This window comes from Crocodylus siamensis, chromosome 3 (genome assembly GCF_052110815.1).
Source record: "Crocodylus siamensis isolate JL-2025a chromosome 3, ASM5211081v1, whole genome shotgun sequence".
In the NCBI taxonomy this organism is placed as follows: domain Eukaryota; kingdom Metazoa; phylum Chordata; order Crocodylia; family Crocodylidae; genus Crocodylus; species Crocodylus siamensis.
Genome location: NC_143397.1, coordinates 157,721,940 through 158,844,222, shown reverse-complemented (window position 1 = coordinate 158,844,222; position 1,122,283 = coordinate 157,721,940). Strand labels below are relative to the sequence as shown.

General features: G+C 42.1%; 4 protein-coding genes and 1 pseudogene across 11 annotated transcripts; 3 read left to right on the top strand and 2 right to left on the bottom strand.

Moving 5' to 3' along the window:
• Window positions 1-42,251: 42,251 nt before the first annotated feature.
• Window positions 42,252-43,028, top strand: LOC149869040 (small kinetochore-associated protein-like; annotated as a pseudogene).
• Window positions 43,029-179,213: 136,185 nt separating this feature from the next.
• On the top strand, window positions 179,214-669,499 carry DOK6 (docking protein 6). Its single transcript, XM_090039593.1, has 8 exons — window positions 179,214-179,547; window positions 352,924-353,031; window positions 407,623-407,737; window positions 470,116-470,235; window positions 486,475-486,664; window positions 530,217-530,355; window positions 569,140-569,257; window positions 655,898-669,499. The coding sequence occupies exons 1-8, from the start codon at window positions 179,482-179,484 to the stop codon at window positions 656,035-656,037; spliced, it is 996 nt and encodes a 331-aa protein (XP_089895719.1). The 5' UTR covers window positions 179,214-179,481; the 3' UTR covers window positions 656,038-669,499.
• A 250-nt stretch (window positions 669,500-669,749) lies between these two features.
• On the bottom strand, window positions 669,750-727,171 carry CD226 (CD226 molecule). The gene is made up of 6 exons (XM_090037299.1): window positions 727,118-727,171; window positions 726,486-726,818; window positions 696,516-696,851; window positions 677,791-677,905; window positions 676,414-676,471; window positions 669,750-670,586 (listed from the first exon to the last, which is right to left on the bottom strand). The coding sequence occupies exons 1-6, from the start codon at window positions 727,158-727,160 to the stop codon at window positions 670,467-670,469; spliced, it is 1,005 nt and encodes a 334-aa protein (XP_089893425.1). The 5' UTR covers window positions 727,161-727,171; the 3' UTR covers window positions 669,750-670,466.
• A 54,241-nt stretch (window positions 727,172-781,412) lies between these two features.
• Window positions 781,413-936,299, bottom strand: RTTN (rotatin). Of its 4 annotated transcripts, none has more exons than XM_090039589.1 (49): window positions 936,154-936,299; window positions 935,048-935,235; window positions 933,732-933,930; window positions 930,348-930,437; window positions 927,785-927,875; window positions 923,782-923,896; window positions 923,064-923,214; window positions 918,989-919,154; window positions 916,869-917,050; window positions 903,757-903,872; window positions 899,524-899,694; window positions 895,946-896,158; window positions 895,210-895,322; window positions 893,888-894,014; window positions 891,208-891,333; window positions 886,015-886,131; window positions 882,604-882,743; window positions 882,194-882,365; window positions 880,311-880,410; window positions 875,145-875,233; window positions 872,004-872,121; window positions 871,330-871,426; window positions 868,847-868,915; window positions 865,941-866,129; window positions 862,306-862,545; window positions 860,792-860,936; window positions 859,989-860,143; window positions 857,333-857,552; window positions 854,298-854,426; window positions 849,308-849,415; window positions 847,751-847,909; window positions 844,340-844,411; window positions 840,436-840,628; window positions 838,412-838,494; window positions 824,536-824,647; window positions 823,088-823,286; window positions 822,338-822,428; window positions 818,001-818,154; window positions 817,535-817,672; window positions 815,693-815,904; window positions 809,285-809,390; window positions 806,235-806,332; window positions 802,853-802,930; window positions 800,715-800,841; window positions 790,702-790,904; window positions 787,780-788,044; window positions 785,713-785,816; window positions 783,903-783,972; window positions 781,413-781,822 (listed from the first exon to the last, which is right to left on the bottom strand). In XM_090039589.1, exons 1-49 carry the CDS (start codon window positions 936,182-936,184, stop codon window positions 781,740-781,742), a joined length of 6,714 nt encoding a protein of 2,237 aa, XP_089895715.1. In that variant the 5' UTR covers window positions 936,185-936,299; the 3' UTR covers window positions 781,413-781,739. The 4 variants fall into 4 exon arrangements, 3 of the variants coding, with proteins under 3 accessions (XP_089895715.1, XP_089895716.1, XP_089895718.1); XM_090039590.1 differs by having other exon boundaries at window positions 918,989-919,148; XM_090039592.1 differs by having other exon boundaries at window positions 933,732-933,843.
• An 88,348-nt stretch (window positions 936,300-1,024,647) lies between these two features.
• SOCS6 (suppressor of cytokine signaling 6) lies at window positions 1,024,648-1,069,444 on the top strand. 5 transcript variants are annotated; one of them, XR_016441378.1, is made up of 3 exons: window positions 1,024,648-1,025,068; window positions 1,047,161-1,047,211; window positions 1,048,316-1,049,890. XR_016441378.1 is itself a non-coding variant. In XM_090039585.1 (3 exons), exon 3 carries the CDS (start codon window positions 1,063,657-1,063,659, stop codon window positions 1,065,256-1,065,258), a length of 1,602 nt encoding a protein of 533 aa, XP_089895711.1. In that variant the 5' UTR covers window positions 1,024,813-1,025,068; window positions 1,047,161-1,047,211; window positions 1,063,531-1,063,656; the 3' UTR covers window positions 1,065,259-1,069,444. The 5 variants fall into 5 exon arrangements, 4 of the variants coding, with proteins under 4 accessions (XP_089895711.1, XP_089895713.1, XP_089895714.1 ...); XM_090039585.1 differs by lacking the exon at window positions 1,048,316-1,049,890 and adding an exon at window positions 1,063,531-1,069,444 and having other exon boundaries at window positions 1,024,813-1,025,068; XM_090039586.1 differs by lacking the exons at window positions 1,024,648-1,025,068; window positions 1,048,316-1,049,890 and adding exons at window positions 1,025,238-1,025,367; window positions 1,063,531-1,069,444.
• The last annotated feature ends 52,839 nt before the right edge of the window (window positions 1,069,445-1,122,283 follow it).

Sequence of the window (1,122,283 nt, the reverse complement as noted above, 5' to 3'; positions counted from 1 at the left end):
GTGATAACGTGGTATTCCTTACACTTTTAAAAGTATATTTTCCCTGAACAGGCATAAAATAAAGAGTTCTTTTTACAGCTAGAGTCCTTGAGACCTGAGAGCTGGGCAAAATTCTTAGTTTTAGAATCAAAGTTAATTAAGTTACTGTAGCATCCCTTATTAAAATATGGAACCAAAGCAACTGACAGTGTTCCTGAAGAGCCAATGCTCTGTTTTCTCCAATAGGTAAGAGGTACAGCACAAAGAAACAACAGTTAATTAGTCTTCTCAGTCTTGAAAAGCACTTGATTTTGTGATAATAACTAGCATAGTATTAATGGGCACGTATAACAAAGTCAACATTCCTTCTAAAACTCAGTCTACCAATTTACTTAGTTTTAATCTATGCTTCTGATGTTTGCCACCTACCACATATGTTACAGGTAGTATTCAAAGTGATGTGTCACAGTGGGATAATCTAGTTGTAAAAAGTACAATTCTTAAATAATCCCCAATTAGAATAGGTAAATACCTCACAGTGCAAACGCACATAAGTAGCATCTTTCCCTGCACATGGGATATTCATGAGAAAATTATAATTACTTCAGATGTAGCCACTGTTTGTATTTTTTCAATGCTTTTTAAAGTGATATAGTGGAAGTTGTATTCAACTTCCAAATGCCAAATAATATTGGCTTGAAAATTATGTGGCTTGATTGGAATGGGCTGGGTAGATCACATGTTGGGGTTTTTTTTATTCTGCCTCAGTAATTACTACTTAGTTACTTCCATGAGGTACAATCATACACACAAATATAAAATCGTATTTCAGCAATTTTGTATATACGTAAAATAAGTTTGAAATCTTTGGTTGTAAAAGATCATTCCAATAAGTCAGTTGCCCAAGTGTGGGCCACAAGAGAACAGAATCATGTTAACTGATTTTGAATTTTCAGAAAATAGCTTTATATATATGGCCTTCGTAATCATGTGAAGGTGTGACATTCTTTACTTATGCAGCCACAATAATACTTCCACTGATGATCCACAAGTACATGTGTAGCAGCAAGGAATGTTTGAAGCCATCACTGCCATACATGATAACTCTGTGGTCTATACATGCCCTGAGTCTAAGTTTAGTGCCTTAATAACTTAACTTAAATTCCTCTATCTCATTAAAGTATTGACAGTACATGCTTTGCTTTACTAAATACAACATTTTGGAATGTGAGTCTTCCATGAAACCATTGTAGCAAAAGACCTATAAATGATTGTTTCTGCAGCAGCTTTTCTACATTGAACAGGTGAAAAGCAGCGCTTTTTGTAATTGAATCAGTCATATAAATTGATTTTTATACACAATAACTGGAAATCTTACAAGTCATTTCCACAACTGATTCTGTTCTTATAGACTCAATCTTAAGGATCTACTCTGGTGTTATGGATATTATTACATGAATGTACAGAGCTCTAAAATGTCAGAAAAGTAAATAACATGACATTTTGGATTAGTTATTAAAAGAGTTTGAATGAAACTTTGCTGTCCCTCCAGTCCCAAATAAAAAGCAAGAATAGAGGTAAATATCTTCTGATTAAATTTGCCCTGGTTTATATATGTTTTACTTTCTTTGAAATATCCTTCTAGCTTTACCTGCATTGATTAAAAAAACAATGCTCTGAAATAAATACCAAAATGATTGAACAAAATAAGATTATCCCATTTTGCACCCGATGGAAAAATGGAGTTTATGGATGGAATTGGTTATCCAAGAGCAGCACAAAATTTGCAGCCCCAAAATAAGCAATGAATATTGTGTCTTTAAACAAACTTTGTGCCCTTCCCATCTTAAAACCACATTCTCTTTGAGAGGTCTTTTAACCTAGGGACAGACTTTCAAAAAGCCTGAGCCTAAATTGATTTGTCCTTTTCAGGTTAGTCTGACCTGGCCAGGTTGAAGTGGTTTGTAACCAGACATTCTCTCTAGACTGAGGAAATTCAAGCACATGCCTTCAATGGCTCAGGCTAGAAGCCGGGGTACACCAGAGCAACCCGCTCTTTCCATACATAGTGCTGAGGTGAGGAGTGGCGTGGCCAGGCCCCAGCAGGATGTTCTGATTAGGGAGGTCTGCCTGCACCATCCAAGGCTTTTCCCCGCTCGCTGCTCAAGTGGCAAGAGCGTTGCCAGACCCCGGCTCCCAGCTAACACTCTGAGATGGGTACGGGGGGTGTGCAGTGCATGCATTTGCTGATGATAGGAAGCTTTTCAATCTCCCTTCCTGCTTCTTTATACTGTCTACAGTACACTGACAGCCAAGCGAGCCAGCATGAGGGCTGAAAATAGTGTTTACCACCCCATCAACAAAACAATGGCCTCTCTCCATTAGTTCAAACTCTTCTTAACCAGCTTACAAGCTGACCTGTTGATTAGATCCAAAAAGCCTTAAGCTATCCCAGTGAAATTGGAGATGCACATATATAGACACCTGTCAGCATTACCTAGCATACCACATGCCTAGCATCTGTAGGGCTGGGGTCTCTGCTATGGGAGATGGGAGGGAGAAGAAGATTCCTGCATAAGCAATGAGCAGCAGAGGGATGGATGGGGTAAGGCGGGGGAAACCAGGTAGACCCTGCTGTGCCTGCAGTTTCTGCCAGAGCTCCAGCCAGGGAGCGGGGGGGGGGGGTGGCAGCTCAGCTCTGTTGTGGAGCAGAGAGCCCTGCCCAGCCCAGAAAGCATGTTGGGATGCTGGGGAAGCCTGGTTTATCTTAAACAAGCAAGGAGAATGGGAAAGACATTGCATAAACCTGTTTGACCTAAATCAGTTAAGTCTCATGCTACATTAAACGAGGTTTATCTTAAACCAGCTTCAGACATTTTTAAACTGGTTTATGTGCACTGAACATCTATTCTATTACAGGTTTAAACCAGTTTCTGATCACTTCAACTATTTTATGTGTAATGTCTTTCCCTAGCCCTAAAAACTGTCTTGTAGCTATTCTTCCCACTTCCTGGAAAAAGGAAAATGCCTGTCTATACTGGATCAGAAAATGCATCAATGGGTGCTGCTACACCTATGTTTTAAGGCCCCTTTACAATGTTCCAATCCTTTTACCTAGTATAAAGCTACTGGGGTACAAGATCAGAATTTTTAATCAATGCCTGAAGCAGGAAAGGAACCATTGGCACAATCAAAAGTAAAAATCTAAGATTCAAATGCTGTTTCTTTTCATTAACATTCTTAGTTATGTTGAGCAAACACAAGCATGTTAGAACACAAATGTAATTATGCTGGCTGTTTTAATCACAAACAGAATATTTTCAAAGTGATGCCATTTCAGGGCTAATTAGTCATAATCATAATCATTCAAGGACTCTGAGAATATTAGTTTTGACACCATTGCATATCATGGTTCTTAGGTTATTTTCATGGGCAGATCTGGAATTTTGAAAAGGGGGAGGTGCATATGGTGTGGCATATCATCTCATATAGCACAACACATACTCTTAAAGAGAAACTATATGCTTATTATTATGCTAGGGGGACTATCATTATGTTATTTAGTTTATAGCAAAGCAAAAATAAATATAATCATTGGAATGTGTACTAATTTGCTAGAATATATATAAAGTTTTAAAAACACAATGAATTAGGCAAAAAAATAGTCAAAGGATATGGTATTATTAGTCCTATAGTCATTATGGTTAAATGCAAATTCAGATTCATAAAACAAAATCTAGCCTTCTGGGTATCTTGATAGTGGCTCCAATACTTCACTGTCAGCTATTTTTATACCTGAGTTAATATTACCACACCTGAGTTAAGATTTTTAGCTGAAGTTAATGTAGTCTACAGGGCTGTAAAATAAAAAATAAACATTACCAGGAATGGCTAAGAGACAGGAAAATTACAGAAGAAAGGACAGCTTGAACAGTGGAATATAAAAACCATTAAAAGAGAATGGGGGTCATGAACACCTGTGGAGTGGAAAGAGATTAGTAAGAATCTGGGGGGTGGTAATGAGTCATGAAGTCAATGGACTTGGTGCTTTCTGAATAGAAATGCCACTGCTCCTCCCAGGAAGTTGGTTTTAAAGTTTGGGTAGAACAGGTATTAAACTGGGGGGAAGGCGGGTCAACTACACCACTACATCCCTGTAGATCCATCTCTTCAAGGCAGGAAATACCTATAGGAAAAGGACAAAATAACCTGTGCCATTTTAAATAGATTTTGGTTTCTATGTAAGACTACAGAAGAGGGAAGTATTGTATATACTGAATCTGTGATTATATCAGAAGACATCATTGGTTTTGCTGAACTCATTAGGCTAGCACATTGCCTACGGTACACGTATAGTGCAGTCTATTTCTGTTAATGAAAGTGCAACACTTTTCCAGTCAGAGAATCAATATGAAAATAAATGGTTTCAACATCCAGCTTTCTATATAGTGTCACATTATACATGCCTATACTTCATTGGTAACTAATTGGTAGAACTTTTAGTTAAAGGTATGATTTTAGAGCAGTTTGGAACCACATATTTTATGCCTTCAGACTATAGCAGCTGAGGTCATTTACTGTGGGCACAGGCTAGAGCCCACAGAAGCCAATCAAAAGACTCTAAAACAAACAGTATGAAGTACTACAAGCCATTTATGCTTTATAAGAATGTATATAAAAAAGTTGGAATTACAGACTATCTAGAATAAGTGCTTTGCCAAGTCTTCACTTTAAAAGAGAAAATCCCAAATGTATTTTATAGGCAGACAGGAGAGTGATAGGAATAATCACATTACATCATATCTAGTCTACTGCATTGATGTAAACCAGGCTTTTCTGTCCGCTAATCCTCTGCTGCATTTTGTTCTCTACTATGTTGTCTACTACGTTATTCAAAATTGTATTGAATGAAGCATGAGGTTCATATAGGGAGTAGCTTTTGCTTCATCAGTGTAACTAATTTGTTTTTCAGTTGCAGCTCCTTATGAATATTTTCATGTAATATGAAAATATTGACAAACTTTCTTCTTTGCAGTGTATTCTTGCCAGCAGTAAATCATTCATTAATGGGCTTTATAAGCTGGGAAAAACAAAAGCAATACATTACCGCCTTATATTCATATTTTAATAAATACTATTTGTGAACTCGTTAAATATTACACCTTGTTCTTTCCTGGGGTGTGGCATTAAGCCCTCAGGGTCTCAAGGAATCCATTTCTAAGCACATCAAGGAGAACAATGTGATTAGGAACAGTCAGCATGGATTCACCAAGGGCAAGTCATGTCTGACCAACCTGATTCCCTTCTATGATTAGATGACCAGCTCTGTGGATGTGGTATACCTCAATTTTAGCAAGACTTCATGCAGTCTCCCACAACATTCTTGCAGGCAAACTAAGCAAGTATGGGCTGGATGACTGGACTGTAAGTTGGATAAAAAACTGAACCATCGGGCTCAAAGGGTAGTAATGACTCAGTATCTAGTTGTGAGCTGGTATCAAGTGGAGTACCCCAGGCATCGGTCATGAGGTCAGTTTTGTTCGATATTTTCATCAACTACCTGGAAGATGGCATAGAGTGCACCCTCAGAAAGTTTGCAGATAATACCAAGCAAGGGAAGTTTAGGTTAGATATTAGAAAGAATTTTCTTACTAGGAAGGTAGTAAAACACTGGAACAGGTTAATCAGAGAGGTTGTGGACAAGGGGTGGGCAAAATGCGGCCCAGGGGGCAGATGCGGTCCTCCAGGCCATTCTATATGGCCCACAGATTTAGAAGATTAATATTAATCTGCCCTGGGCTGCCTGTCATGCGGCCCTCAATGGCTTACCAAAACTCAGTAAGTGGCCCTCTGCCCAAAATAATTGCCCACCCCTGTTGTGGACTCTTCATCCTTAGAGATTTTTATGACACAGCTAGACAAGGCCTTAGCTGTGATGATCTAGTTGGGAACGGTTCTGCTTTGAGCAGAGGGATGAACTAGATGACCTCCTGAAGTCCCTTCCACCCTAATAATCTATGATTCTAAGTCTCTCCAAACTGAATGATTCTCTATGGCTGAATGTGACTCTGGCTGTATTGTATAAGAAATTGCTCCAAAACAGTCAAAACTACTAGAGTATCAATTCACTTTTCCATCAGTGATTCTAGCTGCAGCCATTACCAAGACCCAGTATTCCAAATAGCACTGGAAAGTCAGCATATAATGATGTAATCTAACCATAAGTGACTAAACAAAAATATATTAGCATTAGTCCCTTACAATTAAATTACTATCATTTTCAAAGAAGGTACCTTACAGTTACTTCTTTGTGAACAGAGCTATGGAAAATGTATATAATTAGTTGCCTATTGTCCACAGGTTGAAGCATAGCCTATAGCTTGTGACAAATTTACTTTTCAAGAGTTTGTTTGTAAGAGCTTTTCATTTCTTAGATCTTCTTTCGAACTCTACCGCATTCATATTAACTGAATAAAATGTGATATTTTTCTTTAGAGCTCAGAGGAAGTTCTTTGGCCAAAAAAAATGTTTGTTTTATCAAGGGATAGGGAAAATGATTTTTTAATCAAACTCTTTTCATCAAGCTTTTATGAAAACATATGAAAAAGAAGCCCTTCTTTTCATTTTTTCATCCACATCTACAGGAAAGTATGTCCAGTTCTCAGAAAGCAAGAGTTGGTCATCAGCAACCTAATAATTAGAACTTCCTTTTTAGAGATGCAAAATATCACTTGAAGACTTCCAGTAGTGACAGATACAGTGGCAACTTCTGTGCACCCCTGCACTGCACCAGCCAAGGCAGAGGTTGGTGATTATTGTAAATATTAATTTAGTTGTGCCTCATTATTTAGAAACCTGTATTTCATAGGCATATTACCAGAAACTTGGACAATTTAATTACCAATGCTATTTAAGCTAGTCTGTAAGCACACATTCAAATCATCCAGGGCACTCCTACCAGATTTGTTTTCCTGAGAGAAAAATTAACCTGTACAGAAGTTCAAACAGAGAAGCAAAGTATCTGCAGTGCAGCTGGTAGGCTGACAAGAGTCCCTAGAGCACACAGCCCAGGGAGGTTTCTCAGCTTTTTTTAATCTTATTTGTTTTTAATGCATGTAGGCAGGGATCATCAGTGTCAGGGAAAGTGGGGGAGAGGTCTGTGCTGTATGGAGTCCACCAGCCCATGCTGGGTTGGAGTCTAACTAATGCTGGGCAGGGTATGCTTGAATACCTCCTGGCACCCAAGTGCTGAGGTGTGATTCAGGCAAGGAACTCGCTGGGAGCAGAACAGGCCCCCAAAGTGCGTCAGTACTGGGCGTTTCCAGCCCCAAGCACTCAGGGCTATGTTCTGCTCCCTGCTTGGCTGAACACACCTGCCCCTGTAGGAGGGGAGGAAGCAGCAGTAAAGCACAGTGGGTGCCTGTATAGAAGTTATTTCACCTGAGAGAGATTCTCCAGGGACCCACCTCACTTAGGTTGTTCCCAAGTTATTTTTCTCCCAGAGTAGCCACTTTTACTCCAAGAAAAAAAAATCTGACTTCTTTACACTCATGGCTTCTCCTGAGAGATCAGGGACTCTCCCTGGAGAAAATGCATGTCTGAATGACTGGACTTCATCTCAACTAGTTTGTAGGTATATTACCTATCTGACTTCCAGTTTCTCATACATTTACTTTAAAAAAAAAAAAACCCAGAAAGCTCCCTGGGCTGCATGCTCTTGTCAGCCCAGCATCTGCACTGCAGGCTCTTTGCTTCTCTGTTTGAACTTCTGTACAGGGCAATATTTCTCCCAGGAAAACGAACCTAGGAGAGTTTTCCTAAATGATTTGAATGTGTGTTGGCAGACTAGCTTAAGTAGTACTGGTAATTAAAGTATCTGAGTTACTATGGAGATACTCTAAGCCTGCAGAAAGCTATAAATCATTTCAAACTTAATTGAAAATTTCTAGGGACAAATTCAAAAAGCTTGGTCATTATGGCCAGAATGTGTTTTTGTTCTTCCTGCAAGTGCCCAAGGAAAAGAGAAAAAAAGTTTTAAAATTGAACTGAAAGTGCAACTTAGTGAATTGATGTGTGTTACTGCTTGTTAGTATTGTAATAGATGTTAGGACTGCTTTTTGCTTTGCTTATGCTTTTGAGAGACACTTCCATGCATGTTACTTGGATGTATAAAACAATGGTAAAAGAGGAGAAAAAGAGGAGAAAAAAGCAAGCAGTTTTTTTTTAATATATGCAGTGCTATTCCTCATGAGGATGGGTTCTAGACCTTTAACATAACACGGTCAAGGAAATTGGAAGGCAGTGATTGCAAAGTCCTGAAAATTAAATAAAGATAATGGGCACGAACTGCTAGTGTAAAAGTAAACAAATTGATTGCTCTTATTTTATAGTGGCTGAGGAGTTAGCCCTGTATTACACTAAATGAAAAGATTTTGTCTTGACTTTGATTTGAGTGGATTAATATCTCTGAATGGATTGGAGACAAATGAATATAAAGATCCAGTCTATTAAGCTTAGTTTTTATCCAGCTATGCAATTTAGAAGCTTTTTGGTATAAAATACTAATGGCGGTCAAACACGCCAGGCAGGCAGCCATGAAGACCAAATGCCAGTATTTATTCACTTGTATCAGTAGGGCAAACTTCCTTAGGCCACCTTGTCTATTTTGTCTATTTACCTTTACATTGTTGTATTCCTTAGTATAATTTCACAGAATACATGTAGGTTTGGCTCTATAAACATAAAGAAGTTAACTCAGAAATTAAAGTAAAATGAAATGTGTGGGATTGTCCCTTTGTTTACTTTCTTACTTATAATAACATTAACTTTTGTTTTCTTTTATCCTTTAATCTCTTCTTGCCCATAGATTTCTGTTCTTTATATTGCTGGAATGAACTGCTTTTTGAGGGATTAAAAATCTAAGGAGTGTGAAGTACAGGTTTGTCACTCATGGGCTACTACTTGTAACAGTCCCCAAATATGCTACGTTTAAAAATAAGCTAATTCTTGAGAGTTAAAAAAACCAATTAAAGTGTCATTCCTGCCTATTGGATCTGGGTTTTGCAAGCCCTAACCTAGTGGTAGATGTTGCTGAACCTGAATTATGCAATAGGAAAAGTGTAATTTATTTTTCCATTCTAATCTAGCCTGCTACTCCATGTTGAAATACTGTGCTTTGTGCACTGGGTCTTTCACTGTGAATATTTTCTGGTTCCCTAGGACTTGCCAACCTTGTTAGATAACACTGTGAATGTCATGAAGGATGAGGAACTGCTACACTGAGGGAAATGAAGGAAAATTAGGGCCAGCTGGGATTCAGAACTGGTTTGGGGAGATTCTAGGATCCAGGTACTGCCTTTCCAATGTAGCTATGGAGAAATTCATGCTGACAGGAAGCAAGCAGCCAAAGAAGAAACCTTTGTACACTGAGTTTTTTACAGTTCTGATTGGACTTCCTCTGTCCTATGCTGATTTGTTGTTTGCTACAAACACTTTCCCAAATCTTTGCTAAAATCTCTTTACCTCTGCTTGAGTCTGCATCTTCCCATCCATTGTCCTCTTCTCCCCTCATTCCTTCAAATGCCCTTTTCCTTTGTTTTTCTTTCCATTTAGCTTATTTCCTAGAGACCCATATACCTTTTCCTATACACAGAAAAGCTAACAAGACATTTTCTGCTGATCCCGTTGTTCAGTCTGCTTGTGCATTATGCCCCTTTACTCCCTAGCTTCTAAGTGTGGTACCCATTTGCATTGCAAACTGTTTCGGGCAGTGGCTTTCTGCTACTCTGTATGTGCAGTGCCTTGCTCACAGGATCCGCATTCGTGGTTGTCCTTACACAGCAGCAATAAATCCAGATACTAATAATGATAAAAACTCAAATGAGAAGACCAAGTTGTGGATAGGATTTTGAATATGTTTTCTATTCCTGTAAAGTTTAACTTCCTTTAGAGGCATCTGCCATTTAAAATTATAGTCCAATAGACTGACTTTTCTATGGTTCTTCACCTTACACTGACAAAGCTACGTGAGTCTTGCCTGAAAACACAATCATATCTCAGCTTCACTTTCCCACAGGGCTGCAGTTGATGCTGTATGTATGACTTGTTTACCTTTCCATATGAATCTGCCTTCCTCGAGGTACAGTAGCTACTCCTCTCCCTCATCTCTCTGTCTTTTCTTTCTCTCCACTTTGCCCTTTGGGTCTCTACTTCTGTTAACATGCTCATTACCAAGAGCACGCTTATCCTGGAAAAACTGTCTTTTGCATGTGCATACATAATTTGGAGTGTGCCAAGGGCTAATATTTGACCATGATATAATACAACTGGGTTATTAATGTTAAAGTTGATGAAGAATATTGTACATATGGCAGTTAGCATATATATTTTTAAAGAATAGCTTGGTATATAGACCACAAGTTTTGTTTTGGTTTGGTTTGGGGTTCGATTTTTTTGGGGTAGGGAGGTTTGCATCTCTCAGCTCTAGAAAACTGGAAATAAGAATTTGTTTGAATGTCTGCCACTCTGAGCTGAAAATTATAGCACTGGAGAAGAACCATGCATAAATAGGCAGCTAATCACATTTTCCCACAGGAACCTTATTTCTGTCCCATATATAGAAGAGCGAAGGTCAAGGAAAGTAGTTTGCCTTAGAAATTCATAAGTAAATTCTTGCATGAAACCAGTGCAACTCACATGTGAGTTATCGTCACTTTGAGACTACATTTGTAAATGCTTTCAGATATTTGCCCTGTCTGTGCTTGAGGTGCTTCTTTTTTTAGTTCATTGCTATGAAGTATTCATCCCATTAAAGAATGTAAAGAAACACTGGTAAGGAAGATATAAATGTTGCAATGAATTCCAAGACTGTGCATCCCATATAAAATAATATATATTTGTTCTACCTAAAGATGTTGTTAACAAAACCATAATGATATTTACGCACTAAAATAATTGCTCTGTTTCTGTATACAAAAAGTCATACGTTTAACAAATTATAACATGACTACAGCTATAAAATCCTATGACTCTAAGCATATTCCTAATATGGAGATGTATTAGTTTGTGTAATAAATTTCTAGGCCAGCAGAAAAAGCTGTTACCTCAGACCTTTACAGTTACAGTTACAGTGGACAAAATACTAGAAATTAGGGCTGTGCGTACCTTCAGGTGCTGATTCAATTCAGAGGAGATTTGGCCTGCTTCAGTGACCAAATCTCCAAATCTGAATCGAATCAGGGGACCAATTAAAAGGTCTGAATTGATTCAAAGCTCTCTAAATCAATTTGGAAAAGATTTGGAGAGCTTTGGCAATTTGGACAGTCCCCACTGGTTGCATCAGGGAGCTGGACCCAGACTCCATGTCAGTAAGTAAGGGTCAGGGGAGGGCGGCTGAAGGAGGGGAGGGGACCATGGGGGGACCCCTGTCAGGCCCTAGCCCCTGCCTGCTCCCCCAGGCATCCCCTGACCCCCAACCACTCTCCCAGCTCCCCATAGCTGCCCTGACCCCCAGCTTCCAGTTTTTAAAATAAACCCCTACTCACCAGGTGCTGCTGGGTCAGGGGGGTGATCCTTACTGTCCTCCCATTGCCCCATGCTGCACTGAGGGCTCTTTCAAGAGCCATCTGACCCCTTCCCACTGTCCTGGCCCCCCTCCCAATGGGTGCCTTATCCATGCCAGCTCCCAGCCCTTAAAAAATAAAAAAAAAACCCTCTGGACTCACCAGCTGCTTCATTGGTCTTGGGGCTTCTGGGGGGCTCCTAGAAGAGCCCCCCATGCAGTGCATGGCAGTTGGAGGCAGCAGGGATCACTTCACCTGCCCTCTCCCCCACCATACAGTAGCTGGTCAGTCCCGGTTTTGTTTTTTTTTAAAGGGCTGTGAGCTGGGATGGGTGGGGCAGCCATGGCAGGGGGCTGGGAGAGTGGGCAGGGGTTGCGGGATTTGTGGCAGAGCCCTACATTTGGCATGGGGCAGTGGGGATCACCTCCCGCTGGGCAGGAGCCAGTAAGTGGGGTCTTTTTTTTTTTCAGAGCCAGCAGCCATTGAAAGTGGGCAAGGGATGAGGCCTGCATGATTTGGAGATTTGGCTGATTTGGCAGCAGCTAAATCTCTGAATCTGATTCAGCCAAATCCAAATCCAAAGCAAATACTAGCCACTTTGCACACGCCTGCTACAAATGATATGGGTGGAAAATTCTGCCCTGGCAAGGAGATGAATACACTGATATATTCTAGTCTTATCTATGCACAAGTTTTACTGCTTGACTCTATGACATTGTTAAATATCACAATCCCCTATCATGAACCTAGTTATATTGTTATAAACTACAAGGTTTATAATGATATAGTTATTCTCATATGAAAAGGGTAACAAGCCATATCAGAATAAAAATGTATATACTGATGTAAGTGCATCCACACTCACAAATCATGCCTCTAACCATCATAGTTGTTTTGCCAGTGTAACTGTGTGTTTCTGACTTCATGATTTTAACTAGAAATGAGAGTGCTGCTCTGATCCATAAAATCTAAAAATGTCTTACTGTAGGATTTAAGGAAGCAAAAACATGCTACGCTCAGCCTTTTTTCAATTATAGTGATTTTATATACACACACATATATATTATATTTATTATTTATATATTTATATATATATTAAATATACATATTAAAAAGCAAATAGTGGTTGCACATAAAAACATGCCATTTTCCTTTGATAGTTGTGTAATATTACCTCAGTATTATCAGTATTACCTTATCATTCCCATCTCTAAATATCAGAAATACTGAAAATCCCGTGATAATGATATCAAGTTACCTAAGGCATTATTAGAATATTTCTCCAGTTCAAATACTGCATAAGGAAGAAAAAAAAAGTGCACTCTGGAACTCATATGAGTCATTTTTGATTTTCTGGTTTTAGACTTTCTTTGATGCCTGAACAGTCTCAGCGATGCTTCTTGGAGGTTGTTAGGTTTATAAATAGTCATGAGAAGCCTATAAAAGGATGATTCTTTCTCTAAGGGTGCTGACAGACATGCAACTCCCCCAGTCTATCTCATGGTGCTTCACAGAAAGCACCATGAGTTAGACTGACCCTCCCAACCCAACAGACATTTGCTGGAGGGTAGGGAATCAAGCTCTATTTTAGAACCAATCCAACCGAGGAGCTGACTTTTCATGGTAACATGCTGATAAGCTTGTAGGAGAAAAGATGGTTGATTGATGAATATTTGATACTTCTCCATATACTATAGACAGTGGGGTGACAGACCAAAGTCTGTATTGCTTTGCTTGTATCCTATTGTCAAGCATTATAAGAATAGTAATTGCTACAACTAATACTTATTTTATGTTAAGTACTTCTATTTTTACAGCAGACCAGTGGAAAATAGTGAATGGAGGGTAGTAACAAGGGAGTGTGTTTGGGATTTGTAAGGATAATTTGTTGTGTTTTCCTGTTCCTGCTTTAAAAGAGAGAGAGGCAGCTGCAGAGGAACTCCAAAGAATGACAGCAAAATGAAGATGACCAAAATGCAGAAGTTGCAGGCATATATTTTTGTTGTGTGGGCACTTAAAAGAAACTATATGTGCATGAAATGTAACTTTTTACCAACCAGAGAAAATACAATGTGAGGGCCTTCAATGGGGAGTATACTGAAGTTTAGAAGAGAAGTTGAGATTGTGATAGAAGGCTGGAGAGAATTGGATGCACATACAATTGAACAATTGGAGATACTTACAAAACAAAAAGAAATGAAGGGCAGCCACTAGAAAAGGATGGTGATTGTTTTCATGGGGGAGGACTTTAGTTAAGCATTTGATAATGTGCCATGTGAGAAATTATTACTGAAGCTGCAGAAGATGAAGATTGGTGGAGAAACTGGTAAAGAAAGGAACTAGCTAAAGGTGAAAATGTTAAGTGAAAGCATTGAAAGTGTTAGATTGGAGGGAGGTTTCTAATGTGAAGTTTTTCAAGGATCAGCTTTGGGACTGATCTAGCTTTATATTTTCAGTAATAACCTTAGGTGCAGAGACAGGAGGGTGCTAATAAAATTTGCTGAAGGCAAAAAGTTGAGAGCATGGCCAATCCAGAGGATGATCAGGATATCTTACAGAAAAAACTTGATCTTGAGTATAGAGTAATACAAGTATATTAAAATCAATAATGCAAAGTTTTGTATTTGGCGACTAATAACAAAAAACTTTACATCATAATTTGTACAAAACTGAACGCAAGGATGACTTTGGTGTAATGACTGATGCCAGGATAACTGCGAGTCACAAATGTGATGAAACCATGAAGGGAAAACAGGATTTATCAGAAGAGGTATTTCTCTTAGAGATAGGGAAGACATTGTGAGATACCATCTAGAATCCTGTGTACAGGTTTAATCACTTGCATTTGGCTAAGGAACTTAGTAAGAGAGACACTGGGGACCTTGGAGTCCAGGATGGGTGGTTGTTCCTTAAGGAGAGGATCCTCCGAGATCAGAGGGAGTCAGTCCCAATGTGAACCAAAGGGGGCAAGAGTGCTAAAAAGCCTCCTTGGCTCAGTAAAGGCATCCAGGAGGGCCTGAGGGCAAAAAAGGGGGCATACAATCAGTGGAAGCAAAGGACAATCACCAAAGAGAATTACACCTCCGTTGCTCATGATTGCAGGGAGGCAGTTAGGAAGGCCAAGGCAGAGACTGAACTAGGGCTGGTGACCAGAATTCAGGATAACAAAAAATCCTTTTTAAAATACATAGGAAGTAAGAAGAAGGTACCAGGTAATGTGGGGCCCCTTCAGGATGGGCATGGCAATCTTGTGATTGCAGCAAAGGACAAAGCTGATCTCTTCAACAAGTTCTTTGCCTCCATATTTCTGAGCAGGGACCAAGACAACTCTCTAACTAGGATTATGAACAGGCTCAGGGGACACAATGCCAGGCCTAGGGTCATGGATGATCTAGCTAGGGAACTCATGGAGAGGCTAGACATGTATAAATCAGCAGGTCCGGATGCTCTTCATCCAAGGGTACTGAAGGAATTGGCAGAGGTTATAGCAGCTGTATGAGCACTCATGGTCCTCTGGCCACGTCCCAGAGGACTGGAAAAGAGCCAGTGTGGTCCCCATTTACAAGAAGGGGAGAAAGGTGGACCCAGGTAACTATAGGTCAGTTAGTCTCACCTCAGTCCTTGGGCAGACCTTTGAGAAAATTATCAGTGAACACATTTGCAGGGGCCCAGCATGAGAAGTAAAGCTCAGGGGCAACCAACACAGGTTCACTGCAGACAGATCCTACCTGACTAACCTTGTTGCCTTTTATGACCAGGTTACAAAGTCCTTGGATGTGGGCGTTGAGGTGGATGTCATCTACCTGGACTTCAAGAAGGCCTTTGACACTGTTTCTCACCCCAATCTCATAAAAAGCTAGGCAACTGTGGCATTGATGCCTACACAGTCAGATGGGTGACAAATTGGCTCTATGGTCGCACCCAGAGAGTGGTGGTGAACAGGTCATTTTCAACCTGGAGGGATGTGGGCAGTGGAGTTCTCCAGGGCTCAGTCCTTGGGCTTGTGCTATTCAACATCTTTATCAGTGACTTGGAGGTGGGCATGGAAAGCACGCCATTTAAATTCATGGATGACACAAAGATGTGGAGAGAAAAGGACACACCAGAGGGGAGGGACAGAATCCAACTAGATCTAGGTAAGTTACAGAGGTGGGCAGATGAGAATAGAATGGAATTCAATGCAGATAAGTGCAAGATGCTGCATCTAGAGAGAAGGAACCTGCAACATATCCATAGGGTGGGGAACTCCCTTCTCAACAACACAGTGGCTGAAAGGGATCTTGGAGTCATTGTTGACTCCAGGATGGATGTGAGCCACCAATGTGAGGAAGCAGTCAGTACAGCTAACTGCATCTTGTCGTTGCTCTACAGATGCATCACCAGCAGGTCCAGGGAGGTGATCCTCCCTCTCTATGTGGCGCTGGTCAGGCCATAGTTGGAGTACTGCATCCAGTTCTGGGCGTCGCACTTCAAGAGGGATGTGGCTAACCTTGAAAGGGTCCAGAGGAGGGCCACTTGAATGATCGGGGGCAGCAGGACAGGCCCAATGAAGGTAGACTAAAGGGCCTGAATCTATTCAGTCTCAACAAGAGAAGACTGAGAGGGGATCTGGTGGCTGTCTATAAACTCACTGAGGGGACCAGAGGAAAATAGGTGAGGCTCTGTTGCCCCGGGCACCACCTGGGATAACAAGGAATAATGGTGGTAAATTGATTGAGAGTAGGTTCAGGCTTGATATCAGGAGACATCACTTTATGGTTAGGGCTGCCAGGTTCTGGAATCATCTCCCAAGGGAGGTGGTGCTCTCCCCTACCTTGGGGGTCTTCAAGAGGAGGTTGGATAGATATCTAGCTGGGGTATTATGATACCAGCACTCATTCCTGCCCCGGGCAGGGGGTTGGATTTGATGATCTATTCAGGTCCCTTCCAACCCTAGAAACTATGAAACTAAGAAAGAGGAGTGCAAAATGGAGCAGTGGAGAGAAGAACTAGGAGAGTGACTGGGGAAAGAAACAACCATAAAGAGGAGATTTAAAAAAAGTTTGTTTAGTCTGGCAAAATGGAAGCATGTATATGCTAGAAATGGGAAGATTGCTAAATCTTCGAGCAATGAAACTTTGAACAGTAATGGAGCAAAATAACTGACTACTTTTAAGAGAGCTTGTAAAGAAGCTTGTGTGTAGTGGCTAGTATTCTCTTTGGACTTGGCCGATTCAGGGGACAGTGATTCAATTCGGTGATTCACATCACTGTCCCAGATTGATTCAGCTGAATCTCCAAATCAACCAGGCCCATCCACCTCAGCCCACTCTCCCAGCCCGGCAATGGCTGCCCTGCCCACTCCAGCTCCTGGCACTTTGAAAAAAAAAGCTTCAGCTCACCAGGTGTTGCTGGGAGAGGGGACGATCCCCACTGCCCCACACTGTGTGAGGGTTCTGCATGAGCCTCCAGCCTCCCCACAGGTGCTCTGCCTGGACCAGCTCTGGCCCTTTAAGAAAAAAATGAGAAAAGCCCCAGACTCACCATTTCTGCTGGCGGGGGTGATCCCTGCTGCCCCCCACTGCCCCCCACTGCATGGAGGGGCTCTTCCACAGCCCCCTGAGGCCCCAAGGCTGCTGCAGGAGTGGTGAGTCCTGGGACTTTTCTTGGGTTTTTTTTCTTAAATGGCCAGAGCTGGCCCAGGCAGGGCACCCATGGGGGGGCTGGGGGAGCAAGGGGGGGTCAATGGGGGTGGGGGGTTGTGGGGGCTGGCAGGGGTTCCCCCATGGTCTCCTCCCCCCTTCTCCCACCCCTAGTACTTATCAGCTTGGAGTCTGGCTGCAGCTCCCTGCTGCAGGCATTGGGGACTGTCTGAATCATCAAAGCTCTCCAAATCTTTTCCGAAGATTCAGAGAGCTTTGAATTAATTCAAACCTTTTAATTGGCCCCCGATTCAATTCGGCTTTGGAGATTTGACCACCGAATTGGGCCGAATCTCCTCCAGATCAAATCACCACCCAAAGCTTCGCACAGCCCTACTTGTAAATTTATAAAAGGGGTTATAGTACATGGTGTCTGCAATAGCAAGGGGCTGGACTCAGTGACCCTTCATGTCCAGTTGTATGTTCTTATACATGCTGTGCACTGAAATATGGAATGATTTGTTTGAGTATAAACAAATCTTTCTGTATAAATTAAACCTGTAGTAATATAAAATAAAAAACAAACAAGCAAGCCAGCATTTAGCTTTGTTTCCAGTTAACCTTTAATCCAATCAACCCTTTTACAACTCCTAAATTGTCAATTTAAACTTATATTCCACTGACATCTATTGATTCTTAGGCTATAGGAAGCATGTTCAGCATCCAGTCTTCTGGCTCTTCCCATGAATTTAGCAGCATTTAGTCAGAAAAAATCTTGTTCTCTTAATGGGAAAATATTGTTATTGTGATCCAAAGCAACTCAGCATATATTTTCTGCATACAACTAAAAACAAAATGCCATGCTTGTTATGCCCAGGAGAGTCCACATTTATTGTTGTAAAGATAAGTATATTGGATGGCAGCTATTTTGCTGAGTGGGGGTATCAAGGTGACAGATACATTGCTTACCTTGCTTAAGTTGGGCAGTGTCCCCTATTGTGTTTCTATTGCCATAGTTGTTAAGCACGTCTATGGAACTTAGGTCTCCACAGTCCTGAGACAATGGGCAAGAATATTATACATATGTGTGCACACTTCAGCCACTGTCCAAAGGCTGAAGTGTGCTTATTTGAACTTTTTTTATTTTGGTTTAGTGATTTCACCCAGACTCTCTCTTTATTTTTTTTAAAAATAAATGTTAGTAAATGCAGAGGAAAAAATTGTTGGTCTGATTTTAAGAATAAGTAGTCGATACTCAGTTGTGGGTAGAGTGCAACATCTCTAAAATGACCAATCACAACATAGCCCATTGATAACTTGGAGACCTTTATTGATGCACAGTGAGTGTGTCTACACATCAATTTGATCTGGGAGCAGTTTACTCTTGAGTAAATGCTCCTGAGCAGGCATCTACACATGCAGGGAAGTAGGAGCACATTTGCTGCTCCTAGTAGCTAAATGCTCCCCACTTCTGGGGCCCTGTAATGGACCCCTGCCACCACCAGGAGGAACTGGAGGCTCCGGCTGCAGCTGCCTCCAGGCAGAGGGCATCTTTAAAAGGCAGCCCCATGCCCTGCTCCCTAACCAGCCGCTTCCCTGTCTGGAAGCAGTGTGCACTGCTCCATTCAGGTTCTGCCCTTGGCAATGATGCCCAGTGACCTGGGTTCCTGCTGGCTACTTTGCTGGACCTGCTGACCCACCAAAGTTCTTGAAGTTGCATTTCAGAGAGACTTCGTGTGCAATGTTATTAATAAAACTCAGTCCCTCAGACACAGGAAAACAAAATATTTTTTAAAAGTGCAGCATATATGTGAAAATTAAAAGCACTGATGAAGAAAACACAAACCAGTATGTTGATATTATTCTTGCTGTGATAATATACTGATAACATTTTATCTGTGTAAAGAAGAATTTCAAATAGGGTTATTTGTATTACTTACATTTGAGAAAGGAGATTAGTATGATTTGTTTTATTTTGTGTTCCCTGTAAGTCATGGATTTGAATGACAGAGCAAAATGTAAATAAAAGGTCTGGGGGGTGGGTGTTGGAGAATGAGCATTAATGATCAAGGGACAAGAAGTAATAAGGAATAGAAAATGAGGCTGAAACAGGAAATAAAATATGCAAGAATGAACAGACAACAACAAATTATAGCCCCTGAGCACATTCTTTTTGTCTGATCAAGGTTTCTAACAAGTAATACAAAGAATAAATTATAAGAGAAATATAGAGCAAACTATGGCAACATAACCAATTATACCGTGAAAATGGATCATAAAAATGATCAAAGTGAAAATACAGTGACTTTTTAAAATTCATTTTTACATAGTATCATTTGGTAAGCCTTCTCTCAAGATTTATCAGAATAAGTTTCTGATTCAGTCAACATAAGTGTACATATTCAGGCAACTTACAGTGAATCTAGAAAGTTGGTAAATCCTTTTTTCAAGTACCTTATGTAGCTTCCGTGTTATATAACTGTTTCTTAAAGTACAATTGAGCTTTCAAATCTGACTGTGCAAAATAGTATCCATTTACTGTGTGCTTGTAGTCAGCTATGGTTACCCCAATTGATTTTGTTATTTTTGTTATCCTCCAGAGCTAGTTCAGCTAAAGAAGAAAGAATCAATACTGCTTAGAATCCCCTCTTCGTAATGCCATTAGTTCATCTGGTTGGATGGTGTGTTTTAAAGAATTTCCAACATCAGATGCCCAGTAAGTGGATCTGTCACTTTTTAAATTAAATTTCACAAAATTTTCATAGGAAATAACAATTAGGGGAACTTGTATTTGTTATTCTTTTAAGTCTTAGTTTTATGTTGCACTCATAATAATGGGGTAGGTAAGGTGAGGTGATGCTGCTTGTAAGTTGCATGCCTGGACACCATCGCTAGAGTCAGCCTCCATTAAACACATAGATTTCTGTAGTTTGTAGTTGCAAAGAAAAGCATTAAAAAAGAAACAAAACAAATGTGATCTGTCTGAGTTTACAAGCAACCTAAATGAGTATCTCTGAAAGGTTTCATTCTCCCGCATATATATTAATGGGATTTAACTGCACAATACACTGTAGTGATTGGATCTGCTAACACTACCTCATTTAAGAATTTTGTAAATAGCATAACAAGCATACAACATGCCTAGACTGCCTATAAACACATATACAGTCCAGGTCCTAAAGTAAGTATTGAGGGGGTCTCTTAAGAAAGGGGACCTCTGGTACCTCTCTTGGTGAGTGAAGGAAGGCAGTTTGAACTTGCACTCATCTGTCTTGGGGGGGGGGAAGAAAGATGCTTTCCATCACCCCTACTTCTCAAGGCAATAATATGGAACCAGAGAAGGCTTGTTTCATGGTACGTTTTCAGTTGGCCTTAATTCAATCCTGGCCCAAATCTGAGATGCCAGAAACCTCAGGTGCTGGAGCTGGCTGCCTTCCCCTCAGGGGCTGTGCTGCAGGGGAGGGAAGCCCCAGGCATGGAAGGCAGCTAGCTCCGGGCCTGAAGTTTCTTTCTGGTGCTGTGCAGCCCTGGCAGGGAAGACAGCTGGCTGCAGCATGTGGGGCTTCCCTCCCTGTTGTGTGAGTGACAGGGACCACTAGCAATACAGGCAGCCATGTGGAGGCTGCGCCCACACTGTGATGTGCAGTGCTGGACACAGCCACATCCTGCTGGGGACCTGTGCCCTGAGCACCCCACCAGTTGCTCCTGCCACTGTCTGTCGGGGCTGCACACCATGGAGGGCATGTGAGGGGTCTCCACAATCCCCACTCTCCCTCACACCCACATTCTGCCTACCCCAGCTCCACGGTGCCACCATCCCCAACCCCATGCTCCATGCTCCCTCCCAACTGCAGTCTCACCCCTGCTACTTCCCTACCTGCTGCCCAGAGCTAGTAGGAGACCAGGGAGGTGAGCAAGTCCTGGGGGCTGCAGCAGCAGCAGCTCCACACAGAAGCTGCGGGCTGCCTAGCTGGGCTCTTTCACCCACGAGGGTGGAATCTAGGCAATAGGGTATGTTTTGGGGGCAGCCAAACTTTCAGAGACTTTCTTTCCTCTCCTTAAGGAGTTTTGTCTCCAGCAGCTGCCACAGTACTCTCCCTGCCAGCCCCAGCCCTGGGGCTTAGATGTGCCCAGGGCCCTGCATCCTTCCAGTCAGCTGACTGAGGACAGGTGCTAGGGGTGTTAGTCTAAGCAGATGGCACTGGCAGACAAGGTTCTTTGTGTCAATCTAATTTGGTATCTTTTAGCAGACAAACTGAATAGTTATAGAAATATATCTTAGCAAGGTTTCAGTCCCTGGTGCTCATATAGACATTGAAATTCTGATACACTGCAACCTGTCAGACATCTGACTCCCCTGGTACCTCTCCACTTTTACTAGCTACATCTCCCTCTCCCCCCCACACCGCAGCCTGTTCCTCACCCCTGACGCCTCCATTTCTGTTTTCATTGACTAGCTTTCTTGCCTGCATTGTATGCCAGCCTGTGGCTTCTTTACTATTCCTTCCATCCAAGAAAAGCACACACACCAACTGCAGGTGCTTCCTCAGCCTGACAAAGGGTTTTTCAACCTGAAAGCTGGCATTCCAGGCAGCTAAGCTGAGCTCAACTGGAGCTTCACAACTCCACTGCAACCAACAATCCTCAGGCCTGTCAAAGACATGACTGGTCTGGGCTTTCCCCAGTCAGGACTGTGTGCATGCATGTTGTATCTAGAGGTTATGGCCTCTCCTACCTGGCTTTCACCAGAGGGATCCTTGGTCTTGGCATTTCCTGGGGCTGCCACACAACCAGCAGTTCCACCAGGCCTCCTGACCCTGCCAGAGTGCAGTTTTAGTGGTCATGCCCGGGACGTGGGGCCTTCTCCTTCCCCATAGCCCCAACCCATACCTCCAAGTTCATCCTGGCATGGAAGATCAGCAGGGACCTGTTCTTTCCCTGCTGGCTGGTGATGCAGTGAGTGCCCCCTCCAGCTCCGAGAGCAGGGCATTAAATGGTTTTTAAAAAAAGGAAATAGGTACGGATGGAGTGAGGAGAGGGGCACTCACTCCGTCAGCACCTGAAGCTTGGGGAACCCCAACATCAGGAGGTTCACTTTCAAGAACACCAGCTGCTCCACCAAACCAAGACACAAGCAAGTGCCGTGGGGTGTCATTACATCCCCAGCAATGCTAAACACCCTCTCACTCTGGGTATGGAGGGCTGCACCCAGAGAGTGGTGGTGGATGGGTCATTTTTGACTTGGAGGGATGTGGGCAGTGGGGTTCCACAGGGCTTGGTCCTCGGTCCCGCACTGTTCAACGTCTTCATCAGTGACTTGGACAAGGGGGTAAATAGCACCGTGTTCAAATTTGTTGATGACACTAAGATGTGGGGGGATGTGGGCACGCTAGAAGGGAGGAATATGCTGCAAACAGACCTAGACAGGTTACAGGGGTGGGTGGATGAGAATAGGATGGGATTCAACACGGACAAGTGCAAAGTGATGCACCTGGGGAGGAACAACCAGCACCATACCTACAGGTTGGGGAACTCCTTTCTTGTCAGTGCAGAGGCAGAAAAGGATCTTGGAGTCATCATTGATTCCAAGATGAACATGGGCCGGCAGTGTGGGGAGGCAGTCAGGAAGGCCAACCGCACCTTCTCATGCATCCACAGATGCATTTCAAGCAGGTCCAAAGAGGTGATACTCCCCCTCTATGCAGCACTGGTCAGGTTGCAGCTGGAGTTCTGGGCGCCATACTTCAAGAGGGATTTGGACAACATGGAGAGGGTCCAGAGGAGGGCCACTCGCATGATCAGGGGGCAGCAGGGCAGACCCTAAGAGGGCAGGTTACAGGACCTGAACCTGTTCAGCCTCCAAAAGAGAAGGCTGAAGGGGGATCTAGTGGCCTGTTACAAACTAGTCAGCGGGGACCAGCAGGCATTGGGGAAGTCCCTGTTCCCCCGTGCACTACCAGGAGTGACCAGGAATAATGGTCACAAGCTGGCAGAGGGTAGATTTAGGCTAAATATAAGGAGGCGCTACTTCACGGTCAGGGCGGCTAGGATCTGGAACCAACTTTCAAGAGAAGTGGTGCTGGCTCCTACCCTGGGGGTCTTTAAGAGGAGGCTAGATGTACACCTTGCCGGGGTCATTTGACCCCAGTACTCTTTCCTGCCATGGCAGGGGGTCAGACTCGATGATCTGCTCAGGTCCCTTCTGACCCTAGAAACTATGAAACTATGAAACTTGCAGCACTGGCTGGTGGACAGGACGTGTTCCCAGGCAGCCATTGCCAAATCCAGCCACATCTGTCTGCAGCTTGCCCAGTAGGCCAAGGGGTCACACAGCAGCTGCTCCACATCCTCAGTGAGATAGGCAGCCTCCAAGGCCTAAGTGCTACTTGCCTGATGGTGGGGTCTAGTACCTCTAGGCCCCACCATGGAAGCTATGCCCATTGCCCAGATTGGCAGCGCCTGTGGTGGAGGAGAAGACTGGCTGGTGGATGGCATGCTAGCATGGGACAGTGGATCCCCCTCTCTTTGACACCCCGCCGCTTCTGCCGTTCTGCCACCAGCAGCTCCAACCACTGATTCAGGCTTTGGCTGTTGCATATGCTGCCCATTCACCCTCAGATAACACATGGTGGTCAGTACATGGACCATACTGGACCGCAAAGGATCAAGCCATTTCCTGATGCCCTCCTTCAGCTGCCTTACCAGTGCCTGCGCATCTGTTGACAGTGGCTTGCCCCAGCCAGGAACATTGATCCCCTGGAAGCTCTCCATTTGGCTCTGAAGTTCCCTGGCTACAGGGATCACTTGGCTAAGGAGGGCAGTGCCAGCAGTGAGGGTCTCAGTAGCCTCAAAGAAGGGCTTGAGGGCCACCAATATCTGGGAGATGTTATCCCACTCATTTCTGTTAAGGGGGCCACTGATCCCAATCTCCCCAGCCAAGGCCATTTCACTTCTGTTGCTCCACCAACCTCTTGAATGTCACATATGTGGAGTTCCACCAAGTCCCCACATCCTGCATTATTTCGTGTTGCGGGATGTTCAGCTCTGCTTCTTTGTCCTGAAGCATCTTGTCCCCCTTGATGCTCTGGTGGAAGTAGTCTGCCACCTTCCTGCATTTGGAAATGAGCTTGCTGGTGGTGCTGGTGCCATCACTGGCAGCCCTGTCCCCCTCCAAGTCATCCCTGACAATGAGGTGGAACTTGTGTGCCACACAGCAGATGCCAACAAAGTTGGCATCATGGACCGCCTTGACCATATTGGCCCCATTGTCCGTGGCCATGAACCTGTGGGTGAGCTCGCCCTGCCCAATGAGCCACTGCTGCACTAAAAGGTTCCTGGCCCCTATGATCTCTGTTGCTGTGTGGGACTCATCCATCAGCTCAGCTTGAAGTAGAGCCCACCAACAGCCTGACTAATCACACCACTGCCCTGTGAGGGAGAGGTAGGCATGATCTCCACCCTGGCTGCTTCAGATGTCCGAGGTGAAGTATAAGGCTACCTTCAGTCCTGCCTCACACAATTCCTCCCTCAAGTACTCCCTGCATGCCTCATACAGGGAGGGCACCATTGTTCTGCTGAAGGTGGTGCATGCAGGCACTTGATATGAATGAGCCTCCAGAACCCTGGCCGCTCAACTAAGGAGAAGGGCTGACTATCCAAAGGAAGTATCTTCCCAATGTTCTGCACACCCCACCATACACACATACGCCCCCGCACTGCCATACATACAGACCCTCATGTCCACACCCCATCACATACCCCAGCCACCCTCCCCTGACACAGACCCCCACAAAGCCCAACCCATCTACACCCCACATAGCCACACCTGCATGCTCCCTCACCCCCCACACCTATCCAGCTCCCACAGGCAGACCCACACCTCCCCCATACCCCACACACCCACACATGCACAGCCCCCCACAAACCTATACCCACCCCTACAATATATAAGAATGAACTTCCCCCCCAAACACACACACACTGGGGCATTGGCTCAGGGCCCTGTGCCCCCGCAAGCTGGTGATGCAGCTGGGAGCCATGTGGTGGTGGAGTGGTGTGGAGGCAGGAAGGCAGGGAAATGGCTGGGTGTGGGGCAGGGCTCCTGTGTCCTGTTGCTGGCTCCCTCTGGATGCTACTGCTCTTGGCTCCTGTCATCTTTGACAGGCAGCTAGGAGCAGATAAATATTAATTTTTGAAATTTTGCGGGGGACCCGGTGGGCCAGACTGAATGACCTGGCATGCCAGATTCAGCCCACGGGTCATATTTTGCCCACCCCTGGTTTAGTTGCTGTTGATTGTCAAAGCGTGCATTCCAGTAAGGCATAGAGACACAACATTAAGTGTCCCAGGGTCATTAAATCAAAAATAAGAAAGGTACATACAGAATTTAAGTACATCCATGGATGGGCAGCAGCTGAGCACAGGCTTTCAGAATCCTGGTGAGGAGCCTAATTCCTTCTTGAGTTTCACTTTCAGCCACCAAATCATTTTTCAGGTCTTGCCCAAAGTGCCTTGCTCAACTACAGATTCCATTTATTTCCTGTTGTAGCTTGATTTTATCATATGTATTTGTTGTCAGAAATCATTTGTTAATTAATCATTTTTGGAAATGAGTACCTCCCCATTTTCAGCAGGAAGTTCGGTCAGACCAGCAGAGTGATGTCCAGCTCCTGGCAAATGAAAAAATGTGTATGTCATACACTTGGATTTTAGGAAGGCCTTCAATATGGTATCTCATCCCATTCCCATAAATAAATTAAGAGGCTGTGACTTAGGTGATCACACAGCCCAGTGGGTGGCAAATTGACTTAGGGGTTACACTCAGAGAATGGTAGTGGACAGGTTGGTATTGACCTGGAAGTCCTTGGACCTGTACTTTTGAATGATTTCATCAGTGACTTGGATGTTGGCATGAAGTGTACTCTGTCCAAGTTTGTGGATGATACTGAATTGTGGGATGAAATGAACACACTGGAGGGTAGGGAACAATTGCAGGCAGACCTGGACAGGTTGAAAAAGTGGTGAGAACACAATAGGATGCAGTTCAACAAGGACAAATGTAGAGTGCTGCACGTAGGGCGTAAAAATATCCAGCACACCTATGGGTTGGGAAATGACTCTCTCAGCAGCACAGAAGCAGAAAGGGATCTCAGAGTCATAGTGGACTCTAAGATCAACATGAGTCATAAGTGTGACAAAATCATCAGCAAAGCCAACCACACTTTATCATGCATCAGCAAATGCATGACTAATAGAACCAAGGAAGTGATATTTCCCCTCTATGCACTCTATGCAGTCTATGCGGGCATTGGTCAGACTGCAGTTGGAGTACCGTGTCCAATTTTGGGCACTGTACTTTAAGAAGGATGTGGATAACCTCGAGTGGGTCCAGAGGAGGGCCACTCATGTGGTTAAGGGTTTCCAGGCCAAGCTCTATGAGGAGAGACTAAGTAACCTGGATCTCTTCAGCCTCTGCAAGAGAAGGCTAAGAGGGGATCTTGTGGCTGCCTACAAATTCATTAGGGGGGCCCAGCAAGGAACCAGAGGTGATTTGTTCACCAGGATGCCTCTTGGGGTAACAAGGAACAATGTTCACAAACTGACAGAGAGCAGATTTAGGTTAGATATCAGGAAGAACTTCTTCATGGTGAAGGTGGCCAACATTTGCAATGGGCTTCCAGAGGAGGTGGTGCTCTCCCCTACCTTGGGTCTTTAAGAGAAGGCAGGATAGGCATCAAATGACCCCAGCACTCTTTCCTGCCCAGGCAGGGGGTTGGTCTCGATGATCTGTCGAGGTCCCTTCCGACCCTAGCATCTATGAATCTATGTGGCTAGGCATAGAAGGCCCTTGCCCCTTCTCATGTCTCATAGTTGTGTAAAGGAGTGTGCTTGAAAAAAAGAAAAGAAGGGTGTCTGTCTCTTATCAATCTTCAACCAGGGGGAGTTTAGGGAGCCAGTTGGCTTTAGCTTTCCTATTCCTCTAAATTAAAGAGTTGCTGGGTGTCCATCTGGTTGCCTTGGCTTAATTTCCTGAGCTTGACAGATTTGTCTGGTTTGGGAATTAGGAATGGATATTTCCCTTTGAACCAAACTAACAGGGGGCTGGAGACTTTCTCATCTTCTGCCTAGAGTGATTCATTGAGATACACTTAAGGTTAAAATGCATAAGATTAGCAATTTTAATGTTGGTAGATAATATAGGAAAGTTTAGTTTCTTACAATTTGACTAGGACAGAGAAAAACCAAAAGGGTCCAAACATTTAATCTGAAAAGAAAAGGTGAAATCTTAAGTCTTTCTAGACTTGGGCCCCCAAACCCTTCAAACTTCCTACAGAATAATCAAAATCTTTGTTTTTCTATAGTATTGATCCTTATTGAGACTTTCTATTGAGACAATATAAATAATAGTAACAAGCGGCACCAATTTAGGAAAATGCTTTATTTAACACATCTGCAATGAGAAGAAAACTGAGGAAATACAGGTCTCTACATAATAAAAAATAAGGTAAGAAAGTCCATAATTTAGTCCACCAGCAAAATCTGAACACAAGTCATGGATTCTCACTATGGGGGCAGTGGAAGAACGTTACAGAAAATTTACTGACAGAAATCTGAGGATTGCGCTGTATATGTATTTGTGTTTTCTGCATGCAGCTATTACTGTATGCTTCTACTATTTTGTAGATGAAATGTGTTTTAAAGTATAGCAAATCATAGCCCTTACTATTTCTCTCCATGATTAGAAAACTAACAGTGCGAAGCCAGGCTCTGAAGACTCCACTAGAGCTTTTAGCCGCAGCTTTTAAATATAGTTTAAGCTCTCGGCTACTTGTTGAGTCTGTGGGAGTTCAGAAGCAATGCTTGCTATATTCCAATTGTAAAGTTAACCTTTGTATCCCTGTACCACTGGTCCACCATTATACAGTATTTTTGGTTTGGATATTTTAAGTATCCAAGCAATGATTATCCACTGGTCGATCACTTGTACACTTATTTATCCTCTCATAGACTCAGTTTATATTGGATGTAAAATAGTATATAATCTATGTACTCATGTTGCACCATTGTAAATGTCTACATGACACAAAAATCATTGGAGAATCACACCATCATTACGCATCTAGAAAGAAGTCTTCACATTGTGTTAGAACTCTGTAAACCATCATCTTCTCTCTCAGATGTCCTAAAGTAGGATGTATTGTTGCTATTTCTGTGACCTCAGTGCAAGAAATGATCAATAGCAACTACGATCATTGGTACTAAGAAAAGACAAAATGGCCCAAACAGCTGAGGATGCAAATTACATTTCGGCTTTTGGGGCAAATTTTCTTTAGCAAAAGTTCTTATAAAAAAATCTCTTCTATTCAATCAGCACTTGTTTGAAGATCCCTGCTCTCAGGGAATAAATTACAGAGACTCCAGTCACCTCATGGTTGCAAACATATCTTAAGCTTCACAGCTGGCTGCAGAAGTTGCTATTGTGATGAGTGACCCCCAGCTCCCAAAGTCACATCCCTTTCTCTAACTATTTTCTAGTTTTACTTCTCTTGCTCCTTTTCCTACCAGCCAGTGTCTCCACATCTTTCTCCCCCTTTGCTTTTCTTATCTCTTCCACCCCTTCTTTTTATTTTTCCCCTCCTCATATATAAATCTAAGACTTCACTCTAACCGTCTTCTCCAACCTGCTTTTATTAAGCAATGCTGGATGCTTCTCAGCAAGACTTTAGTACAGTTCAGAGAGATAACACACATTGCTCTGGTGGATAACATTTCTGTACACGGAAAAAAGACACAACTGTAGTTATTTTGCTGAGTCTCTCTGGCATTCCAGAGCACTAGCCACCAAAGACTCTTTACCCATCTCCAAGGGTGCCTATACACATGTTCCAACACATTCTAATTAGAATGCATTGGAGCAGACTCAATTAATCAACTCAAATAATTGAGTCTGCTATGTGGTCTAATTAGAAGATTGTAGCATTGCCACAGCATCATGTGTATAAGTCTCTGCAGATTTAAAAATGGCCACTGGAGCCATTTTTACTCATTGAATGAGCTTTACTTAAAGCATCCCCTGGCCATTTTTAAATGCACAGTGACTTAATACGTGTGAAGCTGCAGCATTCTAATTAGAGCAGCTCTCTGGGAACTGCTCTAATTCAAATACTCTCCCCCAACTCCCAAGTACATGTAATGGCACTCCAAATGTCTGCAGATAGAAACACTGTAAAATTGCATATCGCCTTTCTTTCAGAATGAAACAAGTGCACTGAAATCAACAGTTTCTCTCTATCCAGAAGGCATTATCTGCAGAATCTTTTAAGATTCAATTTGAAGCCTGTGGGAAATGGCTGAAGTGCCAAAAATACATAGAAAGCACATTTTTTTCCTTAGGTCAGGTACAGACATTACACTTTTACAGGTATAAGTGATAAGAAACCAGTCTATACCCATAACAGAACCAAAGTTTGGCACACAAAGACTGGTTTAAAAGTGGTGGAACCCAGTCTATGATTTTCTCCCTCCCCCAATCCCCAAGGGTGAATGTGTCTTCTGTTTGCTACTGATATAACAATGCTACGTACAGAACACCACAAAACTTAGATCCATTCTGTCTTGGGCTTTTTGAAAGTTTGTACTTAGCCTCAATGTCAGATTCAGTGAGGGTCTTTCCCAAGCTTTCTCAATGCCTCATCTGAAGCAGCAGAAGCTGAAGATCAAATCAGGCAAGATTTAAGTGGTTCTGGTGAGAAGATAGAGGGAAACATTACAAAAATCTTGCCATTTTAGTTACATCCTTCACCTTCCAAAACTTCTGTTCTCAGACTGTTTTAATTATGCAGCTATTTTTTGTCAGATTTCTGTTATTTGATCAATGACAAGATCTTGCAAGATCTTTAGTCCTGTGGAATCTAACACTGAGCCTTAACTCTTATCATACCTCTCACCCAAATCCAGACCTGGACACAGCCTCCTTGGCCTACTGTCACATTTCTACATAAAAGCAAAATGAAAAGCTGGACCTAACATTTCTAAGAAATCTAGATCCTGAATTACTGAATCATAGTGTCCTCCCAGAATTTCAATTCCTAAAACTGCTTTGCTCTTTCTCTTCTGTCCTTGTGCTCCCATAGTCCACTGAGGCTGCAATGTTCCACTGAACATTACAGTATCATTAACTGCATGAAGTAAGACCTACACCTGATGTGTCTTGCACAAAAGGTAGCACCGAAGTACTTACTTAACAAATGACATCATTAGTTTGCTTTATTCCAAAACAGTAGTTCTCAACCTTTTTAGACATGAGGCACCCTTCCATAATTTTTGTGAATTGTGCCACACCCATTTAAAAAACAAACTTATTACAGTTCTTAACACCCTGGCAATGAGAAAATGGGATGGGCCAGGCAGAGAAGAGCTTGATCTTCCACTTATCTGCTTATTTCCTTACATTTTACATCACCTTTCAAAGACTTATAGCACTGCAGGGTGCTGCAGCATGCTGGTTGGGAATCACTGTTCTAGAACCAGTTCTGACATCCAAAATTCAGATTAAGATTTGGATTTTTTCAAATTGTAAAGTTTATACACAGAGCTCAGGTTTGGGCAAATACGTATCCTTACTCATTACGCCTTCTCTTTGCCCCTCACTTTGGCCAATTTGGGTGACCCCTCTATCTCCTGGTTTTCTTCTTGCTACAGGCCGTTCAGTCAGGTGACCTCACCAGATAAATTCCTGGGGGGTGGGGGAAGCGCCTTCTTTTTCCAGTGGGCATTTTGAAACCATCAAGCAAAGACCTCAGGCTGCTGCCTGAAGATTTTCTCTAAGTAAAAACCTGGAAATTAGTCTGGAGTTAGGACTGTTGTGTAGACCAGTCGTGTCTTAAAAGGATTTTTGCATCCAATTTCTGTAAAGACTTATGTGCTTATGTTTACTCAAAGTATATTCTGACTTCCTCATACTACCCCTACCCCTTCCTCTGATCAGTAAGGTGCTGGGTTACAGCATGCCTTCCTGTGGTGGAAGAGGGAGAAGAGTCTTTCTGCCCCTTTGATTGGCCAGAGAAGTTTGGCTTTTCTTATTTTCCCTCAGTTATCTGATACTATCTTTGGATGCCTTGGGATGAAAGAAGCACCCAGAAATATTACTGTGTGCAAAGCACCCTCAAGGTTTGCAGGGTCTGTGCACCCCAGGCTGCACAGAGTCCTACCAGAGACCAGTGCCTGGGTGGTGGCTGTGATACCTCAGGCTTGCAGGTGTTCTCCAGGAAGCGGGACAGCCAGCTGTAGGCTCCCTTAGGGAGACTCTCAAACAGTGGTTTTGGGCCTGGCACAGTGAGGTGGGTGGCTCTGCATAGTAGTGCCCCCCTCCTGTGCCACCACAATATGTATAAAAAGTATACGGTTATATGGAAATCAGCTCATTATTTCACCGTTATTTAGGGAAATGTGTTTGAAAATATATTGTTTGATGCAGACCTGTGTAATTTAAACTTTAAAATGAGTCATATGTGAAAGTCCATTCTGTAGCTAATACTTCCTCAGGCAGCTGCAGTTATTTCTTCATATTATAATTGCATTCAGAAAGATGTCTTCAGCTTGGAATTATTGTATTCTCACTCTGTATGGTGCAGATTGTTCTTGAAATTGATTATATTATTTGTACTATGTAGGTAAATCCTATATGCAAATACATGTTGGTAACCTTTGCTGAAATGTCTGTCTTCCATTGTTTCTGCTTAGAGAAAGAAATATTCTGTTAGTTACTAGATGAACCTGCGCTTTACTGTGGAAGATTAATTTTATTATTTTATTTTTTTATAACTTTTTGTCACAATCATCATCACCTTCACCTTATGGTTTATGCATCATTGCTTGCTCCAACTTCAAATCTTTCAGACTATTGTTTCCATCTGGTTTCTTCCCTTGTAGACTGTAATTGAAATTTTTGATATGGGTGAGCTACCAACCCCTTGCACTACCCCCAAACTGGAGGACCAGTACAGAGCCCCTTTGGCCAGCATTTTCACAGTTCTCTGGAGACTTTTATAGCACTTTAATAGCATAGCAAGCATCATTAGATGCACTGTAACTGGTATCTAGGCAACACTGAATCTTGAGCAAAGCTGTTACTGAATGGCCCATCATCATTCTATCACTATGAATTGCACATAGGCCAGGGGTGGGCAAAATATGGCCCGTGGGATGGATCTGGCCTGCCAAGCATTTTATGAGCTGGTGAGGGCTGTACAAGGCCCCCCAACAAATTGTGTCCTGCTCAGCCCTTCTGCCCATGAGCATGGGAGCAAGACACCCATCTATACACACAGCATGCTGCTTGTGTGTAGGGCTGCTGCAGCCCCTAGGATCTGCTCAATTCCCTGGTCTCCTGCTGGCTCAAGGCAACAGGTAGGGAAGCACAGGGGTGAGGCTGCAGTTGGGAGGGAGCCTGGAGCATGGGGCTGGGGCTGGTGGCAGCGTGGACATGGAGCTGGGGTGGGTAGTGTGTGGGTGTGAGAGAGATGGAAGGTTTGGAGACCCCCCACATGCCCCCATGGTGTGCAGCCCTGGCAGGCAGTGGCAGCAACAGCAGGCAGGGGGCTCAAGATGTAGGCACCTGGCAGAGTGTGGCTCTGGCCAGCACTGCACATCGCAGTGAGGGCGCAGCCTCCACATGCCTGCCTGTATTGCCACTGGTCCCTGCCACTCGCACAACAGGGAGGGAAGCCCCAAGTGCTGGAGCCAGGTGTCTTCCCTGCCAGGGCTGCACAGCACCAGAGAGAAACTTCAGTCTCCGGAGCTAGCTGCCTTCCCTGCTTGGGGCTTCCCTCCCCTGCAGCACGGCCCCTGAGGCTTCTCTCTGGTGCTGTGCAGCCCTGGCATGGAAGACCTATGGCTTTAGCATGTGAGGGTTTGCTCCCTGCTGTGCTAGTGCAGGGGCTGCACATGAGTGGCAGGGAGTGCCAGTGAAACAGGCAGCCACGCAGAGGCTGCACCCCTTGCTGTGATGTTCAGTGCTGGCCTGACCCATGCCATGCTGGATGCCTGCACTCTGAGTGCCTGCCTGCTGCCGTACCATGAGGGGAATGTTTGGGACCCAACCTCCCTCACACCCACACCCTGCTCCCACAACCCTCCACATCTACACAACCCCCCAGCATATCCTATGCCCCCACACACAGCCATAACCCCTCATAAATCCCCCACACACCCCCAAATCCTACCACACATCCACACACCCCACCATACATATCCACCATACACACATACCAGACACATACTCATACCACATATACCACACAGACACATACCCCCCACACACCACACATACCATGCACACATACTATGCATACCACACATACCATGAACACACCACGCACCCTGCCACGCACCATGCACACTCCATGTGCACACACCCTCCCGCCACAATATACAAAACTAAAAATTTTTAAATTATTATGGAATCCCCTCTATATACACTATGGAAGCACAAATCATGAGAAAAAAATTTTTGTAATGAAATTAAAATATGTTCTAGTAGGTGTTTGACTTTTACTGTATGATTTGTTTTTTTCCTGATTCCAAGATGGCAACCCCCACTTCCAAAAAGGAGTATTGCCAGAGGGCAAGGGGAAGGACTTGCATTGGCAAAGGCCAGGTGTTAGGGGGTGGGACTTCTGGCCTCAAGATGGTGATAAGGGGGTGGGGCAACTGTCAAGGGATGGGACTACCCATGCAGCCCTCAACAGTTCATTAAAACACATTACACAGCCCTCCACCCAAAATAATTGCCTGCCCCTGACATAGGCCGACAGATCTGGCCTCTGGAATAGGAGATATTAGTTATCAAGGACAACAAAGAGTCCTTTTTCAGATATGTGGGGAGCCGGAGGAAAAGCAAGGGCAACGTTGGACCCCTGCTAAACCAGATGGGGCAACTGGCAACTGACGCCCAGGAAAAAGCCAACCTATTAAATAGGTACTTTGCATCAGTCTTTCATCAGTCACATGGGATGCCCATGCCTGCTATGGGACAGGGAAATCTGGGTGAGGGGGATCCCCTACCCTCCATCAATGCTGACCTCGTGAACGAACACCTTGAGAAGCTGGATACCTTCAAGCTAGCTGGCCCTGACAATCTGCACCCCAGAGTACTCAAGGAGCTGGCGAGCATCATAGCCCAGCCCCTAGCACAGATCTTTGAAAACTCCTGGCGCTCTGGTGTAGTGCCCGAAGACTGGAAGGAGGCCAATGTGGTGCCGATCTTCAAGAAAGGGAGGAGAGTGGATCCGGCTAACTACAGGCCCATTAGCCTAACTTCTATCCTGGGGAAGATCTTAGAAAAGTTTATTAAGGAGGTCATCCTTGAGGGACTGGCCCAGGCTAACATTCTAAGGGATAGCCAGCACGGGTTTGTTGCGGGTAGGTCTTGTTTGACCAATCTCATTTCCTTCTATGACCAGGTGACCTATCATCTGGGCAAGGGAGAAGAGATTGATGTCATATATCTTGACTTCAAAAAAGCTTTTGATCTGGTATCCCATGATCACCTCTTGGTGAAACTGGCCAGTTGTGGCCTTGGCTCCACCACAATCCGCTGGCTGGGAAATTGGCTCCGTGGTCAGACCCAGAGGGTTGTGATTGATGGCAGTCACTCATCGTGGTGCCCTGTGACCAGTGGGGTCCCTCAAGGCTCTGTCCTTGGACCCATACTGTTCAACATCTTCATTAACGATGTGGACATTGAAGTCAGGAGTGGACTGGCCAAGTTCGCCGATGACACCAAACTTTGGGGCAAAGCATCCATGCCAGAAGATAGGCGGATGATCCAGGCTGACCTGGACAAGCTCAGCAAATGGGCAGACGAGAACCTCATGGTGTTTAACACTGAAAAATGCAAGGTTCTCCACCTTGGGAGGAAAAACCTGCAGCACCCTTATAGGCTTGGCAGTGCTACGTTGGTTAGCACTACAGAAAAAAGAGACTTGGGGGTCATCATTGACCACAAAATGAACATGAGCCTGTAATGCCATGCTGCGGCTAATAAAGTGACCAAAACGCTGGCTTGCATCCATAGATGCTTCTCGAGCAAATCCCAGGACGTCATTCTCCCCTTGTACTCGGCCTTGGTGAGGCCGCAGCTGGAGTACTGCATCCAGTTTTGGGCTCCACAATTCAAAAAGGATGTGGAGAAGCTTGAGAGAGTCCAGAGGAGAGCCACGTGCATCATCAGAGGTCAGGAAAACAGATCTTACGATGACAGGCTGAGAGACATGGGACTCTTTAGCCTGGAAAAGCGTAGGCTCAGGGGTGATCTGATGGCCACCTGTAAGTTTATCAAGGGTGACCACCAAGATCTGGGGGAACATTTGTTCAGGGATGACGAGGTCGAATGGTCACAAACTCCTGCAAGACCGTTTTAGGCTGGACATAAGAAAGAATTTCTTTACTGTCCGAGTCCCCAAGGTCTGGAACAGTCTGCCAGCAGAGGTGGTTCAAGCACCTACATTGAACACCTTCAAGAGTAAATTGGATGCTTATCTTGCTGGGATCCTATGACCCCAGCTGACTTCCTGCCCTTTGGGCAGGGGACTGGACTCGATGATCTCCCGAGGTCCCTTCGACCCTAATGTCTATGTAATCTATGAAATATAGATTTTGGAAGTCCAGGGAAACAGGAGGATATTTATTTGTCCCCAGAATTGGCCCAGTACACATGGTCACTGTTTCAGAACCCTCTGTTAAGCTTCAATAAAGACATGGTCTACCACTGGAGCATGACCAATGGTAGGCCCTCAGATGTCTCAGACCTTTGATGACTAGGAGGTGAGGGCCACTGCTGTTCAGCTCTCAATAATATGCTGCTGCTCTTCTGGTATCCTGGATTCAGTCTAAGTGTTTATGTATGTGTTGACACTCATGGTAGTTTTCCAATGATTGCATATCTGTTCCTTCTTTCTCTTCTTCTTATCAATGAATAAGAAAGCAAAATAACGTGTTGATAGAAAAATGCTCACTTGACAGCTTGTTAATGGTGAAGTATTCTGGTCATTGTTATTAACATTAGTACTGATCTGAATCAATGACTTTTTTATTAGCTTGTAATAACATTCAGTGCCATGCCATAGGTGTGTTTTACTTCTTCTGACCCAGCTTCGTTAAGCTAATAGATACTTTGTCATTCTGAGTCTCAAAAATGGGATTCCATTTACAACCAAGTATATCAGCAAAACTATGCATATATAAAAGTCAGAATGTTCCAGTAGAGTGCATCGTGGGATAACAATTGCAGCAAAAGAAGATTGATTGTGACATTTAATAGGTGCTAGAAGTGAAGTTCTGATTTACAATTTTGAATTGGGGGTTTGGGAGAAAGAAACAAAAAAAGGCTTGAATAAACTCTAACATTTAAGAAGATATAAAACTGTTCAGCAAATTCTGTTTTATTCCTTGAAATATAAATAGAATAGTCTTCTAGTGTCAAAAATGTAAGAATAATCTGTTAGCTTGTGGAAACAAAGAAAAATTGTTATTATATAGCTTTCTACTATAACAGAATCTATTTTCTGATAATGCCCCTTTTGGTGTTGGAGGACATGTTATGAACTAGTTATGTTTTATTGTTTGTTCTACTGTAGAAACATACATGATAGCTCAAGGAGAACACTTTCAAAGACAAGACTTCAGTTTCAATCCCCAGCACTTGATGACAGGCAATTTAGTGTTGAGTAACATAGACAAATGAATAATATTTTCAGTGTATTCACATGAAGCATGCCAAGTCTGCTATTATTCTGCGTAAGTATCATGAAAGTCTAGTGTAGATGGAGTTTAAATATTTATTAATGTCTGAAGTCCCTTCATCATTCTCTCTCTCTCTTTCTCATACTCTAACAGGGAGCCTAAGGCTCCTGTTACTTTAAGGGAGAAACAGCAGGAAGGAGATCTCCAGGTGGGGAAGGCTTCCTATTATGGGCTGCAGGAGAACATGTCCCCAGGGATTTATCAAGGAGTCTTTATAGCAGAGCGAGACATACTGCAGCAGTACATTAAAGCCAAACCTGCATGGGCAGCAGAGTGCCTATTGCAGTGCTAGTGGTTCAGTAATGGTACTGTGAGGTAGAACCCAACTTAGGAGACACAGCAATGCCACAGCAGCTAGGCTAGCAGCAGCAGGCTACCATTGAGATCAGTAAGCAAGCCTAATAAGGAACACCTGCAACCTATCTAGGATAGTCATTTAAATGGAAAGGGGCATGCCTGGGAGTTACATAAACCCAGGGCTTGAGTCAGGTCAGGCAGCCTAGCCCCAGAGGCCAAAGGAGAAGGAGCTTTCTTGTGAATTGGCTGGCTGGATAACTGAGACCCCACTAAGTCTGAGAATAGCAAGTAAGTAGCTAAGGGCTGGTAGAGGAGACTGAGACCTAGAAGCAAGAAAGAGTTCAAGACCAGGGACTGACATTCCACATAATCCAATTTAAGTGATCAGAAACTGGTTTAAGTGTGTAACAAAACAGATGTTCAGTGTATATTAACCAGTTTGAGATAAACCTGGTTGAATGTAGTATCAGACTTAACATCTGACTCCCTAGGTATCTCTCCACTATTCATCCTCCTTCTCTCTCTTCCCCGCCTGTCTCTCACCCATTGACTCCTCAATCTACATTTTCACTGACTACCTGTCTTATATGCATACCAGACCAGCCTCTGGCTTCTTTACTTTTCATTCTATCCAGGAAGAGCACGTACCAACTGCTGAAACTTCCTTAGCCTGATGAAGGGTTTTTGAACCCAAAAGCTTGTTTTCCAACTATTTAAGTTGGTCTAATAAAAGATATCAGTTTCACGCAAAGAACCTTGTCTGTATCAGACTTAACTGGATTTGTCTCAAACCAATTTATGCAATGTCTGTCCCAGACCCCTTGCTGGTTTAAGATAAACCAAACACCATCAGAATCCCAGCATGCTCTCTGGGCTGGGCAGGGCTCTCTGCTCCACAGCATGTCTAGTCCCACCCCTCTGTTCCCTGGCTGCAGTTCCAGAGTCTGTGGGCTGCTTCCCCCATCCCCACACCACTCCTTGCTAAGCAGGAATTCTGCCCTCCCCTCTGCCTTGCTGTGGAGGTATCTCCTTATTAGCCAGTAGACCATATGCTGGCTACTGTCCATGCTGAATCAACAGGTAGAATCAACAGGCAGAATCAACAAGTAGCTGGTAATGTCCCTCTGTTGTTTTCTTAACTGAGTGATAAACACTGTTATCAATTCCCTGTTGGGCTAATCATGGCATCCTGGTGGAGCCTGGCCAGGACCCCCTCAGCTCCATGCTGTGGAAGGAAGGGAAGGCTGCTCTAATGCCCCCCCACCCCCAGCTTCTAGCCTGAGCCACTGCAGGAATGTGCCTGCATTTCTGGGATGTCTGTCCGGTTACCAAATTGATTTGGCATAGCCAGGTTAGACTAATCTGCAAAGATTGAATCGATCCAGACTCAGGCTCTTTGAATGTCTGTCCCTAGCCCAAGAGTCAAACAGAAGGCTGAGACTTTGTGTTACAGCCAGAGTACCTGTGTTATTCTGTTTGAGTTTTAGCCAGTGGTTTGAGTTTGGGGCTGTGAAGGGGTCAAGGCCCCGGAGGGCCAGGGTCGGGCGAAGAATGAAGGAAGTGTGGTTGGAAGCTTGTCCTTTCCCGGAACTCAGACACGGCTGGGCTGGGATCGACCCAGAAGAATAAAAGGAGCCCACCTACCCCAAACAGGAGGAGGGAGAGGCTCCAGCCGGAGCCTACATGGGCGTCTGCGGAACCAGGAGCCACGGAGCTGGGAGCTGCGCAGCTGGCACAGGGAGCCACATGGCAGGGGGCAGCGGAGCCAGGAGCTGTGGAGCCGGAGGCGGCGGAGTCCAGAGACGCGGAGCTGGTAACAGCGGAACCGGTGGCAGCCGCTCCGGAGGGGCGCGGGGAGAGGGGCCTTGAAGGAAGGACCCTTCTCCGGTGGCTGCAGGCCATTTGGCCGCTTAAGAGGACCTGCGGGAGGGGAGGGAAGCCCCCACACACCCCCGGGTCTCGAGAGACAGGCAATGGGGGTATGGAGACCCCAGACCAACCGGAGCTAGCGGCACCTGGCCAAGGCCAGGTACCGTGAGGATTCCTCTTGGGTCCTGCAGGGTGAGGGCAGAACCCCACTGCAGGACTGGTGAACGGACAAAGGGGCCAGGAGTCCCTGCCCGACAGGGCCAGAGGTTATTGGGAGTGGGAAGAATCCCCTCCGCCCCCAGAGAAGTGGGCGCCGCCGTTGTACGGCCATTATACTACTTCGTTTGCTGTATATTTGTTACCTAGCAGGGGTTAACCCCCACTGCATGGGAGCCACCCTGACGAAGGCTACCCCGGAGGACCGGGTGAGGGTGTAGGGGAGGAGGAACCCTCAGGACCCCTGGACTTTGGAGACGAGGGACCGCATCCGGACTGCCAGCTTCCCCGCACGGGTGAACCCCCTAAATTACATCTAGTCATGGCAGGAGAGACCACCAGAAGCAGGAACAGATAGCTGAGTACCCCCTCTTCTCCAGGGGCCATCGAGGGGATACGTGGGCTCACATCAGGTGACACACCCCATCCCCTCACAGGGGCTATTGGGGATGCAGAGGTCCCAGCTGTGCCTGAGGGGCACATGACTTCCTTAAGCCTAGCCAGGGGTTGGGATCAAACAACAAAAGTAGTAGAGACAGGGCCAGGGGCCCAGTGCCTGAGCAGAGCAAAAACCAGGGTCAGGGACCCCTAGCCCAAGAAGGATGAAACAAGTGCCCAGAGTGATGAGAACCAAGGTCAGGGATTTGTAGCCTAGGAGGGGCAAGATCAGCCCAGAAGGGCAGAGACCAGCTGCCCAGTTGCTCAGCTGCCCAGCTCCCCAGGTGGGCAAATTCTGGGACCGGGGGCCCAGAGTGAGGGAGACAAGCACCAAGGGCCCAGAGATGTTGTTACCTGGCAGGGGTGAAGCCAAGAGAGCCAGACCCAAATTCATGGGCCACAGGGCAGAGACTTGCAACCAGAAGAAAGGGAAGCTGAAGCCAGGAAAACTGAAGTGTCCACTGCAGCTGAAATGGTATAGTAACACCTATGAGGCATGGGCATGGCTACAGGGGAGGTCAGAGGCTGTGAATAGCCCACAAGACAACAGGTTCCCTGGGGAGGCATGTATGTGCCAGGACCAACTTAGAGTGAAGACGGGATTGGGGACCAGTAAGTTCTGAGAGGGATTTGCTGGTAGAAGGATAGAGTGGAGCTCACTCTAGGACCCTTGGGCTACTTCCCTTTCAAAAATCAATTAGGAACATCAAGGTATGGCAGGATAAAAAGGAGGATGCACTAGAGCTTGAGCTGAACCGGAGCCATGTAGCCACCAGGCAGCATCACAGCCACCCCTGAAGCAGCAGAACTGTTACATTCACACAAACAGTGTCACCTTATAGTGAATCCTGTATGATTTTTAGCAATAGTTACACAATACAATCTAAGATGATAAATTTATCTTTAAAATTAGAGTAAGGAATATTTGGGATAAATGTGTACTAAACATTGGTGAATATTGACTTTATGACATCTTTTAAAATTCTCTAAATTGGAGATATATAAAGAATAACAAAAATCTATATGCACCCTGAACCATTTCATAATATTTATATGCATAATACTACATTAAAGTTAATCAGATATCTAGAACTGAACATCATTTAATTCTTATTACAGATATTTACCTTTAGACTGTCATGAAATCCTCATTCTTCTTAGATGAACATATAGGTAAAAGTCTAAAATAGAAATTTTCTTACCTTTCTGCAAAATGTATACACTTGAGAAAAATTCTGAGAAAAGTTGGTCTTTTTGAAACGTGTCCTATATATGGCATCTTGGACACCCCAAAGTAATGTTGTTGGTCTTTTTAATTAATATGCAAGGAATATCATTTAACTTTTACAGCTAATCAATTCTTTAATAACTAGAACAGTATATTTTATAGAATTTTTTTACCAAAAAATATATGACTCCAAGTTTATTCTCATCTTAATAGCAACTAAGTATGCTTTTCTAGTATGCATCAGCATTTTTTCTTTGATATAGGGGCCAAATCTGTGCAGTGAATCCTAATATTTTAGATCTGGGCAAAGTTTAGATTTGGATTAAGACACAAAGTCCAAACTTAGAATTTTAGGCTGAAGCCAAAGCCTTAGATCAGGGTCTGTCAATATTTTTACACATGCAGAACCTGAGGTGGCTGGCCTGATGTCCAGGTGAGATTTGGAAACAGCAGGACAATTCCCCTCATTAGAGATCTCAAAGCATATTACCACACTAAAAATCCAAAGCACTTTTTGAGATGAATTAACATTAGACTCATTTTTCTAGGGGAAGTTGATGGAGATGAAGTAGCCACACTGCTGCCCTTTGCCAAATCTTGCCAGAGCCAAGAATAGAACTCAACCCAATAGAACAGCTGTGTTAATTTTTTTTAATGGAAATGCTTTAGCCAGTCTGAATTTGAGATTGCTGTTACACCTTTATGAAGATTTTCCTTTCAGTTCCATAGCTACACTTATTTCTTAGTCAGAGTTTCTTGAACGCTCATTTCCATAATAACAATACAGTTATATCTCAGTAACCTTAAAGCATGCAAATCTCCACACTCTGAATGGCAAAAAGCCATTATTAGCTAAACAGAGTACAGGGATTTACATTAATCAATGTATGGCTATTTCTCAGTAATGGTACTGCAATTATCTAACTCCCTCAACTTTGATTAGTTAGGATGAGAAAGGAAGGTATTAAAAAAACAGAGCTGAAGTGAATTGAGGTTTCAAAGTTGCTATGCTTATTTTGGACATGTGGATGGTGTGTTTCCTAGGTGGTGTCATTTTGAGAGTGCATTGAGGGAGTATAATACACAGTTTCAGCATAATTTGGAGGCTACTCTGTTAACTTTTTCAGAACCCTTCATAAAGCCAAATCACATTACTCATTTTCAGGCATCAAGGCAGATGTTGCCAGGCCCGGCTACCTCCCTGATGAGGCCTGATGCATCTCACACGGCCTGGCCCACATGATCCATTCACACCGCAGCATGAAGGGCAAGCCGTCCCACATCTCCATCTACTGCTCCTCACACACTAGCATGCTGCCCAGGGCAGCAACACCAGCAGAAACACAGACACCCATTATCTATAAGATACGATGAATTAAGAAAACTGTTGAAACCTAATTCAGTGAAGTTCTCAATTTCAATTTTAGTTCAAATGTTCCAGAAGATGGTGTTTTCAAAGCTGCAAATCCAAGGTCTACTAAGAAGAAGGACCCTCTTTCTAGGAAGATGGCAACAAATATGGGAGCACCTCTGAGCCGATACAGAGTGGAAGCAGAACTGAAGTCAAAGAACCAAATGTTGGAAATGACCAAAGACCAGCTACATTCACAGCTAGAAGGAGCCCAGGATACTATAAAGGATCTGAAGGAAAAAAAATGAGGTCCTGGAAGAGGAAATTGAGAAGCTGAAAGAATTTAAAGAGAACTGCATGTTGATCTTAGAAAGCAGAAATATTGATCCAGTTACAGGTAAAAAAATCTTGAAAGAGGACGAAAACATGAAGGTGTGTCAGAAGCAGACAATGTTGTTGACAGAGAACCTTAAGGAAGAATTGCAACAATTCAGTCAAACGGCTGCAAAACAGACGGAAGAATTTCAGATGTCAAAAGAGAACTGGAAACTGGATGGAGGGGAGAGGAGAGGAACCGGTTCCTGGAGAAGCAGCTCTCCTTTCAAACAGAAATGGAAGAGTTTGCTACTGTCCTTAGTCAGGTGGAAAACCTCATGAATATGTAAGAAGGAAAGTGTCGCCTCTGCCCTGGCTTCTCAGCTCTGGGACTTGGAGCTGGACTCTCTGGGGCTGCAGGACACGGGGCTTCCCCCTTGTTCACCAGACTGCACCTGCATTGTTGCCTTATGCAGCCCCTGCCTCCCCTACCAGTCCAGTCCAATAAACAGGTGGGCCAGGCTGCTGTCTGATACCCGCCCCCTACATTTAAAAAAATTTTTTTTTTTTTTTTTACTCATTTGCAAAATATAGAACTAAGATGACTATGAGTAGCCCTAATCCATATGGTCTGTGCATTTTCCTTGATAACCAGACCCAGGGAGTATTACATATTTCTGTAGCTTGGTAAGGAGGCTGCTCCTCTAGGAGAGAGGGAACCCTGGGTTCTGGTGCCTGCACCCAGTGCTCTTTGTGCTTTGTTTTGGGGTTTGGGTTTTGTTTGTTTTTTTACATTAAGTAGTCATTGAATAAAATGCATGAAGAGCTGAATAGAGTTCCCTCTCTCCTTGGGAGTGCTCTGTTCACTAAGCTACAGAATCAAGCACTCCTTCTGGCCCCTTGACTCTTACTTTCTTTTCCTCTTGGTGGGCCAGCTTCAGCAGGAGAGGTGGAATGTGCCCCTCTTGCCTGCCAGCGTGCAGCCTTGCTTTCCAAGGAAGCAAGATATGTGGGTATGGACCTTAATGTGTAAGTTCACTGTTTTTTGAATAAGTGTTGTAACCACATGGCTATTGGATAGAAGGGACATAGGTTGCCCTCTTATGCTTCTTCACTTGCTATGCTTTGCACTGAAATCCACTGAGGCCATCTCTCAGTTAGATGCATCCATTTAAGTAGATATCTTCCTTCTCCATGCACTGCATCCTAGCATGGCAGAAGTACATGTATTGCAAAAACAGAAGTCTTATGTGCATAAGATCACCCTCTGGAGTCTCATGTGGGAAGGCAAAGCATCTCCACAGGGCGAAATGGGATTGTCTTTCAGAGGGCTTTTTTGGCTGCCCATTGAGAAAATGGGGGAACTAGACTTCTCAAGTCAAATAGGATCACCATTCTGAGACAAGCTTCACTTTGGGGCTGTGTCTTAGAGGTGAAATAGGATATGAGTCCAAGTACTTAAGAATACAAGCTTCTCAGTCACTTAGGCCTAGCCTTTCATTTGCTCCAGAAGAGATTTAAGGATGTCAGAATTTATACATGTTCTTAGATTTCACCTCTCCCATTTCAGAGGCTCTTAAGCTGGTATAATTGAGGGAGAAAATATGCTGCATGTAACAAGCACAATTTTTCATTTTTAGGAGACAAATTCTGCACTGGCAGCACAGCTTTTTCTGCTGTTACTGACGAGTAGGAAGAAAGAAGTATGGCCAAGTTCTCCAATTTGTTTTCCACAATCCCCATGGTTAATTTAGTGAATTCAGTGGAGTGACAGAAATGTTTATTACATAGGTGCTGAACAAGCTGAACATGAATCAAATAACTGACAAACCCGAGTATTCCCTAGTTTGTAGAGGACACTTACCCATCAGCTGCAGTTCCATCTGTCAGCTTTATTTCAGGTCACACACTGAGTGGTAGTAGGTATCTAGGAGAAAATATGAGTTTTCTCCTTTGCTTTTCATCACCTTCTCTGGGAAAGAAAAAAGTGACTGGAACCCAATTAAAGTCTGCCTGGACTTTGGCCCAAATCTCTAACCAGAAGTAGAATTCTTATGGAGTAAATGAAGGGGTCTTTCTGAAAACAGCTATGTTCACTGAACACCACCAGTTCTTTCTCACATCACCTTTGGTCTTGTGAACTGAATGAGGCAGCAGCACTGGAAAACACATTCTGTAATCAGACAGTTAAAGAGTACATTGCAATACATTTGGGGCAATGTGAGGGAGGAAAAATGAAGTTGCACAGGCCATATTTTGGTGTTATATGGAATGACTTATCAATGTTCCCTTAGGCACATGCAAGAGGCAAAAAAAAAAAAGCTTTCTAAATATTGGGCTCAGCTCTGATCTGCACAAAGTTAACAATAAGAGCAAGCTTATCTGAATTATGGCTCAGAGGCTCCCGTAGCTGAGGCTCTGATATTGTGTGTTCTGCTCCACATTCCCTCCCATCCTGTCATACCCTCTCCTTCTCTCAGGAGATGCAAGTGTGGGAAGGATGGTGATGTCCAGCTGTGATAAGACAAAGCGTGTGTCTGCATGAGAGCCTTTACTGAAACAGTAGCATAGTTTACTGTGCAGTAAGCACGTGTCTACATGTGCATATACTTACTGTGCAGTAAATGCCACTATTCAAGAGTAAATTTGCTACCTGAAAATGCAAGTAGCAAATTTACTCATGAGTAGTAACTGCACAGTAACACATGTGTAGATGCCAACCTCTGGGGCTGAGGCTATGGCAGCCTCAGCCTCAGGCCTTTAAAAGACTGGAGATACTACGAGCCCTGGGGCATATACAGGCAGCCTGAAGCCACTCCAGGCCCCTATGTCCCCCTGGGCAAGCTGCAGGCCAGTTGTACTAGCCTGCCTGAACCCTGGTGCAGCTGCTTGGCCTGCACCTGACTCCTGCCAGGGCTGTTAGAAGCCAGGCCCAGCTGCAGGGAGCTCCTGGCTACTGGAGCTAGCTCGAGCTGCCCTCAGCCCATCCCCTGCAACCTGCCCAGAGCCTGCAGGTGGTGCAGGGCATTGCTTCACTGTGCAGCTGCCAGTCCCATGCCATGCCCATGTGCTAGGCAGAGTAGGCGGCTGCCCAGGCTTCGCCCCAATGGCCTTATCATCACCTACACCAGTGCCCACCACCTGTGGCCCCAACTGGTCACAGGAGGAGACTGGTGATGTTGTGGCGCTGTGGGGCGAGGTGGAGGTGCAGCTTCTGTTTGCACAGGGTGGGCATTTCAATGCCCATTTGTATGAGAGGCTGTCAGGCTGGATGCAGGAGTGTGGGCACAACCAGTCAGAACAACAGTGCCACAGAAAGGTCAAAGCCTTTTTGGCACAGTGGGTCATCATCACCAACCACCATCATTGGTCAGGATGTGACCTCAAATCCATGCCCTTTACAGCAACTAACAGAGATCCTCATGCCCCGGGACCCAGGCTGCAGCTATGCTGTGTACAGCAGCATGGGGGCCTGCCTGATCCCCTACCCTGGCCTAGCACCCACAGTAATGTGTCACTAGGGGAGGACCCTTTGGGGTACCAGCAACCCATACTGCCAAGCTCCCCATCTGCACCCTCTACCAGCAGCTCAGGGAACCCAAGCCAGCACCTGCCCTGACAGCTCCTCAGCTCCAACCATGAGGCATGGCCAGCTGTGTCACTACCAGACACCAGCAATGCCAGCTTCTCCCTGGGGGCCCCTGCCCAGGTGCCCACATGCTGTGCCCTGCCTTCTGAAGAGTCCACCCAGAGCCACATGCCATCGCTGCCAGCCGGCACCAAGTGGAACCATTGGCTCCTGCCCCACTTGAACCAGCTGCACTCCCCTGGCCCCCAGGTTCCCCCTCCATAGCATGCAGGGAGGTGGAAAGCTGAGAGACAATGCCAAACTTTATTGTGCAGCCCATGCCCCGCAGCTAGGTGGGCACAGGCATCTCCCACACCAAGGCACGCATCTGTGCTGGCACCAATATCCTGCAAGTAAACTGATCTCAGTTCAAAGGACCCTATGTTTTTAGTTTCATATAAAAGTCTCAGAATTAGGTGTCATTAATACTTATAATTGCTTGAAAGATTGCAACAATGAAAATAAAATCGTCACCAAGCCTGGTCTTCTAATCCAGTTACCATTATTAATCTTTTCTCCAAGGAATCTTCATTTTCTATTGATGAATGTCAAACAGCATTGATTTGTGTTCAAGAAAATGTGTATATAAAACTAAATATAAACTTGCCATGTATTTTTCTGTTTTCACTGTTGGCCAGTAGAAATAATATGAAAATTACTGGTTCTATATAAATAGTTGTAAAATAAGTAGTTATTTTATACCACAGCATTTAGGCCTTATGTTGGCAATGACTTATACAACTTCATATTTTTATTTTTAATGTGTTCAACCCCATTAAAGTAGCAAGAAAAGAAAAGGCACATATGTACCAATGAAAGACTGAGGTATAGATCTAGCTGGCCAAAAAGTCTGGCATGACTAGTAGGTTAATAATAATAATAATAATAATAACAATAATAACACCTAACTCTTACATAAGGATTTTCATTAATATATCTCAAAACACTGTGCAAAGTACTATCCCTATTTCATTCATGGGAAATTGAAGTATGCAGTGGTTATTAGACTTTTTAGCATCACCCAGAAAGATATACAGGACAACAAAACATACTCTAGCACAGGGGTTTCAGTGAAGCTGGTGGCACACAGTGGCATGGGGAAGCAGTGCAGAATGGTGAATGGGGGAGGGGGGGTAAGAGGCACACAGAGCAGGACAGGAGTAGCCCTGTATTGAATTTCTCCCATCTGGAGCAAATTTGCTCCTGACAGGCACTAATGTAGATGTTGGAAAGCTTACTGCATCTTATTTTACTGTGCAGTGAACTTAAAGTACATAAATAACATATGTAGACACACCCAATACCTACTTTTTAGGCTTTCCATCTCTGGAGTGACTACAAAACTCCTTTAAGATGCTTAGCTTCTCTGTATAACATGGATAGTTAGGTTCCCCAAAATACAGTTCAAAGCAACCAGTCTGTTCATCCAGCGGGGGCCTACAGGTAGAAAATAAGAAACTTGGAGATCAGGAGTATGTCCTAAACCTCACTACACTCTGGAGCTTATGTACCTGAATCAGGATAGCAGTGCCACTTTCCAAAGCCAGGAACCCTCTCTTTACAACAGACTCCTACAACCTCTCTTTCAAAAGCCAAGCAGTGTCACACTTTTTGATGGTAGTTGTGTTATGCCCTCCTCCTATCCTATATGTCAGTGAGCTCATTCAAAGTTCAATTCTGTCCTCATGTATGAAGATTCATACCCAAATCCCAGAACCTCCAACTACCAGGCAGGGAGTGAGGGCTACAACGGGTATGAGTTTCATAGGGTCACAAAGAGGGAGAGATTAGGCTCAGAAAGGACCTTTCAGATGATGATTGTTGCTGCAGCCTGATACTGTAGGTGTATGTTAGACTTGGTCTAAGAAGGCATACCAGAAAAAATACCTGGTTTCTGGATCCTGCTCATTTCTATGAAGACTGAGGTGTGTCTGACCATGCACGGAAAAAACATTTTAGGCACCTTATGATATATAACATAAAAATGTGGTACCTGTGGAGAATAAGCACCTCCTGGATTAAGCAGCATAAAATCATATGGTTAGGAAGGCCTCCGGAGGCTCATCTAGTTCAACTGCCTGCTAAGGGCAGGAGCATCCCTGCCTAAACCATTCCAGACAAATGCTTCCCTTACCTGCACTTAAAAACTTACAACAACAGAGATTCCACAATCACTCCTGGTAACATTACAGTATTTAAAAACCTCATATTCAGAAAGTTCTTCCTACAATCCCATCTAAATGTTGTTGAGATTTAAGCCCATTACTACTTGTCCTGCACCCTGTGCGCACAGAAAACAATTGAGCACTGTCCTTATTATAACAACCCCTTTTGTATGTTTGAATAGTGACTTTAAGGATAGAAATTTTGGACTTAGTAACTTCCTAACTTCCAACAAAGTCATGATTTTAAACACCTAGGACCTTTCTTTTGGATCTGTCCCTATCTTTTTTCAAGAGGCCATTACACCTCTCCTTTCTTTAATTGTTATATAAATCATCCTTGCCAATATTTAAATTAAGTTGTTCTGAGAAGAAAACAGTAACTCTATTTCCCTTGAAAATGGGAGGAGTTTGATTGAGTTTAGAGTCAAGGACCACTAGCTGTAATAGGGGAATCTAATAAATAATTCACTGAAAGAACTGTGAAATTCCTTACAGTTTGTCATGTGGCAATTGTAAAAAAAATCACAGATTTGCTTTCTTCTAAGACTGAACAAGGGACTTTATTAAAATAAAAATATTCTCTTCAGCCCCTGAACTACTGACAGATTTAGCAGTATGTCTCTCCTCTCATACACATTTTATATGTCAATAGAGAATGCAAAATGTTCACAACAAAATTAAATGAAGCAAACTTTTTTAGTTTTTATTTCCTTTCAAAATTAATGAATTACAGATTAAACAAAAGCTTAATTCACAAAATTATAGAATGAATCTGTTTTCAGTTATAAGAAAGCCAGATCTGTATTTATGAAGTCATGTAGAAATGCTATGAAATAAATATTTGCATGTGGTTTACACTAAAAAGAAAATGTTCTATGGCAAGCGTTGTCAACCAGGGGTACGCGTACCCCTGGGGTACTTGGGATGGCCCCATGGGGTAGGCGCAGCAGTGCAGGGAAGCAGCACGTGGCAGAGGCACAGTGGTGAATGGTCGAGGCGGCTGCCATGTGTGAGCTCCCCACCCTCCACTACTGCCATTCACCAAGCCGCACCACCGCTGCTTTGTGTCTGGCTGGCCATCAGCACCCCCTTCCCCTGCTAGCCGGCCATTAGTTCCCCCCCTCCCTCTGGAAGAGGGTATACTCCAGAAAGGGTACACACCAGAAGGGGTACACTGCTTAAAAAAGGTTGAAATCTCCTGTTCTGTGGAATTTTGACAGGCATTTAATTTGAGATTCAGAGTATATTTTAACCCCACTGTGGAAACTGAGGGCTACAAGTCCAAAACATCAAATATTAAAAAGCAAACTAATGAACAAGAGCAACAACAACAAGCATTTTCCAAGGGTGGAAAATATCCTGTTCCACAGAGTTTAAAATATGAGGGGAGCAAAGTATTAGGGCAAACAGGGTAGCAGCTACTGAGGACAGAGTGAATGCCCTACAGTGATGGTGAAATACTCTGTTTGCTAAGATAAATATGACATATGAAGTGACAAATTACTAAGGGGGCAAAAAATATAATTTTTGAGGACACTAAATGTGCTTCTCAAGGATTAAACTCACACCAATATTTTTCCTTAATTGGACTTTTACAGTCACAGTAGGAGCGTTAAATGGTTACTATATAACTCTTATACGCGTGGTGGGGTGAACATTCATTGAAAGGTCAAACTTGCATTTAATGAGTTCCTTTGAACTTTGATTCATCAAAGGATTAATATAGAGTAAATCTGAGGCTATAGACAGATAAATAATTATATTGGTTCGAGGGAGTAAAGTGGCACTCATGAATGTTCCTCAGCTGATCTATTGCTTCTGCTTCTATCCCACAATAACTGGAGGTGAGCCCTGGCAACACAACCTGGCTTCAGCCAGGAGTAAATACTCTGCTTTAGCTTTCACTTGCTAGGTGCATCTACATGTTCATTAATGTGCTGTAGTTACTGTGCATTAAGTTTAGTACTTGGATAACCAAGTACTAAATCTGTGCACAGTAACTCATGCAGTAGCACTGGCTTATGGGTTTTTAGTGACATTTACTGTGCAGTAGCCTAACACTACTCTGCAGTAGTGTATTAGCATGGTTTTTGCCTGGCACGCTACTGCATAGTGTTATTAAGCTACTGTGCAGTTAGCATCTCATGTAATCACACCCACTGTGTGATAGGTAAAGGGAAGCAAAACAGCTGCAATGGATTTAGCTGAATCACAGTAGGTTGTCCCTTTGTTCTCCCTTAAAATATATACTTTTGTAATTTTGTGAGCTTTTCTGAAATTTAGAACAGGCTTCTTGGTTGTACATAGCTCTCATCATTAACCACTTGGAGATATTTACAGAATCACAAATTGATATAAAAATAATTTGGATGTGAGCAAAATGTCTCTCATAAATGATCTAACTTTAGCCTGATATCAACCAGGAGTTTATATATAGTTTCATATCTTGAATTTGAATAGCTTGGTTTAATCCTCCTTTAATTATCTCTCCCTGCTATTGAAAAATTTGCTTCAAAGGTCACAAGAACTGTGGAATCAAAATCCCTTCTGTTATTTATTTTTAATCAATAGATTTTTTTTTAAGTGGTCCAAGCTGCAGGAAGTACCTATTTTTTAGTGTGTAGATTTGTCTAAATCTTCTCAAAGAGACAAAGGATATGTTAAAAGGCCTGCATCTTACCATCCATCACTTGAACCCATTTCCTTTTTAACTAAGAATCAGTATTCATCAGGGCAAAACATTAGACAGGTCATCAATTTGCCAATGCAAAAATGTGCATTCCCCCACAACTCTATTTAAATATTAAATAGATTAGATGGTTATATTTATGATGAGCCAAATATTTATAAATAACTTGACATGGAGCAAATCCATCTTATGCATAGAACAGTAATAGCATTCTTACAAAAATTAAGCCCTAGCCCTAAGGGGATAATGGAAGCCTGTTGAGTCCAGGACCTGCTTGAAGCTGCTCTAAATTATATTAGGAGACAGAACCAAAAGACCTGGAAATAATGGTCAGTGGAGAGCAGTGGTAGCTTAAATTATCTTTTCCTTTCTCTTCAGCTGAAGTAGAGTTCTAATTTTTATCTTCAGATAGCCAGGACTACCATCTGTCCCAATGGCCCTCAACCTTTTTAGACTCAAGGCTTCCCTCTATAACTTCTGTGAATTGAGCAGCACCCCATTTCAAAAATTATCATGTTTATTGTGGCGGCTACCTCATTGTTGAGAGGCTGAATAGTGGAGGCAGGGGAATGGCCAGGCAGGGATTGAGCCTGACCCTGGGCTTATGTACTTATCTCCTCACACCAGGTTCATATCCTTACACAGCTCCTGGCACCCTTAAAAGTATTTCACAGCAGCCCTACATACCCTGGCACCCTGGCTGAGATCTATCCATCTGCTGACATTCAAAGTAAAATAAATAAATTAAGGGATTGATGTCAAAGTACTATGCAAGGTTTCTTTGTTGGCTTCAATTTTGTTTCTTGTTCTTTATTATATGCCACCCTAGTTCTTATAAGTTTGAGTGTCTTTTTTGGGTGTGTGTTTCTATCTGCAGCTATAGTCATTCACGAGTTTTAGGCAAATGAGTTTTATAGCTGTCTCTTTTGAAATTTGTAAGATTTCTCTACAGTTTGGGAGTCTTGAACAAGTGCTCTTGTTTTGACTTATCTCCCTGATTGCTAACTGTGACATTTGGCAAAACCTGATCCTGGGGATCTGGGACAGAAGTTCAATAAACCAATTTAACCTAAATCAGTTAAGTCCGTTACTACATCCATCCAGGTTATCTTAAACTAGTTTCAGCCATTTTGAAAGAAGTTTATGTGCACTGAATTTCTGTTGTATTACAGATTTGAAACAGTGTCCAGTCACTTTTATTGGTTTATGTCTAAGTTCTGTCCCTAGCTTTGGATTTTTTCATGACCTGATCCAGATCCCATTAAATGTTTTTTCAGATGTGACTCAGGATCCATTAATGTCAAGGTTAAAATTCTCCTTCACTTCAGTGGAGCACGGTTTAGCTAACATGCTTCTCTACACAGTAAATCAGTTTATTGTGCAGTAAACAACCGCGTCTACATGTGCCAATGCTTACTGCATAGAAAACTGCTTTAATCATGAGTAAATGTGCTACCTGCAAAGGCAAGTAGCATATTTACTCACAAGTAGTTACTATGTAGTAGCATACATGTCAACACTGTCCAGGAGCTAATTTACTCCTGGTCAGCCCCAACACTCAGGGGCTAGCCCCAGGGCCATGGGGCTGGGAGTCTTTCCTGCCCCTCGGCTAAGCCAGCTCTATGCCTGCCCCAGCCCCAGGCCCTTAAAAGCCTGTGGGGATGCTGGGGCCCAGGTGCATGTGCTGGCAACCTGTGGCCACAGCTTGCCACTGTATCCACCAGCACAGGCTGGAGAGCAGCTGCAGCAACCTGCCCACACCCTGGCACTATTCCCTGGCACCACAGTGCTACACAGCTGCCAGGGCCATGCTATTCAGGGGGCTCCAGGCACCTGCCAGGCCTGGCAGTACCCAGGCCCAGCTGCAGACTGCAACAATTACCCATGGGATGTTGGCCTCAGTGAACTCAAGGCAGGTGGTGAGGGTGTGCCAGCATTCCTTCAGCTGACTGAAGGCACACTCCACGAGGGTGTGGGTCTGGCCCAGGCACCAGTTGAAGTGTGCCTGGTGGGGGTCCAGCTGGCTGGTGTAGGGCTGGAGGAGGAGTGGATAGGCAGGTTCCCCAACGAGGAGGCATGGGACCAGCACCATACCCAGCCAGAGGTCTGGCACCTCCGGCACAAAACACCTGCTCTTCAGCAGAGCTGGCAGGGCAGAGTTCTGAAACACAAGGGCATCTTGGACACTGCGCACCCAGCTCGCACTCAAGTTTCTAAAGGCACTGTGGTGGTCAATAAGGGCCTGGATCATGACAGAGTGGAAGCCCCTCTGGCTGAAGTAGGGGCAGTCACCTTGGAGCAGGCAGACAATGAAGATGTGTGTCCTGACCAGGTCCCTGATACACTGGGGGAAGCCCAGGGTTTGGAAACCACCCCTACTGCCAGGTGGTCATACACATAGAGCACCACGTGCCCCAGCACATCCTGGAAGCACCACCCACCTCCAGGATGACCCCCCCCCAGCAATGGCCTTGCTTATGCCAAAGAGGCAGCCAATGTTGCAGAGGTTCACAGGCATGGCCAGCTTCAGCAAGGCAATGGCCAGTCAGGTGTCTGTGGGGAGGCGCTGCCATATGGTGCTCTCCTGCTACTGCTGTTGTGGGTGGAGCTGCTCCAGGAGGTCTTGGAAGGTGGCCTGGATCATCTGGAACACCTCCAGTCACTACTTGTCTTCCCAGGTGATCTGGATGACATGAAGCCACCAGTTCTGGCTGGCTGTGTAGGCCTGGAGGTGATGGGGCTGGAGGCCCAGGATGGCATAGATGGGCCTGTTATTGGCATCCAGAGGTGCATCACTGGCATGCCTGCCAGGGTCAGGCCAGCAGGACAGGGTCCAGGTGGAAGCTGTGGGGTGAGACTGCTGTGCAGTGTGGCTGTTGAGGCAGCTGCTGCATGCAGAGGCCAGACTGCCCTGGGCCAGATGATGGTCACTGTGGTGGGCCAGCAGGGCCAGCAGTATGACCAGCGGGATCACAGAGTGCTGGATGTCATTGCCAGGGGCAGGGGTTGAAGCAGCCATGGCACAGGGAGGCAGAGGCTGCAGCAAGAACCATCATTGTGCATGCTGCTCCTGGCCAGAAAAGTGGCTAGGCAGGGAGTGGGGCTACTTTTAAAGATGACCTTTGCCCACAGGCACCTGTGGCTCAAGTGTCCGGTTCCCCCGGTGGTGGCAGGTGCCTATTGCAGGGCTGTAGGAAGAAGGAACAGTTCACTGCTAGGAGCAGCGGAATCTGCTTCCGCTTCCCTGTACATGTAGATGCGTGGCCAGAAGCATTTACTTTCAAGTAGTTTACCCAAGAGTAAACTGCTCCCAACCATTTGCACATGTAGACACCTCCACTGAACACTTTTAGAAACTTCAACCTATTATAACAGCAGTCTGATATAACTGTTACTGTATTCATGGAAAAAAATCCTATTGATCTCAATGGGAGACTGGCCATGCAGCAAATCATGAGGATTACTGGGAAATATCCCAGCATAATATACAGCAGCCTCAGGTACACTAAAGGCTCAGTAGGCTTGTTACCAGCTACCAAGATCTGACCCTTGGGATCATTTCTGATTAAAAACATTGTCTTTTTCTAGAAAATACAACCTGGGATGAACTGGAAATGCTTCATTGACCACTGATAACTGTTGAATACCAAGGCTCAACAATGGTTTATACAAAGTTTTTTAAAACTTCCCCAATGCATGTAAAAAAAAAAGTGGAAAGTAGCTGATATTTTGTTTTTAGTACTGTTATATGCACAGATAAGTTTTAACTGATTTTTCTTAAATGTTTCGTAAGTTCTTAAGTAGTCATGATATTAAATTAGAAGTGAAAGATAGAAATAAGGGTGAACATTATCTTGTTTTCTAGTTTTTTTCAGGACTACCAACAGTTTACCTGTAGAAATGAATAGAAAATGTGCATCATCTAAAAAGTATTTTCTGCATGAAAAGAGTTTTGGAATCTAAGATTCCAAAAAGCCTTTAGAAGAAATAAATGGGAAAAAATGAATGTTGTTTTCCTGTAATTGCGGTGCTGTGCCTCTTAATTATTTGATTTTTTTGTATAGATATCTGAATTCCTTATTCTTTTTATACACTGTTATTTTTTATGTTAAGCTTCTTGCTTCATCTGATCCAACTGTGCAATGCCCAAACTATTTTTTATGATTGATCATGTTATTTATGACTTCTATAAATCTTACCTCCTTTTCTGTAGCTCTTTTCTTGCAATGGAAGAGCGGTGTTTTCTCCAAAGAAAATTTAAATGTTCATACTATGTAATTGAAGTGTTTACACACATCTTTTATTTACCTATTAACTTTATCTAATACTTAAGACACACTAGTAGAATACTCTGGTGTTGTTTATCCTCCTTTTATATTTCCCTCATCAATTCTAATCCTAAATACTTTATCTGACATAGTAATTGAAATACAGAGAGGATTTTTAAGGTCAGTAATGGAATACTAGAGCAGAGGTTCCCAAACTTTTCTTATTGAGTACCCCTTTCCAGATTTACCAGCTGCCCACCACCCCTACCAGAATACATTTTGTAATTTAACCCCTTAAATGCCAATTATTATCATACTGAAAATTATATTACACAATTTCTCCTGCGTACCTTCCAGAGATGTCTTGTATATTCTCAGAGGTATGCATACCAGAGTTTGGGAACCCTTGTACTAGAGCATTTTCTTTCTCCTTGTGTATCAAGTTGACAGTTTTGATTCCACATAGAACTGCTGTCTCTTTCAATTTCTTTCTCAAAATAAATTTTGTTTTAATAAACAATTCTCTTTCAATATTATTTAGCTTAATTATGCAAATTTATAGAATCTGACAGGAAAACAGATGTGGCCTAAAGATATTATTACTCTTGATCAAATAAACAATCAGTGAGAAGAATCCATTATATTAGACAAAAATGATTTAGGTAGCTAGGATTTGATAAATGAATGTGAGCTGACTAAATGCCCCTGAAACTTCCTGGGTTTTTTTGTTTGTTTGTTTGGGGGAGTTGTTTTGTTTTGTTTTTACTTCTGTAAAAGATGCAGTAAAAATATGAAACAGAAAAAGAGTTTGGTGTTGGTCCTTTGTTAAATTTCACTCAGTTTCATCCGTCTATAACTTCTCCAAATTAAGAATTCAAGAATTCTAGGTGTGCTCTAAGGCCCTAAAGTGTTTAAACTGCAATAGCTTTATTATAAAGAACTTACAAGACAGTACAATGAGACAATAATACAAAAGGGAAGAATAGAGGCTCATGTTCACTAATAAAGGGGCTTACCACACAGACACAATTTTTCACATCCTACTGTGAGATCTGTGCCTAAAAAAACAATTTGTCACTAAAGACTTGTTGGGTAAGACTGCTGTATGGAAAAGGATGGAAAAGAGTTATCATTTGATAATAGGATGACTACAGCTACATACAGATGCTATACTTCTAACTCATCTAAGTGCTAAACTATACATCGGAGAGTTTAAATCAGACAAAAAATTGCCAACCCAATTTAACTTAGTTCCTGAGGAAGTGCACTATGTAGATCAGGCTAACCCATGCCCAGTCTAACCAAATGTGTATGCATGTTCAGAGTGAAGCCCCAGAACTAGGGAAGTCCAGCAGCTCACCCCAACCCTGGGGCTGTACCTTTCTGAATTCCACCCCACAACCAGGCTACTTTTATCCCTCCAATCCTCCCACTCCTGGATGGAAAACCCTTCCCTTGCAGAGCTACCAACCCTCCTCAGCTCTGTAGACCCACCAGCTCTGGCTTAAAGTAAGCCACATGATTGTAGGTCAGATCCTGGGAATATGCTTCCTACTCTTTTAATGTTGTAGGAAATACAGGGTAGTGCAGAATGCTCAGCTACAGTGTGTAAATTTAGCCTGAGATTGAGTTTCAGTGGCCTCAGGGGAATCAAAGATGGCCAGGCATGTGATATGACTATCTTTGTGGGGGAAGAGTTCCAAAAGATCAGAGTATTCCATTAAAAATTACCAGTTTTTAGAGGCACCATGTCAACTTTTTGGGCAAGCTGATCTAAAAAAAATTGCAAATTAACACATATTACAATTGTAAATTGTAATATGGACAATCCAGGATATAAAATACATCTGGGGAATAAATGTCATGATTTTCAGTCCTGTTTTGCAAAGTCATTACAGAGCATGCCTACTCATAAATTCTATTTCCTGCCTTATTTTTTTATTTTTTTTTTTTGCATTTAGTTAATGAGAATCTATAGCTTTTACTGTTTGATCCCTCTGGAATTCATACCAGCACCTTTACAGTTTTTGCAGCCATAGGCAGTCTGAAAAATGTGCTCCCCCTCATATTCCCACACATCTACTTACACAACAGAGTCTCTAAACATTTTGCTGCCCATAATAATTTGCTGCCCTAGGCAGCTTTTTATTTTGCCTATGTGGTGGAACCTGCTCTGGGAATTAGTGATGTCTGATATCCAGGTTTCTTCTTGGCTTGCTTTTTCATTTGGCCGTCCATACACAACTTACTGGCTCGGCTGGTTGAATCGCTCCTAAGGTGGCTCCCTTCCCAAATGTGTTGGCTACCATCAAATGGCTTTCTTCCTAGCCGCTGAGCTACTCATCTGACTTTCTTGACAACTTGCAGCTGGGCAGCCTGACTTTCCATTTCTTCTAGCAGGCTTATAAATCCTGAGAATCTATATATGTCAAAAGCTGAACTTTTATAAGCACTCTCACTTTCTTCCATCCTCTCACTCCCTAAGTCACTCACTTACTCTCTCCATCTTCCCCTTTCAGTTTCTGGCAGGCTACAGCTTTGTTGTCATTTTGACTGCCCTGCAATTGATGGTAGGCACTTTGATAGCCTTCTGAAGTGCTGGTAACTACTGCACTACTTCTTGAGGTATGGCAGGAAGCCACAGACTTAAACATAAAATAAATAAACAGCATGAAGTGTTACTAAACTGCAAGCTCTAAAGTTCCTCCTTCTTCCCTTTCATCTCAGTTCTAGTCCCTAAAATGAATATGCTGTATGATTCCTTGTAGGAAATAATGGTTGTAGGTATTCACTTCTGAGTTCACAAACTGACAGATTTTCCCTTGAAAAGCAAGTGTTATTTCACTGTGGTTAGCTACAGACATTCAAGAAATTCGTGGCAGAATTGATCAAACCTACACTGTTTTCTGTAAGCAGAGTAGGTTATTTTGGGAGCAAACAGAACACATGTTCTCCCTTTGCTGGGGGAAGCATGCAGGATGCCTGCACTGGCCCAGGCCAGCAGGGTGGGTGTGCTCCCGCATGTCTCCCAGCAGGCTCCATGTGCTCCCCGAGTTGGAGTTGCCGGAGGTTGCCAAGTGCAGCTGAGTGGCTGGGCCACTCCTGATTGGCTGGCGGGTCCATGTGACAGAAGTCTCCTTCCCTCCTTCCTCCCCTCCCCAGGTGCCTGGCTGCAGCTGACAGTTGGCAACAGGCAGGAGATACGCTGGGGAGAGAATCTGTGCTGGCTCAGGTCTGGGACAGCCAGCCAAGGTCAGATCCATGTGGCAGTAGCCTCCGTTTCCTCCCCCACCCCACCACCTTTCCCACTGCCTGTCTGTGGCTGACAGCTGGCCGCAGGTAAGAGGCAGAGCTCAGGAGAGAGTCTGTGGTGGCTTGGCCTTGTGACAGCCTGGGGGTAAGATGTGCTAGGCTGTGTGTAGACAAAACGAGCATATGTGCACGACACTTTAAAGTGGACTAAAAGCTTTTGCACCACTTTAATGGCGTCGGTGTTTGCATGCCTCGGCGGTGTATTGAGCATTAATTCCAGTCACTGTAGGAAATTCGGCAGTGTAATATGCCTTAAATTGCTTGGGGTGCAGCAAACGGTGCACCAGGCCCTCCGTACAGCCCCACAGCTCTGTAAGAAGCCCTGCAGGCAGCCTGGCAGCAACCCAGGAAAGCAGTCTCTGCCCAAGAAAAGTGGTGCGCCTGATTTTTTTTTTTCTTCCCCTGGAGCCTACTTGCCTGCCTGAGCTGCATGGGGGCCTGATGCTTCCCTCCATGGCTGCAGTGCCCCCCCGGATCACCCAGGCTGGGTGTCTGTGGGCAGGTGCAACCTGGGGAGGGGTTGCAGCTGCCATGGAGGGAAGCACCAGCCTCCCTCCCCCCTGCAGCCCAGGGCCTGCTCCTCCTGCCAGCAGCTCACCTTCCTCTCCCTGCCAAAGAGGCAGATAAGTCAGCAGGGTGTGTGCATGAAACGGGGGTTTAAGCAACTCTAAATTGAAGTGGTGTTTTTTAAAACCCACCACTTCAATTTAGGGCACCTGTTTCATCTACACATGGCCCTAGGCACTTAGCTGAAGTAGCCAAGCACACTAGCATGCTTCCTAGGTAGGGGGAGCTAGTAGGGGGCTGCAAAGGTGCCTAGGATACTGGCAGATAGTGATCAAACTAGAATTAGTAGAGAAACTGGTACAGAAGTTCAATTTAGGTCTAACCTAAATCAATTAAGTTTGAATGCATATCGATTCAGGTCTATCTTAAACCGGGTTCTGCCATTTTTAATTGGTGTGTGTGTGCCAAACTTCTGTTCTGTTACAGATATAGTCTGGTTACTGATAATTTATACCAGTATAAGTATAATGTCTGTTACCTAGCCTATTCTATTCAGTCACCTAGACCTCAATTCTGAAAAGGCCTTTTCATGTTTTATCTGATATTCCTTCTTTCCTCCTTACATTGCTAACATTTTACATTCATTTCCAATGCACCTGGGGACAATACTGAGTGATTTTTTAATATGGGAGTAAAAAAAAATAAAAAGGAAAATCTCATTTAAAAACTGCATCACTGTTTAAGTTCCCCAAAGAGATGAAAGATATTTGACTGCTCAACCAATTCTCCTTCCTCCTATCCAAATATACCTTCTTCCTGTTCAAAAAAAATATATGCCAGATTTCTTGAGATGTAACCTCTCAGCAATACCTTTTCTAGAAATAAAACTTCTTATTTTTGTTATATAATCTTCTAAAAATCTTGCTGGGAAACAATACAATACCCTTCCATGAACTATCAACAATTCAATAAACTGGCCAGGTCACAGGTCAGGATGGTTTACTCTAAGCATATATTGAATATAACACCTCCCTTGTGCAGGCATTTGCCTTCTGCTCACTCTGTCCAGTACACCAACTTAACTGAGCATTCTTGAAGTTGCTGAATAGTACTTGGCTACTGTTTGGCAGGGGAATGGAATTGCAAACAGAGCTAATATTGGTGCAGCTAAATGAATAGAGATTTGCTGTGCTGCATGAATAACACCATTTTGAGACGGTCCCAAGTCTCAAGACACTATTAAAAATGTTGTAGTCCTGAAATGATCCATACCATTTATTTTTGACGAAATCCTGTTACAATATTTCCAAAATAAAAAGATGGGGGCGGGGATTGCCTCAGAATCAATGTAGAGAAAACATGTAAAATATTCAAAGACTGAAATTTATAGAAAGCATTTTGAACTTATTCAATGAAACATTTCAGTTGATACCATCCTATACTTGCACTTTCATGTTATGATTTTTTTAAAAGAGTGTTTTTTTTCTTTATATTTGATTCAGGCCAGGAATTGTTGGTCCAGATGCTTTACAATCCCCAAAATCTTAGGAGACAGGAAAATCAGTGTCTTGCTCCACTTTGACCCTGATAAAAAATGAGTTTAGTTTTTAAAAATGTTTTTATAAATTCCATTCATCTGCCTTGATATTCCCCTGCCATATCAGTGGTCTTTATTGAATCTCTGACCCCATGATGTCTGAACTTCCCACAAATCTGGACAAAGTTGGTGTTGCAATGTTAGCAGCTTGACTGCAAATCAATCAAAATTATTTTGAAAGTACATGTTGGAAATAAAAGAAAAGGCTAAAGGTGACATTTTGGCCTGGGGGCTTTCTTCATGCTGTGGGAATATAAAGTATATTTTTCCCTCTTACTGCCTGAAGAAAAATTTCTGGAGGGCAAGGACAAAAGTGGTATTTCTATATGTACTGATCTATATACAGGATCAGTCTGTCTTCATTCACTGCTGGCACTAGTATTGCCTATGGCCATGGGTATGTTTTAAGTTCATTTCAGTTAGGCAGATACTGGGTTCATAGTGTGAATCATTAGACAGTTCTCTACTTAGGCACCTTCCTGATATTTTGCATCTGAGAGATGAGTAACACAAAAAAAACCTGAACTACATTTTTCCCTGAAATGGAGGCTGGGTACTGTTTCGCTGAACCTGTATTTCATACTTTTCTTTTTCTCCACTATAATACTTTTTGTGTGCTTATACACAAACGAGTCTCTATTCCCAAATGGAAAGGCTGTAAGGAGGAAAAGTAGTCTCCTCTGAAAGCAAGTAAAAGGTTTATGGGCATCTTCAACATTTATTACCCTGACAAAAGATCCCTGGGGCCCCAGATTGCTCAGCATAACTGGGTAGGATTCACTATTTTACAGCTTCTAACATTAATAAAAGTGAGGAATTCTGAAGGAAGGGGTGATGTAAATGCAAATAGGCAAATTCCCTCTATTTGTCTCCTGACATGCACATTCTTGAGACAACTGCTGAGCTTTTACTTACAAGCAAAGTTCAAGGTCAGTCTTTCTACCCAAGGTTTCATAGTATAGATTTAATCCCTTGAAGAAAATAAGCTTTTTTACTCAAAGAAAACACTTCATTTTATTTAGCTTCTTGTGTTTCGTTTCTTTTCTACTGCAAATGAAACTAGCCTTCTTGTGGTGTGATGAATAGTTGGTCCAGGAAGACTTGATTATAAGAAATACATTGAAAGAACTATTCAGAAGAATCGTGCTGTAGCTCAGAAGAAGCACTTGACATCAGGTTTCATGGAACAGTATCCCAAACGATCTGGAGACCTATCTGTAATGTCTAAGAAGATGTTCTAGTAATCTCATGAATGACTAGAAAAGCAAGTTTACCTATTATAAGGTTGCACTGTATTAATTAAATCTCCTCCAACTTTTGTTTATTATCAAAGATCATTTTCAAGATTTGGAATCATGTGGTCCTACCACTCTTAAACTAGATCCTTGCAAGCATTTGCCACCCTGGACCTATTAAATTCAGCTCCTGTAATTTTTTCTCCAGGAGTCTGAGAATAATTTAGGACACTTAAAACAAGTTCTTCAGAATAAGCCATTATTTGTGCTTTCAGCCAAAGGTGAAAAGCACAAAATTCACAAGAACAAAGATGGAAAAAGGTCTATATACATAATTTCCTTCAGTTATATCTCAACTTTTATTAGCAGTCTCTTATAAGATCCATTCAGAACAGTTACTTCCACCTCTAACCTGAAAGAAGAAGACTATTGGCACATTTATACATGCGCCCAACTCCACAGTTGTTACTGGTAGTCATTTAGTACTTGCTGAAGCTGTGCAGTAACTGCCATTACTATGCTGTCCTGGAGGTGCATGGGTTGTTTCTGACCCCACTGCACAGTAGCTTATTGCTACTACACAATAGTGTCAGCACCATGGCTTGTGCCTGCCAATGCTACATTGCCGCAATGACAAGCTACATTGCTGTAGCTTGTCGCTATGGCGATGTAGGATCTTGTGTAGATATTCCCTGCTTGTGGCATCTTCTATCTGTGACCCACTTGGTCCATGAGTTAGCTTATGCTTGTTGACAATCCAGTCTTCCTCACTTCCGATTGGGCATAATGTCAAGCCAACTAGTGAAAAGAATTCAGTGCACCAAAAGCAGGGATCGTAACAGTGGGCGATACAAAAAGCAGCAAATCACTACTTGGACCTCAGGTTCCAAATGACCCTCTTTTTAGAACCTCCTTCTCGTTCATAAAACGTTCAGCCTATTCTCTAACTGTATATATTCGTTTTTGAAGTATTCCTTACTTCTAAATTTCCCAATAGTTATTACTCCTCTGACTACATCTGCTTTGGAGAGTTTAAATACTTGATCGCGGGGATCATATTAGATAACTGATAAATTAAGTATCCAGCATGCATACTCTTCCAGCAAATACTCTCCCAAGACAGTTGAAAAAACTGTGAAGAAAAAGCATGGGACACATAAGGACATGCACATCACACACTAGATTAAGTCCAAACGTGAAATATCTCCAGAAATGGACAAAAAATCCTTTCCAAGTTCCAAGGCAGGTTAGGTAATTTCCAACTTTATTGCATTTTAGTAATATAGCCTTAAGGTTATAGTCATATAAGCAATGGTTCAAAATATTTTCTATCAAAATTTTCTTGTTCTAGGTAGCTGAAAAGACAGCTGAATGAAGAATGGGTCTAGACAGATATTTTGAAGTCAGTTTTGCCATCACCATTTAACTAGGATCATAGTATTGAAATTTTCTAAGTGTTTTATAGTGTTTAAATGCCTAGTTCAGCTTAGTTTCAGTGTTTTTTTTTTAAACTTGATGCTATTAGATTTAAAGCTTAAGTGAGACTTCCTAAAGATAATCTTGTCTCTCTTTCACTAATCCATGGTTGAAAAAGTTGTAAGGTTAAAAAAAACAAGTCATAAATCCAAATAAATGATTAAGCATGTGTTGTCCTTCCCCTTCTTCCGCCCCCCCCCACCTTATTTTGCACAGTCAGGAATTAGAAATGACTGAGATGACAAACACTGTCCCATTTCCATTCCTTCCTGGTAGCAGTAGTGAAAAGTTGTGCTTTCTTTTTAAGAAGATACTTGAGGCAAAGACATCACTTCATTTTTTTTTCATGAAAGAAAGGTAACATGGCAGTGTTTACCTGTCTTTGGTTCAAAATGTTATGACATTGCGACAAAGCTATCTGAGCTCTGTATTCATTATTGGTAATAATTGAGACAATGAACCATAGCTGAAAGATAGGTTTTAACATTTTCAGTGCAGGCAAGGCCAGAGAATGAGAATTAAGCAGACTTTCCATAATATGCCTGAAAGTAAATACATCTTCTTTTCAGTTTTAGAAACCATTATGCTGCCTTGAATAGTTATTTCCTAAACAGTGATTCATTCTTTATTCAGACACATTTTTTAAATAGAAACAAAAAGGATGAACAAATATATGCTGCCTCCATAGCAGAGCATAATATCTCACTGAAATCCAATTTAAATAAGTGTAATTAAAAAATGCTTTGCTTTATTGATTAAAACATCCTATCTGCCAGTTCCAAAAATAAGGAGGCAGCTCTTTATACATACTCCAACTGCAAACTCATTTGCTCTTTACTTCACATAACACTAACAATGAGCTAAACACTGTGAACACTAATATGTAGACACAGTATATGCTCGAAGGAGCTAAAGTGGTAGGTGGGCATTGCACTGCCTTTCTTCCTAGCTGAAAATTTCACCCAATATAAAAGAGTTCACTGTTTATACTGGCTCTCATGAGAAACAAAAATTTAATTTCTGTGTTTTAAAGTTAAAAGGATCCAGGTTTCATTTTAACCACTTCTGTAACACGCCGAGCAACATAAACATATCAATTTAGGTTGATATTTCTCATAATGTGCATTTTGAAGCTCCAAATGGACTGGAGATTGAAGCTAGGTGTAGATGTTACACTTATTGTGTGATAAGCATGCAAAAAGTGCTCTATAGCTGTAACTGAACTTGACAGTCATGACACATAGAGCACTTTAAAAATGGTGGATCCCACTCTAAGTTAACTGTGAATGGATATGATATCAAACTAAAGCACTTTAGGTTAAAGCACTTTATTGAAAATTTGTACCAGATTCCACTGCCCATCAAAGTAGGTCACGTTTTGCCAGCATCCCAGGCAGCTTTGCATAGGGTGGTAGCTCTAAGCTTGGGCAGAGCTCATTTGCTCTGCCCAAGCCCCAGGTGGATCCAACCGCAGGCTCTCACTGATCACAGATAGTGACATCCTCTGATCCCAGCAGCGTAAGTTTCCTCCAACCAGCTGTGAGCCACAGTTTGGTGGGGCAGAAGGAGGAGGAGAGGGGAAGGGGTCTGTGTCTTTGGACCTGACCCAGCAGCAGGGTGCCCACAGGCTGTGCCCCCCCCACCATCAAGACTCACCCCACAGACATAATACAGAGCCTGGAGAACACCCCACATATGGGCACAGCCCCATCAGAGCCCAGCCCTGGCAGTAGCACTCCTCCCAGGAAGCCCTAGGCCAGGTACCCTGCCACCCAGACCCCAGCATGCTCCACCCAAGCAGAAAGCCAGTGCAGGTGGCAGTGGGCAGAATATTGGCACTAGGCCTGGATGGAGGCAACCTGTGACCTCCATGGCTCAGGCACTGCCTGCAGGTATTCAAAAAATGGGCATCCAGCTTGCTGCAAGGCCTTTTTGCCCTGCAGCTGCAGGGTCCCAAAGTAATGTGTGTGTTGGTGGGGAGGGGAACACTGAACATCCAAGCCGGGGCAGGCAGTAAGATGCCCTTGGAAACCTCAGGAGCAGGTCTGGTGTGGCCAGCTCCCTCAGCTAGAGGACAATAGAAATTTCCAGCCCAAGGTGAAGGGTGTTGTCAGAACCACGTTGTGTCTGCTCTAAGCCCTGGAAAAGTTTGAGGTTGTGGAGGTGCCAGCTCTGGTGTGGCTGGCAAGTGGTACAACACCACTTTTCCCTCTCCCCTCTGATTCCATCCCTCTGATCATGAAGTTCATTGGGCGCTGGCTGATTCCTATTCTTATGGTGCAGGCAGTCAACTTACCAACCAGTCAGCGCAATACCCAGCACCAACCTCCTGCAGTTGTGACTGCATCCCAGCCCTGGACCACCCCCACTGTACCCAAACTCTTGAAGGCAAAGCCAGCCCTCTCCCCTCCACCTCCCAGAGTGTTCTTAGTAAAAGAACAGTGCTAGAAAGCCAAGGGTGGTGCATGGCAGGAGTTTTGTGGGGGGCAACTGGGGTCTGGGAAAATTCTCTCTGTGTCAGGTCATGGGCTGAGCAGCATGAAAATAGTGGGGGTGATCGCACACTCTTTTGAGGGGGTCAGTTCATTGTAACGGAGGCACAGGTAAAACCTGAGGTGGATTCTCATGTTGAATGGTGATGCAGGGTTTCCTGGTGTACCATTAAACATGTGTCCTTTCCCCAGCTGTCAAGATGTTCCCAGAGTACCCAGGCTCACTGCAGGAGCATTCTATATTGACTGGCTCTCCTCCAGGAGAACTGGAAAAAGCTCATCCCTCCCAGATGGAAGAGCACACACCAACTCCAGATGCTTCCTCAGCCTGACATAGGGATTTAAACCCAAAAGCTTGCTAAGGAGAATTTGTCCAACTATTTGAGGTGGTCTAATAACAGATATCAGATTAACCCAAAGAAATTTGTCTGCCTATATCCTTAAACCAATACAGCTACAACCTACACCCCTCCACAGTTTATTGTGTCATATCTATTGGGCTAATTGCAATTTGATTTGACACTTCCTATTAACACATTTTTAGAGCATACTACTGTCTTATCATTTCAATCAACTTCTAAGTTTATGGCTTCCTCTTGATGAGCAAGATTAATTTATGTATTTCCTTGTAAAGCCATTGGAAGATCTTTATATAAATCCTCACAGGATTTTGCATTAGTGAAGGACAAAAAATACAGAAGATATTGGACACAATGGAAGTCTTTGGTTTAATGGAGATGGTAAAGGATCAGAAAGCAGACTTTGGAACTGTTTGTAAATTATTTAACTTCCTTGTACCTCAGTTTATAGACTTTTAAAAGAGAGATGTTTGTACTTGCATGGCTTAGTTTTCCCAAGTCTAGTTCCTTCAAATCCTTTAGAATTTCTTTACAATATAATTAAATTACTTTATATTATTACAAAAAACAGCAAACCAGGACTCTGTGACATTTAGGCATTTGCTATTTGTTGGTTAGTCAGTTTAGACTTTCTAATAATTAAAAAAAAATCTCTAAAATATCTAATACTTCTCTTTACATATTTAGGAAGAAAGTTATATTTTAATTATGAGAAATGCCATAACAAGGTGTGATTTGAATAAGGAGGAGGTAAAAGTTTATGGGTTCTGTCCTGGAAGTGTCTCTAGAAAAAAAATAGATAAAATGATAAATTAGGATTTTCAAGAGCTCTCAGTATTGGCCTAACCCTCATCCCATTGAACTGACCTGCCTATCATCCCCTTGGAGTTACTGGCAGATACACTTATGTGCCTCACCTACAATAAGAATGACCTTCAATAATTTTTATTAGGTATTTGTATTTTTAAATGTGTTATGATAATAAGTGGCACTAAATAAGTAAGATTTTATCCTTCATAAAACTTAATTCATATTTTCAAATAAAATACCCAACCACACTAATTAATGCTATTTCTTTTCAGAGGCCACATTTTATCTGTTGCCTCAATGGTTATTTAATGAAGACTTAACTGTAGTTAGTGATAAGTACATCAGCATATGTAGCTTTAATTCAATACCTGGCTTACATCCTTCTTGAGCCCACAGTATAGTGAGCACAAGTAATTATAGTATATAATTTTGCTCAAAATTATTTGTGGGTGCAATTTAGATTATTGAGATTTCGAAAATCTAGTTATACCTGTAAATGACTTGCCTAGATATCTAAATTATCACAATCAACCTGTAACTGAGGACATAAAACTGCACTTAAAATTATTTGTGACCACAAAAATGTGCAAAATTAAACCAGTTGTAAAAACTCTGGCCTAGAATATTAGCATAGTGCCATTTAAAACCTCATTTGTACTCTATGTCTTGTGCTTAGAAACAATCCTATTCCTACAAATTAAGAGGTCATTCATGTTGAGGGAATTAAGCAAAAGTTTTAGCTGGGTGTCCTTCTGCCTTAGACTAGTGTCTATAATAGCCCTGAGAAAGTTTACCACAGCCTACATGTTGCCATGCAGTATGATTGCTGGTTGTTGACTCCTAAAGTTATTCCTGCAGTCTAAAATAGCCAGATTGCAGGGGTCTGGGTATACCTGGGGTTTTCCAGGTACAAGAGTAGGAAAACATACACTGACACAAGACCAGCTAAGGAATTTCTTAGCTGGAGAGATCTACCAGCTTCCAGCATCTTTCCACCATGGAAGGAGGATACAGCAATCTACCTCACTTGCATTTTGTAACCCAAAACAGGGGAGAGACCTGTGCCCAAAATATATACAATGAAATGAAAAGTAAATCAATTCTGTAAATTAAAGTATAAGTTGTTCGTGTTGCAAAGTGTAGAAAATCTAATAGGAAATTCCAAACTATTGAGAAAAAACAGACTGCCTCAAAAAGGTACAAGTAGCACAGAGAACAACAGAGAAAAAGACAATCAACAGCTAGGAAGTAATATTAGGCACACATGACACTAGTTATTTTAATTCCTTTTGCCAGCTCTCTCCTTTTCCTGTCTATCTTCCTCCTGTGTTCTCACTGTTTCCCACTAATGCTGCCTCTATGCATTTTATCTGAATCCCCATAGTATTGCTTCAGGCTAACAAACAGCAGTCAACCAGGTGTAATACTTTTGGCATGTTTAAAAATAACAGTTGTCAATGTGTCTGAATACTTCATGAGCACATTCTCATTCAGTTTGTAATGTGTTAGTTCAAAGTGTCAGGAACAGAGAGGGAAGACGAGAGAGAACATAAAAAGTCAGCCGTGTCACTGACCTGAGAGCTGACCTGTTCCATTCTTATTTTGTAATGGTGGCTGCAGCAGCATTGAGGATGAATTGGAGAAAAGGTAGGAACTAAACGTTTTCATGATTAATGATCTCAAAAAAACAATAACGGGCTTTTCACAGTGCCTGATGGTTAGCCTTTTCTACAGAAATCACTGGGACATGGGCAAAGATTGAATGCCATTCAGCTGTGTCTAGCATTGCTGGGGAAGAGATAAAATCTATTAAATGATGCCAATCACTAATGAAATAAGTATTCAGCTGACATTAAAATATGTTCTGGAGGGATGAAGGGGATCTGGGAATGTTCCTCTAGATGTCCAGACTGGCATATTTAATTTCCCCCCATTAGTTTTCTGCTGCAAAGATTATCTTCAGTCAATCTGGGTCACCACAGAAGGGTATCTCTTACATTTAATTGTTGCTAAATACTAACTGGTCTATGAGGAGATTCATAATCACATTTCATTTGTCAATTGAAGCAGTGCAAATCATATATTAACACAATCCTAGCCAAAAGGGTTAGGGGTTTTTAATCTTTTATCTTAATTGAAACACAATATGAGTGCTGTGGAATTTAGTTTTCTATATTGTACATCAGTGATGCTATGAAAAATATATTCACTGCATGTCTTCTGTACAAGATACTGGATTTACTAAAAAGGATGAGGTGTACTAAATATTGTAGACTTCATTTAATTATAGATCTAATAGATACCAAAATAGTTAATGACCTTGGATTGTTGATAATTAACATTATTAAAAGGAAGTTTAGAAACTTCTCATTGTTGTCCTCATGGTGTTTCATACAGTTATAAAGAAGGCACTTGGGCTTCTGTTCAACTACCTTATTGTCATAGTTATAAAGTAAGTGTGGAGAAAGAAAAAGAGTTCAAAAGGAAGATTCATTGCTAGGGAATAGAAGGTTCCTCGGAGTGTATGTCTTCACCAGCTGAAGAGGGAAGGGCATGGTCAAGATCAGAGTGAAGAGAGTACATTGAAATAGAAACAGTCTATATTTTAGTGATTCTAGTTCAACTAAAATAATTCAATTTGGTAGAAATCACTAACTGTCTTGCTTTCAGGATACTTTTACCTCCAACAAATATGCAAATCAAATAAGATAATGGTTATGTATCCCCAGAGCTCCTTGTCTGAATACCAATCCCTTCCCATCTTTTTGTGGATGTCAGAACTACCCTTAAATGTTTTCTGTTTAAAGCTGCATAATGCCTAATCACTACAACAAGAGACTGCCTCCCAGAGCTAACTGAAGTTTTGGTGGGTGTTCACTTTTAAAAACCCAAACAGATTTCTGACTTGGTGGGGCCTTTTTTTAGTGACACCCTTTGGACAAGGTAAGGCAGAGCTTTAAGGTCCCTGCAAGGGAACAGAGATCCCATCAGAAAATGTGAGCATTACTCGGGCATGCAGGGATGAACTCAGGAATGCCAAAGTGCAATTGGAGTTGCAGGCATCAAGGGATGTGAAGGGTAACAAAGACGGTTTCTACAAGTATGTCAGCTACAAGAGGAAAATCAAAGAAATTGCGGGTCCCTTACTGAATGGGGGAGGCAGCCTAGTGATAGATGATGCAGAAAAGGCTGAAGTACTCAATGCCTTTTTCACCTCAGTCTCAACTGAGGCAAATTTAGCTCCCAAACTACTGCACCTCGCAGCACAGCTTGGGGAAACTGTGAGCAGCCAACAATGATGCAAGAACAGGTTAGAGACTATTTAGAAAAGCTGGATGTGTACAAGTCCATGGGACTGGCAAATGTCTATAAGTCCATGGAAAAAGCAAATATAGTGCCCACCTTTAAGAAAGGGAAGCATAGGGATCTGTGGAAATACAGAATAATCAGCCCTGGAAAAAAATCATAGAATATGTCCTCAAGAAATCCATGTCCAAGCACATGGAGAAGAAAGTGATTAGGAAAAGTCAACATGGTTTCACCAAGGAAAGTCATATCTGACTGACCTGATTGCCTTCTATGACGAGATGACTTGCTATGGATGCAGGAAACACAGTGGACATGCTATACCTTAAACTTTGATACAGTCTCTCACTACATTCTTGCAAGCAAGCTAAAGAAGTATAGGTTGGATGAAGGGACTGAAAGGTGGATAAAAAACTGGCTGGGTCATAGGGCTCAGAGGGTAGAAGTCAATGTCTCGATGACTAGTTGGCAGCCCGTATCAACTGGAGTCCTCAGGGGTGAGTCTTGGGGCCAGTTTTGAATGTTACTTTGAATTACCAATTTATCAAATCAAAAGCAAGACCTTATAAAGGGGGATAAGGCAAAATGCCACGTTTATTGATTACATGAATTAGACATAGAGGTTTGGGCATGCCACTCATACAGACACACATAAATCATTCTACACATCATTACACTCAGACATACACAAACACAAAGCAACCATTCCATTTAGATATTATAGTTACCAGCAGCAGTTGTTTAATAGGAGTACTGGGTGGCTGGTCCAGGCTTATTGAGTTTGCATATAGCAGGCTGGAGTGGGGTAAACAGACGTGTCTGTGCTCCGAAGAAAGCAGCAGTTGAAAGAGACTCATCCAACCTGGTATATTCCAGAGTCCATTTTTTATGGGTATTGGCATCGGTTGTTTTGCACTTTGGGTTTTTTCCATACCCAATTTCTGTTTTTGCAGTTGCTTTTCATCCATTTTCTGCTTATCTTAGCCCAAGGTCAGGTTGGTTGTAAAAGCTCGTATCTCAGCCTTGGACTGTCCTTGCTGCCCATCTGGCAGGATGTGTGCATTCCTCCTCCTCATTATCTTCTTTGTGCCCTAGACCTAAAAGCGATTTTTCAGTCATCTATTAATTAGTTTACTGACCGGTAACTTACCCATTTGGCACCTTGCTGCTTACAAACACAGTTAAATCTTCTTTTCCTGTCTCTATGCCATTCTCTCACCATTCACCCTTTCACATACACTCAGGCATAAAGAGCATGCAGAGTTCATTCACTTATGTCAAGCAAAAGAATACAAAAATGGAGTTTTAAAGTTACTTACAGGACAAAACTAACAGGGTTACAGTTCACTACTATTACATCCTGTGTTAACATCAGCTACATTAGTTCAGTTCATGCTACATAGTTGGCAGCCCGTATCAAGTGGAGTCCTCTGGGGTGAGTTCTGAGGCCAGTTTTGTTCAATATCTTAATCAACAACCTGGAAGATAGAAAGGAGTTCATTCTCAGCAAGTTTGCAGATGACACCAAGCAGGGAGGGAGTAGTAGATATGGTGGAGGGTAGGGCTAGGATCCATAAAGACCTCAACACATTGGAGGATTGGACTAAAAGAAAGCTCACAAGGTTCAATAAGGACAGGTGCAAGTTCCTGCACTGAGGTTAGAAGACTCCCATACACCAGTGTAAGGCTGGCTAAGTAGCAGCTCTGCAGAAAGGGACTTGGGGGTTACAGTGGAGAATAGGTTGAATATAAGTCAACAGTGTGCCCTTGTTGGGAAGAAAGCTACCAGGATAATGGACTGCATTTGCAGGAATTGCCAGCAGATTGAGGAAAATAATACTTCCCCTATATTCAGCCTGGTGAGGCCACATCTGGAGTACTGTGTCCAGTTCTCGGTTCCCCACTACAAGAAAGATGAAGACAAATTAGAGAGAGTCCAATGGAGGGCAATGAAAATGGTTAGGTGGCTGGGGCACATGAATTATGAGGAGAGGCTTCAGGGAACTGCGCTGATTTAGTCTAGAGAAGAGAAAACCAAGATGGGATTTATTAGCAGCCTTCAACTACCTGAAGGGTCATTACAAACAAGACAGAGCTAGACTGTTCTCATTAGTGGCAAATGACAGAACAAGAAGCAGTGGTCTTAAGGTGTAGCAAGGAAAGTTTAGGTTAACTGTTAGGTAAAAACTTTTTCGCTAGGAGGGTAGTGGAACAGCACTGGAACAGTAGTGGAATAGGCTACCAACAGAGGTTGTGGAATCTCTATCCTTAGAGGTTTTTAAGACTTGGGTAGATAAAGCCTTGGATGGGATGATCCAGTTGGCGATGGCCCTGCTTTGAACACAGGCTTGGACTACCTGACCTCCTGAGGTCCCTTGCAAGACTTCAGTAACTCTATAGGTCATATATAATGGAAGATATAATGAAATGATCAGTGGAGCAGTTGTGTGGATTAGCATTTGTAAGGTACTTCTACTTCTACCTCTGCTCTTTCTGCAGTGATGTTGTTAGCTTTTGGAGAGGGTCTAGAAGGAGGAATCATAATTTGACTGGAGAAAGACTTTTTTTTCCAGAAACTGTAAATAACTGATGTTCAGATAACTGCAATTCAGATTAGCACATTTTGCAGAGCATGAAAATGCCACATACATCATAACAAATTATGTTGTTGGTCCTCTACAGAGGACTGGAACATGAGAGTGAATTTCTGGTTAATAAATTACATTTAGATGAGTCCAGGGGAATTACCTTTTTTTTTAATAATCACCTTTAAGTAAATCAGATAATAATATAGGGAAAACAAAACATACTCAATTAATGAAAATTAATAATTCACACACAAAAAAAAGGTAAGTCACTGGAAGCGCAATGTTTAATAAGAAAGCTATTTTGGGGGTGCAATTTCTTTATACAGACAATGCCCAAGTGAACCACATTTTGTTTGTCATTTGGTTCCTTTTTAGCTGGCTTTAGATTTTTTAATCCTAAATGCATTTAGTACTGCTGTAGATTTCCTATTGCTTCTTGGTCTCAAATTTTTGTTGTTGTTTGTTGGTTTGCTTGCTTGAGTTCTGGCTCTCAGTTGGAGAAGTTCTTTTGAGAGCAAATACTAGCAACAGTGCCTCATGGGTATATAACCGACTGACATGCAGTGTTATAGGATATTGCAGGCAGCATCCATCAAATAGGAGAATGATCTCATGCTTCGAAACCCCCAATGTGCAGTAACAGCATCAGAAAAACTGGAGCATTTTTTTCAGTGCGCTTATTTCAGCCAGTCCTCTAGCCACATAAAGTCACATAGCAGAGCAAAATTGTTTTGTTTTTAAGCTTTACTTATATCATAACCCCTTTCTTTGAAAATGCTTTCCTTTATCACTATCCACAGTTGCTATACTGTTGGGACAGAATGCTGAATATGGTTTGGATGCTGCAAAATGATAAACTTTATTTGAATGAATGACTGAACAAACTAACTGAAAAGGATATATTTTTTTAATAAGCATGAAGATTTTGAGGAATACTGACATTATTTTTACATAGAAAAAAATTCCATGAATTTTACAAAATTAATTAAATAGCTTCAATCAAGTCCAGCAACTTTACATAGTCACATGAGCATGCTTGGCTATTACCTCTGAAAGTTTAATATGGTGACTATAGTAGGTTTTTCCATTTTTTGACTTAGATTCATCAGTCATCTCTTTCATTGTCATTCCTTCAGCCACAACATAACAAAAGAGGTCAGCTGTAGTAGAGTTAAGAAAGATTTTGCTAAGTATATTTTCAAAATGCCTACTTATCCATTAAGAATCAAAGGCAAAAAGTTCTCTGAAAAATAAAGAATACAACAACATACAGAGGCTTTTTAGTTAAGGAAACAAATGTTGTTAATATTTAGAGCAAAGAATAATGAGCCACAAAAGTTTTTAATTTCTAATTAGACAGGGAAATCTAATATGATAAAATGCATGCACATTAGACATTTTAAAGTTAAAATAGTAACTAGAGCCCATAACATATCAAAGATTCATCCTGGACCAGCAGAACAATTATTTTCAAAATCTTCTACAAATCCTGTTCCATTGCAAAAGCATTTTTCCTGAGACCCAATTCCCTAAACTTTATTTAAGTAGAGTTACATTACATTTCTATCAGAAATATATACAATGTGTGATGCATCCTTGGAAAAAAATCTAACTTTTGGCTTTATAATAAAGGCCCATCTCATAGCATTTAATCAATTTCTATGAAGAAATACTTTATAGATATTAGTCTCCTTCAGTTAATAAATGTGTTTACAAATCTGCACACCAGATTCTTTCACACATGAATTATCATTATTATGTGAGGCTAGATACCATGCCACCTTTCAAGTTTGGATTCTTCCTAATTACCTGACTTGAATAGCTAGTAACATCTTCCCAGGCTCTGTGAGCCAGATTCTATTATGTTGCTGTACGAGGGGTAGAAAAAGCCACAGAATGCTCCAGGCATCAAGCTGGATGTCCCCTAGAGCTCACACAGCTGTCATACACCAGCCCCCTTTATGAATGCTGTGGCTATCTTAATTGTTCCAGGATCCAAAAATATGCCCTCTAAGACCAGAAGGATCTGTTCCATCAGTCAATACTGTAAATATTCACTCTTGCAACATTGTTGGTCCTTCGAAGCAGACTGCCAGATTTTGGTTTGTAATCATTTTTGCTGTTGGACCTTTAGTGCAAAGAGTTGCGGACCTGTTAGGACTAGAGGTTACTAGCATGTAGTTTAATAAGGGGGCACATACTTTACTGCTGTCCTGTTTCAGTTTTTTAGGCTTCATAGTTCCTCAAATATGCTTGCCCTTGGTTACATAAATTGTCACTGTAGCCACATAGTTCCTACCGGTAAAGTGAACAAGTCTGTTCCAATCTTTGGCCTGGCTCAGTAATGTAGTTGATACACTTGTTGGCATACCTCCAAAGGAGGCATACCTCCTTTTTTAAGCGGGAAGCATATATCCATCTCGGGGCACATGCAGGCCTTCCCAGGAACCCATCTACAATCGTGGAAATTTAAGCCACATGATCGTGGTTTGGGTCCCACTTGTGCAGTCATTCATTAGTGCCAGGAGCTGCACTGGGAACATGATTTCAGTCAGTCAGGGGAAAAGGGGCTAGTGGATCCATGGGGGAGTTTGGCCAGATTGCTGGGAGTTGGCATGTCTATGAGGTTATTTAAAATTGATGGGTCCTCAGGAGGTGCTGTCTGTCCAGGGATGGGATGGTCAGAGGGCTAAAAATAGTCTGGTCAGAGTGGGACAGAGGTAGGAAAAGTGCAGCTCTGGGGCTTTGCTTTGAACATATACACATATCTGGTCGTTCCAGGTAGCCCATACCCAATTTAATTTAATGCACCTCCTCATCTGAACTAAGATTAGTCCAGCCATTTTTTGCCCAATATGCTCTCCCCCAGCGTACGTACAGTTCAGCACTTAGATAGACCTAACCTTGGTTACATCAATCTAAGTGTAAAATCTACATGTAACCTCACACTGTGAGTTCCTATATCTAGGACAATGTGTGGTCAATTCCCTTTAACAAGAATACTGTTTTGCAGGGGTGATTGTTGCCTCCTGAGTCTGGGAGGGTACAATTTGTGGGTGGGCCTGGTGGCAGGCCAAAAACCCCACATCCATTCTGTGGGGGGTTGGGGTAGGTCACTCGAAAGTGAGATCCCCAATTCCCCGAATGTCCCCTGGAGAGGAGGGGGTACACGCCAGACCGCCGCGTCGCCGCCAATCTCGCCTGCCACGACTTGATGGAAAACAAAAGGGGTTCACCCGGGCGGTGAGTTGACGGTCCACATAACAGGGTACCCCGACTCCAAAGTCCAGGGGTCCTGAGGGCTCCTCCTCCCCTACACCCTCGCCCGAGCCTCCGGGATAGGGGGCCCCACTGGGATGCCCCACTGACGGAATAGTCCGGCAGGATACCCTTCCACTGACGAGCCCGCCTCGGAGTCCCCCCCAGTACCTAGTGTCCCTGATACTGGGGCTCCTCGAGTCCGGATTTTTCCGGCCCTAACGGGCCTGAGTCTCTAGACCCAGGGTGGCTACAAAGTCCGCCGCCCTGCCCGCGGGTCCTCCTCCGTGAGCAACCGGCCACCATCCGCCGGAGGAGAGTCCCTCCGGCCGAGGTTCCCTTTTTGAGACCCTCCATCGGAACTGCCACCGGTCCCTGTGCTACCTGTGGCTTGGCGGGACACCTCGCTGCTCCCGGCTCCACCGTGGTCCCCTCTGCTGCCGCCGGGGTTCGCCGCGTGGCTTCAGGTCCCGCTGCTGCACGCCCTGTTGGCGCCGGCTCCTCTGCTCCCGGTTCCGCGCTTACCGGTTCCGCGCCTCTCGGCTTCGCTGCTCCCGGTACCGCCGCCGCCGGCTCCGCCGCAGTCCGCGCCTCCCGCGCTGCTCCCGGCTCCGCTGCTCCTGAAGCTGCCGCCGCCAGCTCCACCACAGTCCGCGCCTCCCGTGCTGCTCCCGGCTTTGCTGCTCCCGGGTCTGGCTCCGTCGGAGCCTCCGTCCCTCTCTTCATGGGGTAGGGGTGCTCCTTTTATCTCCCCGGGCCGGTCCCACGCCGGCCCGGTTTACGTTTCGGGAGACTTCAAAGTCCCGACCAGACTTCCGGGTCGGGTCCCGGAAGCTGGGCAGAAACCCGGGCTTCCTTCCTCGGGCCAGGTCCCCGGCGCCCTCACACATTCCTATACTTCTGTGCCGTGGCTTAGTGTCTCCAACCTCCTGCCTACCCCCACCCAACACGCCACCAGCCCTCATGGCAAAAAACTGCCCCATCCTGAGTGGTACTGAGTTGGGGGCCAATCTCAGGGCGGGGGGGAAGAGAGGCACATGCCTGCCCATGCAACCCCTACCAGTTGCCAGTGCTGTTTTGCACTCACAACTCATCCCTTTCCTAGTAATAGGCAATAACTTCCTGTGGCACTTACCAAACCCTAGAGTATGGCCTATTTTACTGTTTGTAGCATCCGATCCTGTTCAGTGTATAGCAGGCCTATCTTGAGCCTCCCACCAGAAATGCAAAGGTGTTGTAGCATGTTTACAGACTCATTCTTCTGCTCCACAGAGCCATTTGTGATGGACTGGAAAATGTGCCTTGCTTCCAGTAGTGTCCTTCCTGGACAGTATTATAGTCTCAGATTCATTACACTGGACCCTCACTAAGTTTTGTTGTCACTTGAATGTAACAACAATGACTTCCTCAAATGGGTTATACTCAGACATGTGACAAAGATTAAATTTTTGATCCGTTCCAGAGTGTGCAGCCAGAAATTCCTGTGCTATCTGAGCATATTCCCTTTTCTTCTTAGTTTGTCAGGTCCTTGCTCGCAAAGACTGACTTTGCATCAGTGTATGCTTCTAGATGTCACACTGTAGTTCTAGATGCTCCCCAGGGTTTTAGAAATGTAAAACTGGTCAGTTTTTTTCTCATTGTCCTCTATCTCATGGAGGAACATTTGTTGTCAGACAGCAAATGCATGGCTTGCACAGCAATGGATGACATTCCAGTGTACTAGCTATTATAAAACCCAAGTGATAATATTTTTGGTGATAAGAAACTAATGAAAAAGTCTGCATTTGCCTGCTGGCCTCAGAATTATTTTATAGTCTATCACTCTTCTCCAGTAATATTGTGGGCTATCAGTTTTGCTGGAATTACTTTGCAATCAACTGTACAATTTGGGTGGGTTTTTTTAGCATAGAGACAGCAGTCAGTCTTCTTCTGCAGTGTTTGCACATTGATAGTCTTTGGATATGCTAGTCACATTGTAAATATCCTCCTCTTCAATGGAAATCTTTGCATCCTGTGTCATTGTAAATACCCTAAAAAGCAAAAAGCATCCATATGGACAGCACTGGTGCATAACCAGTCTGTTTCCCACACACTCTGCCTTATTACCCATGAGATGGACATTTCCATGTGTACTTCTGCATTAGTGTCCGTCTTTGCTTTTATACTTTTCCTGAACGGTTGAATTGCCCTTTCTTAGTTGGAGATATTTATCTAGGTTTCAAAAGTCTCTGCTGAAATAGGATCACTTGTCCCATATGATCCTGTCTTTAATAAGGGAATCTTCAGTGTCTCTAAGTTATATATAGATACCAGAATTCTCAGTTTTATCATATTAATTTGTATTCTCTCTTCTGCCCATTGGTTTTAGATATTATAGGTAGTATCTCACTACAGGCTCATTTTTTCTTGGGGCAAAATAGTCAACAAACACTTTTATCAACTCCACAACTTCTCAAAAATGAACCCTAACAAGTTTCTGTTGCTTCTTATCCATTTTTACCAATAATTAAAAAGGTTTATTTTTATTTTCTCCTTGATAAGTTCAGTATTCAGTCCTTGCTTTCACTGCTTCACTAGTTGGACAATGTGTGTTGTGTGAAAATTCAGCATTTCCAATTTCCATAGTAGCTCCATGTCGCCTGTCTTTTTCTGTATTCATCACACTTCTCCTTACTCTTCCATTTCTCTACACTGAATGCTGCAAATATATTTCTCAGACCATTTCTGAGTAAAATCTAGGAAGGACTCTATACTTGTAAAACTAAATATTACAAACTTTATTACTGTGTATAATAAATACAAACTAGCACTATGTGGATTTCTACAATTAATGTTAACAGCTGTATAATAATTAACATTAAAATTCCCTTGTTCCTCCCCAGATAATCAAATCCTGAGTGCCTTTAAAAATAAGAACACATGCCTCCTCTGACAATCATTGTTTCCTATTTATACTGTGAACATAGAGCAAAAACAAATTTTGGTAGGAGCTATACAAATGCATAAAAAAGACCATTTCTGTTTAGTTCTTAAGAATAAGCAGCCTGATTCTCTACTGCTTGTCATGCTTTACAGTCATTTAAACCACACCTTCATGGTTCACAGACTTCAGGAGATAGAAGTTATCTATGGACCTTACAATGCTTTAATTCTATTCCTTTCTGCTTGAATCTTTTGCCTAATGACCCTGCTTGAAAGGACTCTTGGAATTTTTATAAAATGGACACCACTGACTCCAGTGGGCTGTCCTCTACCTCTCCACCAGAAAAAGGGTCAGGTCCTGATCAACCTGGTGATCAACAGGGATCCAGGTTTTCCATTTCCCATGGAAAAAATGGAGAAAACCACAGATTTCCTGCTTTTGCAAAGAGCTCATGCAGACTGGCAGAGTTCCAGCCTACAAGAGCTGATTGCAAAAAGGGCAGGAAAGCCCCAACCCTGCCCAGAGGGGCAGGGGAAGGGGGAGGGGGAAGGGTGGGGCCTGAGGCTTTTAATTAGTCATAAGGGTTGGGTCAGGCTCAATTTCCTTCTGGAGCCTGTAAGGTAAGTGGGGTTTGAAGCAGGCTAGGGGAACAGCTGTGGGCTGCACTGGCTGAAGGCTGAGGGATCGGGGAGGTATTGGGGAAAGACACAGAGTGCCCAGCCGGCTGCACATGGAATGCAAATGGCTTGATTGGCCCAACCCGGCTCAGTGCTTCCATGTGTCGCTTCCCTTAAGGGCATAGAGGAGCTGAGCCAGGTCAACCCAATCAAGCCACTCACATTCCACATGCTACCAGATGAGCAGTCTGCATCTCTCCCCAACAACTCCCCACTCCCTGCAGGAGTGCCCAGCTAGCTGCGTGTGGAATGTGAGTGGCTAGATCTGCCTGACTGGGCTCGGCACCTCCATGCACTTAAGAAAAGCCACTAATGGAGGTGCTAAGCCCAGTTAGGCTGATAAAGTGGCTTGCATTCCATGTGCAGCTGGCTGGGCTCTCTGGCGGGGAGCAGGGAGGTGTTGGGGGAATCCCTCGAGTGGCTGCCCAGCTAGCAGTGCACGAAACTGGAGTGGCCCTGGAGTGGCCACCAGTACCACTATCATACCTGCTGCTGTCATGCCCCATGCCGCTTGGCTGTGGAGCCATGCGTCCAGTTGTGGGAAGGCAGCACAGGGCAGGGCAGTGGTGGTGGCAGTGAGGTGCCAGTGGCTCCACAGGCAAGTGGTGCAGCCAGCCAGGGGGGAGGGGGGTTCACATGCAGTGGCTGCCACCACACAGCTACTGCCACATTCCGTTCTGCCTTCCCATGGCTGACTGCAAAGTTCCACGGGCCATACACAAGCTGTCCGGCGAGCCGGACAGGGGAAGGAGGCTTATGCATGGCAGGTGCCACCACACCACTGCCACCACTGTTACGCCCTACACCACTTGCCTGTGGAGCTGTGCAGCCAGCTGCAGAAAGTCAGGGTGGGCCATGGCAGCAGTGGTGGTGGCAGCTGCCATGTGCAAAGCTCCCTCCCACCCAGCCAGCTGTGCCAGTTGCCTGTGGAGCCACTACCACCTCACAGCCACCACTGCTGCTGTGCCCCGTGTTGCCTTCCCATGGCCAGCTGCACAAATCTGCAGCCAAGTGGCATAGGGTGCAGCAGCAGGTGTGGTAGTGAGGGTGATGGCCATCACATGTGAGCTCACCACCCCAGCTGGGCAGCTTTTGTGCAGCACTGCTGCCCTTTCCCCTCCCCGCCAGCCCTGCTCCTGGGAGCAGGCACAGACACAAACTCCCCTCCCCCTCATTCTCAATCTGCCCTCCACAGCCCCTGCCCTTCCCCCCCACATACACACTTACCTTTTTGGGGGGGGTGTTTGTGCCTGCATGTGTGAGTGTGCCTGCAGGGCTGATGTGAGGGGTCTGGGGGGCACCAGCAGGACTGCAGAGGCTGTGAGGGCCAGTAAGGGGCACCAGCAGGTCCAGGGGTCCTGTGGGTGAGGGGCTTTCATTTTAATCATGGATTTTGGGGTTTTTATCACAGAATTCACAGTATTTATCAAGGAAAACCCGGATCTCTGGTGATCAGGGTGATCGCATTCTGCTTGTAACCCCTTCAGTGCTTGCTCTTTGCTAGTGAGCACCTCCCCTGGCCACAGTTGGCCTTTTCTTTCCTGCATCAGGTGAGGGACATCATCCTTGTTGCTAGTGAGAACCTCCCCTGGTCACCTCAGCGGGGATGCCCTCCCATCCTTCTACCACAGCCTCACCCAGACATGGTAGGCCTACCTCTGACTGAGACCCCAGGACAGGCACCTGTGATTTCCAGAACTGCTACAAGAGCCCCTGGTCCATGACTTGACCTTTTAGCAAGGGCCTAATGTCTGGAACCCTCATTGCTTCCTTGGTCTGGTCGCATACCACCAATCTTTCCCAGTGAGCTAGATCTTGCTGGCTCTCAGCCAAGGCCCTGGCTGACTGGCTGATCTTGTACTTCATCCACTTTGTTTCAAACCTCTTCACTGAAGTGAAAGCTGCCCTCCCCATACATGTGCTTTCTGCCCTGGAAGATCACCTGTGCACACAACAAGACCTCAACCTCTCTCCCTCCCCGCCTCATTGCTGCTGATTTATCTGGCTGTCATTAGAGTAGCAGTACCCTGATGTCCGTTCCCATGCCCAATGAGAAAAGTGGTGGCATTTGCTTTGAGATTCTATCTGGGAAGGCACTGTACAAATAGACAGTGAAAGTGCACCATGCCCATGTCTTTGAAGCCTGCTGTGACACTACTTGGAGACAGCACCCAGTGGCAGCAACACTAGAACAAGGCTGCCAGGCCCTGGTTCACCTGGTACAAGCTTCCCATTGCCAAAAGAACTGGCAAGCTTCAGTGGCAGCTACTTCATGGGGTCATAGGCACCTTTGTCTCCCACTTAGACCCCACGGCATTAGGGGCCTGTCCTTTCTATGAGGAAATGGAGGAGACTCTCTTCTATATGCTCCTGGACTGTGTTCAGCTTCAGCTGCTTTTTGCTGTTCTCAACACTGTGTACATCTTCTTTTCTCCATAAGAAGCAAAGGGAGTGTGACATGCCTGGCCAATTTCCTGCCGAGCCAGGCCAGATGACTCTGGAAGGACACAGAAACAGACTCACAGGGGCCAGCTCCAATGACATCATCTAACCCTTCTGCTTCTTGGTCCAGGCATGTGTCACATTTGAATTTGAATTCTTCACTTTGCAACAAAATGTGGACCAGTTTGTGTTGATCTAAGGCCATCAAGGATTTAGACCACCTTGCTCTCTGCAAGGTGAAAAATGGCTGGCTGGTTCTGCATGTGTAACTCCATGAGGGGTGTGGGAGGGAAGTGATTTGAGTCTCTGGCGGCATGGTGTTTTTGTCACTAACAAGTGTTTCAGGCTCAGCACCTGGGAGGGCCACGTACCTTTGCACTTCCACCGTTTGCTTTTAAAAAGTTTATAATAAAGGTTTACAAAATAAAAAAAACCTTTTGACAATGATAAATACTCAAAAAATGCTATGCATAAGAATATTGATTTATATCATTAAAATATTTTGAAAGTTCCATTATGCATTTTTTTCAGGTAATAGATGGTGAGCTAAATGTGTAAAATACAATTTGAAAACTATAATATCTCCACTAGCTTCCCCTGGCTTCTTAATTTGATATTAACCTCTTTTACGAGGGTTATAGTGTGAAGTCTAAAAACATAACTAGCATTGTCTTTTTGCTATATACTTAATCACATGAAATGTGAAAGGTACAGTATGTGGTATAAATTGGAAAATTACACAGTGGCTGGACTCTGTTAATGCTAATGGTTTCACTCAATTATAGATGTATTTTATATTATTGTAACTAGCTCATAAATAGCATTATGTGACCTCACAATTTATTTCTTTATGAGTTAGTGCAGTTCAGTTCAGCCATTGGTATAATAATGCAGCCAGTAGACTCAATAAACAACAGAATCTATTTATTACTGCCAGAAGGCATAAAGGTAGGTAGCCTTCCTATTGCTCGTGGTGATATTTTAGAAGAACTTTGCTTTCTCCCCAGCGAGCAGCACTTCTCACCCTGAATTTGCTCAAAGAACTACTTCCTGAGACAGGGGTGCTTCCTGCCTTCTGGGTGGTTTGTGTGGGAGTGACAAGAAATACTCATATGGTCAAAGGCCCCTTGTGTCACAATAGCAATAATTTCTGATCGAAAAATCTATTAGGAAGACTATAAAACTGAGGATACATCCAGCTTCCCCAAAAAGTTTGATTTTCATGAAAACTATTATTAAAAAGATTTTAAAAATACACAGAATACAGAAAACAGAAAGAAAACCGCAGCAACAAACCAAACATAAAAAAGCTAATAAATTAAGAAGTAACAATATAGGAGTTTGCCATCCCTTACATGAGTACACTACATGGGAAGAGAAAATAAGTTATTTTACTTTCTACACTTTGCATAGACCCTGTTATATTTGGCCAGAAACAAAGTCCCTATATTTTGGTATGAGAATTGCCCCATAGTTATTTCACAAGGAGTGTACAATGCCGCCAAAAAACTGGAAAGATGTATAGAGCATGCAGAAGCAGACTCTAAACCATTTCGGGTGTTAAAAGTTAAAACTAATGTACTCAATTAGATTCAAAATTTCAGAATCAATCTTTGCAGTTCTCCTGTCACTGATATAAAGCACATATGGTATAACTCTGTTTAACAAATGTGCCACTTTATTCTACAATGGGCCTAGTTTCTACCTGTGGTTTCAAGTATCTTAAACTATCAGTGATTTACTTTTCAATAGCAAAACAAATGGCATCCTTCAGCTGACTCTTTTGTGAAAGTAATACATAGCTACAAATATGTTCTTTTCACTTTTTTATTTAAATGCATTATAGAACATAATGAAGGCCAAGTGAACCACTAAAATAGTTGGTGCATAAAAGGGCACAGTCTAGAAATGTCCATTCAGGACAACTGCGGTGATTCACAACTCTTATTCCAAAAGGTAGTTATTTGGTGACTTTATAATATGATCATTCTTATCAGATACTTCTGATAAGAAAGTTGGCAAAAATGTCTTCCTTAGGTATAAAGTATGGGCAACCACAGTACAGTTCTAGCTGGATTCTAATTCAGGGCCCCAGAATTATGATATAAAGTTTATAGAAGGTGGTCATCCAATATACCATATTTTCTCACATATAACACACCTTTTCACAAAAATTAGTCCCTCAACAGTTCATATTAAGCAGGGAACCTGATTTTCTGACTAGGATAGAAGAATCCTGTATAATTCTTTCTCCACCATGAAGCAGCTCTTATATTGATATTCAGGCAGCTGGGAGTCAATCGACTTAATGGCTCATTCTGTTTCACTGTGGAGGTGTTAACAACTGGCTCTTCTTTTTAATGGTATTTATGTTCCACTAATCAAGCTAACCTTTCTTAGGGAAAATTTGCTGTCTATTCCTTGTTCTTGGTTTCTCTCTCTTATTTCACACTCCAGAGACTCTCTAGCTATTTGAAGAATCACAGATCTACCCATGGGGACCAGTCTTCATCAGCAGCTAAAGTTTCATCTGTAGTTAAGCAGGAAATATAAAAGTATTGTAAGACAACATTGGTTTATTTTTCAGCTTTTCAACTTAACACTTAAATACAAATTCTTTGGATAAGATAAAAGATCCTATCTCCTCTGGTTACCTCACTACCTATTAAAGATGACAGAAGAATCCTTTTGACATTGCTAGGATTTTGATCAAACCCAAGGTAAGCATTAAAAATCCTGTGGGATTTTTCATAAAAGCAAAATTTTCACTAGGGCAAAATTTTATTCCCCATTTATATTGTACAACTTGTATTATATCTTTTTTCCACCTGACTGCTTATTTCTCCCTGACCAAATATAGGGGATATATGCATTTATAGCTTACAAAGCATCCTAGGGCATGTGTTCTTCATCAGGTGACTATAACATGGAGTGAAACACAGTATGCCCACTGTGCATGTGACAGGATGTAACACAGCTTAGTGTGGTTCTCAATGCATACTCACTGATGAGTACCCAGCACCATGACTAGTTCACATGTTTTCATGTTATAATGCATGTAGAACAGTAGAGCATAATATACTTCATTGCAGGATTCCCTACTGTTGTCCTATGGCAATGTAAACATTTCCTTAGCATCTGTTGTGATGCAAAGAACAGTATGACTGTAAAATATTTCCAAATAGCTGAAAATCTAAGTTTTCATTCCACTGAGGGAACTGTGTCATAATGACCAAGAGTTTCCAAAAGTGACCAGTGATTTTGGATATCTCAAGTGTGTACTCAGTGTGAGATATCTTAAAAGTGCCTAATCTTCAGGGAGCTACAGCTCTGAAAATCTGCCTCTTTGCAGTCTCTCAGTATCCAATAAAGATAGAATAAATAAGGTATCCAAAACTGTGAGTTACATTTGAAAGGTTTTAACTTTCCAGCAACCCAGGCTTTAATTTATTTTCCTTTTTCTCTTTTTCTATCGCATTTTCTATCTGTCTGCCTGGCACCTTATTTATGTCAAATTATATTTAAAGAAAAACTCTGACAAAAGTTAAGGATAATTTTCCCTGTATTGGCATATTAAGAAAGCTGAGCACACTATATTTTAGACTGCATTATAGTGTGGGGAATTACAGTGGTGTAAATGGACATGTATGTTAAATGAAAAAAAAGAAGCAGTGCTTTCTGGCTTAAATTAGATCTGGTTTGTATGACTAAAAATATTCTGAAAATAAACACACTTCTAAAAGTCAAGCTTGTTTATCTGGAATTTCTGGTTTTATTTATTTTTTTAAATATATATACATAAGCTGAGGTACATAACTTTTGATGTCCATCTGGAACCAACACCCTTAGTGTCTCTGGAGCAAAGCAGATTTGATGCACTATTGGTTTTCTAACTTAGAAGCACAAAAACAATTGCTGTGTACAAAGATCAGTTTTTTCTGGGTCTGTGCCACTCGGCTTTTTAATATTTGTGCAACATAAATGCTTAGTGTGGAAAAAGGGAAATCAGTCTTAATGCACATATGGAGACAAGGAAAGAAATAAAGTATTTTCAGCTTTTGTCAAAAAAGTTTAACGCATTTTTACTACACACATTATTTCTGAAAAGTACTTCATCTTAAGTATTCCTTCTTATTTTCCTTTCAAGTGCTATATTACTGAAATGTACTTCCTCTTTAATGAAGGCTAGGGGCAGGAGGTGGGCAAATCCTTGAAGTCACTCTCCCTTTCCTCTAAAGCATGTACTTGTCAGGACAGCAGGGAGGAGATTAATCAGTGGCTGATAGAGTCAGTCCTTGGGGGCAGATTTTTGGCAGTATTCTCTTCTAAGCCAAAGCCTGGTATAGGTGAGGCATCAGTCAGCCCTTTACAGCTTCCTGATTCTGAGAGCCAGCCCCAGTGGCACTATGAGCTGGTGCCAGCTGCTCTGGGTTGCACTGATGAGATAAGGTCTCTTACATATCCTATTCCCATGAAGGACTGACATAGCTCCTTTCTACTTAGACCTTTTCCTTGGCGCACAATGACAGTGAAGGAGAGCACAAGGTCTGGCTGCTGTAGATTTGCGCTTGCAGAATGTGGTAGTTCTGGTGCAGGGAATTCTCCGCTAGCAAAGTGCCATCAGTTTCTGGCCCTGTTTCACCAGATGAAAAGTAAAGGAGCCAGATCTCGACAGAGTGGCCGTGCAATCCTGTTACATACTACGACTTGTCATACTGCAGCTAAAATATTTTGATGAATTCAAGCAAAGTCATTTGTTTGGGAAAGATCTCATAGAAGTCAAGTGAAAGTGTAACCTTTCTATGATATGTTGTGCTATAAGGACTGTTATACAGTAGCTTTCACGAGTCACTGTAAAGTCCAAGGCATGACAATATTTTATACATTTATAGGTGTAAATAGGAGAATATTTAAGGCTATAATGCTGCCTGTTCATAAATTATTAGGGTGAAAGATCCTCAAGTTCACCTAAGAAAAATCACTTTGAAAATGTTTTATAGTGGTGTATATCACAACATGATATGTGTGCATACTCTAATTCACTCCCTTCTTATATTAAGGAGGAACTCCATAAGAAATTTTCCTTCTCTCCTTCTGTGTGGTCTCATTCTGTAGCTCTTTTCTGATGAGTAATTGTAACACATGCAGATATTAGTAGGGTTGATTAACATTTCAAATGAAACATTTTCCATCATAAAAAGAAGTTTATGAAATTTGATTTTTTTTCACAAGAAAGGAATGATTATGGGGAAATTCTGAATCCAGAAAATCTAAATGAAATACTTTGTTTCAGACTGTGTTCACAGGTATCTCTGGAATCTCTCTTTTCTTTTTTAGGTACCTTCATCCCTGGCTTGAAGATTTCATTTCATTTCTCATGATCCATCAGGTTCTCTTGGAGAATTCAGAATGAAAACAAACAAAGAACTATCAAAAGTAATTCCAGATTTGTGGTCATCTTAGTAATAAGCAATGGGTACAGATACAAATCTCAGATACATATAGATGATTCTACAACTTCTGGAAATGTGAATTACAATAAATAGTGACATCTTCCATTGTCTTTCCCTGGACATTGCTTTTTGTCTATTTGTAATTTCATTCTTCACCCATGCAGTATTCAGTGCTGTCTCTTATTCTCTTCACTTTCATGTCTCTACCCTTGCTGTTTATAGCACTTCCTGTATGTGGCCAAGACAGAGAAATTTACTAACATTTTTAGATCAGGATATCAGCAAGTTTTGTTGGAAAGCTTGCCTGGAAGCAATGTATTAATAGCAACCTGATCAAGAACAAAATAAGCTGCTGGTATACCATAAAATATGTTGCCCCCAAGAAGTGTAAAAAATTGCATGCTCAGTCTGGCGTAACTCTGAATAAGCCAAGGACTGTGTGTTTGCTTCTCTCCATATGTGCCAGCATGCTATTAAATAATTGCATTTTAATGTTTCTGTGCTAAAAGGTATGTGAATAATCTTTATTAACTGTTTTCTGACCATGGATCTAATCCAAAATCCAGTGAAGTCAGTGACAGTCTTCCTATTTATTTCAATGTATTTTGGATCAGGCCCACAAATGCCCCTTTAGCAAAAAATTAAAAGCCCTGTGAATAAATACAAAAAGAAAAAGAAACAGAAAAACAAAAACAAAAAACAACCAACCTTTCCCCAAGACAAAAAAAACGTGAGCAAACCTGTGGGCTATTTTCAAAATGCTGCAAATCAATGCAGCTCTAGGGCTTCAGGGGATCTATGTTGATTTACATGATATAAAACCTGACAGATTAACAAAAAAACACATTATAAAGGCATATCAACAGGACAGAGTCCAGGAGAAAGAATTTACCACCTGTTTCTGCTACCTTAATGGGACATATAGCTTTGAGGTATGGTAATCAGAGAAACGGGTCTAGATTTGGGTCACTACACTGAATCCTATTGGCTGACCAGATAATTGTTTCTCTCCAACCGGTTCTGATTTGATATTTACCATGCAACCTGAATGGTTGTTAGTACAGTAAAAGCTCCATTATCCGGCACCTTACAAGCCAGCATGTTCTATTAACCGGCATGCCAACTTGTAAGGTAAAGTGAAAATGGAAGTGCCCACTGTGGCATTTCCGGTTTCTCTGAGCCCCCACAGCCCAGGGGAAAGCAGCCTGTGGCTCTGGGCATAGCAGGCTGCACGCGGCCCGCCTCCCTGTCCCACGGGTCCGTAGGGCTTGCAGGAGGGTTGGCTATGCCACGGGAGGGTCAGCGATGCTGCAGGAGAGGCGGCAATGCCCTGGACGTGACAGGAGAAGCAACAGCCTGAACAGGCAAGGACGCTTGTTCGGGCCACTCAGTTAACCGGCATATTTTGTTATCTGGCATCCCGCATTCCCGGTCAGAGCCTTCATCCTCCAGTTTGCTTCCAGTCAGAGCCTTCATCCTCCAGCTGCCACTTTCTACATTTGTCCCGGAGGGCAGGGCACAGTGGCAAGCAGTGCAGGGAGCTGAGGGTGAGTACAGAGCTGGGGGCTGGACATCAGAATGAGGCTGTGTGAGAATGATCGCTTCCATATGGTGCAACAGTAGAAGGCATCCTGTTCACCAGTGGGGGAGTTCGCACGAGAGCATGTGTTGCAACTGTTGTGGGGAGGAATCACAATGTATTGGGGAGGGGAGGAGACACTCACACACACTTATTGCAGCTAGGGGGGAAAATGCAGTCATGCACCTGCGTTGGGGTGGTATGCCTGATGATCTGTGGAGGAGGGTGTCAACATGGGTGTGCTGTGCCATAGGAGGTGGGAAAAAGGGGAGTGTCCAAGCAGCCTGCTTGCCTGTAGTGGCCTTTACTACAAAAATAATTTCTGGAAAGTACTTAATAATAATTACTCCTTCTTCTTTTTCCTTCACAGTGTTATGTTACTGAAATGTAATTCCTCTTCGGTGAAGGCAAGAGGAAGAAGATAAGTTATTCTTTGAACTTGTTCTCACTTTGGCTCAACTGGTGCAGCCCACATAGTATGCAGCCCCCTGACTGGTGCAGCTCCCAGGGCATGTGGCCCTTTGGGCCTAGAAGTTGAACAACCTAGCTTTAATCATTTTGTCCATATTGATAATACCATTTCAGGAGCTAGAGACCATCCAGATTCTGCTGAAAACAGTGAAACCTTTTGATACATGTCTCTATTCAACCAAAGACAAGTATTAAAATCTCTGAAAATGTGATACACCTGAGAAAATTAAAAATAGTTAATTTTGTGTCACCTAGATGTAAGGGTTTCTGAATTTTTCTTTTAAACCTGATATCATTATATTCTTTCAGCTGCAGAATGAGCAGACCTTCTCAAAGAATGATTCTTTGGTTCTGGTTGCTTAGATTCGTTCCGATGACTGTGATAGATTCTTTTCACACCGAGAAGAAACAGAACTGTGAAAATCTTGGGAGATGAAACAATAAAATTCTCCAGCTCATTGTGTATTATGTGTATATGAGTGAAAGACAGAGACTTTATTTTCCTGATTCTGACAACATCTAGAGATGGTTTTTACTGGTTTTTAAGCAATCATACTAATGAGAGTAAACATATCTTATTTACCCTATAGCATAGATGAATACATTTGTGGCAAGCAAAACAAAAACTGTGGACAAGCATAAGAAATATCTAAAAGGCAGGTTGGCTGTTATCAAAGTTATGCTGATATAATGTATTTACTCAAATAGAAGATGACCCTGACTATAAGATAACCACCTAATTATTAGATTCTATAAATGGAAAATTTATAAATTTGTAATAATTTTCCAGCTACAGAACTTAATTATTGGGTATTTGCCTTGAATTTGTCCAATTCCCACTGCTACAGCAGAGCAAATAGATCTGGGGGATCAGAGAACTCTTTGATCTCTGCTTTCCCCTAACTTTCCCCCTGGCAGTCCCTTCCCCTCCCCTTACTGTCAGACTCTGGCTGTAGCTATTTGCATACAGTACCCAAAGGCGTAGTTCATCCAGAACTGATGCATGCTACCTTTTTTTTTAAAATGGCTGCAAGTTTTAGCACAGGTGTTTCATAAATGCACCTCTGAGCGGCACTTTGAACTGTATGATTGATTGCTCCAAGCTCCAGTATGAAACTGGAGATAGGCTTATTGAAAGTCTCTAGATTAAGGTCATCAGAGACAGCAACAAGGGTAATGTTGTGATGGGTATCTGTTATAGACCACCAGGCCAGGAAGATGAAGTAGATGAGGTTTTCTTCAGACAACTAAAGGAAGTTTCCAAATCACAGACACTGGTTCTCATAGGGGACTTCAGTCACCATGACATTTGCTGGGAGGGTAATACAGCAGTACACAGAGAATCCAGAAAGTGAGGTAGACAACTTCCTGGTGCAAGTGTTGGAAAGGCCAGTGTTGGAGTGTTCTTCTTGACCTGTTGCTCACAAATATGGAGGGATTGGTGGAGAAGGTAGTAGTGGATAGTACCTTGGGCAGCAGCAACCACAGGATGATTGAATTCAGGATCCTGAGAAAAGAAAGGAAGAATAGCAGCAGAGTAATGGCCCTGGGCTTCATAAAAGAAGACTTCGACTCACTCAGGGAACTGATGGGCAGAATCCCCTGTGAAGCCAGTCTGATGGGCAAAGGGGTCCAGGAGAGCTGGTTGTATTTTAAAGAAACCTTACTGACAGCAGAGGAACAAACCATCCCATTGTGCAGGAAGAATAGGAAATTTGGCAAGTGACCTGCTAGGCTTAGCAGAGAACTTTGCAATAAGCTTAAACACAAACAGGAAGCTTACAAGAAGTGCAAGCTTAGACAAACAACTTAGGAGGGTTTTAAGAATATTGCTTGGGCATGTAGGGATGAAGTCAGGAAGGCCAAAGCACAATTGGAGTTGCAGCTAGCAAGGGACATGACGAGTAATAAGATAATGGCCAGTAGCTCTGCAATCACATCAGCCAACTCCCTCAGCTCCACCAGTTGCATTGCATCCGGCCCTTTGGACTTATACACATCCAGCTCTTGTAAATAGTCCCTAACCTGCTCTTCTGCTTTTGAGGTTTGCTTGCCTTCTCCCCAAACTGTGCTGCCCATTGCAGTTATCTGGGAGCAGACCTTGCCTGTGAAGACTGAGGTAAAAAAGACCTGGAAACTTTGGAGTTCAGATGCCCCCTAGTCTCACTTACTTCTAGCCAGAAGGCTAAGAAGCAAGCTAGGAGGAAAACACAAAAGCAGCACCCCATTGCCACAGAATGCCCCAGAATGCAAGGGAAAGGTGTCACCCTATAACTTTAATTTTACTAATGAATGTTAAAAGGCGTAATTACAAAGTTGAAGGGGTAGGAGGAAATACAAATATCTGTACAAGGGTGGCTACATAGCACAGGGTGGGTGGATGTGCAGGCGTGACCCACGGGGTGGGTTATGTTGGGATTGGGGACAGGGAAGCTAAAAGGTTTAACACCTAGAGTGAAGAGAAAATGCAAAGTGCCCTGTGCAAGAAGGCTGTATCATTACAAAGTAGTGGGATTTAAGGGACACACGCAGGTACAAGAAATAGCTTGTGGGCACAATTGCAGGAATGAGGGAGAGTCTAAGTATAAGTGTCCTAGGTCATGATCCTTTGAGGAGTGGGAAGTGGTCAGACCATCCCCTCTAGGTCACTTCCAGATGGTGGTCTGTTGAAGTCCATGTACTGGTGCTTGCCTGTGATGTGCTAGAAATAGATGTCTCTCAACCATCTGGTGGTGTTAACACCATGAGGTGTCTCATCAGTTTGGCATAGTGGTGGGCTACTCACAGATACATAGGAGAGTCTTGTTGCTGCGGTGCCATGCTCCAAGTGCCCTGATAATCAGTACCTCAACAGACACTTCATAACCCTGTCTCCTCAGGACATCTTACAGTGGCTGGTATTTCACCTGCCTCCATTTGCAGGCTACACTTGATATTAGCTCAGGAAGCCAATACTTATTCCTTTATGGTTGGACAGTGAAATTCAATAACATCCTTGTTTTCGAGGGCAAATCAGTTCCAAATTCAACTGGGCAGAGCCCAACAGTAAAGTTCCAAAATTCAACTGAGCCAGAGCTCAGTTGTTAAGTCTGTGTGGTTCTTCCCCTTGGCAAGAATCCTCTCTCTGAGTCCCATAGGTCTGGGAATTCAGATACTCCCCACATCCAGGCAGGCATCCTATATGCAAGCCCCAGGCCCAGGGCCCTTGGGGTTCATACCAAAGCTATTATACCAATAAGCACTAGGGCTGTGCAAAATTTCACCGGCTGTTTCATGTCAATGCTTTTCAACTCATTTTGAGCTCAAAACAGTGAAATAAAAATGAAATGAAAGGCTTCAAAACAGCCTTGAAACAAAATGAGGGCAGTCGAAACATTTTGAACATTTCAAAATGAGGGCAGTTGAAATGTTTTGAAAGTTTCAAAACGTTTCAAGTTTCAAAGCTGAAGCTGGGTTTGCATGCAGGGAAACAGAAAGTAAGGGCGGGGGGGAAGAGGAGAGAAGGACTGCTCTGATATTGACTGTCTAGCTGGCCAGTGACTGTAATCCTTCCCTGAGTTCTCTGTCAATCCTAGTGCTCTGGGGAAGAATGGAACAACAGGATAAAAAGCAGCATTGTTTGAACTGAGCTGCTTTCTGCCTTGGGGTCAATTACTGAGCTGTGTCTTCCAGCAGGTCAGCAACGCTGGACAACAAAGGTTACCATTCATTTTCTACTTGCTGGCCTAGCAAGTGTGATTCATCAATACCTTTTCTTTCTACACCCTTTTATTTTATTATTATATTAATTCATTCCTTTCAATTTATTCCTCACCCAAAATCCTTTGTTCTTTTTAGTCTATTTTGATTCTTTTTCTCAAAAAAAGAAATCTGTACTTTCTCTCACAGTGTGCATTCCATTCACTGTTCAGGGAAGCACAACGTATCATCAGTGACTTGGATGAGGAGGTGAAAAGCACCTTGTTCAAATTCGCAGATGACACTAGGATGTGGGGAGAAGTGGGCATGCTAGAAGGGAGGGACAGGCTTCAATTGGATCTGGACAGGTTACAGGGGTGGGCAGGTGAGAATAGGATGGGATTCAATACTGACAAGTGGAGGGTACTGCACCTAGGGAGAAAGAACCAGCAGCAGACTTACAGGCTGGGGAACTCCCTTCTCATCAGCACAGAGGCAGAAAAGGCTCTTGGGTCATTATAGACTCCAAGATGAACATGGGCCGCCAATGTGGGGATGCAGTCAGGAAAGCTAACTGCACCTTTTCATGCATCCACAGATGCATCACGAGCAGGTCCAAGGAGGTGATCATCCCCCTCTATATGACATTGGTCAGGCCATAGTTAGAGTACTGTTTCCAGTTCTGGGCACTGCACTTCAGGAGGGATGTGGACAACACTGAGAGGGTACAGAGGAGGGCCACTCGCATGATCGGGGGCAGCAGGGTAGGCCCTACGAGGAAAGGCTAAGGGACCTGAATCTGTTAAACCTCCACAAGGGAAGGCTGAGAGAAGATCTGGTGGCCATCTATAAACTGGCCAAGGGAGACCAGCAGGCAATGGAAGAGTCCCTGTTCCCCCGAGCACTACTGGAAGTAACGAGGATAGTCATAAGTTGACTGACAGTAGATTCAGGCTAGCTATCGGAAGGCACTACTTCACAGTCAGGTTAGCTAGAATCTGGAACAAACTTCCAAGGGAAGTGGTGCTCACTCCTACTCTGGGGGTCTTTAAAAGGAGGCCAGACAGACACCTTGCCAGGTCGGACTTGATGATCTGCTCAGGTCCCTTCCAACCCAAGCAGCTGTGAAACCATGAAACTATATATGGCACATTATAATATAGAATTTATTCAGGAACACATACTACATACATTTATATATTTTATTTATTACATAAATACATGCATACATATATTACATAAATACACATGCATATACAATTGTCTACATAGATTACATACATCAGATTACATTACAGAAGAATGCACACATTTTTCAGCACAGCAAGACAAAGACACTATGAAATACACCATGAAGTGTGCTGGAAAGGCAGCTGGCAAGTCTTCCGGGAGGGGCAGAAGAGTGACTGGAAGGAGAGCTGTATTTTCCCCCCCACCCCAACACTGAGACACAGCCTCTTTGCTACAACAAGCAGGCATGAGGTTTCCATTTCTACAAGCAGCAAGGAGAAGGGAGCTAGATCTGCATCTGAGTGCCATAGCAAGGAAAATTCTGGGGAAGAAGGGCAAATCATCTGAGTTTGTGCTTCACACCCCTCAAGTTTCTCCTAGAGCCATGTCTCCTTCTCCAGAAGGCACTTCGAAGGAGGTTAAGGTGGAGAGTGCAGAGGCAAGTGGCTCAGCTGAGTCCACGCCTCCTGTTGCTGTGTCTCTGTCTGCTGAGGAGGGGGAAAAGGCAGCATCTGCACATGCATCTACACCCCAGAAGTGAGCAGCAAGCTAAAACCAGCTGAGGCAAAGGAACAAAATACATGAGCACCATGGGGATGGTGAAGCATCTCCACAGGCACCACTACCTTGCCCTTGCTCTTCCTCAGCCTGGCACCAGTGGGAGCATGCCCAAAAAGAAGTCCCCTTTTTGCTTCAAAACCCCCATTCCCTGAAGTAGAGACAAAGCACTCTGGAACAGTGGGAGAAAGGCGAACAGAAAAAGGGGCCCATTGCAAAGGCGAGCGAGATCACCCAGACCAGGGGAGATACTTGCTGTGGATAGCCAGCCCTTCTCTTTAGTTGAGCAGCCAGGGTTCATGTGGCTCATGGCACCCTTGGCCCCATCATACCAAGCGCCTGCACACACCACCTTCAGCAGGATGGTGGTGCCCTCCCTGTAGGCACGCACCAGGGGAGTACTTGAGGGAGGAGCTGCACAAGACAGGTTCACAGGTGGCCTTATGCTTCACCTCAGACATCTAGAGCAGCTGGGGTGAAGATCATGCCTACCTCTCCTTCACAGGGCAGTGGTGTGATCATTCAGGCTGTCAGTGGGCTCTCGTTCAAGTTGAGGTGATGGATAAGTCCCACATGTCAACAGAGATCATGGGGGCCATGAACCACTTGGTGCAGGTGTGGCTTATTGGGCAGGGTGAGCTCACCCATGGGTTCATGGTCACTGACTATTCGGCCAATATGGTCAAGGCATGTAGTATTGCAGTAACTACAATTGCTTTGATTGCTTATATTGTTATTTTTCTTTTTATATAATGAAATATTTCACCATTAAGATAAAGTTAATTTTGTTATGATTTACTTTTTATAATATTTTGATCAGTCATTATTAGCATTCTGGAATTAACCATCTGTTTTAAATTACCTATTGCTTAGAGGCTGGAGGGTGGGGAAGGGGAATTTAGCATGTAAGAGTAGAGAAGTACCTGGGGAGTCAGATGTCTGGCAGGTTGTAGTGTGTCATAAATCCAATGTCTATATTGAGTCCATGAGTTTCTGTACCTAGGAGGCTGATAAAGTGCAATTCATAAGCTCATCTGTGAGGCCTCAACAGTTCTGAACAGGGCAGAAGAATCACTCACAATGACTTGAAACAGAGTCAGTGGTGATGGGGATTGAACTTAATGAGCACTAGCATGTAATGGCCTTTTGGGTAGGAGAAAGCAAGAGTAGGGGGCATTCAGACTCCAAGGGTTCCAGACCTGGGGCTTACATGTAGGATACCTGCCAAAAGACAAAAAGGTTCTCATCAGCATATTGGCCCAATATAGGTCATGTGTTTTATACTTGTGCTTAGTGTTGGCTGCATTGAATCAATTTTTCGTAGGCGGTTTCCACTGCTGAGCACATGCTGCTTTTGGCAGCACTTTAATGATATATTTAGTGAGTTTTCCTTGTATATGATTATAAGTCAAAGGGCTTTTTCCCCCCAGGCCAACCATGGGGAAAGCCTCATTTTGGAATTGCGTAAATATGGTATTTATTTTGGAAGAAGCTGAGGTCTACTTTCTGTCTGTTTTCCTAACATAAAGTTCTCAGAGATTTCAGTAATAGTTGCACAGAAACATGGTAGCTTTTTTTAAAAATATATATGGAGCAAAATTAAGTGAAACCATTACTAAAGCAGTAAACTGTGGGAAAAAAAATCAGCTGAGATGAGTTCAGAACCACATATTGTTAAATAACTGTCCACAGAGGCACAAAATTATGTGATAATGCATCTTACCTTGGAGAAAATTGATTATTAATAGAGTGTAAAAGAGAATATGTGATAAACAAGTATAAGCCCCATTCAAGCCACTGCATAGAGGTATTAGTACAATAATTTGACCCTTAACATTTAAATTGTATTGTCCTTCTCTTCTTTCTGGCTTTCTACATGTTGTTGTTTAACAGCTTTATACTGGGAATAGCACTGGGAAAAGTCCAAAAGATCTGTGTTATAAATGAACAAATTTTAAAAAGTTAAGTTTGCTTGTGTGTGTGTTTATATATATTTAGAAAGAGAGAAAGAATATCACTCAGGTAGAATGGAAGGATAGGAGAAGGGACTGGAATAAAGAGTCAAGGGGGCTCCTGCCTCTTTAAGAGGATACAGTAGGCTCAGCCAGCTGTGTAGGGCTGTAGCTTCAGGTGTGCAGGTTGGCCCTGGATTAACAGAGAAAGCTTCTGTGCGGAGCTGGGAAGGCATGTGACAGAAAGCAGGGTATGGCTTCCAGGCCTATAAGCCCAGGATCTGAGCCAGAGAAGGCAGTCTGTCCCTGCATGCTGAAGAGAGAGGAGATCCTGAAGGAGATGTCTGCAGCAGATGGACTATTGGGTACCTGAGCTATAACCTGGAGCTGCCCAAAGGAAACTAAGGAGAGCTGATGGCCTGAGTGAGGCAAAAACCCAGAGCTGGGTAGGCTGTCAGTAGGGAAATAGTGTCTTGTATTTATGTTGTAATTTAAGCTTTAGACCAGAAGATTAAGTGTGGCTATAAGAAGCAGTCTGGAGGCCACAGGGGCATCCAGCATTGGGACCTGTGTGGATCAAGGAGCCACTGGGCTGCGAGGGGCAGAAACCCAAACACTCTAAGAGGAGGAAGAGCCAAGAGCAGCCTTGCCCTGAGACAGAGATGCCAAGGGGCTAAGCAGGGCCAAGAACAGCTTTTCCCTGGGTCTGTGATGCCAACAGGACTTGACTGAAGCAAGAGCAACTTTGCCCTGGGTCATGTATACCAGGTGGGCTGTGATGGCTAGAAATTGCTACTTAGAGGTTTGCTTTTAGGAATTAACTTGTAGGTAAAGTTGATATGCATTAGAATAATAATCCAGGGAAATGGCAAGGGTTAATTGATTTACAAGTCTCCTTTGAGACCCACTGTGTCTGACACAGGTAAGGGGAAAGCAGACGCTCAGGCTGGGCAATTGAAGACAAGTAACACATTATTCCATAACAGAGATAAAGGGCTCTGCAGCATTGATGCCAGGTCACAGTGCCCAAGTGCAAAGGCCTTGGGATTTCTGGTTTTGATAGATGGTCCAAATTAGGAGGACACTGGAAAGAACCAAATTAGGATGTGTTCACGCGATGGGTTTGTAAAATAAGGGGATTTGCCGATAGGACAGAATGTGGACAGTATGATTATCACAGGGAGACCAATCAATGATGCCCGAAGATGAAGAGTCAGCAGGTTGGGAGAAAAAAATACAAAATAAGGTATTTCAGAGCAGCAATAAGTCCCAATAAGTCCCTGAGAGAGGCATCTGAGGCCACCATGAACAGAGGGCACACCACCAGCCCATCTCACCCACCCTATGGCAGGAGGTGGGCCTCAGCCTCCAAACTCCAAGCTGCTGACATCTGACATTGAAAAGAGTACCTCAGTAAAGCTTGCGTACTGGCCAGACATACCTTGACCCTGTGAACTCTGGGACTGGTAGATATAGAAATATTTGCATTATTCTTATCTGCTATCACTGTTTATTAATAAAATTTGCCTATTATAGAATGGAGAGGTTGTGGGTAGTCTGAGGGCTTGGGTCTGCCTGGAACAAGGTATTTGGGTTGTAAATCCAGTGCCAACAGGCTAAGAAGAGCTGATAGAAACTTAATCCTGACCTGGGGATTCCAGAAGAGCTGGGCAGAGCTGAGAGTAGCCTCACCCTGAGCCAAGGATGGCAGGTGGCTGAGCAGAGCCAAGAACATCCTGGATCATGCACACCAGTGGGGACAAACCAAGGGCAACCTCAGGTGAGGCCAAACCCAGAACAGCCTTATCCTGGTCTAAGGACACCAGGGGGGCTGAGACAGGGCACAAGATAGGGCTGAGGGGCCCAGAGATACGGAGAACAGACAGAGCAGCCTTACCCTTGGTCAGGGACACTAGGGGGACTGAACTTAACTTAGAATAGCCTTGCCCTGGATCAGGGACACTGAGCAATCTGGGGCAAGGTACAAGATAGGGCTGAGGGGCACAGAGATGTCGACAGGGCTAAGGCCAAGACAGCGGAGCCCAAATCAGTGGGCCATGACTGGGGGCCTGAAGCCAGAAGAAAGGGAAATTAAAGCCAAGAGGGATGAGGTCTCTGAAAGGGATGGAATGATGCACAGAGTAACACCTGTGAGGCATGGGCATGCCTGTATGGGTGGAAGGAGGTCACAAATTTATCCTGTAAGGCTAGGAGAACCTAGAGAAAATGAACATGCAGAGAGAGGAAAAGAGGACCCTAGTCTCCACAGCCTTTGAAGGCAGCCTCCCTTTACTACTTGTAACAACAAGACCTGGCAGACAAGAAAGCAGGGTAAGGCCCTGGGAGGTAAGGGTTTGAGCCAGGTAGGATTGAGGCAGCCACTAAGGGGCATCACAGCAACCCCCAGGCACCATAGTGGTCACATAATCATTTATGCTTTGATCCTCTCCCAGATTCAAATAGCTTTTGTCCCTTCCAGTACTTGCTTTCACCAAAAAATACAAGCTGAGATGGGAATCAATAGTTGGAAGGACCAACAAATGATGACATCAGAACTTCTCATAAAAGAAATAAAAATGAAAAGTGAATATTTGGGCAAAGCAACTAGTTCTTTCTTTGTGATTTATGGTGGTACAATGTAGTTCATGTATAGAAGATATTCAGTATTTTCATATTTCTAGATTTTCACCAGGACTCTCCTTTTTTCAATAAATGTTCCTTGTATATTTACCCAGATGCAGTGGGGACATCCAAGTCACCCCTCAGTGGTCACCTTGATCACCATCGCTGGCATCTCAGGGTCCTACCCTGTTGTCTCACTTGCCCTGCCTTGATGTTATGAAGGGGGGCTGCAGTTACTTAAGGTTTTAGGCCGCTGTCTGGACTAAGGCCCCATGATCTTGGCCCACTTGACTCTGGATGGGCCCCTCTCCCCAAGGTCCATTGTCTGAGGATCATAGATTCCCGGGTCCCAGCTCCAGCCTAACCATCATGGTCTCTGGGCACCTTGCCGCCTTGGTCTTGCCCTTTGTAGGTTTTTGGCCCTACATCTCACCCTTTGCAGTCTAGGACCTGGGGTACCCTTGGCATTCTTCTTGGTGGTCTCCTCTACCCCTACAGCCACAGTCTGATCTTCCAGTATTTAAGCACAAATGCAAAAATCTGAGCATCTGCTGTCAAACAGAATGTTCCCTGACCCTGAGTCAATGCCACCCTGAGTCAATGAGGTACAGCACCAGGCTCAAAATATTTATCCTCTAGCTTGTGATACAGGGACTTCCTTCCAGCTTCCCTGCAGTCTGGAGTCCTTCCATCCTGGCCAGTCAGGCCCCTCTCTTCCTCAGAACTCTGTTCTGTGCAGCCTCCCTTGCCTCAGGCTCTGAACTTATATGATTCTCTCTGGGTCATTTGACCCACTACTTCTGCCCCAGGTCTGTCAATCACTGACTGCACTGTGCTGGCTGCATTCTATTCAAGGGCCCTTTGCTGCAGCCCTGCTCAGCAGCCTGTTGTACTCTGTGCTCAAGGGCTAAGGACAGACATTACACATAAACTGATTTAAGTGCTCAATAACTTGTTTAAACCTGCAACAGAACAGATGTTCAGTGCACATAAACCAGTTTGAGAATGTCTGAAACTGGCTTCAGATCAACCTGGTTGAATGTAGTATCAGACTTAACTGATTTGGCTCAAACCAGTTTATGCAATGTCTGTCCCAGACCCCTTACTGGTTTAAGATAAACCAGACACCCACAGCATCTTGGCATGCTCTCTGGGCTGGGCAGGGCTCTCTGTTTCACAACAGGGCTGGCCCCTTCGCTCTGATTTCTGGCTGGAGCTCCAGAGACTGTGGACTGCTTTCCCTCTCCCCTCACCACTCTCTGCTAAGCAGGAATTCCCCCCTCCCCTCTGCCTTGCTGAGGAGGTGTCTGTGTATTAGCTAGCAGACCACATACTGGCTACGGTTTGTGCTGAATCAACAAGTATAATCGACAGGCAGAATCAACAAGTAGCTGGTAATGTCCCTCCATTGCTTTCTTAATTGGGTGGTAAACACAGTTATCAATTCCTTGCTGGGCTAATCAGGGCTCATCTCAGCCCTGTGTAAGGGAAGGGAGGACTACTCTAGTGCCCCCCAGCTTCTAGCCTAAGCCACTGCAGGCATATGCCTGCATTTCTGGGATGTCTGTCCAGTTACACAACTGATTTAGCCTGGCTAGGTTAGACTAACCTGAAAAGATGGAGTCAGTTCAGGCTCAGGTTTTTTTAATGTCTGTCTGTAGCCAAAGTGACAGGGAATTTTGGCTCCCTGTCACACCGGACAACAGCAAATATTGAATTGGGATGCAGATCACGATGGGCCCCACACTTCAAAAAGGATATGGATGGGTCGGAAAGAATCCAGTGCAGAGCACCAAAAATGACTAGGGGCCTGAGAGAAAAGACTTAGAAGGAAAGGTTGAATGAACTAAGGTTATTTAACCTGGAGAAGAGAAGGCTGAGGGAGGATTTGACAATGGTCTTCAAATACCTGAAAGATGATTAAAGAAAGGATGGAGATGGGGTGGGGGGACGTTCTGTGGCTGCAGGGGACAGGACTAGGAGCAATGGTTTCAAGACACAGCAGGGAAAACTTAGGCTGGAGATTAGGAGGAACTTTCTGACTATGAGCATTGGCACAGGCTATCTAGAGAACTTACGGAATCTCCATCCTTGGAAGTTTTTAAGAACCAGTTAGGCAAACACTTGCCTAGGATGGTTAAGTCATGGTGATCCTGCCTTGAGCAAGGGTCTGAACTAGATGACCTTGTGAAATCCCTTCCAGCCCTACTTTCCTATGATCTCACAGGGACCATTAAAGGCAGATTTGTGTACATGGTGCAATAACGCCTTAATGGCACTGTAGGACGATTTTAGATATCATGCACCTACACTTTAGATTAATATACCTTTTGAAAACAAAGGTTTTGGGTCTGTCTTTAGGGAACAGTAACATGCTTGTGAGTAATGTTATGTGTAACTTTGTCTCTCTGATGATTTGGTTTAATCAAATTAGCAAAATAATTAAAAAAATAAGTCCAAAGGGTTATATTTTCTATATTTTAGAATAGTTTGCACTGCCAGCTGTTTCAATTTAAACTAACCTGTCTTTGCTCCATATTCTGTTATTTGACCATATGGATTTAACTAAGACTGAAATCTATTGTATTTAAACTAAAGAACAAGGAACTTAGGGCAAATGATAATAGAATAGTTTAGTCTCTACAATTCCCCACAGGGAAGTTTTGCATAATGAAAACAACCTTCCAAATTCATATTGCTGGTATGCTGATATAAAGGGTTCTCTTCCTTTTCTGAGGGACTTTTTTTACTATGCTAAATACCATATTATTTTGCATATAGCAGACACTTCAATTTTGAAGCCTGAACTAAAAAAAATCTTCATTCAAGGAAAGTAAATGGCACTATATAGGGAGCTGAATCTGCTCCTGAGCTTGCTTCCAGCCCTGCACACCTGTTAGGCCCTGGTGCATTGGGTCCAGGGCTGTACACTGAGTCCAGCTCTATATGTGGGCTCCAGAGCCAGATGCCAGGTTGGACCCAGTTCATGGAATCCAGGACTGTACTGCAGGTCTGGAGTCACAGACTGGCTCCAAATCTATGCACCGTATCTGACCCCATATTCTGCCTTTAGGGCTGTCTGCTGAGCCTGGGACTGTGTTCCATATCTAGAATGATGGACTGTCCCAGATCCAGGAGCTGGGTCTGACCCATGTGCTGCCCTGGGGCTGTGTACTGAGCCCAGGATCACATGCTGAATCCAGCACACAAAACTAAAACACCGTCCCAAACTTGGCAGGCAACCCAGAGGCAGCATATGGGGTCAGACTCAGCATGTGGTTCTGATGCCAGCATGTGGAGTCAGACCTAGAATGGCAGGACCACATGCTGGGTTAGCTCTAAGAGCCTCACCCACTGCCACCTCCTCCCACCAAATTTCTAGACCCAGGGAGATCCCTTTTCTTCATATACTGCGACATATATTGTATACCCCAATTTTCCCCAGTTAGTTTTAGGGGAAAGAGTGTAGATTATATATGAGAAAATACAGTATTTTATATTTAATGTTCTAAATATTTTATTTGTAATACAAATTGAATGTTTATGGTCAGAAAAATAAAGATGCTAAATGCCTGATCTCACTGGTCAAGTTTCTGATTAAATATTCCATGCAGCATGTATAAAGGATTGAATTTTTAGCACTTAATTACTTTAGCCAGTTGCCATCTGTTCCTTGATTTCTGACCTTTCTTTCTAACTTCAATCTATATGGAGTGTCTGCAGGCAAGCCAATTATATCATGGACGCTTCATGCTGACATTACAACAGACTTAATGTCCACCTGCAGAACTTGGGTTGGGAAATTTAATAGTGGTGACACAATGGCTTTAAGTAACTTTCAGCTAGCATGAAAAACACAAATTTATTATAGCTGTCATTATTCCTTTAAAATGTGACACAATTTAATGCTGGTAAAGCTACCATTGTTGCCCCCTAAGGGAATGGTCACAGCTTGATGTAGCATGAGACAAAGCCCCCCCACTCTCTCCTAAATGAGAACCCACTATGCCACAGTTGAGTCACATCAGTAGAGCGGTGCAGAAAAGACTGTTCAGACCCCTTGGTCTGTGGTTAAATAAAGGACTTCATTTCTCCAATGATTTCAGTTTAGTAAATTTAATGAACACCAAAAATTAAGCAGATGTTTGATGATAATATTTCCTAATTAACTGTTGAAATTTCTCCCTGAAATGATGCAAAATATTTTAATATGTTTAATTAACATATGGTCCCAAGATATAATCCATAATTATAACAATAAATATATGCAGTCTATAATATGGCCCAGTTTTTAAATGTAAGGATTTGAAACAATAGCATTCATCTACTCTATCATACTTTTGTTATCACCAAAATATGGCCATTTGTGTGTTTATATAGCCCTAATTGCCTACAGATACTACTTCGCTGTAAGAGGGCTTCTAGGAAATTTTTAGGCAAAAATTCCTTTTCTTCCATTAAGTAACTGCAAAACAGATAAAATATTTTTTGAGAGGAAGTAACACTGTAGGATAAAAGAGGACAATAAGTGCTGAGACAAACTTGATGGGCATGGTCCAAAGCACATCAAAGTCAAGAAGTCCTTCTATTGATTTTAATGATCCTTGGATTAAGGTCTGAAGCACAGGAAACAGCTATCCTATAAAAGCTTCCACATTTCAAAACTAGACTCCTTATTATCTCAGTAAATAAATCAATATAAATGCTATGAAAACAACCTGACCCTGCAAAGTGGTTGAAGCTCAGGTCCTTATATACATAAGCAATCTCATTTTATTCAGTGTATCTATAGTTTCCAATACGCATAGTAGGAGCAGGCTATAATATAACAAAAGAATTATATATGTGGCATGTCATGTTGCAGGGCATCATAAACCATAAGACTGGTAATTGAGTGGGTTCATCTTTTGCTAAGACTCTGAATTGTCTGCTTTTTCTAGGTATGAATCTTTAGGCAATGTACCACCTTCCCTGTTGTCCCTCTTTCCTTATTGAAGCAAACTGTTTTTAACATTGCGTGAAATCTGCTTAATAAAATTGATTCCATTTCAATACTAAGTAAGTTCTAATGAGCCACTTTGTATGTTTTGTTTATCTGGCAGCATCAAAACATAGAAAATGAATTTATCAGGGAAGGAAGGCTGGAGGTGATGTCATCTTGCTGAGTTTATCCCCAGATTCACACTAATGGGAAGATTTCCAGTTCTCTCTGTACAAATTAACTTTGCAGTTCAAGCCAGCAATAACCAGAAGTGTAAGTAGTGATTTTTGTGCCTTGGGATGCTGAAAGCCAGAGAGGTAGAGAGGGAAGGCTTGGGGGATGGTGCTGGAGGGTCTTCCTTGACCCAGCAGTTGCTGCTCTTGCTGTTCCTCATACCACCTCCTTGCACCCTGCCTGGCTGCTGATGCTGGAGGCATTGTGGTATTCCCTCTAAATCCAGGACTAGTGCCCTGTTTGGCCAACCCCATTTATGCTACTGGCAGTCACAAATAGATCTGAATACTACATTTTCTCTATACAGTGATTGAAATAGATCTCTAAGAGTTTAGTGTGCAAAACAATAATGTTTTCCATTAGGGAAAGTAAAGCAGAACAACCTAAAATATTGTCATCCACCCCCACTTCTCAACATTGCTTTTAACTTTCATAAATAAATTTGACGTATTATTTACTGTTAAAACACCATATTACTAGTAACACCTTCAACAAGGGTATTTAACAGTTCAGAGCTTCAAAGGGAGATGAGCTCTATATCATTTACTTGGACTTTAGGAAGGCCTTTGACTTTGCGTCCCATGAGGCCTCAAGTTAAAACTAGGGGACTATGGGCTCAACAATTCAACAGTCAGATGAGTGGAAAACTGGCTGTGGAGTCAGACCCAGAGAGTACTAATAGATGCATCTGTGTCAACCTGGCAGAAGGTAGGCAGTGGGGTCCCCCAGGGTTTGGTACTTGGACTGGTTCTTTTCAACATCTACATCAATGATCTGGATGTGGGGGTGAAAAGCTCACTGGCAAAGTCTGCAGATGACACTAAGCTTTGAGGAAGCGCAGCTATGCCTCAGGGTAGGCTGACGATCCAGGTGGACCTAGACAGATTAGATGGACGGAGCAGAACCAGATGCTGTTCAACACTGAGAAGTGTAAAGTGCTCCATCTAGGAAGGAAAAATTCACAACAAACTTACAGAGAGGATCTGTGTTTGTGGAGGGCTCAGTGGTGCTATGCTGACTAGCAACACATCTGAAAGGGACCTGGGGGTCATAACTGACCATAAAATGAATATGAGCCCCCAGTGTGGTGCTACAGTCACCAAAGCAAACAATATGCTGTTATTTATCAACTGATGCATCTCAAGCAAAACTAAAGAAGTTCTTTTCTCAGTGTATTTGACACTAGTGAGGCCACACCTCGAGTGCTGCATCCAGTTCTGGGTGCCACACTTCAAGAAGGATGTGGAAAAGCTTGAGAGAGTCCAGAAAAGAGCCACTCATATGATCTGAGGCTTGAAGAGTAAGCCTTACAAGGAAAGACTGACAGATTGGGGACTGTTCAGCCTAGAAAACAGGAGCAGCTGGTGGACTCATGGGCTTGGCACATAGAAGACTTTGCAAATTAGTGGGAGAAGGACTGAAAGAGGACCCGGGGGGGGGAGGGGCTAGGCATTCAGGGACATTGCTCTCCTCAAGAGGCCCAGGAGCAGCAGGCTGCTGTGGTGGCCTCCTTCATGCCACCCACTGCCCAACGTCCATCCCTGGCTCTGCCTGCCCCCTAGCTGCCATGCACTGCCCAGCACCAAGTCCTCAAGTGGCTGAGGTGCAACAGTGCCTTCAGCATCCAGGTCTATGCCCCAGGCCCCTACTAGCCACCTCCCCCACCTGTCCCCTCCCCCTACCGCCACTCATCAAGGCTCCCTGCTGGCCCTGGCCTTAGGCTGCAGGAGGGGGAGCCAGGTACCTTGGCTAAGCAGCAGCCACCCTCATCCCTAGGCAAGCCCCCCACCCACCAGCCTCACTGCAGTGTGTGTACCTGCAGTGGTACAGTCAGAGGCTGGGACACTGCATGCCTGTCCCCAGGATCCACCCCATAGATGCCTCCACCTCACTGTCCCCCACCCCAGGAGGGCACAGGAGCACAATGTATATAGTTTGCATTGGGAAGAGAATGCTTTATTGGTGATGGATGGGGTGGTTGGTGGTGGGAGTCTGGTGTTCAGGAGGGAGGGTGGGATGGGGACCTGTTGTTTGGGAGGGAGGGTAGGAGAGGATCTGTGTTTGTGGAGGGAAATTAAGTGTTTTGCAGAAAACGGTCAACAGTGAGCATACTGTTGAGGGTGTACAGTGGGCCTGGTGTCCGTGGCCATCGGGGGGGGTGGTGCAGGAGCAGCAGCAGGTGGCCTGCCAGCACCTCTTGCACTTGATGACCTGGCCCTCATTGCTAGGTGTGCAGCTCACCCAGGGCTTTGGTAAGGGGGTCTCATTACTGTCACTGCTTCCACAATTGGTGCTTCTGCTTCCAGATATCTTCCACTTGCTGCACCTCTTCTGCCCTTGCCTCATGCAAGAGCTCCCTCCAGCTATAAAAACAGCCAACCAGCTATAAAATTAGTGCTCAAAAATGTGTAACAGCTCTATAGCTTTCTACCCAATTTTTATCTGAACATGTAGCAGGGCTCCTACAGTAATATTCTTTCTCTCTTTCTAAACATACAAACACACACAATTTAATTACTATTGGTGCAACTATTGGAGCAAACTTTAATTTTGATAGTATGCAGCATACAGGCTATGGGTACCCAGGGTATGTTGGCCTCCATGAGTTTGAGGTGAGTGGTGAGGGTGTCCCAGCATCCCTTCAGGTGGCTGAAGGCACGTTCCACCAGCACATGGGCCCAGTTCAGGCACCTGTTGAAATGTTCCTGGTGAGGGTCCAGCCGGCTGGTATAGGGCTGCATGAGCCAGAGGAGGCCTGGGTAGGCGGGGTTCCCAAAAAGAAGGGCTGGACTGTCATCTTGGCCACCTGGAGGTCCATCACATCTGGTGTGAGGTACTCACTCTCCACCAGGTCTGGCAGGGCAGAATTGCAGAAGATGTGGGAACCATGGGTGCTGCCAGCCCAGCCAGCACTTACATTGGTGAAGGCAACCTGGTGGTCCACAACAGCCTGGTGGTCCACGACATGACTGAATGAAAGCCCGGCTGGCTGTAGTCTGGGTAGCTGCAGGGCAGGCAGCTGATGAGGATGTGGGTTCCATCCACAGCCCTGATGCACTGGGGGAATCCCAGGCCATGTAACCCTGCCACTACCTTCAGGGGTTTGTGGACCCAGAGCATGGTGTACCCCAGCACATCTTGGAGGGTGCTACAGACCTCCAGGACAGCCTTCCTGACAGTTACCTTACCTACCCTGAAGAGGTGGCCAACATAACACAAGCTGATGGGTGGGGTCAGCTTGAGCGGGGTGATGGCCAGCTGGGTCTCCATGGGAGAGGTAGCTGCATGGTGGTGCTCCAGATATAGGTAGAGCTAGTTGAGGAGCTACTGAAATGCAGTCCAGGTCATCCAGAATGACTCCAGCCACTGCTTGGTATCCTAGGTGCACTGGATGATATGGAACCACCAGTCCTGACTGGCAGGGCAGGTACACAGGTGATGGGGCTGGAGCCCCAGGAGCTTGTGGACAGCACCTGTGACAGCATCCATGTGTCTATCATTGGTGTCCCTGCTGGTGTCTGGGTGGTGACCCAGTGGCTGATCAGCATCAGTGCAGGAACAGGGGGCCTCGGGCACAGCAGTGAGCCTGTCCACATGGCTGCCTGGCATGGCGGGGGAAGAAAGGGAGAGGGCTGACCAGAGCCAGGCAGTGGTCACTGCAGCAGTGAAACATGGTGAGAAGGATAGCAAAGAGGGCATGTGTTGCCACTGCTGGGTCTGGGAGTGGAGCAGCCATAGTACAGGGGGCACAGGCTTTGCAGACAGTCATAGCCAGCACACTGCAGACTGCTTTAGTCCACAAAAACAGGTGTCCAGAGAGCACTGCATGGGGCTGCCTTTAAAGAGTGCCCTTGGCACCCAGGCAGCTGTGGCCAGAGCCTCCAGCTCTGCCTAGCTGGTGCAGGGGGGTGTAGCAGGGCTAGAGGCAACCTGGAACAGACTACTCCCATAAGCAGCAAAGGTGGTCCCAAATGACTGCATGTGTAGAGGCCTGCCCAGGGCTAGTTTACTGCACATTAAATTACTGCTCACTACACCAAAGCAAATGCCTGCACTGGATTTGAATTTTACCCATTAAATCCTGTAATGATCAAAATTAGGATAACAACAGCAATAAATCTTAGTACAAGCAAAAAGTTGAAATAATCCCAAAATATTGACCCTTTAATTAAGTTAAATACTTGTTGAAAAATAGTAAGTTATTCTGAAAAAAAATGAAAGGAAAATGTATTGCCTTTTGAGGTTATATAATTTGACCAAAATATTTAAAAAATAGAAAAAGTAGAATATATTTGACTTAGAATTTTATATTCAGCAAGAGCTAGTTGAAGTATTGATTATATATACAACAACTTCATGGTCAGTAAAATTCTAGAAATCTCTTTCCGTCTGGGTATTAAAACTAGAAGACAACATCAGTCCATCAGTTCTTGCAAATCATCCATTACTGTTATAGCCACCAAGCACAAGACCTTATAAAAAATCTTACAAAAATATTTTAGCAGAGCCACAGTATTGATGTTTGTTTGCATGCTTTTATACCATGCTTAATGTTACCAGTGTGTGCTGGGATTTAGAGAGAAAGCTAAGCATTCCACATGAACAAAGCACTAAATAATCATTTGTATTCTAGTTCAGAATAGCAACACAAAATAGAATTCATTCACGTTTGCTCATTGATTTGTTTATAATGCTCAAAAAGAAGCTAGTGTACAGTGTTGGCAATCTGTTGGGGTTTTTTTACAGCTTTGTAGTTTAACTAGAAAATAGAAGAACCCTAAACTTAAACCCTTTTCACTACTACTTTTTTTGTAAAATGTCTGATTCTTTCAAGTTTGAAAGAAGTTGATTGTACCTTCACTAACTGTATTTAAGACCAATGTTTCCCCGTGATGGAAACAGTAAATGTTTCCAATTATTTCTTTTCAGGCACGCCTGAAGTATTTTAATAGGGTTGGATTCATCCTTGTGACATTTTTAAGTAGTAGATTAATGTGTTTGCAGGATAAAGCTATTCTTTATGTAAAATGAAAGAAGAAGTCTATACTATGCAAATAAGTTGTTGATATGTTGCCAGACTTTAAATACATTTATTTTAAACAGAAGGTTAGCAATTTAAGAGGAAAAATTAAATCAGTGGTGGTATTTTCTACCTCTGAACATTTACAGATGAACTGTAGCCATGACTTTTGTAGAAAGGTAAAGCTTTTATTGGACCAAGTTGGGAGAGCTGTTGGACAAGCATTCAGGCATCAGGTACCCTTCCTCAGCTGTGAAGGGGAAGCAGATGAAGGCTGAGCTAAATATCAGAGAAAAGACTGTGCAAATGCAAATAGTCTGCATGAAAGGATGGAGGAGGGGTGTGAAGTTGGAGTGAAAAAGTGTGAACTGAAACTTTATAAGGAAGAAAGAAAGGCAACAGAATAGGCAATCTAGTCAGCGACAGCATGAGCCCATTCGAGATGGTGGTAGCTATTACCTGAGAAGTACAAGGAAAATTTTGGTAGTATTTCTAAGGCTGTAATGAACCCTAAAGCCACTATCAATATAAGACCAGATTTTTTTACTGTCCAGCATAGTTATAATTATCTATTCCTGAACCTGCCCTCTGGAGGTGTTCTGTAAATTCCCTTTGAGCATCAGGATTGCGAGATCAGAAATGGAGTGGCTGTTCTGTGAAAAAAATGTGCTCCTGCTTGTGTTCATGTAGCTGTCCCTTATATTTTTTTTCTGTAAGAGTTCATTCTGGTATGTAGTTCCTGTCTAGTTTCACCACATCATTTCCATGGAGGCACCTGGTATGCTGTATAAAACATACCATATTCTGTCAAGTGCATGCGTAGGATCCATGTATTCCGATGGTTTTGTTGGAGAGTTATGCATTGTTGTGGCACTGAAGATTTGTTGACAGTTTTTACATTTATCCATGTGGCAAAATTGTATCTCATTTAGGGTCTGTTGATCAGAGGGGAGTTTGCTTCTGATGATGAGTTGAGCCATATTTGGGAGATGCTTGAAAACCAGGAGTGGGGGAATTGGAAATACTTTCCTCTACAGCTGATCTTTTTCAATTATAGGCTGTAATTGCTTGATGATCCTTCTTATTGTGGGGTATTTATGTGGCTCATACAAAAATATGATCTATTTCTCTACTGGAGTGTCCTTGCCAAGTAAAGACTTTATTCAGTTTGGTGAGGTGGGTGATTTGAGTATTCTCCTCAAAGTAGATGTTGAGGTATCTGAGGGTCTGATTGTAGACTACAGCTTTCTCAGTGAGTCTGGAGTAGTTGCTGCTTTTGTGAATGTATGCATAGTGGACTTTGGGGTTTTTGTATACAGTGGTTTGTAGAGTGATTTTCTGGGTGTGGACTGTGATTTAGTATGATATAGAGAAAAATGGTTTCTGGTAAAGGATCCTGGACCAATAGCACTACCTCTCCTAACAACAGTGGATCTGTCTCAGATTTGGGACATTATAGGCCAAAACCATTTTTTTCTTATCACTTGCCATTTAGAATTTAAGCTAGAGACTGAATTTATAGTAAAATAATATTGTTGGCTCAATTTTCTGGCTACCATAGTGAAATACTGAGAGTTAGCTTAGCTATTATATTTTATTAATAGACTTTTTCTGACCTTTTCCTCTATTCAGAAACTTTTGCTAGAGGGTCCTTTCACCAGAATCATGGTTTATGCATTGGAGTTATGCAGTGGATCTTATTCCTTCTCCCATCATGCAGATGTTCATGTAAGCAAATTGTGGTTATAGCCTACTGAAAAGTATTCCTTTCCCACCTGATTAGACTGTGAATTTGATATCGTTTTCATTACAAAGCATGATTCTGCCTGAAGCTCTAAATGGTTTTTGATGCTGGTAAGCCATGGTTCACTTCGTAATGCTGGCTATGATGGTGATTGTCTTGTAGTAGAAAAACGGGGGGGGGGGGGTAAAACGGGTAAAATATGAAGGATAAAGAGTAAAATTTTATTTCAACCTATAGAAAGTTACTGGCAAATTATTGTCTCTACATTAATACATAGTAATATAGATTGAAATTACCTTCTTCTCATATACTCAGCAGGATTGCAAAAGTTATGAGGATACCTTCTTTCATTTGGCCTTTACTGGGGCCTTGCATCATTTAATGCAACTCTTCCTCACTGATGAGGAGCAGGACAACAGAGCCAGTCTTCATCATTCATCAAGAGTAAGGAAGAGATGCACTGGACAGTTTTTGTTCCCTCCTCACCCTAGGAACATTATTAAGACCACTGAGAATTTTTTAAAAGTGAAGCTTCAATGGAAACTTATAACATCTTCTGCTTAAACCACTTTAGGGATTTAAAATAGTTTAAAGGTTTTTAAGATGTCTGAGGGCCTTAGGACAGTTTAATAAGCTTAAGCTGTTCACACTACTTTGAAGTCAAAAAGGTGCTTAAGGAGTTTTATCTTCTGAGACTTTTAAAATGCTTTAAACTGCTTAGGACAATCTAATCTTTGGTGTACACTAGGGTTTGACACATGAATATACTTACAGAGCCCAGTGGGTACATATTCCTTCACTTATATAAAAAAGAAGTTCTAGCTTTGAGCCTCACATGCCCAAAGGATCTCACCAGCAAGGTTCTGCTCCCTCTCTTCCTTGCTAGTCCTTCTAGTCCTGCCATATAATGTAGGAATGAGTATCTTTTTCTTTGGCAACCTCTTGCAGTTGTGGATGACTGTCTTCTGTGATTATCTAAATGCATGTCCAAAGATGATGGAATGAATATATGAGTGATATTATTAATACTCTCCTTTATGTGTGAGGCATGTCATAATAACATTATTTGAGAAGAAATTATTTAGGAAAAGCTCTTCCAAATTGTCTTTTTAACACAGCTTCCTTGCAGCATAACATATCCAAATTTTCATCAAGGCTATGATTACATCATTTTATTACTGTTCACTACCAGTGAGGAATTTATCTGTGCTTGTCTGATCCCTCCCCTCTAAGAAAGGGAGCATAAGCCATGACAGGCTTGTTTAGACCATTCAGTCATTGATCCCTGTGGAAGAGGTATCCTTGTAAAGGACCTGTGTTTTCTGTACCATAGTCCCCATTCTGCTCCAGGTCCTCATTTCCTGGAAGTGCAATATAGCTCCACTGTCTGGGACTCCTGTATTTTTGGCTTCTCCAGAGACACCAAAGGGAAACCTTGTCAAATGTTGTGTTGCTGCACCCTCAATAGCTACCGCAAGATGTCTTAACATTCTGTCTGTTGCTCCCCTCCTCCCTGAGAGATTTCTAGTGACATGGTTCACTTGCTGGAGCTCAGGAAGGTTAGGGAGCATTCTTTATGGCATCTTCATGGGTGAAGGAAAGATCCAGGCCTGGAGGATTCCTCCTATCGAACGATCTAGAAAGAATCTATTGCACAATTTGTAGAAATCTACAGGAAAGTGAGAGACAGGATCTCTGTGGAAAAGAGAGATCTGAAAAGCTGCTAACTGTGTTACAGCAGGGGGGTATGAACAGCATGTTTGATGAGTATTCGGAATAAGCAAATGCTGAGTCCCTTATCAGTAATAGCACAGACAAAGGTTATCAGCATGTGCCACCCATCAAACATTGATTCCACTGCAATTAGTTTAAGTGAAAAATTGTCTCTATCAGCAAGTGCTTTAGTGCAACATCAAAACTATTTTTTTTCTTTTTCAAATGAAGGGTATAAACTTCCCAGGCAAGTTAGGAATATATATTTATTTTCATTTAATACAGCTTTCTTTGCTTTGTGACTGACAGCCAAGGCTTATGGAACACAGGCTAAATGCCATATAAGGTTCCCTCTCCTCCCCACAAATGTCCAGATACATAATTATTTTTTTAATTGTCATTATTATTTTTGTATGCTCTAGGAACCTGATTCAACCCTACTTAAATTTAGTGGGGGTCCTTCCATTGACTGTAGTGAGCTTTGGATAAGGTCTTATATTAATTACTTTAAATAACAGATTTGAATTTACAAGACCCTCCATGATTGTTATTTTTTTAGAAGTCAGCTTTGACCAACATGAGATTCTGAGAAGTACAGTAGCTAGTTCTTACGTTCAAAACAGACATATTTCAGATGTAATCGTTTGGTATAAGTCAATAATGACTCCTAAATTTTGGTCACAAAAGGAGCACTATTTTGTCAAAATAGAACAGAGAAAAAGTTCTGTGAAGACTTTCTACTCCTTTTGACAGATGGGCCAAATGGACTGTTGATCTAAAAAGAGCAAGAAGTTTAATATATATTAAAATAAAGAGAATAAGGAAAATTTTGGTTTTACTGTGATGGGAGATGCAAAAAAGCCTAAGACAGAAGAAACAGAAAAAATTTCATACACTCTGTCACATTCTTCTGTATCATGTTTTTCTGATATTCTTCAGAATTGAACATAAGAGTTATTTGAAATATCTTAATATTTGTGTATCATCTCAGGCCTCCTTTCCCAGGGCTCTCTAAATTTTGAGATTCTATCAGAGATTTATTATACAAGTATAATTGTAAAAATTGTTTGGCACAGTGATTTGGTTTTCTGACTGGCTACCCTTAGGCCAATAAGCCATATTAGAAATGATTATATCAGAATGCTTTGTGAGATAGTCAGAGCCCTTAGCATCTAGTGCCTCATCTTTGTTCATGTGATCATTGAGATTAGGTTCCCCAATGAAACAATAACAAAAAACCCCTTACAAAATACTCCTCAAAACTACTGACTCAGTGGGTACATCTACATGCACTGCCCACTGCACAGTTGTTATTGTGCAGTCATTTAGTACTTGCATAACCAAGTACTAAATCATAGAATCATAGAATCATAGAAGTAGGGTCAGAAGGGACCTTATAGATCTTCAAGTCCGACCCCCTGCCTGGGCAGGAGAAAAAAAACTGGGCTCAAATGATCCCAGCTAGGTAGGCATCAAGCCTCTTCTTAAAGACCCCCAGGGTAGGAGCCAGCACCACTTCCCTAGGAAGTTGGTTCCAGCTCCTAGCCACCCTGACTGTGAAGTAGTTCTTACGGATGTCTAATCTAAACCTACTCTCCAACAACTTGTGGCTGTTATTCCTTGTCATGCCAGGGGGCGCTAGGGGAAACAAGGTCTCTCCCAAACCCTTCTGGTCCCCTCTAGTGAGTTTATAAACTGTCACCAGGTCCCCCCTCAGCCTTCTCTTGTGAAAGCTGAACAGGTTCAGGTCCTGCAGCCTCTCATTGTAGGATCTGCCCTGTAGTCCCTGGATCATGCGTGTGGCCCTCCTCTGGACCCTCTCAATGTTGTCTACATCTCTCCTGAAGTGGGACGCACAGAACTGGACGCAGTACTCCAGCTGTGGCCTGACCAGTGCTGCATAGAAAGGGAGGATCACCTCCTTGGCCCTGCTAGAGATGCGCCTGTGGATGCACGACAAGGTCCTGTTAGCCCTGCCAACCGTGACCTCACATTGTCGGCCATGTTCATCTTGGAATCAATAATGACTCCAAGATCCCTTTCTGAATGATTGTGCAGTAACTGGAATTATTGCACAGTAGCATTCTGGCACAGTTGCCTAGTGATTTTTACTATGCACTAACTCATTACTGCTGCACAGTAGCTTGTTACTATTGTGCAGTAGTGTCGCATCATGGTTCGTGCCTGGTGATGCTGCTGCACAGTAGTAATAAGCTACTGTGCAGTAACAGCTCATATAGATGTAGCCAGTTTTATATAGTTGATGAGCTGAGTTAAGGACTCAGTTCTGAAATTATCTCTTGATTGTTACTTAGTATTTATTGTGGTAAAACTCCCATTAAAGGTATACATCTGTTTTTTAAAAGTTTGATATGTTTCATATATTAGTAGTAGTACATTGTCTATCACAATAATCAGAATCTTATCAGTCATCATCCCCTCAATCTGAATGTTCCTGTGAACTTTCTTATTACATATCCCCCCTACAGTCATCACTGGAAGCGTCTACATGAGACACTTATGCACAGTATACTAATTAGCTGTATAGTAAAATGTCTTGGAATCTAAACATGTCCCTCTATTAAGCTGGAGTAAACTAATTTACTCTGCAGCAGGATAGTATTTGTAAAAATAAGTACTATCCTGCTGTGGATTAAAAAACTCCATAGCAGCTCATATGTAGATGCTGCCCTGGGTGGCTGGGGCACAAGCATACTAACCCTTGTCCCCCTCTGCCCGCCAGGACTGCTCTGACACAGTTCAACATGCTGCAGTCCCAAGCACATATTCTGACTGCTGCCAGGCATTCCATTTAACTGTGTACCAGGAGCAATAAACTCTATAGCAAAAAACTCTACAGCAATACACTTGCATTAATTGGACAAGTAGACATGCCCACTGATTATGACATGTCACTGCTTAAACCATGATCCAATTATATGTGTAAACAATGATTCAATATACTGTTTGCTGAGGGTGAAAGATCATGCAGGCAATTCTTATGAAAGCCATTTCATAATACAGTTTTAAGATATAACACTATATGTTTTAATGACAAACAAAACTCTTGGGTTAGAGGTGATATCTTTTATTAGACGAACTAATTTTTTTTTTTTGTTTCTTTGCAAGTTTTGAGGTCCAAACACAGGTCCTTCTTCAGGCTGAGGAGAATTTGAAGTGTGTAAAAGGTCTCCCAGGTAAAAAAGAAACTTCATTCTACACAGAGGATGGAAAGTTTGGAAGTTTACTCCCCTGGGTAAGGCAGAGACTTTTTGTGGGAGAGTTGCTCTCTGATATGCTGATTAGGCATGCTTCATCCTTGGTGGTATCTGGTGTCAGTTAGGGAGGTGAGAACAATCCTTTTTCTTGGCTGGCAATGAAATTTACACTTCCAACCAGCTAAAATATGGTATCTTCCGTGTTTCAGGGATATATGTGATAGCCGTGTTGGTCTAAGAGTTATAGACAAACAAAACTCTTGGGTCAGAGGCAATACCTTTTATTAGACCAGCTAAATAGTAGCAAAAAATAATCTTTCTTTGCAAGCTTTTTGGTCCAAATACCCTTCTTCAGGCTGAGAAGAATTCAAAGATTGTAAAAGGTCTCCCAGGTAGAAAATGTTTTAATAGTTGTCAGTTCACTTTATATAATCCCTTTATATAATCCATGTGTATCATGTGGCATGACAATGCCGAGAAAGTGCTTAAACTATATGGGCACATCTAGATGTGCATGGATGTTTGGTTATCCAGAGGTCAAAAGAACCTATGGGAAAAAAACTGGTGCAGTGCACACTGGGGCAACACACCCTTGCAGAGCAGAGAACACCAGACTCTGCAGTACGTGGTGCTGCAAACTTGCATAGAACCAGCCCAGCCCAACAGCATGCAGGGCCTGTGCACACAGGACCTGGCCTGGCATGACAGACGTGGCGTGAGGCCCTGGGTGACAGCTTGAGCAGCCTGGAGCCTCCCAAAGGTGCAAGGCCCCACACCGAGCCCCGCCAGGCCTGTACAATTTGGCACAGGCAGCACTGGGTGCCTGGCAGCCGGGGCTGAGCCACGCTGCCCCGTGCCATGGCGGGGCTGTGCCAGGACGGCCCCAAGCACCTTGATGGGCTGCTACTGTGGGGTGAGGGGGAGCTGTGGGCCATGCGGGGGGCAGGCAAGGAACCCCCCCTCCCTAGCAGCCCCCCTTGCACCCACAGTACCCTGAACTCCAGTGCCCCTCTACTCCAGTCCCCCTACCCCCAGTCCCTTACTTACCTCAGATGGAGCTGGGGTCTATGCAGCCTACACTGCTCCAGGCTGCCCCACACATGGAGGCAGCATGCTTCAGCACTGGGGCAAGAGGCAGCCATAGAGATGCTCTGGCAGCCATAGAGATGCTCATAGCATCTCTTTGGAGGACCGCAGCCTCTGGTTGTCTCAGAGCATAGTCCAGGACCGTGCCCTGCTCCACTTTTTTTCTGGAGGGGGAGGCTGATACCTGGATATCCAGATATCCAATTTTGAGTCCGCACTGCAACTATATAGTTCAGGGAACATGTTTTTGTTCCCAGTATGCCTCTTGCTGCATCTCAAACTGCTTTGAGATGAGGCAAGAGACACATTTGGGTTCATGTGGACATGCCCTATGAGGCTGTCTCTTACTGAACTCGTAAAATGTAAGCTGAGTTTCTCTGTTAGACAACTATACAGAGAACAAGTGTCAACACTATTTCCACATTTTTAAATATGAAGAAAATATGTTTCTTGTTTTTTCAAGAAACATCCGGACATTTATCTTGCTGAGATACTTTGACCCTAGCTGACTTCCTGCCCCTTGGGCAGGGGGCTGGATCCAAGGATCTTATGAGGTCCCTTCCAGCCCTAATGTCTACGAAATCTATTAAATCAATATTGTAGCATTTAATATGTATCTTATTCCTTCCATTTAGGTAAATATGCCTATCATGTTGTGCAGCACCTGCCTCTTTGTCGCCTGAAAGTAAGTGTTTCCAACTCAGGGCACTGATTTGGTCCCATTTTAATTAATTAATTTAGAGGGAGATAGATAGCAGTCTCTCAGTGTTCCTGGAAACTAATAATGGGATAAAGGGGAGAAGGACTGATAGAAAGGGCTAAGAATAATTACTGGTCATGATGAGATGGGAAAAGAACCTGAAACAATACATACATGTACATATGTTATCTCAGCTAAACATATTTAATTTTCATCATCAGTAACTGTATTACTCAAAATATAATAAGTCCATAGCCATTCCTTCAATGGTACTAAGGTTAATTTGGGAACAAAGGAAAGCAGCTTGTATGCATTCCTAATTCTAAGGCAACTACCCTATATCATGCTGCCCTAAATTGTGTCCTTAATGTAATGATCCCTGTGAACCAGTGCAAGGGTAAAAGCTTGCTATAGCATAAGATGACCCCATGTTATTGCATTCCCACATATGAATCCCTGGAATAGCATTGGAGGTAGAATGTACAGCTGGTACACTCATACCTGCACACAACCTCTTTTGCCACTTGTAGTCCATGATGGGGGTTTATGTCAGCCCTGTGGCCTTTTTTACATCAAGGCAGACAGCATAAACAATCTGTAGTACAAAGATAAATCTTCCCAATAATGCCTTCACAGCATAGAATATATTATTGCTAGCAAGAAAAAATTTAAGACCTAGACAATAGCTATAGTTCAAAGCTAGAAAAACTCTGGCAACCTAAAATGATCCACGTGGTATAGGAATAGCTGCCTGCTCCTTTTTTCCTTCTAAATATTATTGGACATTTTAACCTGCTCAAAGGCAGGTCATGGAACTGAATAAAAATTGATTTATTGACTACTCTAGGATTACAGTGAAAATTAAATGGAATTCTTTTTACTACGATTCAAGTAAAACCAGAATGTCAATTTCATATATACCAATAATATTTTTAAGCATAGATATGACACTAGGGGTATGTTCTTGTGTGTTCACCGGATGTGTGGGAATGGAAGAGGTCAGAAACACTTGTGGCAGGCTCCCCACTTTGCCCAGCATGCTGGGCTCAGAGAAGGGCACTTCTGATTGGTGCAACATTTCCACCAATAAGGTAACAGTTGGGAGGGGCTTCCCCTGCCCCTGCCCCCGCCCCTGCCCCTGCCCCTACCTCTGCCTGGAGTGGGAGTGGAGCAAAGAGCCCCAGACCTGAGTGAAGCCTGAGCTTTGCAGGTCCGACAGACTCCAGGGGACGTGCCCTTCTGAGAGAATAGAAAGACTGTATTTTGTCAGTCTGCGCCTTATATTTGTTATATTTGGGTTGTTTTGAGCTTGCTATTTTACGAGCACAAATATATGTATATATATCTCTTATCTAAAGTTTCTTGGTTAATGGTTTGTCACAATTTGTAAATAGTTACTTACCTGTTGTTTATTCCGTGATAGTGTTGTACTTACCTGCACTTACCTGTTCCAGGATCTACCTGCTCACCTGTGATGGGTGAGGACTGTTGACATTTGCTTTCACTCATTGTTTTAGGGCTGAGTCGGGTTCTAGGCCACCGGTGGTGGTACTGTTCTTGGGTTGTTGATTATTAAAGATAGCACTGTATGTAAAGTTGAATTGTAAATATTTATTCTCATATGAAGGTTTCACCTGGATTTATGTGTGTGTGTGTGTGTGTGTGTGTATGTGTGTGCGTGTTAATAAATTTGTAAACAGTTAAGCCATCTTGTCCTGGCCTGGCTTTTTACAGAATAGAGGAACTGTTACAGAGATGACCGGCACTACCACCAGCACTACCACTACTCACAGCACCAGCATCTGACCACTCATCACTTCCATTTGCGGGTGGGGCATGCCCTCGGGTGTACCCGGGCTACATACAAATCCTTATGCTATTGACTGCAGATATATAGGGGTATCTTTGAATGCCAGGGGAATAGTGAGATACCTGAGAGGAGAGAAGGGAAAAATATAGAGTATTAAGAGGATAGAAACTGAGGGTCATGTAAGTATGATCTGTACACATGCTATGTAAACAACATGGTGATAATCTGGTGCCAACAGCAGTAAGCAGAACCTCCCAGACAACCCTGTTCACAACTTGTATCCAGGTTACTAAATGGTATAATTTGAGGTTTTTTCACATATGAGACCTTGATAAAGAAAAGCTTGATAAACTTTTCAGTAATAGGAAAATGCAAACTGAGGCCTGGCAGAGTGACTCTCAAGCAAAGAGTAAAATGAATACAAGACCTACACAAATTACATTGATCTGATATAAATACACAATACCTTTGCAGGTTCTATAATAAGTCTTCTCTTTTATTCATGGAGGGGAGAGTTGTTTATGAAAATGTATCATCTAGAAAAAAATATCCATTTGAAAAATGAGCCAGCAGTTAACTAAGCATCCAATATTTGTGTTCATGTTAAATACATTAAGATTCCCTGTGAATGAAGAAGGCTTTCTATAGTCAGTAGGATTATAAACTAGTATTTTGTCCTCATAACATTCAGTGGAATAAGGAACACTTCATTTAACTTTATTTGCCTGTGCCCTAATTGGTAAGAAAGCAAATACACCCAACTGTAATGCTTAATTTTAAATACAATTTATGAAACTGACATAGCATATAACAAAATCTATAAAATTGCAATCTGGCATCCAAATTGGTTCTACAGAAATTCTAGTCATGGGGGTTTAATAATTTGGAGTTTTGAATGCTGGGTGACAAAGGCATGTTTAAGAGACTGAAATGAGAATCCTGCTGAAAAGAATTCACTGCTGTAATAATACATATGTAGAAGGTATTGGCTAGTAATAGAATACAACAATCAGAGAAGCACATTTCTTACAAGAACTGCTGCTTGTGAATTTTCAGAAAGATTACCATGATCACAAGGATATTTCTTTTAGTGTTTTTCAGGGTTCCATTTCTCATGAAGTTACTGTAGGAAGAAGATGTGTATAAAAAGGATATAATGGCAAGGTGCAAGGAGTGACATGGACAGAAGAGGATGTTCGTGTACCTATTGAGAAGCTTTGGTGAAGATGACAAAAAGGAGATAGAGCAAATGGGAAGCAGGTTCTCTAAATAAAAACAAACCTAACTTCTTGTTAAGGATTCTGGACAAGCTGAAATTTTTTTTTAAATTTTCTACCTGATAATACTGCAGAAATTACAATTATCCTCCTATTATATTCCCCTAAATTGGAAATTATCATATTTTCTTCTTTTTGATCCAGTACTTTAATCTTTTCCTAAACCAGATTTACACCTGCATAAGTGAGAGACAGAAATTTGTTGTATGCTACAGCACAAAGACTATTTGATTCTATACAAAAGAGACCTTTGCATGCTTTCTTATTCAATACTTCTCTTCAGTGCCCTCCCTTCTCCTGAAAGGTCATTGATAAACCATTTGCTGGGTACCCAACATACACGATAAAAGCAATATTGTTATAATCATTAGGGACTTGGTAAACATTGTTCTGTTTTATGGTGCCACCAGGTATCTCTAGATTTCCAGTCCATAAATAATAGTGAGCTTTAAAAGATTTGCAGTAAGAGTCACAAGGTCCAGCAAACAGGCAGAGCAGAGCTACAGTTATCCAGATTTATTTGAGAGCCTACAAATTTTAGAGCCACTCAAACCCTGCCATTTCATGACTCTCAAGTTATATGCATTTGCATAAAATTAAAGCATCCTACTCACTTTTATAAAGATCTGTAGATTTTGCAAACTGAAATATGTGCATCTTTAAAAGCAAAAATACTTGTTCTGCTTGAAGAGGGGAAGGAGGGTGGAACAACAATCTGTTTTCAGTTGTGAAAGTGAGAGCTCCTGTCCTGCAAAATGATGGGAGGCATTTATTTTAAAAAGAGAATTACAGTCTTAATGTAACACAAATCCTGAGTAAATAGATCACCTTCAGCTGGTGAAACAAATGCATCAAGTGGCACAAATAAGAAAATAATTTGTTAGGATTTTTTCAGATATACCACCTAAAATTGTTACCTGGAAGGATATTTTGAACTTATCACCAAAATAAAGCAGTCTAAGTAGGATTTTTAATTCATCTCTTGTAATAAAGAATTCACTGTTAGCAGCTACGTATAAATCCTCAACAAAGATGCTGAAAGTTCCTTTTAAGACTGGTATGTCGCTCAGTATTGTAACAATGAGGTGTTCAAACATCTACAAAGCCAGAGATTTTAAATAGTGTTCACACTATTCTATTTTCTTTCCCACAGAACAAGAATGCTCAGTCACTGGTCTCATATACATGTATCCCAGGCCACTATCAGAGGAGAAACTATGAGTGTACAGGTGTTCTGGGTTTTCCTCCCTGAAGAAAAATATCCTGCGAACAAACAGGATTAAATCACTCCCAGGAGAGTTTCTTCTAAGACAGCAAATGTCTGTATATGCTGTGGCTTCTCTCAGAAGACAACAAAGTCCTCCAGCATACTTCCTTCCTGTGCCAGGAATCACTCACTGGATTCTGCTGCTCCATCAGGGAGGTGAACACATCCCCTTCACAATCCCCACATTGTGCTACAGGGAAATGCAGGCTGACTATGGGCATTCTGAGTCAGCAAATCAGGGCTAACCTATGCACTGCTGCCATTTGTCACCAGGCAAACTAAGGGATCCTGGAGAACATACTGAGATGTGTGCATGCGACCTTTATACTCCACCCCACTGGCTGTACAATGTCAGCACTGCAAGCTCTCCACTATTCAGGGGATCTGCATTTGACACTGAGTACACATGGCTCTGGGCAACATTTTCTACCAGGGGAAAAATCTAGGAAAATTTTCCCATAAAGTAGCAAACCTTCCTACTCTACATAGAATAGGAACACCACTTAAGCAAATGGTCACTCATTATGACCTGTGCAAATCACTACTTCTAGCCTGTAAAATAACCACTTAGCATTTACAAACTTGAAAGAATTTTGCCAGCAAATATCACTTTGTAAAGTTGTGATTATCATGCCCTTTTTATAGTTAAGGAGCCTTGGCCCTATGGCTTCACAAATAAAGTCTCCCTAAGATATGTAATATTCAGGCAAAAGCCTGGAGTTAACAGCTTTAAGATAAGTGTGTGCAACTGAAAAGTCATCATGTGAAGAAACTGCCCTGCCCAGGAAAGAAATTACCCTGGATTGGAATGAAGGCAAAAATGAAGTAGGAGATGATTTCACTTGGTTCAAGGGGGTACATCACATACTTCCATTTTTTCTTTTCTGAAACCAAATGAAATGTTCCTAGGATATCTTGTTCATGTGCTCATGCCTTTACATCAAGGGATAAAGGAAAAGGATTTCCAAAAACCACTAATAATTTTACATGATCAATTCAAAACTAATTAAGGTGCTGGATATTCAGAAAATTCTCAAAATCAGGCCCCTTTATGGCAGCTTGTGTTGACATCCAAATTTATTAGCTAATTTTGAAAATGCAGGCTAGTTCTAGAAAGGTTCTTACACTCCCCTTGTTTCTAACTAGGACTTGGGCATCTGATTATATTTGTGTATGTAACTCTTAGTCATTTGCCCAGACCCAGGCCAAAGAGAGCTGGGTTTAATACTTGAGGAACTCCACTGTACCTGATTTTCATTTCTGTGCTCAAACAGTATCTTTTTCTTCTTCCTTCCTTACTTCTTAATTAGATCGTTAAGGGGGCGGGGAAAGGGTAGAACAAAGGGGAGGAGGGAGGAAAACAACAGGAATTGACTAAAAGATATGTAATGCGAAGTTTTAATATAGAGGTGCAATAAGAGCAGCTTAGTGATGCTTCTTATTATGCATATTGTCTGAATAAGCACTCCAAAAATGGACTCATTTACTGTATTGTTTATCTCTGCTTTTCACAGTAATAAGCCAATTGGCTGGACAATCCTTGGTAATCAATGCTTCAGCTCTTTTCAAACATTTTCCAAAGGACTTCTAGATATGTGGATTTAATAGGAATTGGTAAGTTGGTGCATATAAGGTTTTTCTTTGTGTGGGGAAAGGGAAGACAGGACATGAGAGCACTTGTTACTATAAAATGAAACCCAAGGATATCCAGAATTTCAGAGAAAGAGCAGGTTTCTCCTTCAGCCCCCAGTCATATCTGTAAGCTTAGAAGGAAGTCAGTAGACACAATTCTTTCACAATATCAGGTGTTGGGTTTTTGGTTGTGGCCATGTTGGTCTAAGGACATAAGCAGGCAAGATTCTTTGAGTAGATGTGATATCTTTTATTAGACCAACTGAATAAATATCAGGTGTGTTAATATCTGGTATGAATTTCAAGCACAGGAATGAGTAAGAGGATAACAAATATGCACTGTACTATTTGGAAATGTAGTATAATAATGATGATAAGACTAGGCTATTTTTTTAAATCTCTGTTTAAACAACTTTGAACTTTGAACTAAAATGAAGCAAATGCATTCACACTTTATGATCAATACTTCTTCCTTAAAAAATGTTTTTTTAACTGATTGGGAAAAAGATATTTCTACTTTTTTATGACAGAGTACTGCCATCCAGAGGCCAGATAAGTTCATACCTGAGTTTGTTTGCTAGGGTTGTTACAGATCCCAGTCTTTGTGTTCTGTTCAAAGTAATTCTGTTCAATTTAATTGAATTTTCTTAAGACTAGAATTGTTTCTCAGAAATTACTAATGCTTTAGTCCCTCATAATTCTTTGTTTCTTCAAACTTCTTCACAAGCCCTATCACAAGGTGAGTTTTAACTGTATGGTTTTAAATGGAGAAGCTGAGATGTATTGGCTAGGCTAATGTCAAATAGCAGGTCATCAGCACAAGTGAAATTAAAAATCAAGTGTTCCTGGGTTCTAGCCACACATTCAGGCCACTCAACTCCTGAGCTGCTCAAAAAGATTCTTTGTTCTGTGTTGCTGTATATTACAGTACAGAGTGTTTTCTACTCTGTTTACTCTGCTGGACTTTCTTGTACTCATACTCGTTTATAATGTGACTGACACCACTGAGGAGAATTCCTGCAGCAAATACTCACCAGCCTGTATCTCTAGCATCTCATTTTCTTTTCTTTTCATCTTTTTCTTCACTTGAGAGAGCAAATCCTGTTCAGACAGGACATTGGGACAGCAAAATTTTTTTGATATTTTGAGGTTCAATTTTCAAATATGAACACATAAACATGCTGTATTTGGATAATTTGGACAAACTGACAACTTGGACAGTTAAAATGGGGAATTTTGCATGTAATCCTAAATCCATGTGCTAAGGAACATTATTTGCACATCATAATTTGGGGCCTCTATTTGAAACCAAAGCTTCATTCTCAAACATGTTCCTCTCTGTTTCAGTATTCATTAAATGAGGTATATTTATGAGGCATATATTTTATATTTTCTTCTTACTGACTTCCTGTCAATGGACATTATTCTTGCTTTCCATTTCCCCTCAAGTAAGTCCCAAATGGCACAGAAACACCACTTTCCACTTTGTGGAAGCATCAGGGTGATTCCACAGTCTTCTGGATAATACAGAGCAATGCTTATTTTTTACATGGAAGGAGGTGAATGATTTTATATGTGCAATTTGTTGAAAGCCAGTTGAAATCAATGGAAAGACTTCCTTTCATTTCAATGGGCTTTGTATCAGGACAGAAAAGGATTTAGGTGCTGTATTATATAGTAGCTACAAGTTAGTTGTTCAGGTTCCTTATACAGTGTGTGGGCAGAATTAAAAGCCTGAGAATGTGTTTCACAACCAGCATCATGCTGAGCAGGGATATAACTAAAGCAATACATAGCAAACATTGCCAAATGAGATGTAACATAGGCCCTTTATAGACATTATGTTTTTCTAGGTTTAATCTAGACTACAACCATTACGATACATACGTGGATGTCTGTAGTCTGAATTAAAATTACCCCCAGTCCAAATGAACTAATCCTCATTGAATGAGGATTAAAGTTAATGCAGAATGGGCAGTCCAAACTAGGCAATTTACCCTGTATTAATTAACATGTATATACAGCGTTGCTTTTAGTAAAAACAGTCCTTAGGAACTCAGCGGATAAGCATTGCAAATATCAACCCCTGCAAGGGAAACTCAGTTGGATTTTTGCAACATAACAGAGGCTATCATGCACAAAATAACACCTTTACAAAGTCAAATGGGTCAACAACACCTCACCATGACTAAATATCAGTATCCCAGAGACAGGCAAACTCCAGTCCACAGGCCTGATCTGGTCAGCTGTGGACTCCATTTCCCAGCTGTCCCTGCCCTCAGGGCTTGGGCCATTCTCCATGGAGGCCTCAGCCTCATGTGCTGGAAAAACTCAGGCTGGGGTTGCCATGGAGACCAGCCTGAGCTGTGCTGGTAGTGCACATGGCAGAGCAGCACAGGGGCTGTTCTGGAGCCACTGGGAATCTGCAGTGGTGACAGCCTGGTCTGGAGCCAGGGCAGATCTGTGATCACCTGCCTGTGTGCCCCTGCCCAGAGCATGCAGCCCCATGCCCCCTCAAACCTCACCCACACAAACCCTACACCCACCCACAAACTCCCCCAACCCCTCCACAAACCCCACACCCACCCAGTTACCTTGTTAATTTAAAGAACACTGGCCTGTGTTGGTGAGATCTTTGCAGAAAATGGAGGCAATCCATTTGTAATTATCTATGGAGTGGAAATGTGTGTTTTCTTTATAATGCTTAGATTTGCCTCCTCTACCATCAGCAGGGTTCAAGGGACCAGTGTTTGTTTGTCTGGACAGTGTACACTTATGAAAAACAATGCTGGAAGAATAGCCTACAATTTCTTAGTTAACATGAAGAGTCTATTAGAGTGATATCATTGACTTACAATTCTGGTTACACTTTTGCAGATAGAAAACTGAATCAAAACATGACGGATTCAGGGAGAATAAATGTTTGGATTTGTTACTAGCAAGTAGCTCATCTATTAATCAAGTATTAATCATAGATTCTATGTTACATGGTCTGTTACACTATAATAAATTGATCAACATACACAGGAAGAGAAAATTATTATTGAACAGCTTACTGCTATTGCAAAATGTGTTCAATCATCATCTTTTCTCCTTATATTTTTATATGAACTGAAAGATTGAAGCATGAAACCACTAAAGTGTAAAGAGTAATTTATAACCTACTTACACAAGACCATTTTAATTAATTGAATCAAAATTAAAATTCAGTATGTGCTATGTTAGGTTTATAACAGCATTAGTGATAATTAATCTCAATAAAGTTCTGTATGCATTTTTTCAAAGGTTGTACTTTAAATGCTAGGTTAATATTATAGTTGTTTGAGTAACAGCATGGAAAAAAATTATTCCAGTTGCAAAGTAACAAAACTAAAATTGTAAGTAAATCAGATTGTCCTTTTTTTAAAATAATGTGTTTTGCTAAAATTTATTAGGCTTCATGCTGGCCCATCTTGTTATTGCAAGATATCTTGTTATTTTATCATGTTATGGTTGTAATTGACTCAAACTTTACACTTGAGAAACATCAGATTAGTGCTTTAAATAGGTTTCTCTCTCTAGGTGAGATCTACCCCTCTGCAGAGGGCCCACATAAACTGTATATACTACTTAAATCTTACTTAAAATCATTTTGAAAGACAATATTAATGGGATTTGTGTGCATTTGCCTTGTGCAGACCTCTGCAAATGAATGCATTTCACACACTGTAGTTTATCTTTCTCTGTGCTTTATTCACTAGAATTCAAACCCCATTTATTCCATTGTTTTCTCCAATGAACTGCTGCTCTTGCTTAACTGGATGAAGTGAGAGGTGTCCCACTGATGTAAACTTCAATGGAATGTTTCATAGTAAGTGAAATAAAGAACACACGTATATCTTTGCTAGACAGAGCTGAAATTCAGGAATGTGAAGCCAGAAATGGAACAAGATCGTAATGCTTATTTAAAGGACTCTGTAATGGGTCTCATATCCTGTTACTATAATGAGAAGGGGACCCAGGGGTACCCAGCCCTTTCCCCCTACTTCACCCTGCTTCCTCCACCTTTTCCTCTCTTACCTGCTGGTACATTCTTTCTGCAGTTGAGGTCCCTTTCCCACTGGTTTCCTTGTTCCATGGTTCTGATTTCCCTCCTGTAACAGGAGAGGCCTGCTCAGGGTCCATCTACTGGTGCCCCCACCACCTGTTATGGGTCAACCACCTGCCTTCTCTCCTACCATGCCTTGTTGTTAATTGTTGTTAATTAAGCGGGAGCTGCCCATTGAATGCCCTGATGCCAGGGGGCACTATCTGCAGCTCTGTTCCTCCCCTACACCACAGCCCAAGCCTCGCACATGGTACTGGTGTTGTCTTGCCTAGGCCTCATTATGATTTGGCCCCTTGTCCTCACTGGGCTCTCTGCAGCCCTTGTCTCTGCACCAGGGTCTGTGCACCCCAAAATGCCATGCCCTCTCTGGCACTGGGGTCCCCACGCTGCAGTGGGCCCCCAATGAGGCCTCCTCCTTCCCCAAATAGCTTTGCCCAAACCACTGGTGTTAACATTCAACACAAAACATATGCTTTTAATGCCATATAATGAAAAAATGATAATACACAAAACAAGAGAGGCAACATGCCTGCTTACTTTAGATGATCATGAGGATGGCTCACAGAATGGCATAGTCTTCTGACAGAGCCTGCAGCCATGGTACCATGGTCATTGGAAGTCCCCCTCCCTGCTGCCCCTCTGCCCTTCTCCACTTGACATTTGTAGGATCCTGGCCTTCCTCTTCCTGTCAGCTGACTGGCTGGCAGGGCTTGAGCCTTAACCCGTACTTGGCCAGCCAGCCATGACTGGAAGGTTCTGGATTTAAAGGGACCACCCTGTCTCTTAGTAGCAGGGCTAGGGTTCCCTGTTACACCTCCCCACCCCTTTCTTCCTTTCACTTCATCCCTGTGTGTCTTCTGCCTGTGCCCTGGTGGTGACACCAGAGGCAAATTCACATGTGGGGGAGCCTGAACCAAGATGACTGCCAGGTACAGGTACAGGCAGAGCCTGATGACCCAGGGGGCAGAAACAGAGGGATCTTGTGACCCAGATTGACCTGCATAAGCCCAAGCCTCAGACCAGAAAAGGGTAGTCTGGCTGTGGAAGCCACCAGGGACAGAACTGTTTCTGGAAGCCATGAAGACTGGAGCACAGACTGCAGTGAAAGGACTCAGGAGACAGCCCCAAATGAAGAGAAGCTGGGGACCTGCTTGAAAAGCAAGCTAGGTACCCCAGGCACTTCCTGTTTTGTTTTCCTTTTTATTTGGTGCCTGCCACCAAGGGGTATGGCAAACCTCATGTAGGACATTCCTTTGAGTGGGACTGGTGCTTATTTTTTGTGGTTTTTGTTTTCTCCTGAGGGCTGAGTTGTGGTTGTAGGGGAGGTGGAGACCACTGAAAGGGGATGACCAGGGACAACCCAAACTTGAAGTTCTACTGAGTGGACAAAGAATAAGGACTAGGTTATGTTCTGTGCCTGAGTGAGGGCTGAGCTTGCCTGGACTGTAAGGCAGACAGTTGGCAGGGGAAAAACAGGACTCTAGGCGCCTAGCTTCCTATGTAGCAGATATTGCAGGGTCTGGAGCCTGAAGTCATAGGTTGACTAGAGTTCAGCCATGAGTTTGTGCTTCTGAACAGAGGGCCCTGAGCTAGAGGACTCAGTGATAGTAAAATTGGGACAAGGCTGGGGTAGAGACCTCATGACAGGACCCAGCTCTTCAAAAACATGCCTTGCCCTCTGTGTACCCTCTCTTACTAATGTTGATATCAAGACATGGCAGGAGAGACTATTGAACAGGAGAAAGACTGGAGGGTCTAGGTACCAGTAGTCTTTAAGAGGTGGATACCCTGTAGCAACACTGGTAAGCAGCCTCCTACAGACTAGCTCTACACATTTTGATATCCCAGGAAAACTGATACTTAACAGAAATATTCTAAATCAAATAGCAGTGACTTGTCTAATTTTTAAACATATTGGTAGGTATTTTTTACTTTAACTTGTATTATTATTATTATAAGTGATACTAAAACAATGGACATTGCTTAGTCTCTGAGACATAACTTCACAAAAGCATTGAAAAGTAGGGCTGGAAGGGACCTCTAGAGATCATCTAGTCCGGCCCTGTGCCTGACTGGATCATCTCTACCCAAACCATTCTAACCTATTACTAAAACAATACAGGCAACCCCATCACATAATTACAAAGCACTGCACCATAAACTGCCACTTGTAAAGCAGGAGGACAACAATGGCCCATATCCTGCTGCTGCAAGTGTGGTTAAAATACACTTGAGACAACCAAGATTATCTCTACTACAGAGGAAGACAAAACCTCCAAACAGTTCGTACCAGTCTAACCATGAGGTAAAATTCCTTCCTGATCCCAAATGTGACAATTGGTCTAACCCAGAGTGGAATCCTCTGGGATTTAGTCCAAACAGTAGCATCGGTACACCCCAGGCAAAAGCCCCAGCCTTAGCCGAAACCAACACTTAATGCTTCTAAGAAAGGTGAAAAGAAAAAAAACAAACCTCAGCCATGTGTAGCAACAGAAGAGGAAAACAATCTCTTCCAGCAAAGTCCAGAAACATGGGAAATACCCATAGCAGAACATAGATATAGGTACTCTTAGACCATCCCTGACTAACAAACACCCATCCAACTCCTTTGACACCTCCAAAGATGGAGATCCCACAGCTCCCCTAGGCAGTCTATTCCACTGCCTCACTGTTCTAACAGTGAAGAAGTTTTTTTCCTCCGCACTATCCAATCTAAACCTACTTTGCTGCAACTTTAAGCCACTGTTCTGTGCCCTGTTCCATACAGCTAGACAGAAAAGGTTTTCTCCCTCAGCTTTATGACAGCCCTTCAAATATTTGAAACCTGCTATCACGTCCCCTCTTGAGTACATTTACTTCAAGCTAAACATGCCTAGCTCCTTCAACTTCTCCTTGTATGACTTCCTTTCCAAGTGCTCTATCATTTTTGTCACCCGCCTCTGGACCCTAGCTTCTCCACATCCTTTTCAAAATGTTGAGCTCAGAACTGTGCACAATACTCTAGATGAGGCCTAACCAGTGCTGAGTAATATAATAATATTTCCTGGAGCAGTCAGTGACTAGAAATTATAAGGTTATCCTTCCAATAAAAATATCACCGTCAATTTAAGAGTGTCAAACAAAATGACAAGCATAAGGAAATATCAGTTAAAAGGAAAACATATCATATGTCCTTCAATTTGTTAAGCCAACATAGTATGACGTTAATTCATTAACCCATACTTTCACTACCTAGGCTAAAAAGAAGCTATAGTCTATTGTGAATTCATTTAATTGTTTTTGACATCATTTCAAACCTAATTCAGTAAAGTTTTTTGCATTAATAAAAGTAAAACGTGGAAAAGATGTAGCTTTCATCTCCATAAAACAGCTTATTAAATATTCAAAGACCCTTATGCATGGTTATAAATTTTAGCTGAAGACCTATATTACAACAAAATGTGATTTAAATGTTCACTGAAGGTGTCTGTTGAAGCTAAAAAGTATTAACAATCTAGTCTTTACAGCCAACCCCACATGCCTTATCTGTTAATCTATGCAGGGTGATCAATTAATTAATATTTTACTTTGTTAGGCATTATTTTCAATTGAATGTTTTAAATGTGTTGCTAGTAAAAATACTGTTATTGTAAAGAGGAAGGGAAACTGAAAGTTAACAAAATATTAACAGTAACGTAAATGTAAGGATGAAATATTGCCACTGTTTAAAGTGAACTTGTGTTTTAAATGTAATGTTATAAACCAGGGGTGCCCAAACTTTCAGCCCCATGATTATTTGTATCTCTAAACAATCTCCAGACAGACCCTCAAAAGGATATTTTCCATAGCATATGGTGATGTTGTGACCTAGCACTAGGTAAATGAGTAGAGAGAACTCCTTTATTTCTTAGTCTCATTTTACTCTTCTGCAATATTTTCTGCCACAGAGGCCATATTGAATAGGCTCTTAGAAGTATTTTATAGGAGGCAAGATTTAGGAAATTGTATTCTATAATTTAAAAGATAACACTCTTTTTTTTCTCACCTGATTTCCCCCTTTATAATATCTCAGTCATTCTTAATAGTAGCTCCTCAGATCTGGAACTTCCTCCTGCTTGTCATCCTTAAGAGCCCAAACCTGGACATCTTCTGGAAGCACTATAAGACCTTTACTTTTTGGGCAAGTCCTCAGAAGGCAGGATTAATTGTGGGAACATTGTCTGGTGATTTTGTTCTATTACACATCATTTTATTTTAATATTTTATCTCTCCTTATAATTTATCTGGTGTTATTGGAGAGGGTGGCTTATAAATCTAATAAATACATAAATTTCAGTGTAATTCCTTTCCTTTCTTTATTTTTATATTATTACCATTATTTTTTCGTTTTACTAAAATAATGTAACATTTTTTTTCAAACCATTTTGAATGAATCAAACCAGATGTCCCTTTCTCTACTGCAGATTAGGCACAAATGTTGGCTTTTAGGGCTTATCTTGTTTCTCACTTTGAGTGTATCTACACAAGGGTGACAGCATGATCCACCTACCTACTCCCACTTGTACATGGCAAACCCAAAACATCATTGTTGAGTTCATTTCAGGGAATTTTTCTGTGGTTGTTTTCAAGGATGTCAGAAACTGAGGTCTCAAGAGCAGCTGGAGAGAGACACATGAGATAGGTACAGATACTCAAAATACCTGAGACAGAATTGATTTAAGTTGCATGGTTTTCTATAAGCAGTGTAGTTAGATTAGTAGCAAACAAAACACACATTCACCTTTTGGTAGAGGGGAGCAAATCTTAGACCAGGTTCTTCCATTTTTAAATGAGTCCATGTGTGCTGAACTTCTGTTCTGTTACCAGTTTTGTGTGTCAGACTTGTGTTCAGTTATGGGTATAAACTAATTTCTGATCACTTATACTGGTAAAAATATAATGTAGGCTGAGAAAGGACTCATTGGTACATTTTTAGGTTAAAGGTGTATAAGTAGGAATGGGTGGGTTAGTCTTGGTGGTATCATAGTGGAGGACATGCTGTACCCTAGTGGAGAGACACCGTCCTTGAAAAAGTGGAAGCTGTCCACCATGACCAAAAAGAATATTTTGGCAATACAGTTTCTAAAAAAATTAAACAACAATAGTCTATGATTGGCATTATGAGCTGTTTGTTAAAAAATGTCTATTGGATGTGAGCCTAATGTTATTGCATTATTGAACAGAGCACAAATCCACACATAGCAGCTTTTAATATATGATAAATAGTGCCAAAATTAATCACATTGTAATCATAAAATTAAAGAAGTGGAAAATACCTGAACAACACTGTTTTAAACTACTTAGTAACCATAGCTATTATACATTAATGTGAAGAAACTATTCCATTGCACAGAGCTGAATTTACAAAATAATTGTATAGTTGCCTGTGTTGCCATAAAATAAAATAACTTTTTCCAAGACAATAGATCTTTTAAAAGCTTTGTTACTTAATAAATCTATGATATTTTGAAAGTAATGAGCAATATATCTTTATATTTATTGACATCAGCTGAAACCTAGATCTGTATGTCAATTTTAGCACATTAGGGAACATACACAGATGGAGTAGGGTCATATAAGTTTGTCCATACTTGAATACTTCAGTATAATTTCTAGCTCTAGAAAATGTCATGGATTTTTGCTGTATTTGCTTCATTTCTGTCAGTTACATAAAAATTTTAACCCAAGGGTCTTAATATCAGCTAAAAGTCAATCCAGATCATGGCCATGTTATATTTTAGTAAAGACCACTGTAGATGATGTAAGAATGTGTTTTTCAATCTTATTATTTTCATGAATCTTTTGAAGTTACTGGAGCAGAACTTATAAAAATGTATGGCAGCAGCAAATCTCACTTGTATTAAGGAGGATGTATTTTCTCATAGCTCCAGTTTGGCATGTTCATTGATTTCATAATGAGAAAAGGCACAGATGGATACAACACAGGTATCACATAGCTCAACGGCTGTATGGCCGAAAACCTAGATTGTACTGATGTCCAAGCCCTTCGAAGTGCATCCAACATGCAAGTAAAGAGAGACTCTCCTTGGGTTGATCACTCATAACTGCTTACTAGCTCCATCTATTTTGCAGTGTTGGATAGTCTCAGAAACTCCTATCTCAGGTGTTGTCTTAGAGAACAGTGGGCACATCTACACAAAATGTTTAGCTCCTCGGTAAACATCTTAGTGTCTATATGTGCAGGGCAAATAGGCTGGAGTAAATTAATAAACTCCCCAGCATGGAAGTACTTGTAAATACAAATACTATCCTGCTGCAGAGTAAAAAGCTCCACAGCAGCACATATATAGATGCTACCCCTGCTGGCTGAGGAAAAAGGATACTTCAGTACAGTGGCCACCTCCTGGCTAGTCCCATACTGGAATCCCTCACACCCCAGCCAGCACCTCTGCAGCCCACTGAGACAGGTTGGAGCAGCCCTGGGCTGGCAGGCTGAACCCCAGGTCCCCCTGCTAGCCAGGGCTGCTCTGACCTGGCTCAACATGCTGTAGTCCCAGGCACATGTGCAAACAGCATGCCCTGGAGCAATGAACTCCAGAGTTTACTGCTTTGCATTAATTGCATGTGTAGGCACACCTAGAATAATACAGGATAAGGACCAATTTAAACACCTTCTCATGAACTAAAAGCAGGCAAAAGTAATGTCACAAACTGACAAAATAACTGGTTTATTTATCAGCTCGAACAATATTTAGTCCCTGAAAATGTACAACTTAAATGTCAAACTATAATTCTTCCATTTATATGATATATCTATCTTAAAAATGATTGTGAAACCTAGAAATGGACCGAAAGTATAGACACATATCTAAATACTTTAGAAAACATGTGACTAGAAGAATACTGAAAGCTTGAATTATAAAGCACAAGATTTGTCTATTAGTGTGTACTTATCTCTATTGTGTAGAGGAAAAAAATGAACTATTTGAGATATATTAAGAATGAAAATAGAGTACCTGCTATGTCAGGTGTGTTATTGGGCAGCTGGAAGAACACATAAAAGGGACCAACTGAAATAATCCCTCTATTTAACACTGGTAAGGGTATCTTTATACAGTATGGAATGTGGTATAATATAATAAAGCTAGTTTTAAACAAGCTCAGGTACTGGTACAGTCTAGTCACAGCAGCACTGAACTCAATGCAGGGTGATTTATCCTGCCCAGAAGCCTGACATCATTGACAGGTATGTGGATATACCCTTGGAGATGGAAAATTTATGGGATACACAGTCATGCTGGAGACTTTTTTTTTTATGACATTTAACAGTATTCAGATTCAGAACTTTGAAGCTCTATTATCAGTTGTGGTTGAACAAAACCTATAGTGAAATAGTTATGCTATCCTGGATAATGCCAGTGAAGAACGTAGAATAAGATATCAAAGAGATAGGTCATCTGGTTCATTGTAGAACCTCTAGCAATATTTTAATAAAAACAATGGAGTTTCCTTTAGTAGGATGCATGTTTCAGGGGTTGCAGCCCAGCTGCAGGTGGTAGGAAAGTGATATCAGGCCTGCCTAGGAGGACTGAGCCAACTGGTGAGGATAATTGGCTGGCCCAGAGGAAGTTAAAAACTCCTAGGGAAGGGATCTGGGAGGAAAAGGGAAAGGCTATGAGGCTAGAGGCTGCAGTGATATGCTTGTGGAAGGTAAGATTCTGAAAGACAGCTAGCATGGCTTTGTTGCCGGTAGGTCTTGTCTTACCAATCTCATCTTGTACAACCAGGTCTCTCACCACCTGGACATGGAAGACAAGGTAGATGTTATATACCTAGACTTCCAAAAGGCTTCTGAGCTAGTATCCTATGATATCCTTGTGGGAAAACTGGAAGATTGTGGGCTCAGCTGCTTAATGATTCAGTGGGTGGGAAACTGGCTACAGGGTAGGACCAAGACAGTTCATATGAATGAGTCCATGTAGTCTTGGCGTAAAGTGGCCAGTGGTATCTCTCAGGGGTCTGTGCTTGGACCAGTGCTTTTCAACATCTTTAACAATGATTTGGATGCGGGATTGAAAAGCTGGCTGGCCAACTTTGCAATGACAGCAAGTTATGGGGCAGTGTGGCCACTCCAAAAGATCAGTTGCTGATACAGGCAGACCTGGACAGGCTAGAGAGTTGGGCAAGCTGGAAGCAGATGAAGTTTAACACTTCCAACTGTAAGGTGCTCCACCTGGGGGCAAATAACCCTCAACACACATACAGGCTCGGAGGTGACAGCCTGACCTGCACCACAGCTGAAAGGGACCTATGGGTAATGACTAATCACTACATGAACATGAGCCATCAGTGTGATGCGGTGGCCAGCAGGGCAAACAACACACTGGCATACAACAACCAATGCATGTTGTGTAAAACTAAGGAAGTGATACTCCCACTGTACTCAGCAATGGTGAGACTGGAATTGGAATACTGTATCCAGTTCTGGGCACTGCACTTCATTAAGGATGTGGAAAAACTTGAGAGGGTCCAGAGAAAAGCCACCCAGAGAAGATCAGGGACTTGCAAGGCAAGCTGTATGAGAAAAGGCTGAGGTGCCTGGGTCTCTTTAGCCTAAAGAAGAGAAGGTTGTGAGGGGACTTGACAACAGCTTACCACTATATCAGAGGAATACATCAGGAGCTTGGGGAACAACTATTCACTAGGACACTCCTGGGGAAGACCAGGACCAATGGATATAAACTCCTGAAAGGCCACTTTAGGCTTAATACCAGGAAAAACGCTTTCACAGTCAGGGTGTCCAACCTGTGGAACAAACTCCCTCCAGAGGTGGTGCAGTCACCTACCCTGGAGGTTTTCAAGAGGAGACTGGACACTCACCTGGAGCTTACCCTGGAAAATAAAGACTGTGGTGTGCTATCTGACAACCTGCTACAATGCCATTTTTGATATGTGAAGGAAAATGTGATTTTTTTTAATGACCTTGCTTTCAATAAATGTGTAATAAAGCTAGTATTAAACAAGCTGTGGTACTGGTACAGTCTAGTCACAGCAGCACTGAGCTCAGTGCACGGTGATTATGAAAACATAAGTTTTACTAGTTTCTTACATTTTTATATTATCAGTATGGAATAGTCCATCAAAAATTGTAAGTGCTTCTTCTGCTGAGAAGCATATTGCTTAATATGGCTGTGTGAAATTTCAATGGCCATTTCATTTTGACACTGTTTTGACTCATTTTGAGGTCAAAGCAGCAAAATTGAAATAAAACAAAGGCCACCGAATTAGCCTTGAAACAAAATGAAGCCAGTTGAGATGTTTCAAATGTTGAAATGTTTCGACCATAGCACCGGGGATGGGAAGTCAGTTCAGCTGGGCTTACTTCCCATCCCCCGTGCAAGAACACTTGGGGGTGGGGAAGCAGCCCAACTGGGCTGCCTTGCCTTCCCCCCTCGCTAGATCATGCAGGGGGCGGGAAGTCAGCCCAGCTGGACTGCCTCTCCATCCCCTATGCTAGATCTCTATCCCCCACATAGGGAAGAGTCCCAGTGCAATCTAGGGCAGGGGATGGTGGGGCAGCTCAGCTGGGCTGCTTCCCTGCCCCCCCGCCGCGTGATCTGGCATGTGGGATGGCAAGGAAGCTGCTTCCCCACCCCGTATGCAATCTAGCACAGGGGTCAAAACAGCCTCACTGTTTTTTAATGAAGCAAAACAGTGAGGCCGTTTCGACTCAATATTGTATTCGATATGAAAACCTGTTCTATCCAGACCTTGAAACTGAAGTTGGAATGGAACAGTGCCATTTCGCACAGCCCTATTGCTTAATTACATAGAAAAAATAGGCAGAAAAAACCTTAATGTGTTTTGGATAAAATAAATAATAAAATTATATTTCTTAAATTACACCTCACTGAAAGTTACCTTAAAGAGTTCCAAATCTCAGATAATATGACTGCCTTACTCATATCAAAGTGTATGTTTTATAACTTATTGTTTCTCCAGTTTCTCCTTTTGTGGCCCATTTTATAAAAGGAAGAGCCCCATACATCCAACTTCTAGTTTTTCATTACTTTGTTCTAAGAAAAATTCACTCTCTAGATCGCCAAAAATGTCTCACCAAACTACTGTTGGTCATTCACAATTTTCAAATCCATTTCTCTACTAGACTATCAAACCAGATTGCTAAGTATAAAAATAGGATATCAGATAAATCATAGTTTTTTTCATGGCAATAGTTTCCTTTGGGGAAAATTAATGAAACAAAATGTGCTAGCTAAAATCAAGGATTAATATCCCCTCCAAACACAAAAAAGGAGTTATAGTATACTGAAAAAATAGTACAACAAAAACCCACTTCATTTTAAAGTATATGTTATTGAATTGCTTACCATTAGAAACAAAGACATTTTTGGAAAAAATATTCTATTAATTGAACTGGACTGTAGGACTATATGAGCTAGTGAGATCCCTGGAAAAGGGCAGTATGTCCTTTTAAGAGGGAACAGTCAGCCCTATTAAGGAAGTCCAGCTATCAGGCATTTAAGAAATTTTGCAAGTCCTGAGGTCAGAGCCAAAGTACTCCTCTTCTAGTGCTCAGAACAGGAGAAAAGGGTTTGGTTTGTTCATGTGTTCATTTGTTTGCTGCTCAAAGACTGCTTTATTTGGGAAGACCAGCTGAGTTGCACCTCAAGGAGCAAAATCTGCCTGCTAAAACTCATAGGCTAAGCAACCACCCTTACAGATGCTTTATTGAGCTCTGTGTGACATTTTTCACAAATATCAAAGTTCTTACAGTGTGGCAGTTCCCGGAAACATTTTACTTCACACTTGCTGAAGCACATCCATTATCTGCAGTGGAAAAGGGGAACCAATCTATACATGTAATAGTATAAAGAAGTTTAAGATAGTGGGACCAGAAAGCCTCATTTAACAACTCATAATTGACAAAAACTTGGTTTTTTATTCCTACTTAAACACAACTTTTCAGTTGAACAATATCTCCTAATATCACCCTAGAGAATTGAATCATTACAGTCTGAACTAGAAGATAGGTTCTTTGTTTCTTGATTTGGAAGCTTTCAAAGCACCTTGACAAATCTAAGCAACTCAGGATGCTTGTACACATTTTGAAAATTGTCCTTTTGTGTTGCTTAATGACATAACACTATACATATATGCATGTTTTGGGCAATTTAAATGAGTTTGCATTGTCATAAACTAATCCCCATGCTGATGTAGTTTAGTTTGCACTGATGCAACTTGGAACAGCTCAGCCATGAGTCTGCCACATGTACATGGCAATTCACTGAATGACATGTGGTGAGTCCCTTTGTCCATCAGGTGTCACTACAACTTTTGTGTATTGAGCTCCCTTGTCCACCAAGTGTTGCTACAATTTGCAGGTATTTGTGTGTAATGAATATTTTAGGACACCCTTGGCAGGCCAGGGAGGAGCCCTAGTGAACACCGCTGACTAGTGCCAAAACCTGCAACAGTCGCAGAGCATAGCTCTAGCATGCCCAGCAAAAATCCCTAGACTTTGCCCAGCAGCAGCCATGAGGAACTCCTGCTCCCCTCCACCCTGCAGCTCTAAAGCATCCCTTTTCAGCTGGCTGAGGCATAATTGTCCCCTAATACCATCAATTCTCTCACTGGTTTTACATAAATCTGACAAGCAGAGTTCTGTGAGCCCGCATGAGCATTAAGCACGCCTGCTTTATGAATAGTGGGTGAGTTCTGTCACCATTCATTCCCTCATCAACTATCTCTGATCTGATCAGCAGTTCAGGAATCCTAGCATGTCCTGCTAGGAATGATGTCTTGAAACATGGGTCACTGGGTAGCCTGTTGTTTTGCCATGTAGCATAGCCTGCTACTGTGCCATGACATACACACAACTAAAAGACCTAGCAGGGCTAAACAATGTCCAGAACAAGTACGCCCATAAGGTACAAAGTTGCCACTGGTGCAGACCAGTCCCTTCCCTCCAACCCCCGCCTTGACCCTTCCTGGCACCAGCATGTCCAGTACCCAAACTTTGCCCAGCAACAACAGGGTGAGAAGGGGGTGAACTTCCCTTGGTCCTGTCACCTCAAGACTTATAAATTGAGTGCACAGATCTCTGAGGTACCCCTTCTTGATCTGAGATGTCTGACTGTCTGATAGCTGGTTAAGTAGCCCCTCCCTCACAAGTCTTTTGCTCCTCCTGCCACTCTGTTTCAGGGTAGAAGCTCTTACCTCCTTTTCATTTTTTCTCTCTGACCAGCCTCTTGTTTTCTCTTCATATTGAGACCTCTGACTGGCCAATTATTTTCTCCTTCTATAGAGAAGTATCTCTCTCTCTCTCTCTATATATATATATATATATGTTTTCTGTTTATATTCCTGTAGGGCCTCAGCCTGCCGGCTGATGTCAGGGATGAGTCCCAACCAGAGGTCCACGTACCCACTTCCTCACCTGCCATGACTTGGTGTTTATGGGAGTAGAATTCAGTACCTGGGCATGTAGTTCCAGTTAGTCATCGTCCACTGTCCTATGTTCTGGAGGGCTCCACCATCCCCTACACCCTCGCCTGTTCCACTGGGTATCGAATGATCTTCTCGTCACTGTTCAGTTGTTGGGTTCTCCCCCAGGGCCTCTATCCAAAAAAAAGAAAAAAGAATAAAACCAAGCACTCCAGTCCTGGATTATTGCTCACCCATCTTTTGGCAACAAAAAAAAATTCTCGGTGACATCACTTTCTCCTTCACCTTGTTTCCATCATTATGGCAGCTCTTCATGAGCCTCCTATTGAGGTCATTGTGGTCCCCTCACCCTACCGGGTCTACCACTGATAATTTGTTCTTGCACCCCTTTGAGGGCCTTTACGGTAGTGGCACTCAGACTGCTAGAGTAGGGACACCCCTCACTCGCAAACTGTGAAAAAGAGAACAGGGACCTTGCACCCACATTTCTTCCCTGGCTTCATCTGGGTTGGGAGTTTTTGCTGGGGTGATACTTCATGACCAATCTATTCATTGGTCTGATCACTGCTATTATCTGCAGCTCTGGGTAGATCATGGGTTTCTGGGGTCATAAGACACCCCAGGTTTTTAGAGGAGGGGTGGTTACAGAAAACTGGGGTGTGTAGGAATTGAAATGTAAAGGGCAGGAGTGTTATAATGCTAATGACCCTATTCAACAGCCCTACCTCTTCAGCTGCCTTAGTGGAAGCAGGTGGTGCTCTGAGCAAAAGAGTAACTGTTGTGTCCCTCATAACAACATGGCTTCAATGAACTGTGATGGAATCTGCAAGGAGAACGAGGTGCTGTTGGATGCCCTGGAGATGTTCAACCAGAAAATGGAGGTACTCAATAATTCAGAGATACTGCTACTGAATTCAATGGATGATATGATGGACCTTCTACAAAGGCACCTATGTAGGGTAGCAGCCTACGTAGGGTAGTACAGCCCTTGATATACCACTCAGTGGGCCATAAGCTGCAGTCGGAGAATCAAAAGGAAGCCATGGATCTCAAGGCTGGCAGAGTTCAGTGGATCAACCTACTGTGCAGTGATTGCAAGCTCTGGGCCCACGTGAGCACACTGACTGGTGACAGTGCATTGCACTGTCAACTTGGGATAATCAACAGTGGCTCGAAAGCTTCACATTTGTGCACATAGTCTGACTCCTGTCACTGCATGTTGAGAACCATGATACTGTTATGAGTCACCCCATCGCACCAGAAAAGAGGGTGGCCATGGCCATCATGAAACTGGCCACCTCTATCAGCTTCTGCTTCATTGGGAACCAGTTCAGCATGGCTCCCTGCGTATCTGGGGTGTACACAGCTGGGGTAACAATGCATGAAGTGTGCCAGCTATTGCAGGACATCACAGTGAGCATCTTCATCTGCCTCCATAACCACAGCCAAGTTGTTGAAGGCATCACAGCTGTGGGGTTCCCTATGTGCGTGGGTGCATTGAACAGCACACACATCCTGGTCTTATCCCCATCCCAGGGGAGCTGGTCATTCACCAACAGGAAAGGATTTTCCTCAGTGATTCTCCAACCTATAGTTGATCACTGAGGATTGTTAACTAGTATTTATACAGGCTAGGCAGGCAGTGCACATGATGCAAACTTGATGCTGCCTAGCATGATGTAGAAAGGAAAACATGTACCTAGGATCTTCAATGTACTGACACAGGGTGTTGCTGTGTGTTTGCTTATCATAGCACACATGGATTACTTTTAAGTTGGGATTGCTATATGGCTGTGGCCTTGATCGCCTGCAAGCTTATTGGGATGAGCCTTGAGGAGATTGAGAAGGTTCTGCAAATACTCAGCTTGTTATGACCATCTCTTTCCTGCCACACCTGGATGTTGCTCAATTATTTATTGGGAAGTAGATGCAGGCTGAGTAATAACCCTCTTTGCTCACCCAGACAGGTATTCTTCATGGGGCTCCTCCTCCCCTTTCATCTCACCCCAACCACATCCAATCAGATGGAAATTGTCTGCATCTTGAGATTTACTGAGGTCAGTAAGCCGTTAGCAGTCAGTTAGGGTTATAGCTTAACTCAGTCACCCTTTGGTTTGTAAACCAGGCAAACCTGAGCCATAGACAGCTTGTCTCTGACATTCTATAATACCAGTAACATAACTTTCAATCAGCCCAGTCAAAGTCAGAACAAAAAGATGAACATAAATTAATTTCCCACACAGTTATGGGCCAAACAATCCATTCTGGAGTACAGTGAACACAAAGTCAATTCACCCTTTCACATGGGCCCGTGAGTTTCTATGAATGGCAAGTCAGTCCAGTGCTGAGCTAAACAAATCACTTTTTTTCTCCCAGCATTAATCATTCAATTCATAAACATTCCTTTTCTTGATAATGCAAATAAACAGAACCCCATATCCTATTACCCTGTTAACACAGTCCAGAAGAGAAAAAGAGATAAAAGAAAATCAGTTAGAAAAGGAAAAACTGAGCTTAGAAATAAAGAGTGTGGCTCCTTTAAAACTCACAGTCTTGAGACAGAAGCTGCTCTCTCACTGTCATTTTCTCCCTCCATCTCATTGAATCTACTGAGCCAGTCTGCTTCCTGGTCAGTTATCCTAGCCCTGTTAGGGCTTTTCTGACCCCTTTTGCTCTGGAGTCCATAGCCCCTTTCTACTGTACTTCACAGGTGACTGCCAGCTCCAGCTACTTCAAGTTCCAATCACTGTCCTCTGCAGTTTCTTTCCACCACTTGACCCTTCTTCTGGGCTTGAAATACCTGAAGGAGTGGGTACTACAAAACCTCGGCAGCTGGTTCTTCTTCCCAGGCCTGTTTCTCCCTGCACCAAAGGTAACTGCAGCCTTGTCCTGCCCACCTTTTGCTTCCCCTCACACTTATCTCGTCCTGCCCTGGCTCATGAAGCTATATGGAGGACAAGTTACTGACTTGCAAAAGACCATATTCAACTACTACCTCAGCAAATGCTGAATGACTGTTGAATGCACCCTTGGCACCTGAAAGCATGGTGGAGGTCACTGAACTACAAACTTGAGGTGGACCCAGAAAACATTATGGCATTCATTGTGGCAGCCTGCATGCACCACAATATTTGCAAGACCGGGGGGAGGTATTCAGCAAGCCCTGGTCTAAGGTACTGCTGGAGGCAGTGACTAGACAGGCGTGGGCAGGCAGGGCACCAATCAACATATAAATGCTGGTCAGGGACCCATTGTGCGGAATTGCCTGGCCGCACATTTTCTGACAACTGCAAATGGAGAGGGTGCTCTGTAGGCCATCAACTGATCAGCGCTGCATGCTAAACCATTCAGCAGTTGCCACTGAGCGTTTCTATAAATAAAATTTAAAATGTCATTGCAGAACTTCTGTCTTATAAGTACATGGTATAGGGGCGTGGGGGGGGGGGGCAGGCTGCAGTGATGGTGGGGGAGAAGGGGAGAGCCAGAGAAGGCTGGTGTCTTTAGGTTTTCCTTTGGTTTGTGTGTATGGGGGGTAGAGTGAGGCAAGGACATTAAAATGCATTACTTACCATTGGTCACTTTTACTTGAAAACCACTATGTATTCAAAGAAATAATGGTGTAAGTTCTAGCTGTGTTGCTCTAAGGACATAGGCAGACAAGGTTCTTTGGGTGAATCTGATATCTTTTATTAGACCAACTTAAATACTTGGAAAAAAACTTTGAGCAAGCTTTCGGGTTCAAAAACCCTTTGTTAGGCTGAGGAAGTTCCAGCAATTGGTGTGTGCTCTTCCTGGATGGAATGAAAAGTAAAGAAGCCAGAGGCCGGGCTGGTCTGCATACAAGATAGGCAGTCAGTGAAGATATAGACTGAGGAGTCAATGGGTGAGAGACAGGCTTGGTGCAGGGGGGAGAGAAGGGGATGAATAATGGAGAGGTACCTGGGAAGTCAGCTGTCAGGCAGGTTATAATGTGTCATAAATCCAATATCTATATTTAATCCATGATTTTTAGTATCCAAGAGGTTGATGAAGTGCAGTTCATAGGCTCATCTCTGGGAAGTGTTTTGTAAGTTTCCTCTGAAGAGTAGAACTGAAAGATTGGAGAGAGAGTGGGGTTTTTTGTGAGAAATGTGCCCCTACAAGTAATTGGGTATTCCTGTCTTTGATAGATTTCCAGTGCGTTCATTCTGATGCACAGTTGTTTGGTCTCTCCTACGTATTTTCCATCAGGGCATTTGGTGCATCAGATGAGTTATATTACATTTCTGGAGGTGCAGCTATAAGATCTGGGACTGCTGATGGCTCTGTTGTGGGGTGTAGTAATTGTGGGGTTGGTGGAGATGTGTTGGCAGGTTTTGCATTTCTTGTCATGGCATGGTATGGGTTGCAATTGTTTGAGGATTGTTTGAGGGAGGGGTGATATGTCATAATCATATCACCCCTCCTTTGAACCCATATGGAAAATCCTCAAACAATTGCAACCCATACTAGAAAAAGACCCTATTCTTAAAGAGATCTTCCCAGAGCCACCCATCCTAGCCTTCAAACAAGCACCAAACCTCGCTAACTTCATCACCAGAAGCAAACTTCCTCAGGCCCAGAAAACACCAAATGGATCCAGACCATGCCATGACAAAAATGCAAAACCTCCACCCCCCCCCAAAATTAAAAAAAAAAAAAGTTTTAAAATGTGTGTAAAATATCTGTAGAATAATTAAATTAAAGAAATTATACTTAATTAAATAAATGAAACCACTTTTGGTCATCTGTACATATCAGTAAACTGTGAGCTATAGACATGACGGGGCTGTAGTGAGGGTTACCAGTATGCGGCACATCCTGCTGTAATTTAGTATGCAGAGATCAACAGGGTAGATTGTTATGCAACACCCCCTGCAGTAATCTACTGTGAATAGTGCAATGAGCATTTTGTGAGATTTAAGACTGATGACATGTAAATAGTGATGGACAAATAAAACCCACCGCTTCAATTTAGGGGGCATAGAATGCAACCCTGAAGGACTAAACCCCCATCACATACATGTACAAGGGCCCTCAGAGCTTAACTCATGCTTAAGTCTAATCAAGATCCAGAAACAGGTCATCAGGAATTAAGATTAAAAAAAGTAAGGCTCTACTGAATGTCCAGTTCTGCTTCCTGCATCTTGTGGGTGTCCTTTGGTCTTGCACCCAATTACTGACTCACTTGTGAAATCTGACACAATAAAAGTCCAAGGTAGTTTGGCTGAAAATAAAGTTAGACAGAATAAATCCTTGTTTCTAAAATGTCAAGTGCTTTATCATCATTGGGAGGATAATAATATTTCAGAGATATTTGGGGGTAGGGACAGAGTGATTCATTACCCATTTTATGAGAAGGAATTGTATGTGATCAAATAGAACCTATAGCATACACAAATAATTCATCTCAATCTTGTCATTTTCCAAACGAACACACACTTTTTTATCTTAAGCAGTTATAACTAAATGTAGTAGTGGGATGATTTAATATTTACATATTAATAAAGGACCAGATTGAACTCCTTTAATTTTTTAACTTATTACCATCCTTCAAAATAACTCAAGATTCTTTGAAAACATTAATAATTAGTCCAAAAAATACCTCTGTGATCTAGACAAGCAGTAGTACCTCCATTTTACATGTAGGGAAGTTGCAGCATAGCTGAGCACTGCATTTTATCATACCCACAGGCATTACTAACTGTGATTTTTTTTATCATGAGTATGTAATCTACTATATAGTGTGTAACTGACATTCTTACCAATTAATTACCCAGTATATTCTTAAAGCCAGCGTTTTGTTCCTTATACCACTCCTGCTGAAAATTTATAATATTGCTGAAATACTTTTTTTCAGAAGACATCAGATGAAGTCTTAATTACTAATAGTCCTTTTAGTCAAGAATGAACTTCTTGCAAGTCTGGGAGGTTAGTCACATGAGCAGTTTCCTTCAAGCCGGTGAGTTTACTTAAATGCAGAAACCATCACTATAGAACTTTGAATTCCCTTAGGAAGAGGATAGAATTCAACAGAATTTGCACACTTCCTGTGAAATGTTTTAACCACTTGGCTACTACATATAAGAGAAGGCAGAAGTTCGTTCTGTCATCTCAAAGTAAGTGGTGACTGCCATTTCATTTTGTACAAAGCTTAAGTCATGTAGACATATGTTAGATACATTATAGAACAGTTTGGTTCCCAAACTCTGACAGATTGCACACGACCAGTTTAAAAAGATACAACTTTAAGTACCACTGGCAAATTTTTCCATTCAACTTTAAGTACTACCAGCAAATTTTTGTCTTAAAGTAATTATAATAAAACTGTTAATGCGTACCACTGATAGGTTGTCTGCGTACCACTGGTGGTACCCATACTAAAGACTGGGAACTGCTGTTCTAGAATACTGCATGAGCTTCTCAGGATACAAAGGTAGAGACACACCTTATTTCTGTATCCTCACAAGGTTTCAGTGTGAACTAGGAAATGAGCTAATTATTACTGTCAAGACTGGGACAATAGTTGGCCTGTGCACATGTACCCTGAAAAGTATGATACTACCAATACTGAGCAGCCACTAAATGAGTATCTTATCCATCCTAGTTATGAACATACTTAAGTCCTATACACTTTGTACTCTTAAGCACAGTACTCTGTATGCTTTATTTTGGATTGTTCTGTGTAGTGTGGCTACAAGACTTCCCCAGAGTCTTGGGAAGATCTCGCTCATGATTGTTCCACTTGGCAAATACTCATCCATACTGGAACTACCATCTATGAATAGAGGAGAACTACTGATGCAGAACAGAAGTGCAAACAGCAGCATATCTACTGTTGATCAAGCAACCCAAAGTGACATCTCTTGTTCAGTGTGCCACAGACAGTTCAAAGCACAAATTGGCCTGATCAACCACTCATGTGCTTACAGAAACCAAACGAACCAGTGATGTCAGGATCATCTTCAAATTCAAGGACAAACAACAACAGCTTCAGTGAAAGTAGGCTTTTATCCTGTACAGGTTTCCCTTGCTATATGCCAGTTGTGTACATGAAAATTTGCTGTTATGTGCCAACCCTTTTTATATCAAAAATTTGTTATCTGCAAGGTAAATTCACTCTTATGCAATCAGTACAGTGGAAACACACAGTCAGCTGCTTTGTGCGGTGCATTGTGGGAGTAACACGCACCAAAATATAGTCTCCTACGTGGATCTGTGCTCCTCGCTCGTCTTTGACATGACGTGTTTCTGTAGTTGCCTTCCCCATTATAATAGCGCCCTGTGCATGTTTGCTGTTGGTGAGTACCAAAATTGTCTTGTAAAAGTAATAGAAATGGGTCTGGGGGTCAGTACAGTTGAGGTCTTGGAACGTATCCCTATTTTTTGCACTGTAAAGTGGGTTCCCTTTATGTGTATTTGAATTATGTTTCTTTTTACAGGAATGCATGTACAGCATAAAGCGAGGGAAACCTATATCTGATACATTTTTACCTCTGGACAAAATAAATTGAATTAAATAATATTTAGATCACAAAATCTGGATTATATAAATTATATTGGAGACATTCCATAGCACAACAATAGATCTTTTGTCACTATTTATTCTTTAAAAAAAGGGTAATGATGAAGGTAAAGTGAAGAAGCTTTTATTATCTCACCTCCATATCAGAGTTCAAGTGCCTAGTATTAAAGTTAATACCATAACTAGACAACCCCTTCTTTATTTAGTTCAGGTGACAACCTTATGTGATCTATTTTTAGTTTAATAATTTGCCCTTTTCTGGCCATTAGCTGAAATTATGAGAGAGAACCTGTTTTAATAGAGAAAGCAAGGTTATCAGACATGCAATAAATATTGTTTACCTTTCCACCAAAATTCCCATTCTGAATCTGATCCTGAAAAGTTACTGAGTTCCCTTGGCTGTAAAACAGACATGTCAAAGGGAGCCGGAGGTTGCTAATCAGGTCCCAGGTGTCACACGTCCCTTCACAGGCTGACAAGTAATATGCACAGAAGTTACCAGCACTGAGAACTTTCTTCAAATGATCAGCAAAGATATTTTCTGATTAAGGGTTTCAAACCTCACTGTTCACCTCACCCTTTCTGAGAATCTGAAACTTCAGTAAGCTAGTAGAGAAATTTCATTTCTTTCCAGCTGGCTTATAAATAGTGCTTCCATCCACAAGTTTTTTGTTTTGTTCTGTAGGGTTTTAGAATGAAAAAGGAGCTCTTTCACATCTGAGGCAGCCACAGAAAAAAATGGACATGTATTTTCTTTTGTGACCCCTTAAAAAAATCCACCTGAAGTAGATTTTATCTAGTTAGCATTACCTGTAAAAGAGGAGGGAAAAATTGTATTGTAAATTTCAAAATGTTTATGAATAAGAGTTTTATTCAAGCATATGTGATCCTAACCTAAATGAGTTATGTTATTGTCAACACCTAGTTCAGGGGTCAGAAACATACAGCCTGGGGCTTAGATCTGGCCTGTAGACCCAGTAGATCTAAGCTACAGAGCCCCAGGGGTTTGCCTATGCACCCATGCCTGTGCTGGAGTTTAGCAGTGAGAAGCTGTGCAATTTCTGACTATGTGTTTTGCCACCACTGCTTTTTAACCCAGCTTCCTAATTTCCCCTCACTGTGGCATGGGCACAGCTTCAAACCAGTAGAGAGCTGCACTGGGGTCAGGCAACAAGAAGCCCCTTCCTCCACATACTTTCCAGCTGTGGCACAGAAGCAGCAGCAACTTGGATGCAGCTTCTGGCTGCCCAGCCCCAGCACAGCTTCTTAGTGGTTGGAAGCTGTGCCCAAATTTCAGATGAGGAATGGGGTGCTTGGAGAAGAAGTGGCAGCATGGGCACAGTTCCCAGCTGCCTGTATTTTGTGTGGGTACAAGGAAAGCACCCCTAATATTGATGCACTACAGGAGCCACCTGGGCCATGTCAGATAGGAGCCAAGTTGTCTCAGCTTGTGGTGTGAAAAGGTTATCAGTCACTGCCTTCGTGCGTTCTGAATCTCAGACAGATTGTGATTATACTAATTGTTCTGAAACAGAAGAAATGTTGCTACTAAGAACATTTGGAAGAATATGTGCCAGCACAACTGGAAAAGCAAGGAGAAATAAAAATTTAAATAGTGGCATTATTTTTTAAATCACTACTTTAAATAAATCCATGCTGCTACTTGTGATGCAATTTCTTTTGATGTTCCACACTTGTCAAAAGACAAGTGAAATCCCAGATTGTTTTTAGGAGTAGTGCTAGGTAATCTAGCAACAACTTGAAAGGATAACTACTGTGGTTTCAACTGTGTTATAATTTCTGTTCCCACCATCGTTTCTTGGAAGATCAGAAGATCCCAATGTATCCTCAAGGTCTGAGACAAAGTGTTCGCTGTGAATTTCAAAATCTGCTTTTATAAAAAAAGAAAAATAAGATATAATAGTTTTGCTGCTAAATTTAAAACAAACATGAGTCCTACACAGTGAAAAAAGGAAAGTCCCCTGCAGCACCTAAAAAATAATAGGACCAATAAATAGGGATAAAATGATACATTAAAATACACTATTTATTTTAAAATATTTTGGTCCTGTGTGCTTAGTTGTCTTTTACTCTACCATTACTGGCTTATATTAAAAGTACATGTAAGAAAACAGGAAAGACATCTACCTAAAAAAAAAAATAGACAGTATGTCAAAATAATAGATGCATTTTTTTTAAATTAAGAGGCCCCAGTGGGTGATTTATTTAGAAACTAATGCAATTCTTGGAACTGGAGGCTTGAATCTAACAATGCACTTGAGGAACATGTTAATGACCTAATAAAACATATCCTGTTGTGTCTTTTTGCCTTAGCTTGGAAGATAATGGAGCGCACATATTCTTCTCAATAATTCACAGGATTATTAAGACTGGGCTGTCTTTGATTAGGGACAGTTTTCAAGGCTAATCTATTACATTTCTTCTTTTTTTTTTAAATGAAAAGTTATAGGAGCCTGCTAATCCTGAATTATCTTCTGTTCTACTCTTTCTTTCCTTCTTGATGGTTTTGCCATGAAGAATGAACTCATAAACCAACTCAACAGGTTCCCTATCAAAATTAATGAGTGCCTCATGACTTTCCATCTTAAACTGGAAGGGAACCAATATGCCACTATCATCAACACATGCCCCAGTTCTTGATGCTGCTGACAAAACAAGAAGGAATTCTATACCAATCTTGACCTAGTTCTTTCTGGCATTCCAGAGGCAGACAAACTTATTTTTTGCTGCAATTTCAATGCCAGAGTTGGAAAGGACTCAAACCTCTGGAACAGAATCATAAGCATGGAAGTGGGAAAGGTCAACAGCAGAGGGAGCAGGGTGCACATGTGCCACACATGTACCCACCTTACCTCAGCGATGAAGGCAGCAGCTGCAGAGGAGACAGCGGCAGGGGCAGCAACAGCTGATTTCCCCCTAAGGTAAGTGGGGCAGAGGGTATAGCACAGCTGAGGTGGATCCAGAGGGGAAGCTCTCCAGAGCCCTCTTAGCTCACCCAACAGAGAGCCATTCGCATAAGGCAGGCACAAGGTAGCTGCCCAGAGCAGCACCTCCAGTGAGCAAAAGCAGCAGGGGCAGCTCTGCAGACATGGTGCAAACGTGGCGCGCAGCTGCCAGGGGCCCTACCCAGGCGCTGCCACCTGCCAAGGGCTCTTCTGAGACCACCCAGACAGAGCTCATGGTGGGGTTGCTGGCCCCTTGCCCCCCATCTGTGGGAGGGGCTCAGTGGGGTTCTGTGGGGGGGGCCTGGTGGTCCCCTTGCCTGTCCCCCCTGTGCATGGCACTGGAGGAACAAGTGATGGAGCTCCAGGCTGAGGTAAGCAGGCTGAGGGGGATCAGGGATGCAAAGGATGAAATTAATGCAAATCTCTGTTCTCTGCAGGCCCGGTTGCCCACTGTACAGCCTCCACAGGAGATGCATCCAATGCAGGATTGGCAGAAGGTGTTCAAGTCCAGAGCTCCTAGGCCTAGAGTGGTGGCAGCTCCTCAGGTTCACCTGGAGAACAGGTTCAACGCCCTGGCAGCTGTGACGGAGGAAGACAGAGAAATTGGCTCCAGTGGGGACGATGCCGCTCCCCACATGACAAAGAATGGGCAGAGAGCGAACACCAGCAGGAAGAAACACTAGGTCCTCATCATCGGAGACTCCATCCTACAAGGACTGGAAGTTCCCATCTGCTGGCCTGACCCCATGACGTGAGAGGTCTGCTTCATGCCTGGGGCTCACGTTAAGGACATCATGGAGAGGATCCCGGCCTACATCCGATCTGCAGACAAGTACCCCTTGGTTGTCATCCACATGGGGAAGAATGACGTGGCCAGAGGCAACCCTGACTGCATTATGAAGGATTTCAAGGCTCTCGGGGACAAGGAGACAGGGGCGCAGGTGGTATTATCCTCTCTTCTTCTGGAGAATAGGCAGGGATGGCGACACGGGGCCTGCATTAGCGAGATCAACCGGCACCTACACAGTTGATGCCACCAAGCAGGCCTTGGGTTCCTAGATAATGACCCATGCTTTAGGGCGGTGGACTCACTGGGTTGGGATGGGCTTCACCTCTCTCCTAAAGGCAAGCATGTCTCTGTCTTCCAGGTTGGCTGATTTTGTACAGTGAGCTTTAAACTAGCCTCGCCAGGGGAGGGGGCCGCAGGAAGACAAGGAGACACCACCTGAGCAAGACAGGTGACAAATGCAAGGAGTGCCCAGGTAAGAAACAGGGGTCTGGACAGTGTCCCAAATCTGGGGGTGGCACACATAGCTAGGCAAGGCCTTAAATGCCTACATACCAATGCTCGTAGCATGGGAAACAAACAGGAGGAACTCACACTCAGAATAGCCAGCTCAGACCCAGACATAACAGGGCTTACAGAATTGTGGTGGGATTCATTCCATGACTGGGCAGTTAGCATTAGGGGCTATAGGCTTTACAGGCAGGATAGAGAAGGAAGGAAAGGTGGGGGTGTGGTGCTCTATGTCAAAGAGCAATACACATCCAGCAGAATGAGGACAGAGGGGCAAGCTGAAGTGCTCTGGGTCAAGATACAAGGGGGCCATGGGGAGAGAGATCTAACGGTGGGGGTCTACTACAGACCCCCCAACCAAGAGGAGGAGCTGGAACAGGAATTTTCAGGCCAGCTTGCAGAGGCACTTAAGGCAAGGGATGTAGTTGTCATGGGGGATTTAAATTATCCAGACATCTGCTGGAAGGAACAGTCAGGCAGGTTGGACCATTCCAGATACAGGACCTCCATTTAATTCAGGAGGTCCACAGTCCCACCAGAAGAAATGCCCTGTTGCACCTGGTCCTGGCCACAGGCAACAGCCTAGTAAGGGGCTTCCAGGTCCTTGACCACCTGGGTGATAGCGATCATCACTTGCTGGAATTCACCATCCAGCGCAGGGTGTCAAGGGCCTGCAGCAAGGCGGTAGCCATAGACTTCAAGAGGGCCAATTTCAATGAGTTGAGGAGATTAGTGGGAGAGGCGCTAGGGTTCTCAAGCACAAGGGAACTCAGTGCGCAAGATGCGTGGTCGTTCCTTAAGGAGACGATACTCAGGGCCCAAGGGGTGACCATCCCAACAAGAAGCAAGGCAGGCAGGACTACCCGAAAGCCCCCCTGGCTCACCAAGGGTGTCTGGGAATGCTTGATTGCCAAAAAGGTGGCATACAACCAGTAGAAGGGGGGTGCTATCTCCAAAGAGGAGTATACTTCCTCTGCTCGGGCCTGTAGGGGGGCTGTCAGGAAAGCTAAGGTGGACATTGAGCTAGGGCATCCAAGATCAAAGACAATAAAAAGTCCTTTTTCAAATATATAGGGAGGATGAAGAAGGCACCAGGAAATGTGGGGCCCCTTCAAAATTCTTTGGGCAATCTGGTGGTTGCGCCAGAGGAGAAAGCGGAACTCTTTAACCAATTCTTCACCTCCATTTTCTTGTTCAGGGACCGGGACTTCCCCACCGTGATGCAAGACGGACTTTGAGAGGAACAACTCCAGAACTCAGGTTGGGGAGGACCGAGTTAGAGAGCTTCTGGAGGGGCTGGACGTTTTTAAATCAGCGGGTCCAGATGCTCCCCACCCCAGGGTGTTGAGGGAGCTAGCAGGGGTTATTGTAGGGCCCTTGGCATGGCTTTACAAGCACTAGTAGTGCTCAGACCAGGTGCCAGATGATTGGAAGATAGCCAATGTGGTCCCCATCTTTAAAAAAGGGAGGAGGGAGGATCCAGGCAACTATAGGCCCATCAGTCTTACCTCAATCCTAGAGAAACTCTTCGAGGAGATCATCAAGGAGCACATCTGTGATGGGCCGACTTCAGTGATGATGCTCTAGGGCAACCAGCACAGTTTCATTAGGAGCAGGTCATGTCAGGCCAACCTGATTGCCTTTTATGATCAGGTCACAATAGCATTGGATGCAGGTGTCGCCGTGAATGTAGTCTTTCTTGACTTCAGCAAGGCCTTTGACACCGCCTCCCACCCCATCCTCATTAAAAAACTAGGTGACTGGCATTGATGCCTACATCGTGAGATGGATTGCAGATTGACTGAAGGGTCATACTCAGAGGGTGGTGCTGGATGGGTCATATTTGACCTGGGAGGAAGTGGGCAGTGGAGTCCCCCAGGGCTCGGTCCTTGGGCCCATGCTGTTCAATCTCTTTATCAGCGATTTGGACAACGGGGTGAAAAGCAACCTGTTTAAATTCGTTGATGATACCAAAATTTGGGGTGAGGTGAGCATGCTAATAGAGAGGGAAAGATTGCAGCAAGACCTGGATAGGTTACAGGGGTGGGTTAACAGAAACAAGATGCGTTTCAATACTGACAAGTGCAGGGGGCTGCACTTGGGCAGTAGTGACCAGCAGCACACTTATAAGATGGGAAACTCCTTTCTTGAGAGCATGGACGCAGAAAGGGACCTTGGAGTCACAGTGCTCGGGCCAGGTGCCAGATGACTGGAAGATAGCCAACATGGTCCCCATCTTTAAAAAAGGGAGGAGGGAGGATCCAGGCAACTATAGGCCCGTCAGTCTTACCTCAAGACTTACTTTGACTCCAAGATGAACATGGGCCGACAATGCGAGGTCACGGTCGAGAGGGCTAACCGGACCTTGTTGTGCCATCTCAAGTATGGCCAAGGAGGTGATCCTCCCCCTCTATGCGACACTGGTCAGGCTACAGCTGGAGTACTGTGTCCAGTTCTGTGCACCCCACTTCAGGAGGGATGTGGACAACGTTGAGAGGGTCCAGAGGAGGACCACCCGCATGATCCAGGGACAACAGGGCAGACTCTATAATGAGAGACTGTGGGACCTGAACCTGTTCAGCCTTCACAAGAGAAGGCTAAGGGGGAGCCTGGTGACCATCTATAAACTCACTAGGGGGGACCAGAAGGGTTTGGGAGAGACCTTGTTTCCCCTAGCACCCCCTGGCATGACAAGGAATAACAGCCACAAGTTGTTGGAGAGTAGGTTTAGATTAGACATCTGTAAGAACTACTTCACAGTTAGGGCTGCCAGGATCTGGAACCAACTTCCAAGGGAAGTGGTGCTGGCTCCTACCCTGGGGGTCTTTAAGAAGAGGCTTGATGCCTACCTGGCTTGAGTCATTTGAGCCCAGTTTTTCTCCTGCCCAGGCAGGGGGTCGGACTTGAAGATCTACAGGATCCCTTCTGACCCTACTTCTATGATTCTATGAACTCCAGTGGCATCCTCCTTGTGATTAAATGCATGGAAAATGGACTCACCATCACCAACACCCTGCTCTGCTAGAAACACAACAGAACACATCATGGTAACCTGCGATGCAAGCAGTGGCACTTGATTGACTACATCATTATTCGTGTCTGGGACTGCAAGATGTCCACATCACCTGAGATATGGTAGGAGCTGACAGTTGCTGGAGCAGTCACCGACTCTTCCACTCTGTTATGTCATTCAAGCTGGTTCCCAAATGATGGGTGAAGCAGAAACAAAGCCAACAGAAGATCAATGTTGAAGGACTCAAGGACATAATCAAGCAAGAATTCTTCCGTCAGTGCCTCAATGAAAACATGGAACATTCCAATTAACCACAATGGGAAAATGTTGGCAGCACTTGGGGTGCCTTCATGTCCACCTTTATCTGTGCCTGAGAAGAGACCCTTGGATTCTCTACCAGAAAACATTCATACTGGTTTGATGAGAATGACTGGGAGATCCAAGAGGTGATCATTTGCAAGTGCAAGGCCTTTTTTTGCTTGGCAGAATGAAATCAACTCCAAGCAAAATAAATTGCAGCACCAACAAACCAAGGCAGATGTCCAAAGGAAGACTCATAATCTGAAGAACAGATGGTGGGCAGACAAAACAAAGGAAATTGAGCATCTTGCTGACATCCATGATATGCACAGTTTTTTCAGTAGTACCAAAGCCTTCTACAGTCTTAGCACTCAAAGACCAACCTCCCTGAGACCTAAGGATGGAGGAGACCAGATCAAGGAAAACAGAGCCACCAATGCCTATTGGAAAGAGCATTGTGAAGTCCTTTTCAATCAAGACTCTGTTGTTGATGAAAATGTTATCAATTCCATCCTACAGCACCCAGTCAAAGGCAATCTCAGAATCCCTCCAAGCCTTGACAAGTTGAGGAAAACCATCAAGCACATGAAGATTGACAAGGCATCTGAATCTGATAGAATTCACACCAAAATCTTCAAGCAGTGGGAGAGAAGCTTATATCACACCTCCATGCCCTCATCTTAAGCCTTTGACTCTGTCAACCGAGAAATGCTGCTGAGGATCCTTCTGAAGTACAGATGCCCACTGAAATTCATCACCATACCCATGTTGGTAGAAATATAGAAAAATTAATATATGAAAAAATGCGGTAAAAACTTGGATTATTTAATCTAGGAAAGAGAAGACTGAAGAGATGCTTCATAAGCCTTTAAATACAAAAAAAGTTGTTTTTAAATAAGTTAGTGATCAACTATTCTGTGTTCAAAGAGGAGAGGACAAGAGGTAATGGACTGAACTGGTGACAAAGAAAATCTAGGTTTGCTATTAAAAATATATTCCAAGTATAAGTGTGGTTAATCCTGGAGACAGTTGCTGAGAGGTTATGGTATCTCTAGCATTGGAAGTCTTTTAAGTGCAGGTTAGACAAACATTTGTCTGGGATAGTTTTAGGCAAAGATGATCCTGGCTTGAGCAAGGAGTTGTACTAAATGAGGTCCTGGGCTAGGACAGAAGCTGGTTTAAACCTGTAACAGACAGAAGTTCAGTGTACATAAACCAATTTCAAAATGGCTGAAACTGGTTTAAGATAAATCTGGTTGAATGCAGTATCAGACTTAACTGATTGGGGTCAAACCAGTTTATGGAACTTCTGTCCCAGATCCCTTCCTGGTTTAAGTTAAATCAGAGTCTCCCAGAATGCTTTGCAGCCCTGGACTGGGCTGGCCTCTACTCCAGAGAGCAGGGCTGGCCCTCCTACTCTGCTCCCTAGCTGGAGCAGTGAAGGCTGGCTGATGCAGGGTGGGCAACCTGGACGGGGACCACAGCTGGGTCTACCTGAGAAGGGGGAGCAGTCCCTGCTAGACATTTCACCACTAGAGCAGGATGGAGCAACAGCCTGAGCGGGAATGCCCTCCCAGACAAACAGCTGCTAGGGTCTACAGTCTGGGGTCTCAGAGGGTCTTTAATCCTGCCTTCCTCAGATCAGTGTGCTGCCCACAACCCCTGCTCTCTGCTTGAGCAGGGCACTGGGTGCAGGTGGACAATAGCCTGAGAGGGGCTTCCTTGCTAGGCAAACCTCAGCTGGGGCCTGGGAGGGGCTTGAATCCCTCCTTTCCCAGCTGAGTGTACTGGCACAAAGACTGACAGGTAGGAGATGTTGGCTAAGACCTAACACAATCATCACATATATATGTGCTGGAGATGGAGTTAAGGGAGCGACCAGCTGGGCTGGTGTGACCAAAGAAAGCAGAGAACCACATTTACAAATGGCAGGAGACCAGCAGTCTCTGGGCACCTTTCTGGCCAGAGTCCTCTTCCTGGTAGCAGGGCTCAGAAGAGGTTAGCCAGGAGGTCCTGGGACTTGGTGGGGCCATGAATGGGGTGGCCAAAAAAAAGGTTGGGGGTGAAATTCAACCAGAACTTCAGAAGGTGGCTCCAGAGGTGGAGGTGGAGGGGCTGCAGCCTAGCGCACTCAAGGGTCATGTGCGCCAGGGTCTCCCTCTACCTGCAGAATGGGCAGGAGACCGGGTTGTCTGTGAAGCTCACCGCATACACACCAGTGGTGACAGCTCCATGGAGGATCTGCCAGCTGAGTTCCCCAGTGGCTTGTGGGATGAGGATGGAGTGCAGATTCAGCCACTGGGATGCCCCGGCCACACCTTTGCTGAGCAGGTCCCACCATTGGTGTCTGGGCAGAATGTGAGGGCAGCATGATGGATTATGCAGCACATGACTGTGTAGAGGTGGCAGCAATGGACAGTGGAAAAGCAGATTGGTTTGGTGTCTTCCAGCTGGGTGGGTGGAGTGGGGAGCACCGTAAGGCCAGATGAGGCATTCATGACAAACTCTGATGGGCTGGAGGACACAAGGGGGCAGGGACTGCCACTGCACAGGACATGGTTGGCAAGGGCAAGGACATCAGGACGTAGGGCAGGTTTCACCTCCTGGACCACATGGCAGGTCGCACATGTCGTGGATAGACTGATGAGCCAGGCCAGCGCAGCCAGGGTCCACCCACTCCTGCCTAACATAGTCCAGGAGATCTCCGATATGGCTGACAGCAGCCAGGATCAACCTCTGTCACAACTGGGGTGCCTCTGCTGTCGGCACCTCCAGCTGGAGGTTGCAGAGAAGTGGCTCAATGAGCAGATTGGCACCCTGGGTGAGTGTTGCAGGGGATGTGGAGGGTCAAGGTGTACAGCAGACCAGACAGCAAGCAGCCTTGATGCACCCCTCTCCTAAATGGGATGGGCTCTGTCAGGGTCCAATTGAGCTTGACCCAACACTCTGCAGAGGTGTACAGCACCTGGAGAGCCCACATCCGGAGTGTGCCTGTGAGGTACAGGTTTTTGAAGGTGGAATGTCCGGGCACCATGTACATCTGGTTGGGATGAATAATGTCCATCAGCACGGACTGCGGGAACAGTGAGATGGCTTTCACCACCACCTTGTAGTCTGTGCAGAGGTGGGACATAGGATGCCAGTTCCTCAGGTCATGGGGATCGCCCTTCTTCAGTAGGAGGGTCAGCATGGCCCTCTAGCATGACAGGGGGAGTTCCCCACTTCCCTCAAATTCAGCCCAGACTGTGGCAAAGTCTGGGCCAAGGACATCCCAAAAGGCCTGGTAGAACCATATGGTCAGCCCATCGATGCCCAGCACAGAGTTGCCAGGCATCAAGTGGAAGGCGGCCGAAAACTAAGTCAGAGGGAAAAGAGCCTCCAGCCAGTCCTGGTCAACTGCGCTGACCTGTGAGAGTCCCTCCGACAGGGTCTTCAGGCTTCAGCATCAATCAGATCCAGGCAGAACAACTCTTTGTAGAAGGCCCGTGCACACCAGCGCATCTCATCTGAATATGTGAGGGGGTGCCATCATCAGCCAGAAGTCAGGTGATGTGCTTCTTGGCCTCACACTTCCTCTCCAGGGCATAGAAGAAGCAGGAGCCAGGGTCCATCTCCCAAAGGAGCTGGACGCATGAATGGACAAACACTATGCGGGCGCAGTGGTCGTCCAGGGCACAAAGCTCTTCTCACCTCTCCTGACACTCTCTGCAGAGGGATGGGTTGGTTGAGTTGGTGGCCAGGTGCCTCTCCAGCTCCAGCACTTCCTAATCAAGCTGCTCCTGGATCACCTCCCTCTTTCGGGTGTGCCCCCGAGTGTAGTTGCGGCAAAAGAGACAGATGAGCATCTTCCCCACATCCCACACCATCTCAGAGCTGAGGGGAAAGCTGCCTGTTGCTCCTGCCAGGCCAGCCAGAACTCCTGGAAGACCTTCCTGAAGACCACATCCTCCATCAGACTTGAAATGCCAGTAGCCTAACCCCAGACAAGATGGTGATTGCTGAAAGGGGTTGGCCAGGTGCCAGAGGAGTGGACCTGGGAAAAGTGCGGCAAAGAGATATAAATCCAGTTCAACCAGCAGTGGTATGCCTGTTCCTCCCCCACCCTCACATAGGTGAAGGCAGGGGGGTTGGTAGGGTGACAGGCACACCAGACATCCACCAGGGAGTAGTCTGTCAGTATCTCCCCGAGGACGCCCATGGTGGCCTGGTTCCACTCCCTGCCCGACCAATCTCATGCATCTAGGGTGACGTTAAAGTCCCTGCCAAGGACCAGGCATGCATGAGGGTTGAGGGCACCAATGTAAGTGGCCACCTGGTGGAAAAAAATCCATCAATTCTTTGTCCTTTACAGGGGCATACACGTTCAGAAGGTTCAGAACCAGCCCCCACACTTGGATCTGGAGGTGCAGCAGGTGCCCCAGTACCACCTCAACACCCTAGAGAACCTCCGGCTGCAGGCCTGGGGAGAATAGGGTGACCACCCCACAAGAGGTGGCTCAGAGGTGACCAGAAGACCCTGCCATCCCACTGCAACTGCCAATTAAGCTCATCAACTGGAGTCATCAGGGTCTCCCCTCTTGCCAGTGGGACCAGCAGATGCCCTCTCTTCCTGGCCTATGGGACACTTGTGATGCAAGTGTCCCAGGGCATAGCGCCTGAAGCATCACAGATCCCCCAGTGTATAGAAAACCCTCACCAGGGCCCCCTGAAAAGGAATTGGAAGGCACCCTTCAGCCGGATCATAATTTGGTGACAGAAGGAGCGCACGTAGCAGAGGCTGAGGTCTCGGCACCCCAGTGAGAGGGCCACCACCTGGGAAATAACTCTCCCCAGGGATATAGGGAGGAACAGAACTGAGGACCAGCCTGGTTCCAAGCTCTTCTAGGGACTTAAGGGGGATGGACTCGCCTTCCACCATGAGATGCCTCTCCACCACCTTTTGTGCAGTGGCCTTTGAGGCAAAGAAAAAGATTGCCTTGCCATGAAAGCAAGAGGCCGTCATAATCTTGGAGGCCCCCACCACCTGAGCCAAGGCCTGCACCCAGGTCTCAAAGTACAGGTTCTCCCACTTGGGTAGTTGGCACTTCACCCCATGCCTGCAGGCAAGTGCCAGAAAGGGGACCCTGCTGCCCAAGCTGGAAGGACTGGCAGTGGAGACTCCAGGCCCCATGGCTTTGGGTCACCCCACATCCACTTGTGCATAGCTGCGGTTCCCCCACTGGGGGGCTGCATTGGTGGGGCTGGGGCTAGGGCCAGGGCCAGGGCCAGGCCAAGTGGGTGTGCTGGCCGGTGTAGTGTACCTGGTCCTCTCAGATGCCAGTAGTCTAGGCTTGGGAGCAGGGCCCTTGCCCTTCCCACTCCCAGCTGTGTAGGAGGTGGAAGAGGAGCCCTTCCCACTGCCTTTCCCCTTGGTCCCTGATGGTGTGGGAGGGGGCTTGGGAACCCCTCCAGTGGGGACCTGGCCAGGGGAGACACCCTGGCCCTGTTGGTTCCCTGTGGGAGTCCCACCTGCCCCTGCAGCAGAGGTTGCAGGCTTCTCTACCCCCAGAGAAGATTGGTTTGACTCTGCCTCCTGGGTGGGGGCTGCAGGGGCATGCATCCCTTCAGGAGCTAGGCTGAGATCTGCCTCCATGGTGGGGGCTGCGGGAAGCTCTGTGGGGGCATTTGCCCCCCCCAAGAAGGTTTCTGCCCTGCCATTGCTTCATATGACGGAGAGTAAAACAATAAAAGAAACCAAAATATACAGTGGGGCTGGTGTACCTAATGGGGTCAGACTGGGGTTATGAGGGAAATGGGGAGGAGTGCAAAGGGGGCTGAAGCTCACTGAGATACAGCCCCCCAGGAAAAAAAAAAACAGGAGGGCTATGCTTGGGTAATGTGGGGGAGCAGGGAAAACCACATACACAAGGGCTGGGAAGACTCGCACTGGCTTACTCAGCCACACAACAAACACCAAGGCAGGGGGACTGGACCACAGAACTTGGCACACAAGGGCAAAAACAAACAAACAAAACAAAACAAAACAAAAAACACACACAGGGAAGGCTGCTGAGGCAGATGTAAAAGATTGCTGGAATGATGGAGGGGCTTTGCTTGTTGCAGATCAGTCCAGGAGCACCTCAGGCCTCCAGCCAGGCACTCAACAGCAGAGCAATAGGCAGGAAAACAAAGCAGGATCAGATGCGGTGAGGCAGCTGTGGGGGAGTGCAGGAGCAATCCGTCAGTTAGGGAGTAATCTCATGCAGGTGTAGTGTTGAGTAGTTCAAGGTGGTGCAGCAGGGAATCTCTTTCTCTCCTGAGAGAGGTCAGCAGCAACAAAACAGTAGCAGCAAGAGCAGCGGCGGTGGTAGCAGCCATCCAGTTCAGCCACTCAGGTTGTGGTTCAGGTGAAAGTGCAGGTGAAGGCAGGGGGTGGCCTGCCAAGGCATCTGGGGAAGGCAAGGCCTCTTTAGGCTTTGGCAGTGATGGTGGGAGAGGGACCCACAGACAGTGTAGGCTCCTTCCCCAGGCTGTCCCCTGACCACAGCTTGGCAGTGGGCTGGGCAGCAGGCCGAAATATGGGTGCAGTGCAGCAGGCCCCTCCTGGGGGGGAAGGGGGGCAGAGGCACATAGCAGAGCACCTATGGTGGGGGCAGAACCAGCAGCAACCCAAGATAGGAAGGGGTGCAGCCATCTTCTCCTTAGAAGCTCCTGAGAGCAAGCTTGCAGGAACCAGCAGTAGCCTGGGACAGGAAGGGGCATGGCCAACTTCCTCCCAGAGGCTCCCCGCCTCCCAGAAGCTGCTGAAGACAAGTAGCCCTGAGCTGCTAGCCAGGGCAGGTTTTTATACTGTTGAAGCCAGCACAAGTACTGGCCTCAGGCTCTAGGTCCCCCTGGCTGCAGATCTGGGAGAAGCCAGGCAGGGTTATTTTGCCCGAAGTGGCACAATTTGCTTCACAACGAAGTGCATGTCTGGGCACATGCGCTGAGGCAAAAAGCCCTGATTCAAATTTGCACTGCTTCTATTTGAGCTGCTGCAAGTTCACATGCTTGCATGTGTGGACACATCCACTGTGTTTTACTGGGCTGTATCTTAGCTTAGGCAAAGGTTTTTGCTTGCTCTGTCATGTGCTTGAGGTTGCAAAGTGCTGTGTGCAATACATGCTTGCTTCAGAGAAGGACTATTCTTTTTCAAGCTCTTATGAATTCAGTGCCACTATCTTCCCCCCCTCCACTCAGTCTGGCAGTGGTACTTCCCTCCCCCCTCAAGCAGGAAGAGGTACAGAAGCCTTTCAGGCACTGCCACCACCCCCAGGCAAACTCAGTCCCCACCCTCCAGCAGGCTAGCCTGGACTGGTAGCCCGCTGGAGGGTGAGGACCGAGGGTGGGGACCGGGGACCAGGGCCATGCCCCTCCTCTGGAGCAGAGGGGGAGGGAAAGCCTTGAAGGACTTCTCTCTTCCCTTCCCTTTGGCAGTGGCTGGCAGGCATGCTCTAGCACCCCCCAGCTTCTGGTTTGAGCCACTGCACACATGTGGCTGCATTTCCTGAATCAAAAGTGAATGTCCATTTATTTGCTTTACTGGTTCAACCTGCAGAGCTTAGACTAACCTGAAAAGACTGAATTAATTCAGCCTCTGGCTTTTTGACTTCCTGTGCTTAGCCCTGAGGTCCATTCCAGCCCTATTTTTCCATAATCCAAAATACAAGTTTGAAAGAGGTTAGGATACTCACAGAGAGATCCAGGTCATTCAGAGGAAATTTAAACTTAACTGTTGCATCCTGGTGGGTACTGTAACCCATTTTCTCTTTCTCTCTCTCTCTTAAAGTCTTATCAACATAACACAGATTCCTGCCTGGTTTGTAATAGCTATTTTCAGTCAGTCCTACGTATTTTTGTCAGATGGAGGCCAGATCTTTATTCCACTCCCTAGCACCCAAGTGCTACAAGGTGTAAGCAGTTAGCTTTGTGTTGTTATCTATGAATGAGGTAGGTAATGGCTCCAGTATGGAATTTTACAAGCCACTTTTGGTTGGGGGTGGTGGGATGGTTACGTTTATCTAAAACACTGCAAAGAGTAGGTTATATGAGCATGTATGTTAGTTTGATCGTAATAGAGATTTCTAATATAAAGGGTGTCAACTGAGGTAAGCAGAAACTGTGGCAAAAGGACAACCACAGATAACCTAGTTGATTTTTGTCAGATTTAAAAAACCAACAAACAAAACCTATGCTTCCTTCACTGATATCATATATATAATTCCTCCCTTTCCTCATTTCCACCTGCCAGGAAAACTATCCAGTGCACAGTCCAAATGTTTAGGCTGTGTGCTTCCTCAGAAGATTTGCTTCTATATAATGTGTTTATTGTAATCCAAAAAAACATAGCTCCATATGAGGAAGACTCTATTACAAATATGTAGTACAGAGATTCAGTACTACCATCGTTACCATAGCACTGCCTATTTTAGGCTTTGTTACAGCAGAAACTGTCCCAGTATAATGAGAAATTCCCCTAATGTGGATAAAGTTTTATCAATATAAATGTACTTATGGAGACATAACTTACTTCTGTATGGAAAAGGGAATTAGCTACATCTATTATGTCTCTAGGGAAAAGGAGGATAGCTGGACTGGAATAAGACAACACAGTAATTGTATCAGGCCAATCCAATATTAATACGACAATGTTAAAAAAACCTCACAACCTCAAAATGCTATTACAACTTTTAAGTGTACAACAGTCTGTAATATTTCTATTGTGAATACTAGCTTTTGTGCTATTCCTAAGTTGAATTTGAATTTAACTAAGCAAATTAAAACTATTTAATCCACTTCCAAATGATTAGATTAATCAAATGTATCATTCCTATTCACTGTTGTTTTTGGCATTTTTTACATGTAGTTCTAAAAAAGAAAAGAAACTTCTGAAATACTGCAAAATATGAACAAACAATGAATAACTGTCACTCACTGAGGAAACATGCTGAGAAGAGAGCCCACAGCATGAAATTCAGCTTACTGGTTCCTCTTATGCATGCTTTTTTTTCCATTAATGTTGTCTGAAGGTGGAATATTGGAGATTCTCTAAGTCCATCCTATAGTCACTAATAAATGCTGACATCACAGTGAAGAAAATGTTCAAATATATAAAATGTTAAGGGTTTAAGGGAAGGTTGAACTTAGAAAGCATACCATATAGTTAGTTTTTTCTTTAAAAAAACTTAGAAAAAGAATAATTAAGATCTTACTTCTTGGACAGGAGGATATTATATGTTAGTGGTGTTTTAAACCAAATATTTGAAACCAACTTCCTCTCTACTTACCCACTACTAGCTAATTCACAATTTTGATTTCTTCCACAAAAGTTGACATCACAAACTGAGTATAAACCACACAGAAAACAGTTCTTTGTCATTTAGATTGTAAAGTCAGATGCCTGAAAACTTAAGGTGTATGTATGTGTTTACCTACGCAGCCTTACTTCGCTTTTCCGGTTTATCCATTCTGAATAAGGCATAGATTCTGTGTCAAATATATCATTCTATGTCATTAAAGACTGGATTCTAATGCATATACAAGAGGAGACTGCATTAAAACTGAGCAGGGAACGCTACTCCTGCTATTTCTAACCTAGCTGTCTTTCTCCTCCCCACCTCTCCACCCGTGTCATATGGCTCTGGCAGCTTCTTATTATTTCCACTGCTGTGGACAGGAGCTACTGTTCTGGGAATGGCATGGGCCTGGTCTACAAATGTTCAGTGATTTTTGGCATAATACAAAAACTTACCTGAGAGCCACAAAAATAGAAAAACTGAGGAGTATTTTATATTCTCTATAGCAAACAGGGAATGCAGTTCCCTTTGATTGAAGGTATCTGTGCTCTTCAAAACTCAGGCCTAGGTTGATCCAAAGATTTTCTGTTAATTTTTAATTAAATTAAAAAACCATAAATATGTTTGTAAATCAATATACATATATACCCAATTATTAGTTTGCATGAGGTCTTTTTCAACTGTTCTGAAATCACTTTCACTTATGAAATTGTTATTTATGATCATGGATAAGGAAAAATTCCTATAACCTAAAAAGGTAACTAAGCCTTTGCTGGCCTCTACTTATCAGACATAGATCAGTGACTGCACATTTTATTGGAACTAAACAGGATAATCATTTCACAACTTGTGCATTAGACCCACTCAAAAACAAAATGCATGTGCACACCCTGATGAGAGCAGAATAGGCCTCCAGCTGCACAGACATAATAGATGGAAATATAATGGTGCACTGCCGGGCTTTGTAACCTTCATGGGACTGAGACACATTTTCACCTGCTGTTGTACGGCTGAACACTAATGAGCCATGATTATAAGGAAGATAGGATGACACGTTACATTTGAACACATAAATTGCTTTAAATCCATCAGTTTGAATACCTAAGCAAATTGTTCAAGAAACATTTAATGCAATGAAAGATAAAAGATAATATAAAAGCAAAAGAAAAAAATTACTCAAACTCAAAATACTTAAAGCAAACAATATATGGGGCCATTTTGAAAACGTTGTTGTTTACATATTGCACTGATTGTCTCCTTCCTTGCAATGAGTATAGTAATGTACATGCATATATAAACAAGATGAGGTGCATGTAAAATGCAACTATAAACATAAAGACAATATGGACTTGGTAATATCTTATACACAATGGGAGGTGATAATGCAACATTCAGGGCAAGACAGAACCAGACCAGTAGTGTTTAGTAGTAATTTCTTTTGATCTTAATTATGCGGTTGGTGTATGACTAATTTGCAAATCTATTTTTTCCATAGAAAATAAAGAAAAGACCTAGTGTTTCCAAGCTTCCCTGATAGTCTTTACTGGCTCTTGAAGCCCTCTTCACAGAAGGGCCTCTGTGTACTGAAGACCTCCTTGCTTATTTCATGTCACCTGCTTTTGGAGACTAGTGCTCTTTAGAGGGCTGATCTAAGGTCCATTTAGTTAGAAAGTATGTGCATAGGTGTTGGATTCAGCACTAGATGAACACAGAAAAGGAAAAAAGTTGCTAGATAATAACTGCTTGAAGGTCAAAAATATATTTATTATGAAGCCAATTACTAATAATTAAAATGCATCAGTTTTTGTGACTTCCCAATTGGAAGAGAACAAAATATTTCAGGAGTATCCAGAGGACCAGACAAATGTAAACATGTTTTTTGAAACATTTATATATTTTTTGGTAATACTTCAGTAGGCTCCTTTATTTTCCCATGGCACTCAGCTTTTATTCCTGTATGTCATGTGCTTTGTATGTGTCTTCCTTACACAATTTGTCTCATTATTTTTGTTTTCATACCAGTAAGAGCATGCTGAAGACTGTCATGTATACTTTTCACTTCATCAAATAACTAACTAGCTGTAAAAGGAAATCTTGAATGTGCCTTCCCCAGGGTTTTCACAGCTTCCTTTCATCTGGCTGCTTCTACCGGGTTCTTCCCCACATAGTTTCTTTAACCCATCCTGATTTTTTCTTTTTTTATTTGTCTTGAGAAAAATACTTCCATTTCTTGGTAGATAAAGGCAGAAATCTGAGTGACCATTACCCTCACACCATTTAATATCATTTCTTGAGTTCCATGAAGAGATCATACAGGATGTAATTGGAACCCCTCATTCAAAGTTATTGTTTTATTTTGTTTTAGTTTTTTTTTAAATTTTCCTTTTTGTCAGGGACAGTCCCTCACCACACATTAGATTTCACTTGGACTGATATGGCTTCAGGAGGGATGAAAAAAAATTTTTTGGATAATAGTATTACATAAAATGATTATAAAGAAACAAGCTGAGAAGCTTGAAAGCTAGGACTTCCCAAATATTTTCCTTCCATATACACCTTCCCAGGAAGGTAAGACAGTTTCCTCACCAAGCTCAGCCTCTGATAAAAACAAATGTATTGCAGATCACAGTATTAAATACCAGTGTCTAATTTCTGAATAAACTAACCACATTCCCTGATTAAAATAGTCATATGAAAATGGAAACGTAGGCAGCTGGTGATGAACAAGATTCAAGCAAATGCTAACATCTCTGTGATGAGGATGATAGGCAAGTAATAATGTATTTAACTGTCACAAATGATCTGTTCAGAAATGTCTACCAAATCACTATTGTTTTCTGGAAATATATTTAGTTCTCACAAGTGATAATTTCCTGGAAAGTGCTATTTTCAAATTACTGTCTATGAAACAAAAGGGTGAATTAGGTGCCCAGGTCTGTACTGTACAACTAAATTGATTTCATAGAAAGAAATTCAGTCAAATATGTTATCACATATTGATGGATTCCAGGCTCATTTTTTTAAGGCAATCCAAAAAAACCCCATCTATTCTCACTGACTACAGTGTATGTGTATAGACATACACACGCAAAAGAGTTATACCACTGATTCTGCATTTCATTACATTAAACTAGTTGGCCGTTTCAGTTTAATCTAGTCTTGCCCCCTTGTGAACATGTGTATACATAAACACCCCAATTGAAATAAAGTCTTCATTTAGACCGGAAATTCTTCATGTTTCATTTCATTTCAGAAAATGATGTTTTTGGAGACTTTGAATTTTGTACTTTCAGATTTTGTAACTTCTGAAGTGCTCATGAAATGTATAACCTTTGTAAACAGAAAAAATAAAATTCATAAAAGATATAAACAATATGTGATTCATACTTTTTGGCACTCTTACACGTGTACTTAGGTGCAAGCAATGGTATAAGCATCAGTGTAGGTTGGATTCAGTGTTTTTTAGCATGATGTCACAAAAGCAAGATTTTATGAAGCAGTGTTGAAAACACCTGAGTTTCATCTAGATTACGTCTTAACCCCTTCTTGAAAAATTTCTATGAAATTTTGTTATGTAGGCAAAGCTATGATACTAGTGAGAAATACAATGATGAAATTCTAAATTCATGAAAATTAAAAGGTCATCCAGCATTAGTAATCCAATATTCTGTAATTTCTGGGAGGTCCTTGAGGCACAATTGAGTGATTGTGTATACAAACTGTGCAATTATGCATAAAAAATTAGTTATGTGTCTAGATGTATTGTTCACCAGGGCTGCAAGCTCTGTCAGGACAGCTATCTCTGCAGAACTCCTAGTCACATACAACATTTACTAGCTGATAGTTCTTCTTTGTTTCCCTTATTGCTCCCATTATTGCTAGAGGTTGGTCTTAACTGTATTAATGATTTCTAGACTGGAAAGGAATAAACAATTTAAGTTACCATAACAACAATATAATAGAATGGAAAAGGATGGTAGGCATATGAACTAATCACTTCTATCTTATTAAAAACTAAACAAGGACATTTCCTTGAATTTTTTTTAAATAGAATTAAGGATGAGATCATATTTGCATTATAATTTATAATAAGTAATTTTTATTTTCCTAATGTAGTTACCTTGAACAGTTTGAAACCTGGAAAACTTGCATTGAAGAATGTTATCTGCACACAGTATTTCTAAAGACTCTTTTCAAACCTGCTTTCTCCCCCTACTTTTTCTGTAGGATACAGTTCTTTACTATTCCCACCAACTTCTTTGTACAGTGGTATATGTCACGGAGTCACAGAGGTGCTCCGTGATTGAGAGGGTGATTGGCAGAGCTGTCAATCACCCAGGCAGTTCAGGTGCCGGGTTGCCAGGGCAACCAGGTGGTCACATGGCCGGAAGAGGGCAGGGCCAGGCCTTTATAACCAGCTGAGGCCGGAGCTGGAAACACAGTTCCCTTCTGGCTGTTGCAGGAGCAGGAGCTCTGCGGCTCGAGCTGAGTGGCCTGAGTGAGTGCTTGCTGCTTTGCCCCACTAACAGGCCGCGATGATGCAGGGAACAAGACCGCCCTGACTGGAGGTAGGATGGAAAGCCCTGGTGGGGCTTGGAGTTGTTAGGCGTGTGGAGCCTCTGTATTTATGTTATAGCCAGATGGCTGGAGTATTACGTTACAGTTTACACCGGAGGACCGGGTGAGGCTGTAGGGGAGTGAGGAGGCCTCAGGGGAGCTCCCCAACCGCTTGGGGGTTCCCAGTGCCCAGTTGAGGCACAGTGCCAGGGGCACTAGTGTCGGTGCTGCTGGGCATTATTGTGCGCCAGGGAGGCGCGGTGTGCGGGGTTACAGACCCCAGCCCATAAGGGCGGTGTTTAGCCCCGGAGCGGGGCAGGGACAGAGCGCAAGAGGCGCGGAGTCAGCCCCGAGAGGGCAAGGCCCCGGAGCGGGGCAAAGACAGGGCGCGTGGCGTGTTGGCCCCAGAGTGGGAAGCCCACAGGGGCGAAGCGCAGGGAGCGCGGTAGAGGCCCCTGAGGGGCGAGGCCCCAGAGAGGGGCCGAATAGCCAGGCCTGGCTAGCCACCCAAGGGCGCCGAGACTAGGGCGGTGATAGCGCCGGCCCGAGGGCGCCGAGACTAGGGCGGCGATAGACCTAAGGCTAGCGCAGTGAGAGCAGCCGAGCTAGCCACCCGAGGGCGCCGAGACTACGATGGCGATAGAGCCGGCCCGAGGGCGCCGAGACTAAGGCGGTGATAGAGCTCAGGCTAGAACCCGGCCCGAGGGCGCCGAGACGAGGGCGGTGGGAGTGAGCCGGCCCGAGGGCGCCGAGACGAGGGCGGTGGGAGTGAGCCGGCCCGAGGGCGCCGAGACGAGGGCGGTGATAGAGCCGAGATCCGGGCAGAGGGAGCGTGCCGGCCCAAGGGCGCCGAGGCTAGGGCGGCGAGAGCGTGCCGGCCCAAGGGCGCCGAGGCTAGGGCGGCGAGAGCGCTCCAGACTTAAGACAGAGCCGGCGATTAGCCAGGCGCCGGCTAGGACCCGGCCCAGGGGGCGCCGGTAGTGAGCGGCACTGGCGAGCCGACCCAGGAGGCGCCAGCAAGTAGCTGGGTGCCAGCGTGACAGGCCCAGGGCGCGGGGAATGGGCGAGAGATTGGGGCCCGACCCAAGGAGGCGCCAGGTGGGCGAAGAGCCCCGGTGCCCGGGAGTGAGAACAAGGGCACCCAAGGGGCGAGGGACCATACAAGCGTCCCCCGGAACAGCTGCGAGGCTTGGGGCGTGCTGAGGGGGAGGCTTGGAGGCACGCATTGCCCTTAAGGCAGGACGCTTATCAAATCCCCAGTCTGGAATAGGGACGTACAACAAGACCGTCTATTAGGGAAACTGGCAGCCTCCACATTATATCTTTTACCATCAAAGTCATGGCGGGCGAGGCTCTGAGGGTGCTACGTCACCCTAACGTGACGGTAGGGGGCGCTAGGGGGTTCACGGCCGCCCCTAGTCACCGCTCCCTCACAGTATAGTTCAACGTTTCTCAACCCATGGGTCACAACCTAAAAGTGGGTTGGAAGAATATATGAAAGGGTCATGAACAAACTTTAAGAATCGATCAACAAACTTTAAAAATGGATTCTCCATTACAGGAGAAAAATGTGGGAAACTGCAGCTCTTCCCTTGCAGGCTGTCAGAGTTTCAGCCTGGCAGGGGCTGCTTGAGGCCCTGCATGCCCCATATACCTCCCCCTGCCCCACACACCCACGCCCTGCCCCATACCCTTGCTGTCTGGGGCTGGGGACAGCAGGTCAGAAGTGAAGGGCACGGGGTCGGGTCTGGTTGTTGATGTTTACAAATGGGTCCTGATACAAAAAAGATTGAGAACCACTGGTGTAGTATACAGGAATAGGATTTTATCCCTTTAAGAAGTTTACAAGCCCTCTAGTGGTGTGCATCATGTTCTGGTTTAGAAGTTGACAGAAAACTGAGTAGCAAAATGTTTATGACTAGGTTTTGCATGTTTCTCATGGTTAGCCCGTATAGTTCCCAAGGATCTCGCTGTGCCACACTATGTATGATACAATAAATGGTCCTGATCCATTAAAACTACAGCTATAAAGGAAGGGAAGATCTGAACTTTCAGTAGTCCATTCTCCAGATAAAATCCCATCTTGCATTTTACTGTTCACAAATAGACAGGTGCCAACCTTCTTTCTACTGTTCATTATCCTAGGATAACTAAAATAACTCACTGTACTCCACCTGCCTTTCCCAACTAGATCAGAAAAACCATCTTGTGTTAAAGTCAGAGGGTTATCCTGTCTAGCTTGAACTACTGAAAAAAATCCCACAGGCTTTGCAGTATAGCATACTGCGCCACTAGTACACATGAATGTAAGTAACTGTGTGGGAGGGCAAAACAGTTCTGCTTTTTCTGTGGTGCCCACAGAAGATAATGTTGCTATCTTAGCAGCCTCAACTCAGCATTAGCATGCCATGTCAATTGGTAAAGGACTCTGTCCTGTGAACAATGACGCAGGAACTAGGGATCAGTTAAAACCTAAGTGAAAGACACAATCAGGGGTGTTATGACCCCTGCACTCGTTCCTGCCCGGGGCAGGGGGTCAGACCTGATGATCTGATTAGGTCCTTTCCAATCCTAAGCACTATGAAATTATGAAATTATTGTTTTCATAGTCACTGCTCAGCATTAACTGCATGTACATTACTCAACTATCCATAGGATCTGCTCTGCACACCGTGAGTACTTAAAACAAGCGGATATGGGGGAAAAAGCAAGAGGGAAAAAAAAGCTCCCCCTTCTTACTGGCATGTTTTAAAAGTTATTCTTTTAAACGTTATTTTGGCTACTGAATTTCATCAACATCATCATTCTCAATCATTCATGAGTTCATGCACCTTTAAAATATACAGTGCTAGGAAAATCATTCTTTGTATGAAACAGATACAAGTGCATGAAAACTTAAATGAACTAGTTATTTCAAAACAGCTTTCTTATAGGGGTAAAAGACCTATTTTAAATGTCCTTTGTAAGCTCATGGGAATATTATTTTTTCATATTTCTGAAAAGAATGCTGCTCTGCTAACAGACCACTAAGTTGTCAGCCCGATTGGAGTTTCTAGTTTCTATTGTCCCCAGTTATTGATATGGTGTCTTACTTTCCTCAAATATCTGTCTTGACCCTTCCAAATCATTGTGGTATACAAATATGTTACAGTAGACTCAGGGCTTAAGGTAGCCATTAACTGAGCATGAGCCAACAACCTATAAAATATGAACTTTCATTTCTACCTATGAAAACATTTACAGTCTTTTCTCCTATGCCTGAAGAAGTGTGTTCGTGCCTGAAAGCTTCCAATTAAAGATATTTTTTTTGCAAAAAATCTAATTGGTCTAATGAAAGATTTCACTTTTACCACAAGTTCTGATCCCTTTTGCCTCTAGACCAGTACAGCTACAACCTGGATACCTGAGCCAACAGTGTACTCTTATCGAAAAAAAGGCCAACAGGATACCAGATTGAATTAACAGAAGTGGCACATGAAAATCAAAGGAGTGAAACTTCCATTTTGTTCAGCACTGGTGAGGTCTGACCTGGAGTATTGTGTCCAGTTTTGGGCCTCACACTTCAAGGAGGATGTGGACAAATTGAAAACAGCTCAGTGTGGAGCAACAAAAATGATTAGAAGTCTGGGAGGCAAGATTTATGAGGAAAACCAGAAAGAACTATGGATATTTAGTCTGGAGAAAAGATGACTGAAGGGGGGGGGCGTTGATAAATCAAATACCTCAAAAGTCTTCAAATACCTGAAAAGCAATTATAGAGAGGATGGAAATGGGGTTTTCTCAGTGTTTCCAGGGGACGGGACTAGGAGCAATGGCTTCAAGCTGCAGCAGGGGAAATTTTGGTTGAAGATTAAAAGGAATTTTCTGATTCTGAGAGTGGTCAAATGTTGGAACAGACGGCCTAGAGAAATTGTGGATTCTCCACCCCTTGGAAGTTTTCAAGAGCAGGTTAAGCAGCCACTTTCCTGGGATGGTTTAGCCAGGGATGATGCTGCCTTGAGCCGGGGACGGTACTATATGATCTTGTGAGAACTCTGATGGCCACCTATAAGTTTATTAGGGGTGAACACCAGTGTCTGGGGGAATGTTTGTTCACCAGAGCACCCCAAGGGATGATGAGGTCAAACGGTTATAAACTCCTCCATGACCATTTCAGGCTGGACATAAGGAAGAATTTCTTTCCTGTCCGAGCCCCCAAGGTCTGGAACAGTCGGCCAGCGGAGGTGGTTCAAGCACCTACATTGAACACCTTCAAGAGTAAATTGGATGCTTACCTTGCTGGGACCCTATGATCCCAGCTGACTTCCTGCCCTTTGGGCAGGGGGCTGGACTGGATGATCTTCTGAGGTCCCTTCCAGCCCTAATGTCTATGAAATCTATGAACTCTTTTAGCCTTACTTTCCTATGATCCTAAATAAAACTTCTCACCAACTTGATGAAGCTCTCCTTCTACAATGTGTTGCACCTCTGGTAAGTTTTGTGGATATGTGTTCAATGGGAATTATGAATATGCATGACATCCTTGACAATCAGGCACACGCTTTAAAGAGATGTAAGTTGCCTCTTATCAGTACTAACTGAAACAGATTGAAAAGTTAATAAATGCTCAGTGATCACGTATCTTCTGAGCCTGCGACTTTCAAATAGCATGTTGTTCATATCTATTATTGAAGAGGTGAATCTTTCACATATTCTGCATATTGCCATGTCCAAGGGAAGTGATGGGCAGAGGCACAACTTTATATTTTGGTTTGTGGGTTGACACAGGGGGACGGAGGATCATTTCCGTCTGTGGGCAGTCTGTGGAGATGGTGACCTAAGATGCTATTTCTTGGGTATAAGCTCCCCCAACATGGGCTGTGGTTGCCAAGTAGGCTTCCTGGTGACTGGCATTTTGGTGTCGCCTCTGAATCAGTACCTGGGCTGGTACTTCAGTCTGCACCCCCTTCCCTCCTTTCTCCCCTGCTTCTCTCAGTTACGCTACTGGTGGTGCGGAAAGAAGTCAGGGACAATATATTAAAAAAGGGTTTCCAAAACTCTGCAAACAATCAAGATTACTCCATTAGTAATATATTTTTGTCACTTAATTTAACAAGATTATATTGTTTCCTAACTGTTAGTTGAAAGAGAAATTATATTTTCTTTATGATTCTTCACGTTTTTTCTGCACTTTAAACAATTGCTAGTACCATTTCAGAAGGCCTATTTAAAATGTTTTATATGGTAACAACAAAATTTATTGTACAGATGAAGCCTATTTTATTTTTGAGGTGCAAAGTATTCTGTTTGGAAATAACACCACATTCAAAATTAGGAAAAATTGTCTTGTATTTAGCATTGGAGTTCCACATTATACTATCTCTTGGTCATCTCATTATAAATAGCCAGGAAGCTACAGCTGTCTGTATGATAAATATTTCTCCCCATCGCTTTCTCTCATCTTATCTTCTATGAACAACTTCATGATTAGATAAATGTTTGTGCTTAGACTGAAGTCATGCCAATGCTTTTGTGATTGGAAGACATTCTAAAATATAGGGCACAAGAAAAGAGCTGGCTGGGAAAGTTTATGGATGGTTAAACTCTTACCTGTCCCATCTGTTGACAACTGAAGTTTAAATCAAATAAAAGAAAAAGATTAAATCAGTTATTCTGATGAATGGGAGCTATGGTGGCTTAGCATCTAGAAAACTGCAAACTCCCTTAGCTTTCCTCCAGAAACCACAGGAGTTATCGAGAAGACATCTGTTGACTGCAGAGGGGTTGTAGTAACATCAGAGATCATTTTTTTTCTTTTTTCTTTTATAAAATAGGCTCCTAACCAGTATTGTTGGGTACTTAGAAAAATACACAAGGCAGGACATTATTATTATTACTGCTACTGCTACTACTAGTAGTCGTAGTACTGTTGTAGTTAATGGTGATAATAATAATATTAGTTATTATTACATTTTTTCTCTGGAATATAGCCACCAACACTTCTATTTTATTCTATTTATTTTCCCATTGTCTTATTGTAAAATATATTGAAGTAGCAAAATCTTTACTCATAATTTCATCTCCAAAACTTTATAATCTGTTTTTCAAATTCTGATCTCTCTATCTTTCTTTATTTCCTTCAAGGTATATTTTGAAATATAGCTCAAGAGAATTTTACTGAAAAATTACAACTTGTCAAAAGGTGGGCCAAGTTTTAATATCTTTTCAAAGAATGAACTCATTTAATGTAAGAAACAATAGATAACATATTTTTCATATCATATGCATTAAAATGTTTATTAAAAATTGTTTAAATCTATAAATCCCTTTAGAAATAAAAAGGAAAGTATAGAGGTGTATGTCTTGTGATCTCTCTTTGAAAGCACACTTAGAGATTGTAATAGAGATATACAGTATGCTACAACTTCCTAAATCCATAAAACTAAATAGGTCAAGAGTGCAGTTTGAATAAGAGTAGACATTTAGCAAGTCATGTAAATTTTGATAAGCCTGTTATAAATGTAGAACATTTTTCCACTGAAGAGTTTCTAACCAAGTCTCATTTTTATAGGTTATTAATGATGGGTGTTCTCTCTGACTAACCCCTGACATTCATATTCCAGCTCAGTTTGAATCGCCTGTCTTTCCTGGGTATGTGTGCAACTCAAACACACACAGGTAAATCAAGCAGCCAAAATTGTTCCCCCACCTCCCTGGATTCTTCAAAACGGCATCTAGCATTCTTTCAGGAATCATTCATCTGGCTAGATCTGCCTCAAGGAGCATTATAATAAAAAACATGTGTATCCCTGCTGAGGGTACAGTATGTATGTGTATGGTAGGGTGTCAAGCTCAGAGTGACTTGGACTTTTTTTTTTGTTTTACTGTTGAGGCTTAAACAGCTTGTTTTATTAATACAGCGCTTCAGGGTGTTTGGCGGTGGGAACCAGTATCCATTCTGGAGTGGATAGGACAAAGGAAAAAATATCTGTGGGACACATGGTGAGTGCCCACACTCTGGGGAGACCTCTGTAGCCAGGAGAGCTAAAGGGTAGGGCTGGTAGGAGAATAAGCTACCTATAAGTGTTTAATTGCAATGGGACTGAGGAGCTGAATCCCCTAGTGTGGATTTCATAGATTTCATAGACATTAGGGCTGGAAGGGACCTCGGAAGATCATCGAGTCCAGCCCCCTGCCCAAGGGGCAGGAAGTCAGCTGGGGTCAGAGGATCCCAGCAAGATAAACATTCAAATTTCTCTTGAAGGTGATCAGTGTAGGTGCTTGAACCACCTCTGATGGCAGGCTATTCCAGACCTTGGGGGATTGAGACCCTCCAGCAGAGACACTCAGCTTGAAGAAAGTCTCTTGTGGGCATGTGTACATGAGGCACTTACTGCACATTAGCATAATAACTGGGGATCCTGGTTTTCTCTGATAAAAGAAATCCCTGCTTTTTGGATTTAAAGAAGTAACTGAAAATCCACATCTTTCCGTGATTAAAATGAAACACCACTGATACAGAGATATTAACTCACCCCCAAGAGATGTTCCTCAAGCTGGGTATCTCTGCTGGAGGGTTTCAACCCCTACTTGGGGATTTAGCCTCCTTAGTCTCATTGCAATTAAACACTTATAAGTGGCTAATTCTATTGAAAAGTGGATTTTGGGTTACTTTTTAAAATCCAAAAATCAGGGACTTTTTAACCAGAGAAAAGCAGGATCCCTGCTAATAATACTGCATAGTAGTGCCTGACAGCACAAACTGTGCCAACAGCCTACTGCACAGTGTGACTGGGCTAATGCGCAGTAAGCGTCACTATGCACTGGCGCTACTGCTCAGTAACTCTAGGTACCGTGCATTCAGTTAGTACTTTAGTACCTCTGTAGCCAGGAGAGTACCAAACTACATGCACAGTATCTAAGGCACATCAGTGAGCTTGTAGATGTGCCCCCTGTGTGGCAGGGTCTGGACCCAGCCTGCTGACTTGCACTTTTTGGGGGCTTCTGAACTGCCCAGTTTGCGCTGTACTAGCAGGCGTGTCCTGTGCCCCCTGAGGGTAGACGCCCCACAGGCAGCCTTCAAAGAAATTGCTGTTACTGTGTTTGTGGGGCAGGCCTAGGGTGGCCATCAAAGAGGACAGTTTGGCTTTCGGCTACTCTGTCCTCTTTTGAGGCAAAACCCGATGCCTTTACATTCTCTAAAAGAGAAAAGTAGAGGACGTAAAGGTGTCAGGTTTTGTACCGATAGAGGACAGAGGACAAACAGACTGTCCTCTCTGGTGGCCACCCCATGAACGACGCTTCACCCGTGAGCCTGGGGGGACACGGTGACCACCTGCAGGCGGAGGTGTTGGCAGCAGGGGGGGTGACGGTGGCGACTGGGGAGCTCCCGCAGGCAGCCCTGGTGGTGTTGGTGCCAGGCTGAGCGGGGAGCTCCCGCAAGCGGCCACGGTGGCGTTGGGGATCAGGGTGGTGAGCGCCAGCTGGGGGTTGGTGACCACCCACAGACACTGCCTGTAGCATTGGCGGAGGCCAGCGGCGATCGGGGACTGCCTGCAGATGCCACCAGCGGTGTCAGTGGTGGTGGGGGGCGGTGGCAAGTGCTCAGCGGCAGTGTTGGTGGTGCTTTCCGCAGGGGGTGCACATGCACCCGCGATGCCCAGGGGCCACCTAGGGGCAGCTGCAGCACTCCCTGCCTGGAGGAGGCTGGAGTCAGTGCCTTATTCCCTCCTTCCTTCTTCAAAGCTAATCGTTGACCCCAAGAGAGGTGGCTGGCCACGAAGCAGGCGGGCTGACGAGTTAGGATTTCACAAAAACGCCGGGGGTGGGGAGGGAGGGAAATCATGTCTTCAGCACCTGAAGAAGGGGCTACTCGGGACGACGGGGCACGAGTCGCGGCATCTTGTCAGGTCACCCCATGTCCCCAAGTGGAGGCGCAACCCGGGCGGGCGCGCAGCGCTGCGGGGCCAGGTCGGCGGCCGCCTGGAGGCGGCGGCGGCGCTGGCGCGGGGGCGGTGCCGGCGTCCTGCCTCCTCCCCCTCCCCCCGGCCGAGGGGCGAGGGGGCGGCGCCCGCAGCGCGCCCCGCCCCGCGCCGCCGCCGGATGGTGCGGGCCGGGCGCGGCGGGGGGAGCTGCCGCCCAGCCCAGCCTAGCCCAGCCCCGCGCCGCCGAGCCGGCTCCCGCGCCGGGGGCAGCGAGCATCGGGCAGCAGCGGCCGCCACGCGCCCCTTCCCCGCGTGCCCCCGGGCGGCGCGGCGCGGCGCCGCCTGCATGCGCGGGGCTCCCCCGGGAGCGGCGCCCGCCCGCAGGACAAGGCGGGCGGCGCGGGGAGCCGGCGGCCGTGGCCATGGCCTCCAACTTCAACGACATCGTCAAGCAGGGCTACGTGAAGATCCGCAGCAGGAAGCTGGGGGTGAGTGCGCTGCTTGCGCCCCCCATCCCCGGGCCCGCCCGGCTGCGCCGTGTGCTGGTGGCGGGGGGGCACTGGCAGTGTAATATATCCCCTCCCCTCCGGGGTGTGCAAGGGCAAGGGGGGACTTGGTTTCTGCAGGAAGGAGACGGGCAGGACCCCCCGCTCCCTCCCCCTGCTTGTGCCGGGGGCTGGTGTGCAGCCGCCTGCGGGCGAGGGGAGGGGGCGGCGGAGCTGCCTGGTGCGGGGAAGCGGGGGGCAACCGGGTCCTGGGGCGCCAAAGTTTGCAAAGTGCGAGCAGGTGCAGCCCTAGCCGGCACTTGGCAGGGCCCCTGGGGTGCGATGCCTTCCCGCCAGCACCTCTCTGGCACCGGGACCTGGCGGCCCCCCCTCTCGGGCCGCAGCCTGGTCCTGGGGGCCGCCCTCCTCTTCCGACTTGCCAGGCAGGCAAACCTGGCAGTGTTTACTCCTGGCGAGATGGACCTGGAGAGCGCATCCCGGTCCCTGCCGGGTGGGGACAGCCTCTTCCTGACATGAGAGCATCTGGGCAGGGGGGTGAGGTGAGGAGAGGAGAGGGGAGCTCTCAGATGCCCACCATGGCCCCGGGAGGAAGGGACGTCTCCAGGGCTGCTGTGCCGCTCCAGGAAGAAAGGCTAGACAATCCCTGCCACGGGTGTTGTGACAGGGGGAGGAGGAGTGCGGTGGTTCAGCCTGCACAGCCTCAGGCAGGTGGTAGTATAGGCTTAGCTATGGGAAGCAGCTGCAAGGAAACAAACACCAAATACAGAGGAAAAAAAAGAGTCTCTAGGAAAAATAAATAAATGAATAAATTAAAAAAAAAAATCCATCACCAAACTTCATACTGTGTGGGCGTGCGCCTGCTTGTTCCGAGAGCATTGGTGTCTTGCAGTGCCCTAATTCTGTAAAGGACCCTATTTTGTTAGTTTGTGAATTTTGTTTTTGATGAAGCAAAACATGAACCCTTCTGGGTTTGTTTTTTGTTAAGTATAAATGCCATAGGTTGTTATATGTAATGTGCTTCTGATTATAATCCACTCTGTTTTTAAAAGTCAGAGTGAAGAAAACATTCCCTCCCCTCTCTCTCCTTGTGTTATGGCTATGTACAGCAGGGACAGATCTTTCAATTGTCAGCTGCCTCATCCTCTCTTTCCTGCTTAACTAGAGCTGAAACTCTAGCTGCTGCTGAAGCTGTTTTTCACTGGGAGGGTAGTAAAGCACTGGAACAGGTTACTCAGAGGGATTGTGAGGTTATCCTTAGAGGTTTTTAAGACCTGGCTGGACAAAGCCTTGGCTGTGATGATGTAGTTGGGGATGGTCCTGCTTTGAGCAGGGGGTTAAGCTGAATGACCTCCTGAGGTCCCTTCCAAGCCTAACTTTCTTTGATTCTAAGGTATCCATGGATGGATCTATGATTTTTGGAAACAAAAAAACAAGCATCTCCAAGGTTGTGAAATAGGAGGAGAGAGACCAGGAGCAGTCACAGGAAGCAAAATTGCCTTCAGAAAGGTTAGCTTAACTAGTAGAACATCAAGCCCCTCAGGAGTGAAGACCAATGAGCCATTCAGGCAATTGCTTCCCTCTGCTTCGTGAATAGTAATGCAACACTTGCTGAATTATGGAGCAGAAATCAAAGCAGGGTGTTTCTGTCCTAGTTAGAAAATCGCCAACTCTGCATAATACAAACACCCCAATTTTGGGGGAGAAGGTGCATGTTGCATGTGGGGAAAACATGGTATATTTTCAAGTTAACAAGATGAAGTCTGATTATCCTATCTTGTATTTAAACTTTTTTTATGGAATACAAGAGCTCCATCCTCTTGTAAACGTGTAAATCGGTCTTAAAGGATGAAATAAATGTTTGCTAATTTTAATTTTTCTCCTCACTCAAAAAACAGTGTAAGGGGATACACCCTTCCTATTGCTGTTACCTCATCATGTAAGCTCTTACATACACATACCTAGATTCATCTTAAAGGGTTTTTTTGTTTCAATAATTCCATTTGTAAACCTGTTCCATAACTTGATTCCACCGGTTAGATGCTGGAAACTCTTGCTTAGGTGCTTCTAAATCAAGCAAATAATATTATATGCCATGTTCCATGTTTCTTATAATAGTTTCTTCCCCTTACAAAAGATATGCATTTAAATTTGTATAAAAATATCCACAGAATGTTGTCTCCTATAACTCAGATCTGGCAGAGCCCAGGTCACTAATGCTTGTTTTAATACCAAACCTGCTTAGAGCCCACTACCTTCTAGACGGGTAGCCAACCCATTAGAGAGATTAAACCAGTGCTTTTGCTCTATTTAGTCTTGCTTTATGGCTGAGTGAGGCATGGATGGGAATCAAACTAAGGGTACTATAATATAATGCAACTTATGGAGGGACAGTTAGATGTTTAGGTGGGTGAAGTAGGGTGTAATGCAAAAGAGAAATGCCACTCTTTTGATTTGAGAAACAAGATACTTATTTAATTTTAGGTTAGGAGCAAACTTTCTGGTGGAGTATTTAGTCTCTAGTAACCCTAGCCTTCTCTTACGTTCCTCATTAATTGCACACTTCACAGAAAAGTTTGTCTTGATGAGTGCTTTGTTACAAAACATGTCATTACTTTATTAAAAGTATATTTTGCTTTATTATTTAATGACCTTTATTGTATTAGTCCATTAAGCTAATTCTTACATTTGAAATATATTTTAATACAGGAAGCCTCGCTCTCTCCTATGAATGTTCTCATACCAACATCCTTTTAAATGTGATAATTTCACTGGGCAATTCAACTCTTTTTGCAAGGAATTAGGAGGCATATCATTCCTTGGCAGTCAGTACTATGAGCTCTTTAGCCATCAGTAAACTATTTCATAATAAAATGATTACAAGAGTTCATAAAGAAGGCATATATTGCTATCAAAATAAATGACCACATCTAATACCAGAATTTATAGTGACTTTTTGTTTCACAAATATAGCTATGTATTACAGTGATCATCATAGCTTTTTATTTTGCCTTATTTCTTTGCAACTACTGAGCCCTGTAGTAAAGTGAGCTTATGTCTCAAATGGGCTTTTGTGTACTTTCTTACTATCAAACAATTTTCAAATTGACTCCATTGTACATACTGTTTCTTTATGCTGCTGGTAAAAGTAGCTCCTTTTGAGGCGGAATGAGAGACAACAATACTACCTCAGAGGGAGACCTTACTAGCAATTCTGTTTTTTGTCAAAATCTGTCAACCACGACCATTGGGAAAATAATTGCAGCTGCTGCAAAAGCAGTGGGATATAGGAGAGAGTCACCTAACTAGTTTAACCACCCAGACTATCTCCTTATGTTGATTAAAAATGCTTTTTTTTAAATGTATGCATATAATATTTCCAGGATGCCCAGCAGCCTCAAGAAATATGGTTTATTAATATCTATGCAGGAAAATGTCTTAAGTGCATAGCATTCACAAGTATCTGAGGTCCTTAAAACTTGGAAGCTGTAGCTAGTGAGGATAATACTAGTAATTAAAATATCTTAAAAAAAAAAAATCAAGGTTCTCAATGACCTAAATATGTCTGTTTCTTCAACTTGCTCACATTACCACACTGATTGCTATTTTGTATTTCCCTAATACTACATAAAGGAAATATCTCATCTTTGCAGCTGTTACATTTGACCTGGGTGACCCTTTGTTGAAATAAATTTGATTGCAGTGTGGTATGCTGTTAGGATTATAATAGGTTACTTGTGTAGTATGGAATAGGACTATGCTGCTTTTGTTCTTTGTGAATCTTTAATATTCGTGTTATATTAAAATTCATATGACACAATTTTACACCATACTGGCTGTGCTCATGTGCTGAAACTTCCTTGTAAGGGAGTGGAATCCCTTTGTTGTCTTCTAAGCTGCAAAGATTTCATGCCTTGCTGAAGTGCTTTTTCCTAGAACGAAAACAGTTTGATGTCTCATTAAATAGTCTAATTAAAAATGGGTATCATGTCACTGCTGTGTCTCGTTTTGACCCATTTCAACCCTTATTTTATAGTCTCTTTTTCTCTTCTTTTGGCACACTTTGACTGCAGAACAAAAGAATTCTGAATAATGGAAATTTTCATTGAGTTTGTGAATCAATCCTGTTGTTTATGCATTTCCACATACTGAGCAGAATTATTTGCTGAGTGGTTCATTTTATACTCTAATGCTGTTATCCAAAGAGAAAATTGTACCTGCCAGTCAGCCTTGATTGAGTAATAAATAACTGGTTGCTGTTAGCCACTAAATGAAAAGTTTTACCATCCTGAGAACTATTTTTATTTTGTTATGCGCTAGTAAATCATTACAGGTAGCTTTTCTGAAGGTGAATGTAGTGTTTTCAGTGCTGCTGATTTCAGTGCTGATTAATTGAAGACACAGTTAATATTCAAGTGAACATGAACTCCAGGCTGCAGACTGATTCATCTTGAATCATGGCAGTAAATATCTTCCAAAATTGTAATATTTATTTACCTCTATGGCTATATTTTTTTCAACAGAAAGAGAATAAGTCTCCAAAATACACAGTGCTTTAGGTTATACTGATTGAGAACAAAAGCTGTGTTTTAACTAGAGGTCATTTGATGGATACAGTGAACAGGGTATAGGTTCCTTTACCTGCTGGGGTTGCCATAGCTTATTTTGAACAAAAGCAGCGAGCAACCTTGTTTTGTATTGGGTTAAATAAGATGTCTTGGGATATTTTCTTTCTATAGTTTATGCTATAGTCTATTAAGCATACTGTTTGTCATGATCATTGGAAAAATTCAACGTGACAGTTAGGATGTCAATCACATTTACAGACTAAACTTTAATTTAGGTTTCAGTAGATGAAAGCCATTCATAGGGTTCTTTTAATATAATTATTGCTTATAATTTAATTAACAAATCTCCATACTTCTAGGATTGAGGAGTCTAATTAGTTGTGGGTGACAGTACTTCTATTGTTATCACTGTTTCCTAAGACATGATGCTAAAAGGATTTTATGATCACCTATTAAAGCATCTAATCATATTTACTATATATAACTGATTATGTCATTTTAATATCAGTAATTACTGCTCTTTTTTGTCACAAAGATATTAAGTGCAAATGAATTCTTCCCTTAATGAGTTAATTAACATCAGCTTGGACCTTTTTCTTGCTAGAGTTGCATGAGTGGCTTTGCAGAATTAAATGTAAATGTATGGATTTCCAATCTGCTTATTATCTGCAGCACTGGTAATTTTGAGCTAAAAACAGTGATTTATTGACTAGAGAGAGAATTAGAAGCCATTGTAAATAAAAACAGGAGTTCCCATAATTTTTCAGTGTTACTGTTTCTGTTTAAATATGTTCATGATACACATCCATATTAAGTGCTTTTAAAGCAATGTACTTCCTAGTTTTTCTTGATGCTCCTGTTTCATTTATCTTCATGAGTTTTGCTAGTTAATGGCCTGCCAATTTCAGAATAGATGATAAAGATAAGCCAAGATAAACCTTGGCTTAAGTGGACAGTTTTCCTCTTTTAGACTGTATAATACCTCCATGCCACCTACATGTTATGGATGCTCTGGCATTTACTCTTGTGTAATGCTTTTGGATGTAATTCCATTCAATTATACCACAGCTGAGTAAAGATTATCCACCCTCAGCAGGACTGTGGGTTTGGAAGTCTAAACCACAAGATTTTATTTTAATTTAGCAATTCATATAACTCCACAATAAGTCAGTGATCTTATTTGACCTTTATTTAATGAGGTGATGTTTTTGTCTTACTGTTTTCTTCCTGGTAGAAATGGCCTGTATGAAAGCTGATCTAAAGGATCCTATTGACTTCAGTGGCTTTGGATGAGATCCCAAGAAAAAACACAAGCAAGATTACATAGACTCAGAATTTTCTTGCTATAAAGATACCCTTACACATATGGTGCTCCCTTATCATTTGAGTAATTATACAGCATGAGCCTGCCATGTGTTTATGCTTGAAGTATACAATAATAATGATTCATATCATTAAAGTAGTCAGTTTCTTCTTACCTTTCTAGAAAGAATTCTTGTGTCTTGTTTCATTCATCCAGATTTTTGCCAGGAGTGCAAAGTGCTTTCTACTTGTTGCCTGGCAACAACATATTTTTGCTCACATCAGTTGCACTTTAGTTTTATATATTTTTTTGTAACTAGAAAATTCTGAAAAGCACAGCATACGGTACTTCCTTTTTTGAAAAGATGAGTAAAGCTTTTATGAATGTCATCCTTTAGTATGTTTGTATTATTCTGGACTTGACAAAGCAATCTGCTAATTGAAACATTTTTCAGAAATGCTGTGATTCAGATGGTGTAGGTGTAAATAGACATAACAAGCAATGTAAAATATTTTGGTCATTGCAGGTGACTAAACTTCCATTTCTGGAATACTTACTGACATTGCTAAAGTTCTTTGGGTATCACGTGGTCCAAAAAACAAAATTATGGTCTTTTCCTTTACATTGTGTTCTTTTAAAGATTTTTAAGGTCAACCTCTGCAGCAGCATCAAACAAGATTCAGAACTGTGTTTTTTGTCTGGCTTTAATATTTGATCTACTGCAAATCTGCACTTACAAGTAAAATATATAGTTTAGCTTTAATAATAAGCTTGCTTTGCTTCTCTGAAAAAATGAGCAAAAAAAAAAAATGAGTTTTGAAATGTTGTGTAGGGGTCTTGTGTCTGATGGGCCAATACGGCAAACCATTCTTCATCCAAGTAAGTCCTATTTATAAGATTGGCTCTTTGGTGCTTCTTTCCCATTTCTCTGAAAAAATATTACATTAATAAAAGTGTTTTAAGAATGTCATGTTAAGCTATAGATAAACATACGTCTGAACAGTGACATTTCTTTTATGATCTGAACACAGTAAAACAATATGTAGTGTTAAATAGATGCCTCTTTTTTAATACTTTATTGCTAGTTAAAATGAATAAGCATACTAAAATGTTTAGCCAGAATTTTCACGTTTGAAGGAGTCCAGGATTGTATCCTATTGCTGGAAAAAAAACAAGTGAATTTATATGTATTCATATTTATTTAAATAGATACATATTATGTTTATGTTTACTTGATATAAGCCTACTAATGCATTTACCATATACCAACTTAGAGTCAAAGTGTGTTTAAGGTACAGCCAAAAAAGGACATCTTTCAAACTTAGCACATGCATTAAGGAGTGTACATTCTAAGATGGCTATTCTTAAAGATATATTGCCTAAACTCCTATATGAGTAAGCAAGATTATATTATGTCTGAGTACATAATGTAATTGGACTGTCAGAGAAAATGGGGAAAATCATTTGTAGAGTTAAAGGCCCATGCTGCAGTAGAGACTTTTTTTTTTAAATAATAGGGACTCACAAGTTAAGAGTTTTTGGCTGACCATGGCTACCATTGTAGTATTTGGGAAAGAGCCCCTTTCTTGGGGCTATCACTGACCCTGGAGGGTTTTGAAGATTTAAATTAATACCTTGAATTCTTAGAAGTTACTGAAAAATTCCTGTTTGTAAAGTACTGCTGAAATCTGCTCTTTTCTAGTAAGCTCTACTAAAGAAGTAAACTCCCACATTTTGGAGCATCTCTAAGGCTAGTTGTGTATGAAATGTGCCATGGTAATTCTATCTAGAGACTATAAAGGTACAAAGAATTATTTCATTGGAGAGAAATTTCCAAGTAATTCCATAGCACTGCAGATGCCTCTAAACTGGGAAATTTTTTCAGTGTGGACAAACCTTCTGAAAAATGGGACCATGTTCCTTTTCTGCTGCATCATCCAGTTGCTTATAAAACTAGCAACAATTCTTGGTTGAACTTCAGACAGTTCACACTCAGTAAAGTTCCAATAAGATATGGAGAACCGAAGCACTTCACTATCTGGGTCTGAGGGGGGAAAATTACATGTTGTTAGTGTACTACTGGGGTTTCAGCTCATGGTGCTCCAGTGTCTCTTCCAGCTGCAGCATTTGCTTGTTTTAAAAAGGTGGGGATATGTCTAATGATTGCAAGATATAGGTTGATTTAATGTAAATTGCTTCCTATTGTTCTGCTTCTCTATGCTGGAAAATTTCTTTAGAGGGCTCTGGTGTTTTACTTGTACTTTTCTGTGTTTTCTTCATATGGACTTCTCCTTCCCATATCTTCTTAGGCAATAGTTTCTGAATCTGTATTCATAGAATCGTTGGTGGCTTGGCATTGGTCCTAAAGCTCTCAGCATTTCTTTTTCCTATAAAGAATGAGGCTTCAGAGAATACAGAATTGGTCTTTTTTTTTTTTTAAAGAACATAATTATCTATTACTACGTTTGGACAGAGAACAGTGGCTGACCTTTAGGCAGTACTAAAATAAACCTGATGATGATGGTGGGTGATGATGCTTAGCTTTTCATTCATTCTGACTCTCACTTCCAAAATTTGTTCTGGATGATGTAAACTCATCATCTAGTTTGAATCTGGTTGGGGAATATTTTTGAGAGCACAAGGTTGTTGGGACTTCATGATACAACCATTATACAGCCATCATACATTCAAAAGTTCTTTGCGTTCTCAGTTAATTTAAGGTAGGATGTTATCGGTAATGTTTACATACCACCAGGGTTCTTTCAAAGGAAGTGCTTTTACTGAAAAAGTCAACCGTCTTGATTAAAACAATAATTATTCTCTATTTGGAAATGACTTCTTTAAATGTTGTTGTATTTGAAGATGAAAAGCTTTTCCCATACCAGAATAATGTAAACTGTGTTCTTGAAGCACTTAAAAGTAACCACAAAATCATAGGCAGCTATGGCTCAGTCCTACTGCTTGCAGAACAACTTCAGCCCTTAAATGAGTTCAAAGAATAAGTTGAGGGTGCTAAGCACCTTGTATGGTTGATAGGCTATAATGAGTAAAATAGCAGTGTTGTTTTTTTTAAGTTATGCTGTGTATATACCTACCACTTAAAGATTTTGTCTGAAAGGTTCAAAAATTTAGAAATTAGAGGGCAAGTTTATTTTCTTTGGTAACTTCTATACTAGATCCATGGTGTAGTCTCTCTTTTTAATTTATTCTCCAGGTGTCCATGTACCTATACTATTAGAGAGAGATCTAGAGGACTAAAATTTACAGAAACACAAGAAAAATAATTTTCAGGGTATTATTCAAACACAGCTTGTTTTTGAGAAAAACAAAAACCCCCCAATAATGTATTTTGAATGGTCACTTTTAATTATACAGTCCAGATATCATGATCAGGTGCAGTTTAAGGAATTATTCTTAACTGAAGAATTTTGCTTTAAAAGAGAGACTTTTTTTTTTTAGATAGCTAATCCTGGTTAAAATACACCACTTTTTTTTCTTTTGCCTCTGAAGAAATAAATATTCTTTGCCCAGTAAGGAAAGAGGTCCTAGCTCAGAAGAGCTTACCTTAACTGTGAAAAGAAAAAAATAATTTTGAGTTTAATTTTTATTTAAACTTTGCTTTTGTACACTTAAATCTAGGGCCACTTAAAGATACTTGTATACTACCAGAATGGTATAAAATGCGCTTAGAGTAAATGGGGAGGGGGCCCTCTTTATCTCACTTTCCAATCTGTAAACTGAGAGTAACACTTTCTTTCCCATTCCCTCTGTGAAAAGTGTGATCCACAAAAACAAACCAAAACCCCCCTTAAGATTCAGTGGGCTGAGTGCTCTGGTAGCTTTGCTTTTGTTAGACATGACCCAGGATCCTGGTTTTCACTGTTTAAAAAATCCTGAATTCCCTGATTTTAAAAAATAAATAAAAATCTCAAATATGCTGATTAAAAAACCCTAAAATCTACATTTTTTTCACAATTAAAATGAAATGCCACTGCATACCTATACTTATAGGTATTAGTTGAACACAATGTTTTATTGATAAATTTTAAAGCAACTTTGAAGCTTACCAGTACTTCAATTCTTATAATAAAATAAAATGTAAATACACATATATATTTTGGTATTTGATTTTGCTTTTTTTTTGTATCATGGAAAATCAGAGCTTCCCCTGCACCCTTTGCTTACCAGGACACAGGTCCAGTTGCAGCCCTGCTAGTGCAACTCATTACTGACTTGGGGGCCCCTTGCTGCCAGTGTAAGATGAAGGGAATGGGTGTGTGGGGAAAGGCGGGTGTGGGCGCAAGCAACACATGGGGAGGGTGAGGGGGGGGCACAGTGCATGTGCCCCCTCAGATTTGTACGCTCACAGCAGGGTGTAGGGCAGCAGGCTGGCCAGACCAGTTCTGGGCAGGAGCCAACTCCACGACCCAGCGGGCGAGATCTGGTGTTGGAGGGAACTCCCTACCTCCATGGCCACCAAGGTGAAGCATCCCCTCTCTGCCCAGTAACAATGGGAGGCAAAACTCCATGCTGGTGCCATGCCTCACCTTGGTAGCCATGGCAGTGCAGTGCTCCCCCCTGCACTGGGGTCTGCCTGCTGGGCCACGAAGCCAGCTCTTCCCAGGAGCTGGTGCAGCTTGGCTGCAGTTCTGCACCCACTCTGGGGGTGAGGAGGGGTGTGTTCCCCCCTGCCATGTCAACTGTGCTCCTCCGCCACAGCTCCTGCATTTCCCTGCCCCAGCCACACAATGCATGACCTAAGCCCCCTCCTCCACTTGCACAACCATAGATTTACCTGGAGAGATCGGCAGGAGCTGCGCTCCACTGCCAGGTTGCCACGTGCTTGTGTATGTGCACACATGCATGTGGTGCTAACTGCCCCTTGCCTCCCACTTCCTCAGCCCCAAAGCCCCAGCCATCCTCTTGCAGGCTGAAATGCTGAGATTTTATCCTTTAACACAACGCCCCCTCCCGGTTTTTTCTTTTTCCCCGCAGCAAATGGAAAATCTGGATCCCTGGAAATGACACTGTTGTGCAATTACAACATACATTCATTATCAGGCTCCTCTTTTTGGGCCCCTCTACATGTGCAGGTAGAGATGATGGAATATAATGAATCATCCACACATGCGTGGCAGGAGCTATGATTGTGGGATCCCACATTAGATTCAATCATGCTTTATAGCTCGTGCAGGATTGGGCTACCCCTATACCAGCAAGAAGATCACAGATGTTGCAGTCCCCCAACCTCAGGGTTGTATGAAACCCCCGGGATTGGGAGATTGCAGCTGGGCTATGTAGCTCTTGGACTCCAGCTGGGTCCCTGCACTGATGGGCATGGTGCGGGGACTCGGTGTCTGCTGCAGGACTCTGGATCCTGACAGCTGCAAGGTGTTGCCAGGACCCAAAGTTGGCAGGTACTGGGGCTGAGAGTTCTCGCAGTTTCAGGACTCCCAGCCCCAGCTGGGTATGGTGCACCCCTGTGGCATGGAGTCCTGTTGGCGTACAGGGCTCCTGCATGCAGAAGAGACTCTGCTACACATACAAATTAAAGCTTGACACCAACTGACTACAAAGTTAGTACATGTTTTTGAGGTCATATTTTTATAGCTAGTTGGAGCTTTTTATACTATGATAGGTACTTTGCGTGTGTAACTGGTCTCAAGGTAATTGTGCAATTAACCAGTTATTTGTGTGATACCTCTAATGTAGAGGGGGCCATAGACTCTGATGCTCATGCTGGAAAATTTCTGCACGTGTCAAAATTAAGGTGTTTTGGAAACTCTGTAGTCGTTTGAGTAGGTGTTCAATTTTCACATTTGGAGCAGAAATTTTCTAAGTTGGTTTTTTGCACTTCAGCACCTAAATTCTACCTTAGCCTTGTTTAGGTACGTAGACCAGGTATGGATATTCAAAAATCCCAAGACAGACTCGATCTAAATTATCCAGTTTTCTGTAAGTGGCATTGTTTCAGTTGGTATGGTGGAAAATTTTAGACTGGGTTCTGCCATTTTTAAACAAGTCTGTGTGCCGTGCTTCTGTTCAGTTTCCAGTATAGACCAGTTTCTGAGCACTCATACTAGTAAAGGTGTAATGTCTGTATCTGGCTGTAAAGTTCCTGTCTGGATTTTGTAAATATTTTATTCTGTATATGTACATTGCTTAGTACTGATCTTGGGTGGCTTCTCTAAATACTGCTGTAATACAAATTATAACCATTTTCAATCATTCAAAAGCATAAGAATTCAAATAAACTGAATTCCAACATTTTCATGGAGACAAAATTCACCAATACATTGTTGTAATTTTTATTAAATCATTATTTTCATAAAATATTCCAGTTTTGTTCTAATTTTAATAGTTATAATTTTACTTGAACTAATTTTGTTTTCGGTATTAAGCAATTAGTTTTATTTGTTTTTTTGTTTTTTTTTTCAACTTATTAATGCCATTTTAGGTTTCATTAACTTGTCACCTTAGAAGCAGCAAATCAGGAAAATATGAGCTAAATAGCCTTGATCTGTTTTCTTGTCACATTTGAGGGAAATATTGTAAAAGCTTTTAAGTTCTCAACACTTTGACACTGAAAAAAAACAATAGTATGTTGAAAGTAGAATTATTCTTATCTTTGGCTCAGCAAATATGTGCTAACATTATGATGAACACACTGGTGTTCTTATAGAGTACTGTCTTCCTTCCTTCCTTTTTACAGAGAATCCTGTACCTATATTGCTTATATTTTAGGTAGACTTTAGAATGTAACTGTTTGAAACAATGCAAATTATATAATGTTAACTGCTTTGCAGTGAAAAACAAGATCCTGATCCTGAAAAGATGTAAGCACCCATGAACTTAGAGCACATGAATAACAATTAATGCCTAACATTAGTATTTTTCATCTGCAGATCTTGCAGCACTGTACAAAGGAGATAGCTGTATTGATGTCAGTGGGATGCTGTGTGGGTTCAAGGATAAATTTGGTAGATCTCTTTGAAAGGTATAGATGCAGAAATGATTTAATTTCTCTACCTGTAGTACAGAATACAGAAGCTACTGGAGAATGATTTAGATTGGAAAATAAAATGGAAATGGTAAAGTTGAAAATGCAGGGAAAATAAAGCTAGGCAAATTAGACATTTTCCAAGGTAGTAATGCCAGCACAGCTTATTTTTGAGAAAAACAAAACAAAAAGATCCAATAAAGTATTTAGAATGGCCACTTTTACTCCATATGTAATCAAAATATTCTGATCCAGTGCATCTTAAGTAAGGATTCTTACCAACTTCACTAGGTTTTGCATCAGACCAGAAGGTCCAGAATGACATAATTCACTGACATAATGAATTACCAGCTTAGCATTGACTTAAAATAATATAAGAAAATAATATTTATTTCAACTCTCAAACACTTTCTGCACCTTATTTTTACTGTGGATTATGATACAAATGTAGCTCAAGCTGCTGTAGCAGAAGTCAGACATTGAAAGTGGGGCAGAGATCTTACTCTATAGGGTTCTTTAATCCTGCTGAAAATAACTACCGTATATCTACTCATATTTTAGTAAAAAGGCTGTTATGAGTTAGATTTGGTGTTTGTGGGTTGTTCCCTTTATTAAATCTTATTATACTATATAGCAGTATGTAGCCTGAAAGATCACTTTTATTCACCATAAGAAAACTGTGTAATTGGCAAAAAAGTCTTGGTAAATGTTTCAGATTAAATGAAAAATCAGGTACTGTGAATTTGTGGCATCCAGATCTAAATGCTTTGCAAAAAAAAAGTAGTAAAAAACTCTAAGCTTACATGAGATGTGCTAGAATAGAGAAACTCTGAGAATAATTATTCCTAAACATTCATGAGCGTTCATAAACAACTGTGTGAACTATAAAGACATTTAGCAGAGGAAAGAAAGTGCATAAAGAGGAAAAACAATCCTACTAAAAGCTGGCTGATGCATTCTATATGCATTGGAAAAAGAGTATTGAAATTATTTTTGTCATTCCAGCCCTTTTAGTAGAACAGAAGACTACATTTTCTCAAAAGAGTGGAAGCCACGATAGGAAGATGGTATCTATGCTGCGGGGCTGAAGGATTCAACAGACTTAAGACCTCACTGAGATCCCAAAATTATAACAGAAGTGACCATGTTGGGTCTGATGAAAGAGAAAAAAATTTAGATTGGTTATTGTGACAAAGCTGATTGGATACTAGGTAATATCAGTCCCAAATTATTGAAAGAAGTGGCAAACAAAGTAGCAAATCTTGTAGCGGGAATCTTGAACACGTTGATCAATTAGAGATATTATCCTAATATAGGATAATAGCAAATATAGTGCCTTTATGCAAAAACAAAAAAAAAAAGGGGGGGGGGGAGAATGAACCAAACCCAGTTTGAGTTCAATATTAAGCAAAGTCTTAAACAGATATTGAAACTGAGAGAATAATGAAGGACTTTAAAAGAAAATAGGATGGAACACAATATGTTGGTTTAATCCAAGAAAGAAGATGTCAGACCAATCTAATATTCTTCTATGATATAAGAAATGATTTCTTAGACAAGAACAATGCAATTGGTATCTGTCTAGATCTAAGCAATGTAGTTGTCATTGTGCTCCATGGAAAATTATTAGCTAAACTGGAAAAGACGAATGGAGCTGAGAACTCAGGGCGCATCCTACTTCCTAGATGAGTACCCCAACCACCAGACTTTGGGGAGGGGGGCAGGGGAAGGATGTTTGCAGGCACCTCTTTCTTTCCTTAGTCTAAGCCCAGCAGTTGTAGGTTTAGGCTGATTCAGTTCTGGGTCTCTAAGGCCTGCATATCCACTTCGGCACAATTTTGATAGTTGGAAACCCTCTAAATTTCAGTTTAAATTTGTTCATGACCAGCTTGAAATTATTTTAATTTATGTTGATATTTCTCTTATATTTAACATCTCTTCTCCCTTCCTGTTACTCATGCTAAACATTTATTTATAAAGGTAAACAATCCGAGCTCCTTCAGTAGCTTCTCATAAAACATATTCTTCATTCCCTTAACCATCTTAATTGCTCCTCTTTGTACCCCTTCCAGTTTATATTCAACTTTTAATATGTTTATACAATCTTATATGCTATATTATAAAGTTGCCTTCTAGTTCAGTAAAGTGTGTTTCTAGTCCAGTCAGCTTGCAAGAATTTCTACTTTTCAAAAATTTTGTTTTTTATACATGATGTGATCCTGAAGATCTGTACAGCCTGGTAAAGAGAAAAGGAGACACGGATATGATAGATTATTTTTATTTGTAATGTGACACAGTTAGACTTTTACAGGAAAATATCTTGCTACACGTTATTACTTATTAGTATTACAGTCAGCACCTGAGATACAAATGTAAATAATTTTGAAAATTAAAATAGGTCCCCTCCCCTAACACGTGTTCTTGTGCATTTTGAAGGGTTTGTTTTTGTTTAGGGATTTTTCTGTATTTGATAACACTTCCATTCGTTGTCAACTAGTGTTTTTTTTTTTTTATGATACTGGTTTTATGTAATAATATGTCAGAAAAAAATTAAAAGTAAGAATATGAAATTATAAGAAATGGTAATAGGAATCTAAACTCAAGTGTTGTATCCATTTAGACAGCCAAGAAAACATATGCAGCATCTATGTATAGGTCTGATTTATTACTAGGAACTATGGAAATTGATAAGTTTTAAGGTCCCTTTATAATACTAGGTAAATGAATACAGTAAATTTGGGCTAAATCTATATTTCGAAATCTAACTTCTGGCACAGTGGTTAAAAATGTTGTCACTATGTGTATAAATATAATAGCGTGTATTATACATTTTCCAAATTTGGCATTTTGCATTGGACTAATTTGAAAAAACCTAGATCCAGAGGAAATGTAAAGATGGTTCATTATTTTTCAAATGAAGTACAAAATACACTTTTGTTATAGTGAGTTAGATCTAGATATACTTTTAATGTAAATACATAGTATTGGAAAAGCTTCTTGAAAGAATGTAACCTTAGCAACTATAGCTCTCAAAACTCTTAATCCATGCAAAAAAACCAAAAAGGTAAATTCAGCAAACGAGTGTAGGTGTTGCAGAAGTATAATTTATAGGTACCTAGTGGCACCTTACAGCCCCGAGTTAAGTATCAATGCTATCCCATTCTCATAAAGTATATCACAAGGAAGAGGAAGAAGTTTTGTTCTGTTACCCAGTACTTCAGAAGTTAGAATATTCATGAGAATATCAGACATGTTGACCTCCTCTGAGCCCAATCTGTCCCTTCCTCTGCAGCTTCTGGGGAGAAAAGAAGGAGCAGCCATCTTATAGCATTTCTGTACGTATTTGCTAAAGACACGTACACCAATTCTGGAAGGCTAATCTTTGGGAGAAAGCATGTGTGTCAAGTAAATACCTTAGTCTGCAAAGTGATGCATTTCTTTAAATGGGAAGGAAATGGCTCACAATACAAATATAATTTTAGAAAGAGGAGAAGCACAAATACAGTATTGTGTTGCATTTGTTGGGGATATTTTTCTCTCATCAAAAAATTAAAAGTAAAATGTCTATTTTGGCAGATGTATCTTGGAACGTACAAAATATTCAGAGTAGTGGTAGAGAAATATATTTGCTACAGAAACGATGCAAGGTTGGTGTGGTATTTTTGGTTTATTGAAGGCCTGCTTTCTGACCAGATTTAGTAATATGCTTTAAAGTGTATTTGAATTTTTTAAAAAACAATTTGTTGAACCAAAAATGTAATTAAATCCTTCTCAATATCTTAAACAAAGTTATTCTATGAGGTAAATCTAGGGTTGAATGGTTTTTGTATTCTAGCCTAGTGAAAGAACAAGTTACTTGTGGCACCTGCAACTTCAATTGCTGTGAAAGCTAGGATTACATAGCTTGTATGTTGCCTGGTAGGGCTGTGTGCTCAGTTTCATTGTACTAGAAAAACAAAATAGTTTTTTAAGTCATGAGTAAAATGGCTAAATTTGGGAAAGTTGAACAAACCAAAGTTGATTATGCAGAGCTTTTAATATTAAATTGTCATTGGAATTTGTTCAGTGACTTTTGTATTTGTACAGAGCTTTACAAGCGCAATGAAAAGGCATCTACTTGAACTATACAATCTAGGGGTCGGATATGCACTTAACTGTGTAAACAGTTCAATTAAAACATGAGTATCTGCAGGATTTTCATGCCTGGTAGGAGGCATAATTTTGACCAAGCCAAGGTACATCCTTTCTTCTTAATGTATGAAGATTCTTCTGTTGGGAATGGTGTTGGTACAAGAGCTGTTGATCTTGAGAGATCATGACAATTTTGCATGTGGATTTCTAACAGTAATTTATATGAATCAACTGAAAGCTGCTCCCTCCCTTCTTTCCTTATAACTTTTTACTATTTTGTTTGTCAAATCTCATTTTGAAGCTTCTGATTGCCCATTAAAATAATTGAGAAGACACTTGGGGTCAGTTCTTATTCCACATGTTAGTTAGCTATGTGGTACACCTGAATGCTCAAATATGGTAGAATAGGAACATATTTGGGTTTCCAAAAAACTGTTAGTGCAAAAGGCTGCAAGTCCTTTCCTCTTTGCTGCTTTTTGTGACTTAGTCTTAAGGCTAAGATGGACAAAAGTAGATGAGAAGAATTTTTCAGGGACACAAGCAGGATGGAATAGGATCATAATTAGATGCCTAATTACCACTTAGGGCCTTATTGTATGGGAAACTTAGACTCCATGCTCACATATAGGATTCTTCTTTCAATGTGCTGGAAATCCACCATGTTGGAGTGGACTCAATTAACTGTGCGTACTGGAGCATGGAAATTGATGTGCTCTGGCAGCTTTCAACATCATGTGCATCAGTGGTGCAGCATGTCTGTGTGCTGGAAAAATGGTAGCGGAAGCGCTTTAAAATAAAACATGTTAGATGAGCTATAGTTCAGAGTGCCCCAGCACCATTTTTTAGCATGGAGATATGCTGTGCTGCTAATGTACATGAAGTGTGGGCGCTTTTAATTTGTGTGGCTCACTAAAGCCCCCAGCTCCATCTCCTGCAGGACATGTAAAAATGCCCTTAATATGTTAAATCTGTAGCATGTTATGTGGCATTAAAGTTGGGATACATTCTGAGCAGTGGAATGGTAATGTTTGCTATGAACCTTTCATGGACAGCTCGCAGTCCGCTGCTAGAAGGCCAGTGAGCAAGTCTCTTGGCATGCTGTCCTGAGGCAACTGTTTTCTATGCTTCCGACAGCAGCTGAAAACAGCCAAGCACAAATCAAAGTGCCAGTTGGCTGACCATTTTACTGAGGGGAGAACACAAATGCCAGTTCCTCCTTGGCTGACTATTCCAACTGGTATCAGATCTCCAAGGACTGGGATGATGAGTTACAGAACTGAGCACAACTTTGACCTGACTGTGCTCGAATCCATAGGCACTCCATGCTTTGGTGGTGCAAACTCCTGGCCCTGATGACGAGCTACTTTGAGGACCATGTTTCTGCCATGGACGTCATAATAGACCATCAAATACCATTTTATCACTGCTGGGTATTACTGGTGAGCTCAGACTGGTGGGAGTAGTTCATGCTCAGAACCTGGAACAATGAACAGTGATGAAACTTTATTCTTGGACCTTTGTGCTGAGCTGATCTTTCTGTCCAGGGTACTGGGCTTCAGCACGCATGTCCATAGGGATGCATGTGGCCCAGTGGTTTGAAAGCTGACAAGCAGTGACAGCCTTTGTTCTGTCACTGGCTGGTTCAGTGTGGAGTGGACAGTGATGACAATGGCTGTGCACAAAGTATGCAGCACCACATTTGAGGAGCTGGGGCCACAATTCATCCAGCTTGGGGACCCACAGAAGGTCAGTGCTGCATCCTAAACAGAAATACCTATTGTGTTCCCCTCTCACCGCACCATGGATTACATAAATTCTGAGGGGTGCTTTTCAGTTCTACTCCAGGGAGTTGTAGAGCTCTGATAGTGCTTCACTGACATCAACATTGGATGGTTGAGCTTCTTACACAATGCCTATGTATCCAGAGATGATTCAGCAGTGGAAGTTCCCTCTTGGTGTTACCACTATGGATTTGGGTGGGCTGACCATTCTCCCACTGATCATTGGTGACTTGATCTATCTTCTGTTCCCCTGGCTCATGAAGCCATACACTGACCAGCTGGACCCCAGGAGGGAGTTAATCAGTTAATAGTGGAGCAGCTGTCAGATGGTGGTGGAGTGTAACTTTTGCACACCTAAAGGTGTACTGGAGGTCCCTGGGAGGGTCTTCTTTGAATGCAGGATAAGGAATATTTCCATCTTCATGGCCATCACCTGCATCCTCCACAGTATTTCTGAGGTGAGAGGGGAAGCCTCCTGGAAACTGGACTGGCTCTGGGTGGACCTAGGGTGGGTGAAAAACAATGACACTTTGACTGGGGCCCAGGATGAAGTGTTGCTCTTTCCAGATTGTCATGGACAAACCACTGTGAGGCTGTTCTGATCAGGAAAGCCATATCTGACTACTTCCTGTGATAATGTTCTGTCACTGTGCTGTATCTTTAATGTCCTCTTCCAAAACATTTCTGGAAACATCTTTCATGCCAGCTGTTGGGCTTAATGCTCTCTGTTGTGGGGGTTTGGAGTGGGGGACATGAACAGGATGGGGGGATAGAACAGCTGGAACACTGAAATACAGGTAGGGGAACTGGGGTCCTGTGTTTGGGGGTCTGACAGATGGATGGGAGAGGGAGACAGGCATGGGTGGTTTGGGGTTGTGAGTGACTCAAGTTGATGTCTGGACAGGAAGCACATAAGGAACAAATTTCATAACTGTGGAAGCTTTATTTCTTCAGATAAACTATAGAAACTTTGCTAAATGTGCAGGTATGTTAAATGTGCTGTGGGGTGGCTTTGGATGGGAGTGCTGTGGTATGGAAGCATGCCCCCCATCCAAGTCTGAGCCATATGGCTCCAAGTAGCTTGATAGGTGCATCTCCATAAGTGGGTCTGACTCTGAACTGCTGGTTGGGGGCAAATATGGCAAGGGTCCTTCCTCCCATCTAATCACTGAAGTTCATTTACCTTTTTGTGGTGCTGTTCCCATACTGCTGGGAGTGCAGCCTCTGGGGGTCTGGGAGTAGTTGTGTTTCCCATTGCCCCTGCTGTGGTGTTTGGGCTGTTGCTCAGATCTCCACTCCCTGATTGGTATCCAGCCATGCAGGGGGATGCAAGGCTCCAGCTGTCCAAGGCAATTGGAATATGGGGAGGTGTGCACATGGCACACCTAGTCAGCCTCCCCTTGTTCCAATTGACCACGTAGCATCAGTTGCTGGCTAGGGAAGGGTGGGGGAGGATGGGCAGGAGGCAGAAAATATCCATAGTATCCTAAGCTGGTATGATGCTGGTGCCATTCCCTTAGGTCAGGTTAGGGAGGCAGCTTCAGATGCCTGCTATCTCACTGCTATGACACGGCATAATCCTTTGCAGTGGTAACCATGCTGTCCAGGAAGGATGACTTTACCACAGAAAGAGGGAAGCGTGGAGGGCCAGTTCCTGATCCCATCTCTGAGCTCCTCGCCAATCTCTGCACCAGTTCCAGGAACTGGCTGTCCTGAGACACAATTCTGTGGAAGAGGTTTTAGCATCTCCTCCAACTGGTCTTGCTGCTGCTTGTAGGCAGCTGACCAGCTCTTGATAGCAATGGCTTGGCATGCTAAGGACTCCATGAGGTCCTCTAGCACTTAATCTCATGGATCCTGTTGACATTTTGGCTCTGGGACATCATCTGGGTGGAAGTGTCCCTTATTACAAACGTCTAGATATTATGAAGGAAAGTCTAAGTGTCTTGCCTTCCTAGCATATGTGTTTTCATGTGCAATTGGGATGAGGTCAGGACCTCTTCTGTAAGCACTCTATCTAGTGGTAGTTCTAGCTACTCAGTCTTCCCTCCCCAGTGGTTTCTATTAGGAAGACACCTCTCTTCCCACTGCCTCAATAAACTTTCTGCCTGCCCCCTCTCAAGACCCTGCTTCTCTAGCCAATCTCTGTCTTGCAATGTTGTCCCAGCAGCACAGAAGGGAGGTCTTTGAGCTTGCAGGGGGCAACACCCCAAGATGTCTTCCTGCTTCTGCAGGCTCTAATGTAATGCTTAGACTCAAGGAAGGAAAAAAGCAGTGATGGTTCCCTGGGAGAGGTAGCAGTTCCATGGAACAAGCTTTGGAAATCTTCCTATGCCTGCGTTACAGCTTCATAGCACTGCCAGACCTCCTAACAAAGAAAGCAATGATCAGTGATGACATGAACTAGGATGACCTTACTCTCCCTCCCACCAGCTGTCCCTTGAAGAATGATGCCCTGCCCAGTGTTCCAAACCTCCTGCTGCCACGACTCCAATCTGTGGGGATGACCTGGAATCCTGAAGGATGACCAATTTCACTGCCATCAAAAAGGGCTGTGCCTGGTATCCCTGAGCTGATGGAGGCTGCTACCATACTGGGACATGAATAATGACAGCACTCCCTAGCTGTGGATCTGTCCACACCTTGCCCTCAGAGGAATATACAGGACTGCCACTGGCTATGCAACCAGTGCCTTTTGGGGGGGGGGGAGAGGCTGCGGGGTTGGCCCAGCCATTGATGCCTTAACTGGGTCATAGACCTGTGCATAATTTCTGTGGTCCAAGCACAGGTGTACCACCAATTCCCACATCTGCATTGTGTAGAACATAATGCCCCTTCGCTTCTGGTTAATTTCATGGTTGGGTGGCAGTTTGTACATGGGCACTTCACCAAGCCATGAGCCACCCTCAGAGTGAGCCCCCAGTCACAACTGGGCCATGCACCCTCACAGAACAAGTCAGCCCCCAATGCATGAGCCACTCCCAGAGCAAGCTCTGAGCCACGCCAGCACCCAAAGTTATACCACCAGTCATCCTTTCCCCAACTTGCCAGCGGCTGGTGCAGGGTTACCTGTGCCTGTCAATGAGGATCTTGTCTGGGGTGTCCCCATATTGTGCATCCTGGGTTTGGATATGGGTCCATGTCTGGGTTTGGCTAGAGAACAGGTCCACTGAGCAGGCATCCTTGTGCTCCTCCATGGACTTTTTGGCAGGAGATGGTGAATAGTGGACTCTTTTCATTATTGTTGTCCTGAACAAGGCCCCTGAAAGTGTAATGCACGGTATAATGGGAAGTGACAATGGGATATGCCTCAAGACTCCTTGGCAGCTCCTCATGGCGGGGGACCCATTTCTTGTGGCCAAGATCTTATTGGTGTCAAACATGCTTTGAATTCATGCGCTTGATTTTAATGTGGATGTGCTACCAGTTCCACTGTTACTCCCAAGCATCCATCTGATCCATGATGTGTCTGTAGGCCACCTGGTTTTGTTGGCTGCCTTTTTTTCCCTTGGTTTTGGTGGCAGATTGTGATGAGGTCCAGTACTTTGGTGTGAGTCCAGTTCATGGCCTTCCTGAAGGGGTCCAAGGAGGATTTTCTTGGATTCAGCTCAGTTCATGAAGCTAGGTGTTAACACGTCTCATCAGAATGCTCAAGTGGAGCAAGAGTGGGGGGCTAGGAGTTGTGCATCTTGGGATGCTGGAGGACCACAAATTTCTTGAATTACTGTCACCCTGCTCCAGAAAAGTAACTGAACATATGCTACTTAATACAATCTGGAGATACTCCTTGTATGAAAGTTCATAGGTTTGCTACAATACAAGGGTACTTGGCATATGTTTTACTGCTTGAATACATAGATGTTTGGATTTGAAGTTCATTTAACATATGAATCCCACGTGTCTTGACCCTTAGACGTCAAAAAGATGGAATAGGTTCTGGTTCTTATGATCTGACTGGCCCTAATAGAAGTTGAATGGAACCCTGAATGCAATTGCAGCCCTTACATTTGAGTTGTAAATATTTTTTTTTAAAAGATCAGTTAAGTATGTTTAAACTATTTATTTTCTAAAGGTGAAAACTTGACCTGTTTACATCTATTTAAAATTCCCAGTGAGTCTGAGATTTTATCCTCAGTGTCTACAGAAGAACAGAATATGATACTCAGTTCTAGTTTTGTTTCTCTGTGGAAAAAGCAATCTTCATCAGGCTTCAGCTCTGCCTTTGTAAACTCAATGGTTTCAGAACGGGGGGAAAAAAAATCTTGGTCTAATGAGGCACCACCTACCTAAAATTAACCAGTTAATCACGTCTTAAGTTGTGACCCTGCCACACATTGTCAGTTAATGGTGTGATTAAATAAGGAAGAAGCTACAACGTTATTCCACAAAAAATGGACTGAACGTGTAGCCAGGCGCTCTCCTGTGGCTGGGAGCTCCTCAGCTGACAGGAATCTCAGCCATGGTAGTGCACGGGTGCTCTCCCAGCTGGAAGCCCTATTGCTGCAGGCCTCCCAATGATCCTTGGCTCCCCCTGCAACAGCAATAAGGATTTATTAGATCTGAGGCTGAATCCCACAGTCATGCCTCCTGCCATGAATACTATAGTATAATAGGAGGAGTGATTGTGTGGATCAGATCCTATCATGTGTTTACCTGAATATCTTCCAGGGACCTAGGCAACTGATCCAGTTAAAAAAGAAAAAAAAGAAAAAAGAAAAGAAAATGCTACTAAAAATAATTGATTTTGTTGGGGCCCAGAGGAAATACTGATATGTCTATAGGAAAACTATACCCTTGAAAAATTAGTGTGCCAGTTGTTCCAAAATTGAAACCAGTAAAATGATGTTGATATTCTGGTAACCAGTATAGCAGATGTATAATTTGCATTTTGCATATGTAAATATTAAATTTATTGGTTATTTATATGAAAGTTCTGTAGTGAAAAATGTCCAGGTTGAAGTCCACAGTTTTTAAGGCAAAGGCATATATCACTGTAAAACAACTTTGTTTGCTTTAATACGGTCACAGAAGAGGCACTTAATTGTAAAACAAAACAAAACAAAACAACCCCCCCCCCCCCAGAAAAAAAGAATGAGTTAATAAGCCCACACACAATCTGTCTCTGCTGTGGCTCTTGGCACACAAGAGCTATAATTGGTTGAAGCTGTCTAGGACTTAATTGATGATTTTGCAGTGCTGATATGTTTACTGATAAAACTTAAAGCAAGCTAACATTTGTTAACTGGAGAGAAACTATATATTTTTTTTTACAGGGAAAGTATGCAACACCTGGCAGATATTTTTGTAATACACCAGGTGACAACCTGGGTAAAATATTGCAGCATGTGTAGTATTGATTAATTGCTTGTTTTAAGGTAATGACATTCCTTTATTTGAGCAGAAGACCAAGAAAAACATTTCAAGGTATGGAATTATTCAACCAATTCTGAAATAAATCTATAATTGAACCAGTAGTTAGATAGTCATCAATTCCCATGACTCTTAATTATCAAAAAAGCTTTTAGTCTGGAGAGGCATAAATGCAAACATTAGATCTACGTTGTGTCAAGAGGTCTAGGATTGATCTGAGTATGACAGAAAAAAGAATCATCATGTCCGACAGGCTGACTGCCTATATCAATACTTTTGTCTTTTAGATTGTTCATTTTGCCTAGGTTTTTATTTCAGGAGTTCTGAACTTCACAGAAGCTAGTGGCTACCTCCAAATAAAAGGAATCCTATTCAAGTTTGAGAGAGTAAATCTTGAACTGTGCTTTTCCTCATTTTGTTTTCAAGGCATTTTACTTTTGTAAGCTATCCATGTAAGCTACTGCTTAAAAATATTGTACTATCTTGCACATTTATAAGACGGTATAACAAGTATCTAACTGTGCCTTATAACTGTATATATTGTGAAAGCTAAGAGGAAAAATGGATTTCATAATGGATGGCGCTTTACAAGTATACTGCACATGAGGTTATGTAAGATTTATTAATAAGCATTAACCTGTCTTATTTAATGAGTTTTTATAAATTTAAGGCAGAAGACACCTTTAGATACTAGCTGAGCAAAATAGAAGGAAACTAGGAAGAACTCCAGCTAAGTGGTTTTTGAGCACTTCTTGGAAAAATGCTTGACTAGTTAATTTAAGTGTTTGTCCGATTTTTATTTCAGACCTGCTTGCTTTTATTTCTGAAATGTATTTTGGGTACCATTTAAATTCACTTGTTCTCACCTAGTTTTTAGGATTTATGTTAATATTTATAACTGAGTACTGATAAAAGAAAACTACTTGAAGGGACTGGCAGCAGTTCAGTCCTGTAGTTATTAGTGCTTAAAAGATGGGGAGTAGGGTCACAGCAAGGCTAACAGTTATTATATTAAGTCTCCCTGCAGCTTAAAATAAGGGAAGCTACTCTTTTTGCAGTAATTATACTTGTATGTTTAAAATAGGCATATGTAGTGGGCCTCTCACTACAGAAAGGATGTGAACAAATTGAAAAGTTCAACAGCGGGCAATGAAAATTGATAGGGCTGGGGCACATGACTTATGAGGAGAGGCTGAGGGAATTGGGCTTTTTTAGGGCCTTGTTACATGCTAATTTTGGGCAGGTCCCAGAGCTCTTAACCTCTGGATTGTCTGCACCTTACCACCTTAAAGTAGCTTAAAGAACACATGCAACACCCATGCAGTGCAAAGGGCAGGATTCTCTCTGGTCTGCACAATGCAGCGTCTGTTCTGTTAACGTGTGGCCACTCCACAGATGTACCACCCAAGTTGAAGTCAAGTGTCCCAGGATGCAGTGGTACCCTCCCCCACCCTCCTGTTCTGTGTGGACAACGTGCCTCCCACAATCTGCCTGCCATTGCATGGGCACTGTGGGGCAAGGCTGGTCCCTTCCTTTCCCTCCTGCCCTTCCCGCCCCCACATTTTCATCCCTGCAGGTTCCTCTTGGCACCAGCTAAAAGGTGATTGCAGCATCTTGTATTTCCTGCCAGACTTCCTGTGGTCCCTGCAATCCCCAGCTCTCATAAAAGCTCCTATCCAATGGGTGTGCCCTACAGCCCTCCCCTTCTTCTCTACCCTCATTGCTGACCCAGCTTTCTCCTAGCTGGAGACTCCGAGCCACACAGCCCTCAGGCTTTAATGAGAGCTCTTCTGAGCCACACACACGCCTGTACCTGGTGACTACTGATCAAGCGTCTCCCAATCCTTTGCAAGCCTCCGCCATCATCCTCATTTCACTGAGTGCTACTTGCTTTGATCAGGATCAGAGCAGGATGCTATTTTTGTTCAATTTTCCCCTCTCAGCTGGCAGCCTTGGTGAGCATTAGGAATGTGCAGTCTAGCTAGGAGGCTGAGGCACTTGGACGAAGAAGGCAGCACTGTGGATTCATTATGGGGCAAGCTAGGCTCATGCCCTCCCAAACTGCAATTTGCTATGATGAGACAAATGTCCTCCCTTTTTTATCCCTGGAGATGGGAGGTGTCTATGTGTGTATGAGAGAGGCAGGCAGATAAATGGGGGTCCAGATTTATGCTAGATGGTGGAAGTAAGACAGCTTTGAAACTTTCCAACTACAGCTCCTAGTCCTGCCCTGCACCCACAACCTGGATACACCTGCAGCCACCCCTCCCTGCAGCAGTGGCTTCCTTAGCAGCAGGCTGTCCCTCATCCCACAGCAACTGTGCTACATGTGGATGGGATGCATGGAGCAGGGGACTGCTGGAGCTCTTCACCCAGCAGGAGAGGTAAAGATCAAGCCACATAGAGAATCATAGAAAAGTAAGGGTGGAAAGGAGTAGAAAGTCACAGCCGTGCAGGAGTCAGAACATTTCTAGGCTAAAGGTGTGACTTCTCCAAACTCCAAGCTAGCACAAAACTGATCAACATTTCTCCCTGTCAAAATACAACGTGTAACAAGACCTTTAAAGCCTTGTTACATGGTAATGTTAGGTAGCTCCTGGAGCTCTTAACTCCTGGATTGGCCACATGTAAACACCTTTAAGTGGCTTAAAGCACTCATGCTGCCACTCCAGGGCAGGAGTATCTCTGCTCTACATAACCTGGCTCCCGTTCCATTAAGTTGTGGCTACTCCCCACTGCTGCTGCTCAAGTTGGAGTCCTCCAGTATCCCAATGGTCTTTCACCCCACATGGTGTTTCTGCATGCAGCTGAGGGTGGGGACATCTCAAGACAGATTGTGGCCTGTAGGGAGTGAGGGGAGGGTGAGGCATGGACATCCAGAGTTTGTGTGTCAGGATTCTACAGGGTGGTAGAATATGGACCATCACAAGAGAAAGAGGAAAGCCACATGAAGCAGTGCAAAGGATGCAGAGGGTGCTGTACAGCAGGCTCTGTTGCCCAGCCTGGAGAGGTGGTGATGGCTCCATTTTTGCCTGGCCCAGGAGTGTTGTACCACGCCACCTTATTGGTTTCCTTTTGCAGCACCTCCTGAGGTCCCTTCCAAGCCTAGTTTTCTACAGTTCTGTGATTATTTTTTGCTTACTCCATTTGATTTAATACTCTGTTACAAGTGTAGTACAGTGCAGAACAGTCTTAGAGTAAGTGTTTTATATACTTATAAAAAAAATCTTAATTCTAAGAATATTTATAGTTTTTATTTTGTATTGCATGGTATTTCAGAATTACGTTGGAATACTTTGGTGTTCCATATTGGATAGTGGTGGATTTTGAATTCTTCAGACTCTGTGTACTTCGTAATAGTACGTGATCTTGGTCAATCCTGACATCTGGCAACAAAGTTATGGAAACTGTAACATTAGTATCTCCAGACTGTAACGAACCCATGGTTATGCTAGTTGTGGGAATCCTGTGGTGGAAAATATGCACAGATGTTGAAAGGTCATAGAAATGGTAAGTTGAATAGTTTTTCCCCCGAACATTTTTGGGGAAAAGGATCTATTCCAGTCTTATAACTAGCCTGTAACGTTTCATTGTAAAAGAAGTAGTAGTGTGAAAGAAGGTGTAGGAATCTGGGAAAGGAATTTTAAGAATGACAACATTTGTCCAACCTTTACCTCTACCATTTACCGTAACACTGTATGTTATCTGTTTCATATGTAATATACATGTTTTGGGGCCAGAAACTTCTGTTGTAAGATATGGCTAGGGGGGAAGCAGGCCCCAATATTATGAGCAGAGATCTAGGAGAGACCCATTACTTCACCTTAACAACCCTACAGAATATATGTAAAAGACAATACAGCATAAGATGTTATACTATGGAATTTCCCTTGAGATGGTGAAGGTTACAGGAGTAAAAGTAGTGTCTGTTCTCTATTGAATAGTTGATCTGTTTGATATAACTACTGGAAAGACAAGGAAAGCAATTTTGTATTTGTCTCCTTATTCTTAACCTCATCCTTTAGGTGTTTCCTAGGGAGTGACCAATATTTTCCTTATATTTTGAGTGTCTTGAACAGCTGAGGCATTTCAGTGCCTCATAAGGTTCAGCACTGAGTCATCTGGCTGAATAAAATATATCTCCTTTCAGGTGACTTCCCTTGCATGCTTCAGGTTAGAGCAACCATGCTTCTAATGTGATATATTGAGATTAGAAATACAGGGGGTATTAGAAATGCATGTAGAAAAGGGAAAAGTTGAGGAAATAATGAAGGTGAGGGAACAGTAAAATAAGTAGAACTCAGAGGTATTTAGCAAGAAATATTATTTCACACATTGTCAGTTCTGTTCTTTACACTATGCAGCACAAGTTCTGTAAATGTTTCCATTATAACCTCCTGTTTTTGGAGGCTCATTTTCCAAAATATCTATATGTGTATATATAATTTTATTTTTTCAGATTTATCTTGACTTCTTTCCAAAAGTGAATTTTTGTAAAGGTTTAAAGAAAGTCCCTTCAACTATTTTAGAGCCTTATCACAGGGAAGGTACAGGCAGAGGTGATTTTGGAGTCCTTGGCAACAGTATTTATGAAGTTGTGGGGGATGGGTGAGTTATTAGAGGGCTGGAAAAAGGTCAACATTGCCCCTCTAAGAAAGGCAAAAAAGGAGAAACCAGGGAATTACAGACCAATTGGTCTCATTTCAGTACATGAGAAGTTCAAGTGGAGCATATCTTAAGGAAGTCCATGTGCAAGCATTTGGAGGAGAAAAGGCTGATCATAAGCACTCAGCATGATTTTACTAAGAACAAATTGTCAACCAAACCTGAGATCTTATTTGGTGAAGTAACTACTTGGGTTGCTGAAGGAAATGCTGTGGATGTATCTGTGCTTTAGAAAGGCTTTTGACAAAATCCCACATGACCTTCTCACAAACAGATTGGAGAAATGTGGGCTAGACAAAGCCACTATAGGGTGGATAGACAACTGAGTTGATAGCCGCAAACAAAGGGCAGATATAAGTGGATCCATGGTCAGAATGGCAAGAGGTCTGGAGTGGAGACCCACAGGGGTTTATCCTGGGCCCAGTGTTGTTCACTGTTTTAATTAATAATTTGGATCCTAGAAATGAGAGCTTTGTGAGCAAATTTGCAGAGAACAAAACTGCTAAGGATTGTGAACACATTGGAGGACGGAAGTGCAATTCAGAAAGAACTCAACAGATTGGAAAGCTGTTAATAGGATGGAGTTCAATGCTGAGAAATACAAGGTGCTATATCTTGGGAAGCATAATAAAAAATGTGAATACAAAATGGGTGACATGGGGCTGGGTGGCAGCACTACAAAGAAGGATCTGGGATTCTTGGTAGAATATGAGCCTGCAGTTTGATGTAGCTGCACAAAAGGCAAATGCAGTTTTGGGATAAATCAGTAGTGCCTCTTCCCAGTATGTTTATCTCCTGTGTCTTGTACCTAATGCAAGGCCTCACTTAGAGTAGGTTAGGCCTCATCTAGGGTATCAGGTGCAGTTTTGAGCTCCACATTTTCAAAAGGGCATGGAAAAAATTAGAGGGGGGTCCAGAAGTGGGTAACAAAACTGATAAAGTACTTGGAAGGCGAGCCATCCAAGCAGAGTTTGAGGAAAATAGCCATGTTCAGCTTGCAGTAAATGCACTTAAGAGGGGACGTGATATAGTGGTCTTCAAGTATGTGAAGGACTCCAAAAAGATGAGAGAATGCCTTTTTTGGTCTATCTGGAAAGAGCAAGATTCAGGCCAGTGGTTTGAAGTGGCCACAAAGTAGGTTTCGATTGGATACCAGGAAGAACTCCTTCACTGTTAAAACAGTAGGACAGTGAGATTGCTGAGGGAAGCTGTGGACTTTCTATCATTGGGGGTGCTCTAAAAGACATTGGATAGGCATTGGTCAGGTTTGATCTAAGAGTAGCTATGCCTATGTTCTGCTACGGGTATTTCCTATGCTTCTGGGCTTTGCTGGTTGCCACATGGGGCCAAAAAGGATCCCTCCCCCCTTGCCCCTTGTGCTGCTACATGTCAGGGTCGGGATTTTTTTGTTGTTGGTAGGCAAAAAACCCCCCATCTCGGAAGCATTGGGTGTCACCATTTCTGGGGATTTTGACAGCAGTGTGCCAAAGCTCCTGCTGGGACTTAAGCCTGAAGGTTCCTGGCTAGAAGACCTTACCCCTCTGCTCAGGGTCAGACCAGTTACCATGTTTGGGCCAATTTTACCCTATGAATTAAAAGGAATTTTAAAATTGAAAGGAATTTTACCCCACAGTCAGGTTGTTACAGACTGTGGAGCCTTTTTGTCTTCTGTATCAGAGGTGTGTGGTGGCCCTCTTCCTTGGATCTTTCAGATGTATTTTAACAACATTTACAGCAGCAGGGCATTGGCCACCGTGATTCCACTGCTTTACCTCTAGGGGGTTAAGGTATTGTGTCTTCCGGTTGTCAGGTTTGACTGTGTGGTTTTGCTAATAGGTTAGGCAACAGATTTGTACAGGTTGGTTTGGCTAGGGATGATCCTACTTCGTATAGGTTGGATTAGATGATCTCTGAAGGTCCCTCCCAGCCTTGCTATTCTATGATTCTGCTTTCCAGTCAGATAACTCAAATCCAAATTTAAAAAGACTTCAGCATGTGATAAGTGTTTGGTTAAGGTTGAGAAAAAATATTGTGTAATATCTACATTTTTAAATGGTTGGAAAAATAGCCTCCACGCGTATTCGGTAAGCATCTGCTGAATGTTTTAACTTGATACAAGTCAACATCTGTTTGACTTTCCAATGCATGTTCTTCCTGACCAGAGACCTTTGGACAATTTGTATTAAAATATGGAGGAAGAGAGAGGGAGAAGAAATATGTCAATAACATTTTTTTCACGCATCCATCCAAGTTTTTTTAAAGGTATGCATTTTGTACCTAGTTGATCAATGTCATATAAATCTAAAACCTTAACTGTGCATTGTGCTCTGAAGTTCCATACATTTTCTGCATATTTCAACCAACAGAGGAAGTTGGTTCTAAAGCTGAGATGTTTCCACAAAAACAGCATGTGGACTGTAAGCCTCTGACTTGTGATTGAAGATGAATTAGTAATTGACACAAGTTATTAGAAAAGTTGGTATATCAAATTGCTCGAATCCTAACATGCTAAGATTAGCATCAGCACCTTGTACCTCCAGGTACAATTCATTATTTGGAGTCATTAATATAATATTATCCTCATGGATAGACTAGCCGTGTAAACGGTGGTTCGAGATATCCCTAGTGGGAGCATTTTTTAACTTAATAGAAAGACCATAAATGTGGGAACAACTATAGCAAAAACTTTGTGGGATTGGTAGCATTGGGATTTTGTAAATTGAAAGATTTATGTTGGAGAGAGAAACTACCACCTTTATACAATAATTAGTTGGTGCGGGGAGGGGTGGGAAACGCACTTCAATCCTTAGAAATCCAGAAAGAGTTGGGTATTAAGAAGTATGGCAAGACTGTGAACTGGTAAAGCATGGCCAAAACACATTGTCATGGAGGTTGATTTTATGCCTTAGTACTCTTCCTGCTTGATGAGTAAAAGGACTAGATCTATATTGAGTGTATACTGTTGCTGCTATTTTCTACCTCATAGGTAGTCTCAAAAAGGCCTTATTAGAGCTAGTCAGAAATATTTTAAGGAACTTTTTTCCCCCTGACATTATGTCAAAAAACACAATTATGAAACCAGCAAACTATTTTTGTGGAAATGTACTGATGAAATTGTCATGGTTTGGGATAGAATTCTTGTACAAAACAGATAAAAGAGGAACTGTTCTGATAAGCCTATGATTAAAGCAATCATCTGTGAAGTGGGAGGCTCAAGTTCAGGTCTGTTGTATGAGTCAAGAAGAGTAGGGACCTAAACTTGAGTCTCCTACTTTTGAGCTGGATATGTGAATTACCAGGATGGTTTTTAAAAGGTTTTGTTTAGCTTAGCTTTGGAAGAAAAACACATCTTGAAACTTAAATTTTGAAAATGGAAATGTGGTTTTGCAGCCATCCATATTCTTGATGGATATAGAGTACTTATTTGAATGATCAACCTTTCTTAAGTGGTAGAAGGTAGTAATCACTTAATGAAGCCAGTAAAGCTTCCGTATCATACTGGTTTGGCTAAAAACTGAAGTGGTTGAGAAAATCTGATCACTTCTGATGTCAACAAAGCTGCTTCTTTCACCATAATTTTGCAAAGGCTAGACTAGAAATAGAGCTACAGAAAGAGCATCCAGAACAAAAATTCTAATATGATGGACATAGTTCAAACCTCAACTAACAATTAGATATTCTGTATTTCTCCTTGCTTTTCATAACTATGAGGACTTCAAGTACAGCTTGCCTGTCTGAACTCAAGCATAAGTAGAATGTGAGTTCATTTCCCTAGCATAACTAGAATATGAGTGAACAAAGCTGGTTGATCACGCTTGATGCTGTTTTCCGTTATGTTTTCAGTTTTCTCACTCAATATTGTATTACCTTTTTTTGGTTGTCATTGCACATTGAGCCTGCAGAGAGCTATTTACAGTGACTTTAAGGTCTTTTTCCTGAGTAGTAACAGCTAGTTCACACCCCAGCATTGTTTACTAGGGCTATGCAAAACTTTGGTAGCCAATTCGATTCAGAGGAGATGTGGCGGCCAAATCCCTGAATCCAAATTGAATTGGGAGACCCACTAATCTCTCCAAATCAAATTGGAGGCAGGCACTAGGCAGTGCTGGGGGGTGCAGCTGGATGAGCCAGTAGCCCTGGGACAAGCTGCAGCTCATCTAGCTGCCCCCTTGCTGCCCCCCCTGCTGGGGTGAGACGGGCAGTGCTGGCAGCCCTGGGAGAAGCTGTGGGGGCTGGGGGGAATGAACAGGGGCTCCCCCCCCACCTCCCGGTTCAATTCTCCAGGTCCCCCATCATTCCCCCCAGCCCCCATAGCATCTTCTGGGGTTGCCAGCACTGCCTGCCTTCCCCCGGTGGGGAGGGCAGCTGGGGGAGCAGCTGGACAAGCTGCCGTGGTCATCTAATGGTCACCTATTTTCTCACTGGATTCCAGCTTCTGATGTATTAAAGTTATTATTAACTTTAGCATCCTTTGCAAGACGTTTCCTAAAATTCTTTTTTGGACTGCCTTATTTTGCTTTTACATTTGATAGTCTAGCGTTTATGTTCCTTCCTATGTACTTCTTTGGTATACCTTCCATTTTTTTTTTTTTTTTTTTTTTTTTTTTTTTAAATGATTCCTTCTTGCTATGGATAGCCCCCTTAGTTTTGGGGTTTTCTTGGACCATTCAATACCCTTTTAGATTTGCAGTATTCACTTTTATTGAACCTTTAATAATATGTTTAAACATCTTCCATGTTGTCTGTAGGCATTTTACAATTTTGACTGCCATTTTTAATGTCTTTTTAAACTAACTTTCTCATTTTTTTTGGTTTACTCCTTTCCACTAGAATGAATTTTATTATGTTATAGTCACTATTACAGAGTGGCTCACCTATAGACACCAGGTGCAAATCCTGTTTGTAGTTCAGGATTTGCTCTAGAACTGCTTCTCGTCTGGGTTCTGAGGTGAATTGTTCTAGAAAGCAGTCTTTTATCATATCCAGGAATTTCATTTCAGCACCTTGCCATAATGAGATGTTTACTACGTAACAATAGTTGAAGTCTCCCTTTATTATTGCCTGTCCCACTTTTGCAGTTTCTTTAATCTCCCTCAGCATTTCGTGTTCACCTCACCTTCCTGATCAGGCAGTCAGTAGTACAATCCTAGTACTATGTTCCTTGTATTCAAGTACAGAATTTCTATCCACAGAGACTCTATGATAGTTTTTCTTATGCTGTTACTATTTATAGTATCCTTAACATGGAGTGCTGCTCCCCCACTGGCTTCCCTACTCTGTCATATTCGCTCTGATAATTAGACAAAACAACCATTGATACTTCAAATTTTATTTTTGTCATAGCTATAATACACAGGATAAAAGAGATGTAAGGAGTGCAGACCGAGCCTATGATGAATAGACTGACTGCCACTGCTGTGTAGGGTATGCGTTGGTTTTGTATTTTAACAGACCTTTAAAACCTCCATTCTGTATTGAGTATCATTGTGTAATATTTTGTAACGGAGTGTTTTTTATTTTTCACTTGAATGGTTTGCTAAATGAATATTTGTGTAAGATATGTAGAAGCAAGTAGTCTCCTCCATTTCCATGAGTGAAGAAATTGTGAAGATGAAAATGGGTAGTTCTTTATCCACAGTATAGCCAGCAATCCCAACAGAAATCTCTATTAGTTGTCCTGTGGCTTGGGAAATGCCGAATAGGAGTCAGAGGAGCAAGAAGCAAACTGAAGAGAATTTATCTCCATGTTGAATCCTTATAGCATCATGCTAGTGCTAATGCCACTAAGATTAACATGCTATTAACTTACTCCTTCGTTCCCACCATACTTTGAAACTATATCAGAAAGGAATTTGGAGGCAATTGTGAATAGGCAAGAAATAGCCATTCTGCCATGTAAGGAATTGGGACAAGAAGCATTGTAGATGGAATGATCCAATGGAAATTTTGAGCAGAAACTCCATGAATTTTCTTGTATCCTACTTTTCTAATGTCTGTGAGAAGTCTGTAAGTGGGTTTATTAGATTCATAATGCATCTTGGTTCCGTTGGATTATTTAACTTGTTTTACAGAGCACTTGAGTATTGCCAAATCCAAGCATTCAAGACTGAGTTGGGCTCCTAAACTGTCATGTAGCAATCAGGACTCCTTGTAGAGGTGATATTTGTTTATTAGACCAGCTAGATTTTTTGCAAAAAAAAAATATTTAAATGCAGTCTATAATTACAGCTTTCTTCCTCAAAGCCTAATCTGCATATAAAATGAACTGTTCCAAACAGGAGATTTTACCATACCTTCAAATCTCCTAATGAAATATGAATTTTCATTTATACCCAGGAGAACTTTTACAATCTTTTCTCCTATGCCTGAAGAAGGGTGTTTTGCACCTGAAAGCTTGCAATTAAAGATTTTTTTCAAAAATCCAGTTGGTCTAATAAAAGGTATCACCTCTACCATGAGTTCTGATTGTTTTTGCATCTAGACTAGTATGGCTATAACCTAGATATCTAAAATATGATGTCACTTTTGAAAATAGAAAATAAGCAGATCTTTTTATTTCCTCTGTGGTTTTGACCTTCAAGCTTGCTTATGCATTCATGAGAATTAGCAACTGGGTGGCATTTTGCCTTCCCAAAAGCTGAAATACTGGATGACTGATTTCAGAGCCTAGAGATTTAAGAAAAATATCAAATACCATGAGACTTGTAATAGAATTGTGAGAGCAGTCAACACTGGCAGTCTAACAAAATAATATGTACCCACATTTTAACCATTTATTTTTCCCCTCAGTAGTGTTACCCTGTATATAGAACATACATAATTTAAGATTTAGTCGCATAAAAAGATATATATCCCAATATATGAATCACTGAAGAATCTTTAGGCATAGCAGTCTTCTGTATGAAATGTATATTTTATTTTTAAAAAAGCAAGCAAATATAGCTGGCTGCATGGCTTTTATTGCAATTTACACTTTTGGTGACTGCTTGATCCTCTGTCTTTATTTACATGACTGTGGAAATTGTTACCCTATGAGTTTTGATAGTGGTTATGTACTGAGACATGAAGTGAGAGTGATAGGAAGAGCAGAAATTAAACTATGGCCCATCTTGGTCTACCCTGAGTTGTTATACAAATTAACATAATGTCTTGTGGATAAAGCAGTAATAAGCATTTTGGTTACAAACAAAATTAAAAGGATTTACCCATTTATCTCTGGAGAGAGAGTTCTGGTAGAACCCTCATTTTAATTGCTCTTCATTTTTGTGTGTGTTTGCTAGCTTGTCATGTATGCACATACACTGTACTGTAGTACAACATATCTGACAGAGCTGGCATATATCTGTTCTTTCACCCGACAATTGCAGAACCACTTAACGAGTGCTAATTAGTCTTATCCAGTCAATTGTGGCTCATTTTGAACTCCACTTTACCTTCTTTGAATTTGAGCCCTTCTACTGCTGCACAATGCGCCCAGCTATAGGTCTCCTATAGGCAGGAGGGGGAAGTCAAACTCTGCAATTGCAAGATGCAGTATGATAGTCCCATAATTCCCACTAGTAATATTATCTCTGTAGAATAATAGAATTTTACTGGTTAGAAAGGTTATACAATATGACTGGAGGAATGTGAATTGTGATTGATAGTTGTGACGCTCTATGTGGATATGATACCATTGCCAAAGGTGATTTTGGTTGAGAGTTGATAAGCTGCACCAGATACTTTGGGGGAGGGAAGTAAATGAAGCAGCTAACATTTAAACTTTTTGGCTCGACCTAGCTCCCAGTTGCATTTGCTTGCAGCTGTAATGGCTTATCATTTTTACCAAATAAAAAAGAATTATTGTGAACCTTTCAACCGATTGTTTTGTTAAGTTTCTGAAACAGTAAAATGCATAATGGTGTTAATTAGTCATTTAAAAATATTTTTCAAGGAAGATAAATTAGGAGTGTGGAATTCCATTTATTATAGTGGGCCAGAATAAGTAGGGGGTTAAAAAGTGGGATCAGATTCAATTTTCAGTTGTCGGCACTGGCATGTTGCTATATATACACTAAACTAAAAATCAGGGATATCAAACTCATCTGGCTTGTGGGCTGGTCCATGGCCTGGATCAGGCCCACAGACTGGCCCCACATGCTGGATACAATGTGCACACTAGGGCAGCCCTGTGTACTATGTGCAGCATGTGCCCCAAACTGGACCTGTGTAGTGCATACAGTGTGTGCTCTGGACCTGCTGCACGTGCTGAGTGCAGCTCACCCAGCAGTCTCAGCCTGACATTTCATGAAGCATGCAGTGTTGGCGCTGGTATGTGCTGTGTGCAGGGCCAGTGTGACACCCACGGGAAGCACTGAGGACTGGCTGATGGGGCTGTTAAAAATAATAAGAATTACGAAAATGGAATATAGTTGCTTGTCTGGTCTAGTTAATGGTGGCAAATCAACAATTTTTCTCAGTACAAATATTTAAAAATCTGAAATTTATTATTTCCAGCCATTCTTCTCACTTTTTCTCATCCTGGTGCCTTTTATTTTATGTTCCCTACCTCGCCCTCTTTTACCCATGTCTCCAGACTTCAATATTATTGTGATTTAGTGGTTAGTGTGAAGTCACCGGAATTGTGCATGTAGAAAACCTCACTTGCAGCTGGAAAAAATACTTGGTTTTGTAACTATTTTCTTTGGAGTCTAGTTAGAATCATCTCCCAATTCAAGCTAAGCACTTCTCTAAGGCCTTCCCATTTGAAAATTTGGGGACTGAACAGTTGATTGAGGAAATGACTTCTCTTTTTGTCTCCTGGGTCAAGTCCTGTTATCTTTATAGGGAGGAGTCCTACTTGATAGGTTGCACTTACACCACATTTTGACTCTTCATACTCGGCGTTAACTACTCTTTGTTAACATAGCTAAAGCTGGTTGGAAGACTCGAGCCTTTTTTTCAGTTTTGTGACCTTGCAGAATAGTCTTCTTTGTCCAATCCAATTTGCTGCAGAACACCTTTCTGCCTGGAACTTTTGTCTGTTTCTTGGTAATGAGCATTGACAATAGATGGAAATAGGTAATATAGCTGCTACCAATAAAGGGGAAGAATTAAAGGGGTCTTGAAGGGGGAACAGTAACACTGCAAAGGTTAAACAGCTATAACTGGTTAGTAGACAGAGGAAAAAGGTCAGGGTCAGTCCAGGCCAGTCCCATGGGTTGGATCTGGCTGCAGAGTGACTCTTCATGCTGACTGAACTGCATGTGCCAGATCTCATCAGTGGAGCAACCCCACATGACAGCACATGGGACTTTTTATTGGACCAGAAATTTGATGGCAGGGGAGTGATTGGAGATAAAATTTGAAGGGGACTGAATGCACAGAAATACCTTTTAGAAGATTTGTGGGGGTTTCCGAATGATAATTTGGGTACCTAAGGTTAGGCAGCCATTTTAGAATCTTGGCCTTTGCATCTTGGCCATAGGTCATGTTGCAAAATGTGTAATTATATAGCACAGTATATGCATAAGCAAACACACTTTTAAGGTTCTTTATAGTCTTCACAATTGGGTTGATAAAATGACCAGGATCCCAAGTTGTTTTAGGAATTACCATAATTCCCAAATCTAAGTTGACCCCAAGTTTAAGATAATTTACAATCATTAGATTCCATACATAGAAAATTTATAAATTTGTTAACATTTTCCATGTATAGAATCTAATTATTGATGGGTCATTTTTAATTTATCCCTCCACTGCAGGGTGGCAGGCGGGGGTGGGGGACGCAAGTGGTGTGGGGAGGTCAAGAAGCTTGCCTCTTGCTTATGCCTGCCCCTCTGCCACCTACCTGTCTTCTCCCATAGGTTCAGACCTCTCTTCCCCATGCCCCCCAGCCTCTGCTTCCCCATTCTCATCCCTGCTCCATGCTGGCAAACTCCATGCGTGTTTTAGCCCGAGACACAGATCATGGTCCCAGCGCAGCCCCTGCAGCAGCCATGCAGGCTGTGGGCTAATGTCGCAGGGCTGTGCTGGGGCTGTGCTTAGTGCTCCAGGCTTCAGCTTGGAAAGAGCTTGCTGGTATAAAACAAGCATGAGTGGGGAAGTTTGGGGGTAGAGGCTCTGTGCTGGGGGATATTGGGGGGCAAAGAGGCTGCAGGGGGATGTGGCAGAGTGCAGAGGTGGTGGCGGAAGCCATGCAGCAGCTGTGTTTAGGATCATGACAAATGCGGGTGAGGGGATGGAGAAAGAGGAACGTAGAGAGAAACCTTGACTTAGTGGCCTACCATATTTACTTTTTGCTATTCACAGTAATGATGGTTGCATGCCCAAATCATTTTGCTTTTTGCTAAAAATAAATAAATTAATAAATCCCTTAGGCCTTATGCTTTTAAAATTTGAGTGAAATGCAAATAAGCTTGTTATTTATGTATATATGTATGTATATATTTATTTATGTAATTTAAATTCTAATTGAAATTCAGTAATTAATAGAATATTAATACATTATGATACTATTTGTATTTGGGTTAAACAAGAATCACAATTTTTTAATGATGGAAAAGAAGAAAATGTGGATTCGTGGATAACGGTGCCTAGAATAATCCTGTCAGCAGCAGGAATACTTAAGAAACTGTTCAAAAGGGCTTAGTTTAATATTTCAGGTAGATATATTTTCTCTTAATGTAGTTATCTACATTAGTAGTTTGACATCTAGAACCCTTGAATCCTATGCAGGACAAAATAGATGTTACAGAGCAGAAGAATACATGACAGTCCAGGAAAGCTTTTTTTGTTTGTTTGTTTGTTTTTTCGTTAAATTGTCAAATACCATCTAATAAGCATGAACAATTCTTTGAGCCATTTGCTTGGGAGGATTTTAAAGCCCCCCACCTACCCTGGATTCCATGCATCTTAGATTTTTTTAGGCTGCTGATCGCCATAGTAACTTGGAAGTAAACTGATCGAATGTCCAATGTTGTTCTCTCTGACAGTGAAATAGCATTCTAAAATATTTTTGTCATAATATTGAAAGCCCATTTTACTATATTAAAACTATCCCTTTAACTGTACTGATATTACCAGTGCATGTTTAAATACTATGGCATTTAATAGATATGAATTTTGTTAGCTTAATTTTCATCAATTACTCAGAGCTATTATTTAATTTGATAGAGCAGCTTGTTGCAGTAAGAGGGAAGGGGATATGCCTACCTTTGACTGAGGTGAAATTGACAACGTAGAAACTGACATTTTTCTATTTATGTACAGAGCATGCACAGTTCAAATATTTTCACACTGCTTTCTCCAGTTTCTCTTCCGGCTTATTTGAATAGACTGAATGTAGGAGGTTAGAATGTCAAAGGTCAAGATCCTCAAAGAAATGTAGGTGTTTATCTCTTCATTTTAGTGGATTTAGAAACTTATATAAGAGTTTGGTTTCTAAATGCACTTGAGAATTTGAGTGCGTCTCTCTAGCCCATTCAGTCTTTGCTTTCTCTTTCAGGACTGCCAGAAAGTGGATGATGATGATGATGCCTTTTTTATTTTTTTGTCAGACTTTTATGGGGACACCTCTTTGGGAACTGACCTGAAAACACAAAAATTAATGAACATAGACATCACTTTCACAAAGCTAGACTATTTAACTTGCTGGCAGATTGTATCTCGTGTTATCTTTGTGAAGTGCTTAACGCAATGATACCTTGATTTTTTTTTTGTTTTTGTTTTGTATTTTAGGCAGTGCCGTAAAATAATAATGAATAATTTGGGATCCCCAGATTCCCAAATTTGGAATATTTCTTTAGTTTTAACTCAGGCTTTGCTAGCTTTACCATCTGTAGAAGAAAGATCTTTGAGATACTGGATCTCGCTTTCTCATGCTTGTTCTTTCTCTCTTACCCGCTCCCCCACCCCAGAATCCTTCTGTATAGTAAGGACATATATTACCAATTCTTTTAACTGCTAAAGTAATTTTTAGTATTGGAATATAGGTCTAATACAAAACACTTTGGCTGCTACTTTCTTTGAACCTTATGAATTATGCAGGACAGTTTGACATCCAGCTATACTTTTATTTATGATTTCATAGTCCTTTTCATATCAACTCATTGTGATCTAAAATGCATTGAAAACACAAAAATAGAAGACCTAGGCTGACGTTATCATGTATGTGTCTTAACATATAGTAAGGAAAGTAGTAAAACAATTGTATCCTTCATTGAGTGTATCCTTCATTTCTCATACAACATTATATAATGCCAAATCTTCCTGTGGAATAACTCCAGTATTCTTTGTGATCCTACTGGATGCATGGAGTAATAGTGCTGCATTAAAGCTATGAAGAAGTGGTAGTAGCTCCATGTAGTTAGTATATGCTTGGGAAAGCTGTATGTTTTGGTTCAAAAATAATTTGAAATGACATTGTTGAGAGGCTAAGGGCCTTGTTACACAGTAATTTTGGGCGGCTCCTGGAGCTCTTTAAATCTGGAGTGTCCACGCATGTAACAATTTCCAGATTACTTACAATCTTAGTGTAACAGGAGCTGAGTAACAAAGTTGTAGACACACTATGTTATACCTTAGTGTGAACACCTGCTGCCCCCCCCTCCACTGGCCCAGATTAAGGCCACTGCCCCCCATCCTCCTCAGCACCCCAGATCCCTGCTTACTGCTCTCCCCATGTTTCCCCCACCTACTTGTGTCATAAGAGGAACTAGAAAAGATTTCTTGCATGCACTTTTGTACCACCAAACTATTTGCATACCCACAATGGTCTTTTAGCAAGGCACACAAGTGATGCAATGCAAGTGTGCTATTCAAGAAGCATCGAGAACTTTTCATGATACTTAAAGTAATCTCTAAAATAATTACAACACTTCTGCCCTGGTGTTGCACTAAACCCATCAGTGCTGCTGATGGGTCATTCCTAGGGTTATGATTGACAGAACTTGTGCTGGTGTCCCTTTTGTCTAGTGTCATCTATGATTTGGAGAAGGAAAACGACTGGTTCTCTTGAACCTGTTGCCACTAACATCTTTCCCAGTTCTTTTTACTGAACGTGTTTTGTAGCCATATAACTTGGTAATTAGTGGTCTTGTACTATATCTTTTAATGTCCTTCTTTTTCATGGACTTCTGTGATGGATATCTTTTGCTCTAATGGGTCATCTTCCAGCTGTCCTCCACTTATGGGATCAGTGCCTGATTGACCTGCCAGGCAGGGTGCCTGCCTTTCACCTGTAAACCCTGCAGTGATGGTTCATTGTTGGTGAACCCTGGCCCTGATGATCACTTGCCTTTGTTTTTCTGTGCCGGGGTAGAGGCTTGGTCTCAACAAGGTGGTCTTCCTGTTAGATTCTGTTTGCCTCAGCTGTGGCACCTCCTTTCTGTGTCCTTGCCTGGCCTGAAGGGGGGTCCTTCCACCATAGACTTCAGGTCTGGTGGCTAAGATTTCCAGAACTATTGCAGGTACCCCTAGACTACAATCTGGCTTTGCTGTGGAGGTCACTGAATTGAGCTACTAGAAGCTTCATTTCTTCCTTGGTCCAGTAGTATATTATCAAGCTCATTCACCTTCTTGACCAGGCCCCATCTTCCTGTCACCTAGCCAAGGCTGTGGCTGCTTGGCTTGGCTGGCAGGCCATCCCCTTTGCTTCTTGCGTCTTACCTAATGTGAAGGCAGCCTCCCATGTGGATGCTGTTGCTATCTTAGGGGGTTTTCACTGCAAGAGGTGAACCTTTCCCAGTGGAAGCTCTCTGGATGCTCTGTCTCAGGGTGGGCAATTATTTCAGGTGAAGGGCTGCTTACTGAGTTTTGGTAAGCCATCAAGGGCCGCATGACAGACAGCCAGGGGCAGATGCATATTAATTTTCTGACTTTTTTTTTTAGGGGCTTTGCAGGCCAGATGGCCTGGCGGGCTGCATCTGGCCTGCGGACCACATTTTGCCCACCCCTGCTTTATCTCTATCACTGCCTGTTACCCCAGCTGTGGATGAAGTTTAAGGTGGTGGGTCCAGTGTTCTGCCATCCCTCTGTGTCCCCAGTGACAGCAATTACAGTGAGAGCCTGTCTAGGAAAGTGCTTACACAGGGTACACCATGCCCACATTCTCACTGCCCACTCCAGTGTGTCCTGGGGGCTGTACTTAGTGCCATCAGTGCCAGAGTATGCCTACTTGGTTTGGTACAGCCTGTAAAAGCTGCCCATGGCCAAGAGGAACAATGACCTTCAGTGGTGGATGATGTACAAAGTCTTGGGTACCCGTGTCTTTGTTCATCGTGTAGACCCAGGCATGTTGGTGACCTGTACCTTCTGTGAATAGGAGGTGGAAGAGATACTCTTCTCTGCCTTCTCTGATTACCCCATCTTTGCTGCATTCAGTGACCTCTTTGGTGTGCTACACTTGGTTTTCTCTGAGATTAGCATACATATTCTCCATCCTGTACTGGACAGCTGAGAGAAGCATCCTCCTGCTGGGCCAGACCAAGATAGCATCCGTGAACAGATGCAGAAACTGGTTCTCAGTGGCTGACTCTGAGGACATCCTCCAGCTTTTTCATTTTCTCATTTAGACATTCCTCTCTCTTGAGTTTGGGCATTTTACCTTGCAACATAACATAGACCAATTGGTGACACTGAAGGGGTGTATAGGTGAAGATGGCTGGCTAGTCCTAAAATTGTGACCATATAAATGGTGGGTGGGGGACAGCTTTCAGTCTCTGGTTATGTAAGTTTGACTGATTAATGCTTATGCCCAGCTCCTTTTTGGGTTATGTCCTTTTTCCCCTTTTTAGTCGTTCCTTTTTTTTTATAACAAAGGATTAAAAAGTATAAATAAATCAACACACAAATAAAATAAAGAAATAATCTGTGTGGATGGTGGACAGAAACTACCTCTACACCAAAAAAATAAACAAACCTTCAAGTCACTTCTTTGACCTCTTGAACAAGAGAGAAACTATTAAAAAATTAAGTAGGTTTTATTGTTTGACACTCACATGCATATGCAGTAACAAAATACAAAATCATGTGGCAAATCATTTTTTTTGGTTTAGGGTTCATGCAGAATATGCTTCATGAATCTAACCTTCCTGGAAAAGTTCCATTGTATTAAATTTCTGCCTTGCTGCAGATGAATGGCAGCAGAGTAAATGTCAACAAGATGTGTTTGGAACATATGGTTAAAGTGGCAATGCCATAGTAATAACTGGGCACATGATTATAGTCACTAGAACTGTACTATTTTCATCAATTAATTCATTTACATGAGATCAACACTTTTTTCACCTATCTTGGTTGGTGCTTTTCCTTCATCTGGCCTGGCTTTCTCACCTGAGTTCCTTACAACTGAGTTCTTCTCCGCTCTTCTCATATGTTTATGTATCATCTCCTCTGTGCTTTCTTAACTCAACTTTAAGAAATGCTAGGCCATTGTTAAAGTTAGCAAGTGCTGGGAGCGGTGGCACACTTAAGGCTAATATGCTGTGTAACACCCCACTCTGGTGGCATAGACACTGGGGCACCCTCTGTAACACGCACAGTGCCGAGTAGTGACGTGGCTAGCAGCTGACAGTTCTGCTTCATGGCTGCCATGCTTCCCAGGTCTTTAGCACCAACTACTCCCCCCACCCCACAGCGTAGCACAGCATACACGTTTCCCCCCAGCACACACACAGCACAGCAGAGCACATCACGGTGCACAAGACCCTCAGCACCTCCCCTCTCTTTCTTCCCCTCTTTGCCTTCTGCTGTCACCAAACAGCACAGCTGGGACATGGAAGCAGCAGCACGGAAGCGACTTTCCCTGACGACATGGGGCTTACAGAGCTGGGTGCACATGAGGAACACTCCATTGCCAATCTTGTGTGCTGTGCTAGGTGTGCAGACCCCTGCTCTAGCAGCCCAGCATCTTCCTACCACCCTCCCTCCTCTGCTCAGCTTATTCATCTCCCTTTCCCCTGACAGCTTGGCAGCTCCCCTCTGCACTCCCTGGCTACTGTTCTGCTGTCCAGGTTGTCAGAGAGAGGCAGTTTCAGAGGCTAGGAGTAGTACTAGTTTTGGTGCCTCCTGAGATACTGGAGGACTGTGAATTGGTCTTTTGATCACCCCTGCATAATTACAAGTTAAGCAAAGTTGAGCTGGTTGGTACAGCTCAAAGATAATCCTCACTTCAAGTGGCATAACTTTAAGACACCTAGATGGCACTTACTCTTTGTTAGTGAGCATGAATGTGTTATCCTACATGTCTGAAGTACCCTTAACAAGGTATAATTGCAACTTCTAACCGCACTTTTAGTTTCCATTCTGAGGTAAACTAACTTTAGATTGGGCATGCCATTTTTTGTGTGATTTATGCCCTGCAAACGTCTGCATGCTCAGGCATTTAGATCGGGGTGGGCAAAATGCCGCCTGGAGGTTGGACGCGGCTCGCCAGGCCATTCTATCCGGCCCTCGGGCCCCTTAATATTAATTTTCTAAATTTTGTATCTGCCCTGTGCTGCCTGTCATGTGGCCCTTGATGGCTTGCCAAAATTCAGTAAGCCGCCCTCTGCCCAAAATAATTGCCCACTCCTGATTTTTATATCATGTTAACCTTGGTTAGATCAATCTAAATGTAATGCTTGTACCTTTAGTGGAGTAATTGACCTATATTTTCAAATCTGAATGCATATATAAGGCCTAAAATCCACAGATGGGCATTTATGATTATATTGCAACTTTTTTTCTTACTGTTTGGGTGTTAGAACAAATAACCTGCAGTATGTCTAATTTTAAAAAGGAAAAATGAGAAAATGTGACTTGCATAGGCATAGGGGATGTATATGTCTCTTCTGTAAAAATAAAATGTTGGGGGCACTGAGGAAGCACTATTTGGCCATTGTTTCTGAGATTATGTAGTCTGTGCTGCAATTTATGCCCATATCTTGACAGCCAGGTTATAGCATCACCTTTTTGTATTTGTCTCCCAATGCAGCAACAAATCACGGAACATTTAAGATGTACTCCAACTACTGTTCATTCTATTTATTACCCCATACCTCTTTCAAATATAAGAAAGATGTGTCACCTCTTTAAAATATTTTTTTAAAGACACCATAAAAATAATGTTTCTAGAACAAAACTATGAAGATAAAAAAGAAACTGCTTTTACAGAGATACCTAATGTTGTCTTTTCCATTTACACCCCACTGGAGATGGTTGGTGATAATGGAAATTTAAAATTAAGAACTAAACATTCTATTCATCCATGCCAGCTGACTGTATCATTATTAATTTGGCACATCCTTTCGCCTGGTTTGCAGTGGGCTGTATACTAGTGGAAGGGGGTTTCAGTATCACTTTTAAACAAAATGATCCATCTTATTTTAAAATTATTACAAAATTATTAAAATGATTGATTACAGATTTAAAATACTTTTTTCCCCTAAACCTCTCAAAATATGTACTCAGAAATTGATGCTCATATGTGTCCCTAGGGAATACTGCTTTCTCAGATTATGCCCGTATTTGCCTTTGAACAGACTTAAATTGAAATTTGGGAACTGATGAGTGGAAATGGCAATTAACTGCAATCCTTTTATGGGATTATACTGGTTGCCCTGAATTAAAAACAAAATTAGGTCACTTTTTACTTATAAAAGATGACCTGAATTTTTTCCTTCCAGTATTGAAGAGGGAAGCCATGAAAGGAAGATTGAGATGTTTTGTTATTTATTAGTGTTCTTGAAAAGTACATCGGCATTGGAGAATATAAAGGGTAAGGGCCATCTTAATTTTGTTAAAATAAAATTTCAATATGCTATAACACACGGAGCCTTGTTTTTGTACCTCAGTACTAGTAGTTAAAGTATGTAGGCTATTTAGATACTGAGGTATCTCAAGTTCATAAAGCAAATAAGAAAATTAGTGGAATGCTAAATTATTGTAATGAAAGCAAAAAACGCTGTTGCTAGATTCATTTAATATAAGCATAATATATGCTGGCATAAGACCTTTTCCCTGTATTTCTTGAATGCTTCCCAGCTTGAATTTTAGATAATCAAGTTTAAAAGTTGTATGGATTGAAACTGGAGTTTTTCCAAATGAAATTAAATGAACCATAATAGAATTGGAGCTGTAAAAAGAGCGTGGTCCAATTAGATTTTTCTGATGCAGTCAATAACATATTTACATATCTACTGCTATCACAACTTTATTATTATTATTATTATTATTATTATTATTATTATTATTATTTGGAAACTGATGTTCATCAAATGCTTCATACTTTTCAAGAGAAATGATAAACTTGGAGACCCTCTCACTGTAATACTTTTCTAATATTCTTTATAAATATAAAATGACTGCATTTAAGTCTTCCAAGATCAGACCCATAGTATGTTTCTATTTCCTTCGCTTCTGAACTTTTTTCAGAATTTTCTTTCTTGATCAGATTTCTATGGAGTAATAAGTTGGTACAGGTAGTTTTAGAAATGATCAAGTCTGCAAGGAAGCGAGTTTGGTGCATTTTTCATAAAGCTCCAAATAGTTCAGTCACAGGGGGAGCGTCTACATGTGCAAATGCCGCTGGATGTAAACGTAACCTGGGCAGGTGTCTACACATGCACCCATTTGGGAGCAGATTTGCTACTCCTGGCAGCAGTCTGCTCCCACCCCTTCTGGCCCTCCACTGGCCCCCTACATCAGTCAGTAGGAACTGTGGGCTCCCCCTAGGTACTAGCCCAGGGGCTGTCAAGGAGCATGGGGCTGGGAGCAATTTCTCATCCTCTGCTCCATGATTGTGGAGCCAGGGCAGAGGGGCATTGTCTCTACCTGTGCTCCAGTGGTGGAACCTGCCCTGGCAACAGGCAGCTCCTGGGGGCAGGGAGCAATGTCGTGCCCCTGCTGCCTGACTAACCAGGAGCATATTTGCTTCCAGTCAGGTGCCTATACATGCCTTACTCAGTAGTTAAATTGCTACTTGCATTTGCAGGTAGCAAATTAACTGCCAAGTAGAGGAAATTACTATGCAGTAAGGGCCTGCACATGTAGACATAGATGATTACTATGCAGTAATTTGCTCTACTGCACAGTAAAGTGTCTCATGTAGCCATGCTCAGTGTGGAAAATGAGGGAGTATGTATATTATATTATACATCACTGTTTACCAATATGATGTTCCTTTTGGCTGTATAAACTTAAATTAAAGGAGGGTGCCCTGGGGAAGTTAGCAGGAAATGGAACAATGGCAAATAAGAGAATACCAAGAGTACCAAGAGAATACCAAGAGTAAAAACAAAACAGAACAACACAAATTGCCCTTGGGGAAATGATGGGAAGTTTTTCAATGAAGAATCCTCCTCACTGACTACTGCCAGGCTGGAGTACTCCTCCCAAGCCACAATATGTTGTGAAAGGCATTGTAGCAAGCTACTCTCTTACTTCCAAGAAAAAGAAAATAAGTAGGCTGAATGGAACTGCCTTTTGTATTCAAATTGCTCTCTCTGTTATACAGGGGTGTAGGTTGCAGCTCTGCTGGTCTGAGGAAATAGGCAGTTGTTCGGATAAATCTGATATATTTTATTAGACCAACTCAAATAGTTGGAAAAATTCTTGGCAAGCTTTTGGGTATACATACCCATCGTCAGGCTGAGGAAGCGTATGTAGTTGGTGTGTGCTCTTCCTGGATGGATGAATAGTAAAGAAGGCAGAGGCTGGTATGCATGCAAAAAAGCCAGTCAGTGAAGATGTAAATTAATGAGTCAGTGGGTGAGAGACCAGCTGGAGTGGGGGGAGGGAGGGTGAAAGGGAATGAATGTAGCAGGTAAATAGCGGAGAGGTACCTGGGGAGTCAGATGTTAGGCAGGTTATAATGCGTCATAAATCCAGTGTCTATATTTAGTCCATGATTTTGTGTATCCAGTAGGTTTGATGAAGTAAAGGTGCCAAACACAGCTGCACACTCTTGGTTTACATAGTTGGAAAACATTGAGTTGTGGGTCAGTGATTGTATTTCAAGTTGCTGAAACTATGTGGCTCAATCCTTGAGATGTGTAAGAAGCTTGTCCTGCCAGTAGAGGTGTACACACAAGAGGAATAAAGGGTCTAAAGTAGAGGCCACTTTGTAATAGTAATGCATGATCATAATGTACCTCTCCTGACTACTGAAAGATGGCTATTTACTGTTCTCTCAAGGCTGGCTTGTACATGGTATTTGGTTTGCTTTTAAACAATGCTCTATTATTTTTGATAGCAAATGTTAGAATCCTTCCATTTCTATGGACACTTTATTCTTGGACACCTTTTAGGTATATATTACTGAGAAATTTACAGACAGAGCCTTCAGTGTATCAGATTTTCAAGGATATTTTTTATTAAATTAGTGCCATATTAGTTGTTTTAATATTAGCAGTTTCTAATGTCAGGGGTATTTAAAGTTGTATTTATTCATTAAATTATCTTTCATGATGAATAATCCCAGCTCCTAACCAGACTTGTTCAATCTTTATTTTGATTAAAACTCTGTGTATTGCCATGGCTCAGTTTTTATATTTTTGTAGAGCATTTTATGCTAGGTATTAACTGATTAATCCTGCTGCTTAAAGATTATGGAACTCTCAAATCTGTGTGCAATTCAGCAAATCCAGATTAAAAGCTTTTAAGCACTGGGAGTCATGAATCTCTTTGGGACTTGAACAATTATTCCAGGTCTGTGCCAAACAAACCAAACTTTAAAATCATAATTTTTTGGTTTTTTTTTTTAAATTCCTTGAACCAAGGAGAAGCAAATGAGTGTTGCTTGTTTCTCTATACCGTAATCAGTGGTTTCTTTTCAGCTAGCTACTTAAAAATTAGTCTGTAGCGGGAATCCCCTCATAATGCACATGTGCATGTGCACATATAAATTGTTCGTTGGACCTCAACTATTCATTGCCTTCGGTTTTATGATATTTTTAAGCTACTATGTAAGCTTTTATGAACAGAGTGCTTAGACCTTTTATTAACCAAGGGCAATGTCTTGCTCATAGAGGTTCTTGATGGACATCTTTGCTTCTAAAAATGGAAAATAACTTTTACTATAGTACTTCAAAATATTTTGGGACTGAATCTCTATGTACTGTAAAATTGAAAGGAGGAGGGCAGGCTCTTGTACTTTATTGATAAGAATCAGGCATTTTGTGGGCTCTCTTATGAACACTGAACTATAAACAAAAACACCACATGGATTTGGACAGTGAAGGAATTACTTATTTTTCCTTATTCGATTTATATTTTTGGTTCATATGTGTAGATCAGACTCCTGTCACTAATTATTAGGCTGCATCAAGAATGATGTTTTGTGTTCATAATCAAATATAAAATTCTTGATTCTTTTTGTCTCCCAGTTATGTAACACAAATCAAATACCCCCCCATTACTTTGATGTAGTGAATTAAAAAAAATTTCAAAATTTTCGGTGCTTCATCTTTAGTATATGTGTTACTACTAGATATGGACTACAAATTGGTTTCATAGTTTGGGATGGCAAGCTGGCTTGCCTAAAGTTAAAAAAAAATTAGAAGCTTAAGTAGAGTTGATTGAAATTAAAGTGTCTAATGCAAATTCTCACCATGCATGTTCAGCTTCTGTCTGGGTTAGAATTTTAGAGCAGGATCTTGTTTTATTGGAAAAATGAAGAAAAAAAGAGGGTTTGTTTGTTAATGCCTGGGTAGTGCATCATGAAACAGCTAATAATTAGGGACTAACAAAGACACTTATTTTTTGAGGTAACTATTTCTTTTTGGCTTATCCTGTGAAATAATAGGTTTTCCTTAGAAAGATACAGATCTTCATTTTTTTTTATCCCAACAAAAATAGATATTTGCACTCTTTTTCCTCCAATTCTGAAGTAGGCAATTACGAAATAACCAAATTAAATATTTTCAAAATCAGACATCAGTTGGAAATAAAAAACAGATACTGAAGATCATTACGACTCATCTTCCCAATTAGGTTGGTTGACATCTTTTCATGGTTTTGGGGAGCTTGTAAGTTTAATACAAAGGTATCATACGTCGCCCCCTCTCCGAGGGAACCACTTAGTATCAGGCAGAATGTTAACTCAAAAATACTGCTGGTTCATTTTGAATGCATTACATTACAGATGGTAGTTACAAAACAATCAGGTGACCTTTGAGAGAGAGCCTGGAATTGTAGTGATTTATGCCTTATACTTCCTATGAATTTTCTCACTTGGATGAAAATGGAAATTTTCCTTCTGTTTGAGGGATTTAAAACAATAAAAATAAGTGAATCTCTTAAGCAGTATTTAAACAATAAAACATACAATGTTCGCCTTTCACCAGCCAGGTAATGATGCCTGACCTTCTAAACTATATTATCTGGTCATTATCTGCTTAATAAAGGGCCAAAGTGTATTTATTTCACTAGCAAAATGGGATAAACAACATATTGAAATACACATTGTCTGTTTATGAAATAGAAAACATTTTGGAAATGATTCTTTTCAGCTAATCGTACACACATTTTGGCACATATAATACTAAGTGTCAATTTTACACTTCATTTTATAAAGCTCCACATTTTCTAATCATTTTGAAGGTCACATGTTGTGTGGAGGGGCAAAAGATGTCACTTCAATAGATACAATTGGCGATACCATGTCTCCTGGGTCCTTTGAGGAGAGAGCATTCTGGGAAGCATCTTGTTGTATTACATTTGTAGAATAGGGTTACAGAGTTCTGAACACCAATGCTGGCCTCTATGAAGGCCAGGGTACAGGGAAATAATGAGAAAGATGCACAAAGTATTTTAAATCAGAACTTTTATTTAATATTAAATGGTTGATAGACCCATTTTTAATTCCAGCTGTTATTTGGGTCAAGCCTGGAGACAGTGGAATGGCTTCAGGCTGTATAATCAAGGATCAAGCATTAGATTTCTTAGCCAAACTATTGCATTCTCAGTTCAGGACATCCATCTAACTACCACTGGAACAGGGAATTTTAAAGATTTAAGATATCTTTTCCCAGTCCTTCTGGCCCCTGAGTAACTTTTGTCAGTCTTGCCAAGAGAAATAAATTCCTTCCTCAAACCCAAAGGTGAATTAGGTCAGGACTACATTAAGGCTCAAACCCATTTCTAATGCCTACACTATCTATATGGCAGACAAGGTGTGTGGGCAACTTTCAGTAGCAATTATTGATGTCTCACATTCATAAAGTTTTGAGAAGCAAAGGTGATTTATTAGAGCAGTTTGCTCCCTCAGTACCTTCCCTTCTTTGAATTGTTAGGTTAGGAAAGGTCCTCATTTCTTAAATGAACTCCTGATCCATTTTAATTAATAATAAATGGAAGAGAAAAGGGCCTTGATGCTAGGGATCTTTCCTGGTAAAATGTCAGATTGACAGCTCTGAAAACCAGTCCTCTGATATTATACTATGAATACAACACAAACCAGAACAATACAGGGTGAAGTTACACATTACATTTAGAGCAGGGGTGGGCAATTATTTTGGGCAGAGGGCTGCTTACCGAGTTTGGAAAGCTGTCAAGGGCTGCATGGGTAGCCCTGCCCCTTGACGGGTGCCCTGCCCCTGGTTGCCATCTTGTGACCAGAAGTCCCACCCCTAACCTCTGCCACCAGAAGTCCCTCCCCTTGCCCCCGGAAGTACTCTTTCAGCAAGGGGTTTTGCCATCTCAGAACCAGAAAAATACCAAATTATATTCTAAAAAGTAATCATCTACAACATAAATTAATTTGATTTAAAAAATATCTTTGTCCTGATTTACATGCGTTTGTGTAGTGTACGCAGAGGTGACTGTAAAATAGCTCAAAATGAAATCTTATTCTTGTATGTTGTGGGGGGTGGAAATAGGTTTGTGGAGGCTGTGGGAGTGTGGGAGGGTATGGGGGGAGGGTGGCTGGGGTTTGTGTATGGCAGTGCAGGGAAGGGCCTAGGTGCATGTGTATGGAGGGTGCACGTGTGGGACTCACCCTATGAACATGCACACACACACGCACACACTGCCTCTGTACCTGCAGACATGCACATGCACTGCCCCTGCACCTGTATGTGTGCACGTGCACATGCACTGCCCTGTGCCTGCAGACACGTGCACACACACTGCCCCATGCGTGTGCGCACCTCCGTACCAGCATGGAGGCACTACTTCACAGTCAGGGCGGTTAGGATCTAGAACCAACTTTCAAGGGAAGTGGTGCTTGCTTCTACCTGGGGGTCTTCAAAAGGAGGGCAGATGGACACCTTGCTGGAGTTGTTTGAGACCAGCACTCTTTCCTGCTCATGGCAGAGAGTTGGACTTGATCTGCTCAGGTCCCTTCCGACACTACCAGCTATGAAACTACAGTCCTATGACCTGCGGTCCAGGGAGCCACAGCCATGTGGTGCTGGAATAGGGAGGGGGCAGGAAAGCAGGGAATTAGCTGGGGTGGGTGGGGCTGGGCTGCTCAAGCCTGCTGAGGGCTTCCTCTGGGTCCTACTGCCCCTCGTTCCAGGTAGCTTTGACATGGAGCTGGGGCAAATAAATATTAATTTACTAAATTTTTATGTCCTCCATGAGCCAGATAGAATGGCCTGTTGGGCTGGATGCAGCCTGCAGGCCGCATTTTGCCCACCCCTAATTTAGGCCATACTCAGGGCACTTAAAATGTGATCATCCACATGTTAAAGCTCATTAACTTGTGCTCTGAGCTTCTCAAAATTGTACCCCTTCTGGGCCATGCTACTTAGCCTGTGTTAGGGCAACTTCAGTCTGGCCCATGGAGACAAAACAAGCAAATTGCAGTCCTCTAGCAGCGTATGATGCATTGCTCCCCGACCTCCCCTGACCCCCTACCCCAGCAGGGATAGGGCCCAAATGTCTCCTAGCAATGCCCCTGCTCACCAGCGATCTAGTAACATGTTGGAGATGGCTCTATGCATTTCTTTGACCAGAGAATTCCGTCATCCTCAGCCTCTGCTGATATCTTGTTAGTTATTTTTGTATTGGTGATATAGATGCTTGTCTCTAAGAAATATATAGACTATAAAATTTACTTCATTTATTGCCATGGAATGACAATCCAGAACAAATCTGAAAGACTGCATTTGAGGTGATTTTTTTCATTTACCATAAGTCTACAAACATGAGTAACTGGTGCCTCCTGAGACTAGGTGGGCACCTGCAGAAGCCGCTGATGGCGGTGGCCCTGTCAGGGTGCACCAGCTCTGCTGACAGCATTAGTTTCAGCCATTGGGGGGGACACCGGCCCTGTTGGGGGGGGGCATGTGCACCCCCTACCAGTTGCCTATGTCTACAAAGCTCCTGCTCCTTCAGTGAACGTTGTTCACCAAAATGTGACCATGTAGCAAAAGGGTTCACTATGTATTAGTTTAATTCTTATAGACAAAATTTTTGGCTGCTTGAAGATGTTGCAAAAAACAAAACAAAACTGCTTTGGAAGAAGCAGCGTATTATTTTGACCTGGCTCTGCAGCATCTGTATAGATTGGGTGCTTCAGTGGGGCTTTTTGGTGCTTTTATCTAAAGCTGATTCTATCAGCTTTGGGGATCAAAGCACCAACAAAGCCTCTCTCTACAGTAGTTGATCTATACAGACATCGGGGAGCCAGGTCCAACTATGGTGCTTCCTCTTCTGGGCATATGCGGGTCTTGGCTTGGGAACGTGATGAGTTTAAAGTGAAGCGCCTTTTTTTTCTGTTTTGTTTTCTTTAATGTCTGCAAGCAGCTGTACCATCTGTTTTGAAACAGCCTTAAGTAAACATGGCTCTTTCTTTCTAGCAGCTGAATTTGTATGGGGAAGGTATAAACTGGTATAAGTGATTATAGTGAATTGGAAGGGAAAATTGAGTTGGGGTAAAAATACCAAATGCCTGAATTGGGAAATTTTACCTAGTTTGGGGTTGAATAATAAAAATAATCACATTGTACTTTTGCAGTTCTGAAGAGATCTGTGCTGTGTAATAGGCTATAATTTGATTCTGAGGGAGTTTTTTTTTAAAGATTTTTTTCAGGTAAAATGAAATATTTTATTGTTTATTATCATGTGTCTCATTACTGCTGCCCATATTATCCTCTTTATGTGATTATAGTGATTCATGCAACACTCCCTTTGTTTGCTTTTTACACACTTGCCATGATATAATGATAGCAATTTGACGTTTCTCAATATAACAGCAGTTTCTCAGTATAAGAACTTTCCTTTATTACACAGGATGTATCTTTAGCAAAAAACCAAAAAGACAATCCTTATATCCGAGGGACAGAGTCAGTCAGCAGATTCTTAGCTGTGCTACATGTTTACATTTTGGCAAATACTTGATAAAGGTAATAAAACAAAGTCTAAATCATTTTTTTTTGTATTTGACATGGATTTTAAAGAAAAAATCAGTTTTGAAATGTATGTTACAGTGTATGTCAGCATTAGAAATCTTCGCATTAATCGACATATATACAAGATATTTATGGAAAACACAAAAAGAGATGTAGTTATTAATCCTAAATTTTGGCATTTGGATATCACTAGACAGTTTCAGAATAATTATTTTTGCTTGTTTCCCAAAAATATTTGATGATCTCTCCTTTAAATCCTACAAGGGAAAATTAGCAATCAGATATGTCAGTATGGGGATGGAAAACATCCGTTAATAACACAAAATGTTAGTGTACTGAAAAAGTTTGCTTCATTTAGTGACAATATACATCAGTATTAATTTATATTTGATGTAGAAATATTTTCTGTAGTGAGAAAAAATTACCAATAAAACTATGCAATGGAAGACCACTTTAAACTTACTGAATTTAACTTACTTTGTGAATAGTCCAGTTAACTACTCATTTACTAATTTATATTTGTGAAGTCCTTTAAGTGTCTCTGGAGAGCACTACCATAAACTCTGTCTATGGGTCTAATCCAAAATGCACAGAATTTAGCAGGAAGAATTCTACTATTTTTAGTAGGCAGTGTAGTGGGCCCTATATTGAATATTTTAATTCACAAAGCAGACCTAGATTCTCATGGTATAGGATTATACTAGATTATTGACTAACTTTCACATAAAGTTGTTACCTATGTTTTACTATTGGTTGTAGTAGTATCATCACACAACTGGCTAGTGGATAGCGTAGCCAAACTTGTACGTTAGTTTTGAAAGGGGTACTAATAGGGTTCTGTGATATTAAAAATCTGATTTTATTCTAATATGGGTATATACATCTTTGCTCGATGATAAAAAATTATAACTTGTAGAAATATTAACGTTCCTAAGTGAAGAACCTAGCATTTACAGTCTCCTTAACTGGAGCTCAACATGCTTGCTCTTCAGTTCAAAGCTGGGCAGGGGACAGAAATTACATACAAACCAGTTTAAGCGATCATAAACCTTAGGTCAATCCAGTTTATGGAACTTCTGTCCCAGATCCCCTTCCAATTTGTATTAACTCACAGTTCCCCAGCATCCCAGGATGCTTTGCTGGCCTATGCTGTCTGCGCTGGGGAGCAGTGTGTGCTCCACCCCTCTGCTTCCTAGCTGGAGCACTATCACTGCTCTGGCCAGATGAGGACAGGGTGTGGGAGCACCCTTCCTTGCCCTCGCCCGGCATTGGGTCCCCAGCCATGATCTGCCTAGAATGGGGGAGCCACAGCAGGGCTTTCCTGCCTCCCTCTATCCACCCAGAGCCAGGAGCTGAGGAGAGGGCATGGTTGCAGGAATCGCCTGGCTCCCTGCAGGTGGGGCAGGGATGAAAGCTCCACTATGGGCTTCCCCCCTGCCCCCAGGCCAGGAAGATCCCAGCTGGGAGTCCAGTGCCAGGCTGGGTGGGGGGGGTGTTCCCCCTTCCTCCCACCCCCTCTAAAGTCTAATAGTAAATCTGATAATGAGCAGGGCATTCCCCTCTGCACCAGGGGCAGGTCTCAGAGGACTCTGTCAGGAGCAGGGAATCCCCTCTGAGGATGGGGAGTCCAGCCAGCCCCCAACTGGAGGGACTATTCTCCCCTGCAGGGGGAACAATGAGGGTTTGGGAAGCATGTGCAGGGCAGCCAATCAAAGATGAACCCTGCTCAGCTGCATTCAGGTGCCCTCAGCAGTGGCTGGCAGGCTGGGATATGTGCTCTGTTGCCCCCTGGGTACAGGTATGAGCCACCACAGGGCCTTTCAAAAGTGAATATCTGTTCACTTGCTTGTCAGTTCAGTCTATGTAGTTCAGAGAAACCTGGAAAGATTGGATTGATTCAGTCTGGGACTTTTTGATTGTCTGTACTTAGCCTAAGGGGCAAATTGCTACACATGCTGTTCCTGGTCTAGGTCTAAGTAGCTTAAAATAAGCCACCTAGAGCTAGATTGGCTGCAATGAATGCTTGCTCATGCCCTTAGAGATTAACTGGTTCTGAGACGCATAAGCTTTCATAAAGGACAACCTACTTCAGGTAAAGGGTTTGTTGTGGTAGAAAGCTCTTGTCTTGTTTGTTTTCAGTTATACCTGAGAAATGTGATAAGGATGCCATATGTGTGAAAGGCACATAAGATATGTGCCACTGATTTGTCCTGTTGTCAGTAGATAATGTACAATGTGTTAAAGGAAAGAAGAGTATAAAATCTTTATGCAAGCCAGCCTGGCTTTTTTAAAATGCATTCCTTATAATCATCTATTATTCAGAATAGACATACTGCCTTTCATTTGCATAGTAACCTTTTTGTCTTTTTGTTCAGCTCACTGGAGCTACCTGGTATATCTTGTCCAAAATAATTAAATTATGATACTGAGAACTCGAGATAATTTTAGGTTTTGGCATGTTGTGGTAAGATTGTCAAACACCTAAGCAAAATTTTTTTTTTTTTTTAACACAATCCCGTGAGCTCCTTTGATAATGTTGATGATGACAGTAAGAAGAAAAGAAATGGATGAAATTCCCTGTTTAATTACAAAGACACTTCAATTGTGTCTGAAACCTGCCTGCTTCTTTTCAGACATATGTGACCTTTTCCGTTTTGGTTAATTGTTACAAAACTAATCCATAATAAACATATGTGAAATGACCATTAGTTGAGCATAAGGCTGTTTTTGTTTTCTTTGCAAGGAAAAAAATCGCACTGCATGCTCAGTTAATTCAGGTGTGTGCATTTTACATGGGTAACTCTATGTAGAAACATTTTAAGACTATATTAATGAACCTTCATCTTTGTTCCTGGACTGCTGCTCTTTTTTTTCTACAAGTGGACTGTTAGCTTTTTTTAAATGAATTAAACCATGTATTTATTTATTTATATTATGTGAAACACAGAAGTTGCAGTCAGATTATATTCCTATTGTGCTCAGCATTTCATGGGTGAACAGTGAAAGAGAATCCAGTTCTTCAGAGTTTACAGCAAATACTGTGAAAAGAAATAACAAGTAAATAGGGAAAGGGAATCTGCTGATAAGTGGCGGAAAGACATGCCAATCTAGACAAAGCTGTGGATTCCTGTCCTATCCTAACCTGCTGAATTTTGGACTCGACTTCATATTACATAGTTGAGATAGTGGACATTCCAGACAAGCTGAATTAGACTGAATGCCACCAAATTTTGGCAAGGTGCCTGCTGTGCTACATGACATTGGCACAACTAGGCCTTTCTTTTTTGAGATTGTTGTTAATTTTATTACAACTACTATTCTTCTACTTGGTAAGGGATACTTATATATTTCTTAATTATTGATGTGATTTGCGTATTTTAAGTTAAACATTTGAAGGCACTAAACATCTATTAGAAATTAAGTTGAACGGGAAAATTATATACCAAAGCCAAAGGTAGCATTCTTCATTTTTATCAAATGGTTTTATGTAAACATTACTTTTAGTTTGCAGCATATCTTTAATAATAAAAATACAAATGACTATAGTTCATATGAGAAACAAATGTCAAAGGCTTAAATAACACTGAAGTAATTTCTGTCAGTGTTTTAGACATTGCCCTTAAATATTGACATAACATAGGTTGAATGAAAGTGAAAACCATGCATTTAGTAAAATGTGATGGCACTTACCCAAGTGGAAATAATCTTTAAGAGTGTTCAAAAATGGTTACTGATGTTTAAAATAAGCTTTCATTATTTTAGCAGGTTTGATCCATGTTTCTGTTGTTTTTTATTAGCACTTCTACTTCCTAACTGCTGTTTTTATTCAGACCTGACTAAGACCTTATAATTTCACGATGTCTGTGTTTATGATACTATAACATGTTGCTATGGAAATTATTATAATGTCATAAATTTAATACCTACTTGTGAATGAGGTTTTGGTCTTTTTGCTTCTCTTAATTTATAAAATTATCTGAATATACAAAGATTGCAAATTACAAATCACCAAGATTACTGAAAGCTATAATTATGCAAGTGTGAATGCCAAAAGGACATGTCACCCCCCCCAAACTGTTTAGCCAAGACTCTGGACTGGTCACCAAGTATGTTTATATTGCATGAATCCTGATGTTTTAACCAGCTGCGTTAACATATATCTAACCCAAATGTTTTTTGGTTTATAGCAGGAACCCTACCCTTTCCAGTCCCCTTCATTTGGGGATGACTAAGACTTTTTTTTTCACCAATTAAGTTCAGTAGATCAATATCCTTTCCATTTTACAGATGGAGCAACCATACCAAAATGTTAACTGACTTAATCAAGCTCACGCTTAATGATGGTAACAGAGAGCAGTATACAACAATCTTTTCCTTTAAATACTAGAAAAACTTATTTCCTGGATCCATGTATTTGTAACAACTTACGGGTACAGCATCAACAGTTAGAACTCAAGATTTTTACCACCAAAACACTGGCTTCTACTATCCAAAGTTCAGTTCTAATTCTTTAGTACCATCAGTAGAATCTCATTTTTATGAAAAATATACTTTCAATGAATTCATTATATAGGTTTCCATGGCAGGTGGATGAGTAGTAAAAAGTGGAAGGTGTCATAGCCAAAGCTCTTCCTGGTCATACGGGATGGGATGTTCCTGAGCTGAGGAGTCTAAAAGGCCCCAGTAACCATGACTCCATGGTAATCGCTATAGTACCCTGTAGCTGTAGAATCATAGAATAGTAGGACCAGAAGGGAGCTGTAAGATTATCAAGTCCAGTCCCCTGCCATGGGCAGGAGGTGGTTGGGCTCAAATAAGCACAACAAGTTGCTTGTCCAGCCTCCTCTTGAACACCTCCAGGGATGGCACCTGTTCTACCTCTGCTGGGGGTGTGTTCCAGATTCTAGATACCCTTACAGGAAATAAATTTTTCCCTATGTCCAGCCTAAATTTTCTCTCAATTAGCTTGTGCCCATTGGACCTCATCCTCCCAAGAGGTGCCTTTCTGAAGAGTTGCTTCCCTAGATCTTGGTGTTCACCCTGACATACTTGTAGGTGGCTATCAAATGGCCTCTCAGTCTTCTCTTACTCAGACTGAAGAAACCCAGTTCCTGGAATCTCTCCTCATAGGGCCTGTTGCCCAGGCCATTGATCATATGGGTGGCCCTTCTCTGTACCCTTTCAAGCTTATCCACATCCTTCTTGAAGTGTGAAGGCCTGAGCTTTCCAGCAAATTGCCAGGTAACTATGAAGATAGAAGTGTTTTTCTGATGAAAAAAACTCAAACTCCTGACATTTTTAACTAAAATTTTGCACAAGAAAATTCAATTTCAGTTTTTCAAAATGTGAATGTTTTTCTCAGGAAATTATCTTGAGGGCAAACTCCTGGCCAGCTCCAACTAGTTTACTATAGCAAAATCAATGAGTTATTTAAAGGGAGGAAATGAAGAATAACTTTTTTGATTTGAATATAATTGACTATTTTTTATATAGTGAGGATTGTAATTAGTTTGAGACGTAATTAGTAGTTTAGTTACCCAAGCTGGAATTTGATCAAGACACTGGGATTAATGCCATTGCTCTTGGGTGTTCTCATGAGACTGAGTAGCTATGTCTTCAGTACTACATTTCATTATTGACACCATCAGCAATATTTGCTTCCTAGCATCTTGCTTGGATATTGATTAACTCATGACTGCAAGGGAAGAATGCCACCTACTATTTTATTAACATCTCTATTAAGGGATGCACCTGACTTGGAAGGTCTAATCCTGCTTTTAGTTTCTGGATCTAAGAGATGAGAGGAATTGTGGTATGACTGAAGTCTATAGAGTTGCAGGCCTGTAAAGTAGATTGGTGCCTAAATTGATTTAGATAGTTAAAAAATGGCTAGGCCAAAATTTTGATTCATATGCCACCTAACTCTAAAACTGCAAATGCACCTTGTTTTTTGAAAATAGAAGCCAGAGATGCCTAAAGTTCTGCATCTAGGCAAGTGCACCACCATGTGGACTGGTCTGAGCAGTTTGACTCCTGTGTTATGTCTAAGCCTCAGCAGAATTCACAACCTAGGCCGCCTTCTCTCTACCTCTGTTGAAGATCTCAATCTCGTGTGTGTGTTCCAATACAAATAGCTAAGTGATTAGAGCATTCAACTAGAATTAAGGTTCAGATTCAATTAATTCCTTCCTATTCATTAGATGATTCCAATCCACATCTCTCAGAAAAGTTCCCAACCACTGAGCTATTGTATTAAAAGGAAATTCAGGAGTCAGGTTGGAGGAACCGAGGGAGGCAACATCATTACTAGCATAGCTAATTTCTTCCCTGTATTTTGAAAAAGCTTCAATTTTTAAGAGAGACTGTCAGTAGTGGCATTTAAGAGCAGACTCTAGGCTTCTGATATCTCTGAATAAGGCATCTAATCACCAGAGAAGATTGGGATTGAGCATCTTGGTGTTTCCCTATTGAGTAGTATAAGTAGCTTTTTGCTCACTGGGCTAGTTTATGTAAATCCTATTTATTCACTGACGACTCCTTGAGTTCACATTAAAGAGGACTTCAGGTAAGAAGGTGAATCCATGTAAAAGGGAACGTTTTCATGGCAGATTGGTAGGTTCAGTGGAGAAATAAATGTATACCTTAGCTCTAATTCTGTCTGTGTAAGGTTTTGTAATGGTCTCCATATAAGGGGGCATTGCTGTACAGCAAAAGTGTCAAACTCATTGGGATTTGCAGGCCAAATCTGGATTGTGGGGCTACTCAGGGACTGGATTACCCACTAGCAGTGGCAGCAGAGGTGTTAATCCTCACAGGCACCAGGGCTGCTGTTTCTATATGGCTCTGGAAGCATGGAAGTTTGTGCTGCTATTACTTAGCCACCCATTTCCCACTGTTGCCAGTTTTAATCACCAGAGGAGATTAAAAACTGTGATTTCAGGAGTGGATAAAGGGTGGGAGAAGGTAAGCACTTTCCAGAACCACATCAAAACAGTGGGGATTAACGTTGCTGCCACAACTGATGCAGCAGCACTGTTAACCAAGTGCTCTGGCCAAAATCCAGCCCATGAAGGTGGGTGATCTCAGTCTGTGAGAAGCCCTGCAGGCTGAAAGACCCACCTTTGGATCGTCTGGGTCAGTTCTAACCTTTGGGCCATAAGTTTGATACCTATGCATGACAGCATTTTCTTTTTCTTGCACAGAAGCAGGGGCTGATCCCTGTTCGTGGATTGTAAATCGATGATATTAGGCCCATGGTTATTATTATCATGCTTCTAGTTAGAGGAATAAATCACAGTATGTCGTGGATTTTGCTGCAACTTAAGACCATTTCTCCTTGTTCTGTCATCTGTCACCACTGAGAATAGTCTCAGCTCCATCTTCTTTGGAACCACCCTTCAGGTATTTGAAGGCTGCTATTAAATCCCCCTAAATCTTCTCTTCTCCAGACAAAATAAACCCAGTTCCCTCAGCCTCTCCTTATAAGTCATATGCCCCCGCCCCCTAACCATTTATGTTGCCCTCTGCTGGCCCAATTTCTCTACATCCTTTCTGTAGTGGGGGGCCAAAACTGGACACAGTACTCCAGATGTGACTTCACAACTGCTGACTAGAGGAGTAGAATCTTTTTCCTCAATCTAGGTTAGATACTAGGAAGAATTTTCTCACTAGGAGGGTAGTAAAACACTGGAACAGGTTACCCAGAGAGGTGGTGGAAGCTCCTTCCTTGGATGTTTTCAAGACCCAGCTAGATAAAGCTTTGGCTGGGATGATCTAGTAGTAGATGGTCCTGCTTTGAGCTGGGGGTAGACCTCCTGAGGGTCCCTTCCAACCCTAATTTTCTATGATTTCTGTGATCTCCTGGCAACACTCCTACTAATGCAGTCCACTATGCTGTTAGTCTTTTTTGCAACAAGGCCATACTGTTGCAGTTAGGTTGGTTAAGCATGACTTGCCTTTGGTGAAACATGCTGACTTTTCCTAATCACTTTGTCCTCCAAGTTCTTGGAAATGATTGCCTTGAGGACCTGCTTTGATTTTTTGGTTTTTTGTTTTTTTCCCCAGGGACTGAGGTGAGGCTTTTGTTCTGTAGTTTCCCCAGATCATCCTCCTTCTCTTTCTTAAAGGTGGGCACTATATTTGCCCTTTTCCAATCATCTGGGAACTCTCCTGATCACCATGAGTTTTCAAAGATAACAGCCAGCAGCTTTGAGATCATCAGCCAATTCCCTCAGCACCCTCAGCATGACATGTGTACAAATCCATGAGACCAGGTACAGCATTTTTAATAGTATACAAGTCTAGCTTTTTTGAATAGTCTCCAACCTGTTCTTTCACCACTATCAGCTTGTCACAGTCTCCCCAAACTCTGTTGCCAGTAGTCTCCGAGCTGACCGTGCCTGTGAAGATGGTAAAAAAAGACATTGAGTACTTCAGCCGTTTCCGCATCTGTCACTAGGTTGCCTCCCTCATTCAGTAAGGGTCCCACACTTTCCCTGGTCTTGTTGTTGTTGCTGAGATTCTTGTAGAAACCCTTCTCGTTACTCTTCACAGCCCTTGCTAGCTGCAACTCCAGTTGCACTTTGGCCTTCCTGACTTCAGCCCTGCAGGCTCCAACAATATTCTCATCTCTCCCTAGTCATTTATTCAAGTTTCCACTTCTTGTAAGCTTTCTTTTTATGTTTTAACTCGCTAAAGTGTTCTGTGCTAAGCCAAGCTGGTCTTCTGCCAAACTTGCTAGTCTTCCTATGCATTGGGATGGTTCGTTCTTGCATCCTCAGTAATGTTTCTTTAAAAACAACCAGCTCTGCAGGACTTACTTCCCCCTCAGTTCCCTGAGTGAGTTGAAGTCTGCTTTTCTGAAATCCAGAGTCCATATTCTGCTGCTCTTCTTCCTTCCTTCCTTCCCTCAGGTTCCTGAACTCTGTTATCCTGTCATTGCTGCTGCCCAAGTTGCCATCCACTACTACCTTTTCCACCAATCCTTTCCTGTTTGTGAGCAGCAGATCAAGAAGAACACTCCACAACACTGGCTTCTCCAATACTTGCACCAGGAAGTTGTCCCCAAAACTCTCCAAAAACTTCTTGGATTGCCTGTGCACTGCTGTGTTGCCTTTCCAGCAGATGTCAGGGTGATTGAAGTCTGCCATGAGAACCAGGGCCTGTGATCGGGAAATTTCTGCTAGCTTTTTGAAGAAAGCTTCGTGTACCTCATCCTTCTGATCTGGTGGTCTATACCAGACACCCACCATGACGCTGCCCTTCTTGCTCTCCCCTTTGACCCTAATCCAGAGTCTTTCAACAAACCTATCTCCAGTTTCATACTGGGACACTGAGCAATCATATAGTTCTGTTTACATAAAATCTAACATCTTCCACTTTTCCCCTGCCTGTCCTTCCTGAATAGGTTATACCCATCCATGACAGTGCTTCAGTCATGTGACCTTTCCTACCAAGTCTGTTATTTCAGTTGTATCATAACTCCATGACATTGTGAGAACTTGCAGTTCTTCCTGCTTGTATCTGAGGCTTTGTGTATTTGTGTACAGACATCTGAGGTGATTAGCTGATTTCCTTACTTTTTCAGGAAGAATCAGATGGTCTCTCTTGTTGCCCCCTCCTGCTTGTGCTTGCTTCAGGTGTCCCACTTCCCACTTACCTTAGGACTTTGGTCTCCATCCCCTGGAAAATATAATTTAAGTATTCCTTAATGGCTTACTTGAAATCAGTCAGTAGTTTTAGTTCTTCCTGAGTCCTTTTTAGCTGGCCCTTAGTAAGTGACAGCCACAAAAGTGATTTACATAGGGCTAATTGCGATCCTCTTTGTTTGTCTTAGTAGCAGGGGCTGAAAGCTGAATAGACATAGATTCTTGGGATGAACAAATGATCAAATTATAGTAAACTGACAAGAGAAGGTGGGGGTGGCTTACTGTCCGTCTCCACAGTCTGACATTCACTTTTCATGGGTCATTGTGATCTCACGAACAGACAGCATACCAGCTGTTCCATGCTAGTTCCTTGCTCTCTAACTCATTTTAGGGTTTTTTGTCTATATCTTAAATAGTATTTCTCCTAGAAGCTCTCTCTCCAGTCTGCATTAAGGCAGTAAGCTTTGGGAATATTTCATTATAATAAAAGCAGAATTTTGTAACTTTTTTCTGGAGATCAAGCTAAGATGGCTGTTTCAAGGCTGTCATGCCAACTCCTTTTAGAGCAGCAAATTTCATTCTAATATATTCTAATATACGTATGTGTATATGTATATATGTGTATGTATATATGTATGTATGTTATTTCAGTTTTAATTTTTTATTTTAAAAGTATATGTGTATATGTATGTATGTATACATTTACTATTGTGTTTCTTATTCGTATTTCATTGTGGTTGAAATAATATATAGTGAGTAATGTGTCTTGGATAGTTATTAATACAAAAGTTGTTTTATTTTTTCCGTTTAGCAAGTCCAGTTTGTGTGTTGTTTTTTGTTTGTTCTTCTCTCTCTCTCTTGTCACTGATCATTGCCTCCTTAACCCGCCATAGGAAACTGTGCACCCATTACTGTATATGCACCCCCAGAATGGTGTTCCCATGCACCCATCCACAAGGCATTGTCTTCCTCCAACCCCTTGTCTCTTAGTCCTGTCCCCAAATATGGAGTTTAACATTAGGTGTTTTTTGCTGTTGCTTCTGCTGGAGGACGTGCTGCTGCTGTCCTCACTGCTGTCTTGCGATCCAGTTGTCTCGATATCCTCTTTGCTGTCACTGTCTGTTTCCCAACTGGGAGGTCTTGGAAAGATCCTGTGCCAAATGTCCCTCTGCCAGGTGGATTTGGCTGCATCCTCACTGTCCTCTGTTACCGATTTTTCTGGTAGTAGGACTAGAGTTTGCTCAAAGCTGTTTTAACACTGTTTAGCACCTTGAACTTCATGTGTCTGTACATCAGGAGGTTCCTGGACTTCCACAGGGCACTTCTGAGGACATGAACTGATTAAAGTTAGCCGATGAGCTCCCCTGGTGTTTAGTCAGATGCCTATACAATGTCACCTCTATTGATAGCTATCTGACTTCTGTCACTGCTTCGCAGACCTGCTCTACCTTCTATTATACCTCCTTTGCATACAAGCAGAGCCATAGGAGGTGGTCAGTAGTCTCTGTGGTGCCTTGCCAGCTTCGGGCAGCTTGGTCTCACAAAGATAGGTTACTGCAACCCATCTGAATAAGACATATGGTAATGGCCATGCATTAAGTGCAGCCCCCCTCACTGTTTTTCAGGCCATAGTGAGACACTAAATTGCATGCGGTTTGACTTCCTCTTTATTTCTACAGCTGAGCATTACCTTTCTTTCTTATTGCCAATGATTCCTGTTTCTTCACCAGCCTTAAATGTGTGGGAAACATCAGCAAATGGAGCATCAAACAGTTCACTCAGAATCTCTCAGCCTGACAAATATGTCTAGTGTGGCCCTGTCCCCCATGACATGAAGCCAGACCAGGTTGCCTTCTGTCTCTTCCGCATATAGATTTTTGGAGCATCCCAGGACTTATGACAAGAACACCCAGTTCCAGTCATGAGTTGGGGCTAAGTAGCACATGGATCCTTTGTAAGGGATATCTGGAGGACATGCGTACGCATACTGAGCAGTGCTGTGCGATGGGGTCATAGAGGGTCCCCTCTGACTAATTTGTAAATGGCCACTAGATCCCCCCTTAGCCTTCTCTTGTGGAGGCTGAACAGGTTCAGGTCCCGTAGCCTCTCCTCATAGGGCCTGCCCTGCCCCCTGATCATGCGAGTGGCCCTCCTCTGGACCCTCTCCATGCTGTCCACATTCCTCCTGAAGCGTGGCTCCAAGAATTCCAACTGCGGGCTACCCAATGTCACATAGAGGGGGAGGATCACCTCTTTGGACCTGCTTGAGATGCATCTGTGGATGCATGACAAGGTGTAGTTGGTCTTCCTGACTGCCTCCCCACACTGTCGGCCCATGTTCATTTTGGCATCAGTAATGACTCCAATAACCTTTTCTGCCTCTGCACTGAAGAGAAGGGAGTTCCCAAGCCTGTAGTTATCCTGCTGGTTCTTCCTCCCCAGGTGCAGTGTCCTGCACTTGTCAGTGTTGAAACCCATCCTGTTCTCATCTGCTCACCCCTGTAACTGGTCTAGGTCTGATTGCAGCCTATTCCTCCTTTCTAGCGTGCCCACTTCTCCCCACATCTTTAGTGTAATCTGCGAATTTGAGCAAGGTGCTTTTTACCCCCTTGTCCAAGTCGCTGGTGAATATGTTGAACAGTGTGGGGCCGAGGACCGAGCCCTGCAGAACCCCACTGCCCACGTCCTTCCAGGCTGAATAAGACCCGTCCACCACCACTCTTTTGGTGTAGCCCTCCAGCCAATTAGTGACCCGTCTGACTGTGTAGGTATTGATGCCACAGTCCCCTAGTTTTTTTTTAATGAGAATGGGGTGAGAGACAATGCTGAAGGCCTTTCTAAAGTCCAGAAAGACTATGTCCACTGCTACACCTGCATCCAAGGATTTTGTGACCTGGTCGTAGAAGGCCCCAGGTTGGTGTGACAGGACCTGCCTCTAATGAATCCATCTTGGTTGACCCTAAGCATAATCTCCCCTGCTGCTCCCTCTTGGACATGTGCCAGAATAATTCTCTCAAAAAGCTTCCCCAGGACCAAGGTAAGACTGACTGGCCTATAGTTTACTGGGTCCTCCTTCCTCCCTGTTTTGAAAATGGGAACCACATTGGCCCTTTTCCAGTCCTCTAGCACCTCGCCAGAGCACCATGAGTGCTCATAAAGCTGTGCCAGGGGTCTCGCAATGACCTTTGCTAATTCCCTCAGCACTCTGGGGTGGAGATTGTCAGGATCTGCTTTTTTAAATACGTCCAGTCCCTCCAGAGGTTCCCTGACTTGGTGCTCTCTGACCCTAGGCCTGTGTGCACCTCCCCTGGGGCCTTTGTGTTCCTGGTGAGGGGGGTGACCCAGTGTACCACCCTGGGCCCTATGGGGGTCCCAGTGGGGGGGATGACCTGGTCTCTGTTCAGATAAGTGGAGACAAAGAAATTGTTAAATAAGTTAGCTTTGTCATCTGGTGCAATGACCAGATTTCCTAGCGTGTCCTGCAGAGGCCCCAGGTTACCCAGAACCTTCTCTTTACCCACTATGTATTTAAAAGAGGACTTCTTGTTGTCCTTGATCCAGGTAGCTAGTCCTAGTTGCACCTCCACCTTGGCCTCCCTGACCACCCCTCTACAGTCCCAAGCACCAGAGATATAGTGCTCTCTGGTGATGGCCCCTCCCTTCCATTGGGTGTATGCCTCCTTTTTAGTTAGGAGATGTTTTCAGATGCTTTTTGTGCCCTCTTGCCCCCTTTAATCTGTCTTGGGATTACCTCCCTTTCAGCTTGGAGGATCGTCTCCTTAAGGAATGGCCACTCTTCTTGGACACCCAACTCCACTCCCCTCTGGGACCTCGGTGTCTCCCCAGCTATTCTCCTTACCTCATTGAAATCCGCACTCCTGAAGTCCAGGGCTGCTGCCTTGCTGCAGGCCTTTGCCACCTTGCACTGGATGGTGAATTCCAGTAGGTGATGATCGCTGTTGCCTGGGTGGTCAAGCACCTGCAGACCCCTCACCAGGTCATCGCCTGTAGCCAGGACCAGATCCAACAAGACATCTCCCCTGGGTTAGATGGAGGTCCTGTATCTAAGCTAGGAACCTACGTGAGCGGTCAGACCTTTCTCCTTGACCTCCTTGTATTCTAACCCAGAGCACTTGAGTGTGGCCATCCTCTGACCCAGTGCTACTTGTTGAGGATGTGTATTTCTCCTTGATGTAGAGCACCACACTCCCACCTTTCCCATGGCTTGAAATGCTGTTGACTGGTAGAGCCAATCTTAATAAACTGTGGCAAATCATGCGCCTTTGGCTTTGGACTAATATCATTCATGGTTTGTACTACACATAAGTTAGTGTCAAAGTGTTGCTCAGATGTGTGTTTATGAAGTACCTGTGCTAAAACTTGCAGGAATTAAGAAAAGAAAAAAAAAAAGAGGTAACATGCATCAATTCTGGATGAGCTAAGTCTATGAGTACCAAATGCAAATTGCTGCAGCCAGGTTTAATTTCAAGGTTGTTTTTTTGTTTTTGTTTTTGTTTTTTTTTTCTAAATTTGCTCCTTACTTCCATGTGCTATGGGAGATCACAGTCAGACAGTAAGGAGAACAGCAAGGGGCTGCCAAGGGAAAAAGTTGGGGGGAAGCAGAGAATAAAGGGGCTACTTGACTCCTCAGATTTACTTTCTGAGGTGTAGCAGTGGAAATGGGACACATTCAAGGCAAACCTCTAACAAATAGATTCCATACCTGGAAAATTATAACACATTTATAAATTCTCCATATATAGAATCTAATTATTGGGAAGTTGTCTTATAATCAGGGTACTCTTGTCTTATAATAGAAAAGTACCCTAATTATATTAAATAAGGTATTATTAAAGGTTTATGTGTATAGTGCTCCCTTCCATCCTGTTTTTCTATATGAGACTATAAAGTAATTTAGCCTATGTAGTGGAGTGTTATTTTACCTGTGTAATTTCAGGAAATATGCAAGAGGCAAATATTTTTGTGGGCAATATCTTTTATTGCAATAGCTGCATAACTGGAAAAGATTTAGATGAATTTCTGGGAACAAAGTTCCTTTTCTCAGGACATAGGAAGGGTGTCTTGTGCCTCAAAGCTTGCCTAAATCCCTTCCAATTATGCAGTTGGGCTATTAAAATATATCATCAGCAAAAATCCTTGTCTTTAGCCTATGTACCAACTACAGTACATACGAACTGTGATTTCCGAATATTATTCTGGTCACTGAACTTATGGACAACGAAATGCATTTAAACAGTTTTAACTTTTTGACAAATCTGTAGAAAGCATATTGATTGCTTTCATCAATTTAGGTGACTAGGGATTAACTCCAGAGCACAACATAGTATATAGGCACACAAGGTGGCTTTAAGAGAACTAACTTGAGTAACAGACCAGTTGTGGCAGAATGGAGCTCAGCATGGGCTAATTATTTGATTAATATTTTTAATTATGTTAAAGTTTATCAATTTTCATAACATATTGTTATGTGCATAAGGTAAATACTATGTCTAGAGGACTCAATCCAGCTTCATCCAGCCAGTGGAAGATCTCCCTTTGATTTCATTGGGATTTGGATTGAGCTTGAGATGTGTTGAACAGAACAGTAATGTCTTTGGCAGACATTACATTTATCATGCAATTAACATGTTAATTGCTTCATAAATTATAAAATGTCCTATCCACAAAAATGTGGAGTATCTTTGTGGCTGATGTATTTTCAGTGGTATATCTCCTAGACCTAGTCTGACTGTGCCTGATGCTCATGATTAGCTGATGATCCACATTGGGCAGGGAGCAACCTCGCAGTTTGGGACACAGCCCCATGTATTCATATTGAAGATTGGGCGGGGGGGAAGCCATAGGTCCTGGTCCAAAAACCCAAAGTCTGGCCCATCTCTGTCCTGTAGTGTGGGGCTTTAGTGCAGGGGGAGTTCCACGCTGGGATGTGTAAAGCCAATGCTGTAGTGCAGGCAGCTAGGTGTCAGGAAGCTCCCAATCCTCAGACACATGTCCCTGCAGTCATACAATTTAGATATGAGGAATTTTATACCTGCTTATAAAAATTACATGTCCTACCATGAGCATTGGACATGGCAGGCTGCAAGATTTCTGGAATCTGAAATGCAATTAGGATCTGAGGAATTTTATGATCATCTTAATGTTTGCCAGTAGCCTAATGAGTTATACCTAAGTCACCTTCTTTTACAGGTGCATGGAGGCAAGAATTAGTGCCAATGGCATTTTAAACAATTTTCACACTACTCCAAAGGAGTTATTGCATAAACTGTGGGTGACACATACAGAATACCTTGTAGAAAGTTTTCACTGACAGTCACTGAATCACTGGAATAAATAAGATTACCTGAATATGGGTTTTCCAATTATAGGTAATATACAGTTATTCCATTGTCATGGGCCTGGAACTCGTCCTCCTGCTCAGTGCAAAGAAATATGATGTCATTGGGATAACGGAGACCTGGTGGGACTCCACCCATGACTGGACCACGGGTATAGAGGGCTATACCCTATACAGGAGGGATCGTGTTGACAAAAGGGGCGGGGGTGTAGCTCTCTATGTGAAGGAAAGCTACATGTCCCTGCAAGCTGATGTTGGCGACCGGCATGGACAGCTAGAGACCCTCTGGGTAAAAATTCGTGGGGAATTCGGCACAGGGGACACAACGGTGGGAGTCTACTACAGGCCTCCCACTCAAAGTCCCGAGCTTGACCAGGAGTTCACCCGGGAACTGACTGAGGCCGCTTGCTCCAGGACCTTGGTTGTCATGGGTGACTTCAATTACCCGGACATCTCGTGGGAAGATCACTCAGCTAAATCTGAGCGGGCGCAAAGCTTTCTCTCGTGCGTGGATGACCTCTACCTGACCCAAGAAGTCTATGGGCCAACGAGAGGCAAAGCGCTGCTTGACCTGGTACTGGCTACGGGGGACGACCTAATTGATGACCTAGTGATCGATGGGAAGTTGGGTGACAGCGACCACGAGCTGATCACCTTCACCATCCGCCGTAAAGCTGGCAAGTCAGTCAGCAACACAGAAGTCCTTGACTTCAGAAACGCCGACTTTGACAAGCTCAAGGGGCTTGTCGGTCAGGCCCTCAGGGACCATGACCCCAGGGAGATGGGAGTTCAAGAAGAGTGGTTGCTTCTCAAGGAAGCGATCCTCAGTGCACAAGCTAAATCTATTCCAACACGGAGGAAAGGCAGCAAGAAGGCACAGCAGCCCCCCTGGCTCTCCAGAGACCTAGCGGACCTCCTGTGGCTAAAAAGGAAAGCCTACAAAGGATGGAGGATGGGACTCACCTCCAAGGAGGATTACTCTGCGCTGGTCCGGTCCTGCAGGGACCAAACCAGGAAAGCCAAGGCTGCAACTGAACTCCAACTAGCTTCAGGCATCAAGGACAACAAAAAGCCCTTTTTCAGGTATGTGGGGAGCCGGAGGAAAAGCAAGGGCAACGCTGGACCCCTGCTAAACCAGATGGGGCAACTGACAACTGACGCCCAGGAAAAAGCCAACCTATTAAATAGGTACTTTGCGTCAGTCTTTCATCAGTCACATGGGATGCCCATGCCTGCTATGGGACAGGGAAATCTGGGTGAGGGGAATCCCCTACCCTCCATCAATGCTGACCTCGTGAACAAACACCTTGAGAAGCTGGATACCTTCAAGTCAGCTGGCCCTGACAACCTGCACCCCAGGGTACTCAAGGAGCTGGGGAGCGTCATAGCCCAGCCCCTGGCACGGATCTTTGAAAACTCCTGGCGCTCTGGTGTAGTGCCCGAAGACTGGAAGAAGGCCAATGTGGTGCCGATCTTCAAGAAAGGGAGGAGAGTGGATCCGGCTAACTACAGGCCTGTTAGCCTGACTTCTATCCTGGGGAAGATCTTAGAAAAGTTTATTAAGGAGGCCATCCTTGAGGGACTGGCCCAGGCTAACGTTCTAAGGGACAACCAGCATGGGTTTGTTGCGGGTAGGTCTTGTTTGACCAATCTCATTTCCTTCTATGACCAGGTGACCTATCACCTGGACAAGGGAGAAGAGATTGATGTCATATATCTTGACTTCAAAAAAGCTTTTGATCTGGTATCCCATGATCACCTCTTGGCCAAACTGGCCAGTTGTGGCCTTGGCTCCACCACGATCCGCTGGCTGGGAAATTGGCTCCGTGGTCAGACCCAGAGGGTTGTGATTGATGGCAGTCACTCATCATGGTGCCCTGTAACCAGTGGGGTCCCTCAAGGCTCTGTCCTGGGAGCCATACTGTTCAACATCTTCATTAATGATGTGGACATTGGAGTTAGGAGTGGACTGGCCAAGTTCGCCGATGACACCAAAATTTGGGGCAAAGCATCCACGCCAGAAGATAGGCGGGTGATCCAGGCTGACCTGGACAAGCTCAGCAAATGGGCAGACGAAGACCTCATGGTGTTTAACACCGAAAAATGCAAGGTTCTCCACCTTGGGAAGAAAAACCTGCAGCACCCTTATAGGCTTGGCAGTGCTACCTTGGTTAGCACTACAGAAGAAAAAGACTTGGGGGTCATCATTGACCACAAGATGAACATGAGCCTCCAATGCTATGCTGCGGCTAGTAAAGCGACCAAAATGGTGGCGTGCATCCATAGATGCTTCTCGAGCAAATCCCGGGACGTCATTCTCCCCTTGTACTCGGCCTTGGTGAGGCCGCAGCTGGAGTACTGCATCCAGTTTTGGGCTCCACAATTCAAAAAGGATGTGGAGAAGCTTGAGAGAGTCCAGAGGAGAGCCACGCGCATGATCAGAGGTCAGGAAAACAGATCTTACAATGACAGGCTGAGAGCCATGGGACTCTTTAGCCTGGAAAAACGCACGCTCAGGGGTGATCTGATGGCCACCTATAAGTCTATCAGGGGTGACCACCAGGATCTGGGGGAATGTTTGTTCACCAGAGTGCCCCAAGGGATGACGAGGTCGAACGGTCACAAACTCCTGCAAGACCGTTTCAGGCTGAACATAAGGAAGAATTTCTTTACTGTCCAAGCCCCCAAGGTCTGGAACAGTCTGCCAGTGGAGGTGGTTCAAGCACCTACATTGAACACCTTCAAGAGTAAATTGGATGCTTATCTTGCTGGGATCCTATGACCCCAGCTGACTTCCTGCCCTTTGGGCAGGGGGCTGGACTCGATGATCTCCCGAGGTCCCTTCCAGCCCTAATGTCTATGAAAATCTATGAAAAATCTATGAAAACCTGAGTTTCAGATTTCACATGCATACAAACACATTGGTTTTTAATAAATTAGTTGAAGGTGGAGTTCTGCAAATATGTTGCTCCAGCAAAGCTACTAACATACCTATAAAATTAATCAGTAACTTAGTAGGATTATTTATTTATTTATTTATTTAACCAAATATCATTATAGGATGGTTTTAGAACTGAAATAGGAAAAGTTAGATCCATCTTTTAAAATGAATTCAGTAGGACCTCTACACTCCTGGGAGAATGGTAGAATTACAGTCTGAGTAATACAGATAAATTAGGTGTAAATAGAGATGTAGATTACTCAAGACCATTAGTGATGCAGGTATATAAAAAGACTACACCTCTGCTATTTTTCTGAAGTTATCTTTTCTCTTTCCTTTGCCTTTATCTATTATTTCCATTTGACATATTTGCTGTCACTTGGCTATGACAGCTTACAAATGATGGCTTCACTTGTTTCTCAATACTAGTCAGACTTTAGATCTTGTTGACCTTCACCAGTGTAGTGTGCTTGCCAGTGAAATCTCTTTACAAGCTCCCCTTCAAGAAGGATGAATGGAACTTACTTTATTCATTTTTCTGAAAGAAATCCCAGTTTAACTTCTTTCAAAATATTCAGATATTCTTCAGTTTTTATAATGCTAGTCATATTTGGAAAAGATTTTCTTGCTTTAGTTTAACAATTCGGTAAAAATACAAACCATGAAAGAAGGAAAAAAAGCTCAGTGTGATTACAGAACAATTGTAACAGTTGGAGAAGGAATGTAATTAAATTGAATTTTGGTCTCTGTATTGTTTGCTTCCAACTGAATGCTCCTCAATATATTGTGGTATACATGTATAGCTTCCCTGATTGTTACCCCCAAATTTTCAGGGAAACGCAATTAAGTCCTTTTGTATCCAAGTACTTGTGGGGGATGGGTGGAGGGAAGCTGTCAGCTCTGAAAAACTAATTTTCATGCTTCTCCCCTACCCCCTCCCACCTTTCCTTCTCCCCCAGGAAAAAACAAATTTTGTAACACAGGCTCCAAAACTTACACGTTCTGCCCATATCCACAAATAAAGCAGACTTCTAATACATAAATAATAATCCCCAATGGGAATTCTACTAAACTGACTTCTGAGCAACTACGAAGTTTTACAGCCATCAAACACTGTAGACCTTGGTAAGGTTATTGTCTTTAAGTGTATTTCTTGGATATTGTCTTTAAGTGTATTTCTTTTTATGGAAAGTCTTACTGTATAGTATTACACCACCCCAGGGCTCTTCCCACGGGTAGAAGCACAATGGGATTGGATGCATGATCCATACAATCACACTTTCTGCCATGGTGCACATGCATGGTAGGAGGCGTGATTGTGGGATTGCAAACTGGATCCCATCATGCCTTATTGATGGTGCAGGAGGAGTCCCGGGTGCTCCCAAGCAGTGGTTTACAGCTGGGAGCATCCTCAGCTAATAGGTCTCCCAGCTATGGGGATGCATCATGAGTTCCTGTAGCTGGCAGTCCCATCAGCTCATCCAGATTACCAACTACAGGAGCACTGCATGGGTGCCCATGTCAGGGATACTGTAGCTCATACAGTGCCCCAGCTGTGCGCCATGCAGGTCCACATCAGTTGTCTTCCAGCTGCAAGAGTGTATGAGATGTCCCCTTGGCTGGGACTCCTGTCAGCTGATGGGGCTTCTAGCTGTGGGGGTATGTGCTCCAGTGGCTGGGAGCCCTGATATCTGGCAGCTACCAGGGTCCGGGGGTGCACATGGACCCCTTCCCACCCAGTTGAGAGTTTTAATCAGCTGACAGGGTTTTCATCCACGTGGGCCCCTGACCACACAATGAATTAATGATGTGATAGGAAGTAGCCAAAAAATTAGTGCACATATTTTGTGAAATAACTGTACTTTTTCCTCTTTATTTCACCAGTAATTGATTGATTATATGGCTGGGTAACCATTTAAAATGCAATTAATTGGTTAATCATGCCTTAAGTATAATGTGTAGACGGAGCCTACAGTACTAGACCACCACAGGTCCAACCATCATATGGGCCAACTGTTCTTACGTTTGAAAATTTTCCTCATTCTCCAAAATGAATTGGTGTGTTGAATTTTGTACATAGTGTTTGAAAATAGCTGACTCTTGGTGGCCTTTTAATTTTTAGATATGTTTTGATTTAGACATTGATAGACATTCATTTAGAAATAGATATATAGGAGCTGAGCTAATGATATTCACTCAAGACGAGATGGAGAGAATCTGCATTAATTTTAGGCTGAATTCTGCTGAGGTCCAACTGGATGTCCCATTTAAAAGGAATGAAAATCTAGTATTATCTCGCTATAGATTTTTTGCAGACATGTATTTGAAATTACCCTAGTGCATTGTCAGTTATCATCAATTATGTTGCCCTGATACCATGTAAAGTGTCACAAAATGAAAAGTCAGGTATCAAGAAGGTTGAAAAGCATGATTTAGTTAACTACAGTTTTAAACATAGTTTTTCCCCAAACATGTATGCACATTTTTAAACTTAAGCTTTTCATTAAATAGTTGGTAGCCAAATACATGTGTTTGTGTGTATGTGCAGGTGCTTATGGAATGGAGAGAGAAGCAAAATTTAGCTAGGACTAGAAAGGCAGTGGACAACTTAGGAAATCTATTTACAGACGCATCTTATAAAATTAAGTCTTAATCTTTATATGCAATTTGGAAATACAATCACCTTAACAGTTGCATAGAACTAGCTTTAATCTGAAAGGACTACTTATCTTGCAAGGCTATTCAACTTTCTTTGGAAGCATTCAGATTTTTGGAATGAATATCCTAAATGGCGATGCACAAACTGCACTTCAGAGAATTCTATATTGGCCAAGTAACAGATTTCATATCTTCCAGAGAAAAAGGATACTCATCTTGCACCTGCTGCTTTAACTTTTTAAAGTATGGTTCAGTCAGGTATTCACATAATATCTTCATAACGAATGGATTTATACTATAAAATATGGAGTGTAAGAAAGGGACCTTTTTATAATAAAGTTTCAGAAATCGACTTTCCTAAAACACTACCTTAGCAATTAAAATACTATCTAATAAATAAATAACATGCACATACATTCAACCATTAAGAACTAACGAACTTAAAAGGGAATTGGATTCTACTAATTGGTTAACAACTTCTGCTAATAGTCCTGATGACATATTTCTAACTATATTGTGACAAATTAAACTCTGACATCAGTATGTCCTAAGAAACTCAACATATTAAATATATGAATAATCATGCTTGTTTCAATACTTTTCTGTATTTTTATTTTTACTTTTATTGATGTAAATAATTTTTCTTCCCTGTTACTTCCATGTTCTTTGTTTACCACAGGGTGTTCACTGGTTTCCTTACCAAAAAAACAATAGATTAAAGGTTACCAAGAACAGGTCCTTTTGATGTCTCATTGTGAGAGAATATATGATGATCAGTTATATTACTAGCACAGGGTTTCAAAAAGAGAAAATACTGTGAGTTGCTGCCAACTATTCCACATTTTATTTTATGGTATGTTAGCTATACTATTAACAAGAAATGTAATTAAAGTAGACAAGCTCATACTTGCCTATAGGGTAAAAAGAGTATTATTTCAATGTTTTATATGAAACGATGTTTTGGCTTCTCTCTGTTTTACTTTCCACTAATTCAGCTCTTTCTTTGGCAGTCAGCATTAAAAACTTGCCAACTGCTTCACTGCCAGATCAAGGAACAATTGCTTGTGATGTGAACCCTTACATGAGTATTTTGTGACTAGTCCTATTGACTTTGATCACAAGTCAATGGTCAAGAATATTCATAAGGGTTCTATAATCTGAGTTGAGAATAATGTGGTGAAGAAAATAGAGCACACAAACCGAGAGCCTGCACAGATGACACATTTTATACTTGTACAACAAATTGCATTTGGACGCTGATTGAAGTTACTTTGCTATTTGGAGTGGATCAGGGAGTTGCTGTCCAGAGTAGGTGCTTTAAACAGAAGCTATTGCTGTGCCTTGCCAGTAGGTGGCAGAGAAGCAGATAAAAACCCATTTCCCATGAGATGGCTACCTATGTGGAAGGCTGCAAGCAGGTGATTTGATAATGATGTAACTTTTACCAGTGACATTTTACCCCTATTACTCTCATGAATAATTTTATACCAGGCTGAATAAATTACATGGGTACAGGGTTTTTGTTTTTGGGGTGTTTTTTGTTTTTTTCTGTTTTTGCACTGGTGTAAAGCCTAATTATACAACTGAAAAGTTCTGAGCAGAATTTTATTCTGTTTGGGTACTTGCACGCATACAGTGGTGTTTGAACAGCTTTCATAAGTTTGTCAAATGATGCAACTAGTACATTAAAATCCTACATGAAACTCTTTATATAACTTTTATGTATGCTGCAATTAGTATTAACATATTAATAAAAACAAGGGTTCAAGAGATGCACCTTGCATTTGCAATAGCATGTGGTAATATGCCAGTTAGTTCCTGGATCCTTTAGCAGTTAATTCCAATTTTTGTCCACCTTCTGCAGGCTGTATCTCAAGCAGTGTTACTTTTACATTGCTCTGTTCCACTGTGTCGGAGAAATGAAGTTTTGACAGTGTTCCTTGTTCTATAGCTTTCTGTGCTATCTTATTTATCCTAGGCCCAAACTACTGAACACCCTGTAGATAAGGACAAAGTCTGTGAATTTGACTCAGATTCTACAAGGAACCAATAGAGAGAGTAAAGAACAGATCTGATGCACTCACAATAGCACATACTGCAGAGATGTATTGTTGTTTTCTGTACAAGTTGTAGTTTCTTGAGGGCTGATGGCTTCATGCCCAAGTATATCACATTGTTGTAGACAAGCCAGAAGGCAATGAAGGTATATTTTATATTAAACCAATTTATCATCTGCCAGGATGAAATGCAGTCTCCTAGTTGGCTACTGATGATAGAACATGTTACTTGCAGATATCTGAACTTGTATACCAGACTGCAGTGTGGAATTTGGGAGCGCTTCTAAACTGTAGATTGAATTGATCATTCTGGACATCCTGTATTTTCAATTACAGGATACTATTCCATGGCTCAGAACTTTTCAAAGGACCAGATCCATAAGGATTTAGAAATCTAGGAACTTACATGGAGCTTAGGTATTTTCATCCAAAATTGCCATAAAAAACAAAATCCTGCTCATCAGTCACCTAATCCAGGAGACCCAAAAACTCATTTAACTTTTGGATCTAAAAGGGAGATGTTATCTAGACCCTACAGTTGTCTCCCTAGAGCATCCTACACTGGAGGGTCTAGGCCCAAAGGTCCTGCCTAAGATGCATTGGGATTCAGCAACTCTGTCTTCACCCAGGTCCCTGAGAGCACTGATATGTGCCAGTCGCATCAAACATACACTGATAACCTAGAGTTCAACACAAAGCAGTCTAGGAATATGAAAATGAATGCACAGTATAAAACAAAATTGAAATCCTTTCACGAAAAAAAAAAAGTACCCAGCAAAGAATAGCCAATAGCCTATTGGTTTTACTACTTCCTTGAAGCGGGGTCTCTCGCAACTCAAGTCAGAGCAGGAATTTGAACCTGAAACTCTCTTATTTTCCAGGCAAATCTGTAGCCTGCTGGTTAGGGTTTCATCTTCTGTCTTGTCTAAACCTCGTTAACCTCATCACCAGAAGCAGACTTCCTATGGCCCAGAACACATCGAATGGATCCAGACCATGCCATGACAAGAAATGCAAAAGTTCCCAACACATCTCTACCATCTCCACAATTACTATACCCCACAACAGAACCATCAGCATTCCTGGATCTACAGCTGCACCTTCAGAAATGTAATGCATCTCCTCCAATGCACCAAATGCCCTCATGGAAAACACATAGGAGAGACCAAACAACAGTGCAACAGAATGAATGCACACTGGAAATCTATCATAGACAAGAATACCCAATTACCTGTGGGGTACATTTCTTACATAAAAAAACCAACTTCCTCCAGTCTCTCAGTTCTAATCCTCAAAGGGAACTTACAAAACACTTTTTACAGACAAGTCCTGGTTACAAAAAATCATGGGCTAAATATAGACATTGGATTTATGATGTATTGTAACCTGACTGGCATCTGACTCCCCAGGTACCTCTCCACTATTTACCTGCTACATTTATCCCCCTTCTTCCCTCTCACCCTGCAGCCTGTATGTCACCTGCTGACTCATCAATTTGCATCTTTTCTGACTGCCTGTCTTGCATGCATACCAGCCTCTGGCTTCTTTACTATTCATTCCATCCAGGAAGAGCACACACCAACTGCAGAAGCTTCCTCAGCCTGATGAAGGGTTTTTAAACCCAAAAGCTTGCTAAGAATTTCCAACTATTTAAGTTGATCTAATAAAAGATATCAGATCTACCCAAAGAACCTTGTCTGCAAGAAATAATCAACAAATTTTTACATTAGGTTGAAACTGGTTTCATATTTTGATCAAATGAGGGTTGTTGGACCAGCTGGGAAAGAAGCAGATCTGAAGAAAGACATCTTATTTGTACAGCTGGTTTGTAAAAGATACCACCAAAAAAAAAAAATCTTTGCTTTTCACATTTGTCCTGGATCAGCATAATGATGAAAAATACCTTAACCTCATCCATACATATTAAAGTCAGAATGAAAACCAGGGAACTGGATGTTATGTAAGGTTTATAGGTGAAGTCTCCATCTTCCCTGCTATCTTCAGCATTAGAATTAGTAAAGACAACTTTGTATGATGGGCAGGTAATATATACAGCACAGGTAGAAATAACCTAGAACAGGGGTGTCAAACCTATAGTATGGTATGGATCCAGCTCACAGAACTATGTTGTCTATCTTGCAAGGCTTCTAGAGGGAGCCAACCAGTAGAAAATGATGAAGGGAATTGTCTGGAATTCTAATTTTAGTAATTATGTGACTTGGGGAACCAAAGCCTGAAACCTCCCCTAGGACTAAGGTGTCTAAATCCTCCTTAGCAATGGTGCGTTTTTTAATATGTTCACCTAGTGATCAGAACACTTGTCTGGGATGTGGGAAAGCTAGATGCTAGGTTCTTGTTAGCTTGAGGAGATGATAGACCCACATCACTGAAGATGAAGCTGAAATAGGGGCTTTCTTTCTCCTCTTTTTGAAGATGGAATACTTTATAGAAAGGAATGCAAGATTAATGTTGCTAGAGAGGGAATAATATCAGGACCAGATGGAATGTAGCTCTGTTGCCCAGCATTGTGGGCAGATTCCTGAAAGGGCAAGAGTCTGCCTGTTTCCCAGGACTGCTGATGCAACTTGTATTGAAGAGCCACTTGATAAAATAAATCTTCTACCCAGGAGAATGCCCTAACCACCAGGCTATAGAAGAGTCTGGAAATGGACACATGCCACCCCATCTTTTCAAGCTGGGCTACTGTGCAGCCAACAATACAAGAAACCTGGGGTCAGAAGGGGGGCAAGCAAAAGGGAATGTGATCTACTGTACTACCTGGGAAGGGGAATCCTGGATTCCAGTCCCTGCTCCAAGGTTTATTTCTGATTTTTATCCAATTAATATCTAATGTAAAATGCATAACTAGTATCGGCAGCAACAGTATTAACATGATATCAGTTTGGGAAACCTATGGCTTGTATACTACAGGTCTGAGATGATAACAGTGGGCCCTCCTGGTTTTTTGTGCATCTTATACCTCTATAGCCAGTACCTTTCAAACTTAACTTTTTATTTTTTATTATTTTTAATTGCAGTTTTAGCATCCATATTATCTATGGCTTGTCCAACATATAGCCCACGGGCCGCCATGCAGTGCACAGCCCCACCAGGGGAGATGTCTTGTTGGACCCGGTGCTGGCCACCGGCAATGACCTGATGAGGGGGTTGCAGGTGCTCAATCACCTGGGCGACAGTGATCATTGCCTGCTGGAATTCACCATCCAGTGCAAGATGGCAAAGGCCTACAGCAAGGCAACAGCCCTAGATTTCAGGAGGGTGGACTTCAGTGATTCCCTGACTATTCTCCTTAGCTCACTGAAGTCCCAGAGGGGAGGGAGCCAGGTGTCCAAGAAGAGTGGTCGCTCCTTAAGGAGATGATCTTCCAAGCCCAAAGGGAGGTAATCCCAACACAGATCAAAGGGCAGGAGGGCGCAAAAGCCTCCATGGTTCACCAAAAGCATCCGGGAGTGTCTCCTAGCTAAAAGGGAGGCGTACACCCAATGGAAAGGAGGAGCCATCACCAGGGAGGATGATACTGCGGTTGCTCGGGGATGCTGAGGGGCAGTCAGGAAGGCCAAGGTGGAGATGGAACCTGGGACTAGCTTCTCGGATCAAGGACAACAAGAAGTCCTTTTTTAAATACATAGGGGGCAAAAAGATGGTTCTGGGTAACCTGGGGCCTCTGCAGGACACGCTAGGAAATTTGGTTGTCACACCAGATGACAAAGCTAACCTATTTAACTATTTCTTTGCCTCCACTTTCCTGAGCAGGGACTGGAACAGCCATCCCCGCCCCGCCCCGGACCTCCCTCAGACCCCAGAGGAGGCACACCTAGGCCAAGCTTTAGTTAGGGAACTTCTGGAGGGACTAGATGTATTCAAATCAGCTGGTCCAGACGATCTCCACCCTAGAGTACTGAGGAAATTAGCTGAGGTCATTGCGGGACCTGTGGCACAGCTGTAGAAACACACGTGGTGCTCTGGTGTGGTGCCAGAGGACTGGAAGAGAGCCAATGTGGTTCCCATCTACAAAAAGGGGAGGAAGGAGGACCCAGGAAACTATAGGCCAGTTAGTCTTACCTCAATCCTGGGCAAGCTTTTTGAGAGAATTATTCTGGCACATGTCCATGAGGGGCCAGCAGGGGAGATTATGCTTAGGGGCAAGCAACATGGGTTCATTAGAGGCAGGTCCTTTGAGACCAACCTGTGGCCTTCTAGGACCAGGTCACCAAATCCTTAGATGCAGGTATAGCAATGGACATAATCTTCCTGGACTTCTGGAAGGCTTTCAACCCTGTCTCTCACCCCGTTCTCATTAAGAAACTGGGGGACTGTGGTATCAACACCTACACAGTCAAATGGGTCACCAACTGGCTGGAGGGCTGCACCCAGAGAGTGGTAGTTGACAGGTGATTTTTGACCTGGAGGGATGTGGGTAGTGGGGTCCCCCAGGGCTCATTCCTTGGGCCCGCACTGTTCAACAACTTCATCAGTGACTTGGATGAGGGGGTAAAAAGCACCCTGTTCAAATTTGCTAATGACATTAAGATGTGGGCGGATGTGGGTATGCCAGAAAGGAGGAATAGGCTGCAATCAGACCTAGACAGGTTACAGCGGGGGGTGGATGAGAATAGGATGGGATTCAACACTGACAAGAGCATGGTGATGCACCTGGGAAGGAACAACCGGCACCATACCTACAGGCTGGGGAACTCCCTTCTCATCAGTACAGAGGCAGAAAAGGATCTTGGAGTCATCATTGATGCCAAGATGTACATGGGCTGGCAGTGTGGGGATGCAGTTATGAAGGCCAACCACACCTTGTCATGTATCCACAGATGTACCTCAAGCAGGTCCAAGGAGGTGATTTTCCCCCTCTGTGTGGCACTGGTCAGTCTGCAGCTGGAGTAATACATCCATTTCTGGGCACCACACTTCAAGAGGGATGTGGACGACATGGAGAGGGTCCAGAGGAGGGCCACTCACGTCATCAGGGGACAACAGGGCAGGCCCTGTGAGGAGAGGCTAGAGGACCTGAACCTGTTCAGTCTCCACAAGAGAAGGCTGAGGTGGGATCTAGTGGCCTGTTACAAACTATTCAGAGGGGACCAGCAGGCATTGGGGGAGTCCCTGTTCCCCTGTGCACTACCAGGAGTGGCTAGGAATAACAGTCACAAGCTGGCAGGGGGTAGATTCAGGCTAGATATCAGGAGGCGCTACTTCACAGTCAGGGCGGCTAATATCTGGAACCATCTTCCAAGAGAAGTGGTGCTAGTTCTTCACCTGGGGTTCTTTAAGAGGAGGCTTGATGATCACCTTGCTCGAGTTGTTTGACCCCAGTACTCTTTCCTGCCATGGCAGGGTGTTGGACTCGATGATCTGCTCAGGTACCTTCCTACCCTACAGACTATGAAACTATAAGCCATTTTCTATGGCCTGAGGTGCTGCAGCAGTAAACTAAGGTAAACACTGTTTACTTTCGTTCCCACCCCTTGTCTTTCCCCCAGCACCTCAGCAACTTCCTAATGGCTGTTGGAGGTCTGGGGAAGGGACAAGGTTCCCACGTGCACCATGTCAGCTATTTCAGGAAGTCTGTAGTTCTAGTGATAGGGCCCTTTGAATTTCTGTTCGTTTGGTGGAGATTTTCTTAAATTCCTTAAAAATTGAGTTATGTACTTAACTACATTGTGAATGCACTGCAAACAATCACCCACCATTTCATTTTCATATAACTCAGGCAATTTTGCACAGGATGAGAAATCAGGTAATTTTGCACCCTGCCATTATTTCCTTTCTATAATATGTCAAACATCAGGTGGATTTCAAAATGAATAGTTGGATGAGGCATTTCATTTGGACTAGCCAAGATATCCCCTAGAAAATAAGAGCTAGAATATAGGAGAAAGATGGCTGCAGCAAATTTAGAAACTGTTTCACAGTTCATTATTTTCTTACACCTTATGCTTCAGGCTTACACTAGATTTATTTGGTGCTATCAAGAGAGTATAGACTGACACCTGACCATCTACCATCTGCTGTACATACATATGTTTGTTGCAAATAATTGAACCTGTCTTCAGTAGAAGGACAGAAAAACATTGGCCAAGAAATGTAGGAGATTGAGCAGACAAGGGTCCATCTGTTCAACAAAATATAGCAATGTTAATTTCTTTTAGTCTGCAGTGAAGAAAAAAGTTAGCCCTTCATGGGGCCATATATATATATTTATTTCAATTTATTATAATTTCTGGAACACTTACTTTCGCCTTGGGGTATAAATATAAATTGTTTAGTTTAAGCAAAGACTTATCAAGAAATGCACAGGAGAATGCATGTGATAGGAATTAAATCTGTGTCATTAAAGGGCAGCTATAAATATTAATTCGATTTTATTTTATTTTTTAAAGTGAGCTCTGCTTCCAATAAGGGTTTTCTTTAAAGGGAAACAAACCTTTTTCATAATAGTATCTGAGATCCAGTGCTTTTCAAGGGCAGTAATTCTGGAATTAGAGGCTGCATCTATATGTGCATTAATGCACTGTTGCTACTGCACATTAAGTTTAGTACCTCTAATACAAGGCACCACATAAATGCGCTGTAGCCAGCACTAATGCACAGTAGCAACAGCACGTGGTCTTTTCAAGATGCTTAATGCTGAGTAGACTAATCCTACTGTGCATTAGCATAGGTTTTTCTGTAATGTGCTAATAATGTACAATAAAATTAGTCTACTGTGAGTTAGTGCCTCGGGGATGCACCCAAAGTGTTGAAAAAGTACTGTAACATTGGGTCAGATTGACTGAAATGACAGCTGCTTGAGTAAAAGAGAAATCTTGGGGCAAATCCTCCAGTTAATTTTTACTTGGGCAAAGCTTTTGTTGCATTCAATGATGGGTGTTACACTTTAAAAGGAAAAACTTACTATTTCAAGTTGGTCCAAAGCATTTCGCATTTAGGGAGAAGAGATTGGACAGGAAATAAAAAAAAGGTGAGCTCACATCATTATGTTAGAATAACTAGTGTATATAAAGAAATATCAATACTCTTTCTCTACTTTTACATAAATTTCAGGCACATCTGTTCACGCTACCCAACATTAAGGTTGCCAAATATTTTCTATTATAAGCCCTCCTTTTTAATTGTGTATAATTTTATTAGACTTTGTTTTGGTAACATTTGTGTATCATGGATGAGGAAGTAGACTCTGCATGGGAATCAGTGATGGGACAGAGAACCCAGAAAAAGAAATAAGAAATAACTGCAAGTGGACTGAGGACAGGGAATCGGAGTATAGAGAACACAACTGGCACTGCCTAGGCCAAAAGACTTGGGGGCAGAAGGGGGATAGACTGGGAGACGAGATGAGATTAGGACCCCGACTTGGAAGGTGAGACTGGAACTATCTGGGCAAGGGGGTTAGGAATATCAGGAAAAGCCTTAGAAGTGGAAACTATGAGAGGGTAGGCAACAAGGCCCTTACCACACATTACACTTAAAATATAATTAACCAACCACATGTTAAAGCAGGTAATGGCATCATAAAACAAGGAATAAGCCACAAAGATTTTTCACAAAAAATGTATAATAATCCTAGCTGCCTATACATGTGCTCAGGGGTGTGTGTGTGTGTGGGGGGGGGGGTACTTTTAATTAGTGGTTTCCAGACAGTTGCTCTAATTAAAACAGCTCACTTTTATGTGTATTAAGCCCTCATATGTTTCAAATTGGCCACAGGATGCTTTATTTAAAGCTCATTCAATGAAGTTTAGGTAAAGTGCCACACAGCCATTTTGAAACACTCAGGGGCTTAATGCATGTGATGGTGAGGTGATGCTGGAGTGTTTTAACTTGAAGACTAGAACGGGAAAGCAACATTCAATCAGTAGTGTCTGTTCTGATGCGGTCTTATTAGAATATGAAGGAACACATCTGTAGGCACACCCTGTGGCTGGTTCCTGTTCTGCCATTAATTGAATATGTGACCAGGTGTGCCCCCATGGCTGGGTGCCACATTTTCTGAGAGGACTCGCAACCGTGGGCGGTTACTACTTGCTGATGCAGGGGGAACCTAGAATCATGATCCTGGGCTCCCCCTGCACTAGCAGTAAGGAGTGTTGGGATCTAATACTCGATCTCACAATCATGCCTTATATCATGCATGTATGGTATGGCAGTAAGTGTGATTGTGAATCATACATCAGATCCCATCATGTCTTTACCTGCATGTCTGGCAGAGGCCTAAGAATGATACTATGATTAAAGTAAATGACAGTGGCTCGTGTCTACACGAGACTAATTCTGCTGTTTGTTAACATGATATGGCAAAAACCATGCTATTGCACAAACATGCATGTAGCATGGCACTGTTGGTGCCTGCCACTTTAAGGGCTGAGCCAAACAGCCATCAAGTGCTTGACTACTGCGGCCATTTTAGAACTCTGGCCGCCTATATAAACAGAGCAGTTTGCTGTTGGTGGCCAGGCAGAAACACTGCCTGGCTGAAAGGCTGTATGGAACATCTTGGAGGTAAGGGCAGGAGCTTAAGGGGATGGTTTGGAGGCTCCTGGTCCTGGGCATGACCTAAAACTTCACCCTGCTGGGAGTGGGTGGCCTGGTGGGGCTCCCAGTGGTGTGGAAGCCCCCAGGAAATGCCAGGTTACTACCCTGGTGAAAGGTGGGTTGAGGTGCCTTAACCCCTAGCCCCCACAACACTGTTGGTACAAGGGGGCCAGGCACAGCTACATCCATGCCCCAGACAAGGCACTTGAAGCTCCATCCTGCTCGCTGCCTGTGGGCCCTGTGACCATGCATTCTAGCCCCAAGCCCCATGCACCACTCAGGCTGGGTAGCAACCCCAGCCCTGCCCAACTCTTCTCCCCTCAGTTCCCTCTCACCCCTGCCAGACTTACCTGCAGGAAGCTGTTCTCCAGGCTTCCCGGCAGCTGTGTGCATGTGTATGTGTGCACATGCACATGGTACCCCCTGTCTGACTGTCTGCTCCCACTCTCCCAAGCCCCTTACAGGCTGCAGCTCTGCCAGCTTGCAAAGCAAAACCCACTGTTTCCTGCAGTTTTCTCCTTTTAAAGGAGAAAATCAATTTATTCTCTTTTAAAATGAGAAAATCTGGGTTTTACCATATTTTTCCATGGGAAAACCCAGTTCTCTGATTATGATGGATTCCTTTTATTTGGAATGATATTAGACTGCTCATCTTCTAAATAAATACACCTCTATATTTTATACCAAATCCTTGATATAATTGCACGTGAAATAATGTCAATTTGAATTACGCCGTCTAATCCAGAACTTTCTGCAAATAATAAGGAGAAATGAATATGAAAGAGGTAGTGAATAATTATCGAAACAGAAAATGTTCTCCTATGTAGTTTATTTTTCACACAAATGCAGCATAGTTTGATAATAAAACACTAAAGCTACATGAGGAACAGTTTTATTGGTTGAGCTTTTATCTTTTTGAAGTAATAATGCTCTTGCTAATCTGGCTTTATGTTAATTTAGTGGACAGTTCTTTTCATGGGCTGGTCTGTCAAGATTAATAAAATATGAGTAAAATAAAAATGTATTATGAAATTAAATTGGAAATGTCAAAAAAATGGAAACAGAATTGCTGATACACAGGAAAGCCTCAGCTTAATTCATTGCATATATCACTAAAGTAAACTTTCTGACTTAATCTGGCAGAATGTGTTTCTGCAGTTGTATGATGCTACAAATCTCTGATTCATTACCATGTTTTGGAGGGAGAAAACAGTGGTCTCTGACCCTTTTTTTGGGATATTATAAACAACTAATATATATATTTTTATTTTTTGGGTTTATCTTTAGTAAAAGCATGCATAGTAAAAGGTATTTGGGAAATGCTAAGCAGTAAGTTCTATGACCATTTTATGATAGCTTTGAACATATTTGTTATGAAACCCAGTGAGTCAAATTATGAATAAGTGTAAATAAATTTTGCCATAGGTTTTCATACCTTTTGTAAAAGACCCCAGTTTCTGCAAAGTGTTACTGCTCAAACCCCCTACACCCAACATATCTCTGAATGTTCACTTTCTAAGGAGAGTGCTAAAATTGATGTCAAAACACAGCAACAGCAATACTCGCTACACTGACCAATCAGATATTTTTACAGATGTTTGCAGTGAAAGGTAGTTGTAAGCTTCAAGTACAGCCTCAAAGTAAAACATCTAGTGAATGCTGCTTAAAAGATGCACAGTGCACTGGCACATTTCCAGGGAACCCACCTCCTTTAGCTATCCCTGCCCACTAGCTGGTGTGACTTATTTCCAACCTTCTGCCAGTGCAGGTCCATATGCCTTATGCCATTGCCACTGCACCACAATCTTGGCAAACTGCCCTCCCAAGTGCATGCAGTACAGATTCTTCGGGCTTTGCTTCATAAGTGTATGAAGGTTTTACTAAAGAATTCCTTGCTGCATAATCCTGCAATCTTGTAGCTGGAATGATGATGTAGTAACAGTAGATATCCACAATTGGCTAAATACCCTGTGGAGATGTTTCTCTGTTCTTGAAATAGTGGGCAGAGGCAAGATATGAGATTAGATGGAGAATTATCTGTTTCAGTGCTAACGTGGCAATATATGATATGGGTATGCTTAAAGGATATTCCTATGAACAACAACATGCATTTTCTATTCAGTGTTCTGGTTTTCACAGCAGCTGTTACCCATTTCAGTATATCAAAAATCACGGACTCTAAATCCTTTCACTGAGGACACAGAATAATACATCTGGGTTTTATTTACATAAATATTTTATGTAAAAAAAAAATCAACTGCCATTTAATCAGATTTGTGTGTGGTAGTGAGGTTCTGGTATATAGGCTCTGAGAAATGTTAGGAAGAAAGAAAATACTCCAGTTATTTCATGATATTTGATCTACCCATTTACTTGCTGAGGACACATTAATTTTTGGGAAAGAATAAAAATAAACAGCACATGTCATGTTGTATACTACTGTATCCTTAAAAAAGTTTCAGCATCTTTTTAAAGTTCGATATTATGCAGCTTACACTCCAAGTTTGTTAGATGAAGATAATTTATCTGATATGATCTTGTGAAAGAAGGGAGACCCAACAAGTTTCCATGAGAAATTTTAGTGCTTTAGTTTCTTACAGAAAACAGGAGAAAAAAAAATCTCTCGGTGAGGAATGACAGATAAAATGGATTTCTTCCAGAAGTGAATGAAGTTTTGTATTAAAGATGTTAAAATACCACAAATGGAAAACTTACAATTTAAGTTTTGTTCAGTTCCATGGTCTTAGTATTCTCTTCAGTACACCGTCATTATTCAGAGAGAGGCCTTTTGCCTATCATTATTTGGTTTAACTATGAAGGCCAGAACATTTTGTCAGTTTATCATAAGTTCATTTGTGTTCAAAAAGCTTTCTTAACTTTTTCAGTGTTACATGCTTGTAATGGAAGTATGCCAGTATTGTCGGTGACAGTTGGGTATCCATCAGGCCAACGTCTGTCATGCTTAATGCCAGTATTAATACAATGTGAACAGTGAAAAATATGAAAAATAGAATCTTCTAGGGATCATGTGAGATTAAAGGACATAAATATTACAAAATAATGCTGAACAGTAGGCATTTTGGTTAAGATTGGATATACATAATACTGAAGCTGTCCTGATGTAATTTGGTATAGTGTGATGCTGTAATTCCTACTTGATGAAAATTGTAGTTTGAGTTCACGGATGATGAGATTTTCAAATCAGAAGATCCGTTGTTCGAACTTGAGGCTACTTTAATAAACACAGCATGAATAATCGTTGTGACTTGCCATCATCAGTGGAAAGAAGTGAAAATAGGGATCTGGGCTACGGTAAAATGGTCCAGAGTAGTATAGTTTGCACCCATTGGAATAGCACTGAATTTGAGAAGTGATTCACCTCTGGAGAAAAGTGTAGTGTTTTTGCACTGCTGTCCTGTTTTTCAGTAATAATGGAATGATCACTTGAGCATCGTGACTAGAAAAAGACTTTCAGGCAGAAAAGTGATCTCCAGGTGTATAGGGATTCTTTGAAGACATCAGGGCTAGGGAGAGAAGTTGCACATAAACTGGTTTAAGTGATCAGAAACTGGTTGAAACCTGTAACAATAGAAGTTCAGTGCATATAAACCAGTTTCAAAATGGCTGAAACTAGTTTAAGATAAACCTGGTTGAATGTAGTATCACATTTTAATTGATTTAGGTCAAACCAGTTTATGAAACTTCTGTTCCAGACCCCTTCCAGGTTTAAATAAAATCACAGTACCCCAGCATCCCAGCATGCTTTGCAGCCTTGAGCTGGGCTGTGCTGTCTGCTCCAGAGAGCAGGGCTGGTCATGCCCCTCTGCTGCCTAGCTGGAGCAGTTGGGTCTGGGTGACGAGGGGTAGCAGGGGGTAAGCCAGTCTACAGTGGGGGGGGGGTAGGGTTAAACACTCCTCCCCCACCCCAGCTCTGAACTTACTGCTGGCTGCAACTGTGGGCTACAAATCCCAGAGGCACCTGGAAGCAGGAGGAGGACGTGTCAAGGGACCCTGCAGAGTCCTGATGCTGTAATTTTGGACTGCGAATCCCAGAGACCTCATGGGCAGCAGGAAGAGGAAGTGAACACAGCCAGAGAGCCTGGCCTGAGCCCCACTGCAAGCATGTGGCTACATTTCCTGAATCAAATTGTTGTCATTTTAGAGAGCAGAATTTTAGGAGTCTATCAAGGCAATCTTGTTTTCATTTTGCTATTTAATGATAGAAAGGGAGAAACTAGTAAAAATGCCTACTCCTTAAGAGATGCTTGTAATGCAGTCTTACAAAATTACAGATAGACAGATGCAAAAGAAAATCCCATAAAACATAAATTCTGGTATAATTCTGAACTGGAATTTGCTGTTCTGGTTTAGCCACATGCAGCTGCTAACACACTATCAGTCTTGAACATACCAGTAGCTTTTCTTGCCAACTTACCTCCAAGAGTTTTGCATAGAAGAGATTTTGAATACATCAGTAGGTCTGTAAAAAAGAAGCCACAGATTTTTCCAGGAAACAGGCTTTGCTTACATACTTTGTAGATTAAAAAAAAAAAAAATCAAAATGTGTTAGTGTAGATCTTAAAGCAATTCTTTTTTCAGACTTCTAACAACTTAGATTCTATCCCTGGTAGTTGTTGAAAGAGCATTCTTTTATTTATGTTTATAAACATATACAAACAATAGGATGTAGAACATGGTGTGGTATTGGTGAAGGAAAGATATTTCTTAGTTATTTGTATTTTCTCATGTATTTGTATGCCCGGCAGGCAGTATATGTCAGAAAATAATACATTTCATTGTAGTGACTGTAAAATAGCAATTTTTTTCTGATTGTTCTTTGTTTTGGGTTTTTTCTGGCTTTCACCCCCTGTTTTTTCAGAGATTTTTACTTTGTTTAGAATTCTGTGTGTTTCTTGTAATGCATTTTTAATTATTTTGTGCTTCTGGGCTGAAAGGTTATGATCAATAGCTTTGTAGAATTCAATACTAATTGATTTACTGGTCAATGCTGAGACTAGAAGGCAATGTGGAAGTTCAGTATTGTTCTTGTGTGATAATGGTAAATGCTAGAACAGAACTCAGAAGCTTAGGTAGGTCATCTTGAAAATCTCTATCAAAGAGTTGTGCTTCTCTATTTTTCACTCTGGGACAAACTGATCTATATCAAAAAGGCCATGAAAGTAGCAAAATTTTACAGCTGGACTTGGGGATGGTGGTTTATAGAGGGTGTACAACCTGGGTGATAGGGTGGCCATCATAGAGGACAGTTTGGTTGTCCTCTGTTGATACAAAACCATGTGTCTTTGTCTTCTATTTTTCTCTTTAAGAGAAAAATAGGAGGATGTAAAGGTGTCAGGTTCCATATCAATTGAGGACAGAGTAGCAGAAAACTGCAATGTCCTCTATGATGGCTACCCTAGTGATAGTCTGACCTATGCTGAAGCAGCAGTTTTTGTACCATTGGTCTCTTAGGAGTTGAACTGATATGTAGTTGTGCACCACTCCACTGGGATATATGTGCAAGCTAATATGCATCTATCCTGTATAATGGTATGTACATGGGGTAAGGAAGGAGGAATTTTAAAAATTACATGGAGTAGAAAATTAGGCACTATGTGGTTCCTACAGTCTCATCCCCTTACTTGGGTTGTGCTGGGGACACAGACAGTTCCTTCAGTTAGTAGGCTCAGGTGGAGTTACTTTAGTTTCAGAGAAAGGGTTTGTTAATTCTCATAGCCCATGTAGAGATGCCTTCCATGCAGCACAGGAGGCAGTGGGTCTCCAAATGTGGCATCAAAGGTGTTTCATGACCATGGGTTAGGCTTTGTACACAAAGAATGTCATACACCAGTATTTTAATTTTTAGAAAACTGTACACGCAGAAAATCTATAAAGCCTAAATTAGTAATTTGGACAAATTTATTTTTTAATTATTGTTAATATAAGGCCTAAATTACTTGCAGGTTTTCATTTCTGCCTTTTCTAAATAATATAAGGTTTGGTTTCCCCTTATAGCTTATTGAAATGTAAAAAAAGATTTTAAGAAGAAAAGACAGAATATGGTGCATACTGCCAGCACATCTGGAAGAGATCCATTCTGCATTTCTAATTACATGAAAGAGAGAGAGAAGAAAGCTGGCAGCTTTGTTGCTAATATTACAACTCCCATGATTGTTGAAGTAGTTAATGGATGCTTATTGAAGCAATCTTTGTTAGTTTGATTCTGTATGCTAGAGTCAAGACATCGGCTAGAAAGACACACACCAAAGAAACTGGTCATCCTAGTGGAGTAAAATAAATGTTTTGTATTCATAATGCAACAATTGTGTCTTATGTTGTTGAATTTGGCTCTTAAATCTGTAGTGTTTCAGTTTGAAGGAAAAGCTGTTTTGGTAAAATAGGGAAAAATTACTGTTTATAAGTTGTAGTTTTGAGTTGGGTGGCTTTATATATAGTAAGTTTTTAAATGGGCTGTATTTACCTGATGCATTTTGAAAATTTGACTTGATGTTTACACAACTTGTATAATTTCTCCGTAATAGATATGTCTTTTCTCTCATCTCCAGTTCTAACTGGACTCATTACTCTCTTAGTTCATGTTTGAATAGAGCTTGTCTCTAGAATGTTTTGTTTTCTTGCCATTTCTAAGCTTGATTAGACATCAAGTAGGGGTTCCACTTTTCCAAACCCACCCATTTCTGAAAGACAACAAGCACAATTTACCTAGCTCTGTCAGGACTTAAAGAAAAAACGATCAGGTTCTATTAATGATCAGTACTGTGTCAGTACAAGGTTGTGTCAGCTGACTAATACATTCACTGAATAATATAAACAGCAACACTATTAGGCAAGGTGTCTGAATTTCAATAAGAAAATTGAAGCGTCTTCACCTGTTGTGAGATATGGAGTGAGAACTGTATGCTGACCTACAAGATGACAAGAAAAAAACCAGAAGTTGACAAGTATCTACATTGCTTCAATATATATTGACTCTGATGCCTTAATATGGCATTTCCATGCAGACCCAACATATTTACTCAAATATAAGTCGACCTCAAATTTAATAGCACTCCCACAATAATTAGGTTCGATATATGGAAAATATATAAATTTGTTCTAATTTTTCAGGTATATAATCTAATTGTTGGAGGCTTGTCTTGAATTCATATCCCCCTTCCTTCCCCCCCCCCCCGCACACACTGCTTTAGCTACACCAATAGTACCCAAACTGTGGGTTGTCACCCCAAGTGGGGTCATAACATCACTGGATGGGGTTGGGAGTGAGGGGCCATGCTGAGGAAATAGGGCCATATATGGTGTATGCTTAAGGCATATTTAGAGAACTGGTAACCCAGGAGTCCTCAGACTGAGGATGGAGCCCAGTAAAGGGTCCCAGAACCTAGAAAGGCTGAGACCTAGACCAGAAGGTCCAAGAGCCCCAGAAATGGGCTGAGCCCAGGCTAAGGATCTGAGAGCCCAGAGGAGGGGCTGCATGCAGGACCAGGGGGCCAAGAGCCCAAGGGGATTGAGTGTTGTATAAATAATTAAAATCAAAGAGAAAACATCTCTGAGGCTTGGGATGTGGTGTAGAGGATGAAATGGAGCTATACATTGAGCCCTTAAGGTTATGGATGCCCTGGAGGTGCACAGATATGCATGTCCATATGTAGCCCTCAAAGCTGCAGGGGCCCAGGCTGGCAGAGAGGGTCTAAGGATCAAATCAAAGTGGTTGGGGATCCAGGAGAGACTAAATGGTACTTCAGTTGGACTAAGGCTCATTCCAAGGCCTGTGGGCAGCCTCCCTCATTTAACCTCTAGTAATAACAAGGCATGGCAGGAGAGCAATTAAAGGAGGGCTGTAATAGAAATTGAGCCAGGCAGGAGTCAAGTGGCCACCAGGGGTCTTCACAGCCACCCCTGGGGCACAAACCTGCCATGCAGTGGTTATTCCCTACTGTATAAAATGACACCTGAAATTATTCATCATTCTCATTTTAAAACACTCGTGTGGAGATCTCAGATACGCATTTCAGAGATTCTTTTCCTGATTGTCCCAATGATCTTACTCCTCGGTTTTCCATTGGATCAGGCTGCTGGGCTGTCTCGGGAGCTTTGCAGTATATGGAATCCCTTTTTTCTTTCACTAACCTGGTTGTCCTCCTTTTACCTCATGCCAGACAGTACTGAAAATCCCTGGGATTCTATTAAAGGCACAAATCTGAAAAATAGATCTGTAACAGACTTCAGGAGGTTATCTACTCCACCCACATTTTCAAAACAGGATTGTCCCTGTCTAAACATCCCAGAAAAATGTCTGTCTAACCATCCTACTGTTAAAAACTACCAAAGATGAAGATTCCAGAACTTCTCTGGAAGTTCCCAAACTTACCCACTGTCATGCATAGAAGTTTCTTCCTAATGTCTTCCTTGTTACAATTAAAGCCAGTATTTTTGTCCTGTTTCCTCTGGTTACATAATACAATTTATAACCATCCTCTTTATTGCATTTGTTTACTGTAGTCCCTTTTTTCCGTTTGAAGACTTTGTAGTTGAAGATCTTCCTATTTCTCTTTCCTGGGCTAAATAATTGCAGTTCCTGAATGCTCTCCTCATATGTCATGTTGTCTAGACCCTTGTTAATTTTTTTCTTTTTTTTTTTTTTTTTTTTATGTCTCAGTCTCTTTCAAACTTGTAATTCCCTGTACTGCATATTCTATTTAAAAAAAGGATATACTGAAGCCAAGTTGTATATTAAGCCCTACATTTATGGAAGTGCTATAAGCATTTAAAAACTAACTTAAAAACTGGTATATAAGTTTTATGTATAAGTTACGATGAGAACTTAACTTTATATTCCTTTACTTTTGTTTAATATTTACATATTTGATATTGCTATAACTGTTGTGTAATTATTTTTTTACTCCCCACTCTCCCCCCTAGGCAGATGGAGGGAAAGCTGTGGCCCTATAAAGCTGTGAGGAGTACTTCAGGTTTTTCCAGATATAATTATCATTATGCATAGTATCATAACTCAGCGTAACAAAATAGATATCTAAGATCATTTGCTGCTTCTGCTTGTCTAAGAGTTGCAGTTGTTATGTAAGGACATTAGAAGTAGCTAGAAAGCTAAAATAGTCCTAGGTCACACTGTTATGTGGAACTCTGAGACGCTCTTCAAAAGAGAGAATTGTTTGCTTCAACTAAGAGTTGAGTGTGCATTCTGTAGTATTTGGGAATGTAAAATTTTAAATAAAGGAGATTACAAACTCTGTTGGCAGCCTCCCGCTACTTCAACCCATCTTTCATAAATGGGAGAGAAACCACTACAATGTATATTGGGGGTAGGCAACATTTATGGCTGGAGTGCCGAAAACCCCCACAATGCCTACCTTGGAAGGTGCCGGAGTGCCGGCATGCCAGAAAAAGAAAATGAGGGCAGGGGGTACATAGCAGGATGCCCTGCTTGTGCCCTTTGCCCTCCACCCAAAGCCCCTGCCCCCCAGCCCAGGCTCCGCGGCTGTTGGCAGCTACCCAGAACCTGGGCCAGCTGCGAACATCTGTTGCCTCTCTGCCCCGGCCCTGGCCCCAGCTGCCTTCCAGACCTGGCCCTGGGCTCCGGGGTGGCAGCACATACCAGCAGTGCTCCCCGCTAAGCTGCCCTTGCTGCTTCTGCAAAGCAGTGTTCAAACCCATCATGGCAGGGCACAGCGGGGAGCGCAGAAAGCTGCCTACTCTGAGCTCCCCGCTGCCCTGCCACGCTTCCCGTGTGTACACGGGAGCAGTGTGGGCAGCAGTGCAGGGTTGTGCTCCTTGTTGCTGCCCCTACCTGGAGGGAAGTGTGGTGGGGCAATGGAGAGCTGGGACCAGGCAGCTTTCTGCGCCCCTCCCCCCCCCCCCCCGTGTCCTGCCATGCCAGGTTCCAATGCTGGTTTGCAGAAGTGGTGAGGGCATTGCAGCAGGTAGGATTGCTGGTATGTGCTGCCCTCCCTGAATCTGGGGCCAGGTCTGGAGTTGGGAGGCAGGTGGGGCCAGGGCCGGGGCCGAGAGGCAGCAGATGTTTGCAGCTGACTTAGGTTTTGGGTAGTTGCTGATAGCCACGGAGGCCAAGCTGCTTGCAGCAGGGCTTCTGTGGGAGCAGCCTAATCTGCATGGCTATCAGTAGCTACCCAGAGCCGGGGCCGGCTACAGCTGGGAGGCTACAAACAGCTGCTGCTCTCCTGGTCCTGGGCTCTGGGAAGGCAGCAGGTGCGGACACTGCACCCACTGGGGCCGGGGCGGAGAGGCAGCAGCTGTTTGTAGCCTCCCGGCTGCAACCGGCCCCGGCTCTGGGTAGCTGCTGGAGCCTGAGCTGCTCCCAGCAGGGCTTGCAGCATCCCAGTTGCCTTCTGGCTGGCAGCAGCTACCCAGAGCTGGGGCTGACTACAGCCAGGAGGCTGCAAACAGCTGCTGCCTCCCCGGCCCCGACGTGTGCCAAGAAAAATGGCCTTGCATGCCATGCTTAGCATGTGTGCTGGGGGTTACCAACCCCTGATCTATATGGTAAAATGTTGCAGATTGGTGAAAGCTTTGCATAGCCTTAGTGTCTTCCTGAATTTTCCTTATGTACGGATCTGTAAACTCAACAGAGTTTTCTGTTTTGTTGGGTCTCTAGTGCTCTGTTTCTTTTTCTTTTATAAAAGAAACAGTCCCTATTCAGTTGTTCTGCCAGGCATGCAATTATGGATGAGAGATCTAAAGAACAGTATGTAAGCTACCCATCAAACTGTTACATGCAGATACCACAAGAGTGCTACGGACTTGTTAAAGAATACCTTCATCTTATATGTAGGAATGCTGAGAAATCTCATCTCTGTGGTGATTACCAGCCACATGAGTACTGTGGAGTTTGTGGTAGTTAACCAGCTGAAAAGTAAATTTATGTACATAGAGCTAGATTATCAATTTCTCAATATAGTAAATGCTACATGTTATTAATTCCTGCTATGAAATTAAAGTAAGGATTATTACTAGGTATTATAACCTTCTCTTGGCAGTCATGGTATTATCTAATCTGTTAGGTTTCCTTGGAAAAACTCACATTTTTATCCTTTTTGTATAAATAGTTTGCTTATAGGAGATTTACAGCTTGAAATGTGTGTGCTTAAATGAAATTAACTTTTATTTGAGAAACAGCTTTAATCCAGAAATGCTGCTGTGTTGTATTGCTTTGTACCTTTTGCAGCCTATTAGGGAAACAAAGGATGAATCATAATTTTCATTTCAGATGGAGTTGAATTCTTTCATATCCATTTATTTTTATGAAATTCTCATTTCCCTCTCACTTTTCTTGCTAAGTAAGAATAAACCACACAGTAGAGAGGAAAGTAAATGAATTTCAGTTCACTGAGATTTTGTTATTGTTGTTGTCTTGTGTTCATTGGGAAAGACCATGACACTTACTCCTTACAATAGAGGTTAGTTTTGTGCCCATTAAACTAAAATGCTGTGTATAGACATTCTGGGAAATTATAGGGAGGATGAATTGAATCACCTTAGATCTAGTCACCTTTTTTAAGGTGGGATGGGGGAGTTTGTGGGAGGGAGCTCCAATGGGAGTATCAGGGGATCCATGGTGAGATTGGGGTGGGGGGGCAAGTGGGATCCATGGGAGGGATAGGGGGAATCAGGGGTGTGAGCAGGAGCTGCAGGGGGGATGGTATTGGGGGGGCAGGTGGTATCTGGGGAGGTTGGGGGGGCTAGTTGGGTCTGTAGTAAGATTGGGAGGCAGGTGGCATCTGTGGGGGGGGATTGAGGGGGCAAGCAGGATTCACAGGAGGGGTCAGGGGACAGGTGTCACCTCCTGGAGGGATTAGAAGAGATGCTGGTGGAGTCTGCTGAGGGGATTGGGGGAGAGTGGGGGGTTAGGTGGGGTCTGCAAAGGGGTTTCTGGCTTCAGGAGGGTTTGGCAGGATCAGGGGCACTCAGTTTCCAGGAGGGCTTGGGCAGTGTTGGGGGGTAGGGGTGGTCTCCCCTACCCCCAAGGACCAGGGGCTATCTTTAGTTCCCTCTCCAACCCCAAATGAGCAACACTTCTGGCAAACCCACCCCCATCCCTCTTGCCACTTCACCACTGGGACTTGCTTTCTTGGCTTATGGCATTGGCAAACACTGTTAAAACTAGCACTTGGAGCAGCTAGGTGACAAGGTATTTAGCAGAAATTGCAGATTCATTGGAATCTGACAATCATGCTGTGAGAGCTTTTGTTAGGGCTTCAGACTTTAGGCCAGGGTCAGGCAAAATAGGGCCTGTGGGCCAAATCTGGCCCAGCAGGCACTTTCATACAGCCCTGGGCACCCCCCCCCAATGAATTGTGCCCTGGGCTCTCTGCTTGGCACTGCTCTGCTCTGGCCAGTGTTGCAAGGAGTGCTGCCCCCTAATGGGCTGTTTGTTTCTTTGGCACTTCCTGCACTTAGAGAGCACAGGAGGGAAGCCCCAGGTATTGGAGTGAGCTGGGGTGGGGAAAACAGCCAGTTGTAGTACCTGGGGCTTCCCTCCTGTGCCCTGTGAGTGCAGGGAGTACCCAGGAAAAAACAGACTGGTAGGGGCTGCGCTCTTTGCTGTAACGTGCAGTACTGACCAGAGCCAGGCACCAGCAACCCCACCTGCTGCTGCTGCTGCAGCAGCATGTAAGGGGGGACCCCCCTCACTCTCCATCATACCCCACAAAGCACACAAATAGATGCACACAAATACTTTAAACCCCCACCCCAGAGTTGACTGTGGGAGAGGACAGTGTTTCAGAGCCACACAGCCATACTCCACAAACACCGCACACAGCCACACCCCCTCATAAACTGACCCCCCACACCCCACCATGCATGCTCTCATGCACACACATACCCCACAATATAAAGTACTAAAAATTTATTTTTGGGTTAGTATGCAATCACCTTCATATACAGTACACAAACACAAATTATGACAAAAGTATTTTTTGTAATAAAATTAAAGTATATTATAGTAGGTGTTTGACTTTTAGTGCATGATGTGTTTTTTTTTTTCTGGTTCTAAGAGAGCAACCACCCTCCCATAAGCAGTATCTCCAGGGGGCAAGGGGAGGGACTTCTGGTGGCAAAGGTCAGGGGTTAAGGGTGGAACTTCTGGTCCGAAGATGGTGGCCAGGGAGTGGAGCACCTGTCCAGGGGCAGGGCTACCCTGTAGCTCTTGACAGCTCACCAGACCTCGTTAAGTGGCCCTCTGCCTGAAATAATTGCCCGCCCCAGCTTTAGGTTGCCAACTATATGCCTTAGTGCCTGCACCACCCTAGCCCATATGTGCACCTAAAAGCCTTGAAGCTTTTGCTATGTTGTCCAACTCAAGTAGCTTTTGCCAGCTGCTAACATGTTCTTCCTGTAACTATGATTCTCCTACAGCTCTGACTATGGCTATACTAGAAGTCCCTTTGTAAGAAGTGGAAAGAGCACAGACTGTAAAAGCATCTTTTTGGTCAGTTTTGTACTAGGCATCTTTGTGAGTTCAGGAGGTAAGGGGTCTGCTTGATTCTCCAGATCTCTTCCAGCCTATTACTTGTAATTCCATAAACCTAGAAATAGGAAATCTCCACAGGAATGATTTTGTAGGGAGAGAGGAGAGATGTATGGAGTAAACTGCAACTCCACAGGCACAGGGTTCCTTTTACATATGAACATAGTATAGAGTAGAAACAATAACAACAGTAACAGCCATAAAAACAATGCTACATTATTATATAATTTATACTATGAATATGGATGTATAATGTAGTATATATAGTATATATTTTAATAATTATAAGAAGAATATGTATACCCTAGGACAAAATAAGGGGGTGTGTTTTATGTTTATTATGCATTAAAACTGTCATGGTTAGTTTCTTAATTGTTTTACAGAATGCTAAATCCTTTGAAAGCTCTGCTAAGAATGCATTTTCAGTTTTATTCTGTTAATTAGAAAGATCAGTTAGATATACCAAGCCAAATAGTTTTGTTCCTTATTGCTTACATTTCCCTCTTGGATTTCAAAATCTATAATGTTATAACCATATAATGCCACACAATAAGTGGTAGGAAGTACTTATGGATTATAGTTGGAGGCTCTGCTCAAAGCTTTTGTGATTTGAGTGAATGCAGTTGTATACCTTTCTCTGTTGATCTTTCCCATTACTTGGTTTACTTTGACTGAAGTGAAGGTATACTAATCCAAAGCCATCACTGGCTCTATTTAGAAATGTTTAGAAATGTTAGCATTATTGTTAGAAAATATGTCTTATGTCATAAATAACTTATTCGCCTAAAGTCACACAACAAATCAGTGGCTCCCGTATCTGATTTCCAGTCTTTATTTCCAGACTAATGTCTAATCCATTAGATTACTGATGCTAAATTTTAGGACCTCTCTGGACTTTAGTTTCACTATCTGTAAAACTCTCTCTCTCATTCTGCCTGTGACTTCCCCTACCCCTCATGCCTGCATGTCCTTTGGTGCATCGCATGCCTGTGTCTCTGCTTTCCCCCACCCCACTGCATGCCTGTTACCCCTTTTGGTAACACACAACCCCTTCTGACCCTCTCTATCCCCCTCTGTACTGTATGCCACAGACTCATCCTCAACTGCCTGTATTGCCAAACTGCTCCAGCTCTTGGGGTATGGCAGTGAGGAGCAGCTGGAAGGGGAAGGGGGGACCTGGAGGGAGGGGAGTAGTGGCTATAGAGGACCCTGGGGGCCACAGTTTAAACCCTCCTGGGCTGTGTGAAGTACATGGGAAGGATACTGTGAATTATAGCGGGATAACTGTATACTTACATAGTTGTGACTTCAGTGACTATTGGCTACACACCACCATGACAAGATATTAAGACTTTTCCACCTTAAACAAGGAAGCACTTTAGGTGTCTTGCTTGATTACATGATTTCTGAGGCTGCGTGTTCTTTCTAATGTTTTCTTGTCTCTTGTTTTTATTCCAAGTCTTGCAATTTCTGTAGCTTTCCTTGAAATCGCAACCCTTGGGGTTCAGTAATATTATTAGAATCCCAGTTTTAATCTCCTTTGAAAAAAGATTCTAATTGTCACATTTGTGGAGAAAAATGTGGCAATCTGAACTCTACACACAGAAGGTCAACAAAAACTCAGTTTATTATTTCTAAATGGTCATGGGTTTTATGCCTACCTAGTCATTGGGAGGTGGAGTGCCTATGAATTTTGAACCATTCAGTTACACAATGCTGTTCTTCATAATATCACTCCTAAGGATAGATTCTGATCTTGGTTATATTACTAGAAAATAACTAGCAGAACAGTTTCCAACTTAAATGTTACAAAGTTGTCACTAAGATTTTGTAGATTTCATAAACATTAGGGCTGGAAGGGACCTTGTGAGATCATCAGGATGATGATTTCACCTAAAGGGCAGGAAGTCAGCTGGTGTCAGATGACCCCCGCAAGATAATCATCCAAACACATCTTGAATGTGTCTGGAGTAGGTGCTAGCACCACTTCTGGGAGGAGTCTGTTCCAGACTCTGGAGATTGGACGGTAAAAAAGTTCTTCCTGATGTCCAGTCTAAAACTGTCTTCCAGCTGTTTGTGACAGTTGGACCTTGTCTTCCCTTGGGGTGTTCTGGTGAACAGATGTTCTCCCATATCCAGATGTACACCCCTTATATATTTATAGGCTACCAAGTTCTCCCTGAGCCTTTTCTTCGTCATGCTGAAGAGTCCCATGACTCTCAGCCTCTCCTCATAAGGCCTGCTTTCTTGATCTCTGATCATGCATGTGGCTCTCCTCTGGACTCTCTCAAGTTTTTCCACATTCTTTCTGAAGTGTGGAGCCCAGAAACAGGATGCAGTACTCCAGCTGCAACCTCACCAAGGCTGAATAAAGTGGGAGGATGATATCTTGGGTCTTGCTTTAGATGCATTGGTAGATGCAAGCTAGGGTTTTATTTGCTTTGCCGGCTGTGCATTGCATTGGTGGCTCATATTCATCTTGTGGTCAGTCATGGCCCCCCAAGTCTCTTTCAGTTGTAGTGCTAGCGAGTGTAGCACTGCCAGGCCTATAGATATGATGTGGGTTCTTTCTGCTGAGGTGGAGCACCTTGCATTTCTCTATGTTGAAAGTTATCAGGTTTTGACCTGCCCACTTTGCAAGCCTAAGTTGGCCTGAATCCACAACCTATCCTCTAGTATCCTCTAGTGTGACCACACTTCCCCATAATTTGGTGTCATCTGCAAATTTAGCAAGCCTGCTTATGACACCCAAATCCAGGTCGTTTATGAATATGTTAAAGAGTATGTTCTAGTCTTGATCCTGATGGGCACCCCTGGTTACCATGCACCATGTTGACTCAGTTCCATCGACTATCACTCTCTGGGTCCGACCATGGAGCCAATTCTTCAGCCCTCAGACTGTAAGGTTATTGAGGCTGCAGTTCCCAAATTTTGTCATGAGGACATCATGGGAGACTAAACCAAAGTTATTTTTTCAAATCCAGGTAAATTACATCAGCTTTGCTCCCCTGTCCAGGAGACATGTCACCCGGTCATAGAAGGAGATGAGGTTGGTCAGGCACAACCTACCTGTAATGAAGCCATGTTGGCTGCCTCTCAGGATGATGCCCTCTGTTATTGTTAGTGGTTCCCTCCCTTCCCAACAGGGGTAGGTGAGTAACCCACAAGTCACACGTCAGTTAAAACCCGAATGTCTTTCTTTATTGCAAAAACAAATCAATGACACACACGGATAATATTATAACAAGCTTCTGAGCTGCAAGCACATTGGGCTGGAGGAAAGGCACTCCCCACCCTATCCTCTGTTATTACCTGATGGGTCTCGGGAACCCCACCCTGCATCCTCCCTAAAGTAGTTCTACCCGGGACCTGACTCTTTCACCTTATATACCTTTCCTCCTACTGGTTATCTCCCCAGAAGGGGGGTTCACTTTTAGCTTTACTGCCTTTTCTGGGATTAAAGCCAAGCCATTATCTCATGTTGCAAGCTGTTATTTTCTAAAAATTGCTACCTTTGCACTCTGCTAGACCCAGGACTTTCCAGGACTGTTGGTCATCTTAAGGTGGTTCCTTTTTTTTCTTCTTCTCTACTCATCAGCAAACTGCAGCAGATGCATTAGGTCATTACCTCGTGGCCTCTGGGTTCCACGAATCCAACCCCCACTTCAGGGTGTCAGATTGTCCTCCTCCCAGAAGCCTCCCCAGGTTGGGCCTCACAGTTAGCCTATTGTTGATGGATTCTTTAATACTTTTTTCCATCATCTTTCCAGGAATTGAGGTCAAATTGATTGGCCTGTAGTTCCCTGGATCTTTTTTCCTTCCTTTCTTGAAGACAGGCATTGCACTGGTCCTTTTCAAATCTTCTGGAACCTCTCTTGAGTGCCACAAGTTCTCAAATATCCTAGCCACTGGTCGTGCTATGATGTCAGTCAACTCTTTTAGCACTCTTGGGCGCATTCCTTCTGGGCCAGCTGACTTGAGGATGTCCATCCTCTCAAAGTGTTCCCTCACAAGGTCTTCACCAAATGTAGGTGTGTGGTCACCTGTACCTTCGTTATCCTGTGTCCTGTCAGGCAGGGTGATCCCCTTGAGATGGTGAAAAACTGATGCAAAGTAATCATTACGGAAATTACCTTTTTCCTGGGTGTTGGATGTCAGCTGCCCCATTTGGTTCAGCAGGGGTCCAGTGTTGCCGTTATTTCTCTTTTGACTTCAACATGTATCTGAAGAAGGATTTTTTTATTGTTCTTGATTTCCATAGCCAGTTTGAACTCAGTTTCAGCTTTGGCTTTTCTGGTTCTCTCCCTACAGGTGTGGGCCAGTGATGCATAATCCTCCTTAGAGGTATTTCGCGTCTTTCAAGATTGCATGAGAGGTTGATATTTTTCTATTAAAACTTTTTTTTGACTGAAAATTGTGAATTTGACTAATTTTTTGTAGTTAAATGTCTGCTTTTAGCAAAAAAAATCCCTTTGCTTATTGTAATGTTTCAGGTGGCATCCCAAAATATGTTGCGTGAAAACAGCACTATTTTGCTTCACAGTGAAATCTTTTGATTTGCAAATGTTGATGTTTCCATTACAGGATTTGAAGTTCAGTAGCCTCAAATTTCAGTTTATTTCTCTAGACTGGGTTTCTTCTATGAAAAAATCATAGGATCAAGTTCTGGGATTGTTTCTAGTAACTAAAATGATCTGCATCTTGTGGGATTTTAATTATATTAACATTTTGTAAAAATATTGATTTTTTTCTTACTTAGACACAAAAACAATTTGAGACATCTTTAAATTGCAAGTAATGATGTTTATTTCACTGGGGAGGTCTGGCTGAAGAGCTATTCGTTTGCAAACATAACACAATTAGCATAAACAAGACTTGTACACAGAAGCACAGACAGCATTTGCCTTGAAGAACAGCATTCCCCCTAAGTGCATTTGTTTTTAGCATTGCCAGCTGTGAACTTTAAGATGCAACAACTTGGCAGGTGGATTTTATTTTCTCTTTCAAATGTGTTTACAGTAGGTTTTTACCCAAGCAAGCTTACTTGTACTGCAAAAAAACCAAACAAACCCCTCTTTAATTAAAGGTTTTAATTAATAATTAGATCTAGATAATACTAATATTCCAAATTCTGAAGGAGGCAAACATGACCTCCATAGGCCCCTTTGTTTCTGCATCTCAGTCATGCTTAGGCGCTGATCTGTTTAGACTGGGACAGTAGAAAAGGCACGTTTCCAGCCAGTGCCCAAATTCTCCACTCCAAAATTCTTGGACTGCAATTGTGTTGGATTTCACAATAGAGCTTCAGAGAAAAACTAACGTGCTTCAAGAAGAAGTGTTGCAGATTCAGTCAGCATGGAGTCGAAGCTAATTCAGTGATTTCAAGCAATGGTGCTAAACCTTTTTGGCCAGAGGGCTGGATCGGTAGTGCCCAGGCTCTCTGAGGGAAAAATCTGGCTGATAGTTCCAATCTGGCATGGGGTGATTGCAGTAGGGCCCTGTCATATTGTGCCAAAAGGGGCAGGGGACATTCCAGCTCTGATCTGGCCCTTCAGGGGAGGAGAGGTGTAGCCTAGCCCCATGGCAGAAAGCAGGTGTGGTCTAGCCTCATCCCAGCCCTGCAGAGCAAAGGGGGCTTGATCCAGCCCTGCAGAGAGGGAGGTAGCGTGCCCCAGCCTCATCCAGCCTAGGGAAAGGGGTGTAGCCTGGCCCCAACCAGCTGTGCAGAGTTCGAGGTTTGGGAGCTTTGTTCCTGCCAAATGTCTTGAACTGTGGGGAGCCCCACAGGCCAGATACCTATGACTCCATGGGCTACATTTAGCCTATGGCTCGAAGGTTGAGCCCCACTGTCTTAAAGGACTTTCTGCAAGAGAAATTGTTACTTTTTGAGTCTCATGTAAAACATGTTGGTCTGACTGCCTTTTGTCATTAAAGATCCTTTGAAATATTCAGCAAGAGTATGGAGTTTGACTATGGAAGCTAATTCCATTTCATTTTAGTAAGTACAATTATGTCTACCTAAATTTTCCTCTGTGTTTTCAGCAGGGAAATTATTTCCTTCCTGAACTAACGTGGTTTGTGAATAGTTACTGTGTTTCCTCAGGCTATGAATAGAAATTGTGTTTGTCCTGAGCAAAAGCTTTTTGTCCCAGGATCTTACAAATGTACACATCCACTCTCCTGCTTCAGGTCCCTCTGAAGTATGCCAGATAAATTGTACTAACACTTTTTTCCAGGATATTGTGTTGTACATTTGTATGATTATTGCAGTTCATTCTAGGGCCAAGGCTAGAATGGCAAAGGAGCTGCAACACAGCTTGGAAGAGCGCTGTGTGTAAGGCAATGTTACGCATTACACTTAGCACATGCTAACAGCATTTACAACAATAGTGTCTGGACATTAAAGAAGTACAAGCACATGCTAAATTCCATCTTGGCATAGTAAACTTGCACCTTTTCCAGTGAGGAGTATTTTCAGATCATATTATCTAACACCTATTGAGCTAACGGACTGCTCCAGAAAGATAATACAACCGGGAGACAATGTAGTGGTGGGGTGGGAGCCTAAAAAACAGTTTTTGGGCTTCCCTTCTGCTCCAGCCCCCAGCCACTGCACCAGAACTATTTGACCCTGGTGCCATAAGGAGGCTGGGAGTCATAAACAGCTGCTTGTGGCTCCCAGCCTCTGCAGCACACAGGGGCCCATTCAAGGCTTTATTGTTGTGTAAGGGCTGAGAGCGACTCTGGCACTGCATGGGAGCTAGTCTAGTTCCTGCACTGCACTGTACTACACTGCACCAGAGCTAGTTCAAGCCTCTGGTGCAAGAACTGGAGATACCCCTCACAGGAATCAGTCCCAGTCTCTGCAGTGCATGGGAGTCAGTTCAAGGCTCTCTCCTTACCCTGCCTCCAACCAGAGTCAGTTCAAGGCCCTGTGTGGGGGCTGGGAGTGACCACTACACTGGACCTGGTCCTAGGCCCAGACTGTGTGGAAATTGGTTCAAGGCTTAGATGCTGTTGGTGGCAGGGGGGAGCCGAACATATAGTGGTTTGTCCAGCTCCCAGCCTCCTTACTTCACTGGAGTCTTAAACCAGCTCTGATGTGATCCCAGGGCTGAAACTGAAAAATAGCTGATTTTCAGTCCCAGCCGTGGGATGCTGCTTCAGTCTGGAATTAGATTTTTGGTCTTAGCCCTGTGATCAATCTGGAGCCAATTCAAGACTCTGATGGGGTCCCATTAGAGGCTGTTAATATACGACACCTCAGAAAACTTCCTAAATCATATTAATATTTTAGTTGAAATATATCATGTGCTAAGTGCATTGTGTAACAACACCTTAAATCAGTGATACTCAAGCAGGGTGCTAATGCTCAATGTAAAATGCTTCTTGAAAGTGGTATGGTAATGCTAGAGTGTTGTTATATTTGACATTGAATTTGGACTCTAGTGTTTTTGAAATATGAGGGCTGAAAATAATTTGTCAAAATCTGTTTTAAATGGGAAATTATGAATCTCAAATGCTTCCAGAGTTTCATAGGCAAGTGTGGTTCAGGATACCTGTTATCTTTTATTGGTCAGGTTTCCTGGCCAGACTACTTCCCTGACTTGTAGCTTTCTTCTTTTTGTTGAGGCATGAGTGCACACCATGGAAGTCTTTGGAAATGGTTCATTATGGAATATTTATTCTTGCTGGAGAACCCAGCGCAGGAGAAGAAAACAGAACTATGGAGTACTCAAACTACAAGTCTCATGATGCAAAATGGTGACATTTTTAAATCAAAGTTTTTGGCCAAAATTGTGAGTTTGTGTATGGGTTTACATGTGTGTGGTTTCTCAGTAAAAAGATGACATTTTGTAAAAAAAAGTGCATATTTTTCACAAATAATTTAATGTTAGAAAACCCAATCATCATGTAAAATGGTTTTGATGGGGGGAAAAAAGATTGTCCTTAACTAATAAATATCTAATTTTTATCGGAAACATTGTCATTTTTTAGCTGATAGCGAGGGAGAATAGTAGTACAACGTAATTTTTTCTTTATTAGATGTAGAAGATGCAACATGCACTGGAGAGTCAAGACACAATACAGTTGACAGAATTCACGTTTTCAGATGCATAAGTAACTGCTCATGAATGAGATATGGTTCAGACTTAGTTTGTTACATACTTAGTACCCTTTACTTTGTAGTAATAAGTAGCATTTTAAAAGGGAGTTTTATAACTTACCAGATAATGCATACCAGGGTGTCAGAGATGACCTGCCAACTGGATGCAGCCTGTAGAACAGTGGTGGGCAATTATTTTGGGCACAGGGCCATTTACTGAGTTTTGGCAAGCCAATGAGGGCTGCATGACAGGCAGACAGGGCAGATAAATATTAATTTTCTAAATTCTTTAGGGGCCCCATAGGCTGGATAGAATGGCCTGGTGGGCCGCATCCAGCCTTCAGGCCACTTTTTGCCCAACCCTGCTGTAGAGTGCTAGCATACAGCCCATAGTGCTGCCTGTGGGTCTCAGACTAGCTCTGCATGCTTCATGCAGTGCAGAGGACTGGGTTGCCATGTCCTGCATGCAGCACAGAGTTGCAGTGTCTGTTCTGGGCCAGCCCTGTATATACGCTCTGGTGCATAGCCAGTCTGTGGACCCAGTCTGGTCCCTTGATTGACCCTGCTCCCCCATCCAGGGCTGTAGGTCAGTTAAGTTTGAAACCTCTGATATAGTCTGAAGATTCTCTTCTACTTCTAATGCAGAGGTTGATAAAACCCTATATAAGTTAGGGCACAGCTACTTAAGAAACCACATCTCTTGCTATATGTCATAACAACACCTGACACCAGCAGATGGTCTTTACTTTCAGTTCCTTAACTTGAACATCTGGTGACTTTTATCAGTGACTTTTTATTGAGAGACCCTGGAGTCAGATACTATGAAACTTGTAAGTAAAGTAGAGTTGGAGAAATTTTGTTAGAACCATATTCTATGGCTAGGGACAGACATCGCATATAAACCAGTTAAAGTGATCAGAAATTGGTTTAAATCTGTAATGGAACAGACATTCAGTTCACATAAACCAGTTTGAAATGGCTGATACTGAGCATCAGTTAAGTCTGATGCTCATTCAGTGTAGCATCAGACTTAACTGATTTGGGTCAAACCAATTTATGCAATGTCTGTCCCAGACCCCTTCCTGGTTTAAGTTAAATTGGAGTCCCCCAGCATCCTGGCATACTCTCTGGGCTGGGGTGGGTTGGGCAGGGCTCTCTGCTCCAGAGAGCTGGGCTGTCCCCTCCCCTCTGCTTCCTGGCTGCAGCTTTGGCAGAGACTGCAGGTACAGTGGGGTCTGCATGATTTCTTTCTGCTCTCCCCTCCCCCTCACCATTCCCTTTCCCCTCTGCCTTGCATAGACACCTCTCAGTATTAGCTAGTATGTCACATGCTAATCAACAGGTAGCTGGTAATGTCCCTCCATTCCTTCCTTGGAAAAAGTTGTTTAAGAAGAGATTGAACTAATGTGAGAAGCTTTTCTTTTGTTTGATGGGCTGATAAATGCTAACAACTCCCTGCTGTGTAACTCAATGCTGTGTTACCAATTCCCTGCTGGCTCCCTCACTGGTCAGAAAGGCGTGGGGAGAACCACTTTTTAATCAGAGCGTCCTGCTGGGGCCTGGCCATGCCCCCCCTAGCTCTGCATTGTGGAAGGGAAAGGAGGGCTGCTCTAGCTTCCCAGCTTCTAGCCTGAGCCACTGGCATTTCTTCAGTCCAGAGGGGATGTTTGTGTGGTTACAAACTAGTTCAGCCTAGCCAGATTAGACTAACCTGCAAAGATTGAATCAATTCAGGCTCAGGATTTTTGAGTGTCTGTCCCTAGCCTATGTAACTAGGATAAAACAAAAGTCATTTGTAAAATCAGATCAGTTGTCAGAATTTTATTCAGTACAGGAGTTGGTAATGTTTTCTCCCAGGATACCTGAATGACCAAGTTTGGGCCCAAGGCAAGCAGGCACTAGGACCAGGATCCAAGGCAGATAAGCGCTTGACCACTAGCAGGGAGATGCTGCTAAATGCTACCACAGCTATGACTCAGCAGGCCAGATCTAAAGGTTCAGATTCAACCCATAGATTGTAGGTTGCCAACCCCTGATCAGGAATAAAAGGGGTTTTAAAATTATTTACTTATTTTCAAAATTAAACATTTTCACTTTTTGTTATGAAATATATTTTCATTTCAAGTTCTTAAAATGTGCAATATATTATAATACAATATGTAAAAGGTCAAATTATATGTTTTGAAACACCCTGAATATATATATATTTTTTAATTCTTAGGAGGGAAGGGTTTGGTTTCTCTTCTTAATTTGGGACAGATTTGGAACAAAGTCAAAATTAGTAATTTCAAAAGAATTCATTAAATGAAATGATTTACTTCTATATAGCTTTAAAATACTGCATGTTAAGAGACGGTGTGGATTTTGTTTTCTCTTTCATGACTAAGAAACCCTAAATTAGTCTGCCTCAGACATTTATAACAATAATTAGCCAGCTGCCCATCAAGAATGACGAGGTGGGGAGCAGGCAGCGACAGAGGCTTGTGTCCCTTCCCCCTGCCTTGGGCCAGGGCTGGGGCTGGGGCTGTTCCCCCTCTTCCCCACCCCTACCATTTTGGGCCAGGGCCAGGCCCGTTCCCCCCCTCCCCCCTAGCCCCCCCCCACTATGGGCCAGGGTTGGGTCTGGGGACGCTCCTCCCCACCCCCCACTGCTTCAGGTCGGGACTGGGGCCATTCCAGGAGCTCTGGGCCAGAGGCAGCAGCAGGGCAGGGTCCCTGGTTGTGCTCTGTATCACTACCTCCCTGGTAGCCCTCCTCAACATTCACTTACCTCAAGTCTCTGTCAGAAGCTCCGATGTACTCCTACACGGTGTGTACTCCGACCCACGAACTGGCCTGTGAACTGACCCTGTTCGCAGTCCCTGGTCTCTGGCTCCTTGGTCCCTTGGGGAGTCACCTCTTCTGGTCTTGGGCCAGGCAGTAATCCCAGGGCAATCAACACTCACTCGGCAGTTAGCACTCACTCCGATCTTCTCAGGCACACCCCCCACCAAACAAACAGTCAGCTAAACCAAAGGTACAGGCAGCTGGATCACTTACCTTTCCTAGGCAGGATCTGGTGCCTGGCCTGGCTTCTCTCTTCCTCCTTCCTCCCTCCTCTTGCCTCCAGCAACTGCCTGCAAACTGCTGTCCTGTTGGCAGTCCCTGTTTGCTGGTTCCCTGGTCACAGGGAGAAAGTTAATCTTTCTCTACCATGGTTTTTAAGAAGATGTAGCGAGGTTTGACTTTTCAAGGCTTTGCATAATAAAGTGTTTTGAGATGTTTATATGAAGTATGTGATATAACTGTATATAATTATTACTCATTCTTTTTTGTTGGAGCAATACCATTGATTTTAGAATATATCTATGTGACATCTTAACAGTAAGATGTCTTTAATCTATTTGTGAGTATTATTATTATTTCGGGGCCTGATTCTCCAAGTATGAAAATAAATAACTTCAGCCAGAGGGATTATGTACTGAAATAAAGTTATCTCTGTGGGAAGTTTACAGGATTGGGGCCTAAAGGAAAAATGTAGGAGGATCGTGATATAAGTAGAGAAATCAAAAGATTTAAAATGGAAGAAAGCAGAAAAGAAAAATAAGATAGAGAAAAATATAATGAGTATCCTCGGCCTATCTTACTCTCATCCATATTCTCCTATTTTCACTTTCTTGTTTATTCTTTATATTTCTTCCTACTCTTTCTGTGAAAGAAAACATGAGGTTTTTCCAAAACTGAAGTAAAAAATTGGAGAAGCAAAATTCACCCACTCAATTGTACCTATTTTGGTAGGCATGTGACTTTCAAAACTTCCACTGAATTTTACAAAATAATTTTCTTTACAAAAGTGTAATTGAAATTAAAATGATAATGTCTAAATATTAGACATTATGCATAAATAGGGGCAGGGCAATAGACATTTCACAAATGATAGGAGTGCCTCTGGCTTCTCGGCCTCTTGAAGGCTCAGATCAAGTATACATCCTCTGAAATATAAGTGGCAGCAGTATGGTTTTCAAAGAAAATAAAGGACTAGAAAAAGGGTGTACCTATTTAAAATAATTGCCTGGGTGTCTGGTGTGTGTGTAGGCACAGCAGCCAAGGACTTAATCAGAACTTTAAAAACCCGCATTCACACAGCCTCATTGAGAGTAAACAAACAGGTAGAAGACTTTGATAGACTGCCTCATTATAATGGCTCCTACGCTATTTAATCATAAAGCAAACTGCAAGCAAGTGTTGTGTTGAATGTAGAACATAATTTTTCTATTTGAAACCTGTTGTCCTCTAGCTACTTTCCATTGCTTCAAAAGTTGAGAAATATATTCTAGGCAATATACATTGACTTACACAGACACGTCACACTTCTCACACATTTTTTACTAAATTCTAGCTATTAAATTTATTGGGTATTAGAACAGGCTCCCTAGAGAAGTGGATTCTTCATGTTTGGAAACTTTCAGAAGCAAGTTGGATATACTTGATAGGGATGGTTTAGTCGGGGATGACCCTTTTTTGAGCAAGGGGCTAAAGTAGATGACCTTGTGAAGTCCCTTCCAGCCCTATTTTCTGATGATCCCATTTTCCTTACAGCTGAAGTTGAGCATATTGGATTGCTATTCAGATCCATCTAAATATTATGATACAAATGTGAGAAATGTTAGGTTTTAGGGTACATGCTAAAATTACATTTAGATCAACCTAACTAGGGCTAGGTTGATCTAGATGGCTAATCATGCAGATGTTCAGTTAAATCAGGCAAAAAATGGTGGGCCCAATCTAAATTAGTTCACCTGAGGAAATGAACCAACTTAGGTTGAGAATGAGTTAGCCTGATCTAGTGAAAAACTGTATGCATTCAGAGTGCAGCTCTGGGTCTGGGAAAGCTCAGTTGCTCACCCCAGCTTTGGGGCTTTGCTATTTCTGCCTTCTGACCAGGCTATTTATAGCTTCCTACCCCAAGCCCTCCACCTCTGGACAACCAGCCCGCACCCCCCAACAGACCTGTCAAATTCCTTTGTGGACCCACTAGCCCCACTGATCTTGTCTTCCTCTTCCCCCACCTCAAGTTACTTACTCCAGTTTTTGCACACAGGTCCTGAGATGGGCAAACACCCACCACTCCTGATCTCCATTCATATAACTTAAAGGCTAGGTATAGATATTCAAAAAGTCAAAGGTGGAACTGATCTAAATGATGCAGTTTTCTATAAGGAACATAGTTTAGATTGGGAGCAAACAGAAAAGACATTTGCCTTTTGGTGAGGGGGTAAATTTTAGACCAGGTTCTGCCATTTTTAAACCAGACTGTATGCACCAAACTTCTGTACTGGTATGGGTCTAGATTAGTTTTGTGTACCAGACTTCTGTTCTGTTACCGGTATAGACCAGTTTCTGAACACTTATACGGGTAAAAGTTTAATGTCTGTACCTGGCCAAAGTGAGCCACATGAATGTAGACTGAGTACAGCAAACCAGTGTACACACCTTTAGTTATATATAAGAAAAAGCTGTAACCAAAGTAGCTCTGGTGTAAGTTCATTAACTTTAGTGGACTTGCATACAACAGCTGAATTTCTTCCAAAAATGGGTCCAGTTACTTAGAGCCAACAGGCTGGTTTCATTCTGATCCATTTTAGATGAATCTAAAATTATCCTAATTATTTTATATTTTTAGTTTGCAGATTTTAGGGAAGCGATGTGATAAAGCATATTTATTGTTTAGATCTTAAAAAGAAATTTTACATATGGGCTCCTTATCAATTCATAATTTTGACACACAGACTGCAAGTCTCTCTCTCTCTCTCTCTCTCTCTCTCTTTATTTATTTCTGTTTTTCTTCTGATCATGCTTAATTTTAAAGATTTTTTGCTAGCATTTGAAAGTGTGCCAAGTTGTAAATAATTTATTCCTGCTTAAGCATGAATATTAATTATAATGCTGTAACTTGGTCCCAATAGTTATTACTGATTCATCTAAGAAAATATTCATTTAAAACTTCCCTTATGATATCTAGTTTACAATCAAATGTTGTACCCTTGTAACCTTTTTTTTTTTTTTCCAATTACATGCAATTTGTATGATTTGTAACTATGAGATTAGGGACAGATATTCAAAAAGCCTGAGCCTGAATTGATCTGATCTTTGCAAGTTAGTTTAACCTGCAAAATTTGAAAAGGGAGCATCTATCCACCTCCAAATCAGTTCATTTCAGAAATACAGACACATGCCTGCAGTTATTCAAGCTAGAAGCCAGGGTGCGCTTGAGCAGCTCTCCATTCCCTTTCACAGCATTAAGCTGGGGGGGGGGGGTGCATGGCCAGCCTCTGGCAGGATGCTCTAATTAATGGGGAATTGATAACAGTATTTATCTTCCCTAACTCAATGTTTATTACACCATTAAACAACAGAGGGACATTATTTGCTGATTCTGCCTTTGTCACGGCATGACCAGAGCCAGCATATGGTCTGCTAGCTAATACACAGATACTTCTCAGCAAGGTAGAGGGGAGTGGGGAATTCCAGCTTAGCAGGGAGTGGGGAGGGGGAGGGGGAGTAGCAGCCTGCAAGTCTCTGCTGGAGCTGCAGCCAGGGAGCGGAGCCCCGCCCAGCCCAGAGAGCATGTGAGTTGCTGGGGGTGTCTGGTTTATCTTAAATCAGCAAGGGGTCTGGGACAGACATTGCATAAACTCATTTGAGCCAAATCAGTGAAGTCTGATACTACATTCAATCAGGTTTATCTCAAACCGGTTCCAGCCATTTTCAAAATGGTTTATGTGCACTGAACATCTGTTATGTTACAGGTTTAAACCAGTTTCTGGTTACTTCAGTTGGTTTTATGTGTATTGTCTGTCCCTAGCCTGAGTGACTGTCTTTCTTTAAATACTCTCTATTATATTTTACACAAATACTTAACTAGATCCTTTCAGAAGAACACAATCTGTGGGATATAATCAATATCACACATGCATTCACAAACACATACATGCACACAAATGTTTTTCAGCCTCTGGGTAGAATTCTATCCTGTTTATAGGGACAGTGCAAGATCTATGCAACACATAAATCCCTAAATCCCTCAAAGAAGGGTTTAGGTAATGCTGTGAACATCATTGCTAACCCCCTGCATCTGTGGATGCATGATAGGGTACGATTGGCCTTCTTGACTGCCTCCCCACACTGCCGGCCCATGTTCATCGTGGAGTCAATGACGACTCCAAGATCCTTTTCCGTCTCCGTGCTGGCAAGAGGAGAGTTCCCCAACCTGTAAGTGTGGTGCCGGTTCTTCCTCCCCATGTGCAACACCTTGCACTTATCAGTGTTAAACCCCATCCTATTCTCATCCGCCCACCGTTGCAACCTGTCAAGGTCAGCTTGTAGCCTATTGCACCCTTCTAGTGCACCCACATCCCCCCACATCTTAGTGTCATCAGCAAACTTGAACAGGGTGCTTTCTACCCCCTCATCCAAGTCACTGATGAAGATGTTGAACAGTGCAGGCCCGAGGACCGAGCCCTGCGGAACCCCACTGCCCACGTCCTTCCAGGTCGAGAAGAACCCATCCACTACCACCCTCTGGGTGCGGCCCTCCAACCAGTTGGCGACCCATTTGACCGTGTGGGCATCGACACCACAGTCTCCCAGCTTTTTGATGAGGACAGGGTGAGAGACAGTGTCGAAAGCCTTCCGGAAGTCCAAAAAGACTACATCCACAGCAACCCCTGCGTCTAATGATTTGGTGACCTGATCGTAAAAGGCCACCAGGTTGGTCTGACAAGACCTGCCACTGATAAACCCATGTTGGTTGCCCCTGAGCATGCATTCCCCCGCAAGGCCCTCCTGGATGTGTGCCAGGATAATTTTTTCAAAGAGCTTACCCGGGATTGAGGTCAGACTAACTGGCCTGTAATTTCCCGGGTCCTCTTTTTTTCCCTTTTTGAAGATAGGGACCACATTGGCCCTCTTCCAGTCCTCCGGCACCTCGCCAGAGCACCACGAGTGCTCATAGAGCCGTGCCAGGGGTCCCGCAATGACCTCAGCCAGTTCCTGTAGAACCCTAGGGTGAAGATCGTCCGGACCAGCGGACTTGAACACGTCCAGCTTCTCCAGAAGTACCCTAACTAACTCCTCGCTAACCCTTGGCCCAGGCGTGTCTCTCTCGGGGCCCGAGGGGGGCCCAGCAGGGAGGTGGCTGAACTGGTCCCTACTTAGGAAGACAGAGGCAAAGAAATCGTTAAATATGTTAGCTTTGTCATCTGGCGTGATGACTAAGTTGCCCATCGTGTCCTGCAGGGGCCCCCACATTACCCGGGACCCTCTTTTTACCCCCTATGTATTTGAAGAAGGACTTCTTATTGTCCTTAATCCGGGAAGCTAGTCCTATCTCCAACTCTGCCTTGGCCCTCCTGACTGCCCCCCTACATCCTCGGGCGACTATAACATAGTCCTTCTTGGCGATGACCCCATCTCTCCATTGGGTATATGCCTCCCTTTTAGCAAGGAGACATTCCCGGATGCTCTTAGTGAGCCATGGGGGTTTATGTGCCCTCCTGCTCCCTTTGACCCTTGTTGGGATTACCTCCCTTTGGGCATGGAGGATCGTCTCCTTAAGGAGCAACCACTCACCTTCGACATCTGATTCCCTTCCCCTCTGGATCCCAGAGTTGATATACGTGCTAACCTTGCACCTTAAGGTATGTTGAAGCAGGAATTATTTCACTTATTAAGTGCCGCTTACATCTTAACTGAACATAGTCTTGATTCCTTAATATTTATGTGGGTAAGCCTAAGTCTCATAAATACTGCCACTGAAGTAAAGGCCTACTCACATACTCTACTTCAGTAAGTGTCACTGAATATGGCCCCTGCATGTTAATGATTGGGTGTTACTTATCTGAGTGCCTTCAAATGAGAATGGAGAGGCATTTCACTGGACACTGAAAAGATGGCTGCATCTATGGCTGTATATTCATGGTATTGTCTGAAGTAAATGGGGCAAAATACTGATTTTTTTTTTTTTTTAAAGTTGTGTATCAAAATGGGCAATTATTCTCAATGGGCTTGTTAGTATTTATTTTAATAAGCTGGTACTGTTTGGAGGGGGATGATAAAGAAGCACAAAGGAAGCATTTTAGTGTATCTGTAGTTATAGAGTGTGAGAGTATATATTGTTGATGGATGCTTTATGGATGCCTTGTTAATAACACAGCAATTATTTTAGTTTTAAAGCAAATCGGATTGCTAAAGTTAGCTAGGTGTCAAGGGTACTGTTTTATGCAGGTAATTGGATGACCAGCTAATCTGTGCTAGTTTGGTGATTCATTTTTTTCCTTTTCTTCCAGTTCTTTGCTTCTGTGTCTTTTGAAGTTGTTCCTAGAATTATGCTTAGTGAGAAATATGCCTTTTAAATACTTTGTTGCAATTATTGCCTTTTTAAGTATACATTTATTTAGTACTTTTCATCAGGATGTAAAATCCATAGAAGAGAGTTAATTTGTGTTCTGTTTCAACACATCAGCAACTGTATTGTAAATGGATCTACTGTCCAAGCATGCATGGTGTCATCATTATGACATCTTTAATTATCTATACAAGATAAAGAGACAAATGTATATCCTATGTAATCTCATTGGTTGGATATAAATCAGAACAGCATTTAGACCTGTCCAAAATTTTTTGCAGGATGCAGTAGGTAAGATTGCATTATGTGCTTTTAAGAAGTGAAGGTCTAATGTCTGTCATATTTAGAAACGATATGGGTCCAAAAGAAGAGGTCAATTACCACTTCTGGTCACCAGCCAAATAAATATTGTCTGAGGGTTTGGCTAGCATGTAGACAGCCAGGGCTGCAGGTACACCCTGAAGGGCAACCAGGAAGTCAGTTAGCTGGGGGAACAAATTACTGGGGTGTAAGGTCAGGGTCTGCATCAGCAGAGTGGTGATTGTGGGACCAGGTTTCAGGAGACCCACGAAGGAGAGTATATTTGGCTTTGAGGATGGATTTTTGGTCCCTGTAACATGCAAGGGTACTACACAGAAAAAAAGCAAGGAGTTGGGAAATGACTGGAAAGATAGGAAAAATACATTGGTGAAAGGGATGGAAAACAACTTCACGAGTAGCAGATTGACGTATTTTGCCCACTGCTGGGATAAGGAGAACTTGAAGTCTTATTAAAATGAAGGGTCTGAAGAAAATGGAGAGGAGAAAGATATTGAGAGTAAAATGCTACAGCTTGACAGGGATTGGAGTTCAGCCCCAGCAGTTATAGCTCATGAGGTAGTTCAGTTGACTTCCAGAGGACAAGAAACTCTGCAGTATATTTGTCCTGAATTGCATATGTGGTTTGTCAGGAATGAAAATTAACTGTTTCTAAATAAATAAAGGCTTTGTTGTATTTTCCAAACAAAAAAAAAAAATAGAAGGCTTTGAATGTGGATGCTTTTTTAGATTCATGGAAACAAATAGCTACTATAATTACTGATTTAACAATAACATGCTGTTAAAGGGTAAACTACACAGTAGTTACTCATTATTGCCTTTTAATTTCATATTTATTGTAATATTGTTAAAATTCAGATAATAACTAGATTGTAGTTAATAGTGATTTTAGTTGCACTGTAATTCATTTGTTTATCCCCTCCATCATTTAATTAAGAGTGTATGTGAATTACTTAATAGAAGATGTAACTACATTGTAATTGATTAGTCACTTCGGGTATGTGTAAGACATCACACTTTAGATTAACCTAACTAGGGTCAGTATAACTAGGGTTAGGTCACTCTAAGTGCTGACTATACATACATCCAGGAAGTTTAAATCGAGGGAAAAACATGGCCAGCCTAATCTAACATAGTTCACCTGAGGCGGTGTACTGTGTAGATCAGGCCAACCTGTCCCTGATCTGGAGTGCATCCCTGGGGCTGAGAGAGCCCAGATGCTTGCCCAAGCCTGGGGTTCTGCTTTTCCTACTCTTCCTCCCCCAACCTGTCCATGCTAATTTAGCCTTCTGATCTCCCCACTCACCCAATGAACAACCTCCCAACAATGAACCCACCAACCTCCACTCCTAATCCCACTAAACCCCGCCAGACCCAGCAACCCTCACTCCAATCCTGGCCCCCTCCACCCCAATTTAGATCACATTCCCAGCACAGTTCCTTACACTGGTAAATGTCTGCACAAGTGGGAACCAGATCTATAATCGTATTGCTTGAAGTAAGCTGCATATATTTCCAATCTCAGATCAGGTCCTCAGAACATGTTCATATGCCCTTAGGTAAAGCATAATCACCAAGAGGAGAAATCTAAAATCTCAGATTAATAAGGATTGGTCTCCCACCTTCTGAGTCTAGTTATAATTGATGTTAAAGTTATGCACAAAAATATGGGAATCTGAATTACTTGCATTGTCTAATCTAACATAAAGCAAAGGGAAATTAAGTATCCATTAATTCTACTAGCCAATGTGGCGCACACTTAAACCTGAGATCATGGTCATCTCCATATTTTTTACCTCTTCTCCTTCTTTGGGGATGCTGTTAAAAGGTTTGCTAATTAATATTAATTGCTGTGATTCAGGACACCTATGGACTAGGTACTGGGCTGAGACAATGAATTATTTTTATTTTAGACTCTGTACAGTCACCAGGTGGTAATGAGCCTCACTCAATGCAAAGCTAGGCTGGATTCATGGAACAAACTGAATGTTGAAAACTCAGTATCATATTGCTAATCCCCTGAGGTGTTCAGTCTCTAATTGTATTGTTCCATAAAGCGACATCTTTCACATGTTCAAGTTTGAACTGAATGAATAAGCATGATTTAATGCATGGGCTGTAAGATTTTACTAATCTATTTATTAGTTCCCCTTTCAAGGCAAATTATAATGATGTGTTTTCACTTAAAGTAATTAGAATGTATTTTTAACAGGGGAAATTATTTAGATTATAATTACAGAACATTATGCTGTACTTTTAATGATTTTGCTCTTTACAAAAAATGAACAGTGTGAATCATTTTGCATAAAGTTATTATCTTCCTCTTACAATACAGTCTAGGCCTCCTTCTTGGGTTTTTCTGCTGTAGATGTCACCATGGCAGCTAGGTACAGGGATCCTGTGCCTTAGACTATTAAAGACTTTCTTTTTAGAAATGGATTAATAAATATAAAATATTTGCAAATATATTCCATCATTATACATGTTTATAGTCAGAATTCCCTTTTTTTGTCTTGTTTTTAATTACATTGCTTGGAAAATTAATATAATTTTATAGCAAAAATGATTTATTTTATTTTTTTAGAATAATAATGGGTGGGAAAAATTATAATTATTTATTCGGTGTTCAGAGCTATTTACCTAGAACAGGGGAACAGCCTTGAGCAACAACAGAGTTTTGAAAGCTGTTAATGTGGGGCAAATTCCACTTCATACACTCAGGAGATACAGAAATTGCAGGTCAATCTCTTGGAGTTGATCTGAGGTTGGGTGGGGGGGCTAAGCAGGTACATTCTCCACCCCCAGCTCAGCAGGTCAGTCTGTAGGGGAGGGAAGGCATGGCAGCAAGGTCAACGCCCCTGTGGTGAGGGACAGAGTGCTGCAGAGGCAGAAGCAGGGATAAGTTGAGTGGGGCCCCAGCTAGGTGGGTGGTAGGAGCATCAAGCCCAGGCGGTTTGTCCAGGCGCAGGTGTGGGGGAGCTTCCACCACTATGCACATCCCAGCAGAGGCGCAGGGGCACATCCCACCCCCATCTGTGAATGCCAGGGGTGCACTCAGGCTGGGTGGTGGCAGCGCTTGGAGCAGGGCTTTGGGTGGACTGAAGGCACCTGAAAATTTGCCATGGCCCCCACATAACTCCCCTTCTCAGCACCACCACCTGGCCCAAGTGCAGCATGGCCCAGCACTCCACTGTGAAGAGTGCGGCACTGCCTTCCCCTTCCCTTGCCCCATCTTCCCTGGGATCTGCTCAGTGGAGAGGGGGTGGGCCAGGGCTGGAAGGAGGCGCTGCACTCTTCATGGCAGCAGTCTGGGCCATGCTGTGCTCAGGCGGGGCAGCAGTGCTGGGGCGAGGGGGCTATGGTGAATTTTTTCGGGAACCTGCAGCCCCCTCCCTCCCATAGCCCCACTTCCAGAGCTGCCGTCACCAAGCCTGAGCACAGCCCGGCACAACCCTGACCCCAGTCTGCAGTGACAGCTGGGCCGGCGAGCATGCAGATCCTGGGGCACTCCCCTCCATGCCCTCGCAGGCTGTGTGCCCCCCCTCCCTGTGTTCCATGGCACTCATGGCTGCATCCTGTGTCCTGCTGTGGCTGTGCTGGGCCTGCCCCTGCTCCATCCCCACTCCCTCCCTTACCGCTGTTGTGGGGTGGGGGCAGGTTGAAACCTCAGTGGTGAGGGAGGAAGTGGGGCTAGGGCAAGGGCCTCAAGCTGCCCTGCCTCCCCCAGCCCTTTCCCCTCTCCTCCCCCTCTCCCTGCTCCTTCCCCCATACTTGTCTGCTGGGAGTTGTGCCCCCAAATATTTTTTTCTCTCTCTGTCTAGATTTACCCCCCTTTTCCTCCCCACAGTCTTACCTGCTGGGCAGGGCAGGGCAGGAGAGGGGGATGGCACACAGTAGATCTTGGGTTGCTTTTAAATGCCAAATGTGATCCACATAAAAGGGTCGGAGACAACTGTTCTAAAGTGTACCATTTTTTTTATCCTGACAAGGTGGGATGGGTGAGGCAGGGTGATATTCCTGCTCATCCACACATCCCTTTTTATCCCTTATTTAGGATTTCTTTATACTGCTGACCACATTCATTAGCTTTTCATTTTGAAATTTGATCAAACATCAAGGCAGGTGGAAAGAATCACAACCAGTTTGGCAGGCAGCAGATGCTGTTGGTTTGGATAGTGACTGGGGGACAATATTATTATACTGGACTACTTGTAGTTATTATTTGTATAAAACATTACAATTGCTTAATCAGGTGGTAAAATTTTCCACTGAAGGGGTTCCTGGAGGGACATAACTCATGTTATAAACCTTCCCCCCCCCCCCCACAAAGCATAGGGCCTCCTTGTCACCTCTCACTATATTCAGTTTGATTTATGTGTATAATTATTTGCTTGAATGAGTGATTAAAGATATCAGAACCAAGCCTTAAAATATACTGAGAAAATTGTACTGTATAGAATTGTGTTATTTTTAATTAAAGCAGTTTTTGCAGACTATAATACATGTAGTTGCTAATCTCTGATTTATGGCCAAGTATAGCTAAAGTGCCTTTATAATAACCTTCATATACCTTCCTATGGACACACTTGTGCTACTTCTAGAGCAATGGACTCAAGGCACCCCTTGGAAAATGCCAGCTCTTAATTTTCACTCATTTTTTGAATGGAGAAAAATAATAGAACAATTCTTCTGTTGCAGATAATTCAGAAAGACCACAATATTTTTTAACATTATGTATTCCTATTTGAAAATTCTGGATTTATCTTGAGAACCGTGTTTGCATTCTTAATGATGCTGACATTGCAGGGCATCTCATGGCATCCTCATTGACAGTCACTGGTCTAGAGCCATCCAGGGTCTAGTTTAATTCATAACACATCTTAGATCAGCTGCTGTAACTTGTATCTGATGCTGGTAGTCCTCAAGGAACTGGTATCTCAGCCACAGATCATTGGTGGCATAACTTTTTAGCCACATTGGGTACATCTATGTAAGCTATTAATGCAGCTCATGCCAGAGTGAGCTGCTCCCAGGTCCAGTGTCTTCATGTGTGCCTGGGACTGCAGCAGTTTGAGCTAGGGCAGGGCAGCTGTGAGCTGGCAGCAGGCTCAGATAGCCATAAGCTCTGGGTGACAGTGTTAGTTGGTGGAGGGGTTGGCTGGGGAACAAGAGTGCCAAAACTGTGGAGCTATGTGGCTGACCTCCCCCCGCACCCTCTTGCAGCCTGCTACCAGCCCAGGGCTGCTCTGCCCTAGTTCAAAGTGCTATTGTCCTGGTCACCATCCATACGTGCATTTCTGTGCAGTAAATGATTCGTCCATAAGATAGTACTGTCCCCGATAGTACTATTTTATGAGGAAGTTAATTTACATAAGCTAGTGTGTGAATCTAGTGTCATAATTTGCAGCAAGCATCTATCTGTACGTCCACTCTTACCCCGTGGTAGACATGAGTTTACTTGCCCCATTCTAACTGATGAGTGATCTACTTCATTTTTGGCATGGGATAAAAACCTATCTGCACTCGCTTACCTTGGAGGGGCTTACATGCTTGAATTTCTTCATTTAGCCATATCCTAAGTAACAACAGTCAAGGAACTATGGTGTGAATGGAATAAGAGACTGGTGGAATAGCTTGCACAACTAGGGCACTGTCATGTGTGGATACAAACTATTCATGAAGGACAGGCACAGGATAAGAGGAGGAGTTGTTATATTCTATGTAAAAGACCTGTATGATAGAGGTGCACCAATACATCAGTCCAATATCAGATTGGCACTGATCTAAAGAAAATTGACTACAAGCAATCCTTGCCATTCACAGGGGATATGTTCTTGTATCCCCTGTGAATGACAAAATCCGTGAATAAGGCACTGCGCTAATGAATGCAGTCTGTGTTCATGAATGCAGTGCCCCCAGCAGCTGTGGGGGTGGGGTGGTGGGAGCCCAGTGGCGGTGATTGGAGCCTTGCGGAAGCAAGCACAAGACTCCCAAGGAGCTCTTGTAAGTGTAGAAAGTGTATTTAAAATGTGGGTTTGGCATTCGCTAATATTTGAAACTGCAAATGTCGAACCTGCCAATAACGAGGGTTTCCTGTATATCAGAAATTGGCTTTTTTTTGTCTGATATGGTCAGTAAAGTAACCAATAAATGCCCAATGCATGCACTCAGCTGTAGGCACTGAGTAACACAGCCCAGCAGCTTGGAGAGTTGTGACCAGCTGGTAAGTCTGCTGTGGTGGGTGGGGAGGGGACAGAGAAGGGGCAAAGGAGGGGTGCAGATCAAAGCCCTGTGGTGAGAGAAGGAGTGGGGCTTGTGCTGGGGCTGGGACAGGCACTACCCAGCTGGGGTGGGATGCAGGACAGTCATGGCTCGGCCAGGGGAGCATGGGTGTGCCTGTGCCCCATGATCTGTACAGGGTGTGCTACTATTGCAGGCTGGGCTGGGGCAGCACCGGGCTCTTCCCAGTGGGAGCTGGGCTTTAATGGATGCTTGGGGGGGGCGACAGTGAATTTTAGGGTGGCTGCAGCCCCCCTCCCCCTGTAGACCTCTCCCAGCGTACAGCCCGGACCCAGCCTACAGTGGCAGCGCATCCCATCCCATCCAGATCCGGGGGCACAACCCCATGTCTTCCTGGGGTGCGCATAGTGGTGGGAACTGCCCCCCCCCGATGGGCTGTGGCTCTGTCCTGTGCCTGCCCCACCCTGGCTGTGCAGTGCCTGCCCCACCCCCTGCCCTAGCCCCGCTCCCTCCACTGCAGAGACCTCGACTGCCCCCCATGTCCGTTCCCTCCCCACCTGTCCCACCACAGCAGACCTGCCAGCTGGACATTGCTCTTCAATCTGCTAGGTTGTGTATTGGAAATTGGATTGGTATCAGCCAATATGCCTCTATGGTGAACGTAAACACAAAAAGGAATCTTACAAGAAGTGGAAGCTTCGACGAACTTGGGAAAAGTATAAGAATATTGCTCAGGCATGCAGGGATGAAGTCAGGAAGGCCAAAGTACAAATGGAGTTGCAGCTAGCAAGGGACATGAAGGGTAATAAGGGTTTCCACCCTTATTATGTTAGTAACAAGAGGAAGGCCAGGGAAAGTGTGGGTCCCGTACTGAGTGAGGGAGGCAACCAAGTGACAGATGATGAGGAAGAGGCTGAAGTATTCAATCCATTTTTTACCTCGGTCCTCACAGGCAAAGTTAGGTCCCAGACTACTGCATTGGGAAGCAGTTTGGAGAGAAGGGAAGCAGTCCTCAGCAGTGAAAGAACAGGTTAGGGACATTTAGAAAAGCTGGATGTGTACAAGTCCATGGAGCCAGACCCAGTGCTTCTGAGGGAGTTGGCTGATGTGATGGCAGAGCCACTGGCTGTTATCTTTGAGAACTCGTAGCAATTGGGGGAGCTCCCAGATGATTGGAAAATGGCAAATACAGTGTCCATCTTTAAGAAAGGGAAGGAGGATTCGGGGAACTACAGACTAGTCAGCCTCACCTCAGTCCCCAGAAAAATCATGGAGCAGATCTTCAGGGAATCCATTACTAAGTCCATGGAATCTGGGCTGCACTTTGCTCAGGGTGGGCACTGGGAAGAGGGCTATGCCCTGCCCTATGCTGTGTAGATCCAGGAGCATACGCCCCTGCTCCCTGTGCGCTCCTAGGGTGTGCGTGGCAGTGGGATCTGCTCCCTCCTCCCTGCACCCTCCAGACAAGCCACAGCTGCATCCTGTGCCCCTGCCCATCCCGGCTGGGCAGCCCCTGCCCCACTCACTTCCTCACTGCAGGGGGAATTGATCTGCCCCCCCCACTCCTTCTCGTCCTCTTTTTCCACAACAGATTTACCAGCTGGATGCAGCTGTATTGGAAATCAGATCAGTATTTGTCTGTTGGAAAGCAATCTGTTAATAGATAATTGGTAGGGGTAAAATACTGTATCCCCTTCCTGTTGCTTTTCATGCACCACTTCTCATTAGATTCTCAGCTGTTTGGGAAAACAGCTTGTGGGGAGGGGAGGAGCTGGATGGGACACATTTACCTATCTTTCCATTTCCTGTGAAATGGAACACGTTAGTGTTATCACCCAGTAAAGACTAAGCATCTGTACTGAAACCTGAGAGATAGAGGTAGGGAGTGAAAAAGCAGTAATAGAAAATTAATGGCTGGACCTTCCCCTTTACTTTGTTCTAGTTCTAAAACATATCCAAACCAGAGAGGATTTTTTGCACAAAAAACTCTCCTTGAATTATAAGGCTACGTAACCCTGGTGTACTTGGTATGGAATGTGTGTCTGAAGAGACCCCATACTTTGGTAGCTCCCAGCTTGTAGTACACAGTGGGTGTGTCTATATATGCACCAGACTGCACAGTTACTACTGTGCTTAAGCAAGTACTAAATGACTGCACAGTAATTGGTGTTACTGCACAGTTCTGAAGCTGCATGTGTTTTTTTTCCATGCTACTGTGCAGCGCCTACCAGCACTACATCACCATAACAATGAGCTACGGTGACATAGCTTGTCTCTGCAGTGACGTAGCATCTTGTGTAGACATGCCCAATAGGTCACCGTTCATACTAGTCCTCACCACCCAACTGGTGACTGTTGGAATGGTAATCAACTATCCATGAGTGGTACTGAAGATTGTGGAGAGGTAGTGTCCGAAATCTTGGATGTAGCCTAGGATTTTGAACAGAATTCCAATTCTTATGTAGTTCATGTTCATAGACAAGATACTTGGAACCCTGAATTTCAGACCACTTAGCCATTGACTTCAGATTCAACTTCAGGTTTCCACTCGACTCTGTTTCTTACCATACGGGATATTTTTTTGTGGAGAATTCATTTGCTAATTAGGTAATTAGTTCATATACCCCAAATAATTTTGTAATAAGGCCAAAATGGAAATGAAATGCTATTTTCCTACTGGTTTCTCTTGAATCAGAGCAGTTTGCTCAGACTGAATTTGTATTTATAAGACTGCTTGTTAAGAAGCAATACCTATGTGTAAACAAGATAACAGAAGCAATACAGCATAAAAGGAAGAAAGAAAGCAAGCATGAGAGATTAAATCATAATTCATGTGCATAGACACAGATACAGAAGAATGTAACTATGTTACTTTTCAAAATTTGTATGAAGGGGAGGTGCACTTGAATAATCTATTTTTTCATTAGCTTTCCCAGGACCATTAATTGGTATGTGAAAAGGGATGCATTAGACACAGTATGTCCATACAGGAAAATGAAAGTGTGTTTGCCATGGCTAGGTTTATCTGTGTTATCTTTAATTTAGCTAGCACAGGTAATAATAGTAATAAAAATTATGGGGGCCAGAAATCCAAGCATATATGCATGGTTTCCAGAAGACTTGTGCAGCTTGCAGCTGTTTAAAGCTCATTTAAAGCTAAATTAAAGCCATCACAGATAGTTCACAGATGCACCTGTCCATATTAAACAATTGCACCTTCCATTTTTGTTTTGAAGACACAAATTGCTGCTTTACATACGAGTCATGTTCTATGTTTTATGTATAACTAGTGTCATTGGCATTTTGGGACATTTGTATTAAAACATACAAAACTTCACTTGACAGGTAATCCCAAATGGCAAATGTCTCTGTGCTTGACAAAAATATCTGTAGGCATAATCATATTCATCTCATCCTGCTATGACCAGGGCAGAATTATTACTATTATAATATTATCTATTCAGAGCCCAACACACTGATTAGTTAATCCTGATTAGTGACCCAAGACCTCATTGCAATAGAAAATAATATATACTGCATTTAGTGCTGCTGTGGGTCTAGTTTTAGATATTTGATGTGAAAGGCCTTGTATCCCATGAAGTATTTTTAAAATTTGCATGATAAAAGCATTGTTCAGTGATGATCCAAGTGTTCTCCATTACATGCTTTCCCCCTCACCCCACAACTGTTGTACGCTACATGACAAATTTAACTGTAATATGAAATCTATCTTGAATCTGTAGGCAGCTGAAATTTTTGTTTTAAAGTTCACTTTATAGATGCAGAAAGAAGTAACATCACTTCTGTGACTCTGCTGTACATGCAGTATGTAAACTGGCAAGAAGACTAAGGCTAAAATGGTTAATGTAGGGATTTAAAAATAGACTGACATAGCAGAGAACTAAACAGTAAAACAATCAAATCCAATATGAAGCAAAAGTAAATTTAATGGCTTGAGATATTAGCTGACACAATACTGTAGACTGCAAATGGAAGGGGAAAAATGAAAAAGAAAATTAACCCAAAAAAGCCAACTTCTTTCATTATTCTATGAAGTTATGAAAAATCTGGCATTATGAGACAAATACCAAGAAGCAGTTTTATTCTGTGACTGGTGCCTAGAGAGTTGTGGAGGATCTACCTAATAGTGATTACATGCATCCACAAATTAAAGAAGTTCCACAATAATAATACCTACAGGTTTCAACAAGTATGGGGCATCATTGTGCTGGTGGGTGGGAAAATATAGGAAATAACCCTGCTCCAAGGTGTTTATTGTTAAGAGCAGTATAGCAGCAATGTGAGCATATTTTAAAAGTGTGTGTAGAATTTGCACTACAAAGTATCTTGTTTGCTAAATAGTACAAATGAGTAGATTAACAGTAGAAGTCTCAGCTTGCCACTTGCCTGGTTCCCAGGCTCTGAATAACTGATAAGTGGATTATGTGCATGTCCATCTTTGTCCTTTTTTTGTTATAAAGAAACTACTAATTCAACATCAGACAAGCAGCCTGACTCTTTCTGTGCATCTTTCTGTACATGTATCACTTATACTTTAAGTGAGAATATACAGTCTTTTTCTGACTCTTGCCTAAAGTCCATAGCAGCAGTAGAGCAGGGGAGTGCTTATTCAATATTATACTGTCATCCACACTCAGTGGTTCCTGCAAGATGGCAATATCTTGGAGCAATAGGTGATATTTGTTTATCCATTTCAACAGTACGCAGCCCTAAACAGAAAGTATAAGGGATTGAAATTGTCTCTGCATGTACTCTGACATGGACAAAACTAGCAGCTCAATCCATTGGAATTGAAGAAATGGGAGGTGGGTTTTCTGAAATGATGATAAAAGGAAAACGATGTTCAAGCAGACTAACAGTCCTCTTCTACTAAATCATTGCAGTTTAGATTATATTAAAAGCATAAATATTTGTATGAACTGGTAGAAACTAATTTAAAGCATATAGATGAGCGAAAACAGATTTTGTCTTGTTAGCTAACAGTATATGATACTTTATATTCTGAGTAAATATTCAACCTCTTTCCCAGAGGGCATTATTCACATTTTCCATAAAAGTTTTAGCAGAAATCCTCATGATCAAGATTTATTTAATTCAGACTTTCTCCGCAGCCTGAAATTTAAATGCATATTTAGAGTCTTGGTTTTCTTCTTTACCAAAGGGATGGGATGGAGAGTTCTATGCAGCTGATGTTCGTGCGAAGGGGATGTGAAGATAAAAAAAAGCATAAACTGTGAAAAACAGTAGTAAGCAACTTGGTTTTATACATAGCCCACAGATGAGCCATGTTCTAATGTTATGGTTGTATGAGAAACGGCGCTTATTGCTGTGGTTTTAAACTTGGACAACTAGTTGATTAAATTCAAGGGAGTTTGAATCTTTTAATATTTTTAATTGACAACATTCATTTCAATTTAGCTGGGTTCTTTTTCCTAACTCTCCTTCATAGATTCATAGATTGTAAGGCTGGAAGGGACCTCAGCAGATCATTGCGTTCAGCCCTCTGCACCAAGTAGGAAAAAAACCTGGGGTCAGGTGACCCCAGCAATGTGACCGTCCAGTCTCCTCTTAAAGATTTCCAGGGTAGCCGATTGCAGCACCTCTCAAGGTTCAACAGTCTGGACACCCTAGTTGTGAAGTAGTTTTTCCTAATGTTGAACCTGAAATGGTCATCCAGGAGTTTGTGACCATTACTCTGAGTTTTCACCAAAGGTACCGTGATGAACCAGAGGAATAGCAACATTGGACCCCTGCTAAACCAGATGAGACAACTGACAATAGACACACAGGAAAAAGCCAACTTGTTAAATGGGTACTTTGCGTCAGTCTTTCATCAGCCCCACAGGGGGCCTCTGCCCATTATGGGACAGGGAGGCCTGGATGAGGGACATTCCTCACCGTCCATCGAAGCTGACCTTGTGAAGGAATATCTTGAGAGGTTGGATACCTTCAAGTCAGCCAGCCCCGACAGTTTACACCCTAGGGTACTCAAGGATATGGCTAGCACCATAGCTCAGCCCCTGATACAGATCTCTGAGGACTCCTGGCACTCTGGTGAAGTACCCAAAGATTGGAAGAAGGCCAATGTCATGCCTATCTTCAAGAAAGGGAGGAAAGTGGATCCAGCAAACTGTAGGCCCATCAGCCTGACCTCTATCCCAAGGAAGGTCTTAGAAAAGATTATCAGAGGCCATTCTTAACAGACTGGCCGATGGCAACATTCTGAGGGATAGCCAGCACAGGTTTGTTGTGGGTAGGTCTCGCTTGACCAATCTCATTTCCTTCTATGACCAGATGACCTATCACCTGGACAAAGGAGAAGAGATTGATGTTGTACATCTTGACTTTAAAAAAGCCTTTGATCTGGTATCCCATGATCACCTCTTAGTAAAACTGGCTAATTGCAACCTCGGCTATACCACAATCTGCTGGTTGGGGAATTGGTCCGTGGTAGGACCCAGAGGGTGGTGGTTGATGGAAGTCAATTGTCGTAGTGCCCTGTGACCAGTGGGGTCCCCCAGGGCTTTGTCTTTAGGCCTATACTATTCAACATTTTCATTAATGATGTGGACGTTGGTATCAGAAGTGGACTGTCCAGGTTTGCTGATGACACCGAACTCTGGGGTATAGTGTCCACACCTAAAGACAAGAGGGTGATCCAAGCTGAACTGAACAGGATCAGGAAATGGGCGGACGAGAACCTGATGGTGTTTAACACTGAAAAATGCAAGGTTATCCACCTTGGGGGGAAAAAAACCTGCAGCATCCTTATAGGCTCGGCAGTGCTACGCTAGCTAGCACTGCCGGTGAAAGGGGCTTGGGGGTCATGATTGACCACAAGATGAACATGAGCCTGCAATGTGATATGGCTGCTAGTAAAATGCTTTCTTGCATCCACAGATGCTTCTCACGTAAATTCCAAGATGTCATCCTCCCGTTGTTACTTGGCCTCGGTGAGGCCGCAGCTGGAGTACTGTGTCCAGTTTTGGGCTCCACAATTCAAAAAGGATGTGGAGAAGCTTGAGAGGGTGCAGAGGACAGCCACGTACATGATCAGAGGTCAGGAAAGCAGACCCTATGAAGAGAGGCTGAGAGCCATGGGACTTTTCAATGTGGAAAAGAGCAGGCTCAGGGGTGATCTGATGGCCACCTATAAGTTTATCAGGGGTGACCACCAGGATCTGGGGGAACGTTTCTTCACCAGAGCGCCCCAAGGGTTGACAAAGTCAAATGGTCACAAACTCTTCCATGACCGTTTCAGGCTGGACATGAGAGAACTTCTTTACTGTCTGAGCTCCCAAGATTTGGAATAGACTGCAGCTGGAGGTGCTTCAAGCACCCACTCTGAAGGCCTTAAAAAGACATCTGATGTTGATCTTGCTGGGATCCTGTGATCCCTGCTGACTTCCTGCCCCTGGGGCAGGGGGCTGGACTTGATGATCTTCTGAGGTCCCTTCCAGCCGTAGTCTATGAAATCTATGAACAGTTGTTCACCGAGCCCTTGATGTACACCCGTAATGTAGTGGTAAGCTGCTACCAAATCCCTCAGCCTTTCCTTGTATGGTTTGCTGAGTGAGTCTCTGATCATACCCTTCTTTGGAGTGGCCCTTCTTTGGACTCTCTCAAGTTTACCACATCCTTGTTAAAGTGTGGTACCTGGAACTGGATGCAGTGCTCTAGCTGCAGTCTCACCAATGCCGAGTAAATTGGGAGAATCATTTCTTTAGTTTTGCTGAAGATGCATCGATTAATGCCTATTGTTAGCCCTGCTGGCTACAGAGTCTTACTGATGGCTCATGTTAATACTGTGGTCTAGTATTACCCCCCAGGTCCCTTTCATTCATGCCCAGGTGGAGATCTTTGTATTCCACATTCAACTTCATCTAGTTCCAGTCTGTCCAACATGCAAACCTGTCTAGGTTCACCTATATCTGCAGCCTATTTTCAATTATGACCACACTTCTCCATAACTTGGTGTCATCTACAAACTTGGCCAGTGGGCTCTTTACCTCCACATCCAAATCATAGATGAAGATATTGAATACCACTGGGCCAAGCACCAACCCCTGCAGGGCACCACTGTCCACTTCTCTCCAGGATGACACAATCTGTTCATTAGAACTCTCTGGGTCCTACCCCACAGTCAGCTTCCTACTCACCTGACTGTCTCACAGTTAAGCCCACAATCTTCCAATTTTCTTGCAAGAACATTGTGGGATACTAGATCAAAAGCTTTCTGGAAGTTGAGGTATATAATGTCAACCTCCTCTGTCTTATCCAGGTGGCAAGTCACCTGACTGTAAAAGGAGATGATGTTGGTGAGACGAGACCTGCCCACGATGAAGCCATGCTGGCTGTCATTCAGAATCCTACGTTCTGCAGGCCTACTGCACAGACTCCTTAATGAATTTTTCCAGGATTTTCCCTGGGATAGAAGTTAGGCTAATTGAACTATAGTTCCACGGGTCTTCCCTCCTCCCCTTCTTGAAGATCGGCATGACATTGGCCTTTTTCCAGTCCTCGGGGACCTTCATAGAGTGCCACAAGTTTTGGAAAAGATTCACCAGGGGTTCTGTAATTACTTTAGTCAGCTCCTTCAGCATTCTCGGATGAAGCTCATCCGGTCCTGCTGAGTTATACATCCAATTTCTTTAACTGATCACGCACCAGTTCTATGGCAATAGTAGGAAGGCAGTCATTTGGACCCTGCTCATTCTGTACTCTAGCTGGCATGATTTTCCCCTTGGCCTGGTGAAAGACCTTGAGATAAGGAGAGAGATCAGAATAGAAGCTCAGTTCAAAGGCATCCTTCTCTTTTTTTCCCAACCTAAACGTAAGAAAATCAGTTACTGGAAATAAGGCAATAATAAAAGGGGAGGAAATTGGAAGTGTTAAAAACAGCTGGAGTTTTTCAGGAACAGAAGACCTGTGATTTTGCTTCCTAGAGACTCTGCTTCTCAAGGCTGTTTTGACATCTTACAGCCAGGTGCCTTTAATTGTCAGGAATGTTTCTTTCTCTGGGAGGTTCACATGTGTTGAGATCACCTTAGTGTAAGGATTTCAAAAATGTAAAACATATGGTAATAGGAAAAATTGACTTCCATTTGATATTAATCTTTCCCAAAGCAACTGAAATGGAAATCTCGTGTAGCAGTTAGTAGTTTGGGATAAATATATGCACTGCATGTACAGCTTGTTTTTCAGGGTTGAGTGATTTCTTTTAATTTTCAGGGGTTTTTTTACATGATTTTAAGGAAATATCCTACATATATGGAGATGGTATTGCCTTGCATAGCCATGAAAGCAGAATGCCATATTCCAGTAGCTGAGAAACTCACTGCTGAGAACTGTGTCAGTACTCAGTCATATCAGCATACCACTAATTCAAGAAACACTTTCCTGCTTCATTTAGATAGTTCACTGTTATTGAAAGCCTCAGCACTGAGCCACCTGCATGTACTAGCTATCACTTATGAATATCTAAATATAACTGTGTAGGCCACATCTATACTTTTCATTGTGATGCAATTTCAGCAAGGCTGCATATGTGTAACTGAGAAATGGAGATTGGGCTTCTGTATTTTGAGGTAAGAAAGAGGTATCATAAGAGGTCATTTTTAAAATGCTATTCTTCTGATTCTTTTATATGACATTATTATTATTATTATTATTATTATTACTACTACTACTACTACTGTTTAATTCATGCAATGCATTTAGGAGAAAAGTACAATTAAAATGATCTTAGCCCAAAAAGTTAAATTGAATGCAACTGTGGTTGCATTTCGATCATTTATATTCTAGTATCATTGTATAAAACTTAACAATAATAGCAGTCTTAACATCAAAATTGTATCATCCTTTCCTAGCCTTAGGTCATTGTCACACAGGGCACTTAGCACGTGATTTATCTGAGATTGTAGTTAGCATTATCATGCCATATTAGAAATTAAACTGTTCTGAGCAGATGCTTGGTAATACTACAATCTCAGCCTGTTCTGGACAGGACTGGAGCTGTTTGTCCCTATCCCCTGTCCTCTCCAGGCACTGACTCTGGCACTAGATGCTGCAGTGCACCTGGCCACTTGTGAACACATGCGGCCGCTACACTCAGAGTTTACATTCTTCCTACCATGTGCCTAGCACTTCCCAGCCCCAGATCACCTGTCCCTGGCACACTGGGGCTGCTGGTAGCAGGCAGGAGCCATGGCAAACCAAGTCTGAGAGAGAGTGCTGCTCCTGCAGCATGATCCACAGTTGCTGCTGGATCCATGGGGCAAAACAGATCTCTGAACTGGGTCTTGACCTGGCTTCAGTGCTGACTCTCAGTTTCAGCCCTGGCACTGCACTAGAGCCTTGAATTCATGTCATCTCTGTGGAACTGCCTGACGATAGCTGACTGCATGTTTCTTAATACAGTCTGGAGATATTCATCCTATGAAAAGTTGTCACTTTGCTATGATAGGATCACACTTAGCACCTGTCTTACTGCTTGAGTGTGCAGATGTTTGTGTTCTAAGTGCAGGTAACATGTCCTAAGTGTAACATGTGATCTAGTCCTTACAAATGGTAGGGATCCTATTCAGTGGGATTTTTCTGTAGGTGCTACTGAAATGTTTTCAGAAAATCCAAGGGCTGTTTTGTGGAATAAGAAGTTAACTGTACTACTTTTAAATGGCTTTTACAGTCTGTGCCTCAAAATTGCAAAGGGTTTTCATTTACAAATGAGAACTTGATAAGCTTTGTGCTCACATTTACATTAGAGCGTTTTGAGAAGTATGGGTTTTTTTACACTCATGCTAATGAGTTTGAAAGATGGCTGGTTCATAGATGTTGTAACTCCTCAAAATGTTCCATTGTAAATGAGGAAGCTTAGAATTGTAAAATGCACTAGCATCCATTTATATGATTGACCATAACAGCTCTGAAAAAGCAATTACATTATGTAGTATAATGTAAAAATTCAAGTTCCCCAAGGTGCGCAGACATGATAGCCTGCAAAAGCTCTAAATGAGTTAGATTATGATATACTGTGTTATTAAACTGCAGATACTAGGTCAGTGAGAGATTTTTGGATCTTGTTCTTATAAAACATTCTAATACAAATGCATTTTTCTTCCTCCTAAATAAGGAGAAAAATGTTAATTTTTGCCATTGAATTAAAATCACGAGGACACTTTTAAAGTGTCTTATTTAAAGGCAAACCAAATTGACTTACTTGGTTTGCTGACAGTTTTCAGGTGCAGAGGGGATGGAGGGGAGGGAATAAATAATTTTGTTTAATCCAAACCAAAAAAACCCTCATTAATTTGGGGTTCATATTTTTCAACTTTTGAATACATTTTTAGAAAGTTGTTTTGAATTTAAAAATCAAAGTGCATCTTTTCTGAACTTCAAGTTCTGTTCTGAACTTACGACTTTCAAATTTTTTAGATATGCTAATTTTTGCAACCTTTTTGTATTCCCTCCAAAAAAAAAACCAAAAAAAAAAAAAAAAAGCAAACTTCACCTAAAAACTTAGTGAATGTCGGGAGCTATCTGATTATAAGATCTTCTGGTTTCTAGACACTAAAGGACACTGAAAGACAGCTGAAAATACATGAACTGCTTTTTCTTACATTCATTTTTCATCAAAATATTTTGGTGATGGCTACAGGGAAAACATAGGAGGACATAGTCTTATCATCATCATGATCCTTAACATCAGGTAAGAGCAAGATACTGCACATGGGAGATCATCCATAGAAGTTGTTACACAGCTTTGCAACTACCTTCCTTTTGAGGCCCACCAGAGCCTGGGGCATAAGACCTTCCTATTTGGGCAGGCACTTAGCAAGCAAAGCGAGGCTGAGATAGAATCATAGAAGTAGGGTCAGAAGGGACCTTGCAGATCTTCAAGTCCAACCCCCTGCCTGGGCAGGAGAAAAAACTGGGCTCAAAAGAGGCCAGCCAATTAGGCATCAAGCCTCCTCTTAAAGGCCCCCAGGGTAGGAGCCAGCACCACTTCCCTTGGAAGTTGGTTCCAAATCCTAGCCGCCCTGACTGTGAAGTAGTTCTTTTGGATGTCTAATCTAAACCTACTCTCCAACAACTTATGGCCATTATTCCTTGTTATGCCAGGGGGCGCTACGGGAAACAAGGTCTCTCCCAAACCCTTCTGGTCCCCCCTAGTGAGTTTATAGACAATCACCAGGTCCTCCCTCAGCCTTCTCTTGTGAAGGCTGAACAGATTCAGGTCCCGCAGTCTCTCATTGTAGGGTCTGCCCTGTTGTCCCCGGATTATGCGGGTGGCCCTCCTCTGGACCCTCTCAATGTTGTCCACATCTCTCCTGGAGTGGGGCGCACAGAACTGGACACAGTACTCCAGCTGTGCCCTGACCAGTGCAGCACAGAGGGGGAGGATCACCTCTTTGGCCCTACTTGAGATGCACCTGTGGATGCATGACAAGGTTCGGTTAGCCCTGCCAACCGTGACCTTGCATTGTTGGCCCATGTTCATCTTGGAGTCAGTAATGACTCCAAGATCCCTTTCTGCCTCTGTGCTCTCAAGAAGGGAGCTTCCCATCTTATAAGTGTGCTGCTGGTTACTACTGCCCAAGTGCAGCACCCTGCACTTGTCAGTATTGAAACGCATCCTGTTTTTGTTAGCCCACCCCTGTAACCTATCCAGGTCTTGCTGCAATCTTTCCCTCCCTACTAGTGTGCTAACCTCACCCCATATTTTGGTATCATCAGTGAATTTAAACAGGTTGCTTTTCAGCCCATCGTCCAAATTGCTGATAAAGAGATTGAACAGCATGGGCCCAAGGACCGAGCCCTGGGGGACTCCGCTGCCCGCTTCCTCCCAGGTTGAATATGACCCGTCCACCACCACCCTCTGAGTATGACCCTTCAGTCAATCTGCAATCCATCTCACGATGTAGGCATCAATGCCACAGTCACCTATTTTTTTAATGAGGGTGGGGTGGGAGATGGTGTCAAAGGCCTTGCTGAAGTCCAGAAAGACTACATCCATGGCGACACCTGCATCCAATGCTATTGTGATCTGATCATAAAAGGCAATGAGGTTGGCCTGACATGACCTGCCCCTAATGAAACTATGCTGATTGCCCTTGAGCATCATCCCTGAAGTCGGCCCATCACAAATGTGCTTCTTGATGATTTTCTCAAAGAATTTCCCTGGGATTGAGGTAAGACTGATGGGCCTATAGTTGCCTGGGTCCTCCCTCTTCCCTTTTTTAAAGATGGGGACCACATTGGCTATCTTCCAATCATCTGGCACTTGGCCCAAGCACCACAAGCACTCGTAAAGTCGTGGCAGAGGCCCTGCAATAACCCCTGCTAGCTCCCTCAACACCCTGAGGTGGACCCGCTGATTTGAACACATCCAGCCCCTCCAGAAGCTCTCTAACCCGGTCCTCCCCAACCTGAGGTCTAGAGGCTTTCCCCTTGAGTCCATCTTGCATCACGGTGGGGAAGTCCCGGTCCCTGCACAAGAAAATGGAGGTGAAGAATTGGTTAAAGAGATCCGCTTTCTCCTCTGGCGCAACCACCAGATTGCCCAGAGGATCTTGCAGGGGCCCCACGTTTCCCGGTGCCGCCTTCATCCTCCCTATATATTTGAAAAAGGACTTTTTATTATCCTTGATCTTGGGCACTAGTCCTAGCTCTATGTCCGCCTTAGCTTTCGTGACAGCCCCCCTACAGGCCCGAGCAGAGGAGGTATACTGCTCTTTGGAGATATCACCCCCCTTCCACTGGTTGTACACCTCCTTTTTGGCAATCAGGCGTTCCTGGATGCCCTTGGTGAGCCAGGGGGGCTTTCAGGTACTCCTGCCTCCCTTGCTTCTTGTTGGGATGGTCACCCCTTGGGCCCTGAGTATCATCTCCTTAAGGATGACCAGTCATCTTGCGCATGGAGTTCCCTTGCTCTCGAGAACCCTAGCGCCTCTCCCACTAATCTCAATTTGTTGAAGTTGGACTTCTTGAAGTCTATGGCTACCGCCTTGCTGCAGGCCCTTGACACCCTGCGCTAGGTGGTGAATTCCAGCAAGCGATGATTGCTATCACCCAGGAGGTCAATAACCTGGAGGCCCCTTATCAGGTTGTCGCCCGTGGCCAGGACCAGGTCCAACAGTGCATTTCCTCTGGTGGGACTGTGCACCTCCTGAATTAAGTGCAGGTCCTGTATCTCAGCCAGGAACCTCCTAGAACGGTCCGACCTGGCTGATGTCCGGGTAATTTAAATCCCCCATGACAACTACATCCCTTGCCTTAAGTGCCTCTGCAAGCTGGGCTGAAAATTCCTGGTCCAGCTCCTCCTCTTGGTTAGGGGGTCTGTAGTAGACCCCCACTGTTAGTTCCCTCTCCGCATGGCCCCCTTGTATCTTGACCCAGAGCACTTCAGCTTGCCCCTCTGACCCCATTCTACTGGTAGAGGATGTGTATTGCTCCTTGACATAGAGCGCCACACCTCCACCTTTCCTTCCTTCTCTATCCCACCTGTAAAGCCTATAGCCCCTAATGCTAACTGCCCAGTTGTGGGATGAATCCCACCAAGTTTCTTTAAGCCTTATTATATCTGGGTCTGAACTGGCTATTCTGAGGGCAAGTTCCTCCTGTTTATTCCCCAGACTACAAGCATTGGTATATAGGCATTTAAGGCCTTGCCTAGCTGCGTGTGCCACCCCCCAATTTGGGAGACTTTTTGGACACCTGTTTCTTACCTGGGCACTCCTTGCATTTGTCAATGTTTTGCAGAGATTTATTTTTTAGTAAAGAGGCCATTGTGAAGTTTTCTGAATTGCCTAGAGTATTATGGAATGGACTAATGCTCTGCCTCTTCCTTACATTTATGCTTAGTCACTGGATATTCTCACTTTGCTTTGTCTTGTGATACAGCTGAATCAAGCCAGAAGTTCTTTGTTTACTATACTGTAAAGAGAGTTTGTTTTTTACCTAAGCAGAGCAACTTCTTCATAAAAATCACAAAGAGAAAAATAAAATCATAGTAATTTATGTGAAAATTGATTTGTTTAATGCAGAAAGTGAGGATTGGACCACTATTTTCTTCCAAATAAAGTTACAACAGACAAAACACATCTCTCCTCTGTCTATGGCTATAAAACTTACCCCCTCTTAAGGAGTTTGTTACAACCTCAGAAACCAAGCAATAAAAACACCAGAAGAACTGAAAAAGATCTTGATAAAGCATAGTGTGCTAAAGCCAAGCATTGCTGTTTAGTTTTATGTTTTAAGTTTTACAGAATGAGGGGGGAGGAGGAAAGAGGAAGCCATAGATGTATATATGGGTATAGCTAAAAAAGAAAACCAACAAAAAACTATCAGAATAATATTCATTTGGAAATGTCCTAGAGGATATGCTCTTGGACAGATTGGATTATTTCAAAGACAATTGCTAGCAGAAAAGAATTTAACTAGCTTGGAGCTTGAGAATTAGAAACAGGAGCAGTGTGAAAAACTTTTAAGATTAGCACTTGAAATTCAGGGGCAGTCAAAATGACTCAAGGAAAATTTAAAGCAAGAAGAAAACAGCTCAGATCCCTGAGAGGGGTTTTCAGTATAAGAGGTTCATTTTGCACTAGTCTGTAATCTTTAAATGTGCCAGTTTCATGGATGCATGAAAATTGGATTAAGTTTGGGTGATTATCAAACAGTATTTTAATCCCAGGAATTAAACCCAAAAGACGAGAGGAAAAGAAAGAACGTTGAGGGGTTAGAGGACAAGGAGATGCAATACAGTATTTATGGTCTAAAAGGGAAGAAAGCGTAACATAATGAGTAACAGTGGAGTTAGATTGGGGTGCTCAACCCCTGGCATGCAGGCCAGATGCAGTCTTTGTGTAATGCACTGTAATGTTGCAAAGTGAACTACAGTTCCCAGAAGCCTCCAGGGTACCAGGATAATGAATTGTAGTCTGCACTGCAATTCCTAGAAGGCTTCAGGAGACAAAAGGGCAGAGAAGGAGCAGTATAAGGGTACAGATCAGAATGCAAGAGTGCAAAGTGAGACTGAGAAGACTGGTGAATGCTGGAGAACCCCTCTCTATCAGTGGTTTAGGTAAAAAATCTTGTCCAGTTAAGTAAGGCTCTGAACTTGTGCCTGCCTGCATCTGTGGTGAGTCAGAAATCTCCAGCTTAATCAGTTGGTCATGTTCCATGGATGGAGCTCTTCCTAACAGTGATCTGTGGGATTTAAAAATTTAGTAATCTAGACCTGACACATGCATCCAGAAGAAGTGACTCTGCTCATTTGTGAGCATTGACCTGAGCTGTCCATTTACAAAAGTCTCTATTTAATCAAAAGTATTTCAAGGAACCCTTTTTGGTATAGGACTGTTTGGTCACTTCTGATGAGAGAAGTGTACAGCGTACTCTGATTTGAAAATTCCAAGAAAAACACTTCAAAACATTAAAGTTGCCATAAAATGTTTTAAATTAATAATTGCAAGAAATAGAGTTGGTGGCAGATATGCAACCTTAAACTTTTTACTTTGTGTTTTTAGGGCCCCTTCTACATGTTCTATGTTTTAGGGAATTAACTGGTTAATTGTGCAATTAATTTACACCTGCTCCACATGCAAAGCAATTATCACTCCATAAAAAGGCCCATCCAGCTGTAATTTTATTCCAGCTGAAAATGTGGAATAACTTTATAGCTAGTTTCAGCCTCAATTTGCATTTGTAGCCTATACCCCAACAGCTGGGAGCCCTGTCAGGGGCCACAGGGGTGCACCATGTGCTGCTGAGGCAGGGAACCCCACAGCTGATGGGACTCTCAGTGCCTCATAGCTGCCTGGCCTGAGACTCCCATCAGCTGACTGGGACTCTCAGCCACCACAACCTTGGGGCGCTGCCACAGTTGCAAGTCCCATTAGCTGAGGAAGCTTGATATTTGCTGGTGCAAGAGGAGCCCAGGATGGTTATTGTTCACCAGATCCGATCATGTCTTTATCAGAACATCTAGAGGGGTTCTTAGTGGCTACATTTCCAGTTGAAGGAGACTCCTTAAAAACATTTTGAAAATCTTCAAAACATACCAGGGGTGAAGGCAAAAGAGATATGGAAGCTAGGAGATTTTTAGAATCAGGTGACATACTTCCTTTCAACCCAAAGTTGTGGTTCATGTTGTTTGGGAAAGAAACTTAACTTTATTTCTAGCTACCTAATAATCTCTTCTATTACTTTTTTGGGGAAAAAAATGGTTTTGTTTCTCTTTCCCTCATCTGTAAGTGTTTCTCAAGGGGCAGCAGTGCACCTCCTGTCTCCCATTCTAATAATGGGAAGCAGCAATTGATTTAGCCTTTTCATTTCCCCCCAAGTTGCTGGAGGGGAGAAGTGAGCTTGTGGTCATTTTCCCTTCTCAGTTATTCAGCCTCGTTTCTGCTTCCTGTTGTTCCCACAAAGGACAGCCAGGCTCATTCTCAGCTGTCACTGTCCTGGGACAGGCACACTAACTTTAATGGCACATTAAAAATAAAAAATGCTGTAGAACGATGATTCCCAAAGTTTTAAGCAGTTGCCATGGCCCAATAGTCACAGCCGACCCTGACTAGAATTTCTAGATGAAAAACCAGTAAGGATACCTGCATCCCTTGGGCAGGTGGTTGACCAAACCCTGTGCTGGTGTGGGCCCTGTGGAAGGAGCTGTGGGCTCTCCACCCGGCTCTGTGGGCTTCAGTTTGCCAGTCAACAGCAACTTCCAGTCTGGCAGCTGATTGTGCTACGGACTGGCAGCTGACTCGCCACGGGCCAGGGATTGAGAATCGCTGCTGTAGAGAATATTTAAACTTATATCTACACTGGAAAATTTAAAATGAGGGTAACCCTTTAAAATATAAAATAAAAGTATTTGTAGCAGTCACTATGCTGCAAAGATTCATTTACTTTATGGGTTTTATTCATTTCCTCCTCCTAGGGTGCATATACACATTCAGGGAGGTTACGGGGAAATTAATTCAGGTGGTCCTTTTCAACAAGATCTAACTCAGTTTGCCCAGGAAGACTTTTACATATAGTGTGCCTGGAGGCATGTGGGATGCTTGCTGTCATGCTGTAATTACAGAACGTTAGAGCAGACTTGATTAATTGAGTCTGCTGGAGTGTGCTAATTAGTCTCATATATTCAGCAAAATGGTGGCTGGAGCACTTTAACTAAAGCTCATTGAACAAGCTTTTGTTAAAGCATCTGTGCTGCCATTTTGAAGCATGGGATCTGAATACATGAGATGGTGGATATGTTTTAATTAGAGTAACTCCCAAGAGCTGTTCTAATTAAAACATCCCCACACCGGGAGTATGTGCTAAGATACCCTTTGAACCCAAGTTAGGTGAATCTAAGTGTGATCTGTACAGAAGTTCAGGACAATTAGATTAGTCTGAAAATGGCTACCCAGTCTAAATTAACCCTACTTCTGAGGTAGTCTGACTTCAGTTTAAAAATGGCCAATCCAATCTATCGAACTGTCTTGAATTTCTGTACAGTTCTGAGTGCAGCCCCAGGGCTGCAAAAGCCCAGCTGCTGACCTCAGCCCTGGGGCTGCGCATTTCCTACCCCTCCCTGGCACTGGGCTATTTTTAGCCCCATGGCCGCACCCCCAGATGGACAACCCTCCCCCAACACTGTGGACCAGCCAGCCCCCTTTCTGAGCCCACCAAAACCCCTGTCTCTCAAGCCATTTCCAGTGCCAGTTTACCCATATTCACCAGTGCTGGGAGCTGCAGAAGTAAGTCAGGGAGGTTATTTTGTGGAGGAGAGGGTACATCTGGGGGTCAGGGTTCAGGGGGCTAAAAATAGTCCCTGGTCCTGGGGAGTTAGGGAGAGAGCTGTCTCAAGCCTCCCTGTGGCCCCTGTGAGCCTCTCTGATCCTGTCAAACCCTTCTGGATCCCAGCAACCCTCCTGCGGACCCTACCTGCACCCCTGATGCACCTTGTGGACTCTACTTTCCCTCCATACCCGCTTTGAACTTCACCTAGTCTCCCAATCCTCCCCACAGACCCCTCTTGTCCTCTATCTCCCAAGTCCCTCTGGAGCCTACTTGCCCCCTCTAAGGCCCCCCTCATTAGCCCCCCCATTTCAACTTACCTTGGATCATGTGGTCATTTTTAGCTTGAACTAACGTCTCCCTAACCTCTCCAAATGTCTACTCATGCCTTGTATAAATTGGATCTGTTTCTAAGACTGCACTATAAGGTATTCTGTTATATTGTGATGTATTTTTAGTATGAAGAGTAAAAATATTTAATTTGGTTAGGATGAAGAAGATAACTTTTATATGCTACTCATTGTCTTTGTATGAGCTATTTGTCAGCTGTTCTATCACTAATAGACTTTATTAGAAGATCTGTCTGGTAAACATGCACTTTGTCTTTGCCCAAGGCTTCACTTAGGCTCAGAATGTTCATAATTTATAGTCTCTTTACTCTTGTGCTTAGAAATAATAATAAAAAAAATCAATATTTTGCATATTTCAAGACGAAAATTTAAACTTCCTCTCCTTGACCCCCTTCCCAGAAAAAAAGTGAAACCTTTATACTAAGATGTTACATTGATTTATTTATTTTTTTTATTTTTTTTTTCCTCATCTGCAACCCCTTTGGGATTGTATTTCCCCCCATCCCCCAACCTTTTTTTGAAACATGTATTTTACTGAATTTTTTTTTCTTGGTACCATCTGCTACAGGACATCTTCATATGGCAATTCCTGTGAGCCAGTCAACTATGTTTCTTTATAAATAAGCTAGAAGGACCAATAAAAAATGGATGTGAGATATTACACTTTAAAGACAATGAATAAGAAGAGAGCTTGTTATGAAATGTAATGATCCCCTGTGGGCCATAGCCTCATTCTCTTATCTCTACCTGGACCTGTCAGTAGATTTAACATCAAATTCATCTGAAGTTTAGGATGAATCCCTATCCAATTAAGCAGGAAGTATTGCTCTTGATGACTCTCTTAATTTTATCTTATTGTTCTAATGCAGTAAAGAATTGCAGTACCCTTCTAAATTCATATTCTGACAGTTTCTGCCTCTTACCTTTTATAATTTATATAATGTTCCTATTCAAACTAGTTATTAGTAGTACTATAGAAATTATTTTATTAATTCCACTAGACATTGCCACATTCAGTCTGCATATTCTATGATGTAACTACATTTGTTTTTTTTACTTTCACAAGAAAAGATCCTTAACAAGAGTGTTTCTGCTCCCATTAGAACTATACTGATTGCCATTTCATACGTAAAAATATAGTCAACTAAAATGTTTCCAAATGACCTGCTAATTTTAAAATATTTTTGGGACATGAAATTTCACAACATAAAACTTGTTCTACTAAAAACATTAGCTAGAAATTTGAGTACTAATGGGCACATCTACGTGTCCTTTTATGTGTGCCTAAACTTAATGTGCATTTGCCTAATGCACATTAAGGTGATTTAGGCACACATCTGCATGTGCCAAGGCTTATTAATGTGATTTGTGGACTGATTTGAGACTAAAGTTAGTCCCAAGTAAGTCAATATACAAAGAGTTAATGCACCTTAATGCATTTACATGTGTGTTAAGGTGCTTTAGCTATTTGTGCCTAAGTTTGATACCTGCTTTTTAGGTATCAAATTTAGGTGCAAATGGCCTAAAATTACCATTTTTAAGTTGTATTAAGGGTGTGTACATGTAGACCCACACCCTTAATGTTCCTTAAAAATAGCTAATACACCTTATATTGGCAAGTGTAGATGAGCCCAATATCTCCTTTTTTTTTTAAATAGATGGCAGTTTATCAAGGCCTGCATTAGGAATACAGTTTCCCCCCCACCTAGAGAACAACAAATTGATAATAAAGTATGCAATCTAGAATTACTAGTCATATCTCATTCACTTCCTTAATTATTTAACAGCCTTGAACAGGAGCTTATTAATAATGCCATAATAGGCTAGTGCTGCACCAATGAGCTACTGCGGTAGCTGTTTTGGTGGCTTTGTATAAGAGTGTTCTACAAAAATATATGTATGTATAGATGTAATTAAATACTGGGCCACTAGATGGTCTTTGAAGTTGTGTAGCTGGAGCTGGGCAATTTTTTCCCTTAATACTAAATTGGCTGAGAATTGGAGTTTTGGTATGACAGAAGCTTTTCACAGATTTGGGACATGGTTTCTACCAAAAATAAGGGAAGCGCAGCAGAACTATATTTTTGGTTAAAACATTCACCTACATTAAAATAAAGTTTTAAAAGAGTTACATCACTCTAATTAAATGTTCAAGATGCGTCTTTTTGTTAAAAAAAAAAATCCTATATTTTGAAAAACCTAATTTTTTTTTCACCAAATCAAACAATCCATTATTACATTAACTAATAAATATATAAGGTAAGTTATTCACATAGATACATGGATATAGATATGAATAATGGAAAAACTCATTGTTAATTCAATTATACACAGACATATGAATATATTGTTGTTGTTACTAGGTTTTTGGTTGTAGCCATGTGGGTCTAAGGACATAGAAGTATGACTACGCCCAAAAGCTTACCAAGAACTTTTTCCCATTTACTCAGTTTTTCTAATAAAAGATATCACACCTACACACCTTGCTTGCCTTGTTGTTGTTATGTATTCTATTATGTTTGTATGAGGGCTGTTCAAAAAGTATCAAGACTGATGTCATAGGAAACAAAATATTTTATTTATAGGGGTTTTGGCTTAATCTTCAAAGTGTGCTCCTTCTGCAGGCACACACTTCTCCCAATGTTTCTGCCACTTCCGGAAGCCCCTCTGAGCCATTTGTGGAATTGCTAAAAGCTGCTCAGTTTCATTTTGTTTTATGGTTTCCATATCACAAGATCTTCTTCCTTTCAAGGTTTTCTTTAGTTGAGGGAAGATAAAGTCACATAAGGCCATTAATCAGGTGAATATGGAGGCTGTGGCACTTGTAGGAAACGATGTTTGGCTGCAATTGGGCTAAAAATTGCTTTACAAGCTGTGCTGAGTGGGTAGGGACACTGTCATGGTGAAGCATCCAAGAGTTGGACACCCACTTTTCTGGTCATTTTTCTGGTCACTTCATTCCCAAATCACTGGTTAGAATTGAGTGACATGAACCAACAGAAATTTCAACTTCTGCTATTTCTTGGACAGTCATTTGCATATCATTTTGAACCAAACTGGGACCCACTGCCACATTTTCATCATTTTATGATGTTGAAGGGCATCTGGAACACTCATCACTTTCGACTGATGATCATCCTTTAAACCGACAGTACCATTCAGAAACTCTTGCATGGCTCATAGTGTCATCACCAAATACTATTTTAAGTAATCAAATGTTTCATTTGTTGTTTTCCCAATTTTTCATGCAAAATTTAATGCACATGCATTGTTCTGGACATTGTGACATAATAAAAGGGGACACTAAACACAAACAATTTTACTTCAACTGCTGGCTACAGAAAACTGGGGCAACACCGTGAGTTGCAAATCTGTCCAGAGGCATCCCAACATGCCCAGACATGTTCAGCTTTGTACTACAAATACATGTTCAGTCTTTATACTTTTTGAACAGACCTTGTATAGTTATATGTGTGTGTGCCTATATATATACTTAAATTACCTAGCTCATTTTCTATAACTATAGATGTTAAACATCTAGCCCTTTTTCTAGATGTTAAGAGCTACTTTGATGCTTGTCAGGGGCTATGGAAATAGTGGCAGTTGACAGGCATATTCTATTACATTTGCTAGTAGTAGGCATATATTTCTGTAATGTATTTTTCACTACTGCATCTGCAATATTTGCATAGATATTTTTACATGGATATGCATGTGTACATGGGGTGATGACCAGTTATTGTTTGGAAGCTCGGGTTTACACAGTTAATTAGCTATCATAGCCATTTAATCATACAATGCTTCACTTGCAAAATTTTCTACATACAAAATATTTTTAATGATATATAATTATAGTTTAATAATAGATCTTTTGATTTGGTGACAGAAACATGTGTGTCATTGTTCACAGCTTTTCTAGAGGTAATTAAATTTATTGCAGGACAGCAGAATATGGCTTTTTGTGTGCTACTCTTTAGATAGGGATTATTAATAGTATTTTCAAATTTATTTGAAAATTTTACTCTTTGCAGTTATGTTCTGTATTTAGAGACTTTGTTAATGCATGCCAATTATCTACTGCCTTAGTGTATCCACACACTTTTGAGAAACATGGAACATTTCAGATGCTGCAGTTGTCTGGTTTAAGATGTCCTTCTTCAACTTGAGGAGCCAAATTAGCTGTAGCTATTCTTGACACTAACACAGATTGCCCAAGGCATACTATAGTAATATGTCAACAACCAAACTGAATGAATGTCATAGGGATAATAGTGGATTGGTCAGGCTTAAGTTGATTTTTAATATTCATTAAAATATATACAGTGAAACGCACATTATTCTCATGGCAATGTCTAAGTCTACATTCAAGAAAGATGTGGAGAACCTGGAGAGGGTCCAGAGGAGGGCCACTCATATGGTTGAGGGCCTCCGTGGCCAGCCCTGTGAGGAGAGGCTGAAGGACCTGAATCTCTTCAGTCTCTGCAAGAGGAGACTGAGGGGGGATCTTGTGGCTGCCTACAACCTTATCAGGGGCCAGCAGCAGGGACTCGGGGAAAGTCTGTTCACCAGGGCCCCCTTGGGGTCACCAGAAACGATGGCCACAAACTGAAGGAGGATAGGTTTAGGTTAGATATTAGGAAGAACTATTTTGTGGTAAGGGTGGCCAGAGCCTGGAACAGGCTTCCCAGAGAGGTGGTGCTCTCACCTTCCCTGGAAATGTTCAAGAGGAGACTGGATAGGCACCTGGCTGGGGTCTTGTGACCCTTGCTCCTTCCTGCCCATGGCAGGGGGTCAGACTCGATGATCTGTCTAGGTCCCTTCCGACTCATTGATTCTATGATTCATAGCCAGCCAAGCTTGATTAAACAACGACCCTGCATAAGCTATGCTTTTTTTGCTATTTGTCCCAGGACACTGGGGTGTGCCTCTCCTTTTTAATAGAGCAAGTAGCCTGAGAGGCTGCTTGCAGGTGTCAAAGCAGAGCTAATAGAGTTACTTAACCAGAAGAGGGCTCAGGGTGGAGCTATTTAAGCCTCGAGCCTGCATGGGTCAGGTAGTCCCACCCCAGCAACCATAAAGCAAGGAGCTCCTGGCATCAGGGCTCCTGAAGGGACCTGGAACTAGCTAACCAATGCTGCAGGTCAGGAATAGAGGCAAGATCCCTGGGCAGAGAGAGACTGGTGTTTTATGTTAATACCTAAAGTATGGGTAGGCAATTATTTTGGGTGGAGGGCCACTTACCGAGTTGTGGCAAGCTGTCAAGGGCTGCATTGTAGCCCCGCCTCTTGACAGGAGCCCTGCCCCCTCGTTGCCATCTTGGGGCCAGAAATCCCACCCTCTGACCTTTGCCACTGGAAGTCCCTCCCCTTGCCCCTGGAAATACTCCTTTGGGGAAGAGGTTTTGCCATCTTACGGAGAAAAAAAATATATATATACATACACTTAAATGAAACCAGTATAATAATCTATTTTAATTTAATTAAAAAATGTATTTTTTGTCCTGATTTGTGGGTGTTTGTGATATATATGCAGAAGGGATTGCATATGAGGGTTTGTGTGGGTAGGTATGGATATAGGTATGGAAGCCATGTAGTGCAGAGTGGCTGCCGGGTGGGCACTAAAGTGGGGAAAGTGGCAGCGGGGAATGGAAGCGAGCAGGAGTGTGAGGCCTGGACCAGTGTCCCGGGACCAGTGCTGGCACATCAAGGGGAAGTATCACCCCCTTAGACCTGCTCGTGATGCACCTACTAATGCATGAGAGAGTGTGGTTGGCTTTGCTTATCACTTTGTTCTATTGACAACTCATATTTATTTTGGAGTTGGCTATGACTCTGAGATCCCTTTCTGCTGCTTTGCTGCTTAGAAGTTACCTCCCAGTCTGTAGGTGTGTTGGTGATTCTTTCTCCCTAGATGCAGCACTTAGCACTTATCCTTGTTAAACTGTATCCTGTTCTGCTCTGTCCAAATTCCCAACCTGTTCAAATCTGCCTGAATCCGCTCCCTGTCCTCCAGTGTGTTTACTGTGCCCCATAATTTGGTGGTGTTTGGAATTTTGGACAGAGTACTTTCCATGCCATCATCCAAGTCACTGATGAAGATATTGAACAGCCAGCACCAGTCCAAGGACCGAACCCTGGCGAACTCCATTGCCCACATTTTTCCACGTTGAAAGCAACCCATCCATCACCAGGCTTTGGGTGCACCCCATAAACCAATTCTCCACTCACCTGGCCATGTAATAATCTACATCACGCCAGGGGACTTCACTGCCACCCTTGGGGCTTGACTCTGCCACACTGTTGTATTCCTAACTTCCCTTTTAACACTGGGAAGAATATGAAGCACGTGACAACTGGACACTGAGGGTATGAAGAAGCATTTGGAAGACCTGGTTCAGGCGGTTTAATTTAGGCAGGTTTTTTTTTTTTTTGGAGTGGGGGCTGGTAGGATTAGGGGCCTGGTGGGGGGTGTGGTGTGTGAGTCTAGGGATGTGTTGGTTGGGAAGAGGGAAACAGCTTGGTCAGGGTCAGGAATATAAAAAAAGCATAGCTATGGAGAATGGCTGGGCTGTCCCTGCCCTGATGTTCTGGGGACCTGTGCAAGGATTCACTAGGGCTAGGGACAGACATTCAAAAAGCCAGAGCCTGAATTGATTCAGTCTGAAGGTTAGTCGAACCTGGCTAGGCTGAACTGGTTTGTAAGGGACAGACATTCTCTCTGGACTGAAGAAATTCAGGTACATGCTGGCAGTTGCTCAGGCTAGAAGCCGGAGGGGGAGGGGGCGCTACAGCATCCCTCCTTTCCCTTCTACAGGGCTGAGCTGGGCTTATGGGGGGCATGGCTAGGCTTGGACTGGATGCTATGATTAGGTAGGGGTTTCCCTGCCTCTCCCCTTGTGAGCAGCCCATCAGGGAATGTTCATCACCCCTAACTCAGTGTTTATCACCCGATTAAGAAAACAACAGAAGGACATTAGCAGCTTCCTGTTGATTCTGCCTTTTTCCCTGTGTGTCACAACTGTGAGGTAGCCAGCATGTGGTCTGATAGCTAATGCTGTGTCTGTGAGGGATGGGGGAAATGCCTGCTTAGCAGAGAGTGGAGAAGGAGGTGAGAAGCAGAAGCCAGGCAGATGCCTGCAGACACTGCCACTGGTGCAGGCAGGGATCAGAGGGGAGGGACCAGCCATGCTGTGGAGCAGAGAATTCTGCCCAGCCCAGAGAGCATGCTGGGATGCTGGGGGACTCTGATTTCATTGAAATCAGCAAGGGGTCTGGGACAGACATTGTGTAAACCGGTTTGAGCCAAACCAGTTAAGTCTGATACTACTTTCAACCAGGTTTATCTCAAACTGGTTTCAGCCATTTTCAAACTGGTTTATGTGCACTGAACATCCATGGTGTTACAGGTTTAAATCAGTTTCTGGTCACTTAAACTGGTGTATGTGTAGTGTCTCTCCCTAGCCTAGGCTGGGTTAAGCTTTGCTAGTTTAGGTTACTTTACGCCAATCTAAAGTTCATTCTTGTTTACAACAATTTTAGGAAGATCTAAGCCCTGTGTATGTTTGCACATCCATCCACTTAAATCATCTTAAGCTTGGTTAGTGTGATTTATATGTAACATTTGTATGTGCCCTGGCTGACCAGACTATGCCCGCCATGACATTCAGTGTATCACTAGGTTGTGTTTGTAGGGTGTCGCTTAAAAGAGTATTTTTAAAGTGTCCCTCTTTAATGTAGTATTTTTAGGGAACTGTCAGGCATAACAAAACACCCTGTTTGTGTTTATTTACATACAGCTAATGAGGCAGCACCTCATACAGAATACTATTGGGTAAACTGATTCCATTTCCCTCTGCCCAGTAAGTAGTTGTAGAAAGCAACTACTGTTGCTGCTAGTAACTCTTTTAAAACTAAATACAAGACAGAATTTTGAAATCAAAGCATATGCAGTGGATTACATGTGAAGCTAGCAAGTCAATGTTCTTTGTTCTTGCTTCCAGATGGGGCAGAGCTGGGGAGGAGTTGATGCTAAGGGTAGCAGCACTAAATTCTGCTATGATATAAAGACTTATTTTCCCTAGTCACACTAAATAATAATAAAAAGATGAAAGTTTTTTTGTTCTTTTAAGCAACAGATTTGGGTGACTTCAATTACCCGGACATCTCCTGGGAAGATCACTCAGCAAAATCCCAGCGGTTGAAAAGCTTTCTCTCGTGCATGGATGACCTCTACCTGACTCAAGAAGTCTATGGGCCAATGAGAGGCAAAGCGCTGCTCGACCTGGTACTGGCTACGGGGGATGACCTAATCGGCGACCTAGTGAACGATGGGAAGCTGGGTGACAGCGACCACGAGCTGATCACCTTCACCATCCGCTGTAAAGCTGGCAAGTTAGTCAGCAACACAGAAGTCCTTGACTTCAGAAAAGGCAACTTTGACAAGCTCAAGAGGCTTGTCAGTCAGGCCCTCAGGGACCACGACCCCAGGGAGATGGGAGTTCAAGAAGAGTGGTTGCTTCTCAAAGAAGTGATCCTCAATGCACAAGCTAAATCTATTCCAACACGGAGGAAAGGCAGCAAGAAGGCACAGCAGCCCTCCTGGCACTCTAGGGACCTAGCAGACCTACTGTGGCTAAAAAGGAAAGCCTACAAAGGATGGAGGATGGGATTCACCTCCAAGGAGGATTATTCTGCACTGGTCCGGTCCTGCAGGGAGCAAACCAGGAAAGCCAAGGCTGCAACTGAACTCCAACTAGCTTCAAGCATCAAGGACAACAAAAAGTCCTTTTTCAGATATGTGGGGAGCCGAAGGAAAAGCAAGGGCAACGTTGGACCCCTGCTAAACCAGATGGGGCAACTGACAACTGACGCCCAGGAAAAAGTCAACCTATTAAATAGGTACTTTGCGTCAGTCTTTCATCAGTCCCAATGGACGCCCATGCCTGCTATGGGACGGGGAGATCCGGGTGATGGGGATCCCCTACCCTCCATAAATGCTGACCTCGTGAAGGAACATCTTGAGAAGCTGGATACCTTCAAGTCAGCCGGCCCTGACAATCTGCACCCCAGGGTACTCAAGGAGCCGGCGAGTGTCATAGCCCAGCCCCTTGCATGGATCTTTGAAAACTCCTGGCGCTCTGGTGTGGTGCCCGAAGACTGGAAGAAGGCCAATGTGGTGCCGATCTTCAAGAAAGGGAGGAGTGGATCTGGTTAACTACAGGCCCATTAGCCTGACTTCTATCCTGGGGAAGATCTTAGAAAAGTTTATTAAGGAGGCCATCCTTGAGGGACTGGCCCAGGCTAACATCCTAAGGGATAGCCAGCATGGGTTTGTTGCGGGTAGGTCTTGTTTGACCAATCTCATTTCCTTCTATGACCAGGTGACCTATCACCTGGACAAGGGAGAAGAGATGTCATATATCTTGACTTCAAAAAAGCTTTTGATCTGGTATCCCATGATCACCTCTTGGCCAAACTGGCCAGTTGTGGCCTTGGCTCCACCACGATCCACTGGCTGGGAAACTGGCTCCGTGGTCGGACCCAGAGGGTTGTAATCAATGGCAGTCACTCATCATGGTGCCCTGTGACCAGTGGGGTCCCTCAAGGCTCTGTCCTGGGACCCGTCCTGTTCAACATCTTCATTAATGATGTGGACATTGGAGTCAGGAGTGGACTGGCCAAGTTCACAAATGACACCAAACTTTGGGGCAAAGCATGCACGCCAGAAGATAGGCGGGTGATCCAGGCTGACCTGGACAAGCTCAACAAATGGGTGGACGAGAGCCTGATGGTGTTTAACACCGAAAAATGCAAGGTTCTCCACCTTGGGAGGAAAAACCTGCAGCATCCTTATAGGCTCGGCAGCGCTACGTTGGATAGCACTACAGAAGAAAGAGACTTGGGGGTCATCATTGACCACAAGATGAACATGAGTCTCCAATGTGATTCTGTGGCTAGTAAAGCGACCAAAACGCTGGCTTGCATCCATAGATGCTTCTCGAGCATATCCCGGGACGTCGTTCTCCCCTTGTACTCAGCCTTGGTGAGGCCGGAGCTGGAGTACTGCGTCCAGTTTTGGGCTCCACAATTCAAAAAGGATGTGGAGAAGCTTGAGAGAGTCCAGAGGAGAGCCACGCGCATTATCAGAGGTCAGGAAAACAGATCTTACGATGACAGGCACCTACATTGGACACCTTCAAGAGTAAATTGGATGCTTATCTTGCTGGCATCCTATGACCCCAGCTGACTTCCTGCCCTTTGGGCAGGGGGCTGGACTCGATGATCTCCCGAGGTCCCTTCCAGCCCTAATGTCTATGAAATCTGAGTCAAGCAGAGTCCTGATCTTACAAAAATTATTTTTGAGGTCCTAACCAAAGTATATTGGAAACACTCCCAGTGACTTCAATGACTGTGTTCACTGGGTTTTGGATGAAGCTCTAAATCTGCTCTGAAGCAAACTTATCTTAGAGTTGATTGTACTTGCTGAATAGGGACTTTGGTGCAGTTGGTAGGACACTCAAGCTTGGCCTTGTTGATGTGACTATTCTTTATTTCATCGATTCCTTGACTTGTTACAAGATAAATACATTTTCCCCCATTACCAATAATTAAGCCAATCTAAGGAATAGGTGTTTGTTGTGGTTTCTAGGAGCAGCTACATAAGTCCAGATGCCTTTAAGATAGACATTGAAGCCTTTTTTAAACGAATATATCTGTGGTAAAAGTATACACATGCCTTTCCTGTTGGTTTCAGATTCATCTTCTGTAACAAAGTATGAATGGAATCTGAGCTAAAAGGCATAGAGAGCTGGGCACTCTATTCAGTCTCCGTTTTTCTAGATCTTAAAGGTTACTTTGCTTGTTATCAGGGGCTATGGAAATGATAGTTGCAGTCGCCAGGTATTTCCTATTACATTTCCTATTAGTAGGCATATGTTTCCGTGCAGTATTTTCTACTACTGCATCTCCAATATTTTTCTAGATATTTTTACATGGATATGCATATGTACATCGGGCAATGATAAGTTGCTGCTTGGAAGCTAGGGTTTGCATGGTTAATTAACTGTCATATACATTTAAACATACAGTGCTTCACTTGGAGAAATTTCTACGTGAAAAATATTTTGAAACTAGCACATAGGAGAAATACCTATGATTTTACTCTTCCATAGTTAGAAGCTTAGACTGATATTAAAAATGGAGAAGCTTCTATCCCAGTAAAAAATGTGAAAGCCTTCATATTTAGTTTATATTTCCATAATTGTGAAACGTATTCTAAACCTAACAGTGCTGCTGTTAGCTTTGCTAAAGCTCACACTGAACAGCTTCCGTTTCCACCTATCTTGTCAGTCAAACCAATTGCATTTTGAGTTTAGTAATGTCATCTCTAACAGGTTTTAGTGTGATAACACAAATAGATATAAAGGAAATCTTGAGATGTACACTACTGCTGTTGAAAACTGAAAATATAAAGACTCAGTTTATTGCTCCCAAAGCTCAATTTAAACCTGTAACCCTCTAAATTAGAGCTATAAATATAATTGAGTTTTTGTTCTTTGGTGGTTTTAAACAGGGGGCTATGATGTCAGTTCCATTTAGAAGCTCAGCTTTGCTTTAAGGTATTCTGTTGTGTGCTTTTGGTGGAGTAATATATTTATTTTGACAAATCCCTGCCTTCCAAACGTGCAATAAATAGGGTTCAAATAGTTACCTCCCATCTTTCAATGTAAATGTGATATTTTAGTTGTGCATGAAGGTCAGAATTTTTAATTCTAAGGCTTGAAGGAGGCAGTCTCAGTAATTATATTATCTTTTTTCATTTCTTCAATTAGTGCCAAATTCTTTTTCTATGTGTAGTAAGCAACATTTATCTTGTCCTATAACAGGAATTCAATAAAGCCTATACTCATTAAGCATGTAGAATAAAGAATGGTATTTCACTGCTGCAGAAAAAGAATTGTAGAGTCAAAATGGATTTAATGGATGAAAAATGTAATGAAGGAGTTATTCCATTTGCTTTAATAGATAGACTACATGAAGAACAACAAGTAAATCATAATTATTTCTGTTTCTAAGAGTCATTACACTATATGAAATCACTATTCTGTACAGTCAAAAAATTTTATAACAATATTACATAATGCAGTATATTGATTTGCTGTTAACTACAGTGAAACAGCAAGAAAATATCAAGTGTGTGTAATACAGGTACTATTACTTTTAGTGAGTAATACAGGTATTATGAAAAAAATGTTTTTATAAGGTGAAATACGAAAAAGACCATACAGATTCAATGCCAAGTTCTGTACCCTTTATTGAACAATATCTTATAGTGAAAGTAACTCATATTTATTTAATTGAGAACATAGGTGAAAATTAGCATGTATTAAGAAACCAGTTCTGGCATTTAGATATTATCTGTATCATCTGGTATGCCCATTATTTAAAAGTAGATTATTTTCCCACTATTTAAGCCCCAATAGGATGCCTTAAACATCAATAGACATAATGAGAAATGTACTTGAGTATTGAAAGCACTTTCTTTTTCCTCCTCTTTGTTGGTTTGCTGAGAAGTTTGATGTAAGGGAGTTTTCTAATTATTTTTATATAGCAAATGTAATTAGAGGTAAAGTTCTTAATAAAAAAAATTAGGATACAAAATCATTTTTGAAAATTTATATTAGACCAAAACTTCCCTCCCTGCTAAACTTACAGGTATGCAGGCAAATCAAAGCGTTTCCTTTCAAGACTATAATAAGCTTTAAGGTTGAATCAATCTAAAGTAAAATATCAACAGTTTTAATTTCAAAATGTTAAAACATGATGTTTTGACAGTTTCAACACTTTTTAATATCAGGAGATTCATAAAAATGACCTCTATGAAAATCCTGTTTTGTGTGTGTAAATGTGTATTGCTTGTTTAAATGTGTGTGTATGTATGTGTTGAGAATGAGTGGTGTTGACAATAATTTAAAAAAAATCAATTTCAGTCTAATTAGAAGTACTGTGAAATAGGAGTATACTACTTATGCTGTGACTCCAACAGACAATTTAAAGCCAAATAACTTTATGCTGAGTCTGTGAGCTGAAGATTCCCAACAATTAATAAAAGTGGATGCCAGTTTTCAGAAACTACCACGTGCAGATCTTTCCAGTAGTCTGCCTTTTTATAGTGCAAAAATACTGGAGTGGATTCTCTTTGTTTGATCTAAATACTTTTTGGACTTTACATCCCAGAGCGATACAGTTTAAGTGTACGCACAGTGGTTCAGGAGTTTGGTTACCATAGAAATAGTTGGAAAATTACTGGTACTGGCACGCTCTGATTTCTGAGAACTCTGTAATACTGAAGTAACTCTTTTTTGAATTACAAATAGAGCCTGCAATTGCAGCCCCATAAATGTTAGTACATTACATACATGTACATGAATCTGGAATGTTATATTATTACAAGAGTAAATTTAGCTTTATGATATAGCTGGGTGAATTGTCCTTAATCGTCCCTCTAACTTTCACTCTATACTAATTCTCAGTGACTGCAATCAAGCCTATGAGGCCTTTTCTAATCTGATATTAAACAGGCTGCAGCAGATGTTTCTATATTTCTTTCTGTTCTCATCTATAAATGTCAGCCCATATGCAGTCTGGAAAATCTCTATAAAAAAACAGAGCCACCAGAAGTACTGGGACTAGAACTATGCTGCTGAAACAGAATCAGGTTTATATGGTTTTTGTGATCTTCTAAATAAAGAAATGTATCTTGTTTGTTATTAGAAATGATGAAAAGCAGCAAGTGGTAATATTTAAATACATGAAACACAAAGTGTTTTGGAATATTCCACATTGAATTTTTGCTTTCATTTGGAATGTGTTTATTAGTGCCAGAGCAAAGATTAAATTAAAATATCTTTACATGTGTTTCAGTAGGCAGCTGTCTGTTCAGCCCTTTCTCTGTCAAGTTCATTTTAGGGTTAAGAGCCCTGCACGCTGGGGCAGGAGGCCACCTGGCTGCAGCTTCCCCTGTCTGGCTGGGTGTGTGGTGCCAAGTACGTATCCTCAAAGCCGCCACTGCTTTATTATGTTACGTGTTCTCTACAGCAGTGCAGGAGGAGGAGGTGAAGAAACCATTAGAGGTTCAGGGCGTTAAGCAGTACCTGGGTGGCTACAGCCACACTGGGAGCAGCCCCACCAGGAAGCTGTGCACGTTTACTGTGGCTGGGCCAGTGGAAGTGCAGTGTGGGCTACCCTGGGTGGGAGTGGGTGGGGCTTGACTTTGTGCACAGTGCCTTGGGGGCAGCCACAGGCCAGATTGGGGTGGGTGGAAGCAGAGTGCACCTGCACCAGCACTGCTCCAGCAAGCTCTGCTGCAGATGCCTCTGCCCCCTCTCCCCATCCCCATCCAGCTAGTGGGACATAGTGCGCAGACCCCACCCCCACATACACACAGCCCTCCCACATATACACTTTCATACACACACCCCATGTCCCTCCACGCACCCACCTCTCCCCTGCTACGATAGACAAGAGTTGCACTTGATGTTGAGCTGTTATGCAATCACCTCTGTATACACTACTCAACAGTAATACAGACAAAAATAATTTTGTCATTTTAATTTTTTTATAGTAGATGTTTGATTTTTAGTAAACTTGTTCTTTTTATTTGTAATTTGTTAAAATTATATCCTCTAATAGATTTTGTGTGTGCAGCCTTTGACAGCTCACCAAAACTCATTAACTGACCCTCCAGTTGAAATAATTGCTCACCCCTGTCCTAGTGGCACGTGAAACTACAGCTTCTCTGATGGAATGTAGATTTATATTAAACTGTCATCCACAGATATAGTTATATCTTTGGATATAACTTTATGGCCTTATTCTTATGTCAATAGTCCATGTTCATATCCACATGTATTGCAGAAATTCTATTTATTTTTCCCTCTACAAAGGAGAATCAGAAAGCAAAATTAAGAGTTAAAACAGCATGACTACCTTGTTGAGCCCCGTTTCAAGAACAGGAGCTCGTACATTCTCAATTTCAGTCACTTTTATTTAATGCGGTAATACGGGGCTGTCCAGCAGGTAGCCGGTGGGCCACGTGTGATCTGTGAGGGGTTAAATCATAGACCCAAGGCTCCTGCCCCAGCCACTGCTTCCCCCATCACTTGGGCTGCAATAGTAACTGGAGTCTCCAGGTTTTCCCTCCCTCCTCCAGCTGCTTATTGCCCTATCAGTAAGGGTGGCCCACAGGGTGGGGCAGTGCAGCATGGGGAGCTGAGAATGAACCTAGGGCACATGGTACATGAAGCAAGGGATGGAGGGAGTGTGGGGGGTTGCAGGTGCACTGTACAGTGAGAGGGTCGCTAACGGTGCCTAAGAGGGTGCTCAGGGGTTGCAGCACCCAGTTGCAAGAGTCACAAGTATGTGGTATACTAGAGGATGTGCAAGTGTGCAGTGGCAAGTGTCCTGGGTACACCAAGCATTGAGGTTGTGGTGTGCAGTGTGGATGTTGCAGATACATAGAGCAACTCTGAGGTGGTCTGTAGGGTGTGAGGCCCAAAGGGACTGTGGCTCATGCTGGGGTGGCCCAAGAGGTATGTGGCCCTGCTGGTGCAGACCTGTGGATCATATGGCTCCCAGCTGCAAGGAAAGCCCTGCATTTACACATTACTACTAATTCAAGAAATGCTATTTATACAAGAAATGCTATATAGGAATACAAGAAATGCTATTTACTGCATCAGAGTATATGTTCATCAAGCCCAGTATCCTGTCTTGCAGAATCTTCTGTGTCCTGGTGAACTCCCACTACAGCTTCTAGCATTCAAAGGTGTAGAAAATTCTGATTCTGAGGTTGTATCCCTGGCTACCATGTTCAGTACCTGCTGATAACCTTACATCCAAGAATCTGTCCAATCTGCTTTTGAACTGCATTAAGCTACTGGCCTCCACACCATCTTGTGGCAATGAATTCCACAAGTTAATAGCACGTTGTGTGAAAAACAGTTTCCTTTTGTTAGTTTTAAATGTACTGCTTTTCATGTTGTATCTCCAAGTTCTAATGTGATAGATTGTAATATAAATCTCTAAGTACTTTCTTTGTAGCATTTAATATTTTGTAAACCTCTATCATGTCCCTCTTCAAGTGTCTTTTTTCTAAGCTGAAAAGTTCCAATTTATTAGTTTCTTCTCATATGGAAGCCCTTCCTTATCCCAGAACATCCTTGTTGCCCTTCTCTGTACCTTGTCTAGTTTTTCTGTATCCTTTGTGAACTGTATGGAAAAGGTTGTGTGGGGAGGAGGGCAGGGGGAGCAAAATTGTATGCACTATTTAAAGTGTGGAGACACCATAGATTTATAAAGGGGAATAATGACACTTCTTGTTTTGTTTATCATTTCCTTCCTAATTAAAATGTTTCATTTTCATTTTTGACTGCTGCTGGATAATGAGCTGATGCTTTCAGCAAGCCCTTCATAATGACTCCAAGATGTTTTTCCTGTGTGGTAACAGTTAATGTAGAACCCATCATCATGTCTATAAATGTTGTGTTATTTTTCCATTTGTATATTCTTTTGTACTTATTGTTTAATTTTATCTGCCATTCTGTTGTCTACTTGCTTTATTTTGCAAGACCATTTGGCTTTCTTCACAATCCACTGTGGTCTTTATCGCATTGAATTATTTTGTGTCATCTGCAAACTTGGCCACGTCATAATTCACTCCTTCCCTGTTTCCATATCACTTACAAATTTATTAAATGGCACTGGTCCCAACAGTACTAGTTCCTGTGGGATGGTAGGAGGGCATTGTTTAGTCCTTTCCATTCTGAGAACAGACCATTTATACCTGTTCTTTGTTTTCTATTCTTAAGTCAGATTCTGATCTATAAATGGGCCTTCCTTCTAATCTCATAACAGCCCAGTTTCATTAAGAACCTTTGGGCATGGCTACACATGCTGTTACGTGTGCCTAAACTTAATGGACATTTGCCTATGCACATTAAGCTGATTTAGGTATGAAGTTACACATGCACAGGTTAATGCAAATTAATGCAGGGGTGCTGATAAACTTGGGACTATAGTTAGTCCCAAGTCAATGAACACACATGGCGTTAATGCATCTTAGCGTGTCTACATGTTCACTAATGTGATTTAGCTATTTGCACCTAAATTTGATCCCTGCTTTATGCTTTATGTAGATACCAAATTTAGGAGTGATATCTCCTAAAAATCACCATTTTCAAGGTGCATGAAGGGTGCATATGTGTAGACGTGCACTCCTAATGCACCTTAAATCAGGCTAAAGCACCTTAAATTGGCATGTGTAGATGTGCCCTTTCATGCAAAACTTCATTGAAGGCTTTTGGAAGTCCAGGTATGCTAGAGCATTTGGCTCATGCTGATCCACATCCTTGTAGTTGGTGATGCATGACCTCTCTAAAAAAGCCATGCTCATTTCTCCCCAGGAAGTCCTGATCGTCCATGTGTTTAAACAATCCTTTCTTTAATTATTGCTTCTACCAGATTTCTAGGAACTGAAGTTAGACTCAGTGCCCTGTGCTTCCTTATGTTGGCAAGCCTCTAGTACCGAGGCTAGAACCTGTTTTTAGTGATAAGTTGCGTGCTGCAGTAAGTAGTTCTGAAATTTCAGATTAGAAGTCCTTTAAGACTCTAGGGCAAATGCTATCCAATAGATCCTGGTCATTTCTTACTGTTCAGTTTATCTAGCTCCTGTAAAATCTCATCTACTAATATCTCAATTTCAGTCATTTCTACTGACTTGTCCTCTAGAAGGAAAAGCTCTAGTGAGGACAATTTCTCTAACATCTTCCATAATAAGAATAGTCTTGTACACTATTAGCTATTCCTTTACACAGTGATCATCCTATGGTCTAAGAAACTCCTTGACAGGCTTTTTGCTTGTAATGTACTTAAATAATTTTTATCATTATGTTTTAATGCTCCAGCAAATTTCCCTTCAAGTTCTTTTTTTTAGCTTGCCTTATTGCAGTTTTAGTTAACTTGCCAGAGTTTCTGCTTTTCCTTTATTTGGATTTGACTTTCTCCTTTTGAATGAAGTCTTTTTTACTTTCCCTTGCTTGTCATTGGAAACCTTCAGAAAGACTTTTGAAATAGGGGACTCAAAGTTGCAGGTGCTCTTGATATGCTGCTTTTCCTAGAGCCCAGCCATATATGCAGAGATGTATCTACAGTGCTTAAGTAATATGTTGGTAGTGAAATATAGATGATCTAATATGTGATTAATAACAAGAAAAAAAAGTATTTCAAAATAGTCTTCTGTTTATGTAAAATAATAAATATCTTATGAAGTTAGTATTCACTAAAAGTATAGTGCTTCACAACTCTAATTACTGGCAGTGCCCAATTAATTATAATATGTAGTACAACAATAAACCAGAAGAGTGACATCACATTTACAATGAGTATAAAGTACATTTTTAAGACTGCAAGTATCTTCTCCTGTTCTGGTTCCTGTGATACAAGGAAAGGGCTATTTTTATACCATGGTTTCATTCCTGAATTTTCATAAAATAATTCGGTGTTTTCCACTTTTCAAGGTAGTTTCAAATAATTTCTAGCAAACATGGATCACATAGGATGCAAACAGCTATCACATTATCCCAGGATAAACCATTTTATCTCAAGACAAAGTGCAGTTGTACAGACATACACGTCCATTGTTCTGGGAAAAATCTTAAGGGAGGTAGTAACAGTATCTCCTGGGACAGTGCAAAGTAGATCTTTACAATTTTGTTAGGGTTGCATCATTGAATCAATGGCAGAAAAGCAGCACTGCATTCAGCCACTTACTAAACCTCAATTAAAGGGGCAATGCATATACGCTCCTGTCACAAAATATTTTTGTTCTGGGATAAACACAGGCACAATTTATTCGGGGATAAATGCAACATCTGTTCCTAGTCGTATAGATGTGGGTAGAGCTTTTTTTAGGTCTAGTAAGTGCAAGTACAAATTAACATCTTTTTACAAAATCATCAGGAAGAGAAAAACAGAACATTTTGAGACTATAATACTGTTTTTTGGAGCTGAGTTGCTATCAGAGCTAACCACTCTTGACAACAACCAAATGGGGAAAAAAATTAAACAAAACCTTATGCTTTTCAGGCTAACAATATAGACAGCTTATGGTCATAAGTACGATTGCTGTTTGATTATCCTCATCGTCTTTTCAGAGTTGAAGACATTCCCTTCTGGATGCTTTAAGTTAAACATCGTGGCTATTTTTTTCCCTTGAAGAAGAATTGAAAATTGTATTTCCTCTTCTATGTAGATATCCCTTATGGATAGGGACAGACAGAACAGATGTTCAGTGTGCATAAACCACTTTGAAAATGGCTGAAACCAGTCTGAGATAAACCTGGTTGAATATAGTATCAGATTTAACTGATTTGGCTCCAACCAGTTTATGCAATGTCTGTCCCAGACTCCTTGCTGATTTAAGTTAAATCAGAGTCCCTCAGCATCCCGACATGCTCTCTGGACTGCTCTGCTCCATGGCATGGCTGGCCCCTCCCCTCTGCTTCCTGGCCAGAGGTCGGCAGAGACTTGCAGGCACAGAAGGGTCTGCTGGCTTCCCCATGCTCCCTGCCCCCTCACCACTCACTGCTTAAGCAGGGATCCCTTCATCCTGTCTGCCACAGCATGGAGCACAGCCAGCATGTGGTATGCTAGCCAGGAGGTGTCTATGTGTGTTTTGCTCTCCAATTTCACTGGGGCAGGCAGACAAAACAGTGACTGCTTAGAGCTGTTTGGAGCCAATCAACAGGTCAGCCAGTAAGCTGTTAAAAAAGTTTGAAGTAATGGAGAGAGGCCATTGTTTTGCTAATAATCTGTTATCCCTGTCAGCCCCCAGCTGGCTTGCTTGCTGTCAGTTTGCTGCAGACAGTATGACAAAACAGGGAGGGAGACTGAAAAGCTCCATATCAACAGATGCATACACTGCACCCCCCCCCCCGACCCCTTGCCTCAGAGTGCTAGCCTGGGGCTGGGGGCTGGCCCTTGAGCAGCCAGCAGAGAAAAGCCTGGGACTGTGCAAGCAGACCTCCCTAATGAGAGAGCCCTCCTGGGACCTGGCCATGCCCCCTCAGCTCAGCTCCCTGCAGAAGGGAAGGGAGTGCTGCTCTAGTGCCCTCCCACCTCCGGCTTCTAGCCTGAGCCACTGCAGGCATGTGCTTTCATTTTCTCAGTCCATAGAGAATGTCTGTCTAGTTTCAAACCAGTTCAGCTTAGCCAGGTTAGACTACCTGCAGATATTGAATCAATTCAGGCTCTGGCTTTTTGAATGTCTGTCCCTCGCCTATAAGTTCTTTCTTATCCAACTGTTACCTAGTTTTTTTTTAATATAGCCTCTATATTTTCATCTAGGGTTTTTCATATTTGTTCAGTATCTGTCCTCTGGCAATACCAGAAACGTCAAAGCAATATTGGAAAAGAAAATCCAAAATATACTTTGGGCCATTGTATAGCAGTAGTAGTTTTAAAGTGTTAACAAATATACATAGCAGATAGTGAACAAAACAGAAAACTCTTCAGAGAGCTTATATTCATACAAAAATTAGGATGGACTGAAAGCCCCATGGGTTGTTTTGATATTTATAGTCAATATTATTGTTGGCTAACAAGCAAGAGTGAGGATAACTGGAATTCCCTGACTCTTCAAGCTTGAGTGATTTGATGGAAATGCTTCCAATTGACTTCCGTGAGAGGTAGCTTAGACTTTGAGCAATCTGTTGTTAAGTTGAGACATGATTAATTCATTTTATGTTTTTAGGAATTTTCTTAGAAAATGAAACACTTCTAGTTTGCTAAACTTTGATTTTTAAAATCATTATTATTGCTATAATAATATGGATTAGTGTCAGATGCACAACTTATATAAATCAGCATAGATGTGTTGAAACTAATGGAACTGAATGAATTTTTTTTCAGATTAGGACCTAACAAAAGAATGTGCTGCATTACACAAAATAAAGTGTAAATCATACTTTCTTCCCTGGATATCTTCTTTTTCACAGGGCAATTGAGTATGATGTTAACACAAGCATAATAAAACAGATTTTGTCACAAGGCAAAATTCTCTGTTTAGATTGCTAGCTTTCCATTGGTAGCCTACATACTGCTCTGTAGAGGCAATCTTTTTCATAAACATTGGGCTCAAATAACCACTGACCTTAACCTTCATATTCAGTGCCTTTAATGGGAACTGTATGGTAGATTCTGTATCCTAATATCTAAACAGTTGTACGCTGCTGAACTCAAGAGAAGGGACTACAACTAACCTTTTCCATATATGATGAAATGTAAGTGTGAGTCAGAATATCATTATACTGGTGCCTCACTGGGACACACATTTGGTGGTTTCAGCTAGCAAAAAATTCCATCAGTGATGCTTCAGTGACTCTTCTGCCCAGTTACAGCTTCTGCAGGTAGATGGGAGCTTGAATTACTCTTTTTTTCTCTAGAGACATAACTGTCTTGAACCAGGTGACAGACAATTAGGGATTGTCCAAGATGCCTGTGACTGGTGATACCAAATCATTGTGGTAATCAGCTAGATTTAAACAGAGAGAACGCGAGCAAGAGAGAAAAACACTTTCAGAGAAATGTTTTCCTCTGAGAGATGTTAAATGCTATTAAAAAAAAAGACCCTGTGTAAACTACCTAGCAAAGCAGAGAATTGATTGCAAGGAGATGACTGTCAGGTTCTTAAACTAGTAAGTGAGTGTTGCTTTTTTTTTTTTTTTTTTTTTGGTCAAGTGCTGCCTCTTAAATACCAGGTACTTAAACAGTTAAGCCAATGAAAGAGTATCTGTGAAAATGCTAGGCCTTCAAAGATTTAGTCTTTGTTAGGAAAGTGGTTCTGATTTTTGCCTGGATTGTAAGTAATTTCAGGTTCTGTATTCATTTAAATGAGTGCAGAATCACTTACAGGGCTGTAGGTTGTAGTTGTGTTGGTCTAAGGACATAGGCAAGCAAAGTTCTGTGCGTAAATCTGATATCTTTTATTAGATCAACTGAATACTTGGAAAAAATTGTCTTAGCAAGCTTTCAGGTTTAAAAACCTTTCCTCAGGCTGAGGAAGCACCTGCAGTTGGTGTGTGCTCTTCCTGGATGGAATGAATAGTAAAGAAGCCAGTCTTGTATGCATGCAAGAAAGCCAGTCAGTGAAGATGTAAGTTGAGGAATCAGTGGGTGAGAGACACGGGGAGGGGGGGGAAGAAGGATGAATGCAGCAGGTAAATAGTGGAGGGGTACCTGGGAAGTCAGATGTCAGGCAGGTTAGAATGTGTCATAAATCCATTGTCTATATTTAGTCCATGGTTTTTTGTATACAGGGTGTTGATGAAGTGGAGTTCATAGGCTCGTCTGTGAAGCGTGTTTTGTAAATTCCCTTTGAAGTTAGAACTGAGAGATTTGGAGAGAGTCGTTGTCTTGTGAGAAATGTGTCCCTACAGATAATTGGGTATTCTTGTCTGTGATAGATTTCTGGTGTGCATTCATTCTGGTACACAGTTGTTGTTTGGTTTCTCCTACATATTTTCTACCAGACCATTTGGTGCATTGGATGAGCTATATTTCATTTCTGGAGGTGCAGATCCAGGAATAATCTACGTAAGATCTACAGCCCAAAACACACTGAATGGATCGTGTAATGACAAGAAATACATCTTCACCGCCCCCACAGTTACTATACTCCACAACAGAGCCATCAGCATTCTTGGATCTTACACCTGCATCTCCAGAAATGGAGTCACAGCCATAATGTCAACAGCAATGCAGTGAGTGCGGGGCAGGAGCCAGGCTGAGATCAGGCAGCAGTTAGGGTTGGGGAATGGGAGGGGGAAAGGGCATTAGCACACATTAGGATTGGAAGAGGGATCAGGTGGAGGATGGTCTGCAGCACAGGGATTAGGAGGGGGGTTGAGTGAGGGATGGGGCATTAGCAGAAGGTGAGTGGATGGGGCAGCAGTGTGTTCTGTTGACTAGGTGGGGGATCAGATAGCAGCATGGGTTGGGATTTAGGCACTTGCATGAGTCAGGGGGTAGGCAGCAGTGCAGGATGGGGATAGAGCAACAGTATGGATTGAGGATGGGGTTGAGAATCAGGTGGCAGAGATGCAGGCCTGGGGAGGCAAGTGCTGGGGTAGCAATGCAAAGGCTTTCCCGTCTTCCTCCCTCCCCCTCCCCCATAGTTGGGGAAAAATTTAAGATGAGTCTTGAATACTTAAATTTTATAAATGGAAAATTATAACACATTTATGACTTTCCACTTATAGAGCCTAATTATTGTGGGCCATCTTAAATTTGAAGTCACATTGGACTCAGGTAAATATGGTATATTTTGTTTTTTTTAAAAGCCTTAAAGGAAAGATTTCAGAGATTTCAGATGAATACAAAAAGGTTGAGAGTATTTCATGGGCATGCGGGCAGTGGATCGCAGCTCTGCCCTGGCTCTGGACCACACTGTCACCACCAGCCCTGGTACCAGAGCAGCTCCCTGTTTAGCTGCGCACCCTTTCAGCACTGCTGGGGCTGGTCTCCATAGAAAACCTGGTCCCGCACTGTCATGGCCGCACTGCTGGGGTTTCCATGGAAACTGGCTGCAGTGATGTGGGCAGGGGCTACTGAGAAATGGAATCCGGCTGCTGGCTGGATCCACCATTTTGCCCACCCTGATATATAGAAAGCATTTTTTGACAAGCTAGTAGTCTATTGCTAACCCTGCTGGTGTTCTCAAAGGAAAGCTACAGTATGTAGGTAAACTAGCACATGTTGAGTTTGTCTATATTTGCTTAAAATATAAAATAATTCACTTCCTCTGGGCAGTGAGTGCCTGGTGAAGAATTATAATTCTTTGCTGGTTACTGGGTGATTCTCTAGCAATGTATGAATCCAAGGATATATCTTACAGGAACCACTAAATGCTGTACAAATAAAACTGCAGGCAGCCATATTATTTCCCCTATTGTTAAAGGGCTGACACTGAATTCTTTCATAGCTGCTACCAAAATTAGCTGCGGCTCTCCACAGCATTTCAGAAGTGTTTTATTCTACTCAGTATAACCTAAACCAGGCCAGGGATAAACAAATTTCTCACAGTTTCTGAATAATTAAGTGGGCTTCTGAATGACAATGAGATATATTATGAAAAGCAAGGAGTTGGTTATTATTATTCAGTCTACTTTGCCTCAGTACCGATTTATTCATATTTGTAACTGAAATTCACCTGCCCATACCTTAAACATTTTTTTTTATATATAGGACTAAATTTCCTCTGGTATAAAAGGATAAAGCTCTTCTGAAGTCACTGAAATTTTTATATTAACTTTGGATGTGTTCACTTTATATGTCAACCTCTGACAGCAGCAGGGCATTGGCCACCATTGTCCCCTGCTTTACCTGTGCTAGGTTGGGGTGTTGTACCTTGTGGTTGTGTCTGGGTTGGTTTACCTGTAGTTTTACTAGGAGGTCAGACAGTGGATTTGTATAAAATGGTTTAGATAGCAAAGATCCTTCCTTTGGCCGGGAGTTAGACTAGATGACCTCTGAAGGCCCTTTCCAGCCCTACTTTTCTCTGAATCTATGACTAAGAAGCCAAAGCACAAACAATGTGCCTCATTCCTTCTACTGAAATGCACTATAATGATACATTTCACACCTTCTTCCAGCCATTGACTTCTTCAAATCTCTCCTTTTCCCTAATTGCCTGAAAAAATAGATGTCAATGGATGTAAAATAATGGCAGACCAAGGGAAAAGCATCTTTACGGTGTAGGTCTTTTCTCTGAAATATGCTACCACTTGCTATCTTTTTTTTAAACATGAGCACTGTCAGTTTCTGTTGATTGTAACTGCAGAGATGGCATAGAAGGAAGGAGGGAATAGTTTCAGTGTCCAGGTTCCAGACAATTTAGGTCAAAATTAATTCCCTAAACACCTCTCCTCCCCTTCCCTCCCCTAAAACAAATAGGAAGCTAAGGGAACTGAATTTGGAGACCACCAATATAAAGTGCTTTCTGCATACAGTCTTCTATCAATCCATTGGAATTTGCACAACAGAATGCTTCTAGATGAATGCAAAGCCTGTGGGGGCCTTATGAGAATTGCTTTAAGGGTAAATGGTGTTCAGTACCATTGAATGAAGGGATTGACAGCTTTCATTAAAAGCTGGCCTCAAGTATCCCTCCTGATCGTCACTATTTCAGTTCACAACCTATAGGCAAAAGCTTCCTCAGCATTCTCCAAAACTTAAGAAATAATTCTGTCTGAGACGCAAGCAAAGAAGACAAGTTGTAGGCAGGAGGCACTCTGCTGTTTCACCACAGGGGCAGACATCTTGGACTGTCACAAGGAGGGAAATGTTAATTCCTTAATTAAATCTGGCCAGCAAGGTAATCATTTGGAATATTCCTGTGGTGCATTTTTTATCATATTCTTTTGAATCTATTCTGTATAACTATAATATACAAGGTATAATCCTGCTCCCCTCCCTGCACTTGATGGACTGAAACTGAAAAGAAGATCCAAGAATACTGATGAGGCACTCACTACAGAAGAAGCAAGATATAACAAGCAAGTTTTAATTAGACACTTGTTTTAACAAGAAAAAATGGTACAAAATAGCATGCAAAACCCTGGCACTTTTGCACTTGGCGATGTGAAAGGGGAAAAATACCTTATCTGCATGCATTAATTTATTCATGTATTGAAGATTTACTTTGAGGTAACATTGTTAGGAGATAGAATTTAAGGATGATTTTACAGTCTTGGTGAAGTAGTAGTTCCAGTGCTGAAACATCATTTCAGTACATACTGTCTAAGATGGCACATGAAGAAATGACATTAAACTACGGGAGATCAAAGGATATGATATTACCTGCACTTTCATCATAGGTCAGATAATATTCATGTGTTAGGTCAATGATTTTTCAACCATAGTGTTGAAGAATCCTGGGGTGCTGTCAAGATCCTTCAACGGGTGCCAGGAGGTCTGAGGAGATAAGCCGTAAGTGCAAACTCAGGCTTCTTTCTGTCTGGCTGATTCCCCCATCCCACTGCCTAGCTATTCTGCAAGGAAGTAAGCACTGAAAATATAATTTAGTCTTTGTAAATGGGGCTTTGTTCAGTTCACAAAAAGTAATGGAGGGGTACCTTATATCCAGTGAAGGGTGCCTTAGATCCAAAAAGTTTCAGAACCACTGTGTTTGGAGGTACAGATTTATTTTCCAAAGCTTGAGAGAAAAATAGGTACCATTTCTTACCTTGTAGTAAAAAAGTTTACTTGCAGAGCATTTCTGTAAGCAGCAAATAGTCTTTTCTTTTCATTTAATTTTTCCATAACTAAACACAAATTGTCATGGAAGCCCTATTGGTGGTTTTAAAAGGGCACTTGATTTATTGGTAGCCTGCAGTCATTTGATATATTGACCGTAGACCATTACTATTATTATTTTACTTTAGTACATTAATTTAAACTTGATTTCTATGCTGATGTCATTTTGAGCAGCTCTTAGAATTGCTTAAATAGTAAACTGAACACATATTAAGGGGGAAAAAAATCTACCCTGCAATCTATGCTCTTAACTCTCATTGATTTAAATAGGATTCATGGGATGGGTATTAAGTGGCTGGATTTGCTCTTTCAGAGCTGATTCTGCCACCCTTACTTATACCGACTAGTCCAATTAAGTCTTTTTGGGATATTTCACATATTTTCTTTTTAACTGTAGCTTTACCTGTGTGTCAAGAACTGTAAAACTTGTCATGCTGTACATGCCTAGTAGGACGCCAGTTCAGTTCAGACAATCTCAATGGGTGTATATAATTTAGGAAAACAGGTATACATTTCTTTTTTTCTGTTTTCCTACCAGGAAAGTCAGGTTTATATTCTTTTTTATTCTGTTCCTTTCTCTTACTCTTTTTCTATCACTTTTTACATCTTCTCTTTAAGGTTGTCAATTTTTGGAGAAGGGGACTGACTTCTTTCTTTTATGTATACTCACTATAGAGAATAATGGGACCTTGATCCTGGTTGGAGTTTTCTGCACTTTTGCAGTGCAAATAATTGAATTAGAATGTAAATTTGATACTTTAAAGTATTTTCTGTTGTCTTTAAGAAAACTGATTTTACCCTAGATCCATTTGAAAACAAATTAGCCTACATATTGACTTCAACATTTTACTGTGTATACCTTCACAAAACCACTGTGGGTTTATGTAACAGAGCTTAAATATCACAAAATTCCAGATGTAAAATATTTATTATAATTTGAAAACAGGGCTTGTTCCTACATTGTTTTGTATGTCTAGGTGTTCAACAAACTAAGAACTTTTCTCACTTTTACCAGTTCATGAAGATACGTAGATAACCAAGGGTTAGTTCTAAATGTAGACCTACTCAGGAACATTCCAGTAAAATATGTGCATTTTCTAAATAAAACCTTTTATCTGTCAAGCTAGATTGCAGAAAAGTTGGTGTTGATAAACTGGACAAAATAGAATCATGATTCTGTTGGAAATGTGCATAGTTTCTTGCCAGTTAAGTTGATAGGTTGTAGGGGGACCTGAACTTTTCAGACTATAACAACAGGGAAGCTCCACTTTTCAGAGAGACTGAAAGTCTGAGCTGTGGTAGGCCTAGTCAGTTCTCTGTGCAACATGGGGCATGGGGCACATCTACATGTGCAAGTAATACAGAAGCAGTTAACTCTTCAGTAAACTCTCCTGAGCATGCTTAAACGTGCTGGGATGTGGGAGCATGCTTAAACGTGCTGGGATTTGCTACTCCCAGCAGCAGACTGCTCCTACTCCCAGCAGCCCTGTAATGAGCCCTTGCAGCAGTCAGGGGGAGTTCTAGGCTCCCCCTGGGCCCAGGACCTAGGAGACAGCTGTCATCCAGTGGGGGCTGGGACATTGGAGCTGCCTCTGGGAACTGCCTGCTGTTGGAGTAGGCTGTAACCACTGTAGCCTGGACAGGGACAATGTCCCCTTGCCCTGGTAGCAGGGAGCTCCCAGCCCCCACTTCTATCATGGGACTGGGGCTGGGAGATTCTTATTTCCCAGCCTGAGCTCCATGGTTGCATGGTTTCCTGAGCTGGGAAATGGTCATGGGGCTGGTACTGGGAGATCAGGATCTCCCAGCCCAGGTCCCATGACTGTGTAACTCAGTTTGAGATAAGGATCACTCAGCCCCGGTCCTGCATTCTCAGAGCAGGGGCTGGGAGCTTCCTGCTGCCAGGATAGGGGGACATATGTCCCTGCCTGGGCTCTTGTGTCCAGAGCCCATCCTGGCAGCAGGCAGCTACTTGAGGCACAGAGAAAACTCCTGCCCCCTGCTGCCCAGATAACCAGGAGCACATTTGTGCCAGTCAGGAGTCTACACATGCACTACTACACAGTTACTAAAAATGAGTAAATTTGCTGCTTACTTTTGCAGGTGGCAAATTTACCCTTGATTAGAGCCAGTTACTGCACAATAATAAGTGTCTGCACATGTAGATGCATATGCTTACTGCACAGTAACTACTGTGCAATAAAGCATCTCCTGTAGGTGTGTCCAGGGTGTCTGAAATCCCTGAGAATCCTGGCTCAAAATGGAAACCCAGTTTGAGTCAGGGCACTTGCAGTCAAAACAGTTGCAAGGAATCTAGAAGTGCTAGTTTGAACTAGGGTTTCAAGGTTGCAGAATCTCAAGGCTCTTGGTTCATCTGTGGTTTACAGGGCTTCTGTGTTCCCAGATCTGTATGAGCTCCCATGTTTTATTATTTCAAAATGATTTTTTTCCAGATTTTCCTTTCCACAGTAAATTTTTGAAAGTTCTACGTTTCACTCTGGAAGAACCTTTTGAGGTTTTCAGAATTTCTCTTAGAACAGAAATTCTGATTTTTGATGAGGACATGAAAAGAAATGAGCATTCTCTCATTTTATTAACCATACACAAATGTTTTCTATCTACAGCATAGATGGGATTAAAGGAGTTACACTACTCCAATACAATTAAATGGTGGGGTTTTGGAATGGGAATAAGTTTAGTATTGTTTGAGATGTTTGTTAAATGAGAGTGATTTTTTTTTTATTGAGTTCATTTTGACTGAAATCAAACTAGCATATTAGTGTTTAAGTTGTGATTGTTGCTTCATATATAAGTTAAAAAATCTTTTTAAATAAAGGGACTTTTTTTTATTGGAATTTATTACAAAATGATTAAATTAATGGTATCCCTTCATTTTTCTTACAGATTTTCAGGCGCTGCTGGTTGGTTTTCAAGAAGGCTTCCAGTAAAGGACCCAGACGGCTAGAAAAATTTCCAGATGAAAAGGCAGCTTATTTCAGGAATTTTCACAAGGTAAATTGCACCATCTGAGTAGACTTAGGCTCCAAGGACCTACTGCTTTTTGAGTGGGGGATATTTCTAATATGTCAAGTCTTCAAAAGATGTTATGATGACAAGGTAAAAGGGTCTGATCCTGGGAATGCTGAATCAATGATAAAACTCTCACTGGGCACCTCTACACTTTATAAAGGTGCATTAGCCCATACTAGTACATAGTAGCTAAGGCAAAAAAAATTTTTTTGTGACACTTAATGCACAGTAGAATAAGCTACTGCACATTACAGCATCTCATGTAAATGTGCCCACTGATGTCAATTGAACAGAATTAAGCCTTAGGTTTTTTCTTCAAATAATCAAGAGGAATATATCTTTTTGTATATAAGATAGTCACCTGATTTTAAAATTAATATTTGCATTGAAAATAGACTGATTTAGTGTAAAATGGCAAATAAGGTATTTTATCAAATAGGTAACAATTGTTAATAATTTTAAACATAAACCAATTTCTGAAAATGCTAAATGTGCCAGTTTTTGATTGTTTCAGTATCTAATGTTTCCATATTATACTTCAAGGTTTACAGGCTGTGGGAATTGATCTTTGAAATAGAAATTGGCATTGCTACAGACTGTATTGATTTGAATGAGATCCTTATTGCTTTTTGTCGCAATTACTTTTGTGGTGAGGATACAAAGTATTTTGATATAAGCTTTCCTTTCAGCTACTGTCATTATCCAATCTAGTGGTGCAGAAGGCATCAAATGGGGACAATAATAAAGACATAATGTTTCATACGTCTATAACTACTTTTTAGCCCGTAATCTTAAAGGAGATTACAAACATTTAGCCTGAATCAAGTCTTGAAACATTTCCATAAGTCAGAACCATCAGGGTGGAGGGGACCTCAAGGTTCATTTGGTCTAAGTGCATGCATGCATATAGGAATGCTACTCCTAAAGATATTGCACTGCAGCTGTTAAACTAAAGCAGAGGTGACTTACCTAAGGTCATACATCAGGACTGTAGATGTTAGGAGCAAAACTCATATTTCCTGAAGCCCAGTCTGGTGCTTGTCGTCAGAGGAAGACAGATTCATTTTTAACTTTAGATGCAAGCTGGGGGATAGCCAAGCTGGGGTATGCAAGCTGGGGGACAGCCAAAGAGGAAGGACACAGAGAGGGTATTCAGGGAGGTGAGAGGCTGTAATGACATTGGGGTGGTGGGAAACTGAGGGTTACCAATGGGGGACTTAAGTGTCTATATACAAATGTTAGGAGGATGAGGAATACGCAGGAGGAACTGGCACTCCTGCTAGTAAATAGAGAATATGATCTCGGTGGAATAACAGAGACCTGGTTGGATGCCATGCATGACTGGGCTTTATGCATAGAGGGCTACAGGCTGCATGGAAGGGATTGGCTAGGGAAGAAGGAAGGAGGTGTAGCTGTCTATATAAAGGAGCGGTATGCTTCCTTGGAGACCCATATTTGTTCAAGAGATGGGTATGGGGGGATAAAGAGAAGGGGACTTGATGGTAGACCGCCACACCAGGAAGAGGAGCTGGATCTGGAATTTTCCAGAGAACTGATGGAGGCTGTATGTTTAAGGGACTTGGTTGTCATGAATGACCTCAGTTTCCCTGACATCTGCTAGAGGAGCACTCAGCCAGATCTGACTGGTCACGCAGGTTTTTGACCTGTGTGGAAGAACTTTATTTAGTACAGAAGGTGAATGGGCTGACCAGAGGGAAGACTTTGTTGGATTTGGTTCTAGCCAAAGGGGAGGACCTAGTGGGAGCTCTGAAGATTAAGGGTAATCTGGGAGATGGTGATCATGAGACAATAGAATTCACTCTCCCTCATATGGCAGGGAAATCAGCCAGTAGGGTAGAAGTGCTTGACTTCAGGAAGGCTGACTTCATTGAGCTTAGGAAAATAGTGTGAGAGGCCCTGTGGGAAGAAGGACTAGAGGGGAAGGCAGTTCAGAAAGGGTGGTCATTCTTCAAAGGAGCAATCTTCAGAGTGCAGAAAAGGTCCATTCTTGTATATAGGAAAGGTTGTAAAGGGGCCAGGAAGCCCTCTTGGCTTGCCAGAGGGGTCAAGGAATGCTTAAAAAAGAAAAAGGAGACTCATAGACAGTGGAAACAACGAGCAGTCACCAAGGAGGAATACACAACTATAACCCATATTTGTAGGGAGAGAATAAGGAAGGCAAGGGTGGTGACCAAGATCAGGATGGCGACCAAAATCAAGTACAATGGGAAGTCCTTTTTAAGGTATATAAGGGCAGGAGGAAGACCAAGGGAAATGTGGCACCCTTGTAGAATGGGATGGGACAGCTGATAACAGACAGTCAGGAGAAAACTGAACTCTTTAATGGATACTTTGCATCAGTGTTCCTACATACAAATGGCGGTCACCCACCTGGTCGGATACTGGATGGATACAGGGGTGAGGGTGCACTTGCCAACCCATGATCAGGGTTGAACTAGTGAGGGAGCACTTAGAGCAGCTGAATGTCTTCAGGTCAGCAGGACTGGATGGACTGTACCCGAGAGTGCTGAGGGAATTGGCTGAAGCCATTGTGCAATCATTGCTAAAGGTATTTGAAGAATCATGGTGCTTGGGAGGGGTCCCAGAAGACTGGAAAAGGGCCAATGGGGCACCAATCTTTAAGAAGGGGAGGAGGGAGAATCTGGGAAACTATAGGCTATTAGTTTGACCTTGATACCAGGTAAAATTTTGGGGGAAAAATAGCAAGAAGTCCATGAGAAACTGGCAGAAGGCATTGTGCTGGAGGATAGTCAATATGGTTTTGTTGCAGGCAGGTCATGTCTGACCAACCTCATCTCCATCTGTGATCGAGTAACAAACTATTTAGATGTGGGAGATGTGGTTGATGTCATATACTTGCATTTTAAAAAGGCCTTTTATATGGTTTGCTATGATGACCTTATTAAAAAAAAGCTGGGGAATTGTGTGCTGGCAGAGTCCATGGTCATGTGGGTTGGGAACTGGCCAAGGGGTTGAACCCAGAGAGTGTTAGTGGATGGGTCTATATCGTTTTGCTGGGAGGTGGCCAGTGGTGTCCCACAGGGTTCTGTTCTTGGCCCCATGCTGTTCAACATCTTTATCTTTAAATGAAGATGTGAAAAGCACTCTGGCCAAGTTTGCGGACAATACTAATGAAGAAAGAAACAAAACAAGTAGTTGGTTAAATTTATAGAAACTGGTCATAAATGCATTTTGAGTGGAAATTAGGAGGTTTTGGAACAGTGGGGTATTGGGAAAAAGCCTTCCAGCTGAAGTAATTAAGATAACCTTGACTGCTTTTAAGAAAGATCTTTGAGCTTGTGGATAGGAATATATGATGAATTTGCCCTGTAATAGCATAGGACCAGCCTTGATGACTGAGTTCCCTTCCAGCCCTATGCCCCTATTTAGAGGCAGAAGTTTTTGTTTTCTTCTGTGTTGTTTTTAAATGGAAAAAGCTAATGATAAGGAGTATTTTTAAACAGTACCGTTGTATCCAGAGGGACCTCAAAACACACTGCAAGGTAATTTACCAACTATCTACTTCATATAAGAATATTTGAGGGATAAATATGGCAAATAATTAACACTGTACAGAAGTGCAGTGCTAATTAGTTGCCATATTTATCCCTCAAATATAATGGAGAAGACTACTCTGTCCTGATGGAATTTTAGGCAGGCACAACAAAATATCCTAAATAAGAACTTAATCAGGACAATGAGGTGATAACTCTCTAAAATGGGTACATCTTATGACACAAAACAAGTCATCAAGAAATAGAGAACTCACCTGTCATCCACAAAAGTTTCCAAAAGATTTTCCATGAGGCACTAGCAGCTACTTTTTGGTGGCAGGTAAAAGATTATAGTATCTTGGTTCCATTCATTTCCTTTTCTGTTCTATTTTTTTTCAGAACTACTTAAATATTTGGCATTGCTTAAATTATTTATTTTGATTGCTAATTAAACTAAATTGCATTTACTGAATAAAAAAGGAATTGTGTGGTGAAACTCTCTCATCTCTCATGTGCACTCTCTCACAGTATGAAAAAGAACAGGTTTAGTACCCAGTAAGACCAATAAAGGGTATCTTTTTTGTTGTTGTTTGCTTTATAAGGACAAATTGAAATACTTGTTGCAAACTTAACTTCTCTCTCATTCTAATAAAGTACTGCGTACTCACGCAGTGGATTGATATTATGGCCAGATACAGCCTTTATACTTTTACTGGTATAAGTTTGGCACATACAACCAGTTCATACCCATAACAGAACAGAACCTCAGCACACATAGACTGGTTTAAAAATAGCGGAAACCAGTCTAAGATTTGCCTCACCCACCAAAGGGTGAATGTGTGTTTGGTTCTCTACTGATCTAAACTATGCCGCTTATAGAAAGCGACGTAACTTGGATCAATTTTGCCCCCTGCTTTTTAAATGTCTGCACCTAGCTTAAATCACTAGAACATAATAGTTTTGGTATGTACCTCAAGGTAGAGCATCACTTCAACCCACCCTTCCTCTCATGCCAAGTAAAGGGCAAGAACAGCATGGGGTCCCTGATGCCCTGGGTGATTTTTTCCTACTATAGATCCTATCAAAGTCATCTATAAAGTGGGTCTCCCAGGATTTGTTGGCAGACCTTAGAGAAGTACTAAGGGTGGCATTATAGGAGCCTACTGAACTACAGACATCAAAATTCACTCAGGGCGTTCTGTTACATTGGTGGGGGAAGCCTCTTAGAAGTTCAGCACAAAACTTCATCCCAGGTGTTATATTCATCCTGGGCCATACACATCGATTTTTTTAGCAGTCCCAAATATCAAGGAATGTAAAACCTGCTTGCTTACAGTGTCATTATTTAAGCAAAACTTTTCTCAAAGGGATATGAGCCTAATTTCAAATGAAAATTGCTTTTTCCCTGAAGTTTCCAGTGTGAGTCTAATATTCTGGGTGTATCCCAGAGAAAAAATGGCAGCTTGAACTGAATATTTTCCTTTGAAATATAAATAAACCAAACATCCAGGAAAGCTAAATTGCTCAGTTTCCCCCCAACAGTTTTTGTCACTTTTCCTTAGTCTTACTAAGCAGTTTTTCTACACCTACAGAACCTCTGCTTTTCCAGTAATGTCTGTCTTTGAGCAGTAGGTGCCAATAAAGGTAAAAACTGTAACAACCAAATGGGAGATTCTACCATGAAAACTGGCTGATTTGAGATGAAATGTATTTTTTGAAACCATATAGCTTTTGAAAGCTTCCAGAAGAGAAGGGATAGCCATTTTAATCCAGTTTGCCATACCTCTTAATCCCTTGCTTCTAGTTCTTTAAGTATCTTGTATACAAACTAAAGAAGTACTCATAAATGAGTATACAGGCAGGCCCAATTAAAAAGGGGAAATATTTTTTTCCCTAAGGAATCCATATATTATTTGGGGTGATTTATAAATTGGTAAATTGTAAACTTGTTTCCCTTTTCCATATGGCTGTTCATGGTTGTCTGATGGTTTTGTTTCCTAGTGATTGTCTTGTTAGAAATAACAATAATGACAGTAGCAACGTAGTCCTTATAAACAGGAGCCATTCATTCATTGAAGTCATGTTTCATACGTTGGCTCCAATTTTTGGCATTAAATTAGAGCTTCTCATTATTGTAGTATAATTTAGCCAATTGCCTTGTTGTCTTAGTACAAAGGCTTTCTGATGAGAAACAAACTTCAGTTAGTATTTGAAGGAAAGAATATGTTAAGCAAAAGTGCACAGTAATGCTTCTAAACCAGCATGAGAGCACTATTTTTAACACAATATTGGATCCTTTAAAAAATTGCTGGTGTTAACTATATATGTGATACTACCCAAAAGGTTCATCTTAAATCAGCTAACTTTCATTGAGTTATGTCAAAATGACATAGCTTCTGGCTCTAAATTTAAGTCAAGCCAAAGTCTCTTCAAGACATAAAGAACAGGATCTTTGATATTACAGTACAATCACTATCCTAATTTTACTCTGTTTTAGAGTTTGAAGGTTGTGGTCTCTCCCATGCATAACTCATACTTTGAACTGGGCTAGTTCATGACACTACAGTCTGTTGCAGAGTAGGAGCGATGCATTGTTTTTATTGTCCTTTGAGCATCAGAGTGGGGGACTGAATGCATGAAACAGACTTTTCTGCATCTTGTCTCCCCACTTGTGACAGCTCTTCCTGATCCAGCCATAAGGTGACCCCAGAAACCTGGATTTTCTCCCCACTATTCTCTCTCAGCAAATTTCAGTCTCACCAGCACCCTGACCAGATCTTAGAGCTTAGTAGAGGAAGATCTCCCAGATCCTTGGGGTTCCCATTGACTGCAAAAGAACTGGGTTTGTCAGTCCCAAAAGAAGAGAATTCCTGTTGTTTCTAGCCACCCTGAAATCACTCCTATCAGCAATCAAACTAGGGTAAAAAGGCTAAAACAGGTTTATGACATAAAACAGAAAAAATTAAGCAAAATGTTGTTACATTTGGAGACAAAAATACAAAACAAAAACAGAAGTACCTACCTGCTACTTTCTAACTTGAGATAGCATCTCTGGAGTTCCTTCTGTGTTTTCAACACTTAATCCTGACATCATTTCTTAAGTGGATTCCTGGCCTCCATGACTTAGGGTCCTTTCCTTTCCTAAAACCCAGGATGTCTTGCTTCTCTTTTTCCCAAGGGATTTCTGTCCCTTATCATAGCTCCCTCATCTTTATCCTTTATTCTATTCCAAGAATACAAAATTACTGATACCTTGAATAGGTTTTCCTCCTCCAAATAGTTATCAGTCTGACAAGTTTAAGTATCTGGCAAGTTTTTCAAATGCATTTTTCCATTGTCTGGGTAAAAAACGAACACAGGAGCTGGCTAATCAAGCAGGTTAGACTGTCTAGAAGCAACTGAAAACTTTTTTGGTTATACAGACTACCATTACTAACTACTACTATGTGGACTACTGACACAGTCAAACATGGCATTTTGTTAGCTGCTGAAAGAGACCAAACATGATGGTTGTAAACTCAATTTTGGGGGGCATCTCCATATGTCCCTAGCATTAATCACTGCACATGTGTACCCTGTGACACACTCTTATGATCATACAAAGTAGGGCTAGAAAATATCCCATGAGGTCATCTAGTTTAACCTCCTGCTCAAGGCAGGATGGTCCCTGACTATACCATCCCAGCCAAGGGTGTCCAATCTTCTTTTGAAAATTTCTAAGGATGTAGATTCCACAATTTCCCTGGGTAGCCTGTTCCAATGATCAACTACCATCATAGTGAGAGGATTTTTACTAACCTCCAACCTAAATTTCTCTTGCTGTAGTTTTGAGTCCATTGTTCCTGTCAGTCTTTCAAGTATTGAAAAAGGTTATAAAAACCCCCTTGAGTCTTCTCTTCTCCACACTAAATAGCTCTTCCTGTTTTTCAGTTGCATTGAGAGAGCTTTCTTTTGCACCCTTAAAAGGGCCTCCCTAAAGTACAACCAACTTTCCTTATTCCATCTCACTTGCCTTCCAGGGAATCCACCAGTTTCATAGTTTCTAGGGTCAGAAGGGACCTGAGCAGATCACCTAGTCCGACCCCCTGCCATGGCAGGAAAGAATACTGGGGTCAAACAACCCCAGCAAGATGTTCATCTAACCTCCCCTTAAAAACCCCCAGGGTAGCAGCCTGCACCACTTCTCTTGGAAGTTGGTTCCAGATCCTAGCCACCCTGACCATGAAGTAGCACCTCCTGATATCTAACCTTAACCTGCCCTCTGCCAGCTTGTGACTGTTATTCCTGGTCGCTCCTGGCAGTGCTCGGGGGAACAGTGACTCCCCCAGTGCCTGCTGATTCCCCCCTGACTAGTTTATAACAGGCCACAAGATCCCCCCTCAGCCTTCTCCTTTTGGAGGCTGAACAGGTTCAGGTCCTGTAGCCTCTCCTCAAAGGGCCTGCCCTGCTGCCCCCTGACCATGTGGGTGGCCCTCCTCTGGACCCTCCCCATGCTGTCGACATCCCTCTTGAAGTGTGGTGCCCAGAACTGGATGCAGTACTCCAGCTGCAGACTGACCAGTGCCGCAGAGAGGGGGAGGATCACCTCCTTGGACCTGCTCGAGATGCATCTGTGGATGCATGACAAGGTGTGGTTGGCCTTCCTAACTGCCTCCCCACACTGCCGGTCCATGTTCATCTTGGAGTCAATGATGACTCCAAGATTCTTTTCTTCCTCTGTGCTGACAAAAGGGGAACTCAGTTCCCTGAGTTTACTAAAGTATGCTTTTCTAGTTTCTTCTTTCTGCTGTTCTTTTCTCCCCTTAAGATCTTGAACTCTTATCATTTTGTGGTAACTGTCACTCAAGTTACTTTCCACCTCCACATTCTCAACTATTTCCTCTTTGTGAACACCAGCTGAGAGCTTCCCCCCTAGTTGGCCTGTCTACTCTCTGTATCAAGAAGTTATCCCCTTTTCCAGGCAGGGAGTAATATACAAGAGATCTATACCCATCACAATATACATTGTCTCATGCACTGATTTAGCTTTATGGCTAAGCATGTTGTTGAAAAGAAGCAGAACCAAAGCTCCACTTATTCCCTTTCTTGAGTATAGAGATCAGTCCAACTGTATAGCTTGCTTTTTGTCCTATGCAATAGAAAAACTAGTGTTGTACACTCAGAATGAGAGAAGGCACCATCCATCACCTTATTCCCTGTACTATCTTGCAGAAGTAGTCACATCTTTCATTTTGTCATCATAATAGGAACACAAAAACATTAAGGTTAGTGCCTAAGTTCTTGAGTACTGTACAGTCAGGGTATTTGGAGAACATACAAGATTTGTTTAAAACATTTAAAGTGAGGAGATGAAGGCTAGTATGGCATGTGCAAGATTATAAATAATTTATATACTTGTCATGTAGAGGGGGTCAGCACAAGGGCTGTGCAAAGTTTCAGTAGCCGATTTAGATTCAGAGGAGATTCAGCCCAACTTGGCGGCTGAATCTCTGAATCTGAATCGAATCGGGAGACCAATTAAAGGTCTGAATCAATTTGGAAGCCTCCAAATTGATTCAGAAAATATTTGGCGCCACTTCAGAGATTTGGCTATAGACTAAACAGGCAGCCGTCCTCACCATGCTGGACATGACTGTGTCCATCTGGTAAGTCTGTTGTGGTGGGCAGAGGGGGGAAGAACAAGGCGTGGAGGAGGGAGGGATTGGGGCTGGGGCTGGGCCTGGGACAAGCTGTCCAGCTGGGGTGGGGGAGGTGCAGGACTCGGGGAGGGTAGTGGAGGGGTGTGGGATGTGGGGGCAGCAGCAGGGGAAGTGGGAGCTCTGCCCTGTTGCCGCTTTCCCTTTTCCACCTGGCCCTGCCTGCATCATACCCCCTGCTCGGCATAGCCCCTTCTGCTTACCCAACCGTGATGAGGGTGCATGGGAGTCGGGCCCTGCCACTGCTTGCGCAGCTGGGGCAGGGAGGTGTAGGATGCAGGTGTGGAAGTTCTGGAAGTGGATCTGATTCAGCCAAATTGAACTGGGACATTGATTCGAATCTCTGAATCAAATCACTGTCCCTCTGAATTGGCTGAATCCAAAGCGAATACTTGCCATTTCACACAGGTCTAGTCAGCACCTGCCTACTTTAATGACTGCCTTTTAATAGCTTTCTAATTTTAAATTCCTTTTGGAAAATAAAATTGAAATGAAATTTAATATCAATCAAAACAGTCAACCACAACTACCAACTTGTATAGATTCTGGAGAAAACTGTATATCTTGAATGAAAGTCAAGGTTCATGAACTTAATCCCCTTAATAAAAAATCGAGCATATGTTGAGTGTTTGTGAATAACTATCTCTGAACCTGTGTTTTTTTCCCTTGATAGCATGGTCATTCCCTTCCTCAAACAGTTCCTTTTCTAGTATATTGTTAGTTTGCTGAGATGGAAGCATTGATTTGTGAATTGGTTTGCTAGTTCCTATATGTTTTGTTCTGACTGGCAAGTATCAAGAACCTTCCAAATGTGGAACAGTACCATTATTAGCCATGATGCTTCATCATACACAAGGCACAGAGGCAATTCCAAAGGGAAGTTTCTTAAATATATAGAGTATCACTGTAATTGTATTTTATTAAGCAAGCAACCAAATGGGAAATTAGAAATTCTGAATTTTGGATTTGCACCACTGAGTCTTGCCAAAACACTTTGTTCATATCATTGTTATTGTTAATGTTGTTTTGACTTCAAAACATGTCCATGCAAATTTTTTATTAGTATAATGTTCATGTTCTATTGGCTTATTCAACACCTCTAGGATCTTCCAATTCAATTGTCCAGTTTTATTTTAGGGAACATAATGTTAGCACAGTCAGTTGATACATGGCAAAACAGTGATTTCTTATGGAAATTCTGAAGCAATGTTTCTATTAATGCTGTTAATAATAGCAAGTACATATACATGATTAGCACTAATATTTCAGCAACACTAGGGAACCATGACAATTGTAATGGAATATATAAATCTTTGCCATTTTAGATGGTGAGATGTGCTCAGGTGAGCACATTTTCAGGGGTCTGGATCCTAAACACATAAGATTACTAGGCACTTAGTTTGCCCCTCTTCTTTTGTACCCTCTAGTGCTATGATCTAAATATGTTGTGGCTAATATTTGAAGAAAACATGATATATTTTGTTACTAAGTCCATTTAGAGGGTGGAGAAAAGTAACAATGTGTGTCATTCAGAAACTGGCTGTCCTGGAAGAGATAACAGATTAAAATGAACCCTATTTAAATGAATAATTGTTAGCAAAATAACTTAATATGCTGAGTGTTCTGCATACCAAACCATAAAATTTGCAGTAATTATCAGACCTCTTTTAAAATATACGAGTATCTGAACAATGTAATTGTTCAAAACTGGCTTTCTGTCCACCAAAAGGCAAATTACAAAAATAATTGGAAGTGTGAGAGTAATAAAGCTGTTAATAGAGTTTCAGCACATCAAAGGGCAGAAAGCAACCTAATAAAGTGAAAACTTTTCCAAGTATGGACATATTAAAGAAGTTTATTTTATTTTATTTTATTCCACCATGTAATAGAGCATCATTCTGGGTAGGCTGACAGAACATTAGAAACCTGAAGGAGTTCTTGAAAATTTGGACCCCAATCCTGTAGGCTAAGTACAAGCAGTCAAAAAGCCTGAAGCTGAATCAATTCAATCTTCACGGGTTAGTCTAAGCTGTGTAGATTGAACCAATAAACAAGTGAAGAGACATTGACTTTTGATTCCGGAAATGCAGCCATATGCCTACAGTAGCTCAGGCCAGAAAGGGGTTGGGAAGGGTGTCTGTGTGTGTGTGTGGGGGGGCACTAGAGCATGCCTCCCTGCTTGGCTGGAGCAGAAAGGTTGGGCCAAGGCTAGCCTGCTCACCCTGTGAGGAGTTTGCTGGGGAGATTGCAGAGCATCCTGGGATGCTGGTTGACTGAGTTAACTTGAACCTGAAGGGAATCTGAGACAGATAAACAGATTTAACCTCCAGTAAACCGGTTTAACCTAAATCAGTTAAGTCTTATAATAGATCCATCCAGGATTATCTTAAACCAGTTTTGGCCATTTTGAAAGTGGTTTATGTGCCATGAGCTTCTGTTGTATTACAAATTTGAACCCATTTCTGATCACTTATACTGATTTCTGTGTAATTTATCTCCCTATCCCTCAAGTTGTACATGTGTGTCTCTACTACTGTTCATATCTATGATTGTTATAGAATTCTTTTTTAGTTTTTTATAAGAAAAATTAAACAGTAAAGTTACTAGTTGTATATAAAAAGGATGGACTGACCAAGTGTTTCTGTATAAAATTACTAATTCTGGATACCGACAAATCAGATTGCTATGTAGTTTTGAAAAACGTGGTTTACCCTGTGCAGCAGGTGAACCAGGGCTCCTATAGAAAAAAAAAGCAGATGGTGAACATGTAATTAAAGATTGTATCATAATGCATAATGAACCAGGGAACTGAATTAATGTTGGGAGATATATTATTGCTAACTTGTATTCCTGTAGTGTCATAGGCCAAACAGATCCTATGTCCAGTGGACAAACAGATCCTATGCCCTAAAACGTAATCTTAAATCGGGCAATCAGGACATGTAGCAGGTATGCTATCATTTATTAGATCAACAAGATTTTTGCAAAAAAAAAATTCTTTAATTGCAAGCTTTAGGGTACAAATACCTTTCATCAGGCATTGGAGAAAAGATTGTAAAAGTTCTCTTGGGTAGAAAGGAAAGTTCATATTTCATAGAATTTCACAGAGGAGTACGTAGATGGAAAACTCCTCTGGGCAGTCAGTTCATAGCTGGTATAAAGCCTCTCACCTCCTGTGAGGAACTGTGATGATGCAAATTACCTTGAAACTAAGGCAGGAGCAGGATCTCGGGTTTCAGGTAGTCACAGTTACTTTCTGCTTGGGAAAATATGAAGATTTCATTTACAAAAAAAAAAAAATCAGCTAAAATTCGATAACCTGGCTCAAAATTGGCTATAACCTGGATACCTGACGTTATTTCTAGTGCATCTCACTTTTGGAGTGCTTGATTTTGCAATCTTAATACTGACTTTTTTGTGGTGTGGGAGATGTTTTAAAATCTGTTTTTAATAAATTAAGTGGGAAAAGTAAATAAACCACACTAAATAGAGAAGTCAGAACTATTTCAGACCAAAAATAATTTTATGTTGCTTTTGGTAACACTAGTAAGGGAAAATCTTTTTTTTTTTAAATTTGTTAATTTTAACTGGAACATGCCATTTTACAGCTAATAGAAACTAAATATTTATCATTCTTAAGTGAGTATGATAAGAAGGATAATCCACTACAGCGTTCAAAATTCTTAGGGAAGCAAAAACATAATATTCATATGTGTTCATGGTGTTGATCACTGTCGCACAGGTGGTCATCGCCTACTGGAATTCACCATCCAGTGCAAGGTGGCAAAGGCCTGCAGCAAGGCAGCAGCCCTGAACTTCAGGAGGGTGGATTTCAGTGAGGTAAGAAGAATAGTCGGGGAGGCACTGAGGTCCCAGAGGGCAGAGTCAGGTGTCCAAGAAGAGTGGTCGTTCCTTAACGAGACGATCCTCCAAGCCCAAAGGGAGGTAATCCCAACACAGATCAAAGGGGCAAAAGCACCCATGCCTCACCAAAAGCATACAGGAACGTCTCCTAGGTAAAAAGGGAGTATACACCCAATGGAAGAGAGGGGCCATCACCATGGAGGACTTTACCTTGGTTGCTCGGGGCTCTAGGGCGGTGGCCAAGAAGGCTAAGGTGGAGATGGAACTAGTACTAGTACTAGCTACCCAGATCAAGGACAACAAGAAGTCCTTTTTTAAATACATAGGAGGTAAAAAGAAGGTACTGAGTAATGTGGGGCCTCTGCAAGATATAATAGGAAATCTGGTCATCGCACCAGATGACAAGCTAACCTATTTAACAATTTTTTTGCCTCCATTTTTCTGAGCAGGGACTGGGTCACCCCTCCCCCACCAGGAACCTGGAGGCCCCAGGGGAGGTGTACACAGGCCTAGGGTCAGTGAGGACCTAGTCAAGGAACTTCTGGATGAACTGGACGTATTTAAATCAGCTGATCCTGACAATCTTCACCCCAGAATGCTGAGGGAATTAGCAGAGGTCATTACAGGACCCCTGGCATGGCTTTATGAGCGCTCATGGTGCTCTGGTGCAGTGCCAGAGGACTGGAAAAGGAATGATGTAGTTGCCATTTTCAAAAAAGTGAGGGATGAGGAACTAAGAAACTATAGGCCAGTTAGTCTTACCTCGATACTGGGTAAGCTTTTTGAGAGAATTTTCCTGGTTCATGTCTGCAAGGAGCCAGCAGGGGAGATTATGCTTAGGGTCAACCAAGATGGGTTCATTAGAGGCAGGTCCTGTCAGACCAACTTGGTAAACCTTCTATGACCAGGTCACCAAATCCTTAGATGCAGGTATAGCAGTGGACGTAGTCTTCCTGGACTTTAGGAAGGCCTTCGACACTCTCTCACCCCATTCTCATTAAAAAACTAGGGGACTGTGGCGTCAGCACCTACACAGTCAAATGGGTCACTAACTGGCTGGAGGTCAGCACCCAGAGAGTGGTGGTGGACAGGTCTTATTTGACCTGAAGGGATGTGGGCAGTAGGGTTCTGCAGGGCTCAGTCCTCGGGCCTCTACTGTTCATCAGCAAGCCTGCATATCTTCATCAGTGACTTGGACAAGGGGGTAAAAAGCACCCTATTCAGATGACACTAAGATGTGGGGGGAAGTGGACACCCTAGAAGGGAGGAATAGGCTCTAATTAGGCCTAGACGGGTTATGGGGTGGGTGGATGAGAACAGGATGGGTTTCAACACTGACAAGTGCAAGGTGATGCACCTGGGGAGGAAGAACCAGCAGCATACCTACAGGCTGGGGAACTCCCTTCTCATCAGTGCAGAGGCAGAAAAGGATCTTGGAATCTTTATTGTTGCCAAAATGAATATGGAGTGACAGTGTGGGGACACGGTCAGGAAGGCCAACCACACCTTGTCATGCATCTACAGATGCATCTCAAGCAGGTCCAAGGAGGTGATCCTCCCCCTCTATGTGACACTGGGCAGGCCACAGTTGGCACCGCGCTTCAGGAGGGATGTGGACAACATGGAGAGGGTCCAGAGGAGGGCCACCTGCATGATCAGGGGTCAGCAGGGCAGGCCCTACAAGGAGAGGCTAAGGGACCTGAACCTGTTCAGCCTCCACAAGAGGGGGGATCTAGTTGCCTGTTACAGACTAGTCAGAGGGGACCAGCAGGCATTGGGGGAGTCCCTGTTCCCACGAACTCTACCAGGAGTGACTAGAAATAACGGTCACAAGCTGGCAGAGGGTAGTTTCAGGCTAGACATCAGGAGGCGCTACTTTACTGTCAGGGCAGCTAGGATCTGGAATCAACTTCCAAGAGAAGTGGTGCTGGCTCCTACCCTGGGGGTCTTTAAAAGGAGGCTGGATGAATACACTTGCCAGGGTCGTTTGACCCCAGTACTCTTTCCTGCCATGGCAGGGGTTCGGACTTGATGATCTGCTCAGGTCCCTTCTGACCCTACCAACTATGAAACTATGGTGAATAAGATACATGGGGGCAGTCAGGTTTTTTGTCACTATAATTCTGTCACAATAAAGACTAAATATAAATCTCATTGGTATTAATGGTCTTTTATGTATTTTGATATATTTATTGTAAAAGTACAATTGTAGAGAAAGTAATTTATTATGAATATTACTATAAAAACTGTCTAAATTTTACTCATTCATTGAAGAAAATTTGAAATGCAAATCACTGACTGTTTAAGAAAGTTCTTAAAATATGTTAGGCTTGAAAAATGTATGTATTTGTCATAATAGATATTCAAAACAAATTTATCCTCAATGGCGATTAAGCTAAAAGAATTTCTGTACAATTGGCTAACAAATGTCACTTAATTCTGAAACTGGATAAAATAAAAACAATTCAAAGAAGTTTTAGTAAATGAATGTGAGAATTTTTAATTGGAAAACAAGAAAAAATCCCAAATAAAGACCTGTATTCTTATCTCAAACTATTTTTTTATTTTCGTTTTCTTAGACCACAATATGCCTCTTTTTCCATGCAATCTCAAATCTCAGTGACATTTTAGTCTCCAAGGCCACGTACAGACATTATATTATTACTGGTATAACCGAGTGGAAAACAGTTTATACCTGTAAGAGAACAGAAGTTCAGCACACAAAATTGGTCTATACCCATAACTGTATAGAGATTCGGCACACACATATTGGTTTAAAAATGATGGAACCTGGTCTAAGATTTTCTCACCCCACCTGTCCCCCAACAAAACTAAAGGGTGAATGTATGTTCTCTTCTCTACCCATCTAAATTATTTTGCTTACAGCAAACCACATAACTTAGATTAAGTCTTCCTTTGGCTTTTTGAATGTCCGTACCTAGTCAAGATGGCATACATTTTTCTTTTTCAAATATTATGTAACAAAATTACACCAGGATTTTGTAAGGCAAAATCTACTTTTTGGCTGCATAGGTGTAGTGAATATAAAATTATTACTATAAAAGATTATTACTTTTCTTTTACACAGTTGACATTATTTAATCTTTCTAGTATATGAAAAACCACATGCAAACTTTTAAAGTTAACATTTTTTATAGGGCAAATTTTAGTGGGAATCAAGCTGTTCATTTACATGAAAAACAAAAATGCCATGATAGAGCATTTGCCCACTCCTCTTTTAAAGGCACTGAGAGCAATAAATCAGGCTGTAAATTGTATTTGACATGATGGTTAGTCTTTTATGTCAGTTAGATATATTAAAAGTACTACATATAGTATAGTAATTTCAGATTATATCAACATATATATCCTGGAAGGTCTCCAATTCTACAGATATATATATGCATAATTTTTAAGCACCTCAGACAATTTCTTTGTTTGAAGTTGAGATATTCAGAAAAGTTATGGATCATGTCATCAAGAAACCTATTTCTAAGATCCTAAATGATAACAAGGTGATTGGAAACAGCCAGCATGATTTTGTGAAGACCTAGCAAGGTTGTCAACCTTTCCTTCTATAAAAAGATGGGATGGAGTTGGGGGGAAGCAGTGGATGTGATATATGTCAGCTTTAGTAAGGCTTAGAATCAGAGAATTAGGTTTGGAAGGGACCTCAGAAGGTCATCTAGTCCATCCCTCTGCTCAAACCAGAACCAGCCCCAACTTGATCATCCCAGCCAAAGCTTTGTCTAGCCGGGTCTTAAAAACCTCCAATGATGGAGCTTCCACCACCTCTTTGGGTAACCTGATCCAGTGCTTTACTACCCTCCTAGGGAGAAAATTCTTCCTAATATCTAAGCTAAACTTTCCTTGATGCAACTTGAAACGGTTGCTCCTTGGTCTGTCATCTGCCACCACTGAGAATAGTTTAGTTCAGCTCCATCCTCTTTTGAACCACCCTTCAGGTAGTTGAAGGCTTCAATTAAATCCCTCTGTCTCCTTTTCTCTAGACTAAATAAGCCCAGTTCCCTCACCCTCTCCTCATAAGTCATGTGCCCCAGTCCCCTCACCATTTTCATTGCCATCCAATGGACTCTCTCCAATTTGTCCACATCCTTTCTGTAGTGAGGGACCCAAAAATGGACACGGGGCACAAGGGCACGCTGCTGACTCATATTCAGCTTATTGTCTATTGTAACTCCCAGGTCCTTTTTTGCAGAGCTCCTGCCCAGCCAGTCAGCCCTCAGCTTGTACTAGGGCATGGGATTGTTCCGTCCTAAGTGCAAGACTTTGCACTTGTCCTTGTTGAACCTCATGAGATTCATTTTGGCCCAATACTCCAAGTTGTCTAGGTTACTCTGAATCCTAGCCCTACCCTTCAGAATATCTACTACTCCCCTCCAGCTTGGTGTCATCTGCAAACTTGCTGAGGGTGCACTGTAAGCCATCTTCCAGGTATTGATGAAGACATTGAACAAAACCAGCCCCAGGACTGACTCTTCGGGCACTCCACTTGATTCCAGCTGCCAACTAGTCATCAAGCCATTGAGTATTACTCTCTGATTCCAATGCTTCAGCCAGTTTTCTCTCCAATTTACAGTCCATTCATCCAGTCCATATTACCATAGCTTGCCCGCAAGACTGTTGTGGGAGACCATATCAAAGCCTTGCTAAAATCAAAGTATATCATACCCACCTTCCTGACTTCGTCCCTTTGTGCCCGAGCAATACTCTTATATTTTTTCCTAGTTATTTGTTCGAGTTTCCACTTCTCATAAGCTACCTTTTTTTGATTTAGTTTATTGAAGTGTTCCCTGCTAAGCCAAGCTGATCTTCTGCCATAGATTCATAGATGCTAGGGTTGGAAGGGACCTCAATAGATCATCGAGTATGACCCCCTGCATAGGCAGGAAAGTGTGTTGGGTTCAGATGACCCCAGCCAGATGCCTATCTAATCTACTCTTGAAGACCCCCAGAGTAGGGAAAGGTAGGGAAGAACACCACCTCCCTTGGGAGCCGATTCCAGATTTTGGCCACTCTAACTGTGAAGAAGTTCTTCCTAATGTCCAGTCTAAATCTGCTGTCCGCTAGCTTATGGCCATTATTTCTTGCAACTCCCAGGGGCGCCTTCGTGAATAGAGCCTCACTAATTCCCTTCTGCACCCCGATGATGAATTTATAGGCAGCTACAAGGTTGCCTCTCAACCTTCTCTTGTGGAGGCTGAAGAAGTCCAGGTGCCCTAGTCTGTCCTCATAGAGCTTGTCCTGCAAGCTCTTAACCATACGAGTGGCCCTTCTCTGGACCCTCTCCAAGTTATCCACATCCCTCTTAAGGTATGGCATCCAAAACTGGACACAGTATTCCAACTGCAGTCTGACCAGTGCCCAATAGAAGCACCTCTGGTTCTGTTCGTCATGCATCTGCTGATGCACAATAAAGTGCCGTTAGCTTTGCTGATGACTTTCATCACACTGACGACTCATGTTCATCTTGGAGTCCACTAGGATTCTGAGACCCTTTCCGCTTCTGTGCTGCTGAGCAGGTCATTTCCTAGGCAGTAGGTGTGCTGGACATTTTTCCTCCCTAGGTGTAGTACTTTGCATTTTTTCCTTGGTCAATTGCATTCTATTGTTTTCTACCCATTTGTCCAACCTGTCCAGGTCTACCTGTAGTTGTTCCTGCCCTCCGGTGTGTTCACTTCTCCCCACAGTTTTATATCATCCACAGAGTTGGACAGAGTACACTTCACTCCCTAGTCCCAAGTCACTGATGAAGACATTGAAGAGTATTGGTCCAAGGACCGACCCCTGCGGTACCCCACTGCACTATGGCTGAAGGGGCCTTGGGGTCATGATTGACCCCAAGTTGAACATGAGCCACCAATGTGATGTTGCAACTGGCAAAGCGAGCAAAACTCTGGCTTGCATCCATGGATGCTTCCCTAGGAAATCCCAGGATGTCATCCTTCTGCTGTACTCGGCCTTAGTGAGGCCGCAGTTGGAGTACTGCGGGACGCCACTGCCCACGCCATACTTGCTAGTTTTCCTGCACATTGGGATGGTGTATTCCTGTACTCTCAGTAAGGCTTCTTTAAAGTACAACTAGCTGTCCTGGACTCCTTTCCCCCTCAAACTGGCTTCCCAGGGCATCCTGCCCATGTGTTCCCTTAGCGAGTTGCAGTCTGCCTTTCTGAAGTCCAGGGTCCTTAGTAGGACTGTGCAGAGCTTCAGTAGCTGATTTGATTTGGTGGAGATTCAACCCACTTCAGCAGCTGAATCTCCAAATCCAAATCAAATTGGGAGACCCATTTAAAGCTCTCATTTGAATCTGAAGCCTCCAAATTGATTTGGAGAGATTCGGCCATAGACTAAGCAAGCAGGCTTGAGTACACTGGACATAACTGCCTCCAGCTGGTAAGTCTGTTGTGGTGGAAAGAGGGGAGGGAAGGGGTTTGGGCGAGGGCAGATCAATGCCCCCACAGTGAGGGAGGGATTGGGGCTGGGACTAACTGCCCAACTGGGGTCGGGGGGGTGCAGGACTTGTGGAGGTGGGCTCCTGCCATTGCACATACCACCAGTACAGGAGGGCATGGGAATGGGCATGTGCCCCCAGATCTGCGTTAGGCGTGCTGGATCTGGCTGCACTCTGGGAGGCTAGCCCCAGCCACCCACTACTGTGCTATGCTCCATGGGGTGGGTGGAGCCAGGGCTTTGCCTCTTCCTGATTTAGATGAAACTACTGTACGTTACCATTTAGATCATCCTTCTTAAAGAGTAGTCATTGATGGCTCAACGTCCAGTTAGGAGAAGTATCAAGTGGGGTTCCCCAGAGGTCTGCCCTGCATCCAGTACTGTTCAATATCTTCATTAATGATTTGGAGGATGGGATTGAGTGCACAGTTAGCAAATTTGCAGATAACAGGCTGGATGGATTTCCAGACACTCTGGAGGATAGGATTAGCATTCATAATGATCTTTAAAAACTAAAGAAATGATCCACATTTAGTTGAACAAAATGCAGTAAGGACAAGTGCAAATCCCTGCACTTAAATGTACAAATTCAAATTGGGAGATGACAGCTGAGTCTGTGGTATGCTAGAAGAGGACCTAGGAATGAAAGCGAACCCAAATATGAGTCAACCATGAAAACTTGTTGATTCGTAACATGTTGGCTCATGGTTGACTCATTCAGCACACACATATGGACCAGAATATGGGTTACAGATGTTTATGGTTGACGCATATTCTGGTCCTCTGTAACCCCTAGGTCCTTTTCTGCTGTACCACAGCCTCACTTGCCATCCCCCAATTTGTACTTGTTCACTTAAGGGTAGGGCTTTGCACTTGTCCTTATTGTATTTCATTTGAATAATGTGGACCATTTCTCCATTTTTTTTACCCTCTCTCTCTCTCTCTCTCAATATACATATATTTAAAAGACCTAGTATAGTGCACTATATTAACAGGAATGTAGCCTGCAAGTCAAAGGAAGTGATTCTTCCACTCTAATCAGCAGTGGTGAGGCCTCAGCTGGAGCAGTGTATCCAGTTTGTGGTATCACACTTAATGAAACAAATAAATTGGAAAGTGTCCAGTGGGCAGGAACAAAAATGAATAGAGGTCTAGAAAACTGAATGATGAAAAGAAGATTGGAATGATTTAGCTTGGAAAAGAAAAGACTGAGGGGAAGTGGGGATTTGATAATTGTTTCAAATATAAAAAAGGGTGAGCATAAAGAGAATGGTGATTGACTGTCCTCCTACCCTGCATAAAATAGGCCAAGAAGTAATGGTCTTAAATTGCAATCCAGGAAATTTAGTTTGGATATTAACAAGAGCTATGAGGGTGGTTAAGCATGGTTTACCTAAAGAGGCTATGGAGTCTCCATCCTTGTAAGTTTTTAAGAGAACGTTAGACAGACACTTGGCTAGGATGGTTTAGTCTGGGATGATCCTTCTTTGAGCAAGGGTTGGAATGGATTAACTACCTGTGGTTTCTTTCATCTTTCTATGATTCTGTGACTTCTTAAATTTTTTTTTTACTGACTCGGGGCATAACTCTCTAATTTACTAGTACAATAAGGAAGTAGTACTCAGTTCTGAAATGAACTCCAATAGGTATCAACCTCTTGAAGTCAATCTGTTGATGACGCTAAGCTTTTCAATCTCCTTCTCCCTGCTTCTTCATACTGTCTGCAGCAAACTGATGGGTACTCATAGGTCCAATGCATTACAAACCAGGTCATTTCTCACATCTTTCTCTTATCCTCTCTTGAACACTGGTAGATTGCGACCTTTGTGGACATTGTTCCATCTCAGCCAGCTGGAGTTCTGACTAGGGAGAAGAGTCACGGGGCCAGCTCTGTTGACCCCAGTTGTCTTTTCCTGCCTAGTACTGGGGGACTGGACCCGATAATCTACAAGGTCCCTTTCAGCCCCTAACAATATATAAATCTATGTTCTCTGGAGCAGACAGCCCAGCTCTACTCAGGCTAGGGCTGAAAAGCATGCTGAGATGGTGGGGACTTTGATTTGACTTAAACCAGGAAGGGGTCTGGGACAGAAGTTCCATAAACTGGTTTAAAGCAAATCAGTTAAGTCTGATACTACATTCAGCCAGGTTTATCTAAAGCCAATTTTGGCCATCTTGAAACTGGTTTATGTGCACTGAACTTATATTCTGTTACAGGTTTAAGCTAGTTTCTGATCACTAAAGCTGGTTTATGTGTAACTTCTGTCCCTAGTCTTTGAGAATGCTAAGAGTAAGTAAAAACCATTAAATCATTTAAAAATAAAGCTTACTTTCAGCTTCTAGTATTCAAAATAAAGTATTACAACTGAAATAGCAACCAATTTCTCTTTTCATTCTGGATGTCATTTAAACATTACATTACCCTTACTTGAGCATATTACAGTAAGATAACTTGATCATCCACTCACAATAAGTGTTGTGTTTTAAATTTGTAGCATTCTGGGACAGTGCTTGATTTAAGAATATAATTGGAGCTCAAAAAGAAAACTCTGATCTTTGCCGCCTTTGCCTTCTTTATTCTGGTTTTGTTTCAACTTCAATTATCTCCTAATGTGGCACTAATTTTCAGAAGTAATTTGGAGTTCTAAATTGCAATGTTGTTTTAACCATTTGATACCATGTATAAAACTTTTACAGACTCTTAGTTCTCCCTGAAGTTTGTTTTCTTTTTTAATTATACCCTGGTCAGTTTTTTTGGTAATCATTTTATAATTCAGTGAAAGCTCAGACTTGAGAATATGTGTATAGGTTTCAGCTTTTAAGGGCAAAGGGTTGGGTTTTTTATATTACAGCTGACTTTTCTCTGTAGTGTACAAGGTACCAATTGAAGTATACATCCACTATCTGTAAAGATGATAATTAAAATGAGAGTGGGAAACAGGGAGAAACAAAGAGACAGTGATCAGGCTTTAAACTACCATTTTATAATTGCAGGCTATCAGCCAGGAGCACTGCAACCCCTGTAGGCTGACTGATTTATGGATTAGACAGCAGTTCTTCAATTCTGGCAGCATTTCAGCAGTGTATTGGAAGAGACAATGTGAAATAACTTGGCTTGATGAGAGCTCTGCTTTACTACCTGGTGATAGTAGCATATTCCATTATATGTGCATAATTTGCCCTGATCAAGCAGATTTGGTAGGCTTGACATGTAGACACCGTGCAACTCTCAATATAGGTTCAGAAATATGTAGTGATATCCAGATAAGACTGGACTGTTGTTCCCCCTCTCCCCCTATTTTGTTAGACTTTATAGAAACAAAACAAGAGTTCTGTAATTCATTTGTAAGTAGGTGGACAGGTTTTGTGTTGCCTAATGAAAGGCTGCAGTTGGAAGAATCTTCTTGGGAGTCAGTGACTGTTAGCAGTAATAATACTTGATAAAAAGAGTATTACCAAGTTAACTTTAGATTTCCAGTGATCAATGAAATGTTCAGTATTTTAAATCATGCTTTACATTTATAGAAATAATGTATTAAAATAAACATTTGTATTTTCAAACAGTTGCTAAATTTCAACCTTCTGTTTTCAGCCCTAAAAAGTCAGATGTTCCTTACGTAGTTGGAAAAAAAAAAGATTCCTTCTGAAGCATTTGTTAACTGCTGTTTAATATAATGCTTCTTAGGCATTTTTATATTGTGGATGAGCTCTTAACCTATGCCTTCTTATGGCTCCTCCCTCTTCTTTTCATCTCCTGTAGATGTCAGTTCTGTATCTTTCACCCACCAACTCTGGAATTTTTACTTTGCTAAAATTGCTGTCGTCTTTAGCTGTGTATTAGAGAAAACGGAAAAGTAAAATAATTTCAGTGTAATAGGTTTTATTGTTAGCTGTGTAATCAGACTGTGTTTCTGTGCAGTTCATTGTTTCTTTTTTCTTCATGTATGTAGGACCCAAATTTATTAGACCTAAATCTCACCTTGTTGCTTTCCTCTTGAACTAATTGTTAATTTAATGTCAAAATAACTGAAAATTTTATGGACAGGTATAAATATGACCCACCCATTTAGTTATATACCTTCCAGCACCATCTGTCCTAATAAAATGACATTGTATAACAATATGAAGAAGAAATTAAATGGTGAAATTAAGTATGTTTGTACTTCGGTAAGAGGGCTTGCAGAAGTTTGGGTTTGGTTTGGGGAGTTTTGTACATTTTTATAGTAGGTTACAAGGACAGATAAAGCTCAAATCATTCTGTAGTTTATTTCTTTGTTTTGGCTTTCGGATTTCCTTCTCTATCAATGACCTACAAATATGGTTACAACTGAATATACATTAGAGATGCATAGAGTGAGGTCATGAAGAAAGTACTTATTCCTCTGAGATTGTGAGATAGTGATTTGGTACAAAAATCTTTTGAAACCCTGAGGGCAGAAGTGGCCATCCATGGTATGTGTGCCACAAGTGATATGCACAGTCATTTTGCTTGGAACACAGAAGATAGGGCAGGAAATAGAGAGTGGAGTCACAGATTGTCCAGTGGTCCAGGTAGAAGAAGGAGTTCTGAGTGACAATAGGGGAGTGGCAGGACTTACCTTACAGAATACCTGCCAAGAAGGTTGCCCACCACTGCCTTGGAGAATGCTGACCTATTCTAACAACAGTTTAAAGACTGTGGCCGCATGCCCCACGTGCGGTTTGTGGTGTGACAAGCCACACATGTGGAATGTTAAAATGTGTCTTACTCTACAAATTTGCAGCACAGGGGCAAAATTTGCTGCCAGGATTTCCCAATAGGAAAACCCCCCCACCACTCCAAAAACCAAAAAATCTGGGGGGGGGGGAATGGCATGGCAAACACTACAATAGCATGCCCTGGAACAAACAGAGGCTCAGTCCTCCAGCTCCTCCAGAGGCTAGCAGCCAGAGCATCTCCCCTCCTTCATTATGCCCTAGCTGTTCCAGAGTGCCAGGAGCTGGAAGGAGCTGGGCAATGTCAATTTGCCCAAAGTGGGGCACTGTCCCGCAACAAAGCACACATTCAGAGGTGTGTGCTGTGGCACAGAGTAGCAGCACAAATTTGTGCTGCTTTAAGCACAAGCCCCTGCACATCTGAATGCAGCCTGTGTGTTTCGTCTTTGTAACAGAACTAACTTTATAGGCCGCCTGATATTAGTCTTTGATATACTGTCTTGGAATAAAATACCTGCTGAGCAAGAGTCAAGTTCCAGAAATTCCTGGCATGCCAGAAACTGCTCAGTGTTGCAGAAACAAGAGCTATGCTCATGACTCTGAAATATATAATGTCTTTTCTGAGAAACTTAATAGAAAAATCTACAGTACTGCTAGTTCTTACAAAGGTTGTCAGTCTTGCAGCAGGTTAGGGGGAGAAATTAGTAACAGTGGAAATATTTCATAATATTGCTTGTTTTAATATGAGACATCTTTTGTTAGAAGCAGCATTATCCTTTATCACCTAACAGTCTTTCACCACCGAGATCAATCAATAAGCGTTTTATCATTCTCTTTAGTGGGGAAAGGATGGAGAGCTGCAGGCATAGTTTTACTAAAAGAAGCAAATAAAAAGAATTAAACTAAATTTTTAAATGTCTTTTCCTAAGGATCTAAGGCAAATACAAACCTCAAAAGTAAAGAGGTTCAGGAATCAGAATATTATTAAAAGTGACTCAAAATAAACAAGCAAATAACCCTTTCCTTCTTGTTGTTTTGGCAACAAAGCTTAAAACCTGAAAAATCAGTTTTGGAGAGAAGGTGCTACTGAATGAGTTATTGACAGGGTGGATTGAACCTAAGGTCTCTATTTAAAGGGCACCAGCCTCCTGGCTGAGTTGTCTTAGCTCAGATCCAGCAGTTGACTTACAAACCTCTTTATGATCTAGCAGCTAGATGGAGACAGAGGGTATGTCTACATGTGCAAGTAAGCACAACTACATACAGTGTGCATTGAGCAGTTTTTGGCAGGTGTCTACATGTACAGGGACTTCGGACTAAAGTTAGCACACTTGGCACTAAAGTTAGTCCCAAGTCCTTTCAGCCTTACCATGTGCCCTGTGGTGACCAGGGAGAAGCTCCAGCCTAATGGCTGCCAGCACTTGGCAGCCATCTTAGAAGCTGTGATTCCTAGCCAGCCCCTTCCCTAACCAGGAACCATGTACCCAGCACAGGAACAACACGTGCCAGCTCCCTCCCTGTGCCAGGGCTGCCCCTGCCAGCAGCATCCAGCAATCTGCTGCTCCAGCCTATCCCCTGGCAGAGACAACCAGTGCCATGTACAAAATGGCTGCTAGGATTTGTAGCCTGCAGCTAGGGGCTGCCAGAAAGCAATCCAGCCCTCGGGGAGGAGAGGTGACCAGTCAGGAGCCCTGGGGCTGTGCTCAGGCCAACCCCCTAGTGGCTGGGCATATCCAGCACTAAAGTGAGTGCCAGTTTGCATCTACAGATGCATTGATGCACTTTAACTAAATACACCTAAATTTGCTGCCTGCATTCACCATTTTTAATGTACATTAAAGGTGGACATGCTCAGCAAATGGGCAGATGAGAACCACATGGTGTTTAACACTGAAAAATGCAAGGTTCTCCACCTTGGGAGGAAAAACCTGCAGCACCCGTATAGGCTCGGCAGTGCTACATTGGTTAGCACTACAGAAGAAAAAGACTTGGGGGTCATCATTGACCACAAGATGAACATGAGCCTGCAATGCGATGCTGCGGCTAGTAAAGCGACCAAAATGCTGGCGTGCATCCATAGATGCTTCTCGAGCAAATCCCGGGACATCATTCTCCCCTTGTACTCGGCTTTGGTGAGGCCGGAGCTGGAGTACTGCGTCCAGTTTTGGGCTCCACAATTCAAAAAGGATGTGGAGAAGCTTGAGAGAGTCCAGAGGAGAGCCACGCGCATGATCAGAGGTCAGGAAAACAGATCTTACGATGATAGGCTGAGAGCCATGGGACTCTTTAGCCTGGAAAAGCGCAGGCTCAGGGGTGATCTGATGGCCACCTATAAGTTTATCAGGGGTGACCACCAGGATCTGGGGGAACGTCTGTTCACCAGAGCGCCCCAAGGGATGACTAGGTCGAATGGTCACAAACACCTGAAAGACCGTTTCAGGCTGGACATAAGGAAGAATTTCTTTACTGTCCGAGCCCCCAAGGTCTGGAACAGTCTGCCAGTGGAGGTGGTTCAAGCACCTACATTGAACACCTTCAAGAGTAAATTGGATGCTTATCTTGCTGGGATCCTATGACCCCAGCTGACTTCCTGCCCTTTGGGCAGGGGGCTGGACTTGATGATCTCCCGAGGTCCCTTCCAGCCCTAATGTCTATGAAATCTATGAAATACACACACCCTTAATGTGCATTAAATTAGGCTAATGCTCATTAATGTATTTTGTGTAGACATGCCCAGAGAGCAACACACTAAGAATGAGTATAGACCTCTGTCAGATAGAATCATGAAGTGGTTTTATTGAATTTCTCCTAACAGCTTTTATATTTTATTGAGAAAGTCAAACTGTAATTTTGAAGAAACTGACATCAAACAGGAAAATGTCAAGTTTAATTAAATCTGACGGTGAGGAAGCAAAGATTTTTCATTAATCTGAGCTTTTACCTATATTAACAAAATGTAATTTGGAAGTTAATTGCCTTTCACCTCTAATGAGATAATTAAGTTGGTAAAAGGAAAAAAAAATATTAAATAGCCAGGTAGCTCATAACACTTTCGATAAAACTCATCAGATGAGAGATGCTTTAAAAATGACTCTGAATTCAATTTTTCCAAATCAAATGCATTGCTAATAGCACGTATGCAATTTTGTAGTATTATTGAAGAGTAGAATTGTTTGCTAGTACCTTAGGCCAGGTACAGACATTACACTTATTGCATGATAAGTGCGTAGAAAGTGCTTTACAATCCTAACCAAACAGCCAGGGCACATGAGTGCTGTAAATATGGCACCTTCTGCTCTACGATAACCCCGGATGGATGTAGTATCAGAGTACAGCACTGTAGGTTACAGCACTGTACCAAACATCTATACTAGACCCAAGCACAACTTGTGTCTCATTTAAGGCACTCCACTCCCCCTCGCCTCTCAGGGCTGTGCATTATCCTAAATCCTTTGTCCTTATTTGTCTGGTCTGCCCAAGGCCTGGGCTGGCCCCATCCCCAGCCTGTCACTGCCAAGAGTCAGTGAAGTCTCTGTCCCCAGGCCTGCATCCTCTCCAGTTAACATAGATCCATCCATACAAAGAAAAGTGCTTATTGCTGAATTTCTTTTATTGCATATTTTCATGGGTAAAGTTGAGCAAGAGCTGAATGTGGTTTGGCTGCTATTGTAGGCTCAAAGAAACTAGGGCTGCTTTTGCTTACAGTTAACCTGTTTTAAGAATTGATTCATCTGCAGTGGTTTTTGCCAATAGGCAGTTTCCCTAATGGACATGAGGCTTTTGATATAAAATTGTGTTTAAATCCTGTCAATTTATCTTGATGCCATTCTGAACCGTGTTAAGTTTGGTGATGAAAATGTCATCTATCCCCAGCCTCTGCTGAGGTACTTAACAGCTTGGTAACATGTCGAATTTTATTTCATAGATTTCATAAACTTTCATAGACATTAGGGCTGGAAGGGACCTCAGAAGATCATCCAGTCCAGCCCCCAACCCGAAGGGCAGGAAGTCAGCTGGGGTCATAGGATCCCAACACGATAAGCATCCAATTTGCTCTTGAAGATGTTCAATGTAGGTGCATGAACCACCTCCACTGGCAGACTGTTCCAGACCTTGGGGGCTCGGACAGTAAAGAAATTCTTCCTTATGTCCAGCCTGAAACGGTCTTGCAGGAGTTTGTGACCATTCGACCTAGTCATCCCTTGGGGCGCTCTGGTGAACAAACGTTCCCCCAGATCCTGGTGGTCACCCCTGATAAACTTATATTGTGCTTTTCAAACATTGTTACAGAGTTCCTAGTGTAGACAAGAGCCCCAACTCCTGTTACTATAAAAAATGAACATGCTCAAACGTACATCAGTACACCCATACTTACTAATATGTAGCATCACTATTTTTCAACTTGTCTGGGGAAACCTAATGGTTGCGTAAAATGTAGATTGTGACAAGTAGTTACACTGCCTGCACTCAATACATGATGCAAAACCAGACACCCATTAGTCTAGCTCACAGATCCAAAGTCCACCTTGTATGCATTCAACAGCTTGTAAAGAAACAGAGAGCATTTCTGTGTTCTCCTGTCTTAAAGCCAATTTCTAATATTCTGGTGACTCTTGTAATGGTTTGGAACCGTGTGCACTTGATAGAAAGCTGTTTCTGACAGTCTATTACAGAATTTGAGGTATAATGCTGGGAGTCCCACAGATAGATGCATAGGCCAGCTAGTTCCAGGAACTCTTTTTGTCTAGCTCCCACATTAATAAAATAAACAATTATCATTTTACAGTAGTTGCTTTTTGAGGCTATATGAATAATAATATCCCATGGTCTTGCTGTTCTTAATCTTCTGCCTGCAAAAGAAGCAGTGATTTTATTTTCCCTTCTGAACCCAGTAGATTCCCAACAGACATACAGGGACACCCTCCTGAAGCCCTGGTGTCTTTGTAATGGCTTTAGGGGGCTCTCCCCTAAAACTTCCCCAACTCTCCCCTAAAACTTCAAGGACTGTTAGACTGTGAAGTATAAGCCAAAAACAACAGAAAGGAGACATTCTGATTTCGGTTGAATTTTCCACCTGTGGCTGCAGGAAGGGACAGCATGTTCTCCCCTAAGTAAGACCTCCATGAGGCTCATCCCATACACAGAATATTGGAACTACTGAGAATTGGACATTGCTTGCAGTTTTATTTCCTGGGCTTAAAAATTCCTTTGCTAGATCTCACCTTCTTGTAAGCAGATTAGAGATGTCTCCACTGGCATTTCTGAACCATGATGCCAATTTCTGTTGTTAATTTTGTTCTCAGTATCCATTCATTTTCAGTAAGTAGAAATGCAGCCTTTTCAGATGCTAGTAGTTGCCAACCGGGACACAACCTTTGTTTCTCTGTGCTCCTGTCTTAAAGCAGTCTGTTAAAGTGAATAACATTGTACATGCCTACTTCACTCATGCTGTTCTGTGAACCAATGTCTTCTATTCTACAGAAGGCTGGATACTCAATGTGGCTGTTAATCGCACAGTAACCTGAAGCAGCGATCTCTGTGCTGGCCTCCTTGTGAAATGTCCATCCAGGTGATATAGTAGGAAAAGTACAAAGCTGTTTTTCCATGTTTGTAACACTAGTCAATCTTGAAATTCCTAGGTACAGATTTCTTTGGGATGGGCAAAACATTGCACATAATTTCATTCAGATCATGACCAGCTGTGAGTCCCAGCCCAGTGCAGGGGGTGGGGGGAGAAGTGTTTTCTGTTCCTTCACCAGACCCAGCAATGGGCCACCCTCACCTTTGAGCCATGCCCTCCCCCACCCTGTCACAAAACACCCCATCGGCCTGGGAGAACCCCCACATATGGGCACAGGCCTATGGTAGCTCATGTCAGGCACTTGTACAACCTCCCAGGGAGCCCCAGGGCCAGGTACCCTGCCACCTGGACCTCAGCGTGGACCCTCCACCCCAAGCAGGAGACAGGGTGGCAGAGGCCAGGAGATCAGTACTAGACGCACACAGAGCCAACCCTGTGGCCTCCTCGGCTTGGGTATTGCCAGCAGGTCCCAAGTCATGGGCACCTGGCATGCTTAAAGATTTATTGGCCATTTTAGGATCATGTGGGGTCTGGCCAACTGCCTTCATAGTGGAGAGTGAGGACCTTTATAATTTACAGCCCAGGCGAGGCATGGAGCATTGCAAGAATCACAGGGTGTCTGCTGGACACCCCTGGTGCAAAGGGAGGCCGGGCAGGCTTTAGGAAATATTAGAATTGCTGCATCAACTGTTCTAGATCCAACTTGACTTTCCTCTTTGACAAAATAACTAGCTGAATGATGAAAGGAATATGGTGGACATAATATACTTGGAATTTAATAGGGACCTTGATAACAGTCCCAAATGCCATTCTAATAAGTAAACTGGAGAAATTTGGGCTAGATGAAAATACTATAAGGGGATACATATTTGGCTGTATAACTAAAGCAAAGTGTAAATATACATGGATAAATACTAGAATGGCAGGAGGTTTCAAGTGGAGTTTCATAGGGGTCTGTCCTGGGTGCAGTGCTCCTTGACATGCTTGTTAATAACTTGGATACTGGAATGGAGAGCTGCCTGATCATGCTTGCAGATGACACAAAACTTAGAAGGCACTGCAGACACTTTGGCAAATATGAGTAGATTTAAAAAATCTTGATAGACTGGAATGCTGGGCTGGAAGATAAAAGTACAAATGTAATTTTGGGGTTCATTATCAGAAACCTGAGATGCAAAATACAGGTCGGTGATAGTATCACTATAGTCAGTGCTGGATAGGCTCAGCTACTGTGTGCAGTTATGTATGGCCTCCACAATTTAAGAAGGATATGGAGAAACTGAAAACAATTCAGAGGTGAGCAATAAATACCAGAAAGGGTTGGCAGGGAGGCTATAGAGGAAAGGTTGAGAGACCTAGGCATGTTTACGGTGGAGAAAAGGAGATTAAGGTGGGAGACATGGTAGCATTTTTCAAATATTTGCAAGGCTGTCATAAAGAGGGAATAATACAATCACAGAGAGCAGAACATGAACCAGTGGCCTTAAAATACAGCAAAGCAAATGTAGATTAGATTTCAGGAAAAAAATTCCTTAACATGTGAACAGTAAACTGGTGGAATAGACTGCCCATGGCAAAGTTGTAGAATTTTCTGCCTTGGATGTTTCCAGGAGGAAGTTAGATACATATTTGATAGGGATAATTTAGGAATAGCATTTCTGCATTTGTGCTGGTGGTTGGATCAGATAACCCTACAGATCTCTGCTGTCCTTCTGATACTATGATCTTTTTCTGCAGCACTGCAGCCTAGCCAATCTCGCCCAAATTTATATTTGTACATTTGATTTTTCAATCCTAAGTGTAGTACTCTGCACTGGTCCTTTTTCAATTTGAACTTATTTCAGACCATTTTTCCATCTTATTGAGGCCATTTTGAATCCTAATCCTGTTCTGTGAATTTGTTACTTGAGTTCTGAAATCTATCTTCCACGTTCTTTAATGATGGACAGTATCAGTGTATCAGTCCCTTGGGAAAGCTCACTTGAAATCTCCCAATTTCCCATTGAGCCATTGATGACTGAAGCATCTGAGTCTGACTACTCAGTCAGATGTGCAACCACCTGATAATAATTTCATTCATATTATATTTATTTAATTATGAGAATGTTATGGGAGACGGTGACAAAGTTTTAATAAAGAAAATATGTATCAAATTTGCTAGTGTCCCACAACACCTACCACCTTCTCAGAGAAAAACAGTTTAATCAAGAATGGCTTGCTTTTGGCGCATCCAAGTTATATGTTCCTTATTACCTTGTCCATCTTTTATATGCTTGGACATATAGTTTTTAATTGCATGTTCCAGTATCTTTTTGGATATCAAAGTTAGATTACCATAAACTAGTTAATGTTAGAGTGATAGCTGTGATGATCCAGGAATTATGCAAGAGGCAAGGATTTCTTAGGGTGAGGTCTTTTATTAGACCAACTACATAAATTCTGCAGCTGGCCCAATAAAATATAAGAAATCCTTGTCTCTCAGATTAATCAGTTTATAATGCTCTTGTCCCTCTTTTCTCTTGTTTCTAAATGTGGGTATTTATATGTACTTTTCCAGTTTTCTGAGACTCCAGTTCTCAAAGCCCATAGCCGTTCAGTTACCTCATCTAATTCTTTGAGTATTCGAAGATTATGGTGACCATATGTCACAGATTGGCTGAGACAGTCCCAGATTTTATAGGCTGTTTCAGCATCCCAGCCATTGAAGAAAATTTAAGTAAAAGTTGCAGATTGGTGGGAACCTGGGAGCTGCAGGGTCGGTGCTGTGTGTACATGTGTGTGGCAGCAGGCAGGGCCAGAGATGGTGTTGGGATGCACTAGGGACCATGGTGCCTTTGTCACCAGAGCTGGGGCTGGAGGTGGGGTGCTGGCTGGGCTTGGGTGCTGTGCAGGCTCTGTCTGTCCCATGCTGACTCACAGCTCCAGTCCTGTCCCACCACTTGCAGCTGCATTCTAGCTGTGCACCCCGAGGCTGGGCCGGGCTGGGCCAGCCAAATTGCAGCCTCAACATGAGGAGCCCAGCCATGCCCTGCCCTAATCAGGGAGTGGGGTCCAAGGCTGGGGCTGGCTATGCCTGCTCAGGCCCAGTGGCACACATCCAAGATGCAGCTGCAGGTGCTGGGATGGGGCTGAAGCCATGAGTCAGCAAGGGATAGACAAAACCCACAGAGGAATACCAGAATGGCTCCAGCTCCGCCCAACACGCCCCCTCCCTACCTCCCATACACACTCTGTGCCCCAGCAAGTGAGTGTGTGTGTGTGTGTGTGTGTGTGTGTGTGTGTGTGTGGTGCACATCCTGGCACCCATCTCCCCATCTTGGTTTTCACTAAAATTATTGTGGTCACTCTATACTAAGAATCTCATCCATCAGTGATGACTTGAAAAAAATTCAGCTTAAGTAAATCTCCAGCCTCTTTTTTTGCTACTCAAGGATAATTACCTATCCTCATCCTTGCTGCTAATTGTGTTTGTCATTGAAAGGCTGACCTTTTTTTGTAAAGGCTGAAGTAAAAAAGACATTAAACACTAAAGCCTTCTATGCATCATCCTTTACTGGTTTCCCCTTACTGGTCAGAGAAATCAGTTTGCTTTTATCTTTTCAGGTGAAGATTTAATGTATCTTAGAAAATCTGCTTAGATATGTCATATTGTCAAGCCATGTAAATAATCTATAATTCGTTAACAACTGACGTATTCCAACACTTGACTCATTCTACCCATGAGGATTAATACTCAAATCCTTGATATTTCATTTTGGCTAATATAACTTTAATTTTATACAGTTTAGTCACGTAGCTAGTCACGCAGGATGACTGCAGCTTAGTATTGATCAGCAAAATATATAATATTCTGCAGAGGAATACCAGTATCTGTTCAGAGTGACTGATCACCAGAGTAAAATACCCATTTCTTAAGTTCCATGTCTGGAGGAATTATTGTGCTCCATCTATCCTACTGAGGTTGGCATCATTCTATCCATTGTCCAAAAGTAATTGGCCTCGGTGAAGTCATTTAGCAATGTTTCGATGATTGAATAAGAGTACAGGATCTCCAGCTACTGATTTTCTATGTAAAATGTAAGGAGAATTTCTTGAATCCTCAGGTTTTTTGACAGTTGAAAGTGCCTTGCAGCAAACTTGAACAGTCTTTTGAACATGCTGCCTTTTTTTTTTTTTATAGAGTTGTAGTTGTTGGAGCCAGGAGGGACCATACAGCTGAAGAACTCAAATATGTCATTATTTCTTTAGGACCAATCTGGGGTGCTCCTGGAAATCCTAAGCATTATTTTTTTTACTATAGACACCAAGTATTATGGGAGTCTTCTTCAGCACAGCATAACTACATTTGCAAAATAACTATAAGTACTTGCACACCCTGTCTTCCTCAGCATAACTAACAAAACCCACACAATAAATTTTAGAACACATTTTTACTCATATGACTTTAAATACAACAGAACAGCTATCACAAAGCTATTCTCTAGGGCTGTGGTTTTCAACCTGTGGGTTACAGGGGTCCACAGACTATATCTAAGGGGTCCGTGAAAGGTGAGTATGATCAATACAAAGAATGCAATATCCACACTTACAGTTCAAAAGACCGCCATTCAGAATTTCCAAAGGGGTTCGCACTGCCATTCAAACTACTTTAGGGGTCCACAAATACAAAAAGGTTGAAAACCACTGCCCTAGATCTATGGTTTTCATCCTCACTGGTCCCAAGGCACCCCCTATAAAATGCTAGCAGTCATTTTTTTATAATGGAAAAATAAAAGAGTAATTCTTGTGTTTCAAAGAACTCAGTCCAAAATAGATCCGAATATTTTTAATACTATGGATTCCTCTTCGAAATTTCTGTGTTTATCTTGTGAATCACATGTACATGTTTTCATACCTAACAGGGCTCCTATTAAATGGATTTCATGGCATTTTGTAGAATCACTGTCCTACAGTATGAGTGTGCAGACAAGTTCCCTGAAGAGAAGGCATTAACAGGATATTAGTTATTCCACAGTTATTAGTTAACTAATAACTAATATTAACTATTCCACAACTGGCTTTGTGCATGTTCTTACCCAAAAGTAAATACAAGGTGGATGTGAACCTGCTTTTACTGTAGGACTGGTTTTTACAGTGGAGTAAAGGTATGTTACTGTTTAGCAGCCGAGGTACTATAAGTTCCCACCCTAGTTCATTTCATGGTGACTTGTTTGTGATTATAAGAGGGAGAGGGAAAACAGTCTTAAGAGAAAAGAATGGCTGCATTTAGTGGCTCTGTGACTGACACAATCGAGCAATTTAATTATTTGGACAGTGTGGCTTTGAGAAAAGGGAATTTCTCTGAGAAGGCTATTAGGGCAAAGACAGTCCATATCTACTTTGCAAACTTCCATAACTGAAACATTTTTATTTAATATAATTTTTGGACAACATATCAGTACCATTTTAGTTAAAAAATTATGATGGATAACAAATAGATTTGATGAGAATCTGATGATAACTGGCTATCCAGTTGTAAGGCATAGGTAAACAGCTTCTGTCATCATCAAGTCCATGGCTGTACCCTCTCTCATGACCCCCTGTGGTCCGTGTGTCTTCTTAGAACATTAAAGATTATTGCCCATATTTCTCTCTAGCCCTTATAAATATATTGTTGCCAAGAAGGACAATGGCATACTGGGCTGCATTGGTAGAAGTATTGCCAGCAGATCAAAGGAAGTGATTATTCCCCTCTATTCAGCACTGGTGAAGCTACATCTGGGGTAGTGTGTCCAGTTTTGGGCCCCCTGCCACTACAGAAAAGATGTAGACAAATTGGAGAGAGTCCAGCTAGGGGCAATGGAAATGGTTAGGGGGCTGGGGCACTTGACTTAGGAAATGAGGCTGAGGGAACTGGGCTTATTTAGTCTAAAGCAGAGAAGACCGAGAGGGGATTTAATAACAGCCTTCAACTGCCTGAGGTGGGGTTCAAAAGAAGATGGACCTAAACTGTTCTCAGTGGTGGCAGATGACAGAACAAGAAGCAGTGGTCTCAAGTTGCAGCAAGGGATGTTTATGTGCGAGTTCGATGCCGAATTATATAAGGACTGAATTAAGCACAGGCTCAGACCTGTTTAATTTAGAACTTTTATTGTTTCACAAAGCCGTAAACTAAAGGAGGTCTGTTGGTTCACGAGGTTCCCAAATCAAGCCCTTGCTCTCTAACCCGGAGCCTAGGTGCGGCTGCCTGATTCAGTAGTCTCAGAACTGGTCAACAGCTCATTTAAAAGGAGTCCCTTATCTTTTTTTAGGCAAAAGATACAAAACTGTCCCCATGGTGGAAGTGAGGCATCTAACATAACTTTACTATTAGTTATATATGATAACACTTATACATATGCATTTCTAATTCTTACTTCTGTTGGTTATTTAATTAACTTATCTATATTATAATAACAGGTGATACGCTTTGTATTATAATTTTTACGTTTCTTATGTTAATTCTTAATGACCTTTATATTTCTTATGCTAATTTTCTATAACCTAAATACATTATTCATCTATATGTTTTTCTGGTTTTTGCAGGGTTAAAATGTCAAAGCTGACATAATATGCGGTTGCTTTTTCGTCATTGCAGTTTAGCCATGCAGTTTCCTATTCTTAACAATATAAGCGGCGTGTCTGCTATTTTTATCATTGTTCAAAAGTCAGAAGTTCAATATTTTCATCTAAGGGTCAGAAAGTGATTACCAGAATGTCAATCGCTGACTTCTCAACCTCCTTGAAGCATTCTGGGAGTTTTAGTGCATTGTTTTTAATGCTAGGCCTTGCTTAGCATAAGCACTCTCTCACAGTTTAGGTTAGATATTTTCACTGGGAGGGTAGTAAAGCACTGGAACAGGTTACCCAGAGAGATTGTGAAAACTCCACCCTTGGAGGTTTTTAAGACCCAACTAGACAAAGCCTTGGCTGGGATGATTTAGTTGGGGACGGTCCTGCTTTGAGCAGGGGTTGGATTAGATGACCTCCTAAGGTCCATTCCAACCCTAATTTTCCATGATTCTATGATATACGTTATATCTTTAATAGAGTTTCCTTTTGAACCAGTCTGGATCCTTGTGTTTTATAAAGTATCCAATCATTTCCTGACTACTGTTTTCTACTCAAACAGTTTCTTGACAACACTTTATCGCAGAAACTCTCCATTTGTATAACATTTTCCTGCTTGTCTTAATTTTGTAAAACATCTGCACTGCTTCAGGGGGTCTCACAAAAAGGAAAACAAAACAAAAGAAAAAGTAACGTCTCTGCCCCTGCCATTTTGAAACCAAACTCGTGGTTTATCAAGCAGTTGTGATCCCCGTCTTGCTGTATGGAGCTGAGACATGGACAACATACAGGAGACATCTAAAGTTGTTAGAAAAGTACCATCAATGCTTCCTAAAGAAGATCCTCCAATTCTACTGGGAAGACAGACTCACCAACATTTTGCGTTCTCCTGCAAGCCATCACCACAAGTAACAAGGCAATGATCATCCACCATCAACTTCATTGGGCTGGACATGTCATCTAGATGTCTGACCTCAGGTTCCCAAAGCAAGTTTTATTCTCCCAACTCAGCCAAGGCATATGCTCAAGAGGAGGGTAGAGAAAGCTCTTCAGGGACCTCCTCAAGGCCAGCTTAAAAAAGTGAAACTTCAATGTCAACACATGGGAGACAATTGCCCAGAACTGCCCCAAGTGGAGAAAGAGAGTCTGCTGCAAGGATCTCAGTAGTTTGAAAAAGAGCAGATTTAGATTAGACATCAGGAAGAACTTCTTTAAGGTAAGGGTTGCTAGAATCTGGAATGGGCTTCAAAGAGAGGTGGTATTCTCCCTTACCCTTGGGGGTCTTTAAGATGAAGCTAGACATGCACCTGGCTGGGTTCATCTGAGCCCAGTACTTTTTCCTGCCCAGAGCAGGGGGTCGAACTCAATCTGTTAAGGTCCCTTATGACCCAAACATCTATGAATCTATGAAACCTCACTACAATAACAGGAGATGGAAAAATGGGAGTGGCAAAAACAGCGTCGCAAAAGAAATCAAGAATCTAGCACCACCCACCTGACACAGAACATGTGTATGAGCTGTATTAGAGTCTTGATCCTAGGTAGGCCTCATTAGCCATCTTTGGACTCACAGATGAGACAATCATGGAAGACAACCATGCAATTGCAAGGAATTGCTGAAGAAGAGAAAGTTACCTATCTTTCTTGCCAGAGATGTCTAAGCATTATGGTTATTCTGTTTAGCTTTGTATAACTACTGTTTTAAAATAACTACTTACACATAGTTCAGCATATACTAATTTACATTGCACATGGCAGAACAGTTTAAGAGACAAATAGTGAAACCTGGCTGTATCCCAAAAGGACCTTGGCTTCCTAAATAAGCATAAACTTGTGCTGTCTTTTCTTGTAAATCAGGACAGAACCCAATTTAATCTAACTTATAGTGAAGCATATGATTAGATAAGACTTAATGAGTGTGTAGGTGTGCTTTTGGAAATAGTTTTCTGTAATGCTTTGTTCTCTTTGCTGATAAATATACTTGTTTTAAGGCTATTTCTTATATGCAAATCACAAGCCCCCCCCCCGAAAGAAGAAAGGGCAGGGTTTTCATTTGATCCTATATTATAATAAGCCATTCACCTAGATGGGTTTTGTACCCAGCTCCCTTTAAGAATAGGTAACCTGAAATTCTACCTCAAGACAGGTAAAGAAAGATGGCCCAAAACCACAGGAAATGCTTTCAGAGAAATGTAAAAACAGCACAAATAAAATCAGCAACATTACTGATGCATACTCATAACTATATTACTCAAAAATCTCCATCCACTTAGTGCAGCTAGGAACTGGGATAAAGAAGGTGAATATATACCATCTTTGCACTCTCAGGGCGTGTCCAGATGAGCACACATGTGCCTCTTGTAGCATTTTAAACTAGTCTCAGACACTGCAAAAGGCAAGCTATGAATGAAAAAATGTTTCCCACACTGCATATTTGCAGTGTGAGCTCAACATTTGATACTTAGAAATTCAGGTATCAAAAAAAGCACAGGGGACAAAGTGGGGCAGGGCACGGTCCTGGACCATGCCTTGAATTAACCCGGAAACCAATCCTCCAGAGACGCTCTGGTTTCTGGCCAGAGCATCTCTATGTGCTTCTGCTGCCCCGGTATGCAAACCACACACCCTTAGCATGCTGGGGTAAGCAGAAGTGGAGCAAGGATCCGGCATGACCAGGACCTGGGCACTGGCGTGGGTAAGTAGGGACTGGAGGAAGAGAGGGCTTTGCATAAGTTGGAGGACAGTGGGGTGGGGATTGTCAGGGGATGTGGGTCTCTAGCAGAGTTCACAGCCTCCTTCCCCCCCGCCCACAGCAGCAGCAGCCATCGGGCACTCGGGCCCCCTGCTGTTAGAGCCCCCCTGCAGCACGGTGCGTTGTGGCCCCAGCCACCTCAGAGTTGGTGATGCCTGTGCCACTTGTCATGGGTGTGGTCTAGCATGGCTCAGTGTGGGGCCATGCACATTTCTGCAGGTCAGGCCACTTGGGTTGTCACCCAGGGCTGGCGCCACTCGCAGGGACCGTGAATGCCGTTAGGCTGGGCCAGTTCTATGGAGGCAGGACCTGGTCCGGCATGACACGTGGTCCCTGTGAGCAGCACCAGCTCCCAGGTGACAGCCCGAGTGGCCCAGAGCTGCAGAAAGGCACATGGCCCTGCACTGTGCTGCACCGAGCCACACCTGCAACAAGCTGCACAGGCATCACTGGCTCTGAGGCTGCCAAGGCTGCACCATGCCATGGGGGGGGCTCTGACAGCAGTGGGCCCTGAGCACCTGATGGCCACTGCTGCTGCAGCGGTGAGTTGTGGGCCCTCTAGGCGGGGCCTGTGGACCTGTGTGGGGGAGCAGGGGACCCACCCCTCCTGAGCAGTCTCCATATCCCTCCACACCCACCCAAACACCAACCCACATGTCCCCACACCCCTTCTCACCCTCTTCCTGCAAACTCTACGTCCCCTCCATCACACCCATTGTGCCCAGCTGCCAGACAGGATAAGACCTGCTGGCAGGAGCTGTGGCTGCAGGGGCAGCTGTTCCCACATCCTAGTTAGTGAAGGGGTCAGGTGGATCTCTAATTGTTCTATGATAAGAAAACCAAAAGCAAACAGCAAAACATATAGATATTTAGAATTTATTTTATTATGATGGTAGAGACACTGGTAGGCTTTCAAATTATAAATATATCAATAAAACATTGTCCAACTGATCAATCTCTCTCTCTCTCTCTCTCTCGCTCTATATATATATATATATATATATAGTGGTCTTTTATTTTAATTATAGAAGAACATGGATTTGGGGGTATTTTAAAGAGTGAATTTGGGATTTTTTTTATCAGAGAATTTGCAGTTTTTAAATAGGGAACTCCAGGATTCCTGCTAGTGAGGCAAGTGGCAGGACCCAGGCAGAGGAGCCTGCTCAGGGCTGGCACCCAGGACCCAGCTGGAAGTGGCTGACCTCCTGGCCACAACATCTTCTAGGTGATAACTACCTTTATGGCAGGGCAGTGGCACACATGGCAGTAATGCTGCACAAAGGCCAACTGTGGAGCCACAGCCTGCTGGCAGCTGGCCCAGAGGTGCAGATGCCTCTGCTGCAGCCATGCAGTCCCCATCTGGGTCTGGTAGGCATGCAGCCTTGGGGCCACTTGCTGTCACAGGTGGCAGCAGGTCATAGCCAGGCAGCAATCCCCACTGCCAGGCTGCTGCCGTGGATAGAGGGTGCAGGCAACTCTAGGTTAGGGCTGCTTCAGTCGTCCAGCTGGCACAAGGGAGTAGTGTGCCCAGATACCAATTGGCTAGGCCTCAGAAGCTCCAGACATCAAGTAGCACTGATCTGCTTGCCAGGGCAGGTTTTTATAATGCTGGGGCCAGCACATGGCAGCTTTTTATACTGCTCTATATCTGCCCCCTGGCTGCAGATTTGGGAGGAGCTGGGCAGGGTCATTTTGCTCCAAGTGGCACAACTTGCCCCACACCAAAGTGCGTGTCTGGGCATGTGCACTGAGTTAAAAAACTCCAGCACAAATGTGTGCCACTCCTGTTTGAGCTGCTGGGAGCACATGTGCCTGCATGTGTGGATGTACCAACAAAGTGCTGCTTCAGTCTCTGATGTACCTTAAAGCAGTTCCATGTCTGTTCTGTCACACTTGAATGCAGGAACCCTAGGTTTTGCGGTGCTTTGGCCCTACCTTCAGAATGAAGATGGTGCTGGGCCAGGTACACTAGGGAATCAACATATTGCCATCTAAAAAAAATATTAAGAATGACTGGCACATTTATATAAACTTTTGTTTTTGATATTTTTAATTGATCTCTACAAAAGAAATATCTTCTATCGCCATGTGTTCAACTTAGTTACTGCTTATGTGCTGATTATGTTATGTACCAGAGCAGTAATGAGTTGTATGACTTTCTAGATTAGTAAAAGGAGGGCATACAAGGTAGTATACAAGAAGGCATGGAAACATTTGCATGTGGAAGTCTGACTGAAGGACAAGTGAGACTGCCACTGCTGGTAAGGAGTAGGATGTGCTTGGGAAAGGGAGATTTGATAACAGTCTATAACACATATAGACTGCATTATATGGAGTCCTATACTGAATTCTAAGATGTGGAGTACAGGTAAAAGGGAAAAATAAAACACCCAGTTAAAAGATTTTAAATAATAATAACCCCACTCTAAAGTATGTAGTCAACTTAATATGAAAAGATTATGTTGACCTATTGGTAGGAATCGCAGAGGAGAAAAATAGGCAATAAATCCAAGTGCACGCTTTCATACCAGGAAAGGTAATATTGGTTTGATTTTTTTGCCCTCTGTATAGTTCAATTTTGCTTTGTTCTATATTGACTGTAATGGAAAAATAGGAAAGTGATATGCTAAGATATATTTTTAATGATAAATTTACTATCAGTCTGGGTGAAGTTTAATCCCACTGTCAGAGTAATTCCATCTATTTTGTTGAAGATCTAAGAGAGACTCGCACACATGTAATAGCACTTTAAATTGATTTTTTGCTTGCTTTTATTCATACAGTGTAGCCTATGGGCCAGATATTTCTGGAATAGGATCTTTAACTGTATATACCATCATTATTTGCAGTGAATAAGCTTATATTCTGCTAGTATGTCTGTTAGAGACCGAGCTGGTCAGGATTTTTTAACAATATTTCTGCTGAAAAGTGCTAATTTACCTAAAGAAACTGTTTGCAGTTTTGATGGGTCACTTTTGAAAATGTTACCAGGCTGACACGTTGTTGGTAAAATATTGCAGTTCTTCAAATAAGAAGGCATGGAAATTTTTGCATGCAGAAGTCTGACTAAAGGATAAGTGAGACTGGCACCGTTGTTCAAGCCAGACTCATTCCTATCTAAATCATCCTAGGCAAATGTTTGTGTAACCTGCAACTGAAAAAAATGGTTGAATCTACAACATTTCTAAATGATCTGTTTTAGTGCTTAACAACCCTCATAGTCAGAAAGTTTTAAAATCTAATGTAAAGTTTCCTTAGTAGTTTAAGGGTACTTCTTGTCCTGTCCCCTGTCAACATAGAGCAAAATTGATTGTACTCATTTTTAGAGTAACCCTTTTAATATCTGACTGTTATCTTAGTCTTCTCTTCTTTAGACTAAATAGTCCCAGTTCTTCCACCCTTTCCTTATAGATCATATTTTCTAGACCCGTGATATTTTTGTTGTCCTCCAGAGACTCTTCCTAATTTGTCCAAGTCTGTCTTGAAGTGTGATGGCCAAAACTGGACACAGTATTCCAGGTAAAGCCTCAGCATTGCAGAATATAGTAGTATGCCCGTCTGGTCTCAAACATCTGGTCACACGCCGCGCAGCCCTGGATGCTCGGGGGTGTTCACCTGTCCATCCCTGCTGTCCCGCCAAGTGGATGTCTCTCTCCCGGATAGTTGCTCACCCAATCTCACCCACCATGACTTTGTATCTTATTCCCGTGGAGTGGTGTCCGACTGCTGGGGTTCTCTCGACTATGGGACAGTTGTATGGAGGTCTTCTGCGAGGCTCCACCTCCCCTCTACGTCGCCTTTACAGCCTGCCTTGACAGGTTCACCATGTCCTTCAGCCAGTTTCTCCGACTGTTGGGGCTCTGCAGATGCTCACTCTGGGGATGGTTGTATCAGCTTGCGGGGCCTAACCCTACTTCCGCCCACAGCACCTTACTACTGCCTGGCCTCCCAGGGGTTAGTAACCCCTCCTGGACTTAAGCAACACCTGGTTCCTAGATGCCTTGCACCACAACCCCTCCAAAGGTGGGGAAAAAAAAGAAACGTTATCAGCAACAAAGAAAATATGAAGATGTGCACAAAAAGGGAAAGGTATCTGCCCTCTTGCCCTCTATACTCGTGTCTAGCTCAACAATGCCAGGCCCCAGGTGCCCAAAGTCCCTAGGCAGCCATAAACTGGGACTTGGCTAGACTGCCAGCTCCAACACTCTCTTCCTCACTCTTTGACCTGCCTGTGGGCTCGCTGGACCTGTGGTGGCCCTTCTCCGCACACCTCCCATGTGTCCCTCGTCAGGGGGACTCTGTGCCATTGGGGCCCGTCTTCTGCAGCCCCTCACACTGTTTGTGCCCTTCATTCCCCACCTGGGGCATCTCCTCAAGCCCACTGGATCCCCGCGATGATCCCACCTGATCTGGCATCCTGGTGGCTGCTGCTTCCTCTGACTCGCTGGTAGTAGCCCCAGTGTCACCCTCCTTCCATTCTTTCCGGTCTACAGGGCCAGGTCCCCGGTCTGAGCGAGGGACGACAGCTTCCTTGCTCCCTGTGCTGCTGCCAGCAGTGTTGTTCCTGCGGTGGGCTTCACTGCGTTCCCCCATGTTGGGAGAGGCAGCTTCCTACCCCTTTTCCCCTCGTAGGGGCTCTGGGAGGGACCTCCCTGTTAAGGTCCCTGCCTGTTTCCTTGCCAGCGGCTCTTTTTGTTTCTGCTGGCCAGCTCATGCCGCCGGCGTTATCCGCTGGCTGCAGCTGTATAAAGGTGCAGCTAATGAGCCGCTCGGGTCCCGCCTCCATTTTCTGCTTTGCCACGGATCCTGCTACAGGCAAGAAGTTTTTGTTTCTTTACTTATACTTTTGCCTTCCCTGGCAGGTTCCTGACCCCAGGGTTCCCCCCTGGCTCCTCAGGGTCTGCTCCTCTGTTTCTCCCGGTGACAAGTAGAAGGGTCATTTCCCATAACTTAAATGCAATACTCCTGTTAGGAGCTCCCAGTAAGCTTTCAATACTTCCCCCCCACTGCTGACTCATTTTGGCTTCCTTTCCAATGTGGTCTTTCCAGCAAGATGGAGCTGCTTATGAAGAGCAGAACTTCCTGCTGCACAGGCTCCCCCCCTTCTCCCTGGCCCCCAGGAAAGGACAACCTGTAGCTGGATTTTTTAGATGTCACTCCTTTCTTGCATTGTTGCAGTGGTGTTATGGACCTAGCAATCTATGAAAAGGAAGAGTTACAACTTTCCACAACCATTTAGAAAGAGATGGTGTCAAAAGGTGTGAACAGGTGTTGTATATCTAGAGGGTGAAATGCTGCTCTCTGGCTAGACACTGCAAGCATATAGGCACTTATGTAGTTTCTGGAAGAGGACACCTGGCAGATCCATGAGAAGGAAGATCTAGCCTGTACAAGATACAAGAATCTCTCCCACCAGAATGAATGCCTGTCTACTTCAGGGACATATTTCTGCTACTCAGCTCATCTTGGAGACTCATCATCCCAGTCTGTAAAAGATGTGGGGACATTCCCCCATTGTTCAACTCCTGATCCAAGGGAGAGTTCAGTTGCTACTGACCCTGGTCTGGGGAAGCCATGGGGACATTTCCCCAAGGTCGGTGCTCAATTCTGGTTTGCCTGTGGGTAGAGGGGTGGCTGCAGACTAGAACATCTGCATGCTTCAACTCTTGCCACAGTTTCCAGCACTGGAAATTTCCTAGAAATTTGCAGCACTAGAAATGAACACCTATCCATAGCCTAACCTTTATTTGACTGTTTTGTTTTATTGTATTTTGAATGAATGAACTGGGAAGCTGCTTTAAAGGGTGATGTTAAAACAAAAAGAACTCATTTAGACTGAAAATGTATACTGTTACAGAGATAATCTGGGATTCTTTTAAATGAAAAACTGAAGAAATTTATTTTTTCCTTTTTTTCTCTCAGTTCTGTTCATGTTGTGCATTTTCCACTGCTTTCTGTTTAGTTAGTCTCACTGTTTCACTACAGTCCATTTCATTATTTCCGTTGAACAATCATTCAGTGAGCTTCTCACAGTATTTGTGTGGCTATATCACACAGCAGTAGGTAAAATGCTTTTCTAAATACAAGGAAGCATACATTTTCAAATCTGAAATGTTGCGAAGCAGGCAAGCCACTCTGTAGGAGAAACTAAGATACTTGAGAGTATTTATAACTAATTGGGGATGAAGGGTAATAACTAGATAAGCAACATTTCTTTAGGAGTGAGAGAAGTAGCAGGGGTCTGCTTCCCCCCCCCCCCACCTTTTCCTTAATCTATTTTTACTTGGCAAGAAAAAAATCTGATAATCTTGCAAAAAATGTGTAGGGAACCAACCTTGGATATGGGCTAATTTATTTAGACAGTAACATTAAATTGATGTTAAAAATGGATCTCATTTCTACCTGTTCAGTGAAAAAAAATCAACATTATTAATAAATCAAAGAGGAGGTGTATAGGAATTAACAGACATATTCTAAAAATGTCAAGGGTATTATAATAGGGGTTTTTTGGATGTCATTTACACAGCCACATATTCAGATATGTGAGGCATTCTCAGTGCTTTATGGCTAGGTGCAGGCAGTCAAAAAGCCTGAGGCTGAATCTGTTCAGTCTTTGCAGGTTAGTCTAAACTGCATAGATTATATTGAAACAGAAGCAAACAGATATTTACCTTTGATTCAGGAAATGCAGCCACATGCCTGCAGTAGCTCAGGCCAGATGCTGGGGGTAGCGGGGGACTGGAGCATGACTCTCTGGCTGTGGGTTTATTTTCTTTTCCTGCTGCCCTCAAGGTCTCTAGAATTTGCAGTCCAGAATTATAGCAGCAGGACTCTGCAGGGTTGCTCATCCCTTCCTATTTCAGCTTCCAGGTGCCTCTGGCATTTGTAGTTCATTTTCACCCAGCAGTAAGTTTGAGCAGGGGAAGGGGTGTTTAACTGCTCTCCCTGGTCCCAGATCCCAGTCGGGGTTTGCTTGGGGGGGGGTGGTACTCCTCCTCCCTTTCCCCCCACTTCCAGGTAGACTGGGCTGCATCTGCAGCTGGGCTTGCCCTCCCCCACACCAACCCCTTGTCAGCCAGCCCTGCTCACTGGAACAGACAGCACAGCCCAGCTCAGCCCAGGGCTGGAAAGCATGCTGGGGGGCTGTGATTTAACTTGAACCAGGAAGGGATCTGAGACAGAAGTTTCATAAACCGGTTTGAATTCTTTTTAACCAAGTGCTGTTGTAGGCACTAGTTAGGGTAGTGATCATACTACCATTGTAAGAGAAGCAAAGAACAGCTAAAATCCCAGAAAGATGAGCTTAAAACAATTTGTGGCTCAAACAAATACACAGCAAAATTAGTAAGTAAAGACCCAAGTGTATCCAGGCATTCTGGTACATAAAACCTCTTGTCATTTGTGATTCCCTGAATGCTTTGTATTATTAAAGTATATTAATCAAATCAGTTAAATCTGACACTACTTTCAACCAGGTTTATCTAAAAACAGTTTCAGCTATTTTGAAACTGGTTTATGTCCATTGAGTTTCTGTTCTGTTACAGGTTTAAACCAGTTTCCGGTCACTTAGGCTAAGGACAGTGGTTGCACATAAACCAGTTTATGTGCTTAAAAAACCTTCCTCTGAGTGGTTTCTTTACCTTCTGTTATATTACCATTTATTTATCTGGAATCTAAGCATCTAACCTTAATGTGAGTTAATTGCCATCAGGTTTCTGAAAATCCCAGTGCATGCCACTTTATCTTTGGACTCTTAACATGAGCTTGTGCTCTCTTCACCTCAAAAATGAATTTTTGGCTCTAACCCTCTTCCTAATTAATGAGCTTTGGAAAGAAAGATTCTTTCACTTAATTCTGGGTTTTCCTACACTTAATGAGTTCTGGGATTGTCCTACCCCACAGTTATTTAAGTCTGAGCAATTCTTCCACACACTATTAATAAATAATACTGCCTCCATCTCTACCCCCAAGCTCTTGCAGGGTATGAGGGCCCCTTAACATCCCAGCTCTTCTTCACCCCTTCTATCTTTCTCCCAGCCCCTCCCCTCCCCCATTCCCCCACTCTTGTCTCCTGGAAAAACTTTGGCAATTCCAGTTGCTGATTTCCTCTGCATTTCCCTTCACTGAGGCAGGATTATCTGTACTGTTCAGTACCCCATTTCTCCACTTCTGCAAAAGTGCAGCCATGCTTGGCCTGCTCTGTATTTCTCTTCTGTATACATACTAAAAAAGAAAGCAATGGTTTGCAATATCACTGAGCACATTTTAGCCTGGAAAAATGTATACTTGCCATGGGTGAAGAGAGACTGATAAGTGGGATTTTCAAACCTTGAAAATATATCAACATAACTTAAATCCTAAACAATCCTATAGAATTTCAGTGCTGGTGTTATGTTTCATGTTACTGAATATGTTCCTTTACTTACTATTTTTCATTCCAAAAGACCTTAAATGCATCATGAACAACAGGCTTTGTTTTGCAGTCCCTATGTAGATAGAATTTCCTTTGGCTACACTGGTTGTGTTGCAGAAGTAAGGATTTCTTAAATTATTTTAGACTGAAATGGAGCGAGCTTTGGCATGTGAGTCTGGCAGCTATGAGTCAGCCCTTGCACTGCAGAGAGTTAGTGTTGAACACATAAATGTCAAAGTAAATCATTACAGTATTTTGTCTCTTTAAACAACTTTAAAACTACAGTCATCTTGATGGGAAAAATGTTGGTATTCTGCTAATAATTGTTTAATAAGTCAATATTCTTCTTCTTTAAATAAACAATGGTTTGGCACTCAATACCCTTAATAATGACTTGGTCCTACAAGGTGCACCTGTACTCTGGCTGTGATCCAACAAGGCACTTAAGTATATGCTTAACTGTATGTGAATAGTCCTACAACACTAATTACATCACTGCAGCAGCAGACTCTGCTTATCATATCCCAGTTGCAGTAGTCCCCCAAGTGTGCTTAATCACAGAATTACATTCAGTTTACATTCAGCTTGTTGACTACCTCTTGAAAATGCTAGTTCTAGTGCCTGTTGCCACTGGGATTCCTTTTCCCAGAGACCCCCAAGGATTGGCAAAGCCCCTCATCCAATTTGGTATCAAGTGAACTTTAATAGTAACCCCTTATCTTTATTACAAGTTTCCACCATGTAATATGAACTGACAAGTGGTTCCGTCAGACATTACAGCAGCAGCTTTTAGTGGTAGTGGCCTCAGATCCCCTGCTGGGTGTTTGAGATGTCTGTTTCTAGATTTCCTGTTCAAACAAGAATTCCACGGTTGGTCCTGTCCCCAAGGGTGACAATGCAACCACACAATGTTCCTTTATTTGTCCACTACTTCTATAACTTTCTCATCCCAGATTGTCCACTACTTCTATAACTTTCTCATCCCAGATTGTCCAGTTCTGGAGTTTCTTACCTCATCATTGTAGATATGGTATTCCAATCCTATTCCATTTTTGGTTTTCTTTCCTTTTAGGGAAACTGCTGTACCTGGTTTGTCCACCATATCAATCACAGCACTCACTTTTCCCAGAGCCTTATAAGGCACTCAGTACTAGATTTTCATAGATTTAGATTTCATAGATTTTTAGGATTGGAAGGGACCTCAGTAGATCATTGAGTCCAACGCCTTGCCCTGGAGCACTGGGGTCAGATGATGGAGTGGAAGCAGATCACAGTATCATAGAAAATTATGGTTGGAAGGGACCTCAGGAAGTCGCATCTAGTTCAACCCCCTACTCAAAGCAGGATCTTCCCCAACTAGATCATCCTAGCGAAAGCATTGTGTTAGCCAGGTTTTGAAAACCTCCAAGATGGAGCTTTCACCGCCTGTTCTAGTGAGAAAATTCTTCCTAATATCTAAACTAAACTTCCCTTGCTGCAACTTGAGACCATTGCTCCAACACCACTGAGAACAGTCCAGCTCCATCTTCTTTCAAACCCTGCCCCCTTCGGGTAGTTGAAGATTCATAGATTATAAAGCTGGAAGGGACCTTGGAAGATCATTGGGTTCCGCCTCCTGTGCCAATCAGGAAAGATAATGAGGGGTCAGGTGACTGCAGCAAGTTGACTGTCTAGTCTCCTTTTGAAGATTTCCAGGGTAGGTGATTGCACCACCTTCGGAGGGAGCTTATTCCACAGTCTGGACACCCTAATTGTAAAGAAGTTTTTCCTAATGTTGAGCCTGAATCAATCTTCCAGGGTTTGTGGCCATTACTCCTGGTTTTCCCCACAGGTGCCCTGGTGAACAGTTGCTCGCTGAGCCCTTGATGTACTCCCCTAGTGCAGCAGTAAGCTGCAACCAGGTCCCCTCTCAGCCTTCTGTTCCTCAGGCTGAAGGGTCCCAGATCCCTCAGCCTTTCCTCGCATGGCTTGCCATGTAGGACTCTGATCATATGGGTGGCTCTTCTTTGGACTCTCTCAAGCTTGTCCAAGTCCTTGTTAAAGTGTGGTGCCCAGAACTGGACGCAGTACTCCAGCTGCAGTCTCACCAGTGCTGAGTAGAGCAGAAGAATCACCTTGGTTTTGCTGGAGATGCATTGATTGATGCATGCCAGAGTATTATTTGCCCTGCTGGCTACAGCATCATACTGCCAGTGTATAGTCATACTGTGGTCTATTATTGCCCCCAGGTCCCTTTCATTCATAGTGCTAGTCAGTTTGGTGCTGCCAAGCCTGTAGGTGTGTTGGGAGTTGCTCGTCCCGAGGTGGAGCACTTTATATTTCTCAATGCTAAACTTCATCAGATTTCAATCCACCCAACTTGCTAGCCTATCTAGGTACACCTGTATCTGTGGCTTATCTTCAAGCATGACCACACTCCACCATAACTTGGTGTCGTCTGTGAACTTGGCCCGTAAGCTCTTCACCCCCACCTCCAAATCATTAATAAAGATGTTGAAAAGTATTGGACCAAGCACTGACCCCTACAGGACACTGCTGCCCACTTCTTACCAGGATGACACAGATCTGTTCGCTGTGACTCTCTGGGTTCTATCCTGCAGCCAGTTTCTCACCCATCTCACTGTCTTGGAGTTCAGCCCATTATCCTCCAATTTTCTCACGAGGACATCGTAGGATACTAGATCAAAGGCCTTTTGGAAGTTAAGTTATACAGTGTCCAGGTGGCAAGTTACTACTTAATTGCTTAGTTCTGGAAAGGCCTAAACTCCAGCCATAAAGCCTTATCATAACTCAGTTCACCTGCTACAGTGTCTCCTTGGTGTATAGTACAAAACAAAGATATCTTCTTTCTAGCTGATTTCACAAAAAAATTGCTTATTTGCAAAAGAATAGTAAGATTAACCAGTTCTTTGCCCAATTTACTGATACAAAGGGAGCAGATTTTATTGGACAGATTCCTTTGCTTCATCCTTTCCAACCTACCCTTGTTCAATTCTTATCTGAATTTCTTTGCCTACTCAGTCACTCCACTTATGCTTCCTTGCTCCATACATTCTATTTCTACTTCCGGCCTCAGCCTTCTTGCCCATTCTTAGTTTTCCTCTCCCCTCATTCAGTTGTCTGCCCACACACATTTCCAGTCCCCACAAGTTCCCTGTTTCTGTCTTTCTTTCCTTTCTTTCATAGTTCCCCATATACCCACCTACTTTTTCCAGTCTTTTTTTGCCTCCACACTCCCTCTTCCCCACTGTTTTTTTTTGTCAGCAAGTGCTACACTCCTCCTACAACTGCTCATGTGCTGCTCATTTCTCCCTTCCTAATTTCCATTCCTGGCTCATAGTTTGTCCTGCACCCTAAGTACTTGTCCCTAGTATTGTACTTAGCACCAGGTCTTCTGATTTCTTCCAAGAGTTCCAATGAATTGTCTTTTTATGTTTCTGCTTTATTTTATGCAGTTTCTTATCTTTTATAGGGAATGACATGACAATTAAGTCTACATAGGCTTGCACCTCTGTCTCAAATATAGTTTCTGGTTTCATAGCAGGGTACATACATGGCTTTAGAGAGGGCATACAGTAAACACAAATTTACCTGGTGTGTAGGTGACAACAGAAGTATACTTTTGCAGCTTCAGGGTCAGTCTTTGAATCCTCGAAGTACAATCATTTAATGGCTTGTTAAACAATGCTTTCATGGGGTTGTGCTTTCTTTTTGCATGCACAGTCTGACCACAGACATATTGGTGACAATTCTTACAGGCAAATAATATTCCTAGTAACTCCCATTCAGTCTATGCATAGCTGATTTCTGCCTCTGCATTTATTTGGATCTATGGACCACTAGTCTGCAAAATTTTCCAAAAAAATTGATAAAACATTGCACCAACCCCCTAAATTTTTTATAGGTTTTCCAGGAGTATAAAATTTTAACATGGTCCCTTGTATCAGCTCCTCTTTCAAGGCAACCTATGATTCTTTCTGTTCTGCATTCCAGTACCATTCACATTTATTCTCAAAAAGTGTCCTCAATGATGTTGTTTTTTGCTGATAAATTAGGTATAAATTTGCCCAGATAATTACCTTTTCCAGAAAGCATTGCACTTTCTTCTTTAACTGGGGACTTGGTATCATTTCATTAGTCTGAACTTTTGTCAGATTTCATCCTTTCAGTGGAGATGATGTTCCCTATAAAAATAAGTTCAGTGTGACGCCCAGCGTGCCCTTCACTATTCAGTTTCAGATTTGCATTTCAGCACTTCCTGAAGTCTGTGATCATGTTCTTCTTTGGTAGGGCCCCAGATGATAATATCATCTATGGAGGTGTCTACATCAAGAATATGCTCATAAATCATGCATATGATTTTATGATACACTTCAGGAGTGGACACAATACCCAAGAATAGACGCAGAAGTCTGTACCTTCCAAATGGAGTATTAAATGCATATAATTTAGATCTTCAGCTGCCAAAATCCTGAGGAGACATCCATTTTACTGAAAAATCATGCATTTGTGAATTGGCCATAATCTCTTCTCTAGCTGGCAATATTAAATGTTCCCATTTGATAGCCTTGTTGAAGTGCCTCGGATCCAAGCATATATACAAATGATCACTATTTTGCTCCACAATAACTACAGCTCTTACCCATTTCGTAGGTTCCTAGATTTTCTATATCTCTTGACCTTTTTTCAGTTTTTTCTAACTCTACCTTAAATCTATCATGGAGAGCAAAAGGCACATTTCTACATGGATGAATAGTGGGAAGCACTTGCTTATTTATCTGAAGTACATGTTCACATGGCAGGCAATCTAGCCCTTAAAATAAATCCTTGTACTTTAACATGAGTGTCTCATATTCCAGGCCTGTGTCTTCTGGTAGTGCAAGAACACACACTATTTGATTAAATTTTTCACAAGCTGCCAGACCCAAAATTGGTGTCACCTATCTTGGATACCACAATGAAGTAGAGTTTATATGCTATACATTTATGTTGGATGCTAGGAATGCATCTCCTTTTAACTGGTGTATTGTTCCTGAATGGCCAGTTATTTTTGGCATTTATTCAATTCATTTTTATTTAAATTTTAATTTTTTATATTCATGTTCTCATAAAACATTAACCTGAGCTTCAGTGTCTAATTCCTCTCACTCCCTGGCAAAATCCAATCCTTTTAATTGGTTTTTGCTTTAGTCCACCATATCTATATATAAACTACTTTGGTATATTTTCAACTGTTTAAACTTGAGGGTTTTATTGTTTGGAATCTACGTTATTTGACAACATATTCTTTTTGTCAAAGTTATAACAGACTGTAGCAGGTAAGGCCTTGGGGTGGCCATCTGGTGGCAGCCATCTGGATCCCACCTTACCTCTGGACTTTCAGGGTCCCACCCTGTTTTCTTACCTGCCATGCTTTGATGTTAGAATTGGACTGGAAGGCTACCACTAGAGGTCCAGGGGGTGGTTCAACTTCAGGTGTTAGATCCTTGTCTGGGTTGAGGCCTGCTGGCCTGGGCCCAGTTTACTCTGGCTGAACCCTCTGCCCAAGGTCCACTGTCCCAGGATCCTGGGCTCCTGAGTCCCAGCTCCAGCCTCACCCGTCATGGGCTTGTAGCCCCTCAGCTCAGAAACTAGGGAATGACTGGCTAGGCTGTGGTATTGCAGAGAAGAATCTGAGGGTCACAGTGGACAATAAGTTGAATATGAGCCAACAGTATGCTCTTTTTGAAAACAGAAGCCAATAGCACCCTTGGTTGTAATAATAGGAGTGTCACTTGCAAATCAAAGGAAGTGATAGTTCCACTCTATTCAATTCAACACTGGTGAGGCCTCACTTGGAGCACGGCATCCAGTTTTGGGCCCCACCCTTCAAGAAGGATGTGTTCAGTTTGGAAAAATTCTACCACAGAAAGCAATAAAAAATATTAGTTTTTGAATACTTGAAAGTTTATTACGAAGAGGATGGATCTGACATTTTCTGTGTGGCTATACGAGACAGCACTAGGAACAATGGACTCAACTTGCATCCCAGAACTTTAGGTTGGAGACTAGGAAGAACTTTCTCATTAGGAGATGAGTTGAACATTGGAACAGACTACCCAGAGAAGTCATGGATCTCCACCCTTGGAAATTTTCAAGAGCAAGTTAGATAAACAGTTGACTGGGATTGTATAATCAGGGATGAGCCTGCCTTGAGCATGGGGCTGGACCACATGACATTATAAGGTCCCTTCCAGTCCTACTTTTTGCTGAAACTAAGGAATTGAGAAAAGATATTTATAATGGAAAGTGCTGGATAATATTCATAATATGTGGTGTTACCAGCTCTTTCCATTCATGTTAGTTAAATAAAGTAATACACTTATGTCAAAGGAAGCAGGAAATAGACCAAACTGTATATGTTATTAATATGCTTAATTCTATCGTATTAAATCATCCTTGGTCTTTCTCAGGTTTTTGAAACAAGACTGTTTAAAATTGAATTTTGAATTTATAGTTCTGAAAAGGACAGCACCAAAGCTTCTAGAACTTCTTTAAAGACTGAATCAATGCAAAGGTCTATGATATTAATTAGCATGATGAATGAGTTATTTCTTCTGACTAATATGATGCTGCTATATCCGCTACAGCAACATATTTGCTATGGATTCTGCAACATATTTACCAGTTTATATATTCAAATATATTAATTCTACTTTGGGGAAAAATACTGGGCCAGTCAATAATGGAGTAGGGGAAGGGTTTGTCTAGTCTTCTACAACAATTCTTATATAATAAGAGGAAAAAAATAAGACTGTTTGTGTCAGAAAATAAATTCTGCAAACAGTTCTGCAGCTGAAAACTGTTTCCTTTTATACTTGTTTGTCAACCGCAAGCAAGTGAAGTCAGATGGCCATCAGAAAATGTAGTGATTGCAATGAAAACTGAATACCTGGGGGTTACTGTTTTATTTTTACTATTTATACACTGGTCTAAGATATGTCTCTCTTCATTTCAAGGTAACTGAGCTGCACAATATAAAAAACATAACCAGACTGCCTCGAGAGACAAAAAAACACGCAGTGGCAATTATCTTTCATGATGAGACATCAAAGACATTTGCCTGTGAGTCAGGTAAGCAATTACTACCACATCTCTAGATTGAGAAAATTGAGTTGCATGTAAAACTATGGTTCAGATGGATTAAGATACAGCACCAAATAAGAAGTCTTGTCATAAAGGGCATAAATATTTTTTCACATATATTTGAATTGCTTATTTTGTAATACAATTGTTTCTGTGGTATTATGTCTTTGTCAGGGTTTTCACCCCCAGATGGTCTGAAGACTCTTTAGGTTTTCAACTAAGCTTCTAGAACTGAGTAACAATACTTACCTATGTGATGTTTTTAAGGCAAGCGGTGACGTGAATTCTTTTTAACCAAGTGTTGCCGTAGGCACTAGTTAGGGTAGTGGTAAGCTACTTTTGTAAGAGAAGCAAAGAACAGCTAAAATCCCAGGATATTTTAAAGATGAACTTAAAACAATTTGTGGCTCGAACCAATACACAGAAAAATAAATAAGTAAGGACCCAAGTGTATCCAGGAATTCTGGTACATAAAACAGCTTGTCATTTGTGACACCCAGAATGCTTTGTATTATTAAAGTACATTAATTTTACATTAGAATATCTGTAGAAACATATCTGTAGAAACAATCTAAATTAGATATAACATAGCAAAGAAACGACATTGGGAGGATGCAGTGGTAAAAGATCAGATATAGACATTTAGGTGCAAATCTCACAAACGTGCTTGCTGAGTCATCTCATTAAGGATACTGGAAATGAAATGAATAAACTTACAAAGAGAAAGCTTTCCAGGTAAAATAAAAAATAACATCTCCCCATGCCTTTTTTTGGCTTTGGTTCTTATGGGTAATCTGAAGTACTGACCCATAAGGGTATATAGGCAGTATGCATTAATGACTCTACTTATTTTAATTTATTTAGAGTTAAATGAATAATAAAATATGCAAAATATAAGAAATACTATATTGGCTCAGACTATAGCTCCATCTATATCCTGCATTAGTTACACAGAGCAGATGCTTGGGAAAAGAAGAATTATACAAGGTCTATCTGTCTTTGCCCCTCTTCCCTTACAGCTTCCAGAATTTAGAGGCCAAGGAAGTCCTACTTTGAAGGTCTCAATGTTCAATGTTCACTAAGGTTGCCAGTCTCATCTTAGTCTCATCTGAGTTGACCTTCAGTTAGTTTGTGCTCATTCATGTCCTGACTTCATCTGGATGCTAGCTAAGATGCTGAACTGCATCCTGTCAGTCAGACAAGATTGAGACATAGGTAGGTGTTGTCAACATCCCAAATATGGGAAATCCTCCAACTCCTAAATAACCCTTTCAGTTGTCCTACGTATGTATTGAACAGGTGGAATATAATTTTCACTGAGTTCATTGAACATTTTTGCTTCCATTAATTTGTGAGGTAAGATCAGTACGATGGATCCCTTGCATAGCAAGGAGAGAGAAGTCCTAACTTGAATGTGTAGTAGATAAGGGTTGATCCCTAACACAAAAGAACCACAGTCTTAAAAATGGAACCATAGGCTGTGTATAGACAAAATGTGAGGTCTAAATGTGACACTAAAGCAGGCTAAATGCTTTTGCGCCGTTTTAGTGGTGTTGGTGTTTGTATGCCTCAGTGGTGTATTGCACATTAATTCCAGCTTCTGTACGAAATTTGGTGGTGTAATGCACCTTGAATGACTCGGGGAACAGCAAACTAAAACTTCTTCAAAGCATTTTAGTTTGCTGCCCCTACAGTGATGGAGCAAAGCACCGAGCCCCGTACTGCTCCACAACTCTGTAGGAAGCCCTGCAGGCAGCCTGGCAGCAGCCTGGGAAATCAGGCTCTGCCCAAGAAGAGTGGTGAGCTTGATCTTTTTTCTTCCCCCGGGAGCCCACCTACCTGCCTGAGCTGTGCAGGGGCTTGGCAGCTGCAGTGCTGCCTGGGACCACCTGAGCCGGGTGCCTGAGGGTAGGTGCCACCTGTGGGGTGGGCCACCACTGTCACAGAGGGAAACACCAGACCCTCCCCTCCCCCACCCTGCAGCCCAGAGACCGCTTCACTCCACCCGCCTGCCAGCAGCTCGCCCTTCCCTCCCCACCAAAAAGGCAGGTAAGTCAGCAGGGTGTGTGCATGACATGGGGGTTTAATCAGTCCTAAATTGAAGTAGTGTTTTTTAAAACCCATCGCTTCAATTTAGGGCCCCCGTTTCATCTACACACACTCATAGTCTGTCTAACTACATAAAGGCCAGGTACAGGCATTACACTTTTACTTGGTACTTAGAAAGTGCTTGGAAACCTGTGTAAAACTAACAGAGCAGACATTCAGTGCACAATAACTGGTTTAAAAATGGTAGGACCCAGTCTAAGATAGGCCTGGATCAATGTGCACTCAAACTTAATTGATGTAGGTTAGATGGAGAATCAAACTTCTGTACCAGATCCCCTATCGATTCATGTTAGGTGGCTGTTGACCAGCATCTCAGGTGTCTTTTTGACCCCCTGCTAGCTTTCCTCCCTCCCCATCCCCTTACAGAGAGGCATGCTACCACTTGCCCTTTGCTTTGCTGCCCTGACCAAGGTCTCAGAGAGCCCTATGTTTGAGCTCTCACAGAGCAGAGTCAGCACAGTGGGTGACGAATGCACAACAATGTGGAGAAGGGTGCTCAGCCATGCCCTGGAGCCTGGTCAGTCTCCTTGTGGCTGCACCTACTCACAGGGCTTTGGGAGTCCATGGGTGGGCCTTGCCCAGTGCAGGCAGCCTGCCTTCAACACCAGCCCCACAAAAAGAAAAATATTTGTTCTGTTTGCTCCTGAATTAACCTGTTTCACTTACAGAAACCCACGTAAGTTTGATCGATTCCACCTCAGGCTTTTTTAATATCTGTACTTAGCCAAAATAAGCCAGTCCAGAGAGAAGCTGTATACATAATGTGCCTGGTTGTTTTAGTTTTACACTTATAGAGCTCCATTGACTTGAGTGAAATATCAGTATAAATGAGAGAAGAACCAGATGCTCAGGTATGGCATTCATCTTCCATATTTCATATCTATGCAGTTTCATAAAAGTAAAGTTTGGTGTTCAGGTTTATTTTATAAACAGTTATGTCTTAATAAGCTCACTGGGTAACTTGACTATATGCTGTTCAGATTCATCTTCTTCACCCTTATATTTAACTTTGAAAAAAAAATAAATATAAGAGAGGATTGCTGTTGCTAATCTGCCCACGGTAGTTTCTAAGGAATCAGCTGTTGCTGCTTCCTAATAAGGCTGCCCTGGAAATTACTTTCGGGTTCTGCAAAGTATTTCAGGTGCGTGCAGGAGGATGAGGAGGCACACCAAAGAGAGGCTTCATCCCAAATTGGGACAAAAGACCCAAACTCAAAAGTTTTCATGGAACTAGAATGGGCATTCTTTTGAATTTTTTCTAGGAGGAATACAAATTTATTTTCTGTTCTGCAGATTGACCATGAGGAAATATGCTGTATATGCAGAGATTTCACTCTATGCATAGGGTCATAGTATGAAAAGATGAGTTGTATTTCTATAAATTCTCATTGTTATAAGGGTGAGGAGAAGGAGGCCAGAGCCCACTAGTTAGGTAGAAAATGAGAAGAAAATCACACCTGTGACTTCCTGATGCCATCATACTTCTTACTGGAGCAAAAAGAATATCATATGAGAACAGAAGTGCAGAAGGGAAATTTGCTTTCAAACTTCCAGGTTGACTCTGAATCTAAGATGTCACAAGGACAGGGCCATGGGTGAATTCATGATGCTAAAGGGGATGCAGTACACCAACCCTCAGATCATTGGGGAATGTGAATGAGCCGCTGATCAAGTCCTTGGGCCATCAGAGCACACCAGAGAGTGGGAAGCAGGTGCAGCAATGTGTGGGAGGACTCTCCTGCCATCACATATGTCCCCATCTGACCCAAATGTTGGGAGAGCCCCAGAGCTGCTCTGGTTCCACTCTAGATATAGGTTGTAAGGAGTAGCTGCAGGGTGTGCTCAGCTTGGCTGGAGACAGCAGTAGGGACATGCAAGTTTTTCTTGCTAATATCTGTTCCTTGCCTACCCCTTCCCAACAGGTGTCCCCACTGGCCAGAAGCAGGGGCTGGAAGGAGGAACCTGCACAGTGCCACCACTACCACCACTCAAGCTTGGCTACCTGGATAACGTCTCCCTCTAGCCCCCACCTGAAACAAGGCAGGAGTGATTTCTGGAGCTCCCGCTACCATGCCTACATTATCTGGAGACAGTGGGAGCAGCTGGCAGGTCCCTCCTTTCAGTGCCTGCTCCTGGTCAGTGAGGAACACAGTGGGGAGGTGGCAGAAGGCAGAGGCAAGAAAAGGAAGCCCACCTGCTTTTGCTATGCTCCCTATCTGAACCCAGCACCCTGCGCATCCACAGCTGGAATAATGCAGAAGTGGTTCTGGGGTTTCTCCTGTGCCCAGGTCAACTGGATGATCATGCTACTGTGCCACCCTGAATCTGTCCTTGGACAGGACTAGAAAAAGATGCCATATAACTGAGGCAAGAGCACAATATTGGAAAGAGGAGGCCAAATCACAAGTCTGAATACTAGGTTAGATAATCTTAAGAACAAGTCAAGGTATGTTCACAGCCAGACTGAAAGCTTAGTCACAACAGCAGAATAGTCTTGACCACCCCAGTGACTCATTGGGCAAATGAGTCCAATGAGTTGTTGAATGGCAGTAGGCAGACTCAGAGAAGCAGCTTGCATTGCAAAAGACATTCTGATTTGTAACGAAAAGTATGCAGCCAGATAGCTGTTCAGACTTTTAATAGCATTAAAGAGAAGTAATCTAGATATCTAAGCAATAAGATTTTAGAACACTGAGCTTTTGGTTGTAAGGAAGACAAGAATATGAGACTTTCTGTCCAAATAAATGCTAGTTAAAAAAATGATTTGGGGGTTAATGCCTGCTTCTTCAAATGGTGTGAAAGAGAATCAATAGGTTTGGGTCCACAGGGGAGGAAAGCAAATTTGAGATTTAGGAATCACTTAAATCCCCAGTATCCTCACCACAATCTGAATAGTCCATGTTGTCTTCTCACCATGTGGGCTTTGAACTTGAACCTCTAACAATATTTTATTTATTAGACATTCTGCTGATAAATCTCCCATTTCAGGCACAGTTTTTAATTGCACAGACCCCATTGGAAAAGACAGCCTGATGTATTTAGTACACTAATTTGCATTTTACTTATCATCTATGGATGTTTCACTAGGATGTGGGGAGAAAAATAACAATGCTTGGGATTTTGGGGTTTTTTTTTAAGAACCTTTCACTTAATTCTAGATATCCAGGATTTTGCCAATACTATTCAACTTCTTACTCTCAAATTTCCTTACGTGAGATGAGATCCTTTTTTCCTATAACCCCTTCATCTTGCTTCCACAAATGCTTTCTTTGTAGTGCCTTGTTTCACAACGCAGGAAAATATTACCACCACTATTCATAAAGCAGAAGTAAAAGCAAAACCATTCTATTCTGCAAGTCAGCTGCCACATCTTGAAGAGTAGGCTGAATAAAAACACTTCAAAGTTTTCAGGCTTCAGAATGAAACATTGAAATGATATAATTATGCTTTGGAAAGGAATCGTCATTCTTCAGCATAACAAGGACCCTGACTGCTGTGACCTCTTCATTTTTTGGCAGCTGCTCCAGTAGCGCAACAGATGTATCAAATTTTCAGTGAGCCTGACAAACTGACATGTTTAAACTCTCTCAATTACTATCAAACATATTCAGTAGAAGTGTCCTAGTGAGAGTCATATTACTTAGCCTGTTGTTATTAAAAAAAAAAAAAAAATGTAACTGAAATTTAATTCAGCATTTTGAGAGGATTCTGTGAGTTTACACACACAGGTCTAGAAGGGACCTGCAGTCTCAGGAAACTACAACATAAAAATGTCATGTATACATTTATTGGATACTCTGTGTTAAAATGCTCTAAACTGTTTGCCTTTGCTATGCCTAATGAAGTTTCTTCTGAGGTCTCAAACTGTAGATCTGTCATACCTGTGCACAGTAGAGGAGGAGGAGAAGGAACAGACCCCTTACAGAAGCCAGACTGTGGGGACTCATAGGGGAAAGGGAATGCAATGAGCAACTCACAAGAGATTCATGCCTGGATGGATGCAGAGCAAGAAGGTCCAAACCATTAATTTAGATGAGTAGGAACATCTGGGCCCATCTTCATGGGCAGCAGTCAGGTATCCAAAAGAGGCAGAGCTTGGCTACGTATAAGCCCAGTTACTGAGCTGGAGCTGCCAGTTCAGGCCCAGGGGCAGCTGGGAGAGAAACTGAGAACAGAGTTGACTGATAGTGAAAAGGAGGTACCCTGGAACTGGAAGGGAAGTAAGTCAGCTCCTTGTGAGGGCGAGAGTTGTTACAGCCCTGAGGGGCTTGTGGTTTTGTTATAAACAAATGGTTAACCTTTTATATTCTGATTTTCTTCTTTGTATTTAAGGCCGGAGGCCTGGGAGTAGCCGTAGGGGTGGAGGAGGTCATGAGCAGGGTACCACTGCGAGGCTGAGACTCAGAGAGCCACAGCCCAAATCAGTGAACCTGGGATGGAGGGTCTCAGCTAGAAGAAAAAGGAGCTGAGACCAAAAAGGTTAAAGCCTGGAAAAGGGTTGAGGTCTGAAGGACCCAGTGTTAGTCTGCCAGAGAAGGAGAAAGAGTGAGGAGAGTCCCAAAAGGGGGCAGTTGGGGAATCCAGTAGCAAGACATTGGTGTGGCAAAGGGGGCAGCTAGCCCAAAAGCATCCTGGAGAGGACTGACCTAGTCCCAAGAACAGCCCCCTTCCAAATACATTGGTTACCAACAAGTCATAGCAGGTGAGAAGGAGGAGACAGAGTAGGCTGGGGTAGTACAGATGAGTAGGGGCAGGGATGAAAGCTCGGACTTGTCACGAGGAGAATTTTTCTGATCTTCAGAGGTTTTTTTTATTATTATTATTTTATTTCTCTCTTCTGAATTTGTTGGGCTTTTTATGAAGTGTTCTTCCAGATAACCACTGAATTTAGGACCTAACTTCTATTCATGACTGAAGTATTTCAGGCAGCTGACTTTGAAGAAAACAGATCTCATTCTCTTCACTTTTTTTCCTTTCTGCGTTCCTTAGTCTCTTATATCTTTTAGTAATATTTCCAGCTCCTTTCATCTCTTAGAAGCTGGCAGTCATCTTTATTGCTGTGTCTGGGTGCCCCGTCAGCTAACAGGGCTCCCAGCTCCTGGGGTACCCCCATGGCTGAGAGCCTAGGTCACTGCTGGGGCTCTCAGCTATGGGAGCCCATGATGCACCCCAGTGCCTGGGAGCTCCCTCAGCTCATGGGGCTCCCAGCCACAGGTGCTTGCTGCTTGTCACAATCCCAGTCTCCCCCTGCACTGGCAGTAAGGCGCAATGGGTTCATATTCACAAACTCCCAATCATGCCTTCTGCAACACTTGTGTGGCATGGCAGGAAGTATGATTGTGTGGATTGTGCAGCAGATCCCATCATGGCTTTACCTGCAGGTCTAGAGAGACCCTAAAACACTATCATATCTGGATGTTAATGTTTCCCACTGAATCTGCACAGATATAAATGATTACAAAAGAGGCACAGCCAGGCAAAAGTATGTTTGATATTTTATGCTAGCTGAAAAATGTGTGGCTATTTTCTGTTTTTCAAGAAAATAACACTTTCCCCTTACAATTAATAATAACAAGATTTTGACTTGTCTTCTGTCATATTTCACACATTTCAGAGTAAAAATACAGTCTAATATATTATGCAGTACTACTTTATTCTCTGAACCCAATGCATCTTTTGCATTAAATAAGGGATTCCTTTGATAGAGTAAAGAATATGGCGTGTCTGCAATGATATATGTATCCCTGTACTCTTATGAACAACATGCAAGCACATAACAGGCAAATTACTTTATCCATATTGTTTTGCCTAAAATACCACATCCTAGTGCCCGCATTCACATTGTGCTTACTGAGATTGATGGGTTTTTTCCTGTGATTTGTAGGGACACACCTTTAGCTGCCTAGATCTAAACAGGTACCTTCCTGAATTTACCAATCACACCTTGTTTTTACCCCCTTCCTCCTCTCCCCTCCTCCTCTTTCCATTTTTTTCCTAATTTCCACCTATTTCCTTTTTCACAGATGGCCTCTTGTCAACCTTGGAGAACTCATCACTACAGTGGTGCACTCCCTTGCTTACCTTTTGTACTCCTTCACCCATTATTTCTTCCTTGTCATCCCTCCCTCCTCTTTCTCCACCTATTTATATTCTCACTGACCTCCTGTCACCCTTTTACCTTCTTTCATTCCTTGGAGATCTCAGAACAGCAGCTGAGTCTCCCTAGGCTTGAAGAAGGGCGCTTGCTAAGAACTTTTTTCTAACTACTCAGTTGGTCTAATAAAAGATATCACATCGACTCAAAGAACCTTGCCTGAAGGACTTCTGAGAATTTGTCTGCGGTGCACTGTGGTACAATGTATCTTTCCTCAAATGTGAAATAATTTTAGTTTACTAGATCTTGTGTAACTTCACAGCTCAGATTTTCCATTTGTTGTGGTTGTCAGAACACTTGGATAGACTTCTGCAGCCAAATATTTGTGACTTCCAGTAGTTATTCAGAGATATTCTGAAAGGTCCCTCAGGAATCACAGAAACCTGTTTGATGTTCAGTTATTGAGGGGGTGGAGAAAGCATGTAAGAGATTTAAAAGATATGATGAATGTTGTGATTGATACTGGAGTTTGTGGTATCATTGTAGAAGTTGTTCACCTTTTGGTTGTTGACATAATTTGCCAGTAGTAATAGCTGGCTTTCAGAGAATAAGGTCCACAGGCTTCAGTGTGGAAACTGATGGCACACACACATTCATAGTTCACCCCTCTAAAGCAGCCAGTGAACCACCTGGATCCTTGGTGGACTACAGTCCAGGTTTACAAACACCGGTGTGGAACCACAAGGAAAAGGTACAGTGTGAAAGTTCTGAGATCTGGCATTTATTTGTTGGGGCTCAGTGACATTGATATTGATGGAGTGGGGCTGCCTTTTTTGATTCGGAGGGGTTTCCTCTCTTCTGTCAGGACTAAAAAAAATCATGCATAGATAACATGAGGAGGATGCATATAAAAATCAATTGAACTATTAAAAAGTTGCAGAGTGAAATTGGAATGTGAACTTGCAAGCCTGGAGGCAAAATGGTGCTGTCTCCAAAATCATTTGAATGCTAATATTCAAAAAGCTGTAGGCATGATTTATGGCTTTTGTGCCGTACACAAGATTTGCAGGGACGGGCAAGGTAGGAAGGGAGCTCCTTTCCATATCTATGCAGTAGATCCTGTATATGTAGAGACTATTTCACAAATTCATACAACCTGAAAGAAACCCTTAAGCCAATCTGGACTTGGGTCAAAGAAGGCAAGCAAATAAAGGATGCATTACAGGATCACATCCATGCCACACATGGTGATTTTAATGAGCAATTGATTGCTTAATTCATGTGCTGTTTTGTGGCAAAATACCATGGAACATGTTGTATTGATATGCACCAGGGATTTAAAGTGCATTTTGTGTTTATTTTTTGAAAACTTCTAGACTGAAGAAACTGCTAGTCCATACGGGGTATTTTGTGCCTGATTAATTTCATGGATTGCATTGGGTAAGGGTTGATTTACTTGCTAAATTAAATATCAATTTTAATGAAACTCTCAGTGCTTGCTAATTTGGGGACATGGGGCGCCATTTTACTGGGTTGTGTAGATTACTTTCCTGGATTTTTCCCCTTATACTTCAATAACACTTTGGTATAACTGATCCCTCCCATTTTTGTACAACATTGGGGGGGGGGCAGGGAAGGGAACAGGCAGGAAGAAGAGCTTAAACACTGAAAATTTATTAAACTCTCAAATATAAACTTGGACTAGTGTAGTCATATCAGCCACTCTTCAGAGACAAGTAAATCTCTTTCATAACTATCAAATATGGTGCAATCTGGAAAATACAGATACAGATCAAAACTAAAAATGGAACACGCAAAATAGAAACTTGGGAAGTTTCAGGGGAGGTGATATCTGCTGCCTGCAATGGTAATGCCCTGAGCAGGGGTTGAGTGAGATGGGATTGTTTGTCCTTCCATCTCACTCTGCTCTGTTTCCTTCCCCTAAGACATAGGCACTTGCAGGTGCACAGATGCATGCTCGCGCACACACACACACACACACACACACTCTCTCTCTCTCTCTCTCTCTCTCTCTCTCTCTCTCTCTCTCTCTCTCTCTCCTTGAATTTCTTGTAGCTGGTTAATCACTTGGAAAAGATTTGTGCTGTAAGCAAGAAAAGCATGCCTGCCTCTCCTAAGATGGTACAGTACTTTAAGCCTACACATTGCATTTCTCATTGACTATATGATGATGACCAACCCTAAACATTTGAAACACAGAAGTCAGGATTCTAAAATGTGTTTGATTATTTTAAATGCTAAATTTCTTATTTTCCCTCTAATGTCTTAGCTTTTGGATGCATTAACTTAATTTCATTTAAGATCATCTTTGTATCCATGAGGATTAGAAAATTGTACTTTAAAAAGGAAGAGTGGTCACCATGCCCCACCAGCCTCCGGGGCCACACATCGTTCATGTTTCCAACTATTTAGTTGGTGTGGTAAAAGATATCACATCTACCCAAAGAACCTTGTCTGCATGTGCAAATTACTGCATATATATTTTCTTCAAAATCAGTGTTTCCAAATTGCCTCTCACTTCTATGTGCTCAGGGACAGCATGGTCTGATAGGAAGGGGAAGGGGCTGCAGGAGATAGAAGCTGGGGGGAGGCAGATGGCAGGGGGGTTATCTGACCCCTCCAGATTTATTTTCCATTGTAGCAGTGGGAGGGGACAAATTCAAGGCAAACCTTCCAATAATTAGATTCCACACCTGGAAAATTAAAACAAATTTATAAATTTTCCATATATAGAATCTAATTATTATGGGAACATCTTATAGTCAAAGTAATCATATATTTGAGTAAATACAGTAACTTTTAAATATAGAATGTCAGCTGGAGTCTGGAATACTCTTCCCCTTTCCTCCTCCTTTCCCTTTGGGCTTGTCTAAAGGTTTGTTCAAATAGCCTGTTATCTCCCACAGGCCCCATCCCTTCCCACCCTAGTGGAATGAGCAGCTAGTTGCTTAATTGATGAAACATTAGGCTGCCCATTGTTTTCCTCTTTAACCCCTCTGCCTTCTGTCCTTTCTTCTCTCTCCACTGTCCCATGAGTGGGTAAAGGTTCCCTGTTACCATCCCCTTTCTATTATTGCCAATGGAAATAGTTTTTTGTCTTCTGTAAGCTAAGTGGAGTTGTTGTTTATCAATAAAAATCCAGTCCTGCCCAGCCTAGTTATAATTATGATGTGTTGTGACGGGTAGGTGAGAACCATGTTATTCTGAAGGAAAACTACTGGGGAAAGAATGAGGATTTCATACAAACTCTCTTCTTTTGTGTAAGAATAGTTTGGAAACATCAGTTTTTCACAAACACTAAAAGCCCTTAGAATTACACAGAATATTTCTGTAGCTTGTCCTAAATCCAGGTTATATCAAACAAAATCAGTACTTCTAATTTTCCATGCTGAATTAATAAATTTATCTCCTCCTATGGATATGTTTAGATATTCCTAGTTATATACACTTGATACCATTATGGTAATTTTAAAACTTAACTCCAGTTAACTGTTGAATTTGAAACGGTGATCAGTTACCACCACTAGCAGTTATTAAACACAAATTCATATTATCTTAGCAGAAGGTAAAGATTAATATGGTGTAACATTTTCATGGTAGGAGAAAAAACTCAAGTATGCCTTTATTAAAAATAAACAAACAGTGGTGAAGTTAAAAAGTGAAGAACTCAGCTAAAAATGTCAGAATTAAAACCACCTAATCAACTTTAAGTCACTTACCCCAACCATTGCTATGTATATGCTAGTCTCTTTAATAACACAGTCATATTATATCTTTTCTGTGGGACCTCTGCAGTGAAAGGATAGTGAATGAGGTATGGGGCTGCAGGAAGAAACTGCCTTAAGCACTGGAAAAGCTTGTACTTGGCACAGACATCCTATTGCTTATGGTGGGAATACTGGACAGGATCATTGTAATGTATTTATTCAAGATCACTCAATTGCAGTTCCATGGATAGTTTTATTTTTGAGACTTATAAATGCAACCTTTAAGTATATGTCTGTGTGTGCGCATGTGTGTCTGTATATGCATGTATAATGTGTATCACGCATATGATTTAATTCACAGGATTTTCCTCTTTATAACTAGTCCAAAGTCAAAGTAAATTAAAAAATTCTGATAAAAATAAAATTGTTTTATTGTTTCAAAATGAAAAGAAGAGTGTCCTTTTCACAGGCTCCAGTGTTTTCTTTTTAGCCATGGCCCCATGCATTTCTAATTTCCCAGTCCCCTATCAACATCGTGGGCTCCCTAGACTCTGGAAGTCTAGGTTCTCCCCAGCGGTCTGCCAGAAAAATTGGTAGAAACTCAGACAGATTTATGATATAGGTACACTTTCACAAAACATTTAGGTTTTGATTTTTTTTTAATGATAGCTTACTTAGAAAAGCCTCGAATAACTTTATGGTTAACATGTTTAAGATCAGATCTTTTACTGATGTATATTTCTGTGAGTGGATGGGATCAGCCCCGTAGAATTTTGTAGAAAAACATGAAAGAGACAGGGATTTCTTAGGGCGTATCTTTTATTGTAGTATTTATGTAGTTGGGATAAGGTTAGGTAAGCTTTTGAATGCAAGACATTCTTTAGCAGGTCCCTCTTTGGCTTGTGATGGAAGGAAGAGTTGACAAAGTAACTTAGAGTACCACCCATAGTTAGTCTCTGCTCATCTCCAGTAGATGACAAGTGCATGCACTGGTGCTGAAAGGCAAAAGAAGTGTACCCACATGTTTGTTGCAAGAATATACATATAGGAACTGTGTAAGCCATGCATTAGCATAAGGATTTACTGATACCTCAGGTAAAATTTTAAAAAATGTACTTTGAGAGAATCCTGCTCATATTACATATCACTTATTTGATGTATCTTTTTCCACATTGCTTTATTATCAGACATATTCACATTGAAACAGCATTCTTGTTTTTAAAATAATCTATTTAACTTTCTACTCAGAGTCCTAACCTTTCCACAGTTTTTTGTTCTGGAAAGTGATATGATATCATTTGCTCAATGTTAGGAATTTGGGTGATTAGTGTGTACCAGCAGTAGATTAGTTTTAAATATATTATTTCTATATAGGCAGACAAGGTTCTTTGCGTGAATCTGATATCTTTTATTAAACCAACTTAAATAGTTGGGGGAAAAAATTAGCAAGCTTTTGGGTTTAAAAACCGTTCGTCAGGCTGAAGAAGTCTCTGCAGTTGGTGTGTGCTCTTCCTAGATAGAATGAATAGTAATTTTTCATTCCATCCAGTAACTATTCATTCCATCCAGGAAGAGCAGACTCCAACTGCAGAGTCTTCCTCACCCCAACAAAGGGTTTTTAAACCCAAAAGCTTGCTAATTTTTTTTCCAGCTACTTAAGTTGGTCTAATAAGAGATATCCAATTCACACAAAGAACCTTGTCTGCCTATGTCCTTAGACCAACACGGCTACAACCTACACCTTATTTCTATATGAACATTCTTAATAATAGTAGGAGGCCAGAAATATATGACTATATATCTATCACAGAAAAGCCCCCTTACTTGGTTTAAGTGTATTTGCTAATTCTCTTACCTTCAGAACTCCAGGTTACATTTGATAGGGCACATCTACACAAAATGTTTACTGTGAAATTGACTGATTTGTCTGCAGTAAATGTCTTGGCATCTACATGTGTAGGGCAATTAGGCTGGAGTAAACTAATAAACTCAACAGCACCATACATGTAGACACTGTTGTGGCTGTCTGCAGCACAAGGGGCACTTACAGACATGTGATGACCATGCTCTGACATGATGGATTGCTGGAACACATAAATTGACATGCTCTGGCAGCCTGAGGCATCATGTGTATCAGTGGTGTAGCGTGTCAGCACTGAGAAAATGGTGGCATTGCAATTTGAACTAAAACACATTTGTTGTGCTTTAGTTCAAAGTGTACTATCACCGCTTTCTCAGTGCTGATGTGTGCTGTACCACTGATGCACCTGTTTCTGATGCAGTGCGAGGTGCTTTTAATTAGAACAGCTAGTCATTAAAAGCACCCAGCTCTGCATTGGAAACACGTACATGCCGAAGGGTGCTTCAGTGTGGGGGGTGTCTGCTGGCTAGCCCTGCACTGAAGCAGCCTTGTACCTTAGCCAGCCCATCTGCTGCAAGTTGAGCTGGGGAGGAGCAGCCTCAGACTGGCAGAATGACCCCAGGGGTCACTTGCCAGTGGGGGGCATGCTGAACAACATGCTGGGGTCCCTCACATGCATTCAAATGGCATGCCCAGGACTGACATTCAGTTCTACTCTGGAGTTTATTGCTTCACATTCATTGCACATGTAGATGAGCCCACAGTGACCCATTCAAGATGTGATGGATTTACACATGCAATTAATGTGACACAAGAAACTCCAGAGCTGTTTGAGCTGGACGAAACTGTTCCTGAATGCAGAGTCTTCCTGTACTCCTGGGACAGCAGTGGTTTGATGTGCAGTGGGTGGAGCAGGACCCCAGCTGGCCGGGCTGACCAGGCACAATTTATACCTGTGGTCCATGTCCACACATGCATTTCAGCTCAGTAAATTACTCCTCCATAAGATAGTACTGTCCCTGACAGTATCTTATGGCAGAGTTAATTTACTGCTGTAATAATGCCACACATGTAGACTGTGACACTTTATTGCGGACCTAATTAATCTACTTCCTACTAAATGCAGAATTAGATGCATGCAGTGGAGCAGAACCTTGAATGCAGGACACAGCTGAGGTGTGAAGGTTTCTGCTCATCTTCCTAGAACATAGGTTAACCCTTTCAGGATTTGTAAAAATGTGTCACATTGTCAAGCCATGTGCCTTTTACAGCTCCTGGTCTCCCTTGAGGATAGTACACGTAGAGACAGCACAACAAAATTTGACATTAATTTATAGATGAAATTTGTAATATTGACAGGTGATATATGACTGGCTGAGCCTAGAGAGATTTCAGTGAATAACATGGTAATTTACTGCACCCAACCTGAAGCACCAGGTCTATTTTTCATTTTCTGTCACTGTTCAATCTGAGTTGCATTTGGCTGCTTACATTGTGTGCAGTATATTGTGCTCTAAATAGATTAACTACTTCACTTCAAGACTTTTCAGAAAAGGCTTCATCTGCTATTAAATGAAAGTGTGGTAATATTACTACTGTGTTTAATATGGATATGGACAAGTATGGATTTAAAGTTGCACATGTTTACTATTGTCCCGGGGCAAGGGGAAGATACGAACCCTGAAGGGTTAAAGGGGAACCCTGGGGGACAGCACACCCCAGGGAGAGTGAAAAGAAAGAAGAAATGAACAAAAACAGCTTACGAGCGGCAGGAACCATGGCAGAGCTGGAAGCAGCGGCAGGAACCGCGGCGGAGCTGGAAGCAGCGGCGGGACCCACACAGCTCGTTAGCCACGGTTTTTTTAAAGGGGAAACAGCTGGGAGAGAGGGGGAGGAGAACCAACCCAGAAGGATAAGAAGGGGGAAGAACAGGGCAGAAGGGGAGGAGAGGTGGCAAGACAACATCAAAGGAAGAGCTCGTGGGTCCACTAAGGAGGTGGAGGGGCTAGGAAACGCTGCTCACAGCTCAGAAAAGGATCCTGAACTGTGCCCAGGTAGAGACGCTGCTGTCGAACCGAGGAAGACCCAGGTGTCCCAGCTATATATAACCCTTGGGCTGTGAGGAGAGCCTACAGCGAGGACCTCGTCAACCGAGGCAAGGGCCGGCGGACCTACAGAAAAAGAGGTATCCACACAAGGGGCCAGCTAAGACCCTCACGTCCGGGACAGAGGACCCAGATGGGAGCCTGTTGAGGGATGGTTCCTTTACCGAGGGACGTAGAGGGCACACATCCATGAGAGTACCCTATGGGCTTAGGAAGGCAGCCCTAAGGGGGATGGGTATTTGGTAAAGGGGAGAGCACAGTACTAGGCACTCCCAGGTAGTGATCTAGGGAGTGTTGTGAAGGGGCGTAATTGCGGTACCCGTATCTTTTTGGTGAATTAATTATTATTATTATTGTTTTGGACCCTGAAGTCAGAGTCAGGACCACTAAGGGTGCAAGAGTCAAAGTGGGTCTGGGCTTACTGGACTGTCCTCCAGGGTCTAGCAGGAACCAGGAAGAACCCCTCATAGAATGAGGGTTGGCTGCTGACAACTACTATGGCACACAGTTGAGGCTGGGTATAGGGCGAGGTACAGGGGAGGTTGGAGCCTCGCGAAGAACATCACGCCTCGGCCTTGGGGCAGCCAGAATCAGATGGTCGGACCCCTCCACCACTGAGATATCATCAAAGTCGTGGCAGGTGGGATAAGGAGGGGAGAAGACTACCTGAGGTAGGAGATCGTGGCCCCATACCCCTAAGGGACGGAGCGAAAAGTTATCATCAAGTCCCTGGGCCGGGTGGCGAGGAACCGTATGATCAAGGCCTGGCGGGTGCAACTATGTATGCAATCTGGAGCATTCCTATACCATGTACAATATATTGCAGGTAGATATGAGTCTGGGAGGCAAGCTTGCCAAATAGGTATTGTTCATTGTATTTTTCAATAAAAAACAGAATGGTGAGTACATGCAGTACAAAAATTTCATGGAAACAGCTGAACTACCAAGTTAAATGTCCATCTAATACTACCACTAACATTGGCAAATCCTTGCTGCATGAAACATTGACTTTAATGGGGACCCATGGTTTCATCTCGTGTATCAAACACACAAACTGTAACTTTTTCAACCTACTAATAAGATGTTAAAAGGTAGGATGTGTCAGGTATGCATAATGCTTACAGCTGCTAGTGAGCTGAGAATAACAATGAAAATATTAGTGAATTTATTTAGCTGTCCAAGGTAGTCACTTTAAAAAGATGATTTTTTTAAAATTGACCACTGTAAATCACAGAATAAACCAAAATAATTGAACATTGTTATATGAAAATAAAAAATAAATGCAGTAAACAAAAATAAAAATAATTCAACATTGTTATATGAGTAACAACATACAATATTTTTGGACCTCAGTAAATAGGTACTTATTTTTTTTGGAAATGGGCTAGGGACTGACATTCAGTCTCAGTGCTGCAAATTTCCCAGTCCCTAGCCCATCTCCAAAAGAAATAAGTACCAATTTACTGAGGTCAAAAAATTACTGTATGTTGTTATTTCCCAGAAATTTGCAGGGCTGAAAAACATGGTGAGATGGGAGGAACATTCTGGCCCTCTAGATGGAGAGCAACAAAGTTGCCTCAAATCATGCTGTATGGGTTTCCCCAACGGGCCTTTAAGTATCACTACTAGGAGTCTGACTATTCATGTCGGTGACCACCCTCTTCACAGGGCATGGGTGTTACCATGGTCATTCGTCTTCCTGTGTCGACGACCCCACCTCTCACCTGCCACGACTTGCGGTTACACTAGTGGGGCGGGGATAGTTCACGGGTCCCTCGGTGGCCCGGGTCTGCCTCGTCAGTTACACACGGGGCTCCTGCAACCCCTACACCCCGGCCTCACGCCACCTGTGGCCTCCACTTCCCCATGCCTGTTCTGCGATGATCCCACAGACTTCTCTAGTTACCTGTGTCTTTGGGTTTTACCCAAAGCCCTTGGGTCACCCCGGCCCTGACATCGGGCCCTTCACACCCACCTGTATAGATGTCTTAACTTTACTGCAATAGATACTACCACCGAACCGTCACCCTATACACTGTGATCTACGTGCTTCTTCCAAGGGGTTCTTCTGTGCCGACTACCTCACCGACCCACCACCAGCACCCTATAATCGTGCCCGGGAGGAACGCCTCCTGGATATTTAGTGCTTCCCTCTTATCCTTCACTCAACATTCTCTGTTCTCGGCAGCGATCCCGCCCTGACCTCTCTCTCCCACCAGGTGATCCTTCGGTCTTTCACCCCTCTTCAGCGATCCCTGCACCCACTGCCTCAGCACTTACTTTGTGGTGTGCTGAATCATCCTGGGCAGTCTCAATGTTCCGTGTCTCACCCGATCTGGACCCTCGGGGTCTATCCACTGGTGATCCCGGTGTCGTTCCTTCTCTCCGTGCACCCGTCCTCCCTGGGACACTGGCTCTTCACCGCCCGTCCCGCTGGGCTAGTGTCAGGGATGGCTCGGGCAGTCGTTCATTCCCCTCACTATCCGCCGCCTCCGATGTGGTGGCCGCCATTTTTAAATCCGCCGGCCGGCATCTGACATCATCGTCAGCTGCCAGCTGCAGCTGTACATAGACACGGCTAACGAGCCACGCAGGTTCTCCCTCTGCCACAGTGTCCCTCTCGTCCCGCCTTTCAGGTAGGTCTTCCTGGCTTCTTCGGGTCCCGGGACAAAGCTGCAGAGGAGAGAAAGCCCCTGAATGTAAGGGGCTCCCGGTCCCTGCTTGCTACCACCAAAGTCAGACTTTTCCTTTTGGATTTTTTTTATGAATCTGATTCTTGCCCCCTGAAAGGGCTATGGGTTGGATCCTGCCCTCCCCCAGAGGCCTAACCATTGGGCAGACCATCTATGACTTTGTCTTTTACAACTACAATTCTTGAAAGAGACTCTCACCAGAACCACTGTATTCCTTTAGGAAGGATGCTCTTTTTTACATATAAAAGACTGCTTGATACTTACTTTTCAATATTATGTATTACTGCTACAGAACATGGAAGCATTAAGGGTGTTATTTATATTATCATCTTATTTTGTTCCTAATTATTTTGTATATTTTAATTGTGTAATTTTGATTTTATACTGACTTTATATTGATAATTTTCTCATGTGCTTGGGCTTAGTCAACAAACCCTTATAGACATCCTTAATGACTTTTCCCCTTTCAGTAGAGACATTATTAATTTTTGTTAATAGCCCAGCGAGAATGATGTTTATTTTGGTAGTCTATCTTACATAATTTACTCATTTTTTCATAATATGATAGTACTTTGAAATGGAATTTTCTACTCTTTGACTTTGTAAATAAGTTTTGTAAAGAAGATGTTAAAAAAATTAAAACACATGGGTTTTTTTGTTTTGTCTTTTTTATTGGGAATATTTGCAACTTAATTAACCAAGGGTGACAAATTAAGGAAAAAGTGCTCTGCTGATTGCGGCAGATTTTAATTCAATAGTTGTCAATTCTCCAGTCAACTAGAGCAAAGAAGCCATCCATGCTGCTTGGAGACATTGTACCCTTTGAAATGAAAGCTGCAGCAAACAGATGGAACACCTTTCTAGTCCCATAGTTCTGTTCATTGTTGGTATACAGGCCCCCTGGGTAAGGCACCTGAACCTAAAAACAACTCTGGTTCTGTTGTACAATACATTATATTGTACAACAGAATCAACATTTTTGCAAGTTCAGGTTCAAGTTAGCTAAGGGGCCAATCTACCAACAATAAACAGATCTATGAGACCAGAAAGTTTCTCATATATAATATATAAAAATAGAAATTAAACAATTAGTAAAGGGGAAAAAAGGAGAAAGGAAGTGGGGTGGGACAGAAGAAGAAAAAGGAAGTGTGCAAGGGCTGATACTTTAATTACCAAAATATTCTAAGGACTCCACTACGTTAAACTCCCAAACTATACTCATTTTTTCAAAGCTGTTAAGTTAGATAAACATGTCTCTCCATGTTGCCAACTCTGCCATCTTATCATATGAGATTTCAATATGTGGAGATGTCCTACTCTTCCAAGGCAGTAACATAATCCTTCATGTCACTAATAAGGCCCACCGTAAGTGTTTAATTTGAGATGAATTTAGCTTGAAATCCTTAGAGATATATCTAAGAACACACATAGTTACCAAAGGTATCAGTGCTGTGTTCAAAACAATGTCAACTCTAGTGATAATTTCTTTCCAAAAATAATTGATAATAGGACTTAACCAAAACATGTGATCAAGCATTACCTGCAATGCATCACATAGATTTTATAGATTTCATAGATGTTAGAGCTGGAAGGGACCTTGAAGATCATCAAGTCCCGCCACCTGCCCAGGGGCAGGAAATGAGCTAGGGTCAAAGGATCCCAGCAAGATAAGCATCCAAATGTTTCTTGAACGAGTCCATAGTAGGTGCCTGCACCACTTCTGGATGGAGTCTGTTTCAGGCCTTGGGGGTTTGGACAGTAGAGAAATTTTTCCTTATGTCCGACCTAAAATGGTCTTGGAGGAGTTTATGACCGTTAGTCCTTGTTATTCCTTGGGGCACTCTGGTGAACTAACGTTCCCCCAGATCCTGATGCACACATGAAGCACACCACTTATGTACTTATAGGCAGCCACCAGGTCTCCACTGAGACTGTGCTTTTCCAGGCTGAAGAGTCCCATGGCTCCCAGCCTCTCTTCATAAGGCTTATTCTCTTGCCCTCTGATCTGTGTGTAGTTCTCCTCTGGACTCTCTCAAGCTTCTTGACATCCTTCTTGAATTGCAAAGCCCAGAATTGGGTGCACTACTCCAGCTGTGGCCTCACCAATGCTGAGTACAGTGGGAGGATGACATCCTGAGATTTACTTGAGAAGTATCTATAGATGCAAGCCAGAGTTTTGTTTCCTTTACCAGCTGCGACATTGCATTGGTGGTTCATGTTCATCTTGTGGTCAAACATAACCCCCAAGTCTCTTTCAGACATGGTACTAGTGAGCATAACACCACCAAGCCAATCAGCATGCTGTGGATTTTTTTCCTGAGGTGGAGTACCTTGCGTTTATTGGTATTGAACATCATCAGGTTTGTATCCACCCACTTACTAAGCTTGTCCTCAGGTGTGGATGCTATGACCCAAAGTTTAGTGTCATCAGTGAACTTCTGACACCAGTGTCCACGTTGTTGATAAAGATGTTAAAGAGAATCGGTCCATGGACAGAGCCTTGGGGGACACCATTGGTCATGGAGTGCCATAATAATTCGCTACGTTTGACTGCTACTCTCTGGGTCCGACCTTGGAGCCAGTTTCCCAGCCATCAGTGTGGTGTAGCTGAGGCTACAGCTGGCCAATTTTTCCATGAGGAGATCATGGGACACGAGTTCAAAGGCTTTTTAAAAGGCCAGATATATGGTGTCAATCTCTTCTCCATTTCCAGGTGATATGTTACCTGGTGATAGGAGATAAAATTGGTCAGGCAAGACCTACCCATGACAAACCCGTGCTGGCTGTCCCTCAGGATGTTGCCCTCAGCCAGCTTATCAAGAAGAGTCTCTTTGATAATTTTCTCCGGAATCTTACCGGGGATTGAGGTCAAGTTGATTGGCCTGTAATTCCTGGGATCTACTTTTCACCCTTTCTTAAAGATGGGTGCCACGTTGGCCTTCTTCCAGTCTTCAGGTACTTCACCTGAGCACCACAGGTTTTTGAATATTTTCGCAAGTGGTTGGGCTATGACACCTGACAGTTCCTTGAGTACTCTATAGTGTAATCTGTCAGGGTCAGCTGACTTGAAGGTGTCCAGCCTCTGAAGGTGTTCCTTTACAAGGTCTACACCAATGCGGGCTATAAATACACCCTCACCCTGGCCATCTTGCGTCATGCTAGGCAGGGCGGTCCCTTTGGGCAGATGACATGAAGTACCCACTAAGCGGGTTGTCTTTTTCCTGGGTGTCGGTTATCAGCTGTCCCATTTGGTTCAGCAAGGGTCCAATGTTACCCTTGCTTTTTTCTGACTCCCTACATATCTGAAAAAGGACTTTTTATTATCCATGATATGTGTGAAGCCAAATAGAGTTTGGTTGCAGCTTTGGCTTTCCTGGTCTACTCCCTGCAGGCATGAACCAGTGCTGAGTACTCCTCCTTGGTGATTATTCCAGCCTTCCATCCTCTATAAGTCTCTCTTGTTAGGTGTAGGAGATCCTCAAGTTCCCTGCTAAGTCAATGAGGTTGCTGTGCCCTTTTGCTGTCCTTCCTCCAAGATGGAATGGGCAACCTTTGTGCTGTCAGGATCACTGCCTTGAGGAACAACCACTCCTCTTGGACTCTTCTTCCTGTCAAGTCATGGTCCTAAGGGCCTGCATTGTTGACTGATTTGCCCATCATCCAGCTTTCCATCAATTCTTAGGTCACTGACTAGATCCATCCCCCTTGGCCAGTACCAGGTCCAGCAACACTTTAGCTCTTGTTGGCCCATAGACTTCTTGAGTCAGGTAGAGCTCATTCACACATGTGAGGAAGTTTTGAGACTGATTGGATTTGGCTGAGTGCTCTTCCCATGAGATGTCCGGGAAGTTAAAGTCTCCTATGGCAACCATGCACCGAGAGTGTGCAGCTTCAGCCAGTTCCCTGGCAAATTCCTGGTCCAGGTCTTGTTTCTGGTTAGGAGGTCTGTAGCAGACTCCTAGCATGGTGTCTCCTATGCCGCATTTCCCATGTATTTTAACTCAGAGGGATTCCAGTCACCCTCCCTGAGTGCCAGTGTCAATTTGCAGGGACATGTAGCTTTCCTTGACATAGAGAGCTACACCCCCACCCATCTCCAACATGCATCTCCTTGCAGTATGCTTAACTAGCTGAAACCTACAGTGATTAAATTTTTATTGCAAAAATATTTCTTTAAATACAAGATTTTTACTTATCCTTTGACTGAATACTTTAATGGAATTAAAACTTCTCACTCTTGAAAAGGCTACAAAAAGCTGTCCATGTGTAAACAGGCTTAGGAATATAAATACATATTTTGTCAAAAGTTTGACCTTGTGGCTTGTTTGGAGTCATAGAATAAGAAGAATCTTGTACACATGAGGAAATTGCCCCGTTTAATGGTCTAATTGCCCTTTTTAACAATTTAATTGAGTAACAGTGTACATGTTTGGTGGCATATTTCAATTTAAATGACTTTTTATGTAGCAAACTAAGACATATCCCATGTATTTTAGTTTCCTATGCAACAAATTACAGTGATATTCCTCATGTATACAAGGGCCCTATCCAGAGAAGGCAGCAGGGACAGTGCATGGAGCACTGGAAGCCCGGGCGTGCTCAGGGAAGCTTGAGCTTGACAAGCTTCCTGTGCCCTGTGCACCATCTGCACCATCTTCTCTGGCTGCCAGCACACCCAGCCACCTTCCTGTCATCTTCCCAGGGCAGCCAGCTCATTCCCAGGTGGCACCAGGGGGTGGGAAGGTGGCAGGGACAGTGCATGGGGCTCTGGAAGTCTACCAAGCCTGAGCTTCCCCATGCATGCCTGGGCTTGCAGCACCCCGTGCACCATTGTATCTGGCAAGTGATGCCTGTGAGCTGGGGGCTATACCCATGCAGCTATGCCTGGGCAGCCCCAGGAGGCACCACCACTTTGGAGAGAAGTACCAGGACCCCCCACAGCTCAGGGGCTGCATGACCTGATGGCAGCTTGTGTGAGCAGGCTCTGCTGAGTGGGGGGGGGAGTGGGGGGCCTGCCTGCATTTCCCACTGCCAGGGAGTGAGCTGCCAGTGGTTGCACAGCCCCTGGACTGCAGGGGACCCTGGTGCTTCCCTCCATCGTGGTAGTGCCCCCTGGGTAGGCCCTGCCCAGGCAGTCCCAGGGTGACACCCTGTAGTGGTCTACAGAGGAAATTATTGGGGCCCCCTGCAGCTCAGGGCCTGCCAGCAGCTCACTCCCCAGCCACGGGAGAGGCGGGCAGGCTCTGGAGAGGGTGGGGGGCTGGGGGAAGGATCGGATCCCTCACCGCTTTTTTTTTTCCATCAGTGGAGCCTGCCTGCTCCGGAGTGGGGGAGCCCGGTGCCTCATTCTAGCTCTGTCTTGCCTGTATATCTGTTTGAAATGCCTCAGGATCTATTATAATAACATATTTATTCTAACTGGAGTACTATAATTGGTTGTTATAGTAATCATTGTAACTGGCTGCCGAGACAACCAGTTGAAGTGCTCTGGATAGACAGAATAAGCTTATTATTATTATTATTATTATTGAGATTTGAAGTTTAGGGGAAGCCCAGTGCACATGAAAAATGATCTTTTGCTGTATAAGACAAAGTCTAAGATCAACTGTTGATATTCATATATTGTGAATTGCTGATTTCTGCCTGGATTCTGTTATATGGATACCTGGCTTTTCATTTCACTTCAGTCATGGTCTGTATCAGATTTGTTTTGTGACATTATAAATTTATAGAGTGGTGGCACAGAATGGGGAAGAGAAATAGTTTTTAAGGAAAAAAATAATATCTGGAATATTTGCTACACCTAAATCTTTACATACAAAAATAATTTTCTAATACTTGGTGTAGTTGCATGTATTGCCATTCAGCCGCTTTTAGAAGGTCAAATTCATCCCATAACTCAGAAAAGGATTTAATAAGATTTCCTAATAGAACCTTTTCTATGTGCACAATACCATTATCCATCCACTTTCTCCACTTCAGTTTGAGGGACCCATACATCAAAAGGGATTGCCCCAAATAGAGGCCTTACAGTGTAATGAAAGATGAAACTTCAATAAGTCTGCCAAATTTTACAAGCTTGTCAGGCTGCAAAAATTTTAGGACTTATAGAGTTAGATGGTGATAAGCAGAGCTTATGATGGGTGATAATGGAAGGGGAAATATTTCTACCCATACAGCAGTTATTAGTTATATTAGTCATCGAGTACGTAGCCTGACCTACTAAGAAGGTATTGTGATAGTTAAGGTTTGCAAGGTGAAAGCCACCCATTTAAATTGCTAGTTGCATCTTTTTTGGTAAAAGTGAAGGCCTTTTATCCTTTCCCCACAGAAAACTGTTGAACACTGGGTTGATTTTAACAAAATAGTATTGAATTTTACGATAGGTAAATTAGGTAACACAAGACTTCCATTTTTTTTTAAATTAACATGGCTCCCCTTCCAACCTCCTACCCCCAAGGATATTGCCAAATTACTCCACTTGTTTAGATCCTGTAATAGAACATCAAGAATATTCTGAAAGTTTGGGCAGACAATAACATTAATTTTTTTTTATATTTTAATACCCAAATAAGCTACATGTTCTAAATACTATTGAAATTGCCATTTGGTAAACGCAAACTTTGCAGTATGCTAGTTTAGTCAAAGTAACTTAGATTTAGTCCGATTAATTTTATAACCACATAAATAGCTAAAATTATTGATTAATATTAAAAAGGCAGGAACTGATCTCCCAGGCTTTGACAGAAGTATTAGTGCATTATGTGCATACAGTATGATCTGTGTTAACTATTTTATACCTTAATGCCTTTTATACCACCTCTTTTCCTTATACCTGTAGCCAACAGTTCCAATGCTAAATCAAACAGAAGGGGGGTAATGGATAACCTTGTCAAGTTACACTTTGCAAGAGAAGTGGATCAAATAACATATTATTGGTCACAATTCTTAAAATGGTACTTGAATATATCAACTGTATCCACCTTAGAAACACAGGAACAAACACCTCCAAAAACAAAATCAAAGGCTTTCTCTGTATCAAGTACAAACAAACTATAGGGACTTAGGAATTTTGTACTGTTGCTGCTGCTCTATCAATAACCTGACATTCATAATTGAACCGTGCCTTTTTTGATAAATCTGACTTTATTTTTGTGAACTTACCTCAGGAAAACCTGTTCCAATTGATGTGATAAAAGTTTGGCCTTGGATTTTGGTTTCTACACTCATTCAGTAAATTGCTCTGTAGTTAAAACAATTCACAGAATCTTTCCTGGGTTTGGGAATTATAGGAGTAATAGTTTCACATGAAGTAGTTGTCCTTTAAGACTGAAGTTATTTCATGTAATGATAAAGGAGCCTCTAACAATTTTCTTCTCCATCTCTAATATTTGTTGTATGGGTATTAAGTCCAGGTACATATCTGTTTCCTCACTGATAATGTTCAGATTCATGGAGTACAAATTGGAATGGAAAAGACTGAATTGTTGGGATTTGTTTGTGTGTCACATGAATATTCCCCAGAGAGTATCTTATAGCTGATATTTTATTATGGCTGGGTTTATTATTGAGTCTTTATGCTAGTATCTTTCCTGCCTGTTCTCCTCATTTTAGTAATTTGGCATAATCTGTATAAAGTGTAGTCTATCTTCTGGGGCAGTTATTTATTCCATTTATCTCATATTGGTAAGAATGTCTGGTTTATCAGGCAAAGAATATGTGACATAATCTTCATGCAAAGACTTATTCTTTGCTTATTAAAATATCTATTTCTATATCCTGTTTTGTTTTGTTTTGCAGAAGCATATAATATAATAAGCCCTCATAAGAAGACTTTAGTAGCTTCCCATAATAGCAAAGCAAAGGAAGCAGTAGATTGATTAAGCTCTGTAAAATTCTTTAACTTCTCTAGAATGAATTCTTCAAATTTATAATCATTTAACAGGGAGGTGTTGAGTCACCAGTAATTATTTACAGCTGGTCTGTCTGTGAGGAGGAGTTGAAGCTCCACCTCAGCATGGTCCAAAACAGCTATTAAGCCAATAGAGGCATTAACCACTGAGTCAATTATGCTGTGAGAAGTTAAAAAAAAATATTGAATTCTAGAATATACTGCATGAGACATTAAAAAAAACCCTCCTACTTACAATCTTGCATTGCTGGACGCACTATTAATCAAGTATTTCCTAATCCCTTGTCTGACATAAGTTTTAATGATTTCCCTTGAAGTATATTTCATTGATAGAGGGGCATCAGACCTATCAATGACAGGATCCAAACATTAATTTCACTCCCCCACAAAAAAGGCTATTTCTGAAATTCAAAGAGCTTTACAAAAAAGGAATGATAAAATGTTGAATTGTCTGCATTGGGACCGTAGACGCATCACAAAATAAAAATGGAATGTATAGTTTTAACATTTGCAAGAACAAATCTACCTTCTGTATCATTATCAGCTATGACAATTGAAATGGGGGCACAGTATTTGTGCACTAAAGTAGAACCTTCATGTGACTTTGTTTTATGCACACTAGGGCTGCATCTAGATGATCACAGGTGGGTGGTATGTGGCACTGCAGACCCATCTCCGGTGCCACACAATACACATGCAGGCATTTTCCTTGCTGCTGCTTTGCAGCACGGTAAGCGGTTTTGACACCGAGAGACCCATGCCAGTACATGGGTCTAACAGAGCTAACACTCCACGGCATGGGACTTTTGTGGCACACTGCCATTAGCCAGACATACTGGAATGGAGCTGGCCCAGCCCAGTAGTGCGCGGCTCATTCCTGCAGTGCCAGGAGCCCCACATGGTGGCACAGAGCCAGTCTGGAGTGGTCCAAAGGCATACGCCAGCAGACCAGACCAGGCCGGCTCCATGCTGCCACGTGCAGCTCCTGGGACTTGGCTAGAGCCACTGGTGGGATCTGCCTGCCACAGGCCATGAGCATCCCAAGGGCCCACCTCCTACTGCTGCCGTGAACTGCTGTGAGCCATGCCCTGCTTTTATTTTTTCCAACATGTTGAGGCAGTGTGCTGGAGCAGTAGGGGGACACAGTAGTCATAGAGACACTCTGGCTAGCTGCCAGAGTATCTCCTTGCAGGACCCAGCCTCCAGTTGCTTCTGGGCCTGCTCCAAGAGTGTGTCCTATTCTGCTTTGTTCCAGACCTATTTTTTGATACTGGGATTCCTCAGTATCAAATTTAGAGTCCATGCTACAAATATGCAGCGCAGGGAACATTTTCTCATGCACGGGATACCTTCTGCAGCATCTCAAACTTTTCTGAGACACCTCAACACACATCCACGCTCATGTGGACGTGGCCTAGCTGTTCTAAATCGACACCAAAGCATGCTCTGAATTTTGAGTTTCCTCTACAGACAGATAAGTTTTTTGGAGCACAGCAATATCAACCTTCTGTTTTAAAGAAAGGATAATATTTTCTTTTTTTTAACAGGGCAGTTAAGGCCCTTAACATTTCACGGTAGACACTTAATACAATTGGCCTTTCTCGATGATTATATCTTCTATGTTCAGCTTTGTATATAGCTAGCAATTTGCCAGTTTCCTTAAATTAAATGTACAACATTTATTTATATATTATGAGCAGAGAGACAGCCATGTAAGTCTTAAGCCAAGCAGAAGGCAAGATAGATTTTCACCTTGTAGGCTAGGGGGTACTTTGAAAGGTCCCCAGGGGTACGCAGGGGCAGGCAGGGACAGAGCGCCACAACCCTGTGCCACTGCCTCACAGGAGCGTGGCCAGGATGAGAGCAGGACTGCACAGATGCTGTGTTGCAATGGCTTGCTACTCCCCTGCTCCAAATCTGGCTACTCGTCACCCCCCACCCTGGGGCTACCTTATTTTAAAAGGTTGAAAACCCCTGTTGTAGGCTAATAAATGTTGTGAAAGGACATGGACAGGGCAGTGTATAGAATGGAGAGAATGCTTTCGACACAGAAGTCTGTAAGGTGAAAATCTTCCCTGCCTTCTATATACTGCCATAGTTTATATCATCAGCATTCTGCCGTATATTAGGAGCTCATAACAACATACACTCCCATGTCTTGAAAACATTTTGAGGGGGAAAAGGAAAAGAAAGGAAAAAAATAAATTAAAGCACAAGAAATACTAACAGTAAATTTAATATATGTTTTGCAGGAAGGTCTAGGCAGATGTAACCCAAAGCTTTCTACCACTCTGTGAAAAGAAAGAGACATTATCAAAAATCACATGAATACCGCTCATTTATAAACACTGTTTAAAACCTCCTCTTCTCTTCTCGGTTTTTTTACAACTCAGATTATTACAAAAGTTCCCCCCTCTCCAGATGGTATTCATGTAATAAATGTTTCCATTTCCTTAGGGAGGGAAAGTGTAGGTTTTCCCTCAGTGAATCGGATTCAGGATGGCAGGTTACCTCATGAAGAGCCTTAGCTGCTTGCGTCTGGCCTGTAGCTTTGATGGTTTATGCAGAGCCTGCTTTTCCGCAACATTATGGGGAAGATTAGGAAATGCAATTAGTAGGAATGCCAGGTGAAAAATGTTCCCAGATTTCAGCTAGGTATAAAAATTAAACACACAGGCCACATACAGGCATCCAGTTTCTACCAAGAGACTCAGCACTCTCCTTGTAGAAATTAGAGCTTACAAGTGTTCATTAATTCTCAAAGGGAAACATGACTCCTCCAGAAGAAAGATCTTAATTCAGTGAGGAAGATTTTGCTTTCACAAGAGGAAGGCTTGGGGTTCAGAAGGAGTAGAACAGCTCCTGCTCCATATGCCATCCCCAAGTTTGGGATCACCCTACTCTGGGGAAGATGCAGGGAGCAGAGAAGCAGGGGAGAGAGCAGCTGCAGGCTGGAACACCCATAGACTCCCTGTCCTGGAAAGATTTCTAGCAATGGAAATTTCCACTGCAAAGAATGAATGCCTATCCATACCCACAATCATACAGGTTAGACAATTAAATTATTTCTTATCTAGTCCATTGCTATGGTACTTTGAAATTTCCCCCCATTGGTATATTTGATATTGTTTTGTACAAGCCAGTACCAAACATTCTAATGATAAGTTTCCACCACTTCCAGAGTAAATTGACATGAAACTGTCATTATGTTTAACTCATTTTCCTTTTAGTGATTATTATTTTTTCTTTATTCACTTTAAATACTTGCTTCCCAAGAGGCACATCTACACATGCACTTATGGTACCATTGTTATTGTGATGTCATTTAGTAGTTCCTTTTGGAAGTACTAAAAGATGGCACAGTAACAGCCTGTACTATGGCATCTGCATGGCACATGGTTATTTTCATCTGCTATGTCACCACAGTGATGCATTGTATTGAGGAAGCATGTTGCTACAGTGATGTAGCTGTGGCATCACAGTTTTTGCCCACGGCTGTAGCAATGTAGCATCTCATGTAAACGTGCCCAAGTTTGATGCGTTTGGGTTCATCTTTTCTTTACTGGAAAATAATTAGTTAAATGAAGGAATCCTCTATCTGTCACTAGAGTGCATTTCAGTGCTTCCGCTTTTTGACATTAAAATAAACTGGCTTAGAATTTGATATGGTTCTTATGATATAATTTTTTTAATCTTTTAAAATGTTCTCCTAAAGAAGTACATTCTTCCAGTAATCACTTAACTGAACATTAGTCATTGAAATGCAGTTTTTTGCAAGAAGACCTGCCATGAGAAAAAATAAAAAACTGTGTTTTACCAGCATTCATACTGCATTTTTATAACAGACATAAGACAGCATCTCTAAAATAAGTTTTCTTGAAATCTTTCTGCTATAAAGTATGGCTGTGCTTAACATTGGTATCCAAAGCGATTCCAAGGATTTTATGCATCTAAAAAAAACCCATGAAATTTCTCCATAGAGAAGCTGAAACTCATTTAAATGGTTATTCTGAAGTTTCACATTAGATATTTAAATGTCTACAGATTGAATCTAAGTATTCTTTTGTAATTGTTCCTGAAAGGTTGCCCACACATCAGTGCACTTTAGTTAAAGACACATGTATACAACATTTTTAATAAACATCTATACACAATGGTGTGTATACATTGATCTTTTCCTTTCTTCTCTCTCTCCAGTCAGGGTTCACTGACCTCTACATTTTGATCTTGAATCATATTGGCATATAAAAATGTATACACTTAGTATAAATAAATAGTGTATATGATTGTAAATGGAAGCTACCTCAAATGTAGCTTTCATACATCTTTAAAAAATTCTGGAGAGCAGAATTTATTCAACATCAAGTTAAGTTTAATTTGATAGGGCTTAAAATTGTGTGTTCAATTTACTAAACTGTGGGCACACCTACATAGGCAATTAATGTGCCTGAATTGTATGCACTGCTGCATGCATCTGAATGAGCACAGAGCAGCTGCCTCCCAGCCCTGTGGAGACTGGGATGGGTCAACATCAGCAATTTGCTCCCAGTCAGCATCTACATGTGTGCTTCAGTGAATTAATTTAATTTAGTGATTTCTAGTACCTGTATCTTTGGCTATCCCTCAATACAAGGGTGATGTCTGCTCGGGGTGGGAGGGATTATTTCAGAGTTTTAAGATGACTGAAGAGTCCAGTCTGTGCTATGCACATTTTTCCACAAATCTGACAGGTGGTACCTTTGTGAGGGGTTGAGGGGGGAAGGGAAGCATCCTGTTGGCCAGGATGTTGTGCACTGTCCTTCCTCCTCTGCCATTTTCCTGCTTCTTAAGCAAGACAGTTTTCTTCTAAGTGGGATGTAGCTTGATGTATGGTACAATGCCATTGAGACCTTTGAGCAGCCAGCACTTCTCAGTTTGTACAGTTGATGCCACCCTTCTTAAGGTATACTTTCAGGGTGTCCTTATAGCTCTTGCTCTGCCCTCCATGGCTCCTCACCATAAGTGAGTTGAGAAAACAGGACTTGCTTTAGGAGAAGAGTGTCAGACATCTGCACACAGTGGCCACCCCAGCAGAGTTCATGTTTTATGGGCTTTGCCTTAATGCTGGTTATATTAGCTGCAGAGAGGATACTGGCATTGGTGCAGTGGTCTTCCCATCTAATGTGAAGGATTGTCCTGAGGCAATGCTTATGGAACCATTCCAGGTGCTTAAGATGGCTGTGATGTGTCACCCACATCTTGCACCCCTGGGGTAGATGGGGATAACCACTGCATTGTAGATCAGGACCTTAGTTTCCATCTGCAGATCTTGGTTAGCAAAGACACAACAAAGCAGCTTTCTGAAGGATACACTTGCACAGTGAATCCTATGTTCAATTTCTACATTAAGAATGACTGACTGGGAGAGGTGGTTGCCCAGGTATGGGAAATGCTAGATGTTTGCCAAGGGTTCTCCACCAATGGTAGTCTCTGGGGGAAGGAGGGCAGCTTGTGCTGGGGCAGGCTGATGGAGCACCTTAGTCTTCCCAATACTAAGGGAGATCCCAAGCTATGGTAGGCACCTGAAAAAAAAGTGAAGAGTGGACTGCAGATTGGTCTCAGTATGCATGAGGGTAACACAGTCGTCAGTGTACTGAAGGTTGGTGATGCCAGTCTTGGTAACTTTTGTTGTACTGGGGAGGCACCACAGGTTGAAAAACTGATTGTCTGTTTGATACTCAACCCCAATTCTGGGAGGAAGGTGGTTACGGATGAGTATCAAAATCACAGCAAGATAGATGGAGAAAAGTGTTGTGGAGATGACACGGCCCTGCATGATACCACTATGGACGGTAAATGGGTCTGTCTCTGATCCATTGCAAAGGACTGTGATGGTCATGCCATCATGAACTGGCTGAGGACACTGAAGATCTTCAGTGGACAACCAAACCTAGCCATCACCTTCCATAACGCTTTGTGTTTGATAGAATCAGAGGCTTTGGTTAGGTCAATAAATGACATAAATAGCTCCTGGTGTTGCTGTCTTCACTTCTCCTAGATCTGTTGTGCAACAGAAATCATGTCGGTGGTACCCTGTGATGGTCTAAAGCCACATTGGGATTCTGGAAGGATATCTTAGGCAAAGGGAAGGAGGCAATTCAGAAGGATGCTAGTAAGATTCTTCCTAGCAATGGAGAGGAGGGTAATGCTGTGATAGTTCCCACACACTTGTTCTTTCATATGACATTTAGAATTATGACATTCATAGATTAATATCTAAATTTAATAACCATTTGACTGCTTCACGGTAGTTACATTGATTGATTTATGATCACCAGTAAATGATCTAATTGGGGAATTGTTCACAATGTGCTGCACCATCTGAAAAACCACACCACAATTGCAACCCAGACTCTCTTTGATTCTCCACTTATGGAGTAGGTATCTACATTTTCCATGAAGTGTCCAGATGCAATTCAGAGAGGAGCAAATCTTTCTCAGAAGGTCAAATCCTGGCTAGAGGATTATAGGTTTGCTGATAATATATTTCTGTGGCAGGTTGGTATTTGCCCAGACTTCCCTCCATTTTTCTTAGGTGCTTTTGTTATCATCATAGAGCTTCTTGGCATATTTCCAGAAGGGTTTTCTGGATTTGAGCCTATCCAGTTGTGGCATGGTGATGTCTTTGTTGATTGGGAGGTGTAGGTTACCAATGGCCTTATGATATTCTTTCACACATGCAGCATCATGGCGGAGCTGTGCAGGAATAATGTTCACTAGAACTGGAAACAATGGCAATAGCATACTTTTTAGCATTCCTGATATAATCCACATAGCTTCATTTACCTCTGTATCAACAATCTTCTCATGCATACTTTTGTTCCAGACTGGGGAGTAATATTCTGCTGTAGAGCAAACAAATGCTAGAGTTGCCATTCAAAGCATGGTTGCATTTTCTCCCCATGTCATTCCAGCCAGTTTATGTACAAGGTTTGGTTTTTTAGCAACATTCCATAGATGTTCGCAATCAAGAGTTACATTGAGGTATTTTGGGAACTTCTCATGCTTGACCTCTTCTCCCCAGAAAGTGATGGGGAGTTTCTGGTTTGTGTGGATGTTATTTAGATGAAATGATGTGATGACAGTTTTCCTTGGATTTGGGTGGAGTCTCCAACACACAAAATATTCTTCAAGTAACTTGAGGTCTTCACAAAGATCTTTTGGGACTTCATCCTGGGTCCTTCTTTAAATAGCAAGTGCCAGGTCATCAGCATAGCTGAATTTCTGGCTAGCAGTGACAGGAAGATCACTTATGTATACATTAAAAAGTAATGGTGCAAAGCACTGATCCTTGCAGTGACCGTTATTTAGTAGACAGTTGTGCTGACAGTGTTCCCTAGATGAACACGATATCGCTGGTTAGACAGGAGCAATGGTAAAAGGTGCAGGCCCGCAAAAAGCCTCCAGATTAGGATTACAGTACTAAAGACCTTTTTCAGGGCCCACACACTGACTTGTGCCCTTTCTTGAAGATCGTCACAGTGTGGGCATTCTTCAAGTCAGGTGGAGCTTCCTTGTTAACACATATTTTGATGAGAAGCTGGTGAAGTTTTTGTGCTTCACAAGCTCTGAAGAACCCTTTTGCAATGCCATCTGGTTCTGGCACTTTATTGTTCTTGGTCTGAGTGATGGCATGCCTGACTTTTTTGAAGGATGGGGGATCAGCAAGAGATTCTATTATTGGGTCTTGAGGCATGGACTTAATGGTGGCAGCTGAGACCTGAGATTCATGATTGAGTAGAATATTGAAATGCTCCTTCCAGGATTGTCATTATCCATGAGAAGGGTGGAGTCATCCTGGAACTGCAAGGGGGTTGGGTCATTTGAACATGGCCCATGGATAGCTTTTAGAAGAAGCTTCTCATGCCATGTTGATCAGCAAAACTGGATCTCTGTGGCCTTTGCTTGCCACCCCTGGTTCTTGATGTCCTGTAGCTTCCCCTGAACTTTAAGTTTGGTGGTAACCCTCTCATTTTTGCTGGTTGGAGGGTTCATTTTGTCAGCTGCAAAACACAGTTGTCTTCTGATGGGTAAGTGCTAGGTTTTCCTCATCATTCTCATTAAACCTGTCTTAGTCATGGTAAGTGGAGTTGCAGTTAATCCAGCACATGCCCTGTGAATAATGTTCTTAAGCTCCTCCCAATGTGCCTGGATATTCTTGATGTCATCAGGTGGGTCAGAGCTTCTCTGTAAGGCATTGCTGAAAAACCTCATATCTAGTTTGGTCTTGGAGTGCCTTGATGTTAAATTTCTTCCGCATTCCTGCACCTCTTGGGACTCAGGTGGTATGGACATCAGTACGATCACAGGCTCTGACAATATTATAGTAAAAAGGTGCTGGTTCTTGGAGTGTCACTATTTCCAAGTGGCCTTATATTTGTCATTCTGTCTGAAGATGGTATTTGTGATGAGCAACTTATGCTCTGCACATTTGCTTCAGGAGGAGGATACCATTGGAATTGACTTTCCCCACCCCATTTTTCCCAGTGATGCCACTGAAGAGTTCAGAGTGTCACCCAACTCTTGCACTGAAGTCCTCTATGAGGATGAACGTGTCTTCCTTGGCAGTAGCAGTCAGGACTATGTCAAGAGCACAGCAGAACTGTTCCTTCTTGACTTCTTCATTGTCAAGTGTGGGGGCATCTGGACCGATGGCTAGCATACTGGTCGTTAATGACCGTGAGGTGGAGAGTCATAAGGCATTCATTAATGCCCACAGTTCTGAAGATGTTCTGAGACCCAACTGACAATCATGTTCTTGACAGCAAAGCCAAACCTGTGAATGCATCTGTCTTCAGGTGTAGCCATCTCCTGCTTTCAGCTGGCTTTCATCTGCCCACTGGGTCTTGTTTAGAGCAGCAATATCAATGTCATATCTTGCAAGTTCTCTAGCTACTATGCTGGTGCTTCCTCCAGGACACTCGCTGTTCAGGGAGTCCGTGAGAGTATGGACATTCCATGTGGAGAGTTTCAATACTTTATTTTGTTGGTTTTGGCCACAGATAGAGTGATCTCACTGGATGTGGAATCCAGCAAGCAGGGGTTGAGACAGCCGCTGTTCAGGGCATCTTTTCTATTCCCTTCCCCTAAAGAGGACTGATCAGTCACGGCCACAGCTGTCAAATTGTACCTGTGTCTTAGTAAGTGCAAAATGATTATCACACGACCACCATCTATGTGCAGATTTATGACTAGGGAATCCCGGAGATCACTGTTCCTGTCCCCACCGCCACTCACCCATTGCCACAGGACTTGGTTAGTAGGAAATGTTAACATCCCTGGCAGAGGCCTGTGAGTGACATCTTTTAGTGTGGGGAAGCTGGTGCTCAAGTGACAGCCACACAAACTTAACAGAAAGAAGCCCTGCACCCAGTGGCAACAATGACCAAGACAACAGGACACCTCCATCCTGCTGCAGTCCACATCCATCTTCACAGCCACAAAAAACTGGTGCAAATACAAGACTCCAGATGACATGGCTCTGGGGGACATTGAAACACACAAGCCTCTCCACCATGAGAAGGTTACAGTCCAAAGAGAGGGTATCTATAGGTACTAGTAAACAGCACATTAGACTAATCTACTGTGCAGTAATTGTGCTGGCCCCAGCAGTATAAAAAGCTGCCCTGGTGAGCAGCTCAAGGCTGCTTACCTTCAGGAGCTTCTGAGGCCTGGCCAGTTGATATCTAGGGACACTAGACCCTTGTACCAGCTGGACTGCTACAGCAGCCCTGACCCAGAGTGGCCCCTGCACCCTCTATCCACTGCAGCAGTCTGGTAATGAAGGTTGCTGCCTAGCTGTGACCTGCTGCCACCTGCGACAGCATCCACACCTTTGGACCTGTGACCTCCATGGCTACACGTCTGCCTGACCCAGACGGGGACCACATGGCCACTTGGGATGTTGTATGGGCACTTTAGCAGAGCAGCCTGAATCTCTGAACAAGTTGCCAGTGGGCTGTGGCTGCACAGTTGGCCTTTGTATGGAACTGCTACATGTCTTCTGGTGCCCCCGTTCTGCCATCTAGGCAGCTATCACCCAGAAGATGTTCTCAGTGTGGTGGCCTGCTTTGAACTGTTGAAGCACATCCTCCTGGCCCCAAAAGGTCAGCCACCTCATCTGCCCTCCTGATGCATCCCCAGTGCTGGCCTGGGGCAGGTTCCTCTGCATGGGTCCTGCCTCTTGCCTCACCAACAGGGATCCTGGTATTCCCTGTTTAAAAATGGCAAATTCTCTGATTTAAAAACCCTAAATTCTCTCATTAAAATACCCAAAATCCACATTCTTCCACTATTATAATGAAATGTTACTATATATAGAAAGATCAGTAGGGTGGTGTTTTATTGATATATTTACAATTTTAAAGCAATTTGGAAGCCTTCCAGTGCCTTTATCATCATTTTGGGTTTTTTATCATAGAAAAAATCACAGCTGCGCTTGCCTCCTTCACTTACCAAGATGTGGGGACAGCTGCAGCTGGACCAACAGATGCTTTGTGGCACTGAACAGCACTGATTTGGCAGTGCTGTGCCACTGCCCATGCTCTTGCCCCTCACCCCCAACCCACTGGCGTGGACATGGGACAGGGCTACAGTCTGGCAATTGCCCCTGCAGCTCCCAAGAGTAGATCTCATCCTTTCTAGCAGCTGGACATACAGGGTGTGAGAGTTGTGGGGGGATGTGTGATTTTGGAGGTGGGGAAGGACTGTGGGGAAGTGGGGGGTCAGTGTGTGTGGGGGGGATGTTGGGGATTGTGGGTGGGTGTAGGGGTGGGTGTGAGGTTTGTGTAGGTGGACTTTGTGGTAGGATATACATGATTGTGGGTGGGTTCATGGCTGTAGGCTTTGTGGGTGGATTGTGGGGGGGTTTTGTGGATGTGGGGTTTGTAAGTGGGTATGAAGGGGGGTGTGGGCTTTGTGGGCTCTCATGGACCACTGCAGACAGAGCTCCGTGGTGACACACTGTGCTGCCTGAGACCCAAGGCCTACACATAGTTCATGGAGGTAGCCTGGCTTGCCAGCGCAAGCCTTTGAGCAGGACCAAGCTAGCTCCTGCTGTCACCTGGGGTTCCTGGCACTGTACGCAAGAGCTATGCATCGTCAGGCCAGGCCAGTTACTGCCTCCTTGGAGCTGGCCTGGCCCAGTGGCATGTGGCTCCTGCCTGTAGTACTGAGAGCCCCAAGTGATGGCAGGTGCTGACTCAGTGTTGTGCAAAGGTGAGGACTGTGCAGTATGGAGGACCCACTCCTCCCACATAGTCACCACCCACACATGTCCCTGCTTACCACAGACAGAGCCTGGGTCCAAGCCACTGCCTTGTTCCATTTCTATTTGCTCCAACACTGAGGCAGCATGCTGGAGTAGCAGGGGCACATGGCAGGCATAGAGAGTTTTGTGCCACTTTTTACCACCATGGGTTTTTTTGATACCAGGATTTTCTGGTATCAAACTTAGAGTGCATGCTGCAAATATGCATCATGGGTAACATTTTTTCATTCCTAGTATGCCTTCTGCAGTGTCTTAAACTGCTGTGAGACACCACAAAAGGCATGTGCTCACTTGTGCAACCTGTGTGCTCAGTCAGCTATTTTCAGGCCACCAATTAGTTGATGGGGCCATGATTTAGAAGCCAGTTACCCATGTCACTTAAGATTACCCTTAGCAAGGGCAATCGTCAGTTAGATTTTTTAAAATCTAAAAACTATTAATAATGTTTGCAATCCTAAGGGTTTCCTGTCCATTAAAAGTATTGAAGGGTCTGCTGTTACTAGAAAGACGCATTTTCCCCTGAAGTAGGAAAGACTTGTTTTTGAATTTTTTTAATGATTTGTTTACTAAAAATCTCAATCTCCTGAAATGCAACACAACTATTTATCTCTTCAGTTATTATCTGGCCAAACCTTTGACTACCATAATTTTCATTTCAAGAAAGGCAAAAATATCTTGTAGTTAAAGTTATGTTCTATAATTAAAAGCAGAGGTGACAAATGTTTCCTCCTCCTGAACTGTCCTAATTTTTACCAGGCTTCTGGCCTTCTAAGAGAATTTATATTGAATGTGTAATACAAATATGGCTAATGCTTTTAGAGTAAGAGTACATTTGTGTATGTTAATGGGAAAAAATGCAAGTAATTAAACATTATAATTATTCATTCACAGATAACCACATTTAGAATGCCAAATATCTGTGAATCTTCCCCTTACACGCCAGGTAAAATGATCTGATTGTGTCTGGTTTGTTTCAGTGTGCAAGGGGCTTTTCTTCCATCAAGTAACTAGAGTGTGCAAGAGCTTTTTCTTCTGTTAACATCCACCTTAGAAAGGAGAGGGTTAGGCAAAGGTGGAGTTGTTTTCTTCTCCTCTTCTCCATAATGACAGAAAACCATAATGACTGTGGAACAGCATCCATGATGTCCAAGAAATTCAGGAAGTAGTGCTGCAGGATGTCTCACTAGAGTCATTTTCATTGCCTCTTCTTCAGTCTTGTGCCCTTCACTGCCCTGTCTCATTTCACTGAGCCAACTCCTGCTGCTGATACTGTTTACACATAAAGTGCAATACGTAGTATTAACATATTTAATAATTTCCTTATGCTACTTTGCTTCTCTTCTGTTCTGAGTTGCAGAGTATTTTATAGTACCTGCTTTAGTAGTTACCTCTTCTGGATATGCCCATGAAGTCAGACTCTGTATTAAGAAGTTCTTAAGGGTTTTTTTCCCCCCAATTAATATTTTATTTCAACATTTTCGGTTTTAAATATTTTTGATGTTGAAAATTTTGTAAATAAATCCACATTTTGGCTTTTTCATTATCATCTCTTTGATTTTACACATTTTGAAAGAATCGTTTTTTCGGTAAGAACCTCTGAGTATTGGAAAATAAATGTTGCGGTACACATTTAACATGTGCTTACATAATCCTGTGTTTTCAACCAGCTTTCATTAAATGAAAACACTGGTTTTTTGCATCAGTTTGTATATGCAAGCACTTGAGTTTAAGCTATTGAGCTGTTGTATACACAGGCTGTTACCTATTTAATAAATGCAGGTGTTGGGGACATCACTAGGGATTAAAGTAAGAGAATGCTGGAGGTATGCTGGGCCCACTTTGCAGATCAGTAAAAGCACCTGTCTTTTCTTTGACTTGGCTAAGCAGTGCTTCCATGATACTCTTCTGCTGGGTTTTTGGTTGTAGCCATGTTGATCTAAGGACATACGCAGGCAAGGTTCTTTGAGTAGATGTGATATATTTTGAGACCAGCTGAGTACAGTTGGAAAAAACTAGTTAGAAAAAAATGCTTGGCAAGCTTTCAAGTACGGTCACCTTTCTTCAAGTATAGGTAGTCTCTGCTGTTCTGAGACTCTGAATAGCAGAGACTTCCCAGGCCTGAAGAAGCGTGACTGCACTCAAAAGCTTGCCAAGAATTTATTTCCAACTACTCAGTTGGTCTCATAAAATATATCACATCTACTCAAAAAGCCTTGCCTACCTATGACACTCTTCTGTCATTTGTACAGTTAACATTTTGATATTTGTGGGTTAATGAATATTAACTCTTGGTTTTGTTCATACAGGCTGATGAATTTACAAATATTACAAGTGCATTAAAAGAGGCTGAAAAAGTGGCACTTTCTAAAGTGAATGTGGTCATTACATTAGGCATGAAGTATAGTTAATGTTAAGTTCTTATTTTAGACTGCACATGGTATGTGTGGTATGTGTGCGTTTTTTTTTCCCCTAGTTTTCCACTCCAACTGTATTAAACACAAAATAAAATGCACCTTTTGTTGTAAATTTTATGTTATCCTCTTCTTTATTAAATTCAGTTTGAGGTTCATTCTAGTTTTTTTACCTCTAGTTAAATGAGATCAGAAAGTTTTGGTTTTCCATAGAATGTAGAGAGATTCAGTGGTGTTCCCTTTTCCCAAATGAGTCCATTCCTATAAGAAATGTCTTAATCAGGTCAAATGAGAACAGCTGGCAAGCCATTCTGTTAAGAGACTCCATTGCATGTTCAAAATTTTACACAAATCCAAGAAAACTGTTACTAACATTGTGCTTTGTGCTCGTAGGCTAAGTGCAGTCAGTCAAAAAGTCCAAGGCTGAAATGATTCGATCTTTGCAGGGTAGTCAAAGCTACTTAGACTGAACCAAAAAGCAACTGAACAGACATTCACTTTTGATTCAGAAAATTCAGCCACATGCCAGAAACTGGGGTGGGCTGCTAGAGCCTGGTCATTGCAGAAGGGAAAAAGTAGATGCTGGGAGAGAAGCCTTTCCTCCCCCACACTCCCCCCCAGCTCAAGCAGAGAGCAGGGGGAGATGACAAGGGTTAAATGCCCTCCCTGGCCCACACAGGATTCCAACTGGGGTCTGCCTGGGGGGTGGGGGATAGCACCTGCCAGGCTTTCCCCCCCAACTCTCCACTGAAGTGGAGAACAGGGGGTGTGTCCAGGTCCTGGCCCAGGGCTGGTAGGTGAGGTGGAGGGGAGGGAGTTTACACTGCAACTGCCATGCCAAGATATAAGTCCAGTAATAAGGAACTAAATAGCTTTGGTGGTCTTAGAAAACATCGTTTGTGATAACATTAGAGGCAGAAGGCGTTAAGGAAAGAAGGCTTTGATAAGTATCACACAGTGAATGGAGTTTAAATTGTAATATTTAATGGAAAAGGTTTTGTGGGTTTTTTTTAATCAATTTTCCACAGGAAAAATCTGAAGTAGTTGTTTCAGATGTCTCATTCTGTTTAGATAAAGTAAAAAGATGTAGTTGTTTATTTAGATTGATATCCTGCCATATTCAGAAAGGCTTGGGTGACATACAACAAATGGCAAACAATCCACAGATAAGAAACAACAGGAGATGTCCCAAGCAACACCCCAAAACTTAAATACTCTACCCTATCCCACTCACTCTTGATTCTCTCCCCATCACCCATGACAGAAAACTCTTTGGGCCATCACAACCATGCTTCCCAATCCCTACATCACATCTAGGTTAAAAAAACACTTCTTCCTACTACCCCCATAAGCCTACCCATTTCTATTCTCCTGCCTTCCTCCAAAGGAGATACCTTCCTCCTCATCAAATGACCCTCCTAAACCCCCCTCCCTGACCATGGAGGGCCTGTGGCTACCAAAGATGCATAAATCCAGCCTCCCAACTAAAAGTGAAAGTTAGGTCAGTTTTATTGAATAAAATAGAATAAATTAAAATAAATCGAATAATAAGAATGGAATGAAATAAAATAAGCCGGAAGTTACATACATTATCCGCACTTTAAAACAAACCGAATCAAAATAAGTAAATACATTTCAGACCTACAGAGTGACCAGCACCCTTCAGCTGCCACCTTGGACAGTAGCAACAGTTTATGTGGAAGGGCAGGAAAGAGTTCAGTTCACCCAGATAGACACATTTTCCTGCCAGACTGCTCCTTCCAGCTCCACAGCCCTCTCAGATTATTTATTTCCTTAGAGAAGGTTCCTTATGGAGCTTTGGAAGGACATAGACCTCTAGTGGCATGAAAATAGAAAGCAAACCTTGAAAACCTTTGTTCAATTAGTGTTGATTAATGAAAGTATAAAATGAAATATTTGAAAGGAAGGCGATAACAGAACAGGTCTTGACTTCTAGTGAAACCTCTGAGAAGGTGTGAACAACATATTATTAGTAAGTAGCACTGGAGCTGCTCTGGTCTTGGTAAGTTTGAAGGGAATTTTCTGGCAATTGACGCTTGAGGGGAGGACTTATCTAATCATTTTGGTGCATCTCAAAAGAAGTTCAACTCTTTATAGTGTCAGTTCAACTCCATCTTCCTGAGCTACATGCAACAAGTGCTACACAATGTGTTATAATCCATATTATGACTAGCTGCTTTGTTAAATTGTCTCATATTTCAGTTAGAATCTGAATAGAGTTCATAGATTTCATAGACATTAGGGCTGGAAGGGACCTCAGAAGATCATCGAGTCCAGCCCCCCACCCGAAGGGCAGGAAGTCAGCTGGGGTCATAGGATCCCAACACGATGAGCATCCAATTTGCTCTTGAAGATGTTCAATGTAGGTGCTTGAACCACCTCCGATGGCAGGCTGTTCCAAAACTTGGGGGCTCGGACAGTAAAGAAATTCTTCCTTATGTCCAGCTTGAAACGGTCTTGCAGGACGTTCGACCTTGTCATCCCTTGGGGCTCTCTGGTGAACAAACGTTCCCCCAGATCTTGGTGGTCACCCCTGATAAACTTACAGGTGGCCACCAGATCACCCCTGAGCCTGCGCTTTTCCAAGCTAAGGAGCCCAATGGCTCTTAGTCGTTGTAAGGTCTGTTTTCCTGCCCATGGGTGGGGCTCTTCTCTGGACTCTCTCAAGCTTCTCCACATCCTTTTTGAATTGTGGGGCCCAAAACTGGATGAAGTACTCCAGCTGCAGCCTCACCAAGGCCAAGTACAAGGGGAGAATGATGTCCCAGGATTTGCTTGAGAAGCATCTATGGATGTAAGCCAGAGTTTTGCTCGCTTGACTAGCCACAGCATCACATTGCAGGCTCATGTTCATCTTGTGGTTTATGATGACCCCAAGTCTCTTTCCAGAGTTGGCCACTGTGGGACATAAGTGTTTGAGAAATGTTGCATGTATCTAAAATTTGAAGAGCCACCTAAAACCTATTGGAAGGTGGGTTTCCGTTCTTCCGTGGAAAACGTTAACACTTGGAAAAAAAACCAACATGTTTGTTTGATTTTCAGTACTCATTACTCCAGCAGTTTTCAGCTAAAATCTAATTTTGGAGAGACTTAATGTTCTTTGTCAAAAATGTTTAGATTTTTCAAGGAAAGCAGATGCTTTCTACGAGAACTTTTGTTTAGTCAAAGTTCAATTTTTCAATTTATAAAATGATGAAGAACATTTTTAGCTAGCTTTAGTGTTCTGTATGCTTCAGAGTACAGCCCACTCTTCAGATAAAATAGTTGTATCCTAAAGAATTAGCTTCTTTTCCCCCAGAAATGTATATATATTCCATTATGTACATATCTTAAATTAGTAACAGTAGTGATTCATTTTCCCATGAAATAATAGCCATATTCATGACATTATAGTTGTTTACTTTGCCATTAAACCCAGAACAATGAGTAATGCAGACAAAAAGCATGCAATTATTTTTCAGCTACAAATCTTTGAAATGGTTCCTTAGCCATTACAGAGGTGGCCAGCAACCCCCACTGTATGTATATTGACCATTTAATAAATTCTATATTAATCATTAGGAATGAAATAATCTGATTTATATTTGTCTAGATTCCCCCCCCCCCCCCAAAAAAATATAGATTCTATAGATTCTATTGTTGATAAAGGCATATTTCCAGATTACTAATCAAAATGAGGTGAATGATTTACAAGACCTTACCTGACTTGAAGTTGGAACAGAACCCTGATGGTCATTCATCTTCAATAAACTAGAGGTTTCTGTTTCCTGCAGTTATTTCTAATGCAATAAATCGGAGAAAAACACTGATGTCAAATATATTTCTTACAAATAAGTCAATGAAACCTGTTACCCTTACTTATCTCCAAATTAAGAGGTGATTTTGTTAAGTTTTTTAATAGTAGGAACATAATTAGGTTATAACAGACAAGGAGGAAAAGAACATTAAGTGAAGCATTTTCCTATTTAAAAGTATTAATGCACATAGCAAGAGGGAAAATGCATTTTGCAAGGGAGGACATTGTCCCTCTCCTCATCTGTCAAGTGATTTCTGCAAGTCGGTGTAGCCAAATGTCTGTGTTTAAGATGTGACAACATTCAGTCTTCTCATAACTTGCTTTGTTAACTCAGAACAGGTTTGAGGTGTTAGACTCACCAGACCAACTTCAAAACATTGTCAATTGCTGCAAAGAAGCAGGTCTGTTCCAGAGGGGTGCTAACTTACTTTTAGTTCACAGAATATTGTTTTTATTTCAGCCAGCCCTTTCTGAAGAGCTTTAGTTATGTGTTTCAAACACATTTCAGCCTAGAACCCATATGAACAACACGGAAGGAGATTGTGTAGGATGATCTTTTCCTCACATGAGCATTTCCTCACGAGACCTATTGATTTCCATAGATTACATGTTGGCCAAATTGTAGACTTGCCATGAGCCCAATACAAGGAAAAGTATGTATATTTGCTCCCTAAGGGCTAGATCAGGGGCACACATGCAAATTGAGGAATAACAATTAATTCCTTCACTCTAGGCAAAATAAAGTGTACAATCTCGAGTCCCTTCTGCAACATCGCTGTTGCCAATTAAGGTTATTGTGTGTGGGAGCAGAAGCACGAGTTGATTTCTGTGGTGGCTGATCTCTCCTCCATACACAAATGGATAATGCAAGGGGAGTAAAGAACTCTTGTAGTTGTTACATTTCACTGTGTATGGCTCTGCAGTGTTACAGTGGCCTTGGCACATATTCACTTTGTGCCATTCCAAATACATTTGTAACACCCCAATGTATGAGCAGATTTATGTTCAAGCCATTCGTGATATCACAGGTTCAAGGGAAAAGTTGCAAAGTTGTGAACTTTCAGCCAAGATTTATCTTGCAAGAATACTATCTTTGCTGGGACCACTGAGCATGTGTTTGCTCTGTGGAGATATCACTGTCCTTCAGCATCTCAGAAAGCACTACTTCCTGTCCCCTGCCCATGCTCCAAAGCCTGTCTTTCCCTTGACCTGAACTCTACTACCCAGGAGGTAGCTATTGATACCAATATCCTAGGAGAGAGGCAGAAACCCCTCAAAGAAATCGGTGAGGTGTGGGTACTGCTCAGTGGAAGGAGGAAGGGAGTATAGCTTATTGGCAGGGAATGGTGGGGTGGAGAAGGCAGGTGAGATAGACAGATCAACTTTCCATTCACTGCTTTGGATGCAAGAATTAATGCATAATCATCCCAATGAACCATCAGCTGGCCTCTGGGCCCCTTCCACATTGCACATAGTGGCTAGGATTTTATTAAGGCACCCAGGAAAGAGTGGGATAGGGCTTTACCACCATCTGGCCCTCCATGAGCCCACCAGCCTCCCATTGCCTTTGTTTCTCCTTGAGTCCACTAAGCCTCAGTATTTCCCCTGAGCCCTCAGGCTTCCCATGCTTCAGTTTCTTCCTGGAGCCTGCCAGCTTCCTGAACCTCTGCTTCCTTCATGAACCAGAGGAGAGGGGTCTGGAGGCAGCACCAGCCAGACAGGAAATGGGTGCTTTTTGCTGCACTGTTCTCAGGAATCAATAGAGCTGGGGGAATTTCTACAGCAAGACATGGTGGAATATCTGCTCAGCATCCCCATGTTGGTGGTATGTGAGCAGTGCATGTTTGAACTTGGGAATGTGAACACGTGCCTACTCCTGTTGCATCCCAACTTTGCTATGGCATAAAAATTCACAAATTTTGAATGGCACATCTTGTACATGTACCATGGCCCATTGATATTAACACTGCCTGTATGATCAAGATGGTGTATATAGAGGCTTTGCCTTTGTGAAAACACTTCAGTTGCTCCACTTATATTTTGTTTCTGCATAGTTTGTTATAGGAGGGCTGTTTGTATAGCTTGTCAATTAGGGGTGTACCGATAGAGATTTTTGCGGCCAATACCAATAGCTGACTTTTAAGGAGGCATATTGACTGATACCTTTCTGATTTCTGATACCAGGCTGGCAGCGTGGAGAGCTGCCTCCAGCTGGTAAGTCTGGTGTGGTTGGAGGGGGAAGGGAAGGGGCATGAGGAAGGCAGATCAAGGCCCCCAGGGGGAGGGAGGCATGGGGCAGATGTAGGGTAGGTGTGGGATGGAATGGTGGCTCATCTGGGGGGCACGGGGTGGAGGGGAGTAGCTTCCCCATGATCTGCCTCCCCATATCCCTTCCCTCTCCTTCCACCACACTAGACTTACCAGCTGGAGGCAACTCTCCACACTCCAGGGCTGTGCTCCTCACTACCTGGGCTGCACTGTGGCTATGTGCATGCACAGGCCACTTATTGGCCAAATTATCGGCCTGACATGGCCAATTTGTGATATATTAAATTTGCTTTATATCGTTACCAATCTGATATCCAACCAATGTATCAGTGCACCTGTATTGTTAATGAATAGTCAGATCCTCAAGAATGAAACATTTCAATAACCGAGAAATAAGATAAGATTTAGTATTTGAAATATTAGTGGAGATTAAGTAAGTCCCAGGTCCATACTAGTCTTTTGTTTTTGTATGAGTGTGAATTTTGATATGTAGATATGTAGATGATAACTTTAAATTCTACCAGGACAAGAAGGGTAACTAGTAAGATTTATAGAGAAGTTATTAAATTTCCCCATTAGTTGAGAGGCTTTTCATTTCACCAAGGAAATGAAATCATTTGGGGATAAATTAAAGCTGAAGCTGAATGAGGGCCATTTTGAGCCAAATGTATTTTATGATTGACTTCCTATCATAAACTGGAGTGTAAGTTGTTGCAATGGCAATCTATACATACATTGTGTATATTGTTACAGAGACTTTTTCAAGATATGATTGCTAATGTTTAATCACTTTCTGGGAATGATATTTCAGACAGTCTACCATTTTCTTTTAATTATTGTGGAAGTAGAGATAAGTTGACAATACATAGAGAATTACCTGATTTCTCTGGCAGATTCAGGTAAGCGATCTCTAAGTTTTAACTGCTGTAAAATGTGTTTCTTACTATTTCCACAAGTTTTGTCATTTTCTCCTTTATACCATGATTTGGAACACTTCAGTTGCTCCACTTATATTTTGTTTCTGCATAGTTTGTTATAGGAGGGCTGTTTGTATAGCTTGTCAATTAGGGGTGTAGCCTTTAAAGATTGCTGACCACTGCTTTGTACTAAAAGGAAGACTATTAAATTTATACTAAATATGTGAAACATTAGTTTTTGATTAGTTACTAGGGAATCATATTTTGCCACTGCTTTTCGTATCCAGTAGCAACTTATTCCATGAATAGTACAAATCATAGAATATTAGAGTTGGAAGGGACCTCTGGAGGTCATCTAATCCAACCCCCTGCTCAAAGAAGGACTATCCCCAACTAGATCATCCTAGCCAAAGCTTTGTCTAGCTGTTTCTTGGAACTCTTCAAGGATGGAGAGTCCACGAGCTTTCCTCGTAACCTGTTCCAGTGTTTTACTACCCTCCTAGTGAGAGAGTTTTTCCTAATATCTAACCTAAACTTCCCTTACTGCAACTTGAGACCATTGCTTCTTGTTTTGTCATCTGTCACCACAGATGGAGAGTGATCTAGCTCCATCCTCTTTAGAACCACCTCTTTCAGGTAGTTGAAGGCTGCTATTAAATTCCCTCTGTCTTCTCATATCTAAACTAAATAAGCCCAGTTCCCTCAGCCTGTTCTCATAAGTCATACTGTCCCAGGCCCCTCAACATTTTTATTGGCCTCCGCTGGGCTCTCTCCAATTTGTCCACATCTTTTCTGCAGTGGGAGGGCAAAAACTAAACACAGTACTCCAGATGTGGCCTCACCAGTCCTCAGTAGAGGGGAATAATCACTTCCTTTTCACCTGCTGGCAACACACCTACCAATGCAGCCTAGTATGCCGTTAACCTTATTGGCAGCAAGGGCCCACTGTTAGCTTATATTCAGTTTATTGTCCACTGTAATCACCTGGTCTTTTCTGCAGAGCTGCTGCTCAGCCAGTCAGCTCCCAGCCTGTACTGAGGCATGGGATTGTTCCATCCTAAGTGCAGGATTTTGCACTTGTCTTTGTTGATCCTCATGAGATTTATTTTGGCCAAAGCCTCCAATTTGTCTAGGTCACTCTGAATCCTAGCCCTACTCTCCAACATAGGTACTACTTCCCGCAACTTGGAATCATCTGCAAACTTGCTGAGGGTGTAATCTATGCCATCTTCCAGGCCACTGATAAAGACATTGAACAAAACCAGCCCCCGAACCAACCCCTGAGGCACTCCACTTGATACCAGCTGCCAACTAGACATTGAGCCATTGATTACTACCCTCTGAGCCCAGTGCTCTAGCCAGTTTTCTGTCCACCTTACAGTCCGTTCATCCAGCCCATACTTCCTTAATTTGCCTGCAAGAATATTGTGGGAAACCATATCAAAGGCCTTGCTAAATCAAGGTACACCACATTCACTGGTGTCACTGCATCCACAGAGCATCTCATTATAGAAGGCATTCAGGTTGGTCAGGCATAACTTGCCCTTGGTGAATCCATGCTGACTGTTCCTAATCATTTTCTTCTCTTCCAAGTGCTTATAAATAGATTCCTTGAGGATCTGCTCCATGTTTTTTCCAGGGACTGAGTTAAGGCTGACTAGTCTGTAGTTCCCTGGATCCTCCTTTTTCCCTTTCTTAAATATGGACAATATGTTTGCCCTTCTCCAGTCATCCAAGATACCTCTCTTGATAGCCATGAGTTTTCAAAGATGATGGCCAGTGGCTCTGCAATCACATCAGCCAACTCCCTCAATACCTTTGGGTGCATCCCATCTGGTACCATGGACTTGTATATGTCCAGATTTTCTAAATAGTTCCTAGCCTGTTCTTTTGCCACTGTTAGCTGCTCACCTGTGCTGTGCTGCCCAGTGCAGTAGTCTGGGAGCCAACCTTGCTTGTGAAGACCTAGGTAAAAAAGACATTGAACACTTCAGGCTTTTCTGCATTCTCTGTCCCAAGGTTGTCTCCATCTCCCCCATTCGGTAACGGACCCACACTTTCCCTGATCCTCCTCTTGCTATCAGAATACTTGTAGAAACCCTTGATATCCTTCACATCCCTTGCTAGCTGCAACCCCAGTTGTCCTGACTTCAGCCCTGCATGCCCAAGCAATGCTCTTATACTCCTCCATAGTTATTTGTCCAAGCTTCCACTTCTTATAAGCTTCCATTTTGTGATTTAGTTCACTGAAGATTTCCCTGCTAGGCCAAGCTTTTCTTCTGCCTTACTTGCTAGTCTTTCTGTGCATTCGGATGGTTTGTTCTTGCACTCTCAGTAAGGTATCTTTAAAGTACAGCTAGCTGTCCTGGACTCCTCTCCCCCTCAGACTGGATTCCCAGGGGATCCTGCCCATGAGTTCCCTTAGTGAGTCAAAGTCTGCTTTTCTGAAGTCTAGAGTTCTTACTTTTCTGCTCTCCATCCTTCCTTTCCTCAGCATCCTGAACTCAGTCATCTCGTGGTCACTGCTGCCCACATTGCCATCCTCTACTACATTCTCCACCAATTCATCCCTGTTTATGAGCATCAGGTCAAGAAGAGCATGCCCCCTAATTGGCCGCTCCAACACTTGCACCAGGAAGTTATCCCCAGTGCTCTCCAAAAAACTTTCTGGATTGCCTGTGCCCTGCCTGTGTATTGCCCTTCTAGCAGATGTCAGGGTGATTGAAGCCCCACAGGAGAACCAGGGCTTGTGATCGAGAAACTTCAGATAGCTGTTTGAGGAAAGCCTCATCAACCACTTCCTCCTGGTCTGGTGATCTATAGCAGACCCCACCATAACACCCCTTTGACCCTAACACACAGACTTTCAACAGACCTATCTCCAGTTTCTTACTGGAGCTCTGAGCAGTCATACAGCTTTTACATAAAAGTGCAACTCCTTCTCCTCATCCCTTCCTGAACAGTTTATACCTATCCATGGCAGTGCTCTAGGTCATGCAAGCTATCCCACCAAGTCTCTGTTGTTCCAATCACATCACAGTTCCATGATTGTGCAAGGACTTCCAGTTTTTCCTGCTTGTTTCCCAGGCTCCAGCTCCTGATTTCTCAGGAAGTATGAGAACTCCTCCCCTGTTCACCCTCCTGCTTGCTTTTCTTCCAGTTCTCCCACTTACCTCAAGACTTTGGGTCTCCATCCCCTGGCAAATGTAAGTTAAAGCCCTCCTCACCAGGAATCGTTCTTCTTGAACAACATCCCATAGTTGAAGAAGCCAAAGCCCTGCTGGTAACACTTCCTGTGCAGCCAGGTATTAATATTCAGGATACACTCGTTCCTGCCTGGGCCCTTTCCCTAGACTGGAAGAATTGAAGAGAATATGACCTGTGCCCCAGACCCCTTCACCCTTGTACCCAGAGTCTTGTAGTCACTTTTGATCCACTCAAGGTCTCCCCTGGCAGTATGCAACAATTAGAACTACTCACCTAGTAAAATGCTACCTAATGCAGGTAAAAGTATCAGAAAGTAAAGCCTAAATTGGCATTTCTGCTCACACTGATAGCATATTACTCCATGAGTAACAGAACCATTTGTTTTGATGCAGCTATTCATTGTGTAGAGCACTATTTATTGTTAGCATGTCAGAACTGATCCTTTAAGTAAGAAAACAAAGAGATATGTTATCGAGCTAAACCAAACCAATGACAAACACAACAGATGAAACCATCTTCTACTCATATTCCCATTTATTTGTACTCCTCCACCCCCACCCCCAAATCCTGAATCTTAGCTTGAGTGAATTTATAGTCAGACGCAGTTTGCATAAGAAACACTTTCTTCTCACCCACTGTGACCTTGGGAATACCCACTAAAAGATTGTGCCCCAATTCTTTATGCATTTCTAATTTGAGCTAAATTTTCAATTAAGGAAAAGAGTTGTTATTTAACATTTAATGCTGTTTAATCTACTATGAATGCAGTTTTGAAAATGTGTTCTGAAATGGCTTATATGTTACATAGTTATAAGATTAATAGATAACGACTCTAGAGATGAAGTTACCCATGTTAGTCTGATGTCAAGTAGAAGGCAGGGTAGATTTGCACCTTATCATGAGTGTGTGTGTGTGTGTGTGTGTGTGCGCGAGAGTGTGTAGCACAAGCCTTTGTAAGCTGAAGCTCATTTAATCAGATAGAGACCTCAGTATATATTGTGCTAAATATGTTCTATGTTGAGATAATGTAAAGTAAGTTAAGAGTATAATATGATGCAAACAGTTCAGATACTTCTGTATAGGGGGTCAATGCTGCATTCATTTAAGCAGCTTTACAGCAGTATAAAGCCCATAGTAGTTTTTCTTGTTTAATACATACATATATGTGACATAACACATTAAAGAAAGACTTGTATGTAAATATATAATATATTTAGGGAAATATTTTAATGTAATCTAACATCACTATTGCAAGTATTTTTCTTTTTATTACATTTCCTGACTGTATTTGCAGGAATTTAATACTTTTCTCTTGGTTTTTCTATATTAATGGTGGCATGGTATGCAATGCGGTGAGAATAAGCAGGCTGACACTCTTGGCCAGACTTTCAAACATGAGGAGGGAATTGTCAGAGTGATACATGTCTTTGCATACTCAGCTAACTATTTATATACAAAACTGGTTAGTTGTAAATACAATTACTGTAAATACAGTTAATGTCTGTTGACAGAAACATTGGTTTGGGTTGTAGTGAAGCTTGTAAATACAGTTGCAGTAATGGTAACAATAGCAAAGCCTTCATGTTCAGTAGCAGTTATTTTAAATCAGTAACTGGAGAAAAGCAAACAAGTTCCTTGTATACTGGTCTGTTGGTCACATCTTAGTATAATTTTAAAATAATTATGAATACAACACTTTATAGCCTAAAATTACAGAATTATATGGCTCTCTGTTATTGATTGGTCATATAACTCTCTTGTTAAGGTAGCTTTGAATAACATACATAAATATTGTAGAGTAAAGTATACATTTAGGGGAGGGTGTAGGTAGAAGTAGTTTAACTAGTGGAATTGCAGGGAATACTTTTTACCTTTAAATAAGAAATAAAAATAAGTAATAAACAACATGATGGTACAAATGTGAAAAGAAACATTGGCAATGAATGTTCCTTGCTTATGAGAGGAAAGAGATTTTGATAGGATTTGACCAATTTTTTAAATATATATTTAAAAATATCACAATCTATCATAATATAAGGCTTTGTCAGTAAGATAATGAATATGAGCCTGTTGCAAAAGAAGTCATAGTTCTCTTCACATTGTGAAGTGCCATTGACTTCAACACAGTGATTCACACTGATGACAGGCAGATGAATTAGGGTGTTTGTGAAGGATTTGAAAAAAATCACAACTCAAAAAAACTTTGGGAAGTGAAGATGTTTAAACTGTCATAGCTTAATTGTATATGTTAGCAAATCTCTAATATTTTAATAAAACAATATTTTGTCAATACAAATCTAATTCTAAGAATAAATTACCATACTCTTTGTCACAGATTCACCCCAAAACTGAGGTACCTTTGGCATCCATCATGTCACAGGCATTGGTGTTCTCCCAAATTATATTTAATCCTATGATGTTTAGTCTCTATTTGTAGGTAGTGTGAAGCTTGATTCAGTTTTGTCATTTTCATACCCTTGGCTGTGTTTATACATTGCCCTATAGCAACATAGGGACCTGCTACTTGCCTCTTGGGTGTATGCGGGTCTACACGTGATCGCCAGCTACATCGCCGTAGTGGTGCACTCCCCAATTATAGTGCACCACTACAGCAATGTAGCAGTGAAATCTAATCATGCTCTGTGTGTGTGGTGCAGTAACTACCCATACTGCACCATGCTTTAGTTCTTCCAAAAGGAAGTACAAAAACATGGCACCATAGCAGCATCGCCATATGGCAGTGTGTAGACACACCCTATATGCAGTATTTGATATAAATGTACTTTTGTGATTTTATGATGCAACTTGAAAATAAACAAGTAACATTTAGCATACACCCAAGAGGGGAAATCAACTCCTCTATAGGAAAGGCATCTGAGAGGAATGGCTCTCCAGCCAGAGGAATGCCAGGTACCTCATGGTGACTGGAAATTTCTAAAGGATTCTGGCAACTCATGAACAATTAGAATAATGTTGGGGGGCTGGCAGAGGAGTGGGGAGCTGGCTTTGGAGGCTTTTTCACATCTAGCTATGGTAGGATAATGGTCTTTTGGATCCCAAGTTTTGGAGGTTCAATGCCCCCAAGAACCAGGGCTGGAAAAAATCATCAAGAAGGCTGAATTCTAGAGATAGTGGCAGGACTCTCAGGATGGCTAGGGTTTAGCCAGACAAGAGGGTAAGAAACTTTTCTTGTCTTTTTATTTTTGTCCTCAAACTTATGGTCAGTTTTGCTTGTATAATTCTTTCACCCCATATGATAAATCCTTTCGCTGTTTTGTCTCCTTACTGATTGCCTCTGGAGAGAGTGATTTCTGAGTGAATGATATGCTGAGCTAGCCCTTTGGGTGACCTAAAATTTGATTAACAAACCAACAGTGGGGCCACCCAGGGCTGGCAGAGATTTCCTTGCTGCCACTGTGGGGTCTGGTATAAGGGCAGTGGAGATGAGGATTTCTGGGGTAATTAATTTTCCCAGGGCAACCTCAGTCTGCTCCTTCAGACAAGCACTGGGCCAGCAGAGAAAAACTTGAGGGTCTGGGGGCCATCCTTCGATGGATTTGTGAGACTTATTAGAAACAGTTATCTTAGTATTGTCTATAGGGAATCACTCCAAAGCTTCAGACTTTAGTCACCATTTGATCATATGGTATTTTTCCCTATGCCACACTGTTAAAGGAAATAATTGTATTTTTATCATTTATGAATACTATTAATGGACTTCATTTATTTTATTCCATATTTATTGAGCAACTTTCACCCATCCATACATTTATAGCAGGACAGAAAAAAGAAAACACGTTATTGTTTAAATACACTTATTTGAATCTAAGGTATCACTGCTGTGTGGGTGTTCTTCTTTTTCTAACATGGATTCTTCAAGTATTGGAGATAATGAGAGAGAATTTATTTTGAAATATTCATCAAGTATTTTTTTGAAGATGCCAGTAAAAGTTTTATGTGCTTTGAATACATTTTTAAAACTACTATACAATATTTATAAAAATATTTATAAAAATACTATAAAATATTACCAATTAAGATATGAAATTAAGGCTGTCCACTTGTAAAAAATGGAATTAGGTTTGTGCATATATTGTATGTGTTTCAGTTCAATAAAACACTATTTCATTCTTCCAGAGACCTCTTATTAAGAGCTGTCTGCATTTTTGTTTCAATTCCATCCTTCCTGTTCCATACTGAACCTGCAGGTCAGGTCTGAACAACCTGTACAGGAATGATTTTTCCAAATCAAATTCAAAAAAAGAGCATTCAAGTTTCTGTTCTTACAAACAGTTCAAACAACAATAGAAACAAAACAAACTTTTTTTGTGCAAAAGATATGAAAACAGTTATTTCAAAGCAGGGATTTTGTCAGTTTATGTTGGGACACCTAGCTATTAGGTAGGTATTAAAGCAGTGGTTCTCAACCTTCCTAAATTCTAGGCACTCCTTGATAAGATTTGAGGCACCACTCAGAGAATTCCAACTTAGTTTTCACTTGTCTTTTGGCCACAGAAAAATAATAGAGGAATTCTTCTGTTGCAGAGCACTCAGAAAAATCATAACAGGTCAGAATGTTTTTGACACTGTGGATTCTTCTTGGAATTCAATGGGTTTACCTTGTGAATCGTATTTGTACATCTAACAGTGCTGTGTTTCACCTCACATCACCCTTGAAAGGATCTCAAGGCACCCCAGAGTGCTGTTACACCCTGATTGAGAATCAGTGTATTAGAAAAAACTTTAAGAAATAACCAAGCTTGTATATTTGCACAAGGAAAATTCTCTATTTTCTTGATATAATAGGCAGTTACATTCAGAGACATCCCCAGGTTAAATATGTGTTCACTTTAGTTTACATCAGCTACACAAGAAGGGGAAGGGACAAGCCCATTTCAAAGTTTTTAAGTAAGCCGATATAAGTTTAACTGCACCTTTTCTTAACAGTAAAATCATGTGTAGTTTCTGGACTAGGAAAAATATTTCTCTTAGCAGGGATAACACAGCCATATGAAAGAGAACATGTAGTTACATAAGGCAGCAAAGCATAAGTGGAGATAGATAGTTAAATATCTTGGGTTTAACTTTAGTGGTTGAATATGACCAAGGCATTGAAGGTGAGTCTTTATTGTGGATAAGACTGTAAAAAAAGTACTTTTTCTCATTAACTTGGAACTCATTTTTTCAAGTGAAACTGACATCATTTGTGCTGTAGAATTTTTTTCATCATACCCACGGCAATTAGGCATGCAAGATAAATTGCACCATTCGACAACATAGCTTTTTCCAGCAAAAACTATATTGTAAGTGTATTGTATTGACAAAAAAGGTCTTTATATTGGTGACAGCATGTGTATGTTATACAGGTGAAAGAATTCCACAAAGATCTTATTGCTAGCTTAAGCTAAGTCTGCAATAGCAGGGTTTGCCAGCATTTCTCAGCTAGCATAACTATCAGAAGCAGACTGACTAAATTCGCTGATGACACCAAACTATGGGGAAGTGTGGTCACACTAGAGGACAGGCTGGTGACTCAGGCCGACCTGGACAGACTTGCAAGGTGGCTGGATCAAAACCTGAAAGCATTCAACACTGAAAAATGCAAGGTGCTCCACCTCTCGGGGGCGGGGGTGGAAATCCACATCATACTTATAGGCTTGGCAGTGCTACACTCACTAGCACCATGAACGAAAGGGACTTGGGGGTCATGATTGACCCCAAGATCAACATGAGCCACCAATGCTACAGCTGGCTAAGCAAACAAAAACCTGGCTTGCATCTATCGATGCATCTCAAGCAAGACCCAGAAAGTCATCCTCCCACTGTGAGGCCATAGCTGGAGTACTGCATCCAGTTCTTGGCTCCACAATTTATGAAGGATGTAGAGAAGCTTGAGAGAGTCCAGAGGAAAGCCACACACATGATCAGAGGACAAGAGAACAAGTTTTATGAAGAGAGTCATGGGACTCTGCAGCCTGGAGAAGCAAAGGCTCAGGGAGGACTTGGTGGAAGCCTACAAGTATATAAGGCGTGTACATCAGGAAGTGGGAGAACATCTGCTCACCAGGGCACCCCAAGGGAAGACATGGTCTAACAATCACAAACTTCAGGAAGAACATTTTAGGCTGGACATAAGAAAAAACTTCTTTACTGTCTGAGCCCCCGGAGTCTGAAATAGACTCTCCCCTGGAAGTGGTGCAAGCACCTATTTTGGGCACCGTTAAGACCCACTTGGATACTTACCTTGCTAGAATCATTTGACCCCAACAGACTTCCTGCCCCTTGGGCTCTGGACTGGACCCAATCATCTTGTGAGGTCCCTTCCAGCCCTAATGTCTATGAAATCTATACCAGCAAAACCTTTTAAGTCTAGACAAGCACAGAGAGAGACGGGCAAAATTTGCCTTCTGTGACTGCAGTAAGCAATGTACTAGTCTACCTCTGAGCAGAAGGAGAAATGGCATATTTTTTCAGGCAATGACCTGGGAACTCAGGGAACCTGCCTAGGAATCTTGCCAAAAACAAAATTGTGTGTTCAGATTAATAGATTGCAGACAACTGCTAGTGGCATTTCTTAGCAAGAAGCAGCACCAAATTGGCGGTACCTGTCTTTTTACATTTGACATTTCTATTGCAGTGCAGAATACCTAAATAATACTTGAAGATGCAAGTGTTTTAAGGATTTTTACAGTTGCCTAAAATATACTTTCCAGTATATTGATCAAATGAGAACCTTGGCTGATTTCAAAGATGGATAGTTATGCAGTGATGGTATGGATGACTAAAAGTCAGACTTTACCAACAGTTAATACACTGAATTTAACCCAGATTCAAATAGGTTAATGAAATTTCTGTGGAAGCAGTTTTGGACTTACTCTAGTATTTCAGCTACTTCAATATTTCCATATACTTATGACATAGCAACAATGCCTGAGCAGTTATGGCCTGGTAATTGATGGCTCTTGAAGAAGACCATTCTTAGTAGTTCAAAGAGTTCCAAAAATTCCAAGTATTTTAGATTAAATGCTGATAGTTTGGTATTCCCCAGATGTACCACTCTTTGCACATTCATGCCATGAAACAGAATATGTGGATAAAGAGTGAGTGCCGCCAGTCATAAAAAGATGTCTCAGGAGTATGTCAAGGAACATGTTCCAAAAAAACACCCAAAAGTAGCTACCAAGAAGAGAAAGATGAAGTATCTCCATAATTTCCCTTTGTGCTCTAACTTTCATCAGCACATAAGTAGACGATCTCAATGCTTCTGACATAGCATACACAGTCCGAGAATACTGTAGGACATTTGGTTATGGAAATATGTTTGTGGCATTAAATAGTTATCAATAATTCATTGTTAAATTATTGCAATAAGTAAGTACAAATTATTCACCCTGTAGGAAATTAATAACCATATATTTTGTGAAATAGACTGATAAATCATACAGTGGTTTCAACAAGAAAATTTATCTTGTTTTCAGTTGAAGAAAAATTTTTTTTATTTATATTAAATGTAAAAAACATAAGTTTTAAAATTAATGATGCTAATATTTTCATTCGTTTTTATTTTCCAAAAGGTTCCCCTTTTAAAATAGTGAAGTACATTTTCAGTATTGACAATGCATATTTAGAATGTATCACTTCTGCCACTAAAATTATGCTGACTTGGATTCTTACATATATTAAAATAAATATTTCTCTTCTGACTGGGATTTTTTTCATAGCCCTGGACTCTCTGTAATATTTTAATGTTTCTTTGCTTGTTTTTGTGTGTGATAGCTAGGGATCTACTTAAATCGTGTTTTGCATTTTTCAGGTAAAGCAGGAAATCCTTTGGTTTCCCTGAAGAGCATAAAAATGCCTGTCCTGCCTGAAATTAGCACAAAATTGCCTCAGGGGAGGTGGTGGGGATGGGGAATGGCACTTACTGGAAGCAAGCAGTAGGAAGCAGGGCGTAAAGGAAATCACGGGAAACTTTCCCCTGCAGCACAGGGGCTCCAGGGAAAGTACAGGGTCTCCCAGCCAGGCAGCATGGGAGACCAGCAGCGTTTAAAGAAACAGTGCATGCAGCCCAGTAAGGCTGGCTACAGTGCTTAAGATCAGGATAAGTGGGAAGGCAGTCCACAAACCAGAACCTCTCTCTGCCATAGATCATGTGAAGTGTGTGGAGTGGCAGGAGCTGACAGGGGTTGTGGGGGGCGAGGTCAGAATCAGGAGCTTGACACTTGTTCTATACCACTTGCCAGTCCCACAGTCCTGCCCCCATCATCTCCCACTACAGCAGGATTTTTTTTTTTCTTTTTCAGCAGCTGTTATTGGGCACTGAACATGCCCTTGGCTACAGAGGGGGGAAGAAAACCCGGCAAGTGCCATGAGGGGGAACAAAAACAAAATGGTCACCACTGGTGTGAAAAAATGCCTGTAATCAGCAGCCTCCAGCGCGATGGTCACCTGAAAATAATTGGCGGCTGGTGCAACTTAAGTAGATGCCCAGTGATAGCTTGAAGGATTGATAGGGTTAGTTTCTCTAGTTTATTGGGGGGAGGTTGCTTGGTTTTTGTTTTTTCCCTCCTCTTAGTTCTTTCTTGGTTTCTTTTCAGCAGCCTTCCCATGGGTGACTGGTGCCACCTTAGCCAGGGGGAGCAGGCCTCCCCCCCCAGACCAGCAGAGGTCCCTCTGTGGCCAGTCTCAACAATGGGGGGGTGTTCCCACTCCCCAGCCAGTGCTCGCAATGGGGGCACCAGTGCTCCTGCCTTCCCCCCGTGTGTCACCTAAGCGGTGACCATGGCTTGTCAGGGGATGCACTGGTGCTCTCAGGAGGTACACATGCATCCCTGTGCACACCCTTCGCATCACCACTGAGCTCTCCTAGTGGCTAGTGTCAAATGAAGTGCACAATATTCTAAGCCTGTAAAATACATTATCCTGTATACTCCATCCTGCACTTTCTCTCACTGTTCCTTTCTCCCTTTCCCTCCCATGCTTGTGCTCATGTATGCCTACATGAACCCACCATGCCATTGGTTTTGAATGCTCTTCAGTAAAGGAACCATTTGGGAATGGCAACTTGAACATGTGTGTTTAATATAATTCCCTTCAGGCACCTCCACACTAGAGCTTAGTCCAGTATATTTCAAAGTAAAACTGGCCACACACTCAGTCTGAAGTCAAGGCCATGACAGGAAATAAAATCAGCCAAAGACTAGCACAAGTACTGGAAAATAAAATAAGGGAGTATAAAATGTAAGTTGTTCACTCAACTGTAAGAGGCCAGGTGAAAATAATAAATTCACACTGTGGGATCAAAGCAAGTCCCTGACATTTCCTCTTGAGAGGTGGGAAAGGATTTGAACATTTTGATTAATGGTTTATCCTGATCTAACTGATGGTAACTATCACTGGACGCATCTACATGTGCCTCTTTTAAACAGGCATAAAATTGCCATTTTTAAGGCACGTGGCATGTGTCTGCATGTGCATGCCCTTAATGCATCTTAAAAGTATCTCAAAATCTTAAAATTGGAGATTTAAGGCTATGTGAGCCTAAATTTGATACCTGCACAAAGCAGATATTAAATTTAGGTGCACATAGCTAAGTCACAATAGTGTACGTATAGATGCACTAAAGCACATTAACGCAGCGTGCATCAAGGAACACACACCACACTAATGCACATGCATACATCTGCATGTGGGCTCATGCAATTTAGCTATTCACACCTAAATATAATATGACTTAATGTGCATTAGTGAATCCATGTGTAGACGTGTGTCTAAATCTCCTTAATGTGCCTTAAGCAAAGGCGCATTAAATTTAGGCATGCATAAATACATGTCTAGGCATACCAATTGAGGTATAACTAGTAATAACTAGTACTAACAGTCAAGGATTGAATTAAATTTGATTATAGGCAGAACCTGGATTTTTAAAAGAGGGTGTGTAGCTTGGGAACATCAACCAGCACTATAGAGGTGGCTTCGTGCTAGTCCTCGCTTCTCCTCCTGCGGCGCTGGGCAAGAAGCACTATTTTGTTCCCTAAATCATATAAGAATCCCCCCAACTCTACTCTTTCTCCCTTCTGCTCTGCGCTCAGTGTTATCTGTCCTCCCCTCTCTTTTCTCCCACTTCCTATATCTCTGATGTCAGGAAGGGGAGACATGTCTATTGCTGCCACTGTCCTGGCCAGTCCTGCTCTAGTATAGCAAGGGCTATGTGGACCAGCTGTGGTGGTGTAAGGGTTCCCTCTCCCTGTGCCTGCTCCTGGGCTAGTGTAGAACTCCTGGGGGGACTGGGCAGGGACCGGGAACCCACCCACTGCTACCTCTGCTTCTTCCCCAGCTGAGACTACCTCCCTGCACAGTCCAACTGGAGCGAGGCAGGAGCAGTTCTGAAACTCCCCTGTCCCCAAGTCAGAGGAGCAGGGAATGAGATGGGAGGGTAAGTGCCATTGAATATGGAGGTGAAGGGAGGAGGTGCCAAGAACAGGGGATTTATATCCACTTCACAGACTTACAAAGCATGGTGCAAAGGGGATGTGACCACACTACTGCGCTCCCTCTGGATCTGCCCCTGAATTGGATCACTGCAAGGGGTTGCAGCTGGAGACAGGCCCAAACCTAATCCACAGACCCAAAGACCCTGAAATCTGTTTACAAATTTCTCTTATTGAGTTAAAAAAAGATGGAGAGAGGCATACCCCAAAAATTGAAGTTTGCTTTAATTGAATGGTGATTTCCCTGCCACCACCACCCAAGAGCTGGGAATCTAGCTGTAAGAATCACATGATGAAAAATCTCCTCATTACTTTCCTTAAAAGTCTTCCTTTGAATGTATAGTAATATTGGGCTGTATTCATGACTATAGTATTGATTTTACATTTTCTTATTTTTCTTATATTGCTTTACATGTATTAATATATTGCTAAATGTGTAGCCGTCACCTATTCTTGAATTTATGATTGCAGGTGCAGGTCAATAGTGTGAGGATGTTTATATTTAGACAGCCATAAGCATTGTTTTAGGAAAAATGACAGTCCTTACGTAGTGCCATATGTTACCAAAGAGACCCAGACAGTCAATGAGGAAGTAAGGATCCATATTTGAGGATTTTACACTGTCTCATTGTATTGTGTGTCTGCACTCTTATTGTGGAGTAATTTTTACTTCATAATAACTTAATTCGTACTAAGCATGTGTACAAGCACATGATCAGCTCTCCGACCTTCACAGTCGGCAACAGGGGCTATTACAGTTTCTAGTAAACAGATGGTATGAAAACTGATTTGCATTAAGCAAAGAGATGAGGGAGTTGCTAAGAGCGTGGATACACACATAGCATAGCTATGTAACTTACACTGGTATATAGTCCTCCATTACTAAAAAGTAACTTTATTCTGGAATAGAGTAAATTATGCCAGTATAAAGCTGGATGCCAGGTGTCCGTATTTGCTACAGAGTAAAATTGATTTACTCTCTAATAATTTTGTGCATCTTTCACATTAATGCCTAAGGACTGTTAGCAGAAGTGCCCCACCCCCCATGTTCTTAATTATCAAGATGAATTTAAAGCAACAATAATATTTCTTTTCAAAAGAAATTATATTCATGTGGTCTTATCCCGTTTTTTTCCTCACTTTGTTTTTCAACTAGCAAACATGGCATGTGTCTTATGGTTGCCTGAATTGATACTTAGCAAAATGAATGCATTGCAATTAATTTTTACCCACTCCTAAATATTTTGGAAGCACTGTTCAGGGTTTGTTTAAGGGTTTTTAAAACAAGGGACATTAGAATTTTGTTTTATTCTTTTGAATAGGAATTACTGTTTTTAATATATTTATAAACTAGACTGTTAAACACACACTTTACATTGTGCCTTCTCTTGAATGAAATGTTGTATACTTGCCAATAGTGTCTTCATTATTTATGATTCTTTTCAGAACTGGAAGCAGAGGAATGGTGCAAACACCTTTGCATTGAGTGTCTAGGAACAAGGCTTAATGATATAAGTCTTGGGGAACCTGATTTGCTTGCTGCTGGAGTGCAGAGGGAACAAAATGGTAGGTTATCTGATTTGCTAATACAAAGTATTTGATGGTTATCTGATTTGCTAATACAAAGTATTTCACCCCAATACTCTTTCCTGCCATGGCAGGGGGTCGGACTAGATGAGCTACTCAGGTCCCTTCCGACCCTAGAAACTATGAAACTTCTTAGAAGGTAAACTGCATTCAATATTCTTTTTATATCTCCCAGATATCTCCTACTAATCATTAGAGCATGGCTTTATGTTAGAAATATAACTATGCGTATATGATTAATAAGGAGAAGTTGACCACATTACAAGAAGTGAGAAAATTTGGATTAATTATTGTAATGAGCCTGTGACAAAGAAGGCATATATGTATATTCTATAATCAGTGTATCTACAAATGACATGGAAAATTACAATTGTGACTTCTAGCTCAAGAAGCAGCCTCTGCATAATGAGAGATAGCAGCAGGTATTGCAGTACTTCTCTTGAAGAAACTAATGAACATTTAAACAAGTCAGCTATGTGCACCAAGAACCATTTTTAATTATACATGCATACAGTGCCTAGCACAATGACTCAAGAGCCTCTAAGCATTACCAAATGCAGATAAGAAATATAACTGCAGGGGGTAGACAGCTATGACAAATGTCTTAGACTTGTCATTCTTCCTAGGTAGGCAGATATGACCAAAAGTTTTGACTCGACAAACTGGGAGCATCCAGACGAGCACACGTGTCTCTTGCAGCATCTCAGAGCCCTCTAAGATGCTGCAGGAGGCACATGCAAGAACAAAAAAAGGTCTCTGCACTGTAGATTTGCAATGAGGGGGCAAAATTAGATCCCAGGGATCCAAAATACCTGGGGGGGGAGTGGGAAGTGGAGCAGGGAACAGTTTAGGACTGCCCTGAAGCAACTGGATGCTTGGGTCCTCCACAGAGATGCTGAGGTAGCCAGTCAGAGCGTCTCCATGGTTGGCCTTTACCCCGGTGCTGAAGCACGCTGCCTGCCTGTGCAGGGCAGGCAACATGCCAGCCACAGGGAACTGGACCCAGGCTATGTGCTGGTAAGGGGGTGGGGTGGGTCTGGAGGAGTGGGGAAGGGCCCATGAGAGGACATTCACCGGCACCATCCCACGCCTGCTCCCTGAGCCCCCCGGATTGCTACCCTGCTCAACCACATCCCCTACCCTCTCCCCCAGTCTGCTGATCACTTTCCTGCCCAGCCCAACCCCAGAATCTGGTCAATAAAAAAAACAACAACAACAACAACAACCCCACACTCACTGGCAGTAGCAACTGTCATCAGGGTCACTGGGGTCTGATGGCAGAGACCCCTTACATAGCACAGGGCAGAGGGGGCTGGCTTCGGCTGTCAGCGCCAGGGGTGCCTTGTATCTAAAATTTTTGAGAACCACTACCCTGGAGCTTTGGACTCTAAGCAGAAAATATTGCACTGAACTGTCATTTTGTTCCCATGAGTGGCTCCTAAACATGTTGGTTCAGTTCCACTGTCTAAACTGGATATGATGCCCTAATTTGAGTGTGGTAGTTAATGAGTTTTTTTCTAACTACTAAAAATTGGCACATATGAATATAATTAGCTTCATTTTCCTCTAGTAAACAATTGGAATGAAACAAATACAAGTAGCTGAGAATCCCAGGGTTTTTGCATGAATTAACATGACCAAGAATGCAAGGGGATATGATTAGTGCCACCCCTTAAAGCAGAAGAGGGTAGGTAAAATCAGTATTTCCAGAACATTCTGTGCTGAATCATTAGTTATAATACCTCAGACGATGCAACTGTTGATACCTAGCCCCAGCATTGTACAATTCTGTATTTTAATTAGCATTTTGAAAACACTAACTATCCTACTTAGCTATAAAAAGTGAAAAATGTTTCTTTTTTTAAAGATCAACTTGGGTATAGAAAGAAGTACAGATGCTGTTGTACAGATCAGACTAGCATTTTACTTAAAGAAACTATCACTGTAAAAACCTGCAGTTCTACTCAGCTGTTCTCAAGATTTTTAAGCTTTCTTTTTCAGCTAAAATCAGAGCTCTGGACTTCAGTTTATCTTAGTTTCTGCACACTTGGCAGCTTCATTACCAACACGACAGTTTTACAGAAGAAATTAATATTTTGGGGGGAAATAGTTTGGTGACCTGTGATAGAAATGTCAATTTTTAGATTTATTTTTCTGCAATTGGTGGTCTAAAATGAATGTGTTATTCCAGTTTTCAAGATTCTAGCTCAGAAGGGCACTCACTCTTATGAAGATTGTAGCTCAAAGGGCACTTGTAATCCCATAAAAAGACTAAAGAGATTTTGGTGACCTGAAATTGAAATGTCAGAGTTTTTAAATTTGCAATTTACAACCTATAAAAAGTGAGTATATGACAGATTTCAAGGTTCTTGCTCATCATGAAAGTGGCAATTAATTGTGTCAATGTCACAATGTATTAGACAGCAACTAGTTTTGCTGTTTTATAACACCTCTTTTTACAGTATTTTAAAGCACCTTCCAAGGATTAATTCATCCTCATAGCATTCCTCTGAATTAAGTAAATATTAATATGTAAATAGAGGTGAGGACCCATGCTGCGTCTAACAGCAGAGCCAAGAATTGAAGCTGAAAGTCCTAATACTCTCTTCCTGCTTTTCATCAGAATATACTATTTCTTACATTTTACTGGGGTCATTTTCTGAATTTTTAGATATTGATGAATAAAAGGTAACATACCTGTTTCCTTTAACTAACAGTACAGTTCAGGTTCTGTCAGTTTTGAATTTAAGTCTTAGGATCTATTCTATGTATTAGGCATCTAAGTGTGATCTTATTCCACCCTACTCAAGTCATGACAAATGTTAATGTACCATCCTATCATAAGACTAATGCACAAGAAGCAGTGAGCTACAGGAGAAGTCATGTACTTTTGTGTTAAATGTTTCTAGGGACTTGAAAAAGGTTGAATAGAATGACACTTAGGCATCTAGCAAGCTTGTGAACTGAAGGGAGGGCATTTTTTTTGGCTGAAAATATTGCACCATAGTGACATGATATAGCATCATAATCTTAACAATTTTACATCATGTGAAAGCATTAATGCCAGAAGTAAACATTCTCTGCTACAATTGGTAAATGGATCCATGTTTTTAAACATATGTTGAAATACTTATACATCGTCAGACACTGAGGTATAGATTTTTGCAAATAGCTAGTTGCTACTGTTCAGAGAAGCACTGATATTATGATTGGTTCGCATTCTTTCATGTTAGTATTCTTAGTATGCTACATCCTCTATCGCCCCACATTTTTACTTGCTATGGAGTATGTGAATAATCTGCAGTGAGGTAATTTTAATGGCTATTCATTCAGTGAATTAATTAATTTGAGTGACATTGGTGCAGGAGTACTTGCCATAGGAGTACTTGCCATATGAGCAAAAGAAGAGTCTAAGGTGAAGAAGGTATATCACATCCAAGGCAGGGAGGGGAGAGAAAGCATTGTATACAGTAGAATACAAATTGTTCTGTTCCTGCTTACTGTCATTTTAGCCCCTGGATATTAGACACCTTGAAAAGTAAGAGGGTTTATCTTTCAAGTTGGCTGCACTTCTTAACACAACTAAGCTCAAGGTGTTTTAACCCCTTGTCATTTGGACTTGCTGGCTGCATCTACACGAAACACTAGCTGGGCAGTAGCCTAATAACACTGCTCAGTAGTGTGTCCGGCAAAACCCATGCTAATACACTACCGCATAGTAATATTAAGCTACTGTGTAGTTAGTGTCTGTAAAAAACTTGTGCACCAGCACTACTGTACATACTTAATGTACAGTAACTATGATGCATTAATAAATGTGTAGATGCACCCGCTGAGTGTAACTTAAATTTTTATGGTAGGCATTCAGAGAAGTTAGGGGGATTTGCAGAAGTTATGGGGAGGTTAGGGTTAAAAATGGCCACCCAGTCCAAGTCGGGATGGCGGGGGCTATTGGGAGTTTGGGGGTGGGGGTCACCAACTCTGAGAGGGAGATATTGGGGGGGTCAGAGGGGCAAGAGGGGTCCACAGAGCGGGTCAGGGGTGCAAATGGTGTCTGTGTGGGGAAATGGGGGAATCAGGAGCGGAGGGGAGGTTGAGGGGATCGGCAGGGAAGTGGGGTCTGTGAAGGAGATAGGGGAGATTGGGGGGTAGTCATGTCTGTATGGGGGATCAGGGGACTGGGGGAGCAAGCACAGTTTGTTGGTGGGCTTGGGGATAGGAGTGGCAAGTCGGGGGAATCAGGTGGGGGTGGAGGGCTGGTGATGTCCATGATGGTTTGGCAGGATCAGAAAGGCTAGCAGAGTCTGCAGGGGGACTTGGGATAATGGGAGGAGTCCCGTCCCCCCCCCGAAGGCAAGGGGCTCTTTTTAGCCCCATGACCCTCCCACCCCAGATGAACAAGCCCCATGGCAAACCAGCCCCCCTGATCCAACCCACCTTCAGGTATGCAAGTGGGTGAACTAATTTAGGTTGGATGGCTATTTTAATCTGACCTAACCTCTACCTAACCTCCCTGAATATCTGTAAATACCCTTGGTGGTTCCAGGATTCAAAATATGGTTAGCCAGTAATATATATGCAATATGAACATATCAGACAGCTTTCCTCTTTTGAAAACTACACTTCCACACCACACTCGGTTCTCATGAAGTGAGCACCAAGTTTCAGAAGGAAGGGTGCTTCATGCTTTGTGATGAAGAAACATTTTGCAGTACGCTCTTTCTTTGGCAGACTGGGAGAATGTTTATGGATATAAGTGACTTTTATTAAGATCTATTATCAAAATTTTAATGTCACTTGATTGATGTTGAAGTTTGCACTGGAAGACTACTTATTTGAAATAAACTGGCTGTTTCATGGCTTTGAGTTTTTGATGGCTGGTTAACAAGACATGAAATCATTTTATGTTTTTTTCTCTAGATGTACAATCCTTTGTTACACTCACAACACTACATTTATTATAGTGAGGTAAGAGCTAAGCAAGCCTAAAGATGTATGCACTGGCTTCAATGGGAACCTCTTGCTGAAGAAGTTCTGATTGTCAGGGAATATAATTTTAAGCTATTGCTGTACAATGTACACCTTTAACAGTTTGAACATGCCTCATTGTAACCTATCTTCATTAGTATTTATAAAAATATTGTACATGTTAATGCCTCAAGTCCAGAACTGAAACTCTTACAACTTTTAGATGTTTCCTTTTTGTATCCCAGTCTTGGAAACTAATGTCATTAGTTTAGAAAAAAAAGGTGAAGGAACGTGAGGATAGAGATGAACCTCCCTTATTCCCTGTATTCTTATTTACTTTTTTTTTTTCAAAAAGCCCATGGCTGCCTGATCCCTGCAATCACATTATCTACAGTGACCCCCTTTCTACTTAAAACTTACCAATCTTTTTGAGATTATAAACCCTTTGGAGGTGGGTGGGGAGTGTGTTTGACATGTTTATACAACACCTATTACAGAGGACTGGATGATATCCATAGAGCTATAGCTACAGGAAAAGAAGTTCTTGAATGATATTTGGTTTTGGTATTATTGGTATCCACACATTTTCACACTTCTGAGTTTGATGAGCTGCTGACACAGGAAATATAAGGAGCCTAATGTAGGGCCTGAAATCATGTCTGTGCCTTAATATATTGTGATGCAGTTTGAGGACCCTGTTACATGGAAATTTTGGGCCGCTCTTGGTGCTCTTAACACCTGTTTATGTACACATTATCATGTAAACTGGTTTTTAAGCACCCGTTAGGTGGCTTAAAGTTATGTCACTCTAGGGCAGGATTTTTTCTGATCCTTGTTACTCAGCTAGTTTTACACTGAGGTGTAGCCACTCCAAGCTACACATTAGTATAAAAACCACACCTTCTCCCCACCTTCCCCACTGGCCCAGATTGAGGGTGCTCCTCACCCTCTTCCACTGACCCACTCTCCCAAACACCCCAGATCCCTGCTCTTTGACCCCCTGCCCCATCCCCCAACTGAACTTGGGGCTGCTTGTGCTATCTGTTCCAGGGAAGCAGGCAAGAAAGGATTAAACTGCCTGTCTGACTGCTGCCACCACTGCTGCTCTCTGGACAGCAGCCTAACCATGGTGGCTGCAGGGACTGAGTAAGCAAGTTAACCATTTCCTGCTTGCTCACCTCGGATAGACAACATGGGCAACCACAAGCAAGCTGGAGTGGGTAGGAACCCCAAGGAGCAAGGGGGGCAGCCCCTAAGGTGGGGGGACTGGGAAAGCCCCAGGGGCCAAACCCAGAATGGGACAGAGGGTGGGATTTTTTATCTTTCAGTCCTCCAGACCCCTGCTGGCCTGAATGTGTGACTGCTCCCATCTCAAGCTAGCACTAACACCATCAATATTTCAGCAGCTCACAGTATAATGTGTAACAAGGCCCTGAATTTGTTGATCCAAACTTGATGGCAGAAAAAGTGTCACTATTTTACTTTGTTTAACTGGGCTATTCTGTGCGCTTTAATTTGAAGTATGCTTCCTGTGCAGTAAGGCCTACATATGCTTCCTTTTGGGTGTACATTTGCTCCTGCCCTGCTCTGCCCCCCATGCAGGAGCCAGGGGGAGCTCCAGGCTCTCTCTCTCTCTTCCCCACCACTCCCAGTAGCCCAGGGACTGGCAAGGGGCATGTAGTGGTACCAACAGGCATGGGACCAGGAGACACCTCTTCCAGCTGCAGCGGGAGCTATCTCCTAGCCCTATGCACATTAGGAGGGGACCTGATGTCCACAGAGTCAGGAGAGAGCTGCCCCTACAGCAGGCAGAGCTTTTCTAGCCCCATGCACATCCAGACATATAGCTGCTGGGCAGGAGGTTTTCTAGGAACTGTTCAGGATGTGGGACAGCTGCGGGCAAGTCTTCTGCTGAGCAGGGGGTCATAGGGCTTGCCGGCACCTGCCCTGCCATTCTGCATGGGGCTGGCTGCTCTAGGGGACAAGGGAAGGCTGGTTTTCCAGCCCCCACTCACTGCCCAGAGCAGCCAGCTCCATGTGGGGAGCAGGGACAGGGGGCAGAGAGCTCCCTAGTCCTGGCACTGATCAGCTCCCAGCTTCTGCAGGGAGCTCCCTGTCCCCTGTGGCCCTCTGCTGGCTAGGCTGGCTGGGAGTAAATTTGCTCACAGCCAGCATCCACACATGTTTGATTGCTCAGTATCTACTGCACAGTTAGTTTGCTACCTGTATTTGTAAGTAGTAGCTAACTGTGCAGTAGACTGATTTACTGAACAGTAAATGTGAACACATGTAGATAGTGACACTTTACTGCTCAGTAGACTAATCTACTACACAGTAAAGTATCTTGTATAGACACAGCCATTGACTGGCTTTCTCTGCTTATAGTTTGATCCTTCAGACCAGCTAAATCAAACTGTTTCACTGCTTTAGATTGTTGTTATTATTAGATTATGTAATATATCCATTACAAATAAGTGGTAATTGCTTGAATGACTCACTTTAGATGCAACCAGTGCAAAATCTGTTTTCAATTACTATTGCTCAGGTTTGTGGTATCTTCCACAAGTTAAAAGTAGTCTCTTGTTTGGTATAATCTCCATTAACAACTGAAAAGGTCTGTGATTCATCCTTAGCTTTATCCTGAGAGTAAAAATGGCATGCCACTATAATAGAATGTTTCCTTTTTCTTAGGAGATGTATATGAATCTTCTTTCAAAAAATATACACAAAGAGAAAGTAAATATTTCTTTGGTATATTTCTAGTGGTAAAATAAATGTACATTTAGGTTTGTCAAGAAAAAGACAGCTTCATTTTTTTAAAGGAAAATGGTAACCTAGAATGAACATTTCTTTAAAAGGATCCTTCTATGAGCCTTTGTTATTCCTGATATCTTGGATTATCTGTTACTATGTAAGTACTATGTATCCAGAACTAAATACTTATTTAACATAGAAGTCCTTTCACATCAGTGGGAAAACTCCCATCAACTTTAGCTGCCTTTTGATCAAGCCCTTAGGACCATATTTTCAAAACTATTCAATTGATGTGTAGGTAGTAGTTTATTTATAACTTCTACTAAATCAGTACAGTAAAATGAACAATACACATTTTAATATAATATAATACAATATAATGTTTACTAAAAGTATACAATAAGATCACATTTTACCAGTTTAAACACAATTAAAACAGATGATAGCATATGATGAAACAAAAACCAGGTAAGATAAAGCCATGGATAATAAAATAAAACAAGAATTCTATTTCATTTTGGCTCATATTCTTTGTGTGAGTAATATAAATACATCTAAAGAGTATAAGATGGGCTGTGATTTGTTAAAGAGAAAAGACAAACTGTTTTTCATCTGCCCATTATTTAAAATTTTCCACTAATGGTGAGATCCATTCGTCTTTTATTTCTTCAAAGAAAAAACAAGACCATAAATAGTGATTTAAGCAATCTATCTCATTCTTCCTTCAAGAACATTCTGTCAGAATATAGGTCTGACACCACTTACCTGCGACAACTGCAGATCTCATTAGAGTGAATCACAGTCTAGTAATGGCCTGTTGTTGTTTGTAATTTTATACTCCAGATAAGTAAGTGTATGTGCTAAAAGAGTGCTTTATCAACCTCAAAAAATGGTGAGCTTGAGAATCTTGCTGCCTGCATATCTGTCTGTATGCTGGTTTCCTTACTTCCTAAATATATGTCTTATTTTAAATATATGGGAAGTATTACATCATTTATTCTCAGTGCACTTCCCAGACCATTTGTTTGAAGGAGAATGTGTATTTTTTTAACCAGCCAAGCAAGGGTTTATTTGGCTTCCAAAATGTACTTCTTAGAGTATCTGAAAGGTGTAAGAGAACTAATTTTCATCCATTAATTTAGAATTCTAATTGAGCTAAGGTTCATCAATATCATTTCATAGCACATGATCCACCCTGCCATAGAATTAGGTAGATCAAAAAGCCACCTTAATAAGTAACTAGAGATATTTTTTATTTGTGAATCAACAGTGGGGTCACCAGCCCTTAGTTCTGTCCCATACAATGAAGTGGAGTCTACCTTAGATCCGTGTAAGATCTATAAACCTTTAATGCTGCCAGTACCACCATTCTGCCTGTCATTATAAAAGGATAAAACTCCATCTAAGGCTTTTTTTTCAATGTGGTTATTCCAGTTCAGATTTTTATTAAAATAGATTACTTACATGAAGACACCATTTCTATTTTTTTTTCTTGTAAAAAAAATAATAAATTTTTTCCTCCTTTCATATTGCTGAAAAGTGTCTAATAACCCTTGGAGGCTTGTTTAGGATAGTGACATTAAGGATGCATCCTCTGCATAAAGAAAGACAAAGATAGGGTTGTCCAATAACATGGTGCATGGCTGAATGGAACATGAACAGTTCATGTGTTTTAAATCTTTCAGAAAGAGATTAATAAGTATAACAAGCATCTTTGTCATACCCCTTTGTCTGTCATAGTTGGGAAACTATAGGACAGGGCACCTCCAATCCCATAATGCACCTTAAATGCTGAATTTGAATAGTAACAATTAATTGTAAAAAAGCTTTATCCATTCATATTACACAGTTTTCACCATAATTTTAATCTATTTATGGAGTCAGAAGTTTCTTTTAGACCTAGGAAAGCTACATATAAATGATTTTGTCTTTTTATATATTACATGCTAAATAAAAACATCAAAAACAATGATCCATTAATTAATTTTGTGTAGGCATCAAAATAAGAGGTACCTGCTTGGGTCTGTATATCCAATTGCAAGCCAAATTCTTCCCTTTGTTATACTAACTTTACCCAGTAAAACTCCATTCATTTAAATGAGGCAGGAGGAAATAGATGCATGTATGCAGACATTAGTTAGGACTTTGCTTAGCAAGAACAACTCATTTGTGCAAAATGGTGCCTGTGTGTAAGCAGGGTGAAGTTCCTTTCTTGTTTTATCATCTTTGCTTTGATTTCTAAGATGCATTTAAAAAATAATTCTAATGCCAGAATTTTGTGCTAGTTTGAAAATGAATTAATTTGACACTTTTTCTCATGTATGCTATCGTTGATTAATACATCAAAATATTTAGCAAAGTTTTCTATCTTTAGATAACCATTTTGGTTTTTTTATTTTATAAGTATTGTTAAGTAGTGTCACACTATTAGATTCCTAATTCCTGCCTTTCATTTGCAGCAAATTTCATAATCACCTTTGTACAGAATGTAAATTTTTTATGGTGAACAAACTTTAGTCCCCGAAATAGTTTAGTAATTTGTTTATAATGTGTGTTTAAATTACAAACTTAGTGCTTACAAAAGATTTTAAAATTCAATTACACACATCTGTCTCATTTTAGAGCATTTTTTACGGCCTCTTGAAATATTATCTATGATTCTGTGTATGAGAGTCTTGTTCATATTTTATTCATTTTTCTATCTTCCTTAAGACATTGTTTGAAATTTGAAAAAGAGCAATACATGTATAGCTAGTATTACTCATATAAAAAACCTATTTACAATTTTTAAAATCATTTTAGTATCTAATAGGAATCAGTCTAAGGGTTTTGAATCCGAACTTGTAGCATCTTTTGAATCATCAACCTTGAAGTTTCTTCACTACCTTACTGACTTATCCATTAAATAATTCAGTTACAGTGGTCTTGATATTTTATTAGGAACTTTCTGCCAGTTTTTAAAAGACACAAAATAATTACCTTGCTTGAGATAAGAACCAGTTCCTACATGAGAATAAATTGGAGTAGCGTTATTGAATTCTAAGGAATTATATCCCCATACTAGGAAGGATCTGCTGTATTTTATTTTTGTATATGGGTTCTGGCAGTACCTTTCTTTAAAGATTCCAGGCTATGGACTAATGAGTCACTGCTGTAAATATTACCGGAAATTTCACCGTTCCAAAGGAAGAAGCTCTGTTGTCTGCCTGGAAATGATCAATTGATTGTCAGTAGTTGAAGGACCAGAATTTGAGAATCAGTACCTTCTAGATGAAGACTGGTTTATTGAGCACAGATTTAATTTAAAAAAGAATGCATTTCTCTAAACAAGTATCCTATTATACTTGCTTCTTCATACTGTATCCCCCTTTTTTCCCTGTACTTCTTTGTCCATTAAAACCCTGAGGTGTAGAATTACTTGGTTCTGTTTAAAGTTTTCCATCCAGGATGATTTGCAAAAGGTCAAATGATACGGTGTTTAGAACCAGAATCATTTGCTTCCCTAATGTAAGTGCACATGTAGTTGAAGGATTTTAGATATTTTTATGATTGCTTGCACCTGGAAAGATGTGGGCAGTGGAATCCCAAAAAGGCTTGGTCCTGGACCTGTGTTTTTCAATGTCTTCATCGGTGACTTGGATGTCGGGGTGGAGAGCACTTTATCCAAATTCACAGATGATACCAAATTATGGGCTAAAGTTAACACTGGAGGTTAGGGAATTAATCCAGGCAGATCTGAACAGGTTGGAAAAATGGGCAGAATGAAATAGGATGCAGTTCAACAAAAATAAGTGCAAAGTGCTGCACCTAGGGAGAAGGAATCACCAACACGCTTAAAGGCTGGGGAAGGACCTTCTGAGCAGCACAGCAGTAGAAAGGGATCTCAGGGTCATTGTTGACACCAAGATGAACATGAGTCATCGATGTGATGAAGTGATCAGTAAAGCTAACTGCACTTTATCACGCATTACCAGGTGCATGATGAACAGGTCCAGGGAAGTGATACGTCCTCTCTATGCAGCACTGGTCAAGCTGCAGTTGGAGTGCTGTGTCCAGTTTTGGGCACCGTACTTCAAGAGGGATGTCGACAACCTCAAAAGGGTTGAGAGGAGAGCCACTCGTATGGTTAGGGGCCTGCAGGCAAAGCCCTACAAGGACAGCTTGAGGGACCTGGATTTCTTCAGCCTCCGCAAAAGAAGGCTGAGAGGTGATCTTGTGGCCACCTAAAATTCCTCAGCAGGTTGCCATGGGCGACTGGTGCCTCCTGAGTCTGTGGGGGCATCAGCGGCCAAGCGCTGACCAGGGCAGGGGGGTCCCCCAGAGGCCAATCGCCAGTCCTGGAAGTGCTGGTGGCAATACCAGAAGTGCCGCTGGTGCTTCCCTTGGCACCTCCACTCCCCAGCCAGTGAGAGCCAATCTCGGGGGGGTCACGTGCCTGCTCATGGCCCCCCCCCACGCATTACCTCCATTTTATCTAGGTCAGCAGTTCCCAATCTGTGGTATGGGTATCACCTTTGGTATGTAGACAACCTGTCAGTGGTACCTATTAACAGATTTATTATAATTATTTTGTATGACAAACATTTGCTGGTGGTACTTAAGGTTGTAGCATTTTAATTGGTGGTGCACAATCCATCAGAGTTTGGGGACTTCTGTTGTAGGTCCCATTAATGATTTCTACAATGTAGTATTATTTTCCTATTACATTACATTGAAATTAAGAAACTTACCCAAGATTACTCAGGCAGTTTGTAGCAAAAGTGAGTCTAAAGCTCATTAAAAAAAACAAAACAAAAAACATAGTCCAAAACCTTTAAATATTGTCATTTTCATTGACAGCTGCTCTGTCATCATGTAGTTGGGAAGAGAGTTTGCCTCTAAGAACCAGTTTTTTTGCTTTGACTTTTGTGAAGACATCTGAAAAAACATTATCTGGTAGTGTGACAGATTTTTCCCTATATTTTAGTTATTTACGTTATCCACTGTTTCCCTTACAACTTCCTTGTCCTGCAGATTCATAAATTTTATTTGTTTCAAAACAAAATATAAAATAAGTAAAAAACAAAAAAAACAAACAACATTCACTTCTCCAGCTCACGTATGAATAAGTTGTTTTATTGCCAGCCTGAAAAAGCTCCTGCGGTACTTGTTTGCCTTGCAGCTGATGTTCAGTTTAATAAGATACATTTTCCCTTAATCCATGACACCTCACCTTAGCCACTGACCTTCAGTAGAGAGTAGACAAATGTCTCCTGACAGTTTGAGTACGTGAGGTCTCCTGCATGCCCTTATGCAACAAAATATTCTCAAACAGTTCCAAGACGGTAGATTGCTGGTTTTCCCCCTACCCCCACCTACATCCTCTGTGTATATCCTAGTAATTTAACTGAAGCTGATGTTTTCTCTGCACCTTCAAAATTATTTTCATATTTACAGTGGAAACTAAATTAACCAGATTCTATTTAATATGTGCCTTTAGGACTAAATAATGGTACAGGTTTCCCTCGCTTTATGCAGTTTCTGTATGTACAAATTCACTCTTGTGCGATGACCCTTTTTATAGCAAAAATTCATCATATGCAAGGTAAATTTACTGTTATTAGACTAGTGTGGTGGAAGCCCACAATCAGATGCTTTGTGTGGTGCATTGTGGGAGTGACACACCAAAATATAGTCTCCTTTGTGGAGCCATCCCCATTATGGTTTCTAAGCATCCTGCTAGCTTATCTCCTATCGATCTCCCAGGTCCATCAATTAAGCCTTCACCACCCTCTCTTCACACGAGCAAAACATTCAACATCACCCTGTGCTTGTGTATGCTGTCTGATCATGGGTGACTGGTGGTCCCCCCACAGCCGATCACACCGACCCAGAAGTGGCAGTGGTGTGCCACAGGCACTTCTGAGTGGGCACAATCAGCCCCAGAGGAACTGCAGGGAGCGCTTCACCTGGCACCCCCAATCCCCAGCCAACGCTCTCAAGGGGGGTACCAGTGCTCTCGCCTGCCACCCCCCGCCGGGAATGCTGGCTATCAGGCGGTACACGTCCAACCCTGTGTGCCCCCTAAGCATAACCACTGTCTGATGTTGGTGAGAACCAAAATTGTCTTGTAAAAGTGGTAGAAATGGTGGGGAGCCCTGGGCTGCCTGCTCCCCCATCTCTGCATGTGTCCTGGCACTCACGACTTTGGTGTGGCTTGTGCCACTTTTTTTCCAGGTTTTTTTTCCAAGTGACCATAAGGGAAAATTCTCTACAGCAATTTTAACTGTGCATGCTAAATGATTTGTGCTTTCTATCAAAGGCTTTCAGTAAACATTGGGGGTTTCACACTTGGTATCTTAGTCATAAAATGCAACTTACAGGACTAACGCCCATTAGTGTGATTAATGAGAAACTGTCTAAAAAAAGAGGTTGAATGGCTATGAGATTGAGTGAATCAACTAGGGAGGCATTAATCGGGCAAAACTAAATGGACTGAGACAGAATATTATTGGGATGACAAGTTTACATATAGCTACACAGAACTGCAAATCTAACTATATATCTGATCGTTCATTGGTCACATTAATTTCTCAACCAAATTTTCTCATTTTTAGCATATTTTAAGTCTCTCATTTATGACTTCACTGAACTGTCCAATATTGTATTTACTGAAGATTTTAAATATCTAAATTACTGTCTTGGTTGCTGGCTTTCACACGTAACTTGAGTTTTAGCCCCACACAGGGACAGTGCACTTCCAGCTGCCTCACACCATAAGTGCAATTGTGTGGCTGCAACCACAGTGGGTTTTTTTTCTGTCCCTACCTCCCAAGTCCAAAAGAAAATAGTTGAAATGCTGTTCTCCCGGGCACCACCTGGGATAACAAGGAATAATGGCCACAAATTGATTGAGAGCAAGTTCAAGCTTGATATCAGGAGGCATTACTTTACGGTGAGGGCTGCCAGGCTCTGGAATGGGCTCCCAAAGGAGGTGGTGCTCTCCCATACCTTGGGGGTCTTCAAGAGGAGTTTGGATAGATACCTGGCTGGGGTATTATTATCCCAGCACTCATTCCTGCCCAGGGCAGGGGTCAGACTTGATGATCTCTTCAGGTCCCTTCCAACCCTTGAAACTATGAAGTTGGTGTCTCAGGCAGCTGCCATGGTCACCATTTATATAAATGACTGTCTCTACATAGCATTTTGAAATGAATGTTACAAGGTTTAATTCCTTTAACTTTTATGAGACTCACTGAAATATTATCCAAGAAAAATTCTGCACAAATCCATTTTTCTTTAATTTAATATTTGAAGGCATTTTTTTTTGTAATTGGCCTTAATTTTCAACATGTTTATATAATGAACACAATCTCCATGAGACATCTTGATTTATTGTTTTATTAATGGTGGGGTTTGAATATCACCTTTATATGCAGTAACAAAGTACCTGCATAAGTGCATGTCTTAAATCTAAAAATGAAAGGAAATTCTGCTTCGTAAATCTAAGTTTATATTCTGCTCCATATCATGCAATTTTGCCTTGAAACTTGAGAGGCCACAGAATTAAATATATCCCAACATTTTCCAGTACGTATAGCCTTATAGTTGACTGCATTTTTCCCCTCTAAAAGTCATTCAGAGTAAAAGTAGCATGCTTAAAAATAAACTGCTATTTGATTTGGCACTATCATCATGGGCACTTCCCATCCATGTAAGTGGTGTTTTTTATGTTCTAATCATTCAAAAGCCTCTTGTGACTTTCTTTGTTTACTCAACTTGTCTAGATACTTTTAAAAAAGTGTTACCCTTCTTTTGACTTCTTGTCCAGTGTGTTAAAGTGCTTAAATCAAGCAGTGACAGGTGATATGGTAAAGATCGTTAAATTATGGATCAAAATATAGAAAATTATATTTTTTCAAGACAAATGCAAAAAAAAGAATTATGAACTGAACCTTATTGACAAATGGATGTCTAGTTATAGAAATCAAGCAAATCATAAGAATCGAATGATCCTCTAATTGGCAGCTAGAACATATGCATAAACATACTTTTCAGTGTAATAGATGCAAAGATGTTTGCCAATTCACCTGTTGCTCTATGCTTTGACAAGGGAAGGATCCTCCAAGTTGTTATGTCAGTGTGATTCACATTGTAGCAAGACAAAGCTGTTCACTTCCCCTTTATTGGAAGGTCAGTGGTTTCATGTGTAACTGAGGACAGTGAAACCTGCCAAGGTAAAAGTACTTGCAAGTTATCAGTGGACAAAAATAAGGTTTCAATGAACTGTGGTGCTACATGTACTATGTGTAAAATTCATGGGAAAGAACCTCCCCTGGTGTAAATTGTCATAGTGATGTTGATTTTAGTAGACCTCTGCTGCCTTACACCAGCTGAGAATCTGCCCCATCATTCTTGGACACTCCCTATCCAGGGAAATAAGTGTTTTATAACAGTTTTTGAAGCTAATGCTTGTTTTCACCAGGTTTCTCTCTTGTTTTACTTTTTCCTTTCTAGAGCGTTTCAACGTGTATCTTATGCCTACACCAAATTTAGATATCTATGGGGAATGTACAATGCAGATCACACATGAAAACATCTATCTCTGGGATATTCACAATGCCAAGGTCAAGCTGGTCATGTGGCCTCTGAGTTCCCTGAGGAGATATGGACGTGACTCAACGTGGTTCACATTTGAGTCTGGAAGGTAAGAACTAAAGAAGATGGAATAAAATTATTTGTGTCCTACTGCTTGATGATTAGGAGAGAGATATTTATTATGAAAACTTTTGATCAATATTTGTTAACAATTGCCTGCATGTGCCTAGATTTTGAAGATTTTATATTTTATGTAGGATTTTATAAATGTGTATTGATGGATGGAAAAAGACTCATTTGTAACAGATGAATACTCCAAGTTAGGCCGGTCCCTTGCACATGAGTAAACAAGGATATATATTGGACATACTTTCCCATTTTTGTATATTACGTCTCAAAATTGCGTGATATTCAAATGCACCATAGCATTCTTAACATTTAAGAGTATTGGCACAGTTTAAATGCTACTTTTCAGTTTTGTGTCTGGCTTTCTTCCACGTGTACATTTTGTAGGGTTGTATTCCAGACAGTAACGGTCACTGAGTTCTCAGATTTTAGAATTAGAAATATAGTTACACTCACAAAGCTAAGGGGATATGGGTGTGAGTATCTGATGCAGAAAAATTAAGTGCCAGGAAAAAACCCTGTCTTAGATTTGAATATAAGTGGAGGGAGGGGCAGGAGCTGTGGCTCTGACTTGAGCCTGGAATTGGACTCAGATTAGCTTCTGCCCCCTGCACCACTTGCCCCACATCTTCTTCTCCCCCTGCCTTTGCTCCCACCACTACCCCCAACTCTGTTTTCCCGCCTCCTTCCCTCCACCTTCCCTCTAATACTTATCTTCCCATCACAACTCTGCCCAGGACAGGGAGCACATGCTGCCTCTGCCCCAACCTAGCCACGCAGCAACAGTCTCAATGGTAGCAGCTCTAGGGCTGGTGCTTCTGCCCCCAAAACTGCTGTTGTGTGGACAGATGGGGGCCACAGGCAGTATGTGTTCCATATTCCCTTCTTGACCTGGAATGCGTTGGGAACCAGAACTGTGACAGGAGAGTAGTTGGGGGAGGATGCAGAAGTGGCAGCAGGGGTGACAGTGGTGGGCAGAAAAGAGTGGCACATGGGGGAGGCAGTGCTGAAGGCAGGCAACGGGGTATGCAGGTACAGCTGGGCAAGTGGAGGCAGTAAATGTGGGACAGGTAGTGCAGGGGCAAGTAACACAGGGAAAGATGCAAGGGATTCACACACTGAGGGGGGATGCGTAGCAGGGCAAAAAGTGGCTGGGAGGTAGATGGCGAAGGGTTTAGGCACCACAGTGGGGCAGGCTTGGGGCATTGAGGTGGGGCAGACAGCCAGAGGGCAAGGATTCTCCTACTAACTGCCCCCCACCACTGCTTGCCTTGTGGGAGTAGTATGGGGGACAAATATAAGATGATCCTCCAAAATTAGATTCGATATATAAACATTTATAACAAATTTATAAATTTTCCATGTCAAGAATCTTAAATTCAAAGTTGTCTTGAATTTAAATAAATATGGTAATTACCTCACTGTCACTCCTATTCCCAGGCCAATTTAAAATATCTGTCTCACTCTTCTTTTACTCATATCGCAACTTCTGTTATTACATTTTTGACTCAAGGGATCTCAAAGTCATTTAGTCCAGCCCTCTGCTCAAGGCAGGATCGTCCCAACTAAACCATCCCAACCAAGTGCCTGTCTAACCTGCTCTCAAAAACTTCCAAGGATGGAAATCCCACAACTTCTTTAGGTAGCCTGTTCCAATGCTTGACCACCCTCATAATCAGAAGTGCCTCCTAATCTCCAAATTTCTCCTGCTTCAAGTCATGGCCATTGTTCCTAGTCCTGTCCTCTATGGCCACAGAGAAAAGTCCATCTCCATGCTCTCTGTAATTCCCTTCACGTATTTGAAGGCTCTTATCAAATCCCTATTCAGCCTTCTCTTCTCCTGACTAAAACAATCCTAGGACTCTCTCAGAAGTTTTACCTCCCAGTCCCCTAATTATTTTTGTTGCTCTGTGCTGTATTCTTTCCAAACTATCCACATCCTTTTTGAAGTGTGGGGCTCAAAACTGGACTAAGTACTCCAAGTAAAGCCACATCAGTGCCTAATAGAACAGAGGAATCCTTTCATTTGATTGGCAAGTGACACTTTTGTTAATACAACCCAGGATGCTGTTGGCTTTTTTGGCAGCAAGAGCATACTGTTGGCTCATATTCAGCTTATTGTCCACCGTAGCCCCCAGGTCTGGAGCACTGCAGTCTAGTCTGTATTTGTACATGTGACTCTTCTGTCCCACGGTGCAGTACTACACTTCTCCATGCTGAATCTCATCTGACTGATTGCAGACCATGTCTCCCATTTTATTCACGTTATTCTGAATCCTAACCCTACTCCACACAGCATCTGCAACTCCATAGCCTCTCCTCGTAGGGCCTGCCCTGCTGCCCCCTTATTATGTGAGTGGCCCTACTCTGGACCCTCTCAATGCTGGCCACATCCCTTCTGAAGTGCAGCACCTAGAACTGGACACAGTACTCCAACTCTGGCCTGACCAACATCGCACAGAGGGGGAGTATCACCTCCTTGGACCTGTTCGTGATGTATCTGTGGATGTATGACAAGGTGTGGTTAGCCTTACTGACCGCATCCTCACACTGGCAGCCCATGTTCATTTTGGAATCAGTAATGACTCCAAGATCCTTTTCTGCCTCTGTGCTGATGAGAAGGGAGTTCCTCAGCCTGTAGGTATGGTGCTGGTTCTTCCTTCCCAGACGCAATACTGTCAGTATTAAAACCCATCCTATTCTCATCCGCCTACCCTTGTAACCTCTCCAGATCTAGTTGTAGCCTGTCTCTCCTTTCTAACGTGCCCACTTTTCCCCACAACTTAGTGCCATCCACAAATTTGAACAAGGTGCTTTTCACCCCCTTGTCCAAGTCACTGATGAACATGTTCAACAGTGCAGGCCTGAGGACTGAGCCCTGCGGAACCCATTTCCCACATCCCTCCAGGTCGAAAATGACCTGTACACCACCACCCTCTGGGTGCGGCCCTCCAGCTAATTTGCTACCCATCTGACTGTGTAGGCATTGATGCCACAGTCGCCTAACATTTGATGAGAATAGGGAGGGAGACAGTGTTGAAGGCCTTCCTAAAGTCCAGAAAGACTACATCCACCATGACACCTGCGTCCAAGGATTTTGTGACCTGGCTGTAGAAGGCAACCAGGTTGGTCTGATAGGACCTTCCCCTAATGAACCCATGTTAGTTGCCTCTAAGCATAATCTCCCCTGCTGGTCCCTCACAAATGTGTTTTTAGATAATTTTCTCAAAGAGCTTCCCTAGGACTGAGGTAAGACTAACAGGTCTATAGTTTCCTGGGTCGTCCTTCCTCCCTTTTTTGAAAATGGGGACCACGTTGGCCCTTTTCCAATTCTCTGGCACCTCACCAGAGCATCATGAGTGCTCGTACAGCTGTGCCGGGGTCCTGCCATGGCCTCTGCCAATTCCTTCAGCACATGTCATGAGAGACAGTATCCAAGGGCCTACTAAAATCAAGTCCTGCCATTCCTTACATCTTTATATATCAGGACTGATTTCAGAGAGCTGGAGTATATTACTTCTTTTCCTTGATGTCTTTACCATAAAGAAAATGAATGGAATATTTATAACCTATTTTTCCAAAAACCTACAATGACTAATTGGTATTTTGGTTACAATTCCAGTGGATCAATATGTGGAGAGCAATGCAAATACAGGTTTTGTAAAACTTTTCTTCTCCAAGTCTTGTATAGGCTAACAAGAGCATAGCCACACAGCATACTGATGGCAATTTTTTCAGAAGCTTAAAGTTAAGAAAGATTAAAAAAGAAACGGTCAGAAAAGTCAGCAAACACAGGGTAAATAGCAATTATGAATGAAGCAGAGCAGGATTATTTATCCTTCTGAGTGCTGGTTAGCTGGATAGTTGACAGTTCTGGGGCAGGTCTCTCTCTTTCTCAAAGATAAGCTTGTGGTAAAAAATGAAATTTCTGTATAAGAGCAAAATTTGCTTTTGAACCTTCAACATGTTCATAGATTTCATAGATATTAGGGCTGGAAGGGACCTCAGAAGATCATCAAGTCCAGCCCCCCACCCAAACAGTAGGAAGTCAGCTGAGCTCATAGGATCCCAGCAAGATAAGCATCCAATTTGTTCTTGAAGGTGTTCAATGTAGGTGCTTGAACCACCTCCAGTGGCAGGCTGTTCCAGACCTTGGGGGCTCGGACAGTAAAGAAATTCTTCCTTATGTCCAGCCTGAAATAGTGTTATAGTAGTTTATGACCATTTGCCCTCATCATCCCTTGGGGCACTCTGGTGAACAAACCTTCCCCCAGATCATGGTGGTCACCCCTGATAAACTTATAGGTGGCCATCAGATCACCACTGAGCCTGCACTTTTCCAGGCTAAAGGGGCCCATGGCTCTCAGCCTGTCATTGTAAGGTCTGCTTTCCTGACCTCTGATCATGCGCGTGGCTCTCCTCTGGACTCTCTCAAGCTTCTCCACATCCTTTTTGAATTGTGGAGCCCAAAACTGGATGCAGTACTCCAGCTGCGGCCTCACCAAGGCCGAGTACAGGGGGAGAAGGACATCCTGGGATTTGCTTGAGAAGCATCTATGGATGCAAGCCAGCGTTTTGGTCGCTTGACTAGCCACAGCATCGCATTGCAGGCTCATGTTCACCTTGTGGTCAGTGATGACCCCCAAGTCTCTTTCTTCCATAGTGCTAGCCAGTGTAGCACTGCCCAGCCTATAAGGATGCTGCAGGGGTTTTTCCCCAAGGTAGAGAACCTTGCATTTTTCGGTGTTAAACACCATCAGGTTCTCGTCCTCCCATTTGCTGAGCCTGTCAAGGTCAGCCTGGATCATTCGCCTTTGCCCCAAAGTTTGGTGTCATTGGCAAACTTGGCCAGTCCACTCCTGACTCCGATGTCCACATCATTAATGAAAACTTTGAACAATATGGGTCCAAGAACAGAGCTTTGGGGGACCCCACTGGTCACAAGACACCATGATGAGTGACTGCCCTCAATTACTACCCTCTGGGTCTGACCATGGAGCCTGTTTCCCAGCCAGAGGATCATGGTGGACCCAAGGCCACAATTGTCCAGTTTTGCCAAGAGGTGATCACAGGATACCAGATTGAAGGCTTTTTTGAAGTCAAGATATATGACATTAATCTCCTCCCTTATCCAGGTGATAAGTCACCTGGTCGTAGAAGGAAATGAGATTGGTCAGGCAAGACCTACCCACAACAAACCCATGCTAACTGTCCCTTAGGATGTTGGCGTCAGCCAGTCCATTAAGGATGACCTCGTTAATAAACTTTTCTAAGATCTTCCCCAGGATAGAAATCAGGCTTATGGGCCTATAGTTAGCCGGATCCACTCTCCTCCCTTTCTTGAAGACAGGCACCACATTGGCCTTCTTCCAGTCTTCGGGCACTACACCAGAGCACCAGGAGTTTTCAAAGACCCGTGCTGGGGCTGGGCTATGACGCTCACCAGCTCCTTGAGTACCCTGGGGTGTAGATTGTCAGGGCCGGCTGACTTGAAGGTATCCAGCTTCCCAAGATGTCCCTTCACAAGGTCAGCATTAGTGGAGGGCAGGGGATCTCCCTCACCCAGACCTCCCTGTCCCATAGCGGGCATGGGTGTCCCATGAGACTGATGAAAGACCGATGCAAAGTACCCATTTAATAGGTTGGCTTTTTCCTGGGCGTCAGTTGTCAGTTGCCCCATCTGGCTCAGCAGGGGTCCAACGTTGCCCTTGCTTTTCCTCCATCTCCCCACATATCTGAAAAAGGACTTGTTATTGTCCTAGATGCTCAAAGCTGGTTGGAGTTCAGTTTGCAGTCTTGGCAAAACAGAATATAGAATTTTTTGTTATGTGTAATTCTACATAATCAATATTTACAACTTTAGAATGCATACATATATCCAGTAAGAAGCCATAAATCTACCAGTTTTCCCAATGTAAGTCTACTATTATAATTCAAAAGGTGTCTACAAATCAGATTATAACTCAGATGATATATCTATTTTCACCTCTTCTTATAATACATAGAACATCAAGACTGATGAAAAATGGATTGCTTTTCTTTATTTTGGTATTGTGAGTTACTTCTGTCTTTATCTGTTACCCTCATTTTCTTTCCTCTGATCTCTCTCTTGTTCATTTGAGAGTTCTTGACTTCTTGAGAGTTATTTATCTGTTTTGATAATAATTATATGACAATTTACACAGGAAAAATGAAGCTAAACTATAAGGCCCCAGAAAATCAGGACCACAAGTCAATGCAACACTAATGTACATTAAAAAATTACCCTTGTCTTTATTTTATATTCATTATCTCTCACATCTCTCTGAACATGATTATTGCCCATTCCTTTGATCTCTTCATGTCGCAATATAGCAGACTCCTGATGCATTGTTTCTTATAACAAGTTAAAGGCTGATCTGTGTTTTGAAAGGAGGTACATATGTGAGGCTTAAATGTGAATAACTGCTTTATATAAAATACTTTCATATTTTGTAATAAATATTTTTACTGAGCATTATCAGCTATGCAGTGAAGAAACGTGTTTGATCTGCATCAATGTTAAGGTCTCTTTTTATATGTTATTTATTTACAGGTAGAATTCCCATGAAAATGAATGGGGCTAGTCACTGAGACAGAAGCTATTCATAGTAAATGTGGGAAACAAAATTAAGTCTTATATCTTATATGTAGGACCCTTATAACTATATGTAGGACCCTACTAAATTCAAGGCAGAAGTGCTGCACTGCAGCTCCTTTAATCTTGCAGGTTCCTTTGTGCACCCTCTTGCTGCTGATTGGTGGAGGGGCCCCACTTGCAGCTCGCTCCTGATTGGTGGGGAATTGAAAACCGCAGTTTTAAACATGGCTCTGTTTTTGCCTCCTGCCACTAATTGGCCAAGGGGGCCTGGTAGTCCTGCTGCTTGCTGCTGATCAGCAAAGAGGGAAAACCAGCTCATATTTAAGGCCATGGTTTTTGCCTCCTGGACCATCAGAAGCAAGCAATGAGCAGCAGGGCCACCAGGGACTCACCACCAATCAGCAGTGACAGGGTGTGGTGAAAAGGCGAAGATTAAAGGAGCTGCTGTGCAGCATACTTCAGGCATGATTTAGGTTGATCCCTAGTTATGCACATTAAGGGGGGCTAAATCGAGCAAAAAACTGCGGAAGTTAAGATCACCTGTGGAAAGGAACAAACTTAGACTGGAAATGGGATAACTCAATCTATCAGATGCCTGCACGCACACCCTGGGGCTGGGAAAGCCCAGCCACTTGCCCCAGCCCTAGGCTATGCCCTTCCTACCCTCCCAACCCTGACCACGCTGTTTTTAGTAACTCAATCCCCTCTCCCCCAGATGAAAAATGGACCCATGAGCCCCTGCAGACCTGCTAGGTTCCCAAGTTCCTGCCTACTGTTCTCCCCACTCCAAGTTACTGACAGTGGTTTCCCCATCAGTGTGGCTTCTGGGACTGGCAAATGCCTGTATAGGCTTAAACTGTGTTAACATCATAGACAAAGTACAGCGAATGACTGTATGCATCTAGGGTTGATAGGAAACATAATGGCAAGAAAGTAACAAGACAGGTCCAGGTAGAACATCTCCAGATAAAAAGTTTGTACAGGATAGTAAAAAACAATCCAGAAGCTATTAGCTGGGAAGATGGTACTTCAGACTTCCGGCCAAAGTTTATAAGACCTTTTTTTTTTTAACCAAAGTCAGAATCCAGAAGGTCAAAATGATACTAATATTCTTTTTTTTAAATATATTCCATAAAGAAAGGTGAGAGCCAATTGCCAGAGACTTATTTTCAGAAATATAAACTAATACAGATGCCTTTCTTTGTCAGGAAGCTGAGCCTTTCCTGAGTTTCTGAGAGAAGATGTATATGTATATAGGCTGCTTGTTGTATTAAAAACCTTTTCTCACTTGTTATGCTGTATTCTGAAGGTTAGGAAAAAATAATATTTAATGTTTAGAAAGTTGCCTTGTCCCCTCTATTAGTCACTGGTCACAAGTACCCTAAGGAAAGATTTATGTGAGCTGATGTCAGTTGGACCAGCTGAGAAATTACAGTTGGTTCAGAGTGCCGTAGCCAAAGGCCCATTTTTAAAAGTGGGAAAATTGCAGGGTATTGTGCCAGAAGAGTTCAAGGAAAGAGAGCCACTGCTTGAGGAGAGGGAGACCGCTCAGAGAGCAAAGCAAATTTGGAGACCCAGACATTTTCCTAAATATATTTTTTCTGCTTTGTAGATTAGCAGATATTGGTATTTGAAGGAAATTCAAGTGTGTCCAAGTACCTTTATGCTACACAGACAGACAGTAAAATCATATAAAACTCTTCTTTCCTTTCTCTTTGCTTGAAATAAAATAGTAATTAAATGTGATGTTCTCAGGCACTTTTAAAGCCACTTTTAAGGCATAGAATCCATTTCCATGGCTGAGAAAATTTTAAGTTCAAGGGTTACGAATGCTGACTTTGGATAAGTGCTGAACCACATTTCTTTGAATTTTCTTTCCTTTTACTTGACCTAAGGTTGATGTATTAATTTTCTCTATAGAAGATACCCAGATGCCAAGGTTATGTGAAGCAGAAAGTTCAGTGTTTGCTTCAGGCAGTACATCTGACAGATATCTTTTATTTGTCTGTCATTCTTTTGCAGGCAAGTTTTGGAGTAAGAGTGAAATGTCACAGTCCATTAACCTGTACCCAGGGGAGGGGGCAGTGAAGGAAACACCCAGAGTTTTTGCTATGTGATTAGAAAGCATCTTTTTTCTATTACCTCTAATACCTCTCAGAGAGTTGTTGGTTGAGTGAATTAAAACTATTAATATGGACTCTGTGCATAGTAGTTTACATGAGTTTAAGTCTGAAATATTTTTAAAATCTGAGAATACCTATTTAAGAGTGCAAAACACAAGGAGTGAATAAGAAATTTGTTGCCTATTTTTGTTCTGGTTTTATCATTAATCATAACATTATAAACTGTTTTAAAACTGTGAAAAAAGATAGCACCATGTCTGCTCTGAGGATAATACTTATGACAGCCATCTTGCCAAACTGAAAACTGCCTTCACCCAGCAATGACACTCCAGTAAAGAAATATGGCATATCTTTGGAAGAACCACCCACATACCTTGCAGCAACCTGCAATACAATAGAAAAACTCCTACTGACTGCACAGCCTTGGTTGTCACCTACCATCCCACACTTGAACCAAAAAAAGGATCAACAAACTTACTACAGCATGTACTTAAAAAGGACCAGACCTTGGGAGAAATAATGTGAATCCCCCTGTTCCTGGCCTTCAGGCAGCCCACTTGCCTTGCCCAATTCATCTTCAGAAGTAAACTCACTACTGATCAACAGGCACTTAATTCCTTAACCGTAAATACAAGACCTGCCAACTCATCCCTACTGCCCCAACAACCAACACTGCCCACAACAAAACCATCAGAATCCATGGGGCACATACATGTCTGTCCCAGAATATAGTATACCTCATCTGGTACCCTATGGAATCTATGTGGTGAAACCAGATTAAAAAGTACTCAGCAGAATGAATGGTCGCCAACAAAAAATAAAGGACGAGGATAGGTATTAGAACATGGGTAGAACATTCCTCACAGAAAAAAATCACTCCCTGAATGACATCATAGTTCTTTTGCTCAAAGGAAATTCACCAAACAACATTTAAAAGATGAACCTGGGAGCAAATTTCATTAGACTATTGGAAAGTAAGTACTGGGGACTCAACATAGACAATGGCTTAATGGCCCATTATAATCTATCTGATACTTGCTAGTCACTGCACTTCACAGGTGGTAAGTACCCTTCTAAGAAAATCAGATCTTAAGAAGTGCTGCACTGGGTCAGACCATCTAGCCCAGTATCCTGTCTTTGACTGAGGCAGAAATGAATGCTGAGAAGAAGGTCATTAAAACAGATATATAATATCTAGAGTATCTAGCCTTTAGTTGTTATTCTCCCTAGCATTCACCATTATTGATTTAGAGATGCTAAAGGAAATATCTCCAACCATTCTGTTTGACAGCTATTGATATATTTATCACCCATAAATTTGTCTAATCCTCTGAACCTGCCTACGCTGTCTGCTATCTGTTAGCTCTTGTGGCAGTGAATTCCACAAGTTAACTACGCCTTCTCCTTTTCAAACTGAGAAGTCCTTACCTTTTTCAGTCTCTCCTGGTTTGGCAACTGCTCCATGCCCCGATCATTTTTGATTTCCCTTCTCTGCATTTTCTAATTCTAATGCATCATTTTTGAGATGCAGAAACTAGAACTGCACACGATATTCAAGATTTGGATGCATCATGGATTTGTATCATGGCATGATGATGTTCTCTGTTTTGTTTTCAATTCCCTTTTTAATGATGTCCAATATTTTATTTGCTTTTTTGGTCACTACTGCACATTAAGCTGACAATTTTAGAGAACTCTCTGTAATAACTGCAAGGTCATTTCCAGTGGAGAAGCTTTCAGGAGCTGGAGAGACTGAAAAGAGAACAGCTGAGTATCTTTGGGGTGTTCAGGACTGCGTGAGTTGAATTACAGATGGAAGGGCCGCTTAACCCCTTTGGAGAAGGAGAGCCTCTGGCTTACTGAAGAGACTGTCTGCTCTGCTGCTTGGAAATGTAGGTTGTACTGGCTTATCTCAAGAGGGAGTAAAGTCCTTTTCCCCAGAGCAGAACTGGAAGTTAACTCTGTGAGCCAGGGCCACAGAAAACCAAGGAAGGGTGAGGGACTGAAAGGCTGGGATCTCTGAGTGGGAAGGACCTCAGGCTCACTCCCTGTTTTAAAAGCCAAAACTGGATTGGCTTCTGGGGGCGTTCTTCAAGACCAAACAAGGCATATAGCAGTCCCAAGCAAGCATTCCCCTGCGAGGGCACTCCATAACATTTAATTGGATTTTCAACCAACTAACTTAAACTGGAGTAAGTTTCATTTTATTAATTTGCTTGATTTAATCATATTTAAGCATGCTTATACCTAGACTCTCAGACTTGTCTCCAGAAATAACCACCAAAAATGTATTTATATCCATTTTTTATGGAAGAGAAATGAAATGACACAATCAAATGTGCCAAATGTAGGAGAGACTGGACACAAAAATAGTATTTGGGTTTTACAGGCCAGGTGCAGACATTGTACTTTTACCAGTATAAGTGAATAGAAACTGATCTATACCTGTAATACCCATGGGCTGGATCAGACCTACAGTGGACTGCATTTCTCAGCAGCCCCTGCCTGCATCGCTGTGGCCAGTTTTCATAGCGACCCCAGCAGTGGCAGCACCATCTTGACAGTACAGGGCCAGGATTTTCATGGAGACTAGCCCCAGCAGTACTGGTAGAGCAGGCAGCTAGGCAGGGATCTGATTTGGGGCTAGGATCTTGCAGCAGTGACAGCATGGTCCAGAGCTGAGACAGAGCTGCGATCTGCTGCCTACACACTGCTGCAAGATCCCAGCCCGAGCCCTGGAGCAGCTCCCCACCCAGCCACTTGCCTTGCCAGTGCTGCTGGGGCTGGTCTCCATGAAAACTCCAAAAAGCAGATGCGTGTTCTCTTTGCTACTGATCTAAACTATGCCACTTACATAAAACCATGTAACTTCTTAGATTGATTCCAGCTTGGGCTTTTTGAATGTCTGTATCTAGGCATAATCTGCCTCTTTCTGTCCCAGAAGCCATCTCCTCACAGTTGTTATTGTTGCCCACTTAGTCATTGTTAAAATATCTTCTCAGATTTGTTCTTAACCATTTGAAAGGGTGATGCCTCAGCAACATTTCTTTATACTGAAATCTATTGTCTAACTCTTCCTTCTGTTATAAAGGATTCACTATGATATAGTTTAAACCATGTCTTTTTTAACTATGGGTTTTCTGAAGATCAAAAATAATTATTTTCCCTCACCTAGATTTGAAGATATGTGTTTAAGTATTGGATATGTTTCCCTTAGGTTATTTTCTCCCTAAATTACACTGGCAGTTGTTTTTAGAGAAAAGTGCAATTACTATGTCAACAAAAATTTACTCTTGAGCTCTTGCAAGTAGGTAGCCTTAGTGACCTTGTTCATGTAGATAAATACCCAATAGTACGTGTAATCTGCTAGGTATGTATATGTGTGTGTGTGTATGTATGTGTAGAGACAGAGACAGAGAGAGGGGCAAGTTTTATACCAGTGGTGTCCAGCTCATCAGGAGCTGGGAACTTGATCTGGTGTGTGGGACCAGTCTGCAGGCCCAATCCAGTTTGTGGAGCTGGTCAGTGGTCCCAGTCTGGTGTATAGGGTTGGCCTGTGGGGTCAGATATTTTGTGATAGGACAAGTAGTGACAGCATCAGCTGTCATGGCTCTAAGAGCTGTGGCAATGAATGTTGCCATCACTCCTGCTGTCAAATTTCTAGACATGTGGGGAGACCTGAAAACCAGATTTTGGTTACCCATGTTTTATACCTTTCTTGGAAAATATTATCTCACAATTTCTACTCATACATATCAACCTCTCATAATGCCTTTTGGAGAATTTTGTATTTTCAGTTTGCAAATTTTCCTGTTTCACAGCTTAAACTAGCTAATGACTTTTGGAAGTTTAGAAAGCTCCACTAAAGTCATTTTCCCATGATTGTCAGCTAAGGAGGTTTTCCCCTGCATTTAAAATGTCTGAAATTAGTCATTGTCAAGACAGGATACTGGACTCTAGGGACAAGTAATCTGATGCAATGTGGCAATTTTGGTTTGATACTAATGCTGATAGATTTTATGTAAATATTTTATATTAATATAAAAACTTCTGATTAAAAATATGAGAATGAATACCTTGCAGTGGAAATTGTGTCTCTGTTGTCATCAGTTTTTCTAAGTCATGAATTTATTAAAGAGTGCTAGTTTTGCTACAGAACTAGGAGGAATTCTACTGTTACCTCTGTACAGTTTTGAAAATTGGCCATTCATGCCTATGCTTTCTCTCTCTGAGCTGCTCTCCAATTGATTACAGAAATCTCATCAAGCTTACTTAGCTTGATTATGAAGTTGCATACTTTTGTCAAATTAGTTTGAAATAACTGTATCAGTTAGTGCTTTACCTCCAATTTTACAAATTATTACAATTTTCTTAGTAGTGATGTAAATCTCACTGATCTGTAACTTTCAGAATGAGAAGTGCACCATTCTGTAACATTCTTAGTTTTAAGTGTCATTTTTCCCCCTACATTTTTTTTTTTTTTTGTGATGAGAAGTATTCTGCATAAAGAAAAAAGTGAGCAGCAATTGGATAGCGGAACATCAAAAATATCTCAGTATCCAGCTTTGAGAGAACGATCGCACAGTGTTATAAGACTATGTATGTTAGGATATTGTTGAAGAGAGTCAGAAATAGAATTCTCAGTACAACTAGATATAGAATAAAGTGACAGAGCTGTAATATGGCAGCACAAACAAATGTATTTGTTTCCCCTTTTTTGTGACTGATTATCCATGGGAGCATAATGTGACAGTACCAAAAGGGAGCAAACTAGCATAATGACAGTGCAAACAAGTAATGTAAATACATTCCCTGTCCCAAGGAAATGCATCTGAAATTTAGAAAATACATAACAGATTAATAAATAGACATGTAGGGGGAAATTGACTGAAAGTTTAAAATAACATCACAAACAGATCTTTTTATTAGAGGTCAAAGTGATCTCTGCAGCAATACTTGGCTACCAGGCTAACAAGATGCCAGATATTAATTATTTGTAGATATTCCTTATGATCTTTTTGTTGTGGACAGTGGATTCTAGATACGGTATATGGTTAGGTGTAAGAAGTGTATGTGGAGACAGGGAAAGAATCAGATTTTCTACAGAACATAACGTTCCCGTGCTTCTTACCCACAAGTAAATTGATTCTTTTGACTCTTGTCTATCCATTTTAATTCTGTGAACATAACAAGGCATTGTCTCTCCCTTGGATCTTCCCTGATATTTTACGTTTGTTTAGATTCCTTCCAGCATTCAGTCTCTGTATCAAACCTCCCAACAGACAATTCCAATTATCCTTCTTTGTTCCACTTAAAAAACAATCATGTTAGAAAAACAAAGCTGATCCCAGAAGAATTTCTTCCAAGCAGAGAATCTAGAAAAAACAAAAGAGAACCTTTCCCAATATTTCAGACCTTCCAGGTGTTATAAAATTAAATATCACTGAATCTGCGTGTCACTGTTAGATGACCAATTTCTGTCAAATTTCTGAGAAATTCCTTCAGTTTCTAATAAAAGCTTACTGTCGCAGAGTGGTGCTCTGCTCCTATAAAGAGGTGAGGTGTGTCGCAGAGCATGCAGGTACCCTGCTCCTTAGGGTGGAAACAGCTAGGCAGAGGGCCCTAGCAGTGAGTGGGGAGCTCAGCTGCTGGTTACCAGGGCAGCCAGAAAAGTAATGAAGAAGCACAGGTGTCAGTTGCTAGGGCAATTGCTGGGAGTCAGCTGACCAGAAGGGGCAGGCCCTAGTTCCCACTTAAACCCACACTGAGACCAAGTAGGCAGTTCCCTGCCAGCAGCCATAGGGGTAGGAACTCTGCCGGAGTGAGGAAAAGGAAGAGGCCTGAGTGACCAAATGATGCGGTAGAGGTGAGAGATGGAGAAACCCTGTGACAGGCTTGAATGTGATTATGGCTGGATGGCGTAGGTTTATGATATAGACAGGGGGCTTGAGTTTGTGTTGACAGTTTACAACTGGTGGTTTGGGTGAGGCTATTAGGGGTTGGAGGAGGCCTCATAGGGGCTCCATGGTAGCGTGGGGACCCCGGCACCAGAGAGGGTACAGCATTTTGGGTTGCGCAAGTCCCAGCCCCAGAGCAAAGGGCAAAACACAGCTACGGCCACCTGAGCGCACCGGCAGGGGGTTTTGAGACCCCGAGGAGAGCTGGGGGCCAGGTATGGCTATGGCCACCTGAGCCCCAAGGCTGCGGAAGCCCCAGAGCAAAGGGGGTAGCGTAAAAGGCCCCAGAGCAAAGGGGGCAGCGATTGGTGAGCACCAGAGGGTGCGGTTGCGAGACAGCATTTAAGGGTGTAGTGAGAGACGAGGGCTGCAGAGAGCCTGAGTGCCAGAGAGGGTGCAGACAGCGAGACAGACTGAACAATGTCCAGTACATCAGCAAGGCTTGGGGCATGGTAAGGGGGCTGTTGGAGCCACGCATTGCCCATAAGGCAGGAACCCCATTAAAAGAACAAAATGAGTGACAGCAGGAGAAAACATGTCCAAGAGGATGAAAGGCATCCTCCCTTTAATATTTAAGATCAAGACATGGCAGGCGAGATACGAGGGTTCTTGAAGTAAACTTGGCACAGTAGGGGGCGCTAGGGGAGATCACGGCCACCCCTAGGGCCCTGCTCTGTGACACGTACAATAGGCAGAATAAGGTGGAACATACATCAAACCTGTTGAAAGTCTCTGAGTCTATGGGATCTAGCATACCTGTATCCATGCGTTATTGATATTTCTTATGTTAAGAGATATATTTGGAAGATTCTATTTATGTTATCTAATGGAAGAACTATAATCTCCTTACCACAAACAGTGCCTACAGTTTGACAACCACAGCTCCCTATGACTGTCCAGTGCGATAGAGCCAAGATATAATGAAGTCATGTTAGGACAGGGGTAGGCAAAATGTGGCCTGTGGGCCAGATGCAGCCTGCCAGTCCATTCTGTCCAGCTCGCGAGGCCCCTAAAAATTTTAGAAAATTAATATTTATCTACCCCTTGCTGCCTGTCATGTGGCCCTTGATGGCTTGACAAAACTCAGTAAGTGGCCCTCCACCTGAAATAATTGCCCACCCCTGCATTATGGCCTTTGCTTCATTATTTTCTTAATTGTAGCAGAAGATAACTGATAAGCGCACTTAAGTGCAGCTGCACCAAAATCTAAGATGGTGGTTCTCAACCTTTTTGGTCTCAAGGCATCCCTCAGTGGACTTGAGGCACCCCTATGTAGCTTCTGTGAATTGAGTGACACCCAATTTCAAATTACATGTTATACATTATAGTGATTACCTTATTGCATAGAAGCTGGGCAGTGGGCTTAGGGGATCTTCCAGGCAGGGTCAAACCAGAACCTGTGATTATCTGTTTAATTTATCTGTGTATTTCCTTATACCTTGCTTATCTCCTCAGACCTTGTGGCACCCCTCAAAAGATTTGATAGCATGGCAGGGAACCCCAGCACACTGTGTGACAATCATTAATCTGAGGTGTGTTGGAAGTGATGTAGCCTGCCTGCCTATCTTACAGATATTTAAAAGTGATTTCCCCCCCCCCCCCTAAAAAATCGTGCATGTCTGTCAAACTCTGATCTTGGGCTTTGTGCTGATGACATATGTACAGCCTGCTTTCTTGATTTGCAGTTTCTCAGATGAACAGATTATGAGAACTTCATGGCCAGGGTTGCCAGGAACTGGAATGGGCTTCCAGGGGAAGTGGTGCTTGCCCCGTCCTTGGGGGTCTTCAAGAGGAGACTGAACAAGCACCTGGCTGGGATCACATGCTCCCAGGTTTGGTGACCCTTTTCTGGCCTGCCAGTGGCAGGGGGTTGGACAAGATGGCCCGGTGAGGTCCCTTCTGACCTTGGAATCTGTGAATCAACCCCCCTCCCTCTCTTGCAGCAGCCTCAGGGCTTTGGGGGACTCATGTAGAGCTCCTTACACAGCGTGCAGCACTGGGGGGCAATGGGGATTGCCCCACAACTAGGCAGGAGCCAGTGAGTCTGGGGTATTTTTGTTTTTTTTAAAGGGCTGGAAGCTGGGAGAGTGGGGCAGCCATAGGGGGAGCTGGGAGAGTGGGTGGGGGTTGGGGGAGTGTAGCAGAGTCCCTGACAAGGCATGGGGCAGCGGAGATCTCCCCCCTCCTGGCAGCACCCAGTGAGTTAGGGCTTTTTTTTTTTTTTTTCAAAGACCTGGGGCAGGTGGGGCAGCCATTGCTGGGACTGAGAGAGCAGGCAGGGGATGGCCCTATGTGATTCAGCTCATTTTGAAGTAGCTGAATCTCCAAATCAGATTTAGCCAAATCAGTTTTCTCCCTTGATACACTTGGGGTGGGAGAACCAGCAGCATACCTACAGGCTGGGGAACTCCCTTCCCGTCAGTGCAGAGGCAGAAAAGGATCTTGGTGTAATCATTGATGCCAAGATGAACATGGGCCAGCAGTGTGGGGATGCAGTCAGGAAGGCCAACCATACCTTGTCATGCATCCACCGATGCATCTCAAGTAGGTCCAAGGACACTGGTCAGGCTGCAGTTGGAATACTGCATCCAGTTCTGGGTGCCGCACTTCAGGAGGGATGTGGGCATCATGGAGAAGGTCCAGAGCAGGGCCACTCGCATGATCAGGGGGCAGCAGGGCAAGCCCTACGAGGAGAGGCTACGGGACCTGAACCTATTCAGCCTCCACAAGAGAAGGCTGAGGAGGGGATCCAGTCAGAGGGGACCAGCAGGCATTGGGGGAGTCCCTGTTCCCCTGAGCACTCCCAGGAGTGACTAGAAATAATGGTCACAAGCTGGCAGAGGGTAGATTCAGACTAGACATCAGGAGGCGCTACTTCACTGTCAGGGCGGCCAGGATCTGGAACCATCTTCCAAGCGAAGTGGTGCTGGCTACTACGCTGGGGGTCTTTAAGAGGAGGCTAGACAAACACCTTGATGGGGTCATTTGACCCCAGTACTTTTCCTGCCAAGGCAGGGGGTCAGACTTGATGATCTGCTCAGATCCCTTCCAACCTTACAAACTATGAAACTATGAATTCAGGATAGTGATTCAAATCACCAAATCGAATCACTGTTCCCCGAATCAGCCAAATCAAAATGTGAAGCAAATACTAACTGCTTTGCACAGGCCAAATGGCCATGTCCACATGAGGGCCATTTGTTTCCCTGGGGACAAGCAGCAATAGCACACCTTGTGTCACTGCTACTTCTCCCTTGGGAACACCCAATTCATGCAACCTCTGTCATGCAGCAAGTTACCCTGAGGGAGGCTGGGACCAGCAACTGTGCTGATCCCAGCAGCCTGATCTAAGGTCCTGGGGGCCTGGCCAGTCCCCAGTTTGGGGCAACATATGCTGCCACCATGTGCGCCGGCCCAATCTCCTGGGGTCAAAAAGACCCCTCCACTTTGTAAGGTAGCAGAGTGGGGAAGACCTCCATGTGTGGTGTGTGGCACTGCAGACTCATCTGCAGTGCCACATTGCATGTCTGCGCTCATCTAGATATAACCAATGTCACTTGAAGTCATTTCCAGTCATATGATTCTATGATTATTGGATAGAATATTTCTGGTGTTCCTGGTGATGCTGATGAGACAGCTGCTTCCACTTTACCAGAATAAAACATGTACCAACTTTTGACACAATCTCCATTTTCTCTTTTCAAACAAGCTGATTTTCTACACTTACTTTGAGCCTGGAAGGTATGATATTTACATATTCTCTATGTCTTTCCATTTTCATATGCATCATGCTGCTGTAAGCACAAATCTTTCCACTAATGGTCCTGCCTCTGAATGTGAGTAATGGCTTCATTACAATGAAAGAGTAGGGGTGGAGAAGAGACAGAGAATACCATTTATACTTTTAAAATAATTTGGGTTTTCACTTGTAGTTCTCTTTTTCACATTTGAACACATCAGTGCCACAGCTTGTACTCCATAACAGACAAATAATTATTTTATGGTATTAAATATGCTGCATGAAGACTGTATAACTTCAGAGATGCCAGCCATAGCAGTCTTTCATCTGTAAGAATGAAACTCAAAACAGCTCTTTTTTGCCCTTCAAAACCAAAGGAAGGAAGAAAGAAAAAACAACCCTGAAATAAATCAACTTAAACAAAAGTTTAAAAAATCTTACTCAAGCAGAGTTTTTCTCCTGAAAAGAAGTACTAATAATTTCATGAAATCTGCTAAGAATTTTTGCTAATGATTTATATGGAAGACATTCATACACTGAATTAATGACCAGGAGTATAAAACCCTATGATAGACAGGCAGAGCTATACCTTTGTGACTAGTATGATTACACTGACTACTTGCAAAATTCTGCAATGAATAAGATATGGAAATATGTAGTTGTAGAAGGCTAATTTACATATTTTAACAACTTCTTGCTAGACTTGTCTGTTATTTGATTTAAATATATTGTTTTGAGTTATGTTTTTCTTGCTCTAAGCATCAGATTTATTCATAAACTTCAGGAGACTGTGCCAAGAGAAACCCAAATCAAAAATAGCATCCAGTTCATTGCTTGCAGTATGTCAGTACCTGTGAGCAACTAGATAAAAAGGACACTCTGGTTTGTCATCCTGTGATATGGATGCAGGGGTATATGTTTGAAGAATACCCCTTTCCCTGTATACTGTAGTTATGCACAGGGTTTGAATTACACTTTGACTGGGGGGTGCAGGGGGGAGTCTGTGAAAAAAATTGGCTTCCCATCATGATGCCCTAATAAAATAGGAGACCCCTCCAGGTTATGATTTTCAAATGTTACAGGGGGACTCTCATCTCTTAAGGGCAACTCAGCCACACCCCACTCAACTGCCCTGTAATGTTAACCCTGCATAACAGTGCATAGCCTGTGCAATAGACAGAGGAAGCAAATGGAGGGTGAAATCCACACAAAAAAGTATATTACATGTGCTCATGCAAGTTGGTGTAAATACACATATATGCACCTGGAATAGCTGTGCAGAATTACAGTATGGAAACCTATAGCATAACTAAAGGTGCATGAGTGAGTGCAGATTGAGAGGGGCACCCATGCCATGTCTGCAGCTGCAGCAACCCCTGTGCAAGGAGGTATGTACTCAGTTGGCACCCTGAATGTCCCCAGTTCCAGGGCACCAAAATTCTTAGTTTCACCTGTGTGGAAACCTATGTATACACCCATTCTTGGCATATAAGCCTCAACTTGTCTTGAGATTTTTGATCTGGTAACAGGGACTCAAACCCTGTTACCCAGATACAGTGGAGAAGGAGGAGAGGGGAACATGCCCTTACTGGGAGCCAGGGTCTGGGAACTGCTTGGAAAACCCACCCAGTGCATCATGGGCACATGCAGAAATGATTCACATGAATGTGTGAGACAGGACAGACAGTATGAAGAGAGAAAAACTGCAAGAGACATTTGGGATGGGGCCAGGGATTGAAGCAGCTAGTCCAGGCATAGGAGATCTGTACCAGGGAGCCAGGGGTCTCCTATCACTTTAAGTGGGCTAAACCAGCTGTGTGAGGCTGCAGGAGTGTAGGCTGGCTCTTAATTAAAAGGCTAAAACCCTTTGTGGGACTGGGGAAGGCACATAACAGAAAGGCTTGCAAACATATAAACCCAGAGTCTGAGCCAGAGCAGGTAGTCAAAGCTTGCATGCTTCAGGGGGAGGAACTCCCCTAGGGAAGCTGATTGTAGGAAGCAGTGCCCAGGGATACCCAAGCTATCCACAAGAGTGAGAGTGGGCCTAGCCCTGGGAATTATAGTTTGTTAGGATTTTGACAGGCAGCAGGGATGAACTTTGCTTATATTTCAGTTGTGCAGTGTATGTTTGTTTAAGTTTGTTAAATAACTGGAGAACTGGGAGTGGCTGTAGGGGTAGAGGAGTCCATGAGCAGGGTACCTGGTAGGCACCCTGCACTGCTAGAGAGCCAGGGCTTGAGTCAGTGAACCTGCACTGGGGAGCCTCAGCTAAAGGAAAAAGGGGATGAGGCCAAATAAGCTGAAGCTAGGACAAGGGTTGGAGTCCGAGGGGCTAGCATTCATCTAGGGCAAAAAAGGGAGACAGAGAGGGAGAGAGACTGTAGAGTCTGAACTCCAAGCCAAGTGGGCCAGGGTGAGCCCACAGAGTAGTAAAAAGGGACTAGGAAGAGCCCCTAGAGCTTACCAGCTTATAAGGGCAACCTCCCCTCTTCATTAACAACATAAAGGTGTGGCAGATTAGACATCAAGGAAAGTCCCTGTGAGGCAGAAACAAGATTGGTCAGGACTAAGGTGGCCATCAAGGGGGTGTCATGGCAGCCCTAGGGCATGCCTTGTTACAGGTCTCTATAAAAGGAAGATAGATCCTTCTTAAAAGGTATCTTAGGGTGTGGACAGACATAAAACGTAGAATGTTCTAAATACACCTTAAACTCCATGAGTCTAGTTATCTGCACCACTTAAGACTGGTCTAAACCTCCCGGAATGTTTCAAAAGCACATCAGGAAAATCAAGTACTATTTTGAGCTGGTCTTCTGTGAACCAGTTCAATATTATGTGTGGACACAGAACATTCCTTGTCTAGCATATAGTTAGTCCTCCAGCTATCCCAAACTGCACTGCTTCTCACTCTTCCCCAGACCCATGCAGGGCAAGGCTCTACACAGGCCAGAGTCTGCAGGGTTGGAGAAGCAGAAAGCATTTGTTTCAGTCCAGAAATACCACTGCATCTAGAAATCTTAGTAAAATTACGAAAAGATAAAACCATTTAGAAAAAATAGTGGTAGTAAAAACTAGTTGTTAGGTGGGGGTTTATAGTCTATAAGTCTCCTCTGATTTCCAGATTTAACTAGATAAATACCCAAATCCTGGGAGACAAGGGTAATCCAAAAAGATGCATTGGAACAAGATGCAATGTGCAGCTCCTAAGTAGGAGCATGCCTGGACATGGCAAGTGGAGAACAATATGAGATAAACTTTGAGATGTGTTTTGTTCTTTGGCTCCTATATTTGTGGTTTATTTACAGGTCACCAAAGGAAATGTGCCCCTTAGGTCTGTGAGAGGAAGTACTATTAGTGACTGTATCCCTGGTAATAGTAGTTCCCTGGTAGCACAGTAAGTTATTACTATTATTGCACTATTAATAATTCTGTACTCTGAGTAATACCAGGAGGATGTGTGATTTATTATTACTGTGAGTGGAGACTTGTCACATCATATTTTCAAAAAAGCTTCAGTCTTATTAGGAAGGAAGAGGGGAAAAAGCAATATCTAATGGAATCCTTCAATCTTAACAGTTCCAAACATCATTTGATCTTTTTGACTTTTCAGGGGGGAAAAAACTTGGCAAAATGCTATAACTCACTGAGATATGTCTCATCTACTGGATTATCCTGTCAGCAGCAAAGAGTCAAACATAAGATTGCACAGGCAGGCTTGCATAAACCAGGAAAATGAAACAGATTTGAGCATTGTATAAAAATGTTACCATTCCTTTTTTTCCCCTTCATTGCTTTATCCAACTTGACCATGTTCCTATCCTCTTAAGTTATAAAAGAGCTCTGATACACTTTTTCAAAGTACCTATATGTCTGACTGAGTGGCAGAATATAGTTTATTTTCCTGGATAGCATACTGTGATGATTGAAAGCTTCCAGGCAACTCTGAATGGGGATTATAAAAATAAAAGTTTCACATTAGCATTGCTTAGTGCAAAACTACACTGTGTAGAGTTCACTGTTTAAGCATTCCCACGACAAATGATCATGTGTCATTGGAGGCAAAGAAAAAAGGAAGGCAGAGGTCACCCACTATATCAGTAAGTTGGCACTTCAGGTGAAAAATGAAATTCCTTAAAACACTGGTCTTGGAGTTTTGCCTTTCATGGGAGCATAACTGAGGAACAGATTGGAGCACCTCCATTTCTGATGACTGATTTATCTGGGATCAGGGACACTGCACAGGAGACAGCTCACTTCAACAGAGGGAACTGGCAGCAGGTACCCATGGTGACTTCGAGCCAAGGGGAGTAGTAATGTGCACTAATCAGAGCTGATACAAAAAGAGGAGCAATATAATGAAAGCAGCAACTCCCTGAGAGACCATTATAAACCTATGCAAGGAGATGAAGTTATGGAGTGAAGTGATTAGTAGATTGGAATTCAGAGGTTAGCAGGGAGCCAGATGGATGATAATCAAATTGGTGGCTGCCAAAGAAAAGCAAGGGCAAGAGAACAGAGAAGAACCAGGGGAGTGGAGTTGTAAGAACTAGACATAGGCCAGCAAGACATAACTACACCTGCAAAGAGGAATTCAGAGCAAGAACAGATATCAGTGTTGCGTTGCTGCCTGGGGAGGAGTTTAGGCAGCAAGGGGGGTGGGGAGGGGAGAGTGCTGTAGGTATAAGAAGCAATACAAAAAAGGGCCTGTACAGCACAGTAAAATCCAGGTGAAAGGTGAAGAAACTCTGAGCAGATGGCAGTACAAGCTGATGGTTGAGGACAGACATCTGCTATTTACAGATGCTGGCAGCATCAACTTAGGAAGGATGCAAATAAGGAAGGATGCTAGGTTGCATGGAAGGAGAAGAAAAGCAGGTTTTAATGGCTCTACAGTCATAAAATGGTGGTGAAGGGGCCCTCAGAGCAGATGAAAACATTTGACTTAAACTAAGACCTACTGAAAAGCAGTACTTAGGATACAAAGGAGTAAGTGTCAAATAATCATTCCAGTAGAATAGATGTAGGAGAGATCTAAGTAGAAATAGTAATATACAGATATGGAGGTATACATAAGCATTTAAATTGGGACTTGAATTCTGTCATTGACCACAGTAGGTGGTTAAGTCATGGGTATCATTAATGTGACTTTCTAGTGAGAACATGTAGAGAGATGGAGTCTTCAGATGTTACCTAAGACATGTGAGAGGATTGTAGCCTCATTCATGAAAGATAATTAAATATATGCCCAAGATGTTAGGTCTGAGGAGCCCTAAGGAACAAGGATCGTCCTTATGGGGCTTAATTTGGAATACTTTAATTGCAAATGTAGATGTGCCCAATGTGGAGCAATAAATTCCAGAGGATATTGCTCCAGAGTTTGTTACTCCTACGTGTGCTGTTTACATTTGTATCTGGGACCACAGCACACCAAGTCAGGTTGAAGTAGCCCCATATGGGAGGGGAATCTGAGGGTCAGCCTGCCAGCCCAGGGCTGCTCCTGCCCAGCTCAATGTGCTGCAGAGGGGCTGGCTTGTGTACAAGGGTGCTTCACTGAGGGACTAGCTGAGAGGCAGCCCCCACACTGAAGCACCCTTATGTACCAGCCAGCCTTGTCAGTTGCCTACACATGCATTGCTGTGCATGAAATAACTCTGCAGCAGGATAGTACTTGTATTTACAAGCACTAACTTGCAGCACAGTTATTAGTTTCCTGCAGCCTAATACAGCCACATGTGTAAACACTGAGACGTTTACTCTGGAATGAATTAGGCGACTCTGAAATAAACATGTCATGTAGACGTACCCTTTGGGACTTAATTTGGAACTGGATATGCATTTTCTATAAGATCCTATACCTAGATGATTTGTGGATATTTTTCTTTGCCAGCTACAGTAATGATTGCTTCCCCATTATATATGTTGATCTGAATGTTTGTTTGCCATCCACCACCTGAAAGAGTCTAAGGGCACATCTACACATGCTATTACTGTGCATGAATGAACTCCAGAGCTTATTGCTGTGGACTTCATTGCTCCCAGGTGCATCACTTCAACATGCACCTGGGAGCAATAAGCTCTGGAGTTTATGCATGCACAGCAGGTTGAGCCAGGTTGGAGCAGCCTCAGCTGGCAGTGGGGTCTGAGGGTCAGCCTCCCAGCCTGAAGCTGCTCTGTCCCTGCCTAAACACGCAGCGGGGAGGGCTGGAGCAAGAGGGTGCTTCAGTGCAGGGCTAGCCAGCAGGCATCCCCCACACTGAATCACCCTTGTGCCCCAGCCAGCCCCTCCAACATTTCCATGTGCACTGCTGTGGAGTTTTTTACTCTGCAGCAGGATAGTTCTTGTAAATAGGGGCACATGTGTACATATGCTGTGCAGCTAATTAGTCTACTACTCAGTAAACATCTCATGTAGGTGCGTCCTAATAGTTTCTGGAGCACTTTACATTTAAGATTATGGACACCAAAGTTTTTTTTTTCATCCTAGAACTAAGAATCACATAAATTTCATATAGAAATGTTTATTACATCAGTGCCATGTAGTCAGAATACAAGCTTAAATTATAAAATATTAAAGTTAGACAAACCAAAGCTGCTTTTCTCACATTCAGGAAGGTTCTCTGTCCCAAAATAAGATTTTTTTTTCTTACTCAGCCTCAGGGCCTGGCAAGAAATCTTCCTGGCAATGATTAGCCTCATGTTCTGTGTAGAAAAGCCAGTCTTGTACTCTTAGATAGAGTGACAATCTGTACATACACTTGGGGAGGCTAGATGAGGCAAAACATGGTCGGGGGAACTGTCAATGGCCAGGCTGGGAGATAACAGCTATACAGCCCTCACCCCTACCTTCTCCCCCTGCCTGGCTCCAGTTACTTAGCACATCCTGGAGCTAGCGGTCCCCTCACAGATTCAGTCATATTTGTTTTTTGCTTGGATCGTAGACTGAATAATACAGCCCTGTGCCCCTAGCTTATTAGTAAAACTTCTAGTTTCTTTGTAATGAGAGAAAAACATGCATTGTGTTTTGGAATGATGTACCACACAACCTGCACCCCGCTTTTCAAAAACCTAGATTTGTCCATGTACTTGAATGAGGGTACTTGATGCCCAAAAGCTTGTCTAACTATACAGTTGGTCCCATAAAAAAATCACAAAAAATCCTTGACTCTCATGTACTCTCAAAAGAGAGAGATTCAGCATCAGAAAGCATGTGATCTTTCAATAAGTGCAGAAATATGTTTTTAATATATATTATAATCAACTGTGTATATACTCACTTCCGTAGTTGTATTGTGTATATGCTATGTGTATGACTATTTAAGACAATAAATATTTTCAGAAGCATAACACATGGGTTTTGCACCCTGGGCAAACTCTGTGGGAGAGGGAGGGCAGGGAGGGGAGGCAGGAGTCTTACCTATGCTAAGGATTCAAAAACAGGTCCTGGCTGCCACTGTCACTGCCACAGTGTGGTTTGCCCACCCTGGCTGTTGACCTTACAACATCAGTGCAGTATGGGTGCACCCAGCCGCTGCTGCAAGAAAAACACTGTGGGGCTGTTTTTCCTACCAGGGTGCGGGATCTAGGGGGTTATGTGTGATTCTGGCCCCATCACCCAGCCCTACTTGCCTATTTATCATTTCTATCTTTAGTGTTTTGGTATTATTCATCTATCAAAAATGTCGATTTCAATAGTTCCTTCGTATTCCCCTTTTCCTGAAAGTATATTTCAGTAAGTAGTGAAGGCAGTATAATTTTTATTAAAGTATCTTTTTCTGCATTTTTATGTTATTTATAAAAAAAAAAATCTGTAATATCACAAATATATACAGTAAGGTAATTTCACTAAGTGAAACACTGTGCCCATTGCACTAATGTGCCATTGAGGCAATCTAAGAAAATGCTTCCTTAAAGCATTTCTTAGAAGCATTCCCCTGTTCAGTACCTAATTCTGTTTGTGTGGAAATGTCCAGATGTGACAACATTTCAGCAATGTCTTGTTATGGCTGGTCTTCACTGATTATGCAGAAAATGTAAAGTATAATTTACAAACAGCTGGAAAAGGCCCAGAGCATCTGAGAACCTTGCATTTCTTAAAACACAGTTTAATTAAAGCAGTTGCTTGCACATTTTTTAGTTAACTAGCTTTTTTTTGCACTGACCCATGGATGTTAATTGGTATGTGCCTCATTGTTGTAAAACCTTCATCTCACCAAGAAGACAGATTGCGAGTACTGGCATGCCTTACACTGTGTCCAGGTCTTCAAAATCTGACAAACAAGTAGTAGAAGCTTTCATGGACAATTCCCCAGTGCTGTGATTGTCCCAGTGTTAGCAATAAAGCCAGGATTCCAAAGACTAGATGGCTGGAGAAAGTCTAAAAAAATTACCGTCAGTCCCCTGTTTCCATTGTGTGTAGTGTAATATGATGCTGTTCCACTGCAACAGAAATTCTGTATTACTCTAGTAGTTAATTTAAACAGGTAAGGGTGGAGTTATTTTGGATTTTATATTTAGCAAAGTCAATTATGTTGATATAAAATTGTTTCTTTATGTTAAGAACTAACAACTACCTAATGAATACTTCACTACATATTAAGGGCAGCAGCATAACTGGAAAGCACCAGGGAGTAGGGGGAGAGGAGCAGCTCAGTTGTACCTACCCTGCGGACTCCAGCTTCCTATCTGTTACTGGCATGAACAGTCTGCCCAACCCTGGCTTTTGCTGCTACTACTACAGCAATGGTATAGAGTCCTTGCAGCCAGCTGCTTCTATGATAGCTGTGGCACAAGCAGCTGTTGTCCAGGAAGCTGCCGTTCTCATGCCCCTTTAAATAGGCACCTGGGGCTGGTGCCCTGCTTGCCCACATCTTGTTGCACTACTTTCCTGGGCCTGAGGCCCAAGTGGCAGCCCAGGTGAGTATGAGTCAGGCAGTGTGAGAGAGGTCACTGAGGGGGACCCCAAAGAGAGTAGAGAGCTAGGTATGGGGCAGAAAGTATAACTATAGAGACTGGGCAGCATTGAAACAGACTAGGAACTGGAGTGAACTGGGAGGGGAGGAAGGGAAAGGGGCAGCTGGGCTAGGTAGCTAAGCTTGGGAATAGGCTATACCTAGTCAATTATGGTCAGGAAACTTGGAAGGAATCCTTATGGTGACAGTAGCAGTAGGCTGAGCAATGAGCTAGGGACTGGGGTGGGACTATTGACAGAAGACTGGGTGGGGGAAGGCCAAGCAGTAGACAAGGGCATCCACCATGGGGAGCCACACACTCCAGACCCAGCTCTAGAGAAGCCCCAGTCCAGGCCCACCTGCAGGAGCAACCATGCAGATGACTCTGGGCCAGGATCCAGTCGCAGATTCAGACCTCACCAAACCTTCATGGGGCTGAATGACTGGGTCTGCATACAGCCTCACCACCAATGCCATTTATCACTTTGTCAGCCTCCTGTGCAGCAGGCTGGACAGCCTGCTGCACAGATTTTGCTCTTAGTTCCTGGCAAGGCTAGGACTGCCATAGTCATATTGAACTCAGGCTTTTTCCAGAGGGTCACTGCAGAACCTGGTGCCTGGAAAGACAGACCATGTCACCATTTCTGCATATGTCTTATATTCTACAAGCCCTGGGCACCAAGGGGTATACATTATCATTAAGAAACCATTACAAGACTTGTATGTTCCTGAGTAGTCACTGCACATATACCAGGAATAATGTCTGCCTTCATGGGTGCAGGCAGGAGTTTGAAAATGGGGTGTGGGAGATGTCACCAGTGCCACAAGGGAGGTTGTAGCCCCACTTCCTCCTTTCCCATGGGCAAACCACACCATGTCAGCTGCTGTGGGAAGCATATAAGACTCACCCCAACTGTTCTGGGATTCCCCTTCCTCTCCAGTACAGGCACTTCCCCTCTGCTCCCCTGGAGCAATAAGTAAGTTTGCTATATGGAAAGGTGTTTTGATGCCTAGAGCAGCAATAGCCTTGTGGTTAAGTCATTGGACTAGGAGACAGGAAGTCTTGGTTCACTTTCTTTGTAATCTTGGATAAATCAATTAATCTCTCTGGCCATAGGTTCCCATATTTAAAATTGTAAGGAGAATGTATTCTCTTTCCTGCCCCAAGTCTCTCTTATTTAGTGCAGTCCCTATTTCTTATTACTTAGCACAAATTAAGGCTGGTAAGAGCTACTCACAGAGCACATCTACACAAGATGCTTTACTGTGCAGTAAAATGTCATTGTCTACACATGCAGGTGCTTACTGCACAGTAATTAGTCTACCATGCAGTTAGTTTGCTACCTGCAAGTAGTTACTGCATAGTAGCGTATGTGTAAATGCTGACCAGGAGCAAATTTGCTACTGGTCAGCCCCACCACCAGGGGACCTCCCTCATGCTAGCCTCAAGGTCACAGGGCTCAGAGCTTCTTCAGCCAGGGCTGGGATGACTCTTTATTTGCCCTAGCCTGCCCTTTAAAAATCTGCAGTGAACCTGGGAGCCTGTGCCACCTGCCTGCCTCTGAACACCAGGTCTCACAGCAGTGGCCCTGTCCCAACCACAGTAGCCTGCACAGACCCCAGGCACTGGCCCCCAGCTCAGCCCACCGCTTGCCTGCCATGCAATATTCCCCTGCAGTGCAGGCACCTGCTCAGGCCTGGCAACACCCAGAATCTCATCCGCAACCTCTAAGAGCTGTCGAGGGAGCCACATTGGCATCATTTGCAATGCCACACACTGCATCCTGGAGGTCTAACTGGTCCCAGGATGAAACTGCAGACCTTGTAGTGCTGTGGGGAGATGCTGACATCCAGAGCCAGTTTACCCTGTGTTGATGCTCCAACACCTGCATCTATCAGGCCCTAGTGGGCTGCATGTGGGAGCGTGAGTACAACTAGTCACTGCACCAGTTCTGCATAAAGGTCAAGGCCCTGCAGGCATGGTGGGTCCATGTCACTGACCACAAACACCAGTCAGGGGCTGCCCACAGGACCATGCCTTTTATGCAACAGCTAGACCAAATCCTCACACCCTGAGACCCTGGGTGAGACTGTGCCATGTTCTCCAACATGGGAGGCCTGCTGAAGCTTTTACCTGGACTGGCTGGTCACCATAGCAGAGGAGCAGCTGGCAGTCTTGTAGGCCTGGCACGTGGACGACATAACGCACAAGCTGGAGAGGGACTGGGAGAGGGCGCAAGAGGATCAGGCATTTAGGGACAGGCTCCAGGCCTTCGAGGAGAGGCACTGCCTTCCTTGAGAGGATGGTGGAGACCCAGAAACAGCAGGCTGCTATGGTGGTCAGGGCAGTGGAGGCCCTGGAGGCAGACTGCTGGGTGCTGAACACTATCCTGCCCCTGGCAGCCTCCTTCGTGCTGCCCACTGCCCAGCTCCTGGCCTTAGCGCTGCTTGCCTTATGGCAGCCACCTGCTGCCCAGCCGCAAGCCCCACAGTGGACTTGGGCTGAGGACCCACCCAAGATCTCTCACCAGCCAGCCCCCCACCGCTCATCCAGACTCCATGAAGCCCCTTAGCAGGAGCTGCCCACAGTGGGTCCAGTTGATCCTGGGCCCAGGCTGCAGGAAAGGGAACCAACTGTGCAGGCAGAACAGCAGCTGCCCTCACCTCCAGATGAGCCCACCAGCCTCGCCATGGCAAGCATACTCACAGCAGTGCAGCCACAGGCCAGGGTGCTTGGTGCCTGTCCCTAGATCCACCCCATAGGTGCCTCAAGCCTACTGTCCTCCACCTGCAGAAGGCACACAGAGTACAATGTACATAGTTTGCATGGTGGAAAGGGGCATCACTTTAGCTGCTGCCACAGCTGGCACTCCCACTACCAGGCTGATGTAGCACAGGTTGGTGGGCATGGTCAACTTGAGCAAGGCAACAGCCAGCCAGGTGTCTGTAGGGAGGGAGGGGTAGCAGAGCTGGTTGAGCAGCTTCTGGGAAGTGGTCAGGGTCATCATCCCAGGTGTGCTGAATGGCGTGCAGCCACCTGACCTGGCTGGCCAGACGGGCCCACGGGTGGTGGGGCTGAAGCCCCAGGAGCTCATGGATAATATCTGTGGTGGCATCCATGTGCCTGTTATTGGCATCCCTGTCAGAGTCCAGGTGACAGGCCAGAGTCTAATCATCGTCAGCACAGGGGCAGGGAGCCTCAGATGCAGCAGTGAGCCTTGCCAGGTGGCTGTGTGGCACAGGTGGTGCCAACATGGCAGAGACTGTCGGTAGTGAAGCATGGTGAGCAGAGCAACAAAGAGAAACCCAGGACATGGGTCATTGCTGCCGGGACTTGGGGGTGGAGCAGCCACCACACAGTGGAAACAGGCTTCTGCCAGTAGAGTCATAGGGGGCTGTGCCAGCATGCTGCAGACTGCTCCAGGCCAGAACTGCAGGTGGCCAGGGAATACTGTATGGGGTTGCCTTTTAAAGGAGCGTGTGGCTGGAGTCTCCAGCTGCTCCTGGCTGTTGCAGTGGGGCAGAGCAGGGCTGGAGGAGGCCTGGAGCAGGCTACTGCCATAAACAGAAAATCTGCTCCCAAATGGTTGCATGTGTAGATGCCTGCCCAGGATGCATTTACTGCTCAGTAAATTACTGTTTATATAGCATTAATTGCATGTGTAGATATAATCATGTATCCTAATACTGAAGGCTTTTATAAAGGCCTTGAGGCAGCCAAGCAGTCCACATAGTTAACAAATTAATTGCATATTAAAATATATAATTTTGCTATATGCAATTTATTAAAAATATATTGAATAGATGTGTGCATTAAACATTGGACTGTTCTGTGGAAGAACAGGAATGCCCTGTATGTTTTTTAGCTAATTACACTACAAAGGACTTAAAAACAGGGGATATAGACAAATGCTTTGCAAATACAGTATTGTCAAGCTGATACATTATAAAATAAGTGCAGCTAAAGGATGGAAAAGGTCAGCACGTTGTTTCTCATTTCATAATAATCGCCATAATATCCCCGTTGCTCATGGAGAATGAGACTCTTAGGTACTTAACAGAAAACATGAAGACTAAATTTATTTTTCATTTGGATTCTCACCAGCTTCCTGGGCTAAATGACAAGATCACTTTGAACTTTTCCTTCTGTCTGTTCTATATGTTGCCCTTTACACACTATTGCACTTCACACTATTATCCTTTGTTTCTCTGTCTGTCACTGATTTACAGGGTTTCTTCTGCTTTCACTGACCTTTTCTCACCTTTAGGAGTTCTCCAGCTTTGTCTACTGTCAAACTTCTATACTTGGACTAATTATATCTTCTACTCACTACCTGTTATTCCACCCCACTCCCCCCTTTTTGCTCATTGACCTTTTCTAGATTCCATACAGATCCCCTTTATTTATTGTAATCATTCTTGTATTGACTCCCCCACCCAAACCTATTTCTTTTTAACTTATTTTCCTTATATTATAGCTACTGCACAAACATTTTTAAAGGAATCAAACTTATTTATTATGCTTATATTTTGTTTATTGGTAGTCAGAAGTATTCATGATACTTTAAATATAAATACAAAAATACCCAGACCACAAAAAGCTTACCACCTATCTTGCTTTTTCCTTTTCAAGAACAATAAAATTATGTGTGGGGTGCTAGTTAACATTTGTTCATGTTTGGAATGGACAAGGGAGGGCTTATCTTCACCTCATAAGAGAGCTTTGTGCAGTCCCCATGGTAGATAATTGCTGTGGATGGTACACTGTGTCTTCTTCCACAAAGAACATAGACTTTCTATCAGAATTACTTAGTTCAGCTTTAAAGAATGACAAAAAAGAAGGGTCAAAAGTTAACTGTCCATGAGAGAGCAGTGCCTGTGCATCTCCTCCTGTAATCTCACTGAACTGAATACAAATGATTGTTCATCTCTGTCAACTGCTGTCTTTAGATAGCCCAGGATACAAATACACAGAAAATAAATGCATTAGTTCTAAAGCCACAAAATCTAAGGAACCAAATATAGAGACGTTCTCCTCACCAACTTCAACAGGTCCAGTACTCTGAGGAAAAACAATGTATTTTCCACCAGTCTTGTCCTGACAATAGCAGTTTTAGCTCTCTGTGTGACATCTTGCCATCTTCTATCCTCTAGGGCAGTGACTTAATTTCCGGTCCCAGAAGTCTCTGTGTAAACAGTTGCATTATTCTCTTTCACTCCTTTGTTCATGGCAAAAAGTCTACAGCATGTTTTTGAAGCACAGAAGATATGTGAAGCAGTTCCAAGTAAGAAATGATGCCAGATCTGATGAACCCACAAATTAAATTTCACAATTCCTTGGCACTTAGGAGAGGTCATAGATTGGGGCAAGAAGCAGGAAGGTATCAGGAGGATGAATGGGAAACAGAGTTTTCTCAACCTTCTAAAATGGTTCCTAGTCTAAATGGAGGAGGCAACCTAGTGACAGAAGATGTGGAAAAAAATGAAGTACTCAATACCTTTTTAGGTCAGTCTTCACAGGCAAGATTTGCTCCCAGACCACTGCACCTGTCAGCACTGTCTGAGGAGGAGGTGAGCAGCCAATAGTGGTGAAAGAACAGGTTACGGACTATTTAGAAAAGTTGGATAGATACAAGTCCACAGGGCTGGACCTGATTAACCCATGGGTGCTAAGGGAGGTGGCCAATCTGATTGCAGAGCTGATGGCCGTTATCTTTAAAAACTCATTATTGGGAGAGGTCCTGGATGATTGAAAAAGCTCAAAGATACTGCCCATCTCCCTAAGAAAGGGAAGAAGGAGTACGCAGGGAACTATATACTGGTCAGCCTCATCTCAGTCCCTGGAAAAATCATGGAGTAGGTCCTCAAGAAATCCATTTCTAAGTACTTGGAGGAGAAGGTGATTAGGAACAGTCAGCATAAATTCACTAGAGGCAAGTCATGCCTGACCAACCTGATTGCCTTCTAGGATGAGACTGCGTCTGTGGATGTGGGGAGAGCAGTGGTTTTGATATACCTTGTCTTTAGCAAGACTTTTGATTCAGTCTTCCACAACATTCTTGCTATCAAACTAGGGAAGTATGGGTTGGATGAATGGACTGTAATGTGGATAGAAAACTGGGTGGATTATTGGACTCAAGGGGTAGTAATCAATGACTTGATGTCTAATTGGCAGTTGGTATCAAGTGGAGTGCCCCAGAGGTAGGTCTTGAGGCTAGTTTTATTCAATATCTTCGTTAGCGACATGGAAGATGTGATGGAGCACACCCTCTGCAAGTTTTCAGATTACATCAAGCTGGGGGAAGTAGTAGTTACACTGGGCTAGGATCCAGGGGGATCTCAACACATTTGGAGGATTGAATCAAAATAAATCTCATGAGGTTCAATAAGGGCAAGTGGAAAGTCCTGCAGTTAGGACAGAGCGGTCTCATCCACAGGTACAAGCTGGGGATGAACTAGCTAAGCAGCAGTTCTGCAGAAAAGACCTGGGGGTTGCAGTGGACAATAAGTTGAATATGAGCTAGCAGTGTGCCCTTTTTGTGAAGAAAACTAATGGCATACTGGGCTGCATTAGTAGGAACATTGCCAGCAGATTGAAGGGTTTCTTCCCTTCTGTTTGGCTCTGTTGAGGCCACATCTGGAGTACTGTGTCCAGTTTTGGGCCTGCATTACAGAAAAGATGTGGACAAATTGGAAAGAATCAAGTGGAGGGTAACAAAAATGACTTGGGGGGCTGGGGCACATGACTTATGGGGAGAGGCTGAGGAAACTGGGTTTATGTAGTCTGCAGAAGAAAAGACTGAGGAGGGATTTCATAGCAGCCTTTGACTATCTGAAGGTGGTTCTAAAGAGGATGGAGATAGACTGTTTTAAATGGTGGCAGATGACAGAACAAGGAGCAATGGTCCTAAGTTGCAACGGGGGAGTTTAGGTTAAATATTAGGGAAAACTTTCTCTTGGGGAGGGTGGCAAAGCATTGGAACAGGTTATCCAGAGGGTTGTAGAATCTCCATCTTCGGAGGTTTTTAAGATCCTGCTAAACAAAACCTTGCCTGGGATGATCTAGTTGGAGATGGTCCTGCTTTGATCAGGGTTTTGGATTAGATGACCTTCTGAAGTCCCTTCCAGACCTAATTTTCTATGATTCTGTCACTAACTTATATTCATATACTTTCCACCTAGTCTGCCCACAAGTTTTACTGTCAAACAGTGAAAGACTACAGAGCCTGTATTAGAGACACCATGGACACAGTAGCAAGCCAAATACATGTTGTAGTTCTAATATTAACTTCTTTCAGTAGCCAAAGTTATGCAAAAATGATCTATTCTCCCATTTTCATTTTGAAATCTTTCTATTATTCCTACTCCTGTATGTTTTCTTTTCTTCAAATGTATTCATCTGCTAGTGTCTACGTATCACCATCAGTAGAATACAAGATATAGGATTTGGATGAGAACTATATCCTCCATTGCCTTCTCAAAGGAGAAAATTCCAAAGCCTGTAAAATTAGTGTGTTTTGCTGTGCAATAGAGGCAAGAAAAAGATGTAAAATCACACACCACTCTTTCTGTATCCTTAAGGTCAGTGTCAGGTGAACTTCCTTCATGGTAGTGCAGAAAGCATATTTATGATCAAGATATGGCCAATTCATAGAAAAAAGTATGGGCTACACCTGTGGGCAGATACAGGATTTTGAAAAGGGGGAGGAGGGTGCAGATAGTTGGTGCATCATCAAAGGTAGCGCGACATATTTTTCTCCAGGTAAAAATAAACTAGAAGCTTCATTAATATGCTAGAGGTCTAGGGCTATATTACTCCGTTTAAGAGCAAAGCAAAAACAAATATAACTTTATTTGAATGTGCATTCATTTGTTATATCATGCCTTGATGTTATATCATACATTATGTATAAAAATCCCACAGTGAACTAAACAAAATAATTGAAAGATGTTGTTTCTTTAGCACTGTAGTAATTGGAATTAAATGCACATCTCTTTCAAATTCATAAAATAAAATCAAGCCATCTTCAGCATGTTAGCAGTGCATCCAGTGCTTCACTGGAAGTTATTTATACATTCAAGTTAATGTTTCCACACCTTAGTTAATGTTTTTAGCTACAACTAAAAACAGTCTCCAGGGTTGTGAAATAGGAACTATATTACCAGGAGCAGCTAACAGACAGCAGAATTGCAAAAGAAAGGATAGCTTGATTAGTAGAATATCAAGACCATTAAAAAAGAGGAGGGTCATTACTACCCTGTAGAACACTGTGGAATGAAGAGTTTAGATGGAATTGGGTAGATTATACTGAGCCATAAAGTCAAGTGACTCACTGCTGCCTGACTGGAAATATTGTTACCACTGCCAAGTAGTTGGTTTTAAACTTTGAGTAGACCAGGAATCAAAGGAGGGCTGCAAGTGTGCTACTGAACCCACCCCCTGGATCTACCCCTGGTTGTACCATATCTTCGCTGTCATGCTATTCCTCCAGCTTTTTTCATATCCTCTTGTGAAGGACATATGTTCTATGTAGAACAGCAGAAGTCACTGGTCACCTAATGCTCTGATTGAGATATCTGAGTACTCCTCTAAGATCTTGAATTTTAGTGTAAGTGACACAATCTCAGGCAAAGTAGCTAAACTGGTGAGGTCAGCAGAGAAGAGCAACGGAACCAGGAGAATCAAATAATTATGTAGATGTCTTTATTGATTTTCTATTAGCAGATAGAACTAAGAATCAAGAACAAAGTTTTCACATGTTTCTTTGCCATCAAAATTAATCACAGAGCCTCAAGCACTGAAGATCATACCATAAGTCTATATTTTAATAGTAGTAGTAGCAGCAGCAGTAGTACTAGTTAGTAATTCATATTTTTTCAGTTTGGCTAGTTAAATGAAAACTCTATCAGTCATTCATTTAGGACTAATTTTGAAACTGTATTTCTAAATATACCTCAAATATATGAAATTATTATTTATTTATATAAACTGTAATAATATAGTGGGGGAATAAAAGCTATTCATTAAAATTGAAATATAGATCAGAAACATTAATGAGAACCGTCCTAATCAAATGACGGCTGACAGAGTAGTACAGGTTTTAGTAAATATTTTTTCTTTTTTTAAAAAAAAAGATGGACATGAGCCACCAATGGGAGGAAGCAGTCAGTAAGGCTATCAACACCTTGTCCAGGTGCAGCACAAGCAGGTCCAGGGAGGTGATCCTTCTGCTCTATCCGGCACTGGTCAGGTTGTAGTTGGAGTATTGCGGAGGGATGTGGTTAACCATTAGAGGGTCCAAAGGAGGGCCACTTGCATGGTCAGGGGACAGCAGGCCAGGCCCTATGAAGATAGACTAAAGGGCCTGAATCTATTCAACCTCCACAAGAGAAGACTGAGAGGGGATCTGGTGGCTGTCTATAAACTCACCAGGGGGGATAAATGCAAAATAGGTGAGGCACCACCTGGGATAACAAGGAATAACAGCCACAAATTGATTGAGAGTAAGTTCAGGCTTGATATCAGGAGGCAGTACTTTACCGTTAGGGCTGCCAGGTTCTAAAATGGGCTCCCAAGGGAGATGGTGCTCTCCCCTACCTTGGGGGTCTTCAAGAGGAAGTTGGATAGATATCTGGCTGGGGTATTATGATCCCAGCACTTGTTCCTGCCCAGGACAGGGGGTCAGACTTGATGATCTGTTCTGGTCCTGTTCGACCCTAGAAACTATGAAACTATAATTCTTATTCCTGTGCTTTAAGTAAAACTACTAAATATTTTTAAAAAAGGAAAAAGACAAAGAAAAGACCATTTATTTAGTTTAATCAGTTTGAGATTGACCCTATTACATATTTATTTTTATAATGTTTATCATGTATTTGCTCACTGAATGCAAATGAATGTATATTGTAAGAGTATTGATATTTTGTGTAAAATATCAACTTGAAAAAAGTCAGAGAAAAAAATTACATTTGATTTTTTTTAATTAGTTTCATTTTGAATCTCTTGCCAAGCTTCTCCTTCTGCTTATTTTCAAGATCCTAAGGGGAGGAAGGAAGGAGAGTATTAGAATAAAAACACTGGCCTTCAAAAAAAAAAAAAAAAAAAAAAAAAAGCAAACCTTAGCAAACTCTGGGACCTGGTGAGCAGGATCACTGAGAAAACAAGTCTGAGAGGAAAAGGAGTTCAGGAGAACTGACCATACTTTAAGGAGGCTCTCTTAAAGAGGTGCAGGAGCAAGGAGGCACAGGAGCAAGCTATCCTGATGTGGTGGAAGAATGGGAAGTGCAACAGGAAATCAGCCTGGCTAGAGGCTCTTCAAGGAGCTGAAATTCAAAAAGAGAATTCTATAAGAAGAGGTAAATTGGTCATAGTACTAGGAAAGAATATAAGAGTATTTTACTGGCGTGCAGGGAGAAAATAAGGAACACCAAGGCACAATTTGAGATGCACCTGGCAAGGCACACAAAAAGCAATAAAAAGGGGTTCTACAGATATGCCAAAAGTAAGAGGAAGACCAGAGATTTCATAGGTCTTTTATGGAATGAGGAGGAGAATCTGGTCACAGACAATGCAGAGAAGGCTAAAGTATTTTAGGGCATTTTACACGTGTGCTGCTGTGGGCAGATAGTTGGCGGAGGGCTTGCTTTAATTATAGTGACTCTCAGGAGCTGCTGTAATTAAAGCACCCACAGTGTCTCATGTATTCAGCATCCCACACTTCAAAATGGCAATGGGAATACTTTAAAGCTCGATCAATCAATTAATCAGGTCTGCTCTGATGCATGCTAATTAGCATGCATCAGAGCAAGCATTGGGCATGTGTATAGGTGCCCTTAATGCCTTTTTTACTTCAATTTTCACAAATGGGGTAGTGACGCATTGGCAAGAGAAAGGGAAAGAGACAAACAGCCAAAAGTAATTGCAAAACACGTTAGGGATTACTTAGAGAAACTAGCTTCTCTCAAGTCAGATGGCATTGCATTAGGTCCCTTCCAGCCCTACTTTTCTATTACCATATTACCTTTGCATATTTCTTCTGTGCATGTGTTTACAAGTTATGTTCATATCTACCAAGAGTGGCAGCGTTTGTTTGTCTCACAGATCTGCAAAGGAGGAAAATACCAGTCTAAAATAAAGATTAAAATATTAGTTAAACACAACTGCTAATTGTCTAGAACCACTGTGCAGAAAATCTGTGCTTTTAAGAATTGCATTGCCTTGTATAATTATACAGCAAATTTTAAATACTGTGCAGAATACCACAGGGTTTTTAGGACACAGAATTTAACTCTCTGGATTCTGTTCTTTAGACTGTCACTAGAAATTTATGTTCATGCATCATCAGTTTAAAAAAGAAACTGGTCAGGATTTACCTGCATCCTTTGAACTTTCCCTGGCTATACAACTTTAGCTCACTTAGTTTGTCTTTTTTCTGTTTTGGTTGTTATTCATTATACATGTGAAAAAGCAAGGAAGATATCAGCAAATTGCTTTTTCTAGAATCCATTACCAATATTTGTTTTAAAGAATCTTTGCTTTACCCCTAAATAGAATTTGTAATGAGTACTTCATTCATCTCCCTTTATGCTAGATTTTACAAGTGTAAACTGAGGTGCATCATGCAATGTCCAGGGAAGCCTTGAAAAGTGATAGGACTTTGCGGACCAGCGCAACATCAAATGTATAGGAATTATATGTAGGTATATAGCCCTAGGGAATGATGGAGGTTATAGAAGGCATTACATCCTTGTCAATAGTGATTGGAGTATGTAAATATATCAGCTAGGGATGTGGTGATGCAATCCATTTACTGCCCTTTTCCAGCATAATTCCTGAAGCAAACCAACTGGGAGTACCCATCTCCTCATCTTCTCCTCCCCCAAGATAGAATCTCTCTCCAAAATATGTAGCAAGTCACTTTGGCTCAATAATTATCTTTACATCTCTTTTTGGGTCAAGTTACATGACTTTCACTAATAAAGTGCCTTCATTCATGTCATTGTGTTTAAACGCTTAATACTAACCACTTGCTAGCAGAGTGAAATGTGAAAGTAATTAGAATTGTCTAAAACAATTCTTCTAAAACATAATATTCCAGAAAACTGAGCAAGAAGTCTGTTTATATACTCTTCCCAGAATGGACTTACCGTGTTTACCTGAATCCAAGATGACTTCAGATGTAAGACAGGCCCCCCAAAAATTGATTCTGTGCTTGGAAAATGATAAATTTGTTATGATTTTCTATGTATGTAATCAAAGTATTTGAGCATGATCTTAAATTTGCACCCACTTCCCCACCACCACTTTCACAGGGCAAATAGCAGCAAGAGAGCAAGCAGTAGGGAGACAAATGGCTATGGCAGGGGCAGGCAGCCTCTCCTGGCTTCTGGCCCCCATGTACTTTGCCCTCCTTGCAACTCCCCCCCCACCCAATGGCTGTCCCACAGCTACTTGCCCCCACCACAGCTTGTCACCCCTGTTGCTTGCCATTCAACAGTGCCTGGCCTTCCAGGCCTCGACCACTTCATGCTGTACTGAGAGGTGCCTCTGTGCTGGGTCTCAAGCTGCAATGTCTTGCCAGTCCCTGGCTCCCCGCTGGTCCCGAGTTGCTCTTTGGCTCTGTGCTGGGTCTCACGCTGCTTCCTGGTTCCAGCTTATGTCCCATGTTCTCTCTGTCTCTGTGTGGGAGCCTTCACAACTCTCTGGCTGTCCTCTGGGTCTCACACTAGGTCCTGGTTCTGTTCTGGGTCTCACTGCTTAATGGATTCCTCCCACCTCTTCCAGCTGTAGGCACTGTATTTTTACTTAATACTCAATTCTAAGCTGAGGCTTCCTTTTTTCATATGTGGAATAGGGAAGAAAATCCTTGTCTTGGAGTTGAGTAAAGATAGTAAGTGCCTCTTTGGCAGAATAAGTGTCAATAATAATCGTATATGGAAGAAAGGGAGCTTTATTCCACCAGTTATTTCCAAACAATAATTTTCTTTTTATAGGATCTACAAGATGCTAAGTGCTTCCTACTAGCTGTTGAGAGCTTTTAATTACCATTGACTTCAGAGGGAGTTGAGGGAAATGAGCTCTTTAGAGAGACGCCCATAATGTTTTCTCCTCTGCTTCTGAGCATCTCTATATATCTAACTTCTTAGCCAGGGACACAACCAGTATGTGTACTGGATAGTTGCCATAAGTAGCTTTCTGATGTTGACATCATACATCTTAGGCTACACTTTCCCACTAGAAAGACACAACCAACTAGAAGACACAACCTTCAGAATGTTATCTTCCATTTCAGTTGAATAGTAAGGATATAAAATACAATTATATCTGCACTGGCTGGTGATTTTTTTTTTCCGTTGTTAAAATAAGTAACTTACCTCTTGAATCTTAATCAAACCTCCGGATTCTTTCCTTGTTGTTATTCCTGTTAGACTTTTTCTCCTCATCTGAAACCAATACAGAAGTCATACTTTGCTCTAGTTTGTGGAACTCATCAATTTTCCAGACTTTCCATTTCATGCTAGTTGCATTTTATTAAGATCGCTTTGCACAAAAAATGAGTGCCAGCTGTACAATGTCTTAAGGGATCTAAACTGTTGTTATAATATCTCAGAACTCTTGAGACATTTCATTTCTACCAGAAGCTTTTTGAAGAACTGTGGCTAAGTATTTAAACACTTTTCAATGTTTATATTAGGGGTGCACTATAAATTTTTGGCTGATATTAATGTCTGATTATTAACCAGCCATATCCAATAGCCAATATGCAGTCCAGCAGCTTGGAGAGCAGTGTCTGGCCAATAAGTCTGTGGTGGTGAAGGATTGTGGGGGAGAGAAGGAGCATTGGGGCCCAGATCAAGGCCCTCATGGTGATGGAGGGAGTGGGGCAGGGGCACTTGTTGTTTTGGTTTGGTTTGGTTTGGTTTTTTTCTGTGTTTGCTTGGTTGGCTTGGTTTTGGACCTGGTGTTATCTACAGTATATTAGAGTGATTCTGGACTATTCTAACTATTATACTTCCAAGTAGCCTTTCATATATTTTGCCTGCTTTTCTCTTTGGATATTGAATTTTCCAATTGTTTGTGTACGCATATCGGGAAATAAAAAATCTTTAACCAGGGCTGCTATTCATCAGCCTGTTTATGTAAATATCTGGTTTGATATCAAATATATCAGGTTGAAAATTGGAATTGGAAAGAGTTTACTAATACCAGCTATTTAAAAAATTTCAAGGATTTTCTTGCAAATTACAATGAAAAAGAATAATTTTGTGACAATTGTACCTATTTAAAATGTAATTTTACAAAATGTAATTAGTAATTAGTGTCCTGGAGGCATTCAATAAACTTTGATTTTAACTGGATATCAAAATATTTAGGCAACCAAAATCATTAGTCTGTTTTGAAAATCTCAGTTTTACTAAGTCTAAGAGAAAATATTCATTATTCATACTTCTAAGACTTTGAGAAAATCAAATACTTTTTTAATCATACTAAATTTCTTAATTGATAATATGGGACCAAATTAGCAATGAGTTTTCAATTTGGCCTGTAAAATTTTGCATACAGTCCTGCAGGAACAGATTTTTGCATGCACAAAGCAGAGTTGGACATCTAACTACTCAGATGTTGGTATTTAATGGAGATGCATGCAAGATTGTAGGAGTCGTGGATGTTATTCAGATTTGAAAACATTCTTGGCTCATTCATTCATCTTAACTAACACATCTTTTTGTTCATTGCAAGATCACTAGAAAGTCTGAGAGAGACAGCAAAGCAACTAGCCTAACTAAGAAAGAGCACTTTTTTACATCATTTTACTCATGGTATAATAGATTACATTTGCATCATTTTACTCATGGTATAATAGAAATTATTTTCATGTGTGGAATATATACTCATCCTGAATGACAACAGAAGCTAGTGCAAATGTATTTAATCAATATGAGCAGTAACCCTTTTAGTGCCAGCTCTCAATATACCATCTTGCAGTGTGAGACAATTATAGCATGTTTGAAGTACCAGTGTTCTATTAAAATGTGAACACTTCAAAAGCATGATGTCCCTTGAACATTTTGCACCAATTAAGTGGCTAAGAGTACTAACTGAAATTCCTACTCACCAGTACTCACATCTGAGACAATGCCAGAAATAGCTGCATTATCACGAGTTTCTTATTTTATGGCAAGATGCCTATGCTTTTCCTTTTTTTACAAAAAGATGAAATCTCAATTTAAATTTACACATCTCACTGTCAAAGTTACACATTCACATGGTTCTTAGAGCCATGTTTTATGTTATGCTTAAGATGTGTTAACTGCAATTACAATGTTAGTATCTTTATGTTCGAACAGTAAAATACATGCTAAGTGTGATCATATTGTAACACAGTTATGACTTTTTGTGGAGGGAATATCTCTAGATCATATTAAGTAACACTTGTTCAGCTATTGTTAGACTGCTCCAGGGAGACAATACAGATCCAAGACTCCAGTGAGGTGCCAGGGTTGGGACTGACAACTGATTGTTGGTTCCAGCACAGCACTGGAGGTGGTTTGAGGCTGCTAGCAGCAGACTCAGCTTGCCCACAGATCAGCAGGTGCTAATCCAGTGGCAGGAGCCCTCTCCCAGGCTTGGTTCCCCATGCCTCTCTCCACCTGCTGTCTGTGGCAGAAACCCAGCTTGCCCCATCATGTCTAAGGCAGGTGTTCCTGGACTGGGTAGTACTGGGCATGCACAGGGGAGGGCATGAGCTTCAGCTGTGGGGGTTGCACATGCTCACAAGCAGTCATTCATGCTGTGTCAGGGGTGGGGGAGCATAGCTGTCTCCAGACCTGCCCAGAGTGGACTGAGATTGTAGTAAGCATTACCATGTGACTACTCAGAGCACATTCAAACTTTCAATATGTCACAGTAATGCTTATTACAATCTCAGATAAATCATGTGTTAAATGTCCCATGCAATGAGGCCCTTAGAATATCTCTCTCTTCACTAGTAGAAGTAGCCATGCAGAGGCTGAAAATGCCATACATTTAACTGTGAACACTGTGATAACATTTCTAACAGGAGGATGAGCTCTTAAATTTTTGCCCAAGTGTTATAAAAAGTCCTCAGATTATATTTTCCTTCTGCTCTCTTTTCAATCTGATACTAGGATGTGTGACACAGGAGAAGGGCTGTTCACATTTCAGACAAGGGAAGGTGAGATGATATACCAGAAAGTCCATTCTGCAACACTGGCGATAGCAGAGCAACATGAAAGACTAATGATGGAAATGGAGCAAAAAGCACGGGTAAGATTTTAGAATAAAATAATTTCACTCATGATGAGAAACAATGACCAATGGATTTCGATGATCACCAGACCATAATTTCAGATAGGTAAGCCACAGTGCTAATGTCACCTGTTTGGGCCATACCCCTTAATCTCACATCCTGCAACTTTATTTTGTATAGTTTCATTGTCATTAGGATGTACTAACCCATGTACCTTTTGATGGTGTCTCTCTCTGGATCAGTGTGTACCTTTTTGTGTTAGAGTCCTAAACAGTTGAGTCTTGTGAACAATTGTGTGGCTCCATGAGTTAAAGACTTAGGGTATGTACACATGCCGGGAGCGGGCAATTATTTCAAGTGGAGGACTGCTTACAGAGTTTTGGGAAGCTGTTGTGGGCTGCATGGGTAGGCCCACACCTTGACAGGTGCTCCACCCTCCAGTCACCATGTTGTGACCAGAAGTCGTGCCCCCTAACCCCTGACCTTTGCCACCAGAAGTCCCTTCCCTTGCCGTTGAAAATACTCCTTTCAGCAAGTGATTTTGCCATCTCGGGACCAGAAAAATACCAAATTATATTCTAAATATTATGTTGGAATATTATTACCCAAACATTATTCAAACATCTACAACATTCAATAACTTGATTTCAAAAAATATTTTTGTCCTGATTTTCATGTGTTTGTGTAGTGTACATAGAGGTGTTTGTATAATAGATTAAAATGAAGTCTTGTATATTGTGGGTGGGGTGGGGGGAATGGGGGGTGGGTATAGGTTTGTGGGGGGCTGTGGGTATGTGGGGGATGGTGTGGGTGTGTGCATGTGGGTTTGTAGGGGTAGATAGGTGGGGGGAGATATGTGAGGTATGGGTGAATATGGGGTTTGTGGGGGGCTTGTGAGGGGAAGGTGGCTGGGCTGTGTGAGGAGGAGTGGGGTTCTATGTGTATGGCAATGCGAGGGGGTGTGTGGGTTCATTTGTATGGTGGGGGGGGTGGTATTCACCCTATGAACATATATACACATTCTGTCCCTCTCTGACCGCACACACACATATACACACTGTCCCTCCCTCACTGTATGCATACACGTGTGTGCGCGTGCGCACACACGCACACCCACATCCTCCCACTCCTGGCCCTGGGGTACCAGCATGGGCCTCATGCTCCCACTGTCCCAAAATGCAGCTGGGGGCCACATGGGGCTGGAGTAGCTGGCGGGCAGCCAGGGAAGCAGTGAAAGCTGCAACAGGCAGAGGCTTCAGGTTGTGGGGGCAGGGGTGGGAGGGGGATGAGGACGGGGCTGGGCCAGCCTAGCCACTCTGTCCTGATGGCTCCCCCTGGGTCCTACTGCCCCTGGCTCCTGTCATCTTTGACTGGAAGCCAGGTGCACGTAAATATAAATTTTTCTAAATGTTCTAGGGGCCCCTTGGGCTGGATAGAATGGCCTGGTGGGCTGGATCCAGCCTGAGGACCGTATATTGTCCACCCATGATATATATTCAAGTTAGGGATGGAGCAAAGTAGCATAGCATATGAAAAAACAAAGTGGAAGGGAAACATGGAACAGTATCTGGCAGTGTTTGGCAATGAGGATGTCTTGCATGTTGTTTTATATGTCTGAGAAAAGCTATCAGCAGCAGTATGATGAACACTGGAATACAGAAAGCTGAGGCTTGAAGAAGCCCTAAAGCAAAAATCTACAACAGTTGCAGTGAAAAGGGATGGGTGGGGATTGCAGCAAAGGTGGAGTCATAGTAAGGGCATTTATGGAAAATGTTGCAAAACTGGGATAGATTTCCTGGTGTAGAGAGATGGAAAGAAGACAGTGTGGAATCAAGATGATCTCTTTCTTGGAGATAATTTATACAGCTAGGAAGTCCAGACCAAAAAGAGCAATAGGGGGAACAAGATAGTGTTTGAAAGAGTAATTTTTGCACCAGATACCTCCTAGTCTCCAAAACATATGATTTTGTTGGGAACATAATCTGTAATTCAGATTGTTTACAACAGTGACTGAGTAGCAACAATAAGAAGATAGAGGTTAAACACAGAAGTGTAAAGCTCTCTGTGAGTACTGTTTTTATAAATATCAAACACAATGCAAAATATGGATGGAATTTGTGCTTTTTTTTTTGTAACTGGTTTGTGGGTTTTCTGTTTCATGGAAATTGTCTTTCTGAATTTTCCACCTGTACTTCAGCAGCTTCACGAGTTAGTGAAGCTGTTTGCCACTGCCATTAAATGACTTTTTTGAAAACATCAGTTGTTTTGTTTGTGGCCATATGGTGTATAATATTAAACTCTGAGAGCAGATTGAGAATAAAAAGGATTTGTCATCCACCCAATGTATTTTATATTTATATATTGGGATGAAGACTATAGGGTGACCTGCAAGGGAGAAAAAAAATAGGGTTGTGGGTTGTTTTGTTGCTTTATGATTTATAAAGAAGGTTTGAAATATAATAAATATTAACTTTGGTTTGTTAGGGAGTAGGGAAGGAAAATTGTTAGCTATCTTACCCTGAAGGCTATTTGAAGGGATGATGAATATTTAAAAAAGTCTTTTGCCTCATCTTAGATTTGAGTACCAGCCCAGGGTAGACAGCAGTTCAGCTCTGGGGCAAAGCCAGACCTGAGCCACCACCCGCCTCAGGCCAGGGTGGATTATGCAGTATGCAGAGGGTGCACAGCAAGGGGAAAAACAGGGGAAACCACATGGTATAGGGAAGAGGAGCACAGGGGAAAGACTGCACACCCTCCCCATACCAGCTGCCTGACGCTGCCACATTTCTCCCCTCTCCTTACCTTCAGTTCTGGCTGGGCTCTGGACCCAACCCACCCAGGTCCAGAGCTTCCACCACTACTCCACTACATGGGCTGGGGCCAGGGCTGCCACCACTACTGGCTCCCCTGGAGTCAGAGGAGAGAAGGTAAGTGGCTTTTAGGGCACATCTGTGGCAGGGAAGTGAGTAGGGAGTTTGTGTGGCAAACAGGAAAGGCAGGCACAGGCATGGGGGACCAAAGTTGGAGGCAAAAGGAATAGGGAGAAAGTGGCCAGGGGACAGGCAGCTGGGGTTCAGGCACAAGCCTGGGGGAGAAAGGGCCAAGGGGGCAGGCAGGAAATGCAAAGGGTGGGGGTCTGGCCCTTCACCCCTCGCTGCAACTCTCCATGCCACAGCTGTAGTGGGAATGAATTTAAGATGATCCTCCAATAACAAGATTCTATACAAGGAAAATTATAAATGTATAAATTATAATGTATTTATAATTTTCATGTCTAAAATCTAAGTCAGTAGCGGCCTTAGAGGAGGGCAAACCAGGCAACTGCCCAGGGTCCCACACTTTATAAAAATAAAAATTAATTACACTGAATGTTTGTACTATCAGTATTGTATTAAGATACTTTCATTGCAGTTTCATGGACAGGGCAAAGTGAAATTGAAATAAAAAATGTCCAACTTACTTATAGGTCATCAAAATTAAGCTTCTAAGGGGCCCCAAATGCCTCTCTTGCCCAGGGCCCCAGCAACCCTAAGGCCACCACTACTTAAGTATTGGGGGGGGTCATCTTAAATTTAAAGTCACCTTGGGTTATGGTAAATACAGTAAGATTCATCATCCTATCATTTCTTTAAGTGGCTATAGATATCTTTTAAGAAATAAATGAGGCAAAAACTGAACATATAATACAAGAAAACAAGCAAAAATCTATTTTAAATCCAAAATCTGGAGGTCACCAGTGCTTTTTTAAAATTGGCTTAAGGTTGTTCTTGTTTTGTGACTATACCTTTAATATTTTTAATAATGTTGGGTTTTTTTCTTTTCACCCTTTTTCTTTGAACTGTACCAATTTAATGTTGGATTAGTTTTTTGCATTTATTTCTCATTAAGGTGAAAATAAAGGAAACCAAGAAAACTCTAATTGGGGTGCGTGTGTGTGTGTATTCTTGCCTTTTTCCTCTGTGTGTGTGGGGGGGGGGTGGTGTATCAACAATGACATCATATATAATGTTGTTATATATGGGTATATATAAGCCAGAAAAAGGCAGGAAATTACAATCTGAGACTAATAGCATCCTTTTTTTCTTCCAATCTCAGTAAGAGGAATAAAAGAATAGAGACTGTGTTATATCTTTCAGATTTGTGTATGTTTCATCCTGAACATTAAAGTGCTTAATACTTAAATCTCTGATGCTTTGTTTAAATTTCTCCATATTAAAATTGTTTTAATCCAATATTATAAAAGATGAATGAGTTTGTAAAGGAAATGGCTGTGCAGCTTTATCCGTAGCAACCTTGATGAGGTATATAGATTGTATAATCTATTATAAGAACCAAAAGCAAAGTAGATTACCCTAACAATAATAATAAAATCTGTCAATAAAGAAAAGACGGAATTAGTTCCTTTTTCATGACATTTGTCAGATAAGGGCATTGCTAGCAATGCTTGTTCAATGTTTAGGAAATTCACTGAAGTCCTTATTTTAATTCAGCCTAATAAGGAATAAATTCATTTTTGAGGGAGGAACTGAAATTAATCTTTCCCAATACAATACAGAGGTCATGAATTCAAAGCAAATCTTCTCAGCAGCAGTTACCGCAGCATCAATCCTGGAGTGGCATTTGGGTCACATGTATCCTTTTATCACAGCCATTCTACCCGGCCTCCAGAGCCCCTAAAAAAATTAGAAAATTAATATTTATCTTCCCATGGCTGCCTGTCATGCAGCCCTCGATGGCTTGCCAAAACTAAGCGGCCCTCTGCCCAAAATAATTGCCCACCCTTGTTCTATCAGCACCATAAAAAACACAGGCCAGAGAAACATGTACAGTCATGTACATACACGTTTGTCCTTTGTGAAATTCCTCTTCATGGAGAACCTCATGGAAAAGGTTTTCTGACCCTGCGAGTTGGCCACAGTCATTGTGAACTCTACTGTGTTCAGAAATGTATCCAATAATGGGGGGAGCAGAAAAGATTAATCACAAAGGTAATAACAAAATTAAATAGAGTCCATGATTCTGATTCAGCACTGCCAGGTACCTTGTGCAAATAAGCAAGCAGTGCTACTACATTAGAATAGTAGTGTTTTGCTCAAGACAATAGAAAGCTGTGCCTTTCGTTTAAAGTGCTTTATTGTACACTGGTAGAAAAAAACTGTCTGTGCTTTGCAAACCTCTTGGAGGGGCATTATTCCTTTTTAACAAATCAGAATCATTGGTATTATTTATAAGTATCATTGTAAAATGACCTGGGCCTATATGTCCATCAATGAGAGCAGATTGATCTGAGCCCAGAACCAGAGACCAAAAACAATCCAGGTATCTCAAGCCAGGAGTCAAGGACTGAGAACAAACCAGGAGTCTGATGCCAGGGATTAGAGAACAGGAACAAGGAAGTAAGACAGCAGCTATCCTTAACTGTTACCAGTTCTGATGGCATGCACAAAAAAAATACAAGCAATATAACCACAGCATATATATGACACCTCTTATATTCTTAATGACATTAGTTTGTTTAATCTCTAAAACACATTGACAGTATGCTCCCAGGTCTGTGAATTTGTATTACAGGATCTGATCTCCTTCTAATCTACACCAATTTTACCCTATTATAAATATGGGCACAGAAATAAGTGACAATTTTTGCCTGATGGGGCCACCAAAATCAGTTTATAGTTGTGACAAGTGTACAGGTGCAGACACCTTTAAAAATGGCCGATTTGTTGAAAATCTGACCCCTCATTATATAAGTGGTCAGATGAAGATGTTTCAAACTTGGGCATCTTTTGTAACTTCTGTCTGTGCTGCCTGCCAGCCTTGAACTGTTTTCAGAATGGAAAGGGGGAAAGGGAACAGAGGAAGTTGAGTCTGGGAGTTTTTCAGTCCATGCCTACCTCACCCTCCAGTGCTGGAGGGTTGAACAACCCCTAGACTGAATAAGCTCCCTTCCCTCCTCCCAATTCTAAAATCTTCGCAGCCTGACAGGGAGCAAAGGCCGTTGCTGGGGAAAATGCGCTGCAGGCTGTCAGACAGCAGCTAGATTCCCCTTCCTGCTAAAACCAACAGTGAGCTTCTGTCTGTTCCAGGGGATTGTTGTAACTCAGAACACTTCCTGCATCGCGTTCTCAGTTACAGCAGGGAGCTGAGCTTCTATCTGTACCCTGTATGCTAAGCTACTCCTAACTTATATTTATACAAATTAATTCATAACTAGGTCCATTTTTTTGGGGGTATAAAATGGGGTTTAAGAGTTGTGAGACACCTTGATGCCCATGTAGGTCATTCTGATGACTGGAGATGTGAGCGGATGGCTAATGATTGGCTGAGGAAGGAAACTTGTCACTTAGTAATATAGGAAATGGCTTTGTTCAAAAAGTGCCAGGTAGAATTTGTTTGTCTCCTAAAAAGAATAGTAGCTTAACACTTGTAAAGCTTTGAATAAGATCCAGTGGAGCTGATGCCAATCAAATGCTGGAGTATAAATGCATGGAAAACCAAAAATGTATGTGCTTGCAGAGCATATGTAGTAGAAAGTGTTTCAGGAGAACTAGCATTGTTGCAAACAGTGGAATGGAAAGATGATGACATTTTTTTTTCTTCTAATAGACTTATTGGAAGGTGAACACCTCTACAACACCTCTGTGTGTGTATGGCTTCTTTGTTCTTAATATCTATGTGCCCTGTTTTCTTCTATATAAAATATATGATGGATTAATCATTTGATTGACTATCATTTAAATTACAAGATCTGGAGGTAACCAATCCTTTTTTAAAGCTAATTTAAAGTTGCCCCTTCGGTTTCATGCCCATACCTTTAATACTTTAACACGTGGCTTTTTTTCACCTTTTTTTCTTTATGCATACTTAATACTGGATTATTTACTTGTGTTTGAGTTTATGTATCTTGCAAAATTTGCCACATATGCAAGCATAAGAGCAAATGGGTAACACAGAATATGGTAACAGCTCTCCAAAGACAGGAGTTTGGCAAGGAATAGAGTGACTTAGTAGTTAGGGTATTGGGGTGGGACTTGGGTGACCTGGTTAATTTTCTACTGTACCCTTAACTTCATTTATATATTTGGGCAAAACACTTAATCTTCTCTTTCCTCATAATGCATCATATTAAATACATCAGTCATCAGAACAGTTCCAATGAATCCACCTTTTAGCCTCAATTCAACTCAAAGAGGTGCTTTACTTCCTACATGTCACAACTTGTATGCCAGACTATATCTATTAATAATAGGCATTATACCTTTGCTAGTGTTGACTTTTCTGTTAGGTGTGTGATGAGTACTTGACTTTTTGTATACATTTCTGAATATATTCCAGGATCAGTTTTTAGTATGTGAAATCAAGTGAGTTATTTTACTATGCTAATGCTCTGTTACTATTACTAATGATCTCTTATCTTGCAACACGATCTACCATATCTTACAAACTAAACACAGTCAGTACATAAATAAGAGACTTATATAATACAGCTTCAGGAAGTGGTATTGGAGAGTTATTTCATGCAGCACTGCACAAATATTGGTGTTAGGAATTGCAGTATTGCTTTTCTTTTGTTGAAATGAAATGCTAGGTTCTGAATCTTATGGTCAGTAATGGCATAATCAGTACTTTACAAAAGCAGAGGTATGTTTAACAGTCACAAGTTTACCAAAATCCAAGTTTAGGTCATTATATTTATTCTACTAGGGTAGGAGCAGATGTTCACCATACTCAAAGTACGATCACATGGCTTAGTTTAAGTCACATGATCATAGATGAGGACTGGCTTGTATACACATTCGCTGGTGTTAGGAGCCACACCAGAAACCTGGAAGTTTGTTGGGTCTGCAGGAGGGTGGATTTCCAGGGAGTGGAGATTGTCTGTCTTGGGATAGTGAGGTTAGGGGGCTAAAAATGGTCTGGTCAGGGTAAGAAGAGAGCAGCCCTGCAGCTGAGGTAAGCTTTCATTCAGGAATTCAGTAGATGATGCTGATCCATTTCTGTTCTAATTTAGTTCACCTTCTCAGGTGAACTAACTTAGATTGGGCTGGCCATTTTTGCCCAATCGCATGTCCCCAAACATTGGCACAGATTGGCATTTAAATTGACTTAACCCTAGTTAGGTCAATCTAAGCCTAACGTCTGCACATACCCCTAACTAATTCCTGCAGCTGGATTTGAGTGTACTGTGCTGTATTCTTTACACTTCCTGTTCTGAAGTTAGCATTAAAGTGGTTTAAAAATAGTTAAGAAAATGTATTATTGGAAAAAGCTTTCTCCTGTAAATATTATTTCATATAATCTAACAAATCACCTGTGATATCAGACCTAGACAGGTTACAGAGCTGGGCAGATGAGAATAGGATGGGATTCAACACCGACAAATGCAAAGTGATGCACCTGGGGAGGAACAACCGGCACCATACCTACAGGTTGGGGAACTCGCTTCTCGTCAGTACAAAAGCAGAAAAGGATCTTGGAGTCATCATTGATTCCAAGATGAACATGGGCCGGCAGTGTGGGGATGCAGTCAGGAAGGCCAACCATACCTTGTCATGCATCCACAGATGCATCTCGAGCAGGTCCAAGGAGGTGATACTCCCCCTCTATGCGGCACTGGTCAGGCCACAGCTGGAGTACTGCATCCAGTTCTGGGTGCTGCACTTCAAGAGGAACATGGACAACATGGAGAGGGTCCAGAGGAGGGCCACTCGCATGATCAGGGGGCAGCAGGGCAGACCCTACAAGGAGAAGCTACTAGACATGAATCTGTTCAGCCTCCACAAGAGAAGGCTGAGGGGAGATCTAGTGGCCTTTACAAACTAGTCAGAGGGGAAAAGCAGGCACTGGGGGAGTCCCTGTTTCCCCATGCACTACCCAGGAGCGACCAGAAATAACGGTCACAAGCTGGCAGAGGGTAGATTTAGGCTAGATATCAGGAGGCGCTATTTCATGGTCAGGGCGGCTAGGAACTGGAACCAGCTTCCAAGAGAAGTGGTTCTGGCTTCTATCCTGGGGGTCTTTAAGAGGAGGCTAGATGTACACCTTGCTGGGGTCATTTGACCCCAGTACTCTTTCCTGCCATGGCAGGGGGTCGGACTCGATCTGCTCAGGTCCCTTCTGACCCTAGAAACTATGAAACTATAGCTTGAACATTCAAGTCCCACCGAATAATATTCAGTCCATATCTATTTATTTATTAAAAGGTCCAGGATCCCATTTCTGAAGTTCCATCAGTCTAAGATAGTATCTTCACTTTTATGTGTGTCTTCATTTCTAGAGATGAAGGGTTTTCTGTTGGAAATTGCTTAGATGGCTTTGGATTGTCCATTTTCACCACCTGAAAAGGGCAAAAAGACAGCACTTGTTAGCAACTTTGGGAAGATGCCAAGAAAAAGTCCAGCCTGCACATTGGTATATACCTTTTCTTCTCCTGTGATAGATAAGCAGGTCTCTTTCCTCAGGAGCATATGGGGAAAGACGGTGTGGAACAGCATTATACCAAGATGGTGTCTCATATTGGGTGCTGGCTGTGTATTACGTGTGAATGAGCAGGCATGTGAATTGTGTTACTGTGTGGGGAGGATCTATGTACAAAATGAGCCATGAGGCATCAGCAGGGGGTGGTAAATTATGTTCTTTATGATGCAGGTAACATATGTGGAGCCTTTGTTGAGGAGGCAGATTTTTAGAGTGAATGTCTTTTATGGGACAGTTGGAGAGCAGATATTTGAATAGAAACAGTATTTTAACTAGAGCTGTTAGAATTTTTTGAACAACAAATCTACCAAAAATGCAGTTTCAAGCATCCCAAATCCAGTGTGATTATTGCTAGCAGTTAGGGTATTTAGTCAGGATATTGAAAACCCAGATTCGATCTCTGCCTAATGGGGATTGGGCTAGAGGCAAGGATTACTTTGAGTGATATCTTTAATTGGACCAATTGCATAGTTGGGATACAGTTAGACAAGGTTTTGAATCTAAGATATTCTTCTTCAGGTTCTGTCTTGCATTTGAAAGCTTGTCTGACTTTATCCAACTATGCAGTTGGTCCAACAAAATATATCACCCAAAGATACCCTTGCCTCTCACATAATTCCAAGACCATCTGGCTACCGTATCGCTCTATACTACCATAATTAAGGAAGTAGACCACTCCAAGGAGAATACCTTTAGAGAACATTCAGTTCTGTTCTCCACACTTTAGGAAGGATGTGGAGAAGCTTGAGAGAGGCCTGAGGAAATCCATGTGCATAATCAGAGGACAAGAGAACAGGTTTTATGGGGAGAGGCTGAGAATCATGGGACTATTCAGCCTGGAAAATCAAAGGCAATGGGGGACTTGGTGGCAGCCTATATAAGGTGTGTGCAGTAGGAGCTGGGAGAACATCTGTTCATCAGGGCACACCAAGGGAAGACAAGGTCTAATGGCCACAAACTCCAAAAAGACTGCTTTAGGCTGGACGTAAAAAAATACAAAAATAAATAAATAAATAAAACTTCATTACTGTCCAAGTCCCCAGAGTCTAGAATAGAGTCCCCCCAGAAGTGGTGCAAGTACCTACCCTGGACACCTTTAAGACACACTTGGATACCTATCTTGCTGGGACAATTTGACCCCAGCAGACTTCCTGCCACTTGGGCAGGGGGCTGAACCCGATGATCTTGTGAGGTCCCTTCCAGCTACAATGTCTATGAATCTATGGATTTGGGTATCCCAGGGGATCGAATATCCCCTCAGTCTCCCCCATTGTTACTGCTGCACTTTATGTAAATAGTAAACATTTATTAGAGCAGGTATTACACCATTTCTCAACTCCTGTGTGTATGCCGCAACCACTACATTAGAGAACCTTTATTTCTCTCTATGGCTTTAAGTATTTTGTACAAAGTGGAATAGCTGTAACAGGGAGGTACAGAAGGAAACTCATCTGAAAATCCTTAGTAGCCTGGTGATCACAACATTCATTTACCTAAGGAAGAGAAGTCCCAAGTTCATATGTACTGTCTGTCTCATTTAAGGCAGGAATTGAACCATGGTCCATTTGTGTCTGGCAGGGACACCAACACAAATCAAAACTTACCTCTGCTGACCGACAGAGCAGCAAAAAAAGTGGTCGCTGCTAAATGCCACCAAAGATCAAAGATGTGGTAGTGGAGATGTTGCCACCAGAAGCCATGCCACACTGATGCTATATAGGGGAAGAGAATGGCAGCTGCAGAATGCCACTGGGCATCAGGCGTGCTCCCCAGAACCAGTGTGGGCACATTTTGTAGCTGCGTGCCAATGCTGGTTCATCAGTTGGCCCTCAGTGGGATAAAAGGCCCACCAACCCATATTCAGGGAGGACCGGAAGTGAGGGCTTCTGAGCACCCAGAGAGGTGTGAAATTGACATTTGCCCCAACAGGGGTTAGTGGTGACAACCCTGAGAAGCGGGATGCCCTGATAAGGCTGACCTCGAGGAGCCAGGGTACTTCATAGAATCATAGAAGTAGGGTCAGAAGGGACCTTGTAGATCTTCAAGTCCAACCCCCCACCTGGGCAGGAGAAAAACTGGACTCAAATGAGGTAGGCATCAAGCCTCTTCTTAAAGACCCCCAGGGTAGGAGCCAGCACCACTTCCCTTGGAAGTTGGTTCCAGATCCTAGCCGCCCTAACTGTGAAGTAGTTCTTATGGATTTCTAATCTAAACCTGTTCCCCAACAACTTGTGGCCGTTATTCCTTGTTTATGCCAGGGGGTGCTAGGGGAAACAGTGTCTCCCCCAAACCCGTCTGGTCCCCCCTAGTGAGTTTATAGACAGTCACCAGGTTCTCCCTCAGCCTTCTCTTGTGAAGGCTGCACAGGTTCAGGTCCCACAGTCTTTCATTGTAGGGTCTGCCCTGTAGTCCCCGGATCATGCGGGTGGCCATCCTCTGGACCCTTTCAATGTTGTCCACGTCTCTCCTGAAGTGGAGCGCACAGAACTGGATGCAGTACTCCAGCTGTGGCGTGACCAGCGTCGCATAGAGGGGGAGGATCACCTCCTGGCTCTACTTGAGATGCACCTGTGGATACACAACAAGGTCCGGTTAGCCCTGAAAACCATGACCTCGCATTGTCGGCCCATGTTCATCTTGGAGTCTGTAATGACTCCAAGATCCCTTTCTGTCTCCGTGCTCTCAAGAAGGGAGTTTCCCATCTTATAAGTGTGCTGCTGGTTACTACTGCCTAAGTGCAGCACCTTGCACTTGTCAGTATTGAAACGCATGCTGTTTATGTTAGCCCACTCCTGTAACCTATCCAGATCTTGCTGCAATCTTTCTCTCCCTACTAGTGTGCTCACCTCACCCCAAATTTTGGTATCATCAGCGAATTATAAACAGGTTGCTTTTCACCCTGTCGTCCAAATTGCTGATGAAGAAATTGAACAGCGCAGGCCCAAGGACTGAGCCCTGGAGGACTCTGCTGCCCACTTCCTCCCAGGTTGAATATAACCTGTCCACCACCACCCTCTGAGTACAACCCTTCAGCCAATCTTTAATCCATCTGACTGTGTAGGCATCAATGCCACAGTCGCCTAGTTTTTTAATGAGGATGGGATGGGAGACGGTATCAAAGGCCTTGCTGAAGTCTAGAAAGACTACGTCCACCGTGACACCTGCATCCATTGCCATAGTGACCTGATCATAAAAGGCAATCAGGTTGGTCTGACAAGACCTGCCCCTAATGAAACCCTGCTGGTTGCCCTTGAGCATCATCCGTGAAGCCGGCCCATCACAGATGTGTTCCTTGAGGATCTTCTCAAAGAGTTTCCCTAGGATTGAGGTAAGACTGATGGGCATAGAGTGTCCTCCCTCTTCCCTTTTTTGAAGATAGGGACCACATTAGCTATCTTCCAATCAGCTGGCACCTAGCCCGAGCACCACAAGTGCTCGTAAAGCCATACCAAGGGTCCTGCAATAACCCCAGCTAGCTCCCTCAACACCCTGGGGTGGAGAGCATCTGGACCCGCTGACTTGAACACGTCCAGCCCCCCCAGAAGCTCTCTAACCGGTCCTCCCCAACCTGAGGTCTGGAGGCATTCCCCTAGAGTCCGTCTTGCATCACAGCAGGGAAGTCCCGGTCCTTGTACAAGAAAACAGAGGTGAAGAATTGGTTAAAGAGTTCCGCTTTCTCCTCTGGTGCAACCACCAGATTGCCCAGCGTACTTTGCAGGGGCCCCATGTCACCCAGTGCCTTCTTCATCCTCCCTATGTATTTGAAAAAGGACTTTTTGTTATCCTTGATCTTGGATGCAAGTCCTAGCTCTGTGTCCACCTTAGCTTTCCTGACAGCCCCCCTACAGGCCTGAGCAGAAGACGTATACTCCTCTTTGGAGATAGCATCCCCCTTTCATCAAGTGTACACCGCCTTTTTGGCAATCAGGCATTCCCGGACGCCGTTGGTGAGCCAGGGGGGCTTTCAGGCACTCTTGCCCCCTTTGCTGCTTGTTGGGATAGACACTCCTTGGGCCCTGAGTATCGTTTCCTTAAGGAACAACCACTCGTCCTGGACCCTGAGTTCCCCTGCCCTCAAGGACCCCAGTGCCTCTCCCACTAGTCTCCTCAACTTGTTGAAGTTGGCCCTCCTAAAGTCTAGGGCTACCGTCTTGCTATCACCCAGGTGGTCAAGAAGCTGGAGGCCCCTTACCAGGTCATTGCCTGTGGCCAGGACCAGGTCCAACAGGGACTCCCCCAATACCTGCTGATCCCCCCTGACCAGTTTGTAGCAGGCCACAAGGTCCCCCCTTAACCTTCTCTTGTGGAGGCTAAACAGGCTCAGGTCCCGTAGCCTCTCCTCATAAGGCCTGCCCTGCTGACCCCTGATCATACGAGTGGCCCTCCTCTGGACTCTTTCCATATCATCCACGTCCCTCTTGAAGTGTGGCGCCCAGAACTGGATGCAGTACTCCAGCTGCGGCCTGACCAGTGCCGCATAGAGGGGGAGGATCACCTCCCTGGACCTGCTCGAGATGCATCTGTGGATGCATGACAGGGTACGGTTGGCCTTCTTGACTGCCTCCCCACACTGATGAACATGGGCCAGCAGTGTGGGGAGGCAGTCAAGAAGGCCAACTGTACCCTGTCATGCATCCACAAATGCATCTCGAGCAGGTCCAGGGAGGTGATCCTCCCCCTCTATGCGGCACTGGTCAGGCCGCAGCTGGAGTACTGCGTCCAGTTCTGGGCGCCACACTTCAAGAGGGACGTGGACGATATGGAAAGAGTCCAGAGGAGGGCTACTCGTATGATCAGGGGTCAGCAGGGCAGGCCTTATGAGGAGAGGCTACGGGACCTGAGCCTGTTTAGCCTCCACAAGAGAAGGTTAAGGGGGGACCTTGTGGCCTGCTACAAACTGGTCAGGGGGGATCAGCAGGTATTGGGGGAGTCCCTGTTCTCCCGTGTGCTGCCAGGAATGACCAGGAATAACGGTCACAAGCTGGCGGAGGGTAGGTTTAGATTAGATATTAGGAGGCGCTGCTTCACAGTCAGGGCAGCTAGGGCCTGGAACCGGCTTCCAGGGGAAGTGGTGCAGGCTCCTAGCCTGGGGATTTTTAAAAGGAAGTTAGATGAGCACCTTGCCGGGGTCATCTGACCCCGGTGCTCTTTCCTGCCAAGGCAGGGGGTCGGACTAGATGATCTACCTAGGTCCCTTCCGACTCTAGCTACTATGAAACTATGAAACTATGCAGGCCCTTGACACCCTGCGCTGGATGGTGAATTCCAGCAAGCTATGACTGCTATCGCCCAGGTGGTCAAGAAGCTGGAGGCCCCTTACCAGGTCATCGCCTATGGCCAGGACCAGGTCCAATAGGGCATTTCCTCTGGTGGGACTGTGCACCTCCTGAATTAAGTACAGGTCCTGTATCTCAGCCAGGACCTCCTGGAATGGTCCGTCCTGACTGACTGTTCCTCCCAGCAGATGTCCCGGTAATTAAAATCACCCATGACAACTACATCCCTTGCCTTAAGTATCTCTGCAAGCTGGCCTGAAAATTCCTGGTCCAGCTCCTCCCCTTGGTTGGGGGGTCTGTAGTAGATCCCCACCGTCAAATCACTCTCCCCATGGCCCCCTTGAATCTTGACCCAGAGCACTTCAGCCTGCCCTTCCCCTGACCCCATTCTGCTGGCAGAAGATGTGTAGTGCTCCTTGACATACACATCTGTGCCACACCCCCACCTTTCCTTCCTTCTCTATCTCTACTTACCTTTCTCCAGACCATGGATCCTAGATGACATTGGCAAAGACTGGGACAACGGTGAACCTATAAAGAGGGAAAAAGAAGAAAGGATATGAAAGTTGTGAGTATCCCCTGGAGGAGAGAGAAAGTGCCCGGAGGGAAGATATCCCAGGGTCAGCACCATAACAAATCAGGCCAACGTGAGGCATGCCAAAAGGATGGTACATCATCTGAACCAGGACTAAGATTACATAAGGGCCAAAGGCCCAGCCATGGCAGTTTGAGTTTGCTTTAGCCTTGGCCAAGGACAGACAACATCACTGGTTGGCACAAGGTGAGGTGTAGGGGAGGTGGAGCCTCAAGATGACAACCTAAGCAAGAGACCAATGAAGCAACCAGGAGAAGCTGGATTAGAAAATTCCCTCCCAGGAATAATCCATAACATCACAGATGTGGCAGGCGAGAACCCCTGGGGACCCTTTAGGAAATCTTGCTGGAGGGCAAGCTGTCAACATGAAAGGAGACAGCTGCATCCAAATGGCCTGAAAAGGCAAAGTGTTCAAGCAAACATCACAGGCAATTACAGTGTCAAATATTTAAATAATGATGTCGTGCTTGAAACAACTCCATTTCTCGTCTCCCAAATGTTTGTTCAAAACCATCATAAATCCTATTTTGTATCTTCTGAATATAAATTATAACATACTGGGCATGTCTATATGTGACACTGTGTCATCATAGCAATGAGCTACAGAGACATAGCATTTCCAGGCATTAACCGCGCTGGCGACGCTACTACACGGTAGCAACAAGCTGCACAGTAGCAGCTAAAAAATAACCATATGGCAGTGAGATTGTACAGTAATGCCAGTTACTGTGCAGTCATTTAGTATTTAAGCAAGTAGTCTATGACGGCGTAGTAACAACTGCGCGGTCTGCCACGTGTAGACACGCCCACTCTATGATCCATTTTTAGTTGCTGTCACATTTTTCCCCCCCTGATATTCAGTATTTTCTTTCTGGTGCGTTTCTGCCTGGTGACACTTTGAGTTAGCTAGTAGAGTTTTCAAAAATGTCAACAAAAAATGTATTTACATGTATTTAGATGCCTAAAGATGCAGACTCCATACCTAGTTCATTCTGAAGTGCCTTGAGGTTCCTATCTGCATCTTTAGGTTTCTAAATACTTTGAACATTTTGGCCTTTAGTGCCTTAAGGCACTAAGTATCATTAACATTATACTTTCCCAACTCTTAAGTTACTGAAATGCAGTTTACTTTTATCTTTTTATGGCAAAACATTATATATATTTACAATGTTGTGGAAGTATCTAAAGGGACACTATAGAATTAATTTTTATTTTTAGAGAATAAGAAAAATACATTGAGTGGCAAACAGTTTACCATAACCAAATTTTTTGATTTGATTATGGGTACCTACCTTTCTGTAGAAGCCATAAGCAATGAAAATGTTAGATTAGGAATATCTTTTGTAATTATTAGATGTTTGTGGCATATCTGACTGAACCTTAGCTGTCAGTTCCCAGGCCTCTAAACATCTCTATTTCCTAGAGGTAGTCTACACTTAAAAGGGTTTGGTAGCATAGCTATTTTTCCAGAGTTATATTAGTAAAATTCAGTTTATACTAACAAAACAGCTTTTTTTGCTGGAATAACTTCAACCATTTATTCAGGTCTGCTCTTATAGTAAAGTTTTGTATAAGGTTTTAAGAAACCTTTTTCTTATGCAGCATGCTAAGCTCACTAGCAGATTCCCTATTATTATTAACAATAACAATAATAGATGAAGTCATACAACAGTCCCATGAGCTGGGTATTATTATAGTAATTATACTAATGAGTAAACTGAACTACAGAGAGATTAAGGCCAAATTCAATTGCATATAACGCAAGCAAGGTCACAGCACACATCAGTGGTACAACTGGGAATAAGACCCCAAAATAACGTCTCAAATCCCAGTCAACTGATATATTCATAAAATAATTTACATTTGTAGACTGTTGTATCTTTTTGAGAAGTGTATTGTCCATGGGCTTTTTCTCAAATGAACGTGTACTCAGAACAAACAAATTCTTCTCTATTAATGCAACAAGGAGCAATCTGTAACAAACTAAGGAGAGGGGTAGAGGTGTTATTCTGACCCATAGGGACTTTCCCTAAATATAAGTGATCTGAAACAGGTCTATATCCATAAAAAAAGAGAAATTTGGCACATTAAATGGATCTATACTAGTAAAAGAAGAAAAGTTCAGTGCACATAGATTGGTTTAAAAATCATAGAACCATATAAAATTAGTGTTGGAAGAGATCTGAGGAGGTCACCTAGCCCAACCCCTGTGTTCAAAGCAGGACCAGCCTCAACAAGATGATTCCCAACCAAGGCTTTGTCTAGCTGGGTCTTAAAAATCTCCAAGGATGGAGAGTCCACTACCTCTCTAGGCAACCTGTTCCAGTGTTTTACTACCTTCCTAGTGAGAAGGTATCTAACCTAAACTTCCCTCGCTGTAACTTGAGACCATTGTCCTTTTCTGTTATCTGCAACCACTGAGAAAAGGCTAGCTCCGCCCTCTTTGGAAACACCCTTCAGGTCATTCAGAGCTGCTGTCAAATCCCCCCTCAGTCTTCTCTAGACTAAATAAGCCTACTTCCCTCAGCCTCTCCTCAGAAATCATGTGCCCCAGCCCCCAAACCATTTTTGTTATCCTCTGCTGAACTCTCTCTAATTTGTCTACGTCCTTTCTGTAGTGGGGAGCACAAAACTGGACACAGTGCTTCTGATGGGGCCTCACCTGAGCTAAAGAGGGGAATGGCAGAACCCAGTCTAAGACTTGTCCCCCCTCCTCTGCCAAAGGGCAAATATGTGTTCTGTTCACTACTGATCTAAATTATGCCACGTACAGAAAACTGTGTAACTTAGATCAACTCCACCTCAAGCTTTTTGAACATCTGTCCCTAGCCCTAGTCCTGCCAAAATCTTCTTATAGATGCTTAAATCCAAAATTTGGATTCTCCAAACCTTCACTCACTCATCTTCCATTAAACGTTCAAGTCATCTAGGCACACAAGGTTCTTCGGGTAAATCTGATATCTTTTATTAGACTAACTTAAGTAGTTGGAAAAATTCTTCTTAGCAAGCTTTTGGGTATAAATACCCTTCATCAGGCTGTGGAAGCATCTGCAGTTGGTGTCTGCTTTTCTTGAATGGAATGAATAGTAAATAAGCCAGAGGCTGCTATACATGCAAGAAATGCAATCAGTGAAGATGTAGATTGAGGAGTCAGTGGGTGAGAAACAAGCTGTGGCGGGGAGGGGGATGAATGTAGCTGGTAAATAGTGTAGAGGTTTCTGGGGAGTCAAATGTTAGCCAGGTTATAATGTGTCATAAATCCAGTGTCTATATTTAGTCCATGCTTTGTATCCAGGAGGTTGATGAAGTGGAGTTCATAGGCTCATCTGTGAAAAGTGTTTTATAAATTCCCTTTGAGGACTAGAACTGAGAGAGTGGTTTTCTTGTGAGAAATGTGCCCCCACAAGTAATTGGGTATTCTTGTCTTTGATAGATTTCCAGTGTGTGTTCATTCTGGGGCACAGTTGTTGTTTGGTCTCTCTTACATATTTTCCATCAGGGCATTTGGTGAATTGGATAAGATATATTACATTTCTGGAGGTGCAGCTGTAAGACTTAGGAATACAAATCCTGGAAAATCCAGCTAAGAAGAATTTTTCCAACTATTTAAATTGGTATAATAAAAGATATCAGACTTACTCAAAGAACCTTGTCTACTATTAGGTCTGTGTGAAGCTTCAGACTCCGATTCAATTCAGTGGAGATTCAGCCAAATTTGGTGGCCAAATCTCCGAATCCAAATCAAATCTGTGCACCCTTGAATCTCTCCAAATTGAATTGGAACCATCCGAATCGATTCAGAGAGATTTGGAAAGATTCAGCAATTCGGACATAGACATGGCTTTAAATTGTTTTTCTATGTATCTCTAGGTAGCAGCCAGCTTGTGAATGCTGTGATGCTGGAGCACATGGAGTGTCCCACAGGAGCACAGGGTGGGTCCGCAGCACACTCAGCAGCAGACCCGGAAGTGGACCAGTAGCACTTTCAGTCCACTTCCAGGTTCGCCAGAGAGTGCACAGCCCCGCTCCCCCCCCCCACTTCCTTCCAGCTCTGCAGCTGGTGCCTCCTGGGTAGGGCCAGCCAGGGTTCCCCTGCAGTCAATCACCGAGCCAGGGGAGCCCCATGGTGCACTCCCCAGTGGACCCAGAAATGGACCAGAAGTACTTCCAGTCCACTTCTGTGTTCACCACTGATCACGTAGGGCCCCTCCCCTCCCCGTTCTTGTGGGACACTCCATCTGCCCCAGCATTACAGTATCCATGCCTGGTACCTTGAGGTATGTACGAAAAACATTTAAAGCTGTATCTGTGTCCAAATCACTGATTCTCCAAATCAGCATCGAATCTTGCTCTTGTCTTGCTCCATCTTGTCTTGCTCCATCAATTATAGGTGTAAACTCATTCTATACCTACAGCTATTTTTTTTCTACAAATGGGGCTTGATTTTTCTTTCATTTTAACACAACAAATGCTTTAGCTCACCAAACAAATTTAATGAACTATGTGATTGCTATTAGATCCAAAAGCCCTGATAGCAGTCATTAGCACATTTCAGTATAATAATACTTTAAAATAATGTAGATGATTTCCTCTCTTCTAAATGTATATAGGTATTCTGGGGAATAGGACAGAAATTGCTCTTTGTTTTTAATGTTGGGGGGCTTTGATAGACCGGTGGAAAGAAACTTTCCCTAAAAAAATTATTTAAAAACGGTGCCTTTCCAGAGTTTCCAGTTACTGAGTGCATAGATCAATCTGAGTGATGATACAGATGAGCTTTGTTTACATATTGGGTTTTTGGATTTTTTTGGTCAAGTCTTAATCATTCCTGCAGTACTGCTAGTCTACATATGGCTTTCAGTCATCCTATCATATCCGTAATATCAATCTTTGTTACTGCCCTAGAATCTCTTGGAGGGAGGCCGTGAGAAAGCAGTACAAACAACAGCAGCCTTCTAATAGTCTTCACTCCACTGCCTAAGTTCGTAACCTCTAGAGACAGATCAAGTCACTGGCCCAGGGGCCTCTGCCAATCAGGGGCTCCCTGGTGCATGAGTGGCAGCACAGCCCAGGCAAGCATCCTGGCCATGGGCATCTGGGGTGGGCAGCACATACCTTCCTCCCTTCAGCCAGGGCAGGGCTAGAGACAGGTATGGGGCTCCATGAAGGTGGTGGTGGCTTCCCATGGCTGTCTGCTGCTGGGAGTCCCCATGGGTGGCCCTGCTCCCACTTCTGCTCCCTCTTTATGCCCTCTGCAGGCAGCTGCCTATGCCACTGGACAGGACAGCCCCACCCCACCCAGGCTGGCAGAGGGGTGGGTGGGCAGCTGCAGGTGGAGCTTGTGCCTGCCCCAGCCCATCCTGCAGCACTGGAGAGGGGATGCAGCTCCAGCTATGTGACACCTACCGGGCAAAGTTGTGGGACCGCCTTCACCTCAGCAGCACTCACGCCCCTTGGCTCACCCCAGACAAGCTGAGGAGGCTAGGTGAGCCCAGTCTCAGTCCCCTGGAAGGCGCAGAGGAAACTTGGCCTCACCTGGTGGGACAGCCTCCAATTTTCTGTTTGCCCAGGGCAACAATAAATCTTAATCCACACTGGTAACCTCTGTACCTAGTCTAAGACAATTGAAAATATTCTCATATTAAAGCTTCCTACATGGCTGCACAGTGAATTTATTCAAAGTCATCACTGTGGGATCAGATTAAGACAGGGGTCCTACAGGTCTATCAGTAGGGTCTCAGTTTCTTGAACTGAATGATTATGTCAGAACCTAAGCTCTTTTATGAATAGCACTCAAACTGCAGGAGATTTAATGGGTATAAAGTATACAGTAGTATTACAATTTACCATAGTAATGAGGGTTTAATCCAGTTTTCATGCTTTATGGCTTGAAGCATATACCACCCCCTCCCCCCCATTACCCCATGACTGTCTCATGAAAACAGATGTTACTCCCATCAGGTATTAACCCTGCCAGAATCCATTTCCATAGGAGTGTCTAATAGGCAAGACTCTTATGGAGGAAAGGCCTGCTCATTTATTAAACATGCTACCTTGTCGTGTGTTTTGCAGTTCATAATCCCATTGATGAGTCAAAATGAGATCATGTTTATTGGAAAAAGAAGTTGTGATTTCCTCATTCTACTTAATGGTTTCATGGTGTGGTTCAGTAGTGAAAGCTGCAGTTATTATGGTTGGGAAACGGAGCTTTTGTATTCTCACCATAAAATCTGTATTGCATTTTCTAGGATGTCATTTTTGTAATGTGTTTATATATATATATATATATATATTGCTCATATCACACCTATGTACATTTTATATCACATAAGGAAAAAAAAAACTACTGGAGCTGAAGATTTCCATGGTAACAAACATAATTTCATTTCCTTTGTTTTCTGAGGCAAGCAACATGGAGGGTTGCTAGGAGGGTTGTTTTATTAATTTGTGACACTGGATTTCAAAAGGTTAGTCAACATTACAGAGCATGTGGTCACACTACTACAACCTAAACACCAGCTCCAACTCTGGCTAGGGCTCGAGAGAGTAGACAAAGAAAACTAGTTTCTTATTTGAAATAAAATGAAATAAGAGCAATGAAAAAATATAGGCCAACAGTACACCAATCATGAAAATAATGAATATGAAAAATGAGGCTTGAAACGTTTACATAAAATGTAGTCATGTTTAGCAGGGTTACTGCTTCAGAAAACTAGGAGCAATTTGGAAAAGTGTCTTCGAATATTTTGGTAACTAAGTTATTACTCCTTGCATACCTCTTTTATTTTTCTATCCCTCTATTCCTTCCTTTTTCCCCTTTATTAGTTATTCTTTGTGACAGACCATGTACATAACTTCAGGTTGCCATGTATAGTTGATATCTATGTATTTCTAAGTTTTGTGGTGCATTTGCAAAATCAAGAAAAATAATTTTAAAATAATTTTAAAAGCAATAGAAGTCAAGAAGCATTAAAAAAGCAAGTGCTGGCAATGGGTTTGATGTATTAGCTTGATGTATATTCTAATACTATTTTATCAGGTTAAACTCTTTGTAAAATCATGTATTTGTCTGTTCATTAAGATATATGCTTTATAAATTGTAGCTATTCTCATTGGGTCACCAAAGCTGTATCAGTATAAGACTGCAGTGGTTTTCACAATTATATTTATTGTATACAGGCAGTTGGATGATGATCTGAATGCTATTTACTTGCATTTAGAAACCATTCAAGTATAAAAGGACGTCTTTAGTTTTCATAAATATTTCATGCATATTTAATTAGATAAGCTGCCTAACTTTTGACTTTTTGAAAACTCAAGAATGTTGCAAAAATAATATAATGTTTGCATAGTGGGTTTGTGGGAATGTGTACACACACATATATAATGTAAAGATCTAGCATTGTATTGATATATACTAATTTCTTAATGATTTAAATCTGCATAAACCACTAAGTCAGTGGAACTGTTCCAGTTTGTATTAAATGGGGGCGTGGGCTCCTGTGTGTGGATGTATAATGCATATTCATATCCATATTACTCCACAAAAAACTAAGACTGAAAAATATGAAATAAACTATTTGGGTTTTATTTATTTTGGTGGATAAAGCTGGGTTTTTACAGATGTTAGAAACCTTGAGAACACTGTGTAGGATTAAATATTAGCATCAAATTCTAGCAAACTTAATATGAAATATTTATTAAATGTTATTATATGCTTATTATTCTGATAAATGTTTTTGAGGCTGCCTTTCTACCATTTCATTTAAATTCATGATTAGCAAAGAGTTTATAAACTTATAGGACACAGGATCACCATATCATGGTAATAGGGCTGCTTGAACCCCTGATCCATTTCTGGGCTACTTGAATGCACCCTGTCAGATGGCAATCCTGGTTCTATGACCTGACGGTGGAATGTTGCAGTTCTGCCACTCTTAGCTCAGGAACTGAGTACAATCCTCCATCTATATCAACTGTTTATTATCATGCATTTCTTTCCTTCAGGAGCTTATGATCCTGAAATAAATAAAAGAAAGTATTCACACATGAACCACTCCCAAGATCAACATACCTCCTAAACAAGCATGTATTTTTCAGGAGTTTATGATTAGTGTTCTAGAATGATAAAAAATGTTCTTAAAACAAAGAGGTCTTTTTAGCAAATAAAACAAAACATTAGAGAAATTTTGAAACCAACAGATTTATATGTGTTTAGGTTCCTCTAATGTTATGCTTCAATGCAAGCTAAAATACATAGACTTTTCTTTTTGAAGGATGAGAAAAAAGACCCAAAGTACATTCTCTTATTGAGGCCTAGAACTTTAGGGATCCTGGCTTCCATTTCTATATATCCTTGCTTTTTCTCTCCAGGAAAAAATCTTCTCTAAAAGTTCCCTCCACCCTCTGTATGTATTTGAGCATAATTATTATATTGCTCAGTACTTTTTTGTTATTGGACTTCGGGGGTCTTCATTTTACTTTTGAGTGGCTTTTCTCAATTGGCTAGTTTAGTTACTTAAGGTCCTTGGGACACTTAGAATGCATTAACTGCACTTAAAACACAAGTATCTGCATTCAAGTAGTAAAATGTGCTAAGTCATATCTTAGCAAAGTGATGCCTTTTTGCACAAAGAGTTTATCCAATGTGTATTAAGTAATGTGTATTCAGACAACTCCACAGAGATAATATGAGCAATTTTGCAGTCCTCACCCAGACATGACATCAGCCAAGGATGTCTGTGCTCTACCAACCATCCACCATCACACTAGAGTCAGTTCAAGACTCCAGTATGGTTCCAGGGCTGGGACTGACAATCAGCTGATTGTGGATCCCACTATGCCATACTACACCTGAATCTTAAACCATCCCTGGTATGTGCTGGGACTGATACCAACAGTCATCTGATTGTCAGTTCCAGCCCTGAGTGCACTTGAGTCTTGAACTGGCCCTAGCGTGGTGCCAGGCACCTTGAACCAGTTGTGGTGTATGCCAGGACTAGGACTGACAATCAGCTAAATGTCAGTCCCAGCACCAGCACCACACTGGAGTCTTGAACTGTCTCTAGTGCAGTGCAAACCTGGGTTTTAGGAGCTGCAAACATGAGCAGCCAGGGTCATGAATGGACTCTAGTGCAGGGCTCAGACCATTTCAAGATTCCAGCACAATGTGAGGACTAGGACGAGCAATCAGCAAGCTGGAGATTGTTAGCGATCACAGTAAACCTTACCGTGCAACTTCCAAACACGCATTCCAACTTAATACATCACAGTAATGTTTACTGAGCACATCTACACAGAAAGCTTTACTAATTAGCTAGACTAATGTGTAGTAAAGCTTCAGCATCTACACGTGCACAGGACCTACTGTGCAATAAATTAAGCTAATATGCCATTTGCTAGTACCAACAAATAAAGGTACTAGATTAACAGTGCATTAGCTACCACGCAGTATTGTATGTGTAGACACTGACTGGGAGTAATTGCTCCCTGTCAGCCTAGGCAGCAGGAGGCCACATGTGGCTGGTGGATCAGGGAGTGGGCGAGCAGGGACAGGGGATGGAGCTGTCCATGGCTCCAGTACAGAGCTTGAGATCACAGTGCCATCACAGTGGGTGGCACTGACTTGGGGTGATGCACCATGACTGAGTGGCAGCAGCACCCTGAGCTCTCGCCTCACTTTCCTTGTTGAGGGGATGGGGGAGCTCTCTGTCCCTGCAGCACAGAGAGCTTCCCCATCCATGCAGTGCATGTCCAATTTGAATCCTGCTCCTGTGTCTCCCCCCTCCCAGTCCCAGAGCTGCTTACCTCAACATGTCTCACCCTGGTCCTGGCACTCCTCAGCCCTCCAGGCATGGGCAGGGAGCAGGAGCCAACTGGGGTGTATGCCTGTGTGGCCAGTGGCAGGGCTGAGGGGAAAGAGAAGCTCTCTGTCCCTGGCCCAGTGTTGTGGGGGCAGAGAGCTCCCTGTCCACTCAGCAAGCTAAGCAAGGGAAGAACTCAAGCTGCTGCTTTTGCTTGGCTGTGGAACACTACACCTTGTCAACACCATCAAGCTGGGCTATGATCCCAAGCTTCATGCACCTGGGAGCTGGCCCCTGCTACAGGACAGCTCCTCTCCACTCCCCTGGCCCTGCCAGCTGAGGTCAGTCCTGGGCTCCAGAGCTGGAGCTCCCCCTGGCTGCTTCAGGGGGGCAGAGCAGGGCAGGGGGGCAGGAGCAGCCCTAGAGTCAACTTCTCCTATTGGGAGCAAATTAGCTCCTGACACAGGCACATATGTAGACACGTTCCTGGGCACAGTTTATTGCACCTTATTTTAATGTGCAGTAACCTTAAGGTAGATTCACTGCGCCCACTGTGATCTAAATAAAGCACCTTCTATGTTTCTCATGCAACAAGGCCCTAGGGGCATTTATACACCTGATCCAAGAGGCATGGGGGAGCGCTTTAATTGGTATAGCTCCGAGAACTGCACTAATTAAAAACACCCAGAACATCAGGTATATCAGCATCCCCATGCTGAAAAATGGTGGCAGGTGCTTTGAACAAGGTTTAGTTTAAAGCACCCTATTGCTATTTTCAGCGCTGGGACACTGATACATGTGATGTTGGAAGGTGCTGGAACATATTAATTTCAATTAATCGCCTCTGCTCCAAAATGCTGGAATTACAGTGCGTCAGAGCAAGCTCCCTGCACATGTATACAAGTCCTAGGACTACTCCTGTGATAGCTGCTCCATTATTTGGAAAGTAGACCTATCCTGCCTTTCTGGCTTGCAATCATTCACCTCATGACTGTGAAGGACAGTTCTGAAACTCTCTGCTTCTCTGATATTCCAGCATACCACCTCAGAAATGTGATGCATAAAACATTCCTGAAGTTAGGATCCAGATAAGCATTCATAAGTGAGTACCTTGGGAACCTATTCAAACTCCAAGATAGTCTTCAAGGCCTGGCATACTAGCTTCTTAAGAACCCGCTGGATTTTTTTTTATTTTTTTTTGGGGGTGGGGTTTGTAATAAAGAAAGCATGCACACATGAACCACTCTGTGGGCATTTCTACCCATGAATATTTATGCAACACAATAACCCTGGCACAGTTTGTGCTGGAGTTCATTGCTCCCAGGGACAGCATTTACATGTGCACCCAAAACTGCAGAAAGTTGAGCTGGGTCGGAGAAGCTCCAGTGGCAGGGGGCCTCAGGACCATGGCCGTTTTGACCCAGCTCAGTGTGCTGTGGAGGGGCTGGCTGGGACATGAGTGTGCTTCAGTTCAGAGCTAACTAGCAGCCAGCCCCTGCACTGAAGTATCTTCATGCCCCAGCCATCTGGAACAGCATCTACACATGCATTGCAATGGAATAAATATTTCTGTCATAGGACAGTACTTGTATTGGGAAGCACTAACCTAAGTAAGAGTTAATTAGTTTAGTTTAGCCTAATAGCTCTGCATGTGTAGACAAGTAAATCTTTACTGTGAAGCTAATTAGACAACTTGCAGTAAGTGTCTCATGTAGATGCACCCTATGAGACCAATGTATCTCTTAAATGAGCATGCCCAGCTATCAATTTCCTGCTTACTTTATAAAGAAGGAAGTGAGTACAGACCAGATTTTAGATTCTTTCTAAAGGTAAAAACTCCAGGGTCAGATTTTGAAGCTTTAAGCATTTCATTTTCCTTTTTCCTTTGGAAAAAGACTGTTTGATCTAAAATAGCATTTAAATTAGTCTCTTAATTTGGACTCCAGGCTTTTGTATTTTGTTGTAAATGAAAGTATGCTTTTCAAATGAAAGAAACCCAAAATTAATTTGTTAAATCTTACAATGAATCTCTGCTCCAGGTTCCTTTTCAATATTAATATTAATTTTACTCACACAAAAGTAAAAGTGATAAAAGGGGTGTCAGTGAGAAAGAAACTAAAACTAACTTTTACTTTGAAAACAGTGAGAACTTTCTGAGTAACTATTCTCAGTGTTTGTCTCACTTAACATAAATACTAAAAATAATAATACTATTAATATGTGGCATGATTTGATTCTAGTCCATATTCACTATGTTAATGTACCACAATAATATTATTAGTCCACATTCACTGCGTTAATTTACCACAATAATATTATTCCTGATCTTCTGGCTCTTTAGCTCATAAGGTTTCTTTCACTTTTCACACTGAAGGTTACAGAAAAGTGCAATCTGAAAGAATTCCCTAGCACAGGTACAAAATAAAATTAATTAAACAAATAAAAATTACAAATTGCATGACTGTTCTTAAAATAAAATGTGTTCTCTCATTAGAAAACTTCTGGCTTACTAATGGCTAAACACTATCCTGTGATGGGTTAGTACATTTTCACTGTTAGCCACCTCTGAGTTTAATACTGCTAATAAAATTGTCCATGTACAAGCATGTTTTCTAATGGCATGCAATAAGTTGCAATTAATTAATTAACCCTTTCTGCCTGCTAAATGAGGGCAGAAGCACAAGGCAATATTGTAGCTACTGTCTTTCAATATCGTGGGTATTACATTAGGGGTGCCCTCAAGCCTATATGTACTGACCATGCATAATGTAAACTCTTAAATAGCCTAAGGTTGTACCTGCCTCTTAGCCACCCCAGTCTGCAGTGTTTTTCAGACTTACCCATGTGCTGAACACTACAAAGACCAGAAGTCCACCAGCAGCAAAGCAACAACTACGTGTTCCTGACTTCAGACCCTTCCATTTCTGACTTTCTGGTTCTTCTGCCCATAAATAGAGCCAAGCACAGAAAAGACAAGATGTGGGCAAGCCTAGAAAGACTCTGCTCAAGGAACACAGAGTACAACATATCTCTCAAGACCTCAAGACTTTGCACGGGATTCTGCTGCTTAGAAATGTCACTTCCAGTTCCACTTCCATCTCAAAACCATGCATAGGTGCAGTTCAGGAGATATCCACCTACAAAGCATCTTTAGGGTTCCAGTAATGGCAAGGAGATGCCAAGTGTGAAGCCTACACTAATTAAGTGGAGCTGCATGTGAACTGTACAGAAGTTCAGGACAGACCAATCTAAAAATGGCTGACCTGATCTTAATCAGGAGTGGGCAACATTTCTGGGACTGCCCCAAAAAACCAAGAACCTCAACTTGTTAAATATTGGAGTACCAGGGGCGGATGATGGAGGAGCTGTAAGGGGCCTGATCCTTGTTGTGGCAGTGCAGCACCAGCCCCTTCCCTACTGTCTGCCCTGAGGAACAGGTGCACCTGCCACCAGCAACGAACTGCGGCAGATCTCCATGGACCCCAGTACACCTACTTGTGCAGTCTTCCTGCTGCCTGCTTTGAGCAGCCTAGGCTCTGTGGCAGGCAGCAGGAGCCTGTTCAGAACCCAGGCCATTTGTGGCAGGCAGCCAGAAGGCTGCAAGAAGCTGCACCAGGGTCCCAAGAGCCCCGACCCAGCTTGTTGCCAGTGGCAAGTGCACGTACATCTTGGGGCAGACTAGAGAAGGAGACAGGGCTGCACTGCCACAACAAAGATTGGGCCCTTGTGCTACCCCCTCCCCTTCTCCCGTCCCCCACCACACTCTGGTGCCCATGTCAGGTGTTACCAATCCCTGATCTAAGTGTGTTGTCTACAAAGGACCAACTCACAGGATCATAATGAATTTTAGTTTATTGGATAGGATATGAAGTTACCAATAAAATCATAAATGCAAACCCATGTCATTCAAACCTATGTAGTATAGTGTATAGTAGCTGCTGTAGTGATTGTGAGAGCACTGGTGTCAGAATATCTACCTATCCAAGGCCCTGGAGTCTGCTGTTGATGGCCAGCTTCCTTTAAGGTGATGTCTTCTCCAGAAGGGAGTCACCTGCTTGTCCTTCTGTCTCGGTAAGACAGGTGCTGGATGAGAGGGCACCACCGAGGGTCACGCTTCGCTGACTTTTATCCCTTTCTGGCAGACTTGTGTGACCCCTCAGCATCATCTTGGCTACCCAATCCAGAAGTCAATGTCCCACGTAGGTCTTGAGTAGTACCTGACAGCTGTTAGTCACAGGGGTCTCTGCCTGCTGGTACCTGAAGTTTCAGGAGTCCATCCTTGACTTATTCACTGTATTGTCATGGGTTACAGGAATAGTCCATATGGGGAGTGCTTAGTTCCAGGAATCAATTCCTTGGCTTGATTAGTTTAAAACAGCTTGTAGAGTAGAGTTTTGTAATGGTAAGTGGCTAGGCTATTGTCAATTAACAGCAAGAGATACTTGGTTTGTCATTCATACTTGCATTCATTCAAGGCACTGCCCAATATAGCAGATTGTATCATTTTGCAATTACAGTTTCAATGCATTTTTTTAACAGTGGTCCAGGGTGTAACTTCGTTCTACAGGGAGCACTTTCCTTAAGGGTTTGAAAGTATAAAATATAAAATACAGAATGCCATGGTAAATATAAGACAGATGAAATATATAAATGTATTGTGAAGTAGTGAGGATCAAAGGCTACTGGGAACAGTAACTGAGTTAGGTTAGCACAGGATATATTCACAGTCTTTGCAGTGGACATTTTAGTTCTTTTGTTTTCTTTAGTGACGCTGAGCTTAATTGATATGTAGATATAGTTTCTAGGTTTCTCCTACAGAAAGCCACTTCAGCTTTCTGGCTTGCTCTGAGCCTTGCAACACCCATGCAATGAGTGTGCTAAGTCTGCCAATACTGAGAAGGAAAATAAATGCACAAAATGGGGGGCAGGGTATAAGGGTTGCAGGCAAGAAGGGGCTTCTGTTATATCAGTGTCCAGAAGGGAAATGTACAAAGTAGGCTTTCTGCTACAAGTGTACTTCTGAGGTAGTCTGACTTAGCTTGGGTCCAGTGAGACTGATCTAACTGAACCTCTGTACAGTTCCCAGCACAGCCTCAGGGCTGGGAAAGCCTAGCTGCTGGCACCAGCCAAGGGCTGCACTTTTCCTATCCTCTCCCTGGCACTGGGCACCCCCCTCACCCTATCCCAAACAGACAGCTCCCCTTCCAATGGACCAGCCAGTCCCACCACCCCAGCCCACCTAACCCCCATCCCACAAGCCCCTCCTGGTGCCAGTTTTATCAGTGTTTGCTAATGCCAGGAGTGAGGAAGTAAGTTAGAGTGGGGGGGAGGGTTTAAGGGGTAGGTTCACTGGGAAGCAGTTGTTCATCTAGGGATGGGGGGGTCACGGGACTAAAAATAGCCCCTGGTCCCAGGGGGTGGGACAAAGAGCCACCCTGATCTGCAAGCCCCCCTGATCCCACCAAACCCTCCAGGACCCCAGCAACCCACCCCCTACCTGCCTGCCCCCCCATCCCATCTCTGGACCTCCTATATTCTCCCAACCCCTTACTAAGCTCCCCATCCCAACTTATCTTAGATCAGGGGTCTATTTTAAACTCAATCTAACCTTCCCCTAACTTCCCCAAATGTCTCTATGCAACCTTAATGTTGCACTCTATTCTGGGTATCATCACTAAAAAAAAAAAAAAAAAAATACCAGTGAAATATTCTTCTGACAGAATGGGAGTAAAATGCAAAATGCACCAGTCCTTTATTTATGGCATGACCAAGCAGAATAAATTTAGTAGTAAATCTTCAGGCATTCACTTATTCTCCTACTGATTGCTCCATAACTAAAATATAATAGTCAACTTGGCATTGTAAAGTAGCACTTGTTCCCATAATTAAGAAATTATAACCTAATAATAGATGCAAACAGAGAAGAAATTATCCATTGAAAAATGCGGCATGGGAGATGGGTCATTGTAATAGGTGAAATTATTATTTGTGCTTAGTGTATGCTCTAAAATAAGTCTTTTAGGAAGTGTAGAGAGACCACAGTTCCTATATTCCCAGCGTGTGCTCTTTTTTTTCTGTGAGGTACCATATGCTGGGTATGAATAAAACAAAGGAGCATAGACACAAGATATAACTACGAAATAGCAGAAAGTTTGTTACCTATTTCTGAATGTAGTTTCAGTTTTTTGTAAAATGTTTATCTTCAGACTCTTAACCCATTAACCCAGTGCTGTTCATCAAAAATAAATTTATGCCACAACCTATCTCCCAAATAATCTAGTTGGCCATTGACTTCAAGCAATGTAAATCTGATGGTGTTTTGTTTTGCGTAGATTTATTTTTCTGTTCCTTGGCATTACGGAATAGATAATACTTCGTCAGTTGGTTATACATTTCTGCTTGTTTGTTAGTTTCATTATTGTGATTTCATAGGATCAGAAAAAAATAAATTTGGGCCTATGAGCTAATTCCTGAGTCTATAGCCTTGTGATGTATATGTGAGTTGCTCCTGTCTTTGAGTACATTAGGAGACACTGTAGGCTGTTTTTAGCCAGCTGCTGCTTTATGTATAGCTGCAAAAACTTATTTGCTATGTAGAAAGAAGCAGATACACATCTTGAAGCTTTCTTTATTTCCACTGCCTTTCCTTTTTTTGATCTGAGAGCTGCTTTTGGTTTTATTTTATCTGAGGTTAATATGCTTGTTTCAGTGGTTGGGAACACTGCAATAGCAGGCATGAAGCTGTGATAATTCAGTTTAGATGCTACATGAATATTGTCATAATTAGCAAATCTTGATAAATGGTGACCACTAGCAGCATACCCTCATGTCTGACTGATGACAATGGGAGCTGCTGATGCTCAGTACATCTTTAGATTTGTTTCTTAAAGTGGAAAAATAATGCCAAATAGTAACTTGAAAACTTGTTTTCCTTTATCAACTTGCTCAGGACATAATACAATCTGTACAACGCAAGCCTCTGTCATTACTTAAAATTTCTAGGTCATTTTTTTTTAAGTGTGTGGAAATCTAATCTTTCCTTTTGCATACATTCATGATGATAAATGGTCTGATCTAAGTTATGACTCTGCTGCTGCTCCCTCAGAAATACTGTGTGATCCACAAGATCTGGTTTACAGTGAGCTGCTCTGGTTTCAGTGTTGTCCACTTATACAGTTTTTCTGACTCCCATGATCATATTAACTAAGAATTTTTATATACCATCTTAACATCTCTTTAGTATTTGAACTAGAAGAATGTATTTATAGCATGCAGTAATGGGATTGTGCTAGGAGTGCTATCTCATTGCACTGGAAGTAATTTATTATTATTATATATTGTGGGTGTCAGTGAAGTGAATTTATACTTTACTGCCACCACCAGGTTACAGACATTTTACTAGTAAAGAATTCTGCTGTCTTTTTATTTCCCTCGAACTCCTTCACACAAGAGTAGAGCTAGAAAATTTTAATGTTATTTTTCAGAGAGGAGAAAATACAATTTCTGCTGCTTTCTCTTTTTGAATTAATATAGCCATTGGGCCTCATACATCTCTCCTGGGAAGACTGATTTAACCAATGGCATTATGCCTTGGTGTTCCATCTACTTAGTGATTTTTTTTTTACATCATCATTTCCTTCTTACTAGAGAGAAGAGCTGATTTTCTCTATAAATTCCTTCTCCCAATATTTAAAATAAGTGTAATATCCCCACCCCCGGGCTTAGTTGGCTAACATTGTATGGTATGTAACCTAGTCGCGTTCCCCTCCTCTCCCCCACCCCTCGATTGTTAGTCCCTCGCTCGGGCGCTTTGTATTTCCATCTCAACTTTGTCATCTTTTTCCTGGATTCCCCATCCAAAACATCTACTAATAAAAGTCAATCAGTTCTACAAATATTCCTGCTATTTTTATTCATAGTTTTAATGTTTTCCTGTTTACTGAAGATATTATTTGAATCTACTGTAAAATAGTCTCTGTTGCCATTTGATCAAACAGACAAAGTATTAAAATTCTAGTGAAGATGCAAGATCAGTTGATGGCCTCTGATCCACAAAGAATTGTCGCAAATATGTCCCAAATGCAAAAATAATCTGACCTTGTTGGCTAAATTCACACACCCAAGAACTGAGTCAACTGGGACTCTAATTAGCGTTCTATTCATTTCATACTTGTTTTTTGAACAAAGATAAGCCTTCACCCTCTAATGCCTTTACTGATTTGACTTTAAAAGAAAACATATCAAATGAAAATGAGAGAATTGCATATTACTAGATCAAAGCTCAGAAGCATAGCGTGTTTAGTAGGTTACATTCTTGGAACCAAACTGACTACTGGAATTAGCAGAGCAACACCATTGAAGTCAAATAAGTTTTCTGTAGTAAATTTACCTTTAGGCCTCAGTTCAAAAAAGTCTTACATTAACATTTTTTTAAATGGCCCAGGATCATAAATTTACAGATGTTTTTCTGCTTCCATCCATTACAGTCCTTCAGAAATTCTTACAGAAGTCATTGGTAGTAGGTAGACTCACTATTACATTCAATTTATTAATTATGGATAATCAAGAATAAAAGCCAGCCACCTCAGAAGTCCCAGGTCAAAGGAACTTTCAGGTACCTGGTAAAAAGGAAACTGATAGATAATTCCATTACAGATTAAGAAAATCATGATTTGTTTGGTTGTAACTTTTATTGGACCAACTATATAATTGAGAGAGCTATTAGAAAAGCTTTGAGGCACAAAATACCCTACTGAGGTCACAAATGGAGCTGACTAAATAAGTAAAATATTTTTTGAGGACACTTAGGACTTTTCTTCATTTTTTAAAAAATGCACTGTTATAACTATGTCAGTTTAGGTAGTGCTGATGTGGTAGCCGTGACAGTACAGGAAAGATGAGAGAAGCAAGGATTTTTGTGGGTGATATCTTTATGGGACCAACTGCTTGGTTAGGATAGATTTAGACAGGCAGTGCATTCTTCTTAAAGGTCTAGAGAAAAGCAGGCACAGCTAAATCACCCTGGAAACTGTTTTATTCTTCCACTGTACTGTCTTTTCTCTCAGGTCTAAAGATGAATGCATTGTATACAAAAGCTTGTCTAAGTCTATCTTCACCATGCTGCTGGTCCAATAAAGATATCACCCACAGAAATACTTGCCTCTCTCCTATGTCAGTTTAAGAATTTTAAATACTGAATATGTTCATTTAGAAATTGAAGGAATCAGTACTTAGAAGAAAAGGGAATAATAAGAAGAGAACAAAGTCAGGTTATGGGTAGGACTCTGTTGCCTTTTGTGCACCTAAATGCCAGTTTTCCTGTTGGATAAATGGATCTTTTGGAACTTGCATGAATTTACAATTCTATTGCTTTCTATTACATGGGTAATCTGGATGCATATGTGTATGTATATATACTGACAATACTTAGTAGGCTAAGCACTAGCTGGGCAGCTGGTTAGGTACATTAGCACACCCAGTGATGAGTGTAAGTCACAGAATTGTAGTCTGAAAATATTCCATGATAGTAGGTGTTAGAGGAGGAAGAAGAGAATAATGATGACAGTTTTCCTATGTTCGGCTCCAGTACCTGAATGGTTCGGGTGCTTGAATTCAGAGGGGTTTTGAACCAGTATATCCCATTCCTGAGCAAGTGCCCTAATCACTCAACTACTAAGAATACCACATGGAAGGTTCTTCCTCTGCCTGTTTTTGTCCAAGGCTTGCACCCATATATGTATTTATATAACTGCATACCTGCCCAGCTAGCATATAGCCAACCATGCATGCTCAGGATATGAACAAATACTTGTGCCTAAGCTGTGCGGGTAATATAATCATAAATGATAAATAAGTGCCAAAAATACCACTTAGGCAGCTAGGTAAGTGCACAAAGGGTAATAGAATTCTGTACTGTGTGTCTTTTTTTCCATATAAATCTACAGTCTAGTTCCTTCTCCAAATTGTAACCCCTAAGTACTGTCTTCTATTTGCACATATACCAGGCAGAAAATCTTGTCATATTTTGATCTTAATTTCCCTGTGGGGTACAACTGTATAGCTTTTAAAAAGAAGTGAAGTTCACTCTCCCCTTTTTTATATCACCAGTTTTACTATTTCACTATTTTATTTTACCTCAGTGAAGTTCCATTCAAAAACCTCATGTAAAATGTACCTGCTATATTCTGCTGTCCCAAATGAGCATACATATTAATTACTGGTGGAAAGATTCAGAAACACAAGACATTTTCCTAAGCATAAGCTAACAGAAAACATTGGCTTCTGAGAAACTAAACACAGACAGAATAAATAATTTAAAGGCAAGACATTGTCTACAACCTTCTGGAAGGTTTCAAAGAAAAGGTAATTACTTCTGTAGCTAGGTATGAAATCACTTATATGGAAGTGACTAAGTTAGTGTGTGTATTAAGGGTTAGATCTACAAAGAAACATAGGAGTTGCAATTACTGATATGACCTTTTGCAAAAAAACAGCTCAGATTTCTTTTGTCCAGAGATATTCTTCAGTCAGATTTTCCAGTAGAGTGAATTATTACATAATGCTATTAAGGGAAATACTGCTTCTCAATGAAGGCAATGACTGCTGTTTTGTACAGAGCTGCTTCCTTTTGCTGTTCTGAGAAACCTAAGACTCTTCAAGAAACAGGTGAAGAATACCCAGACTAACTATTGCAGTTTGGTTTAAGCAGTTATGAATATACTGAAGCAAAGCTTTTGATGCCTATGGAACTTCACTGGTAAAAATATAGCCATTTAAGAAGGGGCAGGGCTGGATCTAGAGAGGGTACAATGGTGTGGTTATACACTCCCTTTCTGCCCATACAGCAGAAGCAGCAGAAGTTTCAAAGAAGGTAAGAACTACCCGCTCTGTGCTCAGAGGCACATATCCCCCTTCCCCTCCCACCCTCTGCCTTCCCATGCCCCCCTCCATCACCTACCACTGCTGTCCCTGGAGCACGGGGAGCACCAGAGCCACTCCTTCTGGGATGTGTAGGGGCTGGGCTCAGCCCAAGATGTTGGCACTGGATTTATGACCCAGACACCTTGTTCTGGATGGACTCAAACCCGCAGACTGACCACAACCTCTCCATTCGATAATAGGTGAATTTTGTTGATACACAGTGGTAGCAGGTAAGAATAATGCAAACTATTCTATAACTATGGGTCCCAGGGTTCACAGAGTCAAGGTATATCTGGCAAGTACGTGAGCTTCCCTCTGAGATTCTCTCATGAATGTCAGTTGTCAGCAACCTGGAGGTTGGAGGCTGAGGCCTACCTCCTCCCTCCTTCAGTGGGGTGGGTGAGACAGGCTGGTGGTGTGCCCTCTGTCCTTAGTGGCCTTCTTGGGAACCCTTTGCTGCTCTGAAATACCTCCTTTTGTATCATTTTCCCTGTGTGATGACTCTTTGTCTCTGGGCATCACTGATTGGTCTTCCTGTGGTTGTCAAACTGTCCATGTTCTGTCCTCTCAGCATATTTCTTTATTTCACAAACCCATCGCATGCATTCATCCAAACTTGGTTCTTTCCGGTTTCTCCTAATTTGGTCTATGTACAAAAACTGGAAAACTTAAGGGCCCTGCAATTGGGCACTGTGATCTGGCCAACATGGCAGAACCCCTTATCTCCGTTATGGAACAGTGTGGTACATGTCTTCAGTTTCCCATCCTGTATCTGCTTGTTGCTTGCCTGTGTAGGACACAGTGGTCCTTGAAGGAGACTTTGCCAGAAACAGGCTTTTAGAAATCAAGTAACCCTTGCCATTACCCTGGACCATTGTTCTAATGCAATACCTACTTTACCTGCAAACTAATTCCCAAAAAGCAAACCTCTAATACCATTTTCTAGCCAACACAGGACAGCAGCAGCAAGTGAGCATATTCCCCATCATTATACCTGGTCCCAGGCTGATGGGGAGCACCCAGGGGGAGCAGGCACAATGAAGGGGAATCCACCTGTCACTTCCACCACCACTACCATGGTCCCAGGCTGAGCCTAACCCTTGCACATCTTGGCTGGAGTAGCTCCCCCCACCCCCAGGACAGCAGAGACACCAACAGTTGCAGGCAGGGGAGGAAGAATGAGATGGGAGGGAACAGGGATGGAAGGGGATGTGCCTCTAACCAGGGAAGGAAAAGGAGCAGGGAGAATTCTTATCTTCTTCAGAACTTAGAAAGGTCCAAGCTGCTACTCCTGTGGTACAGTCTGCCCACCCCAGTGGGGGTTAGTTGTGGGGGAGAGAAAGCTGGAAACAGGGTTGCAGCCACCTCTGCAACATCATTTGCTGCTTCTGCACCACGTTTGTAAAATTCTGGATCTTTGCCCCTAGAAAGGGGTATTGAGGAGTTTTTACCCTGTTGGACTTCGATGTCTTCATTCACCTAAGTCCCACTTGGGAACTTGAATCTTTCTGTGCATCTTGGCTTAATCCTATGAACTTGCCCATTGTGAACTGTTCCACTGTTCTAAAAGCCTGAAAAGGCTAAGACTGAAATGAATGTTTGTGTGGTTAAACAGTGCTGTCCTTTCTCTCATGACAAGCTTGATTTTGGGTGCTGTTTAAATGTTGTGTTTCCTCATGAAGATTCACTTGCATTTAGGGAAAATGAGTCTCCCATCTGTAGATCTATATCTGCTACATTCTTTCTCAGTCAGTAATCATTTAGGGAAAAATAACTACTAGTCTGCACATAAGTGGTTATGTATGCATTGGGACTTTCGTTTTCTTTACAAACTGGTTTTAAATTGAGACACTGGACATATAAGTAATCTGATGTATAACAGCCTTCCATAAAATAATTAAGTATCAACGAGCAGGTTTTCCTAGTTTCTGTGAATTCTACAATATTAATGTGCAAATCACTTTTTCTGAAAATATATTTTCACTGACTCTGTTCTGATTAGACCCAGCACGTGCATTTTAAAATAAAATTACAAAAAAAGGAAAGGAGAAAGGACAGGACCACAGTTAATAAGAAGATGCTAATTAGTAACAGTAGCTTTATGGGCTAATTAATGTCACTAATTGGCATTGCTGTCACCAATTAAAGATACCTGTTTATATTTTAAGCATTAGCCTCCAATGAAAAATATTTAAAGTGTTCTGTCCCAGGGGATGATATTTTCATAAAATGTGAATTGCCATCTCCAAACATGTCTAACTTATTTCATATGATGGTAATTTGAAAACAGGAGATAGATCTTCTTCCTTATTTTATGTCAGAAGTTGTTTTCCTTATTAGGTTAGAGAACTTGGGGAGAAGCATCACTGGAATTGCTTCTTACTTTATTTGTGTTAGGATCATCTTTCTTCCTTTAAGGTTTCAATATACTTGTATAATGTTTATCTGATCTCTTGCTTAACTTGTCCGCTAGTTCCCTTGGCTCAAGCATAATGAGAAAAAAGAATCCCTAATAAACCTCATTATGTAAAAATTCTTGTGAGTTTTAGTTCCCTGAACATCTGCAGTCCAACTACAGCACTGATATATGTGTAAATTATAATGCACAATCTGTGACAGTTCAATATCATATACATTTTAATGGTAGCTCGTGTCCATTTTCAAAACACTAAAATGTGTGTCAGATGCTTTAGTGGATGATTTGCCACTCATGTTTGCTTTGTCTTTTAGCTCCAGACCAGTTTGACTGAACCAATGACATTATCCAAGTCAATTTCACTTCCTCGTAGTGCATACTGGCATCATATTACCAGGCAGAACAGCGTTGGAGAAATCTACAGTTTACAAGGCAAGTAGCTTTAAAAATAAATTGGCATGTCCATTAGCTTCCTTCACATTGACCAGAATTCATGCAAATTGCTTTCCATTTGCATTGGTTGTTTTTTCTCCATTTCAGTTTATCAGTTGTCAGGAACCCCAGTGGGACTCCTAAGATTTACAGTGGACATTTTTATCATTTTGTAAAACTAATGGTGAAAATTACTTCTAGAATTGCCATGTAGATGAGCAGCCACTTTGTGATAGGGACTTAAATAAAACACTGTACTATGTGTCTTATCAGTATGCAAGGAATAGCAGATGTCAGGGAGCCCTTCATAGTATGTTCTACTTAGAGTTTCTGTCTTTCACCTCCTTTTCTTGAGCAGTTGGTATATGTGTTATAGAGGCTAACTTCTGGGTGTCCAGTTAAATCTATGTAAAACTGTTGTATTAGTTTCAAAGCTAAAATAACAGCAGCTAGAATAACTGTGATTTTTGGTAATGTGCTTACATTTTTAGGTGAATAATTTACCCTGTGTTAGCTAACTAGCAGACTGATTTTGAGAGCTGATGAGATAGATGGGCAGTGCACTCTAGCGTATAAGATACTGTACCGTGGCTCAGGTGAACTAAACTTATTCTCAGGTCTAACAATGAGCTGCTGTGTGTGACACTTGAAAAATATATCCATTTCCTTATGTCTCTGATTCTCCTTCCATTTTTAGTTAGTGAGCTCTCTGAGCAAGTTTTTATTTTATTATGTGTTTGTATAATATCTAGCACAGTGAGGCCTTTATTTTAGTAGAGGTTTCCAGGTGTTCCAATTAACAGAAATTATTAATACAAGTGATGATGATGAGTAACAGCAGATGCTAGTGATTTGCATGTCATGATACAAAATTTTATGCACTTAAAAATATAACCTCTGACTAACAATTATAATGTTTTCATGAAAATTAGAAAAAAGAAAAACAAAATTTGCAGGTGATCTGTCCCTTTGCATAATTTAACCGGGTTGTCAGGCTTACCTATTCATAAAACGTTTGAAAAAAATCAATTTATTGCCATAACCAGGCATTACAAAGTACCAGGTAGTATTCTTGTCAGATAGCAAAAGTACTTTCCACAAGAAAATATTTTACATATTTTTATTTTAAAAGAATTACCATAATTACTCAACTAGAAGACAATGCAGATTATAAGGTGACCCCCCCAATAATTAGCTTCTATATGTGGAAAATTTATAAATTTGTTATAATTTTCCAGGTATAGAATCTAATTATTAGATGCTTACCTCAAATTTGCCCCCTTCCTACAGTTAGAACATTATAAACTAGGGTCTAATAAATTCCAAATCACTTGAGCAAAGCCCAAGAGTAAAATTCCAAAATTTTACTGAGCCAAACTCAGTCATTAAATCTGTTTGGCTGTACCATCTGACAAGTATTTTCCCTCCCAGGCCCATCAATGTAGGATTTCAGATGCTCCTCAAATCCATGGCAGGCATCCTACATGCAAGCACCAGGTCTGGAAGCCTTGGAGTTCAGAGGCCCCCCTAGTTTTGCTTGCTTCTAGTCAAAAGACCAAGGAGCAAGCTAGGTAGAAAACAAAAGGAATACCTCATTGCCACAAAATGCCTGGAATGCAAGGGCCACGTCTCACCCTATAACTTTAACTTTATTAGTAAATGTTAAAAAGGGTAGTTACAGAGTTGAAGGGGTAGGAGAAAATACAAATATCTGGACAAGGGTGGCTATGTAGTACAGGGTTGGGGGAAGGGAACGACTAAGTATAGTCGTATATAGTAAGGATGTAGTCTACTTAGCCTGGGGGTGGGTTTGGGCAGAGGATGAGGAGCTAAAAGGCACAACATATACAGAGAAGAGAAAATACAAAGTGCCTTATGCAAGGAAGCCACATTGTTAAAGAGTGGTGGGTTTTAAGAAACATGCACAAGTACATGTACTAGCATGTGGGGTACAATTGCGGAAGTGTTGGAGAGTCCAAATATAAGTGTCCTAGGTTATGATCCCTTGGTGGGGGAAGGATTGGGGGACAGTGACAGCAATCAGGTCATCTCTTCTGGGTCACTTCTAGCTGATGGTCTATTAGAGTCTATATACTGGCACTCACCCATGAGTGTATAAATTGAGTCCAACAGATGAACAGCTATTGCAAAGGTTTCAAACAAGAGCAAACATCCATATAGTTGAAGGATGTAAGTCTTGAATTCAGATCCTGATGGGAATTTCTTTAACAGAATACAGCATTTCTCTCTTCTGGTACCTCATCCAAAAAGGTTAACTAAGTCAGAAAGACGGTAACAAATCAAACACTCCCAATGTTTTATATTAGAAACTTAGTCCTGAATTTCAAAATATTACAAGACTTCCTAGCTAAAACATTATAGTTAAAAGTTAATATAGGTGCACTATACCTAAATTATATATAAGGGTTCCCACACACAACTAGCAAGGTCAAGTATTTTATATTCAAAGCATTCTTCACATTCAGGGAAATAAAAATCATTTCATTGTGACAGACAACAGAAGGGAGTTTACTTGCCTGGCTCTTTTGTTTTTCTGTCTGTTTACTTAACTGTCTTGAAAATCAAGTCATTTAATCAAAAGACATTTTGAAGTTAATGGTCAAAAACATTTTAATAATGGATCAGTTTGGATTACTTTACTCCTATCTTCAATATTTACATGTTTTAGTGTAGTGATGCCTATAAATAGAATGTAGCTGTGCTCAGATGTTCCAATTTTTGTTATGTTCCTTTTGTATTATATATATTTTTTAAGTTCTTTGACATATTACCATTTTTGGCAGTATGCCGATATGATATATGCCTTGCATTCATGATAATGATACAGCTGTTTGGAACACGGTTCATTCCCTGTCATATCTCGTTTCTCAAATAGCTGATCTATGTAATACAGTACAAGTATAACCAAGATGTAGAAAATATGGATAGACATGCATAAATGCATTATATATGCAACGGCATATATAATATTTATAACAATTAGGTTCCTAGGAGACAGTATGTTAAATGCATTTTTAAACAATGAGAAATTCTGCATTATGGACAATTGTAGGTTTACTTATTCTTATTGAGCATCAAATAAATACTTTAGTATTTAGAATAAGTGTTCGCTTGACTTACATATAGTATAATGAGTGCAACTGAAGAAAGAAGGTGAAATTTGTTGTTAGGGGATCAGCAGTACATGCAGAAGCCAAGATATCTGAAACCTGAGTGGTCTGTACTTCCTATGTACCTTTATCCTCTTCGTCTATATCTTCCTTGTATTCATTCCTCAAACTACATAACACTTCGTGTAACACTGACCTTGCAGAGTCAGTAAAGATGTCTTTTCTACAACACTATCAGGCTGCTGCTTTCTGATAATTAAACATTCTACATCCATGAAGAGGCAAGTATGAGCATAAGGTACACTCTTTCTGTGTCTTCCTAGACTCCTTATATTGCTTATTCAAGCTCAGCAGAGACATTGCACTCCATGGGGATAGTGCCCATTCCTTCACAGATGTGGGTGGAAATTTGTATAGCAGAGGGAGTATGTGAGCATAACCACTAACCACTAATTGTTAGCATACCAGCCAGCAGAGCTGAGCAGCTGCAGAGAGAGAATTTGCTAGTGGCATGATCAAGTAATAGATTACTACATTTTTTAGAAAATGGGTGAAAGGGAAGGAAATTTGACTCTAGGATCACAGTTCCTACTCTAGACTATTTCTTGCACAGTGCTGTTAGGTGTTGTCAGTACTTTGAGCTAAGAGCAGTATCTCAGCCTAATTTAAATGAACCTCACTGTGGGTGAGAAACACGTGAAAGAAAAACTATCTGCTTCTAGATACAATCATTCCTGGCCTCTTAAGGGTAAAATTACACATTACACTTACTAAGGGCACATAAAACATGAATATCTATACAGTGTCTTAAAGGTCTTTGACTCATGCTAAGTATCCGCTGACGGTCTCAAAGTTATGCCACCTCAGGAAAGGCTTAACTCTGGGCTGTGCTACCTAACTCATTTTTGGGTAACTTCAGTCAGCTCCACGGAAATAAAATGAGCAATTTGCAGTCCTCCATAATCCCAGGATGCACTGCTCCAAGCCCCTTCCATCAAGACCAGGGTTAGTGTCCAGCCTGATTCAGTGCTGAATCTCCAAATTGAATCATGAGATCCTTTAATCTCTCTGAATCAAATCAGAACCCTCCAAATTGATTTTTAGTGATTCAGAAAGATTTGACAATTCAGACATAGGCACAGCTTTAAATGTTTTTCCTACATACCTTAAGGTACCAAGTGGCTCATGAATGCTGTGATGGTGGGGCAGATGGAGCATCCCACAGGAGTGCTGGGGTGGTCCCCAGTGCACTCGGCAGCAGACTTGAGAGTGGACAAGAAGCACTTCCAGTCAACTTATGGGTCTGCTGGGGAGCGCACTGGGGGGGCCCCCCAGTCCCCTCCCAGCTCAGCAATTGGTGCCTCCTGGGTCTGGGGTGGGCACCTAGGGTCCCCCTGCAGCTGATCACTGAGCCAGGGGGGTGGGGGCCCTGCATGGTCAGTGGAAGACCCAGAAGTGGACCAGAAGTACCCAGTCCACTTCCAGGTTTGCCACCGAGCACATGGTGGGGGGGTGGGCCTGCGCTTCAGCGGGACACTCTATCCGCCTCAGCATCGCAGCGATTACAAGCCGCACCTGTACCTCAAGGTATGTAGAAAAAACATTTAAAGCTGTGTCTACGGCTGAATCATTGATTTTTTCCAAATCAGAATTGAATCTTCAGATTTGGATTTAACCAAATCAAATCAGGACAGTGATCCAAATCAGTGAATCGAATCACTGTCCCCGATTCAGGCTGAATCTGAATAGAATACAGCCCGTTTCACACACCCCTACTATTCAGATGCTTTGCAACTTCCTCATAAATGCTGGTGGTAGGATAACTTTTTGCTTCTGTTTGCATTCAGAGTTTTTATTTTTAAATTAGAACAAAACTGCAGAAACATGAACACGTGCTCAAATACTGCCAGTGTTTTTCTGTACTGAAAATGATGGTAAGTTGACATAATATTTATTATCTCCCAAAGATTTATAAACCTGGATACAGATAATTAAGATATTTCATAGAAGTTCAATAGCAAAATGTGCCTATCCTCAAACTGCTTCCTGTGCCATTATTCTGACATATTTTCATATCTTTTTCTCAAAGTTTTGTAAAGATGTTCAACAGGCACAAATCTTATTATTTTTAAAAGCTGAACATGAATGCCTACTGTTATTAGAAAATATCTTTTCTGATTGTTGTACCATATTGTAGAAGCCAACAATATGGTATAACAATATTTTACATCTGCTGTGAGCTGACAATTAGTAATCTAATTCTTACTAGGAAGCAATTTTTAAATTTTTTTTTAAATATTGCAATTGTTTTAAATAATTGATTTGGTTCTGTTTAAAGTCAAGCCAAAATAATGTTTTTGTTATCAAACCTGTATTGGCCTTCTTTTACATTTCTGTTTTACAATCATGGAAATCCCTGAAGAATTAAATACAGAAAAAGTAATTAAAGGCTAGCATTTCTCCAAAAAAATCAAAATCAAGCACACATACTAGCTTCAAATCACTCTGTTCTGTCTAAGTCTAAGACTGCTAACTCTTGTTCATGTTGGTTAACACTTTTAATACAAGTACTGTATTCCTATTCACTTCAGCAAGAGTATTCATATGGGTAAGTACATACCAACATAGGCATTATTAAAAAAGACCCTACATAATTTCCTATTCAGAAGAAAAGCTACTTCTTTTAATTCTGTAAAACTAAATAGAAGGTAACACCAAATAAGTTTTTGTTATTTATTATTAGAAATCCCTACAAGAGCATTTCTGTTTCTTAATTAGTTAAAAATAAAAAATGAAAAAAAAATCCAAGCCTGTTTGCTAGAACTAGCTTTTTTCCCCTCTTTCAAACTCAATGGGAACATGTTACTCAGTATGAGTAGTCGGGAAAAACCTCAGCTGTAGTACTTCAGCTGAAGAGTGCATGTTAAAATAAAGCCAACACACTGGGTGCACACATACAATAAATGCAAAGCATTAAAACTCTGGAGTTCATTGCTCCCATGTAAGCTGTTTGAAATTGTGCCTGGGAGCAATAAACTCTGGGGTAATAAACTCTACAGTTTATTGCTGTTTGAATGTGCACCCAGGAGTGAAGCACATTGAGCCAGGTCAGTGCAGCCCTACCTGGTAGGGGATCTGGGGAGTCAGCCTGCCAATCTGGGGCTGCTCCCCCTGGCTCAGTGTGCTGCAAAGGGTCTGGCTAAGGCACCAAGGAGCTTCATTTCAGGGCTAGCTGGCAGGCAGCCCTTGCAGTGAAGCATTCTTATGCCCTAGCCAGCTGAGGCAGCATCTACACATACACTACTGTGGAGTTTTTTACTCCATAGCAGAATTGTACTTGCATTTACCATGCTGCAGAGTAAATTGGTTTACTCCAGCCTAAAAGTGGGGCACATGTAGACACCAGGATATTTACTCCACAGTAAACATCTCATGTAGACGTGCCCACTGAAAATAAAATTCTGACCACATTCAAGTCTATTGGAGAGTTCTGGCTAAATGGAAAAAGCAAAGAATTAGCCCACTTTCTCAGTTCAAAGAATAGGAAACCACCTCTTTTTCTTCTCCTTCCTTGGTGTCAGTAAGCAGTGTTATCCTATGCCTCCTTCTTCCCTGGGCTACATTGGTGAGAGCTCCCCCTCCTCTTTCAATATACTTTACCCACTGAAAAGCGGTCATCAGTTCTAACACATTTATTACTAGTGCCACTTAAACCCAGAGGCCAGGTACAGACATTACACCTAAACTGGTATAAGTGATCAGAAACCAGTCTACACTTATAAACAGAAGTTTAGTGCACACAGACTGGTTTAACAATGATGGAACCTGGTCTAAGATAGACCAGGATTGATGTGGTATCAGACTTAAGTGATTTAGGTTAGACAGGTCCATCAAATGTCTGTACCAGATCCCCTACTGACTCAAGTTAGGTATCCCAGGCTGTTTTGAACCCCCCACCCCACCCCCTCACCCCACCTCACTCTGATTAACCCCAACTAGCAGGGCTGTGCACTGGAACTGGGCTTATGCTCAGCTGCTCACTTACTCCAAGGCTGTCACAGAGTCAAGACAACCCCACCAGGGGAACGGGGCCGGGGGCGGGAGAAAGGGAGCCATGTGTAGCTCAGTATTTTTCAATCATTATAAAATGTCCCTAGGCAGGGGAGGGAGGCACTCCACAGAAGGAAGGATAGGGCCTCTCAGAGCCCCAACAAACATTCTTCCAGGAGGAGGGCAGGGAAGGAGGAATCTGCACATTGTTGCTGCGGTCTCCAGCCAACTGGGCTGCCTGCAAAGTAGGTCCTCACAGCTTCTGGCTGGAGCCATCTGACTCAGCTGTAGTAGGTACAGAGAAGCTCCCAGGCCTCTCCTGCCCTGTACCACAAAGCCTGTCTCTGCTGCACGCAGATTTCTCCTTCATGCTGGCTCCCTGCCAGAAAGGGAGATGGAGGAGGGCAGGGAACGAGGAATTTTCCCGCTGTGAAGCCAGGTTCCCTGTAGAGCTGCTCCCTGCAGCACGGGACAGGAGCAGCTCCGGGGCTCCCTCTGCAACCTGTACAGCAGGGAAAGCAACAACCTTTCATGACAATATAATGTGATTTAATATAAAATGTCAGAGGGGCCCTATCCTTCCTTCTACAGAGTGCTTCCCACACTGCTGCCACTGGCCCAGCTACCAGGTGTGCCATGGGGTCTTCTGGAAGCCTAGGGCTTGGTGTGGGGGGCAATCCATGACAAGAGGGGTTGGAGGCTCACCCATGCCTGGCAGCCAATCAGGAATGGCCCAGCCAGTCAGCTCTGGGAGGTATGCAAGAGTGCCCCCAACCTGCTGGCCTTGGCCTGTACATACAGCCTGCATGCCCCCCCACCAAAGGGCAAATGTGTTTTGTTCACTCCTGACCTAACCTAGGGCATTTAGCATAGAGTGTGATCTCTTCTGCCTGAGGCTTTTTGCACATCTGTTCTTAGCCAGAGAGGCTAAAATTTTAATATTAAAAAAGAGACAAATGTCACATATACATGATTTCCCCCAGACACGCACAATCCCACACTTTGCAAAGCCTGGGCAATGCTAGTTGGAAAAACAATTACAAATATTCAGACAATCTCCAAGTACCTAAACATTTTAGAGCTGTTTGAATCACCTGCTCAATTCTCCTTTAAGCTAATTCTCTGGGCATTTCTTTTGTGCTTCTGTAGCTTTCTACAAATTAAAGTATGTAAAAAGAATTGTGGGACATTCATCATTTTGGCATTTCCATTGTTTGTTCATATTCACAGCAACAAAGTGCAGAATTCATTCTCCCATATAATTTTGATGCCTGAATAATGTAAATGATATAAAATGTTAGAAATATCTGTTAAATAAATAGGATCATTCGTTGTATTTCACAAACCGTCTGCCAGCAACTAACAGAAAATGACATCTTGCCATTTTCTTTTCTGAATTGGGACTTACCTGGCTTGAAGTTTGAATAAAGGAAGCCAAAAGTGGGACACCATCTATGTACAGAAGTCTAAAGAAGATTCATAGTGTTCAAAATAATATTAAATTATACTATATGTGTTCCTTGAGCTTACACAGTAGCTTTGATCCTTTTTTTTTTTTTTTAGAGCTTTGAAACCCTATGCAAATAAATCTATCACCTAATGCCTTGTTAGCTTTGTTTACTTTTCACTAGTTTTTCTAAAGTTATTTCACAAAGGTTTCTTTACAGAAAGCTTTAAAATATTATTCTAGGTCACTAATGCCCACATGAAGTGGTTCTATCCAGAGCTTTTTTCCGCATCTGCCTTTGAGGTTTCAGATCAGATTTTGGAAGAATAATTTCAGTTCCTTTCTGATCTATTTCATATGGATTTCCATTTCCCTTGTAGTTAAACAACTTTTTGCCCTTTTTCCTTTAAACTTTGGTATTGAAACAACAATCACATATTTTGTAAAGTCCCTTTATTTCATGAAATTGCCAATCACGTTCTGCTCCCTCATTCTGAAATAAAGAATAGTTATTTTCTACATTGAAGAGATTCTGTAGCCTCTGCTTTTCTGCTTTTGAAGATTTCACTTTCCTCCCTTGTTTTGTTTTTTGCCTTAAGTAGACACTTCTCCAGAGCTGCTTATTCATCCATTTAGGATCCTGGTGCAATTTACACTGACATACAAAACTACTGTAAACAACATTGTCATAAATTTATTGTGTGTCCTGGTCCTACGCAGGTCAGGACAAAAAAATGAAAATGTTGTTTTAATCTTTCTGTGAGATTTGGGATTATTAGCCGTCTCTTCATCAAGGTCATTGTATTCCCCACCCCCAAGAAAACAAGTAGGAAAACATAAAATATAATAAATATCTTAGGCCTTCATTTGCCATATATTTTTGTATTTATCTGACATGATTATGTCAATACAGTGCTCATTTCTAATTAGATTCCCTATCAACAACAAGTAGAAAACATTGTACACTTGTATATTTTTACAGTCCTTACAGTAAAAAGATTCTGGTGAAAATAAAAATAAAAACTACAGGTATTTTTGCAACATTAAATAGTCAAGGTTACCCTTTTGAAGTCTGAGGTTATGTGTAAGACTAGTATAGCAAATGTGTGCATTTTCTTTCTTACCTTCAGTCCATTATGTACCAGTAACTAACCAGGATGTGTTTAAAAAACATGAATAGCCTTAGGTGATAGATGGCTATCCATTATATTGTGTCATGCCCGTTTCCTTCTTTCACCATCTGGGTGCCAATTACCTGAAGATAGTAAGGTGGAGTCGTATGCCTAGTTTCATCCCAGGCTATCTAAAAGTGCTTGTTGGACACAAAGGGGAAAAATTCACCAAGCCCTTTCAGGAATACAGTACCTGAATCCATGTGTGCAACTGGAATCACTCAGGGGAATGATTCTGATTAAACAATCTCTTCTTGCAAGCTTTAGCTGTTACCTTTTTCAGGTTGTGCTTCGAGCACATTGTAGCTTCATTCATAGGGAAACAAAACATTTCAATAGCGGTTTCAGATTTGGGCCTGCAACAAAACCCAAGAACTTCGAGAAAATTCAGATTATAGTCCACCTTTGATAGTTCATTTCTACCTCATATCAGTTTTAATATGAAGGTATTTGCTATGAAGATACATTGGGTGGTAAGTATCTTAACTAGGAATAAGACTGTCAGTTTATTTAGAAAAGCTTTGTGAAAGATGTGAAGTTTCTCACATTTAAGTCTAACAGAAGCTGGCAAAGGGGAAAAAGGAGTTCACTTTATTCAACAGTAACTGCTCTGACTAATTAAGAAAAATAATTAACAATCTCTGAAAGTTATCCTGACAATCTTGTTCATTCTCAAGGATGATAGTTGAGTAATCAGGTTACTAAACTTGTGAATTATGTAAAATAAGAGAGAGAGCTATGAGGATTTAAAAATGCATCAAGATGACCAACTTTTAAAAAATGTGTTCTGGATGGTGAGAACTTGAAAATTGTTTTTCAGATTGTGACAACTTTTCATACAAGAAATGGTACCTCAGTGAGACCATTTGCAAAGTGAGGTAATACTTGCACCATCCAACATGCAGTTAATGCAAAGCAATAAACTCTGGTACCAGAGTTTATTGCTCCTGAGCACCACATTTACACATTCGTCCAGGACTACAACATATTGAGCTGGGTCAGAGCAGCCCTGGCTGGCAAGGGGTCTTTGGGGTCAGCACTGCCAGCCCAGGGCTGCTCCAACGCAGCTCGGTGTGCTGTGGAGAGGCTGGCTGGGGCACAAGGATGCTTTAGTGCAGGGCTAAGTGTCAGGCAGTCCTTGCACTGAAGCACCCTCATGCCCCAGCCATGTGGGGCAGTGTCTACATGTGCATCGCTGTGCAGTAAATGATGCCACTGCAAGATAGTGCTCATATTTACAAATACTAACCCACAGTGGTGTTTATTAGTTTACTGTGACCTAATAGGGCCACACATGTAGACACCAAGATGTTTACTGCACAGCTAATCAGTCAACTGCACAGTAAATGTCTCATGTAGACGCACTCACTGTGAATAAGACTCTCAGAATATATCTCTTACCATGTTAATATGCTTAGTTCCTAAATGCATCTCTGAAAGGAATCATAACAAAATTGTTTCATAGTAAATAATTTATTTAAAAAAAATTAAGAGACTAATGGCTTTTCTTTCAGGATGGATCAAAATGATCTTTGACCTTGTTTAGTTTATGTCTATAGCAAGAAAATTGCAATTTTAATGACATTTTCTGATGCCAACTGCTCTTATGGCTTGTTTTTTGCTGCACTATTAGTTTGCTTTTAACCCAACTCCTATCCACACACACAGTCTCTATTTTGAGTTAATTGGTGTTTTAAATTCAAACTAACAGGCCCATGATAGGGTATGACTCAAAGCTTCAGTGCTGCTAATATTCAAGATATGAATGTGCTGGGGATATAGCTATGGGCTACAACTTTGAATTAGCACAGTGCATCAGTTGATAATCTAGTACTTTTCCTAAACCAGTCACCCTGTATAGTTTGTGTTGTTGGGTGGGGGGGGTGTTATGTGGATACTTTTATTCAAGCTGGGCTATGTGAAGTACAGTAACTGAAGCATAGTAAATCAAGAGCTAATGTTTCAGGAGATAGTGATGTATACAGATACCTTAGGAGTGGAAGTCTGAAAGCAAAGTGTTACCTTAGTTCCATCAGAACTGGGTTTTCTTCTTTGTACTGGAATGAATACTTCATTTAAGGAGAAAGGAACATGAAAGCAATATAAACAGAAAATTCCTTCAGCTTTGGTAAATAATCAGGCAACTGATGCTTTGAAATTAGAAGACTGGAACAACAGATGTTCCCCCAAAACATTGTAGCTTTTCACAGTATGGAAAGTAGGAGCTATAGCTCGGGTGCCTGATGCCCCTATTGTTTCTGTAGGTTAGACTCCCTGATTGGATTTCATCTCACCTTTGTTACATCATAGACAACATCATACAAATAAAATGCCTGGCTCACATGGGGCAAATGGTGACATCAGGCACTGCATATTCAAATTAAGTGGAACAATGCTGGGCTGTTTGGGCCTGCATCAAAATATTTTGTTTTGCTATTTCCTATGGAAAATTGAATACATTTAGCAAAATGGAAATTTTCCTGAAGAAAACTTGATTTCGCACAAATTGCATTTCTATCAATGAATCATTTCAGTTGAAAATTCCTGACCAGCTCTTGTTGTACATATTTCTTTGTGATCATCTGCCATGAAAACAGATTAACTGGGGTGATTTCAAATGGGATTCACAGATATTTATTGGCAGGAAAGGAATGGTGAGACTGTCATGTTCCAGATGAGCGTGATCTCTGGTGACCACAGACTTACTGTCTCTTCAGTCCATGCCTGGTTCCCAGACTTACGGTCTTAAATTCAGTACAGTACAGACCTTATTCAGGTCCAGTATACAGACTCTGGGTTTCTCATATGATCCCATCTCCTATTCCCAATTGCTTTGCATGACAGTCCCCCTCCTTGTCCACTCCTGTTTTTCTCTCTGGCTTCTCACCAGATTTCAGTCTCTCCCCTCCCTCATTTTCCACACATCCATACCAGCAGTCCCAGTCTTTTTGCACAGCAAGTCCCATTCTCCCCTCTCTAGAAATGTTATTTAATCACAGCCTCTCCCACAAGTTTCTTGCCTCAATCTGCCCTTTGCCACCTGGGAAGTCTGGTTTGTGAGGTGGGGTGGGCCGGGGCTGGGGCCAGGGCTGTGCATTCATCCCAGGGTTTGGGTACTTCCCACAGTGGTCTCCATGGGTCTCCACTGGCTTCCTGCACTAGTCTCTGAAGCTAGGCATAAGCCCCAGCCCCTCCTCAGGGTAGAAGGGTGACCTGGAGGTGACACTGGTGGTGCCAGGAGCCCAGGCATAGAGGCAGTGGCAACAGCAGCTCCTTCCTTCCAGCTGTCAGTGCCACCAGCCCTGGGCCCATGGGACCTGGCATGAGCAGGGCCTGAGCCCCAGGTGGAATGCAAAGCCCTGGCCCCAGCCTGCCCCATTTCAGGGGTTTGGGGTCCCTGCAGTGCATTCTTCAGACCCGCCCACTCTGGCCATGATGAGCAGCAGTGACAGTGGCAGGAAAAAGCAGAACCCAGAGCCCACATCAAGGCCACCCTGCGCTTCTCCCCACCACCACCTCCAGGATACTGTGGGGTGGCAGAGAGGAACCACAGGGCAGCCCCGGCCTATCCACCCCCATGCCAACTCCCTGCCACATACAGAGGTTTGGTGAGCTGTTGTGGCGGGGGAGTGCGGGTAGAGGCAGTGGTGCTGACCCAGCCTATAACAGCTCCCCAAATTTTCCTTTCTGGCCCATGAGCCCAAATAATTGCCCACCCCTGGTGTATGCACAAAAGCTTGGAGCCCTTTTAAAGGGGGAACATTTCAAAAGGGCAGCAGAAAACTTTAATACCCTTTCATCCAGGGTTAAAGTTAGAGATGTTTTGCTGCATTTGAATCATTCTCAGCTTGTTCACATATAACAAAAAGAATGTACCAGCCTTTTAAAAGGGCTCCAAGCCTTCCTGTGTCCACACCCTAAAAACATAGGGAAGATGGTCTCTGTGCTATCCCTTGCAGAAGAAGATTTGCCAACTCCAACAGTGGTGGGCTGAAGCATACTTAGTGCATGTGGACTCTTCAGAGAATTTATCTGCTTGACTCTTAAATCAAGTTTCAAGGAGATAGGTGCATGGGTTTTTGTGAACCTGCAGCTCAAACCATTCAGAGCAAAACTCATCACTTGCCAGCAGCCTGCTGTCATCCCACACAGATTCAGGGGCCCACACCCCACAGGAGGGCTGTGGGGCTGTGCCAGACTCCTCCTGTGGGCCATGGGCCCCTGGATCTCTGTGCAGGATGACAGCATGCTGCCACTGCTGGCTGGAGCCGGCGCCAGCACCTGAGGCTGCTTGGTGCACCCTGCACTAAGCACCAGAAAGAACCCAGCGGTAGCCTGCTGTCATCCTGCACATAGATCCAGGGACCCATGCCCCTGGGAACAGTCTGGCACTGCCCCACACCCTTCCCGGGGACACAGGCCCCAGAGCTGCATGACAGATGACAGCATGCTGCCACTGTCAGCTGGGGCCAGTAGCAGCACCAGTCTTCCTGGCACTCGGCATGGGGTGCACCAAGCAGACTCGGGTGCTGGCACTAGCCCCAACCCCCCACACAGATCTGGGGGCCCATGCCCTGCAAGAGGACTACAGAGCTGTGCTGGACTCCTTCCAGGGTGGGGGTGGGCCCCCCAAATTATGCCATAGAAGCAGAAGCCAGGGACTTTTTCTAAGTCCCCAAATCAAGTAAGAACCTGCCCCACTGGCTCTCAGCACGCCATCCATTCCCCTTTGTTCCAGTGGCACCTCCCTTCTCCTCCCCTTCCGTATGCTCCCACCTCCACCCACTTCTTCTACTTTCTCTAACTGCCACCAGGGTGGAGGAAGCCCCAGTGCAGCTCCTCACTTGATCTAGCTGGACTGCACAGGGAGCCAGTTTCAGCTGGAAACAGCAGAAGTGGTAGGTGGATCAGGAAGGGAGGAGGAATTTACCTACACTTTGGTACTTCCATTGTTCCTGGCTGAACTTTCTGTGCAATCTAGCTGGGGTGGGGGGAGAAGTGGCTCAGGAGCTCCCTCCACCCCTGGAGCAGCCAGAGGCAATATGTACAGCAACAGTGATAGGCAGGGCAGGGAGCAAATAGGAGGGGAGGGGAAGGGATGTGCTGCTGAGCACGGAGGAGTAGGTGGGGTGGTGGGATTCAAGGACTTAAAAAAATTCCTGGCTGTTACTTCTGCAGACTAGTCTGGAAGTAGGATACAACTGTACCACTACCCCCTTCTGGATCTGCTTCTGCCTAGGAAAAAAATGCCCAAGTACATAATAGGAGATACTTGGTTATGCAAGAGTACTGCATAGAAGATCTGAGGGTTATGATGAGTCACCAAATCCATATGAATCAGTGAAGTGGTACAAATATGATTGTGGACTGCATTAACAGAAGTACCGTAAGCAAGGCACTGATGACAGTAATACTCTGCCCAGTCTGGTCAAGCCTCAGCTGGATTATTGTGTACCATTCTAGTCTCTGTATTTTAAGAAATATATAGAGAAATTGAAGAGGATCCAGAGGTGAGCAACAGACATGATAAAAGGCTCAAAATCCAAGCTTTGCAAGCAAAGGTTGAGAAAATAAGATATGTTTAGTTTGGAGAAGAGGTGATTAAAGGTGGGGGATGTAGTGGGGATGATAATAGTCTTTTGATATTTGAAATTTTGTCAAGAAGACTAGGGAGAGTAACTATTCTCCTTGCCACAGAGGGCAGAACACAAAACAGTGGATTTAAACTGCAGCAAAGTAGATTTAGATTAAATCTCAGGAAAAAAAACAACCTTCCTAACTGTAAGAAGAGTAAGACAGTTGAACAAGCTGCACAGGGAAATTATGGAATCTCCTTCCCTGGAGGTTTTCAAGAAAGTGCTAGATTCATATTTTTCTGTGATGGCCCTTGAGGTTCTTCCAGTCATATGATGATTCTATAATCAAACCGCAGGATTTAGGTGTTAATTTGTGTATACTAAGTGTGTTCCTATGAGGAGTTAATGCAGCCTAGTTAGCATACTATGAATTCACAGCTATGTTTACTGTGAAGTAACTTGCCTGGGTAGAAAAGACCTTGATGACTTTTTTTTTTTTGGATGTTCTGCAAAAGACAAGCTTCTGAAAGCATGGAGGAAAGGACTCAGTAAAATATAATTCACTTAATATTTATGTTGCTAGAATACTGAATTTAGATCTAGCTAATTGGGTAAATATATATACGGTAATAGCTTTCCAAGCTTTTGAAAGTTGAAAATATGTAGTTAGCTAATTTTCAAATATACAGACTTCTGCGCATAAGCTTCAGATGTATTTCATCATCTCTGTACTGAGTGTGTATTTATATTTTTCTTTGGTTGACCTTTGGTTGCAGTGTCCTAGAAAACAGTCCCATACTCACAACATTTCTCATTGCTCTTAATGTTATTTAGTGTTTTGATACACTTAGTTTTATTTTTTTCTCCCCTGCTACTGTGTATGTGTTCCAGAGAGAGGGTTTGATGACATTATATGGAACTTAAAGAAGTATGAGTCTATAGTTGACCTCATTTTATTTCTTTTCTGAAACATGCCTTCAAACAGATAAAAATAATACAATATTATTTTCCTGAACACCTACACAAATAAGCCAGAATGGCAGGCCTGTATCCATATGTTTGCCAACGTTTTTGTATAAACAGGAATGATTCTTGTTTTTAAATAAGATTTCTGTGTGCTATATTAGGATGTCTAATGGGAGAGTCGTCAGATTTCCTGGTTTCTTGGTCACGGACTGATGACATCAAACCAGGGATGCAGGTACAATGCACTTTTCTATTTCCACTCATCATCAGCTCAAACTTCAGCCTTTGGAAATGCTCATGAACACTGCTGATGCTGAAAATGAAATTCAGAGCCTGTTTACATAAATGCCAAAGCATGAACTTTAATTTGAAAAGGCATACTCTCATCATAATTATTGTACATGCAGTGTCTATTTGATTGGATGATTACTGACAGGCTTTGGCTGCTTGTTTTCTCCATTATTGCCATCATATTGTTCATCAGTGTCTCAGCAATTTTGCAGGGCTTTATTTCTGGGATGACAGTCCTATCATCAGAAAGCTTTTGATGCCACAGAGATTTTACAGTGGATAAGATGACCAGTTTGAGGTTAGGAAATGGAAATGTATATTATTCAGTCTTGTCAATGGTCTCATTACTTCTCATTCATTAGAACAGGTATTTAATTCTGAGAAATAGCTCAGCAGTTTTTCATCTCTTTCATGCCTTAATAGAAACACTTCCATCTGATCAAGTATGTGCATTTTGGTTTAAGTGTCAATCTGTTGCTCTGCTTGCTCATATATCTGAGGTGCCTTGTTTTTTTTCTTTAACTCGCACCATATATTATTCAAGACAACTTTTAATTAATTACTTATGGTTGGGAAAAGTGCTATAGGATCTGGATATGAGCTTCAACTGTGTTGCAGCTGTTTTGCATAGCACCAGTGATAATGAATGACTGTATAGCACGGCTGTAAGAGAGCCTCCCCACAAGGCGGGGTCTCTGGTGGTTTGGAAACATCAGAATAGCCCCTATGCCATTTGTCTTCTCTTTAGCCTGTGTAGGAACTGTGTTCAGGAAAAGGGGATGAATCTGCAGCTTCTTGCTGGCCCATTGATTCCTGGCCACCTTATGAAATGCTCTCATCTGTTGGTATCTGTTGTAGGTTAAAGTAGTTCTTAAGCTAGAGGACTAGACCAATGCCCAAGTGTCCCAAGGCTGGAGAAATGTAAACATGGTGTGAACCCCCTTTTTGCATACTCCTCTACCACCTAAAATATGCTGTGAGCCTCACAGAGCCCCATGCTTCTCCAATGGTATATCATCTCTGTTAAAATCTTTTGTAGGAAACAAAATCATCTTTTGTGGCATGATTCTCATCTCATCTATACTGCTATAAAGTTGAATTAACCCCATTAACATGAATAAACCTGTAACAGATTCAGACAGTGAAAAAAAGAAATAGAGAGAGAAAGCAAGCAAGCAAGAAAGGGAGGGAAGGCGGGAGGTGGTAGGAAGTTAATCTTTATTTTGATATCGATGTGTCTTTTCCTTATAATTTTATGTACAGATGGGAATTACTTTTCCCTAATGTATTATCTGTCCTGTTCTGGGTGAAAGCACCATTAAATAGAGGGAATTTCTTATATTGCAGCTGCAATGTAGACAATGAACTCTTTAAGGATATCATCACAACCACATGGCAGTAGTCTATTTTTAATGGCCTCTGTCCCAGTACCTTCACACAGCATGAAATTGCCCAAACATACTTAGTTAATACCCAGAGATTGGTCCAGGCCACTGTACTAAGTATCAACAATACAATATTCAGCCCCAGGTAGCAAGGGATTGCTGATCCCCTTATCTCCCCAAAAACAGATCTTAGTCAGGAGGAGCTCTAAGGGCCTATCCCTCCCAGTGTTACTGGCCTACTGCTGCAAATATTATCCATCTAGAAGGGATAAATACAGCTTCCTTTGGATGCTGTCTGTGCTAGCCCCGGCAGAGTAAAAGGATGTCACCGTTAAAGGTAAAATATGACTCACCTTCTAATCATTCACACATTTCCAGGTTTCAGTTGCAGAGAGCAATTGGCTAAATCCAACAATTATTACTGCCTCTCTTCTCTAGCAACAAAGAGCTGTTCATAGACAACAAGGAAATTGATATTAGGCATGTGCAAAACAGGTCGTATTCAATTTGGATTCAACCCGAATCAGGGACAGTGATTCAATTCATTGATTTGGATTACTGTCCCCAGTTCAATTCAGCTGAATCCAAATCTGAAGATTCAATACTAGCGATTCGGCCATAGACACAGCTTTAAATGTTTTTTCTACATACCTCGAGGTACCAGGTGCAGCTTGTGAACACTGCAGTGGTGGGGCAGATGGCGCATCCCACAGGAGCACAGGGGCGCCCCCCACGTACTCAGTGGCAAACCCAGAAGTGGACTGAAAATACTTCCAGGCCCACCAGGGAGCACACGGCGGGGGGGAGGGGGGCCTGCACCCCCTTCCAGCTCAGTGATCAGCCACGGGGGGACCTTGGGTACCCCCCAAGATCCAGGAGGCACCAGTTGCTGAACCGGGGGAGTGTGGGGGGGGGCCCCCCAGCACGCACCCTGGCAGATCTGGAAATGGATCAGAGATGCTTCTGGTCCACTTCTGGGTCTGCGGCCGAGCATGCTAGGGAGTCCCTCACAGTCCTGTGGGATACTCCATCCACCCCAGCATCGCAGCATTGACCAGAAGATGAACATGAGCCACCAATGCAATGTCGCAGTTGGTAAACCAACCAAACTCTGGCTTGCATCCATAGATGTTTCTCAAGTAAATCTCAGGATGTCATCCTCTCACTGTACTCGGCCTTGGTGAGGCTGCAGCTGGAGTACGGCCTCCAGTTCTGGTCTCCGCAATTCAAGAAAGATGTCAATAAGCTTAAGAGAGTCCAGAGGAGAGCCACGTACATGATCAGAGGGCAAGAGAATAGGCCTTATGAAGAGAGGCTGAGAGCCATGGGACTCTTGAGCCTGAAAAAGTGCAGGCTCGGGGGGATCTGGTGGCTGCCTGTGAGTATATAAGGGGTGTGCATCAGGATCTGGGATAACATATGTTCACCAGAGCGCCCCAAGGAAAAACTAGGACCAATGGTCATAAACTCCTCCAAGGCTGTTTTAGGCTGGACATAAGAAAAAATTTCTTTACTGTCCAAGCCACCAAGAGCTGGAATAGACTCCCTTCAGAAGTGATGCAGGCACATACTCTGGACTCATTCAAGAAACGTTTCGATGTTTAAATTGCTGGGATCCTTTGACCCTAGCTCACTTCCTACCCCAGAGGCAGGGGACTGGATTTGATTGTCTTCAAGGTCCCTTCCAGCCCTAGTGTCTATGAATATATGAATCTATATCCGGATCTCTCCAAATCAATTTGGAGGGCTCCAGTTTGATTCGGAGAGATTAAAGGGTCTCCCGATTTGATTCGGATTCAGAGAATCGGCCACTGAATCAGGCCAAATCTCTGCCCAATTGAATCAGCAACCAAAGCTTCACACGGCCTTAATATGTATATCATACATATATCATATACATATATGAACTGATTATAGATTGGCAGCTGTTTGAAATGACAGTGAAACTTTACCTTTTAGAGGTAACTGGTTCTTTGATGGAATCCTATTCAAAATAAGTAAACATCATTTTATTCAAAATACAAATATAAATACTTATGGATTTTTCCTCCTACAAATTAATTATGTTTTCAAGAATGACAATTTTCTGTTAGTTTCATTTCTTTGTATTCAATATTGAGTTTTTATAAAGCTTGTTAACAACAGTGGAGCTATAACTCTGCTATATTTATATGTGTTAGTCTTCCCCCACTTCTCTCCTAACCCAATTATTAACTTGCTACCTAAACCTACGCAAATAACAAAACAAATTCGCATCATGCAGAATGGAGTGTATGAAATGCATACATTTGGATAGATCCTACCCTGTATACAAATTGTTCCAACAAATATACAGTTACATATTTTTAACTCATATATGTAACCCATGAATTGTCTCAATTTGAACATCTTCCCTATTCTATGTTTGTAAATAGTTCTATGCCAAATTAGTAGAGTAGCCATGATGCATTCTGCTTCCATTGGAAGGGCATTATATTTTCAGTTCCTTAATTGTTGCGTTTCCCATCAGAAGTCCAACTTGCATCAAGATGTGGTCTTCCCCAAAATGTTTTTTTAGACCAATACTATTTTATGTTCAGTGCAGTTAGCTGCAAATCCCTATTATTTATTATAGTTTCTAAATTAACTTTAAAGTCTAAAATGAATCAGAAATATTTGTTGCATAATGCCTGTAATAAAAGTCTGTAAGTTTCCCACCTTGTTCTGTGTATATTTTAATAATCTTTTTTCTTTTGTCTTCCCATGTAATTTTATTTTCATTTCTCAGAAATACATTATTCCTGCTTTCTGAACTATTATAAGAATTATAGATCCTTCATAAGCATTATATCTGATTTTTCTGTTATATGGCATCAGCAAATGAGTCAGATGCTCAGCCATTGCAAAGTGACATAGTGTCATTTGCTGGCCTATTGACTTGTGCACTAAAAAATATTTTCCTCGTTCACAGAACATATCAGAAAGATGTGTAATTTATCATAAACACTTAGTCATACCTTAACTTGTATTATTTGTGCACAAACACTGGGTACTATTATACTTAATAGTCATTAATTAAACATCTCAATATTTTTTCTCATTTAAAACTCATTAAACATTCTGGTATCTATTTACTGTATCTTACAGATAGGTCTGGGGGGGTTGGGGTGTGCACCAAGCTATGTCTTGGGTATGATTCTGCACTAAGGCTCTTCTGAAGCACTTTTTACATACTTCAGGTTACAAACAGACATCACATTTGTCCCTGGAGAAACCAGTTTATCCCAGGACAAAGTGCAGTCATTGAGATGTCCATGTCCATTGTCCCAGGATAAACAATAAAGAAGTTCATAAGGTAAGAAATGCAAACAGTTTCTCCTGGGACATTGTGTAGTGAAGGGGTTGACAATCCCTGGCATGCATGCCAGTGTGTGGTATATGAAGGCATTTTGTTTGGCGGACACACCTCAGGACAGATGGTGGGGAAGGGGCTAGGGCTGCACCGCCACACCAAGGATCATACCCCTCGCAGCTCCCCCACCATCTGCTCCAAGGTGCATGCGCACCCACTGCCAACAACAAGCCAAGCCAAGGCTCCAGAGACCTTGGTGCAGTTACCTGCAGCCTCCCAGATGCCTGCTGTGAGCAGCCCAGGCTCCATGGTGGGCAGCAGGGGCCTGCCCGGAGCTCAGGCTGCTGTGGCAAATGGCCAGGATTGCTACAAGGAACCCATTCCTTGTTGTGGCAATGCAGTCTACCCTTTGCCTGCCATCTGCCCTGAGGTGCATGTGAGCCCACTGCCAATAATGAATCAGGACAGGGCTCCTCAGACCTCAGTGCAGTGTCTTCCAGCCTCCTGACTGACACAGCCAACCTAGGCTCTAGGCAGGCCACTGCCACCCACCATGGGGCCCCAGCTGTTCACAGTAGGCTGCAGGGAGGCTGTAAGTAACTGCACTGAGGTTTACGGGGCCCTGGCCCAGCTCATTGCTGGTGGCAGGTACATGCATGTCTCCAGGCAGGTGGTGAGGAAGGGGCTGGGGCTGTGCAGCCACAACAAAGATTGGGCTCCTCATGACTCCCTCATCATCTGTCTCTGGCACGCCAACATCCTGCAAGTTGAGTTTGGGGTGTTTTTGGCATTCTGCCCAAAAATGTTGCCAGCCCCCAATATAGTTCATCTGAACTGTCATCTCACGCTTTAATTATTGAATCAATGGCAGAAAATTGGCACTGCATTCAGCTGCTCACTAAATCCTGATTAGAAGGATAATGTGTGTATACACCAATTCCAGGAATGAAAGTCCTGGGACAGACATAGACACAACTTTTCCCAAGACAAATGCAATTTCTGTTCTCAGACTGGATTAGGAAGCTCTCTATTCAGCCTCAGAAGCTGCAAAGTCCACATTTCCTGACCCACTATGGTTAGGAGTATGATTCCTGGTGGCAAGACAACTCCATTCACAATTACTATAAGCAAGTTTCTTAATTTGGATACTCAGAGAAAATTAGAACAATCTGGATCCTTTAAACTGTTAATATTTGAATTATAAGTGCTTTTGAAAAAGCTATACTGTAAGGAAGGCAAATTGTGAAGCCATTTTACTTTTGCGAGTTGGATTTGTTATGAGTGTCAGTATGTTAAAGAATAGAGATGACTGAGAGGAAGTCCAGTTAGCAAACTTAATTGAATAATATTAATGAGTATTGATATACCTGGAGACTGTGGGCACATCTACATGTCACCTTAAGTAACTGTATTGACATGCTGCATTGCCATAGTACATCACTATGTCGACAGCAATCACATGGGTCTACATGCAACTGGCAGCTACTTCACTGTAGCAGCATGCTCCCCTGTTTTAGTGTGCCACTACAGCAAAGTAGTGGCAAAAAATAACTATGTGCAACACACATGCCGCAGTACAGGCAGTTACCGTGCCATGCTTTAGTACTTAGAAAAGGATATAAACTTCCTTTTGGAAGTACTGAAGTGCAGTGCAGTAACAATGTCACATGTAGATGCACCAAGTGCGTCATAAAATGAATGTCTATTTGATGATAAGTATGTGCCTGCTGTTGTTATTAATTTAGAGATATTAATGTATGTCTTAGACACATGAATGACTAAAACTGAGTATAGTTTTTTGCTGGTTAGTTTGCTTGTGATTCCTTTTATGTATAGAATTAGTCCCGATGTTTAAACATCCTAGTCACTGCTACCTGTTCCTCTTGTAGTTTGCTGTATACCAATTGAATATTAGAGTTTAGATTTGTAATTGGCTGTAGCACTGTAGTGCTTCAATCCTTTTGCATATCACCCTAGATTCCTAGAAGGCAGAAATTAGCATTGCTTCAACAAAAACATGAGAGACGATTGGGATCACTGGCAAAGAATCCTGCCATGCACACTCACTCGAAGCCTGAGCTTTAGGAAAGTTTAAGTGCTCTTTACTCCCATCAACTGCAGTGGGAGTTGAAGATGTTTTAATATCTTGTGGGACGCTCTGTCCTTCACAGGATCAGGCACCAGAGGACAAGATAAAAGCTTTATAAAACAGTGCAGATAGATCCAGGGACCAGTTGTTTTTAAATGTTTTGGGTTTGGTTTTGTTTTTATTTTTGTATGGGCAGGCTATATCCTTAAAACTCAGGTGCGTATGATTCAAAACCTCTAAAAATAATCTGCTGATCTGGTTCTGCAAGAATGTTCTTTTGTTTCCCCTTCCAGTCTTTCTAATAGATTCCTTTGCCCCCAGTTTTACTCCACCCCTCCCTTATACTTTATCATATCATATTGTTTTCCCAAGTGATAAGACATGCTCTAAAATTGGATCATCCTACTGGCATAGAATGGGGGGGGCAGCTTCTGCAGTCGGGATCTTTCCCATGAAGGTTACTGGGAGTTTTTTGTTCATTTTCACTGCTATAATTCGATACAATGAGAAGCAGTTTGTCTATTGTAAATACTTATAATCTATCATCATTATGTTCCTTCCTTTTTCTCATCATATGTTTATGACTTTGACAAATGACAATTGCGAACTTTTGGTCATTAAGCAATGCACATATTAAATGCTCTGAATCTAAAAGCATTACCATGAAAAGATCTTTTACAGTGATTTTTAAGCCAGGTATTTAACAATGGGGGAGATTTTAACTTTCCTAATATTTGCAAAACCCAATGTGTCCACAAGTTCCGAACATGTTTAGAAGACAGCTTTCTGTTCCAGAAAATTAAGGATATGACAAGGTAATCATATACCTTGTATCTTGTTCTAACCAATAGGAGAAAATTGGTTGAGAACTCAAAGGCAGTTGGAAAATTGGGAGGAAGCGATCATGTTATGATAGAATCCATAATTCTAAGAATGGGAAAGTGCAAGGCTTCAACAGCTCAGAGAAATAATAGGTAAGGGACCATGGGTTGACAGACTGAAGAATAAAAGTCTGGAAATTTCCAACGGATACACAACTGGAAGCTCAAAAAAGGCTATTTTAATATGGTAGAGATGGAAGAACAATGGCAGAAGACCAATGTAGCTATCAGTCTGTGGAATTATAGACCAGTAAACCTGACTTCAGTACCTGAAAGTTAGTGGAACAAATTATAGAAGTCAATTTATAAAAGTGTTAAGGAAAAAAGGCTTATCACTACTAGCCAGAATGGATTTGTTAAGAACAAATCATGTTAGACTAATTTGATCTTCTTCCTTGCCAAACTAGTTCAGTGGATGAAAGGAATGAAATGGAGGGGATGAAGAGACTAATGGACATAAGAGCTTGGTAGGACTTTTTATAAAATCCCCCATGATATTCTCATAATGAAACTGGAGAAAGGTGGGCCGGATAAACTTACTATAATGTAAGTGGTACAACAACTGCAAGCAAAGTGTAATAATACATGGATGAATAACAGGAGGTTTCAAATGAGGTTCCACAGGGGTCTGTCCTTGATCCAGTGCTGTTTTACATAGATGTTAGGGGTTGGAAGGGACCTCACGAGATCATCAGGACCAGTGCTTGGGCAGGAAAGACTTCTGGGGTCAGATGAGCCCAGCAAGGTGAGTGCCCAGATGTGTTTTGAAGATTGCCAGAGAAGATGCTTCTACCACCTCTGGGAGAAATCTTTTCCAGACCCTGGACACTCATAGAATCATAAAATCATAGAAGTAGGGTCAGAAGAGAGCTTGTAGATCTTCAAGTCTGACACCCCCGCTTGAGCAGGAAAAAAACTGGGATCAAATTACTCCAGCCGGGTAGGCATCAAGCCTCTTCTTAAAGACCCCCAGGGTAGGAGCCAGCACCACTTCCCTTGGAAGTTGGTTCCAGATCCCAGCTGCTGTAACTGTGAAGTAGTTTTTACAGATGTCTAATCTAAACCTACTCTCCAACAATTTATGGCCGTTATTCCTTGTTATGCCAGGGGGCGCTATGGGAAACAAGGTCTCTCCCAAACCCTTCTGATCCCCCCCCTAGTGAGTTTATAGACAGTCACCAGGTTCCCCCTCAGCCTTCTCTTGTGAAGGCTGAACAAGTTCAGGTCCCGCAGTCTCTCATTGTAGGGTCTGCCCTGTTGTCCCCGGATCATTCGGGTGGCCCTCCTCTGGACCCTCTCAATGTTGTCTACATCCCTCTTGAGGTGGGGCGCACAGAACTGGACACAGTACTCCAACTGCGGCCTGACCAGTGTCACGTACAGGGGGAAGATCACCTCTCTGGCTCTACTTGAGATGCACCTTAGCATGCACGACAAGGTCCGGTTAGCCCTGCCAGCTGTGACCTCGCATTGTCGGCCCATGTTCATCTTGGAGTCAATAATGACTCCAAGATCCCTTTCTGCCTCCATGCTCTCAAGAAGGGAGTTTCCCATCTTATAAGTGTGCTGCTGGTTACTACTGCCCAAGTGCAGCACCCTGCACTTGTCAGTATTGAAACGCATCCTGTTTTTGTTAGCCCACCCCTGCAACCTATACAGGTCTTGCTGCAGTCTTTCCCTCCCTACTAGCATGCTCACCTCACCCCAAATTTTGGCATCATCAGCGAATTTAAACAGGTTGCTTTTCACTCCATCGTCCAGATCGCTGATAAAGAAATTGAATAGTGCGGGCCCAAGGACCGAGCCCTGGGGGACTCCGCTGCCCACTTCCCCCCAGGTTGAATATGATCCGTCCACCACCACCCTCTGAATACGACCCTTCAGCCAATCTGTAATCCATCTGACTGTGTAGGCATCAATGCCACAATCACCTAGTTTTTAATGAGGATGGGGTGGGAGATGGTGTCAAAGGCCTTGCTGAAGTCCAGAAAGACTACGTCCACGGCAACACCCGCATCCAATGCTTTTGTGACCTGATCATAAAAGACAATCAGGTTGGTCTGACATGATCTGTCCCTAATGAAACTGTGCTGGTTGCCCTTGAGCATCATCCGTGAAGCCGGCCCATCACAGATGTGTTCCTTGAGGATCTTCTCAAAGAGTTTCCCTAGGATTGAGGTAAGACTGATGAACGTATAGTTGCCTGGGTCCTCCCTCCTCCCTTTTTTAAAGATGGGGACCATGTTGGCTATCTTCCAATCATCTGGCACCTGGCCTGAGCACCATGAGCGCTCGTAAAGCTGTGCCAAGGGCCCTTTACACTTAAACTGTAAAGAAATGTTTCCTTATGTCCAAATTAAAAGCAGTCCTCTAGCAATTTATGACTAATATTTCTTGTCTTCCCCTTGTATGTCTTGGTGAACAAATGCTCCCTAGGCCCTGATATGCACCCCTTATATACTTATAGGCTGCCACCAAGTCCCCTCTAAGTCTTCTCTTCTCCAGGCTGAACAGTCCCATGTCTTTCAGTGTCTCCTCATATGGCCTGCTTAGTAGAGCTCTAATCGTGTGTGGCCCTCCTTTGGATTCTCTCAAGCTTCTCCACATCCTTCCTGAAGTGCAGCACCCAGAACTGGATGCAGTACTCCAGCTGCAGCCTCACCAAAGCTGAATAGAGTGGGAGGATGACATCCTTAGTCTTGCTTGAGATGCATCGGTAAATGCATGCCAATGTCTTATTTGCTTTGCCGGCTACAGCATTGCATTGATGGCCCATGTTCATTCTATGGTTGATCACGACCCCCAGGTCTCTTTCAGTTGTGGTGTTAGCAAGTGTAGCACTGCTGAGCCTGTAAATGAGCTGCGGATTATTTCTCCGCAGATGGAGCACTTTACATTTCTCGGTGTTGAACACCATCAGGTTTTGATCTGCCCATTTTGTGAGCCTGTCCAGATCAGCCTATATTCCTAGCCTATCATCCAGTGTGACTGCACTCTCACATAATTTGGTGTCATCCACAAACTTTGCCAGCACACATTTAACACCCAAATCTAAATCACTAATTAATATGTCGAAAAGATATGTTTATTAATTATTTGGATGATAGAATAAAGAGCTTTCTAATCCAGTTTGCAGTTGACACAAAATGGGAATGACTGTAAATACTTTGGCAGATAAGAGCATAATTCAAAAGGACATCGATAGACTGGAGACCTGGGTTGGAGATGACAATGAATTTCAGTTTAGGCAAAGGTACTATCTAGAGAAAAGTAACCAAGTACATAAATACAGAATGGGAAATTACTGATTGGGCAGTAGAGTTGCTGAGAAAGATCTCGGAATTTTGGTAGATTGCAGACTCAGTATCATTCAGCAACATGAAACTGTTGCAGAAAAAGCATGTGTAATGTTAGGCTTCATGTACAGAAGCATTAGGTTGAAGAAATGGGTATGATAGTACCACTCTACTCTGTGGTGCTTAGGCCTGAGCTATTGTGTGTGGTTCTGTACTTCATATTTTAAGAAACATGTTGAGAAGCTGGATAGGGTCCGGAGGTGATACAGAGGTTGGAAGGCAAGCTGTACAAAGAAAGGTAGAAAGAGCTAGGATTGTTTAGCTTGGAGAAGAGTATGTAGGAAAAGCGGGGGGTGAAATATGATAGCAGTTTTCAAATATTTGAAAGGCTTCCATAAAGAAGGAAGAAAATTACTATTTTCTCTTGCCACAGAGGTCTGAACACAAAAGAAAGGGCTTTGTGTTGAAGTAGATTTAGATTGGATCTCAGGAAAACCTTGCTTACTTTTAGAACAGTAAGGCAGGGGAATAGACAACTCATGCAAGTTGTAGAATCTGCTTCATTAGAGTTTTCCAAGGGAAGGCTGGGTAAATATTTGATAGGGTTAGTTTAGGAATAGCATTCCTACATTTGTTCGGGAGGTTGAACACAATGATCCTTGAGGTCTCTCTCAATGCTATTATTCCAAGATTCCAAGACATTAATAAATGTGAATGCCCAGTTCCATTATTTTTTTCAAGAAACTTCTTAGCTGATCTGGGAAGATCAACACATATTGAAAATAACTGAAAAGCTGACAACAGTCATTCTTCTCAGCTCTTCCAAATATTAGTTTTCAAAGGAAAAGTACAGAATCTACTTTCTAGACCCACCAGTGTTGCATTTTCAGGGTGCAAGTTTTATTTTTGAGGTTTAAAATCATTTCCATAGCTAATAGGAAAAAGATCTTCAGTTTTGGTCCTTAGTGGAAGCATGAAGGAAGTAAACTTATCTCACTTCTCTTAGAGCAGGTTGTCCAACTTCTAAGAGACTAGGAGCCACATACCCAACAGGCCACACTAGCAGGGGCCAAATGCCTTGTAGGCCACACCAGGCAGTGTCATGGCCCCCTAGCTACATACCGTATAGATGCTCCCACCCTGCTGTAATAACCCTGCATGGATGCCTCCACCCTTCCCCACACCACTGCACTGTGTGTCCATGTGCCCCAGCCACATTGCTGTGCTGCATACCACCCAGCCTTACCCCAATGGCCTCATGCCATGCCATGCCACACTGCACTGCATTCGGGGGTGGGTGCAAAACATGACATAGAAGCTAGAGGAGAGAAGGAGAGCCTCTGGTCTCTGCCTGCTCTTGCAGCCAGGGTGATCGGGGGAATTACAGCCAGGCCAGAGCCCTGAAGCCTCAATTTAACCCCTACCAGGCTGCATTCCCCTCCTCCCCACCCCCGGCTACCAGCTGGGCAGCCCTGTGATAGACTTGATCTTTAGGGTTCACAAGATTGTCTCTCAGGCTTTCATCATAGTTGTATATCACTGGGCATTTTCATACATTGATAGTATAGTATTGTAGCAGAACTACACCATTTGTTATCAGTGTGGTTTATGGAAGGTCCATATTTCATGCAGCAAAGTATTTCCTAAAATATCTGAAAATTTATGAGGTTTGTATTTTAGTAAAAGTTGTAATGACCAAAATATAGAACAACATTTTAGGATAGAAAGGAACAAAATACTCTTCCTTCTGGCAAAAACAGTGCTGATGTACTTTATTTATCAAATATATCTGTATATCAGTGCTTCCAGCATCATAGTATCTATGCTCTTAAGTGTATTGAAATACAAGAGTATGTACATTATAGGAAGAGGTAGAGAATATCAGAGGTATTCTGTGCCCAGAACACTGACCTCAAAGACTGAGTAGTTTAGTTTTATCTTCATTAAGTATCCTTGGCCTTTATGCAAAACATAGCTATAAAGGTGCCACTAGTAATGGTATTTTTTTGTGGTGTAGACACTTGTGCAAAAAGAAATGAATTTTTTAACAAAAGCCATCACAGAAACATCTTCTACTAACAGATTTTGTATGTTAAACAGGACTGGGTTTTCTCCGATAATCTAGAGGTAAAAAGTTACTTAGTAAATGTTCTTAATTATTAGACCTTGGTCTTTTCAGAAACCTATAAGGAGTTTCTCTCCAACGCTAATAATGAGCTTTTGAAACTTTTTATGAAACATGAGTTGGCAACACAACCCAAGAATTAAACAAAGAGTAGTCTAAAAACGTTATACAAAAGATTAGGAATTAATACCTCTATTTCTAAAATATACTTTAATCTTTCACTGGTAAAATACCCTTATTATATTTTGCAGATAACTGTCTGACTTAGCTTCAGTATTTTTCACAAACATGATGATTTTATAAACTATGAAGAAATTTTTACTTTTTCCAAGGTTGTTTAAGACTTGAAAAATCTGTCATTTCATCTATGACTCTGATCAGTATTCTCCAGGGATACCTGCACGAAGTAACTAGCTTCCAAGATTATGTGGGAACTTAGCTACCTGCACAAAGAGACTAAACACCTAAAAATAGGCTTTTTTTCATTCCTTGGCTGTATTCCTATTCCTTGTCATTAAGTTTCTGTTAAAAGCAGTAATCAAAAACAATCTTATGCCATTGTTTGGATGGACTTGTTTGGTCTTTTTTAGTACTCCATTATTATGAGAACAGCTTTGTTCTTTTCAAGATTATGTTTAACATGTTAAGGAGATTAAACATTATTTTAGAACAAGATTGACTGTGATCAAATTACCTTATCGACCATTTTAGAAAAAAATTAGCTTATACTCATTTTTCAGCAAATAAAGAATCTTGGGGCATTTATTAATAATTTTAATTGTATTAAATTTCACCTGTACCGACAATCTCTATTTTTTAAATTAAAAAGAAACTTTTTCCATAAAAAATAAATTGAAAGTAACTAACAGTAGTGACCAAGACAGCTGGCTTGAGTTTCACTAGTGTTTGATTCATCATCCAATGTTATATTGTAACTATTTCCTGCAAAGATACAATTATATTTTTAACATTATGCTGGCTAAAAGGCACAAATATTTTGCAAAACTGTGTAGAGCTATAGAACAGTAGTACATTTTGGATGCTGGTAAGAGCCTTTCAAAGCACATCCAGTTACTTTATAATGGTAATATAAAATGGAATTTTATAAAATGGAATATAAAATTGGAATTTTTGGGGTTACCTTTTCTTCTGCCCCTTTCATCCTTTTCATGAGGCTTGGGTCATAAATTTAGAGGAATGTGGTGATAATAGTTAGCTTTATAGTGTAAGCTTATAAGCACTTTCAAATAACTGAAATAGAAAAAGACTTAGAACAAAGGTGCACAGATTTTACCCAGGCAACAGCCAAACTGTCAGCTTGTAGTCCAGGAGACATTAGTTATTTTGACAAATGCAGCAGATGAGACACATACCTCTGTTCATAGACTAAGAAAGAACATGCATGCTAGGATCTGTAATCTCCAGAGGCCTCACTGGTAGTGTCTACACGTTCATTAATGCACCTTAGTTACTGCACATTTAGTTTAGTACCTCTAATAAGTAACACTTTTTTAGTGGTGCTTGCTGCGCATTATTAGCTTAATAACACTGCACTGTAGGCTATTAGCACAATTAATAACAACAATACTACTGTGCAATGTCATTAGGTTAATGCGCAGTAAGCATCTTATGTAGATGCACCCACTAACACACAAAGCATGGAGCAGTCATTGAACATGTTAAAAAGCTCTGTAGACTACATTTATTATTACTGATATTCATGTTTTAACATTTCATATCACACTCTATAGAAATTTTTTTAAATGTTCCTTCCCCTGAAAATATTACAGTGTGTCTGAACATAGAAAGAAGCTGCTACTGGACCAATAATTTGTCTAGTCTAGTCTTAATGTCTGGGTAATTTGAGGAAAAAATTCCAGATTTTGGGAAGAATCACAGAAAAGTGAGTCTGGAAAGGACTTCAGAAGATCATTCAGTCCAGTCCCCTGCTTCAGACAGGATCATCCCTTAAAATGCTTTTTTGTTTGTTTGGTTGGTTGGTTGGGGGGTGGAGGGGAGAAGCTTTTTTCTTTAAAACTTTGCAAACAGTCATCTCACACAACCACTATGCACAATGCCCAAAACATCAAAGACACCCTAACTTTCAAAACAGCAGGACAATGGCACTTTTAATGTCCTGCCAATAATGATAAGTCACTTGTTAAAATATGCTCAAGAGATCTAAGGAAGAGCACAATACCCACCCTACAGGGGAAGGCAAAATCCCCACAACCCATCTGACCCTGAAGCATGTGGCAATCAGTCTGAGTCTGACCAGAAGAGTAAGACCCTTGAGCGAGGAACCTCTTGAGATTTTTTTAGTTCCAGCAGGAGCACACTCCCTGTCAAAAACTTCAGCTTCATTGCCATCTGTATCATGAGGCTTATTTAACATCATCTTGAACACCTCTAATGAAGGAGATGCCACAACTTCCCTAGGCAGTTTATTCCATTCCCACACTGTTTTAACAGTGAGAAGTTTTTCCCAGTAGCCAATCTAAACCTCCTCTGCTACAATTTCAAGCCATTGCTGTATGTCCTACCCTCTACAAGTGAGGGAGAAAAGCTGCCCTTTGTGGCAGGCCTTCAGATATTTGACTGCTGCCATATGCCTTCCAAAGCCTTTGTAATTTTTTGTCCACCTTTGGAACCCCCTTTTAAAATGTGGAACCCAGAACTGTGTACAATAATTTGTATGGCAACTAAACAACACCAAGTGGAGTGGCATTCCCATCTCTTACACCTAACAGACCTATTGAATCAACCCAAAACCATATTAGCCCTTTGGCAACTGCATGATCCTCCTCTGAAGTGCTGCCAGTCCACCAGTGATCTTCTAGTCTCTGTGCTTGTGACTAGTCTTCTCTAAGAAAAAACATTTTTTCAGAGATTGAGGAGGTTTCATAAGATTGGATAATCATAGAAATATAGGACATTGGGATAAATCTCTACATCAGATATTGGGCAAGAGGGCATGCAAATATAATGTGTTGTGATTCTGCAGCTTCTTATCTCACTCCATGTGCAGGGGGTGCTTACAGGAGTGTGAAAGAGAGATTAATGTTTCTCAGAGTTTACTTTGGACATTTTTGATTTAGGCCACCTGAGACTAGTAAACTTTGGCACAAAAATTCCTTATACAATACAGATGTTAGTTGTTCTCACATCTAAGGAAAGTCTACTATCTGATCTATCAAAGCGTATAAAAGATGGTTTAATGTGACTACAAATGTGGCTGTTACTGAGTATTTGCAAACTTGCCATAAGTAGTTGGCACATAGGCAATGTGCTTTTTTGTCAGCAGAAAGGCTCAGTAGCAATCATAATGTTGCTTAAAGGAAGCTTAGTTATGTCACTAGTGGAGGTGAAGAAATGTAATAAGAAAACTATTGCAAAGGTAGTTATATATTACTGTGCATTAATACATCAAAGTACCCCAGTTCATGAAATGGAGGAGAGTGATCTAAAGTAGCACAGCTTTCTACCAAATTTATTTTTGCAAATATCTCTAGTTTATTTACAAACTATAAATGATATTTATTGTAGAATAGATGTTACACTGCCTGAAGTCATACTAGCTTCTGCTTTGATCCTGTCATCTCTCACGGAATGATGAGACTGGCTTGCACTTGGATGGGAGTGTCTGTAATATTTGTTAGTGCTGAACAAATTGGTATTGGTGATTCACTGTGTCACACACTTCCCTTTGACTGGGTACTGAACCACTTGCCACCCCCAACTGGCGTGTTTACAGGGACACAATGGCAGTAGGGCTTACTATTATTTTGTAAGAAATATAAAACTGAAGTCCCGACTACCAGCATTTATTAAAAATCCCATGACATTATTCACAAGAGCTGGCTTAGTAGTCTGTTATGTATATATTTTAGCTATGTTGAGAATCTGTGTATTACACATTCTTTTCTGCTTTCCTGTTTTTGTTCAAGACCTGCTGAACATTAACTGGAGCAAAAATGCCCTTTTTATCAAGAAAATAGTTTATATATTTACATGTTGGAAATGCTTTGAGTTGGCTTATCATATAGTCCTGCCTGGATTTTGGCAATATGAAGTGCTCTTCTGTTGACTGTTCTTATAATACATTTTGGTTAATAATTAGTTGTTAATAATTTGAGATCTATTGCTTTTTATGTAATATTAAAATCCCTCTTCCCAGAACTACAGAACAGGAAACATTTTCTCTTTTTCTTTATCATGTCACAAATAAAACCTGAAACTTGTCTGCAGGCCATGAATTGAAACTTAAAAGTAGAATGTGTTTTGGTTTTGAGTCAAGAAAAGCAAAACATTAGAACCATTAAAAAAAACCAAAAAAACAAGCAGATACTGCTGTCCAAGCCCATGCTTCAATATAATACTCTTTACCCTGACCTTAATTGTTAGGCAAGGTTAAGACGTGTTGTTTAATAGCTGCGTTGTTTTATCCACACCACTTAAATGATGGATGAAGGGATTCCTGTATATACTTTATACAGAATTTCTGGATTGGTATATATTTTTATGAAAGGAACTTAAAAAAATCTGTACTATGATATGCTCTGTGCATCTCATCATTTGTTTAGTATTTCTGTTGTTTCAACACTAATCAATAAGATAATACCAAGATTCCAGTGGTATAGGATTTTTATATATATTTTAGTTATAAGATACAAACCAATTCTATTATTAAAAAATCGTGGTGTTTAAACTGGTGTTTAAACCTTGACCTCTTGCATTTCATTTCTTCCATTCTTTGGGGACGGGGACAAGAATCCCTAGGTATTTCAGAGTAAGAAAACATAATTTAAACGTATAGCAATTGGGAGCAGATGAGTATGTACTATGTGACATAAAAATTTATTTTTGAAGCTCATTTACTTTTATTGGCATAAGTAAACACAAATTGGCTTTAAAACAGAGAGAACTGTTATTAATGGTACTGAGAACTGATCCTTTAAGGTGCTGAAAAAACCCTTGATACAAGGAGTAGTTGAGAACATTAAAAATGTCATAAAACTGATTCCAAAATGGCCATCCTGCTAAATCTGTATAATGATGTAAAGGTTCAGTAAGGGCCTGTTTTTTTTTTTATGTTAATAACCATGCAACATAAAACATGTCTAATGTAAAGTAAGGCAGCCTGATATATTTAACTACATCAGAAGCATAAAAGTGATTTTAGGTAGGATGACATCACTTAATGATATTTGAACTCTTTATTGTGTATCATGCTAGTCAATGGCTAGGAGCAGAGGGTGTGTTATATTTCTGGTGGTAGAACTGCAGCTCTGTGTGTAGAAACCCTAAGTGTGCAAGCAGTCAAACAATTTTTACTGGACCAAAAATGTCAGGTCCACAGAAACTTTGATGTCATCTGCTGATGGTTAAGTTGCCTCATAGTTTCCACCCAAGAAACAAATACATGGACACCTCTGAGACAGAAGCCTCCATGCTGCCTTCCAGCATCCCAGTGTGCATTGCTGCATCTCCTGCCTCCCCTCCAGAGATAGTCTGTGGCTCCACTGGTCTCTACTACTTTGGCCAAGCACAGACCAAACCTCCCCCCTCCCAACAGCTTCAGGGCTGAAAAATTGCAGCTCTTCTTCACAACCCCCCCACTCCAACAAGCCCACCAGCCCCTGAGCTTTAGACATTGCCCCCACCATTCATCTTGGCAACAGGGACAGAATTTAAAGTCTGGGGGCCAGGAACTGAGTTGGGGAAACCATGACCCCTTACTGACTCCCCCCAACCCTCCACTCCCTAGACTGGAGTCCCCACTGGCTTTGCCCCCCTAATTTTGTCCCCCTGGTCTAGGAGTGGAAGTAAGTGGGAAGGATAATACTCCCTGACACTTACCTAGGCCAGGAACTGCCTTTCCTGCAGAACAGATTGGAGGTTTTGTTTCCTGTTCCCTCTGCTCCTGGGAATGTGTTGGAGGCTGTGGGTGTCAGCTTTTATGTGCCTCATGGGAGGAAATGCTCCTCTCACCTGCATGGCACTTCAGAGCTTTGCACTGGTAACCCACATGTAGGATTGTAGGTGCTACCTTACATTTTGGTTAATAATAATTTATTAAGAATTTGAGATCTTTTATTTTTTAAGTAATATTAAAATCCCTCTTCCCAGAACTACAAAATAGGAAATATTTTCTCTTTTCTTTATCATATAACAAATGAACCCTGAAACTTGTCTGCAGGACATGAATTGAAACTTAAAAGTAGAATGTGTTTTGGTTCTGTAACAAGAAAAGCAAAACATTAGAACCCTCTTTTTTTGGGAAAAAACAAGCAGATACTGCAGTCCAAGCCCACGCTTCAATGTAATACTCTTCACCCTGACCGTAATTGTTAGGTAATGTTAACACGTGTTGTTTTATAGCTGCCTCATTGTATTCACACCACTTAAATGACGGATGAAGGGGTTCCTGTATATACTGCACAGAATTTCTGGATCTATATATATTTTTGTAAAAGGAACTTTATAAAAAATCTGTACTATGATATACATTGCATCTCATAATTTTTCTGTATTTTTTTTGTTTCATCAGCACTAATCAACGAGATTACCTAGATTCCAGTGGTATAGGATTTTTATACATATTTTAATCATAAGATACAAACCAATTCTAGTATAAAGTACCAAGAGGGGGGAAGTATCTCCCCTGTGGGGAACATCCAGATCCCTGTGCCCACAACGCCACTGGGGTTGAAAGCCAGGATACTGTCTTCCCAAGGGGTACTACAAGCAAGTGGTTGAACATAAAGAATTTCTGCATGAACAAGTAATTATTTGATATATTCCTTAAATATGAGACAATGGATTTCACAGCAAATTGAATATAGTATAAGTGCCCCACTACACAGTTTTACAACATGTACCAAACATTTTTTCCCTTTAGGCTGTACATTGATTGATTGATTTATATAATCAGAGTGCCAAATAATCCTAATAATACACCAGTTCCCTATCCCATATTGTTGTTTCTGTAGGTGAAAGTTTAAAAAAAGAGAGGAATACAGAGGGATTGTAATTGTATATCCTCTGCCACAGTGTGACTATGGATGTGAACAAACATTCGTGAAAAAACAGTTTAGGATTAGGCTGTTTACTTTAAAGTGTCCCAACCTAAACTGGGAGAGGTGTATGAGGCATTTGCCACTTGCTGCATGATGCAGACAGGTAGAGGTAAGTAACTTGGAAGAGAGGGGCTGACGGGACTGGGAGGACAGGTGGGTCTGCTGGAGGGGCCGGTGGGTCTGACACTGGCAGGTTCTGGAAAGGTTCTTAAGTATATGGGGGAAGCTGCCCAGTCTTGGGGAGGGTGATATCTGGTCAGGGTTACTGGGCTGTGGTGGGTGGCTAGGCTTTCCCAGCCCTGGAGCTGTGCTGTGAATGTGTGCCAGTATTCAAGAGATCAGGATAAACCCTGGCTAGGTAGAGTTAATTCTTTCCTGATCTCTGAGGTGAACTAACTTTAGTTCCATTTTTAGGGTGACCTAAGCCCTGTGAATACCTGCACACCAGGGCATTTAGATCAACCTAACCTTGGTTAGGTCAATCTAAATGTAACACTTGTATGTACCCTATATTTGCATAGTCAAGATCTTATATGTGTTGTTTGGGGTCTAGATCTGGCCTATGTATCCTAAGCTGCATGGCAGATTTAAGGACTGGATAGAAGAAATGTTAACACTAGTATAATTAACCTTTGACTAGGGTCAAAACGAAGCAGACAGATTCAAGTAAATCCCCACACTGAAGTAGTTTGATCCAATCCATACTAATATTACCCCTGAAAGAACCAGGGGGAAAACTACATCAGCATAAGTTACAGTGGTATACATGTCATCTTTCTGCTTCTACCCCACTTCAAGAAAGATTTGAACATATTGGAATCCAGCGGAGAGAGACAACAATAAGCTAACATTCTAAGGGACAGCCAGCACGGGTTTGTTGCAGGTAGGTCTTGTTTGACCAATCTCATTTCCTTCTATGACCAGGTGACCTATCACCTGGACAAGGGAGAAGAGATTGATGTCATATATCTTGACTTCAAAAAAGCTTTTGATCTGGTATCCCATGATCACCTCTTGGCCAAACTGGCCAGTTGTGGCCTTGGCTCCACCACAATCCGCTGGCTGGGAAATTGGCTTCGTGGTCGGACCCAGAGGGTTGTGATTGATGGCAGTCACTCATCATGGTGCCCTGTGACCAGTGGGGTCCCTCAAGGCTCTGTCCTTGGACCCATACTGTTCAATATCTTCATTAACAATGTGGACACTGGAGTCAGGAGTGGACTGGCCAAGTTCGCCGATGACACCAAACTTTGGGGCAAAGCATCCACGCCAGAAGATAGGCGGGTGATCCAGGCTGACCTGGACAAGCTCAGCAAATGGGCAGATGAGAACCTCATGGTGTTTAACACCAATAAATGCAAGGTTCTCCACCTTGGGAGGAAAAACCTGCAGCACCCTTATAGGCTCGGCAGTGCTACGTTGGTTAGCACTACAGAAGAAAGAGACTTGGGGGTCATCATTGACCACAAGATGAACATGAGCCTGCAATGCGATGCTGCGGCTAGTAAAGCAACCAAAATGGTGGCGTGCATCCATAGATGCTTCTCAAGCAAATCCCGGGACGTCATTCTCCCCTTGTACTCGGCCTTGGTGAGGCCGCAGCTGGAGTACTGCGTCCAGTTTTAGGCTCCACAATTCAAAAAGGATGTGGAGAAGCTTGAGAGAGTCCAGAGGAGAGCCACGCGCATGATCAGAGGTCAGGAAAACAGATCTTACGATGACAAGCTGAGAGCCATGGGACTCTTTAGCCTGGAAAAGCGCACGCTCAGGGGTGATCTGATGGCCACCTATAAGTTTATCGGGGTGACCACCAGGATCTGGGGGAACGTCTGTTCACCAGAGCGCCCCAAGGGATGATGAGGTCGAATGGTCACAAACTCCTGCAAGACCGTTTCAGGCTGGACATAAGGAAGAATTTCTTTACTGTCCAAGCCCCCAAGGTCTGGAACAGTCTGCCAACGGAGGTGGTTCAAGCACCTACATTGAACACCTTCAAGAGTAAATTGGATGCTTATCTTGCTGGGATCCTATGACCCCAGCTGACTTCCTGCCCTTTGGGCAGGGGGCTGTACTCGATAATCTCCCGAGGTCCCTTCCAGCCCTAATGTCTATGAAATCTATGAAACCTGGGAAGCAGGACTAATGAGGAAAGGCTGGAAGAACTAGGTTTATTTAGTCTAAGGAAGATATAACTAAGGAAAGATTTGATAACAGCCTTAAAAGACCTTAAGGGAAATTATAACGAGGATGTAAATAGCCTTTTATCTGTAGCTATAGGGGACAGAGCTAGGAGCAATGGCTTCAACCTTCAGCAGAGGAAATTTAGGATGGCGATTAGAAAGACCTGTCTGTCTGTGAGGGTGATCAAGCATTAGAATACACTACCAGACATTGTGGAATCTCTATCCCTGGATATTTTCAAGAGCAGGTTAAACAGACGGTTGGCTTGGATGGTTTAGTCGGGGCTGTTCCTGTCTTGAACAGGGCCCTTGTGAGGTCTATTCCAACCCTACTTTCCTATCATCTCAAGATACCTGTTTGCACAAAACCAACAGGCTATTGCCCATTCCTTTACCACTTAGTGATAAGGTATTGTAATTACATCTACTGCATGAATCTACCGCAAGATGATTCCCCCTTGATTCCAGTGTGATTTACATAAAGGTACAGAACTAATGTAAATTTCACTAGTAGTTGTGTCATCTGTCTGGGCCTGTATATTCAAAAGGGAGGAAGCCTAATTCTATGGGGCCTCCTTGTTCACAGTGTATTTACTAAGGAAAGTTATGACATGAAAAACACTGAAATAACTTCCAAATAAAGTTTTGATGGCCAGAACTACAAACTTTAGAAAAGGCTGCTTAAGGAATTGAAAGGAGTGCTGTGGCCCCACAACACTGTTTTTCTGCTATCTAAGAGTCTTTCTTTTAATTATTTTTGCCAATATCTCCATTGAGATTCAAATGGTGGTGGGCACCTAACTTGCCTTTGTACTGAGAAGCAAATCACCTTTGAATAGCTTAAAATAAAAACGTCCAATTCACTTGAGGGTTTTGCCAAGCATGGCTCTCAGGCAGTGAACAGTAACAAGACATGCATCACCCGCTTTTGAGCTGTGATTCATCAGACTCAGAGTTGTGTTAGGTGGACATCTTGTACAAGACTGAGCAAATCGATTGTTATCCTATGGGACGAAAGGAGAAGTTATTTGCAGTCTCTATAAATCTCACAAGAAAGAATGGCAGTATCTTTGCTTTCTACCTGATAAGCACAAGGTATTTTGTATTTCACATGCTCTATTTGAAAGGAGTTTTTAATAATTAATTTGTTTACTCTAACTCAAGATCCCATGTGCTATATATGCAGTGGAGTAGAGAGGAAATCTGTCATCCACTCCTTTACCACAGTACTATATATTATTGTTACTTTCAGAGGCATGCAAGTGCATAAGAAGTAAATAAAACACTTTCTTGTCTTGCATATTGTTGTTGGCTCAAGGCCTAAGTGTGCTGCTAGTGTTGAGTTGCTAATGTTCTGCGATCTGGTCGGTATAGTATAAGTGACTGTCTCCATAGTGTTGATATTGGGACAGAAGAGACTGCTTCCATGTTCTATCTTTCCACTCAATGAGCATATAATAACATGGCAAATACAGGTTACACCCAAAAAGCAAACCTTGCAGGTGCAACATTTAAGTGTCCCGTTTCCACTTCCTGTATTATATCTGCTCCACTACTGTGCAGATTCGTTTGTGTGTTTGTTTGTTTGTTTTATATTTCCTTCCCAAAAAAACTTAGGGCAGTTTACAGTAGAGATAAAAGACTTATAAAACAGGGGAAAGACAAAATAAATGGGAATTAGAATATCGATGTAACCTAGAGACCCCTTAAACTCCTGGAGCCCCTGCTTAGGATTTCAATCACTCATCTAGCTCACAATAGACTAGTAGCTTCTACAGGGTGCCATTCAAAATGCTACATCTGAGAAGTTAAATCGCTACAAGGCTTAAAAATTTGCTTACTACCTCTAACAGGGAGCCAAAAGACTCCTGTTACTTTAAGAGGAAAGTGTAGTAGGCTAAGCTGAATCAGGGAGAACTGGCAGCTAGAAAACAAGGTAGATGCTAATAAACTGGCTGCCAGCAAGCAGACAGACTGCAAATCACATGTGGAGGCTAACTTGGGAAGGTAACTCACCCAGAGAATGGAGACAGAACAGTAAAATGTGCCAGAGCCAGGCACAGAGGCAGCCCAGAAGCAATGGGCTGCAGCAGACGGATAAACCAAGGCCTAGCAGGGAAAGCAGGCGCATCATCAGGCACAGAAGAGAAGCTCCTGCGAGTGGCAGCAGTCACATTACCAGATGGGGCTGGTTTTATGAGATTCATAAAGCCAATGCCTGAATTTAGGCAGGCAGTTGGGCCCTGCTAACTACAGTGTGAAGAGCTCCTACCATGGAAAGCTGCAGTAGGAGGCTGTGATAACTCTTGAAATGACCTGATAGTACCAGTAAGCAGAGCCATCCCTAGGCTACAGCGAATCAGGGTGACCGCTCCAGGCTTCAAGGAGCCAGGTGGAGTGGCCACAACCCCTCCCCTGGGACCCACCTGGAACTGGCGGCTCAGCCCCATGCCACAGAAGAATCACAGAGATTCCCCACCCGCTCTGTGCTTTGTGCAGGTACCACGGCCCCTCTACACACATGTACTAATATCTGTATACGTGTAGATATTCATATAACCTGGAAATTGTTTTTGTAAAAGGTAACAGTTGCCATTTGAATATTGGTTATTAAATCTGCAGTTAGAGAAATAGGTGAACAACTGTTCACCAGGGCACCCTTGGGTAAAACCCGGATTAATGGCCGCAACTCCTGGAAGATCAATTCAGGCTCAACATTAGGAAAAACTTCTTCACAGTCAGGGTGTCCAGACTGAGAAATAAACTCCCTCCAGAGGTGGTGCAATCACCTACCCTGGATATCTTCAAGAGGAGACTAGACAGTCACCTTGCTGGGGTCTCTTGACCCCCAGTTTTCTTTCCAGCTTGATGCAGGGGGCTTGACCTGATGATCTTCTGAGGTCCCTTCTGGCCTTACAATCTATGAATCTATAAAATGAGCCTTTCAAACCCAATCTTGTGAGTCTTTGCCCATGAAAGTAAGAGATGTTGGAATGCATTCTGTAGTCTTAAACCAGGCAATCATTATCAGAAATTAGCTAGCTTTGTCCTTTATCTACAAGGACAGTGATCTTTGGAATTATTCTATTCCTCAATGTATTTCCTGTCATGTTTCCTTAGATGCTACTGCCCTCCTTTTGGAAATTTCTGTAAACTACAGGAAACTTATTCTCTTATCCTATAAGATGCCAGTAACACCTTCAACATGGTGAAAGATTTTTACCTAACACAGTTCTGTAGCTTGGTGAATCACAGATCAGAGCCAGGTGTCATATGCCTTATGGCTGTTCACTGTCTGATAAATACAGTACAGCAGAAACCTAAATAAAAGAATGTATTCTTTGAGACCATCTGTCCTTCGAGATATCCTTAACATTAAAGACAATAAAGGTTTTGAGCATCTTTTTTAGTTTTCTTCAGTTTAACAACTTGATTGAGCACATTTTCCACTGGGCTTACTTTTATTTCCAAGAGCTAAATTTCTTTAGTTTGAAATAGCTTAGTTGCCTTATTTTTGCTGTTTTGTTTATAGACTTGCAGAACATGTTTTTAGTTGACATGTCTCTGTATACATTGAACAGATCTTTGCCATGACTGTACCTGGCAGTGGTAGATAACCCCTTATGATTATAACTTTCCTTTGCAATGAGAATTTCCACCAACATGTAACAGGAATCCATGATCACAGTATTTTTTTTCTTTTTTTGCTTGTTATATATTCAGAGAAAATTACTCTTGTGGCCCTGCTACAAAACTAGTAATCTTTAGCAGTCTCACATTACTGTATTGTGGTACACTGCAGTTATGAGTTCTTGACTGCAAAATCCACTATTGGAAAGCTATTATTAATTTTTATAATGAGACTGTGTTTCTGCATTTGGTATGGTTTATTATATGATGATAACAATGATAGAAAAGATGTATTTCACATTGTAGTTGAACCATAGGCTGCATTGCTCTTCCTAAGGGTTGGTCCCTTGTTTTTTGGAGCCAGTACTGCAACAACAGTAAGATTTTGATTTCATGCAATATAAATCTCTTCATGAGAGACCTCTTCATGATATGAGTAGAATATTTACTTATGCCACCATCAATATCTTATCTTTTACAGAAATCTTGGGGTCCCTTGAAAAGCTGCTTAAAGACACAGCTTTTTCCTAAATGGAAACAAAGCTAATATATTTTAAAGGATCAAAATATAAAGCACTCTAGAAAACAGAACTATACTGTGATACAAATTCTCAAGTTTCTGGGTCTAAAAAGAAACCCAGAGGTGAGATGGGTAAAGTGAGAATGGAATTGCAATTCCAAACTCACAAGCTCGATGTTGATATGCTGATGCCTGCAATTTATTATGTAGATGAATTAAACTTTAGTAAATGATTGTTTTTAGGTATCAGATTTTGCAATGGGAGAAACAGCATAGAGAGCATACCTAATTGACATACTGAGGAGCTGCTTTTACCTGACAATAAATGGGTGTGCAGGAAGAAGCACCATTTTAAAATCCTGCTTTATTTTCTTCAGAGCCATAAAGCAGGTGAAAGAAGCTCTTGACTGTGCTGAAAAAAGTGCCAGCCACTGAACCATGAACATAATCATCCCGTTATTCTGGGCCTGAGGCATATTCTAGAAGAATGAACTTTCTGCTTGAGTGTTTCTCTCAGAGAAGAGAGAAATGAAATGTCACACCAATTATATGAGCAGTGGACAGTGTAAGGAAAACTGGCTGTTTTGTGCAGTTGTGGCCAGAGTCCCAATTACAGGATTAGGCAGAGTTTGCTGCTGTTGCTGCTACAGTTTGCTGGCATGCTGCTGTGTACTCAGTGACTTGAGTACACTTAGAGGTGAATCAAGTATGACTGCAGCAAAATACTGTGGAAAATGAGGCTCTGATCACAGTGTTGATGCTTTAGGGTGGTTTTATTTTTATTTGTTTATTTAATTGTAGGAGTTGGTATTGAATTGGTTCTCTCTTCCTAATTCAGAATTTGTTTACACTGGTAAAGATCAAAAGTAACTCCACTGAAGTATGTGGACTTACACTGTTGATAAGTGGGTGAGAGTATGAAATAGTAATATTACTATTATCAACATAGCAAAGTGGTTAATTAATATTCACAGTTATCAGAAGATGTGCTAGATTGTCATATGACAGCCTGTCACAGGCTTCTAAAGGTGAGTACAAGCATGATAAGCCCCATGCTCAGGGCTGCAGGCACAGGCTTTAAAATGAGGAGGGGGAAGCCCACCAAACCCCCCCCCCCCCCGCCACTGACATGGACCAGCAGCTCCCATCTCTGCCCTTCCCAGAGTGCTCTCACCCATTGTTACAATGGACCCAGACCCCAACCTCATTATTCCTGGAGGCCCTTGACCCCTACCCCCAGCAGAAGCAGCCCAGCCCAGCCACAGCTCCACCTCTGTCCCAACCCACTGGCAACGCATAGGGAGTGCACACAGGTGCATGTGCACCCCCTGAGATCAGCTGTGCACCCCCTGGAAACCCAGCTATGAAACCAGAACTGCCAGCTGGCTTGGCAGTCGGCTGCAGGGGGACCTCCCCCCCCACCCCCCCTTGGCACTCTGGTGCTCCCCAGACCCAGGAGGCCCCAGTCACCCATGCCCCAACCCATTCCCCCCACAGACCCACCTTTTCCCCCCATGGTTGCTAGAGCCTCCCAAAACCTCCACCACCTGGATCCTACCAAGATACCAGTACCTGCTAGTGGTGGAGGGGTCAGTGGGCTTTGTTCCTGGTGGGAACTGTGCTGGTTGGATTCAGGAGGTGGTGGGGTCATCAGACCCTGCCCCTCTGTACCCAAAACATCATGGTCCCCATCAGGAATGAAACCCACTGACCTCCCCCACTAACTAGGACCAGCCCAGCCGAGCCTCACTGGGACCAGAGACCCCAGAACCCTACCCCCATGGAACCAGATCACCCATCCTGGCTCCCGGGCCCATACCCAGACCTATCAGGACTCTACCCACAAGTACCCCATCCACCAGCACTCAAACAGCACCCGACCCCACAGCACCAAGCCCACCAGCACCCACCCCTGACCTAACGGTACCTGACCCCAACCTGACTCACCCAGCTTATGCAGGAACTGGATCCATTGACTGTTGCCACAAAGGTAAGAATTCATTGATCTGTTGGAAGGGAAATGGACAAGCTTGAAAAGGCATCAGGCGTGGTCTTGGTCCACTGTCTGAGAGCCTGACAGCTTTGATTATGGGAGAGAATGCTGTTGGGAGTGGGGGCATGGGCCCCTAAGGATGCCAGCTAAGCAGCCCTGACCTGTGCCTTCAGCTGCTATCACTCATCTCCTGGGAGACAGGAAACACTGAAAAGCATGATGGGAGCCAGGCAGCCCCTTGAACACTTGCAGAGGACTCTACAGGCGGGGTTTCCAGTCACTCCAGCTAAACTGCTAAACTTCTACTGGTTCCTTTGAACACTCACAGGCACCCTAAGTAGGGTGAAATGGCTATAGCTGTGATGAATAGGGCAAAGGTATAAAAAAATCTTTAAAGTAACAACAGTGTTCCAGCTGAAATAAAACCACAAAACACCAGTAAAGATTCTGGATTTATTTAGGGTCTTTAAAGGCAGGAAAACAGCTAGAGGGCTGCAGCAAGACATACTGCATGTAATAAAACAGTTAACAGTGTGTCACAGCTTACTGTGCTTCCATATATCTCTCTTCATTTCCCTCCAAAATATTTAGTATATGCTCTATAAAGTATCTCTTTTTTACTGAGTCCCTATGTATGGAGGAGACTATAATGCTGGAAGGGGATTGTTACCTCTGGAATGATTTGGATATTTGAACTGTGAAATAAAGCTAACCTTACCAAAAAAAAGCTATAGAAGTTTAGGGAAAAAAATATTGAGAAAAAGAAAGCATAAAACACAAACAAAATGTGCAAGAGCACTCCTGCCTGGACGATTCCTAATGTGATCAGAGTGCTAATAAAATCTCAAAATGGAGTTTGTTGAATAGTAAAATAAAATAAAATTTACTATATGATCTTCAGGGCAGTGCTGTTTATTTATTATTTATGCTATTTATTTATTATTTTATATTTGGTATTTGTGAAAATGCGTAAATCCTTCACAATTTTGATCATAAACAATTATGGACCAAAATCTCAAAATGAAAGTGTGCTGTTTGGTATTTAGCATTTATTATTAACCTATTTTCAAACTTGTCCTCCTCTCACTGAATCTGGTGGCAATTCTGGGCTTACAAAATTGGTTAGGGGCAAAAGGGCCAAATAGCAAACCTGTTATCATCCACAGATATTTGAACTGTGCACATAAACTACCTTTCACATGTCCCTATTTACAGACATTTCATATAGTGACAAGAAGCATGATAGAAAAGATACCCTCACTTGCAACTGTTGGTGAAAGGCAAAGAGAAAGAGGGACAAGAAAGATAGGAGAATCATGCTCATTTCTTGAAACACCTCTAAACTCCTTTTCTGTCATGCCAGTACAGTCTAACATTAACCTTTATTCCTACCTTGCTGAGAAGAGAGTTAGGAAGGAGGCTCTGGGTTGCCATGACTGTATTTAATAAAAATTTGCCAGGATTTATATAAAATTTGTAGTCAGGCTGTATAGAGTGCTGGAGGCTATAGTTCCCCAGGTTCCTGAGAGCATAGTTTCTGGGATTCCTGGTCAAATTAAAATCCCTGTTTGAATTTGGGGGGGTTTTCTGCTGACACCATGCCATGTCTCAGTAGAAACACTGCTCACTAGTTTCATAATGGCCAACCCATAACATAAAAATTTAGATTCTTGTTAGATAATTGCAGGGTATTAAAACAACTGGAAAGGGCATATTTGAAAACCACATGACTGGAAAATCTCATTCAAGACACCTAAAATCAAGCTCTATTTTGAGCCAAGGAAGAGCTGCTTCCTGTCCCAATGGAGATGAAATTATTTCACTTGCTGAGTGGGTTACTGAAGGATGTTACTTGTTTTTCATTGTCTTCTTATCTTCTGCAAAATGAAAATATTAAAATAGGATTCCTTGTTTTCTGCTGTCAGTATTGTCTCAACAGAATTGTTGTTTCTAACACTCTTTTGCCTGTCTTATGCTCTACTGAAGTACATGGGAAAAGGGAGATTATGTTGTGCCTTTTTAAAAAAAAGTAAATTAAAATCTGTTGTCTTCTTTAGGGGAAAAGAGAAACATGACACATTATGACACTTCCCTGCTGCCTTTTCAAAGCAATTAACTTTTAAAAAGGGGGAGAAAAATCCTTGTCTGCCAGAAGCAAGAACCACTGTGTATTTTTCAGTGTTCTCCTTGTTGCTACTGCTTCCTAGTTTTGCCTTTACAATAAAAGGGTCAGCGATAAGAGTATGGTTTTGGTTGCACACTGTGGTTACTCTCTTTGCCAGTAGATGCTATTTCTGGAGGCTATTAATCATTTCCTTCCTCAGAAACGTGTCTTCCATATATACCTACCTGGATAATCCAGTGCAACTACAAGTGGGTTGGTAAATACAGGGGTGTAACTAGTAGGATTTGCTCCCTGAGTGAACCCTAATGAAGAGTAGGGGTGTGGCGAGCAGGCAGGGACCCAAAAAAGTCTTGGTCCAGGAACCCAAGAGAGTCCCTGGCTGCTGCTATGGCATGATCTTCTTTCCCAGTTGTTACTGCCACAGTAGCAGTGCAGTGCAGTGTCCATGCACTGCTGCTGCAACAGTAATGGTATGAAATTGGTAAAAAAAAAAAAGTAAGCCCAATAGTGTATGAAGCAGCTACCGCTGCCAGTGAATGTACTACTCTGCGTACCCCCACCAAGCTGGCAGCCAGAGCTGGTACCCCAACTGGCATCTTCTCTCCACTCCCCCCAAGTTTGCTATTAGGAAAATACCTTGGTACGGGTGAAGTCCATATAGTCAAAGCCACTACCAGTAATTCTTTCTGAATATCCCCCAAATTCAAAGAGGTCCCAAAATGTGTTTTAAAATTCAGTTCCTGACCATCAACTAAATCTCCAGGCTTACAAGAAGCTCTATGTATGGAGGAATCTATAATGCTGGATGGGGATTGTTACCTCCCTTCACAGATGAATAACCTGAGCGAAAAAGCTTCCTGCCACCTATATGCAGCCTGCCATTTTGACCAAGCATAGCAATATGTGTTCATTTTTTTAATCAGTTATGGTGTTTTCAGAGTCATCCATGCTAAAACTAAATTGGATTAACATCACCCAGGATGACAGAGACTTCCAGGACTACGTCCTACCCTTCCCAATCCCAAATTACATTTACTGTGCGTGTTTCCTAAATAAAGATAGTTAGGACAAGCCATGGTACCAACTGAAATGTTAGCCACATACAATATAAAATGTGTGCAGAGATCTTATCACATGAAAGGAAGAACCTCCATACTGGGAAAGGTATCACAGTCCTCCCTGCATGCCCTAGTGTCTTCAGTAGTCTCATTAATGTAGAAGTCAAAAATGACAGTAGCTGGAAGACCATCTAAAGAAAATGATTTGAACAGCAAGCTCCAGCCACAATGTGTAAATAGGCTGATTTTATAATGCAGAATCAATGTCTTAAGTAATCAGGATGGTTGAGTCATCACTGGCATCACCTGTGGCATAATAAATCCTAGATTTTGTTCTTCCAGTAGTATAAACTACATGTTTTTGTTAGTAGCATATTCATTCTTTTAGGGTTATCTCATACCTCACCTAGTCCAGCCTGAGACGGACTTAGTTAAGAACCTGTCAAAATGGCTTAATTCTCAATACCATGAAGTTTTAAAATAACAGTAAATGAGAGACTTCATAATTGTTGGTTTATTTTTTTAATAATTTTATTTCCCAGGGAATGCCACTCTAAGCAGGAAAATTGAAGGCAGCTGACAAAAGCTGTTTTCTTTTTTTTTATTTACTTGGGAGAATTATTTTGCTATTTTGATTTTCTTCCCTTGTGACTGTCCTAAATATACTCTTTAAAATAACAGATATTTTCATTTAATTTCATGTTTCATGCCTTTCATGTTTACAGCCTGGAGCCAAGAGTGGTTATTACATATTTGGTTTCCCCAGTTTCCCCTAATGAAAAACGGTATTTGATCCTCTTTTTGCATTCAATCCAGTGTTTTGAAAACATGGGAAACTGTTCTATAATTTCCGTTTAAAACAGTTTGATTCTACCATACACTACATTACCTATCTTTTCTTGGTTGGAAGCCATTTAAATTCTGGAATTTATGTTCTTCCTTTATAGCTGTAAACTATAAACAATGAAGGCAAAACTTACTTGCATTTGATCATTCTCTGTCTTTGTGCAGTTTGTGAAGCAATAGTTTAATTCTTTCCTGTATCCAAACAGCAAATGCTGTGGTTTAACACTTCAACATAGGCACGTTCTTTCTCTTTCCTCTTATCGGATGCAGCATTGGTCTATCAGGTCCACAGTAAATGTGAGAGAGAAAAAGTGGCCTTATTGCTTCTTTCCTTCAGCTCTTGGAGCGCTGTCCCTCCTCCCCTTTTCTCCCAAATCCTCACCTTTCTGAAGTAATTAAGTAGGAAAGCCAAAGTGGCAAACAATGAAATGTAACCCTTCTACCAGGCACCGGTCAGCAGCAACAAGAGCCGGGTTCAATTTTAGGGTACTAAATATATCTTACCTTGGCTTGAGCCCCCACCCAGACTACCTGGGAAACACTAAATGAATGGTGTCCCACATAAACAACATGTCCTCCTAGAAAGAAGTGTAAACACAGATGATAAATGTATTACAGAAAACAAAGGCAAAAAAAAAACAAAGAAAAACACTAGATACAGTTAAAACACTACCTACCACAAGGCATATTTCATACATTGCACCCTTTTGGGGAGGCTTCACCCATGCCCAGCAGTCTGGCACAGTTCCAGGGGCTCGCACCCTTACACCTGTTCTTCAGCAATGGGCTGGGGAGGGGGCTTCACTGGAGAGTCCTTTGAACTGCTCCTTGGGTTTGCTGGGCCGTGGGAAGCTGCTAAATAGCATGGGTCCTTCTGCATTGCAAGGGGCCTCTTGTTGCTCCACGCAAAGCTGTAGTGCAATCTCCACTTCCACGTGGTAGCCTTGAGGGGTTAACTGCGGCTTTTGTCAGCATGCTGCTCCCCTAAATTCTGAGTCCCGATCCCGGCTCTGCCTGGCAGAAACTGGGGGGGGCGGAAAAGGCCCAGGCTTATGGCTGCGGTGCAGACATCCAGTCACAGCTATACCACATGCTGAAATGCTACAGTTACAAAACAGAGGGGGCCAGGCCCTGTGGCCAATAACTGCCAGGACCCCATTCCTGGTCAGTCTGCTCCAGAGATTAGTGCCCCCATGGTGTTATCCCACTCAAGGCCGGTGTGGCTAAAGGTGCCAGCAAACCTGCCAGGACTCCCCTGCTGATCAGTTTTCTCCAGGGATTAATATCCACACAGTGTTATCCCACTCAGGAAAGAAAAGGGGAAACGAGAAAGGAAACAGCAGTCTCAAACTCCAAAACAGACTTTATCTGTTGCCTCTCCAGTGAAGAAGGGGGGAGACCCCCCATGGGGAACAAGCTCTCAGTAGCCCCAAGAGAAAGAGAAAGAGACTCTTAGCGTGTTGTTCTTATATACCTGGTGTGACATCACCCAAGCTTTGTGTCCAATCAGGAAAGGCCACATTTCAGTCTTTCTCCCAACCAATCTGCTGGAAGCATCCTGCTTCATCTAGCCAGTGAAGCCAGAGAGTTTTCCCCAGATACAGGCCCCAGTCTGCCATGTGCTGAATGCATGGCCAGAACAACAGGGACGCACATGCACACACCCACACACCCCCCTCAAGTGTGTATGTGGGTGTTACAGAAACAAGCCAGGGACAGCTCTGGAGTATATGAATGTATGTGCAAGTACGTTCAAGTTTTGCAGTGCTCTACCAAGTCCTTTGTTTTCACTGTGCTCTTTTCTTTCTCCTAATATGTCCATGCCTTTTTCTACACTTACCCCTTGATCTCCTCCAACCTCCTTAACACTCTTATCTTTTGATTAGACTTCAACATCTCTGATTCTCTTGCCCACCTCATCATCTTAAATCTGTACACAAAAACTTGTTCGTACAATTTCAGGAACAGGCCTGAATAGGTTAGACAAAGTCTTGCAGAGGATGGTTTAGATAGGGGGCTGGACTGTGTGATTTCTATAGGTCCCTTCCAGCCCTACTTTTCTATGATTATTCTACCATACATAAAAAAATTAAATAAATATACTTGCCAATTATTTACCTATGAATTCTTTTTTTCCATCAAACCAATAGCAAAATTTCTCTTCACTTCTTGAATGGGTGAAAGGTTGGTTGTAAGCAGTAAATATTGCCATAAAGCTCTTTTTTCCAGAAGTTCATATGAACAGGTTAGTGTGTCATGTTTTACATAGTATGGGTGTGTGTTTTCCTGGAAAATAACCTTGGCTGTAGGAAAGATTTGTGCTGTCTTTTTGTATTTATATAGCCTGAGTTATTAATACTTAACTAAGTGATGCAGCAAAATGAATTTAGCCTGAAAGAAGATTGTTTCATAGATCTTTCAGCTCAGGTTTTTAGTAGAGTGTTCATTTGATTTGGCAGACTATAATGTTTTGCATAAGGATGTAACTCCAGCCCCTTGAGACTAAACAGAGCTATGGAAAGATGACTGTTATACAGCTATTGCGTTTTCTTTGACGGTAGTGGCCACAATGATAATCCTAACGAAAAGGATTGAGTAGAGAACAGAAACAGCAGGAAATTGAAAAAGACAGATGTTTACAAGGCTAGGCTCAATTACCAGAGAAGATATTTAGAGAATTATTCAAGTTTACTTTATTTACTTTATTTGATCTTATTTTTTGCCTTTGTGTTAATTTAAGCTCCCCTCTCCCTGCCCCTTTATTCTTTTTTAAGAAAGGAAAGAACAAAGGGTATCTACAATCTGGAGATACATATACAAATCAACTGTTTTGACATCTCTTCAATTTCTTCCTAATTTTGTTTTTTTTTCTAGCTTTATAGGCATCTGGTAAATATGCGACAGCTAGTCTGCAGTTGAAGTCCGTTTTAGGGGAAGAGAAAATAACATCACTTACGTCCATGTTATATCCATTAATGAACCTGTCCATTGCTTTTTATTTCCTAAAGGGTTTTTACAGCTAGAGCAAACTATTTATAGAGTTGTGAAAAATGGCTTAGCTTTCTTTGGTTCTCCAGCAATGTTTTAAGAAACTGCTTGATTTCTGTATAACCTGTATAATTGAAAAATCAATGAACTTCCATATGCAAATCATACAGGAAAATCATTTGTCTGGGTATAGGGGGACTGCCTTATTTTCACATGTTTTATGTTCCTATTCTGAATACTAAAAATAGAAGAAAATTGCTTTTTACTAATAAAGTGACTAAGGAACTTGTTCTGTACTTGAATATAAAGACTAGGATTTTTAAAGAGATTTAAGGGGCCAGTGGCCTGACTTCAGTTGAAATGAGAATGTCAGTAGTACTTTGTAACTTTGAAAATTTCCTTTAACCCCCCTGAACAAGAAACATTATAGCAAGGATACTTCAAACCTATTTGAACTAAATGCATCAATAATCTTTCTAATATAGCCAGTTTATCTAATAGTAACCTAAAATAGCACTAGACAGAAATATAAAATATGGAACCACTTTCATCTAATCCAGTAATTTGTCATGCTAGTGCCAGATGTATTAGGGGACGGCACGGGAAACTCCAGTAGGCAGAGGTAGGATAATCTGGCCTCTACTTTAATAGCTAGAGATTTGAGTTAAATCCAAAAACACAAGGTTTAAAAACTTCCATTCTAAATTTGTTTAATTAATTACTATAATTCTTGATATCCATGCGCTGTATATATTTTCCACTGGGAAATTCAGGATTTGATTTCTGATCAGACGCCCAGAATGTTAACAAATATGCATTCACTTAATAAGAGATATATTTTATAATTAACTTAGGCAAGTACAAAACTCCGTGTGGACACACTTTATTCAATTGATATTGTGTTACCTTAAGCAAATACCTTGCTTACATCAGACCAATCAATGCAAGCAAGAATTAAATCATTTTAAGAATATTCACACAGGAATTTTAAAACATTTAGCTAAATCAGTTTAAAATATATGATGTAATTGCCATGTGGTGCAAGATAAATGTGTGGAGGAAAGTTCTTACATTAATCAACAATGACCCTGTGTCAGATTTGAGATGTCATATTGATACTATTGAGATAATGGCTGACAATTTCACTAGATTACTACAAATAATTTCTTCCATGATGGCATATAAAAGCAGGGGAAATGAAATATTTTTCAGTGGTCCCTTGGGGTTTTAGTCTTTACATGAAGTATTTTTATTAGTTCACATTAATTATTATTATATAATTTATCAATTTATTACTGCTAACAAAGCACTAGGCATTTTGATAATAGGAACTTTTTATTCACACCCATCTGTGAAGAGTTTATAATCTAAATAGATAATCTATAAAAGCAAAGATAAGGAAGAGGAGCACTTGGTGAATTTAGCCAAGTGTTTGTTCACTTCCTATTTTATGTATGTGAGTTGTTTGTATTTGGTTTATTTTTGGTATATCTTTCTAAGAAGAGAGTCTGTCAATTCTGTAACAGGAATGCAATCAACTATTTGGAAGAAGATGTAAGGGCTTCTCAAAGGAGAAGTGTTTCTTTTGTTTTTTCTTTCCCTTACCAGGAGTGGCTTGGAGTAAGAGTAGATTAGGTCAAAGAAAAGGGGATCACTTGGAAGAAAGACAGGACATGAGTATTTGAGGGTTGAGTATGTCACAATGACAGAGAGTCACAGAGGGATCTGTTTTTGCCAAACTTTAAAAAAGGAATTTTATTGGAACACTGAAAAATGGTACTGTACCTAAAGCTAATTATCCCATTTCTTTTCCTGTCACTATACAGCCACCTCCTAGAACATGCCCTGCCTATGCCACTCATGAAGAGGACAGCAGACAGATATAAGAGAAAACACATAGATGGACGGTAGTCTGTGCCTTACAAGTCATCTGAAATTGCTTCAGATAATAAAGCCAGCTGCTCAACAATTTCACTTGCACTAGTATGTCTCGCAATGTCACTGTAGCCATTATCACTGAAGTCCTCACTCCAAGAGTGAGGACAATGAAGTTGCCTCAAATACAAATGGATATAATCATTTACCTGAGGACTGAACTTCTGCAGAGACTTAAGCACGATCTTTTTTTTTTTTTAAAGGGGTGGTAGTTTCTAAAGAACAACCTCCTTTTTTTTCCTAACACATGGATTTAAAGTAACCCAAAATTCATTTGCCGTTATTAATATTCTCTCTCTTTCACAGGAGCATCCTATTTTACCCCAGTGCTAAAATTATTTTTTGGAAAAAGCTCAGGTGCTTTTGCAATGCAGTGGTAGATCTAGGGTGGGGTGAACAGGGTAACTACCAACAAGGGTGGGAGGAGAGTGAAAAAAGGAGGCTACTGGCAACCACATCATGATCACAGTCATGATTATGGTGGCAACTGCAAGTCCCCACAGTTCCTGTGCTCTGAGCACCCAGCTACATCCCTGCACTATTGTTGCAGTGTGTTCCTTTTCCCCCAGAGACCTCTTCTTAGGAATATTAAGAAAATCTTCGTTCTCTCTCCCTGCATTTGAAGTGGCTATTTTCTAAGGCTATTTCAGAGGCTTGTTCTGTCTGTCACCTTTCCTACTTAGGCTCTTTGTTCTGTCCAAGTTTTGAGAGATCTGGATTCCTTCGACCTATTTCTGGTACAATTTTACATAAATCTGACTGCTGTTGGACATTTCCTAAGCTATTCAGTATAATCTGGCCTTTTAGCTCTTTACTCATCTTTCATTCATCTTAGATTTGTTTTTCTTGAACCTGAATTGTCTAGGGTCTTGCATTTCTCCTTTTTTTCTACCAGCCTTTTCTGGAGCTGCCATCCTTTTGTTTTGCATTTCTGTGAGGCCTGTGACTCCCAGATTTCTGGTTGTTACTGGTTTTTAGTTAACAGCTTCCTATAAGTAGCAGGTTCTTTGGACCCATTCTGTAAGCTCTTGCATAGTTTCTTTTCCTTCAGGATCCACTTTAATATCTTTACATTTTTAGCATCCTAGTTAGCCTTGGGCAGCTTTTCTTTCAGGATCATTTATTGGGCCTCTTTAGAATTTTTCCAGGTGCTTTTTCTATGCTTCCTGCTTTTGGAGTTCTTTGCTCTGAGACTCCAATGAGACTTTTAAGTCCTACTTTTTTTCTTATTCTGAACCCATTTGTTTATCTTTAAACATATTCCTTTGGAGACTTTTTAGTGAAATACTACTGAATTTTTATTTAAAATCCTGTTTTTGATTCCTTAAAATCTTTGTATGTGGAGTCCATTTTTTTTTCTTTTAAGGTTTTCGGTTGCATGTTCCAGTTCCCTCTGCATTCTTTCTAGTCACTGAATTCCATTCCTTTGGTTTTGCAAGCTTTATATTTGGGGCTTCTACACTTTGCACCAGCTCTTGGAATGTTAATTCTTGACCTTGAAAGTCAGGTTTTTAATTGTTTTGTGACCTTTTGGTGTTTTAAGGAAGTTTCCAGGAAACCCATTATTGGTAATCTAATTATACAAGCTAAATTAGTATTTACCTCTAGATACCTGCCTGTTGTAGTGTTCTTTTACAAAGTTCTGACATGCTACTTTACTAGGTTGCCATCAATATCTAGGGAGTCAATATGGCATCCCACTTATTTCTATGAATGCCATTACTAACATTGCTCTGGTTTCACTCATTATAAACTTATCATGTAAAGAGCATGCAAATGTTCTAAATATGATATGAACAGTATAAACAATGCTCCCCCTTTCAGGCAAGGGCAAACTTTACACCCAAACCTATCTTCTGCAAGATGAAATGTCTTTTGGAAAAAAAGCCTTTCAAAAACAGTTCATTTGTTTAATGTAACTTTTGCTCTCTTTAATCAGAAGGTATATTAAGACTATTAGACAACGCTTTAGCCAAAGACAGTTCTGTTGACTAAATTGGGCCTATGCCTTCAAGAGTGTGTCTAACCATAGAAGGAACCAAAGTCTTTAAATACAGTGGGAGCATCTACATGTGATATTAATGCCACACAATAAATTCTGGCTCAGTTCGTGCTGGAGTTTATTGATTCCAGGCACAGCATTTACGTGTGCATCTAGGACCACAGCACACTGAGCCAGGGTGGTACAGCCCCAGCTGGCAGGGGCCTGGAGGTCAGCCTGCAAGCCTGGAGTTGCCCCCCTCCCAGTTCAAAGTGCTGCGGAAGAGCGGGCTGAGACATCAGGGTGCTATAGTGTGGGACTAGCCAGCAAGCACTATAGCGCCATTGTGCCCCAGCCAACCTTGGTTATAGTCTACACATGTGTTGCGGGAGAGTAAATAACTCTGCCATAAAATAATACTTGTGTTGGGTATACTATCCTATGGCAAATTAATTAATTAATTTGTTCCAACCTAATAGGGGCACATGTGTAGACAGTGATACTTTACTGCAAAGCTAATTAGTTAACTCCGCAGTAAAGCATCTTTTATAGATGCATCCACTGGCCGCATCCAGACAAGCACAGCCATACAGTATGTGGCACACATACCACAAGTTCTGTTGTTGTCTGTGCTGCAAGAGAGCAGCATGGAGGGTTTTTTGACCCCTGGATTTCTAGTGCTGGCCCCAGCCTATCCTACCCCAACCTGGGGTAACTTGCCACATGCCAGTGCATGCATGGCACCAGCATTCCTCAGGGACAACTAGCAATGGCACAAGGTATGCCACCATTATTTGTCCCTAGGGAACCAAATGTCCACACACATCTGGACATGGCCACTGAGTCCTTTTTTAATACCATATTTACTCAAATCCAAGATGAATTTTTTTTTCCCTATTCAGTACACGGGGGAAAAAAGCAATATCTTGGATTTGAGTACTTGCCCAGGGCAGGTAGCAGTGTCACCAGTCAAAGAACAGCTAAACAACAAAAACATGCTCATTTTCTAACATTATAATTAAAAGATTAATTCAGATGTAATTCTTTAGCAGTGCTTTACAACTTTGTCTTACCAATGCATGTTGAAATCATAGTAATGCTCTCATCTGCGTTGTCAGGTTGTTTCCTTTAGATAGTGTGCTGCTGGGAATTTTTGATTTTTTTTCTTATCTGTCTCCGCTTGTTGGCTAAAGGGAATTGTATGAGCTGGGATGAGTGCTGTGAAGACAATGCTGGTAGCAGAACCAGTTGCTTGTTAAATTTATAACCCTCTTCTCATAACTTTAGAAAAGGAGAAAAACACACCTTTTTCATGCTTGACTGAATTCATTGGTTCAGCACCTCCACTTGTTGTTCTTGGTAACATCTACACTTCATGAACAGATAACCTGTTTAGTGAATTGGTAGCCACTTCTAATTACCTTTGTCCTTGTGGAAAGAAATTCTCAGAGCATTTGTTAAGTCTGAGTTTTAACTTTTTCTTTTTATCAGTCCATTTTCTGAAGTAGTTTCATCTGGGTTTCATGAGAGTTCAGATTCTGTTTCAAATAAGTCCAAGTACATTATATATACTATACTATACTAAAATATATGTGTGTATGTGTGTGTGTATACATGTATATTTATATATACTATTTAAGTTATGGGCACTCTTTAAGACTTACTTAGATTTTAATAGACCGTTTTGAGATGGGGATACTTTTATATATACTTTTAATATAATTTTTATTTATATATATTCTTTAATTTTACATATATATGTATATTAAAGAATTCATTGTCAATTCATTGTTATTTTTTCTTTACAAGCTTGGGAGAGCTTTCTGAGTTTGGTAAGGAAGTTGCTTACACATTGCTCAATAATAATTAATTACCCAATTAATATTGCACAATAAGACACAGCATTTTCAGCTATATATTTCAAAAGAGGCTTGTCATCACCAGCATTTAGAAAACAACCAAAGTTTGCGTCACTGAAAGGGAATGTTAATTAGATGGAAGTAATCAATATTTGTATAGAACATTTTCTAACAACCATTATTTCCTTATACACATTCCTACTTTCTTCTTTTCTTCTGAATGAAAGACCTTTATATTCTTTTAAATTCAGTACTCTTTTTGAAACAGTAATATCTTATAAGGCCTGCTTTCCTGAGATAAAGATTGTGTCTTTATCAAACTCACCTTTTGTAAAAGGGCCTTGTTATTTGCAGGGATGTTCTTAGTTCCTAGCTTTGCTATATACCATTTATAAATACTTTTACAACTTGCAATTAAAGACTTCCATCAAATACATTAGACAAAGCAGGAATCCCAATAACAAATGCTTCTGCTGGGAAATACATGCGTGCTTATTTCCCAAAACAGAGTATAATAGAAAATTTGATAGGAAATTACAGCTGGATAAAAGTTATAAAAGCTCTATTTCAGAGTCTGTATTAAATGCATGTAAGAGTTTTAAGACCACTAATATCAGCTATGAGACCTTTTCCTTGAGTGACAGGAGGAATATCTTTATTTAACCTGAATGGCTACACCTGGCAGTCTCTGGCAGCCCAGGAAGGCCACAGGGCCTGCTGGGAGGGATACAGGAGCACCCCCAACCTGCAGGCCTTGGCCAGTGCAGGCAGTGTGTGCGTGTCCCCCCACCACCACCAAAGGGTGAACGTGTGTTCTGTTTGTTACTGATCTAACCTAGACCATTTATACAAAACTGCATACTTAGATTGATTCCACCTGGGGCTTTTTGAATGTCTGTACTTAGCCTTAATCAAAAAGAAGCTCCCACCTCAAAAAAAAAACCCCTCCCAAATGGTTTATATCCTTTAAACATCAAGTGCTTGTAAATAAGGGTAGACACAATGTAAATTCAGAAGACGTGTACCGCACATTTGTAACAACCTAATATTTTAAACATAAATTATAATATCTTTATCACTAGACTTTTTGTTAGGAATAACGAGGTGTCCTTCCCACAAGTTGAAGTGATTAAAGTGATAGTTAGCTATCTTGAATACAGTTTTGGCAGAGAAGATTAAGAAAATTTTGCATATTTTTTGGGGAAGAAGGAATAGGAAATAATATTATTGAGGAGAGAAGGAGGAACAAAAATCAAAATTACTTTAAAACTGAGAAATTGATCATTTTAATTATTATCCACCAATAAAAAAATTTAAAAAACAAATGCAAAGAGGTATTTTATACATTTTTTGTAAACTTTCCATTAATGAACACAATAGAAATGACTAAATATACTGCTAGGAAGGAAATGTATGTACTAGATAAAAACTTCTCTGACATTCTAATTGCAGGAAAGGCCAACAATATGAAAGACAGCATGGCATGACTTTGAAGATTAAAAGAAAACTAGGCTTCAAATATTAGAAGCCTTATCTACCAAACACTTAATAGAAAATTTTCACTGAAGGTTCTTCATAACACCAGTTCCTAGAAAATCTCTACCATGCAAACCAAAGGTTAAAATAACCTCAGTATTTCTAGTTTCTGTCAAAGATCAAACAATATATTCGATTTTAATCTGTTCCAGCTGATTGAAAGTTAAATATAAAATGTAAGAGAAATTCTGTTTTTATTTTGTATCATTTTACAAAATATATTTTCAGACTAAGGAATATGCAATTAACAATATTGAGTTTAAGGAGATTCTCTTCATAAAAATGCAGTGGCCATTTAACTCCAGCTTCCACAGTACATATAACATGGTCTTTAATGCAAGAGGCAAGGTTTTTTTGAGGGTGATATCTTTTACTGGACCAACTATATAGTTGGGAGAGACCTTAGATAAGCTTCCAGGCACAAGATGTAAAAGATATCACCCCAAAAAATGCTTGCCTCTTGCATATTTCTTGGACCATCACAGCCACAATTCATTCCAGCACTACCCTGTGTTCCCTCATGCGAGTTAAAATTAGAAGGTTTGTGAGTATTAAAGATATACTTGAGATATATTGTAGTGAACTGGAGAGAAAATACTATTTATAGTATGCGTATTTATTGCAATACATAGACTTTGGACTATTCATTTTCTAATAAGAAAGCTCATTGACTTGGGCAGGAGACTTTTGTCAAGCACATTAACAGCATGATCTGCAGCTGGTGTAATTAAACATAGCTCTGCTCATGCTATTTACACTATTTTTACAAACTGATGATGTACATCCAAAAAATTGTTCCAAAGAGGTTACAGACTTTGACTCAAGAGATCTGCGTCTTCATCGCAGAACACAGCAATCTTAGATGAGACTTTCTGTATACACTTTCAACTGTCTGTGTTCAAAATAAAGAGGACTTGTATATATTTTATGAAAAACTGCACATAAATGTGGGTACTTACTGTATTTTCTTGCATACAACACACCCCAGAATAAGATGCACACTTTATTTTGGGGAAGGCAGAACAAAGAGAAAAAGATTTTTCCAGTGTTATGGATGCATAGATCAGAGACAGAGCTAAAAAGTTCTCCAGACTATAAAATAGGAAAAAGAAGACCAGGAATAGCTGAAAGACAGTAAAAATGTCAAAAGAAAGGTTTTCTTAATTTGCATAAAGGCCATTAAAAAGGAGAGATGATTGTTGAGACTTGTGAAGTGAAGAACAATGAGCTATTCAGCCAGTTAACTCCCTGAGCTGTGTGAAAAGAAATGCCACTGCTGCTACCAGGCAGGCAGTTTAGGAGCAGAAATCAAAGTGGGGTGCTTCTCTTCTGGGCAGAGAAAAATCAGCTTCCCACTTAAAAATGCACATCAATTCTGGAGGGCTGATTTTTTGGAGAAAAGATTCATGTAGTACCTGAGAAGATATAGTAATGCTGTCAGTAATTACACTTTTGAGCTGAACTAAAATTCCAAAATCTGCTGCTGCTCAGCAAAGGGGCAACAGTATTAACCTGTCATGTGTATCTCACTGAAAACAAAAATCTTCCTAAACTGAATATTAAAATACAACAAATAAGTGTGTGTGTGGTGAGGGCAAGAACAGTTTTAAATGTTAGTAATCAGTAAGACCATTTCACGTAGTTATTCTTTTAGTGGATGTCACCAGATTCTAGTAGTACAAGGTATTTCAAATTCTAGTTTGCAAGCAAATGTTCAATCTTACTAAGCTATGCTGAGCTGGTATTTGTTCTGAAACTATGCAAGTTTCTATGTAAATGTAGTGCTTCTAAGAGAAGTGGCTGTGCAAGCAGCCAAGCAGTTTGCTGCCCCCTTAATCCCTTATTCGAGTGAAATCTTGAGACCATGTCATTCTTTAGGAATGAGACATTGATGTTTCCTGAAAGAAAGAATTCCCCTGTATGGAATTTGATCACCTCCATTGCAGCACTGGTGTATATGCAATAAATAAAAGTTGCACTCAGAAGATACCTGGCCTTCTTCTACCTGATTTCTCCTCCCCTGGGAATCTAAACTACACGACCATAGAGACATCAGGTATCACTGTGAAAAAGGGCAATACTGATGCTAGAAGAAAAGGCACATTTTAATTTAATCTGTATGAATAGTTGGTGTTTCCAGTGTTCAAAATGAAAAATTGGGAAAAAATTGCTTTTGATTCACCTAAAATAATTTTGTTTTCACTTTTTTTTCTCACTGAAAATAGCAAAAAAAAATCATTGTTGCACTACGTGTGTATGTTCCAATGTGGAAGAAAACCAAGTGTTAAATGATCTGGCCTTAAGTCAGCAAAACACTTTAGTACAAGCTTTAATTATGTGAACAGCTATATTGAAGCCAGGCACGTGGTTGTGTTCTCTGGGTGTGCATCTATACATACATTAATACACAGTAGTTACTGTGCATTTAGTTTAGTACTTCCTTAATGAAGTACTAACTAAATGCACAGTAACTACAGGTACTGCGCAGGAGCACCACACATAGTTTTTCTGTGACGGTTACTATACAGTAGCCTAATAACACTGCACAGTACCTTGTCAGCCCAGTTTTTGATTAGCACACTACTGTGCAGTGTTTTTAGGCTACCGCATGGTAAGCATCTCGTGTAGACACACCCTGTGACACCAGGGCCAAGCCACTATTGGATGATGAATGGATATGAGGGAAAAGTTGGAAAGTCATCAGAAACTATAGACAGAAAGAAACAGAAAGAAATGAGAGGTGGAAACATGAGGTATGTCCTTTTATTTTAATTAAAAGAGGTCAAGAGCTGTAATATTTGTCAGCTGGAAAAGGTAGCCTAGCTTTACCTAAATGACAGTAACTTTTAAGTAATTGTTTTTTCTCAGTGGCAGATTTATAGATTAGGTAAAATAAAGAGATGGTTAGAGGTGAGAGGACATTCCCAACCAAAATTTAACAGATAGTCACTGAACCTGTGCCACTCAAGTCAGCAAAAACTTTACTATTGGCTTCAACAGATGCAAGACTGATTCCTTAGTCAGAAATAACATTCATGTTAAAAGATACAATACCTGATGTCTTTTATAGTTATAATATGGTGATCAAGAGGCAAAAGTATTGGAATGTTCTATACACATCAAATTGTTTCTTGTTTTTATTAATAAAGCTTTGTCCTTTCAAAGGCAATTAAAACACAACTCAATACATACATACATTGTATTTATGACCAAGTTTATAAGGTCTGACACAATAGCTGTCATCACTTTTTATCAATTTCCTTGTGCTCATTTCTCTCATTATGTACTATCAATATGTATTAGTTGTACAAGAGCTAGTATATAGATGTGCAAAGAATCATACAACAGAAGCTGCATTGTGGTGGAATTACTACATCATTATGTTGAATGACAAGCTCAGTCAGTAATTAGATTTCATTCAAATCGAATTTTATGCTGCAACACATTTCTAAAATATTCTGCTCATTCGCATCAAGAATTCTGGTACAATATTTCAAAGATACGTAGCATCATGTATCTGAGGTATTTTGATGTACATCAATATACAGCTTATTATGGCAAAATTTAATGAGCCCATAGCTGTATTTTGCTGGTAGAATATCAGAGAAGTTACAGATCTATGTATAGGTAGTTGGCCAAAGATATTTTTATATAGAAAAGTATACCATAAATCCAAATAACTATTCCTGTCAGTTAATTTTAAAATTAAATTATCAGTAGTGAATGTTGTCGTACTGATTCCATTACAGCTCAAGTTCCTATTTCCATAAAACAGTGTCACATACTACAGTTAATGGCAAGCTAGGTTTCCCGTCATTGACAGAATTTGTTGCCAGAATCTAGGAGTCATCATTTCCACTAACTTATTTTAGTCACACACAATAGCTCTTGAGGCAAAAGATAATTTCAGATAGGAAGCTATGTTCTAAGGCATGTTGAATGCCACCGCTAAAGCATAGATGTCCACAGGATAGTGAAAAATGCCTACTACTGTTGTATAGTAAGGGAAGCCAGCAGAACTTAAGTCAGGTTTGTCCAACTTCTTGGCCCACATGCCTTGGGGGGCACACCTGTGGGGGCTGCACACCATGTGGACTACACCAGGCCTGCTACACAGAAGTCCCCACCCACCACCACACTGCATGCCCATGTGTTTGGGCAGTCAACCCCCCACTACTGCAGTTGTCAACCTCCCCAACCATAGCATCACATGAGCACAATCCCCTCCCACCACAATGCGTGTCCACCTGGGCACCCCCCCACCACTGCACGGGGTGTGACCTCCCCCCACCTCCCAGCTCTATGCACTTCCATAAATAAATGCATTTTAAAATAATGCATGCATTTATTCAATAACTGTATCTATTTTATTTGCAACCGGAAATGTTTGTCAAGTGGGTTAGTTTTGTCTCTGGTATAACGACACTGCCCACAGTTTCCTGAGTGTCAAAATGGGCAAACCAATGCTGCTTGCCTATTTTAAAATCAAATCCATATTTCAGTTTTATGAAAGTAGATGGAAATCAGAGTCAGACCAGTTTTGCTCCCTGGCCTCAGACCTTATGTGTCCAGTTTTACCTTAGAGCAATTTTTTATACTCAAATTATAAAACTTCCTATTTTCAGGAGATGATATACTTACTGTCTTACTTTATATATGTTGTTTTTATTCTCCAAAAGATGTCACTTTTCTCACCATTTTCTAATACAAGAGATTCCACTATTTCAGGGTACCATACATAGTGTCAGTGGATTGTATTTGAGACATTATTCTGTTTTCTAGGATAGAGATTCTAAGGGAAATGTGTCAGGATAATTTAAATTTCAGTAATTATGTACCAGTAGAACATTATATATTCTCTAAGCTGTTGTGAAAAGCATTTCAATACCAGATATTGCTATTTATGCATTATTTTTAAAAATTATCAACTGATACAGTCCTTCCAAAGACGTATTTAGTTATGTACTGAAATATTAAAAATCGAGAAATGACCAATAAAAGTTAACTGACTGGTAAATCAAGAAGCGAATCCTGCTGATATAGCTACCTATTTGAAAGTATTCAAGTACATACCATTTTCAAGGATATAAAAGAAAATGATATCATAAATCTGTTTGTGTGTGAAATAAATTATAATTGATCCATATAATTTTTCCTGCCATTTTCAGGTAGATAAAGGAGTGTGGTTAGCAATTTCTTGGTTTTTGGTTCTTATTTTGTTACATTTGTGTTCGCTACCACTTTTCAGGTCATTCCCGTAGTGCTTTTTTTTTTAAGCATTTCTCTTTCCTTACAGTCATTTTATTATTTGTCCAAAACTTAAAGTATTTAGAGAGAGAAATCATATTTCTGCCAGATAATTCTTTAGCAAAGCTACTGTTGTGCTTTATTTTCTTTCCCATGTCCAGTTGAGATTAAAGCCTTCTTTTCTTCTTTGGAATTTGTTTTTTGTGATTCCAATTAAATTCAATATTTTCTCAACAACAAAAAAAGAAGCATCTTCCTAAGCCTTTTTACTTTCTTTCTTTGTTTTTCATGTACCGTATCCCAACTGTCTGTTAAACAGAGTTTAGTAAACCTTTTATTAAGAAGAAACCTACTACTACCTGAAACTCATATGCTTTTGAACTTGAATAGGAGAACAAAACCATCTCTGTTCTGCGGAAATTGTTTGGCCCTACTGATCATGGATATACGATACAAGCAAATGTTTCTGTATTTGGATCAGCAGAAATATTTAAAATCCAAATGTTGCTATAACATTCCTATATGTCCTTCCACAAATCACATGGTAATATGTTGTCTAAGTCCCTGGCTGGCTAAGTCCAAATGATTGAGAGAAGAGCTATAGATCTTACTGGGTGATTTTCAGTTAGACTCGCTTCAGTATTAAACTTCACTAAACTTCAGTGCAATGCCTCTCTTCCTCATAAGAGTTTGTAGTCCCAGTCACCCTGCAAGCCAGATCCTCTAGCCAGACTAATTCTTCCATAATGTACCCTGAGTCATGGAAGTTCAATAGTGCACCACACAGGTTTCTTTTCAAGAAACATGTATTTCTCTAGAGAGTTGTTCTACAGGGGAGAATGGGAGACCTAACTGCAAGCCTTATGAGGCAACACAATGATTGGAAATGCAATTTAGTTTTTGGGGTTTTTTTTTTAATGACTCAAAAAGTTAAGAAAATCATATTCCATTTGACTCAAACCAGCACAACATAAAATACTTAAATCTGATCTACTGGACAGAAAACCAAAACAATTTTTCAAATTCAAATTTTTTGTGCAGAAATTTTCAGTTATCTGGAAACTGCATTTCTTAACCACATCTATTTCCATTGAAGCAAAATTGGAAGTCTGCCCAGGTTTCTGGTGAGAACAGAATCACACTTGTAATGGCTGTCTTGCCTAGGGAAGGAGTTGAATACAACAGGCATGTCCAGATGAGTAAGCACACGCATGTTGCAGCATCTCATAGTAGTTTGAGATGCCATAAGAGGCACACTAAGAATGAAAAAATGTAGCACAGACTCAAATTTTGATGCTGGGAAATCCTGGTATCAAAAAAAACCCTCTGAAAAAAAGCAGTTCAGGGCACACTCCTGAAATGTACCCTGAAGCAACTGGAAACTGATTCCTCTAGAGAGATGCTCCATAGCACCTGGCCAGAGCATCTCTATGGCTGCCCTGTGGCCCTGATGCCCCAGCACATCATGCCTCATCATGCTGGAGCAAATGGGAGTGGGGCAGGGCTGCAGCAGTGACCTGGACTGAGGGGCTGTCCCAAGTAAGCAGGGATGTGGGGGTAGGGGAGACTGGGGATGGAGGGAGGGACTGCTCAGGAGGGGTGAACATACATGGCATACACCCCCTTCCACAGTAGCAGAGCCCACTACTGCAGAGCTCCCTGGTAGCATGACATGTCTGGTAGCATGACATGGCCCCCAGCTGCCTGGGACCTGGTGCCATCTGTGCCACGTGGTGCCATACCAGCCCAGCCTGCTAGTGCATGCCCTAAGACAGAACCAGGCCACTCTTGCTGTCACCCAGGATCCTGATACCACACACAGAGGCTGCGCAGCCTCAGGCCTGACCAGGTCCTGCCTCCATGTGCCCTGTTGTGCCCCAGGCCAGGCTAGCCCCATGAAGGCAGGACCAGATTTGGCTTGAGGGTGCGCAACCCCTGTGTGCAATGATGGGACCCTAGTGATAGTAAGAGTGGCCCAGTCCTGCCTGAGGGTGTGCGTTAGCAAGTCAGCTGGCATGGCACCATGTGGTACAGCTGGCACCAGGTCCCAGGCATCTGGGGCCCAACCACACTACCAAGGGACTCTGCTAGTAGTAGGCTATGAACACCAGGATGGCAGCTGCTGCTGCTAAGGCTGCAGCTGCGGGTGGACTATGCATTGTGCAGGGGGGAAAGGGGGAACCCACCCTGAGCAGTGCCACTTACAATCCTCCCACCTGCACAGTCCCCCCACTCCTATACAGTCCCCACCACACCCACCTACAAACCACACCCTCATACAACCCTCACAAACCCTCCACCCATGTACCCAAGCACAAACCCCACTCCTATAACTCCCCACAAACCCTACTCCCCTCCCTACATCCCCCTCAAGCCCCTCACCCACCCCTCCACACCCCTTCTCCCCCAAACCCTGCATCCCCCCAGACATCTCACACCCTGCTGCAGCTCTGCCCTGTGCCCACACCAGTGTTGGGGCATACAGCACCAGCCTGGGGGGACTCCTGGTCCCAAGAACCACTTAGGTGTATGATGGGCTGAGGGGAGGTGGCAGCAGGGGGCGGTGTGTGCAAGGGACATGTGGGTAGGGGGTAGGGAAGCACTCCAGGTAGGAGAGGCTACCAGACCTGGGCTTAGAGCCCCCCTGCCCTCTACAGTAGACTATGCAGAGGGAGGCCAGCCTGGAAGGGAAGGGGCTTGCTTAGCCCAGTCCCTGAGCCCCAGTTGAGGACTTCCCACAAATGTCATGGGGATTGCTGGGGCCTGGGCACAGGCACAGGGAGCAAATGGCAAGGGCGGGCACTGCTCAGAGACACAAAGCAGTGGGTGGAACAGTTGCAGCTAGAATCATGTCTTGGTGCTAGAACAGATCTGCTGCCAGAGGGAGCTAGTGGGGGCAGACAGGGGCTGCGGGTCAGGAATGAGGGGTACTTGGGGCTGTGGGTTGGAATTGAAGGACAGGACACTGGTATATCAGTGCTGCTTAGTGCCCCACATCGTGGTGAGCAAAGAGGGCAGGGGCAGCTCTCATTTTTGTAAGATACAAAAACCAAAAGCAAACGCTCAAGTGTATAGGTATTTATAATTCATTTAATTATGATTACAGAGGCAGTGGTAGGTTTCCAAATTGCTTTAAAATTGTAAATATATCAATAAAACATTGCCCAACTGATCTCTCTATATACAGTGCTATTTCATTTTAATAGCAGAACACCACAGATTTGGGGTATTTTAATGAGAGAATTTGGGTTTCTTGTCAGAGGATTTGCAATTTTTAAACAGGAAACACCAGGATCCCTGCTGCTGAGGCAAGTGGTGAGACCTAGGCAAAGAAGCCTGCCCAGGGCCAGCCCTAGGGACCCGGTTGTAGGGCAGATGAGGTGGCTGACCTAGCCATTTGGGGCCAGGAGAACAAGCTTTGACAGTTCAAAGTGGGCCACCACAATGAGCACATCTTCTGAGTGATAGCTGTCCAGATGGCAGAGCGGGGACACTAGAAGACATGACAGCAGTGCTGCCCAAAGGTCAGCTGTGCAACCATGTCCCACTCGCAGCTGGCCCAAAGGTGCAGGCAGATCTGCTGTAGTACCTATGCCACAGCTCAAACAGCCATGCAGTCTCCATCTAGGTCTGGCAGGTGCTTAGCCATGGGGCCTAATGCTGTTGCAGATGGCAGCAGGCCACAGCCAGGCAGCATCCCCCATTGCCAGACTGCCACAGTGGCAGACAGTTCAGGGGCCACTGTAGGCTAGGGCTGCTTCAGCAGTCCAGCTGTCACAAAAGGCTTGTATCCTCAGATACCAATGGGCTGGGCATCAGAAGCTCCTAAAGGCAAGTAGCCCTGAGCTGCTCACCAGGGCAGATTTTTATACCACTGGCCTCAGCCTCTAGCTCCCCCTGGCTGAAGATCTGGGAGGAGCTAGTCAGAATCAGTTTGCCCCAAGTGGCACAATATGCGCCACACCAAAGTGCATGTTCAGACATGTGTGCTGAGGCACAAATCTCCGGCACAAATTTATGCCACTGCTATTTAAGCTGCTGCAAGTGCACATGCTAGCATGTATGGACATGCCAAACATGCACATCTATGGCACCACACACCGCACATTAAGAAGTTTTCTACCTGCAAGGGCATGCTGCCTGTGTGTGCTGCTCCACATTTTTTTCTGCAGGTTTTTTTGACCCCAGAATATCCAGGGGTCAAAAAACCTGTAGAAAAAACGTGGAGCAGCATACACACAGGCAGCATGTGCCATTCAAAAGCAGAGCTGGGCCACCCAGAGCCATGGTCTGGCTGCCGGCCAGGCTCCACATGGCAAAATTGCCACTGCTGCAGCCCTGAGAGGTTCCCAGGACCTCAGATAAGGCTGCTAGGGCCAGCCCAGTACTGTGGAGTACACTAATTGCCACCTCAGTAAACATATCTGCATCTATACGTGCTAGAGTGTAGGCTGGAGTAAACAAATACACTCCACAGCAGGGTAGTACTTGTAAATACTTTAAACATTTTTACAAATACAACCCTGCTGCTGAGTTTTTTATTCCACAGGAGTGCACATGTAGACACTGACCTGGCTGGCTGGGGCATGAGGGTGCTTCAGTGCAGGGGCTGCCTGCTGATTGGTCCCACACTGTAGTACCCTCCTGCCCCATCCAGCCTCTCTGCAGCATGTTGAGCTGAGTTGGAGCAGGCACAAGGTAGCAGATCACTGCTTGTATTGACCCCAAGCCTCCTGTCAGCCAGTGCTGCTGTGACCCAGCTCTATATGCTGTGGTCCCAGATACATGTGTAAACACAGTGCCCAGGAGCAATAAGCACTGGAGTTTATTGCATCACATTAATATGAATGTACAGATATGCCCAGTTTTTTCTGTCTAATCTTGCTATAACTCAATTATGCATGCAAACATATCAGTATTAAAAATAGAAAGCGTATCCCAGGAGATGCAAAAGCAAGTAAAACTAGATAGCAGTGGCCATAGTATGCCTGCAGGAGTGTGTGTGTGGGTGAGACATAAGCAGACAGCTTTCAAATTATTTTCTACTGCCAAACCACTGCTTCCCATAAAAATTGGAGGTCCACAAGCCTTGATGAACGTGGCAATCAGCAGCAGGGGGATGAGTAAGAGCTTTGGCAAAACAGCCCCATTCACCTTCAGCCACCTAAATACAAGTACTATCCTGTGAGGCCGCTGTTTAGTGCACAGCAACATGTAGACACTGATGGGGCTGGCTGGGGCAAGAGGGTGCTTCAGTGTGGAGGCTGCCTGACCTCCAAAATGTGCAAGTCCAAATTTCCCTCCAACCCACACCTAATATTTATAGATGGCTGGCTGATAAATGATCTCTGGTTGGTTTCATTTAAATATCTTTGTTTCACTGAAAATTTTTTAACTGGATTGAACCAGATTTCTGGTGGGCCTGGAAGGTGTCAATTAGTTGGGATTTATGTCCCTGCAAAAGCAAAAGAAGCAAAATGGAGGCTTCCTTATCTCCTTTCCCTTCTCGTTGTGGAATGCTGTTAAACCTGGCTGGTACTTCCCCATGGTCTGACAAGGCTGCTTTGTTTTTACAGCGTATCTAAGCATTCTAACAAAAATGCATCTATTACAGCAAAATAACATTCAGTGCATTTGGCTACATCAATTACTACTTCTAATTATTTTAAGATGAAGCTAGGATATAAAGTATTTGGATTATTTGGTGTATGGTTCTTTCCCTTTTAGGCCTTGTGCTCAGTTTGACTGTGTGTAATTAAGCATGTGAACGGTTTCCCTTTGCTTGCTGACCAAGCTAGTTGCTAGATCTGCAAAGATTCATGGTACTGTCACTCAGATACAGGTATCTGAGCACTTCTGCTTTAGCTACACATCTTCAGCTTTGGCTTAGGTCTCTGGCCAAGTCTGGCAATAACATACCCATGGCTTATGCTTCCCAAGCCTACATACAGCCTAGCCTACACCATGGCTGTTGTCACCACTGCTTCCCCCTTTGCCACTGCTGCCATTGTCACTGTTGTCACCATTGCTGCCTCCACCCTATGCTGTGGACCACATCAAGTCTACAAGGAGGCCCATGGTCTGGATGTGATCCGGGACAGGGGCTGAATTTTATACCCCTAATTTACATGATTCTTGTTTGTGGCTGACATTATTTGTGGACAGTTAAAAGCCAGCATTCTTGTTGCAAGCCAGAAAGGGTTACTTTAAATGTTTCTATTGTTCACAATATAAAGTGAGCAAAGCAACTTGGATGTGTTTATAATAAAAAGCTAATATATTTGAGTGGCGAGAAATTCTGCAGGTTTTTTTTCTTCTAGCTCATGTGATATTTCATCTCCTTTACAGGGAGAACTGATGACAGTGTCATAAACTGGTCATATGAACAGTAAAGATCCAATCCTGCAAGGTGGTACATGGATTGCAAGCTCATTGAAACAGACAGATAGTAATGGTAGTTAATAATAGAGCTCAGAAAAAAATAATAGTCCACTCATTGGCAACTTCAAAATTAAGTAGAAAAAAGGGTTTCCAAGAAAGAAACATTTCCATTTAGCATCAATTAAATGTTTTGCTCAGATCTGAAAATATTACAGCTTTTTTAAAAATTAATCATGGTTCCAAACTGGGGGGGGGGAATCAAAATACTTCATTTACAAATGTCAAAATTAGTGTTCGAAATATTGGGGGATTTTTCTTTTTCCCCCAAAGGAAAGCAATCAGTAAAATGTACACATAAGCATTTTCTTCAGACTGGCTAAAGAAAAAAAATGTGTAAAACTTGGCTAGGTTATCATCAAAGAGGACTCACTGTAATTCAATGAACTCAAAGGGGCACTCAGATTTCCTTTGGAGTTTGAACAGTATCGCTATTAGGCTTTCAGTGAGGTCATAAAATTAAAAAACATCTTAGTGTATTTCCTGCTGCTGTTCTTTTTTCAGCTATCCTGTTCCATTGCATCTTTGTATGACTGACAATATTATACTTGCAGTACCAATTAATGCCTTTACAAAATAAATAATTTGCTTTGTTGATGTTTACCTTAATATGAATTTTTTCTTTAGTTTCTCTAGTCAACTATCAACAGAATAGAAAAAGCTTGGTAAGAAATACTGAGTTGTCTGTAGAATTTTAATCAGTATCACATTATAAGAAGTGATATAAGTTCAACTCTTTATTTTTGTTACTGAAATGAGAGTATTTTGTTTCAGTAAAATAAAAACCTTTTAAGGTGATTTGAGTTTTCTGCAGTTTTATCTGAGAACCATTTTCTGTATCTAGAATGAAAAGATTTTGTATTCTTTTCAACAAAATCTCTTAAAGGATAAAAGCTGCCCTTTGAAATCAACAGCAATAATAATTTATTTTCTTGAAATAAGTGCTTTATTTTTCCCAGTGGAAATTAAGTGCATGGCTACACTGCCTTTCCTATTTCATCATATTTCTTCACAATGATGCTGCCAGAAATATAGAGCTTGAAGCACTTTTGAGACATATTCCCCATCAAAACAACATCATTGCTACAATCTATGGGCTTTATCTGAAATAAATAGGAGCTTTCATTGATGATGGGAATATATTTAGAGAATATAAATTTAAATTAAAAGTTGTTACTAGTTTTGTGAACTTTCCTTGCTAAAGGACCACTTTTACCACCCAGTAAGCACACACCTTACTCTATAAGCATTTGTTAAGTAATTATTTTTCAGCTTTTCTGCAAAACCCTGTATACCAGGTGAGTAGCATAGAGCCAGATCCAGCCCATGGACTCCATCCTCTTCCCCAATGTACTTGATCCGGCAGCTGCTCCAGCCAGTCTGGGACTCATGTTGCATGCAACGCAGATCCAGGAACAGCCACAATGGGTGCTGCGTGTGGCACAATGTGATCAGAGCAGGAGCTGCACTGAGCTTGGTGGCCACTAGGCCTGTGTGAAGCAGACAGCATTTGATTTGGATTTGGCCGATTCGGAGGGACAGCGATTCGATTAAGTGATTTGAATGACTGTCCCAATTTGACCTGGCCAATTTGGATCCAAAGATTCAGCGCCAATTCAAAGATTCAGCCATAGGCTAAACAGGCAGCAGTCCTCACCACACTGGACACAGCTGCCTCCAGCAGGTAAGTCTGTTGTGGTGGGTGGAGGGGTGGGGGGTGGGGGGGCAGATCAACACTCCCACAGCAAGGGAGGGATTGGGGCTGGGGCTGGGACAAGCTGCCTAGCCAGGGCAGGGGAGCGCGGGACTCAGGGAGGGGGGCTCCTGCCACTGCGTCCCGCCATGAGCCGCTGGTCAGGGAGGGCATGAAAACGGACACATACCCCCAGATCTGCGCAGGGCAGGCTGGGCCAGGCTGTGCTCCAGATGGGTGGTGGAAGGCCCCAGCCCCAATCTCTCCCTCGCTGTGAGGATGTTGATCTGTCCCTCCCCACCACACCCCTTCCCTATCCCCTCCACCCACCACAACAGACTTCCCAGCTGGAGGCAGTTGTGTCCAGCGCGGTGAGGACAGCTGCCTGTTTAGTCTATGGCCAAACCTCTGAATCAGCACTGAATCTTTTCTGGATCAATTTGGAGGCTTCCAATTCAATCTGAACCTTTTAATTGATCTCCCAATTCGATTTGGATTTGGAGATTGGGTCGCTGAATTGGGCCGAATCTCCTCTGAATCGAATCGGCTACTGAACCTTTATAGTGGCCACCCCATGCAGCCTGTGCTGCATATGGAGCCCATCCCAGAAGCCCTGGGGCTGCACAGCATGCAGCGCTTGCTCTAGCCAGTGTGGGATCTAGTCTGCATGCAGTGCCTGTGAGTGCAGGATCCCTGGACTTGCTGCAGTGGACACCATGTACAGCGTGCATCCCAAAGCAGGTGTCACATGTAGCACAGTCTGGCCGGAGCAGCCACCATGTGCATCACAGCTTCCAGTCCAGCCAGACTGGACTGCACATAGCATCCATTCTGATCAGTCCAGGGCCTGTGCCACATCCATCACAGGTCCCAGACCAGCTGGAGCAACTGCCAGATCAGGTATGCTGGGGGAAAGAAAGAGGCTCCATGGGCCTGATCTGGCCCACAGATTGGCTCCGTGCCAGGGGCACATACCATGCCTCATGTGGGTCAGATCAGACCCAGGGAAAGCCCAAAACCCAGATGGCAGTGTCCCACAAGCCAGTTGCAGGCCATGGACCATATGTTTGACACCTCTACTATATACATATATTTCTTGTTGCCTGTCACTGGGCCATTACTTTCTACTGGCTCAACTTATTCTGCAATAGAACTTTATAATGAATTTCCTTAAAAAAGTAGAATTTCTTTTTCTGTATTGTACTTGATCCACTTTTCTAAGTCTTACTATGTATGAGATGATACATAGAATGTACTTGTCTGTGCATACTTACCATACTTCTCTATAGCACTTACAGGCAAGCTTTCAAAAATGTCTACAACACCTGTATCCCAGGGCCATTGCCAAGAAACATGCCACTCATACTCACTGATTGTGTGCCAAATTCTGGAAATGAACCTGAGTAGGTGGCAGGAAATGCGTCTGAAATAGCCTACATGCAGCAATAGAGGATACATTTGAGGTCTCTGTAACCTGACTATATTTCCTCTCTTCCAGGATTTGGTAGATGCCAAGTAGGAGCAAGTGCTTTTTGGCAGTAGTCCCAGGTGTAGTGTAGTTGTGACCTTATCCCTGAAGGTGCCTTTGAGGATTACTGTATACAAACAATAAGTACAAGTAATTAAAATATGTAATTAGCTTTAACTTAATGCTTGTAATTTTATGCTTTTAATTACTTGTGTATGCAAATGTCATGATTTTCCTGATGCTAAGGCTAGTTATTATTATCCACAAGAAGTACATTAAAAGAATATTGTTAATTTTGCCAAGTCAAGCATTGTGAACTTAAGGATGCCAAAATTCAGGTTGCCTGGGCAACTTTTATGCACTTTGTGTATTTTCTCCACTGACTGTATTATGCAGGAATCCTTTGAGCAGAGAGAGGAATGTAGGAGTTCCTTCTCCTACAGCAGAGAGGCATACTCTTTTTGGCCCAATGAAGCTTTACATTTTTTTTATTTTTTTTTTACAGAAAGTGGAATAGACAGAAAATAAGGGCTTAAAACTGGCCATGTCCCAGAATACCATGGTTGTTAGAGCACTCTTTTGGGAGACGTTTTAAATCCCTTAAGGGACAGAAAAGAACTGAACATAGGTCCCATGCATCCTGAGTGAGTGTATGCTCTTAGCACAGAGGTATTGCATAAAGTGGTCCCAAAAGCAAACAGTGACCCTTTCCCTATTTCTTGAAGGAAAGCACTTAGAAGTTTACTTCCAAGAGAAGGTTCCAGGCTGTCAATCAAAAGTGGAGACAAGTGTCTCAGTGGCTGTGTCTACATGAGACACTGACTGCACAGTTGTTACTGTGCATTTAGTACTTGCATACCCAAGTACTAAATAGCTTCACAGTAACGTGTTACTGCACTGTAGCATCTCCACATAACTTTGTGGTGATGCTGATTGCACAGTAGCTCATTACTACTGCATCACATCACCTGCAAACCTACTAGTAGTAACAAAATACAGCACAGTAGCATCTCATGTAGACTTGGCCATTAACACTAAGATGCCATAGCTCCAAAAGTGGGGGGAATTAAGGCACGCTTCTGGATCTCTTTCATTCTTTCTTTGCATTTAAACTCAATGTATATCTCAACTCACCTTGTAGAAGTTGTGATCTATCTATTTATCCATCTAGCCATCCTCCCTGTTAGTAAGAAACAGTTACATTTTTTTCTATATTATAAATAGGCACTTTGCCATGAAGCATGATGCTTAGGTAAATTCTTTCTGCTTCCTCCATAATTAAAATTAGAAATCTCATGTTGGTCTCCTTTGCCAGCTTACATCTTTATGAGTCATGTATACATAATTTGTTTGGACTAAAGCTTCATTGCATTCTGTGATAGGAAGAGAAATTCAAAATATATGTGACATGAGTAATACAATTTCAGCTCAGGCGGTATCCTCAAGTAGAAATAAAATATATTTCTGATGTGCTGTCACAGAGAAGGAAAGTGTGCCTGTCTTGAGTACTTTGCTAAATGTACATGAAAAGAATTATGATACCAGAAAACTACTGAAACCCACAAGCAAATTTTGTCTTCTGCTGCTTTCTAATGTGTGAAAGCCTAAATGTGACACACTAAAATACTATTCATGCAAGAATCTTATAACACAGAAGACTACATTTCTAATGAGAGATTTTGTTCCTGTATCTTCAGTTTCAATGTTGCTTATTTCAAAAAGCATCCATAACTGTGGAGCCTCCGTAATGGTAAGGTTAGTTGTTCAGCTAAAGGAGCAAACCTGGAACTGAAGCTATTAGGACACTCCAGGGCTTTTTCTCTCTGTCACTCTAGAGACCCTGAGAAAAGTGACAGAGGTAAGGTTTGCCTCAATGGCATATTTCCAGGCTTGAGTCCTGCAGGAATGGGTAAGTGGGACTTATTTTTCAGTGGTAGCCTTGAGAGCAGCTTGTAGTCAGTGCAAATATACCCAAAAAGGCCTTTCTGTATTTTTAGACTGAGTTTATGGGGTTTTTGTTTGTTTGTTTGAATTAGGCACTGGCATTATCATTGTAGTGGTTGGTCTTCTCACACCCAGCTAAGCCACTGTTTTATCCAAGTTTTTACATTAGTGACTAATCTCAGAATACCGGGCTGCCAATTGGCTATGACTCACAGCTTGCTCACTTCTTCAGCAAGCATCAATTAAATCAATTTTCTCTACTCTCCCTATTACTCTGCAAAAGAGCATTTAGGAGTCTGTTACTTTGTGAAAACAGCTACTGAGTCCCTCATACTCTCTCGGATCCTTTGGACATGGGTCTTCTAGTGTCATTTCAAAATGTAACAGAGGCAGAAGAAGAGGCCAGTTTTGCAAAATCATCCTCCTTGTGTCATATAAGTAGCTTTTCATTAGCTCAGATGTCTGCAGGGAGAAGGTTATGAAGATGCATGCACTGTGTATATTGTTCTCCACTATTAATTCACCATACCCACCTCACTGTACCTTCATATGGAATTAATGAAAAAGTTAAAGTAGCTACAAGCTATATTCATGTTTCAGCTGTCTTCTGGGTCCTTTGCTCCTATGAACAGCCCTAAAAATGGTTAATGTAATGGTCTCTGGTAATGGGGTCCTAATGGAACGTAGAGACAAGGTTTCCTTAAAAATGGAGATCTACAGTGTGAAGTCTCATGAGGGTAGACCTACACATTCACATTAGGGTTGTAGCGTTTTCCTACTTAACTCGCTCCTGTGGCTTCTCCCATGGGAACTAAATGGCCGAATGTGGCTATGAGGAAGATTATTTACAGATCATTTTCATGTACAGCTACAGTGCCCAAGTGGTAAGGCCAAGCATAAAGATATTCCATTTGCAGCAGGCACAATAGGAATCTTTCCTCAAAGTCTATCCAATAGGACAAAAGCACCTCCACAGGCATCATTGTAATTTAGAGCTTGGGATAGACTTCATTTAGACTTCACATCATTTTGTGTAGGAAAGACCAGGGGATCTCCTTAGCATATTTCTTTCCAGCAAGGTCCCAGCTTCTATTCATAGTAAACACGTTGGGACCTTGTGAATCTAACTTCTAGGAGGGTGGAGTCTAATGGAGTGGAACCATGTTTTCATTATAAGAGAGCCTTCCTAAAGAAGGGATATGGAGTATTTCTCGCTTAATCCATTATTAAGAAATTTTCAAATGGCCATTAAATATAGTTTGAGAGAGTACTTCAACTTTAAAATTAATTACCGCATGTAAACTAGACCCTATGTAAATTCACTCCATCATTATCATGTTTAGATTAAATTTGCCTTAGAAAAACCTTCATTATATGGGGTGCTAATAAATCTAATGACTACCATGAGCTGTTTGTTAATCCTCCTAAAGTAAATTAACTCTTATTTAGAATTAAGCTTACCTATTCATATAATACCAATCAGGTAAGAGGGAATTAAATTTGTAAGGGAACATATCAATGAATTTAGACTCTCCATATGAATCAAACAGAGTGAGCAGGTGGGATCTATGAGCTGTGAAAAAAGGAAGGCCATTTGGTGCCAATTCCCAGGGAGCAGCCAGACTCAGTCTTTTGCTTTTGCAGAGTTTATACAAAAGAAAATCAAAGGCCACAGCATATGTGAACTAAAATACAAATACAAGTTGCAGCAAGGGAAGTTTAGGTTAGATATTAGGAAGAATTTTCTCAGTAGGAGGGTAGTAAAACACTGGAGCAGGTTACCCAGAGAGATGGTGGAAACTCCATCCTTGGGGATTTTCAAAACCCGACTAGACAAGGCTTTGGCTGGGATGATCTAGTTGGGGATGGTCCTGCTCTGAGCAGGGGTTTGGACTAGATGACCTCCTGAGGTCCTTTCCAACTCAAATTTTCTATGATTCTAAATAATCATTTCTTGGCACATAAAAAACCAAAATGGGAACTGTCTGCTTTTGGGACATACCGCTGCTCATTGGGCGTATCTACATAAAATGCTAACAGTGCAGTAGCCTAATAATACTGTGCAGTAGCCCATCACAGCACAAACATTGCTAATATACTACTGCGCAGTATTATTAAGCATCACTTGAAAAGCATCACTTGAAAAGCATTCACTGGCATTACTGTGCAGTTGCTGTGGTTACTGTACATTTATTTAGCACTTGATTATGCAAGTACTAAATTAAATGTGCAGTAAGAACTTCACATTAATGAACATGTAGATGTGCCCACAGTTATTCAGACTTGCATGCATACATACACACACACACACACACACACATATAGACATACACATTTGTGTGTGTGTGTGTGTGTACATACATACATACACGTATATGTATGTGCCTATATATAGGTATATCTATATCTGTGTATATATAGATGTAGAAGATGCAGAAGAATACTCTCTCGCTCTCTCTCTCTACACACACACACACACACACACCCCTATATATTCATATATACACACACACTAGCCAATTGCCTGTCAAGAATGATGGGGGGGGTAGGGGGCTGGGATGAAGTGCCACCACCTAATGCCCCATGCTGCCACTGTTCTGCCTCTTGCAGGGAGCGGAGTGGGAGAGACAAGGCCAGCTCCCCCATCCTCTGTCTGGTTCCTGACTCAGCTTCAGAATCATGGCAGTGCTCTTCCACTCATGGAGCACTCCGATTGGCTGTTTCCATCAGCCAGTCAGAGTGCAAATAAAGTGTTACGGACAGACAGACTTAGACTTTTATATTAGAATATATGTATATTGCTAAGGGAAGACAGTGGAAAAGCAGTTGAGGTGTCTTGCTATGGCTGCTCTGGACTCATGCTAAAGATTGTGTTAGCTCTAGTTGACCAAGCTGTTTATTCAGGATGCAGAGTTAAAGGATGTGCTACCAACTAAAGAAAGTGGTGTATCTTAAGCACACTAACTCAATAAGCTATTAAGCTCAGGATGACCTTTGATTTGACTTAACTTTGAGAAAAATGTTTTTACAGTAATCATTTTTAGATTAATTTTCCATGGGTATACCATCCACATGGAGAGAGGAACAGATCCAATAAAGGAGCTGGGTGTCAAAAAGTAGAAACCAAATAATGGTGTTAGACACGAAGGCTCCATATACACTACATGGGAAGAACAGAATTCAAAATATGCTTAGGAGGAAGTGCTTGTGGAGCTAGCTAAGTAAAGCCAATGGTATGTCCAAAATTCCTGATGTTTTAGGATCCCCATCCTGACCACAGTCCAAATTATTTCCTAAACATAGACACCAACAACCATTTTTTTTTCAAAGAACAACAGCTTGTTAGGTCAACACCAGCCATCACAAATCACTTTTTTTTATATAATATCCTAGTGATTAGAGAATTCATCCAGGAAATAAACTACCTGGGCTCAACCCCTGCCTCAGCTTCAAATCTCTTACCATCCATCCTGGACAAGGGAGAAGAGATGTCATATATCTTGATTTCAAAAAAGCCTTTGATATGGTATCCCATGATCACCTCTTGGCGAAACTGGCCAGTTGTGGCCTTGGGTCCACCACGATCCACTGGCTGGGAAATTGGCTCCATGGTTGGACTCAGAGGGTAGTAATTGATGGATGTCAATCATCATGGTGTCCTGTGACCAGTGGGGTCCCCCAAGGCTCTGTCCTTGGACCCATATTGTTCAACATCTTCATTAATGATGTGGACATTGGAGTCAGAAGCAGACTGGCCAAGTTCTCCAATGACACCAAACTTTGGAGCAAAGCATCCACACCAGAAGACAGGCGGGTGATCCAGGCTGACCTGGACAGGCTCAACAAATGGGCGGACAAGAACCTGATGGTGTTTAACACCGAAAAATGCAAGGTTCTCCACCTTGGGAGGAAAAATCTGCAGCATCCTTATAGGCTCGGCAGTGCTACGCTGGCTAGCACTGTGGAAGAAAGAGACTTGGCCACAAGTCTCATTGACCACAAGATGAACATGAGCCTGCAATGCGATGCTGCGGCTAGTAAAGCAACCAAAACACTGGCTTCAATTCATAGATGCTTCTCAAGCAAATCCCGGGACGTCATTCTCCCCTTGTACTTGGCCTTGGTGAGGCTGCAGCTGGAGTACTGCATCCAGTTTTGGGCTCCACAATTCAAAAAGGATGTGGAGAAGCTTGAGAGAGTCCAGAGAAGAGCCACATTCATTATCAGAGGTCAGGAAAAGAGACCTTATGACAACAGGCTGAGAGCCGTGGGGCAGGCTCAGGGGTGATCTGATGGCCACCTATAATTTTATCATGGTGACCACCAGTATCTGGGGGAACGTTTGTTCACCAGAGCGCCCCAAGGTTGAACGGTCATAAACTACCAAAAGACAGTTTCAGGCTGGACATAAGGAAGAATTTCTTTACTGTCTGAGCCACCAAAGTCTGGAATAGTCTGCCATCAGAGGTGGTTCAAGCACCTACATTGAACACCTTCAAGAGCAAATTGGATGCTTATCTTGATGGGATCCTATGACCCCAGCTGACTTCCTGCCCCTGGGGTGGGGGGCTGGACTCAGTGATCTTCCGAGGTCCCTTCCAGCGCTAATGTCTGTGAAATCTATGAAATTTTCAGACAAGTCTATGGACAATCTCCATGTGCTGAAACTGTGTCACTGTGCAGAAAAGAATGCAATATTTATTGTATTATTGAGAGAGTGTAAGAGGGAAGACAGCCCTTATAAGTTAAGGCATTCACCAGGAGAGGGGAGTCCTGGGTTATAATCCCTAGTTCAAGGCCTGTTTCCAGATTTTTACATTAAACAGTCATTGGATAAAATGCATAAGGGGTATGGCACAGACTACAGATATCTTGAACATATATATTATGTATAATATATCATAAACTATAGTTTCTAAATATACACACACACACACACACACATATAAACATATATATATGTATTATTTATAGATATTCAAGGTATCAGTGGTCTGTGCCATTCTCTTTATGCATGTGTGTGTGTGTGTGTGTGTGTGTGTATATATACACATACACACACCCTCACACCCCCCTTGGGAAAACCTCGTTAATTTAAAGTCACCAAAAAATTGTAATTTCAAAAGAAACAGATTTGAAATAAGTGCACCCATAATAATTTGCATATATGCAACTTAGTATGGTCGGCACAGGCTTAGTTGTGCAGGAGCCCGTGCAGCTGTTATATAGAATGTTAACAGAAAAACCTGGCTGTATAAGCACTGTTTCAGTTTTATCCTTTTGTAAACTGCTCTAAGTTGTAGCATAAGCATTTGATAAACACACTCTTGAAACATATTTCTATGTATGTTTATGCGTAGCTCAAGCTATATAAGATAGTAGTTCAAAGCCAAAAGGCTTGTGAATGGTATGATTCATGGGGTTGGGTTCCAGCAGAGTCAACAGTCTTTAAACCCACAGTGAAGTCCACAGCCTAGCACTCAGTATGTGTGTATGTACTCCAGATACCCACCACAAAGGATCCATGTGCTTGTCCCCTACTCTTTATTGGAACCAGGCATTCTTGTCACAAGTCCTAGGATGTTCCAAAAATGTATATGCAGATAAGCCATGGTGCCATCTGGTCCAGCTCCACCCCATTATGCGTGGGGCCACACTGGTCACGTGATGGGCCAAAGGAAGGGTCAACAGAGCCTCTCGTGCATAGACATTTGGTGATGTTTGCTGGACATTTAAGGCTGGTAAAAAAAATAGAAATCATTGGAAATGAGAAAAATAGGCACTGCTTAGCTGTGAGTGTGAAGAGGAAGTTGAATTGTAGTCAATGTAGTAGTTCACTATGACTTGAAAAAGAGTTGGCACCGAGAGGGACAGAGCATGATGTTTTATTCAGATGGGCTACACTAATCTAACTTTATGGTAGGTTCCCACTGGCATATTTAATAAACATGGATCCTAGCCTTGGGCTAGGTGCTTTATGGGCATGTTTAATATGGGCTGCATTCAACCAACTTTGTAGATGGCTCCCATGACTGAGCATGTGCTGCCTCTGGCAACAGTTTAGTGATAGACAAAATATTTAATGGTCCAAGAAACCAGAAAAGTACTTCAAATTTCAAAGTACCCGTATATTATCCATATCCTAAAGCATACAGAAACCTATCAGCTGGGGAATGAAAATAGCTTCAAAGTATTCCATCCTTTGAACTATTCAGTATGAAACTAACAAGGTTTTACTCTGTGTGTGTGTGTGTGTGTGAGTGTACACCCTGATATGTGTACATATGTATGAATTACCTTGGTGAGCTGAAGATGCAGAAGAATAAGGCTAATACTTTGCATGTGAACTTTTGTAGCACCAGTAAAATATTTGCATTAAACAATCCACTAGGTTCACTTCATAACCTGGTTATTTTAGTTTTTGGGACGTAAAGGACAAGGCAACACATGTTTTAAAAAGAAAAAATAGGTGCTTTGGAATAACAAGTCAAACACTTATGATCATAAGACTGCTTTATAGATAAGTTTGTGCTAAGGCAAAGAAACAACGGGTCATTATGCAAATCCCAGAAAAATAAAAAATGAATAGACAGCCAGTTGACTCTTCTGTGCATGTGAAATTCACTCACGAGTAAAGCTTTCCAGATTGGCTCTTTATTCTCAGACAACATAATATGCCAGTCTGCTTTTCTTCAATAGTTTTACTTTGCAGTTCAGCCCTCATTGCCAGTTTACATTGTAATGCAGTTTAATGCAAAAGCTTCTTGAAGCAGAAAACATTTAGACCTGGCATCTCAGTCAGGGTTTTGGAAGCTAATGTTAATTTAATCCAGTGAATAAGTAGTATAGCTACACATACAGAATGCATTCTGCTTGTGCATGCTATAAAAGGGATTTTGTGATTGTTAAGTTGCCACTGGGAATGCTGCTTTTGTTTTTATTATCTCTACCTTTACTTTGTCAGGTTTTGGGGTTGGGTTTTTTTTTTTTTTGGCTTAGTTTTTCCTGTCTCTTGATATTGCTACTCATTTCCTTACCTTTTGAGGGCTTGTAATTTTTTGTGAAGCAATAAACTAATTGCAGTGCTAATAGATGTGTCCAAGGGCAGCTGTTATGTCAAGGGTTTGCCAAAGCTGATTAGCTACATCCTTGCTGTCCTTGAAATGCTAACAGTTTTGGTCAATCTAGAAAAATTATATTCTTCAGTGTGAGACCATTAGACCTGTAGAGTCATTCAAAGTCAATATAAATGTTTTTGTTTGTTTTGTTTTGTTTTAAACAAAAAGGGGGGGTTGTTTTTTATATATATATAGTGACATTACTAAATATATTTTAACCAATTTTTTCCAATCCCATTTCAATACCAGCCCTGAATTGTGATTTCTGAAGATGAAACAAATACTTGGTACTAACATAGTAGCATGCATTTAAGGTGCTCAAAGAATTTTCCTAGTCTTAATTAACTAAGGTAGGTTATCAGCAGGATAGCTATAGGGAGTCAGATAAGCTGGGCTCTGTTCCTAAGTTTATCATCAACTTTCTGTGTAGCTTTGAATAAATCACTTGTAACGTCTCATGACTCTGAAGAGAGTCATGAGACACCTTACCTGACAATGCAGTGTCATGCAGAGATATCCAAGCTAATGTGCTTACAGACACTGTGGGGATCAGAAAAAATATAGTCATGTTACTGGAAGCAAATTCATCTGCTGAGAAGCAAAATGTATTAGCCCAGGTGGATTGCCACACTAACATGTCTATACAAATACCAGTAATCAAACTAGCATATACAGCTTGCTCAGTTCTCTCTCCACGGGGCTGATTAGGCCAAGGTCACACTTAAATTAATTAGCACTGTTTCCAGCAGATCAGATTCTGATTCCTAATCCAGTGTTCTATCATGTTCCATCTTTCATTAATGCTGAAGTATAAATACACAATACTAATTATGATACTGGTCTTTGACTAAGCATAAGACTTTAGCTTATCCAGGCAATTTGTAAACATTAGGCTTTCTATGAGTTTTTCCCTTTGAAACCACTAACATTATTATTCAAATTAATAAGAATGGCTTTTATTCCTTAGTTAACAATTCAATTATTAAATAGCACTGAACATTTATGAATTACCATAAATGTGCATGATGTTCTACAAAGTAGAGAATAAAATGTCTGTCCTGCCTGATCATTTTACACTTGAATGGCAAGAAGTCACAGCACCATCTAAGCTATATAAAGTATGGTTCCATTAAAGAAGGGGCTCTGAGAATCCATAGGGAACAAGAATTTATGGAAGAGGGGGCACATCTACATGAGATGTTTACTGTGGAGTTGCCTATTTGGCTCCACAGTAAACATCTTGGCATCTACTTCTTTATAGCAGCTGACATGACTGGCTGGGGCACGAGGGTGCTTCAGTGCAGGGGTACGTTCTTTCATGCCCCAGTCAGCCCTTCTGCAGCACACTGAGCTGAGCAGGAGTAGCCCTGGGCTCAGAGGCTAACTCCCAGGGCCCCCCACCAGCTGGGACTGCTCCAATCCAGCTCAGTGTGCAGGCACACATTTCAAATGGCATATGCAGGAGTAATAAACCCCAGTGCAATAAGTGCCAGAGTTTGTTGCTGTGCTTTAATTGCACATGTAGCTGTGCCCAGAAAGACTTAAAAAAATTAAAATGTTAGAAAAGAAGTGGGAGACTATTCCAAATATAAATGACAGCACAAAAGAAGAGCAATTTGGTATGTCTGGAATCTATTGAAAATGGGCATTTGACTGATTAAGGATTAACTAATTATGTTCTGTTGTGGTGAATGTTCTTTATGGCTTTATGGGAAGGTGGCAGGAGGGCAGCTGGGTATGCTGGCGGCTAGAGAAGGTGGTAGGGATGGTGCTTAGGGCATAGTAAAGAATAGTAAAGGCTTCTTTATGATTCATTCCATCCAGGAAGAGCACACACAAGCTGCAGAGGCTTCCTAAGCCTGATGAAGGGTTTTTATACCCGAAAGCTTGCTAAAAAATATTTTTTCCATCTATTTAAGTTGGTCTAATAAAAAATATTAGATTCACCCAAAGAACCTTATCTGCCTACTCCTAAAAGTACTCACATGAATTCCCCATACTTATGCAAACACTGAAGACAGTACAGGATCAAATCATATATAGAAGGAACCTTCAAGCATCTGGCCCAGATTGTTAAACATATGAAGTGTTGCAACACCCCAGGTATAGGTGGTCTTCTGCCTAATGGAATTGTTAGCCTCAAATTTGGTGCCAAGTTTTCCTAACAGAAGCCCACTAGACACCAAAGTAGATGCCTAGGCACAAGTGAAACACAGAGAGAAAGGGCAGGGCTTTGGCATCTAATCTAGTGTGTCTGGTGAGTACCTACTTCTTGTCAGGCACTTCTCTCTCCTAGGGTTTCTCCCATGAACCCAATCCTGGAGTTAGACATCTAAGCAAGGTCAGTTGCTTAGGTATCTATGCCTGGTTTCCTGTCCATGAAAACCAAAGAAAGGGAAAAGGCACCTCAAAATAGTGAATGGTCTAGTGGGTAGGATACTAACATGAGGTATGGACCTGGAAACCTTTGTTCAATATCCTGGATCTGCCCGATTACAGCAGGGATTATAATCCACATGTCCCACATCCTGTGCTGGTGCCCTGATCACCAATGTGAAGTGGGACACACATGATCCTTCTGTTATGTGCCCCCACCACCACCTAGCAGTAACCAGCACCTGGCCTTTTTGCTATGGGGTCTGACAGATGCTGGCCATGCCTACAGGTCTGTGTCCTGCAAATGAAGCTTTTTTCCCACCTGTAGGCATTTCTCACCAACTCATTGGTTGTGAAACTGTGCCAATGCTGAGATGGCTTTGTTTATAGTAAATGGCAGAAAATTAGGTGTCCACATGCTTTAGATGGCAGCTAAACAGTGGTTACATGTAAAAAAGGTGCCTAAATGTTGAATGTAGGTGTATAAGAGGCTTTGAAGAACTGGACCTCTCTACACAAACCAGGGAGTAAAACAATGAATCCGTAAAAGAAAAGGAACTGTAATCACAGTGAAAATATGAGTTTGTTCTTTTTCTTCTTTGTTTGAAAAAGAATGTTCCTCTGTTAGTGGGGCACAAATATAGATAGGTAAAGAGCATGAACAATATTGTATTAGTCAAGACATATGCCCGTTCACAGGTATGAAGAGTACCTCAAAGGTGTTTGGAGGACAATAATCAAAGCGTTACATTAGAGAGAAAAGAGAGATTGGAAACCCTACTTCCTAACCAATTCAGAGACAACCTTTCGCTCAGTTGTTTTTGAAGTTTAGTAAATTGATTTATGGCAAACCTTTATAATACACTGTTCTCTGCCTTCCATCCAGGTCACAGTCTCGGTTCAACAAAGGTGTCTCGTGCACAGACGTTTCCCAGCTACGCCTCAGAGCAGAGCGAGGAGCACCAGCAGTCCCTGTCGCTGTCTAGCAGCTATGGATTCAGCTACAGCTCAGGCCTCATGCAGTGACATACAGAGAGCAGCTGATCAGAGAGACAGTCTAGCCTGGAACCTGCCAGTAGGGTCAGGAAGTCACTTGCGTCCTCAGCAAAAGACAAAATATAGTGAAAACTGAGGCCTATCAGCTCCGCTTGGGTTACAATGAAGATTAAAAGCTGGAGTACAGCTTCCCGGAAGGAGAGGCTAAGTCTTTTATTTATTTTCTTCTATTTTCTTTCGTCCACATATAAAAAGAAAAAGAACTCCAGTTGTAAGCAAGTAATTGAAACAAATGAAATCCTGTTGGTGCGAAGGTTTCTGCATGACAGGACATGCCCATCCTAGGGTTGGAACATGATGACACAATATGAGGTTCTTGCCATCCATCTCCATTGTCAAGTTTGCCTATCTCCACACTTTATGACAGTATCCACTTTTATACCCTGGTGGCCACTTACTGATTCCAGTCGGTACTGTAGACATGTTACCAGTTAAAGAGCATATAGATGCTGCATATATTATCCTTAGAAATAGCAAAGTTGTAATTCTAAAAAGGAATGAACACCTTTTTAATCAGGCTCCCATAGCTACCATGGCTAGACAGATATATATTGTGGGGTGGCAGGTTAACATTTTCTAATACATTGGAAAATAGAATTCGTTGCATTAAAAGTAAGATCGTTACCTAGTGCGTATCTAACCATAAGTTTCTAGGGGCAAATTGTGTGCACACAACTATCATGAATACCACTGAAAACTGTGCGCACACAAAGAGAAGGATCTGGCCCTGCAGAGTTGCCTGTTCTGAAAATTATTTAAATAGCAAAGTCTGCTGTTTGACAAATTGAAAAGAGGAGAAGCTGTTCTTCAGACATACAAATCTGGGCTGAGTTCTTCAGTGTCAATCTTATATTCTCATTACAGACCAGGATTCTCAATTGTGCTATCGCTGAGTTCCATCCTTGTCCTTCTGGTTAAAGTTACTTGGTTTTCTCAATTTATTTCCCAGAGAGTTTTGAGATGCAAACTGCATTGTGTATGTGGTCATGGATCAATTATCCATTTCACTTGAAAAGACTTGGAGCAATTCTAAATTAGAACTTTCTTTCTTTGAGGTACATTTAACAAAAAACAAACAACCCCCTACCCAAAAGAAACCCAAAACAATAAACCATGCAAATTGCAATTTGGAGTTTGGGATTAGTAAGGGAGACCTTTGAAAGCACCCCCTTAGGTGTGAGGAATGAGTTTCAGCTGTTCTGAAGAGTTCAATGTTCATAACGGTTATCAATTATATATGTACAGTATGTGATGCTTTGAAATTTTTAAAACTGGGGAGGGAAAGATCTGCTCACTGTATTTTTTGTGAGGAGACCTTTTATTCCATTCCTGGTGTAGAACAGATTGCCATAATTACCCAAGGAATTTCCATCATTATTTGTTTGTTAGGATTGGTAGAGGACATGTAACAAGGAGAACCATAGATTTTTCCAAGTACACAGTTTTCGCTCTTGTAATTTAACTTGAAAAGGGTCATTTTTTATAAAAAGGTACCAAAAAAAATGTCTGCTTTTGATTAAACCCTTATTGATATGGTATGCTCAGCTTCTCTCCAAACACTTTACAGGCTAACAGATTGTATGTAGTCTTACATACCTCAGTGAACAGCTGCTGAATGAAAAAGGTTTGTGATCTGTTTGAATGAATCAGTGGCAGCCTGCAACAATTGAGTTTATTTTTGCCTTTCTTTTCCTTTATTTTGCTCTGTCTCCACTACTACCACCACATTTACAAATAGAACAGCTCTATCTGTATAACATTTGGATGGGCTAACACCACAGTGAAAAATTACCACCCCACAGTCAACAAACTGCACCCATAGTGCACGCTGAGATGTGCCCATCAATACAAATTCATCTGCACTTCCCTTTTTGAAAAGGCAATCATGTTGACATTTTGTTTCTGGGAGAATGTTTGCATTTGCAAAGAATACATGTAAAATTCAGTACAAAGGGTCGGATTTTCAGCATGCCAAATTTGTATCCTTTGAGGTTCTGGCTCAATATTTTTTCTTCTCTAAAACTGCAAATGCTGCAACTTTCCCACAAAATATGTATATTATGCACTTTTTTCCTCTAAGTGTCTTGGTGTGATTTTTGTTTTACATTTTGTCACCTCAAATATCACATTCATATGGTTTGCTTAGTGATGCAAAAACTTCTCTCTTAATATTTATGGTCCAAAGTATAAGAATATGGCAAGATAAAAAACAAATACCAGGACATTAGAAGTTCTTTCTGGCCACATGTGCATATAATCCCAAATCCTGTCTCTGATGGTGGCCATTGCTTGTACTTAAGATGAGAAGATAAAACTCAACAATGCACTCTATTGCAGGGAGGTAGTATCTGCTTTCTAACGCAGCTGGTGGCCACCTCTTCTAGTAATGCATGAGAAAAGCCTGTGTACTTTTAGCCTACACATCTGCATCATTCTGGGCTTGTAAATACCCAGATGTTATTCATAATAAAAGGATTAGCCACCTACAGTAATTCCATTAATTTGCCTTCGCAATGGTATACAGCAATAATTTTCAAACAAAGCATATTTAAGTACTTGTAGCAATTTTTTGCAGCCACAGGTATGCAGTTAATTCCATGATAAAGGCTGGGAACTAGATACCAAAATCTATCGAGAATCGTTTTGACAAAAACAAATATGTAAAGAAGTTAGAGACAGAAGCAGCAGCACTTACAGTACCCTCATCAGTTGGAAATTGGACCCCTGAGAACCAGAGGTATTCGGTGGCAGGTGAGTAAATGAAGTGAATTCATTATTTGTGCCACTTCAGAACAACAGATGATAACCACTTTCAAGGGCTTTCTATGTTATCCTCAGAAATGATCCTCAAAAAATGTACTTCCTAGGAGAACTGGAACTGGCAGGTAATAGTTGAAGGTCTTACGAGAAACACTGCCTTGAAGGAATTGCTTTAACATATACCTGTTCTATAAGATGAGTGAATTCCTGCTGAGACACCTTTCGACAGCTCCTAGTGGTTTTGCCAGAAGGAAGACATCCTTTTGGCTCACTTACATGGTTGAGCTGCTGCCTAGAGACTACAAGGCTCCGTAAGGGACCTGGGGATCACACAGATCCCTGTTCAAGTCTCGGCTTTGTTCATGTGCAAGATGCACAAATAGGATGTCCCCTCCTAAACCAAGATAAAAAGCACTCTAATTTCAGCTACATGGCTGTAGAGAGCAGGAGGGCAACATGTCTTCAGTGGTACCCAGATACAACCAAGAAATGTAAAAGGTTACCAGTTTTAAAGCTGTTGTTTTTATCTTGTTCTGGTAACATGAATACGTTAACTGTAATTTTAAACTTTGAGGATACCTGGGTGTCTATTTGTCCCTGTAAACAAGTGGTGCACTGCATAGTTATGCCTTGTTACCAGAACATCTCAAATACTTACGTGCTAAATTGCCACATGCTGATGTTTCTAAGCTATAGAATTCACTTAGGGCAGGAAAGGAGAAGCAGGATGGAGACGAGTGTGATTTTAAGGTAGCAGAAGCTCCTTAGAGTACACAGTGCACTCCTTGTTTTGAAACACCTACATTTTGGTCATTATCTGTCACTTTAAATTGACTTTGAGTGCATCCTGTCCTTACGACAGAGCTTTTTGCCTGTCCACTTTCAAAAAGATAAACATCTTACAATCTGAAACACAAAGTATTATTTGTAGAATAAGTCCTTTGGAGCTCTGTCTTGGACTTCTCAATTCTGTTCCCAGTTCCACACCTGCACCCTATCCTAAGAAAATTTTGAGAGCAAGTGAAAAAAAAGACAAACTTACCAAGAAAAAAAGATTTACAAATATGTTGGTAAAATAAATGTAGGAATTAAATCATACCCAACTAGCCAGGAAAGCTGTTCTGTTTCATTCTAGCAAAGAGCTAATAGAGTTTGTAGCAAAAGTTTGCAATTGATAGCATTAAAATAAGCGGGAATTGCATAGTAAATAAAAAGCACACTGGTTTAATTGTTTTTCTTCAGCCCAGCCTGTTTTTACATCATGCAGGTTCTGGGCCTCAACATCTGAAAAAAAGGAAGTATTAAAGTGGTTTCTGCAGCAATAATTTATATACTTCAGCCTGCAAACATCCTGTTTGGTTACTCATTTGGTGAGCTGTAGGCAGCCTCTGAGAACCCCTGTCTTTAAATCATGGGTAGTACCCCACAGACATCCATCCTAGCTTGGAGTAAACACCTATGTATGCTGGCAAGAGTTGGAATTCAGGTTTATTCCTTTATCAGCCTTGACTTTATCAGCACTTCAACAGGTGTTACTTAGCACCAAAAATGCTAGTGATTTCTGAGACGTCTATGCAGTAAGAACTGACTGAGATCTCAGCACAGACTGTGGTTACCAGCATTCTGGGCTGGATTTTAACGAGTAACTAAAACCCGAAGGCTTGGTTTCCTATGACAAGATCTCAGACTTTTGAAGCACTACACTTTCTAAGATGAAATCCAGCATTATTAATATGCAACTATTCCTTCTAGTGAAGAAACCTCTCTCTCTCTCTACTCATCTCCTCCTAGTTTTTACAGTTTTGAAGCTTTTAGTCATTTTATAGCTTCATGCATACAAAAATACCCTTTCTACAAAGTTGAGAAATGAAAATCAGGGCATAGGAAGCAGGAAACCCTTACTTGACTATGTGAAGGGTTAGCTCCCACAGAACTGAAATGACTTTTCTTTAACAGAGCAGTGGCACTTGTTTTCCTTTTTTTCCATAAGAATTTACTGGTCAACATACAAACACTAGGTTCCCATGACCCTTCCTGCCACCCATCCCCAGTACAAAATAAGCTTATATTTTGCTAGTAAAATGTAGCTGTATTGCACATTATTGTAGTGACACACCTGTAGCATTTGAACTATGAGATTAAGTTTTGATGCAACATATAAGTTTCATGGATGCAAATTCTTCACCTCCTGAAAACAATAGCTTATTCTTTTTGTACTATATACAAGTATTTACCTTCTGATTGATTTTCTAAAAAAGTTGTATGATATTTGAACCACAAACACCTATCAGAATAAATTGAATGTTAAGAGTCACAAAGATATGAGAACCGGAGCTGATTATCTGACAGCTACTGAAGTAACATTAATCAGGTTTCCTCTGTAAGCCCAGCCACTCAAAAACAAAGAAGTCAAGGAAGAAACGAGAACAATAAATAAGTCCACTTATTTAGGCATCTAAATATCAGGTTAGAAGTCTGGGTTTGATTTACTAGGGTGAAATCAAAGTTCTGTTGAAGTTAATGGGGTTTTTGCCATAAAATACACTATTCGTTTTTCTTCTACAATTTATTCCTATATTTGATAAACTAAGTTTGTCTCTCAGTTGTGCCTTACAGCCTACTTGAGCTTAAAACTGAGGCATAACTGAGAAGGGATTTTGTCCTATTTCTTTCTTTTCTCATTGTTTGCTGAGTATGTAAAACTGCTCCTGAGAAAGGAGTTAAGCCCTTTCTGAATTTCACATTTCACACTGAACAGTATTGAGAAAGGTTAAATTTTGGCCATATTCTTTTTATCCTGGTGTGTGGGAAGTGTCAGGAGAACAACTGAATACATTAGCATCATTCTGTGCTTGTTACAATCATAGCATTGTCAAGAAAATGGATATATTTTTCAGTGTTTTTTTCCTGTAACCTTTTTTGTGATCAAAGTTATACCCCATTTTTAATATACAATAAATTCTTGTTCTTGGCATATATTTCATTGTCTTGTAACAGACTGTTATAGGCACAGAAAATAGCACAAAATGAATCCAGTCTCTTGAGAATTTTACACCAATAATGAGAACAAAGATAGCACTTAAACATCTATTCTCATCACTGCTCTTTCATGAAGAAGAGAACACAGTACAAAATAATGCTTTCTTTGTGTCAATATTAATACTGTAATCTTTTAAAGCTCTTCAGTTGACAGGAGGTGTTTCAATTCTAGAGGTGCTTTTATAAAAGTTGTCTTGCATCTTCATACCATTCTAAGAAAAATAGGCAATGTAGAAAAATAGTATAATGGCATTATGCTAACCATTATACTATATATGTACTCATGCTTAACAACTTATTGGCACTGTATCTTGCATCAAAAAGAGCACAAGAGCAAACAGTGGCATTTTCAGGAGAAAGCAGTAGGGTTCTCAGAGGCAACAGAAAGGCTAGGAAGTATCACAGCTTAGGAGACATGAAACACATATAGTACTGTGCCCTGCAACATACTTCATTATAATGTATAGCTTACACTATTGGGAGTGCATTAGTGGGAGGTACGAGCAGCACCTTATGCTCATCTCTGATCACAAGATAAAACTCAAGTAGAAGCATTTATAGCATAGACAGGGTCAACTGAGTGTCCAAATTAGCCTTTTCAGAATACGACAGTAGCAATCCAGTTAAGGTTCATTGATTAATCCAGATGCAAATATATATATCTCTACACATATCTATAGATATATATATTTGCTGTATAAGTTATGGAATTCACTGCAGCAGTATATTATTGAAGCAAACAATTTGAAGCATTTCAGAAAGGATTAAACACTAAGATAAATAAAAATGGTGTCTTCGGTTATTATAGATAAAAATGCATACAATGTGTTCAGTCCTCATGTTTCAGGCCATGTCACTCATAAATGAATCCTAGTGAAAATATGCCTTCCACATTACAATTATGGGGTTTTATATCTTCCAGAGGAAGCAGCAGAACCCCTAAAAAGTCTATCTTCTTGCCAACCTTCTTTATGAGAAAGTGTGGTGTTGACAGAATATATTTAAACAGAATTAAAATATATGCTAATCTACTTAAGAATATGAGAAAAAAATGCTGCAAAATGTACATATGTTTGTAGGTTAGCATGCCTAATAACCTACTGATCCCTTAAATCATGATTATTTAATATTGTAAATTACTTAAAGTTTGCCAGAGAAATTGCTGTAACAGTCTAAATAAATAATATAGATCAACAACATTTTTTTTAAATGCTCTAAAACACATTGAAACTGGCTATTTTGTCGTAAAAGGTGAAAATATGCTCTTTATTAAACATTGACATGTATTGGGTGCTTCCATTATCTCTTTCACCCTTGCACTTTGTTGACTGGTAAAATGGCTGTGCTTAAAAATTTGCCAGTTGCCTTAGAAATACCAAGGTAAATGTATGAAGCTATCTAATATTCCAGCAATTTCTTATATTATGTATAGGGAAGTATAGGGCAATGCCATAGCAAAGTAATCTTTTTAACTAAAGGTGAACTGGTAGATTTTTGTAGGTACCAACCTACCAAAGCAGATACAGTATGAATGTTTGTAGTAGACACATTTTGCTAGCAGAATGTAATGTTATAATGGTGAATTTAATGGTAGAAGTCAGTTCAGTTTTATGAGTCCTGGGGATAGTTGCAAAATTTTCAAAATATTCCATGTAATATTTTGGTTGGGATCTTCATCGATAGAAAATTATCACATACAGCTATTTGTTTCAAAATGTGTTGTATTGGTTTTCACTTTGCCCAAGGTCCAGGATTGAGGAGCTACCTGAGTTGTCTGAATTATAGCTGAGCTTTGATTAAGACATCAAGACAGTCCCATTTTCTAAGTTATTTTGGTCCCTGGGCAGGAAATACTTTAGAACAATCCTCTCTAGGAGCAATGGGGAACGAATATAGCATACATAGACTCTGGCACCACTTAGATACCTAAACGGTGAACGCGGCCCTGTATATCTTATAAAATTACTCAGAAATTGGAGAGAGTCATCTGATGAACGTTGAAAGTCAGGGGGGAGGGGCAGGAACAGAATTAATGGGCAACATGAAGTATGTAGAAACAGATTTCAGTCACAGCATTCAGCAAGGATGTCTGGGACCAGGACCATGAAGGTGAATAGATGCCTAACTCAACCTCCCTTGAAGATCCAAATCTGGTTTCAAATCTACACTTAGACATTAGGGCCACATCCAGACAAGCATGGTCGTGCGGTATGTGGTGCCGCAGACATGTCTGTGGTGCCACATACTGCACATTCAGTTGTTCTTCACACTGCAAGGGAGCAGCAAGGAAGGTTTTTTTGACCCCTGGATATCCAGTGGTCAAAAAAAACTGGAGGAAAAAAGTGGGAGCAGAGCATGCACGGGCAGTGTGCACCCCTCAGAAGCAGAGCTGGGCAACCCAGAGCCATGCCAGACATCCACACCACACCACACCAAACATCCACACCATAACCACTAACCACTAACTACAAAAGCATGCACCCTTTTTGTCTGGCCCTGTGGCAAAGTTTAGATGCCTCCCAGCATCAACAGGAATTACTACAGAGCTTCAGTAGCAGTTAGGCATGTAAGTAGAAATATCTGTGACCATATAAAAACTCAAGTGTAAACATGGAGGGAGCTTTGCAGTCCAAAGCAAAGGCATCTAAGAAATCTTATTTCACCTTTATGTTCCTCAGTTCTGCATACATGTATACATAGCTGCATAAGCAGTTTTTTCACATTTACACAGATTTCGGGTCCTATTTTCCTCCTGCATCTACTCAAAAGGTGCCATCATAACTGATCAGCCCTATGGGAGAAAAACTAGGTGCAAGTCTTCAACAGTGTGGCCAGAGAAGGCTCACTTCTAGAAACAGGTGGCTTCCATCTTTCAGTTACTAGCTTAGTGATTAACATGCTTGCCCATGGAGTGGGATACTCAGATTCTTGGCTTCCCTGCCCCCACCTTGTTTGGAGGGTATTTAAACTTGCATTTCTTACTGCCCAAACAATTGCTCTAATCGCTATACCATCAGATGGGCATATCACAAGGTAATCTACAGCGCTTCTCTTGAAGGCCCACTAGACAGTCAAGAATGGAAGATATGTGAGGCCTGGAAGTCAGTAGGCTATAAGAAATACAGCTTAGTATGGCAGACTCCAAAGGTGAGGCACCTTTAGCTCTGCCCTAACTTCACACTCCAGTGGGGCAAAAAGTATGCTAGTGGTGTCCATCCCTTTTATCCAGTGACAATTAATGCAAGAGGGATAAAAGTCAGTGAGATGGGAGCATAGCCTAGAATCCAGGACCCCTTCCTTTGTAGGGCACTACTTAGCTTACAGAGCCATATAACGTCTGGCTTATTTTCTTCATGGCCCTGCATTTCTTCCCTGTTGGCTTTCTTCTGAAGCAGCTTCATGTAGACAATTAGCTACTTCTCTGGTCAACACTTAGCCCATATCCTGCTGACTAACACTATAGTAAGAAGTGGGAAATGCATTCAAATTCTCTCTGGACAAGGAAAATTAAATACTCTTCCTGGGCAAAGACTCTGACTCAGTGTTTTTCAAACTACCTAAAGTCACAAAATGCTTTCATATCACTTCTTCTGCCTCAGAACCCCTATCCCTAGTTCTGTGGGCTATGTGAGCTGATCTGGAGCTAGGCGACCAGGCCTAGCAATGGCAGCACACCCCCACCCAGCCTGCTTTGCCATTATCCCCAAATACTTTGTGGTAGAACCCTGATGACCTACCATGCTACCCCAGGACACTAAAGAACAGTTTGAAACCAACCGCTCTCACCCTTAAGTTGTCAGTCTGAAATGTGGGAGGCAGAATTTTGCACCTTTGACTGGCAAAAGAGTTTTAAGCAGTCCCAACTGGGTAGCAGGTTTGAGGGTTGGCCTTCAATGCAGGAGCAGAGGCGTAACAGGGCAGCTGTACATCTTGGGCAGTGGCAGCACCAGCTGGTAGCAGTGGCAGTGTGGTCAGTCACAGCTGTGGCTATTTTTTGCACCCCTTCTTCCCCAAAAGCATCACCTGTGGCTACTGTCCCCATTGCCGCCCCCTCCAAGTAATGTTAATATGCAGGGCTTAGGAGGAAATTTGGTCCAAAGATCCTTCCTGAAGACACCTCAGTCCACTGCCTCGCAACACCATTCCCTCATCCAATTCCTTCCACTGCTAGCAAACACAACCCCCCCCCCACACACCCCGAAGGGGGCAGAGGTGAAGGCAAGTCGAAAGTAGCATGTTTGTAGGGGGGCCATCGTAGAGGATATTCTGTTTTTCTGCTACTCTGTCCTCTATTGATACAAAACCCAATGCCTTTATGTCCTCTATTTTTCTCTTGAAGGCAAAAATAGAGGACATAAAGGCACCGGGTTTCATATCGCCAGAGAACAGAGTAGCAGAATCAATAGAAGACAGAGGACAGAATCAGTAGAGGACAACTGGACTGTCCTCTGTGATGGCCACCCTACATGTTTGTTATGATGAGGGCATTACAAGGACAGAAATCATCTTTGGGACATAGGCACAAAATTAAGTAAATACAGTACTAGGGAAAATAATGCATTATTCCAGCTCTCCTTCATATTCCTCCTACACCCAAAGTATGATCCTGATCCTCTTTCTGGCTCATGAAGCCAAAAGATGGCTGCTTTCACAGATTGAAGTTCCACAGTAGCCATTTTTTCCAAGTGTTTTGTATTAGAAAATGGAGAGCTTTTCTTTAATGTATTTTAAGTTTGAAAGTTTTGACAATGCCGTAAAGCACAGGATTTCCCTTTAAACATGAATCGATGGTATAATTGTTTCTTTCTTTGCACACAGCATACACAAAAATAAATACTGGCAATGTGTTGGTATTAGCATCACTGAAAACAAGCCATCTTACCTTTTATTTAAAAGTTTTTAATCAGTACAATGTCATTTTCTATATTACACAGTGATTAAATATTTACTAAATAACCATATGAAAATGTGCTTTAATTCACATAAATCCTCATCAGATGTATCTTAATTATACTGTATTTCTGGAACTAGACTTGGGTGAAGAGGAAGCATTGTTTTTGTTATCCTTAAATCATGCAAAATGGACTGTGGTAGACCCATACGTTGGCTGCTGTCTTGTGCTTATGTTACCAATAAAGTTTTGATTTTTAATTATTTGGACAAGCTTTAAAGGGGGAAAAAAAACCCAACTAAACCCTCTATTTCAATCCTAGTCACAAATACCTTTACTGATGCTATTTTACTGTTAAAATCAGTCATAAAGTCCCAAGAGCTACCTTAAAAGGAGCCCCCGAAAGACTAACTTTACATCACGCACATTTTGAAATAGCATACCATCCCCACCTCCACCCATATTCATAATGCAAGAGGTTTAAAAGGTCGATAACTTATATAAGCCACCCTTGCTTAGACATTTTCCCTATACTGGTTGTCACTAGAACTGACTTGTAGTTACTCCATATGGGGGGGGGAGGGCCTGTAAATTGTACTCTAAACTTATAAACTAACTTGTAATTGTGTGGTATCCATTGGCAAATGACTTAACTGACTTATGTCAACTAATTTGTTTCTCCTGGCCAGGTTCTTTTTTTCTGAAGTCACATTGTAACTTACTGAGTTTGGGCCATTAAAGACATTGACATATTTAATTTTGAGGGGTTTTTTAAATGCTTTCAACTGATGTTCAGCTGCTGTTCACTGATACTACCGTTTACTAGAAAAATAAAAATGTTGCTTGGTCTGCTAACTGGAAAAAAATTAAATTATTGCCCTTAATGTGCTATGTGTAATGTGATAATTTTCCCTGTGAACCATCCTGGTAGAAGAAAAACATTTATGGAATGTGAATTAAAATAGATTAAAGAAATGCAAAAGTGTGAAGTATAGATTTTTTCCCCCTTAAAACTGGTAAACATGGAATTACATTTTGGGGAAAAAAAGAAATGAGCAGAAAATGTAAGGCCCCCTCAATTCCATGTCAGCAAAACAAGGACACTTACCAGAAACCAGCCATAATAAACAAACTGATTCTACAGCTACTCAAACCAAAAAATTATTCTCAATAAAAGCAACTCCTCTTTATGCTATGTTGAATAATCTGGACACACTTGGAGGGGAATCTATGCCAACTTTGTGGTTTATATATGATATGATATTGGGAGCTCTGATTCGGACACTTGCACGTAAAGCAGTCATTATATTATCTTTTGGGCATTTAAATATAGATGGGATCACCAGATCTCTGACAGAGGAAAGCCCCACTGCTACAGGGTTTTACTTGTAATACTGTGTACAATTAAGAATGATATAGTATGACATTTGATAACTCAGGAAATAAATTATTAATAGTATATTTCTGTGTAGCCTCATCTACATGATGCAAATCCATAGGTCATGTGCAAACATTTAATATTTCTTAACTCCTTCAGTAGGTGGAAAAAGTAAAGTACCCCTTGTAATGTGTATAGGTATTTGTTAAGGCATTCACAGAGCCAAACAGTGATGTTTTCTAATGGTGTTTGACATTGTAAACAATGAAACTCTTCAGTGATAGGTTAAAGGACTTTTTGTTTGGGTTTTTAGTCTTTAGCACTTCTCAGTTTTAGCTGAAGTGTAAGATAACTGCACAATGCTGTGATCTACCCCATAGTCTGAAACACACGTGCCCACATGATGACCAGAAGAATCTAGTTCACTGTTTTCTCATTCACATGAAAACAGCCTTCTGTTGGAAGAGACTAAGTAGAAATTGCTTTTGCTGTCAGGTTGCTGCCAATGCTCTTTCCCAGCCAAACTAAGTGGCAATGATAATGAATCCTTAGGCAGAATAATGTTGCCTTTTCCCTCCTTTTCTAGGAATGTTCAAGTTCAATGCTATTTTCACTGACATTTCAAGAGAAAGGAGGTACCATGCAAAACAGGAGTGATTCATTGGTCCTGGCATACAGAATATAGTATGTTATGGCATAATAGTATGCAGTTGTATGAGACTAGCAGTCTTCATGCTAACACCCTCAGTTATGTGGGTTCTGTCCTCCGTGACAAAGTGATCATTCTACACATGCACACAAACATTCCCTGAAAGCACTTGTGTAGAGGGCCAACAGGATGTATAGACCTCCCCCACTTCTTAGGTCTGTCTTCTGGTTTTCTTTGTTTGGGGATTTTTCTTTCTATTTGTGTGTTTTCTTCTATAGGTTTCTGCAAAATATATATACATACACACACACACACACACACACATCTATATCTGTGTGTGTATATACATATATATCAGTTTGTGAATGTTCTTATCCATGCTTTTTCTGCTTTGCCTCATTTACTCATGTATTCTCCATGGTCTCATTTATTTTTTGTGCAACTAAATCGTACAATAAATTATTATAAACTATAACTTGCCTATGACAGAGTCTTGTGGTTTTATTTTTATCCTGAGAGTTAAACAGTCTGCCCCAGCCCATCTCAAAATCATGCAAGCCCAGGTGACTGTAATGACTGCTGGGAAAGTCTGCACGAGCTTGGGGCTCTATCAGATGGACAGCGCCTACTAACTCTTAGGGTGCGGACGCATGACAAGATTTCTATGCAATAGTTTACCTGACTTTTACTCCACAGTAAAATTTACTTTGTAATAAGGAGTGAGTGGATGCACCACGTCTTCCAAACTAAGTATACCATTACAATGTCTGGCCACTAGATGGCAGGGGAGTCAGTTTGCATTGAGCAAGTGACTGCCCCTAGATGTAATACACTAGAGAAGTGGACACACAAGTAGTAACTTCCCACAATAATGGTTATTACTTATTTTTCAAGGACTAACTTTAATCTGGATTCAAATGGTATACTACTTACTAAAGCTCCATTTCTACTATATAGTAAGGCCAGTTAGCTATATAGCAAATATGTCATGTGCCAGCAACTTTAAGCAAGGAAGGAAAAGGCTATTATATTTTACCTGGGGAACTCAGTTTCATTTCATGTCCAAGGATATTGTCAATAGGCAACAAAAAGTTTCATACTGCCACCACTATAAAAAAAAATCGATTGGGATAGCCATTGGTGAGGTTCAATACATTCAACTAGACTAAACAGAACCTGTTTTCCTTCTGCTTCACTCTTTCACATCAAGCTTTCATGAAATTCAGACCTAGTGTGAACAGATTCAGTTATACTGATATCAGAATTGAATCTGATGCTTAATCTATTTCTCCCACCAAAAATATTATTGCTTAAAATACTGACTAGGAAAGTTTAAATCATATAAACATAAATACTGTCCCGCTCCAGATATGGACTGCATTGTATAGTAGATATACCAAACCTACCTTAAACAAGTTAACATAAGAACCCAAAGCGGTCTGGGCATTCCAGCAGGATGACCAGTGCAGGTCATTTTCCCTGTTTCTTGTTTAAAGTTGTATTAGGTATCTCTAAACTGTACTGCAGAGTGCAGTGCAGACAGCCAGAGTTGGGCAGTTGATGGGAGACTAATGAATAGGTCAAGCTCGTATAAACAGATAATTCAAGAAAAGCCTATGATTGTGCAGTACTTTGATTAGTTAATTTGGACATAAGGCAGCAGCTCATATTCTTATCCTGGGTTAGCATGAGAAGTTTCTGTAGTTGACATAAATGTCCTCTGTCTGCCTGGATGTGGAAGCTTCTTCTCTTTCTGAGTTCGGTGTGCTAACAAAATTGGATCTTCCATAACTGTTCATGGGCTAGAAGAACACAAAGAAGTTAACGTGTTTCAACAGTGAACTGGAAATGGCAGAGGTTCAGCAAAAGAGGACACTTTATTTCACTCAAAGGAAACTCACAATGGAGCTAAACTGCAAGTGCGCCTGTTAGTTGTGAGGGCCGACTGTTTTCAGTGCAACAAGAATAGGAATATCAGAAAAATATAAAAAAGCTGCTTTGGTAACCGTGGCTTGAGGCAAAGATTAGCATGTAAATAGCACTGAGCACAGATCTCATTTACAACAATAGAAGATAATGCAGTAGTGAAACTAAAATTAGAAAGAATAGAGACAAGAAGGGAAGTTGCAAGAATTTACCATGTTTAATCATCTTAACTTTTCAAATGGCCAGAGTTTTCTGAAAACATCTAGAACTTTGAGTTTTAATTATTTCTCATCCCAGGGGAATTGTTGGGTGCTAATTTATGCTTGGGGAAAAATTAAAATGTATCACTTGAAACTTAAAGCCTTTCCATTATTTTCCCAATTTACTTATTATATACTATGTTTAGTTTAAACCCCAACTTGTTCTCTTCTTTTTATCATGCATGGAAGTTGGCAGGATAATGAAGTGTAAATTGCAAAACCATAAAGGCTCCTTTCAGGAAAACACTTTTAAGTTTGGAGGTTTACCTGAACTGTAGCCAGGCCTAATGTATTATCACACTGGGCTGGAACACTTACAACAGGATTTCTCTCAAGGTCACTGCACTTAGTAGATGCCAGGCAGAGTATATACCACTTATTTGTGCACCAGGAGTAGACTGCTACAGAAATAACACTCCCATAGTTTTTAGGCATCTAAGACAAAGAGTGCATCCAGATGAGGACACACATGCAGTTTGTGGCCCCTCAAACTTATTTGAGGGGCCACAAACTACACATGGTGCACGTGCAAGCATTCACCATGCTCCTAATTTGTAATGTGGTGCCAAAATTTGACAGCGGGAAATCCCAGTGTTAAAAAAAAGCCATGGCGAAAACGAGCTGCAACAGCATGTGCCACAACCAGAGCCTGGCCATCCAGATCCATACTCTGGCTGCCACTCAGACTCCATGTGACTGAACTAGTGCTGCATTTGCCCCAGGAGACCCCCAGAACCTCTTGTCTGGATGCACCCTAAATGTCCTCCTGTTGTGCTTTTCATAATGACCCAAATCACATGTGAATTGCTAACTACCTTATACAGCTATAGTTGTGTCCAACCTAACTAAATTTACTCCTATTATGCATGCTCGGAAGCAACTTAGTGCTGGGCAAGATGCAGCTAAGTCCATTCACATTCCATTGTGATCCAACATTGCCATGGGTACACAGAGGAACACTGACCACCCACAGCACAGGACAACAACCTGATCATAAGACAACAAACTAGGCTGGCCTGGAAGAACTTGCCTCCTGGGTGGATTCTCTCCCCTGGAAAATCTCCTGAAATTACCTCTCTCATGTAACACCTCTCATAACACATTCAGTTATACAAGAGGGTGGCATGGTTAAAGTCAAGGCTGAAGATCCAATTGTTCTCAGCTCATTCTGCATATAACAGGTCAGAGCCTCCACCCACTAGCACTGATACAAGTCCTCTGGCCTAAATCCTGCCGCCTATTACAAAAATGCATCTACATGCTGCCCATTGAAATGAAGAGTTGTTCTTCACTGGAAGCAGTTGCTTATTCTTGCAGGGCAAAATCAGATTCACCTGTGGGCCTACTCAAGTTGCGTGCTTGTACCCACTGAAAGTACGGGACAATTATTTGTCTGAACAGGCAAAATAGTTGCCTAATTCTAGTCCTTGATCTCAGAAACTAGCCAGCAGCCACACTACAGAAGTCTTGTGGGTGAAACAGGATTCTGCCCTCAGGACCCTGGTTTCTGAGGAAGTGCTTATGTAGACATTATGCTAAGGGAGGGTTCAGGTTAATGAATTCCATGTACGGAGGGGCACTTAAGTCTTAGAGATGGGTGAGACTTAAAACGTGTCTATTTAAAATATAGTATTTCCCATTGGCATGCTCAGGTAGCTCCCTGCACAGTATGTTAGCTTTTGTGGATCATATTCTTAAGTGACAACATGTTTTCATACATTATACAGAGAGTTTAGGCAGAAAACTTAGAGCTGCTGATTAGGTGGACTGGCACTCAAAATTTAGGTGTTTCAAAGCTTGGTGTTGAAACACTTAAGTTTCCTTTTAGATTTGATTCTTAATTCGTAAGGGAACTTAGGTACCTAACTGCTAGCTCAGGTACCCAATTCCAACATTTAGGTATCCCTTAGCTTCTACAACTCCCCATTCATCTACTGCCTAAACCTGTAAGTGCCTAAGATTCTACTGATAAAATCTTTTTTAAAGATAGTTAAAAGGCAGTTAGCTCCATTCTTTATTTATAATCTGGTAGACCATCCCTATGTATCTACGGTAGATGCCCAGATAAATGACTTTTACTGATTGTCCTGATTTTGTAGGATTTCCCAGTTGTCTAAGCCTAGCTGCTCACATTACTTTGAAAATTAGTTCCCTTCCTCCCCTTTGCCCCATTTCAACTATCAAGCTGGCAAGAGAATATCTCCCATCTAGACTAGGATCCAACGTCCTCCCCTGTTATACTGCATCACCTGAGACATGGAAATGAGAGAAGGGAAGTGAAAGGCAAAAGAAAGGACCTGAACAAGAACAAGAAGCAATGAGAGGTGAAAGGAGAAACTGAAAAATGATCCAAATATACATGCCCGTCACTGAAAATCACCTTCATTACCCCCTTGCTTGCTTGCTTGCTTGCTAGCCTTACCATTAGCGGTGTATGCAACACCAAATTTGACATGGCTCATTGCCAACTGCTGAAGCCGTAATTTAAAATCCTTTGACTAGGCAAAGCTCTCTGGGTTTCATTTCTAAAAACTCTAGTTATCTTATAAATCATATCAGTGTTCCTAGGAATAACATAACAGGTACTGCATTTCCTCATTTCCTGATGCCACTGAAAATAACAGTTAAATAGGGTCAGATTCTGACTTTGGAGCACATTTATATTGGTTGGCTGACTTTATTGGAATTAAAGTCTGGAACACACCAGGTGAGGATCTGACCAAAGTGGTAAATGGTGGCAGGAAGGTAGGGAAATGAGTAAATATCAGTACTTGGCAAATGAAGCTCCTGAAGGCTAAATCTGTGAAACATGAGTTTTCAAAACATAAAACCTCTTCATAAATATAGGACTATTATCACTTCATTCCAGGGTCAAGTTGTAGTAAAACTGCTACTTATACAGGGGTGATTCAGAAAGTAATGGCAATTTTGAAATAAAACTTGTGTGCCATGAGGAGGAAATGACAAAGCAGCAGTGAACACTATGGCAGCACTGTCAACTGTACTTATTATTTACAGCCATGAAGGCTAAGTACAGACGTTCAAAAAGCCCACTCCTGAATTCATTAACTCTTTTCAGGCTAGTCCAACCTGTGTAGATTGAACTGAGAAGCAAGGAAACAGACATTCACTTTTGATTCTGGAAATGTAGCCACAGTGGATCAGGCTAGAAGCTGGGAGGCACTAGAGCAAGCCCTCCCTTCCCTTTGGCAGTGGCTGGAAGGCCGAAGGGAAGCTAAGCTGGGCAGGGAAGGAGGGCATGCCTTAGGCTTAGGTGGAGGGCAGGGAGGGGAATTAAATCCTCCTACCTTCCCTCTCCTCTGCCATCTTTTCCTGGGCTGCCAGCTGGCCATGCCCCCTAACACTTGAGCAGCCACTGGGGGAGTGGAAGTTGGCAGATCCCAATTGGATTTCCATGCCAGTGGAAGAGGGGAGGCAGGGGGGGCTAATCTCCCTCCCTCCCCTCTACCTAAGCCTACTGTCCCACGCCCCTGCCCCCTCCACTCCAGTGGAGAAAACTCTGGCAGGATCTGCTCCATCCCTGCCAGGTAGTCCAGACCATGTCCCCAGCCAGATTTCCAATCCTAACCCCCTTGTCAGCCAGAAGAGCTGTGTGAAGCGTTGGGTGCTGATTCTATTTGGAGGAGATTCAGCCCGATTCGGTGGCCAACTCTGTGAATCTGAATCAAATTCAGAAACTAATATAAAGGTCTGAATACATACAAAGCTCTCTGAATCAATTCAGAAAAGATTCAAAGCATTTTGGAGATTTGGGCAGTCCCCACTCGCTGCCTCAGGGAGCTGGACCCAGACTCCATACCGGTAAGCAGGGGCAGGGGGGGGGGCTAGAGAAAGGGGGAGGGGACCATGGGGAGACCCTTGCCAGGTCCCATCCCCTGCCTGCTACCTCGGCCCTCCTGACCATCACGCAACCTCCACCCACTCTCCCAGCCCCATCAGCGGCTGCCCCACCCAGCCCCAGCATCCTAGCTCTTTAAGAAGAAAAAAAAAAAGCCCCACACTTACCAGCTGCTGCAGAAGCCTACAGGGCTTCTGGGGGCTTGTGACAGGGTCCACACACACAGCGTGGGGCAGTGAGGGGCAGTGGGGCAGCAGGGATCATCCCCCCAACTGGTAGGAGCCAGTGAGTGTGGGGCTTTTTTTTTTTTAATAGAGCCGGGATGCTGGGGCAGCCTTTGACAGAGCTGGGAAAGCAGGTGGGGGATGGGGCCTGTTTGATTCAGAGATACAGCCAATTCAGTGGCAGCCGAATCTCCGCATCAGATTTGGCCGAATCGATTTGAGACAGTGATTTGAATCACCAAATCGAATCACTGTCCCCTGAATCTGAAGTGAATACTAGCCACCTCACACAGGCCTATCAGCCAGCCCTCACTGCTCTACTCAGACAGCACAGCCCAGTCCAGGGTTGCCAAGCACATTGGGGTGCTGCGGGACTGTGATTTTACTTGAACCAGGAAGGGGTCTGGGACAGAACTTCCATAAACCTGTTTGACCTAAATCATTTAAGTCTGATACTACATTCAACCAAGTTTATCTTAAACTAGTTTGGGCCATTTTGAAACTGGCTTGTGTGCACTAAACTTTTCTGTTACAGGTTTAAACCAGTTTCTGATCATTTAAACCAGTTCATGTGTAACTTCTGTCCCTAGCCATAAAGAAGTGATGTGGCCCAGTAAATGATCTTTGCACCCAAGATGATTTTATTTTGAAATTACCATTACATTCTGAAACAGCTTCCTAAAAATTGTGGCTATTTCAAATCAATTTCAGGGAATATATGAAGTGAAAAATAAAAAAACCCTGCACTTTCAATACATGTCATATTTCCAAAGTTGCTCCCATCTTAAAGCAATTGCTAGTTCCACAACAGTAATCTAAATCTGCCTGCAGAGAGCAAGAAAGCTTACTACAGCTCACCTTCTAAGAAGTTGGGAGGCTTCCAAGTTGATTTCACTCAGCCCTGAACTGTCTCTGCTTTATCTTACTACTTGTTTTTAACCTCTACTTCCAGTCAATGCTCAGTATAAAGGGAAGCTCTGAAAACTTCTCAAGAAAATTAAGAGCAACTCAATTACAAGAAATGATTATGGACAGGCTACTTGACATACACATGATAACATTTTTCTCACCTTTTTTACATGTGGATGCTTAACGGAAACAATGATAAAAACTACCAGTGCTCCTTGTATCACACCAGTTTGCAAATAAAAAAAGCCTTAGCCCCTTCACACCTTGATTTTGCATATGCAGTAAAGAACACTAAAAGCAAAAAGAAAATTATGAAGAAATGCCACAAATACTAGAGTTTGGTTGATGTTTAACTTGGATATAGAAAGTAGGTGTAAAAGATACAGTACAAAGAAAAGAAAGATACTGGGAAAATTCAATTAAAAGCAAGTAATTTTCTAATCAGTCTTACCCTGTTCTGAGTGGAGTAAAAAATTTTTGACATGGGCATGATCCTTCTCCTCTTCTTTCTGGTGATACACATTCAACAGGTATATTATAGAGGAACTACATGGTTTTGGTACAGTTACTACCATGCACATTGAAATAGCTTAACAGCCTGAACTTTCAGTACAACAGAAAAAGGTTGTATGTCTGGAACACACCTTGGTGACATAGTTAATGCTTCCCAGATCTTGTAGCAAACAGAACACAAAAAAGTGATGTGGCATCACATCCAGCCACCTTTGACTCTCCAGTCCAAATGACCAAGAACCCATTTACAGCTGGAGTTACTGGAGCTAAAGGAAGACACCTCAAACAATTTGTTACTGTGGCTCTTCTAACACAAGAGACATTAAATTAGCAGTATACAACTAATAATTATACAGACTTAAACAGTCATTAAACATAATGGTGGGCTGGCTTACTCTCCTAACAAACCAAAGGAAACAACAAATTACAACCTCTCCTGGTGCCTCTGAAATCCTGCCTTTGTATGTCTGGCTTGTATATAAAATAAAAGTTACTTGGGGCCAAGATTGGCTTTGGCCCCTACAGGGCTCAGCATTGCTGGTGTATAATAAGTCCATATATAAAATATCCTTTTTCACCGAAATGCAAAACTGTTTGCCAGGAAACAATGATAACCTCTTTCTCAAAATGATTTAAGCCATTGGGAAAAGTGGGGCAGAATTACTTTTTTTTTTCATTTGTCACTTTCACAAAAACTAGCATCAAATTCAAGTCCGGCTTCTTTCAGTCATTCTGGCCAGGGATACTGTAACTTTGGAGCACTACTCTAAACCAGTCTGAGCTTGGCCACCCACAGGGACTGACAAATTTAGAACTGAGTCCCTTATCATATCAGTCCAAAGCAGTGGCATGACTAGGATGCCAACTAGGAGGACAGGAGGAGTGGAAAAATTGGCTGCTATTGCAGCCACTGCAGCCACAACCAGAAGCTCCCATGTGCATAGCAGCTGCCCCTGGTGGCTGGCCACATTGCTATACTTCTGTTCCAAAATGTTCCAGTTGAGGTTTATATCACTAAGCATTTTGTAAAAGCAGAGCTTATTTTAAATTTTTAAAATGGAGTAAATGTTACATTTTCCCCCACTGTTTTCAACCAGATGAAGAACTGAGCAGAATTTCCAAAGCTTGGAATTTTGAAAAAAAAGATGGAATTTTTTCAAACCCACTTTTTTGGGGAGTGGGGGGAGGAAGGGGTTAGTCAACTCTACAGTGGAAAGCATTAGCAGTTGTGACAATAGGAAAATAGCCAATATGGGTCTGTGACACTTTGGAGCTACCTGTTATAATGAGGACTTGGATCTGTTACTCTACTTACTTTCTGTGGTAAACAACGGTGCTGATGATGATGATCAGGAGAACTACCAGTAGTAGGAATGCAGCAGCAGCTCCTCCGGCAATGAAAAAAGTACCCAGAGAATGAGCCAGACCTTCTAGAAGATGATGATATAATGTTAACATTTTGGAGATGCAGTAAGAATACACCACATCACATCACATTAAAATTCTACTCAAGAGCTATCTACATTGAAACAAAAGTAATTTAGGCAAAAAAGGAAATGAGAGTGAACTGCCCTTCCTTCTGTTCACACCTTCACAGACACGTATTTTCTATTTACATGGTAGCTCTTGGAAGAAATTAAATAATGCTAGGTAACAAAGCAGAATATAGAGATATGAAATAAACATGACATACTTTATTTTCTTTCCTAAGAAACCACAGTATAACATATGCTAATGTCTTGATGTAGAGATAATAAAAATACTGGCCCATTAAGCTGTTACAGATTCAGATATGCAATAGCCCCCTTTACAATGGTTATCCTAAACCAGCTGAAGAACAACCACTCAAGTAGCCCATGGACAACAAGACTCAGATAACTCTATTATTTAAGAAGTCCTTGTCTTCTCTTCAGAGTACTAAAAGGGTTACCATAGTCACAAACAGACTTGCCAAGAGATATTATATAATCAAGTCAGTTTTTTCTTATACTAAAAATAGCCAGACCTGTTTGTGCTTGTAAAGGCACTCTCACCAAAATGAATTTAATTCTGTATATCTCAGTGTTGCATATTATTGCATTCCAGGGGTCAGCAGCCTCCAACATGGCATGCCAGAGCATGGGTATTTTGCTTGGCTCACACACCTTGAGATGGACAGTGGGGAAAGGGCTGGAGTTTCACTGCCAGAACAAGGATCGGGCCCCTCATGGCTCCCCCCACCATTCACCTAGATCGGGGCAGGCAATTATTTTGCGCAGAGGGCTGCTTACTGAGTTTTGGCAAGCTATCGAGGGCTGCATGACAGGCAGCCTAGGGCAGATAAAAATTAATTTTCTAAATTTTTTAGGGGCCCCGTGGGCCGGATAGAACGGTCTGGCAGGCCTTGCTTACCCCTGGCCTAGATGTACACATGTACCTACTGCCAGCAACAAGCTGGGCTGGGGCTCTGCAGACCCTGATGCAGCTGCTTGCAGCCTCCTTGCCACCTGCCACAAGCAGCCGGGGATCTATGGCGGATGGCAAGGGCCTGCCCAGAGCCTGGGCCAGCTGTGGTAGACAGCCAGGAACCTGAAAGCAGCTGCACCAGGGTCTGCAGAGCCCTGGCCAGGCTTGTTGCTGGTGGCAGGTGCATTGGCACCTGTGGCAGATAGTAGGGGAGTTGCCAGGGGCCCAATCATTGTGGCAGCACGGCCTTAGGCCCTTCCCCATTGCCTGTCCTGAGGCATGTGTGCACCTGCCACTGGCAATTAGTCGGGCCAGGGCTCTGCAGAACTTAGTGCAGCCATTTGCACGTCTCAGCTGCCTGCCACAGCTGACCCAGGCTCTGAGCAGCCCCTGCCACTTGCCATGGAGCCCAGACTGCTTACACTAGGCAATGGGGAGATGCAAAAAGCTGCACAAGGGTCTTCAGAGCCCCAGCCAGGTTCACTGCCAGCAGCAAGTGCATGCCTGTCTCTGGGCAGATGGTGAAAAAGGAGTCCGGGCTGTGCTGCCACAATAAGGATCAGGCCCCTTGCAGCTCCCCCACCATTTGCGCTTGGCGTGCCAACATCTTTCAAGTAAAGGTTGTGGGGGTTTTGGCTCTCTGCCCCAAAATGTTGTCAACCCCCGTTCTAGTCTTTAACCAAAAAACAGTTCCAATAACTGTAACCAAGGAAGAAGGAGCTATATTTACACTTGGCTGCACATTGCTTGACGTGTTTACATTTTGTTCTTGAAAAAAAAATGTGAACTCCTTGAACGGTAGTCAAAGTCTGAGAAAGCATCCCTGATAAAGATGACTTAAAAACCAGATTTGTGCTATCCCAAGTGTGGGACTCCCCTGTTTGTTGATCTATCTGCATAGCTATATTCATCTGAGTATCTCAAATATTAAGATGTGCTTGCAACACTACTGTTACATGGGAAGTGTGCTCTTATTTTGCCAACAGAAAAGCAAACTACTGGAATTAGGGAAGCAACTTGCCTGAGGTCACCTACTCTGTGGTGGAGCCAAGATTTGAATTCAGTTTTGATGAAGGGACATGCACCCTTTGGTGAGGGTATGGAAACTGAATAGCGTGTGGGCTGAAGTGTTATTTTGAGTAGATTTTTATCAAATCTTAATACTAAGATTAATAAGAGCAGAAAAAAGTGTACATTAAACCACAAACATTTTAGTCAGCCTTTGTGCAACCCACAATAGGCACTGCTTCCTGTTCCTCAGAGCAGCAGCAGCAGCATGCATACCCAGCTGCACTAGCCGCAAATACTAACCCTAGCCAGCTATTCCCACCACCTTGAAGCAGATCTTAAATTTCACAGTGTGCTCATGACTCACCAAGCCCCACAGCCCACCAAGTCTTGGGAGTCATTCTCTCTAGCTATTTACATAAGAAAATGTTCCTTACACTTTCTTCCTCTGCTTTTCCCTCACATGCGAGTGGTAGGACACAGCCTAAAGCAGCAATATTCAAAATAAAATTGCTGTTTTCAGTATTGCTGTTGCTGTTTTCAATATTGATAGGAAGCAAGAAGGGTAAGTAACAAGGAGAAGGGAGGTCTGTGGTGAGAAAAGCCGGCTGTAAACAGTTAAAAATGGGAAATTATCTCCAGCTGTATGATACAGGCAACCCCCCACCCCGTTTAATGCTGTTTCACTTAGCACTATTTTGCTATACTGCTCATTTGAAATTGATACCTGATTTCACTTAGTGCTCAGCTAGTCTCATTATAATGCTCACGGTCGCCATCTTAGGTCATTAAAAACAATTTGTGGTCACCATCTCGGATCATCAAATACTTTTGATTTCACTTAACACTCATTTCACTGAACGCTTGGTTTTTCAGGAACCAATTAAGAGAGTTAAGTGGGGCTTGCCTATATATAAAATTCAGTGTATTGGTGGTTCTCAAACATTGGTTCAAGGACTCTGGCTGGTCAGAATGAGTTTCTTGTTCCCATCTGGTTATTAAGCTGCATTCAAATACAGCTAGCTGCTTTTCTAACATTATTTTTCCATGCTGGCAATTATCTTGCCAGAGACATTATATAACTTAAAATAGGATGGAAGCAACCCATGAGAACACAGCTTTATAAAGATCCAGTCCATGCTATTAAAGAGTTTTAAAATCCTTGCTAGACATCATTTTGTTGTTACTATCTATAATTTTTATCACAGAGCCTAGAGGACTGAAGAGCAGGGCTGTGTAAATTCCCTTTGAGGATCAGGCCGGAGAGATTGGAGACAGGTGGTGTTCTGTTCTAGTCTTCAATAGATTTTCAGTCTGCGCTCATTCTTGTGCGCAGTTGTTGCTTGGTGGCTCCACATATTTTCCATCAGGGCACTTGGTGCCCTGATGGAGATATGTATTATATTGTGAAGATATCTCCATACTGGAGATATTGTTGGCAGGTTTTGTATGTCTTGTCATAGCATGGCCTGGATCCATTCAGTGTGTTTTGGGCTGTAGGAAGTTGGCTTCTGGGGATGAGGTTAATGAGGATCATGAGGCTTGTTTGAATTTACAAACCACTTTTCACAGACAAGCCTATGAACTGCACTTCATCAACCTCCTAGGTACAGAAACTCATGGACTCAATACAGATATTGGAATTACACTACAACCTGCTGGACATCTGACTCCCCAAGCACCTCTCCATTTTTACCTGCACTGCTACATCCCCCTTCTCCTCTCTCCCTCCCCCCAGCCTGTCCCTCAACCCCTGACACCTCCATTTCCATTTTCACTGACTGGCTTTCCTACCTGAACTGCATGCCAGCCTCTGGCGTCTTTACTTTTCCTTCCATCCAGGAACAGCACACACACTAACTGCAGGTGCTTCTGCAGCCAGATAAAGGGTTTTTCAACCCAAAAGCTTGCTAAGATATATTTCTCTAACCATTCAGTTGGTCTGCTCAAAGATACCAGATTAGATTGACCCAAAGAACCTTGTCTGCCAGTGCCATGTCCTTAGACTGACACCCCTAGCACCTGTCCCCAGTCAGCTGACCGGAAGGACACAGGGCCCTGGGCACATCTAAACCCCAGGGCTCGGGCTGGTAGGGAGAGTTCTCTGGCAGCTGCTGGAGAAGAAGCTCCTTCAGGAAAAGAAAGAAAGGCTCTGTGATAGTCTGGCTGCCTGAAATGCTGCTGGTGCTACTGTGCTGCTTACTAAGTTATTACCTGTTCTTATTTAAAGTGGTAGACTGAGATGAGGGCTGTAAGGGAGGGGCATACTACTGTCTTGTGTAAAGGCCCCAGCACCAGTGAGGGCACACCTTAATGCCACAGTCTCACGTTACAAGTTTTGCTTGTCAGCAGCTTGAGATGCAGTTTCCTAGAAACCCCTGCATCTATCTCCTTGAAACCTGGCAGGCTTTATGGCCTCAGCAAGGGCTACCGTGCCTGCAGTTTTCACCCTGCTGCACCTCAACACACACACATGACATGAGTTTTGCTTGTCAGCCAATTGAGGTGTAGTTTCCCAGAAACCCCTGCACTTATCTGCTTGAAACTTGATAATCTTTGTGGCCTCAGCAGGGGCTACCATCCCTGCTGTTTTCAACCCCCCTTCCCCATGTCTTCACACTTACAAGTGACATGAGTTTCGCTTTCAAGAATTTAAGGTGCAGTTTCCCTGAAAGCCCTGCATCTATCTCCTTGAAACTTGGCAACCTTCATGCCCTCAGAAGGTGCTACCATCTCTGCTGTTTTCATCTAAATCTGCCAAAAAATTTCAAAGTTATGGGCAGCTTTGTGCTTCCCCATTATAGCCTATGGATGAAACAGCAAAACAGTTTCAACTAAACAAAATGGAACAGTGGCTCAAAACAAAATGAAACTCAAAATGAAACACTGTCCCATCAAAATGGTGAAATGGAAGTTGAAATGAAATAATGCTGTTTTTCACAGCCCTACTAAAGAGAGGCTGTTGCACAGACGTACAAACTGAGGCACCACTGTGCTGGGCATTGTAGAAACACAAAACCAGTGGTGTAGGGTATTCATGGAGTTCCCGGAGCAAGAGGGGGAGACCATTCTGCTTACCCCACTTGTTCTTCACCCCTAGATACGCTGTAGTTCAGGGTTGTTCTGCCCAGCTCCTGAGGCCAGGCAGAGGCAGTGCAGAGTTTTCCCTGCCATTGGAAAGGTTCGGGTTGGCAGCGGGGGCGAGCTGAAGAAGGGAGGATGGGAGCACCATTCTTCTAGATGCATTCACTGTCTCAGCCTACCAGATACACTGATTAATTCAGCAGTGCCTTGCCTGGCTCATATGGCCAGAGAATCCCCTGCCATGGGCCACGGCAAAAAATCCTGGCATGGGGGGGATCCTTCATAGTTGGCAGCCAGGGTGGATGCCCCTATCACCCTGTCCTAATTACACTCCTGCACACAGGGCATGTCTGCTTACCTCGTGGTAGGGAACATCACTATGAAAGTGCGCCCCACTCGCTCTTGCCTACTCTACATCACTGTATGGTGAAATGATGTCACTCAGTTACTTTCTGAACATTACCATGAGTTAACCAGAGACTAAGACTGTGGTAGGGTGAGCCCTGGCAATCAACCACAAAGCAAACACGTCAATTTTTCAGTCACTTCAAAGAGTACAACAGTAGTTTTCAAACTCAATTTGTGGACCCCTAAAAATTCTGAATGGAGGTACAGACCCCTTTGAATTGTAAGTACAAGTATTCACGTATTATTGATTGATCATAGTCATCCTTTGCAGACCCCTTAGACATAATCTCTGGACCCCCAGGGGTCCATAGACCACAGGTTGAAAACCACTGGAATATAAGCAATGGAGTAGGTGGGCTTCATTACGACAGATCTTCCTAGCACTGTTGTAGATGAGGTAGACACACCCAAAGTGACAATCCCTGCTTTAAGGAACTTAGAATCATTGAAAAATTTGGATTGGAAGGGAACTCATGAGGTCATCTAGCACAACTCCCTGCTCAAAGCAGGACCACCCCCAACTAATCATCCCAGCCAGGTCTTTGTCTAGCCAGGTCTTAACAACTTCCAAGGATGGAGATCCTACCACCTCCATGGGTAACTTGTTCCAGTGCTTCCCCACTCTCCTGGTGAGAAAGTTCTTCCTAATATCTAACCTAAATTTCCCTTGCTGCATCTTGAGACCATTGCTCCTTGTTCTGTCATCTGCAACTGCTGAGAACAGTCTAGCTCCATTCTTTTTGGAAACACCTGTCAAGTAGTTCAAGGTTGCAATCAAATCCCCTCAATCTTCTTTTCTTCAAACTAAATAAGCCCAGTTCTCTCAGCCTCTCCTGATAAGTCATGTGCCCCAGGCACCTAATCATGTTCATTCCCTTAAACTTATAGTATAAATAGACAAAAAGCAGACTAGGAGGTATGACTGGGAGGGATTAGAAAGAGAATGGTGTGGAGGGCTGGGGGGACAAAGAAAACTACTACTAGTAATAATAATAATAATAATATAAGTCTATTTTCGCATGGATTAGCTAAATGCATGATTCATAGGAATAATAAGCTAATCAGTATCAGTAATGACAGTAATCACAACTTGCCACCTGCTCAGCCATTACCAGATGGCTGCGTTATCTCGACATCAGGGCAGAGGTGAACCCTAAGGAGGAATATGAAGGAAGCTAAAGTAGCATTTTACTTACTTCCCTGAACAGCAGTTGAAATTGTTTTCTCTAACTTCTCTTCAACACTAATGTTCATAAGGGAACATTCAAAACTCATGGTCATGCAGCACAGACTGATTGCATAAGAATTCCCAGACTGAATTTCAATATTATTTTACTGAAAATTTTAAAAACCCTCAAAAGTTTGTATGGTTAAAGGGAGGTGGGATGGTGCAGAGTGCTGAGAGGTTTTAGGAAACATTTGTATTGTAAGAACACACACAAGGCTCATGGCTTTGTGTGTTGAATGTGATTTTACTTGTCATACTAATGAGAAAGGTACCACAGCCTAGTTTTGAAAAAAATGTGTCTGATGCATCTAATGTGTCTGATACGTTGTAAGGGTGTTTTTTTTTAAGTATATAATGAGTAGTTGCAGAAACAAAAGCAACCAAAAACAAAAAATTCCCTGTAAACTGCATATGTAAATGTTTTAGCTGTTTTGCTAAAACTGATCATTTGAATACTATTAGAGTGTTGCAATTGAATTGGGTACAGGTAAAAAACAGAGTAGGGTCAAAACGTCTAAGCTGAGTCCGTCTAACAAGGTGGATTCAAACACAAAATGGACTCTGAAACGCTCAAACCCATGGGAACTTCAGCTCCAGTGTTATCAGCCAGGATCACCTCTGACCAACATGAATTTGGATGCCGGAATTACCATCTGTCCAGTCAAATTTAGATTAAAAAAAGCTGAAGATTTAGCTATAGAAACAGCAATGTCTCACAGCCCTTTTGACTTTCCTCATTTGAAGTGAATGATGCCCTCCTGCTGTTTTTGTTTGCTTAACTATACTAAGCCCTCCTGTAACAACTAACCTTAACATTTAAGATTTCACAGAAAGAATGTCTACAAGTGAGAGTCTTGTCACTTTTCTCTTTAAGTCTAGTCCTCTCATCAAAGAAGATAGGCCTATGGGAAATTATTAAGTCTGTTATAAAGATTGGGCCAATTTCCCTCTAGTGTTTTCTGCACCACTCCTTTCTCCCTCCCCTCAAAAAAAATCTTCATTGTATTGATGTTTTCTTTGGCAAATTTCATGGGTGAAGGCTTTCAACCTTCCGAGGTTTTGAGGAGGGAACAGGCCAAACAGTTGCAGTGCATTGGGGCCTAACAAGAGATTTGAACTCCACTATACAGAGCTTGATTTAGCTTGTTACATGCTTTGCTGAAATGGTGTCTATAGTATGCTAAGTACATGCTACAGGAACAGCTCTGTACATGAAGGAAGGAAAGAAAGAATATTAATGCATGCAGAAAGTTGTTTTGTTAACTCGTAAGTTTTTACAGACAAACATGCACATCAGCACATACACACACACACCCCTTAATATGTAGCATAACTCTCTGAATGAATTAGTCTCTAACGCTAGCTACAGAAATTACATGTAAACTGGTGTAAGTGATTGAAATAAAATCTGTAACACAACAGAACTTCGGTGCACATAAATCTCTTTCAAAATGGTCAAAAGCAGTTTCAGATAAACCTGGAGGGATGTAGTATCAGAATTAACTAATTTAGGTTAAATCAATTTATTGAACTTCTGTCCCAGATCCCCTCCAGATTCAAGTTAACTCACAGTCCCCCAGCTTGGGGGACTGGCCCTCCAAGTTGGGGAGGTGGCTTTGCACCTCCCCAACAAGCCACCCTCACAGGGTGGGCAGGCTACCCTTGGCCCAAGCCATCTGCTCCTGCCGAGCAGGAAGGTGTGCTCTGATACTACCCAGCTTCTGGCCTGAGCCACTGCAGACATGTAGCTACATTTTCAGAATCAAAAGTGAATGCCTGTTCACTTGCTTATTGGTTCAATTTATACAGTGTAGACTAACTTGCAAAGATTGAATCAATTCAGCCTCTGACTATTTGTCTGTCTGTACTTAGCCTCAGGTGCCACCTTGCCTTTCCTTCTGCCTGAGATTCTTAAGAGAAGGATGGGAGGTAATTTCTCATAGTTCCTACCTCTATTCTCTTATCCTCCTCCAAGAAACTTGCCTGTTTTTCTTTCCTTTCGCATGCTACAGACAGAAGTCTCCTAGTATTACTTCCAGCAAAGAGCCACAGGATAGGCTTCACTGATCAGACAACAATCCTCCTTGTCCCCCTTCAGTTCAAAGTTGGCTTTATTCCACCCATCCCAATTGTTACTATGATAATCTCCTGATTCCACTTCTTCTCTCCCTGCCACTGCTTCCAGTGAGGATTTAGCAGCAGGAAAAGTTGGGCTATTGGGCATGCTGTGGGGGGAGGGAAGAGTTGTAATCCTAAGTGAGTACAGTGACACAGGAGGGACTGGTTGTGCCCAGCTGCCATGACACAATCCATTTTCTTCTCAATCTTCCCCTCCAAAACAACCTGGAGTCCTGACAACTTAAAATACCTCAGGGACAGCCAGAAGCAAAGGCTTTAAAAGGATCTCTTAGATGGCTGGTAGCTTAGAAAGATTGTTCTTGCTATTGATAGCTAAAGGAAATGTGACTCCTTTCATCAAGGGACAGAGCTGCTACGCTGGGACGTGATAGTTTCTGATTCAAGTATTGTGCATACTGCATCTGGAATCCCCATTATATACAATACAATCTATTCAAATATTTTAAATGACTACACTCATGAATACAAAGGAATTACACACACACACACACACACACACACATTACACGTAACAAACTGAAATGATTTTTTTTCTCTAATCCTAGTTCATATCAAATAACTTAGTAAGAGTAATGTTAACAGTGTCATTAGTACTACTTCCCAGGTTGCAATATCATTTGTCTACTCAAGTTTGCAAAACTAATTTCTCTAAATTGTATCATACATGCTTTATTAACAAAGGGAAGAAGCTCAATACTTTCCTCTCTTTTTTACTTCTAGAATTATGGACTTAATAGAACTATAGGTTATTGAACTGGATTTTTTTTGTGGCTTACAATTTATTAAAGTTGTCAATTATTTCTGTTATAAAATCTTCATTGCTGATGATAGCATAAATAGGAAGAAGCAGACCAGGAGGCATTAGATAGAGAATTGGGTGGAGGGCTGGGAGGGGAACACAGAAGAAGACGAAGATGAGGAAGAAAACGAAGAGGAAGAAGACGACTCTGAAGCCGTATAAACAGTTTGACTCACGAACTAAGAGTTAAAGCTGCTGTGCTGCCAGTTCTAAAAACATTTTACTTAAAAATCACTAAGAGAACATAAACTTGTAAGGTGGAGAATGTTATTTCTAGTAATATGGAAATCACTGCACAAATAAATATAGATTCCCATTTGTTTTTCTTTGAGGCACTTCGCAAAGTTCAGCCCCCTTTTCTACTTACTGACTCTTCTTCCAGTAGTGCTTTGAAGGTTGCTTCTTTAACTGTTTCCATATCCAGGGACAGATTCAGGAGGGTTTCAGTTGCACCCTCTTTTGATTGCTGCGCCACCCAAGCTTTAAAATCAACTGCTCAGGAGAGACAGTGACATTTCTATTCAGGCAGTGCTGAGGCGATCAATTAACTTGCTGGTTCGTTGTAATCTACCTGATCCCTGCTAACCTCGGTTCATTCCACTGGTATTAACAACTCTCTTTTTTAATGGTCTTGGTGATTCATCAATCAATTTATCCCTTCTTCTGCAATTTTGCTATTTCACAGTTCTGGTAATATCTATCTTCTATTTCACAGTCCTGCAGACTGTTTTTAGCTCTTGGTAAAACCTTACCCTGGTGTGGCAGAGCTCTCAGGTGCCCTGCGACTGAGAACAGAAACGGCTCAGGAGAGACCCCTAGTGGCAGAAAGGGGGAAGCTCAGCTGCCAGTCACTAGGACTGCACAGGTGCTGGTTGCCCTAGCAATCAGGGAAACCTAGAGACAGGAAGGGGTGGAGCTTAGCCCTTCTTAAGCCCAGGCAGAAGGCCAGGAGAGCAGTTTCCCTCCGGCGCCAAGGGAGGAGGAACTCAGCCAGTACAAAGGGGAGAACTCTGACGGTGGGAACATCCCCTGGTTCCTGCTGGGGGGTTGATGTGCTCTCTCTTTCTGGTAGGGATGGATTCTTATTTTGACCAGGACAGTCAAGCTTTTATGTTGTAGCCCGGGGGCTTTGTGTTCTTGTGTTTATTGTTTTACTGGAGGACCGGGTGAGGCTATTAGGGGTTGGAGGAGGCCTCATAGGGACTCCACAGTAGCGTGGGTGTTCCTGGTGCTGGAGAGAGCGCAGCATTGTTGGGGTGTGTAGGCCCCAGCCCTGACTGCAGGGGGCAGTGAGGAGCCCCAGAGCTGGCACTGGCGAGAAGTCCCGGAACGGGCAGTGCAGGACAAGCTAGTAGGCACTGGTAGGGGCGCAGGCTGTGAGATGAGCTAGAGGGTGACGGCAAGGGTGCAGGCTGAGGGACAAGCCAGAGAGCGGCCGCATGGTGCAGAGAGAGGAAGACAGACCCAAACAATACCAGATACATCTGTGAGGCTTGAGCTGCGGTGTAAGGGGAGGAAAGGAGCTGCAGATAGTGCCTGAGGCACCGAGACAGAAAATAGGCAGCCTCCCACTTGATTAAGATCTTCCAATCAAGCAGATAACAACAAGGTGTGGCAGGAAGAAGGCGGGTGGTTGGCCCTTGATCGGTGTTGCAGGACCACTAATAGACGGTCCTGAAGAGGCACAACTGTCACACCCGGGTATGGTAGTATTAATTCAGGTGAATGTTAACTCATGTGTGAAAATGACTGACAATGAACTGGCAAGATGCTCAAGAAAACTAAATATTGCTTTACAAATCTGAATAAGAGATGCACATTTTAACTACAATGACTATATAAATAAATAAATATTTTATTTTGATGATTTATGCCCAGTTCATTGGGTCTTTTAAACTTTTAATCTAGCAAATCAATGCATATTTTAAAGTTATATTTGTTTTTGCTTTGATTTTAAACAGACTAATATAGCGCTAGACCCTTATATTAACAAGGTTTCTACTAGTTTCTCTAACTGGAGAAAAATATGAGTTGCCTTATATGTGATGTTGCACCACACCACCTGCATCCTCCTTTTCAAAATCGTAGGTCTGTCCATGCCCACAGTCACTTTTTAAAACAAGATGTCTGATTACAGCCTATATCAAAGAAAATCCTTTGTTGGCATTTTAAACTAATATGGTTTAAAGTCCTGAACCAGTATTCCTACAGATGAAACTTGGTCCTGCAAAATTATATTCAGTTGCCAGATCACTGAGTGCATCTACAAATGACTATTTTACTGTGCATTAAAGTGCCACATAAAAAAGTGTGACATTACTCTAATGCACAGTAAAATAGTCTACTGTACACTAAGCGTCACCAAAAAGCATGCAAATATGCTACTGTGCATTAGCACAGCCTAATGTGCATTAATTTAGTACCTCACATTGGAGGTACTAAATTTAATTCACATTAGAAAAGGCACATTAATGCATGTGTAGATGTGTCCCCTGTAAGGCACATCCAAAAAAAAAAGAATACTCTGAAGCCCACTAACCACAACTAATGTGACTCATTTAAATATGGGACAGACATTAAACTAGTTTGTGTGTAAGTGATCAGAAACTGGTTTAAACCTGTAACAGAATATATGTTCAGTGTACACAAACCAGTCTGAAAATGGCTGAAACTGGTTTGAGATAAACCTGGTTAAAGTAGTATCAGACTAAACTGAATTGGGTCAAACCAGTTTATGCAACGTCTTTCCAAAACCCCTTGCTGGTTTAAGATAAACTAGAGTCCCCCAGCATCCCGGCATGCTGCCTGGGCTGGGCAGGACTCTCTGGTCCAAAGCAGGGATGCCCCTCCCCGCCACTCACTAACTGCGGCTGCAGAGACTGAGGGTTGTTTCCCACCTCCCCTCACAACTCCCTGATAAGTAGGAATTCCCCTCTCCCCTCTGCCTTGCTGAGGAGGTATCTGTGTATTAGCTAGCAGACCACATGCTGGCTATAGTCCTGATGAATCAACAGGTAAAATCAATAGACAGAATCAACAAGTAGCTGGTAATATCTCTCTATCGTTTTCTTAATTGGGTGATAAACACTGTTAATTCCCTGCTGAGCTAATCACAGCTCCTGCAGGAGCTTGGCCATGCCCAGATCAACTCCATGCTATAGCAGGAAGGGCTGCTCTAGCTCCCCCAGGCTTCTAGCCTGAGACACTCTAGGCATGTGCCTGCATTTCTGTGATGTCTGTCCAGTTACAAAGCCTAGCCAGGCTAGACTAACCTGCAGAGACTGAATCAACTCAGGCTCAGGCTTTTTTACTGTCTGTCCCTAGCCTTGATGATGATGATAATGGTTATGCAGGCTTCTCTGAGGACAAATTCAACCTACTCTACTCCTTCCCAGCTCAACTCCATTATTGTAGACAACAATCTGCCTATTGGTTCCCATCTTGTAAGCTTTTTGTAAGTATTTGTAAGTACAGTAAGTCATTCATATATTCTGTAAAGCACCTAATACAATTGGGATTCCAAGCATTACACAAATCAATCACTAAATAACAGTCACTAAATCATTTTCTTGACGGGACTTATGACCTTATTTTTACTCATGTTGAAAAATGTCCATTTTAATGACATAGGCAGACAAGGTTCTTTGGGTGAATCTAATATCTTTTATTAGACCAACTAAATAGTTGAAGAACAATATTTAAGCAAGCTTTCAGATTCAAAACCCTTTGTCAGGAAGTTTCAGCAGTTGGTGCATGCTCTTCCTGGATGGAATGAAAAGTAAAGAAGCCAGAGGCTGGGCTGGTATCTGGTATGCATACAAGACGGGCAGTCAGTGAAAATGTAGATTGAGGAGTCATCTTAATGACAAACATACATAAATACTGAAAGATTTCTTGAAACATGCATACATATATATACTTCCTTACTGCTCTTGTCCACTTCCTTTTTTTTGCCCGTATCTCTTTTGTGATATTTCTGTTTTCAGAAAAAAAAGTGCATTTAGAAAAATGTAAGCTCTGTTTTTCTAGGGTACATCTATAATCTGCATATATAGTTTCAAGTATCAAACCTGTTAATTCATCCTATATCCATTTCTCTGCCTTTGTGTTATACCCTTCAGTCATATTCAAAATTCTCAGACTTCTCTCCTACAATATCTTACCATGTTCTCAAACCCAGTCTCTTCAACACACTGCTTTAAATCTCCCTCAAGTCCCCTCAGTAAAATCACTTCTCTGTCACTCTTGATAATTCTATTGTCCAATCTCCAACACTCAAAAACTCAGACTCTTCACTCTGCTTATCCTAATACCCAGTTTCACTACAGAACCTCTTGATTTTTTAAATCACTCCAAGATCGGGAAGAAATGGTAAGGGTTTGATAGTGATTCCATGCTAGGTATTACTTGGCTCAAGCACCTCAAATGAAAGCCAAGCTAAATATGGTAACTGAACAGATATGAAAAGGAAAAAAACACAAAGTAATATACCACTTTCTGTTACCATTTACAATGGCTCATTTTTCTTGGCATATTCAAAACACAGATGTTAAGCCAGGCCAGAGGAACTTGGTTTGAGCTGGGTGGAGGATTTCATTGGCTTCCCACATCTAACAGAATGTTGACATAGATGTGACCCTGGGTCTTTCTCTCCTTCCCAGGTAATATTTTACCTTACACACTCAGGGAATTAGTTTATTGCATGCTACATAGCACTTTTGAACAATGAAAATGAATGACTCAATAAAAAGTCTCCCGTAGCTGTTATAAATGTTGCAGGATTTTGCCTGCTATATTGTAATGGGAGTTTTTGAGAGTGAAAGAATTCAGAGCTCTCTAAATTACATGGTGATGTAGCACTGTCCAGAGTCACTCAAGTTTTCCCCACTATTGGACAACGGTTATTGAACTAGAAATCAAATATATGGCGACATTGTAAAATCTTCCAGGAATATACAGGATTTTATAACAACAAAAGGTTAATAATCAATTCTAGTTTGAAAAGAGGAGCCTTGACAGATGGAAATACCTCTTTTTAGGTATTTGGGGTTCTGTTTCTTTTATTTGTTTCCTGTAAGTCCTGCTCACAAATCAAGGGGAATTTTTTAAAAACTTAATCAGACTGATATCTTTTTTATTATTTTTTGTAGTGGAAAGTTTCTAAAATCATAAGTCAGAAGAAATCCAAGTTTGTTTTCTTTTCTCCTTTTTCATACCTTCCCTCATGAAGTATTGTATTTTCCTGAATCCCAGATTATTTTGAATTTAAAATACCCCCCAATTATATTCCATACATGAAAAAAAATACATGTATTATAGTTTTCCATGTATAGACTCTAATTAGTGGAAGGTCATCTTAAATTTGTCCCCCTCCATTGCTGTGTTGGGGAAAGCAATGATGATGGATGAGGGGCCAAACTCCTGCCCCTTGTCTCCCTATGCCTGCCCTCCTGCTGCCTGCCACCTGCCCCTCTGTGTTTGTGCCTGCCCCGTGCTCTCCACCCCTTGTCCCTCATGCTTATGCCCTCCCCCACTCCATGCTTCCCCACCTCCTACCCCCTGTAATTTGTCCCCTCACCCATTGCCCCCCACCCTTGTTCCTCCTTGCAGGCTGCCTCCCTCACACCCTGCCCCTCCATGCCCTGCCACCTGGCTCCTTTTGCCTGCTGCCCCCATTCCCTGTGCCCCTCTTACATTCTGCTACAGGTCTGCACCTCTGGGACAGCCAGCAGCAGTGTGAGTCTGGACCAGCCCCAGAGGCAACTTCTGCCTGGGTCATGACTGCAGGGACCAGAGCAGAAGGTATAGAGGTAGTTAAAAGGAGGGGAGAAGGAAGTGGTGGGGGGGCGGGTAGGCTGCAAGGGGAGCAGGAAGTGGAGGAGGCAGGGAGCGGGGGGGGGCAGACACAGACACGGGTGGCAAGGAGTAGGGGGAAAGCTGTAGGTTCCCCCCGGTCTCCCCCATACTCCCCCTAGCCACATGTCCCATACCTCATCACACAAGATATTCCAGCTGGGGAAGACAGCAGCTGAGTTCTGGCTTAATCCCTAAGTCCAGGGCCAAAGCTGGAGCTCAGCTGCAGCCTTCCAGAGGCCCATACTCAAATCCAAGACAAGGCTTTTATTCTCCATGCTGATTGGGGGGAAAAAAAACCCTTGTCTTGGATTTGAGTAAATATGGTAGTAGACTCCTAAGCTTAGGATATCACTGTGAAATAACTAATTCTTCCCAGCTAATTTCCCGGTGTCTCTACTACCAATAACCACCTCCTCAATTAAACATTCTGCAAAGCCTCAGACCTTGTGCCATATATCTACCACTATCACTGAAGGAAACTTGTTTAGTGCTAGAACGTATGCCAAACCTCCAGGATACTCATTTGTGACAAAGAAAAAACAGTATCTTATAAGGTACAGAACACTTGAACCTACAGGCAGAAGGGAAAATTTGTATGGTACAAGATAAATTATAGCTTTAAAACAAATCCAGTAGGAAGCCTTAGCTCATCCAAACCATATTTAAAGTAGAAATCAAAACTGCAGGAGAATTGCTTAGAATGGACCATTAAGAGATCTATGAGGTGTCAGGATGAATGGAAAATACAATAAAAAGCAAGTTAGTTTATATACACACAGGAGAATATCAAACTTTTCAGAATGGCTGGTTTTCCCCTCAGGAAGGAAGAGACTATTGAAAACCATCAGTGAGAAATAGTTCCTTATTCCCTCATGTACCGTTTGGAAGTTCATATGCGTCTTTATAGCAAGCTTTCTTACTGATGCAGTTAACAACCTGCGCTCTGTTCCTCTGAGCTAGAAATCCAGCTAGTTTTCTGAGCATGCAAGAACTACATAAAAATTGGCTAGACCTTTAAAAAAAAAAGAGAAATTTATATTTTGAATTTCTACTCTGCTAGGTACTAGCTATATGCTGAAGCTGTGAGACAAGACCTTAAACCAGAGGTCTCCAGAGATACAAAGCACTTCACATGCTGCCTGGGTAACTCAGTACTTTAATAATGGAACATGGAACATTTTCTCTTAGACTGCCAGGAAGAAGCCAGATCCGGCTGACAGCACAAAGAAATCTACTGGTGGCCCAAATGAAAAATATCAGGTAGTGATATTGTGGTGGTGACCATGTCCCAAAATGACCATCACAGCTGGTACAGAAGCCAAAGGACCAAACTCCCTTTTGAGCCTGAGAGGTATCCTGTAATGATCAGAGCCAGGTCACAGTGGCCAGGAAGTATATTACATTCCATAATATTTCTCGCTGTGCTTTGACTGTTCCTAGAATGATGAGAGGGCTTTATCACTGAAATTAGGAAGTGCTGCCAGTTTGGCACATTTCATTTAAAATTAAAGGCATTGGCTTATATCCACTCAATCAGCCTTTTGGTAAGATAAATGAGCACATAAGGAAATGTCATAGGCAAGAAGCATTCAAATGGCAAGAAAAAGACAGGTTATTCAAAGTCATTTACTAGTTTTAGACAAGCTAGATCAGGTTTAGAGTGGATACAATTTATATAGGTGATTAAAAATAGACTTTTTAGTCTGAAAATAAGCAAGGTACACTTGGTAACCATAATAGATAGAGCTCATATTACTCTTAATGATGATGACACAAGGCATACTTCTGTATTTTCTAGACTTATTTAGCAAGCTTTTGAAGTTCATGCAGGCTAAAAATACAGGCTCACATTCAGAATCTTGACTCTTCAGCCTTGAAATACAGTTCTTGCTGAATGGCCCATCTCCAAATTAAGCAAGCACTTCTTTCAAATGTTTTTCAAAACTAAGTTAGAAGTCCTATTCCATAATTTGCTGGCCACCTGTTCCACAATGAGCTGGCTTTTAAGACCTTAGGTCTCAGTAAATTTAAGATTAGTCTCTATTTCAAATATGAAACATCCAGTCAATAATGAATATTTGATTAGGTGGTTTGATATGCTTTTTCTATGTCTTATCATTCATATCCTAATTGTATTTCAAAATTTAAAATTTCAAATAACATTAATTTAAATTAATTATCTTGAGTATTTGACTTTGATGGGGGAGGTTCCCAGAACCTTCCTTTATTCCCAGAACACCTCTGAAGGTCAACCTCCATCCCCACTTTTACACTTTCCCTTAGACAGCTCTGAGTCTCATTGAGAGAGCAAACCAGTTCAGAGTTCGCTCAGGGTTGTAGAAATCCTAGCCATTAGGGCTGTGTTATTTGTCACATTCTGCTTGTTTCAAAGTAGTACAGGAGAAATCCACTTGATGGTTGCAAGTGTTCACGTGTGGATTAAATCATTAACATCTCATACAATATGTGTGGCCATTACATTTAGGTTGACCTAACTAGGGTCTGGTTGTTCTAAGTGATGATCAGCGTAGACACCTGAGGAAGTTAAATCAGGCAAAAAGTGGCTGGCCTGATCTAAATTAGCTCACTTGAGGTGGTGAACTAAGTTAGATAGGTAACAGGTTGGCTCAATCCATTGAACGTCTGCACATGTCCAGAGCACAACCCTGTGGCCACCTACTTCAACTGTGCTCTTCCTCACCCCCTGACCAAACTATTTTTAGTCCCCTTACCATACGCCCCATCCCCGAACAAACAACTCCCAGTCCCCTCCCACACCACCCCCACTGACCTGCCAGCCTCTCCCCAATCGTGCCAAACCTCTACCGGACCTGCCAACCCCCTGCAGACCTTCCAGCCCTGTTGATCCCACCCCATCCCCCACCTGAGTTACTTAGATTGGCTCTTGGTGTGGCTCTTGGCATCTGTGAGCATATGCAAAAGACACTTGTAATCTACTATCACACTGCTCATTTTAAGCCACATGATCATAGATTGAGTGGAACAGACATCTGCACATACCCATAAAGTTCCCATTTGTAAAAACCATTTGCTGCTTTGCTTCCTCACTTACCACTCATGACATTAAAACTCATCACATCCATTTTGTTTCCTCCAGTAGCTACACAGCGGTAAGTCCCAGAGTCAGAAGCTGTAAAGTTTTTAATGATAAGCGTGTTGTTCACATGAGGAGTGCAGTCTATCAATGTACGCTGCTGGAAATCTGAACCAAAGGTTTTCTCTCCTGACCAGGAACAAAGGACAATGGTATCTATCCGATCTCTTTGAATCCTTTCCCACTTAACTTGCTGAACCGGACCTCCAAGGTTATAAAGACACATTAAGAGGAGATTTCCCCCTAGTCCAGTAACCACAGGATGAGGCTGTGGCATAGATGCATCAAAAACATCTGTAAAGAAGATAAAAAAGATTACTTATAATTGAGAAGTTTAATAGCCACAATCATTTCCAAGAAGTTGCACTGTCCACTGGTGAAATAAATTAAATGGTTTACAGGAAAAGGGTGTCAAGAGGCATCTTTTAAAAACGTAACACAGGACTGAGCAACTTCTTAGCAGCTGGGGGCCACACACCATGGGGACAACACCAGTAGGAATCATGACTCCCTCCCCCCACCAGCTCAGCTGCAAGCTCCTCCAGCACCATGTAGGTAGGTGATCCCCACATTGCTGCATTGCATGGATGGGCAAGAGCCCCCTACCCTGGGCTGTGGGCTCCCCTGGCACTACAGGCTGCAATGCACTGAGCCACTCTGCCCTGCCCCACACCCTGGGGAGAGAAGGGAGCGAAGGCCTGGAGACTCGGGCTGCGACAGTACTCAGAGTGATGAGAAAAACCCAGGGGAAAGCCCTAACCCCTCATGGGCAGCATGGCCCACAGGCCCTCAAACTGGACAGCCCTAATTTAACATACTGAAAGAGAAAATGCAAATACATATACAAACATACACAACACTTGATCTTACCATGGTGCTGTGAGCTGGGTGAGGTTTTGTGTGCTACCCACTTCCTCATACTGCAACAAAACCTAAAAAACCCAGCAACTTTATAGTTAAGGTCAAGGTGGCTCTTGGCTTCTAAAACTGTTTTCAGTACAGTAGTAATTTTATAAGATTAATAAAAAACTGACTATTTTGACCTCTTGGCACATTTGCTACAAAACCTCATTCCCCTATGAATTTCCAGGTCTTCATTCATAAGTTGTATCACAGAGCCTGCCTTTACTAACAAAAATTCTCCTGACCACAACTCTAACAAGCCAAAACAAAAATCAAAGATCCCCCTGATACCACCCACTCAAGAAAACCTGAAAAATAGCTAGAGAATTGATTGTGCAATGGAAACAGAAGTACAAAGTTAATGTGGCAATGTTGCTTTACTCAGAATTTCCAGAACTGTCACTTAAAATTTCACAGTAGACATGCATAAATGCTGTTATCTTTTAGGTATGATAAGTATTAAGATAGGAAGAAAATGAAAACAATATCAAAATGCATTAAAAACAAAAAAGAAGGCAGCATTGAAATTCCTTGTAGTACATAGCAAATTGAGCATGTCATCACAAATATTTCTAAGCACACCAGTGACAGTTTATTTTGAACTTCTTTTACATTTTCCCGTTATTTCCTTAATAGATCTCTACTTTATTCTGCAGCACATTGTACTCTTTGTAGTCACTTACGTAGCCATGAACTGTTACCACTTGGGCGCATCTATATGTCACTGTACAACAACATTGCTACGGCACTGTGCTTTAGTACTTCCTTTTTGAAGTACTAAAGCATGGTGCAGCATGAGTGGTTACCATGCCATGCACATGGTGCATGGGTAGATTTTGCCACTACATCGCTGTAGCAATGGGCTTTACCTGGGGAGTGTGCCGCTATGGCAATATAGCTGGCAATCGCATGTAGACGCGTGATCACTACATCGCTGTAGCGCACCATATGCTGACATATCACGTCACGACGTTGCTGTAGGGTAACATGTAGATGTGCCCTTATGTTTTAAGCCTACAGTATATAGGTACAAATGATAATACACGGAACAAACCAATGGAGAATCAGAACAACCTATTTGTAATGAAATATTTCAAACACACAGAACAAAACTACTCCACTTTTAGAGCCTTTGTTTTAGATTGATTCTCCTTATCTTGATGTAGGCACCAGCATAACTCTTTCATCCTCCTCCTCCATTTTAACTACTCCCTTTATTAAGCAGCAGTAAATATTCTCTTGCTTTCAACCCCCTTGTGTGGAAGGATCTCTAATAGTTATAGGGAAAATGTGCAAACATATAGATTCTTCAGAGGGATTTAACTAAGTACATGACTGGGTTATTGTTCCATCTGATGCAAACAGACTTGGGAATTCAAATGTAAAGAAAGTGAGCATCTTGCCCAAAGCTGTGCTTAATGATGCAAGGAACAAAAGCGATTTTTGTATTGTGTTGGTACTTGCAGTTTTTTTGTGTGTTAATGCTGGAGTTTTTTCAGTCACAGACCTAGCAGATTTTTGATTACCTCATAATTTGCAGTCATATTCATATCCAGTGCTCCATAGGGGCCAGGGAAAGGGAGACGGGGATAAAGGAAACATCTCTGTTTTTATATTTTTTTTAGAGGAAGTCTCCAACCATTCTCTTTGGTAAGGTAGCTCTGAAAAAGGAAATGGATATAAACTAACACAAACCAGAGGTTTGAAAGGGACAAGGAACCAAGTTCAAATTCTACTGCAGGAAGCTGACTGGAGCAGAAGATCTTGCAACACCCATCCTTTCATACCACACACAATGAATTAATTATATAACTGCCATCAGTCATGGTTAGCGTGCATCTTAAAGAATCATCTTACTAAAATCCTCAGGCCATATCATACAGCAGTTGGGTGATTATGGCAGACACAAACTAATAACATTTTTTTTTTCTTTTTTGAGAGATGGAAGCAAAATTTGTGGGATTAAGTTGATAGGAGGGATGTGAATCCCAAATGCGGTAGCTTTTAAAAGTAATTTCTAGCATGTCCTATCAGTTCATGGGTATTACATTTTATAAATCAATTCCATTTGGAGGAAACGAGGAAGTGACTAGCTTCAATGAATATGGTAACTCAGAAGCCAAACTGGAATTACAACTCTGGCCTACATCCAGCCTCATCTGTCCTTTGGCTAGCCTAGGCCACCTGTGTGAGATCCCAGGGACTCTGTATATCAAAGTTTTGTGTTGTACTGTGATGGCACAGCCTGGCATCTGGCTCCCATTCAGACAGCAGGGGTAGGGACAGAAGTTACACATAAACCAGTTTAAGTGATAGAAACTGCCCACCTCCAAAAGGGCAGGAGTGGATGGGGGGGGGGGGGGAGGGGGACACACATCTCCTTGGCCTGGCCCTGCCCCTTCCAGTCAGGGTTTGCCTGGTGCAGAGGGAAAGTGAGGGGCTTCTTTTTTTTTCCACCTCCTGGCAGCTTAGAGCCAAGCTAGGATCACTGTTCCTTCCCCAGCTGTCTGCCTCTGAGCAAACAGAGGAGGAGGGGGCAGGGGCAGGGGCAGGGGCTGGGGTGATCCCAGCCTGGCTCAAGCCATGGGGAGATGAGAAGCCCCCCCAGTGGGTCCTTCTCCCCCATGCCAGGCAGACTCCAGCTGGTGCTAGACTGGCAGCAGGGGTGCGATTACCCCCCACCCCGCTTCCCCCTGCTCAGAGGCAGACAGGTGGGGAAGAAGCAGGGATGAATCAATGAGTTGGAAGGGACCTAGACAGATCAAGTCCGACCCCCTGCCATGGGCAGGAAGGAGCACTGGGGGTGGCAGGGGTCATAAGACCCCAGCCAGGTGCCTATCCAGTCTCCTCCTGAAGATTTCCAGGAAAGGTGAGAGCACCACTTCTCTGGGAAGCCTATTCCAGGCTCTGGCCACCCTTACCGTGAAGTAGTTCTCCCTAATATCTAACCTAAACCTACCCTCCCTCAGCTTGTGGCCATTGCTTCTGGTGACTCCAAGGGGGGCCCTGGTGAACAGGCTTTCCCCAAGTCCCTGCTGGTGGCCCCTGATAAAGTTGTAGGCAGCCACAAGATCCCCCTTCAGTCTCCTCTTGCGGAGACTGAAGAGATTCAGGTCCCTCAGCCTCTCCTCATAGGGCTGGCCACCCAGGCCCTCAACCATACGAGTGGCCTCCTCTGGACCCTCTCCATGTTGTCCACATCCTTCCTGAAGTGCAGCGCCCAGAACTGGATGCAGTACTCCAGCTGCGGCCTGACCAGCGCCACATAGAGGGGGAGCAAGACCTATCTGGACCTGTTAGTGATGTCTCTGTTGATGCATGACAGGGTGCAGATGACTCTGCCTATTGCTTCGTCGCATTGGAGACTCATATTCATCCTGGAGTCAATCCTGACTCCAAGATCCCTCTCTGCCTCTGTGCTGCCGAGAGGGTCAGGCCCTAACCTATATCCATAATGCTGGTTCCCTCTTCCCAGGTGCAGCAACCTGCGCTTGTCCTTGTTGAACCGCATCCTGTTCAGATCCGCCCACTTCTGTAACCTATCCAGGTCTGCCTGGATGCAGTCCCTGCCTGCTGGTGTATTCACTGATGGGACAACTTCAGCCTGGCTTTAGCTGCAGAGAGGTGTAAAGCCCCCTGGTGGGAGCTTGCTTTTTCCTCTCCTGCTGAGCAGACCCCAGTGAGGGGGGCAGTGCTGCGTGGGAGGCTGGGGGATGTGTTCCCACCCCTCTGCCCCCCTGCCACTCAGAGGTGGATGGTTGGCGAAGGGGTGGGGCTGGGGCGATATCAGCCAAGCTCTGAATTGGGAGGGACAGAGAGAGTGAAGAGACTCCTGCGGGGGCTTTCCTCCACACCCCACAGACCTCAGGCCGGGTACCACTAAGCTGGGTTGAGCAGCCTTAGTCAGCCTGGCCATGAGGGGCAGTGCACATGGGCACCCCCAAGCTCCTTGCCTGGGCCAGTGCACACTTCTTCCTGTCTTGCCCATCCAAACACTGAACTTTTCACTTTATTATCAGTTCAATCTGTACATCTTAGAAAAACCTGTGAAGTTTGAATCTATTTTACCTCAGGCTTTTTGAACCTCTGGACCTAGTCCAGGAGTTCACTTATTCTGCTTCCTTGTAAACCTCAGCACCTGTAGATTCAAGACTCTAACAATAAGCCGTCTCCTCCCATATGCCATTTTGAGTAGTTTCAGAAAGGTCTTTTCCAAATCATTATTAACTGAACATCTTACATTATACTTTCACACCAGGAATTTTTTTTTTTTTTTAATTGATGCATACACAAATTACCCAAGCCACAACAGACACCCAGTGATTTTTTCTGTTCAGTCATCTGCTTTGCTTTTACAATTTTTAATTCTTAATTCTTTTCTCAAACTTCAGACTTATGTTACATTTCAAAGCTCACAAATGCAACCATACAAATTAACAACCATATGGAAAGAAAAATTAAATGTAAAAGTTTGTATGTAACTGATTTAAAAAATATATGGACAACTTATCAATCAGCCATTGTCACAGAATTAAAAAGTTTACTACCAAGTGACCAAATATTCAATCGTTATGTTTATGTGTAGGATGAATTTGCAAAAAACAACGTCCCAAAATTAAGGATTTAAATTTCATATAGGTATAGACTAACTCCACTTTTTAATCTTTGAAATGTAACTGTATTCTTATACTGTTAACATATCCATACCTGAATACAGTTGATTTCTATAAAATTGCCTTTTTCATTATGTTATTATATCAGGGCTATCAAACAATTACAAAATTTGATCCCAATTAGATTCATGATTAAAAAAATCAGTCGCAATTAATTGCAATTTTAATCACACAGCTAAAAACTCCAAATTATGCAAAATTATGCAAGTACTTTGCATGGTTGGGGGGTGGGGATGGGATTTATGAAGGTGTGGAAGGGGGTTTTGTGTGTGTGTGTGGGGGGGGGCTTGGAGCCTGGGGAGGGGGAACCCCCATGCCCTGGCAGGATGCCCAATCTAAGCAGGGTCTCCGCAGAGCTTCCCCAGGCACTGTGTGCCCCACTCCTTTCTGGGTGGGGGTGGGATTCCCACAGAACCACCTCCTGCAGCCCTGGGCCCATACCACGCCTCACATCTGATCTCACCCCAGCACTGCCAGAGTCCAAGCCATGCCCAGTTCCACCACAGCACTGGACAGAGCTGCTGCTCTCCTCTCTGCACTTGCCAGCCCCTGCCAGGACCTGCACAGAGCTGCCAGGAGCCTGGGTGGCACAGGGAGAAGCGGGGCAGATCTGCCTGGCTCAGTGGCAGCGGTGGTGTTGGGCATCACTTGGGCATCCAGTGGTGCTGGGCTGAGGAAGTACATGTGGCATGGTTTGGGCCAGGTACTACAGGAGATGGCTCCATGGGAATCTTGCCCCTGCCCACCAGCAGTGGCTGCCTCTGCAGGTGTGCAGGTTGCAGGGCCACCATTGCCACCAGTCCCTGGAGGCCTAAACTGGGGATGCATGGGGAGCCACAGGGCTGGAGGCATCTTGTGCCAGAGCTCCCAGGCAGTCCTGACTCATCCCAAGCCCAAGCCATGGGACCTAAGGGTGCCACACAGCTCTGCCACAGCCCAGCACTACCTTTCTAAAATCTCTGGCATTACTCTGGCTGCTTGAGGCCTTGGCTTGGAGATGAACATGGGTGTGCCCCCACTTCCCCGCTGCATATTACTAATATTATTTCCTTATTTACCTGGCACCTCCTGTTTCCAGTAGCTAATATTGAAAAACTGAAAAATGATGGTTTGCTGAAATGCCAGTATTCATGATTTCAATGGATTTTTTATTTTTAAAACGTCAATAAAATAAATTGCTAAAAAAACTCATGCTTTAACATTCTTTAAAAAATAGGAGTGAAAAAAATATGTTGTTGTGAAATTTAATTTATAGGAAGCAGGTGTAGGTTGTAGCTGTGTTGGTCTAAGGACATAGGCAGACAAGGTTTTTGGGTGGATTGGATATCTTTTATAGCACTTTATAGGAAACACATTTAAAAACTAAAGATTCAAAATTAAAAACAAAATGTTTCAAAATTGCTTAAATATTCTGTATTTATATGATGCTTCTTTAATAGTTTATGAATTCTCTTGAAATTTCAACGTTTTGCCTTGTACAACCTACCCAGATTTATTAACTTTCTCATTCTTTGATGTCTGATAAGCTCAGTTATATGATATTTCTTTACTAGCAGGTGTTTCAGATTTGTGGAATTTTTGCAGCTAGTTTTTCATTCGTTTTTAAAATCACTATATATGACATTTTTACTACTGCTCCTGACAAATCTCACTACTAGTAGATTAACAGTCTTGCAAGTTTAGTATTGGTTCCTAAGTATAACTTATACAATATAAATTTTACATGCTGTTATCTGTATAAAATATTTATATAGAAAAAAAACCAATTCTAGTAAACTTGTATATTGATCCTGACAATATGAAACAGGCATAGCTCACTGAAGTGAAAGAATTGCTTCAAAATAGTCTATTCTCCTGGCTTGGCACCTACCTGTATGTATTTTGAATCATTTCTTTTTTGGATGAGTTTAGATTTTGTTCTTAATGACACTAGAAATATCACATCTAATTTTGGACACAATGTGATCTAACAACCAAATATTCTCATTTGGTACCCTGTAGACTGTTCCTAATTCTAGCATTTATGTTTCAATTATCCTTTTTGTGAGATGATGATAATGATATTCACCTTTGAAAAGTACTTGAAATTTTGAGATGAAAAATGTTAACTATGACCATTGCTATCTCCTCCAAATGTATTCCCATGATCTGCTGCTACTAGGCAGGTGTATATGAAATATACAAAGTGAGCCAAGGCAAAAGTGAACACATTTTCTTTGGCAGCAGTAACACGAGATCTGCAGTAAGAGTTGCTGTTGATGTGCTTGCACTCCTCACAGGTAGCTAGCAGAGACATTAAATCAGACGATAATCTGCTCAGAAAATAATTTGTACATATTTGCTTGTGTTTTCCAAATTCCTGAAGCAAATAAAAACTGTTTAGCTATCTTTACTTCAGCATGTTTGCCTAAAGACAAATACAGATTGATCAGAGGTTCCAACTGATTAAGTAGTACACATTTCTTGATCCAAACATTGTTTCCTTTCCATGACCCACAGAAGTAGGATAAAATGCAGCTGCAAACGAGCTTCAAAATCTCATGCAGAGAAGACTTTCCATGAGGTTTCCATCAATGTACATTTTCACACAGAATGAGTGCTTCTAAAAGCACCATACGTATCCCCTCCAAAAGCAACAGAGTTGCAATGCTCTCAAATTTTGCTCAGTCACTGGAATCAGACTCAAACTAAATCTTTTTGTGCATGGAAACTAGGTCTGTTAAGTCCTAAAAGATTTTATGAAATGAAACAAGGAAATCATATGTATAGTTGCTAAATAAATGCACAATTAATTGCTAGTAAAAGTCCATGACTTAGCGTTCTAATTAAACAATTATGCAACTCCACAAACCTAAAATCAGTAACCAGCAGTAGCCCAGTGTCTGTGAAAAGCTCATAAAGAAAATGTATGTTGCATAAAAACATGAAATAGAAGCCTTTCTATTTTATCATTAAAATATTTCCTTGATGATGATAAAGGAGGAGGTTATGGGTTCTCTGGCTGTGTGTCTTTATCAAGCTGCCAACTCTATTTTGGATGTGTAGGCCTTTACCCTCTTGGTTGTCCCTTTACCTACAGGTTAAAGGGACGCAGACTGAATAAGAGAACATAATAAAAAGGAGATGGACTTTTCTTCAAATATATATCTCCAAAATAAGTTAGATCCAACCAAGAGAAACAGAATATTCAAGACCTTAGTCCTGAAAAGATTGACGAGGGAGTCACCAGAGGGAGACTGAGAAATAATAAAAGGACAAAAGCTGAAACATTTGCTCTTAGTCATTTTTACCAGTGAAACTAAAGAAAAGCTGCCTGTGCCAGGAGACTACTGAGACAGGAAGGAATGCTGCTTCCCTGAAGTCAGACAAACCTCCAAAGAAATGGCGAGCTAGAGAAGAGCACCATATTCAGTATGCTTATTTTTTTTCTAATGACCTGCATTCTTTTGTGCTTTGACCTTAAGTTAAAGCACAAGTAAAGAGCCATGTTTTATTCAGAAATTCTGTGCACAGAGTTTGTGCACAGAGTTTCTGTATGTCTTTTTGCTTACGCTTATCCATGGCTTATGAAGAGTTTAACTGTAAATCAAAAGACTCCAATCTTCCATTCAGAGAATTTAAGAACCTTAAAAATAAGTAACATTTTAACATAGGGATGGGCAATTATTTGGGCCTGAGGGCCAATAGGGAGTTTTGATGAGCTATTTTGGGTGGGGTCAGCATTCTGCAGGGCTGGCAGAGCGGGTGGGAGGCAGCCAGGAGCTGGAGCCTCACACACTAAGGCAACTGCTGCCTGGCTGAAGCTGCCCCACTTGGAGTGGTTCAGCAAGGGCAGGAGGAGGAGCACAGCTAAAGGCATGGGAGACTGGTGCCACCTTAGTCAGGGGGAGGCACATGCCCCCCCAGTGACCAGTCAGTGACTGGGGGAAGCCCTCCCATAGATAATCTCACTGACCGGCACCCTGGTGCACCCCCTATGCATCACCACTGGCTAAAGCCAAGATGAACAGAACAGCTGTGCCTGGCCAGCACATGCAGCTTCCAGCAGGGCCCACCTGGCAGGGGAAGCACCATGACCACGTAGGCGGGCTCCCCAGGGCAGGTGATTGTCTCTGATATGTCCTCCATCGGAGGTCTATATTGAGCAGATTCTTTTTGGTGTTGGGTGGTGGAACCGGAGCTTGCTCCATCCACTCCATGCATTGACCTGGTAATTGCAGTGCTTCCAGGACCGGTGCAAAAAAACAGAAAAAAAAAATGTTCTTAATGCTGCCGCAGCTTGCTGGGTGATGTTCTGCTCCCCTTGCCTCCAGCAGTGGCTCTTCCTCCTGCTTTTGCCCTGCTATGCTGCTCTGGGCAGGTGGGGAGGGGGGAGCTTTATCCAGATAGTTCCTGATGGAGGTGAGAGGAGCAGAGCAGCACCAGGAGCAGCCCACTAGAAGCTGCTTGTGCTAGTCAGGGCCCAGACCAAAGCATGGCGTGGGCTGCCCCAGTAGGAGCAGGTGGGGCTTAGCCCCATATGGATGGCCAAATGGGCAACAGGACAGATCCTGTCAGTTGGTGGGCTGTATTTTGCCCACCCCTGTTTTAACACGGAAACCATCTCAAAATTGCATGTAATGCTTCTCATTCTATATTTATCTCCTATTAGGGTTCATTGTGTAGAGCAAACATGAAATGTGCTGCAGTTCGTACATGAAATGCACCCTGGTTCTGTCCTATGGAAACTAAAACTATTGTCATAATTTTAACTGTTCTGAAGCTATCGCTGTACAGTTTAAGTTCCTCTGTAATTGCCTTCTGTAATGATCTCCAAATTTCATCGTCTCAAAATTTCATCCATAGATTTCACAGACATTAGGGCTGGAAGGGACCTTGAAAATCATCAAGTCCAGCCCCCTGCCCCAGGGACAGGATGTCTGCTAGGGTCAAAGGACCCCAGCAAGATAAGCATCCAAGCCTTTCTTGAATAAGTTCAGAGTAGGTGCCTGCACCACCTCTGGAGGGAGTATATTCCAAGTCTTGGGGGCTTGGACAGTAAAGAATTTTTTTCTTATGTCCAGCCTAAAATGGTCTCGTAGGAGTTTATGACCATTGGTCCAATCCATCACATTATTTCTTACAGGAAAAAAAAGACAAAGTTATAATATTTTTAGCTCTGGTTCTATCCACTGTGGTTGTATCTACACAAGCCATTTACTGCGCAGTATGCTAATTAGCTGCACAGTAAATAGTGTGTATCTACATGTGCTCCCCAATTAGGTTGGAAATATACTAATTAATTTAGCAGCAGGATAGTACTTGTATTTGAGAGTACTATCCTGCTGCAGAGTTAATTAGTAAAAACTTCTGCAGCAACATACGTGTAGATGCTGTCCCAGCTGGCAGGGGCATGAGGGTGCTTCAGTGCAGGGGCTGTCTACTGGCTAGCCCCACACCCAAGCACTCTTGTGCTCGAGCCAGCCCCTCCACAGTACATTGAGCTGGGATGGAGAAGCAGCCCTGGGCTGGCAGGCTGACCCTCCATGCCCTTTGCCAGCTGGGGCTACTCCAATCTGGCTCAACATGCTGTGGTCCTGGGCATATATGCAAATGACATGCCTGGAACAATAAACTCTGGAGCAGTAAGCACTGGTGTTTATTACTTTGCGTTAATATGAATGTGTAGATGTGCCCTGTATGATGGAAATAAGGTGGATATAAGCAGTTTAACGCAAAGTGAATTATGATTGCTTCAGTGATATAACACTGTGGCATAATATTTTGCAAAATAAAAGGTTTTCTTGATCTATGAGAGGCACAAAGTACATTATATATATATATATATATATATATATATATATATTGCCAGTAGCCTTACATTAAATGACTGATATGCCTGGAACAAATTTTGTGTCACATGTAATCTCATTTTCTTTCTTCAAATGCCTCTTTCAACCTGTTCCTCAATGAGGATGCATAAATTTGCTCCTATTTAAACACCAAGCTATTAGACTAACCAATCTTACTGCTCCTTTTCTCTTGTCTAATTGTGTTCTGCCTCAAGTCTCATCTAACCAGACAACCAGGACTAGACAACCTTTCCCAATGAAATGTTGTTATTCAGTAGATAAATGGATGATATTAGGAATTAATTTTCCCTCAAGATATATTGGGCCTTGGCAAGGTGGTTAATTGTGACTATATCCAGTCAAGATGCACCAGACACTTGTCTAAGAAATGATCACAAGGCAAAACAAAAAAACCCAAACACAACCCCACCTCAGAAAAACCATGGAATATGACAACCCTGCTCCTCAAATGGAAAAACTCCACCATCATAAGTTATTGGATACTTTCCATGTGGCAGCAACTCATGCAGCCCCCTTTAATGCCCTTTATATTATCCTTTAATTTAAATAGCTATATTATTTCCTTGATACTCACTCTAAAATACCTGCATCTTTTCACAGGCTTCATTCAACTAAATCCAACAATCCATTTATTTAATTATCAATTAATTTAACAATCCTTTAAACTCCTCTCATGAGATACATTCTTCATTCCCCTACATAGTGAACCTTCTTGGAGCAAGTGCATATATCCTTGATATACCAGGCTAGGCTATGCGCCTATTTTTCTTTGTCTGTTCTTCCTGAACAAATTGTACGTTTTGTATCAATATTACAGCTACATGAATTTTTCCCACAAAGTGTCTATTATATTGCTTAATAACAACAATTATAAGATTTAGAAAACAAGGTATGTTAGGAAAGGTTGAAGGACTTAGCACTTGTTAGGATGACTAAGGCAGGGGCGAGAAGGCAAGAACCAGATAATAATCTTTCCTTATGTACCCAATGACCCAAAACTGTTCAATATCATCCTCAACTATGAGGATGATATTGAGGATGAGATCAGCCCCCAAATATCCTTGCCCCTTGCATATTTTCTAGACCAGTGGTCTCCAAACGTTTTTGATCGTGCACCCCTATCAGTAAAAAATTTTTGAGCATGTGTAGAAATTTACTAACAAAATCATAAATAATAGTGTAGCAGGCTCAGTGCTTCAAGGACAGGCTGATAAGACACAGGCCTCGTAGCCTTGAAGTCTGAAGCAGAGATACAGCCCCCCCCCCCCCCCCATTAGTTAACACGCAGCCAAAAACCAGTTTTGAAACAATTAAGAGTTTTCCCACACTGACCTAACATCTTGTTTTCCTTCACAGTGGAAAATTCCCACCTGCACGCGCATCTTGTCTGTAAACTATAAATTGTCTCTAACAGTTTTATTCGGGGCCTCTGAGTTCGCTCAGGGTGCCCAGCATGCTGAATAAATTTTGAGACAGACAGCGACTCTATGTCTTTGGGAACAGCTCCGCAAGGGGTCACGAACTCCTCAACGCACCCACCCCCAATATATGTATATTTATAGAAATATAAATATAAATAGAAGTTTTAGTATTTTCTTCCTGCACCCCAATGGATTGTCTTGCACACACCCTTAGGTGCACACACCCCACTCTGGAGACCACTGGTCTAGACCAGCGATTGTGAACCAGGGGTACAGGTATCCCCATGGGTACATGGGAAAGCTGTAGGGGGTACATGCAGGTGGGCAGAGATGGAGCACTGCCACCCACCACCCTGCACCGCTGCCTCCTAGGAGCAGGGCTGGGTAGGGACCAGGGCAGTGGCACCCTTCTGCAGGGCACACAGGCACTGCATGGCTGGTCGGACATGAGGGGGGAGCTGGGGGAAGCTTGCATGCAGTAGCAGTTGCCGCCGCCGTCCACCACACCGCACCAGCACTCTGCATTTGGCCACACACCAACCTCCACCCCCAACTCTGTGTCTGGCCACCAGGGGTACACTTATTAAAAAGGTTGAAAACCCCTGATCTAAATTATCACAGCTGTAACATCACTCCAATACAACAAAGTGGTTATCGGTTGTTGATAACATGAAAAGAAAATCAGCTTACTTTGTACCAAGAGAGATTTAGGTTAGACATTAAGAAAAACACATTAACCACAAGGATAGTTAAGCACTAAAACAGAAAATGCTTGGTGGCGGGGGTGGGGGGTGGAAGTCTTCTTCAGTGGAAGCTTTTAAGAATAGGTGAGACCTGGAAGGGATAGTAAAAGTATTTTGATCCTGCCTCAGAGCAGAGGATTGAACTGGATGGTGTCATGATATCGCTTCCAACCATACTTTTCTATGATTTCATGACTCCTTCCAAACTGATTCTGTCTTTCTCCACCAGCAGCGAAGAAGACAAATGACCTTTCAGAGAAAGGTCCCCCGCATCTCCTTAACTGAAAGAAATGGAAATGGTGTTTCCAACTGAAAGATGCAGCCTTTAACAAACAAATCTCCATACCAGAGATCTTGGGAGGAGCAGTCCCAAAAGGTTTGGAACCTTTTCCTTTCCAGTTAAGTACTGACATTATGTTTGACACTATCTAAAATGCAAAGACAGTCTGAGCCCTGCAGAGTTCCAAGTCTAAGAGATGAGGACCCTTAAAGTTTAGCACTTACTTCCATCTATAAGGTGCTGATCATCTTTATAGACTTACGAGTTTCATTCTGAGTTGAGAGACAGGTATTTTGAAAGAAAAAAGCCTATTTGAGGTGAATAAGGGCATGAAAGGTTCTGCTGTAGGCAGGCAAAAGAACATTAATATAAGAAGTGTCATGGTGCATAATCATACCAGTTAAGAACATAACAATAGCTCTGTCTATGCTATCGAAAAGCAGAGCTGATCACTCTACTTAAAATGTGATAATACCTAATGGTACATCTGGCATTGAAACACTCTATTAATACACATCCTTTCATATGCAGTATTGCTAGGGAAACACATCCCCCAAGGCAAATGGCCCATTGTCATTGATTGATTGAAGTACAAATTTAGTCACAAATTAAAAACAATTTGAGTTTGCATTAGCATCTTTCAGAAAGAGCTTATAAGTGGGCAAAAAATTCAGAAAACATTTTTGGCAATATAATGCAATTCACATTATAAGATGTTAAGGTCACTCTGGACATCAACTGAATGTTTCATTTTCTGTGCAAAGCATAAAATGGACATTTTTGCAGACAGAACCATATTATTTTACCACATAACTGCAAAAAAACTCCTACAGAAAAAAAGACAGGAGGCAGAAAAAGATTGGGAATTCAGATTTATGATTAAACCATCTAAAAAACTGTAAGCAAGAAAGCACACAGAGAAATTATCCCAAGCAGTTTGAACTATTATTCTGGGAACATGCATTTTTAAAGAATGTTTCTCTGGTATCATAGATAATTTTCCTTTGGAGCAAAATCCAAATTGGCCCCATAGGCATGTCCACTTAGGCACTTAAATGTTTAAGAATTAGATACATGGCTCAAGGAGACTGAAAGAAACAAGGTTAGGCACAATCAACAGGGTGAACTGGATGCTTCTAAAGGGCAATTGAGAAAGTCCAGCGAGTGAGAAGCTACAAAGTGCTGGTCAATAGAGTCTGGGACAGAAGTTTCATAAACCGGTTTGACCAAACTCAGTTAAGTCTGATACTACATTCAACCAGATTTATCTTAAACCAGTTTCAGCCATTTTGAAACTGGTTTATGTGCACTGAACCTCTGTTCTGTTACAGGTTTAAACCAGTTTCTGATCTCTTAAACCCATTGATGTGTAACTTCTATCCCTAGCTTAGGAAACAACAAGCACGGGGATAACATTTGAATTCCAGAGGACTGCACATCAGGTGCCTGCATCCACTCAGGAGTTATAGTGTCCTGCCCTCTGAAGACAAGCGCCTAACTGAAAGCATGTGGTATTGGGTAATGGTGGTGTCTATTATTGCATAATCTAGGAAGTGGGAGACTTGAATTCAAGAGTCTCCTTTAAACCTAACTGCAGAGCTGTAGATGTGGGTGCATTTTCCACCCCTTTTGCTGAAGCTGAGTCACTGGGCAGAAAAGTATGCAAGAGTTATGGAGTAAGAAGGGAAGCAAATAAAAGGGATCAATACTCTGTAGTTAAAAAATAAAAACTACTGGGAATAACCAGAGAGAGGAATCCAGGAGTCCTCTTTCCCAGTTCATTGCCCTCATCATTGGACACTAGTGTCATGTTCCTTCTTTCTTACATTCTTTCTGGCCCCGTGACTCTTCAGCTAATGCAGACACTGGTAACAGTCTGGCTGTGAAAGCAAGGAGCTCACCACAGATATATTTACCTTGCTTCTCAGGTCAGTTTCCACACTGTCCATCACCTCGCTTTTCACCATCAGGCAACAATGTTTGAACTCACTCCTATCTGATCTTCAAATATAAAAAGGCTGACACTGGCATAGCCTGCAGCAGGCTCCTCATTAATGACAAAAACGGATACAAACACATTGTGCACCTGCACTTTCTGACACCAATGACTCCCATAAATCATCAGAAAAGAAATTCAAATAGCATGAGCCTAATCCACAAAATATATGCTGTACTTGAAGCTATCTATAGGTACCACAAAAATGCTTTATCTCAACAGTTACACTGCAGCCCTGGGAACAGAACATTCTTTAAGGCAGAACGGTGGGACTCCTTGTCAAGAGAGATCAGATTGGAGCCAATGCCAGATGTCACTGAAATAAACCTGTAGAACACACTTTTCCTATACTGTTCTCATAGAGAAATAAATTATATTAAATAAAATAGGTGATCTTATGATCACAGCCCTTTGTCTGGAGGACAGAGAGAAAGAATACCTTTTTTATTCTGTGTTTTTTCAGACACCATACTGGAAGGTAAAAATTGTAAGTGTGTAGGTAGATGGGTAAATTAAATATAGAGTATGCAATTTTGGTTAAATTTCCAGGATGACAACCATCTTAGAAAGGCAATATGGGTGTATGTGAAAGCTCGAGAAAACAAAATTTGGTGCCGCAGTTTAAAGTAGGATGCATTAAAGGATAGTCTGTGATCATGTAGGTGAGATGTATCCAGTGGTTGGGTGGTGGACAAAGTACTGATTGGGTGTAGGCATTTCATACTTCAATGGATAAGAAGCAAAGTGGGTAGAGATAAATATCCTCATTGTCAGTGATGGCTGGCTGAAGGTGGAGTAATAGAGCAATGGTTGCTTAAGGAATCATAACTGTTTGCTTGTAGTATATTTCAAAGCTGTATTTTGTTCATTTTATAAATTTATCATTGACTTAGAATTTCATGTAACCTATATTTTAAATATAGGTTTTAAATATTGAAGACCCTGATTATAAGATGATCCCCCAATAATTATATTCTATATATAGAAAAATATATATATTTGTTATGATTTTCCAGTTATAATGTAGCAAACCCCCCAGGTTTTTTTAGTTTGTTTGGGTTTTTTGGGGAGTGTGGAGGGAGGGTAATTGCATTCCCTCCCCTTCCTCAACCATTTCTGGCTTTTTCTCTCCCTCTCTATTCCCTATAGATAAATACAAGTGAGCCTAGGCCATAGGATAAGCTTCAGCAGTTTATTTTGGTAGCAAGTTGTATTTGTTTTGTTTTTTCTCCTTCTTAATATTGTATAATTATTATGCTTATGTTGATTTTTACTGTTCTATATTACTGTTTTACTGATACTATATGATTAAGACCTACATATGTAAGTTAGCATAAGTCATGTCAAGTTTCCATTTTGTTTGTCAAGTCTCCATCTTGTCCCCATGCCTGGTTGTGTAACCTATGACTCACACCTACCCCTCCTATGTAACTTGGTTTCTGAATGAATGGGGATGAATGAGGGTATTTGAGAGACAATGGCAGTAGGTCTAAAAATAGCTCCCTCTGAATGACCAAATCATCAACACCAATATGTGGGCCAACAACCCAGCCCTTGGAACCACCCTCAGCATTCAAGAAACAAAAGATGAGGCAACCCAGCATTGTGTCAGGCTGCACATGCTCAGTAAGAACACCTGGAGCCCTCTGACAGGACTGACCTTGCCTGGACAGGACCTCCCCATAGGAGCTCAGAGGTCATCTGCTCCATAAAAGGGGTAGTGAAGACTGATTCCTTGGGATGCCCTCTCCATCTGGACCAGCACCATGCCATACCACCTATCCACCCAGAGGCCCTGCCGGTGACCCTGCTCTGAACAATACCTACTGGACAAAGACCCCTTCCCAGCCTGGATAGGTAGCTATCACCCCCACCCCGTTTTCAACCAACGACTTGGACTCTGCTTCTCTTCCCTACCTGGACTCCAGCCCTTCCACTGAGTCTCATTCTCCTGCTGCCATTGTGAGTGCTTTCTTGCATGCATGTGTGCGTGTGAACCAATAACTTCATGCAGCTGTGTAATGTGTTGTCTGTTTAATAAACCTGCTATTTTGAAACCCTGAGTTGGGTTTTTGTTTGTTTTCTGACTGTTTCCTCCTTGCCACCACTTATCTGCCCCCCAAGCTCTCAGCTTTCAGCCTGTTTCCAGCCCCAAGCTCCCAGGTTTCTGCCTCAGTTTCTTTCCTGGCTATCTCCTCCTTGCCACTGGGCTTTTCCCCTTGCACCAGGGACCTCAAGTAACCCTGGGGCCACTTGACCTTAAGTAACCCCAAGCCTCAGCTCCTCAGCCAGCTTCTCTCTAGTCCACTGGTTCTAATCCTGGTTCCAGCAACTTTCACTCCCTACAATTTAACTCTCTCTCTCACCTTAACCTTCCCCCAAGTATCCCAGGTACCCCAAGCACACACATACACACTGTACCATCCAAGTTAGGAACTTACCTGTGTTTGTGTGTAGGTGGGTTGTATTTGTGTGAACTGGTGAGAGAGTGTGTGTGTGTATATATATATGTCATTGTGTGTATGATATATGAATTAATAATCCATGTATGTGTACTGAGTGTACGGGTATTGACAACTGATTGCTGTCAAATTTTTGGTGTGTAGTGTGTATGTGCTTGAATTGGTGATAGGTGTGCATGTGCCTAGACTGGTTTGGATGTATATGTGCCTGATTTGGTTATGTGTGTGTGTGTGTGTGTGTGTGTGTGTGTGTGTGTGTGTGTGTGTGCGCGCGCGTGCACGCGTGTGTGTGTGTGTGTGCGCACACACTTAATTGATTTGTGTGTTTGTATATGTGCAATTGTGTCACACCCTCCTATCTAACAGCACAATATTGAGATCCTAAGAGTTGGCCTGACCCCACAGGGTAACAATAGGATTTAATTATTGGAGGTTTTCCTTGAATTTGTCCCCCTCTCACTGCTGTAACAAAGCAAATAAGGGTAGGGGGTTGCCCTTTTGCCCCCTGCAGCCCCATTCCCTTCCCTACTGTCAGACCCTGCTCTCCCCCTGAGCACACAGAAATAAACAGCATACCTGAAAACACCAATTAGCACATTTTATCTTTTTTTTTGGAAACTGATACAAGTTTCAGCACAGGTACTCCACAAACATACTTTTAAGCAGCAGTTTTGTGCCTCCATATATAGAGTACAAACTATGTATAATATTAGTCCAAAGCCAAAATGCTTACGATTTACTATAGTATATAGTTCACTGGTCTGGGCCCCAGCAGTCAGCAGCATTTCACGCTATGGTGACCCCACAACTCATCATTGGTAAGTATGTGTGTGTACTCCAGATACACCCCCTACAAGGAATTCATGTACTAATTAGCCTTCCTCTCATGACTGCAATGGGGTCTTCTTGTCATGAGTTCTGGGATCCTCAAAAAATGTATATGCAGATGAGGCTCAGGGCAACTTGGTCCAGCTCCACCTCATGGAAGGCAGGACCACATTAATCATATGCAACAGACTCCTGGGGTCAACCCCCCCCCCCCCAATGCTGCAAAGTAGTAGCACAGGAAATGCCTACATATGAAGTGTGTGGTGCCATGTACCACACATCTGAGCTGATATAGACGCAGACTAGTAGGTTTTCACAAGAACCATTTGGAGCTGGTTGTCATTGCACATAGACTCACGTAACAGAATGCTGAGCAGTTTGAACTCTGAAACTGAATGAAGCAGACCTCTCTAAGGTTCCCTAGCTTTGAGTGATAGCTGAACACCATGTGATAGTAGGAGAAAGTCAAACTATATAGCATGAGTGGAAGCATTTAGCAGATAAAAAGTCTCACAAGAACTGAAACTGTCTAAAAATATAGAGGACAAAATACATAAAATTTAAATCATGCTTGACACCGTTTCTGTAAGCTATAGGTGCTACCAAAAAGGAGGTTGGTTGAAAACATAGCTTTATTTCTGAAGGGCTTGATGGTTTTAAAAGAGTATTACAGAAAACAGGACTGTACATGTAAAACTGAAATATAAGAGTGATATGTTTCTGAACAGACTGTACAAGAAGGAGGAGGAAAACAGGAAAGGTTCTCAGCAGTTTGGGAAAAAAACATAATAGTTCCTGGCCTAAAGCTAAACAAAACTGTTAGTTCCATGACTCAGAAACAGCAGAAGAAATGTATCTATTTCAGCAAAGATAGCAAAAGAGAACATAGACAATATTGTGTAGAGGCTTATAATCTAGGTTGTCCTGTACAATAAAAAACTAACTCACCCTGTTTCATAAGAACATTTATAAATATCAGCAACATTTAAAGATATAAAAAAATTGGAATGAGCTTCCTGACGCCCATCCCACCACTCTCCAAATATTTGTTGATACAACTAAAAGACCCTTCTGGGGTCATGTATGTGAAACAAGAAAAGTTATCAATGAAGTAAAATTGGTATGTCAGAAATTAGATACAATTGGTGGACAAAGCATTGAGACTATGGGTTATTTTGTTTATCTGCCCTTTTGGTGTCCTCAATTAGATGTTAATGGCAAGGAAAGACAAGGTAGACTGAACAGAGCCACATTGCCCTCATAGCTACCCGCCTCAGTATTTTTGGAACCACGGGATCTACTGAGACACCATGACCTAGGTCACAAGAGGAAACCAAAGCCAGATGGCCAAGACAGAGAGAGGGACTGAGCTGACATCCCTGCCTCCACCAACTTCATTTAAGTCATGAACAAGATCTGGAACATGGGTTTTCATCTGTTCTGGGTGTGGAGAGATATTCCATTTCCAGCAGGAGAAATGCTGCTCTCCCATTAGAAACTGCCTTCTGGGCAGTTGGTTTTAAAGCTTGGGTAGAGCAGGAATCAAAGCGGGGTGCAACTGCATCACTGAACCCCCTCCCCCAGATCTGCTCTGGTCAACCTTAGTTAGAGAAGTCTGTTTTTTCTGTAACATCTCTGGAATCCTATAACCAGGAAAAAGCAATGATCTAAACTGCCGGCCACTGGTACAAGCCTGCCAGGTCTGAGAGCACCGGAGGAGATTGTGTACTCTGCCTCTTTTGTCTGCCAATAAGCTATCAGTGAGAGTTAACATCAGAAATAGAAACTATATTTGCTATCTCTACTATTATTCTCTCCACTTTTTACGTGCTTGCCTTGTTTTGATGTCAAGGACATAGGATCAGACTCCAACAAGAAAAACCACCACAGGTCCAGAACCTTTTTGATAACTTTTTGTCTTCCTCCCCCCACAACAAAAAGGATAATTCATACTGCCTTTAGTGCCATCAAAAAGACTATTTTCCTCACTGTAAAAGTGCTCTCAAGCTAAAGGGAGAGGGGAAAAAAAGGAGGTAAACCTTACTTGCTCCTGTATTTTTCTGCTTTCCTGTACATTTAATGAAAAGTGGAAAATTTTTTTCACTAATATTATTTGTCACAGGACTAAGCAGGTTCAGGTCTCTGCACTCAAATCCCCAAATTCTGTTTAACTGTTTAATATTGTATGGTGACAGGGTCATGCTAAGACCTTTGCTCCCTGCATCCATTTAGTCCTTTGGAATTTGCTATTTTTCATGAGATGAATACAGCAGCAAATGGCTCTTGTGTGAACAAGAGCAGTCATGTTGCCATTTCCTGCTCTATTTATCTCATGAAAAATATCAGGGGTCCCAATCTACCTTTCCCTTGCACCTTACAATGCATTTTATAACAACTAAAAGAATGTGTGTGAGAGAGGGAGAAAGAGAGTGATTCCCATTATGACTGCAGCTTCTGAGGTATATTCTTTTTCCCTTTCATCCTGATCTGGAAAAGTATTGCTATATAAATACTGTGACTGAGGACTACCCGAGAGAAATATCCACAACTATTTTTTTTCCATAGACAGCAGCTCTGAGACATTTAGAGTATAGACATATATGGACCCTGCAATCAGAAGACGGGATAGAGGCATACACAGATAGACTTTAATGCAATCTCTGCATGGAGGCATACATGGATAGACTTTAATGCAGCTAATTCAGGTAGCAACAGCAGTGAAGATGCAGTAGCACAGATGCAGAAACTGTAAAAACTGACCAAGGACCACAGGCATATATTCTGGTTGCTAGCCTGTGCTGAAGTCAGTGTTGTCAGTTCTTCACTGGTATATGGTTATGCACGCCAGCTAGATAACACAAGTATGCCTCTCAGCTATAAAAGAGACACCTTAAGGCTTCTGTGTACACAGAAGTTACATCAGGTTAAGATGAATCCATTTCAAGCCTGATTTAGTTAACCAAATAAAAACCCTGGTCCATAGCAGTTTATCTTGGCCGGTATATTTACTAGAGCAAGCTAAAAATGACATGCACTAGATTCAACTGATGTAAATTATACGATTCAATAAAGTCATTAAAAATCCTACCTTTTCTTTAATGCAACTTTGCACATGTACCCGGCATAAAAAAACCCACAGAACATACAGTTTGACACTTCACAAGTTAAATAAGACCTCAAATATTTTCCTTGGGTAAAATGTAGATATCATGCTATTTCTAGCATTTTATAAAGTTGTAGCCTATTGCAAAAACACAGATCTGCTATTGCCAAACATATAAGAAAATGGGTTCATAAAATCTGTAGAAAGTGTGTAAAATAACTTCAGAATTAACATCCCAAACAAATAAATGAGCTTGTTTGGGAAAGTAATGTTCATTAATAGTCAGAATAATACACATCTTAACAGAAATGTTAACCCATTCAAAAACAGCCTGCTAAAATGACCGTTCTAAGTTAGGATGGTCAGAGATGGTTTATGTAAGGAATACTGTAATCATAAATTTTTCAGGAACACTGTGGCTTAATAATAGAAATTACCCTCTGGACAAGAAGCCATGTAAAAGTATAGGACTAATATTTAACTTCCAAATAGCACATTGCATGAACAGAGCCTAAAGGTAAGTACTAATATTCTCTGAAACAGGGGAGGAATTATCATCCCAAGGTCATACAGGTGGTCAACAGCAGAGTTTAGAATAAAGATAGATTAAACCCTCTACAACAAATCATGTCACCTTGATTGACTTCAGCACCATATCATTAAGTCAACAGCAGCTTTACCACTGACTTCAAGGGGACAGTATTCTACCTATAGACTGTAGAATATTATACTAATGAATGTATCATTATAATTAGGTAAAGATGATGCTGTAGTGCTAGATATTATTTCAATAACTTATTTAATGCATACAGTATTAGAAAGTTATAAAGCGTTTTCTCCATTTGTGAGGATTAGTGGATTTAATGATGTTTATGTAGTTTACTAGTGGAGCAAATGCTGCACATGACTGTTCCTGTTCCTAGAAGACTTTATTTGTGTAAAATAAAAAGCCGTTTCTATGTAGCACTTGTTCTATGCGTCTCTGGGCACATTAAAGAAATAACATTTGAAAAGACTGTTTTATTAAGTGCCAGAATCAAGGGGGACATGCCAAAAATACAGAAACCCTGAAATGACATTTTAGAAAGTCGCCTCTGACCAAGCTGCACCTTAAACCAGGATCGATCGATCGATATCGATAAATATCCATATCTATTCATCTATCCATATACATGCATATATGCTACACTATGCAAATGGGATAGTATGTGTACGATTTTTATTTTTTAAAATATATTTTAGCTATTGTCATTGCATAAAAAAGTACTAAAAAAATGTTCCCCAAGAGGAACTAAAAGGCTGGAGAGGAATGAAGCACAGAGGGCTACCAGAGCCCCACTCAAGATCACTAATTACACAGATTCTTGCAGGTCACCAATGCTTTTTTGCTGACCGGAATAATTCCTCTTCTATAAACTGCACAACAGCTATTGGCTCAGTACTGAAATCCCCTGAACCTAAGGTGTCCTATGAAAGCACCCAAGATCATGTCTTAAACATCCATACAATGTCCTGTGAGCATCACCTCAAATAGCCAGAGCTTCAGAAAATAGTATAATTTCCTTTCCTGAATTAGGCCTTGGCCATTTTGTACATCAAAACAAGCTTTCCCACACTTGTTAATTCTATGTCTTACCATCAACAATTGAAAATCCTCCATGGCTCTCAGCAGCTATTTTAGACAGTGCCGGTTGGACTAGTGCTTGGAGAGAGAGCAAAGGTTCTGGAAAAGAGCCTCCGATTCTTGTGCCCACCAGTCCTCTGCCTTATATCATCAGCTAGGGTGTACATGATGCAAACATCAACAACACCTTTTTAAAATTTGGTAGAGAAGTGCATAGGAATGTGTGGATTGCAATATCTAAATTCTCTGTAGGGTCACATAGTCTTTCTGTAAGGTTGCATTGCAACCTACTATGGTAGGGTCAAGCTTGCATACCAAAGTGCTTCCAGCATCATAAATGAAACTCTGAGACAGATAGCATGTAAAACAACAGACTCTAGTCTTGCAAATAGCATCACAGAAACTCAATAACAACAATATACTGAAAGTCATATTTATCAAAAGGAAAAGCAGAGATCACAAATTGCCTCTCAACAGCTCTTAGGGTCCCAATACAATTCTCTTTATATCTCACAGTTTCCAATTAATTTAAAAAGTGGAATTTTAAAAGTCAAGTGCACATGTTAAGCATAATTTAAAATTACTTTTATTTTAAATGTAGGAACAGTTTTAGAAACCCCATATATTTATTTGTTTTAATTTGTAGAGGCAACCTTTGAAACAAATAATATTTTAATAATATTAAAAAGATTTAAGGGAAGATTTCCAAAGGCAGAAATAGAAGTCAGACATATAAATCCCTTTGACTTTGATTGGCAGTTAGATGCCTAATTGCCCTTAGCGCTTTTGGAAATCTCTCACCTTATCCTTCAAGCAGATGAAAATAGAGTTTTCTTTCTTTCCTGAACCTTTTAACTTTGTATTTCCATCTCTTGAAAGAGTGATGCCAAATTTTATAAAGGAAACATCAGAATGAGGAAGAAGGTAGTCAGGGATGTCATGGAAAGAAATCGGTGATTGGGAGACATGCTGAACGCTACTGTGGAATTTCTTAGTGACTGCCTATCACATGTGAAAGATGTAGCTAACAAGCCTGCCACGCTGCAGGCTGCTAACTCACTCCCCTCCACTGTTTCAGCTTTTCCCTTGACAGGTGGAAAGACTGCATAGGTAACACTTTTCACCAGCAATAACCACATGACAAGCACGGTCGTTCTCATACTGGAGTTTCTTCTGTAGCTAGAATAGTTTTGGGGGCAGCAAGGAGAAAAAGAAAGAGTATTAGCAAGTTTTAAAGTGTAGTTTTCCATCAGAAAAGTGACACCTTCTCACTCTCTACACATCTGTGTTACAATGGGCCACGACGGCTCACTACATTGACAAGCAGAATTTCTACTGATGACAGAACTAAGATAGCAAGGGAAGAGTGACCTGAATTCCACTTCAACTTAGTATCATCAATAAAAGTATAAGCTTAAAACCAACTGCAAAATGTTCAATAATTGACGCAAGTTGCAAGGCCGAAAAAACCCAGCCTGGATTTTAGAACCCAGTTGGAAGTCTTCTATCTTACAAACAGAACAAGTTTGATCTAATGGGAGAATATAAAAAAAAAGATCACTAGTCCCAAACCATCAAAAAAGCATAGTTAACATACACCAGGGACAGGCAAAGTATGGTCCATGGACCAAAGCCAGCCTGCCAGGTGATTTCATCTGGTCTGAAGGCAGGGACCCATGAATTAATTGCATCTTGACTCAGCTCATGGCTGCCCCTACTGTGCTCTGCATGGGGCTGAGCCCCACCTACTACCACCAGGGCAATGCACTTTGCCCCCACCCTCGCCCATGGGAGGCCCTGGTCCCAGGCCCAGCTCTGGTCAACACACAGCTTCTGGGTCGGGTTGCTGCTGCTTCAGCCACCCAGGGAACTTCAAGGTTCCCCCAGCTTCCAGTGGCTTCTCTTCCTGTCATTGCTGCAGCACTCTGGGTGGCAGGTAGGGAAGCAGTGGTGGGCAGAGGGAAGCTGCAGCTGGACAAGAGCCCAGAGCATGGAGCTAGGGCTGGTGGGAGCATGGGGGTCTGCAAGAGCAGATCCTGGGGCAGGAGGATCATGGGGTCCAGGCCAGCCTGGTTTCATCACACAGGGCTTCCCGCAGCTCACATGTAGCTCTTGGGACTTGTGCGCCACCGGGGAGAAGCTCTGCACAACGGAGGAAGTGGCCTTCCCTGCTCTCTGCTGCTACATGCAGCTCCCAGGACTCTGCTAAGAGTGGTGGGGAGCCCCACGTGATGGAACAAGGCCGGGTCAGCCCCACTCCCTGCTTTCCAGCTGAGTCCTGGGAGCTACACATACCAGCATGGAACAGGGCCGAGTCACTGGCTCCACTGCACAAGGCTCCCCTGGCGATTTACGGCTCTGGCTAATTCCTGGCAGCTGCACGTGAGCCACATGTAATGGAGGCAGGCCAGCCTGGCCCCACTCCCTACAGCTGGGACTGCACACCAACAGGGGCCTCTACCTGTGTGGGCCATATATGCTTCAAGAGCCCACCATCTGCTGCAGCAGGGACTGTGCACCATGGAGGGAGGCAGGTGTGGCAGGGGCACATGCACACCCACACCTCCCCACACTTACAGCCTACCACACCCCCACACCCTCACCCTACCCCCATCTATACATCCTCACCCCCATATATACCCACATACCCCACATCTTCCCACCAACACATCACACACTCCACACAAGCCCCACATCATCCTGTACACACAACACCTCACAAACCCCACACCCTCCCTCATACTCAGCCCCGCCACTATGTCCTTCACACACCCACAAACCCCACACCCCTCCACACCTCTCTGAACAACCCCACACTTACATCCCCCACAAACCCCATACACAACCCCAACCACATCCCATTCACCCCTCACACAATATTCAAGATAAAGATTTTATTTTGGGCTATTAAGCAACTGCAAACATACACAAATCAGGATGAAAAAATCAGGATGAAAATTTTTTTCTAAATAAAATTGAAGTATGTTATAGTAGATATTTGACTTTTAGTATTTTTTTTGTCCCAGTTCCAAGCTGTTAACCCACCATACTCAAAGAAGTACTTCCAGGGGAAGGGGAAGGGGAAGGGACTTCCAGTGGCAAGAGTCAGGTTTTAGAGGCAAGACTTCTGATCCCAAGGTTGCAACCATGGGAGGGGGCACCTGTCAAGGGGTGAGGCTATTTGTGTGGCCCTCAACAGCTCACCAAAATTCATTAAGCAGCTCTCCTGCCAAATAATTGCGCACCCCTAAAGGTACACCATAGCCAATGGCACGCAAACAGTACCAAATTCAGCCAAATGATTATCTAAGTCACCAATACGTAAACTCATACTTCTAGATCAGCAGTCATGTCAACCCTGTTTTGGTTGTAGCTGAAATGACCCAGTTCAGATCAGAGGCAGATGATTTTGGGGGCAGGCGCTAGGACTTAGGTGCTGCCATTACTTTTCCCTACAGCAGTACAAGGAGAGATTCTGCTGCTGCTGCTTCTCACAGAAAAGTGACTAATGCAGAAGCCCCTTGCTACTGAATGCTACCAAAACCTTATGTCTAGCAGCCATATCAAATTACTCTGTGGGATGCATCCAGCCCTCAGACCTCTGCTTTATATCAATAAAAACACTTTGGCCATTTTCCTCTTCCAACACATGGGAAAATATCGATATCTTCCATACTGATTTTACATAGACAACTCTGAGCACATACTAAGGTCTTAACCATTTTCTTATAATGAACCTGAAATGAAGGATGGTTGAAAACATGATAAAAGGAAAATAAGTTGGCATCCCACTAGCAGCTGTTGCTCTTTCAAATATTAGGAAAAAATTCTCCTTTCAGTTCACAATTTCTTCAACCAAAAATACAATAAAATAACAAATAAAGGCATTTTTACCATTTTCCAAGACAGCTATTGAGGGTATTAAGACTAGGCTACAGAGCTTTGCACAAGTCAGCAGCCAAATCTAGCCAAGGTTGAATGCTAAGCAAAAATTTTTCTCTTTTTTAGGTGGTTCAATGGCCTACAAATAATTTATCATCAAAATCCAGGTCAGACAAACAAACATATATACCACAGTTCAAACTAATTCATCCTCTTGCTAACAGTCTTGACACTGAATGGGCAAAGAAATTCAAAGACCTTGTTAATCCCACTTCCAAGAACCAGCATTAGAAAAAGAATCCCCCAGGCTTTCTTTTCCTATAGTTTTGGGGAAAGCAGCAAGAATACTCATTGAATTCATGGACACTAACAGACACATAGACCAGTGTGCAGTCTCTCATTAGCATGGCTATCATTGGGAATTTTTCTTTTTCTGCTCTCTAACTTTAAATAATAGCCATGTAGGACCAGGGTTTTCTGTATTGCATCATCCTGATTCCCTCTCCAACTTTGCAGTCTCCTTACTCCTAAATCATAAACTCATAGAAAATTAGAGTTGGAAGGGACCAGGAGGTCATCTAGTCCAACCCCCTGCTCAAAACAGGACCATTCCCAGCTAGAACATCCCAGCCAAGACTTTGTAAAGTTGGGTCTTAAAAATCTCCAAGGATGGAGATCCCACCAGCTCTCTTTGTAACCTATTCCAGTGTTTCACCACCCTCCTAGTCAGAAAGTATTTCCTAATAACCAATCTAAGCTTCCCTTGCTGCAACTTGAGACCATCACTCTTTGTTCTGTCATCTGCTACCACTGAGAAAACTCTAGGTCCATCCTCTTTGGAACTAGTCATCAGGTAATTAAAGGCTGCTATCAAATCCCCCCTCTCAGTTTTCTCTTCTGCAAACTAAATAAACCCAGTTCCCTCAGTCTCTCCACAGAAGTCATGTGCCCCAGGCCCCTAACCATTTTCGTTACCCTCTGCTGGACTCTCTCCAACTTGTCCACTTCCGCTCTATAGTGGGGGGTTCAAAACTGGACACAGTACTCCAGAAGTGGCCTCACAAGTACAGAACAGATGGAAATAATTACTTCCCTTGATCTGCTGGCAAAGCTCCTACTAATGTAGCTCAGTATGCTACATTAGTAGGCTACACATAGCCTTCTTGGCAACAACGGCCAAGAAGCACATAGCACATAGCCTTCTTGGCCTTCTTGGCACATAGCCTTCTTGGCATACTGATGACTCATAGTCAGCCTATTGGCCACTGTAACTCCCAGGTCCTTTTCTGCAGAGCAGCTGCTTAGTTAGTTGATCCCAAACCTCTACTGGTGCATGGGATTCTTCCATCCTAAGTGCAGAACTTTGCACTTTTCCTTGTTGAACCTCATGAGATTTCCTTTGGCTCAAACCTCCAATGTGTCTAGGTGACTCTGAACCCCTGCCCTACCTTTCATTGCATCTGCTACAACCCTCAGCTTGGAGTCAGCCATGAACTTGCTTAGAGTGCAATCCATCCCATTTTCCAGATTATGTTATCTATTAAATAGATAATAAGTTTCTCAGTGAAAAGGAACAGAACTCCTAAAGGAACCATTCAGAGCCTGGACAGGAGGGAATCCCATGGGTGTATACTAGTACAGTACATTACCATCTGTGGTGGTAACAGGGGTTACTTTTGTACCCTTGGGAAATCCCATCACAGATTGTAATGTCAGGAGACACTATTTCACAATGGAAAGGGATGACTGTAAGAGCAATGTCCTCTAAAATGCTGTCATAGGAATGAAACAAATATGTACTGCTGTGGTGACCTCTACTCCCTCCGTCCCCAAATGCAGGTAATTTCCTTTATGATATGTACCATTTACCCCTAAACTGGGCCCCTACCAAAGCAGTGCATTCTTTTCTGCCTAGAATCATAGAATCACAGAAACATAGGGCTGAAAGGAGCCTCAGGAGATCATCTCAGGAGTCTGCCCCCTGCTCAAGGATGGCAGTGATTTCAGAATTATTGCATTTCCATGTGTTAAAAGCAACTGAACTGTCATATTCTGATACCAAAAAAGGAGCCCACATTATCTCCAAGTTTGCATGTACTTGCATTATATATATATATATACACACACACCACCAAACAAAACAGCAAAAGGGTTTGCCTACCTGATTGGGTGACCTGTATTATCTTTTCCCAAAGTCCATCTGGAAAAGTTTGAATGGAGCAGGAATAAAAGCCTGTGTCTGCTGCACTGGTCTTGGTGAAATAGAGAGACTTGACTTCTGATGAAGCGTTTACAACGTAAACTCTGTCTTTATACTTGTCATCAATATGTACACCATAGGATGGATGGAAGGTGGCTATTGCTTCTTTGTTGGTCTCATTACACTTAATCCATGACATCTGGGTTATAGTGGCATTCTTTGGATATATACATTCCAGCTGCATATTACTAGCAAGTTTTACAGTTACATCCACAAATCTTCCTTCCACTGTGACTGAAACACATACATATACTCAGCCTGAGCATTTCAAAGTCAAAATTAGCATTGGCAGTATTTTAAAACCAAGCAGGAAATTTAGATATCGACAAGGATAGCAGAAAAAAAAAAATCACAAAAGCTGGGGAAAATCTTACATGTAAATTATCATTACTTATAACCCTTAGTTTATGGCCTAAAAATTATCAAAGCTGAACAGAAACATTGATTTTATATATCTCTCTCTATGTATAGCTAGATATAAATAAAATAAAAGTTAAAAATGTCTATTTATTAAAGAAGAAAATTGATCTTACTTTCGTATAACTGGAGAACAATAAGGAAACCAAGGTAGTCCATCTTTGAGAACACTAGAGTAGATTGTGCTATGATACAGCTCCAGTCAGACTTATACACTATGCTACTTCTTAAACATGATGTTATCACTAAAATCTACTATCAGAAGGAGAATGGTGAGAGAGACAACATGCTTTTACTTTCACATGACTCAAGCAGTAAGGCTCACAGTATGAACATTCAGAGCGAGTTTCACATATGACTCACACAAAGAGATACTAAATATCTGTTAATATCTATAGGAATGACATTTTTCTAATACTAAACAAATTTAAAATATGGATATTTGTTAAGATGCATGTTTATGTGGCATCCTGACACTGTCAGGAACGACGTTGAGCATATTAGAGGAAAATATGCAGCTCTTGGCAGGAAGGTTAATGAGCTTGGACCACAAGTAGTGTTCTCATCAATCCTCCCTGTGGAAGGCAAGGGCCTAAGCAAGGACTATCACATCCTGGAAGTAAATGCAAAGCAGAGACAGTGATGTAAATGTAAAGACTTTAGAGTCTTTAACAACAGGCAGATATTCTAGCGTCTGGAGGAAGACTGCTACCAAGAGACGAGATCCATCTGACCAGAACTGGAAAAAGCATCTTTGGCTGTCATCTGAAAAACCTAATAAGGAGGGAATAAACCAGATGAGTTGGAAGCTGCTGCCTGTGAAAAGAACAGCACCAATTTAATGATGGGGATTTATTACAGGCCACCAAGTCAGAAAGAAGAGTTTGAGGGGGCACTATTCAAGAAGGTGACAAAATGATCCAAAAACTATGAGATGGGAGACTTCAGTTTTCCAGACATCTGCTAGAACAGAAATACAGTCAAAAATAAAATGTAATGCCAATTTCTTATTTGTGTGGAAGACAATTTTCTGTTCCAGAAAGCTGAGGACAAGATTAAGGAATCATCTATCTTGGATCTTGTCCTGACCAGTAGGGAAGAATTGGTGGAGTACATGAAGGTGATGGGAAATTTGGAAGGAATCATAGAATCAGGGGGCCAGAGCAGGGTAGGAGCAGCCCTGTATTGGGCTGCTCCCTACAGGGAGCATGTGTAGATGTGCTCTCAGGGAAGAAAGAATCATACACAGTAGAACTTTTTGAAATAACAATGGGCATGTCTACATGTGCTATTAATGCTATAAAGGCTTACTGCACAGTAAAATACCTTTATAAGCATTAACAGCACATGTAGACATGCCCATTGTTATTTCAAAAGGTTCTACTGTATATGATTTACCCCTCACACCTGTGTTAAGCCATTAGAAAGTCTGTAGTCATTGTGAATGCAGAGTGAAAATAAGAACCACAGTGATGCACATCAGTGGTGAGATTTAAGAAGGAAGTGGTAAACTGGAGTTTTTGCAAGCACATATGCAGCTATGCTTCCCCAAAGTGCACAGGAAGTTTTCAACCTTTATTGGGCAACTACTGCTAGTGAATGTCTAAGACCACAGAGGACGTGTACAAGTCAATGCAGTGTACTGTTTGAAACACTTGGGGGAATTTTAGATTGAAGGGAACTGATTTCTTAAATTATTTCATTATGAGAGTTTGTTGGAATGATGTTGTTTCTCTGATGGTCCAGGAATTATATAAGGAGCAAGGATTTCATAGGGTGATATCTTTTATTGGACCAACAGCATAGTTAAGATAAAGTTAGGCAAGATTTTGAATGAAAGAATGACCTGAGGAAGAATGTCTTGCATACTAAAACTTGTCTAACTCTATCCCAACTATGCTGTTGATCCAATAAAAACTTATCGCCCTAAGAAATCTTTGAAAAAAAATTTCTTTTAGGCTGAAATTAGAGACAGTCTTTTAATTCAGTTGGATTACCTGTTGGTGACATGGTAATTCATACCTTCTGATTGAAGTTTAATTGTGATCTTAATTTGTTCAGTGTATTTTTGATCTTTAATTAGATAAGCAAAGAAACTTTAAAACACTATAACATGGGGAGTAAAATCATACAGAAGTAGGGGTAGAAAGGACCTCCATAGGTCATCTAGTCCAGTAGTTCTCAACGTGGTTTTTTGTACTAGGATCCACACTCCCCTAGCCCTGCTGGTGCCCCTCACCCCCAAGCCACAGCCCTCTGCCCCCTCAGGCCATGCTAGTACCCCTGACTCCTGATTTGCAGTCTCCTGCCCCCATCCTCAGTTCCTGGTCAGGGAGATGAGGTCATCAAACTGCTTCGCTCAGTCTAAAAACTACACTGCTGAAAACCGAGTGCAGAGAGATGATGTCATCAAGCTAAATCACTCAGTTTGAAAACTCCTGCACCTGAAATGAAAGAAAAAAATTGATGGCTGCAAATGGATGAAGGCAGGAAACAGCTAAAAACTGCCCACAGCAAAGTTCATTCCCCGGAAGAGGATGGAGACAGAAGAAGCAGATAATTGGGGTTGCTGAAATTTGCATGGAGGCACAGAACTTCACTACTAATATTGAGAGAGAGTGAAGCATTGCTTTGGTGAGTGGAGGAGACTTACCAGAGCCAGGGAGGTGAGTTCTCTTCTTAAAGCAGGAACCAGGAACCAGTCCAGAGACAAAAAAAGACTGGAAGCTGCAAGAAGTTTATAGAAGAGTGGACTTTAAAATGAGCTAAGCAATAGCCATCTTCCTATAAAAGTGACTTTAAATATCATCTACTTTGACTCTAAGTGAACCTTCTGTAATGCAAGTACTGCCCTAATAAACCCAGAAATAAGTCATCATCCTTGATTTATATGTTAATGACCTTCCTTTTGTTTATGAATTTCTATATTGTCCTGTCAAGGTGTGGCAGGAAATTATTGAAAGGAGGACCAACTACATATTTTCAAAGCAAGTAAAGAAGGTTGTGGAAGCCCCAGAATATCTGTTACAATATAAGCAATATGCTTATAAGGATATTAAAAAGCCCCACAAAAACCAAAAAGAGTTGAGACTGATCAAAGGCTGAAGAGTCAATCTTGCAATTTAGGGTTGCCAGCTGATTCCCTGATAAAAAATCTAATCATGATTGATTGCATCTGGGATAGAAAATCTTGGGAGGAGATGATTGGAGGACATAGAATTAATTCTGGATGAATCAATTAGAATTTACTTTGCAAAGGAAATTACACAGTCCAAACTGATGCTTATGGAGGGTGGATAGTGCTGTAACACTGCAGCATCATACAGATTCTAACAGACTATATTAAAAGAGACCTGAGGTATAGCTCAGATTGTGTAGAGTACACTAAAAATAATGCACTGAGCTACACATGCTGTAGCAAACAACAGAAGCCAACACAATGCCTGGCCTTTGGGGAAAAAAGGACACAAGACAGCAATGGATCTTGCAATCAGTTCACAAGAGTTTTCAAATATTGGCAGAGTGTATATAGGGTAGACAATGTAGATGGCAGCTCTTCCACCACCACCAAGGAATTCTCCACAGGAGCAAAGGACAGCGTCGCAGCAGCATATGCTTAGGATCTGGGTACAGCAAAAATAATTTATATTGGCCTCGAAAAGTTATCAGCATTAAGGAAGAAATGAAAGCTGGCTTGATAACCCAAGTCAACAGAAGAGCCCATGCTGGTTGTACAGGAAAAGATAGTGCCTCAGACTATGTGCAGCACATGTTTGTGCACATTGTCCCCCCTCCCCCACCCCCACTATCCATCCTAGACTCTTCATCTGTTTCCCCCGAAATAGCCTGAGGTGAAGATGCTTGAATAAAACAGCTGATTATGCATATCTAATCTATTATTGCTAGGCGAGATAAAATACACAGCAAAGTCTGATAATGGGAACAAGTTTAGTGAGTATGAATGTAAGCAGTTTGCAGTGAAGTACGCAGGCTCTTTTATCCCCAGTCTAAGTGCTTAGTGAGAAAATAACTTTAAAACAATAAAGTACCTACTTAAGAAAAAAGAACGGAAGCAGTCTCTGCATCATAGGAAAGTAGTGCTGAAAGAGATGCAACGTAGATGTACAGCCCCCTCCTCAAGGCAAGATCATTCCTCACTTAAACCCTCCCAACTTTGTAGCTGTCTAGCCTGCTCTTGAAAATTTCCAGGCATGGAGATTTCACAGTTTCTCAACACAGTCTGTTCTAATGCTTGATGACCCTCACAGTCAGAAAGTTTGTCCTGATCTCCAAACTAAAGTTCCCTTGCTGCAACTTCAAGACAATGGGTGCCTGTACATATGCAAAGGATGCTGCTCCAACATGCTGTAACTACACACATTCCAGCTACATATTACTGGCAAGTTTTACACTTGCATTCACAAATCCTCCTTCCGCTATGACTGAAATGTATACAAATTCTCAACCTGAGCATTTCAAAGTCAAAATTAACATTGGCAGTATTTTAAAACTGAACAGGATCATTTAGATATTGACAAGGATAGCAGAAAAAAATAATAATCACAAAATCTAGGGAACATATGTAATTATAGCACACAGTGTGGTAATTAGAGTGCTCCAACAGCTTCCATGTCTCATGTATTCAGCATCCCTGTGCTTCAAAATGGTGGTGGGGGCACTTTAACTAAAGCTCATTGAACAAGCTTTAGTTAAAGCACCCCCACAGCCATTTTGAAGCACAGGATTCTGAATACGAGACACTACAGGCACTGTAAATAGCGCCCCACTCCCTGCAACACATGTAAAAACACCTACTATTTCTAGTCCAATCCCCTACAGCCACAGCTATCTCCATCCAGCTATTTCCACTTTATTATAACCCTTCAGGTACCCGAAGACTTGTAGCAAATTCTTATTCTGTCTTCTCTTATTCACACTAAATAACCCTAGCTCTTTCCTCATAAACAGCATGACTATATTATTTTAAAGAAAATCTGGGACACTGTTAATCCCCTCCTGCACGTGAGCAATGCTGCTGTAGGCAGAAGCATGTGGGTAGGAGTGCAGGGCACAGTCCAGCAGGGAGACAGAGCCTGCCTGGTGCATCATGCCACCCTATCCCTGCTGAACTGCACCCCACACCCCTGCAATTCTGGGACTTCTGTTTTATTTTTCACCAACTGGCCAGGGCCAGCCTATGAAATGTGGGACTGTCCCAGCCAAACCAGGAGGTATGGTCACTCTATTGATAAATCCTGTCTCCCCAGCCTCTTATCATTTTTGTTGCTCTCAGGTGGACTCTTTCCAATTTGTCCACATCTTTCTTGAAGTGGAGGACCCAAAATTGCACACACTACTTTAGGGCAAGCCTCACCAATGCCCAACAGAGCAGAAGAATCACTTTCCTTGCTTTCTAGGAGAAACTTGCAGAGAAACTTGCAGAGGCACTTAGGGCAAGGGATGTAGTTGTCATGGGTGACTTCAATTACCCAGACATCTGCTGGGAGGAACAGTCAGCCAGGACGGACTGTTCCAGGAGGTTCCTAGCTGAGATACAGGACCTCCACTTAACCCAGGAGGTGCACAGTCCCACCAGAGTAAATGCCCTGTTGGACCTGGTCCTGGCCACAGGCGATGACCTGGTAAGGGGCCTCCAGGTTCTTGATCACCTGGGCGATAGCGATCATCGCTTGCTGGAATTCACCATCCAGCGCAGGGTGTCAAGGGCCTGCAGCAAGACAGTAGCCCTAGACTTCAGGAGGGCCAACTTCAAGAAGTTGAGGAGACTAGCGAGGGAGGCGCTGGGGTCCTTGAGGGCAGGGTAACTCAGTGTCCAGGATGAGTGGTCGTTCCTTAAGGAGACAATACTCAGGGCCCAAGGGGAGTCTGTCCCAACAAGAAGCAAGAGGGGCAAGAGTGCCCGGAAGCCCCCCGGCTCACCAAGGGTGTCCGGGAATGCCTGATTGCCAAAAAGGCGGTGTATACCTAGTGGAAAGGGGGTGCTATCTCCAAAGAGGAGTATACCTCCTCTGCTCAGGCCTGTAGGGGGGCTGTCAGGAAAGCTAAGGCGGACATAGAGCTAGGACTGGCGTCCAAGATCAAGGATAATAAAAAGTCCTTTTTCAAATACATAGGGAGGATGAAAAAGGCACCGGGTAATGTGGGGCCTCTGCAAGGTATGCTGGGCAATCTGGTGGTTGCGCCAGAGGAGAAAGCGGAACTCTTTAACCAATTCTTCATCTCTGTTTTCTTATGCAGGGACCGGGACTTCCCTGCTGTGATGCAAGACGGACTCTAGGGGAATGCCTCCAGACCTCAGGTTGGGGAGGACCGGGTTAGAGAGCTTCTGGAGGGGCTGGACGTGTTCAAGTCAGCGGGTCCAGAAGCTCTCCACTCCAGGGTGTTGAGGGAGCTAGCAGGGGTTATTGCAGGGCCCTTGGCATGACTCTATGAGCGCTCGTGGAGCTCGGGCCAGATGCCAGATGACTAGAAGATAGCTAATGTGGTCCCCATCTTCAAAAAAGGGAAGAGGGAGGACCCGGGCAACTATAGGCCCGTCACTCTTACCTCTATCCTAGGGAAACTCTTTGAGAAGATTCTCAAGGAGCACATCTGTGATGGGCCGGCTTCAGGGATGATGCTCAAGGACAACCAGCATGATTTCATTAGAGGCAGGTCTTGTCAGACCAACCTGATGGCCTTTTATGATCAGGAGTGGGCTGACATAAACAAGATGCTTTTCAATACTGATAAGTGCAGGGTGCTGCACTTAGGCAGTAGAAACCTGCAGCACACTTATAGAATGGGAAACTCCCTTCTTGAGAGCACGGAGGCAGAAAGGGATCTTGGAGTGACTCCAAGATGAACATGGGCCGACAATGCGAGGTCACGGTTGGCAGGGCTAACCGGACCTTGTCGTGCATCCACAGGTGCATCTCAAGTAGAGCCAGGGAGGTGGTCCTCCCCATCTATGCGACGCTGGTCAGGCCACAGCTGGAGTACTGTGTCCAGTTCTGTGCGCCCCATTTCAGGAGGGACGTGGACAACATTGAAAGGGTCCAGAGGAGGGCCACCCGCATGATCCGGGGACTACAGGGCAGACCCTACAATGAGAGACTGCGGGACCTGAACCTGTTCAGCCTTCATAAGAGAAGGCTGAGGGGGGACCTGGTAACTGTCTATAAACTCACTGGGGAGGACCAGAAGGGTTTGGGGGAGACGCTGTTTCCGCTAGCTCCCCCGGCATAACAAGGAATAATGGACACAAATTATTAGAGAGTAGATTTAGATTAGACATCCACAAGAACTACTTCACAGTTACGGCGGCTAGGAGCTGGAACCAACTTCCTAGGGAAGTGATGCTGGCTCCTACCCTGGGGATCTTTAAGAAGAGGCTTGATGACTACGTGGCTGGACTCATTTGAGTCCAGTCTTTTTCTCCCACCCGGGGGGGGGGGTCGGGCTTGAAGATCTACAAGGTCCCTTCTGACCCTACTTCTATGATTCTATGAACTCCTGTTGACAAAAACCTAGTTCTGCTTGGGTTTTTTTTTGCAATGAGAACACATTATTGGTTCATATTCAGTTTATGATAGTATAATCCACAGACCGTGCTCTGCACTACTGCAGCATAAGTGATCATCCCCAGTCTTTAACTGTCCATGCAGATATTCCATTCCAACTGCCGGACTTCTCAATTGCCCTTGTTTAATTTCATTTGACTGACTTTGGACCTTTTTTCTCCAGTGTATCCAAGTCATTCTGGATGCTCTCCAGAGTGTCTCTAACTTCAGTCAACTTGGTGTCATCTGCAAAATTGCTAAGCAAGAATTAAATTCCATTGTCCAAATCATTAATACCTTGAACAATCCCAGGCCCAGGGCAGGCCCCTGGGGATCCCATTTGATATGTCCTTCTAGCTAGACAATGAATCATTGATGACTACTCATTGAGAAAGATGATCCACCCATTTTGTATCTACCTTGCCAGCTGTATTTCCTTAGCTAGTTAATGAGAATGTCATCAGAGATGGTGTCAAAAGTCCTGGCAAAGTCAAAGTACATCTGTCCTCCCCCCATTCACAGAACCTATCACCTTACGACAGACTGAAAGCAAATATCTTTATAGAACATCATCTTACAGGACATTATCTTACAGAACGTTTTTGATGAAGGGTGGGTTATCATCTCCCAACATTTTAACAGAAAGCTGAAATCAAGAATGCCTACCCACACTGTTGGAAACCAATGTCAGGGTCACTGAGGATTGCAGCTACATAAAAAGAGAGAGAACTCAAAACAAGAGCTCCTTGGTCTTTCCAAAAATGATAGCAAGGACAACTTTATAGGTGTACACTTATGGTACCACAAAAGGACTGGCTCCCCAGATGGATACACACGATGGAGAATTATTCAACACTTTCTTGAAATTCTAGAAGGGAGAGAGTTAAAGCCATTTGCTTCTAGAGGTCTGTAGGATGAAAAAACAGAGGTCCATAAGAATAGCAGATGCAATGAACTAACTCTTCCTGGGTAACTGTTGCTGTGGTCTCAAGAAAGTTCTTTATACAACAATGCTGTGTACTCCAGAGACTAAGTGAATTTTTCGAGTTACTTTAGGTTTAGGTGTTGGGGGATGGTGTGTGCGCTGCGGCAAAGGTGTTTGAGTCTTGTTTTGGGACCTTGTATGTGTGTGGGGGGGAGGAGGGGTGGTATTCTCGTGTGGACAGAATAATCAAGGCAAGGTTTAAAACACACATAAAGAGCTAAGTGATTCTGATATGACTCAGGAGTGAGCAGCATTCAGCTTGAAAAGACCTCAAATGAAAAGCCAAGCTGAGCAATATGTGCACAGCATCACTCACAGCAACCTCGGTGCACACTGGGGCTGTCCTTATAGCCCCAGAAAGGATTGGTTTTAGTCACATCTGAGCATTTTTAGCAGTCTGCAGAGGAAGCCCAAAGCCAAGGAACTGTTCATCCAGCCTGGTAGTAGCAGAGGCTCTCTGGTAGTCTTACTGCTACAGTAAGCAAGTGAAGCTTTCTGCTGGACAAAGATCCTTGGTTTGAATGGGAAAAATATGGGGAATTCTTTTTGTATCTGTAGGAAGCTCTGGTAGGAATGAGTTAAAAATCAGTTATATGTACATGAGAGGCTTATGTTATCCAGTGCTGACCAAATAGAAATGTGAATAAGGCACCCCTGTCAGCTCCCTAACTTTTGATATCTCACCTAGATACCATGTTCTGCTGTTGGAAGAAGATGTTCCTTTTATACTGCTATGACACTCAGTTGTCAAAAGTCCATGCCCATGGAGCACAATTGTCAATCATGGTAGGTATTGGATTATACTTATTTGTGTATTAAACTAGGAGCTGGAAAGACAGAAAGAGAGACCAGGTCCCTACACCAAAGGTTTGTCTTCAGAAAAAAATCCTAAATCGTGGAGAACTGGAGAATCATGGAGGGTAGAATAAAAACATGGGGCCTTTACTCCCACTATTTATTCATTACTCCCAGTATTTAATGGTGTATCTTCACTAATTTCCATATAATTATACTAATATATAACTGAAGCAGTTATTATCAGCTAAGTGCAAATAATTACTTATGTAAAAAAGAAGTTACAAACCACAGATTTAAAACTGCCACCAAAACTGGTCTCTATTTTCTGAAATAAAGTAAATTTTCAAGTCGCCTATAATGTAGAAGACAGAAAGAGTCTCTTTCTCTCTGATCTGGAATAATATTCTTTTTATAGTGTTACAGATGTGCCTGGTACTTCACGAATGCACATGGATATGCATAGGATAAAGAAAGAGAAGTGTGAACTCGGGCTAATAGATTTTTGTTTTATTATTACAAATGAAACTTCCTACACACCTATTGTCCTTAAATGAAACTGAGATGAACTATTCAAGAAGCATCATAAATGAAGACACATTCCCATCAATGAAAATAATTTTTCACTCATCTTTTTTATATATAAATTACTGTTTTCTTGGACTGAATAGCATGCTCATTTCTCTCCATCTGTCATTTAAAGAGAAAAAGGAAAGAGTTAAGGAGATTAGTGCCCAGCCGTGTGTAATGACTATCTATGGTTGATGTAATATATTGCCACAAATATATATCTACAGGCAACATACGTAATTACTACATAAATCACAAAGAAAACAGAGGTTACTAGTCTGGTCATCTGGTCCCAAAAATACAACAATTCTTTTTACTTCTGCAAAGAATTCGTTAACCAATCTAATCCAAAGTCTCCCTGTAAATGCCACAACAGAAGCTCCCTTTAGCTATCTTGGAAACATACTCTGTTTATCACAAACAAGGAAGCTGGAGGGGCAGCAAAGTTGCAACTACTAGCATAGTTAAGATGGGGCTAGCAGGGCACAAGGTCCAGACACCAGTTTGAAGGGGGTCCCAAAACAGCAGGTCCTAGGGACCCTTCTGGTGGCAGCAGAAGCCAGTGTGCAGTGGCAGTAGCCAGGATGTGGCCATTGAGGTACTTCAAGAATTGAGGATAGTTGCATTTAGTTGCACCACAATGAAAGTTGTGTGCCTCCCATGGCTGGTCAGCTCCCACAGGTGGTGGCGGCGGCATCAGCAGCAGGGGCATCGCAGTGGTGAGCTCCCAAAGGCAGCCATGGCGGTGTTGATGGCTGGGGAGGGCTGAGCAGGGAGCTCCTGCAGGCAGCCACAGCGGTGACAGAGGTGGGGGGTGCTGACCAGTTAAAAATGCAAGACATAAAGGTGGTTTCATATTAATAGTGGTCAGAGGACCAGAAAATGAGACTGTCCTCTATAAAGCCGGCTGAATGGCCACCCTAGATGTGGGGAGCCTGTGTCTTGGCAGCAGCAGCAGCAGCAGCAGCTCAGTAACACCCCACCCTACACTTTCTGATGCTTTGCACCCTGCCCCCCACTCTGGGATCTATGCCCAGGGAACCAAAATTGCTAGTTAAGCCTCTGGTTGCATCAGTTAGAAGGCTATATCACTCAAAGATCCAGATCCTGTTCTCACTACTACTGCATTTTGCAATTCTTTCATAATTTAAAACAGATATAAATTATGAGTGACATTCCCACCAATAAGGAAGAAAAAGCCAAAAAAGATTGCCTCAAGGCCTCACTTCAGAAACTAGTGTAACAGAATGGGGATGACAGGGACTCAAGGGGAACAGGCTGTGGTGGCAGGGGGCTAAGAGAAGACAATGGAAAGCTATAAATGGAGAAGCTGCCCCTGGATCCACTGCAAGCAATTTTCCATCTGCCCTAAGAATTCTCAAAGCTCATTTATCTAGCACTTATCAGATTATTATAACTGGATATAGCTAGTACTCTAGTATTTCATTAGGAGCTGTCTGTATTAAAATTGTGACTAAAGGACAGGAAGTTGAGGATGGAGCTCAGTTGCTTTCACAGCAGTGGAGTGTGATGGCAAACAGTTTAATGCGAACCATTTACTAACCTCGTGGAAAGATCACTCAGCAAAATCCGAGCAGTCGCAAAGCTTTCTCTCGTGCGTAGATGACCTCTACCTGACTCAAGAAGTCTATGGGCCAATGAGAGGCAAAGCACTGCTCGACCTGGTACTGGCTACGGGGGACGACCTAATCAGCGACCTAGTGATCAATGGGAAGCTGGGTGACAGCGACCACGAGCTGATCACCTTCACCATCCGCCGTAAAGCTGGCAAGTCAGTCAGCAACACAGAAGTCCTTGACTTCAGAAAAGCTGACTTTGACAAGCTCAAGAGGCTAGTCAGTCAGGCCCTCATGAACCATGACCCCAGGGTGATGGGAGTTCAAGAAGAGTGGTTGCTCCTCAAGGAAGCGATCCTCAATGCACAAGCTAAATCTATTCCAACACGGAGGAAAGGCAGCAAGAAGGCACAGAAGCCCCCCTGGCTCTCCAGGGACCTAGCGGACCTCCTGTGGCTTAAAAGGAAAGCCTACAAACAATGGAGGATGGGATTCACCTCCAAGGAGGATTACTCCGTGCTGGTCCAGTCCTGCAGGGAGCAAACCAGGAAAGCCAAGGCTGCAAATGAACTAGCTTCAGGCATCAAGGACAACAAAAAGTCCTTTTTCAGATATGTGGGGAGCCAGAGGAAAAGCAAGGGCAACGTTGGACCCCTGCTAAACCAGATGGGGCAACTGGCAACTGACGCCCAGGAAAAAGCCAACCTATTAAATAGGTACTTTGCATCAATCTTTCATCAGTCACATGGGATGCCCATGCCTGCTATGGGACAGGGAAATCTGGGTGAGGGGGATCCCCTACCCTCCATAAATGCTGACTTCCTCGTGAAGGAACACCTTGAGAAGCTGGATACCTTCAAGTCAGCTGGCCCTGACAATCTGCACCCCAGGGTACTCAAGGAGCTAGCGAGCGTCATAGCCCAGCCCCTGGCACGGACCTTTGAAAACTCCTGGCACTCTGGTGTAGTGCCTGAAGACTGGAAGAAGGCCAATGTGGTGCCGATCTTCAAGAAAGGGAGGAGAATGGATCCGGCTAACTACAGGCCCATTAGCCTGACTTCTATCCTGGGGAAGATCTTAGAAAAGTTTATTAAGGAAGCCATCCTTGAGGGACTGGCCCAGGCTAACATCCTAAGGGATAGCCAGCACGAGTTTGTTGCGGGTAAGTCTTGTTTGACCAATCTCATTTCCTTCTATGACCAGGGGACCTATCACCTGGACAAGGGAGAAGAGATTGATGTCATATATCTTGACTTCAAAAAAGCTTTTGATCTGGTATCCCATGATCACCTCTTGGCCAAACTGGCCAGTTGTGGCCTTGGCTCCACCACGATCCGCTGGCTGGGAAATTGGCTTCGTGGTCGGACCCAGAGGGTTGTGATTGATGGCAGTCACTCATCATGGTGCCCTGTGACCACTGGGGTCCCTCAAGGCTCTGTCCTTGGACCCATACTGTTCAACATCTTCATTAACGATGTGGACATTGAAGTCAGGAGTGGACTGGCCAAGTTCGCCGATGACACCAACTTTGGGGCAAAGCATCCACACCAGAAGACAGGCGGGTGATCCAGGCTGACCTGGACAAGCTCAGCAAATGGGCAGATGAGAACCTGATGGTGTTTAACACCGAAAAATGCAAGGTTCTCCACCTTGGGAGGAAAAACCTGCAGCATCCTTATAGGCTTGGCAGTGCTACGTTGGTTAGCACTACAGAAGAAAGAGACTTGGGGGTCATCATTGACCACAAGTTGAACATGAGCCTGCAATGCGATGCTGCGGCTAGTAAAGTGACCAAAATGCTGGCATGCATCCATAGATGCTTCTCGAGCAAATCCCGGGACGTCATTCTCCCCTTGTACTCGGCCTTGGTGAGGCCGCAGCTGGAGTACTGTGTCCAGTTTTGGGCTCCACAATTCAAAAAGGATGTGGAGAAGCTTGAGAGAGTCCAGCGGAGAGCCACACGCATGATCAGAGGTCAGGAAAACAGATCTTACGATGACAGGCTGAGAGCCATGGGACTCTTTAGCCTGGAAAAGCGTAGGCTCAGGGGTGATCTGATGGCCACCTATAAGTTTATCAAGGGTGACCACCAGGATCTGGGGGAACGTTTGTTCACCAGAGCGCCCCAAGGGATAACTAGGTAGAACGGTCACAAACTCCTGCAAGACTGTTTTAGGCTGGACATAAGGAAGAATTTCTTTACTGTCCGAGCCCCCAAGGTCTGGAACAGTCTGCCAGCGGAGGCGGTTCAAGCACCTACATTGAACACCTTCAAGAGTAAATTGGATGCTTATCTTGCTGGGATCCTATGACCCCAGCTGACTTCCTGCCCTTTGGGCAGGGGGCTGGACTCGATGACCTCCCGAGGTCCCTTCCAGCCCTGATGTCTATGAAATCTATGAAAAACCATGTGTGATATACAACACTTTTGTTAGAGAGACTTTGTTCACACCCACAAAAAAACCCTACTAGTTTGAAGCAGGAGTTGTGAACTATAAAGAAATACAATGAACAAGTTAGTTAACTGACATGAAAGATGTGTAACGGGTGGTATCACATCAGCCTTCATAGAAGAATTCCATAGACTGCAATAGGTATAAAGAAAGAAGATCCAATTCTTTGCTCTAAGTGTGTTGGAGCACATTTTAAAAATACTATTAAGTAAAACAGGCAGCTCCAGGAAACTCCTTTCACTCTACATTTAATATATACCAGCTTCTAAAAAACAACCACACTTCTAAAACCATATTTTCAACCCAGCTTCTTAAAAACATATTTTCAATCATGATGATCTCCCAGAGAAAGCCCTTTAGTTTCTCTTCTCTCAGGAAAATAAGGTGTTGATTGAAAACATACAGACTGAGAAAGACTACGATAAATTATAGTGGAACAAATTATTTTGTTTATAATTTCTATAGAAGACTGCAGTGTTTTATGAAACTGCATTTTTTTCATTCTCATGATTTGAAAAAATAATCTGCTTTTAAACATTATCATCTTTACATGTCTTTGTTGGCAAGTGCAGCTGTTGGCTTCTATCGATTCTTGACATTGTGGGAATGGCTAAAATAAATTTCAGTGAAGCAACAAGAATTTTAGTCCTGATAATAAAATTTAGATAATATGTTGTTTTACTTTTATTAGAAGGCTCTAGGTCCTTCAGATATAAAGTGCATATTTTCCATGTAGGCAAAACCACTTTATAACACATACTGCCTCCATTCTTCCAAGATGTACAATTTTTATAAGTGTTACATTTGTTTCTATGAATAGACAAGATCAAATGTTAAAAATAATGTGTTAAAAGATATTTGTCCTAAAGGAAAACATTCTGTACTAGGTATGTGTACATAAAACTAACTTAGGAATAACACAAATTAAACCAAGACATTGCTGTATTCCTTGTAAGATTGATACTGCCCTGGCAAACAGTTCACCCCAAATTCTACAAAAGTATCATTGGCAAAATATCAAATGGAATATTTTTAAAGGAAAAAAAATACTCTGTCTTCTTCACTGCCTTATTTCTCCATACCAACAATGGTCATGCACATAATTCACCCCTCATCTTCCAAAAGAGGTTAGGGAAACTTCTGATGAGAGTTGGTATGCAGTCAAGTAAAAGTGGGAAGTCACATGTTTCTCCCCAGTGTTTTCATTGCCACCTTCTCAGCTGGCTGGCTCCCTAGTTCTACAGACAAGGCAAGAAAAGTAATTGACAAGTTTGTGTTTTTATAAAGTTGCACAAAACAATCAGCAGCCAAATATAAAATAAGAAAAATCATCCCTATAACCTTGTTGCATATTAAGAACTGTGCAAGGCTCTGTTTATCTAGCTGTGTGTATTACAGGATGCATCGTTTCAACAGGTATGCAAGCACCCACTCACTAGCCAAATATGAATACTCAACAGTTAATGTTATTGCAGTCATTGATAGGGACTATAAAAGTAAGGTAAAAGTAAGGACCTACCCAAATTCAGGCGGCAAGTGGCCAATTTCATGGCAGATCACAGGGCCAGAGCTGTCATTTTTGCAGGCTTATTGCAGCAGAGGCCTCTCATCACACTGCTGATTGCTGGAGAGGGGTGGGGGGTCACATGACAGGAAGCCCACTCAGCCAATCAGCAGTGAGGGGCGGTGGCAACTGCCATCATGGCTGCTCCCCATCATGCTGGCAGACCCCTCCCCTTTCCCCTGGCAGGCTATGTAGCCAGGCTCCAGTGGCCATGAGGACCTCTGGCTCCCACTGGGAAGCCAGTATTTTATTTTTAGTAAAGTGGTTTTTTTTCCTGAAGATTTCATGGATGTTTACTGATTTCATGGACAATACCCGATTTCACAATTTCTGCAAAATACACAAGATTGTGAATTGAGTACTGTTGCAAAGTGGGGGTCCCTGTCTAGTGACAGAACTAGTTTCTCACCTGCTTCTGGGCATGCCGCCCACCTGTCTTGTCTGATATGCCTTGTTGGTAATTAATTAGGTTGTTAATTAAGGCTGGAGGCTGCCCATTATACACCCGGTTATTGGGCGAAAATCCGCGTGTCTGTTCCACCCCTACGCTGTGGCCCAAGCCTTGCAAATGGCATCTCAGGCAGTTAACTCAACTGTCAACTTCACCCATTAGCTGTGGCCCCCAACCCTGGGGACCTTCAGCTTTTGTAAGCCCTGGCCCCATCTCAGAGCCAGTCAGGACCACAAGCTTCTTAGCTTTTCATGGGCGTCCCTCGTGGTGGGCTCCTGGCCCTTTTGACACTTTGGTCCTAGCCCCTACATTGACCAGTTGAGTACCTCAGAAGGGTTTACATCTCCTGCCTGCACTTATGGGTCAGGTTCTCCCATTCCAGGCTCAGGTGCTCCTGGAAGCATGCCTGGCCCTGCAGGGTCACTCCCCCAGCAGGGTCAGGCACCTCCAGAAGATTACCTGTCCTGCCTTGCTCCGATGGTACAAATAGCCCAGCTGAAGGTGAGAGCTGGGGTTAAGGTGCCCCACTTACCTTTCACTGGGATGGTAACTGGCCTGGCATTTCCTGGGGGCTCCTGCACTACTGAGAGTCCCACCAGGCCACCCACTCCCAGCAGGGTGCAGTTTTAGGTCATGCCCAGGACCAGGAGCCTCCAAACCATCCCCTACAGCTCCAGCCCTTATCTCAAGGACTTTCTAAGCAGCCTTGCAGCCAGGCAATGTTACTGCCTGCCTGCCAGCAGCAAACTGCCCTGTTTATATAGGCAGCCATGGATCTAAAATGGCTGCCGCAATTAAACACCGGCTAGCAGCTTGGCTTGGCCCTTAAAGTGGCAGGCACCCATAGTGCCCTGCCACAAGTAGGTCCCGAGTAATAATACAACTTAAGACCTACTTTCACCTGCAAAACCCAATATACTTGTGATAATGACAAAGTATAAAGACTTCATTTGACTGTGAGCACCATATTTAGGATATGCTCTCTCTCTTTCACAGCTGAGGACATATATAAATGACTGCATAAAAATAACCATGGAGACTAGATGCCATGTTTATAATCACTCTCCAGCAGACTACAGTTTATATATGAATTTAGAGGCTGTCTTACCTCACAACATATCAGCTTCTTTGAGCTTTGCATTCTCTGCACAAGAAATCTCTCGTCACTGCCAGCTACATGAAAAAAGGTAATTGACAAGGTTGTAATGAGGTAAGTCTGATAATACCAGACTTCAGATTTGCTTGATGTCTGAGAGTCACGTTTCTGTCTGAAGAAAGTATTGGGTTTGCACTACAGTTCCTGGCTGCTGTTCTTCTCAGGCAAAAAGGAAGAAAATAGAGTATCCCAGAGATTTATCTGAATTGCCTTAGGATACCACTGACCTAAAGGTGCTGATGATAACTTTTGGACTTTGCTGGCATAAAGAAAGATTTGCTTGATTGCCTCCATTATTTCCTCTCTAAGATGACTAAGAGAATATTCTTAGGCAATTGCTCATCTGCCTCATGAACAGTCCAGCATGAAAAACAGTTTCTTTTCTGCCTCTGTTCCTTTCATAATTTGATACCTATAGATTTTAAGAAGGGACCATTACAATCACTGTCTTGAATGTCTAACACACATAGCCATCACATCAGCAGCAGATAAAAGCTGCCCCAGGCTAAATACCATTTGTATGAAATACACACCTGAATTTATTGCTGTAAGTGCACAATACTTGCTCATTTTAACATTGTTTGAGACAAAAATGTGAAAAGAAAATGTGCATCACAACTCCTCCCATTCACAGTGATAAACTGATACTTCACCTTCAGTTTTATTCCCAGTGAAGTACCTTACTTCACAAGGGGGCTCACTAACTTTAATAGGACCATTAATGGTGTAAAGTTGCATGCAAATAGGGATATTTTCTTTATGAACTATCCTCAAGCAAACATCCCTTATCTGATATTGTTCAATCTTTCCTCATTACTTGGCTTTATGCTTTGAATTGCTTTTGTACTCAACACTTCACACTTCCTAAATTGTTTCCCATTTTAACTCAACACCACTCTCTTCTCCACAGTATTTTTCTCCTGTGATTCTGATTTTCCTTGAGTTTCATATTTTACCTCTCCTCCACTCTTGCTCTTTTACAGAATTTTTAGTTAAATATTTTTCTTCATTTCATGTATTTTCTTTCCTTATGTTCCATACAGGAACACGCACACATAGCAGTTCTTTCTTAATACCTTTTGTCATTATCATTTGGTATCAGTACAATTATTACACTCATCTAGAGCCAGAGTGAATTTCTGTTTAGTCACAGGAATAATTTAAATGATGGGCTTAGAGTCAGAAACCTTCCTGAATCAGTCCCACATATTGTGAAGACTAACTTTTTGTCTTTTTTATGTCTCAGTACTTGACTACAACTAAGTTGGTTAAACTTACAATGGCCAGAAACTGGAGACTTTCAGTTCAGGGTCATCTTTGAGACTTGCTCCCTGTGACTGTTCATTGTCTGTAAACACTGTTACTGCAGGCCCCAATCTTTAACTGATCCAAGACTTGCTTAATTTTCAGTCTATAGGACAACTAGAAACAAGCAAGTGCTAAAGGCTCAGTCTTTTTTTGTTTTTTGTTTTTTCGGTCTACAAAAGGAAGGGAAGACATTGGGTTTGGATAGGGAGTTATTTGTTGCATTGTGAATAGATTAAAAGAAGTACACACACCAACTGCTGAAACTTCCTCAGCCTGATGCAGGGTTTTTTTTAACCCAAAAGCTTGCTTAAAAATCTTTTTTCAAACTATTTAAGTTGGTCTAATAAAAGATATCAGATTCACCCAAAAAACCTTGTCTGCCTATGTCCTTAGACCAACACGGCTACAACCTATACCCCTTTACTCTTGGTTATGGTATACTTCTTGTGTGAGCTTGTGCACATCATTTCATCTCTAGATGCATTATTTTTGCAAATGCAGTCGGCAATTAATGCAACAACAGAGGGTTATTTCAAAGTAAATGATATGTCCGTGTCAGCAGGTACAGCGCAAATTATTGTGCAACTATGAAGAATAGCATAGGATTGTAGGAAAGTTGGCCTGGAAGGGACCTCAGGAGGTTATCTAGTCCAACCCCTTGCTGAAGGCAGGATCATCTTTGACTAAACCATTGCAGTCCAGGGTCTATCTAACCTGTTCTTGAACATTTTCAGGGATATGCACACAGGATCAGACCCACCCGTTATGTCATTTATTTTCTGACTCATTAGTATTGGGACTCAACATAAACAAAACAAGCATACAGATTTATTTGGTGTCAATACAAATAGTTTAGTCTCAATAATTTTCAAGTGAAAATGAAGAAGCAACCAAAACTATTTTTTGTCTTCTTTGGGCTTACCTGAGCCTCTCCTGAGCCTAAAGACTTCCCAAGGAAGCCAGGCTTACCAAACTGGAAATAATGGCTCAATTAAGAACTAACATATGTATCTATTTCTTTATGAATGATGGGCCTCCTGCTGACAATGGGCCCCCTTCAGGAAAATCACCTCTTTTACTGTTTACCATTCTATGTTTTTTAAGTAGGATGACTCACTGTAACAGCACAGTAAAGGTACAATCATTTCATTTGCTTTTTCCCATCCAGCATCAAATCTAACTAAATCAATAAGGCCTAAAAAAAATATTGGATTAATTTAGCAAGCATGCCTGAGTCACTAACATAATGGATAGAAATCTTTAGCGTGTCTTCATTAACCTCAAAGGAGAGGCTATATTTGCACCAAGTACTGCTCTAAAAATCCTGGAAAAAATTCTGAACTAAATAAAATTACAATTTAGAGACTTAGCAGGCAAGATGACTCAAAGGGGAGGAAATGGAAACCAGCTTGACCTTGCCTAAAAACAGGAAAGGAGAAAATCAAACTAGAGAACACTGCAGTTGCTCAAGTTAATTTCATTAAATATATTTTAGAAAGGCAACACAGTAAAAATAAATTACATTTTAGATGAAGAAGAGTGTGCAGGTTATTTCCCTTAAGCACATACATTTCTGTCAAAAGGATTCTGCATGCACAACTGTGAGGGTTTTTTTTATAAACAGATTATAAAAATGAAACAATTAGTACACTTGTACTAACTGTGCTTACAGTCAGCTAGACAGTAGCTTTCGAGCACTTCAAAGAGTGGGAAATCAGTTTAACAAAGTGTTATCAAATCATCTGAATGTGGCAGGATTTTCTTTAACCATATGGTTAGCAAGTGATAAAGCTATGAGTAAAGACTTTCAGACTGATAAAGGAATTTATTTATATCTTTCTGGTACTGGGCAACATTAGTTGCAAGTGCTGATTCCCATTCCACTTTGGGCACCCAAATGTGTCAGGAAATTAAAGAATGCTGGTGACAGAAGGCTACACAGCAACATGTGCACACTGGTGTTACTGAATGCTGAGATTCAGGAAGCAGAGTTTATTAGTTTTTTAAGGGAGACTAACTATGAGTAATTGACTGTAGCTGAACAAAGGAAAATTTTAACGTAATAGCAGGAAGAATTTCCTAATACTGAGATTTATCAGTCTAGAGAAAAGTCTCACAGGGAATATGGTAAACAACAAAACAACACCCCCCCCGCAAAAAAAAAAACCCTCAACAACATCCAACACTGCTGAAAGCTTTAAAACTAGACAGAACAAAGCAGAGGATGCAGAGCTAGCATTATTGCCAGTAACTATCGAGGTAAAGGCTGAAGGGGGTTCATTTTTTAAAGCACATTGTGTGACTGACGTTCCTTTGATCCCAGTTTCCGCAGTTCTACCACAAGAAGATTACTGCCTACTATACAACTAACTGAACGTGGGGGGCAGCTTTTATTTATTTATTTATTGTGCAATACACAACAATACCTATGTGAAAAGACAATTTAGAGGACCCCAAGGTCTTCAAGCATAAAATAAAAGTGGTAAATATGCCAACAAAAAGGGAGTAAAAGAATTCTTCCAAAGACTGATAGTTAAGGCAAAACAGGAAGACAACAAAGAAATAATCAAATTTCAGGAAGTAATCAGCTAAGGACTTGAACTAAAATTTTAAAGAGATAATATTATAAGTGGTGAATTAGTGTATAATTAGTTACTGTGCGTCTATGGCTAATTTAATCAATTGGACACTGGCTGCCACAACAAAGCAAATATTTTGCCAGCATTGACCATACAGTAGTATTTAAAATAGTGTACTTTTCCTCTGTACTTAGAATAGGAAGTGACTGTAAAGTATTTGATGACTTTTTTTTAAATGACCCACAGTATGGCATATTAAATCTATGGCTGAACAACTACATATCTATCTGGCAACAATAGGTGTTTCTCAGTAGATAAAACATTTGAAGTGTATTTCTAGCAAGCAAAGAAATGTCTCACAAAGTGAGCATGATCTTTAATAAGAGTCTCTAGAAATTAAATTTACTGGTGTTCAGATAATTTTGTTCATATTGTTTTAAATGTAGTCCTTTTCTTCCTGCTCAAGTCTCATATTTTCCATAGCTTTCTACATATGATAATACCTGCAAAACCCCAGGAGCTAGAAATCTATTTTAATAAAGCAAAAGTCAAGGTTAGAAAGATTTGGAGCTCCTAAAGCAAATTTGCAGAAGAACTGGGAACGAAGCTTCGAGGCAGTGGTTTCAGCTCCAGACTCTTCCCCCCAGCTCTGCTATTACTTTTCTTCATTGCAATACATGTTCTTTGCCAATCATTTCTCTAGGTTAACGAAACATGAATATTTAAAAAAAAACAAAACGTTACCACCACTTCTAATGAGTGTTACTTGTTTATCTGCTGCTGGCATTGTGGTTACTGTGTTAGCTCTTAATATCTGGATGTACAGCCTTCTTCCATGGGTAGCTCAGTTTGAAAGCCTCTACATAGGACAAATCCAGGTGGAAGGCAGAGTGAGCTAGTACTCAATCATTTTAGACCAGTGGTTCTCAGCTTTTTTTTACCTCAAGACACCACTCCATAACTTTTTTGAACTAAGCAATACCCCACTTCAAAAACTAATTTATTATTTACAGTACTTACCTCCTTGCAGAAGGGGAAGGGGAGCCGGAGAGGAGGGAGGAGGAGCAGCCAGGCAGGGAGAGTCTGAGCCTGCCCTTATCTGCTTATCTCCTCACACTTCCTGAAGGCATGCTTTAAAGGATCTTGCAGCACCCTAGGATGCCCTTGCACTCCTGTTTCATAGATTTCATAGACATTAGGGGCTGGAAGGGACCTCATAAGATCATTGGGTCCAGGCCCCCGCCGTAGGCAGGAAGTCAGCTGGGATCAAATGACCTCAGCAAGAAATAAATCCAGCCATTTTTTGAAGGAATCCAGAGTAGGTCCTTGCACCACCTCTGGGGGGAGTTTGTTCCAGACCTTGGGCACACATCATAAAGAACTTTTTTCTTATATCCAGTTTAAATAGGTCTTTCTGGAGTTTACGGTTGTTAGACCTTGTTATCCCTTGAGGAGCTCTGGTGAACAGCTGTTTTTCCAGGTCCTGATTATATAGTTGTAGGTCCCTATTATATAGTTGTAGGCTGCCACCAAGTCCCCCCTGAGCCTTCCCTTCTCCAGACTGAAGAGTCCCAAATCCCTCAGCCTCTCCTTGTATGGCCTTCCCTCCAGGCTTTGGATCATACAAGCGACTCTCCTCTCGACTCTCTCAAGCTTCTCCACAACTTTTCTGAAGTGCGGGGGCCCAATACTGGATGCAGTACTCCACCTGTGGTCTTACCAGGGCCGAGTAAAGTGGGAGGATGACTTCACTGGTTTTGCTTGAGATGCATCACTGGATGCACATGAGAGTTTGGTTAGCTTTGCCCACCACTGCATCACATTGGTGGCTTGTATTCATCTTGTGGTCAATCAAGACCCCCAAGTCCCTTTTGGTCATGGTGCTAGTGAGTCTAATACTGCCGAGCCTGTAAGTAGGCTGAGGGTTCTTCCTACCAAGGTGCAGCACCTTGCACTTCTCTGCATTGAAGGCCATCTAGTTTTGGTCAGCTCACCTTGAGAGTGCATCCAAATTAGCCTATATTTCCAGCCTGTCCTGCAGTGTGACAGCCCTCCCCCATAATTTGGTATCATCCATAAACTTGGCCAGTTCACATCTGACTCCTGAATCTAGCTCATTGATGAAAATATTAAAGAGTACTGGCCCGAGTACTGAGCCCTGAGGGACACCACTCCTAAATTGGTTTGTGCCATTCCTGGCAGTGTGATCCTCCTGGGAGGGTGAAAAACTGATGCAAAAAAGTCATATAGGAGATTGGCCCTTTCTTGTTCATCTGATGTCAGTTGCCCCATTGGATCTCACAGGAGCCAATACTGTTTTCCTACTTCCTACATATCTAAAAAAGGATTTTTTGTTGTCCTTAATGTCCATAGCTAGCCTAAGTTCGGTTTGTGCCTTGGCTTTTCTCAACTACACTCTGCAGGTGTGGGCGAGTGCAGAGAAACCCTCTTTGGTAATGCTTCCTGTTTTCCAGCTGGTGTAGGCTACTTTTGAGCTTAATGAGGTCCAAGAGTTCCTTATTCAGCCATAGGCACTTCCTTGCTTGTTGACTGCATTTCTTGTAAGAAAGGATGGCTTCGCCCTGTGCTTCAAGGATTATGTTTTTGAGCAATGACCATTCCTCATGTACTCCCTTTTCTGGGGGGATATGGCCTCTGATTGCCTGACTCACCAGTTCGCTCAGTTTGCAGAAGTCGGCCTTCCCAAAGTCAAGGACTTCTGTTTTACTGAGGGGTTTGCCTGCTCTTCAGTGAACTAAGAAGGTGATCAATTCATGGTCATTGTCACCCCCTTGATCCACAGATTGCTCAACAGGTCCTCCCCTTTGGCCAGTACCAGATTCAGCAATGTCTCTCCCCATGTCAGTCCACAGACCTCCTGGGTTAGGTAGAGGTCATTGATACATGTGAGAAAGCTATGCAACCTGATAGATTTGGCTGTGCGCTCATCTGAAGAGATGTCAGGGAAGATGAAGTCCCCCATAACGATCAAGTATTGTGAGTGTGCAGCTTCAGCCAGTTCCCTAATGAAGTCCCGATCTAGGTCTTCCTCTTGGTGGAGGGATCTATAGTAGACTCCTACAGGTAAGTCCTTCTCCCCATGTTCTCCTCATATCTAGACCCAGAGGGTCTCAAGATGCCCTTCCTGGTTTGGAAACTCAATCTGCAGGGAGGTGAGCTCATCTTTGATGTAGAGAGCAACAGCCCCACCCCTCTTCCCCACACGGTCTCTCCTATACAAGGTGTAACCCTCTACTGCCACCGACCAATCATAGGTGGCATTCCACCAGGTCTCTGTAATTCCTACAAGGTCATAGCCATCATCACATAGGAGAAGGGCCAGTTCCTCATGTTTGTTTTCCAAGCTCCTGGCATTTGTGTACAGGCAGTTAAGTCTGCCATGTGAAGCCCAATGCTTCCCTGAGGGATTAAGAGGGAACATTCCATGGGCTGTCACCAGAGCGGGATCCCTTAGGCTGCCCAAGTTATTGGCAGTGTGGCTGACATGACCAGGGCAAGAACTGTTAGTAAACCGCCTGTCCCCCAGCGGTCTCAGTTTAAAGCCCTGTCAAGAAGGTCAGCCATTCTGGTCAAGAAGAGCTTCTTCCCTTTCCAAGTGAGTTGAAAGCTATCCCTTTCCAACAGTCTGCTCTCGCTGAAGTGCAGACCGTGGTTGAGGAAGTCAAACCCCTCACTATGGCACAATCACCAGAGTCTTCTATTCACCTTGCCGATGCACCCGTCCCTCCAGAGCCCATGTCCTGTGACAGGGAAGATTGAAGAGAAAACTATCTGTGCCCAGACCCTTGAGCCCAGCTCCCAGAGCCCTGTAGTTACACATGACCTGGCCTGGACTTTCCATGCCATGTCATTGGTGCCCACATGGATCAGGAGCATGGGATGGTGGTTGGAGGGCTGCATGAGTTTGGGGATCCTCTCTGTCACATCCTCGACATGAGCTCCAGGAAGGCAGCAGACCTCATGGGCCAGGGGTTCTGGGTGACAGATCACTCCCTCAGTTCCCCTGAGGGAATCACCCACCATGATAACTCTGCACCTTCTTCTAGGCACAGGTGCTGGTGGCCCTGTGCCCTCACAAGCTGGAATCAGAGGAATAGCTGGCTCCATTGATGTGAGAGGTGCAAAGCCATTGTGCAGTTCCAGGGAAGCGGTAACCCTAGTGCTGTGCCCCTTTGGGCCAGAGAGAACCATCTTTCAGACAACCCCAGGCTGAACTTCATGGCAGTTCTTAGGTTCCACCGCTCTGTCATGAGCCATCGTGTGGAAAGCCTGAAAGTAAGAGTCCAGCTCCTGCTCCGCATCCCTAATGGAGCGCAGCCACTGGATTGTTGCCCAGAGTTCCCTAATCTGACACTCCAGGGCCTCCACTATTGAGCATACCCCACAATGGGGGGGTTTCATTGCCCTTAAACCCAGATGCCCACAGTCTTGCTAGGCAGCCTCCACAAAGCTAAAAGAAGGGGTACTCAAGGAGCTGGCGAGCATCATAGCCCAGCCTCTGACATGGATCTTTGAAAACTCCTGGGGCTCTGGTGTAGTGACCAAAGACTGGAAGAAGGCCAATGTGGTGCCTATCTTCAAGAAAGGGAGGAAAATGGATCTGGCTAACTATATGCCCAACAGCCTAACTTCTATCCTGGGGAAGATCTTGGAAAAGTTTATTAAAGAGGCCATCCTTAATGGACTGGCTGACACCAACATCCTAAGGGATAGCCAGCATGGGTTTGTTGCAGGTAGGTCTTGTCTGACCAATCTCATTTCCTTCTACGACCAGGTGACCTATCACCTGGACAAGGGAGAAGAGATTGATGTCATATATCTTGACTTCAAAAATGCCTTTGATCTGGTATCCCATGATCACCTCTTGGTGAAACTGGCCAATTGTGGCCTTGGGTCCACCACGATCCGCTGGCTGGGAAATTGGCTCCATGGTTGGACCCAGAGTGTAGTAACTGACAGAAGTCACTCATCATCACTGTGACCAGTGGGATCCCCCAAGGCTCCATCCTTGGACCCATATTGTTCAACATCTTCATTAATGATGTGGACACTGGAGTCAGGAGCAGACTGGCCAAGTTCACCAATGACACCAAACTTTGGGGCAAAGCATCCACGCCTGAAGACAAGAGGGCGATCCAGGCTGACCTGGACAGGCTCAGCAAATGGGCGGATGAGAACCTGATGGTGTTTAACATCGAAAAAATGTAAGGTTCTCCACCTTGGGAAGAAAAACCTGCAGCATCCTTATGCTACGCTGGCTAACACTACAGAAGAAAGAGACTTGGGGGTCATCACTGACCACAAGATGAACATGAGCCTGCAATGCGATGCTGCGGCTACTAAAGCGAACAAAACGCTGGCTTGCATCCATAGACACTTCTCAAGCAAATCCTGGGATGTCATTCTCCCCCTGTACTCAGCCTTGGTGAGGCTGCAGCTGGAGAACTGTGTCCAGTTTTGGGCCCCACAATTCAAAAAAGATGTGGAGAAGCTTGACAGAGTCCAGAGGAGAGCCATGAGCATGATCAGAGGTCAGGAAAACAGACTTTACAATGACAGGCTGAGAGCCATGGGGCTCTTTAGCCCGGAAAAGTGCCGGCTCATGGGTGATCTGATGGCCACCTATAAGTTTATCAGGGGTGACCACAAGGATCTGGGGGAATGTTTGTTCACCAGAGTACCCCAAGGGATGACAAGGTTGAACGGTCGTAAACTACTGCAAGACCGTTTCAGGCTGGACATAAGGAAGAATTTCTTTACTGTCCGAGTCCCCAAGGTCTGGAACAGCCTGCCAGCAGAGATGGTTCAAGCACCTACATTGAACACCTTCAAGAGTAAATTGGATGCTTATCTTGCTGGGATCCTATGACCCCAGCTGACTTCCTGCCCTTTGGGTTGGGGGCTGAACTCAATGATCTTCCGAGGTCCCTTTCACCCCTACTGTCTACAAAATCTATGAAGGGGGGGGTCTTTGGGGTGTGGGGGGCACAACAGGCTTAAACCCGTGTGTCTCATGCTGCTCCTGGAGCCCAACTAGGAAGACTGTTGAGAGTCACTGATTTAGATGCACCTCCAAGAAGTCGGTTCCTTAGGCTCCTGATACATGTTACACTTACAATCAGATTAGTCAGTTAATTACATTTTAAGTAGTTACCTGGCCATGTGTTAATGTGATTAATAGTGTGATAAGAAAGTAATAAGCCACAGTTATTATACAAAAAAATTGTATTAACTTTATGGCTGGTTTCTAGCATGCCATTAATTGAACATGGGGCCAGGCTGAGGCACCCAGACATGGGGGTACAGCTGGGAGCATCATCAGCTGACAAGACTCCCAGTTATGGGAGCATATCATGCACCCCCAAGGCTGGGAATCCCACCAGCTAATCTGGAGCATCTGCAGCTGGGAGCCCCATTACCTGATGGGACTCCCAACCATGAGAGTTTGCTACTTGCTTGTGCAGGAGGAGCCCAGGATTCCAGGCTCCCCCTGCACTGGCAGTAAGGTATGATGGGACCTGATGCTTGATCCTACAAGCATGCCTCCTGCCATACACGTGTGGCATGACAGGCAGTGTAATTGTGGGGATCAAGCATCAGATCCCCTCGCACCTATAACTGCATGTCTGCCAGGGGCTTAATGCATATTTGTAATAAATCTGTGCAGCTTTGACCCTTCCAGTTTTAAAAGTGCTTATAAATTATTCAGACCTCAGTCACTTTCACAGAGGTACACCATGTCCTTCACCTTTTTCATCAATACTTGTTAGTTCTAGCTTAGCCTCCACTCTTACATCTGTATGCCATAGGCTACATATAGGAGGAGGACTTTTGTACCCTTTTTGTTTCATGTGCTTTACATACCCCAACTACTGAGAAGCAGGTAAGAATAGGAAAATTTTAAAACTCCTTTTTAACATTATATTTTGGTGAATTTGTTCTTCCTGAGATTTGTGTGTCAAGTAGCCTATTCTTCCTGCTATATCATATTACAACTTCCTTGGAAACTAACACTGAAATGTATTGAAGTTGTGGTACATAGAGCAAAAATAGTTACACATAGATTTTCAGATGCCTGGCTTAGCCCAAACATCTGGATGTTTAGATAAATTTTGTTTTGATCAGATTAGCTTTGAAGTTAATAAAGGCAGCTATCTACATCTCTAGCTGATGGAAATTAGTACATGTCAGTAGAACAGTATTTGGAAACAAGTGAGGTATTCAAGAGAATCAAAACTCAAAGAAAGAATTTGCTACATAAAAGAAGAAAGGATGCGAGAAGATCCTGCTCCCCTTTTGTGAATAAGAAATGGCTCCTCAAACAAAAAAAGTATTGTTAAGCCCATTGCAGGCATTCCAGGAGCTGTAGCCATATCTCTAGATAAGGTCATGAGATGAAGTCTGTGGAAAGGATGAAGGATTCTAGTCTACTCTGTTTAGATTCTTATAGTTTAGCCACTACAGTGTTATTTGGCTTGGTATACATAGCCCTATGGTATATATAGATCCCTCAGTTTTCACTAACACCACAGAACAATGCCCTAGAGCCGTGTCACCCTGCGCAGCGATCCCCCATGCGGTATATTCAGGATTAGTGTTAAAGGCAGGATTCCACGCGTTCCCTCATCCTCAAATAAATGTTTCAGAGCACGATGCTATTTTTACAGCAATCTGCTCTCTCAGCCAAAGCCTATCATACCAGCAAACTTCTCAACAATTGTACCATGGACAGCTATAAATGAACTGAACCAAAAAAGGAATGAGGGAAATAGCAGAAATCATTTGATTTAATAGAAATAGCACATTTGTACCAGAACCTCCTGCCTGATTCACTACTGTAATATACCTGCTTTATGCTAGTGTAATTTCAGTGAAACCAATGGTGTTTGTAATGACGTAAAGCAGTGATCAATCAGTCCCTTTACAAGATTAGTGTCTCCTGTTTTGAAAGGGAATGTCATAGCTCTACTTCAGCAGAAGCACAGCTAGTCATCCCTCCCATGCTTACTTTTATGGGTTGTATTTGTGCCTATGCTTTTAATATATTAAAATATTCACAAGAGTCCCTCAGAAGTTTAAAAAAATAAAACAACAACAACAATGTAACTATTCCACATGAGGGATAACATGCCAGTAAAAATATAACACAAGTTCAAAAAGACTTTTCAAATACTTTAACGTGCATTATTGGTACAGTAATGCATTAAAAAAAACTTTTTGGGGTTTTTTTGGTTTTGTTTATTTTTAAGTTTGAAATTTGCTTCAGTTCCTTCTTGGTTAAAATCATATACTCCAAGACATACTTTAAAGCAGGCTTTCAGAAATAAGGCAAACCTCGAATATTGAAACTAACAACTGAAAACACTGTTTTATCAGAAAGGACACCCACCATCAGTTTAAACTATTGTCACTTTTTATAGTTATAAGCTTTACAGTAATGTTTTCCTATATCTTGAAATCATTTTCCTGTTCCTTTGTGAAAGATCCGAACAACACGGGGCAAAGTGAGTGTGAAAGCAGGTACAGAACCTGCTTTTGTACAGGTTTAATTTTGCTCATGTGATTAACCCTATTTAATACTCGCACTGAAATTTAAGCAAGTCACAAGTTAATATTCTTAACTCTGACATTAAAACTGTTAAGGCATTATGGATTAAAAGTGGTCAGGATCGTAATTTAGTGCCTCCTTCAAAAAGTTACTCCCAAAGCTACAGTAGTTTAGTTTATCTAATCACCGACACTGACCCCTATAACAAGCTAAATGTCCCCCTAGTTTCAGGTGGCCTCATTATTTAGCTGATGCATTCTGACAAGATAACAGCTTGAATCAGGGTAACAGCAGTCAAAGATTTATTCTTTAGCCTCCTTATATGCCATCCATTACCATGTACTTTGTAACAAAGTCATATTATAGGCATATACAACTGTAACAGCTTCCTCTCCTCAGGGGGGTGTTTGCTTGGAATATCCAAGTCTTGTCTGATTTCTTAGAGTACCCAGAAGCCAGTCAAAACTCTTTCCCTCTCTAATGATACTGGCCTTTCAGTCCCTCAGCCTTCCTGGATCTCTGTGGTCCTGACTCAATGAGCTGGCTTTCAGTTCTGCTCCTGACAGAGGGATTTGTCTCTCATACTAGGGAGACCTGGCACAGCCCCCAGTACCAAGCAGCACAGTAAATGGCATTGGCGATGAGTAGTGGGTGCACACGGGTGTACGTGTATCCTCTAAGATTGGCTGCCACTGCTGGTGGCACCTGTGGATTGTCACCACTCACCACCCCACCGGTGGCATCTGTGGGAAGTCGCCGATTGCCGCTGGCAGCTGCCACCGCTGCTTGTGGTCACTGATCACTGGTTGGCACTCGCCATCCCCCCTTGCCACTGACACTGTTGTGGCCACCTGTGAAAGCTCGCTGCTCACCACCAGCACACAGCCACTGTCTGCAGGCAGTTGCCGTGCCCCCCGCAGCCTCGGGAGACATGCAACATTCATGGTAGATAGTCTCTTCAGTAAAGGCATTTATTGGGGCAAAGGCCCAGAGGTTCTCTGTCCTCTCCACGGTGGTTAAGCAGTCCCCCTGTTCCCAATCCAGCTTGTATAACCCTAAACATCCCCAGAGATAATCAGCTGTTCCCTTTCTAGTTTTTCTAGCTCCTCAAAGCTCCATCACTTGTCTCAGTCACTAGACTTTTCTGGCCAAGAGCTGCCAAGCTGCTTTTTTCATCCTGCTCTCCATAGTTATGGTTATTTCCTCTGGAAACATGCTGGGCCTTGGGTACCTACTGTTGTTGATATTTCAAAAAAGCCATTCAAAAATCTGTTAATACTAAAGGTCTAGCTCATCTCATCCTCCATATAACCAATCCTGGCACGTAACCTTTCACTCTGTGTACAGGCTAATGAGATAAGCTGAGTCACACAATAATATAGCAACTTGAACACAGCTGACATAGAAATATCATATTAAAATTGGTGGTCTGTTACAACACATAGCACAGCAAGATTGTTATAAATTTCATCTTATCTACTGTATTTATTCAAATATAAGGTGACACTGAAAATAAAATAACCCCCTGAATAATTAAATTCTATATATGGAAAATTTAAGAACTTGTTATAATTTTTCAGGTTTTGCGTCTAATTACTGCAATTTGTCCCCCTCCCACTACTACAGCACAAAAAATAAATCTGGGGGCTCAGGTAGCCTCTTTGCCCTCTGCAGCCCCTTCTCCCCCTCACTGTCAGACCTTATTCTCCTTGAACATATGCAAGTGAGGAGCAGGTTTGAAACAATGATGGTGAAATGAACATACCTGTAGTAACTTACATGTAGGTACATTACTGCAGGTACCCATAGACTTACCTCATCCAGAATTGACACATTTTACCTTTTTTTGGAAGCTGATGCAAGTTTTAGTACAGGTACTCTATAAACTCACTTGTAAGCAGCATATTTGTATTTACATATATATAACAAACTTTTTTTGTGTGTAAAAAATCTCTCTCACTCTCTCTCTCTCTCTCTATATATATATATTATTGGGGCAAAGGCCCAGAGGCCCAGAGGTTCACCTATATATATATATATATATATATATATATATATATAAAATCTACACTCCTCATACCACACCAGAAAAAGAAAAAACCTTCATCCATTACAAAACTGCAACCGCACGCTTGTATAAAGGTCCACTGGCCACCTGAACCCGTTACAATATCCATATCGCACACAACATGCACAAAACAAATAAGCAAAACCTGGCCCCTTAGACTAGGCAACACTTTATTTCCATCTCCACCCCACTTGCAGGGTCACATACTCAGTTCAAGTGTCCTCTCCATCGTTGATGCTCCAGCTCCTGCTGGAGGACCTGCTGCTGCTGTCGCTATCACTATTTTCGGATCCTCTTGTCCCTTCCTCTTTTTTGCTGCCACCACCCCCCTCTTCACTTGGGGGGATGTTGGATGATCCTGTGCCACATGTCTCTGTGCCAGGTGGCTTTGGCTGTGTCTATCCATCCTCCACTACCAATTTCTGGTAGTAGGTCCAGAGTTCACTCAGAGCCATTTTAATGCAGCCAACTACCTCTGCGTCTGTTTGCCTGTACAACAGCAGGTTCCTGGCCTTCCACAGGATGCTCCTGACTCAGGATGCAAACTGGTCAAAGTGGGGCGATGGGCTCCCCTGGTGTTTGGCAAAGAGCCCATACAGCACTGCTTCTCTGGTTAGCCAGTTGATGCTTTGCAGAGCTGCTACACCCTTTTCCATACCTCCTTGGTGCAGATCCAGAGCCAAAGGAGGTGATTGTTTGTCTTAGTGGCCCCATGGCAGTTGGACCATGGGCAGCTGGGTCCCCCCAACTGCCCCTCTCTCTGTCTTTGGGCCCTCACTGGTAGAGCTCGGTGGGCTGTGAGCCAGCTCAGGTCCTTGTGATCTTTGCATAGATCCTTGTGGTGGATGCACTCGCACACAGCCTGGCATGCGTTGCAGGTACACCGGTGACACGGTGTCCCTTAGTCTCACCGTCTCCTGGATCTTCCTTTGGTTTCTCATGGTTGCTGGGCCTGCACTCTGCAGGCTGTACAGACTGTGGCAGTGGTTCAGGGTCTTGTAGAACTACAGTGTGCCCACGATCCATGGTCTATGGTTGGTCAGAGTGAATACCCCCCAGTGTCTCAGGATGTGCCCTGCAAAGTATCTCACAAGGCAAGCAGTTTTGGATTCTGTATCCTTCACCAGCTTGGAGATCAGGCTCGTATTACTTGGCCCACAGGAACAGGAGGATGTCTGGCACGCCCCTGCCCCTGTCCCTCTTGTCCTTGTACAAGGTCTTCTAGGTGACCGTTTCCCATCTGGAGCCCCAGAAGAAGATGCATACAGCCCTCTGGATCCTGTGGGTGACATGCTCGGAAGTGGGGAGAGACCAGTGCAGTGTACAGAAGCACTGGTAATACAAACTGTTGGGTTTTTTCTGGTAAAAATATATTTCTCTCTCTGTATATGGTTATATATATCCAAACTGATCCTGTTACAGAAAAACTACACCCATGCACCCGCACACCCGTACAAAGGCCTGCTGGCCACCTGTACCCGTTACAATGTACGCAACCACGTGCAAAACACACAAAATACACACTCAATCTTTTCTGGTCTCTCCGAGCAGCCCTCGCCTTCATGTTCACCTGTGACTTGCTTCTGAGGTCGGGTATAAAGTACCTCACGAGATGCATTGTTTTGGTGTCTGCCTCTGTTGCCAGCTTACTGATCGTGCTCACGTACTTGGCCCACAGGAACAGGAAAATCTCTGGCATGCCCCTGCCCCTGGCCCTCTTGTCCTTGTACAGCATTTTCTGGGGGACCTTTTCCTATCTGGAGCCCTGGAAGAAAATGCGCACGGCCCTCTGGATCCTGCGGGCAACGCGCTTGGAAGGGGAGAAGACCAGTGCAGTGTACAGAAGCACCAGTAACAACACTGCCTTCACGAGTGTGATGTGCCCCCCAAGGAGAGGGAATGTAAGTGCCATAGCCCCAGTTTCTGTTTTACTTGGCCTCTGTCTTCTCCCATGCTGCCAGGGCTCTGATGACCGACCCCCTGTTCCGGCACAGGATGTTCAGATCGTCCATGTAGGCCAGGACCCTGGCCCCTCAGTTGCTGCTTCTGGGGATGTGGACTCCATTTATCCACAAGTCTTGCTTCAGGTGCTGAGCCAGTGGCTCCATGGTGCAGATGAACAGGATCAGGGAGAGTGGGCAGTCCTGCTGGACTCCCAACTCTACCACAATCCATGCACTCAGGAAGCCGTCGATCTGTACTTTGCTGCTCACTTCTATGTAGAGGGTCCTGATCCATCCAACGAAGGTTGGTGGCACTCCCATCCGCTCCAGCTTCTGGAACAGGAACTGGTGGGACACTCTGTCGTAGGCCTTCTCCAGGTCCAGGTTTAGGATAGCAATGCTCTGCCTCCTCTCCCTCTCCAGTTGCAGTGTCTTTCAGCTGCACCAGTGCTCCATGGATCTGTCTCCCGGGGACCTCGCCTGACTGATCCTCATAGATGACTGTGCCTAAAATGGATTTAAATCACTCGGCCAAGACTTTGGCCAGTAGCTTATAATTGAAGTTCAGGAGGGTGATCGGCTTCCAGTTCGTCAACTCCTTCCTTGGACCCTTCTTGTATAGGAGGGTCACAAGACCCCATTCCATCCCCACTCCAGCTGGCCCTCCCGCAGGTGCTCTTGAAAGAGCTACAGCAGGTCCGGGCCCACCAAGTCCCAGAAGGTTAGGTAGAACTCCTTAGGCAGGCCATCTGCCCCATGAGTCTGGAGGGTTCTCTCAAGCTCCTCCAGTGTCCAGTCCTTCTCCAGTTGCCACTGCTCTTCCTCTCTGAAGGCCCGGGTGAGGCTTTGCAGACACAGCCAAGTGGCCTCTGGGTCTGTTGGCTTCTCGGCCTAGAGCTCCTGGTAGAAGGCAGCTGCTGTGGCCAGCATGCCGCCCTTCAGCCAGTGCTCCACTCCCCCTCCATCTTTCAGGCACGTCATGACCTCCTCCTTGCTCTTCTTCAGCCTGGAGAAGTAAGCAGAGTACTCCTCCCCCTCCTCTACCCATGGGGCCCTGGCCTGAAAGATCTTTTTCCTGGCTTCCTCCCAGTACCAGGCCCCAAGTCAGGCCTTCACCTCCCACATGGCCTCCCTCACATCCTGCCCCACTGCCATCTGCCTGTTCAGGTCCTGTAACCTACGGGTTAGGCGCTTGTGCCGCCTCTGGTGGAAGAGGGCCTGCTACTTTCCCTTTTTCTGGAAAAAGCCCCTGGTCCTCTCTTTGATGCTGGCCCACCACTTGGTCTGGTTCTGGTACAGCTCCCAAAGGGTCCGTCAGCCCGTGTAGTGTTCCCTGTAGCTACATCTGATCTGCTCGCCCTCCAGGCAGCTGGTGTTCAGTTTCCACACTCCTCTGCCTCTTTCCAGCTGTCCCCTAGGTTGACCCAGAGACTGAGGAGGAAGTGGTCTGAGAAGCGAGTGTACATTTGGCCTCCTCTGCCTTCTACCCCATGGGGAGGAAGATAAAGTCAATTCTTGACTTGGTGTTTCCTGCAGGGTCCACTTGGGTGAAGCATCCCCTGGGGCCTTCTACCAGGTTGTAGTTGCGGACCAGTTGTCCCAGCTGCTTGGAGGATCTGTCCATCCCCATCCCTCTGTTTCTGCTCACTCTGTCTTCCTCACTGATGACACAGTTGAAGTCTCCCACAAGCATCACCAGGCAGCCTGTGGGCATCGTGATGGCTACCCTTTCCATAAATGGACCCTGGGCATCTCTGTTTGCCATCATGTACACCGCCAACAGCTCAAACACAGTTACTTGTGTTTCTAGGGTCGCTTGTAGCAGCCTGCCTGCAACAATCTCTCTGTGCTGCAGGGGGCCGTGCTTCCAGTGTTTCCTCTCAGGAGGATTCCAACACCAGCTGCCTTGTTTTCTCCTGAGCCTGAGCATATGGCCAGGCCATGCGGCCAGCATTTGGCCAGCAAAGCCCTGCTTCTTTGGCTGGCTAGCCTGCATTTCTGCAGGTGAATGATGTCTGCCTCCATCTGCTCCAGGGTTTGCATCACCTGGTCCTACTCATCTCATCCTGCCAGGCTCACGACATTTATGGAAGTGATTTTAAACCTTCCCATGACACTGGCTGCTTGTGGGGGATGGGTGGGGGGGGTCATCGCTTGTACCTTGGGTCTTTGGATCCCCATTCCACTCTCTGTCCTGCTTCTCTGGTGTTCGGAGAATGTTTCATAGTTTCATAGTTGGTAGGGTCAGAAGGGACCTGAGCAAATCATCAAGTCCGACCCCCCGGCATGGCAGGAAAAGGTACTGGGGTCAAACGACCTCAGCGAGGTGTTCATCTAGCTTCCTCTTAAAGACCCCCAGGGTAGGAGCCAGCACCACTTCTCTTGGAAGTTGGTTCCAGATCCTAGCCCCCCTGACAGCAAAGTAGCACCTCCTGACATCTAATCTGAATTTACCCTCTGCCAGCTTGTGACTTATTTCTAGTCACTCCTGGTAGTGCTCAGGGGAACAGGAACTCCCCCAATGCCTGCTGATCCCCCCTGACTAGTTTGTAACAGGCCACTAGATCCCCCTTTAGCCTTCTCTGTGGAAGCTGAACAGATTCAGGTCCCTTAGCCTCTCCTTGTAGGGCCTGCCCTGCTGCCCCCTGATCATGTGAGTGGCCCTCCTCTGGACCCTCTCCATGTTGTCCACATCCCTTTTGAAGTGCGGTGCCCAGAATTCAATGCAGTACTCCAACTGTGGCCTAACCAATGTCACATAGAAGGGGAGGATCACCTCCTTGGACCTGCTTAAGATGTATCTGTGGATGCATGACAAGGTACAGTTGGCCTTTCTGACCGCATTCCCACACTGTTGGCCCATGTTCATTTTGGTATCAATAATGACTCCAAGATCCTTTTCTGCCTCTGTACTGACAAGAAGGGAGTTCCCCAACCTGTAGGTATGCTGCTGGTTCTTCCTCCCCAGGTGCATCACCTTGCACTTGTCAGTGTTGAAATCCATCCTGTTCTCATCCACCCACCCCTGTAACCTGTCTAGATCTGATTGCAGCCTATTCCTCCCTTCTAGCATGCCCACATCCCCCCACATCTTGGTGTCATCTGAACAGGATGCTTTTTACCCTCTCGTCCAAGTCATCGATGAAGATGTTGAACAGTACAGGACCAAGGACCGAGTCCTGTGGAACCTCACTGCCCACATCCCTCCAGGTCGAAAATGACCCATCCACTACCACTTTCTGGGTGCGGACCTCCAGGCAGTTGGTGACCCATTTGACTGTGTAGGTGTCGACACCACAGTCCCCCAGTTTTTTTAATGAGAATGAGGTGAGAGACAATGTCAAAGGCCTTCCTAAAGTTCAGAAAGACCACGTCCACTGCTACCCCTGCGTCTAAGGATTTGGTGACCTGGTCATAGAAGGCTACCAGGTTGGTCTGACAGGACCTGCCTCTAACGAACCCATGTTGGTTGCCCCAAAGCATAATCTCCCCTGCTGGCCCCTCGTAGACATGCACCATGATAATTCTCTCAAAAAGCTTACCCAGGACCAAGGTAAGACTGACTGGCCCATAGTTTCCTGGGTCCTCCCTTCCTCTGTTTTTTGAAAATGGGAAACATATTGGCCCTTTTTCAGTCCTCTGGCACCTCACCAGAGCACCATACGTGCTCATAAAGCCGTGCCAGGGGTGCCGCAATGGCCTCTGCGAATTCCCTCAGTACTCTGGAGTGGAGATCATCAGGACCAGCTGATTTAAATACGTCCAGTCCCTCCAGAAGTTCCCTGACTAGATCCACACTGACATGTGTTTAAGGAAGTTTCCTTGTATATGAATGTAAGGCAAGGAGGTTTTTTCTCCCCATGCAGATTAAGGGAAAAAAATCATCTTCTATTTGAGTAAATATGGTGGTCTCCTGCCATGACTAAGAACATTCTGTACTGACTTCTTATGTTGTAGGTGATAACTAATACTTTCTTGTTCAAAGTACATTTTTCCACTAAGGCATACACTGCATATTCTAAATGAAACAGGAGATAAATATACACATGCCCAACTATAATTTAAGTATAAGCTTTGTTCCTTCTAAAATAACTTAAATGATAGCAGTATATAGGAACTGAATGAATTTGCCAAATTTGAATACCAGCTTAGGTGAAAACAGGTATGAATGCTTTACAATACTAACTGCTAATCTCTCAGGCAGCTTAAATGGTAGCAGTTACTTCTATGGCATAATTTTGATACTGGGAGAATTAATGAGTAGAGAAATACTAAGGCCTAAGAACGTAATGCTCATAAGTGTCACATTTGAAAAAAAAGTTGCAAAATTGGTCTTCTGATGTGTCAAGTAAAATTTACATCAAATATTCTGAAAAAGCATTAGTGTTAGTACTGCATTGTGTTAAATATCTTCAGTGCCTATCAGATACTAAAGTATACCTTTTCTCTTTTCACTGACTGGACTATTGGACTACATGAGCAATAAAATGCACCGACTGTAGCATAGAAGCACCACTCTTACACCCATTATTAGAGAAATTGAAGACACATTGCAAACATAAGCTGGATTTGCAGTATCCCCAGATGGCAGGTAGTGTTATAGCTACGTAAGACCCCATTTTATAGCTAGCCCCACAACACAAAGCGAGTCAGTGGCAGAATCTAGCTATATCTTTATATAACGTTTCACTCTACCTTGGCCAAAATGTGATTATGTATCACTTTTAAGAAAATTGTCCTTTTTTTTTTTTTTTTTTTTTTTTTTTTACAGAGCAGAAGAAAAAGGTAGCAAATTTCTGACATTAATACAGCTTTGCAGAATGACCCAGTGGGGTCTTTTAAAAAGGGGAAAAAAACAAAACTGCTGAAGACGACACACTTTTTTTCCTCAAATGGAAAAAAGATTAAGGGCTTATCTACACATAAAAGCTGGAGCACTTTATACTGGTAGAGTTAAAATGGGGCAACCTTCTTAGTGTAAAGCAGTAATACTGCCATAAATATCCATATATTGGTTATGGCTTATTCACACATGAAAAAGGGAATAAGCTATACAAGTATAAGGCATTTCTATACTGATATAATTGTGTGCACTCTGGGCCTTGCATATTGGTAAAATATCTACCTTCAAATAATTATACTGTAAGAAGAAGTGGAACATTGACTGCTAACAAAGAAATTGCTCACATTTGACTAAGAAATTGGTTTCTTTTGACCTTTTCACCATTTTGGGAAACTGTTTCATATTTAATGCTAAGTGAAATCAGCAAACAGCTTTCTCTGTCTTCAGGATGTCAAACATGATGGCAACTCAACATGATAGGTTCAAGTAAAAAAGTTTCCAGAATGCAGCAATAGAAAATACCTTTAGTATGTCTTAGTGAACTTGCAAACAAGCCAAGTTCAACTGAACTAGCACAACTTTGAAGATCTGCTTTTATATGTTCCTTACCGTTTTGGTGGTATAAACACATTTACCACAAGTAACTATGATGGTCCCAAAACAACATTCACATGAAGTGGCTGCTATTATACCTTCCTCTTGTTTTTTTTTGTTTTTTTGTTTTTTACCTCAGCTCGTCCATGTTGCAGGTCTATTTAACCTTTGGTCATGTTCACTAACTTTTGTAGAACTTGTCAATTATTTGTCCTACTTCAGGCTATGACCGATAAGCTACAAAAGGCACGATTAGCATTTGGTTGGATGACAAAAAAGAAAAATCCAAGGCTAGACAAGATGGGGTGTATTGGTGATTTAGTATAAGGCCCTTATCCTCTAATTTTTAATCGAACCAATGCTCCCAGGATAGGCTTCTCTGCTTTGAAAAGCCCCATTTTAGAGGTGGCAGAAAACCCAGATCCTAGGGACATACATTCTATGAAATGCCATTTTACCTTTAATTCCTTCTGTTTTTCTTAATGGATGTGGTATACTTTTATATAATACTGTTTCATGTTTAGTGACATTGTATTCTGTTGTGATCTGCTCCCATACATCCTAAAATCCACGAAAACCTTTCCACTGGCTTTATTGGATATTAGACAGATGTCTTAATTGCTTTTTCACTTATAATGCATGCATTTCAGTGAATATTGCATACACTGTAATGGCATGCAATACATTTTAGAATTCTTCTGCATAAAAGGTATAATGTAAAACTGTACATTTTAATTGTCTATAAACTATGAACAATATACATCTATGGAGGGAAAACGGCAATCTATTTTTGTAGCAGAACTTTCCCTTATTCTCATTCACACAGATTGCAGACACTCTTTAGAAACTCAGGTTTCAAAGGAAAAAAAAAAAGAGAGAGTTCAAAATAATTTCTCATACTATTATCACCCCTGAGCCTGCCACTTTCTGCAGCATTACAAAAGCATTTTCTGAGCTTTTAAAAATGTTTCTTCTCTGCCCAGTTGCTGAATGAAAGACCCACATGAATAGAGGAGAAAAGGAACCATAGGAGGGAAACGATTAAATTGACTGCACATAAATTACTGTCAAATGCACAAAAGTAAACAGAAAGAATTTTTTCTCTATAAAACTCAGGTGCAACAATAGTAGGTAAAACTTTTTAAGCAGAAGCACGAGCTGTAAAATGATGATGTCCCTTTAAAACACCACCGTCTGCTTAAACATGAATTATTGTTTTCCTGGTCTCATTGTTTGATCCTTAACTGCTCTAGCTCCTTTATCTGGCACAAACCTCAACATTAACAAGCTCAGCCCTAAACCAGAAAAAAAGAGTCAGAGAACACTAGTCCTCTGAGGCCTCCTGCCTATTTGTTCCAGACCCCAGTGATTTACTGCTGAACAACTCTGCTTGTTCTCATACATTAATTTGGGGTTTTTTTTGTAGAGATGCTTTGCAGATTGCCTGATGTGCAATGCCAAACTACAGTAAGCCCATCGGTTGTGTGTGATAATTGCTGAAAACACAGCAGGTTTTGTAATTTAAGTGGAAAAAAGTAGGCATAGGAAATGAATACTATATGCTTTTGTGCCATTGCGTAGCTTTTTTCTAGTAGTATAATACATGCAAACACATGCCAATCTAGCAATTTAAAATATTTAACTGCAAGCCCCCAGCCCTCCCTGCCCCAAGAAAGTTTGTGTCAAATTTTCAGTTTTCCTGTACATAATTAAAAGATTCAGCTTTGCCACAATTCGATTTAAGCTTTGTAAGATTTATTGTATATCATAAGCAGGGCTGCCTTCTACAAAACTGTGGTTGCAGTATTGCTAAAAAACAAAACAAAACAAAAAACCCAAAAAACCCCAAATGTTTTGCAGGTGCATAACAGCCTACCACAGGGTCAACATAAGTTTGCCACAAACTTTGGCACTCAAACTACAGAACAGCTTGTGCCCCCACCTTATACTTACACAAATTAAAAAAACACAGTGGAAACTACCGAGACATAGTGAATTCAATTGATGCTGAATCCCAAAAGATGCAGGAACATCATCCTTGAAACTTCTGGATCATTTGCCAGCTTGATTATAAAAATGTTTAAATAGCTGAGGGCCTGGTTTCTGAAGGTCTGGTCTTGAGAACATTAAATCCATGTGAGTAGTCCCATTTCTAAATCTGATAATAAGATCTAACTGTTCTTCTCCACCATATTTATTATTTCAGTCAAATCAAGTAATAACAGCTAGCTTGGAGGCAGTTGGATATTAACAGAACTCAGGTTCTTTTCATAGTATGTGCTGCAGGTTTTTTATGTAATGAATGTCATTAGGGAATGATTTTCTTCTTCTCACCAGACATTTTATAAACAACAACAAAAATCATGTTAAAGCCCTGCTTTAAATAGGTGGAGTTGAATAGCACTTTCATTTTTTCCTAGTTGATATTTTTCAGCTTTGGCATTTATCAGGCTGGAGAGTTCTTGTTTAGGCGCAGGCCTAAACTGAGGCTGAGAGCAAAGATCCAGCCTTCTTCCAAACAAATGGAGAATATCTCATTGAACAGTGTGCAGGAACAGGAAGGCCTTAGAATGGAAATTCACCGATTGGGCAATTTTTTCTTTCTTGCACTGGTGGAAATGCTTTTTGAGGTGGAAGGCTTTGCAATGTCTCTGAAAAAGGTCCAAATCTCGATTCACCTGACCTCTTCTATTCAAGAGCTTGTATCAGTGATACTCACCAGGGTCCCATGGCACCCTGGGGTGCTGTGGGATCATTTTAAGGTGCCGTAGGGTGCAATATTAGCACTCTTAGGCATGCAAACACCAACACATGTAAACCCAAAGATTTCAAATAGGAATCTGCAGCATCATCTGACCTGTTGTGGTCTTTGAGGTTTCTGCAACAGAAGAATTGTTCTCTTATTTTTCTGTAGTCGAAAAAGGTGAAAACTGTGAGGGGTGCTTTCAGTCCTTTGGGTGTGTGTTTATATGCTCAAGGGGAGCCTTGAGCATATAAAAAGTTCAGAACCACTGGCTTAGGTCCTTTGAAGTGAGAATACTTTGTCCCCATGTCTCATAATTTTCATTTTGAACTTTGTCAAGAGCCATAAGAGTGCAACTGTTTCAGAGGCTCATAAATTTAGTCTTTAACATAGCTGGGGCGTAGTTCATTATTTTTCATTGAAAATTAAGGCAAAAGCAACTGAAACTGAGTAGGCATTTGGTGTTCTAGAGACAGCTTGAACTCTAAAAATGGGCATGTGCCTTCTGTAACTACTGGAGCCTAAACATTATTTCTACATTCACTGAAGTACAGTAAACCAGCCTGCCTGACCGTATTTCCCTTATTGACATGCTCACCTTTATTCCATTGTCTTACTCTTTTTATAAGGAGTTCGTTTGTCTTTTTTTCTGAGATTTAATCCAAATTCACTTGGCTGCAGTTTAATCCCATGGTTTTCCATAGTTTGTGGCAAGGGAGAGGATAGTACCTGCCTACTACCCATTACTCTATGCTTTCACAATGAAGCCCTTTGCAGAAACACTTCTGGGGAAAGGACGATGAAAGGAGGACAGAAACTGAATTTAAAGCAGTGTTCTTTGCAGATTGTTGCAGCTTCCAGGGACACTTCTTACAGCCCCATTGCTGCTGGACTGCCAGTAAAAGAAAACTAAACAGAAACTAGATAACCTTTATTCACTGTCAGTTGGCTGGTCAGCTTAACTGACAGAGGGGATGACAGAGGTTACACAGATCCAAAGCTCTCCTGAAAACATAAATCTTTATACATCTATTTTTCCTTGAACTATCAGACTGAAAGCTAAGACATGCACACAGCTATTATTTCTTCCTCTTGCATGTCAGTGCATTGCTATTCTCATCTGTCATCTAAATCCCTCGTCTACCTTGCCAACTTCCAAATTACTCAGGAACATACACTTTGATTGAGGTGATACAGAGTAAGGGTATTTACAATCAACTCTTAACCACTAAAGACATTAACACCTCCCAGTCCTCAAAAGGCACTTGCCAGATACTTAAATCCCACAAATCTTTTTGTAGTAAAGGAATATTTTTTTGTGTTGAATTTATTTTTGGCAAATCCAATATGCAACTATTTTAATTTTCATCTGAAATTACCTGGCTATGAGGTGGCAAAAGACATTTCTTTTGTTTTATAGTTTTCCAATAGAAACTACAAAATCTACAACATACTTTCTATCAATTTGCAGTTCAATGAGAAATGAATTTTCTTTCGAAAAAGTTTGCTACTAAGTCCTTATTACTGCTTCCCCATTGGGTAGAGAAATATATTATTTCTGATCCTGCTCTTGCATAGCACATCAACTATGAAAAACTCATTTCATATTCATGTTACACATGGATGTCAAACTCACCTGGCCCTGCAGGCTGGATAAGGGTCTCAGAGCTGGGCCGCAGGCCACATTGGGTTCACAGACCAGCCCAACATGACAAATCTGATGTGGACACCACATGCAATGCACAGAGACAACCAGAGTGGGGTGCGGGGGCCCCGCCACTGGACACAAGGAAGCTGGTGGCATATTGGCGGTGGGGGAGGGGTGCCAAGCAGCTGGATGTGCTGGATTCGGTAGCAGGGGGCGGGAGGTGGGTCCCAAGGACTGGACGTGAAGCCAGAAACAGTGTGGAGTTGCCGTGGCCACTCTGCCCAACTCCACGGGGCACCCCCCAGAGCGCAAGGCCTCGGAAAGTCACCCCGACTCACTCCCCCCAGGGACAGCCCTGGCAGTGCACACCCTGGACTGCCCTGTGCACTTCTTGCAGCACACACTGGCTCCAGCCCCACACATCACACACAAAGTGTGCTATCCCCAGCTCTGTGTCCACATACTGTGTATAGGGATTGTCCCAGGGTATGTGCTGCATGTGGAGCCCATGCTAGATCAGCCCTGCTCTCAGTATCTGGCAGGGAAAATGCCATTATCACCACAGTGGCTTCCCAGGGACAAGGGATTTTCTGGCACAGGATAGCACGCATGGAGGTATTGTATATTTAACCTCTAACTTTCATTTCCAGTGGGAAGAGCTTGGCTTTACGCCCACTTTATAGAAATGGGAAACTGCTCCCTATCTTGCTCCTGCAGCCATATGACTGAGGTCCAGCGAAACTCCAAGGCATCTGAACTCCAAGCCTCTGGGCTTGGGCCTGCATGTAGGATGCCTGCCAAATGATTTAGAAGCATCTGAAGCCCCAGGCAGGGGTGGAGGATGTTTGCTAGTAGTAGGGCCACATATGGTTCTTGAATGACTCATTGATTTGGAATTTGATTTGGCTGGGAACACAAAAAAAAGTCCAAAAAAAAAATCTGTCATGCAGGGCTGATCTGTGGGCCCAAACTCGTCTGACAAGGGAGGCAGTGTTCAGGGCTGGTCTAGTGTGGGTACCACATGCAGTGCATGCCCTAGCCCCTTTGTGCTGCATGCACAGGTCCCGCTCCCTGGGCCAGCTTTGCACAACCATAGATGTGGCACGTGTGGCCAGTTCATGGGCCCAATCCAAACTGACCCCAGATCCAATGTGCAGGATGGATCCAGTACAGGTGCTTAATGCAGTATGTGCCCCAGGTGGCCTATGCATGCAGCGTGCATGTATGTGGCCCACAGGTAGCACTGCAGGCCAAATGATAGGGCTCCACAGGCTGGATTCAGCCTGTAGGCAGCTGTATCTTTGACACCCCTGGTATTACACATATAGCTCTGTCTTATACTAGCTACCCCTAGCTGCTTATTTCCATTGAGCAAAACCTTTGAGTTAATATTTCTGCTTTAATCCTGTAGCTGATTATTAACCTCTTTTCCACATTTTAAAAATCCTATAATCCCCTTAATCCACAGAGCCCTTTGGGATCTGAGATTTCTGCCACAATAGTCATTGCTAAGTTCGGATCAGTAGAGGATGCTGAATGAGTTATAAAAGTGTATGTTGAATAAGACAGCTATATTTTCATGACAAAAAAAAGTTTTATGGATGTCAAAACATTTATGTCTTCAGAAAAATATATACTTTGACCCGCTGGAAGAATCTCAGTCATTCTTCCTCAATTTGCTTCTTGGCAAAAATTTGGTCAAAGGTAATGGCAAATATTGATTTCTAAATTATCAAAATTGTTTAAATATATATTTGTTCAACTGAAGATAATTTTGCTGATGATGGAGAGTAAATGCTATTGGGTTTATTGTGACAGTGAATTTCTGGGCTTTTATTAATCAAAGACTTCATGTCATTTCAACATTTCACTATCCAGAAAAACAGCTTTTATTAATCAAAACAAATAACTTCAATGGGTATCTGAATGTCTACTCTGTGTATTCCCCAACACAATTATTATTTTTGGTACTGATGAGATATCCTTTTAAAGAGCCAATTAGTCCCTTTGAATACAGGAATGGCACCATCTTTATGCAGTATAAGGGAGTAAGCCAGGCTTCACCCATCTTTCCTAATTTGCCCCTCACATCTAATAATAACAAGGTCTAAAAAAATTCTCCTGTTCAGTTGGCTTGATAATGTTCTAGACTGATAAAGCACCCAATTAGCCGTTTCAGATATACATTTGTCTGTAACCTAACCTTGTAACACATAGCATAGTTTCTAAGAATCATTGCCAGAGGTCTGAGTCTACAAAGCCTTTAGAAATAAATACCCAATAAAATGGCACTGGACTATGTTTGTTTTCTTTATCTATAAAGACAAGTGCATTTAGTGATAATTTTTCTGCACTGAAGTAGGACTTGTACTCTCTACCTGCTGCACTCCAAATAACAACGTAAGTGTTTACAAACTGCTTTGCTTCTTCATACATTTGGTATAGATCTTATGTCCTTTTTGGATTGTCAGTGCAGTTGTTAGCTAAATCTTGTCCAGCTATTTAATTCTGCAGCCTCTTATTTGACCGCAATGGAAGTCATGAGGCCACTGTTTGTATCTCTTCCGAAAGTATTTCATTCTACATTCTCATTTTTTTTAATCCATTGTGACCTTTACCTTAAACACTCAAAATACGCAATTAGCAAGATGCTGTTTATGTAATAAACAGATCTTTGTTAACATTAATGCATTTATTGCACTAGATCCTGAGTAGGTTTTCTACCTTGAAGTGTTAAAATGTTCTACACCTCAAAGACCATTAGAGACGCAACAATAACATATTGCTATTATGTTGCATGTAATCACATGGATGAAATTAAGATCAGGTAAAGCACGAAGAGAGTAATCTTCATTTGTGATATTTCATGTCGGGTGTGACTATTTTAGGATGGAAAATTGCAAGTTCTATCAGCAAATAAAACCATATTTTGCAAACTGTAACATAACTCCAACAGCATAAGAATAATGAAAAAGGGCCTGTAAATGTCATACTGAGTGGAAATCGCGAATAGCAGCAGATGCTTCGCACTTCCCTAAAAAACCCTGCATGCACAGTACTTGTACTGGGCAGTAACAACTCCTCCTAACCTCTCAAGATTGGGAAAAAAATAAAGGAGGGGGAAGCACTGTTTTAAAAAGAGAGAGGTAGTATTTTTAACAAAACAATAAACACTACAAGAGCATCTTGGAGTACAGGACTGAAAGTGGATCTTTTTTCCATTGCTGGTACATACTGACAATATTATGAAGAATTTACAAAACAAAGAGTAAAGAGACTTAAAGCAGAATTAAATGTCATGAAAAGCTTTCAGTCTTATGTCCTGATCATGATATTCACAATATGAATGCTGGTACATAAAAATGAATGATCAAAGTCTAAGATAAAAGTGAAACGCAGGATGGAGGGAGAAGGGGAAAAAAGTCTAATGTGAAAACTGGTCAACAGATGATTATATTTTACAAAAGTTTTAAATATTGAAATATGAACTCTTGCATGACCAAAAATTGCAATTTGTAGGATTATTGAAAAAAACAAAAATGAACAAAAAAAAGATTTTGGAAGAAAAATGTTAGTTCTCTGAAATATTTATGTATGCTTTTTTATTGTCATACAGAACTGAGACGTGTCCTTCACCTTGAACTGGTTTATGGGGTGGTATCAATATGAATGTTAGGCTCCTTTGCTAAAATAAGACTGCTCCCACACATCACTCTTCTTAAGTCTAGGACCTCAGATATTTAACAGTTATATTCAAGCTGGCAAATGGTCCAAGAGTTTCAAGGGTCATGAACTTACGTTCTTGTTTGCTTGAGGATTGAGCATCCAGAGAATCTACTTTGTCTCAGCAGTCCTTAATTTGTATTTGCATAGGGTAGGCATTAGCTACTTTGAAACCTCAAAGCTGAAGCCTGTGATAAACTTTTGTAGACTTTGTGGCATGACTCATGCACCTGCAAAAGATGTTGTCTTCAGCAGAACTAAAACCACAGAACTACAAGCCCCTTTCCCCCCCACCTACCTTCAGTCTCTGTTTTGAGATAAATCCGATTGTAACTTAAGAGTTTTATGAGGCTTGTAATTGGCCCTTCCAGTCTGTTCATGCTTCTGAAGTCTTGTAATATAGCCAGGATAGACCTTTATCTAATCTCCTTTATTTGAAGGAAAGGAGAACATGATATTTGTTAACACCCCTATAGAAGTTAATAGGCCAAACAAGAATATTCTTTACTGAAAGTTTCTGTTGCATCAGGAGATAAATGCTTCTCTATGTGATTCTCTCTGATCATATCTTTAACATGGCAAAGCTTATATTTTTGCTCTGAAGCTTTAGGATACTTCAAGAATAGATTTTATTATTTCCATCTTTGTGGATTATTGAGACCCAAAGGTCTAAACCAGGTCAGTATTTTTCTTTGCACCAAAATAATTTTGTGCTGCTTCCAAAGTATGTCTTCACAAAACTAGTTTTATTGCCCCAATATACAGGAGATAGATGTCTGCATTTCTTATCTGCTGCTGCCTTAAAAGATCTTGTATAGTATTTGTTTTAATTTGCTGTGGAAAAAAAGATAAACAATGAGTCTGGTTGAATAGTCTACCAGATCATCTCAAGCACTTTGCCATTCTCTGAGGTGGCTCATTCACAGAAGACAGATCACTGAAAACCCTCAGGAGGGCAAGTTGACCAACTCTGGGAAACTGGAAATAAAGTAAATCTTTTAGGACCAGGTTGGTTTTCAGGGAATCCTAGCCCCCAACTCTTAGGAAAAGGAACAAACTTCCCCCATAATGGATATTCTCTTGACATGAACCTGGAGGAACAGAAGGGAACACCCTCCGAAACAAAATGGTTTGAAAATTTTTGCATTGGAAGAAAGTAGGGACTTACTCCTTTGACTGAAACTTCAGTGACTGTTTGCTTGAACGTGCACCAAGAGCCTAACAACAAAATCACTGGAAGGACAGCAGTGTTTAGCTTGCAGTTCTCATTTCTTTAAGTGGAGCCATTGCTTGCCCCATGACAGGTCTTTGAATATTTGATCTTACAGTATATATCAGCCAGGTGAAGTACCAGTCCTGAAAAATCAGCTGAGGAAATCTAAGTTAAAAAAAGATCTTTTGTAATAGTAGTTTTTTTGTTTGTTTCATTTTTCCACGTACTCACAATGGCTTCTTAGTTAAACACGGACCTTCACAGTAAGGGCACTTTACATGTGCTCCGGAGGTGGGGTGGGGTGGGGTTGGGGGCTGTGCTTTTGTTAGAACGGCTCTTCAAGTGCTGCCATGTCTCCTATATCAGTGTCCCCCCATGCTTAAAAATGGAGAACTTTAGTGCAAGCGCCCCCACCACCATTTTGAAGCGCAGGGATGCTGTTACACGAGACGCGGGAGGCTGCTTCAATGTGCTGGAATTCCAGCATGTTAGAGTAGCCTCTGCAATCCTCTATAGTACCCTGTGAAGCTGCCAAAACTTTACATCTAAGGCTGCTGTAACCAATTTTAGTCCAAGCAATGTGACTAACATTTTCTGACTCTGAGTTTGGCAGGAACACTTCTTGGTTGGTACAACTGAGTCATTTAATAAGTAGGCCACAATCAAAACAGAATGACAATGACCTTTTAGTGCTTAGCTAAAGAAAAGTCTGGATAGGAACTTCTGCTGTTGAAACCTTCATCAGAAACAAGCCAAGCTATTTTTTAAAATCATTTCACACTTTTGAAGAGAAAAATTTAAAAGTTAAGGCAAATCTGAGTCATTTTGTTTCAACTACTCTGAAAAAATCCAGCCACATTTCTGTTGCTCTGAAGGGAGCCCTGGGATATGCCACATGGGGCATTGGTAGGTTGAATTTTCTGGACAAGCTTTGAAGAGGAAACTCAGAAACCCAGGGCCACAGCAAAGATCTGGTCAAGCTTCAGTGCCATGGAGCCAGGGGACACACATACAGCCCCTGTGCTGGTCCCCAACTACATTTCAAATGCTGCAGCCTTCTCTAGCATAATCCAGAAGATACTGGAGGAGCTGCAGCAACCTGCAGCTCTAGTCTTCATTCCCCATCCCATCATAGGGAAGGTGAAGAGGGAAAGGAGGAACAGAGGATCAGGAGAGGTAAAAGGGCTGACAGGGGCTCCCAAATCCCCCAAACCTCTCCTTTTCCCCTGGGACTCTGGGCTAAGCCCCAGCCTGTCACCTGTTCCATGCACATATAACAAAAAGTAAAAATTGTCAAAAGGTACCTCATTTCAAGTGGTATTATTGTGGAGGATTTCAGCCACTTTTGAAGTTTAAAAGGACATGCACGTTTACAGAAATGATCCTTTGAAGTTTCAAAGGCATTTGAAACATTTGAATTGTTGTGTCCAAACCTAACAGCCCCAGCAATAAAAATTAAAACCAGAAATAAAAAATGTCAACATACAAAACCAAAAAAACCCTAAAAAACCGCCACCCCAAACATAGCACAAGCAGAATCTTTTCCCCTAAAAGAGAACCTAGGACCTTCCCTAAGCCTTTTAGGGGATTTAGGGTTGCTATAATTTTTTTGTATATTAAAGTGACCTGATATTATGGCGATGGGAAGCAGCATCAACCATTACAATACACAGAATACGTACACCAGATTTTCTGTTTTTACCATAAAAGATGGGCTGATTCTGCCAATGACAAGAGAGAAGGTATGAACAGCCCCAGCCTGGGAGGCTTCTCTGGATAAGATTAGGGGTATTGCCCAGGGTGAATGCTCATCTGAGTTGGCAGACAGCCATAATCAGTACAAGAAAGGACTTTTAATAAAAAAGGTAATGTTTGAAGGTTCTTGTACTTGCAGGTATAACTTTTGTTGTAGAAGGGTCTAAAACTAAAAGATAAGAGTTTTATATCAGAGTGGATTCTTTGCCATTTTTCACTTTTAATGACTTAAGCAAAGATTTTGCTAGTGCTATCCTGCTTACAATAGGTCTGCACTCTTGAATTAGACCTATATTACATCAGTTAGCTTTGTAGATTTCAGCCTTCAGATAAGTGTGCATAGGAATATCAGATTAATTATATGAAAAATGAGAATAACGATACTTACTTCTGTTGTGAAGTGCTTTGAGATCTAATGATGAAAAGGGCCCAGTAAGGACGGGGTACTATTATTATGCCTATGACTTTCAATCATTTTCTACATTCAGTCTGTAAGCTGGTATAAAGATCTCTAAGTCTGGAGAAGTAGTTTTAAGTGTCCTCTTACAAGAAACTGACACAAATTTATGCAGTTTCTTCAATTGCCTCTTACAGAAGATGCCGATGAATGTTTAGCAGCTCACTAAATATAAGAGTCTGTTATACGCTCACTGATTTTAGTATTTAGCTTCCATGATAAAATTGTATTAGTATGCTGCCAATAAGACACGTTAATATAAGTTAATATAAACTGGTTGAAAACGTCAGCGTATGAGTGAACTTTTTGAAGAGCTGAATAAAAGACCTTTCCTACTGCAAGAGCTCTCCAAGCAGAGACGACCCGAGCAGGGTGCGGGGCCCAGGGCAAATCAGCCCATGCAGGGCCCTGCCCCCACTCTGATCCCACAGGCCCCTGACCCAAAGAAGCTGCTGTTCCCATTGGCAGTGGCAGCATCAGCAGTAGGGGGGAGGATAGCGTGCAGCTGGACGCGGAGCCACTGCTCCGCCCAGGTCTGCGGGGCCTCCCAAAGTGTATGGCCCAGAGCGATTGCTCTGATTCGCTATCCCCCAGGGACGGCCCTGTCTCCAGGTCTCAGATAGTTTAGAAAAAAATTTGAAATTGTCCCTAGATTTATCTGAGCCATCTTATGTTAGTGTTAGGGAACAGTACAAACTTGCTTCTATTACAAGAAAATATTGGGACTTAGTGAGAAAAATAAATAATTTGTCTAGATGTTCATTTGGGACATATATATTACGATTTTCTGCAAAAGCATTTTACAATTGGTGAAATGAACATAAATATGTTAATAAAAGAAAAACTATTAAAATAAATAGGATATCCAGATTTCATATAACCAGACTGAATGGTATCAGTATTTTTGAGTAACAGGGTGCATGTGTATGTATTGCTATGGCAACTGCGCTGCGATTTAATACCTTTTGAAAGAAACAAGTCATGGCGCAGTAACAGCCCATACTGCACCATATGTACAGTGCATGGTTACTTTTAGCAGCTACTTTATCATAGTGGTGTATTATACTAGGGAAGTGCATCATTACGGCAAAGTAGCTGATGGTCATGTGTAGACATGCCCATAAATTTCCTTAGACTAATTGATAATTCCAAGCTTTTCAAATAAAATAGATTATCCAGAGGTTGCTTAATATTGGTGCGAGTCTAGCACAATTAAACATAATGGATTCTTGAACTATTTAATTCTGAATAGACAAGTCATTTTGTTACTATACCTGTAATCTTTCAAACCTGTTTTCTTTTGAGCTGTACAATCTTAAATGGTTTCTAATTCTTGTGCATGTGTCCGATTCTTTCTTCACAATGGCAGAGCTCTTCAATTTTTAGAACTCAATAAAGAAATTATCTTTTAATCTTACTGAGATGAATCCTGGTTTTGAGCTTAAGGAGAAAAAGCATCACTCTTTTCTTTGCTTCATTGCATCTACACAGCAAGCCTGGAAAAAGAATTTTGCATTCTGAAGCAACAACTCTTTTCTCCCTTTCTTAATGCATAATCAGCTCCTTTTGTTTAAAAATTAATGAATCTGGCAAGGAAAGGCCTGGCTTTCTGTCCCTCCCTCAAAAAGGTAGGACAATTGGCACACAATATGCTTGTTGTTAGCTGACTTTTCAGAAAAATTTCTGAGCAAAATATGTTTAAATTTTATATTCGACAGGAACCAGTCACACCTGCAGCTTCTAGTTCCTCAGGGAATCTAAAACACAAATTAGAACGGGGCTGATGACTTTCTAAGCCCTTGCTTGCATTACGAAGTTCTACTAGCAGACCTATATACACTAGTGATGTGAAGGGATGTGCCATTAGGAGAACTAGTATAGATCTGGAAGCAGAAAAGCTCTGCCTGGAGAAAAGCTCTTCCTGTGTTCACATTGGAGTTCCAGCTACCTCAGTGCTGCCATCCTAGTTAAAGTAGGGAGAAACTCTCTTGGGTGCGATTTATCTCTGACTGGCCCCAGGTTATTTTTCTCCTTGAGTGACCATTTCTACCCTGGGAGAAAACCTGAACATCTGTACACTTGTGGTTTCTCCTGGGAGAGTAGCACCTTAGATTAAGTCAGTTGATTAAGTACAAGGATAGATTAAGTCAGTTGCCATATCTATTAAAGACTATGGACTTGATGATCCCCTGCCTTGTGCCTTGTGGAATCAGTTACACATGTACAATTTTATACCCAGTGGATAATCAGGCTTTGGTGGTTTAAAAAGGTTGCTTTTCTTATTTCAGGAAAGTCGCTTAACAATTTTGTTAGGTTTTTTTTGAGCTACTGTAGTTCTAATGGTGAGTATCCCCAGCATTATCTTCATGACAATGTCTAGCCTAATGTTATCAGACTGCACAGTACTGTGTGTTTGCAGTTGTGTGCGTTTCCAGAACACTTACATTCAAATGCCACATATTCATAAATAATCCAAGCTATGCTGTGCTGGTGAACTGAAAGTGCTAGTCTTTTCTTGCATGGTCTAATTCTAAGATTTTGCTAGGTCTAGTGAGGAAGCGGAGGGGGAGTTAAAGGTGGGGACATAAACGTCTGCTTCCATTGTTTTAGAGAGGTTAGTTTAGGCTAAACCTTTTGTTTACTTGTTTTCAAATGACGCTGGGGACTTTTTACATCTATGATATGATTAACTAGCCACAAGTTGAGGCAATGTATAGCACCACAAAATGGTAAACCAACAAGCAAAACATCCTTGGGGCTGGTTTGCATGGTGCTATAAATTGAACATGAGGTTGCCCTATCCCGATACTGTTAACCAACCACATTTGGGTTGCAATATTCCCGATAATCAGGGATCCTGGTTTTCTCCAATTAAAAACCAAACCAAACCAATTTTCAGTTTTAAAAAAAAGTTACCCAAAATCCACATTTTTCCATGATTAAAATGAAACACCATTATATATACACATCAATATATAGGTGGTGTTTCATTTTAATCATGGAAAAATGTGGATTTCAGGGTACTTTTTTTAAACCGAAAATTGGGGATTTTTTTTTTTTTTTTAAATCAGAGAACACCAGGATCCCTTGCTGATAATAGTGCAATTGGGATTGTTTCTAATTTCCAAAACTGCATGTCCTGCCATGAACTGTGGTATGGCAGGATATGCAACTGTTCCAACAAATGATCAAACCCCCTCATGCCATTATTTTTATACGTCTGCCATCATCCTGTGCCACCTATCCTGGATGTAGTCCTAAAATGTATTACAGGGGAACATAAGAACCCTATTGAGGATTTGAAAAGCATTTAAGCTCTTAGCCAAACTTTTACATTACAACACTCTTCTCACAATTTAGTTTTCTTGGTTATAGCTTGTATAGAATTTACTGAGCTGTCCCCCAATTACATTATTAATATGGTAGCAGTGTAGATATGGCTCTTTAAATCACAGATAACAGACTAAATTCCTGAAGTGAACAAGTTTTTGTACAGTTCCAGAACTCTAAAAGCAAAGGCATTCTGGAAATATTTTCAACAACACTGGGATTAAAACTACTGCATTTTGATTTTTAATATAAGTGCCACAAATACGTATACAGACAACAGATCTGCTATATTAACAGAACTATCACTGTGGTATCAATAGGGACTAGTCTTTTACTTTGCATTAATTTAAGAAATAAAGACTTTAATTTTATAACTGAAAAAAATTGGAATATGAAAGCTAATGTCACTTATGATATATCAGGATACAACAGAACAATTGATGTAGAAATTAATCCTTAAAGAAATGAGAGTATTAAAATGTATCTTGCTCTTATACAGCTATAAATTACAGTTCATAATCAACATTCATTTTGATAAAATATACTTTATTTAGACTTGCTGAAATCAACAACTAATATTTTCTAGTAATAATTTTAACATAATCTTTTTTTGCACTTCCCACACGTAAGAGCACTCTCAAATTTTCCCATTGGGATTACAATATACAGAGGTCCAACCACATTCAATATAAATTCTTTGGCATAAGGTGATCAACTTTTCCAAAGATGTCGTAATTTCTTCTGTAACATGCTGCATGTACAAATCTAAGGAATAAACGTCTTTTCTTCACATTCTACTTTCTCCACTGAGCAAGTTGTCCAACTTCAATATGAGAAGTCCTCTAACAGTCACTAACTGTTGAGAAGCTGAACTAAATTCTCTAAACACTTTAAGTGGTAGCCTTTTAACTGATTTTCTTCTGGCTGTGGAAGAGCTAAAGAGGAAAAAAACAAGATTGGAGTGCTTTTTGATTAACTTTTAATATTTCACAAAATACAACACTTTAAATGTTAAATAAAACCCATGATAGATATAGGAGACTCTTCCTATTTTGTGTGCATCAAGTCAGTAATCGCTCTTCACCTCTCAAAGATGTTGTAACAGTGCTTCACACTAGCCTTATTGAAGTTCAATATAATCAGCCCTGGAAGCTCTCACTCAGCAGGAGCAAGGAAACATTCTTTGATCAGCCTGGGTTAACCCTACTGCCATCCTGGCAGTTGTCTTAGTGTCTAACAGCTTGATCCCCCTTTTATTTATTTTTTAACTTTGCCTCCATAGGACAAAAGAGAAAATGAGAAGAAAACAAAAAGAGCTGGTCTCCAAGAAACACACTCTGTCCCACCTACCTCTACTCTGCATATGCTGCTTGCTGCTTCTTGAAAATAACCACTGTGTAGGAGGAGGTAATAGGGCAGAATGGGGCATGTCCAGCACTGCCCTGGAGCACACCTGAGACTTAAGATCCTAAGAATCACTGTGCATGTAGCAGAAAGGGACCATCTAACATTTTTTGGTTAAGTGACGAGCAAAAATGGGAGTAGGTGGATGGGGCTTGTTTTCCAGCACAGTCTTGGGATCCTTCTGGAGATGGTGCAGATAGCACTTGGGTTTATGTCAGAAGTGCAGCATGAAGGAACTCCTTCAGCATGCCAATCAGTGCATTCCCATTTATGAATTGTTAGCCTAGTCAACCTTGTAAGGCTTCAACTAAGGTAAGCTAGTTAGATAAATCTTCCTGAGGTAAGCTTTCCCAACAACTTTGCATGATTGTAAGACATAATTACAACCTCATTTTTTTATTTATTTTTTTTACAAACAATACAATCTAGGGCCCTAGGTATTATAATGCATTATCTTAATCCATTATGAATTTTAATTGTGTTGATTCAACCTACTAATTTGCAAAATTCAGTAGTTCATTAAGTTATTAATGCAAATAAGTGAGATTGTAAAATCAATATCTTGTACAGCACAAACTGCATTTAGACAGCATTATGGATATACAAACTGTTCAATGCTAGGAGAATCATGACAGGAAAACAAGAAGTTCCCTGCCCACATTCTTCACTTTTTCTTTCTTTTTTTTTTTTCTTTTTTTTAAAGAGGCTGTAACAGTACAAAACTATCACAACAGAGAGGAGTGCCAAGATAATCAAATCCACAAAACGAAACTGCATCAGATACAGTGGCAAAACTGACTTTCCTGATGTTAACCATCACCAAGACAAAACCAAAAGGTCCTTCTTGAAAAGGTAAGGAAGCTTGTCCCCAGTCCTACACATACTTAAAATGCTCATGTGTTTAAGATTAAGCATTTGCAGACATCTTGGCAGAAACAGGGTTCTAAAGTAAATGACAAACTGACAAGCTTAAGGGAGCTGCAGCCCTACTCTGATGTCCTGTTCATGGAAAAGTCCCCAAACAGATGCTTTTAATTTTCTGCCAGCACGGACAGCTAATCTTGGTATAAAAGCTGTCCAAATTACAGCTACTTGCAGATGTTTTCAACAAGTTTTCTAAAACCCTATCCAAGGTCAAAGTAAAAACCAGCCATCTTAGATAGCAATACAGACAGAATACAGCAACGAACAGTCCTGAATTCATCTCTGTGTAGTTGAATTTATCAACTGAGCAGTGTTAAGTGACGTCAGTCTTAACCAGGCAATGTTTCTTGTACAAAGCTTAATTCAGAGGTAGCAGGTGGCACAGAACTTTTTTTTACTGTAAGCACAATTAAATTTATTGGTCAGACTAATCTTTACAATTACCACATCACATTCTTATTTAAAAATTGTCAGAAGAATTTTTCTTTCTTTTTTTTTTTTTAAGGAGACGCCTATCTGTGAATTTAAAAGGATCATCATATAAACCCTGAAGTTTTAGAAAACCTTACAATAGAGCAAAATGGGTTTTTTGTTGTTGTACAATAAAGTGTATTGATCTATCTTGATAGAAAAATTACAAATTTAGTTAATTTTTTGAGATGGAAGCCAACTTCTACAATAACTTACTTTTCTTCACTAAAGAATAAGCCTCATCTATTCTTCTCTTTATTGAAGGATTCTTCAAAGTCACTTTTGCCTGTAGCACAAAAAGAATAATCTATTAATATCTTATTCCAAAAAATTGACATGCAGTGAAACTACCCTTTCAGCCTGCAGTTAATGTCTTGGCAGCTAGAAAACAAAATATGGCATTCTAGAACTTCACAGCATAACATAAGATTGTACCATCATACACACTGGGAAAAAATTAACAGATCCCAATGAAATGAAGCATTATGGACTTTACTCCTAAACGTCGCTTTCAGTCTTTGGGTACATCTACCCTTCTATTTCTGTCCACCCTGTATTCCAACCTAGTGATCACCAACACTAGAAATTTCTTTGCTATCTCCTAAGGGCAATGGTCCGACTTAACTCTAGAAGCTCTGCTGTGCATCGGAGCCAAGTTCAAGCTTCCCCTTAGCCTACCACTCTTTAGTGTGTTCAGAACTCACCTAGATCATGCAGGTCACAAACATAAGTAGTCCAGCAGGAGCAAACATACAAGTCCCTGTACTTAACTTCCAGCCCTTTTATGCCCCACTTCCCATCTCTATGGCCTGTACATAAAGCCGTTAACAGAATGAGAAACAGGTAGTTTCATAGTTTGTAGGGTCGGAAGGGACCTGAGCAGATCATCTAGTCCGACCCCCTGCCATGGCAGGAAAGAGTACTGGGGTCAAATGACCCCAGCAAGATGTTCATCTAACCTCCTCTTAAACACCCCCAGGGTAGGAGCCTGCACCACTTCTCTTGGAAGCTGGTTCCAGACCCTAGCCGCCCTGACTGTGAAGTAATGCCTCCTGATATCTAAATTAGTTAGCAGAATGTTTCTTGAGAACAGATCTTTTAAAAGAGGCCCTTTAAGAAAGAAGCCCTTTGTGTGTAGCTGGCTCAAGGTAATATAGACAGGGCTGGGGGCTTGTATGGCTTAGGGCCAGGGATGTCAAACTCACCTCCTGTCCCAGGACAGATCTAGTCTGGGGTACAGGGAAGCTCAGTGGTGGCAGCAGCTCTGGCTCCCACCACATGCAGTGTGCCCTATGCCAAAGCTGAAGCTTCTGCTGCTGCCACATGTCTGTTGTGGCAATGGCATATAGGAGACACACATTATATATGGTGGCAATGGCTCTGGCTCCAGCTCATGCAGCACGGTGGTGGCAAGGGGAGCCCAAAGAGCTGGGCCTCTTTTAGTGGTAACAGAAGAAGTGACTGGATGGTGACTGGAACTATATCAGCCCTTGCTCATCCTCCTATACAAGTGCCCTGGATTCCTCAGAAGGGCAGGCCACTCTTTCCTGCCATGCCCCCTCAAATTTCAGTGGCCCACTGGTAGCTCAGTGGGCTGGATACAGTGGCTCTGCAGGCTAGATCCAGCCCATGGGCTGTATGTCTGATACCTGTCTTAAACTAGTTGAGGGAAACCCTTGGGGTAGACCCTAAAAAGAGCATTCTCTTAAGATATATAGGGTTTATGTGGCAAATAATTTGCTTCACCAATCCTAGGACCAAATCTTATAACTTATTTTGTGTGACTGGGTCCTTGCATTTGTGTGAAGTTTCAGGGCTTTACATAGGTGTTGGTAGCTGCCAAGGCCAAGCAAAATTCAGGATTGATACATAATTTTATAACTCTGAGAGGATTTGTGTTACACTATAACAAATATGTAGAGGATCAACGTTAATGCAAAAGCATGCTAAAGACATCTCCTTCATTAGAGAAAATTTTCAAGTTCTGAGATTTTTCTTAACTAGCAAAAGTCTGCCAAATACTAACCTTCTGATAATTGTGAAGCAAAGCCCAAAGTGCAGATGCTCCAATTCTTTGAACAGTGAGACTGTCATTTTCCAAACAGGAAGACAGCACTGCAATAGCTTTATCTAATGAGGAAAATAAAAGCCCAACACAGTACATTAAAATGGATTTTAATCTTTGAAATATTCTTGCACTGAAAATTTGCCTGTATTTCTATATATTTCAACATGTATTTGTATAAACTTTGTTCCTATTGTGCCATCAGAACAGGTCAAATTTGAGCAAGCACCTACTGGACATTTTAGCACTATAAAATAATTTTAAGAAAATATTTTTATTTTAGATTAGTTTCCTTCCAATTAAAATTAAATAGCAAAGTCTGAAAAGCACGAACATTTTAAATTACAACTACAGTGACATACACAAGCTTGAATAACTCATTTCCATTAAATCATTTTAAGAACACCCAATAAGCACCTATACAGAATCAATGCAACAAGCAAAAAGGGATGAAAACCAAGTCATTCTGTCCATTTTGCTACATCTTTATGGTGTCCTCTCTGGTCTCCATGCTTTATCTCCAGATTTTCAGGGGACTCTGAACTGCCTGGTCTGTTTATGCAACACACTTGATAGCTTGCTCCACAATATAAATACAATGGCTAGACCAGTGGTTCTCAACCTCAATAGACTCAAGGCACCTGCTGGAAAATACCAGCTCTTAGCTTTCACTCACTTTCTGAGTAGAGAAAAATAAAGCATTTCTTCTGTTGCAAAGGGCTGAGAAAGACTACAGTAGCTCAGAATGATTTGATATTATGTATTCCTTTTTGAAATCTCTGGGTTTATATTGTGAATCATGTGTAGGAGTTTATACAGCTAACAGTGCTAATACTGCACTTTGCGACACCCTTGAAAAGATCTCACAGCATCCTAGCATGTGGTGGTATCCTTGCTGAGAATCACTAGGCCAGATTATGGAGCTGAATAATGACTGTTTATCCAGAATGCTGAATCTGAATAACGATCCAAGAAAAAAACCATGAGAACATGTATGGTGTCTGTATATGTGCAGGAAGGCTGCTCTGACATGCTGTAATTACAGTGCTTGATTAATTGAGTCTGCTGGAGCGTGTCAATTAGCATTCTCCAGCTAGCCACCGCATCTCATGTATCAGAGTTCCTATGGTTCAAAATGGCAATGGGGATACTTTAACTAAAGGTTGAATGACCTTTTTCCATTTACAAGAAGCATTTTTGCCATACGTATCAGTATTGTGGGTTTCACCTGGAGAAAAATCAATGTAGTTTAACATAAGAGACACTGTTTTCCAAAGCAACTAATTGCCCAGACGAAGTTTACAGAATCACAGAAAATTAGAGTTGGAAGGGACCTCAGGAGGTCATCTAATCCAACTAACTGCTCAAAGCACAACCATCCCCAACTAGATCATCCCAGCAAATATTTTGTCAAGTGAGGCTTAAAAACCTCCAAGGATGGAGATTCCACCACCTCTCAGGGTAAACTGTTCCACTGCTTCACCACCCTCCTAGTGAGAAGAAGTTGTGCAATTGAAAAATAGCATCTGTAACTAATTCACAAGTTTCCTTTTTTATTGTGTTCCTAAATTAGATTTTAAAACTGGTGTTCTATATATTTAGGGATTCTTTCCATTTCCTTTTTGGAAAGGCATGGTCACTCATTCATAATTGATTGCTAAAAATGTTACATTCATACTACAATATAATTTCAAAATACTTAATCTAAAAATTAATGATAAGATTATTGTAAAGCCATCTTGAGCCTTTCTGGGTAAAACAGGATATAAATCTAAATTAAAATTGTAAATCATAATCATAATCATCGTGTCGGGTCTATATTTGATAGTCTTATTTTTTTTAATATACTTCTTCCAGTATTTTATAGGTTTAAATTTTTCTAAAATGTATTAGAATAGCCAATTATTAATTAATAAAAAATCTTTTAGAAACAATACTTTTTCAGTAAGTATCCCCTACTTCTGAATGAAAACACAGTATTGCAATATATGGACAAAAGCTTAGATAGAATAACCTTTGGGTACTTACCATTACCCAATATCTTGGGTTTGTTAGCTGGACTAAAGCACATATTGTGCAGAATAAGAAGTGCTAAGTGGTGACTCTTATGCTTATATTTGCTCATTTCAACAATTTGGTCTAAACTACCATTTAGCTTCATGATCATCTGCTGTCCATCTTCTCCAAAGGAAATGTTCAATAGAAGCTTTAGCCAAAGGCTGGCCAGAGTACTGAAGTTTTTATTTACTCCTTTTGGCAATGACAAAGACAGAAAGTTCTGTAAGAAGTTACTCTGTCAGAAGAGAGAAAAAAAACACATTAAGTCATCCCAATAACTTTTCTTTCAAACCTCTTGTATTTCCCAGGTAAATGGTCTTCCTTGTCTATTGTTTCATTATGAGTTTGACTATTACGCACACATTAGAAAATATAAATAATTCTTCAGCAATATTTTGTTATAGAAACTAAAGCAGGTAACAAGCGCTTCTGTTGTAGCAATGCCTATTGGTGTCCCCTTGCAGACTTCCCAAATTACAGTCTTAATATCAATACTCAGTTTATTGCTTCTCAGTCTGTAGATTCAAAGCCAACAATACTGTAATTTACACTATATTTTTAAAAAGTTATTAACTAAGTATTTCAGGGGATAAGGTGGTAAAAAACATGAAGTTTGGTCAAAAGGTTGTACAAAAAGTGAAATACAGAACTATTTTCATTTATCACTCTGTATGTTAACAAGATAACATAATGCCAATTAGTCTAACAAAAGTCATGCTCATATAAAGTAAAATATCCATTGTTTCATGTTTTAGCTGATTGAGTTTTGTTTCTACAGCAATACAAGAAACAAAACAATTCAATCAATGAAGTATTTCACTTTAATGAGTTATATCAGTGATCCTCAATGTTTTTAGAGTCAAGGTACCTTTAAAAAAATGCCAGTTCTCAGTTTTCACTCACCTTTTGACTTCAGAAAAATAACAGAACAACTCTTCTGTTGCAAACAACTCAGAAGCATATTTGAAATCCCTTGCTGCATTTTGTGAATCAAGTTTGCACACCTAACAATGCTAACACTACATGGCAACCTGTGGCTCCCTTGAAAGGATATCAAGGCACCCATGTTGAGAATCACTGTTATATGTATTTTTGATATACTAATATTATTGCAGTACAAAACAGAGTGACATATTGTATCGTAAAATAATATAGTATAAAAGACAACGTTGAGTGCTGCAGTTAAATGATTAATATCTAATTACTGAACTAACATTTCTCACTTCTATTTGAGCTGACATTATAGTAAACATTTGAGTGTTGAAACAGAACAGGCAATATTCAATGGTAATATCTTTCACTTACAATTTAGAGGGAAGTAATACTCAAACAACTATGTATACTACATACCCATATTGTTCAATATTCCATGATGTGAAAGGCATGGAATTTCTGCTAGTAGTTAGATAGACAAGGTCAAAGCAGTTTCAGGCAGCATGCAACATCTATTTTAATACTTGAGAATAAAAGGGTCTGAAAAGCTTTGATGATTACTGGAATAATCATTCCTCAGTTCTCTTCTTACTGCATAAGTACAGTTTCTGTGAAATCCTCTGAGACTGGAGCCCAAAGATTCTTTGAGGTGTTTGAGCCCAGACCACATTACTGGTCTTTGCACCAAAATAGTCTGCTTTGACTTTAGGGGAAAGTCTAGAGCTAGTGAAGTAACTCAGGGTTGGGGGAAATGGGTGGAAAGAACAGAGGGTTTCAAGGGACAGGGAGGGCTAAAAATAGCTCAGTCAGGGTCAGGGCAGGATGGGAACAGTGCAGCTCGGGGGTTGGGGCAAGCTGTTGGGTTGCACTGCAAATCCTTATAGACATTTATGAACTCGAGTTAACCCTTTCTTTAGATTGGGTTAATCTGATCTCAAACTAAGTTAGTGCACCAACTCTTTTGTTTGTTTGTTTGTTTTTTTGGGGGGGCAATTTAAGTCCTCTGCATAACTGTTCTATTGAGCCTATCCCTGGTACGGCCAATCTAAATATTATCCTGTATGTACCTAAAGAGTAAAAGTAACAAAATCTGAAGAGTCTGTCCAACTGTACTGTATTTCACTGTGTATCTATTGTTCCCTTTAAATTAAGATCCCTTCAGCTTAAACAAAAAAGTGGTAACCAAACATCTTCCTGAAGGTGAAGGGCTCTTATGAGCAGAGTACGGTAATATACTTCAGCCTTCTAGTTTCCACCTGCTTTTATAGCCTTCAAGGCTCTGATGCAGCAAAAGTTACTGGAAACTAGGAAAAACTAGCAACAAAGAATACCAGGGTTATACAAGAAGAGGAAACAAGATGGAAGCTACTTACCACAAGAAAGAGAAACATCCAAAGAGAAAGATGTTTGACAGGGACAAATGCAAAGAAGGGGAAGGAAAAGGCAACTAATCAGAGATGTGTGGCAAAGGAATGGGGGAAAAGAAGAACAGAAAAGAGCAGGAGAGATAAGCAAGCTGTGGAATTACTGATTTTCAAATAGGACAGAACAAGTATTGGTATATGAACGCATGACTATGTTCTCCTACTTGCCTCAGGAATATTATGTAAATTAGGGGAAGGAGGCAGCCCAGGAGACAATATAACAAGAGTTATTCCTACTTTGCAGTGAATTGAGAATTCCTGAATTTGATGCTTGCGAGAATAATCATGGAACATAACGATGTTATGCTTGCCACTTCACCATCCTTCCCCTGCTCAGTCGCATCACATTGAACCCAATTATATGCACATCAATAGCTACATTTGATTCATTGAGACATGCACATATACAAGTTTTTTTGTTGAACTCTGAACGCTCTGAACAGCCAGACTCATGACTTTCATAGTTCCTCTTCAGGCATCTACCAGCTTTCAGGGCATTTGAAAATACAGAAGCAAATATGTAACACCTACTTACCTTTTGAATCACACCTTTGCAGTCATGCGATACAGCAAGGTTGGAAAGAAGAGAAAAGACTGTTTGCTGAATTATGCTGTTCTCAGCTGCTGTTTGGGAAGCTAACTTCATGATGTTATACATAAGAGAGGTCGTAGGTGCATTTCTCTGTGTGCTCTGAAGTGCAGACAGTCTACCACTTGCCCAACAAAGAGAAGCACAACCTTAAAGGATGAAACATCATCATTAACACTTAGAATTTAACTGCTTTACAGTTGCGTAATTAGATACTGACCAGACCGAACAGAGACATGTCTGAGCTGTATATCACAATATCTATGGAAATCTGGTCCAAAGCACTAGGCTGGTAAGTCAGGACAACAAGGCTCTAATCCCAGCTCTGCTACAAGCAGAACAAGGTAATTTGTCTCTATCACCTGTACTTTGGGCCCCATTCTCTGCCTTTTCCATTTAGCCTATAACTTCTTAGGGGCAAAACCTGTCTGTTGCTATGTATTTGCACAGCACCCAGTACAACAGGGTTGAGCCTCTACTAGTTGAGGCTTCTCTTTGAGTCTGTTTTTCCCCCAAAAATACACTCATCAAAAACTGTAGTCTTCAATAAATCAAAATTATTCTATTAACACTGCCATAAAATTAAGAGATTCTAATCTCTAAGATATTAAATGTTCTCTGATCTCCTCTATGACCAATACATATTTTTGAATAAGAGCATAGTAAAAGATACTTTCAAATAGATATTTTCAAATACTGGGAAAAGCATGTATTCATACTGGTAGCAACATTCAGATTTTGATAGATGCAGGAAAACATAATTTCCAAAAGCATTTAGAAATCTGCTATAAATCAGGCAAGGCAAAAATAAAAAGGTCATAAACAGAGACCTTAGGATAGTTGCAATACTAAAGATCTTTTGCCTGGCCTGAAGAAATGGAAAAGTAGAACATGACATAAGAAATCAGTGGGAAGAAACAGAAACAGAGATACAAAGAATCAGTTACCTCAACCTTCAATGTCTTGTGATACAAAAAAAAAAAAAACACAATATTTCATCAGAGCTCAAAAAGATACAAGTCTGGCTAAAAAAAATAGAACATGAGAAATGACTATTGTCAGGTCCATAAATAATTTGGTGGCCTCAACCTAAAATGGGAAAAAATTGGGAACACATATGCAAACTTATATATATAAAACACCATTTGTAATCAATGGTCTTGGCTGTTCCATTGTTGCTACTTCTGCTAAAAATATTTCAAGTATAAACAATTTTCTTTTGAGCTGTAGCTAGAAGTTCTATTTCAAAGCACTGGAAGAAACATCATTCTTCAAAAACATGCTGTCTCACAAAAGTTGTGACAAAGTCTTACCTTAAAACAAGCAAACAAATTTTGGGGAAAAATAAATAAAAATGCTGTTTCTTTCAGCTATAAGAAAAAGTAACTCTGTAGTAGTCAAGCCTGAAACAGACCATTTTTTTTAATGACAAACAACAACAAATTACTATTGGGATTATAAATAACTGATTTTTTAATATTAACATAACATTAAATTATTTGTTAAATATGGTCATATAAACCAAAGCAAAATATTTTCTACATCACATCTAGAAAAGATTTCTAACCTTCTGACAAGACAAAAAAGGTACAAAAAGTTAGTTTTGAAATGAATTACTTTCTGGATTAGGAAATGTAACTGCAACCATACATGCACAGTATTTTTTTTTCAACGTTACTGAATGGCTTCTACTTCTCTGTATAAACTAAGGGTTTCAAATATCTGGTCCGCATGCTGGATGCAGCCTACATGAGTGGGTCATCTAGCCTGTGAGGCTTTTCATCAGGGTTGCTAAGGAGCTGGAAGGTACCTCAGAAGATCATCGAGTAAAGCCCCCCGCTCAAAGGGCAGGAAGTCAGCTGAGGCCATAGAATCCCAGCAAGATAAGCATCCAATTTGCTGCTGAAGATGTTCAGTGTAGGTGCTTGAACCACCTCCGATGGCAGACTGTTCCAGACCTTGGGGGTTTGGACAGTAAAGAAATTCTTCCTTATGTCCAGCCTGAAATGGTCTTGTAGTAGTTTATGACTGTTTGACCTCGTCTTCCCTCGTCGTTCCCCTAGATACTGGTGGTCCCCCTAGATACTGATAAACTTATAGGTGGCCATCAGATCACCCCTGAGCCTGCACTTTTCCAGGTTAAAGAGCCCCATGGCTCTCAGCCTGTCATTGTAAAGTCTGCTTTCCTGACCTCTGATCATAAGCGTGGCTCTTCTCTGGACTCTCTCAAGCTTCTCCACATCCTTTTTGAATTGTGGAGCCCAAAACTGGACACAGTACTCCAGCTGCGGCCTCACCAAGGCTGAGTACAAGGGGAGAAGGATATCCTGGGATTTGCTCGAGAAGCATCTATGGATGCAAGCCAGCGTTTTGGTCGCTTTACTAGCCACAGCATCGCATTGCAGGCTCATGTTCATCTTGTGGTCAATGATGACCCCCAAGTTTCTTTCTTCCATGGTGCTAACCAGCGTAGCACTGCCGAGCCTATAAAGATGCTGCAGGTTTTTCTTCCCAAGGTGGAGAACCTTGCATTTTTCGATGTTGAACACCATCAGGTTCTCGTCTGCCCATTTGCTGAGCCTGTCCAGGTCAGCCTAGGTCACCTGCCTGTCTTCTGGTGTGGATGCTTTGCCCCAAAGTTTGGTGTCATCAGCGAACTTGGCCAGTCCACTCCTGACTCCAATGTCCACATCATTAATGAAGATGTTGAACAATATGGGTCCAAGGACAGAGCCTTGGGGGACCCCACTGGTCATAGGACACCATGATGAGTGACTTCCATCAATTACTACCCTTTGGGTCTGACCACAGAGCCAATTTCCCAGCCAGCAGATTGTGGTGGACCCAAGGCCACAACTGGCCAGTTTCACCAAGAGGTGATCATGGGATACCAGATTGAAGGCTTTTTTGAAGTCAAGATATATGACATCAATCTCTTTTCCCTTGTCCAGGTGATAGGTCACCTGGTCATAGAAGGAAATGAGATTGGTCAAGTAAGACCTACCCACAACAAACCCTTGCTGGCTATCCCTTAGGATGTTGGCATCAGCCAGTCCATTAAGGATGGCCTCTTTAATAAACTTTTCTAAGATCTTCCCCGGGATAGAAGTCAGGCTGATGGGCCTATACTTAGCCGGATCCACTTTCCTCCCTTTCTTGAAGATCGGCACCACATTGGCCTACTTCCAGTCTTCGGGCACTACACCAGAGCGCCAGGAGTTTTCAAAGATCCGTGCCAGGGGCTGGGCTATGGTGCTCGGCAGTTCCTTGAGTACCCTGGCGTGTAGACTGTCAGGGCCAGCTGACTTGAAGGTATCCAGCTTCTCAAGATGTTCCATCATGAGGTCAGCATTAATGGAGGGCAGAGGATCTCCCTCACCCAGACCTCCCTGTCCTGTAGCGGGCACGGGCGTCCCATGGGACTGATAAAAGACCGATGCAAAGTACCCATTTAATAGGTTGGCTTTTTCCTGGGCGTCAGTTGCCCCATCTGGTTCAGCAGGGGTCCAATGCTGCCCTTGCTTTTCCTCCAGCTCCCCACATATCTGAAAAAGGACTTTTTATTGTCCTTGATGCTCGAAGCTAGTTGGAGTTCAGTTGCAGCCTTGGCTTTCCTGGTTTGCTCCTTGCAGGACTGGACCAGAGCACGGTAATCCTCCTTGGAGGTGAATCCCATCCTCCATCCTTTGTAGGCTTTCCTTTTTAGCCTCAAGAGGTCTGCTAGGTCCCTGGAGAGCCAGGGGGGCTGCTGTGCCCTCTTGCTGCCTTTCCTCTGAGATGGAATAGACTTAGCTTGTGCATTGAGAATTTCTCCCTTGAGGAGCAACCACTCTACTTGAATTCCCCGCTCCCTGGGGTCATGGTCCCTTAGGTCTTGATTGACAAGCCTCCTGAGCTTGTCAAAGTCGGCTTTCCTGAAGTCAAGGACTTCCGTGTTGCTGACTGACTTGTCAGCTTCACGGCGAATGGTGAAGGTGATCAGCTCGTGGTCGCTGTCACCCAACTTCCCATCAATCACTAGGTTGCCGATTAGGTCATCCTCAGTAGCCAGGACCAGGTTCAGCAGCACTTTGCCTCTTGTTGGCCCACAGACTTCTTGAGTCATGTAGAGGTCATCCATACACAAGAGGAAGCTTTGCGACTGCTCGGATTTTGCTGAGTGATCCTCCCACAAGAAGTCCAGGTAATTGAAGTCATTCATGACAACCATGGTCCTGGAGCATGCGGCCTCAGCCAGTTCCCAGGCAAACTCCTGGTCAAGCTCAGGACTTTGGGTGGGAGGTCTGTAGTAGACTCCTACCGTTGTGTCCCCGTGCCATCTTCCCCATGGATTTTAACCCAGAGGGTCTCCAATCGTCTACCCCTGTTGCCAATATCAGCTTGCAGGGACATGTAGCTTTCCTGAATATAGAGAGCTACACCCCTGCCCCTTTTATATACATGATCCCTCCTGTACATTGTATAGCCATCTATACTCGAGGTCCAGTCATGGGTGGAGTCCCACCAGGTCTCCGTTATCCCTATGACATCATAATTATTTGCATTGAGCAGGAGGACGAGCTCCTCCTGCTTATTCCCCAAGCTCCTGGCATTTGTGTACAGGCAGGCAAGTGTCCCCTTGGGGGCTCTTGCCTTGCCCACAGATTGTACTAGGGCTGGGGCAAGGGTGGGTTCCCATAAGTGTCTTGGCCTGATGGCTTTGCAAGTGTTGTTCAGTGGGCCATCAGTGGTGGTAGTCCTCCTGTCCACGACGGGCTTAGTTTAAAGCCTGGTGGAGCAGGTCAGTCAGTCTGGGAGAGAAGAGCCTCCTCCCATGGGAGAGAGGTGGAGGCCATCTCTTCCCAGCAGCTCGCTGCCTCTCTTGCCAAAGAGCGGGCTGTGGTCATGGAAGCCAAAGCCTTCCTGATGACACCAGCGCCACAGTCTTTGGTTGACATGGATCTTCCTCTCCCTCCTCAGCCCATAGCCCGAGACTGGGAGGATCGACGAGAACACCACCTGTGTCCACAGACCCTTTAGCACCGCTCCCAAATCCCTGTAGCACCTCATGACCCGGCTGGGAGCGCTCCAAGCAGTGTCATTGGTGCCCATATGAATAAGGAGCATAGAATAGTGGTCTGTGGGCTGGAGGAGTTTAGAGATATTCTCCACAATGTCCCGAATATGGGTCCCCAGGAAGCAGCAGACTTCCCGGGGTAAGGGGTCAGAGTGGCAGATTGTCCCCTCGGTCCCCCTCAGGATGGAGTCTCCCACAACAAACACCTTACATTTTGTCTGGGGAGAGCAGGGGCGGTAGCTGCAGTTAAGCCTGTGTTGCCTGTGGGAGCTGGCAGGCTCTGCTGGAGCAGCAAGAGCTGCGTACCTGTTGCTAAGCTCCGGTGGAGCAGTGGCCTTGGCGCGGCGGGCCTTAGGGCCCTTGACCACCTTGGTCCATGCCCCTGACTGGACAGAGTAAGAAGTCCCGGAGTCCTCCTTTGTCCTGGAGGGAGATGGTGGTCTACCCTCCAGCTCCTGGGGGAGAAGGGCCTGGCAGTAGGAGTCAATCTCCTGCTCACAGCCCCTGACGGCACGCAGTCTCTGGACTGTGGCCGGAGCTCCCCCAGCTGGTGCACCAGAGACCCCAAAAGGGAGCAGACCCCACACAGGGAGGTGGCCATGCTCCTGGCCGCCAGAGCCTGAAAAAGGGACAGGCAGCCTGCGCAGTCGAGAGCCTGGGGCTCCGTCTGCATGGAGCCTGGAACCATGAGTTCCATCTGGATGGCCATCTCTGAGGGGTCAGGGGGACCCTCAGGATGCGAAGTGTGCCAATCCATGTCATGCCTCTGGGACTGTCTACCCTGGGGGGTTTGGAGGCAGGATCTCGTGCCCTCCTGCGCAAACTCCACGCTAACTCATGCGCCAGCAGGCAAGCGCGCCTGTTTGCGCAGCCTGGTCGCATGGCTCCCTGGGGGGCTGGGCGAAGTAGGGGCCTGGGTGGGGCTTGACTCGGCTTGGCTCCACTCAGCCACCTCCTCCCACTCAGTGAGGGGTTAACCCCCTCCCACCATGGGCCCCGCTTGCCTCCGGCTGTGCTGGGGGGTCTCTAGGGGACTTCGGGGGAGTGGGGGCGCGGCAGGCTTTCACCTGCGTGTCTCTCACCACTGCAGAGCCACATGTACATGGCAGGAAATGCAATTTTTGGATCACACATTACATCCAACTGTGCCTTATGACTGGGGTAGGGGGTGGCCTCCCCTGCATCAGGAAGGAGCAGGCTTCCACACATGTAGGCCCAGGTGTTTCATGCACCACTGAGCCTTTGGGATCACAACAACTGCAATCCCATGGGCCTGGGATTTCATGCTGGGCATAGCGCATCTCTATGGCTGGGCTGACAAGGCTTCCAGCCACAGGGAAGACTCCAACACACGTGCAAATTAAAGCTCAATAGCAACCAGCTATTAGGTTAGTACACACTTTTGGGTTCTAATTTTATAGCTGTTTGGAACTTTTTATTGTGTGATAAGTACATTGCATGAGTAGCTGGTCTTAAGGTAACTGCATAATTAACCAGTTAATTGTGTGATACCTGTAATATGTAGAGGGGATGTAGTGCAATTGTTCAACTAAATTCATTGTTATATCTGAGAACGCCTTCACAAAAAATCAGAACATAGAGTTTCACACTGGGCATTTGGTTAGATGACCGGGGTTGGAATGGAGGTCCCTTCCAGCCCTACTTCTGGACGACTCTATATGACAAGCCTTTATTTCCTTTAAGCTGGGAAGTGGCAGCACACAATACTTTATGCTGCAAAATTTCATGCTCAGATTACATTTCCAACCCAACAATTAATTACTTTTGGTATTACACACTACACTTAACACATTCCAGCAGGTTGGATCCTAAGAAATGCTAATACTAAGTAAAGATAAAAATAGGCAATTTCATTGATGTTGCTTTATGAACCAATATCAACAAATACTTCTCTACTTCTACGACACATTCAGAAGTTTCATAGATTTCATAGACATTAGGGCTGGAAGGGACCTCGGGAGATCATCGAGTCCAGCCCCCTACCCAAAGGGCAGGAAGTTAGCTGGGGTCATAGGATCCCAGCAAGATAAGCATCCAATTTACTCTTGAAGGTGTTCAATGTAGGTGCTTGAACCGCCTCCGCTGGCAGACTGTTCCAGACCTTGGGGGGCTTGGACAGTAAAGAAATTCTTCCTTATGTCCAGCCAGAAACGGTCTTGCAGGAGTTTGTGACCATTCGACCTCGTCATCCCTTGGGGCACTCTGGTGAACAGACGTTCCCCCAGATTCTGGTGTTCACCCCTGATAAACTTATAGGTGGCCCTCAGATCACCCGAGCCTGCGCTTTTCCAGGCTAAAGAGTCCCATGGCTCTCAGGCTGTCATCGTAAGATCTGTTTTCCTGACCTCTGATCATGCGCGTGGCTCCACAAGCTTCTCCACATCCTTTTTGAATTGTGGAGCCCAAAACTGGATGCAGTACTCCAGCTGCGGCCTCACCAAGGCCGAGTACAAGGGGAGAATGACGTCCTGGGATTTGCTCGAGAAGCATCTATGGATGCACGCCAGCATTTTGGTCGCTTTACTAGCCGCAGCATCGCATTGCAGGCTCATGTTCATCTTGTGGTCAATGATGACCCCTAAGTCTCTTTCTTCTGTAGTGCTAACCAACGTAGCACTGCCGAGCCTATAAGGGTGCTGCAGGTTTTTCCTCCCAAGGTGGAGAACCTTGCATTTATCGGTGTTAAACACCATGAGGTTCTCATCTGCCCATTCGCTGAGCTTGTCAAGGTCAGCCTGGATCATGCTTTGCCCCAAAGTTTGGTGTCATCGGCGAACTTGGCCAGTCCACTCCTGACTTCAATGTCCACATCGTTAATGAAGATGTTGAACAGTATGGGTCCCAGGACAGAGCCTTGAGGGACCCCACTGGTCACAGGGCACCATGATGAGTGACTGCCATCAATCACAACTCTCTGGGTCCGACCACGAAGCCAATTTCCCAGCCAGCGGATCGTGGTGGAGCCAAGGCCACAACTGGCCAGTTTGGCCAAGAGGTGATCATGGGATACCAGATCAAAAGCTTTTTTGAAGTCAAGATATATGACATCAATCTCTTCTCCCTTGTCCAGGTGATAGGTCACCTGGTCATAGAAGGAAATGAGATTGGTCAAACAAGACCTACCCGCAACAAACCCGTGCTGGCTGTCCCTTAGAATGTTAGCCTGGGCCAGTCCCTCAAGGATGGCCTCCTTAATAAACTTTTCTAGGATCTTCCCCAGGATAGTGGTTTAATGGAGGCTAGATGTATACCTTGGGGGCCAGATGTACACCTTGCTGGGGTTGTTTGACCCCAGTACTCTTTCCTGCCATGGCAGGGGGTCAGACTAGATGATCTACTCAGGTCCCTTCTGACCCTAGAAACTATGAAACTGATGGGGAGAGGAAGATTACGTGATTAAATTAAAACCACATTCCTTTACAAGCAAACAAAAAGAAGCAATTTTTTTTTTTGTAACAGATGCACACTGGTCAAGACCAGAAGAGACCCTTGGATGATTCAGTGCGACTTCTAGTTACCATAAACCATTAAGTTTCCCACAGACACTCTCATATTCAGCTCAACAGGTAGTATTTGGCTAAAGTATTGCTTCACATTTTAAAAACTGGAGAGGACAGAGAATAAAAAGGCTTGAAAATAACAAATGCAGGAGTCTCTCTTATAGTGAGAGACTTTGAGAGCTCAATCTGTTTTGTTTCCACACTCTAATCAAATCAAGTGTCCGAAGTACCTTTTTGAGGAGAAAATATTGGGGAACTATTGGGTAGATACTAATAGGATTCAATAACTAGAACCTGGCCACCAGATAAATTCATAATTATAAATAATTAAAGCACAATTTATTAACTGTGATGGTGATTAACTTGCCAAACAAACTCTCAAGGAAAGTAGGAGATTTTCCATGCTTGATGTCATCAGATCAAGAATGGAGGCCTTTTTAGGAGATGCCCTTTAATTAAATAAGTTACTGGGCTTCACTTGGGTCAAATGAGTAAAATGTAATAGTTACACTGGATCAGGGGTTTTCAACCTTTTTCAGTCTAAGTGTCTAAGCACCCCCAGCAGCTGGATGCCAAGTGGGGAGGCAGGAATTTCATGCGGGCACGGAGCACTGCCGCCTCTCAGGAGCAGGGCCAGGGCAGGGCATGGAAGCTCTCTGGGCTAGGGTGAGGGCAGTACTGCCCCCTGCGGTGCGGAGAAACTCACTGGGCTGGTGTGTGGCAGTAGTGGCCACTATGTGTGAGCTTCCATGCCCTTGCTCTGCCCCAGCCCTGCTCCTAGGAGGCAGTGGTGCTCTGTCCCTGCCCACGCGCACCCCACAGGACTGGTCCAAGTACCCCAAGGGGTACACATACCCCCAGCTGACAATCCCTGCACTAGATGATCTGATTGTTTCTTCTGGTCTGGTGTTCTTTTCTTAAACACCAAAGTGAATAACTTAAAATGCCACGTTTCCAGTCTTTCAAAAGTACAAACTTCATGTTGACACTTGAGTATGTTCTGAATAAAGGCTCATTGCAACTATTCTGTCACGCAAGTAGTATTTCCACACAATACATTACAGTGTTGTCGGACTATTGAGATTTTGATAGAGTTCAAGCTTGGCTAAAATTTTATACTCGTCTTGAAAGAATAAAAAACAACAGTCATTTCCCTTCAAAAGACTTGAAATAGGTACCCAAGGTAAAATCCTAATCCCATTAAAGTCGACAGCAAAAGTCACAAGATTTCACTTACTATCTTTTTCCTTCCTTAGGAAAAACATACAACCTTTCTGACATTAAAACTTATAAAAGTATTTCCCCTCTATGTATCCGTTTCCACATTTATTAAATTTGATTAAATGATTTTGTCACGTTATACTGAAATGTGACACACTTACCTGCTGGATGGTTTGCAGTGTAGACACAAAGCAAATGCAGACCTATTTGCATTAAGGAATCATCCATTAAAAACCATGGCCAGAGGCAGTGAAGAAGAGGGACAAGGTGAGCCTCAAGTGCGACTGCCTATCAAGAAAATGAGAAGGACATAGTACAATCTTGAATACCATTTTGAAGAATTATGTATTAAAGGATAACACTTAAAAATTCTTTCCTTTTCTTTACACATGAGAAGTTGTTACTAGTATAAGTGAAGATTTAAAAAAAAAAACATTTCCCTCAGACAGTTTCTACCTTACTTTGTTACTTTAAATAGCAGTGGAGCCAGAATAGGAACCTCTGGTTCAACATGGAAATGTTTCCTCAAGAAAGTTTTTTCAAATGAGCATTTGAAGATTTGACTGAACTTTGCATGAACTTTGACTCTATAAAATTGTCTACAACAATACGTGCTGATATGTGCCTATCAGAGCCCAGATGCTGAAATAGTTTACACTGATTTGGTAGTAAGTTCTCAGATAGATACTTTTAAAACTAAAGGTTGCTTACTAGCAACTAAATATATTGCTTCTGTAAATCTATATTTACAGTCAATACTTCCTAGAAAGCAAGTTTGTTGCCTACAAGTGAAGTTCTTGGGGAGTAAAGTTTATACTACACAATTAATGGCTCCAGACCCTGTCATATTGAAATATACTATGCTGCCCTGCATGTCTCCTTACTAAGCCAGTAGTAGCATCTGCACATAGTGCTGGCACTGCAATTGAACAGTACAGACAAAAGCAGGGTTAAGAAGAGCACAGCCTCATTTTATAAATTGTCAAACAAGTGGTACAGAACTTCAATTTTAGGCAGTAATCTTCCTTTCTCCATCAATAAATTATCTCTTCAGATTTCTGATGAAAGAGATTAAGAACAAAAAATTTAGAAGGAGAAGGTAAATGCTAATTAATCATCTGATCTAGTGCCTGGGTTACTGGCAGAGAAAGAAGGATACTAGCCTGCACAAACAGCTACATCTAGTTTTCTGACAGTGGTATATGTCCATTTAAGGATTGTAGGGTTCAAGCCTCATCATAAGTGGTTGAGGTCAGGCACAATATAGACTACTTTACAGCATTTATAAAGAAGCTGTTACCCTATAGGTTGCAGTGTAGCACCTCTTGCTGCATTTCTAGCATGGGTTCTTGCAGTGCACTGCCCAAAGGCAGCACAAGGTGTAAAACCAGTCCCATGACAATGGAAATGATGAAGAGACCAAGTGGAGTGAAAATTCATGAAAGGAGTGAGGGTAAGGAATTATGAACAAGAAAGGAAGAAAAGTAGTAAACCAGAGACACAAATGTACCAAAGTTCAAGAAAAAGGAGCTGGAAATTAAAACATGACAAAGAGGAGAATAAAAGAGAAATTTTAAAGTACACAGAAGTTAAATGAAAGGAACTGAGGTAGGGAAAAATGCCAGAAAGAATGCAGACCCATGAGCAGGAAAAATGTTAAAAGGCAGAAAAATAGCCAGCTCCACAAGATCAGGGTAGAAATTGTTATATGGTAAAAAGTAAAACGCACTAAGAATATATAGGTGAAAATGAACAAACTCCTCTCTTTGCTGTAGTCAGTTTAGTTGTTTTTCCTTCAGAAAGGGTAGAGGAAATAGACTGGATGGAGAGGAGAGATGGAAAGAAGTGGCATTTGCTAAGCTTGTAAGCCTCTCCCTCATGTACCTTGCTGTTCTTTTCCATGCGTTCCTACATTATCCATTTTTTCCACTTCAAACATTTGATTTTTCTAACAAGGGCAAGAAAGAGAAGGGAAGGAAGCAGGAAAAGGGTATCTAGCACATGTAGCACCACAAACTTTTGGACAACTTGCTACAGATATTCAGCATGTTATTTGTCTCAAAAATTGTTGGAAGAAGTTTGTATAAAGTTGTTTTCCATGTCATAGTTAAAAGTCTAACATATGCATAGAATATGCTCTGTTTTAGGTCAGTGAAATTAAAGCTTTTTCACACAGGGCTATTTAGCTGAGCTTTAATCAACATGACAACAGTTGATATTGAACAAACTTGATCTTTATTCTTTAAAACAGTTAACTAATTGCATGCGATCATACCAGCTATGTAATATGACTACTTACTTTGCATTCTTCATTTCTGTAGAGGCAGTTTCTTAGAAGCTGCATGGCACCTTTTAATTCTGTGATAAGGCTGTCCTTCTGTATAGACAAAAATATTTAAAGCTTTTCAGTATGAAAGGACTATTAACTTTGTATATAAAAGCAGGAATATTCCAGGGATCAGGGTTTTCATCTGAAAGTTAAGGGGAACAGGGTTTAGGTACCTTCTCTACCACAGACTTCTCGTGTTATATCATACTTAGCCTCTCAGCTTCCTAACTATAAAATGAAAAGAACAGTTTTTTTCTACCATGAATGGTATAGCAAAGAAAGACAGTAAAAGACTGAAAGGTGCTCTGATACTTGGATTCTAAAGTAGAAGGGGGGGTGGGATTTAACAGATAAGTATACAGCACATCTTGCTCTCATGACCACTCTTAATACAAAGGCACTTCAATCATACCACCATTTAGGACACTGACATGCTAACCACCTGTGAAAGATGATCATAGTTCTGGGAGCTCAACTACCACAGAAAGCTATTTCTGTTCTCTCAAGCATAAAAGGAAGAGAGATAAAATAGGGTTCATGCTTCATCTTAAAGTGCTACAGTAGTACTTGATTTTAAGTTGTGTCATCTTTGCCAGTATTCAATGATAAAAATGAAGTTTTACTATCACATAGCTATGGGTGGATGAAGTGGACGGAAATATGCAGGTTATGTTTTTAAGAGATTGTTGTACCAAGTTTTCGTCTCATTTTTCATAGGATCACAGGAAAGTAGGGCTAGAAGGAAGCTCACAAGGTCATCTAGTCCAGCACCCCACTCATGGCAAGAAACACCTCTAACTATCCTCAGAGTCAGTCAGAAAGATTCTTCTCGTCTCCAACCTGTATTTTCTCTGGGGCAGCTTAGGTCCATTGGTCTTAGCCCTGTCCCATACAGCCACAGAAAAAAGGCTCAGCTCCATCCTCTCTATAATTGTATTCTAGGTGTTTGAAGACCATCATCAACACCCCCTCCCCTTCTGTCTTCTTTTCTCTGTACTAAATAACCTTGCTCTTTCAGCTTGTCCTTGTAAGTTGTGCTTTGGAGGGCCCTAATCATTTATGTCGCTCTGCACTGAGTTTTTCCAGTCTGTCTACATCCTTCTTGAAGCATGGGGCCCAAAACTAGACACAGTACTCCATGTGAGGCCTCAGCAATACTGAAGAGAAAGAAAGAATCCCTTCCCTTGATTTGCAAGAAGAGACACTGCTGTTAATACAACACAGTAAATTGTTAGTCTTTTTTGCAACAAGAGCATTCTCAGCTCATATTTATCTTATAGTCTACTATAAACCCCAGGCACTTCTTTGCAGTACTACAGACTACCAAGTCATTCCCCTGTTTGTATTTGTGCATGCAACTATTCTGTCCCAAAAGCAGCACTTTGCATTTGTCTTTGCTGCATTTCATCTAGCTCATTATACGAAATACACTAAAACAGCCAATGAAAAGTTGCCACACAATTCTATAGGGACTATGTAACTATATTTAAATAATAAATCCAATCTGCAATCTGCTTTGCAAATGCCACATTTAAAATGAGCACTGTATGGATATTATTGACAACTGGCTTAAACTGTCTGCAGGAAAAGGCCTGTTTATAGCTTTTTCTATCTAATTAATGCTCATTTCATTGTTACTCAGAGCACACATAGCCTGTGCTCAGGTGTCTGCACCTCATTTAGAGTCATAACAATAGGTGCAAGGCATAGAGAGCCTTGCTTCTAGTAGCAGCCTTGAAATGGACAGGATCTAGCCAATTGCCTGGCTGCTATTAAAACACAGACACTATTTCAGATGGGCCACAAAGATTAATCATGTATGTATTTCCTGATGGCCAAATGAACCTGCTATACACAGTTTAAACTCTATAATGCTCAGCTGAAATTTTGTTTGGTTTATTGTATAAAGCAGGGGTCAGCAACTCTTGTGCAGGAGAGATCTTCTTTGTTGAAAGAGGAAGATTTTCTCCCAGATCTGGCACATTTCCTGTGAAAGAAACTGCATGAATACCTGTATCCTTCCAGTTTCTAGAGGGAGAGAGGCATTTCTCCCACTAGAAATGTAACAGACCAGAGAAAGGGGGTAGTAAAGTTCCTGTAATAAAGTAAAAGAGAAACAGAAGGAAAACAGTATCTACAATAGATACTTTTATGTTCACTGGCTATGCAAGGAGACTGGATGCAAGGGGTAGGGAAATATTCAGGGAGTGGGATTACGGGGGAAATTGTGTCTTGATAGTGAAATTGAACAGGAAGTCTAGGATTAGCTGGCTAAGGAGAATGGAATAAAACAAATCTGGGCATCAGATGTTGATTGGGCAAGTGTGGCGAACAGCAATGCACTACTACCTGGGGCAGGTAAATTAGGGTCACACATGATCAGGTTGGAGGAGACTAGATAGAGAGAGTCAAACTTTGGTTGAAATACACATAATATACTGAGCACATGAATATATCCCTTTTAGAACCTGATATCAAATACAAAATTCCTGTTTTCAAGTTTTTTGCTATGAGAAAAATAAGTGAAATCTAATGTCAGTGTGTGTGTTATCACCCGCTAGTACTGGTTCATAAAGAATGAAAGCCAACTCTTTCTCTCATAGCTCCATCAGGTCTGTGAAGTGAAGCTAAAGGCTCCAATCCTGACTATGACCCATTCTGTTATGATGATGCCACAAGAATTTGGGATGTGGTTTTTTTTTCCCCATTTTGTTATTTAACATGCCTCCATCCCCAATTCCCCTCCCACTCCAAAAAAGAAAAAAAACTTAAGAAAATTGCATGAAAAAAATAAATTGAAAGATTGCAAAATCAATTCTTCAAAAGTTGGAAAATTCCAGAATGATTGTGGAACCTTAATTTGGAACCTATTGCCATGCATTATGATGGTCTTTAATTTCATGATTACATACAGGGGTTTTTTTGTTAGGCTTTTTTTAAGCAGGAAATCTGTCTTATGCTCTGTGCATGATGGAAATGCTTCTTGGATTAGCCATGGGTGTACTGTAAAAAAGTTGGTGGTAGCTCCCTTTCATTATTTGTTGGAAGGTCTTTAGGAAATGAAGCAGGTGACTGCAGAATAAGGAAAGATTTCCACTTTCTCAGACCAACATTGAGCTGTCTTAAGTGAATCACACTCTACTTTTCCTTCTCAAGAGGTTAAGCAACTAAAATTAGGTGACAATCAGAGGTCCATCTGAGTTCCTTCTCTCTATAAAGATGCAGGTGTTCCATTACAAAACAACTATTTACCAACTATTCATTTTCAAGAAATTATATAAAAAGACTAATCTGCACAAATGCCTTCTACAATTACAATCGTTTATTTCAGCCTGATAGATTTTAGAGTTACCTTCTTCTTCTGTGTGGGTTTTCCAGGCCTTAGGGAATCTAGGTTCAGCTGCGCATGAATGCGCTTCATCTGTTTGATGCAGCTGTCTATGAGGTTAGCTGAAAGACAAAATCCCTACATGGTTTATAACAATATTCACATTCAAAAGTACCAAATCATGCCTGTGAGAGCGTAAGGTATTTTATTTCAAAACAACTTTTCAATTATTTGTTTCCACATAGCAATTAAGGTTCTCTGTATGAGGGAAATAAAATGAAAGAGTAAAATCTAATTCATCTGGTTACTCAAGACATCCAGGAGTATAGAACAATTCAACTGGCAACCAAAAATATTAATTTATCTTCAATACCGACAGCCAATTTGTAAATGCATTAATAAAAAATGAACAAGGGTCTAGTAATCCACCAATCAGAAAAGGCCACGAACTGTTGGAGAGTAGAATACCTGTTTGCATTCTCTCTGCTACTGAATACATGAGTAGAGGCATGTAGTCTTGCTACAAGATTAGCTTTCAGTTTTTTCCCTTGGGAAACCCCCCCCCCCAAATCTGTGTGGCACACATTTTCTGAGAACATTTTTTATGTGTTAGGTGTTAACGACTGTACTTGACCTAACAGCAGTGGGTACATAATGCAACCTCTTATATTTTATATATAGAGTGCTCTTCATCTCAAAGAAATCTAACAGTGCTTCACAGATTTCAAGTGTTATCAATCTATTGCAATAAAAAGGAAAATAAAGATAAAAGAATTATGTTGTTTACCTACAAAGTACAGCCAAGCTACCTTTGGGATGAACAGTGACAAACTCTGTAATAGCATATAGAAATACTATGCAATGGTTTAGGGCAATGCATTAATAACATTTATTATTACTAATCTTTGAGTTCCCCAACAAAGTACTAGATCCTGCTTTTTCCCCAGCACCCAGCAGCAGTTTCTGCCGAGCCACTGCTGCTTATCGAGGCTGGGACAGGCAGATCCGGAGTGAGTGCTGCAGGGACCCCAACCCCCCTGCATGGGGCAGGTTGGGGCTGCATGCTCAGCCCAGGGCTTGGGCCCTGCCTGGGCAGGACCTGTTTAGGCAGGGGGAGCAGCAGCTGGAAGGAGCCATCACTGCCAGGGCTGCTGGGAAATGTAGTTTGGCTGTGGAGCCACCCCAGCCCCACTATGCATCCAGAAGTGGCAGGACGCATCATGGGCCGGATGGCAGGACAGAGAGCTGCCACGGGTGAGACAAAATCCCTCCGTGAGCTTTATTTTTCCCACCTCGACCTAAAGTAACACAGTAGGCAAATGCTACTACTGTGCACCTCCTGAGGCAACTACTAGGTTCTTCATCTATCCAGCCCAGTCTGCAGATGCTCTTGAATGCTTTGGAAGAGAGCACATCAATGTAGGAAAAAGGCAGGTTTAGATGCATGTCTTGCATGCACGGATCAAAATTAAAGCTGTAATTAAAGTGTAGAGAAAGGTTAGAATGCAGCTTAAAGATTAAGACCTTTAAAGAGTAAAAAACGCTAAACAGCAACTTAAGATAAATTTACATAAATGCCCTTTTACCATTAACATTTGTCATTTATTAGTAATGTATTTAAATTATTAAAACAACTTTAACAGTACATCCTTGAAAGCCGAATGTTTTTTCTTAATGAGAACAAAAGGTTCTAAAATACTATGACTGCTTAAAAACGACACAAAGGAATAGTCTTGTTTTATCACATGACCCATATCAAATAGTTTGAAGATTTCTGAAATGATAAATTAGATGCATTAAGCATGAACAACCTTAAAAATTAATATTCCTGTCTTTGGCAGGTTTTTTAAAAAAAAAATCTTTTATTTATCTTTTAGAATTAAAAAGAGAGATCAAATATTTTATTACTGTCTCTCTTAGTCTGCTTTCATGTTTTAATCATGCTGTAGGGTTTGAAGGCTAATCAAAGTATAATAGAAGCATCTACTGAAGCTCGTGAACTCTACAGTGATATTAAACACTTGAAAAGGAAAATTAGGGCATAATTCTGGAAACTGGTAATGATCTACTAGGACTTTTTTCCTAACATTACTTTCTATGATTAATTAAAAATTATTTAAAAAAAAACAAACAAAAAAACCAATAAAGTTGTAGAGTTTCAATATTTACTGTGGATTAATTGATGCTTAAATCACTGACATAATACGTGATGTAGAGGAAGTGTAATGAACAAAATTTTGGGAAAAGTCATTAACCTGTGTTTTATTGGAAGGAAACATCTCAATATCACGTTCTGAGTAGTTTCATTTCATCATGAGAATGCAAAATATTGAGTATTACAACATAAATACATTCTTTAATATATTGTGAATGCTATAATACAATGTTTATACATTATAATATTCTGCAAACTGCACAGGATGCCAGAATTCTGAATCATTTCTAGAAATGTCCTTCCTTTTTGTGTCCTTGTTAGAAGGTATTTATATGTGATGGAAAGGCAATAACAGTGCAAGTTGTCCAGTGATTACCCTTATCCTGGACCAGGTCATTCCCTCTGGAATCATGAGAGGGTAGTTTAACCCTTTTAACTAGTTGTCTTTGTATCCTTTATGGAATTTGTGGCATAGGAGCAGTAAATGCCTAGCTGGATGGTAAACTGTGTAAACACTTATGCACTGGACACTGAACAGTAACCATCATACTTATTTTACAGAGTCTGCTGTCAGATGCTCACTACTGACTTTGGATGGATAGTTATATCACTTTAAATGAAATTCTGTAAGTTGAAACTTTGTGGCAACCTTATTGGCAATATTTGATCCCATCCAGAAAGAAAAGAAACTACAACTTTTCCAAAAAGTTGTCAGGCTGTACTGGATAATACTGTTCATTTATTACTGTAAACTTCACTAATTCAAAATGGATTTGCAAACCAACTAACCAACCAAAAAAAATGCAAAGTAGATCCTCAAAAGCAGTATTAAAACAAAATCTTTAATTCTAGGCTGAAAAAAAATGTAAGATGCACTGGCAAATGTTTCATTTAGAGTACAAGGTTACTTTAAGCTCACCTTGCAAGGCACATTTCTGTGTAGTCTTACTGACAGCCAACAGTGTCAGTAAAGCACTTGCAGAAACTCGCTTCAGCATGTCCTTAGAGGATTTTCCGTCATAGCTCTGCAAATAATGCAAGATTCATCACCACACTGGAAAAGTACAACAGATCCTGGAGAAATGTTCATGTTGAAAGTAATGTTTATACTTATAGAAGTGAAGGAACATTTCAAATTCTCATTCTAATGACAGACTAATATGCTCCTGTCCCCTACATATGAGTGATTAACCCAAATTACAGATGATTCACCAATTTCTCCAAAATATTCTATCATTTTTTCAGACAAGGTAAGGACTGGATTTCTCTCTTCTTACTCCATTCACACTTCCTTTCCTTTCTCATTACTCCCCCCAAACCCATTTTCTTTTTTGTTATTCATGTTCTCAACATGGATCTCCTATGGAAAAATGTAATCCTCTTTCTCTAGCAATGACATCTTGCTCCTATTCTTTTACTGGCTTCCAACACACTTTCTGCAAGATCAAGGAATTAGAAGTCTTTATTAGATATTAATGCTTCAGAATGTCTTGAGAGTAATAATAAACTACTGGAGCACATTTTTCCAGCTACCAAAAATATATTTTTTAATCTTATGTTGCACAAGACATAAGATGGTTCACTGCAGTTCTACCAACAGTAATAATGCAAATAATTGGAAATTAGACTTTGACATCCATAGATCCATAGCACTTTACAGAAGTTAAACAAATACTCTAATTTTTCAACCCAGTCACCTCATCAACTTAATGGAGAGGACACTTGATTATAAAATCAGTTTCATGGCGAAGAGTGGTCTCAAAGTCAACCACATCACTTGGTGCATGAAGTCTCCTGAGCAATGGTCCCTCAAATATCAACCCAAATTAGCATGGAAACTAACTGAAATATATATCTATTATAATCCACAATCAGCATATTGCAACTGAGTGAAGTAACTTTAATATTTTTATCAATAAAATGAGAAGTACTTTAATAAAAAAAAAAATTCATAGCATGTAGGGCACATTCTCATGACCAGGGACCTAATAGATCATACCCCTACTATTTCCATCACATATATCTGCCTCTATTAGCTTTTGTCCTTTAGCTGGGAATACTCAAATAAAAAACATATTTTTTTCAAACTTTAATGTGCAATAAAGCAACAACATTTGCTCTAGCATTATAATAATTTACCAAAATCTGGATTCAGACAGGACTAAAAAGGTCAAAAGATGAAAATCAATATTTTTAGTGCAGAAAAAAAGAGTCAAAGTGATATGGGATTAGAACAGATTAGAACACAATGGTACAAAATGTGCAAAATGGTTCTATAGTCTATATACTATTAATGTAGAGTTAAAAAATAAAGATATAGATAGCAATTGCCAAGAAAAAAAAGTTTTACAATAAAATGGAAGAACACTATGCTTTAAGAACAGAGTGACACAAGGACAGTACTACAGGCATAGCAGGCAAGATAGAAGGGGAATCTTTTTTTGCTAAGATCTCAGTAAGTGAAAATCTAGAACAAAGTTATTGCTTATGTACAGCTACAATAACAACTGAGAATGGATTTAACTTCACTAGGGCTAAAATATGATAATAATGTAATTCTTATGAATAAGGGAACATTTTAGTTGGTCAAAGAAATTACCAAAGAAAGGAGAAGTTAATGGAGCAGAGTACTGCAAGTCATCTTAGATGCTCATAAGGCAAATAGGGAGAAATGGGAGCTAAGGGAAAACAATTTCAGCTCAATCCTTATAAATACTGGCACTAGGAAATCAGAAGCAGATTTTCTAAGACACCAAAATGATTATGTACTCAATTCCCATTGAAATTCCTTAATTTTCTTTTCTGCTTTTTGCAAATTTCTCACTAAGGAAGTAGAAAAATTAAAAATTTACTCTGAGGTAACCTAGGGAATAAACTTACATCTCTATGGTATAGTAACTGCCTGTGGGCACACTCTTGCTCCACCATATACAATATACCTTCCATTAAAAAGAACTTTCAGTAACCTAGTAATATATGCACACTTTAAGTCATCAAATGGGGACTCAGTGGGGGAAAACAGGCTGGGCTCTATACACCTTCTGCTAATACAGTAAAGGATAAAAGGGGGACAGAGTTATGGCCAAGTTCCTGTCCTCCCCAAACCCAAACTCATCAGGGGTGTCAAACATACAGCTCACAGGTCAGATCTGCCCTGCAGAGCCTTGCCACCTGGCCCCCAGTGCTGCCCCTGGGTCTGATCAGACCCACACAGGGGACAACATGCATTCGTGCCACAGGGCTGGTCAAAAGACTGGACTGGATCCCCAGAGCAGCTGGAAAGGGTGCTGCATGCAGCACAGTCCACTTAGAGCAGATGCACACCAGACATGGTGGCTGCTCCAGACCGTCTGGGACCCACGCTGAGCATAGTGTTTGCAGACGCTCTGTTCAGCACAGTCTGGCTGGGGTGGCTATGACATGCGGGGTGGCTACGACAGGCAGTGTGGCTGCCACTCTGGATAGACTGCACCACACCGCTCCCATTCCAGTTGCTGTGGGATCTGTACCACATGCAGCATAGGTCCCAGATTGGCTGGACAAGCTGCTGTATTTTCAGGGGCTGGGGGGGGAGGGGTCCATTGGCCCATGGACCAGCCCCACACCACTCATCTGGCCTACAGGGCTGCATGAATTTGACATCCCTGCCTTAAATGGTATGTAATTAACACAACTGAAAAACCAACATCCTAGGCAATGGAAGGAGTATAGCTAGGACATTAAACCAGGAAGTCGTAAACGCTAAGCAACTCTTGCAACCAACTAAAAGCTTCCTTCCTAAACTCTAAGGTAAGTGGAAGAACACTACTGTGGCTAATTCAAAACTTGCAGAGCCCTAAATCTATGCTATAGGTTCAGATTCCAACTAAAGGACACCAAACAAAACCCATAAATAAACCCAATACAGTGGATAGCTGATGGAATCAGACAGAGTCATATCACTGAGTAATCAGTTCTCCACATATCCACCTTAATGGAAGAGAGATGTAAGAATTCTTTTCCTGTTACAGAATCTTGGGATACATGAATAACGTATGATAAAATGTTTAAACCTTAGTGATCTTTATTTGTTACTGGTTTCCTCTATTTACCCATTACATTTTGACTTGCATCGTAAATGGCCAGAGATGGAGCTTTTGCAATCCATCCGCTCATTTGCAGGTCACGCCTCTAAACCCGCAAAAGTGATGTCTTCACTCACCTCAATGCCGGAAGCTGCAATTCTTGTTGCACAACCACAGCCACAGCGTCAGTGTCTGGGTACAGTACTACTAAAAAACCATTTTGGCTCCAACTTGGGCTTCCTTGATCCTTCTGAGAAAGTCATAATTAACCAGCAGGGCTGGCAGTTAGCCAACTTTCTTTCAACCAGGAAAGAAAGTATGGGTATCTTGGATTTTGGCACTTTCTGCTAATAATTGCATACAGCTATGACTATATGACTTAGGAATTTGGGTTATACTGCAAAAGGAAGTACTCAGTCCCCACTGCTAGAACTTAGTACAGTACTTCCATTTGGCTTTTCACTGTTGAGGGTGCAGCATTTGCTACAAATTCTCATTAGTGAGGAGGATGATATTGGCTGGATCAGAAACTCTGCACAGAAGGTCTCACTGGGGGCCATCTCTGAAGTGACTGATGTTTTGATCTTAACAATCTCTACAAACCCCACAAAGAGCTGGTATTGGTGTGTCCCTGACTGTAGCTCCTCTTGATATTCCAATGTGATGACCTGACCAGGATGCCTTACTAGGAGGAGAGATTTCCTTCCTAAAGGAGATTTTTTTTTTTTTATTTCTATGATGGGGACCACAATGTCACCAATATAGCAATGATGGCATCCTATATAAAAAGAGCATGGTCACACACAAGATGGTGGGACCAATTGCAGTAGATCACTGTCAGATGAGTCTTATAGCAGAAGCTGAGGTCTTCCAGCAACATATTGGTAAGAGGGTTCTTTACTCAATAATGGGCATATTTCTCCTGCCCAATTACTATGAGTAGTAAATTTTGTTTAAAGGCAGTACTGTCACATACTATGCCCTTGGTACTCGTCTTGGGTGGTGTCAGTGTATTTAGGTACCAGTGATAAATCTGATAGTACCATAGAATAATCTTACTCACAAAAGCCAAGTTTGGTACTGAAGTGTCAGGGGAGCCAGCACTGGTGTTTGAGGAGTCTGCTGCGTTGCTGACTGCTCCTTCCTGTTAGCCATCATAGCTGAGTGTGCTTAGAAGACTTCTCTCTGGAGGTTGTGCTTTGCCTGTCATTGAAGAAAGACCACCACATTTCTACTTCTAAACTTCTTTCTGCTTTGCCTGCAAGACCTCTTTCAATGCAAAACCTCTTTAACACCAGAGCAGTTGGTGACAAATTTCATTTTGATGTTGAGATTGACTCTTTCAGTACCAAAGTCAATGACAAATGCCAGTGTTGGTGCTGGATGTTTCTTCAGCAATATCTTTTCTGTTTTTGATGGATTGCTCAATGATACTGTTTGTCAAGTTGTACAAATCTGGTGCTCTTTATGTTAGGGTCTGTATAGACCTTTATGGACCTTTACAGAAGAGCCTCAAGGCTTATGCATGCTAGCAAAATATACCAAGAAAGGTACATTTGTAGAGGCTTCAAAATTGGCTGGAGAAGGGGGAGCTTGAGACCATACAGCCTGTTACACTGAGCTTGCAGAGATTCAGGTGAGCTAAACTTGCCCTGGATGACACTACAGGTACAGCAGTCACTAAAAGCCACTACAAAAGTACATTTGTCCATGCCCAGAGAAGCACATTGTGCATGTTCAGTTCAGAATGTGCAAGACAGGGGAATTCCCCAAAGGACATACAAAAAAATCACAGAAGGCTAGAAGCAGTTTGAAAATCTGAAGAAATTAATTTGAGCTAAGAAATAACAGTTTGCATTTGTGCCAGACTCTATTTTGTTGCTATGTAGGAGTTAAATGGCCATTCTCCTCTTCATGTCTTCCACTGGGAACACAAGGAGGGATAGAAGACTTGTATAATGCTAAAGGACACTGCTATGCAACATCTGATCTTGTGTGCCTGCACAGCTACACAGGAACTGACTACCACATAGTTAAAATAAAATCACATTTACTTTGCGGTAAAATAATGGAATATTAAAAAGAAAAATCACTAGACATTTAGATATCAGAACAATATGAGGAATAAACCACAGGAGTTTATAAAGAACAAATGCTGACACACAAACCTATGAAACAAACCAATAAATGTGGGAATTTTGTAGAAATGTAGAAGTAGGAATAAATGTAGGAATTTTGGTTTTAGTAAATCATTTAGTATATTTTTTCATTTAATATTACTATCGCTATCAAATACACTGTGACAAACTGGAGGTAGCTCAGAGCAGGGCAATGAAAAAGATTATGAAGCTGAAAGGATTGACTTGTGAGGAGAAAGAAGTTAAATATATAGTACCATATACATCTTCTGAGTCGTGAGCAATAAGAGACATTTTACCGGTCTATAAATAACTGAAGGGTGTAAATATCAAGGAGGGAAAGGAATTATTTAAGGAAGAACAAGAAAGTCAAAATAGGAATAATGAGGTGACATTAAGAAAGAAAAAACACTTAGGTTGAATATCATGAAAAATGTTCTGTCAGAGAGATCTGTTAGGCTGAGGAACAGTTTCCCCAAGGGAAGAAGCAGAAGTTCAGTGCTTGGCAGATTTAAAACTAGACTGGACAATGCATTAATAAATGTTTTGTAAACAACAATACTGCAGTAACAGGAGATGGACTGAAGACCTAATGTGTCTTCTTGATCTCTAATTTTTAAGATTATGGTTTGTTGTTTAAGGGTACATCTACTGTCGACATATAGAAGACAGAAAAAAATCTGGGAGGTTTTGATGCTTACAAATCCCTCTGAATAATAGGAAGAACAAATATTTGAAATAGTACTTTGCATTTTATTTACATAATGGTATTCTGCATATATAACACTATCTTGAAACGTCAGTTAAATACTGTATTCTTTACTCCTGTCCTGAGCTACTTTGTCGTACTGTAGCACTATTGCAGTACAGCGCTAATTAGTGGTTTTGAGGAACAGATATATAACAATACTGGGAGTATGCTGCAGATCTATGCCACGTACACTTTATAAATTAGTAGATTTAATGTACTATGGATTTGAATAGATAAATGTAGTTCTCAGGTAAGATTGGTCAGCTTTTTTAATTTGACTTTAGTGTCATCATATACTAAAAAACCAGAACAGGCTCAGACATGTATTCAAAGCAACACCGCTGTATCATTAGTTAAATATATAAAACATATACCTTAATTAATAGTTCATTAAGTTGGGTTACTGATGCCCGACTTTCCCCAGCTTCATCTAGAAGAAAAGTAATTGTTGGGTTCTTGCAAATATTCTGTTTATCTTGGAGCTGTCTTTTCCCTTCTTCAGCCAACAGAATGGAGATGAATTGCAAACTGGCCACATACAAGTCAGGGCACATGGTAGACAGACGCACACAATCACAAACTGTATCTAAAAGGTTACATAAAAAAAAGAAACACATTTAGCACCAAAAAAAGCTCAAATATTTCAGAACAAGACTAGATAGGCCACCACTTGAACAACAGTTTTTGGTTTTGGTTTTTTTTTTTTGCATCAATGGCTGTTTTTGCACCTGTTCCTCCCCACTGCCCACCATCATGGAGGCAACATATGGGGCTGCTGTCCTGGTCACGCCCCCTGTTACACTACTTTACACACTAAACCTCAGCTACATTAAGTACTACTGATGCATATGTAGGTTTAATGTTTTGCATTAAAAATACATAGGAAGAAAAAATGAGTATTAAAACAGCTTAGTTCATGAGTGCCAAATGTATAGCACATGGGCTGGATTTGACCCAGAGATACTCCATCCAGCCAACTGGTGAGCTAGAGAAGGTGAGACATGATCTGCTGCAGCATTTGGAACCCCTATGCACAAGGCCCTTTGTGGCAGGAGGGTAAGCAAAGGCTTTGATGACACAGTCCTGCCACCCTGAAGACTGCTTGACCCATTGCAACAGCCACAGCAAGTGTCCACTTTAGGTTAGAACTCTGCATTACACCAATGCAGTAATTCTCAGCCAGGGTACCATGGTACCCTGAGGTGCCATGAGCACTATTAGAAGTGCAAAACCTACATGCAATTCACAAGATTAACTAAGAAATTTTTAATAGGAATGCACAGCGTTAAAAACATTCTGATCTGTTGTGGTCATTCTGAGTGCTTCGTAACAGAGAAGTTGTTCTTTTATTTTGATTTTTCCAGTCAAAAAAAATGAGTGAAAGCTAAGAGTTGGCATTTTCCAAGGAGTGCCCTGAGTCTAACTGTGCTAATAACAAATCACAGTCAGATGCTGTCACTGGAGGTTCACTTCGTTAGTCCCAGATTCAGCAAGTTACTTGGTAGATATCTAAATTGAGCCCAGACTTTAAATGCAACTGCTCTCATATGTGAATGTAGATGTGCTTGAATACTTTGCTGAATTTGAGTCTTAATTATCAGATACAAGCAATACAAGTAACATGAATAAACACTCAAATTGAGTAAGAAAAGCTTATGACTTTGACAAATATTTTTCAAACATTTATGTTTCCAAAGTATAACTAGAAAACTTATACTTGTTAGAAAAAGATAAATACAACATGACAGTCGCTTGTTTCCATCATTAAATAAAGCTGATTGATTTAGCCAAAATTTGCAACTGACAACTGTTAAAATACATACATTACAAGCACATTTGTAAATCAGAATAGAACAACAGGATCATAGAAAATTAGGTATGGAAGGGACCTCAGGAGGTAACCTACTCCAACCCCCCTGCTCAAGACCACCCCCAACTATATCATCCCATCCAAGGCTTTGTCTACCCAGGTCTTTAAAACCTGAGAATAACATCTGCAAGATTACATTACTAAGTTACTAAAATCATAAAAGAAAGTTATAAAAATTTTTAAAAGGGGTCAATATATACTTTGCCTCTCCTCAGCATAAAGCAAATATAATTTATGTTTATTGTTACAGACATGTCCTCTGAAAATACTTGTTAGGATCTAATCAGAATTCACCCTAGTTTGTTATTAGCTGCAAGGTTTAAACCTATCTAAGAATAGGTGTTACCAATTATTGCAGTCCAATGATTTGCAAGAGCTGCTGTCACAGATGGAAGAGAGATTTGGCCACTTTTCCTTAACAATGTAGCCAGAAGGCTAAACAAGTCTGTCCATGTTTGGTGAAGAGCAGATGTTAACTCAGTATCTACAAATAGAACATACAAAGTTCAAGCTAATAACACCCACATACAAAACTGGATATCTAAGTTTGATCATACGGATTTACATTAAAAATAAAATGTGATGGCATTATCAAAAGCATTTATTTCCAAAATGCTGTGGGGAAACAGCTTAACAAAGAGAGAGTAAAGGTGAATGGAAAACATATACCATACACTCCTAAAATATTAGTATGCAGAAAAGAAACTAGTAACTTCACAACTGAATGCCTAATATTAGGAAACACGGTATTGATTTTGCTAAATAAAAAGTTGCAACTGTTTGTCTACAGTACAGATATAACTATATATTACCCAAGCCATCCTTAGCAGATATAGAGAGGATCATGAACACATTTTCTAAAAGAGGTTTCAGTAGCTCATCTTGGATCACAAGCTGAATATCTACTAATAAGCATGACTGCAGAAGCCTGGATACTGATGATAAATACTGAAGCAGCAACAAAACCTGTTAAGCATAATAAAAGGGACTCAGAATTAAGCTGTAGTTTTGCACCTGCATTATCTCAGAAAATACCACATTATGTTACTTAATACCGCCTTCTGAATGAACATGCATGCACACATCTCAATTATACGTATCAAATATATATAATTAAGATACATCTCAACTAGATAAAATGTGAAAAAAGAATGAACAGGGCAGCCATCAAAAAGAACTAGTCTTAGTTAAGTATTATGATAAATGCTAGAAAATTCCTACTGCCAACATTTGTATGAAATCACCTGCACGAAATCTAAAGCAGAAATGTTGATAAAAGAATACATATGTATCCAGAAAACAGCAATCTTCTTTTTTTTGGAAAATGTGTCACTGTTATTTTCTTTCAAAGGTAATCCAATCAATTACTTTTTTGAATGTTTAATAAATTTTTCTCTAAAGTCTTTTGATTGTTTCTGGAAATTTGCACAGAATAATACAGAATAAATTCTATAATGAGAAAACCACAATTATTTTAAAGTTATGTGGACACTACGAATATTTAAAAAAACCCTGTTTTCCTGGATGTAATTCAGGTGCTGTAGAAAGCCTTGGCATTTTTTTAAATGATGCAATAATGGTCAACTTGTTGGAAATGAGTGAAGAGGAGAAAGACCTGGGTGTACTGTTTGATCAGAGTACACACCAGTTAACAGTGGGATGCAGTTATTAGGGAGGCAAACAGGGTCATAGAAAAGTAGGGCTAGAAGGGATGTCATAAAGTCATCTACTCAGCTGTCTCTAGGTAAATTTTCCTAGCATGAAAACAAACCTGGGAGAATTCTCCCAGATCATTTGAGCATGTGTATGCAGCCACTAATTACCAAAACCATAGAAAATATTCCAGATGAACCATCACCAGTGACTTTTACAATAGGACTCCTTTCTCCTCTCCTGCTGTATCCTAAAACTGCATTGACTGGTATAGTGTAATCAGGGGGTGATCCTGTTCTAAGCAGGCAGCTGGACTAGATGACCTCAGGATGTCCTTCTCCTCTTCACTCACTTCCAGCAGATGGGCTACAAGCACACAGCATAATTTTTTTTGTTACTAAATAACTCTGTATTTTGTCCTACTGAATTTTACTTCCATTTTGATTACTCCAGTAGTCAATGTTACGCAGTTCTTTCTGCATTACCTAATCCTCCTCCATACTGAGGATGTCTCCTGGTTTTGTGTTTGTCATCCCTCTTTCCAATATTTGTGCAATTATCTTTTGTGAAAATAAGAGTGGTCCTAAAACTAATTCTTGAAGAATTCCATTAATATCCTTTTTCCGGCTTGATGCATCTTTTTTTTTAAAACACTACCTATTTTTATCTCCCAGGTGGCTACTTTTCAACCCATATAAGAATACTTCTGCTAATCCACATCTTCTCTAGCTCCATAACAATTTCTCATACGGCATTACATCAATTGCTTTAGTGAAGCCCAGAGAGATTAAATTTGCCACTTCTTCCCTGCATAAAAAAATCAGCTATCTTGGCAGATAGCACTGTAGAAGAGTCTGGCATAATTTATATTTCATAAGTCATTGGTATATATACCATCAATATATAGGATGTTTATAAAATCCTTGTATAACTTTAAACTTTAATAACTTTGGGTATACACATGATCGAAGCAAACTGTAAACGGTGATTGAAAGAATAATTCATTAAGGTTTTTTTTTTTAGCATGGTGTAAGCTATGCATACGGTACAGATCACAAAAGCAATTCATGAACTCATTCAGCAGCAACTGGAATATGTCTTCTACTAGTTGGAAAGTCGGATTCAACAAAATATCACAAAAAATGGTGGATATGTTGAAGTCTAGAAAATTGAGCTGTACTGTATTAAAATGTAATGAATTATGCTTTCAGTCACCATTTACAGTTTGCTTGTATCATGCGTACACCCAAATTTATTAAAGTAAATTTGCAGAAGGACTTTATAAGCACCCTGTGTCTTCCTGTTAATACGTGTGTTATGTTAGTTTCTTTTCAGAATTTTCTGTGACATGCTCTAACCATATCTTTCCATGTATCACTGTCGTATAAAGAAAAACTACTATACTACTCAAATAGAAGACAAGGTTTCCCTCCCAAACAACATGGGAGAAAAAAGTCCCTCATCTTACATTTGCATACAAAGTAGAAGGGGGAGCAGGCAGCTGCTGCAGCTCTGGCTCTAGCCCTGAACCTAAGTTGGGACCAGAGTTAGATTCATAGAAATCCTCTGCTTCTACTTCCTCTCTACAGCTTCTGCCACCTGCCACACCCTTCCTCCTGCAGCTTGGCTTCAGCTCAGGCTGGGGTCTTTCCCAGGCACAGAGCCTATGGAAACTCCTTCCTCTGCCCAGCCAATCAGCAGCACCAGCACTGCTACATTGCTTGCCTGGCCAATCAGCTGTGCTGACAATGACACATGGGTAGGCAATGGCTGAGTTTCCATGTGCTGTGCTTTGGGATGGAGCAGCCTGAGCAGCATCTGACAGTTAGGAGTGGGGGAGGGGAAAAGGCAGAAACTGCAGAGTGCTGGCAGGAGAAAAGGGGCAGAGACTGGGGGGAGTTTAGGGGAGGGACAGATGCTGTGGGGAGCCGGGGGCAGGGGGAAGAAGTGGACAAGGCAGTAGGCAATGGAGTCACCTGATGCTCCCTGGACACTACTTTCCCTGATGTATCAGTGGGGTGATAGTGAGGGTGGGATTCAAGACAATCCTCCAATACTTGGATTCTATACCTGGAAAAATTATAACAAATTTATAAAATTTCCATATATAAAATCTAATTATTGGGGAGTCATTTTATTTTTAGCGTTGTCTTATATACATACACACACACTTAAATATTTGCAGAATTAGGACCTGAAATCAGGTGATCATATCTGTTGTGTGAACTAGGTAATAAATAAGATGAGCACAATAAAAGTGTAATGCTTTGCACATTAGGTAGCTATTTAAAACTAAAACTATTTAAGATAGGTTGAGACATCAGTATATTAAATCAGACAATTTAATGGACAGTTTGTTGTGTGCTTTTTGAATATACACAGTTCTATAAATAACATGTAGAATTTGTTCGTGAAAATGCATGCATTTTGTTCAAATTTTACCTTTTGTTTAAATATTTCAGAACAGTTTTTAATGAAAGAAGGGAAAGTATTCTAAGGGTGCATATAAACATTTGCTACACCAAGTCAACTATCACACAAGTTGCTGAAGTTGTGTGATCGTAGATTGGGAGTGGTGTATGTAGATGTTTACTGGTGCCAGGAACGTAGTGTAAGTAACTAGGGGTTGGGGGAAGGATGGGTGGGATTGGGAAGGCTGGCGGGTCTGTGGAGGGGATCAAGGTGTTAAAAATAGCTCAGTCAGGGGAAGAGGTAGGTTTTCCTGGCCCCAAGGCTGTGCTCCAATAGTGTGCAAATGTTTGCTGTTTACCCATTCCTGATCTAAGTTAGTGAACTAGTGGGTTAACCCAAACTAGCAAACATTTGCACTCAGGTGAACTCAGATCAGCACTACAATTTTTGGCCCAATTTAAATCCACAAATGTCAGCACAGACTAGCATTTGGAATAATCTAGCTAGTTAGACTGATCTAAAAGTAATGCCTGCACAGTCGTAATCACTGGATATAGCACTATTGTAATGTTAACAAATACTTTTTTATAGAAAATTTGTGGCAAAATGATTATAATAAAAATGTCACTAAGACCACAACTATGCTATATTGTCACCGTAAAAAAAATTCTGTCTGTGACAGTTTATAATCCACCTGTTTGTAAGCATGCTAGGTAAAGAGATAATACAGAATTGGCTGAACATGTAACTTAAAAAATAAGGTTTAAAAAATTGTTTTCTTAAGTAATTTAAAATGTTAAAAATATTAAAAACTTAGTATCTTGTGGCCCGATATTTTTAAACATAATTATAAATAAATAGTCTGCTGTGAATAAAACATGTAGTCTACTTTGCTTCCTAATTCATGAAAGGATCTTTAGGTACAAGTCATGTTTTTACATGATAGATTAGGAAAGCTCGGAAGCAGTTACACCAGGATACTGGGTTTACACCGTGTCAAAGAGACATATTTGAACAACTTCCTTAAACTTCAACATATTTCAGCTCACGTAATTTTGCATCTGTAAATTTGTACACCACTAACCTGCACTTTTGTATGTTCATTATGACATGGATGAGGCAATGGAGCTTTCAGTTCCAAAATACATCTCTCTACCAAGCTAGCATTTACAAGGCTAATGTAAAATATAGGATAACAAAATGTTAGAAATATATACAAGGTAAAATATAGTTCAGTAATTCAGAGTAAAATATTTTACAAGGGCGTTATTATTATCTGAAAACAGTCATACCAGTATAAAACTCTTAATATGAACGTAACTACGCTGGTGCAAAAATGCTTGGAAATAAAAAACCCAACTACTACTTCTAGTATGATACATTATTAAATAAGCAGAGAGCTGCTTTTCTTCTTTTCATATTTTGTACAACTAAAAAAAGAGAATTGCACAATGAAATATAAATCACTTGCTACTCTGAATATCTGACTAGATCATATATTAAATTTTGAAAAAAAGAATCATGAATATACACCTATTTAGAGACAGTTTGCAATTACAAGGGTAAAGAACAATCTTGTACTAAAAGACTCAACCAAAACAGTGAGAATCATCTATCTGGAAACAAACACCTATTCTGTGAAGATAAAATTAACATATGTGTCTATGCTTCTACTGGCTTCATTTAAAAAGCATTTGTGAAACCTCAACCTACCCAAAAGCCAATCAATATCAATAACAGTTTTGTTTAGAAACATGGGTATTATTGCTCATTGCATTCTAGTTTTTCTCTATTTCTGCGCTTATTTGTAGATCAGCAGTTATTGATCTCATACCTACTGAGAAGTGGTAATAAGTGTGCTTTTTGGAGTGCAATTCCAGTATCCTTTGGCATGACAGCCAGCAGATTGTCCAGCAGGCTACATACAGCTGACACAAGAGGAGGTGTGACTACAGCACACTGTTTAGAGAGAACAGCGGACAGGGGAGAATCACATAGACTTGGAGGTGCTGTTGTAGTTGTGTCACTCTGACCTGGAACAGAATATTCAAAACAAAAACCACCACTAAATGATAAGGCAGAGCCATTATATGACATAATGAACTACTTCATTTCTCCAAGTAATGAGAACAACTTCTTTATACACTTTTAAACAATAAATTAAGGGATCTTGAAATAACAACATGCTAAGCGTCATATGGTTATTCCTCTAAACTATAGGAAGTCAAACATACAATACTGCTTGACAGACTTTGGAACAAGAGACTAACATAGTAATCAAAGACAGAAACAAAAATGATGAATAAAATATTTGCATGGATTATTTTTTTATTTTCTTTACATTTGTAATCATTAATAATAAAATATATAATTTGTGGTAATCTGTTTCCTTTAAATAGGACAATTAGCAATGTCCATACATCTGAGGTACCCAATCTCCATGATTATCCTTCTGAGGAAGAAAGATACATATCCATAAAACGCGCAAGATTTTCAAATAAATTTAGAAAATAATTTCATTGCTTTATTTAACAATGTGCTTATTTAAAAATACTTTTCTACTGAGTACTGACACTTTTTTTTAATAAAGATGACTGGCATATTAGGAGAGATGAAGAATCACTGAGACAACAACTTTTATAACTGAAGATGTTTTATACATAGCATTGATTTATTTAATAAAACTTAAGTGTTCTGGAAAGCTGATAGATTGACAACAATGGAATCAGAATTCCAACAAATAGATGCATCTTAAACAAGTTCAGTAGAGGCATCCCTACATAGCCAGAACAATTGAACAGTCCTGTTCCATCTTTAAAAGTAAAGAAAGTTTCTTCACCACTTAACCCTATTTCTTTGCTGGCTAAATATTGGATATGTTGGCCAGCAAAGCAAGTCTGTTACCAATATAGAAATTTGCCCAATAAAAGCTGACTGAGATAGCTACACCCCGCCCCGCCCAAATGAATGCAACTTCTGATCATAACCAACTTGCTTACAGAATGCAAACATTTTAAGTCACTAATTTAAACACAAGTCTGCTCTCCAAAAAAAATCCACCTCCCCAAAAGACTGTTTTTAATTTTTTATGACCTTAAGCAGCAGCTGCTAGATACAACATTCATGTGCAATTCACTCCCATTCCATAAAGACATCAGATTTTATCAGCAAATCTTGGGTAACATGAATAATCCACCCTCTCCCTGTACACACACACAAACTCATATACATATATCAAAAGTTTTTAAACACAAAAAGTTAAAATCAAACTCATCTGGTTACCTTGAGCCATAAGTCGATCAACAGGTGTTTCAGGGATAAAGCTAGTCAAATGTGATGAGACAGGCACCTGCAACTCAGCAGCACTTCCTACTGACGGTGATGCAGAAAGGATCTAAGAAACCATGAAAGTAATGTTGTTTATTCATTCAAAAAAACACTAAAAATAAACAGAATAAGTCAATTACAGCTAATTTTTCAGGAAAAAGTGGGGTTTGTTTGGGTTGTTGTTTTTTTGTTTTTGTTTTTAAATATGTAGTGTTCAAAAGTTGTTTCCCTGAATTCTATCAAAAACAGTTCCCATCTGAAGCACCCCAATTCCAGAAATTCATTACAATTATGCACACTGACCTTTCCCACCTTTTTTAGCTATGCAAAATGAAACAAAAATCTGCCATAATGGAACTATATTTTTGCCACACTTTTTAAATGCGATTTGAGTAATTATAGTTAATTATTTAGACAAAGATGGATAATGAGAGGTATCAATGCCTGTCATAAAAATAATTCAAAGCTATATCAGAGATATACTGAATATATTTTTTCTTCTTAAAAATACACCTATTTGAAAGTATAGCTTAATTTAACATAATCTATTCAAGATATTTAAATAAAATAAATATTCAAGCAATTAGCTTGCTACTGAAATTTTAAAGAAAGGAGACACTGAACTGATAGAAGTCATTGGTTAACGCCTGGAACCAAATTTGATTAATGTGCTAAACCCAGATTTCAATAGCAGTTGCTTCTAGAAGAGGCACAGTGTTCTGCCTTCTCAGGAAGGAAAAATCTTATTCTGTTTAATCCCTAGTACATTCAAAACAAAACAAACCAAACCAAACACTAGGTATGAAAGGATGGACTTTGCTTTCTATGATACTGTGCTTGCTATGGTAAATTTGTGATACAGAAATGATCTAAAATTCTGAAGGATGTAATCAGAAACACCCCAAATAAATATACACAATGACTTACATACAGATAAAACATATCTTCCTGTAGTATCAAAGTGTAATATTAAGTTAGACCAGTCAATGTGAGAATAACTCACAAAAACACAACTAAAAAGTACAAATGAAAAACAAAACTAAAAACAAAACTAAAATCAATTATTAAACCAAAGCTTCCTTGTTTGCTAATTTAAATCATCATTAAAATTGACCATTTAAATTACTCTGCCTTTAACCAATCCAGCCAGTTTTATGGTCAACTCACTGATTTGGCACTGCATCTCAACTCCAAGGATATTTATAACTGATTAAAGCCATAAATTAATTTTTCTTTACAGAAATATTAAGTTACTGGTTGTAAAAGCTTCAGTAAATAAAAGTTACATAAACCTGCAAAAGGGCTTTTTGTCAAAACATGAGAAAAACTACTGCTGCAAAAATAATTGTCACAGAGATAGAAACATGTTTATAGGGTCATCCAAATCAGGACTGCCAATTGCCCATAAATTTATGGACAGACTGTAAAAAACAAGCCTAAAAACACTGATCTGTAAAAAGATTGAGCTGCCTATATAAATGCTAAGCAACTGGAGCTTGATTGAAAATCCTTCCACAGAGGCAATTTTTGAAGGACAGACAGCAAGGCACCATCACCTGGTGTCCGAGCAGGAGCACAGCAACCTCCAGGAAACATTCTCTTTGAGTTTTGTATCCCCTAGCCCCTGCCCCCAGCCATATGCTGCTACTGTAGCATCTCTGTCTTTAACAACAGTTGGGTGGCAGTTAGGCAGACAGTCACTCCTCTCTTTGGAGGGGGGGTAGTCTGTGCTGAGATGGGGATGCAAGACCAGCATCAATAAGGTTGGGCAATGAGCTGGAGGGGACAGCAAAGTGTGAGGTGCGTTTGGGGATATCAGGGAGTGGGGGTGAGTAGGAGACTCCTGGGATGTAGGCAACTTGGTGCAAAACCATTACTGCAGTCAAGCAGGGTTGCCAACCCAAGAAAATTTCTTTTACTGACAAATCAGCAAACATCTTACTAACAACCAAACTTTTTTGTTATGGTTTATGTTAAACCCTAACTTTGAATCCACCCTTGTCCAGGGCCTGGCAGAAGGGTTACTGTGGCAGGGGCAAGGGAAATTCCAAGCCACAGGGATCTGGTGGCTACGGCAAAAGCCCCACGCTACTGAAGATGCCAGCAGCCCTGCCGGATACCGAGCCGTGGGGACATGGTGGTGGCAGTAGAATTGCCACACTGCCAGCAACACCAGCAACTCTGCAGCATGCAGAACCGCAGAGAAATGGCAGCAGGGGTAAGAAAGCCACACAAGCAAACCCTCAGCCCCTGGGGATGTGGGAACGAATGAGCAGCAGTGCATCCACCACCCAGCAAAAAACTCACCAGGAACCGGAAGGCGTCCCACAGCATCACCAGCTGGGGCCTGGGAGCAGACTGAAGAAGGAAAGCTGGCACCAGCTTGGAGGTGCTTTGTAAGGGCTTGCCTGCACTGATTTGTTGCCCAGGGCAGCAAGCCCCAGATAAAATCCCTGGGTTCTGGTCCAACTGCAGGACCGGAAGTCCCTGACAGCCTACAGATGAACTGGGCAGAAGCCGAAGATGACTGATGGTGGTGACCCCCATGTGGGGAGCTACCTTCACCCACAGAGTCAAGGAAATTCCTCCAGATGTCCAGAGGAGGAACATGGGGACCCTCCTGGGGAGAGGGTCAAGAAAAATGGTAAGAAGATGGAGGAGGAAGGGTGAGGATGGTGACTGACATCAATGCCAGGTCCAAGGAACATCGACACAACAACAAGGTTGGCACTAGGTAGGTGTAAGGGAGGTGGAGCCCCCAAATCCTCGTGCTACCAAGAGACCGTAGCCGAACACCAATGAACTGGGTGTAACATCAGTCCCTGAGAGAAAGCTTCCATCAAAGATGTGGCAGGAAAGAAGCTTCAGTGGGTCAGGTAACTGTCAGCCCGCAATCCTGCGGTTGGCCCTGGGAAACCAAAAAAGCCTAGGTGGGGAGCACCGGACAGACATGGATGGTTAGAGTTATATTTTGTGAAACGTATATAAGCAAAAACACTTGACAGTAAAAAGTTTGGTCATCATAAGAAGTTGGCAACCCAGATCCAAAATTTCCGGAAAATGATAATACACTAACATGCAAATGCTGTTACTTGTATTACATTTTTACAGTTCCCCTATCCCCCCCATGCTTTCTGGGCTTTACAGATGCCAGAATCTTATAACCAGCTAAGGTAAATAAGATCCAAGGTATGTAGAAATCAATAACTTAAAGAATTTCTAAAAATACAACTCTTCAGCTACTTACACTTGTTAAATTTTTCTGGTAATGGATAGCAGTTAAAAACTGATTTTTTTTTTGGTTACCCAAGTAAAACACATGCAATAACACAATGAAGTCATTTCACAGTGTTCTGCCTTCTCAGGAAGGAAGGATCTTGCTGCCTTCATAAACTACCTTTGATAAAGAACTGAGGTTCTGGGACATTATACTCAGTAAAAGCATATCTTTACTACTGCCTCCATCAACCCATGGGGAATAATAAAGCTTTGTTATGGTTTAAAAGCAAAACAAAAGAATTTGAAATGGGGGGGATGGAGTGAGCGTTATTTATGAGGCAGCTAATACAACTGGATGGGAAAATGTGCAAAAAGTGCAAAAGAGATTTGACTTATTGGACTTTATCCATCATTACTTATGAATTAAAAATCTTCTTAACCTCCAGTATAAAAATCCCACTGGCATTTCTCTAATAGGTTTTCAATGATTAATTCTAGTCAGTGCTCCATTCAAAGGTTTAAATCATATTATATAGCACTCTGGTAACCAAGGATCCAAACCGTAAGCACACATTTTTATAATATAACGAGAAGATTCCTTAGAGAAGAAAAGCCACAACTGAAAGCTATGGACACATTTGGGAAACAGTTTTAGCTCCTTTAATCTGTACCACATTTGGTACGAGTTGCTAAAAACTGGCCATTTTGATCAGATAAGCATTCTTGAATAAGGAATACATATTCCTTCACGTTTTTATAACGCTGAGCATGGTAAGCTGATGTCTTCCAACACTAATTCTAGATATAAAACATATTAATTATAAGAATAATAGGTGATTGTATTGTACGGTTCTATTACCCAAGCTATAATCTGACAGAAAATCTGAAGATGCAAATCAGAGAGCAGAAATCAGAAATCTATCAAATTCCTGTAATGTGAAAATCTGATAGAGGAAGGCAATGCAGACCACTCAAGAGGTCCAAATGGGCCTGGGTTTATTCTCAATTCTGCTGCTGTTTAGTTCTGCAATGATGAATGAATAACTTCATCCCACGTCCTTAGTTTCTCTATCTGTAGAATGATAATAATTGGACTTGTCCATTTATAAAAAACTTTAAGATCTATTAAAGAAAGAGTACTGCATAAGAATTAGGATTTTTTCATTTTGTAAGCCAATTAATTGTGGATTTGAAAAAAATCTTAATTTTTTAAAATCAGAGGTAGGGTAAAATAAGATACAAGAAAGGAAGAAAAAATAACACCACTCTTATTTAGAACCTTTGCTTACTTGGTCTTTGATAACAGATAGTAAAATGAAAGCAGGAATTTCATTCCATTAAAAACATTTTTACTCATCAAAAAAAAAAAAAGAGAGAGAGAGAGAAAGATGCCATTAGTTTCTGGAGATGTTTACTGAACCAGAAAGCAGTTCCCATAAACAATAAATGACACTCGTAACAGATTAATCTGGAAGTTTTTTTAAAAATTCCATTATAATATCAGAGTATTCCTACTGGCAATTCTATTATTTGGTTTGGTAGCTGGCAACTCCTGGCTATTTGAAATCAGTACCACAAAATTTATACTGCAGATAAATGTTTCTATATTTTCTTCTCCGGTGAGATAACTGGGCTCTCTCTCAGGTGTGATGGGGAAAGCATGACATCTAGTGGGCTTGGAGTAATTATCTTCTCGTTATTTTTAACTGGAAAAAGGTTTAAAAAAAACAAAGACTGATATATGTCTTAAGTTCCAATAACAGACACTTAAAAGCTAGCTGCCCCTCCCATATCTCCCCCCAAAATGACTTTTTTCATGTTCAGGACTGATCTGGAAAAACCCAACATAGAAGAATTGATAGGAGGCAAGGATTTTTGGAGTGATATCTACAACTGGACCAACTAATCAGGCAGATTATTGTTTGTTTAGTTTCACTAATGTCATTGCCATGAGGGTATTTGGTGCATTGGATCAGATTTATCACATTTGAGGGAAAGCATGCATAGGAACCAGTGATTCTTATGGATTCACTAGTCAATTGCCCGTCAAGAATGACCAGTGGGGGGGATGGCGAAGGGAGCAGGGGAGTGGACAGAGGCACGTGTCTGCCTCCCACCCCCCTGTGTTTCAGGTCTAGCCCTACTCCCCCATCTCCACCCCTCCCCTTTTCTCCCCAGTCTAGGCTTGTTCCCACCCTACTTCCCTTTCCAGTCTGGGCCTATTCACCCTCACCCCTGTGCTCCAGGTCCAGTGCCACTCCCCCCACCCCGCACTTTGGGTCCGCCCAGCCCATGGCCACCTGCCTCCTCTCCCCACTCCCCTCCCTCCCAGCTGTTGGCAGGGTCTGCTGGCAGAAGCAGCAGAACACAGCCACCATGCTCCACCTCCCTCTCCTTTCTGGCTTTTATCAGGACCTGGCAGCCCCACATCTGGCATTGCCCCCATTTCTTGTCCTCAGCGTTGCTTGAGAGGAGCAAGCCGAGGCTAGCACCTTGCCTCCCCCATGCTCTGAAAGGTTCTCACTGCCACTTTGCCGTCATGGCGGCGCTCTGTTATGCCATCTCCTGTGGAATGCTTGTGGAGTACTCCAATTGGCTGTTTCAGTCAGCCAATCAGAGTGCAAATAAAGCATTATGGACAGACAGACAGGCAGACTAAGGCTTTTATAATATTAGAATTGTGCACATGTTAATTGTTGCAGCCATGGAGCCATGCTGACAAGTTAGGCATTTATAGTTAAGGCAAGGCTATGTCCCATTTGATGTCTACTGATGACACATTTGGGCAAGGTTAGGAGATTGTCCTTACTGATATTTGGACATCTATCCTGGCTTTCAAACAAAGTTTTTTGGTTTTTGTTTTGTTTTTTTAAACAGAAAAACCACTCCCTTCCTGACCTCCTGAAGCTTATGCTCAGGGGAAATCTACCCAACACCTTGAAAAGGCAAGTTTGAGAACAAAAATTCTTCAGCTGGCTAGACACTAGGAACCAATGACTACATACAGAATATTACTGAATATTGAAAGTAAAGACATTCAAGAATGTTAGGTCAAGTTAAAAATGGCAACCTGATCTAAGATAAGTTCAGATGGGGGCTTACTGGAGGGGCTTGGAGGGAATGGAGGGGGGGGGGGTCAAGCAGGGTCCATGGGGGGTGGAAGGAATAGGGCAAGTAGGGTGTGCAGGGGGCTGGCGGAATCAGAGAGGCTCACTCATCCCAAACACCCCCAGACTCCCCCAGCCCCCTCATGATACCGAACTGCCCCGATACCAAAAACTTCTCCTAGCGTCAGCTTTACTGGCATTCATTGGTCCCAAGAGCCTGACAGAAGTATGCCTGGGTGGAGGGAGGGGCATTCAGATTGGGAGGGTTGGCAGCTCTGAAGGAGGGTTGGCAGGATGGGGGGAGTTATCTTCCCCATGCTCAGATGAATAACCCCCACTTCAGTGAGCCAACCCCCTCCTGATCTCACCTGCCCCTCCACCCATCCCAGCTTACTTCCATCTGTTCCCAGCACTAGAAGCACCTTGCAGGATTGGGGGGTTTGGCCAACTTGGGGAGGCAGGACTGGGAGCTGGCTCGTATGCGGGGGGAGCACCATCTGGGGGTGTGGGGAGAGGCTGGGGGCTAAAAATAGCTTAGTGCTGGAGTGGGATTAGGAAAAGCACTCCAGCCCCAAGACTGCATTGAGAACTGTACAGAAGTTCAGTTAAACAGGTCTCGCCAGACCCGATCTAAGACTACTTTGAATATAGTTAACTTTTAGAGTAATCGAAACTTCATGAACTTCTGAACAGTTCACATTTAGATTGACCTAGCTAGGGATCTAAGTGTAAGGTTCACACTTGGGCAAACTATGTTAGATCAGGTGGCTCTTTTTAATGTGATATGACCTCCCCACACATCTGTACCTAGCCTGACAGTGACTTTATGGCACACACTATTATTATGGCACACAGAATTACCCAATTCCCGAAATTCTTCCTACATACTACAGGTAATAATGATCCTCCATCCTTTTGATAGGACTTGATTTCCCAGTAATCAAGCTTCACTTCTTTTGCTAGTTGTTTATCTGTTCCCCCTGGGAATTTTTCCCTTCTCCAATTTCACAATTCAAAAGCTTGTCTATCTTTATCCAAACCAGACAGTTCAATAAAAGATATCACTCCCCAAAAATTTTTGCCTCTGGCATAATTCCTGGACCATTATGACTACAACAGTACTCCAACACTACCAAGAATTAATAACAAATACTTAAACCAGAAGATAACTCCCCAATTTTTCCTCTTTGAACAATTTGTTCAGTAAACTGTCATTTGAAAATTTATTCTAATATTGATACTTGTAAGTCACCATCAGTATTATGTAAACCCAAAGGCAAATATAAAAAAAAATGTTGCAATGCACTATGAAAATAAACTGCAGAAATCAGCCTATGCTGCAAATGTAGAATAACATATTTGTTCAAGATGATTCCCCTAAAATAGGGCTTTTGAACCTTTTTTAAACTAATGTATCCCTTTTGGTGGTTGCAGCAGACATGCAGGGTGGGGTGGTACTTGCATTCAGTTACTGCCACCACCCTGCACCACCACGGCAGCGCAGAGTTTTTCCACAGTCGGTTGTATGTGTGGCTGTGGGCTAATGGGTGGCATGCAATTTGCCAGGCGTGAGGCCTGTCAGCAGCCCGTGGAGACGTACATGCAACTGGCCGTGGAAAAGTGGCACAGCAGAGGCACGGGGTAATGGGTGGAAGTGGCACTGGCTGCTGAATGCAAACCCCCTGTGTCTGAGCTCTCCCCCTGGTGTCCAGCCGGTGCCTGTGTGGCCCACAGAGGGGCACCACTGCCCTCACCGCTCCCGGTCCCTGCTCCTGGGAGGCAGCGGTGTGGGGTGGTGCGTGCTGGCAGTAGCCATTGTGTGTGAGCTCCCCTGCTCCACGTCCAGCCACAGAGGAGTACCTCTTCACCGTCAGCTACTGGCCGAGGGTGGAAGTGAATCAGGAGAGTGAGCTGGGGTGGAGAGGCACTGTGGTGTGCTGTGTGGGGCCAGCGGCAGCCAGGGCACCCCTCCCCTTTCCTCAGGTAAGAGGCGACACTGGGGGAGACACCGCCACCATACCTTCAGGCCCACTCTGTCCCCACCTGCCCACACATACCCCCTACGACCCGAGTACCCTGGGGGTAAGTGTACCCCCAGTTGACAACCCCTGCCCTAGAAGACTAAGTCACTGAAATTGAATCAATCCTCAAGCAGATATCCTTGATTCAAAGCCATCACAATTACAATTTCAAATGTATGTGTTAAAAAATAGGTCACATATCTAACAAGTGGCATGGATGGAGTGTTGTAGCATGCTAGTCCAGGAAGCATAAATGGCAAGGGTTTTTTTTGTAATATCTTTTATTAAACCAACTGCATAGTTGGGAGATATGCTGGACAAGCTTTTGGACCCAAAGTGCCATTCCTTAGATCTGAGGAAGAAGCAGGCCCAGGCCAAGCTAAACAACAGTTGCGTTTGACTCCACATAACTCAAAGTAGTCACTTAAGCAACTCTGACAAGGCATACTGAAATTAGGGATATGAAATTAGGGATATGAAAGATTAAATGGTTAAACTGCATATTTATACTGTTAATGCATTACAATTCACATTTAAAATAGACTATTTTGTGCGAAGTCTCATGGTTTACTGGTACTACTTTGCTAGACTAGCTTTCCCTGAGGCAGCCCAACCTGTCTTTGCACACCACCTGCCCCTTCCACCAGCAATTTGTGTTGCATAAATCAAAATGCTAGAGCCGGGGTGGGGGAGGAGGTGATGGAACTGAGCTGAACCAGTCTTCTCCCTGGAGGAGGAGAGGTGGGAAAGGGGAGGTAGGGCAGGGTATGACGGCCGGCAGCAGGAGCGCCACTTGATGCCCATGTGTGCCTCACTCTGTGGCAAGCAGAGCAGATGCTGGCTACTCCATAGGTACATGTTATTGGTTAAATGTTTAACCAATATAATCAGAAGAGTTTAAATGATTAATTTTTTTAACAATATGTACATCTGTAATTGAAATACATATTTCATGTTCAAAATAATGCAAATGAAAAAGCCTGAAGCTTAGTTTTGGTTAACTTTTACTCTTATAAAGTGAACGTGCAATAATTTATATTGTTAATCAATAAGAGACAGTCTTGAAAGAGCACCTACAACAGGTGGAGAGTTGAGAGTTTAGAGAATCAGCTTCACAAGAATAATACTATTAATTGAGCAAACAAACATTTCCAAACTCTACATGCATTTTGTTAATTATTTAAATAGAACACATAAAAAAAAAATCTGGATCAATTACTCAAAACATTCAACCATCCAAAAAATTGGACTAAAATATTTCTAAAATTGAAAAAAACATGTAGTTAACCTCAAAATAAACATCGAAACCATCTACAATAAATCTAAAACAACAACACTAAGAAATAATGCTATATAATAAAAGAACATACATAAAATTTTATGGACTGCTTAGGTAACAGTGTCCTTCATCATATATTCTTTGTTCCTTTCTACCACATCTGCACATCAGTTTAACAGAGAAACAGATTCTGAATAAATATTTTAGTTGTCAATCTACCCTAGATTCCCCCAAATTTTAGAAATGGTGGCTCACCCAATTTTTCACAATCATTTAACCTAGAGCCGTCATCTCCCATTAGAAGAATTTGTCAATATCTTCCACAAAACTATTCATCTCTCTGAACTGCCCTTTAACCATAACTGAGCACCAACTAACACTTAATAGATGCTATGTTATTAGGGACCTACTGAATTCATGGCGGAAATAGAGTGCGCGGCGGCTCCTTTAATCTTCCATATTGTCTTGTGTGCACCTTGCCCCCTGCTCTTGCTTCCTCCCCCACTGCTGATTAGCAGAGAAGCTAAAACCAAAGTTTTAAACATGGTGCCATTTTTGCCTCCTAACCAGTTAGCAGCAAACTGAAGGGCTGTCAGGGGCCCACATTTTTGCCTCAGCCAATCAGTGGTGGGAAGCAAAAACAGCATCCTATTTAAAAACAGTTTTTGTCTCCCCATTGATCAGGAGTAAGCTGCAAGTGGGGTCCCTCCACCAAACAGCAAGGTGGGGGGGGAGGGGAAATGGTATGGGGGAACTTGCAAGATTAAAGGAGCCACAGTACCCCCATTTCCACCATGAATTTGGTAGGTTTCTAGTTAGGAGATTTAGTAATAGCTGCCAGTATAATAATCAATATGATGATTCAAGTGAATGTTATGTTAAGTCTGAGATGTCCAGCTGGTTGCCTGTGAAGACTTAATGCAAAGCCCTTGGGCTCCTGCCTAGCTGCTGGCCCATAGTGCACCAGCTGCAATAGGAGCCAGTCTCTAGTTCCCTTTCCTTCCTCTGGCTGCCACTTCCTGTGTTCACCCCAGGCGGTTAGGGCAGTGTTAGCAGTGCAGGAAACTGAGGGTGAGTCTGCAACCACATGAAGGGAGAAGAAGAGGAGTTTGCCTCAATGATTGTGCAGCAGTCAGGGGGCATGTGTTGCAGTGATGGGATGGTCTGCATAATATTGTGCTGCAATGGTCAGGGATGGAAGGAACAGTATCCGTGCAGTAAGCCACCATGGGCCACACCAGGCATAAAAGTTCAACAGCCCTGTATTGAGTCATGGGTACTTGAATTTTTGTATTGCTCATTTTTGCAGTTTATCTTGTACACCATTCTGAACAAAGTAGCTCTACGTAGAGATTTCATTCTGTTTTAATAGTAAAATTCTAATTGCTTGCACTAACCTGGGTCAACCCACTAAGTAGGTTCTCTGGTCACAATACAGTGGACTCAAATGTACATTCTATTAAAGGGCTAACATGCTTAATTTTTTAAAAGCATCAGCTTTTTCCTCCTGGAAATTTAAACTCTCATACAATATTTGAAAACTTTCCTGGGAATAATGACCAGGAATTGGGAAGGCTTGAGTAGGTTTGCAAAACTTCTAACAATTTGTGAATTGTAATCAGTGACTACTGTGCAATAACAGCAAGGGAAATTTCTTCTTTGACTCCTACAAAATTTGTATTACAGTTCTTAGTCTTCTAGCCAAAAAAAGGAAAAAAGTCCCTGGGTTCTAGGGTGGTCAAATCTCACATGGCAGTCCTTGCAAATACCACTTATGGAATTTTTGTGTGATCCAAAGTCATTTGGGGAGCCCAAAATATGTTATAATATTATATCTGAACACAATGACACACACATGGTAATGACTTTATACATTATGCTGCGACAGCATAAAGTAAATACTCTATCACTTTGAAAACATAATTTGGACTAGACAGCAAGGTAACTGTAGCTAGAAGTCACTTTGGATTTTGTTAACAGAACCAAGGACTTAGGAAATCTGTCAAGCTTACAGGCTCCAGAATTAAACACTATCCATATTATAACAGGGTCCTCCTTTTAGGGGTGGTCACCCTGCCCCTAGAGTACCCCCTCTTAGCCATCAGCCTCACTGCCTCTCAGACCAAACTCCCCTTGCTGTGCCTGCCACACCTTGTTGGTAGTAACCATGGATCCAGGTTTTTTGTTTGCTGCTAAAAAAAATCATGATTTTCCCCTTTAATGGAGAAAAATGTGGGAAAACTCAGGTTTCCCTTTGCAGGTTGGCAGGATTCTAGCTTGCAAGGGGCTGCCATGTGTATATGCATGTGCACACATGTACATGGTAACTAGGCAGGGTGGTGGTGAACAGCTCCCTCAGCTCCGTCCAGGTAAGTTTACAGGGGTGGGGAGCACAGATGATGTAGCAGGGTTGCAGGGGAGTACAGGTGATGCAGCAGGTGGCATGGGGGACATGCTCCTCCCTAAGATTTCTGCACCTACTGTAGGGCACGGACTGCAGCTCTGGGCAGGAGCTGACTCCATGACCCAGCGGCATGGCTGCCAGAGTGAGGCTTGGCGGAGGCAAGGAGTTATGCTCCCTAGTGCTGCTGGATGGGCAGGAGGGCGCCTCTTCATGGTGGTGCGTTCCTCCCTTTGCACCTGGTCCCAGCTGCTGGGCCATGGAGGTGGCTCCTACCCTGAGATAATTTGGCTAGGCTGTAGACCTATGTCCTGATGTGGGCACAGAAATCTGGGGGAGCACGTGCCCTCTGCTACAGTGTCTGTGCCCAATTCCCCATGCACCCAACCCCTTTCTCACACACTGGGGGGGCCAGGGCCTGGGGGTGAAGGGCAGCAGGTTGGGAGTGAGAGGCACCAGCAGGGATGGGGGAGTTGTGGGTCAGGAATGAGTGATACTGGTAGGGCCAGGGGGATATGGATTGGGAATGAGGGGTACCAGCAGGGCCCAGGGGCTGTGGGTTGGGAATGAGGGGAAACAGCAGGGGCAAGGGCAGGGGCAGGGGCAGGGCACCAGCAAAGCAGGGCTGCTCAGTGCTACAAAGCAGTGGTGAGGGACAGCCATAGCTGGACCTGTGTCCTGGTGAGTGAAGGGGGCAGGGGGAGCTCTGATCTTCCATGATTTAAAAAAAAAAAATCAAAATCAAAAGCCAATATATATAGGTATTTAGAATTTACTTTATGATAAGCGTGGCACTGTTGGCTTCCAAACTGCTTTAAAATTGTAAATATCAATAAAACATTGTGTTCAACTGTTACCTCTATATATACTGTATATTGATATACATGTACAGATACAGAAATATCAGCGAAAGAGAGAGCAAAAAAGAAAGAGAGAGATCTCTTTCCCTAGGTATAGATAGAGATATATAGTTGTGGAAAAATGCAGATTTTGGGATTGTAAAGCAGAAAATTTGGGATTTTTATTGGAGGAGTTGAGATTTTTTATAGACAGAGAAACTCAGGATCCCTGGTAATAACCCAGATCTTGCCTTAGAAGCTAATTGCGTGGCTCCATCCAACCCTACACCACACTCCATGCCTTACAGATGTTATCACTCACTGAAATTCGTTCAACACACTTGGGCCCTCTGGCCCCACATTTGGCCCCCCTCTACTCCCAGGCTTCTGATCCTCTCTGCCCTTTTCCTGGGCTCTGGCCTTGCTTCCAGGGCCAGATGGGACCTCCTCAACCCCATAATCCCTTCCACAAACTTCTAGATGTTATTCAATGCTGCTTACACTAGCTCAGATGTTCAGGCAGGAGCCCTGCTACCCAGAGCTCTCCACTGCAGCCCTGGTGCCTGGAGCTCCTCTTCCTGTGGCTCCCGAGTCTAACCTACATGACCAGCTCAAGCTCTGGCCCTATATAGCTCAAGGCCAGCCTCCTTCTGGTCAAATGACTCCCTAATCATCCCCATTTACCACGTCCAGGCTGCTTCTCAGGCAGCTGCAGTCACCTAAAGTAACAGGCGCACCATGCACTCTGTCACAATATATATATATGTAACTGGAAAAATTAAATTGTTATTTCTGCATTTGCTTGTGTAAATGAATGCAGAAGGTCCATTCAATTTACTAAAATTAAACTAGTATAACACTTTATGATACAGTTTTTTTTTCCTTCAAGATTTATGCCAGCATCAGTTTAAAAGTATTAGTATATAAACATATACTTAGTATGCATGTACTCCTTTGGAACTTACCATAGTATCAGATGTTGATTGAGAATGTAGAGATTGGCTCTGACTGGCTGGAACTCTCCAAAGATTAACTAAATCATCAAAGTCTATAGAAAGAGGAAAGAGCCTAAGTATTCAAATATTTAACATTTTTGGATTGACAAGGGAAGGTACAAAAAAGAATGCGAGTCGAATCAAAGAGTCATAACGGAAGTTTGCGTTTTCACTAAAACAGTTGCATGCATTATAAAACTCATTTTGCAGATCACAAAGCTATAAAATGCAGGGACTGCATCAGCCAGCAGACCCTGAGACTAAAAAGAGGCTGCAGTAAAAAACAGTATACAGCAAAAGTATATAGCGGTTTAGGATAACTGTATTCATTTGAAACTCCAGCTGCATAAAGTTTAATCAACTTAAGTGATCAGATACAAGTTTAATAACAATATGATAAAAATCTACACACAGAAAACAAACATAATGAATAAGTGGAGGTCCCTGCCTCAAAGACCTTATAATTTAATTTTAGGTTTTACCATATTTTAAAGGCACAATTGGTAGCAACAGAGTAAGCATAATGTAAAGGCTATTGTTTTAATGCTAAGAGTGAAATGTGCCACGCATACCACATTGTATGGCACAGGAACCCTTCAGAGTGGGAAGGGCTGCATCTGTTCTTACACTTCATAATTTTGAGCCCTAGCTAATTGTTAAGACATTTTAATTTTAATTTTTCTTCTTAATAGAAAGGTGCCAGTAGGTAACCATCCTAGACTAATATTATTTTATATATTAAATTATATATTACTATATACTGTCGAAGACTGATATCAGAATATAGATACATGGGAAATGGCAGTGCCATCATAAAGCCATAGGTATCAAGAAATATTCACATCACTTTCTATGCTCTTGGTAAAAGAGAATGAGGGTGCGTAGCGTGTGGCCCACAAAGGTCACTACTAGTCAAAAAACTCTGATCCTGAGCACATGAACATGCACAACAAAAGTGAAAAGTCTTCATGAACTCGATGCATATTCCCTCGTGACATACCTTCCAATGACATTTCATAGTATGTCTTAAGAGTGTCAGTCTGTTAACATTATTTATCACAAGTGAAATGAGATTCTGGATAGCCTTCCAATAGGAATAGTGGAGCCAAAAAACTAAATAGGTTTAAGTTGGAACTTGATCAGATTATCACCAGGATTATTGACAGCTGCCTCAAATAGCAAGAGACTAGACTCTATGACACAGAACTTCTTTCCTATTTATGTGCCTCAGATATCTTAGGATTGCAATGCTGTGAAGACAACTTTGCTTTTAAAAGCCGCTCATATTAATGACTGCCTGAACTTCCTCACTGTTACTGTGATAACCCTCTTACAATTCCTAATTAGTTTAACTTCCCCCCACCAATACTTTGCATCAAATGAACCAGATGATGTAATAGATCTTTTAAATCAGTAACCCCTAAAAAAACATACAAATGCAAGGTTTACAATTGTCCACAGAGTATAGACTAGGTAAACTATGATTTTACATTTTTAAGAAAACTGTGTAACATCATGGAGCTGATGCTTTAAGCTTTCATTCAACTAACAACGACAATTTGCAATGATTTTCGAAAAAGAAAAACTTAGAGATGGTTATTAGTAATATATTAAATTATATATGGAATATGCATCGAGTTCATGCAGACTTTTCACTTTTGTTGTGCATGTTCATGTGCTCAGGATCAGAGTTTTTTGACTAGTAGTGACCTTTGTGGGCCACACGCTATGCACGCTCATTCTCTTTTACCAAGAGCATAGAAAGTGATGTGAATACTTCTTGATGCCTATGGCTTTATGATGGCGCTGCCATTTCCCATGTATCTATATTTTGATATCAGTCTTTGATAGTATATAGCAATATATAATTTAATATATAAAATAATATTAGTCTAGGATGGTTACCTACTGGCACCTTTCTATTAAGAAAAAAAATGAATTCTAAACTAGAAGAATGTTTGCCCTAAAAACAATGTATTGAAATTGTCACTTACCACTTATGCAACTTCTTCCAGCTAGGAGGCCATCTCCAAGGGAACAATTTAAATCAAACATGTAGCGCCCAAGGTAACAGTTCTTCACCATCTGCTTCAAATGTTCATAGAAGTGGCAATGGTATAATAGAGCTTGAAGAGCAGGTTTTCCTATTTGAGATACGCCGGACTCTTCATCGTGTACACAAGGACCCTGAGGAAACAAGGTTCATATCCATACATACATCTCTTAAACAGGAATCTATATTACAGAACAAACTGCCCCTAGGAAAATAAAGTAAGAACCTTTCCTATAAATTTAACCAAAGGAAGAACAGCATATACATTATATTTAAAATTGACAACCTTATCATATTAGTACATTCAGTCATAATCAGTTGCATTGATTTTTAAATATTCACTAATAATGAAAAGCATTTTGGACACGTTTTTGGAAAAATCACAAGTAGTGACTTTTAAAAGCAGGAGAAAATAAAATTATTCTAAATTAAAAGTAACTCTTGGTTATAACCAGTATTTTAGCACTACTTTTCCATCCTTTCTGACTGGTAATACCAATGCAGAACATTAATTGTTTTCACTATTTCCCTTTTACTCCAATTAAAGAACATGCAGTTCTTTGACAAAGAATTTTGTGCTTCATGTAAACTGTTAATGAGTTAGTTATAGGGCTGCACTCTATGCTCAGAGGGTGTCAGCAATATGCTTTGGTTGCATCAACCATGACAACTGCATACTCTGGGAATTTTGCAGACATTAAGTATGATGACATTGCATCAAACTTTTGATATCCAAAACTCTGCCAGTTTAAAAACCCTGTGCCAAGTACTTTATGGCCAGAGGGACGAGTTAAAAGGCACTGGAGTAATTCACTAGTTTTATTCACAGTGTGCACTGACATCAGCAACCTTGAGATAACATAATATGTTGTAGTCCAGTAACATTAAATTACATAGGCTGATTTTACTAATGGCTAAAGTTTGTTATGTTGTTTTCAAAAGGGGGTAGGGGGCGGAAAGAGTAGAAAGCTCTCCATTGTTATCAAGATGATATACTGCATTGTCACTGCAGTTAACATATTCCATTCCAAAATTTGGTCTCCAAACTCTCAGGCGTGGCTGGTGAACTCCAAGTGGTGGGGCAATGGAGCGTCCCACAGAAGCAGCAGGGGGTTTTATAGCCATTTGGCACTGGGGAGGATGGGGGGAAAGGGGTTTGCAGCTGGCTGGGAGTAGGGATGGTTGCAGCCTCTCCCTACCGGCTGGAGTGTCCAGCCAGCTGCAAACCCTCTCACCCCCTCCCAGCAAGCTAGAAACCCCACCTTGCTGCCAGCCAGGTGCAAGCCCACTGCCCGCCCCCATGGGATGCTACACCACTCCACCAGTCAGAGTTTACCAGCCACACCTGTAACTACCAACACTTTCAAGCAGTTGCAGAGGGGATATATCTTTATGTTCTTAAACATTCTTCTATTATTCCCTATATCCTGTTATTTTTTCTTTGAACTTACTTACTTACATTACTTGGACTATGGACAAATCATCTCTTAGTGAAAAGAAAGGCTATTTCTCCTTAGCCCCAACATGAATTCTAATTGTAATTTTACATTTTAAAATTGGCTGCTTAAATGTCAATAGTTTTATAAATCTACCAGGTACCATGAAATACTGCTGGATAATATCTTTCAGCATGCATGCTTATTAAATGACAAGTGCAATGTCAGTTAAATTATGTGTCTTACTAAGAATCAGAATCATGTTGACCCAAGTCAGTACTGTTACTTGTTACAAATTTGTTATGCCTCATCTGCAGTATTTTGATTTAATCCAGTCTTTTTTATCTTACTTTCAAAGCTTTTGATATTTTTTATATAGCATGAGAACATTTAATAAACAATTAATAGACACATACAAAAAGGTTCCCATGTTTACATCCTACTAGATAGAATAATATTCTAGAAGTATAGCAATTAAATTTAACTGTTTGTATGAACAGTTTTTATAAAAGACTGAAACAAAGCCCAGATTAGAGTGTGCCTACTTCCATGTCCTCCTTCCTTGCAAGATGTAGCAGTTGATTTTTGATGCACACTAACCACACCTTTCTTGCCCCCCATAGGTTGAAGGTAGGAATTGTGCTCCCCCTTACTGGCTGATCATCTGGAAGACAACCTTTCTGTTCCTCCAAAGGGACTTAATAAGGTCCATCTGCAGATTGTTAGTTCAAATCTTCTGTTACAGGCAAAATATCCAAAATGCCTGACGGGCTGGTATGGTCAAGGAAGGCTGTGGTGGCACCAAATGAGTGACAGCATTGATGCACTAAGGACAGACAATTCTTAAACAGGCTAGGACCTAGGTGAAGGACTCTGAAGTAACCTGGTGACTGAGGGGACATTTGATTACAATTTCAAGTTATTTAAGGGTGCTTAAATGGAGGATAGAGACAAACTATTCTCTGTAGCTACAGGGTAGATATAGCAAAAAATTACTTAGTTAACTGATCAAATATTTGTCAGATAATGGTCAAATATTTTAAGCATTAATTTATGAGAACAGTGGAAAGACTAAATCGCCTGTAGATTAAGATAATTATGCTAATCATAGAAAACAAGTTATTTAACTGTTATTGGACACCGTTACCTAACAATAGAAAATTCTAAAAAACTGTAATGATTTTTATGACTATCAATGTTTGGCAAATGTAAATATGTATGCTATTCAAGACCCTAAGGATATTCAAGGTGCACAGGAGCCAGTGACACAGAACCAGCAAAGAAGCCAGCAAACAAGGGATTTTGAGTGGTGAGTTTTTTGGCAAGTTTTCTCAATCACTTCTTGCTTCCTGCCTTCACTGTAAGCATGCTAAGTGGAAAGAGGTGAAGGAGAAAGGGAATTTTTAAGGAAACATTAAGGAATTTATTTATTTATTCAGGACTGGTCTTATGGGTTACAGATGTGCTTCAAGCACAAGGCCAAAAGAGATTCTAGTTGGAAGTCCAGAACTAATTTTGGTTCTGCATAACAATTGTGGCAAGCTAACTGGTGTCTGAACATCTGACTGTCCTAACAGAGTGCAACTGAAACTGTTAAGTTTATTCTGAAACTTTAAGGAAGAATAAAGGTATGGCAAAAGTATACTCATTTACCATGCCAGTCATGCCCAGATCTAGAAGGCACTGGATGCGGTAACTGTTTCTGACATGACTATTGATATGTGGCTAAAGGCTCTTGGAACAGGTTAAGGGATACGGACACTGGAGAATCATTTACTAGCCTGAATTATTTTAAAGAAAATCTTTAGGTAGAATGAAGGAGGGTCTAACCTGCGAACAACAGTAAATTCTATTAAGGAAGCTTGTAGGAGCAGGAAAAAAATTCTTATGCTTGGTCTCATACCTCCCCAACAGATAAAGCTTTTCAAAATAGTTCCACACATCTCAACAGCAGCAATATCAAACCCATCAGTAGGAATATGGAGATGGTTTTGAGAAGTGTGTTATAAAAACTCAAAAGCAGTAACTTGCTTTCACAAGAGAGATGGCTACACTGCTAAACAAAGATGTATTCTCAGTTCACCCAAAACAAACTGTTAATCTGAATTTTTCATAATCTGCCAAAATGTCATTACTATAAAAGGAGCCATCAGGTGCATTTTAAACAGTAATTACTGCTCTGAAGAATACAGATGAAACAGTAATTATTCTCTTTCAGACTTACTGAAGGTTTGATAACAATATATTTATATATTTCCCATTTCAAAATATTTTAGTTTTATTTACACACAAAAGTTTTCCATTTATACCATACACTTAAATACTATGTATGTACTAGAATACAGTTTTATTTTTAATTATGCCACCTTATGCATAGCAATCCCATGCCAAAGACAAATAGCCCCTCACCTGCCAAGCACAATCTTTCTTCTCTTCAGTAGGCATTGGGATCACAAGAAGGTTCTGAAGAATAAAAGCAGCCTAAAAGAAAAGAAAAGTGTTAATACTGCCATCTTGCTGAAGCTGCTGGACAAAACAAAGCACCAGATTCAACAGCACTGTAACAGCATCATAGGTCAAACTGGCATATTAATCAGCAACTCACTGTGCTAGCTTAAACATTCCTGAAGCCATTTAAAATGTCAAGATTTACTGTGGCACAAAAAGGATGCAATCAATTTAAAAATCCTAAAAGAGCACTAATACAATATAGCATCAGAGGGGAAAAAACTCTCTTTTCAGTTTATTTTATGGAACTGATGGTATTGTATACAGCGGTTCACTGTTTTCCTAATATAATTAATTTATCTGGATTTCACATAATAGCTATGGAGAGAAAAATATTTTGAAAGAGCAAAACAAATGTTATTATAAAAATATCAAAGACAGAAGAAATACAGGCCAGGTGCAATATCAAAAACTATTTAGGTATTACTTTTACAATTACTACATTCAAGTTGACTGAGTCTTTTTATAACACAGAAATGCAGGTCTTTCAACAATTGTCCCCAGTATCTCACATGCACACCTACGGAAACTGCTTTGTTTAAACTGTAAAACACTTGATGCTGGGACAATGTCTACTTGCATACAGGACTAAGTTCACCGTTACCTCCTAAGTAAGAGCCCAATTGCCACTTAGAAGACTTCCTTCTTTAAATATCCCAAGCTGTTTTTGTTATGTTTTGGACATAATAAAATGTGAAAAAAGAATTCTGATAATTAATTTTTAAAATAACTACAAAAGATGATCCCAACTGTTCTACAATGATCTGGACACCAAAAGAGTTACATTTTTGGAGCATTTTTGTGCAGAAGTATTCTACATTGTTTTACTTTAAAATAGGTAGCTTGTTGAGAAAACATGTCTCAGAAGTATTTTAATATCTTAAAACTGAATTATACAAGCTTGAATCCTTACATTTTGGTTGTACAGTGGGCATGGAAGGAAACTGAAAAGTCACATTATTGCTATGCTAAATTCTTCCATCACAATTAAGAAAAAATCTAAATATTTAGCTGAACACTTCTAGCTCTACCTTTTAATAGATGATACCTCATACAGTTAGATAGTGTACTATAATTGTAGGGGAATAAAAGAAGAAAACTGCTATTTCAGTTCAAAATGAGAAGCAGGTTATATTAAATTCATAAATTTCTCTTAGATTTACAGTTTGGATAAATATATAGTTAGCACTGAGTTAAGACATGAGAACAAAGTTCATAATTTATTTCATCAGCCCACTGCTCAGTCTCTAAATAGTTCAGAAGGCTTCTTCAAGTCAAGGAAAAATATCCTTTATATGCATAAAAGATAAGTGACTTCTGCTTAAGTTATGAAGCTCATTACTTATTGTGCATTTCTCATGAACTGGCAAAATCTACTTCCAGTGCTTCTCCATGAAGTGCGAGCACTATATCCATCAGGCACTGTTAACACTGTAAACAATGCTAGTCTATTCAAGAAGTTGCAACAGAGACCATGAACATGCACTGATTTCAAAGCTATATTCAATTAACTGTATTTGAGCATTTTGGTAGTCTGAGCTGTGTAGAGAAAACATACTAGGAAATACACTCAGGGATTTTTTTGTTGTTGTTTTTTTTTTTTATTTAAACTACTCAAGATATAACATATGAGGCCCTGGCATACATTTCAATTATGACATGATTGAGATGCAAATCTATAACATGCTATATATATATATACACACACCCCAATTTATAGCATCATAGCAGGGAAAGCCAGGCACAAAAAAATGTTCCACATACATTGTAGAAGACTTTTGTGTCTGGTTGGTATGGACGCTTAAATTGAACAGGTAGCATGTGTGCCTTACCCAGAACTACCCCATGCCAATCTGACTTTCAGTTGATAATCTGAATCAGCTTGGGGCAGCACCATGTCTAAAAACTGAACATGCAGCTGGGCTTCACAGGGTTGTTTTATAGCCAGAAGTAAAGGGAAAGTGGAGTCAAGAAGCCTCTCCCCAGCCCTGGCTCCAAGGACCCTGGCTTTTGAATCAGTATGGAGCCAGGCTGTCTGGTGTTTTTTAGGCCTGGGGATGCCCTGGGGCCTGGGACAAAGCCACCCCTTGGATAATTGTGGCTTCAGGACTCCTGCTACTGGGATCTGAGGAATGTATGTCCCATCCCAAATACTGCACGCATTACCGTATTTCCTCAAATCTGAATCTAAATCACACTATTAGTTTCATGTCTGACAGAGGCCATGGAAGAACAAAAGCTATTTAATAAATAGTTCTACAATTTAAGTGAATGACTACTGAGTGAAACTGAAAAGAAATAGTTAAGGGGTGATCTGAGGGCCACCTACAAGTTTATCAGGGGTGACCACCAGTATATGGGGGAATGTTTGGTCACCAGAGCGCCCCAAAGGATGACGAGGTCGAATGGTCATAAACTACTACAAGACCGTTTCAAGCTGGACATAAGGAAGAATTTCTTTATTGTCTGAGCCCCCAAGGTCTTAGAATAGCCTGCCATGAGAGGTGGTTCAAGCACCTGCATTGAACACCTTCAAGAGCAAAATGGATGCTTATCTTGCTGGGCGCCTGTGACCCCAGCTGACTTCCTGCCCTTTGGGCGGGGGCCTGGACTAGATCTTCCGAGGTCCCTTCCAGCCTTAATGTTTATGAAATCTATGAAAGATATTCTATTACACTATGCTTTGTTCACAGAACTACCCAATCAGCTGTGAAGAATATTGAGACAGGCTTTCATATGTCACTTCTGTAAGCCATAAATTTGTTAAAATAAATTTTTCTAATATTTACAAAAAGGAAATCAACTACTACATTTTAAGTTAAGCTAAATGATGAGAATAAAATGAACATACCATTAATTTCTTTCAACACCAAAGAAAGAATACACAAGCATTCTGACATCTCCACATTGCATATATCATTGTTTTTCATAATGTTATAAATATATACAGCAAGAATGGTTAGGGATTATTTTTATAATGCTTCAAGCAGTAAGAGCAAAAGAAATCCTTCTAAGCACCTTACTGTTTTTGTGGCTCCAATGAAACTAGCACATCAATGAAACAGATTACTTCTGCTTTTACATTAGTAATCATGTCTCTTCAGTGCTTTTCAGCTGAATGCTAAATGAAGAGGGTGAAAAAAAACATTTTCATTAGGTGCATTTAACTTGTGAAGGAACAGGAATGTTGTGCCATCATAAATAAATCTTCTCACAAACAGCTTAATTTTCATATAGTTGTTTTCATTCTTTATGACCTTAAAGGTTTTACAGATGTATATTCATGAACAACAGAACAGAAAAAAAGCATACCTCCCGGCGTACCATGCTACATTCAGATTGATCCAGAAATATGTTTATTACTGTTCCCCATAATCCTCCAGAAATGTTCTGACAGCTGTCTGCTAAAGCAATGCATCCTGCTTTAAGAGTTGTAAGAGCTGATCCAATTCCAAGTGATGTGAATCTTACCTGGAAGAAATTCACAAGATAAGGTAAAAAAAAAAAAAAAAAATTATAGTAAAAAGCAATATTTTACAATTATTTCTCAAACTTCTACTATAAAGCATACTGTCCTAATCCCTAAACTACCTTGAAAAGTTACTGACTGACTTGTGTTCCAAAGCTTTTATACCCCTTTTATACCCCTTCAAAAGCTTTAAGTATTGAGACTACAAAATTCTATCCACCTAAGTAAGAAATGCAGACATGCCTAGAAAGCTGAGTAAGCATCCAGAAGTCTTTAGAATAATCTGACAATACCTCAATTTTTGCAATATTACATATAAAAATAGCTGCTCATACATTTATGCTAACAAATATAAACAAAATATTAAGGCCTTAACATTTAATATTATTTGACAAGTAATGGAATGTGGATGCCTTACTGAAGTCTACAAACACATGTAACGTTTTTGTATACATGTTATCATACCTCAGTCTTTTTATAAAACCTAAACTGTGCTCAGCAGTTTAACTACAGGATGGAGAGAGGAAGGAAGAGTGAGTGGGGGCACCAACTTAGGCAGGACACAAATATAAGTGCTGCTGCTACTGTCAGTGCAGCACTATAACAGTGCAGTGCCACTGGTGAGGGTATAAAACTGCTGCTGCCCAGCCACATCTCTGACTATACTAGTATTGGTAACTGGCTGGCCTGCTTCTTTTCAATGAGATTCAAACTTAAAAAAAAAAATTAAGATCCCCATTCATAGTTGTCAAGGAAACACCACAAGAATCTTACTAGCCAGGTTTAAAGCTTCAGTTTTATTTCAAACATTGTTTAAGACACTGCTTAGCATTCAGCACCACTCTGAGAAATATAAAAATTAGATTTCATTTTTATTGCATCAACTGATTCGTGTTAATGATCATGTTACAGTGATTCTGTAGCCATGACAGTCAAGGTTTTATGCAAGAGGCAAGAATTTTGGGGGGATGATATCTTTTATTGAACCAATTTACATGTTTGGAGTAAAGACAGACAAGCTTCTGAATGCAAGACATTCTTTATCAGGTCTGAGGAGGGAAGCAAGCAAGCACAGCCTTCATGTTAAAAGGAATTTTATTTTTATTTTGCACACACATACACACACTTCTGCTTATAGTTAATAAAAAGAAAGTGCAGAAATCTTGCATACTATGGTACCATGAACCATTACCCCGAGTAACTAAAAACAGAAAGTGACAGACTACAGAACTGTGGCGATAACATTCATTTGAAGATACATTTTGGATTTTTCTGTTACACTGACCACATTTAAAATTGTGCCAATTTTTTAAGCCTCATCATTAAAATATAATTTAAAAAATGTGATACATGCATTTCTTAAACTTGGAACAACTATTTTACTGCCACAGTACACTAACCTCAGGGTCTCTGTCTACCCATAATGGAACCAGCCATGCCAGACCTAGTCGAGAAGGATCTTCTTCTTCACTGTTTTCATAAGGCAAGAACCAGAGAGAGACCAAATCCTGGTCAGAAAGTAAAAAGCAAAGCAATATGTTTTAGGAAGTAACCTTTTGAGCATGACTTCCTTTTGTTTTTCTAAAGCTTATTGCAACTTACAGAGTGCCCATGTTGTAGGGCACAGATTCTGACTTAAACCCTGCAAAATTGCCTACACTTACTTAAATCTATTAATTGAGTAAAATTAAGTACACGTGTAAATCTTCACAGGATTAGGTTCTGAATGATAAACAGATCACCCGCAAGCTGCAGACACTTCAGATGAAAATACTGCAAATCATTTTAACTCAGAAGGGGATAACTGAGTTCAGCAGAACAGTGGGAGACAAAACTCAACACTAATTCTAATATACTAAAAGCCTTAGTGTGTCTGTCTGTGTCCGTCTGTAACGCTTTATTTGCACTCTGACTGGTTGTCTCGGCAGCCAATCACAATGCTGACTGAAACAACCAGAGTACTCTGCACAGACAAACACACACAGTGGAGCACCACTGTGATGGTGGGGACAGAGGGTGGCAGTGCTCTGTCCCTGCCTGCCACCCCCTGGTCATTCATGATGGTCAATTTGCTAGTCATATATAAAACAAGAGACCCTGTTACTTAATACTATGCTGATGTTTCTCCTTTCTTAGTACCCACAAAGCTGATACTGATTCATTTGAGGTCACATAGTGTCATATGCTATTTAGTTCCAGATTTTGTACAGAGATTGTGAATCTCCTTGCATGTTCATTTCTTTGTATCACATTAAAAGAATATATACTTACTTACCTGCAAAGTGTTATGTACATCTAGGTGCTGCATAAGCAGAATTTCTAGATTGATACCATATCATTATTGTCAGGATAAACAATGATCACCAAAGTTTTGTGTTTTACTATCATCTTGGCTTTTCAGATTTTTAATACTGTAGATAATTCAGATTTAAATTCCTTTTTAAATTAAATATACTGTACTCTAATTTCATCACAGGGGAAGAGGCAAAAGACAATGCTTAACCCTCACTAATATTATTTGCAGCACTTTCATTATAACTGTAACTGGGCAGGGGGCTGGACCCGATGATCTTGTGAGGTCCCTTCCAGCCCTAATGTCTATGAAATCTATGATACTATATTGCTTAGAAATCCATAATGCCCTAATTACAAGAAAATAAATATCACTTTAGACGTGTTATATCCAGCACTGAAAAATAAGAGAAAAATCGGCCATGATGCAGCTCACAAGAAAAATTAAGTAGTAGTATTGTAAGGCAGTTAAAAAAAAAAGTCAGCAGAAAAAGGAATAATCTACTTGATAATGAATACATCAATTTATTTTAATGTGAACCAATTCAACTGGCATAAACAATGCACTGAAAATAACTTTTTTAAAATGTACCTTTTTTATAAAATAATTTGCATAGAGGTGAAAAATAATTTATTCCTACCTATATATAAATTGATATCTAAATTACTGGTGTTGTAAATCAGGATCAGGATCTGAATCTCTTCTATGAACATAGTTGCTTAGGACAATCTAGGGAGCAACACTGCAGTACACAGCGTATATAAAATTTATAGCTACAGAAACATATAGTTGACCATATTACCATACATATAACTCCACATAATTAATACATAACCTTCTACCACCACCAGTGAAGGCCTAATCATTCATCTCTGCATTTACGGAATGATTCTACAATGTGCTGAGCTCCTCCTGCAACGTGCCAATTACTCCATATCCCGTGAATGCAAAGGAAGCTGTCAGCACTTGGTACCTTAAGCAGGGGATTAACACCTCAAGGGGACTGGAACCATATCAAATTTGGAAAGTATATTGTGTTATTTTCTTATTGCTTGTTAAGAGTGACTGTTGTTCAATCATATCTTTTCTGTCCCAGAGGGAAAAGACCCATCTTCATTCTGCTGATTAGCTAAACAAGAGACACCCAAAGTACGCCTTGATTATGAGCAAAGATCAGCACGTGGCAGCCAGGCAGTGTGGTGGAAAGCAGCTCCTGCTGCTCCCTCCAGTTAAGTCTATGGGAGTGGGGTCACAGGCAATGCGTGGAGTGGGGGGCACAGGCAACATGGCAGCAGGTCACAGGAGTGGGTATGGGGGAGCAAAGACAACACATTGGGAGGGTGGGGGGCACAGTCAAGGGTGGGAGGGAGCATGTGGCCCCCTCAGATTACTGCATCAACAGCAAGATGCAGAGCTGCAGCCTGGCCAGACCAGCTCCAGGCAGAAGCTGCCTCCGCATCCTAGCAGGCAGGAAGCGTGGGAGAGAGCATTGCACCACACACACCACCATGGCTGCCAAGGCAAGGTGCCCCCAGCCTGCCCAGCAGCAGCAGGAGCACAATTTTGGGCCACCACTGCTATGCCTCACCATGGTGGCCATGGCAGAGCAGTGCTGGCTCCTGCCCAGAGCTGGTCTGGCCACGCTGCAGCCACGTAACCCGCTGTGGAGACAGAAATGGGGGGGGGGGCACATGCCCCCCCTGCCCCCTCACACAATCGCCTTTGCCCCTTCCCCATATACCCACCCCATTCCTCACAGCCCCACCCACTTCCTCACACTATGGTATTTGAGGGCAGGAGTGAGTGGAACCAGCAGGGCCAGGGAACTGCTATAAATTGGGAGCTAGGGGCAGCAGCGGGCCAGGGAGTTATGGGAGTGAGGGGCACTGGCAGGGCCAGGGGGCTGTGGGTTGGGAGTGAGGGGCAATGGCACAGGCAGGACACTGGCATATCAGGGCTGCTCAGCACCACAGAGCAGCAGAGGGGAAGGGGGAGGGGACAGCCGCAGCTGGACCTGCATCCTGGTGAGCGAAAGGAGCAGAGGAAGCTCTGATTTTGCATGATAAAAAAATAGACATGCACTGATACATCGGTCCCGTATTGTACTGGCACTGATAAAAGGAAAAACTGACATTATCAGCAACTGGCTTCTTTTGGCTAATAATGTCACCCACAAATGCTGCGTGCATGCCCACAGCTGTAGTGCAGCATGCGGGTGGTCAGGAGTGCAGCCTGGCAGTGTGAAGAGCAGCATCCGGCTGGTAAGTCTGTTCGGGGAAAGAAGAGGTGTATGGGGGGTGGGAACCAAGGCCCCCGCGTGGAGGGAGGGACTGGGGTTGGTGCTAGGGCTGGCACTGACACAGGGGCAAGCACTGCACAGCCAGGGCGGGGTGGGGCCTGGGACAGAGCCACAGCTTGTCTGGGAGGGAACAGCTCCCACCACTGCACATGTTCTGAGAGGGTATGGGGGTGGGTGGGCTGGCTGTGCCCCCTGGATCTGAGTGTGGTGCGAGGGTGGGCTGCTGTTGTTGCCTGGGCCAGGCTGAGTTCAAGGAGGGAAGCAGCAGCACTTGGAGGCCTATGGGGGGGCTACCTCAAGATTGACCATAACCCCCGCTCCCAGCGCCACTGCCTGTCCCAAACACAGCCCAGCCCAGCCCAGCTCCCCTGCCGGGTAGAGCCCAGCACTGCCCCCAGTGGCAGCCCACCCTCGCCCTGTGCTGATCCAGGGGGCACACCCCCCCATGCCCTCCTAGGATGAATGTAGTGGTGGGAGCCACCTGCCTCCCCCTCCACATATGCCCTGATGACCTGTGGCTTCATCCCACACCCCGTCCCAGCTATGCAGCGTCTGCCCCTACCTCACCTCTCTGTGGGGGCCTCGGTCTGCCCCCTCCATGCCCCTTCCCCGCTGCTCTGGATGCCACATAGCGACAACGGGATCAGACTCTCTCTCTCTTTTATATCAGAGAATTGGGGGGGTTTAAATAGAGAAAACCAGGATCCCTTATTACAAGGCAAGTGGCCTAACTCTACAACCCTTGTACTGCACAGTACACAAGTGCAAACTGATCTCAGTGACTCAGGAAGCCCCTTCCAGTTCTATGTATCCTGAACTGCAGTTGTCCAGTCTTGACTATAACCAATGATTCCTATTTTGAATATTCCTTCTCCCAAAATGGATTACAGTAGAAATCCTGCTTTGCTTTTAGTCAGTTTAGGCTTAAGAACATATTTTTTGCCTTACTCATATCACTGAAATTCCAGCTTGCACAATATGATCACAATGACTTGGGACACAAAGTTTAGGTCTGTATTATGAGAATTCAATTACTTTAAAAAAATTAAATCAACTATTCCTTGAATAGCTTATCTAAATAACTTTAGGTATATGTACAGAATTTAGGAAATAACAGTGAAGTCCTGAACACTAATATTGTATTTGTTTAGGCCTTGATACAGTAAACAGGTGGCATGTGCTTATAGTTAATAGGAAAAAATTAGGCTGTTTAAGAAGTAAGCATGCTCTTAGAGATGCTATCCACAGTTCTGAAAACCAACACTGCTGTAAACAACTAGAATTATGCAATATCTTGTTAACGAGGTTTCCATTTCCAGAACTGTTGGAGACATTGAGGTGTGTCTTAATTTCAAATAAAAGAAATTATTGCATTTCAAATAATCTTGAGGAGACTATGCTTTAAAAAGGTAAAAATTAAAAAGATTTTATTTTAGCTACCCTTAACGTTGTGTTAGGCCAGCATTCCCTTTAAAAACAGTGGGATTACTTTTGTGATTCTATTCAATTCAGTAAGGTTAGCAGAACTGAACCCTTAGCTAGCTTGTATAAAATACTGGTATTAATGTTCTATAGTGCTCAAATTCAGAGTTATCTAAAGTATAACTTTTCCAAACCAAGCACCAACAGAAATTAAATTCTTCTGCTTTCTGAACTCAAGTAAGAAAAACACATTTTCCCAGTTGAGAGAAAAAAAGAGAGAAAGAAAGAAACTATACTTTTAACTTTGTCAATAACAACGTGTCAGTACTTAAACCATACAGAAGACAAGGTGAAGGACAACTTTTAATGCGCTCACTGTATTTTTGGCTTGAGCCATCATTTCATGGGACAAGTGAAGCAAGCAAAGTACTGTGCTCTTAGTGACACCTTTTCCCATGAACGACATAGCATTTCCTCCCCACTCAACGTAAAACGACGAGATGACCTGGAAAAAACAAAACAAACTATTACCTGAAGTGAAGCTATCATGAAATATACAGACAGTAAAAACTGTTCTACAGACTCCCATGAATTCAAATCATAACTAAGAAAAGTCAGTAGCCTTTATCAAATATACATTTTCCTTGCATTTTTAGCCATTCTATTATAATTCTAGACATTCTATTATAACAAGTTACATTGTCAGAGGCTAACTTGTGATATAGCTATAATCTCATGTTCAGCAACCTGCTCTTATCTTGGCTTTCCTTCATGTCTACAGTGACTTTCGTTTACCTATTGTTTATAGACCTGGTAGAACTTTTGTGTTTTCATTCTACTCATTATTTATCTTTTTTTTTTGGCCAAATCTTGTATTAGCGTACTTAGAATTTTAATGTATTCTTTTGTTTACACATTTTCAATTTTTAACCTTGGACACTCTCGCACATAATTTGCCAAAACCTAGGCCCCAAATAATTCCAAGTCTGTCTGATTAATTTAGTATTTACATGCTCTGATAGGATAATTCAAAGTAGGGAAGGAGCACAAACCTGCCCCACATATAATTTATGAAGACCTGCATACTTTATAGTTATAGAAGCCCTTTTAATATTTTCAGTTCTTAAGAAATGTCCCTTGGACAGTCTGAATTCAATATCCAGGAGAAACTGGTTGGTTGTATCATAATACCTGTGTGAAAAATAGCTTAAGGTCTTTCTTTCGTTGTTGGCACTTTGTACACTATAAAGGACAGTCATTTTGAGCTGTTTATTGCTACTTGTATGAATTGAAAATCTTTATTTCATACAGGAACACCTGCTGAATAGTAGCAGTTACAGTAAGCTGATGTAACTGTCTGGCCAGAGATTGTTAAAACGTAAAAAAACAAAAATCAAACCTGTGTAAATCAGACCTAACTAACCTGCTTAAAGTATGTTAAGAACAGCATGTAATGGAATGTATTTTCCCCCAAACCATGGCGATTACAACCTATCCATTCATCTCTGTTTCCCACCATTCCATGAAACAACTCTCTATCAAGTTATATGTTATTCGGTTGACTTTAAACTGCATAACACTAAGATCCTATCTGCATTATGTATTATCAGGAGGATCTCTACTGCCTATTTCCCAGCTGTTATCTGAAACCAATCTCTTTAGCAGAAAACCTTGTTCTTTGCAATAGCATCAATAATTTGGGTGCCTTTTTAAATTTAAAATCCCATCTGAAGCAGTCAATCAAGTGGCTCTAGCTATTTTATTTCCATTTCAGAAACCTTGCCACTTCATCGTAACTCAGTGTTTCAACACTTACTTTACATTTTTTGTTTCATCATAACAACTCACAGTTAATATAGAGGTTACCAAGAATCTCTCTTGAGAGCTAGAAAAAGCATGGAAAAAGGTATATATTCTGAATCTTAAAAAGGGCAATAGCCAATGTATTTATTTTCACTCTGTTTCATAACCAGTAACAAGATAAAAATTTTTAAAATCTAGCCTTAAGTATTTTTTATGTTATAAAATTATTTAAGAACACTGTAAAGTTGTACTTTTGAAAAGAAACTAGAAAAATAATCATAACATTTTGGGTGTACTCATCATGTAAGGCTCTTGTTAGTTCAGTGAGTTTTCCCTATGTTACTTTCATCTAAGGTACTGAGAGATGTTCGTTTAAAAGGAGTAATGGGATCTGACCCTTGATACTAAACCTCACAATCCTGGGCTCCCCCCGAAACCACCAGCAAATTGAAAGCTGGGTGCCTGACAGTCAAACTGACTGTCAGCTTGCTTTAGGACCACACTAGGGCTCTAAACAGCAGTCTAATTTATCAGTCCAGGTGTTCCTTTTTTGGAAGATTTAAAAGGACATCTGCTTGTAGACAGATACAGTGTGCATGTCTGTGTGTGTTCATAGTTACAAAACACAGTCAAAATGTCCAGAAACTCAGTTTTATTTTTTAAATGTTCTGGCTTATACACCCCCCTAGTATTTGGATTGATTTCTTAATTTTTAATTTCAATTAATATTTGTCTTTACAGACTGGTTTCAGTAGCTAGCTTGGAAGACTGACAATGCAAGTTCTAGTTTTCAGCTGATGTCTTTTCCTTGAATGAGGAGGCCACCGCTCCTTATTACAAAAACAAATGTTACATAACCATTTTGAACAGTTATATAGCCAGAATAGTCTACACTAACATGAGAGTAATCTTCGTTTGGCACAGATTTCAAATCGCTCTGGATGAAATTAATTTTGATATCGCTAGTTATAATACTCTGAAAATAACATATGAACAATAAATATATTTTGCATAGACACCCATTTAAGAGCGTAAACAATTCTCAATCCGACATTGAAGTCGATGCTAGTTTTGCCATTCACTTCAAAGTGAATGGGATAAGGTCCAAAGTGCACAGATGCGAAAGATTATGGCATATCTTCATGCATGGATAACTTACTGGCTCTCTCAAAGTCTAGTACAAGTGACAACATGTGCACACGTCATAAAATATTCAGAAAGGGCACCACAGAGCATAAAAACACTGCACTCTTGTCAAACACAAAAATTAATGAAATATACAATTTTATGGACAAATCTGTTTCATTCTACCACTCAAGTTAATTATTGATTTCTAACTGGCTATATACAATATTATGATTTTCCTTCCTTGCATCTTGTAACTTATACACACCCAAAATGTCAAGTTCACTAATTGTACACATCCGTTGTTAGGTTTTCACCAAAAAAACAAAACAACCCCCCCCTCAAAAAACACCACTCTGCAACCAAATTACAAGTAAAATTTCCCAAAACATATATTTCCCTCAATAATATTGTATTCACAATTTTAATATTTTGCTTTATGATTGTTACATAAATGACCAAATGACAGCATAAACAACTTACCTCGAGAAGGCCTGTTAAATATTTCATACAAATTGTGAATGATTCAATTGTGGCAGAATGTGTACTCCAGCCTGGGAATGCAGTAATGTGAACCATTCCTCGTAAAGTTCTCTCCAGAGAAGGAAGTCCATAGAAGTGGGGTGCATTTGTTACCCGTAAACACTGTAGCAGTTTCAAAGCCAGCTGTGTTCGGAAACAGTCAGCTAGTTCCAAGCCCTTTCTGTGGCCATTAGACATAAAGCAAAAATGTCAGTCAACAATATAAAAGTTTCCCTAATCTACAACTGTTCAGGTTACTAATGATATCTCACTGCATCTGTAGTTGTTCTATTAGTTTAGGTGATCTGAATCGTGTTGCCTTTTGTATATGGAAAAGTGGAAATCAACAACTCCAGCTTTATGTATTTGAGTTCTGAAAGCACAAAATTTCATTTATCATATTGGGACATTCATTCAACTTTAAAAAAAATTACTGCAAACAGAACTGTTAAAACTAAAGAACCTGTTCACCATAAGTGAAAAAAATTAAATGCTTTATAACATAAAGAAAATGACAAAGCTCAATGCATTTAAATCCATTCTAAAATCAAAGTGTTAGAGAGATTTCCTGTAGTTAGAGAGCTTCCAAGCTAGACATCAACTAAAAATTGTAGAACAGTTTGGACCATGCTCCCATTTGTAGTGACACAATTTTCTAATCCTTCTTTTTCAGATTTGCTCTCTATGCAAATGTGTAATTAGATGGTGATTTTAATTATTTTCAGTCATGTTTTTAGACATATTTTGATTAAGAGCCTTTGTACATATACTTAGGCAAAATAATGAGTTCAGAGATGCTTAGCGTTTAAGACAGAGGTGCCCAACACACATGGCATGGTATGCATACACTTGTATGCACGTCCAAACACCAAATGTTAAATCAGTGATTAATAATTTCAAATACTATAAATTGATTATCAGATGACGTTTTCTCCCCAATCAGCATAGGAAAAAATGCCTTACGTTTGCATACAAGGAAACCTCATTAAATATATTGCGTAGTGTTCAACTGCTGGTAAAAGCAGCATGCACTCACTAATAGAAACCAACTATAAAGTTGATTAAATAACTTTAGCCAACACTGAGCATGTTTATAGAAAACATGGCTCATATTGGGCAAACACACTGAATATCGAATCTAATTTTGGGGGAGTTGTCTTATATTCTGGGTCATCTTACATTCAAGTAAGTACAGCAGTATCTTTTAGCTTGATTCTTGAAGTTTAGTAGATTCATTAGTTATAACTATTAAGTATATAAAAAGTAGTCTAGATTTGAAACAGTGCCCTTCAAGAAGTGTTCATCGTATCAGTCATTCACATATCTGTCTTTAAATATATAACACAATAGAAGAAAGGTTTGGAAAGATTAAAACAATATAATCTGTAAGAAAGTCATAATAAATAACCTAAGCAACTGGATTCGGTGTACCAGTTTCAATGAATTTTAGGTAAAACACTCTCTATCAATTTCTAACATTTTTAATTACAGAAATGTTGTTAATCCTAACGTATATACAACTGCCTAAAAACCTCATTCCAACCTATCGAAGTAAATAAATAGAAATTTTACCATGACTTTTATGGGCTTTTCAAAACATAAACAGCTCTATTTCTGACACAGCTGAGAGCATAATTGCAAAATATCAGTATACAGAAAGTTACCTTATTCCACCTACTAGCAATGTACTGCTGATATTTTTAAAACTTGCATCGAGACAGACAAGGCATGTCAAAAAGGCAGGCTGCTGTGAGCCAATTTACACAAAAGTTATTAATCTTGTAGCAATAAGATAGTTTAAAATAGCAGCCAAACCTATAAGATATCAGAACTCAGAATTTCTGACTGATTTAGTCAACTGTCTTTTTATTTTAGTCTGTTCAATGTTAAGCGGTACCACACGTTTATGTATGTCAGAGGTGTGAAAATCATTTGACCTTATGAGCAATGCAGGACTCATTCACGGGCTGGACAAATGGCGTGGGGCCAGCCCCACAGACGAGGTCAGGCCTATGCCCCCTCCACCCCCCAACCCTCCCCATGCTAGATCCAGAACACAAGGTGCCTGCTGCAGCCAGATCTGGATGCAAGCCACATGTGGCACCCATTCTGGTTGGTCCAAAGCAGATGCTGTGTGCAGTATGGGTCCTGAACTAGCTGAAGGAGGCACTGGACTAACTGAGCCTCCTCTCCACCTTCTGGGACCAGCATTGCCTACTGCACCTCCCCCAGATCAGCTGGAGCAGGTGCTGCATACAGCCTGGATCCCAGACTAGGCAGAATACACACCTCAGGTACTGGATCCAGCATGGGGGGGGCACAGAGAGGGAGGGGAGAGGACTGTTCAGGACTGGTCCCATGTGAGCCAGCACCAGGAACCAGATTAGGTGGCTCTGTACGCTGGATCCTGTCCATGAGCTGTATCTTTGATACTGCTGATGAGTTTAGTGGCAAGAGTCCTTTTTTTTTTTTTTTTTTACAAGTCCGCATAGAAACTCAGCAGGTGCAGTATTTTCATATGATTACAGAAGCATTCTTGACACCCAATATTTTAAGGGTTTCTAGCTACTATACTCCCAAGTCCTGCCTTATGTGAACAGATGCTTTTATACTATACCTGTCAGTAACTGACATGAAGCAGAACAGCAAGGTGTTAGAGAGACCGATGAGTTCTTTCTCCAATCGTTGCCTGATAGTAGTCTGTACATTATCTTTTTCATCCTGTACCTGGGATTCTGGTCGCACAAGAAGATCTAGTAATGAAGTTGGATTCTAAAAAGAAGAACCATGAAAACATTCAAACATTGCAGAATGTGTTTCCTAGTACAATACACAATCTATTGAAAATTTTCTATTCAACTAGTAACAAGTTATGGTGAAGTCTGAGGATGTCATTAACAAGTATTATTTTAAAAACCAAACAAAACCAAACAAAACAAAAATACCAAACCCGAGATTAATAATTTTCTAGTACTTTGGTATCAGGCTAACAGCACTCCTAGGGAAACTCTGGGAACCCTGGCTGTTCCCAGGTTATTTTTCTCCTGAAGTGGCCATTGTTACTCTGAGAAAAAGCCTGAGCATCTCTACACACATGGTTTCTTCTAGGAGAACAGCAACTCTCTCAGGAGAAACTGAAATCTGTACAAAGCCTTTTAAGTATGTTTTTAGTATTGAAAACTTGTTCTGATTTTAAAGCATAATATTATGTATTATGAAGTAATATGATCAAGCAAATACACAGAGAGTTATGCAAGTTATTTTATTGTATTGCAACTCTGACATTACACACAATCTGTACATTTGTTCGTGAACACATACACCAATCAAAACACTTTTCAAACCTTCATCTGTGGTTGGTTTCACAGATGGCATTTTGTACAGTCCACAAGCAATACATTTTCCCAGGTGTATACTTACATTTTTAAGCAGTGTCTCCAAGATCCATTTTAAATGATCCACCTCCAAACTCCTCTTCTGTGCCCTAAGCAACTTGCTTAGAAAACTTATGACATCTGTCAGAAGTTCCTCATCTTCTGTAGAAGCTGGGAGAACTTGCAGAAACCTTTAGTACAAAAGTTCATCATGTTCATGTCTCATGTTCATGTCTAAAGGGCATTACTTGAAATACCAAGTTCCACTAACATGATAAAAAATACTTACACATAAACAGATGTATTGAGCTCTCCATAGGAAGTGTTAAATTTAGATGTCTGAACAGGACTAAAGATAGATCAAACTTCACTAATTTAACTACTGGGAAAAGTGCAGCTCTAAATTATCTGACTTTTTTTCACTAAAAGAGCCGTCATTTGCATAAGTTTTCAATAAACTTACTTAAAATAAGTAAAACACCTAAATTACAGAAATATTGCTGTTTTCGAAATATAAATGTTACCTACTTCACAAACAAAACCAATGTCTTTCCCATATCCTAAACTTTACATTGTGTTTCTTATAACCTCCTCAAAAACAAAAAATTAATCCTGATACTTCAACTGCTTGCAGCAAGCTTCTAAAACAATTTTTTAGAAGGATATTGGCCTCAGGGTAAAGAAATGCCTACAGTATTCCATTAAGATTTAAAGGGGGAAAAAATCATCATTTCCCCTCTTGCATGTATGTGCTCCTGAAGAACATTTTGGCAGCATTCCAAAATTAATTCATCTGAGACATGTAAATATTGTTGTCAAACCAGCAACACAGCATTAGATGTTGCATCTCTCAGGGAGCATCTACACATGCACGAAACTGCGCAGTTGTTACTGTGCAGTAATTTAAAACTTGCTTAAGCAAGTGCCAACTGACTGGGCAGCAACCAGTATTAATACACAGTCCTGATGCCACATGGGTTTTTTCCCATGCTACTGCACTGTAGTGTCTGTGCCACAGTTCATGCCTGCTGACACTATGTTGCCGTAGCAACAAGCAACAGTGACACAACGTCTCGTGTAGACATGGCGTCAGTCACCAAAATTATCCTGCATGTATGGAGGGAGAAAGAAACAAGACTCTCCCCATAACTACTTCTGCCTGCTCCACAGAGTGAGGAAAGGGCCTAGATGGTCTCATCATCCCATCTTTCCTCTGAGTAAACACATGGAACAGGAGCTCTTCCATTAGATGACAAGAGAGCCAGAGTTCCTTGAGATCCATATCTCCAACAGTTCCCAGGATAAAGAAAAGACTTCTTAACTGAAATACCCACATAATTCTTTCAGATCCAGCATCTGCCTTAGCATTGCAATCCCCTAGCTACCTATATCTCATACCTTCCCCACATGGGTTATTCACAAAACTAGCATTTCCTAAATCTTAGGAACATGACTTTTCAATCTAAATAATATTGTTTTAAAATGTGTTCTTTTTTCACATAATATATCATTATGAGGTACTCCTTCCTAACTTGTTACATGTCTTGCATTGACACTTACCTGTTTAATGCTGTTTGCCAAGCCAAGCACTTCAAAGTGGCCCCACAAGACCCAGTACTGAATTTTAAAGTAAGCCTGTCATTTAAAATATAAAAACTCATCCTAGTGACAGCAGCCCTAACTTCCCTGTGGGACACTGCTTGAACAATTGAATTAAGACAATCCTGCAGTCCACTGGCTGTGTGTGTTATCTTCAATGTGAGAATGTCTTCTGAGGATAGCTTTAATGCGTCTAAAAACCTGAAAAGAAATAAAGGAATACAGGGACAGTTAACAACCTGAATCTCTTTAAATGATTTCAATAGGCACTGATTTAATCATTTTCTTCCTATTTCTAATAAGGAAGTAAACTAGTAGTTTTAATAATTTTTTTCTTAATAACCTTTTAAAACTTCAGTGGTTTATTTGCTTGTTTTTAAATGCTGGCTCTTATCAGGAAGCTATTTGAAAGATCATGCAGAAACTAAGTATACAATGCAGACATTTTCCCATTACACAAACACTATTTCTGTATTCAGTAGACTACATAGAAAGGAATTTAGTTTTTGTATTTACTTAAGAACACTCAGAATAAATAAGACTAGACAGATGACAAAGCAGTATGCATGATGGGAGGGGACATGAGGGTGGTGCATTTGTGTTTAAGTTTTTTTGGGGGGGTTGTTTGTTTGTTTGTTTTAGGAGCTCTGAGTCTTGTTTCAGGTGTTCTAAAATAGATGGAGTTTGCAAAAAGAATACACTCTTGTACAACCCAAATAAATCCTTAATGATCTTAACTGGTCTATTGACCTAAAGCAGCTGTCTATGCAGTAGTCCATTTATAATACCCAGTGAAAGCACTGGTTTCTCAGCTGGAACTAAATCAATCTACTTATATATAATGTCAATCAACTGCAAGGCCCCCTGACCTTCCTCCTCACATTCTGATTCATGCAGAGAGTGGCTAGCTCCCAGATCACCCACCCAATCATGAGCTGTCAGGCAGACCTGTGGCGACCCTGCTGCCACAGTAGCTTGAACAGCCCTGGGACTCTAAAGCTGCTCAAGCAGCAGCACAGACTCCAGGAAAAATGAATAATTTGAAGTAGTGACACCAATTATTCCAGACAATCAACATTCTACTGTACTATTTTGGTGGTAATTTTTATGGTATGGACATTTCAAAAATGAACTAAAAACCAAACCCTTTCCACACATATTTGACCTTTTACAAGATGCAACCAGAGAACAATTTGTTATGCTCCTAGACAGCTCAATCCAAATACATTTCTGGTTATACTACATCACCAAAAATGGGATTTGTTTCTCCTCTATTCATAGGCATGGGTTATGGATTATGGTCTCAAGGTGCCTAATAAGATATCCTATGTTAGATGCAACTTGCTAAATTCTCTAAAGCACAAAACAAGGCTGAAAAAAATCATCATGATATGAATATATATATAATGAAACAACTTCTACAACTAAAAGTGCTCATATGTCCCTTAAGTACAACTGGGCTAGTCAAGATCTGAAAAGTAGGGTTGATAAGCCAGTCAATGGACCAGTGGAATAATGTCAACTGACTGGTCAGCTGACCACATTGTCCCATATGGTCACCCTACCATTAAGCCATACAGGACTTCCAGAGCTACTCTGTGCTGACAGAAGAACCAAAAGCAGCATCATAGCCATCTCCTGTGATTGCAAGCATCTCCAAATGCAAGCAGCAAAATACTTGAAGAATTAGTCTCCCGCTAATTTATCCTAATTGCATTTTAAAAACTGACTTTTGTCTTTTTATGATTGCCACATTTTATATGTTTAATTTAATTTGTTATTTTTATAATTGTTGTCTTGATTATACATATGCATTTGCACCAGCGTAACACAGACACTTACAAAAATTCATTACAATTTTTTTTACAATTAAACATTATAGTTACCTGTTACTGTGAAACCAACTTTTTTGTACTTAACATAAGCACTTACCTACTAAAGATTAAGTTCTCCCTCTTCATAGTGTGAATAAATTAATGCTTAATATGTTTGACCATTATCTGATAATATTTGAATGGCCAACTGACCTAGTGTTTTTATTGACCCCACCCCACAGTCATGAACCTACAATATTTTGAAGTGCTTATGGAATGTCATGGATGTTTTCTTGAATTTGTTTTACTGATGAAGTGTATGTAGTCTTTACGTATAAGTCACATCAGATTGTATTTAGCCTTATCATTATGTCTATATGAATTGTGGTATTTGTTATTAATGTAATTTTTTTGTTTCATGTTTTAGCCAAAACCATTTAGGTAGTGCAAAGAATAACTTAAGCATTCTCCCTTACACTTGAGAGAAGTTGTGGAAAATAAAATACACCATCAGGGGGCAAGAAGTTATATGCACAGCATGGGCTTCCCAGGAATCTAGTGGATAATGCGTATAAATAGCAAGATAAGAAACTATAATTAAGCCTTGCCATGAAGTGCTTTGGTGCCTCAGCCAGTAAGCTGGATATTCTAGCTGACAGGAGGAATTACCAGAAACCTTGACAGGAAGGTCAGAGGCTGCTTTTTAACCTGCTGAGCTAAGGAGAAGCTGCATTCTTAGGTTTAAGATGCGGGGTAAAACCAAATTATTGTTCTAATATTTCCTTGTTTATTCTTATTTCTCTGTCAACATTTCAACAAATGGCTACTGATTTCTTTTATTTGCTCTTGGTTTTATAAATAAATCTTTTCATTGTCTTTTATAACTTACTATCATTAGTAGTAAAGGTGATTTCAGAGCATTTGACCATACAGAGAGGCCTTTTCCAAGAAAGGGGGGACTGATTCCTTCTGAGCATGCAGCTGGACAAGAGTGTGATTCTTCTAGCTGGCAAAATTCCCTCTGCTAAGACCTGGCAAAAGCTGGGTGAGGCAGGCAAAGCTGCAACACCATGGATCAGGGAGGTGGTCTATGGAGCACCTGTCTGCTCTCAGTGGTTAAGCAGCAGGCAGTACAGAAGGGTTTGGGACTGAAGGGCACGTCTGAAGGAGTGAGAACACTCTGGGAGCATCTCTCAAAAGATGCATCTGAACATGTCCAGATTCAAGGTATGTCACAGTAACTGCAAAATATTTTAAAACATTGCTAACCAAAGCACATTTAAAAGCTGTGTTAAACCACAATTCAAAGATACAAAGGGCAATTTCTTGATGAACCAACATGGTGCTTACTGTCCATAAAGGAAATAGTTAAGGAATTTTTGTTGCAAATAAATGTTGATCTATTGTTACTTAAAATGACATAGATGCAGAAAAAAGCAACTAAAACCAAGAAGGAGGTGACAATACCAGAATATGTGGATTTCAGATTTAATCTGCTTTTACTGAAATCAAAGGAGTCTCCTCATCAATATCACTAGGAGTAGAATTAGGCTCTAGATTTTGTGTGAAACTGAAATCTAATAAGCTAACAACCCATGGAAATATTCTCTACCATCAACTGAGATATGATCTTTTTCATTGAAAAAACCCCCAAAAAGACAAGATAGTAATCCTGAATCATAAAAAGTCTGGACAACCAAGCAACGAAGTTGCAAAGCTAATTGTGAAGGAAAGCTAAACATCATTTATATTAACTTTTAAAATAGAGATGCAATGGCTTACACTTGTGCTTCGGTTTCATAGTTCAGCAGTTGCAACACATTATCAATCCCATGGTACCAGGACAGATTCCAAGCCATCTTCAGCATGTCTGATACAGGCTTGAAGTTCAAGCATTCAACAGATATTGGCAAGACAAGAATGTTTGGGCTAACAGCATGATGAGTAGTTACTATAACTGGAACATGATACCTTTAGAGAAATTCAGAAAGTCACATTTTTATTACTTAACAGATACATTGAACTTCAAATGAATTCTTCTTTCTGCCATCACAGCCACAACACTCTACCCCTATAAGTTCAGTAAGGTCTCCTCTACACCTTACAGGTATCATACAATTAACTGGTTAATTCTGCAATTACCCTGAGACCAGCTACATGTGCAAAATAGATATCATAACAAAAAGCTCCAACCAACTATAAGGTTAGGTCTCAAAAATATGTGCTAACTTTATAGCCGGTTACTATCTAGCTTTACATTTGTACATGTAGCAGGCTCTACCCTGTCGCTGGGAGCCCTGCCAACTGACAGGGCTCCCAGCCACAGGGATGCACCATGCCCAGTGTGAAACCCCCCCAGGTCTGCTGGATCATGGCAACCACAATCCCCCAGGCTCAGGGGTGCATGAAACCCCAAACCCAAGGGAACATAGCGCCTACAATCCCCCAGACTTGGGGGTGCATGAAACCCCTGGTGATCTCTCAGCCCCGGGGATGTGTGAAGCAGCCCCACGGCTAGAAGCCCCTCAAGAGAGAGGGCTCACAGCTGCAGGAGCTTGCTTCTTGCCAGTACAGGGGGAGCCCTTGTGTGAATCACACATTATATCCCATCATGCCTTTATCTGCACACCTGGAGGGGGTTTACATCAAGATAGATGTTTTGTTTCCACCAGTAAATATTATTTTGGATTTTTGCTTCTGAGAATATTTTTCTACCAGTATGCCATGCAGCAAATATGAAGAGAATATAAATTTCCCAATATAATTAAAGTTTTTTGGGGAAAAGATTCAGAATAAGGGGCTCAAGATAGGTGGGGGGGGAAGAATACTTTTAGTAAAGATGTAGGCTGCAGACAGCACAATCACAAGTGTACAGTGTGGACCTAATAAGCCCATATTATGGATAATATGCAGTTTAACTTACATAGATTGAAATATTCAATATATACATGAATAAGCAGTAGCGTGGGAAAGCAGATTAACGTCTATTAGTCAAGGCCACCAGTAACTGTCTAGGCCAGATGTGGATAACTGGCATTTTTTAAAAGCACTTGCAGTAGTTAAAGTAACAACCCATCTTCCTATTTTATCTTCTGATTAAAAGAACTGATTATGTGCAGCTAATCAGAATCTTATGAGACAACAATATAATCACTTGTTGCCAGTCATGGCCATTTTCAATACGTCTCGATGCAGAAGTGTGGCTAAAACACGAGACCCCAAAAGCCTATATCTGAGTGATCACAGTTACCCTCAGACATACCACCTAAGCTGGTAAGCAAAGGAAAGAAAGTAGTTCACAAGTCCAATGAAACCAGAACAAACAAACAAAGCACAAGGCCTGATACAGGGAATTATACAAGACGACCTTAAATTAGGTCATCCAAATAAACACAGCTTTAACTTAAATACATTCGTAGTAGTAATTAATGTAACCATATGTGTTGGATACTGCTTGGTTATAACAGATACGTATTTCTTGGATGAGCTGTGAAACAAAGCAGCCTTATCAGTGAAGATCATAAACTAAGGTTAAAAGACAAGAAGGTGGCAAGCAACATTCCATGATGGTAAAGAAAACAGATAAGAAATTATCTCTTCTGGAATCATAATTTTAACAGGCACATAAATCCCACCTAGCTGACACCTTCCCAGTTCCTAGGAGAACTGGTTCAGTTCAGTCACAAAAGTTTTAGTAAAGCAAAGACAACAGAATAAAACCAAACATTTATATTAGAATGAGCCATGTAAGTGTAAGGTACAGACTGGAGGGAAAATTGGAGAGCTCTAAAAATTCAATAAGACCTGCTGCCAGTCTGCACAATACCATCTTCCTGAGTCTTTCCAGCTGATGTAAGTGAAAATTTGTATATTGATGTGGATAGCTAGAAAGGCATTGGAATAGTTGTACGTTTGTGTGCTTTGGGGTAAGATAATTAAAGTCAGGCTATTGATTTGTCTCTTGCCTCTTTTTTAACCTGGGTAATAGTAATTAAGAGAATTGTAGCTGTACCTTAGTTCTGTATCTAAACTTGCAGAAGAGGGTCTCATCATAAGTCTGCAAAGGGAAGTTAGTGTACTTAAACCTATGGCTCCAATTTACATTCTAAGGCACAAAAGCTCTCTTAACGATCGTGATGGGAGTTAGTGAAGAATCACTAATAAATGGCAAATTCTCAAGTTTAATATGCACTAACTTCCCTGAATAAACAAGTTTCTCTTGCATACCGATTCATTTAAAAATAATCACTTGTGTAAACCTACTTCGTAAAAGCAGAAAAAAAATGACACAAATGACTTGGAGACCCACTGCAAATGAGCAAGTAAACAAACTGGGCTAAATCATCATAAAATGATTGTTAATTTGAATTTTTGTTTAACTTCACTTTTAACTGCTTTTAGTACAGTTACACCATCTAATTTCACTAGTGCACTTTATATGACTATACAGTATAACTGTTTTATATTTTATAAACAAAAAGTTTTGAACAAGAAAACCTCCTGATGGCATTTTAAGCTTTTAATGGAAATGCAAGAGAGACCAGCAACTACAATCAGTATTTATGTGAATTTTAAAAATGTACAGGGTAGTAAGATTCCTTTGCATTTTTCATTTATGTCTTAGAAATCCTTCCATCATTGGCTAACAGAATATAGAAAGAAATAAAATTGATTGTAAAGAAACTCACCGTCTAACAACAGCAACAGGCAAACTAAAGGTCAGTTGGCTAGAATATATATCACTGGATATACTGGCCCTGGAAGAAAAATATATTTATATCTATTAGGACCTGATTTTAGCTGTGGATTTTTTACTAAGTCTCTACTGTACTTTATTACCCAGAATTAATAGTCAGTTCTTGCTGCCTATGGATTGATTCATCATCCATCCTATTAGCTTATAGAATATATGTTGTATGTGTGTGCTGTATAAAAGTAAAATGATATACAAAAGCATTATGCTCAGTTTAAATTGCTTTACTATGAGGAAGGACAGAAGTAGCAACTCTTTCCAATAAGTTTTAAATATATAAACTGTAAGAGAATACTAACTTTTCTCCCAGTGAGTTTTAAGCACTGAAAGACTTAAAGCTTTTATTTTGTAATAACATCAGTTTTTTTAGACAGGACAACTACTACAATGTGTCAGTATGTCCATATTTTCTTTCAATATTAAGAAACAGAAAATGAAGCATTTCAACCAGTTTTGAAGTGTCCAAAAGTAGCCCAAGTGCTCCAATACACCTCTTGAAATGAAGCTATTTTGAAGCATTTTGCTTCTTACTATGTCTGCATGAGAACAGGGATCTCATAGCTCCTTAATAATCCAAGAGTACTCCACTCTCCCCTGCCTTCACACTCCACAGGGAAGAAAGGAAGAGCAGTATGAATCATCTGAGGCTGCTGGCAGATGTTAAGTCAGTTGCATGACTGGGGTTGGAGGAATTTTATGCCCCATTCCCCGAACTGCATGACCTGCCATGCCATATGTGCATGGCAGGTCACACAAATCTGGGAATTAACCTCAGCTGCATGGGAAATTAACCTCAGGCATCCCACAGGGATAAAGCAGAGGGAAGTCAAGTTTGGGATCCAAAGCTGCCCCTAGCCCACTCACCTGAGTGTTGGAATTCAGCATCTGCCAGCCCCGGTCCTGGTTCAGACCCAGGTTATCTTCTGTTTGATTCTCAAGATCAGGCAGAGGGGGGCTGTATGCCAGATCCCAGAGCTGCCCCAAGCCTTGAAGCTTGCTAAGGTCCAACACCTTAAAAAGCTTTAAAGATTGTGCGCAGGCAAGGCTCCTTAAGTTCCTGGGTTCTGGCAAGCTCACATCCTGATGATGACAATCAGCTGTCAGTATTGGAACCAGGGCAGCAAACAGACAGATTTCAGACCCTGGGCTGCCCAGGTCCTAGTGGTGACGATCAGCTGACTGTCAACATTAGGATGATGGGGCATGTCACATGTTCAATTTATGGAGCCATACAAAGCAGCCACTAAGTTGTTATGCTTTCTAAAAATATCTTTGTGGCTGGTTTGCCATTTTATAATGCCATAAATTGTAGGAATGTATGGACAGTTGTGATTTATAGCATGATTAATACATTAATTGCACCAAAAATATAACATGTGGCAGGGGCTTGACAGACAGCCTTACAGACTGCTCAGCTGGATCCCAGCTGCTCTAGCACTCAGAGTGCTTCAGGCCACAAGTCTGGAGCCACTAGTCACTACAGCCATCTACAGCGCCCTCTGGTTGGAGACGGCAGAGTTGCTGGCAGCTGCAAGGATTTTAAAATGCTCCAGCCAGGGGTAGAACAGAACCTGTACGTCTGGCAGCTGAAATGCTATATTTCGTAAACACTTCAGAGTCCTTTACACTTGGAAACATTTCAAATGCTACATTTGTCTGCACCCAGACCTTCCTACTGAGGTTTGCCTTTACGAAGAGGGTATGTTCAACTGAGGTTTGTCGTTACGAAAAGGGTATGTTATCACACAACAAGAACTTTTGCAATAATACTGATAAAACTGTTGATGATTACTGACTTCTAATCAAGTATTTACATTGTGGTAGCAACTATAGAGGCCTCAGTAATATAAGGACACCAGTGTACTAGACACTGTACAAACATGATCAAAGAGTTTATCAAGCCATTAAAGTGGTTATATTTCCATTAGAAACTACTGCATGGATGATCATAGCTTTGGATGATCTAGGTGGTGATGATCCTGCTTTGAGCAGGGGGTTGGACTAGATGACCCGAGGTCTGTTCCAACCATAATTTTCTATGATTTTATGATCATAGAATGTGTTGTCAAGGTAGATAATATAAAAAGTTTTCATTTACTTAACAGCTAAATCAATACGGTTGACACTACATGGGCAAAAATGTCTAATTTCAGAAGCATAATGTCACCCTTTAGAACTTAATCTGAAATACACCGACATCAAGAAAGAAATACCATAATATATGATTGGGCTTTAGAACTGGCCTTACATCACTGGATATTTATCCAATGTCAAAAAAATACAAATTTGGGAAATGCATAAATTGTGACTAAAAGGATTTGCTTTTGCATTTACTGCTGTCAAAAAAAATCCTAATTCTGGTAAAAAGGTATTTTCAGGTATAGAATTTAAAAAAAAAAAGAAAACCCTATACGTTACCATGTTTCTTTTCTTGACACTTCATCAAACAACAGAAGAAAAAGCAATACTGCAGTTTCAGTCAGGACAGCGCAATTATCTTGGAATATCAAGGATACTGAATAAAACAAAGTATATTTAAAATGTACTCTAAGAAGGCACTAGCATTTGATAATATATAAAATTCTGCATCATTGACTTCAGTAGCAATTTTGCCATCAACTTCAAGGGGAAAAAAATTTATAACTTAAAAGAACAAATGAACTAACTGTTTAAAATGCAATGCCATCTGAAGTAACTACATCAGGAGTTCTCAACCTTTTTAGGCTGAGGACCGGCAAGCCACAGACCAGAAGTGGCCAGCATACTGTGGGCAGGTAGCAAACCCTTTTTTATACTCAGTATTTATACTCAGTATAAAAAAGGGTTGGCTGCCAGTGCACAATATGCCAGTCATCTCCAGTCTACAGTTTGCTGGTCTGCGGTCACTTCCGGTCTGGCAGTGAGCCCTCTTGAGTGAGGACTGGCAGTCAACCTTTTGTGGCCCAGCACCACGCCACAGCCTGGGGGTTGGAACCCCCTGAACTATATCACCAAACCACCAACCCAACATCCTTAAACATTTTTTCCTAGTAAAAATCTAATCATATTTTAAACATAAAGATGTATTATCAATAGAAGTTTTTCTAAGTCACCTCTGAATAGCATGAGCAGGACAGCAGGCTGCTGTGTTAATGACAGACGTGTCACTGGATCAGCATATACAAGCTTTCGTAAAAGTGTAAGACACGGTAAGACTATACATTCCATGACCTGCAGGGGGAAAAGCAATATTAATCTAGATTTCTCTCTATCCAGTTCCTTAGGACTAGGAGAAAACTGCCATCCTACAAAAAATGTATACTGTTTATAAGTCAATAGTAGAGAGACCTATAAAAAATTGTCAAATCAGAGAGACCTATAAAATTGTTAGCCATCACACTGGCCTCAGAAAAAAGCAGGGTGTCGTATGGAATTTCTTCTACTGTTTAACAGGCTCTTTCTGGAGCCAGCCTCTTGAAGCCCATAGTCCTCTTTGAATGTTTGTTTCAAAGAGGCCAATTTTTTTAGACCCATGACTGTAAACAGAAAGAGTGACAATAAGTCTATTAAAGATACATATTTATGTTAATAGAGCTCTATCTTGTAAAAATATATGAACTAAAGACATATGGCCTTATGTAGCCCTTTTTATTTGTTGATGCAAAATGTTATACAATCCTGGTTGACTTATGGGGAAACTTTAGAGCAGGTAAAGGAAATTATTTGCTCATGGTGAACAGAACAGTTGAACAGCCAGAATAGAACCAAAGTTCTTTCAATATGTAAGAACACCACATATCCACAGTTTGTTCAGGGAATACAAAGGAACCAAGTTGGTATCTTTTTTGCAGATCAAGAAATACACTATTCTATTACTTTGTTTGCCTGAAGTTCAATATTTAAGGATATGCTTTGTGAACTCTATTATCACTGAAAGATAAAAATTCCATTTGATAGTTAATAGATCAAAATACTGCTTATGTGCAATAGAAAGAAACACTTGCAGCACTGTATCTAGCTGCTCCCAAAGGTTTCTTAAGAACTGTGCTCTTCCCCAAAAACCCCTTCTATTCACAAGCGCCCTTTCCTAACAGATGCTTACATTTTTTTCTTTTAAGAAGTTTTAATACTTTTATATTTCAACACACATTCCCACAAACTATTGTAAATTAAGTTCTTTTAATGCACTATAATGGTAAAAATCCAAGAGCTTAAAAATGCCCCTGAAATGTCAACTGGAATCTTGCCAATTTTGCTCAGGGTTGAGATACACTGATGGGGAACTTTCTACTCATACATACTCTACAAATAAAAAATGCCGTTCTCCAGAGCTGCCTAATTGCTTTCTTTTTTTCTTGTTAAGGTGACTGATATAACATAGCAAAATGCTAAATGTTCCAGTCATATACCTCTTCAAAGTCTTCACTTGGTAGGTAAATTTAGACTTTTTGTATTGTTTAAGCATTTTTTAATATTATAAAGATAAGGACTTCCTATGACAGGAAATCCATTTGCCTCCCCACCTCAAACTCTCAATCACCTTCAGGGCATATAGCCAAAAAAAGAAGACAATCAACCAAACAGAAGCACAAATGGTAATGACAAGCTCCCACAGATCTCACAAACACTAAAGCTTTTAAAAGTGCTCGTGTGACTCCTACCTAGGCATCAAAACAGCAACCCAAAAGGCCTCTGCTCAAACTCCCCCCACCCCACTTCAAATGTACTAGGCACTTCTTTGACTTGAAAGTTCCATAGGCATTCGCAACTCTGTTTCTGTGAATGGACAGAAATGCTCTGACTGGACCAGCCAGATGCATAGTTCTCACCTAACTTCTGCATTGCAGCAGGGTGCAAGTGAAGTCAGGTTTAAGAACTTAGAGGCACACCCAGAGCACTTCTAGACACCAACAGAATGAAGCCCTCACAAATGCAATTAGAGCTACTGTAGGTAGTGGCATCCTATTGATTACAGCAGGCCTCTCCTAATTATTTTGGCTACATGGGCTAAATCTGAACTGCGGGGATTCTCATGGCCCAGATAACCCACCTCTGGTGGCAGGCCAGTGGCTTGTTGGTATTTTCTGCAACAGTGGAATACCATATTTGCTTGCATATCACATTTGCCTTCCCTCAAAAAGAACAGGCTTTCAAAATCAAGGTACATGTCTTAAATGGGGTAGCTAATTTTCTACCCAGAATAAAAGCATGGAGATGTAAGATGGCTGCTACACCTTTCCCTTCTCTTCTCTCTAGCAGCTGCATGGAGTGAGAGTCCAGCAAGGGCAGATCCAGAGCAGTACGGTGCAGATGCATTCCCTCTTTTGATTCCTGCTCTATCCAAGGTTTAAAGGCCTTGATCCTTGCCCAAACTCCTGCCTGCCCTAGACCTGTTCCTTGCTCCTGCCTAGTTCCTACCTGTGCCTTACCTAGTCTGAACCAATACTCCTGCTTGGATCCTTGCCCTGCACCTGCCTGCCTCTTCTTCTAGTGACTGATTGTTCCTGCCCTCCCTGTCCCAGAGTGTTCGTGTCTCCAGCCTTGACAAGTAATAGCCTACCTTGACCCTGATTCTTTTGCAACCCCCAGCTTGAGACCTCCGACTTGACCCAGCTTGACTTCAATGTCCTCTATGGTAGCCCCTGCTCTAACACATGCTCTTTGGATCAATCATCTACATCCTAGTCCACCCTGACAATCATGAATGCAAAAAAGGGTGTAGCACATAGGTTTCAGTATTATTCAGTTTTTTACATCAGATAGTCTGCCTTGAAACTGAACCTATCTGAAAGGCAACAGGCCTTGTAATATTTAGGACACTATCTTGTTTATATCCACATTGTCTGCAATCAAGCTTGAGACACGTTCTTTACAATAAATGCCTGCTGGTTATTAACTGCAACCTATTTCAGAACTGGACTTTAGAGGCAGAATTTAACCTCTAACAGTATCATGTGTAACAGTTTGAATCTTTTCAAATTACTTTTCAGTCCTCAATCAGGGAGAGGTCAGAAGTTCTGCCCATCAAAATTAAGATAAATCTTATGCATCGTTAGTGTGGTTCTGAGCTAAATTACAGTGTAATAGACTGTTTTCATAATTGTAACTTAACAAGAGACTTCACATACAGCATGACGATTCTTAGATGCTTGTATTCTGCATAGGTGCAATGCTCTAAAGTGCATTATGCTTAGGAGAATAGAAGGATAAGGTTCTTTTGCTTTTGTTGAACACTTACAGGCACAAACATTTACCTTGCCATCCCGGTGTACACATTCAGTCAGGTAAGCATGTATCTTATCTATCACACCCCATTTTTTCATGATGTCATGCAACTTAGTATCTGGAAGAAAAAGGGGGAGGCAGGGGGCAGAGAGATTCAAGACAGTTCTGCAACAGCTTTATATTTTGCTTTTGGTTGTTGGGCCACAAGTTATTTTAATGCTGTGGAGCAGTGTTATTTTTATGAGCTTGTATTCTACAACCTCTCCCACACAAGCATAGCTCAGGCAATAACAATGCAAGCTTTTCTATAACCTCTTGGATCTCTGCACACTATGGAAAAATATAGACATCTATTCAATATCTAACCTCATTATGGAGACTGAAAATGTGCAAATTGTGATGGCCTGAGGAAAGAGAAATCATAAACTTAGTTCATACATCACCCTACAACCATGATATGAGGTCTATTATTTATCACTATTCGTGTGAAAATTGCTGAATCTTACTTCAAATCTTCTAAATATACCTACCTGCCCCTTCAATTATTGTATGAAATGGTCTGGATATTGGCTTAATCATAGACAATTTAAACGGTTCATAACTATAGCTCTTGGCATTACAACACAAACCAAATGTAACAAAGGTGGATGAAATCCTTGCTCCATTAAATAAAGGACAAAAGTCTTATGAGCCGCAATGAATTTAGGCTTTGACCCCTGTTATTTATCATAATTATCATATGCAAGACTAGCAGAAATTTGACAAATGAAAAAATATAAAGAAAAGATTTTTTGATTTTTTTAAAAAATGTGAATGATACTTGTCTTGTGAGCTTTCACAGCAGCTGAGGTCTCCCAGCAGAGGGGTGGTGTGGAGCACCCCTGTGGCTGGAAGCCATGTCTGCTGATGGGGCTCCCAGCTGGGAGGGGGTGGGCAAGTGCTCCTGCAGCTGAGAGCCACATATGAAAATTAAAGCTAGATAGAAACCAGCTATAAATTTATTACGCATTTTCCAGCAATAATGTTATAGCTAGTTGGACCTTTTCCATAGTTTCATAGTTGGTAGGGTTGGAAGGGACCCGAGCAGATCATCAAGTCCAAACCCCTGCCATGGCAGGAAAGAGTACTGGGGTTAAACGACTCCAGTAAGGTGTTCATCTAGCCTTGTCTTAAAGACCCCCAGGGTAGGAGCCAGCACCACTTCTCTTGGAAGTTGGTTCCGGATCCTAGCTGCCCTGACAGTGAAGTAGCACCTCCTAATATCTAGCCTAAATCTACCCTTGGCCAGCTTGTGACCGTTATTCCTAGTCACTCCTGGTAGTGCTCAGGGGAACAGGGAGTCCCCCAATGCCTGCTGGTCCCCTCTGACTAGTTTGTGAATGGCCACTAGATCCCTCCTCAGCCTTCTCTTATGGAGGCCAAACAGGTTCAGGTCCTCGTAGGGCCTGCCCTGGTGCCCCCTGATCATGTGGGTGGCCCTCCTCTGAACCCTCTCCATGTTGTCCACATTCCTCCTGAAGTGCAGCACCCAGAACTGGATGCAGCACTCCAACTGTGGCATGACCAGTGCCGCATAGAGGGGGCGTATCACCTCCTTAGACCTGCCTGAGATGCATCTGTGGATGCATGACAAGGTATGGTTGGCCTTCCTGACCATGTCCCCACACTGTTGGCCCATGTTCATTTTGGCATCAGTAATGACTCCACAATCCTTTTCTGCCTCTGTACCGACGAGAAGGGAGTTTCCCAGCCTGTAGGTATGCTGCTGGTTCTTCCTCCCCAGGTGCAGTATCATAGTTTTAAGGTGCTATAGTTCATTTGCACATGTAGCCAGTCTAAATTAATTGCACACTTAACCAGATAATTGTGTAATACATGTAACATGGGGTGGGCAAAAACATGGCCCACAGGCCGCAACCAGCCCACGAGGCTATTCTATCCAGCCCACAGAGCCCCTAAAAAAATTTAGAAAATTAATATTTCTCTGCTCTTGGTTCTTGTCAAAAATGACAAGAAACAGGGGCAGTAGGACCCAAGGTAAGCCCAGCGGGTCCCATAACAGCAGGGCCCATCTGACCTCGCCCCCCAGCTGGCAGCCCCAGCAGAGGCTTCCGGCCTAGAACCACATGGCTACCTCATGCCGGAACCACAGGTAAGGGCGGGGATAGAGAGGGCAGGGGAGGAGCCTGGCGAAATGTGACCCAGGGAAAAACTGAGCACAGGGTCAGGGGAAGCAGCCCCTCGCCCGCCCTGTGGCCAGCGCCCGGTGCTGCAGCTGCTTGCAGCCCATGTGGGGCTGCCCGTGCCTGCTCCAGACAGCCCCACATGGGCTGCCAGTGGCTGCAGCAGGGAGTGCCGGCCATGGGACAGGAGGGGGCTGCTTTCCACCCCCCCATGCGCAACTTTTCCCCCTGCTCCTTCCCAGTGCAGAGAAAAGCATCCCTTCCCTGCCCCATAGCCAGTGCTCCCTGCTGCAGCTGCTTGCGGCCTGTGCAGGGCTGTCCAGAGCAGGCACAGGCAGCCCCATGCAGGCTGCAAGTGGCTGCAGCTTTGGGTGCTGCCCAGCGTGCAAGCGAGCTCCGGGCGGACAGCAGCAGCCAACACTGCCTGTTGTGGCAAGTGGAGGGGCTGCATTGCTGCTGTCACCATTCGCAGCCACGACAGGTGAGCTCAGAGCCAGCGTGGGGCCCTGGCTGTCAGTGGGGGCGGGTTAGAAGCTGGTACTGAGCGTAGGGGAGGGAAAAGCGGCCCCTCAGGCACCCCATGGCCAGTGCCCGAAGCTGCAGCCACTTGCAGCCCTCATAGGCCAGGTTACAGCAGGGCCAGGGCTCAGCTGGTGCTGAGTGTGGGGAAGAGTGGCCTCTCTACTGCCCTGTGGCCAGCACCCCGTGCTGCAGCTGCTTGCAGCCCTTGTGGGGCTGCCTGTGCCTGCTCCAGATAGCCCTGCGTAGGCTGTGAGCGCCTGCAGCAGGGAGCACCAGCCATGGGGTGAGTGAGGGGCCGCTTTTCCCTGCATTTAGCACCAGCTTCTTCCCTGCCAGTGAGAAGGGTGTCGGGGCTGTGTGCTGTCCCCCGCCTGTACTGTGGGGCTGGGAGGCACTGGGAGTGAGTATGAGGGGAGCCAGCAGGAGCACAGGGCCTGCACTGGTGTCCTGGGGCCAGCACCGGTGGGTCCCAGAGCAGGGTGGCAGGAGTACAGGGGTCCCAGCCAGCAGGGGCTCTATGAAGCTGGGCCAGCTCCTCCCTCTCCCTATGGCGCAGCCCAGCCTGGCCCCACAGACCTCTGCCAGCCTGTGCCCCACTTCGGGCCCCACCAATGCTGGCCCTGGGACATTAGTCCCAAGACATTGGGACATAGGTCCCAAGATGGTGACCGGGGGCAGGGCGCCTGTCAAGGGGTGGGGCTACCCATGCAGCCCTCAACAGCCTGCCAAAACTGGGTAAGAGGCCTCTGCCCAAAATAATTGCCCACCCCGATGTAAAGGGAGCCTAACAATGGTAGCCTTCCCCAGTACTCCAGTGGTAATGGTGCTACCCTAGGTGAAAAAGGTTGTGGGCTCAAGCCCAAGCCTGGCTAGAGTCCTCTGGCTCCTCAGTGAGTTCCCGGTGGCTGTGACTAGGTACACACAAGGAGGCTATACTGGGTTGCATGGAGGTCAATGGGGGAAGGCTAGGTTGGAGGCCAGGGAGAGAAGGTGAACCCCAGGTTGAACAGCAAGGGTTTTTTTCTGGTTTGTTTGTTTTTGGTTTGGTTTTGTTTTGTTTTACAAACTCACCAGGGGGGACCAGCAGAAATTGGGTGAGGCTCTGTTTCCCTAGGCACCACCAGAGGTTACTAGGAATAACGACCACAAATTGTTAAAGAGAAGGTTCAGGCTGGACATCAGGAGACATTATTTTACAGTTAGGGCTGCCAGGCTCTGGAATAGACTCCCAAGGGAGGCGGTGCTCTCTCCTACCCAGGGATTCTTCAAGAAGAGGCTGGACAGATATTTGGCTGGGGTGTTATAACCCCAGCACTCATTCCTGCCTGGGGCTGGGGGTCGGACCTGATGATCTGTTTAGGCCCCTTCTGACCCTAAGCACTACAAAACTATGAAACTAACTATAATGCTAACACTGAGTGGCACCCTGCAGCACCCCAGAAAGGATTTCAAGACATCCTAGGGTGTCATTACACCCTGGTTAAGAATCATTAATCTAGAATGATATATTATAGATCCTTTAGCCTTGGAAGAAAGGAAAACAAAAATTCAAGAAAATAAAAGGTGGTTCTCCCTAAGTGAATCGCCTTTTGTATTCATGCTTCCTATGCCAGGTTTTGATAGTAAGGATTTGTTGTCGTTGTTGTTGCCGCTGCCTGCAACCGATCCTGTGCTGGGCCAGCATATCAGCTGAGAACTAACATATGAAAGACCCAGTCTGGCAACTTCATACTACTACTCAGTTGAGAAAAGTTCTACTTGTTTTCCTCAGCTTTTTGAAGGCACTATTAGATTCTTATTTTTATACTGATGAATACTTCTGAAAAGCTTCAAACTAAGCCTTTCAGCAATTTTGGAAACTTAGCAAGAGCATCAGGACTACATGAGTTTGTGCTGCTCAAAGTGAAACCACAAGACTAAGCAACTTTAAGACTGGCCTTGTGTGCTTAGAGAGTGTGCTGGGCTACAAAACAGATTGGCCAATGATACCAAAAGTATCATTGTAAAAAGTGCTTAGTATTTTCTAAGAACAGTAGTCTCTTTGACTCAAAGCAGAAACAACTGGACCACTAAACTGGGAACTTTGCAGAGTCATTACCGCTAATGCACAAAGTGAATAAGTTGCGCAAAGAAAGGTCAAGAAGAAAATGAAGGGAAAAGACACACCAGCTGTGATAATGTACAGTGCCCTATTTTAAAGCTCCATCATTAGGCATAATGTAGCCTTACAGAATTAGTTACCTCTCACCCAAGAGAGGACACTTTTTTCTTTAATGAGAAAATACAAACTCATATTCCTTATTCTCAAACATAACAGGACGAAGCAAGTAACTTTTGAAACAAGACTGTAAATGTTCATGACAATTTTGAAATACCATAATTAAGGCAAGGAGTATCTATGTACTTAAAAAGGTAAAAACAGTATTTCAGATAGAAAACTAACACTCTTGCTAACCAGCACATGAATAAATATTTTCTAGGGTATTTTACCGTGCATGATGATAGCTAGCTGCTCCGCTGCAGACTTTCTCAAAACTAAGTCAACCGTGTCAGAAGTAAGAATAGCGTATAGTTTTTCAACAGTTTCAGCCTAAAAATAAAACTACATTTAGAATTACATAAAGCACATTATTGGTAAACATTGTTCCCCAGTTACTACTTCAGAGAATGGAAATAACAAAAACTATAAATACTTTCACTAAAATTATTTTTAAAAATCTTTATATTCAGCACGTGTTTATTCAGAAGTGATTATGATATGTATTTACCACATCCCTGAAGTAATTTTTGAGGAACAGGATAAATTAATGACTTTTAGCATATAACTGGATATAAAATGTTAAAACATACCTTGCTGATATTTTTAAAGTATACAGGGTTAAAAAAAAATCATACTTTTATATTCAGATTTGTATTTCTTATGCAAAAGTAAGATTTTGCTGCACAAAGGTATAATATTACAACACAGGTATATTAGTTAAATTAGTAGATGATTTCCATTTCAGCACAATACAATTTCAGCTAAATGCAAAACAATTCTTCTATAGTGGTATCTGATCAGGTCAGTTATTTAACTCCCAGACATACTAATATATTCTGAACCTTAAGGACCTGGAGTGGATTATGTTTCTTTTTTCTTTTTTGAAAAATCTGAGGTTAACTGAGTGGCTAGAATTTTCTTCTAACAACTTATTTTTCAGAGCTCCCTAGCATTTATTTGTAATTGTTACTCTTAACTTCCCTTTGTTCCTTTCCTATAAGGCAACTAACAGCCAACCTACTAGAGACCACCAGCTTCAAGTCCTGGACCTTTTCATATTAGTTATATGATTTTCTCTGAAAAAAGAAAATGTCAAAAAAGAGGAGAGTCTTCTAGTAGTCATCCCACAATTTGATTAATGAGACTCCTGTATGGAAGTAATGAAGGTAGCCGTGACATTAGTCAAACTATATTTCCTGTAAGATTTTGTGTACAAGGTGATTAAATTGCATTCAAGTATGGGCCTTTCAGAAGGTACCTTTGATGCCCAATTGTATCTTTTGCAACAGACATTTAAATTATTTAAGTGCCTATGCTTCAATCTCTGCTTACTCCTCTGCTCACCTGGCCTCCCAGCTCCCACTCTTACCGGGCAATCTCCCTCATTCTCCCCCATCACGTGGTCTCCCCCACACTCCCCTCTTCAGAACACGTGATCTCCCCATCTCACTTCAAATTGAACTAAATATGGTAATAAATTATGGTAGGAGGTAGCATTTTCACTAAAGAGTTACAAAACTCTTTCCAGGATAGTGCTGTTTCAGCTGCTCTGATCTTTTTATAATTTTCATTTTATGAGCTACATTTCTTTTTAAAAACTCAGCAACAGCAACTGACTTGTTTGAGGAAAAGGAGGTCAATATTTTTCCTGCAAAAATTCCAAAAAGATAGCCTATTAATTTCCCAGCAATTCTGATTCCAAATGGCCAGAGGAAGAATTTTGATATCAGACTGGGAAAATTGCCTTTTGGTGTTCCTGCAAAAGACTGATTTTAGCAGAGTGATGACTACTTGAATATCATGCATGACAGAATTTTAAGAGCGTGTTAAACTTCTGTCATGTGGAGCTAACTTATTTCATTTTTACAGAAAATTTCGCAGAACTAGTCGACTGAGCCCTTGTCTCACGAACGGCTGCATTTCATAACACGTTCTTAAGATTTGAGGTGGGAAGAACTCACTGACAGATCTTTTTTCAGTGGTGAAAATCAATTCATTTGGAAACTACTGCAGCCTTCAGTCAACAGAAGAACTAATCGACTCTTTGCATGATGTTAAACCAGATGCAAAAGAGTTCTGAAATATGACAGAATGGTAGACAGATTTTGTTCACCTTAAAAACGGACTCTTTTGTGTCATCCAGCTTCAGCTCAATAGGTCTTTCCACAACAAACAAGTTAGGAATACTGGAGAAAACACTGCCATGTAAAAGAGGGCGCTTCAGGCTGGCCCCTTCTTCATTCATGAGATGGAATGTTAGATGTTTAAGTGCCATGGAACGCACTCTACAAAACAAAGCATTAAATAAGAGTATTTCAGCTTTTTAGCTAAGCATACAAAGAGGTAAAAACCTTAAAAAGGGGGAAGAAGGAGATGTAAATACCAAACTCAATTATATTAATCATTTGCCAAAACATTTTAAATGAACCCTCATTTTAAAACAAAGTTAGTCTTAACACTCCAGGTTAGACTTGCACACGTGTGTTGAATCTCATGCTGAAATTGTTGCAGAACATTACTCACAACTGCTTTTTTGAGAAAAGAAGTCGTAGAGCAGCCCTCAGTCTAGTAGTTCTAGGGAGAATTCCTTCTCCTTTGTCAGAAGTTGTTTCACTCAGGACAAGGATGCTCTTACCCAGTGTATCTTCGGTGTCTGCATAACCCTACAAAATGTCAAAGATCTATTCAGTTAGCCTATCTAATTAAGAAACAAGCAAGCCTAATTTTGACAACAAACAAAAAATGGAAATTATTTTCTAAGTACCAAATACTTCAGATAAAAATAGTACTGGATGAGCTCATAAGCAAGCGATTCATAAGATTAGGTTAGGCATACTTAAAAGGCAAGCAGTGTAATATCCTCATGCTTTCTAACAGATATAGCTTTAGAAAAAATGCTATCTTTCCTGTATCTTTCTTGAAAAGTAAAATTTCCAGCCAGTAATTTAAAAAAATAGACAAACTTCACTTATATAAATGGGGCCAAAAGGTAACTATTACTTTTGTTCATTTCATTTCGGTAGAATAAGATTTTCCGCAGAGGCAAAGAAACATATTTTAGGTACCCCTTTCCTTAAATCAAAAGCATTACATTTTTTACACAGTCCTGCCACATCTCATTGTAAACTTTAGCCTTTAATCTACAGACATAATGCTTCTCAGGATCTGCTCTCTACCTTCAGAATTGGTTTTCTGTATTATAAACACAAATCAATCGTTGAGAAAAACTGAAATAAAAAATCCTAGCCGTTATTTTGCAGGATGTATTCAGAGCAGACAGAAATCACCATCTCTATGAACAAAACTAAGGCTAGCTTTAGTGTTCTGCATTCTCTTTTTCCCCATAAATAATCTATATCATAAATTTACATAGTATCACACAAACATCAAACTTATTTTTACTGAAGACAGTATGAGGGCTGAATATTTTCAGTGAGCTTTGTGCAAGGCTAGAAATAGACATAGCTGAATGAATCACATAACCTGCACTGCAAGGTGTCAAGGCAGGACTGAGCCACTTTGCTGGGCAAAATGCATACTGCCCCTTGTCCCGCACCGCCAAGTGTGGGACAAGGGGCAACGTGATCTCCCCGTCTTCCCTGCTCTGCCAGATCTGCCCCAGTGATCACCACGAATAGGTATAACTAAATGGGGAAAGACTTTTTCCTGCCCAGCCAGACTCGAGGCACAGATCTAGCTGAGTGGGGAACCCCAACTTCCCCACTTACGGAGAGGTAGCTCAAGACTCCCCAGAGTGCTTCTCCATAAACAGAGCAAGTGGGCAAGTGTTCTCAGGGCTTGAGTGCCCCTCAGGCTTGCAGAGCACCTGTCCAGCATGGCAGGACAGGCAAGCAGCTCAGGATGCTAGCACTCTTCCCTCACAGAAGCAATACATGTCCATGACAATAAAGCGGCAGGACAATAAAGCAGCAGCGGCAGAGTTTATTGCTAACTTTTGTTGCACCACTGATTTCCTTTTATGTGGCTCAACAAAGGGTATTGATGTCTATTTGCTCAGCATTTGTGCCTCCATAAACATTTTTATGGCACAAATGAGACATCAGATGACATCTGTTTTCACCTCAACTGCCTGTCCTTACAGAATTTGTTACTCACTGAAAGAATCAAGATCTAAGATGGGAAAAAACAGATTGCATGAAGAATTCATTTTTCAAGATGTTTTTTATGGATAAGTTTGGGGAAAATAAAAAAGAAGTAACAAAGATTGTGCTTCCCAGTACTAGCTGAGGAAAGACTACTTAAGGGGTATGGCAAAACATGGAGTCTTAGGATATAATATGAAGCATGAGATCAGAGGGTTAGAGAGATAGTACAATGAAAATCTTTGTCACTAAACAGATATAAAGGATTTAGGTAGAACAACTAGGATAAGAGTGGTGGGGGGAAGAGAAAAAAGAGATTTCTTGCTAGACTACAGATGGGGCAAAGGGATCCGGCCAAGTCTCAGGATATGTCTACCTGGTGCCAGACCTGAGGTACTTTGAGCACCAGAATCAGTATAGCTGCATTACCAGGTTAAACTGGTTTGAACAGAGCACATTGCTATACTACTTCTGGAAACTCGGCTAATGTTGACACCTATACAAGGGACTGTACTGCACTGTGTAGACATATTCTTAGACACATGAAGGCAGCCTGAAGAATTCAAGAGAATACTGAAGATTAACATATTACACTTTGACTCTGGGGGTGAGGGGGAGGAGGGTGCCACAAAAAAAAAGGGGGGGGGCTGCTCATCATGGTGCCCTAATAAAGGTAATAGTTCTCCCCAGGTTATAATTTTCAAATCTTACAGGGGGGCTCGGCCCCCCCAAGATTCCCTGTAATTCAAACCCTGACAATAGGTAATAAAAGACTTGCTTTAATATTTCTATACACTGAAAATATGTAATTTGATTCTATATACTGAAAATATATAACTTTTAAAAATAATTTTCCATGTATAGAATCTAATTATTGGAAGGTTTTCTTTAATTCTTCCCTCCCATCACTGCAGGTGGGCAGACAATGGGGAGGTAGACAGCATGAGGAGGTCAAGCTGCTTGCCTCCTGCCTGCCACCCCCCAGCCTCTGCTTCATGCTAGAAGACTCTGTCCTTATTCTAGCCTGGGCGCTGAGCACAGCCCCAGCCCAGTCCCCATAGCAGTAGCAGCTGTGTGGGCTGTGCACGGTTACTTTGGGGCCAGGCTGGGGCCATGTTCAGTGTGCTAGGCACAGTAGCCTACTGCTGTGGAACAAGGGTAAGAAGTAGGAGGGGTAGAGTGGCAGGCAAGGGAGCAGAGGCTGCATGGAGGGCAGGGCTGGGGAGAGACAGGTAGCAGCTGCAGCTATGGCTCCAACACCACGTAGAGGCTGAAGGCCAAGCCACAGCAGCTGCCTGCCCCTTTCCATGTTCAATTCTAAGACAAGCCCCCCTGCCCCACTTTAAATAAGGGGAAAATTCTGGTCTTAAAAATCGAGTAAATACACTACAGGCATACCTCGTTTTATTGCTCTTTGCTTTTTTGCGCTTTGCACATATTGCGTTTTTTACAAATTGAAGGTTTGTGGCAACCCTGTGTCAAGCAAGTCTATCGGTGCCATTTTTCCAACAAGCATTTGCTCACTTCGCATTTTTTAGCAATAAAGTATTTTTTAATTAAGGTATGTACATTGTTTTTTTAGACATAATGCTATTGCACACTTAATAGACTACAGTATAGTGTAAACATAACTTTTATATGCACTGGGAAACCAAAAAATTTGTGTGACTCGCTTTATTGCGATATTCGCTTTATTGCGGTGGTCTGGAACCAAACCCGCAATATCTTGGAGGTATGCCTGTACTTTTTCCTTGTATAACATTACAACGTTGTTGTACATGCATTCCTACAATAATAAACATAAATTTGCTTTAAAATGATGTGAGAGTACCTGTAGAATTGGAATGATAGGATAAAGAGCCTCAATAAAATTGTTCCAGGTCATTGCTGTCATCATTAATTGCCCCTGTAACAGATACATCAGAATGGCCTTGGCAGCAGAGTTCACCTGTTCCACAACAAAGGATTAAATAACATAACAGAAGAAAGTGGTTAGGTTAATCTGTCAATCCTACAGCAGGCAATTTCCTACAGAATATTTCCAATTAGTCAACTTATGCATACAGGGAAAAGAAGGGAAATATTCTTCCTAGAATGATTCCTCTGCAAATTGTTGATGGGCTACTACAGCTGGTATTACTTTCTACTCTAATTCTTGACATGCAATCCTTTTACAACATGGGTATTCTGATTTCTATGACAAAAGACATTCTATTTATGGAACAAAAGTTCAGTGGTGTAAACAGTAAAAATGCATCATCAATCCTGCCATAAGAAATTTGTTAAATCCCACAATCACTGAAGTTTTGCTGAATCACTTTGTCGTCATAACTCTTTACTTCTGTTCATATTTTTTATAAATACTCATGAATCTTTCCATATGTTGCAAGCAGTGCTCAAGCAGGAGAAATGAGTCATTATGCTAACCTCCTCTCTTTTTCTATGGTCTCTGTCTTTAGAAAACAAAATCTTTTCTTCTCTTCATACCTGACTAATTTTCAGGAACATTCCAACATCTCCAAGACATTTTTTGCAAGGAAAAAAAATTATGAAGTGGCTACATGAACACTAGGCTTTCTTCTGGAAACCTGTTAAAACTATTGTTACCAAAACTGGCAAATTGTTTGTGTTTCTCAAAATAGCTAACAGATCAGACTGTCATATTCCTCAAGAGCTATATTGTTTCAAAGGATTTATGAGCCTTAGGCTATGTTTGCTTTTATAGTACCAACAAAAAGAAACACCAATTCTAGAAGCTCTGACTTTAAAAAAGAAACATTCATTAAGCATTTACAGACTGCTCAAATATTGCATATGTTGCAAAAGCTTCTCACCTTCCCCTCTGCAAGAAAAAGCTACCCACAACGGATAGCCACTACTCATTAATCTATTTTTCACAGACTAAGAAATCTTAAATCCCCCCTGGGGATGCTGGGTTCTCCTGTTGATTCATCTACACCAGGGACTGGTAATCTTTAAGAATGGCAGGCTACTGCTTGGGTGCCAACCCACTCCACAGCATCCCAGCCCTGCTTGCTCTGCACTCAGGGCTGTTCTTGTGCCTCTACTGCAGCCTCCATGTACCATCACTACCAAATTCTACTGATTTCCATTATCAACGGCAACGGGGAGCCCCAAATTCAGCAGTAAGGGTAAGCTCAGGCTGCAGTAGCAGGACAAGAGAACAGCCCTCAGGACAGAGTAGGGAGGGCAGAGAAGTATCAGCACAGTGTAAAAGAACAACGTGTGTAAATGAATTGTTTCGCACCTGTCTTGATCTGGGTCAAATTGCAACAGTCAAGCAAATGAGACATCTATGTACAGCCTTAATAGCGCAAACATCAGCAGTCATTTGGCAGGTTCCACAGATTTCAACATTAAAGGAATCACTTAATATGATTTAAGTATGCCTGCTAATTCATGAGGAAACAGTCTGCTCTCAGCTTTTTCCACTTATTTAATGCTGGTTACTTCATAATGCAGAGGCAACCTTCAACTCTGCTTTGCTATTCACACCTGATTATGGCTCATTACATTATCACTCTCAGTGCCGTTTCTCCAAGAGCAGACTTTAATTGGAAGGGACCTGGCCAGTTTCAAAGCTAACAGCTTAGCACTGACAGGAGCTGAGAATAACTAGAAAATTAACCCCCAGTGTTAAACGTTAGTATTTTACATGAACTCTCTCCAATTCAACCAGCCAGCTCTATGAAATGGAATTTGGCTTGGCTCATCATGCCCTTTTATAACATAGAAGAGAACTGCCCTGAGCTTTTGAACTGCTGTAAAGCCTTGCAAAAATCATGCAAGGAAGAAGAAACCCCCTGTGTGCTTCCTCTACGTGAATGGACTAAAATTGACTAGAAAAACTTTAACAGTTAACTCTCAGAAAAATTAGCCATCAGTGAATTTCCCGCTACATATTGCCTACTACATACAGTTTAAACTCGTGGAACCCAAATCTTTTCCCCCCCGAGCTGGGTGGACGGCACTTAATCTGTCTGTGGGATGGATGTAGCTGGTGTGCCCAATCTAGCACACAGGGCAATGATACGTGGCCCAATCTGGCTGCACAGAGGTGGGAAGAAGGAGAAGGGGGCATGACCTGCCCCAGATTGAGCCATGTAGGGGTAGGTAGGTGGTGTGGCCCACCCTGATCCCCATGCATGGCATGGGAGGGAAGGCCACCAAATTCCCCAACCTATGGCGGATTGGATGCCATGGCTCCACAAGCCCTGTGCCACGCTGGGCCTGCAGGCTGCAGGTTGAGCACACCTGTGTTAGACTGCAAAACCAATATTTGAGAAGAATATAAGGTTTGGGCCTTATTTGACTGCATTTATGTTGTTTAGAGGAGGCTGGGAATGCCACCTGTTTAAAGGCAAATAAGGAAGAACGTACACAAATTCCCAAAATAAGGCCAATATTTTTCCCCGTGTAGTTCAGCACAATTTAAATTACATTTGGAAGCATGATTTGATTGTCAACTGATTTTCATTTCATTAAGCAAAGAAACCTGGAAGCACCTAAACTAAAACAACAAACAAACAAAAATAAAATACTAAAGAAAACTCCATAAAATGTATACATTTAAGAATATTTTTTTACTTGAGACTTGTAAAGATATTAACCCTTGATTAATAATATTTTCTAAAAATGTAAAGAAAGCTGTTCTATGTTGTTTGCATGTAGAGTATTGGAAAACTACTGAAATAAGGCAGTACCAACTAACATCTGTTGTAAAGTAGGTACAGATAGATTGATTTTAGTTGCTTAAATTCAGGTATGCACACTAGAAAAAGTACTAAACTAGGAATAGGGAGATATATTAACAATTTTTTCTTCAAAAGCCTAAACATGAGTTTAACTATAATCCCATGTATGTTACCAGAACTATTCTCATGTTTAAATTTAGGTGAACTTGAACAATTGTATTATTTGACAAAACTTTTAATATAATTAATTTAGAAGGATTTATCTTAAGCACTAGAATGAAAATAATAGTCCCAATTTATTAAAAATGGTAATAAGACATCCTGCACATATCATCCTAGTCGATGTGCATTCTAGCCAAAATATTTGGGAGATGCTTACTCTCTCTCATTTACAAGCATGGATTTCTGAAAATAACATTCAAGAAGAAGATCAGGCCAGTTTCAGAGAAAATTATTCTTGCACAGACCATTGCTTAGAGTTGCATCACTTTTACAACCCTTTTGTTAGGGTTTTGTAACCCTTTTGCAATAGGATTAGAAGAAGGGCAGTACTGGCAGCACTAAGGGTCTATAAATCTAACGTAAAGGTCACTTTATTGTGACCCCAAGGTTCATTCAAAAATAGAAAAAAAAATTCTAATTACTTTAAGGCAGCTTTTGTTTCTTCCAAATTATATGACAGGGTTGCTTATCATGAGCACTTCTGCTAAATTAGGAACTCTAAATTATTGGATAAAAATTATAAACTGTACCTTTATCAGGAGGGACCACTGGAATTCAAGCCAGAAGTGAAAGGAGCAAGCAGTGGGGCCAACAGAGCCCCTCTGCCAGTCAGTAGTAGGAGCACACACAGGGGAAACTCCAAAATTAAAAAGGAACTGCTGCAAAGCTCACTTCTGGTATGAATTCCAGTGGCCCCTACCTATCAGATGCCCCAAGAGCTGCATTTAAACTTTAAAATAAATAACATTTGTATTTTCCTCCAGACAAATGGCCCAGGAGAGTTGCTAACTGTGATTGACTCAATATGAGCCCTATATTTAAACAAGGTATAAATTAACACATTAAAGATGCCAGTATACAGATTACTGAGGCACTGAGATGTCTTCAAACTTTAGCTTTGTTGAGATTAATAGAGTACCCATTTGGCTTAGAAACCTAACTGAAATACAAAACTGTAAACAGGAGACCATTGCTAGGCTACAATTCACTCAAATGATGTGCAGTCATTATGGGCAGTTGGTATTGGACCCCATATACAGACAAGACATGATTTTCTGGGAAGAATTAGATAGATGATTTAAGTCGCTATTCATAGTCTTACTCATTCTTTGAAGAAATAACAAGAAAATGGATCTCTCCATTTGTGGAAAATTTTAAATACTAGGCTACCGAGGAAAAAAGTTGGCTCCTCTCTAAGAATGTACATCCTGTCCTATACTCTCCAGGTGTATTTGCATTACTTGCAGAAAAAATAAGGTCCAAAATCAAATAAAATTCCTTGTTCTTTTTTATTGTTTTATTCTGTTTATTCTACTATTATAATATTGTTTCATGTTATCTGTTTTTGCATCATCATATCTTAAGTTCTGTTTTAATTTTGTTTAAATTGAATAATTTTTAAATGTGTAATCTTATTACAGGTTTTTCCCAATAACCACCAATTATATATAATTTTATAAACAATTTTACTGTATTGTTTTAGCAAAAACTGTAAACAAACTACCACTACCTTGTACTGACAACATTTTTTTTAGGCCCAAAACAAATTTCAAGATGTTCATGATTTTTTTGTTTACGTTTCCCTGTATTCCTAATGGACGAGTCCATTAATCCATTCACTGAACTTTACTGACACTTCCACTACATCCTTTTTTATAAGGACACAATATTATAATGTCAATGTGCAGTACCTGTAATGCTAAAGTTATTTTGTAAAGTAATTTGGTAGTCTGTTTTAAAAAAATAAAAGAGAAATCTGATTTGGCATCTTCCATAAAAGGTCAACACATCGAACTTGTACCTAATAATTTTATCCTTATTACATTTCATCACCTTTTCATGCTACTGAGGTGAATCTTTAAACATTTTCAATCTTATCATGCACAGTTTTTCTGCAGGTAAAAATTAACGTGAATGTGCAGTTTTAGGTCTTACTTTTCCAGGTGTATATACATTGAGCTGTTTTAATAGAACCATTAAAGAAAAAGTGAGAGATGAAATAGGAGTGAAACCACTACTGAGAACAGTAAAATAGATTATTTGTCTATATGTAAATTTCAACCTTTAGTAAGATTTAAAAACTGTACCTCATTTTTAGACTCCTGAAGTCCAAACGTAGAAATTTCATATAAAACTTTTGGATGAAGAAGAAAATGCACTCCATGGCAAATAGATGAAACGGGTTTAGCAACATTATGGATACCTAAACACTCCTTCATCAAAAACAACAAATGATTAATTTCAAAATTTAATAATATCTCCATTTGTATACCTTGTTTTCTAGATAGTTTTTCATTTTATTATTTTCTTGGAAAAACAATTGAGCTGCTATGCCAAAAAGGCCACATTGCTATTCAAAGTGTCAAAAGAACTATAGTTCTCTCATCGAAAGTGCATCTCAGCACCGCATAATAAACATTCCAAAGCTACTGAATAAATATTAGTGCTACTGCAGCTTCATAAATTTATATGACAGTGCAAACATTTTTCTATTCTTGACAGGGTGTCATCATCTTTACACCACAATTAGGTATTTTAGTTCTCACATCTGGTTATTAGGCATTCTCTGTGCCCTTAGGAGGCACACAATCCTGAAAGTTGTACACAAACCAAGGTGCCCCTTTTACTAATGCCATTATCACAGAAGCTATGCACTTAATCCTTTAATGCCTCTTTAAAATGATTAAATAATCTAAAATTAGGCATTTTTATTAAAAAAGTTCAAAAGAATCAAAAAAACTGTATGTGCATGTATGTACATTGAGTGCATGTATGCATTGCATATGTGTATGCATGTATCACTAATTAAAGTATAAAAACGATTAAAGTATAAACCAACCAGAAGAAAAATTGTAATCCTTTTTTTAAAATTAGAAATGAGTTATGTACTCTGGAAGACCAGGACATCTGACAATTAGTAAAATTATGACATCACAAACAGAAGTAAAAGCGAAATATGAGTAACCAACAATATTCAAACTGCTTACAAGTGCTGGTATTATATTTGAGATCATCTATTTAATGCCAATTTTTGTAATGCATCACCAAATGTAGGATGATTCAAATTAGTAGTGTGAATATTATTTTTTTCTAAATGTAACAACATGTAGAATCTTAGTGAAGAACCACAGCATTCTAGATGCTGTACAAACCAAGAACAGTGATGATTCCCAAAGCCTGGTGGTATTTATCACTAAATGAACAAAGTCTAGCCAACTCCCAAGTAAAATAAAATTTGGTTTTAACTGTTGGCCTTGAATAAAATACAGGCCAAGTTTAAACGAATAAATAGCAGTAATAAAAGATACTGAGGTTAAATTATTCATTCAGGCTATAAACAGATATCACGTTTGTCCCAAGACAATATGTGTTGTGCTGGAACCCTACAGACATGCAAGGCTGCTGTTCTACTTCATGGCCTGTCAAAGCATGCGGGATAAAAATGTGCTACTGCTTTTTCTCCTAGGATATCATGGTGTTGTCTGTAAGGTTATTACAGCCAGTATTAACAAGATGTCCAGGATGTGCACTCTTGCAGGCCACCTACTGGTAGAGGAGCAGCAATAAAACTTGGAAGAGGGACACAAATGTGTAATGGACTCTGCTGATCCTGTTGTGATCCAGGTAAAATCCTGGAACAATCAGGACCATGTCAAATGCAACATTTATTTATAGCCTCAGGGCCATACACACCAGTAAATGGCTTATGTAAAATTGCATAAAAGTGTAAAGGATTACAAATTAAAAACATTTAAGAAAAACTTGCATGTCTTCTTTTTTTAGTTAATTTATTTCTGAAGAGTTAACTTTAACAGATATAAAGAGTATTCTCACCAGCTTCCCCAAAGTGAATAGAGAAGACCTTAAAAACACAGTGAGCAGATCAGGATAATAGAGTTGCCATTTTTAGACAGTATATTTCAGGACTGCACTGCATCTTACTACTGCACAATAAGCTTACACTTATATCCCTCCTACCAACTGATGTACAAAATGATGTACAGTAATGAACTAGTAATAAGGTAAGAAGAAGAAAAAAGGAGACTGGAGTTTTAAAATTTTGTTCTCTTTTGGGGTAAAAACAATAGACTCAAAAAAGGTTAACTTTTGTGTCATTCCTTCTGAATCTGTATAAGTCAAAGCAGTGAAAAAGTGGTGTAAATGCATTTTTGTCTTTCTTCTAAATCACACTAATTAATTAAAAGCTAAAAACAAGATTGTGAACATTTTTGTCCTTTATTAAAATTATCAGTAAAATTTTTTTTTTAATAAAAGAAGTGAAAAATCTCTGAAAAGAGCTGGCATCTCAAACAGCATCACATGAGAAGGAAGTAAAACTGGCAAGAAACAGAAGGCTGAAAAAAATCTAACCTCAATACCCAAGCCAAATGGAATATGTAAACTTATTTGTAAAGCAATAATAATTTACACTGAAAAAGATTACATTTAAAGTTGTTTAACATAAATAATTAAAAAATAGTCTAGGAGATGCCAAAGGTTCTTCAAAAACAAGCTAAATGTATCATTTCAATTTATCAATCCACTTGTATCTCAGATTCTAGAACATTGCCACCACTTAAAATTAAAATTTATGGAGCACAACTGTAATCACTTGAACTTCATGATGTTACAAACAAAACAGTAGACTTCAAATACCATCTACTACTACAAAATAAACAGCGGACTAGAAAACGAATGAAATGTAAAATCATCAAAAAATATATATTTTCTTCAAAAGAAACATTACAAAACCAATTTCTTTCTAACCTTAACAGTTTCCAGAGAGCACCGATAAGCTTCATTTTTTATATTCAGCAGAGGATGAGACAACAAATGGAGGAGCACCTTCTGGCTCTCAGTCTTCAGCCGTGGACTAGCCTGGGCAGACTTCCAGCTGTAAGTGGCAACAGTTAAATGCCCAAGATAAATTAGCTACTATAGAGCTGTTGTACTATATCAGTAAAGATGTTTATATTACAGAATAAGTTATAGAGGAGTTATATAAAATGTCTCACAATATCAAGTTTATCACCATTATTTTGCTCAATATTCTTTATAAAATATTTATGGTCGTAATCCTGAATAATAAATTATTTTAATTCACTCATACAGTGAATCAGATCATTTTGTATTTCTCCCCCAACACTGTAAAGTTGCAATGTGTAGTACCATATTTACTCACATACCACACACCTTTCTACCAAAAAATTAGCCTTCCCCCAAAAAGTGTGCATCTTATTTGGGGGCATGTGACATGCAAAAAGATACAGTATTGTTCACAGTTGTGTACATGTGACAAGTTTTACTTTCAAAACAGATAGGTGTCTTATATCAAATTGTATAATCAAAACTACTAGTCAGTAAATTTATAGATTGATGTTTTTATAGTTCAAATAGGCATTTTTAAGAGATACAAAGTTGATACACGAGCAAAACAAACTATTAGAAAGCATACTTAAAATATCATAGTCTAATCTCACTGTTACAATAGAGACAAAGAAGAAAAGCATAACTTTTAATTGTTCAGTACGAACAGTGGTCATTAGTAGCAATTAAAGACTTAGCAGGCATAATTAATGGGAGGAAAAAGAAGAGTAGGCTTCACATTTCCAGACACAGAACATTAAGAGAAACATCTCTCTTCAGGCTATGAATTGTTTTATTCACTGCTTTTAAAGCTTGCTCACACTTTCAGAAAGCAGAAACTGCATGCATTAAAACTGAAAATTCCAAAACAAGAGAAAAAAATCTAAAATCTGAATTTTCAATCAAAAAAATGCAATATTCTTTTTTTCCAGAAAAAGACTAAAAATATTATTTATCTACTCTAGATGTAACAAAATGAATAAGTTATTTGATGTATTGGATCCCACACTCAAATTTACAACTTTCTTTTTATGGATATTTTCTTTTATGATATGACTGGATAAATTCATGATCAGAACAAGACCAAAATTCGGATCACAAATAAATATCAAGTTTCCACACAATTTTACTCCCTTCTCCTGAAACAGTATAAGAAACACAATGATTGTATAAAAGGAAAATATATTTCCCTTCTATATTAAGAGCAACAGTAATTTACTTACATATTAGAGCAAATACGAATGAATTCCTGAAGCAACGGAAAGTGTTGATGGTAAGAAAGACTACCAAGGGCCTGATCTGCCAATTCTATTAACTCAAAAAGATTCTTCTCCCCCTAAAAAAAGACAGAAAGAAAAAAGGAAAGTCAGTGCTAATGTTATAAAAAAATAGTACAATATTTTTTATACATGCTGAGATGTGGACAACTTGGTGGTATTTGGCTTAGCTCAGTTAAGGCTCAGTTAACTTTCCTTTGTAAAAACAAAAAAAAAACACAAAAAAAACACTGTATCCCCTAAAATCCCATGAATAATAAGCAAAAGTTACTATTACATACATTTAAAACAAAAAAAATGATGGGACAAATATATATATGTCTCACTTTTATGGACTGTTCCAATGAATAGCTGATTGCTTTCCAGGAGACACTAAGCCTTGACAAATACCATTAAATTTCAAAGAAAAGTGAGAGTGCCCAACATGCCATGCCATGCCATTGGGACCACAAAGTATAAACTATATCCTAATACATCTCAAAAGTTCTTGAGGTCTTAATGTATTTAAGCAATTATTCTAAATAAAAATGCCACATGAAGATATAAATAGATATATATCTTAAGATTTAAAACTTCACAAGCCTAGTTAATACTGCAAACTCATTTGTATTAAGTTAACTTTATGAATTATATCAGAATTATATCTACATTTTTGTACATGTGGTGATATTGAATTTCATACCTCCTTATGGATATCCATCATAAAGTTACAAGTGCATTCAATTGAATAAGCTGCTTCTGCAGCTTGCTTATAAATGCTGTAGTTCTCAGAATTCATCTGCTCCAGATAGGCTGCAACAGATTCATGAGTGTTTGGATATTCCAAAGAAAAGGGCATGTCCAGGGACAGAAGAAATAAAGCAGTCTGCAAGCTCTCTGGTAACACATTGTTGGCCTTGAAGGAAGTTAAGGGAGCATTGTAAAAAAGAAAAAAAAAATATTGAAACACAGTACAAACATTGACTACTGAATTCCACTTCTGAATTAAACTAGCATAATCCTCAGTACTGTTATTTAGATTTTTTTAAAGTAAAATTAATAAAACAATATGCAAAATATGCAAAGAATACAACCTAAAGCAGATGCAAGTTGGTTTTGAATTTTTGACCTTAGAGTTTGAGCTGCCACAATGTGCAGAAATATACACACAATCCAGCCATGGGATGGTCAGTTACAACAATTCTAAGGTTGAACCACCAGATGGCAGACTATACACAGACGTCCAGTTATCCTTATAGGCCTTTGCCCATCATAATTTTAAACTCCGTAAGTATTTCTACAATTCCTAAACTATGTAACCTTGTGCCAGATACAACATAGCACCAGATTCAAGAATGACTTAGGTAGCATTAAACGATTACTCAGCTAAAAATCAATCATCTGAAGTCTGATAACTATATCACTTAACTGCTGTTCACACAGAATTATAAAAAACCTAAAATCACACACACTTCTGCTACTGTACTGAGCACCAAAAGAATAGAAATGGAACCATAAGAAACTGAATTAATATGGCTATATTTTTTTCCAAGAACTAGAGAGAAATCACATAATAGTAAAATATATGCTACTTAATGGCAAATCATTCAGTCACAGAAGTTTAGGATTGGAAGAGACCTCATGAGATCATCGGGTCCAGTCCCCCTGCTCTAGGCAGGAAAGACTGCTGGGGTCAAATAACCCCATATGCATGGAAGAATCCTTCCAAGTTAGGCTCCAGAATTTCTGGGAAAAACACCCCAGAAAGTTAAGACGCAGAGCAAAGTGGTGAATTCCAATGTAAAGCCCTTAAAGATAATTTTCCATGTTTTCTAAAACCTTCAGTTCCATAGAGCGGGTGGAAGTAGGGTCTGGAATCAAGGAAGGAATGGGGCAATACTTTGGGATCAAGCGAGGGATGAGGAAGAAGCGTGAGTTGGGAAAATCGTGTGTGGGGTGGGGAAGCAGAGAGGGTAAGGGGATGGGCAGCAGTATGTGATCCCCTGACCTGCACTGCTGCCCCAACACCCAACGTGCTGCTGCCCCCATTCCCTGACCAGCACTGCTGCCTGATCCCACATGTGTGCTCTGCCACATCCTCTGACCCGAGCTGCTGACTGATCAGTAGCAAATGTGTAGGAGGACATGTCATCAGCACAGGGCAGGGGATGTGGCAGCAGCATGTATGGGGAAATCTAGCAGCTGCGCAGGTCAAGAATAAGACATCAGTGCACATGGGGAACAGGTGTATCAGGTGGGGGGAGCGATGGCAGGGGTGGCAAAGGGCAAAGGCAGCAGGGATGCAGGCAGTGGGCGGTGGGGGGGAGGTGGGAAAAGAGTAAGGTGCATGGGAAAGGCAGCCTGTCCCCCAACCCCTGCAGTTGGGGATAAATTTATTATGACCCTCCTAATAATTACATTGTATAAAGGGAAAATTATAAATTTGTTATAATGCTCTTTTTATAGAATCTAATTGTTCTATAATTATTTTAATTATCTTAAATTCAAAGTAATCTTGGATTTGGATAAATATGGTATTAGATTACCATCTAAAACTTAGAAACTGCAAGACTGTGTAATACAACATACTGATTGCTTTTGCCTCTAGACCAATACAGCTACAACTTGGGTACCTGACACATGGAAGATATCAAATTTTAGCTGTTTTTAAGTGAAATATTCATAATTTTACAAGGAAGGAGCAAGTTTTACCACCTGAAACTTGAGACCCTGCTCTTGCCTTTGTGCAAGATAATTTGCATTATCACAGAGCCCAGAGATACCTCACTACACAAGAAATTCCTGTGCAGAAGAGCTTTCCATCCTTTTACACTTTTGTGAAATACGAAACACCGTAACCAGAAGGAAATATGACTACATCCTGCTTGCCACCAAACAACTTCTAGGCAAACAGACTATTCCAACTTTTCTCTGAACCTAATCTCCATAAAATGAACTGATCCAAACAAGAGATTTTACCACACCTTCAACTTTCCTATGAAACATGAACTTTCATTTCTACCCAGGAGAACTTTTACAATCTTTTTTTCTCCTATGCCTGAAGAAGGGTGCGTGCACCTGAAAGCCTGCAAATAAAGAAAAATTATTTTGCAAACATCTAGTTGGTCTAATAGAAGATATCACCTCTACCACAAGTTCTGATTCCTTTAACACAACTTAATACTACTTTGCACGCAGTATCCTACAATTAATAATTAAGATCACTGCAAAATGCATTACCAAGGGCATCTCATATTCTAGCTGTCAAATAAAAGGTCTCCACTATTTTAATATGAACAATAAGTGAAACAAAAATAACTATTTGAACAGATTATAGCTTGCTAATAACAGGTAGAGGGCAGCATAGCCTTGCAAACCACTAAGCTCTTTGACTTCTTTGAAAAAAATATAGCAGTGATAAACTTATGTTTCTGTTTAAGTATCCTATTACAACTCTTATGCAATTAATCAATCTAAGCATTTAAACCCTGTGTAAGTCAGGTACTTAATTAGGTCAATTCAAGTCTGTTTCCTGCATGACCCGATCTACTGAGGTAATATAATTCCAAGATACAGTACCTGGAAGTGACACATCTTTAATCACTGTACAGTGATGGCTTTAATCCTGATGCTAACAATACACTCTCGTGAGAGAATACTTGTTATGTAATACCAATGTCCCTTCCTCGTGCACACTGGCCAGCAAATGCACTAGGAAGTTTTACTGCATCAAGCCACCTGCTTCTGCTTGGTGGGATTCAGGACAGGTCCCCTATTGCTTTTTTAAACTTGAACAAATGTTGCTCATGCAAATATGACCTGCCCAAGGCTTGAATGGAACATTCTATGCCTCCTTCTAGCTGATGATAAAGTTTTGATCCCATTCTCATAGGTAGACTGGAAATATGATAGAGGATAAACAACACTGGATTTTGTCAAAAACAATATGAAATAAAGTACATTTAAAAACACCCATCTTTGCAGAAAAACAGTACTGGATCCTGGCTTAAGACCCTTTGAAGCTTTAAAATCATAGCGGATTAGGCAGAGTGCTGTTTAATTCTATGACTCTTAAGACCACCTGCAAGATTCACTAGCCTGTTTACCTTGCCAACTAGCTACTAGCACCAAACACAAACTAGTTGAGAGAACTAGTTCTTCAAACTTTCCTACTATTACAAAAGGACAAGAATTACTATTACTATCATCAGCATCAATACCATCATTATCATTATTGCTGCTGCTATTATAAACAACACTATAATTAATCTTCTTCTTCACCTTTTCTACGGGGAGAAGGGTTTGTAACAATCGGACTGTGAAAAGTGAAATACTTATAAAAGCCATTCTGTGGTGCACCATCATCATCTCAGGTTGCTCTGAACTGACATTGTTTTTGTGGTAGGATATGGTTTCTCCAAGTGAATTGAAAACGGTAAGCAGCTTATCTTTCTGCAAATGAAAACAAAGTTACAAGAATGTCAGTGGAAAACATAATGAAAAAAATATCACACAGCATTATGGCATGATTTAAAGAATAAAACTGAAATATTTAGGTAAATATTAAAAGACAAACATAGTTAATTTTACATAATAAAATACTGTAGTAGTATCTTGATTTTCTTTTAAATAAAAATACTATTAAAATTTCTGGAACTGTCCTCAACATTTCACAGAAAAGAATACTGCATCTCTGAAACAAATTAGGAACCTTAGATCGAATCACTAGCAAATGAAATCAGCTGTTTGGACACAAGAAAGGGAGCATGTAGAAAAGGAGGTTAGCAAAACCTCCAGGGTTAAAAAAAACAAAAATAAATAAAAATAAAAAATCAGAGCCACACTTGAGCTTCCGGCTAGGCTTCCCAACACAGCTGCAACCCTGGGAGGGCCCCAGGACCTCTGGTAAGGCTGCTGGAGTCAGCACAGTTGCTGGCCCTAGGCTCCTGTACCCCACTTGGAGTAACCTGCCACATGCCGCTGCTACTTGTCCCCAGCAAAACAAACCACCACGCTCATCTAGATGCACCCAATAGGTCCCAAATTTAAGGAAATTACAGGAAATATGACTGAATCAAATAATATTTCTTCTAAAGTAAATACTGTCATGAATTCTTACATAGGAAGGAGGAAAGGATTATGTTAATCTAAGAAACTACAGAACATTGATTTTTTCCTGGCTCAATAACAGAGCAGCTAAACCCTCTCATTTAAGCCCATTAAAGCAGTATTTTAAACTCAAGGATAGAATCGGTTTAATTTCTTCTAACGGACACTAGTCTCACTATGAGTTACAAACCCAAAGCAAAATGTTGAGAATCTGAAGCAATTGATATTACTAAGAACCCTATCTGAAAAGGACAGCATATTAATTCAATCCACAGCACATCAAATTGGGAAAAGCTACAAAAACTATTAAGTATGGAAAGCATATGCAGTATTAAAGGGATGTCAGTAAAGAATAGGACAGTGCCCTGCAAAGTGACCATTTCACATATGCAAGCTCTAAAACTGAATCACCATGATTCATTGCTCTGCTCATACAAACATACCTTTCAAGGGGTTTGCCAATAATGGTTTACCAGTACAAACCCCTTCTCTCCAAACATAAATTGCAGTGTATGCTTGTTCTTTTGATGAGAGAGCTTATACCAGTTCCCTGACTTGAATAAAGTTGTACTAGCTAAAGAATCATCGATAGGTGTACTAGGTTAGAGGTATGATGCTTCCACATTCCTAGAAAAAAACCTCTACAATGGTCAAGTTTTAGTATAGATTTTGGTGGGAAGAACAGGGAGAAATTTGACTGCTTCTATATAAAAGAAAGTGTTCTATTTTCACATTGGCCCTATTCAAATAAGCATATTTATCCAAGCCAAATAACAGCTAGTCAAAGGACTAAAATTTAATTTGACACCAAACATTCAGGAAAAATTTCAGTGTAGCCTTAATATTGTTCAATAATAACGGCCCTTGAAAGACTGAAATCAGCATTAAATTCCAGGAGGTTAAAGCAATAGGAAATCTGCCATTCACTACTGGGGTTCTGTAAATAACAATTATGGTAATGTTACCAGCAAAAGTCTGACACAACAGCATACACAGCATCAGATGTTTAAAATTTTACAAAACTATGGGAGGCATTGTTTCATACCTGCTGACATTTTCATAATCAAGGCAAAGCCTTGTCGACTCAAAAGTGAGCTGAACTCAAACTCCATGGTAGTCCCTAGTCTCTGATACTGATAAGTAAACTAAATGAGTGCATATTAGATTCAGGTAAATGAAAATAAAACCACTATAGTACCCAGTATTTTGATATTAAATTTTATTCTTTCATGCATTTGTCATGAATGATCCCCTGCGTTTTAAAAGATATCACAGGAAAAGGAAAAAAAAAACAACTCATCCTGGAAGCAGAGAGTTGGGAATGTTGATATCCAAGAATATGGGGAAGGTATTCAATAAGTAGAATTCTCTTCTAAAATGCTAATTTAATATTTAATTTAATAAAGTCAGCTATAAATATAGTATATAGGCTGCAGGGAAATTTGGAAAATTCAGCCAACATGCTACCCTCCTCCCACACTCAAGTCTCCCCAGCAGGTGTAGGTATGTGTTGTCTATGGCTAGGTACAGACATTACACTTCTTGCACAATAAGTGTGCAGACAGTGCTTTATAGCCATAACCGAACAGACGTTCATGGCACATAAGGAGCACTTTAAAAATGATGGATCCTGCTCTAGAAAAATGTGGTATCAGACTCAAGCACATAAGGTTAGAGCGCTTTATTGAACATCTGTACCAGATCCCATCACAGCTGAAGTTAGGTCTCAGTTCCCCAGCATCCCAGGGGCCCCTCAAAGAGCAGCACGATTGCTTCGGCTGGTGCTCATCTGCTCTGGGCCAGCACAGACCCAGCCCTGCCACGACGCTGTCACAGAGAGGAGACAGAAAAGGCTGTTGTCTCCTCTGTGTACGGCTGGGCAGGAGCATGGGGGAATTGGAATTCTGAAGTGTTTCTGCCAAGGCAGGTGACACAGGGAACGTGTGTCTGGCTGAAATACTCCTTTTTTATATGTTTCAAAGTACAGCTCGCCAAGACCTGAGCCAGCAAGCTGGAGGAAACCTGCATGGCAGGGGGGCTCCATTTCAGAATCACTGTGGCCACTGCATACAGTTTTGTGTCATGCACTCCCCAGCTATGCAGTAAAACAGAGAACTTCAATGACCTGCAGCTTAGTTTCTCCCATTTCCCACAGGGATAGTCAGTGCAGCTGTTCAACCCCCTTCTTGCAGAGGAGAAAAGGGATCTAATTCAGTGTCTGCTTTGCCTCTACTTTTCTGCAACTTCCAATCTTCCAAGAACCAGACCTTGTGGCCTCTCCCCACCACGGCTGAGAAATCCTACACCCCTGCCATGGGAATCCTGGCTAAAGGCAGAGTCTCCCAGCAATCTGGGAGGCCTGAAGCCTACCCCGAGTGTTGGCAGCCTACCAAAGGAGTGAGGTGAAAGCAGGGAGGAGGGGAAGAGGGGAGGACAGTGCATTGTGAGTTGCCTGGAAGGCTTGAGCTACTGTACATGTTCCAAAATGGAACAGGCCAAAATAGTATTTATGCCCTCCAGATGTATTTTGTCATGCTTCAGAGCGTTGTCTCATGTACATTTTTACACAAGCCTTTTGAAATGTTCCAATTTTCATTTCTGTCTTCTACTTTACAGTACTTACATTTAGAAAGTTTTTCCTGAGTTTTGCTAAACAGTTTCAAATATCCTTTGATGTTCTTCAGAGCAATGTTCCATTTTTAATTTTCTTGAGTAGTCTCTAAACCTGTCGCTCATATCTTGTTGTCCTTTTCAGTTTAGTATAAGTAAATCTCTCAGGTTTTTATAGATGTGCTCCAGGAGACAGAGGGGCAATTTAATTAGCGAGTCATGCTAATTAAAAGTGTCCAAGTGTCATGTGCATCAGCATCCCTGTGCTGAAAAATGGTGGTGGAGTGCTTTGAACTACAGCTTACCTAACAAGTTTTAGTTTAAAGCACCCTTCCGCCATTTTCAGCTTGGAGACACTGATACACATGACACTGGAGGCTGCTGGAGAGCATTAGTTTCTGCACTCCAGCAGACTCAATTAATCCAGTATGTCAAAGCAGACTCCATTTACAGTACATCAGAGCAGCCTCACTACATGTTTATAGGAGCCCTCAGTTCCCTTTTTCTAAATGTGTTTCATTCAACACATTCTGAAAATGAAAATTAATACTGGATATTTTATTAAGGTGAAACTTCAGTATTTTCTATTAAAAAAGAAAATCTAGAGTTTAAAAAAAACCATGTCAATAACATTAAATTGTTGACATTATTCCAGTTTTAATTAGCATCTGAAAAAATGAAATCTGTGATGAGATGTGCATATTCTCCAGTAGAAGCGACAGATATTTACAGAAAAGACAAGCTATTAAATACCATTAACAAAAATTTAACGAAAAAAAATCTGCCTAAACTTACCAACTCTAATCCAAAGAGGCTGCTATCTTCCCAAACATCTTCTGATATTGCATCACTGATAAGGAATATGTCTTCAGCAAGCAATTCAAGAACTTGCATTGTCACTTTTCTACTGCCTAGAAATGCAAATGAGAAAAGAGAAGTTACAGGAATTCCAACAGAGACTGGATATGAAAGCATTTAATGTTCAGAAAGCTACCCTTTTAAGCATGGAGTACTGGAACTCTGAACATCTCAGAACTTAATTTCCTTATGCCTCATGCTAGTCAGCTAGCACTAATTGTCATTGTTGTTAACACTCAGCAATAGCTTTGACTAATGCCTGTTTTTTCTTTATTTCCTTCTGAGGACATTGAGAGCTCATGTGCTAGAGGACTTGCTCTACACCAGAAAATATTAGCGATCCCTCACATTTCTAACGGTAAGACAGTTTTATTTTTACTTTAATTATTCACCTGCAAGCTAATGAAACTCACTATTTAAGTCAAATTCCAGTTGAGAAAGTCATGCTCTACTTGGGAAGCCTCTTTTAACCCTACTAGATTCACAATGGCTAGCTTGCCACTCATAAGCTGAATCTAGCTACAATAGTACTCTCCTTACAAAAGGCTGTTGGGATTTTTTTTTCTTCATTATATTTCCATTTGCTATATGAATTTTCAGAAAATTAATTGCATTTTTATAAAGTATGCAAGTAAAAACTGCAATTGCTGGAGTTCTGCTATGTTTAACAAGAAAGAAACTGATGAAAGAAATATAAGAGCCTGTATATTATCCAGTCTATCTGTATAAAGTAAGAACAGTTCAACAGTAACCACACTACAAGCAAGAATTCTGAGATTACTTTTACTTGTTATATACTCCAGTTCCGGGTCTCCTTGGTCTCACATACCTGCCATCAGATTCTGGCCCCTGTATACCTACATTAGTGTTTCATATACAATAATAATCTCCAAAAAACCCTCAAAAATATAGGTTTTAAGTTAGAAAGGATCCTTGTCAAAACTTGTCCCCTTTCTTTACAATCAAACTCTAATCCAGCTCGCTTTCCATTAGGTATCAATTTAGGGGGACACAACGCAAAGGGACTCGGGCTCAAGCATTTTTCCAGAACGCATTTTATAAGCGTGTCCCAGGGAGACACAAACGGAGGTCCCAGAACACTCACTCATGGTGGGACCCAAGGCTGGGGTGAGCTCCCAGAAGGACGAAGCCAAAAGCCCTAAGAAGGGGGCTTACTTACCTTTGACAGGAAAAGCCGTGCCACGCTGAGAAGAGCTGTTGGTGCGGTTTATCAGCCACTTTTATTTGGGACTGGGAGCAGCGCTGATGGATGACGTCATCGAAAACCACCGCCTGGTGGATTTAAAGCCAGCGGTGGGGCAGCAGCTAAGCCAGGGATAGGAGGCAAAGCTGCTCCCTGGGCAATCAGAACGGCAGAAGCAACAGGTCTGCGGGGGACTGGACAGGGACCCACCAGAAGAGTTCTGGCTCCCTTAAAAGGGTAAACAACTGGCTCAGCAGGACAGCCGGGCCAAGGAAGATGGCGTTGAGGGATCCCAATGACCAGACACCAGAGCCGTGAGTGGGGTGGGCTGTGGCCCAAACTCCTACTGTTTCTTTTTTCTCCTTTTTTTTTGTTTATGTTAGCATCTTGAAGGGCATCCAGAGCCCGAACTGGGGTAGGCATTCCCAATTGACCTGAAGGATCAAGAAGAAGAGTGGAGGCAGCCTTGTCGAACGTGATGGCTCAAAGATAAGGCCAAAGCAGATGTTGAGGCTGGACTGGTCCCATACCCCATAGACACCCAGGGTGAAGAAAGCACTGAGGGATGGGCAAGAGGGGCCAAGAGCAAGAGGCAACATCAAAGGGACAAGCTGGCGATCCATTACCTGGTTGTCTTGAAGGCTGGCATATGGCTGGGGTATAAGGGAAGTGGAGCCTCAAGAATGGCTGCAAGGGGCAGCGCCCGGTCCGCGAGGTCCCGTGAGGGAGAACCCCATTACTGAAAGGAAGATCAAGTCATGGCAGGCGACTGTCAGGTCCCCCCTCAGGGTTGAACGCAGTCCAGCTCCCAAGTCCCAGGGACACATCCTGCAGCCTGAACTGGGCATGCGCTCTAAGGCTGCTAGAGAGCACCTATACCAAACCAGGCGGGTGCAAAGTAAATAGCTTATACATAAAACACAACACCACACCTACCATCAGTGAGATTTCTAATGTATCTTTGCACTCTCTCTTAGCATTCCTAAATGGCATAAGAAAGACTCAGCAATAGTACTGCAGCACAGAAAGTATCCCTTCCCTTACTATAAATAACTGTTCAGAGGATACTCACGGGTCAAAAGAAGGAATGCTTGTATAGCATGAAGAAAAAAATTTCCCCAATAAAATCTGACCAAAAAGTAAGAATATTTGCATATAAAGTTTTATAGACTTCCAGATATAAATTTTATTACTGCTGTAAATCTCATGTTATTTGACATTGCGGTAGTTCAGAGATGCACCTTACCTAAAAATCCACCCATCTGGGAACCTTGTGGAGGAATTTTTGTGGAAAATTTGTTACCAGGTTTCATTGTCAGTATAGGAGTAGTTTCATGATAGTGACCCTTCAGCCAGAAAGCTACTGCCGATTTGCCAGTGGCCATGAAAGGGTTAAAAACTGTAGCTGCCATGCTGAAGACTGGACTCTACCCTCTCTCCATGCTGACAGTAGGCACAGAGGGGAAACATTAGTCTCCCTGCTTCTATTCCAGCACTGGAGAAGGGAAAAAAAAAAAAAAAAAACAGCTTCCCTGCTTAAGCTTCCGCAGTTTTGGAGAGATTTTTATGGACAATAGGTATGCAGAAGTATTTACATAATGGTGGCAGCATGTCCAAATTGGGCCCTTCCTGAGTGTGGCCCTTTCCTGCAGTTCAGCTGTGATAGTCTATGACTCAGACAGCAGCAGTGACATATCTTTAGGACTGTCTAAAGCAGTAACTCTCAAGAACACAGGAGGCCAAGGTCTGGAAGTGGCTGCTTTGGGAAAGCAGGCCCACCAAAATATTTGGTGTCAGCTAGCAGGAGGGAGGGAGGGAGGGAAAGTCCCACTATCTCAGCTTGGACATGCTGTTGTCATGGTGTAAACATATCCTTAGGAACCACTCTAGAAGTTGCAATGGAAAGATAACAACTTTCAAGGAGATGCAACTTCAAGGGTAGAGGAGAGTGTCTGCAGTGGAGTGGAGAGGGAGCAAGCTCATGTAGCTTTCACCTAAAGCTGAGCCAAAAGCTGCCAATGAAATCCTCCTCAAGAGCAACTTAGAAGAACAGGGCAAAAGAGAGAGCCCTTGCTTACTCTAATTGGCAAGCATATGAAAAAAGTTTCTTAGTAATAAGTAGTAATAATGGCACCATTTTAAGACCAGGAGTTAACTTGCCCCTAAGAAGGTGCCTTAAAAGAATGATGACTATTCGTATATTCAAATATAATTGTGCCTATTAATTTTGCAAGCAGATTCTGGAGCATAACATATTTCTAATGTATAAGGAAACAAATGCTACCACAAAACCCTGATGATTAGGAAGGCCCAAAAATATTTAAATTGTACACCTGATCAAGATTGGTTTACATTATGAACACCTTTTTAATAAGGGAGGGTGAGGTGAAAGAAAAGTTGAGTAGTATGTTAAGAAGTATACAACTGAATTCTTTTATTGCTTTGAAATGTATACGAGTTTCAATTCAGGATATAGATCTATGTATCCTTTTATTTTAGAAAAACTGACCTGAGGCTTCTTGCATTTAAAATATATTGTCTACTGAATGCTACTAAGCTACTGTGTGTTGCCTTCAATACAGAGCAAAATAAGATTTTTTAACATAGTACTAGGTTCAATATCAAGCGCTCATTACTTATCCGAACTTAAGCTCTTTAGGTATCAGAAAGTTCTTGAAAGTCCAAAATTAATAGAGACAAGCATTTTCAAAAGGAGGTTCTCTCGACCTTGTGCACTAGGCATTTTAAATTGGATACTAAACTAACCTAATTCATTTCAGGAGTCAAATATAGTTATGTTTCCTTCAACTATCAGACTAAAGCATTTATCCACATTCAGTGAGGTTAAGCCCCCTTTTACAAGCATCTTGGCTAGTGATGCAACTGCATTTAGAATGTGTACAAATGTTTCATTACTAAAAGGGCAAGGGAAAATTAAATTACTATATGAAGGCATACTTGTGCAATTATTGAGCAGAGTTTTAAGAGTACAGCATGATATACTCCATTTCCCTTCAACATAAAAAAGGGCTCAAAGATAAGCAACCAATGTTCAGCTCACCCACAGCACTGGTCAAGGCAACAGTTATTAACACTTTATTAGGAGTGTTCAGAATTCTCATCACTATTTAAAAATACAAAACGAACTGCTGAGTAGAACTGTGGAACAAGGCAGTTATGTTTGCATACCCACAAGCCACCCACCCAAACCCCTATGACTTCAGGCAAAATAACTGACTCCCATTCTTATACACTCATGCGTAAGTTATGACTTGAGTCAATATTTCTCTAGCAAAAAATAGCCCCTCACTGTTTTCCTTCAGGTTTTGTAATAAGCTAGTTTAGCAAGCAAAGCTTTAATGATTTATTCTGGAGAATTTTCAAATGCATTTAACAAAGAATAAATCAATTACTCTTCAACTCACTTTTCTTCCTTTTTCTTGCTAATTAGTGAAGCTATGCAATTACGTCTATACAGAAGAAATGTAAAGTAAAGATGACCGTAACACAATTAGGCATATCTATGATAGCTTGCAACAGTAACAATGATGAAATCTAGTAACCCAAGTCTGTAAACACAGTCACCAGCTGGCTTGTACAGTCTGTACTTCTTCAGTCTCTAAGCAATTGTATCTTTACAACTGCTGTTATCCATGCTCACTAGTTTAAAAATAGTGTACTTGTCTTACACTTATGTTTCCATCTTGGTTTGTAGACATGGCCTGCATCTGACAAAGGCCTTTTCATTGCCTAACTCATTATTTTTCATTATAGTATACTGGTTAGTCCCCATGTTCACTTTATTTTTTCATGTTCAACAGCAGTCTATACTATTTCAGTTGCCAGATGATAACTTCACATCAAGATCAAACTTTTTAGCAAAAGTGATCTGAAATTAGAAGATGAATAAAACAAGACAAACTGGCTTGGTTTACAACATAGTTTTTTTATTATATCTAAATAAACAGTTAAGCGTTCTTTAGGCTCAACAAAAACTTCAAATTTCTGCTGAATCGCACTTGCAGATTTTTCTGTACTAAATTATATCACAGAAGATATGCTTTGCTCTATGGGTCTTTATTCAGATTAAAGTAGGAAGATGATGTCAAGAAAATGAAGGAAGGATACTCAACCTGGAAGTTTCCATGCCCAAAATCTAGGCTGAGGAGCAGTTGCTTAGGAAAAAGAATAATTCTATGGAAGTTTAGATATAGCTAATTTTTCTTCCTGTCCCCCTTTCCCCGCATTTTCTCTTTTACTATAATTTCTCCTCATGACATCTAGATTTTCCCCTTCTTTAGTCAAGAAAAAGGCCTTCCAAACCCTGAAATCACCTTTCCTTTGGAGAGTCAATGATTCTTTTCCCAAATCTGTCAATTGTAAACTTAGTATTAACTGCCACAATAACAGGTCTACACTTAAACCAAAAATCAAATGAAACTCCATTGTCTGGATAATTTAACACTCTATGTTTCGTTATAAAAGTTGATTTTTTCCTCAATTACCTGGTACTTCACCAGTTTTTAAAAATAATGTGAAAATACAGCATCTAAAATATTAATAGGACCTATGACTGTTCAGCCAGAATTCTGTTCCAAGGGTAGTTCAACCACTACTGCTAAATGGGTTACCCCAGAGGCTAGGGACTCTGTGCACAACAACCCTTATTTCATGGGGTCCACACTGCACACACAGCTCACAAAAGACTTGGTTATTAACTATTTCTGATTCATGATCATCTTGCAGGAGCCAGGCAAATGGATAACCACTTAGACCAGGGGGTTTCAACCTTTTTTAAAAAGGGTAACCCTTCTGTCTCAAGCTTTCAGTTCATGTACCCCTTTATATTTTTTTCTTGTTTTTAATGTAACAAATTACAAGATAAGGCAGGCTACACTAATTAACAAATACATTACTATATCTATATTATCTCATAGTCTGGCTGGTAAGTCTGCTGTGAGGGAAGGGGTGGGGGTGGGGCAGGGAGACTGAAGCCCTGCAGTGAGAGTGGGAATGGGGCTGGCACAGGGGCAGGGGCAGGAACTGCCCAGCCGGGGCTGGGCATGGAATGGAGCCACAAGCAGCTCCCTGGGTGGCACCGGGGGGAGGGGCACGGTGGAAAACATGTGCCCCGGATCTGTGTGCAGGGTGAGGGTGGCCTGTTGCTGTTGGCTGGGGCAGGGGTGACTGGGGCGGGCAGTGGTGGTGCTGGCAGCAGAACTATGGAGGGGCTGCAGCCACCCCAAAATTCATGGTAGCCCCCACCCCCAGTGCCACATACCCCGAGCACAGCCCTGGTCCAACCCCCCACCAGGAAAAGCCCAGCACCACCCCAGCCACAGTCTACAGCTACAGTCTGCCTACTTTTGCCCTGTATGCAGATCTGGCAGCACATGCCCCGCTTGCCCTCCTGGGGTATGCACAGTGGCAGGAGTGGCCTGCCCCCCCATACCCCAATTGGATGAGCTGCTCATGTCTCCATGCCCTGCTCTACCCTGGCTATGCAGCGCCTGCCCCGGCCCCACTCCCTCCCTAACCACAGGGGTCTCAATCTGCCCCCCTCCCACACACACACACACACACACACACACACACACACACACACACACCCCCCCCTTCTTCCCTCACAACAGACATACCAGCCAAAGCCGGCTGCTCTCCATGCTACTGGGCTGCGCTCCTGGCCGCCTGTGCTGCACTGTGGCTGCATGCATGCATGGGGCATTTATCAGCTATATCAGCCGAAAAAAGCCTATTGCCAATGCAGTCAATTTTCCTTATATTGATGCAGCTCCAGTATTTTTTTTCTTATGTGTTCTGTATATCCCCTACAACCTTTTTAAGTATCCCTAGCGGGTACATGTACCCCCGGCTGACAGCCACTGACTTAAGCCAATAGATCCACATAAAGAACTTTGGAGAGGTAAATGGAAAAAAGACTGGGAAAACACCCCAGCCTTCCACAAACTATTATAGCAGCTGTTTGGGAGCTTGTGGGCGGGGAAAAAACAAAAAAAACTGTTAAACTTTCACAGTGGTAGATCTAACTGAAGGACTCCTGTAACCTCTGAGAAATGTTCTATTCTAAATGCATCTTTCACATCAGCTCACATTAGAATAACATTCCAAACTAGTACTAAAAGCTGGTGTGCAAAATTCTGACCTGTTTGAAGTAATTATCAAATGCCATTCACTTAATGGGGTCAGGAAGTCACTCAGTAAATCTATGAAGCAGAAAACATCTCTTCTAACAGATACGAATATATACAGGTTTCCCTCGCTTTATGCTGTACATGCAATCCTGGAAAATGGCGCACAACTCAAATTCACATAAAGGGAATACTTTCCAAAACCTGACCTCCAGACCCATTTCTACCACTTTTACAAGACCATTTCATACTCACCAACAGCAAACAGTACACACAAGCAGAGGGCAGTGGTGAATGTGGGAATGGCAACTACAAAAACACGTGTTGCAGACAATGAGCGAGGAGTACAGATCCACACAGGAGACTGTATTTTGGTGCATGTCACTCCCACCACATGCCGGAAAAAGCAGCCTACTAGGGGGCTTCCATCGCACCGATCACAGAGGAGTCAATTTACCTCAGAAAAACTTCAGAGAAAATTAGAAATTATCTACTTCATCTAATCACTCCAAAAGAGACCAACTCAGGAAGGAAAATCACCACATACTACAACAACTTAAAAGAAAGAAATCCAATCATCTTCCCTAATAGTATACAATGGATACAAAGAGACCATGAAAAACTTTCTACAACATTCATCCTCCATAAAAAGAAGAAATGGAACAAATTACTCTAAGAACAAGTTCCCCAGCCACAAAACAACCATCAGAGGAACAACACCAACAGCTTACAAGATTCCAACCTCAGACTTAATGAAACTGAAAGCAGGAACCAACCCTCTAATATCACCAATCTCTCCACAAACACACCCCCCTACCAAAACTGAAAAAAATGTCCTTTCTGAAGGCCAAAATTTCTGTCCAGAAAAATACCCTAATAAAATTCTTCAATGCAAAGAACTAGAAGAATTTTCAACACCTCCGCCTCAAAGAACATTTCCACAACCAAACTGAATCCACTCCCAACAACAACTCATCCTCTGACAACATTCAGAAAAAGATCAACCCCAAAAAACATCAGATTGGACACCTCACAGTGGACAAAACCCTAACCTTGACCACTACATTGACTGCTTCAGGGAAAGAATGAACTATCAAATAATCAACACCACACACCACCATAACAACCTCTCTCTACCATAGAAAAAGTCCATAGAATCTAAGATCTAACCACCAAATAGTAGTAAAACCAGCAGATAAAGGAGGAGCCATAGTCATCCTAAACTGTGAAGACTACATAAAGGAAGTCAAACAGACAACTCTCTGACACCACCTACTACAAAGAACTACAAGAAGATCCTACTCCCCTTTTCACAAAGAAACTCAACGATACCATCAAATCATTTCTATCAGGACTACAAGAAAAAAAAAATACAGACCTTGATCCCCCCCACTACCTAATCCGAGAACTTTTTACATGCTCCTTAAAATCCACAAACAAAGGAACTCTGGAAGAGTTATACAACCATGGGACCTTAACTGAGGAAATATCAGGTTTCGTTGAATCAATCCTAAAACAGCTCATCACCCACAGAACAAGTTTTGTCCAAGACACTACAGACTTTCTACAGAAATTTAAAAACAGAGACCACCTTCCCAGCAACACCCTCCTAGCCACCATGAAGACGTTACCAGCCTATATACCAACATCCCACACCAGGATGGCATTCAAGCCTGCCTTACATATCTACAGGAACAAGATTACAACTCGGAATACAGACCCAAAGATATTACTGACCTTATACACATCATCATCCTCACACACAACAATTTCGCTTTTAATAACCAACACTTCTTCCAGATGATGGGAACAGCTATGGGCACCAAAATGGCCCCACAATATGCCAACCTTCTTATGAGCCACCTGGAAGAAGACTTCCTCAAGAACTGCACCATCAAACCCCTGCTATACTTAAGATGTATTGATGACATCTTCATTTAGACTGAAAACTGGTAATCTCTGATTGCGTTCCATCAAAAATTCAACAACCACCATCCCTCCATCCGACTTTCTTTAGAATACTCCAGCACCAACATTTCTTTTTTAGACACGTTGATCAGTATCCAGAATGATAAATTATAGACCACGTTATACAAGCAACCCACAGACCGACATACGTATCTGCACAGAACCAGCAATCACCCTAAACACACTAAAACAGTTGTGTTATAAAGCCAAACCCTCAGATACCACCAAATCTGCACTGAAGAGAACACCCGGGATTGTCACCTCACCGATCTTAAAAAGGCTTTCACCCAACAAGGACACGCCTCCAGAGAGTGGATCGGATATTTGAAAGAGCCACCTGGATACCACGTGAAGAACTACTGTAGTATGCAAGAAAACCCCCACAAATCACACACCACTGGTTATGACACATCACCCCTCCCTCAAACCCATATGGAAAATCCTCAAACAATTGCAACCCATACTAGAAAGAGGCCCTATTCTTAAAGAGATCTTTCCAGAGCCACCCATCCTAGCCTTCAAACAAGCACTGAACCTCTCTAACCTCATCACCAGAAGCAAACTTCCTAATACCTGGAACACACCAAATGGATCCAGACCATGCCATGACAAGAAATGCAAAACCTGCCAACACATCTCCACCACCCCCACAATTACTACACCCCACAACGGAGCCATCAGCATTCCCGGATCTTATACCTGCACCTCCAGAAATGTAATATATATCATCCAATGCACCAAATGCCTTGATGGAAAATACATAGTAGAGACCAAACAACAACTGTGCACCAAAATGAATGCACACCGGAAATCTATCAAAGACAGGAATACCCAATTACCTGTGGGGGCACATTTCTCACCAGAAAACCACTCTCTCCCCAGTCTCAGTCCTGATCCTCAAAGGAAACTTAGAAAACACTTCCCAGAGACAAGCCTACGAACCCACTTCATCAACCTCCTGGATACTAAAAATCATGGATTAAATATAGAATTTGATTTATGACACATTATAACCTGCCTGACATCCGACTCCCCAGGTACTTCTCCACTAATCATCCCCCTTCTCTCTTCCCACCCCATCCAGCCCGTCTCTCACCCATTGACTCCTCAATCTATATCTTCACTGACAGCCTATCTTGTATGCAGACCAGCCTGGCCCCTGGCTACTTTACTTTCCATTCCATCCAGGAAGAGCACACACCAACTGCTGGAACCTTCTCAGCCTGACAAAGGGTTTTTGAACCCGAAAGCTTGCCTAAAAATTCTTTTCCAACTATTTAAGTTGATCTAATAAAAGATATCAGATTCACTCAAAGAAACTTGTCTGCCTATGTCCTCAGACCAACACAGCAACAACCTACACCCCCCCCCACACATAATGAATTGTTGGTATAAAAAGTGTCATAGCATAAAAGTGAATTCACACATACTGAACCTGCACAGAGCGAGGGAAACCTGAATTACAAATAATTTTGCCAGACAATTTAAGTTTGTGTGTGCATTTATAAAACAAAAAAATGAAAATAAAAAGCATCAAAATCATTTGGACTTTTTAGCAGGTCACCTAATACGACTAGTAGGTTAGGTAGCTTTCTTACAGCGAGAGTAGTTTAGTTCCATTCTATAACCTAGCTGATTGTTGCTTTCTTTAGTAAACTCAAACAAGATTTCCACTGTCCTATTTCCTGTTGTTTAAAAACAAAAAAAACAAAAACAAAAACCTCACAAAAACTTAAACAATTTGTTTTTTTCTAGTAAAATACACAAATACCATCAATTCCAACATGAGGCTCAACAACAATAGCCACAAAATGACATATATTGTCTAGGTATACACCTGACGCTTCATATAAAATTATAGCTAAGAATCTACCTGGGCTTGGTTATGTTTTTATTTATTTCAATCTTAAAAACGTGTTTTTTACTTTATAAATAAAAGTGAAATCAATTAAAACCAATTCAAAAGTGGAAATAAAAATATACGTGATGTACTGAAGTCCATCTGAAATACTAAGATTCATGAACAGACATGCTGGTGTTACAGAAAGCTCTGAGGCTTAACCAGCATATGAATATTTTCTCCACTCATTGAAGTGAAGACTGTCCCACAAAAAACTGGCCTCTGGGAAGTTACCATACAGACAACAGATCTCTGTGTGAGTGATTTTATTTTTTCTTCAGATGGATATTATTTTTATAGAAACAGTCCAATTGAACAAGTTGCTTTTATTTAAAATTGATTTGTGCAAGTTTACTGAGGGAGAATTTAAACACTGAAGATTACCATAAAAATGATATTAAAGAGGGGGGAAACATTTAATGATGAAACATACAATAGAACGAGGGTCATTTGCATCTGCATGGTTTAAAAAACAACCCCCCCTAAATACCAATGCATACTTCATAAATTCTAAATTCATGAAGTACTGCACACATTTTATTATACTGCTCATAATCATTCTAAAAAAGCCTTAACAGAGAGATACAGAAGAATTATCCCTAATTCAATTCACATTTTACATAAATATTTGTTTCCAATTCTAATGAAAAGGGATTTGAATAAATTACCATTTTTATACCTATGTATTTTGAGTAATCATATTTTAAAAGAGGAATTGGATGCTTTGTTATAGGAAAAGGACTTCCATGTCTGAAAAGAAAGGATCTTTCCTGTAATTAAATCATTTGTATAAATCAACAAGATTTTAGGTCTACAAAAATGAGAAAGAATCAAGGAGCATATTATATATTTCAAAATGAATCTGTTAGTCTTTTTAAGAATTCAGAACCTTTGAACCAGAAATAGAAAAGAAAAATTCCCAACGATTCTGAGTTTACCATTATTGAAAAGGTTCTATTGAACCTTGATGTGGTATTTTTCTACTATATTTGTTCACAGAGGTAGACAATTTGAGAATAACAGTAAATTGGAAACATTGTACTCCTTTAGTAGACAAGCTTTTCTTTACTGTACGTACATTTTTCCCCGGTTCTCTCAAAACTTATGCTTAAATATTAAGCATGCTATACTTAAGAAACAGTGTATACTATATTAAACATACCTTTTGAGCCTCCTTAAACTAAAGACACTTATGTAACACACACATTCACAGAACCATAGCCCCCAAATAAATCCATATATTAAATCAAATTATTTAATTACAGAAAAACTTTTGATTTACAAGAAGAATGCCCCAGGCTCATACCAGGAGTAAAAAGAAGCAAAGTTTTACTTAGGAGTCCTTTAGTTTCCAGCTACACATCCATATTCCCCACTATGTCTCATTTAAGCCCATGATTTTCTCTTCTCTTTCATTCGCATTCCATTCTTCTGTTTTCTCTCTCCCTCTTCCTAATTGCATCAGGTTTCTTTCCACTGAATTCTAACTTTCCCCTCAACCCTTCCCCCAGAACCTTTTCCTAGGGCAAAATAGCCAGATTCAGAATCTATAGGGCATGAACAAAATCTTTCACAACAAAACCACCAGGTTACAATTCCTATGTTTTGGTATGCCTCCTCATCCTAGTTATTTATTGTAGATATTATATAATGCTGAAGTTAATATATGTTCTTTACTGAGTGCCTTGTAATTCAAAATAAATGATTGTATTGTATTGTACTAAAAACAGAAAGCATCTTGCCAAAATGTGTTAGATAAGAAAATCAATGAAAAGTATTTTATGCCTGCAGACATCCTAATTTAATGCAGCACTCCACACCCATTCACCTGTTCTTAAAAGAGGTACAGCATATTCCAGGATGGACGCACAAAACTGAGGAAGGCTGAGCTGTTGCATCTGTAATTCCAAAGAGTCCTCATTTTCCACCTCTGGCAGGTCATTTTGTCCTATATCCAGTGGTGACTGCAGAGATATTCTGGAATTTGCAGGAGCCGGAGTACTGCTTTCACTGCAAAACAAAAGCAGGACTAAGCACTGCCTTAGAAGACAAACTTAACTATTTTTTAATAATAATAAAAAAACAAACAACAATAATGACCCAGAGGTGAAAAATGGAATAAAATCCACTTACCTACCTTTGGTTTATAAAGAAAGCCTTCCTTTCCTCCTTCCCCCCCCCCGAAGATAGAGGGAGTGACTTTTAATCTTGGAAACATCAAGTACGTCAAACATGCTGCTCCTCAAATTTTCTTTTTTAAAATGTAAAAACAAGAAGAATCCTAAGAGCCACATAAGCTAGTCTATACAATGTGGAAAAATAGGGACCAATTATTTTTCCTCCCTTTTAAAGTCATCTTTAAAAACAATCAAGGATATTTATCAATAGTATGTTTTTTTACTGTTAAGCTTTTTAGAAGATCCTAGATGAGCAACAGTTGAATTAATTTCTGCATTTAATGCTACCACCGTTCACCCCACTGCCAGATGTGGGTCCAGATCCAGCCCAAGAACAGCACTGTGGTCCAGATGTCAAACTTATTCAGCCCCATGAGACAGACTGGGACTCCCTCCAGGGCTCTTCATGGGCCAGGTCTGCCACAATGACTCCTTCTCCCCACAGCTGCCTTTGCCACAAGGGAGGGGGGAAGAATGGTAAATGAACCAGGTAGAATCGCATTCGCCACCACCTCCCAGAGAATCTTTACAGCCCCATACACAACAGATCATCAAGAGGTGGGAGGGGAAGAGGAGAAAACAGGGCACTAGAAGAGAGACTCCTGGGGAATCTGTACCATGGACCTGCTGCAGCAGGTGTGCACCAAACCTGTTCCTTAGCTGAAGCAGCCCAAGCCCATGCTGCTGCAGTAGGAGTCACAACAAATAGCAGCTGCTGCCAGTGTGCAGAGAGCTGGAGCAGGTAAGACTCCACTTCTCCCACCCTGCCACCATACCCCACTAGTTGTCAGAATAATTCCCCTCCCCTGTCTTGCACCTCCAACTTGCTATGCCTCTGGAGCAGGGGAAGGATCTAATTCTATGTTATGTAATGAATGAGGCTCATTTACAGTATTATATAAATCCTTAATAAAAACTGAATGTAGAGTTAAGATGGATTTAAATAGCTTTTTACATAATGGCTCTCTTAAGACACACATTTAAAATTAATAACCTGAGCTTCTCTAATCTATAATGTCAGAGCCTATTATAATACTTAATAGTTAGTGGATCATTAAACCCATATGCAATAAGACTCTAAAAGCCATTTCTACTGGCTAGATAAGAATTCACAAGAATTTTTTAAATTCTCAAATAATGACCTAATAAAGGACAATGACACTTGCAGAGTGGTTACAAAGTCTGTTATATCTAGATGAATATCCCCCTCCCCTGACTACCTTTTACTTGTTAAGACAATCCAAGTGAATCAGTAATAGTTGTGTGGCTAGACCCTACGCACTTGACAATTTGTGGTCAGAAAGTTTAGGAAAGTGTTTGCACTGTATAGCCACAACTACCCATTATGATGCATTGACTTATTTTATGCTTTCTCTGTGTCATCGAGTATTGAAGGGAAATAAAGAATCCTGGTATCTGTATTTGTTGGTTAAATAGTGGAAGAAATAATTATTTCAAAGTAAATCAACATAAATCCTACTGGTTATAATCTTTTTGAAAGTATTATTAGTTCATTCCTAATACACAAACTCTGTTTTTTCTTTACGGGCAGAATGCAAGAGATCAAAAGGACTTCATAAAATTGTAATGCCAGTTAAAAGCTGAGTTCCAGTCCTTCGTTTCTTTTAGTTACTTTTCCCTTAGAAAAGGGATCCTAACTCTAAACAAACTAGTTTCACTTGCATGTTCTCCTGATAGATTGAATTTTATCTGAAAAGCAGCACATTGTACATTTAAAAAAGCCTTCCTATTCACTTCCCATTTTGTTCACCTGGAAGATGCTCTATCCCAATCCTGGCCATCGCCTCTAGGACGCTGACCTGTACGTCCAATCACAGATGGTCGAGGGCTACTACTTCCAGGGGATGGATTCTGGGAATGAGGGGGTCCTCTTGCTTCACGGCAATAAGACACAGAGGAATTTTGGGAAGCTGTACCTTACACAACAAAAATAGAAAAATAAGTTTCATGCACCTCTCTATTGTACAAAACTATCAGTAGAATTATGCAAAGTACAATGTCGTTAAGATATGGCAAAATAATTAAACTATTAATTAAACTAAGGTAGTCAAATTAATGACTAAAACACAGGCCAGTTAGCACAAATGTTATAACCAGTGTGAATCTCAGAAGGTCTGAAAGTTCATTGCACACAAACACTGAAATGGTTGAACCATATTTCAGGGGTTCTTGAAGTCTCACAAGAACATTTTTTGCTAGATTTTGCCGTCTTTTCAAATTCTAGAAATGCTTGGTTTAGCAACAAGATTTCAAGTCATCCACGGGTCAGACAAGGCGCTGATTCAAGTTGTAGATGCAATAAGGCATTTAACTGATCCATAATTTATTCAGAGTAAAATAGTAAAGCATATTAAGTCAATGTGTCTTAATAGCTAATAAGACACAAGCTTAATTATGCTTGGGCAATGCTGAACAAATTCAATCAAGTTAGTATTATTAAAAAGCAGTGGAGATGGTACACAGACATGTGTTTAAGCTACTAAGTATAATGACAAATCTATGAAAATAACCAGTTAAAAGATAACCATACAGTGGATTAAAGTGCAGGAAATAAATAGGGGACACACATATCACTGAAACTAAGCCATGCTGACAAGATGTTAGTTTTAAGAAATGAAGTAGTATTTGAAAACTTTTGTTCTCTCTGCAATAGCTATTAAACAGTTTAACACTTGTCATAAAAATGGCCAAAACCAAACCTAAACATCAAAAGTTAATGCCCTTATGCAGGCTACATTTAAGATCATCTATGCATTCCCATTTTGTTCCAGAAGTTCTGAACACCAAAACATTAGGGTCTTTTTTAAAAGTTTCCCAGTATAAAAGTACCTTCTCCTTTCAAATTGGAGGAAACATAGCTCAGTCATTTTTGAAGATTCCCTACTATTATTTCCTAAACAAACTAGATTATACCTATTGTAACATACCTTTCAATTCCCACTTTGTTATAGGTATGATTCCTCAAACAAGTGAGAAACTGAAAGAGCTTCTCTGAATTTCTCTGAAACTGGCTACCTTCTTTAATTTTCCCAGTGAAACTGAGGTGATAGCAGTTTTCAAAGTGTTCTTTTCCAGAATGACTACTACTTCATATTGTTGCTTGAGTAACTAACAGGCCAAGCTGCATGCAAGGCGCTGGCCAACCTTTTTGGCAGGTGCGCCACAAGGTCAGCCTGACACTCTGTCGGAGCGCCACTCTGATCCCCTTCCCCTCCCTTATCCACCATGTGCCATACACAGGCTGCCTATGCTATGTGATGATCAATCCCACTTTATTCTCTTTCTTTCAATACAATTTATAAACCATAAATGACCAATAAAAAGTATTAAGGCAGGAACTCTGATAACTCTACAGGGAAGCTACTACATGCCTATTGAAGCCACTGAGTTCTAAAAAAAAAGCTGCTGCTTAATGACAAATTTATTTCATAATGACTTTTACTCTGCATCACTGGATATTTGCAATAAGTGAATAATGTAATTAATATACCTTTAGAGTGTGCATAGCCAATGCCAAACATGGAAACAATGGGATATCAAGTAACAAGCCTCTGTGGAATACAAGATTCCTAACTTTCTTGGGTTTGCATGGTTTCAAAAAAAAAAACCAGAAGCTAACTATAGACCAAGAACACAAATAAGCTCCTTTCTTGGGACTAGCCAGTGAACAGGCTGGGCAAGAAACAACCACTTCCAACAACTGCTTCCCCACTCCACATCTCCTTCTCAGCAAATAGGGAGGATGCTCAAAATCCTATGAAAAGACCTTGGCAAATGGCATGAGCTGGGCTTAGAAGCAGCAGCTGCATAGCAAGACAGAAAGAACAGTGAAAGTGGATGCAAAGAAACCTCACACTTCTCCCAGGAGATGCACGAGGAGTAAGTGGCAGGTGACGCTGGGAAGCTATAGTGGTACAGGATGTGACCACTGGACCTAGCAATCAGGAACTGGTCTATGAAAGATTTGTGGAAAAACTGGACAGGGGGGCCAGAAAACTCACTGATCCTGACTGAACAGCTGCAATCTCCTATTTGATTTTAACAGAACAAAGAAAAGGCATGCAAAGCATAGGCCTCAACAGCCTTACTCTGCAGTTGTCTCCCGCCTGAAGCTGGCCTTAGGGATGAGCAAGGTGGGAGACCCCCAGGGCACCATAATCAGGGAAGCGCTCCACACATACACAAGAAGCCCATGCTTAGACCAGTGCTCTCCCTCTGCCACAGCCCACCCCAACTGTTCCTCACCTCTGACAGGAGGAGCCATACCCAGCCCAGCCTGCCCCCTAGCTCCAGCTGCTGCTTAGGAGAAGCTGGGCCAGGAACGTGCAGGTGGGATAATACCTGCTCTAGTCTGCCTGCCTTGCTCCTGCACAGCAGCAGCAGTTCCTGCTTGGTGCACCATACAGCTCTCCCTCCCTGCTGGACTGTGTCCTGCACTCCTGCCCACCTGCCTCTCCCTGTAGCAGCAATGACTAGCAGTGGGGGGGGGGGGTACCAAAATACAAGCTTGCCACAGGTGCCATTTTCCCTAAAGCCAGTTCTGCTCCCACCCACCACAAGGATCCAAATAAGCACTACTATTGTTTCACTTTGAGATGTAACCTTTTATACGCTACCATACCTAGGGTCTTTCCTTTTTCTTGACAGCCATAGTAGAACATGCTTGCACTTTAGTTATGCAGCTGCACGATTACAGAACCTGTCTGTTGAAATTCCTGGAGCACTTGCTTCCAAGTTACATACACCCAAGTCAGAAAATAACCCAGCTCTGCATGAGCAAGTCAATGGATCTCAATTTCTTAAAACCTGGATATCAAATGTAACTTGGAAAATAAAACTTGGTAGCTCAGACTTTGTTCTTGGAACCTAGTAGTGGATGGAACACAGCAGCAATACCCCAGAAACACAACAAGTATTAGGTAGAGGGTAGGAAAAAAATGCTTCCTAAAACTCCCTGACACACAAAGTGAGCACACATGCTGTAGCTAAGTATTTGAAAAGCTAAGCATGTAGTAGCTGTGGTTCCTCCCTAGCTAGTCACTGCCCTACTTTTCTTTTTTATCTTTGAAATACCAGAGATCAGTTTTAGAATTTCAAAGAGCAGTTTACAGGAGTAGGTGAAAACAGACAGGAAACGGTAAATGCTCTTTGAAATAATAATTATTATATGCCCTTGCAATGAGGACAGATACAGAACACCTAACTTAGCAAACACCACCATGGCTGTTCATCCATTAAATTCCCAATTTTACATGTTTTCTTCTCTAAATTTAATGGAACTTAAGGATGTTCCATCAATTTCAAGGAGTAGAATTTGAATATGGAGCCTACTAAACCTGCGAGTCTTCCATGGGCCATTATCTGGAGAAGCTCACAGAAGAAAGAAAAAAAATGAAATAAAAAGGAGAGATAGAGACAAACAGAAGGAAAACATTTAATGGGATATTATTCCATAATACTTCTAAAACAGACTTTAAAGTGATGACATTTCCATATTTAAGAGACAATTAGGCTATTCTTAAAAGATCATTTTACTATTCCATTTCCTTGAATCCTATACAGTTGGATTCAGGGTAATTACTGCACCTGGTTATAAAGTGGGAGGCCACAGGAAATAATCCCAAATATTTTTTTAAACCCTAAATGATTTTATTTAAATGTGCAACACATGCAGATTACAAAAAAGATTCAAGTTTCATCACTTCTGTTGAGCAATGCAATGATCTATGATTTACGTTCCTACAGGATGAGATCTTCAAACATACCAAAGAATTATCGTCAGGAAGTTCCATCACAGTCTCCAAACAACATTTATAAACACGCACCTTGTTCACTGGAGAAAAAACTTGGATCTCTGTGAAAGTTGAGCCTGTTTCTTAAAAAGATACATAACTGCTGCAGACATGATACAGCCCGCAAGGCTAAATGGTGTTTTCCATCTCTTCCAAAAGCTAACTTTAGCAAAGACAGAAGGCTCTACAAAACAAAAGTGTTAACAGTTCAGTTCACTCTAATTCAACAGTTCAATCCAGTCATCAACCTAGATGTCATTACACCTCCCATGGACTGGCATACTATGGTTAGTTCTGAACTGTACATAAAAAGAGAATGACTTTTGAACAAGTGTTTACAGATCATATTGAATTATGGTTAAGAACTCTTTGTTCAACAAAGGAACTATTGTTAGTCCCAAGAGAAGAGCTGCTTTACACCATTTTCAAACAACCCTCTACTGACAACCTATGAGCAGCTATTACGGGAACTGAAATGTAGCACATTTCAGCCAAATGGATTTGCAAAAAAACTCCAAAACAAATCAAAACCCTTCACTTCATAGCATTGTGTGTTGCCAGTATTTAAACAGGTAATTACAATAAAATTAAAATGCAAATCTACTCTCAAATGCTCCATATAACAATTTCCTTTTTTAATATGATAGTTTTAGACACCCCTGTATGAAGAAATGCACAGTTGTTAAGCAGGATAATTTACAGAAAAATCATTTTACAATCTGATAGGGTTTTAATTGATAGTAGCTCTAACCTGAACAATCTTTGGTCTCTGAAGAAAGATCTCAGCAGGGAAATCTTGCATAATAACATCCTGAAGAAGCTCACATGTACTCCAAATTAAATTGTGGTTACTGCTTCTCAAAGAGCTAAAAGTTAAAGTTGAAATTCAGTAAAAAGAAAGAAAAACACTAGAACATTGCAAGTCTGTATACACAAACCTGCACTCAAATCTGAACTGAAGAATTTCTGCAACTGCACTACTGCCACTTATTCCCAAAGAAGGGTTCTTTCCCACAAGAGCTACTTTTGTGGACAAAAAGAGAAACAATGTTACACTAAAATAAACTCCACTGTTGTCACACCACACCTGAAAATGGGTTTCTGGAGAAGAAATTAATCTACGACCCCCGGCACACATTGCACTTAAGACATGATTAACCAGTTAATTACCTCTTAAATTGTTACCAAGTGACACCTTAATGTAAATAATGGAGTGATAAAAAGGAATAATTCACAAAAGTTACAAGACACTTTCTGTGCAATAACTTTGTGGCTGGTTCAAAGCCTACAAAGGATGGAGGACGGGATTCACCTCCAAGGAGAATTATTCTGCACTGGTCCGGTCCTACAGGGAGCAAACCAGAAAAGCCAAGGCTGCAACTGAACTCCAACTAGCTTCAAGCATCAAGGACAACAAAAAGTCCTTTTTCAGATATGCAGGGAGCCGGAGGAAAAGCAAGGGCAACGTTGGACCCCTGCTAAACCAGATGGGGCAACTGACAACTGACGCCCAGGAAAAAGCCAACCTATTAAATAGGTACTTTGCGTCAGTCTTTCATCAGTCCCATGGGACGCCCATGCCTGCTATGGGACAGGGAGATCCAGGTGATGGGGATCCCCTACCCTCCATAAATGCTGACCTCGTGAAGGAACACCTTGAGAAGCTGGATACCTTCAAGTCAGCTGGCCCTGACAATCTGCACCCCAGGGTACTCAAGGAGCTGGCGAGCATCATAGCCCAGCCCCTGGCACGGATCTTTGAAAACTCCTGGTGCTCTGGTGTAGTGCCCGAAGACTGGAAGAAGGCCAATGTGGTGCCGATCTTCAAGAAAGGGAGGAGAGTGAATCCAGCTAACTACAGGCCCATTAGCCTGACTTCTATCCTGGGGAAGATCCTAGAAAAGTTTATTAAGCAGGCCATCCTTGATGGACTGGCCCAGGCTAACATTCCAAGGGATAGCCAGCACGGGTTTGTTGCGGGTAGGTCTTGTTTGACCAATCTCATTTCCTTCTATGACCAGGTGACCTATCACCTGGACAAGGGAGAAGAGATTGATGTCATATATCTTGACTTCAAAAAAGCCTTTGATCTGGTATCCCATGATCACCTCTTGGCCAAACTGCCCAGTTGTGGCCTTGGCTCCACCACGATCCGCTGGCTGGGAAACTGGCTCCGTGGTCGGACCCAGGGAGCTGTAATTGATGGCAGTCACTCATCGTGGTGCCCTGTGACCAGTGGGGTCCCTCAAGGCTCTGTCCTGGGACCCATCCTGTTCAACATCTTCATTAATGATGTGGCCATTGGAATCAGGAGTGGACTGGCCAAGTTCGCCGATGTCACCAAACTTTGGGGCAAAGCATCCATGCCAGAAGATAGGCGGGTGATCCAGGCTGACCTGGACAAGCTCAGCAAATGGGCAGATGAGAACCTCATGGTGTTTAACACTGAAAAATGCAAGGTTCTCCACCCTGGGAGGAAAAACCTGCAGCATCCTTATAGGCTCAGCAGTGCTACGTTGGATAGCACTACAGAAGAAAGAGACTTGGGGGCCATCATTGACCACAAGATGAACATGAGCCTGCAATGCGATGCTGCGGCTAGTAAAGCGACCAAAACGCTGGCTTGCATCCATAGATGCTTCTCAAGCAAATCATGGGAAGTCATTCTCCCCTTGTACCCGGCCTTGGTGAGGCCGCAGCTGGAGTACTGCGTCCAGTTTTGGGCTCCACAATTCAAAAAGGATGTGGAGAAGCTTGAGAGAGTCCAGAGGAGAGCCATGCGCATGATCAGAGGTCAGGAAAACAGATCTTACGATGATAGGCCGAGAGACATGGGACTCTTTAGCCTGGAAAAGCGTAGGCTCAGGGGTGATCTGATGGCCACCTATAAGTTTATCAGGGGTGACCACCAGGATCTGGGGGAATGTTTGTTCACCAGAGCGCCCCAAGGGATGACGAGGTCGAACGGTCACAAACTCCTGCCAGACCGTTTCTGGCTGGACATAAGGAAGAATTTCCTTACTGTCTGAGCCCCCAAGGTCTGGAACAGTCTGCCAGCGGAGGTGGTTCAAGCACCTACATTGAACACCTTCAAGAGTAAATTGGATGCTTATCTTGCTGGGATCCTATGACCCCAGCTGACTTCCTGCCCTTTGGGCAGGGGGCTGGACTCAATGATCTCCCGAGGTCCCTTCCAGCCCTAATGTCTATGAAATCTATGAAATCTTGTCATTAAATGAGCATGTAACCAGGCTGCGACTCCTAGCCACTGAGGGCAAACCAGCAGGGTAGCTAGGAACCCTGTCAGCTGATGGGGCTCTCAGACACAGGGGCACAAGATACACAACTATGGCCAGGAGACCCATCAGTCACATGCAGCTTGCTACTTGCCAGTACAGAAGCCCAGGACTGTGACTCCAGGCTTCCCCTGCACTGGGAATAAGGTGTGACAGGATCTGATGCTGGATCCCCATCACTCTGCCTGCCATGCATGGAGCTCCAGCCTAGCTCGTTGCCAGTGGCAGGCACAAACACACCTGGGGTGGACTACAGGGAAGTGGCCAGGGCTGTGCTGCCGTAAGAAGGGTTGGGCTCCTCACTTCTTCCCTGCCATCTGTCCTGAGACACGTGTGCATCTGCTAGCGGAAAAGAGCTGGACCATGGCTCTACGCACCCCAGTGAAGCTATTTTCAGCCCTAGCCCCCAAGCAGCCATATGCCACTGACAGCAGCAGACAAGGGGCTTTCCCAACCAGTTCCTGCCAGTGGCATGCAGCTGCCCAGGTGCCAGAGCCGGCTGCAGGCATCAGCAGCAGTAGTAAGCCCCATACAGCCCTGTAAAGCTACAGGTGGTATGAGCTGGCAAAGGGCTTTTCTAGCTCGCTGCTGCCACCTAGAAAACAAATGAGCACAAGCAGGGGCCAGTCCCTAGTAGATGCATGTTACTGGCTAAAAATTGATAATTTTAGGGGAGTTTAAACCATACCTTAATTAATCAGTATTTACAGCCTAAAAAGGGGACAATATAATGAATTAAAACTTTTCATACCACAATGAAGACTGGACAGCTGAAGGCAGGACTGTCTAAGACCCTGTGCCTTGGGCTGTCTCCAGAGCATGGATCTTGCAGGCTGTATCCAACCCAGAGCATGAGGAAGCAGCAGCAATGGCTGCCACCGCATGCCGTGTGCCACAACTGCACTTCCAGAGGTAGGGCAAGGGGTCCCAGATCCTGCAGCAGGCCATGCCCCCCCAAACTTCTGGAAGCCCAGCAGGCCAGATGTGGCCCAAGGACTTTGTCTGACACCCTTGGCATAAGGAACTAATAATGAGATGCATTACTTACAATTCACCAGTTCATGTTTAGCCAAGTTACTAACAGGAATTTGATAGACTATACAAAGTCAGGTAAAAATCTCATTCCCAGCGGTAATAAAGAAATGTTCATACCACAAAACTGAGCAACTAACTGTGTTGGCTGACATCACAATTCACACTAAAGACTGAATCACTAGTTTGTCACTCAGACGCAACAGTCTGGGATAGAGTTGAGAGAAGAGTGGGAAGCTAATACTGTACCTGCTCTGTCAGTCTTTGGCACAGCTTTCATAATTACTAAACTCAAATAAAAAAATATTCACAGTAGTTGCAGTTGTTGAAGCTCTTTAACTGCTCCAACAGAAACTTTGAATGGCTACAAACCAAAAAACCCCCACACAAACATAAATTAAAATATAAAATCTCCAATCACTGTACCTTTCATTTGATGAGAGAACATGCCTATCTGTTGTGGTCAATGTTAGCCAAGGAAACGTGGAAAACTTCAAACACTTTACTGCTTTATTTACTGTTAAAAAAATAGTAAAAGCTGAAAGGTGCACAGAACTGCAGTGTATTTTTCTTTATAAGAGTTAATGTTACAGCATCTCCCTCATTACTGAAATAGAATCTAATTATAAAATGTGTTTTAAGATTATCCATCTGGACAGCTGATGAGACTTTAGCAGAACAAGAGAAATTTAGGCTCCATCCATATTGGAAAACAAGTTTCAGTAGTTCAGGAATAAAAAAAAAATATTTTAGTAAAATGGCACAGCATTAGTGAAGCAGTATTTCCTTTGCTTCCAGTCTACACTAATCACCTACCATCAACCTATAATCTTGCTCTTCTGCCAAAGCAAGTACATTCCAATACATTAAAATTCTGAGGAGAAAATACACAAATTATTTTTTTAATTCAGCTGGTGCCATCTTATCAGAATTGTAAAGCTATCTTTAAATTAATTTTTCAGTTAGTGTTGCATTCCCAATGAAGGCTAATAACTTGTTAAAGTGTGATCTGCTAGTAGAAGTATGAAAAATTCAAGTTTAACTTGTAAAATTTGATTTTCATCTTGTCATAATATTGGAGGTAGCATTTAAAAAAAGGTAGACACTGAATTTTTCATTACATTATGGACTCTTTTTCAACATCCTAACCATCCTAGATGGTTAATAGAAGAAATGCTGTCAAAGTAGAATTTCTGCTATGCTTCCATATTTAAACCTCTTACCGTCTTGCGGCACTACCAGATGAAAAGGGAAGAAGGAGGACCGGGGAAACTATAGGCCAATTAGTCTTACCTCAATCCTAGGCAAGCTGTTTGAGAGAATTATTCTGGCACACATCCAGGAGGGGCCAGCAGGGGACTGCATGCTTAGGGGCAACCAACATGGGTTCATCAGTGGCAGGTCCTGTCAGACCAACCTGGTGGCCTTTTACAGATCACCAGATCATTAGACGTGGGGGTAGCAGTGGACATAGTCTTCCTGGACTTCCGGAAGGCTTTCGACACTGTCTCTCACCCCGTTCTCATTAAGAAACTGGGGGACTGTGGTGTCGACACCCACACAGTCAAATGGGTCGCCAACTGGCTGGAGGGCCGCACCCAGAGGGTGGTAGTGGATGGGTCCTTCTCAACCTGGAAGGACGTGGGCAGTGGGGCTCCACAGGGCTCGGTCCTCAGGCCCGCACTGGTCAACATCTTCATCAGTGACTTGGACGAGGGGGTAAAAAGCACCCTGTTCAAATTTGCTGATGACACCAAGATGTTGGGGGATGTGGGCACACTAGAAGGAAGCAACAGGCTTCAATCGGACCTAGACAGGTTACAAGGGTGGGCGGATGATAATAGGATGGGATTCAACACAGACAAGTGCAAAGTGATGTACCTGGGGAGGAACAACAAGCACCATACCTACAGGTTGGGGAACTCCTCTCTTGTCAGCTCAGAGGCGGAAAAGGATCTTGGAGTCGTCATTGATTCCAAGATGAACATGGGCCAGCAGTGTGGAGAGGCAGTCAGGAAGGCCAACCGTACCTTGTCATGCATCCACAGATGCATCTCGAGCAGGTCCAAAGAGGTGATCCTCCCCCTCTATGTGATGCTGCTCAGGCCGCAGTTGGAGTACTGCGTCCAGTTCTGGGCGCCGCACTTCAAGAGGGATGTAGACAGCATGGAGAGGGTCCAGAGGAGGGCCACTTGCATGTTCGGGGCAGCGGGGCAGGCCCTATGGGGAGAGGCTATGGGACCTGAACCTGTTCAGCCTCCAAAAGAGAAGGCTGAGGGGGGATCTAGGGGCCTGTTATAAACTAATCAGGTGGGATCAGCAGGCATTGGGGGAGTCCCTGTTCCCCCAAGCACTGCCAGGAGTGACCAGGAATAACGGTCACAAGCTGGCTGAGGGTAGGTTTAGGCTAGATATCAGGAGGCGCTACTTCATGGCCAGGGCAGCTAGGATCTGGAACCAATTTCCAAGAGAAGTGGTGCAGGCTCCTACCCTGGGGGTTTTTAAGAGGAGGTTAGATGAACACCTTGCTGGGGTTGTTTGACCCCAGTACTCTTTCCTGCTGTGGCAGGGGGTCGGACTAGGTGATCTGCTCAGGTCCCTTCCCACCCTAGAAACTATAAAACTATGAAACTATGAATAAACAGCATAATGCTCAATCTTATTTCAGTCCCCAAATCCCATTTTCAGAAAAGACTTTGCAATTTTCAATTTAAATTTCTTAACAGAAAATGGTATTTAAGTTGTTTATGAAATGGGATTCAAGGGATTTCCCTCCCCAAGCAAACCATTACAATATTAATTTTTTAATTACTACTGCTCTAAACTGAGTGAAGTAATCTAGACTTGCTAGGACACCAGTATTTGTAAACTGTTTGTAGGGAAAAGATGGTCTAATAATGCCATGGGGTAAAAACATATATGAAATAATATTTAAGAATGCCTTGCGGATTACAGACATATTACCTAACAATTCTAAAGCAATGCATACCAGCTGATCTTTTGGCAGGTACTTCCAGCTGTTGCAAATGGCTTCTGTTTTGTTGAAAATACCCAGTGATTTTTTCTTCTTGGGGTAAAACTACAAAAAAAAAAAAAAAAAAAAAAGAGACCACATTTTCATTGAGTGCAAATATTGTATTTTTCTGTATTTCCTAAAATACCAAATAATCCAATCCATCTTCACAGTAGAGTTAAAAGCAGTTTGAGAGATCATTGCCTCCAAGTTCTACCAATTTGTATTTTCTAAAAGTCTATTTCTCTGCTGTTTTGTATTCTGCATATATATTAAAACAGACCATACATGGAGGTAATGGAAGAAAAAAGAAAAACCAAAACTGAAAATAAATATTTCTCCACCTACCCAACTCATATAGCCAAAAAATATCTGTTTGTTGCAAGTACGAGTTTCCACTTAGATTGGTACTTTATGGTTAGTATACTTAAGTTACCAAATCAGCTCAACAATGGATAAGAAGCATGTAATATTACATTTATGAAATGTACAAAAACTACATAACCATAAAAATCTAGCAAACATGCATTTTATACACTGAGGACAGGCACAGACATTACACTTTTACTGGTATAAGTGATTGGAAACCAGTCTATACTAATAACAGAAGTTTGGCGCACAAAACTAGTCTATACCCATAACAGAATAAAAGTTTGGCCCACACAGACCGATTTAAAAATGGTGGAACCCAATTTACAATTTGCCCTGACCCCCACCCTCTCCAAAGAGAGAACATGAGTTCTGTTTGCTACCAATCTAAACTATGCTGCTTACAGAAAACTGTAACTCAGACTGATTCCACCTCAGGCTTTTCAGATGTCTGTATCTAGCCTCAATCAGAGAAGCTTAAGCACATCTACCCTGCTTCTGCTTCACATAATTAACCTCTCTCTCTGCCCTAGTAAATGTCATAATTACTGTATTCCTCAAATCCAAGATGACTTCAAATTCAAGACAATATCCCAATAATTATATAAATCACATTTATAAATTTTCCATGAAAAGAATTAAATTACTGGAAAGTCATCTTAAATTCACTCTCTCCACCACTGTGGTGGGAAAAGCAGTTGGGGAAGAGGAGGCAGCAGGGCATGCAGGCGGGAGGACTAGTACCTATAGCTACGTTCCAGACTCCAGGGCAGCTGCTTGCAGCTTCCCCACCACTTGTCAAGAGTAGCCAGGCTCCGACCACTCACCACAGATCCCAGACTGCTCACAACAAGCAACAGAAAGGCTGCACCAGGTCTGCAGACTCTAGCTATTAGGTATTAGTCCCCGCTCTTCCCTCCCCTCCACCTCCCCCTCTGGGGGTGCCATACCAATTAATTGTTTAACTACTGTAATTAAAACAACAGGTTAAATGGATGCTTTTTAAATTGACATTTACAACCCTAACACGTAGCTAGACTCCCAGCCCTTACCTCCGCTACCTGCCTCCTCCCCTTTTTCCCTCCTAGTGCCTGTCTCCCTACCTCTTACTCACCAGTTCCCCTGTCACGTCCCCCTGCTGTCTGCAACCCCAGTGCCAGCCTTCTCCCCCTCTTACCCCACCAAGCCATGGTCTGTCCCCAGTGCCTGCTGCCCTTACCTATTCCTGACTCCCATGCCACATGCCCCCTCACCACCTATCTCCTTTCTAGTACCTACCCAATACTTGCCTTCTGGGGGGCTCTGGCTCCAGCTCCAGGGCAAACACAGCAGCAGCAGCAGCCCTGGCCCCAGCCCAGTCAGGTAGAAGTAGCCACAGCAGCTGCCTGCCCTGTTCCAATACTCAAATCCAAGACAAGGCCTTTTTTCCCCTCTTCTATGTTGATGGGGGGAAAAAAAACTTCATTGTGGATTTGAGTAAATACAGCGATTTTTTTTTTAGAACCCATTTTGTAGAACTATACCATTTACTACATTGATGTATCCTTGAGAGAACAGTCACCTACATCATTTACACCAACCGTTCCTATGTTAATAGCTTGATTTTAAACTTTCTCTATAATTAAAAATCTCCTAACTATTTTGAGAAGAGAAAATCATAGCACTAATAACATAAAAAAACCTAGGTCAAACCCAACATATACTTTATATTAAAACTAGCAATTATTGTAAAACATAGGCATTGTGACATTTAAGGAAAGTTATTTGATTGATTATAGTTTAACAATAAGGAAAAGAGGAAGTTCACTGTATTTAAGACACAGTGGGTGCATCTACACAAGACACTAACTGCACAGATGCCTAATAACACTGTGCAGTAGTATGCCGGGCAAAACCCATGCTAATACGCTACTGCACAAAAAAAAACCACATGTGCTAGTGCTACTATGCAGTAGTGCGAGTTACTGCATCTTGATTTAGTAACTCATTATCCACGTACTGAATTCAATGCATATTATCGAGGGCACTTTAATGACTGTGTAGATGCGCCCAGTAGAAATTTTCTAGTTGAGGAAAATAAGAATCTGTCCAGGGTCTAAAAAATTAAATTCTGTAACCTCAGCCTGTGCCCTAATATTGGTTTCTGTATAATTCCAAGAAGCATGCTCTATGCAGAGGGTACTAGGGCCAGAAAGGCTACAAAATGCCAACCCTTTTCCTCAATTCCATCAGCAGGAAGGGAGTCCAACTGATTAGAAAGCCTGTTGTCTGAAAGAATTGTGCCCAGAAAATTAACAGCAGGGAGGAGGGAACAAAAAAAAAAAAGAGAGAAAGAAGGTAAGTCTACTAAATGAAATTTAAATGGCCACAGTGTCTAATGCATGTAACAATAATCACAACTAAAGACTGAAGACTTTAGAAGTCTGACAGCAATCAAACTATCACTACCTTTGCTCATGCTTTACATACTTTACTATAGCATAAATTTATCTAAAACTTGACAGAAAATAGGCCAAGCTATACTTTTGTTTAGTTTATGATACTCATCCTAGAACAGCATCAGTATTTTATTAGATTAACTGTCACGACAAATCAAAAGCCAATGCTACCACAGTTCAGTAAAAAAGTACCAGACTAGTCAAAATCTACAAGAGAGGCCCAGTCCTTTGACATCCCTCCCTCATCACACAAGTAAGTGCTAGTTTTCTAGCGACATATATTATTCACACTTAAACATCAACAGATGTCAAATGAAAACATGAAATCAAATTGAGATTTTCAACCTAGAAAATCTTTAAAAAAGTAGTGAGTGACTTCACTAAGTTTAGGTTCTCTTTCCATGCACAGCCCCCCCTCAGAATGCAACTCACTAAACTTCACTAACGCATAACTGCCCGTTCTTTCTGATCAAACAGGCTTTCTGCAACCTGGAATCTCTTCGTTTTTTGTTTTAATTGAAGACAAGCAAGTTTCCTGAAGATATAAAATTACCTGGTTGTTCTCCTGAAGGCAAGGGCTGATTTTGATAAGACACCTCTGGATAACTGGAAGGAATTTCTGAAGGAAGTCGAAAGAGTCCATCCAGGATCCCATCAATTACAGCCTGCAGATTTGAATCCACATTAGGACGGAGTTGAGAGAAGAACTCCACTGCACCAATTCCAATCAATTGCTGGATAGCAGATGGATGCTAAATTAGAAACAGGGCTGTCAGTTAACATAAGCCCGAAATGTTTGTACATAAACAAGCTGTCTACTGATCAAAGCACAAGTCTGGGAGAGTCTGAGACCTGTAGTTGCAATTCTGTCATTACTACTTGTGACTGTTCTTCAGAGGCAAGTCTTCTTACCTCCTTTGAGACAAGTATATTAGAAAATGTGTCCCCTTTTCAGCAGCAGTGTAGCCAAAGTGACAACACAAGTCAAGAGCAGATATTTTAACCACTGCATTCTTGTTGCTCACCATATTTATACCTACTTTCAGCTACGCAGTAGGAGTCAGTAAACAAGGCACTGGACTTGGAATCAGTTTCCCAGAGTCCTTTTTCCACCTGTCACTAGCTACCAATGTGTTCTCTGGCAAGTCACTTACCTAGGTATGCTTCTATGATCTAGTTAAAAAGCAGTGAGTGTCTTGCGTGTGTGTGTGCATGTGCATGTGTTTCATTTAATTCAAATATTAGAAATGAATATTTAAAAGCAACTAAAATCACTCCAGATTACAGTACAATTTTGTAATATGATCCAGGTGCCATTTGTTCTTTTTTTGCCAATTGGTATTGTAATAAACATCAATTATTTGCATGTTGGCGAAGTGTACAAGCCACAGGATCTTTCAGACCCATTCACAGTTTTGAAATAATTGGATTGTTTCACTGAATGATAATTGTCTCCAACAATAGTGAACGGAAAGCAATGGGTTCTTGCTGGAAGCCCTGAAAATGACAGAAGCCCATCAGGTTTAGGGGTGCCACTATCACAGCCCTAACTGCAAATGACCTGTTCTTTGCACTTAATGAGAATTGCTTGCATTAACTTTGAGTAAGTGCCTTGCACAATTTCAATCCCCAGGCTACAGATTTAAAATACAGTCTAGGACAGGGGTAGGCAACCCCCAGCATGTATGCCAGAGTGGCATGCACACCTTGGGAAAGGGGCCAGGGCTATATTGCCACAACAAAGATCAGACCCCTCATGGCTCCCCCACCAACAGGCCCAGGCACATCAACATCTTACAAGTTGAGGTTGTGGATTTTTTTGGCACTCTGTCCAAAAATGCAGCTGATCCCTTGTCTAGGATTTTATACCTTCACCAAGTTGCTCAGCAAGTTTAACACCTCCTCTTTCATTGGGACTAGAGGAAAATTGAACCATTCCAGTAGATGTAGGAACAGCAGTTTTTCTTGAACTAGGTCAGCATACAAAATCAGCTGGTGATCTAATTTGCACAAGATATTCTTCAGGCTTCTCTCTCTGATCTCAGCCAGTGGATGACCTTAAAAACAAACAAAAAACAAAACAAGACAAAGGAGCACCCATGGATTAAGCCATCTGAGTACGGTCCCTCCTACCGTCCCGCTCCATTGAATGCTCTTATGGGGCAACTCAGGGCGAAGTTACATGTTGCACTTTGTGAGACAAATAGATAAAAGACCATCAGAGACAGAACTATGACACCAGGCTTCAAGACCTATACCTGTTCTTTCCCCGCACCGGGAAGTCTGGAGATCAGACCCAGAGGTCCAAGGCACTGTCCAGGCTAGGGCAGGTACCGCTCATTTGTTCTGAGTGGAGACATCTAGTGGTCTCCTCCATGGGAATCGAGACCATCTGTCAAATTCCACCTGGCCGTGCCTCAGTTCCACTGAGCACACCAGACCTGTGACGTAGTTTGGTCTAAACGAATGGCTTACCAGCATTTCTGCTTGGCTTTGGTTCCTTTTGTAACTAAGTGTGTATCAAGTGCCACCCCCCCACCACCAAAAGTGGGATATAGTCGTAAGGGCGAATTCCATCACTAAAGAGTGCTGTCATCCATGAGAAGTGATCAGTGGACAATCTTGGGTCGGGGTTAGCTGTTCCCATTAAGCCTTTATTGTAACGAGGAGCCTCCCTGCCTCTTCCTAAGCTCCAGAAGAACACAACTTGGGCAGGTCACTTAAGACAGGAGCACCCACAGAAGAATGCACCTGACACGGTGCTCCCAGCCCTCTCCCAGCACCTCAAGGCTGGGCCACTTCACGCAAGGGCTAACACTGGGCCCCCTCCCTCGCTCCTGTCGGGGCCATTTCATTCTGTCCCCACCAAGCTAACCGAAAACATCAGCACCCCAGTATCCCAGCATTCACCACCCCCAGCACTCCTCCCTGCCCCATAACCAGGCTCCGTGCTGGAGCCTGGGCCCGGGCCTCACCGAGCTTCCGGATGAGCGGAGACAGCTCCATGCCCCGCGCCGCCCGCCCGCGATTCAACCGCCGCGCCGAGCCCACCCCCAGCGCGCTCCGCCCAGCCGGACCGGGCTGAGAAGTAGCGGGCCTCGCGCGAAGGACGCTGGGAACTGCAGTCTAAGCCGCCCCGCCAAGTGGGACACGGAGAGGCGGTAATACAAGGCGCACAGCCCCGTGGGAGCTGTAGTCCAAACCGCACAGCCCCGTGGGAGCTGTAGACCCCGGAAGTGCTTTGCCGCTGAGCTTCCCGCAGGAGGAGGGTATGAGAAGCTTTCTGGCAGAGTGGCGTCACAATGGAGCAGGGACCCGCCTCTTTCCTCCAGGCTGGAGCCGGGCCCTTGAGCAGGGGTTGACCTTCCCGCGAAAGGTGAAGCCTGTGGCCCCCAAAATAAAGCAATCGCAAAAATGAGGCGAACGATGTTTTCTCCTAAGGTTTTGGCTCGTGTCCCTTCTTCCGAGGGGTGGGAAGGGGAGTGTAGTGCTGCAGCTGCGCCACCCGCTTTTGCTGCACCCAAATTTGGCTGCTGTCTTGAGTGTTGCCAGGTGTACAATAATTATTGTACTTGTATGATCATACATCCAAGGGTTGAAATGATCAATCATAGTAAAAGTGTTCAGAAGGTATGATCATTTTTGAGGCAGCTGATCGATGCAACATCTGAGTCTCTGTTTGGGGAGTCTTAATTGACTATAGGACTATTTTTGTGTGTGAAAACGTTTACCCAAAAAAAGGCTTGAAAAAATGTTTATAAAAAGCGCGAAATGTTCCAAGTCAAATTAGCCAAATTAGTTCCAAATCCTCTCGACTGAACAAAATCACACACACGCCGTATGCGGTGCTACAATCAGCAAGTATCGTTCACTAAGCCTGGAGCTTCAAATGCTCCCAAATCCATTGGCAGGCATCATTCGTGCAGACCCAAGCCCAGAGGTCTTGGGGTTCGGGTGCTCCAGCGTTTCCCTTGCCCTTAGCCGGGTGGCCACAGGAGCAAGCTAAGGAGGAGTCATCATTTGCATAAAGTAGGCATGTAGCTAAGATCCTCCCACCAGAAGCTGGCTCCTGGGGGGCTTGTACAGACTCATAGCACGTCCTACAGTGCATTGGACAGGGGTGCTCCACTTCACAGTGCCTTTCAAGTCCACCTCAGTCAGATTAACAGACCAGTGCAGCAACTGTACTTGATCTTAGCCCACAAGAACTTCCCTTTGACTTCCAGGCTTGCCTCCATACTTTATTAATAAGAAATTTTTCAGCTTTGCTGACCTAGTTCTCACACACTCCCTGGAGATGTACAGTGAACAATATAAAGTAAACAAGAAAAAGACTTGTTTGCATACCTATTTGCATATGTTTTCAGTGCATGGTAGTTTTTCAGCAAATATGATCATATTTAAGACCTGGCAACGCTACTCCAGTTACCCCTAGGAAAGTCTCTCTCCTGCTTCACAGCCCTTCAGGCTGCTTCTAGTTCTAGCTCAAAACCTTAACTTGGGTCTGGTCATATGAAGAAACAGCTGGCAGGGAAATCCTGGATGCACATGTGCAGCACTCAAGAAGGGTTAGGTTTTCTTTTCAGAATCAGAGACTATGATTTGCAACTATGCTGAGCCCAGCAGCCTTACCTGAAGGCCTCAGAGAGCTGCAGCCATGACACTCTTGTAGCTGGGAGCCTGGCTGGCAGCTGGAGCTTGGCTCTGGTAGGTTAGGCCCCGGTTTTGGGTGGCATATACGCCACCCCATTTTTTCAGCATGAGTTTTTTTTAACCTGGGATCTCTGGTAGCAGCACAGGGAACACCTGCTTGTGAGGTGTGTGGCACCACATACCACACATCCGCGCTCATCTGGATGCCGCCAATGTTGTTTAGCAAATGAGTGTACCTTTCAGGAAAGGTATCTCTCTTTGTTTCTTCTTGGATCCCAAAATCGATGATACAGTGCTAGGCCCCTAGCATATTTAGACAAGCTTTTGGTTCTGTTTAACTGGAGAAAATCATATAATGATGCACCACACCAGCTGCATTTTCCCCCCTGTTCCCCTGCCCTTTTCAACACCCATGCACCTGTGCAAGCTTTTTTCCCCCACTATGGGAAGAGGTAGAAACCTTGTAACAGCACAGATTCCTGGAGGGTAACGTGATTCTCAAAGCCCAGTGTTAAAGGAAGAGGAGGTAAGGGGGAAGTAATCTTAATAAAATAGACAATGACAAGTCAACAAGACTGCTTATTAGAAAATTAGCATCCACCCATGGATTTGCACTGAAAAAAAAGTAATGCATGTGAATTAAATATAGTTATTTCCGTGAAAACAGGAGAATCACATAACTTCCCAGTTTGCCATTCACTTTTTGAACAGAAGCCTCTACCTTACAAGGATACTCCTTGGAGTACTATCCTACAGAGTGAAAATAATCTGCAGTTATAAGTCTGGTCACCCTTTCAACAACCACTCACTGGCAGTCCATAGACAAGCACAAGCAATTACCAAGCTGCTGCAAACTGTAGCTAGCCTCCTAGTGTTTTGGCATTATTTAGGCCTTTTCTCGATTGCCACAGTAACCCACGTGACTGACTGCCATACTTCTGCCCACAAAAATTGGGTTCTACAAAAATGGGACACAGGTTTTACACAAATTGTGAAATACATCTTACCATGTATATATATATTACCCTTAACCCAAGGCTGGGAAAGTCCTCTGGAGAATTTCAAACTGAGGAAAAGACAACATTTTATGTTACCAACATTAATGAGGTGGCTACTATTTGAACAATAAAGCTGCATCCAGATAAGCACAGACTATTGGTTCCCCAGGGACATCTAACAGCAGGACACCTTGTGCTGCTGCAAGTTATCCCATGCCACATACCCTCTGGAACACGGCAGGTTACCTCAAGTGGGGTAGGGGTAGGGTTACCATACGTTCAAGTTTTCCCGGACTGTATGTCCTGTTTTTGGCCCCCTGTCCTCATGTCCAGGCGGGTTTTTAAAATGCGAGCAAATGTCTGGGTTTTTGCTCTGCCTCTGCTTTTCCCAGGCACAAGCAGCTTGGATGCTTGGGCCTGGGAGCAACGGGCAGGGTGATTGGCTGTCAGGGGCGACGTCCTTTGCGCACGGGCTCCGGCAAATGTGTGTGTATGCGCAGAGCTGCATGGGCAGCAGGGCTGGGGTGGACAGTTGACTGTGAGTCAGGAATGAGGGGCACTGGCAGGGGTCTGGGTCGGGAGTAAGGGGCACCATCAGCGCTGGAGGGGGCAAGGCTGCAGGTCAGAAGTGAGGGGCACCAACAGAGCTGGGGGCGGGGGCTGTGAGTCTTTAGTTGGCACTGGCAGGGCTTGGTAACAGGGGCTTAAGAGTGAGGGGCAAAGGCAGGGCACAGGTATATCACTGCCCACCCATCAGCCTGTGGCACCTGGATACAGATCACCCACAGTTACCTTTATATGTGTGCGTGTAAGTGTATGAGTGTGTGTTTGTGTGGGGGAATCAACAGTTTCTTGTACCTATTTTTAGTTTTTGTATTTGTTTTATGCTTCTGTGTTTGTGTAGTTGCACCCCTGTCTAATAAACCGATATTGCGGACCCCGAGCATTGGTCTTGCTTGTCAAGACAACATCTGGATGTAGCCCAAGTGGTTGTCCTTTCTTCTCTCTCATTCTCCATAGCTGACACATCATAGAACAAGGATGCCAGCATCGACTGAATGTCTGTCTACACTGCATTGGAGAAAAAGAAGCTCAAGAGGTGATTTAATGAATATGATGCCTCTGTCTTGCAGCCCTCTGCTTCTGATATTTCTGTATTTTCATTACAGCAACCCAGGAAAAGGTCCTTCTCTCAATATTCCATGACATAACACATTAAAGAGAACAATGGACATTGGTATTCTTTACCTCCCTTTTGCATAAGGGACAGGCTGTTCTATCAAAATCTCACTGCCCAAGATTCAGAGAATGGTTATGACCCCTCTGCCCTCAAGACACAAATTAATGACCTGGAAAATCCAAACTTGTCTACTTAAAACCCCTTGATTTTAAAGTTTTTAACTATGTACAGTGTTATTTTTGTTCATTATTTTTTATTGCTCAGTCCTTACATGAAACAGTGGTTATATCACTGTACACAGAGGAGAATGACCTTGTTAAACTGGAAAAGTTGTCTGAAATCAAATTAAATTAATTAAGGATTAGTGCCAAGTCATGCACTTAGGATGGAACAATCAAATGCAGAACACAAATTGAGGAATGACTGGCTAGGCTGCAGTACTGCAGAAAAGGAAGGATCTTGGGGTTTATAGGGGAACATACGTTGAAAATCAGTCAGCGATGTACTCTTGTTGCAAAAAAAGGCTAATAGCATTCTGGGTTGTATTAACAGGGTTGTTACAAGTCAAGAGAAGCTTTCCTCCACTGAATTCAGCACTATTGCGGCTTCACCTAGAGTAATGTGTCTAGTTCTGGGCATTGCAGAAAGATTGAAGAAGGAGAAAGTTATTAATGGGCAAATTAGAAAGATTGCAGGGGGTTATGAAATGTAACATACAAGAAAAGCTTGGAAAAACTGGATTATTTTGTCTGAAGAAGAAAATAAAGGGAGATTTGATAACAGTCTTCAAATACCCAAAGACTGTTTTTTCAGAGTATGGTGATACACTGTTCTCTGTGGTAGCAAGGAACAAGACAAGGAGGAAGATTCTGAAAACTACAGCAGGGAAACTTAGGTTGGACATTAGGAAGAACTTTCTTACTATGAGGACAGTGAAGCATTGGAGGAATGGTTTAGACTGGGATGATCCTGCTCTGAGCAGAGGTTAGACTAGATGGCCTCTTGACATCCCTTTCAGCCTTATATTTCTATGTAGTAATCATATTGCCTGACACAAAACATAAATTGTTCATACTTAGCCCTTATCGACAAAGTAGGAGCTCAGAACATTCCCTATGTCTGCACCCATGAGTATTTGCAATGTCATACTGGCCTTCTCTCTGGTTCCTCAGCATTAAGCAAGCTGTCCCACCTCCTCCCTCTACCCATCTGCAAGATTGTCTCTTTGCTCCCACAGTGGCTGTCCAAAACACAAGGCTGATATTTTAGCCTCCAAACTCCACATTAAGCTGTTATTATCTGTCTTTCAGTCTCCAAAATGCACATTTTCCTATCATTCTACAATAACACAGGATACAATCAAGCAGTTCTTTAACTACCCACATGTCCAGTAAAAAACTTCATGTCTAGGGACAGAAATTACACATAAACTGATTTAAGTGATCAGAAACTGGAATAAACCTGTAACAGAACATAAATTCAGTGCACATAAACCCTTTTCAAAATGGCCAAAACTGGCTTAAGATAAACCTGATTGAATATAGTATCAGACTTCACTGATTTGAGTCAAAACAGTTTATGGAACTTCTGTCCCAGACCCCTTCCTCGTTTAAGTTAAACCAGAGTCCTCCAGCGTGTCCTGCAGCCCTGGGCTGGGCTGAGCTGTCTGTTCCAGGAAACAGGCCTGTCCTCGCCCCTCTGTTCTCTAGCCTGATCAAGGAAAGGTGTCCTGGCATGGCCACATTGGATGTGTTCACACATGCAAGCACGTGTGCTTGCAGCAGCTCTAATAGAAGCAATGCAAAAATAAGCCAGGGCTTTTTGTTTCAGCGCACGTGCTTGGGCATGCACTTTGGTGTGAAGCAAATTTGTGCCACTTGGGGCAAAATAACCCTGCCTGACTCCTCCTGGTTCTTTGGCCAGGGGGAGCTAGAGCCTGGGGCCAGCACCTGTGCTGTCCCCAGCCGTATAAAAAGCTGCCCTGTCCTGGTCCCATCAGTACAAAAAGCCACCCTGGCAAGTAGCTCAGGGCTGCTAGCTCTCAGGAGCTTCTGGGGCCCAGCCAATTGGTACCTGGGGACACTACCCCTTGTGCCAGCTGGACTGCTGAAGCAGTCCTGAGAGTTCCCTGTACCCTCTACCCACTGCAACAATCTGGCAGTGGGGGCTGCTGCCTGGCTGTGACCTGATGTGCACCTGCCAGACTCAGATGGGGACTGCAGAGCCAATAGAGGCATCTGCCCCTCTGGGCCAGCTGCCAGTGGAGTGTCGTTGCAGAGTTGGCCTTTGTGCAGCCCTACTGCCATTTGTGCCCCCTGCCTAGCCATCTGAGCAGCTATCACCCAGAAGATGTTCTGGGTGTGGTGGCCTGCTTTGAACTGTCAAAGCATGTCCTCCAGACCCCATTTGGCCAGGAGGTCAGCCACAGTCAGATGGGTCCAAGGTGCCAGCTCTGAACAGGCAGAGTCCTGCCACTGGCCTCCCTAGCAGGAATTCTGGTATTCCCTATTGGAAAAATGGAAAATCCCTGATTAAAAAAAATCCCAAAGTCACTCTCTAAAATACCCACAAATCCATGTTCCTCCACAAGTAAAGCAAAAGACCACTATAAAGAGAGAGAGTGAGACAGAGACAGTGATCAGTTGGATAATGTTTTATTGGTATATCTACAGTGTTAAAGCAAGTCTCTTATCATAATAATAAAGTAAACTCTAAATACAGGTTTCATGAATACCTATTTTGCTGCCCTCCCACAAGGCGGTGGCTCCCACACAAGGGGTTTGGCCCCCACACAAGGGGTTTGGCTCCCCAACATAAGATTCAGCCCCCAACAAGGGCTATGCCCCTAAACAGGGGGTTCAGCCCTCACATAAAGTGTTCGGCCCCCCAAAAGGCGGTTCGGCCCTCACACAAGTAGTTCAGCCCCCAACAAGGGGTTCAGACTCCACACAAGGGGTACGGCCCCCCCAACAGGGGCCAAATGCCCACATGCCCCATCCCAGCCCCCCGATTGCTGCCCCATCTGGCCCCATCCCCCACCAGCTGCTGAAGCCCCCCAATGGCTGCCCCACCCAGCCCCACCCCCTTCTCCCCAAGTTTGAAGCGCAGGGTACATTTTTTCATTCCCGCATATGCTTGTTGCCCTGCCTCAAAGGGGGTTGAGGTGGGACAAGAGGCACGTGCCCACTTGTGTGGACGTGGCCATTAAGGCAAAGTGAGCAGGGATGAGATTAATTCTTCCCTCCTTCCCACCCCCCCCCCACCGCAGCTGGGGTCTGTCTGTCTGTCTGTGGGTGAGTGGAAGCAGAGGTGGCAGCCAGGGCTGACAGACCACATCTGCAGTTCCTGAGAGCAGAAGGGACAGAGGGAGGAATTAACCCCTCACTGCCCCCTTTGCTGTCACTAAGCCACAGCTGCTGGGAAGGGCCCTACCCCTGCAGCTCAGCTTGGGCCGGCCCTGCCATGCAGCTGAGTGAGACTAGTCCAGGCAATGGAGCCCTTCCCAGCATCTGTGGCTTAATGAGAGCTGTTCCCCATACCCAGGCTAGGCTGGGCCAGGCTGCATTTCACATAGCCCCCTTTCCTGTTCCCAGGCTGGGCCAGGCTTGACAGAACCACACAGAGCCTCCCTCCCCACTCTGCGGCAGCGGGGTTGGCAGGGGAAGGAAGGGGAAGAGTCCCCCTCTGGGACCAGGCAGCACCACACAGAGCCCCGCTCCCCACCCCGCGGTGGCGGTGGGGAGGAGGAGAAGAGGGAAGAGTCCCTCTCCAGGGCCAGGCAGTAATGCACAGAGCCCCCACTTTTCTGCCTCGCAGTGATGAGGGAGAGAGAGGAAAAGGAGGGGGAAGAGTCCTCCTCTGAGGCCAAGGAGCAGAGCTGTGTGCCCAGACTGCTCCTGGCTGTCAGGGAGCTGCTGTGGCAGACAAGGCTCTCCCCTTTCTCTTCCCCTCCTGCCATGGGGCTCTGGCCAGGCCCATTTCCTCTTTCCCCACCCTCTGACCCCTGCAGGCCAAGGTGGGGGTTTAGACCCCTTTTCAGTCATACTCAGGCCTGCCAGAGCCTGGGTACCCTGCCCCCACCAGCTCAGCTTCTCTACGGAGGGAAGAGAGAGTGTGCTCTAGCATCCTTGGGCTTCTGGCCTGAGCCACTGCAGGCGTATGCCTGCATTTCCAGAATGAAAAGTGAATGTCTATCTACTTGCAAATCAGTTCAATCTCTGCAGGTTACACTAACCTGCAAAGATTGAATTAGTTCAGGCTAGGGCTTTTTGAATGTCTGTCCCTAGCCCATAAGCCAAGTGACTAGTAAGTAAATTGGATCTGTCAGAATGACCCAAAACATGACACCACCATCAGTATCCATAAAGACCACAGAAAAGAACCCGACATTATGAACAATTCACTTTGGTATTAGTGATCTCCTCTGATGGTAATTAACCAGACCTTCTAGCACCATGGAGAAATGATCCTTTTTTGTTAATCAACACCATGGCCTGGTATGTATGGGAAAGAATGAGTACATATATTCCATCAATAGCTTTATAGACTTTGGGAACTCTAACCATACACATCCTCCCAAATGTATAACCCAAAAGAAGGGAGGAAGGGAGAAGAACACAGACTTCCATTGTAGAAACTGATGATCAGGGATCCTCATTTCTTATTTAAAAAAAAAAAAAATCGCCAATTTTCGGTTTTAAAAAAGTAACCCAAAATTGACATTTTTCCATGATTACAATGAAACACCTATATAATGGTATTTCATTTTAATCATGAAAAAATGTGGATTTTGGGTTACTTCTATTAAACCAAAAATTGGGGATTTTTTCTCGGAGAAAACTGGGATCACTGCTGATGATTAATCTATCAACTGGCCAGTAATAAGGGTGGGGAGTTTCCAGATAGCAATGGCAACAGGCTTCTCTACTCTGAAAGGTGTTCTTTCACTATAACTTCAAGGTGAGCGCTGACATTCTCCCAGATAAGTTCTTTTTCTTAATATCCTCCAGTTATGCCACTAGGCAAAGATGGTTTTCTGAGCCCAAAGCACTGGTCCGCTAAATGAAATTGCTCTAAGAGAAGGTCTAAGAAAGGAATGAAGCAAAGCCCAGGGACTCATACCACCCTGTTTCTGAAGTTATTGCATGAACTTAGCTATGCTTGTAGCAGACCGTATTCGTCACTCTGGGGAATAGCACTTGCTAAGGTATCCTCCATGCTGCCTGACAACTTTTGAAAATGGCAACAGGAAGTTGACAAAAAGAGATAGACATTGAGATGGAATGAGACAAATCACAGAATTTGTTTGAATTCCCCAGCCTCAGAATTTCCTTGCCCTCTGGTAAACACAAAAATCCCAGCATGCCCAGTAACAGGGCAGTGCAGCATGGAAAGCCTAACCAGAATCATGAGTGCTTATTTCAACACATCATTTTGATATATGCTTGCAGCAGCAGTTGCTCAATGTACCTTCTTCACATAATAACAATGCAGTATTATTACTATTTAGGCAACAGTTAATATAATTACCTACCATGGATACCTACCTTCAGTTTCAAATGTCAGCATAGCCTTATTCTAATCCCCAGCCAGTTTTGCAATGTCATGTTACCTGTCCAGATATACCATACATGAAAGAAAATGACTGGAAGGGCCATTTTATTTCTGAATAATCATGCATGCACTAAAGTCTCATTCATTTAAGCAATAGTTGTTACTATAGGTATGATATTTTATTCAACAACAAAAAGCAGAATCAAGATACACGGTGACGTGTATAACAATCAAAGTTTAGAAACTTGTCTGATAAGACCTTTCTATCAGATGAAGGTTTTCACAACAAACTTAAATAGAAATCTTCCCTCTCTTACTCTTAAGTCATGCTAAATCTTGTCTTTCTCACCTCACAAGTCAAAACTGTCCAACATTTGCAAAGCAGTATTTGTATAAATGGAGTGATAAAACAAAGTGGGGTTATTAGACTACTGGCTACTATTGTTGCTAAAATTTGTTTTTCCACAAGAGACAAGAACCATGCAGGTCCATCAATAGAAAGAAGCTTTTTCATGAGCAATATCACTGGCTAAATGAAATTCCTTTTACCTGTACATTACAGTCTCATAAAATGAAAAGTGAAGGGCTCCCACCAGATCAAACTCTCTGGTTTCTACATTTAGATTGGTGGGGAACTCATAAATTTGCATAGGAGCATTTCACTAAGTTGTGAAGTAACAGAAAAAAATGCATAGCTATGGCAGTCAGTTCTGAAAACAGAGTCAAATGCAACATTTCTTCAGGGAAAGCAGAAGCCCAAATGGATTTGTGGCAGACTGATAAAAGCCCTTACTTATTTCTTAGCATATGATCAGCCACTCTAAACACTAGGATATTAGGAATACATTCCTGTGCCATAGTAGATATCTGATTATGTGTATGGCAGACAAGTCCTGGAAGCTACTGACACTGAACGATGTGTCTGATTGATTTAAAACAAGGCTGTCCAACTTCTAAGCAGCTGGGAGCCACATGCCCCATGGACCACACTTCCAGGGGCTGCATGACCTATGGGATGCACCAGTGAGGGTCATCTGCTATCTGGATGGTCCTCACTGCACCACACACCTGAAACCTCCCCTCCCCATCCGCTGCAATGATCCTGGATGGACACCCCCTCTTATTGATGTGGCAGGAACCTACATGTGTCCCCCCCACCCTTGCTTTGTTCTCACTTTGAGCTCCTTGAACTGTAATTTGCCATACTGCATCTCCCCATGGGGCAAATGCAGAAGGCAGAAATCAGAGGAGGCAAGGGAACCCAGAGACTCTGACTGCTAAAGCAATAGGGGGAGTGACAACTTAACATGTGGTCCACAGGCCACGAGTCTGACAGCCCCAAATTAAAGCTAAGATTACCAGCAATGAGCAAGTTTTATTTAATGTGTCAAGTGTATAGCCACGAAAGTGTCTTTTTTCCTATGGGGATAGGTGCATTTTGGACAGAAGCTAAATTAAAGACAGTTTTCACTACATAGTGGAAGTCTGGTAGCTTGGAGATAGCTTAAACAGTTATTATTGCAGCTATTGTTATTTAGCAGCTAAAAGAAGTATCTGGATGTTCTCTTCTTGGGAGTGCTAACTTTAGATATATATATATCTCTTTCTGCTCTGGATTCAGCTATCAGCCTTCCTTCATGTCTGCTGTTTCCCATTAGCCTTCACACAACCATAACCATTCCCCATGCCGACTTCCTCCTTTGGCATTCCCATGCATTTAAGGTTATCTTGGTTTCCAGGTGCATCTCAGCTATCCCCAGTGATGCCTCTCTCTTAAATAGTTTTACGTTGCTGTATAGTTTCAAAATGCAACACCAGGATTTGTGGAATCCTTATAGGACAGAACAATTGAATAGAAAGATTTTACACCTTGATCAAAAACAAAGCATGATACCTGCTCTGTTCATTTAAAAAAAGGCAATACCTGTCTTTTTATATCGCACATCCAGCAAAAAGAAAACAGAAGAGAGAAGCAGCTATGTTGCTATAGAAAGAGAATGGAACAGAAAATACACAGCCTCATTCCTCTTTCCTTTGTAATCTGCTGACTTTGGGGAAAACTGTAGCTTAACTTGTCTTTATGTCTTCCTCTTTAGTCAACAAACCCAGCTTCTATTTATGCTCAGGAACACATTACCTAGGGAGACTGTGGAACTGCTGTCACTGAAGGGTTTTAAAAAAAAGGTTATAGAAACATCTGCCCAGAATAGCTTGGGAATAGTTGATCATGCCTTGGGGGAGAAGAATGGACTAGATGACCTCTCAACATCCCTTCCAGTTCTATTTGCTACAATTCTGTATGGAATTTTAATTTTTTTGTGGAATATTTCTGTGCAGAAGTTTTTATTATAAGTTGAACATAATTCTTCTATGACCAAAGGGAATTGGCTGTGTCAGCAGCTCTCTCCTTGCCTTCAGCTTGCAGACTCTCTTAATATATTATCGGTGCATTCTCAGATAATTAAGGTTCTGCTGAATATATCCCTAAAAATCTGTAGTAGAATTGTGTAGGAGTAGTACCTTCCACTGGGGAAATTATTCATTTAATCTCATTTAAAATGCCCCATATTACTTACTTCCTTGCAATGCTCTATATAATTGCAGGATGTACAGTAGTGCACATATATTGATATGTCATGTTTTGTTTCTGTTCCACCTCTGCCAAGAGCCCTTCTCTCAGATATCCCAAAAAACTAAGATCCTACCCTTCTGCTCTATTTCCCTCTAATATTGTAACTAATATTGAAATATGGAGTTTGTTTGAGTTTTTATAAGGTCTACTCTTTGGTCTAATTTGACCTTGTAGTTCTCCTTCAGCCCAGTGCTTCAAAGAGAGGAGTGTTTCATTTGTGTAAGAAGAGGGATCTTAAACACTGCTACATCTCTTTTATCTCTGGGTGCCTGTAGACATATGGGGAGGCTGATCCAACAAGCTGTAATTACAGCACATTGGAGAAAACTCGATCAATTGAGTCTGTTGGTATGTACTAATTAGTGAGCTTCAGCATCCTTCATGTCTCATACATCAGCATCCTCGCTCTTCAGAATGGTGGCGGGGGACTTTAACTAAAGCTTGTTAGATGCTTTAGCTAAAGCACCCCCACTGCCATTTTGAAACATGGGGGTGCTGATACATGAGACACTGTGGCTGCTGTAATTAGGGTGGTCTCAGAGCCAGTCTAATTAAAGTGCCTCCCCACCCCACCCTTGGAGCGCATACAAAAACTCCCTGATATTAACTTAGAGCTTCTACTTGCCTCCATTATGCATTTCACTATCATTCTCTCTTCAAAAATACCTTTTAAGAAGAATCTTCCTGTGATCACTTACAAATTCAATAACTGAATATTGTGCTATTCTGCTTCAACTTTGGACAGTATGCTCATTCCTTTTCCTAGCTTGACTTTGGAATTCATGCTTCCTATTTCAAAATCTACAAAATCTCGCTCTCCTCCTTTCTCTGCTCTCTCTGTTCACCTTTTGATCTCTTCACAAAAGCTTTTTTGGATTTTATGCAAGCAGGAATAGGTTTCCCCTATCTATTCATCCTTAAGTGTTTATGCAAAATTTCCAAATGGGCCTTAACTTGAACTCAAGGCTTTTCTCTAGAACTCTGCTTGCAAATCAGACACCTAATTACCCAGCCTGCTGACAGGTGCAACCCTGAAAATAGAAATTTGAAAGCTGCTATGTCATCTTACACATATATTAGTTAAAATAGTTATTTTTTCTTCCTCATCCATACTTGGTAAATTCTCTGATTCTCCTTATTTTCATTTGACCTTTTAAAACAATTGAGAACCAGTGTACACTAAACATTCTGTGTAAAATTGGGTTTTGTTGTAATGAGTGATGAAGACAAATTGGTTGTCTAAATCAGCAATGATTGCTCAATGATGTAATGTGATGCATGTGACACTTTGCTATAATTCACTGACCTATTGTACACTATAAATATCTTGGTGTCAATATAGCCTATGGTGAAAGAGAGACAAGGTAGGGCAGGGTGTTACCTTAAGGTGTCTATAGACATGCAGGTGTCACAGGGCACTAAGGTGTGCCTGCTTCTTTTTAAGAGTAGAAGCAGTCCAGTCAAGAGCCCTGTGGGCTGGGCAGGACACCATAGCTTCAGGTTGCCTGAGCAACAGGCTAATGAGGTAATTAGCCAGCACCAGCAGGTGGTCAGCTGACCAGAGGGAAGCAGGGCTTAGCAGCATATAAGCCCAAGGCTAGGTTGGTGGGGGGACTGTCTGGCAACTGCTGGGGGAGGGAGTACAAGAAAGCTACATAGGGATATTTAGTAGCTTGTAAGACTAGTATAGTTCCAGAAATTCACAAGGTGTCCAGGGCTAGGAGGCATGCTATTGCAGGGGTAGAGGTTTGCTCTCTTAAAGGGACAGAGTGCAGGCTGTATTGTTATTGCCATGTTATATCCCAAGGGCTGATGTTTATGTTGCTGTTTGATCTGGTGGTTGGGGTGGGACTGAAAGGGGTGGTTTTAAAGGTCCCATTAGTGCCTGTGAGGTTTGGGGTGTGGTGTACATGAGGCAAAGGAGCCATGTGATTTGTCCCTACAGCTACAGGAGCCCTACAGGGATCTAGTCAAGCCAGGAGGGAACTGTTAGGTTTGAGGCTGACTCTGAGGCCTTTGGTAGCCTCCCTTAATCACTCTTCAGTAGTAAAATCAAGGCATGGTGGGTGAGCAAATTAGTGGGAAAGGCTATGGAGTTTGAGCCAGATGGGAGCCACAGTTCCACTGAGAAATGTCACAGCCACCCCAGTAGACTTGCAACCTGTTACAGCAGGGATGCTGCTCCAGCATGCTGTAATTATAGCATATTGGAGCAGATTTGCTTAATCATGTCTGCTGAAGCATGCTAATTAGTCAAACAAGCTTTAGTTAAAACACCCCTGCTGATATTTTGATGCATGGGGACACTGAATACATGAGACACTGTGGGTGCTTTAATTAAATTGGCTCTTAGAGTCACTCTAAAGTGTCCCCCACCCCTGGAACATGTGTAAAGATGCCTTTAGAGCCTAACTGATTCAGAGGCATGAACTTTCATAGGTTTCAAACTAAGATGTTGCCTACAAAACCGGTTAGGTGGTGCCGCCCTGCCCTACCTTCTGTGCTGTGCTGCAGCTGGGCTGTGGGGAGAAGCAGCAGCTGCAGCCAGGTCCTAGAAGCAGCTTACCTGGGACCTGAGCTAGGTCATTCCAGCCTGCTGCTTGAAAAAGTTGCCAACCACTACATTAGATAGATGCTTTAGTACTTTAATAGATGATAATGTTTAAGCTTTGGGAAAATGGTGGGGTAGGAGATTTAAAAACAAAATCAGTTATTTTTAGCATTGGTCTATTTGCAAATAAAATAAGTCCTTGGAGCTATAAATGTGGCCCAGATGCTATTTTGTCTTAAATATTTTACCTTCTGTAAGAATGAGCTGTCTTTTTCCCTCAGACATACAGCACCCAGATAAGTTGAGTATTGGTATGTTTTATTGTGAAAAAGAAAAGAATGAAAGAAATCACTGTAATGTGTATCCACCTCATGGAAGTTTTAGCAATGCCTAAAATCCAGCTGCATAACCAGATTTTTTTATTTAAATCCCAGTCTGTTTACATAAGGATTCCAGCTAATAACGGTTGCACATTGCATAATCACTAATCCCATCTTCCTCTTCATTTTTACAATAAATTAGTTTTAATTATATCACTTGAAATTAACAAATAGTTCTGAGAAAGATTGGTACACAGTTAAAACAGCTGCATTTATGTTTATATGTATACAGTGCACTATATCATCCTGTCACCAGTTTTCAGGGAGACTTAACCTACACATGAGTTTTCTGTATCCTGTTACCTAGACACTAGGCTAAGTACAGGTTTTCAAGAAGTCAACGATGGAAGCACTCTAACTTTTTAACTTTACTCTGAGCACCCCCGTTTGGGTCAGGAAAAAGAAGAACACACATTAGCTCTTGTGGAGAGGGTGGGGGCTTGGGGCATGCCTGCCCAACCTGACTGCAGCAGGTAGATGCAGCTCTTGCACACCTCCCAGCATGCCCGTGAGCTCCCAAGGCTGCTGAAGACTCCCAAGCTGAGCCAAATGGGCCAGTCCTCTCCCAGTAGCTGGTGAGGACAGCATGGCTGCCTATTTGGACCTGATGTAGCAACAGCTCTTCATAGCCACAAGTAATCAGCTGACCATCCTGCACATGCCCACCCAGAGCACCCTGCACCTGCCGTGTGTGTGTCCCAGATACTTGTATTCCCCCCACTGCCACCTCCACTGATCTTGGTGGTCTCAACCCTACACTATGGCAGGCTGTCCAGAGCTGTGAAGCCCTGGCTGAGCAGCTCGTCACCTACATGGAGTGAGCCCTCCCTAGATGAGGAGCATTGTGGCAGGCTTTCGCACTACAATGTGAGTATTGAATTATCCCAAGCCTACTTGCCTGTCACAACTTGTGGGATGATGTCTCCACCAGAGAAGGTCCCGGCTTGGCCAGGTTGAGATGAGGTGCCAGTAGGTATCTATCACATCCCCACCACGTTTTAAGTAGGTTGATGTGGTAGATCTGCTTCTCAAGCTGCCTGCCCAGTTGCAATCAAACTTTGTAATCAACTGGGTCCATGTGCCATGTCACCTTGAATGGCCCTTGCTACTTGGCCAGTAAGTGGCTGTTATGGTCCGGCAGCAAAACCAGTATGCAATCACCTATATTTAAAAGGCAGCCCCTTTCCTTCCTATTGTATTGGGCTTTTTGCCACACCTGGGTTTGCCTCAGGTTTTCCTTGGCAATCTCATGAGCATAGGTCAGGCACTCTCCTGGCTTCATAATATATTTAGCTACATGCGTTCCCCTCTGGGGCTGCTGCTCCCAGTCATTGCATACCACATTGAGAAGGCCTCATGGCTGGTAATTATAAACTAATTTGAAGGGTGAATACACAGTGGATGCCTGGGGTGTTTTCCATACCATGAACATTCAAAGGTACCAGGAGCTGGTCCCACCTTTTTGGGTCCCCCTGTATACATTTTTGGGGCATGAGTTTTAATATACAGTTGAAGTGCTCCACCAGTCCATCTGTCTGGATGTGGTAGATGGACGTCTGGAAACATTTTACCCCAAGAACATCATAGAAACCCTTCCATACTCTGTTGTGTCAGAGTGCCTTTTGTGCTCACCACTCAAGGGCTTTCACAGGCTCTGAGGGGAGCTTGCTTTGGTGGAACAGCAAGGGGGAACCTTCCCCAGAAACTATTCTAAGGGGGGAAGGTGTGTGGCAGAGCACCTCTGGTGTCTGCCACTTTAAGAGCCTGAAGAGGCAATCAGCAGGTGCGGCCCACCTCTGATGAGCAGCCATTTTAAGATTTGGACCAGCTGAGTTAGAGGCAGTGCTCTGCTGCCTGGCACTGAGGACATCTCCTGGGGGAGCTGCTTCTCTGGTAACACTAGGAGCTAAGGGTACGAGCACATGGGGACGGTTAGGAGGCTGTTGGTCCTGGGCATCACCTAAAACTACACCCTGCTGGTGATGGGTGGCCTGGTGGGGCTGTTCATGGTCCCCCAGAAATGCCAGGCTAGTTACCACTCCAGGGGAAGGCAAGCAGGGGCGCCTAAACCCCATCCCCTGCCTTTGGGTGGGTTATTTAACATCAGAGGCAGTTGGGGGTCAGGTATGGCTGCAGCCAGCTGAGCCCATGTGAGGTGCAAGACCTTGGAGAGTGGGGCCAGGTGTGGCTGTGGCCACCTGAGCCCATGTGGGGTGCAAGACCCTGGAGATTGAGAATGGTGGGCCAGGCATTCCAGTGAGTGGCACCTGACCCTGCAGGGTGTGTGTGTGACCCTAGGCCCTGCCTCCGTAGAGGCGGAGGTGTAGAGCGGGGTGCAATGGGGCACCTAATGACCTGCACCAGAGTGACAGGTGGGAGGCCTGGAGAGAGGGGTGAGTAGTGAGGCCCTGCGAACAAGGGGCCTGAGGTAAGGCCCTGCGAGGAAAGGGTGGAAAGTGAGCCCCAGTGAGCAGGGGGCTTGAGGGTAGGCCCTGCTAACATGGGAGCTGAATTAGGTCCAAGTAAGCCTTCAGACGCCTGAGGCCACAGCTGGGCCAGAGGCTGATTGGGTGGGGTGGCTGAGGAAGTGCCATGAGTAAACAACAGGGTGAGTCAGAAGCCCCTAATTTAGAGCAGTGGGGTGAGTGACCTGGTGAGTGACCAGAGGCAGAGTCACTCCAATGTTCTACAAGCCACCCAGTGTTCGCTCGAATGAGGGTCGCAGGAGAGGCCTGAGAGGCCGCTTGCTCGCTGGCCAGGGAGTGCAGGGAAGCAAGCCCCAGGACCCTTCAAGCAAGGGCACGGTGAGTGTGGCCCCAGGAGAAGGAGGGGTGGTATGAGAGTGGCCCCACAAAGGGGTAGTATGAGAGAGACTGCATGAAAGGTGGTAGAGTGAGAGAGGCCTCAGTGAGAGTGGGGTGGTATGAGTGTGACCCGTGATAGGACGGAGAGTGAGAGGCCTAACGCTGGGATGAGTCGAGCCTGGCCTCAGGCCAAAGCCAAAAACAGCTGTCAGGAACATCTGCAAGGCTTGGGGTGCAGTATAGGGGTGGTTGGAGCTGCATACATAGGCCCAGGAGAACACAGCATCCAAAAGGCAGCCTCCTGCTTAATTAAGACCTTAATTTTTGAACAACAAGGCATGGCAGATGAGAAAGGCGGGTGGCATGCCCAGAGGCAGGTGGGAGACTAGCACTGTGGCTAGTCAGGGAATTCCCACTTTGCCACACCTGACCATGAAATTTGTGTCCTGGTCAGTCAGGATCTCTTTAGGGATCTTGACCCATGCTATCCATTTCAGCAACTCAGAAGCAGTTTTGGGGGCTGTTAAGGTAAGGATATGGATTTTGGATGTTGGGGTTGGGGTAACAATATGGAATATGGGGATACTGAGTATGCAGCTGAATGAAAACTTTTTCCTGTGTCTCAGCTTAAGCATCTGCCGAATTAAAGCTGCTGGTCCCAAGGCTAGCTGATATATTAAAAACTACTAATTCGGCAGATGCTTAAGCAGCTTTTTGCTGAGACACAGGAAAAAGTTTTCATTCAGCTGCATACTCAGCATCCCCATATTCCATATTGTTACCCCAACCCCAACATCCAAAATCCATATCCTTACCTTAACAGCCCCCAAAACTGCTTCTGAGTTGCTGAAATGGATAGCATGGGTCAAGATCCCTAAAGAGATCCTGACTGACCAGGACACAAATTTCATGGTCAGGTGTGGCAAAGTGGGAATTCCCTGACTAGCCACAGTGCTAGTCTCCCACCTGCCTCTGGGCATGCCACCCGCCTTTCTCATCTGCCATGCCTTGTTGTTCAAAAATTAAGGTCTTAATTAAGCTGGGCATGTCTTGCAGTATAACCTAACTTCCTTCTAGAGCCCCGGTCAGTAGAAGTGCAGCAGCAGGTGTTCCTCAGTCTTATCCCAGCCTAGGTGCCCTCCCATGGGCTCATTGTGGGCCAGCCTTATCAGAGCGGCCCAGTATGGCTGAGGCACCAGCAGCTGTAGCAGCTTGTCCCCTTGTCCCTTCCTGCAGGTGATATGATAGAGGAGATCATCTCTTACCTCAAAGTGTGGGACTTGGGCTGGCTGTAGGAGATCTCTGTTGCAATGCATTAGTCTTTTCCCAAATGCATGTTGGAACACTAGGTCATGTAGTTGATCTACCCAGAAGGGCCCCAAACCCAAGACCTCATCTCTATCTAACAGGCCAGCCAGTTCTATCCCAAGCATGGCCTCTGCACTCTCTTCTGTGAACCTGTCCTGCTCCACCAGATTGGTGTCAGTGGCACCCTCAGCCATGGTGCACTGCAGAACCTTGGCTAGGTATGGCCAATCATGCCGAATCAGTATGGGAGGTTTCAGGAGAACCCTACCACTATCTCTTGAGTGCGCTGAAGGACCATGACCAGCAGCTGTCAGCACTCATGTCTTCCATTGGCTGTGCACACACACCAGCGTTTTACCTGTCATGGGTGTGCTGGCTGTGGCTGGCAGTGCTACCATATGCACCAAAGTCTGCACGCACTGCATGTCTATCATGGCTGTCAAGGTGCAGCCACCCACATGGACATCAACAATATGCTGGGACAGGCAGGGCTCAGAGCAGATCAGACCAAAACTAGAATCCATCTTCTCCATTCCCCACTGCTGGCTTTAACTTCCTCTTCCTGGCATGTAAGCCTGCAGCCAGTGATGTGGCTGGGCAGCCCAAGGGGCATCGCCAGAACAGATGCCCCCACATCAGGAACAGTGCTCTTCTCATGGTGCGGGCCCTGACCAAGGCTCTCATCCTGGCCAGCCAAGAGGATGGGCTAGCCCTTTTGGTTCCACCCAAGTCAGTCTATCACAAGTGGGTTTTTCACTGGCTCCAACAAAGGCCTCTGTGATATTCACCGCTTCTTCCAAGGCCTCTGGCTGATGCTGTTGTACCCATCTCTGTGCTTGTTCTTTCAGATCCCAAATAAACTGCTTGAGGGTGATGGCCTTGAACAGTTTCATGGATGGCCTCTCTGTGGGCTTGAGGAATTAGGAGCCAAGTGGCTTAAGGCACTGGGCCAGCATCCAAGGCCATCACTTCTCTGGGCTGTTATACATACGTCATCTTCATAAATGAAATATGTTTCAAATTGATCAGTCATTCATGAAGATGTTCTATAACATACAGTGGTGCAAATATGCTTCCTTGAGGGAGACCATTAATCTATTGCATCCATCGGCTTCACTTCCCATCCAGTTTGACAAAAATAGTTTTTGAGCAGGGTTCACATCAACTCTGTAAGGTGTAGATCTTTTGTTGTTTCCAGGGTCTTATGGAGGAGTAAGAGTTTAACTGTAACTATATATGGCTGTTAGGTCTATGAACACAGCTCTGGTGACCGGGTGTCTTTCAAAACGATCTTCATTGAGTTAGATTGAGCAGCTGGCTTGTTGATTTTTCCAGGGTGAAAGCCACCCTGTTTGAGGATTAGATGTTTATCTACATATGGGGCAAGCCAGTTTAGTATCAGTTGTTCATACAATTTGTGTGTGCAATAGCAGAAGGATAGGTCTGAAGTTCTTTGGGTCAGGTGGATCTTTCCCTGGCTTTAGAAGTGCCAATACTTGAGCATTTCACCATAACTTTGGAATTTTTTGACTGCCTATGTATGAGTTGTATAGGCGGAGGTGCCATTCTCAAGCCTGGGGTCCAAATTGCTTGATTTGTTTGGTAAATACGTCATCAAGGCCAGCTGCTTTCCCAGTCTTCAGTGCATTAATACCAGCATTCAGCTCTGACATTAAGAAGGGGCTTGTAAAAAGCCAGGTCTTTGGGGTATTTGCATCTCGTGAGCAATTTGGTTAGCAGTGACATTACAATGTTGATCCACCTTTCATGTGTCGTTGCTCAGTTTACGTATCATTGCCAATGCCTTTTTACCATTATGCATCATATCAGTTGGCACAACCAGGATCTGCCAAGATTTCCTGCGTTCTTCTGTGACGACTAAAATAAGCTCCTTGCTTGTGGTGATGGTGTTTGCAGAAAAGGTCTAGTTCATATGGAGGCCATAGCAGAAGCATTCATGTCACCACCCCTCTCAGGTACTGCCAGGTATTACCTGTGATTCTGCTAACATTCCAAAACATGATTTTGACTAAGGGCTGCCATAGCTGGATCCCAAGTGGTCTTTGACCTTGCTCCCTATCCTGGCACTGAGACTCTTAACTCTGTAGTGACATGGGTTACTTCCCTTAGACAGACAGGGGGTGGCCATTCATAGACCTCATTCTTGGACCTTCACAGCACATTCCTGGGCCTGGGCAGCTCATTCCAGTGCCACAGCAGTGTGGATGCAAGTAGTCGCCATCCTGTGCATTCTGATGCCCCACATCAAGGGTCCTCTTTGGTCCTCATGTTGCCATTGCCCATGCCTCCAGTGCTCTGCAGGTGTCCAGGTGACCCTTCTAGATCCAGCAGAGCCTGCAGGCAAGGGAGACACCAAGGGATCTCTGAGTCCTCTGTCCATACCCTTTCCCCAACTCAGGGCTGGAAGCTGTGCAGCTCCTCATGACCCAGCACTGACCATGGCACAGAATGCCTGTGTTCTGCCTCCCAGCTGGGAAAACCTGGACACCTGGTTTCTGTCTACCTGCTGGGGGAGCCAAGAGGGCTCCAAAACCCAAATATCAGGGCCTGAAGTGATGAGCCTTCTCCAGTTCTCAGGGAGGGAGGGAATTGTGAGGGGTGGAGGGACAGCAGTTTGTTAGGGACAATTCCTGTTTCCCACTGTATCTTACCTGCAGCTCATTCATAGCTGCTTTTCCAAATGATGCCTTGAGGACTGCCACCAAAAATGTGCAGTTTTACCCGTTGGTTACACCTTGGTTGTGGGGCTTGAAAAAACTTTCAGTATTTTCAAGGGGCTGTTTGTGTCAGATGGACCTAGGTAAACATGCTGCCCTCTCTCAGGAAAGCAACATGACCTGAGGAATAGGACAGTCAGTTGTCAATTACTCAGATTTATGGCTGTGACAGGAGTATCACTATCGGAGCTTTTTCCGGGGTGGCTCCACCCTCCTGTAATGGGTCAACCGCCTGCTTACTTGCCTGCCATGCCTTGATCTTACTTGATTAGAAGATGGTTATAATCAGCGGGAGGCTGCCCATTTTTCCGCGCCCCAGTGACAGGGGGCACTACCTGTGGCTCCTTTTCCTCGCCTACACCGCAGCCCAAGCCTCGCAGATGGAGTTGACATGGTTTGACCTGCGCCCTGTTATGTTCTGGTCCTCCTCTTTACTCCTGGGGCTCCTTGCTGCCCCCTCTCTCTCGCGCTGCCACTGCACCCCGCAAATGCTGCGCTCTCTCAGGAACCAGGAACCCCCACGCTACTGGGGAGTCCCTGTGAGGCCTCCTCCAACCCCTAACAGCCTCACCCGGTCCTCCGGTCAGAACAGTAAACATAAAAGATAAAGCCCCTGGGCTACAACATAAAAACTAGACCGTCCAGTCAAACAAAATCTACTCCCTACTAAAGAGTGAGCGAACAGGGGGAAGGAGGGCTCCCCAACCCCAGCAGCGACCGGGGAATGCTCTCACTGCCAGAGTCCTCCCCTCTGTCTGTCCGAGCTGAATCCCTACTCCCCTGGCTGCTGCAGAGGGACTGGCCTCGTACCTGGGCTTAAGAAGGGATAAGCCCTGCCCCTTCCTGTCAGCTGGTTTTACCAGTTGCCCCAGCAACCAGCACCTGTGCAGCCCTGGTGACTGGCAGCTGAACCTCCCCCTTTCTGCCACTAGGGGTCTCCCCAGAGCAGTCTCCACGCTCAGGCACAGGGCACCTGAGTGCACTGCGACAATGGCCCTACTCAATGTAACACAATGTAACACAAACTGATAAGCCCCCAACAACAATAGGGTGGACTGAGCCTGACACCCTACCATTGTTTCAGCCCAGTGGTACAGGGGTTGAGGTGGGGGGTGTTTGGAGGCACAAGGTCAGTGAGAAGCATCAATAAGTCTGTATCAACAGTCTTCCACATGGACAATCATTGAGCCAAGAGCATGCTGAATATCAGGGTAGGCAACTCAACTATATCCTTCCCTATGAGCATACCCCAACTAATCAAGGAGTCACATTAGACTTTTCCCTCACCTATAAAAATCACATTCAGGTCAGCAGTAAAGTCTCAGCATAGGTATTTGCCTTAAGATGTTAAGCCAGCACAACATGGTTTGCCAACTTCAGCATGTGCTCAGAACCACCACACTTGCAATGATATATGCCACAGCAGATTACTGTGCTCTGGCATGGTCTAGAAGTTGCACTAGAAAGCTCAACATTGTACTTAACAGTGTGTGGAGACATATAATAGGCAACACAACTCGCACACACACACAGATGTATTCCCTACACTCTAAGGCGTTAGCCAAGTGGTATAAGAAGATAGACCCCAACAGCTTCCCTGCTACTGAGTTGCTGGACCCATGGACAGCCCAGGAGGCCAAGTACTGTGGCCCTGTGTGTTGTACTACATTTAGATATGGGGTGGGGTGAATGAAATGATTATTCATAGTAATCTGGCCTGAAATCTATTCCTACAGCATTTTATACCAACACCAAATGAGTCCCTCATTGGGCATGACATTGACAGAGAAGTGTGGGTCAAGCTGAACTGACTGAGATCTGGATACAGATGCATCAAAACAATGACAGTTCCCTGTGTGACTGCAGAGTCCAGCAGATAGCACAGGACTTGATTGAAAGCGGCAACCTTTACAAATGCCCAGATGAGGTTGATGGAATCAACACACTGAGTGATAATACCAGAGAACGGCTCATAGCTGGCTGGAGGGAACAAGGTTAGAGGGAGGTTGGAAACAGGGCCTTTGTTACCTAGAGTCACTGTAAGCCCAGAGCTGGGGCTGGCCCAGCACTTGGGCAGAGGAGACTAGGTCTTGACTAGGCCAGAATACCTCCCTGCAAGCAGGGGATGAGTGGGGTGCCACAATGCTCCATGGGATGTCAGCAGAGTGTGATCTACTGTGAGTCACAATGGGATGTGGAACAGATGACTCTTATGGTGCTGTAACCTACAGCACCGAAGTCTGGTACCACATTCAACCAGGGTTATCTTGGAGCAGAATCCAGTATTTTTACAAGACTCTATGTACCCTGACCATTTGTTCAGTTATAGCTGTATTGCCTACCACATAATAAGTGTAACTTCTGTACCTAGCCATCATGTCAAACATCCTAGGAGTGTCTACAATTGCAGATGTAAAGAATGACACATATTAAAGAACCGATGGTTAAATTGTCATCTAGAGTCATCTGATTCTACTGCCACAATTCTCAAGGATAAGAAATCAGGTTGAGACTTAAAAGTAGTTTAATATACATGAGTTTTCTCATATGAATTTGGAAAATATTCCCTTAACCAAACTATGTAATATTATTGGTATTTTTGCATTTTTTAACATGGAAAGCCTTAATTGAAACTTCAAGACTAAGTCAAGACAGAATTTTTTTCCCTCTCATAATACTAAGGGATATCTGTATCCCCTGCAATTACAAAATGCAGTCATGCATTGCCAATATGGTGTGCTAATTATTATTATTATAAGTATTATTATTAATAACTAACAGTAGCATTTTTCAGTGTTGTAGCACATATTAGCAGATTATGTCAAAACCCTTTGTAATAATTAAATCTGTCCAGTCTCAGATTATGTTAGTAACATTATCCCACTTTACATACAAGAAGCTAAGACACAAATCTCCCCCTCCCCAGTTAGTACAGTGCCCAGCCAGGGAAAATAAGCTGAAATGGTGAATGCCCAGACTCATGTTTATACCACAAAACCACACACCCACATAACAACTTTTGCAAGTCTGTCTATTAAGTTCTACATTTCTCTCTCAAACTTCAAATCACATAATAAAAAAAAGACATTAATGATCTGAGGACTGAGAATCAGTGCTTTTTACTATGTGATATTCCCCCAGGGTTAATAACTAATTAAAACCTGCATTTCATGAAGATAAAGGGAGGTCTTTCTCCTATACAAGACTCTCAAGAGAAAGTTCCTCAAACCTGGGAGTATATCCAACACCACAAAAACTTCTGTGTATAGGCAGTGCCTGCATTAGAGGAAAAAAATCCCAAGCTCATCCAACTGCATCTGGCAGAAGATATCAGGGAGCAATAGAGGAAAGAGGACCAGAGAAAGTGAGCCACAGAGAAAAGCTTTTCATCTTAAACTGAGGCATGATTTTAGGATCGCCAAAAAAAAAAAACGGCGAGAGGGAGGACAGGGTCAACAATATCATGAGGAGCAATAATAATAAGCAAATTTTGCCAGCCTGGATTCAAGGAGGGCTTTGTATATGCAAAGGTTCTGGATTCAGATTTCATTTTTCAAAATGGTTAACCCCAATTTAGGGCCTGATCCAAAAGGCCTATTGATGTCAGCAGAAAGTCCTCCATTGCCCTTGAATCAGCCCTTAGAAACTAAACAGCTTTTCATGATATCACTTTTTGTCCATATAAGTATGTGTGTTGCTGCTTGAGAGGCCTAATAATTCTGACTGCTCTAACAATGCACATTTCTCAGTTGCTATTTGTCAAGTATCCCAAATGCCATTTGGCTCATCATTACCCACAAATCTGACATCATGACATCTGCAAGAATGTAATTGCCTGAATGTCCTTGGACGGTAATCAGTCTCTGAACAGTGCAAGGTTCTGTCAAACTTTGGCAAGCTCTCTGAGCTTGTTAAGACAATTAAGCAGTCTTGGAATAACATTATTTTTCATTTTTGATGACACTGGGTCCTCAAAGAGCAGATACAAATCAAATGAATAGAAATTCTAAGTCAAGTAGACTTGAACTGGTTTAGAAGTGTTATCATTCAGTTCATTTTAGCTATTTTATTTCTTATTTGTCTTGACAACTTTCCAGTGAATATTCTTTCCTACAGTCTCCTCCTCCCCCAGACATACTGAACTGGAATGGTTCCCAAGCATGAATTATTTTTAAAGGGACATACACAACCGTAAATCAGCTAAACTGTTAAAAATATTAAACAAAAATATAACATGCCTATTATCAAACCAAGAGAATATCAGTGTCAACTAAATATCAAGTCAAACTGATTGATTTAATTATCAAATCACTACAAAAACCTTAAATTCTAGAAAGATGTCTTAGTCCTAGATATTAGATCATCTAGTTTTAGCCCACAATTTCAGAAACAATCATAAAAATTGCTTCTTCAAATTGAGTTCTCACATGGTGTCTAACATTTCCCTTCCTCTGGTCCCAACAAAGATATCATAATACACACTTCAACAAAATACTCCTTCAGAAGTTGCACAGCTTTCGTCATCTCAAGTCTCTCAAAACTTTTAAACATAGGACACAAAACACACCGTCAGGAATAATTTTATGAGGCAATATTTAGGGTTGTTTAAACCTGGGGGTTTTAATTTCTGTTGCCTCTGATTTAGAGGGTCTACATGCTGTCATATACATGCATGCACACAGACATATGTCACACCCTAAAAACATAAAAAGCTTTAAAAAAAGTTTAGGATTTTTCTACTAATGTAAAAGAAGGTGGTTAACTTTACAGACTTTGAGAACTTTCAGGCTTTTCAGTCTAAGATAGCATAGGATAGAAGCTGATACAAGGGCTAGTGTGTAATGTTTTACTGCTGCATCTCTTCCACCTACTGGCCAAAAGTTGGCAAGGCCTGCCGTTCAAGATTAGTATTGTTTGCACTTAATACCCAGATATATACAACAGTATTTCTGAACTTATGTATCAGTGCTTATATATAATATCAAATCAGTATGTTTGGGGGATCTATAAAGCCAGCTGTGTCTGTCTTTTCCTGAGCTCTCTGGATATGTCTGTCCCTTAGTGGCAACGAGCCTTAGGCAGGATATTCCTAAGCATGGCCTCCCAAGCTATTCTTGCTCATGTGCTGTAAGCCTGGAAATATATTGCTGAGGACATTTTAACATCCATCTGTGGTTGCTCTGAAGAATTTGTTTCTGGCAATCTTGAAGGTGAAGCCTAACAGCATCCTCTCTGAACTTTTTCCCTTTTTCATGCATGTGAGCAGAAGCAAGTAAGTTATGGTAAGTCAGGACTCACTGCTGCTGAAGTATAAAGGTACCATCTGAGTGCACCCCCTCATTGTTTCTGGCCTTTAATTCTCCCAGTTACAAACATGAGATGATTGTAATCTTGGACTAGGACTTGGTTTCGGAAAGAACAAATCATTTGGAGAAAAAGGATATTAAGAGAGAGTATTTTAAAACATACAGGGTGCATCTACATGAAATATTTCCTGGGTAGTTGATTAATTAAGTGTGCAGTAAATGTCTTAAAGTCTACATGTCAGCCGCTATTGAGATGCACGAAACTAATAAATTCCGCAGCAGGGCAGTACTTGTTAATACAAGTACTGGCCTGCTGCAGAGATTTTTCATGTGCAGTAGTGCACATGTAGAAGCTGACCAGCTGGCTGGGGCATGAGAGTGCTTCAATGCTGGGGCTGTCTGCTGGCTAGTCCTGCGCTGAAGCACCTCATACCCCAGCCAGCCCCTCCACAGCACACTGAGCCTTGTCAGAGCAGCCCTGGACTAGCAGGCTGACCACCAGGAGCCCCTCCAGCAGGGGCTGCTCTGACCAAGCTCCACATGCTGCACATGAATAAGCACCAGAGTTATTTACTTCTGGATGCACATTTGAATGGCAAGCCCAGGAACAAAAAACTCTGGAGCAATAAGCTCCAGAGTTTATTCACATACACTAATTGCATGTATAGACATGCCTAATCTACCTGCCTCTATCTTATCCATAAGTATTATTCGCTGATGGCAGTGTAGGTAGGACTGGCTTCATTAGCCAGCTCCAGTGGATACTTGTCTTGTGTACCCAAACAACTCCCCGAATGCTTCTTCTCTAGCAGGACTTTTTCTCTAGCCATAGTTTCTTTGTTCCTGTCAGTTCCTGGGTCTTGACCCTGTCAGGGCAGCTCCATGCACAGGGCAGAAGTGGCTGTTTTTATGCAAAGGCACCACCTAGGGCTTCTGTCCTGGGCATGCCTCTCCAATTGCACTACTGGACTTTGCTTCTCAAAATCAGTTCAGTAGGTTCAGTAACAATTTATCTCAACTCCTTGGAGAACTAATTCATCATTGTTAAATAAGAATCCTTATGTGTTTGCTGAGGATTCCTTATCTTGAGCCCTTCTCTTACTTCCTGGTTTCTTTCTTTCTCCCTCCCCCTCCAGTTATAATCCACTGTTAAACTCAACAAATACATTAATGCAGTTAACCTTCCAAGGTGCGTACAGTCATTTACCGTACTCAGCCCACATTGCAATAATGTAGACTGAAAGTGATGCTTACAGATGTTTGCTACTCCTGGGAGCCAAGTGAGAATAATGGTGTAAGTAAATTCTGGTGGGGCAGGCATGGGAAGGATCAGAGGGGGACTAGCAGGTCCTCAAGTGATTTGGCAGGTCTGGGAGGGAGTTAGCAGAACCACATTGGGGTTGGTAGGTCTACAGGGCGGGTTGCCCAACTGGGGGGCTAAAATGGCCTAATCAGATGTAAAACCCAAGTGGATGGGCTTCCACAGCTCTGGGGCTGCACTGCAAATACATACAGGCATTTGTATGATTAGGTTAATCTTTTCTTAGATTGGGTTAACGCAATATCTATCTAAGTTAACATTCTTACTCAGGTGAAGTAACATCATTTTTAGGCAAGTCAAGACCTCTTCACACCTGTACAATTGGGCATTTAAAATTGACCTAAAATTGACCCCAATAACCCAGTTAGCAAGCAATATTCAAAATTATTAAGAGCAGCTCTGTACTTATCATAGCTTGATATCCAACTATATTCTTTCTGTTTGCGTAGATTACTAGTAGATGAATTTTTAGTAGCCAATGCAAGCTGTTTAGATATCAGGTTTGTGTTAAAGATAAGCCAATGCTTCATGAATGGTGATTATAATGGTATAAAAATATATGAATTGATGAGCACAATAAGAAAAAGTATGTTTTAAAATGGACCTTCTCTCCACCATTAAGATTTTGCAACAGCTCCTGAAGGATTAGAATCGGATGCTATCAAACAGAGATTGCAAGGTGTATTTGGATATTCTGGGACAGCAATCCTTAGATATTTATTCAAACCTAGTGGAGCATGCATGTTTAAAAAAAGCCTAATAAAAACATATTTGTGAGTAGATATTCACAAAAGGCATTTGTCTATGCAGCTTCAGATATGTTTAAGACAGATATCTTTCCAAAAAATGTTAGAAATCATTTTAAGATGCCATCTGTGCATTTCTTCCCTAGCTCTATTGTCATGTTTGCTTAGTTAACTGGTAAAAATAAGTTTTTGTTAATTTAAACTTCTTGAGTCAGAAAAGCTGCCAAAGAATGTGCTAGAGGTATTCTATTCTTCCTTAACAATTAAAAACAGAACTGCTAAACAGCCAAAGTGTGACTCTGGTCTTCTTAGCTGGTGGTGGGTACTGAGTAACGCATGAAGGAAAAGAATATTCTTTTATTTTCAGATATTTGTTGGGGATCAACGAGAGCCACTTCCCTGTAGTGCTGATCCCTGGTAACATCTCTGAGATCCAAGAGCTCTCGAATTGACAAAAATGCCACAGCGCACAAAGAGAAAGATATGGACACTGTTTTTGTTATATGAAAGAAGAAGATATTTGTTTTAGTCTCTTTGTAAACATTCATATATAAATCGGGAAATTGGATGGAAAGTCAAAGAGACATTAAACCTGACTGTCAAAATCTCAGTTTTCCCAAGCTGGTTTCCACCCATAATCTTCTCCAATTAACATGGGCAACTGGTGCCTCCTGAGTCTGGAGACGCACCAGATCACCAACCTGGGGGGGCGGTCCCCAAGCGGCTAATCGCCAACTGAGGGGCACTTCTGCCAGCACTTCCGGTTTCACCACCAGGGCTTCTCTCAGGGCAGGGAGGGCACGCCAATGCTTCTCCTGGCACCCCCACTTCCAGTGGCCAATCTAAGGTGGTGCACGTGCACCCCCATGCATCACCAATGCCAGTTAATATTTCATTTAATCTTTTTCAGATAAAATATGGAAGAGGTAGTCATGCTCAGGATAGAGCTTGTGAGTCTATACATGCAGTTTAGGTTAAGGCTGAAAACTCTCACTCTTTGACCAGGGGTATCAGAATTATGGCCTGCAGACTGGATCTGGCCCATGAGAAGCCCCATGGTCAATTTGTCCTGCAGGGCCAAAAGAGTTGGACACCCCTGCTTTACAGTGTGGTTTTCCAAGTGTAGGCAGTGAGATTCTAGAATTCTGCGGCCTTACAGATATTTTCATAGTTTCATCAAGCAGTGAGGAAGCCCCTGCACTCCTGTTATGCACTGAGAATCTTTCATTTTCTCTGACTTAACCACCACTTAAGTGTATCATTGGACTAGAATATATCATTCACTATTTAGATGCAAAAGGGTTTTTTTTTCTGCCACCGATACAAAATTATTCTTGCCATTATGATCAGCAGGAATTAAACATCTGACAAGGGCAAAATAAGAAATTTACGTGTTTTATGGAAAGAAATTTGCAGACTTGTCTGTCAGAAACTTAAACAGCATTATTCATTATTACCCACCTGTAGTTATCCTAAAGCACACACTTAAGTTTTGAGATAAGAATCTTACAGCAAAGCAATGTCAGTGAAATGCCTCTTATAATTTCACTTCAGTGTCCAAATAATTTGATCAGAAGCCTACGGAGGACATCAGTACCATATCTCATATGGAACAACAATATAGCAAAACCTTTTATTTTATTATTACAAATAAAAATAAATGTGCTACTTCCCTCATGGTGGTTGTTTGAGAAACTTCTGCTTCTATTTTTGTCTTTACAGGAGAGGGATCCTGTTTCCCATCACAGTGATACATTTTTAAACTGAGGAGATAACAATCTAAATTCTGTATCTAAAATGTAGGTCACTGGCTAAGAAGACCAACTAACTGCCCAATGTAACTCCCAACTCTTAATTCCAAGGACAAAGGACAGAGTCAGCTAGTGTCTGTTACTGCTTTTCTGTGTTCACTGCCTGAAGGAAACAGATTTATAGTTATTTGTAAGACAGTAATTTATTATAGAAACGTATTATTATCCATAAAACTTGTCTCCCATGGGCACTGAGAAAATTTACTGAACTGATATTGCGGGAGGGCTGAGTTAGATATAATACAGTTCCTGCTGGACCAAAGTAGTGAAATTACTCTTTTAAGTAATGGGAGATCACTTACTAAAGAATGTGGAGACTGGTTCTGCTGCCAGCAGATCTCTTCCCCACAATTTAATTAGCTATACAATTATAAGGCAACTAATTATGTTAACAGTCCATTTCAGATGTGTGACCCTCTCAGAAAATAGAACCTGGGTTCTTTTTGGCTAATGCTACATAACTGTTTGTCTGATCCACAGCATGAAGCACTTTGTTAGATCTTTCCACCCCCCACATCTTAGGTTTAAACACAAGAGGCTCACTGTTTAATAAAAGCATAACTAGAGGTTTCACATTATTTCACTCTGTACAGATTAACCAATACTTAGATGGTGATGTTTCAAGCATAAAGACAACTGGTCCAAGACATTTTGCCCCTGTGGATTTGTGTTTTAGCTTCAAGCCACCTGTTTAGCAATGGGGAGGATATGCAACTGCTCATCTCTCACACTGAAATGCTCATGACAAATTACTATACACAGCTTTGCCACAAATGCGTGTGCAGGTATAGGGATAAATCTGAAAGAGATTTGTTCCTCATATTGCTCTTCTGTGCACTCCAGTGGCAAAAATGAGGCAAGTTTATATGGAGGCAAAGACACTGTTCACATGCAAATGCCAGCACAGCTGGACTGGCACAGGAGGATGTACAAACTTATCCCTGCAAAGAGGAGTACCAGCAGCTGCTGCTATGTGTGCCTCCCAAGCACAACAGGGAGCATCTCTGGGAGCTGTTATTAGTGCACAGCTCATCCTCCTCCCAACACCAGTGTGGGTTTAAAACTACATTCCAGCCCAAAATTATGTGTACGTGATTTGCACCAGAAAATGACATGATCCCACTCTGCTTAAACTGCAACAGATTAGTATCTGAACAAGACCAGCTGCAACTTCAGAGCTGTACTACTCTGTGTTTATAGACACCCACCACCTGACATACTGTTTACACTGCATGGGAATGATGAAAGGAGAAGAGGAATTATGTCCTTTTAATTCTTTTGTAAAAAAATACCAAACAAAAAAACAAAACAAACTTCACTTAAAAGTGCTAAAAATTGGGCCACCCCTGAGAGCAATTCATGCCACTAAGGAGGGATATAAGCGGTCAGAACAGAGTCTGTTATTTACTTGCAAGTATATGTAAAAGAAGCAGTCCCCTGGAGGAGTGGGAGAACTCTGTACTTTACATAGAACCCAGGAATAGGGTTGACTCAAGGGTGACATTATACAGCAGAGGAAACCACATACTTTTTGGTTACTTGGCACATGACCATCGTCTCCCTGTATAAGGCCCTATGCTAAGAACAGAAGGGAATGCTGGATTTTATCACTTAAAGGAAAATGATGGCAGGTATCCTATGTTAAGTTAGGAGTGCCTTCATTTGGTTTGCCCTGATAGGATAATCAGATGCTTCATGATCTCCAATCCTGAATGATCTTTCTTCAACCTGGTCTTGAAAACCAAAACCTCCAGTTGATTAAAAGCTACTCCATAACAGTGGACTGTTAAATATTGCCCCTAAATAGAATGAAAGGAAGGAAGTCAAGGTAGATATTTGGGGTGTTCCTTCTCTGGTTACCTACACATAACTGATAGCTGTGTCCCTTCACATCTGACACAGCAATACAGCCCTGTGGGTGCGTCCACACAAGATGTTTACTGTGGGGCTAACTAATTAGCTTTGCAGTAAACGTCTCAGTGGGCACATCTACATGAGCCTCCCACTGCACAGCAGCAGTCATTTAGTATTTACATAACCAAGTACTAAATGAATGCACAGTAACTGGAGGTACTGTGCAGTAGAGTCCCAGCACCATTGCCTAGTGACACTGTGCAGTAGCTCGTTACTACTCCACAGTAGCTTGGCATCACAGTTCATGCCTGGAGTCAGTGCTGTGCAGTAGGGCTGTGCAAAGATCAGTTCTTGATACAATTTGGCAGAGATTTGGCCTGGTTCAGTGGCCGAATCTCTGAATCTGAATCGAATCAGAGGACCTTTTAATCTCTCCTAATTGAATCAGAACCCTCCAAATCAATTCAGAAAGATTTGGAAAGATTCAGCGATTTGGACATAGACACAGCTTTAAATGTTTTTTCTACATACCTCTAGGTAGCAGGGGCTCATGAGCACTGCCGTACTGGGGTGCATGGAGTGTCCCACAGAAGCATGGGGGGCTCTCCAGCACACTTGGCAGCAGACCTGGAAGTAGACCAGAAGCACTTTTCAAGAAAGGGAGGAAGGAGGACACAAGTAACTATAGGCTTGTAAGCCTCACCTCGGTGCTCGGGAAGATCTTGGAGAGGATCATCAAGGAGCACATCTGTGGGGGTCTGCGGGGGAGATCATGCTCAGGGGCATCAAAGGCAAGTCCTGCCTGACCAACCTGATTGCCTTTTATGACCAAGTAACTAAATCCTTGGATGATGGTGTCGCCTTGGATGTAGTCTTTCTAGACTTTAAGAAAGCCTTTGATACTGTCTCTCGCCCCATCCACATCAATAAATTAAGCGACTGTGGCATTGATACCTGCACAGTTGGATGGGTAAAAAATTGGCTGATGGGGCACACCCAGAGAGTAGTGGTGGACGGGTTGTACTCAACCTGGCAAGATGTGAGCAGTGGGGTACCCCAGGGCTCGGTCCTTGGGCCCACACTGTTTAACATCTTCATCAGCGACTTGGACGAGGTGGTGGAAAGCACGCTGTCCAAGTTTGCTGATGACACTAAGATGTGGGGCGAGGTGGACACACTTGAAGGGAGAGAGAGGCTGCAAATAGATTTAGACAGACTACAGAAGTGGGCAGACGAGAACAGGATGGAGTTCAACATAGACAAATGCAGGGTGCTGCACCTTGGGAGAAGGAATCCACAGAATACATACAGACTGGGGAGTTCCCCTCTTGAAAGCACAGAGGGGGAACAGGATCTTGGAGTCATTGACTCCAAAATGAACATGAGCTGCCAATGCCAGACCGCAGCCAGCAAGGCCAGCCATACCTTGTCATGCATCCAAAGGTGCATCTCAAGCCAGTCCAGAGAGGTGATACTCTCCCTCTATGCGACACTGGTCAGACTACAGTTGGAGTACTGCGTCCAGTACTGGGTGAGGCACTTCAAAAGGGATGTGGGGAGCCTGGAGAGGGTTCAGAGGAGGGCCACCCGCTTGGTGAGAGGGCAGCAGGGCAGGCCCTATGAGGAGAGACTGAGGGACCTGAACCTGTTCAGCCTCAGCAAGAGGAGGCTGAGGGGGGACCTGGTGGTTGTCTACAAACTCATCAGGGGAGATTAACAGCAAATAAGTAGAGCCCTTTTCTCCCCAGCACCACCTGGGGTGACGAGGAACAATGGTAGGAAGCTGATGGAGAATAGGTTTAGGTTCCAGATCAGAAGGCAATTTTTTACAGTTAGGATGGCCAAAATCTGGAACTAATTTCCCAGGGAAGTGGTCCTCACCCCTACCTTGGGCAAATTCAAGAAGAGGTTGGATGATCACCTGTCTGGGGTCTTGTGAATCCAGCATTCATTCCTGCCTGTGGCAGGGGGTCAGGCTAGATGATCTGTTCAGGTCCCTCCTGACCATAGCTACTATGAAATTATGAAACTTCCAGTCCATTTCCAGGTCTGCTGGTGACCACACTGGGGGGCCCCCGCTCCCCCCGCCTCAGTGACTGGTGCCTCCTGGGTCTTGGGGGGGCACCTGGGGTCCTCCTGCGGCTAATTGCTTAGCCAGGGGGGCATGGCCCCTCCCTCAGCACACTCCCCAGCAGACCCAGAAGTGGACCAGAAGTACTTTTGGTCCACTCTGGGTTTGCAGTCAAGCACGTGGAGCCCCCCCCCCCCCCCCCCGTGGGATTCTCCAGGTGCCCCAGCATTGTAGCAATCATGAGCCATGCCTGCTACCTCAAGGTATGTAGAAAAAACATTTAAAGCTGTGTCTATGTCTGAATCACTGATTCTCTGAATCAGCAGTGACTCTTCAGATTCAGCTGAATTGAATCAGGGAGAGTGATCCAAAACAAGTAATCAAATCAGTGTCCCTGATTTGGGCTGAATCCAAATTTGAATCAAATATGGCCCACTTTGCACACCCCTACTGCACAGTAGTAACAAGCTACTGTGCAGTAAGAGTCTCATGTAGATGCGGCCAGTGTCTACATGTTCACCCCTGTTGGGGCACAGACAACTAATAAACTCTGCAGCAGGGTAGTACTTATGATTACTACCCTGCTGCAGCATTTTTTCATGCACAACAGCTCATGTTTAGACACTGGCCCAGCTGGCTGGGGCATGAGGGTGCTTCAGTTTTGGGGTTGCCTTCCAGCTAGCCCTACACTGAAGGACCCTTGTGCTCTAGCCATTCCCTCTGCAGTACATAGAAGCCTGGTCAGAGAGTCCTGGGCTGGCAGGCTGACCTTCCAGGCCCACTGCCAGCTGGGGTTGCTTTGACCTGGCTCAGTGTGCTGTCCCTGAATAAACTCTGGAGCTTATTGCTCCCAGATGCACATTCAAATGGTGCACGTGGGAGCAACTAACTCTGGAGCAATAAGCTCCACAGTTTATTCAGGCACAATAACTGCAATGTGTAGACACACCTGTTAAGTAGTACAAATATATTATAATATTTCATACCCCACTCCTTGAACCCCTTTTTAAAAATTGCATCTACAATTGTTTAATGAATCCTCTCTAGCGTGGCTCGTTCATTCTCTCCTCACTGTGTCAAGCTGTCATTCTTAAAGCAGCAAAATCAAGCATACTTGGCAAAACTGAGGGTGGATTTCATTCACACAATCCTGGAGGCAGTCAGATGGAAAACTAATATTGATTTCCTGCCTGTACCCTATGGGAGCATAAAACAGAGAATTTAATGGAGTACCTGATTGCACTGCTACACTAGACACCTTAGAGAAAAATTGGAGGAAACAATACTGGAACTGTATGACTAACAAAAAGGAGTTAAAAAAATATCCTTTCAATCCTTAAAGACTATTGACTTATTTCAAGAGATATAAGGCTGAGATTTTATCTTAGTGACCTGGATGCCTAGATCCCATTAATAGCAGGCATATTTGCCAAATCTCAAGGTAAAAAAAATAAAGTTAAAAAAAAAGACATAAAAAGTCTTATAGTTCATCCCTGTACCAGGGAAAGTCATATCTCTACTGATATTTTGATGTAGATTTAATTTAGTTTACTTTAACTTGTTTCTAATGGCTGTTTACTTCTGGCTTCATGCAGGTATTCTATCACCTATATTCTTACTTTCAACATGTTTTCCAATGATGAATTCCTTTATTATTATGCTTATTATTCTTATTCCTAATATATTTACTTACATTTTATTAGTTCCTTTTTTAGTATTAACCATTTACCTTTTATTATTCACTATTTTATTTATTATGCCATTTAACAGGCCTTAGTTTTTGCTTCCTGACACAAATATAAACTTTTCCTCCCCTTGTTGATGCTTTCTATATTTATAGACTGATGCCATCCATCTCAACCTTCTTTTCCTCACGCAAACCCCATACATACTCATTTATATTAATCTTTCCTAATATATCAGTGTTTTCATGCTGTTTATTTTCCCAATAGCCTGCCTGTGAACTGACAACATTTTAGCAGTATTTTTTTTAAATGCAGCACATAAAACTTACATTCAATTGCCCAATTACATTAAGAATAAAATTTTGGTTCTATTAAAGTCAGTGGGAATTTTGACTTCATTAGGGACAGGATTTCATGCAAAAGTTTGCTCCTGGGCATAAAGCCAGCTTAATAAATGTATATGTATGTTGCTGAAATCTCACTTCTCCTCTGTCTTGATAATGCAGGTCACATCTACATACCATATTAGACCATCTCTTCATTTGTATCACACAAAAATAAAATAATTCTTCAAATATTTGAAAACTGAAAATATAGTGAAAATTTTTAAACACCACCTTAGTATAAGCTAATAATTTATTTCTGTTATATATTTTACTAAGTCTGAGTCAGAAATCGCTTATGCAATATTTTACTATTTTTTAATATGGTCTTGAATATGGTTTCAGGAAAAGAAGCTTGGTATGGGAACATGGAGACAACTTTAAATATACAAGTAGTACATAAAATTCTTCTGAATACCGGCAAATCACAACTAGAGGAATTCCACTGACATCATGAGGCATAAAAGTATAGCTTGAGTAGTTTGTGAAAGAACACCAAAAGAACTCCAAGAATGTACTGCCACTTTAATATTTCTTCTGAAAATATTCAATGTTCATGTAATATTTTTCTGTGAGCTAACCCACTCCAACAGCAATAACCATTCCTTTCCTAGAAAAAGAGTTTCTTCCTTCCCTTTGCTTCCAAGTTTGAAGGAGATTAAGTAAAAATGGGAATAAAAAGTCCTTTTAAATAAACCAAAAATACAAGAAACAGCATAGGTCATGTCTTGAGCTTCTGCTTTTTCAAATGTTTTATCTAGTGTTAAGTTCTTAGAAATTACTTTAACAGGGCTTCTTGTTTTAACTGGTCTCAGAAGAATCAGTCCCTAGTCTTATCTGATTACTCTTTTTGACCTAGGGGAGGTGAACAATGGCGTGAAGAAGCCCATTACAGCTCCCTTATTCTGCTCACATCCAGCCTCATAAATTACAGCTGGATTATGTGCTAGTTGATTACTTGCAAAGGTTAGGATGCAAGCTTGTCTTTCAAAACCTCAGCTCTATGGACAGCATTGCATGTGGTGTCCTGAGAGTAGAGGAGGCTCATCTTTGTATTAAGCATCACATATTGACCACAACTTGAGGTAGATTCCTGCATTTGGATGGGACACTGGTCCAATGGTTTGATCTGCTTTAATATACCCCATCATGAAAGCTTATCAGCATTTTACCTTCCTATGTAGTGGGGAGTGTGGCCCTCTACCTGGGATGTCTTGAGTGTATAGAACCATTTATAGAAGCAGGACATTGGCTGTTGTGGTCCCTCTGCTTTACCAATGGCAGGTTAGGGTGTTATGCCTTGTATTGTGTCAGGGTTGAATGTAGTTTTACTAAGAGGTTAGATTATGGATTTGAATAGGCTGGTTTGGATAGGGATGATCCTGCCTCAGGCCAGGGGTTGGACTAGATGACCTATGGTGGTCCCTTCCAGCCTGACTTCTTTACAATTTTGTAGTAGTATTTTACGTATGACAGAGAAAGCTAAAATAGCCCTATATTTTTTTCCATTATCATGTTTAACCTCAACTGTTAGGAATGCAAAAATGTTGGCTCTGGAAAAGTCTAAGTAGGTTTGAAGTTTTAGTAGGCTCGAGATGCAAAACACAGCATTCTAAGAAAGCCTTCTCTGTTCTTTTTTTCTAACATTTTTCTTTGATTCTAGATGAATCAGAGAAAAAAGTAGGCACAGCATCTTGCCTGTACATTTATATTAACAGACTTCCTTGTTCAAGAGTTTTACATAACTTCAGAAAGAGAAAACTGCCCCAGTTCAAATAAACAGCAATAAGTGCCTGGAAAAAACAAATACTGGAAATGACGGTAACAACAGGTATTGCTACTTCAGCTAATCCAGCTCAACAATTTATCAGAGGAACTGTAGTGATGGATGCAGCATCTCAAAAGGTTGAAGTGTACTTTGATGCTTTAGTGCTGGCAGATGGCATGGAAAGAATTCCTGGTGACATTTTATAACATAAAAATGCTGAAAAGATACAATAAATTATTGGATTGCCAGATATCTATGCCTTTATAGCCTCCATAATTTTTACTTTGATTCAAGTATTACAAGAGTAAAATACAAAATACGCACAAGATTCCATAAAACATACAGCAGCAACTTAAGTTTGAAAGATTTTGTATTTACATACCACAGAACAATACACTTTAAAAAAGGAACAGATTCTTGGCTAGGGTAAATTAATAAGACTTCCCTTATACTTAATTATAAGTCCAGTAGTTTTGGGGAATTTAGATTTCACTACGCCAGTAAAGTATATGCATAACTAAATGCAAGCGTCAATCCTTCCCTATTCATCACTGAAGTCAAAAGAGCTATGCTGATTTACATCAAGGTTATAAGCCAGGGGTGGGCAATTATTTAGACATGGGGGTCCATAGGGAGTTTTGATGAGTTGTTGTTGAGCCAGGTCAGCACATCCCCTCCCCAACCCCTGTAGCAACAGCTCACCAAAACTTGCCATGTAAGATGGGGCCGCAGGCAGGTGGGGAGTGGTGTTCAGAAGCAAGATGGGAGGGTGAGGCCAGGATCATGGGGCAGGGTCACAGGGCAGCCCCTTTGTGCAAGTGCGTGTATGTGTGTGTGGGGGGGTGCTACCTGGACTTTAGGTCCTGGGATGTGGCCAGGGATGAGGGGAGGGAGAAGGGGGCAGAGGGTGCGTGGGGCAGAGCTCACCTGAGTAGTGTGGTCTGCAGTTTTGGTGAGCTTCTGCTGGGGCTGCTCCCAGTACAACCACTGCTTGGCTCCCCTTGCCTTCAGCAGCAGCTCCTCCTCCTGCTGCTCCACTCCAGGGCAGAGAGCAGCTTCAGCTGGGTGGTTTCTGCCCCAGTGCATGGGGCTCTGGCTCCAGCTCCTGTCTGCCTTCCAGCCACTCAGCCACTGGCACCAGGTGGGCAGAGTGGCTGGAAGGCAGGTGGGAGTTTCAGCCAGGTGGCTCCTGCCTAGTGTGCAGGGCTCAGGCTCCAGCTCCTGGCTTTCTTCCACCTACTCAGTGGCTTGTGCCAGATGCATGGAGTAGGTGGAAGGCAGTAGGGAGATTGATCCAGAGCCCCACACACTAGGGCAGGAGCCACCCAGCTGAAGCTTCCACCTGGCATGGAGCAGTGCAGCAGCAGGAGGAGCCTGAGGTGAAGGGAGCTGAGCAGCAGCCACACTGGGAGTAGCCCCACCAGAACCTGTGCACACTGGCCAGGGCTAGGCTGGTGGGCATGAGCCGGGGTGTCATGTAGGCTACCCAGGGTGGGGCTCAGCACCATGCAGAACTTTGCAGGCGCAGCCACAGGCCAGATCTAATCAACTGGTAGGTGCCCCCCATGGGCTGGATCCAATCAGTTGGCAGGCTGAATCCAGCCTGCAGGCCATATTTTTCCCACCTGTGTTATAATTAAACTTAGTAATTGTATCAATACCAAATGGTGATATAAAATATTACAATGTAACTATTAGATCTGCATGCTCCTGTACAGCAAAACCAAGTAGCAACTTGAACCCCTCATTCAAGGTTATAGTTACAGCGACTTAAGTAATTTACACTGCTACAAGAGTATACAAATGTAACTGTTATATCACAACAGGTGATGAATATTCCCCTTTTAAAGAGCTAGAAGTTGTCCACTGTTCTTCACAGCTCAAGTTATGTTCTAGACAAAAGTAGGCTTTAAAGGAAAAGAAAACTATTGCTTAAACAGTTAAACTATTACATTACATATCCTAAAACCTCTGTCTTCATATAATGTTATAGCCAGTGCACCATTTTGTGGAACACCATGGAAATACAGAGATCTTAGGCTCTGCAGGGTTTCTGATGGCCCTAGCTCACAGTGAAAAATGTAAGAGATACCAACTTCAGAGATATTAACAAACTGTTGTGAGGATAGATGAATCTGAAGTCAAAGTCTTAATGACTGTTTCAGTGTAATTTTCCTTTTTAAAAACTGTATAGGAGAACATCCTTTTACCTCTAGGGCAACTCAGCCATAGTCAGTCCAAATAATTTTCCAAGGCAAAGTCACAAAAGAATCTCATTCCCTCCTTAAAAATGGAGAATTTATTATCTCTCCCCATATATGCTACATACAGTGATTCCCACATGCTTTCCCCAGGGCAAATAAACTGAGAGAGAGAGCAAGAGAGGGGGAGAGGGAAAAAAACAGTAAGAGAGAGAAGTATGTTCTTATTATGCTATGGTCTAAAACATCCATTCGTGACTCTTTCTCCATCTTCTTATTTTTAAATTCAAATTATAGATAGTTAATACAGTTTGTGTCTCAGTAGAAAAAAATAAGGTGAATAACTTTGAAGCTTGAGGAGTTGAGATGAACCTTCATTTATGGACAGCAGAACTCATTAAGACAAAAGACAAGTGATCATTCCTATCTAAGTGTTTTGTCACATGTGTGTCAAAATACTACATTCTCCACATACATAATAATCATTAATTATTGAAGGGTTTTTTAATCATGACATGTGACATTAGCCCTTTATAGAATGCAAAAGCTGTTAGAAGTCAAATTCCAGAGGGCTGGCTCAGAACAAACCTGGCTCAGAAAAGACTACAAAAATTATGTCCTTTACCATCAGGTTTATACAAGGTAAATTTATTTCATAAACAAGTCCTCAGTCAAATATAATCATGTACATTTCAACCAGAACAAACTTATTAGAGCACACAATCCATCTCTTAGCTATTAGAGAATCATTTCTCCAGTGCAGTCCACTTTACTATCATCAAGGACAGGTTAATGAATCCTAAGTCTCAGTATTCCAGCTTTGCATTTAAATGCAAAGTGACATGTTTAAATTTTATTTTTTAGGCCAAAATTTTCAAAAGTAACCATTTCTTTGAGATGATTTCCTAATATGGGGGAGTCCAACTTGTTCAATTTTAAAAGGATCAGTATTTGGGGACTAGCTGCATATTCGTTTGAAGAATTCTTCAGCAGCAGGCTCAACTGCATCATGCCATGGTTCAGAGCCTTATTGTGGGAAGTGGACTACATCAACATAAATTAATACTGTGTGCATACAGGTGTTCACCACACCTGATCTACATTCATGCAGCTTATTTTAAACTGCATGAACATAGATCAGGAGTGGTGTGTGCAGCTATTTGCCAGTCCTGGGGGCTGTTCAGGGAAACTGGGGTAAGTTACTTGGGGTTGAGGAAAGGATGATCGGAGGGGAGGGGCTAACCACGATGGGGGTTTGATTGGTCTCGAGGTGCAGAGGAGAGGGGAGGGAAGTTGGTGGGATCAAGGAGGGCTAGCAGGGAGGGCTTGTCTGTCCAGGGATGGGGGAATAAAAAATACTTCAGTCAGGGTTGGAGGTGGGGAGAGAGGAAGAAGGCTAAAAAGAGCACAGTGCCAGAGTTGGAGTGAGTGACAGGACCTCTTTCCCAGCCCTGGGGCTGCACTCTGGAGCCAGATCCGGATATCAGGAATATGCAGTTTGGAGAGTGGATGGGATGTCCAATCCCAGCATGCAGGGCTGGGTGGTGACAGCACCAGGCTCTACAGCCCAGTCCTGGTGTGGAGGGTTGGAAAAAGCCAATGCCAGATCCCTGGGACCCAACCCTGGCACTCAAGGGATGAGAGGGGGCAGTGCCAGACCCCTAAGTGCACAGGCCCAGTCATAGTGCACAGGGGTGGTGCTGGCCCACAGGCTTGCTCAACACCACTCACCTCACCTGTAGGGTCAAAAGGTTGAACACCACTGTCTTAATGGAATCTACTTTGTTTAATTATCAAGACTTTGAAAATATCCATGAACACATAAAAATCTACCAATGAGCTGTGATACCTTATAACAGAACTGACATAGTATCATTTTTAGAGATATTTATTACATTTCACTTTAATAAACTGTTTTCACTAACAAGCATCCATTTTTTTAAGCCAATGCAGTAGTTTTTCAGAACACACTGCTTTGAAAGTCATTTTCTCATCCTGAGTAGCACGTAAATAAATCATTATCTCACTTCATTGGCTTTTGATGGTAGTTTCCTGCAGCCTATTCTTCACTGCTGAAAGCTATATATCTTTAATAGCAAGAATGGTAATGTCAAGCTGATGGCAGTTAGTGGTTTTGAAACTTTCACAGAGAAGGTAGCAAATTGATGTTCAGCAAGTCATTTCCTATGCTATTGCTTTTGTCCAAGTTGTCACTCCTCTGTTGTCAGATGTTCTTTCTGGAATAAAATTTAGTAGAAAGACTATTTTACCTGCTGGAAAATCTCTATGAATTATCCCTTTCCTTCAGAAAAAGGATTCACTATAAACAGTATCTATCAAAACAAAAATTAAAGCAAAGAAAGACTTATTTTCACTAAGAAAACTAGTGCTTTGGGGAAAACAACAAACAGGAAATGAATTAGGGGGAATCCCCCAAACATAAACAGATCATGGCAATGTATTAGGCTAAGGCACCTTGTATCACTACAAATTAATGTGTGTCAAAGGCCAGAGATGTTGAATAGGTGGAATAGAAGTTGGGCCCAAACCTGCAATTGTAGTTTGTTTATAAAGAAATTAGAGCTGTTCTTTGTAGGACCAACTGGGAGGGCATGAATCCCCCACCAATATACCACTTCCTATGTACTGCGGGAAACAGGTTCCAGACAGCAGCTATTATCTCTCACTCTACAGAAAGATGAGATATGGCAGAGCTTTGACTCTTCCTCTCAGCATGCCTAGTGAAACCTGTAATTTTATTGGCCACAGTTTTCTCACCAATTCGCATATAGCAGCATATTCTAGCATGCCTGGGGAGGGAGCTCACAGATTGTAACTTAATAGCCCATTGCATATGAGTAAATAGTTGCTCTATGGCATGTTCATATGGTGTTCATTAGGAAAACAAAAGAAGTGCCTCCAGCAGTTTTTCCACAATCAGACAATGCAGCCTTTGTGTCTTAAATCTGTGTAGGAGAGTCACAGATTGGAGTGGAACATCTAAATTTCCTCTGTGAATTAATGCTATCTAAAGATGACATGGGTGAAATTTGTTTTATCTAAAGAATGTTAAATAGTATGTTATGGTCTATTAAATTAGTTTCTTAGAGAAAAACAACCCATTTCAAATGTATTGCCTGTCTGCTTAGGTCTATCACAGTACGAAATATAACAGTAAATTATCATATACGAATTAAGCTTTGATAGGGAAGGGATCCTTAAAGAGCCAGTAGCAATCACTTGCAGATAAATAGTCACAGTATGCTACTGATGAGTCTATTGACTTAATTTCTGTGTAGCAATTTAGGCTACTGTAATTTGGATGTTACTATGAGTTTTCAATACAAGACCCACATTAACTTACTACTGTGTGACTGACTACAGGGAGCTTGGCTAAAATCCAGATCCCCAACTGGTATAAATTAATGCAGCTTCACTGAAGGAAATCAGTTTCCATAAGCTGATGATCAGTTGTTTATCTTGGGTCCACACAGTGCATTGTTAATTGTTAGTGAATCTCAATCATACAACTTCCCTAATAGAGACCTCATCTGGTGCACAGCAATTAGGCAAAGTTATATTGTTTGAAAAGGCATCCCTTGCTCTGTTACTATAACTAGTAAAATTTAGTTCTCTTCTGCAAATATCCTACAATGCTTTACTGCAGGTACTGAAGGTACAGCAGGCATCTGTGTGCCCAATACTTCGGGACTTTATGTCCTAGGCTGAAGATTTTCTCAGACAGCTTACCCAAGAAAGGAAGAGGGGTGTTACCTGTGTTAGTCTGAGGACAGGCTGTAGGTAGAGCAGGTTAGTCCCTAGAGACTAACTGGTTCAGATATGCATGAGCTTTCATAAGCAACTTCTTATTTCATCCTATCTATGAATCAACCGGTGTCAAAATCTGCTGCCAATTCAGCCACAGCTCTAAGAGGGTTAAAACTAACTTTTGCCTAAACAGCAAAGTTCTGGGTTCTGCTTGCACTCAAGATTCAGCCATGACACTGGAAAAAAGCTTTTTTGTCTTTTATTCTACCTTCCCATAACAAGGTGTGTATCTCAGGAGAGAGGGGGATGATATATGAGAAAATGCAGGTACTGTGTGCATGGTAGGGTAAAGTACTAAGTGTGAATGTAAAAAATAAAAAGTGATTGTTAGAGCAGATGTAAAAAAAAGGGGTCCCTGATGAAGAATGCCTTGCATTCAAAAGCTTTCCAACTCCATCCCAATTATGCAATTGGTCCAATAAAATCGTAAGATGAAAAACATTTTAAATGTCATTTTTTCCATTTTATATTTTGAAATGATTGACTAAAATGAACAATTTCTGAAAAACTGTTGTTGAAATTTCCATATGTAAGAGTTTTGACAGCCTCTAATTAAAGTCTACATGGATGTGTTCTGTGGTATAACAACTTGCAATCATTTGACATCACTGGGCACTTTTACATGTGCTCCAGGGGTGGGGTGTGGCAGTGTTTTAATTAGAGTGACTCCCAGAGCCACTCTAATTAAAGCACCACAGCATCTTGTGTATCAGTGTCCCTGCACTTAAAAATGGCAGCGAGGGCACTTGAACTAAAGCTTGTTTGACAAGCTTTAGTTCTAGTGTCCACCCCCCGACTGGAATGCTGATACACGAGACATGGGAGGCTGCTGGAGTGTGGTAATTGCAACACATCAGGGCAGCCTCTGCACTCATATATAGGCACGCACTGTGTCTCAACTGACTTTAAAATACTGACTCTGACTTTAATATTGGCTATGTACTTCAAAGGGTTTTGTCAGGAAGTTAAATTTGCTCCTTATCTTGTAAGACACTATCTAATATCACATTCTTATTTATTTTCTCTGACTCTTATGTATCCAGACTGAAGAACGAGTTGCACAAAGAGAGAGAGAGAGAGAGAGAGAGAGAGAGAGAAAGAGAGAGAGAGAGAGAGAAAGCCAGGTTTAATTAAAGTAGCATCTGTACTGTCCTCAATTTATAGTTATTTCTTGGTTTTAGTTCTATAGAAATATTCCTAAAACCATGCCTCATTGTTGAAATACTTAAAATGAGGTCTCACAGTGTTGTTAATGGTCAATTATGATGAAGATCATTTTCAGTAAGTCTCAAAACACTAGGAACATTCCAGGGGACAGAAGAACACTACTGTGATGCCAGTTTTTAAAACTGGAAAACCCAGGTAATTATAAGGCTGTCAGACTGACATTGATCATTGGCAAAATAATGGAATGCTCGATAGGGGATTCCATTCAGCAAAAATTGACAGAGAGAAAGGTAGTTAATTCATATCAACATGAATCTATAGAAAATAGATCCTGTCAAATTTACTCTGTTTTATTTTGTTTTAAGAAACCACAAATTTGGCTTATAAAGAGGTAATAAATTTGATGTAACAGACTATATCAGATATTGCATCACTTTGATTAGGAAATTAGAATGTTTCAAAAATCAACAAGGCACATGTTAAATGAGTTAAAAACTTGCTAACTGATTTGTCTCTGAATATAATAATACAGGGGGAATCACTAAGTGTGTCTTAAAGGATTATTTACTAGCCCTCTGCAATTTAGCATTTTTATTAATAAAGTGGAAGAAAACAATCATAATGAATGTTGCAGATGGTACAACAATTGGGGGAGTGGTAGATAATAAAAATAACTCACTAATAAAGATCAGTCTGCATTGCTGGATAAACAGGGCACCAGGGCACAACAGTCTGAGTTTTCAAGCAAACAAGTGAAACGTTTGTGTTACAGATTGGATGAAACTGCATAGAATAGGTAGATTTAATCACTGCTCTTCATTTAAGATACCTGCAAGCTTTGATTAAGTACCTTGTTTCCATGCAGCACATAGGCTAATTGAACATTTTAGTGCGGTGCCTGCCAATCTTTCTGGCAGGTGTGTCATAAGTGAAACCCTACCCTCTCTGCAAGTGTCTCTCTGATACCTATTGGAATGAAGGCAGGGGTACTTGAGCCTCCAGCCACATGGGGCAGAGTAGGGGCAGAGAGAAGTGTCCTCACCAAGAGTCAAGTTAACCTTTCCCTGGCCTTTCTACCAGCACAGTTTTATATGGTAAACACATCTAATCCCCTTAATTTGGCCAGGTTAACCTGGCCAACGGTTAACATGGTTCTTGGTGGTAACACCTGACATCTCTCACAGCAGTGTCCTGCCTCCATTCCTTTCCATGTCAGAGGCTGGATCCCCCTTACCTCCATTCTGGCACCTTGTTTTACTAAACTCCTGAGGCTGTGTGTTAAACACAGTAGCTGCCACACCACTAGTGGCACACATGTTGAGGATTCATCACCCCATCCTAAAAAGAGGGGCTGTGGTTGTGTACTGTCAGTGAAAGGGTGGATGGGCAAAAGATTGCACAGGTGAAGAAGGAATGAAAAAACAGACAGAAAAGGAAGCTTCAACAAGTACAAATGCATGGTTCTGGGACAAGTCTAGGAAACAGGATTTGGGGTTGGAGTGCTAAAAAAATTTGGAGCCACGAACAGCAAAATTATTTCTAGCTGTTTTGTTCATTTTCTGCTCAAGAAAGCAACCTTGTACTTTCATGCTGAATGCACTTTCACGACTCAAATACTATGTCCTGTTTTAGCGCATGGAATTCAAGAAGAGTAGTATATATTGGAAAGTGTTCAGAGAATAGTCGTAAGGATGATTAAAGCATTGGAAACCTAATCAGAAAGCACAACAGGAGCTCAGCCTCTTTATCGGTCACCACTGAGTCTTCTTTTTTGTTACAGTAAAAGATCCTTGAGTACCAACATGGGGAAGCAACCTTTAATAATGGGCTTTTCAATCTAGAATATGTTTTTTCTAACAATTCAATGGAGAAGCTAAAATTAGACAAATTCAGAATAGAAATAAGGCACTTCTTTTGAAAGCAGTAAGGGTGTTTAACCACTGGGTGACTCTATCAAAAGTTGTGATAGATTGTCCATCACTGACCATTTTCTTTATTTGATAGGATATTTTTCTAGAAGAAAAGAAGAAAGAGCTCTAATTAAAAAGAAAAAAAAGGAAAATGTTATGTCTTATGTAGGAGATGAGACTAGATCAACGGTGCTCAACCTTGGCCCATAGGCCACATTTGGCCCATGAACCATGGCTTCCCACAGATACAGAAGATTCACAGCAGAAGAGCAGTGGCAACATGAATTGCTGTGGCAGAGTCCAGAGCTGTGGCTATTAACACAGCCACCACTCCTTCACTGCTTTGTGAACCCCATAGGCTGGATGATGTGGTGTGAACTGCACTGGCATGTGGGGTTGTTCCTTGAATACATTCAGCATGTGGGGCTAAATAGGTTGAGCACCACTGGACTAGATCACTATGAGGGTACCTTCTGCTCTTTTAATCTAGGAAGAGTTTTCTTTGGGGTGAATTTTATGTTAATTCCATTGACAGTCTGAGATTGTCTTCTTTGGATTGGCAGAATCATACAGTATGTTCCATTTCCTAATTAATGGTGCAGTGAGCAACTGTCACTGTAATAAAATGACATCCATTAGGACAAAATATTAAAATGTCCAAATTAGTTCTTTGGTATGGATCAGTTAAATAGAGCGTTATTATAGGATGAACGCCTCCTGGTTTAAAAACAAAAATCTTTCTAGTCAATAATAATAGGGATATTTGTTTCATTTAGTTCTAATTTGAAAAGGAAAAAGTCGATTTGCTTCATCTGTTTATAAAGCAGCAGACCATTATGATGTGCTCTATTGGTATTGTTTCTAAAACACTTAGGCTGAAAGGCCTAATTTTCAAATGAGGGCAGCTAAAAGCAGGGTCTAAATCCATATTTAAGTACTTTGAGTAAAATCCCAGCCCTAGCTGTTGGAATTTTTCAGTGGATTTTAAAGGATCTAGCATCCCATTTTTGAATATCCAGTTTAAGAATGTTAATGCTGATTCATGCATTTAAGGTGATAACAATGAGTACCAAGATCCCTATCTTTAGGCATCCAAGGATAAAAATTGGTTTCTTCATATAATGATGGTATAATTGTTAGAAATATTATTAAAAATGCATTATCAATAGCTGTTAGCTCCCATCAATAGTGTTGTCCTCTGAATAAGCACGGCTGCCAGCCCTCCTTGTCTCCTTAATGAGAGAGGGAAGGCGGGGGGTTGGAAACTGAAGGAAAAACTCCAAGAGCTCTCTTTGTTCTGCAAATTTACTATCTCTTTGTTACACTAAATCACACTTTCTTTCATGGCTCCCACGGTTCTTAGGCTAAGATAAGAGTAATTGCCATTTTAGCCTTCAGGTTGAACCTTGAGTAACCTTGGGTCCCTTTTGAGCACGCGCAATAACCTAATACATATTAAGCCTATCCGCCCCGCATACTTAAGTAGTTAATTATAATACACATGGGATGCATGATCTGACGTATTCTCATGCATGTTTGTATGAACCGGAAATGAGTTGTAAGAGTTCCTGTTTCTGTACACGTGCCAGAAGAGAGGGGATAAAAGCCTGCTAATGATTGTGCTCGGGGGCAGAGGGTTTTGATCTTTTGTCTTCTCCCTCTGACCCTATTTGCAAATATATACCTTTTGTCTCACCAACAATGTGTGCCTAAGGATTTGTTATTCAATGAGCCTCCAAGGAAAACGAACCGAGAGAGAGTTTTTTTTACCTCAATCTGGCGCCCAACATGGGGCTTTCTTTGGCTGACTCCGGAGTTCGTCAGCACATCGTCTCTGCCCCCCTGGGGGGTTTGCGCGCCGAGCCTTTCTTTTTGGCTCGCCCTGAGGGGGGGCTTGAGGTGTGAGCCAGGACATCCGGAACACTAAGGGCTCCTATGCAAATTTTGTTTTTTTTGGAGTCTCCAGGTGCACATTTTTGGCTTTGGATCGAGATCTCTGGGGTATCTGAGTGAGTATATGAATTCCCTTTGCCCAATTTGGTTCTGGGTCCGGAGCAGGAGGTGTGCATGTTCTCATGGTAAATCATCTGCTGTAAGGGACTTTTTGGTATTTGGTGTGCCTTGGGTGCACTTTTGTGGGCAAAATGGGTACGGTTAGCTCCCGTGTAGAAAACACGGATACCCCTCTAAGGTGCTTATTTCGTCATTTTAATAAATTTGCAAGGCCGGCCGATTACGGAATAAAAATGAAAAAAGGTGATTTAACTAAGTTTTGTCAACTCGAGTGGCCAACATTTGGGGTCCACTGGACCCCGAAAGGATCCTTTGTGCTAAAAGAAGTGATAGCTATCCATGAAATTGTTATGCAAAATGGGTATTGGAATCAGTTTCCTTATATTGATTGTTGGTTGTGGGTGGTTCAAAATCAGCCACCTTGGATTAAGAATTACTTAGCAAAGTCTCATGTGATGCTTGTTAAGAAAAAGGCTCGGGGGGGGCCGCCTGTACTCCCTGAGTCTAATGAGGGGGGGGGGATTCTGAATTGGCTAAGTACCGGACCCGTGCTCCGGTTGCCCTGTCGGGTAGCGAAGATGAGTCAGACACCTCCTCAGCATCCAGCCCTTCTGCACCACTGCCCCCTCCCTTAGAGAGACCACCACCGACGTACCAAGGCATACCTAATGAGTTAGAGCGTAAGCCTCAGCCAAGTGCCTCATCTGAATCAGGAAATAAGGGTTATTATTTGCGCAAGCCTGTAGAGTCACAGCCGGTGTTGAACTGTCCGATGCGAGAGGTTATTGGGGAAGGAGGCACTGCAACTTTTGTCTACACCCCATTTAGCACTTCAGATTTATTTAACTGGAAGAATCAGAGCCCCTCTTTTCGTGAAGACCCTGAAAAGATGAGGGACCTGTTCCGATCTATTGGGCAGACTCATCGACCCACTTGGGCTGATGTCCAGATGATGCTCCAGACCCTCCTAACCCCGGAGGAGAGGAGATTAGTGTTGGGGACAGCGGAACGTATTGCGGTGGCTAGAGTTGAGTCAGAAGGTGCTGCTAGTCGTACTCTGCGTGATACCTGCCCTGTAGAGGAGCCAAGATGGGATAATCATACTGCAGAGGGCAGAGAGCTAAGTGCACGGTATCTGGGAATTATAGTGGAAGCAATGGGAAAGGCAGTGCCTCGGGTTACCAATCTGTCTAAGTTATATGAAGTGAGACAGGGAAAAGAGGAGGATCCCTCAGCTTTCCTTGGGAGGCTGTATGAGGCGTTTCGCAGGTTTTCGGATCTGGATCCAGAAACCCCAGATAACCAGTGCATGGTAAATCTTATGTTTATTGGTCAATCTGCTGCTGATATCCGTAAGAAGTTACAGAAAACTGAGGGAGGTGCTGGGAAACCGATTTCAGAGCTGGTGGAAATTGCATATAAGGTGTATGGGAATCGTGAGCAAGTGCAGGAGCGCAAGGAGGATAAAAAGGCTCAGCGACAGATGGCAGCACTAGCAGCTGCTATAACTGGAGGGAACTCTGAAAAGGCTGGGATGCAGAAGGGGAAAGGAGAAAGAGTGGGAGCAGACGTTTGTGCTTATTGCAAAGAGAAAGGACACTGGAAAAGGGAATGCCCGAAGTTGAAGGAGAAGAGAGAGAGGGAACCGAGAGGTCACCTCATGCGGGCAGAAGACAAGGGTGAGGATTCAGAATGAAGGGGACAGGGATCTAAGACCACTACCCTTCGGGTTGGAGCCCGAGAAGATCCCATGGTAACCATTAGGGTTGGTGGCAAAAACTTTGAAGCCTTGGTGGATACTGGGGCTACATTTTCAATGATTCCAGAAAAACCCCCCTGTGCAGGAACTAGTGAACAGCATGTACTTGTAGAAGGGATTGAGGGAATGCAAACCCGACTCCCTGTTTGTAAACCACTCCTCACCAAGGTGGGAGACCATTTGCTCGAGCACTCCTTTGTGTATTCTCCAAGTTGCCCGGTTGCACTCCTTGGGCGGGACTTACTCACAAAATTGCAAGCTGAGATCTTTTTCAGAGACGATCAGATGGTGGTCCAGCTACCTGTCAAGCAGAGCTCGAACTATCAGATGGCTCTCCTGGAGGACCGACGCCCTGCAGTAAGTCCAGAAGATCACATGACTGGAGTAGACCCCTCAGTATGGACTGATGGAACCCCTGCGCGAGCTAAGTTCGTCTCCCCGGTAAGGATCGTACTCAAGGATGGGGAGGGGACCGTTCGGGTAAAGCAGTACCCACTCAGCCGAGCGGCCAGAGCTGGACTCAAGCCGTTAATAGAGAAATACAAGAGGTACGGATGGCTAGTGGAAGGGACTTCACCCTATAACACCCCCATCCTTGGAGTGCCGAAGGCAGATGGAGTCTCATACAGACTGGTCCAAGACTTACGGGCAGTAAATAAGAAGGTCCTTTCAGACCATCCTGTAGTCCCGAACCCTCACACGATTTTGACACAAGTACCGGGGGAAGCTGAAATATTTTCAGTGCTAGATTTGAAAGATGCTTTCTTCTCTATTCCCCTTCACCGAGACAGTCAAAAATTGTTTGCTTTTGAATGGGAGGATCCAGACACCTTCCATAAAGCCCAACTCATGTGGACAGTTCTCCCACAAGGATTCGTAGCAGCCCCTCATATTTTCGGACTTGCCCTTCAGAAGGATTTGGAGGAGTGGAAGGGATCACACCCCGCAGTGACTCTCCTCCAGTATGTGGATGACCTGCTAGTTGCAAGCCCAAACTTGCAGCTCTGTGAGGAAGCCACCAGGTCACTCCTAAACACTCTGGGGGAAAAAGGATATAAAGTTTCTAGAGAGAAAGCCCAGATATGTCAGCCTGAAGTCACATTTTTGGGATATAAGCTCTCAAAAGGAGTCAGAGCCCTAAGTGCAGATCACATACAGGCAATCCAAGGTCTAACCCCACCTAAGTCACCCAAGGAGCTACGAGCATTCCTAGGGCTAACTGGGTTCTGTCGACTATGGATACCAGATTATGGTGGGAAGGCTAGACCACTATATGACTCACTGACTAAGGAAAGTCTCACTAAATGGAAATGGAATAAAGAAATGCAGCATGCCTTTGATCTGCTTAAAGCAGCATTAACCCAGCCCCCTGCCCTGGCCATCCCAAACAGTAAAAAGCCATATCGACTGTGTGTTCATGAGAATCGAGGGGTTGCATCAGGGGTGCTGACACAGCCATCGGGCCCGACCTGGAGACCCGTGGGATATTACTCAAAGGTTCTAGATCCAGTGGCACTCGGGTGGCCAGCCTGTCTTCGGGCTGTGGCAGCCACAGCAGTGGTTGTTGAAGAAGCCCAGAAGATAGTCATGGGTGCGGATATGGAAATACTCACTCCTCATGGAGTTCCCCAGATCCTAGGGACTGAGGGAGGGAAATTTCTTAACCCCTCCAGACAATCACGGTATGAGATATTTTTGCTCTCTAATCCAGGACTTACTTTCAAACATACTACAGCCTTAAACCCTGCAACCTTGCTGCCGGAGCCAGGGAAACCGATGCATGACTGCCTTGAGGTCCTAAATCAAACCACACAGGTGCGACCTGATCTTGCTGAGGACCCAATTGAGGACCCAGATGTTGAATACTTCGTAGACGGCTCCAGCTCTGTCATCGATGGAAAAAGACGAACAGGATGTGCAGTGGTAACCTTGGATAAGGTAGTATGGAGGGAGTCATTGCCGAGCTCATGGTCGGCACAGGCTGCAGAACTCACTGCGCTCACCCGAGCATTACAGCTGGGGACAGACCAGCGGGTTAATATATACACTGACTCTCGCTATGCTTTTTCAAGAAAGGGGTTTTATTACGGCCTCTGGGAATAAAATTGCTAATGGCCCCCAGATTATCAAGCTACTAGAGTCACTCCACCAGCCTAAAGAGGTAGCAGTCATTCATGTGCGGGCCCATGGGAAGGCTGCTGAGGAAAAGCATAAGCTTGGAAATGCAAAGGCTGATTCAGCAGCAAAGGAAGCTGCATCTATTGGGGGAGAAGCGGAGGAGGTATCCAAGCAGGCCATGTCCCATGCCATATGGCCAGACATCCAAGATTTAGTCCCACAGTATTCCCCTGAAGAAGATAAATTTGCACAAAGAGCTTGTGCAGAAAAGAACTCCCAGGGGTGGTGGATAGTACCAGGAGGGAAAGTCATGATACCCAGGCCATTGCTTCGGGAGGTGCTGCAACAGCTCCATGCAAGAACCCATATGGGAGGTTTGGCCATGGGTGATCTAGTGATCCACCAAGCAGTAGCTCCAGGGCTATATGTAGAAGCTCAGCGCATTGCTACCAAGTGCATCACATGCCAGAAAGTAAACCCCCGAAGGAAACCCCCTGTGCCAATGGGAGGTAGACCCTGGGCAGCGTACGCTGGACAGGCATGGCAGATTGATTTTGCCAAGCTCCCACGGTCCGGACATCACGGGTTTTTACTTGTCATGGTAGACCAGCTCTCTGGTTGGGTCGAGGCCTGGCCCACCAGGACTGCCACTGCGGCTACAGTAGTGAAGTATTTGTTGCAGGAGATCATTCCACGGTATTCCCTGCCTGAGTCCATTGAGTCGGATCAAGGACAACACTTCATGGGAAAAGTGGTTCAAGAAGTCGCGCAAACTCTCAAGGTTACTTGGAAATTACACACACCATGGAGACCACAGAGTTCAGGACAAGTGGAACGTATGAATAGGACTTTAAAGACTTTGCTCACCAAAATCTGTATTGAAACACGTCTTAAGTGGCCTCAAGCATTGCCGCTCACCCTTACTTGCATTCGAAACACTCCCCGACGGGGCCTTAAATTGACCCCATATGAAATTATGTTTGGCAAGCCCCCTCGAGTCTTACCTCCTGGGATGCGAGAGAATGTAACTTTTGAATTAGGTAATAGTGAGCTTCATATGTACGTTATTGCTTTGCAGTCTGTCTTGTTTTCTCTTCGCAGGTATGCAGCCTCCTTTCAGCGCCTGCCTTTAGACGTACTGGTACATGACTTCTCCCCAGGAGACTGGGTCTTGGTGCAGCGGTGGAAAAAGGAACCTCTGACTGAGAGGTGGAGTGGCCCTTTCCAGGTACTTCTAACACCCACACCGCTGTAAAGATCGCTGGCCATGACCATTGGATACACCATACCCGTGTGAAACGACATCCACAAGCGTCAGAGGACAACAACTCCCAAGACGAACTCACTCCGGAAGCTGAGTCGTCTTCGGAACAAGAAGCCAGCAAGTGGAGCTGTGAACCTACTGGTGGTCTCCAAGTGCGCCTGAGACGGCTTAATCAAAGTTCAGAAAATTAGTCCAGAAAGTAAAAGGGAAAATATGGTGGGAATTATAATGTGCCTTGTTGTTATCTGCATAATGAAAGAAGCAGGATTGCATAGCCTTAGCCACTGGCCTATGCCCCCGCTTTCCCAAATTACTCCCCCAGGGACAAATTTGTATGTTGATATGATGGAGAGGATTGCAAGTACTTTTAATCTTACCAACTGCTGGGCCTGTGGGGGGCTCCGAGAGGCCGGAGAACAGTGGCCTTGGAGGGCTTTTCCTTTGGCCCCAAAATGGTTAGTCAGTGACAAAGCAGATGTTAAGAGTACTGGTCAAGAATGGGATGAGAACCACAGCTGGGATCTTTCCCAAGTGGCATTGGGAGAGTACTGTATTAGCAGTAATGGTACAGGAAGGAGTTTAGGACATAGTCAGTGTACATGGACATTAAAATGGGCCCGAGTATGCAGCAAGTATGCTGATCAATGGAATTCTGCTGCCATTAGGCTCCCAATCTCCACACAGATGCAAAATCTCAAAAGGACAAGAATATTACCTTTCGATCCTGACCCTACCAGATGTCAGGCATATGAAAAGACCCGAGGCGAACGATTTACCTACATTTATAAGTGGCAATGGGCACACCTGAATGGCACAGTGGCAAGGTTTAATGCATATTGGAGTGCCTTAAATGACACAAATGAAATAACCAAGTGCGAGTATAGGGATAAAGATGGCGTATGGAAATGTCAGTTTAAACTAAGTAACTATCACACTGGCCCTTTAGGGCATAAGGGCACCAAATACTATCCCCTTCTTTTCCACAGCCGTGACCCCCTAGCCTTGGGAGGGGAACACAGGGCCCTAAAAGGACATTATTGGATTTGTGGAAAGCGTGCCTATACGGTCCTATCACGAGGGTGGACAGGAACCTGCTATATTGGAGTAATTGTACCCTCTTTCTTTTTGTTACCATCTGAGGTTGGAAATAAGCTGGGAGTCTCTTTGTATGATGATTGGAACAGGACCAAGAGAAGTATTGATGTAAGTTTGACACAGGGTGGCTCCCAAAAGTGGAAGGAGGATGAGTGGCCTCCTCAGAGGATTATTGAGTATTATGGACCAGCTACATGGGCTAATGATGGGAGTTGGGGCTACCGGACACCAATATATATGCTGAATAGAATCATCCGGTTGCAGGCAGTCTTGGAAGTAATTACTAACCAGACCGCCACTGCTCTCGAGTTGCTGGCTCGACAAAGTTCTCAGATGAGGGAAGCCATATACCAAAATCGAATGGCTTTAGACTATTTACTCGCAGAGGATGGCGGAGTCTGTGGAAAGTTCAACCTTTCTAATTGTTGCCTCCAAATAGATGATAACGGGAAGGTGGTCTTAGAGATTGCCAAAGAGATTAGGAAAATAGCCCATGTACCAATACAAACGTGGGAAACCACATGGAATAAGGACTGGTGGTTTCAATTATTTGGAGGACCCTGGTGGAAAAAAGTAGGGTTTGTGCTTTTGTGTGCTCTAACTGGTTTGATTTTTATCCCTTGTCTCATTCCTTGTCTTACTAGATTGATAACCACCACAGTAGAAGGAATGCAGGTTGCAGCAGTCCCTCTAAAAGCACAGACTGTAGCAAAAGTCATGGTCCTCAGAAAAATTCCTCGTAATTATCTTGATATGCCCAAATGAAGTAAAGATCAGAAAGCATCTTGAGGGGGGATATTGTTAGAAATATTATTAAAAATGCATTATCAATAGCTGTTAGCTCCCATCAATAGTGTTGTCCTCTGAATAAGCACGGCTGCCAGCCCTCCTTGTCTCCTTAATGAGAGAGGGAAGGCGGGGGGTTGGAAACTGAAGGAAAAACTCCAAGAGCTCTCTTTGTTCTGCAAATTTACTATCTCTTTGTTACACTAAATCACACTTTCTTTCATGGCTCCCACGGTTCTTAGGCTAAGATAAGAGTAATTGCCATTTTAGCCTTCAGGTTGAACCTTGAGTAACCTTGGGTCCCTTTTGAGCACGCGCAATAACCTAATACATATTAAGCCTATCCGCCCCGCATACTTAAGTAGTTAATTATAATACACATGGGATGCATGATCTGACGTATTCTCATGCATGTTTGTATGAACCGGAAATGAGTTGTAAGAGTTCCTGTTTCTGTACACGTGCCAGAAGAGAGGGGATAAAAGCCTGCTAATGATTGTGCTCGGGGGCAGAGGGTTTTGATCTTTTGTCTTCTCCCTCTGACCCTATTTGCAAATATATACCTTTTGTCTCACCAACAATGTGTGCCTAAGGATTTGTTATTCAATGAGCCTCCAAAGAAAACGAACCGAGAGAGAGTTTTTTTTACCTCATAATGATGTAATCTCTTACCATGAGCCAGTGCATTTATTCATAATGAAGAAAAAAGTAAATAGCTTAGTATGGCTATACCGTTGTGACAGGGGGCCATCTTCAGCTGCATTTTTTTTAAATATGCCAGTAAGTGTGCCCCCATCAAGTCTTGCTGGATTTTTGTTTTCTGGGATCAGCTTCCCCCCACCCGCTTACTTACCTGCCATGACTTGCTGTTACTTGGGTCTAAAGAAAGAGGGAGGCTGACCCACAGATTTCCAGACAGGTTCCAGGCTCACCACCCATAGGATAATGAGGTGTTGCCTTAAGGGCAAAAAATGGATGCTCATACCTCCCCTTGATGTGCCCCGTGCCTCAAAGATGGTTTTATAAATTTCTCTTTATGTTGGGGGTCTCAGCCACTGGGGCTTACCCTCTCTCTCTCTCTAGCTAGGCCTTTCAGTCAAAACTCACTAATCAGGGCTTGACTCTGAGGCTTTAGTTCTCTAACTCACTTGGGCTCAAGGTCCTCCATTCCATGCTGTCTGCGACACCAGGCCTACTGGCCCTTCTACACTGTGCGCCCCTTTGGCGCCAGACTGTTGGGGCCTGAGCCCTCTTCTGCTTTGCCCCTCTTTCTGTAGTTTGGGCCTTTCACCTAAGTCTATCTGCTAGAACCTGGCTTCAAGGCTCCTATCTTGCCTTCAAGTGACTTTGGGCTCGTGGCCCGAGTGCGGCACCCCTAGTGCAGCAGGGCTTCCCAAGCCCTCTATCACAGTGCCCCTTGGCACTAATGAGGCCTCCTCCACCCCTACAGCCTCAGCCACAAACCACCCGCCTTTTTAACATCAAACATAAACCATAGGTTCCTATGGCCATATAATGAAAATAATAATAAAGAAATAAGAGAGGCAAAGTGCCCGCTTAGTTTATGTGATTTTGCTTCTGTCTCACAGTGTGGTGTATTCTTTCCAAAGAGGCTGCTGCAGCTGCACCATAGTCATCAGGAATACCCCTCTCTTCTCCCTCTCTGGCCTTCTCCACCTGTAGTTTATATAGTTCTGGCCTTCCCCTTCCTGTCATCTGACCAGCAGGAAGGGCATTCCTTAACCCCTATTTGACCTGCCAGCCATGCCTGGAAGGTTCTGGATTTAAAGGGACTGCCCTGTTTCTTGGTAACAGAGCTAGGGTTCCCTGTTACAGCCGTATTTACCTGAATCCAAGATAACTTTGAATTTAAGATGACACCCCAAAGTTAGACTTTAGACTTTGAAAATTTAAAAATGTATTATAATTTTCCATGTATAGCATCTAAGCTTTTGAGGGTCATCTTAAGTTTGCCCTTTCCCCCCACCACTGCAGCAGCAGGGGAGCAGGTGGCAAGGTAGTCAAGTGGCCTCACCTCTGCTCCTTGTCACCTGCCCCCCTCCCCATGACTTGCCCCCCTGCTTCCAGTTCCCTCACTTCCTGTGTGTTCCACACTTGATCCCCGCACTTTGCCTGCACCCCCTGCTGCCTACCCTCTCAGCTGCCTGCACCCCTTGGCACCTGATCTCCCTACCACTTGCCCCTCCTTCCATCCCCCATTTGACTCCCCCTGCTAGTACCCCCCACTCACCCCTCTCTCCCCCCACTCTCACCACTACTGCTTACTTTCCTATTACAATTCTGGCTCTGGGTGGGGCCCTGCTGCAGTCTGTAGTGGCTGCAGTTCCCTCCCTCTGCCACTTCTTTTGAATCTAAGATGAGGGGCTTTTTTCTCCCCATGTTAAAGTGGGGGAGAAACATTGCCTTGGATTTGGGTAATTAAGTTATTTAATAATTACTTTGAGGACCAATTAAATTAAAGTATGAAATATATTTCTGTACAACTTTGTTTCATTCCCTTATTGTTCCATACTAGGGAAATAAAGATACTCTTTTTCAATCATGATAAAACACTCTCTCTCTTCTGCTCACTGTATAAACAGATTTTTTGTAGCTGGTCATTCAAAAGTCTTCATTCACTGCACTTTTGCTAAGTACCCCTCAACTTTACCCTGAGGAATGTGTGACGAATTGCTTCATTTCAGTACAATTATAAAACAAAGTGTTTTGTTTGTAGCAAAAATAATAATATAAATAAGACATAAAACAAAGACATCTTGAGTCTAGGAGGCCCTAAGACATTTAAAGGCTCTGGGGGAGAAGACTTTTCAAAAGCATAAATGGCTATGAGGCATGATTCCTAGGTATTTGACACCCAACTGCTGCTTGTGCCATTAGAAATCTGCCCCCTCAATTCTAGTTATTTAGCAGCTTGCCATTGCTGCACATTTTAGCTGCCAGCCAAGGAAAGCTTTTTCTCCTTTGTACAAGTATTTTAAAAAAAATAGAGAATAATTTGTACCAAAGGTATAGCTACATCTACATTTGTAGATGCAAAGAAATTGTGTAGATGGGCACATGTGGAATTTTTCAGTCTCCTAAAGATTTCTCTTTTTTGTCAGGCTTAGCTTAAAGCATTCACAGCTCTGAATCTAGGGCAGTGATTCTCAACCAGGATGCCACAACATCCTGGGTTGTCTTTTACCTTTCATGGGTGCCACAAGCTGCCACTCAATGTTAGCACTGTAGGGTGGGCAGAACATGGTTTACAAGATACATCCAGAAATTTTAAACTGGAATTCAAAGTATTAAAGTATTCTGACCTGTTGTGATCTCTCTAGCTTTTTGCAAGAGAATTGTTCTACTATTTTTCTGTAGTAAAAAATAATTGAAAAGAGCTGGCATTTTTGTAGGGGTGTCTCAAGCCAAACAAGGGGGCCTTGAGTCTAAAAAAGTTAAGAACCCCTAATCTAGGGGTATATATCATTTAAAATTTTCAACTTAGAAATTCAGATTTAGGTTACATTTTAAGGCCCAATGCATTGAGATCCAATGCATTTACTGCTGTGCCTGGCATACAGTTTCTACTTAGTATGATTATGGAATATGGCTCAGGATTGGGCCCTTATTTGCTTGGGCCTTCCAACAGGAACAGAAGCTTTGCCAGAAAGCACTGATAACACTAATGAATGTATATGCAAGATTAATGAAAACCAGTTATTATACCTTAGCACCAGATGGACCAGTATAACAACAGTGAAGGAACCAATGGCTTAATTAATTCAAAATAATGGAGATTATTAAAAAGCTCACTGAAGGGCTAGAGACAGAAGTTACACATACATGGGTTGAAGTGATTAGAAACAGTTTTAAACCTGTACCAGAACAGAAGTTCAGTGCATTTAAACCACTTGCAAAATAGCCAAAATTAGTTTAAGATAAACCTGGTTGGATGTAGTACCAGACTGAACTGATTCAGGTGAAACCAATTTGTAGAACTTCTGCCCCAGACCCCTTTCCAGTTCAAGTTAACTCACAGTCCCACAGCATCCCAGGATGCTTTGAAGCCCTGGGCTGTGGTGCCCGCTCCAGTGGAGCAGGATTGGCCCCAGCCCTCTCCTTCTCAGCTGGAGCACTATCACTGCTCCAGCTGCCTGAGATTGGGGTGGGGATGGGAAACCTGGCTCTGAACCCCAGCAGGGGTCTGCCTGGTGGAGGTGGAGCAGCCCCTCGCAGTCTTTTCTTCTGCTTCCCACTCAAGCAGAGGGGTGAGGGTCATGTCCAGATGCCTGCTTGGCTGGCAGATTGAGGTGGAGTTGAGGAAGGGGGGTTTAAACCCCTTCCCCTGCCTGCAAGAGACCCCAGTGGGGTCTGCCTGGCAGAGGAGAAGCAGTGTGGTCAGATGCCAGTCAGGCAGGCATACTGAGGCAGAAGGAAGGGAGCATGGCTTAAACCACTCTATTGGGTTGTACCAGGTACTCTCCTGACCAATGTTCCCTCTAAGGAGTAGCAGTCCATGATCATGCTGCCTTGGTCCGTGAGCATGCCACCTTGGTCTATGAGCGTGCTGCCTCAGTCTGGCGTGGGACACTTATTGAAGGGGGCTGGAGGCTGGAGCCAGGGGCTGGAGGCTGGAGCCAAGAGGCTGGGGCAGGGGGCCAGAGGCTGGGAGCTGGGGGCTGGAAGCTGGGGCCAGGGGCTGGAGCTGAGAGACTGGGGCTGGGGGGAAGAGGCTGGAGTTGGAGGCTGGGGGGCCAGAGGCTGGAGCCAGGGGCAAGGGGCTGGAGCCAGGGGCTGGCACAGGCTCCGCCAGCTCCGGGAAAGTGTTCCACTCCCCCGCATCAGGGCTGGGGAGTGGAGCACTTCCCTGGAGCCAGTGGAGCCCGTGCCAGCCTCCATCGCTGCCTTGCCTCACCTTGAAGAGAAGCCACTACCTGCCCCTGGGGAGTGAGGCTCCGCTGGCCCCAGGACTCTGTGGGACACGCCCCTTGAGGCGATGCGGGGGAGTGAAGCAGTGTCCCGGAGCCAGTGGAGCCCCACTCAGGGCTAGCAGCAGCTCCTCCTCAAGGTGAGGCAACGGATGGAGGCTGGGGCAGGCGGCTGGCATGGGCTCCGCCAGCTCTGGGGAAGTGCTCCGCTCCCCGGCCCTGATGCAGGGAAGTGGAGCACTTCCCCGGAGCCAGCAGAGCCTGCACCAGGCTCCCGCCCCAACCTCTCCTGGTGCATGGCCTTGAACAGGCTGTGCACAGCCACACTTTTAGTTGTGCATGGCTGCGCATGCGCGCACCTTAGAGGGAACTCTGCTGCTGATATGCCATGTGTCACGAACCCCACTATGTTTGGAGGTGTTCATGAGATATCATGTGTTTTCTTGAGTTTGTTTTACTGATAGGGCATGTATAGTATCTATGTACAGGCAGTGTCAAGCTGTGTTCAGCTTGATCATTCTTATGCTGATATGAATTGTTGTATTTTACAAATTTATTTCTTATAAGTTATAATAGGGTCAGGACTGCATAATGAATTTCACACCTGGGAGAAGCTCGAAACCACAATGACTGAAAAGAAGCTATCACTGAAAATTAGCATCCAATGTGAGTATGCTACATAATGAGACCCTTCAGACAATTCCAAAATTACATTTTACAGTGAGAAACCTTAGCATGAGTACACCTGCGGACATTTCTCACAGTGGGGAAATGAAACGAGACTATGGCTGTGTCCCAATAAGCAGGGGTACGTGGTTCGTGGCTTGGAGAAAAGGGAAGTTGCATTCTTAGTGTGTAGAGCTAAGATACAAGGATTTTTTTATCTTTACTGTTATCATCATCATCTCTTTCTATATCTTCTATGTCCCCTCTGCAGGCATCTCAACAGGCCCCAGGCACTCAGCCCCCTTATCAGGGCTCTGGACCCCCACACTGGATTCCCCAGGAACCTCCTCCATCCCCTCAGTTCCTACCCAAACCTTCCAAATCAAAATGTGAAGAAATTATTTTATAGATTGCTCTGGGCAAATATGGGTTTTTTTACTGTTAACCATTAACAGTTATTTATTAACTACCAGTATTTCATATAGCAGTAAACAGTTATTATGAAGAATAAATTGCTCAAGATTTGACCCAAAGATCATTTTGTTCAGAGAAGAATTTTGAGGTCAGGTTTGTACATTGACTGAACAATAAAGTGCAGTACCCTGACTAAATTATAATCTCACTTATGTAAACCCTTCAAAAAATCACAGTCTCATTTTCAAATTGAGCACTGCCTTTTGGACATATTCATAATAAGAAAAGACATGAGATGTCATAACATAATTAGAGCGTGAAGGATAAAAAAGAGCATTTCTATAATTATGAAATGGTATCTCACATTAGAATCATAGAATCAATGGGTTGGAAGGGACCTAGACAGATCATTGAGTCCGACCCCCTACCATGGGCAGGAAGGAGCACTGGGCATGGGAGGGTTCATAAGACCCCAGCCAGGTGCCTATCCAGTCTCCTCTTGAAGATTTCCAGGGAAGATGAGAGCACCACCTCTCTGGGAAGCCTATTCCAGGCTCTGGCCACCCTAACAGTGAAGTAGTTCTTCCTAATATCTAACTTAAACCTATCTTCCCTCAGCTTGTGGCCATTGTCCCTGGTGACTCCAAGGGGGGCCCTGGTGAACAGACTTTCCCTGAGTCCCTGCTGGTGGCCCCTGATAAAGTTGTAGACAGCCACAAGATCCCCGCTCAGTCTCCTCTTGCAGAGACTGAAGAGCTTCAGGTCCCTCAGCCTTTCCTCATAGGGCTGGCCACGGAGGCCCTCAACCATACAAGTGGCCCTTCTCTGGACCCTCTCCAGGTTCCCCACGTCCCTCTTGAAGTGCGGCACCCAGAACTGGACACAGTACTCCAGCTGTGACCTGACCAGTGCCTCATAGATGGGGAGCAAGACCTCTCCAGACCTGCTAGTGATGCCCCTGTTGATGCAGGACAAGGTGCGGTTGGCTCTGCCTATTGCTTTGTTGCATTGGCAACTCATATTCATCCTGGAGTCAATCCTGACTCCAAGATCCCTCTCTGCCTCTGTGCTGCTGAGAGGGTCAGCCCCTAACCTATAACTATAATGCTGGTTCCCTCTCCCCAGGTGCAGCACTCTGCACTTGTCCTTGTTGAACTGCATCCTGTTCAGATCTGCCCACTTCTCTAACCCATCCAGGTCTGCCTGGATGCGGTTCCTGCCTGCCAGTGTATTCACTTTACACCACAGCTTGGTGTCATCAGCAAACTCGAACAGGGTGCTCTCCACACCCTCGTCCAGGTCACTAATGAAGATGTTGAACAGCACCGGCCAAAGGACTGAGCCCTGGGGGACTCCGCTGCCTACACCCTCCCAGGTCGACATCGACCTGTCCACCACCACCCTCTGGGTTCACCCCTGGAGCCAGTTTGCCACCCATGTGACCGTGCATTCGTCACTGTGTTGAAGGCCTTCTGGAAGTCCAAGAAGATGACATCAACTTCGTCCTTCCCATCTAAGCTCTTTGTTACTTGGTCATAGAAAAAGACCAGGTTAGTCAGGCAGGATCGGCCTTGCATGAACCCATGCTGGTTACCCCTCAACCTCACTTCCCCTGCAGGGCTCTCACAAATGTGACTGTTCATAATTTTTTCAAAGACCTTCCCCAGGATAGAAGTGAGGCTGACTGGCCTGTAGTTGCCAGGCTCTTCCTTCCCCCCCTTCTTGAAAATAGGGACCACACTGGCCCTTTTTCAGTCCTCAGGGACTTGACCCGAGCACCAGGAGTCCTCAAACAGCCATGCCAATGGCTCTGCAATGACACCAGCCAATTCCCGCAGCACCCACGGATGAAGGTCATCCGGGCCTGCTGACTTGGACACATCTAAGCCCTCCCGGTAGTCCTTAACTAGGTTTGAACTAACAGTCAGGGGACTTGCATCCTTCCCGGGCCTCTCTACACTATCACCCAAGAACACCCCATTGTCAGCAGACAGAAACACGGAGGCAAAGAACTTGTTGAAGAATTCTACCTTCTCTTGCGTGTCCGTCACCAACTGCCCTGCCTCGTAGGGGTGCAATGTTAGCCCGGGACTTCTTCTTGCTACCTATATACTTGAAAAAGGACTTTTTGTTATCCTTAATCCCAGAAGCTAATCTAAGCTCCAGTGCCGCTTTAGCCTTCCTCACCAAAACCCTACAAGCTTGGGTCAAGGAGGTGTACTCCTCCTTTGTCCCTGCCTCCTGCTTCCACCACCAGTATGCTTTTTTCTTTGCCTTCAAGCCAGCCTGGATATCCACGCTCAGCCATGAAGCTTTCTTGGACCCTTTTCCCGCCTTCCTGTGCAGAGGAATTGCATCCTGCTGCGCCTCAAGGATAGCCTCCTTGAGGAAGGACCACCTTTCCTGGACCCCCATACTAGCTACCCCCTGGGCTCCAAGTGCCTCCCTGACTATTGCCCTGAGCCCATCGAAGTTGGTTTTCCTAAAGTCAAGCATTTGTGCTGTGCTAGTTAGCCTCCCCACCTTTCTCTGACTAGCAAACTGGATCATTTCATGATCACTGTCCCCTAGCCTCCCTTGTACTAGCACCTCCCCGACCAGGTCATCCCCAGAGGCTAACACCAGATCCAATATGACGTTTTCCCTGGTGAGGACGAGTACCTCCTGCATGAGATGTAGATCCTGTATGCATGTCAGAAACCTTCATGAGTGGCTAGACCTGGCTGTCTGCTCCTCCCAGTTGGTGTCAGGGTGTCTTATTGACAGTTTATCCTGAATGGATGGGGTGATATCTTAGACCCATGTAGGTCTATGGTAAATCTCTGTTGACTTAGTGGGGATAGGATTTCACCCACAACTGAAACTGCATTTTTAAGTCCAACAGCATCTGAAAAACGAGGTGAAAAGTATCAAATATTTCACTTTTGTTTCTTTTCACAGTGAGATGAAGTAATGGGGTCTCTCCAAAAAAAGAACTAACAATATTCTGACATGTGCTTACATCAATTATTTGATATATTCTATTCAAAGGAAAGTATTTATGGAATATATGAAATACAAAGAAAATAAAGTGAGTCTGACCAGCTATGTCAATAAGTTATTTAGAAAGATATTAGGTCAGTAGAAATCTTGGCAACTGAAAAAGATGTATAAAAAAAGTGTTGGAAAAAGAGGAAACTAGTAGGGCTGTCTGAAGCTTCAGTTGCCGGTTTGATTTGGAGGAGATTTAGCCTGATTCTGTGGCTGAATCTCTGAATCCAAATCGAATTGGCAGCCCCATTAAAAAGTCCGAATCGAATCAATTTGGAAAAGATTTGGAGAGATTCAGAAATTTGGATCGGCCAAGGAGTGGCAGGTTCTCCTGCAGCTCCTGTAGCTGTGCTTACCTCTCCCGAGGGTGGAGGAGCTGCAGGAGAAATCCCCATGGCTGCCCTTCCCAAACCCGTGTCCCACCCGGCCCCAGCCTCCCAGCACTTAAAAAAAAAAGACCTGCACTCTCTAGCTGTAGCAGTGGTGATCAGGGCCTCTAGGGGCTCGTGGCAGAGCCCCCCTGTGCAGCAAAGATCGCCTCCCCACCTGGCACTCATGCGGCAGCTGTCACATTGCGCGGATGCAGCCCAGCTTGGCAGGGCGCAGTCATGTGGCAGCTGCTGCCCAAGAACCAGGTGGGGGGGAAATCCCCACTGCCCCACATTGTATGGGAGGGCTCTGCCACAGGCCTTCAGAAGCCCTGATCACCACTGCTACAGCCAGTGAGTGCAGGGCTTTTTTTTAAAAAAAAGTTCTTGGAAGCTGGGGCTGGGCAGGGGATGGGTTTGGGAAGGGCAGTCATGGGGGTTTCTTTTAAGGCAAGCACAGCCAGAGGCAAGCACAGCCAGCAGGAGAACCTAGAGCCACCTCGCTGTGCCTGCCTCTCCCTGGCCGATCCAAATCTCTAAATCAGTGCCAAATCTCTGATTCTGATTTGACTGAATTGAATGGGGACAGTGATTCGAATCACCAAATTGAATCACTGTCCTCCGAATTGGCTGAATCTGAATCGAATACTTCCCTGTTCACACAAGCCTAGAAACTAGGGCCATATTATTTTCAGAAATGAAAAAAATTCGTTTGTGTTTGAAGATTTTACTTGATATACATTAAAGAGCCCTGATTTTCAGAAAGCATTGACCACCATGAAATTCTTGTCCCTTTATAAAAGTATTTCAGTTTGGGTGCCCAAAAACTGCAGCCTCCAAAAATTATCTGTCGCTTTGGAAACTCTAGGTTTTACCTGTCCTACCTGTTAGATAGTTTCTGTATGGAATCATTTAAGTTTAGTACTTGTCTCATTTGTAACAATTATGGGTGCCTACAAATGTGCAGCGATGCTGCTCTGACACACGTAATTACAGCACATCAGAGCAGACTCGATTAATTGTGTGCTGCTTACCACACTCCAGCAGACTTAAGTTTCACATATATCAGCATTCCAGTGCTAAAAAATGGTGGTGGGGGTGCTTTAACTAAAGTTCATTCAACTGCAGTGATATATTATTACCTCAAGTCCCTTTCATTTGTGGTGCTGGCCAGTTTGGTGCCGCCAAGCCTGTAGATGTTTAGGTGGTTGTTCATTCTCAGGTGGAGCACTTTACATTTCTCAATGTTGAACTTCATCTGGGTCCAACTTGTGCGACTTGCCAGCCTGTCTAGATCTGCCTGTATTTGTAGCCTATCTTCAAGTGTGACCATGCTTCCTTATAACTTGGTGTTGTCTGTGAACTTGGCCAGCGAGCTCTTCACCCCCACATAAAGATGATGGATAAAGATGATGCCTCTGTAGGACACTACTGCCCACTTCTCACCAGGATGACACAGATCTGTTTATTAGGACTCTCTGGGTCCCACCCCACAGCCAGCTTCCTACCCACCTGTCTCACAGTTAAGCCCACAATCTTCCAATTTTCCTCTGAGAACATCATGGGATATCAGATTAAAGGATTTTTGGAAGTTAGGGTGTATAACATCAACCTCCTCTCTCTTATCCAGGTGGCAAGTTTATCTGAATGTAAAAGGAGATGAGATTGGTAAGACAAGACCTGCTCACAACAAAGCCATGTTGACTGTTGTTCAGAATCCTACCTTCTGCAAGCCTATTGCAGATAGACTCCTTAATTATTTTTTCCAGGATATTCCCTGGGATAGAAGTTAGGCTAATTGGCCTATAGTTACCTGGGTCCTCCCTCTTCCCATTCTTGAAGATGGGCACAACATTGGCTTTGTTATGGCCTCATCCAGAGCTCTGTGTATGTGGAGGGGGGGAGGGCATGGCTCCTTGCTGCTGCGGGCATCCCTGGGGGAGGCATGGGGTACATGCCCCCAGATTTGTGTGCGGGGCAGAGGCGGGCTGCTCATTGCAGGCAGCTGCTCTGCACCCTGATGACTTTGCCCCAGGAGCCATGTGACACTATGTTGTGCCTCCCACTGCTGGGTGGGCAAGGGGCGCATGGCGCAGCCAGTGCATGACTCCCAGGGCAAAGGTAGTAGCGCGCAGAGACCCATCCTGCAGCAAGCAGCCTGCCTCCACCCCGTAAACAAACCTGTGCATGTGCCCCTTGTGCTTCTGCCGGGGAATTCACTGTATGAATATGAGTTGGCAGTGCAATGTTGTCGCCAGCAGGGCAAATAATATTTTGGCATGCATCAATTGGTGCATTTCCATCAAAACCAAGGAAGTGATTCTTCTGCTCTATTCAGTATTGGTGAAACCCTAACTGGAGTACTGCATCCAGTTCTGGGTACTGCACTTTAACAAGGAAGTGGTAAAGCTTGAGAGAGTCCAGAGAAGGGCTAGAGAGAAGAGAAGTCCAGAAAGTCAGAGACTTGCACAGCAAGCCATACAAGGAAAGTCTGAAGGACCCAGGACTCTTCAGCCTAGGCTGAGAGGGGACTTGGTAGCAGCTTAACGGTACATTAGAGGCATACATCAAGGGCTCGGTGAACAACTGTTCACTAGGGCACCCTTGGGGAAAACCAGGAGTAATGGCCACAAACTCCTGGAAGACCTTTTTATGCTCAACATTAGCAAAAACTTCTTCACAGTTAGAGCGTCCAGACTGTGGAATAAGCTGTCTCCAGAGATGGTGCAATCGCCTACCCTGGAAATCTTCAAGAGGAGACTAGACAGTCACCTTGCTGGGGTCACCTGACCCCAGCTGTTTTTCCTGCCTGGTGCAGGAGGTTGGACCTGATGATCTTCCGGCGTCCCTTCCAGCCTTACAATCTATGAATCTATGAGCTGCCTATGGCTCCATCACACGACCCACCCCAGCCCTGGGCCCCATTCATCCTAGCACCTGCTCCTGCCTCACTCCCTCCCTCCCTCAACATGGGGGCCCCACTCCTCCCCCTCCACAGACTTATCTGCTGGGTGCTGCTCAACACACCACCACACTGTATTCCTGGCTGCGTGCAGGCCATGGGTGCTTGTGTGTGTGTGTGTGTGTGTCTGTATCTTTGCGTGTGCATCCCCTTTTCCTGCTGCAGTTGTCCAGAGCCTGTGCCTGGGCTGTCCTGCAATCCTCTGTGCTGCCCCACTGGGCGGCCCAGAGACAGCAGTGATGGCGGCAGAGTGGAGCCTGTGTGCAGGCTCCAAAACCATGTGCACAATTAACATGTTAAAAAAATTAACACAAGAACCCTTTAATACATTCATTGCGCACGTTAACTGTGATTAATTGACAGCCTTGGCTATTATACATTTTTGAGCAATCACTTTATAGCTGGTTGGACCTTTTAAACTAGGTAATTTGCACATTTAGCCAGTCTAAATGTACTGGGCAATTAACAAAGTAATTTTGTAATAGATATAATGTGTAGAGGTGGCCCATGTATCCATCTGAAATTAATTTTAACTTTTTCCTTCCGTTTTATGAGCATATGAAATAAAGTTATTACTGTTGTTGAAGAGGAAACTAATATACACAGTTGAGCTTGAAATTTCTTAAAATGCTAAGACTCCACATGTTGGAGTCCCCCCAGTGTTCAGTCATATAAATTATTTGAATATTTTACATATCTCCTTCAGACACAGTCAGTTACACAACTCCTAATCTATTGGTCAGGTTACGTCTATAGTGCATCACAATCCTGAAGGGACAGCAGTTTCCATAGGACCATTACAGCTCATCTTTTGAATTTTGGGAGCAAGTGACCAAACAAGATGGGTTGCAGGCAAAGCATGAGTTTTGCTTATCATATGGAATAGCACATCTGAGCTATAAGTGATGACTCATAGTCTGGTCTCTGATCTGCCACTGTGGCAGCACAACTACATGCTGCCTTTCCTCAGAGCTTATGATAAAACTGCAATTTAGTACATCCTGTCTATGTTTCTGGCCAGAAAGACATCAAAGATGATATCAATCATCTTTGATTCCAAGTAGATATCTATATATTGGAATAGTTCAATTTCTTAAAGACAGTATGGTTTCAAAGATTTGAATACTTGGGAATCCCCTACAGATTAGTCCTCATGAGTGTTTTTCTTGGCTTATTCTTTATAGTTTAATATGGTATCTGAAACCACTCTCACAGATCAGGACTGATGACTAAGGACTAAGGAATTATCCAGAGCCAAAACCATAAGACTACATAACAAATACTTCATTATCTTTATAGAAGCTGTCTAACTAGGATAGGAAATATGCTTTGAAGATGCACACTGTCTTACAACTAAGAGACATGCTGTATACCTTCTCTGAAACTACAATGTATTTTATATATGTGTGTGCATGCATGTGTTCACTTTTGCTGTTTCAGGAAATGGGATGCAACATATCTCTCATAATCTGTGAGAAATATTTCATATATGACAGAGACAGTCTCCACTTCACACCAGTGTAAAATCTGTGCAAAAGGCTACTAATTTGATTGCTGAAGTTTTTTTTCACATACATAGCACAAGTGTAAAAGAAAATTAAAGAATAGTTTCATAGTTTCATAGTTTGTAGGGTTGGAAGGGACCTGAGCAGATCATCTAGTCCGACCCCCTGCCATGGCAGGAAAGAATACTGGGGTCAAATGACCCCAGCAAGATGTTCATCTAACCTCCTCTTAAACACCCCCAGGGTAGGAGCCTGCACCACTTCTCTTGGAAGCTGGTTCCAGACCCTAGCCGCCCTGACTGTGAAGGAGCACCTCCTGATATCTAACCTAAATCTACCCTCTGCCAGCTTGTGACCGTTATTCCTGGTCACTCCTGGCGGTGCTCGGGGAAACAGTGACTTCCCCAATGCCTGCTGATCCCCGCTGACTAGTTTATAACAGGCCACAAGATCTCCCCTAAGCCTTCTCTTTTGGAGGCTGAACAGGTTCAGGTCCCGCAGCCTGTCCTCATAGGGCCTGCCCTGCTGTCCCCTGATCATACAAGTGGCCCTCCTCTGGACCCTCTCCATGCTGTCCACATCCCTCTTGAAGTGCGGCGCCCAGAATTGGTTGCAGTACTCCAGCTGCGGCCTGACCAGTGCTGCATAGAGGGGGAGGATCACCTCCTTGGACCTGCTCGAGATGCATCTGTGGATGCATGCCAAGGTGCGGTTGGCCTTCCTGACTGCCTCTCCACACTGCTGGCCCACGTTCATCTTGGAGTCAATGATGACCCCCACATCCCTTTCCGCCTCCGTGCTGATAAGAGGGGAGTTCCCCAACCTCTAGAAATGGTGCCGGTTGTTCCTCCCAAGGTGCATCACCTTGCACTTGTCTGTGTTGAAACCCATCCTATTCTCGTCCGCCCACCCTTGTAACCTGTCTAGGTCTGATTGTAGCCTGTTGCATCCTTCCAATGTACCCACGTCCCCCCACATCTTAGTGTCATCAGCAAATTTGAACAGGGTGCTTTTTACCCCCTCATCCAAATCGCTGATGAAGATGTTGAACAGTGCGGGCCTGAGGACCGAGCCCTGTGGAACCCCACTGCCCACGTCCTTCCAGGTTGAGAAGGACCCATCCACTACCACCCTCTGGGTGCGGCCCTCCAGCCAGTTGGCGACCCATTTGACTGTGTGGGTGTCTACACCACAGCCCCCCAGTTTCTTAATGAGAACAGGGTGAGAGACAGTGTCAAAAGCCTTCCGGAAGTCCAGGAAGATTATATCCACTGCAACCCCTGCGTCTAACGATCTGGTGATCTGATCGTAAAAGGCCACCAGGTTGGTCTGACAGGACCTTCCACTGATGAACCCATGTTGGTTGCCCCTAAGCATGCAGTCCCCTGCTGGCTCCTCCTGGATGTGTGCCAGCATAATTTTCTCGAACAGCTTGCCTAGGATCGAGGTAAGACTAACCGGCCTATAGTTTCCTGGGTCCTCCTTCCTGCCTTTTTTGAAGATGGGGACCACGTTGGCCCTCTTCCAGTCCTCCGGTACCTCACCAGAGCACCACAAGTGCTCATAAAGTTGTGCCAGGGGACTTGCAATGACCTCAGCCAGTTCCTTTAGAACTCTAGGGTGGAGATCATCCGGGCCGGCTGACTTGAATACGTCCAACCCCTCCAGAAGCTCCCTAACTAAATCCTCGCTAACCCGTGGCCCATGTGTGCCTCCCCCGGGGCCCAGCAGGGAGGTGGCTGTTCTGGTCCCTACTTAGGAAGACGGAGGCAAAGAAATCGTTAAACATGTTAGCTTTGCCGTCTGGTGTGACGACCAAGTTACCCATATTGTCCTGCAAGGGCCCCACATTACCCAGGACCTTCTTTTTACCCCCTATGTATTTAAAAAAAGACTTCTATTGTCCTTAATCTGGGAAGCTAGTCCCAGTTCCATCTCTGCCTTGGCCTTCCTAACTGCCCCCCTACATCCCCAAGCAACTACAGAATAGTACTCCCTGGTGATGACCCCTTCTTTCCACTGGGTATAAGCCTCCTTTTTAGCAAGGAGACATTCCCAGATGCTTTTGGTGAGCCATGGAGGCTTGTGTGCTCTCCTGCTCCCTTTGATCCTCGTTGGGATTACCTTCCTTTGGGCTTGGAGGATCGTCTCCTTGAGGAGCAACCACTCTCCTTGGACACCTGGCTCCCCTCCCCCCTGGGACCTCAGCGCTTCTCCAACTATCCTCCTTAGCTCGTTGAAGTCTGCCCTCCTAAAATCTAGGGCCGCTGCCTTACTGCATGCCTTTGCCACCTTGCGCTGGATGGTGAATTCCAGCAGGCGATGATTGCTGTCACCCAGGTGGTCGAGCACTCGCAGCCCCATCACCAGGTCATCACCCGTGGTCAGCACTACGTCCAACAAGGCGTCCCCCCTGGTGGGGCTGTGCACCTCCTGGGTTAGATGGAGGTCCTGCACTCTGGCCAAGAACCTGCGGGAGCGTTCAGACCTGGCTGACTGCTCTTCCCAGCAGATGTCCGGGAAATTCAGGTCCCCCATGACAACCACATCCTTAGCCTTCACTACCTCTGTGAGCTGACCCAAGAATTCCTGGTCAAGCTCTTCACCCTGGTTGGGAGGTCTGTAGTAGACTCCCACCATTAAGTCCCTTTCCCCTCAACTGCCTTGTACTCTAACCCAAAGCACTTCAGAGTGCCCCTCCCCTGGCTCCTTGCTAATTAACGAGGATGTGTATTACTCCTGAATATAGAGCGCCACGCCCCCACTCCTCTTTCCTATCCTGTCCCTCCTGTACAGCCTATAGCCCTTGACATTGACTGCCCAATCATGCGTTTCATCCTACCATGTTTCCGTAATTCCCACTATGTCCGGGCTGGCGTCAGCCAGCAGGAGGGTGAGTTCCTCTTGCTTGTTGCCCATACTACGAGCATTTGTGTAGAGGCATTTGAGGCCTCCTGTGGGTGTGTGTACTGACCCCCTAGTCCCAACATTACCCTGGCCCCTCTCTCTTACCTGTTTGATTGCTTCGCTCGTCGGTCTGGGCTGGGCTGTAGTTGTGGGTGCTGTTTGGTCTGGCAGTCTGATATTTCCTCCGCCCTCATCTTCCCCTTCCCCTGATGAGCCTAGTTTAAAGCCCGCCGGAGGAGGTCTACCAACCTAGAAGAGAACACAAGCTTACCTTTAGGGGAAAGGTGGAGCCCGTCCCACCCCAGCATGTCTCTCGTCGTGATGTGCCGGTCATGGCTGAGGAAGCCAAAGCCCTCCTCGAAGCACCATTCATGTAGCCGCCCGTTGGTTTCCGCGATGCACGTTTCATGCCGTCTGCCTCATCCACTCACTGGCAGGATAGAAGAGAAAACCACCTGTGCGCCCATCTCCTTCAGCACGCACCCCAGAGCGTGGTAGTCCTCAATCAGGCGATCAGGGCTCCTTCTGGCCGCATCATTAGTACCCACATGGACTAGGACCATAGGGTAATAATCGGTGGGTTGGATTACAGTCTGGAGCATCCCTTTCACGTCCTGAATCCTTGCTCCAGGTAGGCAGTATACTTCGCGTGCCGAGGGGTCCCGGCGACAGATAGGGCCCTCCATACCTCTCAGGATGGAGTCACAAATGACAATCACGCGACGCTTCTTCCTCCTGGCCTTCTTGTCTCCTTCGGCTTGCACGGGATGCGGTGTGCATGGAGTTGCCTCCTCCCCGGTTTCATCCTCTCCGTCCTCCTCCTCCGGGGCTGCCAGAGCTTCGTACCTGTTCTCCAGCCAGACTGTAGGAACTGGTGCTGCCGTGTCTTGAGCAGCCCTGGCACGGGAGGTGACTGTCTGCCACTTAGCAATGGAGGGCTCATCTTGAGGTGCATCCTCCTTGGTCGTACAACCCTGCAGGGAAAGAAAATAGCTGTCAATTTCTTCCTCTGTCTCCCTGATTCCCCTCAGCCTGCTAACCTCCTCCTGGAGCTCCCTCACCTGCGCCTCCAGGGCCCTAAAGCGGATGCCTGCAGGACAGGTGTGGGGGTCCCCAGTCCCTGCCCCCCCAGGCCTTGCTGGGCAGCTCCCGCAGGCCAGGAGGTTGGGGGACGCCAGCCCCCCCACGGGCTCTGTCTGGGTGGAGGCCTCAGACAAGCCCCGGGAAGGCCGCGCCGCCCGGGCAGGGGCCCTGGCAGCACTCCGTGTCAACACCATCATAGGAGTTCCTAGCTGAGTTCAGGTCCTCTGGCCTGAGCTAACAAGAGTCGGTCTCTCGGCCCCTCCTGCTCCCCCTCTGGCGCGAACGCCGGTGCAAACACCGGCGCGCTCTTACAGACCGCGCCTGTTTGCGCACTCTGTTCGCGTGGCTCAGGAGTGCAGCTCCCTACCGGCTCAGCTAAGAGGGATCCGGGGGGCTTCCCCTCCGGATCTGGCTCAGCTGCGCCGGCCCCTCTGCCCCACTTACCTTAGGGGGATCAGCTGCTGCTGACCCCGCTGCTGCTCCGCTCCGCTCGCCTCTGCTGCTCTCGCCTCCGCTCTGGGTCAGGTAAGGGGGCACACGTGTGTGCAAGACACACGTGTGCCTGTGTCCTTACTCTCCCCGCTGCTCCTTGCTCCCGAGTGCCAGAAGCTATGTCAAACCACAGCTTTTAAAGGAGCCATGTTGTTTTGATGGATAAGAAAAATTCCATTCTTAGAGCACGCATAACATCTCCACAACAGAAATGTTTTTTTCACTAAATTCTCAGGCAAGAAACCTCTCCTGCTTCATGTTCCCTGTATGAAATATGGAAACTAGAACACCAGGCAAATCACTTAGTCATTTTGTTAAAAAAACCCCACTGGTTACAGAAATGGAACTAGGTTACCTTTCCAGTAGAGAGAGAAGATTCTTCCCTGGGTACCGTTGTTGGTACAAAAAGGATGAGAGAAAAGGAACAAGGTCTCAGGCACTGTGTTTTTGAGTAAACGAAACAAAATGAACAATCAGACAAAAACGTATCTCGAAAAATTCTTTACGGATATTTGGCTAGGAGGATATCTGATTATACCTTTCCAACTTCCTTCATTTGGCATCAGTGGAATAATTAGCATTCACTTCAATCAAATTATGGACATAAATGGCTGAAAGGGACCCGAGCAGATTATCTGGCCCACCCCCTGCAGTAAGGCAGGATCAAATGTACTTAGCTATCCCAAACACCTGTTTCACAAAATCCCCAGTTAAGGGGATTTTACAATATCTCTAGGTAACCTATTTCATCAGAGTCCCTATATTATCATTTATACACTTTAGTCCCAGTATGTATCCTCAAAATGTATTTATATCAGACTAAAGAATATTGAAAAATGAGGTTCTAGAAAAAGATGCTTTTATGAAAAGACAGTTTCCCTCTTATGTAAAGGTCCTGAATAAATAATTTTATGTTGTCCTCATTTTGAATCTTTGTCACACTTTGCATCCACCTTCAGGCTTCAGGGAAATTGACACCTATATCTTTGACTTCTCTCTGGGATCTACCTATCCCCTTCCCAAGGAGAGGAAGAAAACTACATACTTCCTAAACAATTAACCTCTTCTTGGTAGGAGTAAGAACCATTTGCCAAGCAAAATCCATTCTTAAAAATTACTGTAAAAACATGCTTTTGAGTTCTGTGCAACTGTCAATCAATTATTTATAATTTCTGCTCAGTTTACAGTTTTCTCCCAACTGCCAGCCCTCTAAACACAGCCTGAGATCTAAAAGTCAAATCAGGTCTTTTCTTTGTTTATGGGTGCATCTATATGTTCATTAATGTGCTTTGGCTAATGTGCATTAAATTTAATACCTCTATTGCGAGGTACTAGAAAAAGGTGCAATAGCTTATTTTAATGTCCATTAGTAAAAGTGCTTATTTTCTGTGATCCTTTAATGCTCATTAAAGTAGGCTAATGTGCAATAAAGCGCATGTGTAGACATGCCCTACCTGATCCCCAGCAACAAAGTGAATACACAGAGAAATTTATTATCATCTTCAAGTTTTGTAATCAGTGATATTTATATTATGCTATAAATTACCAGGGTTATATGGGGTAACCACTGGAATTAGTATATGGGTTTGCTGATGTGCAAGAAGAAAGAAATTGAACCCTAACTCCCCTTAACTGTACATGGTCTGGATAACTAACAAGTTGTAAAGACTTATTATAGTCACTCACATAGACAGGAATGAATGCAGGAAGGAGTAGATCTACTGAGTAATAAAGGTGCTATTTTATAGGGCTGTGCGAAGATTTGGTCAATTACTCGATTTGGAGGAGATTCGGCCAGTTTGGCAGCCAAATCTCTGAATCTGAATTGAATCAAGAGACCCATTAATCTCTCTGAATTCAGACAGAAGCCTCCGATTCAATTCGGAGAGATTCAACGATTCAGCCATAGACGCAGCTCTAAATGTTTTTTCCACATACCTCAAGGTACCAGGCGGCTTATGAACGCTGAGATGGTGGGGCGGATGGCGTGTCCCACAGAAGCATGGGGTGGGGGCCCCAGTGTGCATGGTGGCAGACCCAGAAGTGGACCTCCCCTGCCCCCCTATTTGGTGACTGCTGCCTCTTGGGTCTGTGGGGCGGTACTCGGTGTCCCCCTGCAGCCAACTGCCAAGCCAGGGGTGTGGGGGGGGGGGTCTGCTGCCGAGCATGTGGGGGGGGGGCCCTGTGCTCCTGTGGGATGCTCTATCCACCCCACCATCTCCGTGTTCACACCTGGTACCTCGAGGTAAGTAGAAAAAACCTATGGCCAAATCGCTGATTCTCTGAATCAGCATTGAATGTTCAGATTCAGCTGAATTGAATTGGGAGTGATCCAGTTCAGCAAATTGAATCATTGTCCCCCAAATCAGGCCAAATCTGAATCCAATATAGCCCATTTTGCACACCCTTCCTATTTTCTATAATTGGCTTTCAGAGCAATACTTTAGCCTTTCTTGTTCTGGATACAGCTCCATAAAAAGTGTAATTTTCCCCCCACCTCTGCTTCCCCTGGGGTAAAAGTCTGGTGCAAGGTCCTTTTAGATTAGATGGGTTCTTTCAACAGTTCTAAGGGCCAGCATGTCCTTTCACTCAGGGAATATATAGTGTCCTTGAAATATATTTAGAGAGTCTTTTTACCTGTTGGTGAGATCCAGTTTTACATAAAAGGACAAATCTTAAAAGGAGTCTTGCTTTATACAATATTCTCAATAAAAGAAATGTGGGAAAGAAATTTTTCATCCTGAATAATTAACTATGCTAGCATATTAATGACAAACAAAGGAAAAAATTTGATATGGTAATTACCAGTGAGTAGTAAGTAAAGCATAATAGTTCCTCTTGAAACATTACAAAATAGTGAAGCCGCTTTGCAGTGTACATAAAGCCAAAAGGGACTATTAATGTAAAGTCAAACAGGTGTTTAAAACCTACAACCTACTGTCTAAGGTCCTCCTGAATAAAATATCAGAGCAGAATTAATCAGGACGGCGAAGTTTCAAATCATTAACCAATGATGGAAAAGGTCTCAACATAAATAACGGATATGACATAGATGAAGGAAGGAAAAAGGACATTTTTTCCTTTGTCTCTTTTGATCTATATGGTTACAATGTTTGGACGTTTCAGTGTTTGGTTCAAATAGTTTTGTCTCATGTTTAGCTATATACCACTTAGTTTCTATAGTTTCAAAACTTTTTTGATTTATCTCAAACTCTTTGACAATTAATTTAGTCTGTTCAAAACAACAAAATATAATTTCTTTCAAGGAGATAAATATTGTGCTGTTGAGTATGGAGTCAAAGATTTCAGGTTCTAAATCCAACGATCTGTTCCTGTCTGATGAAAGTGTTTTTAAACATAGGTTTATTAACCAATAATTCACAGTATACAAAAATGGATTTGGTATATGGTGGACTGGAATATCAATAAGGGAAAAGTAATTTCAAACTACATCTGTACCTACTTGCTTTTCCTGAACTTCTGGTGGTATAATGCAGCTACTAACACTAAGCTGACATGAACTTTTGGTGCAGCTCTACTCAGAAGCTGTACCCTGAAAGCAGGGGTGGGCAAAATACAGCCTGTTGGCTGGATTTGGTATTCCAATGGATTCTATCCAGCCTGCTGGGAGTCCCTCGGCTCCGCCTAGCCCAGAAATGAAGAAAGCCTGCACTATGGACAGAGTCAGGGTTGGGATCATAGGGCAGTGACAGAGTGAGGCCAGGGCCAGGGCAGAGCTACAATTTGCTCCCCAATGTGGGTTGATGTGGGGCAGGCAGCCCGGGATGGATAGGATCAATTCCCTTCCCCACGGCCCCTCCCATGCTGGGCTGGGTCAGCACTCCACACCAGGTCAGGTCAGCACCCCACACTGCACCAAGCCAGGTCCCCACTTTTCTGCAACTTCACCAAGCTGGTCAGCATCCCTGCCAGGCCACAACAGCTCACCAAACTCCAGCCAAAATAATTGACAACCTGTTCCATAAAACTTAAAATGTCCTCTGGGAAGGCACAACCTACTGAATAAAATCAGCAGCTGGCTGAAGTTGCACATCTGGCTGTGTGCCTTCTGCTGACTTGCAGACAGCAGAAGAAGCCATATTCCACTTAGCAGAGATGGAGTAACCTTGAAGAATAGGAGGGTTCTGCCACTGCAGAAGGGCTCTAAGTGTGATCTGGAGTTATGACTGAAAAACTTTATAGCCTTAGGCCCCTCCCACACATTACATGTAACATGTGATTAACCAACTAATCATGTCTTAAATTGTAATCCAGCCACGTGTTCAATCAACGGCATGATAAAATGAGGAATGAGGCACAAAAAATGTGTCATAACCAGGGATCCTGGTTTTCCCTGATAAAAAAAAATCACAAATTCTCTGATTAAAAACTCAAAATCTGTAATTATAATGAAAGGTACATAGGTATCAGTTAAACACAATATCTTAAACACAATATCTTATTGATATATTTACAGTTTTAAAGCAATTTGAAAGCCTATTAGTGCCTCAATCACTATTCTAATATGATCAAAGCCTAAGTCTGTCTGCCTGCCTGTCTGTAATGCTTTATTCACACTCTGATTGGCTGACAGAAACAGCCAATCAGAGTGCTCCAAGCGTGGGGGACCACTGCCATGATTCCAAAGCTGCACTGAAGACCAGACAGAGGGTGGGGGAGCTGAGGCCAGTGGGTCCCTGATCCCAGTCTCTGCAAGAGGCAGAAGAGTGGCACCATGGGGCGTTAGGTGGCAACACTCTATTGCAGACCCCTCCCATCATTCTTGATGCACAATTGGCTAGTAATAAAATTAATTCTAAATACCTATACATTTTGGTTTTTCATCATAGAAAAATCTGAGCTCTCCCTGCCCCCTTAGCTCACCAGGCCCCTCATTCCCAAGCCACAGCCCCCTGGCCCTGCTGGTGCCCCTCTTGCCACCCCCCCCCCCCACAGTCCCTCCAGCCATGATGGTGTCCCTTGCCTTCCACCCACAGCCCCTTGCCCCGCAAACCTTGCCAGAGGGACCCCCAGCTGCCAGAGCTATAGGGCTACAGGTCAGGGATCCAAATCTGTAGCCCCCTACCCCCCACAGCAGCACCCAAGCCCTGACTGCTGTCCATAGGAGGTGGCTGCTGCAGTGGAGCAGAGCATGAAGCCCAGTTCCTCCTCCCCTATGGGCAGCATAACTGAAGCAGAGCCCATGGGGGTGGGGTACAGGCTGCCTGGTGTGGGCTTGGGCATGGCATGGGGCAGGCTCCCCCTCACTGTGTACATTCCCAGAGGATCAGGGGGGACCTGTGCCCCTCAGATCTGTGCAAGGGACAGGTGCAGGCTGCCTGCTGCAGGCTCAAGCTGACTGTCCTGCCCTCCCCCAGGGCTTCTGCAGCCCAGCAGGTGCGACCTAGTGCAGCAGGGCAGAGCGGGACCAGGTGGGGAAGCTCAGTGCCAACACTGTGAACTCTGCAGTGCCCCAGTGACTTGTCCCCTGCTTGCCCAGCAGCAGCAGCAGCAGCAGTGGCACAGGGCCGTGCCCCTCACTGCTCCAGGGTGTGCAGGGGATGCGTCGCCAGGGCAGTGTGGAGGGCACTGAGTTTCTCTGCCTGGCCCCACTCTTCTCTGCTGTGCTGTGTCTCACCCTCTGGGCCATGCAGGCCCTGGGGGAGGGCAGCAGGGTGGGAGCCTGAGCCCTTAGCAGGCAGCCTGCACCTGCTCCCGCCCCCACTCCAATCCCCTATGCACCCCCAGGCCATGTGTGCAGTGGTGGGGAGCAGGCCCCACCACTCACTCCCCTGCATGAACTGCCTGTGGCCCCATCCCACTCCCTCCCAGGGCCCAGCAGCCACATATTCAAGCCCTGGGCCTCAAGCCTCCTAACCCCAGCCCTGCCCAAATCCCTCCCTCCCTACAGGGGTCTCAATCCCCACTGCAACTTACCTGCGGAAGCTGCTCTCCAGGCTGCCTGGAGGCCATGTTCATGTACATACACAAGGCACCTCCTTCTGCTCTCCCCAACCCCCCACAGGCTGGAACTCTGCCAACCTGCAGAGAGCTCTTTGCAACATCTGCGTGTTTCTCTGTTAAAATGAGAAATCCACATTTTTCTCAGGTAAAGGGGGAAATCTGTGCTTTTCTCCATTTTCCCACTGGAGATGGAAAACCTGGATCCCCGATCATAATTTTGTGCTTGGTTCCTTTCATGCCATTAATTGAACATGTGGCTAGGTGTGCAGCTGTGACTGGGAGCCTGTCAGCTGATGGGAAGCACTGCGCACCCCCATGGCTAGGAACCTCATCAGCTTATCAACGCTTCCAGCTGTGGGGGTGCTTGGTGCATGGTGCCCCCCTGCAGCTGGGCTTCCAGCCACAGGAGTGCATAGTGTGCTCCCCCAGCCTGGTGTGCTGTCAGCTGATGGGGCTCTCAGCCATGGGAGCTTGCTACTTGTTGGTGCAGAGAAAGATTAGGATCACAATCCCAGTGCAACCCTGGGCTTTCCTCCACTGGCAGTAAAGTATGATGGGATCTGATGTGTTGTCTAACAAACACGCCACCTGCCAGCATGCGTAGTATGCTGGAAAGCATAACTGTGTGGATTGCACGTCAGATCCTATTGCACCTTTACCTGCACATCTGGTCTTAAACTGAAAAAAAATGGTCAGAGAATGTTTTAATAGGGAGCCTTAAAAAGTAGATCTCTATTTCACAGGGTTCACTACCTGATATACTACGTATATATAAATTAGGGGCTTGGAAGTAAAGTAGTTAAATCATTGATTCATACCTTTCATTAAAAATATTCGAGTGATAGCAACTTACGGTACTCAAACAAAAACAAGTGACTGTATCCATCTGTGTATCAAAATGACTAAACGTGCTTATGGTCCCCTGCTTCTAGGAATTAAATGATTATATTAGGGTATAGGCAGACCATTCTTTGGGTGAATCTGATATTTTTCATTAGACCAGCTTAAATAGTTGAAAAATAATTTTTAAGCAAGCTTTTGGGTTCAAAAACTCTTCGTCAGGCTAAGGAAGTTTCAGTAGCTGGTGTGTGCTCTTCCTGGATGGAAGAAAAGGGTATAAGCTTTTATTGCTGAAAGTAGTACGTTTCTAGCTCTCAAAGATATATGTATATAAAAAAAAAGGATTGGAAAGCTTGTTGGCCAAGTGTAAGTAATAGAGTTATGTCTGTCTGAGCCCGGTTCTTCTCAGTGCTTTTTTTTTTTAAACTGCAAAAACCAGTTTCTAAGGGCAGACCTGCCAATGTAACCATTTCAGTGGGCTCTATGAGTTCCCTTCTGGGAGAGCACGGCTCTATGCCATGAGGCCATATTTTTGACGAGAAGGGTGGCTCCCTGCTATTATTGCTCCAAGCAGAGAGAGAGGATCACAGTATGGGAACAGAACTCTGAGGAAAAAGCCATGGTGTGACTAGGACACTGAGTGACCTTCTTTCAAGGCCAGCATGATAAAGTCATTTTTTGTGAAAGCTGAGAGCCTCATCATTGTTAAATCACAAAAGAATCACATTGGAGTTTTGCTATGATATTTTAAGGTCTTGAGTTGGGACGCAGGCTCAAAAATGTAACAAGCTCCTTCCGTGTGCATGTTTATACCTGAATCAGCAAACATTTTAACAAAATTACTACAGCTGCACTTTTGAGTTCAGTGGGCAGGAATTTTATTCCAGGGAATTATAAGATCCAATTTAACTTGTCCTCCTGTGAGTGCCTCTACCTCAGTGATTTTCAAACAGGGTGCCACAGGGTTCAAATGCCTACCTACATGTGATACGCAAAATAAACCCAGAGATTTCAAACAGGAATCCATAGTATCAAAAACATTCAGACCTGATGTGGTATTTGGTCTTTCTGAGCTCTTTACAACAGGAGTACTGAACAGTTATTCTCTATAGTCAAAAAAAAAAAAAAAGAGAGAGAGCTAAGAGCTGGCATTTTCTGAGGGGTGTCTTGAGTCTAATGTGTGGTACCTTGAGTCTTAAAAAGTTGAAAACCACTGCTGTACTTTACTTGGATATTTTCAAAGAATTTGGCTCCTAAATTTATGACAGGTCTTACAAAATGTAATAGGAAAAGAAATGGTTTATTAAAGATTAAAATAGTTTAAATGTGAAAAATTTTTTTTTTCAATTTTTATAATTTCCAGTACTGTTGAATACACATTAATGCTATGGTGTTAGAACAGAAAGATTAAACTACCTAAAACAGAATTAAACCATTTAAACTTTAGAAGGCTGAAGAAACATAAAAAGGTGAAAAACAAATTCAGTGATGGTGGTAGAGAGCAGCTGCTTTGGGTAAAATTGTAAAAAAATAAAAATAAACAAGATATTTCAAAGCCTTTGAAATTTCCACCTGGCCACTTAAATACTCATGTATTCCTGATAATGGACCAGAATTTTAAAACATAACATCTATTCTGCACCTGCAATTATTTCTAAATAAAATAAAATCGCCTTGATTTCACCGACTGTTATTTTCTTACACAAAATTGGAAGGCAGAGAGACAAAACAAAACTTGGCAAAGGCTGAACTGAAAATCTTGCCCTATATCATGAATATTTAGAAGCATTCATTGTTTACTTTTGATTAAACTACTGGTACTTAGCACTTTAATAATGAGCCCAATCCTACTTCCATTAAATACAGCATCAAAATTTCTACTGATTTCAGTGGCATAAAGTCTAGTCCTAGCAGTAGATGTGACTGAGGGAAAAAAACTCTGCAAGGAATCAATATAGGTTTTAGTTGGTTGTGTTAAATGAACCATTTGGAAGGACTTTGCCCATCAAGTAGTGTAGAATACCGTTTTTTTTTTTAAGTAAGGTAAGAGTTAGGAAGCTTTTAACTGTATCTTTTGCTATTAGAAAATAAGAACCTAACCCTAAAAATCCTTATTCACTCTAACGTTGTTCCCTAAACAGAAAGAAGAAGTGGGGAGAATGTATATGCAGAAAAGTCTCAGCTGAAAAATTGAGCATAACTTTTTGCAATATGACTGAACTTGTAATTTACTGTAACTTCTAGAGCCCCCTGAGCTTCCCCTTCTTGTCTCCTTCCTGTTTACATTTCTTCAAAACCTTGCATTCTCCTTGGGCTAAGTTCCTTATTGCCTAGTAGTTCACTCAAAAGTGGAGGGAAAATGCCAGCTAATTGAAAGGATTCGGTCCCTTCTTCACAACCTCCATACTCTTTGCATCTCACTCCTTTCTTTTTACTGTCAACTTTCACATCCTTCCCCCCTTAAGGCACAATCATACTTCTCAAAGTGCTGCTGGTGTAGTGAACAGGAACCACACTGATGGCCCAGCTTGGAACTATTCTTCCCATTTAAATTTTCCTTTTGGACAAAATTCTAATTTTAATATTCTTTCAAAGTGCTTCTATAATTTAATCATCAACATATTCTACACAAGCAAAGAATGTAGCCCTAGACAAATATTCCTATTGTAAACAGTAGTATTGACTACAATGGGACCAGACACATCAATAAGGACTTTAAGTGAGAGTTCTATATCCCAATATTGTTGCAAACTGTAAATGTGGAAAGAAGTAGAAGCAAGTCAAAAGTCTGGACCAAGACAGTTTGTACTATTGCCAACAGGTTCTTTAAAAATGTAGAACCGACTTAGTAAACCACTTTTGTTAAGGTGGTATAATGCCACACCTATGTGTTATTTGCTATATTATTTGTATGCGTGTATAACTATTTCAAGTTTAAGTAGACAAATGCTTATTCTGATGGTAGTTGTAACAAGACTATCTTCATTTGATATTTTTAAAGTATTATCGCTTTCATAACCCTATCGAAGTCATGGCCTCCTGGGATGAACTTGGTCCTTTAGCTGTTGAAATTCACCAGCTACATCAACAAACAGAAGAAAAAGAAACTCAAGTGGGAAAACCCAAAAGAAAGATCAAATGTATATTGCCTGTACATTTAAGTAATTCTTGTGAGGTACTGAGAGCCCTAATTTCTCACTGGACCTCACATCACTGGCATACAAGTGGCATACAATATCATCATCTCAATGTTGTGCTTGCCTGACTGGGGCCCAAATGAATTTATGTAATTTAGGCGCTCATCCAGGGTCTAAATTCCCAATTTCATGAATTCCCCTGGAAGCAAACCCAACCTAGCTTATGGGACTTACAGTAGACTCTAAGTTATGAGCCCACAGTGTACTCTTGTTGCAAAGAAAGCCAAGAGCATATTAGGCTGTAAATCAAGGGAAGTGATTCTTCCCCTTTATTCAGCACCAGTAAAGCCTCAGCTGGAGTAGCGTGGCCAGTTTTTGGCCCCACACTTCAAGAAGGATGTAGATCACAGAATCATAGAAAGTTAGGTTTAGAAGGGACCTCTGGAGGTCATGTAGTCCACCCCCCTGCTCAAAGAAGGGCCATCCCTAACAATATCATCCCAGTCAAACCTTTGTCTAACTGGGTTTTGAAAACCTCCAAGGAAGGAGCTTCCATCACTCTCTGAGTAACCTGTTCCAATGTTTTACTACCTTCCTAGTGAGAAAATTCTTCCTAATATCTAACCTAAACTTTCTTTGCTACAATTTGAGATGGTTGCTCCTTGTTCTGTCATCTGCTATCACTGAGAATGGTTTAGCTCCATCCTTTTTCAAACCCTGCTTCAGGTAGTTGAAGGCTGCTATTAAGTCCCCTTTCAGTTTTCTCTTCTGCAGACTAAATAAGACCAGTTCCCTCAGTCTTTCCTCATAAGTCAGGATGGTTTGGATATTCAAGTGCAGAACGAAAAAAACAAAGAAGTGGAGAACAACAAAAATGATCAGGGGCTTGGGGGAGAACATTTCTGAGGAAAGACTGAAAGAACTAGTGCTAGTCCGGAGAAGTTAAGACTTGGCATGGGGGCAGATTTGATAACAGTCTTCAAATACAGATAGGTCAGTTACAGAGAGGATGGGGATAGGCTTTTCTCCCTGAGCACAAGGGACAGGACCAGAAGCAATGGCCTCAAGCTTCAGCAGGGGAAATTTAGATTAGAGATTAGGAGTAACTTTCCGACTCTGAGGTGGTCCAACAATGGAACAGACTACCTAGAGAAATTGTAGAAGCTCTATCATCCTTGTTTTCAAGAGTAGGTTAGACAGACACTTGACTAGGATGATTTAATCAGGGAAGTTCCTGCCTTGAGCAGGGGGCTGGATCTTGTGACGTCCATTCCAGCCTTACTTTTCTATGATCCTGCAAACGGTTAAGAAAATGCAGAACTTTTTGTGAATAATATCATTGACTCTTAAGAGACTACCCATGTGATTAATATTACTTAAGGCTTTGTAAAAGTGGGTAGTTGACTTGCATCAGTTATAAATTGTACATTTCATAGCTGGCAAGCGAAGAAACCTTGTATTGTGCCATACTCACATCATTCGCTGTAGTATTTTATGACATCACTCAAATGACTTTTGAAAAGTTTTAAACTAAGGAAAAACTTTTTTACCATCCGAGTCTCCAGAGTCTGGAATAGACTCCCCTTGGAAGTCGTGCAAGCACCTACTCTGGATTCCTTTAAGAAACACTTGGATGCTTATCTTGATGGGGTGATCTGACACCCGCTGACTTCCTGCCCCTTGAGCAGGGGATTGGACCTGATGATTTTGTGAGGTCCCTTCCAGCCTTAATGTCTATGAAATCTATCAAAATCAGTGGCTGGCTAAGAGTTTCATACTTTTCTTTCTTGTCACTTCCCACAACAGGCTGAAAAGCAGGAGCTAAATCAGGGATTGTTATGGCTTTTGATTTAGCATTTCCTTTATGTATTTTTTTTAAAAAAGCTTATAGCTGTTGCAGCCACTGGCCACATCTACATGTTCATTGATGTGCCTTAGATACTGTGCATTTAGTTAAGTAGTTCCTTAGTAAGGTACTAACTGAATGCGCAGTATCTAGAGATAATGTGCAGTAGCACCAGTGCACAGTTATTTAGTGATGCTTACTGTGCATTAGCCCACGGACACTGAGCAGTAGGCTATTAGCACGGTTTTTGCCATGATACATTACTGCACGGTGTTCTTAGGCTAATGCACAGCAAGAGTCTTGTGTAGATACATCCCCTATGTAGCAACATTCCAACAGGGACTCAAAAATTTAAAAAACAGTCACATCCAAGCCAGAGGAGTAGGAGTCAAGCTGCAAGCGCTGGGAGAAGATAGTATAAAAAGCTAAAAAAAATTGGCCAAAGTGATGCTGAGTTGTGTTGAATGCTCTCTTGCAGGTTGTCACAAGCAGAGGGACTGCTGTGGGGCCTGCAGCTTCAGTCCATTCCAGTGTGACCTGAGGACATCTTCCAAACAGGGGTTTTTTCCCAGTGACCAAAGACTTGTAAGAGAAACACTAAACTCTAGATTCAGAGGTGATACCTTTTATTAGAACTACTAACAAATAGCAAAACAAATTCTCTTTTCAAGCTTTCGGGCACCCCCCCCCCCTTTCCCAAGAGTTCTGTGTTTCTCTTTTTTCCCCAGACCAACACGGCTACAAAACAAATCCCCAAAAGTGTGCAAAGAACTTTTTCCCAACAATTTAGTCGGTCTGATAAAAAGTCTCATGTCTACCCAAAGATCCTTGCCTGCGAGGGAATTTTGAGGAATTCTCCTGAAAACCAACCTAACCAAGCAGCCCATGTATAGGGCACAGCGTTGCCAGCTCTCATGATTGCTGGCGTTGTTCTTAAAGTCTACGCTTCGGGAATGTGAAAAAGTTAGCTCTTTTCTTTTATATGTGCCCAAATAGTTGGAAAAGAAGTTCTTTGCAAGCTTCTGGGGATCTGTTTTGTAGTCGTGTTGGTCTGGGAAAACATACACACTCACACACATATACGTATATTTATACACACACGTGTATAGATATATACGTGTATCTATCTACACACACACACATATACATACACATGTATCTATATGTCCACAGATGCACGCACATATACACACACACATATACATCTATATACACACATTAATATAGATATTAAAAAGATCTAAGGTTTTCACATTCCCGAAGCAGAGACTTTAAGAACAACACCAAGAATCATGAGAGTCGGCAGTACTGAGGGCACTGGCAGTATCAGAAATGGGTCCTTTCCAGGGACAGAAACCTTACTGATTAAACCTGTTCAAGAAAGGAAAGGATTCAAAGGAAAAAATAAAAATAAAACAGTAGAACATTTGGGAAATCCCCAGGTTTGATTTTAACCCTTCAGTGGGCACTAGGCAAACAAACTCGTGGTCCCCTACTGAATACTGTATATTGATATTCCCTTTTTTGTCACTCAAAAATCATAGGGACCTATTTGTGCTCGGTTTACATATTTCCCTTCAGGCCCTAGGCATGTGCCTAGCTTGCCTCTGCGTTAGCCCAGCCCGGAGCATTTGGGGAGGCCGCGGGATGCAGCAGAGAGCAAGCCTTCTCCCCCGGAGACGCAAACACGGGACGTGGGGGAGGGGGCGGACAGTGTCGGGAGCGGGGGAGGCCTCAGCAGCGCTTGGGGCTGGGTCTCATCCCAGCCATGTGCACCCAGCGCGGCGCCGAGGGCCGGCTCCCCTCCCCGGGAGGACGGAGGAGGAGGAGGATGAAGAGAAGCAGAGGGCAGAGCAGCTGCGGAGGTGCCTGAAAGGAGGGGCCCTGCGCGGCGGCGGCGCGGGCACGGGCGCGGGCACGGAGCGAGCGGGCGGCGGATGAGGGGCCCGGGGCCGCGGGCGCGCAGGGGCGGGAGCCGTGCGGAGGCTGGGCCGGGCCGGGCCGCGGGTGCCTCCCCGAGCCGGGCCCAGTCGCGAGGCCAGGGAGGGGACGGGCGGGCGAGGAGGCAGCGGCGGCGCCAGAAGCAGGGAGGCGGCGGCGGCGGCGACCAGGGAGCCGGGCCGGCCCGGGCCGGGCCGGGCCCCGCAGCGGCGGCGCCTCCTCGGTGAGTCCCGCATGGGGCCCAGGCCTAGGCCTGGCCGTCGCGGCCTTTGTTGGCGCCGCGGCCTGCAGCGGACGGGCTCGGGCCGGGCCTGGGCAGAGCCGGGGGGCGCAGGGCTGGACGGGCCTGCAGAGGGTCGGGCCGCCCCCAGCCCCGCTCCGCGTGAGACTGCCCTGCAGGCGGGCACGGCGAGGGTGCCGGGGAGCCCTGTCCTGTCCCGTTCCGCCCCGGGGGCACCTCCCTGCCGTCCCAGGGACAGCACTGACGCTGGGGCAGCGGTGGCGGGCCGACGTGCAGGTGGAGGGAAACCTGCCAGAGCAAATGAGCACGAGGGTGGCCTCCCCTCCCCCCCACCCCCAGGGGCAGGGGGGCGCTGGACATGTATTGCCCCGCTCCCCACCCATAGACAAGGCAAGACCCCCAGCGTTTCTCAACCTGTGGGTCGCCACCCAGAAGTGGGTGGCAAGGGTATAGGAAAGGGGTGTGAACGAACTTTAAAAATGGATCAACAAACTTTAAATATGGGCTCTGCTTTAAAGTAGGGAAACTGTGCCTTTTCCCTTGCAGGCTGGCAGAGCTCCAGGCCCACATACATCCACCCGCTGTGGCATATACGTGGGAGCCCGGGTGAGGGGCACTGGGTTGGGACTGGCCATTGTTGTTTACAAATCGGTCCTGGTACAAAAAAGGTTGAGAACCACTGCTTTAAACCTTTTCTGGCAGTAGCAGGCCTTGACTCCTCTCTCTGCTCCAGCACTCAGATGCAGCCACACAAACTCCATCACTCCCTCCTTGGTTAAGAAAATCAAAATGGAAATACCCACTGCCAAGTCTACCTCCTCCTGGGAGAGTTATTTCCCACAGCAGGACTGATACAGGGTATCTTGCTGGAGGAGAGACTGGTAGTGCTACTCTTTAGTTCAGTGGGTGTCAACCTTTTTTGTACCAGGACCCATTTGTAAACATCAGTGGCTGCTGCCTCCTGACCTAGTGAATAGTGCAAGTAGGAAACAGCCCCCTGATCCTGCTGCTGCTGCCCCTCGCTCCCAACCTGTTTCCCCCTGCCCCCACCAATGGGGCAAGGGGTGGGTGTGTGGAGAACAGGGGCCCCAAGCAGCGCCTTGCAAGGGAAAAGTGTTTGACTTGGCTGGGAGCCTTTGGTTTTCTGAAATATGGTTGGCAGGTCTGTGAAAGGAGTAATTTTTGATAATCTTTTATCCTAGAGCAGTTGGTCTCAAGTTGGTCACAAGTTGCAGCAAGGGGAGTTGAGGTTAGATAGGAGGGTAGTATGGGAACAGGCTACCAAGAGAGGTGGTGGAATCTCCTTCCTTGGAGGTTTTTAGGACTGGGAGACAAAGCCTTGGCTGGGGTGATCTAGAAGAGGCTGGTCCTGCTTTGACCAGGGGATTGGACTAGATGACCTCTGAAGATCCCTGCCAACCCTAATTTTCTTTGATTCCATAATTGCTCTAAAAAAGGAAAGTTTTCATTTTTTGACACAACACACCAAAGACAGGTTGTGCATTAAACCCATTGCCTTTTGTTTTGTAAATCTTTCAACATATGTGCTTTTGTAAAGTGATTATACTTATTTTGCTTTCTTTTTTTTAACTCACTGATGGGGTTTTTCATGTCCTATTAAATCTATCATAAGCTAATTCTGAAAGGGAGGGTAGGTAGCTGAGTTGAAGTGAGCATTCACTTAAAACACAGTTCAACCTCAGTGATTTTCCTGAGGCTCAGACTAACAGATTGATAGGTAAAGCTAAATTTTAAATGATACACTGATACACTGATGCAACAGATACATTGATGCAACACAGTGCAGAACCATGTAGATATAGCTGAGCTAGCTTGTTTTCTGAAGAATTGGGATATATTAGCAGAGGTGAGGTGTTGCATGAATGTGGTCATAGACAGGTCAGGTATCTATAGAGCTCTGCATCTGCTGTGAAGAGATTCTTAAGTGCCTGCTTTTTATTTTTTATTTTAAATTATCTCAGTGGAATTATAGGGGAAATTTGAAGAGTCTATAACTCAGTGAAATCTTAAACACAGGCTATATATGAGGAAGTTAACTTGTAAGCAAAATTAGGCTTTTTCTAATCAGTAATAACAGATTACAGATGGATCAGTGGAATAGTTTGGGTCACTTAACCAGATGCCATGACTCAAAACTCCAAGCATTCACCTATTGTGTAATCTCTGTGCCACAATACTGCTTGCTGCCATAAGACAGTGGTATGAGAGACATGCATTAGGAAGAGTCCTCATTGCTAGATGATTTGGTTTTTGTTGTCACTGCTTCTTAATAGTTTGGTGGTCTCACTCTGGTGTACGACTTGAAAAAAGTCTCATAGCTGCCTTGACTGTATCACATATTTTGACAGCACCACTGGGGAAGGCATCCCTACGCATACCCTTCTGTCTCCTTGGCTCCCACAGTGTTGGGTTGCAGAAAGAGGTATGCTGAAGAGGAAGGTTAAGCCCTAATTCACTGTTATCTGTATCATTTCTGCCATTGATACTTTCTTGGTATGTAGTGGGCCTGAGGCAGTGCCCTAGGAATTAAAGCATGTGTAATGCCATAAGGAGGGAACATTTGTGGCAGAGGTAAACTAAAAATTAGTTAAATGGGATTTAGGGCTGTAAACACCATAGTGTATTGATCAGAATTGTACGGCAGTTGCAGGGCAGATTTCAAATTCTTTGGGTACTTTCCCTAGCATAATATGCCTGGGTTTCTTTTAGGTTTAATCTGAACTCTGAATATTCTGGATTTGCATTGCTTGGAGTAATTGCAGCATCCCTGTACTGTGTCTTTCCATTAAATTACTGACATTTAATCTCAGGCTTCACTCCATTTAATGTACCTGTATTTATGTCTGAGAATATATAACTTCAGAGGATGGCATATTTGTCTTACTCATCAAGGGCACTGTTTCTACTAAGAAAACTCAGTCAATTTACCGACAAATTTACCATAGCATCAAGTAACAAAGATTCCTAAAATGAAGTTTGGTTTGTCACGTAAGTAACTTCCAAGTGACAGGTTACATATGGTCACTTTTTAGAGAGCATCATAAAACTGCAAATGGGACAAGTCTGGTTTAGTGCTTATAATGGAATATTACATTTACCCATATTTAAATAAGGCAGTTCTAAGTCGCTCAAAAACATATGCCTCTGATCTATAGCAGATAAAGACTGATACAGAGCATGTTTTGCTTATCACTGGTTACATATTCTCTAGAAATACTTTAAATGTCTGAACCAAAGCACTTAACTAAGTAAACTGGAGAAGTTTAACTTTCCTCTTGTTTAAAATACCTTTAATAGGTTAATTTTGATAAACCCAAGAAACTCATAGTAACCTACAGCATTAAGAAAACTTAAAAGGATACTGATAAATGAATCCTCTACATTGAATATAAGTAGTACTGTATCACCCACTTCAGAGTCTTTTGAAATTCTGTGATTTTTTTTTTTTTTTTTTTTGTAGATTATTAATGAAAAAACTTAGTAGTAGCAGTAGTCTATCTTTTTGTTGTGGTTGAAGATCCAGGTGGAAAACTGACTACAATCAAAACTTTGCCTAATTTATGAAACGGGGAAGAAAGGTGGGAGGGGAGTGCTAAGTCTGGCTTGTAAGATAATAGACAAAAATATTCAAACAGATGATTTTTACTTAAATTAGTACCTATAAGTTTTAAATAACTTAAGTATTTGGATCTATGAAAATCTGTACCTTTTTAGAGAATTTGCCTAGAGTTGGTAAGTGCCCAGTGGCTGCAAGGATACACCCTTGCAAACTCTGGTGTGAGGCAGTACTCTTGAAACAACAGGTTGGATACTACATGCATAGTGTTTTTAAGATTTAAGTTTCTGCATAAATGACAGGTGAGCAAGAGCAAACTCATGGTTTGCAGCTGTGCTTCATAGAACTCTTGGTGATTGTTAATGAAATGAACCATATTGAGAATGAAGCATTGGAATATTAGAAAGGTCATTGATTTGATTTTGCCTTTCTGAAGTGTTTTACAAAATGAACAAGTTAAGATATAATTTTGATGTTGAAATAACTATAGAGCTGAAGTTAAAGAAATGCAGTCCTAGTATATCTTCTTAATATCCTGGAACTTTTTTTCTTCCTATGTGTTCTCTAGCACTTTGGTCACTTTTAAGTTATTGGAATAATTTCATTATTTTCTTGGATCAGTTGTTTCAAATGTATAATGGACTTTATTGCTAAGAGCTTTTTCCTGATATTCAGACTAAATTCTACTTTGCCTCATTTTAGTGCATTACTCCCTAGTTTTCTTTCTTGCAGAAGACAAGCATTTCCTAAGAAATTATTTCCATCTACTTAGAATTTGTGTTAGCTATCTGCTCCTGTGCTTGTAATCTTTACTCAAATATCAGGCCTGCATTTGACCTCTCTTTCAGTTGCTTGTCTTGGTACATCCTCCCATTATTCAGCATTTTTCTGATTTTGAGGTGGCTAGAGATGGTGTCTCAAAAGTGCAGTCTCACCAAAGGTGTGTAAAAAGGGCCATCATTCCTCTGGAATAGAAGATGTCCCTCAACCTGGTGCCAGGTGCCCTTGAGAAATTCTTTCAGTAAAGGCACACAGTATGTGTTAACACTTTGGCAAGGCCTTTGTTGGAGAGCTCACTGAATAAGAATAACTATTCTTTTTTTCCTCCCCCTCTGCCCTTCCCTCCCACTAATTTGGATTAGAGGTTGCCTCATCCTGTTCCTAGGGCTGGACCTACTGTGCTCTATCTCTAGGAGGTATAAAGTCAACAAAAACACTGATTTAATTTTAGTCATGGAATCCTGTCTTTTCTATGGCAGACATACTGAAGATATTTGACAGAACTTCTGCTTACATTTCCATATACCCCAAATTCACTGATTGCTGCAGAATTCTAGGTGCTCTTTAGCAGGTGAAAGAGAATTGAACTCTGCAACATTCAGAAAAATTACAACCGTATACAATTTAGACTCAGGATTTTGGCTTTTCTGTGTACCAGTTTAGAAATCTGTCCTGGCTACTGCTGTTTTTATCTGACTGTATCACATTTATTTATTAGACGTATTGTCATTCATACTGCAATTAAAACAAAAGGAATATTATAGCAGAACAAAGGGCTGGAAGGTTTGTTTTGCATTACTCTGAGCTAGTCAACATGATTTAGAACAGCTATGCACAGGTATTTGCAGCTGATCTACTTTGTCATAGGTACTGAAGTGGATGTTATACAGTAATGTTCAGGAAGGAAAATGGCCAACAGATCTGGTTACTCCAGTCACTCATTTCTTTACGAACAATGTCCTACATTTTTGCCCTTATTTTTAATACTTTTTGCTAATTTAGTCTAGCTATATAAGTGCATACATGTTGTATGGGGGTATAGGTTGTAGCCATGTTGGTCTGAGGGCACTGGCAGACAAGGTTGTTTTGGGAAATCTGATAACTTATTAGATCAGCTCAAATAGTTGGAAAAAATAATTTAATGTAATATAATAATAATAAGTATAATGTCCAGCTGTTAGAGTTGGTCTAATAAAATTTATCAGATTTACCAAAAGAACTTCGTCTGCCTATATGATGCATTGCCTTCCTGATTTTTGGCTCATCTCTTCTTTCAACCTTTTACTGTCATAGTTGTGATGACCGCTTTTTCTATAACTGACATATTAAAGTAGCAAGTGCAAAAAAATCCACAACCATAATATGGTATTTATAATATAGTATTCGTATAAAATTAACTTCATGTATTTTTTGATGTTTTGTGATCTTTGTAAAGGCTAAAGCAGCAGCGTTAACTCAACTATGCTGTATATAGAGTACAACTGTTGTATTTTCATGTTTTATACCTTGGTTTGCTAAAAAGGGGGAATAAATGATTCTTCAAGGCTGATGCTGAGCAGTCCACTTGCTGGCTTCTGTCTTTGAGAAGAAGGGAAATCCTCTAGTACCTCTGGGTGAAGGCAACACATGTCTAGTTAGACTGCTTGACTGCTCATTTTGCCGATCACACTGGCTGCTTGCATACATTTAAAAAAACCCCACAAACAAAAAAACATGCTTTACCAGAAGCAGCAGTGTGTTACTTCAGCACAGCTCTGTAGCATCTGTAAAGATCAGGAGCTTCAGCAGGGCTTTGGTACTTTTAGCTCAAGCTGATTCAATCAGATATTAGATCAAAGCACCACTAAAGTGCCCAATCTTTACAGATGTTGGGCAAGCCAGCTTGAAGTAATGTGCTACTGCTTCTGGTCTTGCGCAGGGCTTAGTGTGGGAACATGCCAAGTTTAAAGTGCTGTTCTTTGAGGGGAGGGGGAAGGAGGGGTTGCGTTTGCAAGCACCCAGTGTCTTTAGTTATTAGTCAATAGAGTTACATTAGTATGGAACAGACTGTCAGCTAAATTTTGCCAGTGTCTTCAAACCTAGGTTAGGCTCTGAAACTTGTTCTTAGACACTTAGGATAAAAGAATATACCACTTCTATTTCTCAGTTGCCTTCTTTCTCTCTTCCTTCCCATATCAGGTGCTGAGCACTTGCAGCTCCTGAGAAGGTTAATAAAAATTATGAGTGCTTAGTACCTGTCTAGATCTGGCCTTATTTATTCAGGAGTCAAAGTAAGGCTTTAGGAGTCTCTCTTTGGGTATATGCATTTGAAACATGTTTGCCTCATTTATCTTTAGTGTAAGCTTAGGCTGAAAAATATTAATATATAATATTGTAGCACTTATGGTTTTCGTCCCATCTGTTCTTAACCCTTCACCAGCATGTTTTAGACTAGGGGCGTTAGACTCACCTGAGTGTATGGCCCCTGGGCCAGATCCAGACATCCAGGAGCTTCTGGACCCAGCCTGGGATGTGAAGGCTGCTGATGTGGCCACAGCAGTGAGGGGAGGGGTTTAGCATTGGGAAGGGGTCTGGTAGCGGCAGTAGGAAGGGGAGCGAGTCTGGGGGAGCATCAGCGAGTGAAACTTGACACTGATATCCATAGCTAGTGGGTTCAAATGGCCACAAATTCTGCAGCAAGCCATACCGCCCAATTTATGATGCCTGCCAGTAGCCCAGCAAGCCAGATGGAGTGCTTTGGCTGGATCTGGTTCCTGTTTGATACTCCTGCTCTAGATGCTTGATTAAAGCTAAATGATTTGTTGAGGCAAGGTGGCAAGTCACAGCTTACCTTAGAAATTTCCCTTAGTAGTGTTTCACTTTGCTTTAAAACAAAGTCAGTCAGGCAGGTAACATCATGTTCTTAATTATTTGTTTTATGAAGGTTCTGAGCTATTTTAATAGAATGATATGGTACCTACTTCAGTCTGAAGCAATATAAAGCAGTCTTAAAATGTTCAAGTAACATCCACTTTGGAATACACAGGGAAGTAATTTAGTGGCTGCAACATTCCCTTTTTAAATATTGCTTATCTAATAACATAAACACAATAGATAAGGTCTCCCATCTTTGCTTTAACTTCTTTTGTTTCTGTAACATGTCAAATGTAATAATTGTGCAGTTTTAGAAAATTTCAGGTTAAAAAAACTGTTTATGTTCTTATATTTAGGTTACTTACTCTTACTTGCAGTAAAACAGTTTAGGAAGAAATCCATTTTGCCTATGACAATGAATATGTGAATAATAGATGTTGCAGTACGTTTTCTTAGAGAACCGTAAGTGTTCTCCAGTTCCAAAATAAAAACTTTGGAAAACGACAGTACTAAAACTGCAATGTAAGCCATAAAGGTACATAATACATTTCTCTGCCCCTGAAAATGAAACACAATAAAGAGCTTTCCCTTCCCCCCCGCATAATCATAACCCACATGCTTTAAGACAGTAATCAATAAGAGAACCTGTGTAGGGTTAGATCCCCTCACACTGGTAGCTAGATAAACTGACTGATTTATAGTTTAGATGCCACCAAAAGTATAATATGACTATACAATTCACTGTATCGAGATAATATAAAACATATATTGCTGCCCACGGAACCAGAGTAATAGACGATCCAAACAAACTTTTTACAATTTGTGCTTTGCATTTTTTTCTTTACTGATTTTAGTCTTAATCCCTTCTAACTATGTACTGTTCTTGTTAATAATGACAATCTGTAGGAGTCTTGGGATAAGCAACTTTCTTTCCTGTTCGAAATGTAAAGCACAGTCTACTCATTCCTTGAAAGCACCTGTGCCCTAAATAGGATCAGAACCCATCATCTTTCTGGGATTTAGCAAACAAGTAGATAAGCCACTGTAAGCCTTCACCTTAGCATGGTTGTTTGGAATTTAGATCCAAGATCCCTCAGGCAGGGCAGTCCTGCTTGCTTTCTTTTCTTTTCCTTCTATCAGGGCTTTGCTCCAGGCAGGTGCTCCAGGGCAGGGTTCAGTATAGGTTAGATCTCCAAGCCCTCATGTATGCTACACAGTTTTGCCATCAGAATTTTAGTTCTGACAGCAAAATTGTACACGCATCCACACAGCTCAGCACTCTTGTGGTGGGAGACCCCCTTCTCTGTGCCAACCGAGCAACACTATCTCCGACTGAAGGAAACCTGTTGCTCCTTCACACAACTGCTGGCACGAGTGATGAAGTGGAGTCATACAGAGCTGCCTGAAACTTTGTAGGTGTGCACATACTCTGCAAAACGGCCTAGTATAGGCAGAGGCTAAGACAGACATTTACCTTATTTTTCCTTAGCCTGGGATGTTTTTTTCATCATCTTAGAACTTCTTACATGCTTTTCCAATATTACAAATCCACTTATATGGTTTAAAGTAGAGGAAAAAAAAGAAAACCTGTCAAAGCAAGACTTAACTATAAGTCAAGGAAAAGACAGCAATATGGAAAATATGACATTGGGTCAAGTGCATTTGCGATACAGAAGTGGAACATTGACAAACAGCATATTGGGGAACGAGAAGATTTTGTTTAAATTGTACTCCAAAAATGGAACAGAGTTTGCCTATATGAGAATATCTCCCTCCCCAGTATTGCTGATTGGAATTTGGTTCCCTTGGAAAAAGCAGCTTGATTGAAACCAAAGCTTTTTGTACAATTGTACTGCTTTGGTGAAATACCTGTTAGGGAACCTTGGTTCATGGTGGAATACTGGATAAAGCAAGTGAGGCAGAGTAGGTAGTAGCCTAGGAGCTAAGGCCTTTGCCTGTGGTATGTGATAACCAGGTTGAAGCCCTAGTTCTGCGTGATGAAGAAGAAGAACTTAATTTTGGAGCTGGAGGGTGAGGTAGAAGTCTTTTATAGATGTGCGTTTTGTATTGGTACGTAAGTATCTGATGAAGGTTGTAAATTGCTTGTCCCCCCTTTTGTCTGGAATTGTCTTAATTTTAAATAGTGTATTTCAGAAATTAGCAGGGCTGTTTAGAGGTTTTTAAAAAATGTTTATACATAAACCAGAAATGTAATTAATTGGGTAAAGCTGTAACTTCATTTTCAGGTTCTGTTTAGGATAAAGCACTTGAAATGTGTCTCAGAGTTAATGTAGAACTCTTCAGCTGTTTTCCAACTAAAGGCCTTCATTTTGCTAAGAATTATGCAGATACATACTTCTAAGTTTGCTTAAAATTAAGCAAATAAAAGCTTTGAGTGCTAGGACTTTTATGCAAAATAGAATAGTTATTTTTAACTATGTCATTTTGATACTGCAGTAAGTCCTTAGTCCTGAAACCCACTTCCGTGTGTTTTCAACATATAGGTAAGGGTTGGGGTTGAAATAGAGGAGCAAAAAGTCCTGATAGTTTTAGTTTGATCATTTGAACAGATGCCTTGCTGGGTAGCAGGATTCACTTCTATAGAGTCCCATTGTGCCAAAAGGATTCTTTGGAGGATTATGTAGCAACACAGTTGTTCTTCTATATGGATGAAATGGAAAGGTTGGTGGCAAAAGTTCCGGTTCCCATAGCAAAACAATAATGAAGCTGGGTAGCACAACGGCATGTTTTTATGATATACATTTTATGAGACGGTAGTATTGCATTTGATGTTAACAAGAAAAACAGGAATAGAAATGATGTGTATGGACTCTGGAACATTTTCTTAGCATTTCCTTATTGCTTTGTGATTTTTAATGGTACAATGTTAAACAGTTTTCTCATTTTATTTTGTATGATGGTGCATATTATTCTTTTTCAGATAGAGAAGGAAAAAGCAGAACATATTGTCAAGTTGTGTAACTTCAAGTTTTCAAGCTCTGTTGGCTTGTGCAGAGTTTGTTGACTATATAAAATCCCTTTCAGAAATTCATTGAGTTTCCTCTTAAAATCAAGCTTTTTACACTCCTCCCCTGATTGGAAGACTGTCCCGGAACCTGATTATCAGGGATCCTGGTTTTCTCTGATAAATAATCTAAAATTCTTTGATTAAAACCCCCAAAATCCACATTTTTCCATGATTAAAATGAAACGCCACTATATGTATATGTATCAGTTGAACACACAGTTTTATTGATATATTTACAAATTTAAAGCCATTTGGAAGTTTACCGGTGCCTCAATTGTTATAATAAAATAAATTATAAATACCTATATATTTTGGCGTTTGATTTTGGGTATTTTTATAATGGAAAATCAGAGCTCCCCGTTTGCTTTACTAGCTGCAGGTAGACCTGCATTCTGTCTCCCCAACAGATTTGTGGTGCTGAGCAGCCCTGACATGCCAGTGCCCTGCTCCTGCCGTTTCCCCTTACTCCCAAGTCAAGACCCTCCAGCCCTGGCAGCGTCACCTGTATCCCTCTGCCCTCCCTCTGCCTGCCCTGCCAGCTCTCCCTGTAGGTAGGGATGTAAATATCCATTTAACCTCTTCCAGTTACAGGTCTCCCTCACTTTATGTGGTACATGCGTTCCTGGAAAATGGTGCATAACTCAAATTCACATAAAGGGAACCCACTTTACAATGCAACAAATAGGGATATGATCCAAGACCTCAGCTGTACTGACCCCCAGACCCATTTCTAGCACTTCTACAAGACAATTTTCATACTCACCAACAACAGGCAGTACATACAAGCAGACAGCAGTGGTGAATGTGGGGATAGCATCTATAGAAACACGTGTTGCAGACAACAAGCAAGGAGCACAGATCCACACAGGAGACTATATTTTGGCGCGTGTCACTCCCACAATCCATCACACAAAGCAGCTGACTGTGGGCTTCCACCACACCAATTGCATAAGAGTGAATTTACCTTGTATATAATGAATTTTTGGTATTAAGAGGGTCATTGCACAAGAGTAAATTTACACATACAGAACCTGCATAAAGCAAGTGAAACCATTTAACTGATATACAGGTTAACTGATAGGCCATGTGTAGTTCAGTGACCTCTGGCAGGAACAGCGCAGCCCTTTACCTCTTCATTGTGCTCCTGGTGCTGTGTGGGTCCCAAGCTGCTGGTGAGGAGTGAGCCTTGGGCAGGGGGCAACAGGTGCAGCTGAATCATTAGGTGACACTGCCCAGCTGTTGAGCCATGGCTTCCTCTCACCCCCACAGGCAGGGGCAGAAGCTGGGGTGGTGGACCTCTCCTGTGCCCAGATCCCAAACCCACTGCCATAGGGAGGTGCCAGGCCCCCAGAGGGGTCAGGCTGGACTTCCCACCACAGCACAAATACTCCTAGCTGTGCAGTAGATCTGCTCAGTTCCCCTGTGGCAGTGGGCAGGGTGACAGGCTCCATTCACATCCTGCTGTGCTTGTGCTGCTTTAGCCTAAACCTGGCAGGCACCTCTGTGATGCTGGGCTAGGCCCTGTCTAGCTCACCCTGGGGAGCTCACAGGCTGGATCTAGACCCATATCCAGTGGTCCAGGTGGGGTGAGTGGCATCAGGGAACAGCAGAGGTTAATTCAGCCATCACTTGTCCCTGTGCTGCTCACGTGCATTTCCAGTGGTGCTACGTAGGCTGGAATTTCGCAGTGTCCTGACCCAGAATTTTCAGACCTTTCAGGAGTCCTGCAGGCTGGATGAGACAGCTCTGCAGAACAGCTCTGTCACACAAGCTGTATCTTTGATACCCCTGTTCTGATAGGAACCTGCTTCTGATTTCTATTCTGAATTTATTTATGGTCAGTTCATACCTTTGCTCATGTGCTAGGATTGTTTTTTAGTTTAAATAGTTTTCCCCTTTCTGCACCTAATGTGTTTACATATATCAGCCATATTTATATTTGGACCAGTTGTTTACATTAGGCCTTGTGAGCATTCCCATTGCCTTTAATAGAACAACATGGAGCAGGGAAAATTAAACACTTGTAGAAGTCTTTGGAGGATTGAGGACTAAGGGCATTTATAGATGCACTCCAGGGGTGTGAGGTGGGGTGCTTTAATTAGCGCTGCTCTAATTAAAAGCAGCTAGTGTCACACGTATCAGCATCCCCCACCACACTGAAAAATGGTGGCAGGGTGCTTTAAACTAAAACTCAGTGTACGAGCTTTAGTTGAAAAAACGCCCCGCCACCATTTGTCAATGCAGGGATGCTGATACACATGACTTTGGAGTCTGCTGGACCGTGGTAATTGCCATGCTCCAGCAGACTTAATTAATTCAGTCTGCTCTGACACACTGTAATTATAGCAAGTCAGAGCAGCCCCACTAAATGTGTATAGGAGCCCTGTGTGTTAGTAGAACTAGAACCCTGGTTAGAGCTAATTGGAAAATAGTTTTTTCCTCGCATGGTATTTTAAGATTTAAAATTTTTTGGTATTCTCAGTCAAGAAGAAACCAAGATGTTTAGCGGCTTTTCATAGGGAAAATGTATGCAAGAGAGACCCATGCATCCTAAACTACTTGTGAGACCAAAAATCCAGTCCTCCTTAGTTCAAAAGAGATAGGATTAAAGGGCCCTTAACTAGCTCTTTATGTAGAACATCTCTCTTTTAAGTGTACATTCAAGACTTAAAAGGGTAGGGGACTTAGCAAAACTTGCCTAGAATTTCACCAAGTATTACATATAACGTGGAAAATTAGGATCATTTAAAGAGATCAAAGGAGGTGAATATTATTTCTTCAGATTTGCTTTTTCTATTTTGCAATATTTTTTCTGTAGTTATTTTCATTGTTTCGTAGTGTAGGCAAGCTCAGATACAACTCTCAAACTCATTAGTTAGTTTCCTCTTTTGTTTGTGGGTTTTTCACAAAGCTACATGGGAGAGTAAGGTGTTGGATGATAAGGGAAAATGAATGTAAAACTAGAAAAACTTAGCAGGGAAGCTTGTCTGATAGGACTCACTCCTTTAGCTTTCTAGCTTACATTGTTCCTTTAACCTAATACTTTGTTGTGTGTTCTAAGTAAAGACTCTGGTGCATAGTATGTAAATAATCAACATTTTCAAATTTCATACTTCAAACCCTTTCAGTACTGTCTTGGTTTAAGTATAGTTTTTTCCACCCCAGTTCTTTGGTGCAAGGGGGGAATTACAAAGTTGAAAGAATTTTGTCCAGACTTTGTCTAGGTTTCCCTCAGGCAGAAGCTCACATGGAAAACGTAAGTGTTGGAAATGTTCTTTAGAAAGTTATAAATGTGTTGAAATGGTGTTAGGATAAAAAAATTGGTTTTCTAGCTTTAACCTTACTGGTAGGTAGAAGCATATAAAATTTATTTCCCTTGTGCTGTATGTAGTGCTGCATAAGGGCCTGATCTGACCACAAAATGGTCTTCCTACATTAAAATATATTTCTGTTTTATGAACTGAGATATACTGGTATCCTTTTACTTATTTCTCAGTGCAGCAAGGTACTTTAGCAGATTCCCAACTCTAAGGATGTAGATAAATTAACTTGTACAAGAATTATTTTTCAGTTCTTTGAATTTTGGAAGAGTGAAAGAATGAACATTGTAACTTCATTTATTAAAAAAAATGTTAAAGAGTAAAATTTTAGACTTTGGGACTATTTAAAGTTAGGCATATGCTTACATACCTTGTTGAATTGGGATTTTTGAGCTTGGGTTCTTTTTAGTGTTTATGGTGTTGGTAAGCTGACAGTTCGGAAAGAAAGACCGACAGAAAAACTAACAGACATTTGAGTTCTGCAAACATGTACTTGGAAGAAAAAAATTCTACCTAATGAAAAACCACCATTTGGTTTGCTTTCAGATAAACTTTCTGAAGGAAATTTTGCCAAGTGTTCTACCACTGGCCCATCCTTTCCCCCTCCCCCAAAATTGCCCTTTGATTTGATAAAACACGAAATTTCAGCTCAACAGAGAATTTTAGGTATATTTAACAGACTTAAAGTTAAGTTTCTTATCAAATCATATCTTTAGGGATGCTTTTTGGACAATAATCAACTTGTGAATACCATCAGTTAAGTCTGCTTCTAGCTTAAATACTTCATTGAGGGTGCATGCTCAGTAGACTGTACCAGAATCTTGCTCATTAAAATTAGACAAATGCTGTGCCTGTTTCTTATTTTTAAACTTACTAGCCTATACTTCTAAAAAGGGATTTATGAAGTGGGAACAATATTGCCCAAATTGCTAGTAAGAGCAGACCTGGTGCCTAAAATTTCTTGTTACTTCATAATTAGATTATTTAGTTTAAGAGTAATGGAATTTGTGTACATTCTTGATAGTTGGTAAGACATTTCCAATGCTTTATTTAAAAAAGAGAAGTGGCCCCAATGAACATATTTTCTTGCATATAACATGCCCCTGAATATAATGCCTTATTTTTGGAATAGCCCAAGGGGCAGGGGAAGAAATTACCTTGGAGTACAGGAAAGTACTAGAGGTCTGGGACTTCAGGGGACTGGAGCAGAGTGCTGAGACCATATGGCTGGGTCTGATCTGGCCTGCTGGCTCTGGGACCATTTACTAGATTGAAAGTGGGTAGGGTGGATAAGTCTGTGCCCTGTCCCAATCCAGTGCGGATGGTGGGGTGGAAAAAGGAGGAAGCATTGGCAGCATTAATTGCCTTGGTTCCAAATGTCATGGCAATTAATGCTGCTACCCCCAGCACACGCACTCCCCCTGCCGAATTTCTAGATCTATGGGGGCACTTTTCCTTCCATAATAAACACCCCAATTTTTCCCTGCTGATTTTGGGGGGAAAGGTATGGGATATATGCAAGAAATATTGCAGTTGTAGGTTGGAGCTACCCAAAGTAGCAAATAGAGGGTATAAAATAGTTCTCAAACCTGTATATATAATTTGACTGAAAAGCTGTTTGTAAAATATTCAGCATTTTAAAAAATCCAGACGTTTTCCTAAAATAGCACTTGTTAAATAAATAATAATGTACCATAGCAATGTACTGTGCTCAGTTCTTTTCAACACCTGAAAGAAGGTTTATATCCCTTTTTTTTGATTGTATAGAGCAGAGCTATCAAATTCATTTGGATCCAGAATGTGAGCCTTCTTGTGGGCTGGATGATCCACTTCCAGAACTGATCTGGGGGCTTCTCACCACAGCAGCTGGTAATGAAAGAATCATTGGTATCATTGTGAGAGTTGTGCCAGCACCAGTAGCCAAAGAGTTAATGCAGCCACTGCTCAAAGCAAGGGTTGTTGAGTGGCTACTGGTGCTGAGATAGCGGCTCTGACAAGCTCACAGAAAAGCCTTGTGAGCCAGATATGAAGGTAGGTCTATGGCAGGGTGGACAGAATGGCATATCCAGCTGGTGGCCAGACTCCATTTCTCAGCTGTCCCAGCCTGTGTCACTGTGGTAGGTTTCCATTGAGACCCCAGCATCTGTGGTGTGGTGACAACGCAGGGCCAGGGTTTCCATGGAGACCAGCCCCAGCGCACCATGATAGAAGGGTGTGTGATTGGGTGAGGAGCTACTCTGGGGTGGGGTCTTGCAGTGTTAACAGGGTGCTCTGGAGCTGTGGCAGAGCTGTGATCTGCTGCCTACACGCCCCTGCCCTCTAATCACAGCTCTGCCGGAGCCTGCTGTCACTGCTGCAAGATCGCAGCCCTGGAGCAGCTTCTTGCCTAGCTACACACCCTGCCAGCACAGCTGCAGTTAGTCTCCATGGAAACCCTGGCCTCGCAATATCACAGCACCCTTGGGGGTAGGGGCTAATGGGAAATGGAGTCCGCTGCAGGCCCAATCCGGCCTGTGGACTTTGCCTGCCACCCCTGGTCTGTGGTTTAGTGTTAACTCCTCTGGTAGCAGCCACAGGGAGGAGCCCTGTGGGCCAGATGACTTACAGCCACAGGCTGGATCTGTCCCCTAAGCTGTATGTGACCCTTGCTATAGACAAATAATTTGTTTCTGTGAATTGTTACCAGTAATCATATTGTAAACCTGGCGCTGATACAGAAGATGCATATAGTCCGTCCGTATATAAGTCTGAGACCAGTAACATTTTCAGATACAAATACCACTGGCGGGTAGGGCAGGCACGGGTTAAGGCAGGCATGAGTATGATGCAACTCTTGAAACAGTTCAGGGCTTATGGATGTTAGATGATAACCTTCAGGGTATGACTTAATAGGCAGAATGCCAGGGGAAGCAGAGAAAGTATAAGTGTAGTACATTGGTTTGTTTTTTGTGCTTTGAGGGATGTGTGGGCACGTTGTAAATGCACTGAGAACAATAAGGTGTAAAACGCAATAGCTATTGTTAATTAAGCATGCATGTTCTCATGAATTTGTGGGATTTCTGTTACTTAGCTAAATAAGCAGATCCATGTATACACTGTATAGATTAGCACAAATACCATGAAGTAATTAAAAAATACAACTTAGTTTTCTCTATTTTATTATAAGCGTAACATGAATGTTCCATGTTTATCAAATGCATAAACACCAAGTATCATAAACTTTGCATAAAATGGTCAAACAATCATGCAATAGTATTCTACAATGATAGTTTTGTTGTTTTGCAACATTAGACTTGGAAAGAAAAAAGAATCATTCCAAGCCTAAAAGTTACCTGACCTGGTTAATCATTCAAATTATGCCAAAAGCTGCTTCTTAGATTGTGTTATGATCGTTTAATTCTTAATCATTAAAATAGTAGCCCAAAGAATGAACTCTAATGATAGTGCAGAACTAGTTTCAAGTATTAGATAAGGCTTACTAGGGAGAAAGGCTGTTAAATACATTCTAGGCGTATTAACACCTATAATTTCTGAAACCTGTATGAGAGAATGACTAACTGTAGCAAAACAAATAAGTTATTGCTTACTCATCCAGTATAATGACTAGCATTCATGATAATAGCATGTTACTAATTCAGAGCTACTTTTTAGTGTGGAGCTTGTAATTAAAAACACAAATATAAGCTGTGTGTGTGCTTACAGGAAATCAGTGTTGCACCCACTTAAATACACTCCCGTATTGATTTGGTCAAAATTAGTTTAGATGACTACATATGGTTGTTGAATAAGTGGAAGGATGCTAAGAACTAGATCCAAAAAGGGACTTGGGCATTGCAGTACTTAGCATGGTGGCGCCAAATTTGTAGCTTCCTGGCTCCTAGGAGTCTTTCTAGGTCTGTGTATTAGAAACCTAAGCCTTATATACAATGCTTGGGAAGATTTAGCTGCCTCAGAATGGAGTCCCAGACAGCCAGGAATGTTTAGTAAAAGGAGAGTCACTGAAGTCTATGTCCTTAGGAGGGAAATACTGGGTGTAAAACTTCCTTTTTCAAAAAGCTGATGAAACTTGTACAGGGTTCATCTATTTGGAGTTTGATTTTGATCAGTAAAATGAACTAGTTGAGAAGATGAAGGTGGTCAGAAACTTAGGAGGAACTAATCATGGTAGGAAAGAATTCATGAGTGCAAGGAATGGAAGTTATAAGAACAGAAAAGAAGAACACTAGATTTTCAGCCAGCTTAGAGTAATAGTAGGTAAAGTCCCAAATTAAAAAGAAAAAAATCTAAGAGGGCTCACAGTTCTTAAAGGTTTTCAGATTGGAGGCTCAACATCAGTAGTTTAACTAAAGGGGGAGGGGTGGCTGGGGCTGCTGCCCTGGCCACCTGACTTAGCGGGTGAGGGCAGAAAGATAAATATAACAGCTATCACAGCTGCTGGTTACTCTTTAAAGACCTAGGAAATTACACACAAAGCCTGCATTGAAAGAAAGTAAGGTAACAGAGTAAACCATTCAGAATTAGGAAAAGCCAGATTTAACGTTACTTGTACAACCTAATTTTCCCTAGTTATATACATATAGACATAAACCTAAATGTGATGGGTTTTCAAAGTGCTTATGTCATTTAGGAATATGGGATTTGACTATCTAAGGCCATGAACAGGAGTTCATTTCCAGGAGAGGTAGCTGTACAGGCATTCAGCTTGCAGCCTCCCCTTTTCCCTTGCCGTCTGTGCTTTCACCAGACTAGGACCCCACTTCTCAGACTGGGGAGTGAGTAGCGGACTTCACCCAGCTGCTCCAGTCCCCTCCCAGGAGACAAGTGGCAGGGCAATGCCCACTGTCTTTTCCCTGACTGGGTAGTCTGGGATCTGGTGATGTGGGGGCCTTGCCCTGCTTCTTTAAGACCGGGCCAGGAGGGGAGCATAAGAGTAACACTCTTCTGAGAGAAAGTGTTTCACCTGGAAGATCTTTCTCCTGGAGGGGAAATGTTTCCCCTGGAATAAATGCACTGAAAACTTCTATGCCTGCTGTTTCTTCCAGGAGAATCACTGATCTGGCAGAAATGTAGCACCTAAACTTTCTCTGCCATGCATCCCTACAGGACTGTCCTCTCCTGTATGCCTGATAGGGATCCCTGAAGTCTGTCAAGAGCAACCTGCTGCAGGTATTGTTAGCGTAACATGTTCTCTTGGTGAAAACACAAGTCAGGTTGTTTGCAGCAGTTGTTCCTTAGCTTTGGTCCAAGCCTGGACATCTTCCTGAAGTACTTTCATACCTTCTAATTTGGACAGGAATTTAGCAAGACACCTGGCTGGATATTGTTTAGTTGGGGTTCTGTTTTATTTTGATACTTTACTTGCATTTACAAGCTGTTTTGTTATTTTGCTTTGTTCTCCTATTTTTCAAATTACTTCTTTCCTACTTGTAAGCTGACCAAAGTCTTTGTTGGGAAGGTCAGCGAATATGTATAACAAATGTATATCAATTTTTGTGTGACACCTCTACAAAAAACAGTTTAGGTACAGGTTGTAAAGTAGTTTACTCAGCGGATTACTGTTTTGAATGATAAATGTAAAGCAGGATACAAGAGATTAGTAATAAGTTCTAGTCATGCCTTTCCTGTTTTTAAGATTTCATTCTCCTTCTTCAAGTAAGGTGTTGCTGCTAGGATTTCAAAATGCATTCTGATCTCAAGAGAAATTTAATACAAATAATTAGGCATACAGTTCTTTTTAAAGTCAGCAAACCAAGGTTGTGTATGTAGTCTTTTATGTGTCTAATGATCAAGATAACTTACATTACATTTTAGATAATGCACAATAAAGGACCTTTGCAATTTAGGCAATTAAAATGGCTTTTCTTCTAATGGAATTTAGGCACTTATTATTTTTATTTTATTTTTTTTAAATGCAATAAATCAAAAACATCTCAATTATACATGTCAACGTAAACTATGTGCAGGTCTATCACTAACAAATACATTAGTATTATTTTAAAATGGAGAAGTATACCCATTTGGTATTATCAAATAGTATGGGAAGAAAATGTTGCAGATGATAATAAAAAATAATGGAGTGTTTTTTAGTGAAAGTCCAGGTTCACTTTCTTATGATTTGATAAGTGGCTCTTAAACAGTAACCTGTATATTTTGTTTCTCTACTAAACATTAATTAAAATTATTGCCATATACAGCTTGCATGTGATTACTGTTGCAAGAAGTGAGGGATTAATTCAGAGTAGTTTTACTTTATATTACTGATGTTTATTTATTCTGGACCAATTAGTTATTTCTTAGGAGAACAACAGAAATACAGTCAATTCTATATGAAGCCAGCAAGTAAAACATAAATGTGAAGCACTTTGAATGTGGGTTCATTGTAAGCTTGCCTTCATAAAAATAGAACAGAATATCAATGTTCAGGGTTACAGTTAGTGATATTTTTTTAGTTTTAAATTGGTTTCATAAGAAGACAGCTGACCAAGACTACTCCATCTTTAAATAGGTATGACTTTCCATCCTGAGTTAAGAATTCATCTTGATCTTTGCCTTGTTTTAAGAAGACTGGTTTTTTTAAGACAAGTATCAGGTATGACATCCTAGTCGTATCTGGGCTGGTGAGAAGAGGTCCTCAGAAAGTTATGATAAGAAACTGGTTTTCTTTTGATCCATATGGTGGTATTTTGAAATTCTTTTCACAAAATCAGAACTCCATTCCTTCCTCTGCAAATCTGAGGAAAGTTCCCTTTTAGCTGTTGCTTTCTCTTCTGTACTGAGAATTTCTTTGTGTTGAAATGTAGTACAGATGGTACATGAAAGATCTCTTACTTCTTTTCTTTTTAATCAAGGCAGCATGCTCACACTATCCCATAGAGCAGAAGCAAATCCACTTAATTTTCATGTACTTATTTAAGGGTTAACTGAATAATGAAGGGTTGCATTTTCACTTAAGTTGCAAGCAGGGCCTAGTGTCTTTTAATGAAAAAAAGCTTTAGTTTACTTATTTTCCTTTTGTTCTTGCAGGAGGAAGAATAAAGAAGGGGGAGAGTAGTAGTTCTTTCATTTCAACCTGAGCCTCTGAGTGCTTTCCTGGCAGTTGCCTTAGACTGCAGCTAGTTTATATGTGGTTAATTTGAGGACTTACAGATGCAGTCATAATTTGTCAGCAAGAATGGAAGGAGTATGATAGATATGTAAAAAAGTTCTTCATGACTAATAGATTAGGAATTAATTCAGGTGGACACTTCCAGAGAGGTGTAATAGGAAAAGTAGGCCCTAACTAGAATTGTTAGACCTCTTCAACCTCAGAATTTGTAATTTAGTGATACAGCAGCTGACTATGCTTTACACATTGTGAAAAGTTGTATCGTATATATTTTTTCTTCTTTGTAGGCTTTGTTATCAGTTGCCCTTGGTATCATTTTGCAAGAGGGCCAAGCTGTTTTGATAGGCATACTACAAATTTGCCCAGACCCCTCCTCAAGTGCTACACCAATCCCCTTTTCCTGCCTGATCTGGTGCTTTGCTTTCTTCTCCCTGTGCCCTGTGTTCCTTGCCTAATCTCTTGGTCTCCTTTCTGCTCCCTGCCGTGTATGTCTTTTTGCTGTCTGTCCCCTTCCCAGTCTGCAGGCCATACCCAAAAGCTACTTATGCCATTTGTGCTGTATCTGGCACAATTTGGCCACCGCAGTCTTGGTGAGCAATACATATCTGCAAGTTAAATACACATAATACTCTAACACTCACTACCCAAGGCTGCTGACAGAAGTAAAAAAACAAACAAACCCCAGAACAGCGCTCTACCAGGAGAGTTTGACCTGGCTGACCTGGCATCGCTATAGAGCATGTGCTACAGTGGAGCTTTTTGGTGCTTTTATCCGAAGTTGATTCAATCAACTATTAAATAAAAGTGCCAAAAAGCCCTGCTGAAGTGTGCAATCTGTACAGATGTTGGGTCAAACTAACACAGTACTTCTTTGGGGCATGCACTGCACTGGATGCCAGGTTGTGCTGAGCTTAAAATAAAGAGGTGGTTTTGGACTTCTTTTTTATTTTTTTCACATCTGTAAACAGCCTAAATGGAATAAATTATTCCTTTTGACTTCCTACTTTGTTTGACTCTTACTTTGTTAAATGAGTAGATTATATCTATCCAAGCTTTTGATTATTGCTGAAAAACAATGGCTAATTTCTCCCTTCTGTTGTCCTTGTTTATAGATGTGCCTGGATTGGCCCCAAAAGTGGTCATAACTCCCTCAGCTCTGTCAGGTAACTTCTTTATTGTCCACCCATTGATGGAAACTGTGTTTTATGTTGGAAGACTGTTCCAAAAGTTCCTGAGTGCGTGCCCCCTGGATACATATGTGACCTAGCCACATATCTATGCCCTCAGACACCAACTTGCCTTAGGGACATTAGTTATGGCCTCCAGCTGCCCCCATGTGTGACTGGGCAAGCCAGGGGCCAGGTCCCATGCTGGCCCACCCACTTGTCTCTGTGGGGCAGTCCGCCCTCTCTCTCCTGCCACATCTTTGTTGTTGCCATAAACAGATGGTAAATCCAGGAGACTTCCCATTACATGCCCTGATTCCAGGGGGCACTATCTGCAGCTCTAATCTCCCCTACACCGCAGCCCATGCCTCGCAGATGGTATCCATGTGATATTCTTAACCGATACCATGACTGGTGTTCCGGGATCTCACAGGGACTCTCCCTCCCCCTCCCCCCCCTTGGACTACCATAGTGCCTGCAGGTATAGCTCCTGTAGCTTCTCTCTGCAGAGTGTAAAACCAAGCCTGCTCCTATTCAGGAGCTGAGCATATGTCCCTTTGGGCACTACTTAAGGTCACCTGGCTCCTTCACCATGCACAGGTAGATTCCCCTTAGCCCAAAGAAGCCTCTTGCTCCTCCTCTTACTTTGGCTGCTCAGTCTTTCTTTCTTAAAATGACAAGGCAGAGGCTGTGTTACAATGGGTTCTCAGGATATTGCTCCAAAGTCTTTTCTTTGACATTTTGAAACTTGATTTTTTTGTAAAGAATCTATGAACCAGGTCTCTATTCCTGTAGATCCCGATTCCCAAGTGGTGCATTTGAAGGAAAAGAGAGTCCTGTTAATATATATATATTTCAGGTTGTGGTAAGGGCCGGCTGTTTTTCCTGTCAGGTGTTTAAAAACTGTATCCTAGAAAATGATATTGAATAGGCCTGTGTGAATAGGGAAGTATTCAATTCAGATTCAGCCAATTCAGAGGACAGTGACTTGATTCTGAGTTTTGGAATTGCTTCAAAAGATTTGGTGCTGTTTCAGTGATTCAGCCATAGACTATAATGGGGAATCACTGAAATACCTATAACATTGTTGTTTTTTGACAGATTTGGATCAAAATAGCAAGGATGGTAGCTCCTTCTTTGGCCATGAATCCTGACAAGTTTCAAGGAGACAGGTGCAGCGGTTTCTGGGAAACTCCACCTCAAACTGCTAAAAGCAAAATTCATGTTGTGTGTGTTAAGGCAGATTTGGATGAAAACAGGGATGGTAGCCTGTAACGGGGGGCCTTCCTGGTGCTCAGGCAAAAACAGCTCACAAAAGGGACAGAAAGGCTGCAGACAGAGGTTTATGTTCTGTTTCTATGTCCCTCCCCCAGAGCACTGTGTTTGGAAGGGGATTCAGGAAAAGATCACAGTCACCGGCCAGCTACAGATGTTAGTCTTTCCCCCCCCCGATCCCCCTCCCTCTTCTCAGTTTCTGTTCCCCTGAAAGACTGCCTTTTGAATTTCTGAATCGATTTGGAGGCTCTGAATAGATTCAGAGGGTTTTTTTGATCTCCCAATTGGATTTGGTTCGGTGATTTGGCCTCTGAATCGGGCCGACTCTTCTCCGAATTGAATTGGCAACTAACGCTTCGCGCACCCCTAATATTGAACAGTTTAAACTGCTAACTGGTCAAACTGCTAACCTGTACTTAAAAATCTTCTGTTAGTTTGTTGAGTAGTATATTCAAGGAGAAGCTGAAGAGGAAAGCTTTCCTCCCCCCCACTTCTGATTCAGACCAGCACACGTGTGTACATTAACAGAACAAGAGTGTTTTCTTTACTGCCCTGACTTCTAGTCGATAGCCAAATAATTAGGGGAGAAGCAGGAGGGGAGGAGGAAGCAGTTCAGCTTAATAAACTAACTGCAGTTAAGTTTCTGTGCAACTGTCGGATTGCAGATTATTCCTTGAATACTGTTTATAATACAAAAATAGCTTACCTTTTTGAGGTCCTTGGTACTTGTTTTCTTCTGGCTTCGTTCACATTTTGATTCAACGGTCACATACAGCGTTACCACATTTATTCATTTCAGAAAAAGTTTCCAGAGCAGCACAATATAAAACATATATATAAAATATAAATTAGGAATGCACTTTCAACACAAAACTGGAGTTGGCTGGAGTTGTGTTAGTTACTATCATCTACTGGCATTCAATTACTGCTGTTCTGCTGTCATCTAACCCGCCCCCCCCCCCTTGGGAATCTTGAAAACTGCTGCAGGAGGGCCTATTATTGGAATTATAATAGTACAGAAATGATTAGACAAGTTCTGATGAGGAAATTGCTTTAAGAAAGTGCTTTAGTATATTGTTTCTATGCTTTCAGAGTTGAAATTTAAATAGTTGAACTGTGTTTCTAAAATTCCTTCTTGAAATGGATCTGGGTTTCAAAGGCAAGCTCTGTTTAAAATTCTTTGGCAATGTTTTCATGTCTGTGACTGGTGGGTTATGCCCTTTTTAGCAAGTGTTCCAACCCTCTAGGACTTCAAGCATTTGTTGATACTTCTCTGCAAAAAGAAAACACAGAGAAACACAGGTCCTTTTATGGTTTGACTGATATCTTTTCCTGTTCTCTCTTTTCTTTTCATTTGTAGTATGCTTTTGTTAATTCCTGAATAAATATGTTTAGAAACTGTCTTTTGCTGAAGGTGGTTTTATTTCATTGTAATAATATATATTAAAAAACTATATTAAGCATTGGGCCAATGATTACAGGCACCAGTGTAAGTAAATTCTTGCTGAGAGGCAGTAACTGTTCTTCAGAAAGCAACAATCCATGAAGTCGTCATTGTCTAAGGATTTGTGGAAAGCATAATTAGGAAGCATTAGAATTGTCACAAGTCTTTCAGTTTTTTTCTCCTCACATTCTGAACATGCTAACAGTTCAAGGGCTTGACAGGACTGTATAACAGGGCTGCACAAAGCTTTGGTCACTGATTCGATTTGTCCTGATTCAGTGGTCAAATCTCCAAATCCAAATTGAATCAGGAGACCCTTTAATCTCTCTGAATAGAGTCAGAACCCTCCGAATTGATTCAGAGAGATTTGGAAAGATTGCCAAGCTAGAGGAGTGCGGGGGGGTCCCCTGGCATGCTCGGCAGTGGACCTGGAAGTGGACTGGAAGTAAATTGAATTACTGTCCCCCATTGAGGCCAAATCTGAATCCAAATCAAAGAAGGCCTGTCTCGCAGACCCCTGCTGTATACTAACATCAGTTAAGCATGATGTCTTCATGAGTAATAACACTAAAAGAGAAGTCAGATTCTCAAAAATTCCTGTATATCAACCTTTGCCAGGGTGGGTAGGCATGTTGACTAACGTGACGACCATCTCTAGCACCATCTCCCAGTAAATCACATTCTTATTTAGGAGACTACATATCCATGCTGCCGAGGCATACTGCCGAAGTTGCAGTCCTGTGAAATAGGAAATACAGATTAAACCATGCCTGTTCCTAGTCTCTACCTCCCCATGACTTGTGTGGTTGTCTGAAAAAAATTCAGATCCCTATGTCCATTGAACAGGAATGTGATTACCTGAATGAAACAAGCACACATTTCACATATAAGCTTATTGAGAGCGAGAACAAAGTTTGGTTCTAAAAATGTGAATCAGTAACAGAAATGGCCCTCCTACTTTAGCATCTTTTGTCTTTCAGGGTCTCCACTTTAGAAAAGCTGTGAGTTTAGAAATAAAAATGGTTTTCCTCATTTTTAGTTCTGCAGCTCTGTGGGAGCAAAGTCATCCTGGAATCTTAGTGTCAAACTGTGTTTAGGGTTTTTCCCTTAATTGTTTTTAGTCTTGCTCAGTAGAAATAGAGGTTCTTCAGTTGTATTAAAGTGTCAGAGACCTATCTACAAAAACCCCATTTATTTAATGAGATTGTCACTTTTAAACATTTATATGTCACTAGCATAAAGAAAGCAAAATCTACTTTGCTCCCTCATACAGTTTCCTTAGCTCTGAAGAGATAAAGTCAGTAGATAAGACATGAATGCACATGGATTTACTAAATACAAAGTTGCTGTTTACGTAGTCACTTCTGAGAACACTTCAAAATAGAAAGGAAAAAAATACTTAAACCATTTAAAAGTAGAAAGGAATGTGGAAGTTACTGTAAGCATTGGGAGTGAAATAGGAAATTCCCATTTCAGTTCCGTGCTTTGCATTCTTTGCTGTCTCGCCAGTCTAGGTGCCCTAGCAGAAGCATTGGTAATTCTAGCAAGCAATATGATGCTAGCCAAGGGTAGGACCATGTATTCCGACATCAGTTTAAACAGTTTGCATTCTGGTACTGTTTTTGTTCAGCTGGTTCCACAAGTTGTGATATAGTTCCCCTTCACAAACCCATTTTCACTATTTTCTCCCACCTTTCTGCCTATTAGTGAAAATGTTTTATTTTTATTTTTCTAAAAGTTGATAGGAGTTAGTAGGTTACCACATCTTGATGGAGCATTACTGCTGATAGGTTTTTTCCACTTTAGCAGTGTATTTTTCAAGGGAAAAAAGAATTGTAGAACAGATGTAGATGGTTATTTTATGTTTATGTATTTGAAGGTTGTATTGGAATATATTGTACCTGAATTTCGAGTGTTGGCAACTTGGAAAAAGAAGCATTGTTAGACCCATCCAGCAGACAGAATTCTGTTCATCTGTAGTCCTTTTAAATGGTGGATGATGAACAGCCAAGGTACAGGTCTTTTATTTTTCTCTTTTTTTGGTTAGATTAGAAGGGGCCCGAATGTTCCAAAATTGTGAAAGTGTTGCACTTAATTCACCAACAAAGTCTATAACCAGCTTTTGTTGCTTTCTACTTTTCATATGAAAGCTTGTCTGCTTAGTTCTTATACCAGGTTCATGCTGAGCAGCAGAGTTACAAAGAAAAATGAGAAGGAGCTTTGGTTCAAATTCCTACCTATAATTTAAAATAGTGCTGACTATGTTTCTTTGTTTTCAGAAAAATGCAGAACGTTGACATAAGTTGTTCAGGTTAAAATGATTTAAAGCAAAACTTTCTTTTCTTTAGCAGCATCTCCACTGGGCTAGTGACACACATAGGGTGGAAAATTCTAGGCACTGCCTGTTCCACTTGGATTTTTTTATTTTATAGTACTTGGTTCAGGCATTACTCTCATCTTTCAGCATGTTAAATATAGTTCTCCTTTCTTGCAAATTGAAATGTTGGGGGTGAGTGGTAGGGAAATATCCCTTGAGTTAGCATCTTCAACTAGCATATTGCTGAATCTATAACTTAAAGTGATACAGTATGGAGTTTTAAAAAAGTGAATAAACCACTCCTCCCCCATGAAAAACATGGCCATAGGTTTCATAGTTTCATAGTTTCTAGGGTTGGAAGGGACCTGAGCAGATCATCGAGTCCAATACCCTGCCATGGCAGGACAGAGTACTGGGGTCAAACGACCCCAGCAAGGTGTACATCTAACCTCCTCTTAAAGACCCCCAGGGTAGGAGCTAGCACCACTTCTCTTGGAAGTTGGTTCCAGATCCTAGCCACCCTGACCGTGAAGTAGCACCTGCTGATATCTAGCCTGAATCTACCCTCTGCCAGCGTGTGACCGTTATTCCTAGTCACCCCTGATAGTGCTTGGGGGAACCAGGAGTCCCCCAATGCCTGCTGCTCCCTGCTGGCTAGTTTGTAACAGGCCAAACAGGCCACTAGAGTTTTCTCTTGTGGAGGCTGAACAGGTTCAGGTCCTCGCAGGGCCTGCCCTGCTGCCCCTTCATCATACGAGTGGCCCTCCTCTGGACCCTCTCCATGTTGTCCACATCCCTCTTGAAGTGCGGCACCCAGAACTGGATGCAGTACTTCAGCTGTGGCCTGACCAGTGCCGCACAGAGGGGGAGGATCACCTCCTTGGATCTGCTTGAGATGCATCTGTGGATGCATGGCAAGGTGTGGATGGCCTTCCTAACTGCATCCCCGTGCTGCTGGCCCATGTTCATCTTGGCATCAATGATGACTCCAAGATCCTTTTCTGCCTCGGCACTGATGAGAAGGGAGTTCCCTAGCCTGTAGGTGTGGTACTGGTTGTTCTTCCCTAGGTGCATCACCTTGCACTTGTCGGTGTTGAATCCCATCCTATTCTCATCTGCCCACCCCTGTAACCTGTCTAGGTCTGATTGCAGCCTATTCCTGTCTTCTGGCATACCTACATCCCCCCACATCTTAGTGTCATCAGCAAATTTGAACAGGGTGCTTTTTACCCCCTCGTCCAAGTCACTGATGAAGATGTTGAACAGTATGGGCCCGAGGACTGAGCCCTGCGGAACCCCACTGCCCACATCCCTCCAGCTCGAAAATGACCCGTGCACTACCACTCACAGGGTGCGACCCTCCAACCAGTTGGTGACCCATGTGTAGGTGTTGACACCAGAGTCCCCCAGTTTGTTAATGAGAACGGGGTGAGAGACAGTGTCAAAGGCCTTCCAAAAGTCCAGGAAGACTATGTCCACTGCTACCCCTGCATCTAAGGATTTGGTGACCTGGTCATAGAAGGCCACCAGGTTGGTCTGACAGAACCTGCCTCTAATGAGCCCGTGTTGGTTGCCCCTAAGCATAATCTCCCCTGCTGGCCCCTCGTGGACATGTGCCAAAATAATTCTCTCAAAAAGCTTTACCAGGATTGAGGTAAGACTAACTGGCCTATACTTTCCTGGGTCCTCCTTCCTCCCCTTTTTGAAGATGGGAACCACATTGACCCTCTTCCAGTCCTCTGGCACCACACCAGAGCACCACAAATGCTCGTAAAGCCGTGCCAGGGGTCCCACAATGACCTCAGCTAATTCCCTCAGTACTCTAGGATGGAGATCGTCCGGGCCAGCTAATCTGAATATATTCTGTCCCTCTAGAAGTTCCCTGACTAGATCTTTACTGATCCTTAGCCTAGGTGCACATCCCCTGGGGTCTGAGGGGGGCCCAGAGTGGGGGTGGCTGTTCCGGTCCCTGCTTAGGAAAATGGAGGCAAAGAAATCATTAAATATGTTAGCTTTGTTGTCTGGTGTGACAACCACATTTCCTAGCGTGTCCTGCAGGGGCCCCATGTTACCCGGTACCTTCTTTTTGCCCCCATGTATTTAAAAAAGGACTTCTTGTTGTCTTGATCCGGGAAGCTAGCCCTAGTTCCATCTCCGCCTTGGCCTTCCTGACTGCCCCCCTGCATCTCCGAGCAACTGCAGTATAATCCTCCCTGGTGATGGCTCCTCCCTTCCATTGGGTGTAAGCCTCCCTTTTAGCTAGGAGACACTCCTGGGTGCTTTTGGTGAGCCATGGGGGCTTTTGCGCCCTCCTGCTCCCTGTGATCTGTGTTGGGATTACCACCCTTTGGGCTTGGAGGGATCGTTTCCTTAAGGAGTGAACACTCTTCTTGGACACCTGGCTACCCTCCCCTCCGGGACCTCAGTGCTTCCCCGACTATTCTCCTTAGCTCATTGAAGTCCGCCCTCCTGAAATCTAGGTCTGCTGCCTTGCTGTAGGCCTTTGCCACCTTGCGCTGGATGGTGAATTCCAGCAAGCGATGATTGCTGTTGCCCAGGTGTTTGAGCACCTACAGCCCCCTCAACAGGTCCAACAAGGCATCTCCCCTGGTGGGGCTGCGTACCTCCTGGGTTAGATGGAGGTCTTGCATTCTGGGTAGGAACCTATGTGAACAGCCAGACCTGGCTGAATGCTCTTCCCAGCAGATGTCTGGTAAGTTCAGGTCACCCGTGATGACCACGTCTTTTGACCTAACTACCTCCGTGAGCTAACTTAAGAATTCCTGGTCTAGCTCTTCCCCTTGGTTGGGTGGTCTGTAGTAGACCCCCACCGTTGTGTCTTTCCCCTTGACTGCCTTGTATTCTAACCCAGAGCACTTCAGAGTGCCCCTCGTCTGATTCTTTGCTAATTGACAAGGATGTGTATTCTTCCTTAATGTAGAATGCCACGCTCCCACCTTTCCTCCCTGTCCTATCCCTCCTGTACAGCTTATAGCCCTTTTATATTCACCGTCCAGTCATGCGTTGGGTCCCACCAGATTTCAGTGAGTCCCACTATGTCTGGGTTGGTGTCAGCTAGCAGAAGGGTAAGTTTCTCTTGCTTGTTTCCCATACTGTGAGCGTTTGTGTAGAGGCATTTGAGGCTTCCTGAGCATGTGTGCACTGGCCCCCTACTTTCAGCATTACCCCGGCCCTTGTTGCTTACCTGCGTATATGTTCCGCTCGTCAGTCTAGGCTGGGCTGTACTTGTGGGTGTTGCTTGGTTTCGTAGTCCAAGGCTTCCTCCACCCTCGTCTTCCCCTTCCCACAATGATGAGGTTTTAAAGGCTCAGCAGTTGATTATACAAATACTAATTTTCTGTTTGCGTCAACTTTTTTGAAAAGTAGTTCTGTAATACATTATGGGATGGTAATCAGTTACATTGCTTTTTGACACGGTCTTTAAAATTCATTTAGAGGTGAGAGCTAAATTTAAAATGGAATCAGAATTAAACAAATAAATAAGCTTTTATAACTCCTGTAGTTCAACAGAGTTCAGGCTTTTTATTAGGGGTGTACCAATGAAGTTTTTATAGCTGATACAGATGGCCGATTATTAACCAGTCATATCGGCTGATACCGATTTGATAGTCAACATGCAGCCTGGCAGTGTGGAGAGCAGCATCCAGCCAGTAAGTCTATGGAGTGGGGGGAAAGGTCGTGGGCAAGTGAAGAGGTGTCGGGGAGCACATTGAGCCCCTTACAGTGAGGGAGGGAGTGGGGCTGGGGCAGGGGCAGGATCCAGGATGGGACAGGGATGGAGCCATGGGCAGCTTCTCTGGGGGTGGGAAAGAGGGACGGCTCCCCACCACTGCATGCACCTCCAAGGGAAGCATGGGAGGCATGTGTCCCTGGATTTGTGTGTGGGGTGAGGGCAGGTTGCTTGTTGTGGGCTCAGGGATGCACTGGTGTCTTCCTGGCATGGGGGCTGGGCTGGGGCTGTGCTTGGGCAGGCAGTGGTGGTGCTGGGAGAGGGATTGATGGGGGGGCTATGGACTACTAGAGTAGTCTGCCCTGTCTTGCCTGCCATAACTTGTTATAAATAAACTTGATGTACAGTACAGGAGACTGCCCATTTAATGCCCCAATGTCTAGAGCATTACACATGGCTCTGATCTTTCCTATACTGTGTTGCGTACCTCGCAGATGACATGCAAATTACTCTTAACTTCCCTGGCCCCATTGTTGGGCCTCACTCGGCCTCTGGGCCAAACTTGACATCAGGCCAAGTCTGGAGACTTACCTAAGCTACATGCGCCCCTTAGTAGGGCCTCAACTTATGCCCTCTCACTGGGACTCGCTCCCTGAATTGCTTTAGTGCATCCCTTCAGGTCACCGTTTGCAACCTTACTCTGCACCAACTACTGCATAATCCTACCAGTGTCCCATGTGGCCCTACTCTATGTGGCCTGTTCTGCTGTGCTCCCAACACCTCCTCCCCTATGCTGGGGCCCCAGGGTCTTACACCCCCACCAGCTCAGGTGCCTCTTCCTAGGTGTGCCTGGCCTCACTACCTGTTATCTCCCATAGGCTCAGGTGTCTGGAGATGCGCCTGGACCCATTGCTTGCTCTGTGACCCACTAAGTTGGGGGGGGCTGGGGTTATAAGGTGCCCCTACCTGCCTTTCACTGGGGAGGCAAGTGGCCTGGCATTTCTGGGGAACTACCCCACCATGGGTAGTCCCACCAGGCCATCGTTCCCCAGCAGGGTGTAGTTTTTGATCATACCCAGGGCCAGGAGCCTCCTGCCATCCCCATAGCTCCTGCCTTTACTTCCAAGGATGTTCCGAGCAGCAGCTCCGCCAGCTGGTCTTCTTCCAGCTGCCAGCAGCAGACTGCTGCTTCAGTCCTGAGGGCCTGGAACTAAAATGGAGGCTGCTCAGCCCCCCTCCTCCAATCCCAGGGCTCCTTGTGCAGTCATTGGACTGCCTCATTATTCTGGCATGCACCTGCTAGCTGCCCTGATGCCTGCTCTGGCCCTTAAAGTGGCATGCACCAAAGGTGCTCTGCCACAGAAATGAAATGGCTGTTTTTGTTAATATGTATGGCAAGGTTTAAATATACCTATTTCTTAGGAAATTAAGGCTTTATCATATCAGTTTCTCTTATGAGCAGATACCCCACTCAAACTGATAGCACATTTAGCAATAAAAATCAGGAATGCAACACTACTTTGTGTAATTAAGTGTGTAACCTTTATTTAACTATGTCATTTAATTGAGATGTTTTCAGATCCTAAGCTACTTCTGTGTACTTATCTGATTTATAACTTTATCCAAGCATTTCAGAATGCCTGTGCTTTTAAAAGTAAATATAAAATTCCTTTTTAAAATCTCCCAGAATCATGCTTTGAGAGGTAGTTGTGGTACTGTCCATATTGTTCTGTTAAGTTTATCTCTCTGCACAGTTGTGTTGAACACTCTGAAACAGGATGTGTTTTGGTGTAAGTTATAAATGTTATAGATAAGACTTATTATGCTTTATCCTGAACTAGAATAAATCTGTAGTTATAGTAGGGATTGTTACAGCAGGGATTTTGTGTTTCCACATTGATACCTATTGCATGCAGAAGTTGCACTGTTATAACTTTTAAAAATAAAGTTGAATAAACCTGTGCTTAAATGTTAGTTTGTCCATTTACTTTAAAAAAATTGTTATAGGAAAGTGTAGGTTATCTAAACAAATGTTAATGGTGGCTTCATGCCAGTTTCTTATTCTATTTTTGTTTCTATTCAGTACTGCATAGCTATTTACATTTTAATTATTTAGGTTTATCTAACTATGGGTGTGGAAGATTTTTGGATTTATATTCCATAAGATGTTTTTTAACCCAGATGTGTGAACTAGGTAAAAGTAAGGTGGCACAAATATAAATATACAAACTTTGCTGGCCTTCTCCCATGTACACACCAGTATGATTGACATGTCCAGTTTAAACTCTTTTTTATGAATAACCTTTTAAATGAAAATACTCTGAAATATTTTGAATGACTATGGGTGCATCTGCATGTGTGCTTTACTGTGGAGTTGACTAATTAGCTCCGGAGTAAAGTGTTACAGTCTAAAATATGTGCCTGTATTAGGGCATAGTATAGTATATTAATTAACTCCACCATAGAATAGTACTGTCAGGGACAGTACTAGCTTATGGCAGATTAATTTACTCTGCTGAAATGCATGTGTAGACTGACAGGGGCTGGCTAGGGTGCGGGGGTGCTACAGTGCAGGTGCTGGCTGTCACCCAGAGCCTAGGGTTGACCCCCTGGGCTCCCTGCCAGCTCAGAGCTGTTCTGCCATGGTTCAGAGTGCTGCGGTCCTGGGTGCATGTGCAGACCCTGCACCTGGGAGCAGCTGACTCCTATGTGAACTGTACCAAAGTTTATCATGTTGCGCTAATTGAATGTGTAGGTGCATATATTTACAAATGCATGACATTCGTCATCTTTCTTAACATACATCTTTCTTAACATAGAATCTGTGTTACAGCAAACTGTTTTCTTGTTATTTATATTCTACACAAAATGTGTCGGTGCTTTTTAAAACTTCCCACTTATGTCATGTTTGCCTACAACTTTATGTAGCAAAATATTTGCCTTTCCCTGTTACTTTTGGTGTAGGGTGTATAGATCTAATTTCTATTTTCTGTAAAGAAACAAAGGTGAATAGACTATTTTGATGGACCCAGTATTTACTAGAAGGGCTTGCCAGCTTTTGGTAGTCTGCTTAGATTTCCTTGGTCTATAACAGGGGTCCACATTGGTTTTTAGAATCAAGGCATCCTACAACCAAATTTTTTTAATGCAGTGGCACTCCTTCCTCAGCTTATCCGAGTGCTTCTCAGCTGGGTTCTGCTGCCAGGAAGGGCTGTTCCTTGCTGCAAAGCCAGGCCAGAATGGGCTTTGCCACATGCACGTGCTCTTCGTGTATTAGGGCTCTGATCAGCTTCAGGAGCTACCTTGTGCTGTGAGCTCTTTCTGGTATGACACCTTAAGTACACCTCCTGGAAACAGAAGCTTATGGCAGATTAAGGTGGGACAGTTCCATCTGTGCCTGTTTCCCAGAAGAGTGTGGTGGGGGAGTAGAGGAGTGGATCAGAAGGAGCTGCACAGCTCACTAGCTTCACTGCCTGCTTTAGGTTAATTAAAGAGCCCTAATGCAGGGAGAGCATGTGGGGCAGTTTTGCCTGCCCACTGCCCCTAATGGCACACCCAAGTAGGACCCTGTGGCTCCCTGGTTGAGAACCACTGGTCTATACAGGCCATGTCTACACGAGATGCTTACTGCACAGTAGCTCGTTACTACTGTGCAGTAGTGTCACAGGGCACAAACTGTGGGTAACACGCTACTGCGCATTAGTAACAAGCTAGTAAGCACTCACTGTCACCACAAAGCCATACAGGGATGCTACTGTGCAGTAAGCAGTGTTACTGCATAGTCATTTACTACTTAATGACTGCTCAGTAATGACTGCAGTCAGCATCTTGTGTAGAAGCAGCCACAGTCTCCCAAATTACTCTGGGAAGCAAATTGATGTATTTTTAAAGTTTGACTATTGCTGTTTCTTCTTTCATAATTCACTCCTTTCTTTCTCTACCCTATTTCACTTTGTCTGCTTAGCTTTCTACATCCTTTAATTTCAGAGGGTTCCTAACTAGCCTGACAGCTTGTCAAACTTTTGAGAATAGTATGGCATAACTTACTGTAGACTTGCAGCAGCAACAAACCTGTCCAAAAACATTTCTAGCTTTCTGCACAGCAGATTTTAATCAGGAGGTACTACTGGTACAGCACTTCTGTATAGGATCTCAGTAATACCATAATTCTTACACAGTTCCAAGTCAAGCTATGCTAGTTGTCCAAAAACAGTATTTCAATAGCCAAGTTGATGTATTCCATGAATGAATGTGAATATACTGATGTATGTCATCCCAAAAGTTGAAAGAAATCAGTATATATACTAAAATATTCCACACGTTTCAGTGTCTTCCTGAATGCATTGTTCTTTGTACAGCTGTATGAGACTTTGATAATATATTGTTACACGTCGGGGTGGGCAGTTATTTTGAGCAGAGGTCCGCTTACTGCGTTTTGGCATGCCATCGAGGGCTGCATGATAGTCAGCCCAGGGCAGATAAATATTAACTTTCGAAATTTTTTAGGGACCCTGCAGGCCAGATAGAATGGCCAGGCAGGCCTCATCTGGCCCCCAGGCCGCATTTTGCCACCCCTGTTGCACATATTGATGTCCATCTTTAAAGCAATGTACAACAGCTCTTATCTGCCTGTCTTCTAGGAGTAAATGTTATTACCTGATTTTTTTTTTTTTAAATTTTTTTTTTTTAATGAAATAACAGAGAGAAACTGAGTAGTTTGCTAGTGCATGCTGGTGCCGCACACAAAATCTGATGAAAAGTCCATTGACGTTTGTATGTCTTTCAACTGATTTCAGCATGCTTTGGACCAGGGCCATAATTCAGTAAATTACATTGCTTTGTCATGGACAAACTTTGTACCCTGGGACATATCAAAGTTGTCCTAGATATACTGGCATGCATGCATATATCTATATATCAATATTAGATCAATAATTTTAGATATGATCACGTTTATCTTTTATGTAGTCTATATCTTTTATACATGTGGTCAAACCTTTGAATATTAGAAATGCATGACTCTGTGTGTGTGTGTGTGTGTGTGTGTGTGTGTGTGTATATGCATGACAGTATATATATCTTGTGTGTGTGTGTGTGTGTGTGTGTGTATACATACACACACACACACATACTGTCATGCATTTCTAATATTCAAAGGTTTGACCATATATATAAAAGATATAGACTACATAAAAGATAAATGTGATCATATCTAAAATTATTGATCTAATAAATATTACTGTTATTATTTAGATTTATATTCCTCCAACAACAGAATCCCTAGTTGACAGCTTGCAATTTTAAAATTCCACCCCATCTACTGCTCCCTGCCTGTATCGAGTACCAGAATATCCACCAGGGAATTTCTGTAGTCACACGCTTAGAATATTCATAGTTGAAATAGAAAATATCTTTTCTTCTCAGCAGTCACAATTTTAAATGGATGAAAATGCAAAAGTTTCCAGGTAAAGCTAGACATTTGGGATGTTAAAAACGTATTCATGTTTTCTCTATATACAGAATTTTTGTGTGTTCAGCTTTAACATTAGCAGAAAAAGGTCAAGAGGACCATGGGGAGAAAACAGTGGAAGTCCCAGCATGTTTAAAACAATAATACAATTTTTCCAGGTCCTTTGTCTTGAGTTCTTTACAAATATATGTGCTTTTGCTTTTTAAGTCATCTATTTATTTGACAGTGAATGAACAGATTTTTTTTCACTAAAATGTCCCTAAATGAAAAGTTTTATGTATTTCAAAGAAAGTAGAAAACCCAGAAGGATCTACCACCTCCTTAGTTATCATATCAGTATTTTAGTATGCATATATAGCTTTTCCTCTTCTGTGATAGTTTTGTGTTTGTGTAGTTTTTCCTTAAATACTCTGTACTTTGCTAATTATGGAGAGGTCCCAAATTTATATTAATAAAACATTTATAACATGCATTGTTCTTTATAGTGTGTGTGTACACAACAATAAAAGCTTTATATATCTCCATAATTCCTATGTACATTCCCACAAAGCAAGTGAAAGTTCTAACTTACTATGGACTTTTAGAGGAAGACATTTTGATATTATTGCATTTTAAAAGAAAGGACGAGCCAAAAAGTTGGAGAAAATTTTTGTTTCATGGTGCGGGGTGCCCTAGGATGGCCGTGATGACCTAGGGCTCCATGACTGTCCCTGCTCCTCCCTGAGGGTGCCTTCTGATCTCACTTGCCATGTCTTGTTGGTTGAAATAATAAGTTGAGAGGCTGCCCATGAGTTTGTAGTCCCGGGTCTGCTGAACCCCACTAGATCCTGCTGATCCTGGATCCCTTGCCGGGTCTCACTCAAAGTCAGCATCTCTCAAGACCCACTAAGCCTTATGGGCTAGATGCCTAGCTCCAAAACCACCCCTTTACCACACCCTATGGCTCACAGGTTGTATTTAACCATCGTCTCTTTTGATGAGGCTGCATTCTAGCTCAGTCTTCCATTGTCACTGGGTCCTTCGCCCCTGTAGCAGTGCCCTCTGGTGCCGTGGTCTCTCCGTCTCCTGTAGCAGTGCCCTCACTGGCACTGGGCTTGCGTCAGCCCTAATGAGACCTCCTCCCCCACAAATAGCCTCATCCCAGTCCACCGGATGCAAACAGCAGTGTAAATACAAGGCCCTGGGCTATTACATAACAACAACTATAACATTGGAGGTCACACTCTGCCCCTTTAAGGAGGCATGCTGCTCCTCAACAATGTGTGCCTCCTAGCCCCAGACACTTCAGGAGCTCCTAGAGCCTGTTAGTCTTACCAGTGGCAGAATAGGTAACAAAAGCATCTTTGAGTAGCATTTATGCAAGAGCTCCTTCCCCATGGCTGCTGACAGAGAACTAACCCCCTGTGTCCAGGGCCCTGTTTTCTTCCGGTCAGCTGACTGGGTGCAGGTGTCAGCTAATACCCTGATAAACTTTAAAAATAAAGTTGATTATTATTTACTGGTGAGTAAATGTAGTTGTAGTACTCTCATTTAAAGTTATTGTACAAGAACATATGGCCTTTAGGTAAGGAGTGGCATGAAATTATGGTACGGTTTAGTCGCAATTCCTTATCAGCTCCTCACCTTTAGATGGAAAGAAGAGGGAAAATAACTTGTAGCCTTTTGCCTTGTGGCTTGCTTTTGCCAGTTCCGTCATCTTATCTCTGTTGGCTGGGGATGGAAGCCATGCTTCCACTTACAACTTTCGACAGAAGAAGAAGAAGAAAGGGGGTAGTACTAAGCAGTCAGGCAGTGTGGTCTGTCTTCCTCACCCAACATGTCTGGAGTAATGAGAGGGAGGGGTAACTAAACAATGGGGTAGTGGTGGGTGGGTCAGTTTCAGGGCTTGTGTATATAGGCCAATTGACCAACAGAATTGTTTTTTCTGATCGGTTTCCCCAAGGGAAGGAAGTATAAATATTCTGATTGTAAAATAAGAAAAACTGGCAGGGAAGCTGGGAGACAGACTTTTAAAGTTATTTCTTGAACTTTTTCTTTTATTTACAAAGTTCATGGAAAACTTTTAACAGAGTTATTTTGTTGGGGCTTTTTGTGAAACTGTCTTTTTATTTGTTTCCAGGAAATGGCTCTTGAAGTTAAATGAGGCTGGATAAAACACATAAATGAATCAAAGATTGCTCTACATGTGTTAGGGCTAAAAACACCAGAAGCATCACTGATCAGCCAGTCCTGGTAACTTGTCATAATGAAGAAAATTAGTCTCAAAACAATTCGCAAGTCCTTTAACTTAAATAAAAGCAAAGATGAAAGTGACTTTGTAGTGGTTCAGCAGCCGTCATTAAGCGAATTTGGAAAAGATGAGTCCTTGTTTGGAAGCTGTTATGGTAAAGATTTGGCTAGCTGTGAAGTCAACAGTGAAGATGAAAAAGGCAAAAATAGATCAAAAAGTGAAAGCTTAATGGGTACGTTAAAAAGGAGGCTTTCCGCGAAACAAAAGCAGAAAGGCAAAAGTAGCACACCATCTGTAAGCTCTGCTGATGACGACACCTTTTCTTCCTCATCTGCTCCAATAACCTTCAAAGATGTGAGAGCTCAAAGACCATTAAGATCCACATCCCTCCGTAACCACCATTATAGTCCAACTCCCTGGCCCCTACGGCCAACCAACTCAGAAGAAACTTGTATCAAAATGGAAGTGAAAGTTAAGGCTTTGGTCCACTCCTCTAATCCAAGCCCAGCACTGAATGGCGTTCGAAAGGACTTCCATGACTTACAGTCAGATAATGTGTTCCAAGAACAAAATAATGGATTAAAAAGTACAGAATCTCAGAATGGGGATTTACATCTTCACATTGACGAACATGTGCCTGTAGTTATTGGACTAATGCCTCAGGACTACATTCAGTATACTGTGCCTTTAGATGAGGGAATGTATCCTTTGGAAGGATCACGTAGTTACTGTCTGGATAGTTCCTCACCCATGGAAGTTTCTACTGTTTCTTCCCAAATGGGTGGGAACGCTTTTCATGAAGACGAGGGTCAAGTGGATCAAGATGTGGTTGTTGCTCCAGATATTTTTGTGGACCAGGCAGTGAATGGCTTGTTGATTGGTACCACAGGAGTCATGTTGCAAAGTCCAAGAGTTAACCACAATGATGTCCCTCCACTCTCACCTTTGCTACCTCCGATGCAGACTAATCAGATCCAAAGGAACTTCAATGGCCTGACTGGCACAGAAGTCCATGTAGCTGAAAGTATGCGCTGCCATTTGAATTTTGATCCTAACTCTGCCCCTGGAGTTGGAAGAGTGTATGACTCTGTACAAAATAGTGGTCCTATGGTTGTGACAAGTCTCACAGAAGAATTGAAAAAACTTGCAAAACAAGGATGGTACTGGGGCCCTATCACACGTTGGGAGGCAGAGGGAAAATTGGCAAATGTGCCTGATGGTTCATTTCTGGTTCGAGATAGTTCTGATGACCGTTATCTTTTAAGCCTGAGTTTCCGATCTCATGGTAAAACTCTTCATACTAGAATTGAACATTCAAATGGTAGGTTTAGCTTTTATGAACAACCAGATGTGGAGGGACATACTTCAATAGTTGATCTAATTGAACATTCGATCAGGGACTCTGAAAATGGCGCGTTTTGCTATTCAAGGTCTCGATTGCCTGGATCTGCAACTTACCCAGTGAGACTGACAAATCCAGTATCTCGATTTATGCAGGTGCGTTCCTTACAGTATCTGTGTCGTTTTGTTATACGTCAGTACACTCGAATAGACCTGATTCAGAAACTGCCTTTGCCAAACAAAATGAAGGATTATTTACAGGAGAAGCACTACTGAAAGCTTATGGGATATTTGCATCTTGCACTTTGGGAACAACAACAAAAATAAATAAAAAAGAGAGAGATTGAAATACAGTTTACAAACTTTCATAACTATCAAATTTTTTTGCTGCCATAACAATATTTCATTTTTGTGTGTAAAGAATAGTAATGCATTTGTTTTGGTTTTTTTCTTGTTTTGTTTTCAGTTTTTTTTTGGGGGGGGGGACAGTTTTTGTTCTTTTTTTTAAGAATGGTCTCAAGGTTTTTAGAAGTGTGAAATAACTATCTTTCATAAATGTGCAGATTAATCACAATGTGAATGATCAAATTCTCCTTATTTTTTCTTAAGTCCTTTGCTGCTATCCACTGTGATTTTTATGCATTGAAAGCACATTTCATGTGTATTCAACCATAAGTAAAAAATCAAATGAAACTTGTAAATGGAATTGTTTTTTTTTCCCCTTGAAATGGCCTATTTTATAAAGATAATTGTGGATAAACATACTACTATGCTAAATTATAGAATTTAGATATACATTTAAAATGATTTCCTGGCATCCTAACTAAAAATTTCTGTAGAAGTACCCCAGTTTAGAACTTATTAATTGATAGAGCTGTTTGATGGAACAGAGATACACACAGCCTGTCTTTGGAAAATACCTTTTGTCTAAGTAACATTATAATGTGTACACATTTCTGGTTATGAGGAGGTTGGCTTCATTTTCTTATAATGTTTTCTTATCCTTTTAAAAATGGCCTTTGAAAATAGTCTTTGAAAATAGGTACATAATACAAATGTGGAAATTGTAATACTTAGATAAACATTGAACATGAATCACTGATGGCATAATTAAAATAATTTCTAGAAATGGTCCTAATGATAAGAGCTATTAATTAATCTATGACATAGACATATGGTAAGACACCTAAAAGCCTCGCCTTCTCGAAGATAATTTCTTCTCTACGCCATACTTCAAAATGATAGTTTTTTTTAAACCTTTTTTTTATGGATTTCCACATTTGAGATTCAGTTGTACAGCTAATTTTATTTTGGTTGTGTTTTTATGGGAGAGGGGACTTAAAGTTTATACCCATCATTCACATCATTTTTAAAATCTTTCAGACTGAAGAAAATGGGCTGTGTTTTAATATGCCATCATTAAGTACTTCACTTACTAAAAGTTTCAGAAGCTGTCATGAAAAGTATGTTTTGATATATGGAATTTCAAATTTGTTGAGGAAATATTTCTGACATCTGATGGGATACTGGGATTCAGAGCCTATAGTTAATCTGACCTTCTTATAAAGACTTCTGTATTGGAAACATGGAGTCTAGATTGCAAATTTCTCTTTGTGCAATATTTATCCTTGGCGTTTTCCTGGTTTTTCTCTCTGGCTGTACTGCATTTGTGATTTCATTGTTAAAGGTGGCGATGGCTATTTTTTTTAAATGAATCAATACTATATTTTTAGCTTGTCACCTTCCCCATCAGCAGTTGGTATGAGTTGCTGTTCAATAAAAATCAACTTGGAAAAAGGTTGTTGCAGTTTTGATGATTTTTTTTTGATGAATTCTTACTGTAGCTAGCTTTTTTTTTGTCCCCTACAGTGAGTCCTTAGTATTGAATACAGTATTGCTGCACAGTGCTGCAATGGCACTAACTCATGGGTTGCCTGAATTGATGCACTAAATTTATATTTTTTTCATTTACTTTTTAGACAGCAAAAAAGAAAAATGAAAGGCTGGGGAAGCTTGTCTGTTGCTTGGAGGGAGGGAGAATAAGGATTTCTTCTTTTGTCCAATATTTTTTTTAATTTAATAAAATATTGCCATAAAAAATCCTGAACAAAGTATATATGTTTAATTTGTTTGCTCTGCCACCTGAGTTTATGAAAGCCTGAATCCTGATTATTCTCTACTGATTTTTTTCACCCCTGAATCAGGACTACAAACCTTATTAAAAAGGCACAATAATCTATAACATGGTACAGTGTTCTGATTTTACCCATGGGGAGGAAAAAGGAAATCATTTTTTACGGAATATGAAAAACCTATGTGTTAGGATGAAATCTCCAACACTTTTGTCGCTTTAAAAATTCTTTCCCCATGCAAACTAGACAGACTACATAATATAAAACCACTGGAATGCTTAGTACATTAGGACAAGGGTTAAATTTGCTCCAGCTTTTAACAAATTAAAGATACATTTACAGAATGCTGTGTGCAGAAGTATTTAATGGACCTTGTGCAAGAATTTTTTAAATAGTGAAATTGATATTCAGAATTCATTACTATGTTAAAATGTACATGAACTTGTGTGCTAAATTTCTTTCCCATTTCTTCATGTATTTTGTATGTTTACATATAAAAGTTGATTATTTCAGAAATACTCATTTGGCTTATTTCATCTAGTGGTTTTTAAATTACCTTCCTTGCCTTGTTGTGTTCTTTAATTCTGAACTTAATAGAAGGTCCAGTTCTTTTTGCCACTCTGCTTTCCATATAGTGTTGACTAAAAGGATCTTGTCAAGTAGTTTCCACCTACTTAGCATTTTTTTAATAAATCTGAAGATGATATTTTTTGAATTTGCTATACAGTAAAGGCAAATTTAAAAAAAAAAAATCTGCTCTTCTGAGAATCACAGAATACTTTTGTGTTACTGAAGCAGTCATCGAAGCAGCAGAAGAAGCACAAAAGAAAAGGCCCTGTTTTGAAAATGCCGGTAGAGATGCTTATAGTTGCCTGTTATAGATATTACTGTGACAATCATGGTAACATTATTTAGTTATAAAACAATTTTAAAAGTGCGTAGGAGCAACTGGAAGTAGGAAAAGTTGTGTTGGTTGTGCTTCATAAAAATGAAAGAACAAAATCTGTTTGCCAAATAGAAGACAAGAAAAATAATGGATAACTTTTCTTCCCTCTTAATAGAAGATCAGTAATAAAGAATAAAAACTACTTGACCATGTCCTTTTAAAGTAAATCAGTGCTTATTTTGCTCAGTACAACAGTCTGAGCATTTAAGAGGTGTGTACTTTTCACATATAAAGTGTTGTAAAATGTACTTGAAAACAAAAGTTTGAAATAAGACTGATTATTGATTTTGTGGTATTAATGGTAGATGTTATTGGTAACACTGGCTGGTGTGCCATTTGAGAAAATAAAAATCTACCTTGTATTTGGATGTTGTACATTAAATTAGCAAGGTTTTCTTTGAGTTGTAAAATTGTATTTCAGCCAAACAAATTGATTTATATTCTCTGATCCATTTGCAGTTAACCTGCTATTGACATTAATGAAAATATCTTTTTTTATCAAGGTGAATTTCCATCATCAGTAGGTTATGTAATACAATTATTAATTTAAAATGTTTTCAAATAAGTGCATTTCACATTTTGTTGAATTGAATACATTTCTAAATGAACTTTGACTGCTGGGCTAGGCAAAATATGGCAGTTTTATTACAATGCATTTCATATGATATGAATACAGGAACTGTAAATTAAATCATAATACCAGCAATATATAGGTTATAATTCCAGTAAGGAATAGTCCTCATCTATCTAACTTAAATTCTAAGCTAAACTCTGGGTACAATAGTGATTGCCAGTTTTTTAAAATACTTCTTAAAGTTCTGCAAAGAGTAAAACTTAAAGCATTCTTTATTAAAACATGAAATAGTTGATAGCTCATAACATGGCAAATATTATGGAATTTCCTGTATCTTGAAAGTTTTCCAAATGCTACATGCAGTTAATGAAAAAATATTACTGAATTTTGTATTGAGTATATGTTGGGTTAAAGAATTTTTATAGTGGTGATGGAATGCCATGAAATTAATATTTGCAATCCAGATTGCTGTAGTTTACATTTTTCTGTATGTTTCAAACCAGGTGTGCACTATTGTGCAAAAGCACACCACAGAATGAATTATCCAAAGTCCATTGATTTTAATATGTGTTTTGGTTTGTAAACAAAATTATAGTAATTTCTTGCACATTTTTGAAAAATAATTGTATAAGGATTTATGTATCTGCTTCTAGATACAGTGTGTAAATAAAAAATTCATTCACAAAAGAATCCATGCAGTACTTGTTGACTTAATGAAACCCTGAAATATTTGTTGACTTTTTTAGGGATTTTTTTCTCTTTCAATAGCTGACTATTTTTATATCTCATTGATTGATGTGATCAGACCATAGCGGCAATTTTTCCTGCTACTAATATTTTCTAATACATTATATCGCTAGGTATCATTTTTGCTTTCTGAGGCAACTGGGAAAGCTGCCAATACATAATTAAAATAGGGTGTTTAAAATATGTTGGTATTCTGCTTCTAATATTTTCTTCTGAAAAAGGTAAACAAGAACAAAGAAGTCTTAATTTAAAAAGTATTTGAAACTCATAGGTTTTATGTGTTTTCTTTTTATTAAAAGTGAGAGCTTATCATTTTCAGGCAAGTCATCAATTAACTTCAATGTAGCTGGAAAACAGAAGTAGAACTATACTGTATTTCACAGTGTATAAGTTGAGGTTTGAAGCCCAATTTTTAACTCTTATAATTCAACCAGGGCCGCAGCTGGGCAGGAGCATGGAGTGGGGGGCTGGGGCTGGCAGCAGTGCAAAGCCCATGCCTGGGAGGCAGTAGCAGCAAGGAGTTCAGCTAGGCAGGGTGTAGGTGTGAGGGAAGGTGGCATAGAGCTGGCAGGCAGTAGCAGTGGCAGCAGCACTGGCTGAAGCCCTGCCCCACTAGGCACCAGCACAAGTGCCTTGAGCACCCTGCCTGCTGCTACACCATGGGGGGGAATGCAAGTGTCCCCACATCCCCCCCCATCTTCCCTCACACCGCACAAACCCAACACACCCATACCCCGCCCCCACAACCCTCCACATATACGCAACCTCCCAACATACCCCATGCCCCCCCCACACACACAGCCACATCCCCTACACACACATGCACCATTTTTAGCGCTATTATGCAATTTCCTCTATATATACAGTATGTAAACACAAATCATGACAAAAATATTTTTTGTAATTACAATATGTTATAGCAGGTGTTTGAGTTTTAGCGTATGGGTGGGTTTTTTTCTGGTTCTAAGATGCTAACCGCCCTCTCCCAAAAGGAGTATTTCCAGGGGCAAATGTCAGGGGTGGGACTTCGGATCCCAAGATAGCGACCAGGGTGTGGGGCAGGGTTACCCATGCGGCCCTCGACAGTTCACCAAAACTCGCTAAGTGGCCCTCCACCTGAAATAATTGCCTGCCTCTGGTCTATAGCTTCCATGCTCAAATTTTAAAACTCAGTTTTAATAGACATTTTAACTGCTTCTGAGGTTTTGAAAATTCATAACAGCAGCTATTGGCCAGTGTCAGGTTTTGAACACAGCAGAGTAGTTTTTTAAAACAATCTTTTCCCTTTTTAAGGGGGCAGTAAGATCACACCATTACATTTGTGCTTGAAAAATTGTTAAGGATTTGATATGTATTGAGAAATGTAGGCTTTTATTTTCATCTGTTTAATGAACCAGCTGCTGTGTTTGCTCACATGTGTCAAAGCTGCTAATAAAGATACCATGTGATGGTGACTGTGGATCTAAGTACATAAAGTCCTCAAACTGCTCTCTTTTAAAAAAAAAGGTCCATAGTTACCCTGATTGAAGTGTGATGACTTATTCTGAGGCCAGTGAATTTGCTTCCAGTCTGGACTTACACCAGTCCAGAGAGTTTATTCTCAGTTGTTTCGGCTGGTAAATGTGGGAGTTTTGGTGCAGTTTGAGAATGTAAGGAGGATGTAAAAAATGAGTGAACAGGACTGGAAAGTTTCTAATGTAGATCCTAATCTCTTTATATAGCATCTGCCTCACACATGGAAGAGTAAAAGAAGAAATGAAGGCTTATATTTATGTATGTCTTGCCATATATTTGCAACATAACGTTTGTACCAAAAGAATAAAGCTTTGGCACTGAATATTCCTCCTACAAATATGAAAGATTTCTTCACAGATTTCCCACTTGTGCAGCCCACTCTAAATTGCAAAATGTCTTACTTATTCTGATTCCTTTTTCTACCTTTTCTTCTCTTGTTATATTTTCCAGCTAGCACGTATTCTATTCTTCAGTGTTTGCATTGTCTTAGGTCTTGATTCAGAAACTGTTTAAGCTGTATTTAGGATGAAGTTTATGTGCTTAAATTCTATAGACAAAAATGGAGGAGTAGAAATAGAGCTCTGAAAGGGGAGAGCAGTCGTTTGCAGTTTTTTGTTTTTATTTGTTTGAGATAGGCTGACTCAAAACAGTAAGCAAATCCCTACAATGGAGCCTGGATTTGCAACAAACCAGTAGCCTTCACTGAACCACGTGATGTTCTAATGGAGCCAGTGGGACATTTGCTGCCACGAGTGTGGGAAAGCAATAAATACAACAGAAGAGGCAGTTTTGTTTGACTGAAGTCAGGAAGAAAATGCAAATGAGGCTTTCTCCATTTGGCTCAGAGTTGTACAGTTGCAATGTGGAAGGTATGCAGGAAATCAGCTTGTTTTTTTCATAAGTGTAGGGTGTAGATTGGTGTCACATTGCACCAAAAAGCCAAAGGTATGGAGTGAAGAGAAGGAGGAGCTATGACTAAGATAGCATACATTTGAGACTCTTCTGGATCCATGGGGCTCCACAACTCACTTATTCTACCAATTTTCTTTGTTTTAAAAGCACAAAAGGAAGTATTTTATGGAGGGAAGGAAAGTGACAAAGGCTTCCTCTTTCTCAAATCTCACAAATGCAGGCTAACACTAAAAATCCTCTTTTGAACTTTTGAGAATTATTGAGACAGGATCCTGGAGATTAGCCCTTGTAGAGTTCATGAATATGGTATCTTTGTGAGGGATGAGAAGTGAGTTAATCTCACTGCTATAACTGCTATAATTTTAAGTATTTTTTAGGTCTCTTTTGTGCTGAGAGGTATCCATGGGAAGAGGTGGGACTTTCTAATAAATCAAGGGCTCTCTTTTGACCACCACCTGCTGCGGTGTTTAACTACGATGAAGCTTCATTCCTGACCGCAGATTTGATATTCTACTAACTTTTGATTTGCTTTTCTGATTGTATCTATAGGCTGTGGTACATGCTCTGTACATCATGCCTATTCCTTTTAGAAAAGGCAGGGAAATCTACCTGACCTTAACCCCCTTCAAATACAGCTATTCTTTCAGCTGCCATTCACTGCTCAAAGCCTAATGCTATGGTGAGTTCCTGCAACTTGTCTGTATGTCTGTTTTGTCCATGTCTGCCCTTCCTCAGTTTCAATGTACTAGGTTCTGAGAGATGATGTAAAAAATTCAAGGAATGCAATTTCAGTTTTGCCTCTAGCTCAGTGGAGACCTGATTATAGAATACTGCAATCTAAATACCAACATAATATGATACTGATTAAATTATTTCTTGTGGAACACTTCCCTCATGTTATACTTTACCTAGGGTCTACTTTAAAAGTAGTAGCATACTTCAATCAGTAGATGCTGAGAATTGAATTGAGCCCTAGTATCTTCTAGCAACATCTTTTTTAATTTAATTTTTTTTCAGGTAAGCACAGAAACTAAACTTCGAGATTGGAGTAAGACAGTGATTACATGAGGTTGGAGATGTTATATATTTACAAAATAAATGATATACAGCAATTCTTATGCATCAACTGCACAATAAATATAATGCTTATATATGTACATATAGCTAATTAATATTCAAACAGTCTGGTCAAGACACTGGCTTACTGGCTGGTGAATAAATATACATGTATAATATAGACACACTGACTGGAACTGCTTTCACCTCCTTACAATACTATTAAATAATACATAAAGCATATCTAAATTGTGTCTGGTCTAAGTAATATACTTTGGTGCATCTACACCAGGCTCTCTCATTGTGGAGTAGACTAATTAGCTCCACAGTAAATGTCTCGTGTCTTTATTAGGCTGAAGTAAGCTAATTAACTCTGCAGTTAATACAAGTATTATTCTACCTTGCAGTTTTGACTTCACAGCAGCACACATATAGACACTGATGTGGCTGGCCAGGGCATGAGGGTGCTTCAGTATGGGGGCTGCCTGCAGGTAACCCCACACTGAAGCACCCTCATGCCCCAGCCTGCCCTCTGCAGCATATTGAGTCAGGTTGGAGCAGCCCTAGGCTGGCAGGCTGACCCCTCCCTGGGTCCTCTGCCAGCTGGGGCTGCTCTGACCTGGCTCAGTGTGCTGCAGTCCTGGGAGCATGTGTAGATGCAACACCTGGGAGCAATAAACTCTGGTGCAAGTAGTGCCAGACTGCATTGCTTTGCTTTAATAGCACATGTAGAGAAACCTCCTGAGTACTGTTTTGGTCCCTGTGCATTTTTTATATATCTTTTGATCTAAAATTATATTTACTAAAGACCCTGTTCCCCACCCCTGCATAATTTATCCAGTTCAATTTCCCTCCCCTTTGGATTCCCAAACAGTCCTAATGTTTATACCCTTTACTGTTTCGCGCCCCCCCCCATTCTCTTCCGCTGTCATTGCTTACCCAAACCAATTTTCCTCCCTTTTGGATCCCCAAATGAGCCTTATTTTGGTACACTTTACCCTTTTCCTAAAATATGGAGTTTAACACCTCCACACCTGAATAATGAACTCCTTCCTGGGAGGTTCCTGACTTGCTCTGTAGGGGACTAACAACACTCATAGTTCACCAAATACTGTTTTCTGGAGGAAATTTTGTAAAGCCATATTCAGGCCTCCTCCCATTCTCTTTTCATATTACACTATATTTATAAGCCCTCCCCCACCTTGCACCTGCTTATAACCTTGGGGGCTAAGTACAGACAGTCAAAACACCTGAGGCTGAATTGATTCAAGCTAGGCAGCTTCCTCTAAGTTGCATAGGTTGAACCAATAATCAACTGAACTGACATTCAGCTTTCAATCAGGAAAGGCAGGGGAAGGCCTACACCAACCCAAGCCAGTAGGTGGGGAGCGCTAGAGTACATTGCCCACCCTGATGGCCATTGCCAGCTCAGCCAAGTGTCCCCAGTCCCCTGCTGTCTCCCCCACAGGGGTTTAAGTAGACCCCTGTTTAGGTGCTGGTCCATCCTGGGTGAGTCTCCCACTCAGGGTTTCCCCCAGGTCAGGCAGCCCTAGGGAACTGAGGGGAATTCCCCACCCCACTTCCCTTTCCCAGGTGCTGATTGTTTCAGTGGCTGCCACAAGAGAGCGGGGGGAGGGAGCATTCTTTTAGGCCAGGTGCCTGCCCATGCATCCCAGCATGGAGGTCCTGGGGAGGCTCTGCCTTGGAGAGCTTCCCCCTGCCCCAGCCCAGGGTCCCTCAGCCCCAGGGAGCTGAGCAGTATTCTTTCCCTCCCTAACTCCAACTCCTTGCCTTAGCTGCTGCATCTCAAGGATAGCCCAGGGAGTGAAGGAAAATTCATCTGCTCCCCTGCATTAGTTTTGCCTCAGACTTGGAGCAGCTGAGGCAAAACCAGCTGCAGAGGAGCAGGATAATTTCCCTTCACTTGCTGAAACTACCTGGGACTTGCAGGGGCTGAGGTAAGCAGCTCTGCCATTCAGGAAGGGAAGATTCCCCTGAGCTCCCTAGGGCTGCCCCAAGCTGGAGGACCCTGGGCTGGGGTAGGAGGAAGCCCCTCAAGGCGGGGGCTCCCTGATGCCCCCATGCATGGGCAGGCAGCCAGCCTGGAGGACTGCTTTTGCTTCTGTCCTGTCTGTGGCAGCCGCTGAAGCAATCAGCAGCTGGGAAAGGGGAGGGAAAGCTGGGAGGGTTGCCAGGGTCTGAAAAGTCTCCTGGACAGGGACTTTTCTCTCCCCCCATGTGATGTGTAGACCCTGTCTGGGGAGGCTGGGCATCTGTTCCCCTGCTCCACCCATCTCTGTGGGCTGACAGAAACAGGCAGGAAGCAGGCTAAGGAGCAGAGTGGCAACACAGCAGGCAGCATAGCCCAAGGGCTGCAAAGCATCCTGGGATGCTGGAGGACTGAGTTAACTTGAACCAGGAAGGGATCTAGGGCAGAAGTTCCATAAACCAGTTTGACCTAAATCAGTTAAACCTGCAGATTTTTCTTAAACTGGTTTTGGTCATTTTGACTAGAGACTGACATTACACAGCAATCAGTTTAGGTGATCTGAAACTGGTTTAAACATAGAACAGATGTTCCGTGCACCTAAACCAGTTTGAAAATTGCTGAAACCAATTTGAGATAAACCTGGTTGAATGTAGTATCAGACTTAACTGATTTGGATCAAACTGGGTTATGCAATGTCTGTCCCAGACCCCTTGCTGGTTTAAGATTAAACCACACACTCCCAGCATGCTCGCTGGGCTGGGCTGGGTTGGGCAGGGCTGTCTGTTCCGCAGCAGGGCTGGCCCCTCCCCTCTGCTCCCTGGCTGCAGCTCTGGCAGAGACTGCAGGCTATTTCCACACACCCCACCCCGCCACTACCTCCCTCCGGTCCCTGCTAAGCAGGAATCCCTGCCTCGCCTCTGTTCCCTCACCAGAGCTCCAGCACAGGCTGCAGACATCTGCCTGGTTTTTCCCTGCTAAGCAGGGATTATTCCCTCTGCCCCTCTGCCTTACACCTCTCAGCATTAGCTGGCAGATCACAGACTGTAGTCAGCATGTGGTGTGGGAGATGACAAAGGCTTTTTGGAGCTAATCAATAGGTAGCTGGTAATGTCCTTCCTTGGAAAACCTGTTTAAGAAGAGCTTGAACCAATGGACAGAGGCTTTGTTTTCTTAATGGGTTGATAAACACTGAGTTAGTGGTGATAAACCTATCTGGGCTGCTCAGGGGGAGGGAGGGGGGACATCAGAGCGTTCTGCCTGGGCCTGGTTATGCCTCTCCCCCTCCCCCCCAGCTCAGCCCTGGAAGGGAAGGGAGGGCTGCTCTAGTGCCCCCCAGCTTCTACCCTGAACCACTGCAGACATGTGTCTGAATTTTTTTCAGTCCAGAAGGGAAGTCTGTGCGGTTACAGACCAGTTCAGCCTAGCCAAGTTTAACCTGTAAAGATTAAATCAATTCAGCTTAGGCTTTTTGAATATATGTCCCGAGCCTTTGAAAGCAGCTTCTGTGCGCTGAACTTCTGTTCTGTTCTGTTACAGGTTTAAACCAGTTTCTGATCACTGAAAGTGGTTTATGTGTAACTTCTGTCCCTTAGCCAGAATGTTTTTACTTCCCTGATTTCCTGATAATATTGGATCCCAACACTACTTTTTAAAATCTTTTCTCCCCTATGTGATATTCCCTCTTCCATTTTCCTTTTCATCTCCCTCATACCCAATCAAATCCTCTTGAATACCTCTAGTTTTGTAATGTCTTCCAATCTCCCTGTCCTTGTACTTTGGCACTTCTTCTTGGATTTAATAGTTTTCCATTCAGTTTTATGATGCCTCTCTGTGTCAGTATTGAGCTGGGGTTCCATGGTGCTTTCCATTAAATTTAGTTTCTCAAATAGTTTAAGATCTCCTTTTTTTCTTGTTTATAATGCACTGCTGTTTTTGTTGTGAAAAGATAAATTTAAAAGGAAAACACCATCCATATCTTATACTTGTTTCTCTGGGAGATGCTGTAATTTCACTAACCTCCTTGCTTATCCTAAAAATGATATATGTGATGGATCTTGAAACATTTGTATTTTATATTCTTCTAGAATAGGATCAGAAGTCTCTTAACCTTCTTCAGAATCTGCTACTTCTGTTTGAAACAGCAAATTATATTGTCATGTCTTAGTTGGTTGTGAGGAGAAGGAGAGAGAGAGGAGTGTAGACTATCCATGAGGGCTGTTGCCTTTCCTTTGTTTTAAGTTGTATGAAGGAGTGGAATAGATACCTTCTTTAAATATTCTGCTCTCTGTCCCTTCTCCATACCTTCTAGGAATTGTCTTATTCTTGCACTATTTCTTATCTCATGATTTTCTACAGTCTTAGTTTTTTCTTCAACCTCCTTTTTCTTTTTTTCAATCAGGTTCATTTTATTTTGCAGATGTATTGCTGATTGAAGGTTTCCGTCCACCTTTATCGCCATGTCTGTGACCCTACCCCAATTTATTTTTCTCTTCTCTCATTTTATAAAACTCTGCCTCCATAAAGGATTTTAAAGCTCTGATTTCTGTGATTAATTCACTTAAGAGCTCTCTGGTCAAAGGGGCTGTTTCGTACTCTTTCAGGCCACGCTGGGTAGAGCACCATGCAGTGCCTCTTCCACCTCTTCAAGAACCTCTTCTTGAATTTCTGGTTCTACTTTTCCCCATTCCTTTTAATTTATGCACACTCTATATAAGAGTCGCTTCAAGCTTGCTTCTTGTTGCAGCAATTGAACTTCCAAGTTGAACTACTTGCCCATATGTGTGTACGTTTTCCATCTTGGGAAGTGCAAGGTTTTTGAGATTTTCTGCTCTGTTTGTTCTGTTTTGCATTGTCAAAACTCTTCCCCCCCCCCCCAAATTAAGAAATATGTTCTCACTAATGTTAAAATTCAAAAGTTCAACCTTAAAGTTATTCCCATTAAGAAAATATTGTGAGAATTTATTTTACAGTTTGGGAGTGAAGAGGTGGATGCTTTTGTGTCATGACTCAAGTAGCTGAAAGGGTTCTAGTAAGTTTAGTAACATTTTCAAATAAAATTCACTTTCAGGTGGAGTTTAAGCATGGAGTATTTCAACTTAACAGAGTTCACAATGAACAGATGTCTTGGAGAGTTGTAGGGGAATATTAGAAAGATTTTAGTAACAGGAATTTATGATGTTCCTGTTAGTAGTCTCTTAACTGCTCCACCACCATATCCAGTCATACAATATATCTGTATGATAAAAGAAAATCTACGCACAATAACTGATACTATTTTATCTTTTAAAAGTAATAATTGGCACTCATGATGGATAATGCCTCTTATAGCTTAGGTTTCCCTAAATGTTCAACACATTTGAACTACTTTTAATAAGGGTTAATAAAGTGATGAGTAATAATTATTGAGAAATATTTGGTTGTTTCAATACTACCCTTCACTTCCCTAATTTATACAAAAATATAATTGTGCCATTCTGTACATTTTATAAGTGGGTAGTCCAGATTTAATATTTGGTCTACTGTAGAATTGTGGCCAAGTAGGAAATGTACTCTAGCCTATATACACCCATTGAAACACATTTAGCAAGTAATAGTGTTCATATATGATATTTACAATGATATTTTATGTCTCCGAGGTACATTTAATGTATTATCAAAGATATAGTAACACCACCATTTGGTAGGGGGGGAATATAAGAAGGAGCTAAACTAAGGCATCTTAATTTCTCATGCTTAAGGAGAGAATGAAGAATAATCACAAAAAAAATATTAGAAATGGCATTTCTGAGCTAATAAGAGGATAACTTGAGCTGGCGGCTTTTTAAAGTTATTATACATGGATCTTGTTTTGGTCTCTTATTTCAGTATAATTGCTACAGTACAGTGCCTTAGTCTACAAAACCCATTAAGTGTGGTTAACACATACTATCTTCTATGCCTAGTGGCACCACAAAGGCATGGTTTGGTTAGCATTTATGTCTAACTATCTCTGACTCCAGACAACCAGGTGCCCAACGACGTGAGGTGGCATTTGGCTTAAGTCCAAAACAAGACTTGAACTCATGGTTCTGGAGCCATATGGCAATCTCTTAACTATTCCACCACCATATGCAGTCATACAATATATTTGTTTAATAAAAGAAAATCTGCTGAGAAATAACTGCTGTAGCACACTGAGGTATGCTGACACTACAGTCTAAGATGGATGCAAGTTACTGAATTATCTTTTTTAATTAAAAAAAAATGTAGAGCAAAACAGCAGATTTATGCCACATGTCTTCAGAATTGTGACTCTTGGCTGTCATGTCTGCAGAGCCCTGATCATGTGCAAAATCTGGCTCTTCCAGTGCTTTGATCATCTTTTGTATCATTTCCCCAAGTTGGCCTTCTGCATGCACTACATGGAACATCCCTATTTAGAACTGCACTTGGATGCACTGCTGAATTGCATTCTTTGATCTTTTATTCTTTGCTATTTGGTTAAAGGGAAAAGGTTCACAAATATATTTCAGTAGGTTGATATCCTGTCTCCCATAAATTGCATGGAGATTTTATAACCTGCAAAATGAAAATTACTTTGGGTAAAGCTCGATGGGTTAAATCTGGTCCTCTTTCAGCATCACGGTATTATTATTGATTGAGAGCTGGGCAGAAGCTCTCCAGGACTCAGTGCTTTAGAGGTTACATATTTGTTCCTGGAAATCCCTGCAGAAATATTCCACATGTGTTAGGGCCTCAGGCTTTGTATGTTCTAACACAGGATTCTTCTTAAGAATCATACCTCCACAGGGAAATTCTCATGAACCACATTTTTTCATATTTATACACGTACAGAGCATTTCCCATCCAGTTAATGATCAAATAATGTCTTGGTGGCAACTAGAGTAGTAAGACTATTATAGGAAAATATGTATTTTAATTGCTTACCATGAAATGCAGTTTATTATTAAGAAATGTTTAGACTCAGCTTACTTTAACTTCTCTCACTTGTCTCAAGACACAGAAGAAACTGGGCACCAGGATTTTTTATTCGTGCACAATTCCCAGTCTGGTTTTAAACTCCTATATTTTCAGCTAAAAATAATACAAGGAAATGTGAAGCTTGGGGTGATGAGGTGTGTGTGTATGCACAAAAGTATCAGCCAAAGATTTGCTGCTACAAGGGGATATCGCCTCTTTCATTTTGTACTGACATGTAAGTAGAGTGGCCATTTAAACACTGATTTTCAGTGGGAAATGAATGTGGTGGACTGGTGGTACATGCATGCACCTTGCACTGCCATTGCTACTTTACCCTCCCCCTGCCAGAGCTGGAACCAGAGGCACTGCAGGTAAGATGCAGGGTGTGGGAGGGAGGGAAGGAGGCAGGGAAGGGAACAGGAGGATAAGGTTCAATTCTGGCTCCATTCTGGAATCCTCCCCTACTTATTAAAGGCTTGTGCCATGTTTGTCTACCTATTGTTATGCTGCTGGTGTGAGTTTTTATGGCTTTCTTAGTTCCCATTGAAAAAAGATTATTTGTTTAGATTTTGAACAACAGGGGGTAACAAATTGTTAAATCTTTAATTTTCTTCAGCTTCCACTCTGGAGCTGGAGCAAGACCCAGTAAATTTCAAAGGGAAATGGTAGTCATTATAAGAAGCATGTACGTAACTGTATCTTATTTGTCATTTACAAGCGAAAGTACCTAATCCACTTGGATTTTCTCACTGATTTTTTTTTTTCCACATAACTCTTGCCTTTGTGATATTTAGTGTACTAATGAAATGTCATTTCTACTCGCACAATTATTCTTCTGATTTTTAATTTTTATTCCAGACCTCCTAGATACTTCCATATCATCTTAACACTGAAAGCTTCAAAGACAAGAAGCAAATCCCAAAACGTATGTGTAGCCATGTCTAGTTGTGCAATAGTTGAAATGCTGCATTATGACAGGATTCCACATTTTTTTTCAGTAGTATCTGCTAGACTTCCTAAAATAGATTTTCCTACACAGAAATCCATGTCAGGCTTTTTATATGTCAGCTTGTAGCAGAAAAAAATTCACTTGCTCTTCTTTATATTAGAGGAGTGAAGTCATACGTTTTATATTAAATGTTTTATATTACAGAGATTTGGTCTAAATTCAACAAAGATTTTGAAGTAGCAGGGGGAAATAATGAATCTTAGTCAAAACAGTAGAAATACCATTCCTTGGGAATGGATTGACAATTTGAAGTAAAGATGAATTAGAAGACGCTGCTTAGAAGTAGTGGGGTTGGAGTGTTGCTATAGCCACGATGGTCCAGGAAATATACATGAAGCAAAATGTTTTTTATGATATGTTTTATTGGACCAAGCGTACAGGTGGGAGAGATGTTGGACACAAAATGCCCTTTTTCAGGTCTGGGAAAGGCTCTGAAAATGGGCATTTTTATGCCCTAAACTGGGCTGCCTAACATTGGATTCAATAGTTGGTCCAAAAAAATATCATAAAAAGACTCCTTGCCTCTACTGTTGTTTAGAAGGATGTGGTTTCCCCTTTGGCTGCAGGTGAATTTGCTTTTTTAATTGTTATGATACTATCATGTTGTAAAAAGTTCTTACAGTAATGCCTGTACATCTCCTGCTCCTGTTATTTTCAGGCAGACCTCTTCAAGTTGACTTAACTTCTCCAAGATTCTATTGTGACCTCATAGATAAAAATAAGAATCACTAGGTGCTTCTACACAAGAGACTATGGTGCTGTAGCAACACGCTATGGCACTGTAGACTCTGTTGGCAAAGACCTTGATGTCGCCATAGAAACACACTTCCTTGTTACAGTTGCTACAGCGATGTAGTGGCCAAAAATAACCATGCGTGGTTGGTATGGCTCAGTATGGGCTGTTACTGCGCCATCTTTTAGTACTTCCAAAAAGAAGTACTAAAATGATGACACAGTAGCAAAGGCACTGTATGGCCACGTTTAGATGCACCCACTATTCTATATATATTCTATTTCTCTTTAAACACAAATTAGATTGCTATAGAGAGGAAAAAGTGGTTAAACCTAAAATCTGTATCTTTGATATTCTTAGAGAAGATCAAATAATGAATAGGCTAGTGCTTATTGCTTTATGAGTCCCATTTATTTCCCAGTGGAAATACACAAATAGATTTCAATGATGAACAAGGACAAGATTTATTTTAGTCCAAATGAATGAATGCTAAGGGGCACGTCTAGTACTTTTAAGTTTCTGAATAGGAAGGAAAGAGCGTACTGTCCAGGGATTTGACTACATAATTTAAAAAAGAGAGAGGGAGGTAATTAAAAGCAGCAAATGTGTGACTTGTGGTTTCCTAAAGTCTAAGAGAACATCACAGGAATTTAAGTTTCCCAATGTTAATGCTATAGCTATAGAGTCTTGAGGACATTTGTGCTTTCAAGTTTCCGCTTCCTTCTGTTTCTCCCCCACTTTGTCACAGTAAGTTGCCTGTACTGAACATTAGAACTGAGACCTAATAGAAGCAATATAATGGAAAAACAGTACTGTGTTGTGGGAGATGGAATCTTTACCCCCTCTTCTATAGGGATCTGTAGGAAAAACACTTCTTATCAGAATGGGGATCAGCTTCCGTTCTGTGAAGTTAAAATAAAAATCTTAACAGAAGCAATGACATGAAGTGGTATCTTTGAAGAGAAGAAACAATTGACTCCAATATGTTTTTTTTTTACACTACATTTGCTGCTGGTTGTGAACCTTAATTTTTAATTAATTCAGTTTCTTGACATAAGACCAACAAGTTTTTAAATCACCTTGTGTTTAGTTTGGTTCTGGATTGGATATAACAGCACAAATAGAGAATCTCGAGGCTCCTTAGTAGGCACGGGTTCAGTGTGGAGATTTATTTTAACCTCGTCATGTAGGACAATACCTTAACTCTTCCCATGGCCCTGAGAAACTTTTCATGTTGTCTCCAGGATTTCCCCAGTCCTGCAACAATACTAAGGCTACTGCTTCCACAGTACTCTAGAGGATCTTCTCTCCTGCCTGTTGGGCTGTTCCAGTGATTTCTCATATGTGCAATTATTTTCAGACACAAAATTGGATGAAGATGAATCTTCACAAATAGATGATATATGCTTTTCTCTCTCTTCTGAAGAAATCAACTAGCTGTAGGCTTTTCCAGCTCCCCCTAAAGCAGAGCAGGAAGCAGCCTTGAGCAATCCTACCATTTAATAGAAATATAGTCTTACAGCTGGTGGCCATATTCAGCTTTTTCATACCTTCTATTTTCAGAGGAAAAAACAACTGATAATTTGCTGTTGTGGACCATAATAGCAAGGAGGCTGGCTGGTAAGGGACCTTCAAAGCCTACTGGAAGGAGAGAGAGAGAATAAAAGGTTCTGGTCTTGATTGGGAAAGAAATGTATAAAGGTAATTTTTATCTTGACGCAGTCCAAGCCTTACTTTTACAACATACCAAATCTCTGTTATTTTCAAATATTCACTCCTAATCTGTTGGTGTCAATACTGGGTAAGTCCTATGCTTCCTGTATGACTTTGGACAAGTCACTTAATTTCCTTGTGCCTCAATCACCTGAACAAGAAATGTTGACAAAACCTAGTGAAGCCAAAAAAAAAAACAGGTGGGGCAGCAGAACTTCATTTTCCTGGGTTGAAAAGCAAAATAAAACAAAATCAAAACCATATAATTTAATTGAACGTTTTGCAAGAAACAATGGACTCTGCACACAGAATTCAAAATAGTTCTTTAACACTTTTACTCTTTAGTGAAAAGATTTTTTAAAAGGTGGTACTATACAACCAAAAAAATTGCTTTTGTATTGCTGTTTGCTTGATGAAGGTGTCAGGCTCATCTGTTATTGTGTTGTACTACACCACACGGTTATATTTACAATGGAAGTGTAAGGCTGCTATCTTGCAAACATGAGTAAGTTTATGCAGAGGTTTTATCTAAGTTTTTTATTTGAACATGGAATTAAACCATTGTACATATTTGTTTTTAGCCTAATCAAGTTGCTTATCAGAAAGCCCAGGTGACTCAAAATGAGTCTGCTAGAAGTTGACACTTTATGCACTTTTATTAAGACATGGTAGGTGTAAATGGCATTTTAAAGAACATTTCCTACAAAAATGGCAAAATCCTACAAAGAGTGGAAACTTGTTTATATTACTAGGAAAGAGTAAAAGAGTATCACACAGGCGTGCAAAGAGAAAATTAGGAAGGCCAAGGTATGATCTGAGATGCAGCTGGCAAGGGCCATAAAACGCAATAAAAGGGGGTTCTGCAAGTATGTCAAGAGTAAGAGGAAGACCCAAGAATCTATAGGCCCCTTGTGGAATGCAGAAGACAATCGAGTTACAGATAATGAAGTTAATGTCTATTTTTCTTCACACTTCACAAATAGGGGCAGCTACCAGATGATGAGTGCGGTTGGCAGCTCAGAAAGGAAAGGAATCAAACAGCCTTAAAATAGTGACAACAGCTTTGGGAGTACTTAGAGAAGCTAGATACTTTCAAGTCAGGAGGACTAGAAGGGATGCACGATAAGGGACTGAAGGCACTGGCTGAGGTAATTTCGGAGCCATTACTGTATCTGCTTTGAGAACTCATGGAGATTGTGTGAAGTCCCAGATGTTTAGAAAAAGACAAATATAGCATCCATCCTTAAGAAAGGGAAGAAGGAGGAACCAGTCAGCTAGACCTGAATACCTGGAAAGATCATGGAGCAAGTCCTCAAGGAATCTATTGTGAAGCACCTACAGGAGAACAAGGTAATCAGGAACAGGCAGCATTGATTCTCCAAGAGCAAATCATGCCTGACCAACCTGATACCCTTCTGTGATAAATTGACAGGCTCTGCAAATAGTGAAAAGAGTGGATGTGATTATACTTTGAGTTTAGCAAGGCTTTTGTCACTATCTCCCACAACAATCTCATGAACAAACTGAGGGAAAACAGACTAGATGAAAGTACTATAAGGTGGGTACATAACTAGTTGGATCATTGTGCTCAACTAGTAGTCATAAATGGCTCAGTGTCTAGTTGGGAGGAGGTATCAAGTATAGTTCTCAGGTGTCTGTCCTGGGTCAGTATTGTTTAACATTTTCATTAAAGATTTGGACAGTGTGATTGAGTGCATGCTTGGGAAATGTGTAAATAACACCAAATTGGGTGGAGTTGCAGATACTCTGGATGGTAGGCCTAGGATCCAGATTGAACTGGAGAGACAGGAAAATCATCTGTAAACAACCAGATAAAATTCAACAAGTGCTAAGTCCTACACTTGGGACAGAATAATTGTACACACAACACAGACTGGAGAATGACTGGATAGGCTGCGGAACTGCAGTGAAGGATCTGAGGGTTACAGTGGATCCTAAGTGGAATTTGAACCAACAGTGTGCTCTTGTTGCAAAAAAAAAGTCAACAGTATACTGTCTTATATTAACAGGAATGCGACTTACAAAACAAGGGAAGTGATTCTTTCTAGTTTTGAGCCTCACACTTCAAGAAGCATATGAATAGTTCAGAAAGAGTCGGGCAGAAAGCAACACAAATGATTAGAGCCTGGAAAGGCTGAAAGAACAAGGGTTATTTAGTGTGGAGAAGAGAAGATGGAGGAGGGATTTCATAACAGTCTTCAAATACCTGAACAGTGATTATATAGAAGATGGAGATTGGGTTTTCTCCATGACCATAGTGGCCTCGACTAGGAGCAGCTGCCTCAAGCTGGATCAGAGAAAATCAACATCGGAACTATCTGACTACGTAGATTGTCAAGCACTGGAACAGGCTACTTAGAGAAGTTGTGGAGTTTACAACCCTGGAAGTTTTCAAAAGCAGGTTTCACAGAGACTTGGTTGGTATGGTTTACGGAGGAGTTATCCTGCCTTGAGGAGGGGGCTCAACTAGATGACCATGTGCCTTCCAGCCCTTCTTCCCTAAGATCCTTATAGAAACCCAAAGCAAGTATTTGAAAAATCCCATAGCCTAATTTAGGTAAATATAAAACACTAAGATGAATTCCTGGCCCCACTGAAATTCATGGAGTTTGATTTACCCAAGTGTGAAAAGATGCATAAGCGTAATAAACTGAAGTAATGAAAGGGGTAGAAAATATTAATATTTCTCAAAAGAAATGGTTTAGGAATAAAAAAAACATGTTTTTTGGTATGTAACATACTTTATATTCAGCCTTGACTAAAGGGTGCACTTTTTCCTTGCCATTGTAGCAAGGAAGGAATCCTTTATATTAGCATAAACGAGATTCCTTCAAGTTTAGCTTTTTGAAGTGTTTCTTGTGTTTTCAGCTTAGTGGCCCAGTTCCACTATATGACATCATTTTATTGAGACAAGATTTTCAGATATATGTTTTATATTTTTCCTACATTTCTTTTCATATAACTCATAGTATTTCAAAAGCTCCTTACAGTCCCAATAAATTCATAGACAATCTGTTCCACTGCCCTTACTGATGAGAATAGGAGCAACTAAAATATGGCCTGCAGACCTGTGTCATGTGGCCTGAAGGTTTTCCTATGGGTCCAAATATTTGGCAGTGGGAGAGCAGTGGCAGCATTAATTACCAGTTCCCAAGGTGTGGTAATTAATACTGCTGCTGCTTGTTCCACTACTAAATTTCTGGCCAGATGACATGGCCTGTGTTTTGGATCAGGCCCATAAGACTGGATGAACTGAGCACACTGGATTAGAAAATCAGAGAAAAGTCCTGGTGGATAAAAGTGTTCACATCAGGACTTCAAAAACAAGTAATGATATGACTTCAGAAACTAATAGTGTTATTCAAAACTACTTAATTGCTGTATCAAGCTAACATAGGCTGCCAGATATTGATGATGTATTTTACTGCTCAGAGACTGTTGATAGGCAAAAGACTTTGGGACAATTACATTTCTGCAGGTGTTGAAAATTGCTCATTTATGGATTCTAATGAGTAAAAATACATTAAGGAATTGTTTTCCAACTTTTATGGAAATAGTTCCAAGAATAGAACCAATTGGAATTATTGAGCCAATGGACTGGAAGTATTAATTTGCCAAAAATGAAGTAAAATATAATAAAATATAATAAATAAAATAAAATATACCATAAAAACTGATTTGTTGGCTTGTTTGAAATCTGTAAAATCAGACCCAGGCAGATGAATTGATTTCATTCAAAGACTTTAGTACTTTTGAGAACATTCTCTTTCAAATAATCTCCTTTAGATCACTGGGTTTGAATATTGAATATGTCTGATTCCAACACCTCTTCCACAAAATAGATTTGATAATTAATTTGTCTTGAAAGAAGACATTATGGAACATGCAACAAATGGATTTATACTTTTTGAGGTCTAAGTAATACCCTCAACTTTTGGTTTCTCCTAGTTATCAGGAAGTAAATTTAAGAGAAACTGAGCAGGATAAAAATGCTTCAAGACAATAAGGCATTCAAAAAGCCTGAGATGGATTTAAATCAATTTACAGGGGTTTTTCTAAGCAGACCAGGTTAGTTTGGTAGTGAACAGAACACAAGTTTGCCCTTTGGTGGTGGGGGGAGGGGGAAGAAGTGGAGGCATGCAGGCTTCCTGCACTGGCCAAGGCCAGCAAGTTGGGGGAGCTCCTCCACTGCTGAATACAGTCTAGGAACCAGGCCAGCCAGTTGGTTGCTGGGCGCAAGCCCTGTGCCCTCCCACTCCCACCCCCAGTTCTCTGTTAGCTGCAGACGAGCAGTAAAGGCAGCAATGTGGTCTGCTCTCTGGGTCTGCACTCACTCACGGGGAGTATGAGGGTCCCTGGGTGGGTTCCCACACACCCACACAGGGACCCCAATGTCCCTCATAGGTGGGTGGAGGCATGAATGGTCTACAAGGGATGGACAAGCACCCATCGTCAGGCACTGTGCTGACTCTGTGAGAGCCCCAGGCCGCGGCCATCTGGGCACTCAGCCAGAGCAGCTGAGCACAGGCTGAATTTCAGCACACCTCTCTGTGGGAGCCAGGGGGGTTAGTTTGGGGCCCACAAAGGAACCTGGAAAGCTGGATGACAGTGAATTAACTTGATTCTGTAGGGGATCTGGTACAGGAGTTCAATGCTCTGAACTAATCTAATTCTAGTAATTTGAGTGCACATTGATCCACGACTCTCTTAGACCAGGTTCCACCATTTTTAGTCCCGACTACGTGTCTTAAACTTCTTTATGATTATGGGTTTGGCTTGAATTCTGATCACTTACTGCAGATTATGTGTAACATCTGTATTGATTTTTTTTAATACATCTTCCTAATTAATAGATTCACAAACATTATCAGTTTTGGCTCACAACTGAAATTGTGGTCTACAGATTGTCATTAGTATGGACCACCATACTCTTATTTGTAGCCATGCTGGCCATTTCAGCATCTCATAATATCCTTTTGACAGTGAAATTGGGAAAGCAATATTAGAAAAGTTTTTAGCTGAGATGAACTGAGTTTTGCCCAATAATTTCAGTGTGAATAGAGGTAAGCCAAGACTGATTAGTTTTGGAAATCTCACAATGCATTTTAGTTTTCTATTAATGTGATTAAGCAGCTGCAACTAAAATACAGGACTCAGTGTCATGTAACCAGGTGTCTTTTGTAGGCCAGCAAACCAGAGTTTGGCAAGTTCTGTCCTAATTTAGAAAACAATTTGTGACAGGAACCTTCCCTCCCTCACCAAAACTTACTTTTACATATCCTGAATTGTAAGGATTCAGTTCCATGAAAAATCATTATTTTGGAAGCGTTGTGCCTCCTCCTTTTTGCTGAACTCTGTGCCTATGCCTTCATGTTCGTGTTCTGCTGCTGCTGCTGCTTAAGACTGAAAAGTCAGATTGTCTTTGTAACCAACTGGACTACACAGAATTTCTTGGCTTTATTTTTGTACAGGCAGGCATTCACTTTGGTTTTTAGGAAGGAAAAGATATTAATGTGGATAATGGATAGGAGACCTGAGTGTTTTGCTTTAGGTCTGTCAGATATCCTATATGACTGTTGGGTAAGAGACTCTGGGCTTTATCCTGGCATTAAGATTTGCTCAGTTCAATAGGAAGTTTCATATATGGATTGATGAAAGGTGTAACCCTTAACTATTTGTGTCTCCATGTCACACTAGCCTCTCTACAGCTGGATTTATGATCATACAGTAGTAAAAGTGTTTTAAAAGTAGTAAAAGGTCTTTAAAATTTACATTTCTACATGATCTTCCAAGGGGCACTGTAAAAACATTCTCATGTCAGAGTCTGGGTGAAAACCGGATTTTAGCTTTGTCCTCCATATCACACTAGGATCACAATCCTCTTGATGCTACCTACCATTTTATTAAAGAAGGTAGACATATACTCTATTTTTATTCTTCAAGCATTGATATACATGCCAGTGCGAGTCCTCTCTGAGACTGATTGGCAGTCAGCCAACTGCTGAGTCTACATTTAGAGCCATTAAGGAAAATCTCACTTAAAAGAGACCTTTCTCTCAACCTTGGGAGAAAGATATGGTCACATTTTAAAGTCAGATAAAAGGGTGTTAACCATTAATGGTTGCTAGATTAAAAGTCTGGTCTTTTTGACTGAAGTGATTAATTTTGGGATTTTGATGTTGCCCATAGGCTGCTTAAATCAGCTTAAAATACAAAAGAGAAAGACATACGTAGACAAGATTCTTTGGGTAAATCTGGTATCTTTTATTAGACCAACAAAGACAAGAAACAGATGTACTCTTCAACAAGTCAAAGGTATGTTACCCTTCTCTTTCTCTAAATCTCCTTCCACTACATTAACCCCCAAAATTTGGTTCAGGCTATTGTTATTGCTATATACTACAATATTGTATTGCCATGTGAATAGACATGAGGGCTAAGGTAAGACATTTACATTTGAAAGACTTAAGAGACGCAGCGCATACCTTTATTGATCAACAGTTTTGCATGCAGTAGCCTGGGGTAGTAGGTGTAATGAGCCAGTAACAAGAAGGAATTACAACGTGAGAGCTTTATTTATTGGAAATAAAACTTCTTTTTGTTTAATCCAGCATTACTAGCTTTTGCTGATCTGCAGGGAGAATTACCCTATATTATGTTCCATTATGTGTGTGACACCAATAGTTTCCGCATTTAACTCACTCTCTTTGTTATTTTAAAATGAGCCATATCAGGCATATTTGCTTCTCTACATTAGCTGAATCTTGCGTTTTGAGATGCATTAATGTATGTTCTTTTGGCTGTGGTGCCTCCACATTATCCTGAGACTCATAAAGCAAGAGGGATTGATAGATTCAGCATTTTGCTCATGTAACATGCAGAAGTAATTTAGTAAAATGATTGATAGTATTGCAGTGAAACAGTTCATAAAGGATAATGTCTTTCTACTTAAAATTCACAAGCTATTACATAGGAAAACCTTTGGCATTTGAAGGAAAAGTCAATTGCAACATCATCAGTACGCAACAAGCTCTAACATAACAGCACTTTGAATATGTGATGGAGAGGAGCATCCCATCAAACATTGTATTTCTGGGAACATAAGCTTCCTCACTAGTTAAATACAATTACTCACAAAGGATACCGTTTAACAATTAGCCATAAAGTTGTGATTAGATGGAGAGAGAGAGATTAGGCTACTTTAGTTCTTTCAGTCACAAGGAGCGAGTCCAAGCAATTTTTTCAGTAATTTCTTTAGGAGCGAGTCCAAGCCTTTAATATATTATGGAGAAGGGAGGGTATGCCAGAGATAATGGGTAATCTATTTTGTAAATCCTCAATCCAGTATGCATCAGCTGTAAATAAATCAGAATATATTTTTTTCTGTTTAACATCTCACTGAGATGACTTGGTACTGCCACAATGCCAGTGACTCCTCTTTGCCCATGTTATGAGATGTTGTAATTCTATCCTTCCTCCTCAGTTTAAAATTACAATAGGAAAAGAGATGCTTATTATTTTATTTTATCATAATGGTACGCTCCCCTGATATGTGCATAACTGACTATAGAGAATGCTGGCCTTTTCATGAAGGCTGAAGTTTATCTACCTTAAAGAGTAAAGCCTGAACTATTTCAGCAAGAAAGTCATTGAGCTGCACCAACAGCATGAAACAGAAGGAGATGTGTATTCAGGAAGATGACAAACTCCGTTTTACCATATATTGGAATGGAGGATGTTCTAGTGGATTCATATATCTAGGCTGCTGATCTGGCCTGGATCCCTCTGGTCCTGGATTAATCACTACAAAATTCATAACATGTCTTTAATTTTACCAAGAGAAGCAGAGAAGAAATGATAGCTCTTTGTTCTAGATTCAGTGAAACAAGCATAGCCTGTCTCCATTCCTCTATAGGTGATTTGTGGGGTGCAATAATGCAGTAGGTTACAATATACAAAGAAAAAGCTAGACCTTTGAGAGAGAGAGAATTTCCCCTCCTTTCCTTTTGAAAGGTGCACAAATATACTTTGAAAGATATAATTTGTTAGATAATATGAAAAGGTATGAGAAACTTTTGTAAACTGAGAATGAGTTCAGTCTGAGGAATGACAGAAAGTCACCACAGAAACATCGGTCCATAGGGGGCTATTTGGTTTATAATGTTTACAAGTGTGCCTCCAAATGTTTCATATGTCCTGTTGTCAGTGCTAGTTTACCCAGGGGTTAGATTGAACAAGCCCTGGTTCAAGTCCCCGTCCACATAAAACCTCTTTTATTGAAAATCACTCTGACTCCGGGCAAAGGGGATCTGAACCAGAGACGAGACCTCTTGCATTTCATGTTTTAGTGAGAGAGCTGGTCTCCTACCTTCTTTTTCCTACCACACAAAATTATTCAGTCTTCCTTGATATTGAAACCCCTTTGCATAAAAAATGTTGGCTTTGATGAAAGCTGAAATTTTCTGCTGAAATTTTATTTCGGTGAAAATATTCTGATCAGTTCCACTCAGTTTGATAAATGCTGGGAGCGGGTTTGTGTCTAAAGAAACATGGAAAAGGATGTGCTCTCCACTGAGCCTCAAATCTAGTTCAGACACAGAAAAAAGTGGTTGGGGCTGACATATTATGCACAAAATAAGGGCACAAGTTGGAGGAGGTACAGAAATTGTATAGACGTGATCAATGAATGTCTTCTCAGGTACATGTTTGAAGGAGAGTCGTGAAAAAAGTGATAAAAGTTGCAAGGCACAGGAGAAGATGGGTGATGTCAAGCACAAAAAGGTAAAGTAGAAAAAAAAAGCATAAAAACAAAATAGGAAAGGATGCAGAGGCTCATAACTATCTTATAACTTGTTAATCAGGTTCACCAGCTCTCAACATATTTGCTTTTCAAGAATCTGCCTTGGTGAAGTTTGATTTGGGGTGTTTTTTCCTTACCTTTTTTTCCTGCTGTTCTTTTTGCAATTATTTGTAATACAGCTGGGTCTTTTCCTTGCCTTCACTAGTCTTGATTTTGACTTTTCCTTTTTCATCACTCTCAATTTAATTCTGCTGTTTATTCCCATGTCAAATCATTAATAAAGATGCTAAGTAAAACAGGATCTACTAATGTCCCATGACACCCTACTGCAACTGGGCATAAAGTCTCCAAATTGGTGCTGAGAGGAATTTTTATTCCCTGAATGTAACATAACTTCAGTTATTAAGGACTGTGTCAAATCTCTGTCAGGTTTTTATATAGCTTCTATCCCCAGGAAATGCAGCATATGTGGAAAAGTGCAGAGGATAGCTTCTTATTGCATACTGGTGATTTTTTTTTTTCTTTTACTGACTGAGGGAAAAAAATTATTTACAGATAAGAAAGGAAAGGGACATTTTCCATATCTACCACTGTTGGGACACCCAGTCAGAGAAGTTCCACTAATACTAATAGTACTAATACCATGTGTGTAGCTTGTATTGTAGACTTCATGGGGAGAACTACTTGCTTCATGCAGCAAGAGCTTTGCCATGAAAATGATGCAAATGTCTCCTGTGTGCATTGAGAATAGTTATGACACTATGGTAGCAATGGCAAAAGTTTAGGCAGAATGGTACCCTAGAGACTAATTGGTTCAGAGAGCACCTATGAACTTTCATAGGAAACAGCCTACTTCAGGAAGAATGTAAATAATAAAGCCTCTGCATTTTCTGGAGTACTAGGCTGTGGCTAGATCACTGGCTCTGGTGCCCTACATGTCAGCTATCAGAATTAACTGAGTGTGGAAGGGAAACACACAATGAGACCTTTGTGAACTGTTTCTCACATTATCCAAAGCTCAAGAAGGCACCAGCCCTTCTTCAGGCACTCCTAAAGCTCCCAGCGGAGAACTACAATTGTTCCAAAGCAGAGCTAAGCACACAGAAGCAAATCCAGAGAGAGATCAGCATGGTAAAGTTCAGTTCTGTTTTATGCTTATCTATAGGTGTAAAATTAAGTGTGTAAGAATTTGCAGCATTGCAGCCCTAGTATAAAAAAGCACTTCGGGATGAAACTTCTGTGTAGATTGAGATGGAATAGGTACTTAGCACAGGGAATTGGAAAAAAAGGATTCTATTCCTAGCTCTGGTACTGATATACACTGTGACCTTGAAAACTTCAGTAACTAGAATAACCAAAGTTTGGGAGTGGTTACATTTTTGTGTCTTCTGAAATGAAACATAAAATACATGGAGTTACTATGACTCTGTTCCCATGCAGCAGAGATCAATAGCTTGCCCACTGGCTCTTAAATATTTAGACAGGAAATAGATTTTAAAAATTCCATTTTCTTTTTTTTTTTTTTAACATTTGTGAAAATTTGAGAGTTAAAAGTTGTGGACAAAGTATTTATGTACTGGAAAGAGAAAACACGTCCATATTAAAATGTGTTGCTAATCTATTCCTTTACTATAGAGACAGTAAATTCAGTCACTCCCTAAGCAAATAATGAATTTTCCAAATGCATTAGGTGAGACATTACTGTGCTGTAGATTGTTGAACTGAGCTGAAGCGCTGAAATTCCCATAATACAGTTAGGATTTAATTATGGGCTTGATTTAGCGCATGCTTCAGTAAAATGTATTTTTCCACAACACAGTGCCAGCTGAACTCATTAGCTTTGACATGAAAGGGATACCTTTCCCAACTTGGAGGATATAAATGCTTGCAAAAAAAAGTTTGCAGTCCAAAGCTGGCCTCTTGAAGATATGCTGGACTGCTAGAAAAAAATCCTATGGTTAAGCAGAAAATTCTGTTACCTTCCAGGTCCACATTTACACAGCAGCAATGCATCTTAAATATTGTTAGAATATTCCTAGCATTATTCATTCTTGCTGATTGTTGTGGGGGACAGCACAAATCCCTCAGCTCACTCTCTCAGGTGGTGAATGGAACTTTTTCAATTGACCTAAAATAATTAGTTTGTTTGTTTTGGGAAGAAAAAAAATATTATTTTGAGTTGATCTGGAATTATATTTTTTCTGGGGGGAGAAGGGAGGTTGGTGACAAATCCAAAAACTCAGTTACGCACATGGCCCCTTTACCTTAGAGGGCTATTTACAACATCAAGGAAGGATCTTAGTTGTAATATCAGGTGAACTGCAAACAATTTGGCAGTCAAGGCAACTGTTTTATTTAGCTAGTTTTATTTTGGTTTCCTTGCAGGTATCTTGTGGATTTAAGTTCATGCACATTTGGTTTTGAATATAGTTAATGCAGTTGAACATCTTAATAACTTGATATTTATTACATTTTATCCCAGGGCTTTTGCAGTGAGTTGAGTTGTGTCTGGCATTTAAGAGAATGCTTCAGGTTTAGAATTATTCCTTATAGCACCACAGACTTCTTCCTTGCTTTAACTTTTGGGACTCTACATTAATAATTATAACAGGCCAGTTAGATCTTCTCTTTGCTAGTGCAGGGCTGCTTCTTACATTTTGTTTTCTAGCATCTTTTCCCACCTAGTTTTTGGATATGATAATTGAGTATAATTTCATAGTCAGGGTGGAGATTGTTTCATTTTAACTTGTTGTTGGCTTATTATTTCTTCCTGTATAAATGAAAACTTCAGAACTGTCCATCACAGAGCCAAACCCTGTGATTCACAGGCTGACTAAAGGTAACTGCCACTCCCCTTCTCATCCCTGTTCTTGTTCATGATTGTAGCTCAGTTTATAGCCTACTGCACTATAAAAGTTCCAGAGTAATAGTGGGTCCTTAACTCTCCATGGATTTTCTTGGCACAAAGTCATATCTGCTGCTAATCCATGACAGGGGACAAGTGTGGAGTAGATTCTGGCACTGCTGCTGAAAAATGTATTTCCTTTTGTATAATAAAATAATTGAGCTACTTCACATATAATGTTAGGTGGTATAAGGAATCACCTAGTTGTGAGCAGTTAAGAATGTACAAAGAGGGCTTGGAGCTGTGGCTGTGGAGGATCTTGAAATGGAGATATATCCTTGTCCTGGTTCTAAATACATTCTACAAGGTGTCAAATGTAACAACTGAATAGTCATAGTAACAATACTTCACTTTCTGTTACATTGCTCCTCTGAGCTAAGAACAGACATTCAAAAAGCCCGAGCCTGAATCAATGTGATCTTTGTAAATTAGTCTAATCTGCATAGATTGAACTGGGAAGCTAGTGAACAGACATTTATTTTTGATTCCGGACATGCAGCCACATGCCTGCAGTGGCTCAGGCTAGAAGCTGGGGGGTGCTAGAGCAAGCCCTCCCTTCCCTTCGGCAGTGGCTGGAGGGCTGGTGGGAAGCTGAGCTGGGGGAGGGGCATGGCCAGGCCCTGGCAGGCTGATTGGGGAGGAGTTTAAACTTCCACCCTGGCCTGCACAGTCCCCAGTCAGGATGTACCTGGAGGAAACAGCCACTGCCAGGCATTTTCCCCCAACCTCGCTGCTTGAGTGGTGGGGGACGTGGCCAGATGCTGGCCTCAGTGGCAGCCTGAGGTGAAGTTGGGAGGGAGAGCAGTTTAATCCCCCCTCCCTCCCCTCTCTCACTGGGCATGGCAAGTGGGGGGAAATGCCTGACAGGGGCTCCTGCAACCCTGCCTGGCAGATCCTGGCTGGGGTCCTGTGCCAGTGGTAGGCGGGAGAAAGGAGGGATTAAATTCCCTCCCCTACCCCTTTTCACCTCAGGCTGCTGCCAGGGCTGGCCACACACCCCACCTCTTGAGCAGCTAATGGGGTGTGTGTGTGTGTGGGAGATGCCTGGCAGGGACTGCTCGGCCCCCGCCAGGCAGATGGGGCTGTGTCCCCAGCCAGGTTTGACCTAAATCAGTTAAGTCTGATATTACAGTCAATCAGGTTTATCTTAAACCAGTTTTGGCCATTTTGAAACTGGTCTGTATGCACTGAACTTCTGCTCTGTTACACTTTTAAATCAGTTTCTCATCACTTAAATCATTTTATGTGTAACTTCTGTCCCTAGCCCTGAAGATCTCAAAGCACTTCAGAAAGTTTAATTGAGACTACAAGCATCCAATTAAGATCAAAATTAGTTGCAGTTTCCCGATGAGAAAACCTGTAGCATGAAGAAATCAAATATTATTTGCTGCCATCTGTGTACTTGTAAAATTAGTGGAGAGTTCACTTTAAAAAAAACAACTTAAGGAAGTATATGGCCCACAGTGACTTGCCTAAGGTCACATGTAGAAAGTCTGCTTTAGAACTGGAAGAAGAACCCGTGTCTCTTTTTTAACCTCAAAACAATTCTTCTTCCCCCATAAAGTATGATTTGGCTTAATACTCTGTGCAGTGTTGCACTATGAAAGCTGAGTATGAGGGAGTTAAAGTGAAAAAATATCTATGGAAGTACAGTGAAAAGTTGTACATCTAATAAGAAGGGTGGACCCTTGGTTCATATATCTCTCTAGGTCTTCACACTCAGGCTATGACTAAGTCTTGCAGATTCTTTTTACATAAAAATCTCTAAAATACAGACTTCTGTCCACCCACACAGCCAAAACACTCATACAGCTTCTTGCTATCTCAGGTCCTGATTATCGCTGTATCCTTTTTTCTGGCCATATGTAATATTGCCTCGCTGATATCCATCCATAGCAGTGCTGCAAAGACAGCTTTCTTAGCTCATTGCTTTGACATGCTGCTTCCCTATTTACATCAGATGTAATCTGTTTGACTTCATTCTCAAAGCCCTTCACAGTCTATCACTGCCTTTCTGTCATCTCTCATACAGCGTTAGGAGATCAAACCTCACTTCAGTAGTCCCATATTCCCAGCTTCAATCATTTGCTTGTGAGAATTTCATAAAAAACACCCTTCATACTTTTTACCCTGTTGGCCTTCACACCTTAAGGGAGCACCCTGTGAAATACCTCCAAATGTACAACATTAGTTTCCTTCAGAGGTCTCAATTAATGTCTCCTTTGCCATGATGACTGCAGAAAAACTCGGCCACAGTTAGGCGACTGATGTACCTGTTTTTGTTATGTTTGCACAGTGCCTAATACAATGGGATTGTACTCCATAACTAGGACTCCTAGATGCTACAGTGCTACTGCTTTGCACATTCAGCTTACTGCATGCTTGGTGATGTCACACCTCTGGCTTCTTGTTTGGCTCTGTTAATTTTACCCTTAAGCAGATATGCAACACATCTGCCCAAACCTGTTTGCCTCCTTCATTCTTTGACAATACCGTACATTTATAATCAACTCACTGAAATAATGAAAGCCTGGTTCATGGAGGAGTTGGTTTAGGTCTTTGAAAAGGAGCACAACTGACACAGAGCAGTAAGGTAGCTTTTGAGAAAAAGAGTGGTTTTTTTGCAAGCATCTGGCCTAAGCAGGCTGCTGCTTCTCACCTGTGACATTTCCTAGTGCTGTACAACAGTCCCAAACTAGAAGATAGTAATGGACAAATTACTGATATAATTGTTGGCTCTATTGCAGCTCTGACTGACTGCAGAGACTTCTAATCATGGAAAGAGCACCAGTCTGCTTCAAAATTACCTTTCTTCCCTGTTGAAATATGAACAGTGCCAGCCTCCTTGTTGGAGCTCCTAGCTATGTTTGCAGCATGGAATATTCCCTTTGGGGATTCTCGCAGCGGCCGTGTTCCCTCCCTGCTGATTTGGTGGAATGGCACCAATATGTTCTTGAGCATGGTGCCATTCCACTCAATTCATTCCAATACGTTTGCTTCCGCTCTCCACCCTTTCAGGCTTTCCTGCATCTTTGTTCTCTTCTCCAAACTTGTGACCCCACTAAGCAGTAATTACTCAAGCCTGGAAGTTCCAAAATTTTCTCACCACATTATTACTTAGGGTGAGGTTTCAGCACATATTCTGTGAGTCATGTTACTTCTATCATGCAGTTTAAATAAAAGCAGAATATACACCTCTGACCTAGTATAACACACATATCTGTGACTTCCTAGCATTCTGTTTATAATTCAGTTACACTGAAAGAAATCATTACACATATGGATGTCTTCATTAATTTGAAAGTTTAGCCTATGTTATCATAGCAAGCACAGCTCTGGCTTTATGAGCCAGGAAGTGGAAAACGTTAAACACATGTGAAGGATAAAAGAAAGAAAACCACTGCTGTGTTTTGTTATTTGTAGGTAGGTGGTATTAGGCTTTAAAGCAAAAATTCACACAAAATGGGCTAATAGGCTAGGGATAGAGAATTGAAGAGCTGACTGGTTAGCTTTGCAAGGCATGCCATTTTAAAAAATTCTCTCACTCTCCAGAGGGTGATGAAGGTATGTCTCTGATGATGATAGGGTTATAACTATGGGTATCTGAACTAGAGTGGAAAACCCACATGCTGAAAAGAGGCAACCGCTAGCTTGCCTCATGCAAAGAGATAGGAGGGGACTGGGTCACAGACAATGAACTATCATTCACTCACTAGGAGTTGAGAAAATAATATTATGAAATAGTAAAGAACCCAGTTTTTCCATTTTTGGTACTAGAGAATCCCTTTCACAAGCTGTGAAGGGAAAGAAATTATCCTGTATGTGAAGACTTTGAGTGTCCTCCCTGGACTGTCACTATGGTTTTGTCTAGACTGGGGAAATCACTGTGCTTTAAAATGTATTTGCTAAGAAATAATACCACTACATTTTAAACAATACAATAGCTATTCTAGGAAAAGGCAGTGACATTTAAAATATGTTAACCTCAGTTTTGGGACTCTAGGGACATTTTAAATCTGACTTCTCTAGCTAGGTGATACCATGTTTTAAACACAGTCTATTTTTTCTGGTCTAAGCATGTCTAATGAGGAATAAAAGGAAGGGTGTGAGGGGATAAGGATTTGCTGAATGCGGAAATACAAAACTGCCTTAACTCCAAACAGAATCAGAGCAAGGGTGTGTCAAGTCTTTGCTCTATTAAGCAAGGACAACAATAGATGTGGTAATTCAGTCTAATCAGACTTTTACAATCAGCAGGGAAACTGGCATAAAACTACAGCTATTTGGACTATCTCCTCAGTCACGGTAATTACTTGTGTACAGAGGGAGGCATGATATGATAACCCATTCTTTACTAATTACAGGAGTAAAGCAGCAGTCAAATAACTGGAGACCTTGATCTAATTGGCCATCTTCTCTCTGCTTAATTATCTGAAGTTCTGCCTCTCTGAAGATATCTTGATGGATTGTCCTGCTCGAATCTTAGCCCATCAGTAGGAGAATGGCAGAACTTCCCTACATCTTTATTTATTAGTAGCAATGAGCATGAGCCAGGACATTGTTCACCATGTGGGTTGTAAAGTGTGCTTTATGAAACAGCTAGTGAAGGAACTTGTCATGAAATCAAGAGGAAAGAATGGCATAAAAATGACATGTGTTTGTTTCCTCTGTTCTAAGGTATGATGAGTGTAGCCCAGCCAGCACTTAGAATCAGTGCCTAGTTCTATTCCGGTATTGTTTTTCCTTAAGACACTTAAAACTGAAATATGTCACCTGTGCATTCTTTTCATTTCTTTCTCTAGTGACATGAAGCCTGTTGTCTGTGACTTTCAACATGTTATCAACTGCATAATTAGAGAAATGGTAACTGACAGGTTAACAGATGGAAAACCCTGCTGCTCTGCTTTAGTATGTATTACAAAGACTAACGTCATATTTGTAGAAATGCACTTTACTTTAGACCTCAAGAAAATAATCCATGCTCTGAAATTACTTGGGATCACACTTCAGTGGAAAGTGAATGTTTAAATTAACTGGGGACCTATGAGCGATTATGATTATTTAGTGTATGCACAAGTGTCCCAAAGAAGATAATAAAATGTTTGAAATATTAAATATGAGGTTGGAAACTTTTCAACAAGTATTGATTGGTCCTCAGTGCAGCATCACTGGCTAAGATGCAGTGACTGCGCAAGCTGTGCTTCCCTTATGACACTTAAATGGTGGCAAATATTAAAACTGTCAAAAGGGACTTAAGGACATGTTTCATCCATCTGATAGCCTAAGCCTCAGCCAAATGCAATCTAGGAAGTCCTCTTGATTAAACCAGCATGAGATAAACAACTATTGCACTACACCTGCACAGAAAGCAGAATTTGCTGCACATTTCTCTGACCCACAGGTGAAAAGGCTGGGTATGCATCTCATTCGGCATGGAAGTTTGGAGCCTGATATGACAAGGAAGAGTTCTTACAGAGGGATAAATTTGTTTCCATTCCATTTGGCACAATGTGATAGAGTTTTCCATGGATATAGGTGGTAACACCGTCCATATTGGTCTTGTGCTAATTCTTTACTGTCTGAGTCTCCAGAATCTGGAATGGATTCCCCCCAGAAATGGTGCAAGCACCTACTCTGGATGCCTTTAAGAAACACTTTTATGCTTATCTTGCTAAGATGATCTGACCCCAGCTGACTTCCTGTCCCTTGAGCAGGGGGCTGGACCTGATGATTTTGCAAGGTCCCTTCCAGTCCTGTGGATAGGTGTGGGGGGGGGGGGTGTAGGGTGTGGGAGCATGTGGGTGTGTGTGGATATGTGGAGTGTGGGTGGGTATAGGGTTTGTGGGGGAATGTGTAGTGGGAGGGTGACTGCAGTGTGTGAGGCGGTGTGGGATCTGTATGTATGGCAGTGCGAGGGGGATGCATGCGTATAGTGTGGGGGGGTGGGACTCACAATGCACGCACACACTCTGTCCCTCCCTTATTGCTCTCTTTCTCCCCATCTTTCCCTCCCTCCCTCATTGCATAGACACACACAGTCACACCCCCTCTCCCACTCCTCGATCTGGGGTATTGGTACAGTTTTGTGCTCCTGTAGTTCCACCATGCGGCCAGGAGCCATGTGGTGCAGGAGCGGCTGGCGGGTGGGTAGGGAAGCACTGAAAGTGGTGGCAGGCGGGGGTGGTGGGAGTGAGTGGGTATATAGGAGCACAGTGACAGCTAGGTGGGAGCACGGGACTGCACCAGTGTCCCAGGGCCAGTGGTGGCATGGCCCAGAGCAGGGCAGCAGTGCACAGGGTCCTGTCTGGGAGGGAGCTGGGCTGGCTCTCCTCTTTCTCTGCTGGCACAGTGCAGCCGGGCTTCATAGACCTCTGGCAGTCTGCACCCCGCATTCCTGCCACCCTGCTTTGGGCCCTGCTGATGCTGCAATCCCACATGCCCATTTGCTCCCACTTCTCTCCTTCCCCACTGCCACTTTCCCCACTTTCCTGCCTGTCACTGTGGTGCTCTGGCACCATGTGGTTTCCAGCTGCATGGCTATGACTTCAGGACTCAGCAGGAGCCAGCTTATCCCCAAGGACTAGGGCTATCACCCATGGTCCTCCCCTGCCTCCCCCGCCCCTGCATTCTCATCTGAATTTCCCTTGCTGACATAGGGAGGCGGGAACAGCCCCATGGTTCCAGGCCAGAAGCCTCTGCTAGGCAGGGGCTTCTGGTTTGGGCAGCCGGGGTAGGGGTGATAGGGGGTTGTGACGGCCGGGCCTAGCTGCTGGGTCCTGCCACCAGCTTCTCCTGGGTCATCTTTGATAGGCAGCCAGGAGCAGATAAATATTAATTTTCTAAATTATTTAGGGGCCCTATAGGCTGGATAGAATGGCCTGATGAGCCATATTCAGCCCGTCGTCTGTGTTTTGCCAGCCCTGTCCTAAGTTTTGTGTAAGAATGTTCTTTAGGGTGATCTATGTGTTTCAGCAAAAGATAAACAGCCTTATAATATTCCGTAATCCAGTTTTCCTCCTCACTGTTGGTGAAAGATTTAAAATCCCAGTTATTTTTTTTTTTAATTCTTCTTCTGAGGACTGCAGCTGAAGGTATCATGTTACAGAACTAAAACAATACAAGTGACCAGTTGCAACAAAAGCAGTTCTCATTTCAAATACTGAAAATAACATTCGTATAGAATGATTTTGCTAAAGATTAAAATAAAACTCAGTAGCCAATGGTGAGTAAATTAGAATAACAAATACATTGTATTAAATGCATACTTTGAGGGACATTACTTGTAGAAATTCATTTTGTTAAATTGAAATGAATTTGTTAAACTCATGATGAAATTCCTTTGTCTTTATTCACCTTTAATAAAGGTTGTTAACAAAGGGATAAAAATAAATAAGAAATTAAAGAAAGAGTACAGACTTTATTTTGCATTTTCCCCATTCAGCAGATATTGGAATATACTCCATTAACTTTGATTTGATTTTGGTTTTTTAGAAATTATTTCTCCCTTTCTTTTCTGGTATTTGCAAAAAGAACCACATAGTTTTTTTTCATGTGTGCCTCCTTTACAATGTCCTTTGGGGAATGAAGTTACCATGCCTGGAGAAGGATGAAGCTTACATTGTTGCAGCTGTAATATGTCACAAAACTGAGAGGCAGGCAAGATAAAGAGTTCTTTTTGATGGCTACATGTAGCCTCATTGTAAATACTGTAGTTTGGGTGAAAGAGTGACCTGCATTCTGCATGAGTTATAATGATTTTGTGGCTAATTTCCATGTGTGTACAAATCAGGCTATGAGGCCTATATTCAGGCAAGAAGTCCCTACTACTGGACTACTAGTGCAAGTACATTCTTAACAGTGATAGTGAAGGATGCTCATTCTAGTCTTCTATGAATCATCCAGGGTGTATCTACATATATGGTTTTTTCTAGAGCTGACTAATTAGCTCTGCAATAAAGTGTCACCATCTATACAATGCACCTGTATTAGGGCACAGTTTAATTAATTAACTTTGCTGTAGGAAAGTACTGTCTGGCACAAGTAGTATCCTACAGCAGGGTAGTTATGTGCACAACATGTATGTGTAGATCCTGACTGGGGCTGGCTGAAGCATGAGCGTACTACACTGTGGGGGGCTGTCTGCTGACAAACCCTGCACTGTAGCACCCTCATGCTGCAGTCAGCCCCTCCACAGCACTGGGGCAGAGCAGCTGCATGCTGGCAGGCTGATCCCCCGAGCCCCTTGCCAGCTGTGGCTACTATGACACAGCTCAATGTGCTGCAGTTTCAGGTTCACATGTAAATGCTGTGCTCAGCAGCAATAAACTCTGGTGTAAACTGTGCTGTAGTTTATTGCTACGTGTTAATTGCATGTATAGATACATCCCCTGTCTCTGAAAAGGATCTCTTGGAAGATAACTTGTGTTGATCCTATTTTTGGATATTTTCCCATGTCCTTTAAGTCATTCTTGATTCTACTGAATTCCTCTCCCCATATGTCACTGACCCTCATGTTAGCTGTAGTAAGCAAAAAACTCACAGGATAGCCTTTGGCCTTCTTTTTCAGGCAGCTCTGTGCCATGGATTCCTTTTTCTACTTGTTAATGGATCATAGATAATTCTTATTTGCATTGTTCACTCCTGAGACCTTAGCCAAGATTATTGGTTTCCTTTTAGGTGGCTCACCTTAATCACTTATCTTTTAGTCATGGATCCTCTTTCAAACCCATGACATACTTCAAGACAACCAATATAATATTCACTTCATATGGACAGTTTATATAACCTGGCTCAGGATAAGACTTGGGTACATCCAAATGCAAAGCCTATGTAAGGCCTTATACTAAACTGTCACCTTTATGACAATTATAACAGACCAGCTTATAACAGTAGAAATTAGAAGGAAAGAGGTGAATCACCCAGCAGTTCACACTGGTGGCAAATGTAACTATAAAAATATTGCACACTTATAATTTAAAATAATTGTATATAATGATTTAATATGTATGTATGTAGAGAAAGCATGAGCTGTGATGTTCTGGTCAAATCTACTCTATTCCTTATATCATCATCTTAAGTTAAAATAGTCAATAACTTTACCCTGTGTTTAAATGTATCTTGAGGCATGAATGAGACCCAGATGTCCAAGGACTAATTGAGACAAATCCAAGATTATTTTGGTTGTCTGGGAGAAATAACTAGAAGAGGTAGTGAGAATACTATATGGCCTGTAATTGAAGGTATAAATCTGCTATTTGATGGTCACCTGCTTGTCAGCTATTTGATCAAGCAGAGGAAACTGGCCATAGATCAGTTTGCTTTTCATCCTTCACATATCAGGTTCTATAGCATTCTGAGACAGACCTTGCAAACCATTATTCATTCCTTTGAGAAATGTTGCACCTGTGTGAAAAGTGTGTTCTGCATATGTGGAACTGTTGAAGCAGTAGGGTAAATGGATAGTTTGAGCTTGGAATTTGTCTGGGTAGTAGTGATTGGTTATTTTGAATAATACTGTTATGCCTTAGTTATAGCTAGATGTTAAACTGCAAATAAACTCTATCAAAGGTGCCTTGACAATAGGGATAGATATTTTGTGTAGGGACAGCTGTTCAGTGTGTGTGTGTGTGTGATCTTTCTAGCCTATATGTTTTTCCTTTTCAACACCTTACAGTCCTAGAACAGTTAATTACTTGGTCTGACTTCTTTATAAGAGTACAAATATTGAACACAAAGTAATTCTGTATTGTAAGGTGAAATAATAATCATAATAATTGTGGTTTGACTTAAAACAGCAAACTGTTTTAGATGTCAAAAGACAAACCATTAATATTAAAATATTAGTATCCTTTTGTTTCATTGCAGGTAAAAGAATCTTGCAGGATGCATTTTTGTACAACAAAGCTCAAAAGGTCAAGATGAAAAAGAATTGATATTGGTGAAAAACATACTATGAAGAAATTGAACTGGGATTTGATTTTGTATTGCTTGTTACAAGTTAAATTATAGTAACAGAAACTAAGTATAATCTTGTTGTAGGGATACCTCTGGCTTTTACTAATACAAAACAAATCCTTAATCTTCAGTTCAAAGATTTCAATAGAAAAGCATATTTATATGACTCTATGCATATTTCCAAATAAAATTTTATTTCTTTAATATTGGCCAAAAAAAAAAAAATGCTGTCATTGTTCTTTTGGATCCCTGGTCATATCTAACAACCAACTAAGCTCTTCTATTTTTCTCTTTCCCATGGGGATTTTCCTAGCTGTTTCTGCATTATCTGGATTTGACATTGAGGTCAAAGAAATTACTCCAAGGATAAAACTCTAATCATCAGAGTCTGAAAAATACAATTATAAAGGAAAGGTAGAACTAAATTACTTTAATTATTCAATGTAATGGTATGGGGTATAGTCTTTCCACTATACACTTAAGTAAGACTAAATAATAACCATTAGTGTTAATTTCTATCTGATCAGATGGTTGCAAAATAAAAACTGGTTGATCTTTTCAGGAGGCAATAAAATAATGTTTTTATTGTGACTATTTTAACCATTATTTCTAATGTCTAATTTTACTGGGACTAAGTGGTATATTTTTGGATCTCTCTGTTCTTTTGAATAGTGCTTTTTAAAAGGCAGTTATGTTTTTTTAACCTATAATCTATTGCAACTTTTTTGTCACTCCAATAAAGAAGTTATCACCAAATAGGAAAAACATGAGAATTATCAGTAGGATGTTCAAAATAGAAATAAAAAGTTGAAATTATATATGTGTTCTACTAAAAGACCCAAAGCTTAAGTATACACTGGTTTCCCAAACTAAAATTAAGTTGAAATATAAATAACTTACTTTGCTTTTGCTTTTTCACTTTGTCGTTGATAGAAGAAGCTACCCCTCAGTAAGGCTGACTCATCAGGCAAATGAGCAACCTGACTTGCTACTTGAGAATTGAGTCTGTAAAGCTGAGAACTCAGATCTTCACTCCACAGATTATGCTTTCATTCAGACAATTTTACCTGCTATTTTTCCTTCCCCAGAAGGCTTCTAGCACCTGCATCACATTTCTTCTACTTTCAATGGCAGCAGGAATACAGCCTATATAATATTCTATGAAAAGGTTGTCAAACACCACCCAGCCCTCAGGCTGTGACACACAGGTTATATTCAGATTCTATAGAATTCACATCTTATTTGACAAAAAATTTCTAATAGTTTCATATCAGTTATGAAAAAAATGTGATGTCCATGTAACTGAGATAGTTTGTCCTCTTGAGTTTGAAGATGGGCTGAGATAATGGCTCTTGGAGGCGGTAACTCCCTAACTCTTTATTCATCAAAATAGCTCATTGAAGTATCATGACAGCATTTTAATTTAACCATCAACTATTTAATTGCTGATAATTTTAGTGGATAGAATCAGTCTGCCACCCCTCTTCAATGACATTTGTTTCTAATCATCAAGTCTGTAGAACAGTCTTTGTGCAGAAAGCTGAAGGGCTTTCTTTGCTGTTCACCAGTTGCGAGCACACATTAACTGGTCCAGTGTTCTGTCTGTCCGTTGCTAACTTGCAGTAAGTAAAGCAAAACTGCATTCATTTATTTCAAAGAGGAGAAATCATTACAGTTGAGGAGCTGACAGACTAAACAGTTACTTCAGAATCAGCAGTACTGCAGTAAGCTCTCTCACCTTTTAATGCAGGCTAGCTTTCATCTATACATGCCTTCAGAGTGAAATCTTGGTACTATTGAATTCAGTTGAAATTTTGCCATTGACTTCACAACAGCCAAGATGTTCTCTGTGCCTTAGTTCCCCATTTATACTGGGGTTAATCCCTCCTGCATTTCCTGGAGATAAAGTCAAGGTATCCAAATAATAGTAATAGGAGCCATGAGTAGCATCTGTAGTGCTAGTGCATCCAGAAGGGGAATCCACATGCTAGGTCTGATGCATTCTGTCTACAGGAAGATGTATGCATGTACAGAAACTGTTGCCAAATGGATTATAATTGGCATTCTTATCTTACTCAGGATTTACAGTGAAATTCTGTAGGGGATTTTGGATGCTTGAGAACTGCTAAGTTAGGCACTGCGGAAAATATTAAATATTTAACCATGAATTATAAATGCCTAAGTTCCACATAATTAAATGTTGTGTATTGAGAGTACATCTGAGAGTTGCAAAGCTGTCCTCTACGTATTTTTAAAATTCTCTCTCACTTTCCCTCCAGAGGCATCCAAGCACAGTAGAGGTGGCTGTCATAACCTTGGACAATAGGCTGTTCCCATCCAATCGCATCAGCCAGCTTGCCTATGCAGGTATAAGACCCTCATCTTACTGCTTCCCAGTATTTAACAGGTGTTAGCCCCACAATACCTGTGGGAAGCATTGTGGGCAATTCAGCTGGAGAACTGGGGCACAGAATAGCTCACACAGGAAATATATAGCATAACCAGAAACTGAACACAGATGTTGTAACGCCCTAGGCTGGTGAATTAATCACCATATTTCCATTTCTGTAACCCTTACATCCTTTAGAACCTACAGTAGCCTCTTACTTCCTAAGCGACAGGCTTCCCTCTGGTCCAGTTTCAGCATGGTTTCAACTTTGCATGAACTTGCTGTTCCCCCAGGATAGCCAAGGGCTGAGGCCACAAGTGAATCCAGTTTAATTACATTGTGCTAAAATGAATCAATTCCAATGGGTCACTTACAACTTTTGTTAAAGGAAAACATGTATTCTCAGCTTGCTTCTGAGTTCAAAGTGGTGTTTTTTTTAAGTGCAAAGGGAATCATCTCACCATGTCACTTACAATTCCCACTGAGTTCAGCTCAGCATGTCTCAAGTTTTGGTCCTATAGACTATATGCCCACGTTCAAATTGGAGCAAGGATGATAAGGAACTCCAATATTTTAAGATAAATGTAGTATCATTAATAGTTTTGTAAGCGCCAAGAAAAATATTTTTATAGCAAAGAAACACAGCTTCTTTGAATCAGAAGTAACCTTTTAAAAGATTTTTTTTCATCTAAACCTAATGCAAAAAAATACTATAAAATGACGCTGGTGATTAAGCAGGCTTTATTTGGCTCTTGGAATATATTCATTTTCATATCCTCACTCTCCTCGGTGGCTTTTCACGCTAACAATAAAACCATGTCTAACCTTATGTCCTTCAGTTACATTGATTACTTTTTGATGACCTAACTTCAGTATTGATGTGCTTTCTAAACCTAAAATCAAGAGAAGCAATAAAGTTATATTCATAATTTCTCCCCAAACCTTTTGTCTGCATTTTAAAACACTTGCCTTTTTTCTTTTCCCTGAGATTTGAGTTCTAATGGAAGTGCTTTCAAATAAACTGCTGTGGAAAAATGATTGTGAATTCATGATAAACAGTCAGTGATGATGAATGCATTTAATACCTTCCAAAGATCTGCAGAAGCTTCTCTTGAGCTGTTGTTTACAATTTTTCTTTTTACTTTGAAGAGATATTATGTTAAATGTTTGAAGACTAAATTCTCTAAGATTACAGTACAGTTTTATAGATTCACTTCAGTGTCCCTTAACTTGTTATCTATTAGGAAGAAATAGTAACAGGAGATGCAAGGTGCTAAGATAAGCAAATGACATTAGCTAAAATGCTGCAGTTGCAGGAACTAGTAAGATCAGGTAAGAGTGTTTGTTGGTTTACTAGCAGCATCCCCTAGTGGTGACATTTTTTATTTCTCTTTACACTCATGTTTCCAGAGGGAATAATTTAAACACATTTGCCTATATGAATAACGGATTAGAAGATTAGGATACTGGTGAACCTTAATTTAAAGACATTTTTAACAGAGACACTACCAATGAAAAATTATGGATTAACAAAAGGCCTTATCTGTTATAAAAGAACATGAAAAATATATATACACATGCATTTAAATTAAGCTTTCTTTCCACTATACAACTGGTTTACTTTTTGAAAGTTAATTGGTTTGGCTTGGAAAATGAAAATGTGAAAACAGGTTCATTTCTAAACAGTTTCAGTTTTTGATTCTCATTCAGTAGCACCACGATTATGCTGTTTGTGTTATAATAGTGCTAGAGGATGTTTTAATACAAAAATGGGTCTAATAGAAAAACACATATAAATTGTAAAAATATTTCAATGTCTTTAGTTCCTGTTCCTGTTTATGCCTCTTTTAAACACAATTTATTGTGTACAATGTCTAAAACCAGTACCTGGTGTTCCTTCAGGACTCTGCATCAGAGAGGGGTAGCAATAATAAACCATCTGTATGTATTAGATAACATTTTCAAATGCTTGCATGATTTAGAAGCCTAAATCCCATTGGCTTTCAATGAGTTTCAGGCTTCTCCCTTTTGAAAATTGCAGTTCGAAATGTGTACCTTACGGAATATTAAAAAGCCTGTAAATAGACAGCTACATCGTTTTAAAAATCTGGCCCTTAGGCACTTTCGAAAATTCTATCCTTAGACTTTACTGTTTTTGTGCGCGAAATAATGGATGGCTTAATATAAAAAAAAAAATCAATGTTTTAAAACAGGCAGCTGGTACCTCCAGTATCAAAAAGATTAATAATCATGCCTGAATCCCATCGCCTGACTTCGGCAGCAAAGGAGAAAATGAGTCTAATTACCTGGAAAAATTCAAAATACATTTATACTAGAGGATCTTCTGTAGGCCAGCACATTTCACAATCAGTAGTTCCTTCTATTCTTCCACCCCTACTTCCATACCCTTCTGTGCCACCCTACCACTCCTTCCTACAGGGACTCCCTGCAACTTCCTTATGTTCTTTTTACCTAAGCACTGTGTTTATTCCACTGCTCCTGTCTCTCAGCCTGGGGGATCAGGGTCTCCCAGTCTCCAACTTTGTTGCTTCCTCTGCCACCTGTCCTGACTGTTCCCAGTATTACCTGTTACTGGAACGATGGACAAAGCTGAGACAGAGAGGGTAATGCTATTCTGGATCTGGAAGGCAACACTCTGGGGAGCCTGTGGTTCTGTGGCAGCCCCGCACCATGGCTATAGCAGCAGCAATAGCTGAGTGCAGGGACTCTAGACAGTTGCTGTAGCAGCAGCAACCAAGACCATGGAAATTGGTCAGTGCCCTTTGAGTTCCCTGGGCCTGTGAGACTAATCACTACTCCAGTGCTTAACACCTCCGGCAGGCACAAAACCTGGTAGTTATGCCTCTAAGAGGGACAGATGGAAGCTTCAGTACAACCTGATTAGCATTTGTGTGTGACCTTGTGAGAACTTTTGAGTTGAAGTTCTGGCTGAAAGAGGTTTGGAGCTAGGAGCAAGGAAATAGTCTCTTGTTATTTGATTCCCCTGGAATTCAAGAAACATGATTTTGTAAATAAAGCGTATTGCATCAAAGATGCCTAACTCCAATACCAATTTCTCTTAAATGGAATAGCTTACCAGACACTGGATTTTGGTTAGTTGCCTAGATCAAAAGGGATAACAGTGTCTAAGGAATTATTAGAGAAAATAATTGTGCATGCATTAATATTGTTTTACTGACAATGAACATGGTATTAGGGAACATGGTATTAGCGAATAAAAATATATTAGAGAAATTCTAGAGAAATTCAGGATAAAAACCACATGTAAAGGCTCCATTGAACATTTCTTTTCTCCTAGATACTTTTAAAAATCAGCCTAAATTGAGCAGTAACAAATGATATATTTTAAATACATACCAATCTGATGTTTTAGGATGTAACTTACAGGAAGCCAGCGGTCTGACTTACTAGGTGGGAGAAGGAGGGAATTAAAGTTTAGTGGGCATGCCTACATATGCACTTATGCCAGCTTAAATTTACAGTGCAGTAAGTAGGAATAGGCCAGCATCTACATGTGTAGGTGTTAAAGCACAGTAACGCTGTGTGTGGACTGACTTGGAACTAAAGTTAGTCCTATGTCAGTCCACACAGTGTTACTGTGCAGTACAGCATCTACACATGCCGTACTGCGCAGTAACTAATTAGACATAAAATTGATACCTTCATGATACAGATATTAAATTTATGCTCAAGTTGACATAAGTCACCATATTTACTGTGCATTATGGGCATGTACATGTAGATGTATGCCCATACTGCTCAGTAATTTTGGTTACTGTGCAGTAAATGCACACATGTAGATGAGCCCAGTCTCCGACATCATGGGTGAATACTCTGATCCTGAACTGTTGGATACAGGTTTTGGGAATTTAGCTCATTTTTTCCCACTTGAAACTTATTTGGCAAATTTATCCAATAGTCTCAGGATGATTAAAATGGTATTCTTCAACAATATTCTCCTCAGCAGTAGCTTGAGACATATCGAAGGCATTACCACATATACATGCAATGCTATGGTACCACTACAATCCACCTATGTCACTGAACAGGATAAGACATATGCATTAATAACTGAAATGAGAAGGCTGCTTAGGAAAGAACATCTTAGTTGTATGTTGTAATATGAAAATATGTGGACCTACAACATTTAAATAGGAATAATTAAAAAAGAAGAATTGATGATCTTGTATGATATGTTGAGATGTTTTTTGAAATTGGAATAATTTTTAAAATAGCAGAAAGATAAGCTTGTGCTCACAACACTTGTAACAAAACATTTCAGGTGATATGAGTTAAACTGGCCACCTTATTGAAGTAAGGATTCAACCTCTATGTGCCCACATTCCAGCTCATAACAGTTCAAAACATTTTGAACATGAAATGAAAGAAGTGATCAAGACCTCAGTGCCTGCATCAATAATCTCCTTCAGCAGAACCGAGTGACAAAAATAAATGTCACTCTTGTTAGATGACAGTACACTTAAAAAGGCTATTGCAGAGAAGTGATGGACAGGGCCAAATGAATAGCTTTTTTTACCTGATAACTGAAGTAGTCTATTAATATCCTTGTAGAGGACTCTTATATAATCCTCTAATAATGAAGGAATACAAGTTAGACCCTCTGAATGTCTTAAGCTGAAACCGCAAAAAAGCAAGGCACTAGAACGTTAGGCCTTGGTTTTATCATGAAAAGGTCCAGTCACAAATTTTGAATTTAAATGAACTGTAACCTTAATAACCTACAGAAACAGAAGAATGTAAAGAACACAAATTGTCAAATGTAAAAGTAGGACAAGAACTAAATGTAGAGTTCAGCATGATATGATATTTTTTAAAGAAAACTCTGTTCCTGCTGAGATATAGGATTTACAATGGAAAGTCTTTTTGGACTGCTTGAAAATATTTTTAATTGGAGGGTACATCAGACCTTGGAAAGTCGCTTTTTTATGTCAAGAGATTATGACCAAAATGTTGAATGATGGATATCTAAGTTAAGCACCTAAATTCATACTGAGATACTTAAGTATACACAGCTTAATTTTCAAAGGTGCTGAATGCCCACAGTGCATTCTAATCTCACTGGTAGCTTCTGTGTGCTTTTAAGAAAACTAAGCCATGTATTAAGGTGACCGAATATTGATTTTGTTGTCTAACTTCAAGTACCCAAGGTAGTATTTTCAAAAGTTCCTAAGCCACTTGAAAATAAATCCCATTGAAAATCCCAAGTCAAGCTTCAAAATTGCATTCTGATCATTTTATAAATAGTTAAGAATTGGCATTGCTGGTGCTGCCCAGGGGTGGGTATGAGGAATCATGCCCCAGCACTGCCAGCATGGCAGGGGGCCATGTGCTGCCAGTGCAGCCTGTGTAGTGGGGAGGAAACCTGGCAGGCTTCCCTTGCAATGTGTGGCCCATGTGGTGTGAAATTCTTTGCCAGCCCTTCATTAGGCAACCAATCTGAGGGCTAAGTACAGAGGTTCAAAAAGCCCAAGCAAAATCTTTACAGACTTTTCTAAGCTGCGTAGATTGAACTGATAATAAACTGAACTGATGTTCAATATTTTGGTGGTCAAGACAGGAAGAAGCCTGCATTGGCTTCAGAAACCTGGGGGTGCTCATGTGCACCACCCCTCATGGCCAGGCTCCCTCATGCTGTTGAACCCAGCTCAAGACCAGTCCAGGCCTGATGGGCTGCTGGACACCCTCACCTGCTGTGAGCAGATAACCTCTCCCTAGCCCTGCCTCCTCCCCAGACCCCTGGGAGGGGGAGGAACACCCCTCCCCAGACTAGCACCAGCAACCCCAGCTGAAGTCTGTCCCAGGTTGGGGGGAAGCACCAACAGTGGAGTTTTTCACACCCCTGCAGCTCAGAGCTGGGACTGCACCAGCCCTGCCCCTTCCTCAGCCATCCACCTCTGATGGGGTGGGCTGGGAATGCAGCCCCCAGCATAGCACCAGCCCCCCCATGAGGGTCTGCACAACATGGGGGGAGAAGCACCCACTGAGGGCTTTTCATCCTTCTGTAGCTTGGAGCCAAGATGGGATTGCTTCAGCCTTGTCTCTTCTCCAGCCATATGCCTCTGAAAGGTGGGGGGGGCAGGAGGTAGGAACTCCTCCCCCCCCCACAGCTTGGCACCTGTCCCCACAGCCAGGGTCTGCCTGGCACGGGGAGGAAAATCTCCCACAGGGTGGTTTTCTGCCTCCCTTCAGCCTGGAGCTGGGCTGCGTTCACCTCAGCCCCACTCCTTTCCCTCTGCCTCTCAGAGGCAGTAGCTGAGGAGGAGGCAGGGCTGAGCTGATCCCAGCTGAGCTCCAAGCTGTGGGGGGCTAAAAAGCCCCAGGTGGGGGCTTTCTCCCCAGCCACGCAGACCATGGCTAAGGGAGCCAATGATGCTTGGCACAGGGAGGTGGGAGGGGGAGGGGGGGTCATTCCCCTTCCCTCTCTGAGGCACATGGAAAATTTTGTGCACTTTGCTCATACCTAGGAAAAAAGGCTTAATGATCTACATCCAAGATTTTGAAGGGTTGAAGTTTCTGGGGTCAGAAACTCAAATGCTTGCAAACTGGATTCATAACTTCATCTTTTCTGAAGGAAAAAATTGCATGCAAATATTTCAAATAGGACCGTGTCCTTCTAGGCAGTAAAAAACACAAGGGACCTTAAGAAAGAAACTGGGTTTGACTTAGTCTCCTGGATCAAATTTTTCCCTCCTTCTTACTTGTGCTTGCTACTATGTGCAAGTTGCCTGACTGATTGGCAACCTCTAATCCCACAGGGACTACTTATCGATAAGAAAATAATTTTTGAATAGGTATGTTTGGCAACAGGGTTTAGGAGCTGTTTGGATGGAAATATATGATATTATCATCTTATTGAAAACTTTGGCAAGAGGGTAGAAAGAAAACAGCTGAGCTTAAAAAATAAAAATGGCTGTTCAAAAATCTAATATACCAAGCAGAATGTCAGGAAAGATTAAATTAAAAAACCCTTGATTCTTCTGTGCTGATTTGTCTCAGAATCCTGAAGTCCTAGTTTATTTTTCCTGTCAAATCTATAACTAATGAAGGTCTTTGTGATGACTTTTGCTATGATCCTTGGGGTTATAAGGAAAGAATGAAAAATGAATATTCCACTTGCTCTGATACTTAGCCTCTGACATTCCTAAAACACTCTGGAAGCCTTTGTACAAATTCGACCTGACAAGACTATTAATGATTTGACCTTCATTTCAAGTTTATTTTGCATCAGTGACGATGATGGGTGATAATGAGGTATGTTACTAGTCTCTAGCGAGAATAAGACTGTCTTGTAAACAGAGTATCACTCCTAAGTAGGAGAATCTTACCCAAGGGACAGTAAATTTTATACATGGCATTCATTTTTTTCTTGACTCCAGATTAAACTTCCTTTTGACCCTTTCCTTTTTCATTCACAGAAGACATTTCAGCTGCAGAAAAAGATGAAAAGAAGTATACAAAATAATAAACACAACAGACAAAGATCAATCATTTTCTCTGTTCCCATTTCCTTTTTTTGCCAATGTAGAAAAAAAGCAGAGTCAATACAATTATATAACTGATGCAATGAAATACTTTTTTGTTTAATTAATTTGTGGAGCTCACTGCCCCAAAGTATCCTTGAAGCAAAGAACTCAAAAACACTTGAACTTTTATATAGCTAAATCAACAGTTACATAACCTAGGATAAGAAATGTATAAAACAGAAAGCCCCTTGTAATTCAGGACATTAGCCAATGACTAATTGCCAGAGGGTTGGAAGAATCTTTTAATAAAATGCTTGTCCATTATGGAAGTTTGCACCTTTTTCTGAATCATACTGGGCACTTCTACAGGTGGTACTAGCACACAACAATAAGTTCTGGCATATATTGTGCTGGAGTTTATTGCTTCTGGGTGCCCTGTCTGAATGAGTGCCTGGGACTGTAGCATGTTGAGCTAGGTCACAGCAGCACTGGCTGGCAGAGGGCCTGTGGGGTCAGCCTGCCACCTTGGGCCTGCTTTGACCCAACTCAATGTGCTACAGAAGGGCTGGCTGGGGCATGAGGGTGCTACTGTGCAGGGCTAGCCAGCAGGCAGCCCCACACTCAAGCACCCTTGTGCCCAGTCAGCTGTGTCAGTGTCTGCTCACGTGGTGCTGTGGAGTAAAAAGCTGTGCAGTTTATTAGTTTTCTGTGAACTAACAGAGCTGCACGTGTAGACACGGGATGTTTACTGCAGATGTAATTAGTCCGCTTCATGGTAAACTTCTCATGTAGACATGCTCACTGGGTACTAGACACTGTCAAAAGCAAGATACCAGACTAAGCAGAACATTATTCTGAACTGTATTGGCAGTTTCTGTGTTTAAACGTGTTAGAGAAATTGCATCAGTAATAAGAAATTCTTATCCCCTGAAACTTTCTTGAAAACATTTCATAACAAATGACAAGTACTAAATCACTAGAAAGTAATTCTGGAGAGCCCATTTTCACGTTTTGTAAAATCACAAATTCAGAAATACTGCAAATGTCTGGTCTCTTCTAGTTTATCAGCTTGCTCTAATAATGTTGTGATTCCTAATTAGTCCATGTAAGGAACTCTATCCAGAAAATTCTTAAATAAGATATTTATTTCTTGTCCACTGCTGTGTCTGCAGAATTGTGCAGTGGTTTACAGGAGCGGTTTACTCATCTCAGTATGCTGCTGCTTTGGCATGTACTTCTAGACTGACTGTGTGAAGCCTGGGGTGCTCAAAGAGTTGGTCTCAAATGTTTTAGGAATGTTTACCAGGGAAAATGGAAACAAGTGTGTCTAACTGGTCTCACAGGTATTTTTTAATATTACTGAAAAGCACTTATTCCCCACAAAATCAAATTTTGATTTTTTATAGCTATTGCAATTTAAAGGGTAAAAAAAAGCCAGCTTAAAAATATGGCAGCTCTTAAGCAGTAGTGTATGGATGGCCTAGGAAGGGATAAGACCCAGTGCTGCCTAAAAGGGAGGGTGTAACAAATTCTGTCTCCAGAAGGAGTCTTGACACACCTAGTTTCCCTGCTACACCTGATTTCCTACTCTGATTCCCCCCATGTGGCCTTGCTTTCTTGCCTGCCACTCTTTGATGTAAGAGTTGATCTACTTAGGAGGCTGCCAGTCAGACGACCAGAGTTTGGCCTTTGGTGCCTTGCTTTACCTTCTGACTGCCAGCCTGTCCAATCTTTGTATCCTGTCCTGAGCAGGACACTTTCTTTGTGCTTGTCCCTGCCCATTCCAAATGGTCCACTTTTTGGGGCACCTACCTTGCAAGGCACTTCTCAAGGCATTAGCTTATGTCTCAATGCTCTGGGCCCCGCAGATGTGCCTGAATGTGCCAGTATCAAGTCCACAGTTCAAGATGCTTGAATGTGTTTCTGGCATCTGCCACTTCCTCACTAATCTGGGCTTTTGGACTGCAGCCCCAAAATGCAGGGTGTTTCCCTAGCACCCACTGTGGCAGCACCCTCCCCAGGGCATCTGTTCATAGCCTCTAGTTTTTCCCATAGCCATGCCTATGGCTCAAAAGTCTTCCCTTAATTCCATTCATCTGACCCTATACAAGATTCAGCTCATAGGGTCCTTGACCCTTGCTTGACTCAAATCCTGGTTTTGAGCCACTAGTTCTCTGATCCTTTCAGGACTCTTCTTCTGTCTCAGCATACTAGGTCCCTGATCCTGGCAAGGCTTAAAGCACAGAGGGCCTCTCAGGCACCCCCTGTAGCACTCAAATACCACTATAGCCACTCTCAAAACCTCTGGTTAAAAATGCCACTGTATGCTGCTCCCTGCACAGCTCCTTCAGTTATGGGGATCTGGGCCCCTATGCTGGGGCTTATATGACTCAGTTCACTTCCCACTTCCAGTTTTCTGACTTGGCTGTCTGGAAACAGGGCCCAGGTACTGCTAAGTACTTTAATCAGTATCCTGTATTCTGCAGGCTAGGCCTAGTAGCCCTGTAACTGTTGTGCTTATCTCTGCTAAGCTGCTTCTGCTCTGCTGGTTATTTTGCTAGCAGGCCACACCTTTAGTGGCTCCAGTTCTGGGGAAGGCAGAGCAGTAGTGGTAGGGCAGAGTGCAGCTCATAGCTGGGGCAGCACATGACTGGAGGTTCACTGCTGTGGAGGGAGATGTCACCTCATTTTTCAGCTGCCCAAAATCAGTGTTTAAATGGCCAATGAAAACATGCATCGGTAGCAAACAAAAGAGGTGACCTCTCTCCCACGCAGTAGTGAACCTCTGGCTGCATGCTGCCACTGCTCAGGGCTCAGAGCCAGCCAATTACACCTCTGTTCTTAAAAATGCCATTCCTTGTTGTCAATCTCACAACTGTGTATCACATAAGGGAAGTTTTCAGTAATGGTTATGCCCAGAAAAAAAGAGTAGAGAGAAACTGTCTGAGGATACATTCTAGATCAGTTGTCTCTTAAAAAGTCTATAAAAAGGCAGGGAATAGAGTGCTTGGACACCACAGTGTGAGATGCTTCAGAAGTGTACCTGCAATATATATGAATAATAAGGAAATGGCTTACCAGGACAAGCCATCACAATTTAGTAATGATGAAAACTACTTTGGGTCAACATTTCAAGAGAAATTTCATAAATGCTCAGTGCAATTGAAAAAAATAGTATTTCAGTCATGGCTCACTTCCCTTGTGTATTCACTTTCTGTGAATTTTATAGTTGTGGCAGGGCATTGTTGGTGCCTGCCATTTTAAGGGCTGAGTCAAGCAGCTAGCAGGTGCTTGTTTGTGGTGGCCATTTTAGAACCATGGCTGCTTATATAAACAGAGCAGTTTGCCACTGGTAGCCAGGCAGGAAACATTGTCTGGCTGAGCTGCTGTATGAGAACATCTACAGGTAGGAGCAGGAGACCCTTGGTCCTGGGAATGACCTAAAACTGCACCCTGCCAGGAGTGGGTGGCCTGGTGGGGCTCCTAGTGGTGTGGGAGCCTTCAGGAAAATACCAGACCAGTTACCAGGCTGGTGGAAGGTGGGTTGGGGTGCCTCAGAAACCTCTAGCTCCCATATCACTGTGGGTAGCAGTTGGGGCCAGGCATGACTACAGCCACCTGAGCCCCCACCAAGGAGGGAAGTCCTATAACCCCAATGAGGGGGTGGAAGATGTGGAGCCCCAGTAAAGGGGAAACTGGAGGGCTGGGAGCCTGTTGCATGAGTTTGTACGAGTTGCCCTGGGAGTAGCCAGGGAAAGCTTGGCCCCGGTCAGGTAATTGGCTGGCCACTCCTGGTGAGGGTCATGGGAGAGGCCCAGACAGTATGTCTGCCTCCCAAGGTATGTGCTAAATAAAGCATCGGGCTGAAGGGGCCTGCTCGGAGAGGGAGCCAAGGCAGTATAAACTGTCGATGTGTGAAAGAGACCCTGTAAGAGGAGTTGGTGCATTAGAGGCCCTAGTGAGAGGAGGGTGGTATGAATGCATGTATGCCTGAGGCCTAGCAATGAGGGCTAAGCTTGGTCTGTCTGTAGGCTGGGAGCATTGTACCAGCGGGATGCCATCTGTGAGCTTTGGGCTGTGGTTTGGGGGATGAATGGAGCTGCAGATCGTGCCCCCTGGCATTGGGGCAAGAATGGGCAGCCTCCTGCCTAATAAGAACCAATGATGAAACAACAAGGCATGGCAGGTGAGCGAGACAGGCGGTTAGCCCAGAAACAGGTGGGTGGGCCAAGAGCCCCCTGTTACAATAGTGTTAAAATATTTGTAGAAATACATATACAAATAAAGTAAATGGTATTGTTAAGATAATTTTAAATACATATATATATATATACATTTATAAGGGTTCTCCATCAAGTCAGGGGATAGAAACAGTGCCATGTGACATTTGTCCAATAAAAATGGAACAAATTAGTTTGCTTTTCAAATGCAGGTTATTAGTAACCAACTGCTTATGAATAATCAGCATACTAAAATGTAGATACAGAAAGTATTCAGTAAATTAATTCAAGAAAGCTATATAAATTTTTCAGTTGTATTCACAAATTATGAGCAGAAAAGAGGCTAAATTCATCAAATAAATACAAGTTACAAGAACTGGGGTGCCTGCTTCCTCAATTCCTTTTTAATAGTAAACCTGTTTTTTATTGTGGTAGTTTTTAAATAACATTTCAATGAATTGGACGTTTACATAAGCTTGATCTTAACTTACTACCTTTTTAAAAGGAATTAAGGGCTTCCAATGAATTGGAACTGAAAACTTATCTTAACGAATTCGGATATTTCTGTGGAGTGGCACTGAAAAGCTGCTTAAATGAATCAGGAGATCTCAGCAGGCTGCTCTGAAAACCCCACCTGCTTTGAATGAATAGTGAGTTACCCGTGTATCTGCAGTGAACACAGTGTAAATGTCTTCTTGCCCTAACATAGTTGTTTCTAGTCATTAAAATATTTATTTTTTTAAATGGAGAGACCAAGAAAAGATGACTTATTAATGTGATTTACTATATCTTTTAAAATGCAATTGGATTATACAGATCACTTGATCCATAAGATATCTTGTCACTGTAATATTTTTCTCTAAAAGCATGCACCAGACAGCAACGGAGCTAATTTTAATGAGTTTTTATTTGTAACAATCAGTACAAAAAATCTCCAGCTGTCTCAGAGACCAGTAATTGGCAGAAAGATGTTCTGGTAGAGGAAAACCCCCCCCTGCTGATTCTAGACAGGTGGACATCTACTTGAATCCAATTTACATCTAAAATGCATAATAGAAAAGATCTACCTTACATTGCTTAAATGAAAGTGAGCTCTTTATTTAGAGCTGTCTTTCCCTTCCCACTCCTCTCTCCCCTCGTCTTTTCTTTTTTGCTGAAGCACAGAAACTTGTTGTAGCTAAGTTTTAATGAAGGTACCTTGTTCAGTGTGTGTCTTTTTTTAGGCAGCTATTTGCTTGACTGGGACTTGAAACTGAACTCAAGCTGAGCTAAAAAAGAAAACCCACCATGGCTTTTGAACAGATTTTAAATTAGAAAGACTGAGTTTGCCCACAGTTTGAAATCAAGTGAGTGTATCTACAATGTCATGTTCCTTAATTTGGTCACCTCTCAGGTCCCATCCTGCGCAGCTCCATCCTGTGAGGTTCTGAGTACCTCCAACTCCTATTGGGGTTTAGCAATCAGATTCAATATTGAGCATGTCTATATTGTAAGGTGCACTTAAGTCTTCCAGACACGCATGTACTTGCCTACTTTAAAGAGATTTTTTCCTACTTCACAGAATCCTAGTGACATGTTTAAATAGTTTAAAATATAAATTCAACCACGAAACTGAACAAGACATTGTATCATTATGATATCTAATGCAATTTAAAGTTTGGTTTCCCAAATTACAACATTTTTCTTTTTGGTGGAGGAAGGCTCACATTCATGAAACCTGAAAATGGATGAGTGCAACTGGTTCTTATTTCTAAGTTAGCGTTGGAGCTGTGATGGTCCAGGAGCTTTGTGAGAGGCAGAGAGATACTTTGAGCTGATATCTTTTATTAAACCAGTTGCATGGTTGGGAGAGATTTGTCCCAGCCATGAAGTTGGACCAGTAAAAATTATCACCCCCCAAAACATCTTTGCTTACCTCTTTTATTTTTTTTAAACATTCACTATGTCATGGTTTAAGTAATTGATTGGTGAGACTAAGTACAGACTAAGTCAAAAAGCCCAAGGTGGAATTGATTCAATCTACCTAGGTTTCTCTAAGCTGTGTAGATTGGACCATTAACAAACAGAATTCATGTTCAATTTTCTGTTGGCCAAGACAGATGCCTGGAGTGGCCAAGGCCAGAAGGCAGGGGATATTCCTGCATGCCCCCCAGCTCTGCCAGGCAGTGAATGGCCCCCCACACCCTTGCCAGGTCTCTGCCTCTAAGCAACTTTCTGGAAACAGGGCCCAGGCACACTATCTTAATAGGTACCCTGAAATAGCTGAGGGGGAGGGGCTGGCAAGTGGGCAAGACTAGGGCATTCACTGTCCAGTGGAGCTGGACTGCACGAGGAGCTAGCTCATGGATTTCTCCTTTGTGCTGTGCAGACTCCAGCTGGGGTAGGGCCAGGGCCAGGGTGGGGGTCCGTTGCCCTCCTTACCACTTCCCCCCCCCCACCATGCTGCTGCTGGCTAGGCTGGGGAGCAAAGGCTTTGCTGCCTCAGCCCAGTGACAGCCTGGGGGCAGGGTCATCCAGCTGGCTGAAGTGGACGAGCTGAGGCTTGCCCACCCTCACTGTGATTGGGAGGGCATTAAGTGGGGACCTGCAATGCATCCTGGGATGCTGGAGGACTGTGAGGTAACTTGTGTTGGGAAGGGATCTGGAACAGAAGTTTTGATATACCATTCTAACCTAAAGTGATTCAATTTGATACTACTTCCATCCAGATCTATCTTAAACCAGATCCACCATTATGAAACCAGTCTATGTGCACTGAATATCTGTTCTGTTACAAGTTTAGACTGGTTTCCGATCACTTATTCAGATATGTATAACTTCTGTCCTTAGCCTGAGATTCTAGTTCCTGGGTTTTTCAGAGAGTTTCTTTAAAATCTTGAACAAGATTTTGTGCCTTTTTTCCCATCTGTAAAAGAGGGTGGCAGGACACTTAGTGTGTTTGCCCCTTTAGCAGAAAAAGCTGCTTCAGAGGCAGCTTTCAGATGGCATGGAGGGGGACTAATGACTGATGAACCTGACCAGAAGAGGGCTCAGGCTTGAGCTGTATAAGCCCAGAGCCTGAACAGATCAGGCAGTGTAACTCTGAGAGTCCCCAAGGAGAGGAACTTCAGGCAGCAGGGCAGTGAGGCTCCTGAAAGAACAGGTAAGCCACCCTGTGGGCCTGTGGAACAGGAATATTATCCAGGTACAGAGAGAGATTTATGCAGGCAAGTGGCCATTAA

Excerpts from the sequence above, each read along its gene's own strand:
- DOK6 (XM_090039593.1), top strand. The coding sequence starts at position 179,482 with ATGGCCTCCAACTTCAACGACATCGTCAAGCAGGGCTACGTGAAGATC. Across the intron at positions 353,032-407,622 it reads ATTTCAGGAATTTTCACAAG|GTAACTGAGCTGCACAATAT; the intron begins GTAAATTGCACC and ends CTTCATTTCAAG. Across the intron at positions 470,236-486,474 it reads AGTGCAGAGGGAACAAAATG|AGCGTTTCAACGTGTATCTT; the intron begins GTAGGTTATCTG and ends TTTCCTTTCTAG.
- CD226 (XM_090037299.1), bottom strand. The coding sequence starts at position 727,160 with ATGGACTACCTTGGTTTCCTTATTGTTCTCCAGTTATACGAAA. Across the intron at positions 677,906-696,515 it reads GAGTTTTAATGTCATGAGTG|AAGGTCTGGCTCATTCTCTG; the intron begins GTAAGTGAGGAA and ends ATCATCTTCTAG. Across the intron at positions 670,587-676,413 it reads TTTACTCCACTCAGAACAGG|CCCATGAACAGTTATGGAAG; the intron begins GTAAGACTGATT and ends GTGTTCTTCTAG.
- RTTN (XM_090039589.1), bottom strand. The coding sequence starts at position 936,184 with ATGGAGCTGTCTCCGCTCATCCGGAAGCTCG. Across the intron at positions 872,122-875,144 it reads GTGTACACCGGGATGGCAAG|GTCATGGAATGTATAGTCTT; the intron begins GTAAATGTTTGT and ends TTCCCCCTGCAG. Across the intron at positions 857,553-859,988 it reads TTCATGTCAGTTACTGACAG|AAAGGGCTTGGAACTAGCTG; the intron begins GTATAGTATAAA and ends TAATGGCCACAG.
- SOCS6 (XM_090039587.1), top strand. The coding sequence starts at position 1,063,657 with ATGAAGAAAATTAGTCTCAAAACAATTCGCAAGTCCTTTAACTTAAAT.